Source organism: Triturus cristatus, chromosome 10, assembly GCF_964204655.1.
Source record: "Triturus cristatus chromosome 10, aTriCri1.1, whole genome shotgun sequence".
Lineage (NCBI taxonomy): Eukaryota > Metazoa > Chordata > Amphibia > Caudata > Salamandridae > Triturus > Triturus cristatus.
In genome coordinates this window covers 24,415,263-25,568,695 of record NC_140593.1, presented here as the reverse complement: position 1 = coordinate 25,568,695, position 1,153,433 = coordinate 24,415,263, and the positions used below count along the sequence as shown (strand labels likewise).

General features: G+C 45.9%; 1 protein-coding gene, 1 non-coding gene and 3 pseudogenes across 2 annotated transcripts; all 5 read right to left on the bottom strand.

The window, feature by feature from the left end:
- Positions 1–68,397: 68,397 nt before the first annotated feature.
- Positions 68,398–69,411, bottom strand: LOC146788747 (28S ribosomal RNA; annotated as a pseudogene).
- A 24,935-nt stretch (positions 69,412–94,346) lies between these two features.
- On the bottom strand, positions 94,347–96,399 carry LOC146788746 (28S ribosomal RNA; annotated as a pseudogene).
- A 413-nt stretch (positions 96,400–96,812) lies between these two features.
- On the bottom strand, positions 96,813–96,959 carry LOC146788745 (5.8S ribosomal RNA). Its single transcript, XR_014970274.1, has one exon. It is a non-coding gene; the product is annotated as a 5.8S ribosomal RNA (ribosomal RNA).
- Positions 96,960–97,947: 988 nt separating this feature from the next.
- LOC146788744 (18S ribosomal RNA) lies at positions 97,948–99,772 on the bottom strand (annotated as a pseudogene).
- Positions 99,773–467,902: 368,130 nt separating this feature from the next.
- Positions 467,903–995,782, bottom strand: LOC146788743 (vomeronasal type-2 receptor 26-like). Its single transcript, XM_085630959.1, has 5 exons — positions 995,730–995,782; positions 993,275–993,572; positions 756,416–757,255; positions 517,545–517,668; positions 467,903–468,810 (listed from the first exon to the last, which is right to left on the bottom strand). Exons 1-5 carry the CDS (start codon positions 995,780–995,782, stop codon positions 467,903–467,905), a joined length of 2,223 nt encoding a protein of 740 aa, XP_085487085.1.
- Between the last annotated feature and the right edge of the window lie 157,651 nt (positions 995,783–1,153,433).

Here is a 1,153,433-nt window from a genome sequence, read left to right as displayed (position 1 = left end):
CTGAGTCACCTCACAATGAAACCCCATTAAAAACTACTTCAACTCCTCAGAGGCAGAACCAAATAAAAGATGATGCAAAGAAACAAGTCAGAGAGATCTTAGATCAACTTTAATACCAAGGTGTTATTGAAAATTGCACCTCTTCCATGAACAATCCTTTGATTCCCATAATGAAACCTGACAATTCATTCCATCTAGTTTTAGACAACAGGCATTTTAACCTGTAATCTACATGATTGCTGGGGTATGTGTCAAAAGGATTTATTTGCATCTGGCTATCCACTCAGTTAGAGAGGTTCTTCTCTTACAGAACAGACCTCATGGCCCTAGCCTTGGATGCTTTCCTTCAACTTTGAAGAGTTCCCATACTTGCCATTTTCACTCCATTCCTGATGATCCCAAGAGTGTCAGCACAAATGTTCCATCAGAAGGCAGTACTGATTCTAGTCGCCCCGCTATGGAAAGCTAGCCCTGGTTCATGGTCCTTCTAGAGATGTCTTTGATTTCCCAATCCAGATTACCTCATTCCCAGATCTTCTTCTAAATTCTGTGGGCCTACAACACCCTCTTCTTTCTCAGGGCCAACTACGCCTCATGGCATGGTCCATCTCAAGAAACGCTGGTTCCTGCCAAATATATCACCAAGCTGTGTCTTTCAAATCGGGATCCTGGTCGGACTCTACTCACAAATGATATGCCTCAACTTGGAGGAATGTTTTGGTTTGATGATTTGGCTTCCAGTAGCCTAACCCATCATTCTGTGAATAACAAATAGTTTGAAATTTTAGCAGGTCACTCCCTCAAAGGGGGTAAACTAATTGGTGAACACCCTCTGGTAAGTAGAGTCATGCAATGGTTTTGTTTAGCTAATCCTCCCCATCTGAAATATTCAATCCTCTGGGTGGGATGTCAACATTATCCTAACATTTCTACAGAGATGGCCGACCAACTCAGATTTATCTGGAAAACATTTCTTGACCAAATTGACAATCCTTCTATATTTAGGGCCCCTGCGTAACTTTTGCACCACCGGTGCGTCACTTTTTGTGACGCACCAGTGGCGTAAAACATGTGCCATGATACGCCAGGTATAATGTATGAAGGGTGGGCGTACCCCCGTAAGAAAGGGTCGTAGGAGTGGCACAGATTTCGCTGCGTCACTTCTAGGACGCCAATGCGTCAAAACCTTACGCCGGCCTCATGGCAGGCGTAAGGGTGATGCAGGCCCTTTCACATGGGGCTTGCCCCATGTGAAACCAACATTGCTGGAGTTGCGTCAGGCTTCCGACACAACTCCAGCAATGCGCCACTTTTTGCGCCGACAGATACGTCAGTTATACTGACGTATCTGTCCTTCCTTTCGACATGATGTGTCACATTATAAATATGACGCATCATTGGTGTCGCAAGGAGGGTGCACTGAGAATTGACGCATCGTTGCTTTCATAAATGAGGCCCAGAGAGTCTGGTTATTGGAAAATATGTTATTAACTCTCTCTACCTCTGTGGGTCCACACATGTGAATCAGTTGTGCATTGTGCAATGTTTAAAGGCGTACGAAGACCATATCAGGGATCTTCACTAATCCAGTGGAGTTCAACAATTAATTGTCCTTCAGAACACTTTTCATAAAGTTTCTTTCACTACTTTGGCACACTGGGTAAAATGGATTTTTTCCCAAGCTGGAATCAATACGTCCAGATTTGAAGCTCACTCAGTAAGAGGGGCCATGGCTTTCAAATCTTACATATGTACACACCTCCAGGACATAATGAGAGTAGCGGACTGGTCTGCTGATTCTAAGCTTAAAACATTTTATTACAAGCCACTTCTAGATGTACCCTAAATAGTGTTACAGCAGCTTTAAACATGCAAAATCCGAGGCTTCAGGTCCTGACATAGAATAAAAAACGTTCTAGTTAATTCATCAAGAATTTTCAATTCTGTTAAGGACACTGAGGTGAGGATTATTCCATCCTTATTTCCTACCATATGTTGTTTTGATATCCCGCCCTCATGTAATGGTGTATGAATAAATGACAATTTTATTCTATTTTCATTGTAATGGAGTATGCATTTGATGCCTTTCACCTACCTGTCATGGGTATTATTTATTTGTCTCTTTCCAGATTCTGATCAGAAGCTCAACAAGATGAGATGAAATGGAAGAGCTTCCAGGTTTTCATGTTCTTTAAGACCCTGGTCTCATGGTTGACTCCAGTTCCTGAGTCTGCATATGCAAAGTTCCTTTCCAGTTACAGTGTCCAGTTGATGGACGGCGGATCTCCAAGTTATGTTCAGCCAATGAGGTAAAGATAGAGGACTTTAAAATGGAGCTGACACACTTAATACGATCGTACAAATTGATTGCTGCAGGAGATATGATGTAATGATTAAGGTTTATGGTTTGTGGTATACTAAAAAAGCCTATGTTGTTTGGCTGATGTTCAGTTTGCAATAATAAACAGCAAAGAAGGAGAAGCATAATCCTCACCTCGGTGTCCTTAACAGAATTGAAAATTCTGACGTGTTATCAAGAAAATATTTTAGTGCAGTGTCACCCAGGAGGGTATCCTGGCACCGAGCAGGTAAGAGTCTAGCCAAAGTTAGGTCTTAGTCTGATTACTGGAAAAGACATGTCTTTAGTTTCCTGTGGAATTCAAGAAGTGAGAAGGAGGTGCTTATGTGCAGCAGCAGGTCGTTCTGTGCTTTAAGAGCAATGTAGGAGAAGGATTGGCTGCCAGATCTGGCTTTCTGTATGTGTGCAGGTAGGAGTCTGGCTGAGCCGAAGAGTCTGGAAGGTTTGTCAAAGCAGATGGGAGTTTTGCTGGCCCAATGTTATGTTGTGCCTTGAATTTGTGACTGAAGAGTTTGAATTGTGTTCATTTGTATATTTGAAGCAAGTGGAGTTCCTTCACGTGTGGTGTGGTATGATGTGAGTTCAGCATGGGAGGTTGAGAATGATTCTGGCCACCGAGTTTTGAATGGTTTGCAGCAGCTGGTGAGTTTTTTGTTGATGGCAGCATAGAGGTTGTTCCATAGTTTGTGACTAGGGTTCTGATTGGGAGCCATTTGAAAATCTTCCTTAGCATCTGGAGGGTATAGACAGTGACTTTTTTGACTTTGGTGGTCTTGTCGATGTTGATGTTTAAAACAATCCTTAGATTCTTAGCATGGGTGGTGTGGGTGGGTGTTGGTTCTATCTCTGTTGGGGACCAGGTGGATCCCAAACCATTAAGTGCTTTTTCCAATGATCATGATTTTAGTCTTGTCTGTGTTCAACTTCAAACAGCTAGTCTTCATTCAGGCATTGTACTTGATCTTGGTACTGTGTGTCTTGTCTGTAAGGAGGAGAATGTGTTGCACATTGTCAGCATAGGAGAGGACTTATCTCATGAGATCAGATGATGCTGGTTAGAGCGATCATTTATGTGTTGAAAAATGTCAGGCTCAAGGAGGATCCTTGCAGAACTCCACGGATAAGGGCATCTGAGGTTTATGGTGCCAGGCTGACTGACAGGGACTTTCCAGTTAGGAAGGAGCAGATACATCAAGTTTATGTTCTTGGACTCCAAAGTGTAATGGGTGTTGGATGAGGATGGTGTAAAATACAGTAAAAAATACTGTGCAGAGGTTCAGGAGGATGAGGGCTGCCCTGTCTCCTTTATTCACAATTATGCTGATTTCATTCGTGCTGAGGAACAGGGCAGTTTCTGTGCTGTGGATGTGTCTGAAACCAGTGGGGTTGAGGAGTTGGTGGTCATTGTGATATTTGGTGAGAGGTCTGGTAATGATTTTCTCTAAGATTTTGGCAAGGAATGTTAGAAAGGACATTGGTCTGTAGTTTGTGAGCATTGACGGGTCCTCCAAAAGTTTCTTAAGCAATGGGAGGACAGTTGCATTTTTCCAAGTATCTGGGATGATTGCAGAAGAGGTGGAGGCATTGAAAATGGATGTGCGCATTACGCTGATGGAATGCAGTCCTCTGGAGTGGGTGTGGTGAGGCAGAGGTGAGATGATGCCTCTGAGTGAATAGACTTCATGGTGGGAGTGGTTTATTCTGGGGTGATTTTATATTATGTATTTAACATTGTTTTTTGGATAAGATTGGGAGACATTTAGCTAGGCCTGTTGGGTCCAGTGATGGATTGAAGTTGCTGTAAATTGTGGTAATTTCATTGCTGAAGAAGTGACAGAGTTTGTTTCAGTGGTCCTGGAGGGAGCTGCTGGTGAGGAAATCCTTCATGATGGCAAAGGTTGTATTACTACTGTTGGTGCCGACCTTAATGCAGTCTGCCATGTCTGCTGGTCTGGATCATTTGGTGGTAGCGTCTCAGGGAAGTTTTGAACGTGCTTCTATCTGCATTGTCCTGGCTCATTCTCCATTTGTTCTCCAATTATTTGCAGTGGTGACTCATCAGTCTATGTTACTCCATGTACTAACTGGCCTGTGGTCTAGATCTTGTGTATTGCTTGGTTTGAGGAGGGACAGGATGTCGGCATAGAAGATGATCCAACTGTTGTATTTCTTGATGACTTTGGGGAGTTGAGAGCTATGTTCCAGTTCTTGTCAGTAATGCTGTTTCAGTTTTTGAGGCTGGTCTGATGGTGATGTTTGTGTGTTGGACCACAACAGGAATGCTGAACTTGACAAGGGTGTGGGCTGTCCAGGAGCCTGGTGTGGGCTTGTCAACTCAAATGTTATCAAAAGTGGTGAAAATAGGGTCCAGGCAGTGTCCATCAACGTAGATACTTCCCTTTACTTGCTCGGTGAGACTGAGCATTCTCAAAGTCTTTGATGAGTGGTTTTGAGTTGGTATCTGTGTGGTCTCTCAGGTGGAAGTTCAGGTTTCTGAGTAGGAAATAATTGCTAGCCTAAAGGGGGTGAGAGGTGCAACAATAATAATATAATAATCCACATTTGTAAAGCGCTAACAATCACCCGTAAGGGTCTCAAGTCGCTGGGGTCAGTCGGTAAGATTAAGCAAGCCATTGCTCAGAGTCACATGGTGCTGGGCTAACCTGCCACCGGCGCAGGGGATCGAACCGTGATCCCCAGATTCCAGCGTCAGTCGCCCTGGCCGCAGCGCCACACCTCTCCCCTAAAGGCTATGATGGTTGGTACACAGTCCTGTTGGTATGTAGATGAAAGTGCCATTTATGTTGAAGCTGGCTGTAATTTGGCACATGAATAATGGTTTTTCATGTTGGAGAATGAAGTTTCTGTAGAGGTAGTACAGCTGACAGAGTTCTTGAGGGTGATGATCCCACAGATGGAATTGTGAAATCTGCTTTAATGGTGATCTTGTAGAAGGAGGAGATGGATGTGGCTATGTCAGGTACTGATGTGGGATTCAGTCAGTTTTCAATGAGAAAAAGAAGGTTCAGTGGATTGTTGTGCAGCAGGTACAAGAACTCTATATAGTAGTTGGTTGGGCATAAGAGTTTGAAGCGTTGTGTGGGTAGATGCAGGAATGTATGAGTGTGAGAATGGGTTGTTGGGTACTGTTGGTGAATTTGGGCACTCCACACCCCGTGGAGCAATGCACAGTTTCTAAATTCTGCCTTTCCGGCTAGGAAGAGTAGATTTTAAAAATATGCGCATGCTAAAGTTTTGTTTTAGCGTTTACTCACATTTGCCAGGATAAACTCGGGATGCTAGCAAGCTTGCGCGATACTTCACGCTTGCTTGCATGACTTCCAGCCATGATGGCGCCAATGTAGTGCTGATTGCAAACTGCTCAAGCAGATTGTTTGCTTGAAAAGCACCTGAGTATCTTTTTGAGTGGATTTTCTTCTCCAATGTCCTGTTGGAGTTGTTATTTTTGTGAGAGAAGCCTTTTTTAAGCTTTTTTTTCCAGCAGGCAGGCAGTGCCCTAGAAAGTCCAACTTCCTGTTCCTGTCCACAGGCTCCTCCCAATGCTTTGTCTATCTCCTGGTCACTTTTCAATTGTATTTGGAGCTGAAAGGATCAGTCTCCTTGTCTGCTGAGTATATACCATTGGATTTAAGAACTTTGTATTTGAGATTTCACAAATAAGTTCAAAAACTGCTGCATAAGGGTGTTATTTGTTTTATTGGGGCATGCACCAAGAATTATTTGTACATTTCTTTTGATTATGTTTTTTTTTAAAAAAATCTTCTTTTGTAAAGGAAAAATGTTACACAGTTTAGTACATGTTTTCAAAGTTTTTTTAATGAATCTGTAAAATTCATTTAATTTACTATGCGGCCTAGTCTGCCAATGGGCCTTTCCACCAGCAGGCCCACTACTAGTTATGGGTGCATGAAACAACTGTTTCTGTGGTGTCTGGTGAATTGAAACATCATTTAGGCCATGGAAGGCATTGGAATAAATTACAAAATGTGTAGTTTGGGGAATTTTGATGTTTAGTTTTCTGCAAAAAGTGTATAGGTGACTAATACATTTGATGTCTTTCGAGGATGTGTTTTGTAAAAATAATAATAATTTTTGCATTGCTGAATGCATGCTGTTGTCGCCCATGGTACCAATTACCATGCCTTTTCTTTTTGTCTTTCCAGTGTGTGAGTGTGTTTGCCATACTCCACCATTTGTCTTTGTTCTGCATGCCATGTCACCAGGGGCAATTTGAATATAGTCTGTGTCCATAGGTCTGTATGTGTTCTTTGTTTTCCATGCCTCCTGCTTGTTGTTTTTGACCATGTGGCTGGAGGTCATTTTTGTACCCAGCTAGTTTGCTTTTGCCGTGTGCCTGCAGGTGTTCTTTGTTTTCCATTCCTCCTTGCTGGTTGCTGTTGCGACCATGAGTCAGGTGGACATTTTGTGTAGCATTTCAATGTGCTTTTTCCATAGGCCTGCATGTCTTCTTTGTTGTGGCAATACCTACTTACTGATTGTTGTTGTGACCATGTGGTTGGTAGCCATTTTGTGTAGCCTGTCATTGTTCTTTTGCCATAGTCCTGTATGAGTACTTTGCTTTCTATGCCTCCTGCTTGTTGGTGTTTGACCACGTGCCTGATGGCCAATTTATGTAGGAAGCCAGTATGCTTTTTTAATATGGCCTTCATGTGTTTTCCAGACCTCCTGCTTGTTTTTTGACCATGTGTCTGGTGACCATTTTATGTAGTCAGTCAGTGTGCTTTTGAGATAGGCCTGCATGTCTTCTTTGTTGTGGCTATGCCTTCTTGTTGGTTGTTGTGACCATCAGGCTGATGGACATTTTGTGTAGTCAGCCAGTGTGTCTTTGTAATAGGCCTGCATGTCTTTTTTTTGTGACCATGCCTCTTTGCTGGTTGTGGTTCACCATGAGGCTGGTGGCAATTTTGTGTAGCCAGCCAATGTGCTTTTTCCATAGGCCTGCATGTCTTCTTTGTCCTCCAAGCCTTCTTGCTCAGCATTGTTCTTGACCATGTGGCACTGGCTGGAAGCTGTACCATACCATAGACTAGCATGGATGGATGATATCTAAGATTAATAATATGCTTGGGGATTGTTGCAGTATGTATATAAGAATATAAATGATTAAATGAACAGCGCTTATATTACATGCATTTTATGCATTTATTTATTTTGCACCTCCAGTAGGTTTTCTTCCTATTCTTCCATATAAACATTGGCAATTATAGATTATTTTACATTATTATTCATATATTATCTTTGTTATTATTTTAATTTTCTTTTGTATTCCTTATTTAACTTTTTTTATTTCACTTATTTTTAATGTTAGTAATTTTATTTTTTACATTTTGAAATGTTCTCTTTTTTTACATTTTTTAATTGATAATGTAATGACTCTATTTCTTAATTTTGTTGTTTTTTTTGTTTTGCCTCGATTGATCCATCATCCATCCATCCTTCATAGGCGCACAGCTGTGCAACAGGATTCAGTTTTTTGAGTATATAATTCAAGTTCCGCATGGGCACCCTGGCTGCAGTGCACTTTTGAGTATACATATTGGCATCATTCATATGTGTAATGACAATGATTATTCCATTCCCCTCGGGACCACATTGCCTGCCATTGGTGCACACTAACCCCTCCTTTTTTTTAAAGATTGCTATTCCATTTACCCATTCTGTTCACTGAGTGCTACAGATATCTCCTTTAGAATATATGGACATACAGGAAAGAGCTCTATCATTCTGTATATTGCGTGTTATTCTGATGGGGAATTTTGGAATTTCGGTGTGTTTTGACTTTAAAGTAGTTATTATTACCTAAGTAACACAGCAACCAGACTAATATTGCCTTTGTCTAGCCTAATTCAAACTACAAACAATGGCAACTTTCACACTAAGGGCCTCATTACAATGTCGGTTGGAAAAGCTCCGAACGGAGTTCGGATTTTCGTAACCCGTGTCCGAACCCATATTTCTGACCGATTGGGAAATATTTATGACTGACCGATTACAATAGAAGTTAATGGTTCGGTCTTTCTGACTCGTTTCCAACTGGGATTTGGAGACTCCGAGTGTGTTGGAGCCGAATCGTACAGGTCTATGGACCAAGTTTCGAACCGATGCATTATGATGTCAGATTCGGACAGCCTTTCCAAATCGGGCTGGCCGACATGAAACGGCTGTCAGAAACTGACTTTGGGAGCCCATAGCAGCACCCCCAATCACCCAGAGGCCTCCGGTTGGGGCCCGTGGAAGTACTCATGGACCCCATTTACAACCATGCACAGTGTGGCAGGTTCCATGGGGTGCCTGTGACAGGGTGCAAGGTTTTTTGCAACCACCCCATTTTTCAATGGGAGCCTGTGCTGTCTGTCTAAACACAGGGTCCCATTGAAGTCAACGGGGGTCCGACCAAACAATGTTTAGAAAGATCATAAGTAGTCGTTCAGACTCTCCGATCTGAGTCAGTCAGAACCGATTCTGACAAAGAGTGGTCGGAATGTTTTCTGACAGACAACGTAATGTTTTTCTTCCTTGTTTGCTTACAGGTGCACATGAGAAGATGAGAAGAGACATCAGCCTGCAGTACTGCCAAACAGAAGGCCGATGCAGTCACTAGTCAGTCCTTCAATCTCTTCCATTTGTGCAGCGTAGTGCAACTGCCAACTGAGAGCTTTAAGATGACCCCTAAGAAAGATGCTTCCAAGAAAGTGGTCAATGAGAAGAAGGAGCTTCCCACCAGAGGCATGATGTTCCAAGCACGATAAGACCACCCCAGTACCTTTACTACATTTCATTATGGCGCCGGATTTGATCGATCAGGTTTGAGTCGTTTGCAAGAAAGTCGAAATCTCTTGTGATATTAATGTAACCACGCAACATCACAGTGAATAATTTAAATGGCAGCCGATGCATATTTTCCCGCTCTGCACCCGCCAAGAAGGGGGATCCCATGTCGGTCCATATTTTACCACAAGGTGAGTTACCACACGATATATGGATTTGCAGGTAGCAGGGGCTCGTTATACTAGAAAACTCTGGGTAGCCATCGTTCATTTTCAGAGATTAATTTGGGTGTGACATGCCCTGGTGCACACCGAAGGGTATCTCATCATATAATCTGAGCAACTACGAGGGTGGGGACTTATGCTATGATGTCTGTATGAGATTTGTAATACTTTGTAGGAACAAACTAGTGTCCCTATTATCTAATATGACCATAATACAATAACATGCTTCTAAATGTGGGGCATCTTAGACATTCTGTAGCAGCACAAATCATTTCTATATATGGCAGAGCTGTTTTAATTAAGCCTGGGCGTAGTTTGCGAAGTTCGCGCTACTTCGCACTACGCGAACTGCACGTAGCACAGTGCGAACACGCGTAGCGTAGTGTTGCGTAGTGCTGCGGTCATTTTTTGCTTGCTCGCGGTCCTCAACATCAAGTTGGCGACCGCGAGCAAGCAAAATGACATCCCGGCGAGACTTTTTCCTTGTTCGCGATCAGCAACATCAAGTTGGCGATCGCGAGCATGGAAAATAAACCTCCCGGCGAGATTCCCAACGCGAGGAGGTCAGGTTTCTCATTGCGAGGGGTCGCGTATGCTCGCGACCGCTCGCGATGAGAAACTACCAGTTCGCGTTGAGAAAGCTGCCGCTCGAGTAAAAATCTACTCGAGCAGCAGAAAACTACAGCTCGCACTGTGCAAGATGCCATTTTCAATGATTGCACAGTGCCGGTTGCTTGTCCGCACTGTGCAATCATTGAAAACAACATCTTGCATAGTGCAAACATGTTATTGCGCAGTTCGCGAAGTGCTACGCGTAGCTCGCGTAGTGCGAACTTCACTTTGCGTAGCTTCGCGAAGTGCTACTTCGCGAACTACGCCCACCCTTAGTTTTAATATGGTCTTCGCATATGAGAGGATAATCGATCAAACTCCATATTTGAATGTGGTTTTATCTATTGCCCTTCCAGAATAGCCTTCTACATTACTTGCTTCGAACAGGGAGTACATGTACTGGGAAGAGTGGACCGTTCCATTTTAAACACACCTCTTAAAATTAGTATTGAGGAAGAGGGACTCTAAACAGGTAAGTACCTGTTACCCACGTAACAGTAGAAATAGCCAGGGTTTAATCGTCCCCTCTGGGCTTTCAACTCACCAACTACCAATATATTATGATGGTTTTGCCACTTATAGCACACCCATATATGTAGCTAAAGACCATGCAATGATACAGGCCCCCTAATAACCAGATTGTGACCACACAGTTATGAGTCCAACAATTGTGATAGGCTCACTTGTCTTCATCTTCTGGTATGGCATACACTTTTTATTCCTGAACCTACCAAATATAGCGGGATATGACACACAGCAATATCTTTCCATTTCTCATTTGTCCAGTACAGACCGCATACATATGTGTTGTCTATCTTTTTGTGATCCAATAGGTGCCATCAATGCACTAACAGTTAGCCCAGTGGCTTCTAAAGACTTTTTCAAATACTGCTGATCCACATGGGGGAAGACACTTATGGACAAATTTAGTATTGGGTACAAACACCCGCATATTGTGATTGTACAGATGCTTTTAAGCACCCCTAAGCCTTTTTCTTAGAACTATGTAAATATGGATCTCTGAATGCTTTTCTTTATAATCAACAGCACAGCGTGGACACGCGTGTTCTGTCTTACTTTATGAAATCGTTTGAGATTTGCTTAAAATTTCCACTACGGACAGTCAATTATCTGCTCCTCAAAAGTACCAATTTCTCATTTAGAAGTTTTGAGTCAGATAGTTTTTACCTTTTCTAACTCCCTTTCCTTGCCTGTGAGTATGCTCTAATATCTTTCAGGAAACTATGACACAAGTGAGGGTCTTTTTCTACTGGAATCCTTGACATCACTCTTTTTATTCAGATTGCACGTCAATGTGTAATGTCTATCTGCACGAACTTATCATCTTAGAAGTTCTTCCTTTCACATCTTAGTGGTGGTGTTGGTCGCAGTTTAATCGACTATGGTTGATTTGATTGATCTTTAGCAAAATAATGGAGCCCAATCTGATCATGTAACTTAGCAAAAAAAATACAATTTTATGTATGGGGCAGGTCTTAGTTCAGTTCCCACTTTGAAATTTCAGATACCCCAAACACTCGCCTTTACCTTGTTGTATTGGTGGTTGTTAAGAAGGTGATTTAAAAGTGTCAATATACACTGAAACATGTGAGGAAATATGAATTTTTATGATCAATTGTGTCCCCTATCTTAGACCCCAACGGCTCCATGTACGTGCTACAAGTACATGTATGTTCCCTCCACCTCCAGCTATGAAGACGCAAATACATTTGCGTCCAACGTTAACATGTCCTCTTTCAGATCCACCATGAATGGGTCGAATATTCCGTTCCTAAGTATGCCTTGCCACCGTCTTTATATGGTGCACCTTTCACGTTTTTCAGCTCTGGCGAGTTAGGCCCTGAATTCTGCCATCGAGCCTTTTCCTGCCTTCTGCCTCTGAATGCTCCAGCCTGGACCTGCATCTGTATCCATGACCTTTGTCTTACTCCCTGCGCGGCTAACGGTGCCTGGCTCGGCCTGTTGCCTGCCAAGACTGTATTTTGCCTTCAAGTTATCTGCTCCGCTCCTCGAAAAATACATTCCTGTCTAGTAGTTTAGGTAAACATCCTTCCAGCTGCAGAGCAAAGGGCCCGGCCTCACTGTCTCCGTGCAAGTAATTCATAGCTCCTGTTACCATGGTAGGCCCATGCCCCCTCGCATCTCATGTAGACACGTAGACGCTTATACACGCACTAGCAGTCACTATAGAATAGCCTCTGCCCGAGAGACCTTTCCTTCCAGATAATACAGTTCCTTAAACACAAGATATTAGATACAATTTGGGATTAGGTTGTTCTGACATCCCAGACTTCTGTCTCCTCATGTAGGGCTAAATGTCAAGTCCCCTTCACCCTCCAGTTACACGTCAATCACACGTCATGCTGCTGCGCGCGCATCTCTGCCATGTATTTCTGCTGACATTGCAGGATTCTCTTATGGATCCACCCACCTGTGACATCCTCATAATGACGTTTCTAGTACACGCCCTTATGCACGGCTATTGTAACGCCTTTTTCATTACGTATGTGTATTCTTATCTCTCCTCTCAGCTGTTACGCCTTCTGCATCTGCCTTTACTGTAATGCATTGACTATATATATGATAACCTGTCAATAAAGTATGGTCTATCCCTTCCCGAACCTTCGTGGTGACGGAATCCGATTGCCTGGTTCGAACCAATTCCTTTTTAAGGAATAAAACCCCTTTTAAAACCTCAAATATCACGGATTCTGCCTCTTATTTTTTTCTGAGTTATTCTTATTGAACTTTACCGCATAAATTAAGTATAGGTAATTTAAATTTACCACATAATTGGCGCCCGAATAGGGACCCCTCCCCCACCCCACGCGCCGGAGGTGCGTTGCAGGCCCGGTCCCCTGCCACAGCCGGACGGACAACTACGAGTACCCGCAGGATTTCCTGTACCTCCCTCAGGCCAACGGAGGTGACTGAGGCTGCGATCAACACCCAGACGAGGCGGTGAGGAGTGCGGAGGATCCCGACCAGAGCCTAGCTGAGAGAGCAAGATCCGAGGTATACAGAGGCCCACCAGGTTCCGAAGTTCCGAAGTACCTACGTCACGAGTCGAGTCGAGTCCAGTCCGGTCCAGTCCAGTCCAGAGTTTCCGAGGCCTTCCGTTCCGTGCTTCCCGGTGAGTACCATTGCTGGGGACGCATCTAGACGTGCGCATTAATTTGTGCCGGTCAAGACGGGTTTGGGTACACAGACCCGGTCTGCACTGTTCTAGCGGTGTATCTGTACTGTTTAGCAGTACATCCAGTATTATGCAGTTAGCTAGTTTTATTCTAATTATCGTTGTCCGTTTTAAAATGTTTTAATGTGTTTTAAATGTCGTGGTATGAGTGATTGTTCGATCTTCATTACTGTGTTTATTGTATTAATTGTGTTCAAGTCCGAGTAAGAATCAAGTAGCAAGGTTTAAGATGCCGTTATTCTCAAAATTAAGACAGATAAAAACTAGAAAAGGGATACTCGAGGAAGCCGTTCCCATTCCACCTAGGGACACTCCAGGGTACTTTATGTACCATAAACATGGCCTAGATGCCGTATTATATCTCGATTTGTGGGTGGACTACACCAAGGATTTAGCAGAGAATCAGAGATGGCCCGCTGCTGGGACATGGGATGCAGATTGCATCATGAGAGTAGAAGAAGCATTATGGAAAAAGAAAGCCAGACAGTCACAGAAAGATGCCATTGAATTATGGCGTAAAGAATCGCATAGACGCACAGAGAAAGCGCTCAGAAAAGAAGAGAAAAGTAGGGAGGATTCAGACAAAGCCCGAGAAAACGTATTAGTTGAGGAATGTATCCGAGTAAAAGCAGAACAAGTAGACAGACAACGAAACACTCTTATGAATGGTATGTATCCTCTTCTGGCCGAGGGTTTACCTAAGGCCACCCTGGAAGTACCAAAAGATCTGCCACCTCCATTGCTTCCGACTAAATTGCACCACAAGACCGCAAAGGACATTTTCCTTTCTTCCTATTTAGACGATGCAGCCCCCGAATATGTTAATGTTCCGCCGCCACGCACACCACCTGCTAACGACGCTCGACCCCGAGATAATCTGCCCCCACCTCTGCAGCAACATACTCCTCCTCCCGTTCCAAACCTTCCGCCTGTTCCTCCACTCCTTCCTGCACCTATTCTCCCTACCTTACACCCAACAAATCCTTTTGGACCTGGCACCTCAGGAGGTGCGACAGGAGGTTTTCATACGCCACCACCAACACATCGATTGACTTATAGGGATTTAGCACACCAACGTACACCTCAAACAGCGAATTACGACATACTTAATGAGCCTCTTACAGACTGTAGATATGATCCAGTACCCGGTAAAGACGACAGAATGATGCTATCATCAGTACGTCTACGACGAGTTGCGAACTATTTAATGATACTACCAGGAATGATTGATCATCTAGACAAAATATATCACTTTGTCCAAACAGGGCAAGGTCCTGAAAGTATTGGCGAGGCCATGGCATACCAGAAAGTGGACACGCAAAAACTGTTGTTACGCTTCTTCATAAACTGCTTGATAAGAAACAGAGATAGGCCTGGTGTAGACCCGGAAGAAATGAAAGCACTTAACAAATGGGGTCAGAATATAGCAGACGGAAAACATGATAAACAGAATAGTATAGAAAATATGTACCGAAGGAGCCGAAAAACAGTAGAACAAATACATGAAAGAGAACAGCCTGAAAGAGAAATAGATGCAGATAAGACTGAATCCTCGGAGGAGGAGGAACAACCAGAAACGACAACAGGACAATTACAATTACCAGCTAGAGAAATGATAGCTTATGTAGGTAAGGGAAGATCTTTTAATAATTCAATGCGTCCGATACGTCCAGAAAGTAAGAGAATTTTTCAAGCAGCCATGTCAAATCCAAAGACCCCTGAACACTTATTTCAGGCTACTGATAAAATACTTCAAGAACGAATGGGGTACCATGTACTCGATTCTATGGATGAACAAGAATTAGCCAGGTCAGCAGTACAATGGGCTGACAGTTCTGATAAATATAGTGATGACGCGCTAGCACACACGTTTTTGAATCTTTCACCAGACGAACAGCGTTTAGCTGGTATGTACATGATACAACACCTCCTTATATTGTATAAAAGCCAACACTCCGATCCTGGTCCCCTACCTGATATACTGATAGAACTACTCATGAAGAAATGGAGAGGTCTAGGTACCGATCTAATTAAAGTAATTCTAGAACATCGGCACAGATACAGTGCCTTCCTGTGTCCACAGCTTGATCCAGCTCCCTCCATGGAAAGAAAAATGTATTACATAGACAGACAGAATCCCTTACGCGAAGTGCACCCAGTTAAAAATGATGATAATACTTTTAGACGCGTGTTTGTGTACACGCCCATAACTAAAATAGAACTATTGGAAATGAAAAAATTAGTGCCCAGCCATGACAAAGATCCAGCAGGTTTTCACCGTGAAATAAAAGACATGTTACTCATGGGTGATTATACCTATCCTGACATTATGAAAATATTAAAAGTATTATTGCCTGCCGGTATTTACGAGAAACTCAAAGAAAAAGAATGGGAGGTGGGAGAGCAAAAGATTGATTGGGCTGCATTAGAAAATGAAGAAAATACCCGAACTCCAGGCCTAGGGCTTGGGGACAAAACTAAAGCGTTACCAGGATTGTTAGTACAAGTATTGCCACGTTTATTAACTACGAAAAAGGAAGACTGGGGTGCAATCTCAGCCTGCAAACAGAAACCCGATGAAGACACTAGTGATTTTTATTCCCGATTTGAAAAATGTTTTGGTATTAATAGCGGCCTGAAAGCAAGTAGCGATTCATATCCACATCTTTTTGTAACAAAATTAGTCGAGAATTCCCTGCCCCAGGTTAAGAACAGAGTATTGAAAGTCGAGAGCACTTGGCAAGCTAATACCCCTTCACAAATGTTACAAATGTTACAGTACCACCAGAATAGAATTAGAGAAGAACAAGAACACGAACAAAGACGTATGAAAGACACGAAAATGAAAATGCTCGTTGCTCAGTCAGTTCCAGCTGACGGTCATAAAAAGGGTGCGACACAGTCCAGTAATTCAGCGGCTCCTGTTAAAGGGACATGCAACTATTGTAAACAGCCAGGTCATTATATAAACGATTGTGCAGTTCTGAAACACAATATCTCTACGGGTAAAACCAAGGAGAGACCGCGTCCACCTAGACAGGATCAGATCCAACCACAAGTACCTCAGAATGTACAGCCTATGCAAGCTTCACAACAGACCGTAGCAGTACCACAGCCACAGCCTATTGCCGCAACACAAAACACGACACAACAGATGTACCAGTATGCACAAAATGACTATCCCGATTATCAGCGATACACATGAAACAGCCTAGAGAGGGAGGTTGGCTTGCCTCTTATTGAGGTTCCTGTAGATCAAGAGGGTCCTTATGTACATAGTCAAGTATTAGGGAAAGACAGAAAGTTTTTAATTGATACAGGGGCAAGCAGAACAACTATAAGTCACGACGAGGTTCCAGGGGCACCCCTCTCAGGCTCACAGAATGTTTCCCTTGGATTTTCAGGAAAGCCTATTGTTAACGAAGTATCGCAACCTCTTCCTCTTGCAGTTGGTCCATTGACACGGACTACAGATTTATTGCTTACAAAATCATGCCCAGAAAACTTGTTAGGTATAAAGACACTGAAAGCTCTAGGAGCTGTAATATGTTGTTCTCCGGAAGGGGTACGACTATTTTTGCGTGACTTTCAAGGTCACTACGTATTGAGAGACATGGATCACCGGTTACAGAATGTCCCTGCACATTTATGGGCACAAGGCCCCACTGATGTAGGTTGTATGCACATTACACCATATCGAGTCACACTCAAAGCAGGAGTGGTATTACCACGAATTCGACAATACAAGTTACCTCCAGATGCTGTAGTGGCTTTGCTGCAAATCATTGACGAGCTCATTGCACAAGGAGTGGTTGTGGAAACCGACTCCAATGTATGTAATTCTCCTATCATTCCAATTCTTAAACGTACTGATCCAAATGCACCCCCAGTTTATCGATTAATTATTGATCTGCGCGAATTGAATAAATGCATTGTACCACAGTATCCCGTGGTTCCAGATATCTCTTCATTATTGACAGCTATTGATTCAGAAGCAACGTTCTTTACTGTAATTGACCTCAAGAACGCCTTCTTTAGCGTCCCAATCGATCCGGAAAGCCAATATTTGTTCGGATTCTGTTTAAATGGACGAAGCTTCAAATTTGCATGCGCACCTCAAGGATTCACAGAAAGCCCCAGCATCTATAGCCAAGCACTGAAAAGACAACTTGACAGTATCCACATGCCTGTTAACACTGCCCTGCTTCAGTATGTCGATGATCTGCTGATCACCGCCCGAAGCGAGCCCGAATGTGAAAAAGCATCACTGACGGTTTTACATTTTCTGGCCGACAAGGGGCACAAGGTGTCCCCTTCGAAGCTGCAATTCTGTGTTCAGCAAGTTGTGTACCTTGGGCACTTGCTGTCCAAAGGGGGGAGACAGCTCACACCTGACCGCATCCAGTTAATTGTAAACATGTCACCACCCAAGACACAAAAGGAGGTGCGGGCCTTCATAGGCCTCACTTCGTACTGTAGACAATGGATTCCCCAATATGCATTTCTAGCAAAGCCACTCATTCAGTTGACAACCCAGGAGGCAGCGACATCGACTGTCCTCCCTTGGACTCAGGAACATACACAAGCTTTTGAAGACTTAAAGAAAGCCTTATGTCAAGGACCTGTTTTAGCGACACCATGTTACAGTAAGCCTTTTACACTTTTTGTCACAGAACGCGAAGGTACTGCCTTGTCAGTACTCACTCAGGAACAAGCAGGTTCACACAAACCGTGTGCTTACTTTTCTAGCACATTAGATCCAGTAGCCCTGGCTCTGCCTGCGTGCTTGAAATCAGTCGCAGCAACAGCTTTAGCGATCAGACAAAGCGATTCCATAGTATTAGGACATCAATTGACAGTGCAAGTTCCACATTCCGTGGAAGTTCTTTTAAACCGAACACAGACCCAGCACTTGACTATACCACGACTGACAGGTTATGAATTGACATTGTTTCAGCCACACATAGAAATCAGACGCTGTAGTACATTAAATCCTGCCACACTTTTGCCATTAAGTGGAACAGACCCATTGGCACATGATTGTATTGAAGTCATTACTATTACGATGAAACCCAGACAAGACTTGACAGACATTCCATTACCAGATCCAGACCTGACACTTTATGTGGATGGTTCATGCATGAGAACAAGTACAGGAGAGTTAGTGGCCGCTTACGCAGTCACGACAGACACCGAAGTTATTGAAACGAATTGTATTGACACCTTGTCAGCTCAAGCAGCAGAGCTCATCGCTCTGACACAAGCCTGTATTCAAGCCAAAAATAAGAGAGTTAACATATACACAGATTCACGTTTGCATTCGGAGTTGTACACGACTTCGGAGTCCTCTGGCGAGAGAGAGGTTATTTAACTTCTCACGGTGCCAACATTCAACACGGTCCCCTCATTCAAGCTCTGTTAGATGCAATACATCTGCCTACTGCGATATCTATCATGAAGTGCAAGGCCCATACAAAAGTCACCGATATCATTTCCCAGGGTAACGACCTGGCAGACCGAACAGCTAAGCAAACAGCTCAGAATCGGACTCATGCAACTGACTTGACAAAGACAATAGTTCCGACATCGACACACTGCATGACAGTCAGGGATCCCGCCCTTGATGTAATTGACATACAGACACATGCTACACCAGAGGAAATCAAGAAATGGACTGAACTAGGAGGGATCCAAACAGATCAGGGATGGATGACGAAGGGAAAATCTAAATGGTTTCTCCCCGACTCCATGGTTCAAGTTATCATTAACACAATACATAGTCCAGCGCATCTAGGAGAGAAAGCTATGCTAGACAGTATTCAAAACATTTGGTTCAATAAACACTTACGAGCAGCAACCAAACAGAAAGTGCGTACTTGCATGATTTGTTGTCAGTTCAACCCAGGTAAAAGCATTCCTGTAGAGCAAGGTGGATTTCAACCTCCCGATCACCCTTTTGAAGTCCTCCAGATGGATTATATCCAGATGGAACGTTGTCGAGGATTCAAATATGTCCTCGTAGTTGTATGCGCACTTTCCCGATGGACAGAAGCATATCCAGTCCCAGATTACACTGCTCTGACCACTGCCAAGCAGCTGGTTCGTGAATTCTTCCCACGGTATGGTTTGCCCCGTATCGTGTACTCAGATAACGGTCAGCCGTTCTCATCCGAGCTAGTGAAACACATTACACTCCTGTTAGGCTATCAGTGGAAATTCCACTGTGTCCGGCATCCCGAGGCAGCAGGTCTCGTGGAGCGTCATAATCAGACTCTGAAAATTCGACTTTCTAAAATCTGCAGAGAGAAAGGCGTCGACTGGATAGTAGCTTTACCAGTTGCGCTCTTTTACATGAGAATGATAGCACATTCTCGAACAGGGCTATCCCCGTACGAGGTGGTCTTCGGTAGGCCACCAAATATGTGGGGGACGCCTATACCTCGTAAAATCACTGATGTTGATTGTAATATGCTGACAGATTACCTTGCCTCCTTGATGTCTGCACTACAATCTTGTCGTTCACAGGTAGCTGCAGCCTTTCCCGACAACACCGAGGTGAAGCCCCATGAAGTGGTTCCCGGTGATTATGTGTTTATAAGAAATTTCGACAGGAGGAGCCCGCTGGAGCCCCGCTGGCAAACGCCGAAATTAGTACTTCTGACCACGAGGACAGCAGTGAAGATTGAGGGTCGCAAGGGTTGGCTGCACTCGAGCCATATCAAGAAATTTCACGGACTGCCTTCTGATTTGAACTCTCAGCCCTGCCCTCCTCCACAGACTGACTCAAAACTCCCCCTGGTTGAGAAAACTGCTTCCCAGGAATATAAACTGAAACTAAGGTCTAGCAAGTCAGACAGTTTAATTGTTTAAGTCCTCCCCTAGGTGAATCGGTTAAATTAGTTTCTGACATGTATCCCCTAGACCGAAATAGAGAGAGAGATAGACAGAAACAGCTCAAGAAACGTGCATATTGTAAATCACTTCGCAGTCACTGTATAGTGACATTATTGATTATGTTTTTTCTAAATCTTCTGATTATTGCTGCAAGTATACTGTTGCACATATACTACCCTATTTTCAAGCGTGCACATTCTGCTTTCAATGTTACTGCCGAACACTCTTTTAGCGAATTACCTCCGCATGAGTTGCCCTACAGACTTGCGCTGCGCAACAACACATTCATTAGTATGTTACACCACTCCCATCAGACCAACAACGCTACAAATTGTTGGATATGTGGCTGACTCCCTCCCTACCAGAAATACAAGGGAGTTCTGCCCCTCTTTCCGTACCCGTTCACACACAATGGTTCCTGTGGTGCATGGTTTAGTTTGATTAATTCTTTAGATTCAAATACCGTAGTTTACCAGGGCAACTGGGTATGGGGAAACCTGAACTTAGTTTTGCTTAAAGCCTGCTACCCTAACAAAGAGGGACTTCCCAAAAGGACAGGAACTGATCTAGAAAATGAAGTATATGGATTAGGTAACTTTACACTTAACCTCATGATTCTGAATGTTGAATCCGAAACTGCACCAGTCTTGCCTGCTATGTCAGTATTACCAGTCAAAGGTGAATTATGTGCAAGAAAGAATGGTTCAGTACACCTGGGTCATAGTAAATGTACTACTGTGATCGAATTCAGTGATCAAGGCAAGTCTACATTTAGAGCTTCCCGTCATTCCTACTTCATTTGTGGTCATACCGCATATATACGTTTACCTCTAGATTGGGATGGTACCTGTTACATTGCATTCCTTCTGCCACCTGTTTTCCTAGCCCCTCCTGATTATCATAGAAATACCCATCTAGTACACAATAGACCCCAGAGAGATCTCCCGATTGTCGACTACACTGAAACGGCATGGGAGCAATACACAGACTTCAATAAAGGTTTCTTTCCCTACATAGGTGCTGTCTTTAATAGTAAACTGATACGCAAATTAACCAGAACCCTTGAAGCAGTAGTGAATGAAACTACTTCTGCCCTAGGCAACTTAACGGAGGAGCAGTCTGCGATGCGGATTGTTGTTCTCCAAAATCGTCTTGTCCTTGACGTCATCCTGGCCGATAGGGGCGGAGCCTGTAGAGTCATCGGATCGAGCTGCTGTGTTTTCATTCCAGAAAACGCGCCATCAGTATATAAAGCCATAACTCGTCTTCATAAGATTGCAAGTCAGATACACCAGAATCCAGGCACCTGGACTTGGTCCGGTTGGTTCTGGAGTGTGTTGTCAGCCTGGGGATGGAAGGTCCTATCCTTCCTAGGTATTGCCCTTCTCATAGTATTCAGTTGCTGCCTGTGTCTACAATGTGGGCCAGCGATTTGCGGCCTGTGTGCCACATCATGTATTCCACATTCAAGTTCTCATTCAAAATCCCGTAAGAAGAAAGAAGAGCAAATGATGTTACGTGAACAGATTGATAGATTCATGAGGATCGATATATCATGAAGGGTCCGTAGGGGACAAGGAGGGAATGAGGAAATATGAATTTTTATGATCAATTGTGTCCCCTATCTTAGACCCCAACGGCTCCATGTACGTGCTACAAGTACATGTATGTTCCCTCCACCTCCAGCTATGAAGACGCAAATACATTTGCGTCCAACGTTAACATGTCCTCTTTCAGATCCACCATGAATGGGTCGAATATTCCGTTCCTAAGTATGCCTTGCCACCGTCTTTATATGGTGCACCTTTCACGTTTTTCAGCTCTGGCGAGTTAGGCCCTGAATTCTGCCATCGAGCCTTTTCCTGCCTTCTGCCTCTGAATGCTCCAGCCTGGACCGGCATCTGTATCCATGACCTTTGTCTTACTCCCTGCGCGGCTAACGGCGCCTGGCTCGGCCTGTTGCCTGCCAAGACTGTATTTTGCCTTCAAGTTATCTGCTCCGCTCCTCGAAAAATACATTCCTGTCTAGTAGTTTAGGTAAACATCCTTCCAGCTGCAGAGCAAAGGGCCCGGCCTCACTGTCTCCGTGCAAGTAATTCATAGCTCCTGTTACCATGGTAGGCCCATGCCCCCTCGCATCTCATGTAGACACGTAGACGCTTATACACGCACTAGCAGTCAGTATAGAATAGCCTCTGCCCGAGAGACCTTTCCTTCCAGATAATACAGTTCCTTAAACACAAGATATTAGATACGATTTGGGATTAGGTTGTTCTGACATCCCAGACTTCTGTCTCCTCATGTAGGGCTAAATGTCAAGTCCCCTTCACCGTCCAGTTACACGTCAATCACACGTCATGCTGCTGCGCGCGCATCTCTGCCATGTATTTCTGCTGACATTGCAGGATTCTCTTATGGATCCACCCACCTGTGACATCCTCATAATGACGTTTCTAGTACACGCCCTTATGCACGCCTATTGTAACGCCTTTTTCATTACGTATGTGTATTCTTATCTCTCCTCTCAGCTGTTACGCCTTCTGCATCTGCCTTTACTGTAATGCATTGACTATATATATGATAACCTGTCAATAAAGTATGGTCTATCCCTTCCCGAACCTTCGTGGTGACGGAATCCGATTGCCTGGTTCGAACCAATTCCTTTTTAAGGAATAAAACCCCTTTTAAAACCTCAAATATCACGGATTCTGCCTCTTATTTTTTTCTGAGTTATTCTTATTGAACTTTACCGCATAAATTAAGTATAGGTAATTTAAATTTACCACACATGCATTGACCTGTATGTGATATACCCGGCCCACAACACTGTCATTAAAACTATAATACATCCCACTTTTCAGTGACCATAATAGTGTATTTGACCTTGAGAGGGTGGAATATGATTTGTTGAACAAATGATTATACATGTGGATGTGAGATGCTGGTATGAAAGTGTGGTCAATTATAGGGGGCATTTAAGATCTTATGAATGACATAGACAGCATTGTCTAAATTTAAAATAAGCAATTTATATGCTGATTCCTTTAAAAAAATCAAATTGCGTAACATCCGTGTAAAAGAAATGTGGAAAAAAATACAGATACAAAGAAAGTATTTTATCTTTTTGGCTAGAAATGATAAAATAATGATCTTTGAATAAAATAAACTTTATATATAAATAAAAATTGCTTGTCTACTATGTACTTATTGTGGTTAGCCCCATAGAGCTGTTAGTCACCCTTCATAAAAGTAGTATAGGTCTAGTGGGAGGCTTTGAAATTGATTTCCAAACCTTTTTTGTACCACCATGTTGTATGTCTGCCACCGTACCAGCCTCTGAGGGCAAGCTAAGAGCAGCATCTCCACATCTACAGCAACACACCGACCTAAGCCCAGCACCATGTGTGTTATTGAGGCAGCCACTGCATTCCTGAACATGTCGACAAGCAGCATCACTGAATTAGATTTGTCAATTTTGCAAAGTAGTACCCAATCATTTCAGGAAACAGAACGAAGTGGACAGCAGCTAAAACCACCAATAGCACATTTTCATGATGTCGGAGCAGAACAGGAGGTTGAGTTTCCTTCCAAGCAAGAATCTCCTCTTTTAGAATCATTGGCTCCCAGACAACCAGAAAGTAAAAGAAAGGGTGTTGCTCTACTATCTTCTCCAAGATTGTTTTCTGATGATGATGATAGGAACATGGAGTGGACCCCAGCAGGGTCCCAGAGATATGTGCAAAGGCAATGGAAAAGAGAAGTTTCTGAAAGACTTTAACTTAGGGATGAGGATGATGGGGAGGATGACGACCGTGAGGCATTCATGGTGGAAGGTGACGCAGAGGAGCATAACACTCCTATTCAACCTGGGATGTGGCATTGGTAGCACCGCCAGATCCCATGTTTGCAAATCCCAAGCCTCAGTAGAAGTATTCATTGCAGTGAGGGAATCAAAATCAACGACACACCCACCTATCTTCAGTTCTTCTTCAGGCATTGGCATTGGCACAGAAAAAAGTACATCTCCTCAGTTTGGGTCTTTTTTACGGTTAGCAAAGAGGGGAAGGTACATTGCAATATGCACCATTTGCCACACAAATGTTTGTTGGGGTAAGCCAGGTTCACATTATGGTACTGGCAGCCATGACCCATATGAAAAAACACCACAAAATCAATTGGGAGAAGCACCTTAACAAATTGCTGAACTTGGTCATGGTGGCGGAGAGAGCAGGAGAACATCAGCTACAAGTCCAATCTTGGTGGGAGGTGCTGATGAGAAAAAATAGGGTAATATCCTTACACAAAGCAGCCCAGCCCCTACACTGAGTCAGCAGAATTGCCCAACTCAGCAACTTCACAATGCACAAGACTCAGAGTGAGATAGTTAAACCACAGCATACTGTCAAGATCCATCGACCTGCCCACTGCCTTCAGCACTCCAGCAGTAGTGGTGGAAACCAATCTGGGTGAACACCAGGGTGCTAGGAGCATTTCACTCACTTATATCCTACCTAGGAAAACTGCCTGTTGGGTGGGGGCTCCTAGCAGGTTCTCAACACCTGCCTCCATGCCCACATGACCTCAGCTCATCTCCTTTTTCACTCCCTGTGTTCCCTGAGGAAGAAAAGCTAACTTATATTTCTTTAAATTCTATGCTCTGGTATGTGGTGTTTTCCTTATCTTTGTTTCCAAGGCCATGCCAGAACTTGACTCAGCAACCTCCATGACTCAGCAGTCGCTGTGACTCAACAAGACCTCAGTGTCTCAGCAACCTCCATGACTCAGCAGCCTCCATGACTCAACAAACCTCCATGACTCAGCATCCTCCGTGACTCACCAAAACCTCCGTGACTCAGCAACATCCATGACTCAGCACCTCCATGACTCATGAGCCTAAATGGCTTATCGGCCTGGCGAAAGGTTTTTAACGCTCACCCAGGATCGTTTTCAGTGCTTCGCATTGAGTTTCCTGTTGAAGATCCTGCAGCGTGACGGCTCTTCTCTGCAGGTGCTGGTCGGTCGAGCCCTGTTCCATCCTTGCTGCTGCTACTCGCAGATAAGTCTAAATTCTTATTGGGTTACATTTCACTCTCTTGCTCAGTGGAACTCCATTGTTTTGACTTCCAGCTCATTTCTGGTTATCAGTAGGGGTGGGCGGAATTTGCGTAATCGCGTTACGCAAATCTCCGCGAAACGGTAAAAAAATCTCCGCGAACACGCAGAAATTCCGCGAACACGCGGAATTGCTTGTTCGCGATACTTTTTTCCTGTTCGCGATCGCTGTTTGCGTGCTCGGGGTGAAATATCTCGCGAACACGCATATTGAGAACGCGAACAAGCAAAAAATTTCGCGAAGTCGCGGAACGCAGATTTTTGGGCAATTTCGCGTTCTCCGCGGAACGCGAAATTACCCAAATTCCGCAAATTCCGCGAACGGAACGGAATTTACCGCCCAGGCCTATTTATCAGGGAGATCTTAGATAACTGCGCATGAAACTCTTCGCAGTCAGAGGCTTCCTGACTGTGTTTACTATATCACAGTTTCCTCTTGTTCCCACTCAGCTTATTTTACGCACTTTGCCTGGATTTTAGTATTTTGTTACTTATATCATTTATGTACTTACATGCATAGGTCTTGCTGATAGAAGTGTATATTATTATTGCAGTGTTTATAGTTACCCTGTTACGTCTGTTTTTTCTTGCTGAAAGAAGGTCTTGGTAATGCTTCCAAGCCTTGGACATATTTCAGCTGAAGGATACAGATTATGTCTTATCTCATTGAAATAAGATTGTATGGTGTGCTGATGTATAATCTTCATTGGCACAATATTGTGTGAGTGTATATTTATATTTGCCACAATATTGTGTGTGTATTTATTTTTGCACCATGTGATGTGAGTGCAGTTCTGATTCATTCTAAGCATTCTAAAAGACTTCTTTTATTGTGACCCAATGCAGAGGTTTATGCATGATTTATGTCATTGATTAAATCACGCTCCATGGGGCGTTGATGACTGAATATCTACGAGCCAATATTGCTCCTAGTGGACTTATTATCAATGTTTTTCCAAGGTTATTCCTGGAAGACCCCACATTTAAGAAAGAATGGTGTCTAGTCTCTTGGAAGTGCACCAGAGACCTCCTGGTTCTCATTATCAATACGGCCCAACGGTTAGCAGATACCCTATTGGCAAGAATCCAGGCGGCAGAGGGCGCACTAAAATCCACTATCCAGAACACTGCTTTCAAAGCGAAATTAGCGAAAATAAACAGTGAGAATACTGATAGCAGGGAATATCTACTCAAACAAAAGATAGCTAAACTACAGAAGGACATTCAGAAATTTGACAAGGAGAAGATGTATCCCTACTTGAAAGCAGATTACCAGACAACCAAGAATAGTTACTCATCTGATGACAGCTCCGATAACTCAAGAAGGGGATCATCAAATAGTGACTTGAGCACAGGCAGCTGGGGAGGTAACCAACAAAAAAGGAAATCATCCACCTTCCTACCCCCATTACAATAATACATCTACCTACACAGGTCCACCACAACCACCCTTTTGGCAGTTCCCGAATGGACAGCCCCAGTTCTATCCCCCTGGCAACCCTCCTTTTTTAGACAGAGGTTGGGGCAGAGGAAGAGGGCGCAAAAGAGGGGCCCCAAAGTCAGTTCAATGGCAGGATCAGGAACAATTCCCATTGGCACCCAGGGGCAGGAACAGAGGGAAAAAGAACTAGTGGTGAATCTGTCCGAGAGACCCTTGAGTGCTCTGGAACAAACGGTCCTTGAAAGAGGACTTGGATATGTTCCTACACCTAGAACAGACAGATTTAGAAACAACTGTGAAATTCATGAATTCCTCAGAAAAATACGCTTGAAAGCGTTTTTCCGAGACCAACCTACTGTTGAGTCTACAGATACCGGCTTACGTAATCCGTCTACATTTACATTTATTGAGCTGGGCACGATTCCCGTGTAGCATACCTTTCACAACATGTCCAATGCGGAATTGTCAGCTGCGAGAACCTTAGCCAATGATAACAGCATCACTATTAAACAGGCAGATAAGGGGGGTGTCACTGTGATACAAAATACCACTGACTATGACTGCGAGTGTAGACGACAACTTGATAATACAATTTACTACACTCCTATCTCGATTGATCCTACACCAAGACTTACCACCAAGATTGCTACCATCACTTTTGAGGCAGAAAGTAATGGGTGGATTACTAGGAAGGAGGCCGATTTTCTCATTACAAAGGATCCTAAGACTCCTTACTTCTACACGCTGCCTAAAATTCATAAGGGCACCACACCGGTCCCAGGGCGCCCTATTGTATCTGGAATAGGGTCACTTCTGGAACCCCTGTCCCGATTTGTAGACCATTTCTTACAACCTTTGGTCAAGAAGACCCCCTCTTATATCCGTGACACTACGGATATCCTACAGGTCATAGAGGAGATACATGACACAAGTGACATTGACCTACTGGTCACACTGGATGTGGAAGCATTATACACTAATATCCCCCAGCGGGCCACATTAACGGCAATTGAGAATGTCCTCATGAGAGAGGAATGGACTTCTCCTACCCCCATCTCCTTCATAATGGAATGTGCCACCTTGGCACTAATGGAGAATTATTTTGAATACAACAAACAACTGTTTCACCAATCGCAGGGCACTTCAATGGGGAGCACCTTCGCCCCGAGTGTGGCCTGTATCTACATGGCCACCTTTGAGGAAGAAGTCATTAGACACCCCAATAACCCCTATATCAACAATTTGACCTTGTGGAGGCGTTTTATAGACGATATACTAATCTTCTGGAAGGGGAATCACCAGACTTGTCTAGCCTTCTGCGAGTGGATTAACACACAGAACCAATTTTGGAAGTTCACTCATACAATTTCAGGTTCCCATGTGCCCTTTCTAGATCTGAAGGTGACACTTGATGATACAGGACTGAGCACCACATTATATAAGAAACCAACAGACAGGAATAGCTTGCTTTTATACAGCAGCCACCACCCTAGGGCCCTTAAGGACAATTTGCCCTTTGGGCAGTTCCTCCGTATCAGGAGGAACTGCAGTTCCACCAGTGACTATTTGACTGAAGCTCATCACTTGAGTTCCAACCTTAGACAAAGAGGTTACCCTGAACGTCAGGTTAGAAACTCACTTAAGAGGGCACGCAATATTCCACGAGAGGCCCTACTACAACCCACCAATAGGGAACTTACAGACACCTTGACTTGTGTCACATCTTTCACTCCTGACTCTACATGCATCAAAAGCATAATCAAGAAACATTGGGGAATCCTAACTACGGGTGACCTTACCATTCCTCCCCCCGTTTTGCATTCAAGCGAACACAAAATCTGAAGGATATCCTCATTAATACGAGACCAAGACACATTGTTCCTAAGGAGCAGAGAACTCTATGGGACCGTCCCCCGGTGAGAGGTCATGACCCATGTGGCTCATGTGCTGTATGCCACCAAACTGCTGTAACAAAAGAAGTGATTTGTTCAGACTCCTTCACTTGCAAGATTCAGAGGCACACTAACTGCAACACCACTCACTGTATCTATCTAATCACCTGTCCGTGTGATAAGATATATGTTGGCATGACCCTGAGACCAGCTAAGACACGCATAACAGAACATAAAAGCAACGTGAGATGCCAAAAGATCACCACCAAACTTTACACTCACTTTAAAGAGATGAACCACAAACCAGATTCCCTAAGATGGTTAGTGCTTGAGTCCCACCCTAGGATCACGCAGAAGGCACTGTTCAAGATAGAACAGAGATGGGTACATCGTCTGAGGGCAGACCTTGAAGGCCTTAATGATCAAATTCCATGGGCGGCACTGATGGATAGATAGTTTTCCATCCATGGTCACTCCGTTGTCTGTTATACTATTCAACACGGAGTTTCCTTTTTCGCCTCACTGTCTTGTGAATACACAATTTATACATATTGTTTTCTGCCCCCCTTTGGAAGTTCAGCGTTGTTCTTCCCCTTTTTACCCTTTTACCTTATAATTATAACATACTTTGGTAAACCCACATTAGATCACATGAGGTACACCGCGTTTGTGATTCCTGTTTTTCCTTTCCCTTGATCTTGGTTATACCACCACCGATCACTGGCAATTGCCTTACATTAAGATCACCACATCTTAAGATGGCCGCCGCCTTTGACGGACAACATCATACACCTAGCTTCACCCCTTACGCCTTGACGTAGGACGCACTTCCCGGATGCCGGCCCGACCACTCCTACAACGGCAAGTATTTCAGCATGGGACTCAGACCTATGTTGTTCTTCCCGGTTCGAGCGGCGCCAGGGTAGGTTAACGGCCCATGCCGGCAGCACCTAATACGTGAGTGTTACCACAATGTTGATGTGTTCCCGTTTACTTGCGATGGGTGTTGGCAGCGGTATGGATGTGCACCCGTGACTTACGGGTACGGCGGTTTTTCGCCGTTGGAGTCTCACGTTACTCGTGGGTGGCAATTGATACGCAATGGTCTCAGCCTTCTAGCAAAGGTTTCTACACTTGGCGGCGTCAGCAGGTTGTACCAGCGGCGTGTTAGGCACCCCCGCCACGCACTATGCTTGACCCTCACAGGGTGACGGGGTTCCCCTGGTGCGCGACTGTGCATCCCCGACACAGCATTACTCCCTAGGTGCGGACCATGCTGATGCATAGATCGTACGCCGGGCCAGCCACGGACATCATTTTGGGTTCTGGCAAATAGCGTGGCGGTGTATGTGCTCTGAACATTGCCTGTATAGCACCAGCTGGACAACACGATGTACCGGCTGGCTGTTGAGCACACTAACGTTGCGCTTCATTTTGACTCTCAGGAATTTCTTTGGGGGTCTCCTCGGTGCTCAACCACATATCTGTGTCATTGCTCACATTGCCACTGCCGGCATTACTCGACCGCACTACGGGCGATACCGTTCTACTTGTACTGACATCACAAGTTGGGCTAGCTGCCCTTAGTGTTTTTACTTTTTACTTTTCACTTTCTCCTCCATTAGGACACCAGAATCTTGGTGTCCCGGTAGCGCAGCGAACACGGACAGAAGCAGGGATATACACTCTAATAGGTGAGTGCCCTGTAACTCCATGATGTGAATACTAGTCCACTAGACTTCACTGCAGTCACTACCAGACTTCTAGTCTTCTGATTTTAATGGTTCTTGTTTTTAATCTCACATTCACGTGGAGTAAATTCCTTACTCTACTGTATGATTACCCACATGTGGTGACAATTGGCATAGTTTATTACCACATATTGTAGGAAGAGAGACCTTGTTTGTGATAATTGTCCGGACAAGCACCAAATATTTTACACTGACCTGTGTCTTGGATACCTTATTTCCTTTTCCTAGTTTCCCATTTGACATATGGCAGATCGTTTTCCATAATACATGTGGCAGGTAACAATTGTACTTTCCACAGTGTGTAGATAGTTAACATTTCAATAGGTCCTGAAGAAATGCCAAGGATCACTAGGACCGCGAGGCATGAAACATGTTGACCACCACAGAAGAGCATAGCTAAGCCGAACCCTAACGTCAGCTAGCTGCCACTCTGTTTTTGTTTTTAATCAAGTGGATAGCCATTCCTAATAAAGCCCTAATTTTGGATTATCCAACTTGTTTTAAATCACCCACACGCACTCACATCTACACCACTAGACCACTCACACGCACTACACCATACGGCCATGAACAGAAGATCTCTGCTAAAGAGCCCCTTTAAGGGTGCCCGTCGGGTATTGCAGCGCCGACCCGATGAGGAGCAGGTCCATATGATGAAGCATGACACCTAGCTTGCTTGGTGTGTGAGTACCCTAGTTCCGATTAGAGGAACTCCTTTCCTCTTCCACATGGTCTCTTTCTTACACATTCTCTCTTTCTCCCTCTATCCTGAGGAACTGCATACTCTTTATTCTTTTATTGATTATTTGTGTTCTTTTTGATTTCTTTTACTACTGCTGCAGGAGCTGGTCTCCATACTCATTCGTAGCTTTAGAACAGATGTCCCAGATTGTTCTGTGACCCAAAGTTTGCTTCTCCACCGTCATGAACGCGCACCAGTTGTTTCTCTTCTTATTTTAGCTTTTAATTTTAACTATTTATTTTAGTTTATTCTTTGTTCCCAAACCCCCTTCCCTTGAGATTATCGGATGAGCAGATGGTTTCTGGGGATCGTTGGGGTCCAGCTGTCTCTGTGTGTCCAGCAGAGAGAAGAACACATTCCAATGTCTGTCAGTGGCCCCAGAAAAGAAGAAAATACAGGCAAGTATTATAGTCATGTTTAGGCAGGAGGGGCCCTATGAGTGCAACCACCCAATAGCACGTTTGCATATTGGGAAGTTAGAAAAACTGTTAGTGCTGGACCTTTTCCCTTTTTCTTTTGTGGAAAGAGTGCAATTCTTGGAGTTTGAGCAGCCATCTTCCCAAAAGGAAAAGTACCAAGATGGACCTATTTTTCCAGAGTTGGTGCTCCAATGCTGCATCACAATGTGCTGCAGTTGGTTTGACAAGCTTTGCAGCAAAGTGTTGTTCACACTATCTACCAGATGATAGTTATATGGTCCAGTTGTCAGGTGACTGATTACATGTGTATAACTGCACACTGGATCTCTTTTGTGGGGGTAGAGCAAAATATATCTACAGGTCTTGCACCTTAAGAATGTTTTAATTGAGTTTGGCCTCATGCAAAATTGGCCTTGTTCGCCATGGAGAAATCACCTATAACCGTAAACATCTTGAATGAATATAACAGCAAGGTGTATGAATGGCTGTGACTCAGAGGTCTTAGAATTGGATTTTCTGTCACAGACAATGGCAGTAACATAGTCAAGGCCATGGCAAATGGGCTCTATTTCAGGGTCCTGTGTTTGGCCCATTGCATCAACCTGATGGTGCAAGACTTTCTAAAAAAAAAGAAATAGTCAGCAACATACTGACCAAATGCAGACGAATCTACACACATTTCAGCCATTCTTTTAAAGTCCTGAAGAAGTTGCTGATTATTCAGCATCATAATAGTGCAACAGTGAAAGACCTGATATGGGAGGTGCCAGCATGTTGAAACTCAACCTATTACATGTTGCAATTTTTGAGCAGTACGAACAGATAAATGGCTATGTCACTGAAAGAGGAGGGGATGCAGTTGGGAAAGCTATGGCCATGGATGTGGAAACATGGGGCCTAGTCAAATGCCTGATACAGATGCTACTAACTGTTGAGGTTTTCAAGTGTGAAGTTACCAAGGGGGAAAGGCAATGGGCCAAGCTTTCCCTTTGTTACATCAGCTGCAAGACTAGGTAAATAAGGGTTCTGAAAGGTTTGCCCCGAAGGTGTGAACGAAAACAACGAAGCACATGCCTTGGTTGAGAGACTAATTATTTGCTTTACTTGAAATACAATGCTGCAATAGGACATCTTCTATTCCCAACAGTACATCTGTGCCACACTACGTGATCCATGGTACTAAAAATGTCTGCCCACTTTCATTCCTTTTTCTGAAGGGGATGTTTCTAAATACAAGTGGTGCATTGTTGAGCATGCCAGAGACCTGGAAGAAGAACTTATAGTCCCATCCCACAGTTTTTGGGTGCCACCTTCAACTTCCAGAGAGGGCATTCTTGTGTCCCAGCAGCTAACAATACCATCAACCAGAATACCGGTGACAATAGCAACCGAAGGACTGGACCTAGCCTATGTAATGTATTGGTTTAAATCAGCAGGGCATAAATCTAGTGCAGAGGCAATGACAAAAAAGTTTGAATAAGTCAGAGCACCAATGACCATCCACAGTATGTTCCAGGATATATTGATATGGAAAGATGCACCAATGGTCAGATCTCAGCAGGTTGGCAATAAAGTATCTGGCTTGTCCTGTAGCCAGTTTGAATGCTGAGTGTTAGTTCAGTGCAGCTGATCTGGTTGTTACAGTGAGAAAAACCAGTTGACTATGATCAAAATGTATCAAACATGTCATATCACACAATTACATCATTCCTGAAACAGCATAGTTTGAGGAGGAACTCTACCTCCGTAATGAGTATGCCAGTGCCTCCATAGAACTTAAAAAAAAAATCTGGTCAAACCTCTATTGTAATGTGCCACAAACTAGGCCTAAGTAGAGAATAACCTTTGTCCTACCTTGCTCAGCATAACGGTTCTACCGCTGACCTTTTACCCAGTCTTGTGCCATATAAATATCATGTGGTTTTCTTCAAAAAGTAGCCTAATTTATTATGATTGAGGATTCTTAGTATCATATCTTAATCCCCTGCCCATGACGTACACAGCAGGGTCAACATATTCTGTATATTAACTCTGTACAAAAGTCATCGCTATCATCATCCTTGGACAGCAAGCCCACTGTACATAATTGCAACCATATCTAGGTAGAACCTCTGAGGATTTTGTTCGGTATAAAAGCACCACATCTTCACTGGGTAACCAGAGGAGAAGCTTCCACACTGACACAAGATGCTGAGGTTCCAGCACGCAGAAGATCCAGCACGTAGTGGCCTGACATCCCTTGCAGGATGTCCAACTCAAGACCAAGACGGGGTCCTTCAATCACTCCCATCAGGTTTTGGGGTCAGCTATTTCCTAGGGGATTATTGGCTTTACACCCACATACATGATAGCTACACTTAGGTATACTAAGATATGGTCCACATAGTAGGCGTATGTTGGATTATTGTCATGTTTATATATGCCTGAATATATTCACTATTTTAGCACCATGGTAGTATTCTACCTTCTATTTACTCTGTTGGTGCTTGTAATCCTATACATTAGCTTCTGTCTATTGATTGTTGCAACACATATGTTTTATAATAACATGACGCCGGTTCAATAAATGCTTATTGAAAACGCCCCTGGCGTTTATTCTGTGTATCTCTATGAGACCAAGTGAGCACGAGTGAATGAGTGAAAAGTACTGTACTGTTTCCATGATCCCTGAAGGATCAGGGTTTGTCATGTTCGATAGTTGCCAGAAACTATTCGCTCCTTGGTAAAGTAGGGGGCTTATAGTGGCTCTGTGGGCTAGCTGGTCTAAAGGCTAAAATACCCTTTGGTTATGTCTGGAATCAGTCTGGACACCAATCCCTTAGTTTATGTTGTCTAAACGCACAGATCCTAAGTATTTTTAGGAGCTACACGACATGGCACAGCCAACTTTGGTTTGGTTCTTATTTAAAGATCAAATCTGAGTAGATCTGTCTTGCTTTCTCAGAGACTCCTACTCACATTAAAACCAGAGACGTTTGGAGTTGAAAGGGAAAATCCGCTGCCGCTGCAGCTGAGTAGGTAGACCCTGTGTATTGGCTGTAGGAAAGATTATAGTTCCCCAGGTTCTGCAAAACCTTATCTCTTTTTATTAAATAATTCCTTTCATAATGTCTGATAATGGGGATGCTGGTATGAGTGGTGCTAGCACAGATAAAGCAGAGCAGAAAGGCACTCTTAACATTTCAGAGAATTGCAGACATGCACTTAGTATGATATCAGTAGATTATGTTATCCCATCAATGGGTGGGACTGTTACCTTTGTGATTGAGGCACTTGAGGCATTCAGGAGAGAGGTATTATATTCTTGGATCGATTTCCCACCTGCGTATGCACACACACATTTGTTTCATTCTTACATTCCAGATGAGACACCTGAAGTATACACTCCACATGAGGCCTCAGAAGTCCTGTTAATTTAGCAAGAGCATAATAATTAGCTTAAAGGTGCCCTCCTGCACACCACAGAAAATGTGAAATTTGTTTCACTCAGCAGAGACAAACCATATTGGCTGATACTAGCTGTTTACACACCACATCCAGCAATTGGTACATTGCTAGCAGCAGACGTAAGTACACTTTACAGAGAGATAGTAAAACTGTACAGAAATCTTACACAGTTCGTAATGTGAACACTTACAATTCAACATTCAAAGGTCACTCATGCTGCTCAACCGCAAGGGACTTCGACAAAAATCGGCCCACAAATGCTGAACCCAGTTATGGGAAGAATGCCCACTAGACGTGAGCAAGTGCCATTCTGGATAGTACAGAAAATAGCACAGCCTGAGGCGGCATTTCCTTAAATAGGCCTGCATGAAAAACACAGAAAAATAATGATCTGCTTGCCAACGGGGATACCTCCCCTGATGGAGGTTTGTACCCATTGGGGTACAGGTTTTGCTGCTGTTTATACCAGAATTCATGGTACCCCCTCAATAGAAGTTATACTGTAGGTATTGAAACAAATACAGAATGAGTACGGGGCAGAACCTGCCCTGGACTTAGTGATGATATTTACAGGCAATTTTGCCTAGGTATCCACAATTATATTAGCTAACATAAAAGGGGAGGCAACAGCGGTGGCTATATGCCAACGCCTGAGGGAAGTCACTCCTGCACAACAGGACGGATAACTACCAAAGATTATGAAAGAAACAGATGCTTCTCTGCGTAGCGATAACTTGGGAGGTAGACCTGGAAAACCATACACAACGAGGCATTCTGAAAAGGATAACTCAAAGCAAGCACCAGATTCTTCAAAAACAAAATGGGATAACAAACAATGCAAAATTAATAAGCAGAATGTATCACATGTATGGGGTGAGTCTCCTCAACAGGTGCCCTCTAATGGAAAATACAATAAAAGGAACTGTGATAATATTAAAAAACCTGACAGGTATCAGGATACTATTACAAGTTCTTCTCATTGATTTTAGGGTTCATCAAAAAAGTCGGAGAGGGGAGGACGGTCAGAACACAGATCAGAAGAGTGAGTCGAGCCAAGAGAGACATATCACACTTCAGACTACATTATTAAACAAGAAGAAAAACCCAAAACTAAACCTCAATTTAAAAATAAGAAAGTAGCTGGACTTAAAATTAGAAATGCCCAGGCTGCTGAGGACTCAACTATTGAACATGGAATGGGCTCTGACGATGCTAGATAGTGAAGCAGAAGTAACAATAGCTCACCAGAACCTGATGGAATTTCTGATGACAGCAAGGTTGAATGAACACATCACTGTGGAAACAACTGATACAAGATGTACTATTACCAGCCTTCACCGTTCTCGTTCCAGAGTCACTTAAACATACATAGGCACAGGAGTGGGCCGCATTATGCCGCAATCATGTTATTGAAAATTGCACTTCCATGAATAATCCTTTGTTTCCAGTAATGAAACCCAGTAATTCATATTGTCTAGTATTAGACTCCAGTCATTTGAACCCATGCACAAAAACATTTGCGGTACAAAATGCACACAGCTCCGCATTAATAAATACAATTGTGCAGAAGAAATACAAAACAACAGAATATATCTCAAATGGATTCTTTTGCCAAAATATAGCGCCTGAAAGCAGATATTTGACAGCATTTACAGCCCTCGTCTCTAAACGCCAATTATGTAGACTGCCCCAAGTGTATAAGAATAGCCTGGGGTTGTTCTCAGCAAGAGTAACACAGTAAGTATTGATGAGGAGGCATTGTCCAGCGTAGATGATATTTATCTGACAGATGAGTTATTGGATCATTTGAACAGGGTGAATGCCACTGTGGGCTACAAATCTAACTTTAAAAAATACAAAATTGCTTACCTCAATCTCCTTTTTTTGGGATATTAGCTATCAGGTGATGGGAAATGCCTTGCAGCTATTTTTTTTTTTAAACTGTGTGCTGCTCCAACCTCAAAAGACTCTGAAAGGATTATAATCCATTTTAGGATTCCAACATTTTGGCAGAACATACATTTTGGATTACGCAGAAAGGGTTAAACCATTCGATGACCTAATCAGACATGATTTTTCAGTTTAACATTGGACACAGGACACACAAACATTCTCTGCTCCGTACAAGCTGACATGATAGTTTCTGAACACTTACATACATGTGTAAACACCACAAATGTGGTGATCAGTGTAGTCACGGATTAGTCGGGGTTCAGTTACCTAACCTTCAATAAAAGCAAAATGGTACCCACAGCATAGAAATCTCATTTGTACACAAACGCTGAAATGCGTTTTGCATCCACAGAAGAAATACTGACAGCAGTACAGACACATATGTAAGCAATACAAATTTGGTGATGCGCATAATCGCGGGTCAATCTAGGGACACTCACCTAACCTTCAATGAAGGCAAAATTGTACCCATTACATACAAATCACATTTGTACACAAATGCTGAGATGTAATTTTTCCATTCACAGAAAAAATACCAACAGCAGTACAAACTACTGTAGCGAGAGAAAGAGCACTAGCTCATGGGAAACAAATAATTGTTGTGACTCCAGTACCAATCTTAGAGGCTGTTACCGAAGCAAGCATTCCAAACGTGAAAGCACTGCATCCGCGATGGATACAATGGTCTAATTCTCTCACTGCAACAGATGTAGACTACAAATTTGATTCAACACCAAAAATACAAGCATTCCTGCAGTACGAACAAGAACATCCTCTCCCAAATGAAATAATGCCTCTAGAACAGTATGAATACATCATTTACACTGACAGATCTGCCCATCCTGCCTAAGGGAGTAAATAGAAATACAGTGCAGAATGTGTGATTATGAGGGGATGTATGCAAGATGGCAAGTTCCAGCCTAGCAGAACAAAGGCACAGTCTTTTGGAGATTGCATGGCACAGCTGTCAGAACTAAAATCCCTGATACTGGCACTAAAAACTATGGATTGTTAATTCCCCACACTCGTTGTGTGGGATTTATTTGACTGTTGCCAGTCTTACAGTGAATATCTTCACTATCGGGCCAGAATTGGTTTAGAGATTCCAAAGGTTGCATAATAAGGTACAAGATGCTTTGGGAACAGGTGATAGACCTGAGCAAATGCTTGCCATGAGCTAATGTAATTCACACATTGAGTCATCGGAGATTTGGTGTGCAGTTGAAGGAAATTCACTGGCTGATAAAGACGCCAAGGAGACAGTGTGAACTGCTGCCGTTGCTGCAATCACTCATTCTCGAACGAGAATAGACAGAAATATAGTGATAGCTGTAAACGCTACACACAACAACAGCTCAGCCCTACCAAAAGGTTTTCCACTCAAGTACTCCTTAAAGGTAGATGCGCAAAACATTCTGTATGCTCAAATTTGAGGAGTGGGGAATGGAGTGATACCAAACATGGATCGCAGATTAGGATGAATTGTAGCTGCACACGAGGTTCTGGGTTTGGCACACGCAGGTATCACTGCGACTATCTTGCTACTCAAGCAGCGTTACTGATGGTCAGGTCTTACTAAACAGACCAAGGGCTTTGTCCTTCCTCAAGTGTGATATCTTTCAGCAGATGATGGGTTCCACCAAAGCACGTCCACCACAAACACCACAACTGATTTCAGACAGACCACTCACTTGAGTCTATTTGGACCACTGCGGCCCCTTAAAAACTGTCAGGGCTTACAACTATATCTTTGAGGCAGTCGATTCATGCTCTAAACTCCTGTGGGTGTAGCCCCAGCGCTGGGCTGATGTCCAAACTGGTATAAAGGATTTGCGAGTCTTCATAGGGACACATGCAATTGGCACATTACATTCCAACACTGGCCCTGTGATCAGCTCACAACCTTACTAAGAAACCATGGGAAGTTTGGGTGTTGCATTGCGGTATTCCTCTCTGTATCATCCCGAGGATACATTTGATTGTGGAGAGGAAAAAACAGGACTTAAATCAATTCTTAACAGTAAGGTTATTAGGCATGTGTGGCAGTTGGGTCAATCACCTATATGGGGTCCAGACGGCACAAAATAACATGCCAAGAAGTCCTGTTCAGGATTAGAATGTGGGTACATGATCTCAATTATGGCAGCACAGTGGCGGATGAAAAACAATTTGAAATCGATGATCATTTGGCAGTTATTCAGGAGCACAATTAATTCCAGGCATTACAAAGCAAAGTCTAAGAAAAACGCACTGCCACTGGGAAAGTGAAAGCTGTTCCGACAAGACCTGCCTGGGTCCCGACGATTGGGGGCATGGTCAGAGAAAAAATAGTGGACAAAAAAGAATTTGGGCCATCTTATACAGTGCCTGTACCTGTCCTGGCTATTGGAAGAACAAGAACAGTGCTTCTTCCACTTCTTGCCAGCAAGAAAGAAAAGAGATTTGTGTTGATTGATCTGATCAAACCACATTATGTGGCCGACATCCAATAGTAGGCCACGTGGGCTCCTGGGAAGCACAGAACTCCTCTTGCTAGCATGCTGGAAGTTCAGACACAAAGATTAATAACCTTTGAAGTATCTACTGTAAAAAGTGAAGTCGTTTCCAACAAAGGAATGGAGCTTGGACCTGTTTAAACTGAACTGCAACAATCTACAAATGAAACACTGATGTCAATTCGGCCCAATACTGACATCTATGTGAACATGTCTCAAAATGAGTCATCCACCAGTTCTACAAAACCTGCTGGGCTACCAAAGATCAATTGGACTGCGCCTGGCTACTTCATCTATTTTGGTACTTTCTCATTGGATCCAAGTAAACCCGAGTTATCACCACCACCAGTTTACCACAAAGAACAAATTTGTGATTTCTACCTTTGGCTGAAAAAGACTTACTTTGTTTTTCCCTGGATAAAGCTCAGGATTGTAATTGGTCCAATGTTCCTAGTCCTCTGGATAGGTGTAGTGACCTTCATTTTTCTCTTTTTTTGCTCCTAAATGGATATTTCCTGCCAGAATGTTCTGTAGTCCAACATGTGAACTTGGTCCTGAAACCGCATGCATCATCACACCGTGAACAGAGACCAGTCCTTTGTGAACATTACAGCAGTTCCAGTTCCTGAAGTAATAGTTTGAGACAGAGTTTACTGTGATGTATGTGGTCCAACTGAACTTTTAAAATACCAAATTTATTTAAAATTTACCTCAGTGATATCAGCAGTTCTAGCGCTCTCTCTAATGATTGGGACTTTGAAACTGTAAATACTATGCTGTCTGATTTAGAACAATCTGCTGCATTTTCAAATGATGAATTGTATGATGATATATCTAATTTTAACACCATGTTTTGTTACCAGCACTATGGTCACAATTTTCTGCACAAAGCAAGTATCCCAAATACTGTTTTCATTTACCAACAATGGGAACATTACTAACCCTAAGCGTAGTATGCGTAGTCACGCTATGCATATGTACGCAAAGTTGCACATGCGCTTTGCGAGCTACGTGATCGAGCGTAGTTGCTTGTCCTGTCCGTTCGCGATGCAGTTTTCTTGCTCGCGAATGCGTATTGTGTGTTCGGGAGTCTGTTTGTGTGCTAGGGGGATAGTATCTCAGGAACTTACCCATGCGGTTGCAGATGGGCGCGGCCATCTTGTTTTTCACTTGTCCCACCCATTTGCAATGCCTTATTTTCTGTTCCGGGTCGCGTATAGCGTGTTTGCGATGCGCATGTCATGTTCGGGAACGCGTTTACATGTTCGCGATGCTGTTTGTGTGCTTGCAGGGAAATATTGCGCGACTTACCCATGCGGTCACGACGGGCGTGGCCATCTTGTTTTTTTACTCCATGCTATAGCTCTGGGGCCTGCTTTTCTATCCTCCCTCTATCTTTGCCATCCTTAGGTTTTTACACTGTTTTTCTTACCTTTTTTATTTTTTATCTATCCGTCTCTGTCCCTAAGTCTATATTTTGCATTGTATTTCTACATTTACTGAGTTTTTTTCACTTTTATACTGTTTTATATTACTTCCTTCTTTAAGCTCCTACTCCTACTCCTTCCCCTAACTTTATTTTTCCCTTCAAAATTTTCTTTTGTGCCTCCCGCTATCTCCAGAACCATGCCTAAGGGTAACGGCCGCACCGAGGGCAAGCCTCCTGCGCCCAAGAGCTGCCTGCCTTGCGGCAGACTGTGCCAACTAGGGGTGCAGGCCTGGGAGCTTTTTGGAGCGATGGAGGTGTTTTGTTTGAGCAGGGCCACCTCCCCTTGACCTTGACAGCAGGTGGCAGGCCTGTCTCCGGGTACCCGACCCAGGAGCATCACCACCGGTGGGCGAAGGTGCGCCGGGCTGTGTTTCACCAGTCTGGGGTTGAGCGCACCCATCACCAGCTGTCCCACCGGTGGTCTGACATCTTGCACCGGGAGCAGGACCTGCTGGACCTGCTAGGTGTCGAAGTCGTGGGGCTTGGTGAGTAGCTAATATACTATTAGTATAAGTATTGTGTATAATGTTTTTCCGAATAGCAAGAATACTGCTGCTTACATTGCAGGTAAATTACTTTTTTAAATGTTCTGTGATTGTAGGACACAGGTGCTCGGCGCTGCTGTTACTTGTTTGCAACTTTGCGCTCGCTTGGGCTGAATATGTAAGAGTTTACTTAGAGAACTTAAGTTAGATAATGCTATTGCTAGAGAGACTCTAGTCCTTCCTTTGTCCTCCTGTCACTAAGAAGAGATAGTGGTGGATGGATTGATATAGGTTTAGTTAGTATTAGTTGGTAATTTTTTAGAGGTCTGCATGACACATCCTCTCTGTCACTGAGTGCTGCTTACCCCAGTCCTTAGTAGAACCTTTTGTAGTTTGTTTAGTGAGTGATAAGGCTTAGCAGTGTCACTAGCAGAACATCAGACACAACCAACAATTTGGTGTATGCACAAATTTATGCATATGTCCTACACCTATGCATTTTTGACGGCTAAAATTTAAATGCAGACTTATTGAACAATTGGCCAGTCTGGAATATGTGGTCTAGGTCAGGTGGTACATAGGCTTAGTTAGTATTCTGGGATCAGAATGGAACACTGGATTAGTGTTCATAAATAATAAGTAGACGGTCTGTGAATCTCACAATAATACTACTAGTCGTTCTGATGAGATAGGTAAATTTTATTACAATTGCTGTTTCCTAAAATGTTTTTTGAGTGTTTTTTAAAATATTTTATTTGTTTCACAGTACACCAATCGTTAATGTGTGTCTCTTTCGTTGTTATATCTTACATGATCAGCACCCAGGGGAAAGAAGACGTGGACACGGGCGGTGGGACACGATGAAGATAACTCTCATGGCCAGGAGCGCTCCTCTACCGACGGTTCTGCTGCTGGCCCCAGTAAGTCTTCCAGTGGTTATATTAATAATTATATTTCCCTAACTTTTACTGCACCCTATTTTTTCAGAACTATTATTTCTGTTTCCTAATTCTATTTTTTTCCAAATCTTCTTCGATCTCGACTGTTTCTAAATTCTTGTTGTTATACCTGCCTCCAATTGCCTCTGCTATGAGCCTATGCTATGACTATCTGTACTACTACTATTACTCTGTCTGTAGCTAAGCTTGCCCAGTTGGCCACTCTTTATTTAAAAGGTTTTAAATGAAACTCAGATTCACCGATAGCTCTAGCCACGGAGTCCAGTCATTTGTGTTGTCATCTTCTGGTCTTAATCTTTCTTGAGGCTTTTCGACAATTCTCACCAACAAAATGCCCAACCAGATATTTGACTATTTTTGATAGGATATACTACTACTGTTTTGGGGATTCTGCACAGCCACATACATAACTATGCACAAGAAAATAGGATGTTGGTGATGGGAGGTTGGACCTTCCTCACACCTCAGTCAGAACACCCAATCCCCTGACCGACTAGCTATACTCTCTCATTAGGTCCCCGACCCCCCCAAGATACCCAATGATTAGAGAACCCAGAACATAATAACACCCTTTCACTCACTCACTCGTGTAAGTCCACCACACCAAATACCACAGAGTCTTTGTGTAAGTTGCAGTTCAAAAGGTATATTTTAAAATAACAAGCTCTGTACTTTGTTCTGCAATTCAAATCATTATACTATACGAGCCAGCTAAAAAAGCAAACTGCATAAGATTATAACAATAAACATTGTTACAAGTCCATCAAAGAGTCAAACGATCTCTGTGCGAATTCTGGGGGACCCCTCACCTTAGAACGTAGAAGTACTGGTTACCTCATAAGCTCCTGAAAAGCTCTTGTTCGTTCGTAGAAGGGAATCTTTCGCCTCTTATGATAAAAATGGTGCGCGTTAGATAGTATAATGCAAGCATTTCTCAGTCATGCCAAAAAGTGTAGCATGTTATGGTATTGGCTAAGCAATACGGACTGACCAGAAAGTGGCTTTTTTTTAACTTCTTGTACGCAGCGCTCAGACAGTAGCTGTATGAGCTCATGTGGGCTCAAAGGCGTCTTACACAACAAGCTGCGAGGTAACGTGCACGAAAGACATGAAGCTAAAATGGTGCATGGCTCTGGATAACTTTGCAAAGAGTAGAGTAGACTAGAATGACCCTAGGGACAATAATAACACTACTAGTGTCTACTCTACTCTAGTACCCGATTTGGACTAGTGAAGTATGTTGTATATGTATGTATTAACTTTTTTTCCAATCTTGCTAGTGAAAAAGAATGGATAGGGGGAGGTGTATATGGCATCTAAAAATGTGTAATGTTTTTTCTAGGCGTACTACCAACCACAACCAGTGCTGGGGCCGGAGGGAGCAGGAGATGCGGCAGCGGAAACTGCAGGTGCTAGTACAGGGGGTGAGCCAGCAGCAGCGGCGGGCGGTGGTAAGATATGTTCCTTACTTTTTGTGATTACACTAGCGGGAAGGGTGTACTGTACACGCACGGTACTGTTGAGACTTATTAAGTATGAAGTTGCAGTGAATATTAGACAATGGTTGAAGAAGACACCCTTTCACTAGCAATGGCATGAGCAGCAATAGATTTAGCAGTGTGAGTTGAGTAACCAACGGCCTCTTCTATCTGACTCCAACTCAGCTGTGAAAGTAAAATGGAGAAGACTAAAAGTCAGATCAGATGACCTTGATGGATGTGTTGAACAAAAAGGGAAAGAAGGAAGGAAGAAGGAAGGACGGGCGAGATGTAATATGACTGGCAGAGAAGGATACTTTGGAAGCATGCATAGGTGGCTGATAGGAATCAGATGCATGGGTTGTTGAAGGATGGGTGCAAGGTCAAAGAAAAGATGCCTGCATGGGTGCCCAAACCGTATGGGTGGATAGGATAGCTAGAATCGTCAGCGGTGTTTGAGTCAAACTCAAAGCCAAGGCAAGCAAGGACGCATGGGTGGTTGTTGGTGAAACAAACTAAGGTTTGTTGAGAGATTAAGAAGAATGTTAGACGTTTACTTTGAATGGATGGATGCCTGGATGTATTCATCATAGATAGCATAGGTGGCGACTGTCACTGTATGCAGACCAGAGTCTTTGAAGAGAATGTAAGAGAAACAGCGCCAAAGTAGCAAAGCCGAGGGGAATATAAGTTTTATTTTCAGAATACTCCCTTGAGTAACAGTAGTTTGGAAGCACATCATATATATATATATATATATATATATATATATATATATATATATATATATATTACCTACTGGCGGTCGCCAGTAGGTAGTTATAGTTAGGACCACGTTTCCATAGGAAATCCGCAACATTCTATTTTGAATAACTTTGGCACCGGTCGACGAATCCTCGCGAATTTTTCAAAATAGGTGGGGCGCTACGCTCCGCTCCTACCCTGAAAGTCTCGGGGGGATTCGTCAAGCAGGGGCTGAGATAAAAGGGGGGTCCCAAAACGCGTTTTTCCCATGCATTTTTCCATAGGACCTTTAGACAGGGCTACAGCCCGAACGGCTGAACAGAATTACTAGAAATTTGGCAGAGAGGTAGTCCTCAGGTCAAGGAAGTGCCTTTTGTAGGTTTGGTGTAAATCTGTTCAGTAGAATCTGAGAAAATAGCCTTTAAATCAATATATATATCTGAGCCAGCTTACGGTGCGCTTACGGTACGCTTACCGTACGCGTACGGTGGCGTGCGCGAGCGCGATTCTGATTGGCTCTTAGATCTTAGTACACATTTGAATCGGCCGAAACCAGGAAGCGGCGGCCGCCATTTTCTCTCTCGCACTGAGAGTGATTTTTAAAATTTAAAGCCCAAAAACATGTAAAGGGGCTGTTTAGACAGCTCCCACACACATAGGCATGTTGAGGGAGTCCCCAAAGATCCCCCAAGGCCAAAAACGGAATTTTTATTTTTTCGGTAATTTCGCCGATTACGCTTACCGTACGCGTACGGTAAAAAAATATTCAAAAAAAAAAATCATCCACACTGACTCCTCCCCGTGTGCAATTGGTGGCCGAAGCCCAACAATTGTGCATGGCTTATCGCCGGTGAGATAAACTAAAATATTAAAAAAAAAAAAAAAATGATCCACACTCTCTCCACCCCGTGTGCAAATGGTGCCCGAAGGGCACCATTTGTGCATGGCTTATAAAATATACGAAAAATTAAAATATTACCTTTCAAAACGAAGTGCATCATATGTCCTCCATGTGCGCACGGTGCGCGAAGCGCATCGTGCGTCCATGGCCCATCTAGCGTAACGTGGGCACGCGGTGCGCGTAGCGCACCGCGTGCCCACCGTGCGTGCATGGCACTAACTGCGTAAAGTGGGCGTGCGGTGCGCGAAGCACACCGCGTGCTCACCGTGCGCGCACAGAACGAACTGCGTTAAGTGGGCGCGCACGCCACGAATGGCGTAAAGTAACTTAGCATTTAAAAAACCGTACAAATTCACTGAAAAAACCATAGGTTTCACACACGTTATAGTTAGGAATTAGCATTTAAAAAACCTTGCAAATTCACTGAAAAAACCATAGGTTTCACACATGTTATAGTTAGCGGAAATTTTACTGATAAAAAAGCAATGAAATTCCCCCGTTATAGTTACTGCAGGCAACTATAACTCACGCGGCCGCAATCTTCTGCTGATGACATATGTGTCTTTATGAAAAAAAAATATTTGTAATATATGTATAGCTAAAAATGTATGGAAGAAGACATGGGCAAATAAGTGTCTAAATACAGTATTAGCATCAGCAGAGGATTGCGGTCGCGTGAGTTATAGTTGCCTGCAGTAACTATAACGGGGGAATTTCATTGGTTTTTTATCAGTAAAATTTCCGCTAACTATAACATGTGTGAAACCTATGGTTTTTTCAGTGAATATATATATATATATTGTGTATTATGTAGTTATCAGCACCTTCCTCCGACTCAGAGGACCACTCCCTACCTATGTTAATTTTACTGTAAGCCAGCCTGGTATGGGGGGGGTTGCCTATCTGTTGGTTACGCAATCAATCAAAATAAAGTACCACATGTCGTCCCATATATAAGCAACGGTCATTGGATCCGATAAATAATCTGCCTTTGAGTAGTAGTCTGGGCAGGGTGCAAGTGAAATTGAGCAATTGCCCTTGATGTAACAGACAGACTATGTCCAGTCCCACCCGTAATAGAAAATTACGAGCTTCCCCACCTGCAGACAGTAGTAAATAGAACTAACGTGAGTCTGCGTCATGAGTCAGACTCAAGTACGTTTGTCTTGGGCCCAAGCTGACTGAGCTGGCATGCCGGCTACAACAAGGTTATGTAATTTTGCTAAATTAAAGAGAAAATGAAGACTGTGGTACTGAGCCACAGTGCTAGTATAATGCATGAAACTCCCACAAATGTTAGAGGCTGAGGAAGTGGGAGGAGAGATACATACCACAAATGTTATGTACCGTGCTTGCTAGTGCTACAGCTACTATACCACTATATGTTGAATTAATTTTGTGTTACTGTTTTGCTAAGAGTTTTGGTAAAATATATTTTTTTTCTTTCTTGATATAGCTCCTCAAAAGCCAACGAGGAAGGAGTTGGCTGTCATGGCCCGGCGCCAGAGGCTGGAGGCCATCTGCGCAGAATACTGTTGGCCGGTGGCTCTGGCGGAGGAGGAGGAGGAGGTGGCAGCAGCTGCAGCCTACTCCAATGCCCCGGGCCCAAGCCAGGCCACTCCAGTTGTTCGGCACCGCGGTCAGGCAGCTACCCATCGCTGCCCACCTACAACATCCTGCACTACTGCTGCCCCCTGTGGATGTAACTGCAGTGCATATGCGCGCTGCATGCTCCTCCGGAACGCGCAGCTGGAGGAGGAGGTAGAGGAGTTGAAGAAAAAGTTCAAGGCCACGGAGAAGGACATTAGAAGACTATCCCGCCGCTAAAGACCCTGTTAAAATGCCCCTTTTTTATAGCTTCTTTTGGTGGGTGGAAATCGGGTGTTGGGGTTTTTCACAATTGGACATTGGATTTTTGGGACTTTTAAGTTTTAGACATTGGTTGGGGTTAGGGAGAGGGGTGGGTTAGGTGTTGTGGGAATTTTTTACATAGTTTATTTTTGTTAGGGGATAAAATTATATATATTTATACTTTATATACAATGTAGTTAATGTTTTGTGGGTGGGGTTACTGTTTTACGTCACACTGTTTCCTTGCTGCTGCAGGGCCACAGCCAGTGTTTGATTTAAATAATTGGCTGCATTTGTAAGACACAAGCAGATAGATGCGGTACCCCTCACTAAGCGACTTGTCCTACTAGTACGGTCAGTCTCTCCTCCTAGTCCATTATTATACCACCCCCAAACATCTTCTCTTTTCTTACCTGTGATTGATGTATAAGTTAGGCACAGCGATGGCTGCATGATGATGCAGGTTGGGTTTCCGAAGAGAATGCAGAATCAGATGCCATGGTTGTGGTGGTAGTAGTAGTAGACACTGGCAGTAGCATTTACAAAAAAAGAAAAAGAGTCAGTCAGTCGCCTGAGAGAGGCTCTGGGAGGAGTTGTAGAGCGAAGTAAATAAAACATAATGGGTGAGGGGATAGCCTAGCACAACAAGTTACAAAATCGTTGTTTTCGAGTCACTCATCTAGGACTACACTAGACACAAGCGTAACCTTTAGTGCTGTGTGTAATAGCAGGAAGGATGACAATCGATGCCAGCAATTAATGATGATTGATTAGGTTCCTTTGTTAAAAAAGTTAACTCACAAATATACTTATCATAAATGGGCAAGCAGAAGACGATCCTTCCCCTGCTTTGAAATTGAATTAGTGTTGCTTTCGCCAAGTCCGCCCCAGCAAGCGCACGATCAATTATCGTGTACATTTAATGTAGTCACACCTCAATAAATCACACAGCCCGGGGGAAGAGGGTTAGGGTTTGATGAATGGTTGGGAAGGGGAGTTTTGGGAAAGGTTTGACAAAGAAAAACAGTACGCATGGACAAACAACAAAAGAAAGCACAATCTTTGCAGACTACCATATCCATAAATGTGTTAAGGGTGAAAAAGGAAATGCATGCATGATGATGATAACTTGATGGTTAATGATAAGTAAAACTTACTACCTACTACTACTAGACAATTAGACAGTGCAGGTCATCAGAATATTAATATTAGGCACTTTGACTTGTCTGTCTGCCCTAATAGAGAGAGACAGAGATTACATACAGTTTGTGTTCTGTTCTGTTGTACCGGGCTTACTTTTAAAGATAGCAAAGAAAATTTAAAAATAGCTGTAGGGATGAATTATTACTTATAAGCAGAGAGCAAAAATAATTAATAATAACAACAAAACACGGTATTAATGATTGAAGACAAAAAACGAATCAAATTGTTTGAAAGATGAAGAAAGTTGATACTGTTATTGTGTTATCCTGGTCAAATGGGGAGTTGCATCTCGGCATTCCTCTTGGTCCTCCCTTCCATGGATGCTCCGTCCATCAATTTTGGGTGACGCCACTGCCTGCCTGGTATATGTAGATTCATTGGGAAGGTAAGTGTGCATTGTTTTTCCAAGTATAACACAGGGTAAAATCCGGCCTGTAAGTGTAAATGGAAAAACAAATGGGATATTGAAAAATCATTGAATAAAATAAATGCATCAAGTACGGTGGAGTGCAACAAGACAGAGAAGAGAACACTTTTAGACTGAGGCGGCATGGATATATACATCATGTCTGTCTACTCTGTTTACAGCATTTTTTAAGCTACACTAACAGGACAGAGCATGCCCACGGCATCGGGTCGTAACCAAACCTCCATTTAGCTGTAATTTAGACAAAGCCTGACAAAGCACATATAGAGCAACCTAGCATTTCCAAAATTAAGTGAATAAATCAATGCACCACTGTCAGTCATACCACTGCACTCGACTCCACCACTATACAGACATGTAGGTCTGCTGTGGTTCTTGTTGACTTGTGTTTACCTTCTATGGCACTTCATGAAACGCAGTTATTCCATCAATCATCTCCGATCCTAAGTACTGACTGACTGCGAAGAGTATATGTGGTCATCATGATCATGGTGTCCAACTCAGTCTGTAGTGTACCGAGTGAGTCCAGAGTCCATGTTCAAATATCCAATGGAAAGCCCTGCAGTAGAAGCACAATTTTTATTAAACAACAAGTCTTTTTATAGCCCCATTAACCAGAAACAGTTACAGGAGAACACATTATATACAGCAAAGCAATTTCAATAGTAAGTAACTAAATCAACTCACGGCTGTCAGTCATACCTCCACTAGTACACTCGTGACTACTCTACTCCACCACTACACAGACACATAGGTCTGCTGTGGTTGTTGGCTTATTTAACTTTTATACCACTTGAATTGAAATGCCCAGAGTTATTCCACCTATCATTTCCGATCCAACTGATTGACTGCGAAGATAGTATGGTCATCATCATGGCGTTGTACGTGTTGGCCAACTCCAACTCAGTCTGTAGTGTTCCATATTATAAATTGCAACGGATAGTAGCCTGCAGTAGTAGGAGTACAATGTGGTAATTAAACAACAAGAAGGGAAACGTTGACTGTCACTTGAGTCAATTTTGGTTGGTAGATTAATTACTAGTACAGTTCGACTTCATGCACAACGTCATCAACATCAACAAAAAAAACAGCAATCACTCCGAGTCTGCATACAACGCATGCATTGCCAACATCAGCACTTTACCTGTCTTGCTCTTCTCTTTTGCTGTCAGATGCCTAGTTCTTTCTGACAGGTGTGTGTTTTTTTACCGAGCCTGTGGCCTCATTATTACTCCTCATTCATTGAGTGTTAGTCGCTGTTTTGGTTTTCTTACTCATCTGTGGCACTTCTTTTTTGCAGTTGAAGTTGATTCACATCATCATGGTCAGTGCTGTGAGATGGGCCGCGGCCTGGGTAGTGGTCATTGTTCAATTGAATTGAGTTTGCAGAAATGTGACATGTCAGCAAGTTTCTTCTAAGAGTCTCTTGTCTTTCTCTGCCAAGTACCTTCTGTTCTGACATTGACGAGCTATTATGCCTGCCGAGGCGGTAGCCTATTTCGGACAGGGACGAGTTTCAGCTCGGAAACAAAAGGAGGATACCTATAGTCACGTTTCACTTTTCTGGAGGGACTGTTAGAAGCAAAAAAAATCCTGTACAATTCTCCATCCAATGTCTGGCTTGAGGGAAATGTATTTAGGGCGAGTGAGGACGATGGAGCAGGACTCTGAGGAGTGGGCAGTAAAATGCACAGAGGTGCAACTCCAATAGGGAAATAAAATAGAAGACGGTGGTGATGGATTCATTTGTTGTGATTTGTTTTGAAGCAGAACAAGACAGATACACACACAAATAAAGGAAGGTAGAAAGTAACAATTTGAAAGCCTAGTTGTCAGGGAAGAGGAGCTCGTCCTCAAACTCTGGTGGTTCGGACAGAAGTAGGTCATGTAACCCACTACTTATGTCATCAAAGTCACTCTCCTCTTCCTGCTGTGATTCATCTATTTTGTAGTCTGGTGGTATAAAGTGCTGATACATTTTGATCATGGTTAACCCTCTCCATGCTTTTGGGAGAGAGACTGGTCCTTTTCACCATTACAATTTCACCAGCAGTACTGAAATCACGCTCAGAAGATACACTTGCCACAAGGGAAGCCAGATACTTTATCGCCAGCCTGCTGAGCACTGTCCATTGGCTTCTTTTCCCACACCAATACACCAATAGATTTCCATCCATGAAGACCTCTGTTGGGTCATTCAGATACACCTAGACCATCCGCTTAATGCTCAGGGGTGTTCCGATGTGCTCGGCCTCTTTTGCCTTTGCATCAGCTGTGGGCTTACCATACCCCTGTCGTAGAAACCAATCATTTGCCGATTGTAGCGTGGATGATCCTGTTCTTGCTGTTGATGTTATTGGTAGTGTTGGTGTTGGTGACTGCTGGGAGACAAACGCACTACCCTCAGGCTCTGAAGTAGAACTTGACTCTGGAATCTGCCCGTGAGTACTTATTCTGGGCTGGGGCGGGGGGCCTCTAAATACCAGCTGTTCATTTTCAAAGTCAATGGCTTGCTCAGCTATCAAAGGTTTGTACTTGGCAACATCCACTTCTAAAAAATTACTGCCTTACTGTTCAGAAATGCTTTGTACCGTGGATTCAAAATTGTGGCAGTAATGTAATGCGAATGTGACACTATGTTATTTTGAATCCTTGTATTTTCAGATAAGCAAACGGTTAAGGATTCCGCCAAATAATGTGTGTCTTGTTTGTCATCCACACCTGCGTACGTTTCAGACACCTCCTTCAGCTGTTGCTCTAGCATGTATAAGAATGGGATAGCTTGGCCCATAGTACAGTCCTCCCTGCTGACTTCACGTGTGAAGACCTCAAAAGGAAGTAGCATCTCTGTCAGGCATTTAACGAGGTCCCATTGACCCATCTCAACGGTCATGCCTCTCACAGTAGGATCCCCTAATTTTTGCATGACATAATAATTGAGTGGTATGTACTGCTCAAACACATGATCAAGCATGTAATAAGTTGAATTCCAACGTGTTGGCACTTCCTGGATGAGTGCTTTGACTGGCATTTTATGCTCAGGTTGAATGACCCTCAGCTACTTCCGGGCTTTAAAAGAATGGTTGAAATGTGTGCATATTTTTCTGAAGGTGACCAGTAAGTTGCTGACTTTGTATTCATTTTTCAGAAAGTCTTGAACAACAATGTTAATGCAGTGCGCCAAACACAGGACCCTGAAATAGCCACCATCTTTCATTGCTGTAACTACATTACTGCAATTGGTAGTTTCAACAAAACCAATGTTAAGCTCTCTTGGGCGCAGCCACTCAAACACCTTGCTGTTAAGCTCATCCAAAATGTTTGCAGCAGTATGAGATTTCTCCATGGCAAACAGGGCTGCAGTTGAATGTTTGCAAGTGGCATCAAAAATCTCAGCAGCGTCAACACCAGCAGATATCTGTTCTTTAACCCCCATGAAAGAAATCCAGTGTGTAGTTATGCACATGTAATCAGTGGCTTGGCAACTGGTCCACATGTCTGTTGTCAGGTGGATACTCTGAACAGCACTCTGCTTCAAGGCGTTTCCAAGCAATTCCAGCACGTCGTGATGTCGTGCTGGAACAGCAACTCTGGCAAAATAGTAGCGGCTGGGAACCTGCCATTTTGGGCAGATGGCTGTCACAAATTCCAGAAAACCCATCCCTTCAACAGAAGAAAAAGGGAGAAGGTCCAGTGCTAACATTTTAGCCAGCTGCGCATTGTACAAACGTGCTATTGGGTGGTTGCGTTCGTACTGCCCCTCCACTGGCCTAAACATGCTGATAATGGTGGGCTGCATGATTTTCCTTCCTCTTAGGCTCAACGACGCACTTTTTTTCATTGCGGTACTCATTGCTGTCTCAGGCTGACTCTTACTGTTGTCCCACTGAAATGTTGCTGAAGATGTGGTCGACGATAACACTGCACTGCTGGGGACAGGGCTACTTTGTGTAGCACTACCAGAGAGAATGTCTCCCTGTCCTTCCTCTCCCACCATGACCGGATCTTCTTCTTCTACTCGTTTAGGCCCACCAACACCAATGGTTGCAGTTTCTATGCAATGAAGGTGGTCCTCTCAGTTGATCAAGTGGTATTTTTTCAGATGGTTATTTGGCCTCCGGTACCATAGTTTGTACCAAGCTTAGCCCGACTAACAGAGGTATTACAAATGGAGCCTATAGCAATGTTCTCCTCCTTTTCGCTAACCGTAAAGAAGTCCCAAACTGGGGAGCTTATTTTTAGCTCTTGCTGGAGGTGCCACTTCCAATGCCAGATGAACTGGAGGGTGTGCGTTGAATTTGACTCTGTGCTGTACCACTACATACTTCTACTGAGGTGGTGGTTGTGCTGGATGTAGGTCGCTGACGGGCCTTTGCTAATGCAAATATGGAAGCTGTAGGTCGTGTTGGTGTTACCTGTGTTGGAGGTATGCGTACTACATCCCTCACAGCGATTTTGGAGAGGGTAATAATGTTGGTCTCTATCTCCTCGGGGCCGGGAGTGATGTTCGTGATGACTGGCTCATCATCATCATCATCCTGCTGTTCTACATCAACCTCCGTAAGTGTAAGGCTTTCTAGAACCTTCCTTTTCCCTAGCCTGGTCTTGGGACGTGTCTCCCTCTCAAACTCAGTTTGTGGCTTCCAAGTGGCATCTAGATCATCAGAAGGGGGGCTAGGCGAAGACCTTGGACTAACCCTTTTCCTTGGTGGGGATTTTGAATACAATGGAACCTCTGAATGAGTGGCTTCCTCTTCTTCCTCTGCATGAGGCTCAATTTCCTGAGCTGCCCCTACTTCGGGAGGAACAACAACTACTATTGCGGGCGGTGGTTGCAGCTGTTGTTGTTGAGCACTTATCTTTTGTGTTTCCTCCTGCGTTGATTGGGTACTACTTTGAAATAGCGATAAGTTTAGCTCAGGCTCAGCATCACTGCTTTCCGCCATTAGTCAGGCTACCTCTTCCACACACATGTGCTTGGGCCTGGGTTGGTGGGTTGGTGCCACTGATGCGGAGGTGATGGCTCCAGCTTGCCCCCCCGGTTACCGCTGCAGCAGGCGTCATTTTTGGTTTCCCAAAAAACGTTTTAGGCGGCACACCAGACTTAAGTGTCACTTCCTTCTTCATTTCCTTCTTCTCAATAGCAACTTTCTTGGAACTGGAGGACCTGCTACCTGCTTTCTTTTATCCCATCTTATTCAGATGTCAGCAGCACTCAGTTGCACAAGTTGCAGAGATGTCTGGTCAGGTCACTCACAAGTCACATCGTGTACAGCAGCAGGACGTCTGTCTGGCAGCACAACGGGCGATGATGACACACCTACTCCTCAGTCTTTTGTGTACCTAAAAGCAAAAAAGCCAGAAGAACATCAGCCAAAGGATAGTACAATCAAACTAATGTAATATATAACTTCTTAGTGTGTAGTGGTGGTCACACCTATAAAATTTTAGTAACTCAGTGAACAACAGTGTAGCCATTTATGGGACTTCGACAACAAGGCCAGGGCTTTCCTGGTGTGCTGTACTGTGCACACTCAGGAAGAATAAGAATAGCAAAGAACAAAAACTAAAATATAGTGGAGCCTGTGTTTGGCCTACATTTGTGCATCACGTGGGATGGATGCAGCATCAGGGAGCTGCAGCCGGCAATGGGGATGGATTTGGAAGAAGACACGAGGAACAATGGAAAGACACGCAGGCCTATGTGGCAAAAACAGCACACTACTAACTACCACCACAAAATGGCCCCCAGCCGCATGGATGGTCAGTCACAACAGGCTATAGCAAACAATGAACTTAAGCAGGCCTATATGACCAGACAAAGGAGGCCTGCTAAACAACACAGCTTTATTACAAAAATGCAAAAACGAAAATCAACATGGCTACGAAAGTTTCGAAAGTTACACAGCAAGCACAAACATACATCCAACAAAGGTCTTTATTTATTAACAACACACACACACACAAAGTGAAATACACCCCAACCACATTTAGAAATTCAATTAAATGCCTTCCATGCCCTACATGATGTTAACCTTTTCTGTGCCCATGACGACATAGTCTCGTCATGGAGCACGGTTGTGCTGTGCCCATGACGAGACTATCTCGTCATGAACCCCGCCCGCTAATTTAACGGCCGGCACAGAAGGGGGAGAGGGCGGGGCACTGAAGGGGTTAAAAATAAAATTCAACAGACACCAAAGAAACATGCACCCAAGGGTACCTCTGGGCCTGCTGGCTGAAACTTCAAAGAAAAACAACTAGGCCCCTACTATAACTACATGCCACCCACAACAACAAGAAATTTTAAAAACAATGAAAATTACAAAAAATATAGGTACAAGCCCCAACCAAACAAACACATACACCAATTCCCAACTTAATTTTTAAATCTCAATTCCAAAAGTCCTCAAATCCAATGATATATGATGCAGCAGACAGACACAAAAAGTGATCCTTCCATCTCCAAAATCTAAATGAAAGCGAACAGCACATGGACGAAGCACTGGGAGGAGCCTGCTGGACAGAAACAGGAAGTTGGAGACTCAGGGGCACTTCCTTCCTCTTGAAAAAAAAAGTAAAGGAAATAAAAAGGACTCCTTGCAAAAAAAACTACAGCCAAATCACAATCTGAGGAGTTTTTTTGAGCAAAATGATCATTTTCAAGAAGGTTTTATGATGCTCGAGAGATATTCTTCGCCAGATTATAGTTTCTGCGTGTTCAGGATCACGATCTTACTAAGACTGCCACCGGAAGTCAGCTCGGGCGTCTGAATGATGTGTTCGCGTTCGCACACTCTCGCGGGATCGTGTGGCCATATTACAAATTTGGTGGCGCACGCGAACGGATAGAAAATCGAGTCGGCGAATCACGGTAAGTCGTTACCGCGCGCGTAAGAAACCATATTGACCGCGCAAAGAAGAAAAACAGCTAAGCTACGTTGCAGATTGCATAGTATTCGGTAACTACGCAATCTACACGAACCGCGAAGTTACCAAAACTACGCAAGCTCTGTGAACGGAGCGTAGTTCACCGTCCAGGGTTAAACATTACTCAACACAGCTGAAAGGTAGTTCACAAACATTAGCACAAAAGTTTGCTTATTTTTCTGGGTTCAACACTTCAGACCCGGCCTCATATTACTATAGGCTTGCACCTCCATCTGCAAAGAAAAATATGCTCACCAACACCAAGCTTATATACTTGCTTCCTTTATTTCCCAACAATCTTTACAGGATTTCAACTTTTGGAGGGACACTATATACACAAAATCTGTCAGGGATTAAAGATTGGCAAGTTCAGGGAACAGAGGCCTTATTTAGAACATGTCTCATTCCGCTTCAGATTATCTTCCTGAACGACACAGTGCAACAAATGTCTTTTCTTGGGTGAGCCAAGATCAAGGACTTGAACACACCTCGGATTCCCTCACTTACACACTTTGAGGGCTGGCAGACTTATACATCACACAGTAAGGCTAAATTGGATGCCATACCAGATAATGTTTCTTTCAATTTATCAGACCCCCAATAGGTAGGGATGGTTGGTTTGGCCTATAAACACATATAGGTGTCAGTCATGATTCATGGGTACCACCAAAGAGTTTAGAATCCATAGGCCTGACCACTGCTATGTACAAAGAAAATGCACAGGGGTGGTGCCATCTTACATTATTGGGAAGTTATGCCTGTTGCTACAGACCTCAACACTGTCCCAGGTGAAACATCACTTGTCCTTACTCTCAGATGATATGGATGTCAGGGATTTTTTGTAGGTCCCCAGAAGCCACGTCAAAAGCGCTTCTTGTATGCTATTTACAACGAGGTATGGAAAATCTCCCAGCAGGAGGCTCCTGAGAGATTGCTTGAGATTGATAGGGTTTTCATGTGTTAAATTAAATGCCTTTGTTGGATGTGTGTAGTTGTAACTTGCAAACATTTTTAGCCGTGTGGATTTTCTATTTTGGCATTGTTGGATTAAATATGTGTTGTTTAGTATGCCTCCTTTGTCTGGCCAGTGTGTGAGTGTGTTTCCATTGCAATAGTAGGCCAGCCATGCATGTGCCTTGGTTCCCCATGTGGCGGGGGCCATTTTGTACATTTCGTATACTTCAACCTGCTTGTGTTTATTGTTTACCAGGCCTCCTGCTTGTTGTTGCTGTGACCATGTAGCTGGTGGCCATTTTGTGAAGGCAGTCAGTATGCTTTTGCCACAGGCCTGCATGTCTTCCAGTTGTTCCCCTTGGTCTATTGCTTCTTGTTGTGGCCTGGCCATGAGGCTGGTGGCCATTTTGTGAAGGCATCTAAAGAAAAGGGGTGACCCGGTGTCCCTCAGAACCTGGGTATAAAGTTTATCAACAAAAGGGGGTTCTGTGGGTATTCAAAAAATTATTTCATATATATACATAGTATCTTGAAACATATATATCCCCCACGCCACTGTATATGCATCTGAAGATTGTAATTAATCACGTAAAGGCCTTGAATGTATATCCACTTTGTATTTATATCAGAATTCATTCATTCAGATATGCTTATTTGATAAGGTTTAGAGACAATAACTGTGAACAATAGGTGAAAATTGTGACATAAAAGCTCATGAAGATGAACAGTTTATGCAATATGTACAGAGCGATTCAAGCTTTATATACGGGGATAGAACAAGATAATTTATACAGTGGCCAGCCTAATAACCATAGGCACTGGATGCTAATAATGCTTTTTCGTGTAGGGCCGTGGTTGGTCTGAGCCTAGGTGTAGCGTTGCCGTTTCAACGCTTGAGGTGCTCCTTTCGGTAATCACTACGGGTCTTCATCAGGACTGTGTGTGGGTGGGGGAAAGACTTGTAACAGCCTAGTGTGGATCGAAGTTCTGGCCGTAAGTGTCCCTAAGTGACACTTGTCTGAAGATTGCGTCAGCAAGCGAATGGCTCAAGTAGAGTATGGCAAACGGGGTCAATCAACAATGGCTGAGTAGGCATCAGTCCTGCTGGAACTCAGGCGGATTACCGGATCTTCTAGTGCCCTACCTACATGTTAATCATTCTGTGTGTGCCTACTGCTATGACTATCAGGTGAGCAGCAGTGCATGGGGAGGTGGAGCGGGTGGCATTTTTACTAGATGGATGAGAAGCCTTTTGCAAAACATGATAGTAAGTTCAGCACTGATGCTCTCAGATATACTTGACGGCTAGAGAGAGCGTAAGATATTGAGATTGAATTGAAGCACGAGGGTGTGAAAACACATAAGCCCCTGCCTTAAGTTGGTCCAGGCCAGGCAGCTACACGTGTGAGGGAAAGCAATTTGTTTTAATTTTCAGTGCAGCTCGTTTGAAGTAACTGACTCCTCTTATTGCAGTTCCGGTAATCCGCCTGGTCTGTTGCAGCTAATAGAAGGCATCATTTAAATGGCAAAGGGTGATTGGCATTAAAAGTGTGATACTCCATCTGCTCCTGGAACTCAGCGGAATCTTGCATAGTTTTTCAATGATTCTGCGGAATTCCGCTGAGTGATACTCTGCGAGTTCCTCTCAGGGCTTCTTATCTGCGAATTCAGGGATGCAAAGAGACATTTTGTCATCAAACCATTACATTTGTTACACAATTCTTGATTCTCAGTACAAGAGACCACGATCATTCATTTTTCAGACGGGGATGTTGCCACTACAAAACTTGGATAGCTGTGCAAGCCAGTCAGCTAGAAAAAGAATGGCCGTGAAGTAGAGGCCCACTCCTACAGCGCACAAGTACTGCAGGGCAGCATTCAAACTCAGAGCCTGAGGGCAGTATGGTTGGATCGCAGCAGCCAAAACCACCAACAGCAAGAACAACAGCAAGAACAGGAACATCAGCCCCATAAATGGCAAATGAATGGTTCTTCTGGCAGGGATTAAGTCCAGTGCTCAGGCAAAGGCAATAGAGGCCGAGCAAGGTGGAGCACCCATGACCATTGAGCGTATGGTCCAGGCCTATCTAGATGACCTAACAGAGGTCTACTTTGATCAAAACCCATTGCTGTATTGGTATGGGAAAAGATGCCAATAGCCAGTGCTCAGTAGGTTGGCAATACAATTTTTGGTGTGCAATGAAGTCAGTGTCTCCACTGCGCATGTTTTCAGTGCTGCTGGTGCTGTTCTGACAGTGAGAAGGACCAGTCATTTGCCCCAAACTGTGGAGAGATTAACCACTATCAAAATGAATCAGCACTTTATACCACCGGATTATTCCATACCTGCAGTACCACAGCAAAAAGATGACGGAGACTCAGGTCAAGGAAGCAGTGTGTTAGTTGACCTACTTCTGGTCGAACCACCAGAGTTTGAGGATGAGCTCTACTTCCCTGACTACTGGGCTTTCTAGATTCTTTCTTTCTTTGACGACAAATAAAAAAAAAAAGATATAGCTAAGGAACATTATTCATTTTATTATTTGTGTGTGTCTGGTTGGCAAATCCATCCTCACTGTCTTACTCTTAGACACATTTTATTGCCGGATTGGAGTTGTAACTGTGTGACTCACCCTAAAGCCATTTCCCTCAAGCCAGACATTGGATGGAGAATATAAACCAATATGTGCCTGCTTCCAACCCTAGGCCCTGACTATATATCTTTTCCTAGCCTAGAGGAACTGCCCCATATGTGACATTATTATAATTCAATTTACAGCGAACAAATGGAGGTTCTGCATTCTGCAATGTGCCATCAAATCATGGTGAGCACACCGGAAGAACTGGTAAATGATGGCATACATTGCATGCTGGCTGATAGCTGTTTGTTGTGAATGTTGTGAATTTGATGTGAATGATATGTCGTCATTGTGTGCGTTGAGACTTGAGAAGAGATGATACATGTGGTGGCAGGAACTGTGAGACTGGATGTTTGTTTGTTGAGCTTAATGTGTTAGTGATGATGATTGAGATTCACAATGTTTGTGACCTACCGACGGCTGATCAATAATTTTCCCCTGAAGGCTATTTTTGTCCTTCCCCTTTGAGAGATTGGTCATCAAGATTCCTTCACTGGGTCCAATCCACACTGTCCAGCCTGCTTTGTTTTATTGTTTATACTCCTCAAAGACTCATACCCAACCAGTCACTTAGATAATGCAAAGCTTGCAAACACAAATCTAGTCTACTCTAGTCTACACACAAAAAGTCAATGTTTCAATAATCAAAATTGTATTACTAAAGCCGATCCATTGTATTTTGAGCTGGGACGAGTCAGGACTTACTCAGGACACTATTGGTACGGAGTTGGACACCATAATCAGAGTCAGACTCAGGAGGATTAGACATGAAAGAATGACTTAGGGTCTGGGCATGAGTGTGTCTACTTCGAGAACTGCCACCAGAAGACGTTGAAAGTTTTCAAATTCATTGAAACCATTGATTTGGATGATGATGACTTTGAAGTACCCTAAAGGTGAACCACAACATCAGACCTACACATGTCTGTCTAGTGGTGGTGGTGAGTGTGGTGTGACTGACAGCAGTGCATTGACTTTTTACTTCATTTGGAAAACGCTAGGTTGCTGTGTGTGTGTGTGTTCAGTGCTGTCTGGCTCAAATTTGAAGATAAGTGGAGGTTGGGAGGGGGGCCTGTTGTTGGAGGTAACTGCCGGAAACAGACATTTAACCATACTGCCTCTGAAAGTCGACTTGTTGCACTCCTCCTTATGCAGTTTAACTTTTCTCCTTGATTCTTTAATATCATTTTTGGTTTTCCATCTACTACAGGCCCTTTACTCTGTGCCATACTGGAAAAACAAGTCACACTTACCTTACCAAACCGCATCCACCAGGCACCCAAGATTGACGGACAGTCCAAGAGGAATGCAGAGATGCAACTACCAATTTGGAAATACGTTATCATTTTTTTCTCTTTAATCGTTACAACTGTTTATGTTTGTTTACTTGACTCCTAAAAATATTTACATTTTATTTGCTATCTTTTAAAGCCCGGTACAACAGAACATAATGTAACTTGGGTCTCTCTGAGAGCAGACGGACAATTTCATTTACCTATGCTAGTCTAGTGCTCATCATCATGTATGCATTTCCTTTTCTTCCCCGAACAGATTTATGATGGTCAGCCACCAAGATGAATGTGTTGTCCTTGTGCAGTGCTTGTCTTTCTCAAACCTTTCCTTCAAATCCCCTTTTCCATCCATTCCTTGAACCCCTAAACCTCTTACCTGGGCTGTGTGATTTATTGAGGTGTGACTAAATTAAATTTACACCATTAATTGATCACACACTAGGTCTTGAGCAACACCAACTCATGGCAAGGCGACTATCTTCTTCTGCTCCAAGTACTGGCAATATATATATTAGATGGCCCACCCATGCGCAGTATTCAATAGTAATTTTCTTTTCAGAGGAACATAATCCATCATAATTGCCAGCATCATCATCCTTCCAACAATAAAGGTTATGCTTGTCCACTCCATAGCTCGAGTCAACTTCAGTTTGCAACTTGCACTTGCCCATCATTCTGATTATTTATTTCACTTTTGCATTTCTTATCATGGTTTCTCGTTTGGCAGTTTTCTTCTTGTGTACTTCTAGTCGTACTCAAGTCTCCCTCAGTTGACTGACACTTTTTTTTTACAAAGCTTGCATATAAAATGGCATTAAATCAGTTTTTAATATGTCAATTAAATTAGTTCTCTGTGATGAATATTCCTCATCCTAACGGTTTGGCTAGCAGGGAGTTGAACCACACTGCAGAATCTGGTGCTTTCACTCGTATTCGACTAGTCAGCTAGCTTGGAGCTACTGTATACTACTACCACGACCATGGCACCTTGGGAAACCATCACCCTGCAGCCATCCCGTCCCCTAATCACAGTTAAGAGAAGAACGGTGGGGGATTCATTCAAGACGCAATAATCTATATACTATGGAAATTACTTCACCACCAACACCCCTTCGAGTCCATAGGGATTAATGTAGTTGCAGACTGCATAGACTATGAGGAGAGAGTAGTAGGACAAGTGAGGGTACCACATCTATCTGCTGGTGTGTCACACTATCAGCAGATTTCAAAAACTGGCTGCAGTCCTACGGCAAAGGAAACAGTGCAAAGTAACCCTCAAAAAAGATTTACATCACATGTAAAACTGTACATTTGTTCCCCTAACAAAGATAAACTAGAAGAAAACCCACACCTGACCAACCGCTCCCTAACCCCAACCAATTTCCAACAAAAGTCCAATTCTCCAAACAAATGTCTGTTAAAATAAATTGCAAATACCTGATTTCCCCAATTTCCACATTCCCATCCTCTCCTCAACAAATCCCACCCACTAAACAAAAGATTAAAAAAGGGACAAGAGAGGCCTAGCAGCGGGCTAGGACTCTGATCTTCCTCCTAAGCTGTTCAAAACACTCCTCCATCCTGGCTTCCAGATGCACCATCCTCAGGAGCATGCAGCATTGAAGGCTCTAAAAGTTACGGGGCGGAGCAGCAGTGGTTCAATGGTGGTGTGCGGCTGCCGGACCATGGTGTCGTACCACCAGAGAAACTGGGGGATGGCTGGGCCCGGGCGCATTGGAGACTGCAGCTGCTGCTACTTCCTCCTCCTCCTTCTCCAAGGCTATCCGCCGCAGATAGTCTGCCCTGATGGCCTCCAGCTTTCTTTGCTGGGTCTTGGCTGCCTGATGGGTTGGGAAGGAGGAGCTATTACAAGAAAGAAAAAAGACACATTTTAACCAATACTCTTAGCAAAACAGTAACACATAAATGTATATAGTGGCACAGAAACACTAGCAGTACATAATATGCCATTTGTGGTAGATCTCCTGGATTCCTTTTTGTGAGAAGTTGGCCTGGCATATGCTGGTCACTAGTTAACGTGGCCACCTTGCACCAGTACAATTCGACTCTTCTGGTAGATAGGTTTAAGACAACCTTTTAAAGAAAGCTATCCTAGTGGTAGCTGTGGAGAGCAGCCTTCAGGCTAATTCTCAGAGGAATGTAAAGCAGCTTGTTTTACCTTATAATCTCTTGAATTACCAAATGAAAGGACACCACACAGGTATATATATATATAATATATATGTATTTATTACTAGACACACTCTACTAATCTCTTTATGAGATTAGAAGTCAGGAACATATGCAAAAATCAATGTTTCACAACAAGTTAAGCACAAATATGGCTGGGGCCCTAAGGGTGTACCAGACCATATACTAAAAAAGAGGTTTAGGAATATCGACTTGCAAGGGGACAAGGCCTAGGGCCTTCGGAATCACTGGGGCCTCACTAATCCACCCAAGGCAGGTAAGTAAAGGACCCACGGGAGATGCGTGCAGTGTGAGAACACAGCAGCGGATCCCAATAGACTTCATTGGAAAAAGTTGCGGTTGGAATTTTAAAGTTCTAGGGTACTTCGGGAGAGTCTACAAGCAAGTCACTTACAGGGTAAGTATTTCAAGAGCCAACACACACAGGAGCACCGTAGTGCTGGAGTTACCTCTCCCAGGGAAGCTGGGTGCATAGGTGTCTTTTGGTGTCGTGTCGCGGCGTTGTTTTCAATGGGAGCCAAAGAAGACTTTCTGCTTGTGAAGACAGAAGAAGTGTCCGGTGGAATCCAAGGCTGGATTCAGAAGAAAGTGGACCTGAAAGCAGAGGAGACAGTGTTCACAGTCCCTTGCCAGTGACCCAGGGCCAGGAAGCTGGATGCCCACAGATGTTGGTAGATTTCAGGTGATCACGGGTGTCTTGACTCTTCAGCCAAAAGGTTCAAGAGGTGTCGACATTAACCAGGAGCTGGATTCAGAGTGTCCCACAAAGTCTGCAGCTTACTGAGGTGTCGGCAACCACATTGGAGCCAACAAGCCTTGGCAACAGCAAGTCTTGTGGACCAGCAAGGTTTGAGGGACTCACCCAGCAAGGGTCAGTCAGGGCTAATCTGGAGCAACCAGCGGAGCTCTTTGGTTTGGTAGAAAAGTCTTCAGGGGACCCACATGCCAACAGGCAAGGGATCTCAAAGATGCCTCGTGAGGATTCACTTCACAGGAGCCCACGGTCACTCTGGATGAGGTAGGCCACTGATATTAAGTGGAAATCCTGCTGGTGTCTTGGACCACATATGGTCCAATGCACAAGTTTGTAGAACATCGAGAAGGGATTGCTCTTGACAACAGTGCATGGTACACGTGTATTGCTGTTCCTCATCACTCGTGGGATCCACTTGCCTCAGCTTCACTGGGGACTCACGATGGCCTTTGCGAAGTCAGGAAATCCACTTCTGGGGCTGCAGGAACTTCAGACTCCAGCGGGAGGGGGAATGTTTGCGACTGCTGATTCAAAGTTTTGGTGCCTGCCAAGCAGGGGAGTCACTCCTTGACACCAAGGGAGATTCTTCAGTCTTCCAAAGGTAGTGGAACGTCGAAGGTCCAGGATTCATCTTCAGAGCGTCATCCAGGGATATCTAGTTTGCAATGGCAAGGGTTCCCTAACTTATTCTAGAAAGAAGGGAGGGACTAGCTCTATGACCCCTCCTGTGGGAGGGTCAGAGGAGTGGGTGCAAACACCCACTTCCCTTTGTCCAGTTTCGCACCAGAGCTGGGGCAGGTAGCCCCTGAACCGGTTTGAGCTGGCATATGCACAGGGGAGCCTACTGCTCCCCCAGTGCAGGACTTTAAAGCACTCGAGTAGTGCACCCACCCAGCCCCAATACACAAAATCCTGTCTGGGAGGTGGCTACACCTCCCTGTGACAGGATGCCTATTGTTGGGCCTCCTCCACTGCGAGTTTCTGTCAGCAGCAGGAGGGCAGCTCAGTGTCTGTGCTGGTGGCATCCATTATGTGATGCCAGGACTCCCTTAGGAATCCACCGACAGAGGCAGTTTGAGGTAAAATACAGACACTAGAAATATAAAACAGCTAAACTAGTAAATAGGATAATGCAGGGATAACAAGAATTTAGAAACAGATAGATCAAAGAGGATTTTGGAAATAATTAAATTAGGAAACGGTGATAATAGTTCAAAATAGGGAACTGTAAAGTTTAGGGATATATATATATCATATATATATCATATATATATCAATATTAACAACAGGATGACTTACTGGAGCCAGAAGAGCCTTCGGATGAGGAGCGATCTTGGGAGGCACCTCCAACTCCAGCACCCACCTCGGACAACCTCGGACAACATCGTCTTGCCCCTGGATGCTGACGATCATGTAAGACATAATTAAAGAGACAATAAATGATTGGTGTTAAATAAATATAAATATAAATTAAACGCTCCAAAAAGATTTTTTGACAGGAAACGGTAATTGCAATAACATTGACCTTTCCTAAATCAGATCGACTAGTATTAGACTAGTATTGTGGTAGCGGACCATCCTATGTTTATTTTTCCATTCTTCCAATCCGATTTCTGAATCCTAAACCTACCTAGCCCGCCTATTTCAAACACTTTGGAACAAATTGCAAAAAAATGATATTTGCTTCTAAGTTCTGATCTTATTCTCTTTCATCTCTCCCTTTGATGGGTCAATTCATTAAGTCTGCATTTAGTCTTTAAAAGCATAGATGGACGCATACATATTGCATACGCCAAATTGGTTGGTTGCTAGTCACTATACGAACTACAAACACGGTTCTACTATCGACTGAAGTGAGAGGATGCGGGCCACTAAATTACAGAGTCTCTATAGTCTGCATTACCTAAATTAAGTTCTTACATAATCAGCCCAAGCGAGCACAACGTTGCAAACAAGTATGAATCGGTAGAGCCAACTACCTGTGTGGAGTAACGATAACATAATATAAGATTTGTAAACGTAACTTGCCTGCATGAGAGCAGCATGCTCGGTATTTGGGAGAAAAATATTAGCAATAACATAGAACACACAAGTAATAATAATATTAATAATTAGATATTCACCAAGCACCCTGACCTCAACCTCTAGCAGGTCCTGCTCTTGGTCCAGGATGTCGGACCACTGGTGCGTCAGCTGATTGTGGGTACGCCAGACCCCAGAACAGCAATACACTGCCCGGTAAACCCTCGTCAACCATTGCTGGCACTCCCAGAGGCCATAACAGGGCCCAGGCTTGCCGCCTTATGCCAGGGTGGAGGGGAGGTGGCACTGCACAAAAAAAACAGCGCTGCCCCCACTACCTAAGAAAATAAGGCCCAGGGCTGAACCCCTTCTGGGCACCGCCGACCGCAGCTCTTCTTCGCCATCTTGGCCGAGCTCTCTTTCTCTGCCATGATTCTGGGGGGGCAGACAAAAGTATAAAAAATAACTGGGAGAAGAAGAAAGGAAGGAAAACAATTTGGAAGGAAGTATAGAGAAAAATAGTATAAAAGGACAGAACTCACATAACCCCTTTGCTGCGGCACAAATTCCGATGCGGTGTGGGGGGGCTAGGGCGTGGGCATGGTGCTGGGATGCTCATGGTGGGGTCCCAGCTTCCGAACCCTAGCCAGGCCAGGGATAGCTTCCCCAGGCACTGGTGGACCCCCGTCCCCAGTGCCCAGACCCTCCAATGGCTTGCAGGACAGGGGGCTCATGCACCCCAGGCCCCCCGGATGGAGCGCAAGCCCCGGGCCTGGTCCCAGCTTTCGAACCCTAGCCAGATCGGTGAGAGCCTCCCCAGGACCTGGTGGACCCCCGTCCCCAGTGCCCAGACACTTGGCTGGCTTGCAGGATGGGGGCTCCCACACCCCTGGGCCCACCAGCCGGAGCTCAAGCCCCGGGGACTGTCCCAGCTTCTGAGCCCTAGCCAGGCTGGTGAGAGCCTGCCCGGGCCCCTGGTGGACCCCCGTCCCCAGTTCCCGGACCATCGGATGGCTTGCAGGATGGGGGGGTCACGCACCCCAGGGCCTGCTGGATGGAGCTCAAGGCCTGGGCTCGGTCCCAGCTTCTGAACCCTAGCCAGGCTGGGAGAGCCTCCCTGGGCCCCAATGGACCCCCGTCCCCAGCGCCCGGACCCTCCAATGGCTTACAGAATGGGGGGGCTCACGAATCCCGGGCCGGCCAAACAGAGCATAAGCCCCGGCCCGGTCCCAGCTTCCAAACCCAAGCCAGGCCCTCCCCAGGCCCCGGTGGTCCCCTGTCCCCAGCGTCCGGACCCTCGGCTGCCTTGCAGGATGGGGGCTCATGCACCCCGGGGCCCACTGGACGGAGCTCAAACCCCGGGCGCAGACCCAGCTTCCAAACCCTGGCCAGGCTGGGGAGAGCCTCCCCGGGCCCCGGTGAACCCCCGTCCCCAACGCCTGGACCCTCGGCTGGCTTGCAGGATGGGGGGCTAAAGCACCCCGGTGCCCGCCAGACAGAGCTCAAGCCCAGGGCCCGGTCTCAGCTTCCGAACCCTAGCCAGGCCGGGGAGAGCCTCCCCAGGCCCTGATGGACCCCCGTAACCAGTGTCCAGACCCTCCGATGGCTTGCAGGATGGTGGGCTCATGCACCCCAGTTCCCGCTGGATGGAGTTCAAGCCCTGGGCTTGGTCTCAGCTTCTGAACCCTAGCCAGGCCGGGGAGAGACTCCCCGGGCCCCAGTGAACCCCAGTCCCCAGCGCCCAGACCCTCAGCTGGCTTGCAGGAGGGGGGCTCATGCACCCTGGGGCCTGACTGACGGAGCTCGAGCCCCGGGCCAGGGAGAGCCTCCCCGGGCCCCAATGGAACCCCGTCCCCAGCGCCCGGACCCTCCGTTGGCTTGCAGGACGGGGGGCTGACGAACCCCGAGGCCCACCAGATGGAGCTCAAGCCCTGGGCCCAGTCCCAGCTTCCAGACCCTAGCCAGGCCGAGGAGAGCCTCCCCAGACCCCGGTGGACCCCCGTCCGAAGCACCTAAACCCTCAGCTGGAACCAAGGAGGGTTAAGCCCAGACCATGTCCTCTCCCTGACGGCCTGCCCGGGGAGACCATTTTTCTCAACTATTAAGCCCCCACATAGAACTTTGGGGAAGGACAAAAGTCGGAGTCAGCCCGGCCGGCCGGCAGGTCGGCCATCTGGACACCCAGCACACAGGGCCATCTGGTCACCTGGCCTGCAGGGCCATCTGGTCACCAGGCCCGCAGGGCCTTCTGGTCACTCAGCCAGGTGACCAGATGGCCCGGCATGACCCAGCTCCCAGATGGCCTGGGAGGGTGCTGTACCCGGTCGCCCTTGCAGTCAGGCGAGGGGTGGCCAGGTGCACTGAGGCAGCCACTCGGGAGGCTCCTTCCCCGGGACTGCTGCTCGCCTCCCTGCCCGACTTGGGCAGGAGCAGCGGGAAGGAGAGTCTCGGCCAGCACACGCCATCTGGTAACCCTGCCGACCCGCAAGGGATGGTGGCCCCGTCCCCTCACCCTGGTGAGTCAGGGACAGGAGGGTGAGGCCCCCGTGCCGGAGGGCAGGTGGCAGAGGCAGCCTTCCACGAACCCACGTTACTCCCTCCGCGTCCCTCCCACCGGCCTGGCGGCGGAGGGACCCACCCCTGGGTGTGGTGGAGGAGGGCCTCCGCGGGCACCCACGCACGGAGAGACGAAAGCTTGGCTCAGAGGATGACTTTCAATAGATCGCAGCGAGGTAGCTGCTCTGCTACTTACAAAACCCTGACCCAGAATCAGGTCGTCTACGAATGATTTTGCACCGGGTGCCCCACGAACATGCGGTGCACTAAGGGCGATGGAGGCGGCCCGCTTCAGTCCGCGCTCCGGTCCCCAAGCGAGCGGCTGTACGCACCGGCCCCCCGAGAGAGGCCGGCCATCCCAGGCCAACCGAAGCTCCACGGCACTGCAGTATCGTTGCGGTTTATGAGGGATTCCGACGTTCAGTCATAATCCCACAGATGGTAGCTCCGCCCCATTGGCTCCTCAGCCAAGCACATACACCAACTGTCTGAACCTGCGGTTCCTCTCGAACTGAGCAGGATTCCTATTGCAACAACACATCATCAGTAGGGTAAAACTATCCTGTCTCACGACGGTCTAACCCCAGCTCACGTTCCCTATTAGTTGGTGAACAATCCAACACTTGGTGAATTTTGCTTCACAATGATAGGAAGAGCCGACATCGAAGGATCAAAAAGCGACGTCGCTATGAACACTTGGCCGCCACAAGCCAGTTATCCCTGTGGTAACTTTTCTGACACCTCCTGCTTGAAACCCAAAAAGTCAGAAGGATCGTGAGGCCCCGCATTCACGGTGTGTATTCATACTGAAAATCGATATCAAGCGAGCTTTTGCCCTTCTGCTCCGCAGGAGGTTTCTGTCCTCCATGAGCTCGCCTTAGGACACCTGCGATATCGTTTGACAGGTGTACCGCTCCAGCCCCATCTGCCACTGTCCCCGGAGAGGGTCGCGCCCGGCGGGCGCCAGGCACTTGGAGCCAGAAGCGAGAGCCCCACGGGGCTCGCCCCCCCGCCTCACCAGGTAAGTGAAAAAACGATAAGAGTAGTGGTATTTCACCGGCGGCCCGAGGGCCTCCCACTTATCCTACACCTCTCATATCTCTTCACAGTGCCAGACTAGAGTCATGTACTTCTTTCCCCGCTGATTCGGCCAAGCCTGTTCCCTTGGCTGTGGTTTCGCTAGATAGGGACAGTGAGAATTTCGTTCATCCATTCATGCGCGTCACTAATTAGATGACGAGGCATTTGGCTATCTGTACCACCTCGCAGTGGCTCATTCTAAGTTATTATGCTGCCCATCAGCTTCAAATCGGTTTTGCTTCCAACAATACAACATTTATTCGCTCCGGAGTACAGCCACACTTTAAGCTGTCCTCACTGGAACTGGGGTCACATATAGGCCAGAGATAGTACACCCTGCAGTACTATTCCAACAATATAAAATTATCTACGAACAGTCCTGTTTAGCAGGACATCAATAATCCATGCAATATCTAGTGACTATAGTGTATGTAGTTATTTGAGACCTATTTTTCATTCAAGACATTTCAATAGTCATGATGTACACATTTATATCTAAATTATTATAACATAAGCACACATCTATAAAAATACACATCTAAAATAAATTGCATGTCTAGTTAGAAAATACATCTCTATAAAAATTCACATCAATAAAATCCACATCTATACTAATTCTTGTGTCAACTATAAACTATTATGTAACTGTTTAACCACATGTAAATATTAGTGAATCAGCATTTAGGATAATACGTTTTTATAAGAGTGACATGTGTGCTGGACGATACTGTACATCTCGGTGTTTGGCTTGAAATTTAATTGTCCATGAATACTTGGCACATTTGGAGAGTGTCCATTCAAGTAGTCAGGCAAACATTCTTCTTGAATGGGAACGACATTTGCAGACCAAGATCAGCCAGAGCAACATCATTACATTGAGGCCAAATTTCCCGACATCCGACAATAAAGCCATGAAATTTTACAGTTGGTAAGATCTTTGATTTGCTGTGATAGATCCTGATAGTATTTAACTTTACTCTCATATGCTAATTCAAGGGAATTTTGTGAGTTTTCATAACAAATTGAAACATCAACCACTACAGCAGTACCATTTTTGGTGAACACTACATCTGGTTTTCTTAGTTCATCCTGACTATTTCTGACATGAGGTTCCCTGTATGTCATCCACCCACACCTTTTTGCTCTATCAATTAGCAATTCCAACACTTTGTTATGCATTTTTATCCTTATGTCCTTGGTTTTAGGACGTGCACCTGAAATATGTGAAATTGTTTTGCACACATCTTTGCAGTATCTACAAGTAGCAAATGTACGATTTATTCCCCTAGTGATGGTTTCTCTAGTATACCGAACAACATCAGCGCAGCTATGTACTGATTTTCTTTTATTTTATTATGTTTGCTGATCCTAAAATTTGAGGTTGGATTACTTGCTAAGTATTTTATACCATCACCTTGGACAGGGAGATTTGCCCATTTCTCAAATTCCTCTTTCCTCCAATCATATGTTGCTACCAAATTCAATTCATGACTCAGAAATCTACTATCTAAAATGTTTAGTTTGTGTGTTTTGATGATGCTATCAATTTTTTCATTGATTACTTCTCCTGCATACATGAATGAATGAGCTATGTACAGATCTGGAGCTTCCCTGAGATACAATAAGTTATTGACTTTGTTCAGACCAATTGTCAAACATAATTTTGGTATACTGACGCCCCCAAAGGATCTTTTCGAATACAGGAGACCATCACATGTGTATGCAGGTAGGTGTAGAAAATGTTTGACATACTTTTTAATTGTTTGATCCAGAATGTTTAAAGTTTTAGCTTCTGTTCCTGTCATTTCCAGTTTAAATGACAGTTTAGGGATCAAATATTGACACAATATTTCTATTTTCTGTGTGGGCTTAAGTGGCAGTTTGTCGAGTTTTTTATCCCAGTCAACAAGAACCTCATTAATTTTGCTGTTGCTTGAATGGCCAGTGTGTGGATCAAAGTTCAGTCCGAGGTATCTCTCGCTTTCTCCTGGATGGATGTTTTCAATGTTTTGTTTTTCAAATTGCCCTGGTTTACAGTTGTTGACCAGGATCTTATCTTTATGGTGACTTATATAAAATCCATGTGTTTTTTTCACATTAAGTTTTGAGCCTGTTGTTTTACTGAATTTTTCAATGATTTTCAGATTTGTACTCATTCCTTCCCAGGTGTTGCTGAGTACTGCGATGTCATCGGCAAAGGCCAGAGCGGTGATTTGCTTGATGAGATCATTGGAGCCGAATGTGAAGCCCTTGCCGTCTTTCTGAAGATCACAGATCAGAGGATCCATGACAATATTATTCAGCAGTGGGGATAAAGAGTCACCTTGCTTAACTCCTGACTACATTGTTATTTCTGGAGTTGCTTCATTGTTTTTTCCCTTGAAAAATGTTGTTGAGTCAGTGTATAAGTCTTTTATTATGTCTCTGATGCATGATGGAACTCTGTGTCTTTCAAGACTCTGTAGAATATGACCATGGCTGACAGAGTCAAAAGCTTTTGAGATATCGACGAACACCACTGCCAACGAGCTTCTGTTCTTTCGTGCCCCTTTTATAATGTTTTGCAGAAGAGTCAGATTTTTGAGACAACCTCTCATGAAGCCTTTTTTTCTCGTATTTATTTCAACAAAAAATGTGAGTCTTTTAGTTAATATTTTCGTGAACAACTTTATGAATGCCGTACCGATGGTAATTGGATGCCAATCACTGATTTTTTTGAGTTCACTAATCAGTACCTTCTTAGGTATTAGTATTGACCGGTTATTTTTAATACTGTCTGATACTCTTCTCATCGATAACCAAGATGATAAGATTCTGGGTAGCAGTCTTGGTTGCCTGCTATGCACTTTATATAAGTCATTCAGACCAATCTTATCAGGCCCCACTGCTTTCTTTAAATCTGATTCATCGAAGGCTTTAGTTATTTCGAGCAGTGTAATTTCTTTACACAGACTTTCAATTTCCCATTCATCTGGTATCCGATCAAGTGGGATGAATTTGGGATTTTTCTTATTTTCTTTTTCAGTTATGTCTTTATACTATTGGAAGATTTCATCAGCACTGATTTGGCAGGTGACATCTTCTGCCCCATCAGTGATTAACCTGGCAATTTTCTTTACACAGACTTTCAATTTCCCATTCATCTGGTATCCGATCAAGTGGGATGAATTTGGGATTTTTCGTATTTTCTTTTTCAGTTATGTCTTTATACTATTGGAAGATTTCATCAGCACTGATTTGGCAGGTGACATCTTCTGCCCCATCAGTGATTAACCTGGCAATTTTCTTTTTGTCTTTTTGAAACATTGCCTGGTATTCTTTGTAGCTGCCCTTTGCTTTTGCATAGTTTTTCTTGTGTGTCTGATTGAGCCTTCCTTTGTTCTTATCTTTCTTTGGTATCTTGTTTTGTACATTGGCAGTCTGTTGCTCATCTTAAGCAGAGTTCATAGGCTCATTGTTGGGTTCGCTCGTTGGTTCGGTACGATTTGCCGGTACAGGACTTATATCATTGGTGTTTTCTGATATATGTCACTATCTCATCCATCAGATCCATAGCAGCATCGTGATGCTGGATGTTTTTGGTGTACTTCTCGATTTCTGTGATTCTATCATTCAGTTCATCAAAGTTTTTTATTTTTGGTGCTTGTTTCCGATTGATAAAGTCTCTGCGCCTTTCTGTTGTTACTTCTACTGCAATCTCTGGTTCATCGCAGGAGTCATTCTCAGAGATATTGGATGCTTGCAGTACATCCTTTGCCAATTTTTTGCTCTTATCTCTTCTATCGCTTCTTTTTTCTGCAATTTGTTTACTATTTTTATTGTCAAAATGCGGAACCATCAGCCCATTAATGTTTCTTTTGTTCTCATACACTTTTTCCAATTCTGCTAATAGCAGTATTTCTTCCTGTGACATAGTTTTGATGGTTTGCTGCTTGCTAGAGCTGCTAGTCTGCTAGTCTAGCTTCATTTTGCGCTCTTGGATGCGCATTCCAAGCATGTTGTGAAACTCAAATCTTTGTTCCAAATCTGAGGTCACAGAAGCTGCACAGGAACGGCAACTCTCCTTTTTGAGGTCTTCCTTTACATTTTGCATAATGGCATGCAGTATTGTGGTATTCGGCTTCTTTGTCACATTTTGAACAATACATTTTGAGATAGAAGCCTTTATGCTTTTTGGAGACATGTTTTCTCAATTCTTTAAAAGTTCCCAATATGTCTCCACACAAGTCCAATTTATACTTTTCGTTTGGGTATTTCCAATATGTGACTTTTTTTGTGTAGTCACTTTGCTTTGTTATCAGTTCTTTGCTGACCTCGTAAACATCAGGTAGATTTTCAAAGTTGGCTGTACCAATGTCATTCTTGGCTGAGGAGGCCACAAATTCGATTGGTTTCGCTGAGGTCTACTGTTGTGTCTTCTTCTGCTTTGGAGGGTGAACTAAGGCTTATAACATGACCTGAATCGTTGTTTCTTGTTGCATTGTTTGAAGCGTGTGCTGATTTGTCAAATTCGGTGAGGAGGTTAATGATTTCTTGAAAAGACAGCACCTCTTACGCCATCTTAACAGGGTTTTTAATCTCCAGGAAGTACCCCATCTGGAATTGTGTTTGTTTGCTTCGCCACTTCTCACTATCACGCTCGCTGCCATGATAGAACCTTGTTTGGCCTGTATCTATAGACTTCTCTATGCAGAGTCTGAAACCATAGAAGCAGTTACCGGCGGGGCCACTGGGAGGTAAAGGCCACTACAACTTAGAATAGGTTGAGAGAGTCATAGTTACTCCTGCCGTTTATCCGCGCTTCATTGAATTTCTTCACTTTGACATTCAGAGCACTGGGCAGAAATCACATCTTCTCAAAACCCGCCTCGGGCCTTCGCGATGCTTTGTGTTAATTAAACAGTCGGATTCCCCTGGTCCGCACCAGTTCTAAGTCAGCTGCTAGGCGCTGACCGACCACCACAGCTGGGGCGATCCACAGGAAAGGCCCGGCTCATGTCCAGAGTCGCCACTGCCCTGGAGGGAGGCAGCACGTCCATCCGTGGTGCGCGCCCAGCCCCGCTTTGCGCCCCAGTCCGACCGACCCAACCCTTAGAGAAAACACTTATCCCGAAGTTACGGATCTGACATGCCAACTTCCCTTACCTACATTGTTCCAACATGCCAGAGGCTGTTCACCTTGGAGAATTTACGTAGTGGGTCGCGACACTGCTCGTCATACTAGCAAATAACCCCAAAGAATTCTGGATAATGTAGTGGCAGCGGGTATGTGAAATAATGCCATCCCTGGACACGTGTTTCGAGGTAATTGCCTCTCGTCAGCAGGGAGCAGGTAGGTATGCGGGGTGCCGAGTAGACTGCCAAAATATATAGGTAAAGTACCTTTCAAGGCGCGCAGGTGCAGACACCAGGCTCGTCAGCCCAAAGTCGCTCGAAAGAGCTTTAAATAATTTACGTAATGGGTCGCGGCACTGCTCGTCATACTAGCAAATAACCCCAAAGAGTTCTGGATAATGTAGTGGCAGCGGTGAGTACGCCTACGCCACGAGTATGTGAAATTATGCCATCCCTGGACACGTGTTTTGAGGTAATTGCCTCTCGTCAGCAGGGAGCAGGTAGGTATGCGGGGTGCCGAGTAAACTGCCAAAATATGTAGGTAAAGTACCTTTCAAGGGGCGCGGGTGCAGACACCAGGCTCGTCAGCCCAAAGTCGCTCGAAAGAGCTTTAAATAATTTACGTAGTGGGTCGCGACACTGCTCGTCATACTAGCAAATAACCCCAAAGAATTCTGGATAATGTAGTGGCAGCGGTGAGTACGCCTACGCCACGAGTATGTGAAATAATGCCATCCCTGGACACGTGTTTCGAGGTAATTGCCTCTCGTCAGCAGGGAGCAGGTAGGTATGCGGGGTGCCGAGTAGACTGCCAAAATATATAGGTAAAGTACCTTTCAAGGCACGCAGGTGCAGACACCAGGCTCGTCAGCCCAAAGTCGCTCGAAAGAGCTTTAAATAATTTACGTAGTGGGTCGCGACACTGCTCGTCATACTAGCAAATAACCCCAAAGAATTCTGGATAATGTAGTGGCAGCGGTGAGTACGCCTACGCCACGAGTATGTGAAATAATGCCATCCCTGGACACGTGTTTTGAGGTAATTGCCTCTCGTCAGCAGGGATCAGGTAGGTATGCGGGGTGCCGAGTAGACTGCCAAAATATATAGGTAAAGTACCTTTCAAGGCGCGCAGGTGCAGACACCAGGCTCGTCAGCCCAAAGTCGCTCGAAAGAGCTTTAAATAATTTACGTAGTGGGTCGCGACACTGCTCGTCATACTAGCAAATAACCCCAAAGAATTCTGGATAATGTAGTGGCAGCGGTGAGTACGCCTATGCCACGAGTATGTGAAATAATGCCATCCCTGGACACGTGTTTCGAGGTAATTGCCTCTCGTCAGCAGGGAGCAGGTAGGTATGCGGGGTGCCGAGTAGACTGCCAAAATATATAGGTAAAGTACCTTTCAAGGCACGCAGGTGCAGACACCAGGCTCGTCAGCCCAAAGTCGCTCGAAAGAGCTTAAAATAATTTACGTAGTGGGTCGCGACAGTGCTCGTCATACTAGCAAATAACCCCAAAGAATTCTGGATAATGTAGTGGCAGCGGTGAGTACGCCTACGCCACGAGTATGTGAAATAATGCCATCCCTGGACACGTGTTTTGAGGTAATTGACTCTCGTCAGCAGGGATCAGGTAGGTATGCGGGGTGCCGAGTAGACTGCCAAAATATATAGGTAAAGTACCTTTCAAGGCGCGCAGGTGCAGACACCAGGCTCGTCAGCCCAAAGTCGCTCGAAAGAGCTTTAAATAATTTACGTAGTGGGTCACGACACTGCTCGTCATACTAGCAAATAACCCCAAAGAATTCTGGATAATGTAGTGGCAGCGGTGAGTACGCCTACGCCACGAGTATGTGAAATAATGCCATCCCTGGACACGTGTTTCGAGGTAATTGCCTCTCGTCAGCAGGGAGCAGGTAGATATGCGGGGTGCCGAGTAGACTGCCAAAATATATAGGTAAAGTACCTTTCAAGGCGCGCAGGTGCAGACACCAGGCTCGTCAGCCCAAAGTCGCTCGAAAGAGCTTTAAATAATTTACGTAGTGGGTCGCGACACTGCTCGTCATACTAGCAAATAACCCCAAAGAATTCTGGATAATGTAGTGGCAGCGGTGAGTACGCCTACGCCACGAGTATGTGAAATAATGCCATCCCTGGACACGTGTTTCGAGGTAATTGCCTCTCATCAGCAGGGAGCAGGTAGGTATGCGGGGTGCCGAGTAGACTGCCAAAATATATAGGTAAAGTACCTTTCAAGGCGCGCAGGTGCAGACACCAGGCTCGTCAGCCCAAAGTCGCTCGAAAGAGCTTTAAATAATTTACGTAGTGGGTCGCGACACTGCTCGTCATACTAGCAAATAACCCCAAAGAATTCTGGATAATGTAGTGGCAGCGGTGAGTACGCCTACGCCACGAGTATGTGAAATAATGCCATCCCTGGACACGTGTTTCGAGGTAATTGCCTCTCGTCAGCAGGGAGCAGGTAGGTATGCGGGGTGCCGAGTAGACTGCCAAAATATATAGGTAAAGTACCTTTCAAGGCGCGCAGGTGCAGACACCAGGCTCGTCAGCCCAAAGTCGCTCGAAAGAGCTTTAAATAATTTACGTAGTGGGTTGCGACACTGCTCGTCATACTAGCAAATAACCCCAAAGAATTCTGGATAATGTAGTGGCAGCGGTGAGTACGCCTACGCCACGAGTATGTGAAATAATGCCATCCCTGGACACGTGTTTCGAGGTAATTGCCTCTCGTCAGCAGGGAGCAGGTAGGTATGCGGGGTGCCGAGTAGACTGCCAAAATATATAGGTAAAGTACCTTTCAAGGCGCGCAGGTGCAGACACCAGGCTCGTCAGCCCAAAGTCGCTCGAAAGAGATTTAAATAATTTACGTAGTGGGTCGCGACACTGCTCGTCATACTAGCAAATAACCCCAAAGAATTCTGGATAATGTAGTGGCTGCGGTGAGTACGCCTACGCCACGAGTATATGAAATAATGCCATCCCTGGACACGTGTTTCGAGGTAATTGCCTCTCGTCAGCAGGGAGCAGGTAGGTATGCGGGGTGCCGAGTAAACTGCCAAAATATGTAGGTAAAGTACCTTTCAAGGCGCGCAGGTGCAGACACCAGGCTCGTCAGCCCAAAGTCGCTCGAAAGAGCTTTAAATAATTTACGTAGTGGGTCGCGACACTGCTTGTCATACTAGCAAATAACCCCAAAGAATTCTGGATAATGTAGTGGCAGCGGTGAGTACGCCTACGCCACGAGTATGTGAAATAATGCCATCCCTGGACACGTGTTTCGAGGTAATTGCCTCTCGTCAGCAGGGAGCAGGTAGGTATGCGGGGTGCCGAGTAGACTGCCAAAATATATAGGTAAAGTACCTTTCAAGGCACGCAGGTGCAGACACCAGGCTCGTCAGCCCAAAGTCGCTCGAAAGAGCTTTAAATAATTTACGTAGTGGGTCGCGACACTGCTCGTCATACTAGCAAATAACCCCAAAGAATTCTGGATAATGTAGTGGCAGCGGTGAGTACGCCTACGCCACGAGTATGTGAAATAATGCCATCCCTGGACACGTGTTTTGAGGTAATTGCCTCTCGTCAGCAGGGATCAGGTAGGTATGCGGGGTGCCGAGTAGACTGCCAAAATATATAGGTAAAGTACCTTTCAAGGCGCGCAGGTACAGACACCAGGCTCGTCAGCCCAAAGTCGCTCGAAAGAGCTTTAAATAATTTACGTAGTGGGTCGCGACACTGCTCGTCATACTAGCAAATAACCCCAAAGAATTCTGGATAATGTAGTGGCAGCGGTGAGTACGCCTACGCCACGAGTATGTGAAATAATGCCATCCCTGGACACGTGTTTCGAGGTAATTGCCTCTCGTCAGCAGGGAGCAGGTAGGTATGCGGGGTGCCGAGTAGACTGCCAAAATATATAGGTAAAGTACCTTTCAAGGCGCGCAGGTGCAGACACCAGGCTCGTCAGCCCAAAGTCGCTCGAAAGAGCTTTAAATAATTTACGTAGTGGGTCGCGACACTGCTCGTCATACTAGCAAATAACCCCAAAGAATTCTGGATAATGTAGTGGCAGCGGTGAGTACGCCTACGCCACGAGTATGTGAAATAATGCCATCCCTGGACACGTGTTTCGAGGTAATTGCCTCTCGTCAGCAGGGAGCAGGTAGGTATGCGGGGTGCCGAGTAGACTGCCAAAATATATAGGTAAAGTACCTTTCAAGGCGCGCAGGTGCAGACACCAGGCTCGTCAGCCCAAAGTCGCTCGAAAGAGCTTTAAATAATTTACGTAGTGGGTCGCGACACTGCTCGTCATACTAGCAAATAACCCCAAAGAATTCTGGATAATGTAGTGGCAGCGGTGAGTACGCCTACGCCACGAGTATGTGAAATAATGCCATCCCTGGACACGTGTTTCGAGGTAATTGCCTCTCGTCAGCAGGGAGCAGGTAGGTATGCGGGGTGCCGAGTAGACTGCCAAAATATATAGGTAAAGTACCTTTCAAGGCGCGCAGGTGCAGACACCAGGCTCGTCAGCCCAAAGTCGCTCGAAAGAGATTTAAATAATTTACGTAGTGGGTCGCGACACTGCTCGTCATACTAGCAAATAACCCCAAAGAATTCTGGATAATGTAGTGGCTGCGGTGAGTACGCCTACGCCACGAGTATGTGAAATAATGCCATCCCTGGACACGTGTTTTGAGGTAATTGCCTCTCGTCAGCAGGGAGCAGGTAGGTATGAGGGGTGCCGAGTAGACTGCCAAAATATATAGGTAAAGTACCTTTCAAGGCGCGCAGGTGCAGACACCAGGCTCGTCAGCCCAAAGTCGCTCGAAAGAGCTTTAAATAATTTACGTAGTGGGTCGCGACACTGCTCGTCATACTAGCAAATAACCCCAAAGAATTCTGGATAATGTAGTGGCAGCGGTGAGTACGCCTACGCCACGAGTATGTGAAATAATGCCATCTCTGGACACGTGTTTCGAGGTAATTGCCTCTCGTCAGCAGGGAGCAGGTAGGTATGCGGGGTGCCGAGTAGACTGCCAAAATATATAGGTAAAGTACCTTTCAAGGCGCGCAGGTGCAGACACCAGGCTCGTCAGCCCAAAGTCGCTCGAAAGAGCTTTAAATAATTTACGTAGTGGGTCGCGACACTGCTCGTCATACTAGCAAATAACCCCAAAGAATTCTGGATAATGTAGTGGCAGCGGTGAGTACGCCTACGCCACGAGTATGTGAAATAATGCCATCCCTGGACACGTGTTTCGAGGTAATTGCCTCTCGTCAGCAGGGAGCAGGTAGGTATGCGGGGTGCCGAGTAGACTGCCAAAATATATAGGTAAAGTACCTTTCAAGGCGCGCAGGTGCAGACACCAGGCTCGTCAGCCCAAAGTCGCTCGAAAGAGCTTTAAATAATTTACGTAGTGGGTCGCGACACTGCTCGTCATACTAGCAAATAACCCCAAAGAATTCTGGATAATGTAGTGGCAGCGGTGAGTACGCCTACGCCACGAGTATGTGAAATAATGCCATCCCTGGACACGTGTTTCGAGGTAATTGCCTCTCGTCAGCAGGGAGCAGGTAGGTATGCGGGGTGCCGAGTAGACTGCCAAAATATATAGGTAAAGTACCTTTCAAGGCGCGCAGGTGCAGACACCAGGCTCGTCAGCCCAAAGTCGCTCGAAAGAGCTTTAAATAATTTACGTAGTGGGTCGCGACACTGCTCGTCATACTAGCAAATAACCCCAAAGAATTCTGGATAATGTAGTGGCAGCGGTGAGTACGCCTACGCCACGAGTATGTGAAATAATGCCATCCCTGGACACGTGTTTCGAGGTAATTGCCTCTCGTCAGCAGGGAGCAGGTAGGTATGCGGGGTGCCGAGTAGACTGCCAAAATATATAGGTAAAGTACCTTTCAAGGCGCGCAGGTGCAGACACCAGGCTCGTCAGCCCAAAGTCGCTCGAAAGAGATTTAAATAATTTACGTAGTGGGTCGCGACACTGCTCGTCATACTAGCAAATAACCCCAAAGAATTCTGGATAATGTAGTGGCTGCGGTGAGTACGCCTACGCCACGAGTATGTGAAATAATGCCATCCCTGGACACGTGTTTTGAGGTAATTGCCTCTCGTCAGCAGGGAGCAGGTAGGTATGAGGGGTGCCGAGTAGACTGCCAAAATATATAGGTAAAGTACCTTTCAAGGCGCGCAGGTGCAGACACCAGGCTCGTCAGCCCAAAGTCGCTCGAAAGAGCTTTAAATAATTTACGTAGTGGGTCGCGACACTGCTCGTCATACTAGCAAATAACCCCAAAGAATTCTGGATAATGTAGTGGCAGCGGTGAGTACGCCTACGCCACGAGTATGTGAAATAATGCCATCTCTGGACACGTGTTTCGAGGTAATTGCCTCTCGTCAGCAGGGAGCAGGTAGGTATGCGGGGTGCCGAGTAGACTGCCAAAATATATAGGTAAAGTACCTTTCAAGGCGCGCAGGTGCAGACACCAGGCTCATCAGCCCAAAGTCGCTCGAAAGAGCTTTAAATAATTTACGTAGTGGGTCGCGACACTGCTCGTCATACTAGCAAATAACCCCAAAGAATTCTGGATAATGTAGTGGCAGCGGTGAGTACGCCTACGCCACGAGTATGTGAAATAATGCCATCCCTGGACACGTGTTTCGAGGTAATTGCCTCTCGTCAGCAGGGAGCAGGTAGGTATGCGGGGTGCCGAGTAGACTGCCAAAATATATAGGTAAAGTACCTTTCAAGGCACGCAGGTGCAGACACCAGGCTCGTCAGCCCAAAGTCGCTCGAAAGAGCTTTAAATAATTTACGTAGTGGGTCGCGACACTGCTCGTCATACTAGCAAATAACCCCAAAGAATTCTGGATAATGTAGTGGCAGCGGTGAGTACGCCTACGCCACGAGTATGTGAAATAATGCCATCCCTGGACACGTGTTTTGAGGTAATTGCCTCTCGTCAGCAGGGATCAGGTAGGTATGCGGGGTGCCGAGTAGACTGCCAAAATATATAGGTAAAGTACCTTTCAAGGCGCGCAGGTGCAGACACCAGGCTCGTCAGCCCAAAGTCGCTCGAAAGAGCTTTAAATAATTTACGTAGTGGGTCGCGACACTGCTCGTCATACTAGCAAATAACCCCAAAGAATTCTGGATAATGTAGTGGCAGCGGTGAGTACGCCTACGCCACGAGTATGTGAAATAATGCCATCCCTGGACACGTGTTTCGAGGTAATTGCCTCTCGTCAGCAGGGAGCAGGTAGGTATGCGGGGTGCCGAGTAGACTGCCAAAATATATAGGTAAAGTACCTTTCAAGGCGCGCAGGTGCAGACACCAGGCTCGTCAGCCCAAAGTCGCTCGAAAGAGCTTTAAATAATTTACGTAGTGGGTCGCGACACTGCTCGTCATACTAGCAAATAACCCCAAAGAATTCTGGATAATGTAGTGGCAGCGGTGAGTACGCCTACGCCACGAGTATGTGAAATAATGCCATCCCTGGACACGTGTTTCGAGGTAATTGCCTCTCGTCAGCAGGGAGCAGGTAGGTATGCGGGGTGCCGAGTAGACTGCCAAAATATATAGGTAAAGTACCTTTCAAGGCGCGCAGGTGCAGACACCAGGCTCGTCAGCCCAAAGTCGCTCGAAAGAGCTTTAAATAATTTACGTAGTGGGTCGCGACACTGCTCGTCATACTAGCAAATAACCCCAAAGAATTCTGGATAATGTAGTGGCAGCGGTGAGTACGCCTACGCCACGAGTATGTGAAATAATGCCATCCCTGGACACGTGTTTCGAGGTAATTGCCTCTCGTCAGCAGGGAGCAGGTAGGTATGCGGGGTGCCGAGTAGACTGCCAAAATATATAGGTAAAGTACCTTTCAAGGCGCGCAGGTGCAGACACCAGGCTCGTCAGCCCAAAGTCGCTCGAAAGAGATTTAAATAATTTACGTAGTGGGTCGCGACACTGCTCGTCATACTAGCAAATAACCCCAAAGAATTCTGGATAATGTAGTGGCTGCGGTGAGTACGCCTACGCCACGAGTATGTGAAATAATGCCATCCCTGGACACGTGTTTTGAGGTAATTGCCTCTCGTCAGCAGGGAGCAGGTAGGTATGAGGGGTGCCGAGTAGACTGCCAAAATATATAGGTAAAGTACCTTTCAAGGCGCGCAGGTGCAGACACCAGGCTCGTCAGCCCAAAGTCGCTCGAAAGAGCTTTAAATAATTTACGTAGTGGGTCGCGACACTGCTCGTCATACTAGCAAATAACCCCAAAGAATTCTGGATAATGTAGTGGCAGCGGTGAGTACGCCTACGCCACGAGTATGTGAAATAATGCCATCTCTGGACACGTGTTTCGAGGTAATTGCCTCTCGTCAGCAGGGAGCAGGTAGGTATGCGGGGTGCCGAGTAGACTGCCAAAATATATAGGTAAAGTACCTTTCAAGGCGCGCAGGTGCAGACACCAGGCTCGTCAGCCCAAAGTCGCTCGAAAGAGCTTTAAATAATTTACGTAGTGGGTCGCGACACTGCTCGTCATACTAGCAAATAACCCCAAAGAATTCTGGATAATGTAGTGGCAGCGGTGAGTACGCCTACGCCACGAGTATGTGAAATAATGCCATCCCTGGACACGTGTTTCGAGGTAATTGCCTCTCGTCAGCAGGGAGCAGGTAGGTATGCGGGGTGCCGAGTAGACTGCCAAAATATATAGGTAAAGTACCTTTCAAGGCGCGCAGGTGCAGACACCAGGCTCGTCAGCCCAAAGTCGCTCGAAAGAGCTTTAAATAATTTACGTAGTGGGTCGCGACACTGCTCGTCATACTAGCAAATAACCCCAAAGAATTCTGGATAATGTAGTGGCAGCGGTGAGTACGCCTACGCCACGAGTATGTGAAATAATGCCATCCCTGGACACGTGTTTCGAGGTAATTGCCTCTCGTCAGCAGGGAGCAGGTAGGTATGCGGGGTGCCGAGTAGACTGCCAAAATATATAGGTAAAGTACCTTTCAAGGCGCGCAGGTGCAGACACCAGGCTCGTCAGCCCAAAGTCGCTCGAAAGAGCTTTAAATAATTTACGTAGTGGGTCGCGACACTGCTCGTCATACTAGCAAATAACCCCAAAGAATTCTGGATAATGTAGTGGCAGCGGTGAGTACGCCTACGCCACGAGTATGTGAAATAATGCCATCCCTGGACACGTGTTTCGAGGTAATTGCCTCTCGTCAGCAGGGAGCAGGTAGGTATGCGGGGTGCCGAGTAGACTGCCAAAATATATAGGTAAAGTACCTTTCAAGGCGCGCAGGTGCAGACACCAGGCTCGTCAGCCCAAAGTCGCTCGAAAGAGATTTAAATAATTTACGTAGTGGGTCGCGACACTGCTCGTCATACTAGCAAATAACCCCAAAGAATTCTGGATAATGTAGTGGCTGCGGTGAGTACGCCTACGCCACGAGTATGTGAAATAATGCCATCCCTGGACACGTGTTTTGAGGTAATTGCCTCTCGTCAGCAGGGAGCAGGTAGGTATGAGGGGTGCCGAGTAGACTGCCAAAATATATAGGTAAAGTACCTTTCAAGGCGCGCAGGTGCAGACACCAGGCTCGTCAGCCCAAAGTCGCTCGAAAGAGCTTTAAATAATTTACGTAGTGGGTCGCGACACTGCTCGTCATACTAGCAAATAACCCCAAAGAATTCTGGATAATGTAGTGGCAGCGGTGAGTACGCCTACGCCACGAGTATGTGAAATAATGCCATCTCTGGACACGTGTTTCGAGGTAATTGCCTCTCGTCAGCAGGGAGCAGGTAGGTATGCGGGGTGCCGAGTAGACTGCCAAAATATATAGGTAAAGTACCTTTCAAGGCGCGCAGGTGCAGACACCAGGCTCATCAGCCCAAAGTCGCTCGAAAGAGCTTTAAATAATTTACGTAGTGGGTCGCGACACTGCTCGTCATACTAGCAAATAACCCCAAAGAATTCTGGATAATGTAGTGGCAGCGGTGAGTACGCCTACGCCACGAGTATGTGAAATAATGCCATCCCTGGACACGTGTTTCGAGGTAATTGCCTCTCGTCAGCAGGGAGCAGGTAGGTATGCGGGGTGCCGAGTAGACTGCCAAAATATATAGGTAAAGTACCTTTCAAGGCACGCAGGTGCAGACACCAGGCTCGTCAGCCCAAAGTCGCTCGAAAGAGCTTTAAATAATTTACGTAGTGGGTCGCGACACTGCTCGTCATACTAGCAAATAACCCCAAAGAATTCTAGATAATGTAGTGGCAGCGGTGAGTACGCCTACGCCACGAGTATGTGAAATAATGCCATCCCTGGACACGTGTTTTGAGGTAATTGCCTCTCGTCAGCAGGGATCAGGTAGGTATGCGGGGTGCCGAGTAGACTGCCAAAATATATAGGTAAAGTACCTTTCAAGGCGCGCAGGTGCAGACACCAGGCTCGTCAGCCCAAAGTCGCTCGAAAGAGCTTTAAATAATTTACGTAGTGGGTCGCGACACTGCTCGTCATACTAGCAAATAACCCCAAAGAATTCTGGATAATGTAGTGGCAGCGGTGAGTACGCCTACGCCACGAGTATGTGAAATAATGCCATCCCTGGACACGTGTTTCGAGGTAATTGCCTCTCGTCAGCAGGGAGCAGGTAGGTATGCGGGGTGCCGAGTAGACTGCCAAAATATATAGGTAAAGTACCTTTCAAGGCGCGCAGGTGCAGACACCAGGCTCATCAGCCCAAAGTCGCTCGAAAGAGCTTTAAATAATTTACGTAGTGGGTCGCGACACTGCTCGTCATACTAGCAAATAACCCCAAAGAATTCTGGATAATGTAGTGGCAGCGGTGAGTACGCCTACGCCACGAGTATGTGAAATAATGCCATCCCTGGACACGTGTTTCGAGGTAATTGCCTCTCGTCAGCAGGGAGCAGGTAGGTATGCGGGGTGCCGAGTAGACTGCCAAAATATATAGGTAAAGTACCTTTCAAGGCGCGCAGGTGCAGACACCAGGCTCGTCAGCCCAAAGTCGCTCGAAAGAGCTTTAAATAATTTACGTAGTGGGTCGCGACACTGCTCGTCATACTAGCAAATAACCCCAAAGAATTCTGGATAATGTAGTGGCAGCGGTGAGTACGCCTACGTCACGAGTATGTGAAATAATGCCATCCCTGGACACGTGTTTCGAGGTAATTGCCTCTCGTCAGCAGGGAGCAGGTAGGTATGCGGGGTGCCGAGTAGACTGCCAAAATATATAGGTAAAGTACCTTTCAAGGCGCGCAGGTGCAGACACCAGGCTCGTCAGCCCAAAGTCGCTCGAAAGAGATTTAAATAATTTACGTAGTGGGTCGCGACACTGCTCGTCATACTAGCAAATAACCCCAAAGAATTCTGGATAATGTAGTGGCTGCGGTGAGTACGCCTACGCCACGAGTATGTGAAATAATGCCATCCCTGGACAAGTGTTTCGAGGTAATTGCCTCTCGTCAGCAGGGAGCAGGTAGGTATGAGGGGTGCCGAGTAGACTGCCAAAATATATAGGTAAAGTACCTTTCAAGGCGCGCAGGTGCAGACACCAGGCTCGTCAGCCCAAAGTCGCTCGAAAGAGCTTTAAATAATTTACGTAGTGGGTCGCGACACTGCTCGTCATACTAGCAAATAACCCCAAAGAATTCTGGATAATGTAGTGGCAGCGGTGAGTACGCCTACGCCACGAGTATGTGAAATAATGCCATCCCTGGACACGTGTTTCGAGGTAATTGCCTCTCGTCAGCAGGGAGCAGGTAGGTATGCGGGGTGCCGAGTAGACTGCCAAAATATATAGGTAAAGTATCTTTCAATGCGCGCAGGTGCAGACACCAGGCTCGTCAGCCCAAAGTCGCTCGAAAGAGCTTTAAATAATTTACGTAGTGGGTCGCGACACTGCTCGTCATACTAGCAAATAACCCCAAAGAATTCTGGATAATGTAGTGGCAGCGGTGAGTACGCCTACGCCACGAGTATGTGAAATAATGCCATCCCTGGACACGTGTTTCGAGGTAATTGCCTCTCGTCAGCAGGGAGCAGGTAGGTATGCGGGGTGCCGAGTAGACTGCCAAAATATATAGGTAAAGTACCTTTCAAGGCGCGCAGGTGCAGACACCAGGCTCGTCAGCCCAAAGTCGCTCGAAAGAGCTTTAAATAATTTACGTAGTGGGTCGCGACACTGCTCGTTATACTAGCAAATAACCCCAAAGAATTCTGGATAATGTAGTGGCAGCGGTGAGTACGCCTACGCCACGAGTATGTGAAATAATGCCATCCCTGGACACGTGTTTCGAGGTAATTGCCTCTCGTCAGCAGGGAGCAGGTAGGTATGCGGGGTGCCGAGTAGACTGCCAAACTATATAGGTAAAGCACCTTTCAAGGCGCGCAGGTGCAGACACCAGGCTCGTCAGCCCAAAGTTGCTGGAAAGAGCTTTAAATAATTTACGTAGTGGGTCACGACACTGCTCGTCATACTAGCAAATAACCCCAAAGAATTCTGGATAATGTAGTGGCAGCGGTGAGTACGCCTACGCCACGAGTATGTGAAATTATGCCATCCCTGGACACGTTTTTCGAGGTAATTGCCTCTCATCAGCAGGGAGCAGGTAGGTGTGCGGGGTGCCGAGTAGACTGCCAAAATATATAGGTAAAGTACCTTTCAAGGCGCGCAGGTGCAGACACCAGGCTCGTCAGCCCAAAGTCGCTCGAAAAAACTTTAAATAATTTACGTAGTGGGTCGCGACACTGCTCGTCATACTAGCAAATAACCCCAAAGAATTCTGGATAATGTAGTGGCAGCGGTGAGTACACCTACGCCACGAGTATGTGAAATAATGCCATCCCTGGACACGTGTTTCGAGGTAATTGCCTCTCGTCAGCAGGGAGCAGGTAGGTATGCGGGGTGCCGAGTAGACTGCCAAAATATATAGGTAAAGTACCTTTCAAGGCGCGCAGGTGCAGACACCAGGCTCGTCAGCCCAAAGTCGCTCGAAAGAGCTTTAAATAATTTACGTAGTGGGTCGCGACACTGCTCGTCATACTAGCAAATAACCCCAAAGAATTCTGGATAATGTAGTGGCAGCGGTGAGTACGCCTACGCCACGAGTATGTGAAATAATGCCATCCCTGGACACGTGTTTCGAGGTAATTGCCTCTCATCAGCAGGGAGCAGGTAGGTATGCGGGGTGCCGAGTAGACTGCCAAAATATATAGGTAAAGTACCTTTCAAGGCGCGCAGGTGCAGACACCAGGCTCGTCAGCCCAAAGTCGCTCGAAAGAGCTTTAAATAATTTACGTAGTGGGTCACGACACTGCTCGTCATACTAGCAAATAACCCCAAAGAATTCTGGATAATGTAGTGGCAGCGGTGAGTACGCCTACGCCACGAGTATGTGAAATAATGCCATCCCTGGACACGTGTTTCGAGGTAATTGCCTCTCGTCAGCAGGGAGCAGGTAGATATGCGGGGTGCCGAGTAGACTGCCAAAATATATAGGTAAAGTACCTTTCAAGGCGCGCAGGTGCAGACACCAGGCTCGTCAGCCCAAAGTCGCTCGAAAGAGCTTTAAATAATTTACGTAGTGGGTCGCGACACTGCTCGTCATACTAGCAAATAACCCCAAAGAATTCTGGATAATGTAGTGGCAGCGGTGAGTACGCCTACGCCACGAGTATGTGAAATAATGCCATCCCTGGACACGTGTTTCGAGGTAATTGCCTCTCATCAGCAGGGAGCAGGTAGGTATGCGGGTTGCCGAGTAGACTGCCAAAATATATAGGTAAAGTACCTTTCAAGGCGCGCAGGTGCAGACACCAGGCTCCTCAGCCAAAAGTCGCTCGAAAGAGCTTTAAATAATTTACGTAGTGGGTCGCGACACTGCTCGTCATACTAGCAAATAACCCCAAAGAATTCTGGATAATGTAGTGGCAGCGGTGAGTACGCCTACGCCACGAGTATGTGAAATAATGCCATCCCTGGACACGTGTTTCGAGGTAATTGCCTCTCGTCAGCAGGGAGCAGGTAGGTATGCGGGGTGCCGAATAGACTGCCAAAATATATAGGTAAAGTACCTTTCAAGGCGCGCAGGTGCAGACACCAGGCTCGTCAGCCCAAAGTCGCTCGAAAGAGCTTTAAATAATTTACGTAGTGGGTCGCGACACTGCTCGTCATACTAGCAAATAACCCCAAAGAATTCTGGATAATGTAGTGGCAGCGGTGAGTACGCCTACGCCACGAGTATGTGAAATAATGCCATCCCTGGACACGTGTTTTGAGGTAATTGCCTCTCGTCAGCAGGGAGCAGGTAGGTATGCGGGGTGCCGAGTAGACTGCCAAAATATATAGGTAAAGTACCTTTCAAGGCGCGCAGGTGCAGACACCAGGCTCGTCAGCCCAAAGTCGCTCGAAAGAGATTTAAATAATTTACGTAGTGGGTCGCGACACTGCTCGTCATACTAGCAAATAACCCCAAAGAATTCTGGATAATGTAGTGGCTGCGGTGAGTACGCCTACGCCACGAGTATATGAAATAATGCCATCCCTGGACACGTGTTTCGAGGTAATTGCCTCTCGTCAGCAGGGAACAGGTAGGTATGCGGGGTGCCGAGTAAACTGCCAAAATATGTAGGTAAAGTACCTTTCAAGGCGCGCAGGTGCAGACACCAGGCTCGTCAGCCCAAAGTCGCTCGAAAGAGCTTTAAATAATTTACGTAGTGGGTCGCGACACTGCTTGTCATACTAGCAAATAACCCCAAAGAATTCTGGATAATGTAGTGGCAGCGGTGAGTACGCCTACGCCACGAGTATGTGAAATAATGCCATCCCTGGACACGTGTTTCGAGGTAATTGCCTCTCGTCAGCAGGGAGCAGGTAGGTATGCGGGGTGCCGAGTAGACTGCCAAAATATATAGGTAAAGTACCTTTCAAGGCACGCAGGTGCAGACACCAGGCTCGTCAGCCCAAAGTCGCTCGAAAGAGCTTTAAATAATTTATGTAGTGGGTCGCGACACTGCTCGTCATACTAGCAAATAACCCCAAAGAATTCTGGATAATGTAGTGGCAGCGGTGAGTACGCCTACGCCACGAGTATGTGAAATAATGCCATCCCTGGACACGTGTTTTGAGGTAATTGCCTCTCGTCAGCAGGGATCAGGTAGGTATGCGGGGTGCCGAGTAGACTGCCAAAATATATAGGTAAAGTACCTTTCAAGGCGCGCAGGTGCAGACACCAGGCTCGTCAGCCCAAAGTCGCTCGAAAGAGCTTTAAATAATTTACGTAGTGGGTCACGACACTGCTCGTCATACTAGCAAATAACCCCAAAGAATTCTGGATAATGTAGTGGCAGCGGTGAGTACGCCTACGCCACGAGTATGTGAAATAATGCCATCCCTGGACACGTGTTTCGAGGTAATTGCCTCTCGTCAGCAGGGAGCAGGTAGATATGCGGGGTGCCGAGTAGACTGCCAAAATATATAGGTAAAGTACCTTTCAAGGCGCGCAGGTGCAGACACCAGGCTCGTCAGCCCAAAGTCGCTCGAAAGAGCTTTAAATAATTTACGTAGTGGGTCGCGACACTGCTCGTCATACTAGCAAATAACCCCAAAGAATTCTGGATAATGTAGTGGCAGCGGTGAGTACGCCTACGCCACGAGTATGTGAAATAATGCCATCCCTGGACACGTGTTTCGAGGTAATTGCCTCTCGTCAGCAGGGAGCAGGTAGGTATGCGGGGTGCCGAGTAGACTGCCAAAATATATAGGTAAAGTACCTTTCAAGGCGCGCAGGTGCAGACACCAGGCTCGTCAGCCCAAAGTCGCTCGAAAGAGCTTTAAATAATTTACGTAGTGGGTCGCGACACTGCTCGTCATACTAGCAAATAACCCCAAAGAATTCTGGATAATGTAGTGGCAGCGGTGAGTACGCCTACGCCACGAGTATGTGAAATAATGCCATCCCTGGACACGTGTTTCGAGGTAATTGCCTCTCGTCAGCAGGGAGCAGGTAGGTATGCGGGGTGCCGAGTAGACTGCCAAAATATATAGGTAAAGTACCTTTCAAGGCGCGCAGGTGCAGACACCAGGCTCGTCAGCCCAAAGTCGCTCGAAAGAGCTTTAAATAATTTACGTAGTGGGTCGCGACACTGCTCGTCATACTAGCAAATAACCCCAAAGAATTCTGGATAATGTAGTGGCAGCGGTGAGTACACCTACGCCACGAGTATGTGAAATAATGCCATCCCTGGACACGTGTTTCGAGGTAATTGCCTCTCGTCAGCAGGGAGCAGGTAGGTATGCGGGGTGCCGAGTAGACTGCCAAAATATATAGGTAAAGTACCTTTCAAGGCGCGCAGGTGCAGACACCAGGCTCGTCAGCCCAAAGTCGCTCGAAAGAGATTTAAATAATTTACGTAGTGGGTCGCGACACTGCTCGTCATACTAGCAAATAACCCCAAAGAATTCTGGATAATGTAGTGGCTGCGGTGAGTACGCCTACGCCACGAGTATGTGAAATAATGCCATCCCTGGACACGTGTTTTGAGGTAATTGCCTCTCGTCAGCAGGGAGCAGGTAGGTATGAGGGGTGCCGAGTAGACTGCCAAAATATATAGGTAAAGTACCTTTCAAGGCGCGCAGGTGCAGACACCAGGCTCGTCAGCCCAAAGTCGCTCGAAAGAGCTTTAAATAATTTACGTAGTGGGTCGCGACACTGCTCGTCATACTAGCAAATAACCCCAAAGAATTCTGGATAATGTAGTGGCAGCGGTGAGTACGCCTACGCCACGAGTATGTGAAATAATGCCATCCCTGGACACGTGTTTCGAGGTAATTGCCTCTCGTCAGCAGGGAGCAGGTAGGTATGCGGGGTGCCGAGTAGACTGCCAAAATATATAGGTAAAGTACCTTTCAAGGCGCGCAGGTGCAGACACCAGGCTCGTCAGCACAAAGTCGCTCGAAAGAGCTTTAAATAATTTACGTAGTGGGTCGCGACACTGCTCGTCATACTAGCAAATAACCCCAAAGAATTCTGGATAATGTAGTGGCAGCGGTGAGTACGCCTACGCCACGAGTATGTGAAATAATGCCATCCCTGGACACGTGTTTCGAGGTAATTGCCTCTCGTCAGCAGGGAGCAGGTAGGTATGCGGGGTGCCGAGTAGACTGCCAAAATATATAGGTAAAGTACCTTTCAAGGCGCGCAGGTGCAGACACCAGGCTCGTCAGCCCAAAGTCGCTCGAAAGAGATTTAAATAATTTACGTAGTGGGTCGCGACACTGCTCGTCATACTAGCAAATAACCCCAAAGAATTCTGGATAATGTAGTGGCTGCGGTGAGTACGCCTACGCCATGAGTATGTGAAATAATGCCATCCCTGGACAAGTGTTTCGAGGTAATTGCCTCTCGTCAGCAGGGAGCAGGTAGGTATGAGGGGTGCCGAGTAGACTGCCAAAATATATAGGTAAAGTACCTTTCAAGGCGCGCAGGTGCAGACACCAGGCTCGTCAGCCCAAAGTCGCTCGAAAGAGCTTTAAATAATTTACGTAGTGGGTCGCGACACTGCTCGTCATACTAGCAAATAACCCCAAAGAATTCTGGATAATGTAGTGGCAGCGGTGAGTACGCCTACGCCACGAGTATGTGAAATAATGCCATCCCTGGACACGTGTTTCGAGGTAATTGCCTCTCGTCAGCAGGGAGCAGGTAGGTATGCGGGGTGCCGAGTAGACTGCCAAAATATATAGGTAAAGTATCTTTCAATGCGCGCAGGTGCAGACACCAGGCTCGTCAGCCCAAAGTCGCTCGAAAGAGCATTAAATAATTTACGTAGTGGGTCGCGACACTGCTCGTCATACTAGCAAATAACCCCAAAGAATTCTGGATAATGTAGTGGCAGCGGTGAGTACGCCTACGCCACGAGTATGTGAAATAATGCCATCCCTGGACACGTGTTTCGAGGTAATTGCCTCTCGTCAGCAGGGAGCAGGTAGGTATGCGGGGTGCCGAGTAGACTGCCAAAATATATAGGTAAAGTACCTTTCAAGGCGCGCAGGTGCAGACACCAGGCTCGTCAGCCCAAAGTCGCTCGAAAGAGCTTTAAATAATTTACGTAGTGGGTCGCGACACTGCTCGTTATACTAGCAAATAACCCCAAAGAATTCTGGATAATGTAGTGGCAGCGGTGAGTACGCCTACGCCACGAGTATGTGAAATAATGCCATCCCTGGACACGTGTTTCGAGGTAATTGCCTCTCGTCAGCAGGGAGCAGGTAGGTATGCGGGGTGCCGAGTAGACTGCCAAACTATATAGGTAAAGCACCTTTCAAGGCGCGCAGGTGCAGACACCAGGCTCGTCAGCCCAAAGTCGCTCAAAAAAACTTTAAATAATTTACGTAGTGGGTCGCGACACTGCTCGTCATACTAGCAAATAACCCCAAAGAATTCTGGATAATGTAGTGGCAGCGGTGAGTACGCCTACGCCACGAGTATGTGAATTAATGCCATCCCTGGACACGTGTTTCGAGGTAATTGCCTCTCGTCAGCAGGGAGCAGGTAGGTATGCGGGGTGCCGAGTAGACTGCCAAAATATATAGGTAAAGTACCTTTCAAGGCGCGCAGGTGCAGACACCAGGCTCGTCAGCCCAAAGTCGCTCGAAAGAGCTTTAAATAATTTACGTAGTGGGTCGCGACACTGCTCGTCATACTAGCAAATAACCCCAAAGAATTCTGGATAATGTAGTGGCAGCGGTGAGTACGCCTACGCCACGAGTATGTGAAATAATGCCATCCCTGGACACGTGTTTCGAGGTAATTGCCTCTCGTCAGCAGGGAGCAGGTAGGTATGCGGGGTGCTGAGTAGACTGCCAAAATATATAGGTAAAGTACCTTTCAAGGCGCGCAGGTGCAGACACCAGGCTCGTCAGCCGAAAGTCGCTCGAATTCTTTGGGGTTATTTGCTAGTATGACGAGCAGTGTCGCAACCCACTACGTAAATTATTTAAAGCTCTTTCGAGCGACTTTGGGCTGACGAGCCTGGTGTCTGCACCTGCGCGCCTTGAAAGGTACTTTACCTATATATTTTGGCAGTCTACTCGGCACCCCGCATACCTACCTGCTCCCTGCTGACGAGAGGCAATTACCTCGAAACACGTGTCCAGGGATGGCATTATTTCACATACTCGTGGCGTAGGCGTACTCACCGCTGCCACTACATTATCCAGAATTCTTTGGGGTTATTTGCTAGTATGACGAGCAGTGTCGCGACCCACTACGTAAATTATTTAAAGCTCTTTCGAGCGACTTTGGGCTGACGAGCCTGGTGTCTGCACCTGCGCGCCTTGAAAGGTACTTTACCTATATATTTTGGCAGTCTACTCGGCACCCCGCATACCTACCTGCTCCCTGCTGACGAGAGGCAATTACCTCGAAACACGTGTCCAGGGATGGCATTATTTCACATACTCGTGGCGTAGGCGTACTCACCGCTGCCACTACATTATCCAGAATTCTTTGGGGTTATTTGCTAGTATGACGAGCAGTGTCGCGACCCACTACGTAAATTATTTAAAGCTCTTTCGAGCGACTTTGGGCTGACGAGCCTGGTGTCTGCACCTGCGCACCTTGAAAGGTACTTTACCTATATATTTTGGCAGTCTACTCGGCACCCCGCATACCTACCTGCTCCCTGCTGATGAGAGGCAATTACCTCGAAACACGTGTCCAGGGATGGCATTATTTCACATACTCGTGGCGTAGGCGTACTCACCGCTGCCACTACATTATCCAGAATTCTTTGGGGTTATTTGCTAGTATGACGAGCAGTGTCGCGACCCACTACGTAAGCTGTTCACCTTGGAGACCTGCTGCGGATATGGGTATGGCCCGGTATGAGATTTTCACCATCTCCCCCGGATTTTCAAGTACCAGCGAGAGCTCACTGGATGCTGCCAGAACTGCGATGCTTTCCAAGTCTTGGGCCCCTCTCTCGGTACGAACCCATTCCAGGGCTCCCTGCCCTTCACAAAGAAAAGAGAACTCTCCCTGGGGCTCCTACCGGCTTCTCCAGGATCATTTGCATTACCACACTGGATGCCGCGAGGGCGCCCATCTTCGCCACTCTGGGTATGGGGATCTGAACCCGACTCCCTTTCAATCGGCCGAGGGCAACGGAGGCCATCACCCGTCCCTTCCGAACGGCGCTCGCCCATCTCTTAGGACCGACTGACCCGTGTTCAACTGCTGTTCACATGTTACCCTTCTCCACTTCGGCCTTCAAAGTTCTCGTTTGAATATTTGCTACTACCACCAAGATCTGCACCTTTTGGGGCTCCACCTGGGCTCTCGCCCCGGGCTTCCGTGCGCACCGCAACGGCCCTCCTACTCATCGTGGCTTAGCCCCTGCGGCTCTCAGCACCGGCGATGGCTGGGTTTGTGCCCGACGCTCCAGCGCCATCCATTTTCAGGTTACACACACCTTAGCGGATTCCGACTTCCATGGCCACCGTCCTGCTGCCTATATCAACCAGCACCTTTTCTGGGGTCTGAAGAGCGTCGGCATTGGGCGCCTTAACCTGGCATTTGGTTCATCCAGCAGCGCCAGTTCTGCTTACCAAAAGTGGCCCACCAACTCGCATTCCATGCCCGCCTCCACGCCAGCAAGCAGGGCTTCTTACCCATTTAAAGTTTGAGAATATGTCCCAAGACCTCTATTCATTCGCTTTACCAGATAAAACTGGGGGCTCCGAGCGACAGCAAACCTGAGGGAAACTTCAGAGGGTACCAGCTACTAGAAGGTTCGATCAGTTTTTCGCCCCTATATCCAGGTCGAACGACCGATTTTCACGTCAGGACCGCTACGGATCTCCACCAGAGTTTCCTCTGGCTACGCCCTGCCCAGGCATTGTTCACCATCTTTCGGGTCCTATCACGAATGCTCATGCTCTACCTCCCAGACGGAGCGGGCGAGACGGGCCGGTGGTGCGCCTGCCGCTGGAAGCGTGGTGGGATCCCACCTCAGCCAGCGCGTAACGGCCCTCACCTTTATTGCGCCACAGGGTTTCGATCGGCCCTCCAACTCGTGCCAGTGTTAGACTCCTTGCTCCGTGTTTCAAGACAGGTCAGGTGGGTAACAGATATACCTGCAGACCCCTGGCGCCCGGTGTGGGCCTCCCCGCCTGGCGGCACGACATGATCAGGGCACACTGAGAACAGTCCGCCCCAGTCAACAGTCACGCCAGGAGCATGGGGCCCAGTCCCCCCTTCAACCGCCCCGGCGCACCCCGAGGGGTGGCTGGGGATGGGTGCCCAGGGAGGGCGCGGAGGAGATCGAGTCTCCCTCGGCCCCGCGGACACGGCAAAGCTGTTGCCAAGAGGGCTGCCGAGGGCCACCTGCCACCCCGAAGCCTTTCCAGCCAACCCAGAGCCGGTCTCGGTGCACCACTGCGGAGGAAATGCACCCTGCAGGGGCCGGGTAGGGCTTGGGCGCCAGTCCCGCTGAGGGGATCCGGAACTCCCGGGCCACTGACCTTCCGCCGTGTTGAATCCTCCGGGCGGACTGCACGGACCCCACCCATTTACCTCTCAACGTTTTCACGCCCTCTTGAACTCTCTCTTCAAAGTTCTTTTCAACTTTCCCTTACGGTACTTGCCTGTATTTAGCCTTAGATGGAGTTTACCACCCGCTTTGGGCTGCATTCCCAAGCAACCCGACTCCGAGAAGACCTGATACTGGTGTGCCAGGGGCCACTACCGGCCTAACACCGTCCACGGGGTGAGCCTCGATCAGAAGGACTTGGGCCAAATGAGGAATCCTGGTTAGTTTCTTTTCCTCCGCTTAGCAATATGCTTAAATTCAGCGGGTCGCCAAGTCTGATCTGGAGCCGGAGCATCAAGGGGGTTGCTGGGGAAGGCCAGGCCCCTGTCGTAGCAGGGGCCTGGCATTCCAGGAGCGTGAACCCTCCTTTCACGGATTGGATCTGGAGGGGTTTCGCCCATCCCGGGATGCCGGCCACGGAGGTGGGCACCTGAGGCACGTGCGTGCAGGTAGCCGGTGGGACACCACAGACAGCCATGGGCAGCATGCAGCCAGGCACCACGGGGACACGGACCAGTCACCAGACCCCTTCTCGGGAGCCAGGTGCGCCGTCGGCATACCTCCGTGGCAGGACCCAGCGAGGGACACTGCCAAGGGTGATCGGGGGAGTCTGACCATGTGAGGGACGAAGGGAAGCAGAGCTAACCCTGTGACGGCCCCAGCTGCATCCAAGGGGAAACCCCGGGGTGATTGACGATCGAGCGACCCTCAGACAGGCGTGGAGGAACCCGGGGCCGCAAGGTGCATTCGAAGTGTCGATGATCAATGTGTCCTGCAATTGATACTAATTCTCGCAGCTAGCTGCGTTCTTCATCGATGCGCGAGCCAAGTGATCCACCGCCAAGAGTCACAGGCAACTTTTTGAAAATGTTCACCCACCTGCGGGCGTAGGAGAGGTGGGAAGAAGGCTACGCCATCCGTCCACCACCTGCGCGGCGAGACGGCTCAGGTGCCCCATTCAAGGCTTACCCTCTGGGAGTCAGACTGCACCGTTGAGAGAAAAAGCATTGCCAGGTGCTCGGCACAGGAGTCCCCCAACCCACCCGCAGGCAAGGAAGGGGGCTCCCGGTGCATCAGGAGCAGGCAGCTCCACACCCGCCAGACCGGGAGGGACCGCACAAGTCTTCAAAACCCCTCAGCCCAGCTGCACAGGACCGGGTCAAACCAGGTACCTGGCAACGAGGGAGGGTCGCCCCACCTGCACCTCAGCCATCCGTCGCTTGTGCGGGTCCGAACCGCTCACCAAGCTGGCTTGTACAGCCCACCCCACCCTTGCCCGTGCCAGAGGTGCCGGAAGGGAAGAGCCAGGCAGCTCCCCATCCCGCACGCCTCCCACCGAGAGGAGCCGGGGGGTCCCGTCGCAGGCCCTCAGCTCCTTCTCTTCCAGGCTGCCCTGCCACATGAGAAGGGCCCAACCTCAGTCGCCCGGATCTCGGTAGGGCAGGGATGTTGGGTGCAGGAGGTCCCAGCCAGCAGCAGGTCCTTCTAGGGTGGTGGTACCAGCCCACTGCCATTTGGTTTCCCCTCACCGCAGGGGTGGTGCCGGGTGAGCTTGGGTTCCATCTCAGGAGGGCCTACCACTGTGCCCCTCCCAGAGAGGTACATGAGATGGGGGCCGCCCCCGTCCCCAGTCCCTCGCGCATCGGTCTGTTCCTCCCTGGCAGTAGAGGCCCACCGAAGGCCCGGTCCTCACCCAAGCACCCCATGCGGCCGCGGACAGCTCCACCAGCCGGGGCACGCCACGGCAGGGATGGGCCCTGTGCCTATGGTGTGTGCTTGCAGGAGGCAGCTGAGGGCTTCAGGCTGGCGCCGTCAGTTGCTCGGGCCGGTCCGCCGTTAATGATCCTTCCACATGTTCACCTACGGAAACCTTGTTCCAACTTTTACTTCCTCTAGATAGTCAAGTTTGATCATCTTCTCGGCACTCCGCCAGGGCCGTTGCCGACCCCGGCAGGGCCGATCCGAGGACCTCACTAAACCATCCAATCAGTAGTAGCAACGGGCAGTGTGTACAAAGAGCAGGGACTTATTCAACGCAAGCTTATGACCTACACTTACTGGGAATTCCTCGTTCATGGCAAATAATTGCAATCCTCAATCCCTATCACAAACAGGGTTCAGGGGGTCACCCGTACCTGTCGGTGAAGGGTAGACACATGCTGATCCGTTCAGTGCAGCGCACGTGCAGCCCCGGACATCTAAGGGCATCACAGACCTGTTATTGCTTGATCTCGAGTGGCTGAACGCCACTTGTCCCTCTAAGAAGTTGGTCGCCGACCTCTGAGGGTCGCGTAACTAGTTAGCATGGAGGAGTCTCGTTTGTTATCGGAATTAACCAGATAAATCACTCCACCAACTAAGAACGGCTATGCACCACCACCCACAGAATCCAGAAAGAGCTATCAATCTGTCAATCCTTTCCGTGTCCTGGCCGGGTGAGGTTTCCCGTGTTGAGTCAAATTAAGCCGTAGGCTCCCCTCCTGGTGGTGAACTTCCCTTAATTCCTTTAAGTTTCGGCTTTACAACTTTTTAACTTTACTCGCCCCGGAACCCAAAGACTTTTGTTTCCTGGAAGCTGCTCGGCGGGTCATGGGAATAACGCCGCAGGATCGCTAGTCGACATCGTTTATAGTCGGAACTACGATGGTATCTGATCATCTTGATCCTCCGACTTTCGTTCTTGATTAATGAAGACATTCTTGGCAAATGCTTTCGCTTTGGTTCGTCTTGCGCCGCTCCAAGAATTTCACCTCTAGCGGCACAATACGAATGACCCCGGCCATCCCTCTTAATCATGACCCCAGTTCCGAAAACCAGCAAAATAGAACCAGAGTCCTATTCCATTATTCCTAGCTGCGGTATTCAGGCAACCAGCCTGCTTTGAACACTCTAATTTTTTCAAAGTAAACGCTTCGGACCCCCAGGACACTCAGTCCATAGCATCAAGGGACGCAGAGAGGCAGGAGCTGGGACAGGGAGTAGCTCGCCTCACGGCAGACCGCTAGCTCAATCCCAAGATCCAACTACGAGCTTTTTAACTGCAGCAACTTTAATATACGCTATTGGAGCTGGAATTACCGCAGCTGCTGGCAACAGACTTGCCCTCCAATGGATCCTCGTTAAAGGATTTAAAGAGTACTCATTCCAATTACAGGGCCTCGAAAGAGTCCTGTATTGTTATTTTTCATCACTGCCTCCCCAATTCAGGATTGGGTAATTTGCACGCCTGCTGCCTTCCTTGGATGTGGTAGCAGTTTCTCACGCTCCCTCTCCGGAATCGAACCCTGATTCCCCGTTACCCGTGGTCACCATGGTAGGCACAGAAAGTACCATCGAAAGTTGATAGGGTAGATATCCGAATGTATCATTGCCGCCACGGGGACGTGAGATCGGCCTGAGATTATCTAGAGTCACCAAAGCAGCCGGGCGAGCCCAGATTGGTATTGGTCTCTTAAATGCAAGCATCCCGATAGGTCAGCGCTCGTCGTCATGTATTGGTTCTAGAATTACCACAGTTATCCAAGTAACAGATGGAGCGATCAAAGGAAACATAACTGATTTAATGAGCCATTCACAGTTTCACTGTACGGTCCATGTGTACTTACACGTGCATGGCTTAATCTTTGAGAAAAGCATATCCTACTGGCAGGATCAACCAGGTAGCCGCACCTGCTGACGGGGTGGGTTCGGGGGGCTGGGTGCCCATCTCCCCGACTGGACAACCTTCGCGCACCCCTCCCTCTCGGGAGCCTGTTGGGTGAAGGAGCCCACCCGCCTGGGTGGGAAGGCTCACTGGCGGGGTGGAGAGGTACGCTCGCATGGGCACCGGCAGGCCCAGCCATCTCCCCCGGAAGGGAGAGGTGGGCTAAGGCACAGCCTGAGCGAGACGCAGGGGGTGCCGGAGCCTGGCGGCAGCGACACCCCTCAGAACAATTGTTCCGAGCTGCTGTGGAAATGTGCTGGGCAGAGAGGGGTGACGGCATGGCGCATGGGGCATACGAACCTGCTGGGCAGAAGCATCTGAGGGCTTGGCACCACCCGACCCCTTCCGCTCGGGTCAGAACACTGGGGGAAACGAGCTGCTGGGGCAGCTCAGCCTTTGCTCTGCTGGGTAGGGTGAAGGGCCACCTGCCAGGCGGCAAGCCCTCGAGTCAGACAGTCCATGTGGGGAGGAAGCTCCTTGCTTGAAACAACAGCCGAGGCTGGCCAAGCAGTCCATCCCTAAATGGACCGAGAGTGCCCAATAGAGCAGAGTATGGCCAAGGCATCCCCTGGCAGGCTGCCCTGCTCAGGAGGGATGCCGGCTTCACATCCTGCCTGCTCCCGGGGCGAGCAGGCTCAAAGGAAAGGCCCATTGGGAAGGGGCTGAGAGGCAGGCGCAGACCTGGGCCCCTGGGGACCCTGGTGGGCAGGCCCGGGTGCTGCATTCCCCATCTCAGAATCACCGGACCTCACGGAGGTCTGACCGAGCAAACTCAGAGAAAAAGGACCATCGGGAAGGGGCTGAGAGGCAGGTATGTACCCGGGCCCCTGGGGGCCCCGGCGGGTGAGCCTGGGTGCTGCCTTCCCCTGTCTCAGGATCGCCAGACCTCGCGGAGGTCTGACCCAGCAAACTCGATGAAAAAGGACCATCGGGAAGAGGCTGAGAGGCAGGTGAAAACCCGGGCCCCTGAGGACCCTTGCGGGCAGACCAGGGTTCTGCCTTCCCCTGTCTCAGGATCACCGGACCTCGCGGAGGTCTGACCCAACAAACTCGGAGAAATAGGACCATCGGGAAGAGTCTGAGTGGCAGGCGCAGACCAGTGCCTCTGGGGGCCCCGGCGGGTGGGCCCAGGTGCTGCCTTCCCCCGTCTCAGTATCGCCGGACCCCACGGAGGTCTGACCAAGCAAACTTGGAGAAAAAGGACCATCGGGAAGGGGCTGAGAGGCAGGTGCATACCCGGGCCACTGGAGGCCCAAGCGGGCAGGCCCGGGTGCTGCCTCCCTTGACTCAGGATCGCCAGACCTCGCAGAGGTCTGACCCAGGAAACTCGGAGAAAAAAGACCATCGGGAAGGGGCTGAGAGACAGGTGCGTATCCAGGCCCCTGGGGGCCCTGGCGGGCAGGTCCGGGTGCTGCCTTCCCCCGTCTCAGTATCACCAGACCTCACGAATGTCTGACCGAGCAAACTCGGAGGAAAAAGGACCATCGGGAAGGGACTGAGAGACAGGTGCATCCCTGGGCGCCTAGGGGCCCCGGCGGGTGGGCCCGGGTGCTGCCTTTCCCTGTATCAGGTTCGCCGGACCTCGCAGAGGTCTCACCCAAAAAAGTCAGAAAAAAAGGACCATCGGGAAGATGCTATGAGGCAGGTTCAGACCAGCGGCCTGGTGGGCCCCGGCGGGCAGGCCCAGGTGCTGCCTTCCCCCATCTCAGTGTCGTCGGACCTCACGGAGGTCTAACCGAACAAACTCGGAGAAAAAGGACCATCGGGAAGGGGCTCAGTGCCAGGCACGTACCCGGGCCCATGGGGGCCCCGGCTGGCGGGCCTGGGTGCTGCCTTCCCCTGTTTCAGGATCGCCAGACCTCACGGAGGTCTGAACCAGCAAACTTGGAGAAAAAGGACCATCGGGAAGGGGCTGAGAGGCAGGTGGTTACCCGGGCCCCTGGGGGTCCCGCCAGGCGGGCCCGGGTGCTGCCTTCCCCTTTTTCCGAATCGCCGGACCTCACGGAGGTCTGACTGACCCTCTCCCTAGTAATCCGGAGGAAAATTGCCCCCTTTCCTGTAATCCGAGCACACGAGGTGACAGAGGGGACCCAAGGCGGGAATGTACATGACCTCCTGGAGCCCTTGCTGGGATCTGGGAGGCATATGAGCCCTCATCTGGACTTCCAGATAAGCCCGGCCACCTGGTCACCCCATTGGAAAGCATTGCGGGTGACCAGATGGCTGAGGGGATAGGGGAAACCAGATGGCTGACGGGATAGGTGTGCAAGACGTCCGAGGGGATAGGTGTGACCAGATGGCCAAGGGGAAAGGGGCAACCAGATGTCCAGGTTCGAAAGGGAAGCTATCTGGTCGCTCTGTTCCCCAATGAAAGAGTGAGCGGGTGCCAGGGCATGGGGGACCAGCCATGGAGGCTGCGAGGGGGACCCGATGGGCCCTCTGAACCGGGGCCCATGGACACCTTGCCAAGCAGGGGAGGCCTGCACGAGACCAAGGGACCCCAGCTGGGTGATGGGGCCCTGGGCCGGAGCACCCGACCCGGGACCCGACAGGTCCACAAGACACAGACGGGGCTCCCAGGCCCAGAGGTGCAGGGGACGCCTCCCCGTGCCCTCTGGACCCCGTCCCGGGCACCCTGCCATGCGGCAGGACCGAGGACGGAGCACGGGGTGGGGAGGCAACCCACCCGAGACCCTCAGGGGCACCTGCTGGAGCTCCAGAACCCAGCCAAGCAAAGGGAGGCTCACTGTCCTGGGCCTTTTTGCAGTGTGGCATGCTGGGTGATGGGGCCCAGGCCCAGAGCACCCGACCCAGTGCCCGGTGGAGCCCCTGGACCCAGCCAGGGTTCCCAGGCACAGAGGCGCAGAGGAAGCCTCCCCGGGCATGCCGGACACCATCACTGGCACCCTGCCACGCAGCAGGACCGAGGACAGAGCCCGGGGAGGGGAGGCCGCCCTCCCCGGGGCCCTCAGGGGCCACGGTCAGAGCTTGTGAACCCAGTCAAGCAAGGAGAGGCTCCCCAGGCACAACGGAACCCCGTCCCAGGTCTTTGGCAGAGCGGCAGGCAGGGGATTTGGCCAGGGCCGGAGCACCCGACCCCGGGCCCGGTAGGGCCCCTGGACCCAACCGGGGCTCCCAGGCCTGGAGGCACAGGGGAAGCCTCCCCAGGCACGCCGTACCCCATCCCGAGCACCCTTCCACATGGCAGGACCGAGGACAGAACTCAGGATGAGGTTGCCCCATTGGAAAGCAAGTCCCAGCTTCCGAACCCTAGCCAGGCTGGGAGAGCCTCCCCGGGCCACAATGAACCTCTGTCACCAGAGCCCGGACCCTTCGATGGCTTGCAGGATGGGGGGGCTCACGAACCCCGGGGCCCGCCGGAGAGAGCTCAAGCCCCAGGCCCGGTCCCAACTTCTGAACCCTAGCCAGGCTGGGGAGAGCCTCCCCGGTCCCCAATGAACCTCTGTCTCCAGCGAACAGACTCTCCGATGGCTTGCAGTACAGGGGGTCACGCACCCTGGAGCCCGCCAGACAGAGCTCAAGCCCCGGGCCCTGCTTCTGAATCCTAGCCAGGCCGGGGAGAACCTCCCTGATCCCCAGTGGACCCCCTTCCCCAGCACCTTTGCCCTCAGCTGGCATCCAGGACGGGGGAGCTCCCATACCCCAGGGCCTACCAGACGGAGCTCAAGACCCGGGCCCTGTCTCAGCTTCCGAACCCAAGACAGGCCGGGGAGAGCCTCCCCAAGACCCTCGCCCCCAGCACCGGGACCCTAGGCTTGCTTGCTGGTTTGGGGGCTGCCATACTCTGTGGCCTGCCAGACGAGACCCGGGCCCTGTCCAGGCTTCCAAACCTTAGCCAGGCTTGGGAGGGCCTCCCCGGGCCCTGATGGACCCCCGTAACCAGCGACCAGAACCTCCGATTGTGGGGAGGAAGCTCCTTGCTTGAAACAACAGTCGAGGCTGGCCAAGCAGTCCACCCTACACAGACAGAGAGTGCCCAAACGATCAGAGTACGGCCAAGGCATCCCCTGGCAGACCGCCCTGCGCGGGGGGATGCCGGGTTCACATCCCTACCTGCTCCCGGGGATGCAGGCTCAATGGAAAGGCCCATTGGGAAGGGGCCGAGAGACAGGAGCAGACCCGGGCCCCTGGGGGCCCCGGCAGGCGGGCCCCGGTGCTGCTTTCTCCGTCTCAGTATCGCCGGACTTCACGGAGGTCTGACCGAACAAACTCGGAGAAAAAGGACCATCGGGAAGCGGCTGAGAGGCAGGTGCATACCCGGGCCCCTGGGGGCCCCGGTGGGCGGGCCCGGGTGCTGCCTCCCCCTGTCTCAGGATCACCGGACCTTGCGGAGGTCTGACCCAACAAACTCGGAGAAAAAGGACCATCGGGAAGAGGCAGAGAGGCAGGCGCAGACCCGGGCCCCTGGAGATTCCGATAGGCTGGCCCGGGTACTACTTTTCCCCGTCTCAGTATCGCCGGACCTCACGGAGGTCTGACCGAGCAACCGCAGAGAAAAAGGACCATCGGGAAGGGTCTGAGAGACAGATGTGTACCCGGGCCCCTGGGGGCCCCGACGGACGGGCCCGGGTGCTGCCTTCCCCTGTTTCCGATTCGCTGGACCTCACAGAGATCTGACTGAACCTCTCCCTAGTAATCCGGAGGAAAATTACCCCCTTTCTTGTAATCTGTGCACATGAGGTGACAGAGGGAACCCAAGGTGCGAATGTACCAGACCTCCTGGAGCCCTCGCTGGGATCGGGGAGGCAAATGAGCCCTCATCAGGACTTCCAGGCAAGCCCAGCCATCTGGTCGCCCCATTGGAAAGCATTGTGGGAGACCAGATGGCCGAGGGGATAGAGGCGACCTGATGACCAAAGTGATAGGTGCGACCAAATGGCCGAGGGATAGGTGTGACCAGATGGCCGAGCGGAAAGGGGCAACCAGATGGCCGGGCTGGAAAGGGAAGCTATCTGGTCACTCTGTGCCCCAACGAAAGAGTTACGGGTTCTGACCACTAGGGCTCTAGTGTTCTGTACCCATAAGCTGACGAGCGCTTCCAGTATGAGATCGCTTTTGACCTTATCACGTGAACATCTTGACTCACAACCTCGTATCCACGCTGGATTTTAATATTTGTCATTGTCCTTTTTCCTTCTCACAATCGAACTACCCGCCCGTTACAGTGCACCAATTGAGTCTGAGGTTCATCATTACTCATAACTGTAGGAAACGAGAATTTATATCTATCATAGACCACCTATATTATGATCTCAGTGCCCTGCACCTGTACATTAATCATATAAATGTCTTCTTACTCGCAACTGTAAATACATACTGCATTGTATTGTTTATCATTATTTTTAACCCTTTTCCATTTTGTATCAACCGAACTGTTCACACCTTACGAGATACTTATCATAATTGTGGCTTAGCATTGCTTTGTTAAACCCCAGGGCTCGCTATTGTTAATACATGTTGTTTTGTAAATGCCTGTATTGCTTTTTAACCTTTTGACCATCTTTTCATTTAATGTATTGCCCGCATAATATATTAATTGCGTGACCATAACACTCTCTTCCTCATCATGGGTTTTCCGAGTAACCATTTCTGAATAGTTGCCCGGTTTTGAGTCTTTCCACTCTGTTCCTTAACATACCGGCACCGTCAATCTCACGTTGACGTTTCAATTTCATTTAAGCGTCCTCGCGGTGAATGGCATTTTCCCGCTACCAGCGAACAGAAACACCACACGGATGCCGAAATAGAGCAGTCCAAGCTATTTTAAATAAACCCCTCTCCCCTCGCCCCCATCCGTATATCCTCTCATTTCTGCATCCATTGATGCCGAGATAGTTCTTAGATTTAATCATGCTCCCTTAATCTCATTACAGCTGGGTTTGACTTCCAGCCTTTAGAGACACGTACACCTTCCAAACTGATTCTGTCTTCTACTTGAAGGTAAAACTGTCGCGCTAAACCCCCCCCTTGCCACCTCCCCTCACCCTTCAGAGTATGACTTGCAATGCATACCTCTGTATTCTATTGGAATTTAATGCGATTTTGTTTTAAATTTTTCAGCCACTGATTCATAATGTATCCGTAAGCTGTCTATTACGTTTGGACACAGGAACCTTGATCCTGATCCCCTATGTCCTTCATTAAAGGAACCCCGCAACACGAATGATAGCGGGTAAGCCTACGTGTAGGCCTTTAATTGTAATTAGTATATATTTCTCAGTGCAACACCCTCATCGCCCTTTTATTATCTCTAGGCATATGAACGAGTCTAGCACCTACCTAGGTTGCCCCTTCTGTCCTGATGAAGATCCGCACGGCCAAGGCTTAAACCACCCTTAAGGCCATATAGACGGGTCGAAACGTCGACGCCCCCAGTTCAACTGCCTGGGACACGGCACTCCCCCACGTGCTATACTAAGAATTGTTTTCTAGTTCATTTTCAAAATGTATAATTCAGTTTGTATACTCTCAAACGTGTCCAGGCCTCATAGGACATTGATTGATAACCAGTCCACTTTTGAATTTTGTCAAAAATTTTCCTATGTCACTTCGCTCTGAATTCTTTCCTCTTTCACTCATTCACCCTTAAGCACCCTTGCTACATGCACGTTCCCTCTGGAGCAACCTTGACGACAACAAGTGTCAAAACTAAAGATTATAAAATAAATGTATGGTGATTATGATTTGGGTTGTTGCATTTTCGTGTTTATGTTGAATATTGTATTTAATACCGAGAGCTACTAAATCTATTCTCTTTGGCTCTTAATTAAGTGAATGATATCACTGAGTAAGGGCCTATAGCACCTTCTGTTAATAAAGGTCCAGGACCATTGTTTTTTGTACCGTAATTACACCCAGGTCCTTGACTATTGGGTTACCCCATTTTTGTAATGGCTACCAACGAAAAAGTGTGCGGGTGCCAGGGCATGGGGGACCGGAGGCCCAGGGACCCATCTGGGACCCAGCCATGGAGGCTGCGAGGGGGAGCTGACAGGCCCTCTGACCCGGGGCCCACAGACACCTTGCCAAGCAGGGGAGGCCTGCATGTGACCGATGGACCCCAGTCCTGGGCCCTTGGTGGAGCAGCAGGCCGGGTGACCGGGCCCAGGGCCGGAGCACCCAACCCAGGGCACGATGGGGCCCCAGGCCACAGACGGGGCTCCCAGGCCTAGAGGCTCAGGGGATGCCTCCACGGGCCCTCTGGACCCCATCCCGGGCACCCTGCCACGCGGCAGGACCGAGGACGGAGCCCCTGGTGGGGAGGCCACTCTCCCCGGGGCACTCAGGGGCACCGGCCGGAGCTCCAGAACACAGCCAAGCAAAGGGAGGCTCCCTGGGCAAAACGGAACCCCGTCCTGGGCCTTAGGCATTGTGGCAGGCTGGGGGACGGGGCCCAGGGCCGGAGCACCCGACCCGGTGCCCAGAGGGGCCACTAGACCCACCCGGGGCTCCCAGGCCCTGTGGCACAGGGGAAGACTCCCCGGGCCAGCCGAACTTCATCCTGGGCACCCTGCCATGCAGCAGGACCAAGGACAGAGCTTGGGATAGGGAGGCCGCCCTCTCCAGGGCCCTCAGGGGCCCCGGTCGGAGCTCCTGAACCCAGTCAAACAAGGGGAGGCTCCCCAGGTACAACAGAACCCAGTCCCAGGCCTTTGGCAGAGCGGCAGGCCAGGTGACGGGGCCCAGGACCGGAGCACCTGACCCAGGGCCTGGCGGGGCCCCTGGACCGCGCCGGGGCTCCTAGGCCCAGAGGCGCAGGCAAAGCCTTCCCTTGCCCACCGGACCCCATTCCAGGCACTCTGCCACGTGGCAGGACCAAGGACGGCGACCGGGGTGGGGAGGCCACTCACCCCTGGGCTCTCAGGGGCACTGGCCGGAGCTCAAGGAACCCAGCCAAGCAAAGGGAGGCTACCCGGGCACAAAGGAACCCCGTTCTGGGCCTTTGGCAGCGCAGCAGGATGGGAGACGGGGCCCATGGCCAAAGCAACCGACCCGGTGCCTGGCGTGGCCCCTGGACCCAGCCGGGGCTCCCAGGACCATAAGTGCAGGGGAAGCCTCCCTGGGCCTGCCAGACACCATCCTGCACACCCTGCCATGCAGCAGGACCAAGGACAGATCCCGGAATGGGGAGTCCGCCCTCACCGGGGGCCTCAGGGGCCCCGTCTGAAGCTCCTGAACCCAGTCAAGCAAGGGGAGGCTCCCGAGGCACAATGGAACCCCGTCCCAGGCCTTTGGCAGAGCGGCAGGCCTGGGGATGGGGCCCAGGGCCGGAGCACCTGACCCAAGGCCCAACGGGGCCTCTGGACCCAGCCAGGGCTCCCAGGCCCGGAAGCACAGGGGAAGCGTCACTGGGCCCGCCGGACCCATCCCAGGCACCCTGCAACGCGGCAGGACCAAGGACAGAAACCGGGGTGGGGAGGGTGCCCTCCCCGGGGCCCTCAGGGGCCCTGGACGGAGCTCCTGAACCCAATCAAGCAAGGGGAGGCTCCCCAGGCACAATGGAACCCTGTCCCAGGCCTTTGGCAGAGCGGCACTCCAACATAAGAAATATACCAACACCTTCCCTACAGGACTTGCTCTTGATGGCGCTCCATCATGAGGAATATAGTATATACCAACACCTTCCCTACTGGACTCATGTCGGCAGGGAGTCTTTAGAAGCACCGAAGGAGTTAGTATTCCAACACCTTTCCTACTGTTGCGCAGGTTGGAGTTGGAAAAGTAAATTAAACTATACCTCAGGTTGGAGTGCCATCTAGAGCAAATCGATGCGGGCCCTGTCCCAGCTTCCAAACCCTAGCCAGGCTGGGGAGAGCCTCCACAGGCCCTGATGGCTGGGCCTCAGGCACGGGAGGTCCGCTGGAGCTCCCGGGGCCCGCACGCCCGGGAGAGGACTGCCCGGAACCCATGGAGCTCGTCCCGGGCACTTCGCCATGCCATGGGCTGGAGGAGGGAGCCCCGTATGCCTGGGAGGTGTTGCCTGGGCATAGCCCATCTGGTCCCTGGCAGAGAACCGCCAGCCCGGCAGGGGTGTCCTGGCATTTCCTGCCCTTAGTAATCTGGAAGAAGGCTACCCCTCTTTCTGGAAACCCGTGTGCGCCGAGTGACAGAGGGGACCCAGGGCACGGACTAGCCAGGCCTTCTGGAGCCCTGGCTGGGACCCAGGAGGTGAATGAGCCCCCATCGGGACTTCCAGGGCAGCCCGGCCATTTGGTTGCTCCATTGGAAAGCATTACGTGCGACCAGATGGCCTTGGGGAAATGTGCGACCAGATGGCCGGGACCGAAAGGACTCTCATCTGCCTGCCCTGAGCTGAGCCTTCCCAGTAGGGCTCCCACCGCCCCCTGCAGGGCTCGGGGGCTGCATGTCCTGGGGGGCTCGGGGACCCAGCTGGGCCTCAGGCACGGCGAGGAATAGGCGAGCTCCAGGGGCCCACATGCCCGGGGGAGGACTGCCCGGGACCCATGGAGCCCATCCCGGGCACTTTGCCACGGCGCGGGTTGGAGGAGGGAGCCCTGGACGCCTGGGAGGTGTTTGCTGGGCATAGCCCATCTGGTCCCCGGCAGAGAACCACCAGCCCGGGAGGGGTGTTCCAGCATTCCCTGCCCTTAGTAATCCGGAGGAAGGCTACCCCTCTTTCTGGTAACCCGTGCGCATCCCGAGACTGAGGGGACCCAAGGCGCAGACATGCCCGACCTCCTGGAGCCCTGGCTGGGACCGGAGAAGCAAATGAGCCCTCATCGGGACTTCCGGGGAAGACCGGCCATTTGGTCGCCCCATTGGAATGCATTGCTCGCTACTATTCCAATACATTCCCTCCCAGCTTCTGAACCCTAGCCAAGCCGGGGAGAGCCTCCCCAGGCTCGGTGGACCCCCGTCCCCAGTGCCCGGACCCTCCGATGGCTTGCAGGATGGGGGGCTCACGCACCCCAGGGTCCACCGGATGGAGCGCAAGCCCCGAGCCCGGTCCCATCTTCTGAACCCTAGCTAGGCCAAGGAGAGCCTCCCCGGGTCCCAGTGGACTCCCATCCCCAGTGCCCGGACCCTCGGCTGGCTTGCAGGATGGGGGGCTCACACACCCTGGGTCCCGCCGGACGGAGCTCAAGCCCCGGGCCCAGTCCCAGCTTCCGAACCCTAGTCAGTCCGGGGAGAGCCTCCCCAGGCCCCGGTGGACCCCCGTCCCCAGCACCCGGACCCTCCGATGCTTGCAGGACGGGGGGCTCACGCACCCTGGGGCCCGCCGGACAAAGTTACAGCCCCGGGCCCGGTCCCACCTTTTGAACCCTTGCAAGGCCGGGAGAGCCTCCTCAGGACCCAGCGGTCCCCCGTCCCCAGCGCCTGGACCCTCAGCTGGCATCCAAGACATGGGGGCTCCCACACCCCGGGGCCCACCAGACGGAGCTTGAGACCCGGGCCCTGTCCCAGCTTCTGAACCATAGACAGGTTGGGGAGAGCCACCCCAGGCCAGGATGAACCCCTGCCCCTAGCACCGGGGCCCTCGGCTGGCTTGCAGGATGGGAGGCTGCCACACCCCATGGCCCACCGGATGGAGCTCAAGACCCGGGCCCTGTCCCAGCTTCCGAACCCTAGCCAGGCTACGGAGAGCCTCCCAGGGCCCTGATGGACCCCCATAACCAGCGCCCGGACCCTCCCATGGCTTGCAGGACGGGGGGCTCCCACACCCCGGAGCCCAGTCTCAGCTTCCAAACCCTAGCCAGGTCAGGGAGAGCTTCCCCTGGCCCCGATGGAACCCAGGTGGAGCTTAAGCCCCGGGGCCTGTCCCAGCTTCTGAGCCCTAGCCAGGCCAGCAAGAGTCTGCCCGGGCCCCGGTGGACCCCCGTCCCCAGCATCCGGACACTCGGCTTGCTGGACGGGGGGCTCCCACACCCCGGGGCCCGCTGGACGGAGTTTAAGCCCTGGGCCCGGTCCCAGCTTCCGGATCCCAGCCATGCCGGGGAGAGCCTCCCCAGGCCCAGGGGGACCCCCGTCACTAGCGCCCGGACCCTTGGCTGGAACCAAGGAGGATTAAGCCCATGCTATGTCCTCTTCCCGACAGCCTGCCCGGGGAGCACATTTTTATCAACTATTAAGCCCCCACATAGCATGGGAGGGTGCCGTACCCGGTCGCCTTTGCAGTCCGGCGAGGGGTGGCCAGGTGCCCCGAGGCAGCCACTCGGGAGCCACCTTCCCCGGGGCTGCTGCTCGCTTCCCTGCCTGACTGGGGCAGGAGCAGCGGGAAGGAGAGGCCTGGCCAGCACAGGCCATCTGGTCACCCGGCCAACCCGCAAGGGATGGTGGCCCCCATCACCGCACCCTGGTGCTGGAGGGCACATGGTGGAGGCAGCCTCCCACAAACCCACATTACCCCCTCTGTGTCCCTCCCGCCGGCCCAGTGGCAGAGGGACCCACCCCTGGGTGTGGTGGAGGAGGGCGTCCACGAGGGCCCACGCACGGAGAGACAAAAGTTTGGCTCAGAGGATGACTTTCAATAGATCGCAGCGAGTTAGCTGCTCTGCTACTTACGAAACCCTGACCCAGAATCAGGTCGTCTACGAATGATTTAGCACTGGGTGCCCCACGAACATGCGGTGCACTAAGGCTGATGGAGACGGCCCCCTTCTGTCCGTGCTCCGGTCCGCAAGCGAGCAGCTCTACACACTGGCCCCCCGAGAGAGGCCAGCTATCCCAGGCCAACCGATGCTCCACGGCACAGCGGTATTGTTACGGTTTGGGGGGATTCTGACTTAGAGGCGTTCAATCATAATCCCACATATAGTCGCTTCGCCCCATTGGCTCCTCAGCCAAGCACATACACCAAATGTCTCATACTGAGCAGAATTCCTATTGCAACAACACATCATCAGTAGGGTAAAACTAACTGTTAGACCTGGCACCTTGGCGTGAGTTTCCCTTCCACTTTTTGAGATGTGCCTCAGATGTTTTGTTGGTGTTGGCCGCTCAGAGCACTGTGCCACTGCCAATCAGTGCCACAGTGCAAGTGCTCCCTTATGAAAAGTGTCTACATTAATTGGTGTCCATGTTTGGCTTATTCGGTTTACTATCAGCCCCTAGTAAAGTGCACCAGGAGTGCCAGGGCTTGTAAATACAAATGCTGTATATTAGCCACCCCTCTGGTAGGCCCAAGGGCAGGGTGCATTATAGGCATAAGGTAGGACATGCCCTGATGTGTGTGGCATGTCTTAATAGTGAATTACAGCCATTTTCGTTTTTCACTATTGAAGGCTACCTGCTCTCCATAGGCCAGAATGGGCTGCTGGATTTACTACATGCTGTAATCCCAGTGGACTCAGAGAGCATGGTAGAAAGTCAAGTTTAGTATGCCTGAACTCAGAATAATAAAATACTTCTTTTAGTAAAGTTTATTTTAATATCCTGTGTTTGTAAATACTACTTTTAGAAAGTTAGTATTTACTGACCTTGCCATTTCAGTCCGCCTCTGCTGTGTGTGTGTGTTCTGCATAGCAACAGTAAGGAGCAGGGCTGGGGAATTCCAGGAGACAGGCTGGCTACCAGGTGGTGGGTAGAGAGATTACACCAGGATGGGTGGGAGGAGTACACCTTTGACTCTGAATAGACCTGTGCCCTGCCACCACAATGCCGGCTCCGCCCCCTGTGGAGCGGCTGATGTCTCGGCCCTGCTGCTGAAAGGAAAGAGCAGAGTCACCACAACAAAGTGCTCCAAAACTGGACTGAGCCTGGCTCCTAAGAAATCAGATCCGGTTTGCGCCAAGAAGAACCTCTGCCCGAAGAGAAGGACCTGGGAAAGCTGCATGGAGGACTACTGTCTCTGACCTGTGAGACTGGCCTGTGGTGGGTGGCTTGCTGTTGAAGGAGAGGAGGAAAAGACTGACAAAGACTTTGAAATTCAACTTGTGCTTTTAAAACAATCTCCAAGGGCTTGCTTGTGAACTTGAACCTTGAACTGCGCCCCAGGAACAGTGGGCGCTACCTTTCACCAAGAAGAGAAGAAGCTGCTAGAGGCGATCCTGTGACGCTGACCCCTGAGGACCTGTGTGCCCCCCGTTGAGCACCGCAACATCTGCCACCGGGGCTACTGCGAGCACCGCAAAGACCTGCCTTCTGGGTCCAAGCACCGCTAGCATCTGCCCCCCGAGCCGTAGCTCGCACCACAAAGAAGAGACTGGTTAGGCTCTGAGCGCCGAGCCTCTGCGACCCCCCTGGCCGTGGAAGCCCCAGCAAAGACCTACGACGCACTGGGTGTCCTCCCCGTGAAGCTGCCAGCGCGACGCGCTGAAGGAATTGCCCCCGAGCTGCTTCTCCTGCTTCTGACCTGGTCGAGTGCCTGGAGAAGTCCCGAAGCGTCCCACGAAGCACCGCCGCCCGCTGTCCAAGAGGGACGACAACGCGACGTGGAACGTCCCTCTATGGACCCCCGAGGCTGCTGTGACCATCCTTGCCCAAGAATTTGAGGTACTTTGTGCAGCGCGCTCCTGTACGATCCGTCCGTTGCTTTGTTCCGACCGTACTGGCGCTTTAGACCCTCTACGCTGTTCAGGCGTAAAGCATGAGCTTTGGCAACCCACGTAGCAGCCGTCCGAAGCGATCCGAAAGAGTACGAGCCGTACCCCATTGAAAATATAGTACCTTGCCCACGCCGGAAGCGTGAGGTTTGGCAAGAAGCGTCCAGAACGTGTACGACGCGTACCTACGAGGGTACGGTCCATACGGTTCACGTCTGGCATACCAGTACTCACGCGAGAAGCATGAGGAACGGCACGACACGTCCAAATAGCGGCACGAAGCGTACCGGAGGCCGAAGCGTACAATACCCCAAAGAAGCATTTTTACAGTAGAACTTTGCCATTTTAAGAACTGTGGACGGCCTAAACTCAATACAAGTAACTGGAACCTTATTGAAGTGCAGAACTGTATTTTCTGAAGCCTGCATAAAGAAATCTTTTATATAAAGAACTTTATTTTTGCATAAATACAGCCTTGTGTCTCTGTGTGGTGGGTTGGTGGTTATTGTGTGGGACAACTTGAATGCTTAACCTAATGCCCTCTGGAATCTAGCCTGACTGCTCGCGCCACGTTACCTAGAGGGTGAGCAGGGGTTATTTTTAAAGAGGTAATACTTTGCCCCGACTTAGAGGAAAGGGGTCCCTGCTTGTCGCAAGTGCATACCTGCGCCAACCGGAGACCCCGGATTCTAACATTGGTGGCAGCGGTGAGGATTTACGGATTTGCATTCTTGGTGTCTGCGCAGTGATTACTAGCCATTGCACAGTGAGGACAGTCCAGTAGCTTAAAGCCACAGAACTTTTAATCTTAATTTCACTTGCCAAGAAGATCCCCTGTGTTTGGAGTCATGCCTGGCCCAAACAGCATTGAGAAATCGCTCTCTGAAACCTCTGAAAGGCAAGAATTGGTATGGGATGAGTCGAAACTGGATAGCTACACAAGAGACCAACTCCAACATTTCTGCAAGAAGTTCAAGGTTCCACGCAAAGGATGCACAAACAAAGCACACTTCTACACGGCGCTGAGAGCCTGGATAGAATCAAGCGGTGATGTTGAGGAGATTGTGCCAGTGGAGCCAGCGGAGAGCGTCCACAGTTTTGGCAGAGGCCTGTCACCAGAGGAGCTGGCAGACAGCTGGCAGACAGACAGGCCGCCAGAGAGCAAGAGGTCACTTTGGCAAAGTTGAAATTAAATGGCCAGTTGGAGCTAGAGAGCAAGAAACTGGCTCTGGAAGAAAAGAGAATGGCTCTGAAAGAAAGAAAGATTCTGATGGAACAAGACGCAAGAATGAGGGAGTTGGCGATACAAGAGAAAAGTTTGGAAAACCCTCCCTCTGGTGGCAGTGCAACGCCGGTGCAGGTAGAGTCAAGGGTGTACATGCCAAAAGATGTAGTTAAAGAGTACCACAAGAATGATGACATAGGGCAATGGTTCCGGGCCTATGAGATAGCCATGTCCTCCCACTGGGTCTCTGAGAGAGATTGGGGAGCGGGGTTGTGGGGACGGTTCCTCAGTGAGGGGCGGGACACACTCTTAGATTTGCCCTCTGATGTCTACAATTCTTACCCCCACATGAAATAAGCTTTAATGACCAGATATGGGCTAACTCCTGAATTATATAGACAAAGGTTCAGGAGGTGTACCAAGATTTTGGGGAGTACGTTTGTGGAGTATGTAACCTTTTTCTGCAGAGCACTGGATGGCTGGGTGAAGGGTAGCAAAGTAGATGGTTACCAAGGTCTCTTTGATTTAATTGCATGGGAGCCCTTGTCGCTTAATTGTTTTCCTGAGCTACGCCAACACCTGATAGATAGCAAGCTGACTAACCCTAGGAAGCTTGCTGAGGAGGCGGACAACTGGGTCAGCACCAGGGTCCACAAGGGTCACGTGGGAGACTCCGCCAAGGGTGGGCAGGGTCCCCAGCAGAAGAGTGGGGGGGACAAGGGAAAACAGAAAAGGGTTCCAAAAAGGCCCCCAAAGTAATCCCCAAGGGAACCAGCAGAAAGGTTCTCAGCCTCCCCCACCCCCGAAGCCGACAGGGGCCCCGACAGGTAAACCTGTTCCCAAGGGGCCCCCTCAATGTTATAAATGTGGTGAACTAGGTCATTTTGCCAGTGATCCCAATTGTCGCCAGTATGCGAAACCCGCACCCACTGGTGCTCTACCGAAGGAAGTGGCTACAGTAGCCTTTGGGGAGGAGGTAGAAGTCCCAGGTGGGTGGGACCCCGTCCAACTGACCTTAGTCTCACTAGGAGACAGTGAGATGGTCCCTAACACCGACTTGCCCTCTAACACTAAGAAATATGGGCAAGTGGTGACCGTCAATAGGAAGAAGGTAGAGGCTCTTCGAGACACAGGAGCCAGCGTGACTGCAGTGCGGCAGCACCTGGTATCTCAAGAGCAGGTCGTACCACATGCCTATTGTCGGGTTGTCAATGCTGACAACTCGGAGAGCCATGCCTGTAGACTGTCTCTTAGGTAATGATTTGGAGAGCTCCCCTTGGAAAAAGGTGGAGAAGACAGCTCACCTGCGGATGGTGGGCTTACCTGATTGGGCGTGCGTGACCACCCGGTCGATGGCAGCCAGTACGGGTGTTGAAGGGACCCTAGAGCCTGAGGGAGAGGCCCAGGAACCGGCCTTAGGGAGAAGGCGGGGGAGGCACGGGAAACCGGCTCCTAAAGTTCACACGGCCCAGGAGGTAGCAGACCTTGAGGGGGATGCTCTGGAGCCTACCGGGGAACAGATAGCCGAACTGGGGGACCTGCCTGAGCTGACCCATTGGCAGCAAGAAGGAGGCCCCACCAGGGAGGAATTCTGCAGGGAGCAGAAAGAGTGCCCCTCTCTAGTGGGTGTGCGGCAGCAGGCTGCAGCCCAGGCCAATGGTGATCAGTCCGGTACTCACTTAATCTACTGGGAGAACGACCTCCTGTACTCCGAGCCTAAGGTTGCTAAACCTGGGGCAGCCCGTGCACTGGTGGTACCCCAGAAGTTCAGAGCCTTCCTTCTGGGGCTGGCTCACGACGTTCCATTAGCAGGGCATTTGGGGCAGGACAAGACCTTCGAAAGGCTTGTCACCCACTTTTATTAGCCTCAAATGCGCAGGAGTTCTGACACTCACTGCAGGACATGCCAGACTTGCCAGGCAAGTGGCAAGAGTGGAAGGAAGCTGAAAGCTCCACTCCAACCTTTCCCTGTGGTCAGTACCCCATTCCAGCGAGTGGGGATTGACATTGTGGGGCCACTGGACCTCAAGACAGCCATGGGCAACAGGTTTATCCTGGTCTTGGTTGACCATGCCTCCCGGTACCCTGAAGCCATGCCTCTGAGGACAGTGACGGCCCCCGTGGTGGGACGGGCACTGATGGGAATTTTCTCACGAGTAGGATTCCCTCTAGAGGTGGTGTCCGACAGGGGGACCAATTTCATATCAAAATATATGAAATCCCTTTGGCAAGAGTGTGGTGTGACATACAAATTCACCACCCCTTACCATCCCCAAGGAAACGGGTTGATTGAGCGATTCAACCGAACCCTAAAGGGCATGATTATGGGCCTTGAGGGACCCATAAGGCGTAAGTGGGACGTCCTCTTACCATGCCTTCTCTTTGCGTACCGTGAGGTGCCACAGAAGTCTCTGGGGTTCAGTCCCTTTGAGATTCTGTATGGCCATCCAGTACGAGGACCTCTTAGTTTGGTCAAGGAAGGCTGGGAGCAATCTCCCAGGAAACCTCCCCAGAATGTATACAGTTACATGCTGGCCTTCCGGAACCAGACTAGGCGTTTCAGGCAACTTGCTGAGGCAAACCTGGAAGCCAGCCAGGAGGAAATGAAGCGGTGGTACGACCAGAACGCCACTCTGGTTGAGCTTCAACCTGGTCAAAAGGTATGGGTCCTGGCACCGGTGGAGCCTTGTGCACTCCAGGACAAGAGGACAGGACCCTTTGAGATTGTGGAGCGCAAGAGTTCTGTCACCTACTTGGTGGACTTGCAGTCTCCTAGGAACCCCTTGAGGGTCCTCCATGTCAATCGACTGAAGCCCCACTTGGAGAGGTCCGAAGTGGGCATGCTCTTGGCCACAGATGATGGGACGGAGGAGGAGTCCGAGCCTCTTCCTGACCTCCTGGTAGCCTCCGAGCGAGACGGGTCAGTGGATGGAGTTAGCTTCTCACCCACCCTGACCCCTGAGCAACAGGATGACTGCCGCCAGCTGCTGGGGCAGTTTTCTGACCTGTTCTCCCTGATTCCTGGTGTCACAGATTGGTGCGTCCATGATGTGGACACAGGAGACAGCTTACCTGTGAAGCACAAGGCTTACAGGGTAACTGAGAGGGTCAGAGCCTGCATCAAAGAGGAGGTCTCAAAGATGCTTGCTCTAGGGGTGGTTGAGTCCTCCAGCAGTCCTTGGGCCAGCCCAGTGGTCTTGGTCCGAAAGGCTGCAGCGCCGGGAGCCACACCCGAACTCCGGTTCTGTGTGGACTACAGAGGACTCAATTCAGTAACCAAGACTGACGAGCACCCCATCCCCAGAGCTGATGAGCTCATCGATCGGTTAGGGGCTGCACGGTACCTCAGCACGTTTGATTTAACGTCTGGGTACTGGCAGATCGCCTTGACTGATGGGGCCAAAGAGAGGTCCGCATTCTCCACACCAGATGGGCATTTCCAGTTCCGGGTTATGCCATTTGGGATGAAGAATGCCCCTGCCACCTTCCAGAGGTTGGTCAACCAGGTGTTGGCTGGGCTGACCGAGTTCAGCGCCGCATACCTGGATGACATCGCAGTGTTCAGTGGCACATGGAAAGAACACTTGCAACATCTCTGGGAAGTGTTGATGGCACTGCGCAAGGCAGGCCTCACGATCAAGGCAAGCAAGTGTCAGATCGGGCAGGGTTCAGTGGTGTACTTGGGACACCAAGTGGGGAGTAGCCATGTGGCGCCCCTCCAACCCAAGATTGAAACCATCCTGGCTTGGGAGCCCCCAAAGACCCAGACAGCGGTGAGGGCCTTTTTAGGACTCACAGGGTACTACAGGAGGTTTGTCAAGGGGTATGGCAGCATTGTTGCACCCTTGACAGAGCTGACTTCGAAGAAGCAGCCCAGAAAAGTGATATGGACTGACACCTGTCAGAAGGCTTTTGACACCCTGAAAACTGCCATGTGCACGGCGCCTGTGTTCTTGGCTCCTGACTTCTCCAAAGAATTCCTAGTGCAGACAGACGCATTAGAGCATGGTGTAGGGGCTGTTTTCTCACAGATGACTGAGGAGGGCTGGAACCAACCTGTAGCCTTTATTAGTAGGAGGTTACTTCCACGGGAACAAAGGTGGAGTGTGATAGAGCGAGAAGCATTTGCTGTGGTCTGGGCGCTGAAGAAGCTGAGGCCCTACTTGTTTAGGACTCACTTCCGGGATCAGACCGACCACAGGCCCCTCAGATGGTTGATGCAAATGAGGGGTGAGAACCCAAAACTGTTGAGGTGGTCCATCTCCCTACAGGGTATGGACTTTACGGTGGAGCATCGCCCTGGCACATATCACGCCAATGCTGACGGTCTGTCCAGGTTCTTTCGCCTTAGTGAAGAGGAACTCCCTGGGGTAGGGTAGTTCCCCCCACATTTCAGCTGGAGGGGACACGTGTTAGACCTGGCACCTTGGCGTGAGTTTCCCTTCCACTTTTTGCTGATGTGCCTCAGATGTTTTGTTGGTGTTGGCCGCTCAGAGCACTGTGCCACTGCCAATCAGTGCCACAGTGCAAGTGCTCCCTTATGAAAAGTGTCTACATTCATTGGTGTCCATGTTTGGCTTATTCGGTTTACTATCAGCCCCTAGTAAAGTGCACAAGGAGTGCCAGGGCTTGTAAATACGAATGCTGCTGGTGGGCTCGCAGCACTGGTTGTGCCACCCACAGAAGCGGCCTAGTAAAATGTGTCAAAGGTCTGCCACCGCAGAACCTGCGCGCGGTCTGGTACCGTCGCGCTGACTGCGCAAGTGCACCCACTTGCCAGTCCCTAAACCTTCCGTTAACTACATATTAGCCACCCCTCTGGTAGGCCTAAGGGTAGGGTGCATTGTAGGCATAAGGTAGGACATGCCCTGATGTGTGTGGCATGTCTTAATAGTGAATTACAGCCATTTTCGTTTTTCACTATTGAAGGCTACCTGCTCTCCATAGGCCAGAATGGGCTGCTGGAATTACTACACGCTGTCATCCCAGTGGACTCATAGAGCATGGTAGAAAGTCAAGTTTAGTATGCCTGAATTCAGAATATTAAAATACTTCTTTTAGTAAAGTTTATTTTAATATCCTGTGTTTATAAATACTACTTTTAGAAAGTTAGTATTTACTGACCTGGCCATTTCAGTCCGCCTCTGCTGTGTGTGTGTGTTCTGCCTAGCAACAGTAAGGAGCAGGGCTGGGGAATTCCAGCAGACAGGCTGGCTGCCAGGTGGTGGGTAGAGAGATTACACCAGGATGGGTGGGAGGAGTACACCTTTGACTCTGAATAGACCTGTGCCCTGCCACCACAATGCCGGCTCCACCCCCTGTGGAGCGGCTGATGTCTCGGCCCTGCTGCTGAAAGGAAAGAGCAGAGTCACCACAACAAAGTGCTCCAAAACTGGACTGAGCAAGGCCCAGGCCCCCTGGCGACAAAGAACAAAAGAATTGTGCTATAAAAGTAGGAGCCTGGCTCCTAAGAAATCAGATCCTGTTTGCGCCAAGAATAACCTCTGCCCGAAGAGAAGGACCTGGGAAAGCTGCATGGAGGACTACTGTCTCTGACCTGTGAGACTGGCCTGTGGTGGGTGCCTTGCTGTTGAAGGAGAGGAGGAAAAGACTGAGAAAGACTTTGAAATTCAGCTTGTGCTTTTAAAACAATCTCCAAGGGATTGCTTGTGAACTTGCCCCCTGAACTGCGCCCCAGGAACAGTGGGCGCTACCTTTCCCCAAGAAGAGGAGAAGCTGCTAGAGGCGATCCTGTGACGCTGACCCCTGAGGAACTGTGTGTCCCTCATCTGAGCACCGCGACATCTGCCACCGGGGCTACTGCGAGCACCGCAAAGACCTGCCTTCTGGGTCCAAGCACCGCAAGCATCTGCCCCCGAGCCGTAGCTCGCACCGCGAAGAAGAGACAGGTTAGGCTCTGAGCGCCGAGCCTCTGCGACTCCCCTGGCCGTGGAAGCCCCTGAAAAGACCTATGACGCACTGGGTGTCCTCCCCGTGAAGCTGCCAGCGCGACGCGCTGAAGGAATTGCCCCCGAGCTGCCCCTCCTGCTTCTGACCTGGTCGAGTGCCTGGAGAAGTCCCAAAGCGTCCCACAAAGCACCGCCGCCCGCTGTCCAAGAGGGACGACAACGCGACGTGGGACGCCCCTCTACGGAACCCCGAGGCTGCTGTGACCATCCTTGCCCAAGAATTTGAGGTACTTTGTGCAGCGCGCTCCTGTACGATCCGTCCGTTGCTTTGTTCCGACCGTACTGGCGCTTTAGACCCGCTACGCTGTTCACGCGTAAAGCGTGAGCTTCGGCAACCCACGTAGCAGCCGTCCGAAGCGATCCGGAAGAGTATGAGCCGTACCCCATTGAAAGTATAGTACGTTGCCCACCCAGGAAGCGTGAGGTTTGGCAAGAGGCGTCCCGAACGTGTACGACGCCTACCTACGAGGGTACGGTCCGTACAGTTCACGTCCAGCATATGCGTACTCACGCGAGAAGCGTGAGGAACAGCACGACACATCCAAATAGCAGCACGAAGCGTACCGGAGGCGCTACGAAGCGTACAATACCCCAAAGAAGCATATTTAAAGTAGAACTTTGCCATTTTAAGAACTGTGGACTGCCTAAATGCTATACAAGTAACTGGAACCTTATTGAAGTGAAGAACTGTATTTTCTGAAGCCTGCGTAAAGAAATCTTTTATATAGAGAACTTTATTTTTGCATAAATACAGCCTTGTGTCTCTGTGTGGTGGGTTGGTGGTTATTGTGTGGGACAACTTGAATGCTTAACCTAATGCCCTCTGGAATCTAGCCTGACTGCTCGCGCCATGTTACCAAGAGGGTGAGCAGGGGTTATTTTTAAAGAGGTAATCCTTTGCCCCGACTTAGAGGAAAGGGGTCCCTGCTTGTCGCAAGTGCATACCTGCGCCAACCAGAGACCCCGGATTCTAACATTGGTGGCAGCGGTGAGGATTTACGGATTTGCATTCTTGGTGTCTGCGCAGTGATTACTAGCCATTGCACAGTGAGGACAGTCCAGCAGCTTAAAGCCACAGAACTTTTAATCTTAATTTCACTTGCCAAGAAGATCCCCTGTGTTTGGAGTCATGCCTGGCCCAAACAGCATTGAGAATTCGCTCTCTGAAACCTCTGAAAGGCAAGAATTGGTATGGGATGAGTCGAAACTGGATAGCTACACAAGAGATCAACTCCAACATTTCTGCAAGAAGTTCAAGGTTCCACGCAAAGGATGCACAAACAAAGCACACTTCTACACGGCGCTGAGAGCCTGGATGGAATCAAGAGGTGACGTTGATGGGATGGTGCCAGTGGAGCCAGCGGAGAGCGTCCACAGTTTTGGCAGAGGCCTGTCACCAGAGGAGCTGGCAGACAGACAGGCCGCCAGAGAGCAAGAGGTCACTTTGGCAAAATTGAAATTAAATGGCCAGTTGGAGCTAGAGAGCAAGAAACTGGCTCTGGAAGAAAAGAGAATGGCTCTGGAAGAAAGAAAGATTCTGATGGAGCACGACGCAAGAATGAGTGAGTTGGCGATAAAAGAGAAAAGTTTGGAAAACCCTCCCTCTGGTGGCAGCGCAACGCCTGTGCAGGTAGAGTCAAGGGTGTACATGCCAAAAGATGTAGTTAAAGAGTACCACAAGAATGATGACATAGGGCAATGGTTCCGGGCCTATGAGGTAGCCATGTCCTCCCACCGGGTCCCTGAGAGAGATTGGGGAGCGGGGTTGTGGGGACGGTTCCTCAGTGAGGGCTGGGACACACTCTTAGATTTGCCCTCTGATGTCTACAATTCTTACCCCCACATGAAAGAAGCTTTAATGACCAGATATGGGCTAACTCCTGAATTATATAGACAGAGGTTCAGGGGGTGTACCAAGATTGTGGGGAGTACGTTTGTGGAGCATGTAACCTTTTTCTGCAGAGCACTGGATGGCTGGGTGAAGGGTAGCAAAGTAGATGATTACCAAGGACTCTTTGATTTAGTTGCATGGGAGCACTTGTCGCTTAATTGCTTTCCTGAGCTACGCCAACAACTGATAGATAGCAAGCTGACTAACCCTAGGAAGCATGCTGAGGAGGCGGACCGTTGGGTCAGCACCAGGGTCCACAAAGATCACGTGGGAGACTCCGCCAAGTGTGGGCAGGGTCCCCAGCAGAAGAGTGGGGGGGACAAGGGAAAACAGAAAGGGTTCCAAAAAGGCCCCCAAAGTAATCCCCAAGGGAACCAGCAGAAAGGTTCTCAGCCTCCCCCACCCCCGAAGCCGACCGGGGCCCCGACAGGTAAACCTGTTCCCAAGGGGCCCCATCAATGTTATAAATGTGGTGAACTAGGTCACTTTGCCAGTGATCCCAAGTGTCGCCAGTATGCGAAACCCGCACCCACTGGTGCTCTACCGAAGCAAGTGGCTACAGTAGTCTTTGGGGAGGAGGTAGAAGTCCCAGGTGGGTGGGACCCCGTCCAACTGACCTTAGTCTTACTAGGAGACAGTGAGATGGTCCCTAACGCCGACTTGCCCTCTAACACTAAGAAATATGGGCAAGTGGTGACCGTCAATGGGAAGAAGGTAGAGGCTCTTAGAGACACAGGAGCCAGCGTGACTGCAGTGTGGCAGCACCTGGTATGTCAAGAGCAGGTCGTACCCCATGCCTATTGTCGGGTTGTTAATGCTGACAACACGGAGAGTCATTGTCCAATGGCTCAAGTTACATTTGAGTAGGGGGGTCTCTGGTACTCTGCAAGTCGCTGTGAGGACTGCCATGCCTGTAGACTATCTCTTAGGTAATGATTTGGAGAGCTCCCCTTGGGAAAAGGTGGAGAAGACAGCTCACCTGCGGATGGTGGGCTTACCTGATTGGGCGTGCGTGACCACCCGGTCGATGGCAGCCAGTAGGGGTGTTGAAGGGACCCTGGAGCCTGAGGGAGAGGCCCAGGAACCGGCCTTAAGGAGAGGGCGCGGGAGGCACGGGAAACCGGCTCCTAAAGTTCCCACGGCCCAGGAGGAAGCAGACCTTGAGGGGGATGCCCTGGAGCCTACCGGGGAACAGATAGCCGAACTGGGGGACCTGCCTGAGCTGACCCATTGGCAGCAAGAAGGAGGCCCCTCCAGGGAGGAATTCTGCAGGGAGCAGAAAGAGTGCCCCTCTCTAGTGGGTATGCGGCAGCAGGCTGCAGCCCAGGCCAATGGTGATCAGTCCGGTACTCACTTAATCTACTGGGAGAACGACCTCCTGTACTCCGAGCCTAAGGTTGCTGAACCTGGGTCAGCCCGTGAGCTGGTGGTACTCCAGAAGTTCAGAGCCTTCCTACTGGGGCTGGCTCACGACGTTCCGTTAGCAGGGCATTCGGGGCAGGACAAGACCTTCGAAAGGCTTGTCACCCACTTTTATTGGCCTCAAATGCGCAGGAGTTCTGACACTCACTGCAGGACATGCCAGACTTGCCAGGCAAGTGGCAAGAGTGGAAGGAAGCTGAAAGCTCCACTCCAACCTTTCCCTGTGGTCAGTACCCCATTCCAGCGAGTGGGGATTGACATTGTGGGGCCACTGGACCCCAAGACAGCCATGGGCAACAGGTTTATCCTGGTCTTGCTGGACCATGCCACCCGGTACCCTGAAGCCATCCCTCTGAGGACAGTGACGGCCCCCGTGGTGGGACGGGCACTGATGGGAATTTTCACACAAGTAGGATTCCCTCTAGAGGTGGTGTCCGACAGGGGGACCAATTTCATATCAAAATATATGAAATCTCTTTGGCAAGAGTGTGGTGTGACATACAAATTCACCACCCCTTACCATCCCCAAGGAAACGGGTTGGTTGAGCGATTCAACCGAACCCTAAAGGGCATGATTATGGGCCTTGAGGGACCCATGAGGCGTAAGTGGGACGTCCTCTCACCATGCCTTCTCCTTGCATACCGTGAGGTGCCACAGAAGTCTCTGGGGTTCAGTCCCTTTGAGCTTCTGTATGGCCACCCAGTACGAGGACCTCTTAGTTTGGTCAAGGAAGGCTGGGAGCAATCTCCCAGGAAACCTCCCCAGAATGTATACAGTTACATGCTGGCCCTCCGGAACCAGACTAGGCGTTTCAGGCAACTTGCTGAGGCAAACCTGGAAGCCAGCCAGGAGGAAATGAAGCGGTGGTATGACCAGAACGCCACTCTGGTTAAGCTTCAACCTGGTCAAAAGGTATGGGTCCTGGCCCCGGTGGAGCCTTGTGCACTCCAGGACAAGTGGACAGGACCCTTTGAGATTGTGGAGCGCAAGAGTTCTGTCACCTACTTGGTGGACTTGCAGTCTCCTAGGAACCCCTTGAGGGTCCTCCATGTCAATCGACTGAAGCCCCACTTGGAGAGGTCCGAAGTGGGCATGCTCTTGGCCACAGATGATGGGACGGAGGATTAGTCCGAGTCTCTTCCTGACCTCCTGGTAGCCTCTGAGCGAGACGGGTCAGTGGATGGAGTTAGCCTCTCACCCACCCTGACCCCTGAGCAACAGGATGACTGCCGCCAGCTGCTGGGGCAGTTTCCTGACCTGTTCTCCCTGATTCCTGGTGTCACAGATTGGTGCGTCCATGATGTGGACACAGGAGACAGCTTACCTGTGAAGCACAAGGCTTACAGGGTAACTGACAGGGCCAGAGCCTGAATCAAAGAGGAGGTCTCAAAGATGCTTGCTCTAGGGGTGGTTAAGTCCTCCAGCAGTCCTTGGGCCAGCCCAGTGGTCTTGGTCCCAAAGGCTGCAGCGCCGGGAGCCACACCCGAACTCCGGTTCTGTGTGGACTACAGAGGACTCAATTCAGTAACCAAGACTGATGCGCACCCCATCCCCAGAGCTGATGAGCTCATCGATCGGTTAGGGGCTGCACGGTACCTCAGCACGTTTGATTTAACGTCTGGGTACTGGCAGATCGCCTTGACTGATGGGGCCACAGAGAGGTCCGCATTCTCCACACCAGATGGGCATTTCCAGTTCCGGGTTATGCCATTTGGGATGAAGAATGCCCCTGCCACCTTCCAGAGGTTGGTCAACCAGGTGTTGGCTGGGCTGACCGAGTTCAGCGCCGCATACCTGGATGACATCGCAGTGTTCAGTGGCACATGGAAAGAACACTTGCAACATCTCTGGGAAGTGTTGATGGCACTGCGCAAGGCAGGCCTCACGATCAACGCAAGCAAGTGTCAGATCGGGCAGGGTTCAGTGGTGTACTTGGGACACCAAGTGGGGAGTAGCCAGGTGGCGCCCCTCCAACCCAAGATTGAAACCATCCTGGCTTGGGAGCCCCCAAAGACCCAGACAGCGGTGAGGGCCTTTTTAGGACTCACAGGGTACTACAGGAGGTTTGTCAAGGGGTATGGCAGCATTGTTGCACCCTTGACAGAGCTGACTTCGAAGAAGCAGCCCAGAAAAGTGATATGGACTGACACCTGTCAGAAGGCTTTTGACACCCTGAAAACTGCCATGTGCACGGCGCCTGTGTTCTTGGCTCCTGACTTCTCCAAAGAACTCTTAATAAGAACGAGGGCTCTCGCTTGTAAAGATCTGTCCTTATAGTGGTTGTAAATTTTGGAATGTGCGTAGAAGCTAACCGCTAGCAGCACAAAATTAAACAAAGGACTCATTCCTTTTACAATTGGAAAAGAAAGGACTGGAGAAGGTTTCTTGATAGAGAAGCATTTCTGCAAGCAGTAAACTATAGAGTTCAAAAAGGTACAAACATGTATGTGTTCACTCTAGAGACATCGAGATTACCAGTAAGAGTAAACCGATCGTACAGAACTAGAGCACTGCAATTTACACCTTAAGGACCTATTAGAAACTTCCATTCTGGGATGCTTGAAGCCCCTTTAAGGGTAAGAGATCAGATATATTTGCGTAAATGCGGTACAACTAAGCTAGACCTTAGACTGACCATCTATATGGTGTAATCGATTTCATTCTACTCTCTGATATTTTCCATAGAACGCATTAAATCATATCTACATCTCGGATCCATTTGGACGCTGCGCTAAGATAGAGGTGGTAGCAATTTATTTGCATCTCCACATGTTTTCTACAACAGTGAAACCAAGAGCATATATGTAAAGGTGAGTATTTTCCTTGTACGTAGAGTATGTATAACAGTGCCATTATCCAGAGTAAGTCAGAATATCAACTACAATCATTTCATTAACACAGACGCAGAAGTACCTGAAAAATAATAACCGAGCAAGATTGGTTTTGCCATAGTACAAAAACTTTTTTGAAACCAACGTATTAAGGTACTTTTTTGTCCACAAATTTTCTTCTTTTTCCTCTTTCTGACTACTATTGAATTTTTAGTCACGTTTCTGGTGAAGGGGCTATTCTTTTACCCACTCTAAAGATGTATGCTACATATATACAGAGCCAGTATTTGCTGGTTTTTGTTAAAATTGATGAGTTACCCTTGAATTTAAATTATAGTATGAAGTCCTAAGAAATATCGTTTCAATATATTACCTGCCTTAATTAAAATTATAATTATTATATCTACCCCCTTACAGATCTCCCTACATCATTTAGGGCTTGTTGCTCCTCCTGTTGGTGGCCCTGAGGAAGGTGTCCTGTCACCGAAACGCGCGTAGGCCCCTTTTCATCCAGAGGAGAGGTCCCCAGAGACCCGATAATATCTGATATAACTGTTTTGTTGTTATATTGTCCTGGAGACTATGTCAAACAACCAAATGATTAGTGCTATATTTTAATATGAGTATGACTGATGTATGAGTGAGGGTATGATTTGTATTTTTATATGATTAGCCACGGGATCATGTGTTAGGGTGTTTTTGGATATCGCTCAATGAGAATATATATGTGAATAAGCAATGATAATAATAGTGAAATTCTTTTAATGAATACTCATAAAATTCAAAAAATATAAATAAAAATTGTTAATAAATACATGTTTCTTTTTGCTTAATTTTATCTTTTTGATGATGGCAGGTGAGAACTTTTTGTAGTCTCAAATAAAATTATATAGGTCCTGAAAGAGCTTTTCCTCTACTGTTTAGTTCTTCCCCCTTTCTCTTGGACCTCAAAGTATGTGTTAAGGGGGGCCTTTTGCTTAGATTTACTTCTTCCTCGTTTTTCACCGAAGGTTTATATACCAATTTTGGTCTTTGACTTCATACTTGTAACTTTTCTAGCAGCTAGTATTTGTAGCTTTTTATCTTTAGTTGCTCTTGTGTTGAATCTTTGAACTTTTAAGAACTAATATAATTCTTCCTTTTTTCCTCCTTGTTGTTTTTCTAGACTTTACTCACGGGTGTTTTCAGCACTACAGCATGGAGGGGTTTAAAACATTTGGCTTCTCTGATGAACTCTTTTCTACCCTCATTGGACAAATAGCAGGTACCAACGGAGATATAAGAGAAAAGATAGGTGATAACAGTGAGTGGATGAAATTGCAAAATTTACGCAAAAAAGCCAAAAGAATGGAATCACACGCTCACTTTATGTTAGAGTACTTAAAAGCTGGAGCCATTCCCTCAGGTCTGAGAGTAAGAAATGTGCCAGCTCTATTTGTTGAGGTACGCCAGTTCCTGGAGCGTTGGTCACACATTGCCAACCGATGCTCCAGGGACTGGATGATCCTCATTATTGAAACAGTTAAGGAGATGATTCAGACACTCAACCAGGAGATCTTAGAACTTGAGGAAAAACTTAAAAAAAACAACAGTGTAGAAGAAGCCAAAGACAAACTAGGCAAGATCAATCAGGAACTTTTAGAATTCGAGGACTATCTTATTAAGAAAAAGACAGATAAGTTGAAGAAAGATCTTCGCTGGTTCACTCAAGAAAAGGCCTATCCCTACTTACAGAGTACATTCTATCAAGGTGAGTCAGTAGATTATGGAGTATACAACCCACAAAATGCCAGACGTCCAAAAATTGTGAACTTCTCTGACACAAATTCATCGGACTCAGACCCTGAGGGTCCTAACATGAGTGAGTCAAACTATAGACAACCCTCAGGACAACCTCGTTACCCATATCAACAGGGTCAGTCGCCTTTTTTACGGTCAGGGAGAGGCAGAGGACGAGTCAGATTCCAGAGATCAGAAAGGAATCACTATCCTCAAACAGAGCAAGCACATCCGCAGCAATATATGAGGACACGGAACCACCAATATTGGAAGTCATAGATAAAGAAATCAAACCATATGACAACATTCCCATCTTTAATCTGTCTAAACATCTGTTATCTTCGGATGAGATCAATATCCTGAGTAAAGGCTTGTCATTTGTACCAAGTGCCCAACCGGACATTTTTAAGCTACACAGAGATCTTTTTTCTTTCTTTCGGAAAGTTAGACTGAAAAAATACATGATGGAGGCAGTGCCATCAGAATCAGAAATGAATTACTCAGGTTGTAAACCACCGTCAAAATTTACTCCATCCTTAGATATGGTGGGACCTGAAGTTACAATCTTCGAAAAATCAGTCCTTAAAGAAATTGAAAGAATTCTCAAGTATATTCCTTCTACCCATTCGAACTTAACGGTCTCGGAGAAAATTGCCCTCAACAATCTACAGAATAATGACTCCATTAACATTAAACCCTGCGATAAAGCAGGAGGTATAGTTGTCATGGATAGTGATACCTATAATGATAAAATGAAATCCATGCTATCGATCTCAGATCATTATTGTAGGGCTAATAGATCTGTCCTACCAGAACTAAAAAAACTTATTGAAAATTGCACCATCAAAGCATTCAGAGACGGCTATATATGTCAAAAAGAGCTGGATTTTTTAAATCAGACACATACAGTTGTCCCCGCTCTGTATGGAGTACCCAAGACGCATAAAAATGCAGATAATCCCCCTATGAGACCTATTGTCTCTTCCATCAATTCCTGCACAGAGCCTCTTTCAAAATATGTAGATACTTTCCTATGTCCACTTACTAAGCTGTATGCCTCCTATATTAAAGACACAGGACACATGATTATGACCATAGAGCACTTACCGTTCAATAATGAGACTCAATATCTAGTCACACTAGATATTGAGTCCCTGTATACAAACATTCCCCAAGATCTAGCTTTAGAAGCAGTGGCAGCGCTCCTTACTAGAACTCCGGGTAACAGACCGAACGGATGTATACTGGAATGCCTGGACATAGTACTCCATAACAATTTTTTTGAATTTGGAGAGGCACTATTCCATCAGATCAAGGGCACCAGTATGGGAGCTTCATGTGCTCCAAGTGTAGCGAATATTTATATGGGCGAATTCGAACTTAAGCACATTTTTAATGAAGTGGCCCCCTTTTACGAGAATATACAGGTATGGCACAGATTTATAGATGATATCTTTTTCATCTGGACAGGAAATGAACAAAATCTTCTAGAATATATTGAATGGCTGAATCTTAGCGACGTTAACCTTAAATTTACAGCTAAATACTCCACAGAAAAAGTGGAATTCCTAGACATTTGGATTATGGATTGTGGAGGCAAAATTACAGTCAGCCTTTTTAGAAAACCAACTGCGAAAAATACAATTTTAGAACATAGCAGCTTCCATCCCAGTTGTCAAAAGGACTCCATTCCTTTTGGAGAATTTTTAAGGATCAGGCGTAATTGTACCAATATAAGTGAGTTCAACATTCATGCAGAAGAACTCCAAAAAAGACTCCTCGCTAGAGGATATCCCAGACGATTAGTGAGGCACTCAATGAAGCGTGCTAAATACTATAACAGAGACGCCCTTATCTCTGGCAGACAAAAACCAGCTTTGGACAAAATCGTCTGCGTAATCAACCATTCTAGTTTGAACAACAAGATCCAGAAGGTGCTACACAGGAATTGGAAAATACTGAATGTCTGCGAAGAAGATAGTGCTCTAGCTCCCCCCATCGTAGCATTCAGAAGAAATACAAACCTTAGAGACAAATTGGTCCATAGTAGGCCGCGACGACGACAAGGACAGCAGATGACTATTGATGGACTTCCTCCCATCCTAGGCAACCACAGGTGTGGTAATTGCCATGCTTGTCCCTCAGCGATTACCACCCAAATCTGCAACTATGGCTCTAAAACAGCTAAGTTGAAAAGCCATACTAATTGCAGAAGCAACAACCTAGTATACATGATATTGTGCCCCTGTGGACTAGGCTACATAGGAGAAACAAGCCGTGAGTTCAGAATAAGACTGTCCGAACACAAATCTGCAATTAAAATGGGAAAAAGACAAGCTCCAATGGTTAATCATTTCCTGGATCAACATCACTCTGAGACAGACCTGCGGTGGCTGATATTGGAGAAGATCACTCCAAAATTGGGACGAGACACAGAGAAGATAAGGAAAGAACGAGAATCCTTTTGGATTTTCTACTTTGACACAGTACGACATGGGCTTAATGAGGAAATTATATGGCTAGTTACCTAATATGCCTTTTAGACATATGGCTGAGCCACTAGCCTAATCTTCATTTATGCTATTGTATTCATTTTAACCTTATCGCATTTACATACACTCTGAATAGTCCCTTGGTCCAGGGTATACTAGCGGATGATCAATACAGTATAAATGATCACACTTGTATGTGGCCGTTTATATATAATGCCTATGTGGTGAGTAATACATCGATACTGAGACACCTACCCTCCCCCTAATAAGCGTGAAGCTCGTGTTGCGTTAGCATTTATATCTATACTTAGTAAATATGAAATGACATACCAACCATATCATCTGTTTGGCTGGCACACATATGTCTACAAAAACGGGACTCTCGTTATTCGACACTGAGAGGACTATATAATGATTATACTCGCTAAGAGTAGTCCATGAGGCAGCCAACTTATAGCTATTTACACACTACAAAATGGCTGCGTTGATAGATGGCGTTATGTATCAGATTACCAGTATCTAGGTTGTGATCGCGTAACATACCGCGTGACCACTCAAACCGCCGAGTATTTCGAGTATTCCGTTCAATACTGGTGTTAACACCTATATTTTAACTTAGTAAATATGAAACGTCTTACCAGCCAATATCACCTGCATGGCTGGCACATATATGTCTATAAAAATGGGACTCTCGTTATTCTAAATTTGTGAGGACCACACAATGACTATATTCGCTAATAGTAGCCTATGAAGCAGCCAATTTATAGCTATCTACACATTACGAAATGGCTGCGCTGATAGAGTAGTCTGTGTATTAGATTGCCAGTATCTATGTTGTGATCGCGTAACATACCACGTGACCACTCAACAGACCAATCACCCTTAGTTCCAATCGTAAAGCTCATGTGACTCATTGTCTGGCCAATCATCCGCCGAGTAGTCCGTTTAAAACTGGTGTCAATATCATACACGCTGATTGCTCTTCGGAAACAGACGTACCAGTGAGGTCCATACTCTGCGGAAGCCAGGTAAGCCTTAGGATATATTCCGTCATTTAGACTGAATAGTTTGTAGGTTTGTTAACTTGTAATTATCGAACAAGTGCTGGTAATTACTGCCATGGTTAGACGCTGGGTGTTCGTCGATACCAGATCGTATTTATCTGCTAAAATTCGGGTACTCTAAATAAGAACGAGGGCTCTCGCTTGTAAAGATCTGTCCTTATAGTGGTTGTAAATTTTGGAATGTGCGTAGAAGCTAACCGCTAGCAGCACAAAATTAAACAAAGGACTCATTCCTTTTACAATTGGAAAAGAAAGGACTGGAGAAGGTTTCTTGATAGAGAAGCATTTCTGCAAGCAGTAAACTATAGAGTTCAAAAAGGTACAAACATGTATGTCTTCACTCTAGAGACATCGAGATTACCAGTAAGAGTAAACCGATCGTACAGAACTAGAGCACTGCAATTTACACCTTAAGGACCTATTAGAAACTTCCATTCTGGGATGCTTGAAGCCCCTTTAAGGGTAAGAGATCAGATATATTTGCGTAAATGCGGTACAACTAAGCTAGACCTTAGACTGACCATCTATATGGTGTAATCGATTTCATTCTACTCTCTGATATTTTCCATAGAACGCATTAAATCATATCTACATCTCGGATCCATTTGGACGCTGCGCTAAGATAGAGGTGGTAGCAATTTATTTGCATCTCCACATGTTTTCTACAACAGTGAAACCAAGAGCATATATGTAAAGGTGAGTATTTTCCTTGTACGTAGAGTATGTATAACAGTGCCATTATCCAGAGTAAGTCAGAATATCAACTACAATCATTTCATTAACACAGACGCAGAAGTACCTGAAAAATAATAACCGAGCAAGATTGGTTTTGCCATAGTACAAAAACTTTTTTGAAACCAACGTATTAAGGTACTTTTTTGTCCACAAATTTTCTTCTTTTTCCTCTTTCTGACTACTATTGAATTTTTAGTCACGTTTCTGGTGAAGGGGCTATTCTTTTACCCACTCTAAAGATGTATGCTACATATATACAGAGCCAGTATTTGCTGGTTTTTGTTAAAATTGATGAGTTACCCTTGAATTTAAATTATAGTATGAAGTCCTAAGAAATATCGTTTCAATATATTACCTGCCTTAATTAAAATTATAATTATTATATCTACCCCCTTACAGATCTCCCTACATCATTTAGGGCTTGTTGCTCCTCCTGTTGGTGGCCCTGAGGAAGGTGTCCTGTCACCGAAACGCGCGTAGGCCCCTTTTCATCCAGAGGAGAGGTCCCCAGAGACCCGATAATATCTGATATAACTGTTTTGTTGTTATATTGTCCTGGAGACTATGTCAAACAACCAAATGATTAGTGCTATATTTTAATATGAGTATGACTGATGTATGAGTGAGAGTATGATTTGTATTTTTATATGATTAGCCACGGGATCATGTGTTAGGGTGTTTTTGGATATCGCTCAATGAGAATATATATGTGAATAAGCAATGATAATAATAGTGAAATTCTTTTAATGAATACTCATAAAATTCAAAAAATATAAATAAAAATTGTTAATAAATACATGTTTCTTTTTGCTTAATTTTATCTTTTTGATGATGGCAGGTGAGAACTTTTTGTAGTCTCAAATAAAATTATATAGGTCCTGAAAGAGCTTTTCCTCTACTGACACCCTGAAAACTGCCATGTGCACGGCGCCCGTGCTCTTGGCTCCTGACTTCTCCAAAGAATTCCTAGTGCAGACAGACGCATCAGAGCATGGTGTAGGGGCTGTTCTCTCACAGATGACTGAGGAGGGCTCGTACCAACCTGTAGCCTTTATTAGTAGGATGTTACTTCCACAGGAACAAAGGTGGAGTGCGATAGAGCGAGAAGCATTTGCTGTGGTCTGGGCGCTGAAGAAGCTGAGGCCCTACTTGTTTGGGACTCACTTCCGGGTTCAGACCGACCACAGGCCCCTCAGATGGTTGATGCAAATGAGGGGTGAGAACCCAAAACTGTTGAGGTGGTCCATCTCCCTACAGGGTATGGACTTTACGGTGGAGCATCCCCCTGGCACAGATCACGCCAATGCTGACGGTCTGTCGCCCGACCTCCTGGAGCCCTGGCTTCGATCAGAGAGGCAAATGAGCCCTCATCGGGACTTCCAGGCTGTCCCGGCCATCTGGTCGCCCTTACTGGAAAGCACTGTGTGCGACCAGATGGCTGAGGGGAAAGGTGCGACCAAATGTCCGGGACCTGGAAAGACTCCCGTACACCCGACCCGAGCATTCTCGGTAGAGCTCCCGCCTGCCCACGCAGAGCTCAGGGGGCTCTGCTTCCCAGGGGGTTCGGGGACTCCGGCTGTGCCTCAGGCACGGGGAGGACCACCAGAGCTCTCGTGACCAGGTGCCTGGGGGAGGACTGCCTGGGACCCGTGGAGACCGTCCTGGGCACTTTGCCATGCCAAACCCCAGAGGAGGGAGCCCCGGACGCCTGGGAGGTGGTGCCCGGGCATAGCCCATCTGGTCCCTGGCAAAGAACCGCCAGCTTGGGAGGGGTGTTCCGCATACCCTGCCCCTACTAACCTGGAGGAAAGCCACCCCTCTTTCTGGAAACCCATGCGCACTAAGTGACATAGGGGACCCAGTGCGCAAATGTGCCCGACCTCCTGGAGCCCTGGCTGTGATCCGGGAGGTGAATGAGCCCCAATTGGGACTTCCAGGGCAGCCCGGCCATCCGACCAGATGGCCGAGGGGAAAGGTGCGACCAGATGGCCAGGACCAAAAGGACTCCCATCTGCCTGCCCCGAGCCGAGCATTCCTGGTAGGACACCCGCCTGCCCTTGCAGGGCTCAGGGGCTGCATGTTCTGGGCTGCTCGGGGACCCGGCTGGGCCTCAGGCATGGGGAGGACCGTGGGCGCTCCCTGGCCCGCACGCCCGTTTGAGGACTGCCTGGGACTCATGGAGCCCGTGCCGGGCACTTTGCCACGCCGAGGGCTGGAAGAGGGAGCCCCGGACGTCAGGGAGGTGTTGCCCGGGCATAGCCCATCTGGTCCCCGGCAGAGAACTGCCAGCCCGGGAGGGGTACCCAGGCATACCCTGCCCTTAGTAATCCGGAGGAAGGCTACCCCTATTTCTGGGAAGCCATGCACACCGAGTGATGGAGGGGACCCAGGGCAACGACCAGCCCGTCCTCCTGGAGCCCTGGCTGGGATTGGGGAGGTGAATGAGCCTCCATCGGGACTTCCAGGGCAGCCCGGCCATCTGGTCGCACCATTGGAAAGCATTGCGTGCGACCAGATGGCCGAGGGGAAAGGTGCGACCAGATGACCAGGACCAAAAGGACTCCCATCTGCCTGCCCCGAGCCAAGCCTTCCCGGGTGGGCTCCCACCTGCCCTTGCAGGGCTTGGGAGCTGCACGTCCTGGGGGGCTCGGGGACGCCGGCTGGGCCTCAGGCACAGGGAGGCCCGCGGGAGCTCCCGGGGCCCTCACACCCAGAGGAGGACTGCCCGGGCACTTTGCCACGGTGCAGGCCGGAGGAGGGAGCCCGGACGCCTGGGAGGTGTTACCCGGGCATAGCTGATCTGGTCCCCATCAGAGAACCGCCAGCCTGGGAGGGGTGTCCTGGCATACCCTGCCCTTAATAATCTGGAGGAAGGCTACCACTATTTCTGGTAACCCGTGCGCACCCCGAGACTGAGGGGATCCAATGCCCGGACATGCCTGGCCTCCTGGAGCCCTGGCTGAGATTGGGGAGGCAAATGAGCCCTCATCGGGACTTTCAGGGAAGCCCGGCTATCTGGTCACCCCTTTGGAAAGCATTGCGTGCTACTATTCCAACACATTCCGTACTGGACTTGCTCTAGATGGTGCTCCAACATAAGGAATATACCAACACCTTCCCTACTGGACTCATGTTGCCCGGGAGCCGTCAGAAGCACTGAAGGAGTTAAAAACAAAAAAGTAAAATAGAATTCAAATTATACACTCAAGAAAAGAGAGGGATAGATAATAAATAAAAAAAGATCAGAAAAAAAGTTTTGGGAATAAAGGATTGGAAAGATTAAGGGAGGATTTAAAACAGGCCCCAAACAATAACATAGAAGAAATACATGGTGCAGTTTGAGCGATATTTCCCCTCGAACACGCAATCCGTGTTGCTGTTCAGCAGGAAACGCCATGTGAACGGGTGGGACAAGCAACTCCGCCCACTCGCAGAACTCCACGTAGCACGCTGAGTTTTTTTGCTGCTTCGCAGAGTTCTGCATAGCGACACTACATGAACTCTGCCCAGGCTTGGCAGTTTGGCCTGGAATGTTTCAATGAGGAGCAGGGTCAAAATTGATTTTCATATGGCTGTATTCAAACTGGGGTGGTGTGGAGGTCAATATAATGATGAATTAAACCCAGATCTGTTGAGTGGGGGTGAATGTTTGCATTGTCCAGCATTCCATCCATCATCTGTTCTTTTCGTTTCTTTCACTCTAAGTGGGATGTGAATGCACAGAGGTGGTCCCATGCTCAGTGGGCCATTGGAATCAGCTAGACTGACTGATAAGGGGTAATATCCCAAAACCCGGTCCTAGGATGCTTATTTCCCATCCAGGGAGGAGCTGGCTTGGCATTTCGGGCTATACTTTTCCCATGAGGAGCATGGTCAATATTGATTTGCATATGGTTCGGTCCAAACTGGTGTGATGTGGTGGTCAAAAAAACAATGGATTAAATCCAGATCTATCGACTGTTGGTTGAATGTTTGCATTGCTCAGCATTCCATCTGTCATCTGTTTATTTTGCATTTGTTACCCTAAAAGGGAAAGGTATGCCCAGATGTGGGTCCCATACTCACTGCGCCACTGAATTCTGCTAGCCTGGCTATTGAGGGTTGATACCCTAAACCCGGTCCCAAGATGCTTGCTTAAGATGCTTGCTTCCGGTCCATGTAGGAACTGGCTTTGCAGTTTGAGCTGGACTGTTTCCAAGAGGAGCAGGGTTAAGACAGATTTTCATTTGTCTGGTTCCAAACAGGGCTGACTTGGTGGGCAAAAAAATGATACTGTATTATAGCAATATCAGTTGACTGGGGGTGAATGTTTGCATTGCTCAGCATTCCGTCCATCATCTGTTCTTTTAGCTTTGGTCATGTTGGTGGCATAACGGTCCTCTAAATTTTGCCAAATTCTAATTAGTAACCATAACCTCCTCATGAAATGTGTCAATACTGTATTATGGTGTTGTGGAATTCCAGTGTGACTTTGGTTCGAAATTACTCATACTTCTACAGTCTGTCTCAGGGCCCATTGATCTCCACTAGTACGCTTCTGTGGCCCAAGCAGCACTCCAAACCTTTAACTCCATTAATGTAGCTTGACCTTTAATAACACATATAAAGAGATTATCATATGTGTGGTCATATGCTGGTAATTTAGTGGTGCCCTCTTCAAGGACCATTTGTTTTCTTGAAGGGGGAAAACCGTCAATAATTTCAATTTTCCTATAAATAAAAACAAATCAATGTGAGGTAGGCACTAATCAAAATTTACTATTGGTCAAAATGAAAGTCCTAATTCTAATTTTGGCTGTTTATCTTTAGTCAGTTCAGGTGACAAGTTAATCACTGCTGGATTTATCTCACCCATTATATTTGCTTTCTTACTGCCCTTGTTCTCTTTCGATGTGGCAAACTGTCCTTTGTTACCTTCACCTCCTCTTTGGGTTTAGGCCTTTCTTGTTGTTTCCACCTTTTCTTTGTACTGTTTTTGAGGTTTTTCTTGTACTCTGCTCATTTGTAGTAGTCTGTATTCAGCTAAAAAAATAAAAGACTGGCCCAACTTATTTGAGGGACTGCTGCACTTCAATGTCTGAATATGTATCTGCTCCTGATTCTGTGCTTATCAGTGCTTGTTTCCTAGGTTTGTAATCTATTCTCAAAGTGTCAATCTTCCTGGTAAAGTCATAATTCTCCCACTGGCAGAAACTTGTTTATCTCTCCAAAAGTTGCTTCTCTTTTTCTGCTTAATTTCTTCCTCATATTTAACTAATCTCTTTTTCAGTGACAAAAAAAAGGATTATACTTTCTCTTGTGCTGGATTTTTATCCAAAAGCTCCTTTATTTTTTTTAATATCTTCTCAAATATTATCAAGTTCCAAATGGGCATACTAGGACAAAACCTCACTATTTCCTTACATGAATACACCATTAATTGTGACCATTCTTCCAGTAGATTTTGGGGTGGTTTCTCATACGTTGAATCCATTGAGACCATGAAGCATTCAGCTCACCTCGATGTCATTCTTCAGAGATGTAACTTCTCACCATCTATTGATTTTCTTTTTGCACAATTTCTCCTAATGATACAAATACTGCTTATCAGTCTTAGGTAAATCATATGGTTCATCTGTATACAAATCAATTTCCAAAAGTGTGTACATTGTGCTTTCATCAAACATGCTATGCACTGCTTCAGTTTTCTTGCGTAATATCTGACTTATATTGTTGATAAAGTAGCATTCCTGTTCCCACACAATCAAAAAAAGTAGCTGAAAACACTTGCATAGCCTCACAGCTCAAGTTCCTGTCATGGAATGCCTGCCGAATATCCATGCCCGTACTGTCCCAGGCAGGGAAATCCACTTTGCTTCCACCTGGTTGACACAGTATAAAAATGCTGGTCTCAGTCAGGCTGGAGCGTAGAAAAAGTGGTGCTATCTGGAGAGCCAGCTGGGGGATGGGTCCTTGCTATTTCCCCCGCATCCCCAAATGCAGTTATTTGTGTGTATCCAGGATGGACACAGGGGCCTCTACCGAAAGCCCTGGGATGTGGAATCCCTGAGGTTTAAAAGCCCAGTGAGGGGGTAGACTGCCACTCCCCTTAATTTAAAAAAGGCCATTGGGGATAGAGTCCCTTGGGCCCTTAGTGGCTTGGAGAGGGGGACCGTGTGTGCCTTCCCCTAATTTAAAAAAAAGGCCCAGTGAGATGAGGTCCCCAGGGCCCCCAGTGGCTCAATGAGGGTGTCCAAGTGCCCTCTCCCCTCATTAAAATAAATACATACCTGGGCAGAGGGATCCCCTGAGCCTTCAAAAGCTTGAGAGAGGGACTGGCTGCCCCAATATCCTTATAAAAAAATAATATATGAGGGTTGAGTTGGGCAACATGACACCCAATGCAAATTTTGTAAAATATGTGAATAATAAATGAGCGTCAGGAGCCGCTCAATAATTATGCTGTACGCCATATAGGAGCTTCCCATCATGCCCTGTTTTATTTTTTATACTTCTTTGTTTTACTTTGAGGTGCCACTAGAATAGGAAGGAGTACCTTAAAGCCATTTTGTCATTTTGTGGAGGCTACAGGAAATTCAGCAGCCCCCCAGCAACATTAAAAACAAAACTGTATGGCTTCTGGGTTGTATAAGCCATGACTCCAGGATAATTTACCTGTTTTGTTTTAAAACACTCCAAGCTGCAGCTCTATGGTCTTCAGTTGGAGTGCAAGGCCCTCTTCTGGTTGTTTCTATGATTGCATTTTCTGGGATGAAAATTTTTAAAAGAAAGACTCGGAGCGATGTTAGTTTTATTTGAAAAAAAACAAAAAACAAACATCTCTGACTATTTATTTAAAAAGATTTAACCCACAAGAAGAAAGCATCACAGAAATGTGTTTTTTTTAAATATTTTTTTTTTAATAATAATCATTAGTATTAAACATTGCATTGTCTGAATTATTTAAATATCAGTTTTATCCAAAACATCGGTGATGTTTGGAGAAAGATGATAGATCCGCTTTATTTATCATAATATGCTTACCACTTATTAAAGCCAGTAGGCACTTTTTATATTTTTTGTGTTGTGACTCTTTAAAAACGTGTGTTGAGACTGACTGCCCCCTGTGCATGCCAAGAAGGTTGTGCGTGGCAGAGGGTTGGCTGCTTGCAGGCCAGGTCCTGTGACCAACACTACACCATTCATGGGGGGGGGGTTAGACACTGATTGTCCCACATATTACATCACTCATTACATGTTCTATAACTTCATTGAAAACATCACAGCAACATTTCAAATAACTTGATTGATAAGAAGTCTGTGCGTGACCGGGATGCGAGTCAGAGTTACATAAAGTTACACGTTAAAGATACTAGAGATAATAATAATAATACAGCATTTTGTAGAGCGCGAACAGCTACCTCACAAGGAGGTGTCCCGGCGCTGAAGACCGCTGGGGAACCCGTCCTGGCTTTCCCTGTGAGATGGTCCCTTTCTGGGTGTCTCCAAGGTGAAACCAGGCATCCCCGGCGTCTGTGGGGGGCCGTTGTAGAGATGAGGCAAGCTTAATGCCCAGAGTTGCCGAGTGTGTTCCTGGTTAGAGTAGGTACCGAGGCGAGAATTAACGAGTCCGTTTTTGACCCTGGTCCACAACCCTGCCGCGTCGGGAATTGAACCCTGGTCCCTGGCCGAATCTCTGCTTACGGGTCAGCCACCTCTAACCAGTGAGCCACACCTCTCCACATAATAATAACTGGTAAATGTCTGTGTTTTTTCAGTTATAGTAACACTTTAACCTTAATTTTTTTAATTGAAAACAATGTATATATATGTATATATATATGTGTAGATATATTAACTGAAAAAAAATAGGTTTCAGGAACATTATAGTTAGTTGGACATTTCACTCGTACAAAACCATAGAAATTCCGGTGTTATAGTTAGTTCAGTTAACTATAACTTGCGCACCTGCAATGCATTGCTGATGACGTCACATATTACATCATTCATGACATGGTCAGTGACATCACTGATGACATCTCAAATGACATCACTGATGACATCACTGATGACATCATCCACGTGAAAATCTGATGCACCTCCTCACACCTGAATAAAACCTTTGATACACCAACTCTAAAATACAGACTACCATTTTCGAAAAAATAGACACATCAATATCAGTTACTAAATACGCACTGACTGATTCCTAGGTCTACACACACATCCACTCATTCACCCATTCAGTCACTCATACATGCAGTCACTCATCAATACAACACTATCATATGCACTCATACACCTATACAGACACTCACACACTGCCACATACCCAGAGTTACTCAAACACATAGTCAGTCATGCAAAGAATCAATCATACTTCTATTTACTCACCGATACAGTTATACAGACACAACCTCACTTATTCATACAGATATTAACACATAATTACTCTCTTATAGAATCAATTATACAAATACACACTCATCAATGCAGCTACTCTCACAATTACTGACTCTCACATATAGTTATTTATATACATATCACTCACATATACTGCCTTTTACATATGCAGTTACTTGCATATGTACCAATTAGACATCCATTCACTCACCAACACATGCACTCTTGAACCCATACACCCAGTGAATCAACCACTCACACATCTATGCACAGAGTCACACACCTCCCACCCACCCACACACACACACACTCAGGCAGCCATACAAATACTCAAGCAAGCAATCAATAACTCATATAGACACCCATGCAGCAGCTTACACAACAACAGACAGACTGATAAAGACTTTCACACAGTTTAGTCACTAACCCATGCATTCAGTAAGACACATTTAATCACTCACTTATACAGTCAGTCACATACCTAATAAATCCTTCATACAGACATTTATAAACCCACTCATTCCTCAATACAGCTTGGCATATATATAAAACAAAATTAAACTTCGCAGAGACACACAGTCACTGGATTATGTCATCAGTGACGTGCCTGAAACCTATGTTTTTTTCAGTGAATATTTATATGTATAAAACATATTTAAACTTTACAGAAACACAAGACTCTGAATGATGTCATCTGTGATGTCATGTGAGATGTCATCAGTGATGTCATCAGTGATGTCACTGACCATGTCATGAATGATATATTATGTGATGTTATCAGCTGTTTATTGCGGGGGGGGGGAGAGTTATAGTTAGCCCAACTAACTATAACGGTAGAATATCTATGGTTTTGTATGAGTGAAATGTCCAACTAACTATAACGTACCTGAAACCTATGGTTTTTTCAGTGAATATATATATATATATATATATATATATATATATATATATATATATATATATATATATATTCACTGAAAAAACCATAGGTTTCACACATGTTATAGTTAGCGGAAATTTTACTGATAAAAACCCAATGAAATTCCCCCGTTATAGTTAGTGCAGGCAACTATAACTCACGCGACCGCAATCGTCTGCTGATGCTAATACTGTATTTAGACACTTATTTGCCCATTTCTTCTTCCATAAATTTTTAGCTATACATATATTACAAATATTTTTTTTTCATAAAGACACATATGTCATCAGCAGAAGATTGCGGTCGCGTGAGTTATAGTTGCCTGCACTAACTATAACGGGGGAATTTCATTGGTTTTTTATCAGTAAAATTTCCGCTAACTATAACATGTGTGAAACCTATGGTTTTTTCAGTGAATTTGCAAGGTTTTTTAAATGCTAATTCCTAACTATAACGTGTGTGAAACCTATGGTTTTTTCAGTGAATTTGTACGGTTTTTTAAATGCTAAGTTACTTTACGCCATTCGTGGCGTGCGCGCCCACTTTACGCAGTTAGTGCCGTGCACGCACGGTGGGCACGCGGTGCGCTACGTGCACCGCGTGCCCACGTTACGCTAGATGGGCCATGTACGCACGATGCGCTTCGCGCACCGTGCGCACATGGAGGACATATGATGCACTTCGTTTTGAAAGGTAATATTTTAATTTTTCACATTTATTATAATCCATGCACAAATGGTGCCCTTCGGGCACCATTTGCACACGGGGTGGGGAGAGTGTGGATAATTTTTTTTTTTTTATATTTTTTTACCGTACGCGTACGGTAAGCGTAATCAGCGAAATTAGCGAAAAAAAAAAAATTCAGTTTTTGGCCTTGGGGGATCTTTGGGGACTCCCTCAACATGGCTAGGTGTTTTGGAGCTGTCCAAACAGCCCCTTTACATGTTTTTGTGCTTTGTATTTTAATCCACACTCTCAGTGCGAGAGAGAAAATGGCGGCCGCCGCTTGCTGGTTTCGGCCGATTCGAATGTTTACTAAGATCTAAGAGCCAATCAGAATCGCGCTCGCGCACGCCACCGTACGCGTACGGTAAGCGTACCGTAAGCGCACCGTAAGCTGGCTCAGATATATATATTGATTTGAAGGCTATTTTCTCAGAATCTACTGAACAGATTTACACCAAACCTACAAAAGGCACTTCCTTGACCTGAGGACTACCAAATTTCTAGTAATTCTGTTCAGCCGTTCGGGCTGTAGCTGTGTCTAAAGGTCCTATGGAAAAATGCATGGGAAAAACGCGTTTTGGGACCCCCCTTTTATCTCAGCCCCTGCTTGACGAATCCCCCCGAGACTTTCAGGGTAGGAGCGGAGCGTAGCGCCCCACCTATTTTGAAAAATTCGCGAGGATTCGTCGACCGGCGCCAAAGTTATTCAAAATAGAATGTTGCGGATTTCCTATGGAAACGTGGTCCTAACTATAACTACCTACTGGCGACCGCCAGTAGGTAATATATATACATATATATATATATATAACAAAACTTTCTCTCGCTTCACCCTCGAGTCCAGAGGTTCATCGCATCAAGAAACACAGCACCACAGGAAACACTCGATTAGTGTTTATTTTCAAATACACATGAGTTAACACGCACAAGAGACGGTCGACGCGTTTCGGCACTCGGCCTTCGACTGGACCATAGAGTCTCAGTGTCCAGAGTGTTTTTTTAAAGAAACATTACGAAAATAGAAAGTGAAAACATACTGGACAAAATTTGCATCGGTAATTGTATTATATCGATTTAAAGTAAAACATGATTTAAATCAAATGACTACGACAGATTATCCACTATGGAAGGTAATGACATTTTAGAGAAATTAAACAATTATTTCATTCAAGGTTTGACAATTGGAATATGGGATAAGTCAGGATCACGGTAAAGTACCTTGGACAATAAGTGATTAATTATAAGCCAACGGTTATTGATGGTAAGACCCTTCTGTATGATGAATATCTATAAGATTAGTGGTTTTTTAATACTTTTTAACCACTTACTCAAGTGTTCCTATATTCATCAATATTCATTCTCATAAAGTATGGGATAGTGTTCTTATGGTGATACCAATTAATTGTCAAGGGGTTATGATATGTTCGGCTTAGTACTATCCTAAGACTTCTTCCAATTGTTACAAAGAAAAGATTCATGTATCTTATGTCATCAATAGTGGAAAAGTATAAGGGGGGATAAGTGCAAGAGATACAATGGGTACCAATAACAATTACAATTTGGATCAACAAGGAAAATTTGTATTAAGAACATTTTTCTCAGAATTGTTCAAAAACCAATCGTGAATAATAAATTCTAGTGCTTCAGAGGTGCACATGCAGTTCAGCATCCAGGTTATGTCCTAGTGGGTTTTCAGTACCCATTAGTAGGATCATTCTTGACTCTGCTCTTCCTAACTCAAGAGTTCTGTTTCCACCCCGTTCTTTCTGTTTGATGATTTTAATACCAGAATATTTTAGTTGATTGCTGTCACTGGAGTGGAATTCAAAAAAGTGTTTGGCCATGGGATATGTAAAGTCTTTATTTTTAATGGCACGCAGATGTTGCAGGATGCGGAGTTTGAGTTTGTTGATTGTGCTTCCTATGTATAGTTTTTGACATTGACATTCCAGTATGTAGATTCCGAATTTAGATTCACATGCGATGTGGTCTTTGATTTTTTCATTATGGCCATTTTGTAAAAGATATGAGGTGATGTTTTTACCATGTTCACACGCCTTACATTTTGAACACTTCCAGAATCCCGGTGTGTTTAACCATGATGTAATGGTTGACAGTTTGGTTTCAAAATGGCTGTGTGTTAAAATATCTCCCAGAGAGGCAGTTTTTCGGTAAGTAATTCTCGGTCTGGGAGACAGAATTTTCTTGACAGTCTTGTCTAGCAGCAGTATTTCCGAGTGTTTACTTATTGTTTTTTGGAATTCATTGCTTTGATTATTGAAATCAACTATGAGTCTCGATGTTGTGGCGGTGTTGTCTTCATTATGACTTGCCAAATTGGGTTGGAGTAATTCATATCTATTTTTGTATTTTACTCTGTTTTTTGCAGTCAGAATTACATCCAAAGGATACCCTCGTTGTAAAAAACGTTGACTCATTTCTTCTATTTGTTGGCTGAAATCTGAAAGTTCTGAACAATTCCTTCTAGCTCTTAGCATTTCCCCGTAGGGGATACTCCATTTAAGTTTTATTGGATGTCCACTGTTTGCATGGAGGATGCTGCTGCTAGCGGTTGGTTTTCTATGCATTTTGGTGCAAAATTTACCGTTCAATATATACACCTTGACATCCAAAAATATAATGTTGGTCACACTGGCGGTGAAGGTGAAGGCTAATTGATATCTATTGGTGTATATATATATTTAGTCTACTATGACACCTTCAAGAAATCTCCACACTACACGTGTGGCGAACAGAGACAACAAAATTAGGCACTGTTGTTGCTTTATTAGAGCTTCAAATCTGACACGTTTCGGACTGGATCGGTCTTGCTCACAGATCGCCATTTTTTTAAATATGCATTGTGATACCCACATGATCAATCAACATAAAAGAAATACTACAAAATTAAATGTGTTGAATTCGGTAAGTCTGTTCTTATAAATGAATACATGTTTACACAATTTACTTTGTTAATGTCCTGGAAAAAAAATTACCAGAAATAAATAACACATTTAATACTTCTTGTTGGCATTAGAATTAGTCCATCAATATACACGCAGTGTAAACAATTGGTGAGATGGTTGTTGTAAACAATTGTTGGTCTATGGCACATTTAATTGATTCTACATATTATTTTGCATATATTTCAATCACCTGACCAATCTTGTTGAGGTTATTATTATTTCATTTCGTTTGTTGGAAAACTAAAATGTATTAAAATAAACCTTAAACCTTTAAAAACCATAACTAACTAGTTGTATGGTCAGTCAAATAAAATATATGTGCAAATTACGCCTCCAAGTCAAAGTAAACATCTAACTACTATACATAAATATGCAACGCTGAACATCTATCATCACATATTACTGCCAGAATGCTTGTAATGGTTATGGGCAAATGTCGCAAAATTGTATGTAAACATAGACTGCAGTGCAAAGGTAAAATATCTCTATACATTTCCCTCTCACGGAGGGAACTAGCACCAAACATTGCTGCATAAATGCTTATAATGAATAAGTGCATATACTGCAAAACTCATGTAAACAATGGCTCTTGTGCAAAAATGCATTTTCACTCAAAAGATTAAAAATGGGTCAATGAATAAATAGATACAATAAAACAATAAATCAATGTGCCTCATGAAGATGCATTATCAACAACTAAAACATTGACATCTCATTAGACCTGCTATATTTCTGCCATATGATATTACATTTTTACCAAGCCACCACTCGTGAAGTATTGTATACTAGACTTAACCAAAATCAAGAGTCACACCTAAAGAGTATAACTGTATAAAGTGCAAGTGATGAACTTTGTAATAAATAACCATTGTGGAAAAGTAAAAAAAGAACTGTTTAAAAAATTAGATGCTACAGGGAGGCCTGACTGACCCTAGGTAGAATGCCAATAGCGCCCCAATTTATAACTTGTTCCAGAATGATTAAATCAATGTGGTACTCAACTTGATTATCATAGGAAGTAATATAGATCTTCAGTATTATTAAGACCATTTGGACATGTAGTGTCTAATTCGAGTATCATTTTAGACTCCATCCTTCTCAACATCTTATCTCTGTCACCACCTCTACGAGGTTTGGGAACCGCTGTCACTACAAAATATCTTAAGCATTGTAGATCATTATTATGTATTTGCTTAAAATGTCTTGCTAGTGGATACGAGCTATCGTTATTAACAATAGCTCGTAGATGTAGGGGGTTTCTGATGTGTACCTGTAGCTTAGTGCAGCCAACGTAACGCAAGCCACAGGTGCATGTCAGAACGTACGCTGCATATTCAGTCCGGCAGTTGTAGCTTCCTTTGATGGTAGTCATATCTGGACTAAAGGGGGTAGAATACTGGGTAGTATTAATTCCAAACCTGCATGCCCTGCAGGAGGAGCATTTTACAAACCCCAGCCTGGCCTGTAACCACATTTTGACTTTGTCCAGTTCTGGGCTACTATTGACAATATGGGTTTTCATTGAAGGTCCCTTTCTATAAGTGATAGTAGGGTAAGTAGGGAGTCTGGGGGCTAACACCCCGTCAGTTAGAAGTATCGGCCAACTGCGTGTAATTATGGACCTGATTTTTCTTTCTTGTTTATTATACGTAGTCACAAATCTGGGGACAGGGTTTTGGTCATTTTCATCATTGGATATGCTTACACCATCATTAAATGGAAATAGAGATTCTCTAGATCTAGAATTAATGGAGTCATTATAGCCTCTTTGTTTGAATCTAACAATTGCTTGTTCAGTGCAATTGACCAGATCTTCTTCTGTACTGCAAATTCTATTCAATCACAATAATTCACCATACGGGATGTTGTTAATCAAATGTCTAGGGTGAGCGCTGCTGGCATGTAGCATGGAATAGCCAGCAGTGTTTTTTTCTATATAGGGTTGTTGCTATGTTTCCCTCATGTACAAATTCCTTAACATCCAAAAATTCTACACTGTCCTTACTTATATGGGCTGTGAATTTGAGATTAGCATGATTGATGTTGATTTGGTTAAGAAAATCAATCACACTTTGCTCATCCCCTCTCCATATAATAAAAACATCATCGATATACCTTATCCATTTTAAAACATGATTAAAGTATACAGTGCTGTGTGTGCGCTTGAGGACCTGTTCCTCCCACCAGCCTACGTGCAAACACGCATAGTTGGGGGAGAAGCAGGCTCCCATCGCCACGCCTCTCTTCTGCAACAAAATGTCATTTCCGAATAAAAAATAATTATTGTGTAGACACCAAGATACCAGCTCTAGAATCATCTTATTGTGGTACTAGCACTCCAAAGGTCTTTTACCTAAAAAAAATTCCAGTGCAGTTAACCCAGTGGTGTGCTCAATACTGGTATGAAGGGATTCGATATCCAAGGTTATAAATACAGAATCAGTTGACCATGGAACTTTGTTGATTTTCTTAAGGAAGTCCCCCGTGTCTTTGATGTATGTCGGAAGCTGCTTCACTAAATCTTGCAGAAAAAAGTCAATATATTGTGTGATGTTCTCTGCCATGCTGTGGTTGGCTGATATTATGGGCCTCCCAGGGGCAGGCAATGTACGTTTGTGAACCTTAGGTATGAGCTATAGTCTGGGTAAAACAGGATGCTCAACATACAGAAGGCACAATTCTTCTGTGGAAATCATATCTTCTCTTTTTCATTTAAAAAGTAACCTTTTCAAGTCATCTTTTGCTGCAGTGTTCTGTCTGGACGTAGATTTCTCATAACATAATTGATGGTTTAAATGTCTATGTGCCTCCGTACTGTGGTCTTTCTGTGGCCAGATCACAATATTGCCACCTTTATCAGATTTTGTTACCACTACTTCGTGTTTGTTGCTGAGTTTTTTGATTAATTCTGCATATTGAGTTTCGTTATTACTTTTGTACCTCTTTCGATGTTTGATCTGATGGTGCAATTTTTTGAGATCCTCTACTATGACCTCCTGAAAGATATCAATAGCGTCCTTAGGCATATTGGGTATGAACTTAGATTTCGGCTTGAAAGGACTAATATTGGCCCCTCGTTGTGTGACAGCTGCTTCTGATAATCTTTTTTGTGTTGAATGTTCTTCCAGTGCTGTTTGCTTGTCTGATGAATTAGTACTGCTGAGCCTGAGTAGCATTAGTAACATGGAAGCATCCGATGTTTGGAGATCAATGTTAGGTTGATTTCTGTTGCAGAGCTTTGCTCATGATTTTGAAGTCCTTCCTTTGTACTGAGGTACTTCTTTAATTTAAGTTTTCGAATATAACAGAAAACATGTATACATGTGAAACTGTGTCGGTCCACCTGTTTACCTGGGTGGCTTGAAAAAAATGGGTGGAACTGACGTCAGCACACCGACGAGGTCCTCTAATGGCTCCTATGACGTCATACAGTGTTGCGAGCGGAGCCGTGCTATTATGACATCGTCGTCGACTTGGGAGAGCTAGGAAAGAATTTCCGCGGAATGCTGGCGCAGGGGATATTCACCTAAGTGTTCAGGCTAGTCCTTTGCGAGCAACTCTTTATGTTGCCACTCCAGAATCCCAAATCAGTGATCTGAGGGCAGAGGCCCTGCAGATGGCACACGAGGTGGGGAGCCCAGTCGTGTGCACCGGCGGGGCAGCGAAGTGACAAGCACCACTACCCACACAAAAGATAAAGACGGCACTGAATAACACAGGATCTTCTCTTTGTATCTGGCAGGAACAACAAGGTTAAAATGTCCTAGTTCCAAAATATAGAATTAGTGCTACAACGGTCTTCAAGAGGACCTGGGATGGATGCCGCTTCTGCCTTCCGTACACTGGAGGCGGCACATGGGTTATGCGGTATGGTCATACTACGGTGGGACGCACACTCGTTGACCTCTCATGGGACTGCTCCACACTTCGGGGACAAGGCTTTCCATTAGCTGTGTTTTCTGATGACGTGTTGCGCCGGCCACGTCCAACAGCAGAACCCTTTTAGATTAAACAGACTCTTCCACTCTCTCACCGGAAGTGAAACCAGGCTACGTGGACACGTTCACAATACAACAGCCAGGAATGCACTTTTTGGTAATAAAAACACATTCCTTCCTCCTAATTCATCAAATAAACGACTCACTGAAGAACAGGGGCCAGCTTTGAACGGTAAACAGCCGTTACAACAACTTTTTTACCTCGCGATACCATTACAACGCAGGAATTACCACGCATGCGTTGTACATCGCAAAGTCATTCCTACGCGTTTTTTTAGAACGCATGGTCATTTACAACGCATGCCTTTACAAAAACTTTTGTTGTAAAGGTGTGTATAGTAAATGACCATGAGTTCTAAAAAAAATGTAGAAGATCCACGTTGTTGTAAGGAAACAGAGGCTGTTCCGTTTCCACACAATGACGTGCACAGCCCCTTAGACACGACATGAAGCAGGAACCACGAGGAGAGAGGAACCACGAGGAGTGAGAAGTAAGGGGGATTGGGCATGGGGTGGTGCTTACTTTACTAGGGTTTAGGGTAGTGCAGTGGTGTTTGTGTAGTGTAGGGGGTCGTGCAAAGGGTAGTGTTTTGGAGTTTAGGGTAGTGCAGTGGTGCTTGTGTAGTGTAGGGGGACGTGCTGGGGTAGTGCTTTAGGGTTTAGGGCAGTGCAGTGGTGTTTGTGTATTGTAGGGTGTCGTCCTGGGGGTAGTGTTTTAGGGTTTAGGGTAGTACAGTTGTGTTTGGGTAGTCTATGGGGTCATGCTGGGGGTAGTGTTTTAGGGTTTAGGGTAGTGCAGTGGTGTTTGGGTAGTGTAGGGGGTCATACTGGGATAGTGTTTTAGGGTAGTGCAGTGGTGTTGGTGTAGTATAGGGGGTCATGCTGGGGTAGTGTTTTAGGGTTTAGGGTAGTGCAGTGGTGTTTGTGTAGTGTAGGGGGTCGTGCTTGTGGTAGATTTAAGGTTTAGGGTAGTGCAGTGGTGTTTGGGTAGTGTAGGGGTTTGTGCTGAGGGTAGATTTAGGGTTTAGGATAGTGCAGTTGTGTTTGGGTAGTGTAGAGGGTATTGCTGGGGGTAGTGTTTTAGGGTTTAAGGTAGTGCAGTGGTGTTTGGGTAGTGTAGGGGGTGTGCTGGGGGTAGTATTTTAGGGTTTAGGGTAGTGCAGTGGTGTTTGGGTAGTGTAGCGGGGTCATGTTTTAGGGTTTAGTGTAGTTCAGTGGTCTTTGGGTAGTGTAGGGAGTCGTGTGGGGATAGTGTTTTAGGGTTTAGGGTAGTGCAGTGGTCTTTGGGTAGTGTAGGGGGTCGTGCAGGGGTAGTGATTTAGGGTTAAGGGTAGGGCAGTAGTGTTTGGGTAGTGTAGGGGGTCGTGCTGGGGTAGTGTTTTAGGGTTAAGGATAGTGCAGTGGTGTTCGGTAGTGTAGGGGGTTGTGCTGGGGTAGTGTTTTAGGGTTTAGGGCAGTGCAGTAGTGTTCATGTAGTATAGGGAGTCGTGCTGGGGGTAGTGTTTTAGGGTTTAGGGCAGTGCAGTGGTGTTTGTGTAGTGTAGGGGGTCGTGCTTGTGGTAGATTTAAGGTTTAGGGTAGTGCAGTGGTGTTTGTGTAGTGTAGGGGTCGTGCTGGGGTAGTGTTTTAGGGTTTAGTGCAGTGGTGTTTGTCTAGTATAGGGGGTTTTGTGCTGGTGGTAGTGTTTTAGGGTTTAGGGTAGCGAAGTGATGTTTGTGTAGTGTAGGGGGTCGTGCTTGTGGTAGATTTAGCATTTAGGGTAGTGCAGTGATGTTAGTGTAGTGTAAGGGGTTGTGCTGGGGGTAGTGTTTTAGTGTTTAGGGTAGTGCAGTGGGGTGTGGGTAGTATAGGGGCTCATGCTGGGGTAGTGTGTTAGGGTTTAAGGTAGTGCAGTGGTGTTGGTGTAGTATAGGGGGTCGTGCTGGGGGTAGATCTAGGGTTTAGGGTAGTGCAGTGGTGTTTGGGAAGTGTAAGGGTCATGCTGGGGTAGATGTAGAATTTAGGGTAGTGCAGTGCTGTTTGGGTAGTGTAGGGAGTCGTGTTGGGGGAGTGTTTTAGGGTTTAGGGCAGTGCAGTGGTGTTTGGGAAGTGTAGGGAGTCGTGCTGGGGGAGTGTTTTAGGGTTTAGGGTAGTGCAGTGGTGTTTGGGTAGTGTAGGGGGTACTGCTGGGGGTAGTGTTTTAGGGTTTAGGGTAGTGCAATGGTGTTTGGGTAGTGTAGGGGGTACTGCTGGGAATAGTGTTTTAGGGTTTAGGGTAGTGCAGTGGTGTTTGGGTAGTGTAGGGGGTACTGTTGGGGTTAGTGTTTTAGGGTTTAGGGTAGTGCAGTGGTGTTTGGGTAATTTAGGGGGTCATGCTGGGGTAGTGTTTTAGGGTTTAGGGTAGTTCAGTGGTGTATGTGTAGTCATACGTACATAAACTGGACAGGGGACTAACCCTTGACTAGCAATAGGCACCAAATTCAGAATGTTACCAATCAAGTTACAAAAAACCAAAATGATCTTGTGTGCAAAACAACTACTGTGCCCTCTGTCCAAAGGCACCACCCCATACCCCATGGTCTAAAGTACAAATTGTGTTGAGGTTGCACCACTTAACAAATATATACAATCTGATAGTCCACATTAGATCCAACGAATAAATGAATTTCCTTTTATGCAAAATATTCTGTTTATTTAGAAAGAACCACAGCCAACGCGTTTCATTCTCAAGGAGACCTTCTTCAGGGCGTAAGTAGTTTCCACAGACTGTAGAGTATAAAGTATGGAACAATATAATCCTGGTCCAATATAAAAGAATCGTCCAATACTCCCAAGTCAACTGTGAATACAGAGTAGTTATCTCTCTCAAACTGTCACCATAGTCGAACACACTCGTATTTCAAATGTGGCTCGCCAAAAAATAGAACGTGATAATTCCTCTCAAACTTTGGTACTTGTGTAGTGTAGGGGGTCGTGCTGGAGTTAGTGTTTTAGGGTTTAGGGTAGTGTAGTGATGTTTGTGTAGTGTTGGGGGTCGTGCTGGAGGTAGATTTAGGGTTTAGGGTAGTTTAATGGTCTTTGGGTAGTGTAGTGGGTCATGCTGGGGTGTTGTTTTTAAGGTTTAGGGCAGTGTAGTGGTGTTTAGGTAGTGCACAGGGTTGTGCTGGGGGTGCTGTTTTAGGGTTTAGGGCAGTGCAGTGGTGTTCAGGTAGTGTAGGGGTGGTGCTGGGGGTGGTGTTTCAGGGTCTAGGGCAGTGCAGTAGTTTTTGAGCAGTGTGGGGGGTGTTGCGGGGGTGGTATTTCAGGGTTTAGGGCAGTGCAGTAGTATTCGGGCAGTGTAGGGGGTGGGGCGGGGGCTGGTGTTTCAGGGTTTAGGGCAGTGCAGTGGTGTACGGACAGTGAAGTGGGTGGTGCTGGGGCCGGTGTTTCAGGGCTTAGGGAAGTGCAGTGGTGTACCAGCAGTGTAGCGGGTGGTGCTGGGTGTGGTGTTTCACGGTTTAGGGCAGTGCAGTGGTGTTCGAGCAGTGTAGGGGATGGTGCAGGGGGTGGTCTCTCAGGGTTTAGGGCAGTGCAGTGGTGTTCGGGCAGTATGGGGGGTGGTGCAGGTGGTGGTGTTTCAGGGTTTAGGGCAGTGCAGAGATGTTCGGGCAGTGTAGGGGGTGGTGTTTTGGGTGGTGTTTCAGGGTTTAGGGCAGTTCAGTGCAGGGCTGTTCGAGCAGTGTAGGGGGTGGTGCTGGGGGTGGTGTTACAGGGTTTAGGGCAGTGCAGTGGTGTTCGGGCAGTATAGGGGGTGGTGCAGTGGGTGGTGTTTCAGGGTTTAGGGCACTGCACTGGTGTTCGGGCAGTGTAGTGGTGGTGCTGGAGGTGGTGTTTCAGGGTGTAGGGCAGTGCAGTGGTATCTGGGCAGCATAGGGGGTAGTGCTAGGGGTGGTCTTTCAGGGTTTAGGGCTGTGCAGTTGTGTTCCGGCAGTGTAGGTTGTGGGGCTGGTGTTTCAGGGTAAAGGGCAATGCAGTTGTGTTTGGGCAGTGAAGGGGGTGGGGCTGGGGGTGGTGATTCAGGGTTTAGGGCAGTGCAGTGGTGTTCGGGCAGTGTAGGTTGTGGGGCTGGGGCTGGTGTTTCAGGGTAAAGGGCAATGCAGTTTTGTTCGGGCAGTGAAGGGGGTGGGGCTGGGGGTGGTGATTCAGGGTTTAGGGCAGTGCAGTGGTGTTCGGGCAGTGTAGGGGGTGGGGCTGGGGGTGGTGTTTCAGGGTTTAGGGCAGAGCAGTGGTGTTCAGGCAGTATAGGGCTCATGCTGGGGGTGGTGTTTCAGGGTTTAGGGCAGAGCAGTGATGTTGGGACAGTGTAGGGGGTCATGCTGGAGGTGGTGTTTCAGGGTTTAGGGCAGTGCAGTAGTGATCAGGCAGTGTAGGGGGTGGTGCTGGGGGAGTTGTTTCAGTGTTTAGGGCAGTGCAGTGGTGTGCGGGCAGTGTAGGGGCTTGTGCTGGGATTACTGTTTCAGGGTTAAGGGCAGTGCAGTCGTGTACGGGCAGTGAAGTGGCTGGTGCTGGGGCCGGTGTTTCAGGGTTTAGGGCAGTGCAGTGGTGTACGTTCAGTGTAGGGGTGGTGCTGGGTGTGGTGTTTCATGGTTTAAGGCAGTGCAGTTGTGTTCAGGAAGTGAAGGGTATGGTGCAGGGGGTGGTGTTTCAGGGTTTATGGCAGTGCAGTTGTGTTCGGGCAGTGTAGGGGGTGGTGCAGGGGGTGGTGTTTCAGGGTTTAGGGCACTGCAGTGGTGTTCGGGCAGTGTAGTGTTGGTGCTGGAGGTGGTATTTTAGGGTGTAGAGCAGTGCAGTGGTATACGGGCAGCGTAGGGGGTGGTGCTAGGAATGGTGTTTCAGGGTCTAGGGAAGTGCAGTGGTATTCGGGCAGTGTAGGGTGTGGTGCAGGGGGTGGTGTTTCAGGGTCTAGGGCAATGCAGTAGTTTTCGGGCAGTGTAGGGGGTGGTGCTGGGGTGGTGTTTCAGGGTTTAGGGCAGTGCAGTAGTATTCGGGCAGTGTAGGGGGTGGGGCAGGGGCTGGTGTTTCAGGGTTTAGGGCAGTGCAGTGGTGTACGGACAGTGAAGTGGGTGGTGCTGGGGCCGGTGTTTCAGGGTTTAGGGCAGTGCAGTGGTGTACTGGTAGTGTAGGGGGTGTTGCTGGGTGTAGTGTTTCAAGGTTTATGGCAGTGCAGTGGTGTTCGGGCAGTGTAGGGCATGGTGCAGGAGGTGGTGTTTCACGGTTTAGGGCAGTACAGTTGTGTTCGGGCAGTGTACGGGGTGGTGCAGATGGTGGTGTTTCAGGGTTTAGGGAAGTGCAGTGGTGTTCGGGCAGTATAGGGGGTGGTGCAGTGGGTGGTGTTTCAGGGTTTAGGGCACTGCACTGGTGTTCGGGCAGTGTTGTGGTGGTGCTGGAGGTGGTGTTTCAGGGTGTAGGGCAGTGCAGTGGTGTATGGGCAGCATAGGGGGTAGTGCTAGGTGTGGTGTTTCAGGGTCTAGGGCAGTGCAGTGGTATTCGGGCAGTGTAGGGGGTGGTGCGGGGGGTGGTGTTTCAGAGTCTAGGGCAGTGCAATTGTGTTTGAGCAATGTGGGGGGTGTTGCAGGGGTGGTGTTTCAGGGTTTAGGGCAGTGCAGTGGTATTCGGGCAGTGTAGGGGGTGGGGCGGGGGCTGGTGTTTCAGGAGTTAAGGCAGTGCAGGGGTGGTGTTTCAGGGTTTAGGGCAGTGCAATGGTATTTGGGCAGTGTAGGGGGTGGGGTGGGGGCTGGTGTTTCAGGGTTTACCGCAGTGCAGTGGCGTTCGGGCAGTGTAGGGGGTGGGGCAGGGCCTGCTGTTTCAGGGTTTAGGGCAGTTCAGCGGTGTTCGGGCAGTGTAGGGTGTGGGGCGGGGTTGGTGTTTCAGGGTTTAGGGCAGTGCAGTGGTGTTCGGGCATTGTAGGGGGTTGGGGCGGGGGTTGGTGTTTCAGGGTTTTGGGCAGTGGTGTTCGGGCAGTGTAGGGGATGTGGCTGGGGCTGGTGCTTAAGGTTTTAGGGCAGAGCAGTGGTGTTCGGGCAGTGTACGGAGTGGGGCTGGTGCTGTTGTTTCAGGGTTTAGGGCAGTGCAGTTGTGTTCGGGCAGTGTAGGGTTGGGGCTGGTGTTTCAGGGTGTAGGGCAGTGCAGTGGTGTTTGGGCAGTGTACAGAGTGGGGCTTCAGGATTTAGGGCAGTGCAGTGGTGTTTGGGCAGTGTAGGGGGTGGGGCTGGGGCTGGTGTTTCAGGGTTTAGGGCAGTGTAGTTGTGTTCTAGCAGTGTAGGGGTTCGGTCTGGGGCTTGTGTTTCAGGGTTTAGGGCAGAGCAGTGGTGTTCGGGCAGTTTAGTGGTCATGCTGGGGGTGGTGTTTCAGGGTTTAGGGCAGAGCAGTGGTGTTCAGACAGTGTAGGGGGTCGTGCTGGGGGTGGTGTTTCAGGGTTTAGGGCAGTGCAGTGGTGTTCAGGCAGTGTAGGGGGTGGTGCTGGGGGTGGTGTTTTAGGGTTTAGGGCAGTGCAGTGGTGTTCAGGCAGTGTAGGGGGTGGTGCTGGGGGTGGTGTTTTAGGGTTTAGGGTAGTGCAGTGGTGTTCAGGCAGTGTAGGGGTGGTGCTGGGCATGGTGTTTCGGGTTTTAGGGCAGTGCAGTGGTGTTTGGGCAGTGTAGGGGGTGGTGCTGGGGGTGGTGTTTCAGGGTTTAGGGCAGTGCATTGGTGTTCGGGCAGTGTGGGGGGTCGTGCTGGGGGTGGTGTTTCAGGGTTTAGGGCAGTCAGTGTGTTCGGACAGTGTAGGGGGTGGTGCTGGGGGTGGTGTTTCAGGGTTTAGGACATTGCAGTGGTGTTCAGGCAGTTTAGGGGTAGTGCTGGGGGTGGTGTATTAGGGTTTACGGCAGTGCAGTGGTGTTCGGGCATTGTAGGGGGTGGTGCTGGGGGTGGTGTTTCAGGGTGCAGGGCAGTGCAGTGGTGTTCGGGCAGTGTAGGGGTGGTGCTGGGGTGGTTTTTCAGGGTTTAGGGCAGTGCAGTGGTGTCTGGGCAGTCTATGGGGTGGTGCTTGCTGTGGTGTTTCAGGGTTTTGGGCAGTGCAGTGGTGTTCGGGCAGTGTATGGGTGGTTCTTGACATGGTGTTTCAGGGTTTAGGGCAGTGCAGTGGTGTCCAGGCAGTGTAGGGTGTGGGGATGGGGGTGGTGTTTCAGGGTTTATGGCAGTGCAGTGGTGTTCAGGCATTTTAGGGGGTTGGGGCGGGGGCTGGTGTTTCAGGGTTTTGGGCAGTGCAGTGGTGTTCGGGCAGTGTAGGGGGTGTGGCTGGGGCTGGTGTTTTAGGGTTTTGGGCAGTGCAGTGGTGTTCGGGCAGTGTAGGGGGTGTGGCTGGGGCTGGTGTTTAAGGGTTTAGGGCAGTGCAGTTGTGTTTGGGCAGTGTAGGGTTGGGGCTGGTGTTTCAGGGTGTAGGGCAGTGCAGTGGTGTTTGGGCAGTGTACAGAGTGGGGCTTCAGGATTTAGGGCAGTGCAGTGGTGTTCAGGCAGTGTAGGGGGTGGGGCTAGGGCTGGTGTTTCAGGGTTTAGGGCAGTGTAGTTGTGTTCTAGCAGTGTAGGGGTTCAGTCTGGGGCTGGTGTTTCAGGGTTTAGGGCAGAGCAGTGGTGTTCGGGGAGTTTAGGGGTCATGCTGGGGGTGGTGTTTCAGGGTTTAGGGCAGAGCAGTGGTGTTCAGACAGCGTAGGGGGTCGTGCTGGGAGTGGTGTTTCAGGGTTTAGGGCAGTGCAGTGGTGTTCAGGCAGTATAGGGGTCATGCTGGGGGTGGTGTTTCAGGGTTTAGGGCAGAGCAGTGATGTTGGGACAGTGTAGGGGGTCATGCTGGAGGTGGTGTTTCAGGGTTTAGGGCAGTGCAGTAGTGATCAGGCAGTGTAGGGGGTGGTGCTGGGGGAGTTGTTTCAGTGTTTAGGGCAGTGCAGTGGTGTGCGGGCAGTGAAGGGGCTGGTGCTGGGATTACTGTTTCAGGGTTTAGGGCAGTGCAGTTGTGTACGGGCAGTGAAGTGGCTGGTGCTGGGGCCGGTGTTTCAGGGTTTAGGGCAGTGCAGTGGTGTACGTTCAGTGTAGGGGTGGTGCTGGGTGTGGTGTTTCATGGTTTAGGGCAGTGAAGTGGTGTTCATGCTGTGTAGGGGTCACGCTGGGGAAGTGTTTTAGGGTTTAGGGCAGTGCAGTGGTGTTTGTGTAGTGTGTAACACATGCGATGCATCGCTAGGCGTGACCTAATAAGCATTGCACCAAGATGGCTGCCAACACTTCCTGGATTGAAGTGTTGGCAGCCAATTAGAGCCAAGCTTGTGCTTGTGTAGTTAGGTCCCGCCCAGATATATAAAGATTTTGTTCATTTAATATCTCGAAAACTACTGAACGGATTTACTCCACTCGACGCGTTTCGGAGGGAGACCTCCTTGCTCACGAGTACGAGTGTACGTATTCTCACAGTGTTTATACATATCATGTGACACTTTTCTTTGTGATAAAAATAGAAAACAGACTCAGTGCTATTGCCTACAATTAGGTCTCCCTCCGAAACGCGTTGTGTGACTGGGTGTAAAATAAAGACACGCTGACAAGAACTAAGTGGACTGGACATCGTTTCTTGGATATTTGTAACGATCGTTTGGATATTGGGAGTCACGATCCCCTCTGGGCTCGCCACTGTGAGTGGCCGGGGTCTCTGCGCGAACTTGGCGGTGGAAAATATATATATACATACATATATATATATATGGGAGTCATGTGATCAAGGCCTCTCGAAGGCCGAAACGCGTTATGGTGGTGGTGCAGGGCACAAAATAAATAATTGCACCAGACTTTGAGTTGTGTTGCTTTTTCCTGAGCAACAGGAGTGTGATAGAGGCGAGACAAGATATATATAATGTGGTGGCGACGTACTGTGGAGAAATATACCGAGTCAGCTTCACGGTAGCGGCAGACCCCTCCTTTTGAAAGGGCCAGACGGCAATAAGCAGCGTCTCTGGCGGTGACCGGAAATTATCGAAACTCCCGAGAAAGGAGCAGCCGTAGAATCCCCGGCCGGCGGGAATGCCTTTGAAGCCCGTGTCGGAGGACTCGAGCGGCGAGAGTGACTCTTCGTAGGTAAGGGCCTGCCAAGTGGCTGGTGAAGGAGCGTGAGTGAGCTGGGCGCAGGCACTGTCCTTGGTGCCTGCACCGAGTTTTGAATTTTGCCCACACAAGCACAGTATGTCCGCCGATGCGCTAAGGAGTTGGGAGGCGGCAGTGGATGAACTGTTTGATAATTCTCCCAGTGGGTAGACAATTACGAGTGTGCAGAATCATGAAGCACTACCGGTTAAACACAGTGTTAAAGACCTATTTAAAAAACTGGTAAAGTTGAAGCGAACTGACCAGGCTAAATGGTGGGAGTGCAAGTCCTTAAGTCATTACCTGGAAGTGGGAAGAATCCCCAGAGGGCTTCGCATATTATTGGCTCCAAGCTATGAAAACCCAGACCTCTGCATGTTGGCTGAGTGGGCGAACTGTAATTTAGAATCATCTCGCAAACTGGTGGTGTTACTTGTGGAGTGACAGAGCAGCCCTCCAGGTAAAAATTGATGAAATGAATGAAGAGATAGAAAAGCTGGGAATCACGCCTGTGACTCAAAAACATAGAGATTATATAATGTTTTGCTTACAGAAGGACGAGGAAGCAACAAAAAAACACAAACCTTTTAAATTCCAAAGAGACAAGGTGGACTACGAGTAGGGACGTGTGTTCACCTTTGCAAAAAAATATGATGCGGTGAATGCAGCAAATGTACCAGGTGCTCCTAAACCTGCACAACTGAGCACCAGTGGTAATGCACCAGCATCTACTTCTGCTTCTGATATAAGTTCTGCTATAGATGGTGATTCCGATAATGAAATACTGGCAGTGGCAAGAAGATTGGGGTTTCCAAAGCCAAGTCTTGCCCAGGAACTGGATTATGTAAGGCAGGACAGAATAAGAACATGACGACTTCAAGTCCAAAATGCAAACACCAGCAAGGACATAATCAAAAAGGCGCAAACAGCGGTGCCAACGGCAAAAACAATAGAAAACAAAAAAACACAAAATAGAATCGCAAGCAATGACAAACATCAAAGGGTCAGTCCCACAGTCAGTAATAAACCTAACTGAATGCGTGCTCAGCGAGGATGACAGAAAGGGTCAGTCCCACAGTCAGTAATAAACCGAACTGAATGCGTGCTCAGCGAGGATGACAGAAAGGTGCTGGCGTTGGGACTCTCTTTTAGCCCACCTAGTGATTTTAAGTACGCCCAAAAGCCTAAACCTGGATAGTCTTCCAAAATCAGGTCTTTCAACAGGTCAGGGGTGCTGCCATGGGGGCCTGCTTCTCTCAGACTTACACTTGTCTACGCATGGGACTCTGGGAGGAGCAGGTCCTAATGGTAAGCCATGGTGACACCTTGAACACACATGTCTTATGCTGGTATAGGTACATATATGACCTGTTTTTAATCTGGAAGGGCACAGAGCAGTCTGCACAGCACTTTATTAAAAAACTTAACATTAGCAATCTTAACCTTAAGTTTACTGGCCAAATGAGTAAGGAGAGTATTTTCTACCTGGATGTGGAAGTCTTTGTAAGTAACAACAGACTGGAAACAAGACTCCACAGGAAACCCACGGCAGGCAGCACAGTCCTGCATGCACGTAGCCATCATCCGCCACATTTAATCAAAAGCATCCCCTTTGGGGAGATGCCGCGGATTCGCAGGATAATGCAGCTCTGACAGGGAATGCATACAAGAACAATTTGAGTGTTGAGAGAGATTCCTGGAGAGGGGTTAGCCTGAAGATACACTCAACACTGCTATGACCAAAGCAAACCAAATACAGAGGCCTGCTGCACTCACCAATAGAGTAGCTGTGAAAGATAGTCAGGATTAACCCACGCGCCTCATACTGACGTTTAGTAAGCAGCATAAAATCTTGTTCAGGATCATTAATAAAAGCTGGCCCTTAGTATGTAACGATCCTGTTCTGGGGAGCCAACTGGCCAAATCACCCAGCATTACCTTCAGAAAGGCCCGCTCTATGAGCAACTCTTGTCAGAAGCAGCCCTGAAATCAGACCAACTAAAACATGGCTCAACAGTAGGACGGGTTTCTTGAAATGTGCAACATGCAAGGCATGCAAGTACGGTAAACATATGTCTACATACCAAACGCCTTTTCAGCCCAAACCAGTTAAAATCACGAAATCTCTTGATTGCAAGACTGAATATGCGTTGTAAGTGCTGGAGTGCTCATGTGGCCTGCAGTACATAGGGAGCACAAAACTGCAGGTGAACAAGCGAGTGCTCCAGCACATCAGAGCCATCACTAACAATGACGCCGCATATCCGGAGGCAAGGCACTTCAGGGAGAAACATGACAACAGTTTGTCACATCTGAAGTAATTTGTCATCAATACGGTCTTGCCGTTGAGAAGGGGTGGCAATCGTGAACAACTGCTAAGACAAATGGAAACTAGGTGCATCTTAGAGTTGGACTGTAAGACACCCCAGGGGTTAAATTCGAGTGAGGATTTTTTCACCTGCCTATAAAACACTGAATTCCGCTCGCACCACATATTCTAAAACAGTTAAAACAGTATTCTTTTAAGATTTCCTTTTTAGTACTGCACATCCAATCACGGCTGTGATTTGGACCAGTGTAAGCATTGGTAGTTTATGCACTAGCACTATGCACTTTTTTCCACAGGCAAATCACATGGCCCACTTGGGCAAGACGTTTATGTATATTTTTGCAATGCAATAATTTTGTCATGACTATTTTGCTGTAACCCATATGAATGAGTATTCGAGCTTGACTTTAGTTACGTGCAATAGAGCTTCATATAGTGACCAATTTTTAATCTTTGACTGTAAAGTTTAGAACTGCACCTTTGCTGCTAAATCTTTGGGTCATTTACATTGGTTTTTAATATATGAATTTATAGCTCTGTTTTTTAGCATTTATATCGGATTTTATTTCTGCTACAGTTGTGCTCTAGATGTTTATTTATTTATTTATAAATATTTATTGAGTTTGCGTTATTTGCACCATGATATTAATCATTGTACTGTAATGCACATCAACATATATTGCATCGCAACAGCCTGTACTAATAGCATAGGTTGTCTATGTCTATGATTACCTGTTGGTGTGTTATCACGTGGGTTGAGCACCAGCGCTTTAAATAGTAGAAAAAACTCTCCATTGGTGTATCATGTGATCAAGGCCTCTGCGAGGCTGAAACGTGTAATGGCGGTGGTGCAGGGCATCTGAAAATAAAACCTCAAATGCACCAATACCTGGGTCCGCCTTCGTCCTTCCAGGGGATTGTGGTGGCGAAGTATTGTGGATATATATATATATATATATATATATATATATATGATTTTTTTTGTCAAACAAAATGCCCCAGCATTGAAAGCGCACTCAACAGCGCCCCTTACCAACAGGTAATTTGATGCCTCGCTGCAGCTCGCCTCACATGCCAATAATTCTCCTCAAGCCGAAGCATTTCGAGGCTTACACGCCTCTTCTTCCTGGGCTTTAAAAACAGGCATTGACGATTCACTTCGTTACCAGGTGTGCCTTTATTAACAACCGCCCTCTGTGGGTTTGGCATAGTGCCGTCATCATTCTCTAAGCATTATGGGACTCGCGGTCCCTTGAAGTGAAATACATTATTCCCTTTGTAGGTTCAATGTCCTGTTATTATTGAAATCATTAATCCTCCTTAGTAGGTTAGGCAAAGTTATGGCGGGCTCTATATGCATTAGGGACGCTGTGCTGCATGGAGAGAAAGTGTTACCCTCCACAGCCTTTCACTTGTTTCGGAAATGGTGTTCCTTTCCACGGCGGGCCGCCGTGTAGAAATTTTGTCAAACAAAATGCCCCAGCATGCAGCGAGGCATCAAATTACCTGTTGGTAAGGGGCGCTGTTGAGTGCCCTTTCAATGCTGGGGCATTTTGTTTGACAAAATATATATATATATATATATATATATATATATATATATATATATATATATATATTCCAAAATTAAACATTGCTTCTTCTGGGGTGCTGGGACCCATGGAGGGTGGCATACATGCCGGCGAACCACACCGGTAAAACCAATGTTCCAAGAAACTCCAAGTAGTGTTCGTATGCTCTCAGTAGTAAAGGCACAGCAACAACGTAGTGCAGGTCAGAGTGTTTATTACACAACGCGTTTCGGCAGAAGCCTTGATCACGTGTAACAAAAAATGTTATCCATGACACTTGTGATGTGAGATTCTGATTAGTGCGATATTTGCATAACACAAATGTATTATACCGTGATACTAACGTTATTCTGTAACACATTTTTTATAATATTGCTGTACACGTTGTCATTCCAACAGGGCGACCTCACCAGATCTTGATATTAGCCTTCGCTAAGTCCTTTCTTGATTTCCATGATACCGCTTTTTACTCGTAACTTTATTTAGTCCTGAGTGGTGGCATTTTTTGTTACACGTGATGGTTTCGTGTGGTGGCACTGTCACCATGCCTGAATATTTCATGTCCATCCATGTCTTTCTTTTGTGCGTTTGCATATGTTTTGCGATTGCATTTGTAATATCATGATTTTGTATTGCTCTGATGTGCACCAGGATTCGCTTGTTTAATGGGCATATCGTGCTCCCTATGTACCTTTTTCCGCAGAAGCACTCGATTAGATACACTACATATGGAGATTCGCATGTAATTGCCTCATTGATGTTAAACGTTTTGCCTCATGGATCCTGGATTGTCTTCAGATTTGTTCCATTCTTACACGCCTTGCAGCTGTTGCATTTACCAAAGCCTTTCTGGTTTCCTTAGTACTAAATGGCTAGTCACCAGTGTGTCTGATAGAGATGGTGCTTTTCAATAAGATATTAATAGGCGTTCTCTGAGTTTTGCTCCAATATCGGATCTTTTTTCAGGACATTCCAATTTTTCGATAAAATTCTCTGAAATTTGAAGCTTTCCTTGCTATATGTTCATATCATTTGAGGTATTCCATCTTGTGGTTGTGTTTCTCTATTTTCTGTTGTCAATCAGCGTTTGTGCCCCTGTTATTCCTCGGATGTCACTGTATTTGTAACCTCTCTTTAGAAATCGCTGTTTTGTTTCTATAAATTTCAATTCCATTTCCTTCACCTCTGAGCAGTTTCTCTTCATCCTAATGAATTCCCCATAAGGTATGCTTTTCTTAAGGGATTACGGATGAAAGATCGAGCCATGGAGCATGCTGTTTGTGGCCGTGCTCTTTCTGAAGACTGTCATATTTATTTTGTTGGACTTGACGTAAAGTTTTGTGTCTAGAAAGTCAATCTCCCTGGAGTTAATATGGTTAGTAAATTTCAAACCCACCTCATTGTTATTCAGAATCGCTAGATATTCCTAGAATTCCACTTCCGTGCCTCTCCATAGGAGAAATAGATCATCCATGAAATGCAGCCAGAGTGCCACGCTGGCTGTGTATTGGTCATTCTCTTCTCTCCAAGCTATGCATATCTCCCACCAACCCATCATGAGGTTGGCACAGCTTGGAGAGAAGGAAACTTCCATTGCAGTCCCGCAGCTTTGGGAGTATAATTTCTTCTTGAATATAAAGAAGTTGTTCTTTAAGCACAACTCACTCATTTCTGTTAGCATAGAAAATAGGTGACAGCCTGTATCCCTATTTCATGACTTATCGAAGTGTAAAGTGAAACAACGTCAATTGTCACAAGAAGGTAATCTTGTTGCCAGCTGGTTCCCATTAATACTCTAAGGAAGTTGCTTGTATCCTTGATATAGAAATTTAAAGTTGCCACTATCGGCGCTAAAAAATAGTCCTCATATGATGCCAAGTTCTCGTACAGTGCCCCACAGCTAGATATTATTGGACAGCCGGGAGGTTTGTTTAGGTCTCATGTACCTTGGGCAGGAAGTATATAGTGGGTATCACCGGGTTCTCATTCATCAGGAATTTCTTTTCTTCTTCACTTAATAGTCATCTTTCATACCAGTATTGTAGTTTGATGTTCAACTCTACTACTAAATCATCAATAGGATTGTATTTCAGCACTTTATAGTGTATGGTGTTGTTCAATTGGCGCATCGCCTCCTCGATGTAGTCTTTCTTTTCCATAATCACTATATTGCCACCTTTATCTGCTAGCTTCATTTCAATCATGGTATTGAGGTTCAAGGACTCCAAGGATTTACGGTCATCTATAGATAGATTCTCTTTCTTCTGACCATGTTTGATTTTATCCATCACTTCTACTTCAGCCACACCAAGATCGTGAAAAGTGTCTATCCGGTTGCCTGGATGCAGAACTGGACAACATTTGTATTGGTTTTTGAACTTACTATTGAGATGTTTGTCTGTATTAATGCCTTTTTCTTCCAAAATATGGGAATCAGATAGTTCTGTCTCTTCCATCTCATTTGTCAGTCCGTAGGCAGTTCTTAAATTATGCACGTCTGAAATGGTGTATTGGTCATCCTGCTCTGCAATGGTTACTTCTCCAGTTGTATATTCTTCAGTATTGTTGGTCATTTGTTTTCTGAAGAATTTTTTAATTTTAGCTTCTGGATGTATTCATACATATCCATACTGGTTTCTGTATGATCGTAATGTCTCTCTGGACAGAACGAGAGACCTTAATTCTGAAGACTTCGTTCTGCATCTGTTATTGTGTGTTTTGACAGGTTAATAATCAGGTCTCGTTCACTTCTTCTTGAGCATTTGTTATTTCCTCATTGTTGTGTGATTGTGCAGATGGTAGCCCTCTTCTTGTCTTGCGCAGTTTTCCCTGTTGTCTGGCAATCCTCTTCCTCTTGCCAATGTATACCCGGTTCCACGTCCTCTTCCCTTTCCTCACGGGGTTTGTTGGTCTTGGTAGACTAGCTTCATTTCGTCAAAAAAAGATGTATGTTAAACTGCTGTTGCTCTTCCTTCCCCTTCACTGAAATCCGTATCGGATTCACTTGGTGTGGTGTTTGGGGATTCTTGTATTGTATGATTTTGTGCCTGCATTTGTTGTTTTAGCACATCAAATTGCTTTGCAAATGTGAGTATTGCTCCACATTCAAAATCGCACTCATCCTTTCTAAATTTATGCTGTTTGCGTTCTTCCACTTAATTTTCATATTTGTCCAAGTTCCGATCCATTTCTGTACGAAACCTTTTCACTTCTCCCTCCTGATTTGACGCCAAAATTTGTGATTCCACGTTAGCTTTATTCAGATGTAGTTCTTCAATATCCTTTTTGGCATACTTGACAATTATTAGCATCATCTCATGGGAGCACTTCATATTACTTTTGCCCTACTCCTCCAGCATCTCTGGCTTCGTGTCTAGATGGTTTGGTAGCGTGAAAATGCGTAGTCCTCTTGGCACTCTTCCGCATTCTAGTATTTTTCAAGAGTTATGATTTTCCAGCTCTTGGATATCTCTTTGCGTAGTAGTCTCTCTAATTGAAACTGAGTATGGTTGCGGGCAACGGCGATGCTGTGACCGCACTCCCCTGCTGTGTTCCCTTTGTGTTTGTTTCAATAATGAATCCGGCTGAGTGTGCACAAGCTACTCTGGCACCTGCCATCGTTGCGTGTCAGCTGCGATGCAGATGATGAACGAACCCAAAATTTGGAGTGGTGCACCACTCGATATTGAAGGTGGCTTGTCAGTAAGTCATATAGTCTTGTTAAAGTTGTCTTAATCAATCCTTTATTTTCATAAGTATCCAAATACAAAAACTGTCAGCCAACGCGTTTCGTTCATATACAATGAACTTCTTCAGGGCGTAGAATGAAGTATGGTATTGGGAGAGAAATTGTATGTGTACAGTGTGGCTGCGTAGGCCTCCTTGAAAAGGGCGAGCATGCGATGAGCCTGATAGCGAACTGGTAGTAGCTGAGGGCTACTACCTGTTCGCTATCAGTATTTGAATACTTATGGAAATAAAGGATTGATTAAGATAACTTTAACAAGACTATATGACTTAGTCTCTCTAATTGGATGAACATTTGCTTCAGTGTCCGTAAGCACATGTTTCCAGTTCTAGCCTCATCTGTTTTAATTGTAGTCATTGTATTGCCTTTTTGGAACATCTTTTCTGCTTTCTGCAGACGCTTTGCAGCTCTTTCCTCCATTTTCTTTGAATCAAACATCAATGAGAAGTCTCACTAATTTCTGTGTTCTAAATCAATTCTGAGACGCTTCTGCTCAGTATATTATTGTGGGACTCGCTAACATATACCGGAGATTGAGAGTCTATTTCTGATGGAAGCAAATATTATTCATCAGTCCCCAAGGTAGTGATTGACTTTCTGTGTCACACTCCGCTTCAGGCAGTAAATCAACGTGAAGCGATTACACTCAAAAGAAGGAACATATTTTTTAACGCTATTTGGGACCAGATTCATGAAAACTCTAAGTGTGTTATTTTGAATATGTAATGTTTCAGCAATCATTTTAATCCAGGCTTTCTTTTTTTCAGAAGAACATTAAAAAAAGGTAATTAAATTTCAAAGGTTATAGATATTCATGAAACAATCAATGATATAATTATTTTTCCACAGGCTAACAACTAACCAGATTTCTAAACAAAGGAGAAACATTAACTCTTGACCCAACCAGGTAGGCCGTAGGTTTGTTCATCCTCCGCTCTATTGTTTGCTTTATTGTATTGCCTGTATTTCATTGTTGTGTCTGTGACTGCTGTTGTTCTGTCTTCCCCCGCTGCCAGTTTGTGGTCTGTGCCCGTTTTCCTCCCTCTTTTCCCCTCGCTGTCCCCGTGTCTCTGCCTGGTTTTTCCTTCTGTACCCCTCTCAGCCCCCGTGTCTCTGCCTGGTTTTTCCTTCTGTACCCCTCGCTGCCCCCGTGTCTCTGCCTGATTTTTCCTTCTGTACCCCTCGCTGCCCCCGTGTCTCTGCCCGGTTTTTCCTTCTGTACCCCTCGCTGCCCCCGTGTCTCTGCCCGGTTTTTCCCTCTGTACCCCTCGCTGCCCCCGTGTCTCTGGCCGGTTTTTCCTTCTGTACCCCTCGCTGCCCCCGTGCTTCTCCGCCTGTTTTTGCCTTATGTTTCTCAGCTCCCCCTGTATTTCTGTGCCCCCTTGCCTTCTGTGACACTAATTTTTCCTGTTTTTCTCTGCCCTTTTTGCCTTCTGTGACACTCATTTTTCCTGTGTTTCTCTGCCCTTTTTGCCTTCTCTGCCACTCATTTTTCCTGTTTTCTCTGCACTTTTTGCCTTCAGTGACACTAGTTTTTCCTGTGTTTCTCTGCCCTTTTTGCCTTCTGTGCAACTCGTTTTTCCTGTATTTCTGTGCCCTCTTGCCTTCTGTGACACTCGTTTTTCCTGTATTTCTCTGCCCTTTTTGCCTTCTGTGGCACTCGTTTTTCCTGTATTTCTGTGCCCTCTTGCCCTCTGTGGCACTCGTTTACCCTAGTTTTTTGTGCCCTTTTGCCTTCTGTTCCCTTTATTGTCCCTCACCACCCCCGCCGCTGTGTCCCCTGCGGCCCGCCCCACTGACTGCCCACTGCCCATTCGCTGCCCCCGCCTCCCGTCTCCCAGCTGCTTCTCCCTCCCACCTCCCCATATATGCCGGCCGCTGTGTGGCCGCGCCGCTGGCGCGCCGAAGGTGCGCCTAAGGCAAGCCCGTCTGTGCCCGTCCGCGCCTGGACCGCGCCCAGTGCCAGAACCCCTGGCCCCCACACCCACCACAATGACCACCACCACTACGACACCAGCACTCTGCACGCTCTCAACTCCGGACGGACCCACACCTGCTTCAAGGCCACCCCAAAATGCACACACGGCCCCTTCACCTGCGGGAACTGCAGCTACACCAGCCTCAGACCCCAACCACCTCCGATGGCTACTACTTAACACCCGCTCCGCACGCAAACACACCGTCGAGCTCTGGAACCTGCTCAACACAACATCCACAAGAACAACATCAGGGTCTCGACTAGCACCGACGAAGCGCTCAGCACCGCTGAACACATGCACTTCCAGATCCACACAGACCCTAACTCCACCCTCGGAGGCACCCTCGTCTACCGACCACCTGGACCCCGTCCCCAGTTCAGCGACTCCATCACCGACTTCATCAGTACGCATGCCCTGACCACCACCGACTACATCCTCCGCGGAGACCTGAACCTTCACCTTGAGAACAACGACAACAACTCCACAACCCTGATCGATAACCTTGCCAACCTCGGACTGAAGCATCTCATCACAACACCCACCCACTCCGTTGGCAACACGCTCGACCCCGTCTTCTCCTCAAGCCCGCACGTCTCCGTCAGCCACACCACCGTATCCCTCTGGACCGACCACCGCTGCATCCACTTCGCCTTCCAGAAACCCACCCCACACCACCGCACCCAACAGATCCCCCGCCGCTGCTGGAGCAAAATCACTGAAGACCAACTACATGCAAACCTCGCTCTCAGCCCACCCACCGAACCCTCCAGCGCAGACGACGCTGCCCACAGCCTCAGACGCTGGATCGAGGACTGCGCCAACACTCTCGCCCCACTGAAGAAACGCCCCACAGAGACACCAGCAAGAGGGCCAGCTGATTCACCTCAGAACTCCTTGCCTCCAAGCAAGCCTACTGGAAACTAGAGAAGGAATGGCACAGTGAACAATCTCCGGACAGCCATGCAGCACACAAGGACGTCATCCGCAACCACCACCACCTCATCAGGGCAGCCAAGAGGACCTCCTTCAAAGACCGCCTCGACAACAATGCACACAATAGCAAGGAGCTCTTCAACATCGTGAAGGATATCTCCAACCCCAGCTCCAACACCAATGACATCCCGCCATCGCAAGCCCTGTGAGACTCCCTCGCCACCTTCTTCCACCGCAAGATAGCAGACATCTACGACAGCTTCAACACCCAGACAGCCCCAACAGACAGCAACACAACAGACCCTCTGCACACCATCGACCACGACCCCCTGCTAGCCAGGGCCAGCGTGAGCGTCGATGACACCATCAAGACCATGAGCACAATCCACTCCGGCTCTCCGTCAGATCCATTCCAGCACCACATCTTCAACAAAGCAAGCAGCTCCATCGCACCCCACCTGTGCAACATCATCAACCTCTCCCTCAAGACCGCGACCTTCCCAGAGAGCTGGAAACACGTCGAGATGAACGCCCTACTCCAAAAACCTAAGGCAGACCCAAGAGACCTCAAGAACTTCTGGCTCATCTCTCTGCTCCCCTTCCCAGCCAAGGTCATAGAGAAAATCGTCAACAGACAGCTAACCCGATATCTTGAAGAAAACAGAATCCTGGACTCTTCCCAGTCAGGGTTCCGCAGCACCCACAGCCCCGAGACTGCCCTCATCGCCGCCACCATCGACATCAGGACCCTGCTGGACAACGGTGAGACTGCAGCACTCATCCTCCTGGACCTCTCCGCCGCCTTTGACACCGTCTGCCACCGCACACTACTCGCATGACTTCACACCGCAGTTATCCGAGACAAGGCTCTGGAATGGACCACCTCCTTCCTCTCCGGCAGAACCCAGAGCGTCCGGCTCCTCCCATTCTGTTCCAAAGCCTCTGAGATCATCTGCGGTGTACCCCAGGGATCCTCCCTCAGCCCGACACTGTTCAATATTTACATGGCCCCGCTCGCACACGTCGCCCGACAGCACGACCTCAACATAATCTCCTATGCAGACGACACTCAACTAATCCTCTCCCTCACCAAGGACCCCATCACCGCCAAAGCCAAACTCCATGAAGGAATGAAGGCCGTCGTCGACTGGATGAGGATCAGCTGCCTGAAGCTGAACTGGACAAGACGGAGGTTTTCATCCGCGGCTCCAAACCCTCAGCCTGGGACGACTCCTGGTGGCCGACAGCACTGGGAGCAGCCCCGACACCCACTGACCATGCATGCAACCTGGGAATCATCCTCGACTCAACGCTCTCAATGATCAAGCAAGTCAACGCAGTCTCCTTCTCCTGCTTCAACACCCTCCGCATGCTCCGCAAGATCAACAGATGGATCCCAACAGATACAAGAAAGACAGTCGCCCAGGCCTTCATCAGCAGCAGACTTGACTACGGAAACGCCCTCTACGCGGGAGCCCCAACCAAGCTCATCAAACGACTACAACTCAACCAAAATGCCTCGGTGCGACTGATCCTCGACGTACCACAACATGGCCACATCATCCCCCGCTTGAGAAACCTGCACTGGCTCCCCGTCAACAAGAGGATATCCTTCAAGCTCCTCATCCACGCACACAAAGCACTCCACAAGACTGGCCCAGCCTACCTCAACAGACGGCTCTCCTTTTACATCCCCAACCGCCAGCTATGCTCCGCTGACCTCTCACTCGCCACCGTCCTGCGCATCCGAAGAACAACCACCGGTGGGAGATCCTTCTCCCACCTCGCCGCCAAGACATGGAACACCCTCCCACTGAGCCTACGACAGACCCAAGACCTGCTGACCTTCAGGAGGATACTCAAGACCTGAATGTTCGATCAGTAGTGGCCCCCCCAGCGCCTTGAGACCCTCGCGGGTATGTAGTGCGCTTTACAAATGATAGATTAATCCATTTTTCTCCAAACAGGAAATAACCTAAACAGCAAATGATTAAATAATTAAATTGTTTTCATTTCTCACCAGAAATACAAAAAATATGCTCTCTCAATTGAAAAGCCGAATATCACGACAGGAAAATAGAACAACAAATAGTGACCCTAAAGAACCCTCCTATTCTAGAGGTAAATAAATAAATAACTAACATATAACATTGTGATGATTTAAAATATTTCACAGATAGAAAAAAAAAAAACAGTTTTCTTCTCCTTTCAATAGATAATAAACAGACTAAGTTACTTTCCCCCAAAAATTTGATTGATTAATAATTAACATTTAATAATATGATTTTACAAAGACAAGCAATAGAAAAAATGCACCACAAATGCATGAGGAAAACCACATTTTAAAATGAAAATAATACTTATCATTTTTCAACAAAACACACAAAAATGGAGAACATAAATAAGATAGAATATATACTCTCCAAAGGAGGGAAAAGATGACTACAATATTCAGTCTGTATATTTACCGTAAAAAGAGAACTACTGATCCCATGAATCACTGGAGGTGCATAGAGTACATCTCAACCCAATTCAAAGGCAAAGGGCCTCATTACGATGCCCGTCGGACGAGCGTTTGAACGGCATAGTGTCGGAAACAGACTGACCCACAAGGAGTCGGTGGTCTCCCTTCCCAAATTAGGAAGGGACCACCTTCACGGCGGTCGGAAAGTATATGTTTCCTGTTTCGGCTTGTGCTGCAGGCTACAGCACAACCCGCAATAGGAAACAAACTTTTTAAACATTTATTTATTTATTTTATTTTAAGGTTTTGTAAAGCGCGTAGTAACCCTAGAGAATCCCAGCGCTAGAACCTGAACTCAAGGGGGGTCAGCAGTGGCGGGATTAAGGGTCAGGGAAGAGAAGAGTCTTCAGAGCCTTCCTAAAATGAAGGAGATTGGGTTCAATTCTCAGTCTCCGGGGGAGGTTGTTCCAGTGTTTGGCCGTGTGGACCGAAAAACGGCGGCCTCCGGACCTGGCTTTATTAGCTCTGGGGACTGTGATGAAGTTCTCTCCGCTGGAACGGAGGGCCCTTTCCGTTTTGTAGGGGGTGATGAATTCCTTGAGGAGGGGGGGGCCGATGTTATAAAGAGTCTTGTGGGCCAGACAGAGGGCCTTGAAAGCAACCCTTTCTCTGACTGGGAGCCAATGGAGAAGCTTGAGGGCTGGTTTAGCCGATGATCTGGCGGGGGTGTCAGTGAGTAAGCGGGCCGCGGCGTTTTGAATTTTCTGCAGGGTGTTGAGAGTGGCTTCGGGGGCTCCTAGATAGAGTGCGTTGCAGTAGTCAAGCCTTGCCAGAATAAGGCCCTGAATCAAAAGTTTCCTGGCGGTCGCGGGGAGCAGGGGGAAGATCTTTCTGCAGGCCCTGAGAAGTCCGTAGCAGATTCCTGCCGTCTTTTTTGCCTGTGTTCTAAAGCTCAGGTCTTTTTCGAGCCATACACCCAGGCTCTTGACCTCTTCCTTGGGTGCAGGGGGGTCACCCAAGCAGTCGGGCCAGAGGTGGGGCGGCAGGGAGGGCCCTTTATGTCCGAGCAATAAGATCTCGGTCTTGGACCCGTTTAATTTTAAAGCTGAGGAGTTCATCCAGCTGTGGATTTCCGTGAGACAGCTGTGAAGGTAGGAGGGAGATTGGTGCGGGTGTGAGAGGGTTACCACCAGTTGGGTATCGTCGGCGTAGTTGATGATTGATACGCCGAACGGAATGACCAGTTTCTCCAGCGGGGACATATACACGTTGAACAACGTAGGGCTAAGAGATGAGCCCTGCAGTACTCCACAGCGGAGGGGGATTGCGGGTGAGTGGCTGCCGTTCTCCCAGACTTGAAAGGAGCGGTCATCTAGGAAAGATTTTACCCACTTCAGGGCCGTTCCTCTTACTCCGATTTCTCCCAGTCGTTGGATTAGGGTGTGATGGTTCACAGTGTCGAAGGCCGCACTGAGATCCAGGAGGATCACTGCCACTGACCCTCCTGTGTCCAAGATACTTCTGGCCTTCTCCACAGCCGACAGGAGGGCGATGTCGGTGCCCTGACCTGGACGGAACCCTGTCTGGGAAGCCCCGAGTAAGTTGTTGGTCTCCAGGAATAGTGAAAGTTGTTTGTTCACTAGTTTCTCCGTGATCTTACTGTTTCCTGGGAGAAGGGAGATAGGTCTATAGTTGGAAAGGTCCTGGGGGTCTAAAGAAGGTTTCTTTAGTAGGCCTTTGACCACTGCTGCTTTCCAGCTATGGGGAACTAGGCCCTGCGAGAGGGAGGAGTTAATAAGCGACGTGAGGGGGGTGATGATGGTGCTGGATACTTTTTTCAGGAAGCGGAGAGGGGCGGGGTCGCGGGGGGACCCACTTTTGATTGAAGCCAGTGTAGCGGCTACCTCTTCCGTAGACACTGGGCCGAAGGTGTCCAGGGAGGGAGAGGGGCCGTCAGGTGAGTAGGGGTGGATGATAGGATGGTTGGCAGGATCCCTGACCATGTGGCTGGTTACGAAAGGGGGAAGGGACGAGAGGATTTTTTGTATTTTCTCATCAAAGAAGGTGGAGAGTTTAATGCATTTGCTTTCCGCTGCTTTGGGGTCCAATGGTTTAACAGGGGGGTCTGGGGCGTGAAGGAGTTCTTTAAGAATGGCGAAGGTTTCGTGGGCCGAACAGGAGGCGTTTTTAATTCTGTCTTCGTAGAAGGCGCTTTTGGTATTGCGTAGCTCCATTTTATAAGATTTTATAGAGGCCCGAAATATGTTTTTCTTATCTGCCGTTTTATCCTTCCTCCAAAGGCGTTCGTTCCTCTTGCATTCCTTTCGTAATAGGTTAAGTTCGGGAGTATACCATGCAGACGGATTGACTCTCTTGGTACGTTTAAGGGTGCTAGATTCCGGGAGAATGTCATCCAGAGATTGGGTAACCCAGGTATTGAATTTGTCGTTAGCGGCGGTGGTGTCTTGGGAGGGAAGGGGGGTGTTTTCATTTAATTTGGCTGCCCATTCGTCCGGGACCAGTTTATGCCAGCGTCTAGTAAGGGTTCCGATTTTGGGGGGTTGAGGGGTAGGAATTTTGATAGGCCATTCAAAGGGAACCAGGAAGTGGTCCGTCCACGGGAGGGGGACGTGAGCGCGGGTGGTCAGATTTTGGATGTTAGTAAATATGGGGTCGAGTAGCTGCCCTCTGTCATGAGTGGCCTGTGGGTTTTTTAGGCCGAGGCCAGTGGAGGAGATATCCTGTAAAAGTTCTGTCGCCTGCTTGTCGGCCAGGTCTAGAAAGTGGATATTGAGGTCCCCCAATAGGAGATAATTGGAGGAAGTCATACACTTAGTGGTGATCAGGTCGATGAGTTTGCTGGGAAATTCGGCGAGTTGGCCGGGGGGGGCGGTATACAAGCAATCCCGACAGCGATGATACTGGGGAGATTTGGATGGTGAAGTGGCAGCTTTCACATCCATTGATATTGCCATCCGAGGTTCTGCAGGTGAAGACGTCCTTGTATATTATGGCTAGTCCACCTCCTCTACCCTCTGTAAGAAACAGGATATCCGTGGCGTGGTTTAGGATCAGGAGGTTGATTTCATGCGCGTGTTTCACGAGCGACCTGCAGTTAAGTAGGCCTAGTTGGAGTCCGCCGGGTACCGGGTCAGGGCCATGGGGGTTGCAGAGGCTGCAGCTGGTGAAGGGGTTGTCGCCCGTATGGGTATAGGTGCAGGATGGGTGTTTAGGGCCAGAAGCTTATCCCGGGAGTAAGTCGGGCATTTCTTGGCAGAAATGGGCAGAGTGACTGGGCCTGGGTCCGGCTGGGCCCGGACGGGCCCAGACGGGCTTGCCTTTGGCGCGCCTTCGGCGCGCTGACGGCGCGCCCGCTGCGCCCGTCCGCTGCGCTGCCTGAGCTGACACATAATTTATGGAAGGAGATCAGGTTTTGGAGGGGTGGGCGTGGCCACGAGAGGTGGGCGTGTCCGTGGCTCCTCGCGGCCGGTGATGGCGGCGTGCGAGTGAATTCCTGTCCCTGACAGCGTTCAAATCGGCTGTCTTGGGGGGTCTCAGGTCAGTGCTGGGGATATGTGCAAAACGGTTTAAAATACAAGATTATCACAGTTTTTAGAAACAAATGTCCGATTTTAAGCTAAGCGTCACTCCCGGCTTCCGCCTCAGGAGAATCAGGTGCGGTGTGTGGTGCTTGCCACACGATGCATGGATGTTTCGGGTGGCACTGTAGGTACCCCCCCAAGGCTCCATAGCAGAGGTCCACGGGTGACAGGGGCCATGCTGGGGCTCCAAAAGACCATTTCCACCAGCCTTTTCATGGTGGAAGAACCAACATGAAAAGGCTGTGGGAAAGGTGAATTGTAATCCCATTTTGGGGATTACAATCCACCCACTGATCCACAGGCATCGGTCAGACACCCTGTATCATAATACGGAAGTAGGACCAATGCCTCAGATGTTGGATGGCCGATGCCTGATGAGCTGTCAGATGATCTTCAGCCCGACATCATAATGAGGCCAAAAGTTGTTACTTTTGATGATTTTGTTGAAAGGACACCAAGCATAGCCATCTTTGCAGCATAGTTGAAAGCAAAAGAAAATGTACAGCACATTAAGCCTTGCAGATCATTATTAAGTGAGATAATCTAAGATATTATATTCACATGTATGTGCCACCAGTATGCCCACAATACAAAAATGAAGAAGAAATAAACAGGAAAGTAATGATGAATAACCCCCTAAAACATTAAGGGGCTTATTTACAAACCCCTTACGCCTAACTTTACTACTACTAAATGCCTTTTGTGAATACCGAAAGTTGTGAAAGTTAGGATTTTATCTCAGATTACTTTTGTGAATCGGGCCCAAAGTGTTTAAATATATACTTGTGTGTGTTTATATAGATATTGAATTATTTATGAAAAATTAAAAATGTATTTGTGATTTATTAATGTTTTTAAAATATAGTTCAACTAAGAGATATTTTCTTAATTTTTTGATAACCATCTTTTATTGATTCTGCATACACTGACAACCAAATACAACCAAGATCACAGTAGACCCTTTCACAATACAGTACAGTTCAAAGTGTAATTGAGTCCTAGACAATCCATGCAGGCCGTGATAGTCCCATCATTTGCCACAAGTCCTCCTTTGTTTACGGGGAGAACCCTGGGCTTCATAGATAGTCTCTTCTTGTTGAGCACACAAATCCACCCCCCTTTGCCATTCCGCCCTAGAGAATGGTTTAGGAGACCTCCATTTGCGGGCAATATTCCCACTTGGCAACCACTGTTGAAACCCTAACAAACATATGCTATATTTATTGCCGTCCCACGTCCTCCAGCAGCTCAGCAAAGCAATTCTGGTGGTAACGTTCAAGGGTCGGTCCAAGACTGATGAAAGCTTCCTCACTATCTGTAGGAAAGTGCCCACACTTTTTTTTCTGCAATGCTGATGGTTATGCCTCTGACAGTACACTTGAGCCTGCTGTTCAGGTCCCAGTGCGAGTGATCTCTCCCTAAAACATGATGTAGCAAATTGGTACACCACCCTTATAAGTCCAGTGTAGAGTTGTACCAAGGGTACCTAGGGCATGGGTGCTAAAGGGGTCATCAGGGCCTGAAGCACTGTTTGTGCCACCCTTAGTGACCCAAGTAAACATACATCATTAGTCCTACCATTGCAGACTGCAGGAATAGCGCAAACTGCTCCAACTCAACTTTGCCCTAACCATTTGTGGCCTTTATTATATGTCATTCATCCCTAAAGTAGCCCTCCTAAGCCCGGGAGGCAGGGTCCAGTATATTAAAGGTGTGGACATATAAATGCAAGTTTATTTGTCCCTATAGCAGCCCCTTCCATTAAGGACAATCATAAGTGTTCAGCGGCCTATAGGATAACATAGGCTGCACTCTGGCACATTTGTGGTTGCCAGCTCCTTTATGCTTCTCTTTGGTATCAAACATGTGCCTGCCTCCTCATCCCTGGCTTGATTCCAGTGTCAAGGTTGATATGGCATACACCCAGGTTGCTACCTTAGGGGTTGGCCACCTGGTTGCTGTACCCTTTCCCGTACTCTGGCTGGCAGCCCGCTTGCTGCCACCAAGACATGAATCCGGCCTCCTGTCAGGCAATGTGAACACTCCGTGGAGTCAGAAAGAAAGACCTGGTCAGGAAGGAGGGAACACCTCCTTCCTGAACAAGATGGCTAGTGACATGAAATGTCAAGACGTGGAAAAAGCATTCGCCACCTCTGATATGAATGCAGGCTGACTCTCAAAGGAGGAAGCCATCGTTACCCGGAAAATTAGATAGTCAGAGGGTGTAAATCCCAAAAGGCTAGTCACACCCCACGGGTGGGCACTCCGGTCTGTACAGCCAAGGAAGGTTTCTGTCATTTTTAGAAGTGACAGAATAGAGCATTCTGAGTACTAAAGGTAACACACATCCCTGGATGTGATCACCTCAGGGGACGATTAGCTACTGGGACAAGTTGCCAGTTGGCCATTGCTACCCACAGCCCTAATGCCCCTAAAGCTAGGATTTAAGGGACACCTCTGACACCAGAACCTCATATCTATGAAGACTGCAACAAAGAAGAGACCCTTAACAGTGACAACATGAGCTGCACAAACTAAAGGTAAGATAATCTGCACCGTTGGCAAAATTGCTGGAACAGCTCTCCTTAACAGAGAGACCACTATGAAAGCCCAAGGCAACTCCATACTCCCTTGGACTAGTGGCACTAGTCCCCTACACTCTGCATGTAAAAATAACGTCCCAGAACCAAAGTATCATTGACCATCGGGCCCTGCTAAGGATCGGCCAAAAGTAGATGGTCCACTGTATTGTGGGAAATGTAGCCCTGCCCTCTAGTGTCATCTGTCCCATGCAGGCCATTGTCATTTTCCCTATGTTAACATGACTACGTTGAAGACTGCCCTCTGCTTTGTGCATGTTACTACACAAACTTATTTTGCTTTGATCCACACTGTACTTTCACACAGACCCAGCTTACGTTTTTGTCTACTGTTCTTTCATGAGATTTAGTCAAAACAATGCCCTTTGTTATTGTATTCTGGTCAGGCCTTAGCACGTAGACAAAGCATGCAAATGCAGCTGTTGTTGGGGAACTCATACTTTTGTCATATAGGTATGCACAGATAGGTAACAACACACACTTGGAGAGGGATCTTTCCAGGGAAGAGATCATGACAGCACCTGAGATTTAGAACTTTCATCTGTGTATGCGTAGGTACAGGGTCTGCTGCCAATACCCAGAGGTCTTCTGTAGAAGATGAGGGGGGGGGGTAGGCTACACTGTCTTTTATAATAACAGCTCCTTTTATCACTTATTAATTACTTACTATGCTGACCGTATTTGTGTTAGGCATTTTCTTACTTATTGTGGCTGTATACTGCATACTAGAACATGATAGTTAAAATAAACATTTTAAACTTTTCTCGTGTCTCTGTCAAATCTTATTGTGGACTAGTTCGAGTGTGAGAGTGAAAGGGTGTGTCCTGGAACTGTGATTCCTGAGAGGGTCTAGTGTGTTTTGTTCTTGGGTGTCTAATCTCCTTGTTCTTCTGAGGGATGGTAAGTGAGACACTATAGTTAGTCGGTCCTCGGCTTATGGGTACTCAGGTGGTAGGATGACTCAGTCCCTGCCTACTAAGGGTCTATGATCCAAAGCATAGTTCTGTGACTCTGCACAATCCCTGCAACACCAGCAAGTTTCATGCAGCTACCATTTTCCTCCAGACCTCTGGACATCAAACTACAACATTGCTGGCCTTCATTCTTCCAAGGCTTGTTGGTGACCCCCTTGGCTCAGCAGTGCATCAGAAGGGAACCCTGCAACACATTCAGCTGACCACAGCTATTCCCCCAGGACCAAACAGGCAGTAAATTCAGGTCCCCTGAGGCTCTCGTTGCGGCACCAAGGACAGCCAGGACAACTCTGCACCCAGGCCTTTCAGGCCAGGTAAAATCAAATTGACTGCTGTGGTTTGGTCTTGGGACCCGCAGAACCTTACCTCTCCGTGGGTTCCACGTAACTCGACCTACATGTGACTGATTGTCACTGGCAACTTTTCTCCCACTGACCGCAATGGTATAGTTTCATCATTGAATTGCATTGTTTTATGATTTGTTCTCAAATCCATAACTCTGTTTATATGCACCCAATATTGTCTGTTTTGGTTTATAAATTTATATAAAATTCTGCTTTATTTTTCCAATTAATGATGGATTTCCTTTGAGTCGTATCAATTACTTATCTTCCATGTTGGTACTCTGAAATGCGCATCACATGTTCTTCTATTGAAACCTGACTGCTCTTTTACACACTATCAGGTCTGAGCTAAGCATTAATTGTTGTGAATCAAATGACCATCTTTGGGGTATTGTGCTAGTGCTGCATGGTGAGGCCTAACGTGTATCACCACATAATAATCCACCTTCGTGCACTATCCCATCCCAATAAGACACCAGACCTGGGCAGGACCAGACCACACTAAGAAAATGTGCATCTGTCCAAGAGCACCAAAGCAGTTGTTCTGAGGATCTTACCAGTTCAGTGAAGCTGTAAGCAGGGTCATATAAGTAATGTGTAGGTTATTAACTTGAACAAGGCTAAGGCGCGTGAAGATAGCCAATTCCCAGGGGCCATTCTAGCCACGTGCCACTTGATATCATCAAGCTCTCCCACCTCCTACTTGGCCTAGAGAAATGGTTCAGGGTATTAACAACTAGGGAAAGCTATATCAGTGAGGTGGCACCCCTTTGTAGTTTTCCCATCAACAATTTAGTCAAAGAGGACTGAATCCCTGGACCTGGATGCTTGGGGGAATATTTGCAAATAGTTCATGGTGTATCTGCAGGTACTTATGGAACTGCGTGTGAGAAAGTTTGTACTGTTCTTACAGGTCCCCAGATGTCAGTATTTGAGTATTCACCCACTTGTCTCCAAGGTAAGTAATGCTTGTCCTATCCCACTTCACAAAGCCTTCCAGCCCTGCCATGATGTGCAACCATGTCCCTAGCCAGACAGGGGTCATCTCTGTAAGACTATGAACCCAGTCCATAAAGACTCCAGAAGAAAGCGATGAATCGATGCCCCATAGAGCGGGCCCAGGAGCCCATCAAGGCCATGAAAAATCATTGCCACATGGTAGGTAGGGTCATCCCACCACCATGAAAGCCATCATTAATCACCACTAACTGTGAGGCTAGGTAGTAACAATACAAATCATCCATTCCCATGTCACCATCATAGGGGGATTATAAATTCCTAACCAAAGCTACATGAAGGCAACAATCTGCTCAAAGGAAAGTACAGACCATAGAAGTGAGAGAGTGGAACCACCACCTGGGAATTGGAGATGCAAAGTTCGAAACAACATAAAGAAAGGATGGCAAAATCATACTTTTTAAACGAGCCACCCTCCCCAAGACTTAAAGCCGGAGACGCCTTCACTTCTGCAGGTTCATCCTCATTCATGCCACCACGGGGGTCAAATTAAGGCTCCACGCCAGATCCAGTACGAGATATAAATGGGAAGGTATTTAAATGACAAGTGGTGCAAAAGAATCACAGAGCACCAGGCACCGAAACTCAAATGCTGTGAAATAGGGACAAATGGGGGTTTGGATTCGTCCACCTGGAGATAGGAGGCCTCCTCATATATTGCAAGAATTTCCAAACATTGTAGGCCTGAGGTCTGCGGGCTCCCTATGAAGAGCAAAACATCATCCACAAATAGCGCAACGTGCTCCTCAGGGCTGTTGTCCCATATCCTATACAGAAGTGTCACATTGAATCAGGAGTGCCAGGGGTTCTATGGCCAAAAGCAAATTAAAGGGGGGAGGGGGGCAGTCCTGCCAAGTACCTCTACAGATAGGGAAAGGAGAGGAGTGAATTTCATTGACCTGAACATGAGCGGTCTGGAGGGCATATAGGAGGCCAACAAGGGTATAAACGTTTATCCAAAACCCAAGCTTCTCTAACACAGCATTCAAGGGAGACCAATCAGCTTTGTCAAAGACTTTCTAAAACCCCAATAGGAATATGGCAGAGGGGCATCAAAGATGGTGTGCCTGGGAGAGGACCACCTTGACCCTTCATATGCAATGTCAAGTACTGCAGATCGGCATATAGCCACACTGATTTGGATTGAGAAAATAGGGCAGGCCATGGTACACACGATTAACCAACATCTTGGAAAACACTTAAATCTCTGAATTAATAAGAGAAATCTGTATATATTTGAGGAACAGTTCTCCAATGATTGTCCTTTTATGCGGATCCCCACAATCATGACCTATTCCAACTCCTAGGCGGAGGCCTCCAACTCCACCACTTGGCTGTATATCGCCAACAGGTGGAAAAGTAAGAGACTCCAGATTTCCAAAAGTATTCGGAAGGGGACCCGTTGGGTCCGAAGTCTTGGCTGGTGCCTCCTTATTTCTTAGACTGTAAGCGGCTGCACAAGCTCAGTGGTCAATGACAGTGATGAATACAGGCCCCAGCTAGGCCCGCAGAATACAAGGGTTCGCTCTCCTGTAACAAAAGTTAGAAGGAAGTTGGCACGGAAACTGCAAATACAAAGACAGAGTTTATTAACCCTTAAGGGTGGTCCTACAACCCATACAACACTCTTCAGTATTGCATGGAGTAGCACAAAGAACTTGCGTACGCGGTCCCCTTTTATACACAACAGAGGGGCTCATAAGTGGGTGGATACAACATGAGGCAAAGTTCTTTACCTTTTATGGACATTTTCGAAACAGAATCAATATGTGGGCGGAGGCGACAATGTCCTGAGCACACGAAAACATGGTCAAGCAAGGACTAACTGATAACAGATGTGGTCAAGTCTGGGCATGCGCCAGACGAACAAAGGAGCTATTTATAGACTGTTACTAGGCAGATTACAAGAGCAACTAACAAGAAGGAAGGACTCTTCTCGTGCAGAGCACGTGGAGGCATGACATTACAAGATGGAGTCCAGACATTAGTCAACATAAGACAAGAAACATGTTTTAATTAGAGAGAATTCATGTCTTTAGTGAATGCTTAATCATATCGCCGTTTTAGTTTTCAACAACAGGGGAAGAAAGGGGAGCAGAATTTACCCCAACACATGGTGTCCAACTTCATGGGGGAACCTAGACCGACAGACATACAATGTACGATTAAATTCTGGAAAGACTTGCACAATGTCAAGGATCCACTCATATAAGCACCATCCCTGGCATTCCTGATCTGGGTTACCACCCTGGAGGCGACCTCCCTGATGGCCAACCAAAAAATACGTTTCCCAATTTGTCCCTATGCTCATGGACCCTCTGGGTTGAGACCACTGGGCTTCCTCTAGCAAGATTTGCCACAGGCGAAATCGCCCCTATGTCAGCTGACGGTCAAGCGTGGTGGAGGCCGTTGTTGCATCAGCCATTCCAGATGTAGGACCTGGGTCTCCAGGGTTGGAATGTGATCTAGCTTCTGTTTTTTCATACTCCTATTGTGGACCTTAACCATGCCTCAAAGCACAGGCTTGCTGGACACCCAAAAGATACCAGCCGACTTCACAGTGCCCCTATTGATCGCAAAATAGGGTTGTATCTCGGACTTGTGAAAATCAGAACAAATTTGATAAGGGAGGTACCAAGCATTGATACGCCACATAGGATGTGGGGCAGTGACTGGACAACCCAATGTGAAACTTAAGGGGAGCATGGTCCGAAATCCCTCAGGGAAGAAACACAGGGGCAGATTTACAAGAAACTAATGCAGCGCGGTGCTACAAGTCATTTTGCTGCGCCGTGCTGCATTTGTTTCGAGGCACAGGGATGCAACATATTTACAACAATATGTTGCATCTCTGTGCTTCCTCCTGTGCTGGCGCACAGATTGCTGCCATGCGCCGGCGCGACACCCTTGCACGATGGTGCAAGGATGCCAGCGTTGTGGGAGATTGTTTTTGTATAGGAAGGGTTACCTTCCTACACAAAAACAATCATTTGAGGTGATTTCCTCTTCCAATGTGTGCTGTAGAATGCAGCGCGGATTGAAAGAAGAAGACATGAAGAGAAATGAATACATTTCTCCTCGTTGCACCTCGCTATGCAATCCCTAGGGTGGCGAAGCATTCTGACGCATTTCCAGATTTACGATTCCTAGCAAATCTGGAAATGCATCAGTGGAGATGGGTATTACATGGGTGCTGCATGGGAACACCCAAAGAAACATCCATGTCACACCCCTAACATGCAAAGTGTTGCGTGAAAAGGGGCGATATTTGTAAGCACAAGTAAAGTCACGCAGGGTGGCTTTACCTGTGTTTGTAAATATCACTCAGCAGGTTGCGCTGCCGGTGCGTCAAGCAACATGACACACTGGTGGTGCAGGGGGCTTGTAAATCTGCCCCACAATACATGAGACTAGTCGGACATCCACAGTTGGGAGCCAAAGCAGACCAATATGCTACATTCTTTTTTGGACAGCCAAACTGTGAGTATAAGCATTGACTGGGGATACCATATTCTCCACGCATCACACAGCCCCATGGAATAAATCCAGCTCAATAGGCGATGGGAGTGTGTCTGGTGGCTCTGCCACAGCGTGCAAAAGGCATTCATCTCTGGTTTAGGGACCACATTGAAATCCCCTCGCACCACAGTGACGTCCTGCAGAAGACCAAACAGGAGGCACCCAAGAGAGTACAGCATTACAGGTAGCGGGTTTTGCAGGACATAAACCAAAAAATACTGAAGTGCCTACCCTCCAGCTATACCAGCTGGACCTCTCACCAATGCACCTCCATTAAGGGTCAACATGGGTGGCAGTCACCATCAACAGAAAGGCATTATGCAATAAAATAGCTACTTTCAAGGACACCCGGGTATACCCTGTATGATAGACCGTTGTATCTATAGCGGCAGAGGAAAAGGCAGTGAGCGCCCATACAGGTGCCCATAAAATGCATTTCTTGAAACATCAGAACCACCAGTTGGAATCACCTGACATAGCATAGCACAGTTTACCTGTTAAAGGGATCCAGCAAGCCACTCACATTCCAGGACATTAACTGTTCTGCTTCCACGAGGGGAGAGCACCAGGCAGACTGAAGTCAGGCATTGGGACGTGGGTAGACTGATCCGAACACTACTTGAGTGGCATGGGCAGTGACGGCTCAGAAGGAGTGCATTATGGAATAGTTAAGAGTATCAGTGAGCTGCATAGTCAAACAACCTCGAACAAACTTAACAACTCAATCCCCCAACATCTCTCTCCATACTTCTACCCTATAAGCATCTGTTGCCTTACCTTTACACATACAGTTATATAAACAAGACCGAGGCTGAAAACCCCAGGTGTAACCTCTCCTGCAGGATCCTAGTACCTGACAGCTGTGCAGGTTTCAAACATGCTAAATAAATGGAATGGGAGCAATAGGAAGAACGATCCCAGTACAACCAAAATTACAAACAAAGCAGCGTTATGTGGCCATTAGGGTCATTGTCAACATTGCTAAGTTAGCATAAGCTTAGCTGCCATGATACTGGTTTTGTGCACGTTATTACATGCTCTTTATTTTGCAAGACTCTGTTTATGCCTTTCACATGAGAACTGTCTGCTTTTCACATTCTCTGCTAAGTTCCTGGAGTTTAGTATGAACACAATGTGCAAGGTCGATAAACAATGCCCCGTGTTATTCTGTTCTGGTCAGTCCCTAGCATCTAAACAAAACATGCTAAACACAGCTGCACTGCTGGAGACTCGTGCTTTGATATTACGGGGACACATGTTGTTTTAACACACACTTGGAGAGAGCCCTTTCCATGGAGAAGAGCCATCCTGTTCCTTTGATGTAAACCTTCCACCTAGGCTTTGAGGTATGGGGTCTGCTGACAAAGCCCAGAGATCATCTTTTATATACTAAAGTTCTTACAGTCAAGGGGAGGGTGGTTAGGCCTTATAGTCCTTTTTCCACTGTCTGCATATAATGATACCCCCCTTCATATTCTATGGAATTGTAGCAATGCTAATTGTTCTGAGTTTATGCATTTTGCTGATGGTAGGGGCTTGTATACTGCATTATAGAGCACAATAGTTAAAATAAATATTTTAAACTATAACAATTTCTGAGAGAGTCGGGAGTGTTGTGTTCTGGGTTGTCTAATCATCTGTAGATTTGTGATTTTGGAAGAGAAGGAATGAGACACTATAGCTAGTTGGTTTGGGAATTTTTGGGTACTAAGGTGGTAGGTTGGCATACCCCTATATACCAAGGTCCTGTTTTCCTGTGCATAGTTCTGTGTAGGTGCAGTATACCCGCAACATGGTGCCCAATGTTTGGTCTGATTCTTATCAACGAGACTCTTGAGTAGTGCTTGGGCTTGTCCATGAACCTCTCAATTCTGTTTCTGGAGACAATTGTTATGGTGTAGCCTCCTATATGAATATATAATATACGTTTTTTAAGCTTGAATATTAAAAGGTCTTTTATTTTGTGTTAGCCCTTGTTGCGCAGCCACGCATGGGTTGTTATTCTCTCTTATTCATTATGGCGGTTGCCATAACAGCTCATAACCGTGCACTGCTCAGGGCTTATTTAAATCAAATCAGAGTACCTGACACAGATGTTGAGCTTATCTTTGCTGTAGAGGCAGATCCAGCATTCCACTTTGAGGTATTTTATTCTTGGGTCACCTTTCCGGCAGTCAATGGAACAGACATTTTGTTTCATGAGATTACTGCCACCGCGACTCCATGGGAATATAGACCATATAGAAATTGTGAGGTTTCGCTCACAGCTTGGCAACAACAAATATGGTTTAATGGCGCCCTTCCTCACCCAATAACGTTGGTCCATTTAGGCCCTTTATCGATAGAGGGGGCCACGTGGCCAGTTTTGGCTGGGTATACCCCACACCCATGTTATCTAACAACTGCAACAATTGCAGAGTATTACATACTTTCCTGAAACGTTTGCATAGGGCTGTTACACTGTTCATGTTGTGCAACCAGCTGGACCTGATGGTGTAACCATCAGTCCTCCTATGGGTATATCAGTGATGGGCAAGCGTCCACAGAATAAGGACGAATTCCCTTATTGGCTTGCCGAAATGGTTCTTTACCAGACGTTTGCCTATAGACTTATTTCCCAACGTAGCTGATTGTAACAGTTGGGGTAAGGTGGTTGCAGCGGTATATTTGATATGTTTCAACACCGCCTCCATGACCATACTCCCTTCTGTGATAAGAAGTGTTCAGGATGAGCACGGAGCCAAAGCGGCTCTGAAATTGGGAATGTGACTGGTGGGGGTGTTCGACGTAGTTGTTGATATGATCCTTGCTAATGTTAAGGGTGATGCTGTAAGCATACAAGTGGCTAACCACTTGGAGGCTGTGGCAGATGCAGACAAGCTGCGCAAATTACCAAAGGTTATTGAAAAGGCTTAATAGGATATAGGCAGCAATAGTCTGGGAATTAAGCCTTTTACTCAAACGCAGATGCAATCTCATATGCAACAAAGAGCACAGCTTGATAAAGACTGGTGCCTGTTCTGTCCTAAAAACAACTGGAAAAATAAGAAACAGGGGCAGCAACAGCTTAAGCAAGTTTTGCGTGCTGGTTCACCGACACCAGAGTCTTCAGAGCGTACTTGAGCGAATGCGCAAAAATTAAGACTCCTGATGGTTACAGGTCCCTGATCAGCACTCTCCCCATTCCTTACAAGACACATCGGACTCTCAAATCGGTGGAGGGGAGCTCCAGGATCATGGTAAAGGTCCAATTAATCAACAGGGACAAGATCTACCCCGACAGTTTGATGTTAAAGCCAAACAAGAGGATGTGCCTCGTTTTTGACTCCCGTTTCAGAAGAAAAAAGTTGCCACTTTAACAGCGAAGTATGCCACAGATGTGAGAAAACGACTCCTGGACTGGACATGGGCAGTGACTCTGCTCAACAACGCATTAGAGGTTACCATTGTGCGGGAGGCACTGAGTCCCTGTCAGGAGGCCACAGTAACTGATACATTTTTTACAGTAGAAATTGCAGATACCCGGGTCACCCTACCGGATAGGCAATATGAGATTGTCTTTCAAATTGAATGCAATATACAACGTCCAATCAGAGCAATTTTTGGGGAAAATCTTACCTCCTCATACGACATTTTGTTGGTGGAGGCAGATTGGCCTCCACCTTTAGTGCTAGCCGCATGTACATGAGAGGACGTGATGCTTCTGAGTTTTTTGCATTATGTCCCTGAAGAACATGCAAAGGCTTACTCAGCTGAGTCAGCTTTTGTCCTTGCCCCAGTGGTGTTCTGTAATCAGGTGGGCTGGGATATCGAATCACCGGCACATGAGATACCTTTACAGTCCATGCCTCAGCCACAACGGCAATATCTATTCAGACAGGAGTCTAAGGCTCACGTTTGTGACATTCTAACACAGTTAGATTATCAAGGAGTGATTGAACTATGTACTTCACCGATGAATAATCCTCTCTTTACGGTATCAAAACCTGACGGTTCATATTGCATTGTAATGGATTACCGAAATTTGAATAGTCATTGCCGCACTTTTACAAAACAAAACACACACACAGCTCTGCGCTGGTGAACAAGTTTGATCATAAAAAATACAAAACTACGCCAGACATTTCCAATGGTTTCTACAGTCGTAATCTGGCTCCTGAGAGCCATGACTTGACAGCATTTACCCCAGTCGGAAATCAGAAAAAAATTACGCGTTTGCCTATGGGGTATAAAACAGCCCCGGGGCACTTTCTGAACATGTTGTGTCTTTGTTGCAGGACATAGAACAAGATGTGTTCTCGTACGTTGATGACATTTATCTGACGGACAATGAATTTATGCAGCATTTTGTCCGAGTCGACCGCATCATTTTATCGTTTTCCGACTATGAATACAAGTTCAATTTTGCAAAATCACACATTGCTCATTTGTCTGTGCTCTTTTTGGGCCATGAGCTCAATAATGAAGGTAGGGGATTAGCCCCCCACCTCCTGGAGAAATGTGCACAATTGAAACCTCCCTCTATGCTAAAGAAACTTCAGTCTTTGCTGGGATTTTTGAATTTCGGGAGGACTGACATTCCAGATTATGCCCAGCGTATCAAACCGCTTTATGCATTGATACAACCAACATATTTTTCTGCCAGCTGGCTTCAGGAAAATACCACTATCCTACAATCTTTGCAATCTGACATGCTTGAAACTAACGACTTGAAGCGTGATAACACCACAAACCTGGTGATACGTATAGTGCCAGGGAAGGTGGGTTTCACTTACTTGACATTCAATGAGGGGGATACAGTACCTATTGCATACAGATCACATTTGCACACTGCAGCTGAAATAGTAAATAGATTTTGACAGCGGTCTAAATGGCGATTCTAATAAACGCTCACTGGCGGAAGGTAAACGCATTCTTATGGTCACGTCTTTCCCTCCATTGGAGGCAGTGTCTAAGGCAATGTACCCAACTCTAAGGCACTACATCCTTTTGGATACAATGGGCTACTTCTTTGACATCATCTGATGCCACATTTATCTTTGACCCTGCACTTCAGACACAGGAGTTTTTACAGTATGAACATGTTCATCCTCCACCACTGTCATTGCTTTCTTTAGATGAGTACGAATGTATCACTTATACCAAGGGCTAGGCTCAACCAGCCACCAGCTCCAAGCACGCTTATTTGGTGGCTTGCCCTATTGTGGCTGGTTTGATTGTCAATGGAGAATTTAAGTCTTCCATGGTGCATACTCAGGCACTTGGCAACTGTACAGCACAATTGGCTGTGCTGCATGCTCTTGTTCTTGCCCCTGAATTTGCCAACCCTAATGTGAATACTCTCATTGTATGCGATTTTTATTACTGTGCTCAATCTTTTAATGACAACTTACTCTTTTGGTCTCAGAATGACTATCGAGACTCTAAAGGCAGCACAATTAAGCATAAACACTTTGGGTTTGAGTGGCAGACCTTAAAAAACATCTGGCCCTCACTCGTTATACATATTCTTGGCCATCAGTGTGTGGGAGCACATGCTCTTGGAAATTCTTTGGCTGATGGATCGGCCAAATCTGCAGTAGCCATGTGTTCTGTAGCAGCAGTTGCAAGGTCCATTACTAAAATAGATAATAGTCTGGCAGCTGTAGCTGCTACAAGAGAGGGAACTGCTTATCTTAAGGGTTTTCCTTCCAAATATATCCCGAACAAGTTCCTTTTGCTAAGATTTCATCTGTGGGGGATCGGCAGATTCTCAACATGGACCACAGACTTGCTTTGATCAAAGCCGCAGACAAGGGCATAAAGCGTTACAACAAACAAATGATGGACGGAATGCTGACAATGCAGACATTCTCCCCCAGTCAAGAGATCTGGGTTAAATCCATCGTTCTTTTGCCCACTACACCACCCCAGTTTAGACATGGCCATATTCAAATCAGTCTTGACCATGTGCCTCATGGGAACAGTCCAGCCTGAACTGCCAAGCCATGTCTTCCCTGGACCGGAATCAAGCATCCTAGGACCGGTTTCTGGCTATCAGCCGTCATCAGCCAGGATAGCTTGATTCCAGTGGCGTAGTGAGCACGGGTCCCACGTCTGGGAATACCCATCCCACTTAGGGCGAAAAGTGTTATAACAAACAAATGATGGACGGAATGCTGACAATGCAGACATTCTCCCCCAGTCAAGAGATCTGGGTTAAATCCATCGTTCTTTTGCCCACTACACCACCCCAGTTTAGACATGGCCATATGCAAATCAGTCTTGACCCTGTGCTTCATGGGAACAGTCCAGCCTGAACTGCCAAGCCATGTCTTTCCTGGCTGATGACGGCTGATAGCCAGAAACCGGTCCTAGGATGCTTGATTCCGGTCCAGGGAACATTCAAATTTATCATCAGTGAAACAACACCTCACTCTCTTGTCGAGTGACATCAATTTGGCTGATTTTATCTTAGGACCTAGGATTCCTAGATTTAAGATGTTTATCTATTCATTTTACAATGACGTTTGGATACTTTTGCAGATTGAGGTAGCGATTCGTCAGCGCCAAATTGATCAAGCAAATTTAGAAAGGGTCCTTGCCGTGGTCGACAATAGAATCAATACACTTTCTTCATGCATTTATACATTGGATAATATTGTTGATTCTGTTATTAACATTGTTCAGAAAGATGTATCTGTGCTCTATCATTGTCATATTGCATGGACATTACAGAACCTCAAAATGGCAAAAGTCCCTTGGGATTATTTGAATGCTTCTGCTTTGTTTCTATCATTTAATCTGACTGATAAACAGAGATTTATGTCCATGAAAGATGCCGCATACACTCTGTTGCATATTGAACAATTCGAGCCCTTGCTGTTCTCTGTGGTGGAGGAGGATTTTGCTGTTTGGTTAATTCATGGGGTTATCTCTCTCCCATTTTGAATCATTCATCAAACATTTTCCAATTGGCCATTTAAACCACTGGGTAGTGCATTTCTCTGTGAATTATGGTCCCTACCTTTCACTTACAGATGTCAGCAGAAGGATAGGAAGTTTCTCTAACAGGGGAGGATTGCAATTCTACAGTAGGACATTTCCTGGTTTGCAAACATGTTAAGTTGCATGGTGCTTGTAATGTATCTGCGCCTAATCTTGCTTGTTTTTAGTTTAAAGGAATTTCAGTCCCATCAATAATTCCTGATTTTACCTTGCTCACTAACGGCAGATATCCTATTTTGAACAACCAAGACTCCTGTGGTTTACAGGCAGGAATCTCGTATTTAGTAACCGTTTCACAATGTGTAACTTGCTGTAGCAATGTGCTTTCTCCGCCCCTGCATGAGAAGGTAGATATTTCCATTTGGCCTTCCATTCTGACTTTAAAAACAAATTTAAACAAATTAAGCAGGCTCAAAGCGCTATTGTTCCAACAAGAAGTGGTTCTCACTTCAGCTCGAGAGACCTTCAACTTACAGGTGGCTAGGACATCTAGAGAGAGTCAGTCACTTTTGAACACTAACCTCCCACTTTACTTTGGGGAGTTTATACTTCAAGGGGCAGATTTATGTTTCCTGGCGCATCCCTGCAAATCAGCAGGGATGCGCCAGGAAAGATGCGTCACGCAAGTTTACCCTTGCGCCACCACAGATGCACCGCATTTACAATGCAGCGCATCGTGGTGCAAGGATAAACAGATGCGTGACGCATCTGATGGCGTAAGGGCGGCGCATTGCTGGAGTCGTGTCGCAAGCACGACGCAACTCCAGCAATGTTAAGGGGCTGCCCATACCTAACATGCTGCGTCATGCCTTACGCCTGCTTCAAGCAGGCGCAAGGTTTTGACGCAGCAGGGTCGGAAAAGTGACGGAGTGAAATCTTGTAGATTTCACTGCGTCACTTTTCCGAGGCTTTTTCCGATGGAACGCCCACCCTGCATACATTAAACCTGACGCAGGTTTAATGTGGCGCAGGGCTTTACACCGTGACGCATCTCCATAGATGCGTCACTATGTAAATGGGGCGCAACGTGGCGCAGGGTTTACGCCCCCGCTGAGTCACAAAAGCGACGCAACGGCGGCGTAAAAGTGGCGCAAATCTAACATAAATCTGCCCCCAAATATTTAATGCATGTGACACTAAAGACTTTTCAAATTTTTTTAAAGATGTGGGATCCGGCCTTGGGACTTCTTTTCAGATGATATTTGGAGTAATACTGGCTTTTATTCATTCTATTTTTTCCAGCATCTTCGGAGGATTCTCTTTATTGCTAGTGTTAGCTGGTGGAATCCTGCTTCTTCTATTCCTGCTGCGCAATGGCTGCTCATCTTGTGGTAATGCACAGACCAGGCCTATTCCAACTGTACCGTGATCAAATGCAACAGGTTTTTAGATGCTTGCCATTAGCAACCCTTGGCATGAGTTATGGATTAACTAGTTATGGAGACTGCAAAATTGCCTATCTCAAAACCACCTGGTTTTGCAAGGAGGGTCACCTGGGTATTTGGCCCCGGGCTTGGTGGCCATCTAGGGAAACATATCAAACCCACAAATTTCTAAAAACTAGACACCCTGGGGAGTCCGGTGAGGTATGGGTTGCATGGACACCCTGTTAGATTTGGGGGTCTCTAGTTGGCATAGGTAGGTACCTGTGACAGATAGGGACCCTTGCGTCTAGTCAGTGTAAAGGGGTACACTCCTAAAATAACCCCTGCTCACCCCCTTAGTAGCTTGGCATGAGCAGGCAGGCTTATCTCAGAGGCATTGTGTAAAGCATTTGTGAACACATGCAATAATCAAGTGACAACACTACAGATGGACACCACACAAGTTTTATATAAAAAATAAGTATTCTTTATATAGGTTTAACACAAGACCATAAACGACAAAAATCCACAATTCTGTTACTTTAAAATGGTATAATTCAGCTTAGTTCTCTTAAGATGGTAAATGCGACACTCAGAGTTCAATGTACCTTAAGATGCGCCACGCAGGGCAACGAAAGTGTTGCAACGAAGGTGATGCGTTGAAGATCCGGTGCAAATAAACAAAGATGTCACTTTCTTCTTGATGCAACACGCTTCCCAGTGATGCGGCGGTGCCTGATGCGACGTCAATCCCCTTCTCTGGTGATGAAAGATGTTTCCTCCTGATGCGAGCCGCGACAGGCCTCTGACATGCTTCCCAGTGACGCGTCGATACTCTCCCCTGGCGATGCAATTTGCTTCCACAACGATGCGAGCCGCGACAGGCCCTGCGACACTCTTCCCCGTGATGCAGCGGCATCTGCGGAGACGTCGATCCTCTTCTCCGACGATGAGCCACGACAGGCCCTGCGACATGCTTTTCGGAGATGCGGTGGCGTCTGATGCGACGTCGATCCTCGTCTCCTGCGATGAGCTGCGACGGGCCCCGCGACACGCTACCCAGTGATACGGTTGCGTCTGCAGTGACGTCGATCCTCTTCTCCTGGCGATGTGAGGCGCTTTGGTGAACCTGAGTTGACTCAACGATTCTTCTGCCATGAACTTCCTGGAGATGCGGTGGCGTCTGCGGTGACGTCGACCCTCTTCTCCGGTGATGCTAGGCGCTTCGTGTTGTGAAGCAGCAGCGGCAGTTCGGCGACACCCTTCTTGTTCTTGAGTCACGCTTCCAGTCCCTTGCAACATGCAAGTCCTCAGAAAGTCCAGCACAACTGCAGGCACTTCAAAAGAACTCTTGGGGAGCTGGTGGGTGAAGTCTGTTGCCCCTGAGACTTCAGCAGGAGGCAAGCTCTTTTCCAAGCCCTTGGAGATCCTTCACAAGTTGAATGAAAATGCACACAAAGTCCTTTCTCCTTTCTTTGTCAGTCAGGTAACCACTGCAGGCCAATCCCCCAAGCAGCACTTCAGCTAAGGGATAGTCTCTCCTCAGTTTCTTCTGGTCCCACTCATCAACAAAGGTTTCTTCTTGTTTCCCAAAGTGATCTAAAGTTCTTGGGTTTGGGTCCCAATATTTATACCCAGTTTCTCTTTGTTCTCTGAAGGCAGAGAGGCCATTGCCTAGTCCAAACCAATTCTGGTCAGTCCTGGAGCACTTTGTTGACAAGACTCCTTCTTTCCTTTCAGAGTGCAGGGAAGAGACATCAGACGCACCACAGGAGGTGGAGCCAGCATTGTGGAGGGAAGGTATAGCCCTATTCAGGTCCCTGGTGCAACTCCTCCACCCATCTAGATGCAAATTTCTGTATTTAGCCCTGTGCTGACTTACCCTGTCTCCTGGAATCCCCCCGCCCCTGTCACAGAAACTCCAGACAAGGAATACACAGCCTAGCAGAGGCAGGTTTGGATGGTTAGACAAGAAAATACCTACTTTCTAAAAGTGGTATTTTCAAACACAGAATGTTAAAACCAACTTTACTAAAAGATGTATTTTATCATTCTGAGTTCAGGCATACTAAATTTGAATTTCTACCATGTTCCCTGAGTCAGTTAGGATTATAGGGTGCAATAATCAAACTGCCTATTCTGGCCTATGGGGAACAGTTAGCCTTGCAATAGTGAAAAACGAAAATGGCTGTTATTCACTACTAGGACATGCCACACACTTCAGTGCTTGTCCTACCTTCTACTTACAATGCACCCCACCCTTGGGCCTACCATAGGGGTGTCTGATATGAAGAAAAGGGAAGGGTTAGGGAATGGCAAGTGGGTGCACTTGCCCAGTCAGCATGGCAGTACCAGACTACCCACAGGCTCTGCAAAGGCAAGCCTTAGACACACTTTAACAGGCTGCTTTTGTGGGTGACACAACCAGTGCTGCAAGCCCACCAGCAGCATTTGGAATACCAGCCCTGGGCACTCCTGATGCACTGTACTAGGGTCTGACAGGTAAACCAAACCAGTCAATCATGGAGTCACTAATCCATACATCAATTTACCATATGGAGTGCATAATGCACTTTAGCACTGATCAGCAGAGGTACAGTGTCCTAAAACTGCCAACAACAGGTCAGAAAAAATATAGAAGGAAGGCAAAAAGTTCAGGGATTACCCTGCAAAAAGGGCCAAGTCCAACACCCCCCAAATGTTTTCCTATCCAGAATCCCCTGCAAACTTCTTATCTAGCTGAAAAAATCGAATTTTCCTCAAATTTCTGTGTGGGAAAGTTGTGGGATCACTGAGCTGACACAAATTTCCTATCATGCAGCATTCTCCCAGGCCTCCCGATAAAAATGGTACCTCATTTGTGTGGGTGGAAAAAGTACCTGCGTCAGGCAAGGGCCCAAAACGTATTGTGGAGACATCAAAATTACCTATCACAAAATGACCTGGATCTAGGGAAACCTGCCATGCCCACACAATTCTGAAAACTAGACATCCTGGGGAATCCCGGGAGGAGGCGCTTATGTGATTTTTTGGCTACCATCAGGTCTTCATTGAACCAAGGTGCAGAGTTCCTGCACCTCTGGGTATTGTTGGTGGTCCACAGGGCTAATTCATCTATAGCGCCCAGAATACATTTTTCAACTTCCTAATTGGCTACGTTGATATCATCTCCAAGTTGAAGATGGGTCTGCAGTAGAGTCTGAGTGAAGCTTTCAGAGTTGAATCAAGACCATTTCCTGCAGGTGATTTTCTGGCTTGTCCTGGCGGGAGTTGTCGGTCTGGCGAGAGGGGTAGAGAAGGCCACCAAATGGTGGTAAGCCCACAGGTCTATAATTGGGGTGTCAACTTTGATCTCGGGAAAGTTAGAAAATATAGGGTCTAATTATATGACCTAGTTGGTGCGTGGGGGATCAATTTCAAGATTTAGGCTCATAGTGTTGAATTCCTGACATGAGGACTGTGCTTCTCTGTTTAAATATATATATAAATGTAATTTGAGATCACCTAAATTGATCAGGTTGTTGTGGCACAATGCTGGTTGGACAGTATTCTCCACAAGGCTTGCTATGAATTTGGTTTCAGGTCCTGGGGTGCAGTATAACAGGAAACCGGCTAGAGCATAGTCCTCTACAGTGGCTAGGGTGAAAAAATGGCCTCACAGTCTTCAATATTTGCTTCCTTAATAGTGCATTTAAGGGAGAGCTTCTAGATTATGGCGATCCCTCTGCCTCTCTTTACGGGGCGAACATGCCTTAAGATTCTGTATTCTTGAGATGAGGCATCTGGTATATCAGGGGATGAGGACTCATTCAGCCAGGTTTCTCTCAGCAACAAGGCGTCAGGCTGTTTTTTTTCGAGACATTAACCTCTTCAGTGCCCATGACGAGATGGTCTCGTCATGGAGCACGGTTGCGCTGTGCCCATGACGAGACTATCTCGTCATGAACCCCACCCACTAGTGCAACGCCCGGCACAGGAGGGGGAAAGGGCGTGGCACTGAAGGGGTTAAAAGATTTCATATTTATGTTAAGTTAGTGACCTGCAATTGACGAGTAAGAACTTAAGTTTGTACTGACTAGTGGATATTTGCTCATTGTGGGCCCGATTCACAGAACTAACTTAAGACAAAATCCTAAACTTACTACCATTTTGGTATTCACAGAAGGCACTTACTCATTTTGGTATTCACAGATGGCACTTACTCATTTCGGTATTCACAGAAGTTAGGAGTCCTAAAATTAGGATTTTCTCAGTTTAGGAATAGTAAAGTTAGGACTCCTAACTGTAGGACTCCTAAATGCCTTCTGTGAACACCTAAATTCGTAAAGTTAGGAGTTTTCTCAGTTTAGGAGTAGTAAAGTTAGGAGTTCTAACTTTACTACTCCTAAACTGAGAAAAGTCCTAATTTTAAGACTTTCGTATTCACAGAAGGAATTTAGGACTCCTAACTTCTGTGAATACCGAAATGAGTAAGTGCCGTCTGTCAATACCAAAATGAGTAAGTGCCTAGTGTGAATACCAACATGGTAGTAAGTTTAGGATTTTGTCTTAAGTTAGTTCTGTGAATCGGGCTCCGTGAGTCCGATTAAACTTGCAGTGTGAGCATATAAGTGGGTCTGTGTCAATGGTTAGCGTATGGCGACATGCTTCCAGAGTAATTGGCGCAAAACTCCTTAGTTGTTCAGCCGAGTATCTAAAAGGCTGACCGCTAGAGAAACTGGCAGGGGTTCTGGCCCATGGCCCCGGCCGGATGCAGACAGGCACAGAGGGGGCTGCCTTTGGTGCACCTTTGGCACAACTGCGGTGTATCTGATCCGCAGCCATTAAGATCTCTTAACATCTGTGAGTTTGTCTTAACGGCTGTGGGTTTATTTCAAGTATAAATTACCCCTCAGTTCTATATAATGGGCCCTCTGTCAGTAACTGGGGTATCAGAACATGCACTGTGCTCACTTTATTGGTCCGTAGCTCTAATAACTTAATCTTTGGACAATGGGGAATGCTAAAATGCGATCTTATATTGACAAGAGATTTTTAATATATTTATCTTGCAAACCTATTTCCCCCAGATTTTACTGTATGATAAGTTTTTTAATGTATGTACTTTTATGATCTATATTTTTAAACAGATGTAATAAAGATAGTTGAATTAGAATTTGAGATGTAGTCCGCCTCCGGGGGTGTGACCTCAAACAAGCCAATTGTGAGGCAGCGGAGCATGGAGTGAGACAACCCACTGCACCCTGCTCTCGGTGTAAGGTGAGATTGCAAGCATGGGCAGAGTGCAAAATGCAGCTAAGCAACCTAAGGAAAGTCAAGCCAGGCAACTACTGCACTGAGGTACTCAAAGAAAACAAATACTACGGGAGCCAGGCACCTCCCAGCAATATGTGCTACACGGAAATAAAAGTTCCTTAGAAACACAGCATACAAGAATTCAAAACACTCCTGCCCGAGTGATTATACACTCATGGGGGAGTGGATGCACATTAAAAGGAAGCACTCGTACCAGAGGAGTGGAATACGGCACGTCAGCGCCGTGGCCATTGAAATGTAGACCGCCTCCGGAGCATGGCCAGAAACAAGCCAATCCCGAGGCAGCGCGGCATGGAGCGAGATGACTCACCACCCCCTGCTTTACATGTCAGGTAATATCGCAAGGAGGGGCAGAGTGGAAAATGCTGCTAAGGTGAGGTAAGGAAAGTGAGCCAGGCAACTCCTGCACAGAGGTATAAAAGGTATAAATGTATATTGCTAGAAGTATAAAGCTATACTGTTGTAAGTAGAAATCTATTGCGCTATAAGTAAAAATGTATACTGCTATAAATTAAAACATATATTGCTGTAAATGAAAATATTTACTTCTATAACTATAAATGTGTAATGCTATAAGTATAAATGTATACCGCTAAAAGTATAAATGTATACTGCTATAAATATAAATGTAAATGGCTATAAGTATAAATGTATACTGCTGTATGGATTCCAGTTGGGCAACATTAAACTGCCAGCTGTGTTGTCCACTATGGGGCCGATTCCGATGGCCGGTCGGACAGCTGTCCGTAGCCTTACTGTGCGACCGACACGTACCCGGTGCCTGTCCGTCCTGTTGAGTAAGTACGATGCGCATAACTGCGAAAAACACGACCGACACGTAGGCTGTGAATCAAGCCACTTTCTCCGTCCGAGCCGTAACTCCTACAGAAGAACCAAGTCGCCCGGATGCAGTATCCATAGCAGTTTCCGGCATGACAAGTACGATGCGTACTTCCTATTCGCCGGACTGGTCATCACGTACGGCACGTCACAGCATCCGGAAAACAAGCATATCAGCTACGATTCACGTCACAAATCAATACACGGCTACGAGACGGACCAGCTTGCAGCAAGTACGAGAGGGAGCAACAAGCAGCGTTTACGACACGAACACATCATGAATCCCATCGCAGAGGTCATACCAGTACTCTACATCTATGACCGGATCAGGGACCGACACCGACGGCGCAGATGGTAAGTCAGACACCTACAACTCAAACAAACGACACGTACACGCAAAATGGCACACACACACAGGGGATCCACATCCTTGCCACTAAGAACAGCCCACCATAGGGGTTGCATGGCCAGCACCACTAACACCCCCACCCATAGGGGGCCTGTTGCCCATCACTAATGCCACCCCCACCCATAGGGACTATGTTGCCCATCACCCCTGCCACCCATAGTGCTTATGTTGCCCATCACCCCTGCCACACCCACTCACAGCTGACCTGTTGCCCATCACCCCTGCCACCCCCACTCACAGGGGACCTGTTGCCCATCACCCCTGCCACCCCTACTCACATTCACAGGTGACATGTTGCCCATCACCCCTGCCACCCCCACTCGCAGGGGACCTGTTGCCCATCACTACTGCCACCCCCACCCATTGGGACTATGTTGCCCATCACCCCTGCCAGCCCCACTCAAAGGGCTTATGTTGCCCATCACCCCTGCCGCCCACACCCATAGTGCCTATGTTGCCCATCACCCCTGCCACCCCCACTCACATGGGACCTGTTGCCCATCACCCCTGCCTCCCCCACTCACAGGGGACCCGTTGCCCATCACCCCTGCCCCCCCACTCAAAAGGGACATGTTGCCCATCACTACTGCCACCCCCACCCATAGGGACTATGTTGCCCCCACCCCTGCCACCCACACCCATAGTGCTTATGTTGCCTATCACCCCTGCCACCCCCACTCACAGGGGACCTGTTGCCCATCACCCCTGCCACCCCTACTCACATTCACAGGTGACCTGTTGCCCATCACCCCTGCCACCCCCACTCGCAGGGGACCTGTTGCCCATCACTACTGCCACCCCCACCCATAGGGACTATGTTGCCCATCACCCCTGCCAGCCCCACTCAAAGGGCTTATGTTGCCCATCACCCCTGCCGCCCACACCCATAGTGCCTATGTTGCCCATCACCCCTGCCACCCCCACTCACATGGGACCTGTTGCCCATCACCCCTGCCTCCCCCACTCACAGGGGACCCGTTGCCCATCACCCCTGCCCCCCCACTCAAAAGGGACATGTTGCCCATCACTACTGCCACCCCCACCCATAGGGACTATGTTGCCACCACCCCTGCCACCCACACCCATAGTGCTTATGTTGCCCATCACCCCTGCCACCCCCACTCACAGGGGACCTGTTGCCCATCACCCCTGCCACCCCCACTCACAGGGGACCTGTTTCCCCTCACTACTGGCACCCCCACCCATAGGGGCAATGTTGCCCATCACCCCTGCCACCCCCACTCAGAGGGCTTATGTTGCCCATCACCCCTCCACCCCCAGCCATAGGGCTTATATTGCCCATCACCCCTGCCACCCCCACTCACAGGGGACCTGTTGCCCATCACCCCTGCCAGCCATAGGGCTTATATTGCCCATCACTACTGCCACCCCCAGTCATAGGAACTATGTTGCCCATCACCCCTGCCACCCCCACTCACAGGGGACCTGTTGCCCATCATCCCTGTCACCCCCACTCACAGGGGACCTGTTGCCCATCACCCCTGCCACCCCCACTCACAGGGGACCTGTTGCCCATCACCCTTGCCGCCCCCAATCACAGGGGACCTGTTGCCCATCACTACTGCCACCCCAACCCATAGGGACTATGTTGCCCATCACCCCTGCCACCCCCACTCACAGGGCTTATGTCGCCCATCACCCCTGCCACCCCCAGCCATAGGGCTTATATTTCCCATCACCCCTGCCACCCCCACTCACAGGAGACCTGTTGCCCATCACCCCTGCCACCCCCAGCCATAGGGCTTATGTTGCCCATCACCCCTGCCACCCCCACTCACAGGGCTTAAGTTGCCCATCACCCCTGCCACCCCCACTCACAGGGGACCTGTTGCCCATCACCCCTGCCACCCCCACTCACAGGGGACCTGTTGCCCATCACCCCTGCCACCCCCACTCACAGGGGACCTGTTTCCTTGCCCATCACCCCTGCCACCCCCACTCACAGGGGACCTGTTGCCCCTCACTACTGGCACCCCCACCCATAGGGGCAATGTTGCCCATCACCCCTGCCACCCCCACTCAGAGGGCTTATGTTGCCCATCACCCCTTCCACCCCCAGCCATAGGGCTTATATTGCCCATCACCCCTGCCACCCCCACTCACAGGGGACCTGTTGCCCATCACCCCTGCCAGCCATAGGGCTTATATTGCCCATCACTACTGCCACCCCCAGCCATAGGAACTATGTTGCCCATCACCCCTGCCACCCCCACTCACAGGGGACCTGTTGCCCATCACCCCTGTCACCCCCACTCACAGGGGACCTGTTGCCCATCACCCCTGCCACCCCCCACTCACAGGGGACCTTTTGTCCATCACCCTTGCCGCCCCCACTCACAGGGGACCTGTTGCCCATCACTACTGCCACCCCAACCCATAGGGACTATGTTGCCCATCACCCCTGCCACCCCCACTCACAGGGCTTATGTCGCCCATCACCCCTGCCACCCCCAGCCATAGGGCTTATATTTCCCATCACCCCTGCCACCCCCACTCAAAGGAGACCTGTTGCCCATCACCCCTGCCACCCCCAGCCATAGGGCTTATTTTGCCCATCACTACTGCTACCCCCAGCCATAGGGCTTATGTTGCCCATCACCCCTGCCACCCCCACTCACAGGGCTTAAGTTGCCCATCACCCCTGCCACCCCCACTCACAGGGGACCTGTTGCCCATCACCCCTGCCACCCCCACTCACAGGGGACCTGTTGCCCATCACCCCTGCCACCCCCACTCACAGGGGACCTGTTGCCCCTCACTACTGGCACCCCCACCCCTAGGGGCAATGTTGCCCATCACCCCTGCCACCCCCACTCAGAGGGCTTATGTTACCCATCACCCCTTCCACCCCCAGCCATAGGGCTTATATTGCCCATCACCCCTGCCACCCCCACTCACAGGGGACCTGTTGCCCATCACCCCTGCCAGCCATAGGGCTTATTTTGCCCATCACTACTGCCACCCCCAGCCATAGGAACTATGTTGCCCATCACCCCTGCCACCCCCACTCACAGGGGACCTGTTGCCCATCACCCCTGTCACCTCCACTCACAGGGGACCTGTTGCCCATCACCCCTGCCACCCCCACTCACAGGGGACCTGTTGCCCATCACCCTTGCCGCCCCCACTCACAGGGGACCTGTTGCCCATCACTACTGCCACCCCAACCCATAGGGACTATGTTGCCCATCACCCCTGCCACCCCCACTCACAGGGCTTATGTCGCCCATCACCCCTGCCACCCCCAGCCATAGGGCTTATATTTCCCATCACCCCTGCCACCCCCACTCACAGGAGACCTGTTGCCCATCACCCCTGCCACCCCCAGCCATAGGGCTTATGTTGCCCATCACTACTGTCACCCCCAGCCATAGGGCTTATGTTGCCCATCACCCCTGCCACCCCCACTCACAGGGCTTAAGTTGCCCATCACCCCTGCCACCCCCACTCACAGGGGACCTGTTGCCCATCACCCCTGCCACCCCCACTTACAGGGGACCTGTTGCCCATCACACCTGCCACCCCACTCACAGGGGACCTGTTGCCCATCACTACTGCCACCCCCTCCCATAGGGACTATGTTGCCCATCACCCCTGCCACCCCCACTCACAGGGCTTATGTCGCCCATCAACCCTGCCATCCCCAGCCAAAGGGCTTATATTGCCCATCACCCCTGCCACCCCCACTCACAGGGGACCTGTTGCCCATCACTCCTGCCACCCCCACTCACAGGGGACCTGTTGCCCATCACCCCTGCCACCTCCACTCACAGGGGACCTGTTGCCCGTCACCCCTGCCACCCCCACTCACAGGGGACCTGTTGCCTATCACTACTGCCACCCCCACCCATAGAGACTATGTTGACCATCACCCCTGCCACCCCCACACACAGGGCTTATGTTGCCCATCACCCCTGCCACCCCCATTCACAGGGCTTATGTTGCCCCTCACCCCTGCCACCCCCACTCACAGGGGACCTGTTGCCCATCACCCCTGCCACCCACACCCACACCCATAGTGCTTATGTTGCTCATCACCCCTGCCACCCCCAGCCATAGGATGGGTGATGCGCAACACATCCAGCATACGCAAACATAAGGTATGTCCTCAAAATACATTCCCCATGACATCATGACAACAGTGTGTAGTCTGTGACAAATGCCCACAACAGTGATTATGGCTACGAGCATACAATGTAAGTAACAGCACATGCGTGACCAACACATGAGTGTGACATACACAAGGCAAGCATCACCATAGCACTGTGGCAATGTAAAAAGAACACCCCCTCACTGTGTAGAGCAGAAGTTAAGTGGGGGCTCACAAAATGCAGCAGATGTGGAGCATTGTGGTGATGTGGACCAAACCCCCTCATCACAGTGACCAAAAGGTAAGTGTCATCATGGTCAAAGCTGCAAATAACAAACAGCATGTATGATCCCTGCTCCCAACACATCAAACACTTCTGGAGCAAATTAGTGGTTGTGCCCCATACACACTGAGATGTGGTGAGGCTAACAGTGCTGTGAAAACATAATACCCTCAGCCATGTGCAGACAAGCACCACACATGGGGGCTGACAATGCACACAGTGTACAATGACACAACAGCAGAAGTGACCATCACCAAGCATGCACACATCTCGAAAATAGACACACCAATCAAAACAAAATGTGTAGACTGTAGGTGTCAGCTCACAAACTCACATTCCATGCCAGCAATGGCACCCAACAACCAGGATGAATGTGCACAATGATGTGAAATGACTCACAGGGACAGCATGCAAAATCACAGAAACAGCATCCAGACCAAGGCCCACAACAACAATACCAATGCACTGGTGCAGATGCACAAACAGGCAAACTCACACTGCACATCCAACACAACATGTGTGTGTGTGTGTCACAGTATCCCCAGGCAACTACACAACAGATGAGGGGGGATGAACCACAGTGACACAGATGTAGACACAGTGCCATACAAAAGTAAACCATCATTGGGACGCCCTCGGCGGGCAATCAGGCGTTGGGAGATGAGAGGAAGCACAACAGACACATGTGACACAAGCAGGAATGAACACCAACTAACACAGCAAGAGACTGACACACAACACGACTACCCCCAGGGACCAGACTGTGGGGTGACACAAGCATGCATGACACCTCCAATGTGATAACAAAGGCAGATGTCGTATAAACTGGGAAACCCAGACATGTGTCCTGTGCCACAAACGTACATCACACATACACAAACACAAATCACTCAGCATGGCCCCTCATCCATGGACAACCGGGAGCTAGGGGACCATCCATGCAAACATCCACATCAGATACCACACAATGAGGGCTCTGTTCACAACAGCTTGGGTATGTGAGTCTTCCTTAAGTCATCTGCACATACCCAAAACATATGTCTAGCAAGTTGCACAGAGGCCCCAGTGGCTCCTATTACAATGATGCCCACACCTGTAGGGCCAGTAGTGATGAGCAAGAAGTATGTGAAAGTGACAATTTGGACAATGGGAAGCACATCATATGTGCAGGGGTGCAAGCCACAGATGTGACCTTGCCAATGAAATGTTCACAGAGAGATGTACGCAAATAGTTGATCCAGACACATCCAGGTAGCTGCAAAGGATGACATGGATACCCACCAGAATAGGATACATATCTCATTGACTACAGGGAGTACCTCACATCAACACATCAGTCTGCAGCATTGTAAACCAAGCATTACAGGTGCAAGGGTATGTAAAACAACATCACCATGATGTACAGCTAAATCAAGTTCACAGGGACAAAGAAAACAGCCTTATTCAGCATATGAAAAGTGAAACGTCTGTTCCAACAAAAGGCCAATGGCCAGTCCATGTCCAAATGGCAAGGAGTGAACTAGAGTGACAAATTCAGTATATGAAATTCGAAATGTCTGTGCAACCAAAAGGCCAATGGCCAGTCCATGTCAAAATGCCAAGGAGTGAACTAGAGTGACAACTGTCACACCTTGCTTGCCTGCACTGCTAAGGACCGGGGTCATCCCCTCGGAGGGGCATACATGGGGGCAGGCCAGGCACCGCAGGGACAGGATCAGGGTGCAGCAGAAGGAGGCAGTGAAGAGGTGGGGGATGCAGGCGAGAAACTTGCAACTGCAGTGGAGATGACTGAAGTGGTGGGTGCTGTCACAACTGTGGGGCACAAGTCAGATGGGGTGGGTGCCGGCACAACTCCAGTGGGCAGGTCAGATGGAGTGGATTGGCTCACCACTGCAGTGCCCAAGTCAGAAGGGGTGGTTGTGGACTCCAAAGCAGTGCCTACATCCATGGGAGAGGAATGGGGAACAGGTGAGGTCGGCAGGGCGGGGGGGGACACGGTCCCCACATCAGTGGCACCAAATGTCTGACCAGGTGTGGAGGAGCAAGTGCTAGGGGGGATGGCCTTAGCATTTTGGGGATGGTGCATCTGTGTGTGGGGGAACCCGGGGCAGGGAGTGGTGGGGGAACCTCTGGAGTGGTGGCCTGTGGGATGGAGGATGGAGACATGCCTTGGAGCTGCGTGGTGGCAGGGGGGTCTTCCTCTTCTTGCGCCGGGGTACTTGCGGGTGGGCGTCTCGGTCTGACTGTGCCTGGGGGAGGGTGTCCGGGTGTGAGGGGCACTCCCTTCTGTGTGTTGGGACTTCCCCTTCCCCTTGTAATCTGGATCTGCTGGGTCGGTGGGGAAGAGGCCAAGGTCACAAAGGAAGAGCTTCTGGGGGGATGGGGTTGCAGGTGAGGCAAGGGAAGGAGGTTGGGAGGGAGAGGTCTCGGAGGATTGTGGAGTGGTTGTGGATGACTGTGTGTGTGTCAGCAAACCAGCCCCTGTGAGTGTGGAATCAGTCTCCTGCGCTTGCTTGTGTGCACATCTAGCCCTTGGTTTGGGGGTTTCTGTGCTTGGGACAGGTAGGGTGCTAGGAATCGTGAGTGGTGCAGGTGTAGGAGGGGTGTGGGACTGTTGGAGGAGGGACACTGCTGCCATCAGGGTGGAGGCCACAGACTGGTTGGTACTCTGTAGGCAGACATGCCCGAGGAAATGCCCTCCATGAATGACACCAGTTGTGTCAACAGACCTGTGTGTGTATGGAGGACCTTCAGCATCGATGTCTGCCCTACATGGATCTGTCGAAGTAAGTCCACAGACTCCTCACTCAGCAGGGGACACAGGGACAGAGGGTGCGGTGTCTGGCACAAAGGAGACATGCTCAAAATCATGGGAGCCCACAGGGACCTCTGGGATGGGAGCCGATGGGAGGGGGTGGTGGTGGAGGTGGCGGTAGCGGAGACAGCCTCACTAGCGGGGGTTTGGTGGCTGCTGACACCCGCCTCCACAGGGGAGTCATCCTCAGAGCTGCTGTGGCCTTCAGCTGGGGGGATGGTGCTGACGAATCCTCTGTGTGGCTCAACTCGCCCTCCGTGCCACTGGGTCCACCTGACTCCTCTCCTTCTGTCACTGTAAGGCTCTGTGGTTCCTCCTGGTCCGTGGACCTGTCCCCTCCTGTGGCCGTGGATGTATCTGGATAGGAATAGGAAGTAACAGAACTACATCAGTCACCTGCACTGACTGCACACACCACAGTGAGTACATCACATCACAGGGCAAGCCCTGGCATCATCAGCGGAACGTAGCTCAAAGTGCCAACACTGTTTAGGATAAGACAATTATCATTCTCAACATCAACCATGGCATACATATCCCTCCTTGACTTTCACACATATGTCCGTTGCATGTTGGATGCTAACACCCCAGTGTGCCAACATGCACCACCCATACATTAGTTGTACATGCAAGTGAACATGTAGGAGAATGTCACTATACACACAGCACATCTCTTGCGACTGACTCAGTACAGGTGTCCGGATGAAGGGATGGGCAGAGACTCATTTCACATGCTTGGGATGCATGCCAGGAACACACACTATGATGTACTTATGTCCTGATGGGCAAGGCCACAATGGGGTGCATGGTGCACACTTGAACACAACGCAGGCTCACTCATAGCAAGTTCATTGCCATGGCACTGGGATGCCCTGAAAGTCAGTCAACACTATCTCCTGTCACAGGGGCAGGGCATCCAGACAACAACAATATGCACTGACTCACAATCCTAGCTCAGGGGTAAAGCTGACTCTGCAGATGACCGGCGCACTTGCCCATCCCATGCAAACAACATATCCAGGGCCCAGAAGACCCCACATCATGCAAATCATTCATATGAGTCTCAGCAAACACAAAACCATGTACATTAACACATCACAGTCTGCCATGCATGTAACCCAACTGCATGAGGGACACAGTTGCATACACAATTGTGCGTAGTCAGATGATCACACACCTATATGTCACATAGGTCTTGTCTCCCACAGTCACATTGCAGATGTCATGCTGACCCTCTGAATCATGGACACCCCAGTTGTATGTAGCAACAAGCCACACCCTAATGACACAGAGGCAGACACCTGAGAGCACATGTAACTAAGCCCAACCTGCAATTTCATACACAGGATTGGGATTACAGAGTGTTTCTGAATGCCCTTGAGGGGGCATGACCGGGCAGGACTAAGTGAAACAGTGTTTTGCCCCGGACAGTAGTCAGGTGGCTAAGCAATTGTGACATACTTGATATAAAATTGGAGTCCCCTGCTGCATGGTTTTGTTTGGAATACCCCAGAAACATGTTGCGAGTCAGACCAGCAATTGGTATACATCTCAAGAGCACACACAGTTCACATGTCAGATATCAGGCATTGTGTAAATAATTGACCCACCCATGAAACGCACAACAGAGTCACAGGAACTGATGCTGACTGGCACCTGAAGCATATCTGACTGCAGGGACACAGTGCCCTAGTGACACAAGCTGTAGGGGCCACACCTGTGGAACAGATGAGGAGGGTGCATCACACAAATGAGGGACCTGATTTCGGGACTACAAGACCTACGTAATGTGGAAGTGTGACCCAGACAAAAGACTGCTATTTGCATGTCAGACATAGTACACAGATCAGGCATGGATTTACCCCCTTCCTGCTGCTGCCTGGCCTTCAGCTGCCTATCCAGGTCCGGGAAGACCACTGCCAGTATCCGGAGCATGTGGGGAGTCAGGGTCCGGTGTCCGCCCCTCCTGCGTGGAGGTGACAGCTTCAGCTGGACTCTAACTATCCTCCTGGTCCAGCCCCGAAGGTCCTGCCACCTCTTCTGGCAGTTGCGGATGCGGCGCTTGTAGACCCTCACATAACAAACAGCCTGGGCGATGGTCAACCAGATCTCCTGCTTCTGGTGGGCATCAACCTGTGAGGATGACAAAGTGAAAAGTACATTAACACACATGCCCCAGAATTGTGCAGCACACAATTGGATATACATGTCATCATCACAAAGGGAAATAAATTACACAGGTAGTGCAAACATGGGTAATGAAAACTCACATGCAAGACTGACATGTTGACAATGCCTGGATAGTTTAAGCTTGCAATAATGCACTTTAGCAGCAGGAAAGCTATTCACTACATGTACCTACACACTTTGGTGGATGAAAGTAGTCAGTGAGAATGCTTGCCACTGGTGTACACACTGCTAGTACTGCTAGTCAGACACCATGCATAATTAGGAAGGCAGTGGACAGCACACTCACCTGCTCCCCTGGTGTCCCATAGAGCTTTCTGTACTCTGGAAGGAGCCTGTTCAGCAGGGCCTGGTTCTCCTCCGCAGTGAAGGCTGGGGCCCCCACCAGATTACGTGCCATAGCCAGAGGATGCATAGACAGCAGCAGTGGTAGCAGGGATGTGGTCCAATAGCATGTAGTGCAGGCAAGTGAGCTCCCTGGGGGCCAGCCAGCCTTATATCTGTGCTGCAGAGGCAGACTCTGTGCCATGTGTCCCAAGTGATAGGTCCAACACGGTTGCATTCCACGAATCTGGCCAATCCATTCAAAAGTACGACTCGTACACGCCTTCCGCATCGTTCAAATCTTCACCTTCATGGAACACTTGAAATTGCAACATTGTTGTAGGCATCCAACTGAATTTGCAGTGAACAACTCGTACAAGTTTTGAATCCGCATCCGTCTCCATGACAGTCCTGAGCCAATGGGTGCGCCCGACTCGTTCAACTGACTGTACAATGCGAATTTTGAACATACACATGCACCCATCTCCATACGATTCAATGGCCAAGGCATACGCCTGTCTCGGACCATGCCTGTCCGACGCGTATGCATGATAGTCACCCGCGTCGGACCTCATTGGATTCAATGACAAAGCGTACGCACGGCTCGGTCATGAACCGTGCAATGCGTTCGCATTGTCACCTGCGTCGGACCTCATTGGATTCAATGACAAAGCGTACGCACGGCTCGGTCATGAACTGTGCAATGCGTACGCATTGTCACCCGCGTCGGACCTCATTTGATTCAATGACAAAGCGTACGCACGGCTCGGTCATGAACCGTGCAATGCGTACTCATTGTCACCCGCGTCGGACCTCATTAGTGTGACAATTAGACGGATGGAACACACACATATACTGGCCATGGACACCTGCGCACACCTGCCACACTATAGCATTGGCCACACAGTGTCCCATGGCATGTAAGGCTGCATTACCTGGGTGTTTGAGGTGACCACAGCTGTTTTCTTGTTTGGCACTTTGTGCAGCCACTCCCAGGCTGTTATCTTGTACATGGGGGCAGAGTCCTTTGTGTGTTGTGCACATTACCACTGTGATGTGCAATTGGACATAATGGGCATGAGTGAAGGCCACAGTGTCAGGTTGGATATGTTTAAGACATGTCATATTCCATCAAAAAAGGGGGGGGGACCAAGGAGCCAGTTTATGGTCCAGTGTCCATGCTCCCAAAGATTATATTACCACAAAAAAGGTTGGGCACTGTTCCAAAGATAGGGTCCAGAGATTGACCCATATGTCTTATACAGAAGACAAAAAAGAAAAGATGGGAGTCCCAGGTTAAACAGACCCACCACAAGGGGGAAAGCACATGTCTTGCCTCTTGATGCCCTCACACACCCCGAGGGGTGTCATGCTTCATCATCGGGCTATGCTCCTCGTCAGGCCGGCGCTGCAATTCCCAACGGGCCCCCCGAAGGGTCACTTTCTCGGAGATCTTTTGAGGCATGCCGGATGGTGAATGAGGGTGTGTGGGGTGTGGGTTTTAAATGAGGGTCGCTAGAATGTGTGTGAAGTGGATTAAAAATGGCTGGGGGTTATATTGATGTAGTAACCCTCCTGCCAAAAATAAAAAACTCTAATTTAGAGTATGGTCCCCAAGGACACATTGTACCTCGGTGTCATTAAAAACGGTCAACATGTTTCGCGCCTCTGTCGCTATTCAAGTCGTTGGCGCTTCATCAGGACCAAAGAAGTGCAAAAGGTAGTGAAATGCACATGAGTGTGTGCGTGAATATAAAATGGAAACATAAATACCCACAATATGTGTCAGGGCGGGCCAATTGTACTGCTCCTGAACATAACCTAGGACACAGAAACAAAAAAGGATACAGTTACAAAGGACGTGCATTAGACTGGCTTAATGCAACGTAGTGTGCCACAATCGTGTGCACCACATACCAATGTCATACAAAGAAAAGAGGAAAAGGGACGAGACCAAGTGGGGATACATAACTACCTTGTCTGTTGTTTACTTAAAAACTGGAGGATACCAAGGCAGGTGTATCGTGGCGTGTCAATATTACAAGGAAACCCTCTTGTATGACGAGCGGAGAGTTTCCCTATTCGTAGTGATATACGCTCCATTATAAAAGGGGGGTTTTTACACTTGTTGAGATCCCAGACAAGTTTTACTAGACATCCAACAAACAAATTCCCTTGAGGTATGCTTACCTCTAAATGAGCACAAATCACCTCAATGGCTGTTGGCGATTAGACGCCCGCACCGTGTCAGGTTGCTGAGATAAAGGCATGACAAAAAGTAAGCACAAGTGAAACGGGGGGTGCTGTCATCACATCCAAAGACATAGGTTACGTGACCTTATCCCCAATCGTCATCGGGTACTTACTGTCGATAGCAGGTGCCTGTACTTCTTACACCTACGCGTCCAACCGCCAAGCCAGTAATGCATTGGAGGCAGCGGGACGAGCTTTAAAACTCGTAGGTTCCTCGATAAATCCTACTTCCGGGGCGTGCCATGCTCAAAGTTGCAAAAGCGCATGCGTGCAAATGCGCCCTTACTGTGCATGCGCAAACCGGGGCTAGTAATCCCCTGAGCATGGGCGTCCCGAGTGGAGGTTTATTATTAATGGCACTCTATGCGGTCAAAACACAGCCCATAAAACGTGTACCGGTAAATGCCAGGGTGAAGCGATCTGGTCGTAAAAGGTAGGTAAAGTCCTCCTAATGACTGCGTCTACTAAACTCTAAACGTAGATCACAGTAGGCATACCCATAATGGTTAGTGGAGTATAGCCCATGCCACGTATTTATCTGGGATAATCAAATTACTACATCTTGTGTATTGTTGCAACAGAAATAGGTTGGTAGTAAAAAGAGATAAGAGGAATGAAAAGAACGGGGGGCCTCCACCACTGAACCCACATTACAAGGAGAAAGTATCACTCATATACAAGCCTAGGAGCCTTACATTTTGAGGATATATAGGTCTCATGTATGAAGGGAAATGGAAAACAGAAGGGAAAGAAAAGATAAACGGTCCCTCGGCAAAACTGCCGTGCAAATATTCCATCAAAAAAAGGGGGGGGGGACCAAGGAGCCAGTTTATGGTCCAGTGTCCATGCTCCCAAAGATTATATTACCACAAAAAAGGTTGGGCACTGTTCCAAAGATAGGGTCCAGAGATTGACCCATATGTCTTATACAGAAGACAAAAAAGAAAAGATGGCAGTCCCAGGTTAAACAGACCCACCACAAGGGGGAAAGCACTAGTCTTGCCTCGTGATGCCCTCACACACCCCGAGGGGTGTCATGCTTCATCATCGGGCTATGCTCCTCGTCAGGCCGGCGCTGCAATTCCCAACGGGCCCCCCGAAGGGTCACTTTCTCGGAGATCTTTTGAGGCATGCCGGATGGTGAATGAGGGTGTGTGGGGTGTGGGTTTTAAATGAGGGTCGCTAGAATGTGTGTGAAGTGGATTAAAAATGGCTGGGGGTTATATTGATGTAGTAACCCTCCTGCCAAAAATAAAAAACTCTAATTTAGAGTATGGTCCCCAAGGACACATTGTACCTCGGTGTCATTAAAAACGGTCAACATGTTTCGCGCCTCTGTCGCTATTCAAGTCGTTGGCGCTTCATCAGGACCAAAGAAGTGCAAAAGGTAGTGAAATGCACATGAGTGTGTGCGTGAATATAAAATGGAAACATAAATACCCACAATATATGTCAGGGCGGGCCAATTGTACTGCTCCTGAACATAACCTAGGACACAGAAACAAAAAAGGATACAGTTACAAAGGACGTGCATTAGACTGGCTTAATGCAACGTAGTGTGCCACAATCGTGTGCACCACATACCAATGTCATACAAAGAAAAGAGGAAAAGGGACCAGACCAAGTGGGGATACATAACTCCCTTGTCTGTTGTTTACTTAAAAACTGGAGGATACCAAGGCAGGTGTATCGTGGCGTGTCAATATTACAAGGAAACCCTCTTGTATGACGAGCGGAGAGTTTCCCTATTCGTAGTGATATACGCTCCATTATAAAAGGGGGGTTTTTACACTTGTTGAGATCCCAGACAAGTTTTACTAGACATCCAACAAACAAATTCCCTTGAGGTATGCTTACCTCTAAATGAGCACAAATCACCTCAATGGCTGTTGGCGATTAGACGCCCGCACCGTGTCAGGTTGCTGAGATAAAGGCATGACAAAAAGTAAGCACAAGTGAAACGGGGGGTGCTGTCATCACATCCAAAGACATAGGTTACGTGACCTTATCCCCAATCGTCATCGGGTACTTACTGTCGATAGCAGGTGCCTGTACTTCTTACACCTACGCGTCCAACCGCCAAGCCAGTAATGCATTGGAGGCAGCGGGACGAGCTTTAAAACTCGTAGGTTCCTCGATAAATCCTACTTCCGGGGCGTGCCATGCTCAAAGTTGCAAAAGCGCATGCGTGCAAATGCACCCTTACTGTGCATGCGCAAACCGGGGCTAGTAATCCCCTGAGCATGGGCGTCCCGAGTGGAGGTTTATTATTAATGGCACTCTATGCGGTCAAAACACAGCCCATAAAACGTGTACCGGTAAATGCCAGGGTGAAGCGATCTGGTCGTAAAAGGTAGGTAAAGTCCTCCTAATGACTGCGTCTACTAAACTCTAAACGTAGATCACAGTAGGCATACCCATAATGGTTAGTGGAGTATAGCCCATGCCACGTATTTATCTGGGATAATCAAATTACTACATCTTGTGTATTGTTGCAACAGAAATAGGTTGGTAGTAAAAAGAGATAAGAGGAATGAAAAGAACGGGGGGCCTCCACCACTGAACCCACATTACAAGGAGAAAGTATCACTCATATACAAGCCTAGGAGCCTTACATTTTGATGATATATAGGATATATAGGTCTCATGTATGAAGGGAAATGGAAAACAGAAGGGAAAGAAAAGATAAACGGTCCCTCGGCAAAACTGCCGTGCAAATATTCCATCAAAAAAAAGGGGGGGGGACCAAGGAGCCAGTATATGGTCCAGTGTCCATGCTCCCAAAGATTATATTACCACAAAAAAGGTTGGGCACTGTTCCAAAGATAGGGTCCAGTGCTTTCCCCCTTGTGGTGGGTCTGTTTAACCTGGGACTCCCATCTTTTCTTTTTTGTCTTCTGTATAAGACATATGGGTCAATCTCTGGACCCTATCTTTGGAACAGTGCCCAACCTTTTTTGTGGTAATATAAGACATGTCATATACACCCTGAGTCCTGGGGGTGATGGCATGTACGTCACAGTGAGACCTGTAGCCCCAATTCTGATGTGCACCCACAGTCTGTGTACACGATGTGTCTCATATGTGTCTGATCACATGTTACCAACGGGTGACAGTCTCCACATCCATGTGGTATATGCATCAACCTTGATGGGGTGTGTGTCTAAGAGACATACATGTAGGGCCGGCAGGAACAACAGTGGCCACTACCTGTGGAACTTACGCTTGCCTTGTGGGGTGTACGTGCCATGCCATGTCAATTGCTGTGTTGATGTGGCAATACAGGGAGCCTGGGTTTGTGCATGGCAAAGATCTGTGATGCCTGGGAGACATGAGTCCTCATTTGTCACTGGGCTGGGTTTTTTGAACGTTGCAGCAGCACATAGGTTGGGTGACACAGCCAGATGATTAGCCCATTGCACTATATGACACTCATGTGGACATGTGGAATTGAGATGTGAGGTGGTGGTCTCGTAGGTGACATATGTGTCCATGACCAACAGCACACACCTCAGTACATTGTGTAATGTCATGAATTAGCATGTGATAGTGATCGTGGTCATGGCCACATGGGTGGATGTACAGACAATCTTCCTTTGTGCATCTCTGTACTGCAGGGCACCAGCTGTCCATCGTCCGTTCCCAGACCTTGCAACCATGCAGGAATGCGACAGCATCAGATGGTACCGCTTCACCAGGCCACTGATTGAGGAGTTGGCGGAGCAGTTGGCGCCACATCTGCTACCTGGCCGGACATACCCTACATCACTGACCCCAGAGGTGAAGGTGATGGCAGCCCTGCACATCTTTGGTACCGTTACCTTCCAGTACACTGTGGCTACTGCTGGTGGTATGTCGCAAATGATGTTTAGTCGGGTGCTATGCAATGTATTGGAGGGGATGTTGCAATTCCTTGACCTGTATATCAAGTTCCCGAGCCAAGATGAACTCCCTGAAATTAAGGATGCCTTTTATACACTGGGGGAGGATGCCAAACGTCATTGGATCCATTGACGGGACACATGTTGCCCTGATACCACCACAGGCACATGAGCAGGCATACCCGAACAGGAAGCACTACCATTCGATCAATGCTCTGGTGGTCTGTCTTGCTGACATGTTGATCACACATGTGTGTGCACGGTTCCCTGGTTCGGCGCACGATGCCTACATTATGAGGAGTAGTCGCATTGCAACGCTGATGTCACAGATGCCAGCTCAGAGTGCCTGTCTTGTCGGTGTGCACCGACTGTTTCTAATTGTGTGTGTTTGTCAGTGTTGTATTCCGCACTCCTACAAAACTCAGCTACTTGTTCTTTTTTGTGTGTGTAGGTGACTCTGGATACCCCAACATGCCATGGTTGCTGACACCCCTCAGGAACCCTGTGACACCAGCCGAGCTGCGCTGCAATGAGGCACATGGTCGGAGCAGGAGGGTGATTGAGCGGACATTTGGCCTCCTGAAAAGCCGCTTTCGCTGCCTGGACAAGACCCGAGGGGCCCTCCCATATGAGCCAGCAAAGGTGTGCAAAATAATACTGGTCTGCTGCATGCTACACAACATGGCGGTGCGGAAGGAGGTGCCTCTCATCCAGGATGACGATAACGATGACCAACGTCCGGCACCTGTGGAGGATCCCGGCCTGGGCCAAGATGCCAGTGATGATGAAGATGATGGTGACGTCCGCTCCCAACTCATCAACAAGTTCTTCACCTGAATGTGAGTTTCCAGGGTTGTTATGTGAATGTATGGAAATAGCCTGGAATGTGTTGAGACATCTCTGTTGCTGTCTGAGTGTGTCTGTGTGCCAACTGACTGGATGCGTGCTGTGATGTGTCCATTCAGGTGGTGTGTACTCCACAATAGGGTAGTACTGCTAACTATTGTTTGTGTAGGTGTTTTGCAACATGTTTTGTGCATGTGTATTGCATTTCTCTCCTGTTCTTCTGTGCTTTTGACTGTATCTTGTCTGTCCTTCCCAGGGTCCTTTGCCTGTTGTGTGGTCAACACTGACCCCCAACACCAAGAAGCCAACACCAGTGTGGAAGTTGACAATTCCCATCAACTGATGTACCACACATCCCTGGACTTCCATTCTCCAACACATTGTGAGCTTGTGTCCACTGTTAGAATTACCGTGCAACTAGTGTGGAATAAACATGTTGCTGATGTGTAATGAACCTGTGCTACGCTTTGTTATGTGCGTTTTCTGTCTTCCCACATCTGAGTGACATCTGCTTACCTCATCTGTGGACTTGTTACCACTGACTGTGCTTGGCGTTGTGTCTGTGCATGCCAATGTGTTTCAGGTCAACGTCATTGCGTGTGATTAGTAATATGGTCAAAGTGAGTATTTTTTGTGTTGCCATAGTGGTGTGTCTCCCTCACATGTGTCACTTCCCCATGAATCACCTTACATTGGTCACATTGTTGCAGTATTTGGCATGCACTGTGTTGTGTAGCAGATCAACATCTCCCTGAACATGACTAGTTGGAATCACATCAGAGGCAAGTATGGTGTACTGGTGAGTTTATTTACAAACATGTGTGAGTGAAGTGCACAGGATGGTGGGTGCTGTACAGTGGTTTGGGAATCCAAAGTTCACATTGGAGTTGGAAGGTCTGGTAGATGAAATGTCCAGAGTAAAGTCCACAGTCGTCTGCTACATTGGCCCAACATGAACCCTCCATGTAATGTGGGCGAGTTGTGTGCAATTGGACATGGTGAACGGGTTGTGCACAAAGAACATTGTCCAGAACAGGTTTGAAGGCCCTGGGGGATGTGCTGGGACATCTGCCTCTCACATGTCCTTCTTCGGACAACCCCTCTTCTTTCGGGGGGGGGGTCCTCATGTGCAGGCCACTGTGGTGCAGGGGACTCTCTGCCAGAGTCCTCCGTCCTCCCTGTGGCGTTGGCAGATGGTGTTGCGACGTTGTGGGCACACAGGGGGGTGTGGACAGGTTGGTGTTGATCTGGCAGAGGTATTGTAGTATGTCCCAATGCACCGCAGTGATGTCATCCCACTTGGCCTCTATGCGGGTATGGTGGGCGACCTGCTCATGTTGCCTGTCCTTGAGGATCCCCACTGCCTGGCCAAATCCTCTGGTGCTATCCTGGTACGCATCTAAGATGCGTGCCAGTTGGAGGTCATCATGCAGTCCAGACCCCTCTGAAAGGCATGCCCTGAGCCTCCCACCCCTCCCAAGACCCCTCTCAACATGGGCAGGACCAGCGGCGGTACGCACAGGTGACATTGGGACCCCTTAGGTGGTGTTGCTGGTGGTGTTGGCTGTAGCTTCCCGGGGGTCCTGTGTCCCTGTGCTCTGGGTGTTGATTGTCCTTGGTCTGTCCGTGTTGGCAGGGGTGCCCTGTTGGTGTCCAGATGCTGGAGGCATGGGTACAGGGGGGGCAGATGTTGCTGCTGCTGGTACTGCATGATGGCTCACACCGGAGGGCCCAGGTTGGTCTTCATCATCCGAAGATGGACAGTGAGAGAGTCAGACCAGAGAGCTCAGTGTCCACCAGAGTCTGGGACTGGGTATTCTCGTCATTTGGTGCTGGGTGCCCAGTACGACCTGTGTTTGGAAGAGACACACAATGTGATTTATGTTTCTACATGCATCGTTGGTTCACAAACATGAGATTTTCTACTTTTCAAACAGATGCCTGCCTGTACACTGCTTTTTCCCAGCTTGCCACAGACAGAGTTTGATATTGTTGTTGCCCATTTCCCAGCATGGCCTTGTGCTCCCCACAACAGAGCCCAGTGTCAGACATCTTGTCAGTCCCTTCCCACTCCCTGTGAGGCGAGTATGTTTCAGTTTGATCTTGCTGGGCCATGTGGGTGGGTGTAGCTTGTCTGTGACTGCGACTCCCATCATACTCTTGGCTACACCCACCTTCCCAGCATGCTCATGCTTCCTCCCTCTTGACTCTGCTTCCCTGTGAGGGGGTGTGACAGCAATGGCAAGATGGCTGACTGTGAAATCCTGGTGTTTGTTTGGCTACAAGTCCCAAGTGAGCCCCTGAGCTTCACACAGCAGCACCCAGTACGGGGTATCTTTTGCTGATATTTCAATGAGGTGTGTGTCAATGAACTGTACCCGGTGAGTTGTGTGGAGTTTGTGTTGGGGGGGTGTCTCCCCATGCTGAGTAGTATGGTCAGGGCTGTTAGTCCTCCTTCCCATCATGAAACGTGCTTCCATTGTAGGGCGTGCAAGTTGTCTTTCAGGATATCAGTCAGTGGTGTCCTGCTTCTGATTTGCACAAAAGCCCTAGCAGGGCCTTGTGCTCCCCACAGCAGGACCCAGTGTCAGCCACCTTGTCAGTCATTTTCCACTCCTTGTGATGTGGGCATGTTTCAGAGGGGTCTTGATGGGCCAATCAGGAGGGGGGGCATTATCTGTGACTACAGGCCCCATCATGCTTTTCGCTACACTCAGTTCACATGCATCCCCACTATTCCTTCCTGACAGTCAGCTGCACTGTGAGGTGGTGTGTTTGTGGTGGCAAACTGTCTGGCTGGGTGTATTTGGCTTAGTGCCACTGGCTTGTTCTATTTGTTTGTAGGTTGGTGCATGTCATGACACAGTCCCCAGTCACTATGAGATGGCAGGTATTGTGTTTGTGTGACTGGCATACACATCTTGGGTTGATTATCTATTGGTTAGTGTAGCTTTGCTTGCGGTGCATGGTTTCACTGTTTACTTGCCACACAATCTTGGGTATGTTGTTTGTGTACTCACCAGGCTCTGGGATGTGTGTTAGGCCATGGACGCTCTCTGGTGGTAGGATGTCCCGCACCTTCTCCTCCCAGGTCCTGAAGTAGACTGGTTTGGCAGGATGGCACAGCCGGTGCGCTGACTCAAGGCATGATCTTTCTTGATGAGTTTCTTGACCCTCCTTCGCACGTCATACCACCGGTTCTGGATATCGTCCTTTGTGCGCAATGTTGGTGCTTGTGTGTTCACCTTGTCCACAATCCTCGCCCACATCTTGGTTTTCTGTGAGATGGGGGTCCTTTGAACCAATGTACCAAACAAATGTGTCTCTACTAGGCCTGGGCTAAATTTCCGTTCCGCTCGCGGAAATTGCGATAATTTGACATTTTCGCATTCCGTGAAGAGCGCGAAAATGTCAAAATTTCCGCATTCCGCAGCTTAGCGATAATTTGTTTCTTGCTCGTGCTGTAAAATAATACATTCTCGCGCGCGCGCGATCGCCTTACCTGAATCCCCGCGTTCGGCGACAAGTTTTCCCGATCCGGTCGCGTTCTCCACGAGATGTTGGATTGTTGGTAGCCATTTGCGCTGTCTCGCGACAGTTCGCGCCTGCAGTAATGTCATTGGTCGCGCGATCACGTCTTTCTTCTCGCAATCAAGCACCGCGAGGAAAGTGAAAAGAAGATGGCCGGGCCCGCGAGCAACCGCATGGGTAAGTTGGCGAGCCGCGACCACGCAGAAAATACAGCGAACGGGCGGGAAAAAACTTCTGCAGCTTCGCGATATTTCCGCGTGTTTGCGGAGATTTTTTAGATTTTCGCGATAATTTGCGAAAGTCACTTTCGCAAATTCCGCCCACCCCTAGTCTCTACTCTGATGATCTCGTCTACCAGCACTTCTAACTCACTATCTGTGAACTTTGGATTCTTCTTTGGAGGCATGGTGATGGGTGGTGGTGGTGGGGGATGTGTGTGTGTGGGTGCAAGTGATGTTGGCTTGGTGTTGGTTTTGCTTTTGCTGTTATGTGTGTGTGCTTTTGTATGAGGTGCTGATGGTGTGTGAGTTGTGTGATGGGTGAGTTGTGAGTGTGTCTGTGGTTACTGTGTACTGGTGTTTGCTGCTGGCTGTGTCTCCTGTTTGCAAGGGATGATGGTAGTGATTGTAGTCCTTTATATAGTTGGAGTTGTGGGTATGTCTTTGTCCAATTATTCTTTTTGAGGTAATTATTGGCTTAGTCATTGCTTATTTGGTCCTTTTTTTGTCTTTTTTCCTTTGTGTTTTTTAGGCATGAAGGAGATGTTCATGTGACGGAAACGGACGAAGCTGTTGTCTCGTGCGGGCTTCTCCGCCTCGTTCACGCTGCCTGTCTTCTGTGTTTGGTACGCGTCGTTCACGGCGGTCTCTATTACTTGTGTGCCGGGTTGTCTGTGGTGTCTGTCGTGCGGCTTGGTCTCCGTGCGATTCGGTCTGGTTTTACACGCATTGCATCGTACTGAGCTAATCGTACATCGCGGGTACGGGTCGGTCAGGTTGATTCCGGGTTCGTGTCGGTCGGTGAAAATCGCGTTGGTTTTCCGGCCGGATCTCTATTTTCCCTCTGGCTCGGTTGTACGGCTTGTATTCCGTACGTGTCGGTTGTAATTCACTTGCGTTGCATCGTACTGCGCGGGTCGTACGGCACTGGTCCGTGTCGGTCTGTATTCGGTCCGGGTCGGTCGGTTCGTTTTGCGGCCGGAATCGGCCCCTATGTATGAGTATGGCGCAACAGAGTGTATGGATCATGACACAACTAAATGCACGTACGCAATAAGATGTACAAAAATACATATCCTATTATGTGCCAGAATACTAGTGTCATTACCAGAATATACCAGTCATCAGTTTGCATGATCCTGCGCTTATAGACCACTTAGTCATGCAGGTTTATGGTTGCAACATTATAGTGGTATATTCTGTGCCTACAGATGCCTATGAAAATGTACTAAGGCTGCCTGTAACCCATCACTCCTCCACCCTCGCTATGGCAGCATCTGCCCTGTGCCTACCTAAGGGTGATCTCTTGTCACTATAGGATGGTCCCTTTAGACCATCCAACATGGCTGCCTTTAAAAAATCACACACCTGCGGGTTGATGGCCTTCTCTACCTGGGGCCACATTAACCCAAACCAAGACTGTTTGTATTCAGTACATACAGGGGATCTCTCTTTCACATGTGTGGACCCACAAAGGCAGATAGTGTCAATAATACATTAACCCATACCCCAACAGTCTGTATCATGTACATACTGGGGACCTCGCTTCTCACATGTGTGGACCCACAGAGGCAGATATAGGCAATAATACTTTAACCATTACCCAACCGTCTGTATCCAGTACATACCGTGGACCTCTCGTCTCACATGTGGACCCACAGAGGCAGATAGAGTAAATAACACATTGACCCATACCCAGTCTGTCTGTATCCACTACATACTGGGGACTTCTCTTCTCACATGTGAGGACCCACAGAGGCAGATAGAGTCAATAATACATTAACACATACCCATACTGTCTGTATCAATTACATACCAAGGACCTCTCTTGTGTGGACCCATGAAGGCAGATAGAGTCAAAAATACATTAACCAATACCCGAACATATGTATCCAGTACACACTGTGGAACTCTCTTCTCACATGTGCGGAACCACAGAGGCAGAAAGAGCCATTAACACATTGACCAATACCAGCACTATCTCTATCCAGTACATATTGGGGATTTCTCTTCTCACATGTCGACCCACCGAGGAAGATAGTGTCAATAATACATTAACCCATACCCTGACCGTCTGTATCCATTACATACAGGGGACCACTCTTCTCAAATGTGTGGACCCACAGAGGCAGATAGAGTCAATAATACATTAACCCATACCCGACCTTCTATATCCAGTACATACCGGGGACCTCTCTTCTCACATTTGCGGACCCACAGAGGCAGATAGAGTCAATAACACATTGACCAATTACCCTGACTGTCTGTATCAAGTACATATTGAGGACCTCTCTTCTAGGCCTAGGCGGTAAATTCCATTCTGCTCGTGGAATTTGGGTAATTTATGCGTTCCGCGGAGAAAGCAGAATTTCCCAAAATTCCGCGATCTGTGGCTTTAAGGACTTTTTGGCTTGTTCGCGCTTTAAAAATGCGTGTTTGCAAGATATTTCTCCCCGAGCACGCAAACAGCGTTCGCAAACAGGAAAAAAGCATCGCGAACGGATGCAACAAGCATTCCATGTGTTCGCAGACTTTTTGCGTGCTTGTGGAGATTTTTTACTGTTTTGCAGAGCTTTGCGTATCGTGACTACGCAAATTCCGCCCACCCCTACTCTCTTCTCACATGAATGGTCAAAAACAGGCAGATAGAGTCAATAATACATTAAACAATACCCATACTGTCTGTATCGATTATAGGGGTGGGCGGAATTTGCACAATTCACTTTCGCAAACTATCACGAAAATGTTAAAAATCTCCACAAACACACGAAAATATAGCAAAGACGCAGAAGTTTTTTTCCCGCCCATTCGCGGTATTTTCTGCGTGATCGCGGCTCGCCAACTTACTTGTTGGATATGACGTGTCCGGGGTCTCTTGCTCCTTTTCGCGTTTGATATGACGTGCCCGCGTCCTTAGGCTCTCGCTCGCGGTGGAGAATGACGTGTTCGAGATCTCAATCATCTCATACTCTCGAGGTGCATGATCGCGAGAAGAAAGACGTGATCGCGCGACGAATGACGTGATCGTGGGACGAATGATGTTAATGCAAATGGCTACCAACAATCCAACATCTCATGGAGAACGCGACTGGATCGGGAAAACTTGTTGGCGAACACGGGGATTCAGGTAAGGCGATCGCGTGCACGCGAGAATGTATTCTTTTACAGCACGAGCAAGAAAAAAATTCCGGTAAGATGCGGATTGCGGAAATTTTGACATTTTCGTGCTCTACGCGGAACACGAAAATGTCAAATTATCGCAATTTCCCGAGCGGAACGGAATTTTCACCCAGGCCTAGATTACATACCGGGGACCACTCTTTCACATGTGTTGACCCACAGAGATAGATAGTGTCAATAACATATTTTCCCATACCCGGACTGTCTGTATCCAGTACATATCGGGGACCTCTCTTCTCACATGTGTGGGCCCACAGAGGCAGATAGAGTCAATAATACATTAACCCATACCCCAACTGTCTGTATCTGGTACATACTGGGGACCTCTTTTCTCAAATGTGGACACATAGAGGCAGATAGAGACAATAATACATTAACCCATACACCAACCAACTGTAACCAGTACATACCTGGGGACCTCTCTTCTCACATGTGGACACACAGAGGCAGATAGAGGCAATAATACATTAACCCATACCCCAACCAACTATAAGCAGTACATACCTGGGGACCTCTCTTCACACATGTGCGGAACCACAGAGGCAGAAAGAATCATTAACACATTGACCAATACCCGCACTGTCTGTATCCAGTACATATCGGGGATATCTCTTCTCACATGTCGACCCACCAAGGCAGATAGTGTCAATAATATATTAACCCATACCCTGACCGTCTGCATCCAGTACATACAGGGGACCTCTCTACTCACATGTGTGGACCCACAGAGGTAGATAGAGTCAATAATACATTAACCCATACCCGACCATCTGTATCAGTACATACCGGGGACCTCTCTTCTCACATGTGTGGACCCAGAGAGGCAGATAGAGTCAATAACACATTGACCCATACCCTGACTGTCTGTATACAGTAAATATCGGAGACCTCTCTTCTAGGCCTGGGCGGTAAATTCCATTCCGCTTGTGGAATTTGGGTAATTTTTTGTTCCACGGCTTCACAGAATTCTTTGCTTGTTCGTGCTTTAAAAATGAATGTTTGCGAGATATTTCTCTCCGAGCATGCAAACAGGAAAAAAGCATTGCCAAAGGGCGGAACAAGCAATTCCGTGTGTTTGCTGACTTTTTCCATGCACGAGGAGAGTTTTTTACCGCTTTGCGTAGCACAACTACATACATACCGCCCACCCCTACTCTCTTCTCACATGAATGGACAAAAAGAGGCAGATAGAGTCAATAATACATTAACCCATACCCATACTCTCTGTTTCGATTACATACCGAGGACCTCTCTTTCACATGTGTTGACCCACAGAGACAGAGTCAATAACAAATGTTCCCATACCGGGACTGTCTGGATCCAGTATATATCGGGGACCTCTCTTCTCACATGTGTGGGCCCACAGAGGCAGATAGAGTCAATAATACATTAACCCATGCCCCAACCATCTGAATGTGGTACAGACCGGGGGCCTCTCTTCTCAAATGTGGACACATAGAGGCAGATAGAGTCAATAATACATTAACCCATACACCAACTGACTGTAACCAGTACATACCTGGGGACCTCTCTTCTCACATGTGGACACACAGAGGCAGATAGAGGCAATAATACATTAACCCATACTTCAACCGACTATAACCATTACATACATGGGGACCTCTCTTCACACATGTGTCCACCCACAGAGGCTGATAAAGTAAAAAACACATTGACTGATACCATGACCATCTATATCCAATACATACCGGGGACATCTCTTCTCACATGTGTTGACCCACAGAGGCAGATAGAGTCAATAATACATTAACCCATACCAATACTGTCTGTATCCATTCCATACTGGGGACCAATGATTCACATGTGTGGACCCACAGAGGTAGATATAGTCAATATTACATTAACTCTTACCCAGACTGTCTGTATCTAGTATATACCAGGGACCTCTCTTTCACATGTGTGGCCCAACAGAGGCAGATAGAGTCAATAACACATTGACCCATACCTGGACTGTCTGCATCCAGTACATAACAGGGACCTCTCGTTCGTATGTGTGGACCCACAAAGGCAGATAGTGTCAAAAATACATTAACCCATACCATGACTGTCTGTATCCAGTACAGTCCTGGGACCTCTCTTCTCAGATGTGTGGACTCAGAGAGGCAGATAGAGTCAATAATACGATAACCCATGCCTGGACTGTCTGTATCCAATACATACCAGGGTCCTGTCTACTCAAATGTGTCGAACCACACAGGCAAATATAGACAATAACATAATAACCCATACCCGGACCGTCAGTATCCAGTTCAAACCAGGGACCTCTCTTTCACATGTGATGACCCACAGAGGCAGATAGAGTTAATAACACATTTACCCATACCTGGACTGTCTGTATCCAGTACATACCAGGGACCTCTCTTCTCAGATATCTAGACCCAGAGAGGCAGATAGAGTCAACAATACATTAATCCATACCCAGACAGTCTGTATCCAGTACATACCTGGGGACCTCTCTTCACACATGTGCAGAACCACAGAGGCAGAAAGAGTCATTAACACATTGACCAATACCCGCACTGTCTGTATCCAGTACATATCGGGGACATCTCTTCTCACATGTCGACCCACCAAGGCAGATAGTGTCAATAATATATTAACCCATACCCTGACCGTCTGCATCCAGTACATACAGGGGACCTCTCTTCTCACAAGTGTTGATCCACAGAGACAGATAGAGTCAATATACATTAACCCATACCGCGACCATCTTTATCCGGTACATACCGGGGACCTCTCTTCACACATGTGGAACCACAGAGGCAGATAGAGTCAATAATATATTAACTTCTACCCGACTGACTGTATCCAGTACGTACCAGAGACCTCTCTTCTTACATGTGTGGACCCACAGAGGCAGATAGAGTCAATAATACATCAACCCATACCCTGACCTTCTGTATTCAGGACATACGGGTATTCTGTCTTCTCAAATCTGTGGACCCACAGAGGCAAATAGAGTCAATAATGGATTGACCCATACCTCAAAGGTCTCTATCCAATACATACCGGGGACCTCTCTTCTCACATGTGCAGACCCACAGAGGCAAATAGAGTCAATAAGACATTGACCCATACCCAAACTGTCTGTATCAAGTACATATCGGGTACCTCTCTTCTCACATGTCTGGACCCACAGAGGCAAAGAAAGTCAATAACACATTCTCCAATACCCCGACCTTCTGTATCCAGTACATACCGGGGTCCTGTCTTCTCAAATGTGTGGACCCACAGAGGCAAATAGAGTCAATAAAATAATAACCCATACCCGGACCGTCAGTATTCAGTACAAACCGTGGACCTCTTTTTGACATGTGTGGACCCACAGAGGCAGATAGAGTTAATAACACATTTACGCATACCTGGACTTTCTGTATCCTGTACATATTGGGGACATTTCTTCTCAGATATCTGGACCCACAGAGGCAGATAGAGTCAATAATACATTAACCCATACCCAAACCTTCTGTATCCAGTACATACAGAGGCAGATAGAGTCAATAACACCTTGACCCATATCCTGACTGTCTGTATCCAGTAAATATCGCGGACCTCTCTTCTCACATGAGTGGACACAAAGAGGCAGATAGATTCAATAATACATTAACACATACCCATACTGTCTGTATTGAATACATACAGGGGACCTCTCTTTCACATGTGTGGACCCACAGAGATTAGTGGAGTCAATAACAAATTTTCCTAAACCCGGACTCTCGGTATCCAGTACATATAGGGGACTTCTCTCTTCTCACATGTGTGGGCCCACAAAGGCAGATAGAGTCAATAATACATTAACCCATACCCCGACCGTCTACATCTGGTACATACCGGGGACTTCTCTTCTCTTATATAGACCAACAGAGGAAGATAGAGACAAAAACACATTGACCCCCACCCGGACTGTCTTTATCCAGTACATATCGGGGAACTCTCGTTCTCACATGTGTGGACCCACAGAGGCAGATTGAGTCAATAGTACGTTAACCCATACCTGGACCGTCTGTATCCAATACATACCGGGGTCCTTCTTCTCAGATGTGTGGAACCAGAGACGGCATATAGATTCAATAAGAAAATTGACCCCTACCCTGAACTTCTGTATCTAGTACATACCAGGGACCTCTCTTCTCACAAGGGGCCCCAGAGATGCAGATAGAGTCAATAACACATTGACCCATACCTGGACTGTCTGTATTCAGTATATTTCGGGACATCTCTTCTCACATGTAGACCGACAGAGGCAAATATAGTCAATAATATGATAACCCATACCCGGGCCCTTAGTATCCACTAAATACCGGGGACCTCTCTTCTCACATATGTGGAACCACAGAAGCAGATAGAGTCAATAATATATTAACCCCTACCCGACTGACTGTATCCAGTACGTACCGGAGACCTCTCTTCTCCCATGTGTGGACCCACATAGAGGCAGATAAAGTCAATAACACATTGGCTCATGTCCCGACCGTCTGTATCCAGTACATACCGGGGACCTCTCTCCTCCCATGTGTGGACTCACAGAGGCAGATAGAGGCAATAATACATTAACCCATACCTGACCTTCTGTATCCAGCACATACCGCGGTCCTGTCTTCTCAAATTTTTTGACCCACAGAGGCAGATAGAGTCAATAACAGATTGACCCACACCTCGAATGTCTGCATCCAGTACATACCGGGAACTCCTCTTCCCAAATGTGGACCCACAAAGGCAGATAGAGTCAATAACACAATGACTCATACCTGGATTGTCTGCATTCATTATATATGTCAGGGACCTATCTTCTCACATATGCAGACCCAGAGAGGCAGATAGAGTTAATAATACATTTACCCATACCTGGACTGTCTGTATCCACTGCATATCAGGGACCTCTATTCTCACACGTTTGGACCCACAGAGGCAGATGGAGTCAATAATACATTAACCCATACCCAAACTGTCTTTATCCAGTACATACCAGGGATCTTGCTTCCACATGTGTGGACCCACAGAGCCAGATAGAGTCAATAATTCATTAACCCATACCCCAATCTTCTGTATCCAGGACATACTGGGGACCTATCTTCTCATATGGGTGGAACCTAAGAGGCAGATAGAGTCAATAATACATTAAGCCATACCCAGATTGTCTGTATCCAGTACATGCCGGAGACCTCTATTCTCACATGTGCAGACCCACAGAGGCAGATAAAGTCAATAATGCATTGACCCATACCCAGATTGTCTGTATCCAGTACATATTGGGGACCTCTCTTCTCACATGTGTGGACCCATAGAGGCAGATAGAGTGAGCAATACATTAACCTATACCCTGTCCGTCTTTATACAGTACATACTGGGGACCTCTCTTATCACATGTGGAACCACAGAGGCAAATAGAGTCAATAATATATTAACCCATACTCCGAACATCTGTACCCAGTACATACTGGGGACCTCTTTTTTCACATATGTGGTCCGACCTAGGCAGATAGAGTCTATAATACATTTGAAAAAGCCCTGACTGTCTGTATCCAGAACATACCTGAGACCTCTCTTCTCACATGTGGAGACCCACAGAGGCAAATAGAGTCAATAACATATTTACCCATAGCCGGACTGTCTGTATCCAGTACATATCCAGGACCATTCTTCTCACATGTGTGACACACAGAGGCAGATAGAGTCAATACTACATTAACCCATACCCAGATTGTCTGCATCGATTGCATACCTCGGACCTCTCTTTCACATCTGTGGACCCACAGAGGTGGATGGAGTCAACAGTAAATTAAACCATACCCTGACCGTCTTTATTCGGTACATAAAGGAGAACTCTCTTCTCACATGTCGACCCACAGAGGCAGATAGAGTTAATGATAGATTAACTCATACCTGACCGACTGTATCTAGTACATATCAGGGACATCTCTTTCATATGTGTGGACCCACAGCGGCAGATAGATTCAATAACACATTTACCCATAACTGGACTGTGTGCATCCAGTACATAGGGGGGAGGTCACTTGTCACATGTAGACCCAAAGGGGCAAATAGAGTCAATAATATAATATCTCATACCCGAACCGTCAGTATCAATTACAAACAGGGATCTCTCGTCTCACTTGTGTGGTCCCACAGAGTAAGATAGAGACAAAAATACATTAACCCATACCCCGACAGTCTATATCCAGTACATACTGGGGCACTCTCTTCTCACATGTGGACCCATAGAGGCTGATAGTGTCAATAAAGCATTAGCCCATACCTGGACTGTCTGTATCTAGAACATATATGGGGCCTCTCTTCTCACATGTCTGGACCCAAAGAGGCAGATAGAGTCAATAATACATTAACCCACACTTGGCCCTCTGTTTCCAGTACATTCTGGGGACCTCTCTTCTCACATGTGGACCCACTGAGGCAGATAGTGCCAATAATACATGAACCCATACCCTGACCGTCTGTATCCAGTACATACAGGGGTACTCTTTTCTCACATGTGGACCCACAGAGGCAGATAGAGTTAATAACACATTGACCCATACCTGAACTTTTCTGTATCCAGTGTACATTGGGGACCTCTCTTTTCACATGTGGTCCCACCGAGGCAGATAGTGTCAATAATACTTTAACCCATACCCCGACCGTCTGTATCTAGTACAAACAGGGGACCTCTTTTCTCACATGTGGACCCACAGAGGCAGATAGAGTAAATAACACATTGACCCATACCTGGACTGTCTGTATCCAATACATATCAGGGACGTCTCTTCTTACATGTGTGGACCCATAGAGGCAGATAAGATCAATAATACATTAACTCCTACACAAACTCTCTTTACCTAGTAAATACCGGGGACCTCTCTTTCACATGTGAGGACCCACAGAGGCAGACATAGTCAGTAATACATTAACCTATACCCCGACCATCTGTATCCAGTACATACGGCGACCTCTCTTATCACATGTGGACCCACAGAGGCAGATAGAGTCAATAATACATTAACCCATAAGCTGACCCTCTGTACTCAGTACATACCTGGGACTACTCATCTCACATGTGTGGACCCACAGAGGCAGATAGAGTCAATAACACACTGACCCATACCTGGACTGTCTGTATCTAATTCATATCTGGAACCTCTCTTCTCACATGAGTGGACCCATAGAGGCAGATAGAGTCAATCATACATTAACCCCTACCCAGACTGTCTGTATACAGTACGTACCGGGGACCTCTCTTTCAAATGTGAGGACCCACCGAGGCACATAGTGTCAATAAAACATTAACCCATACCCCGACCATCTGTATCCAGTACATACAGGGGACCTCTCTTTCCACATGTGGGCCTAAATAGGCAGATATAGTAAATAACACATTGACCCATACCCGGACTGTATGTATCCAGTACATATCAGGGACCTTTCTTCTCACATGTGTGGACCCATAGAGGCAGACAGGCTCAGTAATACATTAACCTATACCACGACCATCTGAATCCAGTACAAACGGCAACCTCTCTTCTCACATGTGGACCCACTGAGGCAGATAGTGCCAATAATACATGAACCCATACCCTGACCGTCTGTATCCAGTACATACAGGGGTACTCTTTTCTCACATGTGGACCCACAGAGGCAGATAGAGTTAATAACACATTGACCCATACCTGAACTTTTCTGTATCCAGTGTACATTGGGGACCTCTCTTTTCACATGTGGTCCCACCGAGGCAGATAGTGTCAATAATGCTTTAACCCATACCCCGACCGTCTGTATCTAGTACAAACAGGGGACCTCTTTTCTCACATGTGGACCCACAGAGGCAGATAGAGTAAATAACACATTGACCCATACCTGGACTGTCTGTATCCAATACATATCAGGGACGTCTCTTCTTACATGTGTGGACCCATAGAGGCAGATAAGATCAATAATACATTAACCCCTACACAGACTATCTTTACCTAGTACATACCGGGGACCTCTCTTTCACATGTGAGGACCCACAGACTCAGACAGAGTCAGTAATACATTAACCTATACCCCGACCATCTGTATCCAGTACATACGGCAACCTCTCTGATCACATGTGGACCCACAGAGGCAGATAGAGTCAATAATACATTAACCCATAAGCTGACCCTCTGTACTCAGTACATACCTGGGACTACTCATCTCACATGTGTGGACCCACAGAGGCAGATAGAGTCAATAACACACTGACCCATACCTGGACTGTCTGTATCTAATTCATATCTGGAACGTCTCTTCTCACATGAGTGGACCCATAGAGGCAGATAGAGCCAATCATACATTAACCCCTACCCAGACTGTCTGTATACAGTACGTACCGGGGACCTCTCTTTCAAATGTGAGGACCCACCGAGGCACATAGTGTCAATAAAACATTAACCCATACCCCGACCATCTGTATCCAGCACATACAGGGGACCTCTCTTTCCACATGTGGACCTAAATAGGCAGATATAGTAAATAACACATTGACCCATACCCGGACTGTCTGCATCCAGTACATATCAGGGACCTTTCTTCTCACATGTGTGGACCCATAGAGGCAGATAAGATCCAAAAAACATTAACCCCTACCCAAGCTGTCTGCACATAGTATATACCGGGAACCTCTCTTTCACATGTGAGTACCCACAGAGGCAGACAGGCTCAGTAATACATTAACCTATACCCCAAACATCTGTATCCAGTACATATGACGACCTCTCTTCTCACATGTGGACCCACATAGGTAGATAGTCAATAATAAATTAACCCATAACATGACTCTCTGTACACAGTACATACCAGGGACTTCTCTTCTCACACGTGTGGACCCACAGAGGCAGATAGAGTCAATAATACATTAAACCATACCCCAACTGTCTTATCCAGTACATAGCGGGGACCTCTCTTCTCACATGTGGACCCACAGAGGCAGATAGAGTCAATAACATATTGAACCATACCTGGACTGTCTGTATCTATTTCATATCTGGAACCTCTCTTTTCACATGTGGACCCACAGAGGAAGATAGAGACAAGAATACCTAAACCCATTGTTAGGTGCCAGGTCTAACACCCATACCCCGACCAACTCTATCCAGCACATACAGTGGACCTCTCTTCTCACATGTGGACACACAGAGGCAGATAGAGTCAATAATACATTAACCCATATCCAGACTGCCTGTATCCACTATATACTAGGGACCTCTCTTCTCACATGTGGACCAACAGAAGTAGAGAGTGTCAATAATATATTAACCCATACCATGACTGTCTGTATCCAGTACATACCGGGGACCTCTCTTTCAGAGGTGTGGACCCACAGAGGCAGATAGAGTCAATAACACAAAGACTCATACCTGGACCATCTGTGTCCAGTACATATTGGGGATCTCTCTTCTCACCTGTGGACACATAGAGTCAGAAAGAGTCAATAACACATTGACCCATAGCTGGACTGTTGGTATCCAGTACATACCGGGGACCTCTCCACTCACATGTGTGCCCACAGAGCCATGTAGAATCAATAACACATAGACCCATACACTGACTTTTCTGTATCCAGTGTATATTGGGATCTCTCTTCTCACATGTGAACCCACCGAAGCAGATATCGTCAATAATACATTAACCCACACACCGACCATCTGTATCCAGCACATACAATGGACCTCTCTTCTCACATGTGGACACACAGAGGCAGATAGAGTCAATAAAGCATTGATCCATACCCGGACTGTCTGTATCCAGTACATATCAGGGTCCTTTCTTATCACATGTGTGGACCCATAGAGGCAGATAAGATCAATAATACATTAACCCCTACCCAGATTATCTGTACCTAGTACATACCGGGGACCTCTCTTTCACATGTGAGGACACACAGAGGCAGACAGAGTCAGTAATACATTAACCTATACTCCGACAATCTGTTTCCAGTACAAACTGAGACCTCTCTTCTCACATGTTTGGGAACGTGTATTGCATGTTTTAGGATTCTTTTCGTGTGCTTGGGGGATAATATTTTTGCTATGGTTCTAGGCCTGTTTTTCTATCCTCCCTATATCTTTTCAATCCTTTGTTTCTAGAAACTTTTTTGGATTGTTTATTTTTATTATCTATCCCTCTCTATTACTGATTGTATATTTTGTGTTTTTTCCTATTTTTTGTGGGTTTTTTCTGCATTTTTCACTCTTTTTCTATTACTTTTTATTTCTTTTACTTACTTTCTTAGTTCCTACCCTTACTTTCCCTCCCCCGCCTACCCAGAACCATGGCAAAGGGCCAGGGGAAGACTAAGAGGAGGGCTCAGGGTGTGAGCCGTGATTGCCTTCCGAAGGCGGCACCCACAAGGGGTGCAGGCACGGGCCTTATTCAGTGAGGCGGAGGTGGCTGCTCTGTTTTTTTATCCAGTGCCACCTCCCCTTAACCCTGGCAGTAGGCCTGGGTGCGGGTACGGGCTTCGGGAGCATCACCAGCAGTGGGCAAGGGTGCGCCGGGCATTGTGTTGCTGCTCAGGGGTCCGGCGCACCCATACCCAATTGACGCACCGGTGGTCCGATATCCTGGAAAGGGAGCATGACCTGCTGTACCTGCTAGGTGTTGAGGTCCCGGGGCTTGGTGAGTAGGTATTTATATTATTATTTTGTGTTCTTCTGTTCTGTGTTATTGCAAATAGCTAACATACTGCTGCTTACATGCAGGTAACCTATGTTTAAAAATCTTATTATGTGATTGTTACTTTCAGCCAGGTGCTCGGTGTTCCTAACTAATCATACTTGTTTTCAACTTTGCTCTCACTTGGGCTGGTTATGGAGGTTAGAGAATTTAAGTTAAGTAGGTAATCCACATATGAAAGACTCCAGTCCTTTCCTTTGTCCTGTCAGGCTGTCCTTTCTCCTGTCACTAAGATAGTGGTAGTAGTTATAAGTATTATTTGGTAATTTAGCGGCCTGCATCGTGACTCATGACATGTCCTATCACATGACTTCAGTCCTAGTAAAACCTTTTGTAGTTCTTATAGTGAGTGGAATAGCACCCAACCAAATGAAAAAAACAAGCCCTGGGAAGAACAAGGACTGTTTTTTTGCAAGGTTTTTGATTCAAACGTTTGAGGTTGTACTTGTATTTCAGACGGGAATACTCCCTTGACTCACAGTAGTTTGCAAGCACAAAATATATATTTTGCATGACTATTATTATTTACCCTGCCCATAATCGCCTCTGTTAGAATACGGATTCTCTGGTTGGAACAGGTAGGTACCTGGGACAAGCAGAGAGTCCTTCTTCCAGTCAGGGAAAGGGGGCACACTCTAACAATAACCCCTTCTCACCCTCTAGGTAGGTTGGCGCGAGCAGACAAGGCCTATCCCAGAGTGTTAAGGTTAAGCGTTTGTGAACACACACACAGTAATCCAGTGACCCTCCACAAATGGACTCCACACCGGGATATATATGAAAAATAATGATTTATATTTTCTTATCAGGCTTAGCACAAGGCCAAAGTTACGTTTAGAATGACCACAATACTTGTTTACAAAGAGTTCTTGAGCTTAGCGTTGTTTGGGATAGTCTATGTGCTTCGTTCCTCAGTGTACGCTTCGTACGCGGCTAACATTGACTTGGAAACGGGTTTTACATACGCACCACAGGCACTTCGGAAATGAAGCGTCCACCCTACGGTGTGAACGGGCACAGTACCTTGAGTCTTGGGGTTGACACGGACACTTCACGGGCAAAAAGTGGGCTGTATGGTGCACTGTCCTCTGGAGGGGCGGCGCGTACTACGGTACGTTAGACCTTGGGCGTGCGCAGCTTCCAGGGACGGTGCAAAGGTACGGCTCTCTCTTTCCAGGCGCTGTGTACGCGTCGTACCGGGATCGCGGGTCTTGACTCCGAGAGTTGCTGGCAACATACGAACAGTACGCTCCGGACAAGGAGACGTATGCAAACGCCATATGCACCGCAGCCTTTCCCAAAGCAGGGGAGAGGCGTGCACGCTGGCAGTACAGTCCGGAGGGGGGTCCTTCAGTCACGGTGCGCACTGAGGCTCGTAGGGGCCTGTAAGTCGCGTTACTCAGGCCGGGGTTACCTTCCTTCGTGGTGCGAGCTACGGCTCGTAGAGGGGCCTCAGACGCTTTGTTCGGGCCGGTCAGCGGGATACCAGCTTGCAGGGGGTACGCTGCGATCAGTGAGACGTGCACAGCAGTTCGAGTCGAAGATGCGGGGAAAGCGGTCCCAAGGCGATCTTATGGCGGTGAAGTCCACTGGTCCTGGGACTTCGTTCGGGGGTCAAGCTCACTCACAAGCCCTTGGAGATCTTTTGCACAAGTCAAATAAAAGTTTCTTTAGTCTTTTCTTCCTCTTCTTCAGCAGCAAGGCAACCACTGCAGGCCAATTCCCCAGGTCAGGGACAGTACTCCTCCATACAGCTTTCCCGGCTCCTCCTCGTCGGACAGAGGATTCTTCTTGGCAGGACAGGATCTAATTTCATAGGAGCAGGGCTCCTACCTTTATACCCCAAATCCTTTGTTCTCCCAGGCCAGGGGGGCCCTTGCCTAGTTCAGTCCAGTTCTGGAGCACTTTGTTGATGCGATGCAGGGTTCTTCTTTCAGGGTGCAGGGCAGAGCCATCAGACGCTCCACAGGGGGCGGAGCCAGCATTGTGGTGGCAGAACACAGCCCTATTCAGAGTCCAGGTGCACTCCTCCCACCCATCTATCTGTCAATCTTTCTATTCACCACCAGGCTACCTAGCCCTGCCCATCTGGGTTTCCCCAGCCCTGTCACTCACACAAGCCAGACAGCAGATACACATCACGCAGAGGCGAGCTTAAATGGTTAGGCAAGCAAAGGCCAACTTTCTAAAAGTGGCATTTGCAAACGCAGAATATTAAAATAAACCTTACTAAAAGATGTACCTTATTATTCTGAGTTCAGGCATACTAAACTCGAGTTTCTACCATGTTCCCTGGGCATGTTAGGATCATAGGATGTAACAATCTTAACAGCCCATTCTGGCCTATGAGAAAAGGGTAGCCTTACAATAGTGAAAACGAAAATGGCAGTAATTCACTATTAGGACATGCCACACACACAGGGCTTGTCCTACCTTATGCTTACAATGCACCCTGCCCTTGGGCCTACCATAGGGGTGACTAATATGAAGTTAAGGGAAGGGTTAAAGACTGGCAAGTGTGTGCACTTGCCAAGTAAGCATGTCAGTACCAGACTGCACGCAGGTTCTGCAATGGCAGACCTAGAAATATTTTACCAGGCAGCGTCTGTGGGTGGCACAACCAGTGCTGCAAGCCCACCAGCGGTATTTGTATTTACATGCCCTGGCACTCCTGGTGCACTTTACTGGGGTCTGATAGTAAACCAAATGAGCCAATTATGGAATCAAACCAACATATACATTTTACATAGCGAGCACTTGCACTGTGGCACTGGTTGGCAGTGGCACAGTGCTCTGAGCGGCCAACACCATAAAAACACATGAGGAACAGCGACAAAAAGTGGAAGGGAGACTCACGCCAAGGTGCGAGGTCTAACAGCCTCCCTACGACTCCGAGGCCCACTTCCGCTCCAGTCCCCTCCCTGTGTCAGCCATGGGTCCCCTATCGGCTGCATTGGTAACTAGTACTTACAAATCACTCAGTATGTCGTCGTGACATGATGTTGTGCCACCGTTTCCCATGACATCCATCAGCATGTCATCATTAACCATCATCATGTGCCTTATTGCAGTAGTGTAGACAGGGTGAAAGTGAAATTGCTTGAGCATTTGTTATTGATTTTACAGAGTATGGCCGTAATGGAAATATATAATTGTATAGTACAGCTGCCCCACATCCAGACAGTAGTAAGGTACATGTGTTAGGACTGGTCAATACTGCCCCCATTCTGGCTTAAGTAAATTGATAACATCAAATTTCCTTTGGAATCGGCTCCGCCGTTTTACTCCGCTAAGGTCAGTTCAGACGAAATGCAGGTCCCGTAATTTTGCTACTTAAGATGGCCGCCGGGAGTTCTTCCATTTTTAGTGTTTGGTTCTAGTGTTTCTTGGAATAGGAGAGTGTACTGGTTTTCGTGCGTGCGCGCCCTGCGCACACCGCACTTCAACCGTCGAATTCTGAGGAGAAGGCTGTGTTCTAGTGCAGCGCATTCTCTGTGCGTATTATCCAGTCAAGAGATTAGCGTCCTAATCCTCTCAGCTTCACATTCTTGGCAGCCTGTCAAGAGGCTTTCCGAGCTGTTCGAGTTTCGTCTTCCTGTGAGAAGATTTCGGCGGAAAGGTATGTTTTTTCAGTCAGCGGTTCCGTGTTTGCTGACTGGATTGTTTGTGAAAGAAGGGCGACGAAACTGTAAGTTCATCATTCCTAATTTTGCAGTATTCAGCATTTCAGCAAGTCATTCCTGGCAAGTTACTCGACTCAAGCATTTTGTTTTTTTAACAGAATAGCGCTAGTCTGAATTGCAGAGAAGAGAGAAGCTTAACGCAGCTTAACGCAGCACGTTCCTGGAGTAAATATTCTGTTCTAAAATAGCTACTAGTCTTTAGTACCTAATAAGCCCAACCCAAATTCCTTGAAATTGTGGCTAATAACCTGTTCCCATTCTTCACCTGTCCTTCTAGTAAAGCGATGGAAAGAGGAGACGGTTGATTCTTTTGAGGTTAATTGGGGTTCGGCCCCTGCGGGAGTTGTATGGGACTCTTATAAATCCAATTTAAGGGGGATCTTGATACGTTGTGTAATAGCTAAGAGGAGGGTCTTTTGGGGGGATATTAGAGAGGTGGAGGAGAAGATATGAGCAGATGGATATCAGATAGAATCCAGACAACTCAATTTGTTGGACTTGAAACTTAAACTAGCTTCTAGCCTGGAAAAAAGGGTAAGGGAGATATGGGAAATAAGTAAACTAAGATATTTTAAGTATGGCAGATTAGGAAGGATAAAGTAAAGAATCTAATACAGGAAATAAAGTGTCAGAGTACGGGGAGGATTCTATCAAATAGAAAAGAGGTGGAGGGGGCTTTTTATTATTACTTCAAAAAATGGTATGAAGAAGATCTAGTGACATCAGAAGAAGAGAGGGATAGGTGGTTGAGTCAGGGCTTGGTGTACGTTTTGGAGGTGAAAACATCTTGACTCTGAATGCAGAAATTCAGGAAGGGGAATCAGAACGAGCTATGAAAAAGGGTAAACGGGGGAAAGCTCCTGGCACAGATGGTCTACCATTGGAACTGTATAGTGCAAGGACAGATACATTGTCCCCAATTTTAACTACGTTGTATAATGAGATCTTTATGGCAGGGGCACCTCAACCAGAATCATGGGCAGGAGCCACAATTTCTCTAATTCTGAAACCTGGCAAAAGCAAGAACAGCTGCGACTCGTACAGGCCAGTGTCACTTTTGAATTGTGACTTTAAAATGTTCTCAAAAATCTAGCGGAAAGGCTAAATGGAGTTATGGGGTATTTGGTGCATAATGACCAGAAGGGGTTTATGCAAGGAAGGTAACTACATGAGCTTACTTATTCCTTTATAGGGGCAATAGATTTGGCTACCGCAAATAAAGCTTCTTTATCAGTGATTGCGATAGACGCAACCAAAGCGTTTCATGAGGTCAAATGGGAATTTTTACTATCAGGTCTGAAAGCCGCTAAGTTGGGGGATAGATTTTGTAGAGCAATAGCAGGATTCTATAGACCCCAAAGGCAAAAATATTAGTAAATGGGATATTAACACCAGCTTTTAACATCAGGAGAGGGACGAGACAAGGATGCCCTTTATCTCCTTTATTGTTCATCTTTATATGGAGCCATTCACAAGAAAGCTGAAGGCAGATCAGAGGATTGTTCCTTTTCAATGAGGAGGTTGGGAAAAGAAATTGGCATTGTATGCTGACGACGTGCTGATATATACGGCAGATTTGCAAAATACAATGGTGCAGGTAGTAAGAATAGCTGAGGACTTTGGAAGAGTTTCTGGGTACAAGATAAATAGGGGAAAGACAGAGATAATGATTTGGAATTTGGATAGTGGGGAAGAAAGACCCACAACTGAGATGAGATATTTGGGAGTTAGAGTGACCCAGGACATTAATAAAATGGCAGAAACAAATTTTAACAGAGTCATGAAAGAAGTATGTGATTTGATGGCAGGTTGGGCACACCTACCCCTTACAATATTTTAGAGAGTGAACTTAGTAAAAATGATTATTCTCCTGAAGGTCACTTTTCGATTTAATTCTTTACCTTTGCCCTTTAAAGAAGAATGGCTTATGAAATTACAGGGAAAGATTGGTTCATTCATATGGGCTGCTAAAGGCTTACGTATCTTGTGGAAGAAACTGCAGAGGAGAGAAAATGGGGCTCTGGCTCTCCCGGATCTGCAATTATATGCTTGGGCCTTCCAACTTAAAAAAGGCAGGATGCTTTTGGATAAACCTTGGGAATCAGAAATTGGAAGGCTATTCTCTGGATTGCTAAAAGGAGTAGAGGGAGGTGATTCAGGCTTCATGATGAAGTTCTCAGATTCAAAATACTTCAAAAAGGTTAAGTGAAAATTCTTCAAGGTTTTGCAGAAACCTGGTATAAGATAAGAAGGAAACTAAAAATGCCATACTACAGTAATATGGCCCCTATTTGGGATTCACCAGGGTCACCCAACTGGACGAAGGATAAATTGGCAGGAGCTTTAAGGAATGCCGGTATAGAGAAATGGGAAGACCTATTAGAGGGAGAGCAACTGATTTCCTGGGAAAGTTTTCAACGCACAACAAACTATAAAGTCTCAAGATTTAATTATTTACAAATTCCGAGTTGGTTTCAATCTTTGGACAATAGGGAGTGAGGTTCAAGTGATTTCAAAGAAGCTCTGATCTTTGATGAACCTAAGAAAAAGGAAACATCACAGTGGTACTAGTGTCTGATGGAGGAAGTCGAGGGGGAGTTTACGATGCCTCAAGAACTGTGGGGGAGATGCTTGCCGGAACCTACTTTGGAGAAGTTATGGCAAGTATCTTTTTCTATGCTATATCAAGTGATCAAACCTGCCTATTGAAGGAGAAATCGTCTTTTTTTCTATCTACAGGGTATATTGGACGCCACATAAGTTGTCAAAATTCGGAAACAGAGCGGCATGTCTTAAATGTGGTCAGAGTATGGCAGATGATTTACAAATGTTTTCGAGATGTTCAAAGATTCAGGTATTTTGGGGTGAGGTGAATAAGGCATTGATCAATATTTTGAAGATAAAGTTTCAGCTATGCTCTATACTTGTTTTCTTCGGTGTGTCCCAGGAAGTTAGCAGATATGATAACGATCAGTAAAAATTATTATTTATTGCAGTGCTGTTGGCACGTAGAGAAATATGCAAAAAATGGACTAACTCAAATCCTCCCATGTATATAGAGTGAAGAGCATCCTTAGAATACATTTTTAGGTTGGATGCAGTCTCTTTAGAAAAGAAGAGATATGCGTTTTGGCCCCCGATGGTGGAATGGCTGGAACAGTATAGATAGTGATTAGGACGAGGATAGGAAGGGACGGTACAATGATTAAGCCTAAAGCAGAACTCAGCAAAGCACATATCACTCACGTTAATTTATCGTCCTCACATTTCGGTTTCACTTTCTCCTTGGGTGTTTAGTAGGGAGAGTCGAATATAAGGGAAAATGCGGTGAAGTGCAACTGGCAGGGTTTTTGGTCAAGTGTCGCAGTATCAGATGCTCCTGTCCAAGGGAATGGTTTTTCAGATGGAAGTGCTGTGGATAGTGAATCTGAGGCTAATAAGGACAAAAAAAAAAAAAATGAAGTATTGGAATCGACCTGTGAAGTGGACAAGCGTAACCTTTAGTGCTGGAAGGATGATAAATCCATGACGGCAATTTATAATTAATAATGGGGGAAGAGGGTTAGGGTTTGATGAATGGTTGGGAAGGAGTATTTGAGGGAAAGGTTTGACAAAGACAAACACTACACATGGACACCACACAATCTTGGCAGACGACCATCATATTCATAAATCTGTTAAGGGAGAAAAGGGAAATGCATGCATGATGTGGTTAATGATAAGTTGTACTAAGCAGACTAGCAGACAGCACAGGGCAGTGGTATATTATTAATTATTATTATTGTGCGATTGCCTTGCCTGTCTGCCCTCAGAGACCCAACTTACATACATTTTATTTATGTTCTGTTGTGTCGGGCTTCCTTTTAAAGCTAGCAAAGGAAATTAACAAGCATTTGCAATGCAATCGGTCTTGCGTTCAGTTTGAGCTATTGGCATTGTAAATGACAATGCCTTTTATTTATGTTTCGGGTTTTAAAACATTAAATAAAAGGCTTTGTTGTTTACAATAGTAAAAGCTTAAATTCTCACAAATTCTAGACCTATTGCATTACAAATGCTTGTTAGTTAATTTGCCATGTAGAAACGCAGCCTTTGAACAACATAAATACATATGTTTAAAAAGCGCACAAACGCTCTTTTAAATAAGAATTTTTGTTTGTGAAAGTTTCCCAACACTCCTTTATGAAGAAATCACCATGAAACAGTTAGCAACCCCAGCGCCTGAGACCCTCACGAGTGATTTATCACGCTTTATAAATCCAGATTGATTGATTGATTGATTAGTGAGTGTGTAGACAGCAGAGGAGCGTGTGCGGGCCAAGAATTAAATGTATGTTCTATGTGGTATCAAGATCATAAAATTAGACTACTAAATGCCGCTGTATTTTAAACAAATAATTGCAACGGTGTCTCATCAGACAAATGGCTACATTACAGGTATTGTGGCCAGGAGGTTTTCCCCCAAGGAGTCACTGGAAAACCTTATGGTAAACAGCATGTTTTAAAGCACGTTCGGCCAGCATCTCTTGTCAGAGTTGGGCAAAATGTAAATATGACTTTGCCAGGTGCTTTTATATATGGACCACAATATGTGGTGCTGCTTCTTCAGTGTGTAAATGACATTCAGCATCTTTTTTATGCTGCGGCACTAGGAGATTGTGCGATATGCCCAGAATCACAGGATGCTAAGCCGACGCTGAGACTCGTACCTGGACACATCCTCTACTCACCTGCTTTGTAACCCCCGCCTTCCCCCGCTTGAACTTTAAATTTAACTTTCTGCCACTTTTTAAAAGCACCAGCGGCTACTCCTCTGGTGGAGCTGTGTAGGCCCATTATTGGAATAAGAGCGGATGTGGCAGGATGGTGCTTATTAGTGACAATCTGTGACTTTACCAGTCCTTGCTGGTCTACTGGTTCGCTTGTGAGCTGCCAGTTTGAACCACATGTGACCAAAGCACTTTATGTGTTCTTGGTTCTAATATCTTGCAAAATGAAAGCAATTAGAAGTGGGCTATAACGTTTAATAAGCACTATCCACAACAACACTTCCGTCTGTCTAGCTGGCACTTCATCTACTCACTTCTCTGGTACAAAACTACCATTTGGCCTCATGGTTTATTTCTCACCTTGCGTGAAATGATTGTGCCGTTTTATGGATGTATGATGTTACAACGCATACTTTTACAACGCATGCTGTTACAACGAAATTTTTACAACGCAAATGCAGTGACAACGCAAGTCTTTACAACGCATGTCTTTACATCGACTTGCACTAAATGGCGTGCTAACATTAAAAAAGTGTAATTTACTATTCCAACTCCAGTCCACGTAACAGTAGGGAAGGTGTTGGGATAGTAAACTACACTATTTTTAATGTTAGTACGCCATCTAGTGCAAGTCGATGTAAAGACTTGCGTTGTAATGGCATGCGTTGTCAATGCATTTGCGTTGTAACAGTTTCGTTGTAATGGTAGTGCGTTGTAAAAATTGCGTTGTAAAGGTTGTTCCCCATAATGAATTGTTCCCCTGTCAGGTTTTGGCTGTTTGCTGAAGGCAGAAGTGCCTCGTCCAGATCAGGCATATTCAAGTAGCACGTTCCCACCAGAATGCCTCATTTAAGTGACCGTGTGGAGGTGTTTCAGGGGAGCAAGAAAGGTCAGCCAGGCAACTAAGCTCTGAAAAGAGGCTTGAACGTCAGAAAGGACGTCTAGGTCCTTCATCCAAGCAGTGCTTAATGTGGCTTTGCATTGCCTTCTAGTTCCCACCCCTGTCCACGAGCATTGAACATGGGAGCAACTGTCATCAGTGTCCGGCCAAAAATGTCAACTTTGAAACAGTCTGACTTGAATAAACTGTGGGGTATATTCACAAGAACGTGTGATAACGATCGCCGCAATCGGTCATTGCAATCTTTCATATCGCCGTCCATCGCGGGAAAATAACTCTGTGTCAACGTCCTAGTCACAACACGGCAGTAACATTCGATAATCTCCCGATAATGCGTCAAATGCCCGTGATAAGATTACTGGGATGGAGATAAAAATCTGAAACCGAACATGAAAAACCTGCGAAGGGCCCATCTGCGATAAAAAATAGCTCCATCTGTAGCGAATATCTACATGTCCAAATTCGAATCCAACTTCATTTATAATGAAATTGCTCCCTTCTTTGAATCAGTGCATCGGTGGGCACTATACATTGACGACATTTTTTTCATTTGGGGAGATACTGAGGAACAACTAGAAGAATTCCTTCAATGGATTAATGTCACTGACATCAATCTTAAATTTACAGCCCATACCAACAAAAAAGAAGTTGTATTTTTGGACATTAAGATTATACATAATTCTGGCCATCTGGAGGTAGATCTTTTTACTAAGCCCACAGCCAGAAACACTCTGCTACATTTTAATAGCTACCATCCCAGATCACAGAAACAAAGCATCCCTTTTGGTCAATTCTTGCGACTGCGTTGTAACTGCACTAATAGCCATGATTTTGACGCCCAAGCTCTCATTATGAAAGCTAAATTCTTAGCTAGAGGTTACCCGCATCGGCTGATACGGGAATCTCTCAAACGAGCAAGATTCTATGATAGGGATGCCCTTCTACGAAATAAAGATCCCAAAACTAAAGACCAACTGGTATGCGTTACAAGACACTCCACTATGGACGAACAAGTACGTCGCATCATTAATGCTAATTGGCACATACTCAATTCTGAACAAGATTCTTCTCTCCAGATTAAGAAACCACTGTTTGCGCATAGACGCAATAAAAATTTGAAAGACATCATTGTGAGATCACGTTTTAACACTCATGTCCCTTTCATACAGAAAACCATTGATGGCACTTTGCCCATCAAGGGTACATTCAAATGCTTACGTTCTAACTGTAAAGCATGTGATGGAGCCATAGAGGGTTGCACTATTACCCTTAATGGATATACTACTAATTCTAAATCTATGACAAATTGCAGAAAAAAATAATGTCATCTACTTGATTATTTGCCCATGCAATCTTGGCTATTTTGGAGAAACCTCCAGACCTATTGCCACTCGTCTCAATGAGCACCGTTCAGCCATTCGCACTCACAACCTGTTGGCTCCAATGGTTAAACATTACGAAGAACAACATCACTCCTTCGAAGACATTAAATGGCATATTCTTGAAAAAATCAATAGTGAGAATACACATAGTGAAGAACTTCGCAAAAAACGAGAAGTATTTTGGATTTTCACTCTCAATACTTACTATAAAGGATTAAATAACGAATTACCATGGGGAAATGCCATCTTATTCAATAGAGTCTAATTATCTGTTATCTTCAGGTTTCTTTTGTCATTCTGGTTTTTCTATTTCTTTTTCTTTTTTTCATTCAGTATTATTATTTTATTATTTTGTATTCTTCATGTTTTCTATTTGCATTAGCCAGATCTTGTTCTATATTCTGTTTTGATCTTTTCTCTTTTTTTATCTGCACTGCTTATTGTCCGTTTTCTAGTGATATTGGTGCATTTCCGTCCACTTTCACGACATTCCGTGACTTTATTCCACTCATTGTCGGTTTTCTAGCTCGCTGACCGATTTCAGTTTATCACCGCGATATCACTTGACTTTATGCACTCTCGCGTTATTTCGCCATGTTTTCTACTCTTTGTCCGCTTTCTAGCTCCCTGGCTTACTATAGTTCATTTCCGCGGTACCATGTGACCCTATACATCCTTCTTCATTGGGTTTTGGGGTGTTGCTCCGTCTATGCCTGAGGTTCATATCCGTTACTGCGCTCGATTTCTCCATCACTCAAGTAAGTTAGCTCCTACACCTTTGGCAGAGTCTTACTCTGTTTGACTCGCTTTACCTTCTTTTCTCTGTATAAGAGACCTTTACGAGTCATTTTTACGCAGTTAATATGTCCACATTATCGTTTTCTATTGCAGTTTTCGTACCCTTTTTATTTTTTTAGTTTAGCTTATTATTATTCTCAGTTTGAGATGCTATAGCTCGTTATTTTTCCTTAATGCATTCAGTGTCTGTTACACTTGGTTTATCGCTCTAGCATAATACGTTTGTAATTATTGGTATATGTCCAGTATTTTATTTGTTCTTTTTTTCTTTCTTTTCCAGTGTTTGTAAATCCAACATATCGAACTATATCTTGGTTTGTCACGAGTCCGCTTGAAGTGACTTACTTCTACAGTGCTGTATTCGAGTGTTTTCCATTTGTTTGACTCCTCAAATGATTCCATGTATCCATTGGAAATATACTGCAGGTACCTTTCTGGTATCATTCTCCGGTTTTATCTGGCGTTATTTCATTGTAATTGTTCCTTATATTTCTTCTCACTTGTGTATTTATCATTTTCTTGGTTTATTTTTCAGTAATTTTCTGAATTTATTTCGATTCCATGCACCAGTATTGGACCTTCAGGCATTTTTACCTTGATTCCTTTGATTACTTCGTTTCTACGTATTTAAAAGCATTAATCGATTGATTTGGTTAGTCCTTCAAGTCTTCGTCCATGCTATTAGGGAATATACTTACTTTTTGACTTGCATTATATATATCATAATATGTTCTTGATCTTTTTCTTTCCCTATTTGTTAGAGAGAATATTTTTATCGACATTATGTCCTAAGAGGACCATACCCATTTATCTACTCTCCTTAGTAAGATTCTCTCTTTTCTCATTGGTATATCTATTCTCTCTTTTCTCATTGGAATATCTATTCTCTCTTTTCTCATTGGTATATCTATTCTCTCTTTTCTCATTGGTATATCTATTGGGTTTTTGATGGGTTTTTCTCATCTTCTTCCCATCTTTTTCTTATATTTTTTTAATTTTTCTTTCGTTCTCTGCTTAATTGATCTGCAATACTCTTTTTTTTTGTATTTATATTCTTTATATTCTATGTTTATCCATCACTGGGATAATTTTGGAAATCATCACACTTCATTTTTCTTTTTTCACACTGACACAATCTTTTTGGTTCTCTAGCTTGGGCATTTAAGTGAAGGTTGGCGCTTACAGCACCTTATCGTTATTAAAACAAAAAATGTGGAGGTTCACAGTGTTTTTAAGAAAAACATTAAAAAAATTGCATACTTTTGTTTGTTGTTTTTTTTACATGACATTTTTGGTATATTTATAGGATATAGGATATTGTGGCTCTCCTGATGAAGACGCCTTGCTAGCGTCGAAACGCGCGTTGAGCACATCTCGACTTCAGCCACTTTGTTTGTCTTTTTGTATTTGTTGTTCATTGTATTATTCATGTGATTTGGAGTATATCTTGACTTCAGCCACTTTATTTGTCTTTTTGTATTTGCATTTGTTGTTTATTGTATTGCACATGTGATTTGGTTCATTATTTTGTGTTGTATTGTCTGACATTTTTTGAATCATTTTTTCTAATGTAGAATTGCCTATTATCAATACATATTTCTATGCGATCTATACATAATAAAAATTCAATATGTTTTTATTAATATTATGTACACTGTGTTTCCTTCTACATATTTCATTATGACATATATTATATAGTTGTTTTATCTAGACTGCCTAGGTGTTTATGTTTATATTGTTATTTACCCTGCCCTAGGAGTTTTGTGGTCCCTGCAGGGGGTTCTCCTTTTTTCTTGCATTATAAAAAATGTAGTGATAAGCCGCTCCAGGCCTGCAAGTCCCACAAGTCAGGCGGGAAAAATCACTATAAAAGCGGCAACAAAAAACACAAACAAAACACATACAACTGCGAAGCACCATGGAGGTAGCCGGACCAAGTACAGAGGACAACCAGAACCCCACAAACCCCATTGAGGACAAGCCTGGGACCATCACTGGGGATACGGTGGCAGAAGTTGGGGGACCGGAAACTACACAACATGACCTGAGCCAACAGCAACAGGGTGAGTAACGACCAAGGTCTGGGGGGATGGGGAGAGATGGGCACAACGGCACACAAGCACAAGTAAGTATAGCACATCTGTGGACAAACCATGCCCAAGAGTCACAACTCCGACCAAGAGCCCAATTTACCCAAGTCTGCAACATCTCAGCATTGCATAAGCACAGAAGTGAAAGGCACACCGCCTGAAAGGGATAAGGGCCAGCCAAATCAGAGCTGACGGGGCAACTCACCCACAATGCAGCACACACACCTAAGATGCAGAGCACACGGACATTCACAAAAATGTGGTACAAACTGCAACACTTTCATAACAGAACAGAGGACACAACTGCTCCTGCTTGTGTTTAGAACATGGCCATTCACATGTGGCATAGCAGGAAACTGTGAGATGACAATGTAGAACTACAACCTCACATCCCCAATGGAGTAGAGATGCCAAGTGTCCCCTTCAAATAGGCGTCTCCTCATAAACAGTCACAATGTACATTGCCAGGCAGTCTGACAGTAAAGTTGTACAATGCGTGAAAATACATGTGAACACAATGCCAATCTGCATTTCCCCTTCACATTGCAGAGGGAGAATCAACACCTCCTGCAGAACAGACCCATGTACTCAGCACTGATGATGAAAAGGACCTCCCCAACAGCTACACTGATGCACAACAACAGCTCAGGGACAGCTCCGGCACCCCACCTCCAGGACCATGGCAGCCCAGCTAAATCCACGAGACCCCACCTCGTGCACAGACCACACAGCAGGAAGCACCCACCAACACGGCTGCCTCCCAGGACCCTCACGACCTACACATGGCGTTCCAACTAACCCTGGGTGTAGTTTGTGTAGTAGCGCTAAGGGTAGCTACGCTAAGTGCACTTCGCACTACGCGTAGCTACGCAAACTGCATAGTGCGGTAGGAAAAACGCTGTTCGCACTGATTGCACTGTGCCGGATGCTTGTCCGCACTGTGCAATCATTGCAATCGGCATCTTGCACAGTGCAAGCGGTCATTTTCTGCCGCTCGAGTACATTTGTACTCAAGCTGCAGCTTTCTCAACGCGGACTGGTAGTTTCTCATCGTGAGCGTTTGCAAGCATACGTGACCACTCGCAATGAGAAACCTGACCTCCCCGCGTTGAGAAGCTCACCGGGAGGTATATTTTGATTTCGCCAACTTGACTTTGAGGACCGTGATCAAGCAAAAAATGCTGGCTACGCAACTTGTTTTTGCCCAGTACTACGTGTAATTTGCGCAGCGCTTAGTAGCACAAACTACGCACGCTCCACGAGCGTAGCGTAGTCTTACGCCCAGGGTTAATTCCAACGCCATGTGTTAGGGTGCCAGGAGGAGATGTCTGACCAGCTGCAGGTGGGGTTCGACAGTATTGGAGCCAAACTAGATGCCATATGAAAGTATGGATGAATTCGGGGATGTGATTCCACAAGAAGATACTCCCTGGGTACTGCTGTCAATGCACAAGTAAGGCTATGACCCCGATAGGCATTGAGACACACATTGTCATTCAAATCAATACTCATCACAGTTGAATACAAGTGAAGGTGCATAGACTTATTAGCATATGCGTGTCAGTACAGTCAAGATAAGTGCCCCAACATGCAGACCAATACAGCAGTATGTCAGAATGAGGAACGTTGCCAAGCGCTGATGTCCAATCCAGGGGAGTGCCTCACCGTTCACAGGTGTGTGTTAAGCCGCGTTGTTGTCCGCTCATGTATTCGGAGTCCATGTGAATGCAGCCATGTCCACTGTTGTCGTGGGATATGTGACCAGATCATCAAAATGCAACAAGGTGTCGGGACATGTGCAATGTGTTTCAATCTGTTGTGGCTGCAGGTATGTAGTTACTCGTCCATGAAAGCGATTGCCGCTTCGTAGGCTAACATATCCAACATAAGGTTGTTGTCGACTTCATCAAACAGGACGGCGACTCCATCCATTATCAGGTCCGTACAGATGTGCTGCATCCACCCCCTTTCACCAACTTGCACTACAGCCCAATAGGGGAGCGGTTCAATGTGGTCACCGCACACGAGGATTTGTGCAAGCTCCCAGGTCCAGCTGCCAGCATGTAAGCCAAGTATCAAGGCATTCCATAAAGGGGTATCACGGTGACACTCCTGGTCATGGGCAAACAGGGGGTGCACACACATGTCAAAATCCAGTTCAGCTACCTTCCTGTTGGATAGGCAGACATGCACCACTCCAATGTGCATGATCGACAATGCAACACAGGCTGAATGCAGATGACGTTGGCAAGGTGGAAGCTTAGCCAGTAACTGATACACATCACTGCCAATGGCAGTGCCCCCAGTAAATGCAGCATACGTGCACGGTACAGATCCACGTGATAGGGGTTGTGCATGTGTCCGGGATGTTTGGCCATTGCGTCAGTGGTTCTGGGTGAAGTAGGCACTGATCTGACCAGCGCCAGTTCTGTGGATGAAATGCCACATCTCGGATCAATGAGTTGTTTTAGTGTGCAACTGTTGTAAGCCTGGGATGTTGTAAAAGTGTGAAGGCCATTCCATGCAAGATAACTTCGAGCAAGGACTTCTGTCGGTGGGGTGTGTATACGTTGTTCCTTCTTTGGGCTGTGCGTAGTGTGGGAGTCGTCATCAGCTGCTATGGTATCTGTCAGGGGGTGCCGGGCACATACAATTCCGAGGTCGGAGGGGAAGATGTGCTCCCGCCCGATAGTTCAAACAAAGGAACTTTCATCCCAATCTTAGTTTGTCATCTGCTTGCATTCAGGAAATGCAATGTGGCTTGTAGGGGGTGGGGTTTGGGATGTGTGCGACTTTGGGATTCATGTTTGACATGTCTTGCATGTGGTATATGAGCGGCATCACTCTGTGTTATGTTGCCTCACAGCTGCTCCTCGCTCCCCCGAGCCTATTTACTTGTGTGCGCTGCGCAGTTGCATCACTTGCACTCCTAAGACACACCATTGTCATGCCTGTTTGCACATGTCCACAAGTCTGACAACGACACTGTGATGTTGGCCATTGTAGGTGGTGGGCCACGTGAGTGTAGGCCTATGGTAAGGATAGGGCTGACACAGAGTACATGCCTAGCTGAACTGGCGCAGCTTATGTGTCTAGGCATTTGGCCCATGCTGCGTCAATACAGATTGACACAACACTTGGCATGTATTATCCTGGACCCCCAGCGGCCTTGCGCTCCTTCATTACTCCGTTTGTGCCAGCCCGCCCTCCGGTTGCATGCTACATTGCAACATTTTTGCTTACAGGGGGGGACGGGACTTAGCTACATGTCCAAGCTCTTCTCCAATGCCTGAGGTATCATAGTTGCGGCCGCTGTTCCCACCTCTCCACACATTCTGCCATTGTGTGGCTGGGGGCCATGCCATTTTTGGAACGTCCGCTGTGGTAAGTGGTAGTCCGGGGGGCAGTCCGGGTGGGTCTGGGGGGCGGGCCTGGGGGTGGTGGCTGTAGGTGTTGTGGCCCTCTTGGGTCTCCAAGCTGCATGATCATTAGCTCCATGGCATGTGTTGATCTTCAGATGTGGCTCTAGGCTGGGCTCCCTTGCATACTGCAGGTAGTCGTCCTGCTTAACACCAGTAAAAGGCAGGTGTTAAATCCCTGCTGCTATTGCTCCTTATCTTCTGTTTTTGGGTTGCATTGCATATCTGGCTGGTTGTTGAGAATGTCACGAAGTGGTATTTTTGTGTTTTTTTTGCACGGGAACGCATACTTTGTATATCCTTAAGGTTAGTTGCCGCTCTCATCTGTGGCGATGTTTTGTGCGGGAGCTATCACTGGTAAACTGGTGGTATGGGCAGTTTGAGCCAGCTTGTGAATGGGGCGATGATTCTTTTGCCACTTTTGCTGTGCTAAAGTGCCGATAATTCGGCGATGAGTCCTTGAGAATATGCCCTTGTGTCTTTCCACTTCGCCACAATTTGTGATCCTGGGCAAATCACGGTATTAAGGGCCTTAAAAACAAAGCTTTTTGCACTTTTTAATAATTTGTGTTTTACAACTGCGGGTAACATGATTTCTACAAGATCCATATGGACTTAAATCCACTTAAGACATTCTTTCATTGTAGTACTTGGCTATAAAGAACATACAAAGTATTTTTGTTCATATGATGCTTTCAACGCAGTGTTTAAGAGCTGTTTTATTTATGGCCAAGTGGAGAGCTTCCTATTGTCCTTGTCCTACTGTGAGATACATTTTAGGAGCATTGTTTGGGAGATGCTAATAGAGCCACTAGGGCCAGGTAAATAAGAAAACAGAATGGGAGGGATTGAAATAATGACATGGGGAGTGGGGCCTGTGACAGAGACTAGATTGGAGAAAGGGAGGGAGATACATGGAGACAGGAATATAGGAAGGGAGGGAGAGACATAGAGACAGGAATATAGAGTGAAAGGAAAGTCATTCCAAAAGGAACTGTTTTTTATTTAAGAATTTAAACATACACAACCTAGCTGATATGGGTTTTTGTTTTGTTTTCAGTGCCCTTTAAGATAAATTATTTTCATCTGTTTGAACTAAACAGTGTATTATTCCATTTCAGACTTGAAAAATAGTATAAATGTAACATTAAAATGGTGAAATAATGGTGAAATAATTCATCCAGGACCAAGGATTATATATATTGGCCCTCAGTCTGTTTAAATAAAAAGCAGCGTGGTAAAAATAGCAGCCAGATTCTCTTCTTTATAAAACTTTATTTACGCCCCATTTGGCCACCAATATATGACGTAACCCCTTCATTAGGATTACTTTAAGATAAATTAGTCATGCAATTTATTTTAATACGATTCACCTATACAAACAGTATTTTATTCGAACATATCTGCTGGCGAGTGTTGGTAACACGGCAGCGAATGATTCTTAAATCACTGACACTGCTTCATTTCCCATTTGGTTTTATATGTGACTTTTATTTGAGGGACAGGGTTTAGCGAGGTACGTTGATGCTAAATGAATAAACTAGAAATGCAAACCACTGAACAAAAACAATGGCCTGAGCGTCGAGGCAGAGAGTAAGTTATAGTTAATTTGGCTACCTAGGTCTTTGTTTGTTTTTTTTTTGCAGTTTTATATAGCGCCAACTCAACCCAAAGGTACCTGAGCGCTTTACATGAGCACTAGTTGCATTACAGAGGGACACATTTGTTTTTAGGCACGGTCATATTAAGTGGTTAAGAGGATGTTTGAGCCTCCCATCAGACTTGAGCCTGGTTCCCCAGCTTAAAAGTCGTCTGCTCTAGCTGTTAAGGCACAGAAACAATGGGGGACGTTATTAGTGTGTCAGCATAGTCATGGGGAAGACACCTTGGCATTATTTCCCAAAAACCCCGGGGAGCTATGGCATTGAAAATAATAGGCAAAAAAACAGATGGAAATGAAAACAATATGGAATGGCCCACCCCACAGATTTACTTCTCTCCGTGCATAATCTTGCTTCTCAGCTGACAAAAAACGGCAACATGTGCCTGTGTCCATAAATACTGTGCATGCGGCAAGCGTGAAGCTGGTGCCGTGATTAGTGTGATGAATAAATACACCTAAATGAAACAAACAGCACACTGCATTATAAACTATACTACCTATAATGGAACACGGGCTGCAATTAAAATTTGATGTCTGCAAAGGTACACATAAGCATTTTCATTGTAAGGAAACTGAAGTTGTGCAGGACTTTCAAGTGAAAAAAGCGGAACAAGCCCAATCCTCCTTAAAACAAAGCCCAAAACCAACTAACATCCTACTAAAAAGCGCCCAAATGATGGTCGACAGCGAAAATTGCTAAAAGCCTAAAAAATATAACCAAGAAAGACGGAGGTATGGCAAAAGACGTACACCAATACAACTGTGGAATTAGGAGGTGGTGGGAGGGAGGAAAAGTGCATTTAAATGTAATCAGCTATAGTGCCGAAACTACAAACAGGCAAACAGAAGCAGAGCAGAAAACCAAGAGCAAAAGTAGTCCCCCAGAGAACAGACAAAGAACTGTAGTGTGATGAGACAATACTTAGTCTCTGCTGCATGGGAGGATTGGAAGAGAAAAAGGAGGGAAAAAAAGGCAGGACTGACAACTGGCAAGCAAGGAATTTTGAAGGACACTGCAACAATCAAATCAAAAGCTGAGGGATGGCTTTCAGCTAACATAGGAAATTACAATAGGTCTTTAATGCTCGACCTAAAAAATAGCTGTAGGGATATAAGCAAAGACTAATAGCAAACATAATAAATAACAACACACAGTTGTAATGATTCAAGAGAAAAAGATGAATCAAATTAATTAAAAGATGATGAATGATACTATGTTACTGTATGTTATTACCCTAGTCAAATTGGGAAGTTGCATCTCAGTATTCATCTTCTTCCTCCCTTCCATGGACGCTCCGTCTATCAATCGTGTGTGCTACTGCCTGCCCGGCGGATGCAAATTGGTAAGGTAAGTGGGAGTTGTTTTTCCCAGTATAGCACAGGGTAAAGGCCGGCCTGTAAGTGTAGATGAGAAACACAGAAGTTAAAATTCATAAATTAAGGAGGAGTGCAAAAAGAACACTTTCTGAGGCGGTATGGCTAAATCATGTCTACTCTGTTTCCAGCATTAACCACGCTACTACAACAACAAGACAGGGCAGGCCCACGGCACCCACCCAACCTCCACTAAGCTTAGATTTTGACTGAGCCAGAAGAGCACACATATACAGCAACATAGCATTTTCCAAATTAAGTAACTAAATCAATGCACCGCTGTCTGTCATACCACTACACTGGACTCCACCACTACACAGACATAGAGGTCTTCTGTGGCTGTTGTTGACTTGTTTACCTTTTATGCCACTTCATGAAACACCCCAAGTTATTCCATCAATCATCGTCAATCCTACTGACTAACTACGAAGAGTATAGTATGTGGTCATCATCATCATGGTGTCCAACTTAGTCTGTAGTGTACCGAGTGAGTCCACATTCCATATTCAAAAATGCAATTGATCGGCCTGCATTTTGTTATTAAACAACAAGAAGGGAAACATTGACTTGAGTCACTTTTAGTGTGTAGATTAAATACTAGTACACTTCATGTACAACAACAACACAAACACCAATCACTCAGAGTCAGCGTCCAATGCATGCCATCTCTACCTGTTTTCATCTCAAGGGGCAGTCCCTCTCGGCTTAGAAAGGAGGATAGCTATAGTCATGTTCTTTTGGAGGGACTTGACGAAGCAGGCACACATTTCTTGTACTATTCTCTCCTTCCAATGTCTGGCTTGAGGGAAATGGATTTAGGGCAAGTCAGGATGGATGGAGCAGGACTCAGAGGAGTGGACTTCTTTAATAAATGCACACAGTTGCAACTCCAATACACACAAATAATCAAAGTAAATAAGGAAGAAATAAAGTAAGAAGTTGAAAGCCTTGTTCTCTGGGAAGTAAAGCTCGTCCTCAAACTCTGGTGGTTCACCCAGAAGCAGGTCTTCTACCACACTACTTCCATCACCTAAATCACTTTCCTCTTCTTCCTGCTGTGCTTCAGGAATGGTGTAATCCGGTGGTATAAAGTACTGATTCATTTTAACCATGGTTAACCTCTGCACATTTTGGGCAAGAGACTGTTTACTTTTCACTGTTACAATGGCACCAGCAGCACTGAAAACACGCTCAGAAGAGATATTGTGACAGGGCAAGCCAGATAGTTCATCGCCAGCCTGTTGAGCACTGGCCAATGGCGACTTTTCCCATACCAATACAGCAATGGGTTTTGATCAATGTAGACCTCTGTTGGGTCATCCAGATAGGCCTGGACCATCTGCTCAAAACTCAAGGGTGCTGCACTTTGCCCGGCCTCTTTTGCTTTTGCATCAGAACTGGACCTAACAAGCCTTGCTGTAGAAACCACACCGGTGCCAGTTTTACTGAGGCTGATGATCCTGTTCTTTTTGTTGTTGATGTTGGTGGTTTTGACTGCTGTGAGCCAACCGCACTGCCCTCAGGCTCTGAAGTTGAACTTGACACCGGCTACCCTGCTGTACTTGTTGTGGGCTGGAGTAGCGTGCCTAATTTCCAGCAGGTCTTCTTCAAAGCAACTGGCTACCGCAGCTATCTAAGTTATGTACTTGGCAACGTCCACTTGTGAAAAAGGAATTAATGTGTTAGTGTTCAGTACTGCTTTGTACCGTGGATCCAGAATTGTGGCAGAAATGTAATGGTTGGATATCACAATCTCAGTTTGTACCCTTTTATTTTCAGCTAAGCGAAAGGATAAGCTCTCCACCAACTCTTAGGCTTCTTTTTTTTCCTCCACACCTGCCTACATTGCAGACACCCCCTTCAGCTGTTCCTGTAGCATGTGGGATAGCTTGGCCCATAGTACAGTCTTCCTTGCTGACTTCATGTGTGAAGAGCTCTAAAGGAAGTATCATCTCTGTCAGGCATTTAACTAGGCCCCAATTGTTCATCTCAACGGTCATGCCTTTCACAGTAGCATCCCCTAGTCTTCGCATGACAAATTCATTGATTGGTCTGTACTGCTCAAACAGATGGTCAAGCATGTAATAAGTTGAGTTCCAACATGTTGGCACCTCATGGATGAGTGCTTTAACTGGCACTCTGTACTCATGTTGAATGATACTCAGCTGCTATCAGGCTTTAAAAGAATGGCTGAAATGTGTGAATATTCTTCTGCTGGTGGTCAGTAAGTTGCTGACTCAGCATTCTTTTTTCAGAAGGTCTTGAACAATGATGTTAATGCTGTGCACCAAACATAGGACCCTGAAATAGCCACCATCGCCCATGGCTTTAACTATATTACTGCCATTGTCCATGGCATCAAAACCAATGTAACCCCTCTTAGGTGCAGCCATTCAAAGACCTTGCTGTTAAACTCTTCCAAAATGTTTGCAGCAGTACAAGAGTTATCCATGGCAAACATGGCTACAGTTGCATGTTTTCGAGTGGCAATAAAAATCTCAGCACTGTCAACACCTGCAGATATCTTTTCTATAACCCCCACAAAAGAGATCCAGTGTGCAGTGATGCACATGTAATCAGTGACTTGGCACCTGGTCCACATGTCTGTTGTCATGTGGATACTGTGAACAACACTCTGCAGCAAAGCTTGTCCAAGCAATTCAAGCACATCGTGATGTAGTGCTGGAACAGCAAATCTGGCAAAATAGGACCGACTGGGAACCTTCCATGTTGTGCTGATGGCTGTCACAAGTTCAAGAAAACCCACCCCTTCCACAAAAGAAAAAGGGAGAAGGTCCAGTGCTAACACTTTAGCCAGCTTCGCATTGTACAAACATGTTGTTGGGTGGTTGCGTTCGTACTGCCCCTCTGACCTATACATGCTGAGAATGGTAGGCTGGATGTATTTTCTTTCTGGTGCCACTGATGCAGGTGACTTCTTGATGCCAGATGTTGTTAGGCTCACTGCCGCACTTTTTTTTGTTTAGGTACTCTGTTGCCTTGGTGTCTCACTCTCAGCCTCACTCTTACTCTTGTACCACTAATATGTTGCTGAGGCTGATGAGGATGTGGGTGGTACCACTGCACTGCTGGGGACAGGGCTACTTTGTGTTCCAGAGAAAAGGTCTCCCTCTTGTTCACTTTCAACCGCAATTTTATCACCACCAACAGCAATGGGTGCCATTTTTTTTGTTTGGACTTTAAGGTGTCCCTCCCACTGGATCAAGTGGTGTGTTTTCAGATGGGTTGTTTGGCCTCCGGTACCATAGTTTGTACCAAGCTTACCCCAGCTAACACCTTGTTTACAAATGGAACAAAAAGCAACGTTCTCCTCCTTACTGCTATCCGAAAAGAAGTCCCAAACTTGGGAGGTGAACTTTCTGGAGCAGCTGTAGGTGCCACTTGCAATGCCAGATGAACTGAAGGGTGGGTGTGGAATCTGACTCTGTGCATTACCACTACCTACTTCTACAGAGGTGGTTGTGGTCGATGTAGGTCGCTGCCGGGCCTTTGTAAATGCAAATATGGAAGCTGGAGGTGGTGTTGGTGTTACCTGTGTTGGTAGTATCCGTGTCACATCCCTCACAGCAATTTGGGATAAGGTAATGTCAGTCTCCACTGGGGTGGGACTGATGTCCATGATGACTGGCTCGTCATCATCCTCCTCTTCTACATCCAATTCCATTACACTAAGGCTTTCTGGAACCTTATTTTTCCCTACCCTTGTCTTGTTGCATCTCTCACTCTAAGACTGAGGTGGTGGCTTCCAAGGGGCATCTAGATCATCATAAGGGGGGCTGGCAGAAGAACTTGATGGACTAACCCTCCTTTTCCTTGCTGGGGCACTGGAAGACAATGGATCTCTGGAAGAGTGACTTGCTCTTCTTCCTCTGCAGGAAGCTTGATTTCCTGAACTGCCACTACTTCAGGAGGAAAAACTGCTAATGTGGGCGGTGGTTGCAGCTGTTGTTGTCCACTTATCTGAGTTTCCTGCGTTGATTGGGTACTACTTTGCGATAACGATAAGTCAATTTCAGCATAGCTACTCGTTGGCGTTGTCATGATAAGACTGGCTGCCTCTGTGATAGACATGGGCTTGGGCTTAGGTTTGTGGGGTGGGTCCACTGATGCAGGGGTTCTGCTCCCAGCTTGATCCTCAGACACCGCTGCTGCAGGCGCAATTTTTGCTTTCCTAAAAAAGATCTTGGTCGGCACACTAGAAGTGGTAAGTAGCACTTCCTTCTTCTCACTGGCAACTTTCTTTGGGGCCATCTTCTTCAGATGTCAGCAGCATGCAGTGGCACAAGTTGAAGAGATGTCTGTGGTCACATGTCACGTGATGTTGTGCGCAGCAGGACTTCTGTCTGGAAGTACAATGGGTGATGACTCCTCCTCCTCTTTTGTGCACCTAAATGCAAAGAAGCAAGAAGAACATCAGTGAAACATGGCATTTATTGTTGTGGTTCAATTTACTTCTGTACAAATAAACAAATCTAATATATAACTTAGTGTGTGGTCACACTTGTTAGTGTTATTATTAATATTATTAAAATGTTTTAACTCAGTTATAATTTTTTTTTTTAACAACAGTGTAGCCATTCGTGAGACTTTGACAACAAGGGCTTTCATGGTGTACTGTGTACACTGAGGAAGGATAGGAAAGACAAAGAACAAAAACACAAATGTAATGGAACCTGGTTGGCATTGTGAATGTGATTGTGCATCACGTGGGATGCAGCATCATTCAGGAAGCTGCAGCTGGCAATGGGGATGGAAGCAATAAGCCAAGAGGAACAAAGGAAAGCCATGCAGGCAGATGGCAAAAGCAGCACACTAACTACCACCACAAAATGGACAAGGAGGCCTGTAAAACAATGAACTCAAGCAGGCATATATGGCCATATATGGCCAGACAAAGGAGGCATGCTAAACAACACAGCTTTAGTGCAACAATGCAAAAAGGAAAATCCACAGGGCTGAAGAAAAGGTTTGCAAGTTACACCACACACATCCAACAAAGGCATTTATTTAACACACACGACAAACTTGAAATTTACCCGTAAAATAAAATGTTGCAATTTAATCCAATGCCATCCATGCCATAAATGATGTTTAAATTCAACAGACACAACAGAAACAGTTGTTTCATGCACACATGAGTAGCTTTGGGCCTACTGGCTGAAAGGACTATTGGCAGACTACTGGGATAGTGAATTAAATAAATGTTGCCAATTGATTGCAAATGTTGGAGAAAATGTATGAACTTTGCAACATGTTTCCTTCATAAAAGAATACTAGTAGAAAAATTACATACAAAGTAAAACAACTAGGCCCCTACTGAACCTACAGGCCACCCACAACAATACATTTAAAAAAAACAATGAAGAGTACCAAAAAATGCAGGTACAATGCCCCAACCAAACAAACAACACAATTTTTCCAACTTACTTGTAAATTCTCAACTAACCCTGGCCGTAGTTCGCGAAGTAGCGCTTCGCGTAGCTATGCAAAGTGCACTTCGCACTACGCGAGCTACGCGTACCACTTCGCGAACTGCGTAGTACCCTGTTCGCACTGTGCAAGATGTCGTTTTCAATGATTGCACAGTGCGGACAAGCAACCGGCACTGTGCAATCATTGAAAACGGCATCTTGCACAGTGCGAGCTGTAAATTTCTGCTGCTCGAGTAGATTTTTACTCGACGCGAACTGGTAGTTTTTCATCGCGAGCAGTCGCGAGCATACGCGACCACTCGCAATGAGAAACCTAACCTCCTCGCGTTGGGAATCTCGCCGGGAGGTTTATTTTCCATGCTTGCGATCGCCAACTTGATGTTGCTGATCGCGAACGTGGAAAAAGTCTCGCCGGGATGTCATTTTGCTTGCTCGCGGTCGCCAACTTGACGTTGAGGACCGCGAGCAAGCAAAAAATGGACGCTGCACTACGCAACACTACGCTACGCGTGTTTGCACTGTGCTATGTGCAATTCGCGTAGTGCGAAGTAGCGCAAACTTCGCAAACTATGCGAGCGTAGCGTAGTGCTTTGCCCAGGCTTATTCTCAACTCCAAAAGTCCTCAAATCCAATATGATATATCATGCAGCAGACACAAAGAGTGATCCTTCCAGCTCCAAATTCAAATGAAAAGTTAACAGGACATGGACAAACTACTGGGAGGAACCTGGTGGACAGGAACAGGAAGTTGGAGACTCTGGGGCACTTCCTTTCCCTTACAAAACAATACAAATAATTCCTTCCACAAAAATGTACAGTCAAATGTCAATTTGAGGATTTTTTTTCATCCAAATCATCATTTCGAGAAGGCTTTATGCTGCTCGAGAGATATTCTTCTCCAGCTTCCAAATTCTACTTGTTCAGCATTGCGATCTTCACAGAACTTCCGCCGGAAGTCAGATGGTGCGTCCAAATGAAGTGTTCGCGATCGCACACTCTCGCAGGACTGTGCTGTTGAAAACTAAAACAGCGATATGATTAAGCATTCACTAAAGACATGAATTCTCTCTAGTTAAAACATGTTTTCTTGTCTTATGTTGACTAATGTCCGGACTCCATTTTGTATTGTCATGTCTCCACGTGCTCTGCACGAGAAGAGTCCTATCTTTTCGCTAGTTGCTCTTGTAATCTGCCTAGTAACAGTCTATAAATAGCTCCTTTGTCCGTCTGGCGCATGCCCAGACTTGACCACATCTGTTATCAGTTAGCCCTTGTTTGACCATGTTTTCGCGGGCTTAGGAAATTGTTAACTCCACCCATATATTGATCCTGTATCGAAAATGTCCATAAATGGTAATGAATTTTGCTCCATGTTGTATCCACCCACTTATGAGCCCCTCTGTTGTGTATAAAAGGGGACCGTGTACGCAAGTTCTGTGTGCTACTCTATGCAATACTAAAGAGTGTTGTGTAGGTTGTAGGACCACCCTTAAGGGTTAATAAACTCTGTCTTTGTATTTGCAGTTTCCGTGCCAACTTCCTTCTAGCTTTTGTTACAGGAGAGCGAACCCTTGTATTCTGCGGGCCTAGCTGGGGCCTGTATTCATCAATTGGCGCCCGTCACGTGGGGCTCATCGGCGACTCGGATGCTCGAAGGACTTATCGTGACGAAGGTGAGGAATTTGGCCGGGGATGTGATCACTGCCAGTGGCGTTTTTAGTCCTGGCATCCCGAGGTTTCTTCCTTCCCTTCCGAACTGACCTTCTGGGTGGCGGCGGGCCTCGACTGAGACCTCTTCTGTCGGTTTGCCGCGACAGCCGTTTGGGCGAATTTTGGAACTTGGCAGTTGGAACCTGGACACTCTTGATTGGTAAGAACCGTTGTACGGTACTTGTTCCGAGTTTTGAAGCCTGGGTTGGCTATTTGAGTTTGATTTGTGATGACCGGTCATATTTTGTATTGATTACTGTGAGAATATATGCGTTGCAACACATATAGGCAGGTAACGTGGAGATATTTCTCCGGAGTTGTTTAAATCTGAACGGCGCAAAGTTTAAGTGCCATTTTTTTTGATAATACTGCATATTTTGCATTATTTTTGAGCATGCCTGCTTTTAGCGCACTCCGTAAGTGGTGCTGCTGCTTTGGAAACCGGTTAAATATCGAGGAATCCGCTCCAGCCCCCCCAGAGGGGACTCCTAATAGGGATATGTATGTGAAGCATGGTCTTTCCTCTATAATGTACAGCACAGTGTGGAGGAAATACACCAAAAAGGATCCTGAGTTACGATGGCCTTTGCATGGATCGTTTGATATGCGTAAGATTGAGTATGTGGAACAGAGTATGTGTAAACGGCGTGCTCGGCAAGACATGTTTGAATGTGTACGGTTATGGGTGAAGGAAGTGCGTGAGCGAGAGAAACGTGAGAAAGAGCTGTTTGATAAAGAGCAACGGAAAAATGATCATGTGAGAGCACAGGAAGCGAAGCGTCGGGAGGAAAGAGAACTGGCGGAGAGACAAGAGAAAGAGCATAGGTTGCAAGTCTCGGGTCAATATGCTGTCCGCCAGCCACTTTATCCTGTCCTTACTAATCTTGAAGATGATTTTTATTTATTAGATCGCCTATGTTGGCGCGTCTGCCCCGAGGTCACAGGATTCTGGATTGGTTTCGGATAAGGTAGACACGCGGTCCATGTTATCAATTGAGCGTATGGGTGAGCTTCGGAAAATTTCTCTGCGTGTGCTTAAAGGCAAGCTATCTCTTGCTGAATTGTTGGAATCTTTGGAAAGTTGGCAGGATAGAGAGAAGCTGTATTTTGCTGCAACTTTTTCTGATGAAGTGATTACTGCCTTTCGGAAATATTCTGATGTTTTCGAGCCTGATGCTGTAGTATCAGATGCTAAAGCATTACGTAACGGTGTTTTTTCTCCCTCTAAGGTACCCGATGCGGTCCAACGGCTGTTTGCATTGCGGGACGCGGCGGTTGAACTTAAAGAGAGAGCGCGCCTACAGGCAGGGGAGAAGGATCAATCGGATTCACATATCGGCGGCGACCAATCATCTACTTCCCATTCAGATAAGAGTGAACTAGTGCATGCTAAACCGATGCGAGAGACGGCACCTTTGTATGTTCCTCCTAAAGGAGAAGGAAATAGTTCAGATATATCTTCCCCCGATGCTAGGGGATATTTTGTGTATAATTGGGTTTATACTCCCTGGCATAGGGCTGATGTTATGGCATTAAAGAATGCATTGCCCGACCCCCGCAAGAATCCAGCGGCCTTTTACGAAGAGGTCGAAGGGGCCTTGAATTCTTGTACTATGACTTTAGCGGATATAGATTTGTTCTTTGGGCTCATTTTACCACCGGATATGTGGAGATCTGTGCGGAAGGTTGATGATGTTACCGCTTTTAAGGCAAGGTGGTCTGAGATTGAGGATGTGGATAGGGAGAGAAAACCCGCGCAAAAACCACCCCAGCTTATATTAGATCTTCCTGCCGCTATCTTGACTAAGTTGAAAACAATTATTCCCCCTAAAAAAATTGACTGGAATATGTTAGCCTCATGTAAACAGAAGGTTGATGAATCAGTTTCAGACTTCTTTACGCGCTTTGAGGAGACATTTCATGATTTCAGTGGTCAGTCACTTACGGATGATACGGGTCGACATCTTTTTGTCGATAAATATGTGGCGAATTTATTACCGGGAATAGCAGCTCGATTGAAAGCGAGTGAAATTTCTTGGTCCACCTCGTCTCCGGCATCCCTCCTGACTATGGCTCAGTATTATGAGCGTCAGGAACAAGAGGCGAAGGGGAATGAGGAGAAGAAATCGAAAGATTTGAAAACTAGGGTGATGCTAGCACAAGTGTGTGGTCAGCCTCGTCGGGGTGTCGAAAGAGGTAGAGGAGGATTCTATGGTCCCCCTTCGGGTCGGTCAGATGTTAATAGAAATCAATGTGCGTATTGTAAACAGTCGGGTCATTGGGCCAGAGATTGTCCGGTATTATATGCATCTCGTCAGGGACGTGGTCAGGGACCACCGAGAGGTAGAGGGGGCTTTTCGAATTTTAGAGGGCACTCTAATGATCGTGCTCGATTTGAGCCTAACGTGCAGCAACGCGATAGACCTAATGTGTTTGATCGGCAACATCAGTATCAACTGTCTGGGAACGACCGTTCTGGGTACCATGATTCACAGCATGCGTAGGATTGCGTTGGATGGGGGTTGGAATCAGTTGAAGTACCGGTTGATCAGAAGGGTCCTTATGTTACAGCAAATGTTCTGGGTTCAACTGATCGGTTCCTAGTTGATACAGGAGCTACTCGCAGTGCGCTGTCCAAACAATTGGTTCCGAGGGCTCCCCCATCTGGCTTAATGGTTACATCGGTAGGGTTTGATGGTACACTCTCTCGAAGCCCTCTATCCCGACCCCTTGCATTTCATGTTGACCACTTTTCTGCACCCTGTCCGTTTTTGCTTGCTCCGAACACGCCCGACAACATTATGGGTCTTGATATGCTTAAGCACTTCAGAGCAACGATCCGCTGCTCCCCTACTGGAGTACGTGTGATATTAAACGATAATCACCCAATGACTGAACGGATGTGTGTGGTTGCGGAGGATACTGCATTAGCTTCCCTCCCTCATTCTTTGTGGGCCACTTCGGATACTGATGTGGGACAGATGGTGATTCCGCCTGTCCACATTAGTGTCCAGGAGGGTGCGGTGTTACCACGCCTCCCTCAGTATCGTATTTCCCAGGAGGGGGAGGAGGCACTCATACAGATTGTGCAGGATTTGATTAAGGTGGGAGTAGTGGAGGAAGTTCCCTACAATGTCTGCAACAGTCCTATTTTACCCATTTTGAAGAAAGATACCGATACCAGGGTTTATCGTTTTATCATTGACTTACGGGAAGTGAATAAGATAGTGATACCTCAGTATCCAGTGGTTTCTGATATCACGACGTTACTTACTCTGGTCCCACCAACCGCGACCACATTCTCGGTTATCGATTTGAAAAATGCTTTCTTTTCGATTCCTATTCATCCTGATAGCCGGTACCTCTTCGGCTTTACTTTGAATAATAGGTCTTATAGATTTTGAAGAGTGCCTCAGGGTTATACAGAGAGTCCTAGTATTTACAGTCAAGCATTGAAAAGACAATTGGATTCCTTTGTTCTGCCTGATGGTGTCGCACTTATACAATATGTCGACGGCATCTTGTTGGCGGCCGACACTCCTGAGCTGTGTGAGAAGTGCACGTTATCCTTGCTTTCCTTTTTGGCTTCTCACAATCACAAAGTGTCGAAGAAGAAATTGCAATTCTGTAGACCAAAGGTGACTTACTTGGGTCACCTTTTGTCTAAGGAGGGGCGTGCACTCACACCAAATCGTATTCAAGCAATTTTGGACACGCCAGTACCTTCCACACAGAAGGACGTGCTTGCATTTTTGGGTCTTGCTTCTTTTTGTAGGCAATGGATATTGGGGTTTTCATATATAGATAAACCATTGTTAGCACTTTTGACAAAAGATACCCCAATTCCTCTTCCCTGGTCAAATGAGTGTGAAATTGCCTTTCAGCAATTGCGACAAGCCCTTTGTTCAGCACCAGTGTTAGGTACCCCTGATTATACGAAGCCCTTTACATTGTATGTACATGAGAGAGATGGATGTGCATTATCAGTTTTAGTGCAGATGCACGGCGACAAGCAGCGCCCGTGTGCATATTTTTCAGCCGTACTTGATCCTGTTGCCCGAGCATTGCCTGGTTGTTTTCGCTCGGTTGCGGCGACAGCTGTGTCAATACGCCAAAGCGAGGGAATTGTGTTATCTCACAAACTGTTGGTATTAGTTCCTCATGCTGTTGATGCCCTGCTTAATCAGACAAAGACGCAGCATTTGACCAGTGCTCGTTTAACGGGTATGAGTTGACGCTTTTGGCTCCTCATATTACGTTAAAGAGGTGTGCAACGTTAAATCCAGCCACATTGTTGCCGTTCCCGGAAACTCAGTCTGAAGCACGAAAAGCACACGACTGTATTCTTGTGACTGAGGAACAGACAAAGGGTCGTATTGATCTCCAGGATACGCCCTTTACAGATGTTGATGGAGAACTATGGGTGGACGGATCATGCCTGAAGCTGCCAGATGGTACGACTTCAGCAGCGTATGCAATTACCACATTACAAACAATCGTGGAGAGAGCACGCATACCGCAGAAATCAGCTCAAGCAGCGGAACTGATAGCATTAACACGAGCATGTGAGCTCAGCACAGGATTGTGTGTGAATGTTTATACAGATAGCCGCTATGCCTTCGGAGTAGCGCACGATTTCGGCCTACTCTGGAAGGAGAGAGGGTTTCTAACGTCACATGGAGCACAGATAATGTATGGAGAGTTAGTTCACAACCTTTTGACTGCATTAACATATCCAAAGAAGATTGCTATAGTTAAATGTAGTTCCCATAAAAAGGTGGTTGATAAAGTTGGAGAGGGGAATACTTTAGCAGACCGGGTGGCACGAGAGACTGCGATGCAGCCTGGCTCTACTGCAATGTATGTTGTGAAGTCACAGGCAGAAAGATGGCATGATGCTAGGAGAGAAGTGCTGGAGATACAGAGGACCGCTTCCGATAAGGAACGGGAGCAATGGTCCAATGATGGAGAATTAGATGATGAAGGGTGTTGGTGAAGTAAGCAGATGGATAAATGGAAGTTACCCACAGCCTTCGTACAACCTATGGTTCAGATGGCACATGGACTAGCGCATGTCGGAGCTTCCGCAATTGTAAAATTACTCACACAAGTTTGGGAGCATCCGGAGATCGCTAGTATGGCAAAGAGGGTAGTGCAGACCTGCATGATTTGCCTGAGGTACAACCCCGGAAAGGGTACACGAACTCCAGCAGGAGGATTTGCAACACCTACTGCACCTTTTGAGGTTTTGCAGATGGATTATATTCAGCTTGAGCGCTGTAACAATCTGAAGTATGTTCTAGTAGTGGTTTGTGCCTTCAGTAAATGGGTTGAAGCATACCCTACGAAAGACAATACTGCAATGACTACAGCCAAGATGCTATTGAAGGAGTTCTTCCCTCGATATGGTGTTTGTAGATTGTTGTGGAGTGATAACGGACCTCATTTTATAGCAGACGTTATCAAGTATGTCCTTAAAGGCCTAGGCATTACTCAGAAGTTCCATGCAGTGTTTCACCCTCAGTCTGCGGGATTAGTTGAGAAATATAACGGCACTTTGAAGCTTAAGATTGCTAAGATCCAAGCTTCGACTTCTTTGACTTGGCCAGACGCTTTACCGCTGGCATTATTGTCAATTAGATCAATACCGCATTCTCGGACCGGTCTTACACCCTACGAGATCGTGTTCGGACGCCCAATGAATATTTGGGGTCCACCAAAACCGAAGTCAGTGTATGATGTACCTTGTGTAATGATGAATGATTATCTGGCACAGTTAACGGATAATTTGGTTTCTATTCATCAACAGGTTCGAGAAGCGCTCCCTGATCGGTCCACAGGTGAAGGTCATAATCTCCGACCGGGGGATCAGGTTATGATTAAGGTGTTCGAAAGGACGAACAGTCTGGAGCCGAGATGGGTTGGTCCTGAGCAAGTCTTGCTCGCGACGAGGACAGCTGTGCGAGTTTCCAATCGGAAGAACTGGATCCACTCTTTGCACTGTCGTAAAGTGCCGCCTGGATTAGTGGAGCCTGCTGTGTTGACCGACCATCGAGAAGTCCTGACTGCAGAGAGAGGCCGTGCTGTGGAATCGAACGACACAGAGAAGCTCTTCCCGGACCAAGCGATTCCTGGAGGAGGAAGATATCATCTCAGACCGAGGAAGTAATTTTTTTGTATCCAGAGACGGTGTCAGAAAGGCCCTTAGGTTAGTGAAACGGAGAGCCAATGAGGCAAGTGGGGTGGATCAGCCCTGCATTAGTGTAGTGACACCCGTCTTGGCCCGCTGGTGAAGAAATCAACGGCTGCCTAAGGGGAAGAGTTCTGACAACCTTTTAGTTTCAGGAAGATATTGACTTTTTACTACAAGATGGAGAAGAAGAAGATTCTTTGTGCGACAAGCTTTATTATCATTGTAGCTATTGTTGGTATAACCACATGGTTTGTTGAGGATGTGACTCCTGCTCGTGAGTTGCTTGTTTTGACCACTCCAGTGCCTGAGGAGCACTACTTTTATACCCTTCCGTATCAAGAATTGAAGCATCGTCAGTCTTATTTGAATAACACCTTCATCCAGATATTGCATCATACCCATGTTGCTACAAATGCTACGAACTGTTGGATATGTGGTATAATGCCAGCTCATCAGAAGAAAGGAGGAACGCCGTTCATACCTCTTCCTTTCTCTCATAATGGCTCTTGTAGAGCATGGTACACTTTGCTTTTCGCCACACGGAAACCCACAGTGGGACGATTACTTTTCAGACTTAATAGGGAATGTCATCAAGATAAAGAAGGCTATCCACAAGCGAATGGGACAATATGGGAGTGGGTAGAATATCGACCAGACAATGAATCGATCCCCTACATCTTCATGAACACCAGAGACACTGCTGGGAATGAACAATTTGTGATTCAAGTGGCACAAGCTCAAGCGGACCTGTGTGTTCAGAGTGTGGGTTATATTCCTGTTGGTGTTAGCGACTGTATTATTGTTTTAAACATAGATGAATTAAATAATAGTACTTTCTTAGCCTCCCATAACACATACTTTGTATGTGGGAATAAGGGGTATTATCGCTTACCAGCCGGCTGGTCCGGAGTATGTTATGTAGCGTTCTTATTACCTCCTGTATTCTTAGCACCTGCATCCTATCATAAAGATTTGAAGTTGTTGAATAATGTGACTGTAAATAGGTATAAACATACTCTATCTATTGATGATGTTGATCAAACTGATACTAGCTTACAGCAGTATGTTGATTTCAACTTAGGATTGTTTTTCTTTGTTGGAGCTGCCCTAAATAGTAGGAAGGTTCGAAGATTAACAAGAGTTGTAGAGCCTGTGACGAATCAGACCGCTGCTGCTCTTGGGAATCTTACGGAAGAATTACAAATTACTAGAATTGTTGCATTACAGAATCTAATGGTATTAGATGTTACGTTAGCTGATAGAGGTGGAGCATGTAAAATTATCGGACCATACGCCATCAGTTTATAACGCTATTAATAAATTGCATAAAATCGCAGCTGAGATTCATACAGAAAATGGCACTTGGACCTTTTCTGGATGGTTTTGGGCATTGATCACTACATGGGGATGGAAGGTTTTAACTGGTCTCTGTATTATTGTAGCAATTCTGTTTTCCTGTTGCATCTGTGTCCAGTGTGGTCCTTTACTCTGTTCGCTATGTGTGTCATTCTGTATTCCTGATAAGAAAGCTATTGCCAATATCACTTATCCGAAACATTTAACCAAAGAGGTGGAAGAGATGATGAAAATTGACATATATGATGATTATCCTAATAAGCCGAATGTCTTCTGTAAATGCTGAAAGGGTCGTCTGTTGAAAACTAAAACAGCGATATGATTAAGCATTCACTAAAGACATGAATTCTCTCTAGTTAAAACATGTTTTCTTGTCTTATGGTGACTAATGTCCGGACTCCATTTTGTATTGTCATGTCTCCACGTGCTCTGCACGAGAAGAGTCCTATCTTTTCGCTAGTTGCTCTTGTAATCTGCCAACAGTCTATAAATAGCTCCTTTGTCCGTCTGGCGCATGCCCAGACTTGACCACATCTGTTATCAGTTAGTCCTTGTTTGACCATGTTTTCGCGGGCTCAGGAAATTGTTAACTCCGCCCATATATTGATCCTGTATCGAAAATGTCCATAAATGGTAATGAATTTTGCTCCATGTTGTATCCACCCACTTAATGAGCCCCTCTGTTGTGTATAAAAGGGGACCGTGTACGCAAGTTCTGTGTGCTACTCTATGCAATACTAAAGAGTGTTGTGTAGGTTGTAGGACCACCTTTAAGGGTTAATAAACTCTGTGAGGAAATATGAATTTTTATGATCAATTGTGTCCCCTATCTTAGACCCCAACGGCTCCATGTACGTGCTACAAGTACATGTATGTTCCCTCCACTTCCAGCTATGAAGACGCAAATACATGTGCGTCCAACATCAACATGTCCTCTTTCAGATCCACCATGAATGGGTCGGATATTTCGTTCCTAAGTATGCTTGGCCACCGACTTTATATGGTGCACCTTTCACGTTTTTCAGCTCTGGCGAGTAGGCCCTGAATTCTGCCATCGAGCCTTTTCCTGCCTTCTGCCTCTGAAAGCTCCAGCCTGAGCCTGCATCTGTATCCATGACCTTTGTCCTACTCCCTGCGCGGCTAACGGTGCTTGACTCGGCCTGTTGCCTGCCAAAGACTGTATTTAGCCTTCAAGTTATCTGCTCCGCTCCTCATCCAATACATTCCTGTCTAGTAGTTTAGGTAAACATCCTTTCAGCTGCAGAGCAAAGGGCCCAGCCTCACTGTCTCCGTGCAAGTAATTCATGGCTCCTGTTACCATGGTAGGCCCATGCCCCCTCGCATCTCATGTAGACACATAGACGCTTGTACACGCACTAACAGTCAGTATAGAATAGACTCTGTCCGAGAGACCTTTCCTTCTAGATAATATAGTTCCTTAAACACAAGATATTAGATACGATTTGGGATTAGGTTGTTCTGACATCCCAGACTTCTGTCTCCTCATGAAGGGCTAAATGTCAAGTCCCCTTCACCCTCTAGTTACACGTCAATCACACGTCATGCGGCTGCGCGCGCATCTCTGCCATGTATTTCTGCTGACATTTCAGGATTCTCTTATGGATCCACCCACCTGTGACATCCTCTTAATGACGTTTCTAGTATACGCCTTTATGCACGCCTATTGTAACGCCTTTTTTATTACGTATGTGTATTCTTATCTTTCCTATCAGCTGTTACGCCTCCTGCATCTGTCTTTACTGTAATGCATTTACTATATATATGATTACCTGTCAATAAAGTATTGCCTATCCCTTCCTGAACCTTCGTGCCGACGGAACCCGATTGCCTGGTTCGAACCAATTCCTTTGTAAGGAATAAATTCCCTTTTATAACCTCAAATACCACGGATTCTGCCTCTTATTTTTCTGAGTTATTCTTATTGAACTTTACCGCATAAAAATAGTACAGGTAATTTAAATATTTACCACATAATTGGCGCCCGAACAGGGACACCTTCCCCATCTCACGCGCCGGAGGTGCGTTGCAGGCCCGGTCTCCTGCCACAGCCGGACGGACAACTACGCGTACCCGCAGGATTTCCTGTATCTCCCTCCGGCCAAGCGGGGGTGACTGAGGCTGCGATCAACACCCAGACGAGGCGGTGAGGAGTGCGAAGGATCCCGACCAGAGCCTAGCTGAGAGAGCAAGATCCGAGGTATACAGAGGCCCGCCAGGTTCCGAAGTTCCGAAGTATCTATGTCACGAGTCGAGTCGAGTCCAGTCCGATCCAGTCCAGTCCAGTTTCCGAGGCCTTCCGTTCCGTGCTTCCCGGTGAGTACCGTTGCTGGGGACGCATTTAGACGTGCGCATTAGTTTGTGCCGGTCAAGACGGGTTTGGGTACACAGATCCGGTCTGCACTGTTTCAGCAGTGTATCTGTACTGTTTAGCAGTACATCCAGTATATCTAGTATTATGTCAGTAACTAGTTTTATTCTAATTATCGTTGTTCGTTTTAAATGTTAAATGTTTTAATATGTTTTAAAAATTGTGGTATGAATGATTGTTCAATTTTTATTATTGTGTTTATTGTATTAATTGTGTTCAAGTACAAGTGTTAAAATCCGAGTAAGAATTAAGTAGCAAGGTTTAAAGATGCCTTTCTTTTCAAAATTAAGACAGATAAAAACTAGAAAAGGGATACTCGAAGAAGCCGTTCCCATTCCACCTAGGGACACTCCAGGGTACTTTATGTACCATAAACATGGCCTAGATGCCGTATTATATCTAGATTTATGGGTGGACTATACTAAGGATTTAGCAGAGAGTCAGAGATGGCCCGCTGCTGGGACATGGGATGCAGATTGCATCATGAGAGTAGAAGAAGTATTATGGAAAAAGAAAGCCAGACAGTCACAGAAAGATGCCATTGAATTATGGCGTAAAGAATCGCATAGACGTACAGAGAAAGCGTTCAGAAAGGAAGAGAAAAGTAGGGAGAATTCAGACAAAGCCCGAGAAAACATATTAATTGAGGAAGGTATCCGAGTAAAAACAGAACAAGTAGACAGACAACGAAACACTCTTATGAATGGTATGTATCCTCTTCTGGCCGAGTGTTTACCTAAGGCCACCCTGGAGGTATCAAAAGATCTGCCACCTCCATTACTCCCGGTTAAAGTACACCCCAAGACCGCAAAGGACATTTTCCTTTCTTCTTATTTAGACGATGCAGCCCCCGAATATGTTAATGTTGCGCATCAACGCGCATCACCTGTTGACGACGCTCAACACCAAGATCATCTGCCCCCACCTCCGCAGCAACAAACTCCTCCTCATATTCCAGTCGTTCCACCTGTTTCTACAGTCCTTCCTGCATCTACACTCTCTACCTTACATCCAACAAATCCTTTTGGACTTGGCACCTCAGGAGGTGCGACAGGAGGTGCGACAGGAGGTTTTTCCACGCCCCCGCCAGCACCTAGATTGACTTACAGGGATTTAGCACACCAACGTACACCTCAAACAGCTAATCACAATATATTTAATAAGCCTCTTACAGATTGTAGATATGATCCAGTGCCCGGTAAACACGACAGAATGTTGCTATCATCAGTACGTTTACGACGAGTTTCGACCTATCTAATGACGCTACCAGGAATGATTGGTCATTTAGACAAAATATATCATTTTATCCAAACAGGGCAAGGTCCTGAAAGTATTGGCGAGGCCATGGAATACCAGAAAGTGGACACGCAAAAATTATTGTTACGCTTCTTCATAAACTGCTTGATCAGAAACAGAGATAGGCCTGAGGTAGATCCGGATGAAATGCAAGTACTTACCAGATGGGGTCAGAATATAGCAGCCGAAAAACATGATAAACAGAAGAGTATAGAAGTTATGTACCGAAAGATCCGAAAAGAAGTAGAACGAATACATGAAAGAAGAGTAGAGGCAGATAAAACTGAATCAGAGGGAGAGGAGGAGGAACAGTCAGAAATGACCACAGGACAATTAGAATTACCAGATAGAGAAATGATAGCTTATGTAGGTAAGGGAAGATCTTTTAATAATACAATGCGTCCGATACGTCCAGAATGTAACAGAACTTTTCAAGCAGCTATGTCAAATCCAAGGACCCCTGAACACTTATTCCAGGCTACTGATAAATTACTCCGAGAACGAAGGGGGTACCATGTGCTCGATTCTATGGATGAACAAGAATTAGCCAGGTCAGCAGTACAATGGGCTGACAGTTCTGAGAAATACAGTGATGATGCGCTAGCACACACGTTTTTGAATCTTACCCCAGACGAACAGCGTTTAGCTGGTATATACATGATACAACACCTCCTTATATTGTATAAAAGCCAACACTCCGATCCTGGTACCCTACTTGATATACTGATAGAATTACTAACGAATAAATGGAGAGGTATGGGTACCGATCTAATTAAAGAAATTCTAGAACATCGGCACAGATACAGTGCCTTCCTATGTCCAGAGCATGATTCAGCTCCCTCCATGGAAAGAAAAATGTATTACATAGACAGACAGAATCCCTTACGCGAAGTACACCCAGTTAAAAATGTAGATGATTCTTTTTCGCGCGTGTTTGTGTACACGTCCATAACTAAAATAGAACTATTGGAAATGAAAAAATTAGTACCCAGCCATGACAAGGATCCAGCAGGTTTTCACCGTGAAATAAAGGACATGTTACTCATGGGTGATTATACCTATCCTGACATTATGAAAATATTAAAAGTATTATTGCCTGCCGGTATTTATGAGAAACTCAAAGAAAAGGAATGGGAGGTGGGAGACCAAAAGATTGATTGGACCGCCTTAGAAAACGAAGAGAATACCCGAACTGCAGGACGAGGGCTTGGGGACAAAATTAAAGCATTACCAGGATTATTAGTACAAGTATTGCCACGTTTATTAACTACGAAAAAGGAAGACTGGGGTGCAATCTCAGCCTGTAAACAGAAACCCGATGAAGACACTAGTGATTTTTATTCCCGATTTGAAAAATGTTTTGGTATTAATAGCGGCCTAAAAGCAAATAGCGAGTCATATCCACATCTTTTTGTAACAAAACTAGTCGAAAATTCCCTGCCCCAAGTTAAGAACAGAGTATTGAAAGTCGAGAGCACTTGGCAAGCTAACACTCCTTCACAAATGTTACAAATGTTACAGTACCACCAGAATAGAATTAGAGAAGAACAAGAACACGAACAAAGACGTATGAAAGATACGAAAATGAAAATGTTTGTTGCTCAGTCAGTTCCAGCTGACAGCCATAAAAAGGGTGCGACACAGTCCAGTAATTCGGCGGTTCCTGTAAAAGGGACATGCAACTATTGTAAACAGCCAGGTCATTATATAAACGATTGTGCGGTTCTGAAACACAATATCTCTACGGGTAAAACTAAGGAGAGACCACGTCCACCTAGACAGGATCAGATCCAACAACAAGTACCTCAGCATGTACAGCCTATGCCGGTTCCACAACAGACCGTAGCAGTATCACAGCCACAGCCTATTGCTGCAACACAAAACACGACACAACAGATGTACCAGTATGCACAAACTGATTATCCCGATTATCAGCGATACACATGAAATAGCCTAGAGAAGGAAGTTGGCTTACTCCTTATTGAGGTTCCTGTAGATCAGGAGGGACCTTATGTACATAGTCAAGTATTAGGGAAAGACAGAAAATTTCTAGTTGATACAGGGGCAAGCAGAACAACTATAAGTCACAACGAAGTCCCAGGGGCACCCCTCTCAGGCTCACATAATATTTCCCTTGGTTTTTCAGGAAAGCCTATTATTAACGAAGTATCGCAACCGCTTCCACTTACAGTTGGTCCACTAACACGGACTACAGACTTATTGCTTACTAAATCATGTCCAGAAAACTTGTTAGGTATAAAGACATTGAAAGCTCTAGGAGCTGTAATATGTTGTTCTCCGGAAGGAGTACGACTATTTTTGCGTGACTTTAAAGGTCACTACGTGTCAAGAGACATGGATCACCGGTTACAGAATCTACCTGCACATTTATGGGCACAAGGCCCCACTGATGTAGGTTGTATGCACATTACACCATATCGAGTCACACTCAAAGCAGGAGTGGTAATACCACGAATGCGACAATACAAGTTACCTCCAGATGCTGTAGTGGCTTTGCTGCAAATCATTGACGAGCTCATTGCACAAGGAGTGGTTGTGGAAACCGACTCCAATGTATGTAATTCTCCGATCATTCCGATTCTTAAACGAACTGATCCAAAAGCACCCCCAGTTTATCGATTAGTTATTGATCTGCGCAAATTGAATAAATGCATTTTACCACAATATCCCGTGGTCCCAGATATCTCTTCATTACTAACAGCCATTGATTCCGAAGCAACGTTCTTTACTGTAATTGACCTCAAGAACGCCTTCTTTAGCGTCCCAATCGATCCAGAAAGTCAATATTTGTTCGGATTCTGTTTAAATGGACGAAGCTTTAAATTCGCCCGCGCACCTCAAGGATTCACAGAAAGCCCCAGCATCTATAGCCAAGCACTGAAAAGACAACTTGACAGTATCCACATGCCAGTTAACACTGCTCTGCTTCAATATGTCGATGATCTGCTGATCACCGCCCGAAGCGAAACCGAGTGTGAAAAAGCATCACTGACGGTTTTACATTTTCTGGCCGACAAGGGACACAAGGTGTCCCCTTCGAAGCTACAATTCTGTGCCCAGCAAGTTGTGTACCTTGGGCACTTGCTGTCCAAGGGGGGGAGACAGCTCACACCTGACCGCATCCAGTTAATTGTAAACATGCCACCACCCAAGACACAAAAGGAGGTACGGGCCTTCATAGGCCTCACTTCGTACTGTAGGCAGTGGATCCCCCAAAATGCATTTCTAGCAAAACCACTCATTCAGTTGACAACCCAGGAGGCAGCGACATCGACTGTCCTCCCTTGGACTCAAGAACATACACAAGCTTTTGAAGACTTAAAGAAAGCCTTATGCCAAGCACCTGTTTTAGCGACACCATGTTACAGGAAGCCTTTTACACTTTTTGTTACAGAACGTGAAGGTACTGCCTTGTCAGTACTCACTCAGGAACAAGCAGGATCACACAAACCATGTGCTTACTTTTCTAGCACATTAGATCCAGTAGCTCAGGCTCTTCCTGCGTGCCTGAAATCAGTCGCAGCAACAGCTTTAGCGATCAGACAAAGCGATGCCATAGTATTAGGACATCAATTGACAGTACAAGTACCACACGCAGTAGAGGTTCTCTTGAACCGGACACAAACACAACACTTGACTATAGCACGACTGACAGGTTACAAACTAACATTGTTCCAGCCACACATAGAAATCAGACGTTGTAGTACATTAAATCCTGCCACACTTTTGCCATTAAGTGGAACAGACCCATTGGCACATGATTGTATTGAAGTCATTACTATTACGACGAAACCCAGACAAGACTTGACAGACATTCCATTATCAGATCCAGACCTGACATTTTATGTAGATGGTTCATGCATGAGAACCAGTACAGGAGAATTAGTGGCCGCTTATGCAGTCACAACAGACACTGAAGTTATTGAAACGAATTGTATTAACACTTTGTCAGCTCAAGCAGCAGAGCTCATTGCTCTGACACAAGCCTGTATTCAAGCCAAAAATAAGAAAGTTAACATATACACAGATTCACGTTATGCATTCGGAGTTGTCCATGACTTCGGAGTCCTTTGGCGAGAGAGAGGTTATTTGACTTCTCATGGTGCCAACATTCAACACGGTCCCCTCATTCAAGCTCTATTAGATGCAATACATCTACCTACTGCGATATCTATCATGAAGTGCAAAGCCCATACGAAAGTCACCGACATTATTTCCCAGGGTAACGACCTAGCAGATCGAACAGCTAAGCAGACAGCCCAGAATCGGAATCACGCAACTGACGTGACAAAGCCAATAGTTCTGACATCGACACACTGCATGACAGTTAAGGATCCCGCCCTTGATGTAATTGACATACAGACACATGCTACACCAGAGGAAGTAAAGAAATGGACTGAATTAGGAGGGATCCAAACAGATCAGGGATGGATGACGAAGGGAAAATCTATATGGTTTCTCCCCGACTCCATGGTTCAAGTTATCATTAACACAATACATAGTCCAGCGCACCTAGGAGAAAAAGCTATGCTAGATAGTATTCAACACATTTGGTTCAACAAACACTTACGAGCAGCAGCCAAACAGAAAGTGCGTACTTGCATGATTTGTTGTCAGTTCAACCCAGGTAAAAGCATTCCTGTAGAGCAAGGTGGATTTCAACCTCCCGATCACCCTTTTGAAGTCCTCCAGATGGATTATATCCAGATGGAACGTTGTCGAGGATTCAAATATGTCCTCGTAGTTGTATGTGCTCTTTCCCGTTGGACAGAAGCATATCCCGTCTCAGATTACACTGCCCCGACTACTGCCAAACAGTTAGTTCGTGAATTCTTCCCACGGTATGGTTTGCCCCGTATCGTATACTCAGATAACGGCCAGCCGTTCTCATCCGAGCTAATGAAACACATTTCACTCCTGTTAGGCTATCAATGGAAATTCCACTGTGTCCGACATCCCGAGGCAGCAGGTCTCGTGGAGCGTCATAATCAGACTCTGAAAATTAGACTTTCTAAAATCTGCAGAGAGAAAGGTGTCGACTGGATAGTAGCCTTACCAGTTGCTCTCTTTTACATGAGAATGGTAGCACATTCTCGAACAGGGCTATCCCCGTACGAGGTGGTCTTCGGTAGGCCACCAAATATGTGGGGGACGCCTATACCTCGAAAAATAACTGACGTTGATTGTAATATGCTGACAGATTACCTGGCTTCCTTGATGTCTGCACTACAATCTTGTCGTTCACAGGTAGCTGCAGCCTTTCCCGATAACACTGAGGTGAAGCCCCACGAAGTGGTTCCTGGGGATTTCGTCTTCGTAAGAAACTTCGACAGGAGGAGCCCGCTGGAGCCTCGCTGGCAAACGCCGAAATTGGTACTCCTAACAACGAGGACAGCAGTGAAGATTGAGGGTCGCAAGGGTTGGCTACACTCGAGCCATATCAAGAAATTTCATGGACCACTTTCTGACCTGAACTCTCAGCCCTGCCTTCCCCCACAGACTGACTCAAAACTCCCCCTGGTTGAGAAAACCGAACGACAAGAATACAAACTGAAACTAAGGTCTAGCAAGTCAGACAATTTGATTGTTTAAGTCCTCTCCAAGGTGAATCGGTTAAATTAGTCTCTGACATGTATCATCTAGACCGAAATAGAGAGAGAAATAGACAGAAACAGCTCAAGAAACATGCATACTGTAAATCACTTCGTAGTCACTGTGTAGTGACATTATTGATTATGTTTTTTCTAAGTCTTTTGATTATTGCTGCAAGTATACTGTTGCACATATACTACCCTATTTCCAAGTGTGCTTTCAATGTAACTGCCGAACACTCTTTTAGTGAATTACCTCCGCATGAGTTGTCCTATAGATTTGCGCTGCGCAACAACACATTCATTAGTATGTTACATCATTCCCATCAGACCAGCAACGCTACAAATTGTTGGATATGTGGCCGACTCCCTCCCTACCAGAAATACAAGGGAGTTCTGCCCCTCTTTCCGTATCCGTTCACACACAATGGCTCCTGTGGAGCATGGTTTAGTTTGATTAATTCCTTAGATTCAAATTCCGTAGTTTACCAGGACAACTGGGTATGGGGAAACCTGAACCTAGTTTTGCTTAAAGTCTGCTACCCTAACAAGGAGGGACTTCCCAAAAGAACAGGAACTGATCTAGAAAATGAAATATATGGATTAGGTAACTTTACACTTAACCTCATGATTCTGAATGTTGAATCCGAAGCTGCACCAGTCTTGCCCGCTATGTCAGTGTTTCCAGTTAAAGGTGAATTATGTGTAAGAAAGAATGGTTCAGTATACATGGGCCATAGTAAATGTACCACTGTGATCGAATTCAGTGATCAAGGCAAGTCTACATTTAGAGCTTCTCGTCATTCCTACTTCATATGTGGTCAGACCGCATATGTACGTTTACCTCTAGATTGGGATGGTACCTGTTACATTGCATTCCTTCTGCCACCTGTTTTCCTAGCCCCTCCTGATTATCATAGGAATACCCATTTAGTACACAATAGACCACAGAGAGATCTCCCGATTGTCGACTACACTGAAACGGCATGGGAGCAATACACAGATTTCAATAAAGGTTTCTTTCCCTACATAGGCACTGTCACTAATAGTAAACTGATACGTAGATTAACTAGAACCCTTGAAGCAGTAGTGAATGAAACTACTTCCGCCCTAGGCAACTTAACAGAGGAGCAGTCTGCGATGCGGATTGTTGTTCTTCAAAATCGTCTTGTCCTTGACGTCATCCTAGCCGATAGGGGCGGAGCCTGTAGAGTCATCGGATCGAGTTGCTGTGTTTTCATTCCAGAAAACGCGCCATCAGTATACAAAGCCATAACTCGCCTTCATAAGATTGTAAGCCAGATACACCAGAATCCAGGCACCTGGACTTGGTCCGGTTGGCTCTGGAGCGTGTTGTCAGCCTGGGGATGGAGGATCCTATCCTTCCTAGGTATTGGCCTTCTCATAATATTCAGTTGCTGCCTGTGCCTACAGTGTGGGCCAGCGATTTGCGGCCTGTGTGCCACATCATGTATCCCGCATTCAAGTTTTCATTTAAGATCTCGTAAGAAGAAAGAAGAACAAATGATGCTATATGAACAGATTGATGGATTAATGAAGATCGATATTTCATGAAGGGTCCGTAGGGGACAAGGAGGGAATGAGGAAATATGAATTTTTATGATCAATTGTGTCCCCTATCTTAGACCCCAACGGCTCCATGTACGTGCTACAAGTACATGTATGTTCCCTCCACTTCCAGCTATGAAGACGCAAATACATGTGCGTCCAACGTCAACATGTCCTCTTTCAGATCCACCATGAATGGGTCGGATATTTCGTTCCTAAGTATGCTTGGCCACCGACTTTATATGGTGCACCTTTCACGTTTTTCAGCTCTGGCGAGTAGACCCTGAATTCTGCCATCGAGCCTTTTCCTGCCTTCTGCCTCTGAAAGCTCCAGCCTGAGCCTGCATCTGTATCCATGACCTTTGTCCTACTCCCTGCGCGGCTAACGGTGCTTGACTCGGCCTGTTGCCTGCCAAAGACTGTATTTAGCCTTCAAGTTATCTGCTCCGCTCCTCATCCAATACATTCCTGTCTAGTAGTTTAGGTAAACATCCTTTCAGCTGCAGAGCAAAGGGCCCGGCCTCACTGTCTCCGTGCAAGTAATTCATGGCTCCTGTTACCATGGTAGGCCCATGCCCCCTCGCATCTCATGTAGACACATAGACGCTTGTACACGCACTAACAGTCAGTATAGAATAGACTCTGTCCGAGAGACCTTTCCTTCTAGATAATATAGTTCCTTAAACACAAGATATTAGATACGATTTGGGATTAGGTTGTTCTGACATCCCAGACTTCTGTCTCCTCATGTAGGGCTAAATGTCAAGTCCCCTTCACCCTCTAGTTACACGTCAATCACACGTCATGCGGCTGCGCGCGCATCTCTGCCATGTATTTCTGCTGACATTTCAGGATTCTCTTATGGATCCACCCACCAGTGACATCCTCTTAATGACGTTTCTAGTATACGCCTTTATGCACGCCTATTGTAACGCCTTTTTTATTACGTATGTGTATTCTTATCTTTCCTATCAGCTGTTACGCCTCCTGCATCTGTCTTTACTGTAATGCATTTACTATATATATGATTACCTGTCAATAAAGTATTGCCTATCCCTTCCTGAACCTTCGTGGTGACGGAACCCGATTGCCTGGTTCGGACCAATTCCTTTGTAAGGAATAAATTCCCTTTTATAACCTCAAATACCACGGATTCTGCCTCTTATTTTTCTGAGTTATTCTTATTGAACTTTACCGCATAAAAATAGTACAGGTAATTTAAATATTTACCAGTTTCCGTGCCAACTTCCTTCTAGCTTTTGTTACAGGAGAGCGAAACCTTGTATTCTACGGGCCTAGCTGGGGCCTGTATTCATCAGTGCGGCCGGTTACCAAATCTCGTGGTGCACATGAACGGATAGGAAATACCGTCAGCGAATGCAGGCATCCCAGTAATTCGCTCCTGCATGCTTGAAAACGCATTTTGAAAGTGCGAAACAAAAAAAAACCTGCGCTCCATTGCGGAGCACTGAGTTTTCGGTAACTCTGCATTCTACGCATAATGCGGAGTTGCCAAAAATCTGCAAACTCAGCAAGCAGAGCAGAGTTTTCTGCCCAGGGTTACTCTCTTCTCACATCTGGACCCACAGAGGATGATAGAGTCAATAATACATTAAAGCTGAGCAAGGAGCTGAACCCCTCACACCTCTTCTTTAAATGCTGCCTACAGTGATTTAAATCATGTGAACTAACTCAAGATAAGGGCTCCCTACAGTCACTCATACAGGACAGCAAAATGCTTGTGACAGAGACCATCCTGAGGCTCCAACACTTTCACAACCCAGTGACAGTCCCCTCTTCTACTCGTCTGTGTTAGCACCTTGTCAGGGGTATGAAGCACTACACAAATATACCAGCACGGCACTAAAACACCTGTGTTGCTTTTCTTGTTATACAATTACATATGTATACTATATCATGGTGGTTCCAACTGTTCATCAGGCACACACTGGTACATGCATGTTCTAGTACATTGCAACATGTGCGCAGGTGTATACAAGCAACTACCAGTACACATGCACATCTTGACACAAACTCCTAGTAAGGGGTTAGTGTATTGCATGAGAGATATCACATAACAATAACTGAGTATCTGCAACATTGAACTTCCACTTCATTCTAAGCAAGAATATAGTCACCATTCTGAATGTAAGTCATTCTTGTGACTTGCAACCATACTGGTGCATACAAGTTCATAATGTCCCTTGTGTGTGCATATTGCTTTCTGTATGTATTCTGGTGTACACTGATCAATAACAGCCCTTGGATATACATACTGCTTCCTGTATATATTCTGGTGCACAATGATTAATAATGGCCCTTGCGTTCGCCTACTGCTTCCTGTATATATTCTGGTACATACTGATCAATAATGGCCCTTAGATGTGCATACTGCTTCCTGCAAATATCCTGGCGCACACTGATCAACAATGTCCCTGGCATGTGCATACTGCATCTGGTATATATATTCTGGTGTGCATTAATTAATAATGTCCCCTGTGTGTGCAATCTGCTTCCTGTATATATTCTAGTGAACACTGATCAATAATGGCCCTTACATGTGCATACTACTGCTGCTATACATTATGATACACACCGATCAATAATGGCCCTTGCATTTGCCTACTGCTTCTGATATGTATATTCTAGTGAACACTGATGAATAATGGCCCTTGCATCTGCATACTGCTTCTAATATATATTCAGGTGTATACTGATCAATAATGCCCCTTGCCTGTGCATACAGTTTCCAGTATGTACATCCAGTGCATAATGATCAATACTGGCCCTTGCATGTGTATACATCTTTCGGTATGTATTCCGGTGCATTCTAATCAATAGTGACCCTTGCATTTACATACTGCTTCCAGTATATATTCTGGTGCACACTGATCAATAATGACCCTTAAGTGTGCTTACTGCTTCCAGGATGTATGCCAGTCTCACTGTTTAATAATGGCCCTTGTGTGTGCATACTGATTCAAGTGAATATTCCGGTGCACACTGATCAATAATGGCCCTTGCATGTGCATACTGCTTCCAGTATATATTCCGGTCCACACTGATCAACAGTGGCCCTGGCCCTTATGTGTTTTGTAAATACTACTTTCAGTATATATTCTGGTGTACTCTGATCAATACAGGCCATTGTGGTGGCATACTACTTCTGATATGTATTCCGGTGCACAGTGATCAATAATGGCCCTTAAGTGTGCATACTGCCGCCAGGATATATTCCGGTGCACACCGATCAATAATGGCCCTTGCATGTGCATACTTTTAAAGTGTATATTATGGTGCACACTGATCAATAATGGCCCTTGCGCGTACACTGCTTCCAGTATATATTTTTTGTGCATGTTGGTGGCTACTTTTACCTGGTGCTCACTGGATTCAAGATTATGGTATAAACTATAACCTTGTGTCCCAATACTGCCCAAGCTGTGATGATTTTGTTAGAAGTTTCCTTTGTGAAGTGGTCATGTTATCTCTATTTGATGTGATAACATCTGGAAAACACTTGTCCCATTGGCAGACTTCCAGTTGTGCACAACTAAACAGTAGCAATTGTGCCTTCCACGGTTACTTTCAAACACGCTGTAGAAGTGCTTCATACAATGGTCCCCACCGCTGGTATGATGCTTGCACTGTAATAATGGTAGTAATTATCAATACATTTCCATGATGCCTTGCTATGGTGTAATAAATACACTTGTAAAATATTGCTGATTCTTGGTGCATTTACACATTATTGTATTTGCTGTCGGAGATCTACAACTGCACTGTTGGTGTATCCTAGCTGAATCCATGAATGTACTCACTCACCTATTCATCCATTCATGTACATACCAGTCCAAACAGATTTCAGTCCACACATTCATGTATTTGATAACTGATTCATGCAAGTTTTCTATTGTTTTATTCACGTAATCACTTATTCAACACATCATACTTGCAGTTTCCGATCCATCCGTGCAGCCACAGTCAATATTACCCAATCACTCTGTCATTTACTCATCCATTCAACTGTTGATTCATTTCTCACAGTCTCCAGGTCACAGGTCCATATGTACACACACTTGTAAATACACAGAGAAGAATATTCTCCTATAAAGAAGGCAGACCTAATAGCTTTGCCAATGCTTGTTTTTATTACTGACACACCACATCTCACTGCACCTGTTCTATTACCCAATGCACAGATGCCCCATTATTGAACACACACATTTCCCTTTAGTCCATACATAAACGTTCCACTGCCATGTGCACGTCACAGTACTCAGCAGTTACAAGTGCTATCATTTATCACATATCTTGCTGAAACTTTAAGTCCACATATTTCCTACTATGTATGACAGACCTGTCAGCCTTAGCGTGGTTTTCCCCCAAACTCTTTCCCTGCTTACCTCCTCTTCTTTCTGATTCTTTTTGTTGTTTAGGACTCTGAGGACTTTACCACTGCTGACCCATGCTAAAGTACCTGTGCTTCTCGCCAAAACATGGTTAAAATTGGTATACGTCCTCAAATGGGATATTTAATTTATCTGTAAGTCCTTAGTAGAGTGTAACCTGTGCCCTGGGTCTGTAAATTAAATTCTTCTTGTGGGCCTGCAGCACTGATTGTTCCACCTACACAAGTAGTCCATTAAACATATCTCAGGCCTGCCACTGCAGATCCTGTGTGGCAGTTTACTGCCACTTCAACTTGGCATATAAAACCCTTTGCCAAGCCTTAAGGTAGGCCCTAAGTAGCTCATAGGGCAGCATGCTGTGTACATAAAAGGTAGGACACGTACTTATAAGTTTTGCAGGTACTGGTAGTGAAAAACACCTACATTTGTATTTCTCTACTGTGAGGCCTTCTCCTCTCATAGGTTAACATTGGGAATTCCTTATAACACTTTTAAGCTGTAATGTCTGAATGGAAAGGAGCATCTCTGTCATATTTTATATCTTTGGAATGGTAATGGCATACTTATGGGGTTGGTGACAGCTTGACTTTGTGCATTCCCTATAGACATACACACATTCAGCTCTACTTCAAAGGCACAACTGGGTATAAGTACTGGGTCATTTATCCAACCAAGTCAGACACATCTGGACCTGTAAATAACCTATGTGAGAAGAACTTCTGTGCTGCTACAATGACAAGTGGAGAAGTGTGGCTCAATGATTAGAGTGGCAGACCCTGATGCAGAGGTCTAGCCTGGGACCAGGGTTCAATTCCCCACCTCGGTGGGTCTTGGGCTCAAAAATTCCACAGACCTGATAATTCTTGCCTCGGTGCCTATTCCAATCATGGAGTCCCACTCTGCAACTCTGGGAAATAGCTTGCTTAATCTCCACAACGGCCCCCACAACGCTAAGGATTTCTGGCCTCCACCTTGGGGGTGCCCAGGAGTGGACACCTCACAGGGAAAGCCAGGATGGGTTCCACAGCGGTATTCGTACAAGCGCCTTGAGACCTTTGCGGGTGAGTAGTGCGCTATACAAGTATCAAATTTACATTTTTACATTTTACCAACACTCTGATGGACTGCTGACCTGGAAGACCTGCTTTTCTGCTGTGCTGCCCTGCTGCCTGCTACTCTCTGACCCTGCTGAGGGAGAGCTGGGCTCTGTCTTGCAACCAAAGTGACCTCCTGGCCTGCCTCCTGTTGCTTGAGACTCGGAGATATCAAAGTCTCTACTCCTACTCCTGTACTTGGTCCATTATAAGTGGACCCAAATACTTCTTCCAGAGAAATCAATGCCTCTACAGTCTGCGTGTAGGAGAAGCAGTACATTGACCATGTTGCAGGAGCATAATTGGTGCATCGCAGTCAGAACTAGCACATTACATTCAGCGCATGACGCATGGGAACCGCTCATTGCTGCCTCAGCAGTGGGGAGAGATCGATGCATCCCCTCAACTGCATTGGAGAAACCCAGCTCATCTCACTCGGAACCAACCATCTTGGATTCGGCGCTTCGCCTTCAGAACAGACGCATAACCTCGACTGTGGGATTGACACCAATGTATCACTCATTTGCACCCTGCCTCTTTCTGGTGCAACCAGGATCAGTTTACTTTGTTCATTGGGCCTGCATGGCTCCTGTCGTTGGCCTGTGCTCCATCATGGTTGGCCCGAACTCTTGACTTTGCCCCAGTATAGCGTGACCAGATAACCCCCATCTTTAAAAATGCATCTCTCGACTTTTAATTATTGGATTTTTGTCATTTTGGTCTTCATTTATTTACAAAATGATTCTTTATTTTTCTAACCTGGTGTAAGGTTTTTTGTGGTGCTTTCACTGTATTATAAACCTGACTGCTCTGTGCCAAGCATAGGTTATCTGTAAATATGTATCTGACTTACCCTGAGCAAGGTTATGAGTCTTGCTTGGACAGGATGCATACCTCTGCAATCCATAAATACAATTTCTAACAATGTAACATATATGTTTATCTCTATAACAGAATACTGCTGTGCTTCAGAGACAGACATCACCAGGTTATTGATCAAGATTCCTTGATTAGAAAAAACGCCTGTTCAATAAACTGATCACTCGTCAGATGAAAAGTATTTTCAAATATGCATGTTGTCCAGGTGTGAGCAGGGCCCACCAGGGAGCTCTCACCAGGAACCTTCCTGCATGCTGTAATAATGTTATTGAAGACACCTGTCAGCCTCCAGACAGAGGCTATTTCTGATGGCGGCAGCTGGCAAGGAGGAGGGCTTGTTAGAGACACCAATGGGAGGGAGTGTCGTGGGAGGGGTCATTTTTGTGAACAAGAATCACAATAACATGCTAGAGATGCCAGGAGGCGGTAACGTCTGGGGAGAGCTCACCTGTGTGAACAAGAATCACAAAAAACAAAGAGAAACCCTTCCAAAACACATCTTTTCTTGTGCCATCCATCTCCCAGAGCTCCCTGGGCCTTCAGGAAACATTCTTCCACCACAGAGAAGCTTTCAGTACAGCATCTATCACACTGCCACAATGAAGCATTCATCTATCAGTTGTACATCATGTATCACACCATCATAATAAAGCTTTCACCTGTGATGTACAGTGACTAGCATACTGCCACAGAGAAGCATTCACCTCTGAGTTGTACAGCATCTGTCACAATGCCACAGTGAAACAACCATCTATCAGTTGTACATCATGTATCACAGCAACACATTAAAGCTTTCACCTGCAATGCACCGTGACTAGCATACTGCCACAGAGAAGCATTCACCTATGAGTTGCACAACATGTACCACAATAAAGCTTCACCTGCATTGAGCAGTGGCTAGCATACTGCCACAGAGAAGCATTCACCTATGAGTTGTACAGCATCTGTCACAATTCCACAGTGAAACACTCATCTATCAGTTGTACATCATGTATCACAGCAACACATTAAAGCTTTCACCTGCAATGTGCAGTGACTAGCACACTGCCACAGAGAAGCATTCACCTATGAGTTCTACATCATGTACCACACCCCCAGAGTGAAACTTTCATCTATCAGTTGTACATCATGTATCACACCACCATAATAAAGCTTCACCTGCATTGAACAGTGGCCAGCATACTGCCACAGAGAAGCATTCACCTATGAGTTGCACATCATGTACCACACCCCCAGAGTGAAACATTCATCTATCAGTTGTACATCATGTATCACACCACAATAATAAAGCTTCACCTGCATTGAACAGTGGCTAGCATACTGCCACAGAGAAGCATTCACCTCTGAGTTGTACAGCATCTGTCACAATGCCACAGTGAAACACCCATCTATCAGTTGTACATCATGTATCACAGCAACACATTAAAGCTTTCACCTGCAATGCACAGTGGCCAGCATACTGCCACAGAGAAGCATTCACCTATGAGTTGCACATCATGTACCACACCCCCAGAGTGAAACAGCCATCTATCAGTTGTACATCATGTATCACACCACCATAATAAAGCTTCACCTGCATTGTACAGTGGCTAGCATACTGCCACAGAGAAGCATTCACCTATGAGCTGTACATCATGTACCACACCCCCACAGTGAAACATTCACCTGTGATTTGTAAAGCATCTGTCACACCACTGCAGTGAAGTCTTCACTTGTGGATTATGCGGCGCCTGTTCCACCACTCCAGTGAAACATGAATCAGTAAGTTGGCCAGCTTCTATCATGCCGTCACTGTAAAGCATCCCCTTATAGGTTGTACAGAATCTCTCACACCACCAGAATGGAGTAAACACCTGTGTGTTGTACAGTGGACCATCCCCCCAGTTCAATGTGCATTGGTACAGTGCACTGTTAGTCTGTCATACTGCACCTGTGATGCACCCTCTCTGCACCACCCTGTCTGTAGAACACCCTCCATACAAGTACCATGAATTACCCAACCCAGAGTGCAGCGTGCATCGGTACAGTGCACTGTTAGCCCGTCACACTGCACCAGTGATGCACCCTCTCTGCACCACCCTGTCTGTAGAACACCCTCCATACAAGTACCATGAATTACCCAACCCAGAGTGCAGCGTGCATCGGTAAAGTGCACTGTTAGCCCATCCCACTGCACCAGTGATGCACCCTCTCTGCACCACACTGTCTGTAGAACACCCTCCCTACAAGTACCATGAATTACCCAACCCAGAGTGCAGCGTGCATCGGTACAGTGCACTGTTAGTCTATCATACTGTACCAGTGATGCACCCTCTCTGCACCACCCTGTCTGTAGAACACCCTCCTTACAAGTACCGTGGATTACCCTCCCAGAGTGCAGCATGCATCAGTACAGTGCACTGTTAGTCTGTCATACTGTACCAGTGATGCACCCTCTCTGCACCACCCTGTCTGTAGGGTTGTATGACATAATTTCGACAGACAGAAAATCGACCTACAAATATATCGCAACAAAAATATCGATGTCAAGAATATCGACATCCTATCTACAACATGGTAAGTACAAAAATATCGCAAATTAAATATCGATGTCAAAAATATCGTTATTAAAAATATCGTTTTTCTTTTACTTTAAAAATATATGTAAAATAAACCAAATTATACTTAGAAATTAAATAAACATAATTAAATATATTGTATAATATTTAAAATGTATAATTAATATATATAATTTAATAAAACATTAATTGAACATATATATAATATATAATATATATACTTACTTAATAATTAATTTTAATAATAATTTCTGTAACGTATAAATTATTACATGTTTTTAAAAATTACCAATACATCTATACACATAAAACAATAACATTAATAAATATTTAATATTACATATAGCAAATAATAATCAATATTTTTAATGTGAATAATTTTTATTATTGATGATATATTACAATAGCTAAAATAATACAAAACATATTAAATATCAGACACAATAAAACTACTAGTCCAACTCCAACAAAAACAACAGTAAGGAAAATGTTGGATAGCGTAGGGGTAAAAATTACTATTCCAAATCCAAACAGTGCAACAGTAGGGAAAGTGTTGGATAGCGTAGGGTTAAAATTACTATTCCAACTCCAGAGAGTGCAATAGTAGGGAAACTGTTGGATAGCGTAAGGGTAAAAATTACTATTCCCACTCCAGAGAGTGCAACAGTAGGGAAAACGTTGGATAGCGTAGGGGTAAAAATTACTATTCCAACTCCAAAGAGTGCAACAGTAGGGAAAGCGTTGGATAGCGTAGGGGTAAAAATTACTATTCCAACTCCAGAGAGTGCAATAGAAGGGAAAACGTTGGATAGCGTAAGGGTAAAAATTACTATTCCAACTCCAGAGAGTGCAATAGTAGGGAAAGCGTTGGATAGCGTAGGGGTAAAAATTACTATTCCAACTCCAGAGAGTGCAACAGTAGGGAAAGTGTTGGATAGCGTAGGGAAAAAAATTACTATTCCAACTACAGAGACTGCAACAGTAGGGAAACCACTGGATAGCATAGTGGTAAAAATTACTATTCCCACTCCAGTGAGTCCAACAGTAGGGAAAGCCTTGGATAGCGTAGGGGTAAAAATTACTATTCCCACTCCAGAGAGTGCAACAGTAGGGAAAACATTGCATAGCGTAGGGGTAAAAATTACTATTCCCACACCAGAGAGTGCAACAGCAGTGAAAACGCTGGATAGCGTAGGGGTACAAATTACTATTCCCACTCCAGTAAGTGAAACAGTAGGGAAAGTGCTGCATAGCGTAGGGGTAAAAATTACTATTCCAACTCCAAAGAGTGCAACAGTAGGGAAAGCGTTGGATAACGTAGGGGTAATAATTACTATTCCAACTCCAGAGAGTGCAATAGTAGGGAAAGCGTTGGATAGCGTGGGGGTAAAAATTACTATTCCCACTCCACAGAGTGCAACAGCAGTGAAAACGCTGGATAGCGTAGGGGTACAAATTACTATTCCAACTCCAAAGAGTGCAACAGTAGGGAAAGCGTTGGATAGCGTATGGGTAAAAATTACTATTCCAACTCCAGAGAGTGCAATAGTAGGGAAAGCGTTGGATAGCGTAGGGGTAAAATTTACTATTCCCACTCCAGAGAGTGCAACAGTAGTGAAAACGCTGGATAGCGTAGGGGTAAAAATTACTATTCCCACTCCAGTGAGTGCAACAGTAGGGAAAGTGTTGGATAGCGTAGGGGTACAAATTACTATTCCAACTCCAGAGAGTGCAACAGTAGGGAAAGTGTTGGATAGCGTAGCGGTACAAATTACTATTCCAAGTTCAGAGAGTGCAACAGTAGGGAAAGCGTTGGATAGCGTAGGGGTAAAAATTACTATTCCCACTCCAGTAAGTGAAACAGTAGGGAAAGCGCTGGATAGCGTAGGGGTAAAAATTACTATTCCAACTCCAGAGAGTGCAACAGTAGTGAAAACACTGGATAGCGTAGGGGTAAAAATTACTATTCCCACTCCAGTAAGTGAAACAGTAGGGAAAGCGCTGGATAGCGTAGGGGTAAAAATTACTATTCCAACTCCAGTAGGTGAAACAGTAGGGAAAGCGCTGGATAGCGTAGGGGTAAAAATTACTATTCCAACTCCAAAGAGTGCAACAGTAGGGAAAGCGTTGGATAGCTTAGGGGTAATAATTACTATTTCAACTCCAGAGAGTGCAATAGTAGGGAAAGCGTTGGATAGCGTAGGGGTAAAAATTACTATTCCCACTCCACAGAGTGCAACAGCAGTAAAAACGCTGGATAGCGTAGGGGTACAAATTACTATTCCAACTCCAAAGAGTGCAACAGTAGGGAAAGCGTTGGACAGCGTAGGGGTAAAAATTACTATTACAACTCCAGAGAGTGCAATAGTAGGGAAAGCGTTGGATAGCGTAGGGGTAAAATTTACTATTCCCACTCCAGAGAGTGCAACAGTAGTGAAAACGCTGGATAGCGTAGGGGTAAAAATTACTATTCCCACTCCAGTGAGTGCAACAGTAGGGAAAGTGTTGGATAGCGTAGGGGTACAAATTACTATTCCAACTCCAGAGAGTGCACCAGTAGGGAAAGTGTTGGATAGCGTAGGGGTACAAATTACTATTCCAACTCCAGAGAGTGCAACAGTAGGGAAAGCGTTGGATAGCGTAGGGGTAAAATTTACTATTCCCACTCCAGAGAGTGCAACAGTAGTGAAAACGCTGGATAGCGTAGGGGTAAAAATTACTATTCCCACTCCAGTAAGTGAAACAGTAGGGAAAGCGCTGGATAGCGTAGGGGTAAAAATTACTATTCCAACTCCAGAGAGTGCAACAGTAGTGAAAACGCTGGATAGCGTAGGGGTAAAAATTACTATTCCCACTCCAGTAAGTGAAACAGTAGGGAAAGCGCTGGATAGCGTAGGGGTAAAAATTACTATTCCAACTCCAGTAAGTGAAACAGTAGGGAAAGCGCTGGATAGCGTAGGGGTAAAAATTACTATTCCAACTCCAAAGAGTGCAACAGTAGGGAAAGCGTTGGATAGCTTAGGGGTAATAATTACTATTCCAACTCCAGAGAGTTGCAATAGTAGGGAAAGCGTTGGCTAGCGTAGGGGTAAAAATTACTATTCCCACTCCACAGAGTGCAACAGCAGTAAAAACGCTGGATAGCGTAGGGGTACAAATTACTATTCCAACTCCAAAGAGTGCAACAGTAGGGAAAGCGCTGGACAGCGTAGGGGTAAAAATTACTATTACAACTCCAGAGAGTGCAATAGTAGGGAAAGCAGTGGATATGGTAGGGGTAAAATTTACTATTCCCACTCCAGAGAGTGCAACAGTAGTGAAAACGCTGGATAGCGTAGGGGTAAAAATTACTATTCCCACTCCAGTGAGTGCAACAGTAGGGAAAGTGTTGGATAGCGTAAGGGTACAAATTACTATTCCAACTCCAGAGAGTGCAACAGTAGGGAAAGTGTTGGATAGCGTAGGGGTACAAATTACTATTCCAACTCCTGAGAGTGCAACAGTAGGGAAAGCGTTGGATAGCGTAGGGGTAAAATTTACTATTCCCACTCCAGAGAGTGCAACAGTAGTGAAAACGCTGGATAGCGTAGGGGTAAAAATTACTATTCCCACTCCAGTAAGTGAAACAGTAGGGAAAGCGCTGGATAGCGTAGGGGTAAAAATTACTATTCCAACTCCAGAGAGTGCAACAGTAGGAAAAGCGCTGGATAGCGTAGGGGTAAAAATGACTATTCCCACTCCAGATAGTAAAACAGTTGGGAAAGCACTGGATAGCATAGGGATTCTATAAAAAAATAGCATATTAATAATTAATTTACAAAATAATTATTATTAAATACCAATTATTTAAAATACATATTTATATAAATAACTTTAAATTACATCCCACACTATTCCCCCTTTAACACACAACACACTACACATACAAAATACACAATACATTTAAATATCAGTTTATCTATTATTTACAATTAATAATACATTCTTTATAATTAATATACTTATTATTTACAAATTTATACATATTAACTACCAAATGACAATTATTCACTAATTAATTCTTAATTAACAATACATTAATTAGCAATAACAACAAATAACATGAAATAATAAATTATTTATATTTACTATATTTAACGTACTAATAACAATTAATTACCAATTAATAATTAATTACCAATTAATTATTATTAATTACAAATAAATACAAATTATCAGTAATTATTTGAATTTAATTATATCTCACCCTATTCCCCTATAAACCCACAACCCACTACACATAAAAATTCACATAATTAATGTAATCATCAATGAATCACTTAATAAAATTAAATCACCAATTAATTAGTAATTAACAATTAATTATTTAACAATACCAATAAATAAATATTAACATTAAACTAATTATAACTTATATAATTAACCAATTAATAAAAATAATTTACAATTAATAATTAATTAACAATTAATTAATCAATTAATATATTTAATTTACAATTAGTAATTAATTAACAATTAATTAATCATAAATACCAATTAAACACTACATATTAATTAATTAATTATAATTAAAATACTTCCCACCCTATTCCACTATAAACCCACAACCCGCTCTGATACTAAAACGCTAAATTATATTTTAAATAATTATTAATCTCTAAACATTTATTTTTAAATGTATTAAAATACATTACAATAATCTTTAACATACAAATAAAATACATATTAAAATATATTACACTAATAAAAAATCGATATTATTGACATCAAAATTTTTGATTACGATATTACTTACATCTATATTAATGACTTCGATATTATTAACTTTGATAATACTTACCTTGGGGTCGATATTCTGTCCATCGATATTCTTGACTTCGATATTCTTTACCTACGATATTAACAACTCGATATACTTGTAGGTCGAAATTTAAAACTCGATATTTAGACTAACCACCGTCTGTAGAACACCCTCCATACAAGTACCATGAATTACCCAACCCAGAGTGCAGCATGCATCAGTTCAGTGCACTGTTAGTCTGTCATACTGTACCAGTGATGCACCCTCTCTGTCCCACCCTGTCTGTGGAACACCCTCCATACAAGTACCATTGGTTACCTCCCTACAATGCAGTGTGCATCACTCCTAAGAGCCTACGCTTTCTCTAACCCAGCTGTCTAAGACAGCTAGGTTAGAGCTCATTAAAATGCACTTATCTGGCCGGCTTTTAAAGCACACAGCTTCCTGCAGCCGCCACTCGACATTAGTGGCCCCACCCAGTCCTGACACTTAGGGGCATCTTTACAAGCCCCTAACACCACAGGAGCATCTGTGATGTTCCTCTGGCAATAGGAGCTTGTAAATAAGGCTCCCTTTCACATTAGACTTAGCGTGAAAGGGGTGGGCAACGTGTGTTGCGGTGGACACCTTCCTGCACATAAACAATCATTCCCACAATGCAGGCATCCTTGCATTATGGTGCAAGGGTGCCTGCGTTGGCACTAGGCAGCTACATTTAGTGTCAGCACAGGGAGAAACACGGGGCTGCACTGTATTGTTGTAATTTAGTTGTAAGTATGCCCCTTAGTTCAGGATGGGTACCTGAAAAATAAAGCAGTAATAAATGTTTTATGTTTCAGCTCTGGGACTTGTGGGGCGGCGCCCCTGATTGACTCTGGGTAGAAGATTAAATGCTTTTCTGAAAACAATAACGTGTATGTGGGCTTATAATAGCTGATAGAGGCCATTCTTCACCACATTCCGATGTGTGGCACCTCTTTCACTGTAATGAGTTCCTCCCTCTAGTCTTCCCCTTGCTGGTGAGTGCTCAGGCAGGACATAGTGACTGGGGAATCTTAGTGACTGTTCTCAAGATTTGAAATCCGAACTAACGTCCTGGCACGGTGGCAGGCATGCCTTACAAGCTCCTTTGTTTTGCATCACTCCGATCAACCACCCTTCTCATTTTTAAGAACTTCCCTGAAGTCCCAAGATAACTCAGTGAGTTAAAGTCTCACTGTTGAGATGCACTGTACGCCCTACATCAGGAGGACAAATACCAGCATGACCGAGCTTGCATTTCCCCGTTTGAGGTTGGTATACTGAGTAAATTAAATTGATTAATAGGAAACCTTTTGTTTGTAGTGCTTAGAAATGCAAAATTAGATGTGTAGCACTACAAAAAAGCACATTATTATAGAGATACACTGGAGGCAACCTCTTGTCTCAGTGATACGTAGACACCCAGGCTGGGTCGGCCTGCCTCACCTGCATTATTAAAATGAATAACAGTAAACCATATTATTTATAGTGCTTGGAAATGGTAAAGTTAGATTTGGAGTGCTGTATAAAAGGAAACTATTTTCCAGACACAAGTGAATGCTACATCTTGTCTCAGCGCCGCATCAGCTACAAGACCGACCGAAGGTGAACCGCAGTTAAGGGTCGTTATGCAGATAGCCCTGCATGTCTGTGGCCTGAAGAGACGTCCCTTCAAGGAGCTACTCCCAGGACGTCATATAATGCCCGCCATTGATGGATATTGATCAGCGAGGTGATCAGCTAGGAGGAAGAAGACATGGACGGCATTAGTACTCAGGGCCCATTCTCTGTGCACACAGAGCTCTTCCCTGGAGGAAACATGGCACATTAACCCCTTCTCTGCTAGGCCTCCCCCCTCCATGCTAAGGCGTTTTTGCTCTATTTGGGGTAGTTTGTGCTGAGGCCCCTGTATATTTTTGACCTCATAAGGTATCCACGCCAAATTTGCGTCCTTTTCTTCCAACATCATGGGGATTCTAAAGGTACCAGGGTTTGTAGATTCCCCTGGAGAGGATCCAGAAATTAGCCAAAACACAGCAAAATTTTGGGTTTTTTGGGAAAAATTGGACAAAAGTGCTGCAAATGAAAGCATATGATGGTTTTGCCTGAAAATGGTATCAGCAAAGGGTTTGTGGGGTTGAAATCAAAATTTCCCTGCTTTCAGGGACTGACTGAATTTTGTCAGAAAACCAAAATGTTCTGCATGGTTTTGGCATTTTACTGGGACATAGCTTATTTTTGCTATTTTTTGGGCTTTCAACCTTCTTGTGGAGAAGTGTGGCTCGATGGTTAGAGTGGCAGACCCTGATGCAGAGGTCTGGCCCAGAACCAGGGTTCAATTCCCCCTTCAGCGGGTCTTGGGCTCAATTTCCTCGGACCTGATTATTCTCGCCTCGGTGCCTATTCTGATCATGGGTCTCACGCTGCAACTCTGGGCAATAGCTTGCTTAATCTCCACAACGGTTCCAACAGCACTGGGATGCCTGGCTTCACCTTGGGGGTGCCCAGGAGAGGACATTTCACAGGGAAAAGCCAGGAAGGGTTCCACAGCGGTATGAGTACAAGCGCCAAGACACCCCAGGGTATACGTGTGCTATACAAGTACAAATTCATTCCAGTTAATGGTAGAAATGGGTATAAATCCAATAATGAATCCTGCAAATCTATACATTTTAGAAAAGTAGACATAATTCTGAATTCAGCAAGGGGACACTTGCGTAGATTATTCAAGGTTTACTTATATAAACTAACAGTTAAAAATAGGAAAAATTGAAAATGAGTTGAAAAAAACAGATATTTGTGCCAATGTTTCTACCTGTAGCTTCTACTAATTATGCCATATGTTTAAAATCAATATACCGTTAAATCCGCTTGACGTTTCTGGTTGTGAGGATATATAGGACTTGTAGGATTATCAAGAACCCGACAAACTCAGAGGCAATAACTGAGCAGTGTCTTGCAATGTTTTTTTATTATGTTCAGGGTATGGAGCAATCAATTTGGGCAAATATATATAGTGAAAAATCGGGATGAAAGACACCTATGTATTTCTGAAATTGGAACAAAATATAGAGTTTATAAATAGTAGCTATTTGCACATTTCCAAAACTGTGAGTACCCACACTAGCATGAGCATTATAGGACATTTTTCAAAGTGACTTATTTTTCACACATTGGTGCCGATCACGATCCGGCAAAAAATATCCCCGTGCGACTCGTATCGGGTCTGTTTACCGTACGAATCGTACAAGTGCCGTACGAACTGGCAATCACGATTCGCATGGTAAAAAGTCCATACGAACCGCACTGGGAATCATTCCCCACACGTCCTCGGGTCGGAAAATGTGTCCGACACGTCCTCGGACGATTTACCTTACAAACGTGAAAAGCCAAGTCCGACCGAGGAATCACGATCCATCCCGTGCGTCCGAGCGTACAACCGTATGGAAAAAAACACCGTCCGCACCGAACATCCATAGCAACCATGGAGACATGTGCCCGCATACGCGCCCAACACTCCCCCCAGCCCCCGTACGTCCGACACGTACCCCCCGTGTATGTATACCCCCACCCGTCTAGGTACACCCCAGTACGTTCCAGTCGTACCCCCACCCCAGTACGTGTCGTACCCCCGTGTACCCCCACCCCAGTACGTTCCAGTCGTACCCCCACCCCAGTACGTGTCATAGCCCCGTCTACCTACACCCCAGTACATTCCAGTCGTACCCCCACCCCAGTACGTGTCGTACCACCGTCAATGTACACCCCCCCACCCCATTACGTGTCGTACCACCTTCAATGTACACCCCCCCACCCCAGTACGTGTCGTACCACCGTGTACCTACACCCCAGTACGTTCGAGCCCCACCCCCACCCCAGAACGTGTCGTACCCCCGTCTACCTACACCCCAGTACGTTCCAGTCGTACCCCCACCCCAGTACGTGTCATAGCCCCGTCTACCTACACCCCAGTACATTCCAGTCGTACCCCCACCCCAGTACGTGTCGTACCACCATCAATGTACACCCCCCCACCCCAGTACGTGTCGTACCACCGTCAATGTACACCCCCCCACCCCAGTACGTGTCGTACCACCGTCAATGTACACCCCCCCACCCCTGTACGTGTCGTACCACCGTGAACCTACACCCCAGTACGTTCCAGTCGTACCCCCACCCCAGTACGTGTCGTACCCCCGTGTACCCCCACCCCAGTACGTTCCAGTCGTACCCCCACCCCAGTACGTGTCGTACCACCGTCAATGTACACCCCCCCACCCCAGTACGTGTCGTACCACCTTCAATGTACACCCCCCCACCCCTGTACGTGTCGTACCACCGTCAATGTACACCCCCCCACCCCTGTACGTGTCGTACCACCGTCAATGTACACCCCCCCACCCCAGTACGTGTCGTACCACCGTCAATGTACACCCCCCCACCCCTGTACGTGTCGTACCACCGTGTACCTACACCCCAGTACGTTCGAGCCCCACCCCCACCCCAGAACGTGTCATATCCCCCGTCTACCTACACCCCAGTACGTTCCAGTCGTACCCCCACCCCAGTACGTGTCGTACCCCCGTGTACCCCCACCCCAGTACGTTCCAGTCGTACCTCCACCCCAGTACGTGTCATAGCCCGTCTACCTACACCCCAGTACATTCCAGTCGTACCCCCACCCCAGTACGTGTCATAGCCCCGTCTACCTACACCCCAGTACATTCCAGTCGTACCCCCACCCCAGTACGTGTCGTACCACCATCAATGTACACCCCCCCACCCCAGTACGTGTCGTACCACCGTCAATGTACACCCCCCCACCCCAGTACGTGTCGTACCACCGTCAATGTACACCCCCCCACCCCTGTACGTGTCGTACCACCGTGAACCTACACCCCAGTACGTTCCAGTCGTACCCCCACCCCAGTACGTGTCGTACCCCCGTGTACCCCCACCCCAGTACGTTCCAGTCGTACCCCCACCCCAGTACGTGTCATAGCCCCGTCTACCTACACCCCAGTACATTCCAGTCGTACCCCCACCCCAGTACGTGTCGTACCACCGTCAATGTACACCCCCCCACCCCAGTACGTGTCGTACCACCGTCAATGTACACCCCCCACCCCAGTACGTGTCGTACCACCGTCAATGTACACCCCCCCACCCCAGTACGTGTCGTACCACCGTCAATGTACACCCCCCACCCCAGTACGTGTCGTACCACCGTCAATGTACACCCCCCCACCCCTGTACGTGTCGTACCACCGTGAACCTACACCCCAGTACGTTCCAGTCGTACCCCCACCCCAGTACGTGTCGTACCCCCGTGTACCCCCACCCCAGTACGTTCCAGTCGTACCCCCACCCCAGTACGTGTCGTACCACCGTCAATGTACACCCCCCCACCCCAGTACGTGTCGTACCACCTTCAATGTACACCCCCCCACCCCTGTACGTGTCGTACCACCGTCAATGTACACCCCCCCCACCCCTGTACGTGTCGTACCCCCCGTGTACCTACACCCCAGTAGTTCCTGGCGCACCCCCAACACAACCTCCTAAGTACGGAGCGCACCCCATGCCCCAACATCACAACCGCATGTACGAGTCGTACAAATCCACACACAAGGACATCATCGTACAACCAAATGGCCCATGTACACACCGTACACACGCTCAAAACGCACGTACACAACCAGGACAAAACAAAACAACACAAGAATACACCATTCGAAAGGCACAAAGCCACTAAACATGGCCAACAACCACTAAAATAACACTATCACTGACCTGCAACTGCCAAAAACAAACAGAGGCCCAATACACCACCACTCCTTATAACACACCCACCCAAACTTCAAACACTGCCACACCCACCCATGGACCAATAAAAAGGGCCCACACACACAAACCATGAGCCTTTGCAACAGACTCACTGCTGCCAGACACCACAGAACCAGACTACAAGCTACACCACACCTTACACTTGCACACCTTTACACAACCACCCTCACAAACACCCTCTCATCACATTCACACACACACACAACCATCCACACACCCCCCCAACATCCACACACCCCCCACACCCACACCATCCCCACCCACACCCCTCACCATGCCCACTACCAAGAATCCAAAGTTCAGTCACCGAGAGTTGGAGGTCCTTGTTGATCAAATCCTCAGAGTCGAGCCACAGATCTTTGGAACATTGGTCAGAAACACCAGCCAGGCAGCAAAAACAGCCATGTGGCAGACCATCGTCGATGCTGTGAATGCTGTTGCGGACACCAGACGGACCAGGCAGGAATGCCAGAACAGGTGGTACGATCTGCGGAGGAGGGTCCGAACCAAGAGGCAGGATGAACACGACCAGGCCAACGCCACCGGAGGAGGGCCCTCCCGCAGACCCGTACACTACCATCCCTGGGAGGAGAGGGTGATGGCCATACTGCCGGTGGAGGCAGTTGAAGGATTAGAAGGACTCCGAGACCCGGGTGAGTACACAAACAACGCACCTCACATGGGGGGAACTGCAACCACAACCAAAATTACTAACAGGCACGCAACCACCACAAGCCATCGCATGACTCAACCACACTCCATGAGCAGGCACATGCCACTGCTGCCACCATGCCCCATGCACCCAGCTGGACAATGTCAAGTCACAGGCCACAGAAGACAACAACACATGACACGGTAACCCGGATGGCGGGAGGCTGGGCACCAAAAATCACATAGTGCAACTCCAAAGCAGACAACAATGCCCTCTGCCCATATGGCCTAGGTCACAGCCAGACAAACAGTGTGTCCCAACACAGGAATGACTTGCCAGCAAATGGCGGACGCCTTGCATCAACACATGGGGGTGAAGGCACTGGTTTGCACATGACGGCAGCTAATGAACAGCCAACATTGTGAAAGAGTGGCAGCACACACCTCCACAGCAGCAGCGCACAGACACACATCACACCAAATGGGTGCCTGGAGATCACAAACAAACTCACATCAACAAGCCAAGGGCCACTCAAAGATCTGCTAACAGTCTGTGCCCAGGAAGCTGGGCCGAGGTGACAGAGGGGGACACACAGAGGGAGGGAAAGGGGGACAGAGAAGGAGGGAGAGGGGGACAGAGAGGGAGGGAGACGGACAGAGGGAGGAGGCTGACACACAGAGGGAGGGAGAGGGGGACACAGAGGGAGGGAGAGGGGGACAGAGAGGGAGGGAGACACAGGGAGAGCAAATCAGTCCTTTGGTGTGTGGGAATGTCTGCTCGTCAGCAGGTGGACCGCGTGCATGTAGACAAGGGTGGCCAGTGCCAGAACCCCCCCTCTTCATCATGGCAAAACGCAGGGCCATGTCACAACCTGTACACGTGCACAAGGACAGCTACCTGCATCATATAAGTGTGTGGATCCACTCCATGTGCACATGTACAGTGCTACAAGGAAGGCGCAAATGCATGGCTCGCCACACCTGCCCACTCCGCTGCTGACTGCAGTCACACTTGACGCAGCAAGTAAGACTGTGCCACACATAGTTAAAGGGGCCAAAGTGGTGCCCAAGGGACACACCCATGCACAAGTGCACTGTGAGTGGAATGCAAGACAGATCCTAATTCCAAGAGGAAATGTGCCAACTTATGAAATGATGAAACATGGATGTTGCATGGACCAAAATTAACATTGTCTCTCTCACACACAGGTCAACGTCGTGGTGCACCCCCCAACACTGGGGGGGAACACTCACAGGACCCGGATCTGCAGGAGCCCGATCCCACCGGCAGCGACCACTCTCACCACTCTGTGGACGACCCCGACCGACCTGGCCCCTCTGGTGTCCAACCGCCTGCAGCACCTGCGTCAGGTACAACTGTGCCAACCACCACCCCCACTCCTGCCACATCCCAGGAGACACCCAGGATCCCTGCCCCAACACCACAATGCAGCCAGGCTCGCCAGGAGGGACACGGTGTCCCGGGCACCCAGGAGGAGGCAGGCGACAACGCCAATGCCACCCCTCAGGGGTCCCGGAGACCCGATGTGCCCGCAAGGGCAGACCAGGCGCAAGTGGGCAGGGGTGGTGGGAGTGGAGGACGGCGGAGGCACGAGCCTGACCAGTTGGCTGGGGATCCGGTATTTTCCCATGTCCGTAACATCCTGGACTCATACCGGCAGGACACCACGGGCATGGCCCAGGTTGTGTCCGTCCTCGAGGGGATCAAGACCCAGCAGGCCCAGCAACATGCGGACCTAATAGCCTGTCTACTGGTACACCAACGGAGGATGGAGGACAGACAGGCTGAGCAAGTGACGTCGTTCCAGGGGATTCACGCTACACTCCGTCGGATGGCCGACACCATGGCCGACCCTCCCTGTGCCAGAAGGCGGAGAACATCACCACCCACAGGGAGGGATCAGGAGGAGGAGGAGGAAACATCCGACGGAGCATCCCAGACGTCGTCACGGCCTGCTGGTGAGGTTCCCCGCAGGAGGCCGGGTCGTCCACGGAAAGGACCGTGAGGGTGGCTGCTACATCACCATCTCCCAGGACACCTGGCCTGGCACCTGGCCCACTGGAGCAACAGCATCACAGCATCAAGAGACATTCTCTGCCACATGGCCCTGCTGGTCACTGGCTGACCAATGTTGACAAAGACTGTGGCATGGACTCTGAGGATTTCCAATGGCAAGGACACCAACTCCCCTACTGAACTTTGGATTCCCTAATCCCGGAAAGCACCTCACTTTGTCCCCCCCCCCCCAATAATAAATCACACTACTAAGAGTAGATGCCTGCTGGTAGCATTATTACCTAACATGTGTCTTGTAAAGTCTAAACATGCCTGAGTTATCTGTTCTCTTCAACCATCCACACCCTGGGGCCTGAGTCTGGCACAGGACACATGGGTCCCAGTTCATTAGGCAAGACAGACATGGAGCACCATACACACCCGTGATGGGCACAACCAGCTGAGGGGGTGGCCGAACAACCGTGCTGACAGACACATTTAGTACAGCAACAGTCATGCGCAGAGGTCAGGGATCCTGGCCAGTGTCCTGGGGGGCACCCAGGTATGTGTAGGCAGGTGGCAGAACCATGTCCTGCAAGCTTGAGTCCGGTGGATGCAGAGAATGGGGGCCTGTCCAACGTTGGATGCATGGGGATGGCACATGTCACAATACCCACGCAGTCATGGACATCATGCCCAATACACAGTGTCAGCCCACACACACAGCTTGCATCTCGCCACTCGACACATTGACACATAGCCACAATCAGGGAATACCATGCCAGACATGCAGGATGCACCGTGCCAACACACCAGCATTGACTGAGAAGAGGCACCTTGGAGGCATAGGGACACCTTTATTAGTCATGTTTTTGGGATTGCAGAGGCAACTTGAAGTACACATGAACACTTCATGTGGAGTAACATGTGGGTCCAACACTGGCACCCCCCTTCTGCAGCACACATGCGTGTTTGCCATGGAACTGGCACACAAGCGTCGGCTAACAGCTAAATACCCACAGCTGCACACGGAGAGCCTGCCATACACCATAGATCCGCTGATGTGGAAGTCCCACGCCATGTCAAGCCAATGTTAACCGTATGTGTCCGAGGGCAGTGTCACACACATTGATGCCATCATCACAATCCACTATCCCATCACTGATGACTGACAACCAGGCAGCCCATCTATTCCGGTGTACCCAGCTGCATGTCGTGTCCCATGGGGATGCCACATGTCTGCAGAGGAACCAAACCCCGACCGGGGCAGTGTGCACACATCGTGAACAACTGCCACACCCAATACACCCCAGATGCATCCCTTACCCCATGGAGACTTCCAAACGTGTCCGTGCCTGTAACGCTGAGTCAGCCCACGATGCCATGTCCATGAGGAATAGCATTGCCACAACAATGCAACCAGCAGATGGCATGCGCAGGTACCTGGGGAAGAGAGACACACAAGAAGTCAGCCACAAAAAGCACAGCCACTTGCATGTGCCTTGACTCGACACATGTATGGATGACAACATGCTAGGTCACAATTATGAGTGGGGAAATACTACCATCACTGCCACCATCACTCCAGTGACACATCCACACACACCTCTGACTCACGTGCCATACATGCAGGTGGACACACACATCACAACACATGCCACACGGGGACCAAGGCGTGCACACTCAGACACTGGTACTCACCACTAAGCAAAGAAGTCGCGTATGAGCCGAGTCCGGATGTCCTCTTGTGGCTCCACATCCTCCACATCACTAGCCCCATTGCCAAGCCCTTCGTCCTCCACGGGTGGATGGTCCTCGTCATGTTGATTCAGGATGAGTGGCACAGCTCTTTCAACTGCCATGTTGTGCAGCATGCAGCAGACCATGAAGATCTTGCAAACCTTCGCCGGGGCATATGGGAGTGCGCCGCCGGTCTTGTGGAGGCACCGGAATCGGCTCTTCAGCATGCCAAACGTCCTCTCTATCACACGCCTTGTCCGGCCATGGGCGGTGTTGTAGCGGAGCTGGGCCGGCGTGATGGGGTTGCGGAGAGGTGTCAGCAGCCAAGGCATGTTGGGATAGCCAGCGTCCCCTACATGGAAAGCACATGGATATCGTTAGAACTGGCGAAGCGGTCGTGCTGCTCGGCTATACAGAATACAGGAGAGACAGACTGTACCCACCAACAACACATGCCCGTTCGTTGCGCAGCTGCATCATCATATCAGGCATCCCGCTACGCCTCATGATGTAGGCATCGTGTGCTGATCCTGGAAAACGAGCACAGACATGTGAAATCACCATGTTGGACAGACACACCACAAGGGCATTGATGGAGTGGTAGTGCTTCCGATTTCGGTACGCCACCTCCCGTGCGTGTGGTGGTACCAAAGCTACATGTGTCCCATCTATGGACCCAATGACATGGGGCATCCCTCCCAGGGCATAGAATCCACGCTTGACCTCTGTCATCTGTTCAGGGGTTGGGAACTTGATGAAGTCATCCAGGTGAATCAACATGGCCTCTAAGAAATCATGCAGCACACCGCTGAACATGCTCTGGGACATGCCACCACCATGAGCTATGGTATATTGGAAGGTACCCGTGGCAAGAAAATGTAGGGCAGCCATTACCTTCAGCTGGGGTGTCAGTGCCGTGGGATACCTGTGCAGCGGTTGCAGGTGTGGTGCCAGTCTCGCCGTCAACTCCAGAATCAACGGTTGGGTGAAGCGGTAGAGCCGGATGCTGTCATTCTCCTGCATGGCAGCCAAGTCTGGCATTATCCGGGCAAGAGGCGGTGCTCTGCAGTAATGAGGAAGTGACAAGGAAGAGTGAGTGCACTACGACAACAATTCATATGTACTGAGCACATGTTAATCTGTCAATACACATATGCAACATATGGAGTCAGGTCTGTGCTACATGCCCAGGACACGTATGGATGCAAGGTGACACTCCTTCCAAGACCCAGCTACACACGGTGATTGAGAACCTCCCCATGCCACGCCATGGGAATAGCTGTGTCCCAGTGCAAGTGAACAGCCCGACGCAAGACAGGAGTGACATACACCCACACATCAGCAGAAGTGGGATGCCGATTGCAGAGACTGGTAGCGGAACACTGGAGCCACAGGTCACATGACATTACACTAGTCCAGCCCACACACCTTGCCATGAAGGTGCACATGTCATGACTCCCCACACATTCCTTGTGAGGATGCTGACATGGCCTTGTCACGCTACTCCGTGTCCCATGCATACATGTGCACCTCACATCCGATAACACATGTGGCATGGTGTGCGGAACAGTGTGCAATGACAATCTACACACAGACACATGTTGGTTGCTGCAACGGCTGCAGCTTTTGAGGGTGCTACAACATCAACCTGATGTAAATCCCGGACACATAAATGACATAGTCACATTGTGCACTGTGGGTAGTGACAAGTCATGTGTCATGACCCCTGTCCCGGGCATCATGGGACACTTCCGTGTGTTGGTGTCCGTGCCATGCCAGTGACGCTCACCCCAAGTGCGCAGTACGACATGCACACATGTCAAAGGAGTCAAGGGCATGCCTGGCACACATTGCACCCTCACACAGTACACCTGTACACATCTCATCATTCATCTGGTGCCTTCTCCACTCAGGAGGCATGTTCCACATCACAGCCTGTGACACCTGTGCCCCACACATGTAGTAATGCACAGACGATGCCTTGATGTCCATTCCTGGACAAGTATGTCCATCCATGGACAAGTATGTCCGCCCTATTCCTACCTGTGTGTCGCCTATCACCACAGTGATGTGTACAAACCGCCGTACTGCTGCTAAGAGGGCCTGTGTATGTTCCCATTTCACTGTGGGAGTGCTGCCGTATGTGTACCCATCGTGATGGCGAGCGTACGGGCATTTGTACGGTCCGTACCACGACGAGTACGCATACGCGTGCAGACCCATAGTGAGAGGGCCGTACACTCGCATGTACGCTCACTATCACTATGGCTCTGCACGCGTATGCGTACACGTAGTGGTACGGCCCGTACACACGCATGTACGCTCACTATCACTATGGGTCTGCACGCGTATGCGTACACGTAGTGGTACGGCCCGTACACACGCATGTACGCTCACTATCACTATGGGTCTGCACGCGTATGCGTACACGTAGTGGTACGGACCGTACACTCGCATGTACGCTCACTATCACTACGGGTACGCATACGCGTGCAGACCCATAGTGATAGTGAGCGTACATGCGTGTGTACGGGCCGTACCACTACGTGTACGCATACGCGTGCAGACCCATAGTGATGGTGAACGTACATGCGTGTGTACGGGCCGTACCACTACGTGTACGCATACACGTGCAGACCCATAGTGATAGTGAACGTAGGCATGCATGTACGGGCCGTTGCCATGCATTTGGGGTGCCCTAGGGCCCCGAAACGCAACGTACCTGTGTGTGATTCTCCAAATTACATAGGGGACAAGTATTGAGGCCTACATGCATGCTGGTTGTCATGGAGACCAAGTTCAAATTTCGAAATTGTTCTGGAAGGTGCACAGCAGAAGTCAGTTGGAAATCTTCTACTTTGTTGCAATGTGTTGGTGGGGCTGACATCATGCAGGAGAATGAAACCGATAGAGAACCCACAGACTGCTAGGTTTGAAGGGATTGGTGGAAACATAGGATGCAAATGTGAGTGACCAATCACTCTGTACTCCTGTGCATGAGACTGGGCAGAAGGGCACATATAAGGCAGCCAGGTCCCATGAGGGAGTACTTGCCTGCACATCTTTGCATTTGTCGACCAAGCTGCTGCGACTGATTCCCTGGAACCATGTCAAGGGCTGTGGAGAGGTCACAGCCATTCACCCTGGAGGAGAACATGGCTCTGCTGGATGTGATCCTCCCACAGTACCCCATGCTGTATGGGCGACCAGGGTATCAGGTGAGTGCATAGGCCACTGCCACAGACTGTCCCTATGTTGTGACTGTGACTTCCGGCATTGTGTCCTGATGTGACACACATGCCATGTACTGTCGGGGGGGTACCAGGGGGGGGGGTGCCTGGTGTCTCCCAGCAGTGCCCTGAGACAGGAGGGGTGTGTGCAGATTCCTCCCAGCAGTGCCCTGAGACAGGAGGGGTGGGTGCAGATTCCTCCCAGCAGTGCCCTGAGACAGGAGGGGTGGGTGCGGAGTCCTCCCAGCAGTGCCCTGAGACAGGAGGGGTGGGTGCAGATTCCTCCCAGCAGTGCCCTGAGACAGGAGGGATGGGTGCAGATTCCTCCCAGCAGTGCCCTGAGACAGGAGGGGTGGGTGCGGAGTCCTCCCAGCAGTGCCCTGAGACAGGAGGGGTGGGTGCGGAGTCCTCCCAGCAGTGCCCTGAGACAGGAGGGGTGGGTGCAGAGTCCTCACAGCAGTGCCCTGAGACAGGAGGGGTGGGTGCAGATTCCTCCCAGCAGTGCCCTGAGACAGGAGGGGTGGGTGCGGAGTCCTCCCAGCAGTGCCCTGAGACAGGAGGGGTGGGTGCGGAGTCCTCCCAGCAGTGCCCTGAGACAGGAGGGGTGGGTGCAGAGTCCTCACAGCAGTGCCCTGAGACAGGAGGGGTGGGTGCAGATTCCTCCCAGCAGTGCCCTGAGACAGGAGGGGTGGGTGTGATGCACAGTGTGAGCCTTGATCATTGATTGTGACATTGCCATCATTCCACCTGTGTACCCACTATGGCACGTACTGCCTTCTCCCTCACCAGAGGATGATGTCCCTATGACAGAGGTGCAATGCGTTGGCTGCATGACATGCCTTGTTGCAACCAGCTAATTTGTTCTCATATGTCTCTCTGTGACATGTGGCTGGTGTATTGATGTGGTGTCACTTGTTCTTCCTCACAGGTAGGCGCCACTGCCAAGGAGCAGATCTGGCTGACCGCCGTCAGTGCCGTGAGGCGTGTGGATGGTCGGAGGCGGAGCCTGTCCCAGGTGAGGAAACGCTGGCAGGATATCCGGTGCTGGACGCGGAGGATTGCACGGCTCCTGCTGGGGGACTCACCTGACAGCCACAAGAACCGCGGCCGCCGCCGTCTGAGCCACCTCCACAGGCGTGTGCTGCCGGTGGTCTTTCCAGACCTGGAGAGGTGCTTACAGGCGATGCAGCAGCCGGAAGGGGGTAGGTACATGTGCGTTTGTTGTGTGTCACCGGCATTTGTAAGGGCACAGTGGCATGAATTCACTGGCAGGGTTCAAAGGTGCTGTGCAGATCCAGTTTGCCCCAGTATAGCGCTGCGCCCCTGCCACCCTTCCCCTCCTTGCAATGTGTTCCCTGGTCTGTGTGTAGTCACTCCTTCACAAGGTAATGTAGGCTGGCGCTTTGTCCACGAGAACAATGACTGTAGCATCATGTGTGGTGGTGGTGTGTAACAGGTTGTGGGACCTTGCCTGTGAACTGTCAAGTTCACTGCATGTGGGTTCCATGTCAGTTGGCACTGATGCTGACTCCAGACATGGGAGTTGGTCTCTCATGTGTCATGCCTCATAGCGCATGTCCTATGTAGTGGCCTGTGACATGATGTGCATGAGTGTGCGATACGCATAGTGCAGGGATGGTGACGTGTGTAGCAGTCATTACCATTCAGTAGCATGTAGTTGCGTGCCCACTACTGTCCCCTGGGGCACCTTATCCTCAGTATTGTATGTGTCATCATCAACGTGGACACTCTCACTGTCTACAGCGTAGGTTGTGCTCTGTGCCATTGTCCCCTGTCACCATGTATATAGACGTGCTATTATGTACAGGTGTCCACTGTGAAGCCTGACCTGATTGTCCTTCTTCATACTCACAGTTGCCAGTGCCTGTGTGTCTTGTTATACTCATCTGAGGATGGGCACTGGTACCTCATTATTTGTACAGGCGCACCTTGGCTGTTTGGCGTCCAATCTTGCTTTTTGCCTGCCCCTGTGTTTATCACCCAGACTATGAGATGTTTGTGCCACCTGTGTCTCAACAATTTGCATCGTGTGGGGGTTTTTTGGGGCGGGCAATGCCTATGTGTCAAATTCTGATTTCTACTTGCTGGGTCTGGCCAGTGTGTGATGTTACTGGACACACACGCAAGGTGCAGTGACCGAGTCATGTTGGGCATGTTTGCAGCATTACCTATGCAGCATGTGTCTCAAGTTCATGGATATTGTCCCTGGTCATCGGTATTTTCACCAACGCTGTGTGGTGCAGATGCAGTGCTGGATTGTCCCCAGGGCCTGGGTGCTATGTCAGACTCCGTTTCCTGTCTTTAGCTATTGTCTCATGCTCTCCATGGTATTTAAGTTGCATGGTGGCTCAACCAACTGTGTGTTTCATGCCCTACATCGGTACCTTGTTTTGAAGATGTTAGGGATCTTCCTTTTCAGGCTATGCAATGTTACCTATGTCGATTGGACTCATGTGACTGATGTGTACAGCTGTCTGATTAATTTCTGTCTCTCCACCCTGCCCACAGCATCGTCGGGGGACACGGAGGGAGACATGGACACAGGCAAGGCGGAGGGACCGAGCACCAGTGCCAGCCGTGACATCGGGGCTGGTACATCGAGTGGGACAGAGGTGGAGGATAGTGCTGCCGAGGACCTGTCGACTGGCACGTCAGAATACGAAGCTGACAGGTCCGAGGAGGAGTTCTCCGAGTGGGCGGTGGCTGCACCAGCAGCTGACAGCGGAACAACACCTTGCACCGCCCCCTCAGTTCCCATCAGCCGGCTCCCACTTGCTCGTGTCCCTTCCCAGCGTGCCCGGTCACCGCATGTCTCCTTCCTGCCAGGCACCGCACCCCCTGCCCCTGTCTCCACTGCTGCCGCCAATGCTGAGTCTATGGACATCCAGCGGCAAATGCAGGTTGGTCAGGCTGCGATCCTTAATGTCCTCCATTCCCACGGGAAAACCCTCACCAACATCGAGGCATTCTTGGAGGGCATTCATTCTTCGCAGGCTGACCAACGCAACTTGCTGAGGTCCATAGACTCCACACTGACTGCAGCAGTGGGTCTCCTGCAGCGCGACCTCCCCCCACCTACCCCTGCCCCATCCACACTTCCCACTTCCATGCCTGTCCCACGTATACCCAGACGTCGGCATGCACCCACCATAACAGACACAGGCACCACACCAGCAGGGAAGGTCCACCGCACTCTTCCTGACACGCACACACAGGGTGAGATAGGCACACCCACTGGGTCGGGGGGCAAACGTGTGACATGCAGCCAGAGTGGGAGTCCGCATTCCACACAATCCACTCCCTCCAAATCCCCTCCCCTCAGCTCTCCTGGCCACATCTCCCCCAAGGACTCCTTCATGGCCGCTCTGTCCCTGAGCCCCACAGTGACACCACCACGCAAGCGGTCAAGGAAGTCCTCGGTCAGGGTGGTTGAGTCTCCCCCCCTGTCTCCACCCTCCCCCGGTGGCGCTGCTACCCATCCCTCTGACCCCCCCCCCTCCTTGGGGCCTGAGGTCACTTCGGGTGCAGGGGAGTCCCTGGAGGACCTTGCTAAGGTGTGTAGTGCCATCCTGGCCTCCGCCTTTGGCCATGACACACCCCCTGTGGTTGAGTCCTCCATCCCTGCACCCACAACGCCGCCCCTTTGCCCTGATGTCCCTGCGGTGCCTGTTGCTTCCCCCCCCCCTGATGCCCTCACCAGTATGGAAGACGATGCCATTTGACTGTGCAGGCAAGGTAGGGGACACACATCCCACTGTGTCCCCCATCCAGCTGGGAATCATTGACTGCCCTATGGCCTTTGTTGAAATTGAACTGCCTGCGATCCACGGACATTGTGCTCATGCTGAATAAAGCTTATTTTTGTTTTCAGTATCACACTCCTGCTATGGTGGTATTGGTGTTGGTGGGGCTGCTACATTGTTTTGGGTGGTGTTTAAGGCTTTGGGTGTGTGGGATTTGTAGTAGTGTTCTGCTCATTGGGGCGACCCTGGGATCTGTGTGCCATCACAAGGTGTTGGCTAACTTCCTTAGGTCATGTCAGCAGTTACTGCATGGTTCAATTGTCCCAGGGTGTATTCCTTCCTCTGTGTACCCAGTTTCTTCCCTGCAGGGTGTTCACAATGTTTAGCGCAGAGCTGTGTCTACATGAGCTGTGTGTGTGACGGAGCCCTTCTACTTTGGCCATGCATGCATGGCCATGTCTCCACCTGCAACAATCGTGGCATCCTTGGTGATCACTGTACTTGTGTGTGGAGTCTGTTGACATGAGTTCATGGGGACATGTTCCCTTGTAGGCAGTATGGATGTGGGTAATTCCGGCATCACACACATGTGTTACACCCCTCCTGTCTCTGGGCACTGCTGGGAGGACTCCACACCCACCCCTCCTGTCTCAGGGCACTGCTGGGAGGACTCTGCACACACCCCTCCTGTCTCAGGGCACTGCTGGGAGGACTCTGCACCCACCCCTCCTGGGTCTGGGCACTGCTGGGAGGACTCTGCACCCACCCCTCCTGTCTCTGGGCACTGCTGGGAGGACTCCACACCCACCCCTCCTGTCTCAGGGCACTGCTGGGAGGAATCTGCACACACCCCTCCTGTCTCTGGGCACTGCTGGGAGGACTCCACACCCACCCCTCCTGTCTCAGGGCACTGCTGGGAGGAATCTGCACACACCCCTCCTGTCTCAGGGCACTGCTGGGAGGACTCCACACCCACCCCTCCTGTCTCAGGGCACTGCTGGGAGGAATCTGCACACACCCCTCCTGTCTCTGGGCACTGCTGGGAGGACTCCACACCCACCCCTCCTGTCTCAGGGCACTGCTGGGAGGAATCTGCACACACCCCTCCTGTCTCAGGGCACTGCTGGGAGGACTCCACACCCACCCCTCCTGTCTCAGGGCACTGCTGGGAGGAATCTGCACACACCCCTCCTGTCTCAGGGCACTGCTGGGAGGACTCCACACCCACCCCTCCTGTGTCTGGGCACTGCTGGGTGGACTCTGCACCCACCCCTCCTGGGTCTGGGCACTGCTGGGAGGACTCTGCACCCACCCCTCCTGTGTCTGGGCACTGCTGGGTGGACTCTGCACCCACCCCTCCTGGGTCGGGGCACTGCTGGGAGGACTCTGCACACACCCCTCCTGTGTCTGGGCACTGCTGGGTGGACTCTGCACCCACCCCTCCTGGGTCTGGGCACTGCTGGGAGGACTCTGCACACACCCCTCCTGTGTCTGGGCACTGCTGGGTGGACTCTGCACACACACCTCCAATTTCTGGATATGTACGCTTGGGACATACACGGTGTGGGTGCGCTCCATGCATTCGAGGTGAGGGTACGGGTCTAGTTACACTGGTGTGGTGGGGGTACGGTGCGTGAGTCCGCGGTTGGGGGTACGGGTCGTACTTACACTGTTGGGGTGGGGTATACGCTCCTTGCATACGCGGGTGAGTGTACGGGTCGTCCTTTCACTGTTGGGGTGGGGGGTACGCTCCTTGCATACGCGGGTGAGTGTACGGGTCGTACTTTCACTGTTGGGGTGGGGGTACGCTCCTTGCATACGCGGGTGAGGGTACGGGTCGTACTTACACTGTTGGGGTGGGGGGTACGCTCCCTGCATACGCGGGTGAGGGTTCGAGTCGTACTTACACTGGTGTGGTGGGGGTACGGTCCGTGAGTCCAGGAGTCGTACTTACACTGGTGGGGGTGGGGGTACGGTCCGTACGTCCGCGGGTGAGGGTTCGAGTCGTACTTACACTGTTGGCATGGGGGGTACGCTCCATGCATACGCGGGTGGGGGTACGGGTCGTACTTACACTGTTGGCATGGGGGGTACGCTCCATGCATACGCAGGTGGGGGTACGGGTCATACTTACACTGTTGGGGTGGGGGTACGCTCCATGCATACGCGGGTGGGGGTACGGGTCGTACTTACACTGTTGGGGTGGGGGTACGCTCCATGCATACGCGGGTGGGGGTAGGGGTCGTACTTTCACTGTTGGGGTGGGGGGTACGCTCCTTGCATACGGGGTGGGGGTAGGGTCCGTACATATCCGTCCCCACGCTATGTGATGCTTGTGCGGGCCGTACCCAGGCCTTTGCCACGTGGGTACGATCCGTCCCGCCATTGTTGGGGTGACGTGTGTGTGGGCGTGGTACGACTCGTACCCACGCTCTTCAGGCGTGGGTACGGGACGTACCTGTCTGGTTGTGTTGCCGGTTCGCGTGGTGACGGACTTCCGTTGTGGCGGTCGCTGGCTTGTCAGGACACGCCCCCACCCCCTCGTGGTGACCAGGGCATGGGAGTCAGGTATGTCCAGGCCATGTGTGACTTATGTGGTTGTTTTGTGGCCTGCCCTGGTCGTGCCACCCCCACCCCACCCCACTTTCCCCCCTCCCTTAGTTATTCTGACCTTCTGCGGCGTCTGCGTCGGTGCCTGTAGAGCAGGTGGACTGCTATGAGGGCAGGGATGACTCGTAGGTTCGGGTCCATGTCTGTCCGTCGCGTACTGGTACTCCTTGATCGCGTCGTCCTGTCGCGTACGGGTCCTCCTTGATCGCGTCGTCCTGTCGCGTACGGGTCCTCCTTGGTCGCGTCGTCCTGTGTGTCCGTCGCGTACTGGTCCTCCTTGTTCGCGTCGTCGTCTGTCCGTCGCGTATTGGTGGTCCTTGTTCGCGTCGTCCTGATTTCCCGGCAGTTTTTGGCTGCCGCAAAATATTCACCGTGCGGGGTGACGTCGGTGCGAATCGTGATTCCTGGGTCGTGAATGGCTGGCTGCGAGCGTCCCGACGTCAGGTCGGCGCTTTCCCGGATCGCATTGGTAGGTGTTTTTTTGTTCGGTCGGGCTTTTTTACGATTCGTACGGTAATGGTGTACCCGTGCGAATCGTAATTCCTTGTTTGTGAAAATTGACGACCGGGTACGCGTCGGGCGGAGATTGTGCTCCGTCCGACGGTTCGTACCCGGTTTTTGCCGGATCGTGATCGGCACCATTGTCTTTCATTTGGAAGGAAAAAATGCACCAAAAGTCAATAGGTAATAACAGTTGATCTACAATTCTTTTTTATCCTAAGTCTCCCAATAAAAATGGCGCCTCACTTGTGTGGATAGGCCTAGTGCCCGCAACAAGAAATGGATCAAAACGGAACAAGGACACACTTCATTTTTACAGTGAAAAATGACCCTTTTTTGGCGGGGTGCCTACTTGTAGATTTTGAACCCTAGCTCTGCCAGAACCTAAGGAAGCCTAGCAAACCTATACATTTTTAAAAACTAGCCATGGAGGGGAATCCAGGATGGGGTGACTTGTCTGGCTCTCACCAGGTTCTGTTACCCAGAATCCCTTGCAAACATCAACATTTGTCAAAAAAACACTTTTTCCTCATATTTCTGTGGTGGAAAGTTCTGGAATCTGCATGGATCCACAAAATTCCACCCACCCTGCATTCCCCAAGGTCTTATGAGAAAAAATTACACCTCGCTTGTGTGGATCGGCCTATTTATTTCCTAGGGGTCCTCACCTTATTATACAGAAACTTCTACTCATACTTCAAACTTTGGCTCAGGTATGTATTAACCTACTTCAAACTCTGGCTCTGGTATGTATTAACCTATTATGTCTATTAATAAATCAATCAATCAATCAATAATCTTTATTCGGATATAAAATATCCATAAAAGCAATGCTCGAGAATACTTGTGACAGCCCTAAACTGAAGCCATTTAAACATGTATTTTCTTAGTGAATTTAACTACTGGAACTACCCCAAATCACAAGAAATAAACTCACTACCAGACTTGTTCTGACACTGCCCAGAATTTCTCAAAGATAAACAAATGCTATAGTTCCTTCATAACTATGCATAAACAGACATGCGCAACAAACGGGAACCGAAAGACACTTCAGTTCCAGCTGTGCATGCCCAGAACAAGACCACAATTGCTTACTGACAGCTTGGTGAAGTCTCTGCTGCACTTGCACTGGCTCCGGAACACAAAACGCGCCAAACGCGTCGAACAAATTTGTGACAAAAGTTCCCTCATTAACTTTTACCGCGCAACTCTGAGGTACGTCCTTCCTTCCTTAAATCTCAGGTGAAGTGAGAGATAATGCGGGCGCTTCACCTGGATATTCCAAACTGCAATGAGTCGCCTGAAAACTAGTATGCTGCATTAAGGGTCGCTTCCTGGCGGCCATCTTGAGGGTGCTTTTCATCCTGCATTTATGCAGTAAATTAGCTTTCCTTAACTTTTAAGAATCCTTGAGGCCAATTACGCTAACTGAGAAGCCTTTTCTAATGGGGCGCTGACTGATCCTGACAGGTTTGCAGGGGATCTGGGTAGGAAAACATTGGGTTATCCACGCAAGCCATACGTCGCTCGACTCCTTCTGGTGTCTAGTTTTTAGAAATGCGGGGGTTAGGTAGTTTCCCAAGAAGGCCACTGACCCCAGAAACAAAAACGCAGGTGACCCTCCCTTGCAAAACCAGGTTGTTTTGTGATAGGTAATTTTGATGTTACCTCATTACATTTTGGGCCATTGCCTCTTGCGGGTACTTGACCCACCCATGCGAGTGAGGTACCATTTTTATTGGGAGACCTGGGGGAACACTGGGTGTTAGGAAATTTGTGTCAGCCCGGTGATCTTACAACTAACCCTGGGCGAAGTACAATGCTACGCTTGTGTAGTTTGCGAAGTTTGCGCTACTTCGCACTACGCAAATTGCAGGTAGCACAGTGCGGTCATTTTTTGCTTGCTCGCGGTCCTCAATGTCAAGTTGGCGACCGCGAGCGAGCAAAATGACATCCCGGCGAGACTTTTTCCTCGTTCGCGATCAGCAACATCAAGTTGCCAATTGCGAGCGTGGAAAATAAACCTCTCGGCAAGATTCTCAACACGGGGAGGTCAGGTTTCTCATTGCGAGTGGTCACGTATGCTCACGACCGCTCGCGATGAGAAACTACCAGTCCGCGTTGAGAAAGCTGCCGCTCGAGTAGAAATCTACTCGAGCGGCAGAAAACGACCGTTTGCACTGTGCAAGATGCGGTTTGCACTGATTGCACAGTTCAGACAAGCATCTGGCACTGTGCAATCAGCGCAAACAGAATTTTGCACAGTACGCTACGCAGTTCATGTAGCTAGTGCACTTCGCTTAGATACGCGTAGCGTTACTACGCGAACCATGTCCAGGGTTACTAACAACTTTCCCACACAGAAATCTGAGAAAAATTTGATTTTTTCAACAAAATGTTAGGTTTCCAGGGGATTCTGGGTACGGAAACGTTGGGAGATCCATGCAAGCCATACCTCCCTGGACTACCCTGGGTCTCTAGTTTTCAGAAATGTGTGGGTTTGGTATGTGAGACACAGGGGAGTCCAGGGATGTATGGCTTGTGTGGATCCTGATTAGAGTTGGATTTCCCCTGGTGTCTAGTTTTAAAAAATGTACAGGTTAACTAGGTTTCCCTATGTGCCGGATGTGCTAGGGCCCAAAATCCATAGGTCGGCACATTGCTAAAAACAAGTCTGTGCCTAGTGGGTTTTCTGCCGCCCTGGGGGAGGAATCGGGGGGGTGGTTCCCTTCGATATGCCCCCAAGGGGAGCAGAAAGATTGTCAATATTTGTTTGGGGGTGGGGGCATTGGTATGCCCATTCTGGGCAGCCCCACCTCATGCATAAAAAAGCCAGCATAATCGCTGGTGCCTAGTGGGCTCTCTGACGCCCCCTGGGGGGCAGATCAGGGTTTACTGTCCCATCTATCTCCTGGGGGGCAGAAATACTGTGGCATTTTTTAGGGGGAGGCGGAGCATTGGCATGCCCATTCTGGGCAGCCCACTCCCCTAATTAAATTTTAAAAAAGTTGGACAAAAGGCATATTCACTTCAGAAATGTCACACTATTATCAGATGGGAGTAGGCCTGGGCTAAAATTCCGTTCCGCTCGCGGAAATTGCGATAATTTGTCATTTTTGCGTTCCACGGAGAGCACGAAAACGTAAAAATTTCCGCAATCCGCATGTTACCGGAAATTTTTTGCTTGCTCGCGCTGTAAAATAATACATTCTCGCTTGCGCGCGTTTGCCTTACCTGAATCCCCGCGTTCGCTGACAAGTTTTCCCGATCCGGTCGCGTTCTCCATGAGATGTTGGATTGTTGGTAGCCATTTGCACTGTCTTGCGACAGTTCGTGCCCGCAGTAACGTCATTTGTCGCGCGATCACGTCTTTCTTCTCGCGATCATGCACCGAGAGACTAGTGAAAACAAGATGGCCGCGCCCACGAGCAACCGAATGGGTAAGTTGGCGAGCCGTGACCACGCAGAAAATACCGTGAACGGGCGGGGAAAAACTTCCACATCTTCGCGATATTTCCGCGTGTTTGCGGAGATTTTTAACATTTTCGCGATAATTAGCGAAAGTGAATTTCGCAAATTCCGCCCACCCCTAGATGGGAGGTGCTGTACAGTGCCTGGCGTGTCAGGGGTGGGGTGTATTATAGAATATGGGTGTGATTTATAAGGTGATCATTCAACCACACCCTACGTGCTTGTATCACACCCCTACTGCGCTGCACGCCAGTCCTGTAATTTTTTAGGTCTCGCCTATGCAGAGCTTGCGCTGTCCCTTCGAAACATGCTTTATTTAGGATATGGGCATAAAAGTCAGCCAACTTTCCAGCCATCTTTTTAATCCTGTCCCTGTCCTTTGTATATGGTGGCTTTTCATTGGTTAATAGGCTTAGTAGTCTCTCCTTAGTACCGCCTTGTCTCTTCTTGCAACCTCCCATGAGAACACCCTCTGTTATATGTGTTGTTGCTCCCTAGGTTTTAATTACAGCCTCAAGGTATTATTTTCTTAAAAGGCTTCAGGCAGGACACACATTTGGTCCTAAGCTAGGCTGGCAGTGGTTAATTCACTTGCTAGAAAATCTCACATTTATATGAGACCATCTATAAATTTCCCTTCATCAGCTCCACACAGAGTACAACCTAAACCAAAATTGATGTAATCATTCTTTTGTCACATTTCGAAGCTACAAATTGTATATATGGACATAGCTATTTGAATGTTCTCGTAGAACTGTCTTGCATGCAATGTATTATGATTAGGGTGGATTTACCTTGTCTTCTGCAGGGTGCAGTACCATATGTGACCAAAAGAGGTACCCGTTTGGCCACATATGTTACTGAACCGTGCAACATTGCTTGGTAAAAAACATTGACATTTATAGTGCTAGTAAGTCCAACTTTGTGGACATGCAGTGCTGGTGCCTTGCTCACTAGGGCCTTCTACGAGAAGCTGGCGGTACTGCACATTAGACATGCAGTGCTGGTGCCTTGCGCACTAGGGACCTCTAGGAGCAGCTTGTGGTACTGCACCCGGACATGCAGTGCTGGTGCCTTGCGCACTAGGGACCTCTAAGAGCAGCTTGTGGTACTGCATCAAGACATGCAGTACTGGTGCATTGCTCACTAGGGACATCTAAGAGCAGCTCATGGTACTGCAACAAGACATGCAGTGCTGTGCCTTGCTCACTAGTGACCTCTAGGAACAGCTGCGGTACTGCACCTAGACATGCAGGGCTGGTGCATTGCTCACTATGGACCTCTAGGAGCAGCTGCGGTACTGCATCTAGACATGCAGTGCTGGTGCCTTGCGCACTAGGGACCTCTAGGAGCAGCTTGTGGTACTGCACCGAGACATGCAGTGCTGGTGCATTGCTCACTAGGGACCTCTAGGAGCAGCTGCGGTACTGCACCTAGACATGCAGTGCTGGTGCATTGCTCACTAGGGACCTCTAGGAACAGCTTGCTGTACTGCACTGAGACATACCATGCTGGTTCCTGGCTCACTACGCAAGCATGTGCAATGCACTAGTTCTTGCATTACTGAAAGTATGAGCTATTGGCGTTGCAAATACCTCAAACTATCAGTACTGTGAGACCTATTGCATTGCAAATGCTTGTTTTTGTTTTAGCCACTCATTATTTACTGTGCTGTAAGACAAGCAGGAGGTCAACAGCGCTACATACAAACATAATATTGTTAAATCACTGAAGACCCAGACTGGAAAGGCCATCCCTATAACACAGAGTGAGGACCCTGCAGTTTTGGGTAACCGAAGCATGAATTCCCAATGTTGTAACATCTTAAAGCAGAATCTAGAATGGATTAGAAGGCGAAGAAACCGCATCCAGTAAAAAAACAAAAAATGCCATCCGCTATTTATTGTTCTTAAAATGCCTATGGTGCCCTGTGCAGGTTTAACGCTTCTAACGGGCAGTAGTGTAAAAGGAAAGATTACTGCAAGGAGACACTCTGAGCAAAATTAACACAAGAGCTCAAACTCTCGCAAATGCAAGAGCAGTAGAATGTCGCCCGTGCCCCTTTTTTTAGATGCTGCTCACGTATTCAGGTTACAGCGAGCAGCGTCCAAACAAAGGGGTGTGGCCAACATTAAAGTGAAAGCAGGTATGGTGCTTTAACCCAATGTGATAAACAAAATAATTAACTTCCAAAGATTCTGTAGCGTGGCAGCTAAAGTGAAAGCAGCCGCACTGGTAATTAAATAATTAAATAGAAGTGGCCGCTAAAATGAAAGCGGACCATGCCATATATCAAATAATTAAATAAGCACGGCCGCTAAAGTGAAAGCGGACCGCGCCGTATATTAAATAGTTAAGGAAGCGCGGCTGCCAAAGTGAAAGCGGACAGTGCTGTAATTTGAACAAAAACATTACTATTAAAATAAATGCAGGTGGGTGCTGCGAAGTAGTGGATGGACTAGGGAAAGAGCATTAAAGAAAATAGAGCTCGCCAACTTACATAGCAGAGCATGTAACAACACCAGTAAAAGGTCCAGGCTTAATGGAGGGTAACAAAAGCAGACAATGCGGAACCAAGGAGGGAGTAACAAGCCTAATAACGACTGGGAAGCCAGCGTTTACGAAGGACAATGACACGAGCCAATTAAAAATATGGGCGGTGAGTGGGCGGGGCTTCAAAGCCATAATCCACTACTGCATTCCTCGCAGCATGCGTTGCCCAGGCTCGACCTATAAAAGCATCTGGGGCCTTCAGCATTGAAAACAGATCCACATGATGCACATTAGCAGCTGCTTTGGTGCCAGAGTGAAAGCGGCTCACTGCTGTGTGCAATTTACAAATAAAGGGTTTATCAGAGTTCAGTTGTACCAGAGAAGCCAGCGGTGAGAGGTTGGTTAATGAATTAGACCCTTTAGAGTGCGCACAGTCACATTCTCTGCCTTACTAACTACTGATAAACTGCGGCTTGTCATATCTGAGATGGCACACTTCGATCTACTTATTCAAATAATAATATCTTTTTTTTGCTGTTATTGAACATCGTGACTCTGGAAACTGAACTAGCCAGATGATGAACTATCCTACAATGTATGTATTTAATTTTAATAGCGCTGGATAATTAATCGATCTTTAGGGTGGGGGCAAACTCTACCACGCAGCAGTCGAAGGAGTTTTTGCAGAATTCTGCTCTCCAGGCATAAGGCGGAGTGGCAAGAGCCAATGAATGCCACCATCTGAGTGGAGTTTACCATCCACCCCTTGTAATAAGAAGAAAACTCTGCTTCAAGTCAACCAGGGTCATCTGAGATATTGTGCACATGAGATATTGGGACAGGTGTAAAAAGCCTTTTCGCATTCACAAACAGCCAGATTCTCAAAATCAGGCCATTTGCAAACGCAAAAAAGCATTTTTGGATGTACCAAGACCTAGTTGCGATTTGATAACCTGTTACCAAATTGCAATTTGGGTTTGCGACTCGGTATTATGAATGGGTGTGTTTAAAGAGTCCGTTCCTATACTGAATCACAGTGATATGTATGAATGTTTCATGACCAGTCGCAAACTTGAAGTTGGTGTAACCCATTGTGAATGATTGTAAATATATTTCCCCACGGATCACTGCCTTCTCATAAACAAACATTGGAAAATGCATTAGGTTTCACCTATGCGAATAATAATACGCTGTCTTTTGTTTTAAGTTGTAGCTTCCTGAGAAGTTGTACAATATAAGTTACAGAAAGTCTGTTAAAGTCTTATGACTTGCTTATCTACGAAAAGGCAATATATTGTGTTGTTACTAGTAGTATAATGCGGGTAAGTAATTGCCAAATTTTGAAAAATGAAATGAAAGAGGAGAATAATATAATTAATTGTTTTCCCGATGCCAAGGATGCGAGCTGAGCGCGTGAGCATGAGCAGCATGTAACCGAAGCAGTAAGTAGGGAGGCGGCCAGGAGCAGAGCGGGAGATCAAGGGGCCGGACCCCCAGTAGCCAGGCGGCTTGCAACTTTACAGGACCACAGTATCTGATCTGGGAGTAAAAGGTGCTATGAGACAGGCGGCTGCCTCTGTTGTTGTTACAGATGCTGTTGGCCTGTCTGGTTTGCTGGCAGTCATCAGTAATTAACTTCAGGCTGCAGGTATACGTACAGCAGTGCCTTTTAAAATAGTGTTCTCCCCAAAAGTCGGCAACCAGCCAACTGGATCAAGGCTGACATACTTCCCTCTGATCCATCTTCACCTGTACCCGCACTTTCCTCATACTGCTGTATCTGGCCAAGCCGCCATAGCAGTTCAGCAGTCTTTGTGGCTCTGTGGCTCCCTGTCCACCAAGAGGGTGGTCAGTGAGCCTGACTATATAAGTTTGCCTGCATCCCTTCCTTCCTTCGTACTGCTGTATCTGGTCAAGCTGCCACGCCAGTTCCGTAGTCTTGGTGGTCCGTCCAACAACAGGGCGGTCAGTGAGCCCGATTATAGAACAGTTTGTCTGAAGGATTATCCTCCTTAGCTGAGCAGGAGAAGGGGAGGTAAGGTCAGAGCGTGGTTGTCGTAGCTACAACCTGCAGAGAGTAAGCCCGGCCTTCGCGGAAGCGGTCCAGCTAGGTCTGGGTGTGGCTTGCGGTAGTCCCGGTGACCTCCAGCTCGGAGGCTGCCTCCCCCCTATTGTCCTCATTCTATCTCAGTTATCTTGATGGTGTTGTCTCTTCTGCTCCAAGGTCTCTCCCGGGGCATTGTTGGATCAACCCCACTGCTGGCTAGAACACACCCTCGGGTCTTAGAGTTGTATAAAGAAAAAGTGCACCTACAGCGACCCACTGTTTTCTGTGAGCAGTAATTTATTCTAGTCACTAGCAAAAATCAGGGCCTTTTTGGGGCAGAAGCAGCGAATCCAGGAGAGAGAGTGAGAAAAGCAATTCTCGATCAAAGGCTAGTGAAAGGGGTGCCCAAGACGGAGGACCATGACTACTAAAAGACTTTGTTCAGGGAGATTGGTTTTCCTAAGAGCCTGCAAGAAGAATAAATCTAAACCCTCGCGAAATAAGTCGATACAGCCAAACATCGTGAAAGGGTTCAACCGCATTTCCACCTTCTTCTCCAGAAGAGAGTCAGGGCTCAGTAAAGTTGCTGCACTTGTCTGAGTCGCTTCGAGGGAATATGGAGGAGGGAGTTGTTGCTAAAGCCGTCCACATTAAATCAAATTTCCACATGTTTGTGAGCCAAGGTCCGGGGCAGGGAACGATATTGCTCCCTGAGAGGTGGGCACGCCACCTGAAGGCTTCTCCCTCCCTGACATAAATGTGGACTTTGACGATAATCACCGTCAGGTATTTAAACTACCCTTAAATATTTTCCATTATTCAGTCCTGGGGTTGTTGCTTGGGATACTTTATCTGGCCCCTCAGTTCAGGTGAAGCTTTTTATCAGCACACTGAGTGGATTATCTCTATCCGACTCTAGGGCGTCAGCTAACCGTGATCTATTCCTGAGTCCGCATTCGCCAAATAGCCAACCTGAGACTGAAGTTCTACTTTCCCATTCCTTGCACTGCTTGGAGAGAGTCTTGTCCTGTATACTGGCCCTCGTGGAGAGATCTGGTGCAGACTCTGACAGCATTTTGGAGTCTCCCCTTTCCCTGACCTAACTTGTCATCTCTCACTGACAAAGACACCATACCTCCATCTAAAAAGAAGCCTGCCTCCTCCAAAGCAGAGCGCCTGCTGCAGTCAAATCTTCAAATATAATTAACTGATGTAATAGCAATATTATGTGTCTAGAGGAGCTCAGACAATTTTTGGGCTGGGCGCCAATGTACCTGCTGCACCATTCAAATCATGCCCTTAGTGCCTGCGAGATAATTGCATTTCTGATTTGCCGTTTAGTAGTAAAATACAGCAATATTTGATGTTTGGAGGAGTTATGACAAATTTTTGCCGTGGTTCCACTGCACCTGCTGCACCATTCAAATCATGATCCTATTACCTGTAACGTAATTGCACTTGTGACTGCCTGTTTAGTTGTAAAATATTGCAACATTTGGTGTTTGGAGGGGTTCCTAGAGAATTAGAACCCGGTGTCACCATGCCTGCTGCACCATTAAAATCATGACCCTATTGCCTGCAAGGTAACTTCACTTGTGACTGTCTGTTTAGTAGTAAAGTTTAGCAAAATATTGCATTTAGTGGGGTCTCTAGAGATTTTGGCACCTTTCGCACCATTCAAATCAAGCTCATATTAACTATAAGATAATTGCAATTGTGCCTGCCTGTACAGTAGTAAAATAGAGCAATATTAGGTGTTTTAGAGGAGTGCCTGGAGCTTTTGGTCCTGGTGCTACTGCACCTGCTGCACCATTCACATGTGACATCTTTTGGTCCCAGTTCCATGGCACCTGCAGCACCATTGAAATCATGGCCCTAGTGCCTGCTAGATAACCACACTTGTGACTGCCTGTTTAGAGGTAAAGATTAGCAATATTCTGCGCTTAGTGGTGTTCCTAGAGCTTTTTGGCTGGTGCCACTGCACCCGCTGCACCATTAAAATCAAGTCCCTTTAACTGCAAGGCATGGAGTGAGGTGAGCCCCCCGTCCCGTACTCTGCGTCCAGCGCTTTCGCTCCATTTCAGTGATCTGCCGTGTCACGGACCTGACTCGACCCAAGATCGGGCGCACGCAATCAACTCTGCGGACACAGTCTTTCCTATGTGCAGGTTGGCTCTTTGTGTTTCCGTCAATCGCTACCCCTGCTTGAACCTCTTTTTGGGGTTTGCTTCTGTTCACTGCAGGTCCTGACTGGCGCGGCCTAGTGCATCTGTGTAGACACTGGTTCCAGTGACGATCAGGTTGATCCACCACACAGAGCTGGAAATGAATCGGACCCACTAGTGGTCCTTCTTCTATGTTTATGCCGATCTCCGACCACCGATGAGCTCCCAACATCGATGCGTTCTACCCATCATTTCCTGATTGTCAACACTAGCAGTTTGATGCTCGTTAAGATGACGCTGACTCACCAGCTCCTCATGATGGCTGTTCTACATTGAGGCCAGGGTGAGTGATTCCTCTCCCCCTCCCCTCAACCTCACTTCCAACCAATCCTGATCTTCCCTCCAAGCACAACATTTTGAGGGGAATGAAGCGGACTCCCTCAAGGGGCCACTGCTGAGGATTAGCCCCCAGAGTTCCAGTAATTGTTGATGAAAACCAGAGCCTCAGTTTTGGACCACAGTCATACATTACTACTGACCGTAGCTGTGTCCTCTTTCTGACCCTCCATCCGTATTTCAGTCTCTGTTGTTTCCCCTCTTGATCGACAGATGATGTCCTAAGACCAATACTGTGCCCTGCCGCTGCTCAGCCCTCAACCCTATTGACCATGGCACTTGGTTTCCTACCTCTTCACCCATGTCCCATTGAACCCACAATCAGCCATGAACTTCACTGTGCTTTGGGACCTTTCCTGAACAGCCCCAGGAGATCTAGGGCCCAAATCTCTCCCTGCCACAGAGCTGAGGCCTTCCTTGCTCTCCAACGCCCTAGAAGAAGAAAAAAGGAATTGTTGGGTTTTGTGCTCCTCCCCATCTGAGGAACTATGATGGCCAGGAGAGGCCCAGAGTCTGATAATCGATAGACTGACACAGCCGCAACATTGAGAACCACAAGGCGACACATACACAGATCACGAGCTCCACAGGCCCAGTAAAGCATGCATTTTAATCTGCACCTAACCTAGTTGAAGGAGAAATCGAGGACCCAAATGCGCAATTAACTTCTCCTCCCACCGACTCATATAGATCCAGATCTCTCAGTCGTTAACTATGTGCCCGCTAAACCCCACCCGGAACACTAAACTTGTGCGTTACAGACCCAATTCATGGTCCATTAACTACACAGATAATCTGACCAGTAATGCCAAAAAGAACTTCAAGCAATTTACTTTAAGTCAGCACCCGGAAACACTTATAGTAGACAACTACCACACCACGACTAACAGCAACACGAAAACTAACTTCATCTTTTACACTAATCACCCGACAAAGTAGAAAAACACCTTCCTTCTTCACTTTCAAATCACCAAGTCAGTAAATATTCCTTATGACGACAACATCTCTACAACCGTCTTCCCTACCTTTATAGGGGAACTCACAATTTCCATCTACAGAACAGGAAACATTCTCATTCAGGCCACCGACCCGCACCTCACCACTTTTGATCGTCACTTCCCAATATTACTCTCCTCATTAAATCAACAGAACCATCTAACACTAGCCACCTCCACCCTGACAAAAAACACGGAACCGATCCAATCCCCCTGCCCTGGCGACCCACTCTATAACTCATGGACGTCCACCATCACTCATTACAATTAGCACTACCCCATCATCACACTCCGCCATCAAACACCCACTATAATGGCATCAACTGATCCCACCAGGACCAGCAAACTCACAGTTAACAAACACCGCAAGGCTGATCTCGAACTAGGCAGCCCGGACACAAACTAAAGTTTTTCCACGACTGAACTCACTACGGGCACTCCCCTCTTGACCCCAGGTAATCCAACGCTACCCTCTCAAATTATCCCTAACTCCAATACAGGCCCTATTCCTCCTGACCTAACCATCTCCATGTCCAACATCAACGATTATCACACGGACACTTACCTCCCTCAAAACACTACACACACTCCTTCCTCGGACTCACAACCACATTCACAAACCGTTCCCACTTCTAATCTCATGGCCAATCCCCTGGACACTGACTTCCTCCCTACCATTGCTCGCTCTCCTCCCTTGGACATTAGACCCAACAGCACCTCCGCCTAACACCATGACTGGAAGCATTAATGACCCTGCTCCTCACGTTCAACCTACCCCACTCCTGATCCCAATGATACCGTCCAATCCCATAACCCAGTACCCTCTCCTTCCACAGACCCTAGTCATACGCAGCACCCACCAAAAGCAAGAAACTCTTTTAGCTCAATTACCCAGCAACTGACCCGAATGGAGCTGAAAATAAACTCCCCAGTGACCGATATCCTACACCTACAACAAGACCTTCACAACCGGAATAAGCCACACCTTCCCTCCACACAGCCTCTCCCATGGTCCCACTTGGCTCCCACTGGCCCTCCATTCCTTTGGGGAGTCAGGCACATTGACCTAGCCGAGATCACCACCCCAGTTCAGTACTGGAAGCAGATAAGATCAACAACTCTTACTTCGCAGTGAGCAAGAATAGGGCTCCTATTTCTATTCCAGTTATAGTTGGCACAAACAGAGTCCCTAGAACTGTACTCTCACCCAGACCTCCTGCTCAATACACTTCCATCCACACAGCACACACCAACATTGAGGCCCCCGTCCTCTATCCTGCATGCTCCTCAACTGTAGATCAGCAGTGCAACACGCCACAGACATTGCTGAAGTTTTACTCGCTGAAGAACTAGACATCACATACCTCACAGAATCCTGGCTCAATGACCACTCTACCCCCATTCTAGACTTACTCACCCCTCCAGGTTACAACATCATCAGACACGACAGACCAATCAAAATGGGTGGCGGAATAGCCATCATTCACAAAGTAGGAATACAGCTCACCAAACTTAAACCTGCAGAATACTGGACTCTTGAATACCTGGGTGTTGAACTCACAGTCAAAGGCATCACGCCCATCAAATTTCACACCATCTACCATCCTCCTGGGGAGCATGTCCTCTTTGCGGAAGAACTAACAGACCTAATAACATGTTTCTCCCTAACAGACACAAAAGACGTGTTCCTGGGAGACCATAATATCCACTGAAACAACCCAGAAGACAACACCGTCCAGACCCTCTCTATCCTGCTTGAAATAACCGACCTCAAACAACTCTGCAATGAACCAACACACATCAGAGGAGCAACTCTGGATGCGATCATCACCAAAACTGAACTAGTCTCTCTGAGAACGATTTGTACCACTGACTGGTCTGACCACCACCTTATTCTATTTAATATTAACTCACATGTCAGATACTAACCTATATGATCTGACAAACCTAAGCACTGGACCAGAAACAGCGAAGAGGCCCCTATAACCGAACTTGAATCCAGGATTCAGGCCCATTTACAGCTCCAGCCTTCCACTTTGTCAGATGATGACCTCACAGTTCACTTTAATTCTACAATGATGGAGGTGTTAGAACAAGTAGTGCCATTCAAACTCAAACAACTGGGACCAATCAAATCTAAATCTTAGTTCAACATGGATCTTCACAACGAAAAACGACAACTCAGACAGTCAGGAAGGACTTGGAGACTAACCCCATCATCATTGCACCTGGCGCAACTTAGATCTGCTTGGTTGGCATATACAAAACACATTTTTAGAGAAAAGGCCTCTTTCTTCTGCAGCCAACTAAACCAGGCAAAGAACAGACCTAGAGAACTCTTCAACATTGTTAAAAGTCAAACAAATGGCACATCCCCACACGAAATCAAAGCCACCAAGGATCGATGCGAAGAAATTGCCAGCTTCTTCACAGATAAAGTTACAAAAATAGAACAATCCTTCATCAAAACCTCAAATCCCCCTTCTCTCTCAACCTGCTCCCCTTTAACCACCCTTGACCAAACCGAAAGAGATCCTACCATGGACAACCAGATCTGCCACCAACTGAAAAATAATGCTCATTGGTCAGACTTTGAAAACATGTCAGGAATCGAGGTCTTCAATATAATTGCAAGCATAAAGCCAACTTCCCACACAATGGACCCGGTCCCATACACAATAGTAAAAAAACTCAACCACATCATTGCCCCTTTCTGGACAAACATCATCAACTCCTCTCTCATGTCAGGCTGTGTCCCAGACTCCCTTCAACTAGGACAAATCAAACCCATACTCAAGAAACCAGGGGCCGACCCTAACGATCTCAACAACCTCAGATCTATCTCCAACCTCCCATTCCTAGCTAAAACATTGGACAAGTGCGTTCTCCAACAACACAACAAACACATTGATGAGTTTAACCTCCTTGACACCTTTCAATAGGGATTCAGGAAAGGTCGTAGCACCGAAACAGCCATGCTCAATATTTCTGACAATATCCACAGATCCTTAGATGAAGGTGAAGCTTGTCTCCTCATCCTTATTGACCTATCAGCGGCATTCGACACAATAAATCATCAGCTTTACTTGAGACCTTGAAGAGGCGCTCTGGTATTAACAGCATAGTACTAAAATGGTTCACTTCCTTCCTTAATCACTGTTTGCAACAAATTAAAATCAACTCCTGTCTCTTTAGATCAACACGTGTCACACTTGGGGTCCAGAAAAAGGCTTGATCCTCTCACCATCCCTCTATAATCTCTTCATGGGACCCCATCCAATCATTCTGAAACAAGCAGGAGTTAACTACCACCTTGTGAGAAGTTGGCCTAGTATATGTTGGTCACTAGTTAAAGTGGCCACCTTGCAGCAGTACAATTCGACTCTTATGGTAGATAGGTTTAAGACAACCTTTTTAAGAAAGCTATCCTGGTGGTAGCTGTGGAGAGCAACCTTCAGGCTAAGTCATTAGAGGAATGTAAAGCAGCTTGTTTTACCTTATAATCTCTTGAATCACTAAATGAAAGGACACCAAACAGGTATATATACAAAATATATATGTATTTATAACTAGACACACTCTGCTAATCTCTTTATGAGATTAGAAGTCAGGAACATATGCAAATATCAACGTTTCACAATAAGTTAAGCACAAATATGGCTGTGGCCCTAGGGGCGTACCAGACCATATACTAAAAAAGAGGGTTAGGAATATCGACTTGCTTGGGGACAAGGCCTAGGGCCTTCTGAATTACTTGAATGCGTTTTTCTTCCTCCCCTTCACTGTTTGGCTAATTATTATGTTTTACTTATGTCTTTTTGTTTCCTTAGGTCCTACTATGTAATGCAATTCTTTTTCTCGCCTGTGTGTATGTAAAGCGCTCTGATACACACGGGTCAAGCTAGCGCTATATAAACTTTTTTAAATAAAGGTAACTGCAATTGTATTTGCCTGTATATTAGTAAAATATAACAATATTAGGTGTTTGGAGGATGTGATGACATATTTTGGGCCCAGTACCACTACACCTGCTGCACCATTCAAATCATGACTCTGTTGTCTGTAAGGTAACTGCTCTTGTCACCGCCTGTTTAGTGGTGAAATATAACAATAATCGGTGTTTAGTGGGGTGCCTGGAGCTTTTGGTTCTGATGTCACTGCACTTGCTGTACTATTGAAATCATGACCCTAGTGCTTGCTGGATACATGCACTTGGGACTGTCTGTTTCTCTGCAAAATATAGCAATATTAGGTGTTTAAAGGACTTGTGACATCTTTTAGCCCCGGTGCCACTGCATCTGCTGCACCATTTAAATCAAGCCGCTTTCAACTGCAAGGTAACTGCAATTGTGACTGCTTGTATAGTAGTAAGATATAGCAATATTAGGTGTTTGGAGAAGTTCTGACAACGTTCGGGCCAGGTGTGAGAAGTTAGTCTGGCATATGCTGTCCACTCTGCTAGTGGGCACCTTGCACCAGTCCAAACAACCCTTATTGATGGGAGGTTTAAAGACAACCTATATAGAAAGCTCTCCTAGTGGTAGCTGTGGAGAGCAGCCTTCAGGCTAAGTCTTGGAGGAACGTAAAGCAGATTGTTTTACCAGTCTATAATCTCATGAATGACCAAATGAAATGAGAACCACACCAGGTATATATGTATATATAAAATGTATGTATTTATTCTAAACACATACCTCTATTGTCATAATGAGGCTAGAGGCAAAAGTACATTCAGTAAACTTATTTAGCACACAGTAAATTAGCACAATATACATTGAGCCCTAGGGGCGTACCAAACCATATATTAAATAAGTGGTATAAGAACCACGACTGACATAGATACAAGGCCTAGAGCCTTTAGAACCGCTTGGGCCACCAGGAACCACCCAAGGTAGTGATACATGGGACCCAAGGGAGATGTGTGCGGTGTCTAAACACAGCCGGGAATCACCATTAACTTCAATCGGGAAAGTCGAGGTTGGAATTTTAAAGTTAAAGGACACTTGGAAGAGGCCTTTGTGCAAATCCCTTTAGAATTAGGCAGTTCTAGAGTCAATACAAATGGGAGCACCGGAGTACTTGATTTACCTCACCCAGGAAAGCCGGGTGCATGGGTGTCTTTTGGTGTCGGGTTTCGTCGTCGATTTCAATGGCAATCTGCTGCAAAGTGCTGCTGGCGACCAAGTCGAAAGTGTCTGGGTGGATCCAAGCCTGGATCAAGGATGAGAAGAACCTGAAAGCAGAGGGGACAGAGTCTGGGTCACTAGCCAGTGACCAGGAAGGCGATGAGCGGATGCTCACCGATGTCGGGTGATTTCAGGTGAAGAAGGAGAAACTTGACTCTTCAGCCACGAGGACCAGGAGACGTGGACGATGACTAGATGCTGGTTTCGAGCTGTACCACGAAGGATGTCGAGTGCTGCAGTGTCGGTTTCTGGATTGGACCCAACAAGCCTTGGCAACATCAACCCATGCAGAAAGCAAAGATTGGTTTCGGTGCAGACCAGCAAGGTCTGAGGGACTCCCTACTCGGTGGGGAGTCAGGGCACATCTGGAGCAACCAGGAAAGCCCAAAGGAAAGAAGAGTTACCTTCGTGGGGACCCACCAGTCAACGGACCAGGGATTGCAATGGGTCCTCGAGCGGAAATGCTAGAAGCGGGCTCACAGAACACTCGTGGAGTGTAGGCCCACTATCTTCGGTGCAGATGGTGCTCCGGCCTTGGACTACAAGTTGCCCAATACACAACTTTGGGAAAACTCAGGAAGCCAATGCACTTGCAAATGTGCACGGTGTCCATTAGTTCCGGCTCCACGTCACTCGTGAGGGCTGCGGGTCTCAGCTTTGCTGGGATCTCGTGTTGGCCTCTTCGCAGTCTGAAAGTCCATGTCCTGAGACGCAAATACTTCAGGGTCCAGTGGGAGCCTCAGAAATTCAGACTGGCAAGATGCTTCTTTGGTGCCTGTTTGAACAGGGGAGTCACTCCTTGACCCCAAGGGAGTGAGGAAATTCGGTTTTCGATCTCGATCATATTGACCCGCCATTTTGTATTCTGCCGCCATTTTGTGTTGCCCTCACTCAGGCAGCACGGCGAACAAAGTATTTTCTGCTTTTCCTGCAATATCGTGTCAAAATAGCCTTCTGCCTCTGTTTACAAAGCTGGTGTCAGGGAGTGGCCGAGTACACTAATCCCCGTCTGGTTTTCCTAATCCTCGTCTCAACTATCTGTTGGCTCACACTATTCTCTTCTAACCTTATATTATCTTCTGGCCTTCACTGTTCTCTGCTCGCATTCTCTCGTTTCACAACTATCCTACAAAAACACACAAATGTATCTTGCCATCTGCAAGTCAGTTACAGACATGTTAATACATTAACCTGTGGGGAGGGTTGACAAACACAGTTGGAGGAGAGGCTTCTTCGAGTTACTCGATATCTTGTTTTTAAGTTCTCCCTATTGTTTATGTCTCATTTTTGGACTTCCCTTATTGGCTCTCTATGTATATATTGAGTGTGTTTCTGGTTAATCTATATGTCATCTATATACTATATAAGATTGTGCGCCACAGAGTGAAGTGGCAGTCTCCTGAGAACATACCGTGTGTACTTCTAGGACAACTGTACTGGCTGCAGCTAATAAATCTGATCTTTTACGCCTGACAGAGTGTCCCGTGTCTCTGTTGGTTAAAGCAGGAGAACCCAGGAGATTAAGGCGCACCCTGCGCCGCCAGGCCCATAAGGTTCTGGTTCTTCAACTGGCGCCCAACGTGGGGCGGCTTCAGAGGTAGTGGTTCTGCCTGAAGGTCGTGAGGAGCCCCGCAAGAAAATTCTGGAGGAATCGCGAACCACGTCAAGCGACCCCTGTATGTCAAAGTAGTCCGAAGGTCTTTTTCAGCGTGGTTACTCCTTCCTGATGGATACTGACGACTGCTGCCCTGACTGCCGCCCTGCCTTGGCCCTCTTTTTGTGATGTATCGTAAGGCGAGATGATAGACGGGCCTCTATTGGTGTAAGAAGACATCTTAGTTAAGTATTGGTGGGTCGCTCCCACAAGGTTCTTTGGTTCTTCGGTTCTTTGGTTCTTTGGTTCTTTGGTTCTTTGATTTGGGTATTGCAATAGCCAAAGCCGAGGGGTAAGTACATTTGTGCTGTGTAAATTGATTTTACCCCCTTGATGTTTGTTAACACTCCAGTGAAATAACAATGTCTGGTCTGACTAAGTTTAGGAAACTTTGTTGCTTTGGTTGTAATAGGGATTCCCGGCTGGAGGACTCTTGTCCGATTCCTTCGGTTGGAACTCCCACTTATGAGCTCTATTCTAAACATGGTATTGGCCCCATTGCCTTTAATGAGACATGGATCCGATACATGAAGAATGATGGTGTTTTAAAATGGCCAAAAAATGGTAGCTTCGAGCCTGATATACTAGACAGTTTGAATGCGATTTTATTTAAAAGAAAAGCCTGGCCGGCAATGTTTGACTCTTTCCGCCTTTGGCGTAAGGAAACCAAACAGAGAGAAATTAAGCAAGCAAAATGAGATAGGAAAGCACAGGGTATGACGATTATGCAGGCTGCCCAGCAATTTAAAGATGATGAAGTAGATAATGCGATGGAAATTTCAGAGAGACAGCATCGTATGGCGATAGATAAATGCTATCCGATGTTGCCTGCTTCCCCCTCTGATAAAAGAAAAGATTTAGAAGAAGATCCCTTAATGTCTCATTTATTGAGATTGTCTCCTCCCTATGTAAAGGTGCTAATGCACCCCCGTTGTTACAGCCTATTCAGCCGGCAGCTGCACCTCTGCCTGCTCCAGTTTTTCCACATTTGCCCCTTCAAGTATTGCCTCCACCAGCTTTGCCTTCATCTCCTTTGCCTTCTGCTCCTCCGGTAATTACTGGTTCCCCTTCAGTTAGTTCGCCTAATACCCTGTCCCCTATCCTTATGTCTAATTCTCCGTCTGTGCGTAAGCGACGCACAGTTCTCATCCAGGGGATACTCATCAATAGTCATAATCTATGAATAATCCCCGCCCATGTGCGGGATCCCGGAGCATATAGAAAATATATATATATACATATATATACATATGTGAAAACATATAACTGCAGCCTAACAATGTTCAAAACCTGGCAATGCTGTAAATTACATATATTTGCATAGTAGTGCACCCCTATCCCATAAGGAAAAAAGGAAGCATAGACAAATCATAACACAGCACTGCTTTATTGCCATAAAGCAACATGTAATTGTAGGCATTCGCCAGTTGGCTGCAGCAGATTATCAAGAAACCAAGAAAACTGACACCCTGCCTTTAAGGCATTAGTGTAGGGGGACCGTGCCTTTAAGGCCTGCCTGAGACCCCCTGCTCCCATGATGCATTACAGGTGGCAGTTGGGCCAGTTCTTTTTTCCGGCTCCTTCTGTGAGGATCCTGGAGCTTGAGCTCTTCAGTTTTTGACTGAAATTTTGAAATACAGCTTTTTCAAGCTTTTTTCGACATTTTCTGACTTCTAAGGGATAATTCTGCTGGTGTCCAGTGAATTTTCGAATTTTTTCCAGTCAGAATGTCTCCTTTATTTAGGAAATGTCCTTCTTGTGGCAACAAGATGGCACTGGTGGATCCACACTCTGTGTGTATCGTGTGTTTACCATCTAAACACGATCCTGACCAGTGTCCCCACTGCCAGAAGTTCTCTAAGCGCACTCTGAGGGACAGAGAGCGCATTAAATTACATGCAGGACTGGAGAGGGAACGAAGCCGTCGTGAAGGCGAGCATTCTTCATCAAGACCTCCTTCTTCAGCTACGCAAGTACAAAAACGGCGACACACCAGCTCCCCTGGCTCCAGAAAGAACAGGAGTCCAAGAGGTTCGCCGTCGCCGTCGAGGGTGCCGGTGAAGAGGCAGAGAACTTCGACGTCGAGGGATTCATCCCACCATCAAGATTCTCCGCCGCGCAAGAGTATGTCGGCGTCGAGGCGCAGCCCTGCGGGCTCGCAGGTTGCTGGTACAGTGACGTCTGGACTGTCTCCGTCGACGTTGAGGCTTCCGTCGACGTTGAGACACTCTCCGCCACCCTCGAGGGGGTCGTGGTCGAGAGATGCGGCGACGTACATTCCGCCGTGCGTGGACCGGTCGCCGTCGAAGGTTACCCCCACTCGGCGACATAGAAGGTCGACGTCAAGATCGCCACCCCGACGCCGTGAGAGGTCGACGTCGAAGTCGCCCAGTCGACGGCGAGAGAGGTCGACGTCGAAGCTGCCCAGTCGGCGTCGAGAGAGGTCGACGTCGAGGCCCAGTCGGCGTCGAGAGAGGTCGAAGTCGCCCAGTCGACGTCGAGGGAGGTCGCCGTCGAAGTCACGGCCGACGTCGAGGTCATCTGGCCGACGTCAGGTGCCAGAGGAGAGGAGGTCGACGTCGAGGTCTCCGTGATCGACGTTAAGACCGCCGTCGAGACCAGAACGCCACACCCCACACTTGCCGATGGTGACGCAGACGTCGTCGACGTCAAGGGGTTCGACATCGAGGGCGAAAACTGGAGCGACCACGGAGAGGTCCCCAGGAGAACAGTCATCATCGCCGGGACTGCACATCGTGCAAGTATCCCCTGAAGGATCACCCAAGACACCAGAGCGATTCGGACTGTCACCGTGCTGGTTACGTGATGGGAACACTGGCGCATGTCGGAGTCCGGGATCGGACTACTCCCGCATGTATTCCCCACCGCGCAGGAGTAAGTCTCCTCCGAGGGAGCCAAGGCCAATTTCACCATGCCGGTCTCGTTCCAGAGACCGTCGCTCCGCGCCAAGATGTCAAAGATCTCCGTCCAAGCGCAAATCAAGGTCAAGGGCTCACCATAGTGAACGTTCCCACAAGAGGCGACGCACCAGGTCGTCCACTGGGACTTCATCGACAAAGTCCTCAGTCCGGGACTACTCTCCTACCTTTTCCTCAACACATCCATCGCGAGTGTCCCCTGCGGATGACATCGCAACTTTCTCAGACGTTCTGGGTAGAGGGGCGCAGAAGTTGAACATCGCGCTGCACACTCCTCAGGCGCCCACTTCTGTGATCTTTGACACGTTGCATCATCGGTCGGCTCCCAGACCTCTGCTTCCTTTGGTGCCAGGACTGGTGGAACCAGCAATGGCCACGTTCCTCACTCCGGCTACAGCGGGCTCTGTGCCGTCGAGGATAGCAAAGAAATATAAGGCTCCGACCGCGGATCCTTTATTCTTGAGGGCGGACCCGCCAGCAGACTCAGTAATCGTGGCGGCGGCTATGAAATCCCACTCGGCCTCAGTATCTTCTTCTGTCCCCCCTGAGAAGGACAGTAAACTGATGGACTCCTACAGCAGGAAAATGTGCAACACTTCAGCCTCGCATATGAAGGTGGCTAGCGCTTCAGCCCTGCTGGGGAGGTATGATCGCTCCCTCTGGGACTCCCTCGCCAGATTCGTGGACAGACTGCCTAGAGACGACAGGCAGGACTTCACGGAGATCCTACAAGAAGGCGGCCTGGTGGCCAACCAAATCATCAGCGCAGTGGCGGATGCCTCGGACCTAGCCGCGCATGGCTACTCCCATGGCGTCTGCTCCCGGCGTTCGGCCTGGCTCAGGCTAACGGGCCTCAAGCCGGACGCGCAGAAAAGAATTCTCAATCTGCCTTTTAATGGATCATCACTGTTTGGGGCTCATGCTGATGACCAGATGAGCAAGATGAAGGCGGAGTTGGACACCGTGAAGGCTGTGGGGCTGGAAAAGCGCAAAGAATTCCGGAAGCGCTTTCGCCAGAGCGACAAACGCGCCTTTCACCAGCGCGTTCAAACACCCCAGTGGTCCTCTCAGAACCAACAGAGGTCCCAGTTTCAGCAAAGGGGTCGGGCAGAGGAAGAGGAAGTACAAAACAGCAGCAGTCCTCTAACAAGCAGCCCTCCAAACAGTGAAACCTTACTTCCTCCGCTCTCGTTCGCCACTCCGGTGGGAGGAAGTATCACTGTTCACCTGGAAGAGTGGAAAGCCATTACAAGCGACAGATGGGTGCTGAGTATTGTAGAGCGTGGCTACTTGCTGAGGTTCAAATCTCCCCCTCCGCAGGTACCCCCACGGAGACAGTCGCTCCCTCCCATCCAAAACAAACTTTTAAAGGACGAAGTTACCACTCTCCTCTCCAAAAATGCCATAGAGGAAGTTCCGACCACGCAGTGAAATCAAGGAGTGTACTCCCGGTATTTTCTTGTTCAGAAAAGAGGAGCGGTCAGAGAGTACAGACCCATCCTCGATCTCCGCCTACTCAACGGATTTGTCAAAAGAGAAAAGTTCAGGATGCTGGCACTGCACCAGATCTTCCCACATCTTCACCAGGGGTACTGGATGTGTGCTATCGACTTACAGGATGCATACTTCCACATTCTTGTCTCAGCGAAACATCGAAAGTTTCTCAGATTTCAGATATTTCACCAGCATTATCAATACAAGGTCCTGCCATTCGGCCTCAAGTCCGTGCCACGAACATTCTCAAAGTGCATGGCGGTGGTGGCTGCTTTTCTCCGCAAACGGAAGATATTCGTCTACCCCTATCTAGACGACTGGCTCTTGAAAAGCTCAACTCCGGCTCGACTCCAGAGTCATCTTTCATTTTGCCTCAACCTTCTACACTCGCTGGGCCTTCAGGTCAACTACAGGAAGTCTGTCCTCAATCCCACTCAGCGGATCCACTACCTGGGCGCCTCTCTAGACTCCTCAAGCGCAAGCGTGTGTCCTTCGGAGGAGAGGTTATCCTCCATGCTTCAGAAAGGCCGCACTCTTCTCAGCACGGACTGCCCCACGGCCAGACAAGTGTCGTCTCTTCTGGGGTCGATGGCTTCGTGCATTTACATTGTGCCCAATGCACGTCTGCACATGCGTCCTCTGCAACAAGATCTAGAGGATCAGTGGTCGCAGAGGTCCGGCCGCTGGGAGGATCGCATTACCCTTCATCAAGCGCCAAAGATTCCATCCGGTGGTGGATGAAGCGCTCCCATCTGCTTCATGGCATCCCATTCCATCAGGCGCCCCCGACACAGACAGTGGTCACCGATGCCTCCATGCAGGGCTGGGGTGCTCATATGGGCCGGCTTCAAGTACAAGGTCTCTGGTCCGCTACCGAGCAGAGCTATCACATCAATTTTTTGTAGCTACGAGCAGTTCACCTGGCTCTCAAGTCCCTGTATCCATCCCTGCAAACCAACTATATTCAGGTTCAGACAGACAACACCACAACTATGTTCTATCTGAACAAGCAAGGAGGGACCAAATCACGGGTCCTGTCTCTGGAGGCCCAGTCAATCTGGAGATGGCTTCTGGCGAGAAACCTGGCGATCGTCGCGGTTCACCTGCCAGGGACCCTGAACGTGCAGGCAGACGGCCTCAGCAGAGACTTCGTCGAAGCGCACGACTGGGTGCTCAACGAAGACGTCGCTCAAGACATCTTCCGCTTGTGGGGCACACCGGACATCGATCTGTTCGCAGACGCAGACAACAAAAAATGCCCCGTCTTTGCCTCCAGGTTCGCTCAACGGGGGTCGCAGGGGAACGCGCTTTTGATCAGCTGGTCGAGGACATTGCTTTACGCTTTTCCTCCTCTCCCTCTCATCCCAGCTGTGATACAGAAGTTCTACAGAGCCAGAACTCGGATGATCCTAATAGCCCCGGAGTGGCCCCGTCAGTGGTGGTACCCGGATCTACTCCAGCTGTCGGAAGTACCACACAGGAGGTTGCCGTGCCTACCGAACTTGCTGACCAAGGACAAGGGGAGGGTGTTCCATCCCAATCTTCCCTCCCTCCGCTTGACGGCATGGTTCCTGAATTCATCCAATACGGACATCTAGATCTGCCTCCGGACTGTATGAACATTCTTCGGGAGGCAAAGAGGCCCTCCACGAGGAAGTCGTATGGCTTTAAATGGAAAAGATTCTGCTTCTGGTGTAAAGATAATGCCCTTGATCCGATCCGGGGTCAAGAACAGGTTATTCTCCCCTACTTACTGTACTTGGCGAAGTCTGGGTTAAAATACTCTTCCATCAGAGTACACTTAGCTGCTGTTACAGCCTATAGGAAGTCTCCTACCCAGACCTCTTTCTTCCAGATGCCAGTGGTAAAGGATTTCTTGGAAGGGCTTAAGAAAGTTTACCCACCAGTGAGGTCTCCTTCCCCTTCCTGGGAACTTAACATCGTTCTCTCTAAGCTGATGGGAGCTCCTTTTGAGCCGATTCATAAGGCCTCCTTGCAACATCTGACCTGGAAGGCTGCCTTCTTAGTAGCCATCACTTCGGCCCGTAGGGTTAGTGAAATTCAGGCCCTCTGCTGCAAGGAACCTTACACTGTGTTTCATGCTAATAGGATGGTGCTCCGTACTCATCCGAGCTTCCTGCCCAAGGTGGTTTCGGACTTCCATATTAATCAGGTGATCACGTTGCCCACCTTCTTTCCTCAGCCGACCAGTCCCCCGGAGAGAGCTCTACACTCTCTTGACCTCCGGAGGGTTTTGAAATTCTATCTAGCTAAGACCATTACTCTTAGAAAGTCAGACAGGCTCTTTGTTAACTATGGGCCCACTAATACCGGGCTGGCTGCGGCCAAGAGGTCTATCTCTAGATGGATTGTCTCTTGTATAGCTTTGGCTTACCAACTGTCCCACAAAGTTCTGCAGGGTAAACCTAGAGCACACTCTACTCGAGGGGAAGCTTCTACTGTAGCACTCCTTCGCAATGTTCCCATGTCTGAGATCTGTAACGCGGCTACGTGGCGCTCAGTCCATACTTTCACGCGCCATCATTGCCTAGATTCAGACGCGCAGGCCGACACCCAGGTGGGGCAGGCCTCTTTGAGGAACCTATTTGCATAACTGTAATGCAAGATGTGTCTTTTAATGTATGTTTTAACTGCTTTGTTGCTCGTCCGCGAGACTTTGCGTATGGGCTTGCTACTCTATTCATAGATTATGACTATTGATGAGTATCCCCTGGATGAGAAGGATTAGTTACTTACCTGTAATCCTAGTTCTCATCCAGGGGTATACTCATCAAAGTCATAAGCGACCCACCCACCTCCCCGGACGAGCATTGTTTTCTCTTTAAATAAGTGATGTATGGAAGGCAGATCTACTCAGGTGCGGAGGCACCGCCAAAAAAGAACTGGCCCAACTGCCACCTGTAATGCATCATGGGAGCAGGGGGTCTCAGACAGGCCTTAAAGGCACGGTCCCCCTACTCTAATGCCTTAAAGGCAGGGTGTCAGTTTTCTTGGTTTCTTGATACTCTGCTGCAGCCTACTGGCGAATGCCTACAATTACATGTTGCTTTATGGCAATAAAGCAGTGCTGTGTTATGATTTGTCTATGCTTCCTTTTTTCCTTATGGGATAGGGGTGCACTACTATGCAAATATATGTAATTTACAGCATTGCCAGGTTTTGAACATTGTTAGGCTGCAGTTATATGTTTTTCACATATGTATATATATGTATATATATATATATTTTCTATATGCTCCGGGATCCCGCACATGGGCGGGGATTATTCATAGATTATGACTTTGATGAGTATACCCCTGGATGAGAACTAGGATTACAGGTAAGTAACTAATCCATATTGTCTCTGGTCTTTTATCTCCTTTCTTTGAAGCATTAAATGTGTCTCCGGCTTATTCTCGAAGACAGTCTCGTAGTCAGTTCCCAGCTTTCGAAGAACGAGAAAAATTGGACTCTCTCGCTCGTAAATGGATCAAGAGGGGTCCCCAATATAGTGTGCCTGATATTATGTCCACCTTTTCACAATGGAATGCGCCTACGCAAAGATATGTTTTCAACGTTATGTGTGACACTCTCGTTAAAGAATGGGAGGATATGAATTTGGGTGCGGTTCCGCAGGATCTGTTAGGTGTTCAGGCTGACTTTGATAAAGGACTTATTGTGGGTTCTAAGGTTCTAAGGTTGAGAACGCTGTAAGGACACTTGTTACCTTTAGATCCTTGTTGTCCTCTCAGACTTTTCTTGACTCCGATCCTTCGGTTAGGTTGACACTGAAAAATTACCCAATGAGAGAAGTTCCTTCAGTGTGGAAGGAAGCGGTTGCAGCAGCAGGTGCTAATGCGGCCGTTCCTGCGCATTTCCAACGTATATGGGTAAATGTCCCTTGGAAGAGATCTGAAGTTTTGGCTCTTAAACAGTCTCTACCGGATCCTCGTAAGAACCCTGTGGGTTATTATAAAGAATTGTCACAGACCGTTGATGCTTGTATCATGAATCTAGCTGATATTGATATGTTGATGGGGAATGTAGTCCCACTAGCGTTATGGGCTAAGATTCGTAGAGAGGATCACGCCCAAGCATTACGTGGCGATTGGAATGCTATAATTACCGCGGATGCAGCTCAAGTGGGTGGTGCGAAGCCTGATGCTTTGATCTCAGAACTCCCTGGTAGGATTATTACATTAATGAAAACGATGATGCCTGCCTTGAGAGTTAATTGGGATAAACTAGCTGCGTGTAAACAGAAGAAAGATGAGAGTGTCTCCGATTTCTTCACTCGTTTTGAGGAGACATTCATTGATCACAGTGGTCAAGATATGACTACGGAGGGTGGACAGCGATTATTTGTAGATAAGTTGGTATTTAATTTGCTTCCCGAGTTGTCACACAAGTCGAAAGACTCCGAGAGTTCATGGGCTGTTTCTTCTTCTTCCCAGATATTGGCTACTGCTCAATATTATGAAAACAGAGATAAAGAAGAAAAAGAAAAGCAAGAGAAAAAGACTAAAGAATTGAAAACTAAGGTTCTCTTGCAACAGGCTTATCCTCCTCGTTTTGCTCAGCCCCAGCTTCAACAGCCTCCGCAGTTTCAGAGGTTGTATCAAAAGCCTGAGCCGTATATTCTGAGACCTTCGTTAGGTCCTAATCAATGTGCCTATTGTAGGGAGGAAGGTAATTTTAAGAATAATTGTCCGGTTTTATTGCAACGCAATGGAACATTACCTGTTCCTCGAGGTCGTGGTGGCCTCCAGTCAGCAAACAGAGGTAGAGATTGAGGTATGTTGACCCAAGAACAGCGTTCCCTTCCTCCTCCAAATTCCGAGAACTACTTTGATCAGCAAAGCGCTAGGTCTACACAGTACTACAATGCGGATCATTATGTTGAAGGTGGGAATGAAAGTCTTCATGCTAACTAGGACAGCCATGAACAAAGTAAGGGAGTTGTGTCGATTCCAGTAGATCAGAATAGACCTTATGTTAATGTCACTACAATGGGTTTTTCAGAGCCATTTCTTTTATATACTGGTGCGATTATAAGTTCTATCATTCATTCTAAACTCCCTGGGGCACCTTTGTCTGGCTTAACAAATGTATCTGTAGGATTTTCTGGTGCCCCAGTTCGTAATCCAGTCTCTTGCCCTTTGCCTATTTCAATTGGCCCTTATGATTTAGAAGCTCCGCTTCTCTAAACAAATGGTTGCTGCTAAAATCTGTTGGGCTTGGATTTATTGAAAAGAATGCATGCTACAATATCTTGTTCTCCTTCTGGTGTATATCTTACTTTAGGACAGAAAATGACTTGTCCAATGTATCTAAAGATCAATTTCCGCCTGAATTGGTTTCTCTTCCTGCAACGCTTTGGGCTACGGGTCCTAATGATGTTGGGTGTCTTGAGATCCCACCTTATGTTGTTACTCTCAAGCCCAATGCTGAAATGCCATGTGTTCCACAATATAGAATTTCCACTGAAGGTGAAAGAGCGCTTTTAGAAATCGTTCATGATTTGATTCAGAAGGGTGTGGTTGAGGAAACAAGAGGAAACATATGTAACAGTCCTATTCTTCCTGTTCTTAAACGTACTGATCCTTCTCAGCCTCCTGTTTATCGCTTTGTAATTGATCTTCGGGAGGTAAACAAGATTGTTGTACCCCAGTTTCCTGTTGTCCCAGATATCACTTCTCTGTTGACAATGATACCTTCCACAGCGGTTTGGTTTTCAGTTATTGATCTGAAAAATGCTTTCTTTAGTATTCCCATTGCCGAAGAGAGTAGGGATATTTTTGGCTTCTCTCTTGGAGGCCGAAGCTTCCGGTTCAAGCGTGCACCTCAAGGCTATTGTGAAAGTCCCTCTATTTACAGTCAAGCTCTGAAATGTCATCTTGATACTTTTCCTTTGACGTCTGGTGCTACTCTCATTCAATACATGGACGACTTGTTAATCGCTGCTGATTCAGAGGAAATATGCAAAAATGTGACTGTTGCACGTCACTTGTCTGATCTTAATCATACGGTTTCACCTTCTAAGCTACAATATGTTCGCCGAGAAGTTACCTACTTGGGTCATCTATTGTCCAAGGAGGGAAGACGATTAACCCCAGAACGTATCCAAGCAATTGCGCAAATGTCTGTGCCATCCACACAAAGAGAAGTACGTGCCTTTCTGGAAATTACTTCTTATTGTAGACAGTGGATTCCAAACTTTTCTTTGTTGGCCAAACCTCTGCTGGCACTCACTTTGAAAGATACACCTTAGCCCCTTCCGTGGACTGACAAATGTCAGAAGAGTTTTTCTGACTTGCGTACTGCTCTATGCTCTGCTCCTGTGTTAGGTACTCCTGATTACCATAAGCCCTTCACGCTCTATGTTCATGAAAGAGAGGGTTGTGCGTTGTCAGTCTTAACACAGCGATTTGGAGATAAACAGCGACCATGTGCCTATTTTTCAGCTACGTTAGATCCAGTAGCTAAAGCATTGCCTAGTTGTCTTAAAGCGACAGCAGCAGCAGCAATTTCTATTCGACAGTCTGCTGGAGTAGTGCTAGATAATACTCTCATTGTTATGGTACCACATGCAGTGGATACCTTGCTAAATAGGATGAAAACGCAGCATCTTACGAGTGCTCGCTTGTCTGGATATGAGCTGACGCTCTTGGCTAGTCACGTGCACATCAAACGATGTAACACTTTAAATCCAGCCACTTTGTTGCCTCTTCCGGAATAGAAAGATGTTCCAGAACAACATGATTGTTTTCTCCGTACTGAAGAAGAGACAAAAGGTAGAATTGACCTAACAGACACACCATTAGTGAATCCGGATGGAACGCTATGGGTGGATGGTTCTTGTTTTAAGGTTCCTAATGGAGAAACAACTTCAGCCTATGCTATTACTACCTTGCATACAATTGTAGAAACAGCACGCATCAGGCATAATTCAGCTCAGGCAGCTGAACTGATAGCTTTGACCAGAGTATGTGTGTTATCCAAAGGGAAAAGAGTGAACGTGTACACCGATACCCAGTACGCGTTTGGTGGGGCAATCAATTTTGGGCGTCTGTGGAAGGAAAGGGTATTCCTTACTTCCCATGGCACTAAGATACAACATGGTCAGTTGGTGACTGACCTTCTAGATTCACTTGCTTTGCCTACTCAGATAGCAATTGTGAAATGTAGTGCGCACAAGAACATTACAGATGATGTCGGTCGCAGGAATGCATTTGCGGATGAGGTAGCAAAGAAGACAGCCAGAAATGTTACAAGTCGCATATATGTTGCGGGTCCTGCGAATTGGGTTAGAGAGAGAGGAATGTATGAAGACACAATAGAAAGTGTAAAATCGATTCAAGAACAGGCTACAGAGAAAGAGTTGAGTAAGTGGAAAGAAAGTACAGGAATGTTAGATGAGATGGGATATTGGGTAGAATTGTCAGAGCACCAACGTTGGCTGTTACCAGATGCCTATGTACTACCTGTGGTTACTATGGCGGATGGTCCAGCTCACCTAAGTGCGAAAAGAATATGCAAGCTTCTGGCTCCAGTATGGCAGAATGAAGGAATACCGAAGTGTGCAGATAATGTAGTGAAACATTGTATTATTTGCTTGATGTACAATCCGGGAAAGTGAACCCCAACTCCAGCAGGTCATTTTGCCCCTCCGACCTATCCATTTGAGGTGTTGAAAATCGATTACATTCATATGGAACGATGCAACAACCTCAAATATGTTCTGGTGGTGGTATGTGCCTTTTCCAGATGGATAGAGGCTTATCCCTAAAAGACAACACTGCTTTCTCTACTGCCAAAGTACTTCTAAAAGAATTTTTCCCCAGATTTGGTTTGCCGCGCATTGTCTGGAGTGACAATGGGAGTGAATTTGTGGGCCAGGTCATGCAAAAAGTTTGTGCAGGTCTTGCTATCAAGCAGAAGTTCCATGCGGCAAACCATCCACAATCAGCGGGTCTAGTAGAGTGCTATAATGGTACTCTAAAACTTAAGCTTGCTAAAGTGCAAGCCAGTACAGGTCTTAATTGGCCAGATGCTCTACCATTGGCTCTTCTATCAACCAGAATGGCTATACATTCTCGTTTGGGAGTTAGCCCTTATGAGATAGTTTTCGGACGCCCAGCTAATATATGGGGAGTCCCTCGCCCTAAAAAGTATTCAGATATACCATACCCGATGTTGATTGATTATTTGCACGACCTCACAACTAAATTGCGTGTTCTCCATCAACAGGTTTAGAGTGCTTTGCCAGAGGCCTCCGCAGATCCAGGTCATTCCATCCGACCAGGTGACTGGGTCTGTGTGAAGAATTTCCAAAGAACGAAGAATTTAGAGCCTCATTGGAAGGAGCCTCGACAGGTGCTCTTAGTGACTCGTACAGCAGTGAAAGTTGAAGGAAAGAAGAATTGGATTCATGGTGTGCATTGCAAGAAAGTGCCTTTGCCTTTGCCCTTTGATCAGTGGGTCCGTAAGGGTATAAGTGACTCTGAAAGCGAGAAGGTTTCCCGATTCATACCTTTTAGTGATGCACGCCTGAATGGAACATTGTCAGAAAAAGAAAACAACGACATTCTCGAGGAAGCTGTACCACCGCATCTTCATTTGAATACCACAAATCCACGAACATTGTTCCGAGATCAGACTTTACCCGATAAAGTCAATTACAATCTAAGACCCAGAATGAAAAAGAAAACTTAAGATTCTCTCTTCCACATAGTTTCTATCCCGGTTGCAGGGTCACGGTAGGAGTCTTGGTTGTGACCTGAGTAGTGACAATAGGCCGGCAGGACATGCAGTGTCATAGGACGGCAGATAATCATAACTAAGTGATTGAGGAAGATTGCCGTGAGCATCCACTTAGAAGATGGAAACTACATTAAGAGAAAGAGAGAAAAAGGACAAAATGAAAGAAAGATTCTGTAGATCACTGTACAGTCATTGTGGTATAACTTTATGTGTATTCATATTATTGTGTATTTTATTGGCGTGTATGGGTTGGATTGTTCATGTTATGCAGCCAAAAGTGTTTCCTTCTTCTATCTCTGTGCCTTCTGATTCTACTATCTCTCCACATCTATTTCATACACTTCCTTAACATGAACTCATCAGAAGAACCGAATATTACAATAATTCATTTGTCCAGTTATTGCATCAACACCAACTAGTAATTAATACAACCAACTGTTGGGTGTGTGGACTTATGCCTTATACTACAGAAAATGGAATGCCATATTTAGTCCTTCCGTTTTCTTATGAAGGTTCCGCTTGGGCTTACTTTGTAATATTCTCTAACGCCTATCAGAGCCGATTTAAACGACCTGTCAATTCTTATATTAGTGGACCAGATTTTGGTCATAGTTCATTGATAAAATGAATGGTAGCTATGGCCAAAATCTTGGAAAATGGTAAGATTTCTATTGATGTAAGAAAAGCATACACTAATTGGAACGTCACTCATTACATCACTTGCCTTAGTGATAAGGTTAAACAAGGAAAATCTCCACCGATTTGGACTATACCTCATCAAGGTAATTTCTGTTTGCAAATTAATGGCCATACTGCTGACACCGAGCAAAGAAAAAGCCTTTGTTCCCATACATATATCCATTCATCTCAGAATTCGCCGCCGTTAGTACCATCCCAAGGCACGTATTTTATCTGTCATGATAGAGCTTATACATGGTTGCCGACTGGCTTTTCTGGAACACTGCTTCTTCAAATCATCATAAAAACAGATATGTCAGAGGAATTATTGATTCCAAAGACACAGCAGGACAAGAGGGGGGAGATTTCCTCAAAGGATTTCTTCCTTTTTGGGGTCCTATGGCAAACATCAGGAATATGAGACAACTGGTTCGTGTTGTATAGACCACTATAGATGTCACTTTAGGAGCTTTGAGTAATATCACAGCAGAACTACAGGCGGACCGTCTTATGACATTACAGAACCGAGTTGCCTTAGATGTTGTTCTTGCGGACCGTGGTGGAGTCTGTAAATTGATCGGATCTAGTTGCTGTATTTTCATACCTGACGATGCTCCGACAGTATACCAAGCCATTTCTAAATTACATGTAATCTCCGAGTCGATTCATCAGGACGAAGGAGATTGGTCGTTATTTGGGTGGTTTTGGGGACTACTGTCTAAATTGGGATGGAAGGTATTAACATTCCTTGGAATTGTTTTGGCCATCATTTTCTCTTGTTGTCTCTGTATGCACTGTGGCCCCGCCATCTGCGGTCTCTGTGCTACTGTGTGCATCCCAAAACCTAAGTCACAGAGAACAGAGAATATTAAAATGATGTTACAGCAACAACTTGATGACTTCATGACCATTGATATCGACTCAGACTAACGAGAGTCTGTGTATTATTGCCTGAGTTCTGGCAAAAGGAGGGTCTGAGGAAATTCGGTTTTGTGTTGCCCTCACTCAGGCAGCGCGGCGAATGAAGTCTTTTCTGCTTTTCCTGCAATATCGTGTCAAAATAGCCTTCTGCCTCTGTTTACAAAGCTGGTGTCAGGGACTGGCCGAGTACACTAATCCCCGTCTGGTTTTTCTAATCCTCGTCTCAACTATCTGTTGGCTCACATGTTGGAGCCGGCCTCGTGGCGTGGTCCTGTTCCCCCTCGCTAAGCCGCACGAGGTCCCATGCACCTCGGGGCTCCTCCATTTTGGATTGTACGTGACTCTACGTAACCACCTACGTGACCCCGCTCCACCCGGCCTCGGTCCCAGCGAGGCCCGACATTGGGGCGCCAACCCCTGGCCAGGGGGATACCACGTAAACACCTCCCCACTCCCGGCGGAGGGCAGTATCGATGGGACCCCCAACCGTCCTTCCACACCTAGGTGCGATCGCCCCACAGCTCTCTTGGGCCTGGCGCCTCTCCTGCTGGGCGTCTGGCCGCTCCCGACCCGGCCTCTCCGCCCCCCGGGCGCAAGGGTCCAGACATCAAAGGGCTCCAGACCTATATCTGGGGCGACTCGGCAACAAGACGGCAGTTGTATCCCGGAGTCAAGAGCCCTGCTGATCGGATCGCGGCTGACCCTACGGAGAAAGACTCATCCTGAAACCACACACTGAGCCCTGCTGACGACGTCGCGGCTCCCTCGTGCTTATAAGACCTTCACGAACCTTTGGGGCCCTGCTGACGCTGTCGCGGCCCGACCTTGTTGAACTTACCATCAGAGCCCAGCTGACCTCGTCACGGCTCGACCGAAGCGGACCTACCACGGGAGCCCTGCTGACTGTGTCGCGGCTCCCCACGTCCGAGCTGCTCTGAGACCAGCACGCAAGGTCTGGCGCAGAACCTCCCCGTACCAGGCTGGTACCAAGACTGTCCCGCTACCCTACCCCCACAAAGACATTGAGACTCTTTCGGGATCACTCGATCCCCCTGTAAATATATTGAATGTGCTACTATTGATAAAGTACCAAGATAAGCAACTGATACGGAGTCCTGTGTAGTGGTGTTACTGGGCCTAGTACGATCACAGGAGAAGGACCTCTCCTAGGAGGCTTCTCGGCGGCGCTCGGCTATAACTTTGCGGTAGGAAGGTGCCCTGGAGTAGTCCCCTCGACTCCCCGGTGGTCCTCCCTCCAACATTTGGTGGCCAGCGACGGGATCCGAGCCAGACGCAATCGTACAGGCAAGTAACGCACCCACTACCTAACCAGACGGAAAGAAGGGAACCATGAATGGCCAAGAAGCAACCGTGGCCGCAACCTTTCAGCCAGAAAGGTTGGAAGAATACACCCACAAAGAACTGAAACAATTCTGAAAGGACAAAGGGATCCCAACCACAGGATTGGGCACCAAGGAAGAAATGCAGAAAGCCCTGAAAGCCTGGGCAGAATCCGAGACCACTCCACCCCCAGCCGAAGGGACCTCGGCCCGGGACGGAAACCTGCCACCGACCATAACCCCGACAGATGGGGGGCGAAGCATCCCGGAAGCCGGCCTATCCCACGAAGAAATGCAAGAACGGGAGAGGGTCCGGACACACGAAATGGACCTCGCACGACTCTGGCTGGACGGTGAACTCCTGCTGGCTGAGAAGAAACTAGCCTTGGAGCAACTACGGCTGCAGGAGGAAATCGAAGAAAAGAAATGGCATCGAGAACTAGAAGAGAAACGGCTAACCCTCGAGCACGAGAGGGGCCTCAAGGAACTCGAACTGAAATCCAAAACGGGGGAGACCAGCACCCCCGGGGCCCGGGATGCTCTGCCACTGACCGAGCCAAAGGTTCATATCCCCAAGGATGTCGTCAAGGAATACTACAAAAACGACAACATCCAGCAGTGGTTCCGAGCCTACGAGGTAGCCATGACCTCCCATCGGGTACCCCGGAAGGATTGGGGTGCCGGCCTATGGGGGAGGTTCCTCAGCGAGGGCTGGGATACCCTGCTGCAACTCCCCGACGCGGTGATGACATCATACGACCACATGAAAGAAGCCCTACTCACACGCTACGGACTATCAGCCGAGATGTACCGGCAGCGCTTCCGGGACTGCAAGAAGCTCCCCGGTACCACATGGGTCGAATACGTGGACTTCTTCAGCCGGGCCTTTGAAGGGTGGATAAAAGGGAGCAAGGTCACCTCGTACAACGAACTGTTCGACCTCATTGTCTGGGAGCACCTCGCCAACAACTGCTTTGCGGAACTAAGGCAACACCTCCTGGACAGTAAGCTGACCGAGCCCCGGAAGCTCGCCGCCGAAGCCGACCGATGGGTCAACACCCGGGTCCCCCAGAACCCCGTGGGGGACTACCAACGGAGTACCGCGGGACCCCCTCGCCAGCAGGGCGGAGGAGGGGGGTCCCACCGCAGTCGAGAATTCCCGGCCGGGCCACCCAGAAGCCCGCCACCAGGCCAAGCCGCCAACCACACGTCCCCGACCCTGGTCCGAAGGGGGACCCCCATCGCCAGGCCTGGACCCCAACCAACAGTGACCTGCTTCGGCTGCCAACAGACAGGCCACTATGCGAGCGACCCGGCCTGCCCCGTGAACCGACGGAACGGGACCGTTGGGCCCCCTCCCCGACAAATCGCCGCCGCAGCCCTGGGGGAAAGAGAGGAAGAGGAGGAAAAGCGCGAGGACGGGTCCCCCGAGTGGGAACCAGCTGCCATGTCACTCGTATGCCTGGGCTCCCGAGAAATGGTGCCCCGAGCTGCCATCCCAAGCAACACCCAGAAGTACCAGCAGTGGGTCACCATCAATGGACAACGGGCCGAAGCCCTCCGGGACACTTGGGCCAGTGTGACCGCTGTCCGCTGCCACCTGGTGACCCCCGAACAAATACTGCCGCATGTCCTATGCCCTGTCCGGACCGCAGACAACACCGAAAGCATGTGCCGGATGGCCAGGATCCCCTTCGAGTGGGGAGGAGTGTCAGGCACTCTAAAAGTAACTGTCCGCGACGACGCCCCAGTGGACTGCCTCCTGGGGAACGACCTAGAGAGCTCCCCCTGGGCCCAGGTGGAGCGCCAAGAGCATCTGGGGATGCTAGGGCTGCCCGAGTGGGCCTGCGCCACCACCCGGTCCATGACCGCCCAACCAGCCGCTGCCGCGGCCCCCGACGAGCCTACGGGTCAAGAACTGCCACCCTCCTCCGGCACGGAGGAACCTGACGATGAGGCCGGGCCATCCAAACTTTCCCCCGACGAGGCCGCCTCCCTCAGCGAGATCCCCGAGCTGGCCCAGTTTCGCCATGACGGGGGCCCCACCCGCGAACAATTCCAGCAAGAGCAGAAGGCCTGCCCGTCCCTCGAGGGGGCCCGACAGCAAGCGGCCGCCCAGGCCTCGGGGGACCCCACGGGAACCCACTGGATCTATTGGGACAATCACTTGTTGTATAGCGAGCAGAAAGTTGCCGAACTGGGAGCCGGCAGGGTGTTGGTGGTTCCCCTCCGGTTCCGAGAGTTCCTCCTGAACCTGGCGCTTGATGTGCCCCTCGCCGGACACCTTGGGCGAGACAAAACTTACAGCCGCCTAGTGACCCATTTCTATTGGCCCCGAATGTGGAGAGACGTGGACCACGACTGCCGGTCCTGCCAGACCTGCCAGGCTAGCGGAAAGACTGGGGGTCGAGTCAAGGCCCCCCTCCAACCGTTTCCAGCCGTCCACACCCCGTTCGAACGAGTAGGGATCGACATCGTGGGGCCCCTCGACCCCCAAACCGCCCTGGGACACCGCTTCATCCTGGTACTGGTCGACCACGCCACCCGATACCCCGAGGCCATCCCACTCCGCACTGTGACAGCTCCAGTGGAGGGCCGGGCCCTGATGGGCATCTTCTCCAGGGTGGGGTTCCCCCGAGAAGTGGTGAGCGACAGGGGTACGAACTTTATTTTGAAATACATGAGATCCCTCTGGCAACAATGTGGGGTCACCTACAAATTCACCACCCCTTACCACCCCCAGGGGAACGGACTGGTCGAGCGGTTCAACAGAACTCTGAAGGGGATGATCATGGGCCTGGAAGAGCCCCTGCGGAGGAGATGGGACGTCCTGCTGCCCTGCCTCCTGTTCGCCTATCGAGAGGTACCACAGAAATCCCTGGGCTTCAGCCCCTTCGAACTGTTGTATGGGCACCCCGTCCGAGGGCCCCTCAGCCTGGTCAAGGAGGGCTGGGAGTCGAACGTCCCAGATGACCCCCCCGACGTCTACCGGTATCTCCTGACCCTGCGGAACCAGACTCGGAAGTTCCGGGCCCTGGCAGAAGCCAACCTCGAAGCCAGCCAAGAAGACATGAAACGCTGGTATGACGAAAATGCCTCGACCATCGAGTTCGAGCCGGGCCAGCAAGTCTGGGTCATGTCGCCCGTGGACCCCTGCGCCCTACAGGACAAGTGGACCGGGCCCTTCAAGGTGGTTGAGAGGAAGAGCCCCGTCACCTACCTGGTCGACATGGAGTCCCCAAGGAACCCCCTCCGGGTCCTGCACGCCAACCGGCTCAAGCCCCACTTTGCCCGAACTGAACTAAGCCTGCTGCTGGTTACCGACGATGGGGGCGAAAGCGACTCCGAGCCCCTACCAGACCTCCTAGGTTCCTCGGGCCAAGACGGCTCCTTGGAGGGCGTCCACCTCTCCGCCACCCTGACTCCAGAACAGCGCCATGACTGCCGGAAGCTGCTGCAACCCTTCGCTGCCCTCTTCTCTCTCACGCCCGGGGTGACCCCCTGGTGCATCCACGACGTGGACACCGGGGACAGCCCCCCTGTGCGACACCGCGCCTACAGAGTACCCGACCGAGTCCGAGCCTGCATACAGACCGAGGTCTCCAAGATGCTCGCCCTCGCAGTCATCGAGCCATCCGACAGCCCGCGGGCCAGCCCTGTGGTCTTGGTGCCGAAGTCCGCCGTCCCCGGCACCCCCCCGGAACTCAGATTTTGTGTAGACTACCGGTGCCTGAATGCAGTCACCAAGACCGATGCTCACCCCCTGCCACGGGCAGACGAGCTGATCGATCGCTTAGGGGCCGCCCGCTACCTAAGCACTTTTGATCTCACCGCTGGGTACTGGCAGATCAAGCTCACCCCCGGTGCCCAGGAACGATCCGCTTTTTCCACCCCCGATGGGCACTACCACTTTCAGGTGATGCCCTTCGGTATGAAGAACGCCCCAGCGACCTTCCAGAGGCTGGTGAACAAGGTCCTGGCCGGGCTAGAAGCTTTCAGCGCGGCCTACCTCGACGACATTGCCGTCTTCAGCAACCACTGGGCCGCGCACCTAGGACACCTCGGAGAAGTCCTGGCCGCTCTCCAAAGGGCCGGGCTCACGATTAAGGCCAGCAAGTGCCAGATCGGTCAAGGATCTGTGACCTATCTGGGCCATCAGGTGGGGAGTGGCCAGGTGGCGCCCCTCCAGTTAAAGGTCGATGCCATCCAGGCGTGGGAGCCCCCCGCAACCCAAACCGCTGTCCGGGCCTTCTTAGGCCTCACAGGCTACTACCGGCGATTTATTAAGGATTATGGCAGTATTGTGGGGCCCCTCACGGAGCTCACTTCCAAGAAACAGCCCAAGGCGGTGCACTGGACGCCCCGCTGTCAGACCGCTTTTGAAGCCCTCAAGGCGGCCATGTGCGCTGCCCCTGTGCTACAGGCCCCTGACTACAGCAAGGAATTCGTGGTTCAGACCGATGCCTCGGAGTATGGGGTCGGGGCGGTCCTCTCCCAGATGGACACCGAGGGCCTCGACCGACCTGTGGCCTTCATCATCCGCCGACTGCTGCCACGGGAACAAAGGTGGAGCACCATCGAGCGGGAAGCCTTCGCTGTGGTATGGGCTCTCAAGAAGCTCCGGCCCTACCTTTTCGGCACCCACTTCAGAGTCCAAACTGACCACGGCCCTTGCGGTGGCTAATGCAAATGCGGGGCGAGAACCCCAAGTTGTTGCGATGGTCCATCTCGTTGCAAGGGATGGACTTCACCGTGGAGCACTGGCCCGGCAACGACCACGCCAATGCCGACGGCCTGTCCAGATTCTTCCGCCTCGGCGAGGAGAACCCCCAAGGAGATGGGTGACTCTCCCTGCCTTCAGCTGGGGGGGACGTGTGTTGGAGCCAGCCTCGTGGCGTGGTCCTGTTCCCCCTCGCTAAGCCACACGAGATCCCATGCACCTCGGGGCTCCTCCATTTTGGATTGTACGTGACTCTACGTAACCACCTACGTGACCCCGCTCCACCCGGCCTCGGTCCCAGCGAGGCCTGACATCGGGGCGCCAACCCCTGGCCAGGGGGATACCACATGAACACCTCCCCACTCCCGGCGGAGGGCAGTATCGATGGGACCCCCAACCGTCCTTCCACACCTAGGTGCGATCGCCCCACAGCTCTCTTGGGCCTGGCGCCTCTCCTGCTGGGCGTCTGGCCGCTCCCGACCCAGCCTCTCCGCCCCCCGGGCGCAAGGATCCGGACATCAAAGGGCTCCAGACCTATATCTGGGGCGACTCGGCAACAAGACGGCAGTTGTATCCCGGAGTCAAGAGCCCTGCTGATCGGATCGCGGCTGACCCTACGGAGAAAGACTCATCCTGAAACCACACTCTGAGCCCTGCTGACGACGTTGCGGCTCCCTCGTGCTTAAAAGACCTTCACGAACCTTTGGGGCCCTGCTGACGCTGTCGCGGCCCGACCTTGTTGAACTTACCATCAGAGCTCAGCTGACCTCGTCGCGGCTCGACCGAAGCGGACCTACCACCGGAGCCCTGCTGACTGTGTCGCGGCTCGACCCAAGCGGAACTACCACCCGAGCCCTGCAGACACCGTCGCGGCTCCCCACGTCTGAGCTGCTCTGAGACCAGCACGCAAGGTCTGGCGCAGAGCCTCCCCGTACCAGGCTGGTACCAAGACTGTCCCGCTACCCTACCCCCACAAAGACATTGAGACTCTTTCTGGATCACTCGATCCCCCTGTAAATATATTGAATGTGCTACCATTGATAAAGTACCAAGATAAGCAACTGATATGGAGTCCTGTGTAGTGGTGTTACTGGGCCTAGTACGATCACAGGAGAAGGACCTCTCCTAGGAGGCTTCTCGGCAGCGCTCGGCTATAACTTTGCGGTAGGAAGGTGCCCCGGAGTAGTCCCCTCGACTCCCTGGTGGTCCTCCCTCCAACATCACACTATTCTCTTCTAACCTTATCTTATCTTCTGGCCTTCACTGTTCTCTGCTCGTATTCTCTCGTTTCACAACTATCCTCCAAAAACACACAAATGTATCTTGCCATCTGCAAGTCAGTTACAGACATGTTAATACATTAACCTGTGGGGAGGGGTGACAAACACAGTTGGAGGAGAGGCTTCTTCGAGTTACTCGATATCTTGTTTTTAAGTTCTCCCTATTGGTTATGTCTCCTTTTTGGACTTTCCTTATTGGCTCTCTATGTATATATTGGGTGTGTTTCTGGTTAATCTATATGTCATCTATATACTATATAAGATTGTGCGCCACGGAGTGAAGTGGCAGTCTCCTGAGAACATACCGTGTGTACTTCTAGGACAACTGTACTGGCTGCAGCTAATAAATCTGATCTTTTACGCCTGACAGAGTGTCCCGTGTCTCTGTTAGTTAAAGCAGGAGAACCCAGGAAATTAAGGCGTACCCTGCGCCGCCGGGCCCATAAGGTTCTGGTTCTTCAGGAGATTCTTCAGTCTTCTAGTCGTGCAGTATGTCGAAGTTCCAGGATATATGTTGCAGAGTTTCGTCCAGGTGTAATCTGAAGTCCTAAGGACTGGGGTCCCATACTTATACTAAAATAGGGGGTTGGGCATACTCTAGGGACCCACCTATGGGAGGGTCTGGGAAGAGGGGTGGTTACACCCATTCCCTTTGTCCAGTTTCGCACCAGAGCAGGGTCTGAGCGCCCCTGCAACTGGTTTGAACTGGGGTATGCACAGGGACACCAAGTGTGCCCCCAGCACTGTCTGAAAAGTAGTCTCTGAATAAACCCACCCAGCCCCAATACACTAAAGCCTGTCTGGGGGGTGGTTACACCTCCCTGTGACAGGAAACCTATTGTCCAGGCCTCCCCTGCCGGAGTTTTTTCCAGCAGCAGGAGGTCAGACCCGTGTCTGTGGCATCCACTTTGTGATGCTAAGGCTCTTTGAAACTATTACCGGTTAGTCCAGTGTGTACATATCTTCTCCCTCTAGAAGGGTGGAATTCTACCCCCACCACCAGGACTGGTGGGGGGGTATGATTCCAAAGTATTTGACACCAAACACGACATGTTTCTATGCAGCCATTCCAAAGTTAGCATTTACCACAAGGTTATATTGCACTTAAGACTATACGGTCTGGCTGCATCACAGAACAGCCTCACAGAATAGATTCCGAAAGCTGCAGAGGGGTCCTGCTCATGCATAGGCACCCTCTCACACAAAACGAAGCACTCTGCCTTCAGGATTGATAAGGCCTGCCATAGGAGTGACAGGTTTATATGTGTCGGTGTTTAAAGGTAGATATAGGTAACCTATATCTCAGTAAGGGGTGCATGCACCACCTTACCCAGGCTGCAGTAGCAGTTCTGTGGTGCCATTTTGGAAGGCTTCCCAGGGGTGGCAATCAATTAATCAATCAATCATGGAATTTATATCGCGCACTACTCACCCGGAAGGGTCTCAAGGCGCTTGGGGGAGGGGGTCTGCTACTGCTCGAACAGCCAGGTCTTGAGCTGTTTCCTGAAGGTGAGGTGGTCCTGGGTCAGCCGCAGGTGGACGGGCAGGGAGTTCCATGTCTTAGCCGCCAGGTAGGAGAAGGATCTTCCTCCGGCGGTGGCTCTCTGGATGCGAGGGACGATGGCGAGGGCGAGGTTCGCGGATCGTAGCTGTCGGGTGGGCGTGTAGAAGGTCAGGCGGTCGTTGAGGTACCTTGGGCCCAGGTCGTGGAGGGATTTGTGTGCGTGGGTGAGGAGTCTGAATGTGATCCTCTTGTTGACAGGGAGCCAGTGCAGGTCTCTCAGGTGGCTCGAGATGTGGCTACTTCGGGGGGCGTCCAGGATGAGACGGGCGGAGGCGTTCTGGATACGCTGAAGTCTTTTCTGAAGCTTGGCTGTTGTACCGGCGTAGAGGGTGTTTCCGTAGCCTAGTCTGCTGGTGACGAGGGCCTGGGTGACAGTCTTCCTGGTCTCGGTCGGGATCCATCGGAAGATCTTGCGGAGCATGCGGAGGTTGTGGAAGCAAGATGAGGAGACGGCGTTTACTTGTCTGGTCATCGATAGGGAGCAGTCCAGGATGACGCCCAAGTTGCGTGCGTGGTCCGTTGGCTTGGGTGCGGTGCCCAGGGCCCACCAGGAGTTGTCCCATGCGGAGGGCGACGGTCCCAGGATGAGGACTTCTGTCTTGTCCGTGTTCAACTTCAGGCGGCTGATGTTCATCCATTCGGCGACGTCTTTCATCCCTTCGTGTAGGCCGGCTTTGGCGGTGTCGGGGTCTCTGGTGAGGGAGAGAATCAGCTGGGTGTCATCGGCGTAGGAAATGATGTTGAGGTTGTGTTGGCGTGCGATGGCAGCGAGGGGTTTCATGTAGATGTTGAAGAGAGTAGGGCTGAGCGACAATCCTTGCGGGATGCCGCAGATGACTTCGGTGGCCTCAGAGCGGAACGGAGGGAGGCGTACTCTCTGTGTTCGGCCGGAGAGGTATGAGATGATCCATTCCAGAGCATTCCCCTGGATGCCGGTGTCGTTGAGGCGTTGGAATAGGGTGCGGTGGCAGACAGTGTCAAATGCTGCGGAGAGGTCAAGGAGGATGAGTGCGGCTGTTTCACCTTTGTCGAGCAGGGCTGCGATGAGGGCGGTCTCGGTGCTGTGGTTGGCTCTGAATCCGGATTGCGATGGGTCGAGGGATCCGTTCGTCTCGAGGAAGGCGGCCAGCTGCTTGTTGACGACCTTCTCAATGACTTTGGCAGGGAAGGGAAGGAGCGAGATGGGGCGGAAGTTCTTGAGGTCGGTCGGGTCCGCTGTTGGTTTCTTCAGTAGTGCGCTGAGCTCGGCGTGCTTCCAACTCTCCGGGAAGGTGGCTGTGTCGAGGGAGGCGTTGATGATGTCTCGGAGGTGGGGTGCGATGGTAGAGGCGGCCTTGTTGAAGACATGGTGGGGGCATGGGTCGGTCGGAGATCCGGAGTGGATGGTGTTCATCATGCGTGTCGTGTCTTCGGGGGTCACTTCGGTCCATGTCTGGAGGATAGCGGCGGGGTGCGTAGGTTCGGTCGATGGGTGCGGGGGTGGAACGCCGAAGCTGTTGTGGATGACGGCGATCTTGCGGTGGAAGTACGAGGCGAGGGAGTCGCAGAGGTCCTGCGAGGGAGTGATGTCGTTGTTGCCGGTGCTGGGGTTGGAGAACTCCTTGACGATGTTGAAGAGCTCCTTGCTGTCATGGGCGTTCTTGTCCAGTCGTTCCTTCAAAGATTTCTTCTTGGTGGTGGGGATGAGCTGGTGATGTCTGCGGGTGGCGAGTTTGAGGGCGGTCATGTTGTCGGTGGTCTTGTCGAGGAGCCAGGCCTTCTTGAGGGTGCGGCAGGCCTTCTTGGAGTCCTTGAGTTCGTCGGTGAACCAGGGGGCCTTCTTGCTTCTGTGCCTGGTGAGTGGGTTCTTCAGTGGGGCGAGGTCGTCGGCACAGGAGGTCAGCCATTGCGTGAGGTCGAGGGCTGCTGTGTTAGGGTCCGTTGTCCTGACCGGTGGGTTCTGGCTGAGGGAGGTGGTGAGCTGGTCGACGGTGATCTTGCTCCAGTTTCTGTGGGGAACCTGCTTCGGGTGGTGGTGGACCGTGTTCTTCTTGAAGCTGAAGTGGACGCAGCTGTGGTCAGTCCAGTGGAGTCTGGTGCAGTGGCTGAAGATGACGTGCTTGCTGGATGAGAAGAGGGGGTCGAGCGTGTGGCCGGCGTAGTGGGTGGGGGAGTTGACCAGTTGCTTGAGTCCGAGGTTGGCGAGGTTGTCCAGCAGGGCGGTGGTGTTGCGGTCGTTGTTGTTCTCCAGGTGGAAGTTGAGGTCCCCGAGGAGGATGTAGTCGGCGGAGGGGAGGGCGTGAGGGCTGATGAAGTCCGTGATGTCTTCGCAGAACTGTGCACGTGGTCCCGGGGGTCTGTAGATGAGGGTGCCTCTGAGGGTAGTCTTGGGGTCGGTGTGTATCTGGAAGTGCAGGTATTCGGCGGTGTTGAATGCGTCGATGGAGTCAGTCGAGATGCGAATGGTGCTTTTGTGAGCGATGGCGATGCCCCCTCCGGTCTGGTTGTTGCGATCCTTCCTGATGATCTTGTAGCCGTCCGGGATGGCTATGGCGATGTCGGGGGCTGAGGAGGCGTTCATCCAGGTTTCCGTGAGGAAGGCGACGTATGGAGATGCGGTGTCGAGGAGGTTCCAGAGTTCCGCGGCGTGTCTGTGGACGGAGCAGGTGTTGATCAGGATGCACTTGAGGTGGTTGCTGTTGTCCGTCTTGGTGGGCGTGGTGCCTGTTCGGAGGCAGGAGAAGTTGCAGGATCGGCAGACGAAGGGTCCATGGGTGCGTCACGGGGACGCTCGGTAGCATCCGGGGGCTCGGGCGGTTTTCAGTGCGATGAGCGTAGCGAAGTCGTGGGTCCTGCGGGGGGGCTGGCGGGCACGGGGACCAGGGGGTCTGGAGCGGGTTGGCCAATGGGCAGTGAGGGGAGGCGGGACTGCAGGCGGAGGCGGGAGCAGGAAGGAGGAGAGCGGGGCAGCGGCGACGGAAACGGCAGGAAAACGGAGGTGAAGTGACCAGGGCAGCGGCGGCGGTCAGCGGGCGAGGAGGGGCAGCAGCGGCAGGAAAGTGACAGGCGGTACCTGAGATGCAGCAGGCAGCAGGCAGGGGGCGGCGGCGGCGTGAAACAAGGTAAGTGGCGTCAGGCGGTGGGCAGGTGCCAGGGTGGGCAGGTGCCAGGCAGCGACAGGCAGGCAGAGCAGTGGAGAGGAGCGACCGGCTGTGGGGGCACAGGGGTCACACTGACCAGCCCGCTACGGTCCCCTTAAATAAGGAGCCGGGAGGGAGGGTCAGCTGGGAGGCGGGAGCGGGTTGGCCAATGGGCAGTGAGGGGAGGCGGGACTGCAGGCGGAGGCGGGAGCAGGAAGGAGGAGAGCGGGGCAGCGGCGGCGGTCAGCGGGCGAGGAGGGGCAGCAGCGGCAGGAAAGCGACAGGCGGTACCTGAGAAGCAGCAGACAGCAGGCAGGAGGCGGCGGCGGCGTGAAACCAGGTAAGTGGCGTCAGGCGGTAGTCACAGGGTGGGCAGGTGCCAGGCAGCAACAGGCAGGCAGAGCAGTGGAGAGGAGCGACCGGCTGTGGGGGCACAGGGCTTCAGCCTCTGGGGTACCTATGCCCTTAGTACCTTGGGTACCATATACTAGGGACTCACAAGGGTAACCCGGTAACCAATCTGGGGTGTACCTAAAGTATATGCAATCAATTTAGAGAGGAAGCAGCTAGGCTGTGGTCCTGAATAGCAGGGCCCCAGCCAGACTATAGTCGAGAAACAGTGAAACACCAGCAAAAAGTGGGGGTAACCATAGTAAGCAGATCCTACTCTCCTACACCCGGTACCACTGCACCTGCTTCACCATTCAAATCCTGACCATGGTGCCTAAAAGATGTCGGCACTTTTGACTGCCTGTTTAGTTGTAAAATATAGCAATAATCAGTGTTTAGTGGGGTGCCTAGAGCCTAAGGTCCTGGTGTCACTGCACCTGCTGTTCCATTTAAATCATGACCCTTGTCTGAACGGTACCTGCACTTTAGTTTAGCCCGGTGCTACTGCACCTGCTGCACCACTCAAATCATGACCCTGTTGTCTGCCAGGCAACTGCACTTGCGGTTGCCTGTTTAATAGGAAAATATAGCATAGCTCTTGTATATTAACTTTAGTTTCTTATGTGCAATGTTTGTTATAACATTTAGGATTTGATTATAATGACCAAATAGATTAAGTTGAAAAAAATAAATGTTATCATGCCTACCAAGTGCAAAGAAAGGTACTGAGGCATGAATAGGAAATGCCACAAACATTCTAAGAGGAAGAGGTGTGGCGCGGTGGCCAGGGCGACTGACTCCGGAATCGGGGGATCACTGTTCGATCCCCGCCGCCGGCAGCAGATTAGCCCAGCACCATGTGACTCTGGGCAATAGCTTGCTTAATCTTCCTGACGGCCCCCAGCGCCTAGAGACCCTTACGGGTGATTGTTCGCGCTTTACAAATGTGGGTATTATTATTATTAAGGCTAAAGCATCTGCTTTGGTGCAAGGGAGCCTGCATTGGTACATGGGAGCCTGCATTGGTGCAAGGGGGCCTGCATTGTTGCAAGGGAGCCTGCATTGGTGCAAAGGGGCCTGCATTGTTGCAAGGGAGCCTGCGTTGGGGCAGGGGAGCCTTCGTTGGTGCAGGGGAGTCTGCATTGGTGCATGGGAGTCTGCATTGGTGCAGGGGAGCCTGCATTGGTGCAAGGGAGTCTGGGGGAGCCTGCATTGGTGCAAGGGGGCCTGCATTGTTGCAAAGAAGCTTGCGTTGGTGCAGGGGAGCCTTCGTTGGTGCAGGGGAGCCTGCATTGGTGCAGGGGAGACTGTATTGGGGCAAGGGGGCCTGCATTGGTACAAGGGGGCCTGCATTGTTGCAAGGGAGCCTGCGTTGGTGCAGGGGAGCCTTCGTTGCTGCAAGGGAGCCTGCATTGGTGCAGGGGAGCCTGCATTGGGGCAAGCGGGCCTGCATTGGTGCAAGGGAGCATACATTGGTTCAAGGGAAGTGATAAGAGCCCCTTTCATGAACCACAAGGCATCCTTAAATGAATAACAAGGAGTTTCATACATTAGGAATACCAAGAATCCCAATTAGGAAATGGGCATTCCTAATGTTAGTACATCTGGCCCAAGATTGCCACAAATGGGGAAGAACCTCACAAAGGCTTGGAAGAGAGTAACACTAAAATTGGACCATTAGCCAAGGTGACAATAGATGAAGCTCTCTGAGTCCCCTACACTCCAACATTTTCCTCCACATTATGGTAACCCACATAATCAATAAAGTGTAGCATTGAGAGATGAGAAAGGGCGACCACAGCGACAAAAGATATCGCAAAGGATGTGGCAGTGAAGCACTACACCTAAGGGCCCCTGAAACGAGAAGTACAACAGACCTTGGTGAACTCTGCAGAATGGACTTTGAAAACCACCCGCTTTGATTTCTATGATTGCTAGTCACAGCATTTTTCCTCTCACACATTCAACATTCTAGTTCTGCTCTTCCTAATTCCCTTCTTATGCTCCACCTCTCACCACCACCTACTTACCCACCTTGCTCTAACTTTATTTTTGTATGCAAAGGTCCTTCATGGACCAAATGCAACAAGTAAAACTGCCTTTTATTCACACAGCCACGTATGCACTTCTCCCTCACACACTCTGTTTCATTCTTTATCTTCCTATCTCTCCCTTTCTCTCATTTTCTCTTTTCAATGTCCTCTCTCTTCCTTTCTGTAGGAGAGTATGTTCTGCTATCCTATGGTCACCCCAAATTTTTGCTTTTTGCTTCACTGGTTTTTGACATATTGAGGCTGTGGGCCTGCTAATCAGACCCCCAGCCTGCTGTTCTCTCTAACTAAATTGACACTGTGCACCCTAGGTGCATAACCAATTGGAATTGGATCACCCTGTGAGCCCCTGTACCAGTGTACACTAGGTACCCAGGGCATTGGTGTATCTAAGGCCTACCAGGGGCTGAAGCATGTATTATGCCACCCCTGGCCTGGCCTAACAAATTTGACACAACTGGCTGATCACTCAGCTGGGGTAAGTTGGTGTAACCACCTCTTACTTAGGTGTAGTATACCTATACCTAACCTTAAATGGGACACATGTTAACCTATAAGTCACTCCTATGCCAGGCCTTAACAATCCTGAAGGCAGAGTGCTTGGTTCCATGTGAGATGGTGCTCTGGCATGAGCTGAGCCTGTCTGCAGTGGTCGGAACTACTTCCTTCTACCGTTTCCAGATATCGCCATACCATATACTCTTGAGTGCATTATGAACCTCGCGGTTAAATGCTATCTTTGGTTTGGCTTTATCAAAACATGTCGAGTAAGGTGTCATACGAATTGGAATACTAACCCCTCGCCAATTCTGGCGATGGGGCTAGCATTCCACCCTTCTAGAGGGACACGACATGTAAAGTACCTGAAACCCGGGTAAAATCAGACATAGCCTCAGCTCCACAAAATGGATGCTGCCACCACAGACACAAGTCTGCCCTCCTGCTGCTGGGAGTCCTTCCAGCTTGGGAGACGTGGACAAAGGGTTTCCTGCCAGGGGAGGTGCGAGCACCACCCCAGACAGGATTTTGTGTATTGGTCAGGTAGGGCTTGAATGGAATCAGATATGCCTGAGGCTCAAAAGGAGCCTCGGTGAATATGCCAGTTCAAACCGGTCCTGGGGCACACCAGCCCCGGACCTGGGGCGAGCTGGACACAGGATTGGGGGTGTAACCACCCCCCTTCCTGGTCCCACCCTTAGGGAGGGACCTAGCAGGTAGTCCAGCCCCTAGAATCCGCTTAAAGGTAGGAGCTGTGTCCTAAGACTTCAGACATCCTGGAATCAACTTAACTACAAGAAGAATACGGGAACTTCGATGCTCTGCTGCACAGAGGACAGAAGGAAATCTCCCCTATGGTCAGGGAGTGACCATCTTGCTAACGCAAGCACCAACCAGCTATTCGACGTCTGATTGCCGCCGCCTCCCGCCAGGGCCCGAGCCCAGACCCCAACAAGACCTGGACCTTCAGACCTCTCACTGCCTGATCCACAGTCCCTGAAAAGAAGGAACCCGTGGAGGCACCGAGACACGTGGAGCCAGCCATCTTGAAAGACCGATGACAAGCTGCAAGCACGACAACAGAGGCTCCCTCCAAGTTGTGCTTTGGGTCCTGAGAATCCCAACACCCAAGCAGCATCTGCACCAAAGGTGAGCCCTCCAGCATCTCCACGACCTGCATGGGGCCCCTCTGCACTTTGCATATTGACGCGCCTGCCCGGTCCCTGGCCCGTTGGCTAGTGGCCATTTTGGCGATGAACCTTGAAATCAACGATGCTGGTCTGGTTGCTCTAGACTGGCCCCAGCTGCTCTCCAAAGGAGCAGCCCCTCTGACCTTGCTGGTCAGAGCAATCAGCTTTCTTTACTTTCCACGACTCCTGCCTTTGCCAAGGCTTGTTTGCTTTTTTCGAGTCGCCGACACAGCCGACAGCGAGAGCCTTCGTGGGACAGCTCGAAACTCGACTCCTGGACGTCGTCGACCTTCAGGGACCACGTGGCTGTGGAGACAAGCTACCCCTCATCACCTGTTTGTACCCGACATCGCCTGGTACCTACCTGGTGCCACGCCGGTCACTGACTGTGAACACTGTCCCCTCTGCTTTCAGGTCTTCTACAACTCCGATCCCCTCTTGGATCCACCGCATCGCTTCTGTATCGGCCGCCTGCAGCATCTTTGTCATCAGGCTCCATTGAATCGATAGACGAAACCCGACGCACTTCGAGACCTATGCACCCGCTTCCTGTGGGTGAGGTAACGCTGGCACTCCAGTGCCCAAGTGTAGAGAAACATCTCTAGTGTCTGTGTTTTAAGTCTTAAGTTCGTAGTCCATCCAGAAGACCCTTTCTGCAGTAACTTTTAAACTTTTACGTACCCATTGAATACCTATGGGAGCACGCGTGTAACTTTCCTCACTGCACACGCGACCCGTGGACCTCCTGGTCACTAACTGAAGTTAGCTCCTTGTAGGCCCAGCGTTTCTAGAGGCCCTAGGCCTTTTCCCTTTCCTGTTCGTGGTACTTATACCACTATTTTAGTATATGGTTTGAGTGGCCACCAGGGCCCATCCATACAAAGTGCAACTTCTGTATATTGTAATACTTTCTTGTTTAACGATTTGTGCTCCTGTGCTCATAAAGAGTCTAGGGGATACTTTGAGTAATAAATACATATATATTTTGAATATATATCTGTGTGGTGTCCTTTCATTGGTATAAAAGGGGGTTACATATGGTAAAACAGCCTGCTTAACACACTTTAACGAGTTTAGCCTCAAAGACTGCTTAGCCTACGCTACCACTAGGGCAGCTAGTCCGAAAAGGTTGACTTACAGCCACACGATAAGGGTTGCTTGGCATGGTACAAGGTGGTCACTTTAACTAGTGAACATCATATACCAGGCCAACTTCTCACATTGGTGAGCAGCGGTTCGATTTGAGCTTGCTGTGTTTTACCATTGTAATCTCTTGGTTACCAATTGAAAGATCACATAGGTACCTGTAGGTACATATAAAACAAGATTAGATATACTTAAGTTCTACTGAACTTAGTTGTTGTAGAGCAAAGGGAGTAGCACACCCTGACTACAACTACTAGATAGGTTTAGTAGGAAAACCCAAGTGTAGGTAGTTGCAACACATCCACCCACACTTAAGAGCAATGGAGGGGGCAGAGGGGTCCAAGGTACCCATCTCTGTCGAGAGTGACCCGCAGAGGGCACCAACTCTCTTTGCTACCCTAAATCAAAATTAGCTCAGGCAGTTGGCAAATATCAGGGGCCTTAAACAGCCCAAGAACCCTACCTCTGCTGAACTCAGAGAGCTTTTACAAGCTGATGAAGATCAGAAAGCTCTCAAGAAAGCCTCCCAGTTAGGCCCCTTAGGGACTGGAACAGGAGGCCCCCCTTCTGAAGATGCTACTGAGGTACCCCTTTCCAATAGTCACCCCTTAGATGAGAATCATACTACAGAGGATGAAAGTGATAGGGATACAGATGTTAGTGGGGATGAAGGGAGAACTAGCCCAGTGCCAAGTGTTATACGTGGCCCAGCTAACCTAAGGCTACTGGAGACTGACAATGGGATCATCCCATTAGATCGCCCTAGTGGACTTAACCAGGGGCTTGGGAGGCAGAGGAATCACTCAGGTGACTCTAATGCTTCTCATGCCTCTAAAGGCTCTCAAGGTCGCTCCAGAAGGGGGATGACCAGCCCTCAGAGGAGGGAGCATGAGGCCAGAATGAAGGAAGCTCAGCTGAGAATCAGGAGACACGAGCTAGAAGTAGCTCTGATGGAAGAGAAACTGAGTAAGGCTAGGCTGCCTAGAGAGAGGGGGTCTATACCCACTGGTGGCAGCATTGTCCCTAAGGACAAAGATAGGGTCTTTGACAACAGGAACCTGTCCAAGGTTGTGCCCCCCTACAAAAGTGGGGATGATATCCACAAGTGGATGACTGCTCTTGAGAGAGCCTGCAAAGTGCAGCAGGTTCCTGAAGTCCAGTGGGCAGCAATCTTATGGCTCTCCTTTGAAGGAAGAGGCAGAGATAGACTCCTCACTGTTAGGGAGGAGGATGTCAGAAACTACAGAGCCCTGAAGAGTGTCCTAGTTGATGGGTTAGGCTTAACCACTGAACAGTACAGGTTAATGTTCAGAGACACCCAGAAGACACAGACTCAGGACTGGTCTGAATACATTGAATGTGCCACTAAGGCTTTGGACGGTTGGTTGCTGGGAAGTAAGGTATCTGATTATACAGGATTGTACAATTTGATGATGAGAGAACAGATTTTAAATAACTGTCAGAACCAGCAACTGCATCAACACTTGGTTGACTCAGATCTGACCTCTCCCCAAGAATTGGGAGAGAGAAGGCAGACAAATGGGTCAGAACCAGGGTTAAGCAAAAGAACCAGAACCAGGGCCAAGGGGGTGATCAGAAGAAAACAGACCAAAAGGGTGGAGATCAGAAATCTAAAGACCAGAAGTCTTCAACAGGGCCCTAAACTAGTACTAACGAGGGTGGGTCCCAGCCTAAAGGGAAGAAGAAAGAAGGTCCAAAGAAACCCTGGTGCAAATCTTGCAAGAATACAACTCACTGGACTAGTGATTGTAAGAAGGGTGGAGCCCCCAACACTGTTGCCCCTAAGGCACCTGCTCCCAGTACTATTGTTAGCAGTGTTGGTCCCCAGACAAAGGGTGTAGTGGGAATCACTATGGGAACTGAAGGAGATTCTGACTTAGACAGAACCCTTACACAGGCAGTCTTGATCTGTGATGGGGACATGGATTTGTCTCTGACTGTGAGCCCCAGTAACCTGGGCAAGTACAGACAGACTCCCTTAATAAATGAAAAAGTGGCTCAAGCCTACAGGGACACATGTGCTAGTGTCACTATGGTGACACCAGGCTTTGTGGACCCTGGACAGTACATACCAGGTGAGAACTACCTGGTGACCAATGCCAGCAATGCCACTACTTCACATAGTGTGGCAGTTGTTAACTTCTCATGGGGAGGGGTAACTGGCCTCAAAAGGGTTGTGGTTAGTGCAGACCTCCCAGTAGAATGTTTGTTGGGCAATGACCTAGAGAGTTCTCTATGGTCAGAAGTGGAGAAGTGGAGTACAGGACACATGCAGAGATGTTAGGTATATCACCACATGTCCTTGCTGTGACCAGGTCACTGGCCAAAAAGTGCCTTACTGAACCACAGGTCTTGGATCCTGGAACAATGGACCAAGCACCTACCAAGAAGAAGAACAGGAGGGTTAAGGCTCTGCCTTCCCCCCTGCCTCCAAGTGATGATCAGCCTTCCCAGGAAGATGATCTAGAGAACCCTGAAGGAACTGTCCCTGAAGAGCTTGAACCTGATCAGGTTTAGTTTCTGGGGACAGGGGGACCTTCCAGGGCTGACTTGGGGCAGGCCCAGTTAACCTGTCCATCTCTTGAACCCCTCAGACAGCTGGCTGCTGCTGAGGCTGCTGGGAATGCTCAAGGTACCCATAAAGTGTATTGGGATGATGGGCTCCTTTATTCAGAGGCTAGAGACCCAAAACCTGGTGCCACCAGGAGGTTGGTTATACCTCTGCAATTTAGGGGCTTCCTTCTTACCTTGGCCCATGATATTCCTCTAGCAGGACACTTAGGCCAGAACAAGACTTGGGACAGACTTGTCCCTCACTTTCACTGGCCTCACATGAATGAAGATACCAAGGAGTTTTGTAGCTCCTGTGTGACCTGCCAAGCCAGTGGCAAATCAGGTGGCACAACAAAGGCCCCCCTAATACCACTACCTGTGGTGGGGGTCCCCTTTGAAAGAGTGGGAATAGATATAGTGGGTCCCATGGATCCTCCCACTGCATCTGGGCACAGATTTATACTGGTGGTAGTGGATCATGCCACCAGGTATCCAGAGGCAATTCTCCTTAGGACCACTACAGCTCCTGTGTGGCCAGGGCCCTGCTGGGAGTATTCTCCAGAGTGGGGTTTCCTAAGGAGGTGGTTTCTGACAGAGGTACCAACTTCATGTCAGGATACTTGACAGCTATGTGGAAGGAATGTGGTGTCAACTACAAGTTCACCACTCCTTATCACCCACAATGCAATGGGCTTGTTGAGAGATTCAACAAGACCCTAAAGGGTATGATCAAAGGATTACCTGAAAAGCTCAGGCGAAGATGGGACATCCTTCTACCCTGCCTTCTGTTTGCTTACAGAGAGGTCCCACAAAACGGAGTTGGCTACAGCCCCTTTGAATTGTTGTTTGGGCACCCTGTGAGAGGCCCACTGTGTTTAGTGAAGGAAGGATGGGAGTTACCTCTCAAAAAGCCTAAACAAGACATAGTGGACTATGTACTTAGTCTCCGCTCCAAGATGGCTGAGTATATGGAGAAGGCATCCAAAAACCTTGAGGCAAGCCAGGCCTTACAGCAAGCTTGGCATGACCAAAAGGCTGTCTTGGTTGAGTATCAGCCAGGACAGAAGGTATGGGTGTTGGAGCCAGTGGCCCCAGCAGCACTCCAAGACAAATGGTCTGGACCCCATACAATCCTGGAAAAGAAGGGAGAGGTTACCTACTTGGTGGACCTAGGAACTCCCAGGAGTCCCCACAGGGTACTCCATGTTAACAGGTTAAAAGCATATGTTGACAGGGCAGACATGGGCTTGCTCATGGCTACAGATGAGGCACAGGAGGAAGAGAGTGACCCTCTCCCAGACTTGTTTTCTCAGAACCCTGAAGATGGCTCAGTTGAAGGAGTGACCCTTGGAGGCAACCTCACTGATCATCAGCAGATTGAATGTAGACAGGTTCTACAATCATTTCAGCATATGTTTTCATTGATACCTAGTCAAACTGACTGGTGTACCCATGTGGTGGACACTGGTGACAGTCTGGCTGTGAAGAACAAACTTTACAGACAACCTGACCATGTCAGGGACTGTATAAAGGCTGAGGTACACAAAATGCTGGAACTGGGTGTCATTGATCCCTCAGAGAGCCCCTGGGCTAGCCCAGTGGTTCTGGTCCCCAAACCTCACACCAAAGATGGCAAGAGAGAGATGAGGTTCTGTGTGGATTACAGAGGACTCAATGCTGTCACTAGGACAGATGCACATCCTATTCCAAGGGCAGATGAGCTCATAGATAAACTGGCTTCTGCTAAGTTTTTGAGCACATTTGATTTGACAGCTGGCTATTGGCAAATCAGGTTAGCTGAGGAGTCCAAGGCCAAAACAGCATTCTCAACCCCAGGTGGGCACTACCAATTTTTGGTGATGCCCTTTGGTCTGAAGAATGCACCTGCCACCTTCCAAAGGTTGGTGAAACAAGTCCTTACTGGGTTGGATGACTTTTGTGCAGCATATCTTGATGACATTGCTGTCTTTAGCTCCACCTGGGAGTATCACCTGATCCACCTGAAGAAGGTACTTGAGGCTCTGCAAAAGGCAGGCCTCACTATCAAGGCTACTAAGTGCCAGATAGGGCAGAGTAAGGTTGTGTATTTGGGCCACCTTGTAGGTGGAGGCCAAGTTCAACCACTGGAGAGTAAGATACAATCCATCAAGGACTGGTCCCCTCCAACCACCCAGACTCAAGTTCGAGCTTTCTTGGGCTTGACTGGGTACTACAGGAAGTTTGTTAAGAACTATGGGACCATTGTGACTCCTCTTAATGATCTGACATCAAAGAAGATGCCCAAAAAGGTTCAGTGGACAGTAAGCTGTCAAAAGGCATTTGATGACCTGAAGAAGGCCATGTGCTCTGCACCTATCCTGAAAAGTCCTGACTACTCCAAAGAGTTTATTGTCCAAACAGATGCTTCTGAGTTGGGTGTGGGTGCTGTGCTGTCACAACTTAATGTAGATGGTCAAGACCAACCCATTGCTTTTATTAGCAGAAGGTTGACCCCCAGAGAGAAGAATTGGTCAGCTATTGAGAGGGAGGCCTTTGCTGTGGTGTGGGCCCTGAAGAAGCTGAGGCCATACTTCTTTGGCACTCACTTCAAGATTCAGACCGACCATAAGCCCCTCTTGTGGCTAAATCAGATGAAGGGTGAAAACCCCAAACTGCTTAGGTGGTCCATTTCCCTACAGGGGATGGACTTTACAGTGGAGCACCGGCCAGGTACAGACCATGGGAATGCAGATGGTCTCTCCAGGTACTTCCACTTAGGACATGAAGACGAGACTGGTCAAGGCTAGTTTAATGTCCCTGCGTTTGGGGGGGGTTGTGTAGGAGAGTAGGGTCTGCTATCCTATGGTCACCCCACATTTTTGCTTTTTTCTTCACTGGTTTTTGACATATTGAGGCTGTGGGCCTGCTAATCAGACTCCCAGCCTGCTGTTCTCTCTAACTAAATTGACACTGTGCACCCTAGGTGCATAACCAATTGGAATTGGATCACCCTGTGAGCCCCTGTACCAGTGTACACTAGGTACCCAGGGCATTGGTGTATCTAAGGCCTACCAGGGGCTGAAGCATGTATTATGCCACCCCTGGCCTGGCCTAACAAATTTGACACAACTGGCTGATCACTCAGCTGGGGTAAGTTGGTGTAACCAACTCTTACTTAGGTGTAGTATACCTATACCTAACCTTAAATGGGACACATGTTAACCTATAAGTCACTCCTATGGCTGGCCTTAACAATCCTGAAGGCAGAGTGCTTGGTTCCATGTGAGATGGTGCTCTGGCATGAGCTGAGCCTGTCTGCAGTGGTCAGAACTACTTCCTTCTACCGTTTCCAGATATTGCCATACCATATACTCTTAAGTGCATTATGAACCTCGCGGTTAAATGCTATCTTTGGTTTGGCTTTATCAAAACATGTCGAGTAAGGTGTCATACGAATTGGAATACTAACCCCTCGCCAATTCTGGCGACGGGGCTAGCATTCCACCCTTCTAGAGGGACACGACATGTACAGTACCTGAAACCCGGGTAAAATCTGACATAGCCTCAGCTCCACAAAATGGATGCTGCCACCACAGACACAAGTCTGCCCTCCTGCTGCTGGGAGTCCTTCCAGCTTGGGAGACGTGGACAAAGGGTTTCCTGCCAGGGGAGGTGCGAGTAACACCACTGACAGGATTTTGTGTATTGGTCAGGTAGGGCTTGAAGGGAATCAGACATGCCTGATGCTCACAAGGAGCCTCGGTGCATATGCCAGTTCAAACCGGTCCTGGGGCACACCAGCCCGGACCTGGGGCGAGCTGGACAAAGGATTGGGAGTGTAACCACCCCCCTTCCTGGTCCCACCCTTAGGGAGGGAACTAGCAGGTAGTCCGGCGCCTAGAATCCGCTTAAAGGTAGGAGCTGTGTCCTAAGACTTCAGACATCCTGGAATCAACTTAACTACAAGAAGAAGACGGGAACTTCGACACTCTGCTGCACAGAGGACAGAAGGAAATCTCCCCTATGGTCAGGGAGTGACCATCTTGCTAACGCAAGCACCAACCAGCTATTCGATGTCTGCTTTGCTGCCGCCTCCCGCCGGAGCCCGAGCCCAGAGCCTGACAAGACCTAGACCTCCAGACCTCTCACCACCCGATCCACAGTCCCTGAAAAGAAGGAACCCGTGGAGGCACCGAGACACGTGGAGCCAGCCATCTTGAAAGACCGACGACAAGCTGCAAGCGCAACAACAGAGGCTCCCTCCAAGTTGTGCTTTGGGTCCTGAGAAGCCCAACACCCGAGCAGCATCTGCACCAAAGGTGAGCCCTCCAGCATCTCCACGATCTGCGTGGGGCCCCTCTGCACTTTGCATCTTGACACGCCTGCCCAGTCCCTGGCCCGTTGGCTAGTGGCCATTTTGGCAACAAACCTTGAAATCAACGATGTTGGTCTGGTTGCTCCAGACTGGCCCCAGCTGCTCTCCAAAGGAGCAGCCACTCTGACCTTGCTGGTCAGAGCAATCAGCTTTCTTTACTTTCCACGACTCCTGCCTTTGCCAAGGCTTGTTTGCTTCTTTCGAGTCGCCAACACCGCCGACAGCGAGAGCCTGCGTGGGACAGCTCGTGACTTGACTCCTGGACGTCGTCGACCTTCAGGGACCACGTGGCTGCGGAGACAAGCTACCCCTCATCACCTGTTTGCACCCAACATCGCCTGGTACCTACCTGGTGCCACGCCGGTCACTGGCTAGTGACTGTGAACACTGTCCCCTCTGCTTTCAGGTCTTCTACAACTCCGATCCACCCTTGGATCCACCGCATCTCTTCTGGATCGGTCGCCTGCAGCATCTTTGTCATCAGGCTCCATTGAATCGATAGACGAAACCCGACGCACTTCGAGACCTATGCAACCGCTTCCTGTGGGTGAGGTAACGCTGGCACTCCGGTGCCCAAGTGTAGAGAAACATCTCTCGTGTGTGTGTTTTAAGTCTTAAGTTCGTAGTCCATCCAGAAGACCCTTTCTGCAGTAACTTTTAAACTTTTACGCACCCATTGAAAACCTATGGGAGCACGCGTGTAACTTTCCTCACTGCACACGCGACCCGTGGACCTCCTGGTCACTATCTGAAGTTAGCTCCTTGTAGGCCCAGCGATTCTAGAGGCCCTAGGCCTTTTCCCTTTCCTGTTCGTGGTACTTATACCACTATTTTAGTATATGGTTTGAGTGGCCACCAGGGCCCATCCATATAAAGTGCAACTTCTGTATATTGTAATACTTTCTTGTTTAACGATTTGTACTCCTGTGCTCATAAAGAGTCTAGGGGATACTTTGAGTAATAAATACATATATATTTTGAATTTATATCTGTGTGGTGTCCTTTCATTGGTATAAAAGGGGGTTACATATGGTAAAACAGCCTGCTTAACACGCTTTAACGAGTTTAGCCTCAAAGACTGCTTAGCCTACGCTACCACTAGGGCAGCTAGTCCGAAAAGGTTGACTTACAACCACACCATAAGGGTTGCTTGGCATGGTACAAGGTGGTCACTTTAACTAGTGAACATCATATACCAGGCCAACTTCTGACACTTTCGGACTCTGCCACCTTTCTCTAGCTCTCTCTCTGCCTCTTCTCCTCTATCTTTCTCCCTATGAAATCAGTGGCATGCCAGCCTCATAGTCTGCAGAATTTGAAAAAAAATAAGTGCTTTGGCACAAAGACTTTGCTCAGAAACCGGTGATCTCTGCCACTAATCTTGGTGTGCCAAATCCAATGATTGCATAATCTTGGTTCCACCTCATGCCTCTTTCATCCACCACCCTCCCTACTCCTTTATCCCACTATTGCAGCTTCCCGCTTCCTCCCTTTGTTATGGTTTTTCCATCTTTCTCTTCCTCCTTCTTCCACTGTGTCAGTTTTTCTCTCGTTTGCTCGCGGTCAAAGTCTGATGAGGAAAAATGAGCGCCAGTGCGCTCACCTGCTATCACTGGCTACACTTAAGCACTGTTCTCTGGTGACACCAGAATATAGCATGGCAACACTGGGGAGGCTTTATCTAACACCAAACAGAGAGGAAGCAATGCAGGCCTTTGTTGCTTCATTATGGCATAAGCAATTCCTTCTCAGCTTTGGAGGGGCTGGATAGGAAGAGGGTCTGATGGAGTAGAGGAGCATCTAGCCAGTACCTCAGCCTTTCTGCATTGTATTATGGGTAAATTAAAATACAAACGACCAATGGTGTCAGCCACCACCGCCCTACCCAACCCGCTGCATACAGGGGTCTTGGACAATCATTTTAGAATCTGTTAGAGTCCTTGAGAACCTCGGGATGAGTCAGAGCCAGACATCAAACCTTTAGCGATTTGCCCACCTCTAGAACCAAAAGCCCAGATTTGCTTTGATTTGTTATTGGGTGTGTTCATTTTGTGGTGCAGACCCGACACAAAATCATTTTTAGCATTTACTTGGTTTGGCTTTGCTTGGTTTAGTAAATGCAAACTAATGCAACGCAATGCATAGCACAGCCCTGTTTTACTTGTGTCTGGTGGGCATTCCATGTGTGAAGCATAGCAGCTCCCATTCACCCACACATGTAATTTGAAACATGGGTTTCCACCAAAATCATGTGCCTACTCATCAATGGTGTAACAAGGAGAAATATCGTTATTTATCCTCATTACTTCCTCTTTCCATGTGTGCTGCAATCCTGCCCATACAGCAGGACTCTTGCAGCAAGGGAGCCTGCCTTGGAGCAAGGGAGCCTGCCTTGGAGCAAGGGAGCCTGCCTTGGTGCAAGGGAGCCTGCATTGGTGCAAGGGAGCCTGCCTTGGTGCAAGGGAGCCTGCATTGGTGCAAGGGAGCCTGCATTGGTGCAAGGGAGCCTGCATTGGAGCAAGGGAGTCTGCATTGGAGCAAGGGAGTCTGCATTGGTGCAAGGGAGCCTGCATTGGTGCAAGGGAGCCTGCATTGGTGCAGGGAGCCTGCATTTGGTGCAAGGGAGCCTGCATTGGTGCAAGGGAGCCTGCATTGGTGCAAGGGAGCTTGCCTTGGAGCAAGGGAGCCTGCCTTGGTGCAAGGGAGCCTGCATTGGAACAAGGGAGCCTGCATTGGTGCAAGGGAGCCTGCATTGGCACAAGAGGGCCTGCCTTGGAGCAAGGGAGCCTGCATTGGTGCAAGGGAGCCTGCATTGGCACAATAGGGCCTGCCTTGGAGCAAGGGAGCCTGCATTGGTGCAAGGGAGCCTGCCTTGGTGCAAGGGAGCCTGCATTGGCACAAGGGGGCCTGCCTTGGAGCAAGGGAGCCTGCCTTGGTGCAAGTTAGCCTGCATTGGTGCAAGGGAGCCTGCATTGGTGCAGGGGGAGCCTGCATTGGAGCAGGGGAGCCTGCCTTGGAGCAAGGGAGCCTGCCTTGGTGCAAGGGAGCCTGCATTGGTGCAAGGGAGCCTGCATTGGAGCAAGGGAACCTGCCCTGGTGCCAGGGAGCCTGCATTTGGTGCAAGGGAGCCTGCATTGGTGCAAGGGAGCCTGCATTGGTGCAAGGGAGTCTGCCTTGGAACAAGGGAGCCTGCCTTGGTGCAAGGGAGCCTGCCTTGGAGCAAGGGAGCCTGCCTTGGTGCAAGGGAGCCTGCATTGGTGCAAGGGAGCCTGCATTGGTGCAGGGGAGCCTGCATTTGGTGCAAGGGAGCCTGCATTGGTTCAAGGGGGCCTGCATTGGAGCAAGGGAGCCTGCATTGGTACAAGGGGGCCTGCATTGGTGCAGGGGGAGCCTGCCTTGGAGCAAGGGAGCCTGCCTTGGTGCAAGGGAGCCTGCATTGGCACAAGGGGGTCTGCCTTGGTGCAAGGGAGCCTGCCTTGGAGCAAGGGGGCCTGCCTTGGAGCAAGGGAGCCTGCATTGGTGCAAGGGAGCCTGCATTGGAGCAAGGGAGCCTGCCCTGGTGCCAGGGAGCCTGCATTTGGTGCAAGGGAGCCTGCATTGGTGCAAGGGATCCTGCATTGGTGCAAGGGAGCCTGCCTTGGAGCAAGGGAGCCTGCCTTGGTGCAAGGGAGCCTGCCTTGGAGCAAGGGAGCCTGCCTTGGTGCAAGGGAGCCTACATTGGTGCAAGGGAGCCTGCATTGGTGCAAGGGAGCCTGCATTGGTGCAGGGGAGCCTGCATTTGGTGCAAGGGAGCCTGCATTGGTGCAAGGGGGCCTGCATTGGAGCAAGGGAGCCTGCATTGGTACAAGGGGGCCTGCATTGGTGCAGGGGGAGCCTGCCTTGGAGCAAGGGAGCCTGCCTTGGTGCAAGGGAGCCTGCATTGGTACAAGGGAGCCTGCATTGGTGCAAGGGAGCCTGCATTGGAGCAAGGGAGCCTGCATTGGTACAAGGAGGCCTGCATTGGTGCAGGGGGAGCCTGCCTTGGAGCAAGGGGGCCTGCATTGGTGCAAGGGAGCCTGCATTGGTACAAGGGAGCCTGCATTGGTGCAGGGGAGCCTGCATTGGAGCAAGGGGGCCTGCGTTGGTGCAAGGGATCCTGAATTGGTGCTAGGCAGCACACAGAGCACCAGCGCGTGGAAAGCGTACAAATGCTCCATTGCTTTATAATTATTGAGCATTTCTGCTCTCTACCTTTCACACAGCATGGAGCAGCATGTTGCATGGCTGCATTGTCTTGAATTTAAAAATAGTAAATGCGCCCCCATCTTACAATGATCTGTGGGGCAGCACGTAAACCTGAGCATTGTGGTGGAATGGGGGTGCTGGCTGATCTGAAGGACAGTGGGTTTAAAACGGCAGAGTAGTTATGGGTGAACTATCACGCCTAGGTACAGGGTGATAGTCTAAGCATTGTGAATGCATTATTTTTAACATATTACCCCCATAAATCATCACTGTTTTCTTCACCTTCAGTAACATATCATCAATACATATACCTCAGCACTCTAATCAATTTGATATTGATTTATACAAAAATGTTTTTAAATATCGGTCAATTTGAAACACCAGCAGACAAAAAAGTTTTTTACTTGCTGTTTGCAATTTAATATACCTATGGAACATACAGATTTATGCCATATATTTGGAAGCAATAACATTGTATTAAGACGATGAAAAGCTTTATACAATGATCCTTCTGTAAGACGTTGGACCGGCAGCCGACACGTGTTTCGTTTCAAAGAAACTTTTTCAAGGCTGCAATTAATGCCATAAAAAGAAATCAAATATTTACATGAAGAAAATTGTAATTTTAAAAAACAACAAGGGAAACAGGACACTTTTGCAGATTTTAACATCCCTACAAATATGGATGCAGACAGTGGTCTAACATCTAGGTTTATACCAACTCTGCCCGCCAACAACTTAATTGATTCTTTTTACAGAGTAGTCAGTCATGACTTGCACTGTTTAGAGGACAAACTGACTAATACACCATCAAAGCAGACATACAATCTGACTAAAGCAGTATTTCAAGCTCTAAAAGGTCTGGCTGACAACCAAGAAATTTTCATCAAGGAAGCGGACAAAGGGGGGAACATATACAGATATGTTGGTGCACACACTCAATAATAAAGCATAGTAGCAACTTTTTAGGATTCAACATAAAAATTCTGGAGCTCCTTCTTATTTGTTTGTATCTTCCTTTATTCCTTTATTCTTAGATCTTCCAATCCCAACGCGTTTCGTCGCTTAGGTAGTCAACCGTAGACATAGATAACATATTTAGTACAGCAGTTAATGTTAGTTAGTATATTGTAAGTTACATGTATCTGCAGAAATATTATATGCCATTTATGTATATACGGAATTGTGTTACAACCCGTATAATATTCCCATTTTAAAATGACGCCTACTGAGAACGCCAATGTAAGTAAGGCATCGTTGATTTCTATTGTCTGTATTTAACGCCGACCTGAACAGTACCATACCGCCGCTGCATCATTGACGGAATATGGTTGAGAACTGACAGGTATGTTCCAAATGAGAGTCGCAAGACAATATTTAAACTCCTAACTGTAATCTTATGGGATAGTATCTTACTGCTATTGTTACTTATCTATAGAACCCGGCACTCGAGGGACATGAACTACTTCGTTACCACTATCGTTACCACTACTGAGACATTGAGATACATTGCGGCCAAAAATACGTTGACCTAACGATACTAATCGAGGTAAGAGCGTGATATACACTTAGTTGGTAAATTTAAGATGACTGATGCCTGGAGTGGCATGAGCTAACTAAGTCTCTAAAAGTGTAGATATTAGACTTCTACATACAATGCATGTTTTACATCTGCAGAGCGATTATACACGACGTACTGATAAAACTGGCTTAGGCGGGTACGAACAATATATTCACCGCAAAGTTGGAGACTCCCTATGCCGAATCGGAAATACATCCTGCTAGGATAATATAAGGTATGATAATTAATGCTTGTTTCCGCCAAAAGAAGAAAAAATGATCACAGCGTGTTGGGATATTTTGCCTCATGCGTTCCGCAACTTACCCTGATGTTATCTTTGGTCAATTTCAGAGTTGAAATCGACGATTGAAACTTTAAGGTATTTAACAGCCATTATCATTAGGTGACTCACATCGGTACACTATGGTGGCATGTTGGTATGTATAGGTGTTCTGGAGTTATAATCACTATACTTTGGAGATGATAAAATAAACATTGAGAATACTCTATTTTTTGGATACTTTGTCTCCGTGTAATTTGGACATATCATAAGTGTAGGATCACTGAAGTGACTTAACTGGTGTAGTCACACATTTAAGTGGTGTTTCCTTATATGTTTTTGATTTATTTTGTCTTACGGAAGTAACTATATATGTGTAAGATAAGAAGTCCTTAGGCATAAGGCTCTACAGGGGCTCATCTCTAATTATTAATTATGAATGTGAATTTGTTTTGTTATATGTGTAATATATATATTACAATGGAAGTTATCTATTGCTTTCAGCCCTGAGGAAGTCGCACTGTTGAATACCTAAGCGACGAAACGCGTTGGGATTGGAAGATCTAAGAATAAAGGAATAAAGGAAGATACAAACAAACGAGAAGGAGCTCCAGAATTTTTATGTTGAATCCTAAAAAGTTGCTACTATGCTTTATTATTGAGTGTGTACACCAACATATCTGTATATTGCCTTTTCTGTGGGGAAGTGGGTGTCTCCCATTGTTTGTTGCACCACAACGCAAGACTTTAGTTGTTTTCAAGATTGTGTAATAGTGCAGTTTGCGGCTTAATATACTATACACCCCCCTCTTTTAAAAGGGGGGAACATAGTCATCATGCAAAATGATGACTACGTACAAGAAATTGATAGACAATTGAGAGAGGCCTGGCATATACCAGACTTACAAATAACCCCTTGACAGACATCACTAAAAACATTGAATCTAGGTTGACATATTGGAAACAACAGGGTATGATCTCGGACACAGAATATAAATATGTCTTTGTTTCAACACCTTGAGCACCTTGTATTTATGCACTCCTCAAAATCCACAAGCCGGGGCCCTTTCCTCCTGGAAGACCAATTGTCTCCGGTATTGGGTCCCCTACAGAACGCTTGTCTGAATATATCGACATCTATCTACAACCTATAGTTCAGAACATGCCGTAATATATTAAGGATACAGAGACTTACTCAACAATTGGAAGACATGGAATGGACGGAAGAAGTATCCTTTGCCACCTTTGATGTCTGTTCCTTATATACTAGCATCCCCCAAGATCTGGGATTACAGGCACTCAAAGACACACTATACCAAAGAGACTATGTTTGAACACATGGAGATACTACTTGATTTTACAAAGATAGTTTTAGAGAACAATGTGTTCCTACATCAAGACACGTGCTTTAAATAATCAACGGGCGTTGCTATGGGATCAAAATTCTCCCCATCGTACGCCAATCTGTACATGGGTAGATTTGAGGCTAAACATCTATGACTTAGGGGTCCTCCCGAACTAACAGGATTCATAGTCTATTGGACACGCTATATAGATGACATTTGTGTCATCTGGGCACGTAGCACAAGTCAGTTTGAGGCCCTGACTGGTTATATAAACAGCAATACTTACAACCTAAAATTTACGTCTAAACATAGTAAATCGGAAATTGAATTTTTGGATGTCACAATCTATGCCAAGGATAATAAAATCATGTCCCGTTTATATAGGAAACCAACGGCATGCAATGCTATTTGCACGCCTCTGGTGCCCACCCTTCAATACAGGTCAACTCAATTCCCTTTGGTGAAATGACCAGACTTAGGAGGAATTGTAGTGCGGAAAACATATTCAATCAGGAATTGACAAATCTTGAGACACGTTTTCTCAACAGAGGATATTCTTCATAGGTACTAAAAGAATGCAGAAAGAGAATCTTACAGAAGACCGGACATTCTATATTGAAAATGTCAAATGTCATACAAAAAAAGAAAAGTAGAGACAAGATTAGTCTTGTCACTAATTACAATGTGCACGGTCACCAGATTTATAGAATCATGAAAAAACATTGCCACCTTCTAAATCTAGATAACGCAATGAAGAAGTTTGTTACACCTAATCCTAGTATTGTCTATAGAAGAGGTAAAACACTAAGGGATTTCTTGTGTTCAAGTTATTTACCCCCTAAACATACTGACAATACTTGGTTATCCAATAAACCAGATGTTTTTTACAATTGTGCACATTGTAATATGTGCCAATTTGCTTGTAACAAACTAAAGGAATTCAAATACAATACAAATACAATATATCAGATTTGTCAATTTGTCAATTGTGATACGAGATATGTCATCTATTGCATATGCTGCATGTGTGTCTTAATATATATAGGCAGCACAATACGACCGCTGAAGGAGATAATCCAAGAGCATATGAGGGCCATCAGAAACAACGATTCTAGTTACCCTCTAGCTGTAAATTTTAACTCCGACCATCCAAATAGAACCCTAACAGGTCTGAGTTTCCATGGCATCGCTGAAATTCAAACTGATGCCAGAGGAGGAGTCAGGACTCTCAGGCTAAGAAAAGCTGAAGCACAATGGATTATCCGCCTTCGCGCGGTAGAAAGAGGCATTAACATTGATAAAGAATGATATGTTTTCCTGAAGGATTAGACAGGTTTTTTGAGAATCTATTACTTTCTGAGCAAACGTATAACAAATTAGCAAAACATCTGTTTCCTAAGCTGAGAATTCATGGAAATGCTTATTATATAGATGCTCATACTGTCCAATATATGTTGAGACTTTACTGTTCTTTTAATTTTCTCTTTTAAGAATATGAATATATCAAATTATATGTTAACAACTGCACCATATGATCAGCACTTCCATTAATTAAGTATGTACGTATTTTGGTGCACATGGGTATGTCATGTAGTACTTAATGCAGATACAACTGTGATGAATGGCTGTTAGATATCTAAGAATTGAAGAATATGTGTTAGAATTGCTACATATGGTCATCTAAATACCCTTGATCAGAATGTTTTATAAGGTTTGGAGGAAAAACCTTTTCTATCTAATTTTCTTCATATACTAACATTTGAACTAGAATCTAAAAGGCACCATATAAACATCGACCCAATAATGGTTACTTAAGCCATCACAAACAATACTCACCTATTAATGACTATTTGAATTCTTCATTTTTCTTTACTAATTTTACTAATGGATATGGTCAACCTAATAAGCTCTTGTGCAAACTTTTATTAACTTGCTTTTAATCCGATTGAAGTAAGCATTAGATATAGGTGCTTAGCTCGATATACAAAACTCGAATAAACACCATCTGGTAATGGCCGCCGTCGGCTTAATAGAATACAATGAATTTGGTTGCATTAGTCCATCTTCCATTTTAATGAAATGAATGGAAGTGGCAACCTACTCGACACTACATCATACGTAATGGAAGGGAAGGCGCTTAAAAGGAGTCTCAATGAGTTGAAGAAATGTTTGTTCACCTACTCGGAACGGCCTCGGTGCACGGCGTAATACATAAAGACAGGTTGGGTGTTTACGTAACAGGGGCTCTAGAACGCTGTTACTTGGAACTGCAAACAGCCCCTTTTCTTAAACCAAAAACATTTTGGGGGTCTCTGTTTACTAACTGAATACTATATATTTATGGTTAACATTTTATGAGTCACTGGCTGTAATAGCACACTCATTTGCATTTCCCCGGACCATTATAGAAATATTAAGGACGCTATTACTACATAAAATTTTAATTAAACAATAGGTTGGGGTTGACTATATTATTCTGATTGTGAATATGGGATAACTAGCAGTATTTATGTTGCTGCACCCAATTTGAAACTTAAATAGAAGTCATGTCTAACGGGGGTGTGTTCTTTTAGTACAAAAATAAGTCTCTGTATGCAAATAACATACTTCATATTAGGGGTGGGCGGAACTTGCGAAATTCACTTTCGCAAATTATCGCGAAAATGTAAAAAATTTCCGCAAACACGCGGAAATATCGCGAAGATGCAGAAGTTTTTTTCCCACCCGTTCGCAATATTTTCTGCGTGGTCGCGGCTCGCCAACTTACCCATGCGGTTGCTCGCGGGCGCGGCCATCTTGTTTTCACTTGTCTCGCGGTGCATGATCGCGAGAAGAAAGACGTGATCGCGTGACGCATGACGTTACTGCGGGAGCGAACTGTCACGAGACAGCGCAAATGGCTACCAACAATCCAATATCTTGTGGAGAACGTGACCGGATCGGGAAAACTTGTCGGCGAACGCGGGGATTCAGGTAAGGCGAACGCGCGCACGCGAGAATGTATTATTTTACAGCACCAGCAAGAAACAAATTATCGCTAAGCTGCGGAATTCGGAAATTTTTACATTTTCGCGCTTTCCGCGGAACGCGAAAATGCCAAATTATCGCAATTTCCGCGAACGGAACGGAATTTTGGCCCAGGCCTACTTCATATCCCTGTTTAATGTATATACTATCGTTTCTCTTATATTATTAGGGACATTCTTTGCTCACTTATTTGTAAGTTATCCTTTGTATAAATTGTTGATATAATGTATAAATTGTTGATATAATGGATTATAATTAGAGTGTATATATAGGTGACTTGCTTTCCCATTTACCTACAATGAATGTTACGATTTGGTCTATGATAAACTGACATATATGTCTTTCGGCTTTTGGCAGATATGAATATGAATATGTAATAATATTTTGGTGAAAATAGAACCACTTTACTATTTTCTAAATGATAGTTTGGAGTACACAAACTATAGGAATCCTTAAGTTGTATCCAAATAAATCTTTTACTCTATGGCCAATTATGGCTATTTTAAGTAGATCTCAAGGGATTAGGCAGACATCAACCACACTATTACATAGTGCATCTTTTAATCTTTGGAATTGTGAAGATTTCTTATATCAGACCTATGAGGAAAACTACTTGTCTTTTCCTTTCTTTTACAGATGCTTATTACCATGATTCATTTGAAATTATGGGGCACTACTTTCGTTCCGGATAAAAATAATATTTCGAATAGGTATATACTAATTTTGTCTATATTCTTTATGAAGTTAGGATCAGTCACAAGAGACTAATTATCCACTCTTGGACTCTGATTTCTTTACCAGATTTATTTGCCTTTTGCTCTCATTATTATTTGCTAGGGACTGAATATCACCGCTGGAAGACCAGAAAAATGATTTATGGAATACTTTGAGAACTTATTTATTATCCACTGAAGGTATCATATATGGATTTGTTTATAATAGTTCTCATCACCTGTTATGCTTATTCGCAAATCATTGGACCTATTAATCACTTACATCCTGGTGTACGAGCACTGCACGAAATATGTGATTTCACCACTGGTTACTTTGGGTCTATTCCAATAACCACTTATATCTTGGCAGACGAGCGCTGCATAAATTATGTGATTTTACCGTTGGTTGTTTTTCGTCTATTCTTACTAGCCTTTATAATAATCAACTTTTTTGCACTTTACTAAAACTCTTTGGCTGTGAAATATAGCTGCTTTTTATGTATAAATATATTCCTTATTTCTCGTTATTTCTGAGAAAAACTCATATTCCTGTTTCCCTTGTTGTTTTTTCAAATTACAATTTTCTTGTTGTAAATATTTGTTTTCTTTTTATGGCATTAATTGCAGCCTTGAAAAAGTTTCTTTGAAATGAAACACGTGTCGGCTGCCGGTACAACGTCTGACAGAAGGATCATTGTATAAAGCTTTTCATCATCTTAGTACAATGTTATTGCTTTCAAATATATGGCATAAATCTGTATGTTCCATATGTATATTATATTGAACAGCAAGTAAAAAACTTTTTTGTTTGCTGGTGTTTCAAATTGACCCATATTTAAAAACATTTTTGTATGAATCAAAATCAAATTGATTAGAGTGCCGAGGTTTATGTATATGTTTTGACATTACCACTGGGTCCATTTGGACCACAGTGGGCTCACACCTTAGGTAGTGGGGTGTGGATCTCTTACCTTGAGGGACACCAAGACTGTGATATAATGGATAATGCACATAGAAAATGATTTGCTACCAATAAGACCACCACTACCATTTGTAAATATTGTAACATATCATCAATAGTGCTGTTCATCTGGTGACAAGCCTCCTTCTTAGATATTAATCCATACATCTTTGTGTACATTCGTGGGAATGCATGCTCTGTTGAAGTCCTTGTATGCAGCATTGCCTGGCCGAAACATTTGAGTTCCTGTGTCTCCAGTGTACTCCTTTCAGCTTTCCTGATGCCCAATGCTGGTTATTTGGGAAAGCTGTCCAGAGCCGGTTGAGTTGCTGTGTTTTAGAACAACTTCTTCACTGATTAATAGGAAGCCAAGTGTACTAGCACAACCTTCACTTCTTGCATAATAAACTAACATCATATCATGGAACATGGGTTGCACAGCATCTTTAAATTCATATCTGGAAAAGACAGTCCTAAATCTGGACCCCACAGTTGTCTATGAAGCCACCAATGCTGCAGTTGTATTTGATGAGAACCTGTGGGGTTTCGGTATTTTGGTGTTGGCATGGCCTCGTTGTCTGTCGGTCTGTCTGTCTGTATGGATGTGCTCACTTTCTAGAGTTGGAATTGTCTCCCTATAGCACTTCAGTCTTTCCTCTCCAGCCTTGTCAGGATTCAGCTGGGGCAGATTTCTATTGGCATATGGTTATGATCTACTCTGCCTGCTCTGCTACCCGTGTGAGGTGCATTCCTTTGCCTCAATTAAAACACACCAAATCAAACAGCAAAGCTGTGTGTTCACTCCACACAAACATGTATACAGGAGAGAAAGTGAAGGTTCCATGAAACACATTAGCAAACAGAGAAAAAAGAAGCATTTGAAAAGCCAATAGGTCTCTGCTGTGAAACCTATTGGTTTTGGCAATCTTTTTCCACCCTAGAAGTCTGCTGGAATATGAACGATCCAGAGCAGTCATATTTGAATGAGGTTTCATAAATTTCACAAAAACATTTAAAGATGGCTGCCACAATAACATAAAGGGGCTGATTATAAGTTTGGTGGTCGGACGACTGCCAAACTCATGTCGCAGTAGAGGAGGTCAAGTCACCGCTGCACCGGCTGTCTGACAGCCGTATTACAACTTTAGCATTTCAATCAATCAATCAAGGTGTTTTTGAAGCACGACTACTCACCCACAAGGGTCTCAAGGTGCTGGGGGGGTTTTGCAGGTTCCAGTCTATAAAGGAGGGGGTCTGCCAGGTTTTGAGGTTTCTTGCGAACATGGGAGCAATGTTGTCTGTCTGAGGTGGAGCAGAAGGTCGTTCCAGGCTCTGACCGCAAGGAAGGAGAAGGAGCGGCCTCCCGATCTGGTCTTTCTGATGCAGGGGACTGCGGCATAGGAGAGCTGGGCTGATCGTAGGGTCCGTTGGGGTGCATGGAATTTGAGTCGGCTCTTCAGGTATGCTGGTCCGGTGTCGTGGATGGCCTTGTGAGCGTGGGTGAGCATCTTGAAGGTGATTCTAACTTCAATGGGGAGCCAGTGGAGTGTACACAGGTGCTGGGAGATGAGGCAGTGTCTTGGCAGGTTGAAGACCAGTCTTCTGGCGGCGTTTTGGATGTTCTGTAGTTTGCGGGTGAGTTTTTAGTTTATTCTGGCATAGAGTGCGTTGCCGTAGTCGATTCTGCTGATGACCAGGGTGTGAGTGACGGTCTTTCTGTCATTGAGGGGGATCCATTTGAATGTCTTACGTAGGAGGCGGAGGGTGTGGAAGCAGGAGAACGAGACAGAGTTGATCTGGCAGTCGATTTAGTACTCTGAGTCCAGGATGATTCCCAGGTTGCGTACGTGGTCCATGGGGGTGGGCAGGCTTCTGAGGGCGTGGGGCCACCAGGTGTCGTTCCAAGCATTGTGGTTTGGGCCCATGATGAGAACGTCTGCTTTGTTGGTGTTTAGTTGTAGGCAGCTGTTTTTCATCCATTTGGCGACGGATTCCATGCCTTCCTGAAAGTTGTGTCTGGCATTGATGTGTTCGTTGGATAGGAAGAGGAAGAGTTGGGTGTCGTCTGCGTATGAAACAATATTGAGTCCATAGGTTCTGACGAGGGGGGTGAGCGGAGCCATGTAGATGTTGAAGAGCATAGGGCTGAGGGTGGATCCTGAGGGACTCCGCAGGTTTTTGGTGTGGGGTCCGAGAGGAAAGGGGGGAGTCTGACCCTCTGCGTTCTGCCGGAGAGGAAGGAGCAGATCCAGTCGAGGGCCTTGTCTTGGATCCCTGCATTGTGGAGTCTTCGTATTAGGGTGCGGTGAGAGACTGTGTCGAGCGCTGCTGAGAGTTTGAGGACATGAGGGCTGCTGTTACTTCTTTGTCCAGTAGTGTGTGGACATCGTCTGTTGGAGCGGGGAGGGCGGTTTCTGTAATGTGGTTTCTTCTGAAGCCGGATTGGGAGGAGTCGAGGATGTTGTGCTCTTCGATGAATGTGGTGAGTTGGCTGTTGATGACTTTCTTGATGACTTTCACTGGGAACGGGAGCAGGAAGATGGGTCTGTAGTTTTTGAGGTCGGTGGGGTCCGCCAAGGGTTTCTTCAGGAGGGGGATGATCTTCACGTGTTTCCAGTCATCGGGGAACGAGGTGGCTGCCAGGGAGCGGTTGATGGTGTGTCAGAGCACAGGTGTGATGGTGTTGGTGTCTCTGTTGAAAATGTGGTGGGGGCAGGGGTCCGTGGGGGCCCCGTAGTGGATTGACTTCATCGTCTTCAGTGTGTCTTCGGTTGTGAGGGCTGTCCAGTTGTAGATCACTGGCTTAAGGGTGTCGGGGTGGTTGGTGAGGGTTCAGTGTGTTGGTTGTCTTCATCGAAGCTGTCGTAGATGCTCTTGATTTTGTGGTGGAAAAAGGTGCTGAATTTGTTGCAGAGGTCTTGTGTGGGAGGGATGTTGGTGGACTCGCTGGTGGGTTGGGCAAACTCCTTGATGTTGAAGAGTTCTTTTCTGTTGTGTGCATGAGTGGAGATTCTATCTTCAATAGCTTTTTTCCTCATTTTTCTGATGAGTTTGTGGTGAACGTTGGTGGCGGCTCTGAAGTTGTTTTGGGCTTCTGTTGATTTGTTGTTCCTCCAAACCTTTTCAAGGCGGCGGCAAGTGCGTCTGGACTCACGAAGTTTGGTGGTAAACTATCTAGCTTTCTTGGTGTGGGTGTTGTTGTTTTTCTTGAGGGGACTATGGTGTTGGCGCTGTCGGAGATCCATCTGTGCAGAGTTCTGGCTGCGGTGTTGGTGTCATCGTTTTCCATGATGGTTGGAGTGGAGTTGCTGAGTGATGACGGTAGCTGGTCATTGTGATTCTGGTCCAGTTTCTTAGTGGGAGCAGGTGCTGGTGTCTGTGGATGGTGGGTGTTCTGAAGGTGAAGTGGACGCATCGATGGTCAGTCCATGGGAGTTTGATGGTGTGGCTTAAGGTGATGAAGTTTCCTGTTGTGAAGAGGGGGTCGAGGGTGTGTCCTGCTGACTGCGTGGGTTCGGTCACGATTTGGCAGAGTCCAATGTTGTGGAGTTTGTCCAGGAGGGATGTGATGCTGGGGTACAGTTGGTTGTCGAGGTGGAAGTTGAGGTCTCCCAGTAGGGTGTAGTTGGTGGACGCGATGGCATGCAGGGAGATGATGTCCGTGATGGAGTTGGTGAAAAGTCTGCAGGGTCCAGGGGGTCAGTAGATGAGGGTTCCTCAGAAGGTGGAGGTGGGGCTGTCCAGTATCTTGAAGTGAAGGTGTTCTGTCAGGTCTGTGGGCTCGCCGGGGAGTGTGCTCAGGCAGAGGGTGGACTTTCGGATGATGGTTATTCCTCCATCTGGACGGGTGGGGTGGTCCTTCTTGGAGACCTTGTATCCCTGGGGAATAGCGATGGCGATGTCCGGTCCGGAGGTGATATTGGTTAAGGTTTCGGTGAAGAATGCTAACTCCGGGGTTGTGCTGTCGAGGAGGTCTCAGATTATTGGTGGCGTGTTTGTGGAGGGATCAAATGTTGAGGAGGATGCATTGCAGGGTCTTCAGTTTGGTTGTGTTCTTGCGGGCGGGTTGCTCTGGGTCCTCAGTCTTGGTGGTGCTGCAGGTGTGCCGGCAGCAGTGACAGCTGAAGGGTCCGTGCGTGTTGGCCGGTGATGCTAGCTTGCAGTTGTTGTTGCGGCCTGGGTTGAGTGCGTGGAGTGCAGTTGGGTCATAGCATTGGTGGTGCAGAGATCCAGGGTTACTGGCGCTGGTCGCGGTTGGGTCGCGGACGGGCGCAGAAAGGCTTACCTTTGGCACACCTTCGGCGTGACAGCGGCACGTCCGCACAGTGGCCCCCATTAAGTAGGGGTGGACAGCTGGGAGGCGAGAGCGGGGAGAGGAGCTGGATTGGGCCAGTCGCGCTGGTTGTGCTGGGGGGGCACGTGGGCAGCAGCGGCAGGGAAAAAATGGGTGGAAAAAGGCTAAGGAAAAAGTCAAAAAGAGAGGGGAAAGAGCAAATAAGGCAGCAAAAGTGTAAGCAGAGTGCAGGAAAGACACAGAGGACACAGAGGACCGTGGAAGGGGGAGATTTAGATGAGGGTGAAAAAAGAGTGAAAAACGGATGAAAGACAGAGAAGGAGAGTGAAGGGGAGCTTGAAATGAGGGGAAAAACGAGTGAAAAAGGAGGAAAAACACAGAAGGAGAGTGAAAGGGGGAGATAGAGATGAGGGAAAAAATAAGGGAAAAAGGAGAGAAAAAGCGGAGCGAGAGAAAGGAGACAGAGGTCCACTGGACCACCAGTGATGAGGAGCATGTAAAACCTGCAGATGGAGGAGGGCCTCGAACACCAACACTCAAGAGGGCAGGGGCTCGGGGTAAGGCGTCACTTAATGGTGGAGCTGTGAGAGAGGGAGAGCAATTTCACTGACAATGAGTCAGTGGTCTTGCATTTGGACCACCACTGGATTGTCGCAATTGCCAGGGAACCGTGTTCCCTGGTGGTGACCCAGTGGTCTGAGCTTCACAATATGCTAGTGGTGCCATTGCCACACTGCCATACATATTACAATTTTCAGTACCGCCAGAGGAGTCATGAAGGTCCTTACTCCATGATACTGCTGGTAGTCATAAAACAAATGTGACCATAAAGGGTCCCCTTTTGCCCCATGCATGAGGGCGCATGCAGGGAGGCACATGTTGTGCCTTCGTGTGCATGCTCTCCCAGTTCCAGCACAGTATGGAATTGATTGGAAGCACTGTGGCGGTCCCATGGCACTGACTTTTCATGGTTCACATAGGATCATATACATATCTTCTCCCAAGAAGTGCAGAAGCAATCCTAAGCTATGCAAAAGTATAGCTCCCATTGGGGAGGGTTCTACAGATAAGGATAGCAACCCCACTCCTTATAGAGGGTATCAATCAAGTTTGAGGTCCAGATTGAGAGGGAGTAAGGACATAAGTGCAGCCGTTCCCACCCAGCCCAGCCTAAGTCTTTCTGCCCCTGAGGAAAAGGAGGATTTCTTGACAGAGGGCAATGTACATTTTTAGGGAAACAAGGAAGAATAGTGTCTTCTGTGTTTTGTGTAATTGGTCATCCTGTTTGCATTGGCAGAAATAGTGGTATATGGGCGAGACATCATGGTGATGGGGGACGAGAGAAGAATATGGTGATGCTCTGAGGTATCAAAGCAAATGGGGAACGGTCAAATGGGCACCAACTGGATGGAAAATGGAAATGCAAAGGAGCTGAAATGCTGCTCAATGCAGGAGTCCATGGAGGGAAGGGAGCCTGGAGGAGATGGAGGAGCACGGGGGAGGAGGAGAGAGGAATAAAAGGTATGACAGGGGCATTAAAGAAAAAGAAGAGGGGGATACAAGGCCCAAGCAGAGCAGTCGAGATGAAACCAGGAAGTGCCCTTGGAGGTCAAGGCATTTGGAGGAATAGGGCCTGCACTTAGTTTCCATTTTAGATTGCAGCTTTATTCTGACATCTTTTTCTTATAGTGACTTTTTACACTTTTTTTTACACATTTTTCCACTAACACAAGAATGTGAAGCACACGCATTTATTCTTGGTAGGCATTGTCGCACTTTAGTCTACACGTTTGATCCAGGGTTGGAGAAGACAATCAGAATACGATGCCCTTGTTTTCCCTTTCTGTGCTTGTTAGGAGACAACCTGTTTATGCTACTCTGCACCTCTGTGACAGTGCTATAAGGACAGTGTTTTATTATATAAAAGGCATTCATGATATATTTGGTGAGAGGGGCACTTCATGCAGGAATTATCATGGAACCCCTGTGAACTGTGAGTGAGATGCAGCCCAGCTGACTCCTACCTTTATCCTGCAATAGAAGATAGCCTGCACATTTAGTCTGACTTCCTGGCACATAAGACCAAGGTATGGAGGTTAACTAATCCCCATTGATCTGGCAGTATAGCATTAGTAGCAAATAGCATTGAGGTAACATTAGCAACAATTAACAAGGTTGAACTGTTTGTAATCATCACCGTTCTAATTATGCTCATTTTAGTAACATAGCAAACACAAGCTAAGGAACGATGATGGATTCAACCCAGATCTGTGACAGGGGGTGAGTGTCTGAAAAGGTTCAGCGCTCTTTGTATTTGCTTTGTTCGCCTTAAGTTGGCAGGGTATGCCCAGACGTTGCTCCCTTGGTCACTTTGCCACTGGATTCATGCTAGCCTGGCTGATGAGGGGTGTTACTCCAAAACCATTCCCAGGATGCTTGTTTCCGGTCCAGGGAAGAGCTGGCTTGATAGTTCGGGCTGGACTGTTCCTATGGGGAACAGGGTGAAGACTGATTTGCATATGGCTAAATCTGAACTTGGGTGGCGAAGTAAGCTAAAGAATGATGATGCATTCAACCCAGACCTGTGACTGTGGGTGAGTGTCTGAAATGTTGCAGCGCTCCTTTAATCATCTTGTGTTTGCTTTATTTGTCCTAAGTTGGTAGGGTAAACTCAGTTGTGTGTCCCTTGCTGACATTTGCACTGAATTCAAGCTAGCCTGGCTGAGGAGGGGTGTTAGCCTGCAACCGGTGCCAGGATGCTTGTTTCCAGTCCAGGGAAGTGAGCAAAAGAGCAATGATGGATTCAACCCAGATATGTTACTGGGGGTGAGTGTCTGAAAAGGTTCAGCACTCAGTCCATCATCTCCTTGTATTCGCTTTGTTCGCCCTATGTTGGCAGGGTATGCCCAGACGTGGGTCTCTTGCTCACTTTGCCGCTGGATTCAAGGTAGCCTGGCTGATGAGGGGTGTTACTTCAAAACCAATCCTAGGATCCTTGTTTCTGGTCCAGGGAAGACCTGGCTTGACAGTTCAGGCTGGACTCTTCCCATGAGTCACAAGGTCAAGACTGATTTGCATATAGCTGGGTCTAAACTGAAGTGGTGAAGTCAGATAAAAAACCAAGATGGTCGCAACCCAGATCTGTGACTGGGGGTGAGTATGAGAAAAGCTTCAGCGCTCCATCCATCGTCAACTTGTGTTTGCTTTGTTCACTCTAAGTTGGCAGGGTATGCCCAGACCTGGGTCTCTTGCTCACTGTGCCAATGGATTCAAACTAGCCTGGCTGATAAGGGGCGTTACCCTGAAACCGGTCCAGGAAACTTGTTTACGGTCCAGGGAAGACCTGGCTTGGCAGTTCGGGCTGGACTGTTCCTATGGGGAACAGAGTCAATTCTGATTTGCATATGGCTGTATCTGAACTGGGGTTGTGAACTGAGCTAAAGAATGATTATGGATTCAACCCAGATCTGTGACTGGGGGTGAGTGTCTGAAAAGTTTCAGTGCTCCGTTTATCATCTCCTTGCGTTTGCTTTGATTTCCATCGTTGGCAGGGTATGCCCAGATGTGGGTCCCTGTTTGCTTTGCCACTGGATTCAAGCTAGCCTGGCTGAGGAGGGGTGTTACACTGAAACCGGTAACAGGATGATGGTTTCCGGCCGAAGGAAGACCTGGCTTGGCAGTTCAGGCTGAACTATTCCTATGGGGAATAGGGTCAAGACTGATTTACATATGGCTGAATCTGAACTAGGGTAGCAAAGTGAGCTAAATAATGATGATGGATTCAACCCAGATCTGTGACTGTGGGTGAGTGTCTGAAAAGTTGCAGCGCTCCTTCCATCATCTTGTGTTTGCTTTGTTCATCCTAAGTTGGCAGGGTAAGCCCGGTCGTGGGTCCCTTGCTCTCTGTTCACTGGATTCAAGCTAGCATGGCAGATGAGGGGTGTTTCCCTGAAACCAGTCCCAAGATGCTTGGTTCCAGTCCAGGGCAGACCTGGCTTGGCAGGTTGGGCTAGACTGTTCCCATAAGGAAGAGGGTCAAGACTGATTTGCATATAGCTGGGTCTGAATTGGGGTGGCGAAGTGAGCTAAAGAGTGATGATGGATTCAACCCAGATATGTGACTGGGGTGAGTGTCTGAAAATTTCAGCACTCCGTCCATCATCTCCTTATGTTTGCTTTGTTAGCCCTAAGTTGGCAGGGTATGCCCAGACGTGGGTCACTTGCTCACTTTGCCACTAGATTCAAGCTAGCCTGGCTGATGAGGAGTGTTACCCCTAAACCAGTCCCAGGATGCTTGTTTCCGTTCCAGGAAAAATCTGGCTTGGCAGTTTTGGCTGGACTGTTCCCATGAGGCACATGGTCAAGACTAGTTTGCATATAGCTGGGTCCAAACTAGGGTGGCGAAGTGAGCTAAAGAATGATGATGGATTCAACCCAGATCTGTGACTGGGGGTGAGTGTCTGAAAAGTTTCCGCGCTCCGTCCATCATCTTCTTGTGTTTGGTTGTTTGCCCTAAGTTGGCAGGGTATTCACAGACGTGGGTCCCTTGCTAACTGTGCCACTGGATTCAAGCTAGCCTGGCTGATGAGGGGTGTTACCCTTAAACTGGTCCCAGGATGATTGTTTCCAGTCCAGGGAAGACCTGGCTTGGCAGTTTGGGCTAGACTGTTCCCATAAGGAAGAGAGTCAAGACTGATATGAATAAAGCTGGGTCTGAATTGGGGTGGCGAAGTGAGCTAAAGAGCGATGATGGATTCAACCCAGATCTGTGACTGGGGTGAGTGTCTGAAAAGTTTCAGCGCTCCGTCCATCATCTTCTTGTGTTTGGTTGTTTGCCCTAAGTTGGCAGGGTATGCCCAGACGTGGGTCCCTTGCTCACTGTGCCACTGGATTCAAGCTAGCCTGGCTGATAAGGGGTGTTACCCTTAAACTGGTCCCAGGATGATTGTTTCCAGTCCAGGGAAGACCTGGCTTGGCAGTTTGGGCTAGACTAATCCCATAAGGAAGAGGTTCAAGACTGATTTGCATATGGCTGGTTCTGAACTGGGGTTGCAAAGTGAGCTAAAGAGCGATGATGGATTCAACCCAGATGTGTGACTGGGGTGAGTGTCTGAAACGTTTCAGCCATCTGTCCATCATCTCCTTGTGCTTTCTTTGTTTGCCCTAAGTTGGCAGGGTATGCCCTGATTTGGGTCCCAGCTCACTTTGACACTGGATTCAAGCTAGCCTGATGAGGGGTGTTACCCCAAAACCGGTCCCAGGGTGCTTGTTTGTGGTCCAGGTAAGACCTGCCTTAGTAGTTTGGGCTAGACTGTTCCCATATAGAAGAGGGTCAAGACTGATTTGCATATAGCTGGGCCTGAACTGGGGTAACAAAGTGAACTGAGGAACGATGATAGATTCAACACAGATCAGTGACTGGGGTTGAGTGTCTGAAAAGTTTCAGCGCGTTTCCATCATCTCCTTGTGCTTTCTTTGTTCACCCAAAGTTGGCAGGGTATGCCCAGACATGGGTCTTATTGCCACTGGATTCAATCTAGCCTGGCTGATGAGGAGTGTTACCCTGAAACAGGTCCCATGAGGCTTTTTTTCAGGTCTAGGGAAGACCTGGCTTGGCAGTTCAGGCTGGACTGTTCCCATAAGGCACAGGGTCAAGATTGATTTTCATATAATTGGGTCTGATCTGGGGTGGTGAATTGATTTAAAGAATGTGTAGTGTGCTGTCCCCGTGCGCCCCTCGTGCATGGACACTCTTTAGATAAATGTCTTGCGCTGCTAGTTGGCACGCGAGCTGATCCAATGTTGACATTTTAACTATGTGGTGCGAAGTCTGCGACGAGCTTGCACGCTTGCTGTGCGATGTTTGTGGGATCTTGACTTTGATTTACATTAAAAGTACCTTCAACTTAGGATGCTTCCTGTTTTGACTGCATTTTTTGTGGAAACGAAACGAGCAAGGAGAAGAAAGATCCCACACAGCACCCACGCCATGGTCAAGGACATTTCTTTATCACAGAAAAATTAATGGATGACAACAAGCAGATTCATAAACACTCCTGAAGCTGGTGTGTTGTCTATATCAAGTGTAAGGCTTACACCTTCATCTGGCCTGAGCCACAACTACCCTGCGGGACCCTTGTGTCCGTGCATGTCGTAGATGTGAGGTAGCTCAGTGAGTGGATTACTTAAAGTTCAAGGCAGCCCTGTCATCAGCTCAATGTTTCACTTACGTGAAGAGATTTTCCCGGAACTCCTGTTTATGAGCTCCGCCTGCCAGTTGACAGATCCTATGCCAGTGAAAGACAACATTGCACATTACACGTCATTAGGAAATGCTTTCCATGAGAGGAACACCTTCCTCACTCAACATCTTCCTGGCAACCAACGCCTCCTGTCATCACTTAACCCGTTTGGGACGTCTCCCAGCAGCGACAGCAGAGCACATTTGTAGTCGCACTGAATTTTGTCTTGCCGTCTCTCCTGAGGTGCTCTTTGCTTACAGCCTCTCTGCCTTTACACTCTTCTTTGCCCTGTGCACCATCTAAACAATTTTCTACTCTTTCAGGTAAAGTTTTTCTTTTGTATAATTCCCAAGTTCGCACTCTACACTGTGCTCATCTCCTCACGGTGACACGCACACCCTGTTCCACTAAAGGATTTGGTACAATGTGTGCGCATAGCTACATGGTGATATGTACACCTTTCTTGGCAAATCACGTCAACTGCGTGTGCATTCAACTATCGGAGACCCACACACTTGTGAAAAAATACTTCAATTTAACACAGTGACTCTCACATCTTTGTTAACCTATGTAATGATCTTGTGTGTGCACTTATTTACTCAGTGACACGCACACCTCATCTTTCTCCTGCTAATTACCTTTATGTATACTTCCGTGGTATAAATAGTATTCTACCTAGAATTTTCGTATTACATTTTTATGCTGATAGTTTCTCTCACACCAGGTGTTATTTATAGTATTTTTCTGTGTTGTTTTTTTTTCTGGCTACAAAAAGCTCCCTTCTAAAGTTTTAGCTGTCATCCTCCCTTGACCTTACCACCATGCAAGCAGTTCACCCACCACCACCGTTTCTAGACTCACCCTGTTAACCGCCCATTAAATGGCGTCATTGGCTTGATGCCTTTGAAACCTATTTAGGCGCTATAGGTGCACACAGGTTTAGACCTGAAAGTAAAAAGTTCTTACTATTACATTCCTTAGGATTTGAAGGGAGGGCTACTCTCAAACACTTACCTTACGGGTGAAGAAAAGGAGGAACTCGATGAATATCAGAGCACTATTAGAAAATTAGCCAACAGATATGATGTCCAGCCTAGTATTGTTGCATTAAGGCACAAATTCTTCAAACGTGTGCAGAAGAATGACGAGGATGTGGACACATACATCACTTCCTCATAGAAAAATGATTGCTGATTGTGAATTCGAAAACTTTAGTGAGCAGTTGGTACAAAACCAATTTATAAGTCAATGTTCTGACAGAACAATTAGACAGAAGCTCCTGTCACTAGAGAACCCCGCTCTTGAAGAGTCCATTCGTATTGCCAAAAGCATAGAAACTTCACATGTCTCAGTGAAGGAACTTTAAAACAAGACACTTGAGGTTGTTACCCATTACTAACAACAAAAAAGAGAGATATCTCTCAGAACAGTTTTTTTTAGAAGAACAGACATATGCTTTAGGTGTGGTAATCCTGTTCATTAACAAAATGGCAGACCATGTCAAGCAAATAATGTGGTTTGCAGGTCTTGTGGTGAAGTTGGCCATTTTGATAAAGTGTGTCAGGGACACAAAATAGAAAATGTCAGAAGAGGGCGTGTCAAAGACACTAGTGACAGTGACAATGAAGAGCCTTTGTCCGAAATGATAGACATGATTCTTGTAGTCACGGACAGTGAAATCAGGACCGAGGATCCCTCAGATTGTGTTGACTCCCATGAAAACATACTTGTTGGTGAAAAGAAGCTACGTCTCCTTGTGGATTCAGTTGCACGCATCACCATGATTTCTGAGTCACTTTTTACAGCCAATTGGGGCGAAAGACAGTTACTGCCCACTGATCATGCTCCTGTATCCCACGAAGGGTGTAAGATCGATCTCCTAGGATATTTTAATGACATCATGGAGTTTAAAGGTAGGCACATTCAAGGTAAATTCTATGTAGCCATATAAGGTTTGAATATCCTAGGGTAGTTCCACCAAGGGTTGTTCAACGTGATGTTGTGTCCTGGTGCAAAGGAACAGGTTTTAGCCATTCGTGATTCCACACAAGTAGAAGATCTATTGAACAAGTTTCCTAAAGTGTTCCCAGGTGACTCAGGTAAAATAAAAGGTTTCAAAAATAGAATAAAATTGAGAGATGGTGCCATACCAATAAAACACAAACTGTGAAGTGTACGGTTTAGCATCAGAGAAGATCTGGAGAAATAACTCTTAACATTGTGTAAAAGAGGTGTGATTGAACCTGTCGAATCCTTTAGTCATAGCGCGTAAAAAGAACAACGATCTCAGAATAGGCATTGCCTTGCGCAGTCTAAATAAAGAAATATGGGTAGACTCTCACCCTCTACCCAACATCTGGGTAGAGAGGTGTGGTGCAGCGGCCAGGGCAGCTGACTTCAGAGCACAGCGTTTACGGTTCGATCCCCGGCGGCAGCTCAGCTCAGCACCATGTGACTCTGAGCAATAGCTCACTTAATTTCCACGATGGCCCCCAGCACCTTGAGACCTGTAAGGGTGAGTAGTTCGTGCTTTACAACTATGGATTATAACATCTCTGAAATGCTGGACATGGTGGCTAAAGCAAGGATTTTTTCTAAACTCGACCTTGCTTCTGCTTATCACCAGGTAGAACTCGACAGAAACTCACACCATCTCACCTCGTTCAATTCACTATCAGGCATGTACCAATTCTCTTGAATGCCAATTGGTCTGGCTTCGGCAGCTCCAGTTTTTCAGCGCCTCATGGTCAATCTTCTTAAAGGGATTAAGAACGTCGCCATGTTTCAAGATGATGTCCGTATACACGCCACTGACCAGTCAACACATGATGAAACATTGTGTCAAGTTCTGTTCACATTTCAAGAACATGGGGTTATCCTCAAGCGAGACAAATGTGTATTCTCAAAAGACTCTGTAGAATACCTTGGTCACACAATCTCGAGTGCTAGTGTAGCACCCAAACCCAGTCTTGTTCAAGCCATCTTGGATGCTTCTCCTCCCAAAGACAAAACAGGAGTGAAGTCATTACTTGGGCTGACTGAGTTCTATTCTCGCTTCATTCCCGATTATGCAACCAAAGTACGCCCCCATCTCCAACTTGTTAAACATCAAACTGTTTTTGTGTGGGATAATGAATGTAGGCATGCTTTTGAGTGGCTCAAAACTAAACTCACAATGGTCAAAACGTTGAAACCTTTTGATCCTTCAATACATTGCATCTTAACTGTCGATGCCAGCTGTTACGGTCTTGGTGCTGTCCTGACCCAGCAACTAGGCACTCTAGAACACACAATAGGATTTGCATCTAGGGTTTTGAGAGACTCCAAATCACACTACTTAGTAATCGAAAAACAACTACTTGCATGTTGGTGGGCCATCGAAAAATTTAAATGTTACCTATGGGGCAGTAATGTTACCCTTCAAACGGACCACAAACCTCTAGTGGCCATCTCAGGCAACACCAGCTATCGCAACACTACACCACATATAGCCCGTCTTGCCTCTAAATTCCTCCAATTGAACTTTGACATTGTACACATCCCGGGGGGAAGAACATACGTGTAGATGCACTTTCAAGCTTGCCTCCCATTCCTAACATGTCAGAGTTTAGCAAGAAACCCAATGGCGATGAAGAGCTTGAAGACTGCATAGTTGCAGGCGTAGAACTACAACACGTTTGTTCTGTTAATGTAAATGATTGGTACTCTGCCATGGACAGTGATGAATTATTAAAATGTGTAAAAAAATACTTTACTGAAGGCTGGCCCAAAGAGAAGAGTTTAAATGTTGATGTACAACCTTATGTAAAAATCTGTGATGAATTATCTGCTGAAGATGGGGTTATTTTCAGGCTAGATAAAATTGTACCTGCTTCTGACCTCAGCAAAACTCTTTTGACCAAAGCTCACCATGGTCATCTGGGTGTTTCACTCACCAAACAAAGAGTTTGTGAAGACTTCTGGTGGCCCCAGATGGACAGAGACATTGACGCCTTGGTCCAAGAATGCCCCATTTGTGCTGGTAGTGACAAGACCTTACATATATCTAACCCGCCCCTTACTCCCATTCCCCTTCCTGACAATCCCTGGGAAAAACTGGGAATCAATGTTTTGGGACCCTTCCACACCTTACCCCATCAGACGCAGTTTGTCATAGTCTTAGTTGACTATTACTCAAAATGGAAAGAAGTCAAATTTGTAGCCAAAGTTGACTCCAAAGAAATTCTCGACTTCATGAAAGATATTTTCATGCGGGAAGGATTTCCTAAGACATTCATTTCTGACAACGGGGTACAGTTTATATCTGCTGATGTTGAAGAATTCTTCAAAGAATCTTCTATCATCTACCTCAAAAGCTCTCTCTATCATCCCCAAACCAACAGGCTTTTAGAGAGACTTAACAGAGTCATTAGGGACTGTATATGGTGGGCCATTGATCACAACAAAGTGATACCCATGGCTGTAAGAACCATGCTGTGGTTCTACAGAACCATGCCCCACTCATCCATGGGAGTGTCTCCCTTCGAACTGCTTAAAGGCAGAAAGGCCAGCACTGATTTAAGACCCGCATGGATGTCTAAGTGGTTCAAACGTAGCACCCCTGCCCACGAGCTTGATGCTTTAATTAGAAACAAAATTAGCAGTGTATAATCTAAACAAAATACATATTTTGACTCTAGGAAACATGTCTCCAACAGTAAGTTTGCAGTAGGTGACATAGTGAGAATAAAGAAACAAGGCTTTGTTAAGAAAGGTGACTCCAAGTTCAGCAAACCTGTTACCATTGATAAAATCTGTAGGAGTGCTGTACGTGTCAATAAGTGTAACTGGTGGAATATGAACAAGATTGTCAAAGTCAATGATATGTTTGGTGAGAGTTCGGTCCCATGTTTTGATACGGTCTCAATACATTCTTCTGTTCCAACTCACAGTGCTTTGAATGTTGTTAATAACCCTCTTGTTTCCCCCAGGAGGAGTTGCAGAGATGTCAGATTACCTGTCAGGTTTAGGTAGATTTCTTCCCATTCTCTCTCATTCACCTTCTCTCTATCTCTCTCTCTTCCTTTCTTTTCCCTCCTTTTTCCCTTCCGTTCTCCAAGGGAAAGAGATATGTGTAGTGTGCTGTCCACGTGCGCCCCTCGCACGTGGACACTCTTTAGATAACTGTCTTGTTCTGCCCGTTGCTGATCGAATGTTGACAGTTTGACAATGTGATAGGACAGCTGGTGCGAAGTCTGCAACACTCTCGCACGCTTGCTGTGCGATATCTGTGGGATATTGACTTTGATTTAAAATAAACGTACCTTCAACTTCAGATGCTTCCTGTTTTCACTACAGAATGATAATGGATTCAACCCAGATCTATGACTGGGTTTGAGTGTCTGAAAAGTTTCAGCGCTCCGTCCAATTACTCCTTCTGTTTGCTTTGTTCACCCTAAGTTGGCTGGCTATCAAACCGGTCCCAGAATGATTGTTCCTGGTACAGGGAAGACTGGGCTTTGTAGTTTGGGCTGGATTGTTTCCATATAGATGAGGACATAGACACTGTAGGGGTACAGGGCTCATGCACCTGTACCCTCACCACTGGTATAGAGCACCCAGCTAGAGGGGCAACTGATCTATGCCAGGGCAGTGGGTTGTAGGCATGGCACACAGGAATATGTGCTATGCTGACTCTTCACTTTGTTCTGCACCACAACACTCACTCTGCAACGGCAGTGTGTGAGTGTAAAGGTACAGGACCTCTAAGGGTGGCACAATAAGTGCTGCAGCCCTTAGTGGCCTTCCCTGGTCACAGTGCCCTGGGTACCTGTGGTACCATTTACCAGGGGCTGACCTGTGGCCCGAGAGTGCCAATTGGGTGTAAAAGGTGCAGTTTTGGGGAAAGAACACAGGCTCGGGGAACCTGATTGGCAGGGACTCAGGTCACATCAAGTCAAAGTGCATCAGTAGTCTGGCAATAAGGGTGGGGGTTACTGCAACAGAAACCCAGCTTCACACAACCAGTGACTGTCGGATCTAGCATGAACAGTGCAGGCCACTGGAATGAAATACCAGCAGCCACAGGGGAGATGGCAGCCCCACGTGTAGGTGGCAGCTCCCAGGTATAGGGTTGGAGTTGACCTCTTGGGCCGGCAGGCAAGAGTTCTGCAATGTCCGATTGGCCCGAACAGAGTGGTGGGGCCCGACGACATGTCAGTGGTCATCGTGCGGGCCCTGCATAGAGGTTGCTGCAAAGTGCTACTGAATGCCGAGGAGGAAGGCTCCCCCACCAGGGGCACAGAGCATGGCAAGGCAGCCTTGAAACTCTATGGTACAGCAGGGGAGGGAGAGCAGTGCCCCCAGACCAGGTCAAGGTGTGCTCCAGGGAATGAGGAAGAGGCTCATCAGTCTGAAAGGGACGAGACATCAGGTAACAGAAGCTGTGACGTATCCCCAGTGGTGGAGGAGCTCAGGGGAGATCGGCTCTCCTATGCAGTTGCGAGTCTTTACACAACTTAAATACATCAACTTAAGCAATGATCAACATTCCTCTTTACTACAGGGAACCTCAGCCATTGACAGCTGTCCACCTGTGTAAAGACCTTCCTAACTCAGCATCAGCTTTCCTTTCTCAAGATGCAAGGGATTGGTTGAAATGGTGTCACAGAGAGAATCGTGGACTGGAACATCCATTTATGGCCATATTTCAGACTTTGCTTTAGACATTCTAGGATTGGCTAAATAGATAGCAAGTTGGGGTTCAAGGTTACCTTAAGGCAGATGCAATAGGGCATTCTGCCAGGGTTTTTCAATATGATCTATGTAATTAATGGTCTAAGTGGATATTCTTGCATCACGTCTGATTGGAAACCTTCCTTGGTCCTTCAGTTGGAGACCGGATCCAGAAGCAGAAGCTGGCCATAGCTCCATGCATCAAGAGCATGAATCTCTCCTGTTCACAATGATTCTAAGATCTTTAGTACATCTCACGAGAGATGAACCATATAATAATAAACACATTTTGGTCCATTGAAGTGCGATATGGTCACCTGCTAGAGCACACTCAATCCATCACAATACATAAAATTGCATAATTCTATCTCTGTTTGATGGGTGCAGTTTGTGAGGCTGATGGTGACTGGTACTGGTGAGCGCCTAACGACAGGTGGTGTACAGAGGAGCAGTTCCGCAAAGTGCTCTAATATAAACACTTGCTCCTTTTTTTCAAAAGAGACCATGCACTATGCAGGTAGGACACTCAGGCTTTATTTGGCACAATCAAGAGACTTGTTTCAGCACTTGGTACCTTCATCAATCTTGCTCAGTTCTTAAAATCGCCATGTCGAATGCACTTTTTAAGCTCATCCCCTTCTATAAACATGGAAAAAATACTCATAGTTTGTAGTAATAAACCAAGTTTGTCATAATAAACTAAGTTCATCTTAAAATACCATTGGTTCCACTGCAAGTATTTAAAAGTTTTTTTTAAATATTACTCGAACTGCAATCAACACGGATAGATCCAAATAAAAAATATATTGCGCTGGTGTTTTTCAAACTGTCCTTATCTGTCCTCCTTAATCCCTGCTCGGCAGATGCCTACGCAGAGCGCTGCTCTGGTATACAAAGGCACCACAATCCAGAACGGGCATTTCTCAGGAGCCTTGCAGAGCGATGTCACTGGCAGTGCATTGCGGGGTCGTAAGTTATAGTTAGCTCTGGTAACTATAACTGCCAAATTTTACTGGTTTTGTACGAGTGAATTCTGACCCTAACTATTTGATTTTGTCAGTGAATTACTAAGATTGATTAAATTCTATTTGCTTACTATAACGTTCCTGTAACCTTTGTTTTTTTGGTAAATTTCTATTTTTTTTATCTAGTATTCAAGTTTGCAGAGTAGAGGAGAAAGGGGTCTGGGCCTCCGACCAGCTCTCAGGAATCTAGCTGTGTAGGACTTACAGGAGGTACCAGGAGGGCTTTTTGGCCCCCAAGGTCCCTCAGGAGTAAAGTGGACTTCAGGCCCCAACAAGTAGTTGACCCGAGCTGTATTTGCAGAGTGGTGGAAAAAGGTGAAATGGCCTCCAAAGATCTCTGAGCAATTCTGCTGTTTTGGACATACTGGAGATAACAGGAGGGGTATTTGGCCCCTAAGGATTTCCTTAGGGGCAACTACTCCTCCTGTTGCCTCCAGTGAGCCCACACAGCTGAATTGCTGAGACCTGGTAAGGAGCCACACAGCCTTTCTCCACCACTCTACAAACACACCTGTTGGACTACTAGCCGCGGGATGAAATCCTCTTGACTCTTGATAGTCCTTGGGGGCCAACTAGTCCTCCTGATACCTCAAGTAAGACCCACACAGCTGGATTGCAGAGAGGTTGTCAGAGGCCATGCCTCCTTCCTCCACTGCTCTGCAAAGGAGCCTCCTGGCACGCTCCTGGTTGGGAGAAGAATTCCACTTTAGTCCTGATCTCCCCACCAGCAATGCAGAGGGAGGCGCATTTGCAAAGTGGTGGAGAAAGGGGGCATGGCCTCTGACCAATCCCATTGTGTGAAACTTACTGGAGGTACCAGGAGACCTTGTTGGCCTCTACACACCCTCAGTAGCAAAGCAGACTTCAGCCCCCAATCAGCAGTGCGCCAGAAGGCTCATTTGCAGAGTAGTGGAGAAAGGAGGTGGGGTCTCCAGCGAGTTGCCAGCTTTTGTTTTTCCCATGTCTTTTTTTTTAGGAAGGAGGGCCATGTGGCTCCTCTTCTCTAGGCTCTTTTGTGCCCCAGGGACCCCATTCCCCAGTGCCTGCCCCTTCCACCTATTGCGGGAGCCAGCATTGCTTTGAGATCCAGGGCGCAGCTAATATGCAGCTCCCTGGACCCCAAAGCAATGTCTGTTTCCCTGCTTGCTTCACAGTGGGCAGGGAAACAGACACATGCTCTGCTTTCAGCAAGCAAGAGCATTTTGTATTCTCACTTTGTTAAAAGCAGAACTGAATTTGCTACAGCTCCTGCCAAGCTATATCAAACCGTAATGTCCTGAGGTTGGGCACCCCAGGTCATAGCTGGTGCCGGACTGGGGTGGTGGTGGTCCCCAGGGGCAGGAGTCTGAACAACCCCCTTCATTGTTGTGTTTTTGTGCCCCGGGTAGGTGAATGTCCCTCGGACTGTGGGGTTGGCTGTAGTGCCTGCACCACATTTTTTTAAAGAATGTATGTGCCCCGGGAAGGTGACAGTCCCGGGGCTTAAACCGTCCGAGGAGAGGGGCCCTGTGCACCACTCCTATATTTTCATAATGCCCCACGACTTGGCCCACCCAGGAGCTGATTTCTAACAAAGCACCAGTCCGTGCTTCATTTTTTCTTTTTTCTTTTGGCAGGAGTCGTGAATCTAGAGTGACTCCAGCCGAATATTTTTTTTTTAAATGCTTGTTTGGCCCTGGGAGGTCCCTGTGATATCCCCCCCCCCCCCCCAAGAGGCCTAGGGGAGCAGGGTGTTTCTACCCCTCCCCATTTTCTTTTTTTAATTGTTTTTTCTTGTGACTCTTTTGAGTCACAAGATGGCTGCCAACACTTCCTGGTTTAAACTGTTGGCAGTCAATCAGATGCCAGCACGAGATGCAGATGCAGATGCAGATGCACAGCGTCCCTATATCTACAATTGGGATTTTTTTTAAATTTCTTATGAAGTACTGAACAGATTTACACCAAATCACACAAAGACACTTCCTTGAACCAACATCTACTTTCCTTCCAAATTTGGAATCATTCTGTTCAGCAGTTTGGGCTGTAGCTGTGTCTAAAGGTCCCATGGGAATTACCATGGGAAAATACACTTTTAAGCACCCCTTTATATTGGGCCCCTCCTTGACAGATCACCTCAAAACTTTCAAAATAGCAGCACAATTGAGCTTTGTTTTAGTTTTGAAAAGTTTGTGAAATTTCATCAAATAACACCAAAGTTATTGGCAAACCAAAATACTCCTTTCTTGTGGAAACTAGGTCCTAACTATATCTACCTACATATATACGCAAAAGAAAGTTTGCCCTCAGGTGAAGGTGCACTCCCAAACAGATTCCAAAGATTTATTCTGGAATGCAGCAAAGCCAGCAACATACAGAGAATTCTTATTTTCAGAGGCCTAACTCGTTTCAGACTTCCCCAGTCCTTGCTCTCAGGCCAACTGCATGACAATTCAGGAGATTATTGCAGGCACCTGCTCACCAAGTTCTACCCTGAAGTGGGCCTCTTGAGTATCACAACAAGTGGATGTCGGTATAAGTAGTCCTGTGTGACTTTATATTTTGTAACATTAGGAACAACAGGTGTAGGAGATTTCCAGCAAACCTGGTAATGTTACTTTAAATGCGCCCACTGGAGGGTGATGAACTGTGTTTTAATTTCATGTTTGGTTTAAGCAAACCCACTTGGGATAAAATGAAATGTGCGGGACTACTTATACTGACACGCTCTTGTTGTCTCCGCATCCTTCAAATGACTTGCATACACAAATTATAGCTAATCTGCTTTCAGGCACCATGAGCCGTTACACTAATAGCACACACTGTGCCTGTGTGCGCCTTGGTGCACCTTCATATTGGTGCGCAGGGTGCAAACAGGAACAGTGCACTCTAAGACTGATATCTCACTGCTCCCAGGGCAGGTACCATCCACCTCTTGTCCTGGGTGCAGGGATTTGTGATATACTGGATAATAGGAGCAGCCTGTTGCCTTTTGCAGTGGAAGCGGCACCTGCCTGAACTTCTAAGGGGGGCAGAGATGCCCACCTTCAAAAGTACTTTTGGAATTAAAGGCCTCATTTAGATCTTGATGGACAGTTACAATGTGTACCCGATACCCCAACACGCCTAGCGCCCCATGAAGGATTTTATCCCAACTCACCATATGTCAATGCTATTTGTGACGGAGAATGCCATTTGCCACATGTAAATTCATTAGCTTTTCACCTTCTCATGCACAGACTAAGGGCCTGATTTTGAGTTTAGCGGGCAGGTGACTCGGTCACGATAAAAATAGATATTCACCCGCCTTGTTACACGTGACATAAGGAATATCAAGGATAAAGTACCTCCTGCTGTACACTATAAGGATATTTCAGGTCACCTAGGAGTTCCATAATCATGCAAAGAAACCGAGCTGACGGTCGAGTTCCTTTTGAAAGTTTTGGAACTCTGAGGTGACTTGCAATATCCTTATCGTATACACCAGGGGGTCATTTATCCCATATAATACTTGATCATAACATCACCTTTCCCACAAGCCACTTCAAATCTTGGTGCACAGCTATTTCTTATGAAAGATTGAGCATGTTGGCAATCATGAAGAATTAAAATAAAACCTCTAGTGCAAAACTAAACACATCAAAACCTGTTTGATGTTTTTTGCTTACAGATATTAAAAACACTTCAACGCAAGTCAGTTTTAAAAAAATAAATAAATGCTGCTGTAGCACAAAATGTGTGCATGCAGATAGATTCTACCTTAGGAAAAGCAACGTTCCCCTTTTCCTTGCTTTAAACAGCTGCTCCATGGCCTGACTTGCCTTTCAGCTCAGCTGTGGCAGCAGGCAGTGTTGCATCAGAACTCGACTGTAATATTGTAATATTAGTTCTGATGTCTTTTCTTTATAATCGACGACTGAGGGTGTCACAAGTTGCTGAATATAAAAAAATTAGAGACTGGCGTTTATACAGGGATTACACAGAGCCATGTATTGTAAATGAATGAGAGACTGGCGTTATACAAGGATTATAGAGTGCCATGTATTACAATGGTTTGTTTCTTTCATAATACTATTTCTTCTGGACGGAGTTCTTCCACCTGCTGTAATGTGCAGTCTCCACTAGAGGGCAGTATTGCACTGAGAGATCTGAAGCACACCGTGGCCAACTACTCTAGTTGAAATGATTGGAAAAAATGTAATATGCTCAGGTGCATTGTGAGTGCAGTGTTACGTATTTAGGGCCTCATTTACAAGCCCATTGCGCCACCGGTGGCGTAATGGACTTGCCCATATTCATATGGCCATGTGAGGTCAACCTACGTGACTATTCTTGTAAATATGGGCCCGATTCAAGCATTACTCTGTGTGAAAGGGGCGTTCCCTTGGCATTCCATGGGTGTTGCTGTGGGTGTCCCAAGCAACATCCATGGAACCTGACACATTCCTAGAGTTACAATTTTTCGTAAAGCTGGGAATGCATCTAAATCCTACACATTCCCAAGGGCAGTGTGGTAAGGCTGCAACGAGGAAAAATATTTTATTTTCTCTTTGTTTCTTTCCTCTTTCTATGCGTGCAGAAAGAGGAAAATGCCATCAATTATTGTTTTTGTAAAGGAAGATGTCCCTTCCTGCACAAAACATTCATCCTCGCAATGCGGACACCCTCGCACAATGACACAAGGATGCCTGCGCTGGCACATGGCAGCCAATTGTGCTCCAGTGCAGGGGAAAGCACACGGATGTGTCATATTGTTGTTAATATGATGCATCAATGTACTTTGTAAATGACATAGCTCAGTGCAGTAAAATTGGCTTGCGGTGCCTCGCTGCGTCATTCGCTTGTAAATGAGGCCGTTAGTGGCTCTTCAGAGAATTCTGTTCTGTGTCTGCTTTCCATGTGGCGCTTTGAAACACGATAGGTGATTTAGTGCCCTTTGGAAGAACATTCAGCACAAGAGGATGTGATCTTTACCGGAAGTGAATAACTTTACCATTCAACTGCACCCACTGAGGTTACAATCTGGAGTAAACCAATGATAATCCGAACTAGCGAACATTAAATCATTTGTGGGGCGTTCAGCGGGTGTTATTTTTAGCAGGTGTTATTTTTAGCGGGTGTTATTTTTAGCAGGGTTTATTTTAAGCCGGGGTTAATTTTCTCACAGTGTTTAGTACTTTATTCAAGATATATAATATTGCATTCCAGAACTTCTTGCTACTAGCCTTCCAATGTTCAAAGGCCACATGGATTCCTTAGTGCTTGTTGCAGGGCCACAAGTGCATGACAGAAGGAAAGGTGCCCCCTCAAACCGTTAGCCCCCAACTCCAATTACCTGTTACACGCTTGTCCCACGTCAAAACTTTTTCCTTCTGAGTCTTAATTACAAAAAGTGAAGACTTGACTGCCTGTTGGTGAACTCAGTGTAAAACCTGTAATCACTGTGGCCATTATGGGCTTCAGGTTGCACACTCCTTGCATTCTGCCCACTTGTATTACACCAGTAATGAATAATACTTTGTTATTCACTATTAATGTAATAAAAAATGGAAAACAATTAACTGAAACAGGACCTTTTTTGGCATCTGAGGTAAGTAAAAAAAATGCTTTTAAATATAACTTGTGTGCGTGCCATGCTTGTGGTTGACAGTATGTTCATGTGAGAGTGAACATGTATGTGTGTGGTCGTGTGTCAATGTGAAAGCAGATGTGTGTGAGCAAAGGTCAGTGACAGGCAAGGGTGGGCGCATTTGCGTTTTTTATTTTTGTGTAATTACGCGACATTTCAGCAAACTTACTTTGAATTACATGTAATACAAGAGTCATTTAGTGCTGCATTTTAGAATGGAATATTAGTGTGAATAGAATGAATCAGAGAGTGAAATTGATTCATTTTAACAGAGTGAGAATGAGTGACTGTGAGTGAGCGAAATAAGTAAAAATGTGTAAGGATAAGAGTGAGTATAAGTATAAGTTAGTGAGTGAGTGACTGTACAAGTGAATGTGAAAGTGAGTGATTGTGAATGAGTCAGAGTGAGTGAAAATGAATGAGAGAGAGTGAGGATGAGAGATTGAGAGTAAGAGTGAATGGAAATGAGTCTGCATGAATGAGAGAGTATGTGTGAGTCAGAAGAAGGATGAGTGAGAAAGTGTGAAAATGAGAAAGAGTCAGGGCAAGTGACTGAATGAGAATGAATGAGTGTGAGTGAGAATGGCTGATCAAGAGTGAGTGAGAACGCATGTGAGTGAGTGAGTGAGTGAGTGAGTGAGTGAGTGAATGCAAGGGAGTGTAAGTGACAATGCAGTGTTGAACCAGTGAGTCTGCCATTTGCCCTGACGTACCATTAGTAATTATTATCTTTCAGAGGCACTCATGGCAAAAATCTGACACAAGCATACTGAAAGTACCTCCTGGCATGACAGGCACCTTTGACAATAGTGGTACCGACATATTAAAGGTAGCACTTCTGCTGCTAGCAGACTTGAGGAAACACTTGCATAGATTGTTTGAGGGAAAATGCTGCTGCTTGCACAATGGAGCTATGCTTGGCATAAGAGAGGACACCCGTGGCCCCTGGGAGGGAGTCAGCCATGACAAGATGCTGGCCTTGAAATAATCGAGGACTATTCAGGGCAAAATGTCTGTTACTGGTATCTATTTGCCATTTTTTAGCACAGAAGACACCAAAGGCATTTGCTTGGGCACCAATGACAAAATGCTGATCCTGGCAAAGTGGAGGTAATATATGATGTATGGGGCACCCATAACACATTTTAAAAACAAGCATTTGCAATGCAATAGGTCTCGCATTTACATGTGTTTGAGCTTTTATATGTGTTTTTGTTTTTTGACCTGAACTCCTATGGTGTCCAGGACACATCATGCAGACTTTAAGATGTCAGACATGAACTCCTATTGAATCCATGAGACAGAATGTAGACTTTAAGATGTCAGACCTGAACTCCTATCATGTCTAAGTGACTGCATGCAGACTTTAGGATGTCAGACCTGAACTCCTATTGTGTCCAAGTGACAGCATGCAGACTTTAGGATGTCGGATCTGAACTCCTATTGTGTCCACGTGACAGCATGCAGCCTTTAAGATGTCAGACCTGAACTCCTATTGTGTCCAAGAGATAGCATGCAGACTTCAAGATATCAGACCTGAGCTCCTATTTTGTGTAAGAGACAGCATGCATACTGTAAGATGTCAAAAATGAACTCCTATTGTGTCCAGGAGATAGCATATAGAGTTTAAGATGTCAGACCTGAACTCCTATTGTGTCCAAGAGACAGCATGTGGACTTTTAAATGTCAGACCTGAATTCAATCAATCAATCAATCAAGCAATCAATCAATGAAGTGTTTTTTAAGCATGACTACTCACCCGTAAGGGTCTCAAGGTACTGGGGGAGGGGAGGTGCAGGTTCCGGTCCATCAAGGAGCGGGTCTGTCAAAGAGCAGGTCTTGAGATCTCTTACGAAGATGGGGAGCGATGTTGTCTGTCTGAGTTGGAGCGGAAGGGTGTTCCAGGCCTTGGCCGCGCGGAAGAAGAAGAAGCGGCCTCCCGATCTGGTTTTTTGGGTGTGTGGGACCATGACATAGGAGAGCTGGGCTGGTCGTAGGGTCCTTTGGGGTGCGTGGAATTTGAGTCGGCTATTCAGCTATGCTGGTCCGGTGTCGTGGAGGGCCTTGTGTGCGTGGGTGAGCATGTTCAAGGTGACTCTTGCCTTGATAGCGAGCCAGTGGAGCGTGTGCAGGTGCTGGGAGATGTGGTAGTGTTTTGACAGGTTGAGGACCAGTCTTGCGGCGGCATTCTGAACGTTCTGTAGCTTGTGGGTGAGGTTTTTGTTAATTCTGGTATAGAGTGCGTTGCCGTAGTCGAGTCACGTGGTGACCAGGGCATGCGTGACGGTCTTTCTGTGTTCAATGGGCATCCATTTGATGGTCTTTCATAGGAGGCAGAGGGTATGGAAGCAGGAGGACGAGACTGAGTTGATCTGGTGGGCCATTTTGAGCTCGGAGTCCAGGATGATTCCCAGGTTGTGTGCATAGTCCGTGGGGGTGGGTGGGTTTCTGAGGACGGGGGGCTCCAGGTGTTGTTCCAGGCATCGGGGTTTGGGCCCATGATGAATACTTCTGTCTTGTTGGCGTTAAGGTGTAGGCAGTGTTTTTTTTATCCATTTGGCGACGGCTTCCATGCCTTCTTGTCGTACTTTGCAATTTGGGACCACGTAGGAGGCAGGGCCCTACCCCTGTCTATCCCGGTATTAGTGAACCGCGAATGGTTAATGCGGTATGTACAAGTGCTTTGTGTAACGTTTTAGCTATGAATGCACTGTGTATACGTTATTATACATCACTACGTGGGTTCCATCTTAGAGCGGTGGCCATCTTATGGTTGCCCTCACATGAGCTACATATCATGAAGCAAATACGGGCCTTTTAGAGCACATGTGCTTTCCTTTGACTTTTCTGTGACCTGGGCAGCTTGGCTCCGCTGCCCCAGGTCAGTCCGGTCTCACGAGTTCCCCGTCCTCTGGCCACCCGTGATTAGCATCAGGGCTTGACACACCATAAAGCCTTTACATTAAACACGAGCCTCCAGCTAATCTCTTTCTCACCTGACTGCTCCTGCTTTATGGCTTGTTTTCCAAACAGGAGATACTCATGTTTATTGGGGCCTATCGATATCTGATGTGGGATCTGAGCCTTGCTGGGTAAATAATTGCGGGCTGGCTTAACTGGAATGTGGGATGGTCATCATGACTCTGCTTTTTCGTTTGTAATGTATACTTTATATGGCCATATCGTAAACCAAGGAATGTATGCCTGAAGCAGGATATTTTGTATTTAAGGAGAAGCCCGTTTCTGTGATTTTTAGCAGTCTCCTGAGAACATACACGCTGTTGTACTTCTAGGATGCCTGTAATTGGTCTGCAGCCAATAAACTGATCTTTGACTTCACCCAGAAGACTCTGTGTTTCTGTAGGTCTGAAACAGGAAGAACCCGAAGTCATAGGGTGTATTCCCCTGCACCGCTGGGCTTAAAATTCCATGTACTTCAGTTGGCGCCCAACTCGGCGCGATTTCAGCGGTACCGGTCCAAGCCAGAGGTTCGTGAGGAGCTTTGTGTGGAAATTCTGGAGGAAGGCCTCCACTTCATCGACCCCTGCATGTCGACGTGGTCCGAAAGTCTTTTCTGCGAGGTTCTCCGCGTCCCGACGGCTACGAAGGACTGCTGCCCTGATTAATCGCCCTGTTTTGGACCCTTGACGATTTTGGTAGAGCGAAACAATCGAGAGAGTCTTCTGGTGATGCCATTGATCATCGATATTCAGTTAAGTATAAGTGGAGCGTCTCCCAGTTTGAATTTGGTATCCTGCGGGATTATTTTGATTTGGAGTTTACAAACCCCAAAGCCAGAGGACTCGTGTATTCACGAGACTATCGTAATCGATAATCCTTTGAAGTTTGGAACTAGACTAGTGAGCGAAGATGCCTGGTGCTAGTGTATTTGGAAGATTGTTTTGTTTGGGTTGTGGAAGGGATTTCCAGTTAGAGGATTCATGTCCGGTTCCTCCAATTGGAACTCCAACTTATGAGCTTTATGTAAAACATGGCGTGGGCCCCATTGCATATAATGAAGTATGGATCCGATACACCAGAAAGGACGGTGTTTTAAAATGGCCCCAAAATGGTAGTTTCGATACAGATATCTTAGATAATTTGGGAGTTAAATTGTTTAAAAAGAAAGCCCGGCCGGCGATGTTTGATTCTTTCCGCCTATGGCGAAAGGAAGCCAAACAGAAGGAAATTAAGCTAGCGTAAAGAAATAAGAGAGAGAGAGGTATGTCAGTGATGCAAGCAGCTGTGCAATTTAAAGATAATGAGGAGGAACAAATGAAGGAACAGTTACATAGACAGCGCAAACTAGGGATTGATAAATGTTACCCTGTTTTGTCACCCCTTGTGCAAGATGAGACAAAAGAGAAAGAGAAAGATTCCCTAATGTCCCATTTGTTAAGTTCACCACCCCCATATGCGCAAAATGCCACAGCACCTCCACAGCTTGTAAATGTGCAGCCTCCAGTGAATATGCCGCAAGCCTTCCCACAGCCGCCAGCTCCTCTTCAGCTGGCTCCTATCCCTGCAGTGCAGCCCTCTCAAGGGCCGCCAGTCTTGTTACCTGTTACCCCCGCGCTTCCTGCGACTTTGCCTAGCACGCCAGCGGCTTCCCCTGGCGCTCCTTCTTACACTACCCAGGTACCTGTATCTGAATCTGTTTTTCTTCCCTCTGTCTATCCCCCCGTTTTCGCCTCAACTTCTCCTTCAGCACGACAACGACTAGCTAATGTAGTTACTAGTTTAATGTCGCCTCTCTTTGGGTCATCTAGTGCGACTCCTGCCTTACAGCGTAAGCAATTGCGCAGTCAGCTGCCTGGTCCCGACGAGAAAGAGGTGTTAGATCATCTGGCACGTAGGTGGATTGGTTTCTCTTCACTCTATGATGTGGAATCAGTTGTTAACGTTTTTCACCAATGGGATGCCCCAAAACAGAGGTATGTCTTTGACAAAATGTGTGAATTCCTCTGTGAGGAATTGGAGGATAATGGTGCAAACCCAAATCCACAGGAATTGTGTCGAGTGCGATTTGATTTTGAAACAGGTATAATTGTGGGTCCCAATGTAGATAAAGCAGTTGCGACTTTACTGTCCCTCAGAAATGGTGATTGCCAGCAATCATTGTTCGAACAGGAACTCAATGTGGGGAAAAAGGTAAAAGCGCGCCAATATCCGATGCGTGAGGTTCCCCCAGTTTGGAGACCTGCTGATCCAAATGCTAATCCACCTGTCTTAGCACATTTTCAACGTGTTTGGGTGCATGTCCCATGGAAGCGATCTGAGGTGTTAGCGCTCAAGCAGACATTGCCTGACCCCCGTAAGAACCCTACAGGATATTATAATGAGTTATCTCAAACTGCAGAATCGTGTGTCATGAATTTGGCTGACATAGATATGTTATTCGGGAATGTTGTTCCACAGCCTTTATGGGGATCCATCCGTAATACGGATCATGCTGCAGAGCTAGGGGGTACATGGGCTAATATCATTGCTGCAGACGCTAGACAAGTTGGTGGCGCGAAGCCTGACCCTTTGGTAGCAGAACTCCCTGGTAGAATTATTACCTACATGAAAACTATAATGCCTGCGATGCGCGTAAATTGGGATAAACTATCCGCATGTAAGCAGAAGAAAGATGAGACAGTGTCTGATTTCTTCACCAGGTTTGAAGAAACGTTTATCGACCACAGTGGTCAAGACATGAGCACTGAAGGTGGCCAACGGTTATTTGTTGATAAATTTGTGCAGAATCTACTTCCCGAGTTGTGTAAAAAATTAAAAGACTCAGAAAGTTCTTGGCCTGTTTCCTCTTCAGCACAAATACTGGCTACTGCACAGTATTATGAAAATAGAGACAAAGATGAGAAGGATAGAACAGATAAGAAAACGAAAGAACTTAAAACAAAGGTCCTTTTGCAGCAGGCCTATCCACCACGTGGAGGACAGAATAATTATAGGCAAACACGAGGTATCTATCAGCAGCCCCAACAATTTCAGAATAGTCAGCAAATGAATGGGTATTATCAACCACGAATCCCTGTAGGTCCCAACCAATGTTCATATTGCAAGGAGGAAGGTCATTTTAAATATAGTTGCCCTAAATTAATGCAGCGTAACAGTAATGCGTATGGTGCAAGAGGTAGAGGTGGTCAGCAAGCTCCTAGAGGCAGAGGGCGTGGAAATGTTCCCCAGAACGCACGTCCTCTTCTGCCTCAAAATACCATAAATAGCTTTGATCAGCAAGCCAACGCGACAGCTCAGTACTACAATAATGATTATTATGCAGAAGACGACAATGTAGAAGATAATGATTACTAGGACAGCCGTAGACAGAGAGAGGGAGTTGTTTCAGTGCCAGTGGATCAGAGCGGACCTTATGTTAAAGTAACTACAGCAAATGTAACGGAGCCCTTTCTGCTGGATACTGGTGCTGCAAAGAGTTCAATTATGCATTCAAAACTCGCTGGCGCGCCTTTGTCTGGTGAAATGAATGTCTCAGTAGGTTTTTCTGGCGCCCCAGTTAGGAACCCGATTTCTAGTCCTATGTCGCTTTCTGTTGGACCTTGTGAGCTAAAAGCACCCCTCATCCTAACAACAGGTTGTGGTGAAAATTTGCTAGGATTAGATTTGCTAAAAAGATTGCATGCAACGCTATATTGTTCTCCCTCAGGAGTACAACTTACATTAGGCAAGAAAGTGATTTCCCCAATGTATTTGTCTAAAAATGCAATGCCACCTGAATTGTCATCCCTTCCGGATGTCCTTTGGGCTACTGGTCCCAATGATGTGGGTCTTTTGGAAATACCGCCATATGTGGTCACTTTAAAAGCCAATGTCAGATTGCCACGTATTCCCCAGTACAAGATCTCCAATGAAGGTCAGAAAGCATTGTTAGCAATTGTCAGTGATTTGATTAAAAAGGATGTAATTGAAGAGACAAGGAGCAACGTTTGCAATAGTCCTGTTTTACCTGTCTTAAAACGAAAGGACCCTTCACAGCCACCTGTTTACAGATTTGTGATTGATCTTAGAGAGGTTAATAAGATTGTTGTGCCACAGTTTCCAGTTGTCCCTGATATAACTGCCTTGTTAACTATGATTCCAGCCTCCGCTGCATGGTTCTCAGTGATCGATTTAAAGAATGCCTTCTTTAGCATCCCAATTGCAGAGAAGAGCAGAGACATTTTTGGCATTAGTTTAGGAGGTCCCAGCTTCCGCTTTAAACGCGCTCCCCAGGGCTACTGTGAGAGTCCATCAATATACAGTCAGGCTTTAAAAGCGCAGCTTGATGCACTTGTTTTACCGAGTGCCGCTATCCTTATTCAGTACGTCGACGATTTACTAATCGCCGCGGATACTGAAAAGATTTGCAAAAACGCTACCTTGTCATTGTTGCGTCATTTGTCTGCCTTTCATCACAAAGTGTCTCTCTCAAAGCTGCAATATTGTCGACAAGAAGTGACCTACTTAGGTCATCTCTTATCGAAGGAGGGAAGGAAACTGACCCCAGAAAGAATTCAAGCCATTGCACAGTTGAGTGTGCCAAGAACACAGAGAGAAGTGCGTGCTTTCTTGGGCATTACTTCATACTGTAGGCACTGGATACCAAACTTTTCTTTGTTGGCAAAACCTTTGTTAGCATTAACATGCAAAGACACACCGAATCCTATCCCATGGTCTGAAGAGTGTCAGAAAAGTTTTTGGGAATTGCATAATGCATTATGTTCAGCTCCTGTGTTGGGTACCCCTGACTACAGCAAGCCTTTTACATTGTATGTTCATGAGAAAGATGGTTGTGCATTATCAGTGTTAACACAGCCTTTTGGCGACAGACCGCGTCCATGCGCATATTTTTCGTCAACCTTGGACCCGGTAGCGAGGGCATTGCCAAGTTGTCTGAGAGCTACAGCTGCCGCAGCTATGTCTATTCGACGGTCTGCTGGCCTAGTAATGGATAATACATTGATTGTTATGGTTCCACATGCTGTGGACACATTGTTAAACAGGACCAAGACACAACACTTAACTAGTGCGCGATTATCTGGTTATGAGCTGACACTGTTAGCAAACCATATACACATAAAGAGATGCAACACGTTGAATCCAGCTACACTATTACCAATTCCAGCAGACCTAGATGAGATTGAGCAACGTGATTGTCTGTTCAGAACAGAAGAAGAGACGAAAGGGAGAGTAGATCTTAAAGATACTCCCCTGACTGAGTGTGATGGTACCTTATGGGTGGATGGTTCGTGTTTTAAGCTTCCGAATGGTGATACGACTGCTGCATATGCTATCACAACTTTGCACACGATTGTGGAAACTGCACGTGTGCCACAAAATTCGGCTTAAGCAGTAGAATTGATTGCCCTTACGAGAGCATGCGTGTTGTCTGAAGGAATGAAAGTGAACATATATACGGATAGCCAATACGCCTTTGGCGTGGCTCATAGTTTTGGGCGATTGTGGAAAGAACATGGGTTCCTGACTTCGCATGGAGCTAAGATTCAGAATGGCAAGTTGGTGAATGATCTCCTTGAGTCGCTGACCCTACCATCACAAGTTGCGATTATGAAATGCAGTGCGCACAAGAAAATCACTGATGATGTTGGTCGTGGTAATGCGTTTGCTGATGAAGTCGCGAAAGAAACAGCAAAAGATGTGAAGACTCGAATGTATGTTGCAGGCCCTGCAAGATGGGTTGGTGATGTTGGAATGTGTGAAAACACAATAGAGAGTGTAAAGTCCCTTCAAGCTGAAGCCACAGAGAAAGAGTTGAGCAAGTGGAGAGAAAGTATGGGTAAGTTGGATGAGAATGGTTGTTGGATTGATCTGTCAGAACATAGGCGATGGTTGTTACCTGATGCATATGTGCTTCCAGTGGTTACTATGGCCCATGGGATGGCACATATCAGTATGAAAGGAATCTGTAAGTTGTTGGCTCCAGTATGGCAGACTGCTGGAATTCCTAACTGTGCAGAGAATGTGGTCAAGAATTGTATGGTATGCTTGAAGTACAACCCTGGTAGGGGAACCCCAACTCCAGCTGGTCATTTTGCGCCTCCGTCATATCCATTTGAAGTTTTGCAGCTAGATTTTATCCACATGGAAAGATGCAACAACCTGAAATATGTATTGGTGGTTGTCTGCGCTTTTTCAAAATGGATAGAGGCCTACCCCCTAAAAGACAACACTGCTCTATCCACAGCCAAAGCCCTTGTGAAGGAATTTTTCCCTAGGTTTGGAATGCCAAGAATGGTGTGGAGTGATAATGGGAGTGAATTTGTGGGTAAAGTGATGAAGAATGTGTGTGAGGGACTAGGTATAAAGCAAAAGTTTCACACTGCAAATCACCCCCAATCAGCTGGATTAGTAGAGCGCTACAATGGCGCTCTAAAACTCAAACTGGCCAAAATCCAAGCGAGCTCATGTCTTAAATGGCCTGACGCTCTGCATCTAGCGCTCCTGTCCACCAGAATGACTGTACATTCACGAGTGGGACTTAGTCCCTACGAGGTCGTTTTTGGCCGCCCGGCCAATGTATGGGGTGTGCCAAGACCGACAAAATTCAGTGAAATCGAACATCCAGTACCGCTTGATTACTTGTATGAATTGATGGCTAAATTACGTGTTTTACACCAACAGGTGCACGATACTCTTCCCCAGGCCTCTGAGGCTCCAGGACACCCTATCGACCCAGGCGCGTGGGTCCTGGTAAAACATTTCCAGCGCAAAAGCAACGATGAGCCTCGTTGGATCGGCCCTCATCTCGTACTTCTATCTACAAGATCAGCTGTTCGAGTAAAGGGGAAGAAGAACTGGATCTACGGCGCCCACGTGAAAAGGATCCCTTTGCCTCTGCCGTATGACCAGTGGGTCCAGGAGGGTATCGCTGACTCTGAAACAGACACTGTACCTCGTTTTGTGCCGTTCAGTGATGCACGCATAAAAGGCACAACTTCAGCACAGGAAAGTGACGATATTTTGGAAGAAGCTGTGCCACCGTCAATTCGATTGGACACCACAGAGCCTGAACTCTTGTTTCAAGATCAAACAGTACCTGGCTGTCTCCACTATAATCTAAGACCAAGGCCTATGGACAAATAAATATTCTTTTTCCTTACCTTTTTATTTTTTGATAACCAGAGCTCTCCCATCTGAAGGACTTTCTTGATTTTTTGTTTTTGGAACCACCATCCGGGTTCAGCCGCAGGGTCGCGGTGCCAAGACTTTGGGGTACAGGCCGAAGACGTTAGGTCGACGGTTCTGGTTGGTCTAGGGCGTTCCCTGGACTTACAGGCGTACTCCTTAGCAGAAGATACTCACCCGCCGCGAGCGGCACGATTAGAGGATGGAGTTTTTCAAGATGGAGAGACCCACTGAGGAAATGAACTTTAAAGCAAGAATGTGTAAAATAATGAAGAGCAAACGTTTTGTATTTTTATGCCTGTTTATATTATGTAGTATGGTAGTGTTTACTGTAGGATTTGTATTCTTCTCCTCTCAAGAGCCCATTGCACCCACTGTACAGCCTATACCTCCTCCTACTATCTCCTCACACTCTTTTCACCCTCTGCCTGAACATGAACAAGCTAGACGATCAGAGTTTGTGAATAACTCGTTTATTCAGCTCCTGCACCAGCACCAACTAGTCATGAATACAACCAATTGCTGGGTGTGTGGTTTAATGCCACATACCATTAATAAGGGTATTCCTTATCTAGTGCTGCCGTTTAGTTACAATGGATCGTCATGGGCAATCCAGACCATGTTTCTCTTCGCATTAGATGCCTACTCCCCGCGACAACCGCGCTCCATCAGACCTAGCACCAATAACAAAGCTTTAATGAAAGGAGTTGCCGATATGAGCAGAGATCTCGACCCATACTCATCTATTCCCAAAGAAGAGTTGAGAGCTTATGGAGGGTGGAACGCGACGGGGTATAGTATTAGTCTGGGTGAAAGACAGTGAAAAATCTCATCCCCAATCTGGGTCGTACCCCACATAGGTCGGTTCTGTTTACAAGGTAATGGTCAGAATCCTAGAGCTCAACTGGGAAGAAGTGACTGTACTGAAACGTACACTTTTCCGTCACAGTTTTCCCCTGCGTTTTTGGCTGCCAAGGGTACATATTTTATCTGCAATGACCGAGCATATACATGATTTCTCGGGCACATGCTATATTGCAAATCTGTTACCACCGACATTTACTGCCGCCTCTGACTATCACAAGACCAGAGTTGTGAGAGGCGTGATTAGTAAGCAGGATACTGCCGGTCAGGAAGCGGGAGATTTCTTTTTGGGTTTCCTGCCGTTTTGGGGACCTATGGTTAATAGTAGGAACCTGAGACAACTGACTTGTGTGGTTGAATCCACTGTTAATGTTACGGCTGGTGCCCTTGGTAATTTGACAGCTGAGCTCCAGGCGGATCGCCTCATGACTTTGCAGAATCGCATGGTTCTAGACGTCATACTTGCAGACCGCGGTGGGGTATGTAAGGTTATCCAATCTAGTTGTTGCATTTTCATACCAGACAACGCTCCAACAGTTTATCAAGCCATCTCCAAACTACATAAAATATCTGAGTCCATACACGTGGATAAAGTAGATTGGTCACTGGTGGGGTGGTTCTGGGAACTGATATCTGCCTGGGGTTGGAAAGTTCTGATGGTCATTGGAATGATCTTATCCATCCTTTTCCTGTTCTGTCTGTGCATGCAGTGTGCTCCTGCGATATGTGGCCTCTGTGCTACATTATGTGTAAGGAAACCTGTATCGAGGGACGAGCTAAGTAATAGGATGATGCTACAGCAACATCTCCATGACTTCGTGAATATTGACCTAGACTCGGATTGAAATGAGTATAGTTATTGCCTATGTAAGGGCAAAAGGAGGGTCTGTCGTACTTTGCAATTTGGGACCACGTAGGAGGCAGGGCCCTACCCCTGTCTATCCCGGTATTAGTGAACTGCGAATGGTTAATGCGGTATGTACAAGTGCTTTGTGTAACGTTTTAGCTATGAATGCACTGTGTATACGTTATTATACATCACTACGTGGGTTCCATCTTAGAGCGGTTGCCCTCACATAGGCTACATATCATGAAGCAAATACGGGCCTTTTAGAGCATATGTGCTTTCCTTTGACTTTTCTGTGACCTGGGAAGCTTGGCTCCGCTGCCCCAGGTCAGTCCGGTCTCACGAGTTCCCCGTCCTCTGGCCACCTGTGATTAGCATCAGGGCTTGATACACCATAAACCCTTTACATTAAACACGAGCCTCCAGCTAATCTCTTTCTCACCTGACTGCTCCTGCTTTATGGCTTGTTTTCCAAACAGGAGATGCTCATGTTTATTGGGGCCTATCGATATCTGATGTGGGATCTGAGCCTTGCTGGGTAAATAATTGCGGGCTGGCTTAACTGGAATGTGGGATGGTCATCATGACTCTGCTTTTTCGTTTGTAATGTATACTTTATATGGCCATATCGTAAACCAAGGAATGTATGCCTGAAGCAGGATATTTTGTATTTAAGGAGAAGCCTGTTTCTGTGATTTTTAGCAGTCTCCTGAGAACATACACGCTGTTGTACTTCTAGGACGCCTGTAATTGGTCTGCAGCCAATGAACTGATCTTTGACTTCACCAGAAGACTCTGTGTTTCTGTAAGTCTGAAACAGGAAGAACCCGAAGTCATAGGGTGTGTTCCCCTGCACCGCTGGGCTTAAAATTCCCAATACTTCATTCTCGAAAGTTGCGTCTGGCGGTGTTGGGTTCGTAGGATAGGGAGAGGATGAGTTGGATGTTGTCTCCGTATGACACAATATTGAGTCCCTGAGTTCTGACGATGGGGACGAGTGGAGCCATGTAGACGATGAAGAGCGTTGGGCTGAGGGAGGACCCCTGGGGGCTCCGCAGGTGGTTGACGTAGGGTCCGAGAGGAAAGGGGGGAGTCTGACCCGCATCGATCTGCAGGAGAGGAAGGAGCTGATCCAGTCGAGGGCCTTGTCCTAGACCCCTGCGTCCTGGAGTCTGCGTATTAGGTCACGGTGGGAGACTGCATCGAATGCCACTGAGAGGTTGAGGAGCATGAGGGCTACTGTTTTTCCTTTGTCCAGTAGAGTGCGTATGTCGTCTGTTGCGGCGAGGAGTGCAGTTTCCTGAAGCCGGATTGGGAGGAGTCGAGGATGTTGTGCTCTTCGATGAATGTGGCGAGTTGGCTGTTGATGGCTTTCTCTATAACTTTCGCAGGGAACGGGAGCAGGGAGATGGGTCTGTAGTTTTTGAGGTTGGTGGGGTCTGCCGAGGGTTTCTTCAGGAGGAGTTTTACCTCGGCGTGCTTCCAGTCATCGGGGAACGAGGCAGTTTCCCGGAAGCGGTTTATGGTGTGGCGGAGCATGGGTGCGATGGTGTTGGTGGATCTGTTGAAAATGTGGTGGGGGCAGGGGTCCATGGGGGCTCCTGAGTGGATTGACTTCATCGTCTTCAGTGTGTCTTTGGTGGTGAGGGTTGTCCAGCTATCAATTGTTGGCTTCGGGGTGTCGGGGATGATTGGTGGGGGTTCCATGTGTTGGTTGTCTTTGTCGAAGTTGTTGTAGATGCTCTTGATTTTGTGGTGAAAGAAGGTGCTGAGTTTGTCGCAGAGGTCTTGTGAGGGAGGGATGTCTGTCAACTCGCTGGTGGGTTGGGCGAACTCCTTGATGATGTTGAAGAGTTCTTTGCTGTTGTGTGCATGTGTGGAGATTCTGTAGAGTTTAACATGTCAGACCTGAACTCCTATTGTGTCCAAGAGACAGCATGTGGACTTTAAGATGTCAGACCTGAACTCCTATTGTGTCCAAGAGACAGCATGTGGACTTTAAGATGTCAGACCTGAATTCCTATTGTGTCCAAGCGAGAGCATGCAGACTTTACAGCATGCAGACTTTAAGATTTGAGACCTGAACTCCTATTGTGTCCAAGAGACAGCATGTGGACTTTAGCATGTCAGACCTAAACTCCTATTGTGTCCAAGAGACAGCATGTAGACTTAGAGATGTCAGACCTGAACTCCTGTTGTGTCCAAGCGAGAGGATGCAGACTTTACAGCATGCAGACTTTAAGATTTGAGACCTGAACTCCTATTGTGTCCAAGAGACAGCATGTTGACTTTAAGATGTCAGACCTGAACTCCTATTGTGTCCAAGAGACAGCATGTTGACTTTAAGATGTCAGACCTGAACTCCTGTTGTGTCCAAGAGACAGCATGTGGACTTTAAGATGTGAGACCTGAACTCCTATTGTGTCCAAGAGACAGCATGTTGACTTTAAGATGTCAGACCTGAACTCCTATTGTGTCCAAGAGACAGCATGTGGACTTTAAGATGTCAGACCTGAACTCCTATTGTGTCCAAGAGACAGCATGTGGACTTTAAGATGTCAGACCTGAACTCCTATTGTGTCCAAGAGACAGCATGTGGACTTTAAGATGTCAGACCTGAACTCCTATTGTGTCCAAGAGACAGCATGTGGACTTTAAGATGTCAGACCTGAACTCCTATTTTGCTGGTCATTAGTCGTCTGTTTGCTTCCATTGTCCACCCGATCAGTTTCTGCAGGTGTGCTACCCTCTTTCCACTATCTCTAGGTGTTTTCTGAGATTGTTTGATCGCTTCTCCTTTTCACAAGAAGATATCCTTGCTGGTATTAAAGGTATAATGTAAGCTATCGAAGGTTAATATGAATGCTTTGAGTACGACAATCTTTGAAACAACACTTTTTTTTCTAAAACATAATGTTATGCCACCCTGTAGGTTGCCAGAAAGATGGTTTATGAACATTTAGCCTCAGACCTGAAATATGTTTTAATCTTAAATTTTAAAAATGCTCCGTATAACACAAGAGACAAAATCATGCTAAAGTTCAGAAAAAGACTATACATCAGTCCACATGCTACATTATTAAAAAAAACACAAGCATAAAAAATCGGATTACATTTTCACATTTCATGGCTAGTAAGGTGCATTAGGCTGCTCGGATATTCCTACCTCCGGTGACATTGGGAAGATTACATTTATGCTGTGCACAGCTATTAAAATGCATCCCGCTCCTCAGACAATGATAACCAGCCAGGGTCCGGGCGTGGATCATCATCTCCGTCATCGGCGAGCCATTCTTGTATTGAAGGTTGATCAAATTCACGTCACCATTTCGAAGGGTTAATGCGACAAACTGAAGTGCACGCTTGTGAACATGTATGCAGAGGGCATACATAAAAGCATGTTGAATCCTTAAATCAAGAATGGAGGTGATTTATCTTGGAGGTCTTGTTCAGGAAAGAGTGCTGACAGCGTCCTGGAGGCCAAGCAAGTGATGAGAGCGGGGTCATGGCTGTGGTGGATCTGAAAGCAGTGTTGTGTTCTACTCTGTTCTCTTCATTTCAGATTGGATCAAAACTCTGAACTGCTTTCCAGGCTCTGCATTTTGGGGGTGGGGGGCCGGTAGCCGATGGCAAGGAACAGGCTTTTACTGCAGTTGCTTTTACTGTTATTTTCGGTCACTCAATCAAAATAAGTTTTGTAATTTTGCCCGGCAACCGTGTTAAACCTGCCATACAGAACCTGGGGCCAGATGTACGACAGCAAGATTTAGGGGCAGATTATCAAGACAGGCGATAACATTATCATTGTGGGTGTGGGATACCCATTGGGAAGCAAAAAATAAATAAAACCAAAATAGCAACAAGGAACAACAACTCAATCAGAATGCCTCCAAAAGTGCTTGAAAACAAGGGTTGAAGAAAGGAAGTACACGCTGGAACATAGAAACTAGCCTAGACCCAAGCATCTGAACAAGGTGTGCCACTCCAGCCATGTTAGAAGCATTAAAAATACGGTGAACAAGCTCACCAAAATGCTGTGGCAATGGAGGGCATAAAAGCAATTATACCGCATAGATGAATAATGGGCTACGTGGAGATCAAACTTTTCTCAGGCAGATAATAGTGCCATATTGTTTTGAAACAATAAGGCTTTTAGTCTGCTTAATTTATCAAAGTTTACTGGAGAAACAGTGACCTTTGGCCACAAAGGAACTTCCCAGGTTGAATGTATGGGAGGATATAGGATATTCATACAACAGGTCACAATTTTGGTCTAGTGACTAGATAGGGGACACCCAATTTCATGCCACATCAACTCTGATCATTTACAATGAAGTACCTTTCATTAGAAAACAACACAAATTCTGACTTTATCAATGGTACAGGAACACCCTTCAAATAACACGCAAGGTTAGCCATGGATGCATTACAAACTCCATGGACTGTTGTCGCTTTAGAGATGAAGGAGTGACCTAAAGATGTTCCAAACTCATGTAGACAAAAAAACCCTCTTTGTTCTCATTTGTACATCTGTATTCAAGTCTTGTGTAAAAAACGTGCACCTACAGCTTCATATCCACCGACTTGAAAATGTCTGAGACATGATGTGAAATGAAACCCTGAAATGAAAAGAGAAATGAAATGTGCTTGAGCCAGATTGCAGATGGTGTTCCAGAGACAGTAAAGGTACATTTTCCTAAACCCTTAATATTAAGCATAGTGTAGGTTGTTTCTTTTCTAGCCATTATTTTTAGGAGTGGTAGAAAGATTTATTTGCGGAACTGTTGGAATTTTGCCCACTTAGCTTTATGCTTGGGACCTGGAGTTCCAGCCAAAATGTCACCAACCGCTGCATGGTCAGAGTCTTTTCTCCCATGAAACTTACCAACTGTAACTTGAAGAGCAAGAATCGGCGTCCCCTATTGCAATTTTGGGTACTAGGAGGGCACCTGGTGAGATTTTCTCGCCGCGAACGGTGGCAGGCGTTTGAGACCATTAGCAGTGAAAAAGATGGCACCCGAGTAGAAAATCCACTCAAGAAGCAGCATAATGAACTCAAACAGCAGCGCTCTCCGGCCTTCAAAGTGGTGCCATTCAGCACTCAAAATCAGCGCAAGCCACACGACTTGCCAATTTCCACCCATTCAAGGCGTCCGTGGAGTTTTCCTGTAAGTTCACAAAATTCTGTGGAGTGAAACTGCGCCATTTCACCCACCTCTGATGATTTTCTGCACACTTGTCAAACTATAAGGCAAAGCAATTCAGCTTCATTCAAATAATTCCATGACACTCAATTTGATTTTAAAATGTGCAACATCCAACTCAATTGTAAAATAGACCCCAACTGACTCTGGACACGTTAAACATAGACATGTCATTTTGTGTGACATTTAACACAGATGAAACTATATAATTTAATGAATAATTATGAGTTGACAATATAGTCATGCGATTATCGATAACAGCTAAAGCTCTTTCCCAATTTTCCTTATGAATTTTTCTTAATTGGTTAGCAGCTTCTTGTTGAGAAACTTTCAACATTTCATTATAAAGGGCATATATAAAATGTTTAGAATGAAGAGATCTTGAACAAAACAGAAATTCTAGTAAATCCATATCATTTTATAGAAAAGAGATACGTGGTCTTTTACTGCTGAGAAGGAGGGATGCTGTAACCATTGCTGGACATAATTTTCATACACTATAGGTAGTATGTTATGAAGAACAAGGGAACACAAATGAGGTTGGTCAGGGACCTTGGGTAATCAATTGCTTCTAAAGACAGTGTTCCCTAGACAAGGATTAATGAGAGCAAGAAATAAATATAGACCCAATCAGTACTATATTTTACAGCTGTCCAGCCGGACAGGTGTTTTTAATATATAGTTGCTTAAATATACACAAAATTCAGCAAGAAACAAATAAAGTGGGACACAAGCCTGTATCCAACTTAGTGGGAAGGACGTACAACATGAAACAAAAAAGCTCAGGCAGAGCAAATTGTTTGTATGAGACACATTTTGGTAGGACAAACAAATTAGAGTGGAGACACCATCACACATAATAAGTATTAAATAAAGAGGTGCATATGGTGTACAACAAGCCAACTGCGTTTTGATCCTTATAAAAGATATAGGATGATCATCAGGACATTAACAACGGTATGCCTGTATATATTTTGCCTCTAATAAATAAAACCGTAGGAGGGAATAAAGGATGAAAAAAGAAAAAGAGACATATGAAAGTTAGCTTGGGTGGAAAACAACTTGAAACCAACTTGGGTGCTGGTGAGGGCAGTGTATGTCAGACCAACGTAAGAGGATTGCACGTGAGTACAATAATATCGGAGAAGCGAGCAGAACGTATAAAATTGTGAAGCAATAGTAAAAGAATTACGCAATAACGAGCAATATTTGCTAAAAGTCACAGTCATACACATGTGGTGATAAAACGCTCAATGCGGTAGAGAGCTTGGTGAGTGGTGAATAACCCATGAAACTAGTGCCAGTAAAGTGCTGATGTTGAAAGCAAAATGGGCATGGGATTGTGTAAGAAAAACAAGGAATAATTTAAAAAGTGGCAAACGCATGCACTGTTGAAGCGCTTGTGAAAACAGTGGCAGTGGGTAGAGTGCTTGAGGGCTGCTAGCGAAAGATAGTTAAAGTAATACCTAGATTTAGGTCGGAGTGACTTGGAAAAGGTTTGTTTCAGGCGAAGACTGAGTAGAAGTCCAGGCCAAGTACAAGGAGAGTAAAGGATGCAGACAGCAGAGGTCTATGCAGTTGGATGCTGGGTCAGAGTCTACCTACATGAAAAATGACAAGTGATGTGGATCTAAGAGAAGATCGTAGAGATTGGTGGGGTGCCGAAGGAGGAAAGGAGCTTACCTAATAAAGGCACTCAAAGCTTAAAGGAGGCGTTTGAAATGTTTGAGCTGCGGAGAGGTCTCAAAATCAGAGTGGCCTAAATGAAGGAGAGTGGGCAATTAAGAAGGGTGAGATCAAGGTGGGTGGGACTGTACCAATTGCAGGTGCCACGAGGCTTACCTGTTGCAGTGGGCCGTTGTATATCAGGGACGGCAAGCCAGTAACCTGTGAGCATCCTCAAATGTTGTGACTGACTATATCAGGGGTCTGGCCTTCTTGGTTTAAACCACTTGGAAGAGTTTAAAAAATGGAAATTACAGCCATTGGTATCAACTGGCCAGAAACTGAAGACTTGTATTTTCCATTCTGCAGAATTTCATTAAACTAATCTTCCATGTAATGCAAGCCATGCTTTAGTGGAAATTGTAGGTGTAGTTCAGGTTTTAAGAATTAGCCAAACCAAGACATATCTGTTGCACTGTTTTGTTTGAAATGATTATTTTGTGAGTTATCAGAGAACCTCTACATAAAACATGAGTTTCCTGGACCTTCCAGTGTTACGTACCCCAAACAGATTTAGGTTCAATATTGTCCTTCCAATACTCATAACCCTTCAGGGGTGGCTGTGAAAGAAATGAGCCAGAATAAATACATTTAATTTGAAAGAGCATATTTTTCTTTGGTGTGGAAGTTGTTAGCTTATAATGATATGAAACTGGGTCTGTAGAAACATTTTCAGAAACAAGTGAATGTTTTTAAATATGGTTTAGAACTACCTACATGTCGTGTTCGACATTGTTACCACTGTGTATAATTTAAAACAACATGTGCAGTACTAGCTCTGTGTAAAGAGAGATGTACATAATGATGGTAGGAAAACATTACACCATGTTTTGAAGAATTTAAATACAAATCCCCATTGTCAAATACTGAGTAGAATTCTAATCAAGATAGTATATTGGAAACATTCACAAGATCCCTTTCATCAAAAAATGGAGCTTGAGTAATAATGTCATCCATAGATATTTTTCCACATAGGAAATTTCCAATGTCTCCGCCCTGTTTGAAGCGCCGTTCTTTGTTTCTACCACTGTTCCGGAGAGTTGCAGTGAGCTGTATGCTGTATGCTAGAGCGCGGCGTGTGGTGCCTGGAACGCAGGTTTATGTGTTCCAGAGCGACCCCCAGGCCCCCTCTGGACTGGGTACGGCTGACAGAGGTCCCACGAGGCTGCGCCAGCTTCTCTCCCCCCCTCTTGGGATAACGTTTGCGGCTGCACCTTCCAGCTCCGCCTTCCAGCAGTGAGCGGAGACAGGTTGCCGTTACACACAGACAGTTTCAGTGGTCAGCTGGAGCTGGAGGGAGCTGGAGGGAGCAGGAGAGAACATCTGTGGCAAGTGGGCGAGCAGACGGCTGGTGCAGGAGAAAAGTGCAGTGCAGGAGCTCAGGAGCATTGCTCAAGGAGAGTGGAAGGTGAGAGTGAAAGGGGGCTGGTGGTGCAGGCGGAGATTGCTTGCTGTCCCCTCCATTGTCTGCCCCTCGCTCTCTTTGTTTGTGCAGTGCAGGAGCTCAGGAGCATTGCTCAAGGAGAGTGGAAGGTGAGAGTGAAAGGGGGCTGGTGGTGCAGGCGGAGATTGCTTGCTGTCCCCTCCATTGTCTGCCCCTCGCTCTCTTTGTTTGTGCAGTGCAGGAGCTCAGGAGCATTGCTCAAGGAGAGTGGAAGGTGAGAGTGAAAGGGGGCTGGTGGTGCAGGCGGAGATTGCTTGCTGTCCCCCCCATTGGCTGCCCCTCGCTCTCTTTGTTTGTGCAGTGCAGGAGCTCAGGAGCATTGCTCAAGGAGAGTGGAAGGTGAGAGTGAAAGGGGGCTGGTGGTGCAGGCGGAGATTGCTTGCTGTCCCCTCCATTGTCTGCCCCTCGCTCTCTTTGTTTGTGCAGTTGGTAATACCTATGGTGAAGATGACGAGTATCAGAATCTCAAACTGAAAGAGAGAGATAAGGTAACTGTAATTGACTCAAATTGAACTCTAGTTGGACTAATTGAATTAGACTGAAAAGAACTAAATGAGCTAAAAAAAGAAAGGAAAAAGGAAATGAGGATATAACTAGAACTCGCTCTGATCGGGAGCAGGGAAAGCATCCGGAAGCTCAGGCATCGGCCGGTTTTACAAAACTGCTTGTTGCATTCTGACTCCAATCCTGATTCCGTTTTTTCGAATTGACCGCTGGTCGGCTGGTCAGCTGGCTGTAGCGGTTGCAGTGAACGAGCAAGAGAGGAGGACGAGGACGCTTTGCTGCTTCTGCGGTTTCTCCACCGTTCCTCTGTTCCTTGCCTCTGCTCTTCGAGATCTTCAACGAGAAAGCGTTATTCTGGATGTAGTATACCTGGATATAAACCTGAGGATAGAACCGGAGCAATATCTCTTCAGGCTCTGTGTGTTTTGGTGCCCAGGGCCTCAGTGTCACCTCTACCTTTTGCTACTTGAGGCGGGATTTTTTGTTTTAGGTGGCATAGAGGTGGAGCGAGCAACCTCTTCCATGTCTTTTTCCTGTGGTAAACCAGGGACCTGAAGAGACGCCCAGTACTGGTGAATGTTGCTTCCGTTGGCCCTCTGCTGTGGTTTGCTGCTCCATTTAAAGAGGTTGTCTTCATCATCGCATTATTCATAAAAAAGCAAGAGCTAAGTGACTACTGGAAGTTTATATCGGAGCATACAAAAGCACTTCTGTGGTATTAAAACCTCGTGTGATCAGCTGCTGAAGTGGGGATTGGTCTGGAAGACACAGGCCTCAGCGCGCCGGAAAGAAGGATAACCATCCGGCAGTAAAAAAAAAAAAAAAAATGACAGCAACTGAGAGACTGATAGCGAATAGCCAGCAAACAATCAATAGCCAGCAAACAGTAAACAATCAGGCAACAGAGAGCCGCCAGGGAGCAGGCAGCAGACAGTGGGGAGAAAAGAAAGAAAAAAGAAAGCGGTCACCCTAACGGCCCAGTGCGAGATGGGCATGGCCAGCCAATTAGTCAATCAGTAACGAACCCTGATCTTATTGACATCATTCTATTCCTAGTGCGTCTGGCCTCTGCAACCCTTACGTTGCCATACGGTCTCCGCGAAGGCCCAAGACGGGGTTCCTTGGCTATTAAAGCAGAGAAAGCAAAGAATGCGACCAGGGAAGCAGAGGAGTATAGTCCCACAATGGAAAAAGAAACAGAAAGTAAAATTAGAGATACCCACTGCTGACATAGTTTGGATACTTGACCTGACGCCAAGTGCACCTGGAAGCACTACAGCCAGCACCTCCCTTCTGCACTGGCAGGAAGCTGGCTTCGCTCACCACAAACCACCCAGCATTCAACCAAAAATAACGTCAAAATGTGCCTTCCTAAAAGACGCAGGGTCAGCCGTCTTTTCGAGCAACAAGAAAATTAAGGGACTATCTATCCCTCTGAGCCCCACAGTGACCATTTGTAAGGGCAGCTCAGGCGACAACGTTGAGATTGGCAAGCCACAAATCAGCAAAGCCACAGTTACAAGAAAGTTCGATGCACTGGAACCATCACAGGGGGTGGCGACCCTAATATAACTACGCTGAGTAGTCTGGGGGTTTCACCTCCAGTCTCGATTGCTGTTGGGAATACTCATACTCATACTACGACCGTACCATCGCACCTAGAGTCAATGAGAGACTCTGTAGTTAATTCTGCAGCCTTCCCCCACGTCAGCCCAGAATTTACGCCCAAGCACTTTGATTTACCAACAAAGACAGGCATAAAGGGCAGCCTAAGAGATACAACGGAAGGGGGAGCGGCCGCTTTCGCTACTACACCATCTTATCCACAAGAGTATCCACCACATTGGGGGGATGGTGGAAGAGATTTTGCCCAGCCCTTACATCATGGGCAGAGCTGGACTAGGCCTTTGCGATGCAATGAGGACGCTTGTACCGTGGAGAGGGATCTCAAAAGAATGGGAAAACATGCTCTCATCATACGGCAAAGATGCTCCTGACCAACCTAGGCTCTCACCGGCCCCAAACGAGAGGACGAAGGAGGACCCTAAACAGGAGACGGCATGGGCCACAGCTCTGGACATCTTACAAAAGTCGGCTGATGCCATGACTTATCAAGCCAATAAAATGGACATACCAAATCAGCCTTTTGAACACACTGGCGGTGTATGTCGCTAATATAGATGATAAAATCACCAATCTAAATAACTTGATTAGACGGGTCCAAGCAGACGCCGACCTCCCATTCCAAAGACGTAACTGCTCACCAATAATTGAGAAATTGAGCACACTTCCAGAGATGATGGCAAACTTGATGGTGGATCTAAAAGAAATTACAATTGCAAAGCCTCTCCTTCCAAGTATAAAAGAAGGAGCAAAAAGCCCCGCCAACAAAGATATGGCGGTGGCAAACGCAAGGTCTAGGGAGGCCGGAAGTAGGACCATGTCCCCATCCCCGGAAACATTGGCCATTGGCAATTCTACGAACAACTTACAAAAATCCTCTGCTGTGGGCAATGCAGAGCTTATCTCATCACCCCAATTAGATCAGGTCATGGAAGATTCCAATGGCAAGGGGAAAAAGCAAAGGAAAAGGAAAGGTCGCAATAAGATTCGTCGGCATAAGCAAGATCTGAGCCTCTATCCAATATTCAATACCCACAGACGAGCAGCATCAACGGGGCACAAAGTTCAAATAAGACCAGATGAGGCAACCAAAGAAACAGTGATCGGAATAACTCCATCTGGCAAGGCCAAACAATATCAGACAGTCTCCCCAACCACTGAGAAGGAAAAGGACACTGCCAGGGCTGTCCCTGAGCACATGAGTAAAGGGGGGAAAACAGAGCCAACTATAATCACTCAATTGGATCATTCGGACCCCAAGCCTTCGTCAAGGGCAGCGGGCAATAGGACCACCAGGCCTATAGAGCTGCCTGGCAGCACTAAAACACCAAATCAGGCCCTGGCCAGCGGACTGCATAATGACTATCTGGGCATCTTTACAATACTTGAGCAGAGCAAGGGAGCCGAAGCGCCAATTAGTACACTGATGCACAGAGCAACGGAGGAGGCAACTCCCGGACCCTTGGCAGAAATTATCCCAATGGACTGCATGACAGGGCCAGAGATACTCTCTCAGCCTCCTGAGGTCCTTTCTCATGGAGCTATAACTTCCACGCTCTTTTACCCGGAGTATAAGTCCAAGGGAAGTTGCGATATACTAAATCGTGGAAACATCATGAAACTGATAGAAGCCATAGGCCTGTCAAACGCTGTAACATCACAAGACATCATCTCGATAGAATTTATTGAACCAGGCCAGGGCCAAATAAATGAAACAACGAAGGTCTCCTGGCGATCGACGGAGGCGATGTATAAAATCTTAGGGCAGACGGAAACCTTTAAGCAGTGGGGTATTACCATAGTCCCCGGCAGGGAACCGGGCTACCCACATGTTCTGCAGGAAACCCGAGCCATTGAGCGCCCTAGCGCAGGACAAAGAGCGGTCTACTCGGTTCTAAGGAGTGCCCGGGCTAAAAGCCCCATCTCCGACTCGAAAGAAAAAAAAGTAAGAGAGGGTCAGCACATTCTAAACAGGGGACTGGAACAGGCCTGCACATGGTCATGGTTGGCGGGATCATTAAACTCAACCCGGCTGCTACGCTGACAAAACAACGACCAAATGGCCCAAGATTCTTGTCCACTAAGGATCTGCTCATGGAATATAAATGGGCTATTAAACAAACTTGGGACGATGCCATGATCTCCTACTTACGGACATTTGACATCATATTTCTTCAAGAGACATGGCTAGCGGAGCCGCAGCACCTGGAAGGGTTTAAAACTCACCACACTCCAGCTTTGAAAACGAAATTCTCCAGACGAGGCAGTGGAGGTCTGGCCATTTACATATCATCAAACAATGCAATTTCCTCATGGGACCTCGCAAGCCCCTCCCACTTTAGCCAGTCTGTGGGAATTTCTTTCAGCACCTACAAAGGCCAGTCCAGGACCATAATTTTACTGAATGTGTACATCCGCTCAAATTCCACGTCCAGGCAGACCCTCTCAGATGAGGTGATAACGACGGTGCTGGGAATGAGATCTGGATCCTCGAATGCAGATATTATACTATCTGGAGACTTCAACATGTGGTTAATGTCTGACCTACAAAAAAACGAGATAACCAAATCACAGGAATGCGACTGGGCCATACCATCACAGGACCATCCAGGATGGACCATGGAAGACCTGAAAGGCCGCACCCTACAAGGAAATTTAGAACATCTTGGCCTCAGAGCCCTTAATGGGCGTTTTTCTCCTGACTAGCCACCTGGCCTCTCATTTTTATAAAAAATTGGTGCATCCTTAATTGACTATACTTTTGTCAGCCTTCCCCTCTTGGAGCAAATCTCCGGCTTCGGGTTTGGCAACAGACTAGAAAGCGACAACAGACCGCAAGAAATAATGCTTAGCACAAGGCTGACTCAACATGCCAAGGCAGGGGCACAATCTTCTGAAAGCTTTACGATAAATTTAAAACGAATTAAGTGCTCGGTCAAAAACCTAAAGCAGGTAGCAATGGAGGAAAAATACATGATTGAGAACACCACTTTGCGAGAAAGTTGTCTGATGAACACGCAAAACCAATAACGCATGCAAAAGAGACAGGGATCCAACAGCCGTCCTCTTGGGATCTTGTGATACGATCGGCGAAAAGAAGCATGAACCGGTTATGGCGGGAACTAAAAATAAAGCCAATGGACTCACTAACTATAACCAAACTGAGAGAAGCTCGAAGACATTTAAAGTCTGTAAAAAGAGAACACCGAAGGGCCGATTGGAACTGCTTTTGGGCCAAACTATACAGCGACATCAGGACAAACAATTCTGCGAGGTTCTGGCGCATGATAAACAGCCTTGGAGGTCGCGTCCAGAAAGCTGCCTCATCAAACATACTGGAGTCCGAGTGGTTCCTCTTTTTGCATAGTCACTTTAATGATCATCAAACCTTCACCCCTAATCAGGTTATTGGCACAGAGGGCAGTAATGTAGCAACAGTGGCTAACTTGCCTCCGGAACACCTTTGCAAAGTGCTAAACATGGAAGAACATTTTCATAAAGGCCTGGCAACCGAAAAGCATATGGACAGCCAAAATTACTCCAACAGCATTGAGCACAGTACAGTCCCGGAGGACGAAATTGAAAAGCTGATCAAAAAGGGTCAGAACGATGGGGCCCCAGGTCCTGGAGGCATTCCTCCAGCTTTGTTTAAGGAAGATTCAGCCTTCTGGGCCTCCCAGCTAGCTCCACTTTTCACCTCCATCTTAGAAAAGAATACCATCCCATCCTCTTGGCAAGGATCAATTCTCGTTCCAATTTTCAAAGGAGGTGACAAAAAATCCCCAGAAAATTATCGTTTAGTTGCCCTAATCGATAACGAGGTGAAGTACGTTGCAGGGATGCTGCTAAATTCACTTAGGGCATGGGCCGAGGAATGCTCAGTAATCCCTCCAAACCAAACTGGATTTACAAAAGACACTGGCACTACGGTTAATCTTATGGCTCTCTCCTGCTTGATAGATCAGGCAGAGTCTAGCACTAGATCGCTCTACATGGCATTCATAGATTATAAATCGGCGTTTGATAAGGTTAATAGGGCCAAGCTATGGCAGAAGCTCTCCTTATTGAACATTCCAAATGGACTATTCAGAGCAGTACAGCTTCTACATCAGGACACATGGATCAGGATCAAAATTGGTGACGGTTCCAGACTGTCTCGACCAATTTTAACAACGCAAGGACTCAAACAAGGTTGTGTCTTGGCACCCACACTTTTCAACTTATTTTTATTGGATCTCCCAGAAAATTTAAACACAGTCAATTTGCATGCTCCTAAATTAGGCAGCCTACAGCTGTCAAACCTAATATATGCCGACGACGTGGTCCTCCTAAGCAACACAAAGATAGGGCTACAAAGGCTCATGGATGCAACTGCCGCATACTCAATCAAGAACGAGCTTCAGATAAACAACAAGAAAACTAAAATCTTGGCGGTTTGCCCAGGAAGGCCCAAGAAGTTGGCATGGGTCTTAAACTCGGAAAGCATCACAGAAACCGATTGCCAAAGGTAGTTAGGAGTCCTCTTCAACAACAATGGAAGATACAAAAGCCAATTGGGAGAGCAAAAAAAGAAAGGAACAGCTCCAGCATTTGCACTCAGCTCTATCCACAGGAAATTACTCGGCCCAACATTCGCTCCAACACTCCAGGTGGCACAGGCAAAAATTATTCCAACCTTAACATACGGAAGTGAGGTGTTAAAAGGCCTGGACAGTGGCCAACTTGATAAAATTATTACAAACATTTTTAGGACGGTCTTCCAGCTGCCAGGAAATACGTCCTCGGCGCAAATCAGGTTGGAACTGGGAATTTGCAAACAATCACTGAGCAGAATGATGACTTTCCTAGTGAGCTGCCATAAACTGAGGATATCCAAGAAGGGCAGCCTAGCGCAACATCTTTGGGCAAACCTGGAATCAAAACGATGGCTAGCGGGGCACGGCTACTTGTCAAGCGGGCTAAACATCTTAGGTCTGAGCAAAGCATGGGATCTACACGTTAGTCAAAATGAGTTTAAAAGACTAGCAAAAATAAGCGCAAAAAGACTCTCCTCTTTGGAAGACAAGGCAAGTCTTGCAAAAAGAAGTCACGGCTGGATGACTCTTAGATCGTATGATCAGTTGGGACCTCAGAGATATCTAACTTTACCATTCAGTGCACGCACCAAACTTTGTTTTTTAAAACTAAGATTAGGGGCTATACCCTTGTCTTGCCACCTTCCCAAATGGAAAAGAGATCAAACTCAGGAACCATGTCGGTTCTGTGGCTATCATAGGGAAGACATAACTCATGTTTTATGCCTGTGCCCAAGCCTCGTGAAGGAAAGAAGGTCCCTCCTATGAAGGGGCTGGAACAACAAGGGAGTTAGATCATGGAGAGCTGCAGTATTGGCATGTTTTGACCCACAGAATACAAACTTAAACTGTGCACTGGTTAAGTTTATGGACCGTGCTGCAAAAACATTGGTGGAGGAGATACGTCGTTCACCACCTCAGGCAGTGCCTCAGATTTCAGGATCCCTTCAACAGCTGGACAAGCTTCCATGTGGGCATTTAGACGCATGAAAACATGGACCGGCTACATGAGATTGGAGTTAAAGGGACAGCATGGAAACCTATTAAGTCCTTCCTAGCTGATAGAGTACAAACTTTTACTTTGGGAGACTTCTCTGCCAAATCGTTCTCCCTTCCTTGTGGTGTTCCACAGGGATCGTCTATCAGTCCGACACTTTTTAATATCGATGTAAAACATTTGGCCCCACTGGTAGACTCCTTTGGGTTCTACCTTACCTCATATGCGGATGATACTCAGATTGTGGTCTCTCTACTCCCTGGGGGACTTCTGAGTACAGCATCTGGATTCAAGGATTGTATGACGGCAGTAGGCAGCTGGATGGCCCAGAACTGCCTCAAACTAAACTCTAACAAAACTGAGGTGGTGCTCTTTGGAAATGATCCAAATTTCTGGACACCAGAATGGTGGCCAGATTCACTGGGACCTTTTCCAACACTATGAAGAAAAAAGTAAAAAATTTAGGAATCATTATTGATAATAAGCTCTCCTTTAAAGATCAAGTCAACGCGGTAGTCTCTGCCACTTCGCACACATTGCGGTCCTGTAAAAAGATATTGCCTCTGTTACCTAAAGAGTCTCAAAGGATATTTATCTCAGCCCTGGCTTTATCAAGATTGGACTATTGTAATAGCCTATACCTAAATATTCAGGAGGGACTATTGAGAAAACTACAATTATTGCAAAACGCAGCAGCCAGATTGATCTCTGGGATTCCTAAATATGCCTCAATCTCGGCTGAGATCAAAAGGCTTCACTGGCTGCCAGTAAAAAAACGGTTTCTGTTTAAAGCCATGTGCGTCACGCAGACATACCTACACAGAAGTGGACCTTCCCATCTGATAAGGCACATTCAATGGTATACCCCCAGAAGAATGCCGCGGTCTTCAGAGGCAAAATTAGCTTCAGTCCCACGGGCAAAAAAAGCAAACTGGGGTGGACGAAGTTTTTTAGTGAAAGCAACCAAGGCAATGGAACACACTTCCATTAAACCTTAGAAACATCACTAATCATCTGGAATATGGGAAGGCCCTCAAGACATGGCTATTTACGCTCTAAAGACCTTTTACACCTACCCGGTTCGGACCAAGGATGGACTCTTTTTTAATAGCGCCAGGACACCTTCGGGTAACAGTCGCGCTCTATAAAAATCAATAACATAACATCCTATATAAGCATCCGACGACCCCGGCCAGGGAGAAGAATGATCAGGACTACTTAGTGCATGTAGATTGATTTCATGCAGGTTAGGAAGAGGAGACAAGGAACTACCCAAATACCCTTTTGGCCTACTGTGGAGAACTGGACACATGATGCAATGTGATTGAATCAATGGAAAGTTGTTGTTTCTGTTTATTACAAGCAAGCGGTGGCAAAATCACAGTTCAAGTATCTTGGACTGCAAGAACAGGCACTGACGCATGATAGAATGGGCCACATTTTCTTTTTGTCTCTAATCTTCTCCCAGCACTGAAGAGGAAACATAGAGCCAAAAAGCTGGATGAGACACTAAATACCTGGGGGCAGATCTACAAGGAAGTGCCACAGCTTGGCAACACAGGCCCTTTGGCTGTGCAACACTGCAGCACATCCAAAGCACAGGAATGAGACATATTTACAATAATATGTTGCATTCCTGTGCTCTCCCCTGCGCTGGCGCACAAACTGCAACCATGAGCCGGCGCAGGCTCCCTTGCACCATGGTGCAAGGATGCCTGTGTCATGGGGAGATTGTTTTTGTGCAGGAAGGGGCATTTTCCTCTTTCATTGCATGCTGTAAAATGCAGCATGCTTTGAAAGAGGAAAAAACGGGAAGAAATGAAAATATTTCTCCTCTTTGAGCCTCGCTACGTCTCCCCGGGGAGGTGTACATTTGACATGCATTCCCAGATTTACGATTCCTTCTGAATCTGAAGATGTGTCTTGTTCCATGGGTGATGCGTGTGAACACCCACAGCAACACCCATGGAACGCCCCTTCCACGCAAAATGCTGTGTGCGAAGGGGCCATATTTACAAGGAGAGGAAAGGTCACGCAGGGTGGCTTTTCCTCTCCTTGTAAATATGTGAAATGCACCTCCAGTACAGCACAAAAAGTGACGTACTGGTGGTGCAGGTGGCACGTAAATCTGCTCCCTGGAGCGGGGTGGGAGAGGAACTCATAAGAACTAACCTGATGGACATAGAGGAATTCTGGGACCCCCTAAAGCAAACAATTACTGATTTATTGACTGAATTGTCGACTCAGTTCTGGGACAAAATTACCAAAGTGATGTCAGATTCTAGATACGCACTAATCAGAGTTGAAAGCATGCTGTCCATTATTAATAAAGCTTCCACTTCCCCAAATCCGCAAATTCAGGCTGGAAGCACAGGGACGCCTCTCCCTGACAGCCCAAGCAGAGATCAGCATCCTATTTATAATTCTAGGTAAATGGGAGCCATGATCCTGATTATCTGAATGCTCCCCCGACCTCACAACCCCTGAGCAGGACGCAAGTATATGGAATATATTGGATAGCGTCCCCTGCCACACACCCTCTGAAGCAGCAAAAGAATTTCCATCCCCTACTAACAGTCCTGGCTTGCCAGTAATCGACCTCCCTCCAGTTTGTTGTCCTTACACTATGCTCCTGGTAGGGGTTCTGGAACCTGGTTCCCACAAGGAGGAATCCATGGTCCAATTGATCAATAAAGTTACTCACTGGCTAGGCAGACACACCAGATTTAATGTGGCAAACCATAGGAACATCTTGATGGCTATGAGGGTTTCCTGGATAGGGTTGTTCAGGAAAATATTTCAGGGAGATACCTTGATTGTCATATTTAGACAGCCAGAACTGGCACGAAATAGCCTGAGACACGCATCCTGGTCTTTTTCTTATGATTCCGGTATTAAGCCATAACCATTGTTTTTTTTTTAATATAGACCTGCCTATAATACCGCAGAAAGCAGTCACTTCCCAGCCCATGGCAAGGGTGCTTGGGTCTAGGGTGGGTGGCAGATAACTTCTAACTGTTATGACCTGGTTGTTCAAACAAGCACACGGCTAGGATATTGCTTACCATCTTCACTCTTCTCTAGCGCCATGAAACCTCTGGGTGCCCGTGCGCTTTATAAATTGCGAATAACATAACATAACATAACATGCTCCTTTGGTGGATCTCAATGATCTAGATTGACAGCTGGAGAGTACTATTAAAATCAAAGTCAGTGATGCCCCAAGAATCACCCGACAGGCAACGGCGAACATTGAGCCACCGCTTCACCCAAATGTGGGACACTATTCTTTTAGCTTAACTGCTAATAGACCAACTTGAGGGTACCACAGTTTCCTTTTCAAATTATAACCAGGGCACTGGGAAAAGTCTAAGTTTTAGTTCTTGGAATGTGGCTGGCCGAGCTGCAAAATTTGCAGATGACAGGTTGATCTATATTATTAGATCCTTCAACATCATTGGCTTTCAGGAAACCTGGGAGGTTGAAAAAAACTTTTTTCTTGAGGGCTATAAGACCTTCTTCCTCCCGGCAGAGGGCTCTAGAGCAGGTAGAGCGAACGGAGGTTTAATCATCATTGTAGCTCTTGGGCTCTGCGAGTCTGTGAAGCCTTTGAAATGAGATTCTAAAGTACTTCAGGGCCTCAAATTAGTGGTGGACAGATCTCTTAGTTTGACATGAATTAATTTTTATAATGCTAAAAGGGAGAAGCACGGGGCCTCCAGCCTATCAGAGCTAAGTGGCCTCCTTGTATCACTACAGGTAGAAGGCCTCCCCCAGAACAATCTTATTTTGTTAGAGATTTTAACTGCCATTTATGCCCAGACTCCTCACTGAACCGCAAAATCTGTCCACTTGTGTGATTATGGAGGGATTGCCTAAGGAACACTCCCCAGAAGGTCTGAAATATGAATGATCTTTTAAATACTTATGGTCCATCATTCACCTTAGACAAGACGTCTTATCCCACTAACTTTTATTTTCCTCCAACTAATAAATGTAGAAGATGCGCAAGATCATTGATTATATCTTTGTCCTGGTCTCCTATATCTTCTTTTAACATTCAACACAACCCATTCAGTGACCACCATCCCCTGATTCTGGTGCTCAAAGAGTTGGGTAACTAGACAGCACCCCTTATTACAAATGTGGGCACATTATCCTTAACAGATCAGGGGAAGCATTTTCAGTCGTCACAGTTAGATACCAAGGTTTTTAATCATTCTCTTTTTAAAATGCAACAACTGGGATTTTAACGTTCTTAGGTCCTTTAGCCCCTGGAGAAGAAACAATACACTCATGTATTGCAAGTAGGCCTAGACTGAACTCGCAGAATCCCCTGGAGTGACTAAAAAACTCCACAAGAACTCCGCCTTACTCCGCGAATGGGCGGAGTTGTGCTCGGTTGCTCGTGCGTGCTGATTGGTGCAAGTATCATGCTCTGTTACAAAGCGAGCACAAACGGCACCACGCGGTCACAGGCATACACAGACATTCATTTTACCTGTTCTGTGCATGGTACTGGGCCTTCTATTTCCTATTCTTTTTTTTCTCCCACCCAGTGCCATGACAGAGCATGGACAAGGGGGAGCCTTGCAGTTGTCCGTGCTGCCAAAGGGCGCAGCCCTGTGCCTTTTTTTCTGAGTTGGAAGTGGCCACACTAGTCTTTTTTGAGCAGCATCCTTCTCTCTTCAATGGTGACTGCAGGCAGCAGGTCTAAGAGTGAGTACGACCTGCAGGAGAGTCGGCTGCTATGGGGAAGGGTGCGGCCATGTGTGTGGAGGTGAACTGGAGTTTGGCACACCCAGCTGCTTTTGGTGTACCACTGGCCAGATTTCTTTTTTCTATATTTCATGTTTCTGTAGCTGATTTCCTCCTGTCTGTACTCCTCAGTAGCTTTCTACTGCTCGGTTATTAAGCTTTACCCATCCCCTACTTTATATACCCTATGGTGCCCCGTTCAGTGATGCAAAAAAAGGATATGCACGTGAGGGAGGCAGGCATTGTCTCCAATGTCCTGAGGGAAATGGGGAGGTTTCTTCTCTTCACACTGGTCCAACTCTAACCCAGCCATACATGTGACTAAAAATGATGGGGCCGCATAAGTCCTGGCACAAAGTACTATGGTGAACAAAGCAAACACAAGGAGTTGATGGACGGAGCACTGAAACATTTTAGACAGACACCCACAGCCACCGATCTTGGTTGAATCCATCATCATTGTTTAGCTCATTTCGCCACCTCAGTTCAGACCCAGCTAAATCCAAATCAGTCTTGACCCTGTGCCTGATGGGAACAGTCCAGACCGAACTGACAAGCCAAGTCTTCCCTGAACTGGAAACAAGCATCCTGGGACCGGTTTCTGGGTAACACCCTTCATCAGCCAAGTTAGCTTTAATCCAGTGGCAAAGTGAGCAAGGGAACCACGTCTGGGCATACCTTGCCAACTTAGGGCGAACAAAGCAAACACAAGGAGATGATGGACGGGTATGCCCATACGTGGGTCCCGTGCTCCCCATGCCACTGGAATTAAGACTGATTTGCATATGGCTGGGTTCAAACTGGAATGGCATGATGTAAGAAAGTGGCTCTGTATATACTGCACCAAAGTAAGGTTCAGTGTGCACAGAGTCCACAGTCCTGTCGTAAATAAAATATTACGCTCTCATAATTTCATAATATCAATAAGATCATGCATAAAGCAAGAGGCTGAGTCTGTGGTATCAGGTTCAAAAAGGGCTTTATTCCAATAACTCGAGTCATAGGGAGAATAGTACCATCACTACAAGGGATCAGGAAGGGACTCAAAAGTATTCTCAAAACATTATTCACAGAGTACAGTATATATACATCTCTATAATGTACGTAAGCAAAAAGAGCAAGAGAGAATGAGATAAGAGCATGTGGGCGTGTAAGTAGGCGTGAAGGTGGGCGTCCATGTGGGCGTCCACTTGATGATAATAGGTAATTTGTCATAGGTGGGTGGATACCTGGAGGGGGTTGCGTGATCTGCTGGAATTGTACTGGAACTTTGCCTTACTTGTGCTCAACTCGAGCATGACGTGTAACTGACGTGGGGAAGGGTTGCTGTGCAACTGGGGAGTCTGGAAGTGAGGCCTTCAGTGAGTGAGGCCTTCAGTGTCAGGACGACCAGCACATCTTGTTTTATCTGATATCCGATGTCTGGAGCAGGGACTGATTTGTGACATAGGTTGCCCATCTCCAAGAGCCTATGAGGCATCTATTTCTTCATTTTCTTCATTTACTGCAGAGGCCTTACATGGGGGCTATGGGCTTTTTACTGACGTGAGCTTTGCAATCTCACAAAACAGAGACAGAAAGGCTAGGCTTTTTCCTTTGCAGATGGGTTATGTTTATCCCTCCTTCTCCAGGCAGGAATGCGGCTCTGTAGGAGTAAGCAGATAACCGTGCTCAATACTGTCTCTGCACCTTGCGACAGGGCCCCTTTGGATGAGGCCCAAATGTGCAAGGCCAAGGATACGCAGCTGCAGCTTTCTGAATGTCTGAGGCCTGAAACCTCTTTTCGGGTCTGGCTGAGCCACAAAACACGGGTTTTCATGTGGTGCAGGAAAACATGATGAAAAACGTGTAGGCCTCAATACAGATTTGTCGTTTCTCTCATGGGAGACTGGATGATGGCAGGCCACGTTATAGCATAAGCATCATGATAGAAAGGCCATGGAGGGGAAAAGCATAGGTTTACATGCATGTGCACATAAGCGTGGGGGGGGCACATGGGGACATATAGGTCTCATAAATTTTTATTTTCCTCAGTCCCCAGAGGTTTGGCAGAGGCTAAAGTTAGATATAACCTTACTCTCCAAAGTGGTAGCTTGGTCGAGCAGTAAGGCTGTATTAGTGGACAGTGTAAAGCACTTGTTTGTACACACTCAGTCAGCAAATGGTCTCAACTCTAGGCCAATTGTTTTGTATATAAAAATATATAGTAGTTTTATTTTAGAACCACAAGTAGGTATCACAATACTTTCTCAGGATGAGGTGCTTTAGTTAAATACTTTCAATAAGCAATAGACTTTTAAATGCAAGAGTTACAGTTGTTGCAATAGGCAACACGAGTTAAACACAATTATAACATTGAGCTCAATGGGGATTTTAAAGTAAAGGCAATATCAATTACTTTGCATAGGTTTTTCTTACTCAGGGCTGGATCCTGGATTCAGCCCTGGTGCATCTCCTGTAAACAGTTGAAAGAAATCTTTTTTGTTATACAGGCGATTTTTAAGGAATATTTGTATGTTTCAAAAATCCACATTTAGAAGAATTTCTGACAGAAACCAGGCAATGTTATCCTATTGAGGAAAGTTTGGTTATTGGAAAATCACAGTTGTAATTACTTTGTAGGGTAAGTGCTGGGCACAAAGATCCAGCCCTGGGATCTCTCCTGTCAACAGATGAGTAATTTTGTTTTTGTTGATCGGGCGATTTTTAGTGAATATTTTAAAGTTTCAAAACTCGACACTTAGAATTTCCAAGCGAAACCAGTCAATGTTACCCTATGATGAAAATGTAAGTTATCGGCTTTCAGGTAAGTACTCGACTGGCAGAGTTAAGGTTCTGGGCATAGACTCAGGGGTCTTCCAGGGTCAGGTATGTACAGTTGTTACACCCTCAGCTGCACTGGGGCAGCCGGGTACAGAGAAAGTTAGGCCCAATGTTAGCCTATGGCAGGCAAGGGGTCTTTGGTTGGTTGCTGCTAGCAGGCAGGCCACGCGGCTGTGGGGGCTGGGCTCCTGGTCACTTACTCAGGGCAAGTGGGGAAGTAGAATAGGATAGATGCTGCACTTCCAGGGGCACTTGGGCAGCTGGGTGCAGGGTGCTTTTGAGCCATCGGGCGCTCAATGTATTTCAATGGAGAAGCTGCAAGATGAAGAAAGGCTGCAAGCTCGGGGACGGAGATTCTTCAGGTGCGACCACCACTTAGAGAGGTAAGTTGGGAAGCTGTAGGTTAGGTAGGCACCCAGGAGTTGGGCACAGGGGGCCACAGGGAGCTGGGTGCAGGGGCGTCTTTTGGCATCGGGAAATCTTACCCTCTGCTGGTCGCAGTTGGAGGGGGTCTCTGGTATTGAGGCTGCAGGCGTCGTCAGGAGCGTGAGGAGGGTCCTTGGGTGCTGGATTCGTGGTCAAAGTCAGCAGGGGGATGTCCTTGTGGTCTTTGTTCACTCAGGCACAGGCCGGGCTCGGCGGGTGCAGAGTGTGCTGGATTCACGGTTCCTGGCTGGCACCAGGGGTTGTTGCTTGTTTTGAGCAGAACCACTGCTCGTAGGAGTCCCAGTCTTTTAGATGAGCAATGCAGCCAGGTCCTCCGGGGTTTTCAAGGTTGTTGACCACTGGAGACGCCGGGATTTAGCAGGAGCAGATTCCAGGGTCGACAGGCCTGTAGGGCTGGGGTCAAGTCAGTTGGTGTCGTCCTCTTGTTAGCAGCTGCAAGGCAGTTCCTCTTTCTTCTTGTTCTTCTTCTTGTTTCGGATTCGGGATCAGAGGAGGGAAGGTTCAGGGTGCCCCTAAATACTAAATTTAGGGGCGTTACAGGTAGGGAAATGTCAGGGATCAATGGGTCCCTTCCCTGGGATCGGTACACCCCCTACCTGCCACTCTCCAGTGGGAGGGGGGCAGGAGCCTAGTCCTGATTGGGTAGGGCTCCCCATCCTCAATATGGTGAGAGCCCAGAGTTGTGCCTCACCTCGCCTCCCCCACCTGAGGGGTGGGGTTGGCAGAGGCTGGCACTCCCCCTTTCCTCACTTGGGTTTTCCCACCGATCTTCCCGCCAGAGTGGGGGCAGAACCGATGGGGGCCAGTTGCTGAGTACAGCAAGTGGCCAGGAGAAGCTCACAAAGGCGGCATGCCTTTGAAGCTTCCCCTGCCCATCCTGGGAGAGGAGACCTAGCACCTCGATCAGGATGTGCATTGTTGCAGGCTCATGAGAGCGGATGGCTCTCTACCCAGGGGTCCAGCAACATATCTGCTGGGTGGCAGCCTAGGTAGCCTCTCAGTCAGGACGCTGGTTGATGGTTAGTTTCAGGGGGCATCTATAAGATGCCCTCTGTCATGCATTTTACATTAAATCCCGCACTGCCATCCGTGTGGGTTTAATGTGCTGAGAAGTTTGATATCAAACTTCTCAGTCTTCAGTGTAGCCATCATGGTGCTATGGAGTTCGTGATGACGATCTCCCAGCACCATATACTCTTAATGGCAGCACTGCACTTACAGTGCCCAGGAATGGACCTGGGTACTGTAGGGGTACACCACTGGCATAGGGCACCCTGCTAGAGGGGTGACTGAGGTATGCCAGGGCAGTGTGTTTGTGGGCATGGCACACAGGGATGTGTGCCAGCCATGTCGACTCTCTGTTTTGTTCTGCACCAGGACACTCAGCCTGCAAGGGCAGTGTGTGTGTGTCAGGGTAAAGGACCTCTAAGGGTGACACAATAAGTGCTGCAGCCCTTAGGGCCCTTCTCTGATCACAGGGCCCTGGGTACCTAAGGTACCATTTACAAGGGGCTGACATGTGGCCAGAGATACCAATTGGGTTTAGGCTTCAATGCAGTTTTAGGGAAGGAACACAGGCCCTGGGCACCTGATTGGCATGAGCCCAGGGCACACTCAGTCAAAGTACATCAGCAATTCAACAAAAAGTGGGGGCATACCATGCTAGAAAGATGGCACTTTCTCACACATGGTGACAGCCGCGGCCCGTGGAGGGAGTTCCGTGGGGCAGAAAGGCAGGGTGGGGGAGGGGCACAGTGGGGGGTACTAAACACCGGAATATGGATAATTGCAGGTAAGTAAACAATTGAATAATTAAAATGAATTTCGGAGCGCGCCCTGCATCGCAAAATGCGCTACGAAATTCGTTTTATTTATTTAATTGTTTACTTGTTTACTTACCTGCAATTATCCATATTCCGGTGTTTAGTACCCCCTACGCTGCCCCTCCCCCGCCCCGCCTTTCCACCCCACAGAACTCCCTCCACGGGCCGCAGCTGCATGGTGAGCAAAAAACCGATGGATTTAGGCCGAGATCTCTGTACTGGGGTGAATGTATGACATTGTTCTGCATTCTGTCCATCAACTGTTGTTTTTGCATTTGTCACCCTGAGTGGGACGGGTATACCCAGACGTGGGTCCCGTGCTCTCCACGCCACTGAAATTAGGCTATCCTGGCTGAAGAGGGGTGAAACCCCGAAACCCATCCTAGAATGCTTGAATCCATGCTAGGGAGGACCTGGCTTGGCAGTTCGGGTTGGACTTTTCTCAAGAGGCACAGGGTCAAGACTGATTTGCATATGGCTGGGTTCAAACTGTAATGGCATGGTGAGCAATAAAACTATGAATTTAGGACCAGATCTCTGTACTGGGGTGAATGTATGGCATTGTTCTGCATTCTGTTCATCAAGTGTTGTTTTTACAAAGTACTATGGTGCAATACTCAGTCAATGAAGTGCAGTCTGTCCCCATGTTCAGGTGGTTCAACCAGTATTTGGTCAGCTAACACTATGACTAATCATCTTCCTCCTTCTGTGCTGTTTTAGGAGCGGTGCAATTGTGTGGTATGAAATATTGGTTCATTTTGATCAAAGCCAATCACTCCATGTTTTGAGGCAAGAAACTCGTCCTTCTCATTGTGACAACTGTGTCAGCTGCACTGTGTAAGCTTTACTGAGCACATGCTTAGCAGATACACTGGCTACCAGACAAGCCAGATACTATGCCTACTGAGCACTGGCCATTGGTGCATTTTCACATACCAATACACCAATGGGCTTTGATCCACATAGACCTCTTTTGGGTCATCCATAAACTTCTGGGTCATCCTCTTAGTGGTGATTAGCGCTGTAACTTGCTCAACCTCCTTTGCCTTTGCTGGTTTTGGCTTCTGTGAGACAAGTCTGTCCTCTCTGAAAGTTGAAGACGTCAACCCAGATGTTATGCCTAGGAATGGGACATTAGTAATTTCCAGCCATTCTTCTTCCAAGTCTCTGGCTTGCTCAACAAACCATCTCTTGTGTTGTGAAGGACATCTAGCATGGGCTTCAATTGGAATTCCATAGAGCATACTATCAAGCCCATTATTGCCGTTTTAGCGGCAGTTTTCTGCCGCTAAAGCGGCAATAATTTTATCACCTGTCTTGATAATATGCCCCCTAGCTCTCAACCAAAGTATGCACCCATGTGTTTTCATTCACACCTGCAAGTGCGAACCTTTCAGACACTGTCTTTAATTGGTCCTGTAGCAGATGCAACAGCGGGATAGCTTGGCCCATAATGCTGTCCTTCTTGCTAACTTCCTGTGTGAAAACCTCAAAAGGGAGGAGCATATTTGGCAGGCATTTGACTAGGCACATTTTTCCACATCCATGGTCATACTTTTCTAACCCTGGGCGGTGAACTCCGCTCCACTCGCGGAGTTTCCCACACTCCGCCTTACGCAGAGCTCGTGGAGTTCTGAAAAACTCTGTTTCGCACAGCAGAGCAGAGTTTTTTTCCTCGCTCGCCTTCACCAACATCAAGTTGGCTAGCGCAAGCGAGGAAAATCCAACGCCCTTTGAGATTTTTCCTCATTCGCGATCGCTGACATTGAGTTGGCGAGCGCAAGCGTGGAAAATAAACCTCCCGGCAAGATTTCTTAATGCGGGGAGGGTCAGGTTTCTCATTGCGACTTGTCACGTATGCTCCCAACCTCTCGCGTTGAGAAAATACCCGATCGCATTGAGAAAGCTGGCGCTTGAGTAAAAAGCTACTCGAGCGGCAGAAATGGTAGGCTTGTGCTGTGCATGGTGCTGTTCGCAATGATTGCACAGTGCGGACAATCATCTAGCACTGTGCAATCACTGCGAACAGCATTTTTCTACCGTACTCCACCACTTGCGGAGCTCCACGTAGTGCGGCAGAGATTTTTTGCACTTTGTGTAGCTTCGCCTAGTGCAACTCCACCCAGGGTTATACTTTTCCCAATAGAGTCCCCTCCTCTTTGAATGACATAGTCATTGATCTGTCTGTATTGCTCAAACACACATTGAAACATGTACTAGGTCAAGTTTCAATGTGGTAGTACCTCCTGTATGAGGACTTTAACTGGTACTTTATGAATAATGCACAACTTCTTCCAGGCTTTAAAAGAATGGATACAATTAGTGCAGATTCTTCTGCAGGTGGTCAGTATGCTACTGACTATGGGCGAGATTTAGATTTTGGTGCAATTGGTCCAACCATTGTTTTTTCAACAGACAATCCATCTGCCGTCTAGGTGGTCCACCCACTCAATTTAGATGCTGGTGGGTCATTAGACAAAAAACTGCCCGAGTCCAGCCTTCTCCACCAGCACTTTAGACCTGCGTCAATGGCGCCATAGGAAACAGCGGCTGCGGCAGGAGAGCAGCAAGTTTTACAGCCAGGCCAATCAGGATGTGCCTTCCTGCGAAGGCAATTGTGGCTGGGTAACCTCCACACCTGAGTTGGCAGATTGGAAGGCATATAAGGTAAAAACCTATCTTTTTCCCTTCTACCCTTCTGTTTCCTTTGTGAACCCAATCGTACAAGTCATGCCTTTGCTGCTGCAACTTGATCACCGGAATCGAATGTGAGCAATCCGCATTACTTGTGTACATTGAGTTGTCACTTAACATTTGCTCTGGGCCCATGCGTTGACTGAAATATCCTATTCATTTTTTTTTTAATTTACTTGTGAAATGCATATGTTTTTAATCTAGTTGTGTCAGAAATGAGATGGAACAGACCTGTATCATCACCTAATTTTAAATAAAAACAAAAGTATTTTTATAAATTTCCAAAATTAATGTGTGCACAACATTTTCAAAGCCCATCACAATTGGAAGTACTAACAATGTTTGAACTTTACAATGGGAAATGTCAGAGAAATGTTGTATTTCCAGTATTGTATGTGAGTCAGAATATGCACCTCACTATTACATCAGTTCCAGTCCATTAACTAACTGGATTATACAGAATGAATCAATGTTGGACACACTTTGTGGAAGTTCAACTAAAAAAATCAATCTTGTAATATATCTCTTGAGTACAATATTTTGGCAATGTAACATATATGTGACCGTGACTGATGTTTGGAAAATACATTTTTTCCTGGCCCATAACTTGTCTCCTGCATATAGTCCAGGGGTAACCTCCACCGGAAGGGGCATCTATTGGCCACAAGAAGGCACCTCAAGGCTTTTTCTTGGGAGTGGTGGGATTAGGTCTGGCAGAGGTCAACACAAGGTAGTTTAAGAACTGGGAAGAAAGAGTAAGGATAGGAGGGGTGGGAGTGGATTGGCTGGTTGAGATAGAAGGAGCTGGAGTGAGTGATGTGGTTGTGTCTGTATGTTTGGCAGTTGCATGTTGGTCGGGTATTTGTTGTGAATATTTGGTTGTGTGTTTTTGTGCTGGTATGTAATATTCATGTGAGTGTGGTTATTTGGTTCTGCTTGGTGTTGTCATGTATGTAGGTGTGCTTTTGTGTCAGTGTGTTGGTTTAGATGATTGTTTTATTGTGGTGGTTGCTGTGGTTGTGGTGTATGTGGGTATATTGTCAATAGTGTGTATGTGATGTGTGTTTCATTGTGTTACTATGAGTTTTTCTTGCAGGAAAATGTTGTTTTGTGGTGGTATGGCAAAAAATCATGTGATATGCAGGTGGTCACATGTAGCCACAGTTCATCAGGTAGGTGCTGCTAGAATCCATTCCAACCGCGCCAGCACAGCTGTGAAAACCTAACATGCTCGGCGGTAATCTGCCAGCCTGGAGGTGACTGATTAATGTTAGCCATCATAGGAGTCCACAGCGCAGTCAGCAGTGTACCTCTTATGCAACGGAAAACACTCTGCAACTGCGGACGGAGGTTCAGCCCCAATACATCTAAATATGATGGCGGTAATCCACCAGCTTGACTCAGTACTTGAAACCACTACCACGGAGGGATGACAGAAGTCACATCAAGATCTAAATCAGGCCCAGTCTTCATTTTGAAAAAATCCTGAACAACCAGGTTGATGCAATGCGCTAGGTACAGAACCCTGAAATAGCCGCTATCTGACATGGCCTTGACTAGATTACTGCCATTGCCACTGGCAACAAATCCAGTCCTGAGACTTCTTGCATGACATTGAATGCCCTTAAAAGATCCAGTGTGCAGTGAAATACATATAATCGGTTGCTTGACAACTGGTCTACAGATCTGTCATCAGGTGGACAGTGTGAACATCACTTTGCTGAAAAGGTTGTGCAACCAATTGCAGCACATCACGATGGAGTGCTGTAACAGCAACTCTGGCAAAATAGCCCCACTTGGAACCTTCCATTTGGGGAAGATGGCTGCCACAAATTCTTAAAATCCCACTCCTTCAACAAAAAAAGAGAGGAGATGCTGCACTAAATTTCTGCAGTTTTCCGCTGCACATATGTGTGGTTGGGTGGTTGTGGTCGTAGGGACCCTCCTGTCTAAACTATCCCATGATAGTGGCCTGGATTTTCTTCTTTTCTGGGGCCACTGATGCAGACGACTTCAGAGAAGTAGGAGGTTGTAGACTCAATGTCCGTCTTGGGGTAGTCAGTGTACGCCATGGTGCCTCCATCTGATTCTGAGTCTTGTGCCATTTTGAGGTCACTGAGGTGGGTGATGCTGTCGCACTTCTCGGGAAAAGGCTGATTTGTGTAAAATTGTCACCCTCTTCTTCCTCATGACATCCCACAAATATTTGAAGGTGCTCCTCCCAACGGATTTTGTGATGTTTATTCATATGGGTAGTTTGGTCTCCAGTACTATTGTATGTAGCAGGCTTACCTTGACGAACATTCACATGGCAAATGGAGCATGTTACAATGTACTCCTACTTGCTAAGTGAACAAAAAGTCACAAACTGGGGTGGAGTACATTCTTAGTGTGCCAGTGCCAATCCCTGAAGAAGAACTGGAGGTAGGGGGGCGTGTCATCAATTGCCTCTCTGCTGTGCATGCTTCTACTAAGGTAGGTATTGGTGCAGGTCTCAGCAGGCGCTATAGAAATATGGGAGCTAGCAAAGGTACCTATGCCACATCCCTTGGAGCAGGATGAATAGGAGGGGTAATGTCGAACTCCTTTGTGCCAGCTTCCATAACAATGACTGTCTTGTCATCAACCTCCTCCTCATCCCCTTCCATAATTCTAGGGCTTTTAGAAACTTTTCCCTTGCCTCTCCTGGTGTCTCTCGGATTCTGCCATGTCCATGTCCAGATCATCATCATCATCAGAAGGGGTACTTGGACAATATGGTGGTGTACCCTTCCTTTTTCTTGCTAACAACTGGGAGCCAATGATTCTAGAAGAGGAGGTTCTTGCTTGGCAGGAAGCTCAATCTCCTGTTCTGCTCCAACTTCAGGAAGATCTACTATTGATGGCTGTGGCTGTTTCCTGAAATGATTGAGTACTACTTTGCGAAAGAGATAAATCCAATTCAATGCCACTGTTCATTGGCATTTTCCTCAGAGGACGGTGCAGCAGGCACACATCTCCTAAAAAACGTTGTGGTTGCCACACCAGTGGTTGAATGCTGCTTCTTCTCACTGGCCACTTTCTTGGCATAACCTTTCTTTGGAGCCATCTTAAAGCTGCCTGTTGGTAGTGGCACTGACTGCACAGGTAGAAGAGGATGGAGGACTGACGTCACGTGTTGTGTGGTCACATGTTTCGGGCAGGCATTCTGTTTGGCAGTACTGTAGGTGATGTTTCTTCTCTTGTGCACCTAAAAGCCTACATGCAAGAAAAATATTTAGTGAAGCATGGCATTGTTGTTGCAGTTTGAATTGGTATACATAAAGACAATATCATTTAGTGTGGTTGGTTACTTAGATAATAATTAACAATAATATATTCAACCATTTTAAAGTCAAACCACACAACCATGACATATCATTTCATTTTCAATCAGGTTAAAACAGAACAGACAGATATAGCTCTTTGCTTTATGTGCATCTACTGTAAAGGAGACACTCGTGGCAGTCAGGGAGGTACATGGGAAAATGAAATAATCCTTAAACAATGAAGGCTAGAGTGCGAAGAGCAAGCAATGTGGTCCGGGGAAAAGGAATAATCATTAAAAAATGAATGATGCTAGTGTCTGTGTAGTACACCTACCCTACAGCAGGTAGAGGGTCCCGGGGGAAATAGAATAATACCTAAAAATAAGAATGCTGTTGTGTGGCTTTAAGCCTATGGCAGCCAACGGGTGGCTGGATCATGAATGGAAGCAAAATGCAACAACAAAATCAGTGAAAAAATTACAATAATTGAAATTAAATACAAAAAAATCAGAATAAGCCAAACATAAAAAATAAGTAAACATTAAAATACAAAGAATGAAAAATGAATTAGTAATGTTTGTACTAAGGGAGTAGGAGAAACCTATTGGGAGTCAAGAAGTTGGAGGTGCAATTTTTAAAAAAACGACATATAATATAAAGCACTGTTCATCATAATCAAATTCATAATAAACATATACTACAATAATCCTCAAGCATACTAAAAAACTTATACCACATGCATGCCTATGTCAAAAAGACACTGGCTACCTGTAAAAAATGGCTGCCGGCCACATGGTCAAACTGCAACAGTGAGCACGGATGCAAGGAGAACAAAGAACACATGCAAGCTTATTGCAAAAGCACAAGTGGCTGAGTATACAAAATGGCATCCGGCTACATGTTCAAACCAGCAACAGCAAGTAAAGAGGCATGGAGATCAAAAAACACATTACAGCCTATGAAAAAAGTACACTGGCTGGCTGCACAAAATGGCCACCAGCAACATGGTCAAAAAACAACAGCAAGCAAGGAGGCATGGAGAGCAAAGAATATATATGTAAGCCTATGATAAAAGCACACTGGCTGGCTGCACATTGTCAAACAAAAGCGACCAATGAGGCATGAAGAGCAAAGAACACCTGCAAGCCTATGGAAAAAGCATACTGGATGGCTGTATAAAATGGCTGCCGGCCACATGGTCAAACAACAACAGTGAACAAAGGGGCATGGAGAACAAAGAATATATACAAGCCTATGACAAAAGCACACTGACTGACTGCACAAAATATCCTCAGGCCACATCGTCAAACAACATTAGTGACCAATGAGTGTCACGTCGCCCATTGGGACATTGTAGTCTTCACTAAGTTAGCATGAGCACATTGCAGCCTGCCTGCTGCTTTGCGCATGTTGCTACATGTCTTTATTTTTTGCAATATTTTATTCGGTTGCTTTCACTTGAGAACTCATCGCTGTGTTTGCTCTCTGCATGTTCCTGGGATTTTGACTGAACATTATGTGCAAGGTCGAACAACATTGCCCCTTGTTATTTTGTTCCGGCCAGACTGTAGCTTTTAGACAAAACATACTGATGCAGCTGTTGTTTGGGCAACGTACTTTGGTTTTTTTCGTGGGATGCACGAATAGGTAGCACATGCATGGAGAGGGACTTTCCAGAGATAAGAGCGAGACAGCACCTATGATGTAGATCTACCATCGATACGCTAAGGTATAGGGTCTGCTGACACAGCCCAGAGCTCTTCTAACATATAATAATATTGCTCCGTGGCAAGGGGAGGGAGGTTAGGCTCTATAGTCTTTCCATGATGACATCTCCGTTCATGATTTATGGACTAGCTGCTTTGCTGACTATATTTGTACTTTTCATTTTCCTGCATGTTGTGGCACGTATACTGCATGTTATGGCACGTTAGTTAAAATAAATATTTTAACTATTTCATGTCTCTGTCAGATTTTATTGTGGACAAGTACAAGAGTGCGAGCGAAAGGTTGGGTCTCGTTACCATGATTCCTGAGAGATCTGTGAGTGTTGTGTTCTGGGATGTCTAATCATTTATTTCTCTGTGAGTGAGTAGGAGAGCAGAGCAAGTGAGACACTATAGCTAGTTGGTCCTGGGCACCTGGGTACTAAGGTGGTAGGAAGACCCAGTCCCTATACAGCAATTTCCTATAATCCTGTGCATAGTTCTGTCTTTGTGAAGAATCCCTGCAACATGAGGCATGGAGAGCAATGAACACATGCAAGCCTGTGGAAAAAGCACACTGGCTGGCTGCACAAAATGGCCCCAAGCCACATGGTCAAAAATCAACAAGTAAAAAGGCATGGAGTACATAAAACCCATGGAAGTACATGGCAAAAGCACCAGTTCAGAAGGGGGCTCCACCCCAATAAACCAGGGGCTTTTAATATACCAATAACAATAGAAATCAGGGAGGTTGACAGCAGCCAGACCTATAGAATGTCACTATTGACAGAATGGGCCACATGGCCAACAGATGCAGGCTAAGGGCATATCAGAAGCGGAAGTTGGTGATCTGGGGTCTGTCCCAGCCGAATTTCCATCCACAAACGAGAAAACCTGAATGCACCTTTAGCTGCAGGGAAGTCAGTCTACTTCGTCACCCCCACAACAAGGGTCAGTTAGTTGGACTAACACATGGCATCAAAAGCCACAGACAGGGACACGGTCCAACAAGGACCAGTACCACAACCGCAGGAGGGAGGGGTAACTGCTCGGGGAAGCAATGCCTTCACACTGATGTAGAACCCAAATGTGAAGTAGTGTAACACCTCCAATGCAAGCATCCATTTCGCATACACCTTAACATTTGCTGTACTAAAACTCAAAAGAAAGGCAAATGGGACAACATTAGAGATTCAAGCCTTTACTTGCATTCAGGAAACTCAGGGCTGCGGTATATGTGCTGTCGATCGGGTATCCTCACAAGAGTTTGCCATTCAGGGTGCCTTCTCAAGCCTAGGCCCCACTCTGCTGTGCATCACCCAGGGCAGGGTTAGTCAGCCACACTCCAAGGGAAGGGCAGTCTGATGAGGGGGGCATGACGGTTCCCTGACCACTGTTTAAATGTGGGAACCAAGGGGCATATCAGCAGCAACCAGCGATAATTATCGCTAAGCGCACTTAGCGCAAGGATAATTATCGCCGGCTAACGTGGATTTTTATCACTGAGATAACGTGCTATTAGCAACGCTTATCTCAAAAGCGATAAAAATCCTAGCGCTAACTACCTAACGTGAGATTATTGCTGGAAACCCAGCGATAATCTCACGAAGTGTGGCGTTAGCTTGTTGATAGGGACTCACAAACTTAGCCATGATATCCACCTTCCATAGGATATCACGGCTAAGTCAGTCCTCTCGCAGGCGTAAGGAAAGTAGGGATAACAGGGGTTATCGCTACTTTTCCTGCCGCTATGCTTCATAGCGTGGGGCTTGATGATAGGAGAAATGTCGCTTAGCGACATTTTTCCTGTCATGTCAGGTCAGGAACGCCCACTTTGCATCTCATTAGAGATGCAAAGCTGGTCGTTAAGAATCCCGGCGCTAAAGCAAGGTTTCACGCGTTAGCGTGACCTTGCTAATTAGGCGATAAAATGATCACCGCTTTTCGGCCGAAAACGGCCACAAAAGCGACGATAATTTTTATCGCCGCCTTGTAAATATGCCCCCTAGATCCCCACATCCACAAGTCAAATCGGATGGCTTCCAATTACCGAGTAAAAAGGTCCCCATTCTCAGAAACCCAGCCGGGACTGGAATGCCTTTGCTGTGTAGTCCCTAGAACAATGTTCTAACAATGTTAGTGGCCTCCAGCCAAATAGATGCCCCCTTTTATTTAACAAACAGAGCTGTCCTCCAGTGTTAGGAGTCAGGCTTCCTGTACGCTTGGTATAGTGAATATCCCATAGCATCCACAGCACATGCTTGAGGTCCGACAGATGGCGAAGCACAACATAGCACCCAGTCAGTACAGGGGGTTCACTAGAGCCTCCAGCCGTCCCAGTTCATTCCCATAGTTCTGGCAAACTTTGACAAGCTTTTAGCCCTGCTCCAGGCTCTCCATGCCATGATAATTTGCCTTCTCCTTTCCCTAAAAGCTTTCCAAGTAACTGCCAAATAAGAAATGGTCCAAGGGAGAGGAGGATGCCAGGTAAAAAGGGAGTCTGACAGTTCCATCATACCTCTAAGCAGAATAGAACACAGATGTATGCTCACCCCAACATCATACCAAGCAATCAGCTAACACTCAACGCCTCACACACACCATATGAAGGGATCAGTGATCACAATTTTATAACACTGCAAAGTACCAACACCTGCTAAGGAAAAAGACAACTCTGTTGCATCAGGCTCTATAGAAAAGAGCATGCTGATTCTTTTGGCTGGGCACAGTACAAGGACATTCCAGAGGAGTTCAGACTGTTCACTGGTGCCCTAGTATCAGTGGTAGGGTCCATATCCGTCTTCACCATGCACACAAAAGTGAATGACTACTGGTTGCAAATAACCTGGTGGGAAATGCTCAAAATGATGAACAAAACTGTGCTCGGCCTTAATGCAATCAATCAAGCAAGAACTGAGAGCCATTGGACTTGATGACCACAATGGAGGGTGGAGTATGTATAAAGATCCGTGCATTTTGTGTACATTCATACATGATACAAACAAACAATGGTCCAATCATGGGAGGCAGACACCACAAAGAGGGGTGATTATAGAAATGAACATTTTCACAATGTATGAGAAAACACTTGTTGGGAAAGGCAGCAAAAAACAATTGAATTCGGAAAGAAGACATATACACATATATGCACATCAACAGTTTTTAGTTGAAATTTCGGGAAAACCTACTAATTTATTCATAGACATTTGAATCAATCACATAAGTGGTCGGGATTGTAAGGAGTTAGAAATAGGATGGTGCTCTGGGAAGGTGTGCGTGAAAGAAGATAGGAATTGGAGGGTTCTTGATCCTTTTGTTAATTGTATTTCTGCATCTACACGCCTGTCAAATGTATAGGCATGGAATTATCTCTATCATATAGAGGGCACAGTTGAGTCATTACTTTTGTCAACATGGTGATAGTAAATGTTCAAAAAATCACTTCTGTGGCCAATGGCTTTTTTGGTTACTTCTTGGTGATGCGTGTCCACCTTGTAGGTTAGAGCCATTCAAAATGGTTCCATTTGTGGTCTTTATGTGATAATTCAATTATCTTATCCAGCATCTGTGTCTCATTTCACGTTGGCCACAGAAATGATTTGTGTTGGGCAGTCTTGGATGATTTTGTTCTCCAGGTGGATCGTTAACACCTGATGATATGGAGCCTAGTGGCCTGTTTCGACTCATGTTTTTCTGCATTTGTTGTCAAACTTGGTTGACGCCTTCATCCAGGTCGCGATATTCTCATCACCCACTTCTCTAGTCCTGATGTAGGCCCGTGTTTGAGGCATTCAGTGGCCCCCTACACTGTGTCGGGTCGAAACGTCGACGCCTCTTAGAACTAAGGCTGGATGACAATTTACTATCCGCATGTGACAAAGTAACCCATCTGCCACAATTTAAATTAGGCCCTTAGTCTGGAATATTCCAGACTAACGGCGAGCTAAAGAAGTATTGTAAGTCCAAGGGAAGAGGGTGACTATCGAAGGGAAACTTCACCCTTGGGTAACCAAACAGCTAATCTCAGTAAGGAAGTCACTTAACAGAGTATACCCTAAACTAAAAAAGAATACCATGAATACAATGCAGCTGGAGAAATTGAGAACTATGTACCAGAATTATAAGTGTGCTCTGTAGAGAGCCAAAAAAGATGGCCCAGGTCCAGCATCCATGCAAGTAAAAAAAAAAAAAAGCCTTTTGGGAAATCATAAATGATATCAATAAATCATTATCCTGCAACTTTAATGTCACTGAGGAGTTATGGGATCTGTACCTGAGGAACCACAACCCTATCAGTGAATTATTACAAGATAACTATAAGGTACTCGATTTACATTCATACAGCACGACAGGAAAAGCACAGGTCTCACATTTTAAGCTCACAATGAGTTTAAAGAATAAGCATGTAATCAAACAAACAAGTTGCCAGCATTGGCTGATGTTGACACTGGGCCCACAAAACCAACTGAACAAAATTTATGAACCGTTGAAGATATCATTAGGGGGAGCAAGGTCGACGAGGCTCCGGACCCCAATGGTTTGCACACTGCACTCTTTAAATGCAACATCGAATACTGGCTTAAATCTCTTCATCTTTTATATAACTCAGTGCTGGTGAACCAGTTGACACCAGAGTCATGGCATGGACCAATAACGCGTCCAATTTATTAGGGTCGAGGGATGAGCATTCTTGATCATGAGCTTATATCTTGAAGCCATATACTTTGCAAGTCTAATTTTTCATGACCTAGCAGCGTGGGCCAACTTCCTGGACCTTATTCTGTGGAATCAATCTGGTTTCCACACATGGCAGGGCACGTTGTCAAATCTAACTGCCCTCAATATTCATATGAGATCCACCCTTACCATCAAAGCCACGTTTTTCAATTGTTTTGTGGATTTAAAGCCGCGTTTCATAGGTCCCATGTGACTTATCATGACAGTGATTAGAGCAAACTGGAATCCCAACCAATATTCTAAAAGCATGTCAACTTTTGTAAATTGAACCTAGTTCAGGGTGAAGTTGGGAGATGGTACAAAACCTTCACAGAAGATACAGACAACAAAGGACTTGAAGCAGGGTGTGTTCTTACCCCAGTGTTGTTCGACATATACATTTCAGACCTACCACATGCTCTAATCACCTTAAAAGGTTACCCCCAAAACTTGGTGGTTCACCCTCGACGCACATCTTGCTCGCGAATGACTTGCTACTAATGAATCTAACCCCAGTAGGCTTACAGCGCCTTTTAAACATCATTTTCTCTTATACACAGCAGAAGAAATTAGAAGTGAACGTCTCAGCAGTTGTGCGAGTGTGCCGATCAAGATCGCCGCCTCCCGCTGAGCTGCAGTGTAGTGTGCCTGTTATCGACGATTCGCTGAATAATAAGGCTTGCTTTACCAATTTGAAAAAAATGAGGAGGTTTCTTTTGGTAAGCACTCTCTGGCTATTACCTTATTTTGCCTTTTCCTGATGATTAGGAGGAACAACATGAGGTGAGCTGCCCTACGGTGTCATGGGAGCTGGTGCTGCTGAATCTTCCTGTCAGGAGGGTGGAGTGACTTCCAGGAAAGGGCACAGCTGTGGCATGGCCACTCCCACAGCTGGTTGTAGCTGCTGCACAGCCCTTATTTAGGATATTAATGAGCCTTCCTGATCTACTTTACTAGAGCAATTGCAAGCTGTGCGTTCCTCCACAGATAATGGCTGAAATTAAAAATCTGCGAAAAGATATGGCTGGTCTTTCCATGAAAATTTCTGACAATGCTATTACAATTCAGGATAATACATCTAAAATTGACCATCGTCTACCTATTGCAGCTAAAATAGTACCAATTAATAAAATTATTACTGGACTTAGAAAACCGCAATTGGCAATATAATCTGCAAATTGTTTATTTACCAGAGGATGTAGTAGGCAATGACTGCAGGTTATATTTAGAAAACTTATTACCTGGTCTTTTACGCATAAAATTTCCAGAAAAATGTTAGATTGATAAGGCACATAGAATTCCCTCTCATCGTAATTCAAGACAAGAGAAGCCTTTGCAAATGATTTGCAAAGTTTTGCATCATCACCATTTAGTTTTGATACAAAAGGCTGCCAGAGACGTTCCTTCTTTTATGGTCAGTGGGAATAACATTTTTATTCATCAAGATTTTTCTAAGGAAACTGTCAACATTCACAAGGAATTCACAGATCTTAAATCCAGACTGATAAATGCTGGTTATAAATATGGTTTATTTGATCTGTCTACTATGCAAATATGGAAAGATGGGTCTTCTAAGTCTTTTCAGCAACCAGATGATCTTTGTCGCTTTTTGGATCAACAGTCGCAGTCCTCCATGGAAACAAATGAGATGGATACCTGACCTCAATGACATTTGAATTTCTGTTTTGCTAGCCTTTTGATTAGAGTATTTTTTAAGGGCATGTTATGTATGTTTATTCTTGGCATGCATGTGTGCATTTCAAGAGGACTATTTATGTTACCATGTTGTCTAATGTTTATTTTTTGTGTCAGTCTGAGTCCTTCTTTTCTTTCCTTTATTGGATTTAGAGCTACATTTCTTTTTCATTCTATCTGACTCGTCAATCCTTTTATCTATCTTTGTTCTTTTTTCATAATGTCTAGCGTGAACAGTATTACAATTGTTTCATGTAATGTTAAAGGTTTACAGCACCCTGTTAAATGCACTTAGGTTTAAGATTATTTAGCTAGGTATAAAGCAGATATATGTTTACTTCAAGAGACTCATGTAGATGATACAGTTTTATCTTACGTGAATAAAACAAGGGTGGGTTCTATTATTTCGTTTCCGACTCTCAATAGGAAAAATGGAGTTGCGATTCTTTTAGTAAAAAAATAACATGTTCAGATTTTGCATAAACATTCTGATTCTGATGGTCATTTAATTATAGTCAATAATAAAATTGACAATAAGGTGTTACACCTAATTAATGTATATGGGCCAACAAATGATGATCCTAATTTTTGTTCCTGATTTACCTCAGAAGTTCTAAAATTGGGTAATGATCCTCTGATCATTGGAGGGGATTTTAATCATATTTCTGAACCTTTACTGGATAGAATCTCCCAAACCAAACTCCGTCCAACAAAAGCTTTTTTCACTCTCAAATCCTTCTTTAACCCCTTGCGTGCTGGTTTATTTCTCCCGCTGTGTGGGAGAAATAAACGGCGTTCGGGATTACAACGGCTCCCAGCCGTCGTGCGCACACGCGACACCGTAATGCACGACGGCTGGGAGCCGTCGTCAGCATGCAAGGGGATAAAACTACTAAAATGGTAGATGTTTACTTTATTTTCTAATCTACATAATTCTTATTCTTCATTTGATTATTTTTTAATTTCTCATAGTACAATATCCTCAATTTCTAATCCCACTGTTCAGAATGTAAATATTTCTCTACATGTTCTGATATCATGCATTTTATCTTGCAACTTCCGTCAACATGGTCAAGGTTGTTGGTGCATGAATACCAATATTGTTCTTAATGACAAAAATAAGCCAAAATCTGCAATTGATGAGTATTTTTCATTCAACTCTGAAGGGTTGACATCCATCACTAATCAATGGGATGCATTTAATCATATATCAGAGGATAAACTACTTCCATTATGGCACATGAAAATAAATTATTTAATACTAAAATTAAAGATTTGGATAAACAAATAGCCAAATATGAACGTCTATATATTACCTCTAATAACATCAAATATAAGGTACAATTGCAGAAATGTTGTTTGAATTGAACTCTGTTTTAAGCAAAAGAGCAGGCATTCAAATCTCTAATAACAAGGGTCAATTTTGCTTTGGTGCCAATAGATCTGTAAGACCTCTTGCTAACTATCTCCATATTAAAAAAATTCAAATGGTTCATTTGCTTTATCTCACAGTTACATAATTAATGAATTTATGCAATATTATTCAGATTTAGATATCAAACCAATATCTGTATATAGTGCATAGTGATCATTTTTTGAAAGGCTGTGGTTTACTTACAATTTCACAAGAAGATGGAACTAAATTGGATCTTCCTATTACTTTAGATGAAATAATTTCAGCAATTACATTTCTGAAGTTAAACAAATCTCCAGGTGGCATTACTGCAGACTTTTATAAAGAGTTTTCACCTCAGCTTTCATCGCATCTGCTTTCTTTGTTTTCCTATCCTAGTAATACCGGGTCTACTTCGGGGTTGTTTTCTGGTGCGCTAATTATAATCCTCTCAAAACCGGATAGAGATTCTTCTCTGGTTACAAATTATTGCCCCATTTCTTTAATAAATCAAGATTGTAAACTCTATGCTAAAAAGATTGTGACTAGATTAGCTATTGTTCTTCCTCATATTATACATGTGGACCAGTATGGCTTTATGAAAAATTGACATTCAACAAATAATACTAAATTAATATTTCATGCAATTGATGCTGGATCATTATTGCCGTTTTCAGCAGGTGTTCTAGCATTAGATGTGGAAAAGACTTTTGATAAAATTCATTGGCAACACCTTTTTTGCACCTTGTCTGTTTTCCATTTTGGTACATTGTTTGTTCGTATGATTTCAGCTCTCTACTCTAGTCCGTCTGCCAAACTTTTTATTAATGGTCGACTCTCCCATACATTTTTCCTCTTTAGGAAAACTAGGAAAGGTTGGCCATTATCTCCCTTACTTTTTCTTTTTGCAAATGAACCCCTATTAACTGCTATTTGAAATTGTATAGAAAAAAATGGTCCTCCTTGTGTTTATCTATGTCAGGAAGATTGGATGCAATTAAAATGATTGTGGCTCCTAAACTTTTTTATCTTTTTTCAATGATACCTGTTCAACTCCCTCTTAAATGTTATAGGACCATTGACAAATATTTCTCTAAATTAATTAATTGTCTAAAAACAATAGTGGGTTTGGTTTACCAGATTTACTTGTGTATCATAAAGCTTGTATTTTAAAACAAAGTATTTTTTAGTTACCGCATTTAGAACATAATAATTCACCTTCATGGCTTTGTATTGAACAAAATGTAGTATCACCATTTCCTTTACCAGCTTTAATTACAATTTCAAATTGTTCTGCTTTGTTAAAGAAATCAGAAATGTTGGAATCTACTAAACTGATTTTACATAATGTAGATCATATTTTCCAGTGTTCTTTTTCACATACATTGAATTTAACTTTGTGGCATAATCCGTCATTAAAATTAGCTCGTCGCACAAATTTTGGGATTTCATGGACAGAGCTGGTATTTTTTATATTAAAGATATTTACTATAATAATGCCTTTTTAGGTTTTGATGAATTTTGATGAATTACAACAAAGATTTCATTTGCAACCGTCAGATATTGTTATATATGAACTGCTCTGTAACTCTATTCTTCATTCATTCCTGAATGACTTTCCTTCAATAGTTTCTTCTGATTTAGAAGTCTATCTCCAAACAATTGCATCTTCAACCCACGTGGTGTCATTGTTATATAAAAAAAATTATAATTCTGGTGGGGGTATAATCAATTTTGTATCTGTTTTTTGGAATAAAGAATTAGATTTGTCTTTATCTTTGGGTTTATGAAGTAAGATTTGGTTGAATTTTGTCTTGGAATGGTTGCCTGTAACTTCATATCAAACTAATTCCTTTATAATTTGTAATTGTCTATGGACCCCATTAAAATTATATGCACAATTTTAAATAAATTCTACTGTTTAAAACTGTTCTTTAAAAATAGGTTTGTTAAGACGTATGTTATATGATTGTCATATTGTTAAGAAGTTCTGTGATGAAGTTTGGCAGATAATTACTCACATATTGCATGTTACAGATACGTTATCATATACAATAGTTTTTTGTAAATTCTCTTCTCTCTCCTCTAAAATGTCTCTGCTGAATACAAAACTTTTTGATTTCTTAATTTCCACAGCTTTAAAGACAATTACTACTAATTAGAAACATACCTTATTAATATCAGTTCATAGGTGGTGGGCTTGGAAAATTTTTACTAGAAGAGGTGCTAATTTGACATTATCTGCTACCATTCATAATACTCTGAATTATCAAAATGTTTGGAAACCAATTGATGATTATTTGAATTTGAATCTTTAGTAAGTGTTAGTATAGTATAACATTCTATGGTTAGGCTTAACTCTTAACTTAGTAGCTCTATAAAGCTGCAGATATAGAATTATGATGCTGTCCTTTTAATTTCGTTTACAGTGATATGATTTTTGTGTTATAGGTACTTTTAAAAAATATTCTTGATGCTTATTTATAAATTATAATGTTTATTTACTTACATATTGTTTTATTAGATTAACGTTTGTACCTTTTCGTAGTTCTTTTTGGTATGTTTTCTGTTATCACAAACTGAATAAAAAATATTTTAAACACAGAAGGGACCCTCTCTAAAACTAAAGTAGTAAATTTCACGAAAAAATGTCGACCTCCAGGGGCCTGGTCCATAGGCGAATCTCGCCTTGAGTGCACCTCACATTATAAATATATTGGAGAGTTTTTATTCTGTTAGGTCCTCCATCCCACACAGGGAGACCATGGAGCTAAAGTCTGCGTCTTTAACATCAGGATTTCGGCAGCTTGCAAAACCTTGCATGATCCCATCCTTGGTCCTCCGTATAAGGTGATGGTAGCCAAACGCCTATGGCTTCAAAATTGTGGGAGGAAAAAATGTTTTTTTTTTAGATCTACTAACAGTTAAGACCTGCTGCTCAGTTGTTATATTGCCTAACCACACCTCACAGGCCCAGTTGTGCCTTGAATCTGGCCTCACAAAGCATTGCTAGTCTGTTAAAAAAGCCTTCTTGAAAATCTGTCACTCCTTCCACCAGGCTGATAACAACACTGTGACAACTCGGGTCTGGCAGGATATAAATTCAGTCAACTCAGAAGAGGGGCTATATGTTTATCTAAACAATGTAATATAATCTCTCCAAGCAAAAATCATATGGAACTTGAACATCTAAATAATTTAAGAGAAATATCAATTCTAACACCAATGCACTTTCCTTCTAGGACAAGAAAGCACTCTGGCCATGAAGCGGCACACCTGACAAGTTATTAACTCCTACAAAGTTTTAAAACCTCAGTCTTGCTACACCCAAGCATACCCTTTCCATTTAAAGTTGTCATTTATGTGGCTGCACTTTGGTGACCAGTCCTCCCAGGATCAGATCCCTGTCTGGTCCAGGACAAAATAAGGGGACAAATTCAGACTGTGGGGGGGAGTACAGAGCTGATTGTTCACCTGTTAACTATTTGCCCTGGGTTACCTGCCTAATGGAAAAAAACTCTTAAGAGGTTATTTTAACCAAGTCGGAGTTAGAACTTGTAGAAACGCACTCATACAGGCCCTCAACCCTGAAAATACCGCTTTGAACATAAGGGTTGTGAAGTTTGCACATTCGTCTATGGTGACGGCAAAGGGCCAGTTGGTGAGTGCAAAACAATTACAGGTAAAAGTGACATAGGAAATTAAGTAGCTACCCCATTGGAAAGACTTTCCTTACTGATCTCATATGAAAAATTGCTGTTCTGAAAGCATTTATAATTTTTAGCATGGAAATATCTCATTGTGATGTTTTTAAAATACATTTTGGTGTAATGGTTTTAATTCACTATGCACTTTATCGATTAATCCAAATATGAGTAGATAGGGTTCCTTTGCAAGGAACAATTACACTTGTTTGTGATCCATTCAGTGCCAGAAGGAGAGGTGGGAGAGATAGAGAGGGAAAGAGAAAAGGAGCGAGATGGAGAAAAAGAGACACAGAGAGTCGGAGAGAGAAAGAGAGATAGAGATAGGTAGAGGAAAAAGAGAGAGATATGGAGAGGGAAGGAAAAGAGAGATGGAGAGAGAGAATGAAAAGAGGGATGAGAGAGAGAATGAAAATAGGGATGAGAGAGAGAATGAAAATAGGGATGAGAGAAAAAATGAAAAGATGGAGAGAAAGAATAAAAAGAGGGATGAGAGAGAGAATGAAAAGAGGGATGGAGAGAGAGAAAGAAAAGAGGGATGAGAGAGAGAATGAAAAGAGGGATGAGAGAGGGAATGAAAAGAGGGATGAGAGAGGGAATGAAAAGAGGGATGAGAGAGAGAATGAAAAGAGGGATGAGAGAGAGAATGAAAAGAGGGATGAGAGAGAGAATGAAAAGAGGGATGAGCGAGAGAATGAAAAGAGGGATGAGCGAGAGAATGAAAAGAGGGATGAGAGAGAGAATGAAAAGAGGGATGGAGAGAGAGAAAGAAAAGAGGGATGGAGAGAGAGAAAGAAAAGAGGGATGGAGAGAGGGGGCGAGAGAGCGCTACTCTCTTTTTTGAGTGGCTCTCGACATGAGCAGTGCCACTGTTTCAATTACCGCTGGTGGTAGCCAGGTGGGGAGTCTGCTGGTCCACCCATTGTAAGTCCGCTTTCATTACAAACCCAGTGACTTCTCATGTTTAGTGTGTGTAATCAATGCTGTGAGTAGGCACTGCAGTTGGGAGTCACTGCAGGATATATCGCTTACAGCGCTTGGTCGAGTGTGGCATGTGAACAGCATCATGCAGCACTTGCCAGGTTGCTCTTCGGATAGACCATTGTTCATGGTTACTGAGCCGCAGTACAGTTAGCAGGTGCTGTGACACTGAAGCGCAAGAATACACAATACCTGGACAATAGTTGTCACACTCTGCAGCCGCGATGAGTTGACTTGTCACTAGTTTTGATGTTCAACCCAATGTCATCAGGAAAGAGCGGAGGAGGCAGTGATATCAATGTCCTCCTGGGTCTACAGTATCATCAAGCGGTAACTGTGCTTCCCTAAGGCTGGCCAACTCAGCACCTCACTAAGGGGGTAATTACGATGGCAGAAGGACCGCTACTGCTGGGCTCCGGTGACGGTCCTTCCGCCATCGCACAGGATTTTCCCATCGCCCAATTAGGATGATGGTGGGTAGCGCGGCTGATGCAAAGTCCGTCCGCCACTTCACCGTCAAAGGCAATCGGTCTGATTGCCTGGTGGATGGTGCAGGGTGCCTAAAATGATGTGTGTTTAAACCGGCCTTCATGGAAAGGCTGGCGGGGATTGGGTTTGGGGGACCGTTGCGGGCCCCCTCTGTTTGGGAGGAGGGTGGTTGAGCACTGACCCCCCTACAAATTACCCTGCACAAAATGGCAGGCACCGTGTGGTGTCTGCCACGTAGTGCAGGGAAATGCACTACGTCGCATTTTCACATTGCGAACGGTGCTGCAACTAGCAGAACCATCCGCAATGGTCAGAGCCCCGGATGCGCCCCCATAATGGCGGGCACATCATAATTCACTTAGCGGGACCGCCGCCTTACCGGCAGTCAGTCCCCAGCATGCAACAATGGCATGAGCCCCTAAGACAGGCTTGGATGAAAGAGCTTCTATTGGGTTTATGAAGCACCACAGATGGTACATCCCCTTGGACAGCTGTGTCTCATGCTTTTGTAACATGATTGAACCTCAACTTCCAGATACAACCCATGCCATCCTCCAGCAACACTATGCAGTTAAGGTAGTGTCTAATGTACCTCATGTTCAAGAAAGTGTTGACACCATCTCATAAGGTAATCTAAGATACAGCACCTGTGCAGGATCGGAGATGGTGTTAACCTCAAAAACATATGAGGCAATGTCCCCGACAGATACCAGTGTGGCATTAAATAAATCAGCATTGTTGATTGAATAAACCTGCTACACGCCTTTGAGCCCATGAAGATTTATCCAATAATAAAGTGCGATACAGAAGCCACAATTAATAGTTAGTCAAAATGCATGGCAAATCAATACAGGCAATTAGCATGAGGCTGAGTCAAATGCAGCAAAGAGAAGGACATGAAGTCAAATCTCAGAGTAAACTACTCTACGTCATAATCAGGAGACAGACTAACGTGAGTCCGCTCTCTAAAGTCATGGCAAACCAGACATAGAACACATCCAAAATCACTATTTGTGGAATAAATTTCACAATGAAAATCACACTGTCAGCATAAGATGACAAATAGAACACAAAATGGAAGGCTGTATCATTTAACACTATCCCAACACCAACCCCTAATTGAATATTCCCTAATGCAACCAGATGTCTCAGTACAAATCAAGTTCCACTTACACACTTACAATCTCAAACCGTAAAGGGCACTGCAGGAGTACAGACAGTAGGAGCCTTGAAATGTAGTAAATTCTTCCTCCGGCATTCCTCAAGAATAGCATGTCCATGCATGATGCACATTTTGTCACATGCGACGAGAGAAGAAATGAAAACACAAATCATGGCTGCTTTAGAATTCAGGATGGAGTTTAGGCCTAGTTTGCACCTAGTTCTGACAAGCACAGTAAAATACAGTTTTGCAAAGTGCTTTTTTTTACTTTTAGTGCAAAAATATAATGTTAGGCACACATTTAATTAAATCAAAATCATCGCTCTCAACAGTAAAGCTTTGATCACTAGAACAACAAGCTGATAAAGTATTCACTAACGGTCACATTTTAGAGTCAGTAAAACTTTGCTCTGTACAACACAAAGCTATTTGTGTGTAAATTATGAACTGTGACAATACACCAGTACAACATGACACCTATTTGATCATTATACGTTGCGCTCTAGTGGATTTTCTACCACAAAACTGAGTGCAGAATATTGGCCTGCAAAAATATCAAGTCAGGGCGGCGTCTGCAGCTGTATTGTCAAGGTGGGTACATTGGTAAGTCAAGATATCAGTGCTGCACTGCACTGTGCGATGGGGAAAGGGCATGAATGTGCCATACTTAACAATATATGAATCATTCCTGTCATTTCCCTGCGCTGGCATACAATGCTCTGGCTAGCACCAATGCAGGGGCCCTTGCCCCATGGTGCAAGGGTGCCTGTGTGTTGAGCAGGTTCTTTTTGTACAGGAAGGGACTCTTCCTGCACAAAAACATTCTCCTGAGGTATTTTCCTCTTTCTATGTGTGCTGTAGAGTACAACACGCATTAAAGATGAAGCAACAGAGTGATATACAGATATTTCTTCTTGTTATGCCTCACCTGGGAAGGCATAGCAGGTCTGATATATTCCCAGGTCTACTAGTGTTGGTAAATCTGCAAATGCTTCAGATTCCATGGGGGGATACTTGGGAACAACCACACATCCACCCATGGAACCCCTTCCCAGGGCAGAGTAATGCAATGCATCAATTTGAGATGCATCACTTTGGAATTATCATGCCACTCCGGGCCACGCAAGGTGGCCTTGCATGGCTTGATGAATCCTTGCTATGGTTTGAGTGGCCCTCGCAACCACTTGAGTGGCGCAAGGGTGATTTAAATCCCCTTAATAGTTTTACCTCCACACCGATGTGCCTTGATGATATATATGTTGTCATGATATTTAGGGGCTGATTAGGATGGCGGGGACACTGGCAACGACAGGCTGTCGGTGGCAGTCTCCCCGCCATCCTATACTGCTTTGCCACCCACCATATTTTGATGGCGGGCGGGGTGCAGGCAAGCAGAAAGACCAACTGCCATGCATCCGACAGGCTGCTTGAGCCCACCGGTCGGTGGAGGGCCTCCCAATCCCTAAACTGGTGGTGTTGCCTACCAGGCACCGCCGTAGGAATTAGGATGGTCCCTCCCCACCAGCCTTTCCATGACAGTTCATCCATGGCTGGAAAGCCTGGATGGGATGGACATTGTGGGCCTGTAGCCGGCCCACCTACTCCGCTGGCCCTTTTCTTTGGGTGTGGGGGGGCACCTATGTAGGTGCCCCCCAATAGATCCCTGTACCAAGTAACTGGCACTGCATGGTGCCTGTCACGTAGTACAGGGATGGGTTACACATGAGTCCATCCGCCATCCTAATCAGGCCCATAGAGGTGAAGTTAAGAATAGTAAATCTAAATACACACATATATGCCCACCTTGACGATATAGTGCTATCCAATATTCTGCACTTGATATTGTTGCAGAACGATAATTTGTCACTCTTTATTGTGAGATACAACTATCCCAGTCCTGTAAGTCTCAGGTGGTCCCTTGTCTCCCCATTAGATATTCCTTGGTGTTGAGCTCAGGCCTAAGGAGGATGATGTAGATTTTGGGGATGAAGATACAGCCCAGCAGACCAGCACTAGAAGTCAGGATGGCAAAGATCTCCACGGCCACCATGTACCTGCCCTTGGTGCTCAGGTATGCTGGGATGAAGGAGACCCAGACGCTGCAGAACACCAGCATGCTGAAGGTGATAAACTGGGCCTCGTTGAAAGTAGCCGGTAACTTTCTAGCTATGGAGGCAACAACAAAACTCAGAAGAGCCAAGAATCCCATGTAACCAACCGCAGCGTAGAAGGCAACAACAGAACCCTCGTTGCACTGTAAGATCATCTTCCCAGTTTCTGATCTGGTGTCAATGTCTGGGAATGGGGCAGAGAGGAAGAGCCACACAGTACAGATCACCACCTCCCCCAGTGAGCAGAAGAGCACCAAAAAGCTGGAAACTCGTGGGTCCACATACTTTCTGAGCTTGCTGCCGGGCTTTGTGGCATTGAAGGCGATGATCACTGTGATAGTTTTAGCTAAAACTGAAGAAACAGCTATAGTGAAAATGATCCCAAAGGCCGTTTGCCGGAGGAGACAGGAAGTCTTTGAAGGACGTCCAATGAAAAGAAGACAGCAGAGGAAGGACAGCAGGAGGGAGAGGAGGAGGATGTAGCTAAGATCCCTGTTATTGGCTTTAACCAGAGGTGTGTTCCTGTATTTGATAAAGACTCCCAGCACTCCAGCAGTGAAGAGGGAAAATAAACTTGTAATGGAGGTTAAGGCTACTCCCAGTTGATCCCCATAGGCCAGGAACTCTACCACCCGTGGAATGCAGGCATCTCTCTTCTGATTGGACCATTGGTCTTCAGGGCATGCTAAGCAGTTTGCCATATCTGCAGGAAAAGAACATTTTTCAGTATTACAGTAGATGCTTTCAAGTAGGGAGAGATGAGTGGAATGTGACACAGTAGAGTCATTCTGTGTACCTGTGAGCGGGTGTACTGTCTGTGGAACATGCACATTGCAAGTCATTAGCAAAAAAGCATATTGACCCGGCATCTCCATTGAGGTGTCAAGAAGGACACACATAGGAGCAGCTGTCAGCTTGCAGGAGTCACCCCACAGCGCTTGAGTGTCCTATAAAATCCCTCACAAACCTAGGAGCAGTAGCAGAATATTTTTCAAGTGATTGGCTGTAGGGTGTGGATACACTCATCCTATCCACATACATGTATGTATTAGTCTGCAATGGGTCATGCACATAGGCAACAGGAAGATGCTCCTGTTCAAAGAGGCATGTCCTCAGCCAATAAAAGAATATCTTTAGAGAAGGGATCATCTAGCAGCACCTGTAATGTCAGAGTCTTGCCCCTACTTGGAAAAAGACTCCCTATTGTATGTACCCTGGTGCTGCTGGGTTGGAAATGCAGCCCCTTAGGCTACATTATGTGAATTGCTCAATGTTTTAATCTAATCTCCTGATTTTACATAATCCTCATTCACATCAAGGCCCCTCCTCTGCAGTGTGGACACGATCTTGACGTCCCAACACCTCTACGCACAGCTCTTTTGTTCTCCAATTAAGGTTTCCTCTGTCAGATTTTGAACTATAAATAGATAAATATCATACTGTAAACAACAAAAGGCTGTGAGGAAATGTACACATGAAATCCATAGATTTTTTGCGAGAATATTTTCTTCTCAAACACAAGTGGACTTTCTAAACCTTAGCAGGATTGTAATTTGACTGACTTGTCTTATTCTTATTTTTCTTCTGTTGCTGTCAGACCTCTTGCACTGGTCCTAAGTCGGGGGTACGTCTTCGGCGAATGTTACAGAGAGGTGGGAATCTTGCTTAGCTGGGCTGCTTTGACCTCAGATCGGGAGTCCACTACTCTCGTGTAGACCCTGATTGCAGGTGTAGGTCTAAATTCCGATCCTGGAATGATGAGTTGTGGGATAATTATCACACCCTCAAAGTTTCCTCTGATACATTCTGACATAAGCAATCAATAATGCCATTTTGTTCTTTCTATGTGTGCTGCAGGATGCAAAAGCTACGGAGAAATAAAAGTATTTCTCCTCGTTGCGCCATTTTAATGCCAGCTGCTGCATGGCGCCGCCTCCATGTAAATCTGGGGCAGCATCAAAAAAAGATGGGTGTTGCGGTGAAACACCCACAGCAACACCCATTGCACACCCCTTTCATGCAGATACCTGCATAAAAGGGCACCATATTTACAACGCCAACGCTTAACGCCACTTTATAAATCTGATGCAGGGCAATGCACCACCAGAACATTCGTAAAAGTGACATTGCAGTGGCACAACCCCCTTGTAAATATTCCCCATGGTTGCTTGATCAAACCTAATTTGAATCAGTCCTATTAAGTATTTTTCAGAATAAAAAGTGCTGCTTTTTTGAGAATAATGTAAGAAAGCGGTACAAAAGGGGGTGGTGATGGACAGAGCATCAGAACCAATAAAAAACACTCACACCCAGCCAACAGATCTGGGTTTGATCCATCACCGTTCTCTAGCCCACTCTGCCACCCCAGTTCAGACATGGCCATATGCAAATCAGTCTGACCCTGTGCCTCATAGGAACAGTCCAGCCCGAACTGCCAAGCCATGTCTTACCTGGACCGGAAACAAGCTTCCTAGGACCGGATTCTGGCATTTCAGCTGTCTTCAGCCAGATTTGCTTGAATCCAGTGGCAGGGTGAGCAAGGGACTCAACATCTGAGCATACCCTGACAACTTATGGCAAACAAAGCGGTACAAAAGGGGGTGGTGATGGACGGAGCATCAGAATCAATCAAATACTCACACCCAGACATCAGACCTGGGTTTGATCCATCACCGTTCTCTAGCCCACGCTGCCACGCCAGTTCAGACATGGCCATATGCAAATCAGTCTTGACCCTGTGCGTCATGCGAACAGTTCAGCCCGACCTGCCAAGCCATGTCTTCCCTGGACCAGAAACAAGATTCCTAGGACCCGTTTCTGGCATTTCAGCCATCTTCAGCCAGGCTTGCTTGAATCCAGTGGCAAAGTGAGCAAGGAACTCAACGTCTGAGCATACCCTGCCAACTTATGGCGAACAAAGCGGTACAAAAGGGGGTGGTGATGGACGGAGCATCAGAACCAAACAAACACTCACACCCAGTCAACAGATCTGGGTTTGATTCATCACCATTCTCTAACTCACTCTGCCACCCCAGTTCAGACATGGCCATATGCAAATCAGTCTGACCCTGTGCCTCATGGGAACAGTCCAGCCCGAACTACCAAGCCATGTCTTCCCTGGACCGGAAACAAGCTTCCTAGGACCGGTTTCTGGCATTTCAGCCATCTTCAGGCAGGCTTGCTTGCATCCAGTGGCAAAGTGAGCAAGGGACTCAACGTCTGAGCATACCCTGCCAACTTATGGCGAAAAAAGCGGTACAAAAGGGGGTGGTGATGGACGGAGAATCAGAACCAATCAAACACTCACACCCAGTCAACAGATCTGGGTTTGATCCATCACTGTTCTCTAGCCCACTCTGCCACCCCAGTTCAGACATGGCCATATGCAAATCACTCTGACCCTATGCCTCATAGGAACAGTCCAGTCCGAACTGCCAAGCTATGTCTTCCCTGGACCGGCAACAAGCTTCCTAGGACCGGTTTCTGGCATTTCAGCCGTCTTCAGCCAGGCTTGCTTGTACCGCTTTTTTGAGGAAGCATATGTTATCCTAGTCGAATTAGAACCAATTCTTCCCATAATGTTTGAATGCCATAGTGCAGAATATCCTGGATTGACAGATGTTGTGAGTTGACTGTCCCTTTGCCACACAGGTGGGATACTCTGTTCTGACTGGTACACCCGAGAGCTTTTCTTCAGAAGGGGGTGCTTGAGGCATTTTCTGAATTTATTCTTCTAATGGTGATATGGTTTACTGAAGTAGCATGGAACAAGTCACGTGTAAACTAAAGAGGAAGGGGGCCAGATTCTCAACCTGACCTGATGTCTCAGTTTAGACATGAAGTCTATCTTTAGACCTGACATCAAAGGTCAGACCTCAATTCTACGTTCAGACCTTAAGTCTAAGTTTACATCTGAATTCTAACTTAAGACCCTAAGTCTGAGGCACATATTTACAATATTTTGGCATAGGGCGGCTCCACACGCCTTCCAGCGGTGCTTCTCCACATCAAAAGAAAAGAGCAGGAATGCACTGTATCCGCAAGATGTAGCACATTCCTGTCCTTTCTGTCAGCGCTGGCACACACACTGCAGCCGAGTGCCAAAGCATGCACCCTTTCACAATTGTGCAAGGATGTCTGTGTTGTTGGCATGAATATTTTGGGGCACGAAGGGACATCATAGGGGACATTTCCCTCGTTCTAGGTATACTTCGGATTGCAGCACACATAGAAAGAGGGAAAAAGAGAATGAACACATTTCTCCTCATTACGTCTGTTTGGGAAGGCATTAGCTTTGACACTGACCCAGATTTACGCTATTTTGTTAATCTGAGGCAGTGTCAAAACCCATGGGTGTTGCGTGGGAACACCCACAACAACACCCATGGAATGTCCCTTTCAGGCAGAGTAAGTCATTGCCTTAATGCATATTGACATGGCCATGAAAAGCCACACAGAGTGGCTTTGCTTGGCCTTGTAGCTATAGGCCGGCACACTGCGCCTCCGTAGTATCACAAAAGTGACGCTCAGTAAAAATGCCACAGGGGCATTGTAAATATGCCCCTAAGTTTAGATCTCAAGTCTATCTTTAGACCTGAAGTTTAATGCAGCCGGACCACATATGCAAAGAGGTCTTTGATTGCCATTAAATATGTTGCATACATGACTTTCCAGTAACATGTCTGCACCTTTGATCTGTAAATTGAATACCTGTGCCCTGAGTGTGCACAGTAGCATACTGTGCTGCAGACACTAACATCTGTGCTCTCAGTGTACAATGCACTGTACTGTTCTATGCCTGAGTATCTATAGTAGTGTAGAGTTCTGCAGAAACTGAGATCTGTGGCCTGAGTGAGTAAGATATTTTACTGTACTGAAGAAACCGAGGTATGAGCCCTGAGTGTGCAAGGTACTGTACCGCACTGCAGAAAATTAGGTCCGTGCCCTGAGTGTGTGCGGTAAAAAAGGGGTACCATCCTGAATATCCTGGGGCAAAGAATTTGTGCAGGTCATACTCTTCCTCCATCTTCCTTCTTCAAGCATGATGCTCCCATTTAAATAAAGAGAAGGGCACTCAAGGGGTCTAATTCATAAACTGCACATTGTAGTACATAACATAGTACTACTGTAGTACGCCTTTTTTCCTACTTATTGCAGGTCAAAAACCTATGGTTCAAAATCTCCACCACCAACTGTTGTATATTTTACATGCATGTGTTTCCTACTAAGGGCCCAATTATGATGCAGGCTGAAACGACTCCAACCATTGGTTGGAGCCCTTCAGATCGCATCATAATCGGCTGGTTGGATTCCTTTCCGACAGACCCATTTAGATGGGGTCGGTTGGAAGGGAATTCAAATCGGATTTCCGAATGGCCTCCAATAGACTCGGAGAGCCCGTTTGCCATTCGAAAGCCTTCGGTAATCCCTCGGCCGGCTCTTTAAAGACGAGGGATTACGATGGCTGATAACCACAGCCTTTCTGTGCCGGCCTTTTGGACACAGAAAGGCTTTGGGAATCTGTCTTTGGGGGTCCCCAGCAGGGCCCCCATGGGTGCAAGGCCACCGAATGGCAGCTTAGGGGGCACTTATGGGGCCCCCATGTTGACCCCTGAACCCGGTGGCAGGCACTTTGAGGTGCCTGCCACGGGGTGCAGTTATGAACTGCACCTCTGCTCTTTGCAATGAAAGCATGAATTCCGTTCGGAATGCATGTTCCCATTGTAAAGAATAGCATTGAGACCGACCCTACTTGTGGAACCGAAGACAGGAGGTCATTCGGTTCCAGTTCCCAACCGATGTAGGATGGACTCCAGCCTGTCCGACATCGGAATTTGGCCCTTATTAATTAATGTAACAGGGAATCTGGGAGTGGTGCAAAAAAAGGGAATAGCTGCAGGTAAATGGAAGTAGTTTAGGGAGTAGCAAGGAGGGGTAAAGGATGAGGTAAGGAGTAGTTTATTAATGAACATGCTAATACCAGCAACCACCCACAAATAAATAAGACCATTGTTATTCACAAATTACATGTCTATGGTTACTACTGCCCTAAAGGTGACAAAACAGTAGCAAATGGGGGCATTGCTAAGATGGCACTCAAGAAGGAGGCATTTTGAGGAGCTCTGTTCATGGCCTGGCCCATCATCTTGGATATACAAGCTCCCCTCCACAATGTGCCCCCAGAGTGGCTGGCATCTGTAAGCACAGTTGAGGGGGCCGCTGAAACGAGCAAAAGTAGGATCCAACATAGCCAGGAGAGATGCCAAGACAAAAGGGGGTGACCAATGTACAAAGTGTGGGGTGCCACTTAGAGAATCCTGCTTGGTCTAGCGGGACAGTGGATGCTGGGGGGACCCTGAGATTTGGGGCTTTGACTGAGCGTACAGTACAATGACATCCAGGTGGCTTGAGGGCCTGTGGGGCCCTGGATTTGATGCAGACAATAGGAGGAATAGTTGGGGCCAGCTGGATCCCAGTAGACTCTGGGTAGTCAGGGAAGGTCCCCCACTGTAGTGCAACCAGCTGAAGAATGACCCCAAGAGAGGTTGACAAGAAATGATGACCATAAAGAGGCACCTCTGAGCACTGTGATGAGGCCCGCTCAGGTGGTGTCTACATGGGGGTACTGAGGGACCTGGTGGGAGTGCAGAGCAGCCCCCTGCAACATACGTATCCCTCTTGCCTGTGAGCAGGAGGTGAGATGCAAAAGAGGGGAGACACTGGGTATCATGAGAGCTGGAGATGAGGCTGACGCAGTGACGGGTTGTGGAGCTAAGAGGTAGGTGGAGGGTGCTCGTGCCTGTGGGAGGGGATGTGAGTTGACTCCTGCTGGGGCGTGCACTGTAAACATTGCAGCTACATGGTTGGCCCCAATGGGCCCTGGTGGGGGCAGAAGACCCACACTTCCCTTGTGGAAGGTGGCCCTAAAGACGAAGTCTGACCAGACATCAGACCATACACTGCAACCCACCCTGAATGATGGAGGACCAAGGGGTGCCCCCCGAGACCTAGGGAGGATGTCCCCCACAGCCAAGGAATATGGGTCCCATGTCAGACCCTCCAAGACTCCCATATAGCAGGGATGGATGTAGTCTACCTGAGAATGGACTGAAGAATTACACAGTCAGTATCCAGTAATTAAGGACAAAAAACTAGCCCCAGAAAACAAGAAAAATGCATTAGCCTTGGATCTTGGTCTCCTGAGGACAGACAACAAGAAACTGGTGGAGAGAGTGGATGGAACAGATCAAATCTGGGGAGATCTGGGGTCCCGGGTTAGGGGCCGCAATGTGGAATTCCAGGCCCTTCTACAAACAGTTGCCCAACTTTAGGAAAATGTCGAAGACGCAGAAGGGTGTTGAGGTTCTGGACTTTTAAGAGTCCAGAGGTGTCAGGGAAACAACACACGAAGACCCCTGAGTTCCTTCCTGTCTCGGTGCACAAATAAACAGAGACGCGGGTTTCTCGATGGTGGCGTCAGAGACCAAGATTTATTTATTGCAGGGACACAGAAGTCATAGGAACCACACAGAGGCAGAATCTGCGAGACTGTTCAAATTGCATTAAGTGGGTTGTTCCTTAAATACACGAAATATGTCTTTAGGCAACATTACACGAATATTTCTCATGCCCAACCCGGTATCCCAAACAAACAATAAACAGACATCAAACAATAATTAGTCGTAGGTTTTCGGTATTCGATCAGGTCCCCTTGTCAGTTTTCCATTCTTTGCCCGATCCTCCCCATCATAAAAATCGTAACCTCCCCATTGTAAAAGCCCAGAAGGAGAGGAGCAGAGCCAGGTGAAAAGGATTGAAAAGTAGGATAAGAGGTGTTTATGGATCATAAACGGGCATGGCTACCGTCTTCGGCCTCTCAGTCAGGACAATGGACACGAGAACCAGTATAGCAGGACTGGCCTCAGGCAAGGGAGGCAGCTTGATTCTGCCTAGTCATGCAGCGTCAGCCTTCCTTGGGGTTCGAGCTTACGTGTCCTTAACAAGGTGAGTCTGCCGGGGTCATCGCTCGTCCATTGACTATGTGAGGGCAAGAAACAAAATGGATGCCGTAACTAAAATGGATGCCATGACTTAACAACAGAATGCCCTATTTCTCAGTGAATTCATGCTAGTTGCGCAGCGAAAACACTGTCATGCATATAATGGATCATTTACGGTCCATTGGTACCAAAATCGTGTCAGTACTATGATACCGAATACACGGGTTTGGATCGCTACAGAACCTCAGAACCTCAGTGTTCAAGACAGACCAATGTGAGAATAGTGGAAGTCCCAGGGTTAAAGGAGGGGCCAATAATTGTCTCTGTTTCTGGAGGACTGGCTCCCCAGGGAGGTTCTCAAAGGCAAAGCATCTAAAACGCTGATGATTAAACAATCACAAACCACCTCAACCGATAGTGGCATTGCTGTGCAACTTTCACGACAGGGACCATATCCTGCAGGTGTCACGGACACACAGACCCTGTATCCCAACTATGCCAATGCCATCCAAAAACAAAGAAATAATTTCAGTGGGGTAAAGCAACACCTCCACACAACCTTGAATACAACGTTTCCACGCGACTGGGGATGCCTGGGAGTGGGGTTGCTACCTCCTCCTGGATTGAGGCAAACAATCTACTAATCAAAAGTGGAGGAGGCAGAAACAGAGGCAGATAAGACTGGGGGGGGCAGTGCTGGCTCCAATAAGATCCCAGGCAAAGGGCGGAACGAGTCAAGGTGGTTGCAGACATCCAGAGCTGCAGATTTTGGGTGTCAAGCAACAAAAAGGAGGCCTTGATGAAGAACTCAGAAGAAAATGAAAGCTACTAGGGGTGCTTAAGGGAATGCTCAGGAGAAACTGACAGGCCAGTAGTCACTTCAATGACAGTGTACACAATAATTTGAAGTTAGCGATGGCTCATACAGGCCGATGGGAGACTGTTGAGTGGCCTACAACTTATTCCAGATGCTGGGCTGGTTAGACAAGAAGGGTGACTACAGCAAGGGTGACAAGAAGGGTGACTACAGCTTGCCCGGCACCTCTATAGTTCTGGAGTTAGATTCCTGAGAGCAGACTTGTAATTCAAAAATGCAATGTTGTTATTGTTGTTGGGAGGCTACAGATACCTCGGGCATTGGGAGCGTGGGACATTTTGAAACCACAGTGTGAGGCGTTTGGGTGGGGGCCATTCAGGGGATGATTAGAGGCACACTGAGATACCTACAAAATGGTCACATATTGCCTAACACAACAGAGTCTTCCGCTTAAGTTGTTATCCTGTAACATAAGTTGGCTGGGATGTGAATGGAAGTGGGGGTAATGTGGAAATACTTAACACAACTGAATCCAAATATTCTTCTCCAAGAGATGCATCTCACAGGAAACACTAGTAGTATACTACACCATGGCAAGACACTCCACTAATACATGATAGATACTCACCAAGATCAAGAGGGGTAGACATTCTAGTTCACTGATCCCTACCCCTCATGGTAACACACACATGGATAGACAAGTTGGGATGCCAAGCAACAGTGAGTGGCCAGTGTAATGGACTCGCCCTCACACTGGCCACTTGGTCCTTCCAGCAGGTTTACAAACAATGGGACTAGTCAAAATGTGAGTGTAACTAGCGGAAGTGGCGGACTCCGTCCCGCTGATTGAGATGACCTAAAATTAATACATCATGGGGAAAGAGACAGAATGACAAAATCAGGCGATCTACCAAGACCAAGTCACGACCCACTCCTATAGATTTTTCTGAAGACCATGGGATTGGTACACCTGTGCTGAGAGAAACATCCAGAAACCCACCAAAACACCTATAACTCCAATTAGACACCTTCTACTCCTCCCTTGCCATAAAACACCAAGTAGGATGATTTGGACACCCAGAGATACATTCACAGGGCATATCTAACCATTCACCACTGACAGTACTTCTGAAGACAGGCATGAAGCGATCAAGGGGGGAGTTGGAAATTGGACCCTTGGGACCTAGCAGTCTGGTAAAATAAGAAACTCATGATGGAGATTAGCCCCCAATACTTCCAGGAGAACTTGGGGACAACAGCCTAGTAGTTCACCCTGTGAGAGACATACAAGACAGTTTTGAGATAAATCCTGTCTGCACACATTATGGGCAAACACAAAGGGGCCGATTCAGATCCGGGTCGGAAGGGCACCGAACGCGATCCGGCCGGAAAAACTATGAGCCGTACGCGTGTTTTCCACCCGACTCGTAGAGCTGTACGAGCGAGCAAGTGCGATGCGAGCTACGTGAAATTCACCGACCGAGTCGTTTCAGGGTCCGAACCACTCCGTACGTCTCGGCTGTAAGCTAAACGTGGCGTACAATGGATGCGATTTACGACCAAGCCAGTACGATGCACGCGTAATGATTATTAATTAACACATTTCTTCCCACCCTTTACCTCTATAATTCACAATAAGCACCTAAAAAACACAATTAACATAATTAATGATCAATTAATTAAATAATATTAATTTACAACTAATTAATAATTTAGTAAAAAGAAATTACTATGCACCCTTTACCCCTATATAAATGCCACAACCTGCAAACACATTTACATAAAAAAATAATAACACAATTAAGAAACTTAAATATCAATGAAGTAACTAACATTAATTAAAAAAATATTAATTTATTATCATTTAATTACTTCCCAATCTATAACCCTATAAACCCACAACCCGCTACAGAACAAAAAAATACAAAATATAATTAAATTAAATTTTATAGCTAATAAAAATGTAACTGATGTAGTAAGAAAATAAAACAATGATTAACCAAATAATTATAATAACAAAGAGTGTTCCTATAGTTCCTCGAAAATAGAGTTGTATCAACGTGAAGGCTGGGGTGAGTTAAATGTACCATGTAGGCCTAAAGGGAAATCCATATGTCGGATTTAAATGCCCTCACACACCCTTGCAGGTGTCATGCTTCATCATTTGGGCTGCTCCTCGCCGGGCCGGCGGTGCAATGCCTAGCGGGCTCCCTAAGAAGGGGCACTTTGACGGAGATCTTCTATCCGACTGCCGTGTAGGTGAAGTGCGGGTGTGGGGCCTGGTTAATGTAGATATCAAGTAGTGAAATTAAAAAAAGGTAAGGAGTGCCTGATGAAAGTGAGTTTTATTCTGATGGCCTCCTATCTTAGTTTAAAAGCGTGTGTACATGACACTTATACGAGTGTAATGTCTCATGTTAAAGTGGCATGTAATTTGTAAGAGTCGGTCAACATGTTTCTCGCTTGGAGCAGTTATGCTCGCGATTCTTCAGGACCTTAATGGAAAAAGTTATCTACATTCATCAACCTACTTAGGTTAGGGTTTTATGTCAGTCTACGTCTTTACTTCCAGACTCAATACCTGTTAAGGTCAGGGGCTACCTGACAAGGAGAAAGGTATGGTCAAGTAAATATACAGGTACTTTTAATAAAAACACTTGGTAAAGCCTTCAATGTGAGTCACACTCTATAGCTTGACTTAAAAGTAGTGCGATTTCGCAGCATATGTCACAGTTATTAATGACCCGCAGTCGTGCATCCCTCGGTGAGCTAAAGTGACTATTCACCGGTGTGGAACATCTAAAGAGGGTGGCACATGTCCGTGTAAAGTTGACTCACCCTAGTCAGTTACTATCCTGGCCTCAACAGTACTCGGTGGGCTTGTACACGGGTATCACTTCCTCAAGTTGATAGGACTGTGTTAGACGAGATATACAACATTCATATGAACTGATGTGGTCGTATTAAAAACACAAAGAATAAACGTCAGAGCAGTAGTCTATAGATTATTAATTATTTTCATTAAAAAAAGTGCATGGAATGTCAATGCCCCATGTCATGTCCTCGTCGTAAGCCCTTTACTGAACTCGCCTGTTGTTTTATGGACAGCAGAAGAGTGCATAGTGGCACCAGGATGGGGGAAGGAGGGTGGGAGGGGGGTGTACCGGGTGAGTCAATTGGGATGTAGGACATCGTCACCTGAAATTTATAACAAATAAAGTTAACATAATAGTTAGTGTCATGCAGGACCCCAATTAGAGTATGGTCATTTGGTGTTGACACAAGGTTTGGATCATGTTGTACACCTTGTGCCTATTGTATCTACTAATTATTGGTAGTCCATGCTTTACTACTATACCCTCGTAACCACCTGTCGGGGTGCGGTGATTCTCCGAGCCCGGCGTCTATTATGGCGCCCGAAGAGGGTTACTCTGGACAGGGAAAGCCTGGTGAATTCGTCGAAGGAAGTGCATAATGCCTTCTATTGCACTTGCGAGGGGGTCGATGTGACCGGTTTGAGAATTGGTTATGGACACCTCATTACGATTGTTACGTTAGTCAAAGTGTCCTCGCATTGTACCCGTTGCGATTCTATGTACACAGCGTTAAATATGGGGAAGAATTATTGTGCGCGATTTTAGCCTAAGTACACAGACGATACCTGCTATTGATCATGTGGGAGGGTCGACATAACTTATGTTTATTTTGTAAAAGAAAGTAATCTCCTCGTGTTTGCCATGTTATGATACGCGTAGTGGCAGATATACGTACTAAACAAAGTCAAGAGTGCTATGCTGGTTTGAGTACTTACGCGTCTTCTTCCCGTGTACCGTAAATCGACCTACCCTCTCCACCGAGTCCGGAAGGTGGCGTGGTGGAGAGAGAGGTAGGACTTATGTCGATGGGCATGTCATGTGATGCGCAATTGGGTCATGTGATGCTTTTGTAAACATTGTGTCAAATACTGGCATCATGACGTCCGGAGGCCGTTTATTTTGGCTGCCATGTTGAAATGGAGTTCAGAAGCGTCGCTAGCATGACAACATATAGAGAATTGTTGTTGTGTGTATACTTTACTCAGTTCTGAGCATGAAACAGGAAGTCCTACCTCTCTCTCTCTCCACCACGCCACCTTCCGGACTCGGTGGAAAGGGTATCGTAAAGCATGGACTACCAATAATTAGTAGATACAATAGGCACAAGGTGTACAACATGATCCAAACCTTGTGTCAACACCAAATGGCCATACTCTAATGGGGGTTCTGCATGACACTAACTATTATGTTAACTTTATTTGTTATAAATTTCAGGTGACGATGTCCTACATCCCAATTGACTCATCCGGTACACCCCCCTCCCACCCTCCTTCCCCCATCCTGGTGCCACTATACACTCTTCTGCTGTCCATAAAACAACAGGCAAGTTCAGTAAAGGGCTTACGATGAGGACATGACATGGGGCATTGACATTCCATGCACTTATTTTTAATGAAAATAATTAATAACCTTATTGCAATAGAATCTTGAATCTATAGACTACTGCTCTGACGTTTATTCTTTGTGTTTTTAATACGACCACATCAGTTCATATGAATGTTGTATATCTCGCCTAACACCGTCCTATCAACTTGAGGAAGTGATACCCGTGTACAAGCCCACCGAGTACTGTTGAGGCCAGGATAGTAACTGACTAGGGTGAGTCAACTTTACACGGACATGTGCCACCCTCTTTAGATGTTCCACACCGGTGAATAGTCACTTTAGCTCACCGAGGGATGCACGACTGCGGATCATTAATAACTGTGACATATGCTGCGAAATCGCACTACTTTTAATTCAAGCTATAGAGTGTGACTCGCATTGAAGGCTTTACCAAGTGTTTTTATTAAAAGTACCTGTATATTTACTTGACCATACCTTTCTCCTTTTCAGGTAGCCCCTGACCTTAACAGGTATTGAGTCTGGAAGTAAAGACGTAGACTGACATAAAACCCTAACCTAAGTAGGTTGATGAATGTAGATAACTTTTTCCATTAAGGTCCTGAAGAATCGCGAGCATAACTGCTCCAAGCGAGAAACATGTTGACCGACTCTTACAAATTACATGCCACTTTAACATGAGACATTACACTCGTATAAGTGTCATGTACACACGCTTTTAAACTAAGATAGAAGGCCATCAGAATAAAACTCACTTTCATCAGGCACTCCTTACCTTTTTTTAATTTCACTACTTGATATCTACATTAACCAGGCCCCACACACGCACTTCACCTACACGGCAGTCGGATAGAAGATCTCCGTCAAAGTGCCCCTTCTTAGGGAGCCCGCTAGGCATTGCACCGCCGGCCCGGCGAGGAGCAGCCCAAATGATGAAGCATGACACCTGCAAGGGTGTGTGAGGGCATTTAAATCCGACATATGGATTTCCCTTTAGGCCTACATGGTACATTTAACTCACCCCAGCCTTCACGTTGATACAACTCTATTTTCGAGGAACTATAGGAACACTCTTTGTTATTATTGTACTAGGGGACCTTGTTCCTACTGGACCTCCCATTTCCTTGTGAGTGGAAAACGGCCTCGTTAGTCCCTCCTTTTGTTTCTAACCAAATAATTATGTCACATAAATTTAAAATATCTACTCTAAAACATAACTATTTAAAAACAATAATTTTAACGACTATATTTATGGATATGATATTAATGACTTCTTTATTTTAAAAATTGATATTACTTACCTTCAAATCGATATTCTTGCACTTGATATTTCCATTCCATGATATTTTTCACTCGATATTATGGCGAGTCGAAATTTGTTCCTCGATATTCTATCACATCTATTCAACATCTCAATTGCTGCAATGCTCTTGTCTCAGAACTCTTGCCCCATGTGTGTTTTTGGACTCCAGTGCTCATCTATTGACTAGACATGCTTACTGACAAACAATGGCATTCTCATGCAATTTCTAGGTGTTAGTGCCTGACCTGAAAGAATAACAAGGGACATTGTTGTTTGCCCGTGCAAGTGGTGTTCAGACTAAGAGGCCTATTAGGATGGTGGTCGGAAAACCACCCCGACCACCATGGAAGCAGAAAACAACCGCCCCCCCCGGCACCATGGTAAAACCGGTGGCCAAATTAGGATGATCCGCCAAACAACAATGACTGTGGCGGAACAGGGCAAAGAAAAACCACCCATAGCGGGTAGTGATTGCCAAAATCCATCTGCGGCGGTCGGATACGTGTTGGAAAAACACCAACCCGCTGCAAGCATAGCGGAGACACCGCATGGGAAATTAGGATATCCCGACAGTCCCACGGTACGTACCGCTGTTTCCGACCACCTCGGTTGCACACTGGAATGAATGGGAGAGCCAGCTGAGGAGCTGCAGCACAGCCACCGCTGTGGACGATCCGTGAAAATTATGGCGGATGAAGCAAAAAACCCACAATAAGGCTAAAAAGTGCACACAGCAAACTAGCCATGCCCCCCAAATACACAAAATACACCACAATGACACAATCACATGGCAAAAAGAAAAATAAATTTCCCAGGACAACACACACACCACACCTGACAGCAATACTCATTTGGACACACCCACATAGCTGAGTATAAAACCAGCCCCTTCCCTGACCACAATCCATTGCAATACTCCAGCAGGGAAGGGACACACACACCAGCTTAAAGGAGAGGCAAATAACACAACATCACTAGTCACACCTCACACTGCACCACCACCACTTCCACACCTGCACCACTAACCCCTGCACATCACACACCATACACATCACAACCACACCCACCACTCATACTCCTGCACCCACAACCACTTTGCACACCACACACCATGGTAACACATAAAATGCCCAAATTCACTCAGAGTGAGTTGACAGTCATGGTAAATGAGATAGTCAAAGTAGAACCACAACTGTTTGGTAGCCTGGTCCAGAAGAAACCATTAGTCACAAGGACACAAATGTGGGCAAGGATAGTCCAAAGCGTCAATGCAGTAGGGACCACCCCAAGATCCAAAAAGGAGATCATGAAGCGGTGGCATGATCTGAAGAGGGTTGTCAAAGAGAGGAGAAGCAAGAACCTTGAGCTGGCTCAGAGGACTGGCGGTGGCCCTCCCATTCCACCAAAACCATTCACATCATGGGAGGAGAAGGTGCTTGCCATACTGCATCCAGAGAGTCTCACAGGAGTAGCCGGGGGAGTGGAGGCTGGTAAGTACAAACAAATGACTACCACCGCACTGATATGTACTGCCTTGCACAACTACAAAGCTACACCACCTAGGACAAATTACATCCATCTGCACCATACACTCACAAAAACATGTTTCACGGATCGCACTCACATTCCCCCAAACGTAGCTACCAACATTACCATGTGGGCATGTGTACAGGCAGACAGCACTACAACTCTCACCAGGCCCCCTTGTCCCACAGCATCAGCAAGATGGAGCCCTCCCCTGACCCCACCCAGAAGCAAGTGTCAGCCATTACATTACCCTCATCAAACTTACAGGCAGGTAGCCAACTTCACAGTGAGGGTGTTTGTGAGTGGGAGGCCTGTACCACTACTCCCACCATGCACCCTCTCCCACACCTGAGCAGGATGGAGCCCTCCCCCACCCCACCCAGAAGCAAGTGTCAGCGAGTACATTAACCTTATCAAACTTACAGGTAGGTAGCCACATTCACAGTGAGGGTATTTGTGTGTGGGAGGTCTGTACCACTACTCCCACCATGCACCCTCTCCCACACCTGAGCAGGATGGAGCACTCCCCACCCAGAAGCAGTTGGAAGCCATTGCAGTACACCAAACAAACTTACAGGTAGGTAGCCATCTTCCCTGGGAGGGTGTCTGGGGTTAGGAGGCCTGCACTCCCACTCCCACCATGCCCCCTGTCCCACACCTCATTAGGATGGAGCCCTCCCTCCGCCCAGAAGCAGTTGGAAGCCATTGCAGTACACCAAACAAACTTACAGGTAGGTAGACATATTATACTGTCTTGTGACCCCACTGAGCAGGATGTAGGCCTCCACCATGCACACACAGATGTGTCACAAAACAAAGCCAAATGTGAGCACATTACAGGTAAGTAGCCAGTATGTGCACCCACACATTCGCCACAAAAGAAATGGTGCCATATGACAAAACCAGATCTCTCATTGCACAAATATGCTCACCTACCCCATTGCCACTCACAGTGTGCACACAGGTAAGCTAAGGAAACTGTGACAGCTACCAAAGTGTGACACACCAATAGACATGTAGAAGAAGTGTGGGCGCCTATTGACATGTGCATCACCATGGGGCAAGTGCAACAAGGACCATTCAACAAATACGAAAGCATGTGTAGTGGTACAAATCAAGATATGCACATGACAGGACAAAAGTATGCAGTAAATGACAATGGCCAGTCCATGTGACGCCTGCCAGGTCAGAAAAATCAACAAAGAGTCCTCAATGAAAAACATGTTGTGCCAGTCCCTAGATGGCAACAGGTCCCTGTAATCATGAATTATGCACGGGTCGCATGGTATGCCTTGACACCTCAAACCATGGACAAGTAACGCATGTACCACTGCATCTTGTCAGGAATCACAGTAGTGCACATAGTAAACAATGTGATGATCAGTCAATTGTGCAGTGTACAAAAAGTGAATGATACACAGCTAACAAAAAGCTTGTGGGGTGTACTACAATGACCATTTCCCATCTGATCCACAGGTGACCAAGAACTCACTGCAGAGAACTACACCAGCAACCTGCAAAGCCAGTCTTCCCCCGGTACATGGACTCTCGGAAGTTGACTCCCAGGATTCCCTGGAAGATGAGCTCGAAGCCGGCCCATCTGGTGTGCCAGGGAGCATCAGGTCCCAGGACCCTATCATAACCCCACCACATCTGCGGTAATAATAACTTCACTGCAGACCCCTGCTGTTATGGCCTGTGTGGCCACTGCCACCACCACCTCCACCACCACCACCACCAGTGCTGCCTGCAACACCCTCCCTGTCCCAGAGGATGACTACCCCACACCACCGACAGAAGTGGGCAGGGAGAGGATATGGGTGCACACAGTGGTGAGGCAACAGGTCCGTGGCAGCAGGGTAGGTGGGAGGGGAATGGTCAACCACAGACACCAGGAGGCTGAGACCCAATCCCTGGAACACATCACCAGAGTCCTTGGCACATACAAACAGGCCCAGGGACGAACGGGCCGGTCGGACAAACTGTTGCACAAGCTCTTCCTGCTGATGAAGTCCATCAACACCAGCATGAGACAAATTGTGGACCTCTTGGGCCAGCAAGTGGCGGTACTGAGGGACAAGCCCGCACCACAATCAACACCTTTACCTCCCTCTGGTGGGCCGCAGGATGACAGTTCACCATCCTACCCTACGCCCACAGAGAGGGGTGAGTCCTCAGACCCCACTGGCCCTGAAGCAGGCCCCCCTGCCAAATGACAAAGGGGCCGTCCTAAGAAGATCCTGGGAATATCTGGAGGCAAAGCATCTGCCAGACACCAGTCACGGAGCCAGCCATGATGGCAACCATCTTCACCACTGCATTGACTTTTTGGACTGTCCTTCCCCACACTGCCTTGTGAATGGCATCTGTCTTTTTGACTGGGTCACCACATCAATGTGGTGACTACTCGATTATCTCATTTACCATAACTGTCAGCTCACTGCTCCACCACCACCTAATTGGAAATGTACAACCCCTCACTTGTCACCATTGCAAATAATATATCCTTACACACATGTTGTCGTGTCAATCAATCAAACATTTGTCTGCTCCGTCTGTATTGCAGGATGTACAGTTTTCAACATGATCACAATGTACCAGGAGTATGGGCTGTATGTAGGTAAGGAGAAGTTGAAGGCACCTAGGGAAACACAACAGAACAACATTCACTGGTCTGGGTGTGGCATCACAGACATCACACAACACCTACTATCAGGATAACCCAACATGCACACATCACAATGGGCAACAAGTGTCAACATACACGTCCTGTAGATGTTCCCAAAAGACCTGTCCCAGAAACATTGCCATCCGCTGCTGAGTGTACAACTGGCTGCTGTTACAATTCTCACATACCCTTCACGACAACAGCAATATCAACAGACAATGGATATGTTGTACATTGTCATCCACCTTCAAGTGAAGTAGCAGGTGATGAGCTGTTCATGCAGGTCAACACCTTCCTCCTCTCCACTGTCCTCATCACTGGACACGGGTTGGTCTGCAGGCTGGGGCCTAGGGTCCTCACCATCCTCCAGGAGCAGGGGAATCTACTTGCAAATGGCTAGTTTGTGGAGCATGCAGCATGCCACTACAATCTAACACACCTTCCTGGGCGAGTATGCCACTGCACCTCCGGTCTTGTCCAGGCATCGGAAACGTGACTTGAGCAGACCAAATGTACGCTCCACCACACAACATGTCCTCCCATGTGCCTCATTGTAGCGGCCTTCAGCTGGGGTCCTGGGCTTCCACAGTGGGCTCAGCAACCAGGGACGGTTGAAATATGCAGAGTCACCTAGGTATGAGAAACACAAATATACATTGCAGTGTCGCTGAGGCAGATGGCAGCAGGTCACACACCCAGCACGCCATACGACTAGGCATACTCACCCACAATCCATGCACGCTCGGGAAGCAGATTAGCCATCAGGAGGGCCACAATGTTGTTCCGCAGGATGTAGGAGTCATGGGCAGAGCCTGGGAATTTGGCACACACGTGGGAGAAGATCATATCTGCCAGGCACACCACTTGCACATTTATGGAGTGGCAAGGTTTGCGATTCTTGCAAATGTGCTCACTTGGTGGTGGCACAAGCCCAACATGGGTGCAATCAATGGCACCAACAACATTGGGGATGTGTCCAAGGGGATAGAAGTCTCCCTTCACAGCTGGCAATTCAGCACCCCTGGGGAAATGGATGTATCTGTCCTTGTATATCATCATGGTGGACAGTACATCACGCAGAACCATAATGAACATCGGTTGTGACATCCCACCAGCGCTGGCCACTGTCTCATGGAACGATCCAGGGGCAAAAAATGCAGAGCCACCATCACCTTATAAGTAGGGGTGAAAGCTGTTGGATATGTCCGGTGAGGCTGCAGGTGGGACTCCAACAGATCACAAAGGGTTTTTAGGGTGGCTCTATCCAGATGGCATTTCTGGATGATCGCCACATCCCCCATGTCCTCCAGCACCGTCAAGTGACAAATCAGATTTGGCCTCCTCCTATGTGAGATGAAAGTGGACACATGTCAATCTAATACATCATGAGATGGGCACAGCATCTCACGGTCTGGATGACACAAAGATAACAAAGACTGTTATCAATATTGAGTGACAGACAAGCTTACATGTAGCGACACCTTCAGCTACACAAAGGGCACACCTGTCAACTTACACAAAACAAAAACCTCAAACACCACCTTGGTCAATGTGAATGCACATAGGGATATGGTCACATTTCACATGGGCACAACTGGGAGTATAGCATCTAGCATATGTGTAACAAATCAACCCCACTGTCTCCTACCTAGATGCTGTACCTATCACACCTTCATGCGTCATTTCAACTTGGCACACATCTGCCACACAATGACCACAGTCGGCGCAGGAATGACGAATGTGCCCATGAGCAGACATGAGAGGCCATGCACAATAGATCATCATTCATTGAGGCGAGCATTGCTGTGATTGTCACTGCACCTCAACACATTGACATGTATACACTGTAGAGTCCAGAACAACACTGTCCTGCCTACACGACCATCAAATTCATAAGTAACTTGTGAGTGAGTACAGGCCAATCTACGAAATCACACACACAAACATGGCATGTGTAGTCACCAGTGGAGTAAATGGAACATTGGCATCGTGTGCAAAATGATGTGCCATTGACCATGTGGGTACTGTGCACTGTTGATGTTTGCCTGATGGCCATTGCCATTGTATGGCACTCATTGCGGTAGCTACTGCTTGGCCCCGGCAGTGTGTCACCAGCACCCCCGTTCACACAAGTGCGGTAGTGATAGGCATGGAGACATGGGGAAATGGAGGTTGGTATGCTCCGCCACCTGAATCGCGGTGCCGCGTGTAAATGATTGGCACCCATATCGCGGTAGCTACCGCCTGGCCCTGGCGGTGTGTCACCAGCACCCCCATACACACAATTGCGGTTGTGATAAGCATGGAGACATTGGGGAAATGGTGGTTGGCATGCTCTGCCGCCTGAATCATGGTGCCTCGTGTCAATGTATGGCACCCATATCCCGGTAGCTACCACCTGGCCCCAGCAGTGTGTCATCAGCACCCCCATTCAAACAAGTGCGGTAGTGATAGGCATGGAGACATGATGAAATGGCGGTTGGCATGCTCTGTCACCTGAATCGCGGTGCCTTGTGTCAATGTATGGCATCCATATCGCAGTAGCTACCGCCTCTCCCCTGTGGTGTGTCACCAGCACCCCCATACACACAAATGCGTTAGTGATAGGCATGGAGACATGGGGAAATGGCGGTTGGCATGCTCCGCCGCCTGAATCGCAGTGCCTCATGTCAATGCATGGCACTCATTTTGTGGTAGCTCCCGCCTGGCCCCGCGGTGTGTCACCAGCACCCCCATTCACACAAGTGCGGTAGTGATAGGCATGGAGACATGGGGAAATGGCGGTTCGCATCCTCCGCCACCTGAATAGCAGTGCCTCGTGTCAATGTATGGCACCCATATCGCGGTAGCTACCACCTGGCACAGGCGGTGTGTCACCAGCACCCCCTTTTCACACAAGTGCAGTAGTGATAGTCATGGAGACATGGGTAAATGGCGGTCGACATGCTCCATCGCCAAAATTGCGGTAGCGCACACCTGGCCCCTGCGGTGTGTCACTGCCATGGAGCTTGCCCTAGAGCCAATGGAAACCTTGATAGTGGTGGCATGATGCAATTATGAAGATCGCTGTAGGCATGCTCCGCCAACTGCGGATGTGGTAATTGGATGCATTTGAAAGATGCACCATTGCGCCAGCACACACCATGCCCCTACGGTGAGTCACCGCCATGGAGCTTGTCCTAGAGCAAATGAGAACCTTGGAAGTGGTGGCATGATGCAATTTTGAAGATCGCAGTAGGCGTGCTCCGCCACCGCGGAGGCGGTCATTGGATGCATTTGAAAGATGCACCATCGTGCTAGCGCAAAACCGGGACCCTGCGGTGTGTCACCGCCATGGAGCTTGCCCTGGAGCCAATGGGAACCTTGATAGCGGTGGCATGATGCAATTTTGAAGATCGCTGTAGGCATGCTACACCACCGCGGAGGCGGTCATTGGGTGCATTTGAAAGATGAACCATTGCGCCAGCACACACCATGCACCTGCGGTGTGTCACCGCCATGGAGCTTGTCCTAGAGCCAATGGGAACCTTGGTAGTGATGGAATGATGCAATTTTGAAGATCGTGGTGGGCGTGCTCCGCCACCGCAGAGGCGGTCATTGGATGCATTTGAAAGAGGCAGACCTGGACCCCCAATTGCTGCAGCTTGGCACCTTTTAAATGACCCCAGGGGGCTATATATGTGTGGGAGTGAGCCTCACATTTCCACTGCTCCCAGAGCTTGCTGCCATTCACCCCTCACCTGCTGCTGCCTCCAGGGACTGCTGCCTGAGACCCCTCATCTGCTGCCTGCTGCTGCCTCCAGGGACTGCTGCCCGAGACCCCACACCTGCTGCTGCCTCTAGGGACTGCTGCCTGAGACCCCCTCACCTGCTGCCTGCTGCTGCCTCCAGGGACTGCTGCCCGAGACCCCTCACCTGCTGCTGCCTCTAGGGACTGCTGCCTGAGACCCCCTCACCTGCTGCCTGCTGCTGCCTCCAGGGACTGCTGCCCGAGACCCCTCACCTGCTGCTGCCTCCAGGGACTGCTGCCTGAGACCCCTCACCTGCTGCCTGCTGCTGCCTCCAGGGACTGCTGCCTCAGACCCCTCACCTGCTACTGCATCCAGGGACTGCTGCCTGAGACCCCTCACCACCTAATTCCTCTGCTGTTGTCTCATGTCCACAGTGATGGCAAGGCCAGAGATGATCCGTGCCAGTCCCTTCATGAGCGAGGAGCTGGAGGTCCTGGTGGACGAGGTGCTCACACAGTACCCAAGGCTATATGGTGCCCCAAAAGTCCTCAACAGTGGGGGTGTAGGTCAGGGTGGCACACATATGGTTGGACTGATGCAGTACGTGCCTGGGAGTGTGGGGTTGTGTCATGCACTGCCTGACATGCTGTCTCCAGGGGGAAGGTGTGTGTACCCAATGCCACAGGTTTGCCTGCCTGCACATGTATGTATGAGTGACCTATGATGTGTTGTCAGCCATACAGTGACGCAGAAGGTTGTTCATGCAGGAGTCAGGACAGTGATTGCTTGGCTGAATGGCTGTGTGTGGCCCTGTAGTCCATCTCAGTGTGTGCCCAGCTGTCCAGCACAGTCCCCGCCCACAAAGACAAGGACACATCACTTCACTTACAGAGTATTACATCAGTCTTTTCACATTGCACTCCAGCTATGGGCCATCTCAGCACTGTGGATTGCACATGACCGGCCCTGTGAAGAGGATTTTGGATTTGTGAGATCATGTCCCTCAATGTGACATCCATGACACAGTCATCTATTCACATGGTAGGGACATTGAGGGCTGCGCAGTCTTGGACACATTGAGTCTACCCCCAAACACAGGTTGATTTGTGATGTATGTGTTGTTCAAGCCAACAATGGACTGGAGGTGTGGGCAGGCTACATAGATGTTTCAGTGCAGGCATCCTGCATGTGTGTGAGATGTGCAGGGACTGTGTTCCCCCTCACACCTGCATGCTTTTACATCAGCTTTTCCCATGCAGATGTACCATGTGAGATGTACTCTAGTCTCTGGTAGACATATCGTTGGATATGTGATGAGTTTGTATCTTGCTGCTATACTGATAGATGTCGGTACATGACACTGTGTCATTGATAATTTCCCCCTCTCATCTCCCACGCCTGCAGCTCATGGTACCCCAGCGTAAGGCCGTGTGGAGGGCCACTGCAGCAAAGGTGTGAGCTCTGGTGGTCTCAAACCGATGGTGCACCCACTGCCACAAGAGATGGGACGACATCAGCCGGTTGGCAAAGAACGTGGCGGAGATGACCTTGGGGCTGCTTCCTCGCACTGGGCATTTGACATGGCACAGCATGAAACCACTAATGAGGTGCATGTTTGAAGGAGCATCAGCAGCAAGCCAGGGATGAGCATTTGGGGAGGGTGACTTTGGCTGGTAGTGGCTGCATATGTACAGAGCCTGTGCCAGTGCTGGTCTATGTGATGTTGGTAGTTTGATGCAATGGCATGTAAGTGGCTGCTGGGCTGGGTGCCGGTGTCATGCATTTGCCCTACCTGTATTTACAAAGGTGATTTGGATGCTGTGCATCACATTGCATTCTGAGTTGTGCTCTTCAGGTTTCTTCTGCACTGGGGTTGTCTTGGGAATCCCATGGGAGGGAACGGCAGTGTGCCCGATCTGACTGTGCCTTCATCAATGCGTCCATTGCATGCACCCAGATTGGGGAGGCCTAGACATCTGACAACAATGTGGACCAGTCTTTTGTCACCAAAGTACAACATGGTGGGTGGCATGGGCTAATGGCCATTGTGGGCTGTCATGCTGAAGTCTGTGTCTGTGTTGTCCCCTCCTGTTCCATCCAGATCTATCATTGGCAACAAGTAGTGTGCCCCCATCATGTCCCTAGGTGTGCTCAGAGCTAGTTAGGTGTGTGGTTGAATAGAGCCACAAGTAGGGTGTTGTGCTGTGTGGTCATCTCATTACAACAAACAATCTCATGGCTCACTCATGCCTGAGGTTCCAGTTTCCATGCACTGCTTGAGTCTATATAGTGAGTTGGCACAATGTGATTGCACAGGGTGGTGTGCAACATGTAGATTTGGTCATCAAAGCACCACATCATCTGATGCCAGTGAGGATGCATCTATGTTGGCATGCACAGGGAATGGGGACTCTGCATCGTCTTCCACCACACAGCGGCCAGTGTCCACCCTCCCAGCCACTTCCTCTGGTGCTGCCCGTGTCCACTTCAGTAAGAAGGGAAGAGTGTCCTTCACCCCTGGCACCGCTGCCCCTGCCCCTGTCCCCCCTGCTGCCATCAGTGCTGAGTCTGTGGGATTTTTGTGCCAGCTGTGTGTAGGCCAAACATCTCTCCTCAATGCCTTCATTGACCACGACAAAAAATTGGCCCAGGTGGTTGCTTTCATGGAGGGCATACATTCTGATGTGGATTCACTGCACCGGACTGTCCAGGCTTTGTCCTCAACAGTGACATCTGCCCTTCAACAGGCACATACTCACAGTCCAGCTCCGGTCCCTTTGTCCGCCCCCCTGGCAGTGACCATGTCTGACGATAGTGACCACAATCCACATACATCAAAGTCACAATATGGCACACGAAGCACACAGCAGCAGCAACCCAAGCAGTCCTGGGCGCAGACACCAACCCTACAGAAGACCAAAGCCACCCCAGAGCACAGAGAGAAAAGCCTGTCAGGCGACACCAGGGGACAAATAGCAAAGCAGCAGACCTCAGGCGCGCATGCTTTAGAGGCATCCCCATCCAAGGACTCTCCTGACCCTAAAGCATCTCGCAAAGAGAAGCATTCAGTGTATGTGCCCGCCAAGGAGGTGGTGCATGCAAAGGGTACACCTAGGAAGGGCTCCAAGGCAGATTCACCCACCACCTTGACTTCCATTCCAAGTCCAGTGAAGTAGGGGAAGGAGATCACTGTAGGGGTGACACCTAGTAAACAGGGGAAGGGGGGGCATAGGCAAAGCCAGGCAAAGCATTCGGCTGGGTCCAGCACCTCACTAGAGGGGCTGCCAGCATCTGCACCTCATGCAGCTTTGGTGGTGAGTGTTCCTGTTGTGTCCACACCACTTCCCATTGATCCAGAGTCAGTCAAGCCAATTAGGATCCCTAAGAAGTGGAAAGGCACCCCTCCACAATCTCCCAGCCACACCGTGGCTCTACCTCCACGTGCCACCACTCCACCTGGTCCAAGGAGCCCTCCGGCTTGCCAAGATACTGATAGCTCTACCTCAGCTGTTCCACTCTCTCCCCAGTCAAGTGCCCCAACAGTCCCCGAGACACAGACAGCTCCCAGTCTGAGTGTTAATCACCCTCACACACCTGTCTCTCACACACATAGGCCTGTACTGCACATTGCTACCCACTGACTGTGTTGCTGACCATGGGAAGGTACAGTCGCACACATTCCCTGTGCAGCCTCTCCTGGACATGCTCTCCATTGTGTGCCTTGCTCTTCTCTTCTCATGGTGCCTATCTGTGCAATATGTGACTAAAGACAGTTGCTCCAGTTGTCTATTTTATCAGTGTCCTTATTGAATAAAGTTCTTTTGCTGTGTGTATATGGTTTACTGTGCCACATGGTCCGTGTGCCACTTCAACATAGTCAATGTTTGGGCTCACTTACTCTCTTTTTTCAGGGGTGACAGGGTCTTCAGTTCTTCCTGACCCAGATACCTGTGGGGGCAATGGTGTCAATCTACAATGGTTAGCAGTTGTCATTTACTTAATTTGTTCATGTTGGCTATAATGTACACATGTCAGGTTGGGGGGCACTGCCAGCACAGAGTGGGTTTTTGCACACAGTATTGTAGGCAGGCTGGCCAGGGTCATCATGTATGTGTCTTATTCCTTTATGTGTGCCCAGTGGTGTATGTGTGTGGTCATCTTGTGATGTCCAGTCATCCTAGTCCCATGGCTTACTTTCCATTTGTGCTCGTGGATGGTCAGGTAGTGTGCAGTGTGAAGGGGGTGAGTTTGTCGGGAGTGTTGATGTGTGCATGCCCCTGCATTGTCAACTACACACATGTGTCACCCAGGAGTTGTATGTCTGTTGTTTTGATTGTTCAGCCCTGTGGATGTGGTTGTATGCACATGTGTGAGTTGTATGTTGTGCACTGTACAGTGTGTTGGTGTGTCCTTGCAGTTCTGTATGACTCCTACCTGTTGTTTTTGCCACTTGTGATTATGCAGAGTGTATGACTGGCAAGTCAGTGTTGTGTTTTGTTGCACATCCATGTGTCTTGTTGCTGTTTGTGGAGACTGTGCAGACCTGCTGTTCCACACTGCCATTGTGGTTGTGTTTTCTCATGCATTGCTGTCACATGGTGCCTTCTTGCCTCCAGTGTGGCATGTTGTGTGTATTGTCATACCATCCCCTATCTGTGCTTCAGATGCCTACCCATTGTGGGTCTGCAATCCCTCTCTTTGTGTATGGTACACTCCTGCCATGTGCCCTACTGACATGCAGTACACTTCTCTTTGGTATCAGCTATCCCCTTGGTTTACATGTTTTTGTGCCTCCCCATCACTTAATTTGTGACACTGTGCTTTGTGGTGCAGTCGCTTGGCCAGGGTCAATGTGTCACTCTGGGCATTTCACCAATGGGTTGTATATGATGTTCTGGTGCTGTTTGTCAGACATGGTTGCTCCTATGCAGTTCAAATGTGTGTGCTGCACAGTCCTCTGGTAAAGTTGTGTCCACTTTTGTGTCCCAGACTTGTGCATCTGTTGGTGTTGTGTTGGATGTATGTGTGTTGGCTGTGTTCTTGCTTCACTTCCTGGGTGTGCTGTTGTCTTTGTGCTGTACTGTATGGTGTTGTGTGGGTTGCTGTTCTGTGACTGATGTCTGTGTGTGGCTGGTATGCTTGGTGTGCATACACTGCTTGTTGTGCATGCAGTGCTGTGTGTGTATGTTGCCTTGTCTTTGCCTGGTGTGCATCCCCTGATGTCTTGCTGTGTTTGCTATGTGATTTTTGTGCCTGTGCATCTGTTGTTTGTTTGATGAGGCTGTCTTGGTCTGTGATGGTGCACTTCTTGTGTGTGTTGTGTTATGCTGTCTGTGTATTGTTCCTGAATGATGAGGTTGTGCACTCTTGTTGTGTCTGTGCTCCCATTGCCTTTCCACAGTTTAGCTGCACTGGGCATGTCTGTTCTTGATGTGGTTCTGTGTGTGTTTCTGTTGGGTTATGTGTGTGTCTGTTGTTTTTGTGAAGACATTTTTGTGGCATCCCATTGTGTGTGTGATGTTTGTGGCTATCACCAGGGTGTGTGATTGTTTGTGTGTGTATTGACTGGCAAGTATTGCCAGCCTGCAGTGTGTTTGTCACTGGTGTTGTGTGGTGCTGGTGTTAGGGGGGATATGTGTGTAGATTCCTACTGGTGTTTTTCAGTCATGGTGTGTGTCAATGGGCCCTGTGAGTAGTGCTGCTTGTGTACTCCTGTGAAGTAGTTGTATACATGTGTGGCTGTTCACAGTTTGACTTCGGGGCCTTCCTTTCATCCCTGTGCTATTCATGGTTTGCCTTGCTGTCTCCCTGTGTTTGTGTGGTTTGACCTCACTGACTGTACCAGCCATGTGTGATTTGATGGTCTGAGGGTGTTGTTCTCTGTTCCTTGTCTTGCATGTGATGTACACATGCTTGTTGTGTGTCTCCATGGCTTTCCATTTGTGTGCAGCCCACTTTGGTTTCCCTATTTGTTGTGCTCCATTGCTGTTGGCATGTGGGGTGTGTATGTGTCTGTGTGTCAGTCTGTGGTATGTATGTGTGACTATGCAGACTGTGTGTCCATTTGGATGTTAATTCCTGGTATGTGTTCATTTGGTGCTTGTCCTTGATTTTTGTTTCCCTGAGTGTGGTGTTGTGGTGGTGTGTATGTTTCCCTGGCCCTGTGCTACTGTGCTGTGTGTTGTGTGTTCCTGTGCAGCCACTCCTGCAGTGTCTGTCTCCATGATTGTTTGTTGTGTGGTGCATGGGGTGCACAGTAGGGGCACATGGCATGTGCTTTCATGGGGTATGCTAGTGTGTGGTGGAAGGGGGTGTGGTCCTGTGGTCTTTGTGCCCTGCCCATGCCAGGCACTGGCTCTGCCTTCTGCATTGTGCACATGTATTCCCTTGTGTTCACCGCTGCGGTGACGTGAACGGAACATTGCTGCATGGTGGTGGTAGCTGTGTGTCCAGGATGCAGAGGGGTGACTTGGTGGCAGGTGGGTGATGTGTGGGTGCCATTGTCGATGTGTCCCTGTCCCCACCAGGGTGTCTAATGTGGATTTGGACCCTGTGTCTGCCCATGTTTTGTGTGTTGTGTTTGTGTTAATGCGTACTTGCGGTGGTGTCCGTGTCGGTCCATTAGTTCCTGGTGATGTAGCAAGTACAGCACCGGAAAGACGTGTAGAGCTGGATCCATGGCGGTCATGACTGGGTGGTGTGGACCGGGACTCTGGTTTCATGCTCCACTGTCGAGCTTCCGCCGTCTCTGGTTGGGCAGTATCTCCGCTGTCGTGCGTCTGCTTGTTTGTGACATCCTAATTTGTGGAGCGGGGCAGATGTCATTCCGCACGAGTCTCCGTTGGCTCCCACCGCCGCTGTGGCGAGTGAACTTTGATGGCTGTGCGCGTCGCACCACGGCGGTCAGGAAATTGGGTATGTTTGGCCATACTAATATGGTGGATATGAGGACTGCTGCTCGCGGGAGGAAGAAAGCATTTTTCTGCACCACCAGCACCGCCCAACATCATAATGGACCACTAAATCTCAAGCAAAGAAAAGAACACAAACGCAAGGGTGTTATTATATTAACATGTGCAAAAGAAATGAGGCCCACTACGTGCAGAGTAGGCTGACCTAAGGAAAATTACAATGGGCCATGCAGGAAACACACAAAACTCCCTGAACCCCACTTATACTACTGGGTGACCCAACTTCAGATAATCAATGACTGAGTTTATGTGTCTCAAAACGAGCCATTGGTGATGGCAGACAGGGGAGCAATAGAGCCAGAAATGTATGTTTGGTGTCTGTACGACAACAAGGAACTATCTCTGCTGCTGGTGCCTACACACGTGGTGGTAGAGACATAGAAAAAAGCCACCAGCGTCCTGGGTGGGAGGGGTAAAGTGACAATGGAGAACAACCTATGGACCTCGGATCACTTAGGGAGCTATGGGCGATGAATGGCCATGCCAAATGGGAACTGACTTGAATATCTTAGGTGAGGGACATAGTGAGGGGGTAGGAGATGATTCCATACCAGGAACGTCAAAACCAATATGAACTCTCCAGATGGGCAATACCTCAGACACCAACAACTAAGGGCCTCTTTACGATGTTGGTCGGAAAGGTTCCGAATGGCATTCTAATTTTCTCTAACTGGAGTCGGAACCCATGTTTCCGACAGACTTGGAAACATTTCCAACTGATCGATTACGACTTGGTGCCAACCGGCATTCGCAGAAACCAAGTTGTTCCAAGTTGAATCGTATAGGTCTATGGACTGCGTTTCTGACGGACTTATTACGATGTCGGATTTGGACAGCCTTTCTGACTCAGTTTGTCTTACAATGGAACTGCTGTCAGATACTGACTTTGGGGGTCTGTAGCAGGCCCCCCTTCACCCAGAGGCCTCAGGTTGGGGCCCATGGGAGTACCCATGGGTTCCCTCTTTAGAACCATGGGGTGCCCGCCACAGGGTGCAAGGTTTTCCACACCACCCCTTTCTTCAATGGGAGCCTGTGCTGTCTGTCCGAACACAGGCTACCATTGAAGTCAATGGGAGTCAGACCAAACAGTGTTTGGAACCATCGTAATTGATCGGTCGGACTCCACGAAACCGAGTCGTTCAGAAACGATTCCGACAAGGGGTCAGTCTGAATGCTTTCTAACTGACATTGTAATGAGGCCCAAAGTTACCTCCTTCGCCCACATGTGGAGGTCCTGATAGAGGCCCCAGGTGAATCTCCCTTGCGGTACAGAGTGTTAGGCCCACCCCTTACCAGCCATGCGGTGTCTCAACTATACTTCACCCAACTACAAAATAGCACCCCCCACTGGATAGCCTCAGGGAGAAATGGGAGGGGGTCCTCGGTAAAATGGATGATGACGATTCAGGGAGCAACCTGCAGATACCCTCGATAAGGGGAAACAGCGTTTACAACGCTGCCCATACATTGCAGTGCTTTTATAACGTGGTTGTTACAACAACTGTGTTATTAGTACATGATACCTTTACATCGCAAGTGATTAGATTGACTTGGTGTAGGGGGCACTCTAAACTAAGAAATACTACAATTTACTATTCCAACACCTTTCCTACTGTTGCACATGCTGGAGTTGGAATAGTAAATTATACTATTCCTAAGTCCAGCGTGCCCCCTACCACAAGCCGATCTAATGACTTGCAATGTAAAGGTATCGCGTTCTAACAACGCGGTCATTGTAACGACCACGTTGTAATGGAACGCGATGTAATAGCATGTGTAGTAACATGCTATATTCGACTGTTCTGAATGGTGAAGATTTAATCATACAGCTGTAATAGAGGCTGTCGACAGAGAGAGACCATAGTCCAAATCTTGTGGGACTGTCCATTCCTCTTGCAATACTGGGGGGGGAATTTATAGGTGTCTCTCAGAGTCTTAAACTGTATGATCAAACTGACCCCCCAGTTGGTAGCCCTGGGCATATGGAGCAACAAGTCTTTAGACAGATATGCCTTGCTCTTTTGCTGTACAGCTCGTATGGTAGCCGAGCAGGATATCATTTGCATGTTGTGGAGTAGTGAGCAGGGGTGGGCGGAACTCAGAGAGTTTTTATGTAATGATGCAGAGTTCTGTGAGCATTCAGAATTTGGCATGCCATGCTGCTTATGCTGATTTGTAGCGCTCAGAGCTTGTTCCACATTGTAAATTCAGTGTGAATGGCACCACACGGTGCACCAGAGCGTGCTTCTTCTTTCTGCAGCTCAAGTTGATTTTCTACTCGAATGATGATGATGATGATGATTATGATGATGATGCTTCATTTGTAGAGCGCCTGGCTACCCCAAAAGGTGTGTCCCCGTGCTAGAAGCACATCTGCAAGAAGAAAGCTAAAGACTATTGAGCTACTGTTTGTACAGCCAGGTTTTCAACTTTCAAGGTTGGTTCAGATTTCTCAACACGTAGCCAGAGAGGGAGAGTATTCAATTTTTTGGGCTGCCAGGTAGCCCATCCTAGCTTTCCTTATCCTGGGGATCTTAAGTAAGTGTGCTCCCGTTGAGGGTAGCTGGTGACTGGGATTGTAAGGGGTGATGAAGTCATGTAGGTAGCTGGGGCCTTTCCCCTATAGGCTTTTGTGGCAAAAGCACAAGGCCTTAAAAGAACTATTTTCTCGATCGGCAGCCAGTGAAGGGAGTCCCGGGCTATTGTCATTGAAGAGCGGCTAGGAAGATTGGGGTCAAGGCGTGCCGCTGCCTTTTGAATGCGTTGGAGGCATGTCATGCATTCTTTTGTTGCACCCAGACATAGAACGTTTCCATATTCTAGCTGTGAGGTCACCAGAGTGTGGACTATGGTTTTCCTGGCTGACACCGGCAGGAAGTCAAGGGTTTTCTTTAACATCTTCAAGGTGCTGAAACATCTCCCTGCCACCTTTCTGGTTTGAGACTCAAAAGAGAGTTTGGGATCAAGCCACACTGCTAGGTTTTTAACCTCGGTTTTAGGCTCAGGGATAGGACCCAGTGTTTGCGGCCACCAGGTTGTATCCCAGATGGAGGGGGATTTTCCAACAATCATGACCTCTGTCTAACTTTATATTCAACATATAAGGTCCCAAAGGCGAGACCGATTGCATTGCAAATGCTTGTTTAATGTAGGTCCCACTAGGCCACCAGGGAGTTCATTTGTGGAGAGTGACTCCTTGGGCAAGGGTCACTCTCCTTTGGGGTCAATCTTTGTGGCTGTGTCTGCCTCGCAGGGGGCCAGATGGCCATGTTTTTTTTAATTGGGCCCACTAGACACTAGGGATTTTTTTGTGTGGCTTGGCCCCTTGGGCAAAAGTTGCTCCCATTTTGTGAGTATTAATTTGGCCATTTCTGCCACCCTGAGGGGCAGATCGGCGGATTTGTTTTTTTGTAGGGCCACTCAGCCACCCGGGTTTTTTTTTTATGTTGTTGAGCGGCCCCTTGGACAAGGGTCGCTCCCTTTTATGGGAGGATGATCGTGGTCATTTCTGCCCGCTTTGGGTGCCAGAATAGCGGTATGTTTTTAGGCCCATCTGTCCTCAAGGGGGGCAGAAGCCACTATCCACCTGTGTTTTTTATTTTTTTATTTTAGTGCTTGGGAGTGCCCTCAAGGGCAAGGGTTGCTCAACTTTTATGGGGGTGAATATTTTATTTCTACTCTTAGGCTCACCTACCCATTAGCTTGGCTGGTGGATTGTGTGTGGACTGGTGCATTATTTGCATATGTGATTGCAATGTTTTTTTTATCCTTTTTATTCTAGTTTAAAGCTTTTGATTCCTGTTCCCAATTTCGACAGTGGTGTTCTGCAGTTTTGCGTAGTTGCATTCTTTTGGTAAGAAAAACATTTTTGTTGTATATACTCCAAATTAGTATTTGTGTCATATATGAATGAATTTTTTTGTAAGTGGTGTCATAATGGCAGCCTATTTAGTTAGTGTTTTGTACATGGAATTCTTTGCGATGTGTTTTGCATTGTCTTATCTGCAATTTTCTTTTCTCTTTCTTTTTTAGTGGGATATTGTTGATCCATGCTGTGTCTGAGCAGAGTAGGTGGTGGTGAATTTATCTGCTTCTGGCAAGCGAATGGTATATCGTTTTGGAGTATATAGGTATTTCTGATAAAGGTGCATTTTGTTTATTACTTATTTTGCAAAGTGTTTGTTGTTGTTTACTTGTTTGACAAATTACGTTTATTAGTAAGCAGTATGGCTAGCCGTAGAATGACTGCTCAGCAGGTGGTTGGTATGCTTTTTGAATCTTCTTCTGAGCAGGATTATGAGACTGACAGTGCATCTGAGGGAGAGGAGGGAGGGGAAGAGTCAGGCAGTGAGTTTTCTCTCCACATGGAATCATCGGATGATAAATGTACTCTCAGTGCAGATGAAGCTACCCTCAGTGCAGATGAAGTGCCTGTTTTAGAGGAGGATACTGCTGTGCCGATGGTGAAAGAGGCATCTGGATTGCAGCCTGAAGCTGCTAGGCTTCCTACTGGAAGTGCTGGAGTCTGCGTTGATCCAAACATGGTGCAGCCGGTGTTGCCTGCCTTTAGTGGTGTTGCAGGGTGTAGAGTGGATTGCCTATACAGTTTTTTCAGTTGTTTATGGATGATGTATTTTTGGGTGAAATTGTTGAGCAGACTAATTTGTAAGCTGAACAGTTTTTGGGGGACAACAGTGACAATCTTAGGCCCCACTCTAAAGCTACACGGTGGACTCCCACAAATTTGGAAGAAATGAAGAAGTTTTTGGGTTTGACTTTATTGATGGGTTTGATAAGGAAGCCGTCCATGGCTTCATATTGGTCTACCAGTCCCTTGATGGCAACGGCCATATTTCCTGCAGTTATGACTCGTGATCGGTATTTGCTTTTGCTACGGATGCTGCATTTTGTTGATAATTCTTTGGCGTTGCCACAAGATCACCCTGACTGTGACCGTCTTTTTAAGATTCGGCCTGTTCTTGATCACTTTGTAGATCGATTTTCAGAGATCTATACTCCAGGGAAAGAAATATCTATTGATGAGTCTTTGGTCTTGTTCAAGGGTCGTTTGTTTTTAGGCAGTACATCCCTAGCAAGAGGGCACGCTATGGAATTAAGCTGTATATGTTGTCTGAGAGTAGGACAGGATATGTTTTTAATTTCCGTGTGTACACTGCTAGGGATTCCACTATTGACCCCCCTGGTTGTCCGTCCACTTTTAGAGTTTCTGAGAAATTTGTGTGGGATCTTGCTAGAGGACTGTTTAACAGAGGCCACCATTTGTACCTTGATAACTTCTACACTGCTGTGCAATTGTTTAAGGAATTGTTCAAAGTGGACACTTTTGCTTGTGGCACAATCCGCTCTAACCGTAAAGGTTATCCAAAGCAGCTTGTTTGCAGAAAGCTTCTGAGGGGACAGTGCAGTTCCTTGCGTAGTGATGAACTACTAGCTGTGAAATTTGTGGACAGGAAGGATGTGTACATGCTGACTACCATCCATGATGAGAGTACTTCACCTGTGGCTGTTTGGGGTCAGATTTCGGAAGTGCGCAAACCTATGTGCATTTTAGACTACAATAAGCACATAGGTGGTGTTGATACAGTAGATCAGAGGTTGGAACCTTACACTGCTATTCGTAAGGCTTACGTTTGGTATAAGAAGTTGGCCATCCATCTCTTTAATTTAGCAACTTTCAATGCTTTTGTTGTGTTCAAGGAGTGTTCTCCTGCACCAAAGTTGACCTGGTCTCCCGGTAAAAATGGTCCCTCACTTGTGTGGGAGGCCCAAGTACCTGCGAAAGGCAAGGGCTCAGAACGTAGTGAGGTGACATCAAAATTGCCTATCTCTAAACCACCTGGTTTTGCAAGGGGGTTTACTTGGGTTTTTGGCCCCGTGCTCGGTGGCCATCTAGGGAAACCTACCAAACCCACACATTTCTGAAAACTAGACACTACGTTTTGGGCCCTTGCTTGTCGTGGGTACTTGGGCCTCCCACACAAGTGAGGCACCATTTTTACCGGGAGACCCGGGGGAACGCTGGGTGGTAGGAAATTTGAGTGAGCCCGGTGATGCCACAACTTTCCCACACAAAAATGTGTGAAAAAAGGAATTTTTTCAGCTAAAATTGAGGTTTGCAAGGGTTTCTGGGTAAGGAAACATTGGGGGATCCACACAAGCCATACCCCCCAGGAAGCCCCCGGGTATCTAGCTTTCAGAAATGTATAAGTTTGCTAGGTTTCCCAAGGTGCCCGCAGAGCTAGGATTAAAAAACTAGAGCTAGGCACTTTGCCAAAAAAGGGTAATTTTTCACTGCGATATTGAGGTGTGACCACGTTGCGTTTTGTGCCATTTCCTGTCGTGGACACTAGGCTGACCCGCACAAGTGAGGTACTGTTTTTCTCGTAAGACTTTGGGGAACGCGGGCTGGGTGGAAATTTGTGGATCCACACAGATTACGGAACTTTCCACTACAGAAATGTGGGGAAAATGTGTTTTTTTTGACAATTGTTTAGGTTTGCAAAGGATTCTGGGTAACAGACCCTGGTGGGAGGCAGTCAAGTCACCCCATCCTGGATTCCCCTGGGTGTCTAGTTTTCAAAAATGTATAGGATTACTAGGTTTCCCAAGGTGCCCGCAGAGCTAGGGTTCAAAAACTAGAGCTAGGCACTTTGCCAAAAAAGGGTCATTTTTCACTGCGATATTGAGGTGTGACCATGTTGAGTTTTGCGCTGTTTCCTGTCGCAGGCACTAGGCCGACCCGCACAAGTGAGGTACCATTTTTCTTGTAAGACTTTGGGGAATGCGGGGTGGGTGAAAATTTGTGGATCCACGCAGATTCCGGATCTTTCCACCACAGAAATGTGGGGAATATGTGTTTTTTTTTGACAATTTGTTTGGTTTGCAAGGGATTCTGGGTAGCAGACCCTGGTGGGAGACAGTCAAGTCACCCCATCCTGGATTCCCCTGGGTGTCTAGTTTTAAAAAATGTATAGGTTTCCTAGGTTTCCCAAGGTGCCCGCAGACCTAGGGTTCAAAAACTACAGCTAGGCACTTTGCCAAAAAAGGGTCATTTTCCACTGCGAAAATGAGGTGTGACCATGTTGCGTTTTGCGCCGTTTCCTGTCACGGGCACTAGGCCGACCCACATAAGTGAGGTACCGTTTTTCTCGTAAGACTTTGGGGAACGCGGGGTGTGTGGAAATTTGTGGATCCACGCAGATTCCGGAACTTTCCACCTGAGAAATATGGGGAAAATGTGTTTGTTTTGACAATTTTTTAAGTTTGCAAGGGATTCTGGGTAGCAGACCATGGTGGGAGGTACTCAAGTCTCCCCATCCTGGGTGTCTAGTTTTAAAAAATATATTGGTTTGCTAGGTTTCCCAAGGTGCCCGCAGAGCTAGGGTTAAAAAACTAGAGCTAGGCACTTTGCCAAAAAAGGGTCATTTTTCACTACGATATTGAGGTGTGACCACGTTGCGTTTTGCGCCGTTTACTGTCACAGGCACTAGGCCTACCCGCACAAGTGAGGTGCCATTTTTCTTGTAAGACTTTGTGGAATGCGGGGTGGGTAGAAATTTGTGGATCCACGCAGATTCCGGATCTTTCCACCACAGAAATGTGGGGAAAATTTGTTTTTTTTGACAATTTGTTTGGTTTGCAAGGGATTCTGGGTAGCAGACCCTGGTGGGAGACAGTCAAGTCACCCCATCCTAGATTCCCCTGGGTATCTAGTTTTCAAAAATGTATAGGTTTGCTAGGTTTCCCAAGGTGCCCGCAGACCTAGGGTTCAAAAACTAGAGCTAGGCACTTTGCCAAAAAAGGGTCATTTTTCACTACGATATTGAGGTGTGACCACGTTGCGTTTTGCGCCGTTTACTGTCACGGGCACTAGGCTGACCTGCACAAGTGAGGTACCATTTTTCTCGTAAGACTTTGGGGAACGCGGGGTGGGTGGAAATTTGTGGATCTATGCAGATTCCAGAACTTTCCACCACAGAAATGGGGAAAAAAATGTTTTTTTGAAAATTATTTAGGTTTGCAAGGGATTCTGGGTAACAGACCCTGGTGGGAGGCAGTCAAGTCACCCCATCCTGGATTCCCCTTGGTGTGTAGTTTTCAAAAATGTATAGGTTTTCTAAGGTGCCCGCAGAGCTAGGGTTAAAAAACTACAGCTAGACAGTTTGCCAAAAAAGGGTCATTTTTCACTGCGAAATTGAGGTGTGACCACGTCGCGTTTTGTGCCGTTTCCTGTCGCGGGCACTAGTCCGACCCACACAAGTGAGGTACCATTTTTCTTGTAAGACTTTGGGGAACGCGAGGTGGGTGGAAATTTGTGGATCCGCGCAGATTCCAGAACTTTCCACCACAGAAATGTGGGTAAAATGTATTTTTTTGGACAATTTGTTAGGTTTGCAAGGGATTTTGGGTAACAGAACCTGGTGGGAGGCAGTCAACTCACCCCATCCTGGATTCCCCTGGGTGTCTAGTTTTCAAAAATGTATAGGTTTGCAACATTTCACTAGGTGCTGGCAAAGCTAGTGTTCAAAAACTACAGCTAGACACTTCGCAAAAAAAGGCTACATTTTCATTGTGAAAATATGTTGTGTTCACGTTGGGTTTTGAGCCATTTCCTTTTGTGAGCACTATGCCTACCCACACAAGTGAGGTACCATTTTTATTGGGAGACTGTGGGTAATTCAGATTTGTAAAGCAACTGTTATTACCTATTCATTTTTGATGCATTTCTGCCACCCAAATGAAGGACTTTGTGTAAAAAATAAGTCATTTTGAAAAATGACCGATAATTCTCATGCTAGTATGAGTATTCCCAATTTCGAAAATGTGCAAATATGTACTGTTTCTAAACTCCTTAATTTGTTCCCATTTCAGAAATACATAGGTGTCTTTCATAACGATTTTTCCATGTATACATTTTCCCACAATAATTGCTATATACCCGGAAAATAATAAAAAACCATTGCAAATTGCTGCAAAGTTTTTGACTCTGGGATCGTCGGGTTCTTGGTGAACCTACAAGTCCTATATATCCCCACAACCAGGAAGGTCAAGCGGATGTAACGGTATATTGCTTTCAAAGAGCTGTCATAATTAGAAGAAGTTACAGGTAAAAATGTTGACACAAAAGGCTGTTTTGTTCAGCTAATTTTCATTTTTTCCTATATTTAACTGTTTGTTTCTATAAAGAAACCTTGATGGAACTACACAAATGACCCCTTGCTGAATTATCTACTTTTCAAAAATGTATAGCTTTGCAGGATCCATTATTGCTTTCAGACCCATTTCTATCATTAACTAGAAGGAGGTTCAAAGCAAAAAAAAAGCAAAAATGTCCAAGAAAAATGCCAAAACTGTGTAAAAAATGTTGGTTTTCTGACAAAAGTCTGTCATTCCCTAAAAGCTGTGAAAATGGTGATTTCAGCCCCATAAACCCTTTTTTGATACCATTTGCAGAGAAAAACCCAGACGCTTTCATTTGCATTCTGTTTTTCCCATTTTTATTTGAAAGGCCGTTTCCTCGAGCGCCAGTATAGGGGTGGGTGAGAAACTCGAGTAAGAACGGCGCGCTTGTCTCAGTAGCTTCCCCATTAGTTTCATTAAGGTCCTTGCGGGCTTCCTCAGGGAAGGTGTTATATATAGTGAATATTTTTTGGTGGAAGTAGTCTGCAATAACGTTGCATCTCTCAACAGAGCTGTGAGGTGTTGTGAGAGTTCTCTCCAGGGATGAGAGCTCTTTAAGCGTGGCGTATAATTCCATGGAGGAATTTTTTGCCATGTCAATTATCCCTCTGTAGTACATGGAGCGCCTCTTTTTGAGGAGGGAATGGTATTTGTTCTGAGCTGTTTTGTAATCTTCTTTCACTTCTTTGGAGAAGGCAATTCTCCATTTCCGTTCTAGGCGCTTGCAACTCTGTTTGGCGGTTCTCAGCTCCTCGTTAAACCAGGGTGCTGATTTAGACCCTCTCTTAGGAGTCTTAGTGGTCCATGGGGCTGCATCATCGAGGGCCCTTTGTTATCCATTTGTTAATTGTGGTATTCGACGAATTGGCGTCATTATGCAATAGCGGTGGTGTTTTCTGAAGTGCTTTGGAGAAGCTCTTGTGGTTAAACTTGGAGCAGTTTCTGCATGGGCGAGGGGGTTCAGCGTTTTCCATAGGGCGTTGTTTAGGTAACGGTATACAGAATTCAATGAGGTGATAATCGGACCATGGGACAGGGGCAGGTTGTTTTACTACAATCCCCGTGTGGTTCGAGAAAATAGGGTCAAGCAGGTGGCCTGCGTGGTGTGTTGGCGCCGCAGATTTGAATTCGAGCTGTATACTGGTAAGTTCCTTGCATAAGGTTTTTGCCTCGGTTTTGAGGTGGTCATCAATGTGGAGATTGAGATCACCTAGAACTATGAGATTATTGTATTTCAGCGCCAACTGGGTTACCAGATCCATAAGATTATTTATGAAATCATTGGATGGTTCTGGTGGGCAATAGATAGGAGACCATTCGTTATGGTCCCATTGGCTCTGCTTAACCCTTTCCATTAGCCTGTCGGGCAACGGCCGTCGCGAGCACTACCTCCGTAGTGCTGCGCACATCCGTTGGCCGAGCGGCCTCGCCCGCGCAATTAAACACCCGCACCGCGGCAGATTTTACCCCGCGGTCAACGGGTTAAGCTAAAGAGGGCTGCCTCTGCGTTGCCTAGTAGAGCTTTATCGAGCGTGCACTTGATGAATGGATGGAAAATTATAGCTATTCCGCCTCCGCATTTTAGGGTGCGGTCTTGTCTCAGCATGCAATAGTTGTTAGGTAGCGCCTCAAGTATGTCAGGGGCAGAGTCTTGGTTGAGCCAGGTTTCTGTGAGAAACAGGGCCTCAGGCTGGTGGTCTGTGAGATAGTCATAGATTTCTGTCTTATGTTTAGCGAGTGATCTACAGTTAATGAGGGTGAGCTTCATGTGGGCTTGTTGAGGGATGGCACTTTTCTCAGTGTGAACCTGTTTCTACTGCCTCTGTTGACAACATTTCACTAGGGGATGCAAATTCCCTCACCCTCTTGAAAACCTAAAGTTGAGGAGCTGCGGATGAGAAAAACCTCCACCACACTGCAGTTGACAGAGTTTTGTCTGAACTCCACGTTCCATGTGGAATGTGGAATGTGCTGTGAGAAAAACTCTGCAAATTCTCCAGCCTTGCAGAATTTATCACCCACCCTAGTAGTGAGGTCCTGAAGAAGAGAAGTTGCAAGACCAATGTGGATTGGTGTATGAGCTACAAAAAAATTCTGTACAAAGCCGGGGATGTCCTAAGAAATTCAACAAAGTGTAGGGAGTTTGGAGACAAGTCATGGATGACATGCTCTGATGAGGAACGTGGTCAGGTACGCAGGGCAAGTCTGGGCTGCATCTAAATTGCATTTATAATACAATGTACTGTTACTCTCTGAATTATCTGTTTCTTTTTACCATTGGGCCCTTTACGACTAACTTGGAGATATTAGGGAGTGATACTGCATCAAGTGATGTAATAAACCCTCAAGTTCATGTTGAGTTTGTTGTGGTAGGGTGTCTGCTTTCCATCCAGTTGTATAAAAATAAAAAAAAGAAACTTTCAAAAGTACAAAAAACATAAACAACAGTAGCAAACAAACTCCAGCCAAGCCTTGTAATAAGTTTAGCTCCACACAAGGCCTCTCACAGTTGTGCAAAACACTCCCATAGAAAATAATGGTAGCAGAGATGCAATAAAACACCCAGTAGAAAAAGAATTTTAAAATAATTACATTATGTTTACTTTTAAATTATGTTCATATGTGTGTATGTGTCTTAAAAAGTATACACAATTAATAATTACCTTTGTAATTAGTTTAACAAATAACAGTAATTTAAAAAAAAAAAACATTCAACATTTAAAAAAAACATTAATTAAACCGTATTTGTGATTAATTTTAATAAATAGTAACTGAAAATTAAATTGCTAGGTTGTTTCTTTCTTTAATGTTTGTTAAAAATTAATATTTATTAATATTACATTTGGAAATGGTGAATAACCAAATGTAGGAAATTCACAAATGAGAAAATCCACATGTTCAAGTTAACTCATTGTAACAAATTTCTCTTTTTGGTTTTTCACCATTTCCGAGTGTATGTTTACTATATAGGGCCTTATTGCGATGTCGGTAAGTCTTCCTTCCGCCTGACTTGGTCCTGGGACCGACCAACACCCGGTCAGTGGTCCCACCCCCCTAATTAGTGTGCGACTGAACACTGTTCAGTCACATTCCTACATTTCACTATAGGTGCATGCATTATGGCTGTAAACCGTCTCTAATGCATGCTCCCAAGGGTAAATGAGGGGTGTGGTTCATTCCTGCACCATTGTTGATCCCTGTATGGGGTGCAGGGATCAACAAGGCCCTCAACCAGAGGCTGCACACCCAAGTGGGCCCTGCAGTGGGCCTCCAAAACACTTTCTGACATGGTTTCCATGTCGGAGAGGCCGGCATGGAAACCATGCTGAAAACTGTGCATCATTATCTCAAGGGTGGAAAGGCCCGCTTTTGAGATTCCTGGTGGGATTCAGACTAGCCGTCGAAAGCCAGCCAGAATGAGCAGCTGGATTACTATCTGACCACCTAGAACCAAAACCGAGCTTTCCATTACGATGCGGCTTGTAAAGGCTCTGACCGATCGGCCCCATAGTGTAGAGTTATGTTTCCCCACTCCATGAAGCATGGAGGAAGAGCCTCATTTTTTAAAGTGGAAAGTTACAACTAATAATTTTTCACATATAGGTGGAAATCTTCACCACTGGGTGGATAGTTCCCCATGGTAAAGTAGAGTGAAATTTAAAAAAAATATATTCAACTTTAAAAAACATCTAAAACATATTTCCATGGTGACTGTTAAGGAAACTTAAAATTAAATATGAATTTTCTCAGTAGAAAAAAATAAAGTAATACTGCAGCACAATTAGGATAATTTTTAACTACATATATAATAATTGAAATATATTAAATATAACAGAGATTTATTTTCATAGGTTTAATTTTTAAAAATCCTACCTAAAGTGACATGTTTATATTTATTTATTATGTAGTAAAATATTACCCAAAATTATATACAAAATTAATATAAATATATTCATTTTTAAACACCTAAAGTTACATGCATTATTACATTTAAACAAATGTTAAACTATTTTATATTAATACAAAATACATTTTGCACCTTTGATATAGTTTTTTCTGTAATATCTCAAACATTACTGAAGAAATTGACACCAAGGGGCATATTAGCAACGAGGCGATATAAAATGATCTCCGCTTTTGCGTCCGTTTTCGGACGAAAAGCGGCGATAATTTTATCGCCTAATTAGCAAGGTCACGCTATCACGTGAAACCTTGCATTAGCGCCCATATTCTTAACGCCCAGCTTTGCATCTCTCATGAGATGCAAAGTGGGCTTTCCTGACCTGACATGACTGGAGAAATGTCTGTTATCGCTCCTTTCCTTACGCCTGCTTCAGGACTGACTTAGCCATGATATCCTATGGAAGGTGGATATCATGGCTAAGTATGTGAGGCCCTATCATCAAGTTAACGCCAAACTTCGTGAGATTATCGCTGGGTTTCCAGCGATAATCTCATGTTTGGCAGTTAGCGCTAGGATTTTTATCACTTTTGAGATAAGCATTGCTAATAGCACGCTATTTCAGTGATAAAAATCCACGTTAGCCGGCGATAATTATCCGAGCGCTAAGTGCGCTTAGAGATAATTATCGCCGGTTGTTGCTGATATGCCCCCAAATAACAAAAAGGACTTTTTCTGGAGAAAGTTTCCATGGAAAAAGTGTTTTTTGACCTGTCTCAATCTCTGGCGCAGGTTGAAAAAGCTTCACAAAATGTTCCCCCAAAAATGTTCCCCTTGGTTATATTGTACATGGAAATTTATGGGGGGATCTGTCAAGCAGGGGCTAAGAAAAAGGGTGGCAAAAAAAGTGTGTTTCCCGTGATAATTCCAATAGGGATATTGAACACGACTACAGCCCAAGCCGCTGGACGGAATTACACCAAATTTGCCAGAAAGGTAGCTCTAGGTCCAGAAAGAGCCCTTTTTGTTATCCATTCAGTGGTCTTTGAGATATTGATGTAAAAACAAATTTATATATCTAGAGGCACAAATCCTTCTGGCCTATTTTGCAATGAGTCGCAAATTCATGTACCAACAGGAATGCTGTGATTGGCTGGCCGCAACCTGTATAGAAAGTTCCGGCCACCATGTTATGTAACAGGACACGGTCTCTGGAAGCTGAAATTAAACAATGAGAGTGATAGAAGGCGTCAGGGTACAAGTACCCTGACCCAATGGGTGGAATACAGGGTGTTTGTGGGACCAGTTATGTGTACAACACATGGGAAAATGGTTTGTAGTGTGAAATTACATATATAATTATAAAAATTAAAAATACATTAATTTATTTTAACAGTATTTGCTGTATAGTGTTATTTTACGCCCCTGCCTCTATTATTTCTAGAGGAGTGTTGCAGTGCCAGTGGTTGGCTGTGCGTGGTGCTGGGTTTACTCTAGGTCTGTGAATAGCAATGGCCTTACTCATTTGAGTGTTAATGCTTGTCCCTCCCTAAACCCAGCCTTGAGCCTCCCTTAGCTCCTCCTTAACCCTCTCTAGTCCCCTCTCAGTTTGTAGTAAGTATTCCCCATTTTCCAGTAATTGCTCCCTGCCCCTAATCCACATTTACAACAAAAACATAGATGTATGTTTATGGAGATCTCCTCCAACGAGATAGAGGTCTCTGCATTTAAATAATAGGAGAGACAGAGACGTAGGCCTCTGCATGTAGGTTGGTGAATAGTGCTTTGTATTCTGTGAGCAGCACTATTGTTTGTGCTACAAAATGCAGCTTGTGAATTGGCCTAAATTTGCCTGAGTATCAATATCTTTGCCTGAACTTTGATATTCTCCTAAGCCCCTCCTTGGCCCCTTCTGTCTCTCTTAGTTTATCTCTCCTGTTTGTTTGATACTATAGGTGTTTGCTTCTCCCCCTCTAATTCAAACCTCTGTATTTTTTTTACTTCACCTCTGTCTCCTGCTCACTTGTATAGATGGTCTAATGGGGAGTATAGTGGCATAGGTGGTTTGGATGAGAGACAGAAGAGATAAAACATAAATGAAGAGAAAGGCAGACAATGTAGAGAGTAGGAGAGCACAAAATACAGAGACAGAGTAGCAGAATGTAAGAGAAACAGGGAGAATTGGGAGAAGAAAGGGAAGACAACATTGGATAGAGGAAACAAAAGAGCCAAATGGAGACAAAGCAGTGTAGGAAGAGAGAGAGTAAAAGAAATGAAAACATGGAGATGGATGGATACAGACAGAGAGAACTAGGGGAAAGAGAAAGAGAGTAGGAAGGACAGAGTATGAAGGAGTAGAGAGACAGAGAGAGAGAGATTGGCCGACAGACTGACAAAGACACACATAAAAAAGATGTGTTGCAAGGAGGGGACAGAAGGAAGAAGAGAGACCACACTGCACAGAGCAAACATAAAGGTACAGAGAGTGCTCTGTGCTGACAGGGGAAGATGGTCTAGTAAGTGGTCCATGATCCTGAAAACTGAAAGAAAGGAAGAGAAGGCCTTTCACTGAGGGGTAGAGAGAGGGCCGTCACCATCATTAGTGTCGCCCAGTGCAACAATTGTTGCTTGGCTCCATCATAACCTCCTCTTCATTCCCTCTCTGCCACCTGCCAATGGTGCCCCCATCTCTCCTTAGCCCCCACCTGACATGTATTTATTTTATAGCACTAATCATCCCAAAGAAGTCTGTCCTAGTGCTTTACATTACATACAGAGAGCCTTAAAAGTGTGTAAATCTATGAATAGGCAATGTTACTTAGAACAATAATGACTAAAAGATGTAGGAGTCACGTGTCATCCTCAATGGTAGGGTTGGAATGTAGTTTATCAGTAGGTGTAGGTGGGTCCCTACCACTAGTAATAAGGCCACAATCACAATGTAATGTCCAGTCAAGGTCTGAAAAGATGAGCCCCTTGATCAACCCTTGTAAGCTGGCTACGAGCATGGAGGCCTAACTTAGGAGACAGGAGTGTACAGTATTAAAAACACCAATATGTTAAATAAGTAAGCGACATCACACAATAAAAATCCAACACCAATTTATAAAAATAGGAAATACTTTTATGATTAAAATGACACCAAAAAAAGAAAAATACAATGTAGGAAACCAGAGACAATGATCTTTAAAGAATAAACACTTTCTAATGCCTAAAAGCTAAAAGCACCATTTTGAGTGCTCCGGTTGTGCTTAACCGGGACAAAGTCAAAGTTTCAGGCCAACCATGATCGCCTGTATACACTTAGCGGTAGTGCCCTGGCAAGTTTTTACCTTCTGACTACCTTACTTTTTTGAAGCTTTTTCTCTCGACATCGAGCAAGGAACCTTGTCAGGCCGGGTTTGACAGATGTTTGGTTAAGCGTGATCTATAGGTCATCTTCTGGAAGTCTTGTCAAGGACAAAAAGCTCCTGAGCTTCAGTGGGGCAATTGTGAATCTCAGGCCGGGTCGTAATTTGACGTCTCCGGCTTGACTACCGTCAATGGGTTGGTCACCTTTATGGAGATTTTTGCCAAAAATTCTCTAATCTTCTCCAAACTTCTGGATCTTCTTCCAGATTGACCATTTGGGTTCTGAAGGGTAAAAACACAAATCCAAGGTTACAGAAGCTCTGAGTTGCTCCTTGGGATGTTGTTCCTATGTTTCCCACAATGCACCTGGCCAAATCCTTTAAAGTCCAGCTGAAGGTAGTCAACTGGTTTCTTCTTGCTGGAGATGATGCAAGTGGATCTCTTTTAACATGTTGTGGTCTTGGGTGATAAGCCGGGGGCACCCCTAATCAATGGATGGCAGGGTGCCACCCTCAGGTATGACCCCTTCCTCCAAAGTGTGGCATATTCTTGTCCCAGAAACACTATTCCTTTAAAATCCAAAATGTAGAAATTATCCCCTGGAGGTTAAGATCTGGCTAAGCCAACCCACTGGCCTGGCTACGTTTCCTTAACACTTCCCTTTAAGTCCCTCCGCTAATTCAATTAGTGGGGCTCCTGTCTGGCTCGGAGTACAGGAAGTGGGTCTGAGCTTGTGCCCTGTCCTAACTGTCATTCTCTCTTTGAAGACCAGTTTAGCTACTCAATGCCCACCCTGCCTTTTGCTCTGCAGCTTGCAGATCTCCTCCTACCAGATTCCCTATGTCTCGATGTCGGCTACTTCACACTTCATCAGAGGAGCTTGGCGTAGCCTGTCAAAGGCTAGTCAATCAGGAGAGACTGCTGGAAGGCTGGCTTTTTATTACATCGGCCCGAGCCCGAGCCCGAGCCCGAGCTTCCGGGCTGCTTCAGGCGCTACATTGGCTGCCTGTCCGGAAGCGGATCCAGTTTAAATCCCTGACTCTGATGCACAAAGCCCTGTTTGGATCAGGGGCTGGATACCTGCGGCGGAGACTAGCCTTCTATCGACCAGTCCGCTCCTTGCGCTCGGAATCCCTTTATAAAGCGGTGGTCCCTCGGGTGAGGAAGGCCCGCACGGGAGGGCGCTCTTTCAGCTGCAAAGCCCCACAGCTGTGGAACTCGCTTCCTCTTTCGCTGCGCAGCACTGTCAATTTGTTCCAGTTCAGGAAGAGCCTGAAGACCTGGCTTTTTAATCTTTAGGCTGTTCTTATTGCTTCAGTTTCAGTTCTTTTTCTCATTCTTTTGCTGTGTTGTGTTATTTTTATTCTGAGATGCAGGTGGAAAGCGCCGGAACACTCTTCTCGAGTAGCCGTGCGCTATAAAAGAACGCTGTAACATAACATAACATAGTTCTATAACTTATTTTCTGTGATAGTTATAATAAATCTAACCATAGCAAGTTGTTGGATTTATTCTAGCAATCACTTTAATATTTTGAAGTACATTTTTAACTTGCTTCTATCAATAGCAGTTGAAGCCCATGTGCTACGATGGGAAAACATGAAATTAGCAGTTTTTTACTCACCTGGGCATATAAAACATCCTTATATAATGTTCCTGCTTATAGTTGTCAGGCACCCTACCCCTGGGGCACCCTACCCCTGGGGCACCTATGGGTGACGTTTGGGGTAACATATGTAAAAGTAAGCCAGTTTGAGACTGTAGAAATACCTTTAATTCCAAAGTCGAATTTGCATATAATTTACTTTTAAAGGCAGCCCATAAAGCAGAGCTGCCTTGAAAATGACAGCAGACAGCACTGCAACGCACACTCAAGTGCATCAGCTCTGCTGGACCTCTAAACCTACATGCCCTACCATATACTAGGGGCTTTCAGGTTGGTTTTCATATTAATTGCATTTTCACCTAATTACCATGTACATTTTACACAGACTACTGGCCCTGGGTCTGGTTCGCATGGCCCAGGGCACAATCAGAGTGAGTTACCACCAGTATCAATCAAACAATGGGGGTGACCGGGATAAAAAGGATGACTTTCTCACAGGTAGGCATTACATTTTATAGTAATTTCCATGGAGAAACGAAGGGGCCCTAATATATGATGTTGTTGACCTCTCCTCCAGTGTTTGCATACCTTAGGCTGCCTTGCATCAATGCAAACACACTTGCACCAATGTGCAAAGGAGTTCAGGTGATTCCAAACTTAGGTTTTATACTGGAAGGGTTCCCTTCCAGCACAAAATTCTATATTTGACAAAGTGTGACCCTGAACCACTTTGTATGTGTGTTGCACTGTGCAGCATGTATGTAAAGTTCGAAAGGTTCGGAGAAAAGAAATCATTTTTTAAACTTCAAATCTGCCTCATGGATGCATTATTTATTTATGTCAATTCTTTCATACTGAAGTTAGTAGATAGAAATCAAAATCTATGGGTGAGTGCATGGGAAAGTTCATGTGGTACCCATGGTATGCCTCCTTTCCTAACTAATGCAGAGTGCTTCTTTGTGTTACTTAGGGTTACTGTCCAGTGCAAATTAGTATTTGTGCTGGAAAGTTAGCCCCAAAACAATAGTTTTCATCAGGCTCACAAGTTTGTGATGAAAACCAGGCACAAAGTCATTTTAAGTCTGCCCATAAATGTAACGCATGATTGAGGAGTCAAGCTAATAAAATTGCATTGCTCCCCACAGGATGCCTTTTACGCAATGGTGGAATAACAAAGGATTGAGAGGAAGAAAACAATTAGGTTCTAAACCTCTGCCTTTCAATTTGCATGCAAGACGTTGAGGCCGGTTCATAGCTCAATGCATTATATCTAAAGGATTGTCACTTTTGAACTCAAAGTTTCAGCAGGATCTATGAAATAAAAACAATAATCCACTACACTATGTACATAAAATATTAATCTGTGATCTGCATGTCACATGTTGTGCTTTGCAGCAGGAACATTAACCCTCTATGCTACTATTTCATGGGTCAAAACTTTGAAATACAAATCTTAGATCACTCCGAGTGCATTAATCACCAGAGTTATCATGCTGTTGTAAATACCCCCTTAAAATGATGCTCACACAAATATCTCTGAAGGATGCTCTTATCTCAGTTCAGCCTGCCATGCAGAGGGCACCTCCTTGACATTGGCACCTAGTGTGACTGTACCAGTCGCAGCACCTCAAAGCAAGCACTGGCTTTGGAGAATGGAGGGAGAGAGGGAATAATAGAAAAAGAGACGTGGTTTAATTGATGACCATGGACTAATTCTAGCTTTGGCAGATCCTAAAATATTATCATTCTGTTCTCATAACTTTATTTCCATGTGACTGACATGGTGAACATATGTAAAGTAAATATTTCAAATGAAGAGGGTTATTTGCCAAAGTAACTTACACTGATGAGCAAGTTACACATCTTCTCATGTGGGTCTTTGAAAAGGATCATTGGTTGGCACACAGTGCTTTATCACCTACCGCTCTTGTTGGTAATCTCTCCTTCTGTGCAGAGGGCACAGTCATAGCAGCAGACAGGTTTCCCTTTTACAGGGACCTTCCTGTATCCAGGAGGACAACTCTCACTGCAGACAGAGTGAGGGACCTGGAGAGGAAGAGAGGGAGATGTGTGAGACATCAACAGGGAAGAAACAAAGGGCACATGTGGAATTATCACACATCTTGAGGACTGAGAAAGAATTTGTATTTTTGTCATGTGAGAGATCAGAAATGGAGGAAATAAGGGGTTGATGTCATAGGATCAGTGGGAGGGATTCAGGGAGTGAAAGATGTGAGAGCATGTAATTGCATCAGTGTGAGGGATCCAGGGATTAAGAGATGCAGAGAACATGTGATGACATCAGTGTGAGGGATCCTAGGGAGAAAGAGATGTGGGCACATGTGACAGCATCAGTTTGAAGAGTCCAGGGAATGAGAGATGTAGGGCACATACGATAACAACAGTGTGAGGGAACCAGGGAGGTAGAGATATGGGGCACAAGTGATAGCATCAGTGTGAGGGATCCATGGAGGAGGAGATGCAGGGCAGATGTGATAGCATCAGTGTGAGGGATCCAGGGTGGAGGAGATGCAGGGCAGATGTGATAATATTAGTGTGTGGATTTCAGAGAGGAGGAGATGCAGGGCAGCTGTGATTGTATCAGTACAAGGGTTTAAGGAGGAGGAGATGCAGGGCAGATGTGATAGCATCAGTGTGAGGGATCCATGGAGGAGGAGATGCAGGGCAGATGTGATAGCATCAGTGTGAGGGATCCATGGAGGAGGAGATGCAGGGCAGATGTGATAGCATCAGTGTGAGGGATCCAGGGAGGAGGAGATGCAGGGCAGATGTGATAGCATCAGTGTGAGGGATCCATGGAGGAGGAGATGCAGGGCAGATGTGATAGCATCAGTGTGAGGGATCCAGGGAGGAGGAGATGCAGAGCAGATGTGATTGCATCAGTGTGAGGGATCCAGGGAGGAGGTGATGCAGGGCAGATGTGATAGCATCAGTGTGAGGGATCCATGGAGGAGGAGATGCAGGGCAGATGTGATAGCATCAGTGTGAGGGATCCAGGGAGGAGGAGATGCAGAGCAGATGTGATTGCATCAGTGTCAGGGATCCAGGTAGTGAGAGATGTGTGGTACATGTCATTATAATATCAGTGTGAACAATTCAGGGAGTGAGAGATGCTGGGTAGATGTGATGCTATCAGTGTGAGGGTCCAAAGAGATTGAGATATGAGGAAGATGTGATAACTCAGTGTAAGGAATCCGATGGGAAGAGAGGCAGGGCAGATGTGATAATGTTAGTGTGGGAGATCCAGAAATAAATATAACATACGCCAGAAATTCTCTGTTGAGCTTGACTGTAAAACCTAGAAGTATCCAGGCCTCGGAAGTAGTACAATTGCAGGACCATGAGGGCTGTCCGCCTGTGTGGGGCAGCGTTACAACAGCAGACAAAGAAGCAGAAAAGAAGATTGGGAAAATTTGATTCTGAGACAATTTGTGGAGGGCCAGGCATACTAACTGGGGAAAGTATAAATCTGCTATGTCCAACTGTGACCTGCCCTCTAGTGGGTCAGCACCCAAATATTAGCGAAGAGAATCTTCCAAATGATCATACTGAGGCCTTTCTTTCATCCATCACTGATTATTTTAAATCATCAAAGAAGATCAAGGATAGTAAAATTGTCCCCGGGATTCAAACAAAAATGAACAGAGGTACAACACCAATAGAACTAAGTTGTATAAAATCAGTTCTAACAACACCTATTTTCCAATAACACTTTGGGAAAGTCTCAACGAAAAAATATACAGGTGTTGGAACAAGCCCACAAAAGCCATCTGAAGTAAGCAACGCAGCCTCTACTCAGGTACCGGACTATCACCCTTTGGTCATAAAAGCCCAGGTTCATGCTCCCTGTACCTCAGCTGTAACATTTAAGTCTAGAAATATCGACAGTAGGACCAGGAATTGGACAATGGCAACCACTAATAATAGCAACGGATCAGTAAAAAGTTCTGCAAATGTTGATAATGAGGGTGTATTCTCAGATAGAGCGTAATTGGACTTAAGTCTGGTGATTAATATTACATCAGGCACTGAGACAACCACAGGTGATGATGTATTCCTGCCTTCCCTTATATTGTCACCAGGCAAATTAGTCTAATCCAATCATAATAGGGACCTAAACTGTCAAATGACAAGACCGGAAGCGTCCTCAAGTCTGAAAAGTGGAATTAAAATAGATCCCTTCATTCTAACACCTACAACAGGAAGAACAAACCTTTACTTCAAACCTGCTTTGATCCCTGAGGTAATAGACATTGAATGTGCTCATATGCCGTACAAACTAGAGAATTAAGACTCTATGAATAATCCTTTAAATTCTGCTGATTTATCATTATTAGCTAAATATGACACCCTTTTCTCTGTGAGAACAAGACAAGAAGAGGACTCTATAAACTTTCAATCAGAAATATGGAACAGTTTGCTTAAAACCATGGACGCTATAGCCACAGCCCAGATAAATTGAATATCCAGGTGGATCTATTAAATATTCTGGCCCTTTATGTTGCCGGGATCGATTCTAAATTACTCAATTTAACACATTTAGGTGCCGATCACGATCCGGTAAAAACCGGGTACGAACCGTCGGACGGAGCATATTCCCCGTCCGACGTGTACCCGGTCGAAAAAATATACAAACATGGAATTACGATTCGCACGGAAATACCATTTCCGTACGAATCGTACAAAACCCCGACCGACGAAAATAAACATACAAATGTGATCCGGGAAAGCGCCGACGTGACGTCGGGACGCACGCAGCCTGCCATTCACGAACCAGGAATTACGATTCGCACCGACGTCATCCCGCATGGTGAATATATTCCGGCAGCCAAAAACTGCCGGGAAATCAGGACGACGCGAACAAGGAGTACCTGCACGCGACGGACAGACATGGACCCGAACCTACGTGTCATCCCGGCCCTCATAGCAGTCGACCTCCTCTACAGGTTACGACGCAGACGCCGCAGAAGGTCAGAACAACAAAGGGAGGGGGGAAGGGGGAGGGGGCAGGACCAGGGGCAGGCCACAAAACCACCACCAAAGTCACACAGCACACATGCCCTGGACATACCTGACCCCCAGGCCCTGGTCACTACGAGGGGGTGGGGGCGTGTCCAGCAAAGCCAGCGTCCACCACAACGGAAGTGCTTGACGACGTGAACCGGCAACACAACAATACAGGTACGTCCCGTACCCACGCCTTAAGAGCGTGGATACGAGTCGTACCACGCCCACACCTACGTCATCCCAACAATGGCGGGACGGCTGTACCCACGTGGCAAAGGCCTGGGTACGGCCCGCACAAGCATCACATAGCATGGGGACGGATATGTACGGACCGTACCACCACCCCCGTATGCATGGTGCGCACCCCCAACCAAAACAGTGTAAGTACGACCCGTACCCCCACCTCGTATGCATGGAGCGAACCCACACCCGTGTATGTTCTAAGCGTACATATGCTGAAATAGGAGGGGTGTGTTCAGAGTCCTCCCAGCAGTGCCCAGACACAGGAGGGGTGGGTGCCTAACGCTCACAGCAGTGCCCAGAGACAGGAGGGGTGGGTGCAGAGTCCTCCCAGCAGTGCCCAGAGACAGGAGGGGTGGGTGCAGAGTCCTCCCAGCAGTGCCAAGAGACAGGAGGGGTGGGTCCAGAGTCCTCCCAGCTGTGCCCAGACACAGGAGGGGTGGGTGCAGAGGCCCCCAGCAGTGCCCATGGAAAGCAAAAGGGTGGAGTGCCCACAGATCCAATGGCCACAATTGTCAGTCAGGTGCACAAAGACCCTGCAGTACATGTAACACATGTGTGCGAGGCTGGGAGTACACACATGCATACTGCCTAAAAGGGAACATGTCCACATGAAGTCATGTCAACAGACTACATACACAAGTACAGTTATCACCAAGGATGCCACGAATGATGCAGGTGGAGACATCGCTCTGCATGCATGGCCAAAGTTGAAGGGGTCCGTCACACACCAAGCTAATGTAGACACAGCTCAGCACAACACATTGGAAACACCCTGCAGGGAAGATGTCAGGGTACACAGAGGAAGGAACACACCTTGGGACAATTTCACCATGCAGTAACAGCCTACATGAACAAAGAAACTTAGCTAACACCTTGTGATGGCACACAGATACCAGGGTACCCCCTATGACCAGCACACTACTACATTTCCCACACACCCAACACATGATCACCACCCAAAATCATGGAGCAGCCCCACCAACAGCAATACCACAAAAGCAGTAGAGTTCTAAGAAAAAAAAAAGGCTTTATTCAGCATTAGCAAAAATAGTATTTGTGGAGAAAGTTCAATATTTACAAAGTCCATAGGGCAGTCCATGAGTCACAGCTGGATGGGGGACACAGTGGGACGCATGTCCCCTAGCTTGCCTGCACAGTCATCAGACTCCTTCGTCTTCCAGAGCGGGGAGGGCATCATGTGGGGGGGAAGGACCAGGCACCGCAGGGACATGAGGGCGAAGGGTAGACGTCGTGGGTGCAGGGATGGAGGACTCCACCACAGGGGGTGGGGCAGGGCCAAAGGCGGAGGCCAGGATGGCGCTGCACACCTTTGCAAGGTCCTCCAGCGACTCCCCTGCACCCGAAGGAACCACAGGCCCCAAGGAGGGGGGGGGCGGAGGGATGGGTCGCAGCGCCACAGGGGGAGGGTGTGGACAGGGGGGGACTCAACCACCCTGACCGGGGACTCCCTTGACCGCTTGTGGGGTGGTGTCACAGTGGGGCTCAGGGACAGAGCGGCCATGAAGGAGTCTTTGCCAGATATATGGCCAGGAGAGCTGAGGGGAGGGGATTTGGAGGGAGTGGACTTGGTGGAATGCGGACTCCCACTCGGGCTGCGTGGCTTACCTTTGCCCCACGACCCAGTGGGTGTGCCTACTTCACCCTGTGTGTGCGTGCCAGGAGGTGTGCGTATGACCTTCCCTGCTGGTGTGGTACCTGTGTCTGTTGTGGTGGGTGCATGCTGACGTCTGGGTGTACGTGGGACAGGCATGGGAGTGGGAAGTGTGGATGTGTCAGGGGTAGGGGGTTGGACGTAGCGCTGCAGGAGACCCACTGCTGCAGTCAGTGTCGAGTCAATGGACCTCAGCAAGTTGCGTTGGTCAGCCTGCGATGAAAAAATGCCCTCCAAGTATGCCTCCATGTTGTTCAGCACTTGGCTGTGGCCATGGAGGACATTAAGAATCGCAGCCTGACCAACCTGCAACTGCCGCTGGATGTCCACTGACTCGGCATTGCCGGCAGCAGTGGAGACAGGGGCAGGGGGTGCGGTGCCTGGCAGGAAGGAGACATGTAGTGACCAGGCATGCTGGGAAGGGACACAAGCAAGTGGGAGGCGGCTGATGGCAATGGAGGGGGCGGGCTGAGATGTTGTGCCGCTGTCAGCTGCTGGTGCAGCCTCCGCCCACTCGGGGAGATCATCCTCGGACCCGTCAGCTTCATATTCTGTCGTGCCAGTGGACAGGTCCTCGGCCTCACTCTCCTCCGCCTCAGTTCCACTCGATGTGCCAGCCACGATGTCAACGCTGGCACTGGTGCTCGGTCCCTCCGCTCCGTCTGTGCTCATGTCTCCCTCCGTGTCCCCCGACGATGCTGTGGGCAAGGTGAAGAGACAGCAATTAATCATACACCTGCATACATATGTCACATGAGTCCAATCTACATAGGTTACAGTGCATAGCCTGAAAAGAAAGATCAGTAACATCTACAAAACAAGGTACAGATGTAGGGCATGCAACACACAGTTGGTTGACCCACCATGCCACTGAAAAACCATGGAGAGCATGACACAATAGCAAATGACATGAAATGGAGTTTGACAGAGGAGCCAGGCCCTGGGGACAATCCAGCACTGCATCTGCACCACACAGCGTTGCTGAAAATAGGGATGAGCAGGGACCATATCCATGAACTTGAGGCACATGCTGCATAGGTAATACTGAAAACATGCCCACCATGACTAGCTCACTGCACCTTGAGAGTATGTCCAGACAAACATCACACACTGGCCACACCTAGCAAGGAGATTTCAGGTTTGGACATGTAGGCTTTGCCCGCACCAACCACCCCCTACATGAGACAATTTGTTGAGACACAGGAAGCACTTACATCTCTTAGTCTGGGTGAAATACACAGGGGCAGCATGAATGCAAGATTGGACGCCAAATACCCAAGGTGCGCCTGTCCAAATAATCATGTACAAATGGTCATCATCAGATGATTGTTACAAGACACACAGGCACTGGCCCCCGTGAGTATGGACAAGGAAAATCAGGTCAGGCTGTACAGTGGACACTTGTACTACATTTTACGTCAATATACATGGTGCCAGGGGACAATGGCACAGAGCACAACCTATGCTGTAGACACTGAGAGTGTCCACGATTTGTGATGACACACATGACACCTAGGAAAATATGCCCCAGGGACAGTAGTGGCCACACAACTCCATGGTCCTGAATGGGAATGACTGCAACACACGCCACCATCCCTGCACTATGCGTATCGCACACTCATGCACATCATGTCACAGGCCACAACATAGGACATGCGTGCTGTGAGGCATGACACTTGAGAGACTAACTCCCATGTCTGGACTCAGCATCAGTGCCAACTGACATGGAACCCACATGTAATGAACTGGACAGGGCACAGGCAAGGTCCCAAAACCTGTCACACACCACCCCCACACATGATGCTACAGGTATAGTTCACGTGGAGAAAGCGCCAGCCTACATTACCTTGTGAAGGAGTGACTACACACAGACCAGGGTACACATTGCAAGGAGGGGAAGGGAGGCAGGAGAGCACCGCTATACTGTGGGTAACTGGATCTGCACAGCACCTTTAAACCCTGGCAGTGTATCCATGCAACTGTGCACTTACAAATGCTGGTGACACACAACAAACACACATGTACCTACCCCCTTCCTGCTGCTGCTTCTCCTGTAAGAGCCTGTCCAAGTCTGGAAATACCACCGCCAGCACACGCTTGTGGATGTGGGTCAGACGGCGGCGCCCGCGGTTCTTATGGGTCTCAGGTGAATCCCCCAGCAGGACCCGTGCGATCCTCCGCGTCCAGCACCGGATATCCTGCCAGCGTTTCCTCACCTGGGCCAGGCGCCGCTTGCGACCCTCCGTCCTCCTCACGGCACTGACGGCGTTCATCCATATCTGCTTCTTGGCAGAGGCGCCTACCTGTGAGGATGAACAAGTGACAGTACATCAATACACCAGGCACATGTCACAGAGACACATATTAGAACAAAATTGCTGTTCACAACAAGGCATAGTATGCATCCAACGCATTGCACCTTAGTCATAGGGACATGATCCTCTGGGGAAGGGCAAAAGCAGTACGTGCCATTGAAAGGACACAGGTGGAATGAGGGCAACAACACAATCAATGATCCAGGCTCACACTGTGCATCACAAGCTACACCAGGATAATGTGCAGCACCTCTAAGCAGTCACGTGCCACAGGCCACTGACGCTACCGCAGCAGAGTACACAGACACACAGAGGCACAGGACATTCACCTGCCATTGCCAAATGCAGCGACAAACCTCACTCTGCACATGTGCCACTAGACGGGGAGGGGCTCACAGGTGTGGGGCTGGCTCTGCACGTCAGACACACAGCACTGCTCCCTGCTCACATCACATGGGCAGGGTACATCCATCCCTCATGCAGCCCGGCTGCCACACTCCACATATGCACCCACCCACATGACAGGGGACTTACACACACACCGATGTCCAGGGTACAAACACATCATGTGGACACTCTCAGCACAGGTACACAGAACTAACACACATCTGTGGGTACAGTCACCTGTCACACTGGGCTGACCACATCATAAAATGAGGACTGTAGAGGCTACATTCCCAGGAGGACAAGACAGGCAGAATGTGGCATGCACCATGCAGTGATTGTCACAGTAAACACAATGCAAGTGAGGACGGCAGACATGCACCACAGCATGCACTGGCTGGGATACATCAGGCATTCCCCCCCTGGGACCCCCCTACAGTACATAGCATGTGTGTCACACCTGGACACAATGCCAGAAGTCACAGTCACAAACAAGGGACACAGTCTGTGCTAGTAGACTCTGCACTCACCTGATACCCTGGTCGCCCATACTGCAGGGGGTACTGTGGGAGGATCACATCCAGCAAAGCCAGGTTCTCCTCCAGGGTGAAAGGCTGTGACCTCTCCACAGACCTTGACATGGTTCCAGGGAATCAGTAGCAGCAGCTGGGTCGTCGAATCCAAAGATGTGCAGGCAAGTGCTCCCTCATGGGACCTGGCTGCCTTATATCTGCCTTGCTGGCCTGTTTCATGCACAGTAGTACAGAGTGATTGGTCACTCACATTTGCATCCTATGTTTTCTCTAATCACTTCAAACCTAGCACAGTCAGTGGGTTCTTATTGTGTTTTTTTCTTGAGCATGATGTCAACTCCAGAACCACATTGCAACAAAGTAGATTAATTCAAACTGACTACTGCTGTGCACCTGCTTAAAAACATTCTAACTTTAAACTTGGTCTCAATGACAACCAGCATGCATGTAGGCCTTTATACTTGTCCCTCATGTGTCCCCTATGTAATTTGGAGTTTCACACACAGGTACGGTGCGTCCCGGGGCCCTAGGGCACCACAAATGCATAGCAACGGCCCGTACAGGCGTGTGTACGGTCCTTATCACTATAGGTGTTCTCGCGTATGCGTACTCATAGTGGTACGGACCGTACACGCGTGCGTACGCTCACTATCACTATGGGTGTTCTCGCGTATGCGTACTCATAGTGGTACGGACCGTACACGCGTGCGTACGCTCACTATAACTATGGGTGTTCTCGCGTATGCGTACTCATAGTGGTACGGACCGTACACACGCCTGTACGCTCACTATCACTATGGGTGTTCTCGCATATGCGTACTCATAGTGGTACGGACCGTACACGCGTGCATATGCTCACTATCACTATGGGTGTTCTCGCGTATGCGTACTCATAGTGGTACGGACCGTACACGCGTGCGTACGCTCACTATCACTATGGGTGTTCTCGCGTATGCTTACTCATAGTGGTACGGACCGTACACGCGTGCGTACGCTCACTATCACTATGGGTGTTCTCGCGTATGCGTACTCATAGTGGTACGGACCGTACACGCGTGCGTACGCTCACTATCACTATGGGTGTTCTCGCGTATGCGTACTCATAGTGGTACGACTCGTACATGCGCAATGTTGTGTGAAGATGCTGGTGTTGGGGCCTGGGGTGCGCTCCGTACTTAGAATGTTTGGGTGGGGGTACGCTCCATGCATACGCGGGTGGGGGTGCGTGTCATACATACACGGTTGGGATGGGGGTACGCTCCATACGTACGCGGGTGAGGGTACGGTCCGTACATACACGGTTGGGGTGGGGGTAGGCTCCATACATACACGGGTGGGGGTACGCGTCATACATACACGGTTGGGGTGGGGGCATGGGACGTACATACACGGTTGGGGTGGGGGTACGCTCCATACGTACGCGGGTGAGGGTACGGGTCGTACATTCACGGTTGGGGTGGGGGTACGCTCCATGCATACGTGGGTGAGGGTACAGGTCGTACATAAACGGTCGGGGTGGGGGTACGCTCCATACGTACGCGGGTGAGGGTACGGTCCGTACATACACGGTTGGGGTGGGGGTACGCTCCATGCATATGCGGGTGAGGGTACGCGTTGTACATACACGGTTGGGATGGGGGTACGCTCCATGCATACGCGGGTGGGGGTACGCGTCGTACATACACGGTTGGGGTGGGGGTACGGGTTGTACATACACGGTTGGGGTGGGGGTACGCTCCATACGTACGTGGGTGAGGGTACGGGTCGTACATTCATGGTTGGTGTGGGGGTACGCTCCATACATTCACGGGTGGGGGTACGTCTCGTACATACACTGGTGTACATACACGGGTGGGGATTTGACTCATACATAGGAGGGCTGGGGGGGTGTTGGGCGCGTATGCGGGCACATGTCTCCATGGTTGCTATGGGAGTTCGGTGCGGATGGTGTTTTTTCCATACGGTTGTAACATCGGACGCACGGGATGGATCGTGATTCCGCGGTCGGACTTCACTTTTCACATTTGTACGGTAAATCGTCCGAGGACGTGTCGGACACATTTTCCAACCCGAGGACGTGTGGGGAATAATTCCCAATGCGGTTCGTATGGACTTTTTACCATGCAAATCGTGATTGGCAGTTTGTACGGCACTTGTACGATTCGTACGGTAAAAAGACCGGATACGAGTCGTACGGGGAATTTTTTATCAGGATCGTAATCGCCATCTTAGTGGCAAGGGCTCAATCCGATAGAGATAATCAAATGATCACCTGTACCTGTGCTCACATCATAGATAAAATATCCAATGAATACTGAATTTGGTTGGTTCTTTATTAGATGAAGTCAAACGAATGTCAGTTGAGAATAAACCAGAGATAGTAAATGTAATTAATCATAGCCACAGCCGTGTCATCAAAGCATCGAATGCCCAAACATACAAACAAGCCTCTCATGAAAAGCAAGTAAGGAGATGGATGGAAATGAGGTCATTAATATCAATGAATCTCGAGAGCACATTCAGCATCCAGAAGTACAATTTATTAAAGAGGAAAAAAGAAGTAACATCCCCACAATAGGGCAAGGAAGTGATTTTTAACAGCATCCAAGTCTCTCTGGCTGCTCCTAATGAAAGCAAAGCTAATCAACAAAATGTAATGCACATCGGTGAGGCTAATCCTGTTATAAATAATTCAGAATCATTCTCTAGCACAAAAACACTTGTTCTCACTAAAAGAGCAAGGAAAAAACTAAGAAAAGCTCTCAATAGAATCAATAAAAACACATGCCAACTAACCTAAGTACATCTTATATCCCAAAGGAAAATTATCAGCTGGTGGAATACAACACAGAGGTGTGTGGCACTCGGCGGGCACTGGTGGGTGTAACACAGCATTGGGCTCTGCCAGGAGCGCGCTGTGACTCTCAAGTGATGTTCGTCCCCTTTCCAGAGAGTAAAATAAAAAGTATTACACATCCGGCGGTGGATGTGTGTTTTATTAACCGTGAGGGGGGTCTCTTGCATAGTTTGGTCGAATTTTTGTTGAATCTCCTTTGAATGGCTTGGTGTGCGTGTGTATTAATTGTGCCCGTCAATAGCTACCCATCTTTGTATAAATAAACGACAAGGGTGTCTACTTGGAGAGTACCCACAGGCGGGGGCGCTGGGATTAGGCACGGTAGGGCGTCAGACACGTCAGAGCTTCACTAGCGGTATAAATACATTCCACGTGGATTCATTGTATGCATAGTCACCTTTTAATGAATATCACGCAAATCGTCATGGTGATAGGTACATACGTTTTGTCCAGCATGTCCTAGGTGTTTCTATAAATATATATATTTTTTAAATAATAAAAAACAAAGGCCGGCCCCGGGGGATGGGGTCCTCGGGGCCATAAGTGGCCTGAGGAGGGGGGCAACGCAGCCCTCCTCCTAAAGAATAAAAAAAAAAAAAGGCCATGACCCGGGGGTTGGGGTCCCTGGGGCCGATTAAGGCCTTGGGAGGGCCAAATTAATTTTTTTCAACAAAAAAAATTAGGGTGCAGGCCCTGGGGGATGAGGTCCCCAGGGCCAATAAATTAGAAAAATAAGGGGGCCACACAGCCCTCCTTCTTAAAAAAATTAAATAAATAAAAGACCGGCATTGCGCCGGAGGCCACTCCCCCTCCTTGCAGCACTCTGCAAACGCGCCCCTGGCCAGTGGTAAGTTGGGGAATTAATTCCCCTTCAATACTGAGGGTCCCTGAGGGCCAACTCGCCCAACAGGTATCTCCAGTATGCGCCAGGGAGCTGTGTTGCAGACAGGTGTTCTGAGGCCACGCCCCTTTTTACACCTCTATGCAATGCAGCTCTGTGGTGCTTACTGGAGGTACCTAGTGGGCTAGTTTGACCCTAGGGACCCTTAGGATTCAAGGGGACTTAATCTCTCAACGTATAACGGCCACAGGGCACGTTTACACAGTGGTGAAGGGAGGAGACGGGGCCTGAGGTGACTTGTGCAAACACGCCCTGTGACACGTTTTAAGTTGGGAAAATAATTCCCTTTCAATCCTGAGGGACCCTGGGGGCCAATTAGTCCAGCAGGTGCTTCCAGTAAGTGCCACTGCTCTGCGTTGCAGAGAGGTGGTGCAGGCCGTGCCCCTTTTCACACCTCTCTTCAATGGCGCTTACTGGACGTACCTAGTGAGCTATTTTGCCCCTAGGGACCCTCAGGATTCAAGGGGACTTAATCTCCCAACATAAAAAATGGCAACAGGGCGTGTTTACACAGTGGGGAAGGGAGGGGATGGGGCCTGAGGTGACGTGTGCAAACACACCCTATGGCGCGTTTTAAGTTGGGGAAATAATTCCCCTTCGATCCTGAGGGCCCCTGGGGGCTAACTAGCCCACCAGGTGCTTCCAGTAAGCGCCACTGCGCTGCGTTGCAGAGAGGTGGTCTGGGCCGTCCCCCTTTTTACATCTCTCTGCAATGCAGCTCTGTGGTGCTTACTGGAGGTACCTAGTGGTCTAGTTGGGCCCTAGGGACCCTCAGGATTCTAGGGGACTTAATCTCCCAACTTAAAATGGCCACAGGGCATGTTTACACAGTGGGGAAGGGAGGGGACGGGGCTTGAGGTGAGGTGTGCAAACACGCCCTGTGGTAGTTTTAATCCCCTGCCCTATTGTATACTAGGGGCTTACAGAGGAGGTCATGCTAATCACAGGGGGACCCCAACGCATAGTGTTCCCTAGTGTATGTAGGTGTTTTCACTGTATTCTGAGTGTCTTTTAACATAGCACTGGCTCTAGGACTGGTTAGTCAGACTCAGTTACCACCAGTATCTGTCTGAATAAGTTGAGGGTCCAGGATGATTTTGCAACAAGGCTTCTTTCTGCTCTTCTGTTTGTTCTTTCTGCATGTTATCCTTCTTCCTTCACTTTTCTTCATCTTTGAGGACTTCTGTTGCTTCTTTCTGCATTTTTTTTTTCTTTCTGTCCGTTTTTTCTTCTTTCTTCAAATGTCCTATCTCTGTAGGCATAGTTAGATATTAGCATTTAAAAAACCTTTGAAATTCACTGAAAAAAACATAGGTTTTAGGCACGTTATAGTTAGGAATTCGCATTTAAAAAACCTTAGAAATGCACTGAAAAAACCATAGGTTTCAGGGGCGTTATAGTTAGCTGGACTTTTTACTCGTACAAAACCATTGAAATTCCCCTGTTATAGTTAGTTCAGCTAACTATAACTCGCGCGCCCGCAATGCACTGCTGATGACGTCACATATTACATCACCCATGACATGGTCAGTGACATCACTCATGACATCACTGATGACATCTAAAATGACATCACTGATGACATCACTGATGACATTATCCTTGTGATAGAGTGGCAGACCTCCTCTCACCCTAATATAGCCTTTGATACACACATTCAAAAATAGAAACTAAAATTTTCAAAACAATGGACATACCAATACCAGTTACAACAACCTATTCAGTAATTCTAAGATCCACATACACATCCACTCATTCACCAACAGTCCTATACAGTCACTCATACATGTACTCACTCATCATATGTACTCATACACCTATACATACTGTTACACAATGCCACTCATCCATAGAGTTACTCACACACATAGTCACTCATGCTAATAAAGGATCAAACATCCATTTACTTGCATTTACAGTTATACACACACCACCACACTTACTTCTACAGAAACTTACACATACTTAGTCTTTTAAACAATCACTTATAGAAACACATACTTATTCATACAGGAACTCTTGCAATCTCTCACTCTCACATATACTCACTTATATACACCAATAGTCACATATACTAGTTTAAAACATATGTAGTTACTCATAAAGACACTATTGAGACAGTCATTCACTCACTCACTAACACACCCATGCACACACTCATCCACCCATACAGTCCTGCGCACATGCTGTCTTCAACACATACAAACAGTGAGTCACTCATTCATGCACCTATGCACTACATAATACCCCCCACCGAACCATACAGACACTCAGACACTCATACTGATACTCAAAAAAACAACTAATAATCTATATAGACACTCATGTAGCTACTCACCAACCCATGCAGCCACTTATACACAAAGTGAGAGACTGATACAGGTATTTACATATTTAAACATTGCTCACTAAGCCATGTATTCACTAAGATACACTTAATCAGTCAGTTATACAATCAATTTTTCAAAAACAAATCATCCATTTAGACACTTATATACCCATTTATTCTTCCATCGACCTTGAGATATACATATATAAAACATATGTAATTTTCAGAAAAACACACATTCACTGGATGATGTCATCAGTGATGTCATTTGAGATGTCATCAGTGATGTCATGAGTGATGTCACTGACCATGTCATGAGTGATGTAATATGTGACGTCATCAGCAGTGCATTGCGGGCGCGCGAGTTATATTTAGCTGAACTAACTATAACGGGGGAATTTCAATGGTTTTGTACAAGTGAAAAGTCCAGCTAACTATAACGCCCCTGAAACCTATGTTTTTTTGAGTGAATATATATACACACACACACACACACACACACACACATATATATATATATAGAACATATATATATATATATAGAACCACCCCAAAAATTATATATATATATATATTACCTACTGGCGGTCGCCAGTAGGTAGTTATAGTTAGGACCACGTTTCCATAGGAAAACCTCAACATTCTATTTTGAATAACTTTGGCGCCGGTCGATGAATCCTCGCGAATTTCTCAAAATAGGTGGGGCGCTACGGTCCGCTCCTACCCTGAAAGTCTCGGGGGGATCCGTCAAGCGGGGGCTGAGATAAAAGGGGGGTCCCAAAACGCGTTTTTCCCATGCATTTTTCCATAGGACCTTTAGAACGACCTACAGCCCGAACGGCTGAATAGAATTACTAGAAATTTGGCAGAGAGGTAGTCCGTAGGTCAAGGAAGTGCCTTTTGTAGTTTTGGTGTAAATCAGTTCAGTAAATTTTGAGAAAATAGCCTTTAAATCAATATATATATCTGAGCCAGCTTACGGTACGCTTACCGTACGCTTACGGTAAGCGTACGGTGGCGTGCGCGAGCGCGATTCTGATTGGCTCTTAGATCTTAGTAAACATTCGAATCGGCCGAAACCAGGAAGCGGCGGCCGCCATTTTGTGTATTTCACTCTGTAAAAAAAGAGTGAAAACAAGGAAAGGGGGCAATGAGGAGAGTTACAGACCCCCTAACAATTGTAAGGGGGTCAAAGAAGGACAGAAAAGTACAAAAAAAAACATTTATTGATTTTAAAAAAAATCACGGGGTACGCGTACGGTAAGCTCACGGTAAGCGTACGGTAAAAAAAATAAAAATAAATAAATGAAAATCAGATTTAAGAGTTTAGAAATTAGGGAGCTCTAAAAAGAGCTGTTGTGTTTATGGAGTCATTTTTTTAGTGGTGCCTACAAGTAAGTACCGATGCAGAGTCTAAGGTTCAAGAGGAAGACTCTGTTCCCTTCATCATTGAAGTGCACACCATCTCCTCTATAAATGTCTTGCATGTCGTAACGCAAGTTGTTGTGGTAAATGGCACCCATACCATAGTCACGGAGGAAAGCAGAAACAGATTTGTTGACGTGCTTTCTTGCTTTGTCAATCTGTGGACAGAAATGATTGGACCAGTTCCATTTTTGCCTTTGGCATATGTTGGAAAACACAAAGGCAGTTTTAGGGAAAAGTGTAAACAGTTGTGCAAAGGTGTCCTTCATAAGCATTTCCAGACCTACCCCAGTCAAAGTGCCTAGGTCATTGCCACCACAGTGCACTATTATGAGGTCAGGGTGTTGGATTTGAATGAAGGATTTCACCAATGGCATCAATTGGTGCCACTTTAACCCTCTCTGACCAATCCATTTAATGTCTACATTTGGCAAAGCAAGGTCTCTCACCATATCTGTTTTCTCTGCAAACTTTTCACTCCAGAAGACATAGCTGTGCCCTACAATCCACACTGTGAACATCTTCAAAGGAGAACTGGATGCACTCAGGAGGTGTCTTTCAGTAGAATGGCAATATGAAAAGAAAGACAGTTTGGAAATGGAGGCATACATATTTTTTACAAAACAAAAAGAACTGATTGGCTGTTTCATACCATTCTAGAAAAAAAACTAGGCTGTATGTGAAAATTAATAGAAGCATGTTTTGTATTGGTACAAAAAAATGTGTAACCAAAGAACAGTACTATGGATTTGCAGTTAGGATTGAAAAGTCAAGCACTCTTGCTCTGTGGAATTGAAACATTGTGTGTCGAACTTCTGACCTAACTGCACACAGCAGTGTTCCATGAGCTGTTGCTATGGTAGCAGGCAGAAGTCAAGTTGGGGGAAGGGTACTAGGCAGAAGTCAAGTTGGGGGCAGGGTACTTTTGGAAAAGGGTTGGTTTTCAACCAATAGAAATGTGTCATTACATTTGAAAAAAAGGGGGAAGCACTGAGATTTGAAACTTACATGTATATGTGTGGAAAAATAGAGGGAAAGTTTGCCATTATCTGGTTCTGCTGAGAGGAGAGAGGTGTACAGAACAGAGATCCTGGCTCTGATAATCTGCTGTTTGAGTGACACATTTCTTTCACAACTAACTAATTTTAAAGGTGAGTTTACAGTTTGAGAGGGGATGTATGTGGTAACTTAAGAAATGAATAATAGAAATGGGAATTGTTTTTGTTGTAGTTACACATGGTGGATTCATAATGTGTCAGTCTGTAAAAGAGATTTTCACTTGGCCCGAAAAAAAAAGAGCAGTAAGTGTGCTTTCAAATTGGCAAAGAAATTTCGTTTTGGCACTAATGTGAAAACATGACTCTGTGTCCATAGAAGAATTATAGGCAGAAATTTATTGCGTCTTGCTCTGGTGATTTCACAGTTGCAGTAGATGGAAAAGAGGAGCGAATTTTTGGGGGAAGAAGCAGAGGGTTAGCACACACCCATGTGCTTGCCATGTATAGTCATGCACAGTAATTAGAAGCGAGTGGGGTTTTCAGGTTTAAGTCTGTAATGCAAATACATTCAGCATCACTAAGGCTGGTTGCCCCTGCTGGAGTGTAGGCAGTCACAGAGAATACACACGGTGGTGGTCTGAAAAAAAAACAGCTTGGACATGTGCATTTAAATAAATTTAAAAAAAAGGTTTCAGAATGTGTCAGTCTGTAAAAGTGATTTCAAAGTGTAAAAAGAGATTTTCACTTGGCCCAAAAAAAAAAGAGCAGTAAGTGTGCTTTCAAATTGGCAAAGAAATTTCGTTTTGGCACTAATGTGAAAACATGACTCTGTGTCCATAGAAGAATTATAGGCAGAAATTTATTGCGTCTTGCTCTGGTGATTTCACAGTTGCAGTAGATGGAAAAGAGGAGCGAATTTTTGGGGGAAGAAGCAGAGGCTTAGCACACACCCATGTGCTTGCCATGTATAGTCATGCACAGTAATTAGAAGCGAGTGGGGTTTTCAGGTTTAAGTCTGTAATGCAAATACATTCAGCATCACTAAGGCTGGTTGCCCCTGCTGGAGTGTAGGCAGTCACAGAGAATACACACGGTGGTGGTCTGAAAAAAAAACAGCTTGGACATGTGCATTTAAATAAATTTAAAAAAAAGGTTTCAGAATGTGTCAGTCTGTAAAAGTGATTTCAAAGTGTAAAAAGAGATTTTCACTTGGCCCGAAAAAAAAAGAGCAGTAAGTGTGCTTTCAAATTGGCAAAGAAATTTCGTTTTGGCACTAATGTGAAAACATGACTCTGTGTCCATAGAAGAATTATAGGCAGAAATGTATTGCGTCTTGCTCTGGTGATTTCACAGTTGCAGTAGATGGAAAAGAGGAGCGAATTTTTGGGGGAAGAAGCAGAGGCTTAGCACACACCCATGTGCTTGCCATGTATAGTCATGCACAGTAATTAGAAGCGAGTGGGGTTTTCAGGTTTAAGTCTGTAATGCAAATACATTCAGCATCACTAAGGCTGGTTGCCCCTGCTGGAGTGTAGGCAGTCACAGAGAATACACACGGTGGTGGTCTGAAAAAAAACCAGCTTGGACATGTGCATTTAAATAAATTTAAAAAAAAGGTTTCAGAATGTGTCAGTCTGTAAAAGTGATTTCAAAGTGTAAAAAGAGATTATCACTTGGCCCGAAAAAAAAAGAGCAGTAAGTGTGCTTTCAAATTGGCAAAGAAATTTCGTTTTGGCACTAATGTGAAAACATGACTCTGTGTCCATAGAAGAATTATAGGCAGAAATTTATTGCGTTTTGCTCTGGTGATTTCACAGTTGCAGTAGATGGAAAAGAGGAGCGAATTTTTGGGGGAAGAAGCAGAGGCTTAGCACACACCCATGTGCTTGCCATGTATAGTCATGCACAGTAATTAGAAGCGAGTGGGGTTTTCAGGTTTAAGTCTGTAATGCAAATATATTCAGCATCACTAAGGCTGGTTGCCCCTGCTGGAGTGTAGGCAGTCACAGAGAATACACACGGTGGTGGAATGAAAAAAAAAAACAGGTTGGACATGTGCATTTAAATAAATTTAAAAAAAAGGTTTCAGAATGTGTCAGTCTGTAAAAGTGATTTCAAAGTGTAAAAAGAGATTTTCACTTGGCCCGAAAAAAAAAGTGCAGTAAGTGTGCTTTCAAATTGGCAAAGAAATTTCGTTTTGGCACTAATGTGATAACATGACTCTGTGTGCATAGAAGAATTATAGGCAGAAATTTATTGCGTCTTCCTCTGGTGATTTCACAGTTGCAGTAGATGGAAAAGAGGAGCGAATTTTTGGGGGAAAAAGCAGAGGCTTAGCACACACCCATGTGCTTGCCATGTATAGTCATGCACAGTAATTAGAAGCGAGTGGGGTTTTCAGGTTTAAGTCTGTAATGCAAATATATTCAGCATCACTAAGGCTGGTTGCCCCTGCTGGAGTGTAGGCAGTCACAGAGAATGCACACGGTGGTGATCTGAAAAAAAAAAAAAGCTTGGACATGTGCATTTAAATAAATTTAAAAAAAAGAGCAGTTTGTGTGCATTCAAAATGGCAAAGAAATTTCGTTTTGTGACTGTTGTGAAAAGAAATGTAGTAATATATTTAAATACAATAAAGGATTTTTTTTTTTAGTTTTTTTCAGGTACTGCTGAAGAACAGTGAACAAAATTTAAGATGCCTACAAAATCTCGAGTTCAAAAAACGCTAAAAAAAAACCTATATTTGAGGACAACTGGAGGACCAAAGTTAGTAGAAGATGCTGATGTTGGGAAAAAGAAAAAATCTTCTGGTAAGCAAAAAAAACATTTCCTAAACAAAATATTGAAAACAAACAAAAATGTACAAAATGTCTGTTCTCGGAAAAATGTAACAAAACCTACAGAACAGCAAAAAATTGAGGATTTAGTTAATGCAAATATACCTTCTGCAATTGAAAAGTTTAACATAAACAGAAAAACAGCATTTAAAGAGATACGTAGAAAAATGTTTCAGAGAAGAGTTATGTCCAATTTGATAAAGGATATAAAGAAATATAAGCAAAAGGCTAAATATTATAAGAGAAAAAAAGAAATTGAAGCCATTGCAGCAAAAGCATTAGAATTAAAAAGGAAACTATTCATATTAATTTTGAATAGGATGCGTACATTAGATAAAATGGTTAATGTACTGAAATCACAAAGCAAAAGCAAAAGAGTAGTGAACAGAACAAACTTTTGTAAAGTGTTTTTAGGAAAGTGGATGCATAGTTCAAGTAGTGAACCTTTTTTTAATGAAGAAAGCTATTTTCAAAGTAATAGTTTGCTGCATGCAGTTGACACCAGAGGTCGTTCATACGAAGTAAAAAATGGTTGCATAATGGAGAAGGAGATAATGGTTCCAAGAGATGAGGTACAAGTGATGGCAGATGAGGCAATGGGGAGACGTCCTAAAGCCCCAGTGTACACTTGGAATTGTAGTAGTATTTGCACTGTGCGTCAGGAATCTATTGACAGATTTCGAGAGTTTCTAAGAGAATATAGTAAAAAAAGTGTAAAACAAAAGATTAAGGTGCTTCAAAGTCTGGATCCATGCAGAGTGAGAGAGAATACTGGTTTGCAGGGTCATTCTCTTGCTTGTCTATCTAGAAAAGTGTGCAATAGTGTTTTCCATCATTTTAGGATGCTGGCTGTTCATCATACTGAAATGAGAAAGTTTGTGAGACGGTTGTATTTTGCCAAAAGTCCAGCAATAAAGTTAAATGAATTGAATAGGGCTCTGTTCCGAGGAACGGTATCAGATGTAGAGAAGGTTGTTGATGAAATTCAGTTTTGTTACTTTGGTCCTGAAGAAAACAGTGCAGAGAAGGACACAGTAAATGAGGCAGAAGTGGAAGAGAATGTAGAACCCTCTGTAAGTAACACATTTAATGATCACATAACAAAATTTGCAATAGTCTCTAATGAAAGACCAAATGTTACTTGTATTTGTTGCCGCAGAACTCATTATAGAAAACAAACTAGGAATGTTGATCTCTACAGAAAGAGTGAAAATGAAGATAATTATAAGTGGATGGATTTTGCCACATATATATTTCTTGAAAATTGTTTTGAATTGGGTGAAGATCAGCGTATTTGTAAATACTGCTACAACAAGTTAGAGGAAAATAGAATGCCGACCAGAGCTGTACATAATAATTTAGAATTGGATGCTATTCCTGCTGAACTTTCTGAATTAAATACATATGAGTCTATACTCATTCAATGTGTTCATCCGTTCCAGACCATAGTACGTATGGAGCCCAAAACTGGTAAATTACCTCCTTCAGATTTACTGAGAGGTTTAAAAGGTAGAGTGGTGTATTTGCCCTTGGATTTGAAAAAAAATATGGAAACTATTGATGCAGATACTTTGGAAACTGAACCATTAATTATTCTGGTTAATGGTGTCCCTACAAAGAATAAGAAGATTTGGCAAGAGCTGGTAGATGTGCGGAAAGTACAAAGAGCAAATTTGTATTTGAAAAAAAATAACAAATGGTATGAATCAATTTATATACAAGAAGAAGAAGAAGAAGAAGAAGATTTACAAGGAGACACAGAAACACCAACTGGACAAATTGAAAAAGTGGACAAGTCAAAGGAAGAAGAAATTTATGAACATTTTAGCATACATCCTCTCCATTCGAAAGAAGTTATGGGAGACAATATTGATCTCTTTCAGATGAAGAAAGCAAAAGGAAATCCCGTGAGTGTATGGGAGGAGAGCTTGGAAGCTCGATGTTTTCCCCAGCTGTTTCCTACAGGAAAAGGAGGACGATACGATGAACGTCCAGAACAGATTCCAGCTTCTGAGTATCGGACTACAAGACTATATGCTGAAGATCCCAGATTTCGACAAAGTATCCCTTATTTGTTCCATCTTTTATTTGAAAGCGACTTGTCTGCACTGTCTTATGCAGTAAATCACATTTTAAAAAGTGGAGTACATTTACAAAATGTGTCTGCTAAGGATTTTATGGAGAAAGTGCAGCACCGAGATGATCATTTGGAAACACAACTGATCAATCTGATGGCTTGTCAGCGTGGGACAAATGAATATTGGTACCGACGCCATGGTGAACTAAAATGCATGTTACGCAACTTAGGAACACCAACATGGTTCCTTACCCTAAGCTGCGCCGAGTACGCTTGGGATGATTTACTGGATTTTCTACGAGAGGCCAATTCAAACATTGAAAACATCGAATACAAGACAGCAGGAGAACTGTGCTCATTGGATCCGGTTAATGTTTGCAGATATTTCAATCATAGATTTGAGGCTATGATGTCCTTCATCTGCAATAAAAAAAATCCACCCCTTGGAGAAGTAGTGGATTTCTTTTGGAGAAAAGAGTACCAGGCAAGAGGTGCTCCTCATATTCATATGCTGCTGTGGATCAAGGATGCCCCAAAGTTTGGAACAGATACTGATGAAGCAGTGTTATCTTACATTGAAGAATATGCAACATGTGCTATACCTAAAAGCACAGAAGAGAACAAGTTAAAGGAGCAAGTTCTACGTTTCCAAAGTCATCGGTGTGGAAAATACTGTCGACGGAAATACAAGAGCAAAGAAAAATACTACACTAAATGTCGATTTGGATTTCCTAGACCTGTTCTTACAAATGGAAGAGTCAACAGTTTTATGTCAGCTGTGAGACATACTATCACAAGAAAATCACCTAAGAATACCTACAACCTTAAAAGAAAAGAAGAATCAAAAAATATAAATGACTACAACCCAGTCATTTTATCCATGTGGAACGCTAACATGGATATACAGTATGTTGCTGACAATTCCATTGCTGTTGCTCGATATGTAACGTCTTACATTACGAAATCAGAAAAAACAGAATTGAAGGAAATGTGGGAAGAGATTTCTCACGAGAAGACTGTCAGTAAGAAGCTGTACAGTTTCAGTTTGAAGATGTTATCGCATCGAGAAATTGGATCCTACGAATGTTCAGATAGGTTATCTTCTGCAAGTCTCTACTCGAAGTCAAGAAGAATAATTTGGGCAAGTTTAGGCCTTGCAGCAATGAGAAATCGGGTACTGAAATCTGTTGGAGAAATTGAATATTTGGCTGAGAATGACCCAGAAAGTACAGACATATTGAAAACAAACATGTTGGACACATATTATCCCAAGAGAAGTCATCATCTGGAGAACATGTGTCTCTATGAAGTGCTGCAGAACTACATTTATTCACGGAAAGCTGCAGAAGACATCAACAGTGGAAAATATAAAGTTGTTGGTGAAGAAGGATGTTTGGTGAAGCAAACCAAAGGAAGTTTGATAAATCACCGGAAGCTGAGTTGCGACACTACCGACAAGAAAGAATTTTACTACTTGGCTCTTTTACAGTTGTTTAAACCATGGCGTACAGAGGATGAACTACTGGGAGAATTCCAGAGCTATGAAGATTCTTTTAATGCTTGCAAAGACAGCATACAATGCAGTACATTCTCAACTTATCTGCAAATGTTAAATGAAGAAATTGAACAGGAAACTACAATTGCAGCAGAAATAGCTAGAGACAGTTCTCAGGACAGCCAAAGTTCAGGAACATACAGTCAAGATCCCCTAGGACAACCAATCGTTGAAAATGAAGCATCAATAGCCATGAATGAAGTGGAAACGGCTATGAATCAAGCTCAAGAAGAATTTATAGACTTAGAAAATTTGGAAAGACAACTGAATCAAGAGCAGCAACAAATTTATGAAGAGATCAAAAACAAAATTGATCACGGATTTCTACATATCAAAAAAGAGTGCTCATGCACATCATTTCATCCAATCAGGATGTATGTAAGCGGACAAGCTGGCACTGGAAAAAGTTTCCTAATTAAAGTCATCAGAAGCTACCTAAAGCAAAAAACGGATTCTACTTTGTCTTGTGTGGTTACTGCTCCAACTGGGTTAGCAGCATATAACATAAAAGGAATCACCTTACATCGTTTGCTAATGTTACCAGTGGAGCATGAGAACAAAATACAATTCAACAAGCTAACTGGAGAAGCATCCTTAGAAGTGTCAAGAGTATTGAAGAAGATGCAAGTTCTCATTATTGATGAGGTGAGCATGGTATCAAACTTAATGCTTGCCTTTGTGCATTTAAGAATGCAGCAAATTTTGAAGACAGACTATGACGTGTTATTTGGTGGAAAACACGTCATAGTTTTTGGGGATCTTTTGCAACTTACTCCAGTTAAAGGACAACCAGTGTTTAATACTGTGACACATGAAGACACGAAGAAGTCATTGGGAAGCATTGGAAATACAAATATTTGGTCCTTCTTTGAGTACAAGGAACTTACAACTAATATGAGGCAAGCAAACGATGAAGAATATGGAAGTATTCTGAAAGATATCAGAATTGGACTACTCACAGAAGTTGGCAAAAAAGCATTACAGAGTCGGCTGTTACATAACTTATTTCCAAAGGAAGAAATAGTTGCAGAGAAAATATACAAGAATATTGCAGAAAACAAAAGTGTCATCTGCTTAATGCCAACTCTACGTGAATGCTCAATATTTAATGAGGAGCTTTTGAAATTGGAAAATGAAGACATCATGAAATTGGAAGCAGTGGACAAAATTGAGGATGGAAGAATTACTGTCACAGTAACAGGCAAACTGAAAAATAAATTGGACTCACTAGAGAAGAATATCTCCAAAACAGCAGGATTAGAAAAAAATCTATATGTTTGCATGAACTGTAGAGTGTTTTTAAGGAGAAATTTGGATGTTGAAAAAGGCTTAGTGAATGGAGCGATGGGAAGAGTTGTGGGTTTTATTAATTATCAGAAAAAAGATGGAATTGAATGTTTAAAAATAAAATTTGATCACATAGAGGAAGTTAAAGACATTTGTCGTTGTTCAGTTCGTTTCATGCTTGTGAAAGACTTATATGTACGTAGGAAGCAGTTTCCGTTTTCACTAGCATATGCTGTAACTATCCACAAGTCTCAAGGATTGACTGTAGATTGTGCATTTGTGAACATTGGTTCAACTGTGTTCAAAGAAGGTATGGCATATGTAGCTTTGTCACGAGTCAAAACATTATCAGGTTTATTCATGATTGACTTTGATGATTCAAAAGTTAGTGCTGATACAAACTGTGTAAAGGAGTATAATAGATTAAGAAGAACCTATGCTCCTCATTTAGGTCAGTATCCTGTGTTGGAGAAACGTGTAGTTTCTCGTAAAAGGAGAAATGAGAATATCTGTAATGAAGATGTAGAGAAGAGGAAAAAAAAGAGGAGTGATGTAATTGCAAGCAAAAAGAATAGAGAAAATGAAGAACAGGTTGTAGGATGTCATTTTGAAAATAGCTCTGGTGTCAACTGCTACGCTAATGTAGTGCTGAATGTTGTATTTTATCTGGAAAGTTTGCAAGAGCAGATAATAGTAAATCAGGGAAAAAGATTCTGTTCAGAGCTCAGTCTCCTTTTTCAAAAGCTGACATTAGAAAACTTTTAGATGTATGTTCAGGACGAACACAGTTTTCTCAAAATGTACAGCAAGACGCACAGGAATTCTTGTTGTTTTTTCTTCAGGTAGTGGAAGAAGAAGGAGTTCCCATTGACATTTTTTTTGGTCTCTCTTATAAATGGGAACATAGTTGTGAAAATTGTTATAATATATGTGGCTCTATTGTTGATAATGAAAGGTTTATTTATTTGACATTGCCAGAGAGTAAAACAGTCACTTTTGCAAAATTAGTTAAAGATGCTAATCATAGCATGAAATGTGGTGAGTGTAATTCTGACATGTTTTCAACATTAATTTTAAGGGAATACGGACAGTATGTAATTTTAATGATGCAACGATGTAGAGCTGATGGTTCAAAATTGGATACTTTAATAAAGAAGTTTACAGGACAGCAATTATCAATTTCAGGAAAAACTTTTGTAACTGTTGCAATAATTTTCCATGATGGACCTACTGTTACTTCTGGACATTACACAGTTTATCTTAAATGTGAAAAAGGCTGGACACTGTGTAATGATTCCCAATTGATTTTCAAACAACGTTTGCCTTTTGATTTAGCAAATTCCTATCTAATCTTTCTGAAACCTAAATTTTAGAGAGACTTGGCAAGATCTGAACAAAATAATTTTACCATTTTACTGGATTACCATTGCAATTTTGTAGAAAAAATATTTTTTAAAATTATCATTTGGCCTAAAGGAAAGATAACCAATTGTAATGTGGACTTTTTAAATTTTTAATGCAATTTTGAAAAACCAATAATTTAGAGATAATCGGTAACTTCTGCACATTTTAAATTTTGGAATGCTATTGGACTGCCATTGGAAATTTTTACAAAAATGATTTAAAAAATTACTATTTGGCCATGTGGAAAAGTAACCAATTCTATTGTGGACTAAATAAATTATTCAAAAAATTTTTGTGAACCAAAATGTTACAGAGAATCGGTGAGATCTGGACAGATTAAACTTTAGAATTTTAATGGTTTTCCCTTGGAAATTTATTCCAGGGAAAAAAAAAAATACAATTTGGCCTAAAGGAAATAAAATCAGATGTATTTTGGAGTTATTTGAGATATAATATTGTGATTATACTCCTGAAACAAAAATATCAGACGGTATTTTAAAGAAAAAAGTATTGTTTTTAGATGATATTTTTTTAGAATAATATGCATTTCTGTAATGATAAGTTTAAGTGAGAAGAGATTCTGGGCTTTTTTAATACAATCTTTGAGATTGTTATTTTTTTTTGCCCGCTGTAAAATGATGAATGCAATTGCTTTCACAATTTATAGTGAAATGCAATATATTCTGAAAACAGCAAAAATAAGGCAAAAATATTTTTGGGTAAAAAATGTAAATATGTGTACTGTATTATAAAATGGTTTAAAAATATTAATACTTTTTTCTTTTTTTTCAGATCGATATAGAAAATTTTCGTAAACTACAACCATTTAAAAAACTATTTTTTAAAAAAACAAATGAATAAATATTTTTTTCAGTGAGTATGGTAAGTCAATAGTAATAATTGTAGTCTCTCAAGGACCTTGTAATGTGAAAAATGATTTTTAGTGTTTTTTTTAAAAAATAAAAAAAAGGTACGCTTACCGTACGCGTACGGTAAAAAAAAAAAAAAAAGTTTTTAAAAAAAAAAGGAAAAAAAAGATGAAAGATAAGGTTGGCTCTTAAAAGAACCGTTGTGTTCATGCAGGGACAGAGGAAAGGAACCATGGGAAAATCATTCAAAGCTACAAATGTGCTGATCTATTTTGTTATTCACTAGGGAAACACTGGTCTCCCTATAACAAATTATAGCTTTACAAAATGTGCAATGAATATCAACCTTCCGAAATCGAGGGTTCATTTCCAGAGGGCCAGCAAAAGGAGATTCTCCCCCCACAGATGAAGGGCTCACCTGAGCTGCAGAAGAAGGAGTAAGCTCTGCAGGTGATGGTCCAGGCTGAGCTGCTGTGGATGTACTGGCTCGTCTTTCTGAAGAGTTACCTCCAAAAAGTTGAGCATGTGTCCTTTTGTGTACATCCTTGAGGTGCCTCATCATGGTGTGATTCCCAAAGGAATACTTCCTGTCAGGATTACCTCTAGAAAGTACACGCTTACACAGCTTGCAAGTAACTAAGGGTGCATTCACCTTTTGCTGGCCTTCTGGAAAAGTAAAATAATCCCAAACATAAGAAGGCTTTACTTTCCTCGCTCTCTGCCTCAAGACAGTGCTGCTGGTGCTAGCCTCACTCTCAGAAGAGCTCTGCTGTTCTGCCATCGTATCCCAAAGACAAACCAGCTCCTTCTCCCAAGGGATCACAAGCAGAAATGAGGGGAATGGGTGTGGTGTAGGAGAGTTCTAGAACTGAAAGTAGTTTCAACCAATCAAAAGTTGTGTTTCATGATCACATGACCTACCGTACGCTTACGGTACGCTTACGGTGCGCTTACGGCAAAAAGTACGCGTGCGCGTAAAAAAGACACGCGCTTGCGCGCATGCGCATAACAGTCATTTCCCGGCACTTCCGCGTAACGTGCGCGTGTTGCGTAAGCGCGCACGCGTCCCACGCGCAGTACGCGCGCTACGCAAAGTACGTAACTATACGCAAGCAGCGTAGATAGATTACGGACGTTGCGTAAACCGTACGCTTACCGTGAGCTTACGGTACGCGTACTATAAAAAAAAAAAAAAAAAAAAAAAAAAAAATCTAGAAATAAATTTTACTTGTTTATTTAAAAAAATTTATATAAAATAAATATTTAATGATTTTAAAAAATGAAGCATAGTCTTTATAAAAGGTAAAAAATTAAATTAAAAATATGTTTGAAAAAAATGAAGAAAAAAAAAAAAAAATTAGCATTTAAAAAACCTTGCAAATTCACTGGAAAAACCATAGGTTTCACACACGTTATAGTTAGGAATTAGCATTTAAAAAACCTTAGAAATTCACTGAAAAAACCATAGGTTTCACACACGTTATAGTTAGGAATTAGCATTTAAAAAACCTTAGAAATTCAGTGAAAAAACCATAGGTTTCACACACGTTATAGTTAGGAATTAGCATTTAAAAAACCTTAGAAATTCAGTGAAAAAACCATAGGTTTCACACATGTTATAGTTAGCTGGACATTTTACTCGTAAAAAACCAATGAAATTGCCCCGTTATAGTTAGTTCAGCTAACTATAACTCGCGCGCCCGCAATGCACTGCTGATGACGTCACATATTACATCACTCATGGCATGGTCAGTGACATCACTCATGACATCACTGATGACATCTCAAATGACATCACTGATGACATCACTGATGACATCATCCTTGTGATAGAGTGGCAGACCTCCTCTCACCTTAATATAATCTTTGATACACACATTCAAAAATAGAGACTAAAAATTTCAAAACAATGGACATACCAATACCAGTTACAACAACCTCATCAGTAATTTAAAGATCCACATACACATCCACTCATTCACCAACAGTCCTACACAGTCACTCATACATATACTCACTCATCATATGTACTCATACATCTATACATCCTGTTACACAATGCCACTCATCCATAGAGTTACTCACACACATAGTCACTCATGCTAAAAAAGAATAAAACATACATTTACTTGCATATACAGTAATACACACACCACCATACTTACTTCTACGGAAACTTACACATACTTAGTCTTTTAAACAATCACTTATAGAAACACATACTTATTCATACAGGAACTCTTTCAATCTCTCCCTCTCATATATACTCACATATATACACCAATACTCACATATACTAGTTTAAAACATATGTAGTTACTCCTGAAGACACTATTGAGACAGTCATTCACTCACTAACACACCCATACACACACTCATCCACCCATACAGTCCTGCACACATGCTGTCTTCAACACATACAAACAGTGAGTCACTCATTCATGCATCTATGCACTACGTAATACCCCCCACCGTACCATGCAGACACTCAGACTGATACTCAAAAAAACAACTAATAACCTATATAGACACCCATGTAGCTACTCACCAACCCATGCAGCCACTTATACACAAAGTGAGAGATACACTTAATCAGTCAGTTACACAATCAATTTTTCAAAAACAAATCATCCATTTAGACACTTATATACCCATTTATTCTTCCATCGACCTTGAGATATACATATATAAAACATATTTAATTTTCAGAAAAACCCACATTCACTGGATGATGTCATCAGTGATGTCATCAGTGATGTCATTTGAGATGTCATCAGTGATGTCATGAGTGATGTCACTGACCATGCCATGAGTGATGTAATATGTGACGTCATCAGCAGTGCATTGCGGGCGCGCGAGTTATAGTTAGCTGAACTAACTATAACGGGGCAATTTCATTGGTTTTTTACGAGTAAAATGTCCAGCTAACTATAACATGTGTGAAACCTATGGTTTTTTCACTGAATATATATATATATATATATCCTCAGGAAAACGCGCGCTTCCTCCAGAAGCGTCAAACGGGCCACACCAACAGTGCTTGTTCACCAGTTCTTTATTTAAGAAAAAAACAAACAGGCATTACGCGTTTCGAGTCATGCGAATCTTAATCATATGCCACTAGCTGCAATTACGGTGGGTTCATTAGCTTTTAAAAACGTAACTTATTAAACATTGAGAAGGGACAATTCTTCCAAATTAAAGGAACAGTTTCATTTTCAAGTGTTCGGAATTTCATCCATTATTTATATGTTCTTTATGCAGCGAAGGTAAGTACAGTCTTTTCATTTTTCTTTAGGTTAATCCTAAAGCCCCAAGTGGTTTATGTTCACTGTGTTCCTTCGTTGCCACATTTATTTCATATTAACTTTATTTTTGGGACTTCATCTCCCACAATGCTTCACTTCTGTCCTTTTAGCTTTACTGGTTCCCAATGTCGTTTTTGGCAAAACTTTGCTAATTTAACTGTGTCCCGAGTGCAATACATGCTATAAAAGGAAAGTTTCATACCTCGGCCACAGTTCACAACAGGGAAATCCCACTACCACCGTTTTCAGCTTCCAGTTTGCTTTTCAAGGTGATGTCAAGCACGAAGTGCATAACAAATTCCTGTCGCAAATCCTGGCTGCAATATAGATATATATATACACACACACACATATATTACCTACTGGCGGTCGCCAGTAGTTAGTTATAGTTAGGACCCTGTTTCCATAGGAAAACCGCAACATTCTATTTTGAATAACATTGGCGCCGGTCGACGAATCCTCGCGAAATTGTCAAAATAGGTGGGGCGCTGCGCTCCGCTCCTACCCTGAAAGTCTCGGGGGGATTCGTCAAGCGGGGGCGGAGATAAAAGGGGAGTCCCAAAACGCGTTTTTCCCATGCATTTTTCCATAGGACCTTTAGACACAGCTACAGCCCGAGCGGCTGACCAGAGTTCCTTGAAATTTGGCAGAGAGGTAGTCTACAGGTCAAGGAAGTGCCTTTTGTAGGTTTGGTGTAAATCTGTTCAGTAGATTCTGAGAAAATAGCCTTTAAATCAATATATATATCTGAGCCAGCTTACGGTGCGCTTACGGTGCGCTTACCGTACGCGTACGGTGACGTGCGCGAGCGTGATTCTGATTGGCTGTTAGATCTTAGTAAACATTCGAATCGCTCGAAACCAGGAAGCGGCGGCCGCCATTTTCTCTCTCGGACTCTGAGGGGGGGATGAAAAACAAAGAGAATAAACATGTAAAGGGACTGTTTAGACAGCTCCCAACCACCTAGGCTTGCTAAACGTGTCCCCAAAGAACCCCCAAGGCCAAAAATTCATTTTAATTTTTTTACGCAAATTCGCCGATTACGCTTACCGTACGCGTACGGTAAAAAAATGTATTAAAAAAAAAAATATCCACAATCTCCCCACCTCGTGTGCAAAGGGTGCCCGTAGGGCACCAGTTGGGCATGGCATATAACATCTAATTTAAACTGTATATAAATATTTATCTTTCACAACGAAGCGCATAATATGTCCACCACGTGCGCACGGTGCGCGAAGCGCATCGAGCGTACATGGCCCATCCACGGCACTAACTGCGTAAAGTGGGCGCACGGTGCGCGAAGCGCACCGTGCGCGCACGGAAAGAACTGCGTTAAGTGGGCGCGCACGCCACGAATGGCGTGAAGTAACTTAGCTTTTAAAAAAACGTACAAATTCACTGAAAAAAACATAGGTTTCACACACGTTATAGTTAGGAATTAGCATTTAAAAAACCTTGCAAATTCACTGAAAAAACCATAGGTTTCACACATGTTATAGTTAGCTGGACATTTCACTCGTAAAAAACCAATGAAATTCCCCCGTTATAGTTAGTGCAGGCAACTATAACTCACGCGACCGCAATCCTCTGCTGATGACATATGTGTCTTTATGAAAAAAAAATATTTGTAATATATGTATAGCTAAAATTTAATGGAAGAAGACATGGGCAAATAAGTGTCTAAATACAGTATTAGCATCAGCAGAGGATTGCGGTCGCGTGAGTTATAGTTGCCTGCACTAACTATAACGGGGGAATTTCATTGGTTTTTTTACGAGTGAAATGTCCAGCTAACTATAACATGTGTGAAACCTATGGTTTTTTCAGTGAATATATATATATATATATTCACTGAAAAAACCATAGGTTTCACACACGTTATAGTTAGGAATTAGCATTTAAAAAACCTTGCAAATTCACTGAAAAAAACATAGGTTTCACACATGTTATAGTTAGCGGAAATTCTACTGATAAAAAAACAGTGAAATTCCCCCGTTATAGTTAGTGCAGGCAACTATAACTCACGCGACCGCAATCCTCTGCTGATGCTAATACTGTATTTAGACACTTATTTGCCCATGTCTTCTTCCATACATTTTTAGCTATACATATATTACAAATATTTTTTTTTCATAAAGACACATATGTCATCAGCAGAAGATTGCGGTCGCGTGAGTTATAGTTGCCTGCACTAACTATAACGGGGGAATTTCACTGGTTTTTTATCAGTAAAATTTCCGCTAACTATAACATGTGTGAAACCTATGGTTTTTTCAGTGAATTTGCAAGGTTTTTTAAATGCTAATTCCTAACTATAACGTGTGTGAAACCTATGGTTTTTTCAGTGAATTTGTACGGTTTTTTAAATGCTAAGTTACTTTACGCCATTCGAGGCGTGCGCGCCCACTTAACGCAGTTCGTTCCGTGCACGGTTTTTATCAACTTTAATAAGCCCTGTACATTTGGTGGCCTTCGGCCACCAAAAGCACAGGGGGTGGGGTCAATGTGCATAGTGTTTTTTTTATTTCGATTTTATAATTTCATGTTGCCAAAATTTAGTTTTTTTTACCTATTAATAAGCCCTGTACATTTGGTGGCCTACGGCCACCAAAAGCACAGGGGGTGGGGTAAGTGTGGATAGTGTTTTTTTCCCTTATAATAAGCCCTGTACATTTGGTGGTCTACGGCTACCAAAAGCACAGGGGGTGGGGTAAGTGTGGATAGTGTTTTTTTACCATATATTAAGCCCTGAACATTTGGTGGCCTTCGGCCACCAAAATCACAGGGGGTGGGGTAAGTGTGGATAGTGTTTTTTTCCCTTATAAAAAGCCCTGTACATTTGGTGGCCTGAGGCCACCGAAAGCACAGGGGGTGGGGTAAGTGTGGATAGTGTTTTTTTCCCTTTCAATAAGCCCTGAACATTTGGAGGCCTTCGGCCACCAAAAGCACAGGGGGTGGGGTAAGTGTGGATAGTGTTTTTTGTATTTTTATTTTTTTACCGTACGCTTACGGTAAGCGTACGGTAAGCGTACCCCGCGAAATTGCCGAAAAAAAAATAAAACCGTTTTTGCTCTTGGGGGATGTTTGTGGACTCCCTCAACATGACTATGTGGGAGGGAGTTGTCAAAACAGCCCCGTAACATGTTTTTGGCCATCATGTTTGATAAACAACACTCAGTGCGAGAGATAAAATGGCGGCCGCCGCTTCCTGGTTTCGGCCGATTCGAATGTTTACTAAGATCTAAGAGCCAATCAGAATCGCGCTCGCGCACGCCACCGTACGCTTACGGTAAGCGTACGGTAAGCGTACCGTAAGCGGGCTCAGATATATATATTGATTTAAAGGCTATTTTCTCAGATTCTACTGAACAGATTTACACCAAACCTACAAAAGGCACTTCCTTGACCTAGGGACTACCTCTCTGCCAAATTTTGAGTAATTCTGTTCAGCCGTTCGGGCTGTAGCTCGTTCTAAAGGTCCTATGGAAAAATGCATGGGAAAAACGCGTTTTGGGACCCCCCTTTTATCTCAGCCCCCGCTTGACGGATCCCCCCGAGACTTTCAGGGTAGGAGCGGAGCGTAGCGCCCCACCTATTTTGAGAAATTCGCGAGGATTCGTCGACCGGCGCAAAAGTTATTCAAAATAGAATGTTGAGGTTTTCCTATGGAAACGTGGTCCTAACTATAACTACCTACTGGCGACCGCCAGTAGGTAATATATATATATATATATATATATTCACTGAAAAAACCATAGGTTTCACACACGTTATAGTTACGAATTAGCATTTAAAAAACCTTGCAAATTCACTTAAAAAACCATAGGTTTCACACATGTTATAGTTAGCTGGACTTTTCACTCGTAAAAACCAATGAAATTCCCCCGTTATAGTAAGTGCAGGCAACTATAACTCACGCGACCGCAATCCTCTGCTGATGACGTCAGATATTACATCACTGTATTTAGACACTTATTTACCCATGTCTTCTTCCATTAATCTTTAGCTATACATATATTACAAATATTTATTTTTCATAAAGACACATATGTCATCAGTGATGTAATATCTGAAGTCATCAGCAGAGGATTGCGGTCGCGTGAGTTATAGTTGCCTGCACTAACAATAACGGGGGAATTTCATTGGTTTTTACGAGCGAAATGTCCAGCTAACTATAACACGTGTGAAACCTATGGTTTTTTAAGTGAATATATATAGAACGTATATATATATAGAACTAAGGCCATAACAACAAACGTCTTTTATTTCAAACCGATATGCCTTTACTACTTATAACTTTACCACCCAAATTTTTTTTATACATATATATATATATGTAAAACTACTCTGCTCCTTTTCATTTCCTACTCCATGGACTAAAAGGACACGGACCTCGATCGTTGATGGCTCTGCCCCCCTGTGGTGTGTCTGGAGCCAGGACTCACACTGACAATGGAGGTTGTTGTGCACCTGCAAAGTGCCCCCCCAGAACTGGGTGAACTGGGTTCAGAGCCCTGGGCCAGAAGAAAACAAAGAGATTTACTGCATAAAAAGAGGGTCCCAGACCCCAGACTTTTAGATCACTTCTGGGAATCAAGAGGAACCTTTGCCAAGAAAAAGAGCTGTAGAAGCCGAGGAGGAATACTGCCCCTGTGCGGTTTGCTGTCTGGGGTTGGCCTGCAGTGGCTAGTTGCTGCCAAGGAAAGGAGAAAGGACTCTGCTGTGTCCCCTGCTTGAGGAAGATGTCCAAGGGCTTGAACCTGAGCTTGACTCCTGTTCTGAAGTCTCAGGGACACAACGACTTCACCACCAGTTCTCCTGAAGTTCCTTGCTGGGATTTCGCTCCTGCTAAGAGGTGCCTGCTATTGTTTTGGACCGCTGCAGGCTGTTTGCCTCTGGAAGCGGGGAAAAGTAACACAACTTTGAGAAGCACGACGCATCCGCACCTGTTTCCCATGCATCGCCGAAGAAATCATCGCAGCGCCTTCCCGCAGATCGAGAAATCACCGCACTGTACATCAAGTGCACCGATCTCCAAAGTCCGAGATCACAACACCGATTCCGATGCAAGGCCTGCTGTGCGGCTGCAAAAACCCTTGCCTCATCACAGATCATTGCATCACATTGAGGCGCCAGTCTGTCACATCATTGGGGATGCAGTAAGAAACTGACGCATCACCTCCCCACGCAGTAAAAAAAAGGTGCATCACCTCCTCTCCAGTAAGAAACTGACGCTTCACCTCCCCACGCAGTAATAAACCGATGCATCACCTCCTCTTCAGTAAGAAACTGACGCATCATCTCCCCTGGGCAGCAATAAGGAACCAGCGCATAACCTCCCCCAGAGCAAGAAACTGACGCATCACCTTCCCTGAGTGTAAGGAACAGACGCATCACTTTCCCTGTGACCCTTTTTGTTTGTGTGAGTGACACATTCAAGGTACTTTTCGTAAAAAGTGTTGCATCTGCAACTTGGTTTGAACTGAAATATTTCTACCATTTGAAAGTCATATTTTTAATACTGTATGTTGGATTTTTTACGTTTTGGTCTTGTTTGGTTTAGATAAAGATTACTAATTTTTCTAAACTGTTGTGGTGTCCATTTGTAGTGTTTTCACTGTATTACGGTATGTGTTCACAAATGCTTTACACACTGTCTCTGAGATAACCATGTCTGCTCATGCCAAGCTACCAAGGGGGTGTGCAGGGGTTATTTTAGAAGAGGATCCCCCTTACCCTGACTAGAAGCAAGGGTCCCTACTTGGACAAATGTACCTACCTCTGCCAACTAGAGCTGCCCATTTCTAACATTGGTGGTTAGCGGTGAATATGGTGTAATTTGGTTGTTGGAACTCTGGTTAATTGTTGCACCTGTTGGGCCTTATCAAAATGGAAGTCAACTTTTGGCACCTGCACATCTACAAGATGAGGGAATTAAAAGTATTTTGTAAGGAGAGGGGGCTTCCTGTGAAGATGCGATCCACAAGGCAGGATCTTGAGGCAGCCGTGCATAGCTCTGAGGTGCTACGCTGGGAAGCAACACTAGCAGATGACCCTGAGGAGGAATCTGAGGGGGAGGATCCCCAGCCAGACTACCAAGAGGGCAGTGGCCCTGAGGAGGAAACATTTTGGGAAAAATTGGCTCGTGAAATGAGGAATCTGATTCGTGCTTGTGACAAGAGGCTGAGGCAGCTGGACCGGGAGTGCAAGGAGACAGATCAATCAATCAATCAATCAGGGATTTATAAAGCATGTTATTTACCCGTGAGGCTCTCAAGGTGCAGGGGGGAGGAGGCAGCTCTGATTCAGTCAAATATCCAGGTCTTGAGGCTCCTCCTGAAGGCATGCAGTGTGGGGGAACATCTGACGTTGACTGGGAGCTCGTTCCAGGTTTTTGCTGTGATGTAGGAGAAGGCTCTTCCACCTGCTCCGGTTCTGCGGATGTTGTGCATCTCTGCGAGGGAGAGGTCGGCGGAGCGGATATTTCTCTCGGGTACGTGGAAGCAAACTCTCTTGTTAAGGTATTTGGGTCTGATGTTTTGGAGTGAGTTGTAGGCATGCATGAGCAGTTTGAAGGTTACTCTCTTCTCGATGTGGTGCCAGTGGAGGTCTCATAGGTATTGGGTCATGTGCTTGTGTTGTGGGTTTCCGAGGACGAGTCTGACTGTGGTGTTCTGGATGGTTTGGAGCCTGCATAGGAGAGTTCTGTTTATTCCGGCATAGAAGGTGTTGCCATAGTCCAGTCTGCTTGTTGTGAGAGCGCGGGTGATGGTTTTTCTGTATTGGGGTGTATCCATTTGAAGGTCTTGCGAAGGATCCGAAGGCAGTTGAAGCTCTGCCCAGTCTAAGGGTACAGACCCTAGGCTGGGATCCGAGTTGCAGGATAGAACCTCTGAACTGGTGGGTGAATTGTGCAGGACACCTGCCACAGGTGCCCTGACAATTCAGCAAGGGGGTTCCGCTCCAGGGGTCTGGAAAAAGGTACCTACCTCTGCCAACTAGAGACCCCCATTTCTAACAGATTACAACCTATGGGCCTCAAACTGGTGGTCACAAGAAGTTGGTATTGCTCCAACCACAAAGATGATTGTTAAACATCTTAGAGTGTTCCTGGGCCAATCCCTGTCTTTGGAAGCTCAGATCTACAAAACTGCAGGACTTTGTTTTTAAATGTTGCGTTTGTGAAGAAGTGCCATCCCGCTTCTTCCTTTGTCCAAGCCTTCGTGGTGAGTCACTTGGATTATGGCAATGCTTTACTCGCTTCTCTCAATGAGTCCTAGTTGACAAAACTACAGTTGGCACAAAACACAGCAGCCGTCTTATCTGCAAAGCTCCTGCAAGGTCCTCATGTGCTTCTCTTTTACCCTCTTTCCATTGATTGCCAGTTCGTAAGAAGATTGTCTTTAACCCCTTGAGTGCCCCGCCCTTTCCCCGCCCTGTGCCGGGCTTTTTATTAGCGGGCGGGGTTTATGACGAGATGGTCTCGTCATGGGCGCAGCTCAACCGCGGCCCATGACGAGACCATCTCGTCATGGGCACTCAAGGGGTTAAGATCTGTTGTATGACTCGCAAAGCCCTAATAGGGAAGGGCCCACAATGCTTAACCTCGAGGCACACTCTGTAAAGTCCTAAAAAGGTTTTTTGCTCACATGGAAAAAGGCTGCTTGTAATCACTTGGATTAAAAAGTCTCGCTTAGAGGGCAGAGCTTTTTCCTCTCTAGCTCCTCTCTACTGGAATGCTCTCCCTTTTCATTTATGTTTCTGTATGGATCATCTCAAATGTAGTAGATAACTTAAAACTGAACTCTTTTAGAGATAGTTTCTGTGGTGACAGTGGTATGGTGTCAGGAGGCTCCTTGTGCCGAGATAACCCTCTGGGGGTGATTTGTGTGCAATATAAATTATTGTAACATAATATGTAGAATTTCATAAAGACACCATCAGGTCCAGGGCATTCCCTACAAGGCTGTGTTTGATAGTAGAAACAACCTTGTCTAGACTGACTTCTGTCTCTGAAATGACTTTATCAGTACATTAAATTGTTTGATTGGGGGTCCAGAGCAGTATTTGTTAAACGTCTCACCCAAGAATGTGGACACACGTGAGTGTTAAGAGAAGAGAGCCTTCTAGTTAAAAACGTAAACTGAACCGAAATGAACACATGCCAGAATTTGGATCGTTTTTCTACATCACAAGCCTGTTTTTCTCCTACCCCAAGATAAAATATATTGTTGTCTGATTTTCTGCCTTTTCTTCCTTGTCCAGATGAATTGGTCCCAGTGTCTGTACCTGAGCCAGCCAAGTCAACCTGATGATGTAACAGGAACAGCTTCCAAAGACAGACTGCCTTGCTGCAAAAGAAAGCCATCAACAAGCAATTCTCAATTCTCAAGCACCTGATCTGCAGAGTCCCTCAAGGATCGTCCCTCAGCCCTACCCAATTCAACTTCTGCATGACACCTCTCACCAACATGATCCAATCACAAGACATCACCGTCATCTCCTTTGCCGACGACACCCAACTCATCCTCTCCCTGATGGGCAATACAACTGCCACTAGAACCAACTTCACCAAATGCATGATCATGGTAGCAGAATGGATGCAAACCATCTGTCTTAAGCTTAACTCTAACAAGACCAAGGTTCTGATCTTTGGAACCAGGACCTTTTCATGGGGCTACAACTTTTGCCCATTGGAGCTAGGACCAACATCTACCAACCCTGCAAAAAACCTGGGGGTTTTCCTAGCGGACCCAGTGATGGCACAAGTCAATGCAGAGAGTGTCTCCTGCTTCCACATCATACATATACTATGAAAGACTTCAAGATGATGCCCCAGAACACCAGAAGGACAGTTATTCAAGAACACTTTGCTAGCTGGCTTTACTAGCTGTCTAGACTACGACAATGCACTATACGTCAGAATCTCCAAATAATTTATTCTCAGATTTCATATCATCCAGAACACTACTGCAAGACTCAAATGTAACCTCTCACACCGCACCCACATCGCATTTCACCTCAAAGACCTTCACTGGCTACTCATGCACAAGCACATCTAATTCCAGCTTCTCATGCACACATACATTTTAAACAATACTTCACCAACTTACTTCAAAAGTCACATACACGTCCACCAGCCTGCCAAACAACTCTGCTTTACTTTACTCTTACTTGCACACACCCCGCATATCTGTAAAAGCAGTGCAGAAGGTCTCTTATTCTCTTACATTCCACAAAAACATGGAGCAACCTCCCTCATCACATCAGAGCCTCCTCCTCACTTCTTGAGTTCCACAAGAGGATAAGACTTGGCTCTTTGAATTCCTTCCTTGATTTCCTTAGGTAGTTGTAATCACAGTTCTCTTCACATACACTCAACCCTAAATTTACAGACCTCCACTCAGCTATACGGCTTAAACAGAAGATTTCTTCCAAGTAGCCCTCTAGTCAGGCCCGTGTGTAATTGCAGTCCTGGCCCCATGAGGAGCAAAGCCCCATGATGAATCGTGATACCCATCTGGGTGTTTGAGGGCTCAGACTTCCATGTAGGAAGACCCTCTCCTTAATTGAATCAGTTCCGCATACACTTTATATTTGACATTGTTACTTCCTATAGGAACACGTACCCCTGTTATGTATTTATTTATTCCTTGAATAACACCACAGGGACTACATGCCTACATTTCTCTTCAAGCGGCTCAGTCCACTCATGGGTGATTAGTGCACCATACAAATGAACATAACATAGCATAACATAGAATAACAAAACCTTATCATAACATGCATCGCTATTCCAAAGTGCAAGTATTGATTGTTCGTATTTGGTTACACCACACAGCTAGCCACCCTGTTTTATTTGTACAAAACTGCTGCCTGGCATCCAACCCAGATGCTGAGCTCAACTTTGTGTTTTAATAAGGATTTGCTGATTGGTCTTTGAGGCATGGAGCCGCATTGTCTCAGTCCACTCAGATCTTGTGAGAAGTCAACCAGACTACTGCAACTCAGTATTTAGTCTGGAAGACTTCTACCCTGATGTGCCAGTGAGCAGTCCCATCAACACCTACTATTTAAGAGAATACAGTCACATAGGACATAGGATCGTTGCTGGACCTTATCCTCATGCCCTTGGAGAGGAATCACCACTTTACATTACCTAAACGCAACCTTCTTAAGAAAGAGGAAGAGTATAATTCTTATGCACTCTCAATTTCAAACCCCCCAAATCTCCGACTGCAAGAATTTGGTGTTTCCAAAACATTTGAAGATCTGGTTCCTTGGGTGAATCTCTGCAAAAGAACTGAACAGATCCACCCTGGTCCGGACTCTCCCTGCACCCATCAAATTGTTGGATCTTTGGTATAAAACAAAAGCTTGACAGCTAAAGATATTGCCCAGGAATTGATTCTCAAATATTAGCAAAGCATTAAAAATCATAGTTGAAGCTTAAAATTATGTTATTAAGTTAATTTGGATGCAGTTACAAATGGATCATTGAAAGAGTAATTTGCAAGGACTAGAAGTTGGCACATATACGATCATTTTTAGCTGTTGCAAAAGGAGATTCGGCCCATTTGCCACCGCTAAAATGGCCATGTACTAACCCTATTTTGCAAGACAGTAACCTATTTCTGACTTGCAAAATAGGGTTTGCTAGTTGTTATTAGGAAGGAATGTGCCAAGGGTGCCCCTTCTTCACAGTTGGTCACAGGGGTATGTACACTTGTTTTGCAACTGCAAAATATTTGCTGTTTACTGCCTACTTCAAGTAGGTGGTTAGCCAGTTGCAATTAGTAAGGGGACCCCTTCCCCCTCGTGAATGGTAGCAAAAGAAAATTTTATGAGCAGGCAGTGGTCCCACCATCCCTGTGATCACAGGCCATACCCTATGGGTTACAAATTGCAACCTACCTCATGAAAATTAATGAGGTAGGTCATTTGCAATCCAATTGGGAATTGCTAGATGTATCTGATACATAGTACTTTTCATTTAGCAACTTGCAAATTGTGATTTGAGAGTCACAAAATGAATTGGTTGTACATGTGGCACATAGGGCCAGATGTAGGTAAAATCAAATTTGCGAATCCTTAATAGCGAATTATAACAATTCGGTATTAAGGAATCGCAAAATTGAATGTAGGTAGGAATCGCTAAAATATTAGCGATTCCTTATCATTACTTAATAACAAATCGAAAATTGAGATTAGCTAATAAGGAATACCTACCCATTCATTTCTATGGGCTAGGAGGCCCATAAGAATGAATGGGAAGATACTCACTATTAGCGATTCGCTATTAAAGAATGGCAAATAGCGGGGGCTATTTCAAGGGTGCCTGGGTGTCAAAAGGATACCCTGTGGCATCTCTGAAATGAGCATGCCTAAGGGCATGAATGTGTGCCACCTGCCACTTTAAAGCAAAAAAGTGCTTTTTTAAAGGAAATCGCTAATTACCACCAACTTGAAGTTGGTGGTAGTTAGTGATTCCTTAAGGCTAAAGTGCACTTACTTTTGTGCTACTTACATTGCATTTAAGGAATCGCAATTTCCGATTCCTTAAATGCAAGAAAAAAATAAGGAATCGCAATTTTGCGATTCCTTATTTTGCTGGTAGGTTTAAACTCACCTACATTGCTCGCAGCCAAATAGCGATAGCTAACGCTGGAATTCTGCTAATTTCAGCTTTACCGATCGCTATTTGGCCACCTACATCTGGCCCTTAGTGTATTAATTTGTTAACAGCAACCATTGTAAGTGGTTAGTAAACTTGATTATATTAGCAACGTCATCAGCATGTGGTCAATCCTGCACACATGGCAACTGGCATTCAGACTGTGGTGGAAAATGTGCTTACCCATGAGGTCAGCAAAGGCTACACTCTCTGCTCCTCTGCTAGAGTGCTGCCACTTGCATTTAGAGACCCCGCATTCCTGGTGGGGACCTCTAAGCCTTCAGAGCATCCACTGCAGTGGTGTTTGCTTTGAAGGCATAAGAACTTGAAAGATACAAACTTTTGTGTTTTATATTATAGTTCATGAGCTAGAGTTTTTTCATGAAAAACAATGAAGTAAATGGTCCTGGAATTTGAGGAATTTTTTCCTTGAGTGTGGGCTTCATTTGACAAATTCCCTGCCATGGATCGCCAAGCTTGACATGGTAGCCCAGGGCTGGGAAACATTGTGACCTTCATTCTGCCCAATGCAGCACAGGCATTTGCTACTGTAAGCTGGCGGTCAAGTGGAAGACAAGCTATCAGGTTAAAGGTTTCTGCCACTTGAGAATATTTAGGCTCTACCGGTAGAAAAATCACATTGTTTGACCTCTTTCAATGAGCCTTATTTACCATAGTTTGACACACTGCAGCACATCAAGCCTTCCTGCTGCGCTGCCGTGTGTCAAAAGAAAAGGGTATGAATGCGCAATATCTACAAGATACAGTGCATTCCTGTCCTTCTCCACTGCACTGGTGCACAATGGGATCACATGCAAAAAAGATATAGCTCTCCTGAGGCGCAGCCGGGAGATAGATCGCTCGACAACGTTATTTTAATATTGTGTGTTCTGTTGTACATTTAACTGCCTTGCTCCCCTGGGCACTTTTGAATTTGCAATTGTTTTAAAATTTGGTTCCCGCCTAGCGGTGTTCTCGCTACCGGGACTCACCAACTCCGTTGTGACGACACGGACGGGGACTCCCTAGGCCACGCCCACTACGGTCGGCCACGCCCCCACCTACGCCTTACCTTCCTATAAGACATATGCAGTCACCGGACGCGCAGCGGACGAGCGCAGCGGGCGCGCCGTTTGCGCGCCGAAGGCGCGCCTAATGCAAGCCCGTCTGCGCCCGTCCGCGCCGGATCCGCGCCTAGTGCCAAAAACCCTGCCTGTTTTGCTGGCCTTCGATACTCTAACCTTGAGCTACGTAGCTTTGATCGCCGCTGCTGCAAACACCCGACTAAAATTGATCTTAGGGAAACCGATGTTACCCCCACTTGTCCTTCCTACGGCTTTCATGTGCCAATCATCCCATGGACTGTCACACCTAACTTGGCCAACTTACCTTTAGACAAAAAGGTGCAGCCTGCCTTAACTAACCAACGTCAGGCTACCGCCCCAGGCAACCGCTTTCATACAGTGCCACATAGGAATAGATCTCTCAAATGTTTACTTCTCAACGTAAGATCCATGCCGAAGCATAAACATGAGATTGAAGCTCTACTCTTTGATCACAGCACCGATCTCATGTTCCTCACAGAAACCTGGGCATCTTCCGCCTCTGGTCCTGACTGGAACTTTGCTACGCCTGCAGGTTATTCTGTCGAATGCATGAACCGTACAGGCTTCCCAGGTGGAGGTATTGGGATAATTTACAGATCACATCTTAAAGTAATTGCCTGCCCTCAACCATACCTAGAGGCCGAAGCTATGACCTTTAAGATCAAAGAGAACAACCATTTGATCTTCGAGGGACTATTAGTTTATCGTCCCCCTGGCCCTAGAAGTCCCTTCACCAAGGCTTTACTCACTTTTTTAGAAACAACGTTTGACGCACCCACCTACACTATCCTAGGTGATTTTAATTATCACTTAGAATTAAACAACGATCCTGATTCAGCTACCCTTCTTGACAATCTCCTTAGCTTCGATATGAAGCAGCTGATTGACAAACCTACTCACTCAGCAGGGCATACTCTTGATGGGATCTTTTCCAACAGCAACTCCATCACAATTAGGTCTATAACCCCGGTACCTTGGTCGGACCATAATGCCATCTTTTTTAATCTGCAAATAAAAAATCCCACATCCCAGCGTAGAAGCTACCTACCCCCTGAAAAAACCCGCCCCTGGAAAAAACTCGAATCCAATCTACTTGCTGAGACACTGCATAGAAATCAGCCCGACTTTAAATGTGGTAACAGCGAGGATTGGGCCCTCAATTTTAATAAATGGATCACAGAGGCTATCAATAAATTGGCTCCAACTGAATCAAAGAAATCCAAGAAACGGCTTGCTACCGCTCAATGGTATACAGCCGAGGTGAAGGCAGCTAAGATTAAATGCCGACGCGTAGAGTGGATCTGGCGCTCTGAGTATAGCCATGGAAAAAAATTGGAATATATAAAAACTCTACAGGAGTACAAAAATACAATAGTTCAAGCAAAATTTGTCTACTTTACAGAAAAAATTCTAAATTCCGCAAACTCCTCTAGGGAACTTTTCAAAACCGTTGCCCACTTAACTAAAACTCCTCGAGATACTGTCTTTAGACCTGATCAATGTTTTGTCGATGGAATGGCCACTTTCTTTCAAAAGAAAGTGCAAACAGTATACGATGATCTTCGAACTATGGTATCTACCATACCCATGAACGAAACTGAACATGTCACTATAATCCCTCCCCATTTCTCCAGCTTCTCCGCACTCGAGAAGCAAAAAGTGCACGATCTTATCATTCAGATGAAATCTGGTTCTCCGCTAGATCCCTGCCCCCCCATGTACTGCATCTAATCCCTGAGACCATTGCTAATATCTTGACCCCCCTGCTCAATAAAATTATTTCTGAAGGAGAATTCCCAAAAAATTGGAAAATGGCATGTATCAGACCCATTCTTAAAAAGGACACCCTCGACCCCTCTGAGCACAAACACTATCGTCCCATTTCCTGTCTGCCGCTACCCGCAAAAATCTTAGAAAAAGCCATGAATCAGGAAATAATGCGGCATGTGGAGGAAAAGAAGCTACTGGATTCATCACAACACGGCTTCAGACCCCTACACTCCACTGAATCAGCCCTTATCATGGCTACTGAAAAAATTCGTAAAACCATGGACGAAGGCGGGAGATCGGCCCTGATACTGATAGATCTTACAGCGGCTTTCGACACCGTAAATCACTCTGTCCTACTCACAAGACTTACCTCCCTAGGCTTCACCGGTCCTGCCCTGGCCCTTATCACCTCTTTTCTTAGTACCCGCACTAACCAAGTGATTTGGAATGGACTTCAATCTGCTGAATTCTCCCTTCCAGGTGGGGTCCCACAAGGCTCGGCACTGTCCCCGACACTTTTCAATCTATACGTCACCCCCCTGGCTGCCCTGATTAGATCCCATGGCCTACAAGTGGTGTCTTACGCCGATGACACACAAGTTATTGTGTCCGTCTCACAAGCTATTGATGCTACGGCGGAGTGTTTTAGGAGCTGCCTTACTCAGATTAAGAACTGGATGAGTAGTAACTTTCTCAGACTGAACACAGATAAAACTGAAGTCATCGAGTTCGGTCATAAACCTTCCATTTGGAATGAACTATGGTGGCCCCCGGAAGCAGGAGCCTGCCCTCTCCCCGTAGACAAGGTCAGAAACCTTGGCTTCTTGTTTGACAAAGAACTCTCTTGCAAAGCCAGGTGAATCAGGTAACCTCCGCTTGTTTCCATAACATCAAGATACTTAGGAAAATCCTACCCTACATCCCGGACATGTTAAGGAAGACGGTGATGGGAGCCCTTGTAATGTCCCGAATAGACTATTGTAACTCTCTCTATTTAGGAGCAGGAGAAAAACAACTGTCCAAACTACAGTCAATCCAGAATGCGGCGGCCAGAGCCTTATTGAACCTCCCCAGACATCACCCTATGTCCAAAGTCATCCGGGAGCTGCACTGGCTCCCGGTCAGATGCCGCATTCAGTTCAAAGCTCTTTGCCTGGTACATAGATCGGTACATGGCAAGGGACCCGACAACTTCAACAATCTACTACCGCGATATGTTCCCTCACGCACACTGAGGTCAGCCTCCCACGACCTAGTGTGCCAACCCATAATAAAAAGAGCTCGTTGGGGGGGAAAATCCTTTTCCTACCAGGCAGCTAAAATTTGGAACCTGCTACCCCCAGCACTTCGTGCACAAAAATGTAAAACCAGCTTTAGGAAAGCCCTAAAGACCTGGCTTTTTACCTAGATCGATTTGCCTCTCGCCTTCCCCTCCGCTCTATATCTTCAGCGCCAAGACGCCGCGGCATTCGAGCGCTTTATAAATATTTCAGTCAGTCAGTCAGTCATGCATCAACGCAGGCACCCTCATACATACTGATACCTGTCCTTCTCACCTACACTGGTGCACAATGGGATGACATGCATCAACGCAGGCACCCTCATAGATACTGATTCCTCTCCTTCTCCCCTGCACTGGTGCACAATGGGATTACATGCATCAACGCAGGCACCCTCATAGATACTGATACCTGTCCTTCTCCCCTGCACTGGTGCACAATGGGATGACATGCATCAAAGCAGGCACCCTCATAGATTCTGATACCTGTCCTTCTCCCGTGCTCTGGTGCACAATGCGATGACGTGCATCAATGCCAGCACCCTCATAGATACTGACACCTGTCCTTCTCCCCTGCACTGGTGCACAATGGGATGACATGCATCAACGCAGGCACCCTCATAGACACTGATACCTGTCCTTCTCCACTGCACTGGTGCACAATGGGATGACATGCATCAACGCAGGCACCCTCATAGACACTGATACCTGTCCTCCTCCCCTGCACTGGTGCACAATGGGATGACAGGCATCAACGCAGGCACCCTCATAGATACTGATACCTGTCCTTCTCCCCTGCACTGCTGCACAATGGGATGATGTGCATCAACGCAGGTACCCTCATAGATACTGATACCTGTCCTTCTCCCCTGCACTGCTGCACAATGGGATGATGTGCATCAACGCAGGTACCCTCATAGATACTGATACCTGTCTGTTGGAGTTGGCCCTTCTGGCAGGTTCACCCCTGAAACTTTTTGCTTTTTATTGTTACCTGGTGTTAGTGATTTTTGGTTTCTGCGCACTATACCACTCTGTCCCCGGGTAAAGCACGTGCGTGTAGTGAGGTTGGCCTGCCCTCCCATAGGAATGCATGGGGAATGTATGTGTCACTGGTAGTTCCTGATGCGTGGGGAGTGCAGGTGCGAGTTTGGTATGTGCGGACTCGTGTGATGAAATGCTGCGCGATGATGTGTGCTGTGTCCATGTAGCTAGTATGGAAGTGCCACTTCTAGACGCTGGCATAAATGAGCAGTGACTGCCTGTCGCGTGATTGGCTGACTGAGGTCATTTGATGGGCTAGGGAATCCTCAGAGTCAGGAGGAGTCACCCAGTGGTGAATGGGGAGATCAGCAGCCAGATGGGTGGGAGGAGTACACCTAGGACCTGAATAGGGCTGGGCTTTCCCCACACAATGCTGGCTCCGCCCCCTGTGGTGCGACTGATGGCCCTGGCCTGCTCTGTGAATAGGGAGAGGGGCTGAGCAAAAGAAAGTGCTCAGGAACCAGTTGTAACTGGTTCGCCCTTTCCCTGCACCTTGAAACAAAGGTAAACCTGGGCTGTGACCCCAAGTAAAATGTTCTCTTCCAGGATCCTATCTGAGGGGGGCTGCTGCTGCTGGAGGCCAGGAGGAACCGCCACTTGGGACTGCCTTCCTGCCTGGAGGGCTCAGTGAGCTGGCCCCTGGCCCAGCCTTGCCCCCTGCCTACCTGCCTGAACTTTGCCAGGACTCTGTTGCTGGACCTTGCTCAAAGCGCCTGGGGAGCGCTATACTAATTTGCTGAGAAGCACCTGCATCTGTGGCCAGCAGCGCGGCACGACGATAACCTCGGAGGGAACCCCGACGTAGGGATTCCCCCGCTTTGCCCTGGATTCATAGCGGGTGCCCAAACCGCATTGGTGTGCTCGTTGGCGGGTGCCCACCCCGCTTATTCATTTGTATTTCACGGCGGGTGCCCACCCCGCCGTATATTTCTTATAACGAGGGAGCCTACCCCTCTTATTGCCGTAGTCTAGAATCACCGCCGCGGCCGGGCTCTCAGGAAGTCAGGCAGCTGCGGAAGGGACGTGGGCGTGGTCTAAACAGGAAGTGGACGGGAGCCCACCCCGCGCTCCTGTGACGGAGACCAGGAAGAGAAGAGTAAGCCAGGAGTCCGGACGGAGGGCGGGAGCCTACCCCACCTCCGTCGGTGAAGGAGAGCCCCGCAGCAAGAGGAAGCGGAGCCTGAGGTTCGGCGGGAGCCTACCCCGCCTATCGGAGGAAGAAGAGGGCCGCGTGTGCAGCCCAGCGGCCGCCGTCCCCACGAGACCGGAGGAGAAGAGAGCCGGTGAGTGGGGTGCGGTCCTCGGTGGTTGGGGGGGCGTGTCGGGCCACATTGACGGTGGCTGGCCCCCTGTGCAAAGTGTCTCCCAGCTGCCCCCTCTGACAGCGGGCAGCTGCAACGTGTGGGGCAAGTCTTTGTTCAGTCCCGGAGGGGGAATCGGGGGCATTTGTTCTTGCTGAGAGGAGCGGCCCCGGAAGGCAGCGGGCCGCTCCCACGTTGTTGCGAGGGCAGTATTTTAGACTCCAAGGGGGCATATTGTTTCAGAGCCCCGAGAAGGCTCCAACGTACGCGGGGCATTTCTGCAGTGTTAAGAGCCCCGAGAAGGCTCCAGCGTACGGGGGGCATTTCTGCAGTGTTAAAGAGCCTGTGAGGCTCGGACGACGACTGAGGCTCCAATGAGAAGGGCAATCTTTATCTTAGAGCGCTAGGCCGCTCCATGTTACGGGGCAGATTGTTTGTTTAGAGCCTGTGAGGCTCCAGTGAGGCACATTGGTTGAAGAGCCCTGTGAGGCTTCCACGTTGGCCCTATCATTTGTTCAAGAGCCCAGAGAGGCTCCAACGCAGGGCATATGTTTCCCATTTTCCCAGCTGCCCAGCACTTAGTGGGCAGCTGCAACGTGTAGGCTGTGCTCAGTTGCTCCTGGCTTGCGCAGCCTGCCTAGCCTTGCCCTGACTCTGCGGGACAAAGGGCGTTTGAGCCCCTGAGAGGCCAAGTTGGCCTGGGGACAGTTTTGCTGTGTTGTACCCTCACCGAGGGTACAGGGTTGTTTTTGATTGTGAACTTTTGCGCCTGCGCAATGTCTTTATGCTAAGTTTTTGCCTAACTGTGTTTATGCATAGGAGATTTTTTTCTTTCTAGTAGAAATGATTCTAGTATGTTCACAGTTCCCCTGCGCGATGTGTACCTAAAGGTTTTAGGATTGCGTAGGTGGCACTTACCTGTTACCAGTTGTTACTGGTTGTGCGCTACATTTATTATTTGTTCTACCTTTTTACATTTACATTTTGTGATTTGTGCTAATTTTGACAGTGGCCCCTGTGGCCCTGTCTTGTGTAAATAGTCCCCTGTAAATTCTGCCCGTGCCAGTTGGCACAGTGTAAATTGCATGATTTTTATCTAATGTGTTGTGGTGTAATACAAAGGCTATTTTTTATATAATACCTTGTGTGGAGTTTCCTTTGTGGTGGGCCTTGGGTGTTGTTGCTGGGTGCGCGCGCAAACGCTTTACACATTGCCTCCGGGATAAGCCTGACTGCTCGTGCCAAGCTACCAAGGGGGTGAGCAGGGGTTATCATTGGCTCGTGCCAAGCTACCAAGGGGGTGAGCAGGGGTTATCATTGGCGTGTAACTCCCCAGCCCTGACTAGAGTGGTGGTTTCTGCCTGGCTTTGGCGCAAGCCCTAGCCAACCAGAAATCCCATTTCTAACATTGGTGATCAGCGGTGGGATTAGGACTTGCGTTTGCGCAGTACCGCAGCGACGACTGGCTGCACTACAAAACTCTGCATTTAGATAATCACATGTTTTGGGGATTATTGTTTTTGAAGTTTCATTATTTCTTCTTCTGAAGGAATCATTGTGTAATTGTGTCCGCTACATTTGTCCCCCGCCCTGCGCCCAGAGTTTGGTACCTGTGTCACGTGTGGTCAGGTTGATGAATCAGGGGTGGTAGAAACTGCCTTACCAGTCCGAGGGGGGGGTTGTGTGTGGATGAATGGTGTGTGGCACTAGACAAGTGAGTGTGAGTTCTCTGGGATAGAGAGCTTGCTGAATCCTTTGTGAATTGTGTACTCCTGTGTTAAGCTCAGACCCCTAGGTTCCCTGTGTAATCTTTTCTCGAGAACGTCCGCCAAAATGGAGCTGTTGCAGGGATTCTGCTTATACCCAGAACTATGCGTAGGAAACCAGGACCTCAGTGAATTGTGGTGTACCAGAAACTCACCTCAGAACCCAGACCCCGTATCCGGCTAGCATAAGTGTCCCATTCGTTATCCGAGGTTTAGCCCGTCGGTCCCAATGAAAAGACAACCCAGAACAAGCGACTCAGTGTACTCTCAGGAATGGTGGGAATCGGAAATACCTGTTCGTATATTATTCTCATATCAGTCCACAACAAGAGTAAACAAAGACACGGTAAAAATAAAAAGAGTTTATTCTATAAACCACGTGTCCTAAGATGCAGTACCTTGGCTAATACAAGCAGACACATGATTAATATCAAAACCATCAGCATTGTTACAATACCATAGAAAATAAAGGTAGAAATCATATTATAAATGACAGTGGGTTACAGCCACCTTCCCTTTGCTAATGAGCTAATATTATTAGACTAATAAAAGGTCTCTAGGCTTGAATGGGGAACCCCCTACCTCAAAGATCAGCTTAGTGAAATCACATCACAGGAGCAGATGAAGTCTTCTTGCAGGAAGGCTCTTCTTCGGAATGTGTGTTAAACATGCTGCCTGCAATATTAAAAGCACCCGACTTTCAGGTATTCGCAGCTGCATGTGTGTTATGGCTAAATATTGAGTCGATCAACATGAAATGGAAAACATGCATTGTCTAGCGACCCAGACTGTTTCTGTTACACTATGTACAGACCAAGGTCGCAGCTCACTGCTAGGGATGTTAACAACAGACAGTTCTCATGTGAGGAAAAAACGCAAGCAAGCAGTTTCTCAATCAATAACATGTAACTGCAGTGTTGTGCGCAAAAGCAGCAAGATGGCTTTCTAACATCTAACGTGGTTATGCTAACTTAGCAATGTATGTACGTATTAGGATACTCTTCACTACATGCCCCCTTGATCGAATCACTAGCCAGTAGGGAAGAAATCAGAGAACGCAGAGTTCAAGTTCGATAGAGCAGAACCAAGTGCACGCAAATGAAATCCACATATCGGTGCCGTGAAAGTTCGAAAGAAAAAGAAAAACACCTAAAAAAGGAGAAAAGAAAAAAACTGCTATTGCCTGAGTCCCAGGCAATGTTAAGACAGCGAAGGGGAGAGAACATTTTTTTAAAGTTCAGGTGTCTGAGAATAGAGAAAAAAAAAAGTGGGCGACAGTTCACTTAATCCAAAAACGTGTACGCAGCATAAGTAGCAACTGCTTCCAACAGAAAATCGTTGGCACGTCCTCTAAACGTTTCTGCCATCCAGTTTAATAAGGAAAATGAACATACATGTTCTTCAACATGCGGAGCCTCTAGCACCATCAGAGGGCAGCTGACGTGTTCTTCTAGATAACTCCTTGACAAGAAGTCATAGGCAGCCGTTCCGATGTCCCAATTCCCCAGAACTCCATGCGCCGCTCCACAGGCCATAATCCTGACACCAGAACAGTCCAACTCATGAGCCACTAAGGGACTCATTAGTCGATCAAAATCCGGGGCTGGAGACACCGTGTTGGTTAAGCACAAATCCAGAGCCCATTGGAAGGGACAATCTAGGCAGTGAAACACAGGTTGCACGCAGGTAAAATAGGAAAACCGGAAGGACAATCCATAAGCCAGGCTCAAAGTCGCCAATGGCAGCGTACCATAATGTTCAAGCATCCGGTTACGAAGATGGTGCAGCCGGGGCAGGCTGCCGGGGGGTACATAGAGCGCAGCCATTGCGTAGTTTGCAAAGCAATAATAGCACTCCTGCTACCAGCGCCAGAATCAACGGGAGACCGCCAAAGTCGCTGGAAAAAATTGAATGAAAAAATGCCGGGATCACCCCAAAAATAGTTTGGAAGGAGGTCACAAGGCCAGAGCCCACAACTTTAAAAAAACAAGCATTGGCATAGCCAACAGGTCTCGCCTTTGGGACCTTATAAGTATTTAAATATGCAGCACAATATCCTTAGTGCAACAACAACTGTTGAAAGCTAAACACTTATAAGGTCCCAAAGGCGAGACCTTTTGGCTATGCCAATGCTTGTTCTGATGTTGGATGCACTGGGCATAAAGCCTGTCACCCGCACATGCCTTTGCGGCATAAAGAAGGTAAATAAAGCAATGTGACTGACGCTCTTTATTTCTCTCAGCCTACTTTGTTGTGCCACTGTGCAGATTCCGTGATCACAAATCCTGCCCGTGCCTGTCAACGGGTGGCTGGGACATATGGAGTGCACGTAATGCCTTAATAAAATATTTCCCAAACCTACCTTCAGGTCGAGTTTGCGCTATATAAAATTAGTAAGAGCAATTTACATATGCATTAAGTAGATGTAACGGATAATTTCCGGTAAATACATTTATTTAAGGTATTCATTTGAAAAATGTAGTCTGCTTTTGTTTTGAACGTTGTGGCACCGGTAGCAACAAAGCCCCGGAATAACTGTGTGATCTCTGGCAGGAGCGCTAAGTTAGGCCACACACATAGTGAAGGTAAGGGGCTAGTGGCATGGCTCACTTCCTTCGTACACCCAGTGCAGGCAGGGCCATCAATACTGCACACTTTGCACAGTTGTGCTGAAAGGGCACAAATACATTTGTTTTCGCCTGCCTCCAATGGAAAGCTGGACATGGAAGAAGCCCGGCATTGTTAGCACCACTTCTTCAGTGCGAGAAGGAGACATGGCCGTGCAGAGCTCATTCGAACATATTTTTTAAAACATGTACATGGGAATTATGCCCTGCTTTTTCTGATGTTGGCTGCGCTGGGCAGAAAGCCTGTCATCAGCACATGCCTTGGCAACATAAATAAGGTAAATAAAGCCATCTGACTGACGCTCTTTATTTCTGTCAGCCTGCTTTGTTGTGCCACTGTGTATATTTCGTGATCACAAATCCTGCCCGTGCCTGTCAGCGGGTGGCTGGGACATATGGAGTGCACGTAATGCCTTAATGAAATATTTCCCAAACCTACCTTCAGGTCGTGTTTGCGGTATATAAAATTAGTAAGAGCAATTTCCATGTGCATTAAGTTGGTGTAACAGGTAATTTCCTGCAAAAACATTTATTTGTGGTATTTATTCAAAAAACGTAGTCTGCATTTGTTGGGAACGTTATGACACCGGTACAAACAAAGCCCCGGAATATCTGTGTGATCGCTGGCAGTTGCGCTAAGTTAGGCCACACACATAGGGAAGGAAAACAAATGATCACAAATCATGCCCATGCCAGTCAGCGGGATGCTGGGACACGTGGCTGCAGGCGAGGGAAAGCCACCGACAGTTGATCCTGTGAATTGTTTCGGTCTTTCATCCGCTTAAATATGTAAATGTAGGTGGCGCCAGTTTGTATTAAAGGAATGGCTCTGCAGGATATCGCGACCTGTGTTTAAGATAAGGTATTTATTTATTTATTTGTATTCTTGTATAGCGCAGGAAGTCAATCCCCGGAGGGGTATCTCCGCGCTTACGTTTTACCAAGGAGCCAAGATCTTATACTGATCAGAAAAAGGAAGGGGGTGAGAGACCTAACAGGCGACAAATAAAAAGGTTTTCAGGGACTTCTTAAAAGATTGAAAATTAATAATATTTTTGAGAGCAGGAGGCAATGAGTTCCAAAGGATAGGGCCTTTGTAAGACAAGGCTCGCCCTCCCTGCCTGGCTTTTTTTATCCTTGGAACCTGGAGTTGTTGCTGGCTGCTGGAGCGCAGGGTACGACTGGGTATGTAGGATTTGAATAGTTCTTTTAAATATTTAGGTCCATTGCCAAACAGACAGCTGTGGATAGTGCAGCAGATTTTAAATTTTACACGCTGTCTAATTGGCAGCCAGTGGAGTTTTGTCAAGAGGGGGAATGATGGAGACCTTGGCTGAGCATTGAGAACTAGTCTCGCAGCCGTATTTTGGAACAACTGTAGTCTCTGTAGTTGTTCCTCATTTGCCGAGACCAGCAGGGCATTACAGTAGTCCAGTCTACTTATAACCAAGGCTTGGACAAGAGCCTTCCTATAGAAGTCTGACAGAAATGGGAAGACTCGTCGTAGCAGACCAATGACCTGAAAACAGGAGCCTGCTACTTGGTTTGTGTGCTCTTTAAACAGAAGAGATTTGTCTAAGCGCACACCGAGATTTTTGACTGTCTGTTTGGGGGTAGAAGTTGGTCCTAAATCCGGGGGCCACCATTCCGGGGACCACAGAAGTGTGGCCTCTCCAAACAACATTACCTCAGTCTTGCCTACATTACACTGGAGGTGATTACTAGCCATCCAGTGTGATATTGCCCTCATACCGTCCGCAAAGGATTTTTGTATTGCGGGCGTCAGGATTTTAATGGGGAACAAAAGCTGAGTGTCGTCGGCGTACGACACAGGGGTGAATCCATGAGATCTTACAATATCCGCCAAGGGGGCTACGTATATGTTGAAAAGTGTAGGGCTCAGGCATGAGCCCTGTGGCACTCCTTTAGTGAGCTCCCTTGAGATAGAATGGTGGGAGCCCAATCTTATCTCTTGTTGGCGGTCCGAAAGAAAGCTTTCCAGCCAAGTAAGAGCCACACCATCTATTCCCCTCTCCCTAAGACGATCGAGGAGTATCTCATGAGACACAGTGTCGAAGGCAGCGGATACATCTAACAGCACTAGAATCATTGAATTTCCTCCATCCAGTGACATCTTGATGTTATCAGTCACTGAGAGGAGGGCAGAGCCTGTGCTGTGATTGGGCCTAAATCCAGATTGTGAAAAATCTAGGCCCTCCGTTGCCTCGATATATTTGGACAAGTGAGTGTTTACGTGTCTCTCGGTCATCTTGCTGAGAAAGGGTAGGAGAGAGATGGGTCGGAGATTGGAGAGATCGGTCGATGGAATTGCTGCGTTCTTTCGGATTGGGTTCACCACTGCTTTTTTCCATTCTATGGGTACAGATCCTTCCCTTAGAGAATGATTGATAAATGTTTGAATATGGGGCCCGAGCAGGGATTGCAAAGAGACAGTTATTTTAGCTGATAAGAAGTCATCTGGGGATCCAGATTTTATATGGCTCATGAGGAAGGTGACATCAGAGTCATTGACTGCTGGAAATATCTTGAGTGTGGTTTTATTTCGTGTGGGCAACATAGAGTTATCACTATTTAGATTTTGATTATGGTTGACGGCCAATAAAATTTTGTCGTAGATCAAATTGATTTTATTTCAAAGAAAAGGGAGATATCGTCAAATAATTGTTGGGAAAAGTCATCAGGGCTTTTGCATGCAGTAGGTTTTACGAACTCCTGAAGAATTTTAAATAATTCCTTAGATTGGTTTCCGGCTTCTGCAAGTTGTTGGGAGATGCTATTCCTACGAGCAAGTTTGATGTTTTTATAATATTTGGTCTGGGCCTCATGATGTGCTTTCTTATTTTCTTCGGTTCGTGTTTTTCTCCACTTTTTTTCCAGCCTCCTACATTTTTGTTTTTCTGTTCTAAGCTCCTCAGTATACCATGTTTCCTGTTTGGTGGCAGGGTATTGTTTGTGTAGTTTTAGAGGTGCTATTTTGTCGATTGCTTCTTTGAGGGAAGTATTAAATTTAGTTAATATGGTCTCTATATTATCTGTCTCTGTAGGAATGGGCTGCTTCCATTCCTTTTGCAAATCCTCTACAGTGACTTTATGCCATTGTCGACGCCAGATTGGTGGTAGAGAGTTTTTATTGGAGGACTTCTCCACCTTGGATAGTAAAAATTCCACAATGAAGTGGTCAGACTAAATTATTTGAACCGGGGAGGAGCATTGTACTTTGGGGGAATTGGTAAATACCAGATCGAGAAGGTTACCACCTATATGGGTGGGCTCGTGGTTTTGCAAAGTCAGACCGAGGGAGGATAATTCAGAAATCAAAGAGATTGTTTCAGGGAGTACGGGATTATCAAAATGGACATCAAAATCGCCAAGAAGAAGGAAATCTTCTTTTGCTTTAAAATGTGGGGCCAAAAATTCCAATAATGCTAGGGAGAAGCCTGTAGAGGGCCCTGGAGGGCGATAAACTAAGGCTCCTTTCCAAAATCTGTTGGTTGTAAATTGCATTTTGAAAATTATTATCTCAAAGAGAGGGCTGTGCTTCTGTTCTAGTGTGATGATCTTCAGGTGTTCCTTATGCATGAGGGCTAAGCCACCACCTGTTTTCTCTGGCTGATCCAAATGAACAAGTTTGTAGCCAAGAGGAACCCCTACAGCAATAGCGGGGACAGTATGGGGTTTCAGCCACGTTTCCGTTAGGAAGCAAAGGTCAGGTTGAGTAGTGTGTATTAAATCCCATACCTCAAGTTGATGTCTAGGTAGGGAACGTACATTTAGAAGAATGCACTTTGTCCCCTTAGTCCCTGTAAATGGAGTTTGTTCCCTTTGGTCTAACTTCTCAGTGCTGGGTTTTATGAAAGGGGTTTGATATTTGCAAAATATGCAAGAGAAAGGGCCCTCAGGGCACGGCCAGGAATCTCTGGAGCATTCTGAGAGAGGGAGTGGTCTAAGGTGTAGTAGCGTTTGCGCCGCATACCTGATGTGAGTGGCCTTTGCAAATGTGATGGGCGTGGGTGTCTGGTCCGAGGCCCCTGGTCCCGTCCTGTCGCGGACGGGCGCAGACGGGCAGGACTCTGGCACGACTCCGGCGCAGATCCGGCGCGTCCTCAATACGCGTCCGCTGCGCGGAGTCATAGCTGTTCTTATTTAAAGCGCTGCTAGAGCACGTCACCCGCATGCCCCACACCCAATATGGCCGCCAAAAACCGGGAAGCCAACCCTCGGCGTCGATACTCGGCCGAGGGCGGTCTGGAGGCAGGGAAGGGGGGAAGGAAAACACAGCGCCTAGGAGCGCGAAAAAGTGTCCAATCCACACCGCTCTGAACAAGCGATATAGATCATACAGGTGAGGTTACAGTCAAAATGCACAGAGTGCACAGAACGCTCAAAGTAAAAGAAAGACACCTCCCGGCTTCCGCCTCAGGAGGGGAAAGATTGCTGAAGTTGGTAATCAACGATGCAGGCTTGCAATTCCCTTTTTAAAGTGCTGCTAGAGCGCGTCACCCGCCTGCCCCACACCCAATATGGCCGCCAAAAACCGGGAAGCCAGCCCTCGGCGTCGATACTTGGCCGAGGGCAGTCCGGAGGCAGGGAAGGGGGGAAGGAACACACAGCGCCTAGGAGCGCGAAAAAGAATCCAATCCACACCGCTCTGAACAAGCGAAATAGATCATACAGGTGAGGTTACAGTCAAAATGCTAAAATGCACAGAGTGCACAGAACGCTCAAAGTAAAAGAAAGACACCTCCCGGCTTCCGCCTCAGGAGGGGAAAGATTGCTGCAGTTGGTAGTTGGTAGTTGGTGTAACAGGTAATTTCCTGCCAAAACATGTATTTGTGGTATTCATTCAAAAAATGTAGTCTGCATTTGTTGGGAACGTTATGACACCGGTACAAACAAAGTCCCGGAATATCTGTGTGATCGCTGGCAGTTGCGCTAAGTTAGGCCACACACATAGGGAAGGAAAACAAATGATCACAAATCATGCCCATGCCAGTCAGCGGGAGGCTGGGACACGTGGCTGCAGGCGAGGGAAAGCCACCGACAGTTGATCCTGTGAATTGTTTCGGTCTTTCATCCGCTTAAATATGTAAATGTAGGTGGCGCCAATTTGTATTAAAGGAATGGCTCTGCAGGATATTGCGACATGTGTTTAAGATAAGGTGTGCTGTTTGAGGGGTTGGAGGGGGGTGTTAGCAGTAAGAGTAATGCAAAATCGCTAAAGGAAGAGGCAGCTGAACATTTTTGTTTCATTTCACCGCCATTAAAGTTAACCAAGCGCGCACGCAAAGAACTGTGAAAGATGAAGACAATTTGGGTGTCATTAAAGAAAAGAAACACGCGCGCAATTTTTTTTTTAAAGCCGTTTGAGTTTGTTTCACCACCATCTAAAGCGCATTGTTATCGTAAAGTGCTTTGTGAACGTTGTTGTCTGCCTACAAGTAATAAGCAAAGAACTGTGAAAGCTGAACACAGTTCTGGTATATTTCACCGGCATTAAATAAAACCAAGTGCGCACGCAAACAACTGTGAAAGATGAAGATAATTCGGGCGCCATTAAAGAAAACAAACATGCGCATAAAACTATTTTAAAGCAGTAAGCACTTCGGGTTTGTTTCACCACCGCGCAAAAAAATGTTAAAGCAGTCGGGACGCAAAAAAATTTTAAAACGAAAGTAATAGCGATCGCGATCAAAGCAAAAGTGATGGCGATCGCTTGGACGGGAGCGCTGTGTGGCAAGCACGTGAGTGGTGCGCGCGCAGCAGTGATTGCCGGCTGCGCGCGCTTTAGGCCACAGGCAGCACTTTAAAAATCCCAACTACAAAATGTCTCTCCGAGCCAGCATGCGCTGGCCTCAGCGAGACCTAATGAGCCAAGCCACTTGTTGACGAGGCATTAAAGATTGTTTGGATCAAAGCTCCAAAATGGATTGGGAGGTCAGTATTCAAAAGCGCCTGCACCTCGGTGCGCGTATTTGCCACGTGAAGGACAAATGTTTCCCGGGAAGAATTCAGTGCAACCTCCTTTTGGGACAATAGAGCCCTTATTCTGCTCATCTTGTTGAACTCTGCTTTCAAGGTTGGAATGGAAGGCCAGATGGAAACATCCAGCCGCCCATGCAGGGGTGGGAATAGAACATTATTACAGCAAACTACCCTCTGTGATACAGTTACTATATACGGAATTCCCACTAGCATCCCGCAGCAAGCTTCATTATTTAAAAGCAAATAACTACTGTTTGCAAGCAGCGTGAAAGATGGTGTAATCACTGGCACTGGAATCCCTTTCAGGACGCAAGCTAAATTAGGGGCTTGTACATTGCATGCGCCATGCAATTGAATGTGTCTACATACTACCGAGTGATCAGGTGCCGAAGTGCATTCCTCACCCTTCAAGTAGACTTCCTTGCCATCTCTCATACATCTGTACGTAAAGGGGAGTGACCAAACTTTGTGTAAAAATGCAGTACCAAGTTTTTCATATCTACCTAGGGCATAATGTTTCATACATGAACTAAATTTGAACAGTGGAAAAGGTAAGGTGCTCAACCCGTGAATAAGCCACACGGCCGAATTTAATTCTGCCACCGAGGAATGTAAAGGTTCTAACTTTTCAATATGTAGTAATGAATATGCTGCATCCTTCATTGACATAAATTGCTGCTTTGCGGTCAGGTTAAAAGGAAGGAACAAAGAAGAAGTATTCATGTAATCCCAGGGGACTTTCCCAGCCTTTAACGTTTGCAATGTCCATGCAAACTGCATTACAGACCGCAATTGATTTTGACCATGATATAACACAGACATGTCATCTTGCACAATATCAACAACAGAAGAAACAATATTGTCTAACGTATAAATTCTAGAAGAAAGGGTGTTAATGCTATTATCAATAACGGCTAGTACTTTTTCCATATTTGCTTGATCAATAGCTCTTAATCTAGAAGCAGCCTCAATCTGCGATAACTTCCATACTTCGTTGTAAATAGCATAAACCCATCGTTTGGACCTGCCACCCACCGGGCCTTTAACAAAATCATTCAAATCTATTTTGTCATTTAATTTAGATAAATGTAGTTTAACAGATGCTAAGGTGGAGTGTTGCAGCCAAGATTGACATAACTTCCCTACTGAGTAGGTGGTTACTGTATGCGAGGACTCAAAGAGAGGATCCACGCGCACCTGAGTATATCCAGGTTGCAGACCCAGAAATCGATGTTGACAGGAATCTGAACTCTTTTGCCATATTAACCATCCTTCTGGACTTAATTTAGAAATATTGAAGGATGTATTAGAGATAGATGACTGCAACGCATCAAGGGACAGATCAGTTTGGTTATCCCAATCAGGATAAGCACCCAGATCTGGAATAGATGGAAAATTTAGTTTTTTCGTAGTAGCCAATCCAAGACAGGTGGTTTGGAAGATTGTTGAATTTAAAAACAACATGTGATTAGGTATAAGGCAGGCACGATGCAAAGCTTCTGTTCCTTGAACTTGCCACGGTTTGGAACCCCAAACCGATTTAAGATCAATAGTAGCCTTCCATAGACCATAACCTCTGATTGACAACTCATCCATAAATGATTTAGAATATAATAATTTAGTATGTGTCAGCCTCACTTTCGAGGCATACTCAGCTGCCAATTTAAAATAAAAGGAGGCAGGATTGGAAACAATGAAATCAGAATATGTGTATTTATCTACCAATGTGGAGGAGCTACCTAAAATTGGTGTCGGACAATGTTCCCATTGTGTATAATTTACAAAATTGCGAAACGTATTTGCTTTATGCAAAAAATGATTACCATAATGTTGAAAACAAAACTGTTCTCTATAATTTGCAGTGTCTGAATACAAATCTTCAGCATCAAATGCGGCATAGTATTTCAAATCAGAAAACAGTGCTTCAATGGCATGAACGTCCCAATCATCAGAACAAATGTTTTGTTTAACCACATCACCCACAGAAACACGAAATACATTAGTTACATTGATGACCTCTGTAGGGCCATGAATTTGGAATTTAACAGCATCCCATGCAATACCATCTAACACAGGCCAGGCAGTAATGTTCACAAAAGTCTGGTCCCTTTTCATGATGTGTGAAGAGGAGTGGGGTGCCAAAGTTCCATCAATCAGTCTAATTGTAGACCGTTTATCAGGCGAAAAAATACCACTACAAATCCAATGGACATAAACAAAAATATACTTATGAGCACTAGCCAAATATAAGTCCAAGGGGCAACCAAAAAATGTCTTTTAAACCAGACAGCAAAAATAGAAATCTTCGAGGGGGCATTGGAAGTCACTGAGTTAATGTCAAAGGAGAAACGTGACTCTGCAATCGCTGTTGACTGCAAAACTGGCAAAGTCACATCTGTAGGATAAGCATACTCAGTCTCCTCAGGCAGACCACCAACGGGTGGTTGTATCAAGGGCTCAGCAACTGTTTGCATCTCAATGGCAACATCAGACAAGGTGGTAGATGGAGGGGCTAACACAGAATTTCTCAGCATCGCAGGGCATGACACCGCTGGAGTCATGCTAAGTAGTATCGGCCACTCGCTGTAGTTTGACATTGTCAATAGAGATGTACCTGTTATCCTTGCGACCAGGAAGAGGAGGTAAAATGACTGTTCTTGTACCCTGCACGCCAAGCACTGGAACCGGTGCACGATAAGAGGGGCCGAACTCCTTCTTGTTCTCCACCTTCTTACGGACCAGGTCTCCAACTCGAGGTAGCCAGCCGACTACCGGAATCTGGAGCTCAGCATCAGATGTGGAGGGCAAATGTTCCTTCGATAGAGTGTCTCTGGCTTCTTGTAGAGTCTGCAAAACAGCACAGTGATCATCTACGTCAAAGGGTGCGGCTGACGCCGCCATGTCTAGACCATCAAGGTCCGGGACAAACATCCTGATTCCGAAGAGCATCATGTGTGGGGTTCGCCCACCCAGACACCTTCTAGGGAGATTATTAAGTGCACGTTGAACGTTATACAAATGGGCAAGCCAGTTCCGGCCTGTGCCTAAAACACGTGCTGTCAAAGATTGCTTTAAGTCACGGTTCATTCGCTCCACCACACTATTACCCTCAGGTTGGTAGGGAGACGAAAATTTGACTTGGACCCCCAAATTTCTCATTGCTTCTTTGTACGCCTTAGAGGCGAACGCAGGGCCCTGATCAGAATGAAGGGTACCACATGCAAAAGTTCCCACAAAGACACGCAAATCCCTGATGACAGTCCGTGAATCAGCACTCCTTTGCGGCCACACCCATAAAAAACGTGTGCACGAATCCACTGCAACCAAGATATACTTGTACGCAGTATCAGAGGACAAAGGACCGCAGTGATCTAAATTGACACATCCAAACGGTTTATTAGAGATGTACAACTGAGTTTGAGGTGGCCGCGCAACAGTTGAAGGTCTAATCTGTTGGCAAATATCTCAATCAAGGACATAAGCGCGCGTTTGTTTACCTACCAGTAACGTTGTTGTAACAAAGATACAGTAGCTGAAACGCCGGCGTGCGCAGACGCCAAGCCCTCGTGAGCTGCTAGTATAATTCTGTCACCAACGTCGTTAATCCTTACTAACGGGACGTTATCAGGACTTAAGTGATAATAATAACGAGAAGGAAACCCTTTCGGATAATCACTTCCCTTCTCTGTAGCAGCAATAGCTGCCAAGATGTCATCATCAATCTTACTTTTGGATCTTGTAACTGCTGCTACTAAGTATGTTGCCACTGCTGTTTTTGCTGCCTCGTCAGCCAATCTGTTACCGACAGCATGGACACCAAGTCGTTGGTGACCAAGAGTGTGAATAACATTCACGAGTGGCAGACGTTCTTTAAAATCTGCCACCCGAACCCAAAGTGTTTTATGCTTAATTGTGCTACCTTTGGTATCGCGATATTCATTTTGAGACCAGAAGTGTAGATTGTCGTTGTATGACTGGACACAATAAAAAGAGTCACTTACTATAAGAGTAGTGACGCGGGGGATCAGCAAACTCCAGTGCTAGCACCAGAGCCCGAAGCTCCGCCAATTGTGCGGTACAATCACCTAATGACTGCGTATGCACGACATCAGACTGGAATTCACCATTTAAGAATGTACCTACGGCAATTGCACAAGCCGCTGAATAAGCATGCTTCGATCCAATCGCCGGTTGCGCCGAACCGTCAGTGTAAATGACACAATGGTAATCTTCGAGCGGGCGCAAAGACAGAGGGGCAGGATGAACAAACTCATACTGCAAATACTCCTGAGTCTGTAATGAGGCGTCAAAGATGTAAGTGACATCTGGTGATGTCAATGTCGTGGCCCATTGTATCCACCTCGGATGCGAAGCTTTAGAATTTGGTACACTTGCTTTTGTCACTGCCTCAAGGGCAGGATATGGTGTCACAACCAACATGCATTTCCCTTGTGACAGTGCGCGTTCTTTAAGGATCGCCATCTGTACTGCTGTCAGAACTTTCTCGACAGTGGAAAAGCGCAGTTCAGCAGAGGTATACAAGTGAGATTTGTACGCAATGGGGACTGTATCGCCCTCATTGAACGTTAAGTACGTGAAACCCACTGCGCCCGGTACTATTCTTATTACCAGGTTAGTGTGGTTATCACGCATTAGTAAGTATTTTGAAGCAAGAAGATCAGCCTGTAATGACTGCAAAATAGCTGAATGCTCTAGCTGCCAGCTAGACTTCGAAAAAGAAGGTTGTACCAAGGCATAAAGTGGCTTGATACGCTGGGCATAATCAGGAATATAAGTTTGACCGAAATTCAGAAAGCCCAGCAAAGACTGTAATTTTTTCAATGTTGTAGGAGCACGCAAGCATGCGCACTTCTCCAGAAAGTGAGGAGCCAATCCTCTACCTTCATTGTTGAGCCCAAAAACAACACTGTATATTCCGCAATATGAGACTTCGCAAAATTGAATTTGTAGCCGTAGTCTGCAAAACTCGTAGTAATATTGTCAACGTGACACAGATGCAGTGTCAACTCGTCGTCCGTGAGATAAATGTCGTCGACATACGAGAATGCGTCCGGGTCTATTCTCTCTAAGAGAGAGACCACGCATGCGGCAAAGACGCCAGGGCTGTTTTTATAGCTCATGGCTAATCTTGTAAACTGTTTCTGTTTGCCGCCAGAGGTAAACGCTGTCCACTGACTACTTAGTGAGTACAGGTTATGGCTGTAAAAACCATTGGAAATGTCAAGTGTGGTTTTAAATCTTTTCCGCAGGAGACTGTCGACGAGAGCCGAACTGTGAGTATTCTGTACCGCGCAGGTCCGGCAATGCGAATTTAAGTGCCGGTAATCCAAAACTAAACGGTACGACCCGTCAGGCTTCGTCACAGTGAATAAAGGGTTATTCATAGGTGACACACAAGTCTCAATAACACCCTGATATTCCAATTGGTCAAGGATTGCTGCGACGTGCGGTCTTGCTTCACAACGCATAGGATATTGGGGCTGTGGCTGGGGCATGGACCGCAATAGAATCTCATGGCAGGGGGACAAGCTATCCCAACCCACCTGAGTATGATACAATGCTGGTGCTAACGCCAGTGCCCACTCCTCAGCGAACTGATTAGCCTGGTCCTTTGGCACTGTGTGCGCAAAGGACGGGAGGATTACTTCCTCCCCTCTAGGAGCGTCTAAAATGAAAGCTGGGGGCCAATCTGCCTCCGCTAAGAGGATATCATAGGAGGTCGTCAGCTTATCCCAAAAAATCCCTTGTATTGTTCATTGTATGTCACCTTCTATAAGTAATACTATCTTATAGAGTCTATCAGGGGGTGCCACTCTGGTGTCAGCTGTTTCAACAACAACCAAGGTATCAGTTGCTGTCGCCGCCAGAAATGGATGCAGCGCTTGACGCACTATGGTAACTTCCGCTGCGCTGTCTAGCAGTGTCAGAGCCCATGTCCGGTTCCGAAGCCGTGTCCGCACTATCTGAGGCATACCTCGCCGTCAGTGCAGCCACTTTCTTCTTCTGAAACGGGGGTCTTTGTCTCGCGAACTCTTCTTGCTTGCCTTAACCTTCAGTCTGTCGGGGTTGATCTCATGTTTGCGGAGCACCCCGACCTTTGCCACTGCCTCCGCCACCGGACTGTGAAGCCGATGTTTCCTGTGAAGAACGAGGAGAATGTTGTTCAGAAACCTGAAATCTATCAGGTGACTTAATAGTAGCACCATCACGCAGATCATAGGTGCGCTCACTACTTGACTGAACGGGAGATGCAGGCCGAGACCCCTGTTTCTGCTGCTGCTTTTCCTGTTGTTTTGATCGCCAATTTTGTTTTGGAAAATTTGGGCGGTCATCCTTACCAGACGAGTCTGCCTTACTTTGCTGCTTAGAATCGGGAGTTTTCACAACTGGTTTAACGCCCAAAGTGCTACGATCAACCTGTTTATAGGCATTCGAGATTATTCTTGCGAACTCCCGCTGCTTCTCTTCTTCTGCTACTTTCTTCAATTCATTAAGAACTTGGAATTGCATAGCATCACCTTTGAGGTTACCCATTATCAAAGTAGCCACCAAATCAAACTGTCCAACTAGCCGCATCCCTAATTCTACCGCAGACTCCGCACCGTGATTCTCCTGAACACGTTTAATAACGGAGGGCAGTACTGACAGACGGAGTGCCGAAGCACTTCGAGTATGTCGCTGCAAAGACCTTGCCCCAGTTTTCGCAATCAGCTATATCTGGGACCAAGTCTTTCGGCAAACTAATGGTAAGGATCCTGTGTTTCTCCACAGGAGTTGTAGTTGGATAAACCGCTTCTATTTGGTCAAATTTCTCAGCAAGCCAATAAGGGAAGTCATCCCTATTCTGGGGGTGCTTGCCCATAACCGAATTAACCATAACAGGACTAATGACCACTGCATGGTGGTCAATAGGGTGTCCCGCAACAGCAGGTGCCCCCACCTGCACATTGCGTGACACGTACTGCACTAAAGCCCTATGTACTGTAATAAGAGCTGTGTGGAGTACACGCAACTCAGCCACCGTTGCTTGTAAGTAGCGGGGATGAGGCGTAAATCCGGCCAGTACCGGCCATGTGGCCCCTGCAATGGACAAAGGGCCCATTCTCGCCGGTATAACCGCATGGGGAAGGGCGCCATTAAACCAAATAAGATGCTGCCAAGCAGAAATTGGTATTTCTTGTATCCTATACGGAGTACAGTTCGCTGGCATGGCAGTGGCAGTATATGAATGAAACGTATTATCATCTTCACTCACCGCCGGAATAGTCACCCATGAGTAAAACAACTCATACGGGTAAGCAGCATCGGTTCCTACCACAAAGATCACAGCCAGGCCAGTGTCCGGCACCCCATACTGCGTGAAATGACGTCGCAGAGCTGCACGGCTATGAGCGGCTATTTCGACCGCCATAAAGACAAACTACACCTAGTTTAATCAGTAGCACAAGGGTTCAGAAACCTGTTTAATGATCAAGCTTGAAGGAACCTAGTACGATAGTAATAGGTAGGTCTGAATCCGTCACTCCTGTTATCCGGAAACAAGAGTGAGGGTGCCGTGGACTAATATAAGCACTACTAAGGCGTTTCAAATTAATAAACCAAACGTTAGGTGCCCCATGTTGCAGGGATTCTGCTTATACACTGAACTATGCGTATGAAACCAGGACCTCAGTGAATTGTGGTGTACCAGAAACTCACCTCAGAACCCAGACCCCGTATCCGGCTAGCATAAGTGTCCCATTCGTTATCCGAGGTTTAGCTCGGTGGTCCCAATGAAAAGACAACCCAGAACAAGCGACTCAGTGTACTCTCAGGAATGGTGGGAATCGGAAATACCTGTTCGTATATTATTCTCATATCAGTCCACAACAAGAGTAAACAAAGACACAGTAAAAATAAAAAGAGTTTATTCTATAAACCACATGTCCTAAGATGCAGTACCTTGGCTAATACAAGCAGACACATGATTAATATCAAAACCATCAGCATTGTTACAATACCATAGAAAATAAAGGGAGAAATCATATTATAAATGACAGTGGGTTACAGCAACCTTCCCTTTGCTAATGAGCTAATATTATTAGACTAATAAAAGGTCTCTAGGCTTGAATGGGGAACCCCCTACCTCAAAGATCAGCTTAGTGAAATCACATCACAGGAGCAGATGAAGTCTTCTCGCAGGAAGGCTCTTCTTCGGAATGTGTGTTAAACATGCTGCCAGCAATATTAAAAGCACCCGACTTTCAGGTATTCGCAGCTGCATGTGTGTTATGGCTAAATAGTGAGTCGATCAACCTGAAATGGAAAACATGCATTGTCTAGCGACCCAGACTGTTTCTGTTACACTGTGTACAGACCAAGGTCGCAGCTCACTGCTAGGCAAGCAGTTTCTCAATCAATAACATTTAACTGCAGTGTTGTGCGCAAAAGCAGCAAGATGGCTTTCTAACATCTAACGTGGTTATGCTAACTTAGCAATGTATGTACGTATTAGGATACTCTTCACTACAGAGCCAGCTTTTAATTTCTGTGGTCTGTTTAGATGCAGTATGTTAGAGTTGGTCAGGTTCTGTGAAGAGAGAGACATAGAGGTGGGTGAGTCAGACACCCAGTCCAAACTGAGGGACAACCTGATCCTATGGCAAAAGGATGAATGGGAACGTGAGCGCCGTGAGGAAGATAGGGCCCGGGCCACACGCCAAGAGGGTGGTGGGTCTGAGGGGAGCCCTGAGGAATCTGAAGAGGAGGATAAAAGTGACCTGACAGGGACGCCAGTAGATAGTGGAGACCCCATAGATAGGGAGTCCCTTGCTGGGTCCAGTGTCAGGAGCAGCACCCCATCCCTTTTCCTGTCCCCAGAGGAGTGGGTAGATAGGAGGTAAGAAAGGGAGCATCAGCTGACGTTGGAGAAGCTCAGGTTAGAGCATGCCAAGGCGATAGCGCAGCTGAATGTGGAGGAGAAAAAGTTTGAGACCGAGAGGGTCTTAGCGCAGGAGAGGATAGAGGAGGCTGAGAGGGCCTTCACCAGGGAGAAATCAGCTCTGGAGGGTAGACTATCCCCTGCGCGCAGTCTTAGTTTTCTGGGCTCCCCAGGGAGGGTTGAGTCCAGTGGTGGCAGCGATATAGAGTCCAGTGCAGGACATCCCAGTCCCAGTTCCCCCAGTCTGGTACCTGTTTCCCAGGAGGAGGAGTACCAGTTGAAATTCAGGGGCAGTAGGAAGCTGTCTCACCAGTCTTGGGAGGGGTTTCTGGATGAATGTGATGATGCACTGGATGATTGGGTAAAGGTTAACAAGAAACGGGATTATGACGGACTGTATGATCTGGTTATCAAAGAGCAGCTATTCAGTAGTTTTTATCCCGGGTTGCGCCAACACCTGTTAGAGTGTGGGTTCGCTAGTCCATGGAAACTTGCAAAGGAAGCAGACCGTTGGGAAAGTGCCCCAGGTTCTGATGAGGAATGGGAGAGTACTTCTAGCAGTAGTGGCTCAGGTATCTTCCCATCCAGTATGAGGGAAGAGGCTCAGAGTAGCCCAGCTAGGTCCCAGAGTAGTGAGAGGGGTGGAGGGGCTCACAGCCTATCTCAGTGGAGTAGGAGTGAGTGGGTGACTTCGAGTCCCCAGAGGCCCGAAACCCAGTCTCAGAGCCTGGATGGTTTCTTCAGGGAACACCAGGTTGGGGGCCTAGGCTGTCCGGTTAGTCCATTTGAGGAGGATCACCTAGTGAGTAGAGGACCTGGAGCGCCTGTAAACAGAGCTCCTGTGGTTCTAGAGTCTGGCAGTACAACTCCAGTAGGGAGGGTACAGGAGTCCAGCAGGAGGAGTGATTGGGGGATGAGTTTCCCAGTGGATGCACCAGTGGACCAGGGAATAGCCAGTTGGGCTACATCTTCTTGGGGGGACCCGGGTGGCGCCACTTCTGTTCTGGGGGATATTCGCGCACTGTCAGGTGGACAGGGGACGGGAGATCTGCGCCAGACAGATAGTCACACGACACATGGGTCATCTGTCAGCCTCAGGGGGATGGCGTGTGAATCCCCAGAAGGCCTGGAGTGCCTGGCGATTATTCCACCAAAGGTTCTAGACCAGAGTTTGGGAGGCCAGGTTCAGGATCAGCCTGACCTGAAGGGTAGGACAACTGTAACCAGTGTCCTGACCGGTTCTTCTTCCAGAGGTACCGCCCCAGTTGGTAGGGAGCAGGACTCTGGAAGGGGGTGCAGAGGGTGGGAGAGCCCACCTCTGACCCCGGTGCAACCGGAGGGGTGAAACCCTAGGTTGGGAGACCAGTTCTCAGGGAGGGGTCCTGAGCTGGTAGGTGATTTGCGTTACGAGGTCGCCTCTCAGAGGAAGAGAGGGCGGAACCCTAGAAGAAGAGGTAGGGGGAGGAGAGCCTCGCCCGTGACATTTGGTCAGCTTCAGGGTACAGACCCTAGGCTGGAGGATCAGTGGCAGTTTAGAACTGCCCTGATGAGGGGTAGAGTGGAGAATGGTTGCTATGTGCCAGGGGTTACTACCCCCCACTCTGTGGTTAGGCAAGGACCAGTGGGACCTGGGTGGCCTAGGCCCTGGTCCTGGCCGTGGACAGCTGAGTAGTACCAGTGGGGTAGCCCAGTTAGTCCGCCGAGTTTTTTCAGAGGGAACCACGTGAATTCAGAGTGGCGTAAAACCGGAGAGTGTCCCTGCCGTTGCGGGCCTGCGTCTGTGTGTTATCGCCCCAAGCAAGGAAGACCATCACGGTGGTGATTGGCCTACCCTGCGTTTTGGCTGGAAGGGGGTTGTGTTGGACTTGGCCCTTCTGGCAGGATCACCCCTGAAACTTTTTGCTTTTTATTGTGACCTGGTGTTAGTGATTTTTGGTTTCTGCGTACTTTACCACTGTGTCCCAGGGTAAAGTGCGTGCGTGTAGTGAGGTTGGCCTGCCCTCCCATAGGAATGCATGGGGAATGTATGTGTCCCTGGTAGTTCCTGGTGCGTGGGGAGTGCAAGTGCGAGTTTGGTATGTGCGGACTCGTGTGATGAAATGCTGTGCGATGATGTGTGCGGTGTCCATGTAGCTAGTATGGAAGTGCCACTTTTAGACGCAGGCATAAATGAGCAGTGACTGCCTGTCGCGTGATTGGCTGGCTGAGGTCATGTGATGGAATAGGGAATCCCCAGAGTCAGGAGGAGTCACCCAGTGGTGAATGGGGAGATCAGCAGCCAGATGGGTGGGAGGAGTACACCTAGGACCTGAATAGGGCTGGGCTTTCCCCACACAATGCTGGCTCCGCCCCCTGTGGTGCGACTGATGACCCTGGCCTGCTCTTTGAATAGGGAGAGGGGCTGAGCAAAAGAAAGTGCTCAGGAACCAGTTGTAACTGGTTCACCCCTTCCCTGCACCTTGAAACAAAGGTAAACCTGTGTATAAAATGGGGCTGTGACCCCAAGTAAAATCCAGGATCCTATCTGAGGGGGGCTGCTGCTGCTGGAGGCCAGGAGGAACCGCCACTTGGGACTGCCTTACCGCCTGGAGGGCCCAGTGAGCTGGCCCCTGGCCCAGCCTTGCCCCCTGCCTACCTGCCTGAACTTTGCCAGGACTCTGTTGCTGGACCTTGCTCAAAGCGCCTGGGGAGCGCTATACTAATTTGCTGAGAAGCACCTGCATCTGTGGCCAGCAGCGCGGCACGACGATAACCTCGGAGGGAACCCCGACGTAGGGATTCCCCCGCTTTGCCCTGGATTCATAGCGGGTGCCCACCCCGCATTGGTGTGCTCGTTGGCGGGTGCCCACCCCGCTTATTCGTTTGTATTTTACGGCGGGTGCCCACCCCGCTGTATATTTCTTATAACGAGGGAGCCTACCCCTCTTATTGCCGTAGTCTAGAATCACCCCGACGGCCGGGCTCTCAGTAAGTCAGGCAGCTGCGGAAGGGACGTGGGCGTGGTCTAAACAAGAAGCGGACGGGAGCCCACCCCGCGCTCCTGTGACGGAGACCAGGAAGAGAAGAGTAAGCCGGGAGTCCGGACGGAGGGCGGGAGCCTACCCCACCTCCGTCGGTGAAGGAGAGCCCCGCAGCAAGAGGAAGCGGAGCCTGAGGTTCGGCGGGAGCCTACCCCGCCTACCGGAGGAAGAAGAGGGCCGCGTGTGCAGCCCAGTGGCCGCCGTCCCCACGAGACCGGAGGAGAAGAGAGCCGGTGAGTGGGGTGCGGTCCTCGGTGGTTGGGGGGGCGTGTCGGGCCATATTGACGGTGGCCGGCCCCCTGTGCAAGGTGTCTCCCAGCTCCCCCTCTGACAGCGGGCAGCTGCAACGTGTGGGGCAAGTCTTTGTTCAGTCCCGGAGGGGGTCTCGGGGGCATTTGTTCTTGCTGAGAGGAGGCAACGGGCCGCTCCCAAATTGTTGCGAGGGCAGTATTTTAGACCGTCCAGAAGGACTCCAAGGGGGCATATTGTTTCAGAGCCCCGAGAAGGCTCCAACGTACGCGGGGCATTTCTGCAGTGTTAAGAGCCCGAGAAGGCTCCAACGTACGGGGGGCATTTCTGCAGTGTTAAAGAGCCTGTGAGGCTCCGACGACGACTGGCACATTGTGTAAGAGCCTAGAGAGGCTCCAATGAGAAGGGCAATCTTTATCTTAGAGCGCTAGGCCGCTCCACGTTACGGTGGCAGATTGTTTGTTTAGAACCTGTGAGGCTCCAGCGAGGCACATTGGTTGAAGAGCCCTGTGAGGCTCCCACGTTGGCCCTATCATTTGTTCAAGAGCCCAGAGAGGCTCCAACGCAGGGCATATGTTTCAAAAGGCACAGGGGTGCCCCAGCATTTTCTCAGCTGCCCAGCACTTAGTGGGCAGCTGCAACGTGTAGGCTGTGCTCAGTTGCTCCTAGCTTTCGCAGCCTGCGCAGCCTTGCCATGACTCTGCGGGACAAAGGGCGTTTGAGCCCCTGAGAGGCCAAGTTGGCCTGGGGACAGTTTTGCTGTGTTGTACCCTCACCTAGGGTACAGGGTTGTTTTTAATTGTGAACTTTTGCGCCTGCGCAATGTCTTTATGCTAAGTTTATGCCTAACTGTGTTTATGCATAGGAAATTGTTTTCTTTCTAGTAGAAATAATGCTAGTATGTTCACAGTTCCCCTGCGTGATGTGTACCTAAAGGTTTTAGGATTGCGTAGGTAGTACTTACCTGTTACCAGTGGTTACTGGTTGTGCGCTACATTTATTATTTGTTCTACCTTTTTACATTTACATTTGGTGATTTGTGCTAATTTTGACAGTGGCCCCTGTGGCCCTGTCTTGTGTAAATAGTCCCCTGTAAATTCTGCCCATGCCAGTTGGCACAGTGTAAATTGCGTGATTTTTATCTAATGTGTTGTGGTGTAATACAAAGGCTATTTTTTATATAATACCTTGTGTGGAGTTTCCTTTGTGGTGGGCCTTGGGTGTTGTTGCTGGGTGCGTGCGCACACGCTTTACACATTGCCTGACTGCTCGTGCCAAGCTACCAAGGGGGTGAGCATGGGGTTATCTTTGGCGTGTAACTCCCCAGCCCTGACTAGAGTGGTGGTTTCTGCCTGGCTTTGGCGCAAGCCCTAGCCAACCAGAAATCCCATTTCTAACACTGTCCTTCTCCCATGCACGGGTGCACAATGGGATGACATGTATCAACGCAGGCACCCTCATAGATACTGACACCTGTCCTTCTCCCCTGTGCTGGTGCACAATGGGATGACGTGCATCAACGCAGGCACCCTCATAGATACTGACACCTGTCCTTCTCCCCTGCGCTGGTGCACAATGGGATGAAGTGCATCAATGCAGGCACCCTCATAGATACTGATACCTGTCCTTCTCTCCTGCACTGGTGCACAATGGGATGACAGGCATCAACGCAGCCACCTTCATAGATATTGATACCTGTCCTTCTCCCCTCCACTGGTGCACAATGGGATGACATGCATCAACGCAGGCACCCTCATAGATTCTGATACCTGTCCTTCTCCCCTGCACTGGTGCACAATGGGATGACATGCATCAACGCAGGCACTCTCATAGATATTGATACCTGTCCTTCTCCCCTGCACTGGTGCACAATGGGATGACAGGCATCAACGCAGGCACCCTTATAAATACTGATACCTGTCCTTCTCCCCTGCACTGGTGCACAATGGGATGTCATGCATCAACGCAGGCACCCTCATAGATACTTATACCTGTCCTTTTCCCCTGCACTGGTGCACAATGATATGACATGCATTAAAGCGGGCACCCTCATAGATACTGATTCCTGTCCTTCTCCCCTGCCCTGGTGCACAATGGGATGACATGCATCAACGCAGGCACCCTCATAGATACTGATACCTGTCCTTCTCCCCTGCACTGGTGCACAATGGTATGACATACATCAACGCAGGCACCCTCTTAGATACTGATACCTGTCCTTCTCCCCTGCACTGGTGCACAATGGGATGATATGCATCAACGCAGGCACCCTCATAGATACTGATACCTGTCCTTCTCCCCTGCACTGGTGCACAATGGGATGACATGCATCAACGCAGCCACCTTCATAGATATTGATACCTGTCCTTCTCCCCTCCACTGGTGCACAATGGGATGACATGCATCAACGCAGGCACCCTCATAGATTCTGATACCTGTCCTTCTCCCCTGCACTGGTGCACAATGGGATGACATGCATCAACGCAGGCACTCTCATAGATATTGATACCTGTCCTTCTCCCCTGCACTGGTGCACAATGGGATGACATGCATCAACGCAGGCACCCTCATAGATACTGATTCCTGTCCTTCTCCCCTGCACTGGTGCGCAATGGGATGACATGCATCAATGCAGGCACCCTCAAAGATACTGATACCTGTCCTTCTCCACTGCACTGGTGCACAATGGGATGACATGCATCAACGCAGGCACCCTCATAGATACTGATACCTGTCCTTCTCCCCTGCACTGGTGCACAATGGGATGACATGCATCAACGCAGGCACCCTCATAGATACTGATTCCTGTCCTTCTCCCCTGCACTGGTGCGCAATGGGATGACATGCATCAATTCAGGCACCCTCATAGATACTGATACCTGTCCTTCTCCCCTGCACTGGTGCACAATGGGATGACATGCATCAACGCAGGCACCCTCATAGACACTGATACCTGTCCTCCTCCCCCCCTGCGCTGGTGCACAATGGGATGACGTGCATCAACGCAGGCACCCTCATAGATAGTGATGCCTGTCCTTCTCCCCTGTACTGGTGCACAATGGGATGACATGCATCATCGCAGGCCCCCTCATAGATACCGATACCTGTCCTTGTCCCCTGCACTGGTGCACAATGGGATGACGTGCATCAACGCAGGCACCCTCATAGATACTGCTCATTCCTACCCTTTTATTTTGATGCACAGCAGTGCAGCAGGAAGTCTTGCTGTGCTGCAGTGCATCAAAATATTATATAGGAAAAATTACGAGAAATAAAAGAAGTTCTACTCATTACACCACAGGTGCTGGGATGCCTCCGGGTAGCCATGCGCTATATAAATATTATTCCTTTCCATTCCATTCCATTAATTCCTCCTTTTGAAAGGCACATTTTTAGTGCTGCGTCAGATTTACGGATCCTTGTAAATCTGGGGCATTGTCAAAAAGCCATGGGTGTTGCTGGGAACGCACACAGCAACACCCATTGCATGTCCCTTTGCTGCAGAAAACTGTTGCAGAGGGCCAGATTCGCAAGGCACTGGTAAGCCATGCAAAATGGCTTAGCGCACCCTTCTAAATATGGGCTTGTATAGAGCGCCACCGGAGCATAAAAAAAGTGACATTCCAGTGGCGCTAATGGCTTGTAAATATGTGCCTGAGAGTTAAGTGGGGCAACTGACCCGTGATAGATTGTGGTTCACCTGCTGATACAAACTCAAAATGAGGCAACAATTACTTCTCTGTTGATTATTCTCATTCTTGCACATCCATGTGGTTCTCACCTTTTTTCCAAGTTTGTTCATAATTCAGACAGGAGCCATTACCTGTGTAAAGTCGAGGTTCCAACGAATGGCTCTGTCATCAATGATGAGCTGTTCCTCCCCAGAAGGGCTTTGATGGAAGCTTCCCACTTTGATTCTAGAAGAGTTACCGAGACCATGGTAAAACCAGTTAAAAATGTCAAAGCGCGTGGGCGGGTCCCCGAGATCATCGAAGTAGATTTCATCACCAGAGGAAGTTTTAAAGTGAAGATCCCTCATGTAATGATGTAACTGGAAGAAGACAGAGAAACAGAAAGTGGACACAGCAAATAAATAACCACACATTGCAATAATACCTACAGTAGAATGAGTTGTGTCCTGACTAAGCTGCTACTTTCATTGGTGCACGGGCGGTTGTGATTAAAGCCTTTTTGGTGGGTCACAGGTCATAAAGGTTCCAAATCAATGCACCACATGGTAACTTTATTGTCCAGTTTAGTTATGTAGACAGAACATGCAGGGAAAGAGCTGCTGCACTATGTTTGAGGCAATGAATGTGCTATTGATACAAGATGGACATCAGTGGTAGAGACCACACCATGCCTGTTGAAGAGTGTTGGATGCTGGCACTGGGCAGACAGGTCTGATTGAACTGATAGGTTTTGCAGGAGTTGGTCATGATGGCAGGCCATGAAGGCACTAACTGGTGCTATTCAGTGGACAGTGCCAGGATGCGTGTATCAGGGCTTGGATATAAAGAGCCAATGGCTGTGGCCATGCACTACTTATTGAAGAGGAAGGCATGGCAGAGCATGGTTACAAAGAGCCAAGGGCTGTGGTCCTGCACTATGTGTTGAAGAGGAAGGCATGGCAGAGCATGGTGACAAAGAGCCAAGGGCTGTGGTCATGCACTATGTGTTGAAGAGGAAGGCATGGCAGAGCATGGTGACAAAGAGCCAAGGGCTGTGGTCATGCACTATGTGTTGAAGAGGAAGGCATGGCAGAGCATGGTGACAAAGAGCCAAGGGCTGTGGTCATGCACTATGTGTTGAAGAGGAAGGTGTGCCAGAGCATGGTGACAAAGAGCCAAGGGCTGTGGTCATGCACTATGTGTTGAAGAGGAAGGTGTGGCAGGGCAAGGATGAATCTATTCTCATCATGCAGAAGTAATCACAGAGATACTGAGTGCAGCGCCTGATCACAGAGTGATGTTTGGAAAAATATCTGGGTAGATCTGCCAAGTGATATTTCAACAATGAGTTCTATTTCAGCATTTCTATGCTGAGTTTCTGATGGAAACAAGGGGTATCCGAGTTTTCTGCTGCTGAACTGGGTCCCGAGGCAGCCTTGTGTAAATTGTATTATGTTCTAACTGAACTATCTCATGAAACAATGATAACACATTATCTTAGCAGCAAATATTGTGTACAATGTGACAGGCAGGGATTCCCGACTCTCTCTGCCTCAAGCACGTTATCAGTTAACTGAAGCCAGGGCCGAAGGTGCAGAACATGCGCTTTATGATTCACGGGAAGGATGGAGACGTGCTTGATAGAACCATGTTTGAAAAGTTTGAGTTCATCCGTGATGACGGTTTAGTTGCAAGGATATTCGTGCATGCGTTTTCAAAGATACATTTTGCAGGGAAAACAAAAGGCTCATGTTCATACAATTTACCAGCACAATCATCTCCTGGTTCAAGCGAGGAACCTTCAGTCCTTCACCGAAGAAGTATATGGCGGTGACATCATTTCCTGTTACCTGCTCACCACAATAATCAGTCGACTCTCTACATTGACATGCAGGCGCACAACGCCCATTGGGCTCAAAGGGCTTCAGCCCCCGGCGTGTGTGGCAGCCCGGGCTGACACAGCTTCTCGGGCAGGCGACCGTCTTATTGCAGTGGCACCGAGTACTTCACAGGTCTTTAAAAGACCATTTGCATGTTAACGAGGCTTTGTTGTTCCCCCCCTTGTTATAGCCCCTGCATCTCCACTCTGTATATTGCTGGAAGAGTCAGCCCCCCTGAACGTTTTAGTAGCCCCCCCCGAAATTTGGCTCTAGTTGCACCTCTGTTGACAACTTGAGATCACAGGATCACCGAGCCCCAACAGCACTCTTGTGTGAGGTACTGCATGCTATAGTACCTGGCACCAGCATTCTTGTGTGTTATAGAGCATGTCATTATACTGAACATTGGGGCCCCCACAGAGCCAAATCAGCACTTGTGTGTGGTACTGCATGTTGTGTGCTGTACTCCATGTCATTATACTGAACATTGAGGCTCCCACAGAGCCCCATCAGCACTCGTGTGTGGTACTGCATGTTGTGTGAGGTACTCCATGTCATGGTACTGAACACTGAGGCTCCCACAGAGCCCCATCAGCACTTGTGTCTGGTACTGCATGTTGTGTGCGGTACTCCAGGTCATTATACTGAACATTGAGGCTCCCACAGAGCCCCATCAGCACTCGTGTGTGGTACTGCATGTTGTGTGCGGTACTCCCCGTCATAGTACTGAACACTGAGGCTCCCACAGAGCCCCATCAGCACTCGTGTGTGGTACTGCATGTTGTGTGAGGTACTCCAGGTCATTATACTGAACATTGAGGCTCCCACAGAGCCCCATCAGCACTCGTGTGTGGTACTGCATGTTGTGTGCGGTACTCCCCGTCATAGTACTGAACACTGAGGCTCCCACAGAGCCCCATCAGCACTCGTGTGTGGTACTGCATGTTGTGTGCTGTACTCCATGTCATTATACTGAACATTGAGGCTCCCACAGAGCCCCATCAGCACTCGTGTGTGGTACTGCATGTTGTGTGAGGTACTCCAGGTCATTATACTGAACATTGAGGCTCCCACAGAGCCCCATCAGCACTCGTGTCTGGTACTGCATGTTGTGTGTGGTACTCCATGTCATAGTATTGAACATTGAGGCTCCCACAGAGCCCCATCAGCACTAGTGTGTGGTATTGCATGTTGTGTGAGGTACTCCAGGTCATTATACTGAACATTGAGGCTCCCACAGAGCCCCATCAGCACTCGTGTGTGGTACTGCATGTTGTGTGCGGTACTCCAGGTCATTATACTGAACATTGAGGCTCCCACAGAGCCCCATCAGCACTCGTGTGTGGTATTGCATGTTGTGTGAGGTACTCCAGGTCATAGTACTGAACACTGAGGATCCGACAGAGCCCCATCAGCACTCGTGTGTGGTACTGCATGTTGTGTGCCGTACTCCATGTCATAGTACTGAACACTGAGGCTTCCCTCTCGAAACGACTCTATACCTCATAGTGAACTTCACTCATAAGCACCCTTTCTCAATGAAGGCAAAGGAGTTAACAAGATTGCTTGAGAGTCAGAAACGTCTGCGACAGAAGTGCACTGAGGGAAAGTAACTTTCCAAGTACATTGTTCACAAATGTGCTACAGAGGCCCATGGTGAGATGGTCGCTAGCAAATACAGCAACACATTTTTGGATTTAATATAATTCTTAAATAGGATATCATCAACCTGTCAAAAAAGGGTGGGGGAGCGATTCAAGAGTGCCTCTCCCACAAATGCATCCATGGAAAACACTTAAAAACCCCACATCAAAAAAAATAAAACCATATGCCCGGTCTTCCACTTCACTCTTTAAGTCAAATCCTATCTCATATATCTGGAACTAGTTGTGAGTCTAAATGAAGGCACTGATTCGTAGTCCAGGTTATGAACACCTATGTCTCTATAGGTTCATCCTGCACTGAGCTATAGTCATCACCATTAGAATTATGCTGCAGGAGAGGGCCAATTTATGTGGCAGGTATGAGAAAATTATGTAGCAAGAAAAGGCAAATTATGCAGCAGAATACTGCACTTTTTTTGTTTATATAGTATTTAATTAATTCGTTATATTTAAACTTGATAACACTCTCTGGGCATTGGTTGCACCTCATTAGTATCAGTTTAATGCCCAAATATAGCAATAAGCAACAGAGAGGTGACCAGTGCCACTATGCTAAGAGCCTTCCATAGCATGGCAACACTGTAAAAAATGTTTTTACTTTTGAACCGTTTGAGCTAGAAACATTTAAAAAAAAAAAAAATCTGCAGATTATGCAGCAGATAATAGATTATGTGGCAAATGCTGTAAATATGTAATTATGCAAAAATCGCTGGAGCCGCACAATGGCATAATTCCAGTGACCCTGGCTATATTAGGACAGCCTGAAAGAAATGCAACACAGACTCTCTGGGTTAACCTTTCCCTGACTGCCCCTTTGTGTGCATATTCCCCGCAGGTCCACGCCACCTGTGAGCAGTGGGTTGCTGGTAGTTGTAAAGTGCCCAAGAGCGTCCCGTGGGGAGAAGAACACAAAGTATTTTCAAATAAATAAAGGAGTCTTTTTGCTGCATTTGTATCTGCATGTGACACATGGTACAACAATACACTTTGGGCCTCATTTATGAGACCCCTTGCGCCTCCAGAATGTCACTTTTTGTGATGTTCCATGGCGCAGAAGCCTGTGTGATATTTATCAGACAGCACTAAGCCACTTATTTTGGCTTAATACTGCCTGATAAATATCAGTCCCTTTAATGCAGTGTTGTGCGTTAAAGGGGCGTGCAATGGGTGTTGCTGGGGGCGTTCCCAGCAACATCCATGGCCTTTTGACACTGCCCCAGATTTACGAGAAATCGTAAATCTGAGGCAGAGCCAAAACCTTACGCCTCCGTATCTTATAGATACGGCGCATTTCTGCCCTTTTCTTTTGCTGTAGGGAAGGGCAGCAGGAAGGCCTGCTGCGCTTCCCTGCGGCAAAACCTCATAAATGAGGCCCTTTGTTATCATAAAGCACTGCAATGAATCAGACTAGCATCTTTAAAATATGCGTGCATCATATTTTCTCTGGCTGATAGTGTAGTGCCGTGCTCATTGTCACAGATGGGTATTGAGAAGGACTTTAAGACTTGCCAAAACCTGGACTCTTAAGACGCATAGCTCCCCTTGCTCAACACTGAAGACAGTGTGCCAGTGGACTGCACTTGGCCACTCGTTCTATGCATGGCTGTGTTGCATGTGCAACACTCGAACTGAAACCTCGGTGTTTGCTACAAGCCGCCTTTGAAATAACCCTATGTGTATTTATTTCTGCAGTTAATTATCGCGCAAAGTCAGCCTAAGGGCATTGGAGCACTTTACATGAGCACTAGTAACATAACATTACACATGGTCAGATATACTTTTTCGCTTTGCCTAGAATCACAGGATAAGGACCTGATGCCGGGACTCGAGCCTGGTTCCCCAGTTCCAAAGTCAGCAGTTCTGGCAGTAACATCACATCCTCTCTCCAATCTTGTAATCTTTACAGGTCCATGTGAAACACTTAAAGCACCTGCTTTTGCCAAGAGGCACCTTAAGAAAGGTGTAGATTCGAAATGAGGTGGGCAGTTTATCAACTTTTAATCCTCCATTTGTCTCAGTCAGTTGTCTCAGAAAAGGTACAGCACAATGGGAAAAACACATTTGGTGCACGTTGTTAGACGTAAACTGCCTGTCGACTCTGCCTTTGAAAGCTTCCTCGGGTACATAGTTCTTTTGATAGAGCCTGCCAGCTCAGACACTTTTTTCTTTCAAAGAATTTTAACATACATACCTCTAGAAACCACAAGAGAATTAAGAGTCAGTCAGCTTCATAACAAGTGACTGCATAACAAAACCAGAAACCTCACCCTCAAGCTACTTCATCACAAACATCTGTACACAGCGCCATCCTGTGGTTGGTGTCAGAACTGCATTACACAGTAAAGGCAGAGGTGCATACTCTCTGTCTAAAGCCCCCCCGCCCCTATTTCAACTATATGTGGCTCATCCTCAATTTTCATCCAAATTCAATCAGAAGAAAGCCACCTGGATGACACATCTATTGGTTTTTGCGTACATGCTCATGGGTGCCTTTAAATATTTTATAAAGTCTGATTACTTTAATAGTTAACACCCTACCAATGGTGTAAGTGTATGATATCACCCCCTCTCCCCTCACTATTTCACTGGTGCATTCTAAATTGGGGAATTAAGTCCCCTTTAATACTGAGGGTTTGTGAGAAGTTGGCCTGGCATATGCTGGTCACTAGTTAACGTGGCCACCTTGCACCAGTTCAATTCGACTCTTATGGTAGATAGGTTTAAGACAACCTTTTAAAGAAAGCTATCCTAGTGGTAGCTGTGGAGAGCAGCCTTCAGGCTAAGTCTCAGAGGAATGTAAAGCAGCTTGTTTTACCTTATAATCTCTAGAATTACCAAAGGAAAAGACACCACACAGGTGTATATATATAAAATATATATGTATGTATTACTAGACACACTCCACTAATCTCTTTATGAGATTAGAAGTCAGGAACATATGCACAGATCAATGTTTCACAACAACCAGACCATATACTAAAAAAGAGGGTAAGGAATATCGACTTGCAAGGGGACAAGGCCTAGGGCCTTCAGAAGCGCTGGGGCCTCACTAATCCACCCAAGGAAGGTTAGTAAAGGAGCCATGGGAGACCTGTGCAGTGTGAGAACACAGCCGCGGGTTCCCTATTGACTTCAATGGAGCAAGTCGCGGTTGGAATTTCAAAGTTCTAGGGTACTTTGGGAGAGTCTACAAGCAAGTCACTTACAGGGTAAGTAGTTCAAGAGCCAACACACACAGGAGCCCTGTAGGGAAGGAGGTACCTCACCCAGGGAAGCCGGGTGCATAGGTGTCTTTTGGTGTCGGGTCGCGGCATCGTTTTCAATAGGAGCCAAAGAAGACTTGCTGCTTGTGAAGACTGGAGAAGTGTCCGGTGGAATCCAAGGCTGGATTCAGAAGAAAGAAGACCTGAAAGCAGAGGAAACAGTGTTCAAAGTCACTTGCCAGTGACCCGGTGCCAGGAAGATGGATGCCCACAGTCGTCGGTAGATTTCAGGTGATCACGGGTGTCTTGACTCTTCAGCCACGAGGTCCAGGAGGTGTTGACGATGACCAGGAGCTGGATTCGGAGTGTCCCACAAAGTCTGCAGCATACTGAGGTGTTGGTAACCGGATTGGAGCCAACAAGCCTTGACAACAGCAAGTGTTGTAGAAAGTGAAGAAAGTCTGAGGGACTCACCCAGCAAGGGTAAGTCAAGGCAGGCCTGGAGCAATCAGAGGAGCCCTTTGGTTTGGTAGAAAATTATTCAAGGGACCCACAAGCCAATGGGCAAGGGATTGTGAAATGCCTCATGAGGATTCACTTCACAGGAGCCCACGGTCACTCGGAACGAGGTAGGCCTCTGATCTTCAGTGGAAATCATGCTGGAGGCTTGGATCATACGTGGTCCAATGCACAAGTTCATAGAATGTCGTGAGGGATTGCACTTGACAATAGTGCACTGTACACGGGTATTGCTGTTTCTCGTCACTCGTGGGGTCCACTTGCCTCAGCTTCATTGGGGTCTCATGATGGCCTTTGAGAAGTTAGGAAATCTACTTCCAGGGCTGCAGGGACTTTGGACTCCGGCAGGAGTGGGAAAGTTTGCGACCATTGATTCAAAGTTTTGGTGCCTGCCAAGCAGGGGAGTCACTCCTTGACTCCAAGGGAGATTCTTCAGTCTTCCAAAGGTAGTGGCACGTCGAAGATCCAGGATTCATCTTCAGAGCATCATCCAGGGATATCTAACTTGCAATGGCAAGGGTTCCCTAACTTATACTACAAGGAAGGGAGGGACTAGCTCTATAACCCCTCCTATGGGAGGGTCAGGGGAGTGGGTGACTACACCCACTTCCCTTTGTCCAGTCTCGCACCAGAGCAGGGGCAGGTAGCCTCTGAACCGGTTTGAGCTGGCATATGCACAGAGGAGCCTACTGCTCCCCAGTGCAGGACTTCAAAGCACTCTAGGACTGCACCCACCCAGCCCCAATACACTAAATCCTGTCTGGGAGGTGGTTACACCTCCCTGTGACAGGATGCCTATTGTTGGGCCTCCTGCACTGCGAGTTTTGGTCAGCAGTAGGAGGGCAGCCCAGTGTCTGTGCTGGTGGCATCCATTTTGTGATGCCAGGGCTCTTTCAGGATTCTATCGTGTTTCCACAGTAGGTACATGTCTACCCCTCTGGAAGGGTGGGATCATACTCCCACACCAGATACTGGTGTGGGGGTATGATTACAAAGCATTTGACACCAAACACGACATGTTTTGATGCAGCCATCCCAGAGTTAGCATTTACCTCAAAGTTATAATGCACTTAAGAATTTATGCTTTAACCGCATCCACAAACAGCCACAGAGAATAGACTCTGAGGGATGCAGAGGGGCCCTGCTCAGGCAGAGGCATCCCCTCACATGTAAACCAAGCACCCTGCCCTCAGGATTAATAGGGCCTGCGTTAGGGGTGACTGATAGGTTTATATGTGTGTGTATGGTGAGATATAGGGAACCTATATCTCAGTGAGGAGTGCTAACACTACCTCACCCAGGCCTGTGGTGTCAGATTTAGTCTGCTTCCCAGGGGTGGCATAATACATGCTTCAGCCCCTGGTAGGCCTGTGAAGTACCTAGGCCCTTGGTACCTAAGGCACTAGGGGCTCATAAGGTACCACAGTATCCAATTATTAGTGCACCTAATATGCACTCCAAGTTGTTTAGAGAGAACAGAGAGACTGGTGCCCTGATTAGCAGGGTCCCAGCCTGACTATAGCCAGAAACCAGCGTTAACATCAGAAAAAAAGTGGGGGCAACATAAGTGCAGATCCTACTGTCCTACAGGGTTCTTTGGGGCCAACTAGCCCACCAGGTACCTCCAGTTAGCGCCACACAGCTGGATTGCAGAATGGTGGTCCGAGGCTACGCCCCTTTCTTACACCACTCTCCAAACATGCCTCTTGGTGCACTGTGGTGGGGTGATGAGGTCCACTTGTGTCTGAGGACCTCAGGAGACAAGTGGACTTCATCCTCCGAGCAGTAGTGCACCAGAAGCCGCATTTGCAGCGTGGTTGTAATAGGGGCGTGGCCTCAGAACACCGCTCTGCAACGCAGCTCTGTGGCACTTACTGGAGGTATCTGGTGGGCTTGTTGGCCCCCAGGGACCCTCTGGATTCAAGGGGACTTAATCCCCTAACTTACAACGTGCCAGAGGACGCATTTGCACAGCGGTGCAGGGAGGAGGTCGGCCTGATATAACAAATTTGCAATCCTACTGTGTGGGACTTACTGAAGGTAATAAAAGGGGTAGTTGGCCCCCAAGGTTGACGTTGGGGGCAAACTACCTCCAGTAAATCCCACACAGTGATATTGCTAAAAGGTGTTTGGAGGCCACGCTCACCTTTCTCCACCACTCTGAAAAGGCGAGTGCTATATTATAGTTAGAAATTAGCATTTAAATAAACTTTGAAATTCACTGAAAAAACGAGAGATGCCCAGAGATGCTATCGATATCTTCGGTGAGGTTGTTGTTGAAGACCTCAAGGAATTAAATAAAACGTTAGCTCATAAGATCAAAAAGAGGAGTTATGCAGAGCAGCAATACTCGAAATTGATGCACAAGATTGGTGATGACAACGCAATAATAGTAAATAAAGCCGATAAAGGAGGAAAGATCGTTTTGTGGCCTTGTGATGTGTATATGAAGGAACCTATAAAACATCTTAATGACCCAGCATGCTATAGAAAAGCTTCTTTTCAAGAACTGAAAGTGGTAAAAGATCTAATTTTCAAAGAATTGGCGCAATGGAAAAGAGAAAGCCTAATTAACAAGGAAGAACATGGTTTTCTTAAATCAGACTACCCTATAACGCCCACAGATTTTATTACCAAGGTTCATAAACAAACAATTCCTGTACCTGGTCGACCTATTATTTCAGCACAACGAGGGTTATTAGAACCAATGTCTAAATATGTAGATTTTTTTCTACATGAGTATGTAGAAAGTCTTCCATCATATGTCAAAGACACTGGACATTTTTTAAGCAAACTACAAGGTGTTACCTGGAATGCTGACTGTTATTTTATTGTTATGGATATATGCTCATTATACACTAGCATAAACCATAGTGATGGACTAAAAGCTATTGGCCATTTTCTTGCAAATAGAAGCATATTGTATAATCAACATAATAAGATGATGCTTAGAATGATTGAACTATGCCTAATTAATAACTTTTTCCTTTTCAACAAGGAAGTGCACCAACAACTGAGAGGTGTGGCTATGGGGGCATGTTTTTCTCCCAGCTACGCGTGTTTGCACGTGGGCTGGTGGGAGGAACATGTCCTCGGGCACACACACAAAGATACACTAGCACTTCACGTCACCAATTGGTGGCGTTATATAGATGATGTCTTTGTAATTTGGCAGGGCTCTAAAAAATCAGCTCAAATTTTTGTAAATGAAATTAATAACAACAAATTGAATCTTGAATTCACAGCTACTATTAGCAATCAAAAAGTTGAATTCTTAGATGTAGAAATCTATATCAAAGACAATTCTATACACACCAAGTTACATAGGAAAATCACTGCAGGGAATTCAATACTTCATGCAAGCAGCGCCCACCCGAGACCCTCGATTAAAAGCATCGCTTATGGGGAGTTTTTACCAATCAAAAGGATATGCAGCAATGAAATTGATTTAGCCAATTGTTTAAATGAATCCAAACAAAGATTTAAGGCTCGGGGTTATAAAACCAATGATTTACAAAATGCCATCAGTAGAGTTATGAACACAGATGGCAAACCCGCTGAGTCATTTGGCACTGAATGTATAACTTTGGAAAACACTCCCAGAGTGGAAACCAAAAAACCATTGGTTAGGCTCATAACCAATTTTAGCTGCCAAGAAAAACAGATAAGAAAGATTCTAAATAAAGCTGGTCTATTTTACAAACAGATATTACATTGGCTCCTGAGTTAGATATATCGCCTGCTATTGCCTTCAGAAGGGCACCATCCATGAGAGATGCGTTAGTTAAAACCAGTCCTGAAGTAATAGAAACTAAGCATTGGTTGTCTAACAGAACGGGGTTCTACAAGTGTAGTTCCTGTAGAGCCTGTAAATTTGGGATCAATAAACAGGAATATTCTGATGCTTTTTCCCCTGTTCCATGTAAAATTAGAGGTTTATTTACAATCATGCAAAACAGACCATGCTGTCTATGTATTAGAATGTACTTGTCATTTACAATATATAGGTAGTACTAAATTACAAGTCTTCAACCGTATCCTGCAGCATTTGCGTGCAATTGTGAATTCGGATCCTACATATCCAGTCGCACGACATTTCAAATTGGTGCATCATAATAATTTAAAAGATCTTAATTATTGTGTAATTGATGCAGTCCCACGTTTGATAAGGGGAGGCAACAGAGAAAAGAAATTGCGCCAATTGGAGAGTCAGTATATCCTGCAGTTAGATACCATTATACCAATGGCCTTAATACGGGGGAAGACTTATATAACTTCCTTTAATGTATTGATATTGCAGCAACTTAATCTTAAGTTTCCATCTTTTGTTATATTATTGATTTATTTATATCTTAACATATTTATATACCATTTTAGAATGATTGCCATTTGTGATTTAAGACTTCACTTTTATTGAATTTTAACTGGTTTTACTGGTTCTCCGGTTTTACTAGTTTTTTATTCAGTGTCTGTGGGGTATTGGAATCTTGATTATTGATCCATTACAGCTAGTGGTAATATTGTTATGGTGGTTCATCTTAAATATACATATCTTAAATATACATACCATTTCAGTGAGCAAATCCATAATGAATAACCCTGGGCGCGACACTACGCTTCGCCCACGTAGTGTACGTAGCGCTGCCTGCTTCGCAGTTTTCGAAGTAGGCGAAGCAGGCAGCGCCTACGCACACGCGAGGGCGAAGCGTAGCTGCCTGCCGCCCACCACCCGCCTCCCGCCCGCCCTACTTTTAGGGTGAGTGGGTGGCGGGTGGCGCGTAGTGGGGCTACGCGAAGCGCGTAGTGTGCGTAGATTCTGGCACACTACGTGCTGCTTCACGTAGCCCCACTACGCCCACTACGCCCACCCTTAATAATGAACGCATATAGGTTTTTTAAATGCTGAACATCTATTTTTCAGGGCTGCTTTATTTGACAGTTTTTCAACAGAATATGCCTCTGCGTACATATACATTATTTTTGTTCAAACATATGGAATTCTATGTATACATACTGACTAGGGGTGGGCGGAATTTGCGGAATTAACTTCCGCAAATTATCGCGAGAATGCAGAAAATCTCCGCAAACACGCCGGAAATATCGCGAAGACGCGGACGTTTTTTTGCCGCCTGTTCGCGGTATTTTTTGCGTGATCGCGGGTCGCCAACTTACCCATGCGGTTGCTCACGGGCGCGGCCATCTTGTTTTCACTTGTCCCGCCCTCTGGCGATGTTTACTTCCTGTTCCGGGTCGCGCAATGCATGTTCGCGGTCGATATTTCCTGTTCGCGACCGCTTTTACTTGATCGCGTTGCTTTTTGCTTGCTCAGGGAGAAAATATAGCGCGAACTTGCGCATGTGGTCGCAATGGGCGCGGCCATCTTGTTTTCCACTCTATTGCATGGTTCTGGGGCCTGATTTTCAATCCTCCCTAAATCTTTTCAATCCTTTGTTTATAGCCACTTTTTTTGGATCTTTATTACTTATTATTTCTCTAACTATTTTCCTGCCTCTATATTTTTGGTTTTTGTCTACTTTTTTTTTTGTTTTTTAGCTACTTTTTCTCTTTGTATTGCCCGCTATTTATTTCCTTTACTCCTTTATTTATTTTACCTTTTCTTTCCCGCCCCGTCCCCAGAACCATGTCCAAGGGCAGGGCTGTTCGCCGGCGCAGCCAGAGCCGCGACCGCCTTCCTTGCGGAAGGCGGCGCCCACAAGGGGTGCATGCACGGGCCTTATTTGGGGAGGCGGAGTTGGCTGCACTAATTTTCTTTGTGCAGCGCCACCTCCCCTCAACCCTGGCAGCAGGTGGCAGGCCTGGGTCCGGGTACGGCCTCCGGGAGCGTCGGCAGCGGTGGGGCACGGTGCGCCAGGCAGTGTCGCGCATCTCTGGGGTCCGGCGCACCCAGGCACAGCTGACGCACCGGTGGTCCGACATCCTGGACCGTGAGCAGGACCTGCTGGACCTGCTAGGAGTGGAGGTCCCGGGGCTTGGTGAGTACCTATTTAATTATTACAACTTTGTGTCTGTTCTTCTGCTCTATGTTATATATTGCGAATATCTTTTTTTCCTTCCAACCAGCTAGAATATTGCTGCTTACAATACATTCCAGGTTAATAACGTTTAAAAGTCTTCTGTGATTATGACACAGGTGCTCTTCTGCGCTACTACTAATCTTACTTGTTTGCAGCTTTGCGTTTGCGCTTGCTTAGCGTGATTCTTTACGAGTTTATTTTAGAGAAATTAAGTTACGTAATGCTACAGTGACTCACGTCCACTCCTTACTTTGTCCTGTCACTAATAGATAGGGGCGGATTGATACTTAGGTTTAGGTACTTTGTATGAGCTTCTAATTGGTTAGTGGTATGCGTGATGCCCCCCCCTCACTCAGTTACGTGACGTGCTGCTAGTACGGCAGTCTTTAGAACCTTTTCTAGTTTGTTCAATGAGTGGAGGTAGGCTTTGCAGTTACTTAGCAGTAGCAGATCAGCATCAATCAAACCAAAATTTGGTGTATACAAAAAATGTAGTCATGTTCATGTGTCCTCCATGATTGGATCATACACATTGTTGAGGAATACAGTGGAAATGCATACTTAATGTACAATTGGCATGCCTGGAATAGGTGGGCTAGGTTGGGTGGTACGTTGTACTAATACTTAGGCTTACTTGTAACCTAGTTTTCTGGAATCAGAATGGAAGAATGGATTACTGTTGATAAATAGTAACTTAAGTAGTCGAACTGCGAATCCCACGATATTACATGTTGACCAGATGAGATCGGTCAATGTAGTTATTGCAATTGTTGTTTACATAAGTGTTTTTTGTTGTTGAAAAATATTGTATTTGTTTGACACCATCCATCAATGTTTGTCTCTTTCTTAATTCTTATATCTCTCCTGTCCATCAGCACCCAGGGGCAGACCGACAGGGACTGGACAGTCGGCGGGACAGGAACACCACCAGGAGGACACCGCTGAGGGCTCCTCTGCTGGCCCCAGTAAGTCTTCTTGTTTTTAATAATATTTCTTATTCCATAACTTTTACTGCCCCATTTCTCCCGAACTATAGTGTGTTTCCAAATGCTATTTTTTTACCACCAATTATCCTTCGATCTGTACGGTTTCAAAAAGCTTATCCCTGCCTCCGCTATGATGACTGAGTACTACTACATACTACCAGTCTGTCTGTCTGTACTGTAGTAGCTAGTCTTGCCCAGTTGGCCAGTGCCACTCTTTGTGAAAGGTTGTAATTTAAAACTCATATTCATCAGTAGCTCGTACAATCCGTTGGGTCGTTGTCTTGTACTACTTTTTACTCTTATTGATGTTGAGGCTTTGAAAATTCACAGCAACAACAGCCCTACCAGATTTCTTAATATTTTGATATGATACCCTATAGGACATACCACTGTTGAAGGGATCTTGCACATACATTTGCACCAGAAAATAGGATGTTGGTGATGGTAGGTTGGACCTTCCTTGCACACCTCAATCAGAAATTCCGCACCCACCACAATTCCACTGCTTGACTATAGTACTGTCTTGTCATACCTATTAGGTCTCGGAACCCTCCCTCCAAGATAACCAACAAGTAGACAACCCAGAACATAACACACCCAACCTCTGTCGTGGAAGCAATTCACATGCACACCCTTACTTTAATTTGCTCACTCGTGTAAGTTAGTCCACTCCACACCAAATACCACGAAGTCTATGTAAGTTTAAAATGTTTATTTCAATTTGAGAAGGTCTGTACACTGTTTTCTTAGCAGCACCAACCGGCAAATCAATAACATTAAAACAATATATATTGTTACACTTATACAGTTGGGAATTAAATCATGATAACTGAACAGTGGTGGAAGGCAGCACCACCATCCCATAGCAATTTAGTTTATATACATTTATAAATGAAGATGTGAGTGAAGGGACCCTTCACCTCAGAAGAACCTAGTACTGGTAGTTGGTGCATCGTTCAGAAGCTCTGGTTCGTAGAAGGGAATCTTGCGTCTGTAATGCGAAAAAAGAAATGGTGTGCGTTAGTATATTGCAACTTGCAAGCATTTCTCAGCCGTGCCAAAAAGTGTAGCATCTATGGATAAGCAATATGGACTAACAGTAACAGTAGTACACCAGTTCTTCCTAAAAAAGTGGCTTGTTAATGTTTGTTGACCGCTTGTACGCAGCGCGTAGACTAGACAGTAGCAGTGTGAGGCAGGTCATGTGGGCTCAAAGGTGTCTTAAGAAGCTGCAAGGTAAAGGTAACGTCACATGTGCATGGCTAGGGCTAATCAAGCAAATGCTACAATGATCATATAACTTAGTGTCTACTCTACTACTACCTGATTTGTACTAGTGATGTATGTTAGTATTAACTCATTTTTCAACCTTGCTACTGATCAATAGGGGGGAGGTGTATATGTCGCCTAATAAATGTGTAATGTTTTCTAGGCGCACTACCGACCACCATTGCTGGGGCCAGCGAAGGCGACGCCGAGGGCGAGGATGCGGCAGTTGCAGATAGCAACGGAGGGGGAGTAGCAGCACCAGTGGCAGGCGGTGGTAAGTTAGATTCATAATCTTTAACTATTGTTGAACTTGACAGCACACTCACTGCAAAGGTGTACTGTATGTATATGTATACTGTACAGTTGTGAATTAGGGCCCCATTAGGATGGTGGGCGTATTACCCCCGCCGGGCCGGCTGGAATTCACTGCTGTCACCGCAGGGCCAAACCTCCCGCCATCCCTGTAGAAAATATTCAGACATGTCCAGGCGGAAAAGGGTTCAATATGGCGGTGGTGTCTCTCTCACCACACCGGCAGCCATATAATCTGCATTTTGGAATGCCTTTGCGTGGCGGCATTGCCGTCCGCCACGGAAAGGCATGCACACATTTCAGAGTATGCTTGGGGGCCCCCATGGAGGGTACCTACCGATGCTATGGTACCCCCCCGACTTTCAAAGCAAAACGTGACAGGCTCCGTGCGAGGCCCGTCATGTTGTGCTTGGAAAAGCAGCACAACATTTTAGCATTGCTTTCAGCAAAGCCAACCAGAATTTAAATTTTAAAAAACAGGGTGCGCCCGCCACTGTGCCGGGCGCATCATCCTAATTAATTGTCCCCACGGGACCCCCACCCTTTTTAGCAGTCGGATGGCGGGCGGACAAAGTCCGCCCGCTATCCGATGTCGTAAGTAAGTATGAGTTCTTGGGGACGTTTGAAGAGTGAACTAGAAGACTAGAATTCCCTTTAATTGGTATAGGACTAGGAGCCGGAGTATTGAGTAACCAATGTCCTCATCTATCTGATTTCAACTCCGCTTTGAAAGTTTTATGGAGAAGAGCACCTGGTGCACTGTTCAACTAAAAAGTGTAAGACAGGTGGAAGGAAGAAGGACGGGCGACATTTAAAATGTTATGTACTACTGTGCTTTATTTTATAGTGCTACTCTACCATGCCACTATGTGTATAAATAATTACCTTGTCCTACTGTTTTATTAAGACTATATTTTACAATTGTCTTGTTTTTTTCTTTTTGATACACAGCAACTCCGAAACTCAACCGTAAGGAGTTGCCGGCCAAGGCACGGCGCCGGAAGCTGGAGGCAATCCAGCAGGAATACCGGCGGCTGGTGGTCCTAGCCGAGGAGGAGGAGGAGGCTGCTGCAGCTATTGAAGCCTCCTCCAGTGCCCCGGGCCCCAGCCACCGCCCTCCAGCGGTACGGCGCCACCGCCGGACGGCTTCCCGCCGCCACCGTGTCATCTCCGGTGCCCCCCCCCACTGTGGCTGCAACTGCCGCGGCCTTAGTCGCCGCGTCGCCCATTTAGAGGACCAGATGCGTGTCCTCCTCCAGTCCCGCCCCACCAGTTAGTCCCTGTCACTGCCCCCTTTTAAATTCCTGTTCGTTCTTCACTCGTTTGGGCGTTCTCTACTTCTATGGACAGTCGTTGGGGTTAGGGAGGTGGGTGGGTCAGCTTTTGTGGGTTTAGTTTATTTGTTAGGGTCAATTAAATATATTTTTCTATGTTACATGCAATGTTGTTAATGTTTTGTAGGTGGGGTAACTGTTTTACATCACACTGTTTCCTTGCTGGTGCATGGCCGCCCATAGCGTGTGTTTGATTTCAATAATTTGCTGACTGTATAAGACACAAACAGATAGATGCAACACACCTCACTCATTGACTGGTCCTACTATGCATTCTTTGGAGTGGTGTTTGAAACTGAAATCATTGACAACATGTCCATTATTAATTCTGCCTCCCCCAAACTTCTCTCTTACCGGTGCTTGATGTTTATGTCCAACTGTGGCACAGCACTGGCTGCATGGTGAAGATGGTTTCCTTTTTCATACATGCCATGATTGGGGTGGTGGTGGTGGTAGTATAGTAGTAGTAGTATACACTGGCAGGGTGGCAGCATTTCCAAAAAAAGAAAAGGAGATAGTCAATAGCCTTTGAGAGACTGTTAGAGGAGTAGTTGAATGAAGTACATCACAGAATTTACCGAGCCACAATTATATGCTCAAATATTTGACAAAAAAACTGAATGCTGGTTATGATGAGGATAGCCTAGTAGACAGAGTTACAAACTATAGTTTTGTCGACTCGAGTCACTTGACTATGCCTACAGTCTAACAGTTAGTGCTGTATATGAGGAATGACAACAAACAAATCCAATCAATGCCGGCAATTCATGCTGAGGTATATGTTCCTTTGTTAAATAAAATAACCTCTGAAATATCCTACTCATGGGTGGGCAAGCAGAAGAAGATCATCGCTCTGCATTGAAATTGAAGTAGTGTTGCTTTCACCACATCCGCCCCAGCAAGTGTGTGATTAAGTATTGGTGTACATTTAATTTAGTTACACCTCGACAATAAGTCACACAGCCCGGGGGAAGAGGGTTAGGGTCCGTTGATTGGATGGGAAGGGGGATTTTGGGAAAGGTTTGACATAGAAAAACAGTATGCATACATAGACAAACAAACGACAATCATTGAAGACTACCATACCATATCCATTCCATATGTTAAGGGAGAAAAAAACAATGCATGCATGATGATGAGACCCGGATTACATACACTTCTATTTCTTGTTCTGTTCCGGCCTTAATACTTTAACAGATAGCAAATAGAAATTTTAAATATTGGTAGTGAAGAATCGTAAACACAGAGCAAACGTAATGATGATTGATAATAACAACTCCAAGAACACACTGTTGTAAAGAATGTATACAAGATATTAATCAAATTATTTAAAAGAAGTGAAAAGTGGATACTGTTACTGTCTTATCCTGGTCAAAAATGTGGACTGGTTTTTTGCATCTCGGCATTCCTCTTGCTCCTCTCGTCCATCAATCTTGGGTGTGTCGCCTCGCCACTCGCCACTGCCCGGCTGGAATAAAAAGGTGATTGATTGGTAAGGTAATTAATATGCATTGTAATGTTTTACAAAGTTTTGGACAAGGCCCGGCCTGTAATTTTAGATTGAAAACCAAAGGGGATATTCAGAAAGAAAGTGAAAACAAATGCACAAGTGATGGTGTAGTGCAACAAGAACACTTTCCGAGGTGGCATGTATGCATATGCATCATCTCTACTGTAGTCTGTTTCCAGCATAGACCTTCAACAGTAACAGGAGAGATCAGGCCCACAGTGCTTACCATTAGCACATCCTATGATAACACTTTAGAGTCCTTTTTTTTTCTCTCAAAGAGTTGGACAAACGCAAAGCACATTATCCATTCCAAACATAGCTTTTTACAGTTAAAGTTAGTAAAATCAATGCACTGCAGTCATCCCACCGCTACACTCTATTCAACTTCTACACAGACATTTGGGTGTGCTGTGGTTGTTGTTGACGTGTTTACCTTTAGGCTTTTCCGTTTTATGCCACTCATGAAACATCCTCCTGACTTCATCATCAGCTCTGATACTTCTACTGACTAACTGGAGATCGGCCTGCAGTACAAGTGTAATTTTTATAACACAACAAGAGTAGAAATATAAATATTACTGACTTGAGTCATTCTTTATTGTGTACAGAAAGATAGATTACCACTAGTACACTTTGACATCACTTTGTGCACAACAAACAACGCAAACACAAAGACCAATAGCTCAGAGTCAGGTGTCCAATGCATGCCATTAATTGTCATCATTCATTACCTGTTCCTTCTCATCTTAAGTTAACGGGCCGTCTCTTTCGCCATCATCATGATGGACGGTGCTGTTAAGTCACAGTCATTTGCATTGCGCAGATTGAGTGAGTCCCCTTCCTGTATTGAATTAAAAGCAATGTATCACCAAGATGCAGGAGAAGTACACATTTCTTGTTTGCCAAAAGGGGAAAATTAGTAATTACTAGTGTGTTCTGTAGAAAGTTGATTAGTGGCAGTGCACAATTACATCAATTCATGCGCAACACACACCACAAAATCTACATCATTCAGTCTGCCATCCTGCGGCCAATGCATGGCATCAATCATTACCTGTTGCATCTCATCTCGTTAACGCTGCAGGCCGTCTCTTTCGCCATCATCATGATGGATGGTGCTGTTAAGTCACAGTCATTTGCATTGCGCAGATTGAGTGAGTCCCCTTCCTGTATTGAATTAAAAGCAATGTATCACCAAGATGCAGGAGAAGTACACATTTCTTGTTTGCCAGAAGGGGAAAATTAGTAATTACTAGTGTGTTCTGTAGAAAGTTGATTAGTGGCAGTGCACAATTACATCAATTCATGCGCAACACACACCACAAAATCTACATCATTCAGTCTGCCATTCTGCGGCCAATGCATGGCATCAATCATTACCTGTTGCATCTCATCTCGTTAACGCTGCAGGCCGTCTCTTTCGCCATCATCATGATGGACGGTGCTGTTAAGTCACAGTCATTTGCATTGCGCAGATTGAGTGAGTCCCCTTCCTGTATTGAATTAAAAGCAATGTATCACCAAGATGCAGGAGAAGTACACATTTCTTGTTTGCCAGAAGGGGAAAATTAGTAATTACTAGTGTGTTCTGTAGAAAGTTGATTAGTGGCAGTGCACAATTACATCAATTCATGCGCAACACACACCACAAAATCTACATCATTCAGTCTGCCATTCTGCGGCCAATGCATGGCATCAATCATTACCTGTTGCATCTCATCTCATTAACGCTGCAGGCCGTCTCTTTCGCCATCATCATGATGGACGGTGCTGTTAAGTCACAGTCATTTGCATTGCGCAGATTGAGTGAGTCCCCTTCCTGTATTGAATTAAAAGCAATGTATCACCAAGATGCAGAAGAAGTACACATTTCTTGTTTGCCAGAAGGGGAAAATTAGTAATTACTAGTGTGTTCTGTAGAAAGTTGATTAGTGGCAGTGCACAATTACATCAATTCATGCGCAACACACACCACAAAATCTACATCATTCAGTCTGCCATTCTGCGGCCAATGCATGGCATCAATCATTACCTGTTGCATCTCATCTCGTTAACGCTGCAGGCCGTCTCTTTCGCCATCATTCGGATGGACGGTGCTGTTAAGTCACAGTCATTTGCATTGCGCAGATTGAGTTAGTCCCCTTCCTGTATTGAATTAAAAGCAATGTATCACCAAGATGCAGGAGAAGTACACATTTCTTGTTTGCAAGAAGGGGAAAATTAGTGTGTTCTGTAGAATGTTGATTAGTGGCAGTGCACAATTACATCAATTCATTCATGCGCAACACACACAACAAAATCTACATCATTCAGTCTGCTATTCTGCGGCCAATGCATGGCATCAATCATTACCTGTTGCATCTTATTTTCAGTTAATGGCCAGTCTCTCTTGGCTCTGAAGGAGGATAGCTATAGAAGTGATCAGATTCATGGTCCACTTGTTTTGGAAGGACGAGGAAAGTTTGAATTTGTTGTTACCATCATCCAATCATCATTCATGAGGGAAATGGAATTGACCAGGAGATGCAGTATGATCGAGCGGAGGAGCTGGATTCTGAGGACTGTAGTGTCAAATGGCAGACACCTGAAACTTGTATCTTAAATTAGAAGAGTAGAAGACGGTGATAATGCATTGGTTGCTGTTCACAAGTTTATAACCGGAACGACAGACACAAACAAAGGGGGAAAAAAGGGAGGAAGACAGTAAGTGCGAGCCTAATTGTCAGGGAAGTATAGCTCGTCCTCAAACTCTGGGGGATCTTCCAGTAGTAGGTAATCATCTGACACAATACTTCCGTCACCTGAGCCGCTGTCCTCATCTTCCTCTGTTGATTCATGCATTGTGTAATTCGGTGGTATGAAGTGCTGATTCATTTTGATCATTGTTAACCTCTCCACGTTTTTGGGAGATAGACTGGTCCTTCTCAAGGTTACAATGGAACCAGCAGCACTGAAAACACGTTCGGAAGAGACACTTGCGACAGGGCAAGCCAGATAGCTTATCGCCAGCCTGCTGAGCTGTGGCCATTCAGACCTTTTCCTATACCAATACTGCACTGGGTTTTGATCAACGTACACCTCTGTTGGGTCGTCCAGATAGGCCTGGACCATCCGCTCAATGTTCAGGGTTGCTGCTGGTAAGCTTTTGTGCTGTTTTTTCTGTGCATCAGCACTGTGCTTAAGGCCCATCTTTACATACCAATCTGATAATGATTGTACTCGGCCGAATGATCCAGTTATTGTTTTTGTAGTCGATGGTGATGGTGAGTGTTGCGATTGTGAGCCAACCGCACTGCCCTCAGCCGACGAAGTTGCACTTGATTCTGCATGGCCTGCTTCAGTATCAGTACTTGTTGTGGGTTGATGTGGCGGGCTTTTAATTAGCAGCCCTTCGTTTTCAAACTTGATGGCTGCTTCAGCTATACAACTTTTGTAGCGGGCAACATCAGTGTCGGAAAAAGAAAGGAATAGTCCTAATTTTGCACGTGGATCCAGAATTGTGGCACAAATGTAATGTTCTTGTGACAAAATTTTATTTTGTATCCTTACATTTTCTGATAAGCGCCTGGATAAGCTCTCCACCAAGTCATGGGCTTGCCTTCTGTCCTCTACACCTTTGTAGGATTCAGACACATTATTCAGCTCATGCTCTAGCATTTGCAACAATGGGATAGCTTGGCCCATTGTACAGTCCTCCTTGCTGACTTCACGTGTGAAGACCTCAAAAGGAGACAGCATCTCAGTCAGGCATTGAATTAGGGTCCATTGCTCCCTCTGAAGGGTCATGCCTTTAACACTAGCATCACTGCTTCTGTACCAGACATATTCATTGAGTGACCTCTGCTGTTCGTACAGACGATCAAGCATGTAATACGTTGAGTTCCAACGTGTTGCCACCTCCTGGATGAGTGCCTTGACTGGCATCCTACGCTCACGTTGGAGGATCCTCAGCTGCTTCCGAGCTTTAAAAGAATGGCTGAAATGAGTGCATATTCTTCGGCAGATGGCCAATAAATTGCTTACTTTGGGTTCTTTTTTCAGAAAGTCTTGCACTATAATGTTTATGCAGTGTGCCAAACACGGAACCCTGAAATAGGAACCAAGTTCCATGGCCTTAAGTACATTACTGCCATTGTCTGTGGCAACAAAACCAATACCAAGCCCTCTGGGCCGCAGCCATTCCAAAACCTTGGTGCAAAACTCTTCTAAAATGTTTTCAGCCGTATGAGATTTCTCCATGGCGAACATGGCTACAGTTGCATGTTTCCGAGTACCTTCAAAAATCGCAGCTGTGTCAACAACACCTCGTGCAGATAGTTGATCTCTAACCCCCACAAAAGAGATCCAGTGTGCAGTGATGCACATGTAATCTGTGGCTTGGCAACTGGTCCACATGTCTGTTGTCAGGTGGATATTGTGCACAGCACTCTGCTGCAAACCGTGACCAACCAATTCCAGCACATCATGATGTAGTGCCGGAACAGCAATTCCTGCAAAATAGGACCGGCTGGGAACTTTCCATTTCGGGCAGATGGCAGACACAAATTCAAGGAAACCCACCCTTCCACAAATGAAAAAGGAAGAAGGTCCAGCGCTAACATTTTAGCCAGCTTCGCATTGTACAATCGTGCCGTTGGGTGGTTGCGTTGGAACTGCCCCTCCAACCTAAACATGCTGTCAATGGTAGGCTGGCTTACTTTCCTTAGTGGTGCCATTAACCCACTAAGGCTCAACGACACAGTTTGTCTCATTGAGGTACTCGCCGGTCGCCTTGGTGTCTCTCCCACACTCTGAGTATGGCTCTTACTGCGGTGCCACTCTGATGTTACTGAGGAGGATGTGGGCGTTACCACTGCAGTGACTGCACTACTGGAGACAGGGCTAGAAATGCCTCCCTGTTCTTCACCTGCCACCACAATAATATCGCTCCCTGATTCCTGACCAACTTCAAAGGGTTTAGTTTTCCTACTTTCTTTTAACTTACGTAGGTGATCCTCCCACACGATAGTGTGGTGTATTCTGAGATGACTTGCTTGTCCTCCGGTACCATAGTTTGTACCAAGCTTACCACGCCGAACACCTTGCCGACAAATTGCGCATATAGCAACGTTCTCCTCCTTGGCGCTAACAGAAAAGAAGTCCCAAACTGGGGAGGAGAACTTTCTGGCACTGCTGGATGTGCCACTTTCAACACCAGATGAACTTGAGGGGGTGCTTGAAAATATGTGACCCTGTGCACCTACACTGTGACTTTTACTACCACTTCCTACTGAGATGGTTGAGCTGGATGTAGGTCCCTGCCGGGCCTTGGAAAATATGGCAGCTGGAGGTAGTGGTGGTGTAACCTGTGTTGGTGAGATCCGTGCTACATCCCGCTCAGTAGCAGCCTTTCTGGATAGGGTGAAAATGTCGGTCTCCAATCCCTTTGGGGCGGGAGTAATGTGCGTGATGACTGGCTCGTCTTCATCAACATCATCACCCCCCTCTTCTACATCTACCTCCATAACTCTAAGTTTTTCTGGGACCTTCCTTTTCAGAAGCAATGTCTTGTGGCGTACTTCACTCTCAGACCGAGCTGGTGGGACCCAAGTGTCATCACGATCATCAGAAGCGGGGCTTGAAGAAGAAGATGATGGACTAAGCCTCCTTTTCCTTGCTGGTGGTCTGGAAGACAATTGATCTTCTGAAACAGTGGTTTGACTTCGCTCCACTTTGTCTGCAGGAAGCTCGATTTCCTGAAATGCCCCTACGTCAGGAGCAACAACTACTATGGTGGGCTGTTGCGGCGGCTGCTGCTGTTCTGGTTGCGGCGGCTGCTGCTGTTCTGGTTGCGGCGGCTGCTGCTGTTCTGGTTGCGGCGGCTTGACACTGATATGCTGAGTTTGCGCCTGCGTTGAACTTGATTGTGTACTACTTTGCGGTAATGACATTTCTTCAACATCGCTGCCCGTTAGTAGACTGGCTACCTCTGCGACAGTAAAGCCCTTGGGCCTAGATTGGTGGGGTTGCTGGACCGCTGTGCTGGTCCCAGCTTGGTTTCCGGACAACGCTTTGGTGCCAAAAAAAACCTTGGCCGGCACACCACCAGTCGTGGTTAATGGCACTTCCTTTTTCTGTTCCTTCTTCTCACCAGCAACTTTCATGGTACTGGACCTGGTACCTTTCTTTGGGGCCATCTTCTTCCGATGTCAGGCAGGAGGCAGATGCACAACAAGTTCTGGTCACACGTGGGCGTGATGCGCAGCAGGACTTCTGTCTGGCTGGCAGTACAACGGGTAGCCAGGTGATGCCGATGACACCTCCTACTCTGTCTTTTGTGCACCTAAAAGCAAAGAAGACAGGAGAAGAACATCAGTGAAATGTTGCATTTGTTTTTGTGGTTCAGTTACTTAGTACTGTGAAAAGATCTGAGAACATACTGTACTAGTGCAAACAAAAGATAGTCTACCCATTTATGACTTTTTTTTAACTAGAGCTATGTTATACTACTAGTACTGTGTACAGCCACACACTACACTCTCAGGAAGGTGATGTCTAAAAATTCAACAGATCACATAGAAAACACTTGATCAATAAAGCTGTGGCTACCTGCTCTGATCCTAGTGGATGAAAAAGCAGGCCTGTTGGCAGACAAGGCCAGGCAAGCTTGCAGGCCTAGGCCTCAAAATGGCCACCAGCCACATGGCCAGGCCCAACAACATCAGCAAGGCCACCCCAAAAAACACACTTCCCCAACTCAATCCAATGCCATCCATGCCCTAAATGATGTCTAAATTCACCAGAGCACACAGAAAACAGTAGATTACTAAAGCTGTGGCTACCTGCTCTGGTAGCAGTGGATGAAAGCAGGCCTGTTGGCAGACAAGGCCAGGCAAGCTTGCAGGCCTAGGCCTCAAAATGGCCACCAGCCACATGGCCAGGCCCAACAACATCAGCAAGGCCACCCCAAAAAACACACTTCCCCAACTCAATCCAATGCCATCCATGCCCTAAATGATGTCTAAATTCATCAGAGCAAACAGAAAACAGTAGATTACTAAAGCTGTGGCTACCTGCTCTGGTAGCAGTGGATGAAAGCAGGCCTGTTGGCAGACAAGGCCAGGCAAGCTTGCAGGCCTAGGCCTCAAAATGGCCACCAGCCACATGGCCAGGCCCAACAACATCAGCAAGGCCACCCCAAAAAACACACTTCCCCAACTCAATCCAATGCCATCCATGCCCTAAATGATGTCTAAATTCACCAGAGCACACAGAAAACAGTAGATTACTAAAGCTGTGGCTACCTGCTCTGGTAGCAGTGGATGAAACAGGCCTGTTGGCAGACAAGGCCAGGCAAGCTTGCAGGCCTAGGCCTCGAAATGGCCACCAGCCACATGGCCAGGCCCAACAACATCAGCAAGGCCACCCCAAAAAACACACTTCCCCATCTCAATCCAATGCCATCCATGCCCTAAATGATGTCTAAATTCACCAGAGCAAACAGAAAACAGTAGATTACTAAAGCTGTGGCTACCTGCTCTGGTAGCAGTGGATGAAAGCAGGCCTGTTGGCAGACAAGGCCAGGCAAGCTTGCAGGCCTAGGCCTCAAAATGGCCACCAGCCACATGGCCAGGCCCAACAACATCAGCAAGGCCACCCCAAAAAACACACTTCCCCAACTCAATCCAATGCCATCCATGCCCTAAATGATGTCTAAATTCACCAGAGCACACAGAAAACAGTAGATTACTAAAGCTGTGGCTACCTGCTCTGGTAGCAGTGGATGAAAGCAGGCCTGTTGGCAGACAAGGCCAGGCAAGCTTGCAGGCCTAGGCCTCAAAATGGCCACCAGCCACATGGCCAGGCCCAACAACATCAGCAAGGCCACCCCAAAAAACACACTTCCCCAACTCAATCCAATGCCATCCATGCCCTAAATGATGTCTAAATTCACCAGAGCACACAGAAAACAGTAGATTACTAAAGCTGTGGCTACCTGCTCTGGTAGCAGTGGATGAAAGCAGGCCTGTTGGCAGACAAGGACAGGCAAGCTTGCAGGCCTAGGCCTCAAAATGGCCACCAGCCACATGGCCAGGCCCAACAACATCAGCAAGGCCACCCCAAAAAACACACTTCCCCAACTCAATCCAATGCCATCCATGCCCTAAATGATGTCTAAATTCACCAGAGCAAACAGAAAACAGTAGATTACTAAAGCTGTGGCTACCTGCTCTGGTAGCAGTGGATGAAAGCAGGCCTGTTGGCAGACAAGGCCAGGCAAGCTTGCAGGCCTAGGCCTCAAAATGGCCACCAGCCACATGGCCAGGCCCAACAACATCAGCAAGGCCACCCCAAAAAACACACTTCCCCAACTCAATCCAATGCCATCCATGCCCTAAATGATGTCTAAATTCACCAGAGCACACAGAAAACAGTAGATTACTAAAGCTGTGGCTACCTGCTCTGGTAGCAGTGGATGAAAGCAGGCCTGTTGGCAGACAAGGCCAGGCAAGCTTGCAGGCCTAGGCCTCAATATGGCCACCAGCCACATGGCCAGGCCCAACAACATCAGCAAGGCCACCCCAAAAAACACACTTCCCCAACTCAATCCAATGCCATCCATGCCCTAAATGATGTCTAAATTCACCAGAGCACACAGAAAACAGTAGATTACTAAAGCTGTGGCTACCTGCTCTGGTAGCAGTGGATGAAAGCAGGCCTGTTGGCAGACAAGGCCAGCCAAGCTTGCAGGCCTAGGCCTCAAAATTAGGCCTGGGCGAAGCACTACGCTACGCTCGCGTAGTTTGCGATGTTCGCGCTACTTCGCACTACGCGAACTGCACGTAGCACAGTGCGAACACGCGTAGCGTAGTGTTGCGTAGTGCTGCGGTCATTTTTTGCTTGCTCGCGGTCCTCAACGTCAAGTTGGCGACCGCGAGCAAGCAAAATGACATCCCGGCGAGACTTTTTCCTTGTTCGCGATCAGCAACTGCAAGTTGGCGATCGCGAGCATGGAAAATAAACCTCCCGGCGAGATTCCCAACGCGAGGAGGTTAGGTTTCTCATTGCGAGTGGTCGCGTATGCTCGCGACCCCTCGCGATGAGAAACTACCAGTTCGCGTTGAGAAAGCTGAAGCTCGAGTAAAAATCTACTCGAGCAGCAGAAAACTACAGCTCGCACTGTGCAAGATGCCATTTTCAATGATTGCACAGTGCCGGTTGCTTGTCCGCACTGTGCAATCATTGAAAACAACATCTTGCACAGTGCGAACATGTTACTACGCAGTTCGCGAAGTGCTACGCGTAGCTCGCGTAGTGCGAACTTCACTTTGCGTAGCTTCGCAAAGTGCTACTTCGCGAACTACGCCCACCCTTACTCAAAATGGCCACCAGCCACATGGCCAGGCCCAACAACATCAGCAAGGCCACCCCAAAAAACACACTTCCCCAACTCAATCCAATGCCATCCATTCCCTAAATGATGTCTAAATTCACCAGAGCAAACAGAAAACAGTAGATTACTAAAGCTGTGGCTACCTGCTCTGGTAGCAGTGGATGAAAGCAGGCCTGTTGGCAGACAAGGCCAGGCAAGCTTGCAGGCCTAGGCCTCAAAATGGCCACCAGCCACATGGCCAGGCCCAACAACATCAGCAAGGCCACCCCAAAAAACACACTTCCCCAACTCAATCCAATGCCATCCATGCCCTAAATGATGTCTAAATTCACCAGAGCACAGAGAAAACAGTAGATTACTAAAGCTGTGGCTACCTGCTCTGGTAGCAGTGGATGAAAGCAGGCCTGTTGGCAGACAAGGCCAGGCAAGCTTGCAGGCCTAGGCCTCAAAATGGCCACCAGCCACATGGCCAGGCCCAACAACATCAGCAAGGCCACCGCAAAAAACACACTTCCCCAACTCAATCCAATGCCATCCATGCCCTAAATGATGTCTAAATTCAACAGAGCACACAGAAAACAGTAGATTACTAAAGCTGTGGCTACCTGCTCTGGTAGCAGTGGATGAAAGCAGGCCTGTTGGCAGACAAGGCCAGGCAAGCTTGCAGGCCTAGGCCTCAAAATGGCCACCAGCCACATGGCCAGGCCCAACAACATCAGCAAGGCCACCCCAAAAAACACACTTCCCCAACTCAATCCAATGCCATCCATGCCCTAAATGATGTCTAAATTCAACAGAGCAAACAGAAAACAGTAGATTACTAAAGCTGTGGCTACCTGCTCTGGTAGCAGTGGATGAAAGCAGGCCTGTTGGCAGACAAGGCCAGGCAAGCTTGCAGGCCTAGGCCTCAAAATGGCCACCAGCCACATGGCCAGGCCCAACAACATCAGCAAGGCCACCTCAAAAAACACACTTCCCCAACTCAATCCAATGCCATCCATGCCCTAAATGATGTCTAAATTCACCAGAGCAAACAGAAAACAGTAGATTACTAAAGCTGTGGCTACCTGCTCTGGTAGCAGTGGATGAAAGCAGGCCTGTTGGCAGACAAGGCCAGGCAAGCTTGCAGGCCTAGGCCTCAAAATGGCCACCAGCCACATGGCCAGGCCCAACAACATCAGCAAGGCCACCCCAAAAAACACACTTCCCTAACTCAATCCAATGCCATCCATGCCCTAAATGTGCTTGAAAATGAAATATATTCAAAAAACAAAAGGAACAGTTGCTTCATCATGCACACACACACCCACGAGGCCATGCCCATGGCTAGCTCGGGCCTACTACTACAACCCACAAAATTTAAAAAAATTAAAAAAAAAAAGGAATGATGATAATTAATTAATTATCAAAAATAAATTGTAGTTACACAACAACTGCAATGCCCACAATCAAACACAACAACCACTTACTTGTAAAATATCCTATTCCAAAAATCCTGAAATCCAATTGCAATGATGCAGCAGACAAAAAGAGTGATCTTTCCAGCTCCAAATCCAAAGGCAGAATGAGCAGGAGATGGACAAAGCACTGGGAGGAGCCTGCTGGACAGGAACAGGAAGTTGGAGATTCTGTGTCACTTCCTCCCTCTCTCCACCTTGTAAAAAATGACTCCTTGCACAAAAAAGGAAAGCCAAATGTGAATGTAAGGAGTTCTTTTCATCCAAAATCAGTATTTGCAGATGGTTTCATGCTGCTAGAGCCGATATTCCTCTCTAAATTGTAAATTTTACGTTGTTGAGTTCTCGAGCTTCACATTACTTCCGCCGGCGTGTCGAAAACGATATGATCGCGTTCTCTTCTTTGTCCCTGTCGCGTTGGATATGAAGTGTTTGTGGTCTCTTTCTCCTGTTCGCGTTCGATTTCACGTGCCCGCGTTCTCATCCTCTGGCTCGCGATGTAGAATGACATGTTCGAGATCTCAATCTTCTTATACTCGCGCGGTGCATGATCGCGAGAAGAAAGACGTGATCGCGCGACAAATGACGTGATCGCGTGAAAAATGACTTTAATGCGGCCGCGAACTCTCGCGAGACAGCGCAAAATGGCTACCAAAATTCAACATCTCGTGGAGAACGCGACCGGGTCAAGAAAACTTGTCGGAGAACGCAGGGATTCAGGTAAGGCGATCGCGCGCGCGCTAGAATGTATTGTTTTACAGCGCGAGCAAGAAAAAAATTATCGCTAAGCTGCGGAATGCGGAAATTTTGACATTTTCGCGCTTTCCGCGGAACGCGAAAATGCCAAAATATCGCAATTTCCGCGAACGGAACGGAATTTTGGCCCAGGCCTAATACTGACTCTCTTTCTCCGATTTCCATTCAGAGATACGTTGTTTTCTCTGATATCAGCATCTGTTCTGTTTTGTATTTATTCCTTCCTGCACTAGTAAGCTATTTTTGCACATAGTATTTTTGCACAAGCACTTTATAAACATATATTTTTTATATGGACGGCAATTCTGAACTTTTAACGTCTAGGTCCATCCAGTATAGTTATGATTTTTTATAGTAATTTTTATGGTAAAACTTGCTTTATCACTTGAGGTGTATATTGCACTAATTTTATCACATAAGGTACTGTACTACATACATGAGCAATATTCACAGATTAGCATTATTCTAGTTGGTCAATACATGTGTTTCTTAGTAATCGGGCACTAGCCATTTATTTTAACATGCATTTTCCATCTCAGAAAAAGATTACTAATATATTTTCCTGTTCAGTACTTATTTAATATAATAACTATTATTTGTTCTGAAATGAAATATTTCTGTTACACTGTTTTCGAATATATGTATATTATACTGATATTTATGTGTAAATACGTGTTTTCCAACAATTATGCATTATATAGTCTGTTGTTTAGTTTCATGCAATAAGTGGGTGGCTATACCTTTGAATGAAAGTATTTAATCACTCTATTGGTTCCGGCATGTCATGTGATCAAGACCGGGGTGACCCGGTCGAAACGTGTCATGTTGCTGTGGGAGAAATAAATTACACATAAAGAAATCTGCAGTCTCCTTGTGGTCCGTTCCTGCACGTTTGGTTCCACTAAACTCAGTGCCTGGATTGTGTCTTCATATATATATATATTCACTGAAAAAACCATGGGTTTCACACACGTTATAGTTAGGAATTAGCATTTAAAAAACCTTAGAAATTCAATGAAAAAACCAAAGGTTTCACACATGTTATAGTTAGCTGGACATTTCACTCGTAAAAAACCAATGAAATTCCCCCGTTATAGTTAGTTCACCTAACTATAACTCGCGCGCCCGCAATGCACTACTGATGACGTCACATATTACATCACTCATGACATGGTCACTGACATCACTCATGACATCACTGATGACATCTCAAATGACATCACTGATGACATCACTGATGACATCATCCAGTGAATGTGTGTTTTTCTGAAAATTAAATATGTTTTATATATGTATATCTCAAGGTCAATGGAAGAATAAATGGGTATATAAGTGTTTAAATGGATGCTTTGTTTTTGAAAAATTGATTGTGTAAATGACTGATTAAGTGTATCATAGTAAATACATGGCTTACTGAGTAATGTTTAAATAAGAAAAAATCTGTATTAGTCTCTCACTTTGTGTATAAGTGGCTGCATGGGTTGGTGAGTAGCTTCATGGGTGTCTATATAGGCTATTAGTTGTTTTTTAAGTAACAGTTTGAGTGTCTGTATGGTTCGGTGGGGGGTATTATGTAGTGCATAGGTGCATGAATGAGTGATTCACTCTTTGTATGTATTGAAGACAGCATGTGTGCAGGACTGTATGGGTGGATGAGTGTGTGTATGGGTGTATTAGTGAGTGAATGACTGTCTCAATAGTGTCTTCATGAGTAACTACATATCTATTTAACTAGTAAATGTGACTATTGGTGTATATAAGTGAGTATATGTAAGAGTGAGAGATTGGAAGAATTCCTGTATGAATAAGTATGTGTTTCTATAAGTTATTGTTTAAAAGAGTAAGTATATGTAAGTTTCTGTAGAAGTAAGTGTGGTGGTGTGTGTATAACTGTATAAGCTAATAAATGGATGTTTGATTCTTTATTAGCATGAGTGACTATGTGTGTGAGTAACTCTATGGATGAGTGGCGTTGTGTAACAGGATGTGTAGGTGTATGAATACATATGATGAGTGAGTACATGTATGAGTGACTGTAGAGGACTGTTGGTGAATGAGTGGATGTGTATGTGGTTCTTAGAATTACTGAATAGGTTGTTGTAACTGATGTTGATATGTTCATTATTTTGATCATTTTAGTTTCTATTTTTGAATGTGTGTATCAATGGTTATATTAGGGGAAGAGGAGGTCTGCCACTCTATCACAAGGATGATGTCATCAGTGATGTTATCAGTGATGTCATTTGAGATGTCATCAGTGATGTCATGAGTGATGTCAGTGACCATGTCATGAGTGATGTAATATGTGACGTCATCAGTAGTGCATTGCGGGCGCGCGAGTTATAGTTAGGTGAACTAACTATAACGGGGGAATTTCATTGGTTTTTTACGAGTGAAATGTCCAGCTAACTATAACATGTGTGAAACCTTTGGTTTTTTCAATGAATTTCTAAGGTTTTTTAAATGCTAATTCCTAACTATAACGTGTGTGAAACCCATGGTTTTTTCAGTGAATTTGCAAGGTTTTTTAAATGCTAATTCCTACCTATAACGTGAGTGAAACCCATGGTTTTTTCAGTGAATTTGCAAGGTTTTTTAAATGCTAATTTTTTTTTTTTTTTTTTTTTTTTACATATTTTTATTTTAATTTTCTATCCTTTTTTAAAGACTATGGTTAAAATTTAAAAATTCTACAATATGTTTTTATTTTACATTTTTGTAAAAATAAACAGGTAAAATTTATTAGCAATATTTTTTTTTTTTACCGTGCGCGTACCGTAAGCGCACGTCGCGACGTAATTACGCTAGTTTTCTACGCTGTTTGCGTTCATTTACGCAATTTGCGTATACGCACGTCACGCGCGCACAGCACGTAACGCGTACGCTGCCCGCGCACGTTACGCGGAAGTGGAGGGGCGTGCCTGTTGTGTGCATGGGCGTGTGAGCGTGTCTTTTTTACGCGCATGCGTACTTTTGCCGTAAGCGTACCGAAAGCGTACCGTAAGCGTACGGTAGGTCATGTGATCATGAAACACAACTTTTGATTGGTTGAAACTACTTTCAGTTCTAGAACTCTCCTACACCACACCCATTCCCCTCATTTCTGCTTGTGATCCCTTAGGAGAAGGAGCTGGGTTGTCTTTGTGATACGATGGCAGAACAGCAGAGCTCTTCTGAGAGTGAGGCTAGCAGCACTACCTTGAGGCAGAGAGCGAGGAAACAAAAGACCTCTTATGTATGGGATTATTTCACTTTTCCAGAAGGCCAGCAAAAGGTAAATGCACCCTTAGTGACTTGTAAGCTGTGTAAGCGTGTACTTTCAAGAGGGAATCCTGACAGGAAGTATTCCTTTGGGAATCATACCATGATGAGACACCTTAAGGATGTACACAGAAGGACACATGCTCGACTTACTGAAGGTAACCCTTCAGTAAATCAACCAAGCACATCCACAGCAGCTCAGCCTGGACCATCATCTGCAGTGCCGAGTCCTTCTTCTGCTGGTCAGGTGAGCCCTTCATCTGTGGGGGGAGCATCTCCTTTTTCTGGTCCTCTGGAAATTAACCCTCGGTTTGCGAGGGTTGAAGTACGGTGTGCCTGTTGTCATGATCTAATTACTTATAGGGAGACCAGTATTTCCCTAGTGAACATTAAAATAGATCAGCACACTTGTCGTACCGTCTAATATTCCCAATCTTTCTTTCCTCTGTCCCTGCATGAACACAACGGCTCTTTTAAGAGCCAACCTTATCTTTCATCTTTTTTTTATATATGTTTTTGAAAACTTTTTTTATTTTATTTTTACCGTACGCGTACGGTGCGCGTAATTTTTTTTTTTTTTTTTTAAAAACACTAAAAATCAATTATCACATTACAAGGTCCTTGAGAGACTACAATTAAAAACTGAAAATGTGATTGTAGAGAAGTAGAAAAAAAGGAACCATTATATTATTGACTTACCATACCCACTCAAAAAAATATTTATTCATTTGTTTTTTTTAAAAATTGCTTTAAAAATGGTTCTAGCTTTCAAAAATTTTCTATATCAATCTGAAAAAAAAGAAAAAAGTATTAATATTTTTTAAAACATTTTATAATACAGTATACATATTTACATATTTATCAAAAAATATTTTTGCCTTATTTTTGCTGTTTTCAGAATATATTGCATTTCACTATAAATTGTGAAAGCAATTGCATTCATCATTTAACAGCGGGCAAAAAAAAATAACAATCTCAAAGATTGTATTAAAAAAGCCCAGAATCTCTTTTTACTTAAACTTAACATTATAGAAATGCATAATATTCTAAAAAAATATCATCTAATATCAATACTTATTTCTTTAAAATACCGTCTGATATTTTTGTTTCAGAAGTATAATCACAATATTATATCTCAAATAACTCCACAATACATCTGGTTCCATTTCCTTTAGGCCAAATAGTAATTTTAAAATTCTTTTTTGATTAAATTTCCAATGGTAATCCAATAAAATTCTAAAGTTTAATTTGTACAGATCTCACCGATTCTCTGTAACATTTTGGTTCCCGAAAGATTTATTAATAATTTATTAAGTCCACAATAGAATTGGTTACCTTTCCGCATGGCCAAATAGTAATTTAAAAAATCTTTTTTGAAAAAATTTCCAATGTCACTCCAATAACATTCCAAAATTTAAATTGTGCAGATGTTACCGATTTTCTCTAAATTTTTGGTTTTCGAAAGTTTGATTAAAAATTAAAAAAGTCCACATTACAATTGGTTATCTTTCCATTAGGCCAAATGATAATTTAAAAAATCTTTTTTTTTGAAAATTGCAATGGTAATCCAATAAAATGGTAAAATTGTTTTGTCCAGATCTTGCCAAGTCTCTCTAAAATTTAGGTTTCAGGAAGATTAGATAGGAATTTGCTAAATCAAAAGGCAAACGTTGCTTAAAAACCAATTGGGAATCATTACACAGTGTCCAGCCTTTTTCACATTTAAGATAAACTGTGTAATGTCCAGAAGTAACAGTAGGTCCTTCATGGAAAATTATTGCAACAGTTACAAAAGTTTTTCCTGAAATTGATAATTGCTGTCCTGTAAACTTCTTTATTAAAGTATCCAATTTTGAACCATCAGCTCTACATCGTTGCATCATTAAAATTACATACTGTCCGTATTCCTTTAAAATTAACGTTGAAAACATGTCAGATTTACACTCACCGCATTGCATGCTATGATTAGCATCTTTAACTAATTTAGCAAAAGTGACTGTTTTACTCTCTGGCAATGTCAAATAAATAAACCTTTCATTATCAACATTAGAGCCACATATATTATAACAGTTTTCACAACTATGTTCCCATTTATAAGAGAGACCAAATAAATTATCAATGGCAACTTCTTCTTCTTCCAGTACCTGAAGAAAATACATCAAAAATTCGTGTGCGTCTTGCTGTTCATTTTGAGAAAACTGTGTTCGTCCTGAACATACATCTAAAAGTTTTCTAATTTCAGTAGCACTTTCTATTTTAGTTTTATCAATACTCAGCTTTTCAAAAAGGAGACTCAGCTCAGAACAGAATCTTTTTCCCTCATTTACTATTATCTGCTCTTGCAAACTTTCCAGATAAAATGCAACATTCAGCACTACATTAGCGTAGCAGTTGACACCAGAGCTATTTTCAAAATGACATCCTACAACCTGTTCTTCTTTTTCCTTATTCTTTTTGCTTGCAATTACATCACTCCTCTTTTTTTTCTTCCTCTCTACATCTTCATTACAGATATTCTCATTTCTCCTTTTGCGAGAAACTACACGTTTCTCCAACACAGGATACTGACCTAAATGAGGAGCATAGCTTCTTCTTAATCTATTATACTCCTCTACACAATTTGTATCAGCACTAACTTTTGAGTCATCAAAGTCTATCATGAATAAACCTGATAATGTTTTCACTCGTGACAAAGCAACATATGCCATACCTTCTTTGAACACAGTTGAACCAATGTTCACAAATGCACAATCTACAGTCAATCCTTGAGACTTGTGAATAGTTACAGCATATGCTAGCGAAAACGGAAACTGCTTCCTACGTACATATAAATCTTTCACAAGCATGAAACGAACTGAACAACGACAAATGTCTTTAACTTCTTCTATCTGATCAAATTTTATTTTTAAACATTCAATTCCATCTTTTTTCTGATAATTAATAAAACCCACAACTCTTCCCATAGCTACATTAACTAAACCTTTTTCAACATCCAAATTTCTCCTTAAAAATACTCTACAGTTCATGCAAACATATAGATTTTTTTCTAATCCAGCTGTTTTGGAAATGTTCTTCTCTAGTGAATCCAATTTATTTTTCAGTGTGCCTGTTAATGTGATAGTAATTCTTCTATCCTCAATTTTGTCCACTGCTTCCAATTTCCTGATCTCTTCCTTTTCCAATTTCAAAAGCTCCTCATTGAATATTGAGCATTCACGTAGAGTTGGCATTAAGCAGATGACACTTTTGTTTTCTGCAATGTTCTTGTATATCTTCTCTGCAACTATTTCTTCCTTTGGAAATAAATTATGTAGCAGCCGACTCTGTAATGCTTTTTTGCCAACTTCACTGAGTAGTCCAATTCTGATATCTTTCAGAATACTTCCATATTCTTCATCGCTTACTTGCCTCATATTAGTAGTAAGTTCCTTGTACTCAAAGAAGGACCAAATATTTGTATTTCCGATGCTTCCCAATGACTTCTTCGTGTCTTCATGTGTGACAGTATTAAACACTGGTTGTCCTTTAACTGGAGTAAGTTGCAAAAGATCTCCAAAAACTATGACGTGTTTTCCACCAAATAACATGTCATAGTCTGTCTTCAGAATTTGCTGCATTCTTAAATGCACAAAGGCAAGCATTAAGTTTGAAACCATGCTCACCTCATCAATAATGAGAACTTGCATCTTCTTCAATACTCTTGAAACTTCCAAGGATGCTTCTCCAGTTAGCTTGTTGTATTGTATTTTGTTCTCATGCTCCACTGGTAACATTAGCAAATGATGTAAAGTGATTCCTTTTATGTTATATGCTGCTAACCCAGTTGGAGCAGTAACCACAAAAGACAAAGTAGAATCCGTTTTTTGTTGTAGATAGCTTCTGATGACTTTTATAAGGAAACTTTTTCCAGTTCCAGCTTGTCCGCTTACATACATCCTGATTGGATGAAATGATGTGCATGAGCACTCTTTTTTTTCATGTAGAAATCCGTGATCAATTTTGTTTCTGATCTCTTCATAAATTTGTTGCTGCTCTTCATTCAGTTGTCTTTCCAAATTTTGTAAGTCTATAAATTCTTCTTGAGCTTGATTCATAGCCGTTTCCACTTCATTCATGGCTATTGATGCTTCATTTTCAAAGATTGGTTGTCCTAGGGGATCTTGACTGAGTGTTCCTGAACTTTGGCTGTCCTGAGAACTGTCTCTAGCTATTTCTGCTGCAATTGTAGTTTCCTGTTCAATTTCTTCATTTAACATTTTGCAGATAACTTGAGAATGTACTGCATTGTATGCTGTCTTTGCAAGCATTAAAAGAATCTTCATAGCTTTGAAATTCTCCCAGTAGTTCATCCTCTGTACGCCATGGTTTAAACAGCTGTAAAAGAGCCAAGTAGTAAAATTCCTTCTTGTCAGTAGTGTCGCAACTCAGCTTCCTGTGATTTATCAAACTTCCTTTTGTTTGCTTCACCAAACATCCTTCCTCACCAATGACTTTATATTTTCCATTGTTGATGTCTTCTGTGGCTTTCCGTGAATAAATGTAGTTCTGCAGCACTTCATAGAGAGACATGTTCTCCAGATGATGACTTCTCTTGGGATAATATGTGTCCAACATGTTTGATTTCAAAATATCTGTACTTTCTGGGTCATTCTCGGCCAAATATTCAATTTCTCCAACAGATTTCAGTACCCGATTTCTCATTGCTGCAAGGCCTAAACTTGCCCAAATTATTCTTCTTGATTTCGAGTAGAGACTTGCAGAAGATAACCTATCTGAACATTCGTAGGATCCAATTTCTCGATGCGATAACATCTTCAAACTGAAACTGTACAGCTTCTTACTGACAGTCTTCTCGTGAGAAATCTCTTCCCACATTTCCTTCAATTCAGTTTTTTCAGATTTAGTAATGTAAGACGTTACATATCGAGCAACAGCAATGGAATTGTCAGCTACATACTGTATATCCATGTTAGCGTTCTACATGGATAAAATGACTGGGTTGTAGTCATTTATATTTTTTGATTCTTCTTTTCTTTTAAGGTTGTAGGTATTCTTAGGTGATTTTCTTGTGATAGTATGTCTCACAGCTGACATAAAACTGTTTACTCTTCCATTTGAAAGAACAGGTCTAGGAAATCCAAATCGACATTTAGTGTAGTATTTATCTTTGCTCTTGTATTTCCGTCGACAGTATTTTCCACAGCGATGACTTTGGAAACGTAAAACTTGCTCCTTTAACTTTTTCTCTTCTGTGCTTTTAGGTATAGCACATGTTGCATATTCTTCAATGTAAGATAACACTGGTTCATCAGTATCTGTTCCAAACTTTGGGGCATCCTTGATCCACAACAGCATATGAATATGAGGAGCACCTCTTGCCTGGTACTCTTTTCTCCAAAAGAAATCCACTACTTCTCCTAGAGGTGGATTTTTTTTATTGCATATGAAGGACATCATAGCCTCAAATCTATGATTGAAATATCTGCAAACATTAACCGGATCCAATGAGCACAGTTCTCCTGCTGTCTTGTATTCGATGTTTTTAATGTTTGAATTTGCCTCTCGTAGAAAATCCAGTAAATCATCCCAAGCGTACTCGGCACAGCTTAGGGTAACGAACCATGTTGGTGTTCCTAAATTCCGTAACATGCATTTTAATTCACCATGGCGTCGGTACCAATATTCATTTGTCCCACGCTGACAAGCCATCAGATTGATCAGTTGTGTTTCCAAATGATCATCTCGGTGCTGCACTTTCTCCATAAAATCCTTAGCAGACACATTTTGTAAATGTACTCCACTTTTTAAAATGTGATTTACTGCATAAGACAGTGCAGACAAATCGCTTTCAAATAAAAGATGGAACAAATAAGGAATACTTTGTCGAAATCTGGGATCTTCAGCATATAGTCTTGTAGTCCGATACTCAGAAGCTGGAATCTGTTCCGGACGTTCATCGTATCGTCCTCCTTTTCCTTTAGGAAACAGCTGGGGAAAACATCGAGCTTCCAAGCTCTCCTCCCATACACTCACGGGAGTTCCTTTTGCTTTCTTCATCTGAAAGAGATCAATATTGTCTCCCATAACTTCTTTTGAATGAAGAGGATGTATGCTAAAATGTTCATAAATTTCTTCTTCCTTTGACTTGTCCACTTTTTCAATTTGTCCAGTTGGTGTTTCTGTGTCTTCTTGTAAATCTTCTTCTTCTTCTTCTTCTTCTTCTATATAAATTGATTCATACCATTTGTTATTCCTTTTCAAATACAAATTTGCTCTTTGTACTTTCCGCACATCTACCAGCTCCTGCCAAATCTTCTTATTCTTTGTAGGTACACCATTAACCAGAATAATTAATGGTTCAGTTTCCAAAGTATCCGCATCAATAGTTTCCATATTTTTTTTCAAATCCAAGGGCAAATACACCACTCTACCTTTTAAACCTCTCAGTAAATCTGAAGGAGGTAATTTACCAGTTTTGGGCTCCATACGTACTATGGTCTGGAACGGATGAACACATTGAATGAGTATAGACTCATATGTATTTAATTCAGAAAGTTCAGCAGGAATAGCATCCAATTCTAAATTATTATGTACAGCTCTGGTCGGCATTCTATTTTCCTCTAACTTGTTGTAACAGGATTTACAAATACGCTGATCTTCACCCAATTCAAAACAATTTTCAAGAAATATATATGTGGCAAAATCCTTCCACTTATAATTATCTTCATTTTCACTCTTTCTGTAGAGATCAACATTCCTAGTTTGTTTTCTATAATGAGTTCTGCGGCAACAAATACAAGTAAAATTTGGTCTTTCATTAGAGATTATTGCAAATTTTGTTATGTGATCATTAAATGTCTTACTTACAGAGGGTTCTACATTCTCTTCCACTTCTTCCTCATTTACTGTGTCCTTCTCTGCACTGTTTTGTTCAGGACCAAAGTAACAAAACTGAATTTCATCAACAACCTTCTCTACATCTGATACCGTTCCTCGGAACAGAGCCCTATTCAATTCATTTAACTTTATTGCTGGACTTTTAGCAAAATACAACCGTCTCACAAACTTTCTCATTTCAGTATGATGAACAGCCAGCATCCTAAAATGATGGAAAACACTATTACACACTTTTCTAGATAGACAAGCCAGAGAATGACCCTGCAAACCAGTATTCTCTCTCACTCTGCATGGATCCAGACTTTGAAGCACCTTAATCTTCTGTTTTATACTTTTTTTACTATATTCTCTTAGAAACTCACGAAATTTATCAATAGATTCCTGACGCACAGTGCAAATACTACTACAATTCCAAGTGTACACTGGGGCTTTAAGACGTCTCCCCATAGCCTCATCCGCCATCACTTGTACCTCATCTCTTGGAACCATTATCTCCTTCTCCATTATGCAACCATTTTTCACTTCGTAAGCACGACCTCTGGTGTCAACTGCATGCAGCAAACTATTATTTTGAAAAAAGCTCTCTTCATTAAAAAAAGGTTCACTACTTGAACTATGCATCCACTTTCCTAAAAACACTTTACAAAAGTTTGTTCTGTTCACTACTCTTTTCCTTTTGCTATGTGATTTCAGTACATTAACCATTTTGTCTAATGTACGCATCCTATTCAAAATTAAAATGAATAGTTTCCTTTTTAATTCTAATGCCTTTGCTGCAATGGCTTCAATTTCTTTTTTTCTCTTGTAATATTTTGCCTTTTGCTTATATTTCTTCACATCCTTTATCAAATTGGACATAACTCTTCTCTGAAACATTTTTCTACGTATCTCTTTAAACGCTGTTTTTCTGTTTATGTAAATCTTTTCAGTTGCAGAAGGTATATTTGCATTAACTAAATTCTCAATTTTTTCCTGTCCTTTTCTTTTCAAAACATTCTTTCCAGTACAGACATTTTGTACATTTTTCCTTTTTTTGAATATGTTTTTTAGAAATTGTTTTGTCTGCTTACCAGAAGATTTTTTCTTTTTCCCAACATGAGCATCTTCTACTAACTTAGGTCCTCCAGTTGTCTTCAAATATAGGTTTTTTTTGTGGTCTTTTTTAACTCTGGATTTTGTAGGCATCTTAAATTTTGTTCACTGCTCTTCAGCAATACCTGAAAAAAACTAAAAAAAAAATCCTTTATTTTATTTAAATATATTACTACATTTCTTTTCACATTAGTCACAAAACGAAATTTCTTTGCCAATTTGAAAACACACTTACTACTCTTTTTTTTGGCAAGTGATAATCACTTTTACAGACTGACACATTATAAATCCACTTTTCAGATTTTTTTAAAAGCACATGTCCAAACTGCTTTTTCAGACCACCACCATGTGTAACCTGGGTGACTGCCTACACTCCAGCAAGGGCAACCAGCCTTAGTGATGCTATATGTATTTGCATTACTGACTGAAACCTCAAACCCCACTCACTTGTAAATACTGTGCATGATTCCACATGGTAAGCAGCTGGGTGTGTGCTAAGAGTCTGCTTCTGCACCAAAAAATGGCTCCCCCATTTTCCTACTAATGCAAATGTAAAATTACTAGAGTAGTACACAATAAATCTCTGCCTGTTATTCCTATTTGCACACAGAGTCATGTTTTCACATTAGTCACAAAACGAAATTTCTTTCCCAATTTGAAAGCACACTTACTGCTCTTTTTTTTGGCAAGTGATAATCACTTTTACAGACTGACACATTATGAATCCACTTTTCAGATTCTTAAAAAACCACATGTCCAAACTGCTTTTTCAGACCACCACCATGTGTAACCTGGGTGACTGCCTACACACCAGCAAGGGCAACCAGTCTTAGTGATGCTGAATGTATTTGCATTACTGACTGAAACCTCAAACCCCACTCGCTTGTAAATACTGTGCATGATTCCACATGGAAATCAGCTGGGTGTGTGCTAAGAGTCTGCTTCTGCACCAAAAAAATGGCTCCCCCTTTTTCCTACTAATGCAAATATAAAATTACCAGAGCAAAACGCAATAAATCTCTACCTGTAATTCCTATATGCACACAGAGTCATGTTTTCACATTAGTCACAAAACGAAATTTCTTTGCCAATTTGAAAGCACACTTACTGCTCTTTTTTTTGGCAAGTGATAATCACTTTTACAGACTGACACATTATGAATCCACTTTTCAGATTCTTAAAAAAACACATGTCCAAACTGCTTTTTCAGACCACCACCATGTGTAACCTGGGTGACTGCCTACACACCAGCAAGGGCAACCAGTCTAAGTGATGCTAAATGTATTTGCATTACAGACTGAAACCTCAAACCCCACTCGCTTCTAAATACTATGCATGATTCCACATGGAAAGCAGCTGGGTATGTGCTAAGAGTCTGCTTCTGCACCAAAAAATGGCTCCCCCTTTTTCCTACTAATGCAACTGTGAAATCACCAGAGCAAAACGCAATAAATCTCTGCCTGTAATTCCTATTTGCACACAGAGTCATGTTTTCACATTAGTCACAAAACGAAATTTCTTTGCCAATTTGAAAGCACACTTACTGCTCTTTTTTTTGGCAAGTGATAACCACTTTTACAGACTGACACATTATGAATCCACTTTTCAGATTCTTAAAAAAGCACATGTCCAAACTGCTTTTTCAGACCACCACCATGTGTATCCTGGGTGACTGCCTACATACCAGCAAGGGAAACCAGCCTTAGTGATGCTGAATGTATTTGCATTACAAACTGAAACCTCAAACCCCACTCGCTTGTAAATACTGTGTATGATTCCACATGGAAAGCAGCTGGGTGTGTGCTAAGAGTCTGCTTCTGCACCAAAAAATGACTCCCCTTTTTCCTACTAATGCAACTGTGAAATCACCAGAGCAAAACGCAATAAATCTCTACCTGTAATTCCTATATGCACACAGAGTCATGTTTTCACATTAGTCACAAAACGAAATTTCTTTGCCAATTTGAAAGCACACTTACTGCTCTTTTTTTTGGCAAGTGATAATCACTTTTACAGACTGACACATTATGAATCCACTTTTCAGATTCTTAAAAAAGCACATGTCCAGACTGCTTTTTCAGACCAGCACCATTTGTAACCTGGGTGACTGCCTACATACCAGCAAGGGCAACCAGCCTTAGTGATGCTGAATGTATTTGCATTACTGACTGAAACCTCAAACCCCACTCACTTGTAAATACTGTGCATGATTCCACATGGAAAGCAGCTGGGTGTGTGCTAAGAGTCTGCTTCTGCACCAAAAAATGGCTCCCCCTTTTTCCTACTAATGCAAATATAAAATTACCAGAGTAGTACACAATAAATCTCTGCCTATATTTCCCAACATGTGTAACCTGGGTGACTGCCTACATTCCAGCAAGGGCAACCAGCCTTAGTGATGCTGAATGTATTTGCATTACTGAGTCCAACCTCAAAATCCTTAAACTATTCTTTTTTTATACCAATACACCTTAATTTATCGTGAAAACATAGTCCATATTATTTTACATGTTCCTCACATTTAAATTTCTCCCAAAACAGAAAATAATAAACACAACTTCAACAAAAAGAATTACATTTCTATTATTCATTTCTTAATTTACCATATACATCTCCTCTCAAACTCTAAACTCACCTTTAAAATTAGTTAGTTGTGAAAGAAATGTGGCACTCAAACAGCAGATTATCAGAGCCAGGATCTCTGTTCTCTACACCTTTCTCCTCTCAGCAGAACCAGATAATGGCAAAGTTTCCCTCTATTTTTCCACACATATACATGTTAATTTCAAATCTCAGTGCTTCCCCCTTTTTTTCAAATGTAATCACACATTTCTATAAGTTGAAAACCAACCCTTTTCCAAAAGTACCCTTCCCCCAACTTGACTTCTGCCTAGTATCCTTCCCCCAACTTGACTTCTGCCTGCTACCATAGCAACAGCTCATGGAACACTGCTGTGTGGAGTTAGGTCAGAAGTTCGCCACACAATGTTTCATTTCAAAAGAGCAGGAGTGCTTGACTTTTCAAACCTAACAGCAAATCCATAGTACTGTTCTTTGGTAACACATTTTTCTGTACCAATACAAAACATGCTTCTATAAATTTACACATACAGCCTAGTTTTTATTGTAGAATGGTATGAAACAGCCAATCAGTTCTTTTTTTTATAAAAAAAATATGTATGCCTCCATTTCCAAACCGTCTTTCATTTCTTTTTACCATTCTACTGAAATACACCTCCTGAGTGCATCCAGATCTCCTTTGAAGATGTTCACAGTGTGGATTGTAGGACACAGCTATGTCTTCTGGAGTGAAAAGTTTGCAGAGAAAACAGGTATGGTGAGAGACCTTGCTTTGCCAAATGTAGACATTAAATGGATTGGTCAGAGAGGGTTAAAGTGGCACCAATTGATGCCATTGGTGAAATCCTTCATGCAAATCCAACACCCTGACCTCATAATAGTGCACTGTGGTGGCAATGACCTAGGCACTTTGACTGGGGTAGGTCTGGAAATGCTTATGAAGGAGACCTTTGCACAACTGTTTTCACTTTTCCCTAAAACTGCCTTTGTGTTTTCTAACATATGCCAAAGGCAAAAATGGAACTGGTCCAATCATTTCTGTCCGCAGATTGACAAAGCAAGAAAGCACGTCAACAAATCTGTTTCTGCTTTCCTCCGTGACTATGGTATGGGTTCCATTTACCACAATAACTTGCGTTACGACATGCAAGACATTTATAGAGGAGATGGTGTGCACTTCAATGATGAAGGGAACGGAGTCTTCCTCTTGAACCTTAGACTCTGCATCGGTACTTACTTGTAGGTACCACTAAAAAATAACTTCATAAACACAACGGCTCTTTTTAGAGCCCCCTAATATCTAAACACTTAAATCTGCATTTCATTTATTTTTTTTATTTTTTTTTACCGTACGCTTACCGTACGCGTACCCCGTGATTTTTTTTAAAATCAATAAATGTTTTCTTTGTACTTTTCTGTCCTTCTTTGACCCCCTCACAAATGTTAGGGGGTCTGTAACTCTCCTCCTTGCCCCCTTTTCTTGTTATCACTCTTTTTTTCTGAGTGAAACACACGAAATGGCGGCCGCCGCTTCCTGGTTTCGGCCGATTCGAATGTTTACTAAGATCTAAGAGCCAATCAGAATCGCGCTCGCGCACGCCACCGTACGCGTACGGTAAGCGTACGGTAAGCGTACCGTAAGCTGGCTCAGATATATATATTGATTTAAAGGCTATTATCTCAGAATCTACTGAACAGATTTACACCAAACCTACAAAAGGCACTTCCTTGACCTGAGGACTACCTCTCTGCCAAATTTCTAGTAATTCTGTTCAGCCGTTCGGGCTGTAGCCCTGTCTAAAGGTCCTATGGAAAAATGCATGGGAAAAACGCGTTTTGGGACCCCCCTTTTATCTCAGCCCCCGCTTGACGAATCCCACCGAGACTTTCAGGGAAGGAGCGGAGCGTAGCGCCCCACCTATTTTGAAAAATTCGCGAGGATTCGTCGACCGGCGCCAAAGTTATTCCAAATAGAATGTTGCGGATTTCCTATGGAAACGTGGTCCTAACTATACTACCTACTGGCGACCGCCAGTAGGTAATATATATATATATATATATATATATATATATATATCCAGAATAGCAGGTAGCCCCAAAAGGAGTGAGGCCTCAGACACAAAATCGCTCACTGCATTTATTGGCGACTTGCAAGCAGGCAGCTTAACACAACAGAGTCATCGGTAAAGTTCACCGCCAGACGCGTTTCAGGAGTCCTTTCATCCCTTCCTCAGTGGCGTGTCTTCATGAATTGGAAGCAAAGTTCACTGCACACCTGTTTGTATTTAAACAGTCCGCCTTCAGTGGGCGGGGCCCTCTCGCGGCCTTCTGGTCGTTGTAGTGTGCAATTTAAATCCCCAGTGGGCAAGCTTGACCAACATGAAATTCAGTGACAATAGTGTTTTCCCATGTGGGTTGATGTCCCGTCCTGCCAGCAGCCTGCCCCGCTTTACAGTCGTCAATGTGAGCATCCAAGGCGGCTCCATCCTGCACATGGAACCGAAGCTTGCGTGTCTCCCGTTGCCGCCAGCACTCGTGGAAGCCGGCACGGACCCACTGTACCGCAGTGGGCCTCACCCCGCGGCTGGGCAACAGCCGAAATATATCCAGAATAGCAGGTAGCCCCAAAAGGAGTGAGGCCTCAGACACAAAATCGCTCACTGCATTTATTGGCGACTTGCAAGCAGGCATCTTAACACAACAGAGTCATCGGTAAAGTTCACCGCCAGACGCGTTTCAGGAGTCCTTTCATCCCTTCCTCAGTGGCGTGTCTTCATGAATTGGAAGCAAAGTTCACTGCACACCTGTTTGTATTTAAACAGTCCGCCTTCAGTGGGCGGGGCCCTCTCGCGGCCTTCTGGTCGTTGTAGTGTGCAATTTAAATCCCCAGTGGGCAAGCTTGACCAACATGAAATTCAGTGACAATAGTGTTTTCCCATGTGGGTTGATGTCCCGTCCTGCCAGCAGCCTGCCCCGCTTTACAGTCGTCAATGTGAGCATCCAAGGCGGCTCCATCCTGCACATGGAACCGAAGCTTGCGTGTCTCCCGTTGCCGCCAGCACTCGTGGAAGCCGGCACGGACCCACTGTACCGCAGTGGGCCTCACCCCGCGGCTGGGCAACAGCCGAAATATATCCAGAATAGCAGGTAGCCCCAAAAGGAGTGAGGCCTCAGACACAAAATCGCTCACTGCATTTATTGGCGACTTGCAAGCAGGCAGCTTAACACAACAGAGTCATCGGTAAAGTTCACCGCCAGACGCGTTTCAGGAGTCCTTTCATCCCTTCCTCAGTGGCGTGTCTTCATGAATTGGAAGCAAAGTTCACTGCACACCTGTTTGTATTTAAACAGTCCGCCTTCAGTGGGCGGGGCCCTCTCGCGGCCTTCTGGTCGTTGTAGTGTGCAATTTAAATCCCCAGTGGGCAAGCTTGACCAACATGAAATTCAGTGACAATAGTGTTTTCCCATGTGGGTTGATGTCCCGTCCTGCCAGCAGCCTGCCCCGCTTTACAGTCGTCAATGTGAGCATCCAAGGCGGCTCCATCCTGCACATGGAACCGAAGCTTGCGTGTCTCCCGTTGCCGCCAGCACTCGTGGAAGCCGGCACGGACCCACTGTACCGCAGTGGGCCTCACCCCGCGGCTGGGCAACAGCCGAAATATATCCAGAATAGCAGGTAGCCCCAAAAGGAGTGAGGCCTCAGACACAAAATCGCTCACTGCATTTATTGGCGACTTGCAAGCAGGCAGCTTAACACAACAGAGTCATCGGTAAAGTTCACCGCCAGACGCGTTTCAGGAGTCCTTTCATCCCTTCCTCAGTGGCGTGTCTTCATGAATTGGAAGCAAAGTTCACTACACACCTGTTTGTATTTAAACAGTCCGCCTTCAGTGGGCGGGGCCCTCTCGCGGCCTTCTGGTCGTTGTAGTGTGCAATTTAAATCCCCAGTGGGCAAGCTTGACCAACATGAAATTCAGTGACAATAGTGTTTTCCCATGTGGGTTGATGTCCCGTCCTGCCAGCAGCCTGCCCCGCTTTACAGTCGTCAATGTGAGCATCCAAGGCGGCTCCATCCTGCACATGGAACCGAAGCTTGCGTGTCTCCCTTGCCGCCAGCACTCGTGGAAGCCGGCACGGACCCACTGTACCGCAGTGGGCCTCACCCCGCGGCTGGGCAACAGCCGAAATATATCCAGAATAGCAGGTAGCCCCAAAAGGAGTGAGGCCTCAGACACAAAATCGCTCACTGCATTTATTGGCGACTTGCAAGCAGGCAGCTTAACACAACAGAGTCATCGGTAAAGTTCACCGCCAGACGCGTTTCAGGAGTCCTTTCATCCCTTCCTCAGTGGCGTGTCTTCATGAATTGGAAGCAAAGTTCACTGCACACCTGTTTGTATTTAAACAGTCCGCCTTCAGTGGGCGGGGCCCTCTCGCGGCCTTCTGGTCGTTGTAGTGTGCAATTTAAATCCCCAGTGGGCAAGCTTGACCAACATGAAATTCAGTGACAATAGTGTTTTCCCATGTGGGTTGATGTCCCGTCCTGCCAGCAGCCTGCCCCGCTTTACAGTCGTCAATGTGAGCATCCAAGGCGGCTCCATCCTGCACATGGAACCGAAGCTTGCGTGTCTCCCGTTGCCGCCAGCACTCGTGGAAGCCGGCACGGACCCACTGTACCGCAGTGGGCCTCACCCCGCGGCTGGGCAACAGCCGAAATATATCCAGAATAGCAGGTAGCCCCAAAAGGAGTGAGGCCTCAGACACAAAATCGCTCACTGCATTTATTGGCGACTTGCAAGCAGGCAGCTTAACACAACAGAGTCATCGGTAAAGTTCACCGCCAGACGCGTTTCAGGAGTCCTTTCATCCCTTCCTCAGTGGCGTGTCTTCATGAATTGGAAGCAAAGTTCACTGCACACCTGTTTGTATTTAAACAGTCCGCCTTCAGTGGGCGGGGCCCTCTCGCGGCCTTCTGGTCGTTGTAGTGTGCAATTTAAATCCCCAGTGGGCAAGCTTGACCAACATGAAATTCAGTGACAATAGTGTTTTCCCATGTGGGTTGATGTCCCGTCCTGCCAGCAGCCTGCCCCGCTTTGCAGTCGTCAATGTGAGCATCCAAGGCGGCTCCATCCTGCACATGGAACCGAAGCTTGCGTGTCTCCCGTTGCCGCCAGCACTCGTGGAAGCCGGCACGGACCCACTGTACCGCAGTGGGCCTTACCCCGCGGCTGGGCAACAGCCGAAATATATCCAGAATAGCAGGTAGCCCCAAAAGGAGTGAGGCCTCAGACACAAAATCGCTCACTGCATTTATTGGCGACTTGCAAGCAGGCAGCTTAACACAACAGAGTCATCGGTAAAGTTCACCGCCAGACGCGTTTCAGGAGTCCTTTCATCCCTTCCTCAGTGGCGTGTCTTCATGAATTGGAAGCAAAGTTCACTGCACACCTGTTTGTATTTAAACAGTCCGCCTTCAGTGGGCGGGGCCCTCTCGCGGCCTTCTGGTCGTTGTAGTGTGCAATTTAAATCCCCAGTGGGCAAGCTTGACCAACATGAAATTCAGTGACAATAGTGTTTTCCCATGTGGGTTGATGTCCCGTCCTGCCAGCAGCCTGCCCCGCTTTACAGTCGTCAATGTGAGCATCCAAGGCGGCTCCATCCTGCACATGGAACCGAAGCTTGCGTGTCTCCCGTTGCCGCCAGCACTCGTGGAAGCCGGCACGGACCCACTGTACCGCAGTGGGCCTCACCCCGCGGCTGGGCAACAGCCGAAATATATCCAGAATAGCAGGTAGCCCCAAAAGGAGTGAGGCCTCAGACACAAAATCGCTCACTGCATTTATTGGCGACTTGCAAGCAGGCAGCTTAACACAACAGAGTCATCGGTAAAGTTCACCGCCAGACGCGTTTCAGGAGTCCTTTCATCCCTTCCTCAGTGGCGTGTCTTCATGAATTGGAAGCAAAGTTCACTGCACACCTGTTTGTATTTAAACAGTCCGCCTTCAGTGGGCGGGGCCCTCTCGCGGCCTTCTGGTCGTTGTAGTGTGCAATTTAAATCCCCAGTGGGCAAGCTTGACCAACATGAAATTCAGTGACAATAGTGTTTTCCCATGTGGGTTGATGTCCCGTCCTGCCAGCAGCCTGCCCCGCTTTACAGTCGTCAATGTGAGCATCCAAGGCGGCTCCATCCTGCACATGGAACCGAAGCTTGCGTGTCTCCCGTTGCCGCCAGCACTCGTGGAAGCCGGCACGGACCCACTGTACCGCAGTGGGCCTCACCCCGCGGCTGGGCAACAGCCGAAATATATCCAGAATAGCAGGTAGCCCCAAAAGGAGTGAGGCCTCAGACACAAAATCGCTCACTGCATTTATTGGCGACTTGCAAGCAGGCAGCTTAACACAACAGAGTCATCGGTAAAGTTCACCGCCAGACGCGTTTCAGGAGTCCTTTCATCCCTTCCTCAGTGGCGTGTCTTCATGAATTGGAAGCAAAGTTCACTGCACACCTGTTTGTATTTAAACAGTCCGCCTTCAGTGGGCGGGGCCCTCTCGCGGCCTTCTGGTCGTTGTAGTGTGCAATTTAAATCCCCAGTGGGCAAGCTTGACCAACATGAAATTCAGTGACAATAGTGTTTTCCCATGTGGGTTGATGTCCCGTCCTGCCAGCAGCCTGCCCCGCTTTACAGTCGTCAATGTGAGCATCCAAGGCGGCTCCATCCTGCACATGGAACCGAAGCTTGCGTGTCTCCCGTTGCCGCCAGCACTCGTGGAAGCCGGCACGGACCCACTGTACCGCAGTGGGCCTCACCCCGCGGCTGGGCAACAGCCGAAATATATCCAGAATAGCAGGTAGCCCCAAAAGGAGTGAGGCCTCAGACACAAAATCGCTCACTGCATTTATTGGCGACTTGCAAGCAGGCAGCTTAACACAACAGAGTCATCGGTAAAGTTCATCGGTAAAGTTCACCGCCAGACGCGTTTCAGGAGTCCTTTCATCCCTTCCTCAGTGGCGTGTCTTCGTGATGCCCATCGCCTGAGTGCGGACCCGCGCTGGCCTCACGATGTAGCTGGCAAGAACGGGAGACAGGCAGCTCGGCGCCATTGACAGGGTGGTGCCGTTCTGATGTTCCATTGTGCTCTGACAAAGCGGGGCAGGCTGCGACCAGGACTATACATCAACCCACATGGGTATGAAATGTGATTATTTATAGAGAAGAAACGCAAGCCCACTGGGGATTATTTCGTGCACTACAATCACCAGAAGGCCGTGGTGACGGCCACGCCCACTGTGGCAGGTGATTTAATCAACGTTTTGCACGTGGAACTTTGCTTTCACTCTTCACAAGCGCCACTGAAGAAGAGATCAGGAATCTTGAAACGCGTATGGCGGAGGATGAACTTTTGATTGTATCCTGGGAGTTCGCCTGCTTGCACAGTGCCAATAAATGAGGGGAACTTTACTTTCTGTCTGAGGCTGCACTCCTTTGGGGCTTTCCTGTTTCGTTGGATATATATATATATATATATATATATATATATATATATATATATATATATATATATATATTACCTACTGGCAGTCGCCAGTAGGTAGTTATAGATAGGACCTATTTTCCATAGGAAATCTGCAACATTCTATTTGGAATAACATTGGCGCCGATTGATGAATCTTCGCAACATTTTCCAAACTTTTGGCCAGCTCTGTTCCGCTCTTATCCTGAAAATTTCACGGTGATTCATCAAGCGGGGGCCGAGAAAAAATGCTGGTGAATTTCCAGTAGTGCCTAGATTAGATAGTTGTTGTTGGGTTGACCAATCAGCGTCATCTGAATTATTGACAAGAGCATGTATTGTTTTAAGATTGGTCACATCACTGGCGGCAATTTGTATGCTCGGTTTGTCAGAGATTGCAATGTTGGCAGCAGTGTTAGAGGCTTTGCTAAGTTTGAAGTGTTTCAATAATTTTAGTTTTCTTATAAACTTGAAAACGTCAATTCTGGTTTGAACATATTTGAAGCGACTTTTAGGGCCGTCGCCAGATGGTAGTTATAGTTAGGACCTATTATCCATAGGAAATCCGCAACATTCTATTTGGAATAACTTTGGCGCCGGTTGACGAATCTTTGCAAAAGTTTCAAAACTGGTGGGGTGCTCTGGTCCGCTCCCTGTGTGATTCGTCAAGTGGGGGACAAGAATAAAGGGGTCCCAAAACATGTTTTCCCCATGCAATTTTCAATAGGAACCTTTAATCACAGCTACAGCCCGAACTGCTGAATGGAATTACACCAAATTTGGCAAAGAGGTAGTGCTTAAATGGTGTAAATCCGTTCAGTAGTTCCTGGGAAAATTAGAGTTAAAAAGATAGATATATCTGGGCGGAGCCTAACCACACATCTCATCGTGAGATCTGATTGGCTGTCAGCACTTCATCCAAGAAGTGTTGGCAGCCATCTTGGGACCAATATACACGATAGCACCCCATTAAAAAGCATTGCAGTTAAGAGAAGGTTTTAGACTTTAGTTACATTATAAATAATTTGTTGATGGTACCATACTCATTTTAGGAATTGTGGTGTGTTCTAAGGTGATTTTACCATGTGAAAAAAGCCTTCTGCTGTGATATAATGAATCATGGTTGAGAGAAAACTATTTTCTCATGCTTTTCCCACAGAGATTTGGAAGGTGATCTATAAGCTAAACTGAGAGCATATTTTCTGTAAATTCACATTATCTTTCTCAGTCATGTGAGAATGAAGTCTGACATTCTAATTAAAACATGTACATCCAACAAGGGCAGAGACTGTCAGTTGATTCCTTTGTGTTCAACTGCAGCTTCCCAGAGTGTTCTAAAGAACAACTAGAGCGCTAACAGTCCTACTTATGACAAACGTATTGCACACCTGAAGCCATCTTGATTGGAATAAAGTGGTGACTCTTATAACATTTAGTTTAAAAAGGACCAAAATAAGGGGGTTAATTTTGAAATAGAGAGTATGATTAGTGCTGCAGAAAGAAAAATCAGGTCACATTTTGAGTGACTTCTAAAATCCTTTTCTATTTCATAAAAAAATTCTGACATGCAGACTGAAACATGCACTTTAAATACCAGCAGCAGACTTCCCTGGTGAGCAGTAGCTTTACTACGTGATCTAATAAGCAACAAGAGTGCTAACATTCTGAATTTATGGCAAATGTGTGACAGATCTGAATGCCTTCTTGATGGAATCAAAGTAAAAAACTGAAAGTATTTCCTACTGAGGAGACTGTAGTAAATGAGGAAATTGGGAAACTTCATAACAAATAAGCCTCTCAAAATGGCCACCAGAGACAAAAAAGCCCAAATGTAGCACAAATATCACCCAGATGTAGCCCGAGTATAGCCCAATGACAGAATGTCCCAGAGTGTTCTAAAGAACAACTAGAGCGTTAACAGTCTTACTTATGACCAAAGTATGGCACACCTGAAGCCATCTTGATTGGAATAAAGTGGTAACACTTAAAACATTTAATTTACAAAGGAACAAAATGAGGGGGTTCATTTTGCCATAGAAATTATGATTAGTGCTGCAGAAAGAAAAATTAGGGCACATTTTGACTTCTCAAATCCTCTTCTATTTCATAAAAAAACTCTGACATGCAGACTGAAACATGCACTTTGAATACCAGCAGCAGACTTCCCTGGTGAGCAGTAGCTTCACTACAGTGATCTAATGAGCAACTAGAGTGCTAACATTCAGAATTTATGGCAAATGTGTGACACATCTGAATGCCTTCGTGATGGAACCAAAGTAAAAAACTGAAAGTATTTCCTACTGAGGAGACTGCAGTAAATGAGGAAATTAGGAAACTTCATAACAAATAAATCTCCCAAGATGACCACCAGAGACAAAAGAGCCCAAATGTAGCCCAAATATCACCCAGATGTAGCCCGAGTATAGCCCAATGACAGAATGTCCCAGAGTGTTCTGAAGAACAACTAGAGCGCTTACTGTCTTACTTATGACAAAAGTATGGCACACCTGAAGTCATCTTGATTGGAATAAACTGGTAACACTTAAAACATTTAATTTACAAAGGAACAAAATGAGGGGGTTCATTTTGAGTGACTTCTCAAATGCTCTTCTATTTCATTAAAAAATTCTGATATGCAGACTGAAACATGCACTTTTAATACCAGCAGCAGACTTCCGTGGTGAGCAGTAGCTTTACTACAGTGATCTAATGAGCAACTAGAGTGCTAACATTCAGAATTTATGGCAAATGTATGACATATCTGAATACCTTCTTGATGGAATCAGAGTAAAAAACTGAAAGCATTTCCTACTGAGGAGACTGCAGTAAATGAGGAAATTAGGAAACTTCATAACAAATAAATCTCCCAAGATGGCCACCGGAGACAAATGAGCCCAAATGCAGCACAAATATCACCCAGTTGTAGCCCAGATGTAGCCCAATGACAGACGTGTGCAAAACACTCCTTTTTTGTGTATTTTCAGTTTTATATAGTGCACACTTGTCAGGTATTGGAGAGATTTACATGAGCATTGGTTACATCACACAAGATCAAATTCATTTTGGTTGTAGACATGGGGAGATTAAGTGATTTGACCAGAATCACAGAATGTTGAGCTGAAGCAGAAACTCCAACCTGGTTCGCCAGGTGCAAAGTCTGCAGCTCTGGAAGTAACACCACATCCTCTCCCCTAGGTGCAACATTTAATCAAGTGGTCAACTGGATAAAAAACATAAAGATAACAAATGATTTAAAAGTGCTTTTTCGGTATTTGAAAACTCAGAAAATATGTCCTCATGTTAGTTTTTTAGAGCACTTACCATAATTTTGATGCAAATAAGACCCTCTCATATATGTAATTTCTAAAGGAAATGCTCTAGGTATTACAGTTTTGATTACATCAAGATGACGTCAGGCGTTGCACACTTTTATAATGAATATAGAATGTTAGCAATCTAGTTGTTCATTGGGATACTGTTGAGAGGCAGAGGCCAGGGGCACGGACTCTGAAAATTAAAGGCAGGTAGGAGAGTGCAGAGGCAACAATTTGACCACACTGGGCAGGCAGGAAGGACAGTGACAGCACAACAACTATGGAGGGCAGTGGAAAGGGGGGCAGGGGCAACAAACCAACAATACTGGACTGGCAAGAGAGGCTGTGGCAATATAATAGACCATTGTGGGCAGAAGGAAGAGGCAGTGGAAGTACAACCATACATGCCAACAGACCCATTTCAGCCAGGAAACGTCCAATGTTTCTAAGCTCAAATGGGCTTTATTTGATCTGTCTCCTGTCTACAATCTCCTATTTTTCAATCTAACTCAAAAGGGAAAATCAATACCCCAGTTTTTTTTCAAAATCTCCCTCATACCAAGTTCAAAATGTTCGCAAGTATGGTACATTGGATCATGGTAGGCAGGAGGAATTGGGGTAGGGACATTGCCTCGGATAACAGAGGACAGGAGGGACATGGAGAGGTGCACCAAACTGACCCTACAGGGCAGGCATCAGGGTTTGCAGCAGCACAATACACCACACAGGGCATGCGGGACGGGAGTTCAGCACAACAATCCATAGAAAGCAATAGGGAGGGGACAGGACCATGCACATGGACAACAGAGAACAGAGGGGAAAGAGGCAATGGTAGCTAGCTGACCATAATGGACAGACAGGAGAGAAAGCTGCAGCATAACAGACCATAAAGGCCAGGAGGGACGGATCAGGGGTATTACAATGGAACAGACAAGCCAGGAGGGTGGGAATAGGGGTCTGCACATGGAAACAGAGGGCTGGGGGCAAGGGGGCAGGGCAGGAGCAGCAAGATGACCATGGAGGTCAGGCAGGATGGGCACTAGAAACAATACACACCATGGAGAGCAACAGTGAGACTATGATGGCATACACACAGACCATGGAGGGAAGGTGGGAGGGGGTCAGGGGCAGCTAGCTGACCACACAGGGAGGGTGGGAGGGACCACGGCAGCACAGAAGACCATGCATGGCAAGCGGGAGGGTTAGTGGCTGCACAATGGCTATGATGGGCAAGAAGGAGGGTGCAGGGGCATGCACAAAGGACCATGGAGGATAGAAGGGAGGGTCAGGACCTGGGCACAGGCAAGAGAGTTCAGGGGAAGGGGCCTCACAACACACCGCATGGGGCAGGCAGGAGGAGCAGTTGCAGCATAACAGCCCAGGGAGGGCAGAAGGGTGTGGCAGCAAAATGGACCATGGAGGACAGGAGGACAGGAGGAAGGGGATAGGGGCATGGCATGTGGACAGGCAGGGTGGAGGTGGCAGGGACAGGTTACAGTCATCTGACAATGCTAGGCAGGTGGGAGGGGAGTGGCAGCTCAACAGAACACTCAGAGTAGATAGGAGTGGCAGGTCCATAGAACATGGTGGGCAAAAAGGATGGTGCAAAGGACAGGGCTCCTTTGGTATTTGGAAGAGAGAGCACATGTTAACTCAGACCCCGTCCCCTCCCTTCAACACTGTGTAAACACGCCCTGTGGCCATTTTTAGTTGGGAGATTAAGTTCATTTGAATCCTGAGGGTCCCTAGGGTCCAACTAGCTCACTAGGTACCTCCAGTAAGTGCCACAGAGCTGCGTTGCAGAGAGATGTAAAAAGTGGCACGGCCTGGACCACCTCTCTGCAACGCAGCTCAGTGGCGCTTACTGGAAGCACCTGGTGGGCTAGTTAGCCTCCAGGGGCCCTCAGGATTGAAGGGGAATTATTTCCCCAACTTTAAACGCGCCATAGGGCGTGTTTGCACACGTCACCTCAGGCCCCATCCCCTCCCTTCCCCACTGTGTAAACACGCCCTGTGGCCGTTTTTTAAGTTGGGATATTAAGTCCCCTTGAATCCTAAGGGTCCCTAGGGGCAAAATAGCCCACTAGGGATGGAGCAGGGGCATGCACAAAGACATCGGAGGGCAGGGGAAAGGAGAATAGGGGCGAAAGCTAAGCACAGAGGCTAAGCAGGAGGTCAATGATGGGCCATAGAATTGGGCAATGGAGGGCAGGAGGAGTGGACTGGTACATCGTGCTAAATGGAGGGCAGTGGCTGCACATCAGACCATGCATGGCAGGAGGGAGGAGGCTAGTCCATGGATTCAGACAACAGAGGATAGGGAGGAGGTGGATGGGGCAGCAATCTAACTGTTCAGAGAAGGTGGGTATTAGGAACTTTATCATTTTTAAAATGTGTGTCTGTGTGAACTACTTAAAATATGAACAAGTATGCAGCATAATCTCACTTTTATTCAGGAAAAGGAGGACGTTTGTGACTTTGACTCCGGGCTCACTTGGCAGAAACACCCCATGACCCTCTACCCTCCATCGCAAAATGTAATGCCCGTGAACAGGGTAGGTGGACGCAGTGTTATATAGAACATAGTCCTGAGAGCACGATTGAAAATGAAAACTAGATATAGTATATGGTTTAAACTATGAAGCAAAAAGTGTGATATAAGATGAACCGGGGTGTGAAATATAATATGCAATACATTGTGCGCAATGACAGATTCATTGGAGAGCGCAAGATAGCACAGGCACTAGCGCGTGCTATGCGATATGCGCCTTGGAGTGTAATATGCACAGGGCAGTGTTGTGTAACCTAACTAGTCTCTAAAGTTGTAATATAAAATATGTGCTGGGGAGTGTAACGTTGCATATGCACTGTGACAAAGATATGGATCCCAGATTGTAATATGTATGGCATAGCGCTGTGCGTTATAACATAGGCATCGAGGAAGACACGTTAGATGGGGCAATATAACCCGTGCGAAGGCAAGCGTGGCATGACATATTCATGGGGTGGTGTTACAGTGCACATGGGCTAGAGAGTGTCATAGCATATGCACTAGCTGATGGAATACAACACAGAGGTGTGCGGCACTCGGCGGGCACTGGTGGGTGTAACACAGCAATGGGCTCAGCCAGGAGCACACTGTGACTCTCAAGTGAGGTTCGTCTCCTTTCCAGAGAGTAAAATAAAAAGTATTACACATCAGGCGGTGGATGTGTGTTTTATTAACCGTGAGGGGGTTTTCTTGCATAGTTTGGTCGAATTTTTGTCGAATCCCCTTTGAATGGCTTGGTGTGCGTGTGTATTAAATGTGCCCGTCAATAGCTACCCATGTTTGTATAAATAAACGACAAGGGTGTCTACTTGGAGAGTACACACCGGCAGGGGCGCCGGGATTAGGCACGGTAGGGCGTCAGACACGTCAGAGCTTCACTAGCGGTGTAAATACATTCCACCTGGATTCATTGTATGCATAGTAGCCTTTTAAAAAATATCACGCAAATCATCATGGTGATAGGTACATACGGTTTGTCCAGCATGTCCTAGGTGTTTCTATAAATATATTTTTTTTAAAAATAATAAAAAACAAAGGCCGGCCCCGGGGGATGGTGTCCCTGGGGCCATAAGTGGCCTGAGGAAGGGGGCAACGCAGCCCCCTCCTAAAGATTTTTTTTTAAAAAGACCATGACCAGGGGGTGGGGCCCCCGGGGCCGAATGAGGCCTTGGGAGGGCCAAATTAATTTTTTTCAACAAAAAAAATTAGTGTGCAGGCCCTGGGGGACACACAGCCCTCCTTCTTAAAAAAATAAAATAAATAAAAGACCGGCATCGCGCTGGAGGCCACGCCCCCTCCTTACAGCACTCTGCAAATGCGCCCCCTGGCCAGTTGTAAGATGGGGAATTAATTCCCCTTCAGTACTGAGGGTCCCTGAGGGCCAACTCGCCCAACAGGTATCTCCAGTATGCGCCAGGGAGCTGCGTTGCAGACAGGTGTTCTGAGGCCACGCCCCTTTTTACACCTCCATGCAACGCAGCTCTGTGGCGCTTACTGGAGGTACCTAGTGGGCTAGTTTGACCCTAGGGACCCTTAGGATTCAAGGGGACTTAATCTCTTAACTTAGAACGGCCACAGGGCGCGTTTACACAGTGGGGAAGGGAGGGGACGGGGCCTGAGGTGACGTGTGCAAACATGCCCTGTGGTGTGTTTTAAGTTGGGGAAATAATTCCCTTTCAATCCTAAGGGACCCTGGGGGCCAATTAGCCCACCAGGTGCTTCCAGTAAGCGCCACTGCTCTGCTTTGCAGAGGGGTGGTGCAGGCCGTGCCCCTTTTTACACCTCTCTGCAATAAGATCGGTTGTTTGCTGCCCTCTTACGGCAGCAGTAAAGATGTACTACATGATACCGGACCTTTATAACAAGTTAATAAATACATTTAGGCATTTTTCAATAAATACGTTAGTGCTTATGTACTACAAGAATTATGGACTCCTGGATCCTGGGGGGTGTCAGTCCCCAGGGCCATCATTGGCTCCGGGGGGGGGCCGGGCAGCCCCCCTCCCATTACGTTAAAGCCCCGGGGGGTGGTGGTCCCTGGGGCTTGGGGGTCCGTAACGGACCCCGCCACTTTAAATAATTAGTGCCCCGGGGAGGTGGCGGTCCCCGGGGCGTGTGGGGGGGCTCGAGCCCCCCACACAGGTATTTTATTTATTTATTAAGCCCCGGGGGGTGGCAGCCCCGGGGCTGCGGGGGGCTCATGAGCCCCCCCACATACATCAAATGAAAGCCCCGGGGGGTGGCAGTCCCCTGGGCTGGGGGGCCCCTCTGGGCCCCCCATTATAATAAAGAAATTGCCCCCGGGACTTGGCCCACGAGGGGCTAAATCAAAACGAAGCGCGGAAGCCCGCGCTTTGTTTTTTTTTTCATTAGCAGGGTCCCTGGGGGCCAACTAGCCCACCAGGTGCCTCCAGTAAGCACCATGGAGCTGTGTTGCAGAGTGTTGTTAAAAGGGGCATGGCCTCTGAACACTTCTCTGCAATGTAGCTCTCTGGCGCATTATGGAGGTACCTGGTCTGCTAGTTGGCCCCCAGGGACCCTCAGGATTGAGGAGGAATTAATTCTCCAACTTAAAACGCCCCACAGGGCGTGTTTGCAGATATGTCACCTCAGGCCATGCCCCATTCCTTCACCATTGTGCAAACGCGCCCCATGGTGAGTTGTAAGTTAGGGAATTAATTCTCTTTCAATACTGAATGCCCCTGAGGGCCAACTAGCCCAAGAGGTATCTCCAGTATGCGCCAGGCAGATGTGTTACAGACAGGTGTTCAGAGGCCACACCCCTTTTTACACCTCTCTGCTTCGCATCTCTGTGGCGCTTACTGGAGGTACCTCGTGGGCTAGTTTGACCCCAGGGACCCTTAGGATTCAAGGGGACTTAATCTCACAAATTAAAACAGACACAGGGCACGTTTACACAGTGGCGAAGGAAGGGAATGGGGCCTGAGGTGACGTGTGCAAACACGCCCTTTGGTAGGTTTTAAGATGGGGAAATTGTTCCACTTCAATCCTGAGGGACCCTGGGGGCTATCTAGTCCACCAGGTTAATCTCTCAACTTAGAACGGCCACAGGGCGTGTTTACACAGTGGGGAAGGGAGGGGACGGGTCCTGAGGTCATGTGTACAAACACGCCCTATGGCGTGTTTTTAGGTGGGGAAATAATTCCCCTTCAAGCCTGAGGGAATCTGGGGGCCAACTAGCCCACCAGGTGCTTCCAGTATGTGCCACTGCACTGCGGTTGCAGTGAGGTGGTCCAGGCTGTTACACTTTTTACACCTCTCTGGAACGCAGCTCTGTGGTGCTTACTGGAGATACCTAGTGGGCTAGTTGGACTCTAGGGACCCTCAGGATTCAAAGGGACTTAATCTCCCAACTTAAAATGGCCACAGAGCGTGTTTACACAGTGGTGAATGGAGGGGACAGGGCCTGAGGTGACGTGTGAAAACACGCCCTGTGGTGCATTTTAAGTTAGGGAAATAATTCCCCTTCAATCCTGAGGGACCGTGGGGGTCAACTAGTCCACCAGGTGCTTCCAGTAAGCGCCACTGCACAAATTAAAACAGCCACAGGGCTTGTTTGCACATGTCAGCTCAGCCCCTCCCTTCGTTCCCCAGTGTGAAAAAGCACCCTGTGGCGCGTTTTAAGGTGTAGTTTTAATCCCCCTGCCCACTTATGTACTAGGGGCTTACAGAGGAGGTAATTCTAATCACAGGGGTACCCCAACGCATAGTGTTCCCTAGTGTATGTAGGTGTTTTAACTGTATTCTAAGTGTCTTTAGCTTAGCACTGGCTCTAGGACTCTCTCCCCTTGCGCTCCCCTAGTGACCCATTCAGCACCATGTACTAATCCATTCACGGTGCCAAAACCCAAGCACTTATAAATTCACCCAGGCATTCTCCTAGCAGTACTCTAATCATTCAGTCAGTACCCACGTACTCATCCAGTGACCCAGGCCTTAGCACATGGACTGCTTCAAACCACTATCCACTATGCATGCAGTCCTCTAACCACCTACACACTTGTCTTTCACACCTTCAATTCCCAAATCAGTATCCATAAACTCCAGTAAACACCCTGTCACTCCCCTTGCACTCCTCTTGTGACCCATACAGCACCATGTACTACTCCATTCACTGCGCCAAAATCCAAACACTTATAAATTCACCCAGGCACTCTCCTTGCAGTACTTGAATCATTCAGTCAGTACCCAGGTACTCATGCAGTGAGCCAGGCCTTAGAACATGGACTACTTTAAATGCCTATCCACTATGCATGCAGTCCTCTAACCACCTACACACTTTTCTTTCACACCTTCAATTCCCCAGTCAGTATCATACACTTCCAGCAAATACCCTGTCACTCTCTTTGCACTCCTCCAGTGACCCATTCAGCACCATGTACTAATCCATTCACTGTGCCAAACCCAACCACTTATAAATGTACCCTGTCACTCCCCTTGCACTCCTCTAGTGACCCATTCAGCACCACGCAGTAATCCATGCAGTGTGCCAAAACCCAAACACTTATAAATTCACCCAGGCACTCTCCTTGCAGTACTCTAATCATTCAGTCAGTACCCAAGTACTCATCCAGTGACCCAGGCATAAGCACATGGACTGCTTCAAACCCCTATCCACTATGCATGCAGGCCTCTAACCACCTACACACTTGTCTTTCACACCTTCAATTCCCCATTCAGTATCCATACACTCCAGCAAACACACTATCACTCCACTTGCACTCCTCTAGTGACCCATTCAATACCATGTACTAATCCATTCACTGCGCCAAAACCCTACCACTTATAAATTCACCCAGGCACTCTCCTTGCAGTACATAAAACCATTCAGTCAGTACCCAAGTTCTCATGCAGTGAGCCAGGCCTTAGCATTTGGACTGCTTCAAACCCCTATCCACTATGCATGCAGTCCTCTAACCACCTACACACTTGTCCTTCACAACTTCAATACCCCAGTCAGTATCCATATACTTCCAGCAAACACCCTGTCACTCTCCTTGCACTCCTCTAGTAACCAATTCATCACCATGTACTTATCCATTCATGGTGTCAAAACCCAAACACTTATAAATTCACCCAGGCACTCTCCTTGCAGTACTCTAATCATTCAGCAGTACCCAAGTACTCATGAAGGGACCAGGCCTTAGCACATGGACTGCTTCAAACGCCTATCCCCTATGCATGCAGTCCTCTAACACCTACACACTTGTCTTTCACACCTTCAATTCCCCGGTCAGTATCCATACACTCCAGCAAACACCCTGTCACTCCCCTTGCACTCCTCTACTGATCCATTCAGCACCATGTACTAATCCACTTACTGTGCCAAAACCCAAGCACTTATAAATTCACCCAGGCACTCTCCTTGCAGTACACTAATCATTCAGCAGTACCCAAGTACTCATGCAGGGACCAGGCCTTAGCACATGGACTGCTTCAAACCCCTATCCTCTATGCATGCAGTGCTCTAACCACCTACTCACTTGTCTTTTACACCTTCAATTCCCAAGTCAGTATATATACACTTGAGCAAACACCCTGTCACTCCCCTTGCACTCCTCCAGGGACCCATTGATCACAATGCACTAATCCATTCGCTGCGCCCAAACTCTACAACTTATAAATTCACCCAGTCACTCTCCTTGCAGTACTCAAATCATTCAGTCAGTACCCAAGCACTTATGCAGTGAACCAGGCCTTAGCACATGGACTGCTTCAAACCCCTATCAACTATGCATGCAGTCCTCTAACCACCTACACACTTGTCCCTCACAACTTTAATTCCCCAGTCAGTATCCATACACTTCCAGCAAACACCCTGTCACTGTCCTTGCACTCCTCTAGTGACCCATTCAGAACCATGTACTAATCCATTCACGGTGCCAAAACCCAAACATTTATAAATTCACCCAGGCACTCTCCTTGCAGTACTCTAATCATTCAGCAATACGCAAGTACTCATGCAGGGAGCCAGGCCTTAGCACATAGACTACTTCAAACCCCTATCCACTATGGATGCAGTCCTCCAACACCTACACACTTGTCTTTCACACCTTCAATTCCCTAGTCAGTATCCATACACTTCCAGCAAACACCCTGTCACTCCCCTTGCACTCCTCTTCTGATCCATTCAGCACCATGTACTAATCCATTTACTGTTCCAAAACCCAAGCACTTATAAATCCACCCAGGCATTCTCCTATCAGTACTCTAATCATTCAGTCAGTACCCAAATACTCATGCAGTGAGCCAGGCCTCAGCACATGGACTGCTTCAAACCCCTATCCACTATGCATGCAGTTCTCTAACCACATACACAGTTGTCTTTCACACCTTCAATTCCCCAGTCTGTATACATACACTTCAGCAAACACCCTGTCACTCCCCTTGCACTCCTCCAGGGACCCATTCAGCACCATGTACTAATCCATTCCCTGTGCCAACACTCAACAACTTATAAATTCACCCAGGCACTCTCCTTGCAGTACTCTAATCATTCAGTCAGTAACCAAGCACTCATGCAGTCAGCCAGGCCTTACCACATGGACTGCTTCAAACCCCTATCCACTATGCATGCAGTCCTCTAACCACCTACACACTTTTCTTTCACACCTTCAATTCCCCAGTCAGTATCCATACACTTCGAGCAAACACCCTGTCACTTCCCTTGCACTCCTCTAGTGACCCATTCAGCACCATGTAGTAATCCATTCAGTGTGCCAAAACCCAAACACTTATAAATTCACCCAGGCACTCTCCTTGCAGTACTCCAATCATTCAGTCAGTACCCAAGTATTCATGCAGTGAGCCAGGCCTTAGCACACGCACTGCTTCAAACACCTATCTACTATGCATGCATTCATCTAACCACCTACACGATTGTCTTTCACACCTTCAATTCCCCAGTCAGTATCCATAAACACCAGCAAACACCCTGTCACTCCCCTTGCACTCCTCCAGTGTCCCATTCAGCACCATGTACTAATCCATTCACTGCGCCAAAACCCAAACACTTATAAATTCACCCAGTCACTCTCCTTGCAGTACTCTAATCATTCAGCAGTACCCAAGTATTCATGCAGGGACCAGGCCTTAGCACATGGACTGCTTCAAACGCCTATCCACTATGCATGCAGTCCTCTAACACCTACACACTTGTCTTTCAGACCTTCAATTCCCTAGTCAGTATCTATACACTTCCAGCAAACACCGTGTCACTCCCCTTGCACTCCTCTATTGATCCATTCAGCACCATGTACTAATCCATTTACTGTGCCAAAACCCAAGCACTTATAAATTCACCCAGGCACTCTCCTTGCAGTACTCTAATCATTCAGCAGTACCCAAGTACTCATGCAGGGACCAGGCCTTAGCACATGGACTGCTTCAAACCCCTATCCACTATGCATGCAGTGCTCTAACCACCTACATAATTGTCTTTTACACCTTCAATTCCCAAGTCATTATACATACACTGTAGCAAACACTCTGTCAATCCCCTTGCACTCCTCCAGGGACCCATTCAGCACCATGTACTAATCCATTCCCTGCGCCAAAACTCAAAAACGTATAAAGTCACCCAAGAATTGTGTTTTTAAACTTCTCCTACTTCAAAAGAACAAGGTTTAAGACAGTTATCGCCGCTGTTAATATCTGGATGACCTTCCTGAAAAAATCTGGGTTGGGCAGGTATAATAGATATACCCGAATGTTTAAGAATAAATCTGTACCAGGGGAGATATTCGCAGATTTGGTCTTTGCAACATGGGAACATAATGGGATCAGGAGGATAGGGGATATTATTGGTCCAGAAGGGATTGTGCAGTTTGCTGACTTAGTAACTAAATATCAAATAGACAGTAGGAGCTTTTTCAAATAACTGCAGGTTAGAAGTTTTTTAAATAATAAGCGAGGAGGGACCATAGGTTTTAATATTAATGAAATTCTAGATAAGATTGGGAAGGGGGGAGATTGCAAGATACACAGTTTTTATGCAAGTTTAGTAGCTGGCAAAATAGATGATCTTGCTAAATATGGCGATAAATGGGCTATGAAATTGGGTATTGAGAATGCCTGTTTTCAGGAATCGTTGGATTTGGGACATATAGTGCTCTGCTCGGCACCATTACAATCACAGCATTATAAAACTCTATATTGCTTGTATCATACACCGGCTAGAATAACACAATGGGGTGGTACTCTAGGGATTCATTGCCCACGTTGTAATGAATTACAGGCGGATTTAGTCCACATTTTCGCTACCTGCCCCCACCTCTCTACGCTGATTAAGGAGGTGGAGGGATTCATGGGGATGTACCTCGGGATTCAAATTACAATTACACCAACTGTGATTTTACAGGGAATAATTTTAGATAGTGATGCTATCAATCGAGACTTTATTTTTGTAGCCATGGCAGTATTTCGACTTGTGATAGCGAGAGCACGAATGGATAAAACACCTCCCATAAGGAATCAATGGCTGTCCAATCTTTTGGCAGCCTATAATTTAGAAAAAGGGATCTATGAGCGTAAAGGTAGAAAGGGGAGGCAGCTGGGTTTGAGAATCTGGGATCCAATACGGAGATGGAAAGAGCAAATGGATTAAAATTTAGCCATGTTGTTTACATTACCCTATTTGAAAGAAAGATTTATGAGTTATCACACAAGCTATTTTCTATTATAATTGATAGATAGGGTTTTTGTTTTGTTTTCTTTGTTTTTCTGTATAGTTACCAATGGATGTATTCTATGCTGTGCTGTATTGCAATATATGGTATATGAAGTTTTTTAATAAAAAGAATTTAAAAAAAAAACTTATAAAGTCACCCAGGCACTCTTCTTGCAGTATTCTAATCATTCAGTCAGGACCCAAGTTCATGCAGTGAGCCAGGCCTTAGCACATGGACTGCTTCAAACCCATATCCACTATGCATGCAGTCCTCTAACCACCTACGCACTTGTCATTCACACCTTTAATTCCCAAATCAGTATCCATACACTTCCACCAAACACCCTGTTACTCCCCTTGCACTCCTCTAGTGACTCATTCAGCACCATGTACTAATCCATTCACTGTGTCAAAACTCAACCACTTATACATTCACCCAGGCACTCTCCTTTTAGCATTCTAATCATTCAGTCAGTATCTAGGTACTCATGCAGTGAGTCAGGCCTTAGCACCTGAACTGCTTCAAACCCCTATCCACTATGCATGCAGTCCTCTAACCACCTACACACTTGTCTTTCATACCTTCAATTCCCCAGTCAGTATACATACACTCCAGCAAACACCCTGTCACTCCCCTTGCACTCCTCCAGTGACCTATTCAGCACCATGTACTGATCCATTGACTGTGTGAAAACTAGGCCTGGGTGGTAAATTCTGTTCCGCTCGTGGAATTTGCGGAATTTGGGTAATTTCGCGTTCCGCGGAAAACGCGAAATTGCCCAAAAATCGGCATTCCGCGACTTCGCGAAATGTTTTGCTTGTTCGCGTTCACAATATGCGCGTTCGCGAGATATTTCACCCCGAGCACACAAACAGCGATCGCGAACAGGAAAAAAGTATCGCGAACCAGCAATTCCGCATGTTCGCGGAATTTCTGCGTGTTTGCGGAGATTTTTTACCGTTTCGCAGAGATTTGCGTAACGCGATTACGCAAATTCCGCCCACCCCTAGTGAAAACCCAACCACTTATAAATTCACCCAGGCACTCTCCTTGCAGTACTCTAATCATTCAGTTGGTACCCAATTACTCATGCAGTGAGCCAGGCCTTAGCATATGGACTGCTTCAAACCCCTCACAGTGGGATTGGTGAGAGGTAGGCCATGCCCCCTTTCTCCACCACTCTGCAAATGCACCACCTGGCACGTTGTAAGTTGGGGGATTAAGTCCCCTTGAATCCTGAGGGTCCCTGGGGTCCAACTAGCCCACCAGGTACCTCCAGTAAGCGCCACAGAGCTATGTTGAAGAGAGGTGTAAAAAGGGACGTGGCCTGGCCCACCTCTCTGCAACGCAGTGCAGTGGTGCTTACTGGAGGTACCTGGTGGGGTTGTTAGTCCCAGGGACTCTGAGGATTGAAGAAGAATTAATTCCACAACTTAAAATGTGCCACAGGGCGTGTTTGCACATGTGTCACCTCAGGCCCTGCCCCCTCCCTTCACCATTGTGCAAGCGTGCCCCATGGTGCATTTTAAGTTGGGGTATAAAGTCCCCTTGAATCCTGAGGGTCCCTGGGGTCTAACAAACCCACCAGGTACCTCCAATAAGCGCCACAGAGCTGTGTTGCAAAGAGGTGTAAAAAGGGGCGTGGCCTGGACCACCTCTCTGCAACTCAGCCCTTTGGTGCTTACTGGTGGTACCTGGTGGGCTAGTTGGCCCCCAGGGACCTCCAGTATTGAAGGGGAATTAATTCCCCAACTTAAAACGCGCCACAAGGCGCGTTTGTAGAGAGTTGCTGGGAGGGGGCGGGGCCGGGGCCTCCGGAACTATCACGTGTTTTGGTATTTTTTTTTTGGCAGGGGGGCTGTGTGGCCCCCCTTCTTTTGACTTTTTTTGGGCCCCATCCCCCAGGGCCTGAACCCCATTTAAAAAAAATATATATATATTAACGGGAAGGGGGCTGCGTGGGCCACCCTCCCATGGGCCATTCCGGCCCCGGGGACCCCATTCCCTGGGGCATGGCCAAATATTTTTTTTTACTATGGAGGGGGGCTGCCTGGCCCCCCTCCTGATGCCCCTTTTGGCCCCCGGGACCCAATCCCCGGGGCCTGGCCATTGCTTTTTTTTATTTTTCCTCAGGCCAATTATGACCCCAGGGACTCCATCCCCCTGGGCTAGCCTGCCTTTTTTTTTATAGGAAGGGGGGCAGAGTGGCCCCCCTCCTGGGCCACTTCTGGCCCCAGGGACCCCATACCCCGGGGCCGACCCCATCCGTTGGGGACCGTGGGGGGACCCAAATTCCCCCACAGTCCCACCAGCTCCCCGCCTCCGGCGGGAGTTGGCGTTGCTTTTCCACAAGGGGTGCTGCTGACATGCAGCTTCCCTTATGGGAAAGCAATCTGCTTTGCTTCATTGAAGCGAGAGCAGGTTTCCACTACGGACCTCCGAATTTGAATATTAGTGCCCCGGGGAGGTGGCAGTCCCTAGGGTGTGTGGGGGGCTCAAGCCCCCCCACAGGTGGTCTTTAAAAAATAAAAGCCCCAGGGGTTGGCAGTCCCTGGGGCAGCAGGGGGGCCATGTGCCCTACACAAAATTATTAAGGAAAACCCCGGGGGTGGTGGTCACGGGGGCTTGGGGGGCCTTGGAGGCCGCTACACATAAATAAAACAAAGCCCCGGGGGTGGCGGTCCCCGGGGCTGTGGGGGCCATGAACCCTCCGTAAATATTTATGGAAAGCCCCAGGCGTGGCAGTCCCCTGGGCTGCGAGGGCCTCCCTGGGCCCCTGCTATTACATGTTCACATGCCCCTGGGACTTCGCCCACCAGGGGGCTAAATAATAACAATTGTATTGTATTGTATTGTATTGACTCTTGTATAGCGCTGCTGTGACCCTACGGGTATCCTGGCGCTTTGATATAGCACAACTATTACCGGTGCGAGAGAATAAACAGGTGGGAAGGATTAGGCTTTCGGAAAGAGCCATGTTTTAAGGCTCTTTCTGAAATCGGTTAATGAGTCAAGTTGCGTGTGAGTCTGCGCTTTGTCTTTTTAAAAGTTTCTGCTGAAATTCGCCCTGGGTGCACGAATGTCGACGATTTAAAAACTATGCTTTTTTTGGCCCTGGGGGTCCTTGTGGGACCCCCTGAGCAGTGCTAGGGGGTCATCATTGATGTCATCAGTGATGTCACTGACCGTGTCATGAGTGATGTAATATGTGACATCATCAGCAGTGCATTGCAGGCACGCGAGTTATAGTTAGCTCAACTAACTATAACAGGCGAATTTCTCTGGTTTTAGATGAGTCAAATGTCCAACTAACTATAACGTCCCTGAAACCTATGATTTTGTTAGTGAATTTCTAAGGTTTTTTAAATGCTAATTCCTAACTATAATGTCTGTAAAACCTATGGTTTTTCAGTGAATTTCTAAGGTTTTTTAAATGCTAATTTCTAAGTACAACGTCTCTGAAACCTATGTTTTTTTCAATGAATTTCAAAGGTTTTTTAAATATCGAACTACTATTGTGTATTTGTCATTAATACTATTTTTTCTAACTTTTCAACTACATAAAATAAACTGCAAAAGTACTATGTAACGTAATACATTTCACAAATTACAATGAGTTTTTAAATAATACAAAACAATATAACATTCAGATAACAATTTCTCTCCCTTTTTTTGCTGTCACCAGCTACTACTTAACTTCACTATTCACAGTAATGCCAGTGTAGCTTCATCATAAACAGCAGGAAAAAAAAACAATAAACTACATTGTTAAAAAAAATAAAAAAATAATTCTCTCAAATATAATACAAAATCAACACAAATAACACATCCAATAGTACTTCAAATGTTCAAAGCTTACCTTTACTCCATAGATTGTCTGCAAATGTACTCAATACGCCAGATAATGTATCAAAAATTTCACTTTGAAAGCATCCAGTATGAATACCTTCAAGATCTTACGTAGTTTCTCTGCACATTTTCCCAATACGCCAGACAATATATCAAAATTTTCGCTTTGAAAGCATTCAGTATGAATTCCTTAATGATCTTACATAGTTTCTCTGCAGATTTTCCCAATACGCATATAATGTATCAAAAACTTTGCTTTGAAAGCATCCAGTATGAATTCCTCAAAGATCTATACACCTTCCCATTAAAACCGAATAGTGTATCTAAAATCTTTGTTACAGAAAAATTAAGTATGAGTTGGATAACTCATAAGGACATCTCCTTTTCATTTCCAAGTGTGTATCATTACAGTGACTCAAACCATTATTACACTTGAAATAAACTGTAGAATGTCCACTTGTGGTAGTACTTCCAGCATGGAAAACAATAGCAACTGTTGCAAAAGTTCTTCCAGAAATAGAAACTTGATTAGCAACAACATTTTTGATTTTGGTTTCCACTTTTCTTCCATTTGGTCGACAGCGTTGCAGCATTATAATCAAATATTTTCCATATCTTTGTAGGCATAATGCAGATAGCTTTCTTGATCTACAACGAGAACACATCATCTCATGATCAGCTTCTTTTACTAATTTGGAAAATGGTACAGATTTGCAGACAGGTATTGTCAAATATAAAAATCGTTCTCTGTCAACTATAGTCCTTGAAGATAATAAACATTCTTCACATTTATGTTCTCATTTGTAACTGAGTCCAAATAAACTTTCAATCTGAATTCCTTCATCTTATAGTACTCCAAGCATAACCATCAGAAATTCTTGTGCATCTTGCTGTATATTAGCTCTGAACGTTAAAGATCCAGGACATGAATCCAACAGTTGGCGAATACCAGAAACAGAATGAATCTTACTTCTATCAGTTCTCAGTTCTTGAAATAAAGTGTAGAGTGCAGAGCATAAAGTTTTTTCATGACTTTCCATAATTTCACCACAAACATCTTCAAGATAAAATATAACATTTAGAATGACATTACCATGGCACTTGACACCAGAAGCATGTTCTAATTGGTATCCAACAACATCATCACTTGTTTGTATTTTCTGCTACTTTATATCTTTTCTTTTCTGTTGATTTTCTTTCTGCTTTTCAACCATAGTTAACTCTTCAACATATTTGCATTTTGAACACACAACATATTTCTCATAAATACGATATTCACCTAAATTTGGAGCATAATGCCTTCTCTAACAATTATATTCTCTTACACAATTAACATCAGCACTAACCTTGTTCTCATCAAAATTAAAAATAAATACAAACCAGACAACGTTCTAACTCGAGATAATGCAACATACACCATTCCCTCTTTGAACACAGTTTTTCCAACATTTACCAAAGTATTATCTACACTTAAACCTTGTGATTTGTGAATAGTTATTGCGTATGCTAAACAGAAGGGAAACTGTTTTCTACGAACATACAAGTCTTTTACAAGCAAAAAACGTGCGGCAGAACGTGCAATCTGTCTTACTTCTGCAATCTGATCAAATTTTACTTTCAAATATTCAATTCCATTTCTATTTTGATATTTCACAAAATCAACAACTTTCCCCATTGCTAAATTCACTAAACCTTCTTCTACATTCAGATTACGCTTCAAAATTACCCGACAGTTTAAACATACATCTACATTTTTTTCAAAGACAGCAGTTTTTGATACAGACTTTTCCAAAGAATACAATTTAGTCTGTAGTTTTTCTGAAAGAACAATTGTTATTCCTTGATGCTCTGTTTTATCAATAGCTTCAATGTGAACTATTTCTTGATTTTCCAATTTCATAAGCTCTCTATTAACTCTATACTACTCTTCCACTGTAGGCATTAAGCAAACTATAGACTTTTTTCTCTCATTTTCTTGTACATTACTTCTGCTGGTGTGTTTTCATTTGTAAACAAGTTCTTTAGTAGACGACTTTGAAAAGTTTGTTTACCATGTTTGCTTAGAACACCAATTCTTACATCTTTTAGAATATTTGCATAATCTTCATCTCTTGCTTATAGCCTATTCTGAGTGAGTTCTTTATATTCAAAATGTAACCACAGATTCACATTTCCAATACGTCCAAAAGATTTCTTAGTGTCTTCATAAAGAAGAGTTTTAAACACTGGTTCTCCTTTTACAGGGGTTAGGTGTAGCAGATCTCCAAATACAATTAAATGTCTGCCCCCAAAGAGAACGTCGTAATCTGTTTTTAATACCTGTTGCATTCTTAAGTGTACAAAACCAGGCATTAAGTTTGAGGCCATGCTCACCTCATCAATATTTAAAAGTTTCATTTTCTTCAGCACTCTTGACACTTCATAAGAAGCTTCTCCAGACAACTTCTGATATTCTAATTCATTATCATGCTCCACAGGTAACATCAATAATCTATGCAAAGTAACTCCTTTAGCATTGTGTGCAGCTAATCCAGTTGGAGCTGTTACCACACAACGTAAATGTGAACCAGTAGTTTTTTTAAGATAACTGGTCAAAACTTTAATTAAAAAACGTTTACCTGGCCCAGCTTGACCACTGATTTACATCAGAAGAGGTTTAAAAGATGAACACAGACATTCTTTTTTTTCATGCAACAAACCATGTTCTATCCGTTCTCTCACTTGCACATATATTTCTTTCTGTTCAACATTTACTTGTTCTTCTAACTTTTCCAATGTTACATTCTCCTTGTGTGCTTGTTGCATTTCAATTTCGACTTCATGCATAGCAATCGCTGCTTCATTTTCCAGCTTTGGTTTTCCAAGAGGATCTTGACTACATGGACCACTACTTTGACTATCTTGAGTACTTTCATGAGCTATTTCAGCTATAATAGTCTTTTCCTGTAAAACTTCATCGTTCAACATGTTTAAATATGTATTGAAAATTGGACATCAAATGCTATCTTTACAAGCATTAAAAGAATCTTCCTACCAGTCAAACTCTCCAAGTAATTCACTTTCGCCAGCCATGGTTTAAACAGCTGCAGATGTGCTAAATAGTAAAATTCTCGCTTATGTGCAGTTTCTCAACTAAGTTTCTTGTGGTTTATAAGATTACCCTTTGCATGTTTTAATAAACAACCATGACATCCAACTACTGCAAACTTTCCTTCTTTTAAATTCTCTTTAACATTTCTTTTGAAGCTGTAATGTTGAAGTACGTCGTACAGACATAGCTGTTCCAGATGTTGACTCCTTTTCGGATAGTAGGTGTCCAACATATTAGTTTTAAGAATGTCTGTACTATCTGGCTCATTTGCTGCTAGTTGTTCGATTTCTTCCAATGATTTCAACACTCTATTTTGTTTGCAGGCAAGACCTAAACTTACCCAAATGATTCCTCGTGACTTTGAAAACAAACTTGAAGAACACAAGCGGTGTGAACATTCATACGATCCAATTTCTCGGTGGGAAAGCATTTTCAAACTAAAGCTGTACAATTATTTTCTAAGACTGTTCTCTTGGGCAATTTCGTCCCACATTTGTTTCATCTCTGTTTTTTCAGATTTTGTTATGTATGATGTAACATAACGTGCAACAGCAATTGAGTTATCCGCAACATACTGGATGCCCATGTTCATATTCCACATTTATAAAATGACTGGATTGTAGTCATTGATATATTTTGACACTTCTGTTCTTTTTAAGTTGTAGGTATTCTTTGGAGATTTCTGAGTTATTGTGTGCCTCACAGAAAAAAAAACATTTACTCTTCCTTTACAATTGACTGGACGGGGAAAACCAAACCGACATTTGGTGGATAATTTTCCTTTAGACTTGTATTTTCTTCTGCAATACTTTCCACAATAGTGACTTTGGAAACGTACAACTTGTTGTCTCAAGCTTCTATCTCCTCCTTCTCTTGGAATCTCGCATGGCACATACTGTTCGATGAAAGACAATACTGTTTCATCAGAATCATTTCCAAATTTAGGTGCATTCTTGATCCATACTTGCATATGTATATGAGGTGCACCTCTTGCTTGATACTCCTTTCTCCAAAAGAAATCTGAACTTCTCCAAGAGGTGGATTATTTTTATTACAGATAAAAAGACACCATAGCTTGAAACTTATGATTTCCATCCAAGGCACTCAACGGAATCAGCCCTTCTGGAGGTCACGGAGGCATTAAAAACTCTAGCAGACAAGGGAAGGAAAGCAGTCCTGATCCTACTTGATCTATCGGCCGCGTTCGATACTATCTCACATGACTTCCTCTTGAAGAGACTCGAACACGGCGGCATCTCAGGCACTGCTTTAGAATGGATTAAATCATTCTAAACCAATCGTAGACAAACTATATGCCTAGGCCCCTTTCTTTCAACAGAGAAAATCATAACCACAGGAGTCCCTCAGGGCTCCTCTTTAAGTCCTCTGTTGTTCAATATTTATATGGCCCCTCTCATCTCTCTTATAAGCTCCTTCAGAATCGAAGTAACATCTTACGCTGACGATACCCAAATGATCGTCTCCCTTGACAACGATAACACAGATGCCGAAGTGAACTTCAAAATCTGCCTATCACAAGTTATACAGTGGATGAGGGATAACCATTTGCAATGTAACACTGATAAAACAGAATTTCTGCCCATTGGAAGAAATGTTACCCCTCATCCCGGATAGTTGGTGGCCAGAAGGAACCCCCCCCCAGATATGGCTTCTCTTTGAATTGGAACATTCTTTATATTTGCTGCATGTTTTCAATACATTCTGAATCCTCTAGATCGAAAAAGTCTCTGATGAATTTCTTGAAATTGTTTTTGTCTCCGAGTACCAGATACTATTTCTTCATCATCTTTCCTTTTCCTCGTATTTGAAATTGAACTCTGCTTCACCTTACTTGAAAAATTCTTCTTTTTGCTTTGTGTGAGGTTTTTCTCATTCAGGGGCCCATTCCGATTCCGGCTGCAAAACGAACCGACCGACACGGACCCGGACCGAATACCGACCGACACGGACCGGCGTCTTACGACCCGTACAGTACGATGCAACGCGAGTGAATCACAACCGACACGTACAGAATATAAGCCGTACGACCGAGCCGTAGGGAAAATAGTGATCCGTTCGGAAAACTAACGTGAATTTCACTGACCAACACGAACCCGGAATGAACCCGACCGACACGTACCCGCGATGTCTGATCCGCGCAGTATGATGCAATGCGTGTAAAACCAGACCAACTCGCACGGAGACCAAGCCGCACGACCGACACACACAGACAACCAGGCCCACAAGTAATGGAGTTCCCGCGACCGACGCGTGTGAAACACAGAAGATAGGCAACGTGAACGAGGCGGAGAAGCCCGCACGAGACTACACCAGCCTCCGTATCCGTCAAAAGAACATCTCCCTCATGCCTAGAAAACCCAAAGGAAAAAAAACAACAAAAGGGCCAAACAACCAATGACAAAGGCAATAAATATCAAATAAAAAAATCCTGGGACAAAGACACACCCACAACTCCAACTATAGAAAGGACTACAATCACTACCATCATCCCTTGCAAACAGGAGACACAGCCAGAGCAAACACCATTACACAGCAACCACAGACACACTCACAACTCACTCATCACACAACCCACACACCATCAGCACCTCATCCAAAAGCACACACACATACAGCTAGCAAAACCAAACCCAACCCACCCTCACTCTCACCCTCACACACACATCGCTCACCACCACCACCCATCAACATGCCCCCAAAGAAGAATCCAAAGTTCACAGATAGTGAGTTAGAAGTGCTGGTAGACGAGATCATCAGAGTAGAGCCACATTTGTTTGGTACATTGGTCCAAAGGACCCCCATCTCACAGAAAACAAAGAAGTGGGTGAGGATTGTGGACAAGGAGAATGCTCAAGTACCAGCATGGTGCACAAAGGACTATATCCAGAACAGGTGGTATGACGTGCGCAGGAAGGTGAAGAAACTCATAGAAAAAGATCACGCCCTGAGTCAGCATACCGGCAGTGGCCCTCCTGCCAAACTAGTCTACTTCAGGACCTGGGAGGAGAAGGTGCGGGACATCCTACCCCCAGAGAACATCCATGGGCTAACAGACATACCAGAGCCTGGTGAGTACACAAACAACATACCCAAGATTGTGTGGCAAGGGGACAGTGAAACCATGCACCGCACCCAAAGCTACAGTAGCCAATAGATGATCATGCCAAGATGTGTATGCCAGTCAGACAAGCACAATACCTGCCATCTCATAGTGACTTGGAACTGTGTCATGACATGCACCAACCTACAAACAAATAGAGCAAGCCAGTGACACAAAGCTAAATCGACACTGCCAGACAGTTTGCCACCACAAACACACTAACTCACAGTGCAGAGGACTGACAGGAAGGAATAGTGGGGATGCAGGTGAAGTGAGTGTATCCAAAAACATGACGGGGCCTGTAGTCACAGATAATGCTCCCCCTCCCCCATCAAGACCTCTCTGAAACATGCCCACATCACAGGGAGTGGAAAATGACTAACAAGATGGCTGACACTGGCCCCTGCTCTGGGGAGCACAAGGCCTGGCTAGGGCATGTGCGCAAATCAGAAGCAGGACACCACTGACTGACATCCTGAAAGACAACTTGCACACCCTACAATGGAAGCACGTTTCATGGTGGGATGTCTGGCCGGGTGGGAAGGAGGACTGACAGCTCTGAACATACTTACCAGCGTGTGGAGACACACATACCCCTCAACACAAACTCCACACAACTCACCGTGTAGAATGCATTGACCCACACCTCTGTGAAATATTGGCAAAAGATACACCGTACTGGGTGCTGCTGTGTGAAGCACAGGGGCTCTCTTTGGACTTGTAGCCAAACAAACACTAGGATTTCACAGTCATCCATCTTGCCATTGCTGTCACACCCCCTCACAGGGAAGCAGAGTCAAGAGGAGGGAAGTATTGGTATGCTGGGAAGGGGGGTATAGCCAGTAGCATGATGGGAGTTGCAGTCACAGACATTCCACACCCACTCACATGGCCCAGCAAGCTCACACTGAACCATGCTCACCCCACAGGGAGTGGGAAGGGACTGACAAGATGTCTGACACTGAGCTCTGTTGTGGGGAGCACAAGGCCATGCTGGGAAATGGGCAACAACAATATCAAACTCTGTCTGTGACAAGCTGGGAAAAAGCAGTGTACAGGCAGGCATCTGTTTGAAAAGTAGAAAATGTCATGTTTGTGATCCATTGATGCATGTAGAAACATAACTTACATTGTGTGTCTCTTCCAAACACAGGTGGTGCTGGGCACCCAGCACCAAATGATGAGGATTCCCAGTCCCAGACTCTGTTGGACACTGAGCTCTCTGGTTTGACTCTGTCTCTTTCCTCTTCGGATGACGACGACCAACCTGGCCCCTCCGGTGCGAGTCATCATGCAGCCCCAGCATACCAACATCTGCACCCCCTGTACCCACACCTCCAGCATCTGGAAACTGACAGGGCACCCCCGCCAACACGGACAGACCAAGGCCACTGAACACCCACAGCACAGGGACACAGGACCCCCCGGAAGATACAGCAAACACCACCAGAAACACCACGCAAGGGGTCCCAGTGTCACCTGTGCGTACCGCCGCTGGACCTGCCCGTGTGGATAGGGGTGCTGGGAGGGGTGGAAGGCCGAGGGCGTGCCTTGCAGAGGGGTCTGGACTGCACGATGACCCCTAACTGGCACGCATCATAGATGCATACCAGGATAGCACCGGAGGATTTCGTCATGTAGTCGGGATCCTCAAGGACATGCAACAGGATCAGGCTGCCCACCATGCCCACACGGAGGCCAAGTGGGATGCCCTTACTGCGGTGCTTCGGGACATACTTCAATGCCTCCGCCAGATCAACACAAACCTGTCTACACCTCCCTGTGTGGCCACTACATCTGTTGCAACACCATCTGCCAGCGCCACAGGGAGGGAGGAGGACTCTGGCGGAGAGTCCCCTGCACCGCAGAGGCATGCACCTGAGGATTCCCCCCCAGGAAGAATAGGGGTCATCCGAAGAGGGACATGTGAGAGGCAGATATCCCTGCACATCCCCCAGGGCCAATAAACCTGTTCTGGACAATGTCCTTTGTGCGCAACCCATTTACCTTCTCCAATCGCACACAACTCGCCCACATGACATGGAGGGTTCATGTTGGTCCAATGCAGCAGATGACTGTGGACTTTACTCTGGACATTTCATCTACCAGCACCTCCAACTCTAATGTGAACTTTGGATTCCAAAACCAATGTACAGCACCCACCATCCTGTGCACTTTCCTCACACATGTTCGCAAATAAACTCACCAGTACACCATACTTGCCTCTGTTGTGATTCCAACTTGTCATGTGTCATGGAGATGTTGATCTGCTACACAACACAGTGCATGCCAAATACTGCTACAATGTGACCAACGTTAGGTGAGTCATGCTGATGTGACACATGTGAGGGAGACACACCACCATTGCACCGCAACACATACTCACCATGGCCATGTCACCCATCCCACACAATGATGTTGACCTGAAACACATTGGCATGCACAGACACAACACCAACTTCAGTCAGTGGTAACAAGTCCACAGGAGAGGTAAGCAGATGTCAGTCAGATGTGGGAAGACAGACAACACACATAACAAAGAGTAGCACAGGTTCATTACACATCAGCAACATGTTTATTCCACAATAGTTGCAAGTTAATTCTACGTGACAGTGGACACACTATGTAGGAAGGTGGAATCTGACTATATGGTTGCCCCCACTTGTTGCCTGGTGTTTTGCTGGATTATGACTTAGTTCGGCTGGGATCCTGCTATTCAGGGCCCCAGTCTATCTGCTTTCTCTGTAAAATGGCGTTCATGTACATTAGGTACATATCTAATTGGATTCTGGAGTGCCTTATAAGCCCCTAATATATGGTATACTATGTACCTAGGGCATAGGTACCTCAGAGGCCTACCAGGGGCAGCAGCATGTATTATGCCACCCCTAGGAAGCACTCCAAAATGACACCACAGGTCTGCTACTGCAACCTGTGATATAAGCTGTCTATATCACTATTATACAGACACATATAAACCTATAAGCCACTCCTATGGCAGGCCTCGACAATCCTGAAGGCAGAGTGCTTGGTTTTATGTGAGAGGGTGCCCAAGCATGAACTGATCCCCTCTGCAGCATTCGGAAATACTTCCTTATGCCTGTTCTGTGATACAGCCATACCATATACTCTTAAGTGCATTATAACCTCGCAGTAAATGCTAACTTTGGAATGGCTGCATCAAAACATGTCGTGTTTGGTGTCAAACACTTTGAAATACTAACCCCCCGCCAGTTCTGGCAGCGGGGGTAGCATTCCACTCTTCTAGAGGGAGAGACATGTTCACACTGGCTAAACCCGCTTAAATTCATTCAAAGCCCTGGCATCACAAAATGGATGCCACTGCCACAGACACGGGTCTGGCCTCCTGCTGCTGGGGAAACTCCGGCAGGGGAGGCCTGGACAATAGGTTTCCTGTCACAGGGAGGTGTAACCACCTTCCCAGACAGGCTGATGTGTATTGGGGCAGGGTGGGTGCATTCACAGAATGCTTTTGAGACACTGAGACAAGGTGACCCTGTGCATAGCCCAGTTCAAACCGGTTGCAGGGGCATTCAGCCCCTGCTCTGGCATGAAACTGGACAAAGGGGAAGGGGGTAACCACCCCCACCCCAGGCCCACCCATAGGTGGGGCTTTAGAGTTAGTCCATCCCCTAAACTTAGTATAAGTATAGGAATCCAGTCCCTAGGACTTTAGATTACCCTGGATGAACCTCTGAAACATATATCCTGGACTTTTGACTTTCTATTTCGACTAGAAGACGGAACAAATCTCCCTTGGGGTCAAGGAAGCAACTGACCGGTCTGCATTGCTGAAGCTCATGCCAGACGCCAAAGTCTCTGCATCACCAGAGGTGGATTTCCAGACTTCCCCCGAGGCTACCTTGAGTCCACAGCAAAGCTAAGGCCCTTGGCTATCGTGGGTAATGTGGAACCATGACCCCTGGATACCATGAACTTTTGCAGCAACAACACCTTCCTGGTCATCCTCGAAGTTGTGCTTTGGTCTCCAAGTAGCCCCAGCCTTGAGCCCCTTCTGCACCGAAAATTGTTGGTCTCCACTCCATGAGTGACCCGTGGGCCACCTCCAAGTGCGACCACTCACGGTTCCTTTGCGATCACTAGCCCATTGGCTAGCAGGTTCCCACGAAGGCAACTCCACTTAACTTGTGCATTTCTGGTTGTGCCAGACTTGCTCTTACTTACCCTCACTGGGTGAGTCCATCAGACCTTGCTGGTCTGCACCGCGTTCCTTTCTCTGATTTCCTGAGACTTGCAGTTGCCAAGGCTTGTTGGGTCATTTCTGGTCGCCCACACCGCAGCACTTGACAGACTTTGTGGGTCAGCTCGAATCCGACTTGTGCACTTCGTCGATACCTCCTGGACCTCGTGGCTGAAGAGTCAAGACACCCATAAACTCACCTGAAGCACCCGACACCTGTGGGCATTGGTCCATCCTGCCCTAGGTCACTGGCAAGTGACGCAGACTCTGTCCCCTCTGCTTTCAGGTTCCTTACATCCTAGATCCAGGCTTGGATCTCTCCAGACACTTCTCCTCTTCACGGCAGCAGCAGTTCTTTGCAGGCTTCCATTGGAATCGACGACACGACCCAACACCAAAAGACACCTATGCACCCAGCTTCCCTGGGTGAGGTAACTCTAATACTCCGGTACTCTGGAGGGTGCTAGCCCTAGAAATGTCTAAGTCCAAAAGGGTTTGGTCCTAGTTCGATTTGAAGTGTCCCTAATCTTTAAAATTCCAACCGCAACATTCCCCATAGAAAGTAATAGGAACCCGCGGTTGTGTATCCACACTGCATACAGTTCCCGTGGGTCCCATGTGTCACTACCTTGGGTGGTTCCTTGGGGTCCCAGCGATTCTAGAGGCAATAGGCACCCTGCCTATTTTAGTCGTGGTTCTTATACCATTTTTTTTGTATATGGTTTGGAATGCCCCTAGGGCCCAAACGTGTATTTGTGCTTTTACTGATGCTTAAACACTTGTAACTAAAGTACTTCGAACTGCAGTCTCATAAAGAGACTACAGGGGTGTGATTTATCTTAAACACATACATTTTGAATATATACCTGGTGTGGTTGTCTTTTCATTTGATCATTCAAGAGATTATAGACTGGTAAAACAAGCTGCTTTACATTCCTTCAAGACTTAGCCTGAAGGCTGCTCTCCATAGCTACCACTAGGATAGCGTTCAATAAAGGTTGTCTTTAACCTATCACCATAAGGGGTTGTTTGGACTAATACAAGGTGCCCACTAGAACTAGTGGACAGCATATATCAGGCCACCTTCTCACACAAGGTCACAAAGTGTCAGAGAATTGAAGTCCAGGGATGTGTGGTACATCAGTTGATAGGAATTGACAACTTCCACACTGGTGTTGGATTCTGAGCGTTGGGGGTCAGTGTTGACCAAACAACAGGCAAAGTACCCTGTGAAGGACAGACACAAGACACAGTCAAAAGTACAGCAGAACAGGAGAGAAATGCAATACACATGCACAAAACATGTTGCAAGAAACCTACACAAAAACAAGTTAGCAGTACTACCCTATTGTGGAGTACACACCACCTGAATGGACACATCACTGCATGCATCCGGTCAAGGGGCACACCGAAGCAACAGAGCAGCCACAACCCATTCCAGGCTAACTCCATACATTGATATAAAAACCCTGGAAACTCACATTCAGGTGAAGAAGTTGTTGATGAGCTGTGAGCAGACGTCACCCTCATCCTCATCATCACTGGCATCTTGGCCCAGGCCGGGATCCTCCACAGGTGCCGGAGGTTGGTCATCGTCATCCTGGAAGAGTGGCACCTCCTTCCACACTGCCATGTTGTGTAGCATGCAGCATACAAGGATTATTTTGCACACTTTTGCTGGATCATATGGGAGGGCCCCTCCGGTCTTGTCCAGGCAGCGAAAGCGTCTTTTCAGGAGGCCGAATGTCCGCTCAATCACCCTCCTGCTCTGACCATGTGCCTCATTGTAGCACAGCTCGGCTGGTGTCACAGGGTTCCGGAGGGGTGTCAGCAACCACGGCATGTTAGGGTATCTGGAGTCACCTACACACACAAAAATGAACGAGTAGATGAGGAGTGTGGAATACAACATTGACAAACACACACAATGAGAAACAGTCAGTACACGCCGACAAGCCAGACATTCTGAGCTGGCATCTGTGACATCAGTGTTGCAATGCGACTACTCCTCATTCTGTAGGCATCGTGAGCAGAACCAGGGAACCGTGCACACACATGTGTGATGGACATGTCAGCAGCACATACCACCAGAGCATTGATGGAGTGGTAGTGCTTCCTGTTCCGGTATGCCTGCTCATGTGCCTGTGGTGGTATCAGTGCCATATTTGTCCCATCAATTGATCCGATGACGTTCGGCATCCTCCCCAGCGTATAAAAGGCATCCTTTATTTCAGGGAGTTCAGCTGGGCTCGGGAACTTGATGTACAGGTCTAGGAAATGCAACATCCCCTCCAAGACATCGCATAGCACCCGACTAAAGATCGTTTGTGACATACCACCAGCAGTAGCCACAGTGTACTGGAAGGTACCCGTAGCAAAGAAGTGCAGGGCTGCCATCACCTTCACCTCTGGGATCAGTGCTGTAGGGTATGTCCGGCCAGGTAGCAGATGTGGCGCCAACTGCTCCGCCAACTCCTCAATCACTGGCCTGGTGAAGCGGTACCGTCTGATGCAGTCGCAAGGTCTGGGAACGGTCGATGGACAACTGGTGCCCTGCAGTACAGAGATGCACAAAGGAAGATTGTCAGTTCATCCACCCATGTGGCCATGCCCAGGCTCAATATCACATGATACATCATGACATTTCACAATGTATTGAGGTGTGTGCTGTTGGGCATGGACACACATGTCACCTACATGACCATAACCTCACATCTCAGTTCTACATGTCCACATGAGTCCCATGTAGTGCAATGGACAATCATCTGGCTGTGTCACCCGACCTATGTACTGCTGTGACGTTACAAACACACACCACAGTGACAAATGAGGCCTGATGTCTCACAGGCATCACAGATCTTTGCCATGCAGAAACCCAGGGTCCCTGTATTGCCACATCGACACTGGCATGGACATAGCAAATCACATACACACCACAAGGCAAGCGTGAGTCCCACAGGTAGTGGTCACTGTTGTTCCCGCAGGCCCTACATGTACATCTCTTAGACACACACACCATCAAGGTTTATGCATATACCACATGTATGTGGAGACTGTCACCCATTGGGCACATTTGATCAGACTCATCTGAGACACAACTTGTACACAGACTGTGGTTGCACATCAGTACTGTGGCTACAGGTCACACTGTGATGTACGTGCCATCACCCCATGGACTCAGGGTGTATGTAACATGGCCCAAACATATCCAACATGAAACTGTGTCCGTGACTCATGCCCATTACTGTACAATTGCACATCATAGTGGTAATGTGCACAACACACAAAGGATTCTGCTCCCATGTACACGTGCACAGCCTGGGAGTGGCTGCACAAAAGTGCCACCCAACAAACCAAATGTGGCCCCCTCCAACACCCAGGGAATGCAGCCTTATATGCTATGGGACACTGTGTGGCAATTGCTGTAATGTGGTAGGTGTGCACATGTGTCCCTGGCTAGTAATTGTGTGTTGAATCCGTAGAATAGTCACACCAATGAGGTCCGACACAGGTGACAATGCGTATGCATTGCACGGTCAATGACCGACCGTGCGTACGCTTTGTCATTGACTGCAATGATGTCCGACAAGGGTGACAATTTGTACGCATTGCATGGTCCATGACGGAGTTGTGCATACGCTTTGTCATTGACTGCAATGATGTCCGACGCGGGTGACAATGCGTATGCGTCGGGCAGTCATGGTCTGAGACAGGCATATGCCTTGGCCATTAAATCGTATGAAGACGGGTGCATGTGTATTTTCAAAATACGTGTTGTACAGTCAATTGACTGAGCCGGGTGTACCCATTGGCTCTGTACTGTCATGGAGACGGATGCGGATTCAAAACTTGTACGAGTTGTGCACAAGAAATTCAGTTGGATGCCTACAACAATGTTGCAATTTCCAGTGTTTCATGAAGGTGAAGATTTGAACGATGCGGAAGGCGTGTACGAGTCATACAATTCCATGGATTAACCAGATTTATAGAATGCAACCGTGTTGCACCTATCACTTGGGACACATGGCACAGATTATGCCTCTGCAGCACAGATATAAGGCTGCCTGCAACCCAGGAAGCTCACTTGCCTGCACTACATGCTACTGGACCACATCCCTGCTACCACTGCTGCTGTCTCTGCATCCTCTGGCTCCTGCAATGGCACGTACTCTGGAGAGGGCCCCAGCCTTCACTGAGGAGGAGAACCAGGCCCTGCTGGACGGGCTCCTTCCAGAGTACAGCAAGCTCTATGGGACACCAGGGGAGCAGGTGAGTGTGCTCTCCACTGTCTTCCTGATTATGCATGTTGTCTGACTAGCAGGACTAGCAGTGTGTACACCAGTGGCAAGTATTCTCACTGACTACTTTCATCACCCAAAGTGTGTAGGTACATGTAATGAACAGGTGTCTTGCTGCTAAAGTGCATTAGTGCAAGATTAAACTACCCAGGCATTGTTCACATGTCAGACATGCAGGTGATGTGTCCTTCCCCATGGTTGTACTACCTGTGTGACTCATTTCCCTTTGTGATAATGACATGTATATCCAAATGTGTGCAGCACAAATCTGGGGCATGTGTGTTAATGTACTTTTAACTTTGTCATCCTCAAAGGTTGATGCCCACCAGAAGCAGGAGATATGGCTGACCATCACCAGGGCTGTTCGTTCGGTTGGGGTCTACAAGGGCCGGATAAACAACTGCCAGAAGAGGTGGCTCTTAGACTTAGGACTACTAAATTGAGAAAAATCCTAATTTTAAGAATTTCGGTATTCACAGAAGGCATTTAGGAGTCCTAAAGTTAGGAGTCCTAACTATACTACTAGTAAACTGAGAAAAATCCTAATTTTAAGACTTTCGGTAGTCACAGAAGGCATTTAGGAGTCCTAAAGTTAGGAGTCCTAAACTTAGGACTACTAAATTGAGAAAAATCCTAATTTTAAGAATTTCCGTATTCACAGAAGGCATTTAGGAGTCCTAAAGTTAGGAGTCCTAACTATACTACTACTAAACTGAGAAAAATCCTAATTTTAAGACTTTCGGTATTCACAGAAGGCATTTAGGAGTCCTAAAGTTAGGACTCCTAACTTCTGTGAATACCGAAATGAGTAAGTACCTTCTGTGAATACCAAAATGAGTAAGTGCCTTCTGTGAATACCAAAATGGTAGTAAGTTTAGGATTTTGTCTTAAGTTAGTTCTGTGAATTGGGCCCTGAGTCTCTAGATCTTGCATTGGCAAAAAGGTCGTCCATGGGAAATCTAAAGAATGCAAAAACCCCCGAGGTCCAGGCCAATGGGGGGTGCGGGACGATTTCCAAGGGTAGGAGAAGCCTCCCAAATAACGTAGATCTATCGGCCTCTCAACTTTCTGACTTCCAACTAAGCCTGGACATAGAAAGGACCCCAGAATTAATTCCCGAAATAACTCCAGATGAAATAAGGAACATCAGAGGCAGGAGGGAGAGAGCAATCAGGAAACGAAAGAAAAATGTAAAAAATTCAATCTATCATGACTCTAGTATCCAACACGAAGTAAAAGCTACAACACCTTCACAAGACGAATACCCTCCTGACAACTTAGCTATCAACCAGTCCCTACATGACAGTCCAGATACCACCAGCGTAGTAAATTCCTTTCATTTTCCCCCGAGTAACACGCAAAGTGGAAATGTAAACTCACAACTAATAAATAACATAGCAGAGCTCTTAAAAATTGCTATTGCTCCACTCGAATTAAGACTGTCCCGGATGGAGCAACAATTACAGCATCTTGCTAATATCCTAAAACCTAAACAAGTATTAGGGGATAAGACAAAGAGGGGAACTAAGCCACCTCCTCAAAAGCTGCCACACACGCACAATAAAAAAAAACACGAAACTTCTCAAATAGAGTCTCCCTTTGAAGTACAACCTTCCGAGGTACGTATTACAGAGAGAGCAGAAGAACTTACTGTTAATACTAATATAAACTCTATGCAGGTTAATGTTCCGATAGCACCAACGTCAGGTCCTAAAATTCCTTCACCTAGGGGGAAAAAATCGTTGCATTAAATCAATACTTTGACCTTAAATAAGCAGGCTCCTAAAATAGCAACAACTGATACCAGCAGAGCTGATACGAGGGGATTCCCTAAAACTAGATTGGCGGTAGACTTGCCACCGGAAGCAAGTCCATACGTTGTAGTTATGACAGGAGTACCCGAGCTAGAAGATCATGTTGTGGAATCTACATGGTCGTTGAAAAACAAGGTCCAGTACTGGTTAAACAATAATCGCCCCATCACAGAACCCGGGTCGTCTAGGATTCTGATGGTCCGTAGAACCCCTTGGGTGGGGAATAGTAGGAAAACGATACCGGGAGACTGCATCTTGATTTCTTTTGAACATCCCTGGGTGGCGGATTACATATGCTCCTGGGAGTTTCCAAACACTAATGGTGAAATAGGAACTAGGAGACTCTCTTTCTTCTATCCCTCTAGGTTTCTCAGGGAGTTCTCAAATAACAATGCTCCTCCCCGGGAAATAACAGCCTTAGCTCATGACAATTATTCTAACCAATGGCAAACAGTGGGTTCCCGCTTCCGCGAGCATGGTGGTTACCGGCATATACCGGGACCACGATTTTGGGGTGGAGGAAGAGATGAATGGGGTGCCCATCCACAGCGGATGTTAAACAGAGAACCAACTCAAAGGGAACCCTGCTTTGGGATCCCAATGGACAATAGATTTAGTGTCCTCGAAATGGTTGACTGACCATTAACTCCATCTAAAGCCATCAACCATAGTACATCACATTCAATATCTAATGCCACAATGAATTGTCCAATTCAAGATGTAGCGACTAACGCAGTATCTATTCTTTTCTGGAACATAGCGGGGCTTCGCTCCAAAATTGAAGATGACTCGGTAGTACATTTCCTAGAACAGGGGAAAATTATTTGTTTACAGGAGACTTGGTCTCTAACGGAGCTTCATCTCCCTGGGTTTCAAACATATTTTACGCCAGCTTCGGGAGGTGGCATTGGTAGACCTAAGGGGGGGCTGATCACATATATTGCCAATACGGTAAATTATTTTAAAACATCGTTGGTCGCGTCGGACCCAAATTTCCAACTGTTAAAGCTTCTTCCCAAAAAAACTGAGCCCATCCTCTTGCTTAATCTGTACAACAATCTTGAGGATGAGCAATTTCTGTCTCTTATCGCCAATATTAAGGAGAAATTGAGAAATAACTCTATAGTTGGTAAGGGCCCAGTCCATTTCATATGTGGTGGAGATTTAAATATACATCCATGTCCACACGTCGGAAAAAACAGATGTGGAATTGTGGATGAAAACAACGCTCCTATTATGCACTTTACCCATAGTAAAGTGGGGACTGCCATGAACAATATGTTATTGGAGTTAGAACTTGAAATAATAAATGAATTAGTTCTAGGGTCAAATCTCTTACAACCAACGTACGTGGGTAGGGGCTATAGTACGACAGTAGATTACATCTTTCTCTCGTCAGGTTTGTCCCCCCGAGTGAGATCCTGTGAGGTGTTAATAAGCACTTTCAGCGATCATTCTGCTCTTAGATTAGAACTACATCGAATGAAAGCTCAACCTGAAACGGACGCCATAGCGACAACTCTCGCACAAAACAAATTGGAGCTAGGCAGGACAAATGGGTATACATTGAAGTGGGAGGTGATCAACCCGGAAGAAATTACTGGGAAACTGGTAAAAGAGGCTTATATAAATATAATCAATTGCCTCGATCTATCGTTATCTGATGAAGAAATTTTAACTAATTTCACACAAATATTAGAGAAGATTAAGGAACTTCTTACCACAACATCAAGGAGGTCACTTCCAACCAACAAAGGTTGGTTTAATCACTCCTGCACCACGGCCCTAGCCAATCTAAAAAAGGAATTAAAAAAAGCAGATAGAGTTCCAGAAACGATCCAATTCTTGAGGCGCCAATATGTTAATGCACGAAAGCAAAGAATTATTGAACTAAAAAAGAAATTATGGGATGATTTACACTCCAGTGCTGCAGCAAAGAATAGCTCGGTCTTTTGGGGTACTGTCAAAACACCATATTTTCTGGATTTAGACAGCCCTAAGATAGAAGTGGCCATCGATGAAGATACGTGGGTGGCTCATTTCTCCAAGATTTTTAAAGATACAGTAACCGGTAGCAAAGGTTCAGCACATTCTCTCCCAAACGTTGACTATCCCATTTCCTTATATTTTGACATTACGGAAGTCTTAGCGGCCCTGAAAGCAAGTAAGAGTGGGAAGGCCCCTGGCCCTGATGGGGTTCCAGTAGACCTGTTTAAATTTAATTCGGATCTCTGGTCCCCCATCCTTACTAGAGTATGTACTGCAGCGGCAAAAGTGGGGCTGATTGATTCCTGGACAAAGTCAATTATGGTCCCAATCTTTAAAAAAGGAGATCGCCAAGACGTTAACTGTTACCGTCCCATTTCCCTCTTGGACTCGTTAGGCAAAGTGGTTGGTAGAGTTGTGCTTGAACGACTTCGGCAGTGGGCCGAGGAGGGAAATATTATTTCAGATCTTCAATTTGGATTTCGGGAGGGGTTTGGAACGGTGGAGCAGGCCCATAATCTTACTCTGATCATGGGAAAATATTGCCAAGCAAAAAAAGAAACGGTTTACATGGTCTATGTAGATTTATCCACTGCTTTTGACTGTGTCTCACACATAAAACTTTGGAACATCCTGACATGTATGGGAGTGGACCCCCCTCTCGTATATTTTATGAGAGAGTTATATTCAGGGGCTTCTGCAAGGGTACGTTTTGGCTTGAAGGGTGAATTGACCACGCCTTTCGGAGTGGAGCGAGGAGTTAGGCAGGGGTGTGTCCTCGCCCCCTTCCTCTTCTCCTTGTATACAAATGGTTTGGAGGTGGAGATGTTGAGGGGGCGTTGGACCTACCGCGGGTAAAATGGCGTTTGATACCTGCCTTGCTCTATGCGGACGACGCGGTCATCTTGGCCCGCACCCCTTGCGAACTGCAGAAATCCCTAAATAGATACGTCGAGTTTATGGGTGGCCTGGACCTACAAGTCAATGTCAAAAAAACCTTTGTTATGGTAGCCGGTCGATCCAAAAAGCGAGTAAAGAACATCTATCTCAAAGATCAAAAATTGGAGGTGACTACTAAGTATTGCTACCTGGGGTTAATGATTGACGACGGGCTCAATTGGAGATCAGCAGTTGAGGCTAGATGTCACTTGTTCAAAAGAGCGATAATGTCCCTGACAAGTTTTTCACAGAGACTAGGGAAAAGGCCACCAGTGGAGCTTTTAAAAATCTACACAGCTAAATGCCAGGCGATTGCCCTCTACGGAGCTGGAGTGTGGGGATCCGTAGAGGTCAGTGCTCTTCAGGTTGCTGAAAATAATTTTTTGAGATTTCTTTTAGCCTTACCAACGAGCACTTCAGTATACGCTCTCCACCTGGAGCTCGGAATACCCCACCTCGAGGACCTGATAAGAATTCAGCCCCTATTGCTCTGGAGACGTATCTGGACTTCTGATAATAACGTCTTTTCGCAGGAAATCTTGATAGACTCAATGACCGTAGATCACCCTCTAAAGATAAAATGGCTATCCTATGTAAGAAATTTCTTCAAGGATCTTGGCTTAGAGAAATATTATCTCAACCCCCAAAAAATTATCGAAATACCAAAGAGGGCGCTGAAAAAATTGGCGTTAACGCATTTGGAGTCCTTAAGGTTGACTTCTGTGGCAATAAAACCATCGGCCCTTCACGCCAATCTGATTCAGACCACCTATTTCATGCAACCATACTTAACATTACAGATTAGCACCTATCATAGAATGTTGCTGACAAGATTCAGATTAGATTTCTTTTACAGATTAGTTTCTTTTCCCGATAGAAACTGTTGGGATTTGATTCCCACTATTTGTCCTTGTGATGAAGTATCAATACAGTCAAATATACATACTATTCTGTTTTGTAAATTTTATCATCCACATAGGAAGGTTTGGTTACTACCTGTATTAAAGCAATGGGGACTAAAAAAATGTCGCCCGGCGATGTTACGTCTTCAAATGTTAGACTCCAAACTGATCTGTTATCATGTCCTTAACTTTTTAAGATGCATTGTAAAACATAGGAGTAACCTGTAATATGGAGCCTGATTTTAGTTTTAGTTTAGGTTGATGAAGTAAAATTATGTGAATCCTTGGTCTGAGACTATACGATACCTGAATGGTTTTAACCATCATATATTTATGTTTTGATACATGTGTTTTTTTTGTATTGTATCGTTTAAAAAGTGTTCTTTTATGGTTTTTAAAATTGTAAAAAAACGAATAAAGATTATAATATTAATATTATTAACTTTTAATATGCTGAATAAAGCTTTTTTCTTTATCCCTGTGAACTTGATTTAGCTGTAATTTATGTTGATGTTGTTTAACATGCCCTTGCACCTGTAATGCTTGGTTTCCAATGTTGAATACTGATGTGTTGATGTGAGGTACTCCATGTGGTCCATGAGATATGTATCCTATTCTGGTGGGTATGCATGTCATCCTTTGCAGCTACCTGGGTGTGTCATGATCAACTGTTTGTGAACATCTCTGTGAACATTTCATTTGCATGGTCACATCTCTGGCTTGCACCCATGCACATATGATGTGCTTCCCATTGTCCAATTTGTCAATTTCACAGACTTTGTGCGCATCAACACTCGACCTACAGGTGTGGGCATCATTGGTATAGGAGCAACTGGGTCCTCTGTGCAACTTGCTAGACATATGTTTTGAATATGTGCAGATGACTTAGGCTAGACTCAGGTACCCAGGCTGTTGTGACCAGAGTCTTCATTGTGTGGTAACTCATGGCTGACTGACCACGTGTTCTGCTGACATGAGTGAGATGTGCTGTGAATATGTTTGGCACAGCTGGTCTTCCACAGGAATTGGGTCCCCTCAAGTAAGTGTGTTGTCCTGAGACATAGCCTGGGCCCATGGTGTGTGTTATATGAACATGTGTGTGTGTCCACTCCACATCCCTTTTCATACACAGGCAGTGTTCCCTTGATATGTTCCTGTTGTTGATGCTTGCTGAGTGATACTGGGTTCAGCCCACTACTTTGCCATGGGATACCAGATGTGTGGGTGCATGACACACTACTGTTAATTGGTGTATCATCATTGGGATTTGTCAGTTCTGAGTGGTGATGATGACACAGATGGGACACAGTCATGGTTCCCCGAGGCACTTGTTTATTTGCAATATCATGTAGTTGTCCCTAGGTGGTACCTTTCAGTGATTGAGACATGTGTATGTGTGTGTGACTGCTCCCACATGTCGGGTTCATGGCTGCCATGTTGGCAGGTATCAGTATGTGTGCCTTGTGGTTCTCCTTGGATTCTGCATTGTCCTGGGACTGTGGCAGGTATTCTGAAGGTTACATGTGCTTTGACGTCATGGCCATGTACCGCATACTGTGTAGTATGTCTGTCATTCCCCAGGGTTGCAAACTGTCCTTGTGTGATGAGTCTGTGCACCTTAGTTCCTCCCAACATTCCTGTGTTTGTCATGGGTGCATGTGCAATGTCACCTGTCCATGTGGGCTTCACAGATGCACATTGTTGCAGTTCAGGGTGTGTGGTGTTGAGGGTGGACTGATGTAAATGTTTGCATGGGTGGTCCCCTAGCTCCCGTTTGTCCATGGATGAGGGGCCATGCTGAGTGATTAGTGTTTGTGTATGTGTGATGTACATTTGTGGTAAAGGACACATGTCTGGGTTTCCCAGTTAGTGCGACATCTGCCTTTGTCATCACAGTGGAGGTGTCATGCATGCTTGTGTCACCCCATTATCCGGTCACTGGGGGTAGTGCTGTTGTGTGTCAGTCTCTTGCTGTGTTAGTTGGTGTTCATTCCAGCTTGTGTCACATGTGTCTGCTGTGCTGCCCACTAAGGGTGTCCCAATGGTGGTTTACTTTTGTATGGCACTGTGTCCACATCTGTGTCACTGTGGTGCGACCCCCCATCATGTGTTGTGTATTTGCCTGGGGATACTGAGACACACACACACACACATGTTGTGTCAGATGTGCAGTGTGAGGGTGCCTGTTTGTGATTGTGCATCTGCATCAGTGCATTGGTATTACTTTTGTGGGGCATTGTCTGGATGCTGTTTCTGTGATTTACCCTGCTGTCCCTGTGAGTCATATCACATCATTGTGCACATTCATCCTGGTTGTTAGGTGCCATTGCTGGCATGGAATGGGAGTTTGTGAGCTGCCACCTACAGTCTCCACAGGTTTGTTTGATTAGTGTGTCTATTTTCGAGATGTGTGTATGCTTTGAGATTGTCACTTCTGCTCTTGTGTCATTATACACTGTATGCATTGTCAGCCCCCATGTGTGGTGCCTGTCTGCACATGTCCGAGAGTGTGTTATGTTTTCACAGAAATGTTAGCCTCACCACATCTCTGTGGGAATGGGACACAACCACTACTTCGCCCCAGAAGTGTTTAATGTGTTGGGAGCAGGGATCATCCATGCTGTTTGTTATTTGCATCTTTGACCATGATGACACTTACCTTTTGGTCACTGTGATAAGGGGGGATTAGACCCCATCACCACATTGCTCGACATCTGCTGCAGTTTGGAAGCCCACACTTAACTTTCGTTCTACACAGTGAGGTGGTGTTATTTTTACATTGACACAGTGCTATAGTGATGCTTGCCTTGTGTAGGCCACACTCATTTGTTGGTCACACATGTGCTGTTAGTTACATATTATGTTCAAAGTCATATTCACTGTTGTGGGCATTTGTCACAGACTACACACTGTTGTCATGATGTTAGGGGGGATGTATTTTGCTGACATACCTAATGTTGGAGTATAATGATGTGAGGTGCATTACTCATCCTAGGGGTGGGGGTAGCAGGGGTGATGGGCACCAGGTCCCCTATGGGTGGGGGTGGCAGTAGTGATGGACAACATATGTCCTATGGGTGGGGGTGACATGGGTGATGGGCAACATAATCCCTATGAGTGGGGGTGGCAGGGGTGATGGGCAACATAGGCCCTATGAGTGGGGGTGGCAGTAGTGATGGGCAACAGGTCCCCTATGGGTGGGGGTGGCAGTAGTAATGGGCAACATATGCCCTATGGGTAGGGGTGGCAGGGGTGATGGGCAACATAATCCCTATGAGTGGGTGTGGCAGGGGTGATGGGCAACATAAGCCCTATGAGTGGGGGTGGCAGTAGTGATGGGCAACAGGTCCCCTTTGGGTGGGGGTGGCAGTAGTGATGGGTAATAGGTCCCCTATGAGTGGAGGTGGCAGGGGTGATGGGCACCAGGTACCCTATGAGTAGGGGTGGCAGGGGTGATGGGAAACATAAGCCCTATGAGTAGGGGTGGCAGGGGTGATGGGCACTAGGTCCCCTATGGGTGGGGGTGGCAGTGGTGATGAGCAACAGGCCCCTTATGAGTGGGGGTGGCATTAGTGCTGGGCAAAAGGTCCCCTATGAGTGGGGGTAGCAGTAGTGATGGTTAACATGAGCCCTATGGGTGGGGGTGGTAGTGGTGCTGGCCATACAACCCCTATGGTGGCCTGTTGTTAGTGGCCAGGATGTGGATCCCCTGTGTGTGTGTGCCATTTTGCGGGTACGTGTCGTTTGTTTGTGTTGTAGGTGTCTGACTTACCGCCTGTGCCATCGGCGTCGGTTCCTGATCCGGTCATAGGTGTAGAGTACTGGTATGACCTGCGCGATGGGATTCATGTTGTGTTCGTGTCGTACATGCTGCTTGTTGCTCCGTCTCGTACCCGCTGCAAGCTGGTCCGTCTTGTTGCCGTGGATTGAGTTGTGGCGCGAATCGTAGCTGATATGCCTGTTTTCTGGATGCTGTGACGTGCCGTACGTGGCGACCTGTCCAGCGCATAGGAAGTACGCATCGTACTTGTCAGTCTGGAAACTGGTATGGATACTGCTTCCGGCTGACTCAGTTCGGCGTTTGGGGTTGCGGCTCGGACGGAAAATGGAGCTTGAATCACAGCCTACATGTCGGTCGTGTTTTTGGCAGTTGTGCGCATCGTACTTCCTATACAGGACAGACCGGCTACGGGTACGTTTCGGTCGCATGGTAAGGCTACGGACAGCTCTCGGATGGCTGTCCGACCTGGCATCGGAATCAGCCCCTCAATGTTCGTAATATTCTTTTCAAAAATTGTCTTTTGCTTTTACTCAAACAAACACTTTCTCTACTACTCTCATTTGTTTCTACTTCAAGATCTTTCCTTTTCGTCAAATATATATTTTTCTTCTCTTTTCTTTTTTTTCACTTCTTGTAGGCATTTCCAAATTTCAATCCAAACGAAATAATTTTCTGAAAAACAAAATATAGATTTAATTATTTTTCACATTTCTTCAGTATGTGAAAATAAAAACATACAATTGCAAAACTTCCACTAACAACTTCCAGACCCAGTGCTGAAACGTGATGGAGCACGACAGTTGAGCACTAGGATGACAAGTAGTGCCATAGAACATACAGCAAGTATTTATTTCATTATTTACATACTCCTTTACAATATATATATAACTGCTCAACCTCATACTTTTCACCTCTCCGCCACACCCCACCACCCCATACCACTTTCTCTGCAACACACGGCACACAACTTTATAAATAGTATTTTTAAAAATTGTAATCTATGTACTTAGAATGATATTATCAACCAAACAGCACACACAAAAATTTCCATTATTGCCTGTCAAATGTTATCAACAACTTCTCAAACATAACACTGCACCCAGGGCTTTAACTGGAGGGGGTGTCTGTGGGGATGTGACCACCAGCACTTTATTTTTGGGAGCCTCGAAACGGGTCTTTATAGGGCTCTATTTTCTGACTTTACCAACGTAATCTGTTTTTTTTCTTTATTGCACTGCAGTGACACTGTGAGAGCATGCACATTGCTCACTACTTTCAGGTTCAGACATCATGCCAAGTGACTCGCATTGTAGGAGAAGGGAAATCCTTTAAAGAGAGCCATTTTCTCTCAGTATTTCCCTTCTCTTTTTGCAACGCACCAGCAACATCATGGTGGGGTGATTAGCAGACAGACCACCAGGCGCGCAAAGCCCATTGCCCAAGACTCTCTGACACAGCTTCCCGGGCGCACACACAGAGCCGCACCTGAGTACTTCACCGGTCTTCAAAACATCATTTTTTTGTAAAGGAGACTCTGTTCTTTTTCTCCCCTTTTTACAACCCTACATGCCCACACTGCCTATTGCTGAAAGAATTAGGCTCCCCCTGAATTTCCCTCTGGTTGCGCCTCTGCAAACAACAACAGCACGGCAACTCCAGCACTGCTCTCACCTTACACATTGTCTTGTTTCAGTGCTATGAAAACACACACTTTGCCTGCCTCACTAAGTTCTCACACCCCCTCTTTCATATGAACACAAAAGCATTCCAATTACTTTTATATTCCTATACTGTACTTCACATGGAAATATAGAACTCAAGGTTCTTACCACCCCAAATTAGCTCTCTGGTATACTTTCTCAAATATAAGAAGTACAGGTATTCAGTATCTGTCAGGCACGGCCACTTTAAAACAGTGTATCTATAAACAACTCGACAAAACTTTATGTTTCTAAATTAACGTATTACACTTAAAAGCTCTTTTACATTTCTTTCGCTAGACGTACCTTTGTTTAAAACACTACCAGAGAACGGTGTTGAAGTATGCTCCACAAAGAGTAACTCAAAGCATTGCTATTCTTTATTAAAAAATCTGCCTGTCAATGCTTCTCGCAAGCCTTTTCAACGCATTAAGAGGGTAGCTAGATGAGTATAATACATCGTATTTAAGATCGGGGCGGACGATCCACGGAAATAACAACGTATAGTTGAATAAAGGGCGAGTGGATGCATGGCCAGATGCATCAATGGATAGATACATAGATCAATGTATCAATGTATGGATGGATGGAAGGATGAATGAATGCAAAGACCAGTACTTATGATAGATGGGTGGGCTGATAAATGCTTAGGATTGATTCTGGGACAGATATATCTATGCATATATAGTCGTATCGCTGCATGAATGGCACAGTGCTTACAATAGGTGAGTGCGCTCATAGATGCTTAAGGTAAGCGGACAAACAGATTTATGTATATATATAAGTAGGAATATATCCATCAATTAAAAGATGGTTGAATGGCGCAGTGCTTAGGATGCACGGATACTGCGCTTTAATTGGGCCGGGTCTGGGGACCGGCACTTATGTTCAGGCAGCCTCCAAACGACTCTCTACCAGGCTCTATTTTCGGCCCTCTCTTTGCTCACTACTGAGAACTGGAGACATCACGCTAGGTTATCCATGTTGTAGAAGAAAGGGAAAGGGAAATCCTTTAAACAATGTTTTTTTCCGAACCTACGATAATTGGAGAGGATTTTCTAAAGCACACAATGATACTTATCTTGATTTAGACCACCCTCCAACATGCATAGCCCACACCCCTTTAAGAGCTTTGTCCCCCCTTTTAGAGCACCCCCACTTTTTTCTCCCACTTAGAACCCTAACTATACCATAGTAACAAACAAACAGTGTAACCTTCCATTAAAATCTACAATTTACATCAATGCTATCAGCCTTCTACAACAGTACAAGAGTGTATATCAGCACGAAGATGTCTTATCCACAGAAATGTTGTGTAATTTCTGTACCTGTCTGCTGGAACACTCATCACCAAAAAGTATTAAAACATGGGAATTTGCCAGAAAAACATATACCATACCATAAAGAGATTCATAAATGGGCACACTGCACCATCCTCTTCCCCACCCTTCCTAAACTTTACAAAATTAAAGAAAGAGCCACACCAAACCTAGCAAACACACTATACCAATACTAAGCCTGGGCAAAGCACTACGCTATGCTTGCGTAGTGTGCGAAGTTCGCCCTACATCGCAATACGCGAATTGCACATAGCACAGTGCAAACACACGTAGCGTAGTGTTGCGTAGTGCTGCGGTCATTTTTTGCTTGCTCGCGGTCCTCAACTTCAAGTTGGCGACCGCGAGCAAGCAAAATGATATCCCGGCGAGACTTTTTCCTTGTTCGCGATCAGCAACATCAGGTTGGCGATCGCGAGCATCGAAAATAAATCTCCCGCCGAGATTCCCAATGCGAGGAGTTCAGGTTTCTCATTGCGAGTGGTCGCGTATGCTCGTGACCGCTCGCGATGAGAAACTACCAGTTCACATTGAGAAAGCTGCCGCTCGAGTAAAAATCTACTTGAGCAGCAGAAAGCTACAGCTCGCACTGTGCAAGATGTCGTTTTCAATGATTGCACAGTGCCAGTTGCTTGTCCACACTGTGCAATCATTGAAAACAACATCTTGCACAATGCGAACAAGGTACTACGCAGTTCGCGAAGTGCTACGCGTAGCTCGCGTAGTGCGAACTGCACTTTGCGTAGCTACGCGAAGCGCTACTTCGCGAACTACGCCCAGGGTTAACCAATACAAGAGCTTAATTTCAACAACCGTCTACCGGAACGCTCATGAGCAAAGCATATTAAAACATACAAATTTGCGGGTAAAACATATACCATGCCATAGGGCACTTTATAAGTGCTCCCAGTGGTACTACATCACCTTCAGTAGCTCGACATCTGCACGTTACTAAATTCTGTGTTTTAATCAGAAACATACCCACCTCCGCCACACCCACCCCCGCCCTTCCTTGACCGTACGAAATACAACAGAAACCCCCACCATTCCTAGTAGCGCCACTATACCCATACACAGGCTTAATTTTAACAGGTGTGTGCCGGAACACTTATAAAAAAAAAGTATTCAAACATGCAAATTTGCGGGAAAAACATAAACAATACCATAGCACGGTTAATAAATAGGCCCTCTCAAACTACATTACCTTTACTAACTATACATGCCCAAATTACAAATGTCCGTCTTATAATCAGCAACATACACACATCCCCCAGCCCCACCCATACCCATGCTTAACCTTACGAAATTAAACAACGAACCCCTGCACTCCCGTTACCACCACTATAGCCATAGATAGACTTAATGTAAACAGGTGTCTGCCGGAACAGCAAAAGCTATTAAATCTTACAATTTTGCAACTCAAACATACACCATACCATAAGACGATTTATAAATAGTCACAGTACCACTGCACCACCTCAACACCTGACCTTGCTTAACTTTACGCAATAAAAGAAAGAGCCCAAGCAAACGTATAAGCACCACTATAGCCATACACAGCCTTAACTTCAACAGATGTCTCCTGAAAAGCTTATCAGCAAACCGTATTAAAACATGCAAATTTGCAGGTAAAACATATACCATGCCATAAGGCGCTTTATAAGTGCTCCCAGTGGTACTATATCACCTTTAGTAGCTCCACATCTCCACGTTACTATATTCTGTATTTCAAACAGCAACATAACTACCTCCCCCACACCCACTCCCGCCCTTGGTTAACAGTACGAAATCAAACAGAAACCCCCAATTCCTAGTAGCACCAATATACCCATACACAGGCTTAATTTTAACATGTCTACCAGAAAACGTATCAACAAAAAGTATTCAAACATGCAGATTCGCAGGAAAAACATAAACAATACCATAGCATGGTTAATAAATAGGCCCACTCAAACTGCATTACCTTTTCTAACTACACATGCCCACGTTACAAATGTTCGTCTTATAATCAGCAAAATACTCACATCCCCCACCCCCACCCATACCATGCTTAACCTTACGAAATCAAACAACGAGCCCCTGCACTCCCGTCACCGCCACTATAGCCATAGATAGACTTAATGTAAACAGGTGTCTGCCGGAACTCTCATCAGCAAAAGCTATTAAAACTTACAATTTTGCAACTCAAACATACACCATACCATAAGACGGTTTATAAATAGTCACAGTACCACTACACCACCTCAACACCTGCCCTTGCTTAACTTTACGCAATAAAAAAAAGAGCCCAAGCAAACGTAGAAGCTCCACTATAGCCATACACAGCCTTAACTTCAACAGATGTCTCCCGAAATGCTCATCAGCAAAACATATTAAAACATGCAAATTTGCGACTAAAATATTTCCCATGCCATAGGGCGCTTTATAAGTGCTCCCAGTGGTACTAGATCACCTTTAGTAGCTTGACATCTGCACGTTACTATATTCTGTGCTTCAATCTGCAACATAACCACCTCCCCCACACCCACCCCCCCCTTGCTTAACCGCACAAAATCAAACAGAAACCCCCACCATTCCCAGTAGTGCCACTATAACCATATACGACGTTAATTTTAACAGGTTTCTGCCGGAACAATTATCAGCAAAAAATATTCAAACATGCAAATTGGCGGGTGAAACATAAACCATCTCATAGCACGGTTTATAAATTGGCCCAGTCGAAATACAGCACCTTTACTAGCTAGACATCTATATGTTATGAAAGCCGTTTAAACACTCTGTAGAGTGTATAGCAGGGCATGGGGAGAGTAACCAAAGTTCTAATTCCCAAACTTTTGATATACAGTCCCTTTACTGTATCTATATTAAAGATATTAAATGGAATGAATAAATTGACGAGTGTCTCAAAAAAGATAGTGAAGCTCACCAACAGTAAAACACGAACAACTTCAACACCTACGTATATCCGCCACAGCGACACAGCCTGACAAACAGTATCACTTATAATCACATGTAGTTATCTAATGTCAACAAAGTCATACGGAAAATATACCGCACATTTACATTTTTTTATCTCTCACACATTTATAAAACATCTCTTCTAAAGAAGCACTCCCCAAATACTTCTATTCCATAAGAACAGACAATAATTAATATGTTTACTACCATATATTTTAGTATATCTACCTTTTTATTATTCACTAGTCAGAAACTACAAAAACTATTCACTATACCCAAATGCAAACCAGAAACCATATTCATATTTATCTCAACTTAGGATCACATGATTCAAACTATGCGTACATATAAAAAGAACGTATCACTTTTCCTAACTCCATCTCCTCTCCATGTAATCTCCAAACACTGTACACGGCCCCACTGTACAACAACCTACCCTGACTTACATTCAAACCTACCTCTCAGTGTCAAAAATAAGACCACACCCTACCCACATAACATTTCTGCATTTTGTTTTATCGCTTTTAACTTAATAACACATTTCTCCTACCACCACCCCCAACCCCACTATTCCCACAAAAAGTATCAGTTGCAAACATGCAATATTTTCTTTATATCCCCAAATATATTACAAACTCAAATTAACGCTGTACCTCATTTTCAAAACAATACAGTCCTATAAAGATGACAAACTACACTTCTTCTCTGTGAAAAATTCCTAAACATATATAAAATACTTATAACAACAGCTCAAATGTTATGCATATTTCATAACCAATATCAAACACCACACTTTACTAACACTATATCACTTTGAAATAAAAAATACTTTCAAAATTAAAAACATCACCTCAAATACTTAATCAATACTATAAAACACATAACACACATTGTTTATTTCTGTTATCCAGATTTCAAATGGCACACGTATGATACATGCATACAATTCTTTCTTTCTCACATAGTACATGTAAAGCTCCGACTTCATCAAGAAATGAAACCAGGAATGGCACAATTTCTCTGTCGCTCCACACATAAATACATGTAAAGAACAAATCAGAATTTTTCATTCCTTCAACGACATTCCAAAACATGCCTCCATTGGTAAATTTAGAATTTTCCTTCCGAAAAGCTACTTATTATTCTGTGCCACATACAGGTCACAAGTTCAACCTATTTTATAACCACACTTTCTAGAACCTTCTAAGACATCTGCAGGTTAAAAGTTCATTTTTTTTTTTAACGTAACAGTATATTTTTGCAACATTTTAGAGAACATTCAATGGCACGTGCACGTTAAAAGTTCACAATAGGGTTCAGTAGTTCAAATCCGATTGGCCGCACTCTGCTCGTCTTACCAGCCTGTAGCCCCAAAGAACTATGGTCCATGTAGTGGCGACGGCGAGTACACCTGTGCCAAAGTAGTGAGAAGAAGTATGTGTCGCATTAGCCATCCCTGGACACGTGTTTCGAGGTAGTTGCCTCCCGTCAGCAGGGAGTAGGTGAGTGTGTGGGGTTGCTGCGTAGACTGCCAAAAAAGTATTATTGGATAAAGTACCACTCATGGCGCGCAGGTGCTGGTCCAGGGCTCGTCAGCCCAATGGCTCAAGGAAGCCTTAATACAACAAATCCGATTGGCCGCACTCTGCTCATCTTACCAGCCTGTAGCCCCAAAGAACTATGGTCCTTGTAGTGGCGACGGCGAGTACACCTGTGCCAAAGTAGTGAGAAGAAGTATGTGTCGCATTAGCCATCCCTGGACACGTGTTTCGAGGTAGTTGCCTCTCGTCAGCAGGGAGTAGGTGAGTGTGTGTGGGGTTGCCGCGTAGACTGCCAACAAAGCATTATCGGGTAAAGTACCACTCATGGCGCGCAGGTGCTGATCCAGGGCTCGTCAGCCCAATGGCTCAAGGAAGCCTTAATACAACAAATCCGATTGGCCGCACTCTGCTCATCTTACCAGCCTGTAGCCCCAAAGAACTATGGTCCATGTAGTGGCGACGGCGAGTACACCTGTGCCAAAGTAGTGAGAAGAAGTATGTTTCGCATTAGCCATCCCTGGACACGTGTTTCGAGGTAGTTGCCTCTCGTCAGCAGGGAGTAGGTGAGTGTCTGGGGTTGCCGCGTAGACTGCCAAAAAAGTATTATTGGGTAAAGTACCACTCATGGCGCGCAGGTGCTGGTATGTATGTATGTATGTATGGATATACTTATATAGCGCAATGACTGTCACCCGGCGGGCATCGTGGCGCTTAGACTGTTGATGGGACCTGCACAATAAAAAACAATCCTCTGCGTAAGAAAATTATGCCACTCTTGGAAAAAGATGAGTTTTCAGGGCTTTCTTGAAAAAGGGGAGATCTCCCATGCTCCTCAAAGCCAGCGGTAGAGATTTCCACAAGTATGCTGCTATAAATCTAAAGGACCGGCCTCCCAGCTGAGTCCTCAGGATTTTTGGAACTACCACCAAGCAGGCTGTAGCAGAGCGGAGAGATCTAGACGGAGTATACCAAGAGAACATGTTCTGTAGAGGAATGGGGCCTTGTTCATGAAGGGCTCTAAATACCATGCAAAGGGCTTTGAATTCGATCCGCTGAGAGACCGGCAGCTAGTGGAGGTCCCTGAGCACGGCGATGGAAGAATCCACATGCCGGCGTGACAGAGCCAGTTTAGCCGCACAATTCTGCACGCGTTGCCGTTTACCCACCAGAGTCGCAGGAGCTCCCAGAAGTAGTGCATTACAGTAGTCAAGTCTACTTAAGATGGTACTCCGCACTACCTCTGGTCTTGCCTGCGCTGGGAGTAGAGGTAAAATTTTTCTTAACGTGCGAAGCAGCACCATGCACGTAACCACTGTTTTATTAACAGAAGCATCCAATTGAAGGTTGGAGCCGAAGAAAACTCCCAGATTCCGCACACAGTCTGCTGATGAACTGGTGCCCTGAAAGGATGGTGGCCAGGGAGTGCAGTCAGTTGAACAGTGTAGAACCTCAGTTTTTGAACTATTAAATTTCAAAGAGTTGTGACACAGCCAATCTGCCGTGGAAGTCATGCAGCGATGAAAGATCTCTTGTGACACCGCCTCCTTACCCTCAAACGAGAAGATAAGTTGGGTGTCATCCGCGTAGTTTGTGACTGTGATGCCAAAAGACTTTATCAACTTGATCAGGGGGCAGAGATAAAGATTAAAAAGAATAGGACTGATGGCTGACCCTTGAGGCACACCCTGACCAACCCTTCTGATAGTAGATTTAAACGGTGGCAGGGCCACTACCTGGTGTCTGTTATCCAGATAAGACGTCAGCCAATCAAGGGCCAAGCCTGTCACCCCCACTTCCTCCAGCCTCCTGAGCAAGATCACATGGCTGACCGTATCGAACGCGGCCGACATATCGAGCAGCACTAAAAAGGCTGCCCAACCTTGGTCGGCACGCGTCCTGAGGTCATCAAGCACAGTCACTGTTGGAGCCGGCCTCGTGGCGTGGTCCTGTTCCCCCTCGCTCAGCTGCACGAGGTCCCATGCACCTCGGGGCTCCTCCATCTTGGATTACACGTCACTCCACGTGACCACCTCCGTGACCCTGCTCTACCCGACCTCGGTCCCAGCGAGGCCCGACATCGAGGCGCCCACCCCCGGCCCGGGGGATACCACGTGAGCCCTTTCCACTCCCGGCAGAGGACAGTATCGATGGGACCCCCAACCGTTCTTCCACACCTATGTGCGACCGCCCCACAGCTCTCTGGGGCCTGGCGCCTCTCCTGCTGTGCGTCTGGCCGCGCCCTACCCGGCCTCTCCGCCCTCCTGGGCGCAAGGGTCCGGACATCAAAGGGCTCACGACCTATATCTGGGGCGACTCGACAACAAGAGGACAGTTGTATCCTGGAGTCAAGAGCCCTGCTGATCGGATCGCGGCTGACCCTACGGAGAAAGACTCTGCCTGAAACTACCTGCTGAGCCCTGCTGACGACGCCGCGGCTCCATCGTGCTTATAAGACCTTCACGAACCTTTGGGGCCCTGCTGACGCCGTCGCGGCCCGACCTTGTTGAACTTGCCATCAGAGCCCAGCTGACCTCGTCGCGGCTCGACCGAAGTGGACCTACCACTGGAGCCCTGCTGACTGTGTCGCGGCTCGACCCAAGCGGAACTACCACCCGAGCCCTGCTGACGCCGTCGCGGCTCTCCACGTCCGAGCCGCTCTGAGACAGCATCCAAGGTCTGGCGCAGAGCCGCCTCCCCCGTACCTGGTTGGTACTGAGACTGTCCCGCTACCCTATTCCTTTCGAGACATTGAGACTCTTACTGGATCTCTCGATCCCACTGTACAGATTGACCGTGCTCCTTGTTTATATAAAGAACCAAGATAAGCAACTGATACAGAGTCCTGTGTGGTGGTGTTACTGAGCCTAGTACGATTATAGGAGAAGGACCTCTCCTAGGAGGCTTCTCAGCGGCGCTCGGCTATAACTTGGCGGTAGGAAGGTGCCGGAGTAGTCCCTCCGACTCCCCGGTGGTCCTCCCTCCAACAGTCACCAATGCTGACTCTGTCCCATGGGCTGGTCTAAATCCAAATAGAGCCGCATCCAGGCAAGCATTACTCTCCAGATAGCTGGAAAGATGTTTTGTGGCCCATTTCTCCAAGATTTTAATTGGGAAAGGAAGAAGGGAAATGGGCCTGTAGTTGGCAGGGCAAGAAGGGTCCAAAGTTTCCTTCTTAAGAAGAGGGGACACCACTGCCAACTTCCAGCAATCCGGTACTCGTGCAGACCTGAGAGATTGACAACAGGTCGCAAATAATGGCAGAAAGAGTTGTTCCCGAAATAACTTCCAAAATTTTTGGGGAAGTGGATCAAGGGGAGAGCCAGAGGAGACGCTATCAGCCACAGCACTAAATTCCTCAAAGGATGGAACCAAAAGCTATTTAGACGTTCTGGACCGACATCACCCTCCATGACAGATGTCAAAGTGGGAGTAGGCAAGGGCTGAGTGACGGAACTTGATGAAATAGCAAGATTGTTCAAGATGGTAGCAATCTTCTCCTCAAAGGCCAGTGCCAATGAGTCACACAAAGATTGAGAAACAGGGACATCATTAGCAGTACAGGCGGGCGTGAGAGATCTTTGACAATTTTGAACAGCGCCTGAGATTTATTTGCCGCCGACAATAGGGAGTCCTCTAGGAATTTAGCTTTGGCACATCTAATCTGTGCTTTATAAGTTGCCAGGGTTTGCTTATAACAAGCTCTATCAGATTGCCGATACTGTTTCCTCCAGGCACGCTCCATCCTCTTGCACTGGAGTTTAGATTGGAGCAGTTCCTCTGAAAACCATGGCATAGCAGGAGTGGGTTTGTCTCTAATTTTTGGCAACGGGGCTAATGAGTCAAGCGAAGCCACAATTCGTTGACTAAGCATTTTATAGCTCGCGTCCACACTGTCTCCTAACGAAAAACCCGTCGGAAGTAAGGCAGGCAGAGTGGACTGCTTCACGAGCTTGGACCATTGTCTACCCACCCTAGCAGTGCCTAAGCTGCCTTTCTTCATAGAGGCTACGGGAAGAGAAAGGGTGAAGTGAACCAACGCATGGTCTGTCCAGCATTGAGGTTGAGTGTTCTGAAAAGCTACATTCCCTACATCTGCAAAAATCATATCTAAAATATGACCTTTTGAATGAGTCGGCAGGGTAACTAGCTGTTTCAGCTGTACATTACTACAGGCCTGCTCCAGGTCTCTAAAAGCAGAATCCATTGGTCCATCAGGCCATAGATTGAAATCTCCCAATACCAGAAGTCTGGTGTGGGAGTTAAATAAATCATGGAACAGGTCAATGAGCCCTGTTACCTCTGATAAGGAGCCAGCCGGAGATCTATAGCACAGCAGGCCAGAGTATAGGGCTCCTCCCTGACTATTTAGGGAAAAACCCAGTAGTTCGTAGCCCAAGATGGCCTTGATATCAATCTGGGAGAGACATAAGGAGTGCTTAAAAATTATGCCAACTCCACCTCCCCTGGCTCCCACTCGGGGTTTATGTTTGATTTTATAACCTGGAGGGCAGGCTAGGCCCAGGTCCACCATACTATCTGCTCTGGTCCAGATCTCTGTCATGAAAAGTATATCGATATGTTCGGACTCGATAAGGAACACAATTTCTTCGTGATGTTTACAAAGCAATCTAACATTTAGTAGACCGCAAGACAGTGTTTCTGGACCTCTGCAAATGTGATGAGGCTTGGACAAGGGTTGAGTATTGGCGCTGGGGTTCAATCTTAAGAGTTCTTCACGGGAGTAGGTAAACTCACCCGTGAACGGAGGAACAGCATTTTCCGCGTCCGTCGCGTTCCGTGCGCGAACGGGCGCAAACGGGCTTACCTCTGGCGCACCTCCGGCGCGACGCTGCGCGTGTACGCTGCACGCGACCATAATGGCCTTTAAATAGGGTGTGGTAGGCGGTGCTCTTTTCAACTAGAGCGCGGCCTCGGACCCGTCTTGGGCGTCTCAGCCCTACTCTCAAGATGGCGGTCGGGATCGTGAACGAATGCAAACACCCAAATGGTGAATGGTGTTGTCGAAATTTTACGTGCAGGCAATGCGGTCAGTGGGGGGGAGCAGGTAAAAGATTTTAGTGACGACACAGCAGCAAATATACAATTGTTGAAGGAAAAATACAATTTTTAAAACAACAAAACTTCACACTCTATTTTTATCACCAACAATAATTTTAAAATCACAGCGTAGCGTTAGCGCAGCGGTCAGTCTGGTCCAGGGCTCGTCAGCCCAATGGCTAAAGGGAGCCTTAATACAACAAATCCGATTGGCCGCACTCTGCTCGTCTTACCAGCCTGTAGCCCCAAAGAACTATGGTCCTTGTAGTGGCGACGGCGAGTACACCTGTGCCAAAGTAGTGAGAAGAAGTATGTGTCGCATTAGCCATCCCTGGACACGTGTTTCGAGGTAGTTGCCTCTCGTCAGCAGGGAGTAGGTGAGTGTGTGTGGGGTTGCCGCGTAGACTGCCAAAAAATCATTATCGGGTAAAGTACCACTCATGGCGCGCAGGTGCTGGTCCAGGGGTCGTCAGCCCAATGGCTCAAGGGAGCCTTAATACAACAAATCTGATTGGCCGCACTCTGCTCATCTTACCAGCCTGTAGCCCCAAAGAACTATGGTCCATGTAGTGGCGACAGCGAGTTCACCTGTGCCAAAGTAGTGAGAAGAAGTATGTGTCGCATTAGCCATCCCTGGACACGTGTTTCGAGGTAGTTGCCTCTCGTCAGCAGGGAGTAGGTGAGTGTGTGGGGTTGCCGCGTAGACTGCCAAAAAAGTATTATCGGGTAAAGTACCACTCATGGCGTGCAGGTGCTGATCCAGGGCTCGTCAGCCCAATGGCTCAAGAGAGCCTTAATACAACAAATCCGATTGGCCGCGCTCTGCTCGTCTTACCAGCCTGTAGACCCAAAGAACTATGGTCCATGTAGTGGTGACGGCGAGTACACCTGTGCCAAAGTAGTGAGAAGAAGTATGTGTCGCATTAGCCATCCCTGGACACATGTTTTGAGGTAGTTGCCTCTCGTCAGCTGGGAGTAGGTGAGTGTGTGGGGTTGCCGCGTAGACTGCCAAAAAAGTATTATCGGGTAAAGTACCACTCATGGCGCGCAGGTGCTGGTCCAGGGCTCGTCAGCCCAATGGCTCAAGGGAGCCTTAATACAACAAATCCGATTGGCCGCACTCTGCTCGTCTTACCAGCCTGTAGCCCCAAAGAACTATGGTCCATGTAGTGGCGACGGCGAGTACACCTGTGCCAAAGTAGTGAGAAGAAGTATGTGTCGCATTAGCCATCCCTGGACACGTGTTTCGAGGTAGTTGCCTCTCGTCAGCAGGAAGAAGGTGAGTGTTTGGGGTTGCCGCGTAGACTGCCAAAAAAGTATTATCGGGTAAAGTACCACTCATGGCGTGCAGGTGCTGGTCCAGGGCTCGTCAGCCCAATGGCTCAAGGGAGCCTTAATACAACAAATCCGATTGGCCGCACTGTGCTCGTCTTACCAGCATGTAGCCCCAAAGAACTATGGTCCATGTATTGGCGACGGCGAGTACACCTGTGCCAAAGTAGTGAGAAGAAGTATGCGTTGCATTAGCCATCCCTGGACACGTGTTTCGAGGTAGTTGCCTCTCATCAGCAGGGAGTAGGTGAGTGTGTGGGGTTGCCGCGTAGACTGCCAAAAAAGTATTATCGGGTAAAGTACCACTCATGGCGCGCAGGTGCTGGTCCAGGGCTCGTCAGCCCAATGGCTCAAGGGAGCCTTAATACAACAAATCCGATTGGCCGCACTCTGCTCGTCTTACCAGCCTGTAGCCCCAAAGAACTATGGTCCATGTAGTGGCGACGGCGAGTACACCTGTGCCAAAGTAGTGAGAAGAAATATGTGTCGCATTAGCCATCCCTGGACACGTGTTTCGAGGTAGTTGCCTCTCGTCAGCAGGGAGTAGGTGAGTGTGTGGGGTTGCCGCGTAGACTGCCAAAAAAGTATTATCGGGTAAAGTACCACTCATGGCGCGCAGGTGCTGGTCCAGGGCTCGTCAGCCCAATGGCTCAAGGGAGCCTTAATACAACAAATCCGATTGGCCGCACTCTGCTCGTCTTACCAGCCTGTAGCCCCAAAGAACTATGGTCCATGTAGTGGCGACGGCGAGTACACCTGTGCCAAAGTAGTGAGAAGAAGTATGTGTCGCATTAGCCATCCCTGGACACGTGTTTCGAGGTAGTTGCCTCTCGTCAGCAGGAAGAAGGTGAGTGTGTGGGGTTGCCGCGTAGACTGCCAAAAAAGTATTATCGGGTAAAGTACCACTCATGGCGCGCAGGTGCTGGTCCAGGGCTCGTCAGTCCAAGGGCTCAAGGGAGCCTTAATACAACAAATCCGATTGGCCGCACTGTGCTCATCTTACCAGCATGTAGCCCCAAAGAACTATGGTCCATGTATTGGCGACGGCGAGTACACCTGTGCCAAAGTAGTGAGAAGAAGTATGCGTCGCATTAGCTATCCCTGGACACGTGTTTCGAGGTAGTTGCCTCTCATCAGCAGGGAGTAGGTGAGTGTGTGGGGTTGCCGCGTAGACTGCCAAAAAAGTATTATCGGGTAAAGTACCACTCATGGCGCGCAGGTGCTGGTCCAGGGCTCGTCAGCCCAATGGCTCAAGGGAGCCTTAATACAACAAATCCGATTGGCCGCACTCTGCTCGTCTTACCAGCCTGTAGCCCCAAAGAACTATGGTCCATGTAGTGGCGACGGCGAGTACACCTGTGCCAAAGTAGTGAGAAGAAATATGTGTCGCATTAGCCATCCCTGGACACGTGTTTCGAGGTAGTTGCCTCTCGTCAGCAGGGAGTAGGTGAGTGTGTGGGGTTGCCGCGTAGACTGCCAAAAAAGTATTATCGGGTAAAGTACCACTCATGGCGCGCAGGTGCTGGTCCAGGGCTCGTCAGCCCAATGGCTCAAGGGAGCCTTAATACAACAAATCCGATTGGCAGCACTCTGCTCGTCTTACCAGCCTGTAGCCCCAAAGAACTATGGTCCATGTAGTGGCGACGGCGAGTACACCTGTGCCAAAGTAGTGAGAAGAAGTATGTGTCGCATTACCCATCCCTAGACATGTGTTTCGAGGTAGTTGCCTCTCGTCAGCAGGGAGTAGGTGAGTGTGTGGGGTTGCCGCGTAGACTGCCAAAAAAGTATTATCGGGTAAAGTACCACTCATGGCGCGCAGGTGCTGGTCCAGGGCTCGTCAGCCCAATGGCTCAAGGGAGCCTTAATACAACAAATCCGATTGGCCACACTCTGCTCGTCTTACCAGCCTGTAGCCCCAAAGAACTATGGTCCATGTAGTGGCAACGGCGAGTACACCTGTGCCAAAGTAGTGAGAAGAAGTATGTGTCGCATTAGCCATCCCTGGACACGTGTTTCGAGGTAGTTGCCTCTCGTCAGCAGGGAGTAGGTGAGTGTGTGGGGTTGCCGCGTAGACTGCCAAAAAAAGTATTATCGGGTAAAGTGCCACTCATGGCGGGCAGGTGCTGGTCCAGGGCTTGTCAGCCTAATGGCTCAAGGGAGCCTTAATACAACAAATCCGATTGGCCGCACTCTGCTCGTCTTACCAGCCTGTAGCCCCAAAGAACTATGGTCCATGTAGTGGTGACGGCGAGTACACCTGTGCCAAAGTAGTGAAAAGAAGTATGTGTCGCATTAGCCATCCCTGGACACGTGTTTCGAGGTAGTTGCCTCCCGTCAGCAGGGAGTAGGTGAGTGTGTGGGGTTGCCGTGTAGACTGCCAAAAAAGTATTATCGGGTAAAGTACCACTCATGGCGCGCAGGTGCTGGTCCAGGGCTCGTCAGCCCAATGGCTCAAGGGAGCCTTAATACAACAAATCCGATTGGCCGCACTCTGCTCGTCTTACCAGCCTGTAGCCCCAAAGAACTATGGTCCATGTAGTGGCGACAGCGAGTACACCTGTGCCAAAGTAGGTGGACCACATTTCCTTGGGGCTACATGCTGGTAAGACGAGCAGAGTGCGGCCAATCGGATTTGTTGTATTAAGGCTCCCTTGAGCCATTGGGCTGACGAGCCCTGGACCAGCACCTGCGCGCCATGAATGGTACTTTACCCGATAATACTTTTTTGGCAGTCTACGAGGCAACCCCACACACTCACCTACTCCCTGCTGATGAGAGGCAACTACCTCGAAACACATGTCCAGGGATGGCTAATGCGACACTTACTTTCTTCGAACACTTTGGCACAGACGTAATCACCGTCGCCACTACATGGACCACATTTCCTTGGGGCTACATGCTGGTAAGACGAGCAGAGTGCGGCCAATCGGATTTGTTGTATTAAGGCTCCCTTGAGCCATTTGGCTGACGAGCCCTGGACCAGCACCTGCGCGCCATGAGTGGTACTTTACCCGATAATACTTTTTTGGCAGTCTATGCGGCAACCCCACACACTCACCTACTCCCTGCTGACGAGACGCAACTACCTCAAAACACGTGTCCAGGGATGGCTAATGCGACTCTTACTTTCTTCGAACACTTTGGCACAGGCGTAATCGCCGTTGCCACTACATGGACCACATTTCCTTGGGGCTACATGCTGGTAAGACGAGCAGAGTGCGGCCAATCGGATTTGTTGTATTAAGGCTCCCTTGAGCCATTGGGCTGACGAGCCCTGGACCAGCACCTGCACGCCATGAGTGGTACTTTACCCGATAATACTTTTTTGGCAGTCTACGCGGCAACCCCACACACTCACCTACTCCCTGCTGACGAGAGGCAACTACCTCGAAACACGTGTCCAGGGATGGCTAATGCGACACTTACTTTCTTCGAACACTTTGGCACAGGCGTAATCGCCGTCGCCACTACATGGACCACATTTCTTTGGGGCTGCATGCTGGTAAGACGAGCAGAGTGCGGCCAATCGGATTTGTTGTATTAAGGCTCCCTTGAGCCATTGGGCTGACGAGCCCTGGACCAGCACCAGCGCGCCATGAGTGGTACTTTACCCGATAATGCTTTTTTGGCAGTCTACGCGGCAACCCCACACACTCACCTACTCCCTGCTGACGAGAGGCAACTACCTCGAAACACATGTCCAGGGATGGCTAATGCGACACTTTCTTTCTTCAAACACTTTGGCACTGGCGTAATCGCCGTCGCCACTACATGGACCACATTTCCTTGGGGCTACATGCTGGTAAGACGAGCAGAGTGCGGCCAATCGGATTTGTTGTATTAATGCTCCCTTGAGCCATTGGGCTGACGAGCCCTGGACCAGCACCTGCGTGCCATGAGTGGTACTTTACCCGATAATACTTTTTTGGCAGTCTACGCTGCAACCCCAGAAACTCACCTACTCCCTGCTGACGAGAGGCAACTACCTCGAAACACGTGTCCAGGGATGGTAATGCGACACTTACTTTCTTCGAACACTTTGGCACAGGCGTAATCACCGTCGCCACCACATGGACCACATTTCCTTGGGGCTACATGCTGGTAAGACGAGCAGAGTGCGGCCAATCGGATTTGTTGTATTAAGGCTCCCTTGAGCCATTGGGCTGACGAGCCCTGGACCAGCACCTGCGCGCCATGAGTGGTACTTTACCCGATAATACTTTTTTGGCAGTCTACGCGGCAACCCCACACACTCACCTACTCCCTGCTGATGAAATGCAACTACCTCGAAACACGTGTCCAGGGATGGCTAATGCGACACTTACTTTCTTCGAACACTTTGGCACAGGCGTAATCGCCGTCGCCACTACATGGACCACATTTCCTTGGGGCTACATGCTGGTAAGACGAGCAGAGTGCGGCCAATCGGATTTGTTGTATTAAGGCTCCCTTGAGCCATTTGGCTGACGAGCCCTGGACCAGCACCTGCGCGCCATGAGTGGTACTTTACCCGATAATACTTTTTTGGCAGTCTACGCGGCAACCCCACACACTCACCTACTCCCTGCTGACGAGAGGCAACTACCTCGAAACACGTGTCCAGGGATGGCTAATGCGACACTTACTTTCTTCGAACACTTTGGCACAGGCGTAATCGCCGTCGCCACTACATGGACCACATTTCCTTGGGGCTACATGCTGGTAAGACGAGCAGAGTGCGGCCAATCGGATTTGTTGTATTAAAGCTCCCTTGAGCCATTGGGCTGAAGAACCCTGGACTAGCACCTGCGCGCCATGAGTGGTACTTTACCCGATAATACTTTTTTGGCAGTCTATGCGGCAACCCCACACACTCACCTACTCCCTGCTGACGAGAGGCAACTACCTCGAAACACGTGTCCAGGGATGGCTAATGCGACTCTTACTTTCTTCGAACACTTTGGCATAGGCGTAATCGCCGTTGCCACTACATGGACCACATTTCCTTGGGGCTACATGCTGGTAAGACGAGCAGAGTGCGGCCAATCGGATTTGTTGTATTAAGGCTCCCTTGAGCCATTGGGCTGACGAGCCCTGGACCAGCACCTGCACGCCATGAGTGGTACTTTACCCGATAATACTTTTTTGGCAGTCTACGCGGCAACCCCACACACTCACCTACTCCCTGCTGACGAGAGGCAACTACCTCGAAACACGTGTCCAGGGATGGCTAATGCGACACTTACTTTCTTCGAACACTTTGGCACAGGCGTAATCGCCGTCGCCACTACATGGACCACATTTCCTTGGGGCTACATGCTGGTAAGACGAGCAGAGTGCGGCCAATCGGATTTGTTGTATTAAGGCTCCCTTGAGCCATTGGGCTGACGAGCCCTGGACCAGCACCAGCGCGCCATGAGTGGTACTTTACCCGATAATGCTTTTTTGGCAGTCTACGCGGCAACCCCACACACTCACCTACTCCCTGCTGACGAGAGGCAACTACCTCGAAACACATGTCCAGGGATGGCTAATGCGACACTTTCTTTCTTCAAACACTTTGGCACAGGCGTAATCGCCGTCGCCACTACATGGACCACATTTCCTTGGGGCTACATGCTGGTAAGACGAGCAGAGTGCGGCCAATCGGATTTGTTGTATTAAGGCTCCCTTGAGCCATTGGGCTGACGAGCCCTGGACCAGCACCTGCGTGCCATGAGTGGTACTTTACCCGATAATACTTTTTGGGCAGTCTACTCTGCAACCCCAGAAACTCACCTACTCCCTGCTGACGAGAGGCAACTACCTCGAAACACGTGTCCAGGGATGGTAATGCGACACTTACTTTCTTCGAACACTTTGGCACAGGCGTAATCACCGTCGCCACCACATGGACCACATTTCCTTGGGGCTACATACTGGTAAGACGAGCAGAGTGCGGCCAATCGGATTTGTTGTATTAAGGCTCCCTTGAGCCATTGGGCTGACGAGCCCTGGACCAGCACCTGCGCGCCATGAGTGGTACTTTACCCGATAATACTTTTTTGGCAGTCGACGCGGCAACCCCACACACTCACCTACTCCCTGCTGACGAAATGCAACTACCTCGAAACACGTGTCCAGGGATGGCTAATGCGACACTTACTTTCTTCGAACACTTTGGCACAGGCGTAATCGCCGTCGCCACTACATGGACCACATTTCCTTGGGGCTACATGCTGGTAAGACGAGCAGAGTGCGGCCAATCGGATTTGTTGTATTAAGGCTCCCTTGAGCCATTGGGCTGACGAACCCTGGACCAGCACCTGCGCGCCATGAGTGGTACTTTACCCGATAATACTTTTTTGGCAGTCTACGCGGCAACCCCACACACTCACCTACTCCCTGCTGACGAGAGGCAACTACCTCGAAACACGTGTCCAGGGATGGCTAATGCGACACTTACTTTCTTCGAACACTTTGGCACAGGCGTAATCGCCGTCGCCACTACATGGACCACATTTCCTTGGGGCTACATGCTGGTAAGACGAGCAGAGTGCGGCCAATCGGATTTGTTGTATTAAGGCTCCCTTGAGCCATTGGGCTGACGAGCCCTGGACCAGCACCTGCGCGCCATGAGTGGTACTTTACCCGAAAATACTTTTTTGGCAGTCTACGTGGCAACCTCACACACTCACCTACTCCCTGCTGACGAGAGGCAACTACCTCGAAACACGTGTCCAGGGATGGCTAATTGTTGGAAGGCGGACCCCGAGGAGTCGGCGAGACCACCAAGGGGGGGCCCTCACACTGCACGAAGTAGCCGAGCGCTGCCGAGAAGTCTCCTGAGAATCCTTCTCCTATCACGTACTAGCACAGTAACACCACCACACAGGACTCAAGGAGGTTGTCTCAAGACGAGCACTTCTTTATCAGCATTAAAAGGTTACGAGATCAATATTTACACAAAGGGATCGAGGGATCCACCAAAAGTCTTAGTGTCTCTTTGGAAGGGTAGGGGTAGCGGGACAGTCTTTGGCAGGAGCTCGGTGCGAGGGTACCTGGGGCCCAGTTCTTATCCTCAAGCTGGAGGACCTCCGGATCTCGGAGGGGTCGAGCCGCGACGGCGTCAGCAGGGCTCTGGCGTACATTTCGTGGAGAGCCGCGATCAGATCAGCAGGGCTCTCAAGGTGGTTTCTGCTCAGCTCGAGCCGCGACGTCGTCAGCAGGGCTCCGAGGGAGGTTTCAGCGAGGTTGGGCCGCGACAGCGTCAGCAGGGCTCCGATGTTCCGGGGGGCTTCAAAGTGTTCACAAGAAGGAGCCGCAACGCAGTCTGCAGGGCTCGTGATGGTTCCGACAAGAGTTCTTCTCCGTAGGGTCAGCCGCGATTCAATCAGCAGGGCTCTCGACTCCGGGATACAACTGCCGATCTGTGGCGGGGTCGCCCCAGATATAGGTCTGGAGCCCTTTGATGTCCGGACCCTGGCACCCGGGGGGGGCGGAGAGGCCGGGTGGAGGTGGCCAGACGCCCAGCAGGAGAGGCGCCAGGCCCAAGAGAGTTGCAGGGCGATTACACCTAGAGATGGGAGGACAGTTGGGGGTCTCATCGATACTGTCCTCCGCCGGGGGCGGTGAATGGTTCCTGCGGCACCCCCTAGCCAGTTCGTGGTGTCTCGATGTCGGGGCTTCGCTGGGGCCGAGGCCGGGTTGAGCGGGGTCGCGCCGGCTGGTGCACAGAGTCACGTGGATGCCAACAAGATGGCGGAGCCACGAGGGGTATGCGACCTCGTGCGGCTCGGGATGAGGGGTCTCGGTGCAGTTCGGAAGGCTGGCCCGTGAAGGCCGGGGCGGGGAACGGGCACAATCCACGGGGGTAAGGACCATGCCACGAGGCCGGGTCCAACACTAATGCGACACTTACTTTCTTCGAACACTTCGGCACAGGCAGTGGCAGGCACAGGCAGTGGCACATCGCCACTACATGGACCACATTTCCTTGGGGCTACATGCTGGTAAGATTAGCAGAGTGAGGCCAATCGGATTTGTTGTATTAAGGCTCCCGTGAGCCATTGAGCAGACGAGCCCTGGACCAGCACCAGCGCGCCATGAGTGGTACTTTACCCGATAATCCTTTTTTGGCAGTCTACGCGGCAACCCCACACACTCACCTACTCCCTGCTGACGAGAGGCAACTACCTCGAAACACATGTCCAGGGAAGGCTAATGCAACACTTTCTTTCTTCAAACACTTTGGCACAGGCGTAATCGCCGTCGCCACTACATGGACCACATTTCCTTGGGGCTACATGCTGGTAAGACGAGCAGAGTGCGGCCAATCGGATTTGTTGTATTAAGGCTCCCTTGAGCCATTGGGCTGACGAGCCCTGGACCAGCACCTGTGCGCCATGAGTGGTACTTTACCCGATAATACTTTTTTGGCAGTCTACGCAGCAACCCCACACACTCACCTACTCCCTGCTGACGAAATGCAACTACCTTGAAACACGTGTCCAGGGATGGCTAATGCGACACTTACTTTCTTCGAACACTTTGGCACAGGCGTAATCGCCGTCGCCACTACATGGACCACATTTCCTTGGGGCTACATGCTGGTAAGACGAGCAGAGTGCGGCCAATCGGATTTGTTGTATTAAGGCTCCCTTGAGCCATTGGGCTGACGAGCCCTGGACCAGCACATGCGCGCCATGAGTGGTACTTTACCCGATAATACTTTTTTAGCAGTCTACGCGGCAACCCCACACACTCACCTACTCCCTGCTGACGAGAGGCAACTACCTCGAAACACGTGTCCAGGGATGGCTAATGCGACACTTACTTTCTTCGAACACTTTGGCACAGGCGTAATCGCCGTCGCCACTACATGGACCACATTTCCTTGGGGCTACATGCTGGTAAGCCGAGCAGAGTGCGGCCAATCGGATTTGTTGTATTAAGGCTCCCTTGAGCCATTGGGCTGACGAGCCCTGGACCAGCACCTGCGCGCCATGAGTGGTACTTTACCCGAAAATACTTTTTTGGCAGTCTACGCGGCAACCCCACACACTCACCTACTCCCAGCTGACGAGAGGCAACTACCTCAAAACATGTGTCCAGGGATGGCTAATGCGACACTTACTTTCTTCGAACACTTTGGCACAGGCGTAATCGCCGTCGCCACTACATGGACCACATTTCCTTGGGGCTACATGCTGGTAAGACGAGCAGAGTGCGGCCAATCGGATTTGTTGTATTAAGGCTCCCTTGAGCCATTGGGCTGACGAGCCCTGGACCAGCACCTGCGCGCCATGAGTGGTTCTTTACCCGATAATACTTTTTTGGCAGTCTACGCAGCAACCCCACACACTCACCTACTCCCTGCTGACGAGAGGCAACTACCTTGAAACACGTGTCCAGGGATGGCTAATGCGACACTTACTTTCTTCGAACACTTTGGTACAGGCGTAATCGCCGTCGCCACTACATGGACCACATTTCCTTGGGGCTACATGCTGGTAAGACGAGCAGAGTGCGGCCAATCGGATTTGTTGTATTAAGGCTCCCTTGAGCCATTGGGCTGACGAGCCCTGGACCAGCACCTGCGCGCCATGTGTGGTACTTTACCCGATAATACTTTTTTAGCAGTCTACGCGGCAACCCCACACACTCACCTACTCCCTGCTGACGAGAGGCAACTACCTCAAAACACGTGTCAAGGTGAGGTTCTGTAGCAATCCGAACCCGTGTATTCGGTATCGTAGTACTGACACGATTTTGGTACCAATGAACCGCAAATGATCCATTATATACATGACAGTGTTTTCGCTGCGCAACTAGCATGAATTCACTGAGAAATAGGGTATTCTGTTGTAAAGTCATGGCATCCATTTTAGATACGGCATCCATTTTGTTTCTTGCCCTCACATAGTCAATGGACGGGCGATGACCCCGGCAGAATCACCTTGTTAAGGACACGTAAGCTCGAGCCCCGAGAAAGGCTGACGCTGCATGACTAGGCAGAATCAAGCCGCCTCCCTTGCCTGAGGCCAGTCCTGCTATACTGGTTCTCGTGACCATTGTCCTGACTAAGAGGCCGAAGACGGTAGCCATGCCCGTTTATGATCCATAAACACCTCTTATCCTACTTTTCAATCCTTTGCACCTGGCTCTACTCCTCTCCTTCTGGGCTTTTACAATGGGGAGGTTACGATTTTTATGATGGGGAGGATCGGGCAAAGAATGGAAAACTGACAAGGGGACCTGATCGAATACCGACAACCTACGACTAATTATTGTTTGATGTATATTTATTGTCTGTTTGGGATACCGGGTTGGGCATGAGAAATATTCGTGTAATGTTGCCTAAAGACATATTTCGTGTATTTAAGGCGCAACCCACTTAATGCAATTTGAACAGTCTCGTAGATTCTGCATCTGTGTGGTTCCTATGACTTCTGTGTCCCTGCAGTAAATAAACCTTGGTCATTGACGCAACCATCGAGAAACCCGCGTCTCTGTTTATTTTGTGCACCGAGACAGGAAGGAACTCAGAGGTCTTCGGGTGTTGTTTCCCTGACACCTCTGGACTCTTAAAAGTCCAGAACCTCAAATTGGCGCCCAACGCGGGGCGACATCATCCGGTACCGGTCCAAAGCCTGAAAAGTTCGAGGAGCTTCGTGTGAAGATTCCGGAGGGAGGTACCCCGCTTCATCGATCCCTGCATGTCGTAAAAGTGGCCCGACGATCTCCTCCACGAGGGTTCCCGTTCCCAGACGGCTACAGAGGACCGCTGCCCTGACTGTCGCCCTGTCTTGGACCCGAGGTGCAGACCTTAGTACGGCGAGACGTAGACGGGTTATCCTTGGTGACGTCTTCCACATTTCAGTTAAGTATTAAGTGGGTCGCGCTCAGTTGTTGTCTAGATACGTTTGTTTTTGAATTCGTAGATTATCATTGGTTGCTCTTGTTAAGATAATCTTTGTTTTGGTATTGGTTCATTTTGGTAGGCCTAAGTTCTCTGCGCATTTTGGTTGGAATTTGGTTTCGTTTTGTCATGACTAACAGTAGTAATTGTTTCTTGACCTGGTTACGTTGCATCAGGGATTCCCGGTTGGAGGATTCGTGTATGGTTCCTCCGATTGGAACTCCTACATATGAGCTCTATTGTAAACATGGTGTAGGTCCTATTGCTTATAATGAAGTATGGGTCCGTTATACCAGAAAAGATGGTGTCCTTAGTTGGCCACCGCATGGTAGCTTCGAAAGCGAAATTCTAGACAATCTAGAAATGAAGTTGTTTAAAAGTAAAGCCCGGCCGGCAATGTTTGATTCTTTTCGCATATGGCGTAAAGAAGCCAAACAGAGAGAAATTAGGAAGACGAAGAAAGAACAGAAAGAGAAAGGGTTGACTTTAATGGAGTCTGCTAGGCAGCTACATGTCAACGAGACCGAGAAAACAATGGAGATAGCGAATAGAAAATATAATCTGGCAATTGATAAATGTTACCCTGTATTGCCATCTTGTCCTGCTAAGCCGATAGAGGACCACGAAAAGGATCCTCTGTTGTCTTACCTGTTGAGATCACCTCCACCGTATGCACAGGGTATTACAGCACCACAGTTACTACCTGTTGTACAACCAGCTGCTGGTCAGCCTGGAATAGTTGCTCCACTTCCTATGATTCCAGCTCCTGTCCTTCCCGTGGTAATGTTCCTTCGGCACCCCCTCTTCCTGGGTCGCCTGTTCCGCCTTTACCTGTCGTTTCGCAAACTGCTTTACCTGCTACACCCACCCTTACTATTTCTTCTGCTCCAGTTGCCTTGTTCCCGAACCCTGTAAACATTCTGACTCCGCTTTCTGTTTGTCGGAAAATAACCGACTCTGTAACTAATATCTTAACTCCTCTCTACAGGTCTTTAATTGGGACCCCCGTTTCTGACTCTACACAGAGACGTAGCCAGCTTCCTGGTCCCCTGGAACGAGAAATGTTAGATTCGACAGCTCTTAGGTGGATGTCGAAAGCTGCGAAGTATGATGCACGAAGAGTGTTAGATACCTTTATGCAATGGAATGAACCAACGCAACGTTATGTTTTTGACGTGATGTGTTCTCTTGTGCGTGAGGAATGGGATAATGATGACTTAGATTCAGTCCCCTCTGATCTGATAAATGTTCAGCAGAAATTTGCCGCAGGAATGGTGATAGGTTCAGAAGTAAGGGAAGCGATAGAACTGATTTTAGCTTATAGGGATGATTCCCCTCTTCGAGTGCCAAGGGACCTTGATGATTCACCGATTACTAGGAAAAGACGAGGTCAATATCCGATGAGGGAAGTTCCGCCCATATGGCGCGAAGCAGTTGCCGCTGATGCGGTTAATGGTATTGCAGCTGCTCCGGCACATTTCCATAGAGTGTGGATACACATCCCTTGGAAGCGGGCCGAAGTATTAGCAGTAAAACAAGCGTTGCCGGACCCGCGTAAAAATCCTGCTGGTTATTATAAAGAATTAATGCAGACGGTTCAAGCGTGTGTCATGAATTTGGCAGATATTGAAATGTTATTTGGCAATGTAGTGCCACAGCCTATATGGGCCAAGATCCGGCAAGAAAACGACCCAGTCGCCCTAGGAGGTGATTGGCCAGCTATTATAGCGGCAGATGCGCAACAAGTTGGCGGTGCTAAACCTGAACCTCTGATTGCTGCCTTACCTGGCAGAATAATTAATCTGATGAAACCGCTGATGCCGGCGTTACGGGTAAATTGGGATAAACTATCAGCATGCAAAAAGAAGAAGGACGAAAGCGTCTCTGACTTCTTCACTAGATTTGAAGAGACCTTCGTAGACCACAGTGGGCAAGCTATGAGTACTGAGGGAGGTCAGAGGTTGTTTGTCGACAAGTTTGTGTTTAATTTACTGCCTGAGCTTAGTAACAAGTTAAAAGATTCTGAGAGTGCATGGGCAGTGTCGACGACAGCACAGATACTTGCAACTGCTCAGTATTACGAGAATAGAGAGAAAGAAGAGAAAGAAAAGTCAGAAAAGAAGACAAAAGATTTAAAGACTAAGGTACTATTGCAACAGGCATATCCGCCTCGCTCGAATCAGTCAGATTCACAGCAGCGACCCCAGTTTCAGCAACAGCCACAATTCCAGCAAGGGACGTCCCAAAGATTTAATTATGGTTTTCCTCGACAACAGTTAGCATGGAATCAGTGTGCCTATTGTAAAAAGGAGGGCCATTATAAGAACGAGTGTCCAGTACTGCACGCACAGACCAGTGGTGTCCCAGCTCAGAGAGGTAATGGCGGGTTTATGCAAGCTCCTAGAGGTAGAGGATGTGGTACTATGACACCACAGGCCGATCGCCCCTCAAATTATTTCGATCAGCGAAATGTACAATCTGCGCAACCAGGTAGATCTTCACAGTATCATGTTGAGGATTACTATGATCATAATGAAGAGATTCAGAGAAGCGAGTACTAGGACAGCCACAGGCAAAGAGAGGGAGTAGTATCAATTCCAGTTGATCAGAGTGGACCTTATGTCGCAGTAGTTACATCAGGCGTGGTCGAACCGTTTCTGTTGGATACTGGTGCGGCAAAAAGTTCAGTTATGCATGCGAAACTCCCTGGCGCACCTTTGTCTGGCTTAACGAACACTTCAGTAGGTTTCTCAGGCGCCCCTGTTCACAATCCTGTCTCTTTGTCAATCTCTGTTGGGCCATGCGAACTAGAAGCACCCCTTATCCTAACAACCGGTTGTAATGAGAATCTGCTTGGTTTAGATCTGTTGAAATGCCTGCATGCGACACTGTACTGTTCTCCTTCGGGAGTGCAGCTCACACTGGGCAAGAGAGTCATTTCTCCAATGTACATGTCGATGGATAAGCTCCCACCGGAGCTGCGTTCTCTCCCTGATACTCTTTGGGCAACTGGTCCTAACGATGTAGGCCTTTTGGAAATTCCCCCTTATGTGGTAAGTCTGAAAGCGAATGTTAGATTCCCACGAATCCCACAGTATCGAATTTCAAATGAAGGTGAACGTGCACTTTTACTGATCGTGAAAGATTTAATACAGAAAGATGTGATAGAGGAAACTAGAGGAAATGTCTGCAATAGTCCTGTCCTGCCGATTTTGAAACGCACTGACCCTTCCAAACCTCCAATCTACAGATTTGTGATTGACCTCAGAGAGGTTAACAAAATAGTGATTCCGCAATTTCCTGTGGTACCAGATATCACTGCATTATTGACGTTGATTCCTGCCTCAGCCTCATGGTTTACAGTAATCGATTTGAAAAATGCATTTTTTAGCATCCCGATAGCCGAGGAAAGTAGAGACATTTTTGGTTTTTCCTTAGGAGGTCGCAGTTTCAGGTTCAAGCGCGCTCCACAAGGTTATTGTGAGAGCCCTTCAATTTACAGCCAAGCATTGAAAAGTCAATTGGATGCTCTTGTAATTCCTCCTGGTGTTGCTCTGATCCAATATGTAGACGATCTTTTACTGGCCGCTGATGACAAGGAAACTTGCAAGACAGCTACAATTTCTTTATTACGTCACTTGTCAGATTTGCATCACAAGGTTTCACCTTCTAAATTACAATATTGTTGCCAAGAAGTGACCTACTTAGGTCATCTTTTGTCAAAGGAGGGAAGAAGGTTGACCCCAGAGAGAATCAAAGCAATTTCGCAGATGACGGTACCAAGCACACAGAGAGAAGTGCGTGCGTTTTTGGGTATTACGTCATACTGCAGGCAATGGATCCCAAATTTTTCTCTCATGGCAAAACCATTGGTAGCCCTGACTGGAAAAGGTGTTCCGAGCCCTTTGCCATGGTCTGATGAATGTCAACAGAGTTTCTCCAACTTACGTGATGCGCTGTGTTCAGCTCCTGTGTTGGGTACTCCTGACTACAGTAAGCCGTTTACTTTATATGTCCATGAAAGAGAAGGTTGTGCATTGAGTGTTTTAACGCAACAATTTGGTGACAAACAGCGGCCTTGTGCATATTTCTCATCCACATTAGATCCGGTAGCCAGAGCATTGCCAAGTTGTTTGAGAGCTACCGCAGCAGCTGCAGTGTCTATTCGACAGTCTGCTGGATTGGTCATGAACAACATGTTAATAGTCATGGTTCCACATGCTGTGGATACACTCATGAATCGGACGAAAACTCAGCACCTCACCAGTGCTAGACTATCAGGCTATGAGCTGATGCTTTTGGCAAGTCACATTCAGATCAAGCGATGCAACATGTTGAATCCAGCAACGCTGTTGCCGACTACTCAAGAGTCGAGTGATTCAGAGCCTCATGACTGTTGTTTTAGAACTGAGGAAGAGACAAAAGGTAGGATTGATTTAAAAGACACTCCGTTATTTGATCCAGATGGCACTTTATATGTTGATGGGTCATGTTTTAAACTACAGAATGGTGATGTGACGGCCGCGTATGCAGTTACGACTTTGAGTACAATTGTGGAGACCGCAAGAGTGAGTCAGAATTCTGCCCAGGCTGCAGAATTAATTGCACTAACAAGAGCGTGTGTTTTAGCTGAGGGAAAGAGAGTGAATGTGTTTACCGATAGCAAATACGCCTTCGGCGTAGCACATAGTTTTGATCGCCTGTGGAAAGAAAGAGGTTTTCTCACGTCCCACGGGACTAAGATCCAACATGGACAGTTAGTCAGCGATCTATTGGAATCCCTGACCCTACCGAATGAAGTTGCGATTGTGAAGTGCAGTGCACATCGAAAGATTACAGATGATGTTGGCCGTGGGAATGCGTTTGCTGATGAGGTCGCCAAAGAGACGGCCAAGAACATGACGAGCCGAATGTACGTTGCAACGTCTGCAAGATGGATTGCTGAATCAAGCATGTGTGAGAATACGACTGAAAGTGTGAAGGCAATCCAGAATGAAGAAACTGAAAATGAGAAAAATTAATGGAAGAAGAAAACGGGTAAAATGGATTCAAGTGGATGTTGGGTTGATTTGTCTGAACAGCAGCGTTGGATGTTACCTGATGCGTATGTGCTCGCAGTAGTCACGATGGCGCATGGAACAGCGCACATCAGTTCGAAAGGGATCAGTAAAATGTTAGCTCCAGTATGGAAGAATGATGGAATTACTAAGTGTGCGGAAAGAGTGGTGAAAAACTGCATGATATGCCTGATGCATAATCCTGGCAAGGGAACCCCAACCCCAACTGGTCATTTTGCTCCCCCTTCTTGTCCCTTTGAAGTGATTCAGTTGGATTTTATCCACATGGACAGGTGTAACAATCTTAAGTATGTCCTAGTGGTAGTCTGTGCCTTTTCAAGATGGATTGAGGCATATCCATTAAAGGATAACACTGCTATGTCCACTGCCAAAATCCTCCTCAAAGAGTACTTCCCTAGGTATGGTATGCCACGGATTGTTTGGTCGGACAATGGAAGTGAGTTTGTAGGGAAAGTTATGAAGAGTGTGTGCACGGGTCTGGGTATCACCCAGAAGTTCCACAGTGCGAATCACCCACAGTCGGCAGGTTTAGTTGAAGGGTACAATGGTACCTTGAAGCTGAAACTTTCTAAAATTCAAGCTTCCACTGGTCTATCCTGGCCAGATGCACTGCCTTTAGCTCTACTGTCCACCAGAGCGACTGTACACTCTCGAATAGGGCTTAGCCCATATGAAATTGTGTTCGGTCGCCCTGCTAATGTTTGGGGAGTCCCTAGACCAAAGGAATTCAAACAGATCGAATATCCAATGTTGATTGATTATCTATATGACCTGACTGCTAAACTAAGCTTTATTCGTCAACAGGTATTCGAATCCTTGCCTAAACTGCCAGAGAGTCCAGGCCACATGTTGAAACCCGGCGACCAGGTGGTGGTCTGGAATTTCGGACGAACCCGGAACCTTCAGCCAAGATTCGTAGGCCCGTTTCAAGTACTCCTAACAACGAGAACTGCTGAAGGCCTAGCTGGAAGAAAGAATTGGGTGCACGCCAGCCATACGAAGCGTGTCCCTCTCCCACTCCCCTACGACAACTGGGTTAGACAGGGATTTGGTGTATCCGAGACAGAACCTGTTCCTAGGCTCATCCCATTCAGTGATGCAGAGTACATAACGGACAAACGAACTGAAACACAGAACTTTGACACCTCAGCAGGAACCGCTCTTTCGAACCCAGAACAGAGTATTGTACAAAGTGAACATTTATCACCTGTGGAGTCGAACATTTCTACACCTGTAGACCAGCTATTTCAAAATCAAACAAGACCTGGAAAGTACAGGTATAATCTACGTTCTCATGCTATGAACTAATGACATTGCACAATTACCTTTTTGTTTGAAAACTGTTTTTGATCTTCTCGCATTCCATTCAGTCAGGAAGTTTGCTTTAAATTTTTTTTACCTTGCCGTCTGGGTTACCGTAGGGTCGTAACGTGTGCCTTGTTTTAATTTGCAGGGAACCAGACACAAGGTCGGTTTCTTCTGTTTACTTTGGGAACCCCCAGGGTGGACAGAGGCAATTTTTTAACAGGTACAAACCATCCGTTGCGAACGGTTGTAGAAGATGGAGCTTCCTGAACTGCGACGGGCTTACGTCATAAATGTGCACAAGACAAAACTATATGACATATTGTATAGCAAATGTTTCTTAATGCAATGTGCTCTGACACTTCTGATTGTTTTAATAACTTTGGTAGGCGGAATTATTTTTGGTATTCAATTGATCTTTGCACCTGTTACGTCTACAGTATCTCCCCATGTTTCTGTTTCTCCGACTGTTGTTTCTATTCATTCTTTCCATTCTTTTCCTGCACACGAGCAAGCTCGACGCTCCGAGTTTATAAATAACACTTTTATTCAGCTCTTGCACCAACATCAACTAGTGATTAACAAAACGAACTGCTGGGTGTGTGGCCTGATACCACATACCATGGATAAGGGCATCCCTTATCTGGTTCTGCCCTTTAGTTATAATGGATCATTCTGGGCATTTCAGACCATGTTCGCCTATGCCCTAGAGACCTATCCCCCATGACTTCGCGTTCCACTAGATATAATTCCGCTAACAGAGCCTTGGTAAAGGGAATTACTGACATGGTTAGAGATGTCAATAACACTCCGTTTATTCCCAAGGATGAATTGCGAGTTTACATGGGTTGGAACGTTACGGAATATGGCATTACTATGGGTGAGAACAAACGTAAAAGCTCGACTCCGATTTGGGTCGTACCCCACCAAGGTCAAGTCTGTTTGCAAGGAAATGGGAGGAATCCGAAAGCTCGACTTGGGAAGAGTGACTGTATCGAAACATACGTTTTCCCGTCACAGTCTTCCCCTGTATTCTTAGCTGCTAAGGGCACTTATTTTGTTTGTCAAGACAGAGCATATACATGGCTGCCCGCTGACTTCTCAGGCCCATGGTATATCGCTCAACTGTTACCTCCGACATACACTGCTGCACCGGACTATCACAAAACTAGAGTTGTGAGAGGTGTTTTCAGTAAAGAAGATACTGCTGGCCAAGAAGCAGGAGACTTCTTCAAAGGTTTCCTCCCATTCTGGGGGCCTATGGCCAACAGTAGAAACTTACGTCAACTAACACGGGTAGTTGAATCCACTATTACCGAAACTGCGGGTGCCCTTAGTAACCTGACAGCTGAACTTCAAGCGGATCGCCTCATGATGCTACAGAACCGTATGGTCCTTGATGTGTTACTTACAGATCGAGGTGGGGTATGTAAGATGATCCAATCAAGTTGCTGTGTTTTTATCCCAGATAATGCGCCAACAGTATACAAAGCCAGCTCTAAGTTACACAAAATCTCGGACTCCATTCATGTAGAGGAAGGTGACTGGTCATTAATGGGATGGTTCTGGAGCCTGTTATCTGCATGGGGATGGAAGGTTCTGATAGTCACTGGTGTTGCGTTGATATTTTTATTTTCGTGCTGTCTCATTGTTCAGTGTGGTCCTGCCTTATGTAGCGTTTGTGTTTCGTCATGCGCAAGAAGACCACCTGTTTTTAGAGATACGCCACGGGATAGAGTAATGCTTCAACAACACATCAGTGACCTGATGAACATAGAAATGGACTCTGACATAGAGTAAGTTATTGCCTATGTAAGGGCAAAAGGACGGTCTGAGGTATCGGTATCGTAGTACTGACACGATTTTGGTACCAATGAACCGCAAATGATCCATTATATACATGACAGTGTTTTCGCTGCGCAACTAACATGAATTCACTGAGAAATAGGGTATTCTGTTGTTAAGTCATGGCATCCATTTTAGATACGGCATCCATTTTGTTTCTTGCCCTCACATAGTCAGTGAACGGGCGATGACCCCGGCAGAATCACCTTGTTAAGGACACGTAAGCTCGAGCCCCGAGAAAGGCTGACGCTGCATGACTAGGCAGAATCAAGCCGCCTCCCTTGCCTGAGGCCAGTCCTGCTATACTGGTTCTCGTGACCATTGTCCTGACTAAGAGGCCCAAGACAGTAGCCATGCCCGTTTATGATCCATAAACACCTCTTATCCTACTTTTCAATCCTTTGCACCTGGCTCTACTTCTCTCCTTCTGGGCTTTTACAATGGGGAGGTTACGATTTTTATGATGGGGAGGATCGGGCAAAGAATGGAAAACTGACAAGGGGACCTGATCGAATACCGAAAACCTACGACTAATTATTGTTTGATGTATATTTATTGTCTGTTTGGGATACCGGGTTGGGCATGAGAAATATTCGTGTAATGTTGCCTAAAGACATATTTCGTGTATTTAAGTCGCAACCCACTTAATGCAATTTGAACAGTCTCGTAGATTCTGCCTCTGTGTGGTTCCTATGACTTCTGTGTCCCTGCAGTAAATAAACCTTGGTCTTTGACCCCACCATCGAGAAACCCGCGTCTCTGTTTATTTTGTGCACCGAGACAGGAAGGAACTCAGGGGTCTTCGGGTGTTGTTTCCCTGACACCTCTGGACTCTTAAAAGTCCAGAACCTCACAGGGATGGCTAATGCGACACTTACTTTCTTCGAACACTTTGGCACAGGCGTAATCGCCGTCGCCACTACATGGACCACATTTCCTTGGGGCTACATGCTGGTAAGACGAGCAGAGTGGGGCCAATCGGATTTGTTGTATTACGGCCCCCTTGAGCCATTGGGCAGACGAGCCCTGGACCAGCACCTGCGCGCCATGAGTGGTACTTTACCCGATAATACTTTTTTGGCAGTCTACGCGGCAACCCCACACACTCACCTACTCCCTGCTGACGAGAGGCAACTTCCTCGAAACACGTGTCCAGGGATGGCTAATGCGACACTTACTTTCTTCGAACACTTTGACACAGGCGTAATCGCCGTCGCCACTACATGGACCACATTTCCTTGGGGCTACATGCTGGTAAGACGAGCAGAGTGCGGCCAATCGGATTTGTAGGGTCCAGTAGTTCATCAGCTTTATTCCCAACTCCAGCAACACCTCACCGTACGCCCCCAGCGCCATCAGAGCCGTAGGAGTCAGTGCTTTCCACTTTCCAAATAACAAATTCATATCATACACACAAATTTACCTTTGCACTCCCTATATAACACCCCCTAAGCACCGCACACAAGTTACAATGTTCTAAACAAAAGTTCCTCCAAGTAGCTATAACTACATGCTGACACTACTTGCAAAGATGTGGCACAGCGGCCAGAGCACATGACTTCACAGCATATGACACACAGTTTGGGCTCACTCTTTCATCCCCGAGTCCAGCAGCAGCTCAGCTTAGCAGCATGAGACTCTACACACTACCTCGCCATGGCCACCATCCGCACCGATCCCCTGCTCTCCTGGACCAACATAAGTGACCACGACACAACACCATCAAAATCATGAACACCATCCACTCCGGATCTCTGTCAGACCTATGCCCACACCACATCTTCAACAAAGCCAGAACCACCATCGCACCCCATCTCCGGAAAGCCATAAACATCTCTTTCAAAACAGTGACCTTCCCGGAGAGCTGGAAGCATGCTGAGATCAACGTCCTACTAAAAAAAAACAAGGCTGACCCTAAGGACCACAAGAACTTCCGGCCCATCTCCCTGCTCCCGTTCCCGGCGAAGGTCATCGAGAAGACCGTCAACAGACAACTGACCCACCTCCTCGAGGAGAACAACATCCTGGACCCGTCCCAGTCCGGTTTCCGCAGTGACCACAGCACCGAAACTGCCCTCATCGCCGCCACGACAACATCAGGACCCTGCTGGACAATGGTGAAACCGCGGCCCTCATCCTCCTGGAACTGTCAGCCGCCTTCGACACTGTCTGCCACCACACCCTACGCACACACCTCCACGATGCTGGGATCTGAGACAAGGCTCTGGATCGGACCACCTCCTTCCTCTCCGGCAGAACCCAGAGCATCCGCCTCCCCCCCTTTCCGCTCTGAAGCCACCAAGATCATCTGCGGCGTACCACAGGGCTCATCCCTCAGCCCGACATTGTTCAACATCTACATGGCACTGCTTGCCCACGTCGCCCGACTACATGACCTCAACATCATCTCCTACGCCAACGACACTCAGCTGATCCTAGCCCTCACCAAGGACCCCCTCACCGGCAAAACAAACGTCCACGAAGGAATGAAAGCTGTCGCCGAGTGGATGAGGAACAGCCGTCTGAAGCTAAACTCGGACAAGACAGAAGTCCTCATCCTCGGCTCCACCCCCTGGGCCTGGGATGACTCTTGGTGGCTGACTGCACTGTAAACAGCACCAACAACCACCGACCATGCTCGCAACCTGGTGTTCATCCTCGACTCTACTCTCTCCATGACAAAGCAGGTCAACGCCATCTCGTCCTCCTGATTCAACACCCTCCACATGCACCGCAAGATCTACAGGTGGATCCCCACCGAAAGAAGAAGAATGGTCACCCAGGCTCTCGTCAGCAGCAGGCTGGACTACGGAAATGCCCTCTACACAGGAACCTCAGCCAAGCTCCTGAGATGACTACAACGTATTCAGAACGCCCCTGCACGCCCGATCCTCAACATCCCTCGCCTCAGCCACATCACACCCCACCTGAGAGACCTGCACTTGCTCCCCCTCAACAAGAGGATCACCTTCAAGCTCCTCCCCCATGCACACAAGGCACTCCACAACACCGGACAAGCATACCTCAACAGACGACTCACCTTCTACACCCCCAACCGCCAGCTGCGCTCTGCTGACCTCACCCTCGTAACTGTCCCCGGCATCCGAAGAGTGACCCCCGTGGTAGATCATTCTCCCACCTTGCTGGCAAGAACTGGAACACCCTCCCCATCCTCCTATGGCAGACCCAGGACCTGCTAGCTTTCAGAAGACTACTCAAGACCTGGCTATTCGAGCAGTAGCAGCATCACCCCAGCGCCTTGAGACCCTTACGGCGCTTTACAAATGTTCTGATTGATTGATTGATTGATTGATTGATAGATTGATTGATTGAAGTGAAGAACGGTTGTCCAATTGAAAAAGAAAAGATGGTTCCTAGAAATGTAGAAGAAGCGATAGCTGATGAAGTTCTAGGGAGACGTACTAAAGCCCAAATGTATTCTTGGAATTGTAGTAGTTTTTGTAGCACACAAAAGGGGTCCATTGATATTTTACGAAATTTCTTATGAGAGTATAGTAAAGAAAAGTGTTAAACAAAAGATTAAGATGCTGCAAGGACTAGATCCTTGCAAAGTGAAAAAAAATACTGGTTTGCAAGGTCATTCTCTGGCTTGTCTTTCTAGAAAAGTGTGTCAAAGTGTTTTTCGTCGTTTTAGAATGTTAGCAGTACATCACTCTCAAATGCAGAAGTTAGTAAGAAGATTGTACTATTCAAAAAGTCCAGCAATATTTTTAAGTGATTTAAATAGTGCTCTTTTGCATGGGTCAGTATCAGATGTAAAAAAAGTTTGTGATGAAATAGAGTTTTGTTACTTTGGTCCTGGACAAGAGTGTAGAGAATGTAAGACATTGATAGAAGTAGATGTTGAAGAAGACGTCGAAGATAGGAGCACTGAGAAGTCTGAAGAAGAAATTACAATGTTACGGTAATTTGTTGTGAAAGACCAAATTATGTTTGTATTTGTTTTTGACAAACTCACTATAAAAATCAAACTAGGAATGTAGATCTATATTTAAGAAGTGAAAAAGAAAACAATGATAAGTGGGAGGAATTTGCAACGTATTTGTTTGTAGAAGATTGCTTTGGGTTGGATAGTGATCAACGTATTTGTAAATATTGTTATAGCAAATTAGAGGATAACAAAATGCCAGCTAGAGCTGTACATAATAACCTAGAGTTGGTAGGTATTCCTCCAGAGGTGGTAGATTTAAATACTTGAGTCCATTCTGATTCAATCTGTGCACCCGTTTCAGGCTATTGTTCGTATATATCCTAAAACAGGTAAGTTGCCTCCCACAGATTTACAGCGAGGATTAAAAGGAAGAGTTGTGTATTTACCTTTATATTTAAAGAAAAATATTGAATCTACTGTTGTAGAGAAAGAGGAAACTGAACCTGTAGTTATTCTAGTTAATGGTGTTCCTACGAAGAGTCGGAAAATATGGATGTGTACGCCAAAGGCAGCTGGCTGTACATGCATGACTCCTCGGCGCGGTGCAGCAGAATGCATGGGGGCCTGTGCCGCGAAATCCAGCAACAGCTGAAGAGGTTGCTCTGGCACGTGGTGGGCTCTGTTGAAGTCAGGCTGGTGGTGGCAGGTGAGCATTGAGATCTGGGTGCGCAGGGTCGGGCAGTCATCTCTGGGCGGAGGACTGGTCTGGGGACCAGGGCTGGGATGTTTGCGAAAGATGTAGGAATCATGCACACTGCCTGAAAAGCATGCGACAACATTAGAGTACAGGCCCCAGTGGTCCAGTTTTGCCTGCACATTGTTGGAATGCGTGTGGTTTCTGTTGCAGTGATTGTGTGCAGTGTTGGTAGGGGGCACAAGTAGCACACGTGTGCAGTCAGTTGCCCCCAACACGTGCAGGAAGCCTGCTATGGTGTGGTTCCCTTACTTGGTCTCCAGCTGTTCCTACGCAGTGTGGGTGAAGTGAAAATGCAGGTGTATCAAGCTGAAATGAACCTTGATGTTTACAGGTATGATAAATACTGCATAAAAAGACAGTAACATAAGTTTGTGTGGTTGTAACGTTCCTTTTGTTTCCTACGAATGTTACGACCACAAGAACTTATGTTATGGTCATTTTGTGCAGGATTGATCATACCTGCAAGCATTCCGGTTTGTCCAAGTGCAATACATTGTACCATACTACGTTTGTGACCATACTAACGCTTGACCATTGTCTTTATTTATCTGACAGGTTTCTGAATACTGTGTTTTGGAACTTCCAGGACAATCTACACTTATGTCGATCCACAAGTTGATGTTCCCCGTTGACAATGCCACTCGTTGTTTGATGTTTTTGTGCTGTTAATTTATGTTTTTCAAATAAAGTCCTCTTTTTCCACTACTGTTGATCACTAGACTTCATGACCTGGTGCACCCCTGTTTCAGTGACTACAATGTTGGATCTGGAGCACAAAGGCGTCAAGCAGCGTGTCAGGTTCGGGTTGGTTCTGCAGGAATACTACGAATTGGGATGAGTGGGTGGTGCGAATACAGAGGCCCTAAGTTGCTTTTGAAGACATGCATCCAAAACATGTGAGGAAGTTTAATAGGGCTGGCTGTGAGACTTCTCCGACTCTCGCAGTTGTTAGTTGGAAGGTACTAGAGACCAACAGGTGCAGCGCAGCCAGCAGCTTTGTCTGTGTAAGGATGCTGATTGTCTGTTGTTTTGTTACCGTCTGCCTGTGGGCAATGTGGCAGTGTGCACTAACTTGAGAATGGGGCGATAATTCTTTTGCCACTTTTTCTGCGCTAAAGTGCCAATAACTCTAAAATGAGCCATTGTGTTTATTAGGACTTTGTTGTAGCTACATGGGAATTGCAAGAAAAAAGATAAAAAAAACAAGAAAAGCGGACAGAGTACAAACACCCTGACCCCCTAGGCCTGCTCAGGGGATCCCACAAAAAGCAGGGGATCCCACAAAAAGACCCAGGGCCCAAAAATGATTACTATTCTTTTTTTAAAAAGCAGCTGGGTGCAGGAATCCAGAGAATGTTTAAAAAAAAAAACTATGGGGCGTATTCTCAAGGACGTATTGCTGAGTTATCGGCACTTTAGCGCAGCAAAAGTGGCAAAAGAATTAGCATCCCATTTTCAACCTGGTGAAAACTACCGATATCGCCAGTTTACCAGCGATAACTTCCGCAAAAAACATCGCCATGAATGCGAGCGACAACTAACGCTAATAATATGCAGAGTAGGCGTTCTCGTGCAAAAAAACATGAAAACACCACTACTGATATTTTCAATGACCAGCCAAATCTCAAAAAAACAGGTGATAATCCGTGTTATCAGTAAGAATGTAACCTCTGCCTTTTACTGGTGTAAACCAGGACGACTACTTACAGTATGAAAGGGAGCCAATCCCAGAGCAACATCTGAAGACCAACACATGTCATGGAGCTACTGATCATGCAGCTCCGATACCCAAGAAGGCCACAACACCCACCGCCACCCCCCCAGGACCTCCCCCGGACCCCCCTACTACCATCGAGGCAGCACAGAATAGGACAGCCAACCTTCCCAAAATGGCATGGTCCCTCAGCCACACAATAGCTGAATGTTGGGAGAGGTGGGAACCAAGTATGTGCGAAGGAGGCAAGTCACCCATCAATAACAATGCACACAATGCCAAGTGTAGCGGTGATGTGCTGGACAGACCTCACTATGCAGAGCACAGACCTCTCCATGTGAACTTATACTGCTGGTGCTTGTAGTGTTATGGACAGTGGATGCAACCATGTTACCTCAGGCTGTGGGGAAGACCTCGGTCATGTCTCTTTGTCGTCCCCCCTGTAATCGGAAGTGGAAGCGGAGTGGGCTGGTCCAACTTCAGCGTAGGAGTGTGAATAAATAGGCCGGGGCTCTGGGCGTGGTTCACTTCTGGGAAGGCCAATGCATCTGCCAGAGCGCCGGCCCTCAACCTGCCACGAGGCCACCGCCGTGACCGCCAGCCTCCTTGACACAGGCCCCCTGCGAACCCAGTGGCACAGCACTGCAGAGTTATGTCTGTACAGACTACTGCCTTCGATGTACACTGCGGACAGCAGGGCTCTCAATTCAGATCGAGTCGCGATTGCAGATGACGCAGTCCAGTAAGCAACAGACATTCCTACCAGTGCAGCCCTCCCGGAACATGCATTATCGCTGGCTGTGCACACGCTCAGTGCTTCAGGTGCCACTGACTCAGTGCACCACATGTCACTGGCATGTAGCCTTATTAAGGCAGAATTAATTAGTCAAAAGACATTGCTCCCAGTGCAGCCCGCCCGGACCACACATCATCGCAGGCTGCGCACACGCTGAGTGCTTCTGGTGCCACTAACTGTAAAGCTCAACTCAATGCCATGTGGCTGTGGGGCCTTGCTGACCACTGCCTCCGGCCTACACTGCAGACAGCAGGGCTCACAATTCAGATCGAGTCACAATTGCAGATGACGCAGTCCAGTAGGCAACAGACATTGCTCCCAATGCGGCCCGCCCAGACCATGCATCATCGCTGGCTGTGCATATGCTGAGTGCTTCAGGTGCCACTAACTCAGTGTACCATAAGTCATTGCCACGTAGCCTTATTAAGGCAGAATTCATTAGCCAAAAGACATTGCTCCCAGAGCCACCTGCCCGGACCATGTATCATCGCAGGCTGCACACTCACTGAGTGCTTCAGGTGCACTAACTGTGCAGCTCAACTTAACGCGACATGGCTGTGGGCCTTGCTGACCACTGCCTCCGGCGTACACTGCAGACAGCAGGGCTCCCAATTCAGATCGAGTCACGATTGCAGATGACGCAGTCCAGTAGGCCACATACATTGCTCATAGTGCGGCCTGCCAGGACCAAGCATCATCGCTGGCTGATAACACGCTGAGTGCCTCAGGTGCCACTAACTCTGTGCAGCTCAATGTCTGACTCCCAACTGACTTTAAAAGAGAGCATTTGATTGGTTCATAAGGTTTCCCATTCTAACAGTTGAAGGACCCCACCCATTTTAGTCATTCTCTCTGCAGCTTCACAGGAGAGACACCTGTTGTGTTTCTGCTGCTAGTCTGTACATTTTTGGGATGTTTTTTCGAAAGATTTGGAAATGGCTTCTTCCAATCCTCAGCAAGAACATACTTCTGATGACGAAAAGAGATAGAAGAACCAACTCCCAAAAACAGACCAGACTCCAGCGTGTGGACATTTTTCACCATCCCAGATGGAGAAAAGAGAGTCAACGCAAGGAAGGTCAGTTGAAGTCTCCGTCCACGCATTTTGTCTAGAGGTAGTGACAAAAAATACACTTGTGGCATGTCGAGCATGTACAAGCACCTCTAGACAATCCACCCCAAACATTTTGCATGGGAGCAGATGCGACGTGCACAACAAAATATGCAACAAGGAGTCCAGGGAGCTGGTCCCAGGACTTCAGGAGCGTCAAGTACAACATCTCGAGGGCTGGACATACGCTGTTGGCCCTTGCTGACCGCTGCCTCCCGCCTACGCTGCGGTCAGCAGGGCTGACAATTCTGATGAAGTCACAATTGCAGAAGACGCAGTCCAGAAGGCAACAGACATTGCTCCCAGTGCGGCACTCCCGGACCATGCATCATCACTGGCTACGCACACGCTGAGTGCTTCAGGTGCCACTAACTCTGTGCAGCTCAAGTCAATGCCACGTGGCTGTGGGCCCTTGCTGACAGCTGCCTCTGGCCTAAACTGCGGTCAGCAGGGCTCACAATTCAGATCAAGTCGCGATTGCACATGGAGCAGTGCAGTAAGCAAAAGACAATGCTCCAAGTGCGGCCCGCTTGGACCATGCATCATTGCTGCCTGCACACACACTTAGTGCTTCAGGTTCCACTAACTCAGTGCACCACAAGTCACTACCATATGGCCTTATTGAGGCAGAATTCATTAGGCAAAAGTACACCAGTTTCAGGCTATTGTTCGTATGTCTCCATTAGGTTTACAAAGAGGCTTAAAAGGAAGAGTTGTGTATTTACCTTTAGATTTGAAAAAGAAAACTTTAAACTGTTGCTGTAGAGAAAAAGGAAACTGAACCTGTAGTTATTCTAGTTAATGGTGTTCCTACGAAGAGTCGAAAAATATGGCAAGAATTAGCAGATATCAGCAAAGTGCAAAAGGCTACGTTATGTCTAACAAAAAACGAAGTTTACTACAAAAATGTGTATGTGGAAGAAGAAGAAACCGATTGAGTTGATGATAGCAAAATTTCAAGTGGCCAAATTGAAAAAGTGGACATCTCCAAAAGTGAAGAAATTTATGAACATTATAGTGTACATCCTTTACATTCAAAGGAAGTGATTGGAAATACTATTGAATTTTTCAAAATGAAGAAAGCGAAGGAAACTCCCATGAGTATTTGGGAAAGAAGTTTGGAAGCTTGTTGTTTTCCACAGATCTTCACCACTGGAAAAGGTGGACGATATGACAAACGACCAGTACAGATTCCAGCATCTGAATATCGTACAACAAGATCGTACTCAGAAGATCGAATATTTCGACATTGTATTCCATATTTATTTCATCTTTTGTTCCATACGCCTACACTGCGGTCAGCAGGGTTCACAATTCAAATTCAGTCTTGATTCATTAATTGCAGAGTCGCTGCCTGCGCACAAGCCGAGTGCTTCAGGTGCAACTGACACTGTGCAGTTCAAGTCAACACCATGTGGCTATGTACCCTTGCTGACCGCTGCCTCCGGTCTACACTGCGGTCAGCAGGGCTCACAATTAAAATTGAGTCTTCATTTATTAATTACAGAGTCCATTAGGCAACAGCCATTGCATCCAGTGTGGCCTGCCTTGACGACGCATCATCACTGGCTGCGCACACGCTGAGCTCTTCAGGTGCCAGTAACTCTGTGCATCACAACTCATGGACTCTTTATGATTGACTTTGGTGCTGTAGACACTGGACACAAGAATGTCATCTCAGGCATCAGGAATATCCCGAAGGGACATTAACAATTTCTTTACATGAGCATGCTCATCGCTGGTGCCCCTACCTTACTGCACCACAAGTCATGGACCCTTTATGATACAATCTTTTGTGTGTGATTTAATATCTGGTGCCCCTACCTTAGTGCACCACAAGTCATGGACCCTTTATGATTGAATCTCTGTGTGTGATCCAATGATCACTGTTGTAGTTGTTGCCAGCACCAACCATTCCCTGAGGGCTGGCTTACACTCACCGCACACGCATCCAACACAGGCATCACTGGACACGTGATCCTGGTAACAAAAAGCGTCCGGGTGCACGTGCCCGCAGCCAGTTTCACTATCTATCTAACTATGTTAGTGTATTCATTATGTATGCATGATGGCCCTGGGCCCTACCACATTACATTGTGCTGTTGACTGCGCACGCAACCTTGTCACCTCTGGCAGTGGGGAAGACCTTGGTTATGTAACTATGTCCGGATCATTCTATGAGTACATGGGTAGAGACTGGGTGATTAGAGTACTGCAAGGAGAGTGTATGGTGAATTTATAAGTGCTTAGGGATTGGATATGTACATATGTTGGCGGAGCCTAACCCCCGAACACGAGCTTGGTTCCAATTGGCTGCCAAACAGTGGCAACCCCGGCGGAGCATCAGGATTGCAAACCAAGCCTCGGGAGAGCTGACGCTACACAAGAGTGAGCAGGCACTGCGCCGGTTCCTGAGGCACGCGCCTTTATTTTATTTTATTGTATGTTACAGAGTTTTATATAGCGCGTACTTGACCCTAATCGGGTATCAGAGCCCTTTACATAGCACCAGTTGCATTACATGAGGACACATTAATGTTTTTGTTAGGCACGGGGAGATTGAGTGATTTGTCCAGGATGTTCAACGTCAGTGCTGAGACTCGAACCCAGTTCCCCAGATTCAAAGTCGACCGCCCTAACTGTTAGGCCAACTCCTCTCTTCTTTGCTATGGGACCCCCACAGCCTTTGCAGTAGTACCCTGCCCACTAAAATCTGGGCCATTGGCTAGCGGGAATACCGCATGGATGCCTGGAAAACTGAGTCCAGGAGCTTGGAGTTCTCATTGTGGTATACTGCATTCTCATTCAGTGGATACCCTCCCAGGTCGTTGATCTCTGGATCAAGGAATTCTGACTGTTGGATCCCCGCAGTCCCTACCACTGGATCCCCTAAAGCGAGCTGCTGGGTCCGTGGAGCACTGGTAATAAAGGCCCAGAATCCTGTCTGCAAGATATTCCCAGCCCCAGAGCTGGATCATTGACATATGACGGATATAATCTATGGAATTCTGTAAGCGTAAGCGGAGTCGGCAGAGCTGGCGTACGCCAGTGAGGGGTGCAGCTAGAGACAAATTTTGGGGGGCTGATAAAAATTTCGGGGGGGGCTAATTCTTCCAGTCATGGGCAGAGTGGGGATGCAGGGGCTCTAAGAAGGGGTGAAAACAACACAAAGCCTCATTAACAGGTAAATGGTCTTTTAAAGACCTGTGAAGTACACGGGTGCCGCCCTGAGAGCCGCGTACCCAGCGCGTTCACACCAGGGGGCTGGCCTGAGAGCCGCACACCCAGCGCGTTCTCATTAGGGGGCCGCGCTGAGAGCCACGTACCCAGCACGTTCACACTAGGGGGTTGCACTGAGAGCCGCACTCCCAGCGCGTTCACACTAGGGGGCCGTGCTCAGTGCCACGTTAGGATCGCCACTCCAAACTTTTCTTTAAAAAAAGTCCACTTTCATTAAGTTATATTCGCCCCAAGGACCCCATTCCCCGGGGAATGCCCAATTCTTGAGTGTTTTTATTAATCATTAGGAAGGGGGGCCGAGTGATCCCCCTTCCCTTGTCCACTTCTGGCCCCGGGGACCCCATCCCCCAGGGCCTGACCTCTTTGTTGGGGACTGTGGGGGGAGCCCCAATACCCCCACGGTCCCACCGGCTTCCCGCCTCCTGCAGGAACCAGCATTGCTTTTGGTCAAGGGGAGCTGCTAACATGCAGCTCTCCTTGCCCAAAAGCAATCCTGCTTTGCTTCATTGAAGCGAGAGCAGGTTTTCCTCCTCTCGCTTCAACAAAGCAAACCAGGGTTTGCTATGACAGGACGGGAGACATGCTTCCACCCTTTCATAGCAAACAACAATGTCCCGGGGGTGGGCTCCCCAGGAAATTGCAGGAGCCGGCCCTGGGGTTGGCGGTCCCCAGGGCCATCAAGTTCTCCAGGAGGGGGGTTGTGCGGCCCCCCACCCTCCATTTTCAATAGGGGCTTCGGGGTGCCCTCAAGGCCCCCCCGGCATATTTAATTAAAGCCCCGGGGGTGGCGCTCCTGGAGGCTTGGGGGGCCTCAGAGGCCCCCAATAATTTAAAACAAGCCCAGGGTATGTGGCGGTCCCCGGGGCTGTGAAGGCCCCAGAGGCCCCTGCAATATAATTATAGGATTGCCCCCAGAACCTCGCCCACCCGGGGGCTTATTTAAATGAATAGGGGGAGACCTGCGTAATTTTTTTTTAATTATATCGTCAGGATTCATGCACCCAGTGTGCATTCAGAAGTTTTTTTAAAAAGGGCCTGGGGGTCCTTGTGGGAACCCTGAGCAGGACTAGGGGGTCAGTGTGTTTCTACCCTTCCCCCATTTCTTCTTTTTTCATCTTTTTTCAACTGTTTTCTTGTGACTCGGTTCTACCGAGTCACAAGATGGCTGCCAACACTTCCTGGTTTGGAGTGTTGGCAGCCAATCAAAGTGAAGCTTGTGGTCGTGGCAGCCAATCACAGTGAAGCTCATGGTCGGGAGGGTGCGCAAACCCACCGCTGCGCCATATATCGAAACTAATGTTTGAATTTCTCAGCAACTTCTGAACGGATTTACACCATTTTTAAAAAAAGTCGCTTTTTGAACCCACCTCTACCTTTTTGCCAAATTTGGTGTAATTCCGTTCAGCAGTTCGGGCTGCAGCCTTACCTGCATCAGTATTTTAGAAGAAAAGGGTCTTCTTTGCAGCTGTGATGGGTGCAGATCTATGAATCAATCCTGCTCCTTAAAAACTCCAATAAAGTTGATGTATAGTTTTGTATTTCTCCTTCAATCCCTGCCATGTTCAGTGCCACAGCTAGCAACAGTGAATGGCTCACAGGTAACATTTGCCCTATTGGCAGCAATAGATAAAGTTCTTCAGTTATCTATTTTCAATATTTCTTTTTAAAGATTTTATATTTGCAAATAACACACACATGTGCATGGAATGTGAGTTCTGTGGCTCATTTCTAGCAGCAGCTACAGAAGGTCAGAGTCTGACTCAGACACAAAGAGACAGGCACTTTAAAAAAAAGTTTACTTTGCCTTACTTTGTGGCCTATGCATCAGAGCCAGTTTTACTTGCATTACCAGCTTACATTTACCATGCTTGGCATGGGATGATAACACAGACCATAATGTACATGTGATGAGGGCCTCAGCCACTGGAGATGAGGGCTTAATTTACAGTAGGCATGCCTTCTTGTGTGGGTGCATAGGCCCCAAGTGCAGAACACCTCCATTTTACATTTTCACATTTAAAGTTGACATCCTTTTTAAACAATGACTTTTAACACATATTTGCTTGCGCAGCCGTATGGGATAATGTTCTTAGAAGTTTGTTTGCTTACACTAACATTTCATTGTAAGCATATTATCAGGCCGTGAGACATTCTGCACATGGACTAAGTTCACTACGCAAAATGTCAATACCATCCTGAGAGGGGCAGAGGCCTGCTCTATACTGTAACTGGCAACCAGATGACACATACCCACAGGTAAATGGGCGTTAGAGCATTCTAAGGTATTCTGGTGGACCTCAAACCCTATACTTTAGAGAATAGGCAGTGCTAGGTAGGAGTACAATTATCTGTATTCATAGAATCAAAGCAATTGTACAATGGCTGAACTGTTTATTCTCTTCATCATACTTCTAATGCTGGTAACATTATTTTGCACTGTCCTATTAATCATTTTAGTACATGTATTGTATGCAAGAATGCAATTGCTTCGGTAAATGTTTGAAATGCCATGGTCAATTTGAATAAGATCTGTATCCAAAATTTCCTTGGGGAGTCACTGTTCTTATGTCCTTTTCTTCCAACATCATGGGAATTCTAAAGGTACCAGGGTTTGTGTATTCAACTGGAAGGGATCCAGAAATTAGCCAAAATACAGCAACATTTTTTTTGTGTGAAAAATGTGAAAAAAAGTTCTGCAAATTAAAGCATCAGTTTTTCCCCTTGCAAATGGTATCAACAAAGGGTTTGTGGGGCTCAAATCACATTTTTTCCAGATTTCAGGGACTGAGAGACTTTTGTCTGAAAACCAACATTTTTTACCCGGTTTTGGCATTTTACTGGGACATAGCCTAGTTTTGCAATTTTTGTGCTTTCAACCTTCTTTCAGTTAATGGTAGAAATGGGTATGATCGCAATAATGGATCCTGGAAAGCTGTACATTTTAGAAAATTTGTCAAGAATTCTGAATTCAGAAAGGGGTCATTTGTGAAGATCCTTCAAGGTTTCTTTATAGAAACTAAAGGTTGAAAATATTAAAAATTGAAAATGAGTTGAAAAAAACAGCCATTTGTGCCAACGTTTTCACCTGTAACTTCTTCTAATTATGACAGATGTTTGAAACAAATATACCGTTACATCCACTAGACCTTTCTGGTTGCAGGGGTATATATGATGTGTAGGATCACCAAGAACCCAAGTAACCCAGAGCCAATAACTGAGCAGCGTCTTGCAATGGTTTATTAGGTACCGGGTATATAGCAATTAATTTGGCAAAATATATACAGTGAAAAATCGGGATGAAAGACACATAACTATTTCTGAAATTGGAACAAAATATAGAGTTTACAAACAGTAGCTATTTACACATTTCCGAAATTGTAAGTAACCACAGTAGCATGATAAGTGACTTCTATTTTACACATTGTCTTACATTTGAAAGGAAGAAATGCATTTAAAGTCAATAGGTAATAACAGTTGCTTTACAATTCTGTGTTACCCTAAGTCTCCAGATAAAAATGGTACCTCACTTGTGTGGGTAGGCTTAGTGCCCGTGACAGGAATCGGCTCAAAACCCAACATGGACAAACTTCATTTTTATAGTGAAAACTGACCCTTTTTTTGCAAAGTGCCTAGCTGTAGATTTTGAACCCTAGCTCTTCTGGCACCTAGGGAAACCTAGCAAACCTATACATTTGTGAAAAGTCGACACCCAGGGGAATCCAGGATGGGGTGACTTGTCTGGCTTTCACTGGGTTCTGTTATCCAAAATTCCTTGCAAGCCTCAAACTTTGTAAAAAAAAACACATTTCCCTCACATTGTGTTGAAACGTGGGTAAATCGAAGCAACTAGCAGATTCTAAATGCACATTTATTTAATCCACTCTCCTTACATATTCATTTAATCTCTGCATTCTTCTGATAAAAAGTACTGTCAAGTTGCCTGCAATCATTATCAAAACCTAACATAAGCCTACATTACACAGATTCTATGTTTTGTTCCTATAGTGTTTAGGTGAGGTGAATGCATGAGGACATGAATGATGAGATGTTTGAGTAGTTAGATTACTAATATTTATATGTGTACAAATGAATTTATACAACAATGATAAGGAATAATATGTGTTTTTAAAACCTTGTTAATTATAATTGAGATATTTGTATGATATTCACCCTGCACTCGTGTTATTGTCAGCCCTTGATATTATAAAAAATATAGTGGAAGTATGTCTTTTTAAAAACTATTTTGAGTTGCCTTCGATTCCTTCACATTCATCCAAGGTACCCTACCACATACAATAGAAAATGTCAGACTGGGTCACCACAGTAATGAGGAGGTAACATGGCCAGTCCTAGTCCGCTATAGACCATATCTGCAGATAGGAGTTCTCACAACAGCAGAAATTTGTAGACTTTATGCAGCTATAATTACACTATACAGACAACTAATACAATTTGTTATGAGAGCCATAACATCAACCCCAGCAAGGGCTATTCAATCTGCACAACCACAATTGGAGATGCCCATAATTAGTCCAGTGACTGTTAATGCAGTTATAGGTAAGGTTCCCCTTAGACCGGAGCAGATTCCGTTCTGGGTTGCACAAAAAAATCAGCTTGAAGCAGTGTTTCCCCATACAGGACCCCAAGATAAACATAGAATTCTCACTACGTGCCTTCCTTTGGAGATGGTTCCCCCGGTAGAAAACTGTGCCACGTGGGGCACAGTAATTGCTGCTATTTATACAAAATCAATAGCTGTTTTGCTAGAGGTGATTACACATATTTCAAAATGGATACTGGGTAGCCCATGCCCTGGATCAGGGAATTAAACTTATTAGCAATTATGCTGCAGTCTCCTGAATTATTTCTAGTTTTATTAAAGTGGAAGCAGCAGCATTTGGCGGTATAGCAATGTCTCACCCAGATACCATTAGTGAATCAGGAGTGAGAACTGCCACAAATTATTATTGCTCATGCCTATACATCTAGAGGTTGGGATAATTTGGGAGCCAGGCCTAACAAACCACAAATTAAGTGTAATTCTGAAAAGGATAACTCCAAAACAGGCACCAGAGTCTTTAAAAGACTGCTGGGATAATAAGAAAAATAAAGACAAGATTAAATTACAAGGTGAATCTCCTCCACAGGAGTCTTCTGAGATGAGCTACAATTTGCATTACCATGAAACAATTAAACAGCTTTAAAGGTATAAGGCCACTGATACACATCCTTCTTTTTCCTTTTAGGAGTCATCCAAAAAAATGCTCGGAGAGAGGAGGTCGATCAGTGCGCAGATTGGAGGAGTATGTGAAACAGATGAAGGAGTCACAATGCTCTTCTGACTTCATAATAAAACAGGAAGAAAAATTTCCACAGTAAAAACCTCAATTTGAAAAGAAGAAGGTGGCTGAGATAAAAGACATGACACACATATTGAGGACTCTGCTTCAGAAGAGAGTGGACTCTGACTCTACTAGACAGCACAACAGAAGTCACAATAGTTTGCTAAAATCATCTAGAGTGTCTGGCGGCAGTAACAACTAGTGACTAAATTCAGGTACAGACACCGGACCAGAGACTAAGGGGCTCATTACAATGGCGGAAGGACCGCCACCACCGCCATGCGGAAGCAGTCCTTCCGCCATCGGACCGTGAATTTCCCCCCACCACATTACAATGGTGGGGGATCTAGACTGCAACCATGGCGGACGGAAAGACCGTCCACCACAGAACCACAGGCAATCAGACCGAATGCCTGGCGGAGCGGTCTGCATGCATAAAATGGTGGCGGTGCCTAGCAGGCACATCCACCATATTATGATACAGACTGTGAGCCAGCCTTTCCATGACGGCGACACCGTCATGAAAAGGCTGGTGGAGATCATGTTCGATGGCCTGTTGCAGGCCCCCAATGGGGGAGGTGTATGTGCATGGGTACCCCCCTACATTTGAGTACACTAAATGGAAGGCACCGTGCGGTACCTGCCACATAGTGCACTGTAATGCACAACATGCATTTTCAACATTGTGGTGGGTGCTGCTGTCATTGGAGAGTGACACAGTGGACGCTGAGCAGGAATAGGTTGTTGCATCTACTTTTCTCAGTGATTGCAATAGTAAGGCTAAGGTGATCCTGGTTTTAATGGAGCAACTGTATTTAATCGACATATGGAGACATAAGCTCTCAGAAACCACTGGGTATATACATTATTTGGCTGTACACAACATTTACACCCGCATTGGGTTTTGGTAAGTGTCCAAAACCTTAGCTTCCAGAGTAATTAAATGTGATCCTCTTCCGAGGACCTACTATAACCACTCACCAATAATTTTAGATTTAGCACTTCCTCCTTGAAAATTTGAGCTATTCGTCTGGTGCTTCCCACCCTATTCCTTATTAGACCCCGTTTTAAGGCAGAACTTTATAATAACATAGGCACAGTCGACAAGTTTGCGACAGTTTGAGAGACATTTAAAGTCTCTATCAGGGAGTCACCATTGCAAAGCACGTATGGGTTCTCAGGTCTTTGCGAGGCAGACTCATGAAATTGGAAGTAGAAATTGCACAGTTAGAGAGGGAACATCAAGGTTAAAGTGATCCCCAAACCCTGCATGACATCAAGACGCGGCTTAAGGAGAGTTATGACATGGTGGACAGTGAAATTACACACATGGGTAATACTCAACGGCTAGGATGTATGGGGAAGGTGAAAGACCTGGAGCTACTCTGGCAGGGCTGATGCGTTCTAGGAGAGATGTCAAAAAAATCACAGAAATACTAGACAAAACTGGACAGTCCCTCTATGACAGTGAACAAATAGCGGACAGATTTTGCAGATCCTATGCCGCTTTGTACAATTCATGAATTACTGCCAACTATGAGGCTATACTTCATTACTTGGAGCACATACTCATGTCGTGTCTCACCCCAGAACAGAGAGAGCACCTTATGACCCCCCCGGAGCCTGCTGAGATCCTTGAGGTATTAAAGAACATGCGAGCTGCGGATGCCCCTGGTATGGATGGCCTCACTGTCTTTTTTTACAAGACATATCAGGAATTGCTCATACTCCACTTATTTACATTATACGAGGAGATGGGTGATGCTAACGGTATGCCACCTTCAATGCTGGAAGAATTGATTTTCACTCTTTTGAACCATGTAAGCAATTCAACCTATGTTCCTCTTATAAGCCCCTGTCCCTTTTAAATGTTGACACCAAGATTTTTGCTAAAATCTTGGCAAATAGACTAGCTTCAGTGGTCCCATTTATAGTCAGCCCCGAACAGGATTCATGCCAGGCCATAGCATAAAGGTTAATCTTAGAACCCTATTCGTTTTAATAAAACGCGTTGAGCCTGAGGTGAAGGCAGCTACCATTTTTTTTAGATGCCAAAAAGGCGTTCGACTTCGTGGAATGGGCCTTTATGAGGACTGTCCTGCGCCGCATTGAAGTTAGGGAAATATTTCTGCAATTAGTGAATGTGCTAAATATGGCCCCTTTGGCTCAGGTTTGCATTGGTAATTTGGTTACAGACCTCTTATGATTACTATAGGCACGCGATAGGGCTGCCCATTATCACCTTTGCTATATGTGAATATTACAGAGCTACTGGCCTGTGCTTTGAGAGAATATCATGGCCATAGGGGGCTGCATTTTCCTGGTTACCACCTCATCTTTAAGATCATGCGGAAGACACTTAGTTGTATATTCACAAATCAGAGATGAATCTTTCTCCTGTTCTCAGAGAGGTGACTCATTTTGATGTCCTTTCTGGATTGTGCATTATCTAGGAGAACTCGATATTATTTCCTCTCACTCCATCCACGAGTCCCTCGACATTTGAATTTCGCTGACTCAGTGCAGTACCTTGGCATCCAAATACATACGGACCCGGAGATAGTAATGAACCATAACTATGGCACAGCGATTCACAAACTAGAGACTGATGTTGATTGCTGGATCAGGCTGACGGTATTTTTAATGGGGCGTATAGCCCTAATGACAGTGGTTATACTTCCTAGGTTCCTGTTTCTGTTTCACAATATTGCAATGTTACTCGCAAGGTCATTAATTGCTACCCTATGCTCACTAATGATTAGATTGGCCTGGGTTGGTAAAAAACCCAGGGTTAAGTTGGACATTCATACGTTGCCTATAAATATGGGGTGGTTGAGTACACCAGACCAGGAGCTATACTATAGGGCAGCTCAGAGTTTGCATGCACACTACTGGCTTTATGGCCCATATAACTTGCTGCATCTGTACATTGAGAGGGAAGCAGCTGCCCCCTTTCCCTCTCTCAGGCTCTTTTCTGTTACCCTTTGAGGTGTCACAGTGCACTTGGCTCAATTAATTAAACAATACATGCCTGGCACAATTTATTGTCCAAAGTACACCCCGTATGTGCATTTTTAATTGGCAAGGTATGCCCAGACGTGGGTCTCTTGTTCACTTTGCCACTGGATTCAAGCTAGCCTGGCTGATAAGGGCTGTTACCCCAAAACTGGACCATGGTTCTTGTTTCCGGTCCAGGGAAGACCTGGCTTAGCAGTTCAGGCTGGACTCTTCCCCTGAGGACAGGGTCAAGATTAATTTGAATATAGCTGGGTCTGAACTGTCGTGGTGAAGTGAGCTAAAGAAAGATGATGCATTCAACCTAGATCTGTGACTGGTGATGAGTGTCTGAAATGTTTCAGAGATCCTTCAAACATTTTCTTGTGTTTGCTTTCTTCACCCTAAGTTGGCTGGGTATGCCCAGACGTGTGTCTCTTGCTCGCTTCGCAACTGGATTCAAGCTAGCCTGGCTGATAAGGGTTGTTACCCCAAAACTGGACCATGGTTCTTGTTTCCCGTCCAGGGAAGACCTGGCTTGGCAGTTCTGGCTGGACTGTTCCCATGAAGCACAGCGTCAAGACTGATTTGCATATGGCTGGGTCCAAACTGGGGTGGCGAAGTGAGCTAAAGAATGATGATGGATTCAACCCAGATCTGTGACTGGGTGTCTGAAAATCTTCAGCACTCCATCCATCATCTCCTTGTGTTTGCTTTGTTTGCCTTAAATTGGCAGGCGATGCCCAGACATAGGTCCCTTGCTAACTTTGTCACTGGATTCAAGCTAGCCTGGCTGATGAGAGGTGTAACCCCGAAAGCTGTGCCAGGATTGTGGTTTCCGGTCCAGGGATTACCAGGTCTGGCTGTTCGGGCTGGGCTGCTCCCATGAGGCACACGGTCAAGACTGATTTGCATATGGCTTGGTACAATCTGGGGTGGCAAAGCGAGCTAAATAATGATGATGGATTCAATCCAGGTCTGTGACTGGGGGTGAGTGTCTGAAAAGTTTCAGCGCTCCATCCATCATCTCCTTGTGTTTGCTTTGTTCACCCACAGTTGAGCATGGAAGCACAAAATCACCCAAAATATGAAGTCATGCACCACAGTCCACCATGCACCACACATTTTTTCCCATCATCCATTTGTACAGAAAGTGAGACATTACTTGTTTTTCCATTATTCATTATCAATGGATTTCCCATTATCCATCCACACTGGAGGTGGCATCACTGGTGTCTCATCAAAACCATTGATAAAAGAAGATACCAGGCAAGAGGAATTAATTTCCCATCATCCATCATCAAAGAAAGTGAAAACACTGCATTTACTAATAGAAATCTGCACAGGAAGTGACATCACTGGAGTTCCTATTATCCATCTGTACAGGAATTGATAACACTTTCTGCCTCCTCCCTTTTCAGTCGACTCTTCAAGGCATCCCAGGACTTTAATTAAGAACCTCTCTACCATTTAAACTTACACAATAACATATAATCATGTGCCTTAACCAGAACACCACACTCCCAATCTACACAAGCGCACCTAGATGAAGATAACCCGGACTCTCACATGGCATATACCCACATCACATAGACCCACCATTCTACACATCCAATACATTCCACACACCCTCAAACTACACAACACATATTCCATCTCATGCTCATCAACGCTCACTCTGCAGTACTCTACACAACAGACATTGGGGATATCTGTCACAAGCATGATGCCCTATTCATCTCAGAAACATTTACACACCCACAGCTTCGCATATGCTTGTTGTCCATCTTCACACAGGTTACAGCATCTATTGTGTGGACTATACACATAAGAATCTATCAATCCTGCTGGTCTTATTCCCTTGGCAAACAAGTAACACTCTACTCCATAAAGCTGCTGACATGACATTTCTCACTCTCTGCAACTCATAGTGCCTTCCATTTCTTCTATAGACCTCACAGGCAGAACAAGGACTGCACTTACCAATTCTCACATCTCCTCACCACATGATCCATCTGACATGTCCACGTCACAATTTTGGGTGACTTTAACCTCCCAGACAACACAGTTGCTCCTTGTCCCAGCCTGATCCAGTGATACCACCTCTACCTGAGTTTTCCTGCTCACTTTTCTTCCTGCAAACAGAAGCCCTGCCCACCCCAGGACTTAATGTAGACCACAATGCAATCGCTCAGCAGAAGTGTGCAGAGGGCACACAGCTGGTATGGTAAAGGTGCTCCAAAGGTAAGTCCCTCTGTATTCGTTCTCACCTGGACCGTGCCCAGCACCATGACATCTGGCCCTGCCACCCCTGAAGATATACCATCACTGAACTATACATCCTCAACCCTGGACACCATAGCAAACAATGCCACTGTGCTGACCCACACTCCATGTTAGGATCTTTCACCTCCAACCACTGCCACATCAGATGCCATAACACACACACCAGCCCACTCACCAGCCCCACCCTGAGCACACCACAGACACCATCTGAACAAAAACACCATCTTGCATGAGCCTTTCTCAACACACTCTCACTATGCAAACACACTACTGAACTTTGGGACCTCATTTCCACTCTTACACCCAATGTCCTCTTCTGCACTGAGGCCACATCAACAAGCCTGATGGAGGGATCACAATCATACACAAGGAAACCATCAAATGCACCACCACAAATGACAATATCATCCCAGCAATGGAAAACCTCAACTTCTGACTCCAAGCACACAGCAGAACTCCCATCAGGGGCACCTTCACGTACCATAGTCCAGGACCACATCCAGCCTTCTGCAACTTCAGTGCTGACTTCATCTCCTCCCTTGCCATGGACTCTTACAGCTACATTTTCCTCAGAAACCTCAACTTCCATCTTGACGACCACAATGATATTAATGCTACCAACCTCCGCAACAGCATAAATAAGATCAGACTAACCTAACTCAACCAGGACTCCATGCACACTGCAGACCCCATGCTAGACCCCATCTTCACTATCAGTGACTGCATCAGGTACAACCGCACCATGAAACTCACTTGGACCGATTAATCCATCACCCACTTCAGCATCACCAGCTCACTGACCTTCACCCCCAGTCTACCTAACACCCCCCACTGCAGCTGGAGCAAAGTCTTAAAGGACACATGGATCAATGCGTTCAACACCACCCACTCCATCTCCTCCAACAACCTAGACCAAAAAGTCAGAAACTTTAACAATCTATCACCAAGTGCTCCAACAGCATCTCTCCCATCAGCAACAACAACAACAACTACAGAAGATCCACCAAGCAGGCTAACTGGTACACTGAAACAACTGGAAAGGAGATGGCAGAAAAGACATGACTGGCAAGACCGCCTTCAAGACAGCCCTCAATCACTACCAAAGACATTTGAAAGAACCGAAGAGAAGGGCCAATGCCTCACACATCGAATCCTGACCTGCTACCAGCTCTCTCTTCTAAAGTAAGTCAAACCATGTCTTCCAGAATGTGACTTCAGAACTGATGTTCAAGCCCACACACTCTCACATATTGATAGTGGTAATGCCCTACTCCATGACCTTCTAGACTCCACACTGACACCCATTAAGGGCATTCAATAAGATGCATCATGTCTTATCCATGGTCTTTAGAAATATGATAACATCACCCAATCATGATGAAACTCCACCTGTACCCTTTGGCTGCCCACCTACTCATGAAAACTAGCTCCATCATTTACATAGCTATCACAAACAGCACCACACTTATCATGCAGACAAGCTGTCAGGTGGACATACACCACCATATATGACGCTTGTTATTGTGATGTGCATCCCTAGACAGGCGCTGTATGATCTTGATGAATGTGCTCTCCATAAACCCACATTTATAACCCATATGCATCTGTGTCGAGTATCTGTGGGCTTTCCACTTGTGCTTCTGATTGTGTATGTACTCTCACCTCATATAGTTTGTGTGTAGTTCTTATAGTGACATCATTGCATTATGGGCTGGGCCTGATGATTATACAATCAGGAAATGAGTCACCCAGACTGGACCTGATGATTATACAATCAGGAAATGAGACACCCAGCCTGGACCTAATGATTATACAATCAGGAAAATAGTCACTGAGAACATGTTATGGTATGAGCCTTGTGATTATACAACTAGAAAATGAGTCCCCCACTCATCAGCCATTCTAATTGGACCAGGACTATAAAGGCACTCCCCGACTACATGCTAGGCAATCAGGAATCTGTGCAGCCTCCATTGCATCTTCAGAGCAGTTTCAGGATAATGGCATATAGTTGATACTGAGTCACGATTCTACAGAGGACATCAGCAAATCATTATGCTTCTCAAGCCTGCAGTGTACGTCGTCATCCTGTTTCACGAGTCTGCAGCGGATGTACGCATGTCATCCTTTGTAACGGACCTGTAGTGAACATCGGTGCATCTAAAACTGTACAGTAAGTCACACTGCCAGTCACACAACCCTAAGGGGGAATCTTTAATGCCTTACAATAGAATCTTGCTACAGCAGCTTTAGGCAAATGTAACAAGTCTGTATATACAGGACTGTAACTGCTAGCACATATCACACTGCCCTCAGCATCTCATGCCCAGCTTCCTACAATGTCCAGGTCTGGCCAGTTCATTATTGTGGAACACGTGAAAGAGCTGCCCCACAGCACTTTTGGATTGGAGAAGAGCTCCACTCCTTCATGCGATTATTCAGTGACTTAACTGAGTGCAACAAACTGTCATCTTCCTGAGCAAAGATCCTCTGCTACCTGTTGATGTGGTTGCATGAACACATGATACAGATACTGGAATGAGTGGGGTGGGATGCACAGTGGAGTGCTTGCATTGGGTGTGAAGATCTGTGGGTAATTCTGTTTATGTTTACCTTTATATTATAGTGTACTCCACATCCTCAATGCTCACCTTTTATTACATCAAGGACCATGCCTACTTGGTAACCACAGACAAGGGTGTCCATTGAACCAATGGATGTGATCTTGTTTCTTTATTATTTTGTCCCATTCCCCCATTACCTTCATTGTGACACAGGCCATCAGAAATGCAGTCCACATAACAGTGAGGGGCGTGGTAGAATAATTACAAACATCGCTCCTGCTGGGTTCAGGATAGCTCAGGTTAGCGCATCTGACACAATCTCTGGTGGATCGTAGCACACCTGGGGCCATGACACCATTAGACTACAGATTAAGAAGTGTAAGGAAGAAAAAAAGACAACAGGTCTTTTCCATCTATGCACACAGGATAGAAACAACATCCCTTTTTCCAATTTGGGAAAGAGTTGATGAATCACCTCTTTAAAGAACCCTACATCACAATGCAATAACAGTCCACAAACCTGCCACCTCTTCTATCAGTTATTGACTTCATGCTCGGTTACGACTTTGTACAGTGCTCCACTGTCTTTTAGATAGCTTTGCAATAAAGAAATACCACATACGTACATACATACATTCATTTTTACATACATATATGAGTGTTTATCAAAGGGAGTATGTTGGATAAAAAATATGACCTGTATGGCTGTTTTTGAGAAGCAGAACTAAGCTAGCTTGTCCAGAACTCTCCCATAGTGTACCATTATTGAACTTCAATCTGTGTGCCTTTCTTGGTGAAAGCAAAGTAATAGTTGCTGACAAGATTTATTAATCACTAACTCCTTAGTATGACTCACCAGTAGCAAAATATTATGTTGCTTGATATGTTTTACTTTAATCAGAGGTTGTTGTGAAAGAATTGCAACTACAATTTTTCAACTTCAATGTACTCTCTCTCTTTCTCCTGCTCTCTCTTTCTCTTTTGATTAAGCCACACTTTTTGATTTTGGTCTCACACTGGGGAGTTATGTTCTAAATGGGGTACATGTTGGACATCTGCAGTGGCCATTCTTTAACCTGTTTCTGCTCTTCTCCAGGCTAGTCTATAAAGTTGCTATGGAGGCCATGTTGATCTGTTGATCTCAGTATGAAATAATTCCCCCAGCCAGAACATTGACAACTTTGGCAGCCATTAGGTCCACTTGGGCTTAGTGTGACAGGGACTGATGGCATGGTAGATACTGTAAGCACTTTTCTTTATGACACACTGCCCATGCAGATTTGAAAGATCCCTTCATGGCGCTGAATAGAAGGAAACTCCTTTGAGTGTTATCACTGAACTTTACTTTTTGTGCAAAACTGAGTTTGTTTTATCCAACTGAAGGGCTAATTTCAAGACATGTTGAGGGTAAAGAATCAAGCACGAAATTGAGTCAGTGAGTGGAAAGTGAATGAGTGATCAAATGATTGAGTATATAAGAGGGTGGGTGAGTCAGTGAGGTAGGCTGGAGGGTAATAATTGAGATGTCAGGAGTTACCAAGTTGATAAGTTTGTGATGTGGGGGTCATTTAGAGTTTGGAAAAGCTAATGAACAGCCATACATTTGGTGGCTGACCCATCTGCCAAACTCGCTGATCTGCACCATTTCAAATTAATTAAGTTCTTAGATCCTTCTGGCTGAACTTCCTGAGATGGGATGAGTCACCTTCCTCATCACAATATATCCTCTCAACAAAGGCAAAGCTTTTGATGGCTCTCTGGGAGCTGTTTTCAGATCTTATTAAAGGAAGGCATGGGCAAGCCAACTGCCAGTAGGGTAATGCTAATTAACCTACTAAAGATGTAGGCAGGTTAAAGGAAACTTTTAAAAAATCACTTTTCCTAAATATTCATTAAAAAATCCACTTCACCACTGAATTGGATTTTTTTTATTACATATTAAAAATAGCTGTTTAAGCAGCTCTGTAGCTTCCCCCAATTCAAACTTATTAGCATTATGCCTTTATTTTAGCTTTGGTAATTTCTTATAGGAAAGGTACAGCCCTAATAGTGAAAATAGGTTTTGGGGCTATTCAGTGTAGGAAGATGCAAATATTAAACCCTTGCTTGTTGCACTGTTAAATACCAGATACTCTGCCTTGTGGGCTAAATGGCCTTAGAAGTGACATTTAATTTTCAAAAGTAATGTTTCCACCAGTCAAAAAGGGTTATTTTGACAAATTCACCTACATATTTAAAGGGTGCAAATTAGTGTATGGAACAAACTGTGCTGCAGCCCGCGAGCAATACTTTACCTTTCCCGTGCCATTGGTATATTGGGGAGCTAAATATGTCAATTAGAATTTAGACAATTTATCATGTTTTAAGAGCCATTGCACATACACTGGGGACTGGACATAACTGCCTTAGTGTGCAGTGTTAAAAATCAGCAACATTAGTTTAAAAGAAATGGGTGAAACTAGGCAGAAAGGGCAATGTCTTGAATTATGTAAAAGCTTTAGAAGAGGGAGGGCAGGATTGCCAACCATGAGTGCCAGCCTGGTTTCAAATAAACCTAGGCGTAGTTCGCGAAGTAGAGCTGCGCGTAGCTACGCAAAGTGCACTTTGCACTATGCGTGCTACGCATAGCACTTCGCGAACTGCGTAGTACCCTGTTCGCCCTGCGCAAGATGCCGTTTTCAATGATTGCACAGTGCGGACAAGCATCCGGCAGTGCGCAATCATTGAAAACGTTTGAGGAGTTTGAGGAGTTTGAGGTGGAGGAGTATGTAGTGAGAAGGTGTGAGAAGTAAAAGGTTCAAGGGGGTGAGTTTAATTAATGGATGAGGAGAAAGCAGTATGTATGTGGAGGGGTAGATAAGTGAGGGGTGAACAAGGATGTGATATAAAGCTAAATTTCCATAGAGAAAGGGCGGATGTTTGTTTTGCAGAATATAGGGGGTGAAACAAAGGAAATTGGCTGAACAGAGAACTTGGTTCACCATGAGAACAGAGGGGTACTTGTGTTAATACATATTGCTCATATTGAGGACGGGGTGAAAGGGTATAAGGGGTTCAGACATTTTTTGACATTTTTTGATTGTTTTGGTGATTACCTAAGATGTTGATCTATGGTCATTGTAATGATGGATATTTGTTTTATTGCTATTCACAGTGCCCCCTGACGAAGGGCGCTCTTAGCCCGAAATGTATTGTTTTTTAAATAAACGCTGCTTTGGACGAACTCCTGCTTTTGTCGTGTTTTAGCTAGAGGTCCGGATGGGCACAGCTTTAACATAAGAAACTTGAAAATGGCATAACATCCCGCGTGTGGATTCGGAGTATCAGTCGCAAAATATGGAGATATAATAAGAATTGAATAGATGTTTAAAAATGGATTATAATGGAGAAAAAATTAACTATTTGCCAATGCGGCGCAATGCAGCTGTGCGGTCGGTCTGGGGCAAGATAATGCTCCACTCAATCATGCTGTTAGTAACTGAGGTACCTACTGGGCATGGTACCTTACCGACGAGCACGCATTCTTGGACAATTATGGACAAGTATAGAGAAATACGAAAATAAAAGGTGTGCACCCCACCACTTCATTTGTGTGTTCAAAATCATGCCCTACATTGGGGTAGCACCCATCAGGTTGATAAGGAGAAACGTAGCAGAAGCGGATTAGATTGCCACCATCCACATGAACGGAGCAAAATCTGGGTTTGAAAAGAAGCGGTGTTTAAATGATGGACATTAAAACAACTCATATTTAATTAATGATCAGCATGATTTTATCATTTGGGTTTTTAACTAAACGTTTCCAAAGGACTAAGGAGGAAACCGGGGATTTAACTCAAGACTATGAGCACACTGCATTATGGGCAATGTAGTTGATTTCATTTGAAAGTAATTTGACTATCGTTTTCATGGCGGGAGAATGTTAATTAGTGGGCCAATTAGGAGGCACTGCTCATGGAGGCAGTGGTTAAATAAGGGTGGGATTATGGGTGGTACAAACATTTGCTGAAACGGAGACGGTGATGGATTAGTTTGAAAGTTTGAAGCAGGTATGTGGAACTTTCGGATTGTGTCATTTTGGTTAAAGGTGCATGTGGAGTGCGTGTTTTGGTTAAAAGTGTGAATGATTGAGCGGATGGAAGTTGTCAGCAGGAAGAGGTGAGCACAAAAACGGGCCTTGTTTAAAAGAGCAACATTGAGTATATTAGTAGAGATGGGAACTGATTGGATGGAGTGGGATGAATGTGAAGTGGGAATGATGAAAGGGTTCACGAGAGTGTGGGTTTAACGTATGGAGGAGTATGTAGTGAGAAGGTGTGAGAAGTAAAAGGTTCAAGGGGAGTGAGTTTAATTAATGGATGAGGAGAAAGCAGTATGTATGTGGAGGGGTAGATAAGTGAGGGGTGAACAAGGATGTGAAATAAAGCTAAATTTACATAGAGAAAGGGCGGATGTTTGTTTTGCAGAATATAGGGGGTGAAACAAAGGAAATTGGCTGAACAGAGAACTTGGTTCACCATGAGAACAGAGGGGTACTTGTGTTAATACATATTGCTCATATTGAGGACGGGGTGAAAGGGTATAAGGGGTTCAGACATTTTTTGACATTTTTTGATTGTTTTGGTGATTACATAAGATGTTGATCTATGGTCATTGTAATGATGGAAATTTGTTTTATTGCTATTTACAGTGTCCCCTGACCAAGGGCGCTCTTAGCCCGAAATGCATTGGGTTTTAAATAAACGCTGCTTTGGACGAACTCCTGCTTTTGTCGTGTTTTAGCTAGAAGTCCAGATGGGCACAGGTTTAACATAAGAAAATTGAAAATGGCATAACATCCCGCGTGTGGATTCGGAGTATCAGTCACAAAATATGGAGATATAATAAGAATTGAATAGATGTTTAAAAATGGATTATAGGGGGCGTGGCCAAGATGGCGGCGAGGTAGGACGCAGGATTCGGAGCTCCTGCCCGCCGCCCGCCGGAAAAAGCTTCTGAGAGCTTCAGGGAGACCCATGGCCGTCTGCAGATCACGGCGAGGGGCTGCCCCGGGGACCCGCTGGCCCCGACTGGAGCGGGAGGCGGCCGCAGTTGGCTCCGGCTAGAGACGGAGCTCTGGGAGGCGACCCAGCCTGCGGTGGTCGGTACCCAGCGGAGGCTTCGACAACGCGGAGGCCCCGAGAGAGGCCTGCCGAGGCCAGCTACCCCGATACCGGCCTCTGCCTGGGGACCTGAACGCGGGCCGCCCCCACCGGACGTTGGAAGCTGCGGAGACCCGGGCAGCGAGGAGGGGCGACCCTGGACGGCGGCGTGGCTTCTGGGGCTCGCCGGGGCCTGTGCCCGGAACCTTGCTGGCGCTGGAGCGGGACCCCTCTCTGTCCCGGGCGATCGACGAGTGGACCGGTACTGAGGGCTGCCCGGCGCTGGGGTGAGCTGTGATTGGAGCGCCGGCGGCTGGACGCGGACCGGGACCCGGCTGGGGCACTCTGCTGGCAGGATCCGGACCCAGTGATCTGCTCTCGTGGGGCTCCGCCTGCTGCAGGGGTGACTGTGGTTCCTGTGGCGGCGACGGCGGGGCCCTCGACCCCTTCCTGGAACTGCTCGGCGAGACAGACTGAGACGCCTGGGGAGTGTGGAGGCCTGCCTGTTCGCCTTGTGCGCGTGGGCTCACGAAGGCTGCCCGGAAAGCGGTGAGTCAAAAGAGCGCCGGAGCGGGAGCGAGGTGAGGGGCTGGGGGGCCCGGTGGGTGCCCGGACCTGGAACTTTGGGAGGTGCCGACGGAGGCGAGCCCTGGGGGCTGAGGGTACCACCGGAGATCAGCCAGCCAGTGAAATAGACGGTGGGCCACGTTCGGGCGCTGGCCTGCGGGCGCACGTGGCGCCCCCCCGTGGCCTTTGCTGGGCGCCGTGTCTACCCGATAGGCACCCCCTCCGAGACCTTGCCTTCAGACCCGCGGGGCGACGGCGGGAGACAGCCTGCTACTGGCTCGGGAACTTACCTGCCGTTACTAGACTCCACCTCCCTGCCATTCCTGATCCCCGGCGGCGACACCGACGCGCCCCTCGGCGCTGGTTACTTCGTGGGACACTACGCTATGCCAGTATCCAAGGCGAGGAAATCAAAGCCTCTAAAGGACATATTTGGGCGCCCTCAGCCTGTCCCCGGCAGTCAAGGCGCGGATTCCCAGATGGCGACCCTGCAGCGTTCTCCCAGCGCTGGGGAGGAGCCGGTCACCAAGGCATTCATGGAATCCCTCTTCCAGACTCTGTGGGCTGACCTACAGACAGTGAAGGCTGACCTCACCGCAGAGATAAAAGACATCCGCGGTGATGTGGAGGAGGTGGGGGAGCGAGTGGCGGCGTTGGAGGAGAAGAGCGACGCCACTGTGTCCGACATGAACACGATCCAACAAGAAATCCTCTGCCTGCGGGACCAGCAGCTAGATGTTCAGACCCACCTCGAGGACCTGGAGAACAGGTCCCGCAGGCATAACATCCGGATTCGCGGAGTGAAACCCACGGACGACAACGCGGACCTCCATGCCTTCGTCGTGGGCCTCTTCCGCCACATCCTGGTGGCACCGGATGACGCGGAGATCGTCCTGGACAGAGCACATAGGGTCGGTCCACCCCGGGCGCCCAACAGCCCCCCTGCGGACATACTGGTGTGTGTCCAAGACTTTAAAACCAAAGAAGCTATCCTCGCGAAAGCAAGGACCCTCCACCCCGTCTCTTATATGGGGCACTTTCCGGTGCTCTACCAGGATTTAGCCCTGATCACTTTGCAACGCCGACGACAGTTCCGCCCTGTCACGGACCACCTCCGGCAGCGGAGCATTCCATACTCGTGGGGGCACCCATTCCGCATCATCTTCCGCCTCGATGGCAAACTTCACCAGCTCCGTTTGCTCTCTGAGGCCTGCGGAGTGCTGGACTTGGTGCCACCGGACGGGGAGGGGGACAGTCGAGCTGCGGACCCGGAGCCGGGGCCCTCGGCGTCAGGATGGCGGCGACAGGGAGGGCGCAGACGGGGCTGGAAGCCTCACAAAGCAGACATAGCTACGAGTCAGCGGGACGCTCTGGCTTCGGCGACGAACGCGCTGGCCGGGCTGCCTTCCGGGGCTGAATGAGCACTGGCCACTTGTAGCTCCACGAACTTGACCCAGGGGTCTCCGGCGGGAGGCGGGCGGCGGAGGGAACCGATACTCCCCCTCTTGGTCACACTATGGTCCCCACACCAATGCCCTCCTGGCTTTGCCAAGGTGACGAACAATCTTACCAGATCAAGACTCTGCTGTTGGGTTTTGTTAATGTTGTTATTCTTGATACATTTGTTTTGCAAGGGGTTTTGGGTTTTTTCTTTTGGTATGGGTTCCCTCGTCCGCTTTCCCCTGTTGCACCCCGAAAGATGCGGCACAAGGTCTCAGAGGGTTTTAGAGGCCACCCACACTTGCTTAGGATAGTTAGCGTCCTTCAGCGATTCCGCCTTGCTCACTGGACCGTAGATGCCGCACACCCCCCTTAAAGTTCTTACGCTAAATGTGCGGGGGCTGAATAATCCCGTCAAACGAAAGGCAGTCCTTAGTTACCTGGAACATTCGAAAGCGGACATATGCCTTTTACAGGAAACACACCTACTGGCTAAGGACCACCACAGATTGAAATCCCGAGCCTTCCCAACACAGATGTTTTCCTCTGCCAACTCCAAGACAGCTGGGGTGGCCATTTTGGTTTCCCGCTCTTTCACAGGCAGAGTCTTACACAAAGGGGCGGAGATCAGGGGTCGACTCCTCACCTATCAATTCTTACTGGGGGGGTGACTCTGGATGTTGGTTCCGTCTACGCACCTAACGAAGGGCAGATTGCATTCCTCCTCAATGCTCTTGACGATGCGGCCGCCGCTTCGGGCCGCTGTCTGCTGCTGGGCGGTGATCTTAATATTGTCTTTGACAACGCACTGGACCGGTCCGGTCAGAGAACTGGTCAGGCGGGCGTCCTCTCGGCTGCCGGACGAGCTCCTCTCCGTGATCTGGGGCTGTCTGACCTGTGGCACCACTTTCACCCGTCTAGTCGGGGCTACTCCTTCTACTCCGGGGCACACAAAACGTATGCATGCTTAGATTACTTCCTTAGTTCCTCATCACTTCAGGCCCACGCATTGAGCACTGACATCCTACCGGCCTCCCTTTCCGATCACTCCCCAGTTCTGGACACCTTCCAGCTCCCACCATCCCTGCAGCCTCTCCGACATTGGCGCCTGCGCGATACACTGCTACACCACCCCTCGGTTATCAAACAGCTCCAGAAAGCCATCTCGGACTTCCTCGCTCTCAACGCTAATCCGGAGACGACTCTAGCGACACAGTGGTTGGCGCTGAAGGCTGTCCTGAGGGGGGAATTTATAGCCATCTCATCTGCCCAGAACCGCGAACGCAGCCGCAAACGGGCGGAACTTTCCCAGCGCGTCTCAGAGCTTGAACAAATGCATCAGAGAACCGGCGCTTCCCGGGCCTGGTGACAGCTCTGCATAGAAAGGAAGCAGCTTGCTGCCCTGGATCAGGACAGGGCCGAGTTCGCCGCGATCAGGCTTCGACACGCATACTACACGGGAGGGGATAGGTGCGGCCGCCTGCTGGCAAACAAACTGCGGGAGACCAGACAAAAGCAGGGAGTCCGCGAGATCCGGACGTTAGGGGGGGAACCTGTAACTGACGACGCCGATATAGCAGAGGCATTCCGCGATTTCTATGCGGGCCTCTATTCTGGGGAGCCCCTGGAGACTCAGGCCTGCGCTGATTACATAGCGGGGGCCCACATGCCTTCCCTGCCTTCTGTGCAGGCGGACCTCTTGGAGAGGGATATCCGGATAGAGGAGGTTGTCTCGGCGATCTCACGCCTTAAGTCGGGTAAATCGCCGGGCCCAGACGGCTACACAGCTGCCTTTTATAAGACCTTTTGTAGCCAAGTAGCCCCTCTCCTGACGAGTTTATTCAACACCTTCGACCAAGCGGGAGCTATCCCGAGTGAAATGCTAGAGGCCGCGATAGTCGTTATCCCTAAATCTGGAAAGGATCGGACGGCTTGCAGCGCGTACAGACCCATCTCCCTGTTGAACATAGACATTAAATTGTACACTAGCATCCTCGCGGCCCGATTGGCGCCGCATATGGCCTCCCTGGTTGAACCGGATCAGGCGGGCTTTATTCCACAGCGGCAGACAAGCGACAACACTAAGCGCATCTTGCATCTGATCGAAAAGGCGTCTCGTACGCAAGGAGAATACATGCTCTTGGCCATCGACGCAGAGAAGGCCTTCGACAGGGTGCACTGGCCATACCTCGAGATGGTTCTGGAGAGCGCTGGGCTTGGGGAGAAGCTACGTACCAGGATCTTAAACTGCTATCGCTCCCCCATGGCGACGGTCCGGGTGAATGGCTATACTTCCTCCCGCTTCCCCATTGGGAGGGGTACTAGACAGGGGTGCCCCTTGTCACCCCTCCTGTTCGCGCTCTATATTGAGCCTCTGGCTTTAAGGGTGCGGAGGCATCCCCTCATCACGGGGATTAAATTTGGAGGCGACATCCATACCATTAGCCTCTACGCGGATGATATCCTGCTTTCCCTCTCTAATCCAATATCAGCTCTGCGCGCTCTTTTCATCGAACTGTATGGCTTTGCGCGGGGATCAGGATTCAAAATCAATTTGGAGAAATCCATAGCACTTAACGTCTCGCTCTCCTCACACACCCTGGCCCAAATCCAGGCAGAGCACACCCTGAGCTGGGCGGCTGCCTCGATCCCCTATTTGGGCATTCACCTAGCCCCGACACTTCAGGCCACCGCGGACCTTAACTACTCTAATCTCCGCTCCCGCATCCGATCAGAACTGCGCAGATGGAAAACATATACGCTCTCTTGGCTAGGCAGGATTGCGGCCATCAAGATGACGGTCCTCCCGCAGATCTTGTACCTCTTCCAAACTCTTCCCCTCCGCCCACCGTCTGGCTGGATCCAACAGACTCAGACGGACCTGGCGCGCTTTATCTGGCAGGGCCATAAGCCCCGATTTCGACATGCAGTAGCGCCTCTCCCACCGGAGCGGGGGGGGGGTGGGGGTGCCCGACCTTCAACTATACTACCATGCCGCTCAGCTTCGATACTTAGTGGAATGGCACCAATTGGAATCGGAGAAACACTGGCTGTTTCAAGACCAAGCGGTGGCAGCCAGACCGCTGCAGGGCATCCCCTTCCTTCGTAAGCAGCATAGACCACCCAATCTCTACGCTTCCGGTATCACGAGCACGGTGCTGGACTCATGGGACCGCACTACCTTGCCCACCGACTGACCTCCTTTCCATCACCGCTCACCCCAATCTTCGACAATCCAGAGTTTCGCCCTGGCGCGGACGCCCAGGCCTTTCGCGCCTGGCGCTCCTCCTCTTGTAGGTCCCTGGGTTATCTTTTCGATTTTGACGGCATAATCAAATTTCAGCAACTCAAGGAGCACTATGGCCTCCCGGAGTCAGAGCGCATGCCATATTTACAAGTCCGACACTGGGTACTCCACCAACAGGTTAGGCCCCAGGCGCAGCGTCTCCTGACCCCTTATGAAAAATGGCTGATGACGCACACGTCCAATAAGCAGATAATCTCTGACCTCTACAAAATGCTTCTGGACTCCACCGCACACACATATAACGCAGGCCGGGCTCGGTGGGAAAGGGACCTGGGCAGGTCCTTAAGCCACAAGGAATGGGACGGTATCTACCACAGAGCGCGGCACTCTGCGTACCACATAGGTCTCACGGAGACTCTGACCAAAATTGCCAACTACTGGTATTATACGCCAGAGCGCTTGCATCGCTTTGACCCACGTCGGAGCGCGCTGTGTTGGAGGAATTGTGGAGAAGTGGGCACCCTAGTACACGTTCTGTGGAGCTGTGCCTGTATACAACCATACTGGTCCCAGGTTCTGGACAAAATTGATCTGCACTTCGAGACAGAGCTACCGCGCTTCCCCGCGTATATTCTTCTAGGCTTGCCCAACCCGTTGACATACCCACTCAAATCCCGGAGGGGCAGGCTGATGGCCATCGCCTTAGGCGCAGCGACACAAAACATACTGATGCACTGGCGCTCAGCCCAGCTCCCGGCACACTCTGGATGGCTCCAGAGACTCTGGGGGGTTTTGGGTATGGAGAAACTCACACTCACTTTAGCTGGCAGAGGATCCGAATTCCCAGAGTTGTGGAGGCCCTTCCTCACCCTACTGGTGTCTGAATTCCGTGAGCTGACCTGTCCCCGCTATCTGCGGTTACTGCGCCTAGCGGACACGCAGATTCCAAAAGATACTTCCCGGAATCGCCGCATGCGGCGGCGTTGATCCTTTAGAGGCTGCCCTCACTTGACCGGTCACAGCGGACGAGGGAAGGGGAGGGGGGAGGTATCATTTGGGTATTGTATGGTTTTACTGTTTTTATAATTTTTTGTCTTCGGTTTCTGTTTCCCACCCGTAGTTTTGCTAAGCTTGGCGACCCAGTTGCCTCATTGGTATTGTGCCTTCAGACTCGAGGGTGGTTGTTGTTCACTGTCTGTTTGAAATCAATAAAGAGATTTAAACCATAAAAATGGATTATAATGGAGAAAAAATTAACTATTTGCCAATGCGGCGCAATGCAGCTGTGCGGTCGGTCTGGGGCAAGATAATGCTCCACTCAATCATACCACAATTTAGGATGCCTTGTGCCAATATACACGCTCTTGCACTAGTGATGGTGTGAGCTTAATGTTAAGCATAGTGTTTATTGGAAGGAGACTCTTCCTGTAAAAAACACTGTGCTTTTGCCAAGTTGAACACTTTTTGAAGTTTCTATTTGTACAGTTCATCACACATGCAAAGTTGAAAGAGATCTGAGAAAAGAAAAGTTTCCCTAAACTTTATTCCTTCTTCGAGCAGGCATACATTTTGGGGTAAAAGTTTTGTTTATCTTTCTAAAAGAATTGTGATTTGCATCAAAATCCATGGATTGGTGGGCTGCCTCATTCGAACAAAGAGGCGCAAAGTAGCTCAAAGCACTTGCATTCATTAGTTTACAACTATTATAAAACACAAATGCAGGTTTGTACTGTACAGTAATCTCAAATCAAGCCTTTGGACTTGTTTGCATCAAAGTCTTGATGAATAGCTGCTAACTGTCTTTAAATTATAAACCTATCTTTAATAGTTGGGACAGGGGCTCAGAAGTGACTTCATGCTGACAAACAACACTGTACAAAATGCCTAATTTGGAAAATGTGTTTATATCTTGTGGAATTACATCAAATGTGCACTATGTGTGCCATATTATATTTGATTGACATATATATATTTAGAATTAGAAAGTGACTCTCCTACCTGCCATGGTTGGAAGTCCTTCTCTAGACTTCCACTCTCTGAGGGATGTCCTGAGTGGGCTGTGGATGAGATCATGTTGTGCAAGGCATGAGCCACGGCATAGACCGCAGTGTAAACACTGTAAGTGATGTAGAAATTATAAGCATCGTACAAAAGGGGGTTCACATCTCTCATTGTCTCCTTCCCTGTACAATGAGGGTAGTAGGATTCATAGGCAAAAGTCCTATCCAGTAAATCAGGAGAACAATGGAATGTTAGCACCCAAAGCCACACAAACATGGAATTGTCTGAGAAATTTAAAGGGTTCACACTGTACAAGAAATTTGTCAGTCCAGGAATCTGTCCCTTAAGAATGGAAAATTCCAGTGCACCACTGAAAATATTCATTCCAGAGTAATTTATAAAATCTTTCAGATGTGATGTGACTGCAGAAGTGATCCAAACTATAGTAGGCAGACCTTGCAAGTGCTCTAGGAGGCCTGAATACATGTAAGCATATGAACAGTGAACTATCACCACATTGACAGAAGAAACATTGATTGTTTTAGAAATCTCATCCTGCTCAATGTCCCAGGACTTGCCGACTCTTTGTAGGAAGGCCACACAGCCTCCACTCCTGGTGATCTCTCTCTCCAGCTCCTCACCAGCCCTCCTTCCGCTCTCATCATCTGAAATAAGGATCCCAACCCAGGTCCAGCCAAAGTGCTGGAGCAGCTGGGCGATGGCGCCTGCCTCGTGTATCTCATTGGGGACAGTGCGATAAAAGGATGGGAAGCGATGTCTGTCACTGAACATTGGATCCATGGCACCATAGCTGACCTGAGGAAGACATAGTATTAGCTATTAGACATATTGCACCAACCTCCATGAACACACATCACTGGCCACTGGTTCATGGCTTGTGGATCTGGATCTCATTCGGGACAGTGCGGTAAAAGGATGAGAACTGATTTCTGTCATTGAAGACTGGATCCATGGCACCATGGCTGACCTCACAAAGATATGGATATGAGCTATTGGACACTTTACAAAGCTATGGGTGTGTCAAGATGTTTTTCACAGAAGTGCTGCAGTTTGCGTAACTGTAACACATCCCTTCAGTTCCAAAGTACTTTCTCATTCCCGGAAGTCTGCTACCTATTCACAGTGAAATGGATCAAATATGTTCATACCCTTTGCTTTAATCTATATGGACTCAACCTATGAGTTTCTACCCCCCTCCAGAAGCACTCCCACTAGATGGCATCTTGGTAGGAGTTCTAGTTTATTTTGCACACTGTACGTCCCACCCTATTTAATGGGAGATGGGCTGTGGACGCCCTGCAGAAACTAATCCAAATTATGTTTCGTTTCCTTTTAACATTTATGTTTGATTGTGATGTATGCTGTTTTTATTTGTTTTAATGAAACAGCCTTAAAATTCCCTGCTAAGTGAATTGCTGGAATTCTTACGCTCTGCACTAAAAATCTGCACTTGGAAATTACGAGCCAGAACAAGTCCACTTTCATTTAAAAATCAATTCCTGTTTAGAATAACCAGCTGCTGATAGACTGTTGCGCTGTTGCGCTGTTGCTTGATCGCGCTTTTGCACATTTGACTGAAGTGAGGCCTTTGAAACAGGGCAACCTATTTTACCCCCCGCCAGAAGCACTCCCACTAGATACAATCTTAGAAGGTATAGTTTATTTTGTACACTGCATATCCCACCCTATGAATTGGGAGATTATCTGGAGACACATGTAAAGGGCACCCAGTGGGCATGCCATAAAGGCAAGTCTGTCCTCACGTGTTGGCACATCAACCGCGCACAGTGTCCGCCCCTATGCTGGTTTTCGCTCACAGCACAGAGCTCTCCATGACCTTAACACTCAGGTAAAGTGGAGAAGGTAGACAAGAGCTTCTTGCCCTGAGGCCACCTTTTTCTCAGTGCCACGATCCAGGAGGGCAACCACCAATGAGATCATTTCCACAGAACCTTCAATATAGATAGCGCCAATATATATAAAGGGAAGGGAGTCTTCCATTGTGGACTCACTAAGTCTAAATCCATAAAGACACCATAGAAGTTAAATTCCTACTTAAGGACACAGGAACAGATATTCAAATTATTATGGAAACATGGGCCTCATCGGACATAAATCCAGAATTTGGGAAGGCTTGCCCGAGGAATATGGGATACAGGTACCCAGAAAGGGAAGTTTAGGAGGTGGGACAATGGCGATCTTCAGGCATACTATAAAGGTAATTTATTTCCAGAGCCTTGTGGGTTTGCTTGATGATCTGCACATCTATTGATGAAAATCAGTCTAAATAATTCAATTCAACAGTATTTGTTTGAGGTGCTCATATGATGTTACTATACCCACCCACCAGGGTATATCTTTCCTAGGAACTCACACCTAGAACAATATTGAACCACAATACACCAGAGCACACCCGATCATTATATCTCTAATCCAACACAGAAGTCAAAGGAGACTAGAGAAAAAGAAGATAAAAACACCCCACACAAAACATTTCAGTCATACCAATGATCAAATGTCCTTTCAATTGAGAGCCAGGCACAATCTTGAATCAGGTCTTTCCGTTGATTTTTATTTCCACTTTCAGAATACGCTGAACAGCAGCCGATGCACGTTTCGCCCCCTGGGCTTTATCAAGCCACGAAATCAAAAGTAGTCAGGTCCGATTCTTCTCGAACCTGCTTTGTATATATTGGCCTCCGTAATAAGAAGTTTATCTGCTTGCAAACTGCTTGATCCTTTTCAGTGCGTAGCCCCACAGATACAAGGACCACTTCAATCTTTTTGTCGCTAATAAAATCAATCGGACCTTGATAAGTCCATTCTGAGTCTTCTCGCATGTGTGTAGAGTTGTGACCGGCAGCTAAGCTTAGCTTAGATAAACTTCTTATTACGGAGGCCAATATATACAAAGCAGGTTCGAGAAGAATCGGACCTGACTACTTTTGAATTAGGGCCTTGATAAAGCCCAGGGGGCGAAACGTGCGTCGGCTGCTGCTGTTCTGCGTATTCTGAAAAGTGGAAATAAAAATTAATGGAAAGACCTTATTCAAGATTGTGCCTGGCTCTCAATTGAAAGGACATTTGATCATTGGCATAACTGAAATGTTTTGTGTGGGAATTTTTTTATTTTTTTCTATCCTCCTTTGACTTCTGTGTTGGATTAGAGATATAATGATCGGGTGTGCTCTGGTGTATTGTGGTTCAATATTATAAAGGTAACACCACTCTCTCTGGCTCCCCTGCCAAACTGTGAATTAATTGCCCTTAATTTTCAGCTGCCTGCCAATAAATATAACCTAGTGATATCATGCTAACCTGGTTCTAATTTTGATCACATCTTAGTGAACTTTCTCAGCCCACTACTTATCACACACTCCAATTTGTTCGTGCTTGAAAACTTTAACTTCAGAGTTCACAACAGGGATGACAAAAAACCAGCTGAATTACTTACATCTATGGTACACATCAACGTCTACATGGCTTCGCTCGCCCCCATCGTTAGAACCTACGGACTCAACATTGTGTCATATGCAGACGAAACCCAACTCACCCACTCCCTATCCAACAAACCCAACACCGCCAGACACAACTTTCGAGAAGGCATGGAAGCCATCGCCAAATGGATGAAAAACAGCTGCCTACAACTAAATACCAACAAAACGGAAGTACTCACCATGTGCCCAAATCCAGATGCCTGGAAAAACACCTGATGGCTCCCTGCCTTTGGAAGCCCATCCACCCCCATGGACCACACACGCAACCTGGGAATCATCCTGGATTCAGAACTCAAAATGGACCGCCAGATCAAGTCTGTCTCGTCCTCCTGCTTCCACACCCTCCACCTCCTACGTAAGACCTTCAAATGGATCCCCCGCGAACACAGAAAAACCGTCACTCATGCCCTGGTCGACTACAGCAATGCACTCTATGCTGAAATAAACAAAAACCTCACCCGCAAGCTACAGAACATCCAAAACGCTGCCGCAAGACTGGTCCTCAACCTGCCTAGACACTGCCACATCTCCCAACACCTGCGCCCACTCCACTGGCTCCCCATCAAAGCTAGAGTCACCTTCAAGATGCTAACCCACGCTCACAAGGCCCTCCATGAAACCTGACCAGCATACCTGAATACCCGACTCAAATTCCACACACCCCAAAGGACCCTACGATCAGCCCAGCTCTCCTACACCGTGGTCCCCCGCACCAAAAAGAACAGATCGGGAGGTCGCTCATTCTCCTTCCGTGTGGCCAGAGCCTGGAACGACCTTCCACTCCACCTCAGACAGATAACATCGCTCCCCATCTTTGCAAGAAACTTCAAAACATGGCTCTTCGACAGACCCCCTCCTTGATGGACTGGAACCTGTGAACCCCCCACACCCGCCGGCACCTTGACACCCTTACGGGTGAGTAGCCGCACTTAACAAACACCTGATTTGATTAGATTTTATGGAAACAATAGGGCTTAATAAACACATACAGGGTCCTACACATAGGACTGGTCATACTCTGCATTTGGTGATGGCTAATACCAATATCATATCCAAAACAGAAGTAACACCATTAGTTTTGGTGTCATTCTGTTTAAATACTTGTTTGATCTGGCACCCTTGGCATGGGTTCCCCTTGACTTGTTTGCTTTCTGACTTCCTGTTTTGCTGACTTCATTTTTGCTGGCTTTAGGATTCTGGGCACTTTACCACTTTTGACTAGTGCTAAATTGCTTGTGCTGTTTTCCTAAAACAAGGTAACGTTAGCTTATCCACAATTGGCAAATTTAATCTACTTATAAGTCCCTTGTAAAGTGCACTACATTTGCCCTGAGTCTGAAAATTAAATGCTTCTGGTGAGCCTGCAGCACCGATAGTACCAATCACTTCAGTAGTCCTTTAAGCATGTGTAAGGCCTGTTGTTGCAGAGCCGGGGAGTGCAGTTTAGACTGCCATGTTGACCTGGCAAGATAATCTACATTCCAGGCCGAAACGTTCTTTTTTGATACATATAAGATATATACTTTTAAGTTTTATATATCCTGGTAGTGAAAAACGATTACATTGTTTTGTAATTTCTGAAAGGCCTATCTTTTCCTTAGGTTACCATTGCGATTAGCGATTACCTCACTACATCTTATAAGTGTAGTTTCCAATTTGGACAAGATAGATATTTTGCGTTTGGTGTCTTTGGACTGACAATTTAAAATCACAACTTATGGTAAAGTTGGAATTTAAATTGTTAGTCTGAAAGTGCTACTTTTAGAAGGTTGCCATTTTAATACTTTAACCATTCTGTGCCCCTGCCTGTCTCTAAATACATGTCTGGGTAGGTGACAACTGGGCTTTGTACATTCCGTCTATACAATCACACACAAAGGGAGCTGAGGTGTGTCATTCACATTCGTTCGGCCCTTCACCAGGTAGATGGTTCTTTCTGATCTAGAAGGGAGGGAGAAGCTGACACTTGCATCTGAATTGTCCACACACAAATAATGGCCAGCCCCACTATAGTGAGTCTGAAGCCAGAGCAAGATGGGCAGGGACCTTGTGCACTTCAAATTCTCCTTTTCTTCTGTGCCTGCCCTCTTGCTTGCTGGCAGTTCTGTGCCTGCCCTGCTTCCTGCTGGATATTTATGCAAGTATCCATGTGCCAGCTGCTTTGCGCCTGTCAGAACAGAAGAATTTGCCTTTAACACATCTCTGCTTCAAGAACTCTACACTGCTGATAGCATAGCTTGACAACAAGGCCAGGGGTTCAACACCGAAGCATACCCAAACCGTGCAACTGAGAACTGACACATCTCCTACAATCCTTTGGATTGATACCAATACATTGCTTCTGACCACTCTTCACAGCTGCTCCTTGACATTGACGCTTTCTCCGTGAAGGTAGTGTTTGCAAGGGCTCTGATTGGCTCCTGTATCTGACCTGCGCTCCATTCCGGTCTGCTTGACTTTTCAGATTTGACCTGGATCACTGCGACCAGATAGCCCCGGATGGCGCTTTATGACTCTAAGTACTATAAATCAAGATATTCTTTAAAAATTCATAAATGTGTTTCCACTTATTGGATTTTTGTTGTTTTGGTCTTGTTTTGTTTATCAAATTAAGCTCTATGTTTCTAAAACTGTTGTGGATTTTTTTTCATGGGCCTTACACTGTTTTACTGTTGGAAATGTTGCACAAATACTTTACACATTGCCTCTTAAGTTAAGCTTGAATGTTCTGTGCCAAGCTATCAGGGGGTGTACACAGGTTAATTTAGGGTGTGTATCTGGCTTACCCTGACTAGGATTGTGTTACCTGCTTGGACAGGTTGCATACTTCTACCCACCAGAAATGCAATTTATAACATTGATGTTCAGCGGTGAGGATAGGACTTCATTTTATGCAGTATCTTACAGTAATTTGCTATGCACTACCATCCATATATAAGACCAATTTCAATCAATAGTCTCTGATCCTCATTGGAATATTTTCCCTACTCTTTCTGATTTTAAATTTTTCAAATCTCACTGATTGGCATTTTTTTCCTTAAATAATGTCTCCAACTCGAGTTCCTGTATCTGCACCTACAACCATGGAGTGTGAGATGGCCCAGTTGGAGAGTTAGACTGCCCCCAGCTCAAAACCTTCTGCAAGTGGTTTAGGGTTTCCATGAGGGGCTTCACCTAGAAGGTAGAGCTATAAAAGTCAATGAGGGTATGTTTAGATTGCCCAGGATTTCTCTGTGACCCCAGAAGTAGATGATGCGGTTACAGAGGATTATGACATAGAGCTGGATTCACTGGTGAAGGGAAACATCCATTACAACGCAGTCATTACAACAACCTACCTTTACAACGAAACAGTTACAACACAACTGCCTTTACATCGCATGCCATTACAATGCAAGCCATTACAACGCATGTCACTACAACGCATGCCATTACAATGCATACCATTACAACATATACCATTACAACGCATTATAAGGTAAGTAATGGAGATTTTAGTATTAGGGTGGTATTGATTTCAGGGTACATGGGCATAGTAATTTGTACCCCCACACTATCCAACACGTTCCCTACTGTTGCACTCACTGGAGTGGGAATAGTATTTTTTACCCCTACACTATCCCACACTTACCCTACTGTTGCACTCACTAGAGTGGGAATAGTAATTTCGACCCCTACACCATCCAACACGTACCCTACTGTTGCCCTAAAAGTATTATGCATTGTAATTGTATGTGTTGCAATGGTATGCATTGTAGTGGAATGAGTTGTAATGGTAGTTTTAAAAAATGTGTTGTAATGGCATGCGTTGTAAAATCATGTAATGTAATGGTAGCTGTGATGTAAAGACTGTTGCAAAAGCATGCGTTGTAATTGCATGTGTTATAACATTGTATATTCACTGGCGAATCTGGATCTGCCTGTGGGGCAGGGAGTCAACAGTGAGGAGGTTCCCACAGAGCAGGCGGTAGTGTATATATAAAAGGCCTGACGCCAGAGGAGCTGGAAGACAGAGTGAGGAGAAATTTGTAAGATTGGAGTAAGCCAAGCTCAATTTAGAGGAAAAGCAAATGCAATTGGCTATGGAGGAGGAAGAGAAAATGAAAAAGTTGGCAATGGAGCAGCAAAAACTGGCCATGGAGGAGAAGCTTATACTAGAGTGATTGGCTCATGAGAGGAGCCTAAAGGAACTGGACTTCAAAGCTAAGCAAGTAAAGTCCAGTTGTGGCTCCATTACTGTAGTGTCTACTTAGAGAAGGGTCCACATTCCCAAGGATGTTGTTTCTGATTTTGTGGTGGGAGGCAACATAGATAGATGATTTGAGGGCTATGAGATTACTCTGCAGATGCACAAGGCCCCTGGGAATAATTGGGGAGCTGGTGTCTGGAGGCACTTTCATAGTCAGGGGAGGGTCACCCTCCTGGCCCTAGAGGGGTGAGAGGATGAGGTTTCGCATCATGAAGGAGACCCTAATCAGGAAGTTTGTTCTGGCCTCACAAAAAGTACAGACAGAAATTAAGGGATAGTTAGAACCGTTCACAACAGACCTAGGAGGATTGTGTGGATTCCTTTTTCAAGGCACTGGATAGTTGGGTGAAGGACAGTGATGTGAAGGTTAAACAGGGGTTGTACAATGTGATTGCACAAGCGCATCTGTTCAGTCATTGTTTCCCAGATCTGTGCGAACACCTTGTGGATGGTAAACTCACTGACCCGACAGAGCTTGCTAAGGAGACATAGTGATGGGAGAGAAACAGGGTCCATAAGAAGGTATCTGAGGGGATCACTGCAAGGGGGGGCAGGGTCCTCACCAGAAGGAGGGGGAGGACAAACACAAAAACAAGGAGTTCACTAAAGGGCCACAAACAAGTCATGTTTGTCAGGGTTCTCACTCCCTTACTTAAAAGAAGAAGTGCTTCCCCAATAGTAAGTCTGAGGGAAGGAACCCTTGAAGTGCTTTGAGTGTCAGCAGGAAGGGCAGTTCAAGGGAAATGTCAAGTGTCCCAAGCGGGCAAGCAGCCCAATGTTGGGCAGTCACTGGAGTTGATTAGTGTATCACTTGTGGAGGAGATGGTCCCCGATAGTCTGGGGGATAGTGCAGAGGTTACCCTAGTGTCCCTGGGTGACAGAAAGAAAGTGCAGAGAACTCACATGCCTGACAATACTAGAAAGTATAATGAATATGTCTCTTTACAATGCATGCAAATACAGAGCATGCCTTTACAATGCGGTCATTACAACGACTGCTTTGTACCACGCATACCATTAGATACAAGTCGTTACAATGACTTGCTGTATGGGGTGCGCTGGGCTTAGGAATAGTATTATTTACTATTCCTACTTCAGTTTGTGCAACAGCAGGGAAGGTGTTGGGTTGTAAATCCAACACCAGCGCGCTCCCTACAGCAAGTCGTTTGAACAACTTGCGATATAATGTACGCATGGTAACAACTTGGTCATTGTAACAACCGTGTTGTAAAGGTAGCACGTTGTGGAGACAGCGTTGTAAGCGCTGGTTCCTAGTATAGTCAGTTGGTCAACACTAATGGGCAGAGGGTGGAGGCTCTGTGAGACACAGAAGCCAGCATGACAACCGTTCGGTGTCATCTGGTGTCTTCAGAGCAGGTGGTTCCTAATTTGTTAAATTGATTTCAGCTGACAACCGTGAGAGCCACCATCCAGAGGCTCTAGTTCCCTTTGAATGGGGGATTCTCAGGTCTGCTTAAGATAGCTATCAGTCTGTCTAGACCTGTGGATTGTCTGCTGGGTAATGACCTGAGCAAACACAAGGAGATGATGGACAGAGAGTTGAGACATTTTAGCCACTCACCCTCAGTCACAGATCTGGGTTGAATCCATCATCGTTCTTTGGATCATTTTGCTGCCCCAGTTGAGACCCAGCCATATGCAAATCAGTATTGACACTGTTCCTCATGGGAACAGTACAGCCAAAACTGCCAAGCCAGGTCTTCCCTGGACCGGAAACAAGAATCCTGCAACCGGGTTTAAGATAACACCCCTCACCAGCCAGGCTAGCTTGAATCCAGTGGCAAAGTAAGCAAGGGACCCATGATGGGAATACCCTGCCAAATTAGGGTGAGCAAAAGAAAACACAAGGAGATGATGGATGTAGCACTGAAACTTTTTAGACACTCACCTCCAGTCATAGCTCTGGGTAGAATCCATCACCGTTCTTTGGGTCACTTTGCCACCCCAGTTTAGACTCAGCCATATGCAAATCAGTCTTGACCCTATTCCTCATGGGAACAGTCCGGCCTGAACTGCCAAGCCAGGTATTCCCTGGACTAGAAACAAGCTTTTTGGGACCAATTTTGTAAGACCCCTCATCAGCCAGGCTAGCTTGAATTCAGTGGCAAAGTGAGCAAGGGACCCATGTCTGGGCATACCCTGCCAACTTAGAACAGACAAAGAAAACACAAGGAAATGATGGATAGAGCACTGAACCTTTTTAGACACTCACCCCAGTCACAGATCTAGGTTGATTCCATATTCATTCTTCACCTGAAGCATAATGCCTGGAAGGAGGTCTAGCTTAGGTTCCATGTCAAGCTGTTAGGGTTGAATGAGTGGGTGTGTCTGACCACACAGTCCCTGGCAGCCCAAGAGGGTGGTCAAAAGGACCTGAAGCCTGGAATAACTGACCTTCCTTCCCTTGTAGGTACCATGAGGGGGAAGCCATGGTACCTACAAGGGAGGAAGTGGCAGAACTGGGGAACCTGCTTGCGCGTCCGCGCATGCGCATTTGTCAGAAGAAGTTGGAAACCAGGAAGAGGGAGCCCCGGAGACGCTGCGCTTCAGGTAAGTGTCTTTACTTTTATTTATTATAAATTCAGGGTATGTTTTAAAAGGAGGGCGGGAGGGAGGCAGGTGGCACGTAGTGGGGCTACGCGGAGCGCGTAGTGTGCGTAGATTTGGGCACACTACGCGCTGCTTCACTTAGCCCCACTACGCCCACTACGCCCACCCTTACCTTTGACAGGGTGGGAATCGATATCACTGCGCTTCTGGATTCATGGACAACAAATTCATTCTGATCTTGGTGGAGCATGTCACCTGGTACCTGGAAGCTATTCCCCTGAGGATGGTGACTGCATCTGTCATGGCCGGTGCACTATTGGGGATCTTCACCCCTGTGGGTTTCCCCAAGGAGGTGGTATCTGTTTGGGGGTACCAACTTCATGTTGTAGTACATGAAGGTAATGTGGAAGGAATGTTGGGTGACCTAAAAGTTCCCCACTCCTTACCACCCTCAAACCAAAGGGTTGGTTGAGATGTTCAACCAAACCCTGAAAGGAATGATGATGGGTCTATCAGACACCATGAGGCATACGTGGGACATGCTCCTGCTGTGCCCTTTGTTTGCATACATGGAGGTACTGCAAAAAGGGGTTGGTTTTACTCCCTTTGCACTTCTGTATGGTCATCCTGTGAAAGAGCCTTCTAAGAGCGATGTCACCTACCTGGTGGACCTCCAAACTCCTAGGAACCCTTTGAGTGTCCTGCATGGTATCCGCCTCAAGTGCCACTCCGAGAGGTCTCAGGTTAACATGCTCTTGGTAACTGATGATGGGGTGAAAGAGGAAAGTGAGCCTTTCCCGACCTCCTATATTCCAAAGAGCCGGATGGGTCAGTGGACCATGTTAGCCTCTTCCCTACACTGGCCCTAGATAAACAGAGAGACTGCCTCCAGTTGTTGGGGCAGTTTGCCTCTCTCTTCTCACTTACCCCAATGCTCACTGCATGGTGCACCAATGATATTGACACTTGAGATAGCCCACGTGCAAAAACATAAATCTACAGGTTTTCTGATAAAGTGAGGGCTAACATTCAATCCATCATGCCATTTGTAAAGTGCACTACATACCTGCGAGGGTCTCAAGGCACTAGGGGAGGGGGGAAGCTCCTACTGTTCGAAGAGCCAGGTCTTGAAAAGTCTTCTGAAGGTCATAAGGTCTTCGGTCTACCGCAGGCGGATGGGGAGGGTGTTCCATGTCTTGGCGGCGAGGTGGGAGAATGATCTTCTGCCTGCGGTGACTCTTTGGATACGGGGGACGGTGGCGAGGGCGTGGTCTGTGGAGCTGGCGGGTGGGGTTGTAGAGGCTGAGTCGGCTGTTGAGATATGTTGGTCCGGTGTTGTGGAGTGCCATTTGTGCGTGGGTGAGGAGTTTGAAGGTTATCCTCTTGTTGACCGCGAGCCAGTGTAGGTCTCTCAGGTGGGGTGTGATGTGGCTGCAGTGAGGGATGTCGAGGATCAGGGGTATGGAGGCGTTCTGGATGTGTTGATGCCGTTTCAGGAGTTTGCCCAGGGCTCCTGCGTAGAGTACGTTTCCGTAGTCCAGTCTACTGCTGAGGAGGGCCTGGGTGACCGTCCTTCTTTTTTCGGTGGGGATCCACTTGAAGATCCTCCGAAGCATGCATAGGGTGTTGAAGCAGGAGGAGGAGACGGCGTTGACCTGCTTCGTCATGGAGAGGATAGAGTCGAGGATGACCCCTAGGTTGCATGCGTGGTCGGTGGGTGTTGGTGTGTTCCTAGTGCAGTCGGCCTCCAGGAGTCATCCCAGGCTGAGGGGGTGGATCTGAGGATGAGGACCTTGGTCTTGTCCGAGTTCAGCTTCAGTCGGCTGTTTCTCATCCAGTCGGCGAATGCCTTCATTCCTTCGTGGAGGTTGGTTTGGGCAGTGTGGGGGTCCTTGGTGAGGGAGAGGATCAGCTGGGTGTCGTCAGCATAGGAGATGATGTTGAGGTCATGCCACCATGCGATGTGTGCGAGTGGTGCCATGTAGACATTGAACAACGTTGGGCTGAGGGATGAGCCTTGTGGTGCACCGTAGATGATCTCGGTGGCTTCGGAGCGGAAGGGGAGGAGGCTGATGCTCTGTGTTCTGCCAGTTCAGGGCCTTCTCTTGGATTCTGGCGTCGTAGAGGCGTGTTTGTAGTGTGCAGTGGAAGAACATGTTGAAGGTGGCTGACAGGTCCAGGACGATGAGGGCCGCGGTTCCTCCGTTGTCCAGCAGGGTCCTGATGTCATCGGTGGCGGCGATGAGGGCAGTTTCGGAGAGTTCCTTCTTGATGTTGAAGAGCTCTTTGCTGTTGTGTGCGTTGTTGTCTATGCGGTCTTTGAAGGAAGTCCTTTTGGCGGCTCTGATGAGGTGGTGGTGTCTGCGGGTGGCGTTCTTGTGGGCTGTGTAGCTTTCCGGTGTTCGTTCACAGATCCAAGTTTTTCGAGTTTTCGGCAGATTCGCTTGGAGGCCTGGAGGTCTTCGGTGAACCAGCTGGCTTTCTTGCTAGTGTGGGTATTAAGGAAGAGGTCTCCAAAATATCCATTAGGGGTTATTGAGCCCACAAAGAGCCCTCATCCAGGCCAGTGATGCTGGTCCCCAAGGTTTCCCCTCCAGGTGTCACATATGAACTTTGTTTCTGTGTGGAATAACAAAGGCTTAATGCAGCCTCTAGGAACCATGTGCACCCTATCACCAGAAATGATGAGCTCATACATAGGGGTGGGCAGAATTGGAGGAATTTAGTAATTCCATGTCTCTCTTGTAATGGGGAATTATAACCACTACTGAAGTTAAAATCCTAGTAATTAATTCCATTTTGAAACTCCTGGCAAAACCACACTAAATACTGGACAAGTTACAGAATTTCCTCTTGCGCGTGTCTGAAGCAAATTCATGGGTCAGCAAGCAGTGCACTCCTTTAATTTGTTTACTGTAGAAAGCAGAGCTTTCGGTGGGCGGAGAGAAGATGATGAAGGTGGCAGGGGAGGGCAGGCAGTAGGGAGGTAGAAAAGAAAAGTGTGTAAAACCTAACTTTTGTTTTTTTCAGAAGACTTTCAAGGGGTGCCCTGCCTCCTGCTGCCTTTACAATCTCATCTAGGACTATGGGCCAATTCCAATTCAAATGCCTGGCGTCCGGGCAAGGAGTCTGAGGGTTAGTTAGTATAGGACTACAAATCACTCAGTGTATTGGTCCACCACAATAAATAACTATTTTAGAGACAATAATGGATCCTCTGTAAAGGCAAAAACCACTAGACAGTGGCAACAAGAAATGCATGTGCATGCCAGAATGTATTGGTTCACTGACCCTGGATTCATCACTCCTGCACCTTACAAGGATCCTCAGTAGTTAACCAGGGAAAGTCTTTTCCCATGACACCCAGCTAGAGCTCAGCCTATCCGAGCTCCAGCCGCAGCAAGCACTTCCTGGAGTTACACTGTATACCTTGGTTGCTGCCACTTATTCATGAGCCATCGCACCACAGGCACTCCTCTGCGCCAATCAGCCGCCTTCTTGTTTCGAGACTGCTTTCCTTTTCACTAGAAATAACTTGACAATAGAAGTGTGGCAGTTTGCTAACAGCACAGCAACACACTCTTTGGTCAGGGTTTAGTTATCCGATTATATGAGTAAGTCTCATAGGAAACGCAATGCATAGCCCACAGGGCTGGGACTGCAGTGATAGTATCTGTACAGACAGTGGCAGGGGGTAGTTACACTTCTGGCTGTAGCTATTGAGAGAAGTGTAAGCTCGCAGCTCTGGGGCCGTGGGTTAGATGTGCTGGTTCGTCTTCTTGCTGGTGATCACCGCTGGCTTCTTCTTGGTGGAGCTAATATTTAAGGGGGCCTTGCACGACAGTGGGACAGGGAGTGTTTTCTCTGACCTCCTCCCTTGGATCTGGTTTTGTTCTCAAGGTCGGTTTTAATATTTGAGTTTAATGCTTAAGTTCATCCCCTGAAGAAACAAGGCAAACGCCACTTTTACTGAAGGTCGACATGCCCCTGTTCAGTCATCCACAGCCTCCCCTCTGAGACTTTATTCCTTTTTGCCACAGGGTCTCATTGCATCAGTTTATTAGTTTGCAGCACGGTGCTCACTAGAGAGCACTTCCTCCTGCAGCAGGTGCCAAGGGGCTTAAGCAGAGAGGCAATCTAGCCGAATTATGTTATACAGCTGATCAATTAGCTAGGGGTGGTCAGCACTCTGTGGTATCCTCAGAGTCTTTATGGAACTCAGTGGAATTCTGTAGAGTAAAACTTTGTGAGTTCTGGCCACTCCTGCTCCTAGATTGACTTGGAGCTGCCAAGTTCACCCGTATGATTGACCTAACATCTGGGTGCTGACAAATTGCCTTGCCCAAGGGGCAAAAGAGAGGTCTGAGTTCTCCACACCAGAAGGGCTCTTCTTGTTCTGAGTCATGCTCTTCGGGCAAAGAACACCCCTGCCTCTTTCCAGGGTTTGGTCAACCAGGTCCTGGCTGGGTTGGAGAACTTCAATACTGTCTACTTAGATACTATTGCGGTCTTCAGCTCCAGTTGGGAGGAGTACCTGTGTCACCTCAAGGAAGTGCTTCAGGCTATGCAGAGGGCAGGCCTGATTATCAAGGTCAGTATGTGCCAGACATGGCAGGGATCTGTGGTCTACTTGGGTCACCAACTGCAAGGTGGCAAGGTGCAGCCCCTCTAGGCCAAGATAGACACAATTCTTGATAGGAAACCCCCAAGACCCAAAACAGAGGGTAGAGTCTTATTAAGCCTCAATAGTTATTACAGGAGATTCACACCATTGTTACCCCATTACCAGAGCTGCCTTTTAGGAAGCAGACCCATTAGGTGATCTGGACAGAGGCATTCTAGAAAGTCTTTGACACCCTGAAGGAGGCCATGTGCATGGCACCCATGCTCAAGGCTCCTGACGTCTTCTAGGAATTTATTATTCAGACAAATGCCTCAGAGTATGGTGGGTGTAGGGTCTGTGCTGTCACAAATAAGTGAACAGGGCCTAGATCAACCTGTAGCAGAAGGCTACTTCCCATACAGCAGAGGTGGAGCTCAATAGAAAGGGAAGCCTATGTTGTGGTCTGGGCACTGACAAAGCTAAAGCCATACCTGTTTGGCACTCACTTCTAAGTTCAGACAGACCACGGGCCCCTCAGATGGTTAATACAGATGAGGAGTGAGAATCCTAAACTATTGAGGTGGTCCATCCTCCTACAGCGAATGGATTTTACAGTGGAGCATCATCCTGGAATAGATCACTAAAATGCTAATCGTCTCTCCAGGTTCTTCTGCTTTAGTAATGAGAACTCCCCAATAGTTGGGTACCTCTCCCCATTTTCAGCTGAGGGGTAGACATGTTAGTCTGGAATCCTTGGCCTAATTTCCACTGACTTTTTTGCTTTTTGACCTCCAGTTTTTCTGACTACATTTTTGCAGGCTTTAGGATCCTGGGTACTTTATCACCGCTAAACAGTGCTAAAGTGCACGTGCTCTGTCTCTAAAACAACATGACATTGGCTTATCCATAATTAGTATATTTAATGTACTTATAAGTCCCAAATAAAGTGCACTACATGTGCCCAAGGCCTGTAAATTAAATGCTACACAGCAATGATTGTACCACCCACTTTAGTAGCTCTTTAAACATGTTTCAGGCCCGCCATTGCAGAGTCTGTGTGTATAGTTTAAACTGCCATGTCAACATGGCAAGATAATTTACTTGCCAGGCCTAAACCTTCCTTTCTGAGCTATAGTAGTCATACCAAATGTAGGCTGTAGACTGCCCCAAGGGCAGGGTGTATTGTATTTAAAAAGTAGGATGTGTACGTTGAACTTTTACATGTTGAATTAATTTTTCGCTACTGCAGGACCTATATTCCCCATAGGTTAACATTGGGATTGGGATTACATTTTATAAGTGTAATTTCCAATTGGGACAAGATGGATATTTCAAGTTTGGTGTCTCTTGACTCACATTTTAGAATCACAAACTTATGGTAACCTTGGTTTTTACATTCTAAGTCTGAAAGTGCCACTTTTAGAAAGGTGTCATTTTCTTATTTTAACCATTCTGTACCTCTAACTGTCTCTGAAGATACATCTGGGGTGGGTGACAGCTGGACTGTGTGCATTCCTTCTAAACAGTCACATACAAAGAGAGCTGAGGTGTTTAACTCACATTCTGATGGCCCATTACCAGGCTGCTGGGTCATCCTGAGCAAAATTGCAGGGAGGAGATGACACTTGCACATGAATAGAGCTTTGCCTGTCTCCACTCAAAGAGCTGCAACGCCCCCTGTACTGAGTCTGGAACCAGGGCAGGAATGGAAGGGCCCTTGTGCATTTCAAAGGAGTCTTGTTGAAGTATCACCCACTTCAAATGCACAACTCAGCATATGTACTAGAACCCTACTAGTAGAACTACATGACCAGTATGACATTGCAAAATTCTTACTAACTTTGAAAGTGAATAACCATTACAATGACCCTCTTCCTGCAAAATGTGGGCCCACATTCAACCACATGGTCATCCCCTATTGGACTAAACTAATACATGAATCGCTAGCCCAAGGATCTTTTCCTGACTGTCAAAAAACTGGCCAGGTCATCCCTCTCTTAAAAAAACCTGTTGAGAACCCCTCAGACCCAAACAACTTTCGGGCGGTAACAACCATTCCCTTACTAGCCAAAGTACTAGAAAAATGTGCTCAACAACAACTGAGTCAAAACATTACCAAATTTTAGCTACTAAACAACTGCCAATCAGGGTTCAGATCAGATCACAGTATGGAAACAGCTATTCTGCACATAGTAGATGACGCTCTGCTTGCCTTCGACCGAAACAAAACCTGTTTTCTGGTCCTTCTTGACCTATCATCTGCATGTGACACCATAAACCATCCCAAATTATTAGACCACCTGGAGAATAGGGTGGGCTTATCGGTAACAGTCCAGAAATGGTTTAATACCTTCCTAGAGAACAGATCACAAAGATTCCTGGTGAACAACAAGCTATCCCCACCATCTTCGATTCAATTGGGGTTCCAGAAGGATCAACTCTACCCCCTTTCACTATTAAATCTGTACATCAAACCATTAACAGAAGTATTACAACAGGCTAACATTTCCTCCCACATGTATGCAGACAACACTTAGCTGTATATGAAGATTACATCACCAGAAGAGATCAACATAACTAACGAAACACTGCAGAGAACACTTGAATGGCTATCTGGCAATCATCTTCAGCTTAACTCACAGAAAAAAGAATGCCTTCTGATCTCCCCTCCTAAAGGTTCTGCCAGGATCAAGGAATGGACCAATATGATCACTGTACTAAACAGTATCCAGATTCTAGTGGATTCGACTAAGTCTCTAGGAATGACGCTGGATTTAAATGTAAATGCCAGCATTTGTAAAGCACCCAGCTACCCCCGGAGAGATGTCCCAGCGCTGGGGGCCATCGGGAAGATTAAGCAAGCTATTGCCCAGAGTCACATTGTGCTGGGCTAACCTGCACCGGAGCCGGAGATCGAACCGTGAACCCTCTGGTCCGGAGTCAGGACCCCTGGCCACTGTGCCACACCTCTTCTGCTCAGATCTGTTCAACAAAAAATAAGACCTACCTGTTTGCCAAATTTGGTGTAATTCCGTTCAGCAGTTCAGGCTGTAGCTTCGTCTAAAGTTTTCTATGGAAAATAACATAGGCAAAATGTGTTTTGGAACCCCCTTTTTTTGCTCGGCCCCTGCTTGATGAATCACCCGAACCCTTCAGGACAGGAGCTGACCGGAGCTGGCCACTAGTTTTGAAACTTTCACTAAGATTCGTCAACCGGCACTAAAGTTATTGGGAAAACAAAAAAACGCTTTTCCTATAGAAACTAGGTCCTAACTATGACTACTTACTGGCGAGTAGGTTATATATATATATTACCTAATAAAACATAGGTTTCAGGCACGTTATAGTTAGAAATTAGCATTTAAAAAACCAAAGCAATTCACTGAAAAGAAACATAGGTTTCAGGAACGTTATAGTTAGTTGGACAATTCACTCGTACAAAACCATAAAAATTTTGGTGTTATAGTTAGTTCAGCTAACTATAACTCACCCCCCCGCAATGCACTGCTGATGACGTTACATATTACATCATTCATGACATGGTCAGTGACATCACTGATGACATCTCAAATGACATTACTGATGTCATCACTGATGACATCATCCAGTGACTGTGTGTTTCTGTAAAGTTTAATTTTGTTTTATATATATCAAGCTGTATTGAAGAATGAGTGGGTGTATAAGTGTCTGTATGGAGGATTTAGTAGGTACGTGACTGACTGACTTTTAAGAAGAAGTGCATACTTTTTGTAGTGAAAAACAAACTATAACAGTAGGCTGTTATAAGTTATAATTTAATTAGCCCTAATTAACATATAAGTGTGGAAAAAGTATGACTCAGCTGCTATGATAGCTGACTTTGAACAACAGCTTTCACAGTTTGATTCCCGGCTCCGGCGGCACCTTAGCCCACCACTATGTCACTGTGGGCAATACCTTGCTTAATCTTCCCGAAGCCCTGAGCACTGGGACACCTCTCTGGAGGTAGCTGTACGCTTTACAAATGCTGGCATTTTTAAAATTTAAAACCATAGTGATGAGAAATATTAGCACGCATTTTTTTTCTTTTCTGAACTTCTATTTAGAATTACGTCAATTAATAGATGTTTTTAGTCACGAGAAAGGAAATGACACAGTTTGCCGGGTAATAGTTTTTAAGCTCTCCAACGTATGTTGGGGAGCTTATATGTGTGAGGCTTGAAATCGAAACCTTTACTGCTTCACATTTTGTAACTTTTCCCAACACGTGCACAAGTTAAACAGAGAAAACATGAGCATGTGTCAACTGTAAAACGTGACATCTAAATGGGCGGAGCCGCATGTTCCTTCCATAGAATACTCAATAACCAAAAAGTATATAAAACACACCCGTTGATCCATTAGTTTTGTTTTTGCGAGTTATTTACTCATGTCCATCCTGTGATGCAGGTTCCGTTTTCTACCGTTGAATTCTTCTTTTGCGACAAAAAAACATATTACAGAGTTGTAAGTTATTATGGCATAGTCACATTTTTTTTTTTAATTGATTTATTTAAAGTATTGTATAGTGCGAACATGACCCAAGCGGGTATCAGAGCGCTTCACATAAGGGTTGAGGACGACACAGGTCGATAAATGCGGGAGAACAATTAAGACAAATGAGGTAATATACATCGGGGCAACAATGACAAGAGGGAGGGCGACAATGGGCAGTGACAGAGGCCAGGGAGCAGTTACGACAAGATATATTCGGAAACAACAATGACACATTGGAGGGCGATTTATGTCCTTATGAGAGGCCGGTTGGTATCAAAGTCAGCTAAAAACAGGCAGGGCAACAGGAGAGTAGCTTCTAGAGAAGCATCTTGTTTCAACAGGTAGGGCATTCCATATTCTCGGGGCAATGCCGAAGAAAGTACGTTTGTAGGTTTTCAGTTTTCAGTTTTTTTAATTTCTTTTGTTTAAGGAGCATCGTGCTGGTGCTCCTTGAGGTCCGGGCACTACCAGATAGTTCAAGTTTATTTTTCAGGTAGAGAGGGGTATTGAAGTGTAGTGCTCTATGGGTCATACAGGCAATTTTTAGCTGGATCCTTGCCTCAAATAGGAGCCAGTTGAGCGATTTCAGGTCCAGCCTGATGCGGTTGGATTTCTTGGAACCAGTGACAAGTCTGGTCGCAGCATTCAGAGATGCTCTTAGTGGGGCTAAATTGATTTTTGGGAGACCACATAGAGTAGATCTGCCGTATTCGAGTTCAGGGATGACTGGTGCTTGCACAGACGATTTGAAGTCATCTTGTGGGAGGTAAGGTTTGAGTTTTCTAAGGATGCTCAGTTGGAAGTTCGCTCCTTTGGTCAATGCTCTAATGTGGTTTTGCATGTTTAGATTATTATCGAGTACAACCCCCAACGATTTAGTGGAGACAATGCTGTGTGGTGTGCAGTTGAGAGCGGTGAGGTTTGTTAGGAAATTCACCACAGTGAGGGTTTGCTTAGTGGGTGAAATGAGGAGGAATTCAGTTTTGAGGGTGTTTAGTTTGAGGTGGTTGGAGGTAAGCCAGTTTAGGGTTTTATGCAGGGTGCCATTGAGAGACTGGATATCTTCTGGTGATGATAATTTCATGTAAAATTGGGTATCATCTGCATATATGTGGTATTGGATGTTGGAGGCTTTGAGGATAGCAGTCAGTGGTTCCATGAAAAGGTTGAAGAGCGTGGTGGAGAGTGAGGATCCTTGTGGGACACCAACTGTGCAGGGACTGGAGTTGGAGAGAGTCTGATTGGATTTGACTCTTTGTGATCTGTTGTTGAAAAAGGAGGCAAACCATTTGAGGACAGTGCCTAAGAGTCCCATCCTACATTCCAGTAGGTTAAGTAGGTTGTCATGTTGGACCGTGTCAAATGCAGATGAGAGATCGAGTAGTATTAGAAGGCAGGCTTCATTCTGGTCAAGCATAGAAAGGGCATCATCAACTATATGAGTGATGGCTGTCTCAGTGCTGTGGCCAATCAATCAATCAACCAAAACATTTGTAGAGCGCGCTACTCACCCGTGAGGGTCTCAAGGTGCTAAGGGGGCTAGGGCGAGCAGCTACTGGTCGAACAGCCAGGTCTTGAGAAGTCTCCTGAAGGTCAGCAGGTCCTGGGTCTGACGCAGGTGGGTGGGGAGGGTGTTCTATGTCTTTGCGGCGAGGTGGGAGAATGATCTGCCGCCGGTGTCGTTCGGCGGAAGCATGGGACGGTGGCAAGGGAGAGGTCGGCAGAGCAAAGCTGGCAGTTTAGGGTATAGAAGGACAGTCATTCATTGAGGTATGCTGGTCTGGCGTTATGGAGTGCTTTGTGGGCGTGGGTGAGGAGCTTGAAGGTGACCGGGAGCCAGTGCAGCTCTCTCAGTTGGGTGGTGATGTGGCTATGGCGGGGCAGTCCAAGGATAAGATGTGCGGAAATCAATCAATCAATCAGAAATTTGTAGAGTGCACTACTCATCCGTGAGGGTCTCAAAGCGCTAGGGGGGAGGGGTGCTGCTACTGCTCGAATAGCCAGGTCTTGAGTAGCTTCCTGAAGGTCAGTAGGTCCTGGGTCTGCTGTTGGAGGATGGGGAGGGTATTCCATGTCTTGGCGGTGAGGTGGGAGAACGGTCTGTTCCAGAGGTCGCTCTTCGGATGCGGGGGACGGTAGCGAGGGCGAGGTCGGCCGAGCGGAGCTAGCGGTTTGGGGTGTAGAAGGTGAGTCATCTGTTGAGGTATGCTGGTCCAGTGTCATGGAGTGGCTTGTGTGTGTGGGTGAGGAGCTTGAAGGTGATCCTCTTGTTGACGGGGAGCCAGTGCAGTTCTCTCAGGTGGTGTGTGATGTGGCTGTGTCGAGGGATGTCGAGGATCAGGCGGGCAGAGACATTCTTGATGGGGGCAAGAGTGTTGACGCAGTTGTCGATCCAATGTCTGAGGTTGCTGACGGCGGTGTCAGGGTCGGTGGGGTCGTTGGGTGGGTTTCGGGCAATGGCGGTGTTTAGCTGGTCTTCAGAGATGTTGCTCCAGCTGTGGCGGGGGGTCTGTTGGGTGCAGTGGTGCGTGGTGGTTTTCCAGAAGGTCAAGTGGATGCAGCGGTGGTCGGTCCAGTGGAGTTCGGTGGTGTGGCTGAAGAAGATGTGGGAGCTTGCGGATAAGATGGGGTTGAGCGTGTGGCCAGCAGAGTGGGTGGGCATTGTAACGAGCTGTCTGAGGCCGAGGTTGTCGATAAGGGTGGTGGAGTTGGTGTCGCTGTTGTTCTTGAGGTGGAAGTTCAGGTCTCTGAAGAGGATGTAGTCCGTGGAGGTGAGGGCATGCGTGCTGACGAAGTCGGAGATGGAGTCACTGAACTGAGGTCAGGGTCCGGGGGTTCTGTAGATCAGTGTGGATCTGGAAGTGCAGGTGTTCGGCAGTGCTGAGGGTGTCGTCGGAGTTGGTTAAGACCTTGAGGGTGTTCTTGTGGATGATGGCAATTCTACCTGCTACTCCGTTGATGCGATCTCTGCGGGTGATCTTGTAGCCATCTGTTATGGCTATGGTGATGTCGGGTGCCGAGGAGCCATTCATCCAGGTCTCTGTCAGGAAGGCGACGTCCGGGGAGGATGTGTCGAGCAGGTCCCAGAGTTCAACGGCGTGTTTACGTGCAGAGCAGGTGTTCAGTAGTATGCATCTGAGGTGGTTGCATCCTGTCACGTTGGGCAGCTTGGCGGCTCGGAGGCTGGAGAAGCTGCAGCTCCGGGAGGAGAACGGTCCTTTGGTGTGCTTCGGGGTGGCCAGGAAGCAAGTGTGTGCTCATCCAGTGTTGAGTGCGTGGAGGGTGCTGGTGTCGTAGCGGCGCCGGGCTTCGTGGCATTCGCAGGGACCAGGGGGTCTGGTGCTGGGCACGGTCCTGGCACGGACAAGCACAGACGGGCTTGCCTTAGGCGTGCCTTTGGAACGCCAGCAGCACTGCCGCGCAGCGGCCACCTTTTAAGGGAAGGTGGGAGGGAGGAGAAGTTGGGAGGCGGGAACGGGGCGGTGAATGGTCAAGCAGGGGGTGGGGCCACAGGGGACGCAGCGGCAGGAACGTGTGGAGAGCAGAGGAGGTGGGAGACAATGGGGCACAGAGACAAGGGCAGCAGTGGGCACAGAAGCGAAGAGTTCACAACAATGGGGCACAGAAATAAGCAAGGCAACAAAGGGGCACAAAAACGAAAAAGTCACAACAGTGGGGCACAGAAAATAAGCAGGGCAACAACGGGGCACAGGGGGCACGGAGGTGGCAGAGAGACTCAGCTGAGTCAGGGCCTCGAACTTACAGCGGCAGCGAGCACAGGGCAGGGACTGGTGGTGCTGTGCGGCGTGGGGGAGCGACCTGCCTGAAAACAGGGTCAAGGGTTGCCTGCGTTTTGTATGCGTTGGAGTCTCTTCTGGAGGTTAGCCGTGGTTCCTGCGTAGAGGGCGTTGCTGTAGTCCAGCCTGCTGCTGACGAGGGCTTGGGTGACCGTTCTTCTAGTTTCAGTGGGGATCCATCTGTAGACTTTGCGTAGCATGCAGAGGGTGCTAAAGCAGGAGGAGGAAACTGCATTGACTTGCTGGGTCATGGAGAGCGTTGGGTCCAGGATGAACCCCATGTTGCGTGTGTGGTTGGTGGGTGTCGGGGCAGCTTCCAGTGTGGTCGGCCACCAGGAGTCGTCCCACGCAGAGGGATTGGAGCCGAGGATAAGGATCTCTGTCATGTCTGAGATCAGTTTCAGCTGGCTTGTCTTCATCCAATCTGCGACGGCCTTCTTTCCCTCAAGGAGGTTGGATTTAGCATTGGCCGGGTCCTTGGTGAGGGAGAGGATAAGCTGGGTGTCGTCGGCATACGAGACGAGGTTGAGGTGGTGTGCTCGGACGATGTTGGAGAGCTGTGCCATGTAGATGTTGAAAAGGATTGGACTGGGGGATGATCCTTGGGTGATCGTGGTGGCTTCGGATCAGAAAGGGGGAAGGCGGACTCTCTTGATTCTGTCGGTGAGGAAGTAGGTGATCCAGTCCAGGGCTTTGTCTTGGATCCCTGTGTCCTGGAGGCATGTGTGCAGGGTAGGGTGGCAGACGGTGTTGAAGTTGGCCGAGAGGTCCAGGAGGATCAGGGTTACGGTTTCACCGTTGTCCAGTATGGTCCTGATGTCGTCAGTGGCGGCGATGTGGGCGGTTTTGGTGCTGTGATTGCTGTGGAAGCTGGATTGGGAGGGGTCCAGGATGTAGTTCTCCTCCAGGAAGTGTGTTAGTTGTCTGTTGGCTGTGTTCTCGATGACTTTCGCCGGGAACGGGAGCAGGGAGATGGGTTGGATATTCTTGAGGTCGTTTGGGTCTGCCTTGGGTTTCTTGAGAAGGGCGTTTATCTTGTGTGTTTCCAGCTCTCCGGAAGCCCGATTGGAATTGGTCGAGGAGTAGGAATTGGTCATTGTGATTGCGCAGTTGTTCTTGTACACATTTCTCGAGGAGTTTTGCCAGGGTAGGGATGTTTGTGTTTGGTCGATATTTATTAAGGTCTTCAAGGTCATCTGTGGTTTTTTTTAGAATAGGGAGAACTAGGCTGGCCTTCAGGCAGTCCGGGATCTCCCCTAGGAGAAGCAAAGCAAAGCGAAGCAAAGCATTGATGATCTTGGACCGGAGCGGGACTAATGTTCTTATCATTTCTTTAAAGAAGTAAGCGGGAGGGGTCATTGAAGTGATTTGAGGATTTCAGGGTCAATAGAATGCTGAGGATGGTAGTGTCATTGAAGGGCAGAAATTGGCTCCAAGAAGCGTTGTTTTTGGGGGAGAGACAGCTTCGCGTAATAGGGGGCAGGTAGGGAGGAGTCAGGAGAGGGTGGGAGTTTGGAGAAAGCCGAGTTGAGGTCAGCATTGATTTTATTCGCTTTATCGAGGAAAAAGTCAGCAACGGCATTGCAGTTTGGCTGAGGGCTGTAGATGTGAGGTGATTGGCCGGAGGTGTTATTAGTTTGTGACTTAATCAGCTCAAAAAGTCTTTTCGGGTGATTTTTGGCTTTGTCAAGTTGGGTTTTGAAAAAGGTTGCTTTTGCCTTTCTAATGAGTGTATTGTATCTGCTCCTTTTTTGTCTGAGAGTTTTTTAGTAGATCAGTGGAAAGAGCTGATCTCCAAGCACGTTCTGCTAATCTAATGCTGCGTTTGTCCATCTTTTGGCTGTCATTAAACCAAGGATTGGAGTCTTTGATGGATTTGCTTTTTAGTTGAAGGGGGGCAGTTGCATTCAGGGCAGACAACATGGTGTTGTTATAGTGCTCAGTGAGATCGTGAACGTTGTCCATGTTGGCAGGGGGCAGAAGGGAGATATGACAGTGAGATATGAGCTCATTAATATGGGTAGTATGGAGCGGTCTTTTCCACTGTTTTTGTTTTAGCAGCTGGGATCTTGTGGAGTTCCAACTTTCAAAGATACGGAAGGTGATATAGTTATGGTCTGACCAGTCACAGGGGAGATTAGAGTCGAGTTGAATGGAGTTGGGATTGGCAATGATAAGTTCTAGGGTCGAGCCAAGTTTGTGCTTTGGACTGTCGCAGAATTGGGTCAGGGGGAGGTCAGTTAGGACGTTTTTGAGTGTGTTAACTGCCTGATCATGTGGATCATTCCAGTGGAGGTTGAAGTCTCCAAGGAAGATCTGGGGGGAGTGTCGACCCAGGTTGGAGGAGATGGATTCCATAGTTTGTTCAATGAACTGGAGGTTGTGTCTCGGGGGGTGGTAGAAGATGTGGATGCTACATATGGGTCTGTGCTTGCTAGTTATATTCAATCAATCAATCAATCAATCAATCATTTGTAAAGTGCACTACATACCCGGGAGGGTCTCAAGGCGCTGAGGGGCCCGCTACTGATTGAACAGCCAGGTCTTAAGCATCCTCCTGAAGGTCAGCAGGTCTTGCATCTGTTGTAGGCTCAGTGGGAGGGTGTTCCATGTCTTGGTGGCGAGGTGGGAGAAGGATCTCCTGCCGGTGGTTGTTCTTCGGATGCGCGGGACAGTGGCTAGTGAGAGGTTGGCGGAGCGTAACTGGCGGTTGGGGATGTAGAAGGAGAGCCGTCTGTTGAGGTAGGCTGGCCCGGTCTTGTGGAGTGCCTTGTGTGCGTGGATGAGGAGCTTGAAGGATATCCTGCTGCTGACAGGGAGCCAGTGCAGGTCCCTCAGGTGGGGGTGATGTGGCCGTGGCGTGGTATGTCGAGGATCAGTTGTGCCAGGCGTTTTGGATGCGTTGTAATCATTTGATGAGCTTGGTCGGGGCTCCCGCATATAGAGAGTGTTTCCGTAGTCGAGTCTGCTGCTAATGAGGGCCTGGGTGACTGTCTTTCTTGTGTCTGTCAGGATCCATCTGTAGATCTTGTGGAGCATGCAGAGGGTGTTGAAGCAGGAGGAGGAGGAGGCGGCATTGACCTGCTTGGTCATTGAGATCGTTGATTCGAGGATGATTCCCAGGTTGCATGCGTGGTCGGTGGGTGTCGGGCCTGCTCCCAGTGACGTCGGACACCAGGAGGCATCCCAGGTTGAAGGGTTGGTGCCGAGGATGAGGACCTCCGTCTTGTCCGAGTTCAGCTTCAGACGGCTGGTCTTCATCCAGTCAGCGACAGCCTTCATTCCTTCGTGGAGGTTGGCTTTGGTGGTGATGGGGTCCTTGGTGAGGGAGAGGATCAGTTGAGTGTCGTCGGCATAGGAGATTATGTTGAGGTCGTGCTGTCGTGCGACGTGTGCGAGCGGGGCCATGTAAATGTTGAACAGTGTCAGGCTGAGGATGGATCCTTGGGGTACGCCACAGATGATCTCGGAGGCTTTGGACCGGAATGGGGGAGGCGGACGCTCTGGGTTCTGCTGGAGAGGAAGGAGGTGGTCCATTCCAGAGCCTTGTCTCGGATCCCTGCGACATGGAGGTGTGAGCGTAGTGTGTGGTGGCAGACGGTGTCGAAGGCGGCAGAGAGGTCTTGGAGGATGAGTGCTGCAGTCTCGCCTATGTCAAGCAGGGTCCTGATGTCGTAGGTGGCGGCACTGAGGGCAGACTTGGTGCTGTGGTTGCTGTGGAACCCTGACTGGGAAGGGTCCAGGATTCTGTTTTCTTCTAGGTATCAGGTTAGCTGTCTGTTGAAAGGGGGGCAGAGAGATGGGCCGGAAGTTCTTGAGGTCTCTTGGTTCTGCCTTGTTTTTTTTTAGTAGGGTGTTGATCTCGGCATGTTTCCAGCTCTCTGGGAAGGTCACGGTCTCGAGGGAGAGATTGATGATGTTGCGCAGGTGGGGTGCAATGGAGCTGTTTGCTTTGTTGAAGACGTGGTGCGGGAAGGGATCTGACGGGGAGCCGGAGTGGATTGTGCTCATGGTCTTGATGGTGTCATCGATGCTCACGCTGGCCCAGGCTAGCAGGGGGTCGTGGTCGATGGTGTGCGGAGGGTCTGTTGTGTTGCTGTCTGTTGGGGCTGTCTGGGTGTTGAAGCTGTCATGGATGTCTGATATCTTGCGGTGGAAGAAGGTAGCGAGGGAGTCGCACAGGGCTTGCGATGGCGGGATGTCGTTGGTGTTGGAGCTGGGGTTGGAGAGTTCCTTCACGAGGTTGAAGAGCTCCTTGCTATTTTGTGCATTGTTGTTGAAGCGGTCTTTGAATGAGGTTCTCTTGGTAGCCCTGATGAGGTGGTGGTGGTTGTGGATAGTGTCCTTGTGTGCTGCGCGGTGGTCTTGAGTTTATTCGCTGTGCCATTTCTTCTCTAGTTTCCGACAGGCTTGCTTGGAGGCTAGTAGTTCTGGGGTGAACCAGCTTGCCCTCTTGATGGTGTCTCTGTGGGGGGGTTTCTTCAGTGGGGCAAGGGTGTTGGTGCAGTCCTCGATTCAGCGTTCGTGGCTGTGGGTAGCATCGTCGGTGTAAGAGGGTTCGGTGGGTGGGCTGAGAGCGAGGTTTGCATGTAGTTGGAGTTTGCTCCAGCAGCGGCGGGGGATCTATTGGGTGCGCTGTTGTTTGTGGTGGGTTTCTGGAAGGTGAAATGGATGCAGTGGTGGTCGGTCCATAGGATTTCGGTGGTGTGGCAGACAGAGACATGCGGTCTTGAGGAAAAGACTGGGTCGAGCATGTGGCCGGCGGAGTGGGTGGGCGTTGTTACAAGTTGCTTCAGTCCGAGGTTGGCGAGGTTGGCGAGGTTGGCGAGGTTATCGATTAGGGTTTTGGAGTTGTTGTCGTTGTTGTTTTCAAGGTGGAAGTTCAGGTCCCCGAGGAGGATGTAGTCGGTGGAGGTCAGGGCGTGCGTGCTGAACTGGGGGTGGGGTCCGGGGGGTCAGTAGACGAGGGTGCCTCTGAGGGTGGAGTTGGACTCTGTGTGGATATGGAAGTGCATGTGTTCGGCGGTGCTGAGCACGTCGTCGGTGCTAGTCTTGACCCTCATGCTGTTCTTGTGGACGATGGCGATTCCTCCTCCGACTCCGTTGGTGCGGTCTCTGCGGGTGATCTTGTAGCCGTTTGGGATGGCTATGGCGATGTCGGGTGTGGAGGAGTCGTTCAACCAGGTCTCTGTCAGGAAGGCAACGTCCGGGGATGTTGTGTCGAGCAAGCCTCAGAGCTCGACGGCGTGTTTGCGTGCGGAGCGGGTGTTCAGTAGTATGCATCACAGGTGGGTGCGGTCTTTCTTAGCGGGTGGTTCGTCGGCTCTCAGGCTGGAGTTGTTGCAGTTCCGGCAGGTGAAGGGACCATGTGTGCGTTTCGGGGTGGCCTTGAAGCAGGTGAGGGTCCATCCACGGTTGAGAGCATGGAGTGTGCTGGCATCGTAGCGGCAGCGGTCATCGTGGCGGGAGCAGGGGGCAAGGGTTCTGCCGTTGGGTGCGGTCCAGGCGCGGCTGCGCAGCGGGCAGTATATATGGGGAGTTGGGAGGGAGGAGTAGCTGGGAGGCGGGGGCAGTGAATGGGCAGTCAGGGGGGTGGAGCCGCAGGGGACACAGCGGCAGGGGAGGAGAGGGATGACGAAGGGAACAGAGGGAAGGGCACAAGATCGAGTGGAAAAACGGGTGTTACAGAAGGCAAAGGGCACAGGAAACAAGGGGGAAGTGAGTGGCACAGAAGGCAGAAGGGCTCAAAAAACGAGGGAGAAAACGGGTGAAAACGGGTGTTACAGAAGGCAAAGGGCACAGGAAACAAGGGGGAAGTGAGTGGCACAGAAGGCAAAAGGGCTAAAAAAAACAGGTTTTACAGAAGGCAAAATGGCACAGAAATACAGGGGGGACGAGTGGTACAGAAGGCAAAAGGGCTCAAAAAACGGGTGTTACAGAAGGCAAAAGGGCACAGAAGTACAGGGGGAACAGAGGGAAAAATGTCACAGATCAAGTACAGGCAGCGGGGAAAGACGGGGAACAGCAGGCACAGGCACAGTAATGAAGACAACGGCAATACAGGAAAAACAGTGAAAACAATCAAAACAATACACTACAATACACTACAATACAATATTTATTGGAAAAAAGCGGAGATGAACAAACCTACGGCCTACCACTGGCCACCAGGGATGAGGCCCAGGTGGTAGCCTGCGGGTGGAAGAGGACCTCGAACTTCCTCAGCAGCGGCAGCTGGGGCAGGGACACACATGGGATGCTGTGCGGAGGGGGAGCGACCTACCTGGTAGGGTCAAGGGTCGCATAAATATTCACAGAATGAGAGATTAGCTGAGCGGTATTGTTTTGCTGAGAGAGAGCTGTGGTAGATACAGGCTATGCCACCACCCGTTTTCTTACCACGATCGAGTCTGATGATGTTGTGGCTGGGCGGGACTAAAATGTCAAGGATGGGTCCCAAGGAGTCAATGAGCCAGGTTTCGGTGAGGATGAGAAGGTCAAGTTCCTGAGCCAGGATGAGATATGCAAGGTCCGTGGCATGTTTCACCGCTGATCTGCAGTTAAGTAGCAGGCATTTCAGGTGAGCTTTGTCTCCTTCTCCCTATAGAATATATAGGAATAGTAGTGTATATTCTACTACTATCCTCTATGTTCTTAAAGGAGTACGTGATCTCTTAGCGGAGCAGTGAGCGACCTCTAAGCACTACGACAGAACTTTCCTGAGTTCTACAGAACAGAAATTGTAAAAATTTAGATTTTTTTGTTGTGGTCCTTATTCTTGTTCTCCTGTGGAATACTATAAACTCACCCTGTATATTTTAATGCTGTGACTTTATAGTAGATCAAAGAGGTTGGAGATCTATCTGTGCCAGAAGTTAACAACATATACTACAGTTAATTCCGTTGATAACTTACTACCTCACAGCTTGTAACACTGCTAATGTTTTATAAAATAGTAGTTCCTAAAAAAAATAGTATGCATAGTGCTTCATTTCATGTTTTGATGAAGCGTACATTTCTATGTAAAATGACGTTATTTTGTTTACCTGTTTTTTACTTGTTATTGTTGTTGTGACCTGAGATGATGTAGTGCGGGAGTGTTTCTTGTAGCACTTCTTTTCTACTTCATCTAAAAGTAACTGATGCACTCTTATATTAACAAGAATACGGGGCAACACTTTTACAAACTATAGGCGACAAAAAAAGGGACGGGGTGTCCACGCTTAAGGGATATTTTATGAATTGCGTTTTTATTTGTCACCCCTCTGATATATACAGCTACACTTTCCAAAGAAAGTATATTTGTGATTGCTTTATAAAAACTGTTTCAAACCTAGACTAAAGTTTTTGCAGCGCAACCACACCTACTATTTTGCTACAAGGAAGTAGCACGCCCCGTGACAGAATTAAGCACCGCACTATAACTATACATTATAAGTAAACATTGCTCCCAAGAAGTAGCCTACTCAGAACCGTATTTAAATGAAGATTGCAACAGCGCGCTTTGTTTTTTCAACCTCCTCCTCCATATTATAATATTTGCTCCAAAGATGCAGCACTCCCCGTCAGAAAAGTAAACACCACATTATAAGTAAATAGTGCTCTTGGGTAGTATCCCACCCCTGACTTAATAAAAAGAAGACCGCAACACACTCCATTATTTTCCCACCGTGATTTGTAGGCCCCACGCAAATTATATAAATGTCCCTTAAAATAAATAAAAAACAATTTTTACCTTCACAGTCTCTGTCCACCACCTTGTGACCACTGCACAGAGTTAATAGTGTTCCTACCCTCCCCTCTAATACTTTTTTCCCCATACTCCTTTGAAGTGCGTCACAAAATGGCTGACAACAGTGAACCGTTCCCAGCCAATAAGGGGCAAACTTGTACTTGTAACACTTTAGTCAATAAAATGTCCATGGTGTCCTGCAGAGGGGGAGGGAATGACTGCCAACACTTCTACTTTCAATGGTTTACAGGCAGTGAATATTACGCTTGGGAAGATCCTGCTTGGAACACGTCAATCAGATGTCCTTGCTACTCCACGGAGGGGGACGGAATGGCTGGCAACACTTCTATGTTCAATGGTTCACAGCCAATGAAAAGTAAGCTCGTTGTTGGAACACCTTGTAGGAGAGTAGGATCTGCTTCACATGTTTACCCCCACGTTTTGCTGATGTTTCACTGTTTCTCAACTTTAGTCTGGCTGGGACCCTGCTATTCAGGGCCACAGCCTAGCTGCTTCCTCTCTAAATTGATTGCATGTTTTTTAGGTACATTACAGATTAGGTCTGAAGTGCCCTTATAAGTCCCTAGTGTATGGTATACTATGTACCCAGGACATAGGTACCCCAGAACCCTACCAGGGGCTGAAGCATGTATTATGCCACCCCTGGAAAATCACCCAAAATGACACCACAGGTCTGCTACTGCAGCCTGGGTAAGGTGGTGCATGCACCCCTTAATGTGATATAGGTTACCTATATCACTGCATATATACACACATATAAAACTATAAGTCACTCCTATGGCAATCCTGAAGGCAGAGTGCTTGGTTCTTATGTGAGAGGGTGCTCCTGCATGAGCAGAGCTCCTCTGCAGCATTCAGAGACCCTTCTATGATGCTGTTTGTAGTGCAGACTGACCATATACTCTTAAGTGCATTATAACCAAACGGTAAATGCTAACTTTGGACTGGCTGCACGGAAACATGTCGTGTTTGGTGTCAAACACCTTGGAATCATACCCCCACACCAGTAACTGGTGTGAGAGTATGATCCTACCCTTCTAGAGGGAGAGACATGACTGTACTGGTCTACCTGGTAGAAACCTAATAGAGCCCTGGCATCACAAAATGGATGCCTCAGCCACAGACATGGGTCTGGCCTCCTGCTGCTGACCAAAACTCCGGCAGGGGAGGCCTGGACAATAGATTTCCTGTCACTCTCAGAGTGCTTTGAAGTCCTGAACTGGGGGTCACACTTGGTGTCCCTGTGCATAGACAAGCCCATGCTCTGGCACAAAATTGGACAAAGGAAATGGGTGTAGCCACCCCTCTTTCCAAACCCTCCCATAGGTGGGTTCCCAGAGCTAGTCCAACCCCTTCCTTAGGTATAAGTAAGGAAACTCTGTTACTAGAACTGTATATTACCCTGGACGAAACTCTGAAGCTGAATCCTGGACCTTAAATGCTCTGTTCAAGACCAGGGGACTGAAGAAATCGCCCTTGGGGTCAAGGAGTGACTCCCCTGCTTGGCAGACACCAACAAAGCATTTTGCTGGTCTGCATTATCAAAGCTCCCGCTGCACTCTGAAGTATTTGAAGCCCAGGAAGAGGATTTCTAGATATCTCAGAGGCCGACCCAAGTCCCCAGCAAGGCTGAGACCCGCAGCCCTCTTGAGTAGTGTGGAACCGGATCTCCTGGTCACCATGCATTTCTGCAAGTCCATTGACTTCGCAACATCTTTTGAAGTCATGCTTGGGCTTACTTGTAGCCCCCACCTCAGGCACTGAATACACTGAAGATTGTTGGTCTAGTCACCCCGAATGACCCGTGGGCTGCCATTTTGTGTTTTGTCTGAGGTCCCTTCATGATCTCTGGTCTGTTGATTGGTGGGTCTCTGAGGGGGTAATTTTGATTTTCCTTGGACTTTGCTGGTTGCTCCGGATGTGCCCTGAATTCCAAACAAGTGGTGACTCCCTCTGACCTTGCTGGTCTGCATTGAAGCATTTCTTCTCTTTCTGCAAGGCTTGTTGTGTCCAATCTGAGCAACGATGTTGCCGCACTTGACATCCTTTGTGGGACAGCTTGAATCCAGCTCCTGGTCATCCTTGACACCTCCTGGTCCTCGTGGCTGATGAGTTTAGCTTCAAATCCTTCACCTGAAATCTCCCAACATCGGGGGCATCTGCCTATCACCTTCCGGGTCACTGGCTAGTGACCCAGACTCTGTCCCCTCTGCTGTCAGGTTCTTCTCATCTTCGATCCAGGCTTGGATCTCTTTGGACACTTTGCATCTTCACGGCAGCAGCACGTCTTCGCAAGCTCCCATTGAAATCAATGACGCGACCCAACACCAAAAGACACCTATGCACCCGGCTTCCCCGGGTTAGGTAACACGAATACTCCGGTGCTCCCGTGGGTGCTAGCCCTAGAACTTTCTAAGTCCAAAAGTGTTGGTCCTGACTCATTTCTAAGTGTCCCTATTCTTTAAAAATCTAACCGCGACTTTCCCCATAGAATCTAATGGGAGCTCGCGGCTGTGTTCTTACACTGCACACGGCCCCTGTGGGTCCCGTGTGTCACTACCTTGGGTGGTTCCTTGGGGTCTCAGCGATTCTACAGGCTCCAGGCCTTGTGTCTAGTTAAGTCGTGGTTCTTATACCACTATTTTAGTGTATGGTTTGGTTCGCCCCTAGGGCCTGACGTGTATTTGTGCTATTTTACTGTGATTATTGAAGTGTAACTTATGGGTTTTGACCTCTAGTTTCATAAAGAGACTAGGAGGCTGTGTTTAGTAATAAATACATATATTTAATATAGTTACCTGGTGTGGATAACTTTCATTTAGATACTCAAGAGATTATAGACTGGTAAAACAAGCTGCTTTACATTCCTTCAAGACTTAGCCTGAAGGCTGCTCTTCATAGCTACCACTAGGATAGCTTTCAATAAAGGTTGTCTTTAACCTATAACCAATAAGGGGTTGTTTGGACTGATACAGGGTGCCCACTATAACTAGTGGACAGCATATACTAGGCCAACTTCTCAAATACCTCAGCCAATTAAACATTAATTTTGTTCCACACACAGGGACAGAACATGCCCTCCCACATAATATTACATTTCCTCTAACAAAGTGACACTATCCGTGATAAAAGTGAACACCGCATTATAAGTAAATATTAATGCGCATTGTATTAAAGGAAGGCCGCAATACGGCGCATTGTTGTTTTCCTGATATCATTTCCACAGCCTACTGAACATTGCCGCAATACCGCTTATCGCTGTTTTGCAGACGTGATTTCCACAGTCTACGAAACATTCACACTACCTGTGTGTGCACCATACAGACTGCTTAAACTAAGTCCACAGTGTTCATAATATACCCTCTTATGCAATTTTTTCTCTTTTTTGTCCCCTACTCCTTTCAACGGAGTCACAAAATGGCTGCCAACACTTCCTAGTTTCAACCGTTCACAGACAATGTGCCGCAAGCGTGTGCTCATATTCCTCATCCAATCAGATGTCAGAATTCTCAAATATCGATATCTGTAAAATTTGATACTTCTCAAAAACTAGTGAACGAATTTACCTCATTTAAAAATAAGCGTGCTTTGTGGACCAAGACCTTTCTCCCTGCCAAATTTGGCATAATTCAATTCAGCAGTTGGACCTGTAGCCTTTTCTAAAATTTCCTATGGAAATTGCAAGGAGAAAACACGTTTTGGGACCCCCTTTATTTCTCAGCCCCCCCTTGATGAATCACCCCCAAACTTTCAAGATGGGAGCTGATCTGAAAAAATAATTTTGGGGGGAAAATTTCATAAAGATTTGTCAAACTATGCCAAAGTTATAAGCACATCAAAAATGCTTTTCCTATGGAAACTAGGTCCTAACTATAACTACCGGGATACTGTATATAGATATGTATATAGGTATATATAGGTTTATAGATCTATATATATGTTTGTATATATGTATGTATATGTATGGATATATATATATTCACTGAAAAAACATAGGTATCAGGGGTGTTATAGTTAGCTGGACATTTCACTCGTACAAAACCATTGAAATTCCTCCATTATAGTTAGTTCTACGAACTATAACTCACTCGCCCGCAATCCAATGCTGAAGATGTCACATGTTACATCTACTAGATGATGTCATCAGTGATGTCATTTGAGATGTCATAAGTGATGTCATCAGTGATGTCACTGACCATGTCATGAATGATTTAATATGTGCCATCATCAGCAGTGGATTGTTGTGGGCGCGTGAGTTACAGTTAGTAGAACTAACTATAACAGAGGAATTTAAATGGTTTTGCACAAGTGAAATGTCCAGCTAACTATAACACCCCTGAAACCTATGGTTTTTTCAATGAGTTTCTAAGGTTTTTTAAATGCTAATTCCTAACTATAACATGTCTATAATCTATGGTTTGTTCAGTCAATTTCTAAGGTTTTTTAAATGCTAATTCCTAACTATAACACCCCTGAAACCTATGGTTTTTTCAGTGAGTTTCTAAGGTTTTTTAAATACTAATTGCTAACTATAACACGTCTGAAACCTATGTTTTTTTCAGTGAATTTCAAAGGTTTTTTAAATACTAATTGCTAACTATAACATGTCTGAAATCAATGTTTTTTCCAGTGAATTTCAAAGATTTCTTAAAATACAATATTTAAATGTAATAATAGTTATATTTATTTATTTGATACTGATATTCTACATTATTTTTACTATTTATTTGTACATATATTATTTTTTAAATTACTTTATATATTTTTAATATAAATGGAAAAACATTTTTTTTTCAAATATCGAAACTTTAATTTTTTTTCTTTTATTTGTTTAAAAATATATTTATATATTTTTTTTTATTTTTTTTTCTATTTTTTGGGGGGAGTCACACACCCAAAGCGTACCTTTCTCAATCGCTGCATGGAACCTAGCCGCCATTTTAGGATTGTTGTGTAGGATTCACGTAGGATGTGCATTGGGTGAGTATTTTCCTGTGTGATTGCTATGCGACCAGTACGGGACTCCAGGTGCATACGCGACACATTTGTATTATTTTACGCAACGCTCACGCGCTTGCACGTGACGTCATATACGTGTTTGACGCGTTAGGAGTCGCGCACCCAGCGCATGCACACCAGGGGGCCGCCTGAGCCCAGTGCTGGGTGCGAGACTCCTAATTAGTCTCTAAAAAAAAAAATTGCACCATCTTGGGAGACTTATTTGTTATAAAGTTTCCAAATTTCCTCATTTACTACAGTATCCTCAGTAGGACATACTTTCAGTTTTTTACTTAGATTCCATCAAGAAGGCATTTAGATTAGGGGTGGGCGGAATTTGCGTAATCGCGTTACACAAATCTCCGCGAAACGGTAAAAAATCTCCGCTGAAATTCCGCGAACACGTGGAATTGCTTGTTCGCTATGCTTTTTTCCTGTTCACAATCGCTGTTTGCATGCTCGGTGAGAAATATCTCGTGAACACGCATTTTGAGAACGCGAACAAGCAAGAAATTTCGCGAAGTCACGGAAAGCAGCATTTTGGGCAATCCGCGTGCTCCGCGGAACGCGAAATTACCAAAATTCCGCAAATTACGCGAGCGGAACGGAATTTACTGCCCAGGCCTAATTTAGATGTGTCATACATTTGCCATAAATTCAGAATGTTAACACTCTGTTGCTTAGATCACTGTAGTTAAGCTACTGCTCACCAGGGAAGTCTGCTGCGGGTATTGAAAGTGCATGTTTCAGTCTGCATGTCTGAATTGTTTAAGGAAATTGAAGAGGATTTGAGAAGTCACTCAAAATCTGCCCTAATATTTCTTTCTGCAGTACTAATCATACTTTCAATGGCAAAATGAACCCCCTCATGTTGTTTCTTTTTAAATTAAATGTTTTAAGAGTTACCACTTTATTCCAATCAAGATGGCTTCAGGTGTGCCATACTTGTGTCATAAGTATGACAGTAAGTGCACTAGTTGTTCTTAAGAACACTCTGGGACATTCTGTCATTGGGCTATACTTGGGCTACATCTCGGTGGTATTTGTGCTACATTTGGGCTCTTTTGTCTCTGGTGGCCATCTTGGGAAACTTATTTGTTATATAGTTTCCTAATTTCCTCACTTACTGCAGTCTCCTCAGTAGGAAATACTTTCAGTTTTTTACTTTGGTTCCATCAAGAAGGCATTCAGATGTGTCACACATTTGCCATAAGTTCTGAATGTTAGCACTGTAGTTGCTCATTAGATCACTGTAGTAAAGCTACTGCTCACCAGGGAAGTATGCTGCTGGTATTCAAAGTGCATGTTTCAGTCCGCATGTCAGAATTTTTTAAGGAAATAGAAGAGGATTTGTGAAGTCAAAATGTGTCCTAATTTTTCTTTCTGCAGCACTAATCATAATTTGTATGGCAAAATGAACCTCCTCATTTTGTTCCTTTGCAAATTACATGTTTTAAGAATTACCACATTATTCCAATCACGATGGCTTCAGGTGTGCCATACTTTTGTCATAAGTAAGACTGTTAGCGCTCTAGTTGTTCTTTAGAACACCCTGGGACATTCAATCATTGGGCTATACTTAGGCTACATCTGGGTGATATTTGTGCTACATTTGGGCTCTTTTGTCTCTGATGGCCATCTTGGGAGACTTATTTGTTATGAAGTTTCCTAATTTCCTCATTTACTACAGTCTGCTCAGTAGGAATACTTTCAGTTTTTTACTTAGATTCCATCAAGAAGGCATTCAGATGTGTCACACATTTGCCATAAATTCAGAATGTTAGCACTCTAGTTGCTCATTAGATCATTGTAGTAAAACAACTGCTCACCAGGGAAGTCTGCTGCTGGTATTGAAAGTGCATGTTTCAGTCTGCATGTCAGAATTGTTTAATGAAATAGAAGAGGATTTGAGAAGTCATTTAAAATGTGCCCTAATTTTTCTTTCTGCAGCACTAATCATACTTTCTATGGCAAAATGAACCCCCTCATGTTGTTCCTTTTTAAATTAAATGTTTTAAGAGTTACCACTTTAATCCAATCAAGATGGCTTCAGGTGTGCCATAGGTTTGTCATAAGTAGGACTGTTAATGCTCTAGTTGCTCTTTGAAACACTCTGGGAAGCTGCAGTAGAACACAAATAATCAACTGACAGTCTCTGCCCTTGTTAGATGTACATGTTTTACTGAGAATGTCAGACTTCATTCTCACATGACTGAGAACGATAATGTGAATTTACAGAAAATATGCTCTCAGTTTTGCTGATAGATCACCTTCCAAACCTCTGTGGGAAAAGCATGAGAAAATAGTTTTCTCTCAAACATGATTCACGATATCCCAGCAGAAGGCTTTTTCAGATGGTAAAATCACCTTAGAACACACGACAATTCCTAAAATTAGAATGGAACCATCAACAAATGATTTATAATGTAACTAAAGTCTTAAAACCTTCTATTAACTGCAATGCTTTTAATGAGGTGCTATCATGTATATTGGTCCCAAGATGGCTGCCAACACGTCTTGGATGAAGTGCTGACAGCCATTCAGATCTCACGATGAGGTGTGTGGTTAGGCTCCACCCAGATATATATGTGATTTTACTTTTGATTTTCTCAGGAACTACTGAGCAGATTTACACCATTTAACAAAAAAGGCATGAGTGTGAACCAAGGGCTACCTCTTTGCCAAATTTGGTGTAATTCCGTTCAGCAGTTCGGGCTGTAGCTGTGATTAAAGGTTCCTATTGAAAATTGCATGGGGAAAACATGTTTTGGGACCCCCTTTATTCTTGTCCCCCACTTGACGAATCACACAGGGAGCGGACCAGAGCACCCCACCAGTTTTGAAACTTTTGCAAAGATTCGTCAACCGGCGCCAAAGTTATTCCAAATAGAATGTTGCGGATTTCCTATGGACAATAGGTCCTAACTATAACTACCTACTGGCGACGGCCCTAAAAGTCGCTTCAAATATGTTCAAACCAGAATTGACGTTTTCAAGTTTATAAGAAAACTAAAATTATTGAAACACTTCAAACTTAGCAAAGCCTCTAACACTGCTGCCAACATTGCAATCTCTGACAAACCCAGCATACAACTTGCCGCCAGTGATGTGACCAATCTTAAAACAATACATGCTCTTGTCAATAATTCAGATGACGCTGATTGGGCAACCCAACCACAACTATCTAATCTAGGCACTACTGGAAATTCACCAGCATTTAGCCCTTTTCGCCCAAACTCCACTTTTCTTCCACTCATGCCAAAAGATGCTTTGGACATTTTTAGTGATTGCGTCATCCAAGATCTTAAAGTGCTGAATGAAAAAATATTGAAAACCAGTAAACATCGATCTTATCATGATCAACAATATTCTATCTTAATTAATACATTGAAGAATAACACTGATGTAATCATAACTAAGGCTGATAAGGGAGGCAATGTTGTGTTATGGGCAAAAAGTCAGTATTTACAGGAAGCATACCGTCATTTGAACGATGAATTCTGCTATAGGAAGGCCACAATCAATGATACAAGAAAACTAAAAGACACCATTCACAAAGAACTTGGACAATGGAAAGGGATGGTCTTTTGAATAAAAATGAACACAGTTTTTTGAAAGTTGATTTTCCGATCACTGCGGTTTTATATTTTATTCCTAAAGTGCATAAACAACAAGTGCCCATCCCAGGGAGACCAATTATTTCTGCCCAAAGCAGTCTTTGTGAAAAAATATCTAAATACGTGGACTTTTTCCTTCATGAATTTATTGAGGAATTACCATCATACATCAAAGACACTGACCATTTCTTATGCACTGTACAAAGGGTCAATTGGCAAGAGGGATATTTATTTATTGTCATGGACATTTGTTCCCTCTACACAAGCATACGCCATTCAGACGGATTACATGCAGTTAAATTCTACCTCGACAAAAGAAATATCATCTTCCACCAACATAGGTGCCAATTACGATCCTGTAAAAAATATCCCCGTATGACTCGTATCCGGTCTTTTTACCGTACGAATCGTACAAGTGCCTTACAAACTGCCAAGTACAATTCGCATGGGAAAAAGTCCATACGAATCGCATAGGGAATTATTCCCCACACGTCCTCGGGTCGGAAAATGTGCCCGACACGTCCCCGGACGATTTACCGTACAAATGTGAAAAGTGAAGTCCGACCGCGCAAGTACGATCCATCCCGTGCATCCGATGTTACAACCGGATGGATAAAACACCGTCCGCACCGAACTCCCATAGCAACCATGAAGACATGTGCCCGCATACGCGCCGAACAACCCCCCCAGCCCCCGTATGTACGTGCACAACCACCCCCCCAGCCCTCATATGTACGCGCCGAACCCCCACCTGTGTATGTACACCCGTGTATGTACGACCCGTACCCCCACCCCAACCGTGTATGTACGACCCGTACCCCCACCCGTGTATGTATGGAGCGTACCCCCACCCCAACCGTGTATGTACGGACCGTACCCACACCCGCGTATGTATGGAGCGTACCCCCACCCCAACAGTGTATGTACGGACCGTACCCCCACCCGCGTATGTATGGAGCATACCCCCACCCCAACAGTGAATGTACGACCCGTACCCTCACCCGCGTATGCATGGAGCGTACCCCCACCCCAACCGTGTATGTACGGACCGTACCCACACCCGCGTATGTATGGAGCGTACCCCCACCCCAACAGTATATGTACGGACCGTACCCCCACCCGCGTATGCATGGAGCGTACCCCCACCCCAACCTTGTTTGTACGGACCGTACCCCCACCCCAACCGTGTATGTATGACACGTACCCCCACCCGCGTATGTACGGACCTTACCCCCACCCCAACATTCTAAGTACGGAGCGCACCCCAGGCCCCAACACCAGCACCTTCACACAACATCGCGCATGTACGAGTCGTACCAAGCCAGACACAAGGACAGCACTGTACAACAAAATTCCCGAAGTACACACCGTACACACGCTAAAAACGCACGTACACAACCAGGACAAAGAAAAACAACACAAGAATACACCATTCGAATGGCACAAAGCCACAAAATATGTCCAACAAGCACAAAAACAACACATTCACTGACCTGCAACTGCCAAAATCCCAAACAGAGGCCCAAAACACAACCACTCCTTATAACACACCCACCCAAAGTTCAAACACAGCCACACCCACCAATGGACCAATAAAAAGGCCCAACACACACAAACCATGAGCCTTTGCAACAGACCCACTGCTGCCAGACCCTACAGACAACCTACAGCACCATACTTGAACCTTTACTACACCTTACACTTGCACACCTTCACACACACACCTTCACAAACACCCCCTCATCACATTCACACACACACCTGCACAACCACACCCACACACCCACAACCATCCACACCCCCCCACCATCCACTCCCACACCCCTCACCATGCCCACTAACAAGAATCCAAAGTTCACTAGCCGAGAGTTGGAGGTCCTTGTCGACGAAATCCTCAGAGTCGAGCCACACCTCTTTGGAACATTGGTCAGACAGACCAGCATTTCCGAAAAAACAGCCATGTTGCAGAGGATTGTCGATGCTGTCAATGCTGTTGCGTCCACCAGAAGGACCAGGCATGAATGCCAAGCCAGGTGGTACGATCTGCGGAGGAGGGTCCGAGCCAAAATGACCGACGACCACAACCAGGCCAACGTCACTGGAGGAGGGCCGCCCCGCAGACCCGTACACTACCATCCCTGGGAGGAGAGGGTGATGGCCATACTGCCGGTGGTGTCAGTGGACAGACTAGAAGGACTCCGAGACCCGGGTGAGTACACAAACAACTCACCTCACATGGGGGGAACGTCATCCACAACCAAACTCACAATCAGGCACGCAACCACCCCAAGCTATCGCATGACTCAACCACACTCCATGAACATGCACATGCCACTGGCGCCACCATGCCCCATGCACCCAGCTGGACAATGCAAAGTCACAGGCCACAGAAAACACCAACACAAGACACGGTAAGCCGGATGGATGGAGTGTGGGCCCCAAAAATCACATAGTGCAACTCAGAGGCAGACAACAATGCCCTCTGCCCATATGGACTAGGTCACAGCCAGACGAACAGTGTGTCCCCACACAGGAAAGACTTGCCAGCAAGTGGCGGACGCCTTGCATTAACACATGGGGGTGACGGCACGTTTTTGCACATGACAGCAGCTAATTAACAGCCAACACTGTGAAAGAGTGGCAGCACACACCACCACAGCAGCAGCGCAGACACAGACACTACACCCAATGGGTGCCTGGAGATCAGAAACAAACTCACATCAACAAGCCAAGGGCCATTCAAAGATCTGCAAAAAGTGTGTGCCTAGGAAGCTGGGCTGAGGTGACAGAGGGTGACACACAGAGGGAGGGAGAGGGGGAGAGAGAGGGAGGGAGACACAGGGAGATGGACAGAGGGAGGAGGCTGACACACAGAGGGAGGGAGAGGGGGACAGAGAGGGAGTGAGAAAGGGACACACAGGGAGACCAATTCAGCCTTGGGGGGTGTGGGAATGTCTGCTCGTCAGCAGGTGGACTCCCTGCATGTAGACAAGGGTGGCCAGTGCCTGAACCCCCCCTCTTCTCCATGGCAAAACACTGGGCCATGTCTCAACCTGTGCACAAGCACAACGCCAGCTACCTGCATTACATAAGTGTGTGGAACAACTCCATGTGCCCATGTACAGTGCAACATGGAAGGCGCCAATGCATGGCTCGCCACACCTGCTCACTCCACTGCTGACTGCAGTCACAATTGACGCAGCAAGTAAGACTGTGCCACACATAGGTAAAGTCGCAAAAGCTGTGGCCAAGGAACATACCCATGCACAAGTGCACTGTGAGTGGAATGCAAGACAGATCCAAATTCCCAGAGGAAATGTGCAAACTTAGAAACAAATGAAACATGGATGTTGCATGGAACAAAATTAACATTGTCTCTCTCACACACAGGTCAACGTCGTGGATCACCCCCCAACACTGGGGGGGAAGACTCACAGGACCCGGCTCTGCGGGATGACGGACCCACCAGCAGCGACGACTCTCACCACTCTGTGGACGAACCCGACCCCGACCAACCTGGCCCCTCTGGTGTCCAACCACCTGCAGCACCTGCGTCAGGTACAACTGGGCCAACCACCACCCCCACTCCTGCCACATCCCAGGAGACACCCAGGATCCCTGCTCCACCACCACAATGCAGCCAGGCTGCCCAGGAGGGACACGGTGTACCGGGCACCCAGGAGGAGGCAGGCGACAAAGCCAATGCCACCCCTCAGGGGTCCCGGAGAGCCGATGTGCCCACAAGGGCAGGCCATGCGCAAGTGGGCAGGGGTGGTGGGAGTGGAGGACGGCGGAGGCGCGAGCCTGACCAGTTGGCTGCGGATCCGGTATATACCCATGTCAGAAATCCTGGACACATACCGGCAGGACACCACGGGCATGGCCCAGGTTGTGTCCATCCTCGAGGAGATCAAGACCCAGCAGGCCCAGCAACATGCGGAGCAACATGCCTGTCTACTGCGACACCAAGGGCGGATGGAGGACAGACAGGCTGAGCTTGTGACGGTGCTCACGGGAATTAACCGTTCACTCCGTCGGATAGCCGACAACATGGGCAACCCTCCCTGTGCCACCAGGCATAGAACATCACCACCCACAGGGAGGGATGAGGAGGAGGAGGAGACATCCGACGGAGCATCCCCAACATCGTCACGGCCTGCTTTTGAGGGTCACCGCAGGAGGGCGGGTCGTCCACGGAAAAGACCGTGAGGGTCAGAGCAACAGCACCATCTTCCAGGACACCTGGCCTGGCACCTGGCCCACTGGACCAACAGCAGCACAGCAGCAAAAGACATTCTCTGCCACATGGACTTGCTGGTCACTGTCTGACCAATGTTGACAAAGACTGTGGCATGGACTCTGAGGATTTCCAATGGCAAGGACACCAACTCCCCTAGTGAACTTTGGATTCCACACACCCGGAAAGCCCCTCATGTCATACCAAAATAAAAAGTTACACGATAAAGAGATGATGCCTACATTTTGCATTATTACCTTACATGTGTCTTGTAAAGTCTATGCGTACCCATAGTGATAGTGAACGTACAGGCGTGTGTACGCTACGTATCACAATTGGTACGCATACGCGAGCACACCCATAGTGATACGGACCGTACACACGCCTGTACGCTCACTATCACTATGGGTACGCATACGCGAGCACATCCATAGTGATACGGAGCGTACACACGCCTGTACGCTCACTATCACCATGGGTACGCATACGCGAGCACACCCATAGTAATACGGACCGTACACACGCCTGTACGCTCACTATCACTATGGGTACGCATACGCGAACACACCCATAGTGATACGGACCGTACACACGCCTGTACGCTCACTATCACTATGGGTACGCATACGCGAGCACATCCATAGTGATACGGAGCGTACACACGCCTGTACGCTCACTATCACTATGGGTACGCATACGCGAGCACACCCATAGTGATACGGAGCGTACACACGCCTGTACGGGCCGTTGCTATGCATTTGGGGTGCCCTAGGGCCCCGGTACGCACCGTACCTGTGTGTGAAACTCCAAATTACATGGGGGACACATGAGGGACAAGTATAAAGGCCTACATGCATGCTGGTTGTCATGGAGACCAAGTTTAAAGTTTGAATTTTTTTCAGCAGGTGCACAGCAGTAGTCAGTTTGAATGAATCCACTTTGTTGCAATGTGGTTCTGGAGTTGACATCATGCTAAAAAAAAAAACACAATAAGAACCCACTGACTGTTCTAGGTTTGAAGGGATTGGAGGAAACATAAGATGCAAATGTGAGTGACCAATCACTCTGTACTCCTGTGCATGAAACAGGCCAGCAAGGCAGATATAAGGCAGCCAGGTCCCATGAGGGAGCACTTGCCTGCACATCTTTGGATTATATGACCCAGCTGCTGCTACTGATTCCCTGGAACCATGTCAAGGTCTGTGGAGAGGGCACAGCCTTTCACCCTGGAGGAGAACCTGGCATTGCTGGATGTGATCCTCCCACAGTACCCCCTGCTGTATGTGCGACCAGGGTATCAGGTGAGTGCCGAGTCTACTAGCACAGACTGTGTCCCTTGTTTGTGACTGTGACTTCTGGCATTGTGTCCAGGTGTGACACACATGCTATGTACTGTGTACTTTCAATGGCACGTACTGCTTTTGCCCTTCCCCAGAGGATCATGTCCCTTTGACAAAGGTGCAATGCGTTGGATGCATACTATGCCTTATTGTTCTAATATGTGTCTCTGTGACATGTGCCAGGTGTATTGATGTAGTGTCACTTGTTCATCCTCACAGGTAGGCGCCTCTGCCAAGAAGCAGATATGGATGAACGCCGTCAGTGCCGTGAGGAGGATGGACGGTCGCAAGCGGCGCCTGGCCCAGGTGAGGAAACGCTGGTAGGATATCCGGTGCTAGACACGGAGGATCGCACGGGTCCTGCTGGGGGACTCACCTGAGACCCATAAGAACCGCGGGTGCCGCCGTCTGACCCACGTCCACAAGCGTGTGCTGGCGGTGGTATTTCCAGACTTGGACAGGGGCTTACAGGAGAAGCAGCAGCAGGAAGGGGGTAGGTACATGTGTGTTTGTTGTGTGTCACCAGCATTTGTAAGTGCACAGTTGCATGGATACACTGCCAGGGTTTAAAGGTGCTGTGCAGATCCTGTTACCCACAGTATAGCGGTGCTCTCCTGCCTCCCTTCCCCTCCTTGCAATGTGTTCCCTGGTCTGTGTGTAGTCACTCCTTCACAAGGTTATGTAGGCTGGCACTTTCTCCACGTGTACTATGCCTGTAGCACCATGTGTGGGGGTGGTGTGTAACAGGTTTTGGGACCTTGCCTGTGCCCTGTCCAGTTCAGTACTTGTGGGTTCCATGTCAGTTGGCACTGATGCTGAGTCCAGACATGGGAGTTAGTCTCTCAAGTGTAATGCCTTACAGCACGCATGTCCTATGTTGGGGCCTGTGACATGATGTGCATGAGTGTGCGATACGCATAGTGAGGGATGGTGCCGTGTGTTGCAGTCATTCCCATTCAGGACCGTGGTGTTGTGTGGCCACTACTGTCCCCTGGGGCATATTTTCCTAGGTGTCATGTGTGTCATCACAAAATGTGGACACTCTCAGTGTCTACAGCATAGGTTGTGCTCTGTGCCATTGTCCCCTGGCACCATGTATATTGACGTAAAATGTAGTACAAGTGTCCACTGTACAGCCTGACCTGATTTTCCTTGTTCATACTCACGGTGGCCAGTGCCTGTGTGTCTTGTTACAATCATCTGATGATGCCCATTTGTACTTGATTATTTGGACAGGCGCACCTTGGGTATTTTGTGTCCAATCTTGCATTTATCCAGCCCATGTGTATTTCACCCAGACTAAGAGATGTAAGTGCGTCCTGTGTCTCAACAAATTGACTCATGTAGGGGGTGGTTGGTGCGGGCAAAGCCTACATGTCAAAACCTGATATCTCCTTGCTAGGTCTGGCCAGTGTGTGATGTTTGTCTGCACATACACTCAAGGTGCAGTGAGCCAGTCATGGTGGGCATGTTTTCAGTATTACCTATGCAGCATGTGTCTCAAGTTCATGGATATGGTCCCTGCTCATCCCTATTTTCGGCAACGCTGTGTGGTGCAGATGCAGTGCTGGATTGTCCCCAGGACCTGGCTCCTCTGTCAAACTACATTTCATGTCATTTGCTACTGTGTCATGCTCTCCATAGTTTTTCAGTGGCATGGTGGGTCAACCAACTGTGTGTTGCATGCCCTACATCTGTACCTTGCTTTGTAGATGTTACTGATCTTTCTTTTCAGGCTATGCACTGTAACCTATGTAGATTGGACTCATGTGACATATGTATACAGGTGTATGATTAATTGCTGTCTCTTCACCTTGCCCACAGCATCGTCGGGGGACACGGAGGGAGACATGAGCACAGACGGAGCGGAGGGACCGAGCACCAGTGCCAGCGGTGACATCGTGGCTGGCACATTGAGTGGAACTGAGGCGGAGGAGAGTGAGGCCGAGGACCTGTCCACTGGCATGACAGAATATGAAGCTGACGGGTCTGAGGATGATCTCTCCGAGTGGGCGGTGGCTGCACCAGCAGCTGACAGCGGCACAACATCGCTCCCCGCCCCCTCCATTGCCATCAGCCGCCTCCCACTTGCTCGTGTCCCTTCCCAGCGTGCCCAGTCACCACATGTCTCCTTCCTGCCAGGCACCGCACCCCTTGCCCCTGTCTCCACTGCTGCCGCCAATGCCGAGTCTGTGGACATCCAGCGGCAGTTGCAGGTTGGTCAGGCTGCGATGCTTAATGTCCTCCATGGCCACAGCCAAGTGCTGAACAACATGGAGGCATACTTGGAGGGCATTTCAGCCGTGCAGTCTGACCAACGCAACTTGCTGAGGTCCATTGACTCGACACTGACTGCAGCAGTGGGTCTCCTGCAGCGCTACGTCCAACCCCCTACCCCTGACCCATCCACACTTCCCACTCCCATGCCTGTCCCACATACACCCAGACGTCAGCATGCACCCACCACAACAGACACAGGCACCACACCAGCAGGGAAGGTCAAACGCACACCTCCTGGCACGCACACACAGGCTGAAGTAGGCACACCCACTGGGTCGGGGGGCAAACGTCAGACACGCAGCCAGAGTGGGAGTCCGCATTCCACCAAATCCACTCCCTCCACATCCCTCCCCCTCAGCTCTCCTGGCCACATATCCGGCAAAGACTCCTTCATGGCCGCTCTGTCCCTGAGCCCCACAGTAACACCACCCGGCAAGCGGTCAAGGGAGTCCCCAGTCAGGGTGGTTGAGTCCCCCCCCTGGCCACACCCTCCCCCAGTGGCGCTGCGACCCATCCCTCCGCCCCTCCCCCTCCTTGGGGCCTGTGGTTCCTTCGGGTGCAGGGAAGTTGCTGGAGGACCTTGCTAAGGTGTGCAGCGCCATCCTGGCCTCCGCCTTTGGCCCTGCACCACACCCTGTGGTGGAGTCCTCCATCCCTGCACCCACGACGCCTACCCTTCGCCCTCATGTCCCTGCGGTGCCTGGTCCTCCCCCCCCACATGATGCCCTCCCCGCTCTGGAAGACGAAGGAGTCTGACTGTGCAGGCAAGCTAGGGGACACGTGTCCCACTGTGTCCCCCATCCAGCTGTGACTAACGGACTGCCCTATGGGATTTGTAAATATTGAACTTTATCCACACAAACATTTTTTGCTCATGCTGAATAAAGCCATTTTTTTTTCTTAGAACACTACCGCTTTTGTGGTATTGCTGTTGGTGGGGCTGCTCCATGATTTTGGGTGGTGTTCATGTGTTGGGTGTGTGGGAAATGTAGTAGTGTGCTGGTCATAGGGGGGACCCTGGTATCTGTGTGCCATCACAAGGTGTTAGCTAAGTTTCTTTGTTCATGTAGGCAGCTGCTGCATGGTGAAATTGTCCCAAGGTGTGTTCCTTCCTCTGTGTACCCTGACATCTTCCCTGCAGGGTGTTTCCAATATGAGCTGTGTCTACATTAGCTGGGTGTGTGACGGACCCCTTTAACTTTGGCCATGCATGCAGAGCGATGTCTCCACCTGCATCATTCGTGGCATCCTGGGTGATCACTGTACTTGTGTATGTAGTCTGTTGAATGACTTCATGTGAACAAGTTCCCTTTTAGGCAGTATGCATATGTGTACTCCCAGCCTCGCACACATGTGTTACATGTACTGCAGGGTCTTTGTGCACCTGACTGACAATTGTGACAATTTGAGCTGTGGGTACTCCACCCTTTTTCTTTCCATGGGCACTGCTGGGGGCCTCTGCACACACCCCTCCTGCGTCTGGGCACTGCTGGGAATGATAGGCACACACCCCTCCTGTGTCTGGGCACTGCTGGGAGGACTCTGCACCCACCCCTCCTGCGTCTGGGCACTGCTGAGAGGACTCTGCACACACGCCACCTGCGTCTGGGCACTGCTGGGAGGACTCTGCACACACCCCTCCTGTGTCTGGGCACTGCTGGGAATGATAGGCACACACCCCTCCTGTGTCTGGGCACTGCTGGGAGGACTCTGCAAACACCCCTCTGGCGTCTGGAAACTGCTGGGAATGATAGGCACACACCCCTCCTGTGTCTGGGCACTGCTGGGAGGACTCTGCACCCACCCCTCCTGTGTCTGGCCATGTACGCTCCATACATACACGGGTGGGGTGGGGGTACGGTCCATACATACACTGTTGGGGTGGGGGTACGCTCCATACATACACGGTGGGAGTACGGTCCGTACATACACGGTTGGGGTGGGGGTACGCTCCATACATACACGGGTGGGGGTACGGTCCGTACATACACTGTTGGGGTGGGGGTACGCTCCATACATACGCGGGTGGGGGTACGGTCCTTACACACACTGTTGGGGTGGGGGTACGCTCCATACATACGCGGGTGGGGGTACGCTCCATACATACACTGTTGGGGTGGGGGTACGGTCCATACATACACTGTTGGGGTGGGGGTACGCTCCATACATACACGGTGGGGGTACGGTCCGTACATAAACGGTTGGGGTGGGGGTACGCTCCATACATACACGCGTGGGGGTACGGTCCGTACATACACTGTTGGGGTGGGGGTACGCTCCATACATACGCGGGTGGGGGTACGGTCCTTACATACACTGTTGGGGTGGGGGTACGCTCCATACATACGCGGGTGTGGGTACGGTCCGTACCTACATGGTTGGGGTGGGGGTACGCTCCATACATACACGGGTGGGGGTACGGTCCGTACATACACTGTTGGGGTGGGGGTACACTCCATACATACACGGGTGTGGGTACGGTCCGTACATACACAGTTGGGGTGGGGGTACGCTCCATACATACACGGGTGGGGGTACGGTCCGTACATACACTGTTGGGGTGGGGGTACGCTCCATACATACACGGGTGGGGGTACGGTCCGTACATACACTGTTGGGGTGGGGGTACGCTCCATACATACGCGGGTGTGGGTACGGTCCGTACATACACGGTTGGGGTAGGGGTACGCTCCATGCATACGCGGGTGAGGGTACGTGTCGTACATACACGGTTGGGGTGGAGGTATGCTCCATGCATACGCGGGTGAGGGTACGGGTCGTACATACACGGTCGGGGTGGGGGTATGGTCCGTACATACACGGTTGGGGTGGGGGTACGCTCCATACATACACGGGTGGGGGTACGGTCCATACATACACTGTTGGGGTGGGGGTATGCTCCATACATACGCGGGTATGGGTACGGTCTATACATACACGGTTGGGGTGGGGGTACGCTCCATGCATACGCGGGTGAGGGTACGTGTCGTACATACACGGTTGGGGTGGAGGTATGCTCCATGCATACGCAGGTGAGGGTACAGGTCGTACCTACACGGTTGGGGTGGGGGTACGGTCCGTACATACACGGTTGGGGTGGGGGTGCGCTCCATACGTACGCGGGTGAGGGTACGGGTCATACATACACGGTTGGGGTGGGGGTACGGTCCGTACATACACGGTTGGGGTGGGGGTGCGCTCCATACGTATGTGGGTGAGGGTACGGGTCGTACATACACAGTTGAGGTGGGGATACGCTCCATGCATATGCAGGTGAGGGTACGGGTTGTACATACATGGTTGGGGTGGAGGTACGGTCCGTACATACACGGTTGGGGTGGGGGTACGCTCCATGCATATGCGGGTGAGGGTACGGGTCGTACGTACACTGTTGGTACGGGGGTGGGGGTACGGTCCGTACATATCCGTACCCACGCTATGGAATGCTTGTGCGGGCCGTACCCAGGCCTTTGTCATGTGGGTGCAGCCGTCCCGCCATTGTTGGGGTGACGTAGGTGTGGGCGTGGTACAACTCGTACCCACGCTCTTAAGGCGTGGGTACGGGACGTACCTGTATTGTTGTGTTGCCAGTTTGCGTCGTCAAGCACTTCCGTTGTGGCGGACGCTGGCTTTGATGGACACACCCCCACCCCCTCGTAGTGACCAGGGCCTGGGGGTCAGGTATGTCCAGGACATGTGTGCTGTGTGACTTTGGTGGGGGTTTTGTGGCCTGCCCCTGCTCCTGCCCCCCCCCCTTTCCACCCTCCCTTTGTTGTTCTGACCTTCTGCGGCGTCTGCGTCGTAACCTGTAGAGGAGGTCGACTGCTATGAGGGCGGGGATGACACGTAGGTTCGGGTCCATGTCTGTCTGTCGTGTGCAGGTACTCCTTGTTCGCGTCGTCCTGATTTCCCGGCAGTTTTTGGCTGCCGGAAAATATTGTCCGTGCGGGATGACGTCGGTGCGAATCGTACTTCCTGGTTCGTGAATGGCAGGCTGCGTGCGTCCCGACGTCACGTCGCCGCTTTCCCGGATTACATTTGTATGTTTATTTTCGTCTGTCGGGGTTTTGTAAAATTCGTACGGAAATGGTATTTCCGTGCGAATCGTACTTCCATGTTTGTATATTGTTACGACCGGGTACGCGGCGGACGGAGAACATGCTCCGTCCGACGGTTCGTACCCGGTTTTTACAGGATCGTAATTGGCACCTTAATGTTATGCTGTTACGAATGATAGAGATCTGTCTACATGATAACTACTTTATGCTCAATATTGAGCTATTTCAGCAACTCCAGGGCGTAGCCATGGGGGCTTGCTTCTCTCCCAGCTATGCTTGTTTACACGTTGGCTGGTGGGAGGAGCATGTGCTTAGGCACACCCACAGTGAGCTGTATGTGGCTCATGTTATACGCTGGTGGAGATTCATCAATGATATCTGCATTATTTGGAATGGGTCCATTGAATCAGCGAATGAGTTTGTGAACTGTGTCAACAATAATGAATTGAATCTTGCATTTACTGCGCCTGCAATGCACTGGTGATGATGTCACATATTACATCACTCATGACATGGTCAGTGACATCACTGATGACATCACTGATGACATCTCAAATGACCTCACTGATGACATTACTGATGACATCGTCCTGCGAATGTGTGTTTCTGTAAAGTGTAAATATGTTTTATATATATATATATATTCACTGAAAAAACCATAGGTTTCAGGGGCGTTATAGTTAGCTGGACTTTTCACTCGTACAAAACCATTGAAATTCCCTCATTATAGTTAGTTCAGCTAACTATAACTTGCGCGCCCGCAATGCACTGCTGATGACATCACAATAATGAATTGAATCTTGCATTTACTGCGCCTGCAATGCACTGGTGATGATGTCACATATTACATCACTCAAGACATGGTCTGTGACATCACTCATGACATCTCTGATGACATCTCAAATGACATCACTGCTGACATCAATCATGACATCGTCCAGTGAATAAGTGAATATGTGTGTTTCTGAAAATTACATATGTTTAGATATGTATATCTCAAGGTCGATGGAAGAATAAATGGGTATTTAAGTGTCTAAATGGGTGATTTGTTTTTGAAAATGTGATTGTATAACTGACTGATTAAGTGTATCTTAGTGAATACATGGCTTAGTGAGCAATGTTTAAATATGTAAATATCTGTATCAGTCTCTCACTTTGTGTATAAGTGGCTGCATGGGTTGGCGAGTAGCTACATGAGTGTCTATATAGATTACTAGTTGTTTTTTTGAGTATCAGTATGAGTGCATGAGTGTCCATGGTTCGGTGGGGGGTATTACGTAGTGCATAGGTGCATGAATCAGCGACTCACTGTTTGTATGTGTTGAAGACAGCATGTGTGCAGGACTGTATGGGTGGATGAGTGTGTGCATGGGTGTGTTAGTGAGGGAATGACTGTCTCAATACATTTCCTACTGAGGAGACTGCAGTAAATGAAGAATTAGGAAACTTCATAACAAATAAATTTCCCAAGATGGCCACCAGAGACAAAAGAGCCCAAATGCAGCACAAATATCACCCAGATGTAGCCCACATGTAGCCCAATGACAGAAGTGTACAAAACACTTATTTTTTGTGTATTTGCAGTTTTATATAGTGCAGACTTGTCAGGTATTGGAGTGCTGTACATGAGCATTGGTTACATCATACAAGATCAAATTCATTTTGGTTGTAGACATGGGGAGATTAAGTGATTTGACCAGAATCACAGAATGTTGAGCTGAAGCAGAAACTCCAACCTGTTTCCCCAGTTGCAAAGTCTGCAGCTCTGGAAGTAACACCACATCTTCTCCCCTAAGTGCAACATTTAATCAAGTGGTCAACTGGATAAAAAAAATAAAGATTACAAATAATTTAAAAGCTCTTTGTCGCTATTTGAAAACTCAGAAAATATGTCCTCATTTTAGTTTTTTAGAGCACTAACCATAATTTTGATGCAAATAAGACCCTCTCATATATGTAATTTCTAAAGGAAATGCTCTAGGTATTACAGTTTTGATTACATCAAGATGACGTCAAGATGACGTCAGGCGTTCCACACTTTTGTAATAAATATAGAATGTTAGCAATCTAGTTGTTCATTGGGATACTGTTGAGAGGCAGAGGCCAGGGGCACAGACTCTGAAAATTGAAGGCAGGTAGGAGAGTGCAGAGGCAACAATTTGACCACACTGGGCAGGCAGGAAGGGCAGTGGCAGCACAACAGACTATGGAGGGCAGTGGAAAGGGGGGCAGGGGCAACAAACCAACAATACAGGGCTGGCAAGAGAGGCTGTGGCAATATAATAGAGCATTGTGGGCAGAAGGAAGAGGCAGGGTAGTACAACCATACATGCCAACAGACCCGTTTCAGCCAGGAAACGCCCAATGTTTTTAAGCTCAAATGGGCTTTATTTGATCTGTCTCCTGTCTACAATCTCCTCTTTTTCACTGTAACTTTACAGAGGAGGTCATGCTAATCACAGTGGGACCCCAACGCATAGTGTTCCCTAGTGTATGTAGGTGTTTTCACTGTATTCTGAGTGTCTTTTAACATAGCACTGGCTCTAGGACTGGTTAGTCAGACTGAGCTACCACCCGTATCCGTCTGAAAAAGTTGAGGGTACAGGATGATTTTGCAACAAGGCTTCTTTCTGCTCTTCTGTTTGTTATTTCTGCACATTATCCTTCTTCATGCACTTTTATTCTTCTTTGAGGACTTCTGTTGCTTCTTTCTGCATTTCTTTTTTTTCTTACTGTGCATTTTTTCTTCTTTCTTCACATGTCCTATCTCTGTAGGCATAGTTAGAAATTTGCATTTAAAAAACCTTTGAAACTCACTGAAAAAAACATAGGTTTCAGGCACGTTATATTTAGGAATTAGCATTTAAAAAACCTTAGAAATTCACTGAAAAAACCATAGGTTTCAGGGGCGTTATAGTTAGCTGGACTATTCACTCATACAAAACCATTGAAATTCCCCCATTATAGTTAGTTCAGCTAACTATAACTCGCGTGCCCGCAATGCACTGCTGATGACGTCACATATTACATCACTCATGACATGGTCAGTGACATCATTCATGACATCACTGATGACATCACTGATGACATCATCCTTGTGATAGAGTGGCAGACCTCCTCTGCCCCTAATATAACCTTTGATACACACAATCAAAAATAGAAATTAAAATTTTCAAAACAATGGACATACCAATACCAGTTACAATAAACTATTCAGTAATTCTAAGAACCACATACACATCCACTCATTCACCAACAGTCCTATACAGTCACTCATACATGTACTCACTCATCATATGTACTCATACACCTATACATCCTGTTACACAACGCCACTCATCCATAGAGTTACTCACACACATAGTCACTCATGCTAATAAAGAATCAAACATCCATTTACTTGCATATACAGTTATACACACACCACCACACTTACTTGTACAGAAACTTACACATACTTAGTCTTTTAAACAATCACTTATAGAAACACATACTTATTCATACAGGAACTCTTTCAATCTCTCACTCTCACATATACTCACATATATACACCAATAGTCACATATACTAGTTTAAAACATATGTAGTTACTCATAAAGACACTATTGAGACAGTCATTCACTCACTAACACACCCATACATACACTCATCCACCCATACAGTCCTGCACACATGCTGTCTTCAACACATACAAACAATGAGTCACTCATTCATGCACCTATGCACTACGTAATACCCCTCACCGAACCAGACACTCACTCTCATACTGATACTCAAAAAACCAACTAATAACCTATTTAGACACTCATGTAGCTACACACCAACCCATGCAGCCACTTATACACAAAGTGAGAGACTGATACAGATATTTACATATTTAAACCTTACTCACTAAGCCATGTATTCACTAAGATACACTTAATCAGTCAGTAATACAATCAATTTTTCAAAAACAATTCATCCATTTAGACACTTATATACCCATTTATTCTTCCATTGACCTTGAGATATACATATATAAAACATATTTAATTTTCAGAAAAACACACATTCACTGGATGATGTCATCAGTGATGTCATCAGTGATGTCATTTGAGATGTCATCAGTGATGTCATGAGTGATGTCACTGACCATGTAATGAGTGATGTAATATGTGACGTAATCAGCAGTGCATTGCGGGCGCGCGAGTTATAGTTAGCTGAACTAACTATAACGGGGCAATTTCAATGGTTTTTTACGAGTAAAATGTCCAGTTAACTATAACATGTGTGAAACCTATGGTTTTTTTCACTGAATTTCTAAGGTTTTTTAAATGCTAATTCCTAACTATAACGTGTGTGAAACCTATGGTTTTTTCACTGAATTTCTAAGGTTTTTTAAATGCTAATTCCTAACTATAACGTGTGTGAAACCCATGGTTTTTTCAGTGAATTTGCAAGGTTTTTTAAATGCTAATTTTTTTTTTTTTCTTCTATTTTTTTAAACATATTTTTATTTTAATTTTCTTACCTTTTATAAAGACTATGGTTAAATTTTTAAAATTCTTTAATATGTTTTTTTTTAATATATTTTTTAAAATAAACATGTAAAATTTATTTGCAGTACATTTTTTCTATTTTTTTTATTATTTTTTTAGTACGCGTACCGTAAGCTTACGGTAAGCGTACGGTTTACGCAACGCCCGTAAATTTTCTACGCTGCTTGCGTATAGTTACGCAATTTGCGTAGCCGCGCGTACTCTGCGTGGGACGCGTACGCGTGTACGCTACACGCGCACGTTACGCGGAAGTGTCGGGGAGTGACTGTTAAGCGCATGCGCGCAAGCGCGTGTCTTACGCGCATGCGTACTTTTGCCGTAAGCGTACCGTAAGCGTACCGTAAGCGTACGGTAGGTCATGTGATCATGAAACACAACTTTTGATTGGTTGAAACTACTTTCAGTTCTAGAACTCTCCTACACCACACCCATTCCTCTCATTTCTGCTTGTGATCCCTTAGGAGAAGGAGCTGGGTTGTCTTTGTGATACGATGGCAGAACAGCAGAGCTCTTCTGAGAGTGAGGCTAGCACTAGCAGCACTACCTTGAGGCAGAGAGCGAGGAAACAAAAGCCCTCTTATGTATGGGATTATTTTACTTTTCCTGAAGGCCAGCAAAAGGTAAATGCACCCTTAGTAACTTGCAGGCTGTGTAAGCGTGTACTTTCAAGAGGTAATCCTGACAGGAAGTATTCCTTTGGAAATCATACCATGAAGAGACACCTCAAGGATGTACACAGAAGGACACATGCTCGACTTTTTGGAGGTAACTCTTCAGAAAGTCAACCAAGCACATCCACAGCAGCTCAGCCTGGACCATCATCTGCAGGGCTGACTCCTTCTTCTGCAGGTCAGGTGAGCCCTTCATCTGTGGGGGGTGCATCTCCTTTTGCTGGCCCTCTGGAAATTAACCCTCGGTTTGCGAGGGTTGAAGTACGGTGCGCCCATTGTCATGATCTAATTACTTATAGGGAGACCAGTGTTTCCCTGGTGAACAGTAAAATAGATCAGCACACTTGTCGTACCGTCTAATATTCCCAATATTTCTTTCCTCTGTCCCTGCATGAACACAACGGCTCTTTTAAGAGCCAACCTTATCTTTCATCTTTTTTTTATATATGTTTTTAAAAACTTTTTTTTTTTTTTTTACCGTACGCGTACGGTGCGCGTATTTTTTTTTTTTTTTTTTTAAAAACACTAAAAATCAATTATCACATTACAAGGTCCTTGAGAGACTACAATTATTATTATTGACTTACCATACCCACTCAAAAAAATATTTATTCATTTGTTTTAAAAAAAAATTGCTTTAAAAATGGTTCTAGTTTACGAAAATTTTCTATATCAATCTGAAAAAAAAGAAAAAAGTATTAATATTTTTAAAACATTTTATAATACAGTACACATATTTACATATTTTTCAAAAAATATTTTTGCATTATTTTTGCTGTTTTCAGAATATATTGCATTTCACTATAAATTGTGAAAGCAATTGCATTCATCATTTTACAGCGGGCAAAAAAAAAATAACAATCTCAACGATTGTATTAAAAAAGCCCAGAATCTCTATTTACTTAAACTTAACATTATAGAAATGCATAATATTCTAAAAAAATATCATCTAATACCAATACTTATTTCTTTAAAATACCGTCTGATATGTTTGTTTCAGAAGTATAATCACAATATTATATCTCAAATAACTCCACAATACATCTGATTCCATTTCCTTTAGGCCAAATAGTAATTTTAAAATTTTTTTGGGAATAAATTTCCAACGGTAATCCAATAAAATTCTAACGTTTAATTTGTCCAGATCTCACCGATTCTCTGTAACATTTTGGTTCACGAAAATTTTTTGAATAATTTATTAAGTCCACAATAGAATTGGTTACTTTTCCGCATGGCCAAATAGTAATTTTTAAAATCATTTTTGAAAAAATTTCCAATGGCACTCCAATAACATTCCAAAATTTAAATTGTGCAGATGTTACCGATTATCTCTAAATTATTGGTTTTTAAAAGTTTCATTAAAAATTAAAAAAGTCCACATTACAATTGGTTATCTTTCCATTAGGCCAAATGATAATTTAAAAAATCTTTTTTTTAGAAAATTCCAATGGTAATCCAGTAAAATGGTAAAATTATTTTGTCCAGATCTTGGCAAGTGTCTCTAAAATTTAGGTTTCAGGAAGATTAGATAGGAATTTGCTAAATCAAAAGGCAAACGTTGTTTGAAAATCAATTGGGAATCATTACACAGTGTCCAGCCTTTTTCACATTTAAGATAAACTGTGTAATGACCAGAAGCTACAGTAGGTCCATCATGGAAAATTATTGCAACAGTTACAAAAGTTTTTCCTGAAATTGATAATTGCTGTCCTGTAAACTTCTTTATTAAAGTATCCAATTTTGAACCATCAGCTCTACATCGTTGCATCATTAAAATTACATACTGTCCGTATTCCTTTAAAATTAATGTTGAAAACATGTCAGATTGACACTCACTGCATTTCATGCTATGATTAGCATCTTTAACTAATTTTGCAAAAGTGACTGTTTTACTCTCTGGCAATGTCAAATAAATAAACCTTTCATTATCAACATTAGAGCCACATATATTATAACAATTTTCACAACTATGTTCCCATTTATAAGAGAGACCAAAAAAAATTTCAATGGGAACTCCTTCTTCTTCCACTACCTGAAGAAAATACATCAAAAATTCATGTGCATCTTGCTGTTCATTTTGAGAAAACTGTGTTCGTCCTGAACATATATCTAAAAGTTTTCTAATTTCAGTAGCACTTTCTATTTGAGTTTTATCTTTACTCAGCTTTTTAAAAAGGAGACTCAGCTCTGAACAGAATCTTTTTCCCTGATTTACTATTATCTGCTCTTGCAAACTTTCCAGATAAAATGCAACATTCAGCACTACATTTGCGTAGCAGTTGACACCAGAGCTATTTTCAAAATGACATCCTACAACCTGTTCTTCATTTTCCTTTTTCTTTTTGCTTGCAATTACATCACTCCTCTTTTTTTTCCTCTTCTCTACATCTTCATTACAGATATTCTCATTTTTTCTTTTACGAGAAACTACACGTTTCTCCAACACAGGATACTGACCTAAATGAGGAGCATAGCTTCTTCTTAATCTATTATACTCCTTTACACAGTTTGTATCAGCACTAACTTTTGAATCATCAAAGTCTATCATGAATAAACCTGATAATGTTTTCACTCGTGACAAAGCAACATCCATACCCTCTTTGAACACAGTTGAACCAATGTTCACAAATGCACAATCTACAGTCAATCCTTGAGACTTGTGAATAGATACAGCATATGCTAGAGAAAACGGAAACTGCTTCCTACGTACATATAAGTCTTTCACAAGCATGAAACGAACTGTACAACGACAAATATCTTTAACTTCTTCTATCTGATCAAATTTTATTTTTAAACATTCAATTCCTTCTTTTTTCTGATAATTAATAAAACCCACAACTCTTCCCATAGCTCCATTAACTAAACCTTTTTCAACATCCAAATTTCTTCTTAAAAATACTCTACAGTTCATGCAAACATATAGATTTTTTTCTAATCCAGCTGTTTTGGAGATGTTCTTCTCTAGTGAGTCCAATTTATTTTTCAGTTTGCCTGTTACTGTGACAGTAATTCTTCCATCCTCAATTTTGTCCACTGCTTCCAATTTCCTGATCTCTTCCTTTTCCAATTTCAAAAGCTCCTCATTAAATATTGAGCATTCACGTAGAGTTGGCATTAAGCAGATGACACTTTTGTTTTCTGCAATATTCTTGTATATCTTCTCTGCAACTATTTCTTCCTTTGGAAATAAATTATGTAGCAGCCGACTCTGTAATGCTTTTTTGCCAACTTCTGTGAGTAGTCCAATTCTGATATCTTTCAAAATACTTCCATATTCTTCATCGCTTGCTTGCCTCATATTAGTAGTAAGTTCCTTGTACTCAAAGAAGGACCAAATATTTGTATTTCCGATGCTTCCCAATGACTTCTTCGTGTCTTCATGTGTGACAGTATTAAATACTGGTTGTCCTTTAACTGGAGTAAGTTGCAAAAGATCTCCAAAAACTATGACGTGTTTTCCACCAAATAACATGTCATAGTCTGTCTTCAAAATTTGCTGCATTCTTAAATGCACAAAGGCAAGCATTAAGTTTGATACCATGCTCACCTCATCAATAATGAGAACTTGCATCTTCTTCAATACTCTTGAAACTTCCAAGCATGCTTCTCCAGTTAGCTTGTTGTATTGTATTTTGTTCTCATGCTCCACTGGTAACATTAGCAAACGATGTAAGGTGATTCCTTTTATGTTATAGGCTGCTAACCCAGTTGGAGCAGTAACCACACAAGACAAAGTAGAATCCGTTTTTTGCTGTAGGTAGCTTCTGATGACTTTTATTAGGAAACTTTTTCCAGTTCCAGCTTGTCCGCTTACATACATCCTGATTGGATGAAATGATGTGCATGAGCACTCTTTTTTTTCATGTAGAAATCCGTGATCAATTTTGTTTTTGATCTCTTCATAAATTTGTTGCTGCTCTTGATTCAGTTGTCTTTCCAAATTTTCTAAGTCTATAAATTCTTCTTGAGCTTGATTCATAGCCGTTTCCACTTCATTCATGGCTATTGATGCTTCATTTTCAACGATTGGTTGTCCTAGGGGATCTTGACTGAGTGTTCCTGAACTTTGGCTGTCCTGAGAACTATCTCTAGCTATTTCTGCTGCAATTGTAGTTTCCTGTTCAATTTCTTCATTTAACATTTGCAGATAACTTGAGAATGTACTGCATTGTATGCTGTCTTTGCAAGCATTAAAAGAATCTTCATAGCTCTGGAATTCTCCCAGTAGTTCATCCTCTGTACGCCATGGTTTAAACAACTGTAAAAGAGCCAAGTAGTAAAATTCCTTCTTGTCAGTAGTGTCGCAACTCAGCTTCCGGTGATTCATCAAACTTCCTTTTGTTTGCTTCACCAAACATCCTTCCTCACCAACGACTTTATATTTTCCATTGTTGATGTCTTCTGCAGCTTTCCGTGAATAAATGTAGTTCTGCAGCACTTCATAGAGACACATGTTCTCCAGATGATGACTTCTCTTGGGATAATATGTGTCCAACATGTTTGATTTCAAAATATCTGTACTTTCTGGGTCATTCTCGGCCAAATATTCAATTTCTCCTACAGATTTCAGTACCCGATTTCTCATTGCTGCAAGGCCTAAACTTGGCCAAATTATTCTTCTTGACTTCGAGTAGAGACTTGCAGAAGATAACCTATCTGAACATTCGTAGGATCCAATTTCTCGATGCGATAACATCTTCAAACTGAAACTGTACAGCTTCTTACTGACAGTCTTCTCGTGAGAAATCTCTTCCCACATTTCCTTCAATTCTGTTTTTTCTGATTTTGTAATGTAAGACGTTACATATCGAGCAACAGCAATGGAATTGTCAGCAACATACTGTATATCCATGTTAGCGTTCCACATGGATAAAATGAATGGGTTGTAGTCATTTATATTTTTTGATTCTTCTTTTCTTTTAAGGTTGTAGGTATTCTTAGGTGATTTTCTTGTGATAGTATGTCTCACAGCTGACATAAAACTGTTTACTCTTCCATTTGAAAGAACAGCTCTAGGAAATCCAAATCGACATTTAGTGTAGTATTTTTCTTTGCTCTTGTATTTCCGTCGACAGTATTTTCCACACCGATGACTTTGGAAACGTAAAACTTGCTCCTTTAACTTTTTCTCTTCTGTGCTTTTTGGTATAGCACATGTTGCATATTCTTCAATGTAAGATAACACTGCTTCATCAGTATCTGTTCCAAACTTTGGGGCATCCTTGATCCACAACAGCATATGAATATGAGGAGCACCTCTTGCCTGGTACTCTTTTCTCCAAAAGAAATCCACTACTTCTCCAAGGGGTGGATTTTTTTTATTGCAGATGAAGGACATCATAGCCTCAAATCTATGATTGAAATATCTGCAAACATTAACCGGATCCAATGAGCACAGTTCTCCTGCTGTCTTGTATTCGATGTTTTTAACCCCTTCGATGCTGCGCAGATTCCGCCGCTGTGCTGGCGGAATCTTGCGCGGGCGTGGTCATGACGGAATGGTTCCGTCATGAGCACAGCTCAACCGTGGGTCATGACGGAACCATTCCGTCATGAGCACCGAAGGGGTTAATGTTTGAATTGGCCTCTCGTAGAAAATCCAGTAAATCATCCCAAGCGTACTCGGCACAGCTTAGGGTAAGGAACCATGTTGGTGTTCCTAAATTCCGTAACATGGATTTTAGTTCACCATGGCGTCGGTACCAATATTCATTTGTCCCACGCTGACAAGCCATCAGATTGATCAGTTGTGTTTCCAAATGATCATCTCGGTGCTGCACTTTCTCCATAAAATCCTTAGCAGACACATTTTGTAAATGTACTCCACTTTTTAAAATGTGATTTACTGCATAAGACAGTGCAGACAAGTCGCTTTCAAATAAAAGATAGAACAAATAAGGAATACTTTGTCGAAATCTGGGATCTTCAGCATATAGTCTTGTAGTCCGATACTCAGAAGCTGGAATCTGTTCTGGACGTTCATCGTATCGTCCTCCTTTTCCTTTAGGAAACAGCTGGGGAAAACATCGAGCCTCCAAGCTCTCCTCCCATACACTCACGGGAGTTCCTTTTGCTTTCTTCATCTGAAAGAGATCAATATTGTCTCCCATAACTTCTTTCGAATGAAGAGGATGTATGCTAAAATGTTCATAAATTTCTTCTTCCTTTGACTTGTCCACTTTTTCAATTTGTCCAGTTGGTGTTTCTGTGTCTTCTTGTAAATCTTCTTCTTCTTCTTCTTCTATATAAATTGATTCATACCATTTGTTATTTTTTTTCAAATACAAATTTGCTCTTTGTACTTTCCGCACATCTACCAGCTCCTGCCAAATCTTCTTATTCTTTGTAGGTACACCATTAACCAGAATAATTAATGGTTCAGTTTCCAAAGTATCCGCATCAATAGTTTCCATATTTTTTTTCAAATCCAAGGGCAAATACACCACTCTACCTTTTAAACCTCTCAGTAAATCTGAAGGAGGTAATTTACCAGTTTTGGGCTCCATACGTACTATGGTCTGGAACGGATGAACACATTGAATGAGTATAGACTCATATGTATTTAATTCAGAAAGTTCAGCAGGAATAGCATCCAATTCTAAATTATTATGTACAGCTCTGGTCGGCATTCTATTTTCCTCTAACTTGTTGTAACAGTATTTACAAATACGCTGATCTTCACCCAATTCAAAACAATTTTCTAGAAATATATATGTGGCAAAATCCTTCCACTTATAATTATCTTCATTTTCACTCTTTCTGTAGAGATCAACATTCCTAGTTTGTTTTCTATAATGAGTTCTGCGGCAACAAATACAAGTAAAATGTGGTCTTTCATTAGAGACTATTGCAAATTTTGTTATGTGATCATTAAATGTGTTACTTACAGAGGGTTCTACATTCTCTTCCACTTCTTCCTCATTTACTGTGTCTTTCTCTGCACTGTTTTGTTCAGGACCAAAGTAACAAAACTGAATTTCATCAACAACCTTCTCTACATCTGATACCGTTCCTCGGAACAGAGCCCTATTCAATTCATTTAACTTTATTGCTGGACTTTTGGCAAAATACAACCGTCTCACAAACTTTCTCATTTCAGTATGATGAACAGCCAGCATCCTAAAATGATGGAAAACACTATTGCACACTTTTCTAGATAGACAAGCCAGAGAATGACCCTGCAAACCAGTATTCTCTCTCACTCTGCATGGATCCAGACTTTGAAGCACCTTAATCTTCTGTTTTACACTTTTTTTACTATATTCTCTTAGAAACTCTCGAAATTTGTCAATAGATTCCTGACGCACAGTGCAAATACTACTACAATTCCAAGTGTACACTGGGGCTTTAGGACGTCTCCCCATTGCCTCATCTGCCATCACTTGTACCTCATCTCTTGGAACCATTATCTCCTTCTCCATTATGCAACCATTTTTTACTTCATATGAACGACCTCTGGTGTCAACTGCATGCAGCAAACTATTACTTTGAAAATAGCTCTCTTCATTAAAAAAAGGTTCACTACTTGAACTATGCATCCACTTTCCTAAAAACACTTTACAAAAGTTTGTTCTGTTCACTACTCTTTTCCTTTTGCTATGTGATTTCAGTACATTAACCATTTTGTCTAATGTACGCATCCTATTCAAAATTAATATGAATAGTTTCCTTTTTAATTCTAATGCCTTTGCTGCAATGGCTTCAATTTCTTTTTTTCTCTTATAAAACTTTGTTTTTTTCTTATATTTCTTCACATCCTTTATCAAATTGGACATAACTCTTCTCTGAAACATTTTTCTACGTATCTCTTTAAACGCTGTTTTTCTGTTTAAGTTTAACTTTTTAGTTGCAGAAGGTATATTTGCATTAACTAAATTCTCAATTTTTTCTTGTCCTTTTTGTTTGAAATCATTCTTTCCTGTACAGACATTTTGTACATTTTTCCTTTTTTTGAATATATTCCTTAGAAAATCTTTTTTTTGCTTACCAGAAGATTTTTTCTTCCTTCCAACATCAGCATCTTCTACTATCTTTGATCCTCTAGTTTTCTTCAAATATAGGTTTTTTTTTAGCGTTTTTTGAACTCTGGATTTTGTAGGCATCTTAAATTTTGTTCACTGCTCTTCAGCAATACCTGAAAAAAACTAAAAAAAAATTCCTTTATTTTATTTAAATATATTACTACATTTCTTTTCACAATAGTCACAAAACGAAATTTCTTTGCCAATTTGAATGCACACTAACTGCTCTTATTTTTGGGCAAGTGAAAATCACTTTTACAAACTGTCACATTATGAAACCACTTTTCAGATTTTTTAAAAAGCCCATGTCCAGACTGCTACACTCCAGCAAGGGCAACCAGCCTTAGTGATGCTGAATGTATTTGCATTACAGACTGAAAGCTGAAAACCCCACTCGCTTGTAAATACTGTGCATGATTATACATGGCAAGCACATGGGTGTGTGCTAAGAGTCTGCTTCTTCCCCCAAAAAATCGCTCCCCCTTTCCATCTAATGCAACTGTGAAATCACCAGAGCAATACGCAATAAATCTCTGCCTATAATTCCTCTCTGCACACAGAGTCATGTTTTCACATTAGTCCCAAAACGAAATTTCTTTGCCAATTTGAAAGCACACTTACTGCTCTTTTTTTTTCGGGCAAGTGAAAATCACTTTTACAGACTGACACATTATGAAACCACTTTTTCGATTTTCTTAAATGCACATGTCCAAACTTCTTTTTCAGACCACCTCCATGTGTAACCTGGGTGGCTGCCTACACTCCAGCAAGGGCAACCAGCCTTAGTGATGCTGAATGTATTTGCATTACAGACTGAAACCTGAAAACCCCACTCGCTTGTAAATACTGTGCATGATTATACATGGCAAGCACATGGGTGTGTGCTAAGAGTCTGCTTCTTCCCCCAAAAAATCGCTCCCCCTTTCCATCTAATGCAACTGTGAAATCACCAGAGCAATACGCAATAAATCTCTGCCTATAATTCCTCTCTGCACACAGAGTCATGTTTTCACATTAGTCCCAAAACGAAATTTCATTGCCAATTTGAAAGCACACTTACTGCTCTTTTTTTTTCGGGCAAGTGAAAATCACTTTTACAGACTGACACATTATGAAACCACTTTTTTCGATTTTCTTAAATGCACATGTCCAAACTTCTTTTTCAGACCACCTCCATGTGTAACCTGGGTGGCTGCCTACACTCCAGCAAGGGCAACCAGCCTTAGTGATGCTGAATGTATTTGCATTACTGAGTCCAACCTCAAACCCTTAAACTATTCTTTTTTTTTCCAGTACACCTTAATTTATTGTGAAAACATACTCCATATTATTTTACATGTTCCTCACATTTAAATTTCTCCCAAAACAGAAAATGATAAACGCAACTACAACAAAAAGAATTTCCATTTCTATTATTCATTTCTTAAGTTACCACATACATCCCCTCTCAAACTCTAAACTCACCTTTAAAATTAGTTAGTTATGAAAGAAATGTGACACTCAAACAGCAGATTATCAGAGCCAGGATCTCTGTTGTGTTCACCTCTCTCCTCTCAGCAGAACCAGATAATGGCAAACTTTCCCTCTATTTTTCCACACATATACATGTAAGTTTCAAATCTCAGTGCTTCCCCCTTTTTTTCAAATGTAATCACACATTTCTATTGGTTGAAAACCAACCCTTTTCCAAAAGTACCCTTCCCCCAACTTGACTTCTGCCTAGTACCCTTCCCCCGACTTGACTTCTGCCTGCTACCATAGCAACAGCTCATGGAACACTGCTGTGTAGAGTTAGGTCAGAAGTTCGCCACACAATGTTTCAATTCCACAGAGCAAGAGTGCTTGACTTTTCAAACCTAACAGCAAATCCATAGTACTGTTCTTTGGTTACACATTTTTTTGTACCAATACAAAACATGCTTCTATTAATTTACACATACAGCCTAGTTTTTATTCTAGAATGGTATGAAACAGCCAATCAGTTCTTTTTGTTTTGAAAAAAATATGTATGCCTCCATTTCCAAACTGTCTTTCATTTCTTTTTACCATTCTACTGAATTACACCTCCTGAGTGCATCCAGTTCTCCTTGGAAGATGTTCACAGTGTGGATTGTAGGTCACAGCTATGTCTTCTGGAGTGAAAAGTATGCAGAGAAAACAGATATGGTGAGAGACCTTGCTTTGCCAAATGTAGACATTAAATGGATTGGTCAGAGAGGGTTAAAGTGGCACCAATTGATGCCATTGGTGAAATCCTTCATGCAAATCCAACACCCTCACCTCATAATAGTGCACTGTGGTGGCAATGACCTAGGCACTTTGACTGGGGTAGGTCTGGAAATGCTTATGAAGGACACCTTTGCACAACTGTTTTCACTTTTCCCTAAAACTGCCTTTGTGTTTTCCAACATATGCCAAAGGCAAAAATGGAACTGGTCCAATCATTTCTGTCCGCAGATTGACAAAGCAAGAAAGCACGTCAACAAATCTGTTTCTGCTTTCCTCCGTGACTATGGTATGGGTGCCATTTACCACAACAACTTGCGTTATGACATGCAAGACATTTATAGAGGAGATGGTGTGCACTTCAATGATGAAGGGAACAGAGTCTTCCTTTTGAACCTTAGACTCTGCATCGGTACTTACTTGTAGGTACCACTAAAAAAATGACTTCATAAACACAACAGCTCTTTTTAGAGCTCCCTAATATCTAAACTCTTAATTCTGCATTTCATTTATTTATTTTTATTTTTTTTAACCGTACGCTTACCGTACGCGTACCCCGTGATTTTTTAAAAAATCAATAAATGTTTTTTTTGTACTTTTCTGTCCTTCTTTGACCCCCTTACAAATGTTAGGGGGTCTGTAACTCTCCTCATTGCCCCCTTTTCTTGTTTTCACTCTTTTTTTTCAGAGTGAAATACACAAAATGGCGGCCGCCGCTTCCTGGTTTCGGCCGATTCGAATGTTTACTAAGATCTAACAGCCAATCAGAATCGCGCTCGCGCACGTCACCGTACGCTTACGGTAAGCGTACGGTAAGCGTACCGTAAGCTGGCTCAGATATATATATTGATTTAAAGGCTATTTTCTCAGAATCTACTGAACAGATTTACACCAAACCTACAAAAGGCACTTCCTTGACCTGAGGACTACCTCTCTGCCTAATTTTGAGTAATTCTGTTCAGCCATTCGGGCTGTAGCTCGTTCTAAAGGTCCTATGGAAAAATGCATGGGAAAAACGCGTTTTGGGACCCCCCTTTTATCTCAGCCCCCGCTTGACGGATCCCCCCGAGACTTTCAGGGTAGGAGCGGAGCGTAGCGCCCCACCTATTTTGAGAAATTTGCGAGGATTCGTCGACCGGCGCCAAAGTTATTCAAAATAGAATGTTGCGGATTTCCTATGGAAAAGGGGTCCTAACTATATATGCGAAGGTGTATTGAAGAATGAGTGGATTTACAAGTGCTTGAATGGATTATTTAGTAGGTGCAAGACTGACTGTATAAGTGAGTGATTGAACGTGTCTTACTGAATGCATGGGTTAGTGACTAAACTGTGTGAAAGTCTGTATTAGTCTCCCAGTTGGTGTGTAAGCGGCTGCATGGGTTGGTGAGTAGCTACATGAGTGTCTATATGTGTTATTGATTTGTTGTCTGAGTTAGGGGTGGGCGGAATTTGCGGAATTGCGTTACGCAAATCTCCGCGAAACGGTAAAAAATCTCCGCGAACACGCAGAAATTCCGCGAACACGCGGAATTGCTTGTTCGCGATGCTTTTTTCCTGTTCACAATTGCTGTTTGCGTGCTCGGGGAGAAATATCTCGCGAACACGCATTTTGAGAACGCGAACAAGCAAAAATTTCGCGAAATCGCGGAAAGCTGACTTTTGAGCAATTTCGCGTTCTCCGCGGAACGCGAAATTACGCAAATTCCGCAAATTCCGCGAGCGGAACGGAATATGCCGCCCAGGCCTAGTCTGAGTATCTGTATGGGTGCCTGAGTGTTTGTGTGGGCGGTTGTGTGTCAATGTGATTGTGCATAGATGTCTGAGTGGGTGATTCACTGGTTGTATGGATTGAAAAGTGCATCTGGGAAGGGCTGTATGGCTGTGTTAATGTGTGTATGGGTGTGTTGGTGAGTGAATGATTGTCTCAGTGGTATATGTGTGAGTAACTACATATGTTTTAAGGCAATATATGTGATTGTTGGAGTATATGAATGACTATACGTGAGAGTAAGTGATTTGAAGAGAGGGTGCATAAATGAGTGTCTGCTTGTATTAGTGATTGTATAAGACAGTAAGTATGTGTTAGTATCTGCATAAATAAGAGATGTGGTGTGTGTATAAATAACGGCGTTGGTGTGTATAACTATATACGTGAGTAAATGTGTATGTGATTGATTCTTTGCATGACTGACTACATGTGTGAGTAACTCTATGGATGAGTGGTGGAGTGTGACTGTATGTATAGGTGTATGAGTGCATATTATAGTACTGTATTGATAGGTAACTGCATGTATAAGTGACTGGATGTGTGTGTAGACCTAGAAATTAGTGGGTGGTATGTAGTATCTGGCATTGTTGTGTGTATGGTTTCAACAAAAGTAGTCTGTATTTTAGAGTGTGTGTTTCAAAGTTTATATTAGGGCATCAGTATGTTCATCAGATTATCACGTGGATGATGTCATGAGTGATGTCACTGACCATGTCATGAGTGATGTAATATGTGACGTCATCACCAGTGCATTGCGGGCATGCGAGTTATAGTTAGCTCAACTAACTATAATGGGCAAAATTCTCTGGTTTTATATGAATCAAATGTCCAACTAACTATAACGTCCCTGAAACCTATGGTTTATTCAGTGAATTTCTTAGGTTTTTTAAATGCTAATTCCTAACTATAACGTCTGTAAAACCTACGTTTTTTTCAGTGAATTTCGAAGGTTTTTTAAATGTTAATTTCATATTTTAATATTTATAAAACCTATATTTTTTCTATTTTTTTGTAATATTTTGGAACTCTATTATCCTTTTTTTTAATTTTAAAAATTATGTAATGTTTTATACCTTCCAAAAAAGTATGTATAACTTTTTTTTGGGTTGAGAAAACTGGAGTCCCATACCGGTAGTGTACCAAGCTCCATCAGCATGCAAATTCTATCTGCCATATTGTTTAACTTGTAAAGGATGCGCATTTCGTATCCGACTGTTTTGTGGCACCGCGTCCCGCCTAACATCATATACGTATGAGGTCGCGCCAGCTGCTAGTTTGGTATGCGATGGGTATGCGGTACCAAGCCACGCATTACGTCATATACATATGGGGTCACGCCAGCTGCCTGCTCCGTATGCAACAAGTGCACGCTGCCAGGCCCTGTGTTACGTCATAGACATATGGGGTCGCGCCGGGTACACCATTCCCTCATTTTTCGGTTTCGCCTAGGCAGCGAAGGTGCTGTCTGGCTGAGAGATGCTGTATACAGTATTGAGGGGGAAGCCCCGCCCACTTTCTGCCCATGCTTTTGATTGGTTCAAATCTGAAATGCTGCATTCTCATTGGTTGCCGGTGTATTAGTCCCTCTCCTTACTGCAATGACATTATTTTTATCCTTCCATGGCAATCAGTCCCTTTACTTCACCAACTCTTTTGTTCCCGTGCCTCCCCCTGTTCCCTCCCAAAGTCCGTGACTTCTCTGACCACCACCACCCCCCCACCTACTGCCTTCTTCTGCGCCCTCCTTTTTGTTTACAATGCAATAGGACTAGCATAAATACGAGTCCTATCGCATTTGCAAATGCTTTTTTTTCATATGATTGGCTGCCTGCATTCACACTTTCTTTTGCCTGCCCTGCTTTACATTGTGCGCATGCGTGCCAAAAGTCTTACTCTGTTGTGCAGCGGCTGCCTCCGGCTCGGCACGCAGTGACTCGAACCACGCTTGACTGGCTGGCTGCAGGATGCAGGCGTGTTTGCCTCACTTCTCTTCAAAGCGGGTGCCGAGGACCTGTCAACGAGCCCCTGTATAACCAGCCGTCCTTTGACACCAGACACTCAGCCCGACTGTGCAAACAGAGGTTTAATGTCTCTCACATGGGCGGAGGCCGCTGGTGACGGATAAGATATCTGAAAAGGAGGTAAATAGGTCCAGTGAAAGGGGTCGCCTCTTCAAACAAGTGTCAGCTGCCATCTCTTATTGGGTCTTCAGTTAAAGGACAGACCCCCACCTCTAAACAAAATAACAAAGTTAACAGCCCCCTTATATTAATTTATGTAATATATTATGTAGCATCGACTCCACCCAGCGGGGCTTCATAGTGCAGTACGATGCACTCTTAAACACGTCCGGTCAACCATTTATTGATTGGTGTAAACACGTTCCTAATGCAGTTGAAATCAGTTTTGCCTTTCTTTTTAGAAATACGTCCTAAACGCTGACAGTGTGCTAGTTTCTTTATGTCTCAAAACTATATCTAAATAGGTTTAAAATGTATATGCGAGCAAGTGATAATCTAAAATATTTTAAACATTTATATATTTCTAACTGTAATAAACTCGCGTCGGGAGCGGTCTCCTTGCACACTGGGTGAGCGATTGCCATGTGATCTTAAAAAAAAGCATTTGATTAGTTCATAACATTTCCCATTGTAGCAGTTGGAGAACGCCACCCATTGTAGTCATTCTCTCTACAGCATTTGATGAGACACACCTCTTCTGCTTAGAGAGCTTTTTTGAAAACTTTTTGCTATGTACACATATCTTACACTACACACAACATGCAACCATCATCGACATCAATATTCATGCTCTGTAAAGTAGCCGTTCACCTGTGATAGCCATACACCTAAAAGTTACATAACCAAAGTTTTCCCCACTGCGAGAGGTAACATCGTTGCATACGCTGTCCACTGAACATTGCAATGTGGTATGGCCCAGGGGCAGTATCATGCATAGATAATGAACACACGGACACAGCTAGATAGTGGAAGTGGTTACGGGCACGTGCGTGCGACTCCTTTTTATTACCAGGGTCACAGATCCAGTGACGGCTGTGATGGATGCGTGTGGGGTGAGTGTAAACCAGCCCTCAAGGAATGGTTGCTGCTAGCATAAACTACAACAGTAATCATTGGATCACACACAGAGATTCAATAATAAATGGGTCAATAGTTTGTGCTGCAGTAAGGTAGGACAGTAGATGTGAAATAATACACAAAAGATTTTTTTCATTTATTTAGTCTTTATTTCAATTGAATTGATATTGTGGACCGTTAATTTCCATCATATACTAAAAAATGTTAACAACTTGATCGTACAAACATTTTAAGATTAATAAAACCAGTATAAATACTTCACATAAAACCATATGTCAATCCATCCTACTATACAATCATATTTCCATTTAAAAAGAGATAGAAAATCAATTACAAAAGATTCTATCTTAAAAGAACCATAGCTTGTGGTATACTGAGATACAGGCAGTAGATCTGAAATAATACACAAAAAGATTGTATCATAAGGGGTCCATCATTTCTAGTGCACTCAGATAGCCACATCAAAAGCATTCAGCATGAGCACAGCCAGGGAAGATGCGTGCTGTGGGCGGGCCGTACTAGGGGCAATGTCTGCTGCCTACAGCACTGCATCATCTGCAAAAGCGACGCAATCAGAATTGTGAACACTGCTCTCTGCAGTGTAGGCCAGAGAGAGCGATCAGCAAGGGCCCACAGCCACGTGGCGTTGACTTGAGCTGCCCAGTTTGCAGTACACGAAGCAACAATAAGCGTGTGCGGAGCCTGCATTGATGCGTATCCGTGGTGCGGACAGAGCGCACTGGAGCAATGTCTTTTGCCTACAAGACTGTGTCATCTACAATAGGGACGCAATCTGAATTGTGAACACTGTTGTCTGCAGTGTAGGCCAGAGAGAGCGTTCAGCAAGGGCCCACAGCCACGTGGCGTTGACTTGGGCTCTCCTGTTTGTAGTACATGAAGCAACAAAAAGCATATGCGGAGACTGCGATGATGCGTATGCGTAGTGCAGACAGAGCACACTGGAGCAATGTTTTTTGCCTACAGGACTGCGTCATCTACAATAGCGACTCAATCTGAATTGTGAAAACTGCTGTCTGCAGTGTAAATTGAAGGCAGTAGTCAGCAGACATCCATGCATACTTTTTCTCAGTTCCTCTTCACAAAACACAACATAAATTACAGAAAGCTCTGCAATAAATAAATCAAATCAATTTGAATTGCGATCTCTACCGTCCACAGTGTAGACTGTTATTCAGTGTTCTTTTTAACTACCAAGAAGAATTTGGTCATTGTAGTAAACCTATAACTAATCTAAAAAAAGTTCTTCAAGCAAGTATACTAAAAGGATATTGTGTATATTTCAATAGACGTTGTAGTTAGTTGCCTACTGGATTCTGTAATTAAACAATCACCACTCGATCTGAATTGTGAGCCCTGCTGACAGCAGTGTAGGCCAGAGGCAGTGGTCATTAACGCCTCACAGCCACGTGCCGTTGGATTCGGAGCACGGAGTTGGTTGCACCTGATCGGAGGGGGTACAGAGAAATCATGACAGACATTACCGTCGGACATCCTGAATCATAGAATCAAGACCCCGTTTCAGTATTCGGACCTGCTGTACCGCGGTGTAGTCCAGCGACGGCAGTCAGCCAAATCCAATAATCATGTGCAGCAGTTAGCTACGAAAGCACAGAGTCTGATGCACCTCAACAGAGGCAGTTCTGTGAAAACCAAGCAGCAGGTAATATCGACATCGTCCATTGTGGGATTAAGACACCGTTCCACTGTTGAGACCTAGAGTTGGTTGCACCTGGTCAAAGGGAATACCTTCATCTCCACTCTAAGATGCAGTTCTAACATCGTACATTGTGGGATCAAGACACTGTTCCACTGTTGGGACCTAGAGTTGGTTGCACCTGGTTGAAGGGAGTGCCTTTATCTCCACTCTCAGATGCAGTTCTAATATCGTCCATTGTGGGATTAAGACCTTGTTTCACTGTTCGAACATGCTCATCCACTATGGTATCAAAACACCGTTCCACTGTTTTTACCTGTCAGACTACTGTGTTACTATTATACAGAGCACTCCACGCTCCTGGGCCTCAGGCTGGGCTCTGTATGCCTGTGTCGTGGTAGCCAGCGTTAATCTCAGGAGCCTTCCGAGCTCACAGACCTTGGCCCAGGACCTTCTACCGGCACGTGGTCAGCCCTCTTTCACATACAGCGGTGTTGAAAGGTGAACTGTGGGGCATATATGCGTCACAGCGGGCATGACGGTTTCTGAGTACCAGCAGGCTGAGAGCATCATTCACGCACCCACCTTCGCTCACAGCATCAGCCTCGTGGCGGTGTAAGCTGCGCAGACCTGGAAGACACATTCGCCAATCAGGAAGATAACCACACTCAAAGAAACATGCCTTTTATTCATACCCCTACGCTAGCCTTGCGTCCCGCGAGCCAGCCCACTCCCCTAAACATTTTGGGGGGGAAGAGGCACGTAAACGCTACCATTCTGTAATCTTCCCTACTGACTGTACTATCATGATTGCGTCCACTGTCCACTTCACTCAATAGACCATCAGTGTATGTTGACATGTACATGTCTGTGCTCTGCATACTCAAGTCTGTCCAGCACATCCCGTCAACACTTTGCATTGTATACTTTTATAATCGAGAATTACTTGCCACCTTCGCATATACTTTGCTCCCATCTCTCCCTGCATCCTGAATTGTGTGACAGAGGTGCCATGCCATGTTTGGTTTCTGTACATGGCTAGCCACGGTTCTGACAGTACATAGTGTCTTTGTGTCTGCTAGGTGTACATGTTGTTTGTCATGTTGTATGTGATTATATAAGGTAGCACGTTTATTCACGAGCAGTGGTTTCTACCATTTACATTTCGCTGTCTTAAAGAGGATACAGAAGTTTTTCCCACAGGTGAAAAATGCGACCACAATGGCAGTCATTCATTACTATGCAAGAATGTCCAACTGCACGATGCTTCTAAGCTTACAGCCCCCAATCTTGCGTGCTTTCTTAAAAGCACGCCAACTCCCACAATCAGACCAACATTCACACAGCTTTCTAATGACAGTTATCTGGTTCTTAATAACATGGACTGCTACGGAATGTGAGCTGGCATAACGTATGCCCTTACTGTTTCAAAACGAGTAACTTCCTGTGGCAATGTCTATTCCCACCCACACAAAGTAACTCCCACTGTTCAACTTGGCCTTCAATACCTACTTTGAAAACAGATTTCATTAAACTGAGCAATCTTAAAGTGCTTTTGTTTCAAACAGTATTGTCCCTCACTTCTGCAAAAGAAATGTATCGACTGCAGATAACACGAACTTCAAGTAAAATACAGCCCCTTTAAAATGCGAACCTTCCATTAGACTTTGTGAATTATTACACAATTTTCAACACATCTGACACTCAAGGTCTGGCACATTTTTTTAACACTGTCTCTTCCGGCCTTGTCACAGGCTTTCAAACTGTTTTTGGTATAATACCAGACTTCATTCCTTCGATCATCTCTAGAATAACAGGAACAGTGCCCATAATTCTCGCACTGTTTGCTGCCATCCTACTACTATTTTTGCTTGTAAAAAATGGCTTCGCTCCCTGTGGTAACACTCATGTCCGACAGAATACACCGCTACGTGAACCTACATCAATACCGTGAAAAAATGGAACAACTTTTCGGCTGCCTGCCTCTATCTATTATCGGAGCCAGCTACAACATGACATTTATTTACACATATGTAATCTGCGCGCAAACATCTTTTTATTGCAAAACTTGCCCATTCGACTGGCGAATGGATCTATGCATTGCCAACATCCCACCAATCGCTCCCGATATCCAGCAGGTAATGGAGTATCTTGAAAACCATGAACTTGATTGTTCGGGCAGTGGAGCAATGGCGGATGCAACGCAAAAAGGTATCCTGGCGGAATGAGATTCCTGCGCAGCCACGAAAGATCTCCTGCAATGTGCGACCTTTGACAACATTGCAGATTGCCTGCCAATTCAAACTGCCACTCCAACATTCGAGGAACATTACTGTCCCTTCCAGAATATGAATTGTATCGCTTCGCTTTTCTCACACGATGGCAACAATCGCCTCTTGGAACATTATGCATCTCAAGCCACTGAAGAACTTCCAGACTGCAATCTCCAAGACTTGTAAGAAATTCACGTTATCCTTGGATTGATTTTTTCCAACTTTTTTGACTTTTTCCTATCAAATTTTTTAATACGCTACAATTGAACTATTTTCATATAATAACTTTCTAACTATGCTCAGGCATTTGAACTCTGTTTTCATTACTGCCCCTTACGTCTCCAGCCTAACCAGGGAAGGGTGATGTATGGCCTATGCAAAGACGCTATTTACATGCTAAATTAGCAGAAACCCGACATCCATTTTGAAACCATGTCTATTCTTTGTGCACACATCTCTCTGGCTGCCTGTTATCCACAAAGCCCTTTCACACAAATTAGCTCATCCTCAGCCTCTGCTCACAAGCTGACGATCAAGATAAAAAAACACGACATTGTTTAGGAACTGGTTGGCACAGTCTGGTAATCGTATCCTAACTTTATTTTCATTATAGAATTTACTCATTCATATAACAATACTTACACAGTTATGCCATACCGGCCAGTATCCTACAGCCGCCATAGCATATCACTTTACAGAAATCAGCTCACGGCTTAGGCTCACGGTTTGATCCCTGAGTCTTCAGACCAGTAGAAGTGAGTAGTTTGCTTCCCACTCCCGCTATAGTCTAAACACATACTAACACCACTTGCACAGCTATGCTACAGTGGCCAGTACGCTACAGCGCCTAGAGCAAATCAGTTTACAGCTATCAGCTCACGGTTTAGGTGCACGGTTTCATCCCCGACTGTACCGGCACCTCACCACAGCACCATCTCACTCTGGGCAAAACAGCACTTTCACACCGGTAGGGGTGAATACTTCGCTTCACACTCCCTGTATAGCATACCCTAACCACCCCACAGAGCTCACAGCGCTCCTACCCGCCTCTTGTTTTTTCAATGTTAATTTTCATAGGAAACTTTAGACAAGGCTACAGGTCGAATGGGTGAACGGAATTACCCCAAATTTGGAAGGGAGAAGGGTCTTGATCTAGAAAGCACACTTTTGTTTATTTGGTGTAAATCCGTTCAGTAGTTTTTGAGAAATATCAAAATTTACAGATAACGATATTTGGGAATTCGGCCATCTGATTGGCTGAGGCGTTACAAGCACAAGCTTGCTGGTGATTGGCTGCGAGCGTTGCGTGCAGTTGCAACTAGGAAGTGTTGGCCGCCATTTTGTGATTCGGTTGAAGCGAGTAAGGGTAAAGAAGGGAGAAAAAAGTGGGAAAGAGGAGGGTAGGAGCTCTGTGAGGTTTGTAGGGTTGATAGGGTGTGCTATAGAGGGAGTGTGAAACGGAAACATAGTGCGTACTTGCCTCCTCCCCACCCAAATCTTTAGCGTAGTGGGCTGGCTCGACGTACGCAAGGCTAGCATAGGGGTATGAATAAAAGCCACGTTTCGCTGGGTGTGGTTCTCTTCCGGAATGGGAATGTGTCTGCCAGGTCTACGTAGCTTACACCGCCACGAGGCTGACGCCGTGAGCAACGGTGGGTCATGGCCGCTGCGATGCACATTTGCCTCACAGTTCACATGTGAAAGAGGGCCCACCATGTGCCGGCGGAAGCTTCTTGGCCGAGGTCTGCAAGCTGGAAAGGCTCCTGAGATCAATGCTGGCTACCGCGACACAGGCACACAGCGCCTCGCCTGAGGCCCAGCACCGTGGAGTGCTCTGTATGCTACTTACAAAGTAGTCCAACAGGTCCCAACAGTGGAACGGTGTCCTAATCCCACAATGGACGATGTTAGAACTGCATCTGAGAGTGGAGATAAAGGCACTCCCTTCGACCAGGTGCAACCAACTCTAGGTATCAACAGTGGAATGGTGTCTTGATCACACAATGGACGATGTCCGATATTACCTGTTGCTGGTTTTTCACAGAACTCCGTCTGTTGAGGTGCATCAGATTTTGTGCCTCTGTAGTTAAGTGCTGCACATGGTTATTGGGCTTAGTTGACTGGTATTGCTGGAATAAACAGTGGTAGAGCAGGTCCAAACAGTGAAATTGGGTCTTCATTATGTGATTGAGGATGTTAGAAGTTACAGTTTGTGATGATTTCTGTGTACCCCCTTTGATGAGGTGAAAGCAACTCTAGGTCCCTACAGTGCAATTGTGTGTTGATCCCACAATGGATGATGTTAGAACTGTATCTGAGAGTGGAGATGGAGGTATTACCTTCTACCAGCTACAACCAACTCTAGGTTCCAAAAGTAGAACGATGTGTTGACTCCACAATGGACGATATTAGAACTGCATTTGAGAGTGGAGATGAAGGTACTCTCGTCGATCAGGTTCATCCAACTTTAGGTCCCAACTGTAGAACGGTGTCTTGATCCCACAATGGATGATGTACAATATTACCTGCTGCTTACTTTTTACAGATGTTTGTGTGTTGAGGTGCATCACAGTCTGTGATTCCATAGCTAACTGCTACACATGATTATTGGGCTTGGTTGACAGCAATCGGTGGAGTATACTATGGTACAGCAGGTGCAAACAATGAAATGGGGTCTTGATTCTATGATTGAGGATGTCATAAGTTAAAGTCTGTGATGATTTTTGTGTATCTGATCAGGTGCAACCAACTCCGTGCTTCTGAATCCAACGGTATGTGGCTGTGAGTTGTGAATGACCACTGGATTTGGTGTAGACTGCAGTTCGCACGGTTCACAATTTAGATTGGGCGCTGATTGTGCTGGAGCGGGAAAAATACAAAATTTTGTATACCTTCTCCATTTGCATGTTATACTAATTAGAATAATTAATTAATTATAATTTTACTAGTTGTTTGAAGTGATCTTTAATCAACCTTATTAATAAATGAATTACACATGGGATTTGCATTTGCATGGCCTAATTAATACGTAAACTAAAATATGTACGCATATTAATGATAGATAAATAGAATATTGCATGTTAAATGTTGCTTTTGTAATGTTTTAGTGATTTGTGCTTTATAAATGTGAGTATAAACCGCAATGAGTGTTGCTTTTGCTAGATAAATACACACACATATAGGTATTAGGGAGGGAATAACATTTTATTAGGTATTTCTATGTATTAATTAAGTTTTTGTGTTTCTTTGCTTAAGTTGACCATTTGGGCCTGCCACAAGATGGCTGCCTTTCGTAGTTGACGAGACATGAGCGACTTCACATGGTCCTGAGTGAAGTGCGCCTGCGCAAACGACAAGCGACTATGGCCTTAGCACGACCCCAGGCAAGCTGTACCCGTCAAGGCCGCACCGGGAAAGGTGCCAACCTTACAAACAAAGAACTTTATTAAAGAACCGGAACTGACAAGTATAATGACAGCATGGACATAACTGTGTGGGAAACAGGATAACGACCCCTGTCCGACCAATCGGATGGACTGAAATCCTTATTTTCGATACATTTCTCATTGATTTTTCCTATAAAATACTAGAATAGAGAGGGCCATCGCCATCGCTTTTTGATTGCCTTCATGATTTCCTGACGTTATGCTGACGGAGAAGACGGTGACTCTGCAGGACAGCTTTCTTGAACTTCTGACGAACTGAATTGCTGCCCTATTTTCCTGATGAACTGAAATCAATTAAGGGCATAGATTGATGGGTTCCTTCCTATGGTCCCTAACCCTTTGTTGGGACTGTAGCGTACTGCAAGATAATCTGACGGACTTAGAGGACGACTTTAGCCAGAATAGGTAAATATGGTCATTCGAATTGTTTGCATAACATTTCCTTACAGGTCCTATTAATTTAGATAAAATGTTTATTATTGATCATAAATGAGTTGTGTCATTTATTGAAGAGAACTGTCTAAGTTAAGGTAATAAGGATATTAATATTCTCAAACCTCTCCAACTAGTTGAGCCGTTGAATAGCATGAAAGGGATATAGGTAAACGGTAAGGTATAGTGGTATAGATCTAAGTTCCCTTTGGAGTTAGAGATATTCCTTTCATGCCAGGGCTTGGATCAATCGCCTCCTAGGGAAACAGACCATTGAAGTATGAATGTTGATGTTATGGGCCCCACCAGTGCATGTATGGATAGAATGTGGTAGTGTGATCTTTGGTCTGTGACGTAGGGAGGATTTTGGATTCCGCGCTGGAACAGTTTTTCTGGTAGCAGGATGATGGTTAACTATTGTTGAGGTTTAGCGATTATGGCTTGTACATTGCTTATGGGTTATTGATTATTGATTGATTTATGTACTAACATTCTATGTTGAGTTACGTCGTGTTTTATGTTGTTTGCACGGCTTTTGGGATGTAGGAAGTCGGAAGTTTGTAATAGTTCCGTAGTAGAGCAGAGGTAAGCGCTGCTCTCGGAAAAGACGCAATTGTTGTTGCCCGTAGGTACGCGGGAGAAACGTGTGACAAGTGAAGTTGCACGACGCATTGTCTGTGTTCGATTCGGTAGCATCGTCGTGTGTTGCCATTAGAGACATTTTCTGTATGAAAGACGTGTGCATGACAGCAAAGGTTTCCTGTGAAATTTTGGTCTTAGGTACCAGGAGACCAGAAGGTACTCTGATAATGCTTATCACTGAAAAGGTAGCAGGTGTTTTCTGAGCTTGATAGAAGGACAAAACAGAGGGAAGCGCTGCTTTGTTAACAAATGTTATAATTCTGTAGCAGAACAGACTGTTCGCTGTTCTCGGGAAAGACAGAATTCTGTGTGAATGTACTACTTTTTCCTGTGTGAAAGTGTGTGAATGGAAAGGCATTCCGGTTAATTGCAAAACTCTGTTTTTATTTCTCAAGAGGATTGGGTCTCCAATTAGGTGTCTTAATTCTAGAGAAGCGGTTAACTGATGCTTGAAAGAAGGGTAAGGTACAGGGATGTGCTACTTTATCAACGGAAGTAACGATTCCGTAGAAGGGCAGATGTAAGCGCTGCTCTCGGGAAAGACTGAATTCTTGTGAAAAAGTTTTTTTTTACAGTCCTTGGGTTAGCGAAGCGGACAATGGAGATGTTTTTATGTAGTTACTAACAGAATTGTAAATTTGGGAAGTTTAAGAAATTTACCGAAAGGATTTTGTAAAGGAGGGGTCAGTAGAAGCAGGAGCAGGAGCAGCAGCTGCTGACGTCAGAAAGACCGCGCTGGGATTGGCTAGCAGTCTGGAGGCGTAGAAAGCTCCTGATTGGTTCACCGGTGTATGCCGCGCTAAGGATTGGAGAATTGCAGGATGACGTTCACGTTTCTGACTGGTGCATTAGTGTGAGTCACGCTGGGATTGGAGAGTCAGCGGGGTGACGTAGACGCTCCGGATTGGTGCGTTAGTGTGAGTCGCGCTACAATTGGACAAGACAGCATACAGTTGTAAGAAGAGACTAGCGATACATGAAAGATAGGAAAATGTATTACAATCCGCTAGAAAAGAAGAAAACATGGTTCGGAAGAATCAAGAAGTGGTTTAAAAAGGACAAACCGATTGTGACTAGGGGAGGACAGTTACTTCCTCCACCGAAAACTCCTGCATCCTTTATGGCTGCTAAATATGGATATCATACTTGTATCTGGTTAGATAACTGGGTTAGGTATACGAGGGACGATGGAATCTTGGCTTTCCCAGAACATGGTTCATTTAGTTTGGCAGTTCTGAGAAACCTGAGAGAAAGGATGATGACTTTAGAGCCAAAACCTAGACCGATGCAATTTGAGGCATTGACTGAATGGGAGGATGAAATGCATGAACGAGAAAGACAGAGAAGTGGTAGAGGTTACAGGTTTATGTTTGGTAGACCGTATGGACAGGAAACGCATGATGATCGAATGAAAAGGTGGCGGAATGCTAACATGACTGAAGGGTTATTTCCCGTAAAAACTACAGGAGAGAATGAAGGGCGAAAGTGTACTGAGAAAAGACATAATGTAGGAAACAGAGATTATGGAGTGAGTGAGTCAAAAGATGATGTTCTAGATGATGTATTTTATAAAAATCCACCACCATATCGTCCAGAGCCAGAGAGGTTGACAGCAAGTGCCCCAATGAAAGAAACATTATGGATTATCAAGACTGAGACTATGTCGCCAGATTTAGGGAAAAGTAACTCTGTGAGTGATGTAGGAAAGCAGACAGAAAGTAGAGTAAATGGTGAAAAAATTCAGCAGAATTAGCCAGAACTACCCTAGAATTGACAGAGAAAATAAGCGAATTGACTAAAAATCTGGAAGCAGTAACGGTTCCGGTAACAATAGGTCCGGTAGTACCTATATTTGATAAACAAAAGGATAGTGAACATTGTCTGACAGTTCCTTATAGAAGTCATAAGCAGACTGAACAACCAAAACAGGGTCAGAAAGAAAGTTCACGAAGACAGACAATAAGCATGATTGAACCAACTGTCTCAAACAATCCGTTTATAAGCCCGAATTGTCCCGAGAAGGATAGAGCGATAGAAAAATCATTGTTAGAACCACAAAAGAATATGGAACAGGATAATACAGAGAATCAGGTAGGACTATCAGCAGATGAATTGAGTGAATGGTTAAAAGGCCTGCAGAAGAAAGATAAAGAATCCCAATCAATAGATGTGGCCAAATTACGAATGATACTAGAAGAATTAATAGTAGGAACTATCCCTACAGACAAATTAAAGACTAACCAAGATGAGGAATTATTATTTCTGTGCAAAAGTGTAACATGGAGAGCAAAAAATCTACATGAAAGGTTAGGAGAAGTAGCAAATGAAATGGGAATAGACCTTGAAAAAGTAAAAGTATTGCAAAAACCTTATCGAGTTGATTTTACTGAAAAGGACATTGAAAATTTGAATACCGCAGGATGAATAAGTCAGATAAAGGATGTAATTGTCTTATTTTGAAAGTGGGGAGACGAGGAGAAATGGAAAAGTAGGTGGGACCGAAAACGTGATGAGGCTTCCGACAAAATGATTACCGCATTTCCTGTGAGGGAAAAGGAAAGGGTAGCGACAGAATACCCAATGAGAGAGATTCCAGGAGGAGGATATGTACATGTTCCATGGACAAGACAGGACATTTTGTCTTTTACCAATGATTTCCTTAGACTACGCAAGAAGCCCGCCGAGTGGTATAGACAGGTGGACAGATTTGTGAAATTGTCCAAAGTATTGTGGATAGATCTGAATAGCCTATTTGACATAATAGTGCCAGCAGACTTGTGGACAGACTGCAAGCTGATGACAGATTGGCCAACTCAAGAATACCCTAGAGATCCAAAGACAGGAGCACCAGATCCTGAGGTAATGTAAACTGTAAACTACCTCCTAAAGAAACAGATTGGGTAAAAATAGACCGGACACATCAAGAAAGTAAGGAGTCAGTACATGCCTATTATGAAAGATTAATACTGGCCTTTAAACAATTTAGCGGAGATGAGAATCTGAGTGAGAAAGATTTGAGTCATTTTGTATACAGGTTTGTATATGGCTTACGTCCAGAAATAAGTGAAATGATGAAACAGCATACAGTTGATTGGCAAAATAAGAAAATAGATGAAGTACTGAGACATGCTAAATATTTTAGTGATGAAATCGAAGCCAAGCAACGGAAATTAAAAGAAAAGGCTATGTGGGCTCAAGTAAAGGTAGCAGAGAGACAACAAGCTCAATTAGTAGAACAAACAAATAACCCAGGAACCAAACAAAAATTTAGTCCAGGAAAAGGAAAAGGAAATTTTAATATAGAAGAAGCTAAAAAGAAGTTCCCATGTCATAATTGCGGTAGGTTAGGGCATTGGAAATCCGAATGTAAATACCCCCCCAGTGCTAATAACGGAAATTCCTCATTGAATCCACAGGTGCAGAGTGAGGTGAGTGGCCAACTGCAGCAACAGCAGCAGATTGTTACACCACAGAATCAGGTGCCAAAACCACCCTTTCCACAGAGCAGAAACACACAGAAGTATAGTAATGAAACGGGATTCTACAATGAAGAACAGGTAAATAATCAACAACGCGCACACACTGTTTCGCAGTATTGGCTGCAACGCGATGAAAGCGATGCAGAAGAAAGCTATTGACGGTGCCGAAGGGAGGAAGAAGAGTGCGTACTTGGCGCAACTCTAGAAGTAGACCAGACAGGTCCATTTGTGGATGGGATAGTTAATGATGAAAATATTACTTTTCTAGCTGATACTGGTGCTACTCGATCAACTGTTAGATCAGCTGATGTTAAGAACCTTCCTCCCTCGGATGAAACAATCCAAGTAGTTGGAGTGTCCAACAGACAGATTAAGACTTACCTTACAGAACCAGTGAAAGTCAGTATAGGGAAATTCTCAGAAATGCACCGCTTTGTCGTGTGCGACACCAGTCCAGTAAATTTATTGGGAAGAGACTTGCTGTGTAAAATGAATTGCACTATATTTTGTACTCCCGATGGAATAGCATTTGAAACACCAGATGATGATGTATTGTATAAAATGACATTAGCCAATAGAGAAAATGATACGGTTGGAACCTATGCTGTATTCAACCCAGAAGAATTGCCTAAAGAATTGAAAAATTCTGTGAAAGCAGAAGTTTGGGATTTTACCGGAGAAGATGTAGGACTAATGAGAAATGTAGATCCAATAAAAATAACTGTGAAAGAAGGAGTAAGCTATCCCAATGTTCCTCAATATAAATTGACACCAGAAATTATTGAAGGAGTAACTCCAATAATAGAAAAAATGATTAAGCAAGGAATTCTGAGAGAAATAATGAGCAGTCCATGTAATTCACCCATAATGGGACTGAAAAAGCCTAATGGGAAGTTCAGGATAGTGCAAGACCTGCGCAAAGTGAACAAAATCTTTGTATCATGTTGTCCAATTGTACCAAATCCATCAGTGATATTGTATCAGATTCCCCATGATGAGAAATGGTATACGGTGATTGATCTATGCCATGCTTCCTTTTACATCCAATTGCACCATGACAGTCAGCAGATATTGGCATTTCGGTTTGGAGACCGTATTTTGGCATGGTGCCGAATCCCAAGGGGTATACAGAAAGCCCCTCAATATTTAACCAGTTGTTGAAAAAGTCTTTGGAAAGTCTACGAATGCCTGAAAATTCAGTATTAGTGCAGTATATAGATGATCTCCTTGTGACATCGAAGACTCGCAAAGCTTGTGAAGTTGACACTATAGCACTATTGAATCACCTAGCAGATGGAGGATTGAAAGTGTCACCATTAAAACTGCAATTTTGCAAAAAGGAAGTACAGTATTTAGGGCACAACATTGAGAAAGGATTGAGAAAAATAACGATAGACAGAATCAGAATCATAAAAGGAATGAGAGCCCCCATGACCCAAAGAGAGGTGAGAATGTTTCTGGGAATGGTAGGGTATTGCCGTCAGTGGATAAGTAATTTTTCCCTGATTGCAAAACCTTTGGTGCATTTGACAAGAAGTGATGTAAAGGATCCTATTGATTTGAATAAGGAAGAATTGGCAGCATTCAAACAATTGAGAGATGGGTCGTGTGAAGCACCTGCACTAGGCATGCCTGACTATGAGAAAGAATTTGAATTGTACTGCAGTGAGAGAAACGGATGTGCACTCTCTGTGTTGATACAGAAACATGGAAAACTGAAGAGACCAGTTGCATATTATTCATCCATGCTTGACCCAGTAGCTGCAGTCTTACCTGGGTGTTTGAAAGCAGTAGCTGCTACATGTCGAAGTCTGGAACAGAGTGAGGGAATTGTGATGGGATATCCATTGAAAGTGTATGGACCTCATGATGTGGAGATCCTTTTAACAAGGAGTCGTACTCAGTATATGACACATAGTCGGCTGACTAAGTATGAAAAGGTCATATTAGGTGCAACCAATGTGAGTCTTGTGAGATGCTTAAATGTGAATCCAGCAACATTATTGCCTGATACAGAGAGAGTAGAAGTCAGAGATGAAGTGGATCATGATTGTCTGGATGTACTCGATTTTTGCACAAAACCCCGACCAGATGCAAAAGATGTGCCATTGTCGGAAAGTGATTTTGTGATGTTTGTTGATGGATCATGTTTGAGAACAGAAGAAGGAGTGCTGAGTGCAGCATATGCAGTATGCAGCGGTTCTGGAAGCATCTTATTTAAATGGCATAAAATCAGCTCAAGTGGCGGAATTAGTGGCCCTGACCAGCGCATGTAAAATTGGGAAAAGTGTGAGAGTGACTGTGATCACCGACAGCCAGTATGGCTTTGGAGTTGTCCACGACTTTGGCCAATTATGGCTACACCGAGGTTCCTTAACCTCAAGTGGAACTCCAATCAAGAATGCTGAAGTGGTTGGGAAATTAATTGAGGCGATACAGTTGCCTAGACAATTGGCCGTTGTGAAATGTGCAGCTCATGGTCATGGTAGCGATTATATCTCTACAGGGAATCACTATGCTAATGACATTGCCCAATATTGTGCCAGAAATCAGAATTCGATCAATCGGGCTAAGGAGAAAGAAACTTTTTCTTGCTCTTTGATGTTTACTAACGTTGTAGGAACATGGGAAGAAGTGAGACAATTGCAGTAGGAAGCAGGAGATGAGGAAATGAGACAGTGGATAAAAGCAGGATGTGCCACAAGGGAAGAAGATCATGTGTGGGTTTACAGAGATGGAAGACCAGTTATGCCTGATAGCATGATGTCTACCATGGCACGGATGTATCATGGCCAGGGACACATAGGGAGAGACGCCATGATCAGGTCCTTTAGGCAGACCTGGTACAACCCCAAATTCAGACTTGTAGCAGAAAGCCTATGCCAGAGATGTCTAATATGTCAGCAATACAATCCTGGGAGAAAAACAGTAGTAAGCCTAGGAACCATAGGCCGAGAAGGAGGACCTTTTACCAGAATGCAAGTAGATTTCATTGAAATGCCTCCTTGTAACAGATTGAGGTATGTGTTAGTCATGGTTTGCTTATTTTCCAGGTGGGTGGAAGCATTTCCAACAAGAAGAAATGATGGCATGACAGTGGCAAAACTGCTTTTGAGAGAATTCATTCCTAGATTTGGGTTTCCAGTAACAATTGAATCAGACCGTGGAGGACACTTCCACAATGAGATCATAAAATTGATTAGTGAAGCATTGAATGTACAACAAAAACTATACTGTGCCTATCGACCAGAAGCTTCAGGTGTGGTTGAACAAATGAATGGTACCATCAAAAACAGAATAGGGAAAATGTGTTTGGCCACAGATATGAAATGGCCCGATGTCTTGCCTCTGGTGTTGATGACCATCCAAGCTATTCCAGATAGAACTACAGGGCTGACTCCTCATGAAATTATCATGGGATGCGCGATGAGACACGTATTTATTCCAGTCAACAAATTGATGACAATATCTGATGACATGGTGTTGGAGTACTGTAAAGGCCTAGCTGACGCAGTTCATTCTGTGTTTCATCAGGTGGGAGCGGATGCCCCCACCCTTGAAAGAAAGCCAGTGCATGATCTGAGCCCAGGGGACTGGGTAAGGATAAAGGTCCACAGAAGAAGAAACTGTTTGGTCCCAAGGTGGGGAAAACCAAAACAAGCCATCTTGACAACAACCACAGCAGTGAAGTGTGCAGGACTGAAAAACTGGATTCATGCAAGTAATACTCTGAGAGTTCCAAACTGGTGGAGAGCACAGGAAAAGAGTACTTTGACGAATCAGAATCAAGTACTGAGTCGGAGAACCAAAAGCAGGAGAAAACTCTGAAAGGGGGGAAACAGAGCAAAATTCATCACTGGTCCCCAGAAGCATCTTTCTGAGGAGGAGACTGCAGATCTCTGATACTAGCTCGGATTCTGAAGACGAGCAGAGAAAGAAAGACTCTAGAAAAGAACAGAAGAAGATCAGAGAAAAAGATAAAGAAGAGTCGATAAAAGGAATAAGTGAAAAAGAAGTCCCAGATGAGAGACTGAGAGAAATTCCACCTGAAATATCTAATTTAGATGAACAAGGGACAGGTACATGGAAAGAGGGACAGATTTCTGCGGAAGACCCCCGAGGAGGTGTAGGGAACTGCAACATCCAGCTAGGTGAAGGGACAAGTAGCCAGCAGGAAGATTGCATGCCGGAGACTCGAGGAGGGACAGAAGTAGGGAAATCAGAACAAGTGGTGTAAAAAGAGAATGTTGGAAAGAAAAGGCAAGTAGAGACAGAATCCGAAGAAAGTGAAAACAAAATTCCAGAAGGCCGAGTTGTAAGAAAAAAAGCTTGGAGAAATGAAAACAATGACAAAGGAATCAAATTGAAAAGAGTTGCCAAAGATGATGTATGGCCAAACAAAATAAAGAGATTGCGATATCGACTAACTCGAGTGAATTCACCAAGAGCTGAACAGGTGAATGAAATAACGAGTCAAGAAAAGTCGAAAGAAGAAGAAACAAATATAACTAGAGAAAACAGAAGAACAAAGAAACCAAACCAAAAGTACAAGTCGCCGGAATGGACGTATGTGGCTCTGCCTGACAGAAAGCAAGAGGCAGATAGTCAAGGAAATCCAGAGGAGACTGTACTAAAAGTGGTTAAAGAAGAAGAAGAAGAATCAGAAATCCTGAGAGTTCTTTTATCCGACATTGGAGAAGAAGAAACGCAAGTTTAGGAAATTCTGTATCCCGATTCTGAAGAGAAGGCAAAGGACGATGAAATGCCAAACTGATTAAATTAAGAAAAGTTGCTGATGAAGAAACAATAAAGTAAAACAAAGAAAATAGAACTGGTGGAACCTAGTAGGTTTAGAGCCTTTGGTTAGAAAACTAGTTGCGGAATAGAAGAGGCTAAGTCAAAAGACACGGTCCATTTTAGCAAAATGGCTAACATAGAAAGTAGCAAAGGTAGATGTACCTTCATGAGAAGATGGTGTAAAGTGTGTTGTTGTTGTACAGGATTACTAATGCTTCTATGGAGCATACTTGCTCTTGTATTATCTTTCAAAGTTACTATAGATACATTAGAAGGACATAAAGATAGTAAAACCATAGTAGGGAAGATTCCAAAAGTAGTACCGACAGCAATAAACAGAAATTATTTACACAAAGATAGATCCATAAATGATTTTTCTAACAATGTATTTTCGAAGTTGTTGTATGAATATGTAAAAAACGATGGATGTAAGGGACTGCTACGTCTGCATGCAGTTACCAGCCTCAGTTGCAGAAGGAGTGACTTATCATCACCTTCCAGTAACATATGGAATAACATGTAGTGTAATAGCTAGTTTGTTTTATCAAACAGGTAAATTAGAATATTATTTTTCAGATATAGATAACATTTTTGCACTAATACCTGCTAATAATAAATTAAATAGGGTAAAACCTGCTAAAGTATTAGGTGAATTTTTCTTAGAGACTAATGAATTAACACTAGAAGCTGTATTCAAGAATAATCTAACTTGCAGTTTGCAGAAAGAAGAAAAGACATTTCTAGATATGGTTGAGGAAAGAAGACATAAAATGCACAGAAAAACAGAAGAAGGAAGGGTAGAGAGAACAGCTTGGGACATAGAGATGGAGAAACATTTGATAAAGGGTGAATCTACGCCAACAATAGCTTTGGATAGGCCTCAGAAAGGGAAATTTTGCATAAGAAGGAATCAAACTGCATATGATAACTACTTTTTAGGTAATAGTGAGTGCCATGATACATACCGAATCATGGGTGGATGGGGATTTAAAGGTGGAAGAGATCCAGTATTTCCTGGACTATATTTTATCTGTGGGAATAAGGCATATTATCGTTTGCCAGACCATTGGTATGGCACATGTTATGTAGGCCTGGTATTTCCAAAAATCTTCCATATAGACAGAGGAGAAGATGGAGAACATGTTTTAGGCAATCATATAACACGTAGAAAGAGAGAATCTTGGGCAGAGATTGTAGGAGACATTTTTGGAGCATTGATACCAGCAGTGGGAATATCTCTGAATGCAAATAAAATTATCAACTGTAGTGGATCGCTTGTCAACAAGCACCGCTGGAGGATTCTTATTGGTTAACACTGAAATGGTTGCCATGCGTGCTATGGTAATGCAAAATCGTCTTGCCCTTGATATATTATTGGCAAAAGAGGGTGGAGTCTGTGGAATGCTGAAAGTTCAACATTGTTGCACTTACATTCCAGACGAAAGCAAAGATCTAAAGGTCTATATTAGAAATATCACTGAATTGCATAAAGAAATTGTACCACTGGAGGTTGAAGGTGTTTGGGAGAGAATTGGTAAAAATATATCAGCTATTAAAGATTTCTTAGTTAAAATAGGTAGCACTTTTATAGGTAAAACATTGTTTCCACTAACATGTGTAATTTCAATAATATTAGTGATAAGATTAGGTTGTTTGTGTTGCAAAAACAAGAAAACTAAAAACAGAATAAGAAGAGAAAACTTAAAAAGAAAAGATAAAGATCCAGATAGAGATTTGGAGGAGATATCATTAGAAGAGTGGAAAGAGAGTATGTACAAAAAGGCAAAAAGAGAAGAATTTGAGGAAACCCAATTTTGAACAAGAGCAAGAACACATTTCAGATGAAAAAGGGAATTTTTTTTGATTGATTGTGGTGATAAAATCACCAAAGAGGGGATTGCTGGAGTGGGAAAAATACAACATTTTGTATACCCTCTCCATTTGCATGTTATACTAATTAGAATAATTACTTAATTATAATTTTACTAGTTGTTTGAAGTGATCTTTAATCAACCTTATTAATAAATGAATTACACGTGGGATTTGCATTTGCATGGCCTAATTAATACGTAAACTAAAATATGTACGCATACTAATGATAGATAAATAGAATATTGCATGTTAAATGTTGCTTTTGTAATGTTTTAGTGATTTGTGCTTTATAAATGTGAGTATAAACCGCAATGAGTGTTGCTTTTCCTAGATAAATACACACACATATAGGTATTAGCGAGGGAATAACATTTTATAAGTTATTTGGTCCTGCCACAAGATGGCTGCCTTTCGTAGTTGACGAGACATGAGCGACTTCGCATGGTCCTGAGTGAAGTGCGCCTGCGCAAACGACAAGCAACTATGGCCTTAGCGTGACCCCAGGCAAGCTGTACCCGTCAAGGCCGCACCGGGAAAGTTGCCAACCTTACAAACAAAGAACTTTATTAAAGAAGATGGTGACTCTGCAGGACAGCTTTCTTGAACTTCTGACGAACTGAATTGCTGCCCTATTTTCCTGATGAACTGAAATCAATTAAGGGCATAGATTGACGGGTTTGTTCCTATGGTCCCTAACCCTTCGTTGGGACTGTAGCGTACTGCAAGACAATCTGGCGGACTTAGAGGACGACTTTAGCCAGAATAGGTAAATATGGTCATTCAAATTGTTTGCATAACATTTCCTTACAGGTCTTATTAATTTAGATAAAATGTTTATTATTGATCATAAATGAATAAATGAGTTGTGTCATTTATTGAAGAGAACTGTCTAATTTAAGGTAATAAGGATATTAATAGTCTCTAACCTCTCCAACTAGTTGATCCGTTGAATAGCATGAAAGGGATATAGGTAAACGGTAAGGTATAGTGGTATAGATCTAAGTTCCCTTTGGAGTTAGAGATATTCCTTTCATGCCAGCGCTTGGATCAATCGCCTCCTAGGGAAACAGACCATTGAAGTATGAATGTTGGTGTTATGGGCCCCACCAGTAAATGTATGGATAGAATGTGGTAGTGTGATCTTTGGTCTGTGACGTAGGGAGGATTTTGGATTCTGCGCTGGAACAATTGCTGAATTACAGAATCCAGTAGTTAAGTAATTAGAACGTCTATTGAAACATACACAATATTGTTTTTGTATACTTGCTTCAAGAAGTTTTTTTATATCAGTTATAGGTTTAGTGAAATTACCAAATTTATCTTGGAAGTCCAAAGGAACAGTGAATAGTGTAGACTGTGGAGAGATGAAATCCTAATTCGAATTGTTTTGATTTATTCATTGTAGAGTTCTCTGTAATTTATGTTGTTTTATTTTGTAAAGAGGGAGTGAGAAAATGTATTGATGGTTGTATGTGTGAGTACTGCTTTTAATTAACAATGCAGACAGTAGTGTTCACAATTCAGATCGAGTTGCTATTGTAGAAGATGCAGTCCTGTAAGAGAAGAGATTGCTGTAGTGTGCCCTGTCTGCACCACTCATACTCATGATTTCAGGCTCCGCACACGTTTTCTTTGCTTCGTGTGTTGCAAACTGTAGAGCTCAAGTCAATCCTACTTGACTGTGGGCCCTTTCTGAACGCTCACTCTGGCCTATACTGCAGACTTCAGTGTTCACATTTGACATTGAGTTAGTATTGTAGATGATGCAGTCCTGTAGGAAAATACATTGCTCCAGTGTGCTCTGTCTGCACTACTCATACGCATCATTGCGGGCTCTGAACACGTTTTTTTTAGTTCGTGTATTGCAAACTGTAGAGCTCAAGTGAATGCCCTGTGTCTGTGGGCCCTTGTGACAGCTCACTCTGGCCTACACTGCAGACAGCAGTGTTCACAATTGAGATTGAGTCGCTATTGTAGATGAGGTAGTCCTGTAGGAAAAGACATTGCTCCAGTGTGTACTGTCTGAACCATGCATATGTATCATTGCAGGCTTTGCACACTCTTTTTTGTTGCTTCGCTGATGACAAACTGGGCAGGTGAAGTCACTTTACGTATCTGTGGGTCCTTTGTGACCGCTCTCTATGGCCTACTCTGCAGACAGCAGTGTTCATAATTCAGCTTGAGTCGGTATTGCAGATGATGCAGTGTTGATGGCAACAGATATTGTCCTAGTACGGGCTGTCTACAGCACGTATTATCGGTGGCTGTGCACGTGCTGAATGCTTTTGATGTGGTTATGTGAGTGCACTAGAACTGATGGAGCATTTATGATATAATCTTTTTGTGTATTATTTCAGATCTATTAATTGTGTGTCAGTATACCACAAGTTGTTGTTCTTTTACGATGGAATTATTTCTGTATTATTTCACATCTACTGTCCCTACCTCACTGCAGCATAAATTATTGATTCTTTTAATATTGAATCTCTGTGTGTGATCCAATGATTACTGTTGTAGTTTATGCTAGCAGCAACCATTGTCTGCAGGCTGCTTTAGACTTTCCGCACACACATCCAGCTCAGAAGTCACTGGATATTTCACCATGGTAATAAAAAGGAGTTGAGTGTACGTGCCCGTATCCACTTCCACTATCTATCTGTGTCCGTGTGTTCATTATCTATGCATGATACTGTCTCTGGGCCCAACTATATTATGTTGTGTTGTGGACAGCGTATGCAACCATGTTACCTGTGGTATTGGAGAACATTTCTGTAATGTAACTTTTAGGTGTATGGGTATCATAGGTGGAAGGCTCCTTTACAGAGCATGAATATTGATGAAAATTATGGTTGCATGTTGTGTGTAGTTTAAGATATGTGTATATTGCAAAAAGTTTTGAACAAAGCTCTCTAAGCAGAAAAGGTGTGACTCATGAAATGCAGTACAGATATTGACAAAAATGGGTGGCATTTTCGAACTGTTTCAATGGGAAATGTTATGAACAAATGAAATGCTTTTTTTTATGGTTACATGGCAATCGTGCAGCCAGTGCGCAATGAGACCACATCCGATGTGATTTTGAGAAAATATATTTATTATAATATAAGTTTATTAGAGTTAGAAATATATAACTGTTTAAAATATTTTTAATTATCGCTTACACTCATATACACTTTACGGTTTTTTAGATATAGTTTTGAGACCCAAAAAAAGGAGGGAATGGCGTATGCGGAGCGACATCGTTCGTCTATGACGTAACACAGGGTGTGGCAGCATGCACTCGTCGCATACACGACACGCAGCGGGCGTGACCCTATACGTACATGACGTAACGCATGGCTTGGTAGTGCGTACCTGTCGCATACCAAAGTAGCAGCTGGCGCGACCTCATATGTACATGTTGTTACGCGGGACACGGTACCTGAAACCCGTCAAATACAAAATGCGCATCATTTAAATGTGGTGGATAGGATTCGAGGGTTTATCGAGCTTGGTAGACTACCGGTACAGGACTGTAGTTTTCTAAAAAAAAACAAATATATATATATATATATATATATATATATATATATACATATTTTGTGGGGAAGATATAAAAGATTATATAATTTGTAAAGTTTTAAAAAAGGATGATAGAGTTGCAAAATATTAAAAAACATTTTGAAAAAATATAGGTTTTATAAATATTAAAATATGAAAGAAAACCTTTGAAATTCACTGAAAAAACCATAGGTTTTACAGACTTTATAGTTAGGAATTAGCATTTTAAAAACCTTAGAAATTCACTGAAAAAACCATAGGTTTCAGAACGTTATAGTTAGTTGGACATTTGACGCATATAAAACCAGAGAAATTCGCCTGTTATAGTTAGTTGAGCTAACTATAACTTGCGCGCCTGCAATGCACTGCTGATGACGTCACATATTACATCACTCATGACATGGTCAGTGACATCACTCATGACATCACTGATGACATCTCAAATGACATCACTGATGACATCACTAATGACAACATCCACGTGATAGTCTGACACACCTCCTCACACTGTAATATAATCTTTGATAGACACACTCTAAAATACAGACTACAGTTTTAAAAAGCATAGACACACCAATACCAGATACTAGATATCCATCCACTGATTTCTATCTATATACACCAATACAGTCACTCATACATGGTGTCACTCATCATTACATCAGTATAATATCCACTCATACACGTATATATACATTTACACAGTGCTACTGATCCATAGAGTTACACAAACATCTATTCAGTCATGCCAAAAATCAATCATACACCCATGTACTCACCTATGCAGATATATCATCATCATCAAATCTTTATTTCGGTCACTAAGGACCATAAAAGATACAGAGAAAAAAAAAATGCAATATCAATTTAACAGTAAGACTAAGACAATAGTAAAATCATAAACCGATCTTAAAACATTTTAAAAGTGTGTTATTATCTAGACATAAAACGGTTGCGAATAAACCATGCTGCAGTTAGCAATTTGGCTACTGCACATACAGTGGGGGCAGACAGATCAGATTTTAGAACTCTAAATGCAGGACGGTGTTCCCTAAAGCCTAGGTTCCTAAGAAGTTGCACGAGCCAATATTTACGTGGAGTGTTATATGCAGGGCAGAAAAAAATCATATGTAAATCATCTTCTCGCTTAAGAGGGCATACTTGGCAATTTGGAGTGGTCACCGTTTTATGCCAATGCTCCGTATGAGCCCTCAAAGGGAGTGTTCCATAGCGCCACTGCAGATACAGTTTCCGTGTTAGTGGTGGGCTAACATCATCAAGGACCAGTTCCAGATGGTAAGGATCCTTGATAGCAAGGAAATGTCTGGACAGCGAATCTTGACAGGGGGATTCGATTGCTGCCTGTAGCGTATACTCGCGGTATGCCTCCACCAGCGATCTACGAGAGATCCTGGGACAAGCACTCCGCGGGTCGTGCCACAGCTCCGATTTCCCCATCCTTTCAAAGGTGTTCTTGATGTACTTAAACCAGGATATTTGCAGCACCTTTGGGAGGCGCAAGATTTCTTCTAATTCTGCTCTATAGCTAGATAGCTCTACAGAACTCCATATTCTACGCCAGTAGGTCAGGGGCTTGAGTCCCAGCTCTTCAGTGATTGGTCTTAGGCCGAGGTCCAGTCTCAGCGGGAGCAGCGGGTGCTTGATGGTAAAGCGGTCAATTGCCTGATAAAGTTGTTCTCGGTTATCTGCAACTTCTAACACGCAGCATGTCCCCATATCTCACCCCCGTAGATTACTGCACCTCTAGCCTGAGTTTTATAAATATGAAGAGGTGGGCCAAGAGGCTTGTAAGAGGACCTAGATAACATCCTAGATATGCCACCTGTAAGTTGGGCGAGTTTCAAGTTTGCTCTCGTAATGTGAGTGTCCCAGGTCAAAGATTGGTTCAGGGTGATACCTAGGTATTCAAATGTGGAAACCCGGTCTAGTCTTTCATGACCTATCGTAGGGTTTGGGCGGGTTGAAGAGGATGGGTTAAAGGTCATGAACTTGGTTTTAGTCGCGTTCACTTCCAAACCACGAAGCTCACAAAAATTCATAAATCCATCCAGAATTCTCTGAAGGCCCATCGGGGATTTTGAAAGCAGGAGGGTATCATCCGCAAACATAATTGCGGGTACCCTCCTGCCATTCAACACTGGGGCATCAATATTGCCTATCCCTGTCAGGAGGTCTATGACACCGTTCACGAAGAGGCAGAACAGGGTCGGTGCCAACAAACAACCCTGTCTTACCCCTGTGTCCACAGGAAAACCCTCGGTAAGAGCACCTCCCCTGCCACACCTCACTTTGGCATAGTTACCCCGATGAAGCCTCATCAGCATGGATAGGATGTCACCCGGTACATCTAGATCTTTAAGTACTGCCCATAGTTTGGCGCGGGGCACCAAGTCGAATGCTGCTCGCAGGTCGACAAAGACTGTATACAGCGTTCCTCTGCCCATAGTCACAGTTTTCCGATATAAATTGTTGAATCGGAAAATCTGGTCTATTGTAGAGACACCCTCTCTGAACCCAGCTTGATATGGGCTCAGTATGTCCTTCTCTGCAATCCATACTTGGAGACGGTTCAGTAGCAGTCTCCCAAACAGCTTTTGTGGGACATCTATTAAGCTTATTGGTCTATAATTGGAAGGGAGCAGAGGAGATCCCTTTTTGAATATTGGGACAATCTCTGCTCCCAACCAAGTTTTTGGGACCTCCATACCACCCAAAATGGAGTTAAATAGGCACAGCAAGTATGGAGCCCAGACGGCTGGCTCATGTTTAAATAGATCACCAGGCAGGCCATCTAGGCCAGGTGCCTTGCCAGGAGCTAGACCATCTATCACCTTGTGTACTTCCTTTAGAGTGAAAGGGTGCCCTTTAATTTCGTCAATTTTTTAAAAATTGGTTAACTTCGATGAACCAGGTGTACTATATAGGGATTTAAAATGATTTTGCCATGCAGTGGCTGAGATATTTGGTTCAATAGCATCAGGATGTGTTTCCGTCCCTGTGTTTACAAGGCACCAAAATAAGCGGGAGTCTGCACGTGCTAATGTGGTTTTAAGTTTCTCCCACTTGTTGTGCTCCCATTCCTTTTGTGCATGGCCAATCATACATTTATAAGCTGAACGCCTAACCCTAATAACCTCGATCCCTAAGCCCTCTTTAATTGCCGCCAGGAGGTTCGATTTGGCCTTCCGGCAGGCACAATTGTACCAGGTGGGACTGGGTGGACGTTTGGTAGGTCCTTGCAGTGTTGTAAAGAGGATATCAGACAGAGCCAGAATTAAGTCTGTGTGGAGTGTTCCCCACTCCGTCCGGTTATCAGGGCAATCATCTTGATCAGTTAATTCCAGAGCTTTTGTCAGTATGGGAATTACCCGAGCATAAAGACTGGGAAGATTTTCTAGGTTTGAAAGTAGTCTTTCCCATCTCACTCTCCGTCTATTATTAGCTAGTATTAGACCCGTCCAAAGGGACGAGGCTTGAACCCTCATGGCCTCGCTAACGGGAAGGATATATTCTGCTTCCAGGGCGTGATGGTCACTATCCACACCTGGCAAGACCCTAAAGTCTTTGATAGAAGGCCAGGCTGCCAAGGGAACGAGAATATAGTCCAATTTTGATTCCCTCCCACCCCGGCTATATGTATATTTTGGTGGGATATCTGATTTTTTCCGGCCATTGCAGGCCCGCAAACCAAATTTTAAGGTTAGTGTTGTAATTTGGACCGCAAGAGGTGTCCATGTTCTAGGGCCGGAAGCCTCCAGAGGAGGTATAGACCAAAGCGCATCCTCTTCGTCAGCCAGTCCATCTAGTGGGCCATAGAGGGGCTCATAATGACAATTAAGATCACCCCCAATTAAATAGGGAGTATCCACAGGAATTTCGCTTAGAACTGAGGCGAGATCATCTATAGTACGTGATTCGAGCCCATTAGTTACTGGTCGGGAATAGACATTTACCAACATAAGTCTATTAAAGTTTGGCCATTCCAGTAATACCACAAGAATATCATCCGTGGAGGTTGGATGTAAAACAGCGCTGCATCCCAAGTCTGCTGCTAACCATGTTGCAAGTCCGCCCGAAGGACGTCCTTTCCCTCCCCATTTCGCCTGCATGGAAAATGACGCGTATCCTGAATACGTCACCTCGTCACAGGCCCAGGTTTCCTGGAACATACAAATGTCTTTACTCCTGACAAATGTGTTCCATTCTGGGGAATGCAGCTTGTTAACGAGGCCCGCCACATTCCATGAGAGCACTTTTAGAACAGGGCAGTTAATACTACCAGTGAATTCTTCTACAACTGGGGTACAGCACAGCTCATGCATTGGGGATGTACTCGTAGCAGGAATAGGGGGTACGGGAGGCACCGCCTCAGATGGCGGGATATCGAGATGTACCGGGTAATTAGCTATCAAGTTCTTGATCTCAACCTTCGCGGGATTAGATTCCTTTATTAGGGAAAGTGGGACGCATTCCTCTTTACTGCTAGTCCAGAGCAGTCAGTCCTCCCAAGCTAAACTCCCAAATCTATTCTGCGTGGGAAAATAATCAAGGTATGATAGATCATTTTGAAAAAATATAGGTTTTATAAATATTAAAATATGAAAGAAAACCTTTGAAATTCACTGAAAAAACCATAGGTTTTACAGACTTTATAGTTAGGAATTAGCATTTTAAAAACCTTAGAAATTCACTGAAAAAACCATAGGTTTCAGAACGTTATAGTTAGTTGGACATTTAACGCATATAAAACCAGAGAAATTCGCCTGTTATAGTTAGTTGAGCTAACTATAACTTGCGCGCCTGCAATGCACTGCTGATGATGTCACATATTACATCACTCATGACATGGTCAGTGACATCACTCATGACATCACTGATGACATCTCAAATGACATCACTGATGACATCACTAATGACAACATCCACGTCATAGTCTGACACACCTCCTCACACTGTAATATAATCTTTGATAGACACACTCTAAAATACAGACTACAGTTTTAAAAAGCATAGACACACCAATACCAGATACTAGATATCCATCCACTGATTTCTATCTATATACACCAATACAGTCACTCATACATGGTGTCACTCATCATTACATCAGTATAATATCCACTCATACACGTATATATACATTTACACAGTGCTACTGATCCATAGAGTTACACAAACATCTATTCAGTCATGCCAAAAATCAATCATACACCCATGTACTCACCTATGCAGATATATACACAACACCTGCCTTATTTATACACATATCACTTTCCTTATTTATATAGATACTATCACATACTTACTCTCTTATACAATCACTAATACATGTACACATTCATGTATGTAGACACTCTTGCAATCACTGTCTTTCACGTAGTCAGTTATACACCCCAGCACTCACATATAGTGTGTAAAAACATATATAGTTACTCACGTATATACAACTGAGACATCAATTCACTAATGAACATACCTGTTCGCACAGTCAGCTATCTATACAGCCCTTCTGAGATGCACTTTTGAATCTATAGAACCAGTGAATCGGCCATTCAGACATGTATGCACAGAGTCAGACATCACCCACACACCCACATAGACAGTCAGACCCCCATACAGATACTCATACAATCAATGAAAAACACAAATACACACTGATATAGCTACTCACCAAGCCATGCAGCTGATTACACACCAAGTGAGAGACTAAGAGAGACATTCACACAGTCTAGTCACTAATCCATGCATTCAGTAACATACATTCAATCAGTGACTTATAGAGTCAGTCATGCATCTACTAAATAATGTATTCAGGCACTTTTGACATTGACTTATTCTTGAATAGACCTTGTCATAGATATATATGAAAAATATTTGAACTTTACAGAAACACACTGTTAGAATTGGGGACTCTGGTTGGCACAGGTAGGTACTTGTGACAAGCAGGGATCCTCTCCTCTAGTCAGGGTAATGGGGTTACACCCCTAAACAACCCCTGCTCACCCTCTAGGTAGCTTGGCGCGAGCAGACAAGGCCTATCTCAGAGCGTTATAGGTTAAGCATTTGTGACCACATACAGTAACATAGTGACAACACCACAAATGGACTCCACACTGGGATTATCAAAAATAAGTATTTTATATCAGGCTTAGCACAAGACCAAATAACGATAAAAAGGCCCACAATACTATTAGCAATCAACAGTTCTTTGTTACAGTGTATTTAAAAAGTTCTGTGTGCTTTGTTCTTCGTGGTTTGGCCCATACGGGGATGAAGTGGCCTACAGAATGAGTCTGGAAGTGCTGCGGACACTCCGGTGCGAAGTGTACACCCTACGGGGCGAAACGTACACAGTAGCTTAGTTTTTGGAGAGTTCGTCACGGATGCTGTGGTGAAAGCAATGCGTTGTACGCTGCGATGTCCTCCTTACGTGGTGTGAGCTTACGGTTCGTAGGGACCTTGAATTGCGTTACTTGAGGGGACCGGACGGTGTACGGTGCTTTGGCTGTTCATTGCGGCGTACGTGCCGAACTGTGGGAGCAGCTCTTAGTCTTTGGCTGCGGTGCAGAGCGGATGTACGGTGCGTACTCCCTCCTTCGATGCGAACGGCAGCGTTAAACTTCAGCGCAGGGTGCGAAGCATACCAACCAGCTGATTCGAGGGAGCACAGCGTTGTAGCGGCGAAGTCGGCCAGTCACGGTGCGATCTACGGATCTTGGAACGCATTGATTGAGGCGAACAACCGGGTACGGTGCTTTGCTGGATACGATTTGGCGGTACGGAGCATACACAGCTCCCGGCCTCGGCAGATGCTGAAAACAGTGTTTCCAGCAGCGGATGGCGAGGCGGATGAAGTCCACTGGTCCTGGGACTTCGTTCAGGGGGCAAGCTCAGTCACAAGCCCTTGGAGATCTTAAAGAACAAGTTGAAATATAGTTTCTTGGTAATCTTTCTCCTCTCCTTCAGCAGCAAGGCAACCACTGCAGGCCAGCCCCCCTGGACAGGGACAGTACTCCTCCTTACAGCTTTCCCGGTTCCTTCTCCTCAGGCAGAGGTTCTTCTTGTCAAGCAGGATCTAATTTCTTGGGAGCAGTGTCCCAATACTTATACCCCTAATTCCTTTGTTCCTCTGGGGTAGAGGGGCCTTTGCCCAGCCAGAACCAGTTCCTGAGCACTTTGTTGACATGACTCTGACTTTCAATTCAGGGCGCAGGGCAGAGACATCAGCCGCTCCACAGGAGGTGGAGTCAGCATTGTGGTGGCAGAACACAGCCCTATTCAGAGTCCAGGTGTACTCCTCCCACCCATCTGGATGTCAATCTCTCTATTCACCACCAGGCTACCTAGCCCTGCCCTCTGGGATTCCCCAGCCCTGTCACTCACAGAAACCAGACAGCAGATACACATCATAGCAGAGGTGGGCTGAAATGGTTAGGCAAGCAAATACCAGCTTTCTAAAAGCGGTATTTGCAAACACGGAATATTAAAATAAACTTTACTAAAAGATGTATTTTATTATTCTGAGTTCAGGCATACTAAATTCGAATTTTCTACCATGTTCCCTGGGTCTGTTAGAATCATAGAATGTAACAATTCTAACAGCCCATTCTGGCCTATGAGAACAGGTACCCTTGCAATAGTGAAAAACGAAAATGGCTGTAATTCACTTTTAGGACAAGCCATACACATCAGGGCTTGTCCTACCTTATGCTTACAATGCACCCTGCCCTTGGGCCTACCATAGGGGTGACTCACATGAAGTAAAGGGAAGGTTTAGGGACTAGCAAGTAGGTGCACTTGCCCAGTCAGCATGACAGTACCAGACTGCACGCAGGTTCTGCAACGGCAGACCTTAGACACATTTTACCAGGCTGTTTCTGTGGGTGGCACAACCAGTGCTGCAAGCCCACCAGCAGCATTCGTATTTACAAGCCCTGGGCACTCCTGGTGCACTTTACTGGGGTCTGACAGCAAACCAAATAAGCCAATTATGGAATCCAACCAACATATATATTTTACATAGGGAGCACTTGCACTGTGGCACTGGTTGGCAGTGGCACAGTGCTCTGAGCAGCCAACACCAGCAAAACACATGAGGCACAGCAACAAAAAAGTGGAAGGGAGACTCACGCCAAGGTGCCAGGTCTAACACACACATTCACTGGATGATGTCATCAGTGATGTCATGAGTGATGTCACTGACCATGTATTGAGTGATGTAATATGTGATGTCATCAGCAGTGCATTGCAGGCGCGCAAGTTATAGTTATCTCAACTAACTATAACAGGCACATTTTTCAGGTTTTATGAGTCAAATGTCCAACTAACTATAACGTCCCTGAAACCTATGTTTTTTTCAGTGAATATGTATATATATATATATACATTTTTCAAAGCAGAAGTTGCACTCCAAAGGAAGCTAGCACAAGATCTCTCGAAGCATTCTGCACTATTAACCCTCCTCAATTTTAAACAAACTAGGTCCTAACTATAACTTCCTACTGGCGACTGCCAGTAGGTAATGTAAAATATATATATATATATATATATGTATGTATATATATATATTGACTGAAAAAGACATAGGTTTCAGGAACGTTATAGTTAGTTGGACATTTCACTTGTACAAAACCATAGAAATTCCGGCGTTATAGTTAGTTCAGCAAACTATAACTCACGCCCCTGCAATGCACTGCTGCTGACGTCACATATTACATCATTCATGACATGGTGAGTGACATCACTCCCTGATGTCATTTGAGATGTCATCATTGATGTCACTGACCATGTCATGAATGATGTAATATGTGACATCATCAGCAGTGGATTGCGGGTGCGCGAGATGTAGTTAGTACAACTAACTATATCGGAGGAATTTCAATGGTTTTGTATGAGCGAAATGTCCCGCTAACTATAACACCCAGAAAACCTATGTTTTTTTCAGTGAATTTTCAAGGTTTTTTAAATGCTAATTCCTAACTATATCAGGCCTGAAACCTATGGTTTTTTCAGTGAATATCAAATGTTTTTTAAATTCTAATTCCTAACTATATCAAGCCTGAAACCTATGATTTTTTCAGTGAATATATATATATATATATATATATATATATATATATATATATATATATATATATATATATATATATAGCAGGAGGAATCTCCCTCGGAGAGAAAGGAAGAGGCCACACGGGGAATCCAGTTTATTGGAGCAACAGGTAAGCATGATGCATTTCGGCCGGTAGGGCCTTCCTCAGATGCCGCTGTTGAGAAGGAACACAGTCTCACCCCCGCTTACATTAGTCTTCCAGTCCTCTCATTGGTAAGAACAGGCACCATCCACCAATCATGTGATCACACACCTTAACCAGCGCTGTAGGCACTCCAACTCCCAAGATGCTTCACTATTGGGATGGTGTTGTGTGGGGAAATAGAAATGAATCCACGTGGGCAGGCGTCTTGCAAGGCAAAGCGCTGTGTGCCAAACTAAAATCCTTAAGGCTCCTTGGGTCCCTGCATACGCTCCAACCCCTAAGGAGCAAGTTCGCCGGGCCGTGAGATGATTATGAATTAGTCAAAACTCTATATATATATTTAAAAAATTGTGAATAATTTTTAGTAAGGAAAACTATACTCATTACTTAAAAAAAAAATGTATTATACAGAAGTCGCGCACCCTTCGTGTACCCTACACGATAGTTGTGTGCACTTCTGCATAATTTGTAAAGTATGAAATATCTTTAAATTAATTATAAATAAAAGTTTTCCTTTAAGTGTTTGTCTAAATTTATTAATAATATTTCAGCAAAAATTATTTGATTATTATTGGATTCGGAGGTTAGGAGGGGTGTCCATTTTGCTCGGTCTGTTTTGAAAGATTTGTTGGTCTAGTCAGGTGGACACCCTCCTCCGGGTGCGGTACGGCTTGAGGATTCTATTCAAAAGGTGAGGAATCAACAGGCGGAAGTATCCATCAGAAGAACAAGTTACTTACCTTCGGTAACGCATTTTCTGGTGGATACAGTATCTGTCTGTGGATTCCTCACTGTCCCATCGGCCTCCCCATTGTCCACCTGTTTCTACAAAAAAGATGCTTTTACTGTTTGGCATGAATTTTTTTAATATGTCTTAATCATGCTTATGTTTCAATAGTGAGAAATGCTTGATCTGTTGCTATTTCTTTATGCCTTTATTGGTTATGCATTTAAATAAAAAATTAGTATACTACGTATACATGTGAAAATATGTCGGTCCACCTGTTTACCTAGGTGGCACGGAAAAAATGGGTGGAACTGTCATCAGCACGCCGACGACGTCCTCTTATGGCTCCTGTGATGTCATACAGTGTCACGAGTGGAGCCGTGCTATTATGACATCGTCATTGACGTGGGAGAGCTAGGAAAGAATTTCTGCAGAATGCTGGTGCAGGGGATATTCACCTAAGTGTTCAGGCTAGGCCTTTGGGAGCAACTGTTTATGTTGCCACTCCAGAAACCGAAACCAGTGATCTGAGGGCAGAGGCCCTGCAGATGGCACACGAGGTGGGGAGCCCAGTCGTGTGCACTGTCAGGGACAGCGAAGTGACAAGCACCACTACCCACAGAAAAGGTAACAAGGGCACTGAATAACACAGGATCTTCTCTTTGTATCTGGCAGGAACAACAAGGTTAAAATGGCCTAGTTCCAAAATATAGAATTAGTGCTACAACGGTCTTCAAGAGGACCTGTGATGGATTCCATTTCTGCCTTCCGTACACTGGAGGCAGCACATGGGTCACGCGGTACGGTCATACTGCGGTGGGACGCACACTCATTGACCTCTCATGGCACTGCTCCACACTTCGGGGACAACACTTTCCATTAGCTATGTTTTCTGATGATGTGTCACGCCGGCCCCGTCCAACAGCAGAACCCCTTTAGATCCAAACAGACTCTTCCACTCTCTCACCGGAAATGAAACCAGGCCAAGCGGACACTATCACAATACAACAGACGGGAATGCACTTTTCGGTAAAAAAAACCACATTCCTTCCTCCTAATTTATCAAAAAAAGACTCACTGAAGAACAGGGGCCAGCTTCGATCAGTAAACAGCCGTTACAACACAATTTTTACTTTGCGATACCATTACAATGCATGCATTACCACGCATGCGTTGTACATCGCAAAGTCATTCCTATGCAGTTATGTATGGTAAATGAAAATGAGTTCTAAAAAAAACTGTAGACGATACACATCGTTGTAAGGAAACAAAGGCTGTTCTGTTTCCTCACAACGATATGCACCGTCCCTCAGAGACGACATGAAGCAGGAACCATGAGGAGAGAGGGACCACAAGGAGTGAAAGGTAAGGGGGATTGGGCATTGGGTGGTGGTTACTTTTCTAGGGTTTAGGGTAGCACAGTGGTGTTTGAGTAATGTAGGGGGTCATGCTGAGGGTAGTGTTTTAGGTTTTAGGGTATTGCAGTGGAGTTTCTGTAGAGTAGAGGGTCGTGCTGGTGGTAGTGTTTTAGGGTTTAGGGTAGTGCAGTGATGTTTGGCAGTGTAGGGGGTCATGCTTGGGGTAGATTTAGGGTTTAGGGTTGTGCACTGGTATTTGTGTAGTGTAGGGGGTTGTGCTGGGGGTGGTGTTTCAGGGTTTAGGGCAGTGCAGTGGTGTTTGTGTAGTGTAGGGGTCATGCAGGGGGGTGTTTCAGGGTTTAGGGTGGTGCTGTGGTATTCGGGCAGTGTAGGTGGATATGCAGGGGGTGGTGTTTCAGGGTTTAGGGTGGTGCAGTGGTGTTCGGGCAGTGTAGGGGGTCATACAGGGGGTGGTGTTTCAGGGATTAAGGCGGTGCAGTGGAGTTCAGGCAGTGTAGGGGGTCGTGCTGGGAGTGGTGCTTCAGGGTTTAGGGCGGTGCAGTGGTGTTCGGGCAGTGTAGAGGGTCGTGCAGGGGGTGGTGTTTCAGGGTTTAGGGCAGTGCAGTGGTGCTCGGGCAGTGTAGGGGGTTATGCAGGGTGTGGTGTTTCAGCGTTTAGGGCAGTGCAGTGGTGTTCGGGCAGGGGATGGTGTTTCAGGGTTTAGGGCAGTGCAGATGTGTTCGGGCAGTGTAGGGAGTCATGCAGGGTGTAGTGCTTCATGATTTAGGGCAGTGCAGTGGTGTTCGGGCAGTGTAGGGGGTCTTGCTGGGTGTGGTGTTTCAGGGTTTAAGGCAGTGCAGTGGTGTTCGGGCACTGTAGGGGGTCTTGCTGGGGGTGGTGTTTCAGGGTTTAGGGCAGTGCAGTGGTGTTCGCGCAGTGTAGGGGATTGTGCTAGGGTGTGGTGTTTCAGGGTTTAGGGCAGTGCAGTGGTGTTAGGGCAGTGTAGGAGGTTGAGCTGAGGATGGTGTTTCAGGGTTTAGGGCAGTGCAGTGGTGTTTGGGCAGTGTAGGTGGTTGTGCTGGGGCTGGTGTTTTAGGGTTTAGGGCAGAGCAGTGCTATTCGGGTAGTGTAGAGAGTCTTGCAGGGGTGGTGTTTCAGGGTTTAGGGCAGTGCAGTGGTGTTTGGGCAGTGTAGGGTGTCCTGCTGGGGGTGGCGTTTCAGCATTTAGAGCAGTGAAGTCGTGTTCGGGCAGTGTAGGGGTCGTTCTGGGGATGGTGTTTTAGGGTGTAGGGCAGTGCAGTGGTGTTCGGGCAGTGTAGGGGGACGTGCTGCGGGTGGCGTTTCAGGGTTTAGGGCAGAGCAGTGGTGTTCAGGAATGTAGGGGGTCGTGCTGGGGCTGTTGTTTTCATGGTTTAGTGCAGTGCAGTGGTGTTCGGCCAGTGTAGGGGGTCGTGCTGGGGCTGGTGTTTCAGGGTTTAGGAAAGAGCAGTGATGTTCGGGCAGTGTAGGGGGATGCGTGGGGTGGTATTTCAGGGTTTAGGGCAGTGCAGTGGTGTTCGGGCAGTGTAGGGGTTGTGCTGGGGTTGGTGTTTTAGGGTTTGGGGCAGTGCAGTGGTTTTCTGGCAGTGTAGGGGGTCGTGCAGGGGTGGTGTTTCAGGGTTTAGGGCAGTGCAGGGGTGTTCGGACTGTGTAGGGGGTCTTGCAGAGGGTGGTGTTTCTGGGTTTAGGGCAGTGCAGTGGTGTTCGGCAAATTTAAGGGGTCATGCAGGGGTTGGTGTTTCAGGGTTTATGGCAATGCAGTGGTGTTTGGGCAGTGTAGGCGGTCTTGCTGGGGGTGGTGTTTCAGGCTTAAGGGTAGTGTAGTGGTGTTCAGGCAGTGTAGGGGGACTTGCTAGGGATGATGTTTCAGGGTTTAGGGCAGTGCAGTGGTGTTCGGGCAGTGTAGAGAGCGGTGCAGGGGGTGTTGTTTCAGGGTTTAGGGCAGTGCAGTGGTGTTCGGGCAGTGTAGGGGGTCTTGCTGGGGGTGGTGTTTCAGGGTTTAGGGCAATGCAGTTGTGTTCAGGCAGTGTAGGGTGTCTTGCTGGGGTGGTGTTTCAGGGTTTGGGGCAGTGCAGTGGTGTTCGGGCAGTATAGCGGGTTTTGCTGGGGGGTGGTGTTTCAGGGTTTAGGGCAGTGCAAGGGTGATCGGGCAGTGTAGGGGGTCATGCAGGGGGTGGTGTTTCAGGGTTTAGGGCAGTGCAGTGGTGTTCGGGCAGTGTAGGGGTCGTGCTGGGGTTGGTGTTTTAGGGTTTGGGGCAGTGCAGTGGTTTTCGGGCAGTGCAGGGGGTCGTGCAGGGGTGGTGTTTCAGGGTTTAGGGCAGAGCAGTGGTGTTCGGACTGTGTAGGGGGTCTTGCAGGGGGTGGTGTTTCAGGGCTTAGGGCAGTGCAGTGGTGTTCGACAAATGTAGGGGGTCATGCAGGAGTTGGTATTTCAGGGTTTAGGGCAATGCAGTGGTGTTTGGGCAGTGTAGGGGGTCTTGCTGGGGGTGGTGTTTCAGGGTTTAGGGTAGTGTAGTGTTGTTCAGGCAGTGTAGGGGGACTTGCTAGGGGTGTTGTTTAAGGGTTTAGGGCAGTGCAGTGGTGTTCACGCAGTGTAGAGAGCCGTGCAGGGGGTGTTGTTTCAGGGTTTAGGGCAGTGCAGTGGTTTTCGGGCAGTGTAGGGGGGCTTGCTGGGGTGGTGTTTTAGGGTTTAGGGAAATGCAGTTGTGCTCGGGCAGTGTAGGGAGTCTTTTTGGGGGTGGTGTTTCAGGGTTTAGGGCAGTGCGGTAATGTTCAGGCAGTGTAGGGTGTCTTGCTGGGGTGGTGTTTCAGGGTTTGGGGCAGTGCAGTGGTGTTCAGGCAGTGTAGGGGGTTTTGCTGGGGGGTGGTGTTTCAGGGTTTAGGGAAGTGCAGGGGTGATCGGGCAGTGTAGGGGGTCATGCAGGGGGTGGTGTTTCAGGGTTTAGGGCAGTGCAGTGGTGTTCGATCAGTGTAGGGGGTCATCCTGGGTGGTGTTGTTTCAGGGTTTACGGCAGTGCAGTGGTGTTCGGGCAGTTTAGGGGGTCATGTAGGGGTGGTGTTACAGGGCTAAGGGCAGTGCAGTAGTGTTTGGACAGTGTACGGGTCATGCTGGGGCTTGTGTGTCAGGGTTTAGGGCAGTGCAGTGGTGTTCGGGCAGAGTAGAGGGTCGTGCTGTGTGTGGTGTTTCAGGGTTTACTGCAGTACAGTGGTGTTCGGGCAGTGTAGGTGGTCTTGCTGGGGGTGTTGTTTCAGGGTTTAGGGCAGTGCAGTGGTGTTCGGCAAATGTAGGGGGTCATGCAGGAGTTGGTATTTCAGGGTTTAGGGCAATGCAGTGGTGTTTGGGCAGTGTAGGGGGTCTTGCTGGGGGTGGTGTTTCAGGGTTTATGGAAGTGTAGTGGTGTTCAGGCAGTGTAGGGGGACTTGCTAGGGGTGTTGTTTCAGGGTTTAGGGCAGTGCAGTGGTATTCGGGCAGTGTAGCGGGTTGTGCTGTGGGTGGTGTTTCAGGGTTTACGGCAGTGCAGTGGTGTTCGGGCAGTGTAGGGGTCATGCAGGGGGTGGTGTTTCAGGGTTTAGGGCAGTGCAGTGGTGTTCGGGCAGTGTAGGGGGACTTGCTGGGGGTGGTGTGTCAGGGTTTAGGGCAATGCATTTGTGTTCGGGCAGTGTAGGGGGTCTTGCTGGGGGTGGTGTTTCAGGGTTTAGGGCAGTGCAGTGGTGTTCAGGCAGTGTAGGGGGACTTGCTAGGGGTGCTGTTTCAGGGTTTAGGGCAGTGCAGTGGTGTTCGGGCAGTGTAGGGGGTCTTGCTGGGGGTGGTTTTTCAGGGTTTAGGGTAGTGTAGTGGTGTTCAGGCAGTGTAGGGGGACATGCTAGGTGTGTTGTTTCAGGGATTAGGGCAGAGCAGTGCTATTCGGGCAGTGTAGAGAGTTTTGCAGGGGGTGGTGTTTCAGGGTTTAGGGCAGTGCAGTGGTGGCCAGGCAGTGTAGGGGGTCATGCAGGGAGTGGTGTTTCAGGGTTTAGGAAAGAACAGTGATGTTCGTGCAGTGTAAGGGGATGAGCGGGGGTGGTATTTCAGGGTTTAGGGCAGTGCAGTGGTGTTCGGGCAGTGTAGGGGTCGTGCTGGGGTTGGTGTTTTAAGGTTTGGGGCAGTGCAGTGGTTTTCGGGCAGTGCAGGGTTTCGTGCATAGGTGGTGTTTCAGGGTTTAGGGCAGTGCAGTGGTGTTCGGACTGTGTAGGGGGTCTTGCAGGGGGTGGTGTTTCAGGGTTTAGGGCAGTGCAGAGGTTTTCGGCAAATGTAGGGGGTCATGCAGGAGTTGGTATTTCAGGGTTTAGGGCAATGCAGTGGTATTTGGGCAGTGTAGGGGGTCTTGCTGGGGGTGGTGTTTCAGGGTTTAGGGTAGTGTAGTGGTGTTCAGGCAGTGTAGGGGGACTTGCTAGGGGTGTTGTTTAAGGGTTTAGGGCAGTGCAGTGGTGTTCACGCAGTGTAGAGAGCCGTGCAGGGGTTGTTGTTTCAGGGTTTAGGGCAGTGCAGTGGTGTTCGGGCAGTGTAGGGGGGCTTGCTGGGGGTGGTGTTTCAGGGTTTAGGGCAATGCAGTTGTGCTCGGGCAGTGCAGGAAGTCTTGTTGGGGGTGGTGTTTCAAGGTTTAGGGCAGTGCGGTAATGTTCAGGCAGTGTAGGGTGTCATGCTGTGGTGGTGTTTCAGGGTTTGGGGCAGTGCAGTGGTGTTCGGGCAGTGTAGGGGGTTTTGCTGGGGGGTGGTATTTCAGGGTTTAGGGAAGTGCAGGGGTGATCGGGCAGTGTAGGGGGTCATGCAGGGGGTGGTGTTTTAGGGTTTAGGGCAGTGCAGTGGTGTTCGATCAGTGTAGGGGGTCATCCAGGGTGTTGTTGTTTCAAGGTTTACGGCAGTGCAGTGGTGTTCGGGCAGTTTAGGGGGTCATGCAGGGGTGGTGTTACAGGGCTAAGGGCAGTGCAGTAGTGTTTGGACAGTGTACGGGTCGTGCTGGGGCTTGTGTGTCAGGGTTTAGGGCAGTGCAGTGGTGTTCGGGCAGAGTGGAGGGTCGTGCTGTGTGTGGTGTTTCAGGGTTTACTGCAGTGCAGTGGTGTTCAGGCAGTGTAGGTGGTCTTGCTGGGGGTGGTGTTTCAGGATTTAGGGCAGTGTAGTGGTGTTCGGACTGTGTAGGGGGTCTTGCAGGGGGTGGTGTTTCAGGGTTTAAGGCAGTGCAGTGGAGTTCGGGCAGTGTAGGGGGACTTGCTGGGGGTGGTGTTTCAGGGTTTAGGGCAATGCATTTGTGTTCGGGCAGTGTAGGGGGTCTTGCTGGGGGTGGTGTTTCAGGGTTTAGGGCAGTGCAGTGGTGTTCAGGCAGTGTAGGGGGACTTGCTAGGGGTGCTGTTTCAGGGTTTAGGGCAGTACAGTGGTGTTCGGGCAGTGTAGGGGGTCTTGCTGGGGGTGGTTTTTCAGGGTTTAGGTTAGTGTAGTGGTGTTCAGGCAGTGTAGGGGGATTTGCTAGGTGTGTCTTTTCAGGGATTACGGCAGAGCAGTGCTATTCGGGCAGTGTAGAGAGTCTTGCAGGGGGTGGTGTTTCAGGGTTTAGGGCAGTGCAGTGGTGGCCAGGCGGTGTAGGGGGTCATGCAGGGAGTGGTGTTTCAGGGTTTAGGAAAGAACAGTGATGTTCGTGCAGTGTAAGGGGATGAGCGGGGGTGGTATTTCAGGGTTTAGGGCAGTGTAGTGGTGTTCGGGCAGTGTAGGGGTCGTGCTGAGGTTGGTGTTTTAGGGTTTGGGGCAGTGCAGTGGTTTTTGGGCAGTGCAGGGTTTCGTGCAGGGGTGGTGTTTCAGGGTTTAGGGCAGTGCAGTGGTGTTCGGACTGTGTAGGGGGTCTTGCAGGGGGTGGTGTTTCAGGGTTTAGGGCAGTGCAGTGGTTTTCGGCAAATGTAGGGGGTCATGCAGGAGTTGGTATTTCAGGGTTTAGGGCAATGCAGTGGTGTTTGGGCAGTGTAGGGTGTCTTGCTGGGGGTGGTGTTTCAGGGTTTAGGGTAGTGTAGTGGTGTTCAGGCAGTGTAGGGGGACTTGCTAGGGGTGTTGTTTAAGGGTTTAGGGCAGTGCAGTGGTGTTCACGCAGTGTAGAGAGCCGTGCAGGGGGTGTTGTTTCAGGGTTTAGGGCAGTGCAGTGGTGTTCCGGCAGTGTGTAGGGGGGCTTGCTGGGGGTGGTGTTTCAGGGTTTAGGGCAATGCAGTTGTGCTCGGGCAGTGCAGGGAGTCTTGTTGGGGGTGGTGTTTCAAGGTTTAGGGCAGTGCGGTAATGTTCAGGCACTGTAGGGTGTCTTGCTGTGGTGGTGTTTCAGGGTTTGGGGCAGTGCAGTGGTGTTCGGGCAGTGTAGGGGGTTTTGGTGGGGGTGGTGTATCAGGGTTTAGGGAAGTGCAGGGGTGATCGGGCAGTGTAGGGGATCATGCATGGGGTGGTGTTTCAGGGTTTAGGGCAATGCAGTGGTGTTCGATCAGTGTAGGGGGTCATCCTGGGTGGTGTTGTTTCAGGGTTTACGGCAGTGCAGTGGTGTTCGGGCAGTTTAGGGGGTCATGTAGGGGTGGTGTTACAGGGCTAAGGGCAGTGCAGTAGTGTTTGGACAGTGTACGGGTCATGCTGGGGCTTGTGTGTCAGGGTTTAGGGCAGTGCAGTGGTGTTCGGGCAGAGTAGAGGGTCGTGCTGTGTGTGGTGTTTCAGGGTTTACTGCAGTGCAGTGGTGTTCGGGCAGTGTAGGTGGTCTTGCTGGGGGTGGTGTTTCAGGGTTTAGGGCAGTGTAGTGGTGTTCGGACTGTGTAGGGGGTCTTGCAGGGGGTGGTGTTTCAGGGTTTAAGGCAGTGCAGTGGTGTTCGGGCACTGTAGGGGGTCTTGCTGGGGGTGGTGTTTCAGGGTTTAGGGCAGTGCAGTGGTGTTCGCGCAGTGTAGGAGATTGTGCTAGGGTGTGGTGTTTCAGGGTTTAGGGCAGTGCAGTGGTGTTAGGGCAGTGTAGGAGGTTGAGCTGAGGATGGTGTTTCAGGGTTTAGGGCAGTGCAGTGGTGTTCGGGCAGTGTAGGTGGTTGTGCTGGGGCTGGTGTTTTAGGGTTTAGGGCAGAGCAGTGCTATTCGGGCAGTGTAGGGGGTCATGCAGGGGGTGGTGTTTCAGGGTTTAGGGCAGTGCAGTGGTGTTCGATCAGTGTAGGGGGTCATCCTGGGTGGTGTTGTTTCAGGGTTTACGGCAGTGCAGTGGTGTTCGGGCAGTTTAGGGGTTCATGCAGGGGTGGTGTTAAAGGGCTAAGGGCAGTGCAGTAGTGTTTGGACAGTGTACGGGTCGTGCTGGGGCTTGTGTGTCAGGGTTTAGGGCAGTGCAGTGGTGTTCGGGCAGAGTAGAGGGTCGTGCTGTGTGTGGTGTTTCAGGGTTTACTGCAGTGCAGTGGTGTTCGGGCAGTGTAGGTGGTCATGCTGGGGGTGGTGTTTCAGGGTTTAGGGCAGTGTAGTGGTGTTCGGACTGTGTAGGGGGTCTTGCAGGGGGTGGTGTTTCAGGGTTTAAGGCAGTGCAGTTGTGTTCGGGCACTGTAGGGGATTGTGCTAGGGTGTGGTGTTTCAGGGTTTAGGGCAGTGCAGTGGTGTTAGGGCAGTGTAGGAGGTTGAGCTGAGGATGGTGTTTCAGGGTTTAGGGCAGTGCAGTGGTGTTCGCGCAATGTAGGGGATTGTGCTAGGGTGTGGTGTTTCAGGGTTTAGGGCAGTGCAGTGGTGTTAGGGCAGTGTAGGAGGTTGAGCTGAGGATGGTGTTTCAGGGTTTAGGGCAGTGCAATGGTGTTCGGGCAGTGTAGGTGGTTGTGCTGGGGCTGGTGTTTTAGGGTTTAGGGCAGAGCAGTGCTATTCGGGTAGTGTAGAGAGTCTTGCAGGGGTGGTGTTTCAGGGTTTAGGGCAGTGCAGTGGTGTTTGGGCAGTGTAGGGTGTCCTGCTGGGGGTGGCATTTCAGCATTTAGAGCAGTGGAGTAGTGTTCGGGCAGTGTAGGGGTCGTTCTGGGGATGGTGTTTTAGGGTGTAGGGCAGTGCAGTGGTGTTCGGGCAGTGTAGGGGCTTGTGCTGCGGGTGGCGTTTCAGGGTTTAGGGCAGAGCAGTGGTGTTCGGGAATGTAGGGGGTCGTGCTGGGGCTGTTGTTTTCATGGTTTAGTGCAGTGCAGTGGTGTAGCGGGTCGTGCTGGGGCTGGTGTTTCAGGGTTTAGGAAAGAGCAGTGATGTTCGGGCAGTGTAGGGGGATGCGTGGGGTGGTATTTCAGGGTTTAGGGCAGTGCAGTGGTGTTCGGGCAGTGTAGGGGTTGTATTGGGGTTGGTGTTTTAGGGTTTGGGGCAGTGCAGTGGTTTTCTGGCAGTGTAGGGGGTCGTGCAGGGGTGGTGTTTCAGGGTTTAGGGCAGTGCAGTGGTGTTCGGACTGTGTAGGGGGTCTTGCAGAGGGTGGTGTTTCAGGGTTTAGGGCAGTGCAGTGGTGTTCGGCAAATATAAGGGGTCATGCAGGGGTTGGTGTTTCAGGGTTTATGGCAATGCAGTGGTGTTTGGGCAGTGTACGGGGTCTTGCTGGGGGTGGTGTTTCAGGGTTAAGGGTAGTGTAGTGGTGTTCAGGCAGTGTAGGGGGACTTGCTAGGGGTGATGTTTCAGGGTTTAGGGCAGTGCCGTGGTGTTCGGGCAGTGTAGGGGGTCTTGCTGGGGGTGGTGTTTCAGGGTTTAGGGCAATGCAATTGTGTTCAGGCAGTGTAGGGTGTCTTGCTGGGGTGGTGTTTCAGGACTGGGGCAGTGCAGTGGTGTTCGGGCAGTATAGCGGGTTTTGCTGGGGGGTGGTGTTTCAGGGTTTAGGGCAGTGCAAGGGTGATCGGGCAGTGTAGGGGGTCATGCAGGGGGTGGTGTTTCAGGGTTTAGGGCAGTGCAGTGGTGTTCGATCAGTGTAGGGGGTCGTCCTGGGGGGTGTTGTTTCAGGGTTTAGGGCAGGGCAGTGGTGTTCGGGCAGTGTAGGGGGTCATGCAGGGGTGGTGTTTCAGGGCTAAGGGAAGTGCAGTGGTGTTTGGACAGTGTACGGGTCGTGCTGGGGCTGGTGTGTCAGGGTTTAGGACAGTGCAGTGGTGTTTGGGCAGTGTAGCTGGTTGTGCTGTGGGTGGTGTTTCAGGGATTACAGCAGTGCAGTGGTGTTCGGGCAGTGTAGGGGTCGTGCAGGGGGTGGTGTTTCAGGGTTTAGGGCAGTGCAGTGGTGTTCGGGCAGTGTAGGGGGTCATGCAGGGGTGGTGTTTCAGGGCTAAGCGAAGTGCAGTGGTGTTTGGACAGTGTACGGGTCGTGCTGGGGCTGGTGTGTCAGGGTTTAGGGCAGTTCAGTGGTGTTCGGGCAGTGTAGCGGGTTGTGCTGTGCATGGTGTTTCAGGGTTTATGGCAGTGCAGTGGTGTTCGGGCAGTGTAGGGGTCATGCAGGGGGTGGTGTTTCAGGGTTTAGGGCAGTGCAGTGGTGTTCGGGCAGTGTAGGGGGACTTGCTGGGGGTGGTGTTTCAGGGTTTAGGGCAATGCAGTTGTGTTCGGGCAGTGTAGGGGGTCTTGCTGGGGGTGGTGTTTCAGGGTTTAGGGCAGTGCAGTGGTGTTCAGGCAGTGTAGGGGGACTTGCTAGGGGTGTTGTTTCAGGGTTTAGGGCAGTGCAGTGGTGTTCGGGCAGTGTAGGGGGTCTTGCTGGGGGTGGTGTTTCAGGGTTTAGGGTAGTGTAGTGGTGTTCAGGCAGTGTAGGGGGACTTGCTAGGTGTGTTGTTTCAGGGATTAGGGCAGTGCAGTGGTGTTTGGGCAGTGTAGAGAGTTGTACAGGGGGTGGTGTTTCCGAGTTTAGGGCAGTGCAGTCGTGTTCGGGCAGTGTAGGGGGTCATGCAGGGGGAGGTGTTTCAGGGTTTAGGGCAGAGCAGTGGTGTTCGGGCAGTGTAGGGGGTTGTGCTGGGGCTAGTGTTTTAGGGTTTAGGGCAGAGCAGTGCTATTTGGGCAGTGTAGAGAGTCTTGCAGGGGGTGGTGTTTCAGGGTTTAGGGCAGCGCAGTGGTGGTCGGGCAGTGTAGGGGGTCATGCAGGGAGTGGTGTTTCAGGGTTTTGAAAAGAACAGTGATGTTCGTGCAGTGTAAGGGGATGAGCGGGGGTGGTATTTCAGGGTTTAGGGCAGTGCAGTGGTGTTCGGGCAGTGTAGGGGTCGTGCTGGGATTGGTGTTTTAGGGTTTGGGGCAGTGCAGTGGTTTTCGGGCAGTGCAGGGGGTCGTGCAGGGGTGGTGTTTCAGGGTTTAGGGCAGTGCAGTGATGGCCAGGCAGTGTAGGGGGTCATGCAGGGAGTGGTGTTTCAGGGTTTAGGAAAGAACAGTGATGTTCGTGCAGTGTAAGGGGATGAGCGGGGGTGGTATTTCAGGGTTTAGGCCAGTGCAATGGTGTTCGGGCAGTGTAGGGGTCGTGCTGGGGTTGGTGTTTGAGAGTTTGGGGCAGTGCAGTGGTTTTTGGGCAGTGCAGGGGGTCTTGCAGGGTGTGGTGTTTCAGGGTTTAGGGCAGTGCAGTGGTGTTTGACAAATGTAGGGGGTCATGCAGGAGTTGGTATTTCAGGGTTTAGGGCAATGCAGTGGTGTTTGGGCAGTGTAGGGGGTCTTGCTGGGGTTGGTGTTTCAGGGTTTAGGGTAGTGTAGTGGTGTTCAGGCAGTGTAGGGGGACTTGCTAGGGGTGTTGTTAAAGGGTTTAGGGCAGTGCAGTGGTGTTCACGCAGTGTAGAGAGCCATGCAGGGGGTGTTGTTTCAGGGTTTAGGGCAGTGCAGTGGTGTTCGGGCAGTGTAGGGGGGCTTGCTGGGGGTGGTGTTTTAGGGTTTAGGGCAATGCAGTTGTGCTCGGGCAGTGCAGGGAGTCTTGTTGGGGGTGGTGTTTCAGGGTTTAGGGCAGTGCGGTAATGTTCAGGCAGTGTAGGGTGTCTTGCTGGCGTGGTGTTTCAGGGTTTGGGGCAGTGCAGTTGTGTTCGGGCAGTGTAGGGGGTCTTGCTGGGGGTGGTGTTTCAGGGTTTAGGGCAGTGCAGTGCAGTGGTGTTCGGGCAGGGGGTGGTGTTTCAGGGTTTAAGGCAGTGCAGTGGTGTTCGGGCAGTGTAGGGGGTCTTGCTGGGGGGTGGTGTTTTGGGGATTAGGGCAGGGCAGTAGTGTTTGGGCAGTGAAGGGGGTCGTGCTGAGGGGGGTGTTGTTTCAGGGTTTAGGGCAGAGCAGTGGTGTTCGGAAAGTGTAGGGGGATGTCCGGGGGTGGTGTTTTATAGTTTAGTCAATGTCAAGTTGCGTCTCAGTGAAAGACGTCCTCACTATAGCACTCATTATGCGGGAGACCCGCTTTGAATGAAGGTACAGACGGTGTAACTTGATTGTAACTTGTTTAATTCATATGACTTTTCGTGCGTATGATACTACTCATACTTTCAAAATAGTTCAAACAAAAGGTTCACAAATGCGTGTTCATTCTTAAGGCCAAGATTTTTTTCAGATGTCCCCGATGCATTTCGGGACTCGCCCTTCGTCAGGGGGATTCTACAAAAGAAATAAAGGAGGACAATAGGCAGAGGTCCAGGATGCCAGGCTATAATGGCTAGTGTAGGTTATGGTTAACGCGTGGTGAGTATTGTTTCTATGAAAAATACCGATATTGCTCATGTTAAAGACGTGCAAACAAGGAACACAAATGTTCTCGTCAAAAAATTGCGGAGTGAATATATAGTGCTGGAGTGGTAGACATGTTAACGGGAAAATAAATAAAACCGATACAATATTATTTCAAAGTTACGAGACCTTGTGGGAAAAGGTGCTCACTATTATAACGAAGTGCACACTTCGTTATTATAGTGAGCACCTAGACGTACACGCAGTGTAGAGAGTCATGCGGGGGTGGTGTTTCAGGGTTTAGGGGAGCACAGTGGTGTTCGGGCAGTGTAAGGTTCGAGCTGAGGGTGGTGTTTTAGGGTTTAGGGCAGTGCAGTTGTTTTCGGGCAGTGTAGGGGGTCGTGCAGGTGTGGTGTTTCAGGGTTTAAGGCAGTGCAGTGGTGTTCGTGCTGTGTAGGGGGTCGTGTAGAGCATGATGTTTCAGGGTTTAGGGCAGTACAGTGGGGTTCGGGCAGTGTAGGGGGACTTGCTAGGGGTGGTGTTTCAGGGTTTAGGGCAGTGTAGTGGTGTTCGTGCTGTGTATGGTGTCGTGTAGGGGATGGTGTTTTAGGCTTTAGGGCAGTGCAGTGGTGTTCGGGCAGTTTAGGGAGTCATGCAGGGGGTGGTGTTTCATGGTTTAGGGCAGTGCAGTGGTGTTCGGTCAGTGTAGGGGTTCGTGCAGGGGTGGTGTTTCAGGGTTTAGGACAGAGCAGTGGTGTTCTGGCAGTGTAGGGGGTTATGCAGGGGGTGGTGATTCAGGGTTTGGGACAGAGCAGTCCTTTTTGGGCAGTTTAGAGAGTCGTGCAGGGGGTGGTGATTCAGGGTTTAGGGCAGTGCAGTGGTGTTTGGGCAGTGTAGGGGGTCATGCTGGGGCTGGTGTTTCAGGGTTTAGGGCAGTGCAGTGGTGTTCGGGCAGTGTAGGGGGCCTTGCTGGGGCTGGTGTTTCAGGGTTTAGGGTAGAGCAGTGGTGTTCGGGCAGTGTAGGGAGTCATGCTGAGGCTGTTTTTTTATGGTTTAGGGCAGAGCAGTGCTGTTCGTGCAGTGTAGAGAGTCGTGCGGTGGAGGTGTTTCAGGCTTTAGGGCAGTGCAGTGGTGTTCGGGCATTGTAGGGGTCATGCTGAGGGTGGTGTTTTAGGGTTTAGGGCAGTGCAGTGGTTTTCGGGCAGTGTAGGGGGTCATGCAGGGGTGGTGTCTCAGGGTTTAGGGCAGTGCAGTGGTGTTCGGGCAGTGTAGGGGGACTTGCTAGGGGTGGTGTTTCAGGGTTTAGGGCATTTGAGTGGTGTTCTGGCAGTGTAAAGGGTCTTGCTGGGGGTGGTGTATCAGGGTTTAGAGCAGTGTAGTGGTGTTCGGGCAGTGTATGGGGACTTGCTAGGGGTATTGTTTCAGGGTTTAGGGCTGTGCAGTGGTGTTCGGGCAGTGTAGGGTGTCTTGCTGTGGGTGGTGTTTCACGGTTTAGGGCAGTGCAATAGTGTTCGGGCAGCATGGCGGTCTTGCTGGGGGTGGTGTTTCAGGGTTTAGGGCAGTGCAGTGGTGTTCGGGGAGTGTAGGGGGTCTTGCTGGAGGTGGTGTTTCAGGGTTTAGGGCAGTGCAGTGGTGTTCAGGCAGTGTTTGGGGTTTTGCTGGGGCATGGTGTTTTGGGGTTTAGGGCAGTGCAGTGGTGTTCAGGCAGTGTAGTGGGTCATGCCGGGGGGTGTCGTTTCAGGTTTTAGGGCAGAGCAGTTTTTTTCACGCAGTGTAGGGGGTCGTGGGGGAGTGGTGTTTCAGGGTTTAGGGCAGTGCAGTGGTGTTCGGGCAGTGTAGGGGGGTGTGATGGGGTGGTGTTTCAGAGTTTAGGGCAGAGCAGTGGTGTTCTGCCAGTTTAGGGAGTCATGAGGGGGTGGTGTTTCAGGGTATAGGGAAGTGCAGTGGTGTTCGGGCAACGTAGGGGGCCGTGCAGGGGGTGGTGTTTCAGTGTTTAAGGCAGTGCAATGGTGTTCGGGCAGTGTAGGTGGTCATGCTGGGGCTGGTGTTTCAGGGTGTAGGGCAGTGGAATGGTGTTCGGGCAGTGTAGGGTGTCTTGCTGGGACTGGTGTTTCAGGGTTTAGGGCAGAGCAGTCGTGTTCAGACAGTGTAGGGAGTCATGCTGAGGCTGGTGTTTTAGGGTTTAGGGCAGAGCAGTGGTGTTCGGGAAGTGTAGGGAGTCATGCTGAGGCTGGTGTTTTAGGGTTTAGGGCAGAGCAGTGGTGTTCGGGGAGTGTAGGGGGTTGTGATGGGGTGGTGTTTCAGAGTTTAGGGCAGAGCAGTGGTGTTCAGCCAGCTTAGGGAGTCATGAGGGGATGGTGTTTCAGGGTTTAGGGAAGTGCAGTGGTGTTCCGGCAACGTACGGGGCCGTGCAGGGGGTGGTCTTTCAGTGTTTAGGGCAGTGCAGTGGTGTTCGGGCAGTGTAGGGTGTCATGCTTGGGCTGGTGTTTCAGGGTTTAGGGCAGTGCAATGGTGTTCGGCAGTGTAGGGTGCCTTGCTGGGGCTGGTGTTTCAGGGTTTATGTCAGAGCAGTGGTGTTCGGGCAGTGTAGGGAGTCATGCTGAGGCTGGTGTTTTAGGGTTTAGGGCAGAGCAGTGGTGTTCGGAGAGTGTAGGGGGATGTGCGGGCGGTGGTGTTTTATGGTTTAGGGCAGAGCAGTGCTGTTCGGGCAGTGTAGAGAGTCATGCAGGGGTGGTGTTTCAGGGTTTAGGGGAGTGCAGTGGTGTTCGGGCAGTGTACGGTTCGAGCTGAGGGTGGTGTTTTAGGGTTTAGGCCAGTGCAGTTGTTTTCGGGCAGTGTAGGGGGTCGTGCAGGAGTGGTGTTTCAGGGTTTAAGGCAGTGCAGTGGTGTTTGTGCTGTGTCGGGGGTCGAGTAGGGGATGGTGTTTCAGGATTTAGGGCAGTAAAGTGGGGTTCGGGCAGTGTAGGGGGACTTGCTAGGGGTGGTGTTTCAGGGTTTAGGGCAGTGTAGTGGTGTTCTTGCTGTATATGGTGTCGTGTAGGGGATGGTGTTTCAGGCTTTAGGGCAGTGCAGTGGTGTTCGGGCAGTGTAGTAGGTCGTGCTGGGGGTGGTGTTTCAGAGTTTGGGGCAGAGTGGTGTTGTTCGGGCAGTTTAGGGAGTCATGCAGGGGGTGGTGTTTCATGGTTTAGGGCAGTGCACTGGTGTTCGGTCAGTGTAGGGGTTCGTGCAGGGGTGGTGTTTCAGGGTTTAGGGCAGAGCAGTGGTGTTCTGGCAGTGTAGGGGGTTGTGTGGGGGTGGTGTTTTTGGGTTTAGGGCAGAGCAGTCCTGTTTGGGCAGTGTAGAGAGTCGTGCAGGGGGTGGTGTTTCAGGGTTTAGGGCAGTGCAGTGGTGTTTGGGCAGTGTAGGGGGTCATGCTTGGGCTGGTGTTTCAGGGTTTAGGGCAGTGCAGTGGTGTTCGGGCAGTGTAGGGGGCCTTGCTGGGGCTGATGTTTCAGGGTTTAGGGCAGATCAGTGGTGTTCGGGCAGTGTAGGGGGATGTTCAGGAGTGTTGTTTTATGGTTTAGGGCAGAGCAGTGCTGTTCGTTCAGTGTAGAGAGTCGTGCGGTGGTGGTGTTTCAGGCTTTAGGGCAGTGCAGTGGTGTTCGGGCAGTGTAGGGGGAGTTGCTGGGGGTAGTGTTTCAGGGTTTAGGGCATTTGAGTGTTGTTCGGGCAGTGTAAAGGGTCTTGCTGGGGGTGGTGTATCAGGGTTTAGAGCAGTGTAGTGGTGTTCGGGCAGTGTATGGGGACTTGCTAGGGGTATTGTTTCAGGGTTTAGGGCTGTGCAGTGGTGTTCGGGCAGTGTAGGGTGTCTTGCTGTGGGTGGTGTTTCAGGGTTTAGGGCAGTGCAATAGTGTTTGGGCAGTGTTTGGGGTTTTACTGGGGTGTGGTGTTTTGGGGTTTAGGGCAGTGCAGTGGTGTTCGGGCAGTGTAGTGGGTCGTGCTGGGGGGTGTCGTTTCAGGGTATAGGGCAGAGCTGGTTTTTTCACACAGTGTAGGGGGTCGTGCGGGGGGTGGTGTTTCAGGGTTTAGGGTAGTGCAGTGGTGTTCGTGCAGTGTAGGGGGTTGTGCTGGGGGTGGTGTTTCAGGTGTTAGGGCAGTGCAGTGGTGATCATGAAGTCTAGGGGGTCGTGTGGGGGGTGGAGTTTCAGGGATTAGGGCAGTGCAGTGGTGTTCAGGCAGTGTAGGGTGTCATGCAGAGGGGTGGTGTTTCAGGGTTTAGGGCAGTGCAGTGGTGTTCAGGCAGTGCTGGGGGTCGTGTTTCAGAGTTTAGGGCATAGCAGTTGTGTTCGGGCTGTTTAGGGAGTTGTGCAGGGGTTGGCGTTTCAGGGTTTAGGGCAGTGCAGTGGTGTTCGGGCAGTGTAGGGGGTCGTGCAGGGGTGGTGTTTCAGGGTTTAGGGCAGAGCAGTGGTGTTCGGGCAGTGTAGGGGGATGTGCAGGAGGTGGTGTTTTGGGGTTTAGGGCAGAACAGTGCTGTTCGGGCCGTGTAGGGGGATGTGCGAGGGTAGTGTTTTATGGTTTAGGGCAGAGCAGTGCTGTTCGGGCAGTGTAGAGAGTCATGCAGGGGGTGGTGTTTCAGGGTTTAGGGCAGTAGAGGGGTGTTTGGGCAGTGTAGGTGGTCATGCTGGGGCTGGTGTTTCAGGGTTTATGGCAGTGCAGTGATGTTCGGGCAATGTAGGGGGCATTGCTGGGGCAGGTGCTTCAGGGTTTAGGGCAGAGCAGTGGTGTTCTGGCAGTGTAGAGAGTCATGCTGGGTCTGAAGTTTTAGGGTTTAGGGCAGAGCAGTGGTGTTCGGGCAGTGTAGGGGGATGTGCAAGGGTAGTGTTTTATGGTTTAGGGCAGAGCAGTGCTCTTCGGGCAGTGTAGAGAGTCGTGCGGGGTGGTGTTTCAGGGTTTAGGGCAGTGCAGTGGTGTTCAGGAATTGTAGGTGTCATGCTGAGGGTGGTGTTTTTGGGTTTAAGGCAGTGCAGTGGTTTTTGTGCAGTGTAGGGGGTCGTGCAGGGGTGGTGTTTCAGGGTTAATGGCAGTGCAGTGGTGTTCCGGCTGTGTAGGGGGTCGTGCAGGGGTGGTGTTTCAGGGTTAATGGCAGTGCAGTGGTGTTCCGGCTGTGTAAGGGGTCGTGCAGGGGATGGTGTTTCAGGGTATAGGGCAGTGCAGTGGTGTTCGGGCAATGTAGGGGCTCGTGCAGGGGGTGGTGTTTCAGGGTTTAGGGCAGTGCAGTTGTTTTCGGGCAGTGTAGGGGGCCTTGCTGGGGCTCGTGTTTCAGGGTTTAGGGCAGAGCAGTGGTGTTCGGGCAGTGTAGGGAGTCGTGCTGAGGCTGGTGTTTTAGGTTTTAGTGTCGTACTTTAATATTCGGGACCGCGTAGGGGACAGGGCCCTACCCCTGTCTATCTTGGTATTAGCGAACCGCAAATGGTAAATGCGGCATGTACGAGTGCTTTACTTATCGTTCTAGCTATGAATACACTGTGTACACGTTATTCTGCTTCACTACGCGGGTTCCATTTTGGAAGCAGTGGCCATCTTGTCATTGCCCTCACATAGGCTATAATGGAGCAAATACGGGCCTCACAGTACATGGGCTTCTCCTCTGACTTCTCTGTGACCTGGGCAGCTGGCTCTGCTGCCCCGGGTCAAACTGGTCTCACGAGCTCCCCTTCCTCCGTCCACCTGTGATTAGCATCAGGGCTTGACCCGTCATAAAACCCTTTTCATCCTACACAAGCCCCTGGCTAATCTCTTTCGCACCTGGCTGTTCCTGCTTTATGACTTGTTTCCCAAAACAGGAGATGCTCTTGTTTATTGGGGGGATCTGTTTACATCTGATGTGGGATCTGAACCTTACTGTGTAAATCATTGTGGGCTGGCCGAACTGGAATGTGGGATGGTCATCATGACTCTGCCTTTTCTTTGTAACATATCCTTGTATATGGCCGTATCATAAAACCTAGGAATGTATGCTTGAGGCCAGAAAAGGCCTATTTAAAGTGAAGTCCGTTTCTATGATTTTCAGCAGTCTCCTGAGAACATACACGCTGTTGTACTTCTAGGATACCTGTAATTGGTCTGCAGCCAATAAACGATTCTTTGACTTCACCCAGAAGACTCTGTGTTTCTGTAGGTCCGGAACAGGGTGAACCCAGAAGTCATAGGGTGTGTGCCCCTGCACCGCTGGGTCTAAAATACCCAGTACTTCAGTTTGGCGCCCAACTCGGGATGATTTCAGCGGTACCAGTCCAAGTCAGAGGTTCGTGAGGAGCTTCGTGTGGAAATTCCGGAGGAAGGCCGCCACTTCATCGACCCCTGCATGTCGACGTGGTCCGAAAGTCTTTTCTGCGAGGTTCTCCGCGTCCCGACGGCTACGAAGGACTGCTGCCCTGATTAATCGACCTGTTTTGGACCCTTGACGAGTTTTGAGAGAGCGAAACAATCGAGAGAGTCTTCTGGTGACGTCATCGATCAGCAATATTCAGTTAAGTATAAGTGGAGCGTCTCCCATTTGTTTTGGGATCCCTCTGGATCGTTTGGTTTGATTTGGTAATTTGTGATTTGGTGTTTGCAAACCTCAAAGCCAGAGGACTCGTGTATTCACGAGAATATCGTAATCGATAATCCTTTGACGTTTGGATCTAGACTAGTGAGCGAAGATGCCTGGTTCTGGAATATTTGGTAGATTATTCTGTTTGGGTTGTGGGAAAGATTTCCAGCTGGAAGAATCATGTCCGGTTCCTCCGGTTGGAACTCCAACTTATGAGCTCTATGTAAAACATGGCGTAGGCCTCATTGCATATAACGAAGTATGGATCCACTACACTAGGAAAGACGGTGTTTTAAAATGGCCCCAAAATGGTAGTTTCGATACTGAAATTCTAAATAATTTGGAAATTAAATTGTTTAAGAAGAAAGCCCGGCCGGCGATGTTTGACTCTTTCCGCTTATGGCGAAAGGAAGCCAAACAGAAAGAAATTAAGCTAGCGAAGAAGAATAAAAGAGAGAGAGGTATGTCAGTAATGCAAGCAGCTGTACAATTTAAAGACAATGAGGAGGAGCAGATGAGTGAGCAATTGCACAGGCAGCGCAAGTTAGGGATTGATAAATGTTACCCAGCTTTACCACATTCTAAGCAGAATGAGTCCGAAGAAAAGGAGAAAGATCCCCTGATGTCACATTTGTTGAGTTCGCCACCCCCGTATGCGCAAAATGCCACGGCACCTCCCCAGCTTGTGAATATGCCACCTCCAGTTAATATACTGCAAGCCTTGCCGCAACCGCCAGCTGCTTTGCAGCCGGCTTTTATCCATTTGGCGCAACCCTCTCAAGGGCTGCCAGTTGTGCTTCCAACTGCCCCCGCACTTCCTGTGACTTTGTCTAATTCACCAGCTGCCTCCCCTGACACTCTTCCTTGCACCACTCCAGTACCTGTTTCTACGTCCTCTTTTCTTCCCTCTGTTTTTCCCCCTGTTTCCGCCTCAACTTCTCCTTCAGCGCGACAGCGCTTAGCTAATGTGGGTACTACGTTAATGTCGCCTCTCTTTGAGTTGTCTGGTGCGACTCCTGGTTTACAGCGTAAGCAATTGCGTAGTCAGTTGCCTAACCCTGATGAGAAAAAGGTAATAGATAGCATGGCGCGCAGATGGATTGTTTTCCCTTCACTGTATGATGCGGAATCAGTTGTCAGCATTTTCCATCAGTGGGATGCCCCAAAACAGAGATATGTGTTCGAGAAAATGTGCGAAATTCTCTGTGAAGAATTGGAGGATAGTGGTAGAAATCCGAGCCCACAGGAATTGTGTAGAGTGAGGTCCGATTTTGGAACTGGTATAATTGTGGACCGCGGAATAGATAAAGCAGTTGCGGTTGTATTGTCCTTCAGGAATGATGATTGTCAACAGTCATTGTTCGAACAAGATGTCCTTGTGGGGAAAAAGGTAAAGGCGCGACAATACCCCATGAGAGAAGTTCCCCCGGTATGGAAGGAAGCGGTTGCAGCTGCCGGTGGTAACCCCGCTGTGGCAGCACATTTCCAGCGTGTTTGGGTGCATGTTCCGTGGAAGCGTTCTGAGGTGTTAGCGCTTAAGCAGTCTTTACCTGATCCCCGTAAAAACCCAGCAGGTTATTATAAAGAGTTGTCACAGACGGCAGGATCATGCGTTATGAAACTGGCCGACATAGACATGTTGTTTGGTAATGTTGTTCCACAGCCCCTATGGGGGTCAATCCGTAATGCAGATCACGATGCAGAACTAGGGGATACATGGGCTAACATTATTGCTGCTGACGCAAGACAAACTGGTGGCGCGAAACCGGAACCTTTAGTAGCTGAACTCCCTGGTAGAATCATCACGTATATGAAGACACTAATGCCTGCAATGCGCGTAAATTGGGACAAGCTATCTGCATGCAAGCAGAAAAAGGATGAGACAGTGTCAGACTTCTTCACTAGGTTTGAAGAAACGTTTATTGACCACAGTGGGCAGGATATGAGTACTGAGGGTGGCCAACGGTTATTTGTGGATAAGTTTGTGCAGAATCTCCTTCCTGACCTGTGTAAAAAGTTAAAAGACTCAGAGAGTTCTTGGGCTGTTTCCTCTTCAGCGCAAATACTGGCTACTGCACAGTATTATGAAAACAGAGATAAAGACGAGAAAGATAGAACAGAGAAGAAAACGAAGGAATTAAAGACAAAGGTCCTTTTACAGCAGGCTTATCCACCACGTGGAGGTCAGAATAATTATAGGCAACCCCAAGGTGTCTATCACCAACCCCAACAGTTTCAGAACAATCAGCAAATGAATGGGTATTATCAACCACGTGTCCCTGTAGGTCCCAACCAATGTTCATACTGCAAGGAGGAAGGTCATTTTAAATATAGTTGCCCTAAATTGATGCAGCGGAACGGCAATATATATGGCGCCAGAGGAAGGGGTGGTCAGCAAGCTCCTAGAGGCAGAGGCGAGGAGGTGTTCCCCAGAATGTGCGTCCTCTGCCGCCTCAAAATACCATTAATAGCTTCGGTCAGCAAGCTAACGCGACTAGTAATACGGCCCAGTATTATAATAATGATTATTATGCAGAGGACGGCGATGCAGGAAATAATGATTACTAGGACAGCCATAGACAGAGAGAGGGAGTTGTTTCAGTGCCAGTGGATCAGAGTGGACCGTATGTTGAGGTGACTACAGCAAATGTAACGGAGCCTTTTCTGCTAGACACTGGTGCTGCAAAGAGTTCAATCATGCATTCAAAACTCCCTGGCGCACCTTTGTCTGGCGATATAAATGTTTCAGTAGGTTTTTCTGGCGCCCCGGTTAGGAACCCGATTTCTATTCCCATGTCACTTTCTGTTGGACCTTGCGAGCTGAAAGCACCCCTGATTCTGACAACAGGTTGTGGTGAGAATTTGCTGGGATTGGATTTGTTGAAAAGATTGCATGCTACATTGTATTGTTCTCCTTCAGGAGTACAACTTACATTAGGTAAGAAAGTGATTTCCCCGATGTACTTGTCCAAAAATACAATGCCACCTGAATTGTCATCCCTTCCGGATGCCCTTTGGGCTACTGGTCCCAATGATGTGGGCCTCTTGGAGATACCGCCATACGTGGTGACTTTAAAGGCTAATGTCAGACTGCCACGTATTCCCCAGTATAAAATCTCTAATGAAGGCCAGAAAGCATTGTTAGACATTGTCGGCGACTTGATTAATAAGGGTGTGATTGAAGAGACAAGAGGCAACGTTTGCAATAGTCCAATTTTACCTGTCTTAAAACGAACGGACCCTTCACAGCCACCTGTTTACAGATTTGTGATTGATCTTAGAGAGGTTAACAAGATTGTTGTGCCACAGTTTCCGGTTGTCCCTGATATAACTGCCTTGTTAACGATGATTCCAGCCTCTGCTGCATGGTTTTCAGTGATCGATTTAAAGAATGCTTTCTTTAGCATCCCAATTGCAGAAGAGAGTAGAGACATTTTTGGCTTTAGTCTGGGAGGCCGAAGCTTCCGCTTCAAACGCGCTCCCCAGGGCTACTGTGAGAGTCCATCAATATACAGTCAAGCTTTGAAAGCGCAGCTTGATGCACTTGTTTTACCTAGTGGCGCTATCCTGATTCAGTACGTGGACGATTTACTAATCGCCGCGGATACTGAGAAGATCTGTAAAGAAGCCACATTGTCACTGTTGCGCCATTTATCCGCTTTCCATCACAAGGTGTCTCTCTCTAAGCTGCAATATTGTCGACAAGAAGTGACCTACTTAGGTCATCTCTTATCGAAGGAGGGAAGGAAACTGACCCCAGAAAGAATTCAAGCCATTGCACAGTTGAGTGTGCCAAAAACACAGAGAGAAGTACGTGCTTTCTTGGGCATCACTTCATACTGTAGGCATTGGATCCCTAGTTTTTCCTTGCTGGCAAAACCTTTACTAGCATTAACATGCAAAGACACACCGAATCCTATCCCATGGTCTGAAGAGTGCCAGAAAAGTTTTGTGGAACTGCGCAATGCATTGTGTTCAGCACCTGTGTTGGGCACTCCTGACTACAGTAAGCCTTTTACATTGTATGTTCACGAGAAAGATGGATGTGCGTTGTCAGTGTTAACACAGCCTTTTGGCGACAGACCGCGCCCATGCGCATATTTTTCATCCACCTTGGACCCTGTAGCGAGGGCATTGCCAAGCTGTCTGAGAGCGACAGCTGCTGCAGCAATGTCTATCCGACAATCTGCTGGTCTGGTAATGGACAACACATTGATTGTTATGGTTCCACATGCTGTAGACACATTATTAAACAGAACCAAGACACAACACTTGACTAGTGCACGATTATCGGGCTACGAGCTTACACTGTTAGCGAATCACATACACATAAAGAGATGTAATACGCTGAATCCAGCTACGCTATTGCCAGTTCCAGCAGACTCAGATGAGATTGAGCAACATGACTGTCTGTTCAGAACGGAAGAAGAGACGAAAGGGAGAGTGGATCTGAAAGATACTCCCCTGACTGAGTGTGATGGTACTCTATGGGTGGATGGTTCATGTTTCAAGCTCCCTAATGGTGACACGACTGCTGCATATGCTATCACGACTTTACACACGGTCGTGGAAACTGCACGAGTGCCACATATTTCGGCCCAAGCAGCAGAATTAATCACCCTCACGAGAGCATGCGTGTTGTCTGAAGGAATGAGAGTGAATATTTACACAGATAGCCAGTACGCCTTTGGCGTGGCTCATAATTTTGGGCGACTGTGGAAGGAGCGTGGGTTCCTGACGTCGCATGGAGCTAAAATTCAGAATGGCAAGTTGGTGAATGATCTCCTTGAGTCACTGACCCTACCGTTGCAAGTTGCGATCATGAAATGCAGTGCGCACAGGAAAGTCACAGATGATGTTGGACGTGGGAATGCGTTTGCTGATGAGACCGCGAAAGAAACAGCACAGAATGTGAAGACTAGAATGTATGTTGCAGGCCCCGCAAGATGGGTTAATGATGTTGGAATGTGTGAGAACACAATAGAGAGTGTGAGGTCGCTTCAGGCTGAAGCCACAGAGGAAGAGTTAAGTAAGTGGAGAGAGAGTATGGGTAAGTTGGATGAGAATGGTTGTTGGATTGATCTGACAGAACATAGGCGATGGTTATTGCCTGATGCATATGTGCTTCCAGTGGTTACTATGGCACATGGAATGGCACATATCAGTACGAAAGGTATTTGTAAGTTGTTGGCTCCAGTATGGCAGAATGCTGGGATTCCCAAGTGTGCAGAGAATGTGGTCAAGAATTGCATGGTATGCTTGAAGTACAACCCTGGTAGGGGAACCCCAACTCCAGCCGGTCACTTTGCACCCCCATCATGTCCATTCGAAGTTTTGCAGCTGGACTTTATTCACATGGAAAGATGCAACAACCTGAAATATGTACTGGTGGTTGTTTGTGCTTTCTCAAAATGGGTAGAGGCTTATCCTCTGAAAGATAACACTGCCCTATCCACAGCCAAAGCCCTTGTGAAAGAGTTCTTCCCTAGGTTTGGAATGCCAAGAATGGTGTGGTGTGATAATGGAAGTGAGTTTGTGGGTAAAGTGATGAAGAATGTATGTGAAGGATTAGGCATCCAGCAGAAGTTCCATGCTGCAAATCACCCCCAATCAGCTGGACTGGTAGAGCGCTACAATGGAGCCTTAAAGCTCAAGCTGGCCAAAATCCAGGCGAACTCCGGTCTTAAATGGCCTGAAGCCCTGCCTTTAGCACTCCTGTCCACCAGAATGACGATACACTCACGAGTGGGACTTAGCCCTTACGAGGTCGTCTTTGGCCGCCCGGCCAATGTATGGGGTGTGCCAAGGCCTACGAGGTTCAGTGAAATAGAGCATCCAGTACTGCTCGATTACCTGTATGATTTGACTGTTAAACTGCGTGTTTTGCACCAACAGGTACATGATACTCTTCCCCAAGCTTCTGAACCTCCTGGACACCCCATCAACCCTGGCTTGTGGGTCCTGGTCCAAAATTTCCAGCGTAAGGGCAACGACGAGCCTCGCTGGATCGGCCCTCATCTTGTTCTACTGTCAACGAGATCAGCGGTACGAGTAAAAGGAAAGAAGCACTGGATCCATGGTACCCACTGCAAAGTAGTCCCCTTGCCTTTGCCATATGACCAGTGGGTCAAGGAGGGTATTGCCGACTCTGAAGCAGACACTGTACCTCGTTTTGTACCATTCAGTGACGCACGCCTAAGAGACACAGCTTCAGACCAAGAGAGTGACAATATTCTGCAGGAAGCTGTGCCACCATCAAATCGACTGGACACCACTGAGCCTGAACTTTTGTTCCAAGACCAAACAGCACCTGGCCGTCTCCGTTATAATTTGAGACCAAGGCCCATGGACAAATAAAGATTTCCTTACTATTTCCTTTTTGACATTTTTTTGGCTCTCCCATCTAAAGGACTTTCTTGATTTTTTGTTTTTCGAACCACCATCCGGGTTCTGCCGCAGGGTCGCGGTGCCAAGACTTTGGGGTACAGGCCGAAGATGTTAGGTCAACGGTTCTGGTTGGTCTAGGGCGTTTCCCTGGACTGACAGGCGTACTCCTTAGCAGAAGAAACTCATCCGCCGCGAGCGGCCCGAGTAGAGGATGGAGTTTTTTAAGATGGAGAGACCGATTGAGGAAATGAACTTTAAAGCCAGGATGTGTAGAATTGTAAAAAGTAAATGTTTTGTCTTTTTGTGCCTTTTTACACTGTGTAGTATCATGATGTTTATTGTAGGATTTGTGTTTTTCTCCGCTCAAAAGCCCATTGCACCAACTGAACAGCCTACACCTCTTTCTACTGCCTCCTCTCACTCTTTTCACCCTTTGCCTGAGCACGAACAGACCAGACGATCGGAGTTCGTAAATAACTCGTTTATCCAGCTCTTGCACCAGCACCAACTAATAATGAATACGACCAATTGCTGGGTCTGTGGGTTAATCCCACACACCACTAACGAGGGTATTTCTTATTTGGTGCTGCCGTATAGTTCAAATGGATCGTCATGGGCATTCCAGACCATGTTTCTCTATGCTCTAGATACGTACTCCCCTCGCCAACCGCGTTCCATCAGACCTATCACCAATAATAAGGCTTTGATGAAAGGAATTGCCGATATGAGTAGGGATATTGATGCATATTCATCCATCCCCAAAGAAGAGCTGAGACCTTATGTAGGATGGAACGCGACGGGGTATAGTATTAGTCTGGGTGAAAGACAGCGACAAATCTCATCTCCAATCTGGGTCGTACCCCACATGGGTCGGTTCTGCTTACAGGGTAATGGTCAGAATCCTAGAGCTCAACTGGGAAGAAGTGACTGTACTGAAACGTACACTTACCCGTCACAGTTTTCCCCTGCGTTTTTGGCTGCCAAGGGTACATATTTCATCTGTAATGATCGAGCATATACATGGTTGCCCCCTGATTTCTCGGGCACATGTTATATTGCGAATTTGCTACCGCCGACATTTACTGCCGCCTCTGATTATCACAAGACCAGAGTTGTGAGAGGTGTGATAAGTAAGGATGACACTTCCGGTCAGGAAGCAGGAGACTTCTTCTTGGGTTTCCTGCCGTTTTGGGGACCTATGGTCAATAGTAGGAACCTGAGACAGCTGACGCGTGTGGTGGAATCCACTGTCAATGTAACGGCTGGTGCCCTTAGTAATCTGACAGCTGAGCTCCAAGCGGATCGCCTTATGACTCTGCACAACCGCATGGTTCTAGACGTTATTCTTGCAGACCGTGGTGGGGTATGCAAGGTTATCCAATCCAGTTGCTGCATTTTCATACCAGATAACGCTCCAACAGTGTATCAAGCCATCTCCAAACTCCATAAAATATCTGAATCCATACACGTGGATAAGGGAGATTGGTCACTGGTGGGGTGGTTCTGGGAACTGATATCTGCCTGGGGTTGGAAAGTTCTAATGGTCATTGGAATGATCTTAGCCATTCTTTTCCTGTTCTGTCTGTGTATACAGTGTGCTCCTGCGATGTGTGGCCTCTGTGCTACCTTATGTGTAAGGAAACCTGTATCAAGGGACGAGCTAAGTAATAGGATGATGCTACAGCAACATCTCCATGACTTTGCGAACATTGACCTAGACTCGGATTAAGATGAGTATAGTGATTGCCTATGTAAGGGCAAAAGGAGGGTCTGTCGTACTTTAATATTCGGGACCGCGTAGGGGACAGGGCCCTACCCCTGTCTATCTTCGTATTAGCGAACCGCAAATGGTAAATGCGGCATGTACGAGTGCTTTACTTATCGTTCTAGCTATGAATACACTGTGTACACGTTATTCTGCTTCACTACGCGGGTTCCATTTTGGAAGCAGTGGCCATCTTGTCATTGCCCTCACATAGGCTATAATGGAGCAAATACGGGCCTCACAGTACATGGGCTTCTCCTCTGACTTCTCTGTGACCTGGGCAGCTGGCTCTGCTGCCCCGGGTCAAACTGGTTTCACGAGCTCCCCTTCCTCCGTCCACCTGTGATTAGCATCAGGGCTTGACCCGTCATAAAACCCTTTTCATCCTACACAAGCCCCTGGCTAATCTCTTTCGCACCTGGCTGTTCCTGCTTTATGACTTGTTTCCCAAAACAGGAGATGCTCTTGTTTATTGGGGGGATCTGTTTACATCTGATGTGGGATCTGAACCTTACTGTGTAAATCATTGTGGGCTGGCCGAACTGGAATGTGGGATGGTCATCATGACTCTGCCTTTTCTTTGTAACATATCCTTGTATATGGCCGTATCATAAAACCTAGGAATGTATGCTTGAGGCCAGAAAAGGCCTATTTAAAGTGAAGTCCGTTTCTATGATTTTCAGCAGTCTCCTGAGAACATACACGCTGTTGTACTTCTAGGATACCTGTAATTGGTCTGCAGCCAATAAACGATTCTTTGACTTCACCCAGAAGACTCTGTGTTTCTGTAGGTCCGGAACAGGGTGAACCCAGAAGTCATAGGGTGTGTGCCCCTGCACCGCTGGGTCTAAAATACCCAGTACTTCATTAGGGCAGAGCAGTGGTATTCGGGCAGTGTAGGGGGATGTGCTGGGGGTGGTGTTTTATGGTTTAGGGCAGAGCAGTGCTGCTTGGGCAGTGTAGAGAGTAGTGCGGTGGTGGTGTTTCAGGGTTTAGGGCAGTGTACTTGTGTTCGGGCAGTGTAGTGTTCGTGCTGAGGGTGCTGTTTTAGGGTTTAGGGCAGTGCAGTGGTTTTTGGGCAGTGTAGGGGGGTCGTGCAGGGGTGGTGTTTCAGGGTTTAGGACAGTGCAGTGGTGTTGGGGCTGTGTTGTGGGTCATGCAGGGGATGGTGTTTCAGGGTTTAGGGCACTGCAGTGGTATTCAGGCAGTGTAGGGGGACTTGCCAGGGGTGGTGTTTCAGGGTTTATTGCAGTGCAGTGGTGTTCGGGCAGTGTAGGGGGTCTTGCTGGGGATGGTGTTTCAGGGTTTAGGGCAGAGCAGTGCTGTACGGGCAGTTTAACAAGTCATATGGGGTGGTGTTTCAGGGTTTAGGGCAGTGAAGTGGTGTTCGGGCAGTGTATGGGTCATGCTAGTGGTGGTGTTTTAGGGTTTAGGGCTGTACAGTGGTTTTCGAGCAGTGTAGGGGGTCGTGCAGGGGTGATGTTTCAGGTTTTATGGCAGTTCAGTGGTGTTCGGGATGTGTAAGGGGTCATGCAGGGGATGGGATTTCAGGGTTTAGGGCAGGGCAGTGGTGTTCGAGCAATGTAGGGGGTCGTGCGGAGGGAGTTGTTTCAGGGTTTTGTGCCATGCAGTGGTGTTCGGGAAGTGTAGGGGGTCTTGCTGGGGGTGGAGTTTCAGGGTTTAGGGCAGTGTATTGGTATTCAGGCAGTGTAGGGGGGCTTGCTAGGGGTGTTGTTTCAGGGTTTAGGGAAGTGCAGTGGTGTTCGGGCAATGTAGAGGGTTGTGCTGGGTGTGGTGTTTTAGGGTTTAGGGTAGTGCAGTGGCATTAGGGTAGTGTAGGAGGTCGTGCTGGGGCTGGTGTTTTAGCGTTTAGGGCAGTGCAGTGGTGTTCGGGCAGTGAAGGGGGTCATGCAGGGGGTGCTGTTTCAGGGTTTAGGGCAGTGCAGTGGTGTTTGGGCAGTGTAGGCGGTCTAGCAGGGTGTGGTGTTTCAGGGTTTAGGGCAGGGTTTTCAGGCAGTGTAGGGGGTCTTGCTGAGGGTGGTGTTTCAGGGTTTAGGGCAGTGGTACAATGTTGCTCGTGAAGTGTAGGGGGTCTTGCAGGGGGTGGTATTTCAGGGTTTAGGGCAGTGGTGTTCGGGCAGTGTAGCACGTCTTACTGGGGTTGAAGTTTCAGGGTTTAGTGCAGGGGTGTTCAGGCAGTGTAGGGGGTCTTGCTGCGGGTGGTGTTTCAGGGTTCAGGGCAGTGCAGTGGTGTTCAGGTAGTGTAGGGGATGGTGCTGGGTCTGGTGTTTCAGTGTTTAGGGCAGTGCAGTGGTGTTCGGACAGTGTTGGTGGTCTTGCTGGGGCTTTTGTTTCAGGGTTTAGGGCAGTGCAGTGGTGTTTGGGCAGTGTAGGGGGTCATGCTAGGAGTGGTGTTTCAGTGTTTAGGCTAGAGCAGTGGTGTTCGGGCAGTGTAGGGGGTTGTGCAGGGGTGGTGTTTCAGGGTTTAGGGCAGTGCAGTGGTGTTTGGGCAGTGTAGGGGCTCTTGCTGGGGGTGTTGTTTCAGGGTTAGGGCAGTGAGGTGGTTTTCGGACAGTGTAGTGGATCTTCCTGGTGGTGGTGTTTCAGGGTTTAGGGCAGAACAGTGGTGTTTACGCAGTGTAGGAGGTTGTGTTGGGTGTGGTGTTTCAGGGTTTAGGGCAGTACAGTGGTGTTTGGGCAGTGTGAGGGTCATGCTGGGGCTTGTGTATTAGGGTTTAGGGCAGTGCAGTGGTGTTCAGTCAGTCTAGGGTGTCGTGCTGTGGCTGGTGTTTTAGGGTTTAGGGCAGTGCAGTGGTGTTCTGGCAGTGTAGGGAGTCTTGCTGGGGCTGGTGTTTTATGGTTTAGAGAAGTGCAGTTGTGTTCGGGCAGTGTAGGGTATCATGCTGGGGGTGGTGTTTTAGGGTTTAGGGTAGTGCAGTGGTGTTCGGGTAGTGTAGGGGGTCATGCTGGGGGTGGTGTTTTAGGGTTTAGTGCAGTGCAGTGGTGTTCAGACAGTGTAGGGGATCATGCTGGGGTGGTGTTACAGGGTTTAGGGCAGTTCAGTGGTGTTCGGGCAGTGTAGGGGGTCTTGCTGGGGGTGGTGTTTCAGGGTTTAAGGCAGTGCAGTGGTGTTCGGGCAGTGTAGGGGGTCATGCTGGGGTGGTGTTTCAGGGTTTAGGGCAGTGCAGTGGTGTTCGGGCAGTGTAGGCGGTCTTGCAGGGTGTGGTGTTTCAGAGTATAGGGCAGTGGTGTTCGGGCAGTGTAGGGGCCTTTCTGGGGGTGTTGTTTCAGGGTTTATGGCAGTGGCGCAGTGGTGTTCGGGAATTGTAGGGGGTCTTGCAGAGGGCTGTGTTTCAGGGTTTAGGGCAGTGGTGTTCGGACAGTGTAGGGGGTCTTGCTGGGGGTGGTGTTTCAGGTTTTAGGGCAATGGTGTTCGGGCAGTGTAGGGGGTCGTGCTGGGGCTGGTGTTTCAGGGTTTTGGGCAGTGCACTGGTGTTCAGGTAGTGTAGGGTCTTGTGCGGGGGCTGGTTTTTCAGGGTTTAGGGCAGTGCAGTTGTGTTCGGGCAGTGTAGGGGGTCATGCGGGGGGTGCTGTTTCAGGGTTTAGAGCAGTGCAGTGGTGTTCGGGCAGTATAGTGGGTCGTGCAGGGGTGGTGTTTCAGGGTTTAGGGCAGTGCAGTGGTGTTTAAGCAGTGTAGGAGGTTGTGCTGTGTGTGGTGTTGCAGGGTTTAGGGCAGTACAGTTGTGTTTGGGCAGTGTGAGGATCATACTGGGGCTTGTGTTTTAGGGTTTAGGGCACTGCAGTGGTGTTCAGGCACTGTAGGGAGTCTTGCTGGGGCTGGTGTTTTATGGTTTAGGTAAGTGCAGTTGTGTTTGGGCAGTGTAGGGGGTCATGCTGGGGGTGGTGTTTTAGGGTTTAGGGTAGTGCAGTGGTGTTCGGGTAGTGTAGGGGGTCATGATGGGGGTGGTGTTTTAGGGTTTAGTGCAGTGCAGTGGTGTTCAGGCAGTGTAGGGGGTCATGCTGGGGTGGTGTTACAGGGTTTAGGTCAGTGCCGTGGTGTTCGGGCAGTGTAGGCGGTCGTGCAGGGTGTGGTGTTTCAGAGTATAGGGCAGTGGTGTTTGGGCAGTGTAGGGGTCTTTCTGGGGTGTTGTTTCATGGTTTATGGTAGTGGTGCAGTGGTGTTTGGGCATTGTAAGGGGTCTTGCAGTGTGCTGTGTTTCAGGGTTTAGGGCAGTGGTGTTCGGACAGTGTAGGGGGTCTTGCTGGGGGTGGTGTTTCAGGGTTTAGGTCAGTGGTGTTCGGGCAGTGTAGGGGGTCGTGCTGGGGCTGGTGTGTCAGGGTTTAGGGCAGTGCACTGGTGTTCGGGCAGTGTAGAGTCTTGTGCGGGGGCTGGTGTTTCAGGTTTTAGGGCAGTGCAGTTGTGTTCGGGCTGTGTAGGGGGTCGTGTGGGGGGTGGTGTTTCAGGATTTAGAGCAGTGCATGGTGTTCAGGCAGTATAGTGGGTCGTGCAGGGGGTGGTGTTTCAGGGTTTAGGGCAGTACAGTGGTGTTTGGGCCGTGTAGGCGGTCTTGCAGGGTGTGGTGTTTCAGGATTTAGGGCAGTGGTGTTCAGGCAGTATAGGGGGTCTTTCTGGGGGTGGTGTTTTGGTGTTTAGGGCAGTGCAGAGGTGTTCGGGCATTGTAGGGGGTCTTGCAGTGGGTGGTGTTTCAGGGTTTAGGGCAGTGGTGTTCGGGCAGTGTAGGGTTTCTTGCTGGGGGTGGTGTTTCAGGGTTTAGGGCAGTGAAGTGGTTTTCGGGCAGTGTAGGGGGTCGTGCTGGGGCTGGTGTTTCAGGGTTTAGGGCAGTGCACTGGTGTTCGGGCAGTGTAGGGACTCGTGCAGGGGCTGGTGTTTCAGGGTTTAGGGCAGTGCAGTGGTGTTCGGGCAGTGTAGGGGATCGTGCGGGGGCTGGTGTTTCAGTGTTTATGGCAGTGCAGTGGTTTTCGGGCAGTTTGGGGGGGTCATGAGGGGCTGGTGTTTCCGGGTTTAGGTTAGTGCATTGGTGTTTGGGCAGTGTAGGGGGTCATGCGGGGGCTGGTGTTTCAGGGTTTAGGGCAGTGCAGTGGTGTTTGTGGAGTGTGCGGGGTTGTGCGGGGGCTGGTGTTTCAGGTTTTAGGGCAGTGCAGTGGTGTTCATTCAGTGTAGGCAGTCTTGCAGGGAGTGGTGTTTCAGGGTTTAGGGCAGTGGTGTTCTGGCATTGTAGGGGGTCTTCCTGGGGGTGTTGCTTCAGGGTTTAGGGCAGTGGTGCAGTTGTGCTTGTGCAGTGTAGGGGGTCTTGCAGGGGGTGGTGTTTCAGAGTTTAGGGCAGTGGTGTTCAGGCAGTGTAGGGGATCTTGCTGGGGGTGGTGTTTCAGGGTTTAGGGCAGAGGTGTTCAGGCAGTGTAGGGGGTCTTGCTGGGGTGGTGTTTCAGAGTTTAGGGCAGTTCAGTCGTGTTTGGGTAGTGTAAGGGGTCCCCCTACACTGCCCGAACACCACTGCTGTGCCCTAAACTCTGAAACACCAGCCCCAGCATGACCCCATACACTGCCTGAACACCACTGCACTGCCCTAAACCCTGAAACACCAGCCCCAGCATAACCCCCTACACTGCCCAAACACTACTGCACTGCCCTAAACACTGAAACACCAGCCAGCACGACCCCCTACACTGCCCGAACAAAACTGCACTGCCCTAAACCCTAAAACACCAGCCCCAGCACAACCCCCATAAACTGCCTGAACACCACCTCACTGCCCTAAAACCTGAAACACTAGCCCCAGCACGACACCATTCACTCCATGAACACCACTGCACTACCCTAAACCCTGAAACATCAGCCCCAGCACGACACCCCACACTGCCCGAACACCACTGCACTGCCTTAAACCCTGAAACGTGAATGAGAAGGTTGTCCTTTGGACAGAGTAGATTAAATGCAAACAATAGTTCTTCCACAACAAGCCTCAATCAGTCTCTATTGTCACATTCGTTTGTCCATACCGAGGAAGGTTGAAATACATATTGTCAGAAAATAAACAAAACAAAGTTATAAAAATCTGGCTTCACAAATTAATTTATTAGTTGTTCAAAATATAATAAAGAAAAAAGGGTTATTTGATAAAATAATTATTCATCATTAATAAACCGTAAGCTTAAATAAAAACAAATTAACAATCAATAAACTACACAATCTGCTAACACGGGTGCTAGTTAATGAGTACAAAACACGAAAATACCGGGTTCTACGTCCTATGTATTGTTTTCACGGATGTGTAATTTTCCTAATGACATATTGTATCTGTATGTATTAGTGAATATATATTTCAATCTTCCTCAGTATGGACAAATGAATGTGACAATAGAGGCTGATTGAGGCTTGTTGTGGAAGAACTATTGTTTGCATTTAATCCACTCTGTCCAAAGGACATCCTTCTCATTCACGTTTCAGGGTTTAAGGCAGTGCAGTGGTGTTCGGGCAGTGTGGGGGGTTGTGCGGGGGCTGGTGTTTCAGGGTTTAGGGTAGTGCAGTGGTGTTCGTGGAGTGTAGGGTGTCGTGCTGGGGCTGGTGTTTCAGGGTTTAGGGCAGTGAGGTGGTGTTTGGACAGCTTAAGGGGGTTGTGCTGGGGCTGGCGTTTTAGGGTTTAGGGCAGTGCAGTTTTGTTTGGGCAGTGTAGGGGGTCGTGCTGGGGCTGGTGTTTCAGGGTTTAGGGCAGTGAGGTGGTGTTTGGACAGTTTATGGGGGTTGTGTGGGGGGTGGTGTTTCAGGGATTAGGGCAGTGCAGTGGTGTTCGGGCAGTGTAGGGTGTCATGCAGAAGGGTGGTGTTTCAGTGTTTAGGGCAGTGCAGTAGTGTTTGGGCAGTGTAGGGGGTTATGCTGGGGCTGGTGTTTCAGGGTTTAGGGCAGTGCAGTGGTGTTCGGGCCGTGTATGGGGTCATGCTGGGGCTGGTGTTTCAGAGTTTTGGGCAGTCCATCATAGACATACTATTGAAACCATGCACCTAGTAAATCAACCACTCACAAATCTATGCACAGAGTCACACACCCCACCCACACAAACACTCAGGCACGCCACTCATGTAGCTATTCGCAAACCCATGCAGCCACTTACACACGAACAGACAGATGGATACAGACATTCACACAGTTTACTCACTAACCCATGCATTCAGTAAGATACGTTTAATCACTCACTTATGGAGTCATTCACGCACCTACTAAGTCATCCATTCAGACACTTATGCACCCACTCATTCTTCAATACGCCTTTCCCTATATATATTAAACATATTTAAACTTTAAAGAAACACAGTCACTGGATGATGTCATTAGTGATGTCATTTGAGATGTCATGAGTGATGTCACTGACCATGTCATGAGTGATGTAATATGTGACGTCATCAGCAGTGCATTGCGGGGGCGTGAGTTATAGTTAGCTGAACTAACTATAACGGGGACATTTCTATGGTTTTGTATGATTGAAATTTCAAACTAACTATAACTTTCCCTAAAACCTATGTTTTTTTCAGTGAATTTCTATGGCTTTTTAAATGCTAATTTCTGTGTCTGTGTGGGTGGGTGGGGGTGTGTGACTCTGTGCATAGATGTCTGAGTCGGTGATTCACTGGTTGTATGGATTCAAAAGTGCATCTCAGAAGGGTGGTATGGGTAAGTTAGTGTGTGTATGGGTGTGTTGGTGAGTGAATCAATGTCTCAGTGATATATGTGTGAATAACTACATATGTTTTAAGGCAGTATATGTGAGTGTTGCAATATATAAATTACTATACGTGAGAGTAAGTTACTTGAAGAGTGGGTGTATAAATGAGTGTCTGCTTGTATCAGTGATTGTATAAGACAGTAAGTATGTGTTAGTATCTGCATAAATAAGTGATGTGGTGTGTGTATAAATAACTGAGTTAATGTGTGTTTAACTGTATTCATGAGTAAATGGGTATGTGATTGATTCTTTGCATGACTGACTAGGTGTGTGAGTAACTCTATGGATGAGTGGCGGAGTGTGACTGTATGTATAGGTGTATGAGTGCATATTATAGTACTGTATTGATGAGTAACTGCATGTATAAGTGTAGGGGTGGGCAGAATTTGCAAAGTTGCCTTCTGCAAATTTCCTCAAAACTGCAAGAAATTTTGCTGCGCCCGTCAAAAGTATTATCGCCTGTAAACTGGCGCTCTGTGTTTGCGTGAGAATAAAACCAATCTGGTCACTGTGTCTTGCTTTATTTATTTATTTATTTTATTTATTTGCCGAGGGTTGTTGAACCTCGCTCTTACGGGCTATTTGAGGGAGCCCGTGCATCGATCCTGACTGTGCACTGCCAAAAGCTAGAGCAATGACATTCAGCAAGTAGATGGTTGGGGCAATCATGTGAGCTCCACACTAAAGCACCTCAACACAACTATGCACTGTTAGAAAAATAGAGCACATCCAGACACTTTTGTATTTCACATCAGCTAGTGTATTGCATAGAGCTAGCACGTGCACAACTGTCAGTGCAACTCCAGGTTGTCAGCATACTGCAGGGTGCCAGTGCTGACAGTCTCTCCTAGGCATTCGTACACAACAAACCTCCCTGCCAGACACCAATAAATTACATTTCATCAGTGCACTTCCAAGCCATTAGTGCACTCACAACCCATTAGTACACTGTTTCGGTGATGACTGTAGTTGAAGAGTATCGAATGATGTCTTTTCTCCTAGGCACTAGTGAGGGTGGCACGCTCAGCCACTAATGATATTTGGACACACAGACACTGATGAGGACTGAACTCTCGGGTATCCCCAGATGTTGACACTTTCAGGCACTAGTGATGGCTGCACTTCTGGGCTTTAGTGAGATTTCACTTTCAGGCATGAATGATGATTGGAAGTCGTGATAGATTGACTCCCTGACCCAGGTAACAGCTGCACTCCTTAGTCCTAGTGATGGCTGTACACCCAGGCACTATTGGTGGCTCCACAGACTCCCAGGCAGCTGTAGCGGTTTCACTCTCGGGCACTATAAATAGCTACAGTCGAGAACTGTAGTAATTGTTTGCTTGGGAGTGCAGAAATGGCTCCACTCTCTGACAGCAAGGGTAAAACTTGTGACCTTGGGATCACTGCATTTGTCAGCGGCGAGCATCTATCACACTGAGACATTCTGTCACCTCCAAGCACAATGCAAATGTGACAAATATCACACATAAGGAAACGAAAAAAAGTAAACAATGGATTTTATCCAGAATTCAGCAGGTTTTTTTTTTTTACGTGGAGAGTTTCCCACTCTCTACTTTTTACATCCAGATGCTGCACTTTGAAAGAGAAAAATTAAAGAAACAGACCTCTTTTCCAGCAACAGAGTTTCATTCAATTTTGGATCCATTTCACTGGGGAACAAATGGAGGAAGTTTGCCAGCAAGTCAGTAGGATCGAGATCGAGGAGACGGATGGAAAGAAAGAGAGAGAGGGTGGGAGGGAGAGATGGAGAGAGAGAGGGAGGGAGGGAGGGAGAGAGGCAGAGAAGTGGATACTCGGGCTCCTGCAAGTGCTTCCTGGTGCGGTTTTAAAATACCTCATGCCCCCCAAATTCCGTTCCGCCGCGTATCGCGGAAGTTTAGACATTTTTGCGTTCCGCGCGTAACGCGAAAATGCCGAAATTTCACAAGTTCCGCAAGCAAAATGGAATTTGCCGCCCACCTCTATAAGTGACTGGATCTGTGTATAGACCTAGGAAATAGTGGGTGGTAATTAGCATCTGGCATTGTTGTGTGTATGGTTTCAAAAATAGTAGTTTGTATTTTAGAGTGGGTGTATCAAAGTTTATATGAGGGCATCAGTATGTGCATCAGATTATCACGTGGATGATGTCATCAGTGATGTCATCAGTGATGCCATTTTGAGATGCCATCAGTGATGTCACTGACCATGTCATGAGCAATGTAATATGTGATGTCATCAGAAGTGCATTGCGGGTGCGCGAGTTATAGTTAGCTCAACTAACTATAATGGGCTAATTTCTCTGATTTTATGTGAGTCCCTGAAACCTATGGTTTTTTCTGTGAATTTCTAAGGATTTTTTAAATGCTAATTCCTAACTATAACATCTGTAAAACCTATGTTTTTTTCAGTGAATTTCAAAGGTTTTTTAAATTCTAATTCCTAAATATAACGTCTGTAAAACCTATGGTTTTTTCAGAGAATTTCAAAGGTTTTTCAAATGCTAATTCCTAACTATAACGTCTGTAAAACCTATGGTTTTTTCTGTGCATTTCAAAAGTTTTTAAAATGTTATTTTCATATTTTATTATTTATAAAACCTTTATTTTTTCTATTTTTTTGTAATATTTTGGAACTCTATTATCCTTTTTTAACTTTAAAAATTATGTAATGTTTTATATCTTCAAAAAAAATGCGTATATCTTTTATTTTTTGGGGAGAAAACTGGAGTACCGTACCAGTAGTGTACCAAGCTCCATCAGCACGCGAATCCTATCCGCCATATTGCTAAACTCGTAAATGATGCTCATTTCATATCCAACAGGTTTGTGACACCACGTCCCACATAACATCATATACGTATGAGGTCGCGCCAGCTGCTACTTTGGTATGCGACGGGTACGCAGTACCAAGCCGCGCATTACGTCATGTACGTATGGGGTCGCACCCGCTGCATGTTGCGTATGCGACGAGTGCACACTGCCAGCCCCTGTGTTACCTCATAGACGTATGGTGTCACACCGGGTACGCCATTCCCTCATTTATTTTTATGTCTCAAAACTATATCTAAATAAGTTTAAAATGTATATGAGAGCAAGTGATATTTTAAAATATTTTAAACATTTATATATTTCTAACTGTAGTAAACTTATATTATGGTAAATATATTTTCTCAAAATCGCGCCCTGTGCAGCCTCCATGCACGCTCGGTGCACGATTGCCATGTGACCTTATAAAAAAGCATTTGATTGGTTCATAACATTTCCCATTGTAACATTTGGAGAACACCACATATTTTAGTCATTCTCTCTACAGCGTTTGATTAGAGACACCTCTTCTGCTTAGAGAGCTTTTCTGAAATGTTTTTTGCTGTGTACACATATCTTATACTACACACAACAAGCAACGATCATCTTGATCAATATTCATTGTCTGTACAGTAGCCTTCCACGTGTGATGGCCATGCATCTGAAACGTTACATCAAAAAACAAATGTGTGTTACACGATGCCCCTGGGCTGTGTGTGTGTCTGTGTGTGCGCGTTATTGTGCTGCCTTTCGGCCTGGATATTGGTGGCTCGAAGGGGTATCATCAGCCATGGGTAGAGTGCACATCCTAGATCACATGTGACAAACAGTAAAGAGTAATGTGTAGATTTGTGTTGCAGTATGCTCTGTTGTCAGGCTTTACCAGTATAGTAGTGTGTCATATGTGAGACATTCAGATTCACGTTTGACATGCATTGCTTGACTGTAATGAGCATTATCCCTGTGTATGATATAGCCTAACTGCACATCCTCCCTCCATTCGAGCACATTCACATATGTGATAGCAACACTTTCAATAGTACCGCACACCATTGACATGCATGTCTGCGCATATCTACAAGCTTGACAACGATATGTGATGTTGGCCATTCAATGTTTTTGGACAGCATCTCATTAGCGATAGTTGCCTCCCTTCCGATACATGCTACATTAATGTAAATTGCGGATTGTGCAACGTCAAAACAGCAACAGGGACACACACATAAGTACACTTCCTGGCCAGGCAGGAACTGAACAATGCCCAGGTCCCCGGAATAATTATTATTCATACCCCTACACTGGCCTGGCGTACCAAGCCCAGCCCACTTTGCATACATATAAATAGAATAACGACAACGCCACATGTCCCAGTTCTTCCACACTGCCACAGGTGATATAGCCGCATCCACCTCGCATATCACAATGCGCAATAAAAAAAAGGGATCCATGAGGTGTACACCATCCTGGCAATCAAAACTCAATTTGAATTGTGAACCCTGCTGGCCTTCGTGTTGGACACACAATGACAGCAGGTGAGCAGTGGGGCCTGGGTGCGCAGGGGCTGCAATTGAGCACGGTGCGGTGGGAGGGTGGGTTGCATCAGCCTGGGTGCGCAGGTGCGAATAAGTGATGTTGCCTTGCGTAATGATGTGATCTATGACCTCATTCAGTCACATCTCTGTCTCATTTTAAGGACCTGCTAGACCGTAATGTAGGCCTGAGCCAGCGGGCAGCACTGCCCTACAGACACGTGGCGTTGACTTTTGGGGCACTGTAGTGAGCTGATTACTAAGTGTAAATGCACACAGGCATGCTCCACTATATTACATGTGCACATTATGCTTTTAGCATGCGCTCTGTTCCTTTTTATGTGAACGTTGGCATACCATATTATTATTTAACCTTGTGTATTCTCATGCACTCTAGCTCTTCTTTGAACCATGATTACCACTAACAGTTGGTAGATCGTACTTCAAGAAGGAAGGATGCACTCAACTGGTGTTCTCTATTAAGCTTGAAATAAACCTTCATTTACCTCAAGACGTTTCCAACATTATATTATTTCTCTCTTTTCAGACAATGAGTTAGTGGCACCAAAATGGGCAAAGCAGGTGCTCAGCCCGTAATGATGCCCTGGGCATGCTGACGCCTTCCATCGTGATATCAAGACACCATCCCTGACCGGAGACCTGCTGTGCCACCCTGAGAGAGAGACACCCTGGACTTGGAGCTTGCACCGGCACGTCGTTGGACACACCGGTTGTGGCAGGTGAGCCTCGAAGCCTCGGTGCGCAGGAGCTGCAATTGAGCACAGTGTGGGGGAAGGGGCAGGGGTGCAGCAGCCTGGGGGCACAGGTGCAGGCAAGCGATGTTGTCGTAGATAATAATGTAATCTCTGGCCTCATTCATATCTCTGTTTCATTTTAAGGACTTGCTGGAACGCACTCTTTCTCGCGGACCCCCTGCGTCCCAGACACACGGGTGACGGGAGGTGAACAGTGAGGGCTGGGTGCAGTAGCCTGATGCTCTGTCTCCTCCTCCTCTGTTTTTTGACTCTCTCTCCTCTTCTCCCTTCTACCCACTCGCTCTCTGTCCCATTCTCACTTTCTTCCTTTCATTCTGACTACCTTTCTTTTTCTCTTGGACATGGCACACATACTTATATTTCTTTTTTGTCTTGCAGGTTTTGTGCGATGCTTCCGGAGGAGTCCCACCCACGTATGTCATGTTATACTGTAGTTTTTTCGAATAAAGTTGTGTTTCCATTTATTTGTTTTGTTTTAATAAAGGTTATTTTTTTTTACCAATAAATAAGTGAGTGTATGGGTCTTCTTTTTCTGACAACACTTGTCTGTAGTTTATTGTGAAAATCGGCGGTTGATAGGAGTTTATGAGGGAAAACATTTGTAATTTTGCGGTGCACCTACACAATATAAACCAACAGACTATTACATAAATAAAGCCTGGGTAATTCTACAACTGCAAGGGTTCTATGAGTGTATCACTTTATAGCACCATGAGTAGTGCCCGTGTGATTACAGAATCAATAAGGCACTGCCTAGGGCCACCGAGGCTTCAGGGACTGGCGAGGCCCACCCTGCATATCTAAGTAAAGCTCCGGAGGGTTGCGATTCCCGGACTTGAGTTGTCCTCGAAGCCCCCGAACAATTAGTAAACAATACTTGGGAGGTGGCGATCCCCTAGGCTGCGAAACGTCTCTGTGCCCTCCCGCGCCTAATTTACATGTGAGATTAAGGTGCCCAGTGCTGCAGAGACCCCGCAATATAATAATAGGATTGGCCCCGGAACATTACTCACCACGGGGCTCATTTAAATGAACGGCTGAGAACCCGCTTAATTTTTTTTTTCCATTGTTACCATCCGGATCCGCTTTATTGAAGAGATACGAGGTTTTCCTCCTCTCGCTTCAAAGAGGCAAACAAGGATTTGCTATCACAGGGTGGAAGCCATGTTCCTGCCCTGTAATAGCAAACATAAATGTCCTGCGGATGCACACCCCAAGACATTGAATGAGCTGCGCCTGGGAGGTGACGCTCCATAAGGCCATGATGCATTGGTTACTGCATAACTACAGAATTAGTATAAATGCATACCAACACTACTTGCACACGTGTAGTACAGCAACCAGAGTGTAGTGAAGAGGCAGAGGACACCCAAAATCAAAAAATATAAATCCTACCAGAGGTCGGATGACATAGTTCAATGAGCCGATGACCCTGGGATGAGTAGAAACAACTTCACGAAGAATACGGGTCTTCAGCAGAACGCAAGGAAATATTATTGAGTGTTCCCTTCTTTTTACCTTCCCCTGCTCGTCGCCAAATTTAAGTTGTGAAGAGGCAGAGTGCAGTGGATCCAATAAGTAGATTTATTGCAGGAAAAGAAGACAGCTTAAACAGCCACCAGCAGGAGCAGACAGCAAGGCAACCGTCTTCTCCAGTACCGTTTAAAAACTCCCCAAGATTCCCCTCACGACAGCCCTACATTCTAACATTACATACTTACATTCTAGTAGCATTACATACTAACATTCTAATATGACTTACATTGGAATACTACACAGAGCACATGAATTTACAGCAATGAGCTCATGGTTTCATCCACGAGTCTTGAGACTGGTAGGGGTGAGTAGTTCGCTTCCCACTCCCTGTATTGTATAAACACAAACTCACACTACTTCCGCACGTGCCGACTGCCTGCTCCGTGTGCTGATGCCCTTGGGGATCGCTGCTTCTGTTTTCCTGGTGGGACGGGAGACCCAGGATCGTCGCTGCGGGCAAAGTGATATCGCCCAGGGCCACTCGAGTCTAGTGGACTCCAACCCCCAGAATCCCTTTTCCCGGCCCAGGTGCTGCAGGAATTGACGAGAAGGGGAGGAGCTACCTGATAGACGCGCTCATAGTACCGAAGCATCCACCGCAGCGCAGGAAGCGCCGACTGCCTGCTCCGTGTGCGGCTGCCCTTGGGGATCGCTGCTTGTGTTTTCCTGGTGGGACGGGAGTCCCAGGATCGTCGCTGCGGGCAAAGTGATATCGCCCAGGGCCACTCGAGTCTAGTGGACTCCAACCCCCAGAATCCCTTTTTCCTGCTCTAGGTGCTGCAGGCATTGACGAGAAGGGGAGGAGCTACCTGATAGACGCGCTCATAGCACCGAAGCATCCACCGCGGAGCGGGACGCGCGCGGGCGGCACCCGGGCAAAGCCCAGGCCAAGGGCGGGCCCATCCTTGCCCGTCATCGCCTGGAGGAGGCTGGGCTGGGCCTACTTTCATACTTCCTCACGCCAGCAAGCCGAACATATTGTAGAGGTACTGTGAACACATGACTGTCTCGTTAAAGTACTGAGAAACATATGAACAAATGCACGTTCCCTAGAAACCATAAAAAAATAGGAACAATAATCAAAACTTTATTGTTAATATAGCTTTTATTGTACTTTTGGCCAGCTGTACATTTTTTGGTGTCAAAATGGGGAAGCAGAAAACTATGGAGGGGGCTGGGGGTGGTAGCGGCTCTAACACTTGTGTAGGGAAGATAAAAAAGGCCAGGAAGATTCCCAAAAGCGCTGCTGACAACTGTGTCATGGATCGGATAGACACCCTTGTCAGAGAGTATGAGGATCTTCTGATCGAGAAACCGCCTGCTCTCCTCCCAACAGTAGTTAATACAAAAGTCTCCTCGACAACTATCATACCACCAATGTTTAAAAAATCATCATATAAATCTGATGAGCAATCACTAAAGATCCTGGGCCACAAACAAACCGTAGCTATAGCCCCGGATTCACAGGCTGACCCTCCAAGCCTAATATCGAGCCAATCAGGTATCCCAATACCCTGTTCAAACAGGTTTGAAATTTTAGCAGACCTTTCCACTACTACACCGGTGGAAATTACGGCTCCCATTTCGCTCCCTCAAACTCACCTGAATGGAACTTGTTTCTGTAAATGCTCTGACAATAATCTGATTAAAATCGTCCAGTCTCTTAAGGCTGAGGTTGAATCTTTAAAAAATGTAATTACAGGACTCACCTCCATAGTCAGGTCTTTTCCTTCAGTCTGCCTCCCAAACCAGCATCCACCCACCCTAGAATGTCCCTCCTTCACAATACCGAGTACTGGGAAAGGGAGAGAAGGGCCAGGAATGGTACAGGTTTCTGTGCCCCATTGTGTGTATGACCATAAATATAACGCTCACAATATACCCCAAGCTCCCCGTACTAATAATTTTTTCGAGAATCATTCCCTAGTTAAAAAATATCCTAATTCTAGGAGTACCATCTTACCATCTGATTCTCAATCCCAGACCCACTTAAAACTGTGGGTCCCAATGAAACCCCTACCTCCCTTTAATCCTAGGGACCAAATGAATGCAATGCACACTGTTTTTATGGTTAATGTCCCTAAACTAAACCCCACATGTTGTTTTGAGAGTAGAGAATCGCTAGTGAATAAGTCTATTCACTGGCTACGGCATATCAGAGGCTGCCGCTCTATAATACGGGAGGACATATTAAGAGCAAGTAGGTGTCCATCTGCAAATGGGGCGTTTGACAATATTGAATTAACCTTGTCAAATGTAGATCTGGCGGATAATCTGCTTGTGCTGGAGTATCGTACATCTTCTCCTGAGTTGTCCTCAATACAGATTAGGCGCTGTCCACCTACAGTAGAGAAAAGAGCAGTTTGCCATCAGGAACCTCTAGAGTGTGGTCTTCCCTCACCATTGAGCCAAATCGATTGACTTACCATTACCCCTGTCCAGAATCCGAGGCAGAATAAACATCTTTATCAGGGCAAATATACTTTGCCTGGCTGCCCCTATCCCTCTTTGTATGATATACCGCACATGGCTATCTTTCGAAGCCATAGCGCAGGATCTACTGTTGACCCAGGCCGAAGGGGTTGTGAAGGGCTCGCTCTTAATTACCCCTATGTTTTTAAGAACTTACCCTTAGACTCTATACCACCAGGGGGATTGACTCTCCATGCTACTCCTGCCATTTTTACTAATACAGACCAGGCAGGACAGGAAGCTCCAGGTTACGACCAATCAACAATCAATTCTTCCACATTGATGAATGACATAGCTACTGATGCGGTGGCTACTGAACCCGAGCCGTGCAATACTCCCTTAAAGATCCTTTCTTGGAACATTGCAGGGCTCAAGAATAAAGTATCATTGCCCCATTGGAGTAGCTTAGTTGATGATCACCATCTCTGTATTTTTCAGGAAACTTGGAGTTTGACATCACTCCATAAGTCAGGGTATACTACTTTCTTTACTCCAGCAGTGCATGCTGGAAAGGGGCACCCATCCGGTGGCCTGATTGTGTGGGTCAGCATTGATCTGGGGTGGACAGTAAAACAACATGTAGTTCCATCCCAAGACATCCTGTGGCTCACTATAAAAGGATTAAAGGGAGGGGAAACCCTCAAACTTTTTAATGTTTATGTAAGAGGGACAACTGGGGGTAAGACTTCGCCTATCCTCTCACTTCTTGTGGAAAAACTAAGCAGCTGCCACGCACTTGCGAAAATCATGGTAGCAGGAGACTTCAACTGTACCTTCGAACCCTTGGGTTCGGATGATCTCTTGGGGACAGCAGATGAAGATCTCCAATGGGGAATACCTTCCCTAGACTTAGTACCCATCAAGAAGTGGACTCAGGTGGCTATCCAAATTAACGCTATCACCTCAGAATTTGGTTTGAGGGCGTTGAATGGCAGAGCTCCATCTGACTGTTTAGGAGCCCACACATACAATAGAGTAGGGCTCACCTCACGCATTGATTACATTCTACTAGATATCCGCCTTTGGAATGTATCTACTGATATGGTAATTGGCTCCACAGTGGATAGCGACCATAATTTTCTGTCCTGCCGCTTGAAGAATTCTTGGACATGGCCCGAGCAAGCTTCAAGCACTGATCCTATTTTATTCACTAAAGACGTTGTCCCCTCCAATTCTGGCAGGTTCCTGAAGTGGACGAAGGTTGTTGGGCAAGACTTTAAAATCCAGTCTATTTCTGAAATCCTGTCGATCAGAACTAAGGAATTGGAGGCAGTTGACATAAACCCACTAGCAACATCTAAGGCAACTCTTATTTATGAAGCAACTATCAGTCAGATGAGTTCCTACTTTCAGATTAGGCAATTCCCTAATCACAAATATAAAAACAAAAAAGGGCTCAACTCCTGGTTCACTAAGGGTTGTAGGATAAAGAGGAAAGCCTTATCTCTTGCCCTTAAAAGGAAAATTCCTTTGAAAATTAGAGAAGCTAGGAAAGAATACAATGCCGCCATCAAAAATGCTAAACGTGATTGGGAGGAATCGTATTGGCAGCCACTTAAAGATGCCTGCAACCCAAGGGATTCTACAGTCTTTTGGAATTTGATTAAAGCTGCTGATTCCAAAGGTACTGTTCCAATACCCAACCATATCACTAATTTAGAATGGCATGCCCACTTCTCTAAACTATACTCACAACAGGATTCCTTGGTTAACCAGCACTATCCACACCCTGTTGATGAAGCCATATCTTTCAACACCACAGAAATTGTAGATGCAATTAATTGCATCGTTCCTGCCAAAGCAGCAGGACCGGATGGTATTCGGGGTGACTTACTCCGATTAGAACCAGTCAGATGGGCTAACTATATTTTGCTTTTGATCACCTTAATTGCAAAGGGCGCACCAGTCCCAGACTCATGGAAAGGAGCCGAAGTAGTTCCAAGATAGAAAAAGGGGGATAAGTAGGACCCTGCCAACTACAGGCCTATTAGCCTGATAGATGTCATTCAGAAGGTGGTTGGCAGGGTTCTCCTACATAGGATTCAGGATTGGATTGATAATGGAAGTATCATTTCTCAATATCAAGCGGGGTTTAGAAGGCATACTGGGACTATTGATCAGGTTTTTCGGTTGCTCCTCCTCTACTGGAAAGTGGTAGTGATTGGTAGGGGCAGCCTATATCTTGCCTTTATTGATCTTAAGACCGCGTTTGACTTGATACCCAGGGGGAAGTTGTGGTCAGTTCTAGCAGAAATGGGCATCCCACCACAAATTCTAAACCTATTGATTGGCTTACACGAGGATAATTACGCTCGTGTAAGATGGGGCTCCCAGGGCCTAGTTACTGATAGCATCATGGTCAGCAGGGGGGTCCGCCAGAGGTGCGTCTTGGCTCCCACCCTATTCTCATTGTACGTGAATGAGGTGGTTGATTTTTTGGGGAAAGATCCTGCCGACGCACCCACTCTGGCTGGTGATAAAATCGCGACCCTCCTCTTTGCCGATGATACATTGCTCATCTCCAAAACTCCCGCTGGTCTACAGAAGCTGCTAGATAGATTCCATCTTTTCTGCACAATTCGTGGCCTTAAGATAAACACTGCAAAAACAAAGTTTATGGCCTTTAACCCTTGCAAACAGTTTAGAACTAGCCTTATCCTAGATGGAACCCAGCTAGAGAGAGTCAAAACCTTTGATTATTTGGGGGTAAGACTCTCTGACAAGATGAATTGGAGATTCCATCTGGACAAAATGTTGTTAAATCACAAGCGAGTAGCAGGAGCCATCAGGAAAGCACAAAGCAATCTTTGGGACCCCCCTTTTTTCTCAGGCCCCCTTGATGAATCACCCCCAAACGTACAACATTGGAGCTCATATGAACAAAGAATTTGTTTGGAAAATTTCATGAAGATTCATCAAACGATGCCAAAGTTATAAGCAAAACAAAAAATGTTCTTCCTATGGAAACTTGGTCCTAACTATAACTACCTACTGGCGACTGCCATATAAATATATATATATATTGAGGTGCAAGAGGTCTCTGCGCATATGTGGCAAGAATGACAAGGAGGGTGTCATGGGACTAGGCAAGTTTCAGGGACCGACTGTGCGCACGAGCAGAGTATGTACAAAAATGCAGGGGTACATAATTTGGTAGCATTTGTAGGCTTGAGGATGGTTTTCGGGGGAGATGTTTGTCGTCTTAGTGCCCAGAGGTCTTGGTGAAGAGCAAAAAGTTTGTTATAAAAAAATGGCTGTAAAGTCAATTTGTAGTCTGTGTTCTTTGAGCTGTTGAGTGGTTGGCTTGTGGAAGTCCCTTTTGGAGGCTGTGATCGAAATTTCTTTTGGAAGCTTCAGCTGAAGAGGTGGCAGCTGCTGCAATGATGGTGTACATTTGGTTATATTGCAGACTTGCAGGATAACTGCTGTGGTTTATTGGTTAGCTTGGAAAAAACACATTGTTAGGCAGTTTTTCCTGTGTTTTCTTACTCCTGGCACACTCTATGATTTACTGTGCGCAACATTCTCTAGTGGGCCTTGGAATGAGGTGCTAGCATTTTTGGGGAATGATGAGTTTAAGTTAATTTTAGTGCTACTATTACTTGTTTCCTTTCTCTCCTTGATAGGGTGGGGACAGTACTTTCCCTTGTGGGCTGCTCTGTTAAAAAAGGTGTGTTGTTTAATTGGTGTGGGCATCCTTTTGACTTGCATGGGGGTGCCGGCATCCTTTTGAATTGCATGGACTGCGTGCAATTGTAAGAAACAGAGTTTGTTTAAATATTAGGTGATTTTCAGAGAGGTGTTCCCTAGTTCAACAATTAGGTCGTACGTCAGAGAAGTGGAACAAGGCTTCTCTCCCTCCCATCTTGACGGTGGTTGCTGTGGAAAATATTACTCAATAGGGCCCTTCGAAGTTAGCCTGCTTTCACTTCCGTACAAAGTTTTGTTGTGTACTTCCTATAAAACCTAAACAGGATCTGCTCCTTTAGACAATTTTCACTGTGGGCTTGCTGTCCAAACTGATTCCAGAAACCCGCACCGGGTATGTTGGCCTGTGTACCAGCTAGCTCACAGTGCCACTAGAAACTCCTCTTACCAAGGAGAGAATAGTTCTTGGCAACTATTGAACATGACAGCCCTGATCTCTCAGGACCTTGGAAAAAGTGTCCTACTTTTTGCTCAGTCACTCTTGCTCATTTGGTTTCAGAGATGTACACAGAATAAACAATATGAAAGTTTTTCAATAAGCATTTATTGAGCAGTCGTTATTCTAGTGTACAATAGGTGTGCTGAAACAACCATTAGACAGTAATAGATATAAATGATTAGAAGCACTAAGAAAGTAAAAGGATGGTAGATTTCTACCATTTTGCTATAACCATGAATACAGGCATGTATATAAAATACATGATAATAAAATGTGTACACCTACGATGCTACCCTAACAAGATGTACCTAAGTGTACCTATCATGTGTGTAGCTGTTAAGCCAAGAATCCCTCAAGGAAAAAGTCAACCCCATTATATGAAGTGAGAGACTGTGGGACCCCATCTTGGTCTCGAGTTGCTCACCCTGCAAGGGATGTTAGACCACTTCGAGCTGGAGTATCTGCATGCATGAGCCTCAGCGTCTCTTGTCAGTGTGTCGGCTTGGAAGTCCTGATCTCCTCTGTTTGTCTTTGCAAGATGTGATGTTTATATACCCAAAAGTCTCCCTGGGGGTTCTACCTTGCTGTGCCACTTGTAGGATTTAGGATGACGTCGGGAAATAACTTTATACATAGTTTTTATACAGGAGATGATAGTCCATCTGAGTTTCCAAGAATCCTCATGCATAATGTATGAGGCTTTTACCAGGGAAAATCCCACTTTCTTTGTCCAGTGTAGTATCTAGGTAAAAGGTCAGTCCCCAAGAATTGTTATGTTTGAATTGTAGCGGAGAGTGTAGGTGAAAGGTTACGATGTTACCTGAGCCTATATTGGAATACCTATCTGGAATATATCAGTTGCAGGTGTAGACTTTTTGCCCTGGATGAAGTCTTTGGTGGGGTAATTTGGTGTGTTGACCTTGTGTGCTTTGGTGTTGGACTTGTTGACATGTGTGCATACCTCTAGTCTCTGCATGTAGCTGCAATGGGATCACTGACAGAATATCGTCCACCACAGTATCGGGACATAAATATCGTTGTCAAAAATATCAACCGTCCTATATTTATCATGTTAAGTACAAAAATATCAAAAAAATATTGTTGCAAAAAATATCGATGTACAAAAAATTGTTTTTTATATGTATAAAAAATAATGTAAAATTAATTAAAGAATAAAATTAACTTAAAAAAATGTATTTAGATGTATTTGTCCATTTTAACAATTATAAGTAATACATTTAATAAAAAAATAAACATACATATATAAAATATAATATAAATGTATATATTTAATTAAAAACTATTTTATTTTAATTAATTTTAAAATGTTATAAACATATAAAAAATTATAAATATATATATACATGTGTAACATAAAATTTAATAAAAAAATAATATATTATAAATTAAAACATTAAGGTGCCAATTCCGATCCTGTAAAACCCGGGTACGAATGGTCGTACGGAGCTTATTTTCCGTCCGACTCGTACCCGGGAAAACCACCTTACAAACCCGCAAGTACGATTCGTACAGAAATACAATTTCTGTACGAATCGTAAAAAACTACGTGCCGTGAAAAAATACCCACAGTTCCGATCCGGGACATAGCGTACGTGACGTACGGATGGGGTCAGGCTGCGTTTTACGGACCAGCAAGTATGATTCGTGCCCACGTCACTCCGCACGGCTCATATTTTACGGCAGCCAAAAACTCCCGGGAAATTGAGGACGACACGAAGAAAGAGCACCTGTACGCGACGGACAGCCATGGACCCCATCCTAGGTGTCATCCCGGCCCTCCTAGCCTATGACCTGGTGCACAGAAACCGACACAGACACCGCAGAAGATCAGAACAACACCCAGGGGCAAAGGGGGGTGCGAGGGGCAGGAAACGTAACCCCTACCCAATTTTTAACACATATATCATGTAGATACATTACCTCCAGGGTCTGGTCACTTCGGGGGGCGTGTCCACCAATGCCTGAGTACTGCCACAACGGAAGTGGACATGGACGGGTCCCGTCACCACAACAATGTAGGTACGGACCGTACCCACGCTCTGAGGGCGTGGGTACGGGCCGTACCTACATTGTTGGGGTGACGTAGGGGTACATGTGATACAGCCCGTACCCACGCCCACAGAGCGTGGGTACCATCCGTACCCCTACGTCACCACAACAAAGGTGGTACGCCACACGTACCCCTATGTCACCACAACAATGGTGGTACGGACCGTACCCTCGCACTCAGAGCGTGGGTACGGTCTGTACCCCCACGTCACCACAACAATGGTGGTACGGACCGTACCCACACTCTGACGTCGTGGGTACGGGCCATACCGCCATTGTTGGGGTGATGTAGGGGTACGTGTGGCGTACCACCTTTGTTGTGGTGACGTAGGGGTACGGACCATACCCACGCTCTGAGAGCGTGTGTACGGACCACATCACGCGTACCCATAGGGCAACAGTACATTAGTGATACTAGGCGTACACACGCCACGAATGTTGTCATAGGGCCTGGTGCAGCATCTAACCAGTATATTGGGGTGAGTGTATGCCCAGGAGAGCAGTGTACTGCACCAAGGGTGCGGGCAGGTGGGTGGGTGGATGCCTATCACTCCCAGCAGTGGACAGAGACATGGGGGTGGGTACCAATCACTCCCAGCAGTGGACAGAGACATGGGGGTGGGTGCTCATCACACCCAGCAGTGGACAGAGACATGGGGGTGGGTGCAGAGGACTCCCAGCAGTGGACAGAGACATGTGAGGGGTGGGTGCCTATCACTCCCAGCAGTGGACAGAGACATGGGGGTGGGTGCCTATCACTCCCAGCAGTGGACAGAGACATGGGGGTGGGTGCCCATCACTCCCAGCAGTGGACAGAGACATGGGGGTGGGTGCATATCACTCCCAGCAGTGGACAGAGACATGGGGGTGGGTGCCTATCACTCCCAGCAGTGGACAGAAACATGGGGTTGGGTGCAGAGGAATACCATCAGTGGACAGAGACATGTGAGGGGTGGGTGCCCATCACTCCCAGCAGTGGACAGAGCCATGTGAGGGGTGGGTGCCTATCACTCCCAGCAGTGGACAGAGACATGGGGGTGGGTGCAGAGGACTCCCAGGAGTGGACAGAGAAATGCGAAGGGTGGGTGCCTATCACTCCCAGCAGTGGACAGAGACATGGGGGTGGGTGCCTATCACTCCCAGCAGTGGACAGATACATGAGGGTGGGTGCCCATCACTCCCAGCAGTGGACAGAGACATGGGGGTGGGTGCCCATCACTCCCAGCAGTGGACAGAGACATGGGGGTGAGTGCAGAGGACTCCCAGCAGTAGACAGAGACATGTGAGGGGTGGGTGCCTATCACTCCCAGCAGTGGACAGAGACATGGGGGTGGGTGCCCATCACTCCCAGCAGTGGACAGAGACATGGGGGTGGGTGCCTTTCACTCCCAGCAGTGGACAGAGACATGGGGGTGGGTGCCTATCACTCCCAGCAGTGGACAGAGACACGGGGTGGGTGCCTATTACTCCCAGCAGTGGACAGATACATGGGGGTGGGTGTCTATCACTCCCAGCACTGGACAGAGACATGGGGTTGGGTGCAGAGGAATACCAGCAGTGGACAGAGACATGTGAGGGGTGGGTGCCAATCACTCCCAGCAGTGGACAGAGACATGGGGGTGGGTGCCCATCACTCCCAGCAGTGGACAGAGACATGTGAGGGGTGGGTGCCTATCACTCCCAGCAGTGGACAGAGACATGGGGTGGGTGCCCATCACTCCCAGCAGTGGACAGAGACATGGGGGTGGGTGCAGAGGGCTCCAAGAAGTGGACAGAGACATGTGAGGGGTGGGTGCCTATCACTCCCAGCAGTGGACAGAGACATGGGGGTGGGTGCCCATCACTCCCAGCAGTGGACAGAGACATGTGAGGGGTGGGTGCCTATCACTCCCAGCAGTGGACAGAGACATGGGGGTGGGTGCCCATCACTCCCAGCAGTGGACAGAGACATGGGGGTAGGTGCAGAGGACTCCCAGCAGTAGACAGAGACATGGGGGTGGGTGCCTATCACTCCCAGCACTAGACAGAGACATGGGGCTGTGTACATCAGTATCAGATGACCACAACTCCATGGGTGTATGTACGCATCCCTAATTTTCAAATATGTTGATAGTGTCATAACAACACATCAGTGAGAGCAGTGTCCCACTCCCATGAGGATGGATGTCTTTTCCCCACTGCATGACACACCACATGTGGGTGTGAGGACACATGACACATGCATACCCACCCCTGGCAGATGCAGCACAATACACACACTGAGATCATGCCACAAGACTGTATAGTCATTTCAATGCCTACTAAACTAAGAGTGCCAAAGGGAACACACACTGTCACGCACATCCCAGGACTGATAAGAATGTACAGGTGCTGGGACAGCCACTGAGATGTTGTCTCTCATGGAAGCAATAGGGTGGAGTTACCACAGATACAATGCCCACAATTGTGAGTCAGGTGCCCAAATACCCTGCAGAACAAGTACCATATGTGTGCTAGGTTGGGATTACACACATGCATGGTGCTGAAAAGGGAGAATTTCTCCATGAAGGCATGGCAACATACTCAATACACAAGTACAGTGACTAGCAAGGATGGCACAGACGATGCAGCCGGAGACATTGCTGAGCAGGCATGGCCAGAGTTGAAGGGGTCCGTCACCAACAAAGGAAATGTAGACACAGGTCAACACAACAATTGTGCAACTCTCTGCAGGGAAGATGTCAGGTGCCACAGAGGAGGGAACACTCCTTGGTACAATGTCTCCAAACACAAAGAGCATACCCAACCAAAGATTCTTTGCATAGACCTTGTGATGGCATGCAGATACCAGGGTCCACCCCATGAGCATCACACTACAACATTTCCCAGAAACCTAACACATCACCACCACCCCAACTCATGGAGCATCAGCACCAACATCAATACCTGATATGCAATGCTGTTCAAAGGAAAAAGAAAATGCTTTATTCAGCATTAAATCAAAAGGTATTAAAGGACACTATTTACAAAGGCCATAGGCCAGTCCAAATCAGAAGTCCTTGGGGGGGATACATGGCCACGCGTCTCCCCTAGCTTGCCTGCACATGAGAACCCTCAGGTTCGTCAACTGGGGGGGATCATGTGGGGAAGGACCGGGCACCACAGGGACATGAGGGGGAAGGGTAGGTGTGGTGGGTGCAGGGACGGACGACTCTACCACAGGGGGTGGGGCAGCGCCAAAGGTGGATGTCAGCACGTTGCTGCACACTTCTGCAAGGTCGCCCAGCGTCTCCCCTGCACCCGGAGAAACCACAGGCCCCAAGGAGGGGGGGGTCAGAGGGATGGGTTGCAGCATTACTGGGGGAGGGGGTGGACAGGGGTGGGGACTCAACTCCCCTACCCGAGGAGTGCCTTGCACATTTGCGGGCTGGCGAGACAGTGGGGCTGAGGCCCAGCACAGCCAAGTAGCTCTCCTTCTCAGATTGTGTGGCAGGGGAGCCGAGGGGAGTGCCATTGGAGGGACTGGTAAGTGAGGCATGCAGACTCGGACTGTGGCTGCGTGCATGCCTGTGTGCCCCAGACCAAGTGGGTGTGCCTTCCTCCCCCTGAGTGTGCGTGACAGGAGGTGTGCACTTGCACTTCCGTGTTGGTGTGCTGCCTGTGTCTGGTGGTGTGCGTGACTGTGAATGTCTGGGTGTGCTTGGGACAGGCATGGGAGTGGGTGGTGTGGATGGTGCAGGGGTAAGGGGGGACGAAGCGCTGCAGGAGACTCACTGCTGCCATCAGTGAAGAGTCCATGGACCTCAGCAACATCCGTTGGTCAGACATCGCTGATGACATGCCCTCCATGTACGACACCATCTGTGTCAGCAGTCTGGTGTGGCCATGGAGGACAGTCAGCATCGATGTCTGGCCAACCTGCAACTGACGCTGAATGTCCACAGACTCTGCAGTGAGGGCAGCAGGGAGGACTGGGGCAGGGGGACGGTGCCTGGCACGAAGGAGACATGGTGTTGCCCAGCACAGACAAAAGGGACCGGAGCAACTAGGAGGGCGGTGATGGGAATGGAGGGGGCGGTGAAAGATGTAGTGCTGCTGCCAGCTGTTGGAGCAGCCTCCGCCCCCTCTGGGAGTTCAGCCTCGGACCCGTCAGCGTCGTTGTCGGTGTTGGTACTAGATAGGTCCTCCGCCTGACTCCCCTCGCCCTCCGTGCCACTTGCTTCCTCCGACTCGCCAGCAGTGGTGGCACCAGTGCTGGATTCCTCCTCCAGGTCCGTGCCGGTGTCTCCCTCGGTGTCCTCCAATGATGCTGTGGGCAAGGTGAAGATACAGAAAAGCATCAGTCACCTGTATACATCTGACACATGAGTCCAAACAAAATAGGTCACAGTGCATATCAGGAAATGCATCATGAGTAACATCTAGAATACTCCGCACTAATGTAAGCCCTGCACTCCCCAGTTGGTTGACCCACCATGCCACTTGGAAACAAGGAAAATTAGGACACAACAGCAAATAACTCGATATCCAAATATACTGAGAAGCTAGTGTCTGCATGTTGAGTGTCTGTCCAGACAATTATCACACACAGGTCAGACCTGGCAAGGAGACATAAAGTTTGGACATGTAGGCCTTGCCCGCACAAACCCCCCATACCTGAGACAATGTGATTCAGACAGATCAAGTAGTTACACCTCTTAATCTGGGTTCACTAAAATGTGCTTGAAGAATTCCTAAATGTTATCAACATCACCTCGTGAGGCTGCCCACACATATTTGTGACAAACAACCATCAACAGATAGTTGCACATAGACACACAGGCACTGCCCAGTGTGAGTATGCACAAGCCAAATGGGGCCACCCTGTACAATGGACACATGTAGCACACTTTCGATAAATACAAATGAGGCCAGGGAACAATGCCACAGAGGCCAACCTATGCTGAACACACAGAGAATGGGCACAGTGTTGGATGACACACATGATTCCGGGGCAAGGGTGTCTCAGGGGACTGTAGTGGGCACACTGCTCCATGGTCCTGGAATGATCTGACTGTAACCGGAGCAACCGTCCCTGCACTATGCATATCTCCCACTCATGCACATCATGTCTGAGGCCACAACATAGGTCATGCATGCTGCAAGTCTGTTCATATGAAACCTCACACTCCTATGTTGAGACTCAGCATCAGTGCCAACAATTATGGACCCCCAAATGACTGAACAGGACAGGGCACAGGCAGACCACCCCCACACATGATGCAGAAAGCAGTGTGCACCTTGATAAACTTGCAGCCTAGATGACCATGTGCAATAGTGATTACACACAGACCAGGGAACACATGTCAAGGAGGGGAAGGGAGGAAGAACAGCACCGGTTGACTTGGGGGAACAGGATATGCACTGCACATATAAACCCTGGCAGTGTATCCAGGCGACTGAGCACTTCCAAAAGCTGGTGACACACAACAAACACACATGTACATACCCCCTCCTTGCTGCTGTCTCTCCTGTAACCGCCTATCCATCTCAGGGAAGATCACCGCCAGGACACGCTTCATTTGGTGGGTCAGGCGCCGGCGCCCGTCGTGTTTGCTTGGTGGTGAGTCCCCCAGCAGGACCCGGGCGATCTTCCTGGTCCAGCACCGGATGTCCTGCCAGCGTTTCCTCACTAGGGCTAGGCGCCGACTGCGACCCTCAACCGTTATCATGGCCCTGACGGCCCGCTTCCAAATTCTCCCCTTCTTGTAGGCGGTTACCTGTGAGGATGACAAAGTGAGACATCATCACTACACCTGCTCCATGTCACAGAGACACACATTTGAACATCTTTGATATAGTATGCTGCCAACTAATAGCACCTTTGTCATAGGGACATTTGCCTCTGTGGAAGCCCCAATGCACTACATGGCATTGAAAGTACACAGGTGGCATGAGGGGTGCGACACACTCCCTGATCATGGCACACACTGTGCATCACAAGCAACACAAGGCTGATGGACAGCACCTCAAAGCAGTCACATGCCCCAGGCCACTGATGCAAACTCAGCAGAGTACACAGACACACACAGGCACAGATCAATCACCTGCCAATGGCAACAGCGGATACAAACCTCACTCTGCACATGTGCCACTTGGCTGGGGGATGTCACAGGTGTGGGGCTAGCTCACCAAGTCAGACACACAGCACGGCTTCCTTCTCACATCAGATGGGTTGAGCAGTTGCCTACTCCATGCAGCTGTGGTGCAACACTCCACATAGACACTCACCCACATGACAAGGAACATTCACACACATCAATGTCCAGGGGGCGTACACATTCTCACCACAGCACCACTCAACTCACACACATCTGTGGGTACAGTCACCTGTCACAACGGGGGGACCACTGAATCACCTCAGGACTATAGAACAAAAATGCCAAAGAGGATTAGCCAGGCTCAATGTGCCATGCACCATGCGGTGAATGTCACAGTAAGCACAATGCAAGTGAGGAGTGCACATATGAACTACATCATGCTCTGCATGAGAGACATAAGCCATTCCCCCCCCGGGACCCACTCTAAACAACATTGCATGTCTGTCACACCTGGACACAATGCCAGAAGTGACAGTCACAAAAAAGTTGCACAGTCAAAGCTAGTGGAGTCAGCACTCACCTGCTCCCTTGGTCTCCCATACAGGCTGGGGTACTGTGAAAGGATGACGTCCAGCAACGCCTCATTCTCCTCTTGGGTGAAAGGCTGGGCCCACTCCACAGACCTGGACATGGTGCCAGAGGAAGCAAAAACAGCAGCAGTGGTGTCGAATGAAAGGTTGTGCAGGCAAGTGCCCTCTCATGGGTTCTGGCTGACTTATATCTGCCTTACTGGCCTATTTCATTTATAGGAGTACAGAGTGATTGGTCAGACTCATTTGCATCCTACGTTTCCTCCAATCCCTTTAAACATACACCAGTGAGTGCCGTTGCATGGTTCAAAATTTTAGCATCATGTCAAGTCAACAACCACTTTGCAACATTGTATATTGTCTCCAACCGACTTCTGCTGGCCACCTGATGGAAAAATTTGAACTGGAAACTTGGTCTCCATGACAACCAGCATGCATTTAGGCCCTAAGACTTGTCCCTTATGTGTCCCCTATGTAATTTTACAAGCCACACACAGGTACGGTGCGTTTCACCCATACCCCTACGGCACCAGTTGCACAGTACATTTGACACGTACATGTACGCACTGGTAGTACACGTACGTGTACGACCAGTGTGTACACGTACGTGTATGACCAGTGTGTACACGTACGTGTACCACCAGTGTGTACACATACATGTACTATGGTAGTACACGTACGTGTACGACCAGTGTGTACACGTACGTGTACTACGTTAGTACACGTACGTGTACTATGGTAGTACACGTACGTGTACCACCAGTGTGTACACATATGTGTACTACGGTAGTACACATATGTGTACGACCAGTGTGTACACGTATGTGTACCACCAGTGTGTGTACACATACGTGTACTACAGTAGTACATGTATGTGTACGACCAGTGTGTACACGTACGTGTACCACCAGTGTGTACACGTACTTGTACTACAGTAGTACACGTACGTGTACGACCAGTATGTACACGTACGTGTACTACGGTAGTACACATACATGTACTACGGTAGTACAAGTACGTGTACCACTAGTGTGGACACGTATGTGTACTACGGTAGTACATGTACGTGTACCACCAGTGTGTGTACACGTGCGTGTACTACGGTAGTACACGTACGTGTATGACAAGTGTGTACACGTACGTGTACTACGGTAGTACACGTACATGTATGACCAGTGTGTACACGTACATTTACTACGGTAGTACACGTACATGTACCACCAGTGTGTGCACGTATGTGTACTACGGTAGTGCACGTACGTGTACGACCAGTGTGTACACGTACGTGTACCACCAGTGTGTTTACACGTACGTGTACTACGGTAGTACACGTACGTGTACTACGGTAGTACACGTACGTGTACCACCAGTGTGTGTACACGTACGTGTACTACGGTAGTACACGCACGTGTACGACCAGTGTGTATGTACACGTACGTGTACTACGGTAGTACACGTACATGTACTACGGTAGTACACATACGTGTACCACCAGTATGTACACGTACGTGCACTACGGAAGTAAATGTACGTGTACGACCAGTGTGTACACGTACGTGTACCACCAGTGTGTGTACACGTACGTGTACTACCGTAGTACACGTACGTGTACGACCAGTGTGTACACGTACGTACCACCAGTGTGTGTACACATACGTGTACTACGGTAGTACACATACGTGTACCACCAGTGTGTGTACACGTACGTGTACTACGGTAGTACACGTATGTGTACTATGGTAGTACACAAATGTGTACTACGGTAGTACACGTATGTGTACCACCAATGTGTACACATCCGTGTACTACCGTTGTACACGTACGTGTACACACTGGTCGTACACGTACATGTGTACAGTCCGTACACACACGCGTACTCCTACACCAACACCAATATAGTGATACGGACCGTACTCACGCCCTCAGAGTGTGTGTACGGTGCGTTTCACATCTTACACTGGTGATAGGAGGTGCACAGGAAAGGAATGAGGTCTCAGACTCGCACAAGGCTGTACATCAAGTCATTGTCATAGCAGTCCTTCTTGTGCAGTGACTATGTGTGTCAGGCAGTGATATGGCACATGTCTCCTCATGTTTTAGCACAATAGATGTGTGATGACCTGTGTACACATGCCATGTGTGATGGGGCACTATGTGGCACACTTCCCCTTCACACTTTGCACGTGTGCATGTAGTACAAATGTGTCAAGCACTGCTTCACTGGTATTGCACAGTCACCAACACCCGCAACTGTCCCCTGATGCCAGAGACACGGATAATTACACCTGACATCTAACTACCAGCGTGCCCCGATGTGACTATGTCATGTGTGTGTCATGTGTTCCCATGAGTTTGCTGTTGGTGTTCCGTAAACTGCATCTGCTGTTGCTGCATCCAACATGTGTCTGTGTGTATATGGGCATGGGAAACATATACGCACACCATGCCACATGTGGATTCACACGTTACGTGTGTCAGGATTGTTCGAACATGAATTTCTGACATGAGGACATATCTGCGTTGTCTCCATGTCTGTGTTTTCGTTTTTCACGTGTACCCCTTCATCGCAATGTGTGTGATCTGTAAATTTCTCATGACATGTGACCTGTGCGTCTAGCTTGCCGCCAGCTGTCTGTATGAAATAACATCCTTCGAATGCAGATATGTGGATGTATGTCACTCCTGTGATGTGTCTGGCTGTTCACTTACACTGGCCCACAGCTAGCTTCCCGGCATGTAATGTAGACCTTGACAATCAACAGGTCTCGCTGCGTCTTCCTAGGAGTATCACCTGGCTGGCATACGTGTCCTGGATGTATTGCACAGACCAGACTCTCTATTTAGCAGATGAGTAGTAGCAGTTGAGCATGTGCTCAGTTCATTGACATTGATGTTGTTATGTACTCACTCTTCGTTCTTCCTTCCAATTTTCTGCAGGGCACTGCCTCTCCCCCGACCAATGCCAGACCTGGGTGCCATGAGGGAACGTGACTGCATAAGACGATACCGCTTGTCGCAAGAGTTGATTGAGCACTTGACTGCCCTGCTAGAACCACACCTCCAACCGCGACACAGGTATCCCAAGATGAAGGTGATGGCAGCCCTAAATTTTTTTGCAACCAGTACGTCTCATGTCCCAGACGATGTTCAGCCGTGTCCTGCATGATGTTTTAGAAGCCATGTTGGAGCACCTGGATGAATTCATCCATTTTCCGACTCGTGAGCAATAGACAGGTGTCAAGGGTGAGTTCTATGCCCTGGGAACGATGTCCCATGTAATTGGGGCCATTGATGGGACACATGTGGCTTTGGTACCACCACAGGCACAGGAGGTAGCTTTTCGCAACCATAAACATTATCACTCTATTAATGCCCTTGTGGTGTGTCTACCTAACATGCTGATTTCCCATGTCTGTGCCCGTTTTCCAGGGTCAGCACACGATGCCTACATCATGAGGCGTAGCAGGGTGCCAGAAATGATGCTGCGGCTGCACAACAAACGAGCATGTCTTGTTGGTGGGTATACTCTGTTTGTCCTGTGGTTAGCACTATCTTTGTATCTTACGGCATCTCCTGACACACTTCTTCACATGATGTTTCCATATAGGGGACTCTGGCTATCCCAACATGCCATGGCTGATGACGCCTCTCCGCAACCCCAGAACAGCCGCAGAACACCGTTACAACGACGCACATGGGCAGACCAGGCACGTGATTGAGAGGACGTTTGGACTCCTGAAGAGTAGATTCCGGTGCCTTCACAAGACAGGCGGGTCCCTCCCATAAGCCCCGGTGAAGGTCTGCCAAATCTTCCTTGTGTGCTGCATGCTGCACAACATGGCAGTGGAGAAGGCAGTGCCACTCATCCTCGATCCCAATGACAACATTATTCCTGTAGAGTACATGACCATGTCTGCGGATAACTGTCTTTTCGCTGACTTGTTGTGTGTCTGTCATCCCCAGGTTCTTGCGCCTGTCGCCTGCTCGTGTCATCGTTGGCCTCCTGCTATTCCTCATGAGTATTGCAACGTGTGCTGAATCAGCGTTCCATGCACGGACATGGTGAAAAGTCATTTTGGGTTAGGAGTGCAGCAAGGCATTTTGGGGGTGGTACGTGTTTGGAATATGTGGGGATTGCTCCTGTGCATGTTGTGTTACCATGCATACATGTCGACTCACCATGGGGCACATGACGTGTAGCATGACTCCCATGAATTGATAGTCACCGTTCCTGACAGTCATCTGTAATGGTTTGTGGATTCTGATGAAGGCACCAATGTGTGTAAAATGTCCCTCAGGAACATACGGGATGCTAATGGTGGACATAGTGTGGGACATCCCCATAAGAGTCTCAATGGGGAATTGCAGCCTCTCCGTGTGCAGCAGGGGGTGTTTGGCTCACCCCCTTCACTTGTGTGCCAGCTCAATAGGATTTACCACATCTGTGTGTTGAAAGGGGTGTCCAGTGTAGGTCCCACATGGTCAGCCAAATGACCTGTGAGTCTGTTCATATTGATGCATTTCCCTTAGTGTGAGCCTGACTAATAAAGGTGTTCCTCACACTCCAAGGTGCCTCATCTCTGTCAATGCAGGTCTCTTTCCACTTTGCATGCGGCATCTCTGGCATAGTTGTCAAAGATTGTGCATATGAGTCCATGTGTAGTTTAGCAACATGCATGCAGTTCTTCATGGATTATGATCTCTATTGTGTATGAAGTACATGGTTGTGTACGTATTTCGGCATGTTGGTCCCCACAACGGGCCGTCAACACCTGCTGAGGGTGTGTCTCCTGTGCGCAGCTCGGCCTTCAGTTTCCTGATCCTGTGTCAGTCATCTTTGGTGATTGTGCATGCATTGTCTCTGGGTGTGCCATGGTAAACCGGACACTCCTTCCTTTACATACGCCTGTTGCAGTTGTCCTTTCTGACATCCTTGTCTTTGTGTGCAACTTGTGGCATATTTTCCAGGACATGCCGCCTGCTGCCGCGGCCCCTGCAGCAAGGGCCCACAAAGTATCCAGATTTGGCAACACACACGCCTCAAAGATGCTCCTCCCTTCCTCCCTCGACCCATTCATTTGGCTGTGATCAGCTTGTCTGTGCCACTGTTGTGGCCACGCGGTGCTAAAGGCTGGACCGTCAGCACATGCAACGTGCACATTGCACAACCCTCGTGTCCTTGCATGACACACATCACACTACAGTCTGATGTTGCAGCCACCCTCCAAGCAATGTCCATCCGCAAATCTACCGCCTGCTCTCAGGCATACCCTAAGCGCACACACAACACCTTTGCATGATGAGTGTGCAACTCCAACTGCCTACACAGTGCTGCCACGCCTACCAGGCCCTGTCACACCAACCAGGTCATGTCCCTCCTACTCCCCACCGGCTCTGTACCCCAGCAAGGCCATGGGAGTGGGACTCAAGGCTTCAGCATGTAGTATGGTGTCGTCGTCTGGCACATGGCACAGGTATCATCTCTCAGCGTGTCAATCTACAATGTGTCCAGGACCTCTCTCTCCACCATCACATGCGCAGAGCACCTCATCATCAGCTCGTATGCCATTGACAGCCAGGTGCTCCTCACCCTCACCAAAGACGCAGATATTGCCAGTTGCAATATACAAGGATACATGAGATCCATTGATAAATGGCTGAACATGAGCCACCTGAGGCTGGACTTGTACAGGACTGAGGTGATCATCTGAGGATTGTCCCCTTACAGCTGGGTCAACTGCTTGTGTCCCACCCGCAAGAGCCCTGCACAAGCACGCAGTGGCCACGCACACAAGATGGTGTGCATCATGTATTGCTCGCTCACATTTGCCATGCTAATACCCAGCATCTGTACCTCATGCTGCAACACCCTCTGCATTATGCACATGATCCACAGATAGATACACTCCAAAGAAAGACAGACATTTCCCCAGGTCCACGACAACATCCGTGTCAAATACTGCCCTGCCCTCTACGGAGCAAGTACATCCAAACTCCCGGGAAACTTGTCCACATCCAGGGTGCATCTGCACACCTCAGCTTCAACATCCGGCGCCCGAGCCACATCACGGTCTACCAGAGATAGCTGCAATGGATCACTGTCTGCTGCAGGATGACCTTCAGACTCCCCACCCACACTCAGGAGGCAGTCCACAACCACGACCCAAAACCAACCTTGTACGTCTGTCATCCGAGACCCCGTTGGGCCATCTCTTTGCATCCAACCTTGCCCTGGCCACCATTCTTCACATCCACCGTACTCCAGCATGTAGGACATAGTTCTCCCACCTGGCCAAACATACCTGGGACTCCCTTGGAACCTTGGAACCTCCACATGAGCCATGACCTCTACGCCTTAATGATACTCTTCCAAATAGGTCTGTCCACACAGTATTGCAAGCCCCCCCTCAGCAGCTCGAGGCCATCACAGGTGAGTATTCTGCTCCATGTCTGCATTGAATGATACATTGTGACCCATGTGTGTCCTGTACCAGACTCAGATCCCAGGGTGTGGATGGGTGGAGTTAGTTCAACACTCAGGCATAGTTTGACATTTACACACACATATGTTGTGCACTAATGCAAAATGACTGCAACATCCCATTAAAAAAAAGAATTTTTTATTTGCGGTGGGGTGCGTGTTTTGGTAGATAAAATAAGGTGCTCTACCGGGTGCATAGAATCCAAAGTTCACAGGGGGAGATGGTATCCTTGGCATTTGAAGTCATCAGAGTCCAGACCACAGTGTTGGTCAGACTGTGACCAGCAAGTCCATGTGGCAGAGAATGTCATTGGATGAGGTGCTGCTGTTGCGCCAGAGGGCCAGGTGCCAGGCCAGGTGACCTGGGAGATGTGGATGGTCCGCTGACTCTCACGGTCTTTTCCGTGGCCGACCCACCTTCCTCCGGGGACCCTCAGATGCAGGCCTTGACGATGTTTGGGATGCTCCGTCAGACGAATTCTCCTCCTCCTCCTCCCTCCCTGTGGCTGGTGCTGGTGTCACAGGAAGGGTTTCCCATGTTTTCGGCGATCCGACGGAGTGATTGGCTCATGTCCCTTTGCACCGCCAGGAGCTCAGCCAGTCTTGCCTCCATCCGTCCTTGGTGTTGTTGTTGACTGGCATGTTTATCGGCCTGCAGGTTCTTCATCTCGTCGAGGGTCCCCTTCATCTCAGTGAGGGTCCCCACTACCTGGCTGATGCCCCTGGTGTCACGCCAGTATGTGTCCAGAATGTGGCGTATGTGTGACATACCTGTTCCCTCAGCTGGCTGGTCAGGTTTGCGCCTCCGCCTGCCTCCACTCCCACCACCCCTGCCCATACGAGCCTGGCCTGCCGTTGTGGGCACATCGGGTCTACGGGACCCCTGAAGGATGGCATTTGCGGGGTTGTCTGCCTCCTCCTGGGTGCCGGAGAACCTTGTCCCTCCTGGTCAGACTGGCTCTGTTGTTTAGTGCGAGCAGGGCTTCTGGGTGTCTCCTGGGACGTGGCAGGAATGGGGGTGGTGGTTGGCACAGATGTACCTGAAGCAGGTGCTGCAGGGGCTTGGGCACCAGAGTGTCCAGGTTGGTCGGGGTCATCCACGGAGTGGTGAGAGTCGTCGCTGCCGGTGGGATCATCTTCACGCCGAGTCTGGGACTGTGATTGTCCCCCCCCCCATTGTTGGGGGGAGATCCACGACGTTGCCCTGTGTGTGAGAGAGAGACAATGTTAATGCTGTTTCATGCAACATCCATGTTTCATACATATTCAAGTCGGCACAGTTCCTCCAGGTAGTTAGATGTGCCTAGCATTCCTCTCAATGTCCACTTTTGGATGGGTATGTTGTGTGGGACAGATTGATATGTTCTCCTGAGTGTTTGACCTATAGAATTTTGGCTAGGATGCTTATTTGGCTATGGATTGATCTTGTTGTGTCACATGTCCATTGTGAGAGTGGGTTAATCCGTTGCCTGCCCCAGGGGTGTGTGCTTGTGTAAGGGGGGTGTGTGACCGGGGGAGCTGTTGTGTGTAGTGTGATTTGGCATTGGGTCTCCCAGGTGATGTGTCTGTCCACTCATGGTGCATGCTGGCATGAACGTGAATGTGAGTTCCTGTGCTAGATATCTGAGCTTGTGGAGTTGGTGTTTGAGTGTACAGTGGTCACAGGAAGGCCTTGTGCTGCATACAGCAGGGCCAAGTGTCAGCTACCTTGTCAGTACTTTGCCAGTCCCTGTGCATTGGGCATGGTGCATGGGTATGTACCTGGGCCATATGGGCTGAGGGCAATGGTGTCTGCTTCTGAGTTGCACAATGTGTTTTGTGAGCCCCACCCTCCCAGCATCCCGGACATCCAGTCTTGGGTTTGTGGTTTGTGTAGCCTGGGACATGGCATGGCCTTGCTTTGTGAATGGGGCATGGACATGTTAGTGGCATGAGCGTGGTTTTTGAGTGTGGTTGTGTCCGGTGAGGGCTTGGCAGTAGTTGCGTGCATTTGGTGTAGTTGGGGTGTGGATGCCATTACCCCCATGTTACGTCAGTTGTTTGTGTACTCACCAGGCTCTGCGACTCCTTCGACTCCATGTACTCCCACCGTCGGAAGCATGGCCATCACCTTCTGTTCCCAGGGATGGTAATGTACCGTCTGCGGGGCAGCCCACCTCCAGTGATGTTACTCTGGGCGCATTCCTCGTTCATCTTCCGCTTGACTGCCCTCTGCAGATCGTACCACCTGGCTTGGCATTCATGCTTGGTCCTTCTGATGGGCGCAATAGCATTCACCCTATCGACGATCCTCTGCCACATGCGTGATTTTTCAGTTATGCTGGTCTGTCTGACCAATGTTCCAAAGAGCTGTGGCTCGACTCTCTTGACTTCGTTGACAAGGATGTCCAGCTCCTCCCTTGTGAACTTTGGATTCTTGTCTGTGGGCATGGTGTGGGGTTTGGGTGTGGATGGTTGTGGGTGTGTGGGTGTGAATGTGACGGTGTGGGTGTGAATGTGAAGAGGGGGTCTTTGTGAAGGAGGTTGTGTAAGTTAAGGTGTAGTTAACTACACCTTAACTTACACAACCTCCTTTGGCTCGTACAGGTACGGGGCTGAAGTACGGGCCTGGGGTGATGCGCGTACAGGTACGGGGCTGGGGTATGGGCCTGGGGTGCAGCGCGTACAGGTGCGGGGCTGGGGTACGGGCCTGGGGTGCGGCGCGTACAGGCACAGGGCTGGGGTACGGGCATGGGGTGCGGCGCATACAGGTACGGGGCTGGCGTACGGGCCTGGGGTGCGGCACGTACAGGCACTACGGGCCTGGGGTACGGTGCGTACAGGTACGGGGCTGGGGTACGGGCCTGGGGAGCGGCACGTACAGGTGCGGGGCTGGGGTATGGGCCTGGGGTACGGTGCGTACAGGTACGGGGCTGGGGTACGGGCCTGGGGTGCGGCGCGTACAGGTGCGGGGCTGGGGTTCGGGCCTGGGGTGCGGCGCGTACAGCACAGGGCTGGGGTACGGGCCTGGGGTGTGGCGCATACAGGTGCGGGGCTGGGATACAGTGCGGACAGGGGGGGGTACGGTGCTGACATATGCGGGGGGAGAGGGGCTAAACAACTCGTATCCGTGCACAAGTTTACCCGTGTACATGTGTGCTACTACGTTCGCTCTGTACGGGCCCTTTTACATGCGGTTGTGTATTCGGACGGGGGGTACGGATCGTAATTGCGCGCTCGGACTTCTGTTTTACGATTTGCATGTAAATATGTCCGGCTCCCTCTCGTACACTTTTCCCGACGCTATTCGTATGTATTTTTCACGTACGAATCGTACTTCGCCGGTTGTAGGGCACTTGTACGATTCGCACGTAAAAATATACGGATACGAGTCGTACGCAAACATTTTTTAACGGATTGGAATCGGCACCTAAATAATTGATACTTTGTAAACCTACATTTTGCACTACATTGAGTGCAACAGTAGAGAAAGTGTTGGAGTGCGGAGAGGTAAAAATTATTATTCTCGCTCCAGTGAATGCAATAGTAAGGAAAGTGTTGGATAGCGGAAGGAATAAAATTACTATTACCACTCCAGCAAGTGCAACACTAGGGAAAGTGTTGGATAGAAATGGGGAAACAATTACTATTCTCACTCCTGCTAGAGCAACAGTAGGGAAAGTGTTGGATAGCGGAGGGGTAGAAATTACTATTCCCACTCTAACGAGTGTAACAGTAGATAATATGTTGGAGAGCCGAAGAGTAAAACTTACTATTCCCACTCCAACTAGTGCAACAGTAGGGAAAGTGTTGGCTAGCATAGGGGATAAAATCACTATTCCCACTCCAGAAAGTGCAACAGTAGGGAACGAGTTAAATAGTGGAGGGTAAAAAATTACTATTCACACTCCATTGAGTGCAACAGTAGGGAAAATGTTGGATAGTGAAGGGGTATAAACTACTATTCCCACTCCAGCGAGTGCAACAGTAGGGAATGTGTTAGATAGCGAAGGGTTAAAATGTACTATTCCAACTCCAGCGAATGCAACAGTAGGGAAAGTGTTGGATAGCAGAGGGGGAATAATTTACTATTCCCACTCCAATGAGTGCAACAGTAGGGAAAGTGTAGGATAGCGGAGGGGAACAATTTACTATTCCCACTCCAATGAGTGCAACAGTGGAGAAAGTGTTGGATAGTGGTGGGGAATAATTTACTATTCCCTCTCAAATGAGTGCAACAGTAGGGAAAGTGTTGGATAGCTGAGGGGAACAAATTACTATTCTCACTCCAGCGAGTGCATCAGTAGAGAATATGTTGGATAGCAAAGTAGTAAAAATTATTACTCCCTCTCCATCTAGTGCAACAGTAGGGAAAGTGTTGGATAGCAGAGGGGAAAAAATTACTATTCCAACTCCAGCGAATGCAACAGTAGGGAAAGCGTTGGATAGTGGAGAAGTAAAAATTAGTATTCCCATTCCAGTGAATGCAATAGTAGGAAAAGTGTTGTATAGCGGAGGGTAATAATTTACTATTCTCACTCCAATGAGTGCAACAGTCGGTAAAGTGTTGGATAGCGGAGGGGTAAAAATTACTATTCCCACTCCAACAAGTGCAACAGTAGGGAATATGTTGGATATTAAAGGAGTAAAAAATACTATTCCCACTTTAGCTGGTACAACAGAAGGGAAAGTGTTGGATAGCGGAGAGGAAAAAATTACTATTCCCACTCCAGTGAGTGCAACAGTAGGGAAAGTGTTGGATAGTGGAGTGGTATACATTTCTATTTATACTCCAGCGAATGGAACAGTAGGGAAAGTGTTGGATAGCGGAGGGGTATAAATTACTATTCCCACTGAGGACTATTCCAGTTTACAAACAAACAAAATATCAACTATATTACAAAAGATAATAAAAAACAACAAAACATATATAAACATTAAAAAGAATACAAAACTTATAAACATATTATAATGGTAAAAAATCTAAAGATTACATACAAAGATTAATTTAAAACAATTTAAAAAAAATAACAAACAAATGAATATTTTGTAAAAAAAATATTTTTTATTAAAAACATCAATTATTACATCCATTAAATATTTTGTTTTTCCTACCCTATAACACTAAACAATTTACAACACACATCTAAATTTAAAAAAAGTGTACCTCCATAATTAACATAATTAATGATCAATTAAATAAATATTATAATAAACAACACATTAAAAAAGGTAGAACTTAATGTACTGACCAAATGTTACCCCTATAGAACCAAAATCCACAAACAAAATAAAAATAAACAATTACCAAAAATATTTATCAAGAAATAAATGAATATTAATCAACAAATAATTGTTAATTAATATAAAACGAAATTATTTTCCACCCTCTACCCCAATAAACACAACACACACCTAAAAATAATTACACAATTTCCCGAACTAAATTTACATTAAGAAATGAATATGAATTCACCACAAATCATTAATTAATAAAAAAAATACTTCCCACCATATACCACAATAACCCCCACAACTCACACATCAAATTAATTGCACAATTGTTATATTTAAATTTTAATTAATTAAGTAGCATTCATTAAAAAATAATTAATTAATTATAAATAAATGACCTCCCACCCTATTCCCCTATAAGCCCTACCACCCATTTCTAAAAACTTAACACAATTAACATAATTATTTAACAATGAATGAATGAATTAATTAATAACAATTAAAAAGCAAATTTTAAATAATTATGAATAAATGTATTCACACAATTAACACTATAAAATAAAATTACATTAATATTATATAAAAACTATTAATACATTTATTAAAATTAAATTACTCCCCACTGTACTCCCCTATCAACCCACTACCATTCCTAAAAAAATGGCACAATTAATATCATTACCAATTAATTATGAATAATTACCAAACAATTAATAAACAATTAATAATGAAATATTTCCCTCAATTAACTGCATAAAATATTAAATAAATGCATAATAATTAATGCAAAATAATAATTCAATTATAATTAAATTACTTCCCAACCTATTCCACTATAAACCCACAACCCGCTCCTTATAAAATGACACAATTAACATATTTACCAATTAATTATTTAATAAAAATTAACAGCCAATTATTAATTAATTAATAATAAATTAATTCACACAATTAACACTATAACTTCTAAATCGAATAAATACTAATAAATAAAAATCTATATTTAATTAATTTATTATAATGAAATTACTTCCCACCCTAATCCCATATAAACCCACAACCCGCTACAGAACTAAAACACAACATTAAATTAAATTAAAATAAAATCAATAACTACTAAAAATGTAACACATATATTAAAAAACAAAAGCAATACTTAGACAAAAAAACATAGAGTACATACATTTAAAATACATACTAAAATACATAATACTAACTAAAAAAACAATATTTTTAACAACTATGGGGGTGATTAGGATGGTGGGTGATCCTCGCGGGGCAGGGACCAGCCGCCAGATGTGCTGTGGTCCTGCACCGCTAATTGGGATGCAACCGCCACCCTGGCAGTCGCATTCTGCATGTTTGACATTGTGGCGGGTGCTGCTGTAAGCAGCACCCGTCGCAATGCCAAAGTGCTATGGTGTGCATTTCCACACACAACGTGGCAGGCACCGAGGGGTGCCTGCTACCTTGTGTATGGAAATGGAGGGGGTACTATTGGTACCCCCCAAGTTCACCCCCCACCCCCTCTGGGGTCCGCAATGGGCACCAAAAGCAAATCCCCACCCCCCTTTCCATGGCGGCATGGAGGGTCGGTGTACCACAGAGACTGGTCGTGCTTGGTCCAATGTGGGTAATGTTAATGGACTCAATGGATTCTCCTCTAAAGGCTGGGATTGGGTGATTGTGTTTTTCTGTGTTTTGCCCTATGCATGTGAGGAACACGGCTCCTGACATTGGAGCATTTGCCTGGTTTTGGAACTAAAAAAGTGCCTCCACTTGGTAGAAAACCTTGAAATTGGCAAGACACATGTAGATCACCCAAAGTTGGTCTTGGATGATTGATCCTGGTTGTCGGCTTTTATGCACCAGCTTGGGGGGCACCTAGCTTCCTTGTCAGACTGTCTTCCCCTCAGGTGTGGTCAGTCAGCCCCACCATGGGACCAATAGTGGGGGGAGGCTGAAGTTACAAGATACAGGAGAACAGTAATAACCTTACATGAGGATACTTCAGAGGCCTAGGCTCCTGTAAGCACCTGGATGGCAACTCTGGTGTGGCCTCCTGATCGAACTAGTAGTTTGCACCCTACACAGCTGTTATGGATGTAGGTAAGTACATGTATCTGTACCTCCCCAAACAGTCCCCCCTTCATGCTGCAGCCGTGGCCTGGACCTTTCTTGGCTGGGCTCCCTGTCTGCTGTGACTGTTGACATGAATTTGGCAAACAGTCTGATCCCTGCTGTGGAGGGGCACTGGTAGCCTTATTTCCCTGGGGCTGACTGCAAGCTGTAATGGCATTGCTCTGGGCTTGATTTTGTGGATGGCTATTTTATGTGGGCTGTCCTTGGATTATGCCTTTTTGTTTGTGGTATGCTTCTAGGAGACATCGATTGACCATTTGACCTGGTCTGTGACAATAGTGGCATTCCATGAGGTTTGGCTGTGGCCAGCTTCCCTGACGCCAGTCGATAGGATTGGGTGAATATCCCCTAGGGTCTTGGGGTGAAGTTCCCTTTAAGACTGGTGGTTTCTTCTTTATGCTAGTTGCCAAAGTGGCCCCTTCTAGGGTGGTCTTCTTCAATTTGTGTTGGATCAATTTGGTGGTGTCTCTTTGGGCTTGCTCCTGCTTTTCCTTGTCCTATTGCTGTTTCTTCCGTCGATAATGCAATATGTGAACCTGTATCTCCCCCCAGGGTTTGGTGTCTAACCCCACTACACCATCTAGTCCAGTCTGGATGTCAGTGAGTAGTTCCTTCTTGAAGATATAGTAAGAGAATGCAACCTGGGGACCTGTGTGGGTCTAGGGCTGTCCTATCTTTTGTCTCCATCATCCTCTCATTCCATCCAGGAAATAAGTTCTGGTGGCTGGTGACATCTGAAAGTGGTGTGGCATAAAAGATTTCCAGGAGTGCCATGTGGAGAGCGTGTGAAGAGACCAAGCCCGACTGCCTTTAGGGAGGCATGGGGGAGTTCTCCCCCAGGGTAAATTTGGAAAAAAAGGTGGGCAAATGGTGCATTTTGAAGCACATTTGAGAAAGCAAGAATGTCAATTATTCAACTGTGAAAGTGTAGTTATGACATCAATGAAGAGACTTTATATGAAAATTACGTAGGTAGCTGCTTATTAAGTATAACCATTAGTAACATACCTGCGCAGTGCAGTGGCCTGTTAACAAGACCACAGTGCACCAAAGGCAAGTGTGGTCTCCTGGGAGTTCCTTTCTCAAAGATTAGATTACAGTGAAAAGGAGTACAGCCTAAGGCAACATGTCAGTGCCAACACATGGAATCTGTTACCACCAGGCCCTGTGTTTTTGTTAGTTTATGTCCTGACAAATGGCTTGACTTTTAACGCTTGCATTTGAAAGTGCCTACTTTCAGCAAACCCCTTTATGTAGGCTGCACACAAGCCAATTATCAGGCCTTAAAGATAGAGCACAGCAGGGTTGAGGGCTCAGGAAGATTCAGACAGGCTGTGAACTGTTTTGCTGCCAAAGGAAATTGAGGACAGGACAGCCTCAGTCCACTGTGAAAAGTACAACGAGATTTATTTACATGCGAGTCTGCAAGCATTTGTACAATCTTATCAAGCCTATTACGGAGAGAGACGGCTGTGTCAAAACATCCTGTATAAGCGGTGTGTCTTATAAATGTTTGTGTTGGTCGCTGTTACGTGCGGACAGATCGCAATCCTGAGTGCCGTCCTTTAAATGGCAGTGGTTTGGTGTTCAGGGACATACAGAGATGGATCGAACTACACCAATAATTCAAAAAGTGCATCTTTCACATGGCGCTGCCGAACAAACGCTGATCCTAAAGGTGTCACTCTGAATGCCATTTGGCCTGGAAAGTGAATTCTTGTAGCTCTGTCATAGGTTTAGGAATTGACTATTGCTATTGTATCTGCATTTAAATTGTCAAAGCAACATCATGAAATGCTATATTTCACATGCATTTTCAGAAAAACGCCTCTAATAACACAACATTCATCTGTCTTGCCACAGAAACAAACTTGTGTTCTTAAAAAAGTCAGTTTATATTTCACTGTTGTAACCTTACTATGCACGGTGGTGTTCCAAATCAACCCTCCAAGGACCACTCACTCTACATGGAGTAGCAGACATACCACGCAGGCAAGTGTTTCAACGTGCTGGACTGTTGATGGTAAGCGCTATCTAAGTATTATTGTACAATGCAGACATATAATGCAGTCAAGACCTTCTCGATTGACTGCTGATTGAGAAGTACAATCTAACACTTTATTTTGTTTTCTAAGTACCTAAATGTGCTGTTGCTGCCATCTGAAGGCATGTGTGGCTCATTCTACCATCAGAGAAAATCTTTTTTATGATCATTTTTAGTTGATTCAATATAAGGTATTGCAGCCTGTTGAGTTCACTGTGCTCAAACACTGATCATATGTCATAACTATTACCAAATTCAACAGTATTTTGTGTCGGCAACTAAAGGACAAAAGGCTGATATGAACTGTGCCAGGTGTTTGCACACAGGTCTGTGATTGCAAGTGGTCTCTTTTGCCTTTCCAAAACATGATGTGTAGATCATGTGTGTTTCAAGAATGTGTGTTGCTCAGTTTCTGCCACTGACGACTTGGTAGAAGTGTTTGGAGATGTGAAAGGGTGTATGTTGTTGTTGAATAGTATATGCAAATCAAACGGTGTTACAGTAACATTGTGTACTGAATACTCCATGTATATAGTACTATTTATTGCCTCAATAATGTTTGTTGGTCAGATGGAAGTCCTGACAACTGAAATGCATAGAACTATTTCATTAAAATATGTGCACTTTTAAGAAGTTTTCAGAAGAACTTACGGCTGCTGCTTAAAATACTATGCAAATCTGGTAATAACCCACTTGTATTGAATACACGCATAATATTTGGACGGTCACTGGTTGCTAACTCACTGTTAATTATTAAAATTATCTATATGGAAGCAGGAATCTCTTTACAAAGACATGCCGAGCTAGAAGCAAACCTAGTCAAATGAAAAATGCCTCTCCCACCATAAATCAACCATCACTTTTTTTCATGCCTTCAGAAGTCATATTTATTAACTTCGGGCTTATACTTCTTTTTTTGTATGTCTATTTTTTCTATTCATCAGCTTTTCTCCTTATCAGTGTTTTCAAAATACTCCTTATTGACATTTCCGCAAAAATTGTAGACATATGAAACATTATTTACAGAATACAGACATAACAAATCTTCTTGTTACAAAAAACGTAGTGCATAGCATAAATCAAGCTATTAAATATGACATTCCACAACATACACAATTGACAAAGTACAATACGTGACAAAAAACATATACAGAACAGAGAATCTTTGTCCTACAAGATACTAATGCATCAAAACGGACCTGATCTTATTTGGTCCTCAATTTCAAGAGACTTTCAAGGTCCTAGAGGAGTCAGAGTTCTAGTCAAGCCTCAAGGTCTAAGGTTGTTTAATCAAGTCCAGACTTTGCACTGTTCTGTGCAATCATTCGAGTGTATGGGTGCTCTTGGCCTCCGAAGCGCAATAGCCGACGCGTTTCAACCTTCAACAGGAGACCATGATTAAATTTAGGGGATGGTATTCATCAGGGCAGTTTTTATTTTTGCAAGTAGGACATCACAGTTTTCCACTTTTTACTGTTGGTCTGAGCCCGAAGAGTCCCAGAGTTGGTAAATAGAAACAGTTGTCTCAGTCTTGTATTCTTCCAAGTTCTCTAATCAGGGTCACTTTCTTTTCGGCTGGTGCATATTTTCTAGCATCCTGGAGATCTCCCGGGCTCACAGAGTCTCCGCACAGTCTTCCGTTCACTGCAATAGATGGAAAAAGCCGGTCATGACCTAACCAAAGCGAACATTGCCTGTCTCTCTATATGCCTAGAGAGAGTAGAAAACCTCCTCACCCCATGCTCCCTCACGTACACACTCTGCCCTAGAGGCCCCTAGTAACTGCTGCGTCTCTACTCTAGCCAATCCAGATGCTGCTGCTACTATTACAGCAGCGCCTGGAATGGCTCGGGCAAGCAGCCTCACCTCTCATTACTGAGACTGCCAGCTGTGGCTCTGAGTCACCTCTGGCTCACTAATGTGCGGTGGAGAGAGTGTGAGAGAGGACTCTAAGGCACATGTCGGGCTGGCAGGAAAAAGGCAGCCGTCCAACCTGACATGGTCACCTGGGCCAGATGCCCTGGTACTATGGTTACCCTGTGTCTGTCAGTTATATTGTTAAGTCCCACCCCCTCAGGCCCACACTGGCTTTTCCTGGACCCGTCAAACTCTCACGGGTGATACATGCTGAGACCTGGCTGCGGCTAAGAGAAGGGCTTTAAAATGTTTAGCTAGTAGTATATAATGTATTCAAACTATTGACAATTAATTGGGGGTCAAGTAGGGCAAAATATGAGTGAAGCAATGCCCCATCGCCCTAAGGGAGGCACCGCCCCAGGCTTATGGACTCCCCAGGCTTCATGCTTTCTGCAATCAATACTCCTACATCTGGGCACTCAGGGAATATCTCTCTCAGTGCGGTCCATATCTGATGTTTAAGTGAGTTAAATGCGGCCCCATCGTATTCAGCATTGATCAACATGACTGAGGGGATGCAGGCTCGATAAAACAGTGTGTCGTTCTCCTCCCTGATGAGGCTTCTGAGCAGGCTTTTTATGTCACCTAGCACAACATTTTTCATCTGTGACCCAGTCTAGTGCAACCAGATGTTCGCTCTTTGCGCTTTGATCTTTTAGGTACTAGTTTTCACAAAAAAAACTTTAAAAAATCATTACCCAGGTTCTACTGATTGGATTTTTGTCATTTTGGTATCAAATGATTTATTAAAATTTACTGGATTTTAGTAAACTGGATTGGGATTTTTCTTGTGTTTGTGTTCTAACTTTATTACTATTTATATGCTGTAAATATACTTTACACATTGCCTCTAAGTTAAGTCTGACTGCTTTTTTGTGCCAAGCTACCCAGTGTTAAGGCACAGGTTAATTAAATAACTTTTTGAGGTTCACCCGGAAAAGGATTTTGGCTGTCACTTGACCAGGGCTCACACCCCAGTCAACCAGCAACCCAACTTCTCAAACTTGTGTTCGGTGGCATGGATCAAGACTTTTGTTCATGGAGTACCATACAATGATGTTACACAGAAATAGTAGATAAATAATGTGACATCAGAATGACCATTTTTTCAAATTCTTCCCTAGTTTTTCAATTGGCTGTTTACTCCTCCTTCTAAATTTATGAACCTCTATATTCCATTTCCACCCTGTAGATGGAGCTGTGCAACTGTGATGCCAGCATGGCTGAGCTGTTGATACTTTGCAAACAGAGGGGGCTGAGAAGCCAATAGGAGGGCTACCTAACAGGATATGGAGGAAGCCCTCAGAGCCTTGTGGGAGCACAGATTTGGCAGGCCACCGCAGGAAAGGATGGGAATGATGGCAAAGAGGAGGAGGGGGCACAAGCAGGGGACAAGGGAGGACAGGATGCAGCACAGGATCTGGAGCAACCAGGAGAACCCAAGTCGACCCCAGCAGATGACCAAGATGCTCAAGATTGAGCAGAGAGCAGGGGCTTAGCCCACAGGAGTTGAAGGAGAGGAAAGAGGAATGCAAGCGCAAGCTGGAGTTAACCAAGTTGAAACTGGAGAAGTTGAAGGCTGAGAGAGTCTTGGAGGAAACAAGACTGTCCATGGAGGAGAGGGGGATGGTAAGTTGTACTTGAAGGAAACCAGATGGAGTCCAGCAATATTGGTGGCAGTGTGCCAGCAGTGTACAATGGAGAGGTTAGGGTGTGCATACCAAAAGATCTGGTGGTAAGTTATGTGGTGAAAGATGATATAATAAAATGGTTCTCTGCATACAAAGTAGATCTGACAGCACACAAGGTCTCAGAGAAGTACTGAGAATGTAGCTTGTGGAGCTACATGCCCATGATGGGGAGGGACACATTCTTGACACTTGAGGTAGAGGACCAAACCAAGTATGAACCCCATGAAGGCCATTCTTCTTACCTAATTTGGGCTGACTCCTGAGAGGTAAAGACAGAGGTTCAGGGACAGCCAAAAATTATGAAAACAGACCTGATTGGACTTCTTAGATTATTCCAGCAAGGCACTGAATGGCTGGGTAAGGGTCAGCAAGGTAAATGAATTTGTTGAGCTGTACAACCTAATTCTAAGGGAACACATGCTCGATACCTGTTTTACAGTGCTGCAGCAACACCTGGTAGCTAGTAAGCTGACTGGCCCCAGGAAGCTTGCTGAGGAGGCGGGCATCTGGGTCAGCACCAGAATGTCCAAAAAGGTACCCAGGAAGAGTGTTTCAGGTTCCCCCCAGCAGAGTCAGGGGTAAGTCACGGGAGACACAGACAAGTCCCAGACTGAGGGAGAAGGAAAGGGTTCCTATGCGCATTCCGAGAAGAAAGATGGAGGTTCCAGTAGAAAGTGGCCCAGTGCGCCCCATTTCTAACACCACTGCTTTGATTGTTCTTGTGTAGGACACAAGGAGGGATAATCTGTCTATCTAAAGAAACCACCCACTGGTGGAACCTCTTGTCAGACCTCTAGATCCCCTAACTAGATTTGTGTGAGCCTTACTGATCAGGAAATGCTGCAAGAAGAGAGGAGATCAGACCAAAGACTTCATTTGGAAAACGTTGTGGCTGCCGACCCTCCTACCCATATTGCAGTCTAGTGTTTTTCTCCATGAGCTGATTGCAATCGTGGTGAAGCACGTGCTCCCTAGTGACAGCCAACTTCATTGAAGTAGTCCTAGAGTGTACCTTATCAAAGTTGCTCCGTGTCCTCATTTGAATTCCCTAGATATTCGACAGTATCTGCTCTCGGTTTTTGTTCCGTCCTGTTTCTCGTCTGGAGTAGGACCTCCTGTAGTGTTCAGTCACAGAGTCTGCGCACTTCGTTATTTCCTGAAGTGAGGACCCGTGTTGGGCATCGCTCACGAACGTTGCTCCTCCCATCTATCTCAGAGTGTCTTCGGATGAATTGAGCAAGAAGAGAAGACCCTCAGTAGCATTATCCTCTGTTCCTGCAAAGAAAAAGAAAATTAAGCTAAGTGGCCAAATATAGACTTCATGAAATTCTAAGAACACATTAAAGCACTTATATACATACATTTATAAATATAGGAAAAATAAAGTTTACCTGTAAAATGTGACAAATTTAGCAATATCTGTAAGAAAAGTAAAAAGAGAGATAAAGTTCAACACATGAAAATAGTTATTCAGATTCAATCATGAATATAATAAGAAAACTTACACAGTGGTTGAAGAGAAACGCAGCTTTCAGAAAGTTTGGGTAGGTAGAATATTAGCCAACATATTGGCACTTAATGAGGAATAAGAATGGATCAGAACAGCATAAATTGTGATATATAACTAAATATACTACAGGATAACACCATTTGAATTCTTTACTGAATAAAAAGAAAGAGACTTTACTACAGTATAAAGAATTGAATACAAATAAAAGAAGAGAAGCGCAGTCTTTCAGGATGCTGAGTAGGTTGGAAGCACATAAGGAAATAATTAACGCAAGAAAGAATAGAGTGGAAAAGGGGTTGCAGTAATTGTTCATGTTTAGTTTCCTCAGGTATTCCCAGTCCAACAACAATCCAGAGCGAACCATTACTGAAGAGAGGAATTGAAAAAATCCGTGGTCCTGAATCAGCCTCTTCTGTTGTTTGTTATTTTATCCACTGCCTCTTTTGGAGACAAGTTGTAAACGGTCTCCAGAGTATCCTTGAGATGGAGTTGGGAAAAGGCAACATCTGTTCCTGTGCAAGTTCATGGTAAGAATCCTCTGCATCTTGAAAACTCTACAGGGTTGGCCAATATGGCCTTAGGGGTAGGTAGACTCCAGGGCAGGAAGTAGATCATGCCCTTATCTCCCTTAGTAGGGGTGTGAACTCAGAGGAAAATGTGATCCATAAGGGTAGGAGACTTGTGATCCATAAGGGTAGGAGTCATCAATTCCACCAGGTCAAGGTGAATGGGGTCCCTGTCAGTGCTTTGAAACATGCCAGGGCTAGTCAGACCATGGCAGTGGAAAGGCTGTATTCCACAGAGCAGCATAACTCAGGACCAGGGCTGAGCCGGAGATGCTTTGAGCGCAAGGTAGGTGGCTTTATTTAAATATTTAAATATTTAATTTACATTCCCTATCCCCTTGTTTGTCACTTTCACAGCCACCCACCACTGCCCTGCCCTTTCCGCACCACCCCAATGCGCTCACCTGCATGGGCCGCTATTGTGTACTATTACATTTTGCATGTCCTGGTAGTGAAACACACTCTAAATGTGTTTTTCGCTACTGTGAGGTCTACAATCCACCACAGGATAACAGAGGGGATTGCTCATTACATTTAATAAGTGTAATTTCCAATTGGGAGCATGTAGATAAGTCATGTTCGGTATACCTATGAAACTGTAATGATAAATCCTCCTTAATGGTAAAGTTGAATTTTTCATTACAAGTTTGAAACTGCCACTTTTAGAAAGGTGGCATTTTCCTTCCCTTAGCCCTTTGTGCCTGCAACCTGTCTTTAGTCACATTACTGGGTGCAGCTGACAGTTATACTTATTGAATTACTTCCAGACAGTCACACAATAAAGGGATTAGGTGTGCCTCAATGGAGCAGCAACTGGCAGGATGGGGCGGAGCTGAGTACAGCCCCACTTACACCTGAATGGTCTGTGCTCTGCATTCAAACTGTTTCAGGGATTCTGTGGAGTCACGGAGCTATGCTTGGGACCATAGAACCTTTGCAGACAGGGACTGAGTCATCCTGCAACCTTAGTACCCGTGATCCCAGGACGGACTAGGTATAATGTCTCATTTGCCCTCCTACTCACTCATAGAGGGACAAGTGATTATACATTTTAGAACACAACACTTCCGACCCTCTCTGGAATGATGGTGACAGGACACACTCTTTCACTCTCACACTCGTACTTTTCCACAATGAGATCTGACAGAGACTTGAGAAAAGTTTAAAATATATAGTATGCAGTATACATGCCACAATAAGTAAGAAAATGCCTAACACAAATATGGTCAGCATAGTAAGTAATTCATAATTCATAATTCATAAAAGATGTTATGATATTAGACAGGGTAGACTAAACGCCCTCCTCTTCTACAGAAGCAAAGTGACGATATATTAGAAGATCTCTGGGTATCTGCAGTGGACCTCATACCTTAGCATGCACAGATGAACATTCTACATCTCAGGTGTAGTTGCAATCTCCTCTCTAGGAGGGTCATTAAGATGGCGGGCGGACTTTGTCTGCCCGCCATCCTGTCGGGGAATGGGACCCCCTGCCATCGGTGCGGGGGTCCCTTTGCAGACATTAGGATGCGCCCGCCACCCTGGCGGGTGCATCCTGCATTCCTAACATTGCGGCGGGCGGTGCTCTCAGCGCAGCCCGCCGCAATGCCAGGAAGTCATGTCATGCACTTCCATGTACAACGTGGCAGGCACCGTGCGGTGCCTGCCATGTTGTGCATGGAACTGCAGGGGGGTACCCCCATGTGCACCGCCACCCCCCAGAATCCCAATGGCAAAGACCGCCTGCCTTTCTGTGGCGGCAAAGGCACATGCCCGCATGTATGCTAATATGGATGGCGGTGTCTCCCTGACACCGCCACCATGTTAGCTGTTTTTCCGCCTGGTCGACCCTGCGACCGGGCAGAAAACCGGCGGACGGTCTTTTCGTCCACCGGGGTCCCCCCCACCATGTTAATGTGGCGGGGAATTTTGAAGCGGGCGGTGTTTTTTAGTGGGCAGATCGCCACCGCCATACAGGTGGTTGGCGATCTGCCCGCTATACTAATGGGCCTCTCTGTGTGTATTTGTTTGTCTGTGCATACCTATGACAGAGTACATGTTCCCAAACAATAACTGCAATTGTGTGTTTTGTCTAGCTGCTAGAGCCTGAACAGGGGCATTTTTGTTTGACCTTATGTATGGTGTTCAGACTAAATTGCATGAAAGAACAGAATGCATAAACAGCAGTGGGTTCTGAGTGAAAGTACAGCTTGGAACTAAGCTAAATATGTTTGTATAGTAACGTGTGCATTGCAAAGTGTAGCAATCAATGTCCTGAGGCTAACATAGGAAAACACAACAGTGGGGCTGCATGAGACATATGACACCCTCCCCTTGGTCAGGATGGCAGCATCAAAGTGACAACAGAAATCAGGATTTAGGCCTATCCAAAGCGTTTGAAAAAATAGTTCAGACATTGTTGTACAGACACGGGCCATTGCAAAAATATATATTTTTTAATCCTTGAAATCAATTACAGCATTTCGCCGGGGCCACTGGCCTGGGATGACAAGTGAAAAGCAAATTATTCCAACAAGAAATCCAAGTTTTCCAAAGAAAAATGTTCAACCATCCAAGTGAGCCGATCTCAAGAACAAAGATGCTCTTCGATGTCAGCAGTCGACAAGATCATCTTGGGACAACCTGTGTTGATTTTGATGATACTGAGATCTAGAAGACGCTGTGCTATTGGACAGGGATCATCTCCAGCCACTGGTCATAGCACTGGGTTTTGGACAATTTGCATGCCCAAGAAACAGTCCCGGTAATGGGCCACTAAGGGACTCATCAACATTTTGAAATCCTGCGCAGCATATGGAGGCGTAGCCAGGCAAACTTCCAGGCCCCATTGAAGGGGCACCGGATGCAATGAAACACAGGTTGCACAGAGGTAAAGTAAACATAGCGGAAGGTCAAACAAAACTCAGTACGCAGAATGTCCAGGGGCACCATTCCAAAGTGCTGTAGCATGTGCTCAATTACAACTGCAGTGAATAGCAGGAACAGCACTATAATGCCACAAATCAAGATGAGCAGCAGCGGAGACCCACCAAACACACTGGAAAAATTAGAATGTATAAAAGTTGGTATTACTCTAAAAATAGTTTTAAAAGATGTCACAAGTCCGTGCCCACAAGTTTAAAAAATGTGCCAGTTCATTGAAATGTAAAGAGAGATTTTTGTTTAACAATTAGTGTATTTCACTGGAAGGCAATTTTGAAACTGAAAAGTAGTGACCAGTAGAGTTATGTGGCCATGGACAAGCCGTTCAGCAGATTGAGCTTCCGCTACTGTAAATGGAAGTCGGTCCAGTTTTTCAATACGCAGGATTGTATATTTTGTTCCCCTTTGTGCCATTTCAACCTGTTTATCTGTTAGATTATATTCAGAAAACAGAGACGTACCATTTATAAAAAGCCAAGGCATAAAGCCTGCACGCAAAGATTGCAGCATCCGGCTCAATGACATGATAGAACGTAATTGAGATTGCCCGTGTTGTAATATGGCAAAATCTTGTTCTAGGATGTCTATCGCAGAAGACACAATGTTGCCTAAAGATAATATCTTGGAGGACAAGGTTGTTAAACCATTGTCTACCACAGCTAATGATTTTTCTTCGTTAATATGGTCTATTTCCCATATTCTTTCTGCATAATCCAAAATGTATGTTCTGCAGAAATTTAGGAATTCCAGATTGACTGCAATTTTTTTTGTGTTCGGTGGCGTGGATCAAGACTTTTGTTCATGGAGTATCATACAATGATGTTACACAGAAATAGTAGGTAAATAATGTGACTCTGCTCAAGTGTCTCTCTAAGTCGTCGCCTGTAAGATAAATATCATCCACATAGGACAATGCTTCTTCATCAAAATGTTGGAGTAACTCAGTTACCCTTGCTGAAAATACCCCGGGGCTATTCTTATACCCTTGGGGGAGTTGACAAAATTGTCTTTGGGACCCCAACGCTGAGAATGCAGGCAAATACCTGCTTTCAGGTGCTGTATTTTGGCAGAAAAATCCATTTGAGATATCAAGTGTAGTTTGTATTTTTTCCGCACAATGTTATTCATCGATACTGCACTGTGTGTGTTTTGGACAGCAACTGTCTTTGTGCAAGCGTTTAAATGTCTGTAATCTAAAACTAGATGTTATGAATTATCTGGTTTTGATACGGGAAACAAAGTATTGTTAATAGGCGAGGTGCAATTTTCGATCACCCCCTGGTATTCAAGTTGACCTAGGATCTCCCTGACCTGTTGTTTATCTTCTTGCTTTATAGTGCATTGCCTCTGAGCATTTGGTGAAAATTTTAACGGATCATGTGGTGAGTTGAGTCCTCATCCCATATGGCATGATTTTTATACAATGCTGGAGCTAGGGCTACTGCCTACTCCTGTGCATATACATGTTTAAGATGTATCGGAACGAAGTCGGAAAAAGATGGAAACATTATATTTTTTCTCCTTGGGCACTCCATAACGAATGCTGGCGGCCAATCTTGTTCTGCTAATAGGATGCCATACCTGGATGACAGATTTTCCCAAAAGAGACCCTTTACTTTCCCGGGCTTGTCCCCCTCCATCTGAAATATTATCTTGTGTAACTAATGTGGGACGCTCACCCAGGTGTCTGGTGTTTCCACTGTCATGTAATCATTCAAGTCCGCTGTCACCAGAAATTCCATCAGGTTCTGGTAAGCTATTGTTACTTCTGCCACACTGTCTAGCATCACCAGCGCCCATTCCCCATTCAGAAGCTGCATCCTCAGTATTCTGGGCATGTCTGATCTTCAGACCTGCAACTTTTGTTTTCTTAAATTGAGGTTGTGATTTTGGCTTGTCTTCTTTTTTGGAAGTATAGTCTTGAGCGTGTTGCTTGTCTGTGGACTTTTTACGCTCTTCTCTGTGTTCTGACCGTCCTTCTCTCTCAGTAGTTTTCATTGAGCCCTGAAAGGAACAAGAGGAACGTGTATCAGGTTTCCTAATATTATCCCTATTCCTAAGGTTGTGCCTCTTTTCAGAGGGCTCCTGTGGACGAGATCTACCTCAGGATTGAGATCTCTTTTCTGTATAGTTTGTTTGTTTTTTATTACCCCACTTCTTTTTAGAAGAAGAAGAAGCAGGTCTCTGCTTAGAAGTGTCCTTGTCAGGACTGCCCATCAGTTGTGGTTTTAAAGCTTTCCCACCCAAACTGTCTCTGCCTAATTCTGCGTATGCAGTTTCAATTATTTTGGGTAGTTCGTGTTGTTGATCTAAAGGATCAAGCTCCCTTAGGCGTTGGAAGATTGCCACTGACGCTGCTTCCCCTTTAATATTAGCCAGTATTATGGCTGATACCTGTTCATAGTTATTTAATAACTTCATCTCTAAGTTCAGAGCAGGCTCTGCTCCGTACTCGTTCTGTAATTGTCTCAATACATCAGGTATCACCGTTAATGAAGGAATACCATGAGTTTTGGTATATATGGCAGCAAAGACTGTACCCCAAGTGGTACAATCCTCTAACTGTGGTGTTATCCCCATGTGCAAGCAGATTGTTAACATTCTGTGTTTTTCAAACATGTTAGTATTTGAAAATACAGATTGGAGCTGAGTTATTTTCTGAACTACCCAGAATGGTATTTGTTCGTGTTTCGTGGGCATTTTGCCCATTACCCAGTGCAATGTTTGTGAAATTATTTTAGTTGGTGTACCCTGGGATTGAGTACCATTAGTTCCAACTGAAAGTCCTCATGATGTATTGAGTCAAGTTTCTATAGATTCTAATTAAATCTTTGTGTTGTGTGAGTAAGTCTGGTTGTGGCATTGTATCAGTGTGTAGCCTGCTAGTATGGGCCATGTTGACTCGTCTCCTCCGAGTAGGCCTAATCTTACTCTGTTTCTTAAGTGGGGTAGGACGCCTTTAAACTAGTAAAAATGTTCCTGGTACGTGAGTGGAACCTCTATGTCCTCGCAGGGACCATTTTTCGCTGGTGCATCTCCCTCTTTGTAAGAGTGAAAAGTGTGTGTTCTAGCATCTGCGTCTGGGAATGTAACCCACAAATAGAATACCTCTGTTTTGTTTCATTGGTGTGCTTCAATCACAAAGACTTCTAAGCCAGCCCTAGTTTTAAACCATGTTCGAGTAGTCTCAGGGTGATAGTACGTCTGAATTTAGGTGGAATCAGAATTCCATCCTCCTCTTTTTCTGCTTCCGAGAGGTGTAGATTTATAACTGTGTTATTTTCAGCCCCAGTCTCAGTCATTTTTTTAAAGAGAAAAGTTTATTCAAGGGAACTAAGGAAAGGTGTTATGCACAATTTTAGTAACACTATGTCCTTCAAGCTTGATTAACCAGCAGCCAATAGCGAGGATATTTTGCCTACTCAGCTGTGGCGGAGTTTGTGCCCACCCACTCCAGATGTCTCTGGTGTTTGAGAGTAGGGGTCTCTGAGAATTAGCATGACTGAACTACTCAGATTCTACTGTTAAATAAGTGCCTTACCAACGTTGGTGGTGCCACGTCGTGTAGTTCCTATAGTACCCATGCAGGACCTGCGTGTTGGATAACATAAACTGTAGGATTGGTGACAGACTAACTCTGAGCACCCCATGGCGTATGTTAGCCTGTTTGCATATGTGCTAGCTCACAGTGCCACTAGTGCCTCCTCTTATCGGGGAGAGATTCGTTTCTGGCAGCCTCAAAACATGACAACCCTGATCTCTCAAGACCATGGAAAAAATGTACTACTTTTCGCTCGGTCACTCGTGCACATTTAGGTTATCTCAGAGGTACACAGAATAAACAGTCTGGGTGTTGTAATAAAAGGTTTATTGAACAGTTGTTATTCTTGTGTAGAATATATGAGCTGTAACAACTAGGCCTGTGCGGTAGATTCCGTCCCGCTCGTGGAATTTGCGGAATTTGGGTAATTTTGCTTTCCGCGGAGAACGTGGAATTGGCCGAAATTTTTTGCTGGTTCATGTTCTCAAAGTGCGTGTTCCCGAGATATTTCCCCCTGAGCAAGCAAACAGCATTCGCTAACAGGAAAAAAGCATCGCGAATAAGCGATTCCACGTGTTTGCGGAATTTCTGCGTGATTTTTTACCGTTTCGCGGAGCTTTGAATAGTGTAACAACGCAAACTCCGCCCACCCCTAGTAACAACCATTAGACAGTCGCAGAGATATATGATTAGCAGTACTATGAATATAAACGGATAATACAGTTCTACGATTGTGCAATTAGCATGAATAAATAAAAATGCATAATGAAAGTGCGTGTACTCCTACATTGCCTATCTAGATGTACCTAAGTGTACCTAGCATATGAGTAGGTGTAAAAGCCAAGAATCCTTCTAGGATTTAGTCAAACCCATTACCTGAAGTATGAGAAATGTCAGAGCCCTTCTTGGTCTCGATTTGGACACCCCGCATTGGATGTTCAGACCACTGTCAGCTGGAGTGTCTGCATTCAGGAGCCTCTGGGTCTCTGGTCAGTGTGTCGGCCTGGAAGTCTCAGTTCCCTCTAACTACTGCTAGCAAGAAGTGCTGTATTTATATAGTCAAGTATATAGAGTCCCTTTGTCCCTTGTTCTTGTGTTGGCCATTGTTGGGTATGAGGATGATGTGTGTGATGAACCTTGTGCGTAGATATTAGGAAGGTGGTGTATAGCTGTCAAGGCCAGTACCTCCAATTTATGTATATCACACAGGAGCAGAATGACGCTAAGTACCAATGCCCCTCTCAGAACCTCCCCTGCTAGGCATTTAGAATTCCATCGCAGGTAAGTTTCAAAGGGGGAAAAGGGATTGGGACAGAGAAGAGACAGCTCCAAAACTCTGCTAGTACTGCTTCGTCTTACTTCTTACTCTCCGTCTAGATTAAACATTTACATTCATAAATTTCTGTGAAAACCTTAAACTTACTTTTATATTTTACAATGGATTACTTATCTTACCAGGAAGGAGTTTTGAGCTTGCCCCTCTTCTTACCTCTCCTTGTTGGTTGACTATTCGTTTGAGAAGTCTTCACTCAGTTCTCTCGCTTGTCTTTTTCAGGTTTCTTCAGCTCCTGATCTACATTGTCGAGAGGTGAGAAATAACCGGTGAGTATGAACTTCTATTATCTACTAATTGTATATGTTCCTTATTGTTTCTTTCTTTTGGCCTACTCACTGTGAAGAACTGAACGTGAAGTCTTTATTTGGAGTAACAGGAATGTATTCCTGACCCTTCTTCTAATCAGCAGGTTCCAAATCTCCAGCTAGTTAGTAACTCAGAGAATCTGGAAAAAACCTTTGATTGATACTTTCGTTTTAGGGCAGCAGGTGGCGCTATATACTAAGTTTGTGCTTGCAGTTATACAATTTTTTCTTTTGCTGCATTTAAACTAGCCTCGATAAATAATGTGAAGTTTTGAATTTGGAAGGCACTTTTACATTAGCGTTCCCAACAAACGAGCTCACCACAAACTGAGCTATATTTAGCTAGTAATATAATGCCCTTTCTGATTTTGTAACGAAGCGTCTTATTTCTCTAGGCTTCGCATTTAATTTTAAGTTGCCTAGAAATGCTGCCGAAAGGCAACCCCTTGCATTCTTTTCTTTTATTTTAAAATGCATTAGGAATATCTCGAGAGCCGTCAGAGGAGGGCTCCCAACAGGTGCGTTCTAATTTTGAACTACCTTATTCCTCATAACATTGTTAATGCGGCACGAAGGCTTGAAGTGCCCGCATTCCAGTCAACAAACCTTTGGCCAACTCGGAATCTCCTGACAGACGCTGCAAGGAGAAGACAAGGAAGACTGACTAAGAAATGTCTCAGGAATACAAATACCACAAGGTCTTTTCTACCGGCTTGCATATAAACACGCCAACTGACCTATTTAATTCCTCACAGAATTTTTAGTTTTAAAATAAACAGAAATAAACGTGCTAACCTTTTCTTTAAGTATGTAAGTTGACCGGTGAATCTAACCCCGTGGAACCGCGACTACCCTGACTAACTTCCACGACGCTGTGATAACAGGTGCTCTTCCTATGAATTCCTCAGTGAAGTGCACAGAGGAATGTTGAAGAACATTCCTCAGGCAGTTGATGCTAGAAACACTAGACTGCTAAACAGCGGTGTGCTGTTGCAGTGTCAGAATGTTGGCAGCCATGTTGGAATTTCTGCGGTGCCAACAAGTACTCCAACTAAAGGGATTACTTGCTTTTTGATGGGTTTGTAGAGAGAAAATGGTAGCCACTGTGGAGGTGGAGGGAGGAAACCTCCCGTGATTCCTGACAATAGCCCCTGCCTGGTTTCCAAGTAGCCTTATGAATATTTATTCATACTTTGTTATCAAAAGATGAAGGTTTCTTGTTGTGGGGCTGGCCATGTGGCTGGTGGCCATTTTGAAGCCAGGCAGTGTGCTTTTGCCATAGGCCTGCATTGCCTGTCCTCCCTTTAATTTATTGTTGTTGTGGGCCTGGCCATGTGGCTGGTGGCCATTTTGAAGCCAGGCAGTGTGCTTTTGCCATAGGCCTGCAAACTTGTGGCCTAGCCTGCCAATAGGCCTTTCACACAATATGCTCAGAGGTAGTTATGGGTGCATGAAACAACTGTTTCTGTGTGTTCTGTTGAATTTAAATATCATTTAGGGTATGTTAAATAAATGCCTTTGTTGTGTTTGTTTGTGTGGTGTGTTTGTTGTGTAACTTGCTCTCCTTGTTTAGCCCTTTGGATTTTTGTTTTGGCAGTTTATTGTATTAAAAGCTGTGTTGTTTAGCATCCGACCTTTGCCTGGCTATTATAGGCCTGTTTCAGTTCATTGTTTTCCAGTCCTCCTGCTCGTTGCTTGTTGTGTCTGTGAGTGTCCATGTGGCTGGTGGCAAATTCTTGTGGTAGTTATAAGTGTGCTGCTTTTCCTATATAGGCCTGCATGTGTTTCCTTTGTTCCTTTTTGGCCCAGGTTTCTTGTTGTTGTGGGCCTGGCCATGTGACTGGTGGCCATTTTGAAGCCAGGCAGTGTGCTTTTGCCATAGGCCTGCATTTCCTGTCCTGCCTTTAATTTCTTGTTGTTGTGGGCCTGGCTATGTGGCTGGTGGCCATTTTGAAGCCAGGCAGTGTGTTTTTGCCATAGGCCTGCAAGCTTGTGGCCTAGCCTGCCAATAAGCCGTTCATCCAGTATGCTCAGAGGTAGTTATGGGTACATGAAACAGCTGTTGCTGTGTGTTCTGTTGAATTTAAACATAAATTAAGGCATGGATGGCATTGGGTTGAATTGCAAAATTTGTTTTTTGGGGGCATTTCACTTTTTTGGTGTGTGTTAAATAAATGCCTTTGTTGTGTGTGTGTGTGTGTGTGTGTGTGTGTTGTGTTTGTTGTGTAACTTGCACACCTTGTTTAGCCCTTTTGAATTTTGTTTTTGCATTTTATTGTATTAAAAGCTGTGTTGTTTAGTATCCAACCTTTGCCTGGCTATTATAGGCCTGTTTCAGTTCATTGTTTTCCAGGCCTCCTGATTGTTGCTTGTTGTGACTGTGATTGTCCATGTGGCTGGTGGCCATTTCTGGTGGTAGTTATAAGTGTGCTGCTTTTGCCATATAGGCCTGCATGTGTTTCATTTGTTCTTTTTTGTCCTAGAATTGTTGTTGTTGTGGGCCTGGCCATGTGGCTGGTGGCCATTTTGAAGCCAGGCAGTGTGCTTTTGCCATAGGCATGCATTGTCTGTCTTCCCTTTAGTTTATTTTTGTTGTGGGCCTGGCCATGTGGCTGGTGGCCGTTTTGAAGCCAGGCAGTGTGCTTTTGCCATAGGTCTGCAAGCTTGAGCCCTAGCCTGCCATTATGCCTTTCATCCAGTAGGCTCAGGTGTAGTGATGGGTGCATGAAACAACTGTTTCTGTATGTTCTGTTGAATTTAAACATCATTTAGGGCATGGATGGAATTGGATTGAATTGCAAAATGTCTTTTTTGGGGGGGCATTTAACTTTTTTGGTGTGTGTTAAATAAATGCCTTTGCTGTGTATATGTGGTGTGTTTGTTGTGTAACTTGCACACCTTGTTTAGCCCTGTAGATTTTCGTTTTTGCATTTTATTGCATTAAAGCTGTGTTGTTTTGCATGCCTCCTTTGCCTGGCTATTATAGGCCCATTTCAGTTCATTGTTTTCCAGGCCTCCTGCTTGTTGCTTGTTACAGTGAATGTCCATGTGGCTGGTGGCCATTTCTGATGGTATTTTAGTTGTGTGTAGTGTGCTGCTTTTGCCATATATGCCTTTATGTCTTTCCTATGTTCCTCTTGGTTACTGCTTCCATCCCCTTTGCCAGCTGCAGCTCCCTGAATGATGTGATGAGCAAATTAATGCCAAACAGGTTCCACTTCCATTACACTTGTATTTTTGTTTTTGTTCTTCTTCTTTCCTATCCTTCCTGAGTGTACACAGTATACCATGAAAGCCCTTGTTGTCAAAATCTCACAAATAGCTACACTGTTATGTTTTTATAACTTAAACTGTGTTAATAAAATGTAATAATATAAAACTAACAAGTGTGACCACCACACACTAAGTTACATATTATATTTGTTTGTTTGTACTAGTAGTAATTGAACCACAACAACAAATGCCACATTTCATTGATGTTCTTCTCCTAGCTTGTTTGCTTTTGGGCACACAAAAAGACAGAGAAGGAGGTGTCATCATCACCCGTTGTACTGCCAGACAGACGTTCTGCTGCACACCACGTCACGTTAACGTGTGACCACACACATCTCTCCAACTTGTGCACTAGTGTTCTGCTGACATCGGAAGGAAGAAGATGGCCCCAAAGAAAGGTCCCAAGTCCGCCAGTACCAAGAAAGTTGCCAGTGAGAAGAAGGAACAGAAGAAGGAAGTGACACTTACCAAGACTAGTGTGCAGGCCAAGATGTTTTTTTGGATACAGAAAATGAGGCCTGCATCAGCGGTGTCTGGGGACCAAGCTGGGAGCCTCACCTCCACATCAGCGGGCTCACCCCACCAACCTAGGCCCTAGCCCAAGACTGTTGCAGAGGTAGCCAGTCTACTAATGAGCAGTGATGTTGAAATGTCATTATCGCAAAGTAGTACCCAATCAATGCAGGCAGAAACTCAGCAGATAAGTGGGTAACAACAGCCGCAACAACAGCCGCAACAACACCCCACAATAGTAGTTGTTCCTCCTAAGGTAAGGGCAGTTCAGGAAATCGAGCTTCCTGCAGACGAAGAGGAGCAAGCCACACTTTCAGAAGATCCATTGTCTTCCAGATCCCCAGCAAGGAAAAGGAGGGTTAGTCCGTCAACTTCTTCTTCAAGCCTCACTTCTGATGATCTAGATGCCACTTGGAAGCCACCAGCCCAGTATGAGAGTGATGCATGCCACAAGACAAGGCTAGTGAAAAGGAAGGTTCCAGAAAGCCTTAGAGTTATGGAGGTAGATGTAGAAGTGGGGTATGATGATGACTAGCCAGTCATCATGAACATCACTCCTGGCCCAGAGGAGATGGAGACCAACATTATTACCCTATCCAAAATTGCTGCAAGGGATGTAGCACGGATACCACCAAGACAGGTAACACCACCTCCAGCTTCCATATTTGTATTTGCTAAGGCCCGGCAGGGAACTGCATCCAGCTCAGCCACCACCTCAGTAGGTAGTGGTACCGTAAGTGCACAGAGTCAAATTCCACGCCCACCCTCCAGTTCATCTGGCATTGAAAGCGGCACCTCCAGCAGTGCCAGAAAGTTCACTTCCCCAGTTTTGGACTTCTTTTTGGTTAGCAGTAAGGAGGAGAACATTGCTATATGCTCAATTTATCAACACGCTGTTAGGCGGGGTAAGCTTGGTACAAACTATGGTACCGGAGGCCAAAACAGTCATCTAAAAAACACCACATAATTCAGTGGGAGGCTCACCTACTGCATACAAGAAAAAAGTAAAATTGCACCCATTGCTGTTGGTGGGGATGAAGAAGTAGAAGAAAATATGAATGCGGTGGAAGGTGAACAAGAGGGAGACATTTCTAGCCCTGTCCCCAGCAGTGTAGTGGTACCGCCCATATCCTCAGCAACATCTCAGTGGCACCGCAGTAAGAAGACTAAGAGTCAGACTCAGAGTCAGACTGAGACACCAAGGTAAAAGAGTACTGCAATGAAAAAAAGTGTGTTGTTGAGCCTAACTGGGTTCAAGAAGACAGCTGCACCACAAAGGAAAGTAATTCAGCCTACCACTGACAGCATGCTTAGGTTGGAGGGGCAGTACAAACGTAACCACCCAATGGCACATTTGTACAATGCAAAGCTGGCTAAAATGTTAGCGCTAGACCTTCTCCCTTTTCCTTTTGTGGAAGAGGTGGGTTTCCTTGAATTTGTGTCAGCCATCTGCCTTAAATGGAAGGTTCTCAGCTGGTCCTATTTCGCCAGAGTTGCTGTTCCAGCTCTACATCATGATGTGCTAGAATTGCTTGGACAATTTTTGCAGCAGAGTGCTGTTCACAATATACACCTGACAACAGACATGTGGACCAGTTGCGAAGCCACTGATTACATGTGCATCACTGCACACTGGATCTCTTTTGTGCAGGTTACAGAAAAGATATCTGAAGCAGGTGTTGTTGACACTGCCGAGATTTTTCATGCTACTCGGAAACATGCAACTGTAGCCATGTTCGGCATGGAGAAATCTCATACTGCTGCAAATATTTTAGAAGATTTTAACAGCAAGGTCTTTGAATGGATGCACCCAAAAGGGCTTAAGATTGGTTTTGTTGACACGGATAATGGCAGTACTTAAGGCCATGGAGGATGGTAGATATTTCAGGGTCCCATGTTTGGTGCACTGCATTAACATTATTGTTCAAGACTTTCTGAAAAAAAGAAGCCATAGTAAGCAACTTACTGACCACCTGCCGATGAATATGCACACATTTCAGCCATTCTTTTAAAGCCCGGAAGTAGCTGAGGATAATTCAATGTGTCTATAGGATGCCAGTCAAAGCACTCATCCAGGAGGTGGCAACACGTTCAAACTCAACTTATTACATGCTTGACCGTCTGTTTGAGCAGTACAGACCAATCAATGAATATGTTATGCAAAGAGGGGATGCTACTGTGAAAGGTATGACCCTTCAGATGAACCAATGGTGCCTAGTTAAATGCCTAACAGAGATGCTTCTTACTTTTGAGGTCTTCACACGTGAAGTCAGCAAGGAGGACTGTACTATAGGCCAAGCTAACCCGTTGTTGCACATGCTAGAGTAACAGCTGAAGGAGGTGTTTGAAGCGTACATAGGTGTGGAGGAAAAAAATGAAGCATATGAGTTGGTAGAAAGCTTATCCCGTTGCTTAGCTGAAAATATAAGGGTGCAAACTAAGAATGTGTCGGAAAAACATTACATTTGTGCCACAATTCTGGATACACGGTACAAAGCGGCACTGAACAGTAATTCCTTTTTCAGAACTGAAGGTTGCCCGGTACAAAACTTGGATAGCTGAGGCAGCCAGTGACTTTGAAAATGAACGGCTGGCAATTAAAGGCCCGCTACTCAATTCCACAAGTACTGCAGCAGGGCATCCGGTGTCAAGATCCACTTCAGAGCCTGAGGGCAGTGCCTTTGGCTCAGATCAGTCACTAACACTATCGACAACAGCAAGAACCGGGTCATCAGCCCTAGTAAAATCGGCACAGGATTGGTATTTACAGCAAGGGCTTGCTAAGTCCAGTGCTGATGCAAAGACCAAAGAGTCCAAACAAAGTGCAGCACCCCTGAACACTGAGCGGATGGTCCAGGCCTATCTGGATGACCCAACAGAGGTCTACATTGATCAAAACCCATTGCGGTATTGGTATGGAAAAAGGTGCCAATGGCCAGTTCTCAGCAGGCTGGAGATAAACTATCTGGTTTGCCCTGTCGCAAGTGCCTCTTCTGAACGTGTTTTCAGTGCTGCTAGTGTCATTGTAACAGTGAAAAAGACCAGTCTCTCACCCAAAACTGTGGAGAGGTTAATCATGATCAAAATAAATCAGCACTTTATACCACCAAATTCCACAATACGTGAATCAATGCAGGAAGATGAGGAGAGAGACTTAGGTGACGGAAGTAGTGTGTTAGATGATTACCTACTTCTGGTTGAACCCCCAGAGTTTGAGGACGAGCTATACTTCCCTGACAATTAGGCTTGAAATTCTTACTTTCTTCCTTCCTTATTTACTTTTATTTGTGTGTGTCTGTCTTTCGGGTTCGAAACTTCGAATCACAACAAATCCATCACCACTGTCGTCTAGTCTTTTTATTGCCATAATGGAGTTGCACCTATCTACATTTAACTGAAGTCCACTTCTCCGCATCCTGCTCCTCCATCCTCCTGACTCGCCATAAATCCATTTCCCTCAAGCCAGATGATGATTGGATGTAGAATAATAGAAGAAAAAAGAAAATGTTGCCTTGTTGAGTCCCTCTAAAACAAGCGGAATATGATGACTACAATAGCTATCCTCCTTTCCGAGTCGTGAGAGACTGCCCCTTAACTTAAGATGAGAAGGAACAGGTAATGAATTATGGCATGCATTGGACGCTGACTGAGTGATTTGTGTTGTTGTTGTTTGTTTTGCATGAAGTGAATTCACTGTGTACTAATATTTAATCTACACACTAAAAGTAACTCAAGTCAATGTTTCCCTTCTTGTTTTTAATAACAAACTTGCACTTCTACTGCAGGCCGATCCATTGCATTTTCAATATGGCATGTGGACTCACTCTGTACACTGCACACTGAGTTGGACAACACCATGATGATGACCACAGTGGCATAATATCTTCGCAGTCACTCAGTAGGATCAGAGATGATTGATGGAATAAGTCAGGGCGTTTCATGAGTGGCATAACAAGTCAACAACAACCACAGCAGACCTACATGTCTGTGTAGTGGTAGAGTCGAGTGTAGTGGTATGACTGACAGCGGTGCATTGATTAAGTCACTTAATTTGTAAAATGCTATGTGGCTGTATATGTGCTTTGTCTGCCTTTGTCAAAATGTACGCTAAATGGAGGATGGGTCACGGGTGCCGTGGGCCTGCTCTGGCCAGTTGTTGTTTTAGGTTAATGATGGAAACAGAATGGACATGATGTATCCATGCCACCTCTGAAAGTGTTCTTGTTGCACTCCACCGTAATGTATGCATTTTTTTTCTCTTTGATTTTATAACATCCCTTTTGTTTTTCCATCTACAATTACAGACCGGCCCTTACCCTGTGCTATACTGGGAAAAACAACTCACACTTACCTCACCAACCCGCATCCTCCAGGCAGGCAGTGGCGTCACCCAAGATTGATGGACGGAGCACCCATGGAATGGAGGACCAAGAGGAATGCTGAGATGCAACTCCCCAATTTGACCAGGATAAGATACAATAACAGTATCAACATTCATCATCTTTTTAAAATAATTTGATTCATTTGTTATCTTCAATCATTACGAATGTGCATTGTTATTATGTTTGTTTTCTGCTTGTAATTCATCCCTACAGGTCTTTTTTAATTTTCCTTGCTATCTTTTAAAGTAAGCATGGTACAGCAGAACAGAAACCGTATGTAATTTGTGTCTCTCTGAGGGCAGACAGTCAAGGCAAATTGCATAATATACTCCTGCCCTGTACTATCTAATTGTCTAGTAGTAGATAGTAAGTACTGCTTATCAATAACCATCAAGTTATCATCATCATGCATGCATTTCATTTTTCTCCCTTAACAGATTTATGGATATGGTTGTCTGCCAAGATTGTGTTTTGTTGTTTGTCCATGCGTAGTGTTTTTCTTTGTCAAACCTTTCCCCAAAACCCCCCTTCCCAACCATTCATCAAACCCTAACCCTCTTTTCCCGTGCTGTGTGATTTATTGAGGTGTGACTAAATTAAATGTACAGCAATAATTGATCACACGTTTGTTGGGGCGGATGTGGTGAAAGCAACACTAATTCAATTTCAAGGCGAGGCGAGGATCTTCTTCTGCTTGCACACCCATTATCAGTATATTTGCAAGGTCATTTTTTTTTCCAAAGGAACCTAATCCATCATCATTAATTGCTGGCGTTGATTGGATTTGTCATCCTCCTACACAGCACTAAAGGTTTTTTTTTCTCCAAATTTCTTTATTAAGTTTTGTTCTTTCGAAGGTATAGCCCATGTTCATATCACAGCACTAAAGGTTACGCTTGTGTCGAGTGTAGGCCTAGTCGAGTGACTCGACACAACTACAATTTGTAACTTGTTGTACTAGGCTATCCCTGCCACAATTATGTTTTATTTTACTTTAGCATTGCTAATCATCATTATTATTATTGTTTGGCAGTCTTCTTGTCTACTGTACTGTACTTCATTCTACTACTCCTCCCGCAGTCTCTCTCAGGTGACTGACTGTCTCATTTTCCCTTTTTGCAAATGTTACTGCCAGTGTCTACTACTACCACCGCAACCATGGCAAAACCAAACCATTCATCACCATGCAGCCATCGCTGTGCCTAAGTTAAACATCAAGCACAGGTAAGAGAAGAAGATTGGGGGAGGCATAATTAATAATGGAAATTAATTCATTGATTCACACACCCCTTGAGTCCAGTTGCAGAATGCATAGACAAGGAGGAGAGAATGACAGTACTAGTAGGACAAGTCACTCAGTGAGGGGTACCACATGTATCTTGTTGTGTCTTACAAAATCAGCCAATTATTTAAATCAAACACTGGCTGTGGCCCTGCAGCAGCAAGGAAACAGTGTGATGTAAAATAGTAACCCCCCCACAAAACATTAACAGCATTGTATGTAAAGTATAAATATAATTTAATTCCCTAACAAAAATAAACTTTGTAAAACATCCCACAACAACACCTGACCAACCCCTCTCCCAAACCCCAACCAATGTCCGAAACAAAAAAGTCCAACCAATTGTCTATGTCCATAATCCCCAATGCCCAATTTCCACCCACCAAAAAAGAAATAAAAAAGAGCAAAATGGGTCTCAACTCTCATCGGTGGGCTCACTTCTCCAGGACATTATTACGCTCCTCTAGGTGGGCCATGTGGCGCTTCAATACCTGACAATTGCATCCACACGGGGGCTGCAGTGCTAGATAAAGAAGTGCAGCAGCGTGCAGCTGTCAGACGGCTGAGCTGTAACACTGGAGGGGCCTGGGACTGGCTGAGGCCCGGGACATTGGCGGTGGCTGCAGCTGCTGCCACCTCCTCTTCCTCCGCCAGAACCACCAGCCGCCGGTATTCAGTTTGATTGGCCTCTAGCTTCCAGCGTCGGGCCATGGCTGCCAACTTCTTCCTGTCTGGTTTCCCTTTGGAAGGAGTAGCTATATCAAGAAGAATAAACAAGACTATTGTAACAATATACTCTTAGCAAAACAGTAAGACAAATTAATTCTACAAATAGTGGAACAGTAGCACTAGCAAGCACAGTATATAACAATTGTTGTATGTATCTATCCTCCCACTTCCTTGGCGCCTAACATTTGTGGGAGTTTCAGGCTTTCAACCACCCATGCAACTGATTCCTATCAGCCACCTATGCATGCATCCCTCATATCCTTCTCTGTCAGTCATAAATATTTAATCTCGCCCGTCCTTCCTCCTTCCACCCTTCTTTCCCTTTTCGTTTAACCCATCCATCAAGGTCATCTGATCCGACATTTAATCTTCTCCATAATACTTTCACAGCTCAGCTGAACTCAGATAGAAGAGGCCATTACTAGTTACTCAACTCCTGCAGCTAATGCTATTGCTAATGCTAAGTAAAGGTCATCTTCTTCAGCTGTTGTTCACAACAACTTAGTCTCCCTCAATAGTACAGTTTACACTCTTGCAGCGAGTGTAATGTCAATAAGTAAGGAATATAACTTCCACTGCTCGCCACTGCTGATGGCTAACCCCCTACAGCTCATCCTGCAACTGCCACATCTCCTGCTCCCTCAGTGGCCGCTTCACCATCGCAACTGGCCCCGGCACTGGTGGTTGGTAGTGCGCCTAGAAAAAACATTACATATTTTTTAGATGCCATATACACCTCCCCCTATTTATTCTTTTTCACTAGCAAGATTGAAAAAAAAGTTAATACATACATATACAACATACATCACTAGTGCAAGTCAGGTACTAGAGTAGAGTAGACACTAGTAGTGTTATATGGTCCCTAGGGTCATTCTAGTCATTACTAAGTTAGTCTGAGCCATGCAACCATTCTAACTGTCTTTTATTTTTGCGCATCTTACCTCACAGCTTGTTGTGTAAGACGCCTTTGAGCCAACATGAGCTCATACTGCTACTGTCTGAGCACTGCGTACAAGTAAAAAAAACAAGTCACTTTGTTATGGAGCTCTGGTGGTTACTCCGCGTTGCTTAGCCATAAAAATGCTACACTTTTTGGCACGACTGAGAAATGCTTTCAATATACTAACGCGCACCATTTTTCTCATAACAGGTGGAAGATTCCCTTCTACGGACCAGAGCTTTGCAGAGCTTATGATGTAACCAGTACTTCTAGGTTCTTCCAAGGTGAGGGGTCCCCCAGAATTCACTTAGAGATCTTCATTTATAATTTTATATAAACTATATTCCTACCAAGGGGAGGGTGGTTACCATGATTTCCCCTTTTGTCTTCTATGGACTTGTGGTTGTAACAATGTTTATTGTTTTAATCTTATGCATTTTGCTGTTGGTGGTGGCTTGTATACTGCATTATAGAACAACGTACAGAGCTTGTTAGTTAAAAATAAATCTTTTGAACTTACATAGACTCTGTGGTATTTGGTGTGGACTTACATGAGTGAGTGAGCGAGAGGGTGTGCATTGCTTCTGCAACTCAGAGAGGTCGGGAGTGTTATGTTCTGGGTTGTCTAATCATTGGGTTTCTTCGGGGGGTTCGGGCGCTAATGGGACACTATAGCAAGCCGGTCAGGAGATTGTGGTGGGTTCTGAGGAGTGAGGAAGGTCCAACCTCCCATCACCAACAGCCTATTTACTTGTGCATAGTTCTGTATGTGCAGAATCCCTACAACAGTAGTAGTATGTACTATCCTATCAAAAAGAGTAAAATATCTGGTTGGGCATTTTGTTGGTGGGAATTGTCGAAAAGCCTCAAGATTAAGAAGACTAGAAGAGGACAACCCAAAGGACTGGACTCAGTGGGTAGAGCTATTGGTGAATCTGAGTTTTATTTCAAACCTTTTAAATAAAGATTGGCCAACTGGGCAAGCTTAGCTACAGACAGACTACTCGTAGTAGTACCAAGAGTCATAGCAGAAGCAGTTAGAGGCAGGGATAACAAGAATTTAGAAACAGATAGTCTATATCGAAGAAGATTTTGTAAAAAATAGATTTAGGAAACCAAAGTAATACTTCAAAAAAATACGGTACAGTAAAAGTTAGGGAAATATAATTATTAATATTAACCACTGGAGGAGTTACTGGGGCCAGCAGCAGAGCCCGCAGTAGAGGAGCAGTCCTGGCCTTGGGAGGCATCTTGTCCTGCTCCCGCCGAGTCTGACCCCGTCTTCTTGCCCCTAGGTGCTGATCATGTAAGATATAATAAAGAAAGAGACAAACAATAATGATTGGTGTGAAACAAATAAAATGTTTTTTTTTAATTTAATACGCTCCAAACACATTTTTGGTAACAACCACTGCAATAAGTAGTATTGCGGGATTCATGGACCGCCTAGTTATTATGATCACTAATCCAGTGTTCCATTCTGATTTCAGAATACTAACTAAGCCTAAGTATCACCTGACCTAGCCCACCTATTCCAGATGGGCCAATTGTTCACTAAGTCTGCATTTCCATTTATTTTGGTCCTCAAAAATGCATTGATGAAGGACGTGCATACATTTTTGCATACACTAAAATTGTTGGTTGGTTGCTGCTTATGTTCTGCTACTGATAAGCCTATTACCACTCACTAAACAAACTACAAAAGGTTCTACTAAGGACTGGGGTAACCAGCACTCAGCAGCACGTGACGTGACAGAGGATGCGTCATGAAGACCACTAAAAAATTACCTACTAATAAGTAACTAAACCTATCAATCCACCACTATCTCTTCTTAGTGGCAGGAGGACAAAGAAAGGACTAGAGTCTCTCTAGCATTATCTAACTTAAGTTCTCTAAAGTAAACTCTTACATAATCATGCCAAGCGAGCGCATAGTTGCAAACAAGTAAGATTGTTAGCACCAAGCACCTGTGTCATAACAATCACAGAAGATTTTTAAACGTAATTTACCTGCAATGTAAGCAGCAGCATTCTTGCTGTTCAGAAAAAAAATATATTCGCAATATATAACACAGAGCAGAAGAAAACAAAGTAGTAATATTTAATATTAAATAGCTACTCACCAAGCTCCGGGACCTGCACTTCTAGCAGGTCCAGCAGGTCCTGCTCCTGGTCCAGGATATCGGACCACCAGTGTGTCAGCTGGTTATCGGTGCGCCGGACACCAGAGAAACAAAACACTGCCCGGCGCACCTTTGCCCACCGCTGGCGATGCTCCCGGAGCCCGTACCCAGACCCAGGCCTACCTCCAGGGTTAAGGGGAGGTGGCGCATGGACAAAAAAAACAAGTGCAGCAACCTCCGCCTCACTAAATAAGGCCCATGGCTGCACCCCATGTGGGAGCCGCCTTCCGCAGGGAAGGTGGTGGTGGCTGTGACTGCAAGCAGTCTTTCCCTTGGCCTTTCCATTGCCCTTTCCCTTGGCCATGGTTCTGGGACTCAGGGGAGGGGCGGAAAAGAAAAGGGCATCACTGATGACATTTCAAATGAATTCCAAAAAGGGATTTTACAAATGTAATTCCTGTAGAGCTTGCCAATTTGGCACCAACATGACCCAGTACCATTCCCCATTGCATGATAGACCTGTCAAGATTGACAAATGTCTTATGCATAAAACTGAATTAGCAGTTTATGGTCTTGATTGTTCGTGTAAGTTACGTTACATTGGGAGCACTGGGGGCATATTATCAAGGACGGCGTTAAAAATTATCGACGGTTTAGCAGGAGAAATCTGCTGCTAAAGCGGCGATAATGGGCTTGATAATATGCCCTTGAGAATTCCAATAGAAGTCCATGTTCTGGTGTGAACATGGGCTTCTATTGGAATTCTCATGGGCATATTATCAAGCCCATTATCGCTGCTTTAGCGGCAGTTTTTTGCCGCTAAACCGGCGATAATTTTAACTCCGTCCTTGATAATATGCCCCTAAATTAGTACACAAACAAATACTACAACACATAAGAGCCATAGTACATTCTCATCGTACTTATCTGATGGCCCATCACTTTAAACAACATCACAATAATAACCTTAGTCATTTTAGGTACTATGTAATTGATGTGGTACCTAAATTAAGCCGAGGTGGCAACCGAGAATTCACAACCAAGAATCTCCTCCACAGAATCCAGAATGTCCAGAATGTCATAGCAAGACAAATACTCAACATTCTCCAGTGTGGCGCTGCATCACTCAACACCTCTATGACCTCCACTGGCCTCAGTCGACAGAAGAATAACCTTCAAACTCCTCACCCACGCATACAAAGCACGTCACAGTGCCAGACCTGCATACCTGAATCACCGTCTCAAATTCCACATACCCAACAGACTCCTCATCTCTGCCCAGCTTTCCCTGGCTACCACAAATCCACAAGACCAGAACCATAGGAATGTCCTTCTACTACCTCATCTCCAATACATGGAACACCCTGCCGATCCACCTCAGAAAATCACCCGGCTTGGACGGCGGTGGTAATGGCTGCCTAATCCCGTCGCTTGGCAAAACGGAGGAGCGATTCAGGCTGCAATCAGGGGTTAAAAACGAGAAACAACGAAGCGGAGACCAGACTTCTTCCCATAATGGTGTGGGGATCATTCTGTGACCGAGTACTAACGTTCTAACTGCTCGGAAGATCGGCAACTTAGAAACGAGCGGAGCCCGCCTGGATTGCACAAAATGGCGGTGATGCCCAAAACGACCAAGAAGATGCGGTTCTACCGCACACCGTGATTACACTGCTTCGCTACAGCAACCTGTGTGATCTTCTAGCCTTGAAGGTGGGTGCTATACGCTAAAATTGCAACCGCTTTGCAGCAGGAGGAAGATTAAATCTCTCAGCGCCACAAGCTAGCAGCACGCTTTGCCTGATCCTGCAATGGCCGCCCTGCGAGCAGATATTCATACCTCATTCTCAACCTCACCTCACAGCCTGTGCTAATGTTTACGACACTAACATTCGAAGAGCGACTATGATTACGCTGATTGCCCGCATTTGCCTCCCGCCATCACCCACCACCCAGTGTCAACCACAGCGCCGGCATTAGAGGAGAAAAACTTCGAGTAGCCTGTTTCCAAGATGGCGGAGCAAATGCTGAAGTTCTGAGGGGGTAGCGACAAGCGGCGGCGGTTCCTGATTACGCGGGAAGATCTGTAACGGAGACCAGCATCTGAAACGGAGACCAGCATGTACATCATAACAAGGTTTCAGTCACCCACATGGTAATGACGAGGAGTGCAGCAAACGGACCTCGCCTGGGTTGTCGATGATGGCGACGCTTGTAATGCAATGAAGACCTGGAGGGTTTCCGTTGCCAAATTGGATCAATAATGCTCTGCTGCACAGCTGGTGCCTATTGAAGCTCGCTGAGGGGGGTGTTAAGACCAACAACATTAAGCAGCAGTAAACAGTATTAAGCATAAACAGTATTAGGCATAAGCAGCATTCACCAGCATTAACAATTATATAACAGTATTAAGCAGTACTGAACAGCACTATTTAGTATAAAGGCGCTACATCAAGCGAAGCAATAAAGTGAGGCGTCAAGCGACAAGCGCCCTTTCCTGCTATCTAACACGTTACTGTGTCTAATCACATTGCACAGGGTGCACTGCCTATGCCATAGATTAACTTTGCCATAAAATTGGTCTTGACTCTACACCCTCTACACCCTGCCGCCTCTATAACTCGAAATTAATTCCCTGACGCTGAATTTCTGTGGCCTATTAAGAGCAGACTTTACTCTGGATAATCTCTAACCCACCACATCTATAACTTTGGCCACTAATCATCAGACGCCATCAGAAAGAAATCAGAAGCTTCACTACTCTTAACATCTAAGTAACTGTAAAGGTACCCACCTCAACCTTCTTTGCAATGGCGGACAAAGAAAGCAGAACCTCGTATAAGAAGGCAAAGCCAGAACCAGCATTCTCAGACTCGCCAATCAAAGTCAAACCGGATCTAAGCAGCACAATGGACATGATACTGAAGAAACTAGCGGATGTACATGATCTGGCAAAATCTACAAAACAAAATACAGACGCCATGCAACTGGAACTCACAGCGATGCGCGCAGATATGAATACCATGAACTCAAAAATAGGTGAAGCCGAGCAAAGAATAAGCGATGTCGAAGATGTGTCAGCCCAAGCTACTAAAGAGATTGAATATCTTTGCACTGTCACTAATGATCTAAAGAAACATAATGCAGAATTGGAGGACCGTAACAGACGAGGAAGCATACGCATTTTTGGAATTCCAGAAGGGTCAGAATCTGATGCGGGATCATGTGCGAACTTCCTGGAGTCTTGGATACCCATGATTACGGGGATAAAGTTCAACCATGGCTTGGAACTAGACAGAACCCACAGAATGCCTGCTTTTGCTTCCTCTAACAAAAAAGGCATTCGCCCCATGATCTGTAAACCCCTTCGATACCAACACACAGAAGCTATCCTGAACTTCGCAAGGAAAAACCACCAAGTAACCTGGGAAGGTCAACGAATAATTTTCACACAGGATTATTCGAAAGAAACTGTAGACACAAGGAAAGGCTTCCTTCAACAGCGAGACAAGTTGAGAGAGAAAAATATTCAATTCTCATTTGCAGGCTCCTCGTAATTTAAAATAGTGGATAACGGGAAGGTTTTCATCTTTACAGACCCCCAAGACCTGGCACGACACTTAAACGGAAGTCCTGCCCAGGAGATGGACATCTCTTTGGGCTCTTCCAACAAAAGGAAGACTTAGTATCCTTTTTATGGGTGTTACATGGCTCATCTTTTTTCCATCTATGCAATGCGTAAAACCTCTGACATAGCCCTACGTAATATTTCTGCCATTAATAGCTACTAATGTGGATTCTCAAGAGGTTCCTTCAGTTTCTATAATGTTAAACTGTTAAACTGGTTTGAACTGGAGCACAGTTTTGGTCTTGTAATGTAGCAGAGTCCACCATGGTGCTCAAACCTCCTACTTGTAACCTGCACCATTACTAATTACTCTAATAAGATGCCACTTCACCCTTAGTAGGTACTACCACCGACCACATTATCGTTCTGCAAATAACAGCTTCTAAGGCGATACCTAAGGCAACATCTTCCTTAGACTGTGACTGACTTTGCTAACATTTTCACAACATTATACCACTCAATGACACGTTTAGCCCTCAGTGGCTTCCTCATTATCTCTGTGTTAACCTCATGGTTGTTCTCACTAATGTTTCTCCTAACGTTGCATTGCTGAAATTGTTACTCCTGACAATATAATGATGTATTACTATCCGAGTTGCCAACAGACGGTCCTGCCGTCGCAGCTCCTGCACTCGATTATTTCGGGGAGGGGGGAGGAGGGAGGGGAGGGAGGGGAAGGGGGGAGGAGGAGGGCAAGGGGTAAATGAACTTATGGTTGTTTCCGTTTTACTTTCTTTTAGTGTAGGATCTGTCTATGTATACTTAGGTTACTTTCCTGTCTATGCAGTAACATCAGATATGCTATATGGTATAGATTATATATTTGCTCCGAACTCATTGCACCAAACAACAGCCATCACTCACACTCAGAGCTTACCAATAATTATGCAGCTTACCCCCCCACAAGAAAACAGCTATACTGCAACCGTTAGCGATAACTAGATCCTAAGATGGCTCAAAGTAAAACCATAACAGAGGACCTAAACATTGTATCTCTGAATGTTAAGGGTCTAAACCACCCAGTCAAACGCAGGAAAATCTTAGAGTACTTAGCTAAAACTAAAGGAGACATCATCCTGCTCCAAGAAACAAAATTATCAGAAGATGATGCGGGATATATCAAACACAACTGGATCTCTCATACGTTTAGCTCACCAGCAATCCACAAAATAAAGGTGTCATTACCCTCATAGCTAAAAAATCCAACATCACCCCGATTTCACACACGCATGATGAGGAGGGAAGGGTACTAGTTACACACCTGCAGAGGGGAGACGACCCTATTCATGAGATCAACATATATGGCCCTAACTCTGATGATCCTAACTTCTGGGAAAAGATCTCAAGCACAATTGCGAACATCCCACAAGACGACCTTATCATAGTAGGAGGGGACTTTAATATGCCAATGGATCCCTTAAAAGATCGCCAATCAAAATGCAAATACCATCCAACACGTGCACAGGAGATCCTTCATAGAATTTGTTCCAGATTTAACCTTAAAGACTCATGGCGTCTCCAACATCCAGACACAAGAGACTATACATTTTACTCTGCCCCGCACAACTCCTATTCTAGGATTGATTATGGGGCATATGTATCAAAATCTCGATTTTTTGAGAATCGCTATTTGGGAATCGCAAACAAGATGTAAGTAAAAATTCGCAAATTGTTAGCAATTCCTTGGCATTCCTTAATTGCGATTAGCAAATTGCAAATCGCAATTAAGGAATACCTTCCCATTCATTCCTATGGGCCAGGAGGCCCATAGGAATGAATGGGAAGACATTCTCAATTAGCGATTCGCAATTAGAAAATCGCAAATTGAGAATAATTTCAAGGGTGCAAGGGTGTCATAAGGACACCCTGATGCACCCCTGAAATGAGCATGTGTGCGCATGTGGCGCACATACATGCCCTAAGGGCATGTATGTGCACCACATGGCACTTTGAAAAATGCCAAAAAGTGCATCTTTCAAAGAAATCGCAAATTACCACCAACTTGAAGTTGGTGGTAATTTGCGATTTCTTAAGGAGAAATTGCATAACTTGGGTGCTTGTTACATTGCATTTAAGGAATCGCAATTTGCAATTCCTTAAATGCAATTGCAAAATAGAGAATCGCAAATTCGCGATTCTCTAATTTGCGATGCCCTTTTGGGATGATACATCCCAAAAGGCCTTTTCCCGTTCGCAAACGGGCCGATTCTGAGAATCGGCCCGTTTGCGAACGGGAAAAGGGCTTGATACATATGCCCCTATATACTAATTTCAAGCTCCTTCACGCACCTCATAGATCAGACAGAAATAGCCCCAAAACTAGTCTCAGACCACTCCTGCATCAGCACCAAAATTGCAGGTACCCACCCCATCCTGCCACCGAAAAGATGGCGCTTTAACGACAAGATAGTCTCTGACCCAGTAAACAGAACGAAAATCGTGACAGCAATTAAACAATACATTTCTGATAATGACCTCCCAGAGATAAACACTTCCAATTTTTGGGATGCTCTTAAGGCGACCATCAGAGGAGTCATTATTAACATCAAAGCACAGATCAATAAAAAACTAAACCTCGAACTGGAAACCTTAGAAAAAGAAATTAAATCATTCAAAATAAAGCACTCTGAGAAAATAGACAACAGAGACTTACTAGATCAGCTGATTAAGAGGAAGTACGAATATAATAAAATTGTGAGTAAATGGGCGGGGGTATGGATTAACAAATTCAAGGCTCTCAAGTTATGCGAAGGTAAAAAAGCAGGTAAACTACTAGCCTTCTACCTTAAGCACAAACAAAGACAGTTTACAATTACCTCGATTAAAGACTCCAATAACGCTATCCGGAACAAACAGAAAGAGATCCTAAGAGTCTTCCAATCCTTCTATCAGGATTTATACAAAAATAAACTTGAAATGGACGCAGATGAATGTACCAAATACTTAGACTCATTAAACTTGCCAAGACTATCAGAGAGCGACAGAGCGACGCTGGGGAAGCCCATCTCGGGAAACGAACTCTCAACCGCTATCAGATCACTTAAGAACAATAAAGCCCCAGGCCCGGACGGCTTCTCAGCTTCCTCCTACAAGGAAATTGAGAGCTCACTGCAATCTACCTTATTAAATTTGTTTAACTCAATTGCAAAAGAAGGATGTGTCACGACCTCAATGAGGGAAGCAAACATCATCGTAATACCGAAGGAAGGAAAAGACCCACTGTTAACAAAAAATTACAGACCAATATCACTGATCAACGTGGACTGTAAGATATATTCCAAAATCCTAGCCAATAGACCTAATGAAGTCCTTCCAAAACTAATCAGCAACTCACAAGTAGGTTTTCTAAAATATCGTATGTCCAACGATAACACCAGATTACTATGCCATATTCTAGAGAAAGCTAAATCCACACCTACCCCCTCTGTCGCCATTACTCTCGATGCAGAAAAAGCGTTTGACAGAGTATCATGGTCTTTCCTGAAACACTGCATGTCATCCTTCAACCTGGGCGACTCATTTATTAATATGGTTATGGCACTCTATTCGGCACCCACCCCTCGAATAGCAATCAACGGCTCCCTTTCAGAACCTTTCCATCTAGAACAGGGCACCAGACAGGGTTGCCCTCTATCCCCTGCTTTGTTCCTCCTGGCCCTGGAGCCTCTGATTCAGGACATCAAACGAAACAATGAAATACACGGAGTTGCATTCGGGGCAAATAGCCGCATATGCGGATGACATCCTCATTGTCACAGAAAACCCAAGGGATTCCATTAAGGCCCTAATGTCAACCATAGAAATTTACTCCAAACACTCTGGGCAAACTGAACCGAGACAAATCTGAGGTCAAACCCCTGAACATTTACTGCACACTTGATATAATGGGTGACTCGCAAACTAAGTTTATCAAATACCTGGGGATTGAATTTGGCGGTACTTTATTAGAAACACTCCAACATTACAAAAAATATCACCATAGAGAAAATTAAATATCTTCCTGATGCTTGGTCCCCAAGATTCATAACGTGTTGGGGTAGGATTGAAACCATCAAGATGATGATCTCTCCCCTAGTGAACTATCGCATAACTATGCTTCCCCTCATCCTATCAGAAGACTTCCACCATAAACTCGACAACCTTATCTCTAAATTCCTTTGGAAGGGAAAAAAAGCAAGGATTGGTTTGAAGAAGCTTAGATTAAACAAATCCCTGGGAGGAGTCAACATGGCTGACTTTAAATTATAAAAGACGTCAAGGATCATACTGGATTGTACCTCCAGAGGATTATACCCCAGTTTGGCTAGAAGTCGAAAATTCTATCCTTCAACAACCTTACCCCAGTGACCCTTCTAACCGCAAATCTTACTGGAATCACTTGCTCAAAACCTACATTCAAAAACACAAAATTGGCCCTACTAAAAGTGGATACGTTCTTAGACGTCAGCATTAAACGATCGAACCTTGAATCCCTCTGGAATAACCGCAGAATCCTATACAAAGGGAATACTTTGTACAATGCTGCCTGGGTCACAAATGGTATCTATTACCCCCAGCAACTCTTCAACGGAGTCTCCCCGCTAACCTTTAAGGAGGTGCAAGCCGAATATAAGTTAGATCCACTTGAATTCTATAACTTCCAGAAAATAAAATCTGCTTTAACCAAAGTGAATCTATCAAATGTATCTCCTTCTTTACCACAATACATATCAAAATTATACAAATTGGGCCACCAGGTTTCCTGGATATATAAACTTATACGCCCGCAACAATCTGCCCTCAAAAAGAAACTTATATCCTTCTGGGAATCACACTCCTCTATCCCAATCTCAGCGGAAGACTGGTCCAAAACTTGGGACTCTGTTATGAGGAACAAGATCAGCCCAATACTCTCCCAGACGAAGTTCTGGATATTACATAAGGCATACTGGACACCAGCCCGACTACACTCACATAAAATACGTGAAACCCCCACCTGCTGGAACTGCAATGATAAAATAGGAGACCTGGAGCACCTACTGATTCAATGCGAATGTGTGAGACCCTTTTGGGACAAGGTTTTCAAATTCATATCTAATCTCTTCTCATACACCCCCAATAGAGACCTTTCGACACTAGTATTCGGGTTTCTCCGAACAAAATCACTAAATGAAAGAGATGAGGCACTCCTGGATCTACTCTTGACGGCTGCGGTTAAGATAATTCTCCGTAATTGGAAGGACACACGTAAAGCATCCTTTAAAGGTTGGTTGAATTGGATATCCAACCTGAGAGGGGCTGACAACATAGCTCTGCAGACCTCACCTTGGAAACCCCCTATCAGGCACTTATGGGACACCCTTGACCTCTACTTCAACACTCACAAGCCGCCATGAACCACTGTAGCCCACTTCTGCTAGGCCTTCCCATAGACGACCCGCACCAAGGTTAGCTGCAACCAAGTACATCTTAGCACCATATAGCAGCTATGTTCTACACTGTGTTCTGTTCCCCGAGCAAAGACAGTCTCCTTAATTAAACATACCTTTCGACATCGTTATACTGATGTTAACCATACTCAATCTAAGGCAAATGCTATGTATATTTTGAAAAACGATATACTACCATACCCGAAATGATTTCTTATGTATAGTTATGTTACCTAACGTCCAAATATTTTATTTATTTTCATACATTTGTTTTCTTATCTCCCTTCAATTGTAGTATTGTGTGTCTTGCTTTATTTGTACTGCTTTATTTGGAAACAACTAATAAAAACCTTTTGAAATTAAAAAAAGAAAATCACCCTCACTGAAACAGTGCAAGAAAGACCTCAGGACCTGGCTCTTTGGATGAACTCAGTGCTTAGGGGCTGATAGGACGGTGAGTGACATTACATCCGCCCGCCAACCCATTGAGGATAGGGACCACCCGATATGCTGTCAGCAGTCCCACAGGGCAAATTAGGATTGTGGCGGTTACATTGCCCATGTTTGACATTGCGGGGGGTGCTGTTAGCTGCAGCTCCTGCCGTAATGTAAACAAGCATTGGCATAGCCAATAGGTCTCGCCTTTGGGACCTTCTAAATGTTTAGCCAGAGATATTGGCAATGTTTTTGAGGTATGTTGTACAGCAATGTAGCTGCTGTGTTTAGTACTGTAAAGTTGGTGTGCAAGTGATGCATTGTTTAGTTACGTAAGGGCGCTGACATGGTGTGGAATGTAGTGGTGAGTTGTGATATGATGTGTTTCGGTGGGATGTATGTGTGTATATATCATAACAGACTTTGAGATTACAATGCTGAGTACCTCACATATTTCTCTATTTAATTATATACTTTTACAAATGAAATATACTGAGAAAATAAAAATGATTGTGATTTGTCAGGCTAGACAGGAGATAGCAAGGAATACATCTTAAAAAGCAGTAGGGCACCCTATAAGGTACTGTACATGTCAGCACCACATCTTTCCCCCCCAAATGTTTTATCATTATTTGAACACAATGGACCCACATTTGGGTACCAACTCAAGCCACACAGCCGAGTATTTGAATGAATCTAATCAATCCAATTATTAATTTATTCTTCCATTTAATCCAATCTTTTTACTCAATATTTTTTCACCGATTTTCTCTTTCTTCAGTTCATTTTATCCATTCTAATCCACAGCAGAGATGTTCACATAAACACAGGAGCGGTGATAGCTTTCACACGTCACATCTTTATTGAGAACTGCCCAATGCATTTCAGGAGTTCCCTTCATCAGGGGCATCTAAAATATAAAAGATTCTTTAAGAACTTCATATACAAGACCAATATCGTGATTCTTATACATCTAATTACACCTCTCATAAAATAACAAACGACCTCAATCTGTTTTATTAAATTTTTTATCTGTGGCTCTTACTGGGGTTTTTAATCTGCATTTAAAATGACATCAATAACAATCCCTTCTTCAAAAGCCCACGGCATTATCCGCTGCATTTAAACTGAAACCTGCAAAGCGTACCTATCATAACTCCCATAATTATTCGAGATGTTTATTCAAGTCCTGGAACTACTCGGAACTAAATCTACTCACCGTGACTCATATTGCATTACGTCTATAATTCTGCCACTGTAGCTTGTAACATGCCGACTCTTCCCAAACAAACATGCTCAATTCCTAACATTTCTAAAGGTGCTGCAGCACTGATCTCCTTCACCTTCATGATGGGCTCAAATGTTGCGATCAAATATGACTGCTTTATCACCCCTCCCCAACTTCAACCAGGTGATTAGTCACGTGTAATCTCTGCATTAAACCACAGGTTTTTCATCTTCCGGACGCGCCCTCAATCACTTAATTCACCAAGCTATACTACATTACCCAGAATGCATCCTTCGGAACCTTTAAGGGTTATGTTGCACTCTCCCCAACCCAAATAACAATAAGACCATCTTACTAACTAAATGTGCATAATAGATTGTCAATGGTTTGTGACCTTAAGTATAATCACCCCTAAAAAATATATACAATTTACTAATTACTGCGAATATGTTCAAAACGACAAGTGTTCGTTAAAAAAACAACAAGTATTCGTTAGAAAAAAGGTCCTATTTTTCATTTTCTAAATGTCTGTTCTCTTCACGATTCTCATCGTCGTTTGTGACCAGAAGCCATACTTCTGCGTTCTTTATCTTTGTGTTTATGTGCATATTATACCAATAGTTCCACGTTTCCATTAAACATTTACGTCCTTGGTTGCAAACTCACTGGTAGGACGGAAAAAATCATACAGTGAGAATTCAACAATAGTGAGATGCACACCCTATATTCCAAGTTTTTTTTACTGAAGTTTATTATTGTTGGCGTGCCTGCTTGATTCGCGCTCCACCCAATAGCGCTGTAACTATAACTGAACACAATGGACCCAACTCAAGCCGCACAGCCGGGAATTTGAATGAATCCAATACAACAAATTATTAATTTATTCTTCCATTTAATCCAATCTTTTTACTTAATATTTTTTCACCAATTTTCTCTTTCTTCAATTCATTTTATCCATTCTAATCCACAGCAGAGATGATCACATAAACACAGGAGCAGTGATAGCTTTCACACGTCTCATCTTTATTGAGAACTGCCCAATGCATTTCGGGATTTCCCTTCATCAGGGGCATCTAAAATATAAAAGATTCTATAAGAACTTCATATACAAGACCAATATCGTGATTCTTATACATCTAATTACACCTCTCATAAAATAATGAACTACCTCAATCTGTTTTATTAATAATGTTATCTGTATCATTATTTGAGCATTTGTGTTGCGCACTACAAATATTTCTGTTATCCGTAGTGATTTTGTAGCATGGTAACTCATATGAATGTGTGCGCTCTGCAAGCAGGCTATAACAATATGTAACAAAAGATTGAAATTCATAAATTACGTTTTTTAAATTAAATCTCATAACTAATTTGGAAAGAACATTAACTCTCCAGAACACATAACATGATTCCATTCAATGCATTTTAGAGCCGAGTTATTTTTATTGTGCTACGATTATTTATGCTCCTTAACAGATATGTTTCAATAACTTTGTGATGTTTTCCTTTAGAATATTTTGCAGTGACCATAGTCATGACTTAAAATGTCCCACAGGGCCATGCATAAGTCTGCTCCCTAGCCAGATCGTGAAGACCTAAGAGCCCACGAGAAGGCACTCGTGCACAGGAGTGATATTCACCAAAAGCAGATGCCCCACACAAAATGGAATCTTTTCACAACAGGAAACAGACCAGGGGAAAAAGCCCGCAATCTTTCCTCCTAGTTGTTCACCCCGTGGCCCAGGCATATATTTGTTTAATGTAATGTCACATCACCTGGGCCTATCCTAGTTTAACATGGACTGAAGTATGTGGCACTGCCGAAAGTGGATATCCGAGAACCCATGCATTTCCTTGCAGTGCTGCTGAAAGCCCTTTACAAAGCCTGACTGATCACCTATCTGCTGCTTATCGCTATATTTAGGTGTTCCACTGGTAGTAATGAGGTGGAGCCAAAGCTCAGACAGTGTTAGCATGTTTACAAAATGGCAAAATAATGCAGTAATACCATCACAAAATGTGTGGCATTGTGCCTCGTAATTTGCCTTTTCTTGCCACATAATTTACTCAACCCTGCGGCATATTTTGCCCTCCACTTCCACATAATTCTGGTGGCCCCAATTATTACCCTCTCACACAGTAGGAACCTATTCACGTTGGTCTGTTTTTTTAAAAATCGGATTGTACTGCAGAAGTGCAATCACATGCATATTCAATAATTTCTCTGTTACTATGCAATTAGTCTTTTTAATACTGGCCACAGAGAAAAGAAGTTCATAGCAGACTGCTATAATGCTAGCAAAAGAACATAGACTAAAGTGGAATATGTATGTGGTCAAACTGTCTGACTCCGCTCCCTCCAGTAGCGTTAAGCAGCATCTTTCACTTTAACGGTGAAAGTGTAAGATGCTGTTTAAGGCTGCTGGAGAGACAGGAGAAAGTGGCTTGCGCTTCTGTTTTACATTTCCCTGCACTACGTTACAGGCACCATGCAGTGCCTGTCACATGATACAGGGATTTGTAGGTTCCCCCCAGATCCCATATCTGAGGAGGAGTTGAAGGGGGGCCCACTACGGCTGCCCAATGTCCCTCCCCGCAATCCTTTTCATGGCAGATGAACCGCAGTGAACAGGTTGGCGGGAAGGGACAATTGTTATCCCTATGGCGGTGCCTGGTAGGCACTGCCACCATTTGGGGGATGTGGAGCGGTCCAACAGGCAATCGGACTGATTGCTACTGTAGGACCCATGGTGGTCAGGCTTTCTGCCCGTCAGCACACCACCTGCCATCAAAATATGGAGGGTGTGAAAGCTGCTTAAAATGATGGGGAGACTGCCACCGACAGCCTGTTGGTGGGGGTCTCACTACCATCTGTTGCGGGGATTCAGCACATACACATAACTATGCACAGGAAAACAGGACCTCGGGGTACGGGGCTAAGCCTTCTTACCTCCTCAGTACCCAAAATCCAAGAACCGACTAGATAGTAGTTCATCATTCTTTCTCCTACATAAGTACGAAGCTACAAATCATTAGACAACCCAAAAAACAACACTACCGACTCTCTCAGGAATGGAGGTAGCAAGACGTACCCTTTCGCTCACTCACTCATGCTTGTCCCCAATAAGAATTGACAGATTCACTGTTATGGTTCAAAATGTTTGTTTTAACTATAGTGCTCTATAATGCAGTATACAAGGCACTACCAGAAACAAAATGCGTAAACCTAATACAGTTAGCATTGTAGCAAGCCCATAGATTATGAAAGGGGATATCATCGTACATAGATAGTGGATAAAGGACTATAAGGCCGAACCACCCTCCCCTTGGAAAGAAGAAGTTTTATTATATTAAAGAAGATCTCTGTGCTTTGTTAGCAGACCCCATACCTTAGTGCCTAGATGGTATTTCTACATCATAGGAGCGGTATAGCTCTTCTCCCTAGAAAAGTCCCTCTCCAAGTGTGTCTTAACCCAACATGCATACCCACGATATCAAGGGACCGGTTTCCAGCAGCCGCAGCTGTGCTTAGCATGTTTTGTCTAAATGCTAATGACTGACCAGAACAGAATAACAAGGGGCATTATTTATCGACCTTGCACTCCGTGTTCAGACTAGACTCCCGGAACAGGCAAAGAACGCAGAAAGCAGACGGTTCTCATGTGAAAGGCACAAACAGTCTTGAAAAATAAAGTCATGTAGTAACGTGCGCAAAAGCAGCATCAAGGCAGCAGAGCTCATGCTAACTTAGCAATGTCGACAATGACCCTAACGGCCATATGTACATCTTAATCAGCCCCTAAGTCTAATCCGCTGTATCCCCCCTACCACTGTGCCTTGAGACCCTCACAGGTGAGTAGCTGTGCTTTACAAACCCTGATACCAGTACAAAAGGGGCCTTAGTCTGATTACTTCTCCTACTCTTTTTATGTTTACATCGTAGAACATCGGTATTTAGGGAGTGCTCAATGGGAGATGGGTGTAAACAACTATTACAACAAATATTTTACCCCGCATACCTTCACCCCGCATACCATGACAACGCAAATACAATTTTCCGCAATGCCATTTCAACGCATGGCATTACATTTTATATGCTTTTACCACACATGATTTTACAACAAAATTAGTTGTAAATGAATGAATGGTAAAAGCATATGTTTTTTACATGTAAGTATAAGGTAAGTTTGGGGTTTGGTCTGTAGGGGTATATGTTATTGGGGCCCAGTGGTAATTTTAGGGTTAAGTGTATGTTTGGGGTGCTGAGGTATTTTTGGGGTTCAGGGTGCGTTTAGGTTTTGGGGTACGGGGATATTTTTAGGGATCAGGGTGGGATAGGGTTTTGGGGTGTAAGGGTATTTTGAGGTTTCAGGGTGCAGTTAAGATTTTGGGATGCTGGGGTATGTTTGGGGATCAGGGTGCATTTACATTTTGGGGTGCTGGGGTAATTTCAGGGGTCAGGGTTGGTTATGGTTTTGGGGTGTAGGGGGTAATTTTAGGATTCAGGATGCGTTTAGATTTTGGGGGACTGGGGTATATTTAGGGGTCAGGGTGGGTTAGGGTTTTAGGGTACATGGGGTATTTTTAGGGCTCAGGGTGTGTTTAAGGTTTTGGGGTGCTAGGGTATTTTTGGGGTTCAGGGTGTGTTTAGGTTTTGGGGAACTGGGGTATATTTAGGGATCAGGGTGGGTTAGGGTTTTGGGGTAAATGGGGTATTTTTAGGGTTCAGGGTGTGTTTAAGGTTTTGGGGGTGCTGGGGTAATTTTGGGGTTCAGAGTGCATTTAGGTTTTGGGGTACTGGGGTATTTTTAGGGGTCAGGGTGGGTTAGGGATTTAGGGTGCAGGGTGTATTTTGAGGGTTCAGTGTGCATTTAAGGTTTTGGGGTGCTGGAGTATTTTTGGGGGTTCAGGGTGGGATAGGGTTCGGGGAGCTGGGGTCATTTTAGGTGTCACGGTGAGTTTCAATTTTTTGGGGTGTTGTGATATTTTGGGCGTTCAGGTGGTGTTTAGGTTTTGGGGTACTGGTGTATTTTTAGGGGTCAGGGTGGGTTAGGGTTTTGGAGTGTAGGGGTATTTTTAGGTTTGAGGGTGTGTTTAAGGTTTTGGGGTGCTGGGGTATTTTTGGGGTTCAGGGTGCATTTAGGTTTGTGGGTGCTGGGGTAATTTTAGGGCTCAGGGTACGTTTAAGGTTTTGGGGTGCTGGGATATTTTTGGGGTTCAGGGTGCATTCAGGTTTTGGAGTACTGGGGTATTTTTGAGGGTCAGGATGGGTTAGGGTGTAGGGGTGTAGGGGTATTTTTAAGGTTCAGGGTACGTTTAAGGTTTTGTGGTGCTGCTGTATTTTGAGGGTTCAGGGTGCCTTTAGATTTTGGGGTACTGGGGTATTTTTAGGGGTCACATTGGGTTATGGTTTTGGGGTGTAGGGGGTAATTTTAGGGTTTAGGGTGCATTTAGGTTTTGGGGTACTGGGGTATTTTTAGGGGTCCGGGTGAGTTAGGATTTTGAGGTGAAGGTGTTATTTTTAGGGTTCAGGGTGCTTTTAAGGTTTTGGTGTGCTGGGGTATTTTTGGGGTTCAGGGTGCATTTATGTTTTGGGGTACCGGGGTATCTTTATGGGTCAGGGTAAATTAGGGTTTGGGGGTATAGGGGGTATTTTGAGGGTTCAGGGTATGTTTAAGGTTTTGGGGTGCTGGGGTATTTTTGGGGTTCAGGGTGCGTTTAAGTTTTGGGGTACTGGGATATTTTTAGGGGTCAGGGTGGGATAGGGTTTTAGGGGTAGGGGTGTTTTTAGGGTTCAGGGTGAATTTAAGGTTTTGGGGTGTTAGGGTATTGTTGGTGTTCATGGTGTTTAATTTTGGGGTACTGGGGTATTTTTAGGGGCCAGGGTTGGTTAGGGTTTTGAGGTGCAGGTGGTATTTTTAGGGTTCAGGGTGCATTGAAGGTTTTGGGGTGCTGGGGTATTTTTGGGGTTCAGGGTGCATTTAGGTTTTGGGTACTGGGGTATTTTTAGGGGTCAGGGTGGGTTAGGGATTTGGGGTGCAGGGGGTATTTTGAGGGCTCAGTGTGCATTTAAGGTTTTGGGGTGCTGGGGTATTTTGGGGTGTTCAGGGTGCGTTTAGGTTTTGGGGTGCTGGGATATTTTTAGGGGTCAGGTGTGATAGGGTTTTGGGGTGTAGGGCATATAATTAGGGTTCAGTGTGCATTTAGGTTTTGGGGTAATGGGGTATTTTTGAGGGTCAGGATGGGTTAGGGTGTAGGGGTGTAGGGGTATTTTTAAGGTTCAGGGTACGTTTAAGGTTTTGTGGTGCTGCTGTATTTTGAGGGTTCAGGGTGCCTTTAGATTTTGGGGTACTGGGGTATTTTTAGGGGTCACATTGGGTTATGGTTTTGGGGTGTAGGGGGTAATTTTAGGGTTTAGGGTGCATTTAGGTTTTGGGGTACTGGGGTATTTTTAGGGGTCCGGGTGAGTTAGGATTTTGAGGTGAAGGTGTTATTTTTAGGGTTCAGGGTGCTTTTAAGGTTTTGGTGTGCTGGGGTATTTTTGGGGTTCAGGGTGCATTTATGTTTTGGGGTACCGGGGTATCTTTATGGGTCAGGGTAAATTAGGGTTTGGGGGTATAGGGGGTATTTTGAGGGTTCAGGGTATGTTTAAGGTTTTGGGGTGCTGGGGTATTTTTGGGGTTCAGGGTGCGTTTAAGTTTTGGGGTACTGGGATATTTTTAGGGGTCAGGGTGGGATAGGGTTTTAGGGGTAGGGGTGTTTTTAGGGTTCAGGGTGAATTTAAGGTTTTGGGGTGTTAGGGTATTGTTGGTGTTCATGGTGTTTAATTTTGGGGTACTGGGGTATTTTTAGGGGCCAGGGTTGGTTAGGGTTTTGAGGTGCAGGTGGTATTTTTAGGGTTCAGGGTGCATTGAAGGTTTTGGGGTGCTGGGGTATTTTTGGGGTTCAGGGTGCATTTAGGTTTTGGGTACTGGGGTATTTTTAGGGGTCAGGGTGGGTTAGGGATTTGGGGTGCAGGGGGTATTTTGAGGGCTCAGTGTGCATTTAAGGTTTTGGGGTGCTGGGGTATTTTGGGGTGTTCAGGGTGCGTTTAGGTTTTGGGGTGCTGGGATATTTTTAGGGGTCAGGTGTGATAGGGTTTTGGGGTGTAGGGCATATAATTAGGGTTCAGTGTGCATTTAGGTTTTGGGGTAATGGGGTATTTTTAGAGGTCAGGTTGGGTTAGGGTTTTGGGGTGCATGGGGTATTTTTGGGGTTCATGGGTACGTTTAGTTTTTGGGGTACTGGGGAATTTTTAGGGGTCAAGGTGGGTTAGGGTTTTGGGGTGCAGGGGGTATTTTGAGGGTTCAGGGTACGTTTAAGGTTATGGGGTGCTGGGGTATTTAAGGGGTATAGGGTGTGTTTAGGTTTTGGGGTGCTGGACTATTTTTAGGGGTCAGGGTGGTATAGGGTTTTGAGGTGTAGGGGGTATTTTTAGGGTTCAGAGTGCGTTTAAGGTTTTGGGGTGCTGGGGTATTTTTGGGGTTCAGGGTGTGTTAGGGTTTTGGGGTGCTGGGGAAATTTTAGGGGTCAGGGTGGGTTTAAGTTTTTGGGGTGTTGAGGTATGTTTGGGGTTCAGGGTGCGTTTAGGTTTTGGGGTACTGGGGTATTTTTAGATATCAGGGTGGGTTAGGGTTTTGCGGTGTAGGGGGTATTTTTGGGGTTCAGGGCGTATTTAAGGTTTTGGGGTGCTGGGGAATTTTTAGGGGTCAGGGTGGGATAGGGCTTTGGGGAGTAGGGGATATTTTTAAGATTCAAGGTGTGTTTACGTTTTTGGGGTGCTGGGGTATTTTGGGGGTTCAAGGTGCATTTAGGTTTTGGGGAGCTGGGGTTATTTTATGTGTCACAGTTGGTTTCAATTTTTTGGGGTGTTGTGATATTTTCGGCGTTCAGGGTGTTTTTAGGTTTTGGGGTACTGGTGTATTTTTAGGGGTCAGGGTGGGTTAGGGTTTTGGGGTGTAGGGGTATTTTTAGGTTTGAGGGTGTGTTTAAGGTTTTGGGGTGCTGGGGTATTTTTGGGGTTCAGGGTGCATTTAGGTTTTGGGGTGCTGGGGTAATTTTAGGGGTCAAGGTAGGTTTAAGGTTTTGGGGTGCTGGGGTATTTTTGGGGTTCAGGGTGTATTCAGGTTTTGGAGTACAGGGGAAATTTTAGGATGGGTTAGGTTTTTGGGAGTAGGGGGTATTTTTAACGTTCAGGGTATGTTTAAGGTTTTGGTTGTGCTGCGGTATTTTGAGGGTTCACGGTACGTTTAGGCTTTGGGGTACAGGGGAAATTTTAAGGGTCAGGGTGGGATAGGGTTTTGGGATGTGGGGGGTATTTTTAGGGTACAGGGTGGGATTAGGTTTTAGGGTACTGGGGTATTTTTAGGGGTCAAGGTGGGTTATGGTTTTGGGGTGTAGGGTGTAACTCTAGGGTTCAGGGTGGGTCTAAGGTTTTGGGGTGCTGAGGTATTTTTAGGGGTCAGGGTGGGTTAGGGTTTTGGGGTGTAGGGGCTAATTTTAGGGTTCAGGGTGAGTTTAGGTTTTGGGTTGCTGGGGTATTTTTGGGGTTCAGGGCGGGTTTAGGGTTTTAATTATATATATAATATATATATTTTTAAATGAAAAATACAAAATATATAATATATATATTTTGAAATAAATATATATAAATATATATATATTTATTTCAACTCAGCCCCCCTTCTAAAAAAAAAAAGACCGTGATCGTGCCGGAGGCCCCGCCCCCTCCCAGCAACACTCTGCAAACACGCCTTGTGGGCGTTTTAAATTGGGGAATTAATTCTCCTTCAATACTGGGTGTCCCTGGGGGCCAACTAGCCCACCAGGAACCTCCAGTAAGCGCCACAGGGCTCGGTTGCAGAGAGGTGGTCCAGGCCACACCCCTTTTTACACCGCTCTGCAACGCAGTTCTGTGGCGCTTACTGGAAGTACCTGGTGGGCTAGTTGGACCCCAGGGACCCTCAGGACTCAATAGAACTTAATTCCCCAACTTAAAACGTACCACGGGGCGTGTTTGCACAGTGGTAAAGGGAGGGGGTGGGGCCTGAGTTGACATGTGTGCAAACACACCCTGTGGCGTGTTTTAAGTTGGGGAATTAATTCCAACTAGCCCACCAGGTACCTCCAGTAAGCGCCACAGGCCTGGGTTGCAGAGAGGTGGTCCAGGCCACGCCCCTTTTAATACCTCTCTGCAATGCAGCTCTGTGGCTCTTACTGAAAGTACCTAGTGGGCTAGTTGGACCCCGGGGACCCTCAGGATTTAAGGGGACTTAATCCCCCAACTTAAAATGCGCCACAGGCGTGTTTGCACAGTGGTGAAGGGAGGGGACGGGGCCTGAGGTGACATGTGTGCAAACATGCCCTGTGGCGTGTTTTAAGTTGCGGAATTAATTCCTCTTCAATCCTGAGGGTCCCTGGGGGCCAACTAGCCCTCCAGGTGCCTCCAGTAAGCGCCACTGCGCTGCGTTTAAGAGAGGTGGTCCAAGACTCGACCCTTTTTACACCTCTCTGCAGGTTCTTAAATATCGATACTTGTTCCATGTTTTAATTTCCAAGAGAGATAGTTTGTTTAATGTTTTGTGTGATCTAACAGTCATAAATCAGGTTCTTGATATATTGATTTCGAGGTCCTTAGCTAGAGAATAAGAGTTAAAATTAGTCAAGAGCTGCTGGTTGTCCATCAGGTCTGGGGCAATGGCAAATCGGAGTGCAGTTTAGATGCATCTATATTCCCTAGGGGGAGAGCTATCACTAGGTTGTTAATATATAGAGAAAAAAGGGTAGGGGCCAGATCACATCCTTGTTTCACTCCCCTATGGTATAGGGAAAAGATCTCTAGTTCCTGAATACAATCGTTAAGTTTACTTAATAATTCTTAACAATTGTCAAGCATAGACGTTCTGCAGGGTATGAAGTAGGCTAACTGGTGCGTAGTTTGCTGAGTTTCCCCGCTCCCCCTTTTTAAAGATGAGTATGATTTCTGCCCCTTTCCAAGTGTGAGGGATAGGGGCTCCTGCTGCTACTGCATTAGTCAACCAATGGAACTAGGGAACTCGGACTGCAAAGTCATGATGGAACACATCTCCAGGGATTTTAGCTGGACCTTTGGGCCGTGCCAAGTTTAATTGAGAGAATGTCTAACCTAGTCTCCTCAGGCATAAAATATGGATCTGAACTAATGTGATCAATAAAAAGAGTGGATTGTGCCTAGGTGTCCATCAGGGGTTGCTCATATAAATGGGAGAAATAAGCCACCCAGGCCCCTGGGTTCAGGTGGCAGTCTATCTCTGGGGTTGCAGTCCTACTCCAATCATGATCATTTTCCAAAAGAGGGCATTATCCCCCATTTTGGCAGCCATCACAAGGTCCTCCCAGCATGCTTCCTCCCAGGCTGACCAGGCTTCCCTTAGTGTCTTATGAAGGCATCTTAGAACACGCACCTCTTGCAAATTAGTATTTTTAGAGAAATTATTAAAGCCTTTTTTGCTTCAGGGCACGTTTTTGTGTACCGTAGGTTGCTTTCTACTTTGGTGTTGTTTTCTTTAGAGGGGGCCTGGTCAGGATTGATTTCAAGGCTAGTGGCAGTTTAGTTTGTGCATCTGTGGTGGGAGCACATAGAGAGTCTAGGGCGGTGTCCTCAGGGAACACCTCTGCAAAGGCTTTATATATTTCTCTGAGGGTTCCTGTGCTATTTAGTAAAGCAGGCCATTTAGCGGATCTGCGGTTATTCGCAAGTGTTGTGGTAGTAGTTAGTGAAGCAACTATAGGATGGAATTGAGTTACATAACACCATAATTTGAGACATAAGGGGTAATGATCACTTTCCACCCTGGAGTCTACATGGAAATTATCCAGCCTGTCCCACATAGGAGCCCTGATCATGATGTAATCTATTTTTTAAAGATACTGGCCTTTCCTATATGTCTGAGCTCCCTGTAATCGGATGTAGACTAAGGGTGGGCGTAGTGGGCGTAGTGGGGCTACGTGAAGCAGCACGTAGTGTGCCCAAATCTACGCACACTACGCGCTTCGCGTAGCCCCACTACGCGCCACCCGCCACCCACCCACCCTACTTTTAAAAGATTAAATTAATTTGTAATAAAGCAAATTAAAGGCACTTACCTGACGCGCGGCGTCTCCCGGGGCTCCCTCTTCCTGTTTTTCAATTTTCCTGACAAATGCGCATGCGCGGACGCCCGCGCATGCGCATTTCTTGCGAGAAATGCGCATGCGCGGGCGTCCGCGCATGCGCATTTGTCAGGAAAATTGAAAAACAGGAAGAGGGAGCCCCGGGAGACGCCGCGCATCAGGTAAGTGCCTAATTTGCTTTATTACAAATTTATTTTTCCTTTTAAAAGTACGGCGGGCGGGAGGCGGGTGGTGGGCGGCAGGCAGCTACGCTTCGCCCACGTAGTGTGCGTAGGCGCTGCCTGCTTCGCCTACTTCGAAAACTGCGAAGCAGGCAGCGCTACGTACACTACGTGGGCGAAGCGTAGTGTCGCGCCCAGGGTTAATGTAGACCTGCCATTGCAGACTCTCAACCAGCGTAAAGCTTACAACCTGCAATGCTGCGACTGAACTGGGAACGAGCTGCTTTGTATTAAGGGATGGAATGCCCCAACTCTCAACTTCCTATTCTAAAATCTTGTCATAGCTATATATGGGTTCGGAATGTATATTGAGTTCACCTCCTAAAACTATCTGGTCACTTGGAACTATTAAGCACACAGACTTTTGCAAGATGGCTAGAGTAGGTGATTCCATGCTCTTGCTTCTAGGCCTGCAATACACATTGTATATGTATAAGCAACTCCCCTTGGGAAGAGTAATTTTTAAACCCAGAACACCTGGGGAGATTATGTCCAAGTTCAAAATATGGAGGTTGAGGTGTATTTTTATACAAATTGATAACCACTCAGATGCCCTTCCATGGGTAGAGGGAAGGGCATTAGCTTGATAGGTGATATACCCTTTTTTGTGGGGCGCGGATTGATTAAGACAGACGCTAACTAAAGGGCAGCTGACAGAGAGCAACCGTAATAAGTACATTGTGGTATTCTGGACATGTACACATACCTTGAAAGGTGGCTGCTGGTATGCAAGGTGTAGGCAACCACCAGGTACATTATTGAAATCACAGTGTGGCGAGGATTGACCCCTAGCCCTGAAGAAATTGCCAGAAAGTTATTAAATGGCAATGAAACATGTTGGCTTCTCATAATGAACTGATGGAGTGTGACAGTAGGTCTTGGTTTTAAAGTGAGAAAACACACAGCAGTGATTCAAATTGGCAGTAGTGCTAGTGACTGTTTAGCTTGTTTTTATGTTGTAGAAGCAAGAAAAACTCTTTTTCTTTGCTTTGACAGTAGGGGGTCTGGGTTGATAGGCACACACATACTTTTCGGGGTTCGTATTTTACCTTTTTCACACTTTTAATTCATTTGTGCACATTTTTTCACATTTTCATGTTTTGGTTGTGGAGATTGCCAATGATGATAATCGGAGCACACTGATGAGAACCTGTCAGTAGCTCCTATGGTGGTGTTTCCGTGAGGTGACTTCACTTCCTTCACACATTTTTTTTTTTGGGATATGATGGCAAAAATGTTGGCCGTGGAAATCTTTTTAAGTAAGGGATAGGAGCACCCAGTGTGTACAGCATTCACAAGCTGTTCCCGAAGCAGTTGAACCAAGATTTTGTTGTGGAGATGCTCATGATGTTCATCCCGATGTATAGCAGGTTTGTTTTGAGTGGAGGGCGACGTGCGCTATATCCCTCTGTAGCTCCGCTTGTAAAGGGTAAGATTCTGTGGCCCAGCTTTCTTGCAACATGCAGATTTCAAAGTCTTCTATCAAAGTCTTCTAGGTATTGCATCCAGTCTGGGTCTAACAGATTGGGTGTGATGCCTGCAACATTCCAAGAGATGATACTCAATGGGCCAGCTGGCAAAATCGATAAATATGTTGGCCAATGATTGGAACACACTCTTGTGAGAGACCTAATATTACAAGTTATATATAAATTATTTTAATTGGAGCCATTCCCTGTGATATGGGTTGTCAGCCATGGATAATAATGTGGATATTGGAAGGCACTAACTATTAAACTTGATTGCACGACTTCAGATCATTTGCAATAACCCTGATGAAGTCAGTGGTGTACCTAACATAGATGAAACACGTGTTGGCTACATTTTCATGTTGGATGTATTGGACAACTGTGAATATTGTAGTAAAGTGGAGAACACATCTAGATCAACCTTTTGTGGAGACTTGTGATTTGGACATAGGAGCTCTAGATAACTCTGAGAGTAGTTGAACTTAGCTCAAGTCTGATGAAATTACTCAAATGAAATAAAAGTTGTTCTGGATGGAAGAAGAGTAGCTCTATTGCACGCTAGAACAAGCGATGGCAAAGTGATGGTCATTAGGTTCCTCCTCAACAAATCTTTGCTGTAGAACAAGATTTGTTGCCCTCCTATACCTTTACTGTACCTGCAATAATAGGGAAGGAAAAACCTACCCTCTAAACCAAGCGTGATGGGTTCCCCTTGGAGAAGAGCCCAATCATGCTTCTCCATGGAAAATACATGCTGGTACAGCTGGAAATCATTCCTGGGGCAACTGGCCCACCAGTCCCTTCCTACTCCATTCCCAGAAAAGTATTATAAACATGCAACAATCATAGTTTGCAAACTAGCATCATAGGGTGCTAGGATATGCAGCCCAGTAATGCACTTTGTGGAGCCCTTGTCAGTTTTCACACATCACTCTTTGACCCATATGCTTCATGATTGTATTGTAAGTTTTAATTTCTTGGTTGTTGTCAACAGCAAAGCACGATTGATTGGCTTTTCCAATTTATGACTGTAAATCCCTTTTCACTGAAGTAGGTCTACAACCAAGGGTGTGAGGTGAGTGGGGAGGGAGCATTACATGAAGGCAATACCCTGTATGTTTGTGCAAACACATAGAGTTGCACATTTGTGAGTGTGTAATCAGGAACTCATCTCAGACCCATTGCAACCTTGAAATGTTTTTCAAATTCAGTGGTTAACCTTTGTCAAAGGCAGAAGTAAATATATTTCCAAAGTGATGATCAATGGGAAAAAAATCATTTAAAAAATGTTGTTTCGTCCACAGATGATGGCATTTAGATATGAGTAATTGTAGAATATGTACTCTTATTAATGTGAAAAAGCCCCTGTATTGGTAGAATTGTGATTTCTTAGAAATGTTTCTGATATTCTTCTGGCATTCTGTGGCTGTCAGTAAATAGTTTTGGGTGTCCATCATGAAAAAGTATGGTGGATTTGTGAAACTCAAACATCTTCACTCTGCCTGTGCACATTTCAAACTTTCTTTTAATTGCGACACAGGTTACAGAGGTAGAATCAGTGGCAGCTACCAACAGCAGATGTGATTTTGTCCCTATACTAGTCCTCTCAGAGAGAACTGCATGTCTTTCTGCCTTAATTATTGTTATTGTGGCAGAACCAACATCTGCTCTACTCCCAGAGTATACCACCGCAGACATAGTCATTGCTGGGTCAGACAAGGGAGGTGGTTTCATTGATCTCCATTTTGAGGCACCTGCAGTCCAACCTGTGACTCACCTGGGAGGTCCTGCTGTTGCAGGGATTTTGCTCTGGAACAGAACTATGCTTGGGACCATAGAACATCAGTATGCAAGGACTGGGACACCATATGACCTTAATACCTATGTGCCCGAGTCTGACAACCAATAGTGCCTCACTTGCACTCCTAACATTACCAGAAAACCAGTGAATTGGCACCCCAGAGCACAACAATCTGGACCCTCTCAGGGATCACTGTAACAGGACTAGCAATGGGCAAAGAATTCCGCTCTGCCAGCAGAGTTTGTGGAGTTTTGCTCATTTTGCATTGCGTGGGGAGTTCCACAAAACTCTGCGATGTGACGTGAAGAGGAGTTTTTTCTCCTGTGTGGCTCACCAGCAGTAAGTTGGCGAGTGTTCATGAGAAACAAATCATTCTATACCTCCTTTCGGACAGATTTCTCAAAGTGGGCGTTTACAGCAGGTCGCGACCGCTCACGTTGAGAAATATGCCACTCAAGTTGAGGAAACTGCTGCTCGAGTTAGAGGCCCACTCAAGCAGCAAAAAGCATCAGCAATCTCAGGCATGATGTGAAGTGCCATTTGCGCTGATTTTACAGTGTGGGACAAACTCCTGGTTCTTAAAATCTGTGTGAGCAGCTCGACCTAACATGCTCCATCACTTGTGGAGCTCCGCGGAGTGTGGTAGACTTTTTCTGTCACTTTACGGAGTTCGACAAAGTAAAACTCTTGGAATTCCACCCAGGCCTAATCAAGACACACCCTTTCGCTGTCTCACTCATACTTGTACACAGTTAGATAATAAGGAGACACGAGGAAAGCTTAGAATATTTATTCAAAGTATTTTGCTCTGAAATGCAGTTTATGTGCCACAATTAGGAAGCAAATGAATAGTAAAAACACTGTCAGCATGGTTAATAATCCATATACGAGGAAAAGCTGTATCATTTTATAAGACAGAGTAACCTAACCTCCCTCCACTGCTCCTAAAGCTATGTGGTTATATGAAAGATCCCTGAGATTATTGACTGATCCCATAACTTAGCATACACAGATGGATGCTCTAAATCTCTGCAGATGCAGGGCACTTGACTCAGAACTCTCATTACATGTGTCTGTTTGTAGCTCATGTACTCATCTATGATAGGATATGTATACACATAAACAACAGCCACATTCTTGTGTTATGTCTAGGTGCTAGTGTGAGAGTGAATGACAAGGGACATTGTTGTTTGACATTGTAGGTGGTGCTCAGACTAAATCCCAGGAAAAGAACAGAACGCCAAAAAATATGCAGGTTCCGTGTGAAAGTACAATGTGGCACAAAGGCAAGCGGATTTATATAGTAACATGCGCAAAGGAAATTAAAGCCTACAACTGGCACAGTTAGGACAACATTGTGAAAACTGCTGCGGGCCATTAATGAAATACATGACTCTGCTGCCTCTCACTTCCTTGACATCCTTGCATTCTTCATCAGGGTTGTGATGGAATAGCTCCTTCTTGTCTGCACAGAGGCACTGAGCTGCTTGCTCTTGGGCAGTCACCCAAGTGTCACCGATAGGGAGGCTTTTAGGCAGACTTGAAGGTACAGAAATGGCCAGTGTTTTATCAGAATGTCCGGCTCTTGAGCCAGATCACTCCCTCCATCCAGGGATCTCCTTACATCCAGCTCAGGCATCCATAAGGTGCTGTGAGGCAACAGCCTCAAGGCACCTCCTATGGGTCAGCTGCAAGTGAAGGACTGTAACTGGAAGATGCAAACAGGTTTATCCACAAGGGGTGAGCGTGAAGGCAATAATGCATGTTAACCTGTATCATACATGCCCCTTGAACCCCCTGCTTACTTAACAATTTGTATATGTAAGGTTGACAGTGGGATATTACTGGACAGGAGGCTGCAGCTTAAAAGCCCTCCATCTCCTCATGAAAATGCAAGTTTCAGCCACACACCATAATGAGTATAATCTGAAGTGTTTTGTTTAAATTCAACTGGAATGATTGCATAAGCAAACTGTTACCAACATGTATTGCTGTGAAGTGCTCTGATAACCTCAGGTAATGCTAGCACTATACAAAACTGCAAATACATAAATAGATAATGAATATATAAACCTCCCTACTATAGAGGCATCCTTCCCCCTTCCTCTCTTATAATCCATGCTGTTCCTATGAGAACCATCTCCTGGGCACTCATGGGATCTACTGAGAGCTGAGGAGGTGGACGGACAGAACACCCTCTGTCCGACTCACATGTGTCCAGACCCACTGAAAGTCTGTTAAACAGACTTCATTGTCAGTGAAATTGCTCTCCCTCCCTCGCAGCTCCACCATCAAGTGCGGCCTTCCCCCGAGCCCCTGCACTCTCGAGTGTTCGTGTTCGAGGCCCTCCTCCACCCGCAGGTTTTATCTGCGCCTCATCCCTGGTGGTCAAGTGGACCTCTCGCTGCGCTCTTTCTCTCTGTTTTCACAAGTTTTTCACTGATTTCAATTTCTCCCTTTTACTCTCCTTCTGTGTCCTTCGTCCGTTTTCACTCATTTTTCACTAATTTCAATCTCCCGCTTTCACTCCCCCTCTGTGTCTTTCCTTAATTTTCTCTTGTTTTTCACTGAGTTCAATCTCCCCCTTTCACTCCCCCTCTCTGTCTTTCCTTCATTTTCTCTTGTTTTTCACTGATTTCAATCTCCCCCTTTCACTCCCCCTCTGTGTCTTTCCTCTGTTTTTATTAGGCTGGGCAGTAAATTCCGTTCCGCTTGCAGAATTTGCGGAATTTGGGTAATTTTGCATTCTGTGGAGAACGCGGAATTGCCAAAAGTTCCGCGATCCGTAGCTTCACGGAAGTTTTTGCTTGTTCACGTGTACAAAATGCGTGTTTGTGAGATATTTCCCCCGAGCACACAAACAGCATTTGTGAATAGCAAAAAAGCATTATGAACGGGCGCAACAAGCAACTCCGTGTGTTCGCAGAATTTCTACTTGCTTGCGGATATTTTCTACCGTTTCGAGGAGCTTTGCGTAGCGCGACTACGCAAATTCCGCCCACCCCTAGTTTTTACTCATTTTTCACTGATTTAATCTCCCCCTCTCACTCTCCTTCTGTTTCTTTCCTCCACTTTTCTTGAAATTTTCACTGCCTCATTTCTGCTCTTTCCTCTCTTTTTGCCTTTTTCTGCCCGTTTTTCTGTGCTGCTGCTGCCCCCGTGAGCCCCACAGCACGACCAACGTGACCGGCTGAATCCAGCTCCTCTCCCCGCTCTGGCCTCCCATCTGTCCAGCCCTCCCCAACACCTGCTTAATGGCGGCTGCTGCGTGGGTGTGCCGCTGGCATGCCAAATGCGTGCCAAAGGCAAGCCTGTCTGCGCCTGTCCGCGACCCGACCATGACCAGTGCCAGGAACCCTGGACCTCCGCAACACTGACACTATGACCCAGTGGCACTCCACGCTCTCAACCCAGGATGGAACAACAACTGCAAGCTAGCATCACCAGCTGACACCCACGGACCCTTCAGCTGTCACCACTGCCAGCAGACCTGCAGCATCGCCAAGACCACGGACCCGGCACAACCCACCCGCAAGACCACAACCAAACCGAAGACCCTGCAATGCATCCTCCTCAATGTCTGATCCCTCCACAAACATGCCACCGAAGTCTGGGACCTCCTCCACAGCACCACCCCTGACTTAGTGTTCTTCACCAAAACATGGACCAACTCCACCTCAGAACTGGACATCGCTATCGCCATTCCCCAAGGATACAAGATCTCCAGGAAGGACCGCCCCACCCACCAGGGAGGAGGAATCAACATCACCCTCAGATCCACCCCCCACCTGAGAACACTCCCTGACGAGCCCACAGACCTGATGGAACACCTTCACTTCAAGATACTGGCCAGCCCTACCACCAACCTCCAAGGAACCCTCATCTACCGACCCCCTGGACCCTGCAGACCTGTCGCCAACTCCATCATGGACATCATCTCCCCACATGCCATCATCGCCACCAACTACACCCTACTCGGAGACCTCAACTTCCACCTTGAAACCAACTGAACCCCAGCACCACATCCCTCCTGGACAGCCTCCACAACATTGGACTCCAACAGATCATGACCAAATCCATTCAGTCAGCAGGACACACCCTCGACCTCCTCTTCACAACAGGAAATTCCATCACCTTTAGCCATACCACCAAACTCCCATGGACTGACCATTGATGCCTCCACTTTACCTTCAGAACACCCACCATCATAGACACCAGCACATGCTCCCACAAAGAAACTGGACCAGACTCACTGACAACCAGCTAACCTCATCACTCAGCAACTCAATCCTAACCATAGCGAAAAAAGACGACCCCAACACTGCAGCCGGAGCCCTGCACAGATGGATTTCCGACAGCACCAACACCATAGCCCCCCTCAAAAAAAACAACACCCATGCCAAGAAAACCAGATGGTTTACCACCGAACTTCAACAGTCCCGACACACTTGCTGCCGCCTCAAAATGACCTGGAGGAACACCAAATCCATAGACGCCCACAACAACTTCAGAGCCGCCACCAACGCCCACCACCAACTCATCAGAAAAATTAGGAAAATAGTAGGGGTGGGCGGAATTTGCCAAAGTGACTTTCGCAAATTATCGTGAAAATGTTAAAAATCTCCGCAAACAAGCGGAAATATCGCGAAGATGCGGAAGTTTTGTTCCTGCCTGTTCGCGGTATTTTCTACGTGGTCGCGGCTCGCCAACTTACCAATGCGGTTGCTCGCGGGCACGGTCATCTTGTTTTCACTCTTCTCGCGGTGCATGATCGCGAGAAGAAAGACGTGATCGCGCGATGAATGACATTACTGCGGGCGCGAACTGTCGTGAGACAGCGCAAATGGCTACCAACAATCCAACATCTCGTGGAGAACGCGACCGGATCGGGAAAACTTGTCGGCGAACGCGGGGATTCAGGTAAGGCAATCGCGCGTGCGCGAGAATGTATTATTTTACAGCACGAGCAAGAAACAAATTATCGCTAGGCTGCAGAATGAGGAAATTTTGACATTTTCGCGCTCTCCGCGGAACGCGAAAATGTCAAATTATCGCAATTTCCGCGAGCGGAACGGAAATTCAGCCCAGGCCTAGAAAATAGTGATTGAAGACAGAATCTCCACTCACACACACAACAGCAAAGAACTCTTCAGCATCATAAAGGAGTTTGCCCAACCCACCAGTAAGTCCACCGACATCCCTCCCTCACAAGACCTCTGCGACAAACCCAGCACCTTTTTCCACCACAAAATCAAGAGCATCTACGACAACTTCGACTAAGACAACCAACACACTGAGCCCTCACCAACCACCCCGACTCCTTGAAGCCAGTGATCGATAATTAGACAGCCCTCACCACCAAAGACATACTGAAGATGATGAAGTCAATCTACTCCGGGGCCCCAATGGACCCCTGTCCCCACCACATTTTCAACAACGCCACCAGCACCATTGCACCCATGCTCTGCCACACCATCAGCCGCTCCCTGGCAACTGCCTCGTTCCCCGACAACTGGAAAGACGCCGAGGTCAACTCCCTCTTCAAGAAACCCTCGGTGGACCCCACCGACCTCAAAAACTACAGATTCATCTCCCTGCTCCCGTTCCCAGTGAAAGTCATCGAGAAAGCCTTCAACGGCCAACTCACCACATTCATCGAAGAGCACAACATCCTCAACTTCTCCCAATATGCTTCAGAAAAAAACACAGTAAGGAAACCCCTCTCCTCGCTGCAACAGTTGACATCCGCACCCATCCTGGACAAAGGAGAAACAGCAGCCCTCATCCTTTTCGACCTCTCAGCGGCGCTCAACACAGTCTCTCACTGCACCCTAATACGCAGACTCCACGATGCAGGGATCCAAAACAAGGCCCTAGACTGGATCAGCTCCTTCCTCTTCAGCAGAACACAGAGGGTCAGACACCCCCCTTTCCTCTCCGACCCTACACCAACCACATGCGGAGTCCCCCAGGGGTCCTCCCTCAGCCCTACGCTCTTCAATGTCTACATGGCTCAGCTCGCCCCCATCATCAGAACCTACGGACTCAACATTGTGTCATACGCAGACGATACCCAACACATCCTCTCCCTATCCAACAAACCTAATACCACCAGACACAACTTTTGAGAAGGCATGGAAGCATTCCCCAAGTGGATGAAAAACAGCTGCCTACAACTAATCACCAACAAAACAGAAGTACTCATCATGTGCCCAAACCCCACCACCTGGAACAACACCTGTTAGCCTCCCACTCTCGGAAGCCCGCCCACCCACACGGACCACGCAAGCAACCTGGGAATCATCCTAGACTCCAAGCTCAAAATGGACTGCCAGATCAACTCCGTCCCATCCTCTTGCTTCCTCACCCTCTGCCTCCAATGTAAGACCTTCAAATGGATCCCCCTAAAACACAGAAAAACCGTCACTCATGCCCCGGTCACCAGCAGACTCGACTACAGCAACGCACTCTATGTGGAATAAACAAAAACCTCACCCGCAAGCTACAGAACATTCAGAACGCAGCCGCAAGACTGGTTCTCGTCCTGCCAAGACACTGCCACATCTCCCAGCACCTGCACAGAATACACTGGCTCCCCATCGAAGATGGAGTCACCTTCAAGATGCTCACCCATGCCCACAAAGCCCTCCACAACACCGGACTAGCATACCTGAACAGCTGACTCAAATTCCACGAACCCCAGAGGACGTTACAATCAGCACAGCTCTCCTACGCCGTGGTCCCCCACACCAGAAAGACCAGATCGGGAGGCCGCTCCTTCCCATTCCTCGCGGCCAGAGCCTGGAACGCCCTTCCGCTCCACCTCAGACAGACAACATCGCTCCCCATCTTTGCAAGAAACCTCAAAACCTGGCTCTCTGACAGCCCCCCCTTGATGGACTTGGACCTACTAACCCCAAGCGCCTTGAGACCCTTACGTGTGAGTAGTCACACTTAACAAATGTCTGATTCATTGATTGGAGATTGTGCCTAAAAGGAAACATAAATTCGCTTTGTATTGGTTTCAGAATGAAGAATTTCTAAGGCATGTCATATAAGTAAGCTTCTTCTTACCTGCAGGTGCCTGTAGAGCCCAGTGATGGTTGCCATAGCAGCAGATGTGGTCGATAACATGTCACCAATGACAGCAGCCAGGACCCCTCTCGACCGACATCTGTAGTTAGGGACTGGGACCGAATCTTCTAATCCTGATAATAACCCCATTGTGCTTAGGGTCACTTGGGCCATGTTGAGAAATGAATTAAAGACCTCAAAGCCCAGGGTGATGTTGGGTAAAAGGTCAGGATTCTTGTTAATCTCCTCAATGGCAAAAAAAAAGGCGAAGAAATGTCGAATGTAACGAGGGGTAAGGCTGCAAGAAAAATACATTACTTTGAGTTACTTATTATGCAGGTGGCTTTTGAAGATAATATTCTCTATTTTATAGAGTTGCTATTTTTGAAATAACAATCAACCTCACTCTTCATTATCCCTTTTATCCCCTTGTGATTAGGACTCTGTAAACACCCTTGGGGGTTCCACAAGGATCTACCCCCTCCATCTCTTTTAAATTCTATCTGGAACCTCTTCTTGATTTCTTTAACTCATAGAGTCTCCCTTCCCATCAACATGCAGATGATATGCAGATTTATATAAGACTTAACAAACCAACTTCTTTGACCGGATCAAAGACTACATAATGCTGAGCGTCCTGACAGTATCTGAAACTGGATTAAAATCCAACTGACCTTTTGATTTCATTAGCTGGGGCCCTGAAAAAACACAACTAAAGAGCGGCAGTTTCTCATCAAGGGCATCAGAGTTCTGTTCCTTTTACTTTTGCCTCCATTGATAAAAAGCAAAGTTGTTGTTACATATGTTAAAATTCCATGCAGCGCTTTTTCTTGCTTCGGTACATGCAGGTCAATTATGCATGCAAAACCATACCTATTTGGAATCTGTTTCAAAACTACTAATATTACTCAAGAATATCTATAGCCTTGTGAGCTATGCACGGGAGGGAAGGGCACCTGTAGTCAGACAGTCATCAGGGCTACGTGCTCACCGGGGTAATGATACCTCTGAGGTATTACCCCGGTGAGCGCGAAGTTTACATTGATAGTCACGTAATATTTATTATTCATTTATGCTTGAGTGGACTAGGGATCTTTCATGGTCCTGACGAGAAAGCCGAGGGGATGGCTTTCGAAACATCTTGACCTACAAGGTGATATCTCATTACAATAGATCACCTCCATTCCCCTTTTTAGTGCTACCAGCTATGGAAAGCAATAAATCATTTTTTTCTACTAGCCAGATAACTTTTAACTAGCACCACTAATCCTTTTGACCCTACCTCTCTCACATCTGCACCACACATAGGGCCATATGTAGGTAGCTAAATACCGGTCGGTAACGGCCTAAATTCGGTAAATATCCCGTTACCGACCGGTATTTAGGCATTTGAGATGTATGAGGCATGATTTAAGGATTCGGTAATTTACCGAATCGGTAATGGATCGGTAAAATACAGATTCGGTAAATTACCGAATCCTTAATTCATATGTAGGGAGCAGTCAAGTGAGTGTTTGACTGTATTCAGGATTCGGTATTTACCACCAAATATAGGTTGGTGATAAATATCGAATACCTGTCAATAATCTATTTTCCGCTGTTATGACAGTGCCATGTGGCAGACATACATGCCCTTAGGGCATGTATGTGCGCCACATGTGCACACATGCACGAATCAGGGGTGCAACAGGGTGTCAATGTGACACCCTGCCACCCTTGTATATGCTCCCCCTATTACCGAATCGGTATTTACCGATTCTGTAATGGTGATTGGCTTCCCATTGATTCCTATAGGCCTCCAGGCCCATAGGAATCAATGGGAAGGTATGCCTCATTACCGATTCGGTAAATACCGAATCAGTAATACCGAAACTTTCCGAATCGGTAAAGTTTACCGATTTTTTACCTACATACTATTTACCGATTCTTAAATACCGAATCGGTAAAATTCGGTATTTATGAATCGGTAAATAGTATGTTACCTACATGAGGCCCTTTGTCTTTTCACAAAAAAGTGCTCCCGCGTTTCCTTTGGTCTCAGCATGCTTGGTCCCGCAGCAGGGCGGGAAGAACCTGATGATGAAGCATGACACCGAATGAGCATTTGGTGTGTGAGGGTTATCAAAAAAAAACATAGTGTTTCCCTGGTCAATTCGTTGGGTTACACTCATTGCAGCCATCCATCTATATATAAGAGTTTCAGATTCGGAAGGATATATTAACGTTAGTAGTAAATGGAAGAATCTTTTTGGTTGTTTTATATTTTTTGTCTGCTCATATAATCTAACTACTATGAAGATACTTGTCTAATGCACACACAATTGCCTGTTTTGTTTCAGCAGGCAGCAACCTAAGAGCAATGAAACAGTGTCTCACGGCAAGATTGGTGTGAGCCAACTCCTCCCTGGGCGTGGGTAGCCCAGGCTGAAAAAGAAATGGTACAAAACGAACTCACCTTCTTGTAGGCAGCTCGGGCACGTAGTGCCGCAGCTCACTGCAACCTTCCATTCTCGACAAACATCAGCACACAGAGAGTGCGAAAGTGGAATTGGATTAATAATTTCCTAGCTGTCCTAGCTATTTGTGCAGAGATAAGATCCAACAATACTCCAGACTTACGGGCTTATTTACAAGCCCCTTGTGCCACTTTTGTGTCACTTTTCCCATGTTAAAAATGATGCAAAAGTGGCGCAAGGGCCCTGTAAATCTGCCCCTTACAGTTTAACTCGTGGTCCATGACATCGATGGTGAGGCGGCTACGCTTGTGTCACACACCCCTGCTCGTCATACACAAGCCCAATACAGATTTCTTCAATCAAGCCTTCGTGCCCCAAAGGTTTATAAGCAGGAAATGCTTGACTTAAGAAAAGATAGCCTTATCCCTTGGAAGACTTGAAAGTGGCTAATCAGAGCTGGAGCGGACCTCAGTCTTTGCCTATGAGTGATTGGTCTAAACCTAGCCTTCTTTGTGATTGCCTTTACTCCTGTGTCCAAAAGTGTGAGTGCTCACACGGAGGTTTAGGGGTGATCTAAGAAAGATTTTTTCTCCGGTTGCCAGGGGTGCAAGCCCCAGATGGCCCCTATAGTTCGGCCCCATACAGAGCGCATGCTACTGCTTTTGATTGATGTATGTTTAAAGCAGGTGAAACCTGCCTAGTTTAAGAAAGATGGTAACATTTTAACACCCTTGAGGCATGAAGGGTCAAATGACTCTCTAACCTGGGGGATCCAGGACATGTGGATGGAGCCTAATACCCAGATATTCACATTTGGAGACCCTTTCCAAACTGGCGACTTCTAAACTAATCAGTCCTCTGAAAGATCTGTGAGGATTAAGGGCCATACACTTTGTTTGGCTCAGGTTGATTAGAAGGACTTTATCCATACAAAAGTCAGCAAATTGATTAATCAAAGCCTGTAAACCCCTTGTGGAGCTTGATACTAACAAGGTATCTTCAGCAAATAACATATTCAGTGTTCTACACCCAACTAACAGCGGCTCATCACCCCTACATTGCCCCATAGAGGCCACAGCATCATTCAAGTATAGAGCAAAGAGGGTAGGAGCTAATCCCGAGCCCTCGTCTGACCCTAATTGGACTTGTGCGCTCTCCTTGTGGCCCCCATCGCACTTGTGCACGGGTATCCAAGTGCAGACGCATTAAGGTGTCAAGAGGTGGAGCAGGAGTCCCCTTGGCTCAGGAACCGAAGTCAAAAGCTGTTTTTACATCTATGAAGATGACATAAAGATGCTCCTTCTGGATAGCCACCATTTTAGAATTATATAGTCATAAATCTAAAAACCTGGTCAATTGCACTGACTTCTTTTCAGATCCCTGCCTGGAGCTGAGAAAGGGTGCCCACCTCTTAAATCCAGGTTTCAAGGGACAAAAGGATTTGCGTTGTAAATATTTTTTGGGAGGAGTCTGACAGGCTAATTGGCCTGTAGTTGAGTGGAATGTCCTTCGAGCCCTTCTTATGAATGGGGACTATTTCAGTCACTAGCCAAAATTGTGGAATTTGTGGGCCCCCAAATGTGTCGGAGTAAGTTTATTCAAATACTTCGACTATTTGTCGATAAGTGCAATGAAGAGATCCCCGGGGATTCTGTCCAGTCCGCAGCTTTCTCAGGGATAAGACTCCTTGTTGCACTCCTAGTTGTCTGAACGTTTATAGTGAGGTACAATTATGGGCCAGGCCTCTTTTGACTGCATAAATCCAGGATGTGGAAATCTGCCTCCCCTACTCTATCATAGAGTGATGTAAAATCTTTCCACCAGGTGTGGCGCAGGATATGGTTGGACAAGGCGGTTCCTGCAGGTCATCTACCTTTGGCCACTAGCTTCCAAAATATTCTGAAGTCAGTGGACTTAACTACATCGGAAATAGGATCCCATAAATAGGAATCCACAAACTACAGCACCTCTGCTGCACTGCTTTATACTGCATCCATCTGATCACAGTTTCCACTTTTTAAAGCTGAGTGGAGTTTCCTTTTGGCAATCCTTGTTGAATCAAGAGTCATTAGCTGTGGATTAGGGGCAAACCCTCCTATAATAGGACTGGAAATGGTTGCTAACCAAGAAACATGAATCCTTATGTATGGTGTGGATGCACTGGTTTCTTGTGACTGAGTCAAAGACATTATCTATGCTCTCCAAGTCAATCAGAAAGGCCCTGTTTATACTGTTTAGGGTCTCGGGATGGATAACAACTTAGAACTATCTGTTGTTGGCATGGCCAAAGTCCCTACTAAGGGATGAAGGAGGGGGCTAATGGTGAAGTGTGATATCAGCCATCGTCTAATGAATAGCATTGTGGTTGCTGTCTAATCTTGTTACTTCCTTTATATCAACCACATAAAGGCAGGGATACAAGCAAATAGTCAAGCTTGCTAGTGTGTCCTTGGATAATATATGTACGATGCTCATGGGAATCTGATTTGGTGTGTCCACTGGAGAGCTGCAAGTCACATGCTAGTGTAGGGGATAGCATCTTATAAGATACCGCTGTGTGTCTCTTAATGGGAGGTATGTCCAGCGATGGGATTCCCTATTCCTCATCCTCTGTCTCACCAGAGTTTCATCCGGACTAGTCAAGGGCTAAATGGTGGTATTTAAATCCACTGGGATGATCAAATGGTCATTGGATAAAGGATTTCCTATATGGGCCAAAAGATGCTTAAATACCCGTCTGACCCCTCGATTGTAGATATCATAGATGCATAAGGGTCCCCCTCATTCCTTGATACACAAATGCCTTGAAAATCAGAGAAGCCTTGTATTTGCACCCAATGAGAGCCAAGCTCATATTAGATGGAGGGCCACTTCCTGGCAGTGGTGCAGGAATGCTAAAGTGTCAATAGCTCACCATATATACTGGTTCCACACACCATGTCTCCTGAAAAAGACACGCATTGAATTTGTCTATGAACTTTCCTCCATCTGGGTCGCCCAATTTCGTTTTTTGGCCTGCAACATTCCAAGATTAGATACTGATATGTTTCAGGTAATTGTCAACTTCAAATGCCAGGGCAGGTGGACGCTCAACTATGCATACTCCAGACAACCCCGCTCTCCTCCCTAGGGGTTCAATGAGGCTGGCACTGCTCATAATATCCCCTGCCATAGGGGCTTGAATGGAAGTCAAAATCTCCACTACCAAGAAGGCTGTGAGGTATCCGAGGAGAGTCAGTCAATCAAGGAAGCCTGGAGTGCCTCATTGCCGGGTGGGATATCAGAGGAGACCGAGGTGGCCTGCTGGTGGCTCAGGGGTGGGCTAAGCTTGTACTGGATTGATGAGCCAAAGGAAACATTTTTGCGTGGCCCCATGCCCAACAAGGCTTCCCACAATTGCACGTGTTTTACTCTGAGCTACATGTAATCCCGATTTGTTTTTGAGGGGTCGTGGAACCATATCTCTTGTACTACGTCAGAGTGGATTACAGAGAAACATTTGTGTATGTGTCTAATCAAATGTATGCATTTATTTTGAAACAAATCCTTGCCTTCACTTACCCCAGCAGATACTTTGAAACATTGGTAAAAAAACAGTTGGATGTCCAAGCAAGTTTGCTCTATTGCCTCCTCCTAAAAACAAACCATCACTTGTGGTTTGGTATTCGCTATGTGTGTGATTGTTGATCAAACATCGATGGTCTGGACTACTTCTCCCCATGCGTAGGTGTTGCTGACTGATGAGTATAGGGGGTGGTGTCAGAGTTGCGCTGTCTCTTATTTGGGCTCCCTTTAACCTGGACCCCTGTGTCTTTATGATTTTTGCACAGATTGCACTTATCATGAAGAGATATATAAGTGTGTTTAGGGCTTGTATCAGGCACGCTGTATCCTCAAGGCTATTTTGGGAGATTTCACTTTCTTTAAATTCCCTACTTCATTGGCTGGAGCCGACACTTGGGCCTTCAAATAAATAACCTTTATTTGTAGAATCTCCGTTATAGCGAGCCCTTGGTCACATTGCAAACACCCATGCAGGATACACCACCCACTCTCCTCTGTTGCTACCCTCTGTGGTATTACATTTGAGGCGCTGTGATGTCCGCAAGGGTCACAAATCTATTTGTCACAACAATTGCAAGGGCCAATGGAGCGGGAGGTCCATGGGCCATGGCAGACATATCTGGGTCCCCCTGTACTGCACTTGTCGAACCAGGGTCAACGCCAATGAGTTCACCTGAGTGACTTGGCAAAGGGCGTATTAGTTTGTTGGTAAATAAGGGAACAATTCTTCCAGCTGATTTACTTGGGACTTACATCTCAATTTGCCCATCTCCCAGTATGGATTCAATGTTCTCTATCAACCTGTTGATATCCTCTGGCTTTGGGGCCCTCTGGGATGGAGTAGGAGTTTTGGGCCAGGAGATGTTTGAGCTTTTGGTCCTTTGCCTAGCCGGAGATTCTGCAGCCTTCCTCCTGCCCATAGAGACCCAGGGCTAGATGAGCCGTGGAGGAAATGAAATTCCCATCTAGAAGGCGAGAGGATGAGAGAGCCCAAAGCAGACATGAGGTGGGTGGCCCTGCCCTGCCTCTTCCTAGCACTGAGAGGTACAGGATGGTCTTGCCCTTGGCCTGGGCTTCACCCGGTATGGCCTGCATGTGCCTGTACAGTGGGAGCACAGGTGGCTCCATATAGCACAAGCAAGCAGAGTCAGGTGCAATATAAAGCAGGTCTCCTCTGCCCCGATGATGTTTGGGACCTGCAGCCCCCAGCAGAATGACCCCACATGTTTGAAAAGGCTTTTATACAGAATAAAACAGAAAAGGAATATTGGTCAGCTATTGGTAAGATAAAATGGCTAAGATCACACAATTTAAGTGGGTAAGCTGCAATGTGTCCATTTTCTCTGGTTTCATTTTGTACAGCTCAGCCAGTAAGTAATTGCATTTATTATGTAGAGACTGCAATAACTTGACCCAAAGGTATTTCTTATGTTGCTCAGAACTTACTCTATATTAATCTGCACCACCTACAGCATTAAAATGACAACTGACTTGCCTCTTACTTAGTGTACTGATGGTTTATGTTTAAAAACTATGACTTCAATAAGTACTTCACAGTGCAGTGTTATAAAGGCAAAGGTAAACATGAGGGAGTGTCAAGTGATACAGCATATGCAGAAATAAGAAGACTCTGTGGGACACTAGTGAAGCATACAGAGGGATATCCTACACTGGCGTGGCATCGAGTGGACTGGCATACAGTAGAATTGTGAAGGGTGGAGTGGGAGTACAATAAAAAAGATCATAGTGTGGCAGCATGCAGTGGAGTGGTGTACAGTGGAGTGGCATAGACTGAAGTGGCATACAGCAGAGTAGCTTAGAGTGGAGTATTGTACAGTGAAGTGCTGTTGTGTATAATAGCGTATAGTGTAGTAGCGTACAATACAGTGGAGTGATATCAAATGGAGTGGTGATTTAGTGGAGTGTAATAGCATACAGCGAAGTGAGGTGCAATGGAATAGCATAGAGTGGAGTGGTGTACAAAGGAGTGTAGTAGAGTGTAATGCCATACATTAGCGTTTCAAAGATTGAAGATGTGTATAGTGTAATAGCATACAGTCGAGTGGCGTACAGTAGAGTGGCATACAGTGGATTAGTGTAAAGTGGATTATAGTGGAATGATATAGAGTTAAATAGCTTAGAGTGGAAAAAAGCACAGTGGCGTGGCATACAGTGTAGTGGTGTAGACTGGATTGGCATATGGTGGAGTGGGGTAAAGTGAAAAGGCATCCAATGGCACAGAATAGATGTCCATAGTGTAGCACACAATGGGCTACTGGACAGAGGAGTGTACTGTACTGAGGAGCATAGAAGATTGACGAGGCCTAGAGTGGAATAGCATAGAATGGAGTGATGTATAGTCAAGTGGGGTGACGTGGAGTAGGGTATAATGGATTAGTATTGAGTGGAGTGGCACACATTAAAGTGGCACAGTATAGAGTTGAGTAAACTATTATAAAATAAAATAGAGTCCTAGGGAGTAGAGTGGAATGCTGTGTCAGACAGTGTTGGAAACTGTTGTAGAGTGGAGAAGAGAGTTGCACAATAGAGTGTACGGGCATAGAGCTGAGTATAAATATGGACAGAGAAGTAAATGGGGATAGAGTGCTGTAGAGTGGCATAGAGTATAGTAGGGTTTTAAAGAATGGAGGTATATCATTTTTGCTATTTACAATCTCATGAGAGTTCTATGAGATGTGGCCTTCTGCTGCCTTCTGCTACCTCCTTATGTAGTTTTTTACTCCATTTCCACAACACCTCAAATTGTTTAACAGAAAACAGCTAATCGCATGATTTAATTTCTAACATTCCAACAGCCAGCCAATCAGAGCTTTTGCTCTTGTGGGAATTTTGGGAGCCTCTCGCTCCCATGAGAGGGTGAAAGCTCACAGGAAAAACTGTCCTCTCAACCAATCACAGGGCTTAATGTTTGAATTTGTGCTCTTGCAGGAGGCTTGTGGGACTCTTGCGAGCCCAACCGTTCAAATATACAATTATATTTACCCTAAATTTCTCAAAAACTACTAACCAGATTTACACCAAGTCATAAAATGTACAATATGCATTCCAAGATCTAGCTTTCAGCCTAATTTTGTTTAATTCCATTCTGAAGTTTTCAATCTAACCATGTCTAAAGAAATCCATTGAGAATGCACAAGGAGTTTAAGTTTTGGAACCCCCTTTTACCTTGGTTGCTACTTGATGGATCACTCCAAAATGTTCCAGGAAGGAGATGCAGTGGATTAAGGTTTTAACTGGAATGTTTTGTGAAGATTTAACAAACTGGGCCAAACTAGCAAACCAAAAAACTCTCTATTCATGGAAAAGCAGACCTAACTACCTACCTACTAGTGACCACCAGTTGAGAATATATTATCTACTGGCGGTCGCCAGTAGATAGTTATAGTTAGGACCTATTTTCCATAGGAAATTCACAACATTCTATTCCAAATAACTTTGGTGCCTATTGACTAAGCATCGCAAAATTTTCAAAACTCGTGGGGCACTCCGGTCCGCTCCTATCTTGAAAGTTTCAGGGCGATTCGTCAAGCGGGGGCTGAGAAAAAAGTGGGGTCCCAAAACATGTTTTCCCCATGCGATCTCCCATAGGAAACTTTAGACACAGCTACAGCCCGAACTGCTGAACGGAATTACACCAAATTTGGCAAAGAGGTAGTTCTTGGTTCAGAAAGAACCCTTTTTGTTAAATGGTGTAAATCCGTTCAGTAGTTGCTGAGAAATTCAAAAGTAAAAACACATATATATCTAGGGCCGCGGCCGAGCACGAGCTTTATGCTAATTGGCTGTCAACAGTCCAAACCAGGAAGTGTTGGCAGCCATCTTGTGCCTCATGTTGGCAGTTTTCTTGTGCCTCGGTAGAACTGAGGCATAAGAAATCAGAAAAACAAATGCGAAAAAAGAGAAAAGGGGGCAAGGTAGAAACACCCTGACACCTTAGGCCTGCTCAGAGGGTCCCGCAAGGACCCCCACGGCCCAAAAAAGCATTTATCTAAAAAAGAAAATCAGCGAGATTTGCGCACCCAGCGTGAATTTTGGTCAAAATTTTTTAAAAAATGAAGCGCAGGCTCCGCGCTTCGTTACTATTTAGTCCCCGGGTGGGCCAAATCCAGAGGGTAATAATTGAAAAGGGATGTGGGGCCCAAAGGGGCCCCCCAGGTCTGGGGACTTTCACACATAATTGCGGGGGGGCTCACAGCCCCCCCAGCCCTGGGGACCGCCACCCCGGGGCTTCTTAGTTTAATGTTGGGGAGCCTCTAAGGCCCCCCAAGCCCATGGAATGCCACCCCCTGGGCCGCTACTTAATTGTTATTGCGGGGGGGCACACTGCCCCCCACAGCCCCGGGGACCGCCACCCCCGGGGCTTTTTAAAAAACAAATAACCTGTGTGGGGGCATCTTAGCAGCTCCCCATGTGGAAAAGCAATTACGGCTCCCGAGGGGAAGCCGGCGGGACCATGGGGGGATTGGGGACCCCCCACGGTCCCCAATGGAGAGGGCCAGTTCTGGGGGATGAGGTCCCCGGGGCTACAAGTGGCCCGGGAGGGGAGCCACACCCCAAAATTAAAAAAAAAAAAAAAAACAAAGGCCGTCCCCGGGGAATGGGGTCCCCGGGGCCATAAGTGGACTGAGGAGGGGGACAACACAGCCCCCTCCTAAAGAATTTTTTAAAAAAAGGCCATGCCCTGGTGGATGTGGTCCCCAGGGCCGATTAAGGCCTCGGGAGGGGGGCAACGTGGCCCCCTTCCAAATAAAAAAAAAAAAAATAATTAGGGGGAGGCCCTGGGGGATGGGGTCCCCAGGGCCAATAAATTAGAAAAAGAAGGGGGGGGTGCCACACAGCCCCCCTTCTTAAAATAAATAAATAAATCAAAGACCGGCATTGCGCCGGAGGCCACACCCCCTCCTTGCAGCACTCTGCAAACTCGCCCCCTGGTGCTTTTGCAGATGGGGAACAAATTCCCCTTGAATACTGGGGGTTCCTGGGGGCCAAGCAGCCCACCACGAACCTCCAGTATGCGCCAGGGGGCTGCGTTGCAGAGAGGTGTTCTGAGGCCACGCCCCTTTTTACACCTGTCTGCAACGCAGCTCTGTGGCACTTAATGGAGGTAGCTGGTGGGCTAGTTGCACCCCAGGGACCCTCAGGATTCAAGGGGAGTTAATCCCCCAACTTACAACGCACCATGGGGCACGTTTGCACAGTGGTGAAGGGAGGGGGGGGCCTGAGGAGACATGTGTGCAAACACGCCTTGTGGCACATTTTAAGTTGAGGAGTTAATTCCTCTTCCATCCTGAGGGTCCCTGGGGGCCAACTAGCCCACTAGGTACCTCCAGTAAGCGCCACGGTGCTGCGTTGCAGAGTGCTGTAAAAAGGGGCGTGGCCTCTGAACACCTCTCTGCAACGCAGCCCTCTGGCGTATACTGGAGGTTCATGGTGGGCTAGTTGGCCCCCAAGGACCCTCAGGATTGAGGAGGAATTAATTCTCCAACTTAAAACACGCCACGGGCGTGTTTTCAGACATGTCACCTCTGGCCATGCCCCCTTTCTTCACCATTGTGCAAACGCGCCCCCTGGCGAGTTGTAAATTGGGGAATTAATTCCCCTTCAATACTGAGTGATGTCATTTGAGATGTCATGAGTGATGTCATGAGTGATGTCACTGACCATGTCATGAGTGATGTAATATGTGACGTCATCAGCAGTTCATTGCGGGCGCGCGAGTTATAGTTAGCTGACCTAACTATAACAGGGGAATTTCAATGGTTGAGTGAAATGTCCAGCTAACTGTAACGCCCCTGAAACCTATGGTTTTTTCAGTGAATCTATATATATATATATATATTAACAAACAAATGCCCTGCAGCTTTAGGAGGTCACTCGGCACTCAGCCATCCATCCGGATTTCCTTGTTAGCTCTCTTTGAATGTCCCGATAAAATTTCATAGCCTGACGCGTTTCAATGTGCCATACATCTTCATCAAAGGCTGGCTGCACAGGATGTTGCAGAGTGTGCTCTTTTTATTTGCGCATTTCCGCTCACCGTTCCATTGTGTGAGCTCTTGCTTAGTGCATCATTATTACGTGGCATGATGGGACCTGAAGTCCCTCATTTGAGCAAAACTGTATTCCCTAAGTGGGTTTCTGCACACATACCTATTTAAAAGCATATCATTATCCTTTGTAGGAATCGGTACATTATAGAGAGTCTTTTCACTTTCGGCCGAGTGCGCCGTCCGGTTTCGAGTAGTTCCAAACCACAGCCTCTTTTAAAGTTCAACAAGATGGTGCACCTCCCCACGGCGCGGGCCGCCGTGCACATAGATTAACAAACAAATGCCCTGCAGCTTTAGGAGGTCACTCGGCACTCAGCCATCCATCCGGATTTCCTTGTTAGCTCTCTTTGAATGTCCCGATAAAATTTCATAGCCTGACGCGTTTCAATGTGCCATACATCTTCATCAAAGGCTGGCTGCACAGGATGTTGCAGAGTGTGCTCTTTTTATTTGCGCATTTCCGCTCACCGTTCCATTGTGTGAGCTCTTGCTTAGTGCATCATTATTACGTGGCATGATGGGACCTGAAGTCCCTCCTTTGAGCAAAACTGTATTCCCTAAGTGGGTTTCTGCACACATACCTATTTAAAAGCATATCATTATCCTTTGTAGGAATCGGTACATTATAGAGAGTCTTTTCACTTTCGGCCGAGTGCGCCGTCCGGTTTCGAGTAGTTCCAAACCACAGCCTCTTTTAAAGTTCAACAAGATGGTGCACCTCCCCACGGCGCGGGCCGCCGTGCACATAGATTAACAAACAAATGCCCTGCAGCTTTAGGAGGTCACTCGGCACTCAGCCATCCATCCGGATTTCCTTGTTAGCTCTCTTTGCATGTCCCGATAAAATTTCATAGCCTGACGCGTTTCAATGTGCCATACATCTTCATCAAAGGCTGGCTGCACAGGATGTTGCAGAGTGTGCTCTTTTTATTTGCGCATTTCCGCTCACCGTTCCATTGTGTGAGCTCTTGCTTAGTGCATCATTATTACGTGGCATGATGGGACCTGAAGTCCCTCCTTTGAGCAAAACTGTATTCCCTAAGTGGGTTTCTGCACACATACCTATTTAAAAGCATATCATTATCCTTTGTAGGAATCGGTACATTATAGAGAGTCTTTTCACTTTCGGCCGAGTGCGCCGTCTGGTTTCGAGTAGTTCCAAACCAGGGCGCACTCGGCCGAAAGTGAAAAGACTCTGGAATGGAACGGTGAGCGGAGAAATAAAGGGGGACTATGCACTTATGTCTCAAACTGTTTAAAAGAAACTAAGATTTATTTTCTTTCTGATTCTGTTTTTTATCACATCTTACACATAACGTTGGAGGGTAAACAGCATATAAATTTGATAAACTTCTATAACAATATCCCGAAAGAACTATGGGCCTCGACTTTTAAAGAATTATATGAGACCCTAAAAAACATAGATGAAAAAGAACCCTCCGATACCTGTGTGATTTGGACTGGCGATTTTTAACTACTTCCTTTGCCCATTTAGCGACAAAGACACATGTGGACTGGGAGAAATGGACGGTGTTCCCTTGACACATTTCTCCCATACACCGCTGGGAAACCATCTAAACAATATACTTTTCTCACTGGACCTGGGTTTTGTAAATGAACTATGCTCTCCGTCAGTCCCGTTTACCCCTACATTCATCGGTCGGGGATGTAAATCAACCATTGACTTTATGTTAATTTCTAAACGTTATCTCCATTATATCCTTGCGTTTGAAACATGCGAGGTAGCAATGAGTGATCACTTACCACTTAGTATGTCCCTTGCCATCTCGAGGAGGAAAAACAACACTGCTACCACAGTCCAGAACCTATACGACTTTAGACTGGAACTCGCAAGGAAGAATGGCTATACCCTAAAATGGGACAAAGTGGAACCAGTGGCCTTCCTTGGAAACTTAATTCGTTCCAAGGAAGTGGAATTTAATACCTGTCTCACAGAGAACGTTGAACCTTTTAAAGTCAACGATGCATTCCTTAGAATTTCAGACGAAATTAGAAAGCAACTCACGAGATCTTTGCACTCTGGGCACAATAGAACTAAGCGATGGTTTGATAGAGAGTGTAGCAAGACCCGTGCCTATTTAATGACCCAATAAAAAAGAGACCCTAGGGTAATGACTGAAGTCAGAACCGCTAGACTTGCTTACCAACAGGCAGTTAAGAAAAGAAAGAAACAAATTAAACAGGAGGCCTGGCATACTCTCCGGGAAGCTTGCCATTCTAAAAATAATATTGCTTTCTGGAAAGCGGTGAATGCTCCTTTTTTCACCAATGATGCAACAGATTCTATTGTAATAGCCATTTCGGAAGAGTCATGGCTGACTTATTTCCGGGAGCTTTACACAGATGACCTTCAGGTAGAGTCAGAGAGGGGGTTAAATCTAGGAACTCAGGATGTAGCACCCTATCCAATTAATGTTGTTTTTACTATGGAGGAAGTCTTGATAGCTATTGAAAAGAGCCCAGCGGGAAAGGCCCCGGGCCCGGATGGAATACCCGTGGATATTTTCAAGGCCAATAATAAGCTATGGGCTCCACTTTTAACTAATGTCCTTAACAGCTTTACTAAAGTGGGTTTTCCACTGACTTGGCAGGAAGCCATCGTGGTACCCATTTTCAAGAAAGGAGATCGCAATATACCGAAATGTTATAGACCGATCTCCTTACTCGATTCTCTCATGAAGATCGCGGGGAGAGTTATACTCAATAAATTGCAAACATGGGCTGATGACACAGGTAGTCTCTCTCAGTTTCAATATGGTTTTAGGGAAGGCTTGGGAACACTAGAGCAAGGATTGAACCTAGCACTCCTAGTAGCCAAATATGTCGAGGCCAAAAACGAGAACTTATTTCTCACATTTGTCGATTTAAGCTCGGCCTTCGACTGCATTAATCACAATAAACTCTGGCTAACCATGCAGGATATGGGAGTGGACCCTAACCTCCTAATATTTATTAGAGAACTATATCGGGAGGCAGGTGCTAGGGTACGCTTTGGGGAAAAGGGGGATTGCACTTCTAAATTTTCTATAGGAAAGGGCGTGAGACAAGGCTGTATCTTAGCTCCTTTTTTGTTTAACTTATATATCAATTCGGTCGCGTCTCACCTCCGGTAAGACAAGCAGGATTATCCTAAAATCGGCAACTCCTATATCCCCATTCTTTTATATGCAGATGACGCTGTAATTATGGCCCGGACCCAAATCGGTCTTCAGAGATCGATTAGTAATTTTTCGGAGTATATGGGTAGCAGAGGCCTAAAGATTAACATAAGCAAAACTTTTAATATGTGCTGCACAAAAAAGAAGAATCTTAACTGCAATTCATTTTTATCTAACACCAAAATTGAGACTGTAAATACTTTTTCGTACTTAGGCATTAATTTTGACAAAAAGGGAACCTGGACAGTAGCTGGTGAATCACGAAAACTAGCATTCTCGCGAGCAATAGGGGCTGTCAAACACTTTTCTAATAGGGTAGGAGGGCGGCCAGTATCAGTCTTGCTTGACATTTACAGGTCTAAATGTGTATCCATAGCATTATACGGTGCGGGAATTTGGGGGATAGTAAATACCCCAAGCATTCAGACCTGTCAGAATGTCTTTCTGCGTTATTTACTGGCAGTGCCTGGGTCCACTTCTTCTTATGTCTGTCATCGAGAGCTGGGCGTACCATACATTGCGGACCTTATTAAATTGGAGCCCATTTTGTTGTGGCATAAAGTTTGGACTGGAATTGAGACAGGCTTGAACAGGGACATAATTAAGGATTGCCTAAGTCTCGATGGAGCCTTGAAAATTTCATGGTTTAAATACCTAAGAAATTTCTTTAAGGAGATGGGTCATCCGGAATTCTTTGACTCTCCAGATAGCATGGTGAGTTTATCAAGAAAGAAGCTTAAGCAAACTTGCTTGCATTTCCTAACAGAGCAACGTTGGCTGTCAGAGAAATGCAAGAGTTCTGTTATGGCCCACCATTTACTTATTAAAAATGAAGGTATCCAACCATATTTGAAATTAGTCCCCAGTTGTTATTCCCGTATGTTATTGTCTCGCTTCAGGGCTGACATCTTTTTTAGATTAGTCACCTTCCCTGAGAAGAATTGTTGGCTCAAGGAACTCATCCCTTGCCCTTGTGACCAGGTCTCTGTTCAATCTTCTCTCCATTGTATCCTTTTTTGCAAATATTACTTAGAACCAAGGAAAAGCATTCTTCGACCCGTCTTAAAAAAGCTAGGGCTCAGACAATGTAGAGTGGCGTTGGTCAGATTGCAAATGTTAGATGATGAATTTCTTATTTCTTCCGTGTCAATGTTCCTTAAAACCATTATTAGATTCAGGATCTCCATGAATTAGATTATTTTTAATTGGTGATATTCCGATTTTTAAAGTATTTTTTTTTTTTTTTTTATTGTTATGAATGAAATGTAATATATGTGTGCTTTTATGGTTTTGTTTTTAAAATCGAATAAAGCTGTTTCTGACTCTGACTCTGTGTGTAACCAATAGAAATGTGTTTTAGAATTTGAAATATTCTGGTAAGCAATGTAATTTGTTATTTAGATGTATATTTGTGGAGAAAGAGAGGGAAACTTTGCAAATTACTGTTTTTCCTTTGCTAAGAGCAGTGCATTATATTGATTATGTGCATAAGAAAATCTTTTCAGCGTTTCTGATACTTTATAATCTAGAAATCAATTTGAAAGGTGAGTTAAAAATTTGTGAGTTGTATTATGTGTTGGCTTTGTTTTTAAAGGTAAAATATAAATCATAAACTTTGAAATTTGACGTATATTTTTAAATGTAGAAATGTTTACTCCAGTTTGTTGTAATGTATTTAAATGTTGTTTAATATAGATTCTGTATAGTATTATCTGTATTTTGGAACATTTATTACTGATTATGGTATTTTGTTTCAGTGTGTGGATACGTACATTTGTAGTATCCGGCATGATTTTAGGTGTTGCTTTGAAGTTGGAAGTGTATATGTTCAGTCGAGGTATTAGTGTTTATACTAGTTTTTAAGTCTCTAAAGAGCTACAGTTGAAATATGCCACACACCTTTGGGTGTTTGGTTCAAATTTGAAGTTTGTTCTGTGAATTTATGAGGTTTACGTAGTGTTGTGGTACAGTGATATCCATGCATGTTTTCAGAAATATGGTGAGACTTATAGCAGAGACATGTGAACGGTTCCTGCTTTCTACTTGGTTAGGTGAAACATTATAAGTAGTTGTAGAATGGTAAAGCAGCAGCCCAAAAGTGAGGTTTGTGAAATGTTTGTAGAGATATTATCAGTCAAGCAGTTTGTATGTACTCCTAAAATGTCCCAGACATTTCCCTATCACTCATGGAATCACTAGGCAATACCTATGTACTTGTGTAATCCCCCAGACATACTTTTGCAAACATAGATTCATCAATGCATTAGCTATACACTGGTTCAACCACTCAGGCACTATCCTTGCACCGCTCCAATCACACTGTCAGGATCTATGCACTCCTCTAATCACTTAGGCAGTGCTGATGCTCTTTCAAAATTAGGTAGGCCCTACCTATGCAATTATGTAATCACCCAGGCACTGCTCTACTACTGTTCCAATTATCCAAGCACTACCCTTGTTCTGATGCAATCACACAGGCACTACCACTGCACTCCTTCGATCACTCAGCCACTACTGCTGAAGTGCTTCGATCACACAGCCACTTCCTAAGCACTTATAAAATCACCCAGAATCTAGTTTTGCACTCCTAAAATGCCCCACATATTACCTGTGCATTCATGGAATCAACAGGCAATAACTATGTATTCCTCTAATCCCCAGACATTACTTCTGTAATCATGTAATCATCAATGCATTAGTTATAGTCTGGTTCAATCACCCAGACACTACTCCTACACTCCTGCAATCACCCTGTCAGGATCTATGCACTCCTTCTATCACTTAGGCAGTGCACATGCACTACATTTAGCCTTCTCCAATCACATGTACATTTATAATATACCGCATAATTTTAGGTGTCGTTTTCAAATTGGTTGTGCAGTCTGTCAAGTTTTAAGGTGTGAATGGAGTTGTGTGTGAAGTATGTCTCTGCTTGCATATGTTGAGTTAAGGTATTTGTGATTAAACTAGTTTTTATAAGTCTCTAGAGAGGTACAGTTGATATATGCCACAAAAATGTTGGTGTTTGGTTCATATTTGAAGTTTCTTCTGAGAATTTATGAGGTTTACATAGTGTTGTGGTACAGTGCTATCCATGCATGTTTTCAGAAATATGGTGAGACTTATAGCAGAGACATGTGAACGGTTCCTGATTTCTATTTGGTTCGGTGTAACATTATAAGTAGTTGTAGAATGGTAAAGCAGCAGCACAAATGTGAGGTTTGTGATATATTTGTAGAGATATTATCAGTCAAGCAGTTTGTATGTACTCCTAAAATGTCCCAGACCTTTCCTAGCAGTCATGGAATCACTAGACATTACCTATGTACTTGTGTAATTCCCAGACACATGTTTGCAAACATAGATTCATCAATGATTCATCAATGCATTAGCTATACACTGGTTCAATCCTTGCACTGCTCCAATCACACTGTCAGGATCTAAGCACTCTTCCAATCACTTAGGCAGTGCAGAAGCACTTTCAAAATCACGTAGGCCCTACCTATGCGATTATGTAATCATCCAGGCACTACCCTACTACTGTTCCAATCAACCAAGCACTACCCTTGTTCTCATGCGATCACCCAGGCACTACCACTGCACTCCTTCGATCACTCAGCCACTACTGCTGAAGTGTTTCGATCACACAGCCACTACCTAAGCACTTATAAAATCACCCAGGAACTAGTTTTGCACTCCTAAAATGCCCCACATATTACCTGTGCATTCATGGAATCAACAGGCATTAACTATGTATTCCTCTAATCCCCAGACATTACTTCTGTAATCATGTAATCATCACCCAGCCACTACCCGTGCATTCCTGTTATCACCCTGTCAGGATGTGTGCACTCCTCCTATCAATTAAAGTCAATTCAATTCTTTATTGGGATACAAAGAAATATCCATGAAAGTACAGAATAAAAAATACCAGCACAACATTAAATCGGTACATGCATATATAAGAAGTTAAAAACAATGAGTGCGATAAACACGTAGCTATGAATACACAGAAATATATACATAGTGCAAAAGGTGAGTGCAACAAATTCATCATGGATCTATAATTTAAATTGTTAGATCACAGGTAGTAACAATATAATACTTAGAATATAACAGCATGAAATATTAAAATGCAGACACTTTGACACATAACATAATACAATCAAATGCATACAGTAAGATATTGAAGCGGCCCGCATATTGATTAATTCAGATATCGGGCATACAATTGAACCTGTTTATACTGTACTCATAGAGGCAGGGGAGCGAACAGCCAGTCTCCCTCAGAAAGGTACTAACATGAAGGGCAACATTTTCCCCATTGAGCATGACAATATCCCTGTATGACACCTTAAAATCAGTAATGGCCGAAGCCTTAAAGTAAGGGATCAGCAGCTGCTTGCTATATATTTGATAAAAATCACAGAAAATAAAAAGTATAGCATGGATTGGCTGCCACGATTTCCACAGGGACAAGGCATTTGCTCAAGATTAATATTAAATCCTAAGGAGAAGCAAAGTAAATATTTTAAAGTGCCATCCCTAAGACAAAAGAGCAAGCTTCGTTCCCAGCGGTTAGTCACCTTTAAAAGATAACTGGCTGGAAGCTTTGTGGGGGGGCCATCGGCATCCACCATGGTTATATACCGGGCGACTGAGGATTTCAAAGTTTCAATGCTTACGTCTCAAGTCGTCATAGTATTCGCACAGGGCCCCCTGGATGATCTTTTTTTAATGCCTGCCATATTCCCTGGGTCTGTAAAAATGTGTGACAGATCTCCTATCATGTCAGGTCAGGAACGCCCACTTTGCTTCTCATTAGAGATGCAAAGCTGGGCGTTAGGAATCCCAGCGCTAAAGCAAGGTTTCACGCGTTAGCGTGGCCTTGCTAATTAGGCGATAAAATTATCGCCGCTTTTCGGCCGAAAACAGCCGCAAAAGCGGCGATAATTTTTTATCGTCAGCTTGATGATATGCCCCCATGTTCTATATATTTTCAGTAGGGGTAACACTACCACAGTTCTACTCGGTTGGCGGAAGCACAGAATCTAGTTGGTAGCCTCTAAAAATGTACTCCTGCTATGTGCCAAATGAGCAGCCCAAGAGCCATAATCTGAAAATACCAAGCCCAGATATGGAAAAGTGCATGTGCATAATAGTTTTTCGGAACCAGAGTTGATTACATTGACAGAATATTTTTTGGGGTCGCAACTCATTAAAAAAGATTTTTTTTAATTTGTACAAAGGTCCAGCTTATTCATAAAATCTACAAAACCCCCAACTAAGACGCGCAATGCATTGGGTGTGCGGCCCATTAGGACCGCATCATCCGCATACAATAAGGAGGGTAGCTTTAGACAACTCATTATTCAACTCATTAATATATAGGATAAAATGCAGAGGGGCAGTACGCATCCCTGCCTGAGCCCTCTGTCAATCACAATGTTACCTGATACTGCCCCGTCTCTACTGATCCTCACCGTAGCCCCCAGATCCCTGTGTAAGTAACCCAAAAAGTGTACTAAGGCCTCATCCAGCCCGTAATTTAAAAGACATAGCCAAAGACGTGATCTATTTACAAAATCAAATGCTGAGGTAAGGTCCATGAAGGCCAGGTAAATTGGGGACTGTTGAGCTATCGTGTATTCACCAATAATTACATTTAGATTAAGGCATTGCTCTACAGTTCCCAATTTGCTTCTGAAACCTAACTGACATTTATCTAAAATACTTTCATCCTCAGCCCAGCTCCTAATTTTATTAAATAATACCCACTCAAGTATCTTGAGTGTGTTGTCAATTACAGAGATCGGTCTGTAACAGCTAGGGTTGGACCTGTCCCCCTTTTTAAAAATTGGGACTATAATACTAGTTGACCATGTCTTGGGGATATGAGAATTTGTAAGATTGTTAAAAACATTGAGTAAAGGCGGTACCCAAAACTCCGGTTTATGCTTGATAATATCAATATAAAGCCCATTCGGGCCAGGGGCCTAGTTACCTAGACTTTGATCAATAGCATCCTCAACTTCAGTTATCGATATCTGGACTCGTGTAGCAACGTGAAGATCTATATGGGCCTCATTCTGAGTAGGAGCTGTATATATTTTTGAAAAATGTGCTACTGGTTATATTACAGCTTAGAGGAGATAAATTCTAACCCATGGTTCTCATATTTTTAACATATGCCCCAAAGGCATTTCTGTTGTTTAAACTCGCTGGCCAAATTATCCCATTGTTCTCTTAGGATCTTATCTTTCCTCTGCTTTCTTCTGCTTGACACTCCTCCTATCACTTAGGCAGTGCACATGCACTACCTTTAGACTTCTCCAATCACATGTACTGCGCTTCAATATTAAAATAATTTTGGTGGGATTCACGACTCCATCGCGCTTTCCGCCAAAATCACATGTACATTTATAGTATACCTCATAATTCTAGGTGTCACTTTCAAATTGGTAGTGCAGTCTGTCAAGCTTTAAGGTGTGCATAGAGTTGTGTGTAAGGTATGTCTCTGCTTGCATATGTTGAGTTAAGGTATTTGTGATTAGACTAGCTTTTCATAAGTCTCTAGAGAGGTACTGTTGAAATATGCCATATCATTTTTAGCGTTTGATTCAAATTTGAAATTTGTTCTGTGAATTTATGAGGTGTACGTAGGTTTGTGGTACAGAGATATCCATGCATGTTTTCAGACATGAGAATGATTCCTGCTTTCTATTTGGCTAGGTGTAATATTAAAAGTAGTTGTAGAATGGTAAAGCAGTAGCACCAACTCATGCACTGCTACAATCCCCTAAGCACTACTCTTGCAGTGCAGTAATTGCCCTGTCAGTACTTATGAACTCCTCCAATTACCCATCCAGCACCATGGACTTATCTAATCACTCTGCCAATACCCAAGCACTTATAAATTCACTTTGCACTCTCTTTGCCACACTGTAATCATCCAGTCACTATCCATGTACTCATGCAATGACCCAGGCACTAACTCATGCACTTCTGCAATCCTTTGTGTGCTATCTATGCAGTTTAGTAATCTCCCTGTTACTACCTATGCACTCCTCCAATTACCCAGCCAGTCCCATGTCCTTATGAAATCACTCTGCCAAAACCCAAGCACTTATAAATTCACCATGCACTTTCCTTGCAGCACTCTAACTATCCAGTCACTATCCATGTACTCATTTAATGACCCAGGCACTAACACATTCAGTGCTACAATCACATGTGCACTTTCCATGCTGTCCTCTAACCACCTACATACTACTGATTCATCCGTCCAATTACCCAGATCGTACCCCAGCAATCACACTGTCACTCCCTGTGCACTCCTACAATCACCCAGACAGTACAATGAACTAATCCAATCACTCCGCCAATACCCAATCACTTATAAATTCACCATGCACTCCCCTTGCAGTACTCTAATCATCCAGTCACTACCCATGGTATGACCCAGTCAGTAACTCATGCACTTTTACAATCCCTTAAGCACTACGTACATAGTTTAGTAGTTTTCCTGTTACTAGTTATGCACTCCTCCAATCACCCATACAGTACCATGTCCTTATCTAATTATTCCACCAAAACGCAAGCACTTATAAATTCACCATGCACTCGTCTTGCAGTACTCTAATGTACTCATGCAATAACGCAGGCACAAACACATGCACTTCTACAATCACCTGTGCACTTCCCATACAGTTCAGTAATCTCCCTGTTACTTCCTATGCAGTCCTCGAATCACCCAGCCAGTCTTATGTCCTTATCTAATCACTGTACCAAAACCCAAGCCCTTATAAATTCACCATCCTCTTTCCTTGCAGTACACTAATCATCCAGTCACTACCCATGTACTTATGCAATTACTCAGGTACTAATACATGCACTATTACAATCCTCATTCCACTGCCCATTCAGTCCTCTAAACACCTAAACACTATGAAATAACCAGCTACACACTACTCATTCACTCCTACAATTATCCAGTTAGTACCTGTGTACTGCAGTAAATGCATTGTGATTTCAAAACAAAGCGTTTAAATGGGTTTTATGTAGAACGTGTTTGTTTAGTAATAGAATGGTATATTTTATAGATTTATATTAAAATATAACTTTTTTTCCAGATATTCTTCATCATCATTAAAAAAAGACTTACCATGACTAAAAAAACAGTAAAGAGGAAGCAACAAAAGAAAGAGTATTATTTAAAGAAAAGATAACAGCAAGAATTAGATGAACTACAACATGTGGTAAAAAAGGAAAAGTCTTGCGGTAAGAGAATAAAAAACAAAAAAATGTATCAAAAGACTTTCAAAGACTAGAAACAGTTTTCACAATGTAGAAAGTAGGAAGAATACCTCAACAACAAAGAAGAATGAAAAGAAAAAAGGGGAAATTAATGGAAAATCACGTTTTCAAAAAACAATCTATGGTGAAAGGAGAAAGAATCAATTTGATGAAATAAGGAAAAGAATGTTTCACAATAGAATAGCACTTCATTTATTAAAAGTTGGCAAGAAATATAAAAAAAGATCAGCATTTTATAAAAAGAAGAAACAGATTGAAACTATTGTTGAGAAGGCTTTTGAATTAAAAAGGAAATTATTAATTTTAGTTTTAAACAGAATTTGATCATTAGATAAGGCAATACATTTTATGAAGGCCAAAAGTAAAAAGAAGAGACTAAATAACAGAACTAACTTTTGTGATATTTTTTTGGGTGAATGGAAGTTCAGTTCAAGTTCAGAGCATTTTTTTAATGAAGAGAGCTATTTTCAAACCGATACATTAGTGTATGCAGTTGGTACCAGTGGTTGTGCTTATGAAGTGAAGAACGGTTGTCCAATTGAAAAAGAAAAGATGGTTCCTAGAAATGTAGAAGAAGTGATAGCTGATGAAGTTCTAGGGAGATGTAGTAAAGACCCAATGTATACTTGGGATTGTAGCAGTATTTGTAGTATACGACAGGAGTCTATTGATATTTAACTAAATTTCTTACAAGCGTATGGTAAAAAAAGTGTTAAACAAAAGATTAAGATTCTGCAAGGACTAGATCCTTGCAAAGTGAGAAGAAATACTAGTTTGCAAGGTCATTCTCTGGCTTGTCCTTCTAGAAAAGCGTGTCAAAGTGTTATTCATCATTTCAGAATGTTAGCAGTACATCACTTTCAAATGTGGAAATTAGTCAGAAGATTGTAATACGCAAAATTCCAGAAATAATTTTAAGTGACTTAAACCATGCTCTTTTGCATGGGTCAGTATCAGATGTAAAAAAAGTTTGTGAAGAAATAGAGTTTTGTTACTTTGGTCCTGAACAAGAGTGTAGAGAAAGTGAGACATTCATAGAAGTAGGTGTTGAAGAAGACATGCAAGATAGTAGTACTGAAAAGTTTCAAGAAGAAATTATAAAGTTTAAGGTAATTTGTTGTATTTGTTGTCGATGAACTCACTATAAAAATCAAACTAGGACTGTTGATTTGTATTTAAAAAGTGAAAAAGAAAACAATGATAAGTGGAAGGAATCTGCAACTTATTTGTTGGTAGAAGATTGCTTTGATTTGAGGAGTGATCAACGTATTTGTAAATATTGTTATACCAAATTAGAGGATAACAAAATGCCAGCTAGAGCTGCACATATTTGTGGTGAAGGATGATCAAGATCCACGTAGTTTCATTTAGTATGTTTGTTTAAAGTAAGATGGTACAGGATAAGAGTACATTCATTAAGTGAAAGGAAAGGAAATAAAACCCCACCAGGAGCAGGATGGTGCCAGCTTAGCCCTAACTCTCAACTGAAATCCTCGAGTTATGCAGCATTCTATTACATCATAAGAATGACAACATTCTACAGGGCTAGGCAGGAGACTATGGGGAAGGAAGTATGAAGTGCAGACACTACACATGTTCCCCCTTTACAAACACAATCAAAAAGTACACAATATAACCATAGCAATAACATAATGACACAGTGAAGAACATTAAGAGGAAACATTAAGAAACAAACTTATATAAGAGGCACAAAACCAGAACAGCGAGTGTAAGAAAAGGAGAACAAAAACTTAGAAGAGATAAAGGAAAACATAACACGGGATAAAGATGGAAAAATAAAGAAGGAACACAAGATAGGCATGCCGAAGGCAGGCAGAAGTAGTTAGTTGCTGTAGAAGGCAATCATGAGGAAAAGGAGCAGGAAGGTGAGGGCTGATGTAGTAAACTGCGCTTAGAAGAAACACACTTTGAAGGTATCAGGAAGGAAATAGGTGTTCTTCTTAGGCAGGAAATTGCACCAAGGTCTGGGATGTTAGCTTCAAGAGGGCATCAATTACAGCAGAGACTGGCAGTTTCAGGAAGAGGGCAACTGGTGGATTGGTCACTGGTGGGGCTAGCCAGTATGCATGAGGAAGAAGTCGAAGTTCATTATCTTGTAGTTGCTTGAAATTGAAAGTCCTTGTAGGTAGTAGGTTGAAGATTGTTAATAGAAGGTCCATTTCAGAACGAGGCTGAAGATCGTCCAAATCGTCACCAAAATGTGTGGTGAAGCATGATCAAGATCCACGTAGTTTCATGCAGTATGTTTATTTAAAGTAAGATGGTACAGGATAAGAGTACATTCATTAAGTAAAAGTAAAGGAAATAAAACCCCACCAGGAGCAGGATGGTGCCAGCTCAGCCCTAACTCTCAACTGAAATCCTCGAGCTATGCGCATTTTAGCACATCATAAGAATGACAACCTTCTACAGGGCTAGGCAGGAGACTATGGGAAAGGAAGTATGAAGTGCAGACACTACAATATTAACCTAGAGTTGGTAGCTATTCCTCTGGAGCTGGTAGATTTAAATACTTATAAGTCCATTCTGATTCAATATGTGCACCTGTTTACGGCTATTGTTCATATGGAGCCTAAAACAGGTAAGTTGCCTCCCACAGATTTACAAAGAGGATTAAAAGGAAGAGTTGTGTATTTACCGTTGGATTTAAAGAAAAACATTGAAACTATTGGTGTAGAGAAAGAGGAAACTAAACCTGTAGTTATTCTAGTTAATGGTGTTCCTATGAAGAGTTGGAAAATATGTCAAGAATTATTAGATGTGAGCAAAGTGCAAAAGGCTACGTTATATCTCATAAAAAACAATGATTACTACAAAAATGTGTAGGTGGAAGAAGAAGAAATATTTTTAGGAGATGATAGCGAAATTTCAAGTGGCCAAATTGAAAAGGTGGACATGTCCAAAACTGAAGAAATTTATGAACATTATAGTGTACATCCTTTACATTCCAAAGAAGTGATGGAAAATACTATTGCATTATTCCAAATGAAGACAGTGAAGTGGACCCCCATGAGTGTTTGGGAAAAAAGTTTGGAAGCTCGTTGTTTTCCACCGCTCTTCCCCACTGGAAAAGGTGGACGATATGACGAATGACCAGTACAGATTCCCGCATCAGAATTTCAGACAAGATTGTACTCTGAAGATCCAAGATTTCAACAATGTATCCCATATATATTTCATCTTTTATTTGAAAGTGACTTGTCTGGACTTTCATTTGCAGTGAACCACATATTAAAGACAGGAGTTCATCCTTAAAATCATTCTGCAAAGGAACTCTTCGACAAAGTACATCAGAGAGATGATCATTTAGAATCTCAATTGATTATTTTGATGGCGTGTCAACGTGGTACTAATAAGTATTGGTATCGTCGTCATGGAGAACTTAAATATATGTTAAGGAACTCAGGAACCCATACGTGGTTTGTTATGCTAAGTTGTGCTGAATACACATGTGATGATTTACTTGAATTTCTTCGAGAAGCAAATTCAAATATTAAAAACATTGAAATCAAGACACCTGGAGAACTGTGTTCCTTGGATCCTGTAAGTGTGTGCATATATTTTAAACATTGGTTTCAAGCTATGATGTCTTTTATCTGCAATAAAGACAATCCTCCTCTTGGAGAAGTTATTGATTTATTTTGGAGAAAGGAGTATAAATCTAGAGGTGCTCCTCATATACGTATGCTTTTATGGATCAAGGATGCACCCACATTTGGAACTGATTCAGAGGAGACTGTTTTATATTTTATTGAAGACTATGTTACATGTGCTATACCAAAAACAAGAGAAGAAGACACCTTAAGGCAACATGTTTTATGGTTTTAAAATCATCTATGTGGTAAATAATGTCAACGGAAATACAAGTTGAAGGAAAAGTTGTATACCAAATGTCATTTTGTGTTTCCACATCCAGTAATATCCAAAGGAAGAGGCAAACGTTTCATGTCAGCAGTGAGACATACCATCACTAGAAAATCTCCCATAAATGCTTACAATTTTAAAAAAAGTGAACAATCAAAGTATATTAATGATTATAATTCAGTTATTTTGTCGATGTGGAATGCTAATATGGATATCCAGTATGTTGAGGATAATTCCATTGCTGTTTCTCCGTATGTAACGTCATACATAGCAAAATCAGAAAAGACAGAGTTGAAAGAAATGTGGGAAGAAATTACCCACAAGAAGAGTCTTAGTAAGAAATTGTACAACTTTAGTTTGAAGATGCTGGCCCATTGAGAGATTGGATCCTACAAATGTTCGGATTGGTTGTCCTCTGCAAGTTTATATTCAAAGTCAAGAGGAATAATTTGGGTTAGTTTAGGTCTTGCTGCAACACGGAATCGAGTACTTAAATCTATACAAGAAATTGAATTTTTTAGCAGTAAAGAACTGGAGGAAAGCCCAGATATTATTAAAACGAACATGTTGGATACGTACTATCCAAATAGAAGTCCTCATCTCGAAAACATATGTCTCTATGAAGTGCTGCAATATTACAGTTTTAAGAGAAATATCACAGAGAACATAAATGAAGAAAACTATGCAGTGATTGGTTCAGAAGGATGTTTGGTGAATCATAGTAAAGGAAATCTTATTAATCATAGGAAACTGAGTTGCCATACTCCTGATAAACGGCAATTTTACTATTTAGCACTTCTGCGACTCTTGAAGCCTTGGCGTACGGCACTGGAATTACTTGGAGATTTTCAGTGCTATGAAGATTATTTTAATTTATGTAAAGATAGCATTGAATGCACAGTTTTTCCAAATTATCTCCAAATGTTGAATGAAGAAATTGAACAGAAAGCTAGTATTGCAGCTGAGCTTGCTAGAGACAGTTCTCAAGATAGTCAAGTTCTGCTCCACTGAGTCAAGATCCAGTAGGAGAGCCCTCCCGGCTCCTTACTTATGACGCCCCCAGAGCGACCGCGCAGCGGACGCGCGCAGCGGGAGCGCCGATTGAGCGCCGAAGGTGCGCCAAAGGTAAGCCCGTCTGCGCCCGTCCGCGCCTGGACCACGCCCAGCGCCAGACCCCCTGGTCCTCGCCCTCGCCAGCACACCCTGCACATCTACGACGCCAAAACCTTCCACGCACTCAACGCCGGCCGAAACACCGCCTGCTACCGAGCCACCCCGAGACGCACCCACGGACCCTTCACCTGCCTGACCTGCCGCTTCACCGGCCTCCGACCCAACACCGCACCTGCTAAACCGAGCCCCAGCAACAAACACCTGATGTGCATCCTGCTCAACACCCGCTCCGTTCACAGGCATGCCGTCGAACTCTGGAACCTCCTTGACTCGACAGCACCAGACATCGCCTTCCTGACGGAAACCTGGATGAACGCCTCCTCAGCGCCCGACGTCGCCATCGCCGTCCCGGAAGGCTACAAAATCACCAGGAAGGACAGCGTCAACCAGACAGGAGGAGGCATCGCCATCATCCACAAGAACACCATCCGCATCACGACCAACTCCGATGACACCTTCACCTCCGCCGAACACCTCCACTTCCAGATACACACCGACCCCAAGACCACGCTCAGAGGCACCCTCGTCTACAGACCACCGGGACCACGCACACAGTTCAGCGAAGACATCACAGACTTCATCAGCCCGCACGCCATCAATTCCACCGACTACATCCTCCTGGGGGACCTCAACTTCCACCTGGAGGACAACAAGGACCGCAACACCACTGCTCTGCTGGACAACCTGGCCAACCTCGGACTCAAGCAACTGGTAACCACCCCCACCCACTACGCCGGCCACACGCTTGACCCAGTCTTCTCATCCAGCAAATACATCACCTTCAGCAACTCCACCAATATCCAGTGGACTGACCACAGCTGCGTCCACTTCAGCTTCAGTAAAACGACGACCCACCACCACCCTCAACAAGCCCCCCGCAGGAGCTGGAACAAGATCACCGGCGACCAGCTCACCACCTTCCTCAGCCAGAACCCCCCCACCAGCTCAACGGACCCCAACGAAGCCGCCAACAACCTCACACAGTGGATCACCAACTGTGCAGACGCCCTCGCACCACTGAAGAAAAACCCCCCCCGCAGATGCGGCAGCAAGAAAGCCTCCTGGTTCACCGATGAGCTCATCACCTCCAAGAAGAACTGCCGCTCCCTGGAGAACACCTGGCGCACCAACCAGACCACAGACAACATGACGGCCCTCAAACACGCCACCCGCAAACACCACCAACTGATCCGCGCCACAAAGAAGACAGCCTTCAAGGAACGACTGGACAACAACACCCACAACAGCAAGGAACTCTTCAGCATCGTCAAAGAGCTCTCCAACCCCGACGCCGTAAACAATGACATCACTCCCTCGCAAGACCTCTGCGACTCCCTCGCAGCCTTCTTCCACAACAAGATCGGCAACATTCACAACAGCTTCGGCCCACCAACCACGAACCCCACCACCGAACCGATGCCACCCACCGCCACCCTCCGCACCTGGACCCCAGTCAGCACCGAAGACACAACACGCACAATGAACACCATCCACTCCGGATCCCCTACGGACCCCTGCCCACACCACATCTTCAACACGGCCGACCACATCATCGCACCCCACCTCCGCGACATCATCAACGCCTCCTTCAACACCGCCACCTTCCCGGAGTGCTGGAAACACGCCGAGATCAGTGCCCTGCTGAAGAAACCAACTGCAGACCCCTCCGACCTCAAGAACTACCGCCCCATCTCGCTCCTCCCGTTTCCTGCCAAAGTCATTGAGAAGACCGTCAACAGACAGCTAGCTGCCTTCCTCGAGACCAACGGATCCCTCGACCACTCGCAATCCGGCTTCCGAGCCAACCACAGCACGGAGACCGCCCTCATCGCAGCCACAGATGACATCAGATCCCTAATGGACAACGGGGAAACTGCGGCCCTCATCCTCCTGGACCTCTCCGCAGCGTTCGACACTGTCTGCCACCGCACCCTGGTACAGCGCCTGAACAACACCGGCATCCAGGAGAAGGCCCTGGAGTGGATCACCTCATTCCTCACCGGAAGAACCCAGAGAGTCCGCCTCCCCCCGTTCCGGTCAGCGGCCACCGAAGTCATCCGCGGCGTTCCACAAGGGTCATCGCTCAGCCCCACCCTCTTCAACGTCTACATGAGCCCCCTCGCAACCATCGCACGTCAACACAACCTCAAGATCATCACCTACGCCGACGACACCCAGCTGATCTTCTCCCTCACCAGCGACCCGGACGCCGCCAGAGCCAGCCTACACGAAGGGATGAAAGACGTCGCCGAATGGATGAAGAACAGCCGCCTGAAACTGAACTCAGACAAGACGGAGGTCCTCATCCTGGGATCATCACCCTCCGCCTGGGATGACTCCTGGTGGCCCCCCACCCTGGGAGCCACCCCCAAGCCAACGGACCACGCATGCAACCTAGGCTTCATCCTGGACTCCTCCCTCTCGATGACCAGACAAGTCAACGCCGTCTCGTCTTCATGCTTCAACACCCTGCGCATGCTTCGAAAGATCTTCCGGTGGATCCCCACCGAGACCAGGAAGACGGTCACCCAGGCCCTCGTCACCAGTCGGCTGGACTACGGGAACGCCCTCTACGCCGGCACCGCCGCCAAACTCCAGAAGAAACTCCAACGGATCCAGAACGCCTCAGCACGACTCATCCTGGACATCCCCCGACACAGCCACATCTCCGGACACCTGAGAGACCTGCACTGGCTCCCCGTCAACAAAAGAATCATGTTCCGACTCCTCACCCACGCACACAAGGCCCTCCACAACCTGGGCCCCAAGTTCCTCAACAGCCGCCTGACCTTCCACAAGCCCACCCGCCAGCTCCGCTCCGCCAGCCTCGCTCTCGCCACCGTCCCCCGCATCCGCAGAGCCACCGCCGGAGGAAGATCCTTCTCCTACCTGGCAGCCAAGACATGGAACTCCCTCCCCATCCACCTCCGGACAACGCAAGACCATCTCGCCTTCAGGAAGCAACTCAAGACCTGGCTGTTCGAGCAGTAGCGTTCCCCCCCCCCAGCGCCTTGAGACCCTCCAGGTGAGCAGTGCGCTATACAAATGCCTATGATTGATTGATTGATTGATTGAATGCTTGAAAATGAAGCAGCAATCACCATGAGTGAAGTGGAAACAGCAATTTATCAAGCACAACACAGTATTATGAACTTAGGAAATTTAGAAGAGCAACTAAATATTGAACAGAAAGAACTATATGAACAAGTGACACAACAGATCGACCATGGTTTACTTCATGAAAAAAAAATTCAACTGCACATCTTTTAAAACTATTGAAATGTATATCAGTGGTCAAGCTGGTAAAGGAAAAAGTTTCTTAATTAAAGTTTTGACAAGTTATTTAAAGAAAACCACAGAATCACATCTGTCTTGTGTTGTAACTACTCCAACTGGGTTAGCAGCACACAACATTAAAGGGATTACCTTACATCGTTTACTAATGTTATCTGTTGAACATGAAAACAAGTTGGAATATCACAAGATTTCTGGAGAAGCTTGTTTAGAAGTTTCAAGAGTACTAAGGAAAATTAAACGTTTGATTATAGATGAGGTGAGCATGGTCTCAAACATAATGCTTGCCTTTGTGCAGAATGCAGCAAATTTTAAAAACAGAATATGATGTTTTATTTGGAGGAAAACGTGATAGTTTTTGGTGATCTACTGCAACTTACTACTGTAAAAGGGCAACCAGTTTTCAAAACACTTGTGCATGAAGACACCAGAAAATCTTTGGGAAGTATTGGAAATGTCAACATTTGGTCATATTTTGAATACAAAGAACTTATGAAAAATATGCGACAGGCAAGTGATGAAGATTATGGAAGCATTCTAGAAGATATAAGAATTGGTTTATTGCAGGAAACATGGAAAAGAAGCTCTGCAAAGCCGGCTACTTTCAAACTTGATTCCAAATGAAAATGTTGTTCCGGAAAGAATATACAAAACAATTGGAGAAAATAAATCTATAATCTGCCTAATGCCAACACTGCAAGAGTGTTCTACATTCAATGAAGAACTTTTACAGCTGAAAAAACAACAAATAATAAAAATGAAAGCCATTGATAAAATAGAGCACAAAGGAAATACTAATATTTTGTCAGAAAAATTAAAAACAAAATTGAATTATTTGGAAAAATCTATATCTAAAACTGATGGTTTGGAAAATAATTTATATGTATGTGAAAACTGTCGGGTCATTTAACGGCGTAATTTGGATGTGGAGATAGGTTTAGTAAATGGAGCAATGGGAAAAGTTGTTGATTTTGTTAACTATCAAAATAGAGATGGAATTAAATTTTTAAAGATTATATTTGATCAGATTGAAGAAGTAAAACAGATTAGACGTGGTTCTGTTCATTTTTTGCCTGTTAAAGATTTGTATGTTCGTAGCAAACAGTTTCCTCTTTCTTTAGAATATGCGGTCACCATTCATAAATCTCAAGTTTTAACTATAGACAGCGCTTTGGTAAACAATGGATGTACCGTGTTTAAAGAGGGAATGGCATATGTTGCATTGTCCCGAGTCAGAAATTATCTGGATTGTATTTGATTGATTTTGAGGAGAGAAAGATTAGTGCAGATGCAAATTGTGTAAGCGAGTATAATCGGTTAAGAAGACTGTATTCTCCCAATTTACGTGAATATCCTGTATATGAAAATTGTGTAGTAGGTTGAAAATGAAGATATGAGAATCTCTGTAGTGAAGTTGGAAAAAAAAAAAAAAAATCAAGACAATGTTGAGATTCCAAACAGAAAGAACAAGCATTGGCATAGCCTTTGGGACCTTATAAGTGTTTAGCTATGCAATAGTTGCATAACTAAATACTTATAAGGTCGCAAAAGCGAGACCTATTAAATATGCAAAGCGGCCGTGCGGACGCGAAAGTGATCGCGATCGCGATCAAACATCAAAGCGGCCGCTAAAGTGAAAGTAATCATTTCGCGGCCGCTTTGATGATCTCAGTGGCCGCGCGGCTCACTGAGAACATCAAAGCGGCCGCGAAATGATCACGCAGGCTGCCAAATGGTGCGCGCGCCCGGCGCACATGCACTGTAGTTGGCGGCCTGAAAGCACTAGTTTGCACTTTCAAATCCCCCGATTACAAAAGCTCTCGCGAGCTAAAGCGCTGGCTCAGGTGAGACCTAAAAAGGACACTGTTGAAGAGATTGCAGGAAATCAATTAGGAAATAGTTCAGGTATCAACTGCTATGCTAATGTAGTGGTGAACGTATTTTTTCTAGAAAATGTCCAACAGCAAATTATGGACAATCAAGAAAATAGAAGGCCTGGGCGGTAATTTCTGTTTCGCTTGAGTAATTTGTGTAATTTGGGTAATTTAGCGATCCGCGGAAAATGCGGAATTGCCAAAAATTCCGTGATCTGTGGCTTTGCAGAATTTTTTGCTTGTTTGCGCTTTCAAAATGCGTGTTCGCAAGATATTTCTCCCTGAGCATGCAAACAGCGGTCGCGAACAGGAAAAAAGCATCTCGAACAGGCGGAACAAGCAATTCCGCGTGTTCGCTGAACTTTTGCATGCTCGCAGACATTTTTTACCATTTAGCGGAGCTTTGCCTAGCGCGACTATGCACATTCCGCTCAACCCTAGAAAAAAGGTTTTGTTCCTTGTTGTATTCTATTTTTGAAAAATTGAGTACTGATAAAACTAAAATCCAAAGAGTTGCTGGCATTCGGAATCTTCTGGATATATGTTCTTGTTCTTCACAATTTACAAAGAATGTTCAGCAAGATGCTCATACATTTCTCATGTTTATGATTGCAGTATTGGAAGATTAAGGAGTACAAATGGAAAATCTGTTTGTACTTCGTTACAGATGAAAACATGAATGTGAAGACATTTAGTTCTACCACGGAAATAGACACTGAAAGATTCATATATTTGACAATACCAGATTGTAAAACAGTGTCTTTTAAAAATTTGTAAAATCAGCAAATCAAAATATGGAATGTAGTCAGTGCAAATCTGAAATGTTATCACCATTTTTTGTAGAAAGATTTGGACAATTATGTAATTTTAATGATACAACATTGCAGACCAGATGGAAGAACATTGGAAACTAATATTAAAGATTTTTTGGCAGTCAACTGTCAATTTCAGGAAGAACTTTCAAAGCAGTAGCAATTATTTTCCATGATGGAGCATCTACAAGATCTGGACACTACACTGTGTATTTAAAATGTAATAAAGGATGGACAAATTGTAATGATGCTGTGAGAAGTTGGCCTGGTATATGCTGTCCGCTAAATATAGTGGGCACCTTGTACCAGTCCAAACAATCCCTTATTGGTTATAGGTTAAAGACAACCTTTAATGAAAGCTATTCTAGTGGTAGCTATGGAGAGCAGCCTTCAGGCTAAGTCTTGAAGGAATTTAAAGCAGCTTGTTTTACCAGTCTATAAAATCTTGAATGGCTAAATGAAAGGCAACCACACCAGGTATATATATAAAATATATGTATTTATTTCTAAACACACACTCTTAGTCTCTTTATGAGGCTAGAGGTCAAAACAAATAAGCAATACTTCACATATGACAGTAATAAGCACAAATACACGTCAGGCCCTAGGGGCGAGCCAAACCATATACTAAAATAGTAGTATATGGACCACGACTTAACTAGACACAAGGCCTAGAGCCTGTAGAATCGCTGGGACCCCAAGGAACCACCCAAGGTAGGGACACAGGGGACCCACGGGGGCCGTGTGCAGTGTGAGAACACAGCCAAGAGCTCCCGTTAGCTTCTATGGGGAAAGTTGCAGTTCGATTTTTAAAGATTAGGAGCACTTAGAAATGAGTCAGGACTAAAACCTTTGGGACTTAGGAAGTTCTAGGGTGAACACCCATGGGAGCACTGGAGTACTTGTGTTACCTCACCCAGGGAACACGGGTGCATAGGTGTCAAATGGTGTCAGGTCGCGTCGTCGATTTCAATAGGAGCTGGCGAAGAAGTGTTGCTGCCGGGAAGATGCAAAGTGTCTGAAGAGATCCAAGCCTGGATCGAAGATGAGAAGAACCTGAAAGCAGAGGGGACAGAGTTTGGGTCACTGGAAGGTGATAGGCGGATGCCCACCGATGTCAGGTGTTTCAGGTGAAGAAGGTGAAGCTTGACTCTTCAGCCATGAGGACCAGGAGGTGTCGAGGACAACCTGGAGCTGGATTCAAACTGTCCCACAAAGGATGTCAAGTGCTGCAGTGTCTGTGCCCAGATTGGCTACAACAAGCCTTGGCAACAGCAACCCATGCAGAAAGAAATGCTTTGGTGCAGACCAGCAAGGTCTGAGGGACTCACCACTTGGTTGGGAGTCAGGGCACGTCTTGAGCAACCAGGGAAGCCCAAGGAAAATCAAAGATACCCCCTCAGGGACCCACAGGGACCCACCAGTCCACAGACCAGGGATCACAAAGGGACCTCGAGAGGAAACACAAAATGCTGGCCCATGGGTCACTCGGCGTGACTAGGCCAACAATCTTCAGTGGATCTACTGCCTGAGATGGCGGCTATAAGTAACCCTGAGCATGTCTTCAAGTGACATTGAGAAGTCAATGCACTTGCAAAAGTACCCACTGACCAGTAGTTCCGGTTCCTCATTACTCACAAGGGCTGCAGGTCTTAGCTTTGCTGAGGACTCGGGTCAGCCTCTACAATGTCTGGAAATCCTCTTCCTTGGCTGTAATTACTTTGGGGTCCGGTGGGAGCTTCGTAGGTGCACACCGGCAAAATGCTTCATTGGTGCCTGCCAAGCAGGGGAGTCACTCCTTGACCCCAAGAGAGATTTCTTCAGTCCTCTAGTCTTTAGTAGAGTGTTGAAGTTCCAGGATGCAGCTTCAGAGTTTCATCCAGGGATATCTAAAATTCTGGTTACAGAGGTTCCTTACTTATACCTAAGGCAGGGGTTGGACTATCTCTGGGGACCCACCTATGGGAGGGTTTGGAAAGAGGGGTGGCTTCACCAATTTCCTTTGTCCAGTTTTTCACCAGAGCTGGACTAATCTCATGGACACAAACTGTGCCCCTAGTGCAGGACTTCAAAGCACTCTGAGAGGGATCCCACCCAGCCCCAATACACATAATCCTGTCTGGGAGGTGGTTACACCTCCCTATGACAGGAAACCTAATGTCCAGGCCTGCCCTGCCAGAGTTTCGGTCAGGAGCAGGAGGCCAGACCCATGTCTGTGGCTGCAGCATCCATTTTGTGATGCCAGGGCTCTGTTAGATTTCGACCAGGTATACCAGTACTGCCATGTCGCTACTTCTAGCAGGGTGGGATAATATCCTCACATCAAGAACTGATGTGGGGGTATGATTCCAAGGTGTTTGACACCAATCACACCATGTTTCCGTGCAGCCAGTCCAAAGTTAGCATTAACCATTTAAGCAATAATGCACTTAAGAGTATATGGTCAGGCTGCACCACTGACAACTGTGAATAAGAGATTCTGAAGGCTACAGAGGGGCTCTGCTCATGCCTGGGCACCCTCTCACATATAACCAAGCACTGTGCCTGCAGGATTGTTAAGGCCTGCCATAAGAGTGACTGATAGGTTTGTATGTGCAGTGATAGGTGAGGTGTAGTGAACCTATACCTCAGTAAGGGGTGCATGCACCACCTTACCCAGGTTGCAGTAGCAGTCCTGTGGTATCATTTTGGGTGGCTTTCCAGGGGTGGCTTAATACATGCTTCAGCCCCTGGTAGGCCTCTGGGGTACCTATGCCCTGGGTACATAGTATACCATATACTAGGGACTCACAAGGGTACCCCAGAATCCAATCTGGAGTGTACGTAAAGTACATGGAATCAATTTATGAGAGAAAGTAGATAGGCTGGGGTCCTGAATAGCAGGTTTCCAGCCAAACTAAGTCAAAAACCATTAAAACACCAGGAAAAAAGTGGGGGCAACCATGCCGTCAGATTCCACCTTCCTACAGATGCCCATTTGCAATTCAAATATCGGTTGCCCTATGAATTACCAAATTCATATCTAATATTTTTGATTCCAAAGTTCTGAGAATGTCATTCGGCCTATTGGGAAGATGTTAACAGGAATTAATGAGGTTATTATTGGAAATGTTCAATACAAACAAATTCAGAAACATCATTCGGCCTATCAGGAAGATGTGAATATGAATTAAGAAGTTTATTTTAAATATTCTCAATACAAATGATTTCGGAAACATCATTCAATTATGGTTTCTGTTCTTTCGTATTGTATTTACAAAATTGTTTTAGAAATAAATATTTCATATATTTGATCTTTGTATTATATGCAATGCTATTGAGGATGTTTATTTTAGGAATTGTGAAGAGATAGTTAAGTTTGTTGTAAATATATTGAACACAGATTTGTTTTTTTTTAACAATCTTATTGATTGTATTTTTTTGCCCGCTGGTACATGATGAGCAATCAATGTATATGGTGAAATTCAATATATTCTGAGAACAGCAAAAAAGGCATACTGAATATGTTATGTAATGGTAGAATTATGTTGTGTTCTTAAAGCTATAACATATTAGATTATAACTGTATTTTTTATTCTCTTTTACAGACCCAAATTCTAAAGTTTGAATGTTTTTTAAATTTAAATTATAATAAACAAGTGAAAAAATTGTTTCAAAGATTTTCATATCTACTATCGAAAAAGTAAGATTAAGTAACCCAAACACTACCCATGCACTACCACATTCACTTCTGCACTATCCATAGAGTTCTCTAACCACCTTGACACTGGCCATTCACACCTTTATTTACCCATGTAGTACCCATGCAGTCCAGCAATTCCCCTGTCACTCCCCATGCACTCCTCCAATCACCCAGTCAGCACCATGTATTTATCCAATCACTCTGCCAAAACCCAAGCACTTATAAATTCACTATGCAGTCTCCTTGCAACACTCTTAGTATCCAGTCACTACCCATGTACTTATGCAATGTTCCCTGCACTAATTCATGCACTGCTACAATCAAGTGTGTACTACCCATGCAGTCCTCTAACCACCTAGACACTGCTCATGCACTCCTCAAATTACCCAGGTAATACCCATGTACTCCAGCAATCCCCCGTCACTTCCCATGCACTCCTCCAATCACCCAGCCAGTACCAAATACTAATCCAGTCACTCCGCCAAAACCCAAGCACTTATAAATTCATCATGCACTCTCCTTGCAGTACTCTAATCATCCAGTCAGTACCCATGTACTCATGCAATGACACAGGCACTAACTCATGCACTTCTACAATACATTCAGCACTACATATACAGTTAAGTAATCTCCCTGTTACTACCTATGCACTCCTCTAATCACCCAGTCAGTCTCATGTCCTTATCTAATCACTGCGCCAAAACCCAAGCACTTTTAAATTCACCATGCACTCACCTTGCAGTACTGTAATCATCCAGTCACTACCCATGTACTCATGCAATGACCCACACACTAACACATACAGTGCTACAATCACATGCATACTATCCATGCAGTCCTCTAACTATCTACACACTACTGATTCACTCCTCTACTTACCCAGGTAGTACCCATGCAGACCAGCAATCACAATGTCACTCCCCGTGCCCTTGTCCAATCACCTAACCAGTACTATGTACTAATCCAATCACTCTGCCAATAACCAAGCACTTATAAATTCACCATGCACTAACCTTGCAGTACTCTAATCATCCAGTCAGTACCCATGTACTCATACAATTAGCCAGGCACTAACTCATGAACTTCTACAATCCTTTGAGTGCTACCTATACAGTTTAGTAATCTCCCTGTTACTACCTGTGCACTCCTCCAATTACCCAGCCAGTCCCATGTCCTTAACCGATCACTCTGCCAAAAACCAAGCACTCATAAATTCACCATGCACTCTCCTTAGTGTAATCTAATCATCCAGTCAGTACCCATGTACTTATGCAATGACCCAGGCTACAAACACATGTGCACTATCCATGCAGTACTCTAACCACCGACACACTACTGCTTCACTCCTCCAATTAACCAGGTAGTACCCATGCAGTCCAGGAATCACCCTGTCACTCCCCATGCACTCCTGCAGCCCCAGCCACTACCATGTACAAAACCAAACACTCCACCAATATCCAAGCACTTATAAATTAACCACACATTCTCCTTGCAGTACTCTAATCATCTACTCATGCAATGACCCAGTCACTAACACATGCACTGCTTCATTCCTCTATGCACTACCCATGCATACACCCAAGTATTACTCATGAGCTCGTCCAGTCACGCAGGCACTACGCATTAAGGGTGGGCGAACAACTCTGTGCCACCCATGGAATGTGCAGAGATTTGCCCTTCCGCCTTCTGCGATAATAGGTGGAGAAACAGGGCAAATCTCCGCACACTCGTGGGCATAATGGAAGTTGTCTGCCCGCCTCCCGCCTCCTGCCTCCCGCCCTCCTTAAATACATTAGAATAACAATTGTGTTGAACATTGAGGAGGCAAGATGGCGGCTGCTGCTGTGGCTGTGTGAGCTGACTCGCTTCCTCTACCGGCTGTGAAAACCCCCTCTCCACACCTTCAAGCCCATCTGTACTCCATGATTTGGCGATCTTGGCTTTGGTTCTGGGAGACGCCATTGCCGTGCCAGCTGGTGCCCTGGAAAGCCCTTAGCGCTGTCTCTGTGTCTACACGCAGCATGTACGTGTTGGAAAAGATGCCGCCGAAAGCCGGGACGAAAGGATTAAAGAATCGCGGTCCTTCAGTGAACTCTGCTCCGGTTCCTGACATCAAAGCGAATACCGAAACCAAACGCTGCTCCGTGAGTACTCCCGCCGGGGGTCTCTCGGGGGCTGGGGGAATAAATAAGAACAATCCCAAAACGGTACCTGCCCTGTTCAAAGCCCACGGAGTTAAGCATAGAGAGACACTTCCTAAATGTGACGGGAAAGGGAAAGCGAACTCCGGCAACCCGGCGATTGCATCTATCAATGTACTATTCACGGTATCTACCGCTGCAGCACAAACTGTGCCTCAGCTGACGCTGCAAAGTCCTGCAATTCTATCAGCTGACTTATCAGCATCTGAGCTGACTCTGGAGCCTTTGAAACATACTATTGATGAACTAACTGCTGTTGGGGTTTTGGAAACACCTGAATCTGTTTGCAGCACTTTCCAAGATGATAATAATGGCATGGGCACCCTAGAACATCAAACCAAATGCATTGTGGGTACTGTAGTCCCTTCAGGTAACTCCCAGTTTAATCCCATGTCTGTGCTCCCAACAAGTTTGGGTAAGGAAGTGTCTTTAACCCATAAAGATGAGGAGGCGCCTGATAAATTCTACTCCCTCTCAGACTATTCTCATTCCTCCGGCGATGAACATTCAGCCAATGACTCTGTGGCTGATGAAAGCGATTGTAATAGCCCTCACTGGGAGGAGGAGAATGACAGAACCCTGCTGGGTCAAGGTGCAACTGCCGCACCGCATGATTCTGAGGTATCAGCAAACCAACTCAAGGGGGCAACTGGTTCTATGACATGGGATTATTCCTTTTCGCCTAGATTGAACAGCAATGGGATCCCAGTAGAGATTCAACAGGCGGGTAATAACAAGGTTTTGGCTCAAGACGAAATCACGCTTCCTATGATATTTCAAACCATTATGGCCCTCAGAGAGGAAACTTAATCTGAAAGCTTAAGAGCACAGGGGGCTTACCGTAAACTACAAAACTCTATTAGACAAGTTGCCAAGTCCTGTTCTGATTTCTCTACTCGAATGGGGGAAGCTGAAACGAGGATCTCCCAATTAGAGGATGAGTTAATTGCCCAAAATTCACTCACAGAAACAATTGAGACCATCAAGGATGATACTGTGTGGAAACTGACGGATATTGAAAATCGTGCAAGACGGAACAATCTCCGCATTCTTGGAATTCCCGAGGGGAAAGAAGGGGGTGATGTCCGACAATTTGTGGTAGAACTTTTTGCTGAAGCATTTCCTGAGCTCCAACACTGGACATGGCAAACACAAATCCAAAGGGCTCATCGCTTCCCTTTTAATATCCGCAAGAAAACTGATGTATCAACTGAGCAAAGATCCTTATTTCACTTAATAACTTTCTAGCTAGAGAAGCAGTATATGATCTAGCTAGAACTGATAAAAAGCGCAAGGCCAAAGGGTGCGATTTTTTTGTTCGACCTGACTTTTGTCAGGCTACCGTAGAGAAAAGATGGCTCTTGCGCCAATTGATACCTGCTTTTCAAGCTAAAGGGGCTCAGGTTTTTCTTCTAAACCCTGCAAGGCTAAAAATTATCTTTCATGGGCAAACTCATTTTTTTATGTCTGAGATTCAAGCTCAAGAATTTCTGTCCTCCATTTAGCTTTGCTAGGAATACTTATCGTAACAATGTTTGGTTAGCCTTAGCTTAGAGAGGGGAAGGGGTTTACGCTGGTCGGGGCTGAGTGTCGCTTGTCATCACCAGGGACTGAGTTCCCTATGCCTCGTGACTTGGGTAGAGGGGTGGGGGTGGGGATCTCAGGGAGGGCAGGGCACCGGGTCTTGGGGTGGCGGGGGAAATGGGGCAAATGACATGCTTTATATATTTTTTTTGTGTGTACATCTTTATACGAACAGAGAAATAACATTTATAATGATGAATTCAGCAATATTCAAAAAATCTAAGGGAAATTTTGACCCTGACCAAATGCAGATTCAATTACTACATTTTGAGAATGGCTAGAGACAAATTGTCAATCTGTATCATCAATATTTGTGGGCTTAACGACAATAAAAAAAGGAAATTATTTACTAAAGTAATTAAGCAGTTACAAATAGAAATACTTTGTGTACAAGAAACACATATTTCTTGGTGCAACCACAACCTACTTAGAGAGCTGGGCCTTGATCTCTTAGCTTGCACACATCAGGGTACCAACACTCGTGGGGTCGCAATTTCAGCAAAACATGGGACTATCATTTGTAGGCGTAAGAAAGAGGATCAGCTAGGACGCTGGGTGATCCTTGTGGCAGATATTAGTGGCTTTCTTTTTACTATTTGTTCCATATATGGTTCCAATTTAGATGACCCAGAAATTCTGAACAATATCAATATTGAACTTGCTACTTGGCCATCGCCTCTAGTTATCTGTGGCGATTTCAATATTCACTTAGAACATAATTTTGATCTAACCAGCAGCGTGCCATATTCTGGCCGCAAGAACAAAACATTTAAGGCTCTACAGGGCTTGGTCAATGAGTATGATTTAGTGGATATATGGTACCGATACAACTCCAGAGAGCCCGGATATACTTTTTTTTCAGCACCACATAAAAAACTTGTACGTCTTGATTATTTTTTTTGCTCACAACAGTTAGCCGATAAAGTCAATATTAATCTACATCCGAGACTTATTTCTGACCATAACCCATTCATTATTGAGATGCCACTATACGGTCTTCCTAGGCATACAAATACATGGACATTTGACAAAAAACTTTTACTGGAAGAGGCTTATTGCCAACATATTGCCAAATGGGTCCTCAAATTTTTTAATATCAATAATGGCAACGCTTCTGAAATCATTATATGGGATGCATTCAAAGCTGCTCTACGCGGGGAAACACTTAGCTTTTCTTTACACCTCCAGAGGAAGACCAAAGAGTTGATAAAATCTTGGATAGACAAATTAACAATAGCAGAGCTAGAGCTTATCAAGAAGATTAGTGCGGGTCAACGCATTGACGAATGTTTAAATGTAATTTCTGTTATTAAAACCAAAATACACTCTTATTATGCCGAAGAACTTGCTTCTAAATATATACAATATCGATCAGACATTTTTGAATTCGGGGAGCAAACAGGGAAACTTCTGGCTAAACGTATAAAACAAAGAGCTGTGAATAATGGTATCAATAGAATAAAGGATAAGCACGATCAAATTGTGGATACCCCGCAAGGAATACTAAAGGTATTTCACAACTTTTATAGTCAACTTTAAAAGGCCGAAGAAGAAGCTGCTACTGATAGCATTCTGGGATTTTTAAATGGAATAAAGTAACTATGGAACAAAACGAGATTCTTAACTCTCCAATTACTTGGGATGAAATTGAGACTGCGATCTGGTAAAGCAGTTGGGCCGGACGGAATCCCCTTAGAGTCCTTCAGGAAATTTCGGCAAATGTTAAAACCTATTTTAAAGAGTTTGACAGGGTCTCCTGGCGGTTCCTGTGGTCTGTCTTGCACTGGAAAGGATTTTCACCCGAATTTATTCAAGCCATTCAAGTTTTGTATACATCCCCAGAAGCAGTTATCCGTATATCCGGTCAAAATTCACAAACACTTAATATCACCAGAGGTACCCGGCAGGGCTGCCCATGCTCTCCACTATTATTTTCGCTCTATATTGATCCTTTTCTAGAAAAACTTGAAAGGGAAACTAATATTGAGCCTGTAATTGTGAACAACACCCTGTATAAAACTATGGCCTATGCAGACGATATAGCTATTTTTACCAGTAATTTACGACTCGCTCTCCCAACTGTGGATATCTGCGCTAAACAGTTTGGTGATTTTTCTGGTTATAAATTGAACGTGGATACAACGCAATGACTGCATTCGGATAAATCCTGCCCCCTAGATATTATAACCTCTGAGGCTACCTATCTGGGGGTCAGGATTATGCCGGATGTAGAACGTATTCCCGAATGCAATATATTACCTATCATTAATATTATTAATACTTCTCTGGAGAGACTAGATCATCTGCATTTGTCATTATATGGTCGATGCAATGTTATTAAAATGTCTATCTTTCCAAAAATCTTATATTTTTTTCAAACAATCCCATTAATTTTTCCACCCTCTCTTTACTCTAAAATTGAACAGATCTGTTGTCGATTCTTATGGAGTTACCGAAAGCCTAGAAGGGCTATAAAATGGATGACCCTTCCAAGATTAAGGGGAGGCTGGGGTATGCCGGATTTTTTATTATACCATCTGGCTGCTTTATTGCAGCATAAGGAGATACTTGTTACCACCAAAAGAATTAGATTTGAAGCTACTAACCCAACAATTTATGAGATGCTCTTAGGTGAACATGCTCGACAAAGATTAGTTAAAACTCTTGAACCCAGCTATTACAAGAAAACTAGTTTTCAGATAATCAAATCTGCATATTTTGCTTGGAAGAAAATTAGGAAACGATTTAATATATTCAATATTAATTTATATACCCCCTTCTCAGCTTATGTTCTACTACCGTCAATATTTCAGGATAGGACTACATTTAGATGGGCTGATTTGGGGATTACGACTATTGGCGATCTAAGCTTAGACGGAAACTTGAAGCCATTTACACTCTTACAAAAGGAGTTCGGCCTTCCTAAAAATGATTTTTTTAAATTTCTAGAAATTCTGAGTTTTCTTTGCTCTAAACTACAAGTGGGGCAGGCGAATCTAGGTCCAATTAGCATAATTGAAATGCTGCTACGACAATCACATATCGGGGTAATATATCAGACCCTGTTGACGGAATCCCCCGACGATTTAATATCGCAATGTGCTCGTTGGGAGAGGAAACTAGATAAAGGTGGCATAAATTTGGTTAAATCACTGGAATTGGCAAATTCAGTAGTTCTGTCTGGTAGTTTGAAATCACAACATTTTTCGTCTGTCTTCGAGTTGTATTACTCCCCTGCCAAAATCTCTAAATGGACTCACTTCCAGGGGAATTCATATAACTTCTGTAATCGGTGTGGTTTATATGGGGCTGATTCTATTCATATGTTTTTTTTATGTCCCAGCTTAAGAGCTTTCTTTCAAGACATTAATCACTTTTTAAATCTAATTCTATTAATGCCTGTTATATTGACCCCTGAGTTGGTAATTTTTGGGGTGGAGAGTGAGTCAGAAGGAATATCCAGTGAAAGTGCCGAAATTAGCTTTCTTTTTATTACTATGTCCATTACGTGACTATGTATAACCACCCACTGGATCAATGCCGATGCTCCTACTTTTTGTAATTGGAGATTAAGGATTCTCCGGTTATATAATTTAGAACTATCTGTTCACAAAAGATGTGGCCTCAAGAAACGAATACGGGGCCATAAAATCTGGTCCCCGATTACTAAATGGCTAGAAACGATTATATAGATTTGATTTCTATATATTTTTTTATATATATCTCTTTGTCTAAATGCATTCTGGATCATATAATCTTTATTTATTTATTTATTTATTTATTTATTTTCATTTTACAACTGTATCTTGTATTGCTGAAGTATTTGACGCTTTCTCTACTCCACGCTCTTTTTTTTCTCCTGTGTTGGATTATTAGAGATGTACTGATTGTTTGAATTTTGCTTCCAATAAAAAAAAAAGAATAACAATTGTTAAGAGTAACCTTACCTTATCGGTGGCGTCCCCGGGCTCTGATCCTTCTGCAGCGTGTCTTCTGGGAACTGCGCATGGGAACTATGCAGAGAGTGCGGAGATTGGTTTCTTCTCCGTGCCTCTCCACGTAGGTCTCTTATGCACATTACGCCCACCCCTACTACACATACACTTATGCAATCACCACACATTTTTTATGTACTTATGCATCAGGCAGGTACTACCCATGCACTCATACAATCAGCCAGGTATTACCCATACACTCATCGAATTATGCAGGCACTACCCATGCACCCATTCAATCAGCTAAGCATTACCCATGCACTCGTCCAATCACCAGACACTATCCATGCACTCATGCAATCAGTCATGTATTGCCAATGCACATGTCCAATCACAGAGGGACTACCCATGTACTCATGAAATCACCCAGGCACTACCAATGTACTCATCCAATCACACAAGCACTAGTGATGCATTCATGCAATCACTTATGCACTACCCATGCACTCTTTCAGTCACTCAAGCTCTACATATGTACCCATGCAATCATCCAGGCACTACCATACACTTATTGCTCTTTTTTAAACAGAATAGGTGGTTCTGAAGAGAACTGGGCTTTTTTCACTTTTATAATTTTGTTTGTGTTTTTTAACTATTTTGTACATTTTTGAGGTGTTTTAAAGAAAAGGAAAAACATCAGAACAAAGTGCCCGAATTTGCCAAAAAAAATAACATTTGTGGTTTCTTGTTGCAGAAACCACAGCATGAACAGACTGCTCGCCGAAACACACTATAGCGTTGCACTTGATGCAAAGTTGTTTAAGATTAGCAAACTCTAGACAAATGTCAGATCCACGGTTTACTACAGAGGTGCTTGGTCTAGCATCCTGGTCATCATGCTGCGCAGCTTTCTGGGCGCGACAATGTTGTTCGCGGGCCAGATGCTGAGGATGTAGTGTCTGGAGATGATTGAGCATGCTGGACGTGTCACAGGAAAAAAAAATCGCTTACGCATGAGAGCACCCCCGGGCATAGTGTGCAGCTTACTTTTCTAGCATTGACCTTCTATTCCCCATCAGGAATTCTGAAGAAGGCCCAAATAATAGATTCTTTCTTCTTTGTTACTTCCTCCTTAATCTCTTCTTCTTCCTCTGTCACCAAGTTGACATCAGTTGAAGCAGCCATTTTTTAGATGAAAAAACACCCCCAAAAGGTGCGAGGTAGCTAGCAAACACAACAGGAGTGTCTCCTCGGATGTAGATGAAGGAATGAAAAAAGGGAGGGGGTCCTTCTAATTCTAGAAACAAAACCTTGTAAACTAATAAGATGCTTTCCTTTCAAATCGTATGGGGTTCGCGCACTGGGCGCGCAACGAGCACGCACCCAGCGCGACTTCAGGAAAATATATTGAACAATAATATAACTTTATTCCAATTAGAAATATATGATTTTTCTATTTAGTTTAGATAATCTCTTCCTTTAATACACAAATTAAAGTTATGTATATATATATATATTCACTGAAAAAACCATAGGTTTCAGGGGTGTTATAGTTAGCTGGACATTTCACTCGTACAAAACCATTGAAATTCCCCAGTTATAGTTAGTTCAGCTAACTATAACTCGCGCGCCCGCAATCCACTGCTGATGACGTCACATATTACATCACTCATGACATGGTCAGTGATATCACTGATGACATCACTGATGACATCTCAAATGACATCACTGATGACATCACTGATGACGTCATCCAGTGAGTATGTGTTTTTGTAAAGTTTTAATATGTTTAATATATATAGGGAAAGGCCTGTCGAAGAATGAGTGGGTGTACAAGTGTGTGAATGGATGATTTTCTAGGTGCGTAACTGACTCTATAACTAAGTCATTAAATGTATCTTACTGCAGACTAGTGACTAAACTGAGTGAATGTCTGTATGTGTCTGTGTGATGGTGTATAAGTGGCTGCATGGTTTTGTGAATAGCTATATCTGTGTCTATATGGGTTATTGATTGCTTTTCTGAGTATCTGTATGGGTGCCTGAGTGTTTGTGTGGGTAGGGTGTGTGTGACTCTCTGCATAGATGTGTGAGTGGGTGATTCTATGGGTGCATGGTTTTAAGAGTGCAACTGTGATGGACTGTATGGTTGGGTGACTGTTTGTAAGGGTGTGTTAGTGATGGAATGTATATCTCAGTTGTACATGTGTCAGTAAGTAAATATGTGAAACGCAGTGTATGTCTGTGTAAGAGTATATAACTATCTATATGTAAAAGTGTGTGATTGTGGGAGTCCCTGTATGGATGAGTGTGTGCTTGTATCAGTAATTGTGTAAGAGCGTCAGAATCTGTTAGTATGTTTATGAGTAAGTGAACTTGAGTGTGTTTAACTGTATAGGTGAGTAAATTTGACTGTGATTAATTATTTGCATGACTGACTAGGTGTGTCAGTACCTCAATGGATGATAGGCGGTGTGTGACTGTCTATATAGTTGTATAAATGCATATGATAGCCCTGTATGGAGTGACTGTAATTATGAGTGACTGTACAGGTGAGTGAGTGGAGATATACATAGACCTAAGAGTCAATGGGTGGTTATGTATTTATTGGTATTGCACTACCTTTGCTTTTCAAAATGTCCGTCTGAAATTTTGAGTCGGCGTTTCAAAGGTTATATTAGGGTGTGAGAAGATGCACTCATTTATCACATGGATGACGTCATCAGTGATGTCATCAGTGATGTCATTTGAGATGTCATCAGTGATGTCATCAGTGATGTCACTGACCATGTCATGAGTGATGTAATATGTGACGTCATCAGCAGTGGATTGCGGGCGCGCGAGTTATAGTTAGCTGAACTAACTATAACTGGGGAATTTCAATGGTTTTGTACGAGTGAAATGTCCAGCTAACTATAACACCCCTGAAACCTATGGTTTTTTCAGTGAATTTGCAAGGTTTTTTAAATGCTAATTCCTAACTATAACGTGTGTGAAACCTATGGTTTTTTCAGTGAATTTCAAAGGTTTTTTAAATGCTAATTTATGAATTTTTTATTATATTTTTTATATATTTATTTTAGAACAAGTTACCTATGTATATATTTATAGATTATGTGTATCCTTTAATTTGGAAGGGCTCTGCTTTTTTTTTTTAATTTGGATAAAGTTAAACAGCATAGTTAATATCTTCTATTTACTTATATACATTTTAATTCTTTTTTTTGGGGGGGGATTTTTTTTACTGTGCGCGCTCGGAGCGCGCACACAGTACGCATGCGTACGTTTTTTGACCACGCATGCGTACGTTATCTACGTACGCATGCGTACGTCATAGTGCGCGCACCCAGTACGCATGCGTACGTTTTTCGTGTACGCATGCGTACGTTATCTATGTACGCATGCGTACGTCATCGTGCGCGCACCCAGTACGCATGCGTATGTTTTTCGTGTACGCATGCGTACGTTATCTACGTACGCATGCGTACGTCATAGTGTGCGCTCCGTGCGCGCACGCAGACGTATTCCGTGTGCGTGTAACATTCGCACGTAGTATGTTCGCACATGCGCGCGTAATGCGTATGCGTGCATCGTACGCGCGTAATACACGTACTCGTTCACGCACGGAGCGCGCACCCGAAGTTATGTGATTATAAAACAACACTTTTTATTGGTTTATACTAATTTCACTTTCAGATTCTTCCAACACCACACCCACTCCCCTCAAGGCAAGTCATGTGATCAAGAAACAACACTTTTCATTGGTTCAAAGTAGTTTCAGTTCCAGATTCTTCCAACACCACACCCACTCCCCTTATTATTACTTCTGATTCCCTAGGAGAAGCAGCTAATCTGTTTTTGTGATACAATGGCAGAGTAGCAGCCATCTTCTGAGAGTGATCAGGATACTCTTGTGAGACAGAGACAGAGGAAGCAGAAAGACTCCTTCATATGGCAGTTTTTCACTTTTCCTGAAGGCGAAAAGAAGGTGAATGCACCCAAAGTCACCTGCAAACTTTGTCACCGGACCTTATCACGTGGGAATCCTAATAAGAAATACTCTTTTAGTATTCACACAATGTTAAGGCACGTTGTAAAAGTGCATCCTGTGACTTATGCTCGAGCTGTAAGTGAAAACCCACCAGCAGCTCAGCCGAGCACATCCGCAACAGCTCAGCCGAGCACACCATTGGCAGCTCAGCCGAGCACTTCTTTTGCGGTGGTGCCTTCTCCTACTTCTACACCTCTGGATATACGCCCTTCTTTTCGGAGGCTGTATACATGGTGCATAGACTGTCATGCTCTCATTTCTATGGGTCAGACCAGTATTGATCTAATTGAGAGGAAATTAGAGCAGCACTCATGCACCAGGCCATAGTTTTTTTCATTTTTTTGTTTTTCTCTTCCTCTGTCCCTACATTAACACAAGGGCTCTTTTTAGAGCCCCATAACAAGTAAACACAAAAACTTGTTTTTTACATCTATTTGTCCATTTTTTTTTAGGGTGCGCGCACGGAGCGCGCACCCTATGATTTTTTTTAAAAAAAAATAATCGTTTTTTTTACCCTTTGTGATCCTTCAGGGACTCCCTGACAAAGACTAGGGGGTCAGGAAGTCTCTATCCTGCCCCCTTTCCATGTTCTCCACCTTTCTTTTAAATGGATACTTCTAACATGACTTCTACCTGCTAGCACAGCAACAGATCATGGAATGCTGGTGTGACCAGAGAGATCAGAACTTCACAACACAATGGGGCAGATTTACAAGCCCCTTGCGCCACTGTTGCGTCACTTTTAACATTGAAAAAGAGCCACAAAAGTGGTCAAGGGGCTTGTAAATCTGCCCCAATGTTTCTAATCCAAAGAGCAAGAGTGCTTAACTTTTCAAAAGTAACAGCAAATTCAAACTAATGTTCTGTGGGAACACATTTGTCTGAATCAATACAAAACATGCTTTTAAAAATGTAAACATACAGCCTAGTTTTTAGTGTTGAGTGGTCTGAAATGGCCAATTACTTGTTTTTAATATAAAAAAAAAATGTAAGCCTCCATTTTACAACTATCTTTCATTTCATAAACACATTCTACTGAAAGACAACTTCTGAGTGGATCCAGGTCTCCTCCTCACTCCCTGAATTAGACTACTGTTCTACAATTTAAAAGGAAAATTGATACCTTTTCAGCTCCTTTTTGAAAGAAACAAGAAGAAATTGTGAGGGGAGTGGCAAGGCATTTATAAAAGAGACGGTGTACATTTAACAGATGAAGCAAACAGAATCTTCCTCTTGAAGTTTAGATTGTGCATCAGTACTTACTTGTATCTACACTTAAACTCTCAAAAAAGATAACGGCTCGTTTTAGAGACAACCACCATCAAAACACTTAAATTTGATTTTTAATTCTCTTTTTTTTTACGGCCATGAGGATTAGAAAATGGGGTAAGGGAAAGTGAGAAATGGAGAGTGAGGGGATGGAGGGATTCATTAAACTGGAGTGAGAGAAAGGGAGTCAGGATGTCAATGAGCAAAGCAGAGTGAGGGAGATTGAAGGAAAGAATGCAAAAAGGAGAAGAGGTGTGAGATACATACAGGAGGAAGTGAAGTAGGAGAATAGTGGTGACTATGAGTAAAGGATAGTGACAGTTACGGAAGGTGAGGGAAGGAAAACGACGGAGAAGGTTAAAAAATTAACATAGATGGACAAAGAGTGATGGAGAGAGGAGGAGTGGTAGAAACAGAGGGGCATGAGGGAGTTACGAAAGAGTAGTAAAGCAAGAAGAGACAGAGAAGAGGAATGAGAAAAGCAGAGTGAGAAGAGGTGAAGAAAAAGGAGCATGAAAAGGAAGGTGTGAGAAATACAAATATTCAAAACTTACTTGATCTACAAAATAACTTAATTAGAAATAAATGTTTTTTTTTAATTGCAAGTAAAATGGATTACATTTCCTAAATATTCTTTCAAAATCTGAAAAAAAGAAAAAAAGTATTAATATCCAACAAAACATTTTCTTAAACAGTACATGTTTTTTCATATTTAACAAAGCAATTTTTTGCCCTTTTTTTGGTGTTTTCAGAAGGTATTGAATTTCACTGAAAATAGTGATATCAATTGTATTCATCATTTAACAGCGGGCAAAAAAAATAACAATCTGAAAGATTGTTTAAAAAAGCCCTGAATGTATCCTCACTAAAACAGACCTTGATAGAGATGTCACAAATATATTAAAAATATCTTCTAACAACAATAACTATTTCCAATAAATAACATCTGTTAAACTTGCTGCTTAAGCACGTACACCAAAATAATATCTGTCAAAGAAGTCCTCAATTGTTACCTTTACCTTTCCATGAGGCCAAATGGTAATTTTAAAATCCTTTTTAATTGAAATATCCAATGTAAATCCAATTAAATTGAAACAATACTTTCTTCAGATGCTGAAATTTGTATCTAAAACTTTGGTTTTAGAAAAATTAAGTAACAATTTGGTAAATCATAAGGCAAACGTTGCTTGAAAATCAATTGAGAATCATTACACAGTGTCCATCCTTTTTCACATTTAAGATAAACTGTGTAATGACTAGGGGTGGGCGGAATTTGCGTAATCGCGTTACGCAAATCTCCGCGAAACGGTAAAAAATCTCCGCGAACATGCAGAAATTCCGCGAACACGCGGAATAGCTTGTTCGCGATGCTTTTTTCCTGTTCACAGTTGCTGTTTGCGTGCTCGGGGAGAAATATCTCGCGAACACGCATTTTGGGAACGCGAACAAGAAAAAATTTCGCGAAGTCGCAGAAAGCAGAATTTTGGGCAATTTCGCGTTCTCCGCGGAACGCGAAATTACCGAAACTCCGCAAATTCCGCGAGCGGAACGGAATTTGCCGCCCAGGCCTAGTAATGACCAGAAGTGATAGAAGGTCCATCATGAAAAATTATTGCAACTGCAACAAAAGTTTTACCTGATATTGATAATTGATTTCCTACAAACTTCTTTAGTAAAGTTTCCAATTTAGTTCCATCTGCTCTACAACGTTGCATCATTAAAATTACATACTGTCCATATTTATTTAAAAATAACGTAGATAACATGTCTGATTTACATTGAGAACATTCCATGTTGTGATTAGCATCTTTAACTAATTTACTAAAAGTCACTGATTTACTCTCTGGTAATGTTAAATATATGAACCTTTCAGAATCAACATTACTGCTGCATGTGTCCATACAGTTTTCACAACAATGTTCCCATTTATATGAGACACCAAGTATATTTTCTATTTCTACCCCTTCATCTTCCAGTACCATAAGAACATACATTAAAAATTCCTGTGCATCTTGCTGGACATCTTGTGTAAACTGTGTACATCCTGAACATACATCTAAAAGATTTCTAACATCAGAAGCAAATTCTATTTTAGTTTTATCATTACTCAAGCTCTCATAAAGGAGACTCAGCAGAGAACAGAATCGTTTTCCATGATTTACTATTATCTGCTCTTGCAAAATTTCAAGATAAAATACAACATTCAGGACTACATTTGCGTAGCAGTTGACACCAGAGCTATTTTCAAAATGACAACCAACAACCTCTTTAATATTGTCCTTTTTCTTTTTGCTCTCACTCACATCAGTCTCCTTTTGTTTTCTCTTCTGTACATCCTCATTACAGATATTCTCAATTCTCCTTTTCTGACAAACAACATGTTTTTCAATCACAGGATACTGACCTAAATGAAGAGCATAGGTTCTTCTTAATCTATTATACTCCTTTACACAGTTTGCATCAGCACTAACTTTTGAGTCATCAAAGTCTATCATGAATAAACCAGATAATGTTTTCACTCGTGACAAAGCAACATATGCCATACCTTCTTTAAACACAGTAGATCCAATGTTTACAAATGCACTATCAACAGTTAATCCTTGACACTTGTGAATAGTTACAGCATATGCTAGAGAAAACGGAAACTGCTTCCTACGTACATATAAGTCTTTCACAAGCAAGAAACGAACTGAACAACGACAAATGTCTTTAACCTATTCAATCTGATCAAATTTTATCTTTAAAATTTCAATTCCAACTTTTTTCTGGTAATTAACAAAACCCACAAATCTACCCATAGCTCCATTCACTAAACCTTTCTCTACATCCAAATTACGTCTTAAAATTACTCGACAGTTCCTACATACATAAAGATTCTTTTCTAAACCGGCTGTTTTCGAGATGTATTTCTCTAGAGAATCCAATTTACTTGTCAATTTGCTTGTCAATATAATAGTTATACCTTCATGCTGTATTTTATCCACAGCTTCCAATTTTATAATCTCTTCATTTTCCAATTTCAAAAGTTTTTGATTGAATATAGAGCATTCCTGTAGTGTTGGCATTAAGCAGATTACAGTATTTTTTTCAGCAATTTTCTTGTATATTTTCTCTGGAACTATTTGTTCTGTTGGAAACACGTTACATAGCAATCGACTCTGTAAAGCTTTCCTTCCATGTTCTGTGAGTACTCCAATTCTGATATCTTTGAGAATAGTTGCATAATCCTCATCATTGGCTTGCCTCATATTGGTAGTGAGTTCTTTATACTCAAAGTATGTCCAAATATTCACATTACCTATACTACCTAACGACTTTTTCGTGTCTTCATGTGTAAGTGTATGGAATACTGGTTGTCCTTTAACTGGAGTGAGCTGCAAAAGATCCCCAAAAACTATGACGTGTTTTCCTCCAAATAAGAAGTCATAGTCTGTTTTTAGAATTTGCTGCATTCTTAAATGCACAAAGGCAAGCATTAAGTTTGATACCATGCTTACCTCATCAATAATGAGTACTTTCATTTTCTTCAATACTCTCAAAACTTCAAGACATGCTTCTCCTGTTAGCTTGTGGTATTGTATTTTGTTCTCATGCTCTACTGGTAACATTAGCAAACGATGTAAGGTAACTCCTTTTTTGTTATACGCTGCTAACCCAGTTGGAGCAGTAACAACACAAGACAAAGTTGATTCCGTTTTGTTCTGTAGGTAGCTTCTAATTACTTTAATTAAGAAACTTTTTCCAGTTCCTGCTTGTCCACTCACATACATTCTGATTGGTTCAAAAGATGTGCATGAGCACTCTTTATTTTCATGTAGTAATCCATGATCACTTTTTTTAGTGACTTCCTCATAAATTTGTTGTTGTTCATCATTCAGTTGTTGTTCCATATTTGGTAAGTCTATTAAATCTTCCTGAGCTTGATTCATAGCTGTTTCCACTTCAGTCATGGCTATTGCAGCTTCATTTTCTACGATTGGTTGTCCTAGAGGATCTTGACTGAACGTCCCAGAACTTTGACTGTCTTGTGAACTGTCTCTAGCTACTTCAGCTGCAATTGTTGCTTCTTGTCCAATTTCTTCATTTAACATTTGAACATAAGTTCTGAAAGTACTGCATTCTATGCTATCTTTGCAAGCATTAAAGGAATCTTCATAGCTGTGAAAAACTCCAAGTAGTTCATCCTCTGAACGCCATGGTTTAAACAGCTGTAAAAGTGCCAAGTAGTAAAATTCCTTTTTGTCAGTAGTGTCGCAACTCAGCTTCCGGTGATTAATCAAACTTCGTTTTGTTTGCTTCACCAAACATCCTTCCTCACCAGTAACTTTATATTTTCCATTGTTGATGTCTTCTATGGCATTCCGTTTAAAAATGTAGTTCTGCAGCACTTCATAGAGACACATGTTCTCAAGATGATGACTTCTTTGTGGGTAATATGTGTCCAACATGTTTGATCTTAAAATGTCTGTACTTTCTGGTTCGTACTCAGCTAAATATTCAATTTCTCGAACAGATTTCAGGACCCGATTTCGCATTCCTGCAAGGCCTAAACTTACCCAAATTATTCTCCTGGATTTGGAGTACAGACTTGCAGATGATAACCTATCTGAGCATTAGTAGGATCAAATTTCTCGATGCGATAACATCTTTAAACTGAAACTGTATAGCTTTTTACTGACAGTCTTCTCGTGAGAAATCTCTTCCCACATTTCTTTCAATTCCGTTTTCTCCGATTTTGTGATGTAAGATGTGACATACCGAGCGACAGCAATAGAATTGTCAGCTACATATTGAATATCCATGTTAGCATTCCACATGGATAAAATGACTGGGTTGTAGTCATTTTATGTATTTCGACTCTTCTTTTCTTCTTAGGTTGTAGGTATTTTTCGGCGATTTTCTTGTAATAGTATGTCGCACAGCTGACATAAAACTGTTTACTCTTTCTTTTGAAAGAACAGGTCGTGGAAATCCTTATCGACATTTTGTGTAGAATTTATCTTTACTTTTGTACTTTCGTCGACAGTATTTCCCACACCGATGACTTTGGAAACGTAAAACTTGCTCTTTTAAGTTTTTCTCTTCTGTGCTTTTAGGTATAGCACATGTTGCATATTGTTCAATGAAAGATAAAACTGCTTCATCAGCATCTGTTCCAAATTTTGGTGCATCCTTGATACACAACAGCATATGAATATGTGGAGCACCTCTTGCTTGGTACACTTTTCGCCAAAAGAAATCCACAACTTCTCCAAGAGGTGGATTTTTTTTATTGCAGATGAAGGACATCATAGCCTCAAATCTATGATTGAAATATCTGCAAACATTAACCGGATCCAATGAGCACAATTCTCCTGCTGTCTTGTATTGGATGTTTTCAATATTTGAATTTGCCTCTCGAAGAAAATCCAGTAAATCATCCCAAGCGTACTCTGCACAGCTTAGGGTGAGGAACCATGTAGGAGTTCCTAAATTCCGTAACATACATTTCAATTCTCCATGGCGTCGGTACCAATATTCATTAGTTCCACGCTGAGAAGCCATCAAATTAATCAATTGAGATTCCAAATGATCATCTCGCTGTTGCACTTTGTCCATAAAATCCTTTGCAGATACATTATGTAGATGTACTCCAGTTTTCAAAATGTGATTTACTGCATAAGATAGTGCAGACAAGTCATTTTCAAATAAAAGATGGAACAAATAAGGAATACTTTGACGAAATCTTGGATCTTCTGCATATAATCTTGTAGTCCGATACTCTGAAGCAGGAATCTGTACTGGACGTTCATCATATCGTCCTCCTTTTCCTGTAGGAAACAGCTGGGGAAAACAACGAGCTTCCAAGCTCTCCTCCCATACACTCATGGGAGTTCCTTGTGCTTTTTTCATCTGAAACAGATCAATAGCGTTTCCCATAACTTCTTTAGAATGAAGAGGATGTATGCTGAAATGTTCATAAATTTCTTCTTCTTTTGACTTATCCACTTTTTCAATTTGCCCAGTAGGTATTCCTTTGTCTGCTAGTAATTCTTCTTCATCTTCATCCATATAAATTGTTTCATACCATTTATTATTTCTTTTCAAATATAAATTTGCTCTTTGTACTTTCCGTACATCTACCAGCTCCTGCCAAATTTTCTTATTCTTTGTAGGTACACCATTAACCAGAATAACTAATGGTTCAGTTTCAACACTATCTTCATCAATTGTTTCCATATTTTTTTTCAAATCGAATGGCAAATAGACAACTCTTCCTTTCAAACCTCTTTGTAAATCCGAAGGAGGTAATTTACCTGTTTTGGGCTCCATACGCACTATGGTCTGAAACGGATGGACACATTGAATGAGTATAGACTCATACGTATTTAAATCAGAAAGCTCTGCAGGAATATAAACCAATTCTAAATTATTATGTACAGCTCTAGCTCGCATTTTATTTTCTTCTAACTTGTTATAACAGTATTTACAAATACGCTGATCTTCACCCAAGTCAAAACAATTTTCCAGAAATAAATATGTTGCAAAATCCTTCCACTTATAATTATCTTCATTTTCACTTTTTTTATAGAGATCAACATTCCTTGTTTGAATTTTATAATGGCTTCTCCGGCAACAAATACAAGAAATATTTGGTCTTTCATTAGAGATGATCGTAAATTTTGTCATTTCATCTTCAAAATTTTTAGTAACAGTGAGTTCTACATTCTCTTCCACATTTTCCTCAATAACTGTGTCATTTCCTGCACTTTCTTGCTCTGGACCAAAGTAACAAAACTGAATATCATCAGTAACCTTCACTACATCTGATACAGATCCATGAAACAGAGCATTATTCAACTCATTTAACGTTAGTGCTGGACTTTTAGCAAAATACAATGTTCTCACAAACTTTCTCATTTCAGTATGATGTACAGCCAGCATCCTAAAATGGTGAAAAACACTCTGACAAACTTTCCTAGATAGACAAGCCAGAGAATGTCCTTGCAAACCAGTATTCTCTCTCACTCTGCATGGATCTAGTCTTTGAAGCACCTTAATCTTCTGTTTAACACTCTTTTTACTATATTCTCTGAGAAAATCACGTAATTTATCAATAGATTCCTGTCGCACAGTACAAATACTACTACAATTCCAAGTGTACACTGGGGCTTTAGGACGTCTCCCCATAACCTCGTCAGCTAACACTTCTTCCTCATTTCTTGGAACCATTTTCTCCTTTTCCACTACACAACCATCTATTACTTCATAAGCTCGACCATTGGTGTCAACTGCATGCAACAAACTATTACTTTGAAGATAACTCTCTTCATTAAAAAATGGTTCAGTACTTGAACTGTGCTTCCATTCTCCTAAGAACACTTTACAAAAGTTATTTCTTTTCACTACTCTTTTCCTTTTGCTTTGTGACTTCATTGCTTTGACTAATTTTTCTAATCTACGCATCCTGTTCAAAATTAAAATGAATAGTTTTCTTTTTATTTCCAATGCCTTTGCAACAATTGTTTCAATATATTTATTTTTTGTATACAATTTGGTTTTCTTCTTATATTTTTTCACATCCTTTAGCAAATTTAACATCACTCTTTTCTGAATCATTTTTCGACGAATGTTTTTAAAATCTATTTTTTGTGTAAGTCACTCTTTCTTACTTCTGATTCTACATTAGCTTTTAGTATTTTCTGTCGACTCTGTAGTTGTTTTGTACTTGAAACACTATTTGCATTAGTTATATTTTTTCATTTTTTCTTTTTTTGGAGATATTTTTAAAAAAATCCTTAGTCTGCTTACCAGAAGACTTTTTCTTTTTTCCAACATGAGGTTCTTCAACTTTTTTTTTTGTCCAGTTTTCTTCAAATATAGATGTTGTTGCTGTTCTTTTTTCTTTCTTGACTTTATAGGCATCTTTAATTAATTTTACTGCTGTTCAGCAATACCTGAAAGAAACTAAAAATATACCTTTATGTAATTTTGATACATTACGATTTTTTATTTCAACTTTTCAAATACTATCATATGAGCTGTCCCTTTCCTACATCTACAAGTCTGACATAACAATACCAACACGTATTAAATCTCTAACATCGATTCCTGTGTGCATACAGACTCATGGTGTGATTCTAGACACAAAACAATTTTTTTTGGCAATTTTAAAGCACATTTACGACTTTTATAGAGTAAGTGAAAATTACTATGGCAGCCTGACACATTTTCCTTATATTTTAGAGAGGCAGAAAAGAGCACATGTCCTAAGAGCTACTTGGGACCATCAGCATGTGTAACCTGGATGAGTGATTAGAGTACAGCAAAGAAAATGAGCCTTGCTGACATTGAATGTTTCAGAGTTACACACTACTATCTAAAATACCACACAGTGCTGAATATTAAACATGGGAGTGCACAAGAAGCACCTGCCTGTGTGCTAAGAGCATGCTTCTGCAGACTGTGTATTATCAGGTACAAGACAGATCTGCATGGACACTTTCACAACTGCATGAAGACTGCAGAGATGTATGTAAGAGTACATGTGTGGTAAAGGTTTATTGGAGTTTTGTACATCTAAAAACTACCTCACCCATTGCGGGAGTAGAAGGAAAATCTACCTTGTTGATTTCAAATGTGTTAGCATTTTCCTCTCATTTGTGAGATAGTGATTTCTGCTGAATGCTAGCCATCACAGTTCCAGAAAACTAGCTGCCCCTTTATTGCGAGTGCAAGTCTAACAGAGCAACAGCAACACAAATTAAATCTCTGAGAAGAATTCCTGTGTGCAGACATACTCATGGTGTGATTCTAGGCACAAAACAGTATTGCTGGGTGATACCAGAACACCTTAACTTATGGTGAAGACATACTCCATAATATCTAACAAGTTCAAGGCAGTTAAATATCTTCCTTAACATAAAATGTAAAACACAACTTTAAAAGTGGACGGAAAATCTACCATGTTGATATTAAATGTGTTAGCATTTGCCACTCATTTGTGAGATTGTGATTTCTGCTGAATGCTAGCCATCACAGTTCCAGAAAACTAGCTGCCCCTTTATTGCGAGTGCAAGTCTAACAGAGCAACAGCAACACAAATTAAATCTCTGAGAAGAATTCCTGTGTGCAGACAGACTCATGGTGTGATTCTAGGCACAAAACAGTATTGCTGGGTGATACCAGAACACCTTAACTTATTGTGAAGACATACTCCATAATATCTAACAAGTTCAAGGCAGTTAAATATCTTCCTTAACATAAAGGTGCCGATCACGATCCTGTAAAAACCGGGTACGAACCGTTGGACGGAGCATATTCTCCGTCCGACGCGTACGCGGTCGTCAAAATATACAAACATGGAATTACGATTCGCACGGAAACACCATTTCCGTACGAATCGTACAAAACCCCGACCGACGAAAATAAACGTACAAATGCGATCCGGGAAATCGCCGACGTGACGTCGGGACGCACGCAGCCTGCCAGTCACGAACCAGGAATTACGATTCGCACCGACGTCATCCCGCACGGTGAATATTTTCCGGCTGCCAAAAACTGCCGGGAAATCAGGACGACGCGAACAAGGAGTACCTGTACGCGACGGACAGACAGGACGACGCGAACAAGGAGTACCCGTACGCGACGGACAGACATGGACCCGAACCTACGTGTCATCCCGGCCCTCATAGCAGTCGACCTCCTCTACAGGTTCCGACGCAGACGCCGCAGAAGGTCAGAACAACTAAGGGAGGGGGGAAAGGGGGGGGGTGGCAGGACCAGGGCAGGCCACAAAACCCCCACCAAAGTCACACAGCACACATGCCCTGGACATAACTGACCCTCAGGCCCTGGTCACTACGAGGGGGTGGGGGTGTGTCCAGCTAAGCCAGCGACCGCCACAACGGAAGTTCTTGACGACGCAAACCGGCAACACAACCAGACAGGTACGTCCCGTACCCACGCCTTAAGAGCGTGGGTACGAGTCGTACCACGCCCACACCTACGTCACCCCAACAATGGCGGGACGGCTCGTACCCACGTGGCAAAGGCCTGGGTACGGCCCGTACAAGCATCACATAGCGTGGGGATGGATATGTACGGACCGTACCCCCACCCCGTATGCATGGAGCATACCCCCAACCCCAACAGTGTAAGTACGACACGTACCCCCACCCGCGTATGCAAGGAGCGTACTCCCCCATGCCAACAGTGTAAGTACGACACGTACCCCCACCCGCGTACATATGGAGCGTACCCCCCACCCCAACAGTGTAAGTACGACACGTACCCCCACCCGCGTATGCAAGGAGCGTACCCCCCACCCTAACAGTGTAAGTACGACACGTACCCCCACCCGCGTATGCAAGGAGCGTACCCCCCATGCCAACAGTGTACATATGACACGTCCCCCCACCCGCGTATGCATGGAGCGTACCCCCCACCCCAACAGTGTAAGTACAACACGTACCCCCACCCGCGTATGCAAGGAGCGTACCCCCACCCCAACAGTGTAAGTACGACACGTACCCCCACCCGCGTATGCAAGGAGCGTACCCCCATGCCAACAGTGTACGTACGACACGTCCCCCCACCCGCGTATGCATGACGCGTACCCCCCACCCCAACAGTGTAAGTACAACACGCCCCCCCACCCGCGTATGCATGGAGCGTACCCCCCACCCCAACAGTGTAAGTACGACACGTACCCCCACCCGCGTATGCAAGGAGCGTACCCCCCATGCCAACAGTGTAAGTACGACACGTACCCCCACCCGCGTATGCATGGAGCGTACCCCCCACCCCAACAGTGTAAGTACAACACGTACCCCCACCCGCGTATGCAAGGAGCGTACCCCCCATGCCAACAGTGTAAGTACGACACGTACCCCCACCCGCGTACGTATGGAGCGTACCCCCACCCCAACAGTGTAAGTATGACACGTACCCCCACCCGCGTATGCAAGGAGCGTACCCCCCATGCCAACAGTGTACGTACGACACGTACCCCCACCCGCGTATGCAAGGAGCGTACCCCCCATGCCAAGAGTGTAAATACGACATGTACCCCCACCTCGTATGCATGGAGCGAACCCACACACGTGTATGTTCTAAGCGTACATATTGTGAAACAGGAGGGGTGTGTGCAGAGTCCTCCCAGCAATGCCCAGAGACAGGAGGGGTGGGTGACTATCACTCCCAGCAGTGCCCAGAGACAGGAGGGGTGGGTGCCTAACACTCCCAGCAGTGCCCAGTCACAAGAGTGGTGGGTGCAGAGTCCTCCCAGCAGTGCCCAGAGACAAGAGGGGTGGGTGCAGAGTCCTCCCAGCAGTGCCCAGATACAGGAGGGGTGTGTGCAGAGTCCTCCCAGCAGTGCCCAGAGACAGGAGGGGTGGGTGCCTATCACTCCCAGCAGTGCCCAGACACAGGAGGGGTTGTGTGCAGAGTCCTCCCAGCAGTGCCCAGAGACAGGAGGGGTGTGTGCAGAGTCCTCCCAGCAGTGCCCAGAGACAGGAGGGGTGGGTGCCTATCACTCCCAGCAGTGCCCAGAGACAGGAGGGGTGTGTGCAGAGTCCCCCCAGCAGTGCCCAGACACAGGAGGGGTGGGTGCAGAGTCCTCCCAGCAGTGCCCAGAGACAGGAGGGGTGGGTGCAGAGTCCTCCCAGCAGTGCCCAGAGACAAGAGGGGTGGGTGCAGAGTCCTCCCAGCAGTGCCCAGAGACAGGAGGGGTGGGTGCCTAACACTCCCAGCAGTGCCCAGAGACAGGAGGGGTGGGTGCAGAGTCCTCCCAGCAGTGCCCAGAGACAGGAGGGGTGGGTGCCTAATACTCCCAGCAGTGCCCAGTCACAAGAGTGGTGGGTGCAGAGTCCTCCCAGCAGTGCCCAGAGACAGGAGGGGTGGGTGCCTAACACTCCCAGCAGTGCCCAGTCACAAGAGTGGTGGGTGCAGAGTCCTTCCTGCAGTGCCCAGAGACAGGAGGGGTGGGTGCAGAGGCCCCCAGCAGTGCCCAGAGACAGGAGGGGTGTGTGCAGAGTCCTCCCAGCAGTGCCCAGAGACAGGAGGGGTGGGTGCCTAACACTCCCAGCAGTGCCCAGTCACAAGAGTGGTGGGTGCAGAGTCCTCCCAGCAGTGCCCAGAGACAGGAGGGGTGGGTGCAGAGTCCTCCCAGCAGTGCCCAGAGACAGGAGGGGTGTGTGCAGAGTCCTCCCAGCAGTGCCCAGAGACAGGAGGGGTGGGTGCCTATCACTCCCAGCAGTGCCCAGACACAGGAGGGGTGTGTGCAGAGTCCTCCCAGCAGTGCCCAGAGACAGAAGGGGTGTGTGCAGAGTCCTCCCAGCAGTGCCCAGAGACAGGAGGGGTGGGTGCCTATCACTCCCAGCAGTGCCCAGAGACAGGAGGGGTGTGTGCAGAGTCCCCCCAGCAGTGCCCAGACACAGGAGGGGTGGGTGCAGAGTCCTCCCAGCAGTGCCCAGAGACAGGAGGGGTGGGTGCAGAGTCCTCCCAGCAGTGCCCAGAGACAGGAGGGTTGGGTGCAGAGTCCTCCCAGCAGTGCCCAGAGACAGGAGGGGTGGGTGCCTAACACTCCCAGCAGTGCCCAGAGACAGGAGGGGTGGGTGCAGAGTCCTCCCAGCAGTGCCCAGAGACAGGAGGGGTGGGTGCCTAACACTCCCAGCAGTGCCCAGAGACAGGAGGGGTGGGTGCAGAGTCCTCCCAGCAGTGCCCAGAGACAGGAGGGATGGGTACCTATCACTCCCAGCAGTGCCCAGACACAGGAGGGGTGTGTGCAGAGTCCTCCCAGCAGTGCCCAGAGACAGGAGGGGTGTGTGCAGAGTCCTCCCAGCAGTGCCCAGAGACAGGAGGGGTGGGTGCCTATCACTCCCAGCAGTGCCCAGAGACAGGAGGAGTGTGTGCAGGGTCCCCCCAGCAGTGCCCAGAAACAGGAGGGGTGGGTGCAGAGTCCTCCCAGCAGTGCCCAGAGACAGGAGGGGTGGGTGCAGAGTCCTCCCAGCAGTGCCCAGAGACAGGAGGGGTGTGTGCAGAGTCCTCCCAGCAGTGCCCAGACACAGGAGGGGTGTGTGCAGAGTCATCCCAGCAGTGCCCAGACACAGGAGGGGTGTGTGCAGAGTCCTCCCAGCAGTGCCCAGACACAGGAGGGGTGTGTGCAGAGTCCTCCCAGCAGTGCCCAGAGACAGGAGGGGTGGGTGCCTATCACTCCCAGCAGTGCCCAGAGACAGAAGGGGTGTGTGCAGAGTCGCCCCAGCAGTGCCCAGACATATGAGGGGTGGGTGCCTAACACTCCCAGCAGTGCCCATGGAACGCAAAGGGTGGAGCAGCCACATATACCATGCCCACAAATGTCAGTCAGGTACACAAAGACCCTGCAGTACATGTACCACATGTGTGCGAGGCTGGGAGTATACGCATGCATAGCGCCGAAAAGAAAACAGGTACACATGAAGTCATGTCAATAGTCCACACACACAAGTACTATGACTACCAAGGATGCCACGAATGATGCAGGTGGAGACATCGCTCAGCATGCATGTGCAAAGTTGAAGGAGTCCGTCACACACCCAGCTGATGTAGACACAGCTCAGCACCACATATTGGGAACACCCTGCAGGGAAGATGTCAGGGTACACAGAGGAAGGAATACACCTTGGGACAATTTCACCATGCAGCAACTGCGTACATGGACAGAGAAACCTAGCTAACACCGTGTGATGTCACACAGATACCAGGGTCCCCCCAATGACCAGCACACTACTACATTTCCCACACACCCAACACATGATTACCACCCAAAATCAGGTCGCAGCCCCACCAACAGCAACATCAGAAAAGCAGTAGTGTTCAAAGGAAACAAAAATGGCTTTAATCAGCATGATCTTAAATAGTGTGTTAGTAGAAAGTTCAATATTTACAAAGCCCATAGGGCAGTCCATGAGTCACAGCTGGATGGGGGACACAGTGGGATGCGTGTCCCCTAGCTTGCCAGCACAGTTACATTCCGTCGTCTTCCACAGGGGTGAGGGCATCATGTGGGGGGGAAGGAACAGGCACCGCAGGGACAGGAGGGAGAAGGGTAAGCGACGTGGGTGCAGGGATGGAGGACTCCACCACAGGGGGTGGGGCAGGGCCAAAGGTGGATTCTAGGAGCGCGCTGCACACCTCAGCAAGGTCCTCCAGGGACTCCCCTGCACCCGAAGGAACCACAGGCCCCAAGGAGGGGGGGGGTCAGAGGGATGGGTCGCAGCGCCACTGGGGGAGGGTGTGGACAGGGGGGGGGACTCAAGCACCCTGACCGGGAACTTCCTTGACCGCTTGCGGGGTGGTGTCACTGTGGGGCTCAGGGACAGAGCGGCCATGAAGGAGTCTTTGGGGGAGATGTGGCCAGGAGAGCTGAGGGGAGGGGATTTGGAGGGAGTGGATTGGGTGGAATGCGGACTCCCACTCTGGCTGCGTGTCACACGTTTGCCCCCCGACCCAGTGGGTGTGCTTACTACACCCTGTGTGTGCGTGTCAGGAGGTGTGCAGCGGACCTTCCCTGCTGGTGTGGTGCCTGTGTCTGTTGTGGTGGGTGCATGCTGACGTCTGGGTGTATGTGGGACAGGCATGGGAGTGGGAAGTGTGGAAGGGGCAGGGGTAGGGGGTGGGACGTAGCGCTGCAGGAGACCCACTGCTGCAGTCAGTGTTGAGTCTATGGACCTCAGCAAGTTGCGTTGGTCAGCCTGCGATGAATGAATGCCCTCCAAGTATGCCTCCATGTTGTTGAGGACCTGGCTGTGGGCATGGAGGACATTAAGGATCGCAGTCTGACTGTTAGAAATGGCGATTTCTGGTTGGCTAAGGCTTGCGCCAAAGTCAGGCAGAAACCACCACTCTAGTCAGGGCAAGGAAGTTACACGCCAAAGATAACCCCTGCTCACCCCCTTGGTAGCTTGGCACGAGCAGACAGGCTTATCCCTGAGGCGATGTGTAAAGCGTTTGCGCGCGCACCCAGCAACAACACCCAAGGCCCACCACAAAGGAAACTCCACACAAGGTATTCTATAAAAATAGCCTTTGTATTATACACAACACATTAGATAAAAACACACACTCTACAATGTGCCAACAGGCACGGGCAGAATTTACAAGGGATTATATATACAGGGGACAGGGCCACCTGGACCACTGTCAGGAATTTGCACTTTTTAGAACATAGGAATAATACTGTATTACAAAATAGAAAATGTAGCACACAACCAGTAACTACTGGTAACCAGAAAGTACCACCTACGCAACCCTAACCACCTCAGGAAAATATTGCGCAGGGAATCAGGACCTCACTAGCACCACCTGCACTAGGAGAAAGCAACAACCACCTACGTATCACAATACCTGTAGGGGTAATAGAACGTTACACATGATGCATCACATTCAGAGGTGTATGGAAGGAAAACACATGATGCCTAAAAACATTCAGAGGTGTAAAGCAATGGCACATGACGCATCAAAACACATTCAGAGGTGCAAGTAGGAACACAATTGCGCAAAACTCCTATGCCACCACCTGTGGCAGTCCCTGGGCCAACTGGCCTGGAAGGGGCTAGGACGCCCTGCGTTCAGTCAAGCTGCGCCAGCTGCGCAGACTGAAACGAGAATGGTCCCCCACCTAAACGTGGCAGCTGCCCACTAAGTGCTGGGCAGCTGGAAAACGAACTTCAGGCACTCTGCGTGCCTCTGGAGCCCTCTCTGGGCTCTGTTCACTCAAAAATGTCCCCTAGAGCCCTCGTGGCTCGGAACAGTCGTGCTCCCCCTCGTTGGAGCGCTCCGGGCGCTCGGAACACCAGACAATGCCCTCTAGAGCCCTCGGGCTCTGCACAACGTTGGAGCCTCACTGGGCTCAAACAACAATGCCCCGGGAGCCTTCACGGCTCTGAAACAACAGGCCCCCGAGGTCGGAGCGTTCACTGCGCTCTTCGTTGGAGTCCCTCTCAGGGACTCGAGACACCACAATGCCTCCGTTCGTTGCAGTCCCACACGGTGGACTCTTTACACACAATGCCCCCCTAGAGCCTCACGGGGCTCGAGAAATGCTGTGGCAACCTTTGGAGCCTCACGGGGCTCGATCACTGCCCCCGCACCCCCAGCACATGCGCGGAGTCCCCCAGCCCTTCTAAACACTCACCGGGCTGCTCGGGGACTCCCGCGTCGTCTTCCCTCTCTCCGCTCTCGGGGGGGGGGCGTGAAGGACTCCAAGGCTTCCTCGCGGAGGGGCAGGCACCGACAATGTGCCTCGCGCCCCCTCCGCACAAGTTCTGGCCACCCTCCTCCTCACGGTCCAGCGCGGGGTGGGCTCCCGCCTGGATCTTAACTTCTCCGAACGGGCTGCAACCGCGGTGCTTGGTAGGAGGCGGGGTAGGCTCCCGCCCTCCTTCTCTGAGTTCCGGTTGTCCCGGAGGCCCGCCCTCAGCCGCCTGACTTCCGGCTGAAGGCCGGCCGCGGCGGTGACGTTCCCAGCGGCAACGAGGGGTAGGCTCCCTCGAAATAAACGCAAATAAGCGGGTGGGCACCCGCAAGCTGAATCAAAGCGCTTCACAGCGCTATAAGGTGAGCCAGCGCTCGCAGCGCTGCAAGGCTCAGAAAAGCGCTCCCAGCGCTATAAAGATAGCAAGCCCAGGGAAATAGCGTGCACAGCGCTCCAAAGTCCAGGAAGCGCTCCCAGGCGCTATAAGCAATGTCCAGCAACCAAAAAGGTCCTTCAGAGAGCAGGGGGCAAAGGCTGGGCCCAGAGCCAGCTCACAGGGCCCTCCAGCAGGGAGGCAGTCCCCAGTGGCGGTCTCTCCTGGCGCCCAGCAGCAGCAGGCCCCCCCTCAAGTGGATCCTGCAAGAGAACAGTTTCTGTGGGGACCCAGCCCCATTTTTATACAGTCAAACCCCTTTGTTCTGGGTTCAGGGTGAGGGGGAAAACCAGTCGCAGCTGGTTGGGGAGCACCCTTGATTTGCTCAGCCCCTCACTCTATTCATTGGCAGGGCTAGGGTCGTCAGTCGCACCGCAGGGGGCGGGGCCAGCATTGTGTGTGGAAAACCCTGTCCTATTCAGGACCCAGGTGCACTCCTCCCACCCATCTAGCTGCTGATCTCCCCATTCACCACTGGGTGACTCATCCTGACTCTGGGGAATCCCTAGCCCGTCACATGACATGACCAGCCAATCACGCGACAGACACACTGCACACAGAAGTGCCCACTTCTAGAAGTGGCACTTCCACACTAGGTACATGCACGCCGCACACATCATCGCGCAGCATTCACTCCCACGAGTCCGCACATACCAAACTCGGGCCTGCACACCCCACGCATCAGGAACTACTAGGGATACATACATTCCCCATGCATTCCTATGGGAGGGCAGGCCTATCTCACCACATGCACTCAGAGTGTGCACGCACTTTACCCTGGGACACAGGGAAAGTGCGCAGAAACCAAACAAATCACCACACCAAGTCACCAGTAAAAAGCAAAAAAGTTCAGGGGTGAACCTGCCAGAAGGGCCAAGTCCAACACTGACCAACCTGCAACTGCCGCTGGATGTCCACAGACTCGGCATTGGCGGCAGCAGTGGAGACAGCGGCAGGGGGTGCGGTGCCTGGCAGGAAGGAGACATGCGGTGACTGGGCACGCTGGGAAGGGACAGGAGCACGTGGGAGGCAGCTGATGCCAATGGAGGGGGTGGTGCAAGATGTAGGGCTGCTGTCAGATGGTGGTGCAGCCACCGCCCACTCGGAGAGATCGTCCTCGGACCCGTCAGCTTCATACTCTGTTGTGCCAGTCGACAGGTCCCCGGCTTCACTCTCCTCCGCCTCAGTCCCACCCGATGTGCCAGCCACGATGTCACCGCTGGCACTGGTGCTCGGTCCCTCTGCGCCGTCTGTGTCCATGTCTCCCTCCGTGTCCCCCGACGATGCTGTGGGCAGGGTGAAGAGACAGAAATTAATCATACACCTGTATACATATGTCACATGAGTCCAATCTACTTAGGTTACAGTGCATAGCCTGAAACAAAAGAAGAGTTACAACTACAAAACAAGGTACATATGTAGGCCCTGCAAGACACAGTTGTTTGACCCACCATGCCACGGAAAAACTATGGAGAGCATGACACAATAGCAAATGAGATGACATGGAATTTTGACTGAGGAGCAAGGCCCTGGGGACAATTCAGCACTGCATCTGCACCACACAGCGTGGCAGGAAATAGGGATGAGCAGGGACCATAGCCAGGAACTAGAGGCACATGCAGCATAGGTAATACTGATAACATGCCCACCCTGACTGGACACTGCACCTTGAGTGTATGTCCAGACAAACAGCACACACTGGCCAGTCCTAGCAAGGAGATTTCAGGTCTTGACATGTAGGCCATGCCCGCACCACCCACCCCCTACATGAGACAATTCTTCGGAGACACAGGAAGCACGTACATCTCTTAGTCTGGGTGAAATACACATGGGATGCAAAAATTCAATGTTGCACACAAAATACCCAAGGTGCGCCTGTCCAAATAATCATGTTCAAATGGGCATCATCAGATGATTGTAACAAGACACACAGGCAATGGCCACCGTGAGTATGTACTTGGAAAATCAGGTCAGGCTGGACAGTGGACACTTGTACAACATTTCACGTCAATATACATGGTGCCAGGGGACAATGGCACAGAGCACAACCTATGCAGTAGACACAGAGATTGTCAACATTTTCGGATTACACACATGATACCTAGGTAAAGATGCCCCTGGGGACAGTAGTGGCCACACAACTCCATGCTCCTGAATGGGAATGACTGCAACACACGCTAACATCCCTGCACTATGTGTACTGCACACTCATGCACATCATGTCACAGGCCACCACATAGGACATGCGTGCTGGAAGGCCTCGCACTTGAGAGATTAACTCCCATGTCTGGACTCAGCATTAGTGCCAACTGCCATGGAACCCACAAGTCCAGAACTGGACAGGGCACAGGCAAGGTCCCAAAACCTGTTACACACCACCCCCACACATGATGCTGCAGGCATAGTACACTTGGAGAAGGTGCCAGGCTACATAACCTTGTGACGGAGTGACTACACACAGACCAGGGAACACATTGCAAGGAGGGGAAGGGAGGCAGGAGAGCACTGCAATACTGTGGGTAACAGGATCTGCACAGCACCATAAAACCCTGGCAGTGTATCCATGGAACAGTGCACGTACAAATGCTGGTGAAACACAACAAACACACATGTACCTACCCCGTTCCTGCTGCTGCATCTCCTGTAGGCGCCTGTCCAAGTCTGGAAAGACCACCGCCAGCACACGCTTGTGGATGTGGGAGAGACGGCGGCGCCCGCGGTTCTTATGGCTCTCAGGTGAGTCCCCCAGCAGGACCTGTGCGATCCTCCGCGTCCAGCACCGGATATCCTGCCAGCGTTTCCTCACCTGGGACAGGCGCCGCTTCCGACCATCCGCACTCCTCACGGCGCTGACGGCGGTCAGCCATATCTGCTCCTTGGCAGAGGCGTCTACCTGTGAGGATGAACAAGTGACACTACATCAATACACCTGGCACATGTCACAGAGACACATATTAGAACACATTTGCTGTTTACAACAAGGCATTGTATGCATCCAACGCATTGCACCTTTGTCATAGGGACATGAACCTCTGGGGAAGGCCAAAAGCAGTATGTGCCATTGAAAGGACACAGGTGGAATGAGGGCAACACACAGTCAATGATCCAGGCTCACACTGTGCATCACACCCACCCCTCCTGTCTCTGGGCACTGCTGGGAGTGATAGGCACCCACCCCTCCTGTCTCTGGGCACTGCTGGGAGTGATAGGCACCCACCCCTCCTGTCTCTGGGCACTGCTGGGAGGACTCTGCACACACCCCTCCTGTCTCTGGGCACTGCTGGGAGGACTCTGCACACACCCCTCCTGTCTCTGGGCACTGCTGGGAGTGATAGGCACCCACCCCTCCTGTCTCTGGGCACTGCTGGGAGTGATAGGCACCCACCCCTCCTGTCTCTGGGCACTGCTGCGAGGACTCTGCACACACCCCTCCTGTCTCTGGGCACTGCTGGGAGTGATAGGCACCCACCCCTCCTGTCTCTGGCACTACTGGGGGACTCTGCACACACCCCTCCTGTCTCTGGGCACTGCTGGGAGTGATAGGCACCCACCCCTCCTGTCTCTGGGCACTGCTGGGGGGACTCTGCACACACCCCTCCTGTCTCTGGGCACTGCTGGGGGGACTCTGCACACACCCCTCCTGTCTCTGGGCACTGCTGGGAGTGATAGGCACCCACCCCTCCTGTCTCTGGGCACTGCTGGGAGGACTCTGCACTCACCCCTCCTGTCTCTGGGCACTGCTGGGAGTGATAGGCACCCACCCCTCCTGTCTCTGGGCACTGCTGGGGGGACTCTGCACACACCCCTCCTGTCTCTGGGCACTGCTGGGAGTGATAGGCACCCACCCCTCCTGTCTCTGGGCACTGCTGGGGGAACTCTGCACACACCCCTCCTGTCTCTGGGCAATGCTGGGGTGACTCTGCACATACCCCTCCTGTCTCTGGGCACTGCTGGGAGTGATAGGCACCCACCCCTCCTGTCTCTGGGCACTGCTGGGGGGACTCTGCACACACCCCTCCTGTCTCTGGGCACTGCTGGGAGAGATAGGCACCCACCCCTCCTGTCTCTGGGCACTACTGGGAGTGAAAGGCACCCACCCATCCTGTCTCTGGGCACTGCTGGGAGTGATAGGCACCCACCCCTCCTGTCTCTGGGCACTGCTGGGGGGACTCTGCACACACCCCTCCTGTCTCTGGGCACTGCTGGGAGGACTCTGCACACACCCCTCCTGTCTCTGGGCACTGCTGGGAGACATCAGGCGTTCCCCCCCTGGGACCCCCCCTACAGTACATAGCATGTGTGTCCCACCTGGACACAATGGCAGAAGTCACAGTCACAAAAAAGGGACACAGTCTGTGCCAGTGCACACTGCACTCACCTGATAACCTGGTCGCCCATACAGCATGGGGTACTGTGGGAGGATCACATCCACCAAAGCCATGTTCTCCTCCAGGGTGAATGGCTGTGACCTATCCACAGCCCTTGACATGGTTCCAGGGAATCAGTAGCAGTAGCTGGGTCGTGGAATACAGAGATGTGCAGGCAAGTGCTCTCTCATGGGACCTGGCTGCCTTATATCTGCCTTGCTGGCCCATTTCATGCACAGGAGTGCAGAGTGATTGGTCACTCACATTTGCATCATATGATTCCTCCAATCCCTTCAAACCTAGCAGTCAGTGGGTTCTTATTCTGTTTTTTTTCTTCAGCATGATGTCAACCCCACAAACACATTGCAACAAAGTAGATTAATTCCAACTGACTTCTGCTGTGCACCTTCCAGAACAAAATCAAAGTTTAAACTTGGTCTCCATGACAACCAGCATGCATGTAGGCCTTAATACTTGTCCCTCATGTGTCCCCTATGTAATTTTGAGCTTCACACACAGGTACGGTGCGTTCCGGGGCCCTAGGGCACCCCAAATGCATAGCAACGGCCCGTACACGCGTGCGTACGCTCCCTATCACTATGGGTGTCCTCGCGTATGCGTACTCGTAGTGGTACGGCCCGTACACACGCCTGTACGCTCCCTATCACTATGGGTGTCCTCGCGTATGAGTACTCGTAGTGGTACGGCCCGTACACACGCCTGTACGCTCCCTATCACTATGGGTGTCCTCGCGCATGCGTCCTCGTAGTGGTACGGACCGTACACACGCCTGTACGCTCCCTATCACTATGGGTGTCCTCGCGTATGCGTACTCGTAGTGGTACGGCCCGTACACGCGTGCGTACGCTCCCTATCACTATGGGTGTCCTCGCGTATGCGTACTCGTAGTGGTACGGACCGTACACACGCCTGTACGCTCCCTATCACTATGGGTGTCCTCGCGTATGTGTACTCGTAGTGGTATGGCCCGTACACACGCCTGTACGCTCCCTATCACTACGTGTACGCATACGCGAGGACACCCATAGTGATAGGGAGCGTACAGGCGTGTGTACGGGCCGTACCACTACGAGTACGCATACGCGAGGACACCCATAGTGATAGAAAGCGTACAGGCGTGTGTACGGGCCGTACCATAATGAGTGTTCTTGCGTATGCGTACTCGTAGTGGTACGGACCGTACACATGCCTGTACGCTCACCATCACGATGGGTACACATACGGCAGCACTCCCATAGTGATACGGGAAGGTACACAGGCCCTCTTCGCAGAAGTACGTTGTTTTTCACACATCACAGTGGTGACAGGCAGCACACAGGAAGGAATAGGGATGACATACTTGTCCATGGATGGACATCAAGGCATTGTCTGGGCAGTACTACATGTGTGGGGCACAGGTGTGAAAGGCTGTGATGTGGCACAATACTCCTGAGTGGAGAAGGCACCAGATGTATGATGAGATGTGTACATATGTGATGTGTGACGGTGCAATGTGTGCCAGGCATGCCCTTGACTCCTTTGACATGTGTGCATGTCGTACTGCACACTTGGCATGAGCGTCACTGGCATGGCACGGACAGCAACACACGGAAGTGTCCACAGAGGCCCGGTACAGGGGTTACCACACCTGACATGTCACTACCCACGGTGCACGATGTGACTATGTCATGTATGTGTGGGGGGTTCACATTAGGGGTGGGCGGAATTTTCGTAATCGCGTTACGCAAATCTCCGCGAAACGGTAAAAAATCTCTGCGAACATGCAGAAATTCCGCGAACACGCGGAATTGCTTGTTCGCGATACTTTTTTCCTGTTCGCGATCGCTGTTTGCGTGCTCGGGGTGAAATATCTCGCGAACACGCATATTGAGAACGCGAACAAGCAAAAAATTTCGCGAAGTTGCGGAACGTAGATTTTTTTGCAATTTCGCGTTCTCCGCGGAACGCGAAATTACCCAAATTTCGCAAATTCCGCGAACGGAACGGAATTTACCACCCAGGCCTAGTTCACATTAGGTAGATGTTTGAGCTCCCTCAAAAGCTGCAGCCGTTGCAGCAACCAACATGTGTCTGTGTGTAGATGGCCATGGCACACTGTTCCGCACACCATGCCACATGTGGTATCGGATGTGAGGTGCGTATGTATGCATGGGACACGGAGTAGCGTAACAAGGACATGTCTGCATACTCTCTATGAATGTGTGGTGAGTCATGACATGTGCACCTTCATGGCAAGGTGTGTGGGCTGTCCTAGTGTAATGTCATGTGACCTGTGGCTCTAGTGTTCCGCTACCAGTCTCTGCAATCGACATCCTACTTCTGCTGATGTGTGGATGTATGTCACTCCTGTGTTGCGTCTGGCTGTTCACTTACACTGGGACACAGCTAATCCCATGCCATGGCATGTGGAGGTTCTCAATCTGCGTGTGTAGCTGGGTCTTGGTAGGAGTGTCACCTGGCAGCCATACGTGTCCAGGGCATGTGGCACATACCTGACTCCGTATGTCGCATATGTGTATAGACAGATTAACATGTGCTCAGGACAAATTATTTGTTGTTGTGGTGCACTCACTCTTCCTTGTCACTTCCAAATTACTGCAGAGCGCCGCCTCTTCCCCGACCAATTCCGGACTTGGCTGACATGCGGGAGAATGATTGTATCAGGTGCTACCGCTTCCCCCAACGGTTGATTCTGGAGTTGACGGCGAGGCTGTCACCACACCTGCAACCCCTGCACAGGTATCCTACGGCACTGACACCCAAGCTGAAGGTAATGGCAGCCCTACATTTTCTAGCCACGGGTACCTTTCAAAATACCATAGCTCATGTTGGTGGCATGTCCCAGAGCATGTTCTGCCGTGTGCTGCATGATTTCTTAGAGGCCATGTTGATTCACCTGGATGACTTCATACATTTTCCTACCCCTGAAATGTTGACTGGGGTCAAGCGTGGATTCTATGCCCTGGGAGGGATGCCCCATGTCATTGGGTCCATAGATGGGACACATGTTGCTTTGGTACCACCACACGCACAGGAGGTAGCGTACCGGAATCGCAAGCACTACCACTCCATCAATGCCCTTGTGGTGTGTCTGTCCAACATGGTGATTTCACATGTCTGTGCTCGTTTCCCAGGATCAGCACACAATGCCTACATCATGAGGCGTAGCAGGATGCCTGAAATGATGACGCAGCTGCGCAACGAACGAGCATGTGTTGTTGGTGGGTACAGTCTGTCTGTCCTGTAATTTGCGTAGACTTCCAGCACGACCGCTTCTCCTGTTCTAACGATGTCCGTGTGCTTCCCATGTAGGGGACGCTGGCTATCCCAACATGCCATGGCTGATCACACCTCTCCGCAACCCCATCACGCCGGCCCAGCTCCGCTACAACAACGCCCATGGCCGGACAAGGCGAGTGATAGAGAGGACGTTTGGCCTGCTGAAGAGCCAATTCAGGTGCCTACACAAGACCGGCGGCGCCCTCCCATATGCCCCGGCGAAGGTCTGCAAAATCTTCATGGTCTGCTGCATGCTGCACAACATGGCAGTTGAGAAAGCTGTGCCACTCATCCTGGATCAAGATGACCAGGACCATCCACCCGTGGAGGACGAAGGGCTTGGCAATGGGGCTAGTGATGTGGAGGATGTGGAGCCGCAAGAGGACATCCGGACTCGGCTCATACGCGACTTCTTTGCTTAGTGGTGAGTACCAGTGTCTGAGTGAGCACGCATTGGTCCCCGTGTGGCATGTGTTGTGATGTGTGTCTCCACCTGCATGTATGGCACGTGAGTCAGAGGTGTGTGTGGGTGTGTCACTGGAGTGATGGTGCCAGTGATGGTTGTATTTCCCCAGTCATAATTGTGACCTAGCATGTTGTCATCCATACATTTGTCGAGTAAATGCACATGCAAGTGGCTGTGCTTTTTGTGGTTGACTTCTTGTGTGTCTCTCTTCCCCAGGTACTTGCGCATGCCGTCTGCTGGTTGCATTGTTGTGGCACTGCTATTCCTCATGGACACGTCATCGTGTGCTGACTCTGCGTTACAGGCACGGAAACGTTTGGAAGTCTCCTTAGGGTAAGGGATGCATCAGGGGTGCATTGGGTGTGGCAGTTGTTCACGATGTATGCACACTGCCCCTGTCGATGTTTGGTTCCTCTGCAGCCATGTTGCATCCCCATGGTACACATGACATGCAGCTGGGTACACCTGAATAGATGGTCAGACTTGTTGACAGTCATCAGTGATGGGATAGTGGATTGTGATGATGGCATCAATGTGTGTAACACTGCCCTCGGACACATACGGTTTGCATTGGCTTGACATGCTGTGGGACTTCCACATCAGCGGATCAATGGTGTATGGCAGGCTCTCCGTGAGCAGCTGTGGGTGTTTAGCTGTTAGCCGACACTTGTGTGCCAGTTCCATGGCTATTACGCATTTGTGCTGCAGAAGGGGGGTGCCAGTGTTGGACCCACATGTTACTCCACATGAAGTGTTCATGTGTACTTCAAGTTGCCTCTGCAATCCTGAAAACATGACTAATAAAGGTGTCCCTATGCCTCCAAGGTGCCTCTTCTCAGTCAATGCTGGTGTGTTGCCACGGTGCATCCAGCATGTCTGGCATGGTTTTCCCTGATAGTGGCTATGTGTCTATGTGTCGAGTAGCAAGATGCAAGCTGTGTGTGTGGGATGAGACTGTGTATTGTGCATGATGTCCATGACTGTGTGGGTATTGTGACATGTGCCATCCCCATACATCCAACGTTGGCCAGGCCCCCATTATCTGCATCCACCGGACTCAAGCTTGCAGGACATGGTTCTGCCACCTGTCTACACATACCTGGGTGCCCCCCAGGACACTGGACATGATCCCTGACCTCTGCGCATGACTGTTGCTGTACTCAATATGTCTGTCAGCATGGTTGTGCGGCCACCCCCTCAGCTGGTTGGGCCCATCACGGGTGTGTATGGTGCTCCATGTCTGTCTTGCCTAATACACTGTGACCCGTGTGTCCTGTGCCAGACTCAGGCCCCAGGGTGTGTATGGTTGAAGTCAAAAGAGAACTCAGGCATGTTTAGACTTTACAAGACACATGTAAGGTAATAATGCAACCAGCAGGCATCTTCTCTTCATGGTGTGACTTTTTATTTTAGTGGGGGGGGGTATGACATGAGGGGCTTTCCGGGTGTTTGGAATCCAAAGTTCAGATGGGGAGTTGGTGTCCTTGCCATTAGAAATCCTCAGAGTCCATGCCACAGTCTTTGTCAACATTGGTCAGACAGTGACCAGCAAGGCCATGTGGCAGAGAATGTCTTTTGATGCTGTGCTGCTGTTGCTCCAGTGGGCCAGGTGCCAGGCCAGGTGTCCTGGGAGATGGTGCTGTAGCGCCGACCCTCACGGTCTTTTCTGTGGACGACCCGCCCTCCTGCGGGGACCCTCAGAAGCAGGCCGTGACGATGTTTGGGATGCTCCATCGGATGTTTCCTCCTCCTCCTCCTGATCCCTCCCTGTGGGTGGTGATGTTCTACGCCTTCTGGCACAGGGAGGGTTGCCCATGTTGTCGGCCATCCGACGGAGTGTATCGTGAATTCCCGTGTACACCGTCACGAGCTCAGCCTGTCCGTCCTCCATCCTCCGTTGGTGTTGCAGTAGACAGGCATGTAGCTCCGCATGTTGCTGGGCCTGCTGGGTCTTGATCCCCTCGAGGACGGACACAACCTGGGCCAGGCCCATGGTGTCCTGCCGGTATGTGTCCAGGATGTTTCGGACATGGGAATATACCGGATACCCAGCCAACTGGTCAGGCTGGCGCCTCCGCCGTCCTCCACTCCCACCACCCCTGCCCACTTGCACCTGGCCTGCCCTTGTGGGCACATCGGGTCTCCGGGACCCCTGAGGGGTGGCATTGGCGTTGTCGCCTGCCTCCTCCTGGGTGCCCGGGACACCGTGTCCCTCCTGGCCAGCCTGGCTGCTTTGTGGTGGTGGGGCAGGGATCCTGGGTGTCTCCTGGGATGTGGCAGGAGTGGGGGTGGTGGTTGGCCCCGTTGTACCTGACGCAGGTGCTGCAGGTGGTTGGACACCAGAGGGGCCAGGTTGGTCGGGGTCGTCCACAGAGAGGTGAGAGTCGTCGCTGCCGGTGGGATCGGCCTCCCGCAGAGCCGGGTCCTGTGAGTCTTCCCCCCCAGTGTTGGGGGGTGAACCACGACATTGACCTGTGTGTGAGAGAGACAATGTTAATTTTGGTCCATGCAACATCCATGTTTCATCAGTTTCAAAGTTGGAACATTTCCTCTGGGAATTTGGATCTGTCTTGCATTCCACTCACAGTGCACTTGTGCATGGGTGTGTCCCTTGGGCACAGCTTTGGCACCTTTAACTATGTGTGGCACAGTCTTACTTGCTGCGTCAAGTGTGACTGCAGTCAGCAGTGGAGTGGGCAGGTGTGGCGAGCCGTGCATTGGCCCCTTCCGTGTTGGACTGTACGTGGGCACATGAAGTAGTTACACACACTTATATGATGCAGGTAGCTGTCGTTGTGCTCGTGCACAGGTTGTGACATGGCCCTGTGTTTTGCCATGGAGGAGAGGGGGGGTGCTGGCACTGGCCACCCTTGTCTACATGCATGCAGTCCACCTGCTGACGAGCAGACATTCCCACACACCACATGGCTGATTTGCTCTCCCTGTGTCTCCCTCCCTCTCTGTCCCCCTCTCCCTCCCTCTGTGTGTCAGCCTCCTCCCTCTGTCCGTCTCCCTGTGTCTCCCTCCCTCTCTGTCCCCCTCTCCCTCCCTCCGTGTGTCAGCCTCCTCCCTCTGTCCGTGTCCCTGTGTCTCCCTCCCTCTCTGTCCCCCTCTCCCTCCCTCTGTGTGTCAGCCTCCTCCCTCTGTCCGTCTCCCTGTGTCTCCCTCCCTCTCTGTCCCCCTCTCCCTCCCTCTCTGTCCCCCTCTCCCTCCCTCTGTGTGTCACCCTCTGTCACCTCAGCCCAGCTTCCTGGGCACACACTGTTAGCAGATCTTTGAATGGCCCTTGGCTTGTTGATGTGAGTTTGTTTCTGATCTCCAGGCACCCATTGGGTGTAGTGTGTGTCTCTGCGCTGCTGCTGTGGTGGTGTGTGCTGCCACTCTTTCACAATGTTGGCTGTTCATTAGCTGCTGTCATGTGCAAAACAGAGCCTTCACCCCCATGTGTCAATGCAAGGCGTCCGCCATTTGCTGGCGAGTCTTTCCTGTGTGGGGACACACTGTTTGTCTGGCTGTGACCTAGGCCATATGGGCAGAGGGCATTGTTGTCTGCTTCTGAGTTGCACTATGTGATTTTTTGGGCCCACCCTCCCGCCATCCGGGTTACCGTGTCATGTGTTGGTGTCTTCTGTGGCCTGTGACTTGACATTGTCCAGCTGGGTGCATGGGGCATGGTGGCGGCAGTGGCATGTGCGTGTTCATGGAGTGTGGTTGAGTCATGCGATAGCTTGGGGTGGTTGCGTGCCTGTTTGTGAGTTTGGTTGTGGATGACGTTCCCCCCATGTGAGGTGCGTTGTTTGTGTACTCACCCGGGTCTCGCAGTCCTCCTAATCCTGCGACTGCCTCCACCGGCAGTATGGCCATCACCCTCTCCTCCCAGGGATGGTAGTGTACGGGTCTGCGGGACGGCCCTCTTCCAGTGACGTTGGCCTGGTTGTGTTCATCCGTCATCTTGGTTCGGAACCCCCTCCGCAGATCGTACCATCTGGCTTGGCATTCCTGCTTGTTCCTTCTGGTGTCCGCAACAGCATTCACAGCATCGATGATGGTCTGCCACATGGCTGTTTTTTCTGAAATGCTGGTCTGTCTGACCAATGTTCCAAAGAGCTGTGGCTCGACTCTGAGGATTTCATCGACAAGGACCTCCAACTCTCGGTTACTGAACTTTGGATTCTTGTTAGTGGGCATGGTGAGGGGTGTGGGTGTGGATGGTGCGGGGGGTGGGTGTGGATGGCTGTGGGTGTGTGGGTGTGGTTGTGCAGGTGTGTGTGTGAATGTGATGAGGGGGTGTTTGTGAAGGTGGTTGTGTGAATGTGTGCAAGTGTAAGGTGTGGTGAAGCTTCTAGTTTGGTGCTGTAGGTTGTCTGTGGGGTCTGGCAGCAGTGAGTCTGTTGCAAAGGCTCATGGTTTGTGTGTGTGGGCCCTTTTTATTGGTCCATTGGTGGGTGTGGCTGTGTTGGAAGTTTGGGTGGGTGTGTTATAAGGAGTGGTGGTGTTTTGGGCCTCTGTTTGTTTTTGGCAGTTGCAGGTCAGTGAATGTGTTGTTTTGGTAGTTGTTGGACATGTTTTGTGGCTTTGTGCCATTCGAATGGTGTATTCTTGTGTCGTTTTGGTTTGTCCTGGTTGTGTACGTGCGTTTTTTGGCGTGTATACGGTGTGTACATGGCCCATTTTGTTGTACAGTGCTGTCCTTGTGTGTGGCTTGGTACAAGTCGTACATTCGGTTGTGATGTTGGGGCCTGGGGTGCGCTCCGTCCTTAGGATGTTGTGGTGGGGGTACGCTCCATGCATACGCGGGTGGGGGTACGACTCTGACGTACAGGGGTGTAGGCACACGGTGGTACGACACGTACACGGGTGGGGGTACGACTCGAACGTACTGGGGTGTACATACATGGTGGTACGACACGTACACGGGTGGGGGTACGACTCAAACGTACTGGGGTGTACATACACGGTGGTACGACACGTACACGGGTGGGGGTAGGACTCAAAAGTACTGGGGTGTACATACACGGTGGTACGACACGTACAGGGGTGTACATACACGGTGGTACGACACGTACACGGGTGGGGGTACGACTCGAACGTACTGGGGTGTACATACACGGTGGTACGACACGTACTGGGGTGTACATACACGGTGGTACGACACGTACACGGGTGGGGGTACGACTCGAACGTACTGGGGTGTACATACACGGTGGTACGACACGTACACGGGTGGGGGTAGGACTCGAACGTACAGGGGTGTACATACACGGTGGTACGACACGTACAGGGGTGGGGGTACGACTCGAACGTACTGGGGTGTACATACACGGTGGTACGACACGTACACGGGTGGGGGTACGACTCGAACGTACTGGGGTGTACATACACGGTGGTACGACACGTACTGGGGTGTACATACAGGGTGGTACGACACGTACACGGGTGGGGGTACGACTCGAATGTACTGGGGTGTACATACACGGTGGTACGACACATACACGGGTGGGGGGAGGACTCGAACGTACAGGGGTGTACATACACGGTGGTACGACACGTACAGGGGTGGGGGTACGACTCAAACGTACTGGGGTGTACATACACGGTGGTACGACACGTACAGGGGTGGGGGTACGACTCGAACGTACTGGGGTGTACATACACGGTGGTACGACACGTACTGGGGTGTACATACACGGTGGTACGACACGTACACGGGTGGGGGTACAACTCGAACGTACTGGGGTGTACATACACGGTGGTACGACACGTACACGGGTGGGGGGAGGACTCGAACGTACAGGGGTGTACATACACATTGGTACGACACGTACAGGGGTGGGGGTACGACTCGAACGTACTGGGGTGTACATACACGGTGGTACGACACGTACACGGGTGGGGGTACGACTCAAACGTACTGGGGTGTACATACACGGTGGTACGACACGTACAGGGGTGGGGGTAGGACTCGAACGTACACGGGTGTACATACACGGGTGGGGGTTCGACACGTACACTGGTGTACATACAGGGGGGGGTGTACATACACGGGGAGTACGACTCGAACGTATGGGTGCTGGGGGGAGTGTTGGGCGCGTATGCGGGCACATGTCTCCATGGTTGCTATGGGAGTTCGGTGCGGACGGTGTTTTTACCATACGGTTGTAACATCGGACGCACGGGATGGATCGTGATTCCTCGGTCGGACTTCACTTTTCACATTTGTACGGTAAATCGTCCGAGGACGTGTCGGACACATTTTCCGACCCGAGGACATGTGGGGAATAATTCCCAAGGCGGTTCGTATGGACTTTTTCCCATGCGAATCGTGATTGCCAGTTTGTACGGCACTTGTACGATTCGTACGGTAAAAAGACCGGATACGAGTCGTACGGGATATTTTTTTACCGGATCGTGATCGGCACCAAAATGTAAAACACAGCTTTAAAAGTGGAAGGAAAATCTACCATGTTGATATCAAATGTGTTAGCATTTGCCACTCATTTGTGAGATAGTGATTTCTGCTGAATGCTAGCCATCACAGTTCCAGAAAACTAGCTGCCCCTTTATTGCGAGTGCAAGTCTAACAGAGCAACAGCAACACGAATTAAATCTCTGAGAAGAATTCCTGTGTGCAGACATACTCATGGTGTGATTCTAGGCACAAAACAATTTTGCTGGGTGATACCAGAACACCTTAACTTATGATGAAGACATACTCCATAATATCTGACAAGTTCAAGGCAGTTAAATATCTTCCTTAACATAAAATGTAAAACACAGCTTTAAAAGTGGAAGGAAAATCTACCATGTTGATTTCAAATGTGTTAGCATTTTCCTCTCATTTGTGAGATAGTGATTTCTGCTGAATGCTAGCCATCACAGTTCCAGAAAACTAGCTGCCCCTTTATTGCGAGTGCAAGTCTAACAGAGCAACAGCAACACAAATTAAATCTCTGAGAAGAATTCCTGTGTGCAGACATACTCATGGTGTGATTCTAGGCACAAAACAATTTTGCTGGGTGACACCAGAACACCTTAAATTATGATGAAGACATACTCCATAATATCTGACAAGTTCAAGGCAGTTAAATATCTTCCTTAACATAAAATGTAAAACACAGCTTTAAAAGTGGAAGGAAAATCTACCATGTTGATTTCAAATGTGTTAACATTTTCTTCTCATTTTTGAGATAGTGATTTCTGCTGAATGCTAGCCATCACAGTTCCAGAAAACTAGCTGCCCCTTTATTGCGAGTGCAAGTCTAACAGAGCAACAGCAAACACAAATTAAATCTCTGAGAAGAATTCCTGTGTGCAGACACACTCATGGAGTGATTCTAGGCACAAAACAGTATTGCTTGGTGATACCAGAACACCTTAACTTATGGTGAAGACATACTCGATAATATCTAACAAGTTCAAGGCAGTTAAATATCTTCCTTAACATAAAATGTAAAACACAGCTTTAAAAGTGGAAGGAAAATCTACCATGTTGATTTCAAATGTGTTAGCATTTTCCTCTCATTTGTGAGATAGTGTTTTCTGCTGAATGCTAGCCATCACAGTTCCAGAAAACTAGCTGCCCCTTTATTGCGAGTGCAAGTCTAACAGAGCAACAACAACACAAATTAAATCTCTGAGAACAATTCCTGTGTGCAGACATACTCATGGTGTGATTCTAGGCACAAAACAGTATTGCTGGGTGATACCAGAACACCTTAACTTATGGTGAAGACATACTCCATAATATCTAACAAGTTCAAGGCAGTTAAATATCTTCCTTAACATAAAATGTAAAACACAGCTTTAAAAGTGGAAGGAAAATCTACCATGTTGATTTCAAATGTGTTAGCATTTTCCTCTCATTTGTGAGATAGTGATTTCTGCTGAATGCTAGCCATCACAGTTCCAGAAAACTAGCTGCCCCTTTATAGCGAGTGCAAGTCTAACAGAGCAACAGCAACACAAATTAAATCTCTGAGAACAATTCCTGTGTGCAGACATACTCATGGTGTGATTCTAGGCACAAAACAGTATTGCTGGGTGATACCAGAACACCTTAACTTATGGTGAAGACATACTCCATAATATCTAACAAGTTCAAGGCAGTTAAAAATCTTCCTTAACATAAAATGTAAAACACAGCTTTAAAAGTGGAAGGAAAATCTACTGTGTTGATTTCAAATGTGTTAGCATTTTCCTCTCATTTGTGAGATAGTGATTTCTGCTGAATGCTAGCCATCACAGTTCCAGAAAACTAGCTGCCCCTTTATTGCGAGGGCAAGTCTAACAGAGCAACAGCAACACGAATTAAATCTCTGAGAAGAATTCCTGTGTGCAGACATACTCATGGTGTGATTCTAGGCACAAAACAGTATTGCTGGGTGATACCAGAACACCTTAACTTATGGTGAAGACATACTCCATAATATCTGACAAGTTCAAGGCAGTTAAATATCTTCCAAAACATAAAATCTAAAACACAACTTTAAAATAAAATCACATTTCTATTATTTATATCAAAATGCACCACATACATCCCCTTTCAAATTCACAATTCACCTTTAAAATTAGTTAGTTCACACAGAAATATGGCAATCACACAGCAGATTATCAGAGCCAAAATCTCTCAGGTGTACACCTGTCAGCAGAACCAGTAAATGGCAAAGTTTCCCTCTCTTTCTTCACACATATACATGTTAACTTCAAATCACAGTGCTTCCCACAATTTTTCAAATGGAAACACACATTTCTATCGGTTGCAAATTTCAACCCTTTCCAAATGATCCCTACCCCCAACTTGACTTCTGCCTGCTACCATAGCAACAGGTCATAGAACAGTGGTGTGAGCAGAGAGGTCAGAAGTTCAGCACACAATGTTTCCAATCCAAAGAGCAAGAGTGCTTGACTTGTCAAACCTAACAGCAAATCCAAACTAATGTTCTGTTAGAACACATTTTTCACAACCAATCAAAACATCCTTTTATAAATGTAAACATACAGCCTATTTTTTTGTGTAGAATGATCTGAAATAGCCAATCACCTCTTTTTATTTTTAAAAAATATTGTAAGTCTCCATTTTACAACTATCTTTCTTTTCATATTGCCATTCTACTGAAAGACACCTTCTGAGTGCATCCAGATCTCTTTGGAAGATGTTCACAGTGTGGATTATAGGCCACAGCTATGTCTTCTGGAGTGAAAAGTTTGCATAAAATAGAGGTATTGTGAAAGACCTTGCTTTGCCAAATGTAGACATTAAATGGATTGGTCAGAGAGGGTTAAAGTGGCATCAATTAATGCCTTTGGTGAAAACCTTTCTACATCTCCCACAGCCTAACCTTATTATTGTGCACTGTGGTGGAAATGACCTAGGCACTTTAACTGGGGTAGGTCTGGAAATGCTTATTAAGGACACCTGTGTGCAATTGATGTCGCTTTTTCCACATACTGCCTTTGTATATTCTAATATATGCCAAAGGCATAAGTGGAACTGGTCCAACCAATTTTGTCCGCAGATTGACAAAGCAAGAAAGCATGTCAATAAGTCTGTTTCTGCTTTCCTCAGAGACTATGGTATGGGTTCTATATACCACAACAACTTGCGTTACAACATGCAAGACATTTATAGAGGAGACGGTGTACATTTCTTTTTTTTGTGTTGAAATTTTTTATTAGCATTTCAGAATCATTAAACAAAAACAAGAAAACTCAAATACAAGTAATAAGGGTAAGGATCATATGATAGAGATTAAAAAGTAAATTCATATATAAAACAATATTTAATATTATGCTATCTAGGACAATAAATATATATAACAATATATAAAGGAAAGAGTGAAAAAGCATACACAATCAAGTTTTAAAAACGAAATGATAACAAATACAAACATGTTAAGAAAGTAAAAAAGGATTCCATATCTGTGAAAATAACTCTAGTTGATCTTGAATATTATATATAATCCTTTCGTGCGAAGCATTTTGAATCATAGCAGATAACCAGGACTCTTGAGATGGTGGAGTGGAAGATTTCCATTGTCTTAATATACAGATTTTAGCAGTTGCAAGCGCGGTATGTAGGAAACGAGATTGTGGTTTAGAAAGAGTGGGAACATGTCTGAAATCATGTAATATAATATTAGCTGTGGAGAGGGGTAAATGCAGTGAGATAGACTTATGTAAGGTCTGACCTATGTAAGACCAATAATGTTTAACCAATGGACACGTGCAAAGAATATGAACAATATCACATCCAGAAGCATTACATCTCCAACAATTGGAATGCGGTAACAAGCCTGCCTTATATAATCTAATCGGAGACCAATGTCAGTCATTTAGAATTTTAAATAAGCAAAACTTTAAACGAGCTTCTCGAGCTCCCTTATCCAAACCATCTAATATCCATTCCATATCTGAAAAAGAAGTCTGTAAACGTGTTTGCCATTTATGACGGAGATCGCAGGATAATGGGTGTGAAAATGATTGAGATGTAATTGTTTTGTAGAGACCTGAAATGACACCTTTCTGTTTGCCCCAAATTTGTAAATAAAACACTATTGGTGATATAGATAATGACCAAGGTGTGGCACCTAGAGCTTTCAGAAGAGATTTTCTAAGTTGATCGTATTTGGCATGCTGCAGCGGGGGTAAGTTGAATTCATCCGTTAACTGTGATAGAGGTTTAAGATCCCCGTCATGGAGAATTTGGTCTAGTGTGAGAATGCCTGCCGAGTTCCATTGAGGCCATAGAAAGCTTCTACCTTTAATGCGTATTCTGGAGTTGTTCCATATAGGAGCCTTTACATGTAAACGAGAATTAATGCCCAAGATAAGATGCGGTCTTTGCCATATCTTACGCATTGCAGACAAAAGGGGGTTACGTGGATCTATTCGGCTTGAACCAGATCCATATAAAACTGCAAGACCATTTGTTGCAGAGAGAAGATGTCGCTCAACATGGACCCAATGTGGTGTATTTAAATTATCTTGGAGCATGTATGAGAGCTGTGATAAATGCAAGGCAATGGTATAATGTTCAATGGAGGGAAGACTGAGACCACCACAGGAATGATGAGCATTTAATTTATGTATAGCCAGACGAGTTTTAATAGAACCCCATATGAAAGATTTAATTTTGGAATCTATAAGGCGCAATGTGGATAAGGGAACATGCAGAGGAAGCATACCAAGAATATAAAGAAAGTGCGGTAACGTAACCATCTTCACCGTTTGAACTCTACCCCATAAAGACAGACCCAGCGCTTTCCATTTATCAAAATCTCGTTGCATCTGAATGATTAAAGGCCCTAAATTATCTGGTACCATGGCGTCCAATCCCTTATTTACCAAGATACCTAAATATTTTAACCGAGGAGGTTGCCAATGAAATGGATATCCCTGTATCACATCCCTTGAGGTGCCATCTGAAATGGGAAGTGCTTCACTCTTATCCCAATTTATTTTATACCCAGAAAAATAAGAAAATTCCTCTATAATTTGAAGTAACGATGGTAAAGATCTGTTTAAATCAGTAATAGTGAGCAGTATATCATCCGCATATAGATAAAGTTTAGATTCACCGACCGGTAAGGAAATACCAACCACATTGGAAGATTGCCGAATAGCGGCCGCTAAAGGTTCAATGGCTAATAAAAATAAAAGCGGGGAGAGGGGGCATCCCTGGCGGGTGCCTCGCTGTATAGTAAAAGTATCGGAAGTAAATCCTCCACAATTGACCAGTGCAGTGGGTGGTTCATATAACAATTTAATCTTTCTTATAAATTGTTCTCCCAAACCAAATTTTTCTAAGATTAGGAATAAATAATCCCACTCCACTCTATCAAATGCCTTTTCAGCGTCTAATGATAATGCCAAAGCATCATCCTGTAAAGATTTAGCAGTATGCAGAGTGTGAGCTAGGGAGCGTAAATGATTTCTGGAAGATTGACCAGGTACAAAGCCCACCTGGGTATTATGAATGAGAGAGGGAATAACTCTGCGCAGACGAGAAGCAAGAATACTAGCTAGAATTTTAATGTCACAGTTAAGAAGTGAAATGGGACGATAACTGCTACAAAGAAGTGGATCTTTTCCTGGTTTTGGTAAAACTGCTATTACTGCTTTATTAGATATATAACCTAAGGTGGAAGTACGTTCGGCTTCTTGAAATGCCGCATGCAAACAGTCTATAATTTTATCTCCGGACCAGCGATAAAATTCTGCTGGAAAACCATCCTCTCCTGGTGCTTTGTGATAAGGAAGTTTAAGGATAGCATGAGAAATCTCTTCTTTACTAATGTCTTCATCCAGTATGGATCTATCTTCATCAGAAAGAGATGGTAGTTCTAATCCATTTAAAAAAGACAACATTTTACCCTGATCTATATGGGCGTCTGGAGTGTATAAAGATTTATAGTATGTGGCAAATTCATTAGCAATATCCTGAGGACATGTTAACATGGAACCCTTAGAGGATTGTAAAGCCATAGCAACCTCTCTTTGCTTCAATTGTGCTGCTAGAAGTCTACCCGCTTTTTCACCCTGTTCATAATGTCTTCCTTTCATTTTTTGTAAGGCATATTCCGCCTTGGAGGTGAAAAGAGAATTTAATGCCATGCGTGATTGTTCCAGTAATTTTCGATTTTGTAAAGTAGGGCTTTTAGTATATAAACGTGTGAAATTGGAAAATGTCTTGTTCCAATTGATTTTGTTTAGCAATATTTTGTTTGTTGAACTGGGCTGCATCTCGCATAAGTCTACCACGAATATCAGCTTTAGCACCAGCCCATATGACCCTGTGAGAATCCACTGAATTTTGATTAAATGTGAGATAATCATGAAGATGTTCTTGCAATTGTTTTTTACCAAGGGGTGTTTTATGACGTTGGATGTTCATTCTCCAGGGTTTACGACCTGGTTTGGGTGTCCCAGTCTGTAGGCACAAGAGGACCGGAGAATGATCAGAGATGGATGCCTCCAAAATACAAGAATCTTGGATTGATTGGACCGTTCTTTGAGAAATTAAAAAGTAATCCAATCTTGATAAAGTGCCATGGGAGGGAGATGTGAATGTATATTCAACATCATTTGGGTGTGATAAGCGCCAATGATCTATAAGGCCGTTGTCTGCAATGATATCATTCATAAGGGCTCTGTCCGCTGCATTATTCTTATCAAGAGGTCCAGTTTTGTCCAAAACTGGATCTCTCACCAGGTTCCAATCGCCTCCGATAATGTATTGTGAGGCATCAATCTCCGACAGCAAACGATTCAAACGTAGAAAGAAATCTTTTTTAGCACCAGTAGGGCATATGTGAATATTACCAATGCACATTTTTGCAAAAACATATCTGCCTTGTGAGTCTTCCCATGTTTTAAGTACACGAACTGGTAATGTTTTTCTGATAAGGATTGCTACCCCACATTTTCGAGTAGGGCCTGCTTCTGAAGAAGACCCATTGCTGATACTACTGTGGATAACTTTACCCACCCAATCTCTATTTAGATGAGTCTCTTGAAGAAGAGCCACATCCACCTTTTTAGATTGTAAATAGGAAAGAACCTTCTTCCGTTTGATATAGTGTGTTAATCCATTGACATTCCAGGATATAGCAAATAAATCATGAGCAAGGACCATGTTAGAAATAAAAATAAATAAATAAAATAAAATTTAAAAAAAAAAAAAAAAAAAAGAGAGGGACTTGCAAAAAGATGTGATGGAAATGGATATAGAAGAGGAAAGGAAAAAAGCCACCAATAAGAAAGATAAATAAAGATAAAGTATAGAAAGCAAATAAAGAAAGATTTATAGACTACAAAAGAATAATAGAAAGAGTATAATAGAATAACAATAGACTTTTAACCGCGGGTCTGGGCGCACTATAGCACCGCTCTGGGCCGGGACTCCATTAATAAGGAAAATCCAGGGCTAGAACATTTAAAGAGAGAAAAAAGAAGGAAAAAAAAAAGCAATTTAAAGTGGCCAATAACATTGATATGAGAAGCTAGGAAAGAAAACCCTGAAAGAATAAAATAAAGTAAAAATAGAAAATATGAACTAAGCTGGTAAGGAATATAAAGGGATATAAAATCTGCCCTTTAAAGGATAGCTTATTAAGAGAGCATAACATTTATATTATAACATTTTGGAAATATATTAGAAGATTTAAGTCATAGTAAACTAAATATTGATAAAGATATAGGATTTGAAATATATAAATATCTAAGAATAGGTCAAATAGTCATCATAGATAAAATAACTATATTGCATGTGATAGATAAATCATGCACTAATAACCTATAAAGGACATCATCAAGAAATATAATAGTAGTGAATAATCAAAATCCATAACCTAAATAACAGCCCTAATAAAAGATAAGCATGAAAAGTTAATACTGAGACATTTTGATGACTAATATATGTAAAATGCTACAGAGTTGTGACTATCTATTCATGAATACAGGAAACTAAATAGAACATTCCAAAAGGACAAGAGAATTTAACCAGTAAAACAGCACAGAGATCATCTATATCTGTCAATTAGAGAGACATAAGCAAAAGTATCTGCAACCTATGGCTTAATAAGTTATATAGGAGCCATGACATCAAAATTCTCGTTAGAGGCAGACTTTAGAGGAGAACGGGACTTATCTCGACGTTGTTCCTGAGTTAAGGTGGAGACAGTGTTTAAGGCGAAAGATGTATCATCTTGACTGCGAATAGACCGATCAAATTCTCTGCCTCTTTGACGGGATTCATGTAGATTGCGACGCATGTCATCCACAGATGTGGTAATAGCTTGAGGATTCTGAGAAGGAGCAGGGGTAGGAGCAGACTGCGTGTCCATGTCTTGAGATGTCATGTCAACCAAAAAACGTTGTAATTCATCTGGATTGTAGAAGTCTCTGGTGTCCCCATTCTTAGAGACTCGAAAGCGTGCTGGATCAAACAAACCATACTTAATGTCTAATTTCCTCAATTGAGGTCTCATGGAGAGAAACGCTTTCCTTCTTTCATTGGTGTCACGGGAAAAATCAGCTGCCAATCGTATTTCATAACCGTCATAAGAGTAGGAACCCTGAGTACGTGCTGCTATCAGTAGTTGTCGAACTTGCTCATGCCTTAGGTAACAAGCAATAAGGGGTCTTGGACGTGTGTCTTTACCGTGCCGTGGATGACCTAATCGATGTGCTCTCTGGATCTCAAGCGGTGGATCGAACTGTTTGCCAACTAATTTAGGGAGTACATCACACAAAAAGGCTCTGGTATTCTGGCCTTCAATTTTTTCGGGAAATCCAAAAAAACGAATATTGTCTCTTCTGCTGCGGTCTTCTAAATCCACTAACTTACTACGCAGAAAAAGAAGTTCTTCATTTCTAGACTGCGTTGATGCGATTTTATTTTCAACAATTGTCAAACGTTGATCAAGACCCTCTGTTTTAGCATGGAATAGTGCTATGTCAGCTCGTATTGATTTAGTTTCTGAGGTAAGAGATGAAATGTTTATATCCATGTCCGTTAGCCGACAGCTGATTGTTGAAATTTCTTGGAAAAGACGATCCATGGCAGCATTGGATACCGCCAAGGAAGTATTATGTGCCTTATTAGAAGTTGATGCAGTGGAGTTTTTTCCAGACATCTTGCGTGGTTGTTTTAATACATCAGCAAATAAAAGTTAATGAGAAGGTGTGTTTCCACTCTTGTTATTAGACATTCACCTCTAACTTCCAATGTCGGGGAATATTTAAAACTGCAGACAAAGACCCCTTCAAGTAGAGCGATCCAAAAAGCAAGATATAATCAAGTGCTACTGGAGTCAAAAAGCATTGAGGAAAATATCGCAGCAGTTTTATGTAGATTAGAAAAGTAAGCAACCAGTAAACCTGCAGATGAAAAATCTCCTTATTTTAATGAAAATTATCATGAGAGAAATACTTAAGTTGTGAGGAGAAAAATAAATGAGGAGTTTGCTCTATATGAATAGAATTGATGCATATTGATGTACATGCAGACAGCATTAAACCTTTCAGGGAATGCTGGAAAAATCACTGCAACAATGCTTTCCCTCACTTTCTTTCAGTAATAATCCTCATGTGAGAGAGAAAAAAAAAATGCAGATTGCGCAGTTCTGCACTTTGATTATGTTAAGCCTCAAGTGGAGTTGTCATTCATCATATATAAAATATGTGACCGGGAATATTACATCCAGACTGAGGCCTGCAACACTTGTAGCCCAATTAGCAGGTAAGCAGTGAATATAATGTGCTATCAACTCACTTCCTTTTTTAACACATGTCTGTACACTGATTACTTTTAGCCAAAAGTAAAGCTGCCTTTTTTCATAAATACATTTTCCATTGTTAGTCCATTTAGCAGAGGAGTCAGAAGGAATACAAGTCACACATGCTCCAGGAAACATAAATTATTACTGGGCCCGGCAGCCATGTGTTGAAGCAATGTTTCTTATTTCACTGAAGCAGTTGAAAAAAGCTTAACATTAACCCAGAGAACATAAATTACTGCTGGGCCTGGCAGAAGTGTATTGAAACAATGTTTCTTGCTTGAAAAGGAACTGTGGAAAAATGCTTAAAAAGGCAACTTAATAATATGAGACAGCAGAATTTCTTTAAATTGTTGTATTAGCAGTGAATTGTGAGTGGTTTTTTCCTCAGAATACAACACTTCAGTTATAGATGATTATAAAAAGGGCCGATTTACCTCATGAAGAAAAAATATTTTTGACCGGGAATGTTTCCTCCAGCCGGTGTCTCTGGAGTCACAGCCCAATTAGCAGTGAGGTCATCGGGAGTTCAGGTTACGCAAGCACCGGGGATCCTAGGATTCTGCAAGGCCCGGCAAGCCACAATGTATCCACACTTCAGAAAAGCCAGTTAGAGATGGTCTAGCAGGACAGAATATTCACAGCTGACAGCTTCAATGTTCCGATTGCTCAGAAATGCCAAAAGAACATCCTTAGACACCTGCAAATAGATGTTCAGTCCATTTGAGTGCCGGCCCAGAGCAGAGCCTCACAGTTAGGCGGCCATCTTCCTACGTGGCCAGACCACGCCCCCCGACGGTGTACATTTCAATGATGAAGGGAACAGAGTCTTCCTCTTGAACTTTAGACTCTGCATCGGTACTTACTTGTAGGTACCAAAAAACACTTCATAAACACAACGGCTCTTTTTAGAGCCAACCAATATCTAAACACTTAACTTTTTTTTTAGATCGTTTTTGTAAATTTTTTTTGGCGTGCGCGCAGGGTGCGCGCACCTGGCAAATTTTAAAAAAATTAAAATCTTTTTTTTTGCCCTTTGGGGTCCCACTGTGACCCCCTGACAAAGGCTAGGGGGTCAGGAACTCCCTACCCTGCCCCCTCTTCACGTTCTCCAACTTTCCTTTTCAGTGTGACAGACAAAATGGCGGCCGACACTTCCTGATTTCGACTGATTTGAATGTTTACAGACATGTAACAACCAATCACGATTTCGCTCGTGCACGTTAGGGTGCGCGTACCGTGCGCTTAGGGTGCGCGCACGGTACGCGCGTATAGATATTTATATGCTTTTAAATGCTACTTTCTCAGGAACTACTGAGCAGATTGACACAAAACCTACAAAAGGCACTTCCCTGACCTGAGGACTACCTCTCTGCCAAATTTCAAGTAATTCTGTTCAGCCGTTCGGGCTGTACCTTCGACTAAAGGTCCTATAGAAAATTGCATGGGGAAAACGCGTTTTGGGACCCTCCTTTTTTCTCAGGCCCCGCTTGACGAATCCCCCCGAGACTTTCAGGGTAGGAGCTGAGCGGAGCGCCCCACCTATTTTGAAACTTTTGCGAGGATTCGTCAACCGGTGCCAAAGTTATTCAAATTAGAATTTTGAGATTTCCTATGGAAACTCGGTCCTAACTATAACTATCTACTGGCGACCGCCAGTAGATAATATATATATATATATATATATATATATATATATATACTTTTAGAAGATAAACATTTGACGGGAGTCCCGCACCCAGCGTGTTTGTGACGTAATGTAGGGCCGGAAACGGCTGTCCAATCACAAACCAAATGTGCATCGGTCGTGACTCTCAAAAAATATATTTATCAATAATATACCTTTATTGCAATTACAATTAGGTGATTTTAATATTTAGCTTATATAATATCTTCCTTTAATACACATATTAAAGCTATATACATATACTTTTCAAATATAAACATTTTATGGGAGTCGCGCACCCAGCACGACTGCATACGTAAGTGACGTTATGCAGGGCCTGACACCGTGCACCCGTCACATACCAAACAAGCAACCACCATGACTTTAGCAATATGGTGGCTTGAATCCGCGCAACCACCGAAATAGCTACACGATCTGTACGGGACTACACTTTTAAAAAACAAATGTATATATTTTCAAAAACAAATGTATTATATTATTTTTACATCAAATAAAAAGCTATCTAAAAATATTTTTTACATATAACACTTACAAAAAACCACTTTAAAAATACTTTGAAAATCACTGGAAAAAACGTTGGTTACAGGTACGTTATAGTTAGAAATTAACATTTAAAAAACCTTTGAAATTCACTGAAAAAACCATAGGTTTCAGGGACGTCATAGTCAGAAATTAGCATTTAAAAAACCTTTGAAATTCACTGAAAATACCATAGGTTTCAGGCACGTTATAGTTAGAAATTTGCTTTTAAAAAACCTTAGCAATTCACTGAAATAAACACAGGTTTTCAAAGACATTATAGTTAGTTGGACATTTCACTTGTACAAAACCAGAGGCATTTGTCTGTTATGGTTAGTAGAGCTAACTATAACTCGCGCCCATGGGATAATCTGAAGCACCTCCTCGCACCATAATATAACCTTTGATACACCCACTCTAAAATAGAGACTACCATGTTCAAAATCATAGACACAACAATACCACTTACAACATACTCGCACACTCATTCCTAGGTCTACACACACATCCACTCATTTTCCTACACAGTAACTCATATATGCAGTCACTGATCAATACAGCAGTATCATATGCACACATACACCTATATATACACTCACACACCACCACTCATCCATAGACTTATTCACACACCTACTCAGTCAGGCAAAGAATCAATCACACCCATTTACTCACCTATACAATTATACACAGACCACCTCACTTATTTATAGAAATACTAACACATACTTACTCTCTTATACAATCGCTGATACAACCATACACTCAACTGTAAAGCCAATCTCACAATCACTCACTCTCACATATAGTCATTTATATACTCCAACACTCACATATTCTGTCTTTCACATATGTAGTTTCTCACATATACACCACTGAGACAGCCATTCACTCACCAATACACCCATACACACACTCACCCACCCAACCAGCCCTTCACAGATACACTGATACACTCTTGAACATATACACCCATCGAATCACCCACTCACACATCTATGCACAGTCATACTCCCCGTTCACTCACACAGACACTCAGACACCCATACAGATACTCAGACAACCAATCAATAACCCATATACAAACGTATATAGCTACTCACTAACCCAGGCAGCTACTTATACACCAACTGACAGACTGATACAGACATTTATACAGTTTACTCACTAACCCATGCATTCAGTAAGACATGCTAAATTACTCATTTACACAGTCAGTCACGCACCTGCTAAATCATCCATTCAGACACTCATACAGCCACTCATTTTTTAATACACCTATACATATACATATATACATATACATATATATATTCAGTGAAAAAACCATAGATTTCACACACGTTATAGTTAGGAATTAGCATTTAAAAAACCTTAGAAATTCAGTGAAAAAACCATAGGTTTCACACATGTTATAGTTAGCTGGACATTTTACTCGTAAAAAACCAATGAAATTCCCCCGTTATAGTTAGTTCAGCTAACTATAACTCGCGCGCCCGCAATGCACTGCTGATGACGTCACATATTACATCACTCATGACATGGTCAGTGACATCACTCATGACATCACTGATGACATCTCAAATGACATCACTGATGACATCACTGATGACATCATCCAGTGAATGTGTGTTTTTCTGAAAATTAAATATGTTTTAAATATGTATATCTCAAGGTCGATGGAAGAATAAATGGGTATATAAGTGTCTAAATGGATGATTTGTTTTTAAAAAATTTATTGTGTAACTGAGTGATTAAGTGTATCATAGTGAATACATGGCTTAGTGAGTAATGTTTAAATATATAAATATCTGTATCAGTCTCTCACTTTGTGTATAAGTGGCTGCATGGGTTGGTGAGTAGCTACATGGGTGTCTATATAGGTTATTAGTTGGTTTTTTGAGTATCAGTATGAGTGTCTGCATGGTTCGGTGGGGGGTATGACGTAGTGCATAGGTGCATGAATGAGTGACTCACTGTTTGTATGTGTTGAACAGAGCATGTGTGCAGGTCTGCATGGGTGGATGAGTGTGTGTATGGGTGTGTTAGTGAGTGAATGACTGTCTCAATAGTGTCTTTATGAGTAACTACATATGTTTAAAACTAGTATATGTGACTATTGGTTTATATATGTGAGTATATGTGAGAGTGAGAGATTGAAAGAGTTCCTGTATGAATAAGTATGTATTTCTATAAGTAATTGTTTAAAAGACTAAGTATGTGTAAGTTTCCGTAGAAGTAAGTGTGGTGGTGTGTGTATAACTGTATATGCAAGTAAATGTATGTTTGATTCTTTATTAGCATGAGTGACTATGTGTGTGAGTAGCTCTATGGATGAGTGGCATTGTGTAACAGGATGTATAGGTGTATGAGTACATATGATAAGTGAGTACATGTATGAGTGACTGTATTGGACTGTTGGTGAATGAGTGGATGTGTATGTGGATCTTAGAATTACTGAAGAGGTTGTTGTAACTGTTATTGGTATGTCCATTGTTTTGTAAATTTTAGTCTCTATTTTTGAATGTGTGTCTCAAAGGTTATATTAGGGGAAGAGGAGGTCTGCCACTCTATCACAAGGATGATGTCATCAGTGATGTCATCAGTGATGTCATTTGAGATGTCATCAGTGATGTCATGAGTGATGTCACTGACCATGTCATGAGTGATGTAATATGTGACGTCATCAGCAGTGCATTGCGGGCGCGCGAGTTATAGTTAGCTGAACTAACTATAACGGGGGAATTTCATTTTTTTTTTACGAGTAAAATGTCCAGCTAACTATAACATGTGTGAAACCTATGGTTTTTTCACTGAATTTCTAAGGTTTTTTAAATGCTAATTCCTAACTATAACGTGTGTGAAACCTATGGTTTTTTCACTGAATTTCTAAGGTTTTTTAAATGCTAATTCCTAACTATAACGTGTGTGAAACCCATGGTTTTTCAGTGAATTTGCAAGGTTTTTTAAATGCTAATTTTTTTTTTTTCTTCTATTTTTTTAAACATATTTTTATTTTAATTTTCTTACCTTTTATAAAGACTATGATTAAATTTTTAAAATTCTTTAATATGTTTTTTTTAATATATTTTTTAAAATAAACATGTAAAATTTATTTGCAGTACTTTTTTTCTATTATTTTTTTAGTACGCGTACCGTAAGCTTACGGTAAGCGTACGGTTTACGCAACGTCCGTAATTTATCTACGCTGCTTGCATATAGTTACGCAATTTGCGTAGCCGCGCGTACTCCGCGTGGGACGCGTGCGCGCGTACGCTACACGCGCACGTTACGCGGAAGTGTCGGGTAGTGACTGTTATGCGCATGCGCGCAAGCGCGTGTCTTTTTTACGCGCATGCGCACTTTTGCCGTAAGCGTACCGTAAGCATACCGTAAGCGTACGGTAGGTCATGTGATCATGAAACACAACTTTTGATTGGTTGAAACTACTTTCAGTTCTAGAACTCTCCTACACCACACCCATTCCTCTCATTTCTGCTTGTGATCCCTTAGGAGAAGGAGCTGGGTTGTCTTTGTGATACGATGGCAGAACAGCAGAGCTCTTCTGAGAGTGAGGCTAGCACTAGCAGCACTGTTTTGAGGCAGAGAGCGAGGAAACAAAAGCCCTCTTATGTATGGGATTATTTTACTTTTCCTGAAGGCCAGCAAAAGGTGAATGCACCCTTAGTAACTTGCAGGCTGTGTCAGCGTGTACTTTCTAGAGGTAATCCTGACAGGAAGTATTCCTTTGGGAATCATACCATGAAGAGACACCTCAAGGATGTACACAGAAGGACACATGGTCATCTTTTTGGAGGTAACTCTTCAGAAAGACAAGCAAGTACATCCACAGCAGCTCAGCCTGGACCATCATCTGCAGAGCTGACTCCTTCTTCTGCAGGTCAGGTGAGCCCTTCATCTGTGGGGGGAGAATCTCCTTTTGCTGGCCCTCTGGAAATGAACCCTCGATTTCGAAGGGTTGATATTCGATGCGCCTTTTGTCAAGATCTAATTTGCCATAGGGAGACCAGTGTTTCCCTAGTGAACAACAAAATAGATCAGCACATTTGTCGCTTTGAATAATTTTCCCATTCTTTCTTTCCTCTGTCCCTGCATGAACACAACGGTTCTTTTAAGAGCCAACCTTATCTTTCATCTTTTTTTTACATATGTTTTTAAAAACTTTTTTTTTTTTTTTTTTACCGTACGCGTACGGTGCGCGTACTTTTTTTTTTTTTTTTTAAAAAAAACACTAAAAATCAATTATCACATTACAAGGTCCTTGAGAGACTACAATTATTATTATTGACTTACCATACCCACTCAAAAAAATATTTATTCATTTGTTTTTTAAAAAAATAGCTTTAAAAATGGTTCTAGTTTTCGAAATTTTTCTATATCAATCTGAAAAAAAAGAAAAAAGTATTAATATTTTTAAAACATTTTATAATACAGTACACATATTTACATATTTTTCAAAAAATATTTTTGCCTTATTTTTGCTGTTTTCAGAATATATTGCATTTCACTATAAATTGTGAAAGCAATTGCATTCATCATTTTACAGCGGGCAAAAAAAAATAACAATCACAAAGATTGTATTAAAAAAGCCCAGAATCTCTTTTTACTTAAACTTAACATTATAGAAATGCATAATATTCTAAAAAAATATCATCTAATACCAATACTTATTTCTTTAAAATACCGTCTGATATGTTTGTTTCAGAAGTATAATCACAATATTATATCTCAAATAACTCTACAATACATCTGATTCCATTTCCTTTAGGCCAAATAGTAATTTTAACATTTTTTTGGGAATAAATTTCCAACGGTAATCCAATAAAATTCTAAAGTTTAATTTGTCCAGATCTCACCGATTCTCTGTAACATTTTGGTTCACGAAAATTTTTTGAATAATTTATTAAGTCCACAATAGAATTGGTTACTTTTCCGCATGGCCAAATAGTAATTTTTTAAATCATTTTTGAAAAAATTTCCAATGGCAGTCCAATAACATTCCAAAATTTAAATTGTGCAGATGTTACCGATTATCTCTAAATTATTGGTTTTTGAAAGTTTCATTAAAAATTAAAAAAGTCCACATTACAATTGGTTATCTTTCCATTAGGCCAAATGATAATTTAAAAAATCTTTTTTTTACAAAATTGCAATGGTAATCCAGTAAAATTGTAAAATTATTTTGTCCAGATCTTGCCAAATCTCTCTAAAATTTAGGTTTCAGGAAGATTAGATAGGAATTTGCTAAATCAAAAGGCAAACGTTGTTTGAAAATCAATTGGGAATCATTACACAGTGTCCAACCTTTTTCACATTTAAGATAAACTGTGTAATGTCCAGAAGTAACAGTAGGTCCTTCATGGAAAATTATTGCAACAGTTACAAAAGTTTTTCCTGAAATTGATAATTGCTGTCCTGTAAACTTCTTTATTAAAGTATCCAATTTTGAACCATCAGCTCTACATCGTTGCATCATTAAAATTACATACTGTCCGTATTCCTTTAAAATTAATGTTGAAAACATGTCAGATTTACACTCACCACATTTCATGCTATGATTAGCATCTTTAACTAATTTTGCAAAAGTGACTGTTTTACTCTCTGGCAATGTCAAATAAATAAACCTTTCATTATCAACATTAGAGCCACATATATTATAACAATTTTCACAACTATGTTCCCATTTATAAGAGAGACCAAAAAAAATTTCAATGGGAACTCCTTCTTCTTCCACTACCTGAAGAAAATACATCAAGAATTCCTGTGCGTCTTGCTGTACATTTTGAGAAAACTGTGTTCGTCCTGAACATACATCTAAAAGTTTTCTAATTTCAGTAGCACTTTCTATTTGAGTTTTATCTTTACTCAGCTTTTGAAAAAGGAGACTCAGCTCTGAACAGAATCTTTTTCCCTGATTTACTATTATCTGCTCTTGCAAACTTTCCAGATAAAATGCAACATTCAGCACTACATTTGCGTAGCAGTTGACACCAGAGCTATTTTCAAAATGACATCCTACAACCTGTTCTTCATTTTCCTTTTTCTTTTTGCTTACAATTACATCACTCCTCTTTTTTTTCCTCTTCTCTACATCTTCATTACAGATATTATCATTTTTTCTTTTACTAGAAACTACAAGTTTCTCCAACACAGGATACTGACCTAAATGAGGAGCATAGCTTCTTCTTAATCTATTATACTCCTTTACACAGTTTGTATCAGCACTAACTTTTGAATCATCAAAGTCTATCATGAATAAACCTGATAATGTTTTCACTCGTGACAAAGCCACATATGCCATACCTTCTTTGAACACAGTTGAACCAATGTTCACAAATGCACAATCTACAGTCAATCCTTGAGACTTGTGAATAGTTACAGCATATGCTAGAGAAAACGGAAACTGCTTCCTACGTACATATAAGTCTTTCACAAGCATGAAACGAACTGTACAACGACAAATATCTTTAACTTCTTCTATCTGATCAAATTTTATTTTTAAACATTCAATTCCTTCTTTTTTCTGATAATTAATAAAACCCACAACTCTTCCCATAGCTCCATTAACTAAACCTTTTTCAACATCCAAATTTCTTCTTAAAAATACTCTACAGTTCATGCAAACATATAGATTTTTTTCTAATCCAGCTGTTTTGGAGATGTTCTTCTCTAGTGAGTCCAATTTATTTTTCAGTTTGCCTGTTACTGTGACAGTAATTCTTCCATCCTCAATTTTGTCCACTGCTTCCAATTTCCTGATCTCTTCCTTTTCCAATTTCAAAAGCTCCTCATTAAATATTGAGCATTCACGTAGAGTTGGCATTAAGCAGATGACACTTTTGTTTTCTGCAATATTCTTGTATATCTTCTCTGCAACTATTTCTTCCTTTGGAAATAAATTATGTAGCAGCCGACTCTGTAATGCTTTTTTGCCAACTTCTGTGAGTAGTCCAATTCTGATATCTTTCAGAATACTTCCATATTCTTCATCGCTTGCTTGCCTCATATTAGTAGTAAGTTCCTTGTACTCAAAGAAGGACCAAATATTTGTATTTCCGATGCTTCCCAATGACTTCTTCGTGTCTTCATGTGTGACAGTATTAAATACTGGTTGTCCTTTAACTGGAGTAAGTTGCAAAAGATCTCCAAAAACTATGACGTGTTTTCCACCAAATAACACGTCATAGTCTGTCTTCAGAATTTGCTGCATTCTTAAATGCACAAAGGCAAGCATTAAGTTTGATACCATGCTCACCTCATCAATAATGAGAACTTGCATCTTCTTCAATACTCTTGAAACTTCCAAGGATGCTTCTCCAGTTAGCTTGTTGTATTGTATTTTGTTCTCATGCTTCACTGGTAACATTAGCAAACGATGTAAAGTGATTCCTTTTATGTTATATGCTGCTAACCCAGTTGGAGCAGTAACCACACAAGACAAAGTAGAATCCGTTTTTTGCTGTAGGTAGCTTCTGATGACTTTTATTAGGAAACTTTTTCCAGTTCCAGCTTGTCCGCTTACATACATCCTGATTGGATGAAATGATGTGCATGAGCACTCTTTTTTTTCATGTAGAAATCCGTGATCAATTTTGTTTTTGATCACTTCATAAATTTGTTGCTGCTCTTGATTCAGTTGTCTTTCCAAATTTTCTAAGTCTATAAATTCTTCTTGAGCTTGATTCATAGCCGTTTCCACTTCATTCATGGCTATTGATGCTTCATTTTCAACGATTGGTTGTCCTAGGGGATCTTGACTGAGTGTTCCTGAACTTTGGCTGTCCTGAGAACTGTCTCTAGCTATTTCTGCTGCAATTGTAGTTTCCTGTTCAATTTCTTCATTTAACATTTGCAGATAAGTTGAGAATGTACTGCATTGTATGCTGTATTTGCAAGCATTAAAAGAATCTTCATAGCTTTGAAATTCTCCCAGTAGTTCATCCTCTGTACGCCATGGTTTAAACAACTGTAAAAGAGCCAAGTAGTAAAATTCCTTCTTGTCAGTAGTGTCACAACTCAGCTTCCGGTGATTTATCAAACTTCCTTTTGTTTGCTTCACCAAACATCCTTCTTTACCAACGACTTTATATTTTCCATTGTTGATGTCTTCTGCGGCTTTCCGTGAATAAATGTAGTTCTGCAACACTTCATAGAGACACATGTTCTCCAGATGATGACTTCTCTTGGGATAATAAGTGTCCAACATGTTTGATTTCAAAATATCTGTACTTTTTTGGTCATTCTCGGCCAAATATTCAATTTCTCCTACAGATTTCAGTACCCGATTTCTCATTGCTGCAAGGCCTAAACTTGCCCAAATTATTCTTCTTGACTTCGAGTAGAGACTTGCAGAAGATAACCTATCTGAACATTCGTAGGATCCAATTTCTCGATGCGATAACATCTTCAAACTGAAACTGTACAGCTTCTTACTGACAGTCTTCTCGTGAGAAATCTCTTCCCACATTTCCTTCAATTCTGTTTTTTCTGATTTTGTAATGTAAGACGTTACATATCGAGCAACAGCAATGGAATTGTCAGCAACATACTGTATATCCATGTTAGCGTTCCACATGGATAAAATGACTGGGTTGTAGTCATTTATATTTTTTGATTCTTCTTTTCTTTTTAGGTTGTAGGTATTCTTAGGTGATTTTCTTATGATAGTATGTCTCACAGCTGACATAAAACTGTTGACTCTTCCATTTGAAAGAACAGGTCTTGGAAATCCAAATCGACATTTAGTGTAGTATTTATCTTTGCTCTTGTATTTCCGTCGACAGTATTTTCCACACCGATGACTTTGGAAACGTAAAACTTGCTCCTTTAACTTTTTCTCTTCTGTGCTTTTTGGTATAGCACATGTTGCATATTCTTCAATGTAAGATAACACTGCTTCATCAGTATCTGTTCCAAACTTTGGGGCATCCTTGATCCACAACAGCATATGAATATGAGGAGCACCTCTTGCCTGGTACTCTTTTCTCCAAAAGAAATCCTCTACTTCTCCAAGAGGTGGATTTTTTTTATTGCAGATGAAGGACATCATAGCCTCAAATCTATGATTGAAATATCTGCAAACATTAACCGGATCCAATGAGCACAGTTCTCCTGGTGTCTTGTATTCGATGTTTTTAATGTTTGAATTTGCCTCTCGTAGAAAATCCAGTAAATCATCCCAAGCGTACTCGGCACAGCTTAGGGTAAGGAACCATGTTGGTGTTCCTAAATTCCGTAACATGCATTTTAATTCACCATGGCGTCGGTACCAATATTCATTTGTCCCACGCTGACAAGCCATCAGATTGATCAGTTGTGTTTCCAAATGATCATCTCGGTGCTGCACTTTCTCCATAAAATCCTTAGCAGACACATTTTGTAAATGTACTCCACTTTTTAAAATGTGATTTACTGCATAAGACAGTGCAGACAAGTCGCTTTCAAATAAAAGATGGAACAAATAAGGAATACTTTGTCGAAATCTGGGATCTTCAGCATATAGTCTTGTAGTCCGATACTCAGAAGCTGGAATCTGTTCTGGACGTTCATCGTATCGTCCTCCTTTTCCTTTAGGAAACAGCTGGGGAAAACATCGAGCTTCCAAGCTATCCTCCCATACACTCACGGGAGTTCCTTTTGCTTTCTTCATCTGAAAGAGATCAATATTGTCTCCCATAACTTCTTTTGAATGAAGAGGATGTATGCTAAAATGTTCATAAATTTCTTCTTCCTTTGACTTGTCCACTTTTTCAATTTGTCCAGTTGGTGTTTCTGTGTCTTCTTGTAAATCTTCTTCTTCTTCTATATAAATTGATTCATACCATTTGTTATTCCTTTTCAAATACAAATTTGCTTTTTGTACTTTCCGTACATCTACCAGCTCCTGCCAAATCTTCTTATTCTTTGTAGGTACACCATTAACCAGAATAATTAATGGTTCAGTTTCCAAAGTATCCGCATCAATAGTTTCCATATTTTTTTTCAAATCCAAGGGCAAATACACCACTCTACCTTTTAAACCTCTCAGTAAATCTGAAGGAGGTAATTTACCAGTTTTGGGCTCCATACGTACTATGGTCTGGAACGGATGAACACATTGAATGAGTATAGACTCATATGTATTTAATTCAGAAAGTTCAGCAGGAATAGCATCCAATTCTAAATTATTATGTACAGCTCTGGTCGGCATTCTATTTTCCTCTAACTTGTTGTAACAGTATTTACAAATACGCTGATCTTCACCCAATTCAAAACAATTTTCTAGAAATATATATGTGGCAAAATCCTTCCACTTATTAATTATCTTCATTTTCACTCTTTCTGTAGAGATCAACATTCCTAGTTTGTTTTCTATAATGAGTTCTGCGGCAACAAATACAAGTAAAATTTGGTCTTTCATTAGAGACAATTGCAAATTTTGTTATGTGATCATTAAATGTGTAACTTACAGAGGGTTCTACATTCTCTTCCACTTCTTCCTCATTTAGTGTATCCTTCTCTGCACTGTTTTGTTCAGGACCAAAGTAACAAAACTGAATTTCATCAACAACCTTCTCTACATCTGATACCGTTCCTCGGAACAGAGCCCTATTCAATTCATTTAACTTTATTGCTGGACTTTTGGCAAAATACAACCGTCTCACAAACTTTCTCATTTCAGTGTGATGAACAGCCAGCATCCTAAAATGATGGAAAACACTATTGCACACTTTTCTAGATAGACAAGCCAGAGAATGACCCTGCAAACCAGTATTCTCTCTCACTCTGCATGGATCCAGACTTTGAAGCACCTTAATCTTCTGTTTTATACTTTTTTTACTATATTCTCTTAGAAACTCTCGAAATTTGTCAATAGATTCCTGACGCACAGTGCAAATACTACTACAATTCCAAGTGTACACTGGGGCTTTAGGACGTCTCCCCATTGCCTCATCTGCCATCACTTGTACCTCATCTCTTGGAACCATTATCTCCTTCTCCATTATGCAACCATTTTTTACTTCGTATGAACGACCTCTGGTGTCAACTGCATGCAGCAAACTATTACTTTGAAAATAGCTCTCTTCATTAAAAAAAGGTTCACTACTTGAACTATGCATCCACTTTCCTAAAAACACTTTACAAAAGTTTGTTCTGTTCACTACTCTTTTCCTTTTGCTATGTGATTTCAGTACATTAACCATTTTGTCTAATGTACGCATCCTATTCAAAATTAATATGAATAGTTTCCTTTTTAATTCTAATGCCTTTGCTGCAATGGCTTCAATTTCTTTTTTTCTCTTATAAAACTTTGCCTTTTGCTTATATTTCTTCACATCCTTTATCAAATTGGACATAACTCTCCTCTGAAACATTTTTCTACGTATCTCTTTAAACGCTGTTTTTCTGTTTAAGTTTATCTTTTTAGTTGCAGAAGGTATATTTGCATTAACTAAATTCTCAATTTTTTCCTGTCCTTTTCGATTGAAATCATTCTTTCCAGTACAGACATTTTGTACATTTTTCCTTTTTTTGAATATGTTCCTTAGAAAATCTTTTGTTTGCTTACCAGAAGATTTTTTCTTCCTCCCAACATCAGCATCTTCTACTAACTTTGATCCTCTAGTTGTCTTCAAATATAGTTTTTTTTTTAGCGTTTTTTGAACTCTGGATTTTGTAGGCATCTTAAATTTTGTTCACTGCTCTTCAGCAATACCTGAAAAAAACTAAAAAAAAATTTCCTTTATTTTATTTAAATATATTACTACATTTCTTTTCACAATAGTCACAAAACGAAATTTGTTTGCCAATTTGAATGCACACTTACTGCTCTTTTTTTTGGGCAAGTGAAAATCACTTTTACAGACTGACACATTATGAAACCACTTTTCAGATTTTTTAAAAAGCCCATGTCCAGACTGCTACACTCCAGCAAGGGCAACCAGCCTTAGTGATGCTGAATGTATTTGCATTACAGACTGAAACCTCAAAACCCCACTCGCTTCTAAATACTGTGCATGATTATACATGGAAAGGAGCTGGGTGTGTGCTAAGAGTCTGCTTCTTCCCCCAAAAAATCGCTCCCCCTTTTTCCTACTAATGCCACTGTGAAATCACCAGAGCAATACGCAATAAATCTCTGCCTATAATTCCTCTCTGCACACAGAGTCATGTTTTCACATTAGTCCCAAAACGAAATTTCTTTGCCAATTTGAATGCACACTTACTGCTCTTTTTTTTTGGCAAGTTAAAATCACTTTTACAGACTGACACATTATGAAACCACTTTTCAGTTTTTTTAAAAAGCCCATGACCAGACTGCTTTTTCAGACCACCACCATGTGTATCCTCAGTGACTGCCTACACTCCTTCAAGGGCAACCAGCCTTAGTGATGCTGAATGTATTTGCATTACAGACTGAAACCTGAAAACCCCACTCGCTTGTAAATACTGTGCATGATTATACATAGAAAGGAGCAGGGTGTGTGCTAAGAGTCTGCTTCTTCCCCCAAAAAATCGCTCCCCCTTTTTCCTACTAATGCAACTGTGAAATCACCAGAAAAAAACACAATAAATCTCTGCCTGTTATTCCTATTTCCACACAGAGTCATGTTTACACATTAGTCCCAAAACGAAATTTCTTTGCCAATTTGAAAGCACACTTACTGCTCTTTTTTTTTGGCAAGTGAAAATCACTTTTACAGACTGACACATTATGAAACCACTTTTTTGATTTTTTTAAATGCACATGTCCAAACTGCTTTTTCAGACCACCACCATGTGTAACCTGGGTGGCTGCCTACATTCCAGCAAGGGCAACCAGCCTTAGTGATGCTGAATGTGTTTGCATTACAGACTGAAACCTGAAAACCCCACTCGCTTGTAAATACTGTGCATGATTATACATGGCAAGCAGATGGGTGTGTGCTAAGAGTCTGCTTCTTCCCCCCAAAAATCGCTCCCCCTTTTTCCTACTAATGCAACTGTGAAATCACCAGAAAAAAACGCAATAAATCTCTGCCTGTAATTCCTATTTCCACACAGAGTCATGTTTTCACATTAGTCCCAAAACGAAATTTCTTTGCCAATTTGAAAGCACACTTACTGCTCTTTTTTTTTGGCAAGTGAAAATCACTTTTACAGACTGACACATTATGAAACCACTTTTTTGATTTTTGAAATGCACATGTCCAAACTGCTTTTTCAGACCACCACCATGTGTAACCTGGGTGGCTGCCTACATTCCAGCAAGGGCAACCAGCCTTAGTGATGCTGAATGTACTTGCATTACAGACTGAAACCTGAAAACCCCACTCGCTTGTAAACACTGTGCATGATTATACATGGCAAGCAGATGGGTGTGTGCTAAGAGTCTGCTTCTTCCCCCAAAAAATCGCTCCCCCTTTTTCCTACTAATGCAACTGTGAAATCACCAGAAAAAAACACAATAACTCTCTGCCTGTAATTCCTATTTCCACACAGAGTCATGTTTTCACATTAGTCCCAAAACGAAATTTCTTTGCCAATTTGAAAGCACACTTACTGCTCTTTTTTTTTGGCAAGTGAAAATCACTTTTACAGACTGACACATTATGAAACCACTTTTTGATTTTTTTAAATGCACATGTCCAAACTGCTTTTTCAGACCACCACCATGTGTAACCTGGGTGGCTGCCTACACTCCTTCAAGGGCAACCAGCCTTAGTGATGCTGAATGTATTTGCATTACTGAGTCCAACCTCAAACCCTTAAACTATTCTTTTTTTTTCCAGTACACCTTAATTTATCGTGAAAACATAGTCCATATTATTTTACATGTTCCTCACATTTAAATTTCTCCCAAAACAGAAAATGATAAACGCAACTTCAACAAAAAGAATTTCCATTTCTATTATTCATTTCTTAATTTACCATATACATCTCCTCTCAAACTCTAACCTCACCTTTAAAATTAGTTAGTTGTGAAAGAAATGTGGCACTCAAACAGCAGATTATCAGAGCCAGGATCTCTGTTCTGTTCACCTCTCTCCTCTCAGCAGAACCAGATAATGGCAAACTTTCCCTCTATTTTTCCACACATATACATGTAAGTTTCAAATCTCAGTGCTTCCCCCTTTTTTTCAAATGTAATCACACATTTCTATTGGTTGAAAACCAACCCTTTTCCAAAAGTACCCTTCCCCCAACTTGACTTCTGCCTAGTACCCTTCCCCCAACTTGACTTCTGCCTGCTACCATAGCAACTGCTCATGGAACACTGCTGTGTGGAGTTAGGTCAGAAGTTCGCCACACAATGTTTCAATTCCACAGAGCAAGAGTGCTTGACTTTTCAAACCTAACAGCAAATCCATAGTACTGTTCTTTGGTAACACATTTTTTTGTACCAATACAAAACATGCTTCTATTAATTTACACATACAGCCTAGTTTTTATTCTAGAATGGTATGAAACAGCCAATCAGTTCTTTTTGTTTTGAAAAAAATATGTATGCCTCCATTTCCAAACTGTCTTTCTTTTCATATTGCCATTCTACTGAAAGACACCTCCTGAGTGCATCCAGTTCTCCTTTGAAGATGTTCACAGTGTGGATTGTAGGGCACAGCTATGTCTTCTGGAGTGAAAAGTTTGCAGAGAAAACAGATATGGTGAGAGACCTTGCTTTGCCAAATGTAGACATTAAATGGATTGGTCAGAGAGGGTTAAAGTGGCACCAATTGATGCCATTTATTTATTTATTTATTTATTTAAGCTTGTACCGCGCACAGCTACCCACAATGGGTTTCCCGGCGCCAGGTGAAATCCTTCAGGTGAAATCCTTCATGCAAATCCAACACCCTGACCTCATAATAGTGCACTGTGGTGGCAATGACCTAGGCACTTTGACTGGGGTAGGTCTGGAAGTGCTTATGAAGGACACCTTTGCACAACTGTTTTCTCTTTTCCCTAAAACTGCCTTTGTGTTTTCCAACATATGCCAAAGGCAAAAATGGAACTGGTCCAATCATTTCTGTCCGCAGATTGACAAAGCAAGAAAGCACGTCAACAAATCTGTTTCTGCTTTCCTCCGAGACTATGGTATGGGTGCCATTTACCACAACAACTTGCGTTACGACATGCAAGACATTTATAGAGGAGATGGTGTGCACTTCAATGATGAAGGGAACAGAGTCTTCCTCTTGAACCTTAGACTCTGCATCGGTACTTACTTGTAGGTACCAATAAAAAATCACTTCATAAACACAACGGCTCTTTTTAGAGCCCCCTAATATCTAAACACTTAAATCTGCATTTCATTTCTTTTTTTCTTTTTTTTTTACCGTACGCGTACGGTGAGCTTACCGTACGCGTACCCCGTGATTTTTTTTAAAATCAATAAATGTTTTCTTTGTACTTTTTTGTCCTTCTTTGACCCCCTCACAAATGTAAGGGGGTCTGTAACTCTCCTCCTTGCCCCCTTTTCTTGTTATCACTCTTTTTTTTCTGAGTGAAACACACAAAATGGCGGCCGCCGCTTCCTGGTTTCGGCCGATTCGAATGTTTACTAAGATCTAACAGCCAATCAGAATCTCACTCCCGCACGCCATTTTTCTTCCGTACGCTTACCGTGAGCTTACCGTACGCGTACCCCGTGATTTTTTTAAAAATCAATAAATGTTTTCTTTGTACTTTACAGTCCTTCTTTGACCCCCTCCCAAATGTAAGGGGGTCTGTAACTCTCCTCATTGCCCCCTTTTCTTGTTTTCACTCTTTTTTTTCTGAGTGAAACACACAAAATGGCGGCCGCCGCTTCCTGGTTTCGGCCGATTCGAATGTTTACTAAGATCTAACAGCCAATCAGAATCGCGCTCGCGCACGCCACCGTACGCGTACGGTAAGCGTACCGTAAGCGTACCGTAAGCGGGCTCAGATATATATATTGATTTAAAGGCTATTTTCTCAGAATCTACTGAACAGATTTACACCAAACCTACAAAAGGCACTTCCTTGACCTAGGGACTACCTCTCTGCCAAATTTCAAGTAATTCTGTTCAGCCGTTCGGGCTGTAGCTCATTCTAAAGGTCCTATGGAAAAATGCATGGGAAAAACGCGTTTTGGGACCCCCCTTTTATCTCAGCCCCCGCTTGACGAATCCCCGCGAGACTTTCAGGGTAGGAGCGGAACGTAGCGCCCCACCTATTTTGAGAAATTCACGAGGATTCGTCGACCGGCGCCAAAGTTATTCAAAATAGAATGTTGAGGTTTTCCTATGGAAACGTGGTCCTAACTATAACTACCTACTGGCGACCGCCAGTAGGTAATATATATATATATATATATATATATATATATATCTCAAAAACACGCGTAGCTCCTTCTGGAGTGCAGGGACCCGAGAAGAGTGGTGTACACGGCGGCAGAGCGTACCGGCAATATTATCTCCAATGCAACAAGTCCAAATAAAGTACGCTCTCAGGATCATGGGCAGGACACCAGTTTAGTATATCCAAGTTTATTCCACAACGCGTTTCGAATGTAAACAGCCTTGACCACGTGAAAAGAGCACATAGGATGCGGTAGTTAATAAAGTTTTAGCACGAGTACAAACACTAGAAATCAAAAGAGGACATGTCAATAAACAGAAACTTGGCAGCCATGATGTAACGGTAAGAATATAATCTCCTTTACATATCGATGGTTAAAGTCTCAGAATGTGCACAAAAATAAAATGTACAAATAGTAATGCAATGTCATAATACATGCGTAAACGTACGCTGGCTCAAACACATAGTCTCGCTTCATGAGAAGAAATCCAAGCCACGTCAGAGTAAGACGGGCGGGGCTAAGCCGCCCAGCAGTTGTCCTCAATTTACCTACACAATCACCGTGTATAACCATCTAGCAATACTTGTTTCAGAATAATACAAATGCCTGCTAAAGGTGCGTTCCACCACTAATAGACAAGTGGAACATTGAATCAATGCCACAACAAAAAAAAAATGAATGTTGTAAAGTTCGTCCAGGGCCTGCAAAAATAATTTAAATATTTGGTAGTTAAACATTGTTTGTGAAACGACCTCACCGAGGAGGAAGAATTCGGACTACCTTTCCCGGCATACCGCTTGCTGAAAAGCGAGTGCCATAGGGGTATTAAAATGAGGCAGTCCGTTTTTGTTTCACCTACAAGCCAACCCTATGATTATGGTGCTGGAAGCACTGAAACACGTCAGGGGAATAATTGAACTGGGTTTCATAATGCCGCTTCATGAAATAAACAGGTTTTGTCAAACTTACCTTGTGGACTGCATCTTCAAAAGCGAATACCACGAGGCCGACTGTGGGAGACACAGGGGAAAATCGGTCTTTAAAACAAGACCTCACCAAGCTTGAAAAATTGTGCAAAAAGGAGATTAACCGCAGTTGGGAAGTTATCTCCCTCGACAACTATATTGAAGTGGGACGTGTCCCGAGGGGGCTCAGAATCTTGGTCACACCCACGTACCAAAATCCCAACCCTAAACTTTTAGAGGAATGGTCTGCCCTAATGGCAGGTACGTGCAAACAGATGCTTGGTCTCCTTTCCAAATATGCGGCTATGGAGCTACAACTCATCGGGGAGGAACTGAAAGAGCTCCGTGAAGCACTCAATAAATTGCCCAATCAGGAGGAAATCATGAATTTTATAAAGGAAATGGAGATCAGATTAACAAAATACGAGGACGGAATTAAGGCCAGGAAACGGTGGAAATTCATCAGAGACAGAAATGATTATGCGCAAGGACGCATTCTTACCTTCAGCAAAAAAATGATGCAATTAGGAAGGATTACAAGAGAATGGAAACAATCCAAGTTCTAGAATCAGAAACATCGGGTTCAAGTTCCGCCGCTCCGTCTGATGACGAGGACAGGAATACCACTTCAATATTACAAAGAGGACCATTTACATCTTTGGAGGAGTACCGTTTTATGCAACTAAGCCTCAGTGCCGCCAAAAAACCGACACGGGGAAGAGGAAAAGTAGGAGGCAGAGGACGAGACAAAGGAGAAGAATCAGGAGAGGGGGCGAAGGCCAGCGACAATTTAACGCCACATGGGAGAGGCATCAGGCGATCGAAGAGAAACAAGTGATGGGTGAGCAACCAAATTCTATTTTTACTATCATTAATCTTTCTCAACATACCCTGACCCCCCAGGAAAGATCGGTCTTGGAGTTAGGCCTTTCTTTCTGTCCAACTGCAAACTTTGACTTTGCTAAAACACATATTGACTTGTTTTTATTCTTACGTAAATTAAAACTACTGAAGTTATATACTTCCAAACAAAATGTACTTTTTTCCAATACAAGGCGTCCAATGTCTCAGACCCCCGCCGATACCACCTTAGCCATACGGGATATTGACACTATGGCTGATATGAGGGAAATACAAATTGGTACCAGAGATTGGGATACAGATCGAGACCTCCTGATTAGTTTGGACATGGAAGTCAGTAAAAGATCTAGAAATTACTTTAAACCCATTTCCAAATTTAACCCTGTAACGTTACATGATGGATTAGACACATTTCATGAGGTTGTTTTACTTGACCTGTTGTTCCTTTGGAAAAATGAGGGCAACAATTTTGCCAGGAATCTGACCGTTGCACAAAAGACTGGTATGCAGTCCTTAAAAGCAGCGACTGACTTTGTTATCAAACCCTCTGATAAAGGGGGTAACGTGGTCCTATGGGACATTAACAAGTAACGAACAGAGGCTAAGAGGCAACTTGAGTTCTCAGGTTGCTACCTTAGATCCAGCCAGGCAAGATACAACAAGACTATGTTAGAATACCATAAACTTCTGAATGGCTGGCGCGAGGATGACATGCTTAGCCAAAACGAGTATTCATTTTTGCTGGTCAAGAAACCTTTAACTCCGGTATTCTACATGCAGCCAAAGGTGCACAAGCACCCAACAGATCCCGCCGGGAGACCCATTATATCGGCCAAACAGAGTCTCCTCGAAAACACTTCTATTTATCTTGATTATTTTCTTTGTCCTTATGTCCTGAATTTACCATCATATTGTAGGGACACCTATATATGAGTACAGGAAATTCCATGGAAGGAAACGTATATCTTAGCGACAATTGATGTGGTTGGACTATACACCTGTATCGAACATGATTTGGGCATACAAGCATGTAAATACTATTTTAGGAACAGACCCACCACTATGTACGATTATACCGAAATACTATTGCATATGCTACAATTTTGTCTGTAGAATAACTGTTTCCTCTTTGAAGATGACTGGTATGAACAGTATACAGGTACCGCGATGGGAAGTTGCTTTGCTCCATCGTATGCATGTCTTTGTATGGGGTGGTGGGCGGCGGAACATTTGTGGCATGATAATAACATACAATACATGGACAATGTTATGATGTGGACCCGCTATATAGATGATATTTTTCTAATATGGGACGGACCACAAATCTCTCTAGATATTTTTATCCAAGGCCTGTTGGTAAACAAATTAAACCTACAGTTTACCAGAAAAACCGACTAAACAAGAATTGAATTTCTTGATATTCTAGTGGAGGTCGAACATGAAACATTAAATACGAGCCTCTTCAGAAAGCCCACATCCAGTAACAGCATTTTACATGCACGCAGTCATCATCCTACGGGACTTAAGAACAGTATCCCCTATGGGGAATTGTTAAGAGCTAAACGTAATTGTAGCACTATGAATGCCTTCGAGCGAGAAGCACAACAAATGAGGGCTCGCTTTAAAAACAGAGGGTATTCGGGTGGGACTATCAGAATAGCAACTGATAAAGCAGAGAAAATAAGCAGAAACAGCCTACTGTTACCTAAAGAAAAGAACAGTGATAAACATGAGATAAGACTCATTACCACCTTTAATCATGCCTCACAGGAGATTCACAAAATAGTAAAAAAGCACTGGCATATAGTCAGAAATGACGTTGTTATTGGGAAAAAGGTCAGTCCTACACCACATATAACATACAAGAAGTGCCAGTCGCTAAGAGACATCTTGGTGCATAGCCACCTCACAATCAAGTCAAGGCCACGTGGAACCTGGTTAAAAGAACTTCCAGGTTTCCACAAATGTGGGAGATGCAAAGCATGCAACAGCAGTACAAATGTTAAGACATTCATCTTAGCTAATGGTAAAACAGGGAAAATCAGCTGTTTTATAAACTGCAATACAGACTTTGTTGTTTATGTTTTGGTATGTATTTGTGGCCTACGTTATGTGGGAAGCACAATCTTCCCGGTGAAGAAGCGTGTTCTAGAACATTTGCGCGCGATCAAAAATGGCGATTTGTCTTATGCCATAGCCAAACATTGTGATCAGGCACATCCTAATGTCAAAGATATTACCACTAAAATTTCATTTTTTGGCATTGACAGGGTTGTGTCATCCACGAGAGGAGGAGACCGGGAACGTCAATTGCGACGCCTGGAATCAGAGTACATAGTGAAGTTACAAAGCAAGACTCCAGGAGGCCTCAACCATGAGGAAGATCCCCATGTCCACCTAGGCTGAATTTCTCTCTCCTCTCTATAATTTTGTGTAATTGTGCTATTTGTCATTTACATACGACATTAGGACGCCACTGCGTTAGATCCTCACGGCTGTGAGATCCTTAATTGTCTGTACTATGCACATGCAGCTAAGACACCAGGGTCTGATTATGCCTAATCTAGGCTTATATCCCCCTTCCCAGTTGTATTTTCTCTATTGCCCCGGTGTTTGCTTCTAAGCCATTCTGATACTGATTTATTATGTTTCTAACTTAAAACTGATCATGGGCAGACTTGACTTTAGGTCTTTGATTTATTTGCATTCCCTTTGAAACTTTATATCCTGAACTCTTATACAATATGCCACGGGCACTGGCCCGAGTGTTTGTTTTCAGATATATGCCACTTGGCATTTCTTCAATTTCCTTGAATTCATGTATTTTCTTACATACGAGCCATTTATTGTTGATTGAGCAATTATAATTAATTCACTCATGAATTCTTAATTTGTCTTATTTAGAAAATAATTTGTGACTATGTTGCTAATTACTAACGATAACGTTTTGTTGTTTGAATTATATTGTCTTTCTTCCAACAAGTGTTCAGGATATACCTACATAGATGTAAATATGTCTTCTATGTTTATGATGATAACCCGGAAATGCTTCTTTGAAAAGACATGGCTGCCCGTTATCCAATGTATGACTTTTTGACAAAGACAGTGTGTCGAAACGCGTCAAGTTAATAAATAATTTATCTGCTTAAATTTATCCTGGGTGTGACTGTTTCTAGCGTTGTTCGCAGCGCGAGATATTGACAGATATATATATATATATATATATATTTACATATTTATATATATATATATAGGTTTTAGGGAACGTTATAGTTTTGTACAAAAACAGACAAATTCCCCCGTTATAATTAGTTCCGCTGACTATAACTCGCGCCCCCGCAATGCACTGCTGATGACGTCACATATTACATCACTCATGACATGGTCAGTGACATCACTGATGACATCACTGATGACATCATCCAGTACCTGTGTGTTTCTGTAAAGTTTAAATATGTTTAATATATATATAGGGAAAGGCGTATTGAAGAATGAGTAAGTGTCTGAATGTATGATTTAGAAGGTGCATGACTGACTCTATAAGTGAGTGATTAAACATATCTTACTGAATGCATGGGTTAATGACTAAACTGTGTGAATGTCTGTATCCGTCTGTCTGTTGATGTGTAAGCGGCTGCACTGGTTTGCGTATAGCTACATGAGTGTCTATATGGGTTATTGATTGGCTGTCTGAGTATCTGTATGGGTGCCTGAGTGTTTGTATGGCTGGGGTGTGTGTGACTCTGTGCATAGATGTGTGAGTGGGTGATTCACTGGGTGCATGGTTTCAAGAGTGCATCTGTGATGGACTGTATGGGTTGGTGAGTGTGTGTATAGGTGTGTTGGTGAAGAATGTATATCTTAGTGGTACATGTGTGAGTAACTACATATGTGAAAGGCAGTATATATGTGTGTTGCAGTATATACATGCTATAAGTGAGAGTGTGTGATTGTGAGAGTGGCTGTATGGATGAGTGTGTGCTTGTATCAGTGATTATATAAGAGCTGGTGTGTGTATAACTGTATAGCTGAGCAAATGGCAGCGTAATTAATTATTTGAATTACTGACTAGGTGTTTGAGTACCTCTATGGATGAGTGACAGTGTGTGTGTGTCTATATAGGTGTATGAGTGCATATGATAGTCCTTTACTGAGTGACCATAAGTATGAGTGACTGTACGAGTGAGTGAGTGGATGTGTGTGTAAACCTAAGAATCAGTGAGTGGGTATGTGGTTATTGGTGTTGGAGTGTCTTTGGTTTTGAGAATAGCAGTCTGTAATTTAGAGTGGTTATATCAAAGGTTATATTAGGGTGTGAGAAGATGTATCAAATCATCACATGGATGATGTCATCAGTGATGTCATCAGTTATGTCATTTGAGATGTCATCAGTGACGTCATCAGTGATGTCACTGACCATGTCATGAGTGATGTAATATGTGACATCGTCAGCAGTGCATTGCGGGGGCGCGAGTTGTAGTTAGCTGAACTAACTATAAAGGGGGAATTTCTCTGGTTTTGTACGAGTGAAATGTCCAACTAACTATGACTTTCCCTAAAACCTATGGTTTTTTCGGTGAATTTCTAAGGTTTTTTTAAATGCTAATTTCTAACTATAAAGTCCCTTAAACCGTTATTTTTTCAGTGAATTTCAAAGGTTTTGTAAATGCTAATTTATAACTATTACGTCCCTGAAACCTATGTTTTTTTTCAGTGCAAGAAACGTCTGTGTGCAGGCGAGCAATCTGTTGGAGCTATTGTTTTTGCTGCAAACAATCATCGTTGTTAAAAAAATTATTATTTGCAACGAGTTTTTAATTGCAAAATGTTTTGAAAATATATTTTAGTTCATTCCCTTGTTTTTTTCAATTGTTTGTTTAAAAAACCACCAACAAAATTACTAAAAGAGTTAAAAAACACAAAAAGATTTAAAATGAGTGAAAGGGTAATGTCTGAGTCATGCTTTTAGTGAATAAGTAGGGTCTCAGTGAATGTATGAGTGCAGCAGTATTAAATGACTCATTGAATGAGTGCACGGATAGTGTTTGAGGGAATGAATGAATGCAAGAGTAGTGCCTTAGTGATTGCATGACTGCATGGGTATTGCCTGGCTTGTTGCATGAGTGCAGGGATAATGCCTAGGTGATTGCATGAATGTAACAGTAATGTCTGGATGAATGGATGAGTATATGGGAACTGCCTGAGTGATTGTAGGAGTTTATGGGTAATGCCTGGGTGATTGCACGAGTGCATAGGTAGTCCCTGGATGATTGGAGTAGTGCAAAGGTAGTGCATGGTGATTTTGTAACTGCATGGGTTAAGCCAGGGTGATTGCATGAGTGCAGAGGTAATGGGTGGGTGATTGGAGGAGTGTATCAGTAATGCCTGATTGATTGCATGAGTACAAGAGTAGTGCTTGGATGATTGGAGTAGTTGAAAAGTAGTGCGTTGTGATTTGGTAAGTGCATGGGCAATGCCATGCAGACTGTGTGAATGACGAGGTAATGTGTGGGTGATTGGATGAATGCATGGGTAATGCATGAGTGATTGCATGAGTGTATGTATAATGTCTGGGTGATTGTATGAATACATGGGTAGTGCCTGGCTGATTAGATGAGTGCATGGGTTCTGCCTTAGTGATTGAAGAAACGCATGGGTTATGACTGAGTGATTGCATGAGTACATGGGTAGTGCCTGGGTGATTGCATGAATGCAGCGATAATGTCTGGGTGACTGGAGGAGTGCATGGGTACTGCCTAAGTGAATGAAGGAGTGCATAAGTAATGTCTGGGTGATTGCATGAGTGCATAGTAAGTGCCTGGGTGATTGCAGAACTGTATGGCTAATACCTGGATGATTCCATAAGTGTAGGAGTAATGTGTGGATGATTGAAGGAGCACATGGGTAATGTCTGGGTGATTGCAAGAATATAGGAGTAATGTCTGGGTGTTTGCAAGAGTACATGGGACCTGCCTGAGTGATTAAATGTGTGGATTGGAAATGCCTCGGTGATTTTGTAACTGCATAGGTAATGCTTGAGTCATTCAAGGAGTGCATGAATAATGCCTGGGTGATTGAAGCAGTGCATGGGTAGTACATGTATGGTTGTAGAAGTGCATAAGTACTGCCTGAGTGATTGGAAGAGTGCATTGCTAATGGCTGGGTGATTTTATGAGTGTAGAGGTAATGTCTGGATGATTGAAGGACTGCATGGTTAATATTTGGGTAATTGGACGAGTGCATGGGTACTGCCTGGGTGATTGAAGGAGTGCATAAGTAATGCTTCAGTGATTGATTGAATGAATGCAAGGTTAATGTTTAGTTGATTGGAGGAGTGCATTGGTAATGCCTGGGTGCATGTAAGTGTGCATGAGTAGTGCATTGGTGCAAGGAGGAGTGCATCGGTAATTTCTGGGTAAATGGAGGAGTGTATAAGAAGTATTTGGGTGATTGCATGAGTGTACAGGTAGTGTCGGTATGATTGAAAGACTTCATGAGCACTGCCTCAGTGATTGTAGGAGTGCATGCGTAATGCGTGGGTGATTGCATGAATGCAGGTGTAATATCTGGGTGATTGGAGGAGTGCATGGATAATGGCTGGGTGCATGGAAGAGTACATGGGTAGTTTCTGTGTGATTGGAAGAGTTCATAACAAGTACCTGGTTGATTGCATGAGTGTACAGGTAGTGTCTGGATGATTGGAAGATTATATGGGTAGTGTTTGAGTGAATGTGTAAGTGCAGCAGAAATGTGTAAGGGCATGTATGAGTGCATGGCTAGTACCTAAGTGATTGTATGAGTGCATGAGTAGTGTCTGAGTGATTGTAGGAGTGCATGGGTATTGCCTGAGTGATTGAAAAAGTGCATGGGTGATATCTGGGTGATTGCATAACTGCATGGTTAATGACTGGGTGATTTGAGTAGTGTGTAGATAGTGCCTGGGTGATTGCATGACTGCAGGGGCAACACTTTGCGGGGGGCACACATTTTGCTACACCACTGATTGGGAGCTGCTTTGAAGACAAGGGGGTGACAGGGTGGCAATAATAGTTGGTATAGACTTGCTTTACTGGTTCTCCCAAGGGCATAATCCCCTTAGCAGGTGAAATGTTCTGTAGTCCTTTTGGCTAGAGAGACAATGGATGTTAAAAGCCCTCTTGGGTGGTATAGGCCCCCACCTGCAGTTTGGGCCTCTCACACAGGTAGAGAGCTTTTCATGGCCAGGGTAGCCCTCTGCAACCGGCTATGAGGCTGGGTTGATGCAATTACCAGAAATCTCCCTAAAACACGTAATTACATTTACCTTTCTGTGAAATGAGACTCGAAGGAATTAGTCGGAACTGCCACCTGTAAAAATACATTCTGGAGTTGGCAAATTATGTACCTGGCACAGCGCCCAACTGTATCAGAGGCGCTCTCTGAAGTTGTATTAATTCTACAGCTCCAAATACGGGCCAATTAGGTTAACGTCATCAAAAGCGGGTGAAAAGTTCATCAAATGTGATCATTATATGTTTTACCAGTTTTCAGGATAAAAGTCCTGTGTGAACAATTTTTGATGGTCTCTGCAGTTATTCCGACATGTGTGAGGGGCCTAAATTCCTGTCAGGCCAGATGTAAACAGACAGCTCCTGGCTGGTGCCTCGTGTGCCAGGGCCGGTGGGTGGGACAAGACAGAGGCAGAGGAGGGGATTGAGGGTCCCCACAGGAGCTGGGGAGGAAGGGTCCCCAAAGGAGCCAGGCTGCATTCCTTCACGCACAGGGCATTCTGCTGCACGCTGCTGGTGCAAGGCAGTGTGGAGGGCAGGCTCATGGTGTCAGAGGCGCTGCGCATCACCCCATTTGGTCCGTGTTTGTTACACCTCGTTGAGGGCACCAGCTCTCCGTATGGCTGTGAGGTTATGGACTGCGGGGCCCTATTGTGCTTCGGGGTGCTGCCAGTTGCCTCTTCCCAGTGCAGGGACTGTGAAGAAGGGGATGGGGCAAAGTTGGCACAGGAGGTCTTCAGAGCCATGTACATGACCCGCTGCCTGGCACTGCATATGGCACACCTCTACGGGGCCTTCAGGAACTTCCAGGTAATGTGTGGTATTTTTTAAAGTGCACACCCATCGCCATTGAACGGCTCATCGGCATTTTGGTGACACTCACTTGTCTGACTTCCTTATTGAGATAGCGTCCAGCAAACATCATTGTATCTTCTGTGCACTGTAAATAAAATTGTACACATGTGGCGTTGCGATTTTGCTCTGCTTTCAAACAATAACGTATTTTATGGGGACAGTGCAACGCTTTCTCTCCGAGTGTGTGTGCACTGTGTTAGCGTGCGCTTGAGTGCACGTGTCTGTCAGCACACGTGTATGTGTTTATGAGTGAGCATGATGTTTCTCTCTGCCTTCTTAGTAATATGATATGTCTTTCTTTGTACTGACACTGTGCATACTGCATACCTGCAGCACAATTGTGCGTGTGCGTGTTTCTGTGGGAATGTGGTGTGTGTGCGTAAATGTGTGTGCATGTGTATTGTGTGTGCAACCTCGTGTTTGTTGTGTGTGCGTGTTGTGTCTGTGTGCTGCGTGTGTTTTGTGTGTGCCTTTGTGTGTGTGCATATGTTGTGTGGTGTATGTGCCTGCGTGTGTGTTGTGTGTGTGCATTTGTTGTGTGTGTGTGCGCTTGTGTGTTGTGTTGTGTTTTTGTGTGTGTGCTGTGTGCGTTTATGAGCACGTACTCTAGACCGCTCACCCTCAAGTTTGACCATGGCCTCTCCTTCCATGATATCTTCTGTTTGTGCTCTGGTTATTTCACACCAACCTCACAAGGATGAACGTGCGGCCAGCAGGGTCTCTGGCCGGGGATCAGTGGCATTCCCTAATCACCCCTCCCTTCTTGCTGGATATTACGCAGCAGCACATGCTTAATTGTAAATGACCTATGGGCGCCGCTGATAAGAGTTTGTTTTCGGTGACTGTGTATGAAGGGATGTCCGTCAGACCCCCTCCGCCCCCTGTCATCCTTTCCTTAGTTGGAGTTGGTCTATGTTAACACGCTTCTGCAGAATGACCATGGGTTTGAGCTTTGCTCGGAAGCACTCTGATGCCTGGCCTCCCTCATCTTGAATTTACAGTGGCACTAATACTTACATTGCTGCATAGTTAGACAAGCCCATTCATTCATCCCTTCCCCAGGTTGGTTGATTAAGCCTCCACTCTGATGCGTCTTCCGGTTTGGAGATAAGATGGCCTCCCTTCACTTTCTCGTATTCCACAGGTGTCTGAGTAAGGAGTGCTACCGACAGCACTTCACATACATAAAAAATATTGCCCCGGGACCTGTGCTGCATGTGTTTTGTGTGTGCCTGTGTGTGTGTTCTGTGTGTGTGCATTTGTTGTGTGTGTGTTTTGTGTGTGCGCGCCAGCATGTGTGTGTGTGTGTGTGCGCTTGTGCAATGTGTGGTGTATGTACCTATATGTGTGTTGTGTGTGTGCGTTTGTTGTGTGTCATTCATGCAAGGTTTAATGTGTGCTCCATGAATCAAATGACTGATGCACGAATTTAGGAAGTTATGATATCATTAGAAGTTGCATTTCTCCCAAAACCTTTTTAATGTCATTTTTTGTTCTTATGGTGTTGTTTATAGTGACAAGATAGTACCACACACTCAAGATTGTAATGCTTTCCAGATATTTACCTACAGCTTTATGAAAGGTCAACTTCTTTTCAGAAAATATTTACCACATACTACCCACAGTCCCTCAAATGTAGAATCTTAGTGTGTCACTTTCTTCATCATAACCATTTTTCAGGTCTCCCAGACAGCCTTTGCTGTTTGCCAAAGCTTTTGTTATTCCTTTCTTAAAACAAATATAGATGGTTCGTCAGAGTAACGCTCGCTGTATTTAAAGCTATCGTGGGCACGTTCCTCCAAAATTGATACATAAAATTACTGTGACATACCCTAACTAACAACAATTAAATGACATGAAATGATTCACTGCTGACACTAAATGGCTTGAACCGCTGAATTAATGCATAATAAACTTGGAGCTTGTAACCTGCCTATGGAATAGTTAGAGCTTCTGGCGCCCGGGGCTATCCCCCAGATTGCCGCCAATGGCAGGTAGGGGGGGGAGGTGTGGGGGAAAAGGACAGCGACATAATAAAAATATACATTGAAAAATGGAACGACGCATCGGTCAGTGCACACACACCCACACCCCTCTGTGGCATGAATCGTAACCTAGACAAAGCTCCTACTGTATAGGGAGCCTGAAGGGAGAGATACAAATTAATTGTCACTTACTTATATTAGGGAAGGATACAGTCAGTCAACCAAACCATCCTGGTCCACTCGTGGCGTCGTCCTGAAGTTGAAGAAGGCAGCTACTAACTCAAGGAGTTACAGGATTGAAGGCTGGGGCCGGGGCCGCAAAGCGACTTGTAGCAGCAGACTGTGCAGTAAGTGCACACAGAGTGACAAAGGCCAGCCGGCAGAGGCCAGGCAGCCCAGGCCAGGCAGCTCAGTGCACGTGTGCGTGAGAAGATTAACCAACCAGTGCCAGATAGTAGCAGAGGCGCTCAGACGAAGGCTCTTTCAGACAAAAGAGGTTATTTCTTGAACCTGTGTGTGTCGCTTCAATACATTATTTTGCATCACCGGATTGGCATCTGCTTAAAGTGACAGAATTTAAATATTAATCCCTCCACCGTGCCACCCACCCAATGCCCTGGCAGCACTGTCATGAATGACCCAAGAGGGCTCAGACACTTTGTAAAGTGAACTCTATAGATGCCCCTATGAATGAAGCATGCGCGCCACCATAATTGTCTGGTAAACCACAGTAAGAAGGGATGTTGAATAGCACACACCCAGAACTCAGCCCTTCAAAGTGGTCTCAGATTTGATACTCACAAATGAGCGACAGCGTAGTAAAGTGATTTGTGTAGGATTAGTTTGGTCCGGTGGTAAAGTTGTGATATGAATTACACATTGTGCATTTAAGCCACTTGATGAATATCTACACCTCCCTCCCTTTTCCGTCAAAGGGCAATGATTTGTTTTCAAATATTTTAGGACTTTAATCAGTCGTAATAAATATACGAGCCTATAATGAACTCTCAAGTCGAATCACGTCACCGTGTGAGTGAGAGTGACTGGAGTGTGAGACTGGAAGTGACACTCACTGATAACACCAAGCTTTTCTACTCTACATCGTCGTTAGGCAGGCAGCCGCAGGCAGCGGCGCTGAGCGCGCAAGCAACCCAGCATGCCTTATCCTGCCCAGCAGCACAGGGACCAGGGAGAGGCAGGGGCCACGCCCGGCGTCGAGGTGCACAGAACAACTATGCTGAGCTGCCTGACCTCACTAGTCTGAGACGGTCGGTGCTGCAGTACTGTACAGTGTACTGACTGGAGGACGGCTCCAGATCAACCCCAGATAGTGATTGCTAGCAGCAGGCTTAGCAGCCAATGAACTGCAACTGACCCTAGCTCTGCACATGCCGCGGGCGGCAGGACATGATGATTGGCGGTCAAATTGTCACTAGCAGCTAGAGCTGCCTGTGAGCAGTTTTACCCAACCACCAAGCCTGCTGGAAGCAGCGTGCCTCGACTCTCCAGGAGACTCCAGGCCGGCCTGGAAACGTGTGTGCAGCAGTATTCGCAAGCATTTGCGCTTGCACTTCAAACACGTGTGCGGCGCAGCCACCTCCACTGCCGCCCCGCCCCAAAAGAGTGCCGCCTGGGGCGGACCGCCCCCACTGCCCCCCCAGCTACGCCAATGTAACCTGCCATTCTTTTCACCAAAGAACTGGAACGAGTGTGGTTATAAGCTCAGGTGGGCACAAGATTCAGAATACACTGTATGGAAAGTTTAGGTACGAGGAGAATTCAGCTGATTTCCGTGTTGGTTGACATTTCTCCTTTGTACTTTATTGAGTCGAACAGCTGCATTCTGGATGATGTCATTGTAGAGTCGTAATTAGCCTCCCCCTTGAAGGATGACACAACTCAGGGATGTAGGAACACGGTGTGTATTTATTAAACACTTTACACTAATAGGAGCGCCGGGCAAGCACCTTGCTCTGTGCCGCGGCTCCACTTCTCCCATTCGCGCTCTCGAGCATGCGCACTGGCTCTCGCGCGTTATGCCCTCGCGCGCTGCATAGTCACGCAGCGTGCGAGAACTAGAACGCACACTACAGTCATCAATCAATGTTTCCATTAGGATTGGGAAGAGGAAGTGAAGTTTGCTTATGCCTACCTCCAAGGCAGACCTCCGATCTGAGTCCACAGCCTTAGAGCAAGCAGCGGTCACGAAAGGGTCTGGCGTCCTGCCTTCATCCCTTATGAATATTCATGAGAGCAGAGGAATGAGACCCAGGATCCGCCATGTGAGGCATGTGAGAGCTGTATGGGATGGAATGGATGGGAACGCAGTATTGACTCACTCAGGAACTACAGTGCTGGCCTGTCAGCTTTGAGTGTGCATTGTGTCATTGCAAACGAGGAGCTACTGATAGTGAATGTATCATAATCTAAACACCTTTCATCCTGACACCTTGCAAAATGTTCGAAATTTGGTTGTAAATAAAGAATATCGCATTTCTTCCTTCTTCAGCTACCAAGAGGATAGACTTGGCGTGCTAACGATCCCCATGTCAGCATTTTCTGCTTCATTGATGTCTAACTAAATGTTTTCGCCTCGGCAATAAAACTAGATAGCAAACATGATTTCCAGTATGTATTCCTAAAGGGGCCCGAGTCAAGTAGCGAAGCGAGCCACATGTAACGAGATTGCGCAAAATGACAAGGGCCAGTACCGGCAGTGGTGATAAAACCGCCCCTGATGAACACATCCCCGGGGCAGGAGTCAAATACACGGCTCCTTGCTGCCTCTAATTGTCCCTTTCAATTGTGCGCCCACGGCTGTCAGGCCGGCGGTGCTAAACTGACCGGAGCACACTTCTGGGAAATGGGGGTTTTATTCACCTCATCTAACGTGGTACAAACTGCTGACACTGCTCGGCCTCCCAGCACCCACACAAACAATGGAATCATGCCAGCGCTTTCCTGCCTCCCAGCGCCCACAAAAAAATGAAATCATGCCAGCGCTTCCGGCCTCCCAGCGCCCACACAAACAATGGAATCATGCCAGCGCTTCTTGCCTCCCAGCGCCCACAAAAAAATGGAATCATGCCAGCGCTTCCGGCCTCCCAGCGCCCACACAAACAATGGAATCATGCTAGCGCTTCCGGCCTCCCAGCGCCCACAAAAACAAGCATTGGCATAGCCAATAGGTCTCGCCTTTGGGACCTTATAAGTGTTTAGCTATGCAATAGTTGCATTACTAAATACGTATAAGGTCCAAAAAGTGAGACCTATTGGCTATGCAAAGTGGCCGTGCGGCCGCGAAAGTGATCGCGATCGCGATCAAACATCATAGCGGCCGCTAAAGTGAGAGTAATCATTTCGCGGCCGCTTTGATGTTCTGGGTGGACACGCGGCTCAATGATCACGCAGGCTGCCAAATGGTGCGTGCTCCCGGTGCACATGCACTGTAGTTGGTGGCCTGAAAGCACTAGTTTGCACTTTCAAATCCCCCATTTACAAAAGCTCTCACGAGAGCAGCGCTAAAGCGCTGGCTCAGGCGAGACCTAAAAATTGAATCATGCCAGCGCTTCCGGCCTCCCAGCGCCCACACAAACAATGGAATCATGTCAGCGCTTCCGGCCTCCCAGCGCCCACACAAACAATGGAATCATGCCAGCGCTTCCAGCCTCCCAGCGCCCACACAAACAATGGAATCATGCCAGCGCTTCCGCTCAGGGTTTGGACGGAAATCTTCTGTTGCTATTTTGTTGCTTTTACGAGGGAGTTTTGACAGTTCTGTGCTACTGTGGGAGGGACACTCAATACCTCATGTTATGTACTATTTTCCCTCCTTCTTTTTAGCGTTATTGCTTCACAGACTAGGCTGAAGGTAAAAGCAAGAACTATATGTTGTTTTGAACAGGTACTGACGGTCGTGTTACATTTTATAGCTTTATATCCTGCTTGTGAGCACTACACTGCCTGTTACATTCCCTAAACCTGCAGCTTGGGCCTATAACGATGTGGGAGAGGATGGATACATAATAAATATTGCCCCCGGGACTTAGCCCACCTGGATAACAAAGCGTGGGAGCCCGCACTCAATTATTATTTTTTTTCGGCCAATGTTCGCGCTGGGTGCGAGAATCTCGCCGATTCTTTTGAAAAAAATGCTTTATTTTACCCGGGGGGTCCTTGTGGGACCCCCCTGAGCAGGCCTAGGGTCAGGGTGTTTCTACCCTGCCCCCTTTTCTTTTTTTCACCTTTGTTTCCCTGTTTTCTTGTGACTCGGTAGATTGCCAACACTTCCCGGTTTTTAGTGTTTACAGCCAATTAGAATAATGCTTGTGATCGGGAGGGTGCGCGCATCCTCTGTGCCTCTAAATATCAAAACTTTTATTTTTTGATTTTCTCAGCAACTACTGAATGGATTTACACCATTTAAAAAAAGGACGCTTTCTGAAGCAAGCACTACCTTTTTGCCAAATTTGATGTTATTCCGTTCAGCAGTTCCAGCTGTAGCTGTGTCTAAAGTTTCCTATGGGAAATGCATTTTTCGACCTCTTTTTTTAATGTCTCAGGAACTACTGAACGGATTTACACCATTTAACAAAAGAGTTCTTTCTGAAACAAGGGCTAACTTTGTGCTTAATTTGGTGTAAATCCGTTCAGCAGGTCGGGCTGTAGCTGTGTCAAAAGTTTCCTATGGGAATTAACATGGAGAAAACACGTTTTGGGACCCCCTTTTTTTGCTCAGCCCCCACTTGCCGAATCCCCCCGAAACTTTGAAGATAGGAGCTGACCGGAGCGCCCCACGAGTTTTGAAAATTTTGCGAAGATTCGTCAACTGGCGCCAAAGTTACCGGGAAAAGAAAAAACACTTTTCCTATGGAAACTAGGTCCTAACTATAGCTATCTACTGGCGACCGGTTATATTAGGGGGAGAGGAGGTCTGACACTCTATCACAAGGATGATGTCATCAGTGATGTCATCAGTGATGTCATTTGAGATGTCATCAGTGATGTCATGAGTGATGTCACTGACCATGTCATGAGTGATATAATATGTGACGTCATCAGCAGTGCATTGCGGGCGCGCGAGTTATAGTTAGACCGCCAGTAGGTAATATATATATATATATATTCACTGAAAAAACCATAGGTTTCAGGCACGTTATAGCTAGGAATTAGCATTTTAAAAACCTTAGAAATTCACTGAAAAAACCATAGGTTTCAGGGGCGATATAGTTAGCTGGACATTTCACTCGTAAAAAACCAATGAAATTCCCCCGTTATAGTTAGTTAAGCTAACTATAACTCGCGCGACCGCAATCCACTGCTGATGACGTCACATATTACATCACTCATGACATGGTCACTGACATCACTCATGACATCACTCATGACATCTCAAATGACATCACTGATGACATCACTGATGACATCATCCAGTGAATGTGTGTTTTTCTGAAAATTAAATAGGTTTTTAAAAAACAAAACATTTTTAATCACCCTACAAGGTCCTTGAGGGACTACTACAGAAATGAGAAAAGCATAGAGAAGAGTAGTGAATAAAAGTGAGCATTAAAGTAAATGTGTGATAATTCCAGAAATTTCACACTTACCTGACAATCAAAATAACTTAATTAAAAATAAGTGATTTATTTAACTTTCTATAAAGAAGTTTATTTTTTATATTTTTCCTTTCTCAATCTGTAAAAAAAGAAAAAGGTATTAATATTTAACAATACATTTTAGAATACAGTGCACATATTTTCATATTTCAACAAACATTTTTTTGCCCTTTTTTTGCTGTTTTCAGAATATATTGCATTTCACTCTAAATCGTAAAAGCAATTGCATTCATCACTTAACAGCGGGCAAAAAAAAAAAACAATCTGAAAGATTGTTTAAAAAAAGCCCAGAATCTCTTCTCACTAAAACATACCGTAATAGAAATGTAACATTTGCAATAAAAATCTCACCTAAGAACAATAACTAATTCCAATAAATATCGTCTGAAAATTTTGTTGCATAAGCATAATCACCAAAATATTTTGTGTCAAAGAAGTCCACAATGCAAATTATTACCTTTCCTTTAGGCCAAATGGTAATTTTTAAAATATTTTTTGATGACATTTCCAATGGTAATCCAATTAAATTGCAATAATGTTTTGTACAGATGTTGCAATTTCTGTCTAAAATTTTGGTTTCAGAAAAATTAAATAGGAATTTGCTAAATCAAAAGGCAAACGTTGCTTGAAAACCAATTGAGAATCATTACACAGTGTCCAGCCTTTTTCACATTTAAGAAAAACTGTGTAATGACCAGAAGTTACAATAGGCCCATCATGGAAAATTATTGCAACTGTGACAAAAGTTTTTCCAGAAATTGATAATTGCTGTCCTGTAAATTTCTTTATTAAAGTGTCCAATTTTGTTCCATCAGCTCTACAACGTTGCATCATTAAAATTACATACTGTCCATATTTCTTTAAAAATAACGTTGAAAACATGTCTGATTTACATTTAGAACATTCCATGTTGTGATTGGCATCTTTAAGTAATTTACTAAAAGTCACTGATTTAGTCTCTGGCAATGTTAAATAGATAAACCTTTCTGAATCAACATTAGAGCTGCATGTGTAGAAACAGTTTTCACAACTATGTTCCCATTTATAACAGAGACCAAACTAATTTTCAATTTCTATCCCTTCATCTTCAAGTACCAAAAGGATGTACATCAAGAATTCCTGTGCATCTTGCTGGACATTTTGAGAAAACTTTGTTCGCCCTGAACATACATCTAATAGATTTCTAATTTCAGTCGCACTTTCTATTTTAGCTTTATCAACACTCAGCTTCTCATAAAGAAGACTTAGCACAGAACAGAATCTTTTTTCATGATTTTCTATTATCTGCTATTTTCAAAATGGCAACCAACAATCTCTTCAACATTGTCCTTTTTCTTTTTGCTTGCAATCACATGACTCTCTTTTTGTTTTCTCTTCTGTACATCCTCATTACAGATATTCTCAATTCTCCTTTTCCGACAAACAACACGTTTCTCCAACACAGGATACTGACCTAAATGAGGAGCATAGGTTCTTCTTAATCTATTATACTCCTTTACACAATTTGCATCAGCACTAACTTTTGAGTCATCAAAGTCTATCATGAATAAACCAGATAATGTTTTCACTCGTGACAAAGCAACATATGCCATACCTTCTTTGAACACAGTAGATCCAATGTTTACAAATGCACTATCAACAGTTAATCCTTGACACTTGTGAATAGTTACAGCATATGCTAGAGAAAATGGAAACTGCTTCCTACGTACATATAAGTCTTTCACAAGCAAAAAACGGACTGAACAACGACTAATGTCTTTTACCTCTTCAATCTGATCAAATTTTATTTTTAAAAACTCAATTCCTTCTTTTTTCTGGTAGTTAACAAAACCCACAACTTTACCCATAGCTCCATTTACTAAACCTTTTTCAACATCCAAATTTCTCCTTAAAAATACTCGACAGTTCATGCAAAGATATAGATTTTTTTCTAATCCAGCTGTTTTCGAAATGTTCTTCTCTAGAGAATCCAATTTATTTTTCAGTTCGCCTGTTAATGTAATAGTAATTATTTCATGTTGGATTTTGTCCTCTGCTTCCATTTTCTTAATCTCTTCCTTTTCCAATTTCAAAAGTTCCTCATTGAATAGTGAGCATTCGCGTAGTGTTGGCATTAAGCAGATTACAGTATTTTTTTCTGCAAAGTTCTTGTATATTTTCTCTGCAACTATTTCTTCACTTGGAAAGAAATTATGTAGCAACCGACTCTGTAATGCTTTTCTGCCAACTTCTGTGAGTAGTCCAATTCTGATATCTTTCAGAATACTTCCATATTCTTCATCATTTGCTTGCCTCATATTGGTAGTGAGTTCTTTGTACTCAAAGAATGACCAAATATTCGCATTACCAATGCTTCCTAATGACTTCTTCGTGTCCTCATGTGTCACAGTATTAAACACTGGTTGTCCTTTACCTGGAGTGAGCTGGAGTAGATCCCCAAAAACTATAACATGTTTTCCTCCAAATAACACGTCATAGTCTCTCTTTAGAATTTGCTGCATTCTTAAATGCACAAAGGCAAGCATTAAGTTTGATACCATGCTTACCTCATCAATAATGAGAACTTGCATCTTCTTCAACACTCTTGAAACTTCGAAACATGCTTCGCCAGTTAGCTTGTGATATTCTATTTTGTTCTCATGCTCCACTGGTAACATTAGCAAGTGATGGAGAGTATTTCCTTTAATATTATATGCTGCTAACCCAGTTGGAGCAGTAACAACACAAGATAAAATTGAATCAGTTTTTTGCTGTAGGTAGCTTCTGATGAATTTAATTAAGAAACTTTTCCCAGTTCCAGCTTGTCCACTCACATACAACCTAATTGGTTCAAATGATGTGCATGTGCACTCTTTATTTTCATGTAGTAATCCGTGATCCATTTTTTTTCTGACTTCTTCATAAATGTGTTGTTGTTCTTCATTCAGTTGTTGTTCCAAATCTGGTAAGTCTATTAAATCTTCCTGAGCTTGATTCATAGCCGTTTCCACTTCAGTCATGGCTGTTGCAGCTTCATTTTCTATGATTGGTTGTCCTAGTGGATCTTGACTGAGCGTTCCAGAACTTTGGCTGTCTTGAGAACTGTCTCTAGCTACTTCAGCTGCAATTGTAGCTTCCTGTTCAATTTCATTGTTTAACATTTGGACATAATTCCTGAAAATACTGCATTCAATGGCATCTTTACATGCATTAAATGAATCCTCATAGCTTTGAAATTCTCCAAGTAGTTCGTCCTCTGAACGCCATGGTTTAAACAGCTGTAAAAGTGCCAAGTAGTAAAATTCCTTTTTGTCAGTAGTGTCACAACTCAGCTTCCTATGATTAATCAAACTTCCTTTTGTTTGCTTCACCAAACATCCTTCCTCACCAATGACTTTATATTTTCCATTGTTGATGTCTTCTGTGGCTTTCCGTGAAAAAATGTAGTTCTGCAGCACTTCATAGAGACACATGTTCTCAAGATGATGACTTCTTTTTTGGTAATATGTGTCCAACATGTTTGTTTTCAAAATATCTGTACTTTCTGGGTCATTCTCGGCCAAATATTCAATTTCTCCAACAGATTTCAGTACCCGATTTCGCATTCCTGCAAGGCCTAAACTGACCCAAATTATTCTTCTTGATTTCGAGTACAGACTTGCAGATGATAACCTATCTGAACATTCGTAGGATCCAATTTCTCGATGTGATAACATCTTTAAACTGAAACTGTACAGCTTCTTACTGACAGTCTTCTCATGAGAAATCTCTTCCCACATTTCCTTCAATTCTGTTTTCTCAGATTTAGTGATGTAAGATGTGACATACCGAGCAACAGCAATAGAATTGTCTGCCACATACTGAATATCCATGTTAGCATTCCACATGGATAAAATGACTGGGTTGTAGTCATTTATATATTTTGACTCTTCTTTTCTTCTTAGGTTGTACGTATTTTTGGGAGATTTTCTTGTAATAGTATGTCGCACAGCTGACATAAAACTGTTGACTCTTCCTTTTGAAAGAACAGGTCTAGGAAATCCAAATCGACATTTTGTGTAGAATTTATCTTTGGTCTTGTACTTCCGTCAACAGTATTTTCCACACCGATGACTTTGGAAACGTAAAACTTGCTCTTTTAACTTTTTCTCTTCTGTGCTTTTAGGTATAGCACATGTTGCATATTCTTCAATGAAAGATAACACTGCTTCATCAGCATCTGTTCCAAATTTTGGAGCATCCTTGATCCACAACAGCATATGAATGTGAGGAGCACCTCTTGCTTGGTACTCTTTTCTCCAAAACAAATCCACAACTTCTCCAAGTGGTGGATTTTTTTTATTGCAGATGAAGGACATCATAGCCTCAAATCTATGATTGAAATACATTAACCGGATCCAATGAGCACAGTTCTCCTGCTGTCTTGTATTTGATGTTTTTAATGTTTGAATTTGCCTCTCGTAGAAAATCCAGTAAATCATCCCAAGCGTACTCGGCACAGCTTAGGGTTAGGAACCATGTTGGAGTTCCTAAATTCCGTAACATACATTTCAATTCTCCATGGCGTCGGTACCAATATTCATTCGTCCCACGCTGACAAGCCATCAGATTGATCAATTGTGATTCCAAATGATCATCTCGCTGCTGCACTTTGTTCATAAAATCCTTAGCAGACACATTATGTAGATGTGTTCCACTTTTTAAAATGTGGTTTACTGCATAAGATAGTGCAGACAAGTCACTTTCAAATAACAGATGGAACAAATAAGGAATACTTTGATGAAATCTGGGATCTTCTGCATATAATCTTGTAGTCCGATACTCAGAAGCAGGAATCTGGACTGGAGGTTCATCGTATCGTCCACCTTCTCCTGTAGGAAACAGCTGGGGAAAACAACGAGCTTCCAAGCTCTCCTCCTATACACTCACGGGAGTTCCTTGTGATTTTTTCATTTGAAACAGATCAATGGTGTTTGCCATTACTTCTTTTGAATGAAGAGGATGTATGCTGAAATGTTCATAAATTTCTTCTTCTTTTGACTTGTCAACTTTTTCAATTTGCCCAGTTGGTGTTCCTGTGTCTCCTAGTACATCTTCTTCATCTTCATCTATATAAATTGATTCATACCATTTATTATTGTTTTTCAAATACAAATTAGCTCTTTGTACTTTTTGTACATCTACCAGCTCCTGCCAAATGTTCTTACTCTTTGTAGGTACACCATTAACCAGAATAACTAATGGTTCAGTTTCCAAAGTATCTGTATCAATAGTTTCCATATTTTTTTTCAAATCCAACGGCAAATAGACAACTCTTCCTTTCAAACCTCTCTGTAAATCTGAAGGAGGTAATTTGCCTGTTTTTGGCTCCATACGTACTATGGTCTGGAATGGATGAACACATTGAATGAGTATAGACTCATACGTATTTAAATCAGAAAGTTCTGCAGGAACTTCAACCAATTCTAAATTATTATGTACAGCTCTAGCTGGCATTTTATTTTCTTCTAACTTGTTGTAACAGTATTTACAAATACGATGATCTTCACCCAAATCAAAACAATTTTCAAGAAATATATATGTTGCAAAATCATTCCACTTATAATTATCTTCTTCTTCACTTTTTTTGTAGAGATCAACATTCCTTGTTTGGATTTTATAATGGCTTCTCCGGAAACAAATACAAGTAATATTTGGTCTTTCATTAGAGATGATAGCAAATTTTGTTATTTGATCTTCAAATTTCTTATTTACGGAGGGTTCTACATTCTCTTCCACATTTTCCTCAATAACTGTGTCATTCCCTGCACTTTCTTGTTCTGGACCAAAGTAACAAAACTGAATCTCATCAGTAACCTTCTCAACATCTGATACAGATCCACGAAACAGAGCATTATTCAACTCATTTAACTTTAGTGCTGGACTTTTAGCAAAATACAATCTTCTCACAAATTTTCTAATTTCAGTATGATGAACTGCCAGCATCCTAAAATGGTGAAAAACACTTTGACAAACTTTCCTAGATAGACAAGCCAGAGAGTGTCCTTGCAAACCAGTATTCTCTCTCACTCTGCATGGATCTAGTCCTTGAAGCACCTTAATCTTCTGTTTAACACTCTTTTTACTATATTCTCTTAAAAACTCACGTAATTTATCAATAGATTCCTGTCGCAAAGTACAAATACTACTACAATTCCAAGTATACACTGGGGCTTTAGGACGTCTGCCCATAACCTCATCCGCAATCACTTCTTCCTCATTTCTTGGAACCATTTTCTCCTTTTCCATTATACAACCATCTTTTACTTCATATGCTCGTCCACTGGTGTCAACTGCATGCAGCAAACTATTACTTTGAAGATAACTCTCTTCATTAAAAAATGGTTCAGTACTTGAACTATGCATCCATTCTCCTAAAACACTTTACAAAAGTTATTTCTTTTCACTACTCTTTTCGTTTTGCTTTGTGACTTCATTACATTGACTATTTTTTCTAGTGTACGCATCCTGTTCAAAATTAAAATGAATAGTTTTCTTTTTAATTCTAAAGCCTTAGCTACAATGGCTTCAATATCTTTTTTTCTCTTGTAAAATTTAGCTCTTTTCTTATATTTTTTCACATCCTTTAGCAAATTGGACATCACTCTTCTCTGAAACATTTTCCTACGGATCTCTTTAAATGCTGATTTTCTTTTCAAGTCAATTTTTATAGCTTCTGCTTGTCCATTAGCATTTAGTAAATTCTCACTATTCTCCTGTTGTTTTGTACTTGAAACAGTTTTTCCAATGGGGACATTTTTTAAATTTTTCCTTTTTTTGAATATATTTTTAAAGAATTCCTTTGTCTGCTTACCAGAAGACTTTTTCTTTTTCCCAACATGAGCATCTTCAACTAACTTGGGTCCTCCAGTTGTCTTCAAATATACATGTTTTTTCTGTTTTTTTCGCTGTCTTGATTTTATAGGCATCTTATATTTCCTTCACTGCTCTGCAGCAATACCTGAAAGAAACTAAAAAAAAATACCTTTTTGTAATTTTAATATATTACTATAATTGTTATGATCTTTTCTTTTCTTATAACACTATCTACCCCTTTCCTACAAGTGAAAAACACAAGAAAACCAACACAAATTTAATCTCTAAGAACATTTCCTGTGTGCACACATACTCTTGGTGTGATTCTAGGCAGAACACGATATTTCATTTGCAAATCAAAAGCACACTTATTTTTTTTTTTTGCAACTGTTAATTACTCTAACAGTCTGACACATTTTCTTTATACTTTAGAGAGGCAGAAAAGAGCACATGTCCAATCAGCTTTTTTAGAGCATGTACATGTGTAACCTGGCTGACTGACTACACTCCAGCAAAGATAATGATCCTTGGTGATGTTCAATGCATTAGCGTTCACTCCTACCTAAATCACCACACAGTGCTGATTAGTAAGCATGAGTGTACAGGAAAAACAGCTAGCTCTCTGCTAAGAGTGTGGTTCTGAAGACTGTCTACTGGCAGGCGCAAGAGAGACTTGAATGGACCCTTACATAACTGCATAAACACTGTAAACATGTATGTAAGACTACATGTGTGGTAAGGGTTAATATGAGTTTTTAGCATGTAGCAACTACATGACCCATTGCAAGAGTCGAAGAAAAATCTACTATATGGATTTCAAATATGTTAGCATTTGCCTCTTATTTGAGAAACTGTTTTGGGCTAAATGTTAACCACCACATTTCCAGAAAACAAGCTTCCCCTTTCATACGAATACAATTCTAAATGAAGCAGCGTATCACGAAATACATCTCTGACAGCAATTCCTCTGTGCTCACAGACTCATGCTGTGATTTTACGCAGAAAATTAAATTTGCTTGCCAATTTCAAAGCACACTTACTACTGTTTTCTGTGATTTTAGGCAGAAAATGAAATTTGCTTGCCAATTTCAAAGCACACTTACTACTGTTTTTTCCTCCAAGTGTTAAGTACTCTAACAGTCGCATACATTTTCATTACAGTTTTCAGATACAGAAAACAGCACATGTGCAAACAGCTTTTTGAGACCATGAACATGTGTGACCTTGGTGACTGACTACACTCTAGCAAAAGAAATCAGCCTTAGTGATGTTGAATGTATTAGCGTTACTCACTGCTACCTGAAACCCCACTCACTTGTGAATACTAAGCATGATTCTACAGGATAAACTGCTGTGTGTGTGCTAAGAGTCTGCTTATGCAGACTGTGTATTTTCAGTTACAAGAGTTATATGCATGGATACATCCAAAAAGACCCAGAGTGACACGAAATACATCTCTGACAACAATTCCTGTGTGCTCACAGACTCATGCTGTGATTCTAGGCAGAAAATGAAATTTGCTTGCCAATTTTAAAGCACACTTACTACTGTTTATTCCTGCAAGTGTTAAGTACTCTAACAGTCGCATATATTTTCATTACAGTTTTCAGAAACAGAAAAGAGCACATGTGCAAACAGCTTTTTGAGACCATGAACATGTGTGACCTTGGTGACTGACTACACTCCAGCAAAAGAAATCAGCCTTAGTGATGTTGAATGTATTAGCATTACTCACTGCTACCTGAAACACCACTCACTTGTGAATACTCAGCATGATTGTACAGGATAAACTGCTGGGTGTGTGCTAAGAGTCTGCTTATGCAGACTGTGTTTTTTCAGTTGCAAGAGACATATGCATGGATACTTCCAAAAAGAACCAGAGAGACACGAAATACATATCTGACAGCAATTCCTCTGTGCTCACAGACTCATGCTGTGATTTTACGCAGAAAATGAAATTTGCTTGCCAATTTCAAAGCACACTTACTACTGTTTTCTGTGATTATAGGCAGAAAATGAAATTTGCTTGCCAATTTCAAAGCACACTTACTACTGTTTTTTCCTCCAAGTGTTAAGTACTCTAACAGTCACATACGTTTTCATTACAGTTTTCAGATACAGACAACAGCACATGTGCAAACAGCTTTTTGAGACCATGAACATGTGTGACCTTGGTAACTGACTACACTCCAGCAAAAGAAATCAGCCTTAGTGATGTTGAATGTATTAGCGTTACTCACTGCTACCTGAAACACCACTCACTTGTGAATACTCAGCATGATTGTACAGGATAAACTGCTGGGTGTGTGCTAAGAGTCTGCTTATGCAGACTGTGTATTTTCAGTTGCAAGAGACATATGCATGGATACTTCCAAAAAGAACCAGAGAGACACGAAATACATCTCTGACAGCAATTCCTCTGTGCTCACAGACTCATGCTGTGATTTTACGCAGAAAATGAAATTTGCTTGCCAATTTCAAAGCACACTTACTACTGTTTTCTGTGATTGTAGGCAGAAAATGAAATTTGCTTGCCAATTTCAAAGCACACTTACTACTGTTTTTTCCTCTAAGTGTTAAGTACTCTAACAGTCGCATACATTTTGATTACAGTTTTCAGATACAGAAAACAGCACATGTGCAAACAGCTTTTTGAGACCATGAACATGTGTGACCTTGGTGACTGACTACACTCCAGCGAAAGAAATCAGCCTTAGTGATGGTGAATGTATTAGCGTTACTCACTGCTACCTGAAACACCACTCACTTGTGAATACTCAGCATGATTCTACAGGATAAACTGCTGGGTGTGTGCTAACAGTCTGCTTATGCAGACTGTGTATTTTCAGTTGCAAGAGACATATGCATGGATACTTCCAAAAAGAACCAGAGAGACACGAAATACATCTCTGACAGCAATTCCTCTGTGCTCACAGACTCATGCAAAAATCACCACATACATCCCCTCTCAAACTCATAACTCACCTTTAAAATTAGTTATTTGAGAAAGAAATGTGGCACTCAAACAGCAGACTATCAGAGTCAGAATATCAGAGCTGTACACCTCTCTGCTCTGAGCAGAACCAATAAATGGCAATGTTTCCCTCTCTTTTTTCACACATATACATGTTAATTACAAATCTCAGTGCTTCCAACTTTTTTTCAAATGAAATCATACATTTCTATAGGTTGAAAACTTCAACCCTTTTCTAAATGTACTCTTCCCCCAAATTGACTTCTGCCTGCTACCATAGCAACAGCTCATGGAACACTGCTGTGAGGAGAGAGGTCAGAAGTTCACCACACAATGTTTCAAATTGAAAGACCAAGAGTGCTTCACCTGTCCAACCTAACAGCAAATCCAAACTATTCTTCTGTGTGAACACAATTTTCTGAACCAATACAAAACATGCTTCTAAAAATGTACACATACAGCCTACTTTTTACTGTAAAAAGATTTAAATCAGCCAATGAGTTCTTTTTATTTTAAAAAAATATGCATGCCTCCATTTTCCAACTGTCTTTCATTTCATATTGCCATTCTACTGAAATACACCTTCTGAGTGCATCAAGATCTCCTTGAAAGATGTTCACAGTGTGAATTGTAGGTCACAGCTATGTCTTCTGGAGTGAAAAATTTGCAGAAAAAAAAGAGAGGGAAACTGTGCCATTAACTGGTTCTGCTGAGAGGAGAGATGTGTTCAGCTCAGAGATTCTGGTCACTGCTGTGTGACTGCCACATTTCTTTCCCAAATAACTAATTTTAAAGGTGAGTTATGAGTTTGAGAGGGGGTGTTTGTGGTTAATTTAGATATAAAAAAAAGAATTGTGATTATTTGTTTAAAGTTGTGATTTACATTTTCTGTTTTGGGAGATATTTAACTGTCTTGAATATGTAAAATTTTATGGAGTATGTTTTCACCATAAGTTAATGTGTACTGGTAACAATGAGGAATACTGTTTTGTGCCTACCATCAAACCATGAGTCTGTGTGCAGAGAAGAATTGTTGACAAAGATTTAATTTGTGTTGCTGTTGAAAAGTAAGAATTGCAGTTGAAAGAAAAGGACAGCTTCTTTTTAATTGTGATGGTTAGGATTTAGCAGAAATCACTTTGAAAGAAAAGAGAGGAAAATGGCAGCACATTTGAAAAAAGCATTAGTTCTGTAAGAATTGATGACCCAGGAAAGGGGCAGCCTGTGTTTTGTGCCTACCAACACAGCATGAGTCTGTGTGCATATAGGAATTGTTGTCTGAGATTTAATTTGTGAAGTTGTTGTTCAGTAAGAAATGCAGTCCCAGGAAAGGGGCAGCCTGTGTTATGTGCTTAAAATGATGGTATGAGTCTGTGTGCACACAGGAATTGTGGGCAGAGATTTAATTTGTGAAGATGTTGTTCAGTAAGAAATGCAGTCCCAGGAAAGGGGCAGCCTGTGTTATGTGCCTAAAATGATGGCATGACTCTGTGTGCACACAGGAATTGTGGGCAGAGATTTAATTTATGAAGTTGTTGTTCAGTAAGAAATGCAGTCCCAGGAAAGGGCCAGCCTGTGATATGTGCGTAAAATGATGGCATGAGTCTGTGTGCGCACTGGAATTGTGGGCAGAGATTTAATTTGTGAAGATGTTGTTCAGTAAGAAATGCAGCCCCAGGAAAGAGGCAGCCTGTTGTGTTTACACAAATTATCCCTTAGCACACATGCACTGTTACATACATCCCTGCAGTCTTCATGCAGTTCTGGAAGTCTCTTTGGTCATCTGTCTTGCACCAGACAATACACAGTCTTCAGAAACACACTCTTGGCACACATGCAGCAGCTTCTCCAACACTCTCATGTGTAGTACTCAGCTCTGTGTGCTGTTTCAGATAGCAATGTGTAATGCAAACACATTCAACGTCACCAAGGCCTCATTTAAATTGATCTAGTCTAATCACTCACCCTGTAACACATGGTCATGGTGTTAAGGAGCTGTTAGGACATGTGCTGTTTTCTGCTTCTGTAAATGATATGGGAAATGTGTCAGGCAGTAACAGTAATTTGGTACTATTCAGGGACACTGTTTTGTTCCAAAAAACATAGCATGAGTCTGTGTGCGCACAGGAATTGTGGGCAGAGATTTAATTTGTGAAGATGTTGTTCAGTAAGAAATGCAGTCCCAGGAAAGGGGCAGCCTGTGTTATGTGCCTAAAATGATGGCATGACTCTGTGTGCACACAGGAATTGTGGGCAGAGATTTAATTTGTGAAGATGTTGTTCAGTAAGAAATGCAGTCCCAGGAAAGGGGCAGCCTGTGTTATGTGCCTAAAATGATGGCATGACTCTGTGAGCACACAGGAATTGTGGGCAGAGATTTAATTTATGAATTTTTTGTTCAGTAAGAAATGCAGTCCCAGGAAAGGGGCAGCCTGTGTTATGTGCGTAAAATGATGGCATGAGTCTGTATGCGCACAGGAATTGTGGGCAGAGATTTAATTTGTGAAGATGTTGTTCAGTAAGAAATGCAGTCCCAGGAAAGGGGCAGCCTGTTGTGTTTACACAAATTATCCCTTAGCACACATGCACTGTTACATATATCCCTGCAGTCTTCATGCAGTTCTGGAAGTCTCTTTGCTCATCTGTCTTGCACCAGACAATACACAGTCTTCAGAAACACACTCTTGGCACACACGCAGCAGCTTCTCCAACACTCTCATGTGTAGTACTCAGCTCTGTGTGCTGTTTCAGATAGCACTGTGTAATGCAAACACATTCAACGTCACCAAGGCCTCATTTAAATTGATCTAGTCTAATCACTCACCCTGTAACACATGGTCATGGTCTTAAGGAGCTGTTAGGACATGTGCTGTTTTCTGCTTCTGTAAATGATAAGGGAAATGTTTCAGGCAGTAAGAGTAATTTGGTACTATTCAGGGACACTGTTTTGTTCCAAAAAACATAGCATGAGTCTGTGTGCGCACAGGAATTGTGGGCAGAGATTTAGTTTGTGAAGTTGTTGTTCAGTAAGAATTGCAGTCCCAGGAAAGGGGCAGCCTGTTGTGTTTACACAAATTATCCCTTAGCACACATGCACTGTTACGTACATCCCTGCAGTCTTCATGCAGTTCTGGAAATCTCCTTGCTCATGTCTCTTGCAGCTGACAATACATAGTCTGCAGAAACACACTCTTGGGACACACGCAGCAGCTTCTCCAACACTCCCATGCGTACTACTCAGGACTGTGTGTAATGCAAACACATTCAACATCACCAAGGCCTCATTTTCTTTGCTCTACTCTAAACACTCACCCAGGTTGCAGATACTTATGGTATGAAGTAGCTGTTAAGAAATGTGCTCTTTTCTGCCTCTGTGATCTACAAGGAAAATGTGTAAGGCTGTAACAGCAATTATCACTTGATCTACCAGAGTAGTAAATGTGCTTTGAATTTGCAAATCAAATTCTGTTTTCTGCTTAGAAGCACACCATGAGGCTGTGTGCGCACACAGGAATTGTGGCCACAGATATAATTTGTGTTGCAGTTGTTCTGTAAAACATGCACTTGCAGGAAAGGGGCAGCTTGTTTTTTTTCAACTGTGGTGGTTAGCACTGTGCACAAATTAGTAAATCACAAATGAGAGACAAATGGAAAAACATTTGAAAATAATGAAAATTTTAAAAAAATATTTTAATGAATTATAATTACAAAAAGGATTTTTTTTTAAGTTCCTTGCAGGTATTGCTGAGCAACAGTGAAAAAAAAAATGCCTTTATGGACAAGAAAGAGGAAAGAAAAGCAACAACAAGTATATCTGGACAAAACTGGGAAAAAAAAATAGGAGGAGAAGCTGGTGATGGCAAAAAGAAAAAGTCTGCTGGTAAGCAGAGCAGAGATTTCTTAAAAAAGATTTTCAAAAAACAAAAAAATTGCAAAAATAACTGTAAAACAAACAGTGTTTTATGTACAAAGCAACAACACAGTCAACAGCAAAAAAAAAAGCTAATGTACAATCAGAAGTATGTCAAACTGATTTAACACGAAAATTAGATTTTAAAAACATTCGTCGAAAAATGTTTCATAGAAGAGTGATGTTAAATTTGCTAAAGGATGTGAAAAAATATAAGAAAAAAACAAAATTTATTAAGAAAAAAAAATGTATAGAAAATATTGTAAGTAAGGCTTTGGAAATAAAAAGAAAACTTTTTATTCTAATTTTGAATAGGATGCGTAGATTAGATAAATTAGTGAATGCAATGAAGTCACAAAGCAAAAGGAAAAGAGAAGTGAAAAAAAGTAACTTTTGTAAAGTGTTCTTGGGAGAATGGAAACACAGTTCAAGTACTGAACCATTTTTTAATGAAGAGAGTTATCTTCAAAGTAATAGTTTGTTGCATGCAGTTGACACCAATGGTAGAGTATATGAAGTTAAGGATGGTTGTGTGATGGAAAAAGAGAAAATGGTCCCAAGAAATGAGGAAGAAGTAATGGCTGCTAAGGCTATGGGGAGACGTCCAAAAGCCCCAGTGTACACTTGGAACTGTAGTAGTATTTGTACTGTGCGTCAGGAATCTATTGATAAATTACGTGAGTTTCTAAGAGAATATAGTAAAAAGAGTGTAAAACAGAAGATGAAGGTGCTTCAAACACTAGATCCATGCAGAGTGAGAGAAAATACTGGTTTGCAGGGACATTCTCTGGCTTGTCTATCTAGAAAAGTGTGTAAAAGTGTTTTTCATCATTTTAGGATGCTGTCTGTTCATCATACTGAAATGAGAAAGTTTGTGAGAACATTGTATTTTGCTAAAAGTCCAGCAGTAAAGTTGAATGAGTTGAATAATGCTCTGTTCCGTGGATCTGTATCAGATGTAGTGAAGGTTACTGATGAGATTCAGTTTTGTTACTTTGGTCCAGAACAAGAAAGTGCAGAAAAGGACACAGTAAATGAGGAAAATGAGGAACAGAATGTAGAACTCATTATTACTAAAAATGTTGAGGATGAAATGACAAAATTTACTATCACCTCTAATGAAAGACCAAATATTACTTGTATTTGTTGCCGGAGAAGTCATTATAAAATTCAAACAAGGAATGTTGATCTGTATAAAAAAAGTGAAAATAAAGATAATTATAAGTGGAAGGATTTTGCAACATATATATTTCTTGAAAATTGTTTTGAATTGGGTGAAGATCAGCGTATTTGTAAATACTGTTATAATAAGTTAGAAGAAAATAGAATGCCGACCAGAGCTGTACATAATAATTTAGAATTGGATGCTATTCCTGCCGAAATTTCTGAATTAAATACATATGAGTCTATACTCATTCAATGTGTTCATCCGTGCCAGACCATAGTACGTATGGAGCCCAAAACTGGTAAATTACCTCTTTCTGATTTACTGAGAGGTTTAAAAGGAAGAGTGGTGTATTTGACCTTGGATTTGAAAAAAAATATGGAAACTATTGATGCAGATACTTTGGAAACTGAACCATTAGTAATTCTGGTTAATGGTATACCTACAAAGAATAAGTAGATTTGGCAGGAGCTGGTGGATGTACGAAAAGTACAAAGAGCAAATTTGTATTTGAAAAAAAATAATAAATGGTATGAATCAATTTATATAGATGAAGAAGAAGAAGATTTACAAGAAGACACAGAAACACCTACTGGTCAAATTGAAAAAGTGGACAAGTAAAAGGAAGAAGAAATTTATGAACATTTTAGCATACATCCTCTTCATTCAAATTCAAAAGAAGTTATGGGAGATACTATTGATCTGTTTCAGATGAAGAAAGCAAAAGGAACTCCCGTGAGTGTATGGGAGAAGAGCTTGGAAGCTCGATGTTTTCCTCAGCTGTTTCCTACAGAAAAAGGTGGACGATACGATGAACGCCCAGAACAGATTCCTGCTTCTGAGTATCGGACTACAAGATTATATGCAGAAGATCCAAGATTTCATCAAAGTATTCATTATTTGTTCCATCTTTTATTTGAAAGCGACTTGTCTGCATTATCTTATGCAGTAAATCACATTTTAAAAAGTGGAGTACATTTACAAAATGTGTCTGCTAAGGATTTTATGGAGAAAGTGCAGCACCGAGATGATCATTTGGAAACACAACTGATCAATCTGATGGCTTGTCAGCGTGGGACAAATGAATATTGGTACCGACGCCATGGTGAATTAAAATGCATGTTACGGAATTTAGGAACTCCTACATGGTTTCTAACCCTAAGCTGTGCCGAGTACGCTTGGGATGATTTACTGGATTTTCTACGAGAGGCAAATTCAAACATTAAAAACATTGAATACAAGACAGCAGGAGAACTGTGCTCATTGGATCCAGTTAATGTATGCAGATATTTCAATCATAGATTTGAAGCTATGATGTCCTTCATCTGCAATAAAAGAAATCCACCTCTTTGAGAAGTAGTGGATTTCTTTTGGAGAAAAGAGTACCAGGCAAGAGGTGCTCCTCATATTCATATGCTGTTGTGGATCAAGGATGCCCCAAAGTTTGGAACAGATACTGATGAAGCAGTGTTATCTTTCATCGAAGAATATGCAACATGTGCTATACCTAAAAGCACAGAAGAGAAAAAGTTAAAAGAACAAGTTTTACGTTTCCAAAGTCATCGGTGTGGAAAATACTGTCGACGGAAGTACAAGACCAAAGATAAATTCTACACAAAGTGTCGATTTGGATTTCCTAGACCTGTTCTTTCAAAAGGAAGAGTCAACAGTTTTATGTCAGCTGTGCGACATACTATAACCAGAAAATCTCCCAAAAATACCTACAACCTAAAAAGAAAAGAAGAGTCAAAATTTATAAATGACTTCAACCCAGTCATTTTATCCATGTGGAATGCTAACATGGATATTCAGTATGTGGCAGACAATTCTATTGCTGTTGCTCGGTATGTGACATCTTACATCACTAAATCTGAGAAAACAGAATTGAAGGAAATGTGGGAAGAGATTTCTCACGAGAAGACTGTCAGTAAGAAGCTGTACAGTTTCAGTTTAAAGATGTTATCGCATCGAGAAATTGGATCCTACGAATGCTCAGATAGGTTATCATCTGCAAGTCTTTACTCGAAATCAATTAGAATAATTTGGGCAAGTTTAGGTCTTGCAGGAATGCGAAATCGGGTACTGAAATCTATTCGAGAAATTTAATATTTAGCAGAGTTCGAACCAGAAAGTACAGACATTTTAAGAACAAACATGTTGGACACATATTACCCACAAAGAAGTCATCACCTTGAGAACATGTGTCTCTATGAAGTGCTGCAGAACTTTATGTTTAAACGGAATGTCACAGAAGATATCAACAATGGAAAATATAAAGTCATTGGTGAGGAAGGATGTTTGGTGAAGCAAACAAAAGGAAGTTTGATAAATCACCGGAAGCTGAGTTGCGACACTCCTGATAAAAAGGAATTTTACTACTTGGCACTTTTGCAGCTGTTTAAACCATGGCGTTCAGAGGACGAACTTCTTGGAGAATTTCAGAGCTATGAAGATTCCTTCAATGCTAGGAAAGACAGCATCGAATGTAGTACTTTCACAACTTATGTTCAAATGTTAAATGAAGAAATTGAGCAAGAAGCAACAATTGCAGCTGAAGTAGCTAGAGACAGTTCTCAAGACAGTCAAAGTTCTGGGACATTCAGTCAAGATCCTCGAGGACAACCGATCATCGAAAATGAAGCAGCAATAGCTATGAACGAAGTGGAAACAGCTATGAATCAAGCTCAAGAAGATTTAGTAGACTTAACATATTTGGAGGAGCAACTGAATGAAGAACAAAAACAAATTTATGAAGAAGTCAGACAAAAAATTGATCACGGATTACTACATGAAAATAAAGAGTGCTCATGTACATCTTTTGAACCAATGAGAATGTATGTAAGTGGACAAGCAGGAACTGGAAAAAGTTTCTTAATTAATGTAATTAGAAGCTACCTACAGAAGAAAATGGAATCCATTTTGTCTTGTGTTGTTACTGCTCCAACTGGGTTAGCAGCGTATAACATCAAAGGAGTTACCTTACATCGTTTGCTCATGTTACCAGTAGAGCATGAGAACAAAATACAGTACCACAAACTAGCAGGAGAAGCATGCTTGGAAGTTTCAAGAGTATTGAAGAAAATGAAAGTACTCATTATTGATGAGGTAAGCATGGTATCAAACTTAATGCTTGCCTTTGTGCATTTAAGAATGCAGCAAATTCTGAAGACAGTCTTTGACGTCCTATTTGGAGGAAAACACGTCATATTTTTTGGAGATCTTTTGCAACTTACTCCAGTTAAAGGACAACCGGTATTCCATACTCTTACACATGAAGACACAAAAAAGTAATTAGGAAGTATAGGCAATGTAAATATTTGGACATATTTTGAGTATAAGGAACTCATTACCAATATGAGGCAAGCCAATGATGAGGACTATGCAAGTATTCTGAAAGATATAAGAATTGGACTACTCACAGAACATGGCAGAAAAGCATTACAGAGTTGATTGCTGAGTAATTTGTTTCCAACAGAACAAATAGTTCCAGAGAAAATATACAAGGAAATTGCGGAAAAAAATACTGTAATCTGCTTAATGCCAACACTACATGAATGCTCTGTATTCAATGAAGAACTTTTGAAATTGGAAAATGAAGAGATCATAAAACTGGAAGCTGTTGATAAAATAGAACATGAACGAATAACTGTTATATTGACAGGCAAATTGGGTACTAAATTGGATTCTCTGGAGAATAACATTTCAAAAACAGCTGGTTTGGAAAAGAATCTTTATGTGTGTATGAACTGTAGAGTAATTTTAAGACGTAATTTGGATGTAGAGAAAGGTTTAGTGAATGGAGCTATGGGAAGAGTTGTGGGTTTTATTAATTACCAGAAAAAAGTTGGAATTGAATGTTTAAAAATAAAATTTGATCAGATACAAGAGGTTAAAGACATTTGTCGTTGTTCAGTTCGTTTCTTGCTTGTGAAAGACTTATATGTGCGTAGGAAGCAGTTTCCGTTTTCTCTAGCATATGCTGTAACTATTCACAAATCTCAAGGATTAACTGTTGACAGTGCTTTTGTAAACATTGGATCTACTGTGTTTAAAGAAGGTATGGCATATGTTGCTTTGTCACGCGTGAAAAAATTATCTGGGTTATTCATGACAGACTTTGATGATTCAAAAGTAAGTGCTGATGCAAACTGTGTAAAGGAGTATAATAGATTAAGAAGGAGCTATGCTCCTCATTTAGGTCAGTATCCTGTGTTTGAAAAACGTGTTGTTTGTCGGAAAAGGAGATTTGAGAATATCTGTAATGAGGATGTACAGAAGAGAAAACAAAAAGAGAGTGATGAGACTGCAAGCAAAAAGAAAAAGGACAGTGTGGAAGAGGTTGTTGGTTGTCATTTTGAAAATAGCTCTGGTGTCAACTGCTACGCAAATGTAGTGCTGAATGTTGTATTTTATCTTGATTTTTTGCAAGAGCAGATAATACTAAATCATGAAAAAAGATTCTGTTCTTTGCTGAGTCTCCTCTATGAGAAGCTGAGTAATGATAAAACTAAAATAGAAAGTGCTTCTGATGTTAGAAATCTTTTAGATGTATGTTCAGGAAGTACACAGTTTAGTCAAAATGTCCAGCAAGATGAACAGGAATTCTTAATATATATGCTGATGGTACTTGAAGATGAAGGAGTAGAAGTAGAAAACTTATTTGGTGTCTCTTATAAATGGGAACATTGCTGTGAAAACTGTATGAACACATGCAGTAGTAATGTTGATTCTGAAAGGTTCATATATTTACCATTACCACAAAGTAAATCAGTGACTTTTAGTAAATTAGTTAAAGATGCCAATCATAACATGGAATGTTCTGAATGTAAATCTGACATGTTTTCCACGTTATTTTTACAGAAATACGGTCAGTATGTTATTTTAATGATGCAACGTTGTAGAGCTGATGGTTCTAAATTGGATACTTTAATAAAGAAGTTTATAGGACAACAATTATCAATTTCTGGAAAAACTTTTGTTACAGTTGCAATAATTTTTCATGAAGGACCTACTGTAACTTCGGGACATTACACAGTTTATCTTAAATGTGAAAAAGGCTGGACATTGTGTAATGATTCCCAATTGATTTTCAAGCAACGTTTGCCTTATGATTTACCCAATTCTTACTTAATTTTTCTGAAACCTAAATTTAAAAAAATAAAAACTGCATCTGAAGAAAGCATTTTTTGTAATTTTAAAGGATTATAATTGAAGATATCACTTAAAAAGGATTTTGAAATTACTATTTGGACTAAATGAAAAGTAATAAAAGGATTTTGAAATTACTATTTGGCCTAAAGGAAAAGTAATAAAAACAATTGTGGACTTCTTTGATAGATATTATTTTGGCATATGTGCTTTTGCAACAAGGTTTAAAGACGGAATATCTAAAAAATTATTATTCATATAGAAAGGTATTTGTAATATATATGTAATATTTGTAACAAGGTATATTTTAGTGTGGATAGTTTTGGGGCTTTTTTAAACAATCTTTCTGATTTTTTTTTTTTTGCCCGCTGTTAAATGATGAATAAAATTGTTTTCACTATTTTAAGTGAAAATTAAAAAATTCTGAAAACAGCAAAAAAAGGGCAAAAAATTGCTTTGTAAAATATGTAAAAACATGTACTGCTTTATAAAATGTATGATTGAATATTAATATTTTTTTTCTTTTTTTTCAGAACTTGAAAGAAAAATTAAAAAATGAAATTCTGATTCCTTGCAAATTATTAAAAATGTTTTTTATCAAAATAATTTTTTTTAAAAATAAGAGAAGTCAAAAATATTTGTATTTCTTAATCCTTCCTTTTCATGATTCCTTTTCTTCACCTCTCTTAGTTCATTAAAATTAAAAAAAAAAAAAAAAATTGAAAAACTTCCTTGGGTGCGCGCAGAGTGCGCGCACCCCCAAAAAAAAAATGTTAATAAAAATCCCCCAAAAATATTTTTGGGCTTAGTTTTTAGGTGGCTCTGAAAAGAGCTCTTGAGTTAATGTAGGGAAACAGGAAGAGAAAAACGAAAAAAAGAAAAAACATCTATGGCCTAGAGCACTGATGCGCATCAAATTTTTGTTGAAGGAGATCAAGACTGGTCTCCCCCACAGAAATAAGACTACCGCAATCAGTGCACCGTGTAGACAACCTCGTCAAACAAGGTGGACCAACAAGAGGAGTAGAAAAAGGTGAAGGCACCATCGCAGTAGAAGTGCTTGCCTGAGCTGCCGAAGATGTGCTCGGCTGAGCTGCTGCAGATGTCGTCGGCTGAGCAGGTGGAGGGTTTGCTCCAGAAGCTCGACGAAAAGATACTGGATGCATTGCCTCAACATGCCTCGTCACTGTGTGTATGCTAAAAGAATACTTCTTGTTAGCATTCCCACGTGATAAGACTTTTTGACACAATAGGAAAAGACAGGTAAGAGCAGTTCCTCTAATTGGCCAATTTGGAAGTATAGTAGTAGTTATTATGATCTGAGAAGGGAAATTTCAAATTCAGATCTTGTTGCCCTCACACACCTGTTAGGGTGTCATGCTTCATCATTGGGCGTGCTCCTCGTCGGACCGGCGGTGCAATGTCCGACGGGCCTGGTGGCTTCTTTTTCGGAGGTCTTTTGATCTGAGTACGCCGTTTTGTATGAAGACCATGTAAATGATTATGGAGGGAAATAGCTCCTAAGAATGTGGGGATTCAAGAGAAATTAAAATAGGCCCTGGCCCCTCAATAGTTTTAATAAGGTTAAATAGGGCTGGGACTAAATAAAACCAGGGAGGCTACTTATGTGATGTGATTCGTATACAGGCCACAACAGGACGTGTCTACTCCTCACCAGGTGAGGAGTAGACACGTCCTGTTGTGGCCTGCCCCCGTCAACGTTCGGAGGGACCGTTCCAGTGGTCCGGTTACTACTCCCTTACCTATGAAGCTTTGAACCCCTCACTCTGAGGCGGAGCCTTTTATTCTGAACCATACTTAGGTCCAGTTGGTATGTGGTTGACCTGTAATACCCCGTTATAAGGAAACTGAGGTATACGAAGTCCCAGCCCTATTTAACCTTATTAAAACTATTGAGGGGCCAGGGCCTATTTTAATTTCTCTTGAATCACTGGGTGCGCGGTCCGAGCGCGAAAGAAAACGTATGTATGCGTACGTAACTAACGTAAAACGGAATTCTTAATAAACTTACGCAAACGTACTTGCTGCGCGCTCTGAGCGCGCACCCTAAGAATTAATATATAAAAAAAAAGGACATAACCTAATAGAAAATATTAACTATGCTGTTCAACTTTATCCTAATTGCAAATTTTTAAAAAAATGAGCCAAACAAAATTAAAGGATAAAGATAATATATAAATGAATACATAGGAAATTTTTAAAAAAACAAATATTTTAAAAATATAAATAAAAAATACATAACTTAGCATTTAAAAAACCTTGCAAATTCACTGAAAAAACCATAGGTTTCACACACGTTATAGTTAGGAATTAGCATTTAAAAAACCTTGCAAATTCACTGAAAAAACCATAGGTTTCACACATGTTATAGTTAGCTGGACATTTCACTCGGACAAAACCAATGAAATTCCCCCGTTATAGTTAGTTCAGCTAACTATAACTCACGCGCCCGCAATGCACTGCTGATGACGTCACATATTACATCACTCATGACATGGTCAGTGACATCACTCATGACATCACTGATGACATCTCAAATGACATCACTGATGACATCACTGATGACATCATCCTTGTGATAGAGTGGCAGACCTCCTCTCCCCCTAATATAACCTTTGATACACACATTCAAAAAAAGAAACTAAAATTTTCAAAACAATGAACATACTAATATCAGTTACAACAACCTATTCATTATTCTAAGATCCACATCCACTCATTCACCAACAGTCCTATAGAGTCACTCATACATGTACTCAGTCATCATATGTACTCATACACCTATACATCCTGTTACACAATGACACTCATCCATTGAGTTACTCACACACATAGTCACTCATGCTAATAAAGAATCAAACATCCATTTACTTGCATATGCAGTTATACACACACCACCACACTTACTTTTACAGAAACTTACACATACTTAGGTGCCGATTCCGATCCTGGAAAAACCGGGTACGAACCGTCGGTCGGAGGGTTTTCTCCGTCCGACTCGTACCCGGTACAAAAACATTACAAACATGGAAGTACGATTCGCACGGAAACACCATTTCTGTACGAATCGTAAAAAAACACCGACCGACGAAAATATACATACAAATGTGATCCGGGAAAGCGCCGACGTGACGTCGGGACGCAGTCAGGCTCCGTTTCACGAACAGGGAAGTACGATTCAAACCGACACCAGTCCGGACGGCAATATTTTTACGGCACCCAAAAAGCGATGCGAGCGGAATTGGGGGCCCGGTACGCGCCGAACCCCCCCCAGACCCCGCAGATGTACGTGCCGTACCCCCACCCGTGTATGTACACCCGTGTATGTACACCCGTGTATGTACGAGTCGAACCCCCACCCGTGTATGTACGAGTCGAACCCCCACCCGTGTATGTACACCCATGTATGTACGAGTCGAACCCCCACCGTGTATGTACGAGTCGAACCCCCACCCGTGTATGTACACCTGTGTATGTACGAGTCGAACCCCCACCTGTGTATGTACACCCGTGTATGTACGAGTCGAACCCCCACCTGTGTATGTACAGAACCCCCACCTGTGTATGTACACCCGTGTATGTACGAGTCGTACCCCCACCCGTGTATGTACACCCGTGTATGTACGAGTCGAACCCCCACCCGTGTATGTACATCCGTGTATGTACGAGTCGAACCCCCACCTGTGTATGTACACCTGTGTATGTACGAGTCGTACCCCCACCCGTGTATGTACGAGTTGAACCCCCACCCATGTATGTACACCCGTGTATGTACGAGTCGAACCCCCACCTGTGTATGTACGAGTCGAACCCCCACCCGTGTATGTACGAGTCGAACCCCCACCCGTGTATGAACACCCGTGTATGTACGAGTCGAACCCCCACCTGTGTATGTACGAGTCGAACCCCCACCCGTGTATGTACGAGTCGAACCCCCACCCGTGTATGTACACCCGTGTATGTACGAGTCGAACCCCCACCTGTGTATGTACACCCGTGTATGTACGAGTCGTACCCCACCCGTGTATGTATGGTGCGTACCCCCAGCGCGTACATACACGAGTGGGGGTACGACTCGTACATACACGGGTGTACATACACAGGTGGGGGTTCGACTCGTACATACACGGGTGTACATACACGGGTGGGGGTTTGACTCGTACATACACGGGTGGGGGTACGACTCGTACATACACGGGTGTACAAACACGGGTGGGGGTTCGACTCATACATACACGGGTGGGGGTTCGACTCGTACATACACGGGTGTACATACACGGGTGGGGGTTCGACTCGTACATACACGGGCGGGGGTTCGACTCGTACATACACGGGTGGGGGTACGACTCATACATACACGGGTGTACATACACGGGTGGGGGTTCGACTCGTACATACACGGGTGGGGGTACGACTCGTACATACACAGGTGTACATAAACGGGTGGGGGTTCGACTCGTACATACACGGGTGTACATACACGGGTGGGGGTACGGCACGTACAGCCGCGGGGTCTGGGGGGGGGTTCAGTGCGTATGCGGGCACATGTCTCCATGGTTGCTATTGCAGTTCGGTCCGTACGGTGTATTTTCCATACGGTTGTAAAATTGGAAGGACGGGACGGATCGTACTTGCGCGGTCGGACTTAATTTTTCCGATTCGTAGGGTAAATCGTCCGCGGATGTGTCGGACACATTTTCCGACCCGAGGACGTGTGGGGATATTTTCCCAATGCGATTCGTATGGACTTTTTCCCATACGAATCGTACTTGGCAGTTTGTACGCTACTTGTACGATTCGTACGGTAAAAATCCCGGATACGATTCGTATGGGGAAATTTTTTCCAGGATCCGAATCGGCACCTTAGTCTTTTAAACAATCACTTATAGAAACACATACTTATTCATACAGGAACTCTTTCAATCTCTCACTCTCACATATACTCACTTATATACACCAATAGTCACATATACTAGTTTAAAACATATGTAGTTACTCATAAAGACACTATTGATACAGTCATTCACTCACTAACACACCAATGCACACACTCATCCACCCATACAGTCCTGCACACATGCTGTCTTCAACACATACAAACAGTGAGTCACTCATTCATGCACCTATGCACTACGTAATACCCCCCACCGAACCATACAGACACTCAGACACTCGTACTGATACTCTAAAAAAAAACTCATAACCTATATAGACACTCATGTAGCTACTCACCAACCCATGCAGCCACTTATACACAAAGTGAGAGACTGATACAGATATTTACATATTTAAACATTACTCACTAAGCCATGTATTCACTAACATACACTTAATCAGTCAGATATACAATAAATTTTTCAAAAACAAATCATCCATTTAGACACTTATATAGCCATTTATTCTTTCATCGACCGTTAGATAAACATATATAAAACATATGTAATTTTCAGAAAAACACACATTCACTGGATGATGTCATCAGTGATGTCGTTTGAGATGTCATCAGTGATGTCATGAGTGATGTCACTGACCATGTCATGAGTGATGTAATATGTGACGTCATCAGCAGTGCATTGCGGGCGCGCGAGTTATAGTTAGCTGAACTAACTATAACGGGGGAATTTCATTGGTTTTGTACGAGTGAAATGTCCAGCTAACTATAACATGTGTGAAACCTATGGTTTTTTCAGTGAATTTGCAAGGTTTTTTAAATGCTAATTCCTAACTATAACGTGTGTGAAACCTATGGTTTTTTCAGTGAATATATATATAGTTAAGACCTATTTTCCATAGGAAATTTACAACATTCAATTTGCAATAACTTTGGCATCGGTTGATGAATCTTCGCGAAATTTTCAAAACTCGTGGACCACCAGGTAACTCCAGTAAGCCCCACGGAGATAAATTGCCGAGTTTTGTAAAAAGGGGTGTGGTCTCTGAACACCTCTCTGCAACCCAGCTAAAAGGCGCATACTGGAGGTACCTGGTGGGCTAGTTGGCCCCCAGAGACCCTCAGGATTGAGGAGGAATTAATTCTACAACTTAAAACGTGCCATAGGGCGTGTTTGCAGATGTGTCACCTCAGGCCACACCCCCTTCCTTCACCTTTGTGCAAACGCGCCCCGTGGAGAGCTGTAAATTGGGAAATTAATTCTCTTTCAATACTGAGGGTCCCTGAGGGCCAACTAGCCCAACAGGTATCTCCAGTATGCGCCAGGGAGCTGCGTTGCAGACAGGTGTTCAGAGGCCACAACCCTTTTTACACGTCTCTGCAATGTGTGGCTCTTACTGGAGGTACCTAGTGGGCTAGTTTGAGCCTAGGGACCCTTAGGATTCAAGGGGACTTAATCTCTCAACTTAGAATGGCCACAGGGCGCATTTACACAGTGGTGAAGAGAGGGGACGGGGCCTGAGGTGACGTGTGCAAACACGCCCTATGGCACGTTTTAAGTTGGGGAAATAATTCCCCTTCAATCCTGAGTGCCCTTGGGGGCTAACTATCCCACCAGGTGCTTCCAGTAAGCGCCACTGTGCTGCGTTGCAGAGAGGTGGTCCATGCCATGCCCATTTTTACACCTCTCTGCTACACTAACTGGAGATACCTGGTGGGCTAGTTGTACCCAAAGTTCAGTCAGGATTAAAGGGGACTTTATCTACCAAATTAAAACGGCCACAGGGCGTGTTTTCACATATCAGCTCAGCCCCCCTCCCTTCACCAGTGTGCAAACGCACCCTGTGGTGTGTTTTAAGAGGTAGTTTTAATCCCCCTAGACTATTATATACTAGAGGCTTACAGAGGAGGTAATGCTAATAACAGGGGTACCGCAACGCATAGTGTTCCCTAGTGTATGTAGGTGTTTTACCTGTATTCTAAGTGTCTTTTAGCATAGCACTGGCTCTAGGACTGGTTAGTAGGGGTGGGTGAGAATTTCCGTTCCGCTCGCGGAAATTGCGACATTTCGACATTTTCGCGTTCCGCGCGGAACGCAAAATGTCGAAACTTCCGCGATCACAAAACATTCGGGAGCTAGGGCAGGTGTGCTTTTCTCCCCATTTCTACCGTCAAAAGTTAACTGTGGTCCTTGATGGAGCTCTGTGCATCCATGACTTTCTCGAGCGCAATCCCCGTGTAGTTCCTGACACCAGGAGGTTCTGTCTCCTCATCTGCTGCTCTGATCGGTCTCTGGCCCTTTATAAACAAGAGGCATGTGAACTGCATGGAAGCCCCGCCCGTATGGCCCTGCCCACACACCAGCGGTGGGTAGCGTCTTCCCGCCCTTTCCCCCATTATGATGGACAGCTGACTCGAGGGGGCCCGTCGGCGCCGTGGCAACGTTTACAGACACACACGGTCACTGTAGACAACTCTTCTGGCCCTTTACACAGCTGCAGTGCAGGAAAAGCACTATACATTTACCCAACAAGGTAGCACTTACTGATTAGCCAGTAGAAAGTACTCCAGTTGAGTAGAGGTATTGCACAAAACGGTGGCATCTTCTTGGGTAGATATGCAGAGCAGGTTTCATTCTGGCACGATGCTCCCGTCACAAAAATTAAACCTCAACAGGAAGCACTTACAGATATAAATAAAGCAGGGGCCCGAGTTGATGCTCAAATTCAGTAACGCATTAATCAGCACAAAACATTCGGGAGCTAGGTCGAGGCTGGGCAGGTGTGCTTTTCTCCCCACATCTACCGTCAAAAATTACCTGGCTGTGATCCTCGATGTACCTGCTCTGTGCATCCACGACTTTCTCGAGCTCAACCCCCGTGCAGCTCCTGACACCAGGAGGTTCTGTCTCTTCATCTGCTGCTCTGATCGGTCTCTGGCCCTTTATAAACAAGCGGCATGTGGACTGCATGGAAGCCCCGCCACACACACCAGCGGTGGGCATCGTCTTCCCGCCCTTTCCCCCACTATGACGGACAGCTGACTCGAGGGCACCCAACCGGAAGCACTAATCTCCGCGATCTCGCGAAATATCGCGAGATCGCGGAGATTTTGTGCCGTTTCGCGATATTTGGCGAAAGGCACTTCCGGTAATTCCGCCCACCCCTACTGGTTAGTTAGAGTCAGTTATCACCAGTACCCATCTGAAAAAGTTGAGGGCACAGGATGATTTTGCAACAAGGCCTCTTCTGCTCCTCTGTTTGTTCTTTCTGCATGTCTTCCTTCTTCCTGCACTTTACTTCGTCTTTGAGGACTTCTGTTGCTTCTTTTTGCATTTCTTTTTCTTCTTTCTTCACATGTCTTACCTCTGTAAGCATAGTTAGAAACTAGCATTTAAAACACCTTAGAAATTAACTGAAAAAATCATAGGTTTCAGGCACGTTATAGTTACAAATTAGCATTTAAAAAACCATTGAAATTCACTGAAAAACCATAGGTTTCAGGCACGTTTTAGTTAGAAATTAGCATTTAAAAAACTTTGGAAATTCACTGAAAAAAACAGGTTTCAGGGGCGTTATAGTTAGCTGGACATTTCACTCGTATAAAACCATTGAAATTCCCCAGGTATAGTTAGTTCTGCTAACCATAACTCACGTGCCGCAACGCACTGCTGATAACGTCACATATTACATCACTCACGACATGGTCAGTGACATCAATCATGACATCACTGATGACATCTCAGTGCCCCGGGGAGGTGGCGGTCCCCGGGGCATGTGGGGGGGCTCGAGCCCCCCACAGAGGTCATTATTTTTTTTTAAAACAAGTCCCAGGGGTGACGGGCCTGTGACCCCCCCTGCAAATATTTTAGTAAAGCCCCAGGGGGTGGTGGTCCCTGGGGCTGCGGGGGGACTGTGTGCCCCCTGTCAATATTTATAGAATGCTCCAGGGGGTGGCAGTCCTGCGGTCCCCCTTGGCCCCCACAAATATATTTTTCATATGCCCTCGGGACTTGGCCCACCCAGGGGCTAATTGATAACGAAGCGCGGGAGCCCGCGCTTCATTGTTTTTATTTTCACGGGCGGATCCTCCACGTATACCGCGATTTATTTTTTAAAAAGAAATGCTTTTTTTGGCCCTGGGGGTCCTTGTGGGACCCCCTAAGCAGGCCTAGGGGGTTAGGGGGTTTCTACCCTGCCCCTTTTCCTGTTTTTCGCATTTGTTTTACTGATTTCTTGTGCCTAGGTTCTACCGAGGCACAAGATATCTGCCAACACTTCCTGGTTTAAAGTGTTGACAGCCAATTAGAATGCTGCTCGTGATCGGGAGGGTGCACAGATCCTCCGTGCCTCTAAATATTGAAACTTTTATATTTGATCTTCTCAGCAACTACTGAACAGATTTACACCATTTTTAAAAAGGTCACTTTCTGAGCCAAGCAGTACCTTGTTGCTAAATTTGGGGTAAATCCGTTCAGTAGTTTCGGCTGTATCCTTGCATAAAGTTTCCTATAGGAAATGGATTTTTTGACTCTTATTTTTTTAATATCTCAGCAACTACTGCATGGATTCACACCCTTTAAAAAAAGGTCTCTTTCTGAACCAAAGGCTACCTTTTTTCAAATTTGTTGTAATTCCGTTCAGCAGTTTGGGCTGTAGTCGTGTCTAAAGTTTCCTATGGGAAATAACATAGAGAAAACGCGTTTTGGGACCCCACTTCTTTCTTGGCCCCTGCTTGTCGAATCACCCTGAAACTTTCAGGATAGGAGCTGACCGGAGCAGGACCAAAGTTTTGAAACTTTTGCGAAGATTTATCAACCGTGCCAAAGTTATTGGGAAAAGAAAAAATGCTTTTTGAATAGAAACAAGTTCCTAACAATAACTTTACCCCAATCGCTTTATTTGGTCTGGACAAAAGCATTAACTGGTGATTACAAGCACCTGACAACCTGACGCGTTTCGATATCCATCTTCCTCATAGGTTAAAAGTCAGGAAGGAGCGTGAAAGTTCTCCAATAGCCTAGTTCGGCTCTATCGTGAGCCCCAATGGGCAGTACTAATTCTTCACGTTGCCTTGTGGGAATCGGAGTCCTTTTAATTCCAACATGGACGCTCCCTCAATACGTGCCGATTAAAAGCTCTCACAAAAGCAGGGGGGCCACGGAACCGCTGATATCAACGATTCCTGATGTGGGGTGTAAGGCTGGATGGCGGACAAAGGAGACTTCTGGGGCTCATGTAAGAGCTTTTAATCGGCACGTATTGAGGGAGCGTCCATGTTGGAATTAAAAGGACTCCGATTCCCACAAGGCAACGTGAAGGATTAGTACATATATATATATAATATTTTTTTTTCAATGAAAAAACCATAGGTTTCAGGAGTGTTATAGTTAGCTGGACATTTCACTCGTACAAAACCATTGAAATTCCCCAGTTATAGGTAGTTCAGCTAACTATAACTCGCGCGCCCGCAATCCACTGCTGATGATGTCACATAATACATCACTCATGACATGGTCAATGACATCACTCAGACATCACTGATGACATCTCAAATGACATCACTGACGACATTACTGATGATGTCATTCATGTGATCATTTGATGCTTCTTGTCACACCCTAATATAACCTTTGATACACCCACTCTAAATTACATACTGCCACTCTCAAAACCATAGACAATCCAACACCAATAAGTAGATTCTCCATCACTGACTCTTACGTCTAAACACTCATCCACTCACTCACCCGTACAGTCACTCAAACTTATGGTCACTCAGTACAGGACTATCATATGCACTCATACACCTATATAGACACTCCCACACTGCTTCTCATCCATAGAGTTACTCACACATATACTCAGTCATGCAAGTAATTAATCACACTGCCATTTACTCACCTATACAATTATACACAAATAAACACAACTACTCATACAAATACTATCAAATTCTTATGGTCTTATACAATCATCCATACAGCCAATCACACTGTCACACACTCTCAGTTATAGTTATTTCTGTACTCCAACATACATATAAACTGCTGTTCACATATGTAGTAAATTACACATGTACTAATGAAATATGTATTCACTCACTAACACAACCATACATACACTCACCCACCCATACAGTCCATCACAGATGCACTCTTAAAACCATGCACCCACTGAAACACCCACTCACACATCTATGCACAGAGTCACACACACACCCCACCCACAAAAACACTCAGCTACCCATACAGATACTTAGACAACCAATCAATAACCCATATAGACACTCATGTAGCCGTTCACAAACCCATGCAGCTGCTTACACACCAACAGACAGATAGATACAGACATTCACACAGTTTAGTCACTAGTCCGCACTTACAAAGATTTAATCACTCACTTGTAGAGTCAGTCACGCATCTACAAAATCATTCATTCACACACTTATTCACCCTCTCATTCTTCCATAGGCCTTTCCCTATAAATATATAAAACATATTTAAACTTTACAGAAACACACATGTAATTGTATATATATTGATATTTCTTAATAAGTTAATTACATTTTATGTATGTTTTTTCATTAGCCCTGAAGAAGTCTATTTTTAGAGACGAAAGGCGTCGGCTAAGATTCTTCATGTCTATGTGACCATGACTCTTCATGCTTATGTGATTATGCAATTAGGCCTGGGTGGTAAATTCCGTTCCGTTCGCGGAATTTGCGGAATTTGGGCAATTTCACGTTCTGCGGA

What these genes read in the sequence shown, in the direction of transcription:
- LOC146788743 (XM_085630959.1), bottom strand. Translation starts at nt 995,782, where the DNA reads ATGGAAGGTTGCAGTGAGCTGCGGCACTACGTGCCCGAGCTGCCTACA. An exon ending in CCCGAGCTGCCTACAAGAAG is followed by an intron (nt 993,573 to 995,729) that starts GTGAGTTCGTTT and finishes TTTTTCTTGCAG; the next exon opens with CCTTACCCCTCGTTACATTC. An exon ending in GGCTCTACAGGCACCTGCAG is followed by an intron (nt 757,256 to 993,274) that starts GTAAGAAGAAGC and finishes TATGTCTAATAG; the next exon opens with CTAATACTATGTCTTCCTCA.